The following is a 1,001,259-nucleotide window of genomic DNA, read 5'->3' on the forward strand; positions in this document are numbered from 1 at the left end:
ACATTTGTTTCATGGAACTGCGTAAAAATATTGTCCTTCCAAAACTGTATTGCTTTGCTATGACTGCTCAAAATATGAGTGGACCATGTACACCAAGAAAAAATTACTCACCAGCACAAGAGAGAAAAAAAAAAGCAATGCACGCCGTCATATCCAAATGATGTCCGAGTTAGGCCACTGCGAGACAAATATTTGATTACCATTTTTGTGTGTATCGCCACCTGCAGGCAACTGCAACAGGGAAACTGTGTAGCGTGCACCCGTCATTTCTGGTAGCATTCATCCTGAAGATTGCCTATGGTGTGTAATAAAATGTTTTTGTCAGTAGTCGCACCCCTCGTGTTTCAGGCCGAGAGCTTATGGGACGCCTCTTGTATAGACTTGCATTGAAACTCTAAAGACAGCTCACCCAAATCATACAAGAAAGACCAACAATGCCAGGAACTATGCAAAGAAAAGATATGAATCATTTACACCAACTGGGCTACAGTATTTTTTTATAGCTTCGCAATAACAGATAGTGTGATAGAACACCATAAAAAAGGCGTAAATTTGGCATAATAAAAAGCTAAAATAGGCATAAATACAGGCATCTTCCTAGAATAGAGCTCTAGAATTTTTCATCAGGTCTACTTTTGATGAGTAGCAGATGCACTGTTTACAGAATTTCATATTACGCCACTTGCATTTTCTCAGAATTTGTTACCAAGATAACCACGATTTCTGCCAGTTTTGATTCCTACAAGGCAGCAGCTACTTCCCGTAACAGCATGTAAAGGAGGACAGAACATCCTGTGCCCTTGAAGGAAGGAGAATAAAAAGTAAAGTTAGACAGGTTGTGCTTCATTCGAATCAGACTGTGAGGTAACAATTTTTTAGATTGCTTGAGCAATACTTTCTATGCGCTCCTCAATACTGTACTATCAATGGCAAGATGCTTTATCATAGCCACATTTGTGTCTGCGCAGTTCTTCCAGTCACTGGCATGAATACGCCACACGTTATATATACGTAGGGTGTAATTTTTTGGGTAAAACGTCCTTCTCGGATTTTTTTGGTTTGAAAGATTGGGTGCAATTTTGAAATCTGAAATTCAGGGTAAAATCGGGTGCTACCGATCGATAGAATCTGATGTTATCAGGTTACTTTTTTCTTTCTGTCCAGCAAGCGGCACATGGTTAGAAGTGCACACATCTGTCAAACACACATTCTTTGCAATTTATAGTCACAAACATCACATGATGTAACATTAAATATGCCTTGCATAGTATATATCGTTGCATTCAGATATTTTCATTAGACATGTGCCCAGGTTGCTACTAAATCGTGTATGTGATACGTTGGAATTGGTCCAAAACTGATTTGGGGGCACAATCAGGCAGAATCGCGTTTAACCCGAAAAAGTCAGACTCTAGTTATATGCCAACACCATACTTCTGGCACCACACAAACAGCAGCATGTCGACGATTTGGAGATTTTGTACATCTAAATACCGTAGAATATCACAATCTGTTATAGCATGAGCCAATACATTTACGAAGATACCTAGAGCCTTCTGGTGGAGCATTGCGTCGTTATCAATTTCATTATCTTAGTTTTTAAATATGTTCACTGTCCTAAGAACATCATTTTAGCAATCAAATTTTTATGTAAACAAGATGGCAATATCCTGGAAAAAGAAAACAGTTTATTCCTCAACATTTTCATGTGATGCCCTCTTGTACAAATCAACTAGCAATGGTGTCTCCATTCAGAAGGGAATCATGGGCCAAGGAGACAACAGCAAAGCACTGTGTCTACTGAACGCCAAAATGCAGTACATATATTGATATATTCATAAGTTACAAATTACATCCAAATAAATGCATTGCTCGTAAACTAATACCTTTCTCGAGACAGTAGCTTTAAATGAATTTCTTTATAAATCCAGGTAGGGAGCCAATACTCTGTTGGAAGGAACTCGTACTGAAAGACCATGTAAGACAGAGGGGTACAGCAAACCAGGAAGATCGGCTAAGCGTCGGTAAAGCTCCGGAAGCCTCAAAAGCTGTTATCTGCCCCTCTCAGTAGCAGCAAGATCCAAAAAGCAATATCATAAAAGATGTGCTAAAAAAAGAAAGACACCAGCATGAGAAAGCTGCAGGATGGCTATGGTGACGTGTTAGTGCAACAGAAAAATAACGTTTCACCACAACAGCCTAGTCATGGTAAACTAAATCAATGCACCCTGTTGACATTATAACAGAAGCACCATTCAATACAATTCTTTTTAAAAATTACCCGTTCACAGAATGGGACCTATTAGTTACTCAGGAACCTCATACCGGACCACACAGCACAAACAAGCATAGACATACAGTACTGAATTGGAACCTTTAAAGTTTGTTGCAAACTGGCTGACGCTAGTTTTTACTGCTAGTACTATGTATTGCAGAGTGCTGGTTATAATGCAAATACAATCTGGTACAGAATTTCAACAGGCAAAACATAAAGGGAAGGATGGCATGTCGAAGCAGCTGCTCCCTCTACATATCGAAGGAAATTTATGTGCGCATTTCCATATTCCATTACAGTATAAGCAACGAAACAAGGTCTCTTTCTCCCTCTCTCTCATTTTCTTTTTTACAAAAATACCACGCTACTTCTACCTTCATGTTCATAACAAAGGAATTCCCTTTACCATCTACTTCAGGAAAAGCACAGACAACCTTAACAATAGAATGTAACATTGTGCCATGTTCAACACGGGATACCAGAAGGGCAAACACCTTGCAGCCGAGTCCAAAAAAATAAAACAAAATTTTGGGACCACAACTGGTATATAGATGTCCCAAAATTTCAAACACGGTGGAACACTAATACGTCCTGCTTGTTATGCACCTCCACAGCACTGTGGTACTTCGGTTGCCACTGCGTAATAAAGTTGTCCTGCCCTCTGTAGGTCATACATGAAGCCATTCACCTCCTTCATGTCTTTTTGCACATTGACACAATCGTGCAGACAGGAGGGCAACGAGAGAGAAAAAAATCACGTAGGGATTGTTCCGAGCAGAATTCTCTCCCTCCTTTGCTGCGTCAATCACAAGCCAGTGTATGGGCACACTGGCATCATCACTGCTTCCAGGACGCTTGCAAACATGTGTATTCTTGGAATGTCTTCTGGACATATAATATCCCTTTCTATCATCGAGGAATGCATATCCGTCTTGCTCAAGCTGTAGTCATGCGGAGGAAGTTTGTTCTTCAGCTTCCTCTAGGTGGCCTGCCATTTGAACTTCCCCTGCATCACCCAGCGTTGCGAAGATCTACCGTCACACTCACGAAGCACCGGAAGAGTCATGTCGTGGGGTTCTGGCTTGTCCAGGCACCTGGCAGTGTTCACGTGCTTGAATGTCTGCTCCTTGGGTTCGAATGAAATAGAAGGAGTCGGTGAATAGTGCGTGTTCAGCCGATGGTTGGCTATAAAAGTTATAATTAATGTGCGCGAGTAGAAAAATATCTCTAGTTACAAGGTCAGTACCATGTTGAGGCCGCACAGCTGCTCATAATTATGTACCCTCGTGATTTCGGGTTTTATTTTCTAGGAGTTGAACGGCAGCGTAAAATCAGGCGGGAAATGAGATTTTTTTTTCAGTTCAATTCGCAGTGCTTAGCGTTCTCCAGTTCCCAACCTGGTGGCTGAATTTAAAATACAATTCCTAACCTATGTTAAAATCACATATCATCAAATCACTATGTTAAAATCTCTGGATGAAGCCTACCTTATAATTTGCATTACACATATATCTTGATAGTAGGGTGGCATTGTATCAAGCTGCCTTGATAAGGAATGAGGGCCTTGTCCCCCAACCCACCAATCAAAGAAAGTCTTAAGGGAGTACAGAGTGCCATCCAAAACATTTTCACATTAAGACATCTGATGAAAGTGTGTGTGTCATTTTACCGAATAGCGCGAAAGGTTTTGATGTGTGCAATTTGTTTCTCAGTAAAAAAACTCACATAAACATGGCTCCGCACGTTCTCTCTTAACTCACCACTCTGGGTGTAACGAGGAGGACAAGTATGATGCCACGTTACCGATGACATTACAGGGCCAACTCGTTCTGGTTCGCTGGTCAGTGGGGGTCAGCGCTCTGTCCCTTTGCCGCCGTAAACCAGTTTTGCCAGTTCCCCCAGAAAATTGGGGCCGAATCGTGACCGAGCCAGGAGCAATGCTTTTTCAGAACCCCGAACAGCCTAGTAGCAGACAACATTTCTCTGGACCAATCAGCGAGCATGGCCCATGTAGCATCAGCGCGAGGTCCCAGGCAGATCACAGGCTGGTACTGCTTTCCACCGCCGTTGTGCATGGTCGCTTTTTGCGATTAATTTTAAATTAAATATTTGCGATAATTATGGTTCTATGGGTTGAATTAACTCTTATTGTGCATCTTACAGGCCTGCTTAGCAGTTTTGTGCAAAGAAAACTGGGTGTTAAAAATGACTTCTGTGCAACTTTCTTTAATATTTGCTGCGAGATCGACCTATGGGGGGGCCGACACAGTCACCTTTCTAGTGTGGATAACACATGGGTCGATGTTCGGAATTGATACTCCTTTTCCGCAATTCTAGTATATATTCACCGGAAGATCCCTTCGGTTCCCCAATGCTCCACCTACTGCAGTAAGCGCTGAACAAACATGTAAGAGCAGACGACGCGTCCACACAATAGTAGTTCGTTTCTCCGCAGCATGCCGACACTGTTCGATCTCGGGGCGAATAGCATACTAGCATTGCTAACACAGCACCACATGAAATCCAGAATGTGCCACAATTAATTCCACAATTGCTACATCTGAAATGATGTTAATTGCCTCAAATCCTTACCTCCTTATCATAAATCCAAAGCTGATTGCCACCCATCCCGTGACACCTGATCAACTTGACTGGCCCCCGTGGACTAGCAGCGTCTAAGCAGTTGTCGTCTGACATGATCTGCTGCCGCTTGGTGTAGGCAAATACTTGATTTCCACCTTGGCCGTGGCAAGCACCCATAGCCACGTTTTCTCCACCCTTCCTTGAGAAGGTGTCAAGACAATGGGCAGTTTCTGCATTCTTTATCTAGTAATAATAACAAATGATTGTATAGTTTTGTGTTCCCACACAGAGTTCAAGAGTAGTACAGTCAAGAATTAGTCTCTTAGCGATTTAGAGAAAGCTAATAACTGCACGTCAACGATACAGACTGGCATTTTAAAAAATGTTGAAAATAATAAGTAACCTGTAATAATGTAATTTTTAAAAATGTGCTTCTGACCAATGATTATACAGTACAGTAACGTCACTTACATCCCCCAGGTAATAGTAGTCCAAGGGCATGTGTGACTCTGGGTAGACATTTTCAAGATACCACCTGAAGCTGTTGCACTTGAGATTAGTACGAAGCTGCTTTCTTTGCGTCAGGTCTCCTTTATCTGATGCTTGGGCAGCTGGAATGTGACATTTCACCAAACACATTTACTGCCAAATTCAAATATATGTGCCAGTCAGTATTAAAGTCACTCAAAAAGTAGTCAAGCAGAAGATCAATCGTATAAAAGCAACTGCAGGTTTCAGTTTGTGTTCATTCTGTTACCATATGAGCACGTGTCTATGCTTCCTTATCTGAACGATTAACTGCATTTTTAGAATGCTAGCTACACATGATATGTTATACTGGCTACAGCAACACATAGCTGCAAACATTTTTAGAGACATGAACAAAGCACAATGAAGAGCACAATGAGAGACATGGAAAAACTACAGCCATACCAGGTACTGCCAACTGCACGAACTACCTGCCTTAACACCAACAGTGCACAGTCTGGTTTGAGCTTGATTTGGAATTTTCTGGTGGAAAGATATCTGATGCACAGTCTGGTAGAGCTGACTAGTTCATGAAGACTCCTCATGTGCTACAGCACTTTGCATGAGCTAATGTCTTGCTTCTCACCAGGATTGATGGCAAAGTAGAACTGCTTCCATTCATCAAGCCAGACTTCAGCCAGGCGAGCATTGTTATGGTTGACGATTTTGCTTGTTCCGCCGGGGAACGTATAAGGAGTAGATTTTCTAAACACGTGACCCACGTGGGAGCATGTCACAATTTCCAGTTGGCCTCCACACATCCAAATCTGCAAGGTTAGATTAAATGGTTTGCATAATCTTATAGGTCCCGCATCAGGTATGTTGACAGTAAAATATAGTTGCAAACCGCCGGATGATAGGAGTCAGACAGGATACACATCCGCATACCCTGAATGATAATTCGAGGTTCTCTCCGCCCCAAATGTCCATCCCTTCGTCGTACTTCCCCAGTTCGTTGAAGTAGTCCTTGTCAATGCAAAACAGTCCACCAGCCATTGTAGGCGTCCTAAAGAGGGTCACACGAAGCAATTTGAAGTAAATACGATATCGAAAGGGAACAGAACACAGGACAGTATCGTGGAAGTGAACTGGCTCCAGATCTTAAAAATTCACAAACAAAAAAAATCACACCATAAAAATTATTATCACTACAGAAGGAGAAACCTTGATTTGGTTACAATAACCCCGCACCTTTTTTTGGTCAACACTGTAAAAGTGTACAAAAACCTGAAGCCCATCTGTATGCAAAATACAATGCGCACTGTAAATTACTGTACTTGCCCATGGAGTTGTGCACGGCTATAGTTAACAGACAAGTGTGATACAGTAGCAATGCTGGAAGCTTCTAATGGACATAGAAGTTACAATGCGGTTGCAAGTATAAAGGGTGCATGATAATGCATTAAAAACATATGAAGGGGTAACAAACCTGACAGGCTGTGTCCTGTCCCCTCCCCTCCTATCCAGTTCCCTTTGAGGAACTCTGTACCACCGGAAGTTCAGCTTCCAGTTGAAGCCTCCCCATGTCATATCCGAGGCAGGAATGTACTCAAACGTTTCATCGCTTATAACGTCAATCACAGGACACACAACACGTGTCCTGAAAGAGAGAGACAGAACGGTCAGCAGCGTAAAAGGCAAGACGACAATTAGCAGTGCTAGTAAAATTTGCGCTGGAAGATCAGAATGACATGATTTCTCCTCGCAGAATAAAACACGCCGTTACGAATGGAGCTGGATTAATTTGTTGCGCTGATTGCGATTTAAGAGCGAAGGAAACCGCAATTTAAGTTTTCCCTCTTTTCCACTTCTGAAGGGGTGTGGTGCAGATAGGAGAATATAGTTAGGATAATAAAAAGGACACTAGTCTACCATTACAGTTTGCAGCAACAAAACTGCCACAGACACTGAGTAAAGGCAGTTGTCAATACCATAGTATTTGCTTCCAGTTATTACCTGTCCTCTGCAATGCGTGCCAAGAGGGGCTCTAGCCACCCTTCTGTGCATTCACAGTGAGCGTCCAGAAATGTTATCACTTGTCCCTTGACGGCTTCAGCACCGATTAGACGAGCACGGATCAAGCCGGACCGCTTACCAGTGCGCATCACCTGCACAAAAAATAGTTTCAAAAATTCATACGCTGTAAACCACTCTGCTTAAAGGGTTAGAAAATCAACTAAAAGGGTAGCTGACAGACCACACTGGTTAAGCTTTCAAGCTTTAATGAGATACTGAGAAATGTTGTCAGGTTACATCTGTGCTCTTCCTCAAGAATGTTTTACAGGATGTTTTCTTATCAGCACAAACTAGGGATTCTAGGCATTTTCGTGCCTCTCCTCATGCCAGTACAGATGCAGATGATGTAAAAGAGTGTAAAGCAACCTTCACTTTAGACTTGGAAAAGTCAGTCCATGAATAAGGCGTGTTAGCAGGGAAATGTGAGCTCTTATCGTAACACAGGCAATTGTTGCTTGCGGACCAACTTCCAAGCGCTTTGCCTCCTCAACATGTAGACAGGCGATTTGTGTAATCCCTACAGAAAGGCTCAATATCCATCTTGAGACAAACCTAGAAAGCACCCTATTTCAGTCAGCAAAAACTCATTAAATGCAGATGTCAAAAGATGACAAAGAGCTTGTTAAGACAAAGTTGTTAAAGGCGGTGCTAAATGAAGCTGTTCAGGCGCTGCTATCTGCAGATTTGGCATTTTTTTCTGTTTGAGTGATCAAATAGTTCTATAGATCATCGTAAGCTGAACAGGATATATATATATATATATATTTTTGCCCCTCATTATATACATATATGTATATATATATATAGCCCCCCCCCACACACACACACACACAAACGTTCTTGATAAAAAAAGAAAACGACACAGCAACTTTCCTATGGCTATATCGAAGAACACAAGATCTACTTACATGAACAGGAACTTCTAGCTTAGATACATAGTCTTCTAGCTGTTTCCCAAGATGCTCTGGCAACAGAACAATATCAAATGGCAAACGTCAGACAACTTTACCAAGATGGCTGCCATCGGAACTGAAATTTCTGATCCCTTACCCCTGTCGCTAGCGTCATCCACAAGAATGATTTCCTCTAGCAAAGCCCTTGGTGCTGTTCTCATGACACTGTGCACTGTCCGTAATAACGTCGACCAGGCTTCATTGTGGAAAACTATCACAATCGACGTGGTTGGAAGCTTTTCTGGGTACACTTTATCTTTACACCTGTAGGGTGAATTAAAAGGGTCATGCTGAAAAACCAAAATATATACAAGAAACAAGTCCTCAACCAAAAGCAAAATTTCTTACTGAAGAAAATTAGCAGAATGCTCCTTTCGATTTGAGCAGAGCCAAATTGTGCTACATGTACGCTGCATTTGGGGCTCTTGGTCATGCAACATTTGCTTCTACAAGCTGAGCAGCATGACAGAAGCGATAATTTATCACTACTGTCAGTGCTAGGTAGGGACAACTCTTGCTCGCTAGTCTATGGTGCGCCGACTGCGACCACGAGAGCTCAGTCTGACATTTTTTTCTCTTTGGTTCAGTTGGATAATGTCTATGTTGAAAATAAACACATGCGACAAAACACTCGTCCTCCTTCTCACAGAATGTGTTTTTGTAAGGATATATGTGGAGTGATACCACTTTTCATAGAATATTCACATTTATCTAAATTTATCTACATGAAATTGAGCATTAAAAGCTGGACAGGTTGGTTTAAAAGAGTGTTTTAAATGCCGTGCTAGGAAACACGGTGAAGAGACGAGACGCACGCGACGGCACTGACATTATCTAAATTTCTAATCTAAATCTAATCTATGCTCTATTAGTTAAATATATAAAAATATAGGCATTTTATATATATTCGAGAGCAAGTTGTATATTATATATAATACTTTAGAACTTGAGAATATTCTTGTGTTTCTGAAATAATGTCAACAATAACCGGCAAGTGAATAATATGAAATGAAGCAAAAATTCCTGAAGCCAAGCATCGCTAGTGCACACTCACTTGGCTAGCCTGACGTCTGATAGAGATCTGTTGAGTGCAATCCTATCGCTGGCCAAGAGGTTAAACTGATTCAGCTTGAATTTTTCCTTCTTCAGGGCTTCCTCCTCCTTGCCTATGACTACAGCGCGACCACCTTCCCCGGGTAAGTGTGAAGGATTTGTGTTCAGCTCTGAAAGAAAATTTCAGCACATGTTTCAGAACAGCAGGCAACACAACATCTGATACACTTATGGAAGGCTGTAGATAACGATGGTGTATACATGGTAAGTGAATGCAAAACAACTTCGTGCCCGGATAAATTGTGATGTCACGAAAGAAATGCAGGGACATTTCAAGACGATGTTTTGTTGTTTAAAAAAAGACCCGAAGAAAAAAATCGTGAGAGTTGTCAAAAATCCTTGACACAATTTGAGCCTTGGCACAATCCTTGCACAGAACGAGAACAAAGAAGCCTTCATAGGAAAGTATGAAAGCCAATGAATACCGCATCTTCGTGTGCGTAACGTTTACCTAACGCACGTTTACGCGTAAACGCGGGTTTAAACGCGTGCGTTACGCACGCGTTTAAAGTGTGACGAAGTCCCGAACGAGGCATTCCCTCCGGGAGCCCCGGCATTAGCGGTGGCCAGCGTCTTCGAGGCTAGACATTCGAAAGCCATAAAAAGATTCGGCAGCGGTATTTCGCTCGACTCCATCAGATCTACGTGTGAAGAATGCATTCTACGGTGTAGCGTTCGCAAATCGATCACGAAAGTAAGTCTGCACGGAACTGTAATCCATTACCGCCTTCCCAAAGCGTGGACCTAAGCAAACGCGAGGGAGTGGCTTCACTATCGCACCCAATTACAACAGCGCCGAAACATTGCGTTAAAGGTTTCGAGGAGAGAATTATGGCTCGGTTACTTCTCCGGCGTACACTGCGGCGGTGCAGTGAAAGCACGCTTTACAGGAGATACCACGGACGGACGCTTTGTCCGCCATCACTGCATATCTGTAAAATGCGTTCTGCACGACAATGCAGAACACTTTATTATATTCGCGAAATGGTTCCCACTTAGTTTGGGGCAGGAACCAATGAGGTCGCTCCACGGGCAGTAGGGAAGAGAGGGAACTTGGGAGCTGCGCAGACAGCTGACCTACTTGTATAGCGTATTGGCTGTGATAGTGTGCCGCATCACTCAACGTCGCGACAAATAGTGCACCGACATGGAAATTATTTGCGCTATACGCCGCACCTGATGCTGCTGCAGTATATACTTTCCAAGGCGGATTAACTCTGTTAGGACAGACCACAGAGATATTATAGGAAGATAGACGGGATAGACTGACTACATTTCATGCCGTTCTTAGTCTGAACGCTTTCTGACTGAACACTTTCATTTCCCTGTATGAGAAATGTAAAACAAACAAACAAACAAACAAACAAACAAACAAACAAACAAACAAACAGAGACAGACAGACAGACACGGGTACAGGTAACTGCTATAGGGACTGTGCGACAAACTGGTGGCGCCGCGATGCGGCCTCCGGAGAAAGTACCTTGCGTGATAGCCGCCGCGTAGCCAGCTTTGTTTGCATGTGAAGTGCGGGCATCTTTTTTTGCCACAGCATCGCTAACTGTGCCAGTACCTAAAAGAACTCTTCATTAGCTTCATGCTTCATTTCTCGTGGTTTCTACGCTTCCAATACCACCGAGGTCACTAGACTCGCAGCGAATAGCGTTTGTGACGCGCGTTCGGCCATTGCATGAGGTGTGCACAACATGAGCGAATATATTCTATTTCTTTTGTTCTAGTTTCAATGAAACTGAATGAGGACCTGCAAAATGATCAATGATTTACAGTTGCCACTTTCGTGACGGTGAAACGCCGCTGGATACTGTATCACCGTCAAATACACCGACCAAACGGCAACCTATTTCGAGATAATGATTGAGGTGTTTCATCGCCAGTGCCCAGAGCCGATATTGCTCCCGGTATGACGAGTCTCACAGTGAGAACAGAAGTTCTACGTTGTCCAAAAGGTTTAGTATTTACGCACCGACCATTTCACAGCTGTCGTGGCGCAAGCCTACGGCGGTAGCCGAGGTAAAAACTAAACATGATATTGCAAATGGCTGGAGTCAGAGGAATACAAGTATATAGCCTTCGCTAGCAAGCCAGGATTTTGTGAGGGGTCAAATAACCATCCCCTCGACGTATCACTTACAGGTGTTTTGACCGGACAGGCGCGAGTGGCCGTTCTCCTTCCGTACTGTTAGATGCATTATAAATACGGTGGTTGCTTCTGTGCAGTTTGTCTCCATTCTCTTCGTTCGCGCCCCAGAAAGGTTCCACATTATTTGCACTTCGAAAATTAGCCCTTCTAATTACGGCGGTCGCCACGCAAGCTACGGTTCCACTTGAGAATGCATAGAACGGGCGGCGTGGTATCACGTCGGATACGTCCAAGACCGCCACTGCCGGCGCTGTCGCGACGGAGCAGCGCGCCCCCTTTAGGTGTCGCACGGTCCCTATAGCCTTCCCTGCAAGAACATGGCGAAGGAAGTCGCCCTGACGCGCGTCATGCAGCCGAATATTTATCGGGTCCCCCCCCCATTTTTAGAGTGTGGGCTATGCACGGGGGAAAACGTTATATAATGAATCTGTCGTTATACCCGAATAACTTAATCGTTATACCCGGACAGTACGAACGCTATTTTCAAACCGCCGTTCACATTCGTCTCGTGACTATATGTAACAACTTAATTCGGCGATAACGGTGCATATAGATCAGTCATTATCGCCACGTCAAACACACGGCAAAAACTACGTTATTCCTTACATTTCTTACACATAAATTCTCGTACAGCACGTAAAACGCAATGCACTTACCAGCGGGTACCCAGCTCCTGAACTTCCCGCGGGGCGACCTGAGCCCTTTGGCCGACGGGATACCTTCCACAGACTGCGTCTTGGTCGAACAGTTCGTTCCAATGCATTCCGTGTAATACATAAGCAACAGTCCAGCCACTACGAACCACACTAGGGAAGTCGTCAGCACAACTTTGCAAGTGTGCATGCGAAGCACTCGCATCCTCAACATGGTTCCGGTCAACTCGCACAGCACCTAATTCACACGCACTTTCTTGTTTTTATGTCCTACACAAAGACACCGCACTTGTGCTACCACTCTTTGTGTTTGTCAAATGCCTCGAAGGAAGCTCAGCCTTGTTATCATTTCAAAAATGTTTTAAAAAATATAAGAAATAGAACGGGACACATAAAAAAAAATACGACGTCCGCCTAACAGGTACTTAGTGAGTAACGAGAGAAACAATTATAACGAGAAATAAAAATAGTGTCTAAATTAATTGATTCGAACCGAGCGTGATTTAAGCAGACGGGTCATAAGAAACAAAGGTCCCCCGTCTTGCAGGAGTCATGGTAGTCGGCGACGACCGAATGGGAGTGGAGGCGCCGATGTCGACACATTTGGTCCTTCTGAGTGTGGTGTCAACATGCGAAAGATTGCACGGCGGGCTCACTTGGGTCCTGTGCAGGCAGTGCACTCAGGCATCCTGAAAGGACAAGAACACGTGTCATTTTCTGTTTCTTTGGATGGCCAATCATTTGTCAATGGACAATTTCCATGTTCGCATCGCCCCTAGCGGCGGAATGTCGTACGTCGTGTTTCCATGCCAGTAACCATCGCGACCCGGCGGCAAACTTAAAAAGAGAAGACAGGAAAAGAGAAGAAAAAAAAAAGTAAAAGAGCATTACGGGATTGAGTACAAAGCATCGTCAAGTACCGGATTCAAACGTCCACATATCCTCGAAGCAGATTATTTTACCCCATCTAACATGGCGGCAGCGTGCAGGAGGTTGCGCATGCGCGTACACATACTCGGACAAGGTCCGTTCCACTAGGGATCCCGCCGAGTTTATGTCAATCGCAAACTGCGTGTCTCACATTATATATTCTTCGAAGTATTGTTTGTCTGTGATACGCGGAGGTATCTTTTTTTTAGTGATGTCACAGGGCGCTCCATCTGACATGCGTCTGGCAACATTGTTCATTGAAGGTCAATTTCCGTCTCTTTCACCACAGCTTCTGGCAGTTTTCCAACGTGAGGCGGAGGGCAGAGACGCGCGCTATTGCTAAGAGATAGAGCTCTCGATGACGTCACCTAATATTGGAGAAACCGAAACTACTATGTTTGCGAGTTCTCGCTGAATGTATTCATATTTCGCGTATTGAGGGTATAGAAGACGAAGTAAAATATAATTTCTTGACCCCGTTGTGGCACCTGGCAATTTCAACTCTCGTTTCTCGAGTTCAGCTCTCGAGAAGTACACAAAAGGTTCGCGAATGGAGAGCTCGCACCTAATGGTGACAGCAACCGTTCGTTCACGAAGCACACTTGATGAAGAATGCTACCGACGCCATAAAAGGAGACTAAATTAGCCCCGACGGAGACATATCACCGTCCCCCCTCGTCGTCTTCCTTTTTCTTTCTTTCTTTCTTTTGTTTGCTCCGTTTCGCTCCCTGGCGCCTTCCATGTTCTTTGTTCCGGAGATCCTTTTGTCCCACCAAACACAATTAGAAACGCAAACGGCGAATCCTCCGTTGGAAAGCACTAAGAACAATACTGCCATGGCAAAGCAAACTCGGAATAAAGCTGCTTTTGTAAAAAGTATGTGCACGGATCGGTAGACACAACACGTTCGGTGCAACTCTGCCAACGCAGTGTTTGACGAGTGTCCCTTTAGGTCTTTTAGCTCTTCCTCGTCTTGAGTGCTTGTTGCCTCGGAGGCGGTCGATTAGATGGCCAAATGTTAACCATATCTCTGTACGAGCCGATATGGCTGTCGCCGAAAGAAACAAGAAAGCGACAGTGGCATCGAAACCGCACCTCCTGACTGCTGGTCAAGCGCGTTATAACCATTACTCTACACTGACACGGCTTACCGACGCCATGCCATTCAACGAACAGAAAACGCACTCACTCTCTTCGCAATCTCTCCTACATGTTTCCTCGCACACACAACACGACACGAGCCAGCGGCATCTCGTGAACACCTGTTCTGGACTAGCTGGTGATGATCTGAATTCATGCAACCACAGCGCTAAGACCACAGGGACAGAGAAGAACAAGACAGGCGTTGTCCTTTCTTGTACGTTGTCCTCGTTTTTTTCTTTTTCTGTTTTTAGCGAGGGGACTGGGCAGGACCATGGGCAGGACTGATTAGACATAACTGGGGTTCAATGGCCAAACCATCATTACAACGGGATGCGCGCCTGCGACGCGGACGCTTCGCCCGACGAAGCGGGGTCACGTGGCGCGCGCGTTGTCATGTTGACGACGGTGCCCAGCGAGGCGCCCCAGGCGACTCTTTACTAACTAACTGGCGCACCAACAAAGCGCAGGAGAGTTCTCATTGGTCTCCGATGGGCACGTGTCGCACTCACAGTTTTAGCGCAGTTAGCATGCAGTTAGATGTAGTCAAACAAGGCACAGGTAACGTCACCTTGATATGTCTACCCGCTTCAGCGTTACGTTTGGCGTCGGTGCAAAAACCGGAGAAGCAGTGAATCTGGGGCTTCCAGTTCTTCCTAGACAATTATTTGCCCTCATGACGTATAGAGGACTCAAGAGGAAGAAGGAAAATACCACTTTTCTTTTTTTTTTAAACCGTACATCCTCATTACAGTGAAGAGTACCAGGGGCTGCATCCAACATTTATATGGAGCGTTCCTCCCACTATACTGTTCAGTTTAGTGTGTCAGCTGGAGCACGTGACACACGAGAGGAACCGACGTCAATACGGCAGCTCACTTAACTGCCGTCTCCCCGTTCGAAAACAGCAGCGCTCGACGTTATCACCGCCAGAGGGCAATATTGGAGAGAAAAGCTATCATCTCGGAAGCACCATAAAAGTGCCACCCGCGCGGAAGCTGGCGTTTAGATTTTCGACGCTTCACTAGGTGTATTTATGTATACGCATATTTGCTTTCACCCGTATTTTTATACTTGGCCACTTAACGTTCCGGAGATTTATTGGCCATCGTAAACTGGGGTATGCGAAATTGTTCGTCGATGATACAATAGGGGCAGAGGAAGAGCCCTGACGTATGGCGTCATACTTATAAGAGTTCCCCCGAGTGCTATTCCAAGTAGTGTTGTCTTATGTTCCCATCAGGGAAGAGATAACGATGGTGATTTCAAAGGAGAGCGTTTTGCGTTCAAACAGCGGAATCTGCTTCGGAGAGGGTTAATATATCTTCGGATATATTAGCTAACAAGTTAGTAGTTATCAGTTGATATACTTTCGGATAACGCTGTAAGAGAGTTTTAGACTGTTCAGAATAGAATGATGTAGAATATATAGTGCGTGAGCATAGGGGATTCAAAGCACATGCGCTATAATTGGGGGGAGGGGGGTCGGTTTTAAACGGAAAACACCGCCGGTATTTTTAATCATTCGGTTTTAACCGAAAAACACCGAATGCAAATGAATGTATGAAGAAAGATTAGGGGATTCATCGCTGCAATAAGCCTAAATGAGCTCTGCTTTTACGATTTAGGTACCACCACTTCGCTGTGGAGCAATAAAGTGTGTTCCTGTTGTGATGTCTCACAGGGGCAAATTTTTTACTGGTTTCAAGGCTGCGCTGAGACGCACAGTTTTGAAATTACGCTGCGACTTATATTCGCCGATAACTGCAGGGTAAACAACGTACACGCCAGAAAAATAACAGAAAAACACAGTTTTCATGAAAATAAACACCGAAAAACATGCGCCGAATCCGCCCTAAAATAAAAACCGAAAGCGCAGCGCCGCTATGGCTTACGATAAAAACTTGCAAAGGATAATATAAAAGAACTAATACTATAGACTTAATTCTATAAGAGAACTACCGTATTTTCCTGTGTATAACGCGCACCCCTAAAAACGGGCCGAATTTGAAAAAATGCTCAATGTATAACGCGCACCGCAATGGTGCTACAAGCTTCTGTGCTGCCACCAGTATACACAATAAACCAAAGCGGTGCATCATATATGCATATGCTATATTTGAAACACATTTAGTCAAATCCGTTAAACTCCGATGCAACAGCCGTCGCTGTCATAATATTCTTCAGTCTCCTCTCTGCTTTCCGTTTCGCGTCCCTTCTCAATCACGACATTCTTCCGAAATGAATTCAAGATTATTGACTGCTGAATAGCATCCTTAAGCAGCACCATTAACCGTTTATGAACTCCAGTGTCCTTTCGCCGGTTTCGTCAATTGACCCTAAGAGATGTGGGAGCAAACCACAGTCCACCCTGGAAGTGGATAGAATTTGTACGTCACCGACCCGAAAAGGAACTAATAGGGAAAACATCTCCGTGTATAACGCGTGCCGTCAGACAACGCGCAGGACGTCTTCAGAGCACTTTTTTATTGTATAATGCGCGTTATACGCCGGAAAATACGGTATATCCCAGAAACGACCTCGCAGTTCCTATAGAACTGAGTTACGCTTAATGGACGTTAAAAATGGCCGGCACTAATGGACACAGACGTCGTACCGCATAAGCAGAACTCCGGCCATAGCGCGTGTGGTCAGCCGGGGAACGTCGCCCGCATACACAGTCATCCATCAAGTTCGCTTCTGTCAAGTACAACGCCTACGTATCCGCCAGTTTGGGAGCACTGGGAGAGACAAGTGCAAACACATACACACACATAAACAGATCGATTCCCCTTGATCTGCATAATCTAACGCCTGTCCGGCATAGCACCGTCCCTTCAGCTTGGAAGAACGGCCGGAAGCGAAATTCCACGCACGATCGGAGACGGGGGGAAAGGACGCCTGCGTTGCGCTACTTTTCCCTGCGTCCTTCTTGCACATCGTATACCTAAATGGCGCAAATTTCCTCCCGGAGCATGCAGGCTGTCCGCGTGAAAGGGTGGCTGATTTGCGAATGAAAGGGGGGGGGGGGGGGCGTGACAGCTGTCGGACGCTCCGCGGCTGCCCAAGAGGTGCCGCTGAGTGGGGGGTGGTTCGAGTGGGATGTACGGGTGCGTGTGATTGCGTTGCGGGGCATGAGAGAGTCGTATAGAAGGGCTCCGTAACAGATGTCACGGGAACAATATTTTGCGCGGAACAGAAGAACGAACTTCGTGGGCATTGTTTCGTATAATGTGCCAAGGGCCAAAAAGGACGATACGGAGAGAATCTTACCTAAAAATTATACAGTTTTAGCAGGTTGTTGGTAACGTCAATGTGGGGATGTCGTGTACGAGGAACCAATCGACAGCACAGCCGGCACAGAATTTTAGTCGTTGCTTGAATGTGGTACCGTACACCGTACCTCTTACCGTACTTCTTATACTTCTTACACGAGACGTGGACAACAGAAGTAGGAGTATTAAGTAAAACGAGGATTTATTATGAATTACACTAGTTAAAAAGCGCTAAGGGAAATTTATATTCAGTCTACGTTGCTGCGGAGGCTCCGCCTTCGTCAGGACAAGAGTATTAATTGTAAGTAAAAGTATTAACTTAATACTTTTGTCCTGACGAAGGCGGAGCCTCCGCCGCAACGTCGACTGGATGTAAATGTACCTTAGCGCTTTTTAATTAACTAGCTTATTTCATAATAAATCCTCGTTTTACTTAATACTCCAACTTCTGTTGTCCACGTCTCGTTTACTTTGTTTATATGTAGATATATATTATATTATATATTAGTCGCTTAGGAACCAGGTGCACTGCCGTGACCATTAGGACCATTAGGAACAAAATGTCTCAAGTCTAGGGGACTAGAAAATGTAGCGACTCCCAAGATCAGTCGTTTCCCCCACACCTCCTTGTAGATACAGCACTTCTTATAGGACTACCCTAGCTCAAGTTGAGTAGCTATCACATATGCGGAAGACTCTTGAAGGGGCTATGTATGAACTCAAACATTGTTGCAAGTTATTATAACTGTATAACTTGCAATTCAAGCTCGAGGACGACGTCGAAGATCAAATGAAAGCATAACTGTTCTTACTCAACCAGACCAATGACACACTCGAAGAGAACCGCGACTTCTCCTTTCATACCCTTTTACTTTATACCTTTTCACTCCTTTCCGAGCCCACAAGTCACAATTCATTGTGCACCTGTCAGCTGTCACTGCGGTGACACGAGGACGCGTTCGAATCAAATCTATATAGCGCGCACAACTCCTTTCTGAGCTCTCCATAATGCGAACGTTCGACACGGAATTACTTCGGAAGACCTCGCGACAACACAGTGCCCCCGCAGAGATAGAGGACAGCAGACGTTGAAGCAGTGACGTCGAAGCGAGCGTCGGAACCAGATGTCTTCCTGCACTTTAGTCGCGATTCCGTTCACAATGGGGAGCACTCCTTTCAACCTTTTCTGCCAATAGCGAACGGAACAGAGTGGGAAGAAATAAAAAGTCGATTTCTTTCGGTCGTGTCCCTGGAAGCGGTATCTTCTCCCCATTGTACAGTATCGTCCTTCGTTAACAAGACGCAAAGGGAGGAGCAGTCGTGGTGACACCAGCGTCATTGTGAAGGAATCGGCGTAAATCAATACTGAATGCCCGCTTCCTATACCTCTCGGACATTTCTGTTCCAAATTCCTTTGATCTCGAGTCTCGAGCCAGCGTCCTCAGAAAGCTGCACCTGTTACGTATAGGGCTGTTGCGGCAAAGCCTGCACAGCGCCATTTCGGGCCCAAGCGGCCAAGGATGCAAAAGAAGGTAGTTTCATTCGCTGGTCTTGCATGCATGGTGATTCAAGCGGCGTGGCGCCAAGGAAAGCTATAAAACCTGTATGCGTACCTCGGCAGTTTTGGCTCTCGCCCACTCAAGTTCACTCGTGGGTAGTCGAATTAGCTGTGAAGTTACGTGATCAGAGGCTGGCTACACTTTCAACAGGGCCTCCTCGAGGTGTCTACGTATTGTGTCTTTGAGTGACTTGGATGCTTCAATAGGTAGCGGGAGACATTCGCTATGAATAGATTGTCAGATAGTATCAGCTAGTACCAGCTAATATCATCTAATCAGGTAGTCGGCTAATATCAGCTGACATCAGCTAAAATCAGTTAATCTAATCAAATCAGGTAGTCAGCAAATCAGCAAGTCAGCAAATATTAGCTAATTCGGCTAACATCAGGTAGCTCAGCTAATGTCAGCAAATTCAGCTAATATAAGCGAATATACACTAATCAGGTAGCCAGCTAATACGTATGTACGTATATGTAGTCAGATTAGCTATCAAGTCGCATGGTCAGAGGGTGGCTGCACTTTCAACGGGACCTCCTCGAGGCGGTTACACACTGTGTCCTCGTGTGACGTTTCAATATTTATACTGTATGCTATGAATTTATAGTCATCCTGTATCAGCTAATCAGGTAGTGAGCTAGTCCACCTAATATCAACTACATCAGCTAATATAAGCTAACATCAGCTAATATCTAATCAGGTAGTCAGCTAATATTAGGTAATCAAACTAATAACAGCTAACTCAGCTAATATCTAATCAGGTAGTCAGCTAATACTAGGTAATCCAACTAATAACAGCCACATCAGCTAATATCTAATCGGGTAGTCAACTAATATTAGCTAATTCAGCTACACCAGCTAATGTCAGATATCAGCTAGACCAGCTAATATAAGCTAGTCAGGTAGCCATCTAATAGGTATGAAACCGGGTATGTACACTTCCAACGGGACCTAGTCGAGGAGGATACTCATTGTGTCTTCGGGTGACGTGGATGCTTCAATACGTATCGGGAGTCAGATGCTACGAATAGGTAGTGAGCTAGCATCAACTAGTCAGGTAGTCCGCTAATACAGCTAATATCAGCTAATTCAGCTAATGTGAGGTAATATCAGCTATTTCAACTGACATCAGCTAGCATCAGCTAATGCAAGCTAATATATAATCAGGTAATCAGCTAATATAAGCTAATGACAGCGAATATCAGTACATCAGCTAATATCAGCTAATCTAAGCTAACTCAGCTAACGTCAGCTAATTTCAGCGAATTCATCTAATGTGAGGTAATATCCGCTATTTCAACCGACATCACCTAATGTAAGCTAATATCTAATCAGGTAGTCAGCTAATACAAGCTAATCCGGCTAATGTCAGCTAATATAAGCTAATGTCAGCTAATATTGGCTAACATCAGCTAATGTCAGCTAATATAAGCTAATCAGGTAGCCTGCTAATAGGTATGAATAGGTAGCTGAATTAGCTGAATAGGTAGCTGAAGTCACGTGATCAGAGGCCGGCTACATTTTCAACGAGACCTCATAGGGGCGGTTACGCATTCTGTCTTCGGGTGACGTGTCTTCGGGTGATGTTTCAATATGTATCGGGAGTCAGCTCCTGTGAATTGATGGTCATCTTGTATCAGCTAATCAAGGAGTGAGCCAATTCACCTTATCTCAGCCACATCAGCTAATATCTGATCAGGTAGCCAGCTAATATTAGCTAATTCAGTTAATATCAGCTAACTCAGTTAATATCAGCTAGTTCAGCTGACGTCAACTATCATCAGCTTATATCGTCTAATCAGGTAGTCAGCTAATATCAGCTAATCTCAGTTACATCAGCTAATATCAGCTAATTTAGCTAATATTAACTATTTGAGCTGACATCAGCTAGCATCAGCTAATATCATGAATCAGCTATTATCAGCTAATTTCAGCTGATATCACTTAGCATCAGCTAACCAGGCAGTCAGCTAATAGGTATAAATAGGTAGTCAAATTAGCTATGAAGTCACGTGATTACAGGCCGCTACACTTTCAACGGGACCTCCTCGACGTGGTTACGCATTGTGTCCTCCTGCGACGTGGATGTTTCAGTCTGACCTCAGGAGTGTCGACTCTCGCTCACTCAAGTTCACTCACCGCCTGCCCAGTCCTCTGCCTCGCTCACTCACTATCCGCTCCACTATCTGCTCGCTCACTCACGCTCAGTTCATTGGCCGAATTGAGCGTGAGTGAGCATGAATGAGCGTGCTCACGAGTGAGTTTTGCCGGGGTCTGCCTGTAGGACTACCACAGATAAAGCGGCGCATCTTGCCAAGTGCGAACAACTAGGTACCATGTACTCGAAAGTGCTGCCATCGACCACTAACGACTGCGCGTTGCATATTTTTGGGGCGCTGATGTTGCTGCTCACTCGCGCCACCTAGCCAGGTGTATACCAGTAGCAGACCTACCTGGTAGTAGTCTACCAGGCACAGAAACAGGTCTATACCAGGTGTATACCAGTAGTAGACCTAGCTGGTAGTAGTCTACCAGGCATACCACACATAAACAGGTCTATACCACGGTGCATTTCGCGTCATTTTTCACGCGAAAATTCTAATGCGACACGAAACAAAACAAGACAGCAAACAACAAGTGCGACAAGATAAATGTACATGAACAAGGTCGACCTTGTACTTTTTTTCCTGTCGTACCTGGTCTGCTTGTTCGTTATGAATCTCCGCTACCACTTCGCTTGCTTTTTAACCGTTCTTTCGATGCGATCACATGCATCACGTATTCCCCCCCTCTGGAGACCCCCCCCCCCCCCCTGGAGAAATGTCACCGTCCCGTCGTTCGCCTAGATGGCGTTGTCAGCCCACTTGATTATATGCCCATTTCATCCTTTCCTGTTTCCGAGCACGGGTTACATTATTAGGTACTTTTCTCAAACTCGAGCTACGCAATATTGCGTGCGCATTATTTTATGCGTCGATTTAGGACACCATTGCTGCTCGCTATTCTGTGGAACCAGATTTCCGCACTCACTATGAGAAGAAATGGAAAGAGGGATGACGCCACCCTACACGCCAAGAAAAAAAGGGAGTAAACTGGGGACCACTGTGGTAGTCAGAAAATATTCCCAGGGGGGTTCTATGGGGATTTTAAATGGGGAAGGAGGATTCTGCCCTCGTTTCCCTCTCCCAAATGCACTACCGAAGGTACGATTTCGTTGGGGGGGGGGGGGGGGGGGTGAACCCCCAAACCACCTGGCTACGCCCCTGCTGAGGACCAAGTACAACTTCTGATCCCCTAGATTGCGGTCACTCCCCATTTTAGTTCCCTCTCACCAGAATTTACTTCTTTTTTTGCCGTTTTGCCGTTGTTGTTGTAGCAAGATCCGAATTCTATGCATCAGAAGCACAATGTCCCTGCTTTTATAACCCTTCTAGAATCCATACGCAGAAACAAAAACAAAAAAGGAGGAGGGAGAAAGAGGCAGAACTTCCCACATTCCGACGACCATTAGGGAAAACAAATCGGACGGGGGGTATGACATGCATGCGAGCGGTCTGGAAAAATGCGGTCATGCGATATGCAGAGAGACGAGAGGACTTGCTTGTGCAATCGATATTCATAACGGCATTCTTCTCCCTCTTATACTTCCCCTCTATACAAAACGTCTGGAGGATAAGCATAACAAATAGCGCGCATAAACAATGCCTCCCCTCTCCTCTCTCTCAGTCGCCCCTTCGCCATGGCCGCATCTCATCATCGGGAGTTCATATGAGATGTCGGTTCCTTTTCCCTTTCCCTCTTCTTTTACCCTCTCCCACGAAGGACTATCTATATATACATATGTCTCCTCCTCTCTCTCTCTCTTGCATCCTCCAAAGCTCAGGAGAAAGCTCTGGAAGCACGGAACGGGCCATCTCAGGTTGCTCAGGTGCGCAACACGTGCGTAACGAATCTCGACGAGTCTTGCGTTGCTACATACTTCTCGCTAATAACGAAACTACGACGCGCATCGCGCTGCGCTGTTGCACGTTTTGTGCACGAAGTTTGTTCCCTAATATATCCGCTACGTAACGTGACACTCTGGATATTCGAGACCCAAGAGGATGCATTCAGGATGATCATACAGTTACAGTCAACCCTCGTTAATATGACCAAGGCCGTTACCGCGGATTTTGGTCATAAAGCGAATTCTCCTTAACTAGCAACATGGCTGATGCTCCAGGTAAGCTCGTAAAGGAAGTCTGTTTGTCTCCCTCTCATTTATTGAAGACGCAGACATTGCAGGCACAGTATTTCAGTTCAATTTATTTTATTTTACGGAGATTATTTACAACCTTACAGTTTATTTAGATACAATTAGATACAAACAAAAAAATTCTAAAGTACCGGTAAAAGTAACAACTAGTTACAATTACGTACGTTAGACTTTTGTGTTTTTCTGTCCAATTACAGAAACTCGTCTTCGTCCTCAACCTGTAGCCGAACGGTGTTCGAGATGAAAGTTGCTCTCTGAGAAACAGTTCTTGATTGCAGTTACTGGTTAATTGCTCAGTAGGTTATTACTTGTAACCAAGCTACTTCCCAAGACAGCGTAAAGTAGCTAACACATTAAAAATGATACGCACAAATCCACCTGTGACAAAACCTGTTCCGCACTGTCAGCAGAAGACCCTTCTCTTCCCTCAACCCAGCTCAGCTTCAATACGAGCGCCCCCACCGCGTCTTCCATCTTTCCTTTCTCTTCTCGACGTTAATTAACCGATCATCGCAGCTGGGAGGCGCCACCTTGCACAGCGGCCGAACTCTCGAACCCGGGGTTATCTTCCCAGCAGCATGTTCCCCCCATCTCGCTCGCTCGCTGCTAGAGACTCCTCGGACAAAGATGGATCACTTTTGTAACTCATTAGCTACTTCTTCCAAGAAAACGAAATCCAAAATTTTCTCAAAGCTGTCGCATTTTTCGGTTTTTATGGGATTCTCTCCCCGTGTCATTCGCGAGCGCGCGCGCGCGAAGTTTTCGCTGGCATGAAACGGTGATAGCGCGCACGGAGGAGGATGATGAATTGATGGTCTGAGGATGAGGGTATGCGGGCTCCGTAAAATATTGTGCCGCGTTTTAAACCGGGCAGCAAGAAAGAGAGCGAGAGAGAAAGATATGTGTGTGTGTGGGGGGGGAGGGGGGTGTTAGTGTCATCAGAGCGCGTGCGTTATGCCAACACGTCATAAGTCCAGGTCGCGTGAGGGAAAGGTAAGGTGCGAGATAGATGACACTCATATATGAAAAATGATCTCCGCGACGTCCATGAGCTAATCGATATCTCGATGCACAGCCTCTATAGGTCCTGTCGCGGCTGGGTTTCCACTCATCTGCTGATTGAGAAGATTGTGGCAGAAAAGCCGAGAATAATTTGCCTCAACGCTGTAGATTACAGCCGTGCCCTTCGGAAGCGCTTGTCACCGCATTTGCAGTAAGATTTCTTAAGAACAAAAATATTTATGAAAAGATAAATAAAATATTTATTAAGAATAAAGATAAGAAAAAAGTATTTTTGCAAATAGACTAGTTATTCCACAGACTCAACTGAAAAGTGTAATAACAGTGTTGAAATAGACGTTTGCAAAACAGCCATCTCGAACAGTGCTCTAAATGGAGCACACCCCGCAGATATAACGCTTTCTCTAGGATGCGTCCCATATGAAAATGAAGGTTAGAATACACCACCATTCACAACATACGCCGCACAACGATACTGCCTTTTTGCATGGTGTGTCAATGGTGTAAATGTCATTTACACCAGAAATGCGTTGAAAAAACTGCCGTGCACGTATGGCGTACAATGGACAAAGGGATATTGCATAGGGACCGTGTGCAGCGGCTCATCATCAGCAAGCTCTGAAAGAGTCACTGTAATTTGTGAACTACATGTATCATGAAACGATGCACTTGAGGCTTTGTATGTATTTGTCCTTTCTATGGTGTTCCAGCCTCAGAACATCAGTTCTCTCATGTACATGTATCGTGGCACAATGACACATTGGCTACACCATGGAAAGATTAAGCCCCCCGCTAACCTGCTATGTGCTATATTATTATAGTTAAAAAATGTATAGTTCGCGCTGAAGGCGCCGGAAAATAAACGTAAACATAAGAAAAACTCAAGCCACGCGTCTAAAAAAGAATGCGCTTCACAGCCAGTTCAGCAGCTTGCGTCAGGATATGCGCCAATATATATATATTTTTTTCTATGTTGTCATTTCGTGCATTTAAGGTAACCGATTAACGCAATCGTTTCTACCAATTAGTGAGCTCTTTCAACAGAGAGCTTGTCCGCCTCTTGTCCTTGTGGAAGGTCATTCGACATACCGATGAATAGACACGAAGGTCTTTACTTCTGTGTCCTGCGATAGGACTACCACTCTTCATGACCAATCTGAACGTCCACGAGCAGAAAAAAAAAAAAAAAAGAAAAAAATATAGCAACACCGTTACCACAAAGTTAGCGCCATTTCTAAAGAAGGCTTTCTCCTGTGCATCAATTTCGCTTAGTACCTCTTAAATTACAGCGCGTGGCGCACGCCGATGTCATGCGATGCCGTGTTGACACTAAACCCTTTGGACTCGTGGCACAGTGACGAGATGCGCGCATGGAATCCAATCAAAGTAAGAGAGGGTCGCGGTTTCGGCCCCCAGTGGCTCCTATATACGAGCGGTGCTCGTACAGCCATTTATAAGAATTTACAAGGGGTGGGCGACTGTCGCGTGTAGTGGAGGGATGAAAGGCACTGGCATTAAGGACGCTTCGCAGCCTGGCGCTCGAAAGCCAGACGCACGTAAAATGATGATGCATAGTACGCAACCCGATTCCAGCTCGATATCAATTTTGGAGCTAGAGCGGAAAAAGATGGGCAACATATCGACGTAGCTCTGTTTTGTCCTACTTTGTGTATGTGCGTGTATGTATGTGTGTGCGCGCGCTGGAAACAGCATGCGCGCCGTTCTTATTGAAAAGCGGAACCCTTGTGGCCTTATTAGTGAGCAATTTATTTGTTAGAACAAAAAAATAGAACAATTTAGTAGTTAGAACGAAAAATTAGACCTATTTACTGAACAATTTATTAGAACAAAAAATTAGGCCTCATTAGTGAACAATGGGTAATTTCGAGGAACCACGACGTACATCCTTTCGAAATTGGTTCCTAGCAAAGCGCGGGATTAGTTCGCGAAAAATTAGATAATTTATGACGCGTAGGCTTCCCGTAAAAGTATAGGTTTCACTTTTGCCACCCAAAACAATATTTTAAATAATTATTTTGAATATTTTAAACAATATATTAAAGACGATGTTTCTATGCGCGCAGCAGAGTACATGCTGCTCATTGCAGGTAATTAACTTTCAGTTACACGATTACCTAAACGAAAATGAGATTCAGTTACAGTTATTCCATCAAATGTGGCTACTCTTGAGTTACTTGAGGCGGTGTCCGTTTGAAGTGTCGTGATGTTACAACGTCTCCGACAGTTAAAAGTACTGTTCGTCACGCAAGGAGCTCGTAAGTAATTAATTACAGTTACTTAATTGTAATTAACTACTTCACAGCTCCGATGTGCAGCCACCCACTGACTGTCATCGCGACACGGCTTTGCTACGACATTTTTTATTTTTTTATTTCAGGGTTATTGCCACGAAGCAACCGTGGCTATGAGCGGCGTACAGACATGGGCAGATGGAGAGAGGACAGCAGGAAGGAGCGGGGGACAAGGGGGTTAGTATGCGTCCTGGGCCGACTTCAGGGGGAACTGTGCCGGCATTCGTCCGGAAAGTCTTCGGAAAACCCAGGGAAAACCTCCGACAGCACAGCCAGTGACAGGATTCGAACCCGCGTCACCTCCCAGTCACGACGTGGAAAGCGATAATCTCAACCACCATGCCACGCGAGCTGGTTGCTACAACTTGCCGTAAAGCCTTCGTTGTTCCCGAGCATTTCGCATAGCTTTACGCAAGTGCCGCTGAACTGTCAGTGCTGTATGAGCATTGACGTACACAACGCCTTCGCTCCAGGTTACACAAGACACATGGCCTCTATACGACGCTCCTGATACCATACATCCAATAACCTTACATCCAACGCTGCACATACATCCAATGCAAAGCCACGTTCTTCTTCACCGCACGCTTCATCCTCGACTTTATTCCCGTCACCACAGCGTACTGCGCGGTTCTCAGAAGCTATCGATCACTTCCTTTATCGACGAATGCACCTGGAATTGGCCTGACATCCACAGAGACAGTGTCAAAAACAATAAATAAAACATAAACGTCCAACTTCAACCTAGTACACCGTCGACATCGAATCTCCCGAGCACCTACGATCACAACAAGCAAGCTGACTCGATCCGTGTATTAACGCCAGCGACATTCCTCAGAATATTCCATCGCCGACTATACAGCGAGCAATTCCATCACGACTCCCACCACGGAAGCATCGAGCAGACTTTCTTTATCTATAGGCGACGCGGCGTTGGCAATACGGCGTGCAAGATGCGAACGCCCAGCATAACACGGCAGAGCTTCTGGCCCGTGTGAGCTATTATTGCTTTTTCTTCCGCTGGAATATTCCGCAGGGATGTAGTTAGTGCTAGAGTCACTAAATAAGCTTATTTCGTGACTCTAGTTAGTGTGAATGCACGGACCATTTCCAACTTAGACGACCTTGCATGCCCTGATGACGACCTTGCCGCAGTCCGTTGCATGATCTTTACCCCTCCCTGTCCATTAACGGGGACATGAGCCCTTCCAGAACCACCACGACCACCACCACCACTGGAGTCAGAAGGCCGCGCGCGCGGAATTGAAGGCGCGCGGGACGACACAAAGCGGCGCCGGCGCGATCGATGTTAACGCTCTTAGCGTCTCCTTCCTTAGCCAACCCCGTATAGCTGCCTAGCCCGAAAGAACCGGCAGCTGCGGAACCACACAACGAGAAGATGAGGAAGAAGAAAAAAAAAAAAAGACATCAAAATTCGGAAGCCCCTCGTTTTTATTGGCCAAGACCAATGCCCATTCCTATCAAGACGCTTCTCCTCCATGTTACCTTCCCTTTTCTCTCTCCTTATATAGTTCTACCTTGTACCACTTACACCACGCCTCTATACATGCAACTGCAGCAGAGGGGAAGGACTGCAACTTTTACTCCACTGGGTCTTACTCAACTTTACTTTTTATTTTTATTTTTTTTTAGGTTATACTGTCGGTAACGTTGTTTTACCCCAGAGAGAATGTGCCGCATCTGTTCGCGCTTCAAATGCGCGGAAGAAAAGAATAAAGCGACGGAGAAATTGAAAACAGATCTACGAAAGAGGGGCGGAAAAGGAAAGAGAGAATCGGAATGTGCGTGTCACGAAGTCGAAATGGAAAAGGACCGATTCGATATAAATAAAGCCCAGCTGGGTTGGAGTGTTTTCTGATCATGGGGGCTCCACTTTGGTTTCGTGCAAGGGGCAGAAGAAAATGCTGCTGTGTTCGAGGTCCGCGCGTAGCCTGGGGGAATTCCACGGTGGGAATGGGGGGGGGTTAGTATTCTTTCACCAAGCGTGGAGAGTCGAGAAAACGAGCGATCATGACGTGTACGCAGTGCAAGCAAGGAGTAAAAGCAAAAGGAGGAGTAGGAGCAAAAGTAGTAAAATGGAGAGTAATTGCAGCTTCCAGTACCCTAGACTGCAGTTACACCCCATTTTAGTCCCCTAACCCCCAGGGTTTTATTTACTCCCCACAGGGGTGAAATTTACTCCCCAGGACTGCAAATAGCCTCTGAACTTCGCAAATGGCCTCCTGAATGCAACAGTCTACGTAGATATGTGCTCTTCGTGTATTTGATGGAATAAGGCTATATAACTTAGCTAACGTAGCAATTTTCCACCCCCCCCCCCCAAAGGAAGAAATAGTTAGGGTTCTTTCCTGCCAAATTGCGCCCTCTGCATGTCGCCAGATTTTATAGCACTCGACATATCACGGTTTAATTCGAAGTATTTTCATTCACGTACAGTAATTATGTACCTAGGACTATTAGAACAGAGCGTGAAATGCAGTCCCCACTCTGTGACATTCATTTAGTCCCGTGCATTTACTCCCTAAAGGTGTGACAATGCATTTAGTCCACAAAGGGACTAAGATTACTCCTATTTTTTCCTTAGAGAAAAAAAAGAGAACTCAAACGAAAAAAGGAGTAATTTTACTCCTTTTGGGGACTAAATGCATTGCCACAAAAAATAGTCTCTTTCGGGAGTAAACGCACGGGAGTAAATGAATGTCACAGAGAGGGACAGCACTTCACGCTCTGTTCTAACAGTTCCAGGTACATAATTCGTGTGCATGAATTATATTACTTTGAATTAAACTGTCAACTGTGATATATCGAGTGATATTATAAAATCTGGCGACATACATAAAGGGCACAATTTGCGAAGAAAGAAGCGCCGTTTCCTACCGTGTGTGGGTGGAAAATTGCTAAGTTGGCTGAGTTGTATAGCCTTATGCCATCAAATTGACCAAGAGCTCATATTTACGTAGACTGTTGCATTCAGGAGACCATTTGCGAAGTTCAGTGAATATTTGCAGTCCTGGGGAGTAAATGTCGGGGTTAGGGGACTAAAATTGGGAGTAATTGCAATCTTCGTACGTCCGATGGATATCGCTCAGACGTCCATCGGACGTGCGAATCCGTTAGGACATTATTCGTACGTCCAGAGGACATTCGGTGCTGTTAGGGCGTAGGCCTGTGCGAATAATAATTTTAGAACTGAAGCGCATAGCTATACAGAAGCGAATACGAAGCCAATAGTAATACATGTGCAGCGTACGCGTACGGATATATAGCATGTACACATGACACGTGCACGTCTCCGTTTTATACCCTCTCATCTGGCGTCCTGTGGCTTACGAGCGCAGCGTCGAACTTCGAATATATATAATTCCATATTCGACTCAGAATTAGAATATACGCACGGCCCAAAGTACAAGTCGTCTCCATGCTAAGCAAAACTCACTTTAACAAACTTTAACTCGCCACGTAAGTTTGCCCGCTAATACAATCAAACCGCGCGATGTTTCGTTAACGAGCTGTGCGAGAGCCATCGGTTGAATCGGTACACGGAACACGGAGGCGGCCAATTACCAACCACATTTGCATCGCTACTAATGTTCGACGTGCAATACGAATGAAGCCGGAGCGGCAATTCGGAACGGGCGCACGTATATACCAGCGTGTACCGCATATGCGTTCACGGAACAAATTACTGTTGTAATCGTCCATGGAATGGCCAGACAAATGGTCTGGCATCTAATTAAATCCCAATTAACCGCTTCATTGGACGTCGCCATATTCGGGTGTCCCTCAACACTTTCACGGAAAGTGCCGATAATTTAAGTAGCTCGGCGTCGATGGACGACGTCCCATTTATCAATTAGGACGAGAGCGAGGGAGTCCTAACATCAGCGCTGATGAGGAGACAGACAAGAAAAAGTAAATTTTGATAATGAGTATATCCGTAATCTCTTATAAGACCGCCTCGCTAATGCAGGTACCTGTTCCCGAAAATAGTGTCGGAACTTAGTGAAGGCGGCGGCTCTGCATGTCAAACTCCGCAGCTGGAATAGGCCTGTTTCTGTCGGCCAGGTGGCGCGGGTGAGCAGCAACGTCACACCCCCCAAAATATGCAACTCGCGGTAGTTTAGTAGAGACGCTTTTTCTATGGATTTCCTACAGGTTCTGTAGCTCTCCTTGACCCATACCGCTTGAAACAACCACGTAGAACAGGCTGATGAAACTCCCTACTGTTTGGGTCCGTGGCCGCTTGGGCCCGAAATGGCGCTGTGCAAACTTTGCTGCAACATCTCTATAGCGGGATGCTAGACAAAATTTTTTGCGTTTTCGGCATTTGCCGAAAAATGCAGATAGAAAGAGAACGGAATGTTCCAGAAAACTCCGAATTATACTCTTGCATATGGTGTTACATGCCGAACATGCTTCACCTCATTTCCCAGGTGGAAATCGGGAAATACCGCCCTGCTGAGCTGTCAGCTAGCCTCTAGTTCAGGGGAAAACCTTCCTCTGTAACAGTTTGATCAGTGGGTCAAGAGTGTTCAAGTACACGTGGAACCCTCCAACAAAGGAAAGGAAATAGACCTCTCCCTGTTTGTAAACAAATGACGTCATATTGCGTCGGCAGCGCCACCAATTTGGTAGAGTTGAACTACGCTCGAAGCTAGGGGGCGCACACGGTTGCACAGGAAAGCCACGGTCTGGAGGGGATTACAATGGTCCCTGAAAGGGATGCAACCTTCGGTCCCACTTTGCTTTCAATAGGAGGCAGTGAACAAGTGTCCATTCGTGAAACCCAGCCCTCTCCTTCCGATTTGTTTCGGTTTCAGTCTGTTTACCAACGTCACGATGACGTTTCTCGGGTAGAGAGCTATTCTTTGCGTTCTCAATGTTCTCCTTTCTCTCTCTCTCTTTGTTTTCTCTCTCTCTTTGCTTTCTCTCTCCAGAGCCCTAGTCCCTAGTGATTATAGTTGCCGATTTGTCGGCATCTATTTTCATGCAATCGTTTTAAAATGCCGAATCTGGCAAAACATATAAATGCCGAAAAACACCCCGCCAGATCTCCCCAGGAATACATGCCAAAAACGCGGAAACCCCATCGATAAGCAAGCAAATACGCTACGGACAGCCATTGTATTTTAGATGTACTTGCCTCTTTTCTTCAGTGGGTACTTTTGCGGAACAACTCGAGACCCGCTCCATGTAAGACCACACACTTTGACATTCTCACTCACTCACCTTCTGTTGCTGGCACAGTTCTTCTATTCAGACAGGTTCCCTGTAGGATAGCTCTAATCTAGAGTGAAGCTTCGGAACGTCTCTGAAACGAAATATGAGATTACGTTTAACATACAGCACACACACGCTAAGGGAAGGTGACACAAACGAATGTGGCAATAACGATTGCAGGCTCAGCCGCACACAAAAGACAGCGTTTCTCTTATCGTCTCTCTCTCACACACACACACACATCGTGGGCATCCTATCATTTCAAAGACCATTATCCAGTATCGATGGCGGCGGCTATCGATTCTTACAATGCTACTCTACAGAGGCATAATGGACGGCGAAACATTTCAGCCAAGAGATCAATACAACTTTACACACAAGCAACACGTCACCAAGCTATAGATACTTCTTACACTCTCCCGAGCTGTTACGGATTGAATTCGTCACCTTTCCAGCAAACAATTGATCACGAGGTCGGCGTCTGGGACGCAGCTGTTCATTTGAATTAACGAGAGATAAGAAAATCTGATTGTTACGGTGACGTAAACATTACGATTGTCTTTACTTTCATTCTAAAGAAGAATATGTTCCTTGCAGTGCGCCATCGTGTTCGGTCATTGGAAATTTAAAGTAGCACAGAAGTCATTTTTAACACACAGTTTTTTTTCCTATAAAACTGTTAAGTAGGCCAGTAAGACGCACCATGCGAAGTAATTTACACCACAGAGTCATAATTATCGCAGAAAGCGACTGTGCGCAACGGTGGTGAAGAGCGGTACCAGCCTGTGATCTGCCTGGAAGCTCGCGCTGACGCTATAAGGAGAACGCTCGCTGATTGGCCTAGAGAAATGTCTGCTGCTCCGCTGTCGTCTGCTACTCGGCTGTTCGGGGTTCTGATAAAGCCTTTCTCCTTGCTCGGTAATGCTTCGACCGCTCCTTCTATCCCCAATTCTCCGGGAAAACTGGCAAAACAGGTCTACGGCGGCAAAGGGACAAGGCGCTGAACCCCACTGACCGGCAAACCAGAACGAGTCTCCTTATGCCGTCATCGGTGACGTGCCATCATACCTCCTCATCCTCGTTATAGCTGGAGTGGCGAGTTAAGGGTGAAGGCGCGGAGCTATGTTTATGTGAGTTTTTTTCTGGGAAACGAATTGCACACATCAAAACCTTTCGTGCTATCCGGTATAATGACACACACACTTTCATCAGATGTCTTAATCTGAAATTTTTTTGGATAGCCCTCTGTACTCCTTCGGTATTTTGAGGTTAGGCCTTTGATGTTAAGTTGCGTGTGGATGCCATGTGCAAAGTTTAACAGAGTAGAGTGACGTACTTTCGTTTTCGGATTTACGTCGATGTCACCACGAGCTACCTGAGTTCTGCGGACACCATAACCCAAGCATCACAAGGTACCGAGAGTACAAGTGCATAGGGGCAGGCGGTTAGTTCAAGTTTTCTTTTTCTTTTTGTCGTATGCGAAACAAAGCACCGTACTGACACGACACGTGCCAACCAACCGGCATATGTACAGGCCCCGACAAAAGTTTATGCAACACGCGAGCGGTGTCCACCCGTGTGCGACACCCTACCGGCGAGCGGAAACGGGCTCGTTTACTCGTTCAGAGGGGTGAGCGAGTGCGCTGGTAGCGACACACCGCGGTAGTTTCGGTATCGCTTGAATGTGCTCGAAACGTGCACTACTCTACCCCTCTGAACGAGTGAACAAGCCCGCTTCCGCTTGCCGCTAGGGTGTCGCACCGACGGGAAAATACACCGCTCGCGTGTTCCGTAAACTTTTGTCGCGACCTGTACCTGGACTTTGGGTACATTGTGTTGCTTGGGAAGAGCACGTGTTCAACCGAGATAAAGGTGGTTGTGGACCCAGTTTGAGGTGCGACGTGGCGATAAAACTTAATGGGCAGATGCTGTCTCAAATCGGTGGTTTTGCATGCCTGGCAGAACGAAAACCGGAAGTTGCTCGCAGTGACGTCACTTCAATGGAACGCGTTGCTATAAACATCGAAAATTTAATATTGCAAAATCTTTAAAAAATACATTTTTTTAGTTCGAAATATTTTGCAGTCACATCGTGCTTCTTATTTTTAAAACACAATCGGACTATCGCTATCAAAATGCCATAAGGTATTTTTTTAATGGTATTTACGTTATTAAGTACTATAAGCCCTTCGCCACCGGCGATGAAACTCCCCATTCATCAACTTAAAAATAAAGTTGTTGTACCATAAGCCCACGTCATTCAGACCCAGTGCGCAGCGAAAGAACCCGCGAGACACCACAGTTCCTAATTCCCCAGGGGTAAGTGACGTCTCATAGCCACAGCGCTCGTCTCCGCCCTCCGCCCGACGCTGGCCCAAGACAGCTAGCATGAGTTGTCGCCCCTCCCCATGTAGCGCGACATCTCGGCCTAATATTGGTGCAATCTTGGACCAATATGGGGCCGGTATTGCCAATATTGGGCCAAAATGTTGTCCTGCTTGGGTCGTGACGTCATACTTGCTGAGCAAAAAGAAAAAAAGAAAACGATTTTAAGACACTTCGGCATCACAGAGAGAAACAGCACCTTGGAAGATCACAGCGACGTATAGACACACGGGGCCTAGTCCGTTTTAGCGGCACCACGGGACTAAATTTTAGAGACGAGCGCGTCGCAAGCTTTCGCAATCGGAAGAGGACGTTTGCCCATCGATCTCTCTCTCTCTTTGGCAAGGCTTCCTCTCGGTGCAGCCGAACGTCCCTTCCTTATTCATGGTTCGTCCCAGGGAAAAACGAAACCAAAGATAATACCCTTTTACAGAAAACTCCGCTCCTTCCCGATCTTCCGCTTCGGTGCACACAAAAGGCGGCAGCCCGATGAGAAAGTGCCCGCATTGCCGAACGCGGTGCACCACCCGGACGCACAGTGACGAAGAAGCAGCAGAAGAAGAAAGATAGACTAAAAAAAAAAATTCCTGTCACTCAAAAAAATCAGTCAAAAATGCCAGGATCGTTGTTCGTATACGGCACGACGGCGCTCGGCGGGACAGAGTAAATTGATTTCGAAGCTTTCCCAAGCTGCATCTCTCGTCTTTTATTTTGTTACGCAACGCGTAATAAAGCGTTCTCCCTGAAGTGTTACGCTTCCCGATGTGCATTTGCATGGCAGACATTTCTTTTCACCGTTTCGCAACTGCGACCTGAATATATGCGGCGACAGCTTGAAATCATTCTGCCCCGTTAGTAACAGTGGCGGACGTCGAGTGTCACTTCCCTTTCCATCTGTCGCTCCTCTTCGAGTTCCCTCTCCGTTCTGATATTTAAACGACTGCGGCCGTCAAAATATGGTTATAATCACACTTCGTGTTCCTCCGTTTTTGTTCTGGCATGGGTAGCCGACAACAACAACAACTTTATTGTGAGAAAATGAACGGGCACTTTCATCGCAAGGGGCGATTACTCTACCCCATTCCTGGTGGTGATACGGGGAATGAAGTAATGAGCCCATTCACAATAAGGATCGAAGTCCTATGGTGTCCAAAAAGGTGAAAAGAGCTGTGAGGGCACAGCGTTGGTGAGCTGGATCTGGCAACGCAATTTTTGAATAATTTTGCCGATAAGGACGACAACAGCTTATGGCGATTTTGGCGACGGAGTGAACTGTCGCCCCCCTGGATGAACTGTCGGTGGACTCTCTCGCCCCCTCTCTCTCACAAAATTGCTTGGTCCCTGGCCACATCCAGCCGGTAACATCTCATTACGGCCGAAGTCTCATTACGGCCGAAAATCCTTTAATCCCCAAGTGTCTCATTACGGCCAAAATCTCATTACGGCCGAAGGTAGTCTCATTTCCGCCGAAGATGTTTCATTACGGCCGAAAGGAAAAAGAAGCATCCGCCATATTAGCAATCGTTGTGTTTTATGCTTCCCCAAGTGTGTTGGAGGCGGTGTGCCCCCACGGCTTGTGCCACACACAATGGTTTATCCACGCAATACTGCGACAGAGACTGAGACTTTCGGCCGTATTGAGACATCGGCCGTGATGAGATACAATCCATCCAGCCCACCAACGCTCTGCCCTCAAAGCTCTCTTCCCCCTTTCGGGTTACCATATAGGACTTCGATCCCTATTGTGAAGGGGCTCACTATTTCATTCCCCGCCTCCCCACCAGCAATGGGGTCGAGAGTATCGCCCCCTGGCGATAAAACTCCCCATTCATCATCTCCTAATAAAGTTGTTGTACGTGTGGAGCGACTGTTCCGGGCCAATGGGAAAATGTCTAGTTTCCAAGAAAAGCAGATATCGAATTCTGTATAGGCATCAATGTTCCACCAGAGCCCACAAAAGGTTTTTAAAAGGTACTAGCGTTAATTGGGCTGTGAGTATGTTCTTCATTACAACGTGCACGCGTTGTACTGCACGGCATAGTATTGAGGTATTGAGTATTATTTTTCCACCGGTGTCTTGGCGAGATATAAGCCTTCGAGCGTCAAGCTCTGACGTCAGGGGAGCTAGCGCTAGGGCCATTCTCATTGGTAGTCGAAAGCACGTGACCTAGCTCTCTCGTGCTGCACCTGTGACGAGAGAGCTACTGCAGTGATGTCACAGTTTCGGTGTTCGCGATACCAATTTGCCAATGTCTTGCAGCGAAAGGAATATATTCCTTTCGCTGTAAGACAGGAAATTTATTTGACACATTTATTGCTCATAGGCACCGGAAGAATAAAACAGCTCAAATACCATGCACTCTAAGGAGAAAGCCGAGTAAATTGGGGAGTAATTGCAACTTTTACTCCCCTAGACAGCAACTGCCCCTTTTTTGTTCCCTCCCCCTGAAATTCACCCCCCCACGCACACACACAGCTCTGCATGAAATCCCTAAACTTCGCATAAACTTTAGTAGTCCCGAGATTAGTCCACACACACATTTAGTAGTCCCGAGAGCGGCCAATGGTTATGAAATGTATCTCATCCTCATGCTCCTTTATTCCTCCTTACTCCTTCACTCCTTTTATTCTCAGCGTGAGGGACGACGTGCCGCAAACTCTTTAATGCAACACAAATTCCACAATGCACAACACCTCCCGTGTCAACAGAAAGTTCCGTGTCTAGCGTACGCAAGGGAGTAGAGCGTTCACACTTCGCGCGCGCTGCACCCCAAGTTCCGCTCAGCGCATGCGGAGTGCGCATCTGCCATCTTCTTGCGTATACGCAAAGCGTACGGAGTAGTAAAACCCTTCACTGTCTTGCCTCGCTCACTTTTGCAATTATGCCCGGCTTCGCGTGCGGCTTTATTTCATTTGTTGTTTGCTGGCGAAACGAAAGGCAAGCGTTCCGCAGTGACGCTAAGCGGGTTGTCGTCGACGCGGCAATTCAGCCCCCTGGGCACCCTGTTGTTGTCAAATAAATAGTGGCAGTGCTCAGACGAGGGGGGGGGGGGTGCTTTCTGTATCGACTTCCGCTCGTTAGCGGTGTTTCCGGTGGCTTGCTCGCTTCGCCGCCTTCGCTTTAGCCGAATCACGCTTCAACGTACGGCGGCAACTGCCATCCGCGCTCGCGTTATATACGGGCTGCGCGCAGCCCGCGGGGGTGTCCCATACTCTCTATCTGCGCCGTATACAATATGTGGCGGGAAGAGTGACGAGATTGCGGGGAGAAAAACTCCATTCGCAGTTTCCATCGGTGGCAGCTTCAAATTACGTTAGAGAGATTACGTTACGTTAGGGACTAGACAGTAGTGAGTTTTAGTACAACGTACGCTGACGCCTTTGCGTGCGTAAGGGATAGCCTGGTGGCTCTGCGCAATGGTTATTTTAGGACTTCCATTAGTGCGTCTTAGTACAACGTACGTTGTCGCCTTTGCGTACGTAAGGGATAGCGTAGTGGCTCTGCGCAATAATGCGCAAAGCTCTGCTCGTGTATTGCGCATTACGACCAACGCTATACGTTACGTATGCAAAGGCGACAACGTACGTTGTACTAAAGCTCACTAATGGAAGTCCTAAAATAACCTTAGCACGCTCTGTACCATACACATGATATACTACATAATATACTACACATGACGCGTGACTGCGCACAGAATTATTTTTCTTTTTTTTTTTTACTCAAAGTACACCGCAAAGCAGTAGACGACATGCTATCTCAGGAGTGATGTATTCGATAGCATGAGCCCTCAGTACTCGCATGCCACAATTTTCGACACAATCGCACTCGTTGTTTTCTAGAAACTTGAGAATCGAACGTTACAAGCAACACGGTGTCGAAGATGCCACCAATTTCTCATTGCTCGTCAAATGCGGCGGCAAAATTACATTGCATGCGCATAACACTGGGTGTAAGACGAAAAAAAAGCCGGCTAGGTGTCGGCTACGTAGCCAACGGGACCGGCAAATCGTTCTCGGGAACACAGGTCACTGTTGTTGACGAATTGGGGACTATTTCCAACAAGATGTCGCTCCAAGCCCTTCTTACCGTAATTTTGGTAGTAAATTAAACCTGATGTGTTCACACAACAGATTCCATCCCTTTGGAGTCTCAACGCGAAGTCTGTGGGTCTCCTGTCGGTCGGCGAATTACCTCATGATGGCCATCATGGCCATAATCACAGCGTCACGCCATGGATGATGACGTGATGTTGACTGACGGACAATAATGTGACGTAATACTGAACGACGAGTTTTGAAGGGTTTGATGCGCTCTTGGTAAGAAGTTTGTTTAGGAAGTGAGCGAGTTTAATTCACACCCAAACCGCACAATTTTCGCCGTCTGTCACGACATCTTGCAGTCCGCAGCATCACTCCACACATATACTATATAACGCAGAAGGGAAACTTACGTAGAGGTACCTGAACCTTTCAGTCCATTAATTCTGGAAACCCACGACCGAGGTTCCCGCACAATAACGCGAACAATACGCCGGCAGACGCAATCTGGCCGCTATATGTCCATCGAGATACACGCGGACAAAACGAAGGGCTTGTTTCTCCTTTTTTTCTTTTTTGTTCGCCAGCGCGCTATAGCGGCCATAAAGCAAACGGGATAACATCTAGCAAATAGATGAGGGAGACCCTGCGGAGAAACCATGCGGCGCCAGAAATAGCCGTGCCGTCTACTGTGAGAAGGGCGATCATAGTCATTCCGCAGGGAGACACCATCGTCGCCTGCACCGGCCGGAACAATCGCTTCCAATGGAGAGCTTCCATTCGTTTTTTCTTTCTTCATCGTACGTTGCTTTCTTTTCTCTTCGTATACATTTCTAGAAAGTGTGTAGCCGATCGATCAATAATGGAGAACATATAGAGAACGACCAATAAGCTGCGGTGGCAGTGTTCAGCCGAGTAGACACGCTCTTTTTTCTTTCTTCCGTGTTAGCACCGCGAAGCAACTGTGGCTATGAGTACAGACGTGGACGGATGGAAAGAGGTCAACAGGAAGGAGTGGTGGGGCAGGGGGGTTAGTATGCGTCCTAGGCCGACTTCAGGGGGAACTGTGCCGACATTAGTCTGAAAAGTCATCGGAAAACCCAAGGAATACCTCAGATGGCACAGCCGGTGACAGGATTCGAACCCGTGTCATCTCCCAGTCTCGGCGTGGAAAGCGATCACCTTAACCACTATACCACGGGAGCTGGTTCGGACACTCTACTAAATAAAGAAAGGGAGTCAATTGGAGAGCAATTATACACCTTCTAGTCCCCTACAACGGAATCACTTCCCATCTTAGTCCCCTGAACCTGAAATATACTCCCTAGGGGTGGATCTCGATATTCCCAATTGCGAAATCCCCGATCTGGAAATTCCCGTTCTCGAAACAAGGAGAATGCTCGATTGATTGCGTCGTAAGACGATATGCCGTGTTTAAAAATACGGTATCACTATATTTAACCACCTATAAATTCACGAATTTTCGATGTCTGTCGAAGTCGTTATAGCGAACGAAAGCGAAGTTTTAGCGGCCGTTTAAGCTTAGCAGGGCAGACACGACGGAAGACCACGTTGGTTAGTTTCTGATTAGGTCAGTTCAATTTCGGTGTTTGCATTTGTATGTCCAGGTTAGTCTAAGTTCGCTGTTGGCAGCTTCCCGCGCGCGACTGTGCATTTTATAGTAGTCAAAAAACGTTTATTTCCAGTCGTTAATTTTGCAGCGGGGATTTAGATCACTTTATTTCGAGGTACACCCTTTCCCTAGCACCGCAAACAGTCCCTAAACTTTGCATAATCTCCAACGCGAATTTAGTCCCGAAAGCGACTAATGTTTGAAAAGGACTAAAATTACTCCTACAGTGCAGGAACGTTTGCACACGGCGACAGTTGGTCGTGCGTCCTGAATACTCGTTTTTTCCAACCATGCTCAATGTTTACGTTTACTACCCTGTTATACGTCGTGTGATATTCTCTCCAAATATTCTCTCCGTGGGCGGGCACTAGAAAATAAACAAATATGAAAATAAATACATACACCAGCTATGTGACTACGTTACACCTTGCACCTAGGACCGACGAGCTTGGAACCGAAATTTCAGAGAGTCTTGCCGTCTAACCATATAGCGGACAAAAAGATTGTGTAGAAGGCAACGTACACAAAACATTGTTGAGTGTATCAATTCTCATTTGAGGTGTCTTTATTCTGTGAGTGATGTGATTTTTCGTCGTCTTTGGTGCGCCGTAAAAAGAAAGTAACGAAGGCCCAAAGTAATAAAAAAAACCCACAGTCTTATTAACTCACCCAAACTGAACAATTCCGCACGTAGCCATAGGATATCAAAAATGTGTGGGGAAATCCCATAGATGCCGAAGGGTGTCGCGTTCTATGGAACGTTAATATCCCTGGAAAAATCGTTCGTAAGTCGAGGGATTCATAAGATGTCGCGCCACGTAGAGCTACGAATTATTAATTGTTATTAATTATCGAGAGATTCCTAGATCGATGTTCCGAATAAGTAAGGAAAGTGCCTTGTTCCCAGAGGGCAGCGTTCGTAAAGCGGGGAAATTCGTAAATCAAGGTTCATATATCGAAGGGTGATTGAATACTGTATGCTACGGCTTAACATGTCTTTCGTTCTTTGCATGGCAACCCGCACATTTGTCATGATACACGTTATATGGATTAGAAAAATAAATTGATATTACAGCACAACAGTTACAGTTGCTGCGGTAAACGGTTGGCGCGAAGTAACTGGTATTAGAAAGAAAAAAAATCATTTAGAATGCAGAAGCTTCGTTCATTGCACAGACAACCGCGAACGTAAAGCACGCTTCACCGCGCAGCAGCTAAGTGGTGCGGTGAAGCGTGCACAACAAAATATGGCGATAACTAAGAAACTGCACAGCCTGAACGTCGGAAACGCCCACAACGAAGTGGAGCGCTGGCAACTACATTCGACGGACTATCATTATCCACGGCAGAAAGGGGATGGGGGTGGGGGGTGGGGGAAGTGCCCTTCTTTTAAGGCATGCCGAAAATTACGGTAAAATCAATGCGACCATCTACGTCGAACTCGGAACGGGCAACACATCGATTGTTGCAAACTTACCGCGCAACAAACATTTCGTTGAATAAAACATTGAAAACGCAAGCACGCTGGTGTAACGATATAGCTGGTGTAAACATTTCGCAACCAGCAAATATTTTCCGCGAGTCGGTCGGATAAGCAGGTCGTAGCACAGCTGCGGCGACGGCTAAACCCTGGAAATCAATTCGGGCGAAAGTAATCCCAAACACGGTGATCCGATCCCGGGGACGTGTTGCCTAGCAGCCTGGAATCTGGTGTTGACAAAGCGGGCAGCTGAGACAAGGTGCTCGTTGTTTTTATGTATATACACGCGTATTACCGCAGAATAAATCAGGAGTCATCCGACTATATCGTTATTACGCCAACACGAACGATGTGACATCAGCTCATTCTAACGAGCTTAAGTTCAGCCACACAACCCGCCAATTCCATGTTGTAGCGAGGCTTATCAGATGACTAAAAGCGACGTTTCTCTTCGGGAACGGCTACTTTTCTTCGCCGGCTACAGAGCTGACAAGGATGAAAGAGAGACGAAAGATTGCCCGGCACAGAGCCCATATGGCAGCCAGGGAGCAACAGCGAGTGAGTATTGCAGGAACAGGTGTTTCGCAGGCGCAGAGCTGAGATTTATAACCCAGACTGGCAGAGCAACTTTTCATGAAGGGCGTATTTCGTTCCCGCGGTGACATATGGCAGTTATTCGACACGTATGATTTATGGTGTCCTAACCCCTCTGTCTCTTTCAAACCTATCGAACTACGTATACCGTTATCATATTCGCCGTTGTCGAAGGCTTTGCTATATAGACAAGTTGCACATAGAGGATGGTTCCGGAGAACCTCGAGCAAAATATTTCGTAAGCTTTGCAAAGCCACGGATGCAAATACACCTGAAGGGAAAAAAGAAAAAAAAAAAAAGGACATACACTATAAAGTGGGCGGTACCCGTGTTCAACAAACGTGTTCAAGCACGAAGTATAATCCGTCCACCCTAGCAGAGCTACTCCACAAAAGAAAATATACCGCTGCGTTACCAGGTGCTGCTTATGGGGCCATTCGATAAGTCAGATACGAGTTCGTTGGACATATCTCGTGGGTGTACCGCAGAGTATACCTCGGTATACGTCCCTTACGTGGGCGAATGGCGTTCAGACTCTTGTAACACTTTCGTGCACCCAACACTATATACAGAGGAACTGGCAGTATCTATTATCTATATGTGAAAGCGGGACTTACTGTTCACAGCCTTCCATATGACTGATGGCGTATATGACTGATACAACTGATGGCGTAGAACGAAGATTATGGATGCCTCAAAGTTACCTGCCTTTTCTCTAGCACCAAGAATGGGAATATGTGCTCTGGTGGTAATGTCTAGCCTGGCAATGTGCCCAGCTTGGTGTAATACTTGATATAGTACGTGTCAAGCGCTGCTATATTTGCCACCGACATGCCAGCGGTAGCAGGACCTTACATGATTTCCTCTGACAAGCTATTGGCAATATGCTTTGAATTTTCGATTCTGCACCTGCGACATGCTACGGTGGCTCAAACGGTGCCTGAGAGGCCGATGTCGAATACAGGCTTTCTCTGGCTACCAGTGACTGCCGATGCGGCTGATGACGGCTTGTTTCCATAGCTACGGCCGCGCCAAAAGCAGGGTCATGATTGCTCTTATCCAGCTGGCGTTGCTACAGCTGAGGGCACGCTAGAGGGGCGCCATATTGTTTTTATTTTGCATGTAGTTCACTTGCTTCAGGTTGAAAAGAACGTGAAGCACGCGATCAAACATACCAGTTTCATGAGGACGGGCGACAGAATAAAAGACAACGTGAATGTATTTACTCTGCGAACAGGTGTCCTTCGGTCGGTCCTCCAGTTAATCACACAGTTTTTTTTTTTTTTTTTTGCTTCTCTTCTGTGGAAACATGTCGAACAAATCAAAAACTCACTACGGGCCGCCTAGAATGCCGCTCATGTGTAGCGGTGAGCGCAGGATGCCAATGGTTACCTGGAGAGAGATGGCAGAGCAGTTTTGCGGGTAAAGTGGCGGGGTGTACCCGCAGTGCGTCTGCGGGTAGCGCAGTGGTTGTATTTTACGGTATACACACGGATCACACGGTGGCTATATATTTAACACCCTCTACTCGTGAGTCACGATTAGTTTTCATCGTAACGTCAAACGCCGGAATTATACAAGTACGTAAGACAAAATAATAATCCTAATTATTGTTATTACTATTACTATCGTTATTTCATTATATTACACGCGGAGCGGCCTTTGGCTTCCTGCAGTGAATTTTAGCTGCGTGAATATATGTGTATACGTTCCCGTGCATTTCTAAAAGGTAGCCACAGAAAGCTAGGACACCAGCGTAAGTGGTAGCCAATGTAGTGCTGAAGGCTGGGAGGTGCTGGGTTCGAGTCCTACCACCGGCTGTTCATTGTAAGGTTTTTCCCTGGGTTTTCAGAAGACTTTCCAGACGAATGTCGACACAGTTCCCCCTGAAGTCGGCCCAGGACACATACTAACCCCCCTGTCCCCCACTCCTTCCTGGTGTCCTCTCTCCATCTTTGCACATCTGTACGCCGCTCATAGACACAGTTGCTTCGCAGCGCTAACGCGGAATCAAAAATAAAATAAAGCGGGACAAGCGCAGGCATGCACTCTGTTTTATCGTGAGAAAGAACAGTTTTGACGTAGTAGTCGTTTGATGCAGTGGCAAATTGAAAGGTGTGCGACGGAAATGGCTTCGCAAGAGACTCGGGCGTATAATAGAATCGTGAAAGGGGACGTGATAGAACGTATCCACTCAGGAACGTGTGTCTGAATGACGCGACGAAGATAGAGCAACGATAAAAGGGACCTTCCCAAGCAGCACAATGTACCGAAAGTCGAGTGCAATAGGGGTGGACGGGTAGGTGGAAGGCCTTGAACAGACTCGTGAAACTGAAGAACATTGATAAGAGACATACCGTCCACCCCTATTGCACTCGAGTTTCAGTACATTGTGCTGCTTGGGTTTGTATAGGACTGAAATCAGCGAATAGCGCGGGGGAAAGATTGTACGGAGAAGAAGCCCGTGCACATCTCACCAACCACCTTTACGAAGACACTTCTATAGCGCTTATATGGAACCAAGTGCATGGAGTAGTCATCAACTCTCTCCAGCTGAAGCATGTGCTAGGTTTAAGTTTAACGGCCTTTTCTCCGATTGTTCAGGTTTGACAGGGCGTGTCAAAGCACGTGGGGCCGACCTTCGTGTTAGCTTTAGAGGGCCCGACGACGTCGTCAGTCGGGCCCTCTAAAGCTAACACGAAGGTCAGTCGTGTAGGTCCGTCCGTAACAGTTGTGGAGAGGGCAAAGCGGCGGGCGCAGAATCGGAAAAATGGCCTCGTAAACGTACTGTGCATTATTGTTATTTTTTGTGAATGCGTAGCATCAAACATCACGCTTTTTAATTTTCGTGTTAGCGCCGCGAAGCAACTGGGGCTATACCACTATGCCACGGGAGCTGGTACATCAAGCTGTAATTAAGTATTTTGTGTGATTATGTAATGGCAGTAATTGAAATCACACACGGATACGTGGTAGTTGCTACATTGTGTACGCGTGGTGCTGATCGTTCAGAATAGCGAGCAAAGAATAATTATTCCCTCACACGACATACACGACGGGACACGCAATCCATGAGCGCAGAATGGATCGATCACAGACGTCAGACGTAATGATAATTGGGGTAGACTGACACGTAAGGTGTGTCAGAGCAGCGAGTGCTCCGGCTATTCCTATTGGTTCGCAGGAGCACGTGATGATCCGCAAAAGCACGCAACGTGCAAGCACAGAGACTGTCTAAGGGTGCACTAAAGTACAAATATTCCTCCTCGCGGAGTAAAAGATGCGTTACGTTGACATCAACACGAAAGGAACTACATATTCATCGGTTGCGCCGTTCGTGATTTGTGAGCGAAAGAAACACGCTTACGTACGCTTTTCCCCTCCCTCTCCTTCTCAGGAAGGCCTACCACTCCGGAGCGGGCCCTCATTGGTATCCTCAGACGATATGTCCAATCATCGCGGGAGATCGTTTGAAGAGACCAATCGGAGGCCTCTCCGCGTTGTCGCGTTTCTTGAGAATGAGAGGGAAAAGCGTACACTGAGGTAAATTTCCTGCGACACAGCCACAAGATATTCCATAGCAGACGACAGGAAAAGACGCTGACGGTGTCGTCTGCCAAGTGCGGACAACATAACACGGGGCGGAACTTTCGGCTCCGTAAGCAGTGTTTTCGCCTTTTCTTGAACTAGAACCTTCCGTAAGGATGTCGTTCGCGTGAATACACGGTGTCGCTCATATGACGCGAACGACGCGAGGGATGAACCCCATTCCTTTTACGCTGATGTCAAGGTTACCGCACATTTCATTCCGCACGGATAAATTTCCGCACGTCACTGCTCCGGCACTTCACGCCGTTACTGCTAGCGATACGCTCCTCGCTAACTTTTGTTGAAAAACTACTCAAATAAATCCGGGTCACAAAAATACCAGTCGCACGCCGCCCTAAGTGCACGTAATATCTTTCGAACTAATCACAAACACCAAAGCGGGCTGACGAAGAAAGCCATTTGTTTGTTGTAGTCGAGATAGAAGGGGAGGCACTAAAAGAAGTCATTACAGAGAGAAAAGAAAACCACGACGAGGCGCTGCCAGAAAGGGTTCGAGTCTTTTCGAATGCGCCCTGGATGGAGCGAAACCAATTATCGAGACCGCTCTCTATACGCGTTCGCCTTCGTGCGCTGTTGTGGAGGAAACTGATTGCTCTTTTCCAGCGCCAAAAAGCACTCTAAGCAGCATACCGGACACACATAATGAAACTAAAAGAGCATGCTTCTTTTCGTTACCAAGTCCCGTTAAGTGCACTTTGTGGTGGTATTAGCGGATGGGGAGCAAGGAGGACGCGGAGACTGTTTCAAAATGGGGGGGACGACGCGGTATGCTGCGAGCGGCATGGGAGGTGCACATGTCGTCACGTGCAGCCCCTGCGCGCCTTGCAGTCACGTGACATGGGAGGACTTTGGGATGCGCGGGCCGAATGGGGCGGCAGCGTGCGTTTTTCCCAATTTTCTCTCGTAAGCGCACGCATACCACAACCACTCAATGCATGCCCTCCTATACTGCGACTTCGGTGCGGCAATGTATTTACAGTGTCACGTGACCAAACATGACATCACTGCACAAGGCTCGAGGAAGCGATGTCTGGCGTTAAGTCGGCACTTTCGTAGAAATTCGTTCATCGTCACATCTTTGTGGGCCTTACTGACAGCCGTCACATCACATAAACATCATAATCTAGACTTCAACTTTAAAACTCACCACTGGAATTCAACTTCAGCATCACATTACATCACAGGCTATCATTCAACCCAAACTTTAACACATGTTATGCGTCAAAGAGTCCATGCACTACTAAATTTTCCCGCGTGGTAGTTCTCCCCTTACACGGCTGACAAGGTCTCTCGCATTGGTGCTGCTGTGTACATATTGTGTAATCCATGCTTATAGCGCGGCCTGCCGAGTTCCATATGCACTTTGCATTTCAGCTCTGTATATACTATTGCAGACGTTGTTCCCTCTGGATGGCAAAGTGGTGATGTCTTGCTCACGTACATGGTCAAGCCACAGGGTATACCTTTTAACATAAACACGAAACACCGTAAAAGCGCGAATACAAGAATGAGACCCGGAGGGAGTCCTGCAACTCAATGGCACCTGCCGAATGGCATACAAAATCTGCTTCGTATTATCCAAACACCGAAGCGATTCCTTCTAAACTACGTCATCACTTTACGCTAGCAAAGAAAGAAGGAAGCAGAAGAAAGAAAAAAGGAAGAAAGAAACGTTTAGGGCGCCTTTCCGTTCCTCGCTGCTGGATATCATTATTTCACGCAGCTCAGCTAACCGTTTCAAATCGTCGTCTGCAAAACCTTTCCTCCTTACCGCAGACTCCCAATGGCTTACAAAAGCACCTTCCAGTCGCAATATAGTTTTTACAGCGCACCGTACACGAAGCATAAGCGCATCGTGGATAATGCCCGTCATTTTACGAAATGACTCCCCCCCCCCACACACACACACACACGAAAAGTAACGTGCAGTCCTCTACCCCCCCGATCGTTCCGACGTATACCACTGAAGCTTGATTGCCGTTTCGCAAGAGAGAACTGAAACGATTACAAGGCTGCTCCGAGCTCTTAGAAAAAAAGGAGTATAACCTGGGGAGCAATTACAGCTACTCCCCAATTCCAGCTTCTAGTCCCCTAGATTGTACCCTACACTTGTGATTGCACTTTGGTACCCTAGATTGTAGCTACTCCCCATTTTAGTCCCATACACGACCCTGAAATTTACTCTCCTGCACTGCAATCTGTAAATAGTTCCTGAAATTCGAAAAAACTTCCGTGCATGTATAGTCTGGAAGCGGACTAAACGTTTGACAATACATCTAGTCCTCAAACATTCTAAAATGACTACTTTTTTTCCTAAATGCACGGATGCACTATGCACTAATTGCACTGAGACTACCTGCAGTGCCTGAGAATAAATTTCAGGGGCAGGGGACCAAAATGGGGTAATTGCAATATAGGAGATTAGACCCTCTAATTGTTCCATAATCTAGACAGTTCCCCCCCTCCCCTTCGAGTGCAGTCTTCATGCTAAAAATGCGTAGAAAAAAAGATGACATCTCATTAGCCTTTCATGTCATTTCACGGATTTCTACGGTACAGCCTACTCGTTAAAATTAAACGACTACACCGTGGACAAAATTCGCCGCCTTCCTTCGTCAATGTATATTCGCGTTCGAGTCATCTTGGCATGCACGGCGTTAAAATTGGAGTTCCGATAATGGTATACCGTCATGCTATCACGTGGTGGTTCTGCACACGGCGCAAAGCTCTCTATGTTTCGCGCATGCGCAGAACCACCAATGCTATCCATTATCTACGCAAAAGCGAGAGCGTACGATGCACTAAAACTCTCTATTAGAGAGTTTTAGTATATCGTACGCCCTCGCCTCTGCATATAGGGATAGCGTTTGTAGTTCTGTTGTGGCCGTGCGCAGAACCATCAACGCTATCCCTTCCGTACGCAAAGGCGATAGCGTACGGTACACTAAAACTCTCTAATAGTTAGTTTTAGGAAACCGATGATAGCGTGGCTTGCATCGAACCGTATCTACCGGAACCAATCAGGGGACAACATTCTGAGTCACACACGACTGCGATTCGCTCCGACAGGCACGATAACCTTACGAACGGTGTGCTAAAACTGCCTAATAGAGAGTTTCAGCAGACCGTTGATAACGTGGCTAGCGTCTCACCGTATCAACCGGAACCAATCAGTGGATAAGATTATGAGTCACGCACGAGTGCGATTGGTTCCGATAGAGACGATAACTTTATCAACGGTATACTGATGTCTCAAACAGTAACGAATCGCAAAGACAAACTACAGAAAACGCCTTCTGTGTGTAACGCGTTCTCACGGTAACGTGCATCTGTCGAGGTATCGCGGATGACGGTGCAACTGCGCATCCACGGATGAGCTCCTTTTCTGATAAAGGTGCACCGCGCTAGACCTCTACCATCGCCCTCCAGTCCTCCCTGACGTACGGAAAAGAAAACAAAGAAGAAAAGAAAGTTGCAGTAAAAGAAGAAAACATCCTCCGAACACCTCTTCTACAAAGGACCCCGCTGAGCTTCGGTCGCTGATTCGATATACGAAATAAAGTATCTCCAAATGCTTCCCTTTCGGTATCACCCCGTCGCCCTTTCTAACGGATATAGTGTATGTCATACAGATTATGACGTGGACCCTCCATGCCGTCGGAACGGCATCCCGTTTTTCATTTATTGTGCTCGTGTAGCCTTTAGAAAATCGGACTGCAGGCGTGACCTACATGCCACGCGCAGTCTCAAAGCAGCAGCAGCAGCTGAAAACCCCGGCCTCTTGGAAGCGTTTTTCTTCTTTGTTTGCCCATCGTGGGACGGTAACTTGTCTTGATCACCGCGAAGCACATCCCACGTCACGTCGGTGATGCTGACGCAGCGACTGCACTGCGAAGCGCGCTCCGCCAGGACAGGGCTTGGTTAAGGATTGCGTTAAGGATTGGTTAAGAATATAGTAGGATTGCGCGTGAATTGTATGTCGTACGATTAGCCGTCATTTTTATAGCTTTGTCTCAGATATGTCAGAGATGGAGAGGGAACTGCAGGAAGGAGTGGGAGACAGGGAGGGGAGGGGGTAGTATGCGTCCTGGACAGACTTCACGGAGAACTGTGCCGACATTCGTCTTGAAAGTCAGCAGGAAAACCCAGGGAAAACCTCAGACAGAACAGCCGGTGCCGGGATTCAAACCCGCGTCACTTCCATGACTTGACGTGGAAGGCGATCATCCTAGCCACCACGCCACGCGACCTGGTAAGGCTTGGGAACTTCATTTCATTTCATGTTCATAATAATGCATGAAATTATTGAGCATTATTGAGCAATTATTGAGCAATTATTGAGCATGGATCAATGAGCCGAACACTATTTCTGCCACACCCCAGTTCCGTAGTAGACATCTCTTCCTTGCCTCGTCATTTTTCCGTACGTCCGTTAGGCGCGCACACACCGAAGGTCGACGAAAGCGGGGGAAAGCGACAGCGAGTATAATCCACAGAAACATTGCGAGGTCGCTCTCATCCTTAGCTCGAGGTAAACGGCTTAGCCTTAGCTCGCATTGATGTCTCTTCCGGTGTGACATTTCCGACGCCGTATATAGCGTTTGTGCAGGAACGTAGTTCTTTATAGGAGAAATATACGAAAAAGAAAACGGAACGGTTGTAGGGGTGCCATTCGTCCAACACTTTACATTGTCCTCTCTGCGCGATGGGTATAATCTCCACAGTAAGGATAATCTCAATAAGTCTTTGGAAAGCTTCTCCATGAACCTTTGCAGAAAACAAATAACGACTACATCTTGCACAATTACACGTGTCGGTTTATTCTATCCCCTGAAGGAGGACTCAATTCTTAAGAAAGTCCTATGGGGAATTTTTGTTCGCAGGGTTCTCGTAAACCTCGCTAAATTTCTACATGACACAGGTGCAGGCGTGTTACTCTCTAGTTTACCTAGGGAATGACACATTTTTGAAGCCCTGAAGGCGATCCACTGATTTTTGGCGACTTAAAGTTTGTCAAATTTTCAATACATGGGATCCTATAGGAGATGCAGGAAAATCGCTTCTCTCGGCACGCACGACCGCGATATCTGGGCCAAAATGATGTCATTCCCTACAGCAACAGTCTAGGAATTGATTGCAATCAACAAATTCGACGAAATTACTGCGGTTTTCCTGATCCGTGCGAATGAAAATAATGGTCTTGTCGGTTGCGATAGTATGTTCTGCACGCTGGCGCCGATTACATCACTTCCTTAGAGCGCGGGAGGAAAGCAACACAAATGAAACAATTTGCCGACGGTGCCGCCATCCCTCGGCGGAAGCGAACGTAACTAGATCGCATCAGTCGATCCGCCTCAACAGCGGGATAACAGCAGGAGATAACTCAATTCCGTACATACCCAAGTCACTGCACACGGTCGATTTTGTCTTCAGGCAGTTACCCGTATCCCGAATGTACCGCAAAAGAAAGACATCCATAAAACAGGCTGAGATTTGTATCGGCACTACAAAGCGTTGGGACTGCGAGTATTGTCCAACCGCTTCGCAGATAGATTCAATAAAGTGATATTGGTGAGACGCGGAAGACAATCATTAACGTAACGTATATTCCGAACCAGATATACTGATACCTGACACATGGGAGATATGCCAAAAATAAGGTACAACGGCTGCAGTCGATACCCCATTACACGAAGCCCAGGGATCATCAGAAGAAACGCGCGCTAAAAGACACCATAATATCGTAAGAGCTGTTACACTTATACGTCAGATCAGTCATTATAAGTAAAGACGAAGAATCCGTCTCAGTTTTCGGTAATGGCACATTTGTGGCCGCGCGCGGAACGCAGAGAAATGGGCCCTCCATTTTCATAACCGGAGCAGGCTCAGACTTCATGTACGCTCTGAGAAAAGGCGAGAGTAATTTCTGTTCTTTGTGGGATCAGATGCATTGCCACAACCATTTGTTGTTGTGGGGAGTAAGCTTTAGGGTCAGGCGACAAAAATGGGGAGTAATTGTAATTGCTCCCAAGTTTAATACCTTTGGGAACTCCTACAACTGGGACGACCGGCCAATTGCATTTGCCGGAAAACGTCCATGGAGAGAAGAAAACCCATCCAACCGCTGAGGCTGCGTTTCTCGCTGGCCACCGGACACGTGGTGTTAACACAGTGCATGATGAACACCTTAGCTGGTCATATGCACGAAATGCCTTTATCGAGGGCTATCACTGTCGTTGTTCGCGCTGCCCGCTGACGAATTCCAGGAACATGCAGCTTGAACACTGCTGTGCTATGCATTGTGACGTGAGAGAGTAACAAAACCGATGCTGTTGTTACACAGTCATAATTGCGGTTCTGATGACTGCCTGTTAAAGTGTTACTATATCGAGTGTTTCCATTTAGCTGCAACCAATTTTCATATAAAGGAGAGTTGCCTTAAGACGCTTTTACTTTCGCCATTGAATTACTCGACGGCGCTGCTACTAGGAAGCCGTATTTATTCTCAATTAGGAGACTAATTAACACAGGAATTTTAATGAAGTATTTAAGTCGGACTTTATCTCCGACCGCTCCCGGGAACAACGGGAATCCTACCTAACTTACAAATTCCGATCGGCCATTAACAAGGACCCTGGCATGCTGTCAACAATAAGAAGCTTAACGACCTAGATGAGACCCTGTTGCATTTTCTCGTTTCAGCCGGATCAAAATCCCTACTGACCCACAAGGACGATGACCCCACTCCTGGACCTGACACAAAAGCGCTCTGGAATTTCCCCAATTGACAACCGCCAGGTGGCGGGAATTTCCCCCAACCGAACACGTCATTCTCAAGCCCCTTACCAGCCTCGTGGCCACATTTAGCTCTTTCGTCCCGAAGAAGGCGGAGCTTCCGCCGTAACGTAACATCCTCCCTAACTTTTATAATTTTTAAGTTTTAATAAACCCCTTTTTTTTGTTACTTCCCCTACTTCCCCTAAGAAAAGGGGAACAATACTTTGCAGGACTTTGCAGAACAACAGTCCACAGCCCTTGGATTCCATCCCACCTCCCGGACTATGACCTCTTCACCGGACATGACTCAACCACTTCCTTGTACTTGACCTGCTGACGGCCGCCAGCTGGCGGGACCCCCCGATTGTGACGTCATTGTAGCACTGTATAAAACTCCAAGTGTCATTTGTCATTCTTCAGTCCTGACGAAGGCGGAGCTTCCGCCGCAACGTTGACTTCCCCCTTAACTTTCCACTAGTAAATAAATAACTCCCCCTTTTTCTACTTCCTACATCTTCGTTGTCTGCCTCATATTTTGTTAGTACCTATTTAATTTATATGTTTGGATAAATTACTGCAAACACCTTCGTAATCATCGAAGACCACATTATAGCATTAGAGTCTTAGTAATACATGTGCAATCGCCTCGCGTGCGCCAGGAAATAGCGGGTGCACACTTCCCATGTGACGAACATGGCTCTACGTATAGTCTAGACTCGCTATTTCCTATAGCGGACGCAATAACTATTCTATTCTCGCGCAAGTTCGGAGGCGGCGTTACGCACGGGGGGGAAATGGACGGAGGAGCTGCTTCGTCCACTCTGGGGACGCGCGCAGCTGGCCGACTAATTCGAAACGGCCCGCATTCTATGCATGCATGGGGCCGCTTATTGGGAAGGCTGTCGCCATAAATCCCACAGCAGCAAAGGTGCACGAAGCGATTCTGCAGCTTGTGCACGGACTAGACGTGCGTACTCTTAATAGCGGCGCTTTCCGTATAGTAAATCAGCATATAGCTGACGCGATTCCCTTTGGGCGAGAAATTATTCTGCCTATTCTTGTATTTAGTTAAGGGGACACGCAAGAGAGGGGCATGCAGCTGCCCGTAATGCGTGATATAATGATCATGGAAGATGGAAAGAATGCCGGCCCGTTACTTCAAAGGGATCCCTTGGAGAGAAAGCCTATATAGCATATAGTTTAACACACACGATATTTGTTGTATGCTGCCTATATACCTGAGGCTCCACCCACTTTTTAAGGTATCTAGCCAATCACAGCTCGAAATACAGTTGTCTATTATTACATCCATTCAGTACTTATACCTCACCCTTATTTACTGGGTGTCACCATTTTGGAGAAACTCGATTGATTCAGATTGAAACGGATACCACCGATGACAGACCAAAACAACGGATTTTGCGCCCACTTTTATCAACGCCATCTGCATGGAGAGAGGCATATTCGGAAGGCTCAATTGCAGAAATGGCTGCTGGCAGAAGTGATTGGCCAGGAGAGCGGTACAACCGCAAACAAAATACATACAGCGCATAATCGCAGCTACGGAACGCTCTATAGGCACGCTCTATAGGCACGCACCACTGGCAGGGCGACCGTACAATCATGAATATAAATGTACATCCCTAGAAGGTGAACAACCAGCTATATAGCCCCGGCATTCCACCTCTCGAACTTGAGCCACGCTATATTAATGACGCCCATGACCAGCGGTGCAATTCTGTAACCTCAATCTCCGTACCCACCCTGATAATGACTGTCAGAGAAAAGGGGCAGTTCTGTCGCGTCCATTTTCTTGCCACGAAGAACTCTCACTGCTAAGATCTCGTGTCCCGTTCCCCTGATTTCCCGTCGCTTTGCTACAGGGCATAAGAACCGACCGGCCTCTTCTCCCGGAGGGAATCTTCTCTGCAGTGCTCCGCTGTAGAGCTGCGAAGTACAACCTCCATTCCGGTGCGCTTGCTTCTTGGAAAGGGGGCCCATAATAAAGGGATTACCGCCCAACGAGGCCCGCTATCAGGCTTAGCGCAGACTGTGCGCTCTCTCTCTCTCTCTCTTTATCGGCCCAACCTTCTCCTGTTATCTCTGGCGCGTCGAGACTTTGGCTTCGCAATGAAGCACGTTTGGTACCGCAGACGACAACATGCTTTGTCTTCTGAGAGGATAGCGCAGATTGCAACAGCAAAGGGCACACGACGATACAGTAGCTTTCCACAACAGAGAGTACCACGTCAACGCCACTTAGACGTGACGTAGTCAAGAGTCCGCCAATCACGAGCATGCTTTCGGCAGCCGTCGCTATGGAGACGAGACACCATGAGCCTCATAGGCATCCACTTGTAGACACGGAAAGCCTGTGTCTGAAATCGTCTGCGACAATTGGCTGAAGCAGACGACATGTTCGCGTGGCGATGCTGTGAGAAGCGGCATTAAGCAGGCTTTGTGCATCTCAGGTGGCGTTGCCGGTGTAAACATATTTACCTCGTCGGTACAACGTACCGTAGGTGGGCCTTGCGACTTTTAACGGCTAAAGAAATGGCTGAACTATCGTTTGTAGACTGTCTCCAAGCCTACGGTACTTCGCCACACCAAGAGTCTTCAGGCAATGTTCGACAGCACACAAACCACAATACAGTAAGCACGAAAGGGCTTTATGGTGCTATAAGCGTGTCACATCGATCACAAGGATCAACAGCAGTCGTACGACACGACACAGCACGACTTGACTTAAGCATAAATGGTGAAAGAATAACGAAAACCACGCTGTGCTGGACAACAAAGCACAATCAATAATGGTCATCACAGAGCGAACCCCCAACACGAACATAAATCGCAAAGGCTGAACAAACAACTTAGGAGAAGCGCAATATTTAAGCCTCACCTACAGGCGATACAATCGCACGCAATGTTTCAAAGACGACGTCTGACAAACACACGCACACCTCTCTAATTGCCGCAGGGGTATAACTGTAGCACACCTGGCAAGGCCTGACCTGGCTTGTTGAAGCAGATTGAAGACAAACGCGCCTGTGTCTTGATTGTGTTCTCTGTGCAACTACTTTTTTTTAACGCTTTTAGTACGCGTATGCAATGCTAACGCGCACAAAGGACTGTTTTAGTAAGCATAAGCCAGTAAATATTACACACGCGAGTGCTCACAACACAGCACATATTCATAACGAGCTGCCCCCGCTTTCGGGACACAATCGATGCTTATCCCATAAATGTTCGTACACTTTTCAACAAAGCACACACACACACACAGCCAAATGGAGAACAAGATTTGCATCCGGGGTCATCAAACGGGCGAAACACAATCTCCCATGAAGACACCATCAACCTAAAAGGCGTGACACAATGCTTTTCTATATCCGGCCGGGCGCAAGATGCATTCAAAGAAGGCAGGCAGCCGCGTCGCTTAAAATACCATCAGCGGAGCGCTATCGGCCGAAAGAAGGTGCCTCTTAATTAATATTCTTAATCACTCCAGACTCTGATGCGCTTTTTAGGGACATCGCGGGTGCTTTCTCGGAGTTCGTACACACGTCAGGCGAAGAAAGGCGAGCGCTTATATCCGCGAGGTTGCAGGTTTCAAAAGACTCTTGCAACAAGTGAATGGCCCGAAGGCTTCATTGTAACGGGTCGCCCTCAATGGGTGCGCCATAAATGTTACACGAAGGGATCGAGGGTAAGCACAAGCGAAGTCAATAACGAGTTTCACGGATGTGGCAGTTTACTTGAGCTTGATCTGCAAGTTGTTCAAACACGGTGTCGAGACGTATGTGTGAGCGCGTTTTGGGCAAAATTTCTGAACGAAGATTTCGAATCGGCGTTTCCTCGTATATTTTATGAAGTTTGATTTTTATTTATTTATTTATTTAGAATACTTCTGAAATTTCAAAAATGTCGTAGAAAGAGTGGCATGCAAAGTGGCAGGTCATACACTGAAACAACTGAACAGTGAGACTGCATACTTGCAGTTGCAATTTGATGAGAAAAGTTGTACAAATTCGCGCACACCTAATTAAATTCAACATAAAAAACTTTGAACAAGGTCAGTAAATGATACTAGTGAGTTACAATCAGCAGCTTGCTGTGGCAAACAATTCCAAGTGGTGATCGCAAGAGGAAAAAAAAAGAGGTCTTTAAACAGTTAGAATGAAAATGATAAGGCTCAATGTATTTAGTGTGTTCGTTTCGATTTCGTTGTAACTACACTATATAAAAAAAACTGATTTTAGTCCTTTTTGGGGACTAAAATCAGGCCAGGGGCCTAAAATGGGAAATTTGGGGGACTAGAAGCTGTAACTGCTCTCCGACTCTTTCTTTTTTTTTTATAGTATATTCAGTGCCAGCAGAGTAAGCGGACGTTAACAGAACAATCTTTTTCGATTGTTTCACACAGCGTCGATTTCGAACACATCCTACAGAAAGTGGTCAACTGAACCGAAAATTGGCTTTCCCAACAAAATTCGCGAAGCAAAAATTTCGCAGAAGCAACAGTCAATTTGCTGACCAACGACGTCGCTGTTGCTAGTACCTCACCACAGCGTTTCTCTAGATTGGACTGTTAAAAACCCAGTTAACTTTTCAAAAAAAGTTGTGTATATTTACACAGGCACCGATTGCAACGCCATTACTACCCCAATAGCATTACTCTTAGCAAGTACCAACGGATAGACGGAGGGAGAGATGTTTCTAAAAGCACATAACCAGGAAACGGCGTATCGACCTGACAATGAGACGTAAATATGACCTCACGCGTTTCGCAGTAGACTGAGACTATCTTCACGGCGCACCACCTGAACGAAAGAGAGAGAGAGAGAGAGAGAGAGAAAGTATTAAAAAAACACGTACAGTCACAATCCCCTTTGATCCTTAAATCCCACTGGCCCAAAATAAGGTAGTGATACGCAAATATACTTTCATAAGAAAAAGACAAGGAAGGCACGCTACACAACCATTTATAGGATCCCCTTTTCTTGAAGAAGAGATAAACTGGAATTTTCATTTATTACAAAAAGGGAAAGGAAAGGAAAAGAAAGGCAGATAAAAAGGCATGCCAAACGTTCCAAAGTGCTCCGTCGCAAGGCGTTTAAGCAAACGGGCACGTCACAGTGTTCCTTGTTTTTACTGCGCCTAGACTATCGCGCGGAGACTGCGAGCCATGAAGTTCCTTGGAGAGTTCAAAAAGGGAGCTTTTTTTTTTTCTTTTCTGGTCTTTCTCGCGCCGTCAGGCACGACTCAGAAAGAATCAATTCCTTCATTCGATATTTTTTTGCATTGTTCGGTTGTTCGGCCTCGTTATTTGGGGGCAGATCGTTTTCCCGTTCTGTTCACTCGCGGCACACGGGGTCTTTTCTCTCGGCAGCAGAACTCGTAAATTCCGCCTGCCGTTGTGGATCTCCTACTCCCCCCCTCTCTCTCGCGCTTACATCCTCCCCTCACAATTCAGTCGTCAGTCTATGTCGACAGTATGGTTTCACCACAACGTTTCGCGTTTGTTTCTTCGGGTTTCGCAGATGGAAGTGAAAAGTCCCGACCCAAAAAACGGCAGCAAAGTCAGGCACGCCGACTGATTTTCTGGATTCCCCTGATTCGCATGGCGGAGCGCACGCGGAAAAGTGGGATGTTTGCGTATGCGTCGTGGGACCGCGCCCGAATTCTGCCAGAGAATCCAGGGAAGGTCTTGAACAGGCGGTGGCATGGATTCGAACCCACGACCTCGCTTCCTTTAGCACTCGACTTTAGGGCCGCGCCGCTGCTACAGCGCATCTGCAGAGCGACAAGGCACGGGCGGTTCATATATTTTATTACCCCTGTCATGCGAGCAGATTTCAATGATTAGTTAAAGCAGACGACAATGGGGAATTTTTGTTCGCAGGGTTCTCGTAAACCTCGCTATCTTTCGACACGATACAGGTACAGGCGTGATCCCCTCTCGTTTGTCTAGGGAATGACATATTTTTGAAGGCCTGACGCAATTCACTGAAGTTGCAAGTTTTTCAAATTTTCAATACATGGGAGTCTATGGGAGATGCCACAAAGTCGCTTCTCTCGGCCCGCCCGCCCGTGATATTTGGGTGAAAATGATGTCATTCCCTAGAGTAACAGCCAGGGAATTGATTGCAATCGACAAATTTGGCAAGCTTACTGCAGTTTTCCAGATCCCTGCGAATGAAAATAATGGCTTTGTCATTTGCTAGCCTGTTCTGCATGCTAGAGCCGATTACATTACATCCTTAAAGCGCGGCAGGAAAGCAAAGCGAAGAAAACATTTTTTTTTCGACGGTGCAACCAACTCTCTTCGGAAGCGAACGTTAACTAGACCGCATGAGTCCGCCTTAAACCAATGGCCATTGAAAATTCCCGCAGCGCCACCTTGCCAAAGAGGACTGGATCAAATCCTCCCTGACAGGTTTACACACGCTTGGCCGTACTGTATCTCACAGGCTCTGTCGTCCCAAGCACCACAATACATTAGCCCAATATTGGCTGTATATCGGCAATATTGGTCCTATATTGGGCCAGTCTTGCCAATGTCGAGCCAACATTGGGTCAAGATGTGGTTCGTGCGCCTTGTCGCGTTCTTGAAATACGCACGTCCACAACCTACACGCTCTTCTAGACTTAGAGCGTACTTTTCCGGCGCCATGTTCGTTCTACCTAAGGCATGGCATTCCGCTTCAGCGTCCTTCATTCAAACGTCCGCACTTATGATACGGGCCTCCCAGATAGAAACGCGCAGCAAAGTCCAAAACTGCGGCATTGCGTCCACCATTTAATCGGAGCAGATAACCGATGAGAGATTTTCCCGAATTAGCCGGCATAAAGGCGTTACTGCAGGTAGAAGCGCCCATGATTGAGCGCATGTTTTGCCGATGCCTGCACGATAATAAAAGAGATTGATGACCTTAACGAGCAACGGTAATAGTGCGGCCGTCGGGGAACGCGAGCAAATGTTAGTTTGTTTCCCGCGCACTCCGCAATGACCACAGGCCCGCGTCAATGATCAAACAGGGTTTGTTAGCAGAAGCCCCACGAGCCACACTCCAGAGAAGAAAGAAAATCGAGGACGATATATTTGAAGAGGCCTTCGAGTGCGTTAACACGTCGCATAACGATTGTATTCGATCAGATGAAATGCAGACAAATGTGTAGCGATTACCATGAAAGGTTTACAGTTAACCCTCGTTAATATGACCGCGGATTTGGTCATAAAGGGAATTGCTATATTGACGAACACCGCGTGTGTTACGAGTGGTACCATACCCTTTACGTACGCTTCGAAAAGTAGAAAATTAAGTAAGCTGGATCGTGGACATCGCAGATCGTACTAATATCCAAGGGTAAACCTCTCTTGGCAAAGTCGGCGAGATCCTGGTGAGTGCATGGTCGATCCTTGAATCTGACGCATATCCGGCTTCTTCATTCCGGTAGTCGCTTCTTCTCAGACACGGTCCATGAATGCGGTATGACAGCAGCAGGTTCAATGACCAACGGTCATAGTAGCGTAGGTAAAGTACACGTGTTCGCCCCTAGGTGTGCCGAAAATACCGGTCATTGTCATATAAACGAACAAGAGTTACGTACGAAGGCCACTGGGAGGGAACGGTTCCCGAGAAAAACGGTCACAGAGAGGGGATGTCGTATTAACGGGTGTCGTATTAACCAGGTTCGACTCTATTTACGTGACGTCACTCACAGGCAAACACACGTGCGGTGGGCTTCTCAGCTCCACAATCTTAAAACAGAACTTCACCGCATAGCACGCTCCTGGCCAACCGTCACCTCGAATGTGACATCGTTCTCTAACCTGATCTGTTGAAAACGGGAGGCGTACGCCTTTTTGTGGCACTTATGCAGTTATGATAATTGTCACAAAACGCCCTGTGCTTTCCGAGAATCAGGTACGATAACTGTATCATTGCGGTGGTTGGTCCTCAGCTTTCTATACGCCATGACGGTTTCGACGGCCATTTCGACGCGTCGAGCGTGACTCCCACGTTTAGGACGCACACTTTCCAGCTCAGAAATCACCCACACTTCCCAATCAAGTCGCACATATCACACGCAAGTACCGACAAATCGATTCACCCACTTTCTGTCAGCTCTGCGTAATCGGCACACGGTGCACTTGCGCGCCTAAGTACTCCGTGTAGTTCGCATCATCCGGAACAGCGGCTTAAAATATGCCACCTTCCTGGAGCCTTAATTATATGCGCTGGATAAAATGAGCCCGGAGCCCAGGCGGGCGGCCGCGCGAACCCAGACCTCGGCTCTCAACCCTGCTGCTCTGAGCCCTACTTAACGAACTGACGGTCCCCGGAGGAACAATGGCGTTCGTTGGGCACAAAAGGGGGGCGAAGTCGATAATCGTGAATATACGGACGGCTCTCTTTTGCATTGGTGCACCACAGAAGTGAACGTATCCCCAGTGGGATGCCTTTTGGGATTTAGGGATTATTTCTGAATACTCCACGAGCTTCCTTCTTTCGTATACGTTCGTGAAGCGTTATGGTAATCATATGAAGCCTGCTCTCTCTATATACTGAGAGTACGTATTTGCAAGCGTTTGACACGGCTTCTGCAGATAGTCGCGCAAACGGAGGTACCCAGTATTGTTCTTTTCTTTTTTCCTTTTTTGCTCCATTCGGATGTAAATGTCCTGTCCTATGGTACACGCGTCTGTGATGTAAGTTTACAGAAGCGTGTTTTTGTGTGCTGTAAATGGTGTGCTGTACAAAAAACACTATTGCAGAGCACATGTAGAGAAAGGACCCCTTCAGAGGATATATTCTGTAGAAAGCACCATTTCAGATGAAATATTCTGCGGCAAGCACAACCTCAGAGGAAATATTCTATAGAAAGCACCACTTCAGAGGAAATATTCTGTAGAAAGCACCACTTCATAGGGTATATTCTAGAGAAAGCACCACTTCAAACGAAATATTCTGCAGAAAGCACCACTTCAGAGGACAGATTCTGCAGAAAGCACCACTTCAGAGGACATATTCTGCACGAAGCACCATTTCAGAGGACATATTCTGTAGAAAGCACCATTTCAGAGGACATATTCTGTAGAAAGCACCACTTCAGAGTAAATATTCTGTAGAAAGCACCACTTCAGAGGAAATATTCTGTAGAAAGCACCACTTCATAGGGTATATTCTAGAGAAAGCACCACTTCAAACGAAATATTCTGCAGAAAGCACCACTTCAGAGGACAGATTCTGCAGAAAGCACCACTTCAGAGGACAGATTCTGCAGAAAGCACCACTTCAGAGGACATATTCTGCACGAAGCACCATTTCAGAGGACATATTCTGTAGAAAGCACCATTTCAGAGGACATATTCTGTAGAAAGCACCATTTCAGAGGACATATTCTGTAGAAAGCACCACTTCAGAGTAAATATTCTGTAGAAAGCACCACTTCAGAGTAAATATTCTGTAGAAAGCTCCACTTCAGAGGAAATATTCTGCAGAAAGCACCACTCCAGACGAAATATTCTACAGAAAGCACCATTTGAGGGGATGTATTCCATTTAAAACACCAGTTTCAGACTGCTGTTTTACAAGCACCTTTTTAAACACTGCCACTCCACCTTTCAGCTGACACTGCAGAATTTAAAACAAAATGTCTTTATTTCGAAAAACATGGGGCAAGCATTGTATATGAAGACCAATTAACCAGCAGTCGAGCATCAACCAGCTTTATTATTAGTGAGGTCGACAAGAGCCAAGAGCAAAGAACAGCTCGGCAGCAGAAGTAGTCTCCAGAGTGACAGCTGGTGCCAGCGTCCACCCAGAGATGTGCTATGAACGGCAAATAAGTGATGGGCAAAAGCCTCGGCAGAGACGACGGACTGAAGGCAGAAAGAGAAAAAGGTAGTCGGGTGACACCGGGAGCGATGTGCTCTCCCCCTCCCCTTCCCTATACTCGCGTCAGCAATTCTGACAATCTTCCATCTCCATCTCTACGAGACGAGAGTGCTGCCCAACCATGTCATTTTTTATGTATGTTCACCTTTTGAGACAGAACGAAGCCCTCCTTTACCTTCCACCACGGTGCCTTCCACCTTAGAAAGACAGCGGCAAGGTGGGAGCAGTGGGACCCTTTTACTTTGCGACAGTAATGGTACATGCAGAAGACGGATTGGTTGACCGATCAGTTTAGTTCGGGAGGAAGGAATGACTCTCTTCTGGAGGTGACTGCTTACTTTAGCTCGCCTAGCTAGCAAGGGAAAGTGGGCGACTGTATGAGCGTTAAAGTGACGGCGCCTGTAGGCACGTCAACTGCTTTGCAAAAGGCACGGCGGAAAAGTTGGTCGAGCCGAAAAGGGGTTGTGACACTTTGATAGGGTGGTTCATTACGCATTGACTGAGTTAAAAAGAATTATTCTTCTACGTGTCGTACTTCGCGAGATATACAGACGTCAGAGACCTCAGAGCAGCGCCCACTTCCATTGGTGGCCGTAAGCACGTGACCTCTCTCGCGCTGCCTCATTGGCGGCGACGCGCGACGCGTGCTGTGATGTCAGAGCCGGGTGAGTTTCGGTATTCGCGGTGCCCATTTTCTACGCTTCCGTTACCCTCTTCGCTCTGAAACTTTCGATGCAGGTTCATATCGTTTTACGTTTATCTGGGATAAACCCGGGATGGACGTGCCCCTTTAGGCCTTAAAGCGGCTGTTAGACACATGTGGTTGATTACATCATCCACGTATAAACCCTCCAGCACACGTACTCCTCAAGCTCTGACGTCAGAGGAGGAAGGGTTACGGTCATTCCCATTGGTAGACGTTAGCGCGTGACCGCCCTCGCGCTGCACCACTAGGGGGGGACGCCTGAAGTGACGTCACGCGTTTCGGTTTTCGCTGTGCGGATTTTCAACGCGTCTATTGCTCCCTTCTGATGTAAGGCTTGGAATGCGGGTTCACATCGATGCAAGCAGTCACGGGTATGTTACTACAAAAAAAGTACCTAAATAAATAGTAATAAATAAATAAATAATAATAAGTAAATAGTAACCGACTTAGTTATCTTTTTGAAATGGAACTAGTTACAGTTACCTTCTAAGGAAAAAAAAGTCGAATAAACGCAACCCTCAAAAACTTTGTTTTTGCATTTTGTATTGGACTGTAGCATACTTATACCGTGTTATAAACAGACTATTTCCCATGGACCAAAACACGGTTGTGAGATAGTCTAAGGCCATCCTGGATGCGTACGAGGTGACAAAGTTCGTGGAATTCCTCGTTGGGGAAAAACGGCAGCGTATAACATACCAGAGTAGCTTAGTTACAGGTACATTTTGCAGTTACCTTAAGCAGAAGTGGAAACTATAGTTACACCTGGAACTTACTTTTCGAGAAAAGTAACTATACTCGTGTTCGTCAAATGTAGTTCGTCAGCTCTCGAACGATTACTGCGCCGCAGACAGAATGACCGGGCACAAAGATGTCACTCTCCCTCCTCCGCCAGATAATGCAATCCATCACACTCACTCAGCTTCCGTATTGGCTGTTAAGACTGGCCGCATGACACTACCAACACCACCTAGATACAGAAAGCCTGCGCACTCGTCGACGTGACGTAACAATTAAGAGTCAGCCAATGAGGATCGTGTTTTCAACGGCCGTAGCCAATCACGAACGTGCTTTCAGCGGTCGTGGCCATGGAGAAGAGGTACTGTCGTCTGCGAGTTGTGACTGAACGTTCCGGCGTACTAAATGGGAAAACTTCGAAATAAAGCGCAAAACGGTCTCAATCTTTCTCAAAACTGATTGCATTTGCACTTTATGTCTGAATACTTAGGTCTGCAGGTTCCAGATGAGCTGCAATCATTTGCGGGTTCTTGAATTCGCAGAACCCTGAATCGCAGTAGCAGACGAATTCTGGCTTTATATGTCCACGTAGAGAAGGAGGGAGAGGAGGCAATGCTTTCTCTATCTAGGTGGCGTTGACACTACGCGAGCCCTCTCCCATGGCGGCGCTGCACTATCTCTCTTAGCGCGCTGTTTTGTCTCGTTACCTTCAACGGCGTATGTAGATGACGGACTAGATTACAGTTACAAGTTACGCTGATCGAACTGGCAACCTTGGGACACGCTATCGACTGATCCACCGAAGTCAGTGCGATAATAAAAGTATACTATTCCCTGATATATCCTCTCCGCTCGTTCGAATGCAGTGTTCTTACAATGCTATCCAAAATGATGATGTTGATATGTTTTTCTGATTCCAGGGTGTTTAGATCTGCTGTCTATTCTTGTTTGTGTCTCTAATGTTGGTCAGCGTTTTTTTCTGTTTTATCTGTATTATTTACTGCGTTGGTGTCTCGTATCACTTAAGAGTGCACATCCGTGTAGGCTTCACCTGTTGGTGGGCACTGACAATAAATACATAAACAAATAAATAAACTCAGGTTTCCATTTACGCAACATCTTGCTTCCACCATACAAATCTCTTATCTTGCGAAGATGAGCGCTATACGGTGTTGAGCCACGACTTTTTAATTATGAACAAAACTTTCATGGAGCAAATTGACGAAGTGTAAACTCCTACTCGAAAGACGAGTTCACAATACTTTTTTCTTTTTCCCTGATTGGCCACTCGATCGCTTGGCATTGTTTGTGTCGTCTTCTTGCATCTTACGCTTTTTCTGAGCCGAGAGTGTGCAGCAAACAAAGAAACAACCCTCATATAATAGCCTTCCACCACGGCAAGACGTCCTCTCGTGCGCTCGAATAAGGAAGGACGCGCAGTGGCAGGGCAGTTTCTTAATCAGGAAGAGCTGTAACGAGGTCCCGCAACCTTACGCGCGAAGCGAATTAGCCAAATAGGATTAGAATAACCCCATTCGTAGAAGGCACGTTTCTTTGGCCACGGCTTCTTGCGCAGGGCTGGTAAGGGTACACACACACAAAAAAAAAAAAAAAAAAAGTAAAGCGAGTGCTTACTTTGGTGTTTTATGCGTCGGAACATGTTTACCGTAAAGATAAGGTTCTCTATACAGATGCGACTCGCTTTAGCAGGAAAGCAAATCACAACGGTTGCAAACCACCAGACCTGTGAAAATTACTTCTAAGAAGCAATTGAGTCACAATTACAAGTACATACATGCTCGTAACAGTAATTACATTAAATACAATTACAAAATCACACTTACTCTGAAAAGTTATTGGATTCGACCGAGTTATATTCGTTTGAAATACATGATTTTGATGTATAACCTAACTTCTCTTCCCTGAGGAACGCAGTACAAATACAGACGCCTTTATCGAAAGGACGAATTTAATGACTAGTGCATGAAGTACGATGACCAGAAGCCTGAGAACTGACCCGAAAGAACATGCACGAACTGAGGCCGCAAAAGCGTCACAGAAATTTTGTGAATATTATGAAATGCGGAGATCATGAAGATGATTCAACATTTAAAATAAAGTTGAATCCCAAATCGCATGCAAAGCAATTACAAAATATCCAATTACAGTGCCCGAGTTACTCGTAATTAATTAGTTTACATGTTCGTTCAGAACGCAATGTGCTTGTACTGCTGCGATTAATTATTACACATCTTCCATGTGCTCTAGCACAAAAGTAAACCACTCCACACTTAATTCAGGACAGCACATTTACGGCTTCTCTGTGGACATCACAAACTTGAAACCTGCGTGTTGGTCGTATATGGCCGCTGCTGATGTGGCTGACGAAATATAGCACCAGTCATCATCCAATGATGCGATGAATGTAATGGTGGCGACGAAGTTCGCCTAGGCCTGTTTCCCAACGGGCCATTTCACTATCTCTATGTCCCCACTGGTGCCCCACATGTAGGCATTCCACTCAAACAGAAGCAGCGTTTCATTAGTGCCCATGTTCCGATAACCGTATGATAAATTAGAACAGGTACACGTCAATGTATCTTGAATCATTTGTCACGAGACAATTTATCTTGAGAGAGAAAAGAAAGCGGAGAAAAGGGTGAAGGAACCGGTCAGCGCGAACTAGTGTGCAACCGTAGTCTATGTTCCCGGCTGGTATGCTGCTCCTGAGTCCTGATGGCTACGTAGCCGACACGTAGCCAACTTATTTCGGTTTGGACCCAGTGTTGTCCGCATGCAATGTCGTTTTGCCGCCGTGTTTGACGAGCAACGCGCAGTTGTCTCGCGACATAAAGCGCCGAATGATTATTGTTTTAGAAACGTGATGGCAGTAAAACAGGACATCCGGGCTTTTTTTTTTTTTTTCAATAAAACGCACAACTGGTAAGCGAACTGGCACTTATTCTCGTCGCTGCCCGCTTCTTTTTGCGACGGACTCTGTATTCATTGCTCGCGGACCCTTTTCAAGACGATCAAAGACGCTTCGATTAATTCCAGCTTTATTTTTGAACATTTCATTTCCCTTTATAAACACCGTAGAGGCAGGCGACGAAGCTCGCGAAGTAAAGTAAACCAACCAACCAGAAGCGTGCAATAAAAGGATAAAAACTGAAAGGGAATAAAGCATCGAGTGCATGCGTGCGAAAACCTCCATTGAGAAAGCTTCGCACTTCAACGAGTTCCATAGCGATCACTTCTTTTTTTACTTCTTTTTTCCTTTTGTCTCGGCCCTTTACTTCGCTTCAAAATTTTCTAAGACTTCCACTTTTTGAGACGTGAGGAAGAGCGGAGAGAGAGAGAGAGAGAGAAATTTGTGCCTGCCACACGGAAGGAAGATAAAGGAGGTGCCCCTTCTCAATGCTCACCGAGTGTGGAAAGAATGGAGAACGCGGTGAAGGAGTTCGTGAACCCTGACTTTTCTTGGGATCCGCCACCACAAAAAAAAAAAAAAAAAAAAATCTCCGGGCTAAATAATTCGCGAACGGGTGCACCAAGCGAAGATCTTCCTTTTTTCAAAGTATCTGTCCGCTATCATCTACAGACTGCGCACCGTCTGAATGAGTGGGAGGCGCTCATTATTGAAACAAAAATTCAAATGAGTTTCGTGAAAAACGTAACTTTCTAAAGCAGGGCGCAGTCGGCATTAAAATGGGCACTACCCCTTTTGGGACCGTCAGTGGACGCACCTTTTAGGGAAAAATCTGCCACCGACGCGGGTCATTTGTTGCAGTAATCAACTGGTTTCGGTTTACATATTCTTGCCGCGGCTGCTCGCGGGGAAGCGCAAAAGAACGTAATTCATTGGTGTAGTTAATTGATGTACGGACGTAATTGATTGGTGGATAAGGGAGTGGAAGAGCGTGCCCTGCTTTAGAAGCTGTTTTTCATGAAACTCATTTGAATTTTAATTTAAATAATGAGCGCATATCCACTCATTCACACGGTGCGCAGCTTGTAGGTGGTATCGGACAAATAATCGTAAAAAGAGAGTTCTTCGATTGGTGCACACGTTCGCGATTTATTTAGCACGGGAATTTGAGTGAAACACCCTGAATACCAGACAGAAAATTTTGATTCCGAAATGAAGACTGAGGAATCTGTATCTCAACCACAAGAAGTGGGGTTGGACCACAGGACTCAAGCTCTGAGATAATATAAGAGCTACAGTCACAGAGGTATTCCTCCGCCAGCGAAGAACGTAGTCCGCCGCACGTTGAGAGAGGGGCATGCGACAAGATGGCGGACGCCAGGCAGACGGAGATGACGACTCATTTTTCGTGTTTGCTTTAAAAGCATGAAAATGTGTTCTAAGCACGAGTGTTTTCGCAACATCATCAGCACACGAGCAATACTTTTTGAAGCATGAGGGCGTACTACGTTGAGACTCGGAGGAATCATGCGTCGGCTCAAGTCAATCACAGACGTCTTCAGATTTGTGGATCGAAATCACTGCCGTGATTGTTGGATTACGTCACGTCATTTTAGGGGGACCAGACATTGTTTACCTAGGTGGCGTTGACTTTAATGACGTGACGTGGTCATTAGGAGCACGGTTGCGGAATGGCTAATGGGATCACCCATTCCATTCCATTCCGAGGAATTGAGATTTGTGATAACTCCATTCCTTTCAATTCGTCGGAATGAAAAGGTACGGCCAATTCCCACTCCTGGAATGGCTTGGCAACCCCATTCCATTCCTTCAATTCCATCAATAAAAGAAAAGGGACCGGTAAACGTGCTGGGTAGCCCAGCAGTGCTATAGAGGAGATTGACATTACCCATCACGGAAAAAGCAAAAAGACAAGGTTATTTCGCCCTTGACCGTGTGGCACACAGACCAGTCCATTCCAATTCCATTCAGTCTGCGAAAAAAAAAAAAGCCTAATTCCATTCCATTCCTAGGACAGTTTCCGCCATTCCATTCCAATTCCATTCCGGGCTATCTGGAATGATTCCGGAATCATTCCAACCCCGGAGTGGCAACTCTGCAAACCTGATTAGGAGTCAGCCAATCACGGCCACACACTATCGTGTTAAAGGAACCGCAATCAGCCGCATGGACAGCGAAGTAACAGACGTCCCGACTCTATATGCCCATGTGACGAAGGATACAGAGAGAGAGAGAGAGAGAGAGAGAGAGAGTAGTCACTAAGCAGGCTTTGTTTATGAACAGGCGGCGTTAATAAGGCTCGCGTATTCATGCGATAGCGATACCCATAACCAGCTCGTGCGCTGGACCATATGTGAGCCAAGATGGGGACTGGTTAATAACACGACACTCAGTAACTAACGCCGACACATGCGTCAGAGGCATACGGCACACGCGACAACAGGGGTGCTATTCACCGTCACGTGATTTCGTCGGCTATATGCGCCAGAGGGCACAAAGGATGCGTCATTGCATCCAGGGGTTGATCTAGAGAGGGGGGGGGGGCGAATGTCCTGACCCCCTTCTCAATTTCTGTCTTCACATAGTGTTTCATCGACCCTAGATCGCGTGCCTAACATGCTGTACATGGCTGGACCCCGGAAAAAATCCTGGATCCGCCCCTGATCGCATGTAACAAGATTTTCTCAAGTTAAAAGCCCAGCTGTGTCACTTTGTTTTTTCTCTGCTTCGACGAGTTCCCTCCGAAGTCATATCACGGAGCAAAACTATACGCGCGGTTACTCTGCACAGGCCCACCACTGCAGCGAGGTTTCGGGAAAACCTATTTCAATAAACGAGTCCAGAAAATCCCAGTGCTCTTTGCGCACGCAGTGCATCTTGGGCGCTTGCTGAACGGGGGAACGAAGAATAACCCTTCACATTTCGCTTTCGCTGACCTTGACACGTCGTGGACAATGCACCGGTTAGGGGAGAAATCGGAACAGTTTGAGGGCAACCCGTTTCTTTCGTATTAGTAAACTCCCACAGTTCAAAGCGACGCTAAGCACTCTGGGATTTTCTGAACTCGTCTATTCGGTGTACACAGGGGGTAAGCAATAATATTCTTTTTTTTTAGGGGTGATACAAATACATAAAACCAGTATTACAATACTAATAAGTAATACTTTGATCCTCAGGTATTATAATGCTTATAAGCGAGCAACACAAGAAAAGCATTGACACTCAACCTCGAAGGTACCAACAACGAAAAAGCTGAAATAAGCACAATTTGCGTATTACTTGATACTGTCATTCCCGGACACGGACTCCGTGTTCCCGGATCACGTTTTACTTTAGGCGAATTGTATAGTGTCTAGAAGCAAACGTTAATGAGACACGGGCTTGGGAAAATTAGCGATAAAGTGAATTGGCGACGCTTGGAAGTGAGGAGCTGAGAGCGGGTATTATATTACATAATACAAATACTCAGATTATTAGAAATATAGTGTTACAATAGAAAGTACATATGTTACTATGACGACCAACCCCTGTATCCACATACAATGAGCAAGTGATACATGTGCAAGCATTTCACCGCGGAACACCACATTCACAAGGGACTTCCTTGACACCTGAGCCACATCCCACTTTTTCAGCTTTCTGACCAATGACGTCTTGAAATAAGGGGCACTATCAATCAACCTATCCTCACTATTTGTCCCCCTATCCAACATGGGCAGCGCCATTTTGGATGGCAAGTGGATTGGATGGGATTGAAATGAATGCCTCTCGCGATCTGCAATACTAGTGGATTTTTGGTGCAAATTTGATGAACGCCACCTAGGATGCGCAAGGTACGTCGGGAACTGTCGTCTGCTTCCGTCGTTGTGCCGCTACCGGCAGAACCACCTGCCGGTCAACGTCCAACTTATCAACATGAATTGTTGGAATAAAAAAGGACAAGAATGTTTATATCCGTAAAATTCGGTAAATAAATTCAAAACTGTACAACACAGTGCCGTTTTTGTTATGATTTCGTTGTGATCGCCGTGTTCACTATGCCAAACACCGGCGACAAAACGTATTATTTTCAGTTCGATATCGATAATGGAGCATCAGTTGAAACTGATTTCCGGAGAACCGTATATGAGGATGTACATCTGCAGCGTAAAATCAGAGAATATAGTCAATTTTTGTTTGTCACGAAATCCACGCTTCACCATGTTAGTTTTCGTCGCCATTTTGGGTGGCAGTCATGCGTCACGGCGACCCCCGTGGTAACGAGCAAACCAATCAGAAGCCCGGGACTGTGACTGACAGGTCGAGCCTCTTTTGGGGACTCATCCCGATGACCAGACTCCCTTCTAATGTACGACTCTGCTTGACACCGGTAAAAAGCTCCCTCTATCGCCTTATACATTCAGCGTTACGGACGGTCCATATTATACGTGCACTTCAAACACGCACCGAAATCAGCGCGGCGCAAGGAAGCTATATACGCTCACACGAGCACCCACTTGTAATCAGCGTCCTGCGACGCGAAATTACTTTTTAACGATCCCTCGGAGAACAATCCGGGGCTCATATAGAGGCAGCCAACAAGAAGAGGAAGAAGATGAAGAAGAAACGGAAGAAGAGAGATGCGAAACGAAGCGAGACAATCGAAACAAAGTGTATAACGCGCAATGCGGGAGCGCACTAAGACGCCCTATCCGAACTCCATAGCAGAGCCGGCAGCGAAAAGTCCCGGTCTCGGCAATATTCTTCACCAGACGACGGCTGCCCGATTCATTGATTCACCGATATATACGTTCCTCTCTTTGGCAGGGTTATTTTTTATATATATATATCCTCCGCTTTTTCGCTGTGTTTCTCCTCTCTCTCTTTGTGCCCGTCTTGGAGGGATCGATCAATTTTCTGCCCATGCAATCATCCCGCTTATTTCCTCTTTCTTGGTGCAATACGGGAAGCACAAGTAACACATCAATGATGTCGCGTTCGATAAGTATCGAGCGAATACCGCAGGCGGAGGACTACGACGATGCAATTATAACTTGCACATTTCTCTGTAAACTATACCAACGTATATATATATATATATATATATATATATATATATATATATAAAGAAAGTGTGATCGCTTCAACGACGAGACGTAGCCATTAAGAGTAAATTGGCTGAATCAGGCGACATCGCCACTCTGTCCGCATATTTGTATTCACACGTTCGACATTCTCCAGAATACCCCAGCGGAAGAAGCAAAAACGTCATTGCTTTCTGCTGCCACGTAAGCGCGAGAGCTCAACGTCATGTGTTTTCGTGCACTGCCAACCGCGGGGAATATCCTGCGGTGCAGCAACAACTTCTTCCGTAGCAGACGGCAAGAAAACACGCGGCCGCCTGGTAAGTGCGCAGTACACCAATCCCCATATTCTTTTTTTTAAAATAATTATTATTATTTAAATTCTGTGTTAGCGCCGCGAAGCAACTGCGACTATGAGTGGCGTACAGACTGGGACAGATGGAGAGAGGACAGCAGGAAGGAGTTGGGGACCGAGGGGGCTAGTATGCGTCCTGGGCAGACTTCAGGGGGAACTGTGCCGACATTCGTCTGGAAAGTCTTCGGAAAACCCAGGGAAAACCTCAGACAGCACAGCCGGTGACAGGATTCGACCCCATGTCACCTCCCAGTCTCGGCGTGGAAAGCAATCATCCTAACCACTATGCCACGGGAGCTGGTATCTCCATATTCGAGCACGGTGCTAGTGCTGAGCGTAACACACGGCGGTGAGCAGGTTCTATTTTTTTTTTCTTTTTTGCGTTTTTGTTCCGCTAGAATATTCCGTGCGGTTGTCGCTCGCGCGAATACACAGAATATATCCACGTGACTGACCTTTCGCCTTCCTATACGTCCGTCGCCTCCCGATTCCACATACGTAATCATATGTTGCGGTACGGCGTGTCCTTTGCAAATAAGCACGAGCATGTGATCGTGCTTGTGCACGGTTAACGGTTGCTATCAGGGGCGGCGCAACGTCCTGAATTCAGGGCGACCCCAGGTCACATCCGGCGCCCCCTTCCAACCCCCGAGTTTTTCTTGGGTCTTTTGTCTTTTCTGTGGCGGCTTTCTTTCTTTTCCGAAGGCGGTCACCGCGCGGACAAGAACAAGAGAGTGCAGCTTTCGATTCTACAGCCCATGGCACACATGAGAGCGAGAGTTGCGTAAAACACCCTGGAACCAGTGAACACTTTCAGGTCATGTCGTCGACAGTTCTACCGCATCAATCGACAAAGCCTTGACTAGGCTGGCGATTTGATCATTCAGGAAAATGACTTATGGCATTTTATTCGCACGTGATAACACTTTGGCGCCTCACCTCATTGGAAATTTTGCGCCCCTTCACAAATTCAGGGGGTCTACAGGAACCCCTGTAACCCCCCTTCCGCCGCCCCTGGTTGTTACGACAACCTCTAAGCGCATACGTCGAGCACTTCTTTATTACCCACGTCGTACGATTCGTCTCGTAATGTATAGATACCCCAACGAAGGACCAATTACCGGAAGAAAGGCTTCTGCGCGCGCATTGGTACACTATACGATATGTTTTGCGCAGAAAACCCGCCGTATCGATCAGACGCATCAAAGTCTCATTTCTCGGCGATCCAGCAAAATAATCTCAGTTTAATTTGGCGGCACGGTTCAACCTCTGCTCGCACGAGACTTATTACTGGCAAAGGTACTTTTTCTTGGAACAGAAGCGTCTTGTAACGATAACACTACCTATAGAGCGACATCAAATGACGGAAGCACGAAATCAATCGACAAGGAGACTCGCTGTCATCTCGTCAACCGCATACAACAGGAGACGATTGTGCATTCAACATCTCTGTACAATTGTAATTTCGTCACATGAGACAGTCTTCTTCAACATCAACACCTCCAGTCACCTGGAAGAGTAATTCAATGTCACAATGCATGACGTATCATCATCTGATGCGTTGCGAACATGCGGGCTCTTTACTAACAGTGTTGGACAGGCTGTGACATGAACAATGGCTACCTCCCCGCTGGGAGGTTTGAAGACGCACAATACAAATTTGAAGTGAGCACAAGCTGATAGAAGCAGAAAGTAACTTTGCAAAACAAATGAAAGTGTCAGGGAATATTATATTGTCAGCGTATTCCCGTTACGATGTTGATACTTTGCAGTTGACATTTCGTCCGGTTATTTGGAAAGAGACTTCACAGGATGGGGTCTTTCCCGCTGACTGCCTGCTACATAGAAACACAATCCAGGCAACGATGTCTCTATTCCCTAATAAAACCTCTGGAGTCGCGTTTTTTTGGTTGAACAGCGCACAGTTGCTAATCCATGCTCCTCTATATAACGGCGATAAGATATACGTGGTTGTATAGCACGTTCCAACAAGACAGCTTCACCGCACCGTCGACGTTTTACGCAACACTCCTCGATCCACGTTTATCACATGGGCTATAGTTATGCACGCAGGTTAGGTGGTGGGTAGGATTCATGACAAGGAATGCCCGTTTTTGGACAACACACAAAGTACTACACTGACGCTCAGGCTTAATTTCCTAAATCGATATCCCCAATATTCAACGTGGTTTATGGAAACAACAACCGAACTAACATTGTTATATACAACAACAAGAGATAAATTGATGATGAATGGGGACAGATGCATTTATATCTTTTTGGACATAAACTGACTTTCCCAGAGAGCATACGCTTACAGGCATAAAATGCTTTACAGACAACGTGAGCATCTCTGCGTTGCCCAAGCTCAGGCTTTGCCCACGACTGAAATGCTCTACCTTCCTTAGTGTATAATGACAGCGATGCAAACTTCCAGAACAGCACGGCTTGTGCACAGACACTGAGCATCCGCATCAAATCGCATCACATACCATATATTGAGTGACGTCCTCCCAATACAAATTTTCCCGCGTCGAAGAGTCCAACGGGAGGTTTGCAACGCCGCACTATATACTCCAATTTTATACGTGCTTTAAATCCAGAACGAATGTACACACAGGGAAGTTGTACACACCTACGTAACTGCCGTCCACACCTACGTAACTGCCATCCACACCTACGTAACTGCCATCCACACCTACGTAACTGCCATCCACACCAGCTACGCTAGTAAAACCGGGTGCAGTGCACGGCATGTGGCACCGCCGTGCACGCGCAGGAACAAATGCAGCAGAAAATAGGTTGACGGCAAGTTGCAGACGGCATCTCGAAGGGAGTCGAGCTTGGGTTACGCCGACGCGGCGGCTTCGCCAAGATCAAATTCCGTCCAGCTCAACGGGTACATGTCGTCCATTCTGCTGTACTTGCTCATCCTGCGATACAGCTTGACCAGTGCGGAAAAGGACACTCTCCGTTTTCGGCCGAGAAATCACCGTAAAATGAAACTATGTGCGACCGGTGGTGCGAAACGGAGCTTATTGTTCAGTCGTTCGAATGACTCTCGTAAAAATAGGTTTAGGAGGTTACATGAAAAGGGGGATTCAGATTATATATACAGTCAACCCTTGATTTATGAACCTCGATATTCGAATAATGAACGGAATTTCTGGGAACCAACTAGGAGTTGATAGCGTCTTTGCCCTCAATTTATGAACGGATCGTTCCGAGGTCAGCAGAAACCTTCAAAGGGATAATTCCGTGGTCTTATGAATGACGCCTGAACGGACAAAACGTTTTCCAGGTATTGCACCCTCGGTTCTTAACCCCTTGAAATCCGAACAACAAACGGGTTTTCCGGGGTCGCACAAGGTGCGACCAAGTGTTCCTGACCTCAGTTGATGAATAAGGTGGTCGCCGTCACCCGGAGATTAATAAACGGAGGTTAAATATCCCGGAGGAAATCCGAGACCAGTCCAGTGCGAATGTAGTGACATCTCTTATTTCCAAGATTGACACAGCGGAAGGCATGGTCCAAAGCAAAATTAAACAATTTAGTATTGCATAATAAACAGAGTGTGAATGCGCAAACGTCTGTTCTTTGTGAGATTGATACAGCAGAAGGCATGGTCAAAAGCAAAATTACACAATATATGGCATTATAAACACAATCCCAACTCGGAAATACTGTTGCATTTGCTCGATAGTACTCAGTTAACTGAATTTTCGATTTATGAATCCCTCGATTTATAAACGATTTTTCGGGGAACCGAGGGTGTTCATAAATCGAGGGTTGACTGTATATATATAAGTTGCAAAAAAAGACGCGGAACCATATTTTACGGAAGTTACAAACACTAGTTTATTACGTAGGGAGACGTTAAAGAGTAAAATGGGCAAGAGGTCGACGTTTCGACAGTGGCACTGTCTTCGTTACGACATCCGCCAACCCATCTTTTGTCCTGACGAAGGCAGTGCCACTGTCGAAACGTCGACCGCTTGCCCATTTTACTCTTTAACGTCTCCCTACGTAATAAACTAGTGTTTGTAATCTTCCGAAAAAACCTGTGATTTCGGTTGGAATAGTGTGCTAAGGCCATTGCCTTCCGAATTCATCAAGAAAAATGTTACCTTTGCTTGGCTAATTTTCGAGTCCAATTAGCAAAATTAGCTTAATTAATGTGTGACGCGAATGAAAACGGCCTGAATCTTTGGCAAAAGTCTGTGTGTGTGTATTCCAAGTACTTTCATAATTTTCTGAAGTTAAATCTATTTTTAGAAATTTAATTACACTTTCTCACCGGACACCCTGTATACAGGGTGTTTCACCTAAGGTGATAAAAAATTCTAACTGGCTACGTACTCGCCGGAGTATTGTCAGAGCGCAAGACAGGCTCCTTGTTTTTGTCTATAAGTCACATAGTATAGGACCTTCTAACCTGTCTATTTCTCTCTCTGTTGGAAAGAGTAAAGGGGATTATTTTCGCTGCAACCAATTCTCCTTGCACCACGCGAAACTGAACCGGTTCGAACCGTTACATTTTTTTTTTTTTTTTTTACTCCGGAGCAGAACCGGAACTGAACCGTTTTCTTTGCATCGAAATGAAGAACCTTTCGGTTCGACACCCCTCCTACAAATATACTTGGGTAGGATGACCAAAAACGCACAATGATGCGTCACTAAACTATAAAGAAATCTATCGATACATAAACAACACATCATCGACTTGTCGTGCTATTCAATATAACACGGTCAACAGGTTCAAAAACATCTCTCCTATCACAAACGTCTGCCCCTGCGTAAGAGCACGGCCAAGCTGAAACCTATACATAGGGCCGGGATAGTGCTGGAAAATCCAACGGAAAGCCATCTGGCGCCACACGGCTTTCTTCCGGCTTTGACGGCTCTCTCTCTCTCTCTCTCTTTTTTTTTTATGAAACTTCACTTTCCTTTTTCCTACAGATTGGAAGACGAATTGGAAGAGAACGGACGAGGCTGAACTTTGCGAATCGAGCAACTGTGCGAATGGTGGCTTGAACATGGCCACACGACTAACGTCGACGGAAGAAGATATTTTACTCGTTTGCATCGTCTTCTGAAGCCCTCCACGGACGGGTTACACTTCTCGTAACGTGCAGCCCTCATATAGCACCGAGATGGGAAGGTACCGTATTTTCCGGTGTATAACGAGCGCGTTATACAGTAAAAAAGTGCTCTGAAGAGGTCCTGCGCGTTACCTAAGGCCGGAGTCACACTGGTTATACACGTGCTCCAAACATGTATGACAACATGTCTTCAAACATGTATGGAGCATGTATAATGCTCGGTCACACTGGTTATACAATTCTTGTTTGACAACATCGTTTGCTCCAAACGCGTGTATGATTATACATAGTCTCGAACACATGTTGTCCAAACATCGGTCACACTGGTTATACAACTTGACTGGAGGAACAGTGGGAGTGGCTTAAACCGTGATGTATGGCACACGTCAATGTCACAGTAACCAACGGAGGAGTTCATATAGCTTCCATTCGCAGACATCGCTATTCAAAATGTACGAAGACGGGGCTGCACTTGCTGATTTTCGATTGTTTCATGCTCCAGCCAAAGAGCTCGCCATTTTGAACGTACGTGCAACACAATGTCGCGAACACTGGCAGTCAATAATCCTGAATTCATTTCAGAAGGCTTGAGTGATTGAGAAGCGACGCGAAACTAAATATGTTTCAAATAAAGCATACGCATATAATATACACCGTCTCGGTTTATTGTGTATAGTAGTGGCAGTACGGAAGCTTGTAGCAACATTGCGGTGCGCGTTATACGAGGAACTTTTTTTTTTCAAATTCGGTCCGTTTTTAGGGGTGCGCGTTATACACAGGAAAATACGGTACATCGAGAGTTGCCCAACTCGCGCGTTTGCGAAAGCAAGCTAGCAGTGAGCTCTATTTCGTGAACATAATTTAGAGCATTGCGAGAGTACATACTATTCGCTTGTTCGTCGGCCGAAACCGCGTTGAAACTATACGCCGTCGCCGCGTGCAAATTTAACGATTCCACGCGTTTCATTCGGCGCACGGCAGTTGCTGTCACCTAAAGTAGCCAAATTAGTTGGAAACACACACACGGGGCGCTTAGTTTTATTCTGATCTCCACACGGAACACAAACGCACGAGGGCGGAGAATCGAGTGTGGCCAAGTCTGCCTGCAGTCAACGGACTATGCTTATAGGCCCAGTTTCACCAGCGCGATAAACATTTGAACCGAGAGCAACGGTCCTTTCACTCGAATTTAACGCTTAACTCTGCTTCACTAAAGGGAGTTATTGTCACTGAAACATTCATCACGTCACCAACTAACGTTTCTGAGCTATAGGGGGGGAAGGACAAAAGACAAAACTTGTGTTGTGCTGTTCGTGTTTGTGTTTTGTCCTTCCCTCAAGCTCGGGGACATGTTAACTAGAGTTCGTGAAACCGGGCCATAGAGAGTGACGGCGAGAAACCTAGAATCACGGCGTAAGACAGAAGGAAAAAAGGGCCCTGGATATCTTGTGCTTTTGTCACAATGTTATATAGTGTTTTTTTGTCACTGGTCCAAATCACAAGTTGCGCTTAAATAAGGCTTATCATTATTATCATCATCATCACTGCCATCTTCAATTAGGAACCACTGTAACTCTGCTGGTAACTGGTGCACACTTAGAAAACAATGGAGTAATTTTAGTCATTTTTGGGGTACAGAACCATTAGTCCCTTGAGGGACGAAATGAATGAGACTTTGAACTTGAAATCCATGAACTTTGGGGACTGACTGCATCCATTTGCGTTGCTGGGGGGTGCAAGTTCCAAGTCAGGGGACTAAAATGGGGATACTTATACAATGTAGGGGAGTAGATGTAACTACTCAATTTATTCCACTTCAACTCCCCCCACCCCTGCTTGTGCGGTGTACGGTTCGTGCTCTTTTAAAGCCCATGCACTCGCAGTTAATTGCTTGACCAAGCAACTTTCCTGCGAAACGCTTTCCCGAAATCTGCATACAAATACAATAACGAACCACATATGTTCCTCACTATAAGCCCACAAAAATTCGTAAGTTTCACTGACCCTCCGGATCGTTGCGGGAGACCCAGAAGAAGGACTAACGACCTTAGTATACTACACATTCTCCGCATACCACAACGATGACAAAAAAAAAAAAAAAAAAACGCGCAAAAAAGGCTTCTACAAATCAATTAGCGCGAAAGACACACAGGTTTCGCTGCCCAGCCCATTTTGCACGCAAAACGACGCCGCAAAGCACCCGCTCACGTTACGCTCAGAACCGTCACGTGACATCTTTGCATCCGTCCATTATGCAAGCAGAACGCTACATTCCGTAAATTCTTGCGACAGACATTACCGACATGGGACGCAATGTCCAGCAATAAAAGAACGCACAGATCAGTTGGATTGTAATGGACCACACAGCCCGTTTGTTTCCCTTTCCGGGACATACCACAACCGCAGCTGACCACGCGCGTACAGAAAGCGACGAAGCAACGCAGATTGTGGTAATGTTGTTCTACGACTAATGTTGTTCTAGCCCACGACTGGTACAATCGTCAGGGTCGAGAACAGCGTGCGAGGGGAGCCGAGGCTGATCACGATTTGTCGGCAGGGCACATCGTATAGTTCGTGTACACACGCGTGACTTCAGGAGACGACGGCAGATAGTGTTCTATACCGCATCCGCATTGCGGGTGCCCCTTTTTATCCACCACCAGAAGACAATATGGCGTTTGAAGCGTTGTATACATAATTTCTTCGGATCATACAAACAAAAGTTACCCTGGCTAAGAAATTCCCCAGTCACCATCTTGAAATAAAGTTGTTGTTGACAAAAGTTATTTTCATAATTAAATGTATTAAGAATATAGCATAAAGTTCTCCTTCAGCACCCAATATGCAGTTCTTAGGTTGGACACTACGATAGTTTGTCTTCTGTCTGTGTTTAGGTAGTGGGGTCGAATGCGCCTATATACCCTGCAAGGAACCCTGAAGGCGCAAGGAAGCCTGTTTTGTGAATCAAGCAGGTGTTCCTCCTGCAAGTGTATCCTCCAAGTGTATCCTCACCGTGCAATTAAATTTCCAAAAGCGCCTGAGGAAAGCAGCTATCGGCCCGGCACCGAAAATACATCAACTACTGCTACTGCTACCAGGCGCTGGCTACGTCACGAGTCATCCGATCGGTTGACGATGATTGGAGTAAGGTCACAGTGCGCCAAAACAGTGGCATCCGATCGTCCCTCCCACCGGAACTGCTGACGTCGGCTTCCCTCTTTCACTTACACGCTCTTTGAAGGAGCTGAGGGTTTCCACAGGATGTGCAGATGAGATGTCTTACGCGCGCGCGCTACAGGTCAGGTTTTGAAGAGCTTGTGCTGTTTGTTGCAAAACGCGTGCCGCAACCAAAAACGAAAGATTTATGAAGCGGTATTTCACGGCTTCTTCAAATGACGCATTCTTTTGTTGTTGCGTGTTAGCGCCGCGAAGCAACTGCGGCTATGAGCGGCGTACAGACGGAGAGAGGGCAGCAGGAAGCAGTGGGGGACAGGTGGGTTAGTATGCGTCCTGGGCCGACTTCATGGGGAACTGTGCCGACATTCGTCTGGAAAACCCAGGGAAAAAAGCTCAGACAGCGGTAGGATTCGAACCCACCACCTCCCAGTTTTCAGCACGACCTTGGCTGCCACCAAACGAGCGGGACGCCTTAACCCTCTCGGCCATGGCGCTGGTAAAGGACGCATCCTGATTCCGAGATACGCAATAAGTTCTCTATTGCCGGGAAAGAAGGTTTTGATGTGACTTACCAATTCCGTCCTCATTGCATTTCAAAGCGCTCGACTGTTTCTAAAAGCTATTGCTCTATAACCTACTTCACAAGCTTTGATATAACACATCCTAACGTTCACTGAGCTCAAAAACGATTCAATTTCACCCGCTATTCCATCCGTTGCAGATTTCCAGCCATCCCGTTTTACCTGCTTCCATTACAAATCCTTGCCAAGGGCACGGCATCCGCGCTAAAGGTGCTGAACACGTCTGACAGTCCCACCCACGTTGCTTCCTGGCATTCCAATTCGATTTGTATCCCACCCTTCCATTCTTCTTGCAAACAGGAAAATCGCATTTCACTGCAGGACGGATATTCGCGATAAGCTCGCACGTCCGGTAAATGACAGCTGTCTAGGCTGCTCAGCCTGCATTCAATCATACATGCAGTTTCTCTTTTCGGCGCATCTGTACATAAATCGGAAGGGATGCCATATGTGCTCTGCGCGTACAGGGGTTTCAATTTTTGCGCGATGCATTCTTATTCCTCTTGTTTCGCCCTTCAGATATGAAGACAGGTGGGCGCGCGGAAAAGGGAGTGAGCGGCGAAAAAGGATAGCAGGAAGCAGTCATGGACGACGACAGAGAGGGACCTCTTCCTCATTTTCTCTCTCTCTCTCTCTCTCTGACGTGTGCGCGCGCGTCAGTGTGCTTTGCAGCGCAAAATGATTTTTGTGTAGAAACAATATAATCGACTCAGCTCAGCGGCTTCGTGTGTAACGTCAGCGGCCAACGCACATCTGCGTACCGTTTATGACGTAGAATATCATCGACCGACGTCCATAACCCTCACCCATAGCTGGGTTAAGGCGACGAGTGTTCAGAGTCATTGTAAAATTTCTTGTGGACACAAAATAGTCATATTCCCCCCTCTTTCTCGCAGACACACGCGTTTACTTTAACACGTGCATGTGATCAAAGTTCTGCTGTATAGCAGCCAATGTCTCCACATGACACTTTCTCCGCTCACCTCACCCCATGTTCCACCTACTGCACGTGAACAGTGATGTACTGATCAGTAGAGGTGAGTGCGGGTAAGCAAGCTTGGACCCGCACCCGCACAGTACGCGCGCGCGTGTGACCCGCATTTTTTAATCGCAAGAAGACCCGCGCAAGAATTTAATCTGGGCGTCCCGCACCCGCAGTGCTCTCTGTATACCCGCATACCAGCATTGGGACCCGCAGGGGGAAGTGTTCCTCGTCCACTTTACCGCTGTTTCTATTGCAAAACAATGGAAATTCTGAGTGTTGGCTACGTGTCTCGGACGGCTTCAATCGTATGCCAATAAAGTCTGGCACATGGATTTATACGGCCAACGACATAAGGCACTGCTGAGCTCGCATGTGACAGAGAAGGATCACTTAGTTGGCCATGGAGTGCGGGTAATGCGGGTATACCCGCATTACTCGCGGTCGCATTGCGGGTACACCCGCATTTTACCCGCAACCCACAGCGATCGGGAATTCCTACCCGCAAATCGTGACGATGTGCGGGTACCCGCGGGTATACCCGTACCCGCGCTCGATCAGCTAGTGCCTTACCAAATGGATTCTTCGATTTGCCGCTTTAACGACCTTCTGCAGCTCTCATTGTGCTTTAGTCGCTGAATGCGGGACCCTAAGCACATTGCTTTCCAATACATATAAAAAAAATCGAAAGATTCGTGAAACATCCTTGCATGGTACACAATGAACAAAGAAATCCCCGCAATGAACAAAGGTGACCGGCGAAGCGCATGAGGCCGCGGCTTATTACGTATATTAGCACATCCTTTGGAACCATACAGCGTCAGGAAGGAAAGGACGTAACACTGGAACGGCTTCACGGCAATACGAGGGCTTCGCGCACGAGCAGGATACTGATAAACTTCCGGCGAGACGACAGGAAGTATACACGCCACTTCCGGCCGTCTCCACAACGTTGCAACGTGCTCATATTCGATAAGAAGCGACTGGACGCCATCAACCAATGGCGTGCCGCCCTTTCACGTATATTATATGCGGTGCACGACTGTATATGGCTGATCGACATGCAGCATAAGAGGGCGATGGCGGATGACGAGAAACGGTTCCGGAAATTGAATGCCCGAATGAACGACGATGGAAGCGCGGCTATATGCTATGGGGAAAGGCAATGAGACTTGAAACCACTATTGATGACCTTTTCTGCGTGTTTACGATGTTATTAACAGCGGTACGGATGGCGGGTGCAACGCACTGCGTTACTAGGTCCTGCCACGGTCCACAGATTTACCTATGGACCGTGGATTTACTGTTGGCCGTACCTGGCGAAACATCTTCACTGGAATATCCGGAATTTTGAAGGATCATATACATTTAACGTGGTTCGAAGCCTGTTTCGTTCATCATGCAGTGTATCAGGAGGCAGCACCTCCGGTGCAGTTCATCCTGTGTGTGCCCTTTGTCTGTGTTTTTGGCTGCGGCGTTGTGAGCTTGATACCCCCTCCCTTTCATTCCTGTGCACACCCCCCCACACACACACAAACAGTGGGACCTTTGTTGTTTCAGCTTTAGACGCGTGTCTGCGATGATACATAAGGCTGTTACAGCGGAATCGCAATAATGACCTCTCCGCAATTTTTTGCAACATCCCCTAGTGCTTGAGATCCTGGGTATACCATTGGTCAGCCGACTTGCAAGAAACCGTTAGCTCTCATTGGGCCACCGAAGTTTCGCCTGGTTTACTGCTACGGCATTCCGGCCGCGCTGGGTTACGTTACGAGTCACCTGATTGGCCCTCGCATCGGGACTGCGAACGCCAAGTAGTGACGTCAACTACCCTCCTTCACTTACATGCTCTTTGAAGGAGTAAAAGGTCTATCTCTCTCTCTCTCTCTCTCTTTCGAGCGCGCGCTAGAGGATAGCTGCTCTCGTTGTTCCTTCGAAAAAGGTCATGTGATTTGTTGCGCAACACGACGCCGCCAGGAACGAAAGATTTGCGGAGAAGTATTTCATGCGAGTCACGTACTTAAAAATGGTGCGTTATTCATAAATAATGCACCAGAGAAAGTTGAAGAGCTTAACGTGTAAATTATGGTTTAAAAATTACACAGTCAGACGGAAACAGATTTCATGGAAGGCGTTACCACTAGAGAACCGCATCACATTAGTAACAGTTTCCTTTTCGAGAGAGAACTGACATTGCTTTATTTGTCCGACAAAAACTTTTGACACTTACGTTGCACGGTGTTGCAGGTCTTTGATGATTGTGCGATGTTTTGCTGTACCTACAGTATATCTTCTTTCCTTTTATTTATTTTTTATTTTTTTGCCAAACGAGACATTACGTATTAAACATGTCGTTTTGCGTATTTGTATTCGGGGAGCTGTATTACAGGCACGTCCTCGTAGACCCACATTTAATACTGTTTTGACGTATACTATAAAATCTGAAATTAAAAATCTGACATACCTTGCTGCCTATATACTTTGAGGACAACAGTGCAGTGACCCAGACACGAGTTCTACCAGGTAAGCGGTTCGTGCGTTGGCCCTCAAGAAAATTGCCGCGTGGAATCACCGGTGGTCTTCCCGTTTCGCTTGCACGTATGCGGATATTCACACTAAAATGACAGAGGTCGTCTCTGTCAGGCTAGTAGCCTCCGCGCAACGTTTTCGCGCTGTTTCAATCGCTGGCGTACCAATCTTTTCCTTAGCAAGCAATTTTGAGAGAGAAAGAGAGAGAGAGAGAAAGAGAAAAAGAGAGAAAGAGAAAAAGAGAGAAAGAGAAAGAGAGAGAGAGAGAGAGAAAGAGAGAGAGGGGGCGAGAGTCCAGCTGGTTAAGACAGAGTCACTAAATAGGGAGTAGAGTAGCGACACTGAGCCACGCCGGCGAGCCAGACCGCCATCTTGAGTCAGGAGCGGCTGCGTCGCCTAGCAACGGGACGCCAATCTCCCCTTTCTCCAGTGGAGAACAACACGCCGTCGAGCCAGCTCACAACCCAGGAAACCGGTTTTGCATGGAGGTGACAACACGGACGGCGAGTTCTTGGAAGGAGAAACCACGTGACACGATCGGACCAATCGCGGACACCGAATGGCGGCTCCGGCGCGGAAAAGGAATGCGATACTCTGTACCCCCTCTATTTAGTGACTCTATATAGGTTGAGAGACCCGGAGAGTGCGGTTCGGAAAGGTTGGTAGTGTGGGCAAATCCAGCCCACTAACGCTCTGAGCTTTCAAAAGCTGTTTTGACCTTTTTGGACACCATAGGACTTCGAACCTTATTGTGAAGGGGCTCATTATTTCATTCCCCACATCCCCATCAGCAATGGGGTAGAGCATCGCCCCCATCTATCATCTTAAAAATAAAGTTGTTGTTGTTGTTCCTTTTCCTTATTGACTGAAATCGCGACGGTAAATATGACCATATGTTTGGTACCGGATGTACTGGGCAATTCCAGCGCAACGTTTAAGCGCTGTCGCCATGACCGCGAGAAGTAAAGAAAGCGACGGAAAGCGTGTCCACATATTGCGCGGATCAGGGAAGGTGCCATTTCAAGAAGACGTGGGCGGAATGGTCTTCAGCTGTCAGTGTGTGGCAGGCACAGCAGCCGTTCCAAAGGCGATTGGAAAATGGCCAGAGCGAAATTGATTTCGTTTTCTGTAGAAGGAGAAATAACAGCGTGCTCAAATGGCCAACGACATTTCAGGGCCGATGGACCTTATTGGAGAGACCCGGACTTCATTTACGAAGATGAGTGACATTCCCTCTCCAATATATCAGAAATAAAGTTGAAGGAACAGAAGGCAGTAAACATTTTTTTTTTTTTTTTTTCGAGACTACATAGTTTTTCTTCGATTGGTCGGCTTCCACGCACGACTTAGACGTTAAGCAGTGAAGCCGCCTTTCCGGTGTCTTCGAGAGGGGAAACATCCGCAACGAAAACATGTTGGACACGTGTGTAGTTCGCGTAAAAGCACGCCGCATTTGTCGAGAATCGGGGTTGAGCAATCACGATTTCACGTGAAATAATATATATAATTTATAATAATTTATAATAATTGGGGGTTTACGTCGCGAGACAACTGAGCGTGAAATAATAAAGGTGCTAAATTAATTCATTACGCCTAATCCACCAGGTTTGTGTATCGTGATGGCTTTACGATCACTGTCCAAACTTAACGAGAACCGAGCGACATTTTATCGATTTCTCAAACCCCAATGGTTCACGCGTTCCAGCGGAATACAAGCGCACACTCGTAAAAATGACTTTTTTTTTTCTTTGGACCAGTGAAATAATGGTAATGAACGTGAGCAGGAACGACAACAAAACGCCCTTCAGCATTTCAAATGCAGCCGCAGATTTACAATCCCCATACAATTTACTCTCTTCCTTAACGTACCACCATTCTGCGAACTGCGAGGCCTAATTTCGTTCCCTCCCTCAATAGACTCACACATGGCAAACAATGCGCTAATCAAGAGAAGGCCCAGAATAAAACCACGTGGTCCGGTCCCTGACCTGCAGCGACACGTAAACTTCTCCTACAAAAAAAAAGAAAAGAAAAAAAAAACAGAGCCCATTCCCTTGCGGCTCCCGTCAGCTGCCTAATATCAAGATGGGTCTCGCATGCAAAATAGTGGCCCTTCGCGACAGACTTAGAGACCGGACGGTAATGAAAGTTAAGCAGCCGCTACACAAGCAAGCGCCCTTTTAAGAGGAGGGCTGCCTGCAACACAAGAGCCTTTAGGATGGGTGTCCGCTTACACACTCTCTCTCTCTTTGCATGGCTAATTTTTCCTCTTTTCGCCCGGTTGATGTTGGTGGCGTAACGGATCACGGCACGAACGGCATCGCTGGTGAAGGAAGTCAGTGACAGCGAAACAGGGCGCAGAACACGCTGGTGTTGGGACAACGAACTTCAAAAGGGGAGCTACGTTATACTGTGAGGACGCAGTTGTTCAACTTTATCGGCTTCGCTGCGAAGGAAATAAAATGAAGTTTCCTTTTACAGCGTTTGTTGAGTTGCCCTGGAAGCTACTCTTGTGAAACATGCTTCATTACAGGCTACACTCTAAAAGGGGAGAGGGAGAAAAAAAACGAGCAAGTTTAGTCATTTTGGTTTAGTTTAGTCATTTAATCCTAAGTTTAGCCATAGTCTCTACTACAAAGCTGTACTGTTCATGAATATGAAAGAAGAAGAAGAAAAAGAGAGAGAGAGAACACTTCGATAGGAGCTGAGCTGTCACGTCATATTAACTGTGCGTAAAAATTACGGAACAAGAATAATAAAATACAGGACCCTTTTCTTTTTCTTTTTTTTTTTTAATAGAACACAACGACAGAGAAACAAGACCGCGTCGACAACGGTAAGGCAAACAACGCTGAATAGTTTCTATAGCGCCTCGTGACTATCTTCCAAATCCGATTCCAGTTCACCGTACATAAGAAAGGCCTCGCAAAAAAAAAAAAAAAAAAGGATTCACCTGCCTCCCGCGCGTCAAACGTAAAGCCACTTATTTGACTATTTGCGAGGCGGTTGCCGAACGAAAAGAATGCGTCGCAACATCGAGCACGCTCGCACACAAAGCAAACACAAAAGTTAAAGCGCCACTAAAGCGTGAAAATTTAGGTTCGCGGGAAGAGGCGTTACTTTGATATAAACACAAAAGGAACGGGATTATTCGCCCGTTGCTTCGCTCATAATTTATGATCGCGTTCCTTCTCCCTTTCCTTCTCAAGAAGGCCGACAATGCGGAGCGAGTTCTCATTGGTATCCGCAAATCACGCTTGTCCAATCATCGCGGGAGATCGTTTGAGGAGACCAATGGGAGACCGCCCCGCATCGTCGGGCTTCCTGAAACGGAGAGAGAGAGAGAGAGAGAGCGAAGGCGCGTAAATTGCGTTTTTTTCTATCGATCATGAATCACGAGCGAACGCAACGAAGAAATACCGCGTTCCTTTTGTGTTAATCTCAAGGTAACGCCATCTTTCACTCAGCGGAGAGAAATTTTCGCACTTCAGTGCCCCTTCAATAGACAGAGCGGCGTTTTAATTAGCCTCCATCCCACCTGTGTCACACGCGCGCGCGCGCGACCATCCCGAACAGCGTAGAAAGAATAAATGTGCATCCAGCTGGTAACATTTGTTTTCACTGTTATTCTATTACACACATTCGCTGTCTCTTTTCTCTTTCGCTTCCTAATTTGAATTTGCGATAAGAATTCGTTGCTACCTCTCGCGTAGCAGCGAATAGAAGCAGTCTCGACACCGTTGACTGCGTTCGTTCGGCGCACAAATAAAGATGTGCTTTTAAAATCGGCGTCTGCTGTCGGGCATGTGCGATAAGTAAAACGTAACGATTACAATACGTGCGAGCCGAATGGCGAGATAAACAGTATTCGAATATCAGTTAATGAGCGTAATACTAAAAATGTAGCTTGTACGTCCATGCCCGTAAAAAAAGAGAAAAGAAGAAGGAGCTGTGAAAAGCGAGTGAAGAAAGCGCGTACGAAAAATTGCTTGGAATGCCGCCTCTAAAAAAATGAGAAGACAGAGGAAATGTGCACCCATTAAATTCGAACCAGCGATGGCTGACGGCTTAACTCCGAAACACCTTTAGAACGTCACAAAGAGAACGCACACATGTACAAAATGATACGGCCTCGTAAGTCACGAATATCAGATTATATACAGGGTCTGTCCAAGCTAACGTGAAACTTGGGTCTTAAAAAAAAAAAAAAAAAGACACGGTGCGTCGTAAGTGAATGGAAACTGCAGAATATTGTGGCAAGTCACGTGTTCTAATCGACTATCTTTTCATGGTGGCTGATTAATTGATTTGGCCCAATTAGCTAGCTTTTTTATTCCGTTCGTCTTAGGGCCCAGGTATGAATTGGAAAGTTGTAGATCGTATTGTTCCATCGCAACTTGCAGGGCTTGCCCTTTCAGTCCTATTGTACCTATGCCTGTAAAAATGCACTAAATTCAATAAAAAGAAAGAAAACTTTCCTACAGCGCACGCCTTGCGTGGAGCTTTTTTCTTTTTTTTTTCGCGATAAGAAAGAAAGCGCGCGAAATGCGAAAGTGTGTACCACGTGGCACGAGGCGAACGCACCTACGCGTGCGCCTCGGCTTCAGGGCTCGGCGTACGAACAACTACTACAATCATGCTCAACTTAAGAAGGAAAAGAAATCTAGTCCGTCAACTACATACGCCGTTGGAGATAGGGAGACGCGAGAGCGCGCCAGGAGAAATACTGCAGCGCCACCACGCAGTCATGTGGCCAGACTAAACAGCCAATACGGAAGCAGAGTGAGCATGACGGATCACATTATCTGGCGGAGGAGCGACCGTGACCTCTCTGTGTCCAGCCATCCTATCTGCGGCGCAGTAATATTTTGAAAGCTGACGGACTAGATTTATTTCCGTTAGGTTGAACACGACTATACATCCGTTATCTACCGAGAAGCGACCTCCAGGTTATAACTCACCTAAATAGACATCTACCTGAGAAACCGAAACAAATCGGAAGGGGAGGGCAGGGTTCCATGAATGGGCACTTGTTCGCTGCCTCCTACTGCAAGAAAAGTAGGGCCGAAAGTCCTACTTTCAGGGACCTTCAGGGACCTTACGGTGGTCCCTCAAGACCGTGGCTTTCGGGAGCGACCTTGTTCGCCCCTAGCTTCGATCGTAGTTCAACTCTACCAAATTGGTGGCGCTGTCGGACACTATGACGTCATTTATTTACAAACAGGAAGAGGTCTATTATAATTATTACCAACTAAAAACAGAGTCTACTGCGGAGTAAACGTACAGCTTCTACATCTCCCTAGAATGCGATTACCTTGCATTTTCCTTTCTAGGCTTGAAGTTTACTCCTCAACGCTACAAACAGTCCCTAAACTTCGCATAAACATCCGTATATTTGATCCCGAAAGGGACTAATGGTTGTAGCCAAAAGGACTAAAATTACTTCTCTTTTTCTTGGAGTACACGACAACCAAGAAATGTTTCTGGTCGTTCACTTCCGGCAGCATATAGATTAACGCCTCTGCTCTGATGTCTGATGTCCATATTTTTCTTTCTTTTTTCAATCCAATCCACCGCAAGCATTACAAGCACAATACGAGCACTTCATTCACATTACGGGAACGCGCTATATACCCGTACATCTGCCAGTATAAATATCGTACCATTACACGTAGCACTGAAAGAGCCCCCCCCCCCCCCCCCCGCAATCACTACCCGATGAATATCTCCCCCAAGACCCCTTACACTCGGTCGGGCTCAGTTATACGACTGGAGAAAGAAAGCGAATGTGCCAAAAAGGCCTGCGGAAACCTCATTCCCACCTAAAGAGCCATTGGAGAAAAAGGAACGAGCAGCTCCGCGTGGCGCCTGCGATCCTCCAGCGCAAGGGCTGTTTCCGTACCGCGCGGAAATTGCGTTCGCGCTTCCTCTAGCACCCATCCGCACAAAATTCAAATTTTCCATCCTCGAAACTTCGCGCGAGAATATACACTGCGAAACGCGGCGATATTACTGAACGAGTAAAACGGCCTTGCTCAAACTTATATCGAAAGTAATTAACGTCCCGGTGAGACGCAATGAAATTGGAATGTCGTTGCGAGATTCGTGGAAAGCACAAGACGATGCGAACGGGAATTTGAAGGTTGTGGGAAGAAAGGGGAAAAAAATGTTCTTCGGAGTTCCCTGTGTCGTGCAAGACGACGGAGCGATTTCCGAAACGCTCTTCTCTGTCACTCCGCACTAAATGGTAACCGATTTTTCGACTGTGTGCCATAGGGTTTTTATCCACACACTATAAATTGCATCCAAGCACATTAATAAACAAACAAATAATAATAAATACTTTGGCTGTATGTAAATCTTCAGATTTTGGGGATACCGAAGCGAATATATAGCGATATATACACATGTAGCGATATACAAGTATATAGCGATATCGATTCGAATTCCGATCTGAATATCAATTTTTTTTTATTAAGTGTTAGCGCCGCGAAGCAACTGTAGCTATGAGCGGCGTACAAATGGAGAGGGGGCATCAGGAAGGAGTGGGGGACAGGGGGGATTAGTATGCGTCCTGGGCAGACTTCACGGGGAACTGTGCCGACATTCGTCTGGAAAGTCTGCCGGAAAACCCAGGGAAAACCTGAGACAGAACAGCCGGTGCGAGGATTCGAACTTGCGTCACCTTCCAGTCTCGGCGTGGAAAGCAATAATCCTATAAAACCACTATGCCACGGGAGCTGGACTCGGTTGTGAAATTCCATGTTCAAATTTCGAAATGGAAGGAATGTCGCGTTCAAACAGAATGTTCGAAAAGTTCCCGGCCAAGCCCGCCTCCGCTAACGCAACAAGAGAAAGTGCCTCATACAAAGACCCGTAGGCGTTTATCATATACGTTCCGTCGGTACTGTCGTCGCTGAATGTGTGCACGGTATACGGTTACATAACTATTCGCTTTGTATTCGCTCCTGTTATGTAACTATACTCGCTTCGGTTTTAAAATGACTATTCACACAGCCCAATAGTAACAACTAGTAATAAAACAGAGATTTTCCTTTTGCCGTTCTTTTACGCAACGGACGCTACAACGTGTGGAAGCGTTCGAGTGTGGGACGTGCATAGGTGTGTCGGCAAGGCTTCAGTAAGGTCTCGGTGGTTTGCGACCAAAGCGCGTACGCGGTTTGTCTATATATCGAATAATATGTATATCGAAATATATATATATTTCTCTGCGTGCAGCCATAGAAGCCATTTTAATCTGTAATTTTGAATTTCAAACACGTCTAGTGTCATTCACTTGTTTCTTTAATGTTTTTTTCCCTGCATTATATATATATATATATATATATATATACTCATTGAACGATGCGACAGCACCAGAGGACACATGTTTCGCCGTGTTTGCGGCTCGTCGGCCCTGGGTAGCTGCGCATCGTTCGGGATTGGCAAACCAGGGGTCACTCAGCGAGCGATATACACCTGGGAGGGTGACTGAGCACTCCTCAATGCCACAGTGCAAGCCAGTGAATTATAAATTATAAATTTAATTATAAATTTATATAATTAAAAATAAAATTAAAAATTAAAATAATAAAATTATATAATTTATAAATTATAAAATTTCCCCTCTTTATATATATATATATATATATCGAAATAATAATAATACCCAAATTCCTACTGGATGCGAGAAAACAAACAGCGCGTGCGTCAAGCCCCCAAATTGTATCAAAATATTATTTTATTTATCTAGTGTACAAAAACAACAAGCTTTCTTATACAGTTAAGATGCCGCCAGATATGACTGACTGCGCTGATAACAGAAAACAAGAATGTAAGATCTGGTAATCACCAGAAATACGATTTTCGTTCTACCTGTTAAACATGAGGGCCACGACAGGGATGCGACTCAACGAGAAACGCGGATGCGAGACGTCTGCAGCGAGACTTCGGATGCCATATACTGTTTATAACTTCATCTTCGTTCCCATCAAGATCCCCTACCGACAGTCGATGGACGTCAAAACTGATCTCGCTAATGGACCGTTAGATAAAGCACGTGAAAGCGCTTACTGCCGTCAGATCAATCACTCAATGATCACTCGTGTGATCAAATAAATAGTATTATTATTAGATACAGGAAAAGTTCGTAATGTCACTTACTTTTGGGCAGTCTACTGGCTTACGCTGTCATGTCCTGCCTGGAACGGAAGAGACGAGAATATGAACACTTCGTTTCATAGCTGCCTGCGATGCAGCGAAAATAATGGCTATATCGATAATAATCAGTGCCTTGCCGGACCGAGTAAGCAGTAGAATATTAGTTAGGTGCACGGTTACTGTAATGTTTTAGTGCAAGGAAGAAGGGCAAGAGTCACTTATAATAAATTTTATAACGTAATACGCAATAACGCGTAATATAATAACGTATTATATAACGTAACAAGTTTCGGAATCATTGGGGAGTTTTAGGAAAAAGGGAAAAGTTTCATGGTAACGTTTCCGAAAACATGATACGCCGATCACCTGATTCCGTTGAAGTGGCTGTGCATCATGTGGCCGATATCTGATTGGCTGACAGCGATATGGAGTCAGAATCACAGGGCGCTTACAATTTCCTAAAACTCCCTATTAGGGAGTTTTAGTGCATCGTATGCTATCGCCTTTGCGTACGTAAGGGATAGCGGGGTGGCTCTGCGCAATGCGCGAAGCTCTCTTTCTGTCTTGCGCGTGCGCAGAACTGCCAACGCTATCACTTACGTACGCAAAGGCGATAGCGTACGATGTTCTAAAACTCTCCATTAGCTAGCAGGCCAGAATACGATAAAACGGAAGAAAAGTAAGTGCCGTTAAAGTGCCAGTAAGAACAGAAAAAAATGCTATTTAGTTTATTTCGATTAGGAATGCAGTGAATACGCCCAGCTCGGCTGGCAACCAGGATAAAATTGGCGGGCTTGACTGCACTTGCATCTCTGGCTGCGTTCCAATACCTCGCGCCCGCGAAGCCGCCTGACTAGGCAGCTGAGTAGACCCCTTTGCTTGTCACTATTGGAACTGGCTTGCCTAGCCGAGGCGCCTGTGGCGCCAGCTCGTTGCTCACGCAAGAAATGCGTACGGCGGAAGCGCAGCAGGACTCTAATGCGCTAAGTTTGTAGGACATCGTGCATAATCTGTCACCTTCACAACTAAACATGTGTTGCAACTCTCTACGCAGTTTTAAAAAACATACCACTATGTGCAACTTTACATTTAAAGCCAGCAGAAACAGCGGGCACGCTGGTACCGTCAACGCGCGTCTCCATCCCAGCTGCCAGATGGTCAGGCGTATAACTAGACTGCATCGATGCGCACTAGGCGGTAGCCGACTGAATAGCGGACTTGGCGAGATTTGGAACGAGACTTAACATGGCGGCACGTCCGGTTAGACCGCTAGGCAGTCGACTAACCGGGGTATTGGAACGCAGCCTCTGTGCTCCATGGCTAAACCACGTAAAGTGACCCACCAGATAACACATTGCTCGCCAATCAACCTTCTGCACATGCGGAAGGTCGATTGGCGAGCAGAGAACCCGCAAAACCTCATAGTTAGCGATTCTCCAAGAGTACATCCACCACCGAAAGTTCTTGCGTTCGTCTCCTGGCAACAGCGCGTGCACCTTCGCGGTCTCCGCTCTCCACCCTACGTTGGCAGACTGTCAGCAGCTGTGGTAAGGAGGCGGTAGTGGCTTAGGTTATACCCCCATAACCCCTCCTAGATACGCCCCTGTTGCACAGGGTTACATTCAAAAGCCAAAGGCACAAAGTATCAAAATAATTCGTATACAAGCTTTTGCAGCCATCGCTCCACACGACATTCAAAGATTATATTTGTGGCGACATAATTCCCCCCCCCCCCCCCCCCCCCGTCTGCCAGGGCTATATCCTACCGCCGAAAGTCGCTTCCACTCAATGTCACCACGGTGCGGCTTCGAAAATGCGCCGCCTGACATTTTCTCCCGTATACGGGGAAGCATCTTCTCCTCCGAAGAAATTTTCTGGTAAACACCAGGTCGATAGCGGCGGAAGCACTCGGCAGCCTATGTGGCGAGTGCCACGCGAATGATTTTATGCTCGGGGCTGATACTCCTTTGCTGAAAGGATTACGCGCGTCTCATAAACGTCGCTGCCATCCGTGGCGGTCGGAGTAAGAAGGATTTTATGGCCGTCAGTCAAAGCGGACGGAAGGTGACGCAACTCGAAGAGACGCACCCCCACCGGCATGCAGCGACACCGGAGATCAGCAGACAAAAAACGGAAGAGCCCGCCGTGTGCCCCGCACGTTCCTCTTACCGTGCACTCACACGAGCTGCATCCCCACGGAATGTTCTGGTAGAAGAAAAAGCGGAAACCTGCTCACGGGGCAGAAACACCGCCATGTGTTAAGATTTCGCACGGTGCCGGATTATCGGGAGCGGGACTTAGCAGACGACAGCGGGACTTGGCAGACGACAGCGTCTGCATCTTTCCCTGTCGTCTGCTTGTGGCTGCGCCGCAGGCTATTCCCCACGGTCAGCAGTACACGGAAATACGTTACGTTGAGCGCTCACACTTGCGTGAGCTGTGACATTTTTCGCTTTTTCTGGAGTATTCAGGCAGCACCACCCAGATAGAGAAAAGCCTGGTCACTCGTCGACGTGACGTAACAACTGTCAGCCAATCAGGATCGTGTTTGCAATGGCCGTAGCCAACCACGAATGTGCTTTCAGCAGTCGTAGCCATGGAGACGAACCGCTGTCGTCTGCGAGTAGTGATTGAAGAAGGGTTGAAGGGTGAATATTGGGCCTATATTGGTACATATAGTATTGGAGAAAGGTAGCGCAGACTGCGCAGGATATGCCCGCTACCCGTGGCACCGTGATGTTGCTAGTGCAGCGTCCGTGTGTCTTCTACTTCTTTTGTCCTGTTTTTTTACCGCTGGTTACCTTTCTCCAATAGTGATTGCACGTCCCCGCGTAATAAATGGTCCCATATCTTTCTCAAAAGCGTTCTGCACTTTTCTTCTACAGATTTAAGTCTGCGACTTCAAAGTTCTGACTTTATACGTCCACGCAGTGAAGAAGAGAGAGGCAACAATAAATCAGGCCTTCTGTCTCTATAGGTGGCGTTGATTCAGACGAATGTCGCTCCCGTGAACGCACAGTTGGTGGAACGCACGAAAAGTTGGAAGAGTTCATCGTGCAACTATATGCGTGGCTCGATACGAGACACAACATGTGCCGTGTATAGGCATCCTATTCGGCGTCCCACGACGCATTTTCCTCCGAGTACCTGAAGCACGCGGGACAAAAAAACAAGCACACGTTTCGAAGAGTGTCGTTTTGCTACCCTTGACATATAAAATGTGCGTAGAAATAATTAATTGATGCGACCTACATGTTGCACGATATATGGCTCTCCACTTTTTTTCTTTTCTAGCCACCGTGCTTCTTTTCCGGCTTCAGAATTATTCCGCGAGAGAAGACCGATACCTTCAAAACGTGCACGAAGCACCTAATTGTTGCCTGACCGGCACCACCCATCTTAACGAGCAAACGCGTGTGTCGTCACCCACGCCTGGCAAAAGACTGATCTCCCCCCCTCCCCCCTTCTCTGAAATTAAAGTTTCCTCTTGTTTCGCCCTCGTGTCTAAGATAGAGCCCCGGACAGGGGGGCTCGCACGCCACGGGTCGCGTGATAATTAATTCACGAGCCGTCCCGGCGGCATTATGTAAATGAACGCGTGCATTGTTCCGTGACTGGACGCACAGACGCGCGCGCGCGTTGCTTCCAGCTTATCAGGCGGCGTGCTCGCGGCAATTAGTCAAACACGTCGTATACAACTATACTGTCCTTTTGAACCTTTTTTTACTTATGGCGTATAAAAAACAACAACTTTATCGTGAGATGATGAACGGGAGTTCTGTGGCGTATAGAATATGTCCCTGGTCTCATGCGCAAGACACATATCGCGTGCGACCATAGATCGCCAAATTCATTGTTATCGACCATCACTGATATCATTCACCATGACGTGAACACGGAGAATGATGTGATGTCGAGTGGTGGGCTGCTGTATGATGTGATGTCAGTCAAAGTCGGATATCGTTTCAAGTTGAGCTCGAATTATTGGTTTTCAAGTTGAATATCAATTCTGCGCTTCCAAGTTGAATGACGATTAGTATTTAAAGGGATTGAAACATTTATTTTACTGAAAAACAAGCTTTCGGACGGAGTCCGTCCTCCATCAGGTGCATCATTGATGCATCACGTCATGAAGGACGGACTCCGTCCGAAAGCTTGTTTTTCAGTAAAATAAATGTTTCAATCTCTTTAAATACTTAATTTATTCACTTGCGAGTGCTAGACTTCTCCTATTCTTTGCTAGAATTACGATTATTAGCTTTAAAGTTGAAGTTCAATAATGGGCTTTAAAGCTGAATAATCGGTTTTGAAGCTGAACAAAAGCTCTAATGCTACGGACTACTTGCACCAGTATTATCCGTGATATAAGCATAACAGCGCATCGCTCTGAACTGTTTCATCGTAGAAGAGAGACCAAATTGGTACGAACTAATTTCTACGAGGCAGTAATTGATAATTATTCTTTCTGCGGGCTCGCTTAATGAAGCGGCATATACCGTACGCGTGCGAAACAGAAACAGGAGAAAGGAACTCTACAATCACACTAAGGAACAAAGGAATAACTGAATAGAACAAAGGCACAGTCTGCACGCATATATAGGGCCTTGATTGCGGAATATTAATATTGCCTTTTCTTTCCTTCACTAACGAGTTCTCCACGGGGAGCATACGCCTTGCCCAGACTGTAGCGGAGAGATCAGTCCGAAACGAAGAGACCAGTGCGTGCATAGTATACGTATTCGTGCTTAAAGGAGCGGTGAAGGCTTCCTCCATATATTTTTGTTTTTTAGCTCCGGTGTATTTCGCAATAAATAACGTCTGCTGTTGCGCAAGAGCGACGATCTGAGCAAACATGCACACCTTCCAGAAACCCCTCAACTCCTTTAGAGAGCTCGCGCGGAAGTAGATGATGACGTGGAGCGTCCCCGCAAGTAGTGCCGCGGGTTTTCAGCGAGAAATGAGATTTCTGCGGCTGCTCCCAATGCTGATGCTAGGCTAAGGGGGCCTGATTACGTCACGGCAGGAGATCTCCGCGATCGCGCCGCACTGCTCGCGTGGCTGCCCTTTCAGGCCGTTTCATGAAATTAATTCATTAGTGTAGTGATGAGACTTCGCACAGCGAAAGTATCGCGCATAGTGGCTCGATGAATGAAGACAAGTTTCCAGCAGCTGTCACTTCTCTGATCTCGTAATGTACGACCGTCTGACAGAGACACCTGCGCCTGCGCTCCCGTGACAGGTTACGTTCATATGTCAGACTTAGAAGCCTGAGGGGCAACTGAGCCGGGTATGTCTTGTCTCGCGGGCCTTTCACAAAGCGCCTACTTGTGATCGCGTATTTATTGCGACGAATAAAATTGAATTGTCGAACTTCGATTCCAGACAGAATGAAACCGAGAAAAGGAAACCGAGTATAGAAGCAATCATTTTGGAATATGAAACTAGAAACCTCGATCGCTACAACAAACCGCCAACACGAGCTGTCAGAGAGCTCAAGTTTTTTGTGCTTTTCAAACTGCAGGGTAGACGTACTTCAATTAGACCTCTTCCAGCCATAAAAGACGACGCTCAGCTCCAAAATGCGATACAAAAAAAAAAGAGGGGGGGGGGATCGCATTCCACATTGCAATCCCAGAGACGAAGATATCAGAAATTAGGGAGAGCCGTAACGCTGCGAGGGACAAATACGATCCGTTGAAACGGAAATCCACTATTCGCCGCAGAAAGAAGAGCCCAGTTTGAACGCCCAGATGCAGGTGCAGATGAACAAACATAGAATGACACACCGTTCGAGCATGTCGAAAACATCGTGCACTATTCTTTTTATCAGCCAATATCGTAGAACGTGAAGAAAAAACAATGTACACGTTTCCGGCGACGCAGCATCAAAAATAACAAAGACGGTTAAGAGCATCAACTGTTTACTATATACATAAAAACAAGACTTTCGTGCAGTAGGCTGCACTTCTTGAAGAAGTGCAGCCTGAATAAGTGCAGCCTACTGCACGAAAGTCTTGTTTTTATGTACTATATAGTAGACTTTGTTATTTTTGTATCAGCCAATACAAAGGCGTACAGTGTTGTAAAGACACAAATGAAGAGAAGGCAGCGCATAAAGTCAGCGTGGAGCACCGTCTTCATAAGCTACGCTTAGCTTATTTATTGCGTCTAGATGAGAGTGCTCGCTGTTTTCTTTTTTTCTTTTTTAAGGACAACTGAGGTGAGACACGATCCACGTCGATGCAGGATGTAAACAGCCGTTGCAAGATAACTACGCAAGCGATCGTTTCTCTAGATAACAGACGACAAATGATGAAATCTTCACTATTGAACAAGGGCTAACTTTCTGCTGGACACAACCAACACCACGTGGACCAAAAAAAAAAGTCGGGACGTCGTCTGCTCCAGTCAATCGCTGCACACGATTTCAAGCATAGGCTTCCTGTGGCTACTAATGGCTGCCCATGCGGCTCATGGCGGCTCGTCTCCATAGCTACGGCCGCCGAAGGAGCCAGACGACAGAACCAGTGCTCGCCGTGACGTCACATACTCTTGGAGAACCCGAAACTATAAAGTTTTGAGGGTTCTCTCGAAAATTTGTTGAAGGGCGTAACGTTCACTGACGCCACTCATATTTTGCGTACTGAGCATTGATTTTCATTTATTCTATATATTTTTTTAGTTCGCAGTGACACTTTAATGACAACGTCACATCGTTTAACGATAAGGCCTTCTTTATTAACGTGGCGTTAACACAACACGTTGTAGGGTCAGTTGAACCTTCCCGACATTACCGTCCCATGCACTGAGCGAAATGAGATGGTTCTGCAAACTGTACCATACGACGTTAAACCTAGCACTGCGCGAGAGTGTCATTCTTTCCATTTGCTAGACGCAGCTACAGAGTGAGAGCCTCGACCAAAAAAGCTCGTCCTCGGCCAAGTATGGGAGGAGAAATGTACATCATGTTCCCGTTTAGTTGCTCCCCAGACACCTATCAAAGCGGGTAGTAGACAAGAGCTCCTCCTCCTCCTTTGTTTTCATTTGCGCCTCGCTAATGGGGCTCATTGCTCCACGTTCGATACTAGGTCACGTGGGAGACATCGAAAAATGTTTCACCGCAGACGGTCATGGTTGCAACAGAAGCTGTTCTATATGGGAGACTAAAATATAACTTCTTGTATAAAGGACTTTCGGAAAGAAGGGAATCCATGGAGCGTTATATTTATATACTTAAAGTGCCACTGCGGAAGAAAAAGTGACATTTCTTTTATTTCTCATGAAATATAAACCTCGCTCAATGGCACAGTTCCCAAATTAGTATAAACTGTACATTACGCCCTGCCACGGGTTTTCGAAAAAAAGAAAAAAAAAACGAAACTTCATAGTTTCGGACTCTCCAAGAGTAGATGACGTCATTAAGAGCTCTGGCGTTGCCTCCTGGCAACAGCGCGTGCACCTTCCCGACCTCCGCCCTCTTCCCAACGCTGGAAGACTGCCAGCTGCTGTAGGAACAATGTTGCCGGGCGTGGGTGGATCGTGCGGTGATGTTTGGGAGGGTGCGGTCAGCTTGCTCAGGGGTGGCGGCTCGGTGCACCAATGGGAGAGGGAAGAGGGAAGGGGAAAGGGAGGTGGTGCGCAGTCACTCTTGCTCTGGGTATTTGATAGTCCCGCAGGGCTACCCACCACAGAAAACTTGCGAGCATCATTCACTGGCCTTCACTGGGATGCTTCTTGTACAGCGGTAACCGCCAGGGCGACTGGCGAAGTTACCCCCACATGTCAGACGAGCGGCAGACTGGGCACACAATGATGTCATACTTCGGCCAGGTTCGAACCCGTAACCTTACGATCAGTCAGCTGAGATGTTATCCACGGCACATAAGTACACCGAGGGAGTTGTTTCCCATATACAAGGGCTCCACTTTGTAGACGCTAGCGCCGCGAAGCAACTGTGGCTATGAGCGGCGTTGATATGTGGACAGATGGAGAGAGGACAGCAGGAAGGAGTGGGGGTACAGGGCGGTTAGTATGCGTCCTGGGCCGACTTCTGGGAACTGTGCCGACATTCGTCTGGAAAGTCTTCGGAAAACCAGGGAAAACCTCAGACAGCACAGCCGGTGGTAGGATTCGAACCTACCACCTCCCAGTCTTCAGCACGACCTTGGTTCCCACCAACGAGCGGGACGCCTTAAAGGGAGACTTCGCAAGGATTCGAAAAACAAAATTGGGTGAGCATCATACCGAACACGAACCACCACCTGGATACCGAATACAACAAATCGCATTCATTTTGCGCGAGTAATTAATGACAACAAGCAACCGAAACAGAAATGAGAAGAGCAGAAAACAGCGCTCCATACTACGGTGGTTGGTCCGGAGGAGGATCCCGTGACGTCACCCAGCATTGTCGTCTGCTTCCAAACCTACGTTCTTTCTCCCTTGCCGGATGCCGGATGATGTCAGCAGTGTGCTGCTGCCAGCGCCCTCTCGCTTCACAGAGGCAAAGCGCTCGCTTCGTAATAATTCGTTTGAGTAAAATCTGCGCAGTTTTGGACAGAGGTATTTCGTACACATGTTCCTGACATCCCAAAGATTGCCGATATACCGCAATCTTTAGGGTGATTTTGTTGCGGAGTCCCACTTTAACCCAATGCCGCCATCCCAATGGCCATGCCGCTGGTAGATGGTGTTTTGAAACAAAACGAAAATCTGCTCACAATTTCATTTCAATAAGGTGTCTTAGAGGGGTGGGTGCATAAAATGGGTTGTTGACATCACGGTACGCTGCTGCTGAGGGGGGTCAAGGCCATACAATGGGCGGCGGTATCAGACAGCGCGTCTGCCCTTCTACTCCATTATTTAACGTTCTCTGCCCGAAAATGGGTACAGAAACCTCATTCTAGAGGCGGGGCGCAGTTTTATTCGAAAGCTCGCCGCACCGAGGTTACTCCCGAGGAGACAACACAACGTTCCACGCACAAGAGTGCATATTTCCGGACGCTTACTGCTTTTCGGCGGCGCTAAAATAAAAAGCTCCATAATCCTTTGAAAAGATGATAACAGCACGCAACTACTATATCCCACGCAGCTCTACCAGTTCATAAGCGTTAGCGGAGCCATTTCAAAAGCGCCGAGGAAAATGTCCCAGCACAAAAAGAGAAGATTGCCATCGAGAACGCATTAGATGAGACTCTGCTAAGGCCGCAAAAGGAGTTTTCTTTTTCTTTTTTTTAAGGGGGAGAGAGACGGATATATAGAAGCCACTGGTCGCTAAAACCAAAACTGAGAAAAAAAAACTGAAGACCAAAAACGAAAACTGAGAGCCACGTTGAGAACTAACATAACTATACAGCAGACCTCCAAGATAACTTTCATGATGAAAGCATTCCGCGGACCAGAGACGAGAAATGCGAAGCAGCATGAAAGCGGACAGTCAGAATGGAAAAAAAAGGGGGGGGAGAGAGAGAGAGAGAGAGAGAGAGCAAACGCGTAGTAGACTATTTTTCGCCGCCTAGTGACCGCGCTCAAAGGCGGGTATACGGCGAGGAATTTTACGCCATCCAAATTGCTTTGCGGTATTCAATGTTTTGTTAAAAAGCGGTACTGTAGCGTTTTACGCGGAGTCAGCAAGCTATTCATGCACCCGGATGCCGGAGAATATTTTCCACTTTATCGCGGCTACGTTGTTCGAGTGCTACGTCGTCTCTCATTCCTAATGTAAACACGCTATGGCTACAGTGAGGTATCAGGTGTGGTTCTTCAGCGCATATTAATTATCTGCGCAGGCGAGCCTGGAATAATATGACTCATGTGTGATTTCAAAAGGACGTTTTCGAATGTTGCCAAAATTTTGTCCACTTTGGGACGTCACTATGATCAGTCATGGAGACTGGTGCGCACCGGTAATCCGGTACTGTATCTGGTACGTTCTCAGTAAGCGGAGTAGCGTTACCGCTACACTTGAAACTTCTAGTAAAAAAAGTACCTTCGTTGATAAATTCCTCCGCTAACGCAACTTCCCGAGCGACGGAAAACTTTAGACATTTCAGGGTATTGTAGATAAAATAACACTTGATATTTCGCTTTCCGAATCCCAGACGTCAAAAGTCACGGATAATTGCCAACGGTCACCCACACATTATGGCAACAAAGTACGGACGACAATATGTCAATATACATGAGTTCCCATGTGTGTGTGTTTTTTTGTTGTTTTTTTTTTTGTTTTCAAAATCACTGCAATTGCATGAACTGGTGACTGATAAGGTTTTGCCTTCCCAGCGACCTCCTTGGCGCGCAAAGCAGCCACATTTTGTAATCTATGGAAACTAAATAATGTTTTGCAAATAAAAACTACACACCAGTTGGAGGACACTGTTGAGGCCACCAAGTAACAACTTCTGAACAAGTAAAATACATAAATAAATGAATAAAAATCCTTCCCCCACCTGGTTTTACCACGTCATAGAAGCTATTTCATATGTTGACAATGATGATGATGATTAGGGTTTTTCTGGCGCATCGACTTCATCTGTTGACAGGTGCACTTTTTAGATCGCGAAACTAGTCTCTTTTTTTCTTTTTTCTTTTTTTTTTTGCGTATACGTGCTCGAGCCCCATCTTTTTCATACGGAATAATATCATCAAAACGTCACCGTGTGTTTGGAATCGAAAAATTTTCCGCGCAACAACAACTACTTTATGCCTTTGTAACTTTGTCCGCGTATCACTCGACACTTCCGGGATTTTTTTTTTTTTTTTCGTTCTTCTTAGAGAGTGCACTCCGAAAGATTGCAGAGACGCAAACAATATGATACGGCGTCGATGAAATCCCCGAAGAGCCGAATTTCGAGTCGGAGACCGAGCTTTAGGAACGCTCAACATAACAGCGGACGGGAATTCGGCTCTGCGAGGAGTGTTTTCGCCTTTTCTTCCACTATGTGAGGATCTCGTTCGTGTGAATACACAGTTAAAGTAACTCCCCGGTAATTCATTACAAAATCCACCGATACGATGTTAGCCGCCCTCGGGCTGGCCATGCCCTATAAGCATTTCTCACAGCCGTTCTGTGCGTATAAGATAAAAACGAACTTATTGCCGCGGAGGTGATTCCAAACGGTATAACAACCTCGCGACTTGAATTCCGCCCCGCAGACGTGCGCGGCTTGCAAATTCTGGAATACATGCACGTGTCGCCACCACACAGCGCGCGATACCGAAAACAGCCGCGGGAGCGTCGAAGACGGTGCGCGAAATGCAGCGGGGCATGTCCGAAACGGCGTACGTGTTTCAGTACACAGGTGTTATAAACAGTGAGGGAAAATAAAGAGTGGCGGGAAATGCTCGAGGTTGCGCATTTGCATGCGTTCGCGGCTCGCCTTGTCAAGAAGAGACATCCCGGAAATCTCCTCATAAATAAATGGCTCTGCTTTACCGCAATTTAACTAGCAAACTGAACATATTAAGCGTTCTCTACCACATGTATTACATGCTATGCTGGGTTTACAAGTAATTAGCTGTTAATCCACGTCGTGAACTGCCTGTTTGCTGCTTCAGTTGGGACGCGCTCTACATACTTTTTCCCATACTCCATGCACTGACGCTACGAAAACGGGGGAGTAATTGTAACGTTGTATAGTGAATGAGGCAACTAAACACAGAATGACACACACAACACACTGCCAGTATTCGATTGAGTAATTGCATTTTCTAGTCACCTAGATTGCAATTACTCCACAGTTGAGCCACATGACACTAAAATTTACTTACCAGATTTACTTACAATGCATATAGTATCCCCAAAAGACAAGAATTACCACCGTTTTTCTTAAAACAGGGGCAGGGTTAGAGTTTATAGAGCTAGAGGTTAGAGTTCTCAAGAGTTATACCTCCACGTATAATGTGTTTAACTGCACGTGTAAAGTCTTCACCGTGTCTGCGATTATTGTACCAATACCATTGCCCTTTATAACGCTTTGTCTCCAGTGTATCAACATTTTTATAACAGGAAAATACGCACGGAAATTTCCACCTACCACTGGACCCCTCCTATTCTGCTGGCTGTATACAAGGTGCGTCACGTAAAAGTGACCAGAATTTTTATTAAAACCCTATGAGAGCAGCATAGATGTCTTTGCAGTTGAGTTCTACGGCCTGGCGGATATCCTCTCGAAGAAAGTGTGCAACTACAAGATGACTAATCACCTAAAATTCATTCATTAACTTTTTAATTAGGGGATTTCGGGCAAAAGCGAGATAGCAGATTGATAGACTACCCTCGTTGGACACCATTCCACGTGCAAAAAAAATCCTGAAAAGCGCACGTGCGCTAAAATATCCATCTCAGAATTTTGGTACGCAAATGTGCCGAAACCAAAACCGCAGCGACCGGGAACACGGTGAGTACAGCGCTCATTTCACGTCAGAGGGTCACGTGATTTGGAGGTGCCGCTCAGATGGTCAGATAAGCATCCGTCGGAGTGGGTGATGCGCTTCTCAGGCGCGAGTTTTCGGTTTCGGCACATTTGCATACCAAAATTCGGGGATGGATATTTTAGCGCACGTGCGTGTTTCAGAATTTTTTTAAACGTGGAATGGTGTACAACGAGGATAGTCTATCAATCTGCTATCTCGCTTTTGCCCGAAATCCCCTAATTAAAAAGTTAATGAATTTTAGGTAATTAGCCATCTCCTAGTTGGACACTTTATTGAAAACGATATGTCCGCCTGGCTGTATAGAACTCAACTGCAAAAACAACATCTACGCTGCTCCCATAGGGTTTTCATAAAAAATTCTGGTCAGTTTTACGTGACGCACCCTATATACTAATAAGTGTGCCATTCATCACCCTTATCACTCTATAGCCACCTGGTTGCCCACTTTCCACTTTAACGATCGCCCACACGCGCATCTTTTATCATTCTCCCACCCCTCTTCTACCTGTCTTTCTATCTCCGCAAATTCCCTCCCACTATACAGCCCAGCCGTCCGCGCGCTAGTGGCCGGTGGCTATGCCACCTTAATCAATTTACCCCTCCGTGCCCCACAAAAGCACACGCGGCCCTAAACAAATTTGCACACATCCATTTCGCTCCGGTGTTAAAACCCCCGTCTCCGTTCGCCGCCGAAGCTAAATTCGATTGACCGTGCGTTTGAGCGTCGCTGCGAAAAAAAGAAGAAAAAAAAAAGCCGTTGCCCTCGTATTCGTCTCGCTTCAACACGACCCAATTGACAGTGAAAACCAGTGTGGCCCTTTCGATGCGCGAGTCACTAATTTGGCTGCAGTAAGGATTTCCCAGAAGGCTTTGCCCGCTAACCTGTCAATGGCACGCCATGTGCGGTGCGGGTCATCCACACCCGACAGATTATGAACGTTATTGACGCCAGCCTCCGTGTATTCCTCGGTACGAATGCGATGTGCACAGATATCCGTTTCTGAAACAGCCCACCTCGACGAAGAAACGTGAATAAAAAAATAAAAAATAAAGCGTATGCGTTTATGACATGGTTAGAATCGGTTTATTAAATGCGTCCTCATTTAATAAAGTGTGCGTCGTTATACCCCTGTTGGGAAACTGAATATCACTTCCAGCAAATGGCACTGAATGGCGTTCGTTTGTAATGCGTAGACGTATACACAGTGAAAGAAAGCGTCGTTCGTAAGTTACAGGACAGCATTATACTAGAGTACATGCGTCCATTTCCTTGTTGCTGTTGCTTTTGTACAGTTGTGAAGGGAGTGAGAGCGAAGCAAAAGAGAGCGAAGGGACGAAGTTACAATGGCACCGAAGCGAGTACGGGAACCCAAAGATCAGGATCGGAAAATGGTAATATAAAGATACCGCATTTAGAAGCGTTTGGCAGAATATCCAAAGACGCAGTCTTTATTTACGATTATTATTTTTTTAGCTTAGAGACAGCGCGAAAGCAAAATTTTTAGCCATACGTGCTCGTGGACGATATCCAGGTTCGGTGGACGCCCAACAAATAAATATGGCCGACACGAAACTCCAGAGCTGACTGGGAAGAAAGCGGTAGTTCTTTGCAAATTGTACGATGTAGTCATTTTTTAAAAGAACCATAATCTCGTAAGACATGCATCAGGCCGCGAACTTTTATTATTACTACTTGACGTTGCCGTTTTTTACTGCACCTCGACCATGTAGAGAGCATAAGCAGTTCAGAGCCCAGGTTGAGCTGCAGAGCAAATTCGAATGAGCTCCCAAATATCATTCGGTGAACGAATGTCATTCGATTTCCCGTGCGACCAAGGATATAGTGCATCATCCCGCACGGGTTTACCTTCTTTTACGATTCGCATCCGTGCTTGTAATTTTGGCAACATGTATTTTACCACTAAAGGTGACTAGAAAGGGGGATGAGTGAGAGAGTGGTTGGTTTGTCCCCTCAGTTGAGGCGCCCTCGCAAGTCGTTGGGGAGGTGTGCTAGCTTAGATCAACAGACGAGTTCAGAAAATCCCAGAGTGCTTCCACAAGGATCCACAAGAGCGACAAATCCACAAGAGCGACTAAGGCCAAATAGTGCCAAGACACAGTCTATAGGGACTATTCGCAGTGCTATAGGAGTAGCTTTCAAGGTAAAGTGACTAAAATGGGGAGATAACTGCAATCTAGGAGAACTAGAAGCTGTGACTGCTCTCCATTTACTCCTTTTTTTTTCTCTCTCTCTCTCTCTCTCTCTTTCTTAGAGCGTATGCACAGGCATGTAGTTCCCTTTCCCAACTCCGAACTTTGACGCGTGTACGCGAGACATGCCCCTGAGTCGGAACACGGCCTTCACGAAATGAGTGAATCATACACAACCAATCGACCATATTAGAGGAAGAAGAAAAAATTCTATCTGCATCTTCAATCTGTAACCGTTCCGAAGTTACAGCTACGAGCACTGAGTTACGAGCGGGCAGTTCCCTAAAGACTCATAGCTCGGCATAACATACAGCATACCCCGCGAAGACTGCAACTGACGTCCGCCATCTGGCCGCGAAAATAACCTCGTGTCTTACGTCGGGCGAAATATGCATTCCGGGGGCCGATGTCGATGTGCCTCTACATCATATATAATATGAAAGGGGGGCGCTAGAACTTTTGCTCCCCTTGACCGTGCGCGCAGAAAGGAAATTTGATGACGCGAAACGACGGGTACTTTCTGAAGCGAGCAAGGCAAATATTTTGCCACCTAACCTTCGCCGCTGTACAGTCTTCGCGCCGGATCCATTAGAAAGAAGCGGCTCTTAAGACCTCATTTGCATGAAATTGCGGACCGAGGGCTTCAGAAACGAGGCAGAGGGGCTGGCCTTCTCTGTGCCATTATATGGCACGCAGACAGACAAAGTCCTGCGAAGAAACGGAATTTTTCTCGTGAGCTCTTTATTCCCCGTGTGCCGCCGAAGATCTTTTAGTTAAAACTTTCCACGACTGGGGTCTTGTCTTCGAAGATTGCGCATGCGCTACGAGTGATTGCGTGAACGAGACGAGGGAGTATTTGAGACACCTCGTGATGGGGGGAAAACGCTCGTTACTGCAAATATAATGGCCGAAACGCAACGGAGATCCGGTTTGTGCGCGTTCCATCCTGTTATTATAATTACTCGTTAGGTGCGTACTCGGTTTAGGTTGAGGAACATGCCTGGGTCGTAGACATTTGGTAGCAAGGACAAGGAGCTGGTCCATCTATCCATGACCATGCGTGTAAGGGAAAGCGATCTTGTCCACTTTCCGCACAAAAATTTGCGCAATATATATGCGAATCTATTGCGTGAACTATACCCTACACTCCAAGAAATACAAGGAGTAATTTTACTCATTTTGGGGGCTAAATGCATTGCCACAAAAAAGAAAGAAAAAGACCCTTTCAGGAGTAAATGCACGGGAGTAAATGAATGTTACAGAGTGGAGACTGCATTTCACGCTCTGTTTTAAGAGTACCAGGTACATAATTCGTGCGCATGCGCATGAAAATACTTTGAATTAAATCGGCAACCGTGATTTGTCGAGTGATATAAAATCTTGCGACACATATAGGGCACAATTTGCGAAGAAAGAAGCACTAACTGTTTCTTACTCTGTGTGGGTGGAAAATTGCTAAGTTGGCTGAATTATACAGCCTTATGCCATTAAATTGACCAAGAGCGCATATTTACGTAGACTGTTATATTAGGAAGACCATTTGTGAAATTCAGTGACGATTTGTAGTCCTGGGGAGTAAATGTCGGGTTTAGGGGACTAAAATAGGGAGTAATTGCAGTCTAAGGGACTAGAAGGTGCAATTACTCCCCATTATACTCCATTTTTTTCTGAGTGCATATGGAACACATTGCGCTCGCTGTTTGCTGTCCAGCAAACTTTCAGCGAAACAAATGGACCACGGTATTTCTAGAAATTTTAACAAAAAAAAGAAAAGAGAAACGAACAAGATCTCAGTCGCTAAAAAGTTCCACTTCCAGCAGTTTCAACTGTGCACTAGGAAACTACTAAACTGCAGAGAAAAATACGCTCTCGTACTGTTCCACTCACAAGGTTTGCGAAGTTATGTCTGCACAGAACAACCTATAAAGTGATGTATATGACAGTGAGTTTGGGCGTTTCGCCGAAAGAGTGTTATTGAGTCGACAGTATAAGCAATATGAGCGCTATCCACATTTGAAGATGCTACGCGTTGGAGTCCGGATTCCACCTATATACGGAGGCTTTTATTTCTCGCGTACTGTTTACGCCGAATGTTACACACTGTCCTTGCAGATTTGCTTCGAGCGAACATAAAAGAACAGCCGGGAAACATGGTTAGGAACAACAATGGCGAAATAAACGCGCGGGATTGTTCCGTTTTCTAGCGTAGGGCACATTTACGGCAAGATCGTTCTTTTCCTGAATTTCAGTATTCTAAAGGTGCGTGCTTTATTTCAACAACGGCAACGACGGCAAGCGTATTTGAGGAATGGAATTAACGCGTAATCGTTCATAAAAGTAAGAAGATGTGCACGATATGGAATCCGACACCACACGTTCCATCTTGTATTTCGATCCCTTGAGTGTCCTAAGGATGGTACGAAGTTTGGAGAGTGATGCACAGTGCATACCGTATTTTCCGGTGTATAACGCGCGCGTTATACAATAAAGAAGTGCTATGAAGAGGACCTGCGCGTTATCTAACGGTGCGCGTTATACACGGAAATATTTCCTGCAGAGTTCCTTTTCAGGTCGGTGACGTACAAACTCTAGCCTCTTCCAGGATGTGCTGTGGCTTTCTCCCGTATCTCTTATGATCGGTTGACAAGACCGGCGAAAGGACACTGGACTTCATAAACGGTTCATGATGCTGCTTAAGGACGCGGTTCAGCAGTCAATAATCTCGAATTCATTTCAGAAGAATGGCGTGATTGAGAATGGACGCGAAACGGAAAAGCAGAGAGGGACTGAACTCTACTATGGCAGCGACGCTGTTGCATCGGAGTTTAAGGGACCTGACTATATGTGCTTCAAATATAGCATATGCATATTATGATGGACCGCTTAGGTTTATTGTGCACACTGGTGGCAGTACAGAAGCTTGTAGCACCATTGCGGCGCGCGTTATACATCGAACATTTTTCAAATTCAGCCCGTTTTTAGGGGTGCGGGTTATACACGAGTACGCGTTATACACCGGAAAATACGTTACGTCCGAGTACCGCCTATACTGCTGCGAGCTCATTATGCAAGGCCACTGACTGCGTACATGACCTCAAGGACGGCGCACGAATCACAGCTCACTACCTGGATATAGAAACTGCGATGAACCATCCTGATTTGCGCAATTTCCTTCGCGTTTCTACCGCTCGAAGAAAACTTTCTCTGTTTCACCTTCCGAAACGGGAAACGGCGCAATTATCAACTGGCCTCGCGTTTCGTCGCTGCTGACACCTTTTCAATGCAACCGATTCAGCAGCGGCTGTGTTACTAGCGAAAGATTAGGATCGCGGACTTGGCAAGTTGAAATTAAAGCCAGTCTGCCAACGGGGCAAATTCTTCTAAGGTTTCCGCAGGGCACAAGACGTCGAGTGAATCTCCGTTTTCTACCTCGTATACGGGAGTCTTTAACATGTTTAGCACGCGGACGGAGCAAACTTATTTCCAACAGCACACTTCAACGATCGGATAAAATGTCCTCTAGTAACTTGTTGGTTGAAGCAGTGACGGGGAAAAGGTTATCAATACTCACTGATATTTGCTAGTAAACCTACTAATATATATATTTTTTACTCGTGTATATCTTGAAAGGCTATGTTACTCATATGTCACCTCGATGCCTGCAGCTACACATACTGAATCTTCAATGAGGAGGAAATTTTAGGCATCTCATTTACATTATCTCTAGTATCGACATCGAGATCTATAGTATAGGCTTCATACCTACGGAAACACTACACAAGCGAAGTAGGAAAGTCCCATTGACTGCGTTCCGCGGAAAAGCTCTGCGCCGCTGGCTATGGAGTGCATAACCCTTGGTATGCTGTCATGCTGGAGTATTTTTGAGTGCACTGATGCGTTGAATTTAATGCTCGTTTAATTATGTAACTACCATTTTCCTCGAACACAGCGTTTTGCACGGCATACAGATACGACGAGTACAACAAAAAAAAAAAAAGATAATTGCAGTCATAATTCGGTAAAAACGAGGAAATTGGGAGGCACCAATACAGGTTATACTTATTACAATACAGGAGTGATACAGGAACAATACAGGAATCATGGCGTGCAACATTCTACTCTTGCAGAACAGAACTAACACCGATCCCGCTTCTAAAAGATTTTGCACCGTATACCACGTAAAACGCAAACAGAAAGTATACGGTCAACATCATCCACGCTGGCAAAGGCAACGTGTCCCGGGAAAGTACAGATAACATTATCACGAACTTTGCTATGCACATCCTATCAGCCCTCACACTACCCATAAAAGAGCCCACATGTGAGTATGCACAGACAGAGAAGCGCCGTTTCATCACAAGACTGGCCAAGATAGCCGGCCGTCGTGCATGCCAAGGGAACCTGAATGTCCGGTCAGAAAGTTACAGCGCTGCCCCGAGGCAACCACAACCAGTGAGGGGAGCAATGGACAGTGAAATTATACACGCAACACGCTGCACTGTTTAGCCACAAAACGTCACGCGTATAGGCTTGCATGCATTTAGCACCGGCATGAAAAACCGGTGATAAGCACATCAAGACACGAGAAGTTATTTTTCTTAATATGAGCCGTACGGCACCAGCTAGGTCACAGACCCGGCGCATCATGCGTGGGTCAGCGCAAGCATTTCAATCTCATTTTAAAGCATAAACAATGCGAAGAATGGGAACATGTTGAAAGCATCCGCGTTTATGATGTTACCTCTCACATCCGCTCGAAGTACCGCTTTCAGTGGAAAGTAAATGTGACTGACCTTCGTAATTACGAGGGAGACCTGTGAAACGACGTGGCATGAGTGAAAGGAAACGGGGAACAATGCCTGTTACGCATGAAAAGGGGGAGGTTTGAATGCACACGGTCACGAACAGCACATGACTGCCCACCGCGCGGGAGGTATCAAGATCATTCACAAAAACGGAGGCCTCACCAACCTTTCACTCGGTATTCCGTCGTCGCATCGACACCTTGTGAGACCCGCACACAACACCTTTTTCACAACCCGCGGCTCGGCGATGTCCTGGAGCCACCTGTTTCACACGTCAAGGATGTCGAAGGCATTCTGTAACCGCCATGACATTTCGCAAGAGTGCATCGCCGCTCTTCCGTTCCGAACGTCATTTCCCGCAGACGAGGCGCTCTTCGATCGCAGCGCCATCTAGGTTCCGCTGATGAAAACGGAAGTTTAAAGGGCAACGCGCGCGGATTTTATGGCAAACATCGCAAAAAATCAGAACGCCACATGGTGCCCGTCATATTTCATCATCAGCGTGCACTGGACGTCCAAATTTCCCTTGACCGTGGTCTTTGTTTCCTATATCTATGAAACTTCCACGTTGTTCTGCGTACAACGTTGTACTTACTATCGGTCTGTCTCACTAATACCATACCTGTCAAGGTAGCGCGTGAAATGATACAGAAGAAGGGGAGGAGGAGAAAGAGATGGAGAGAAAAAGTGGAGCGATGTTGCGCATGGACAGCGACGTCGTTTTTAAATATTCTGTGCATCTACAAAGTAGAAAAGAAAGCGGTCATAGTAGCTGTCAAGGAAGTCCCAGTACCCCTCTCCGACCCGCCCCACCCCCCCTCTCTTTGCCTTTCCGTCTGCCCCGTGCAGAACACGTACGTATCGGTCTCTCACCGTGCCATTGCTCTCTCTTCCAGCATTGTCTATACCGCTCCTCAAAAAAAAAAAAAAAAAAAAAAAAAAATATCCCCGGGAGAGAGAAAGTCCGTCTACGTTCTCTAAGCACAAAGTACAAAGTTCAAAATAAAGCATACGCACAAAATAAAGCTACACACGAAGAGGTGGGTCCACGACTGCATACGATGGTGCGCCCCTCCACGCTCACTTTCCACCTTGAATCCTGTCTGACGACTTCTCTTCCCATGAGTTCGGATATGTATGGCTTCGCTGTGCGTGGGCTTCGTCTCTCAGCATCATGTGGAATTTCCGACGCGATTCGTAACTTGAATGGAGCATAACCTGGGATGCTGCAGTGACTACAGGACCCGTAGACGAGGAAAATCTCCAAAATGGATATCTGTCAGGTTGCCAGGTGGGTGGTAAGGATGTTTTCGGTGAAGTGGGGCGCGTGTGTGTGTGCCCGTGCGGGTGGTATTCTCTTTCGGGTGCGGCGTAGGAGTGTATGTACTGTCACGGTGTTGCTCAGACCTGTGGCTCATCAACGATGACTTCATGTGAGATTGTGCTGTGGGGTCTCGGGAGCGGTATATTTTGTGTAGCCAAGTGTATTGACAAGGGTACTGAAAAGCGGTCTGTTCCAAAATATAGGTACCTTTAAACGTACTCCTCTAGTGTCACTGGCCAGAAAGAAGCACGGCTACCTAGCCTTCGAAAACAGGTATCATTTTGTGGTGGTATAGTGACGTTGTAGCATGTCGTTAATTGATGTTCAAGCAGCAAGATAGAACTCCATTGTGCTTGTGTACACATGCTTCCTAATGTTTACCTGGTACAGTGGCAGCACTAGTGACACGATGGGCAGTTCGCGCTACCGATAGTTCTATAGGCATCCTACAGCTGGTCGTCCTTAGGGGCTGGCTGTTGTAAAGAACGACGAATAAATATCTCTTTGTTTGGGACTGCGAGATATCACGGTTCATTTCTGTTTTACGTTATTTGATACTATATACCACGTTATTGCTCAATTGAATAATTTGTTTCGTGAATAACGCAAAAAAAGAAGAAACAAAACACCGCATCAGTTTTGAAAATACAGTACGGAAATAAGATTACTTACAGGAATTAGCGTTAAATAACTCTTTTTGAAGCGTCGAACGAACAAACATTTTCAGTTATCCGCGAAGTCACATATCATAGTGCACACACTTTAGTTGAACGTCAATGACAGCAGGCTAGTGCAATGGAGTTGGGTGATAAGTTGATAAGTAAATTAAAGCGAAATGCCCACATCATATCAATACATTCGAACTGCTGCGCACTCATTACAATCACAGCGGGTCATAAATATTCAACTATGAAAATGTTGCTCCACGAGATGTGCGCGGGGAGAGCTTATGGCGCGGTCCACTGCACCGGTAATACAGAAGCATGCAGACAGTCGTGCACATAGAGGGAGGGGTCAGGATGGGTTACGTAAGAGCAGCCCTTTCATGCCTATAGAGTCGCATTCTATTAAAGCAGAAAGGGGTCGACTGATGGCAACACGCTGACAGGACGCGTGCCAACACAGTTGCAGGAGATGGTCGTGCAGTTCAGGTACAAAATGTCCGGGTGCAAGATTCTGCGTGCAACGCTGCAAATGATTTGTAGGTGAGCTGAACTACGGGACCGTTTCTCTTACGTTAGTATATGTGTTATTGCTTGTTATCGCAATTTGGTCGAAAGTGCAAAGAAACGCACACACGAAAGAGAACTTCAGGAACAAACATTATAGCACAATTATTTCGTTAACTCTTACGTCCTTTGTAGTGTCAGTTGTATAAACTCGAGTGTCGGTGCTTTATGTGCATACACGCCTTGCCCTTGACTTGCGCGGGATTGGCTTTCGAGAATTTGATTGTTAGCATGTTTTTATCATCTCACTTCACCCCCGTGGCTCGCAACGCAAGACCACGCTGTCAGAGCCAAGGGTAGCTCAAGTAGACAAAAACTGCATCCACCGAGGTCCGGAGCCGGCAATAATCGCAAAAGGCATTTAAAGGGACAAGTAGCATTACCGGCGATATTTCCTATTTCGGTTTTTCTCATGCCAGCATAGCATTGTTTGACTTTTTGTTTCAGAATTTCGGGTAGGTGGCACTGTAGTGTGTCAAGGGAACCACCAAAGTGGTGTCTGTAAGAGCTCGATTGGCCATTACCGCAGCCAATGGCTGTTTCTATAAAACCGGCTTCGTGTTATCCGCGAAAATTGACTTTCGCGGGTATTTTATTTATTTTATTTGTTTATTTGTAATACTTCTGGCATGAATGCCATAGAAGGAGGGACAGTACGCAAATACAGAAGACATGCAATGAACAGATAATCACACAATCACACATATCCTCCGGCCCACACCCTCGCGAAAGTGAAAGAGCAACTTAATATACGATGTTTTAGGAAAACTTTTGTGCCACGAAATGATCTCTGAGAAGGTCTTATACGCTCGCTTCGGACATAACTCCAGGAACGCACGGACAGAAGGCCGTGTTCGAAAAAAAGAAAAGCAGGTTCGAGCCCCCGGTACCGGTTGTCTTGACGTATTTCGACATAATATTTCCCAGAGAACACTGAACAATTTTTGAAATACTACGACAACGAGTAGCTTTATCTGCGTGTATTTTTGTGTGTCGTGCATATAAATATTGATACCGAACGTGCGATCCACTCAGCTGTGCTAGTAACTCATGCCATCGCTGATGAACCATCGCTCGCGCAAGTAGTGTACCCTTCGCATCTTTTCTGATGCCCTATTATATATTTTTTTCTTTTATTAGCTCTTGCACGGTTGCACAGACAAAAAAAACTCCTATGTTAGCTATCTCTCGTTGACCCTCTAATGCTCATTGTGATTTAATGCAAGGACGAACCAGACAATCCAATTAGCGAGACCATTAATTATCTAGGCTCCACCGGCCGATGCGTTTGCCATAAATTGAGTGATGCGCTTTAATAATAATTAGGATGCGCTTTGTTGCCAGCCAACGCCCGGCATTCAACACAGAAGAGAATGACGAACATTCGGTCGGCGTTGAATAGGCGTGTGTACTGGAACTGTGCCGACTTTCGTCTGGAAAGTCGTCCGAAAACCCAGGAAAAACCACAGACGGCACAGCCGGTGACAGGGTTCGAACTCGTGTCACCTCCCTGCAGACTCCGCGTGGAAAGCAATCATCTTAGCCATTATGCCGCGGGAGCTGGTACCCCACAATTCCTGCCCCATGCGAAAATTTACCACGCGGGACATTTCTTATACTTACAGAGATTGACATGTCCATGTGCCAGCACCACGGCGAGGTAACTTTAGCCCGGACACCTCCGATGCAGCAGCGTGATGGGACCCGAGAAACGGTAGGCCGCGTCGCTCCTGGATGTCCGATATCGTAGCCACCACGATGCCAAGAGTTCTTCCTCGTCTGGACCGACGCCTGAAGCGGTGCTCGGCGCTAGTCGCTCTGAGCGTGATGCTGTGCGCCTTCTTCCTTGTGGTCACCTTGCACCAGACGGGGCTTGAAGACGATGACGCCGACGTGCGCCGTTGGATCCGTCGCAGCGCTCATCACAAAGAGTACATCGATAGGCGTGGCATCCATGTCATCGTCGGGCATTACATGGGCAAGGATATGCCCTGGGAGACCACGCCGAATCTAACGGATGGTAATGTTCGATGATGGATGGATGGGATTCGTCCGATTGTATTGGATTGTAACATGAAACAAATATTTACGCGTACGATGTTTCTCCACAGAAATACTCAACGCTAATGAATTTTCCCCGGTGAAGAACGCGGGTGAAAATGGGCAAGCCGTGTTCGCCTTGCCTCACGAAAACGCCAAAATGAAGACTCTGTTTCACGTCAATCGATTCAACCTTCTAGTCAGCGATAAGATCGCACTCAACCGCAGCTTGCCCGATGTGCGCAAAAAGACGTATGTCAAGCGACTAACAGTATCCGTGTATTCACAACGAGCCACTTCCCTACGGAATATTGTAGTGGAAGAGAAAGCAAGAACTACTCACGGAGCGGAAGAACCGCAGCGCCGTATTGCGAACATAGCAGACGACACCATCGATCCTGTCGTCTGCTATGGAATACGGAGCAGGAGGCGAAAACACATGACGTAGAGCGCACGCGCTCACGTGGCAACAAAAAGCTATGATGTTTGGAGTATCTTCCGCTGGAGTATTCCGAGGAATGTCACTCGCGTGAATACATGGGATGTATCACTGAGTTATTCAGTTATTCATTTATTTTTTATTGGCACAGCTGCAAGAAGATGCCTTTCAACAGCAGTGACCTGCCTGATACGAGCGTTATTATCGTGTTCCACAATGAAGCGTGGTCTACACTTCTAAGGACGGTTCATTCGGTGATCAACAGATCGCCTCGCAGATTGCTAAGGGAGATCATTTTAGTGGACGATGCGAGTGAACGACGTAAGTTCGAAGTGTACTTTTCTTTGTGCTTCAATGGGAAAGAGCGCGCGGTTGTCATGGTTTTCGTTGCGGCAGATGAATCCCGAATCAAAAGGAACTCGCGCACAGAAACGCGATCGCATGTCGCAGGACAACATCTAGATACCGGTTCCATGTTCTAGCAGGAGGAACTGTTTTACAAAACAGACGACAGAAGTTTTTGGCAGCGATAATAAGTGAATTTGACCGATAATAAGTGACCGACGCCCTCGGTCTTCGCGGCCTTTTAAATGGCATGGCGTAGTCACTGAGAGCCCGCCAATCACTGCCGTAACTATGGCGACGAGCCATCATCAGTTGCATGGTAGCCACCGGAAGCCTGTATTTGAGATCGTCTGCAGCGATTGGCTGAGCAGAGGGCATCCCGAGGAAGGAGCGTGCCAGCAGTTTCAGTTTCGATATCGTGAGACAGACGTCTCATGTGTAAATATGACGTTTGAAACTTAAAATTTGTGAAGCACAGTATTATAAAGGTCCATCGAACATAATGAGTATCAGCTGCTTTCTCGCCCACATGAATATTTTTGCAGTATCTTTTCTTTTTCGTTTTCTCACGGCGAACTAGGGTTCTTGAAGCGGCCGCTCGACTCGTACGTCTCCAAGCTACCTGTGCCAAGCAGAGTAATCAGGGCTATCAACCGAACGGGACTTATCAGGGCTCGCCTTCTGGGAGCAAGGGTAGCTAAAGGCAGGGCACTAACGTTCCTCGATGCCCACTGCGAATGCACCAAGGGATGGTTGGAGCCCCTCTTGGCGAGGGTCGCAGAAGACAAGTAAGTCCTGCTGTACACTATGCAAATTTTGCTAATCTGTACAGAATTGCCCCTGCTCCAGAAACTCCGTACCGGCATGACTTAAGCATGACGCTTGTCTGCAAGGAAGCGGTCGCTAGCAAGCGCGCCGCCCTCCGCGTATGCGGGCGGCAGTGGGTTTGAAGCCGGAATGGTGTACATTACAATGACGTACTTTCGGTTTACTGCATTTCACGTGACATTTTAGTGGAAAATGCTGAGAAACTTCGCAGAGGAGTTTCAGCAGGAATGTTCTCGCAATAGTAGGTTTCCTGCAAATAGCTCCGGGCTTGTCGTACCACGCACAGCTGCCCTGCGAACCTCTATAAATACGTGGTTTCAGGGCGATAAGCATTGTAGCCTTACTTCATAATTGATAGGCATTGCTATTCAACCGTGCACCACCAAGCTCTTTCTGTAATACGCTACGAGTTTGTCTCTGCGCTGGGGGAAGGGTAAAGTTTGGAGAAACCTTGTGACAAAGTGTCTGTCCACTCACAAGGTAGCAATAAGTGGTATGTGGTAGCCGTAGACCGGCATGGTTCCACAGAAGAAACCTCGTGCGCTTCAACTTCGAAACGTTACCTCTTTATTTGGGTGAGGGACTAGTCAGGCCTACGGGGAATAGGGAAGAGATGGAAACTGGGGAACTGTGCTGAGATGGTCTACTTGTATTGCGAAATGGCTGCACGAGACAGCCCACGTTGCTTCGACAAAAAGTTTGAAAATGGTAGTATCGCTATTTAACGTTCCTGACAATCACTTTTCAAAATCGTTTTGCAGAACGAGAGTGGTGTGCCCCGTAATCGACATAATCCACGACGAGACATTTGCCTTCATCAGGAGCTTCGAGATGCACTGGGGCGCCTTCAACTGGGAGCTCCATTTTCGCTGGTTTCCAGTCAGTGAACGGGAACTAAAACGAAGGAAAGGAATTCCCACGGAGCCCATCAAGTAATGCTCACAAACTCAGTTTTCAGTTTCCATTAATGTTCTACAAAGAGCCATTTAGCAAACTGTGGACATTATGTCTCGTCTTCCAGGACACCAGTGATGGCTGGAGGTCTGTTCACCATTGACAGAGATTACTTCTATGATCTCGGTTCGTACGACGACCAAATGAATATCTGGGGAGGAGAGAACATGGAACTCTCGTTCAGGGTACATTCATAATATACTAGCGCTAACCTATTAGCTTTAAATGTTAATATTGCCTATGTGCACTAATGAGAATGACATACTTTGACAGGTGTGGCAGTGTGGGGGTTCTGTCGAGATCGTGCCCTGCTCCCACGTGGCCCATCTTTTCCGGCGGTCTTCCCCTTACTCTTTTCCACACCCATCTGGGGTCGGCGGCATCCTTTACAACAATCTTGCTCGCGTGGCTAATGTCTGGATGGACGACTGGGCCGCTTTCTACTTCAACATGAACCGAGGTGACTGTTCCTTTTGATGATTCAGAGCGACCAATAGACCTCTACCCGAGAAACGTCATCATGACGTTGGTAGACAGACCAAAACCGAAACGAATCGGAAGGGGAGGGCTGGGTTCAACGAATTCGAATTCCCCAAGCTTCGAGCGTAGTTCAACTCTACCAAATTGGTGGCGTTGTCGAACACTATGACGTCATTTGTTTACAGACAGGGAGAGGTCTATTAGGGGTGATAAAAATATTTTTCGGACGGGCTCTACGAGGATTTCATCCTCATTCTTCATCTCAGAACGGAAACCAAAGGTACACCCTGCTTCACTTTTCGCGCCATGGATTACTGTTTGCATTACAATCATGTATCGCTGGAATCCTGAGAGTTCGAAGTTCCCGCGTACAGTGAGGTATGCGCAACGTCACTGTGACGTCACGAGGGCGTTCCCTTTGAGCCAGGCTCACGTGGGTAGGATGTGCGTGCTCCCACACGTGGCGAAGTGTCACGGAAACGTCACGCGAGCCGATGAGGAGATTCTCCTGCTTGCTCTTCCTCGTAGCTGGCTTTCGCGGTAGAATACGCATAATTCTGGAAATGAATAGATCACGAGAAAAACTGCCTCGCAGGAGAGTTGACTGCGGTCAGATGCCCGTGCCATACATATTTATTTCAATCACGTTAGGGAGCAAACTTTCCCTTTAAGTTTACTCGAGAGCAACAAGGTCTAAAGTACACGTTGTGCCGCTCCACAGAAGCAAACAAGATCGGTCGCAAGCAAGACGTCTCTGCCAGGAGAGAACTGCGGCAGCGACTACGCTGCAAGAGCTTCGACTGGTACCTCAAGAACGTGTGGCCCGAGCACTTCTTTCCCGCAGACGATAGGTTCTTTGGCAAGGTCGGTCATCGAATAAATTGCCCGATGGGACTTAATGCAAAGCATATACTTCGCAGATCCGTAATAAGAAGAGCGGGCTCTGCTTCAAACGGCCGAGCTCTAAAACCTACCATCAGCCTGTCGGACGGGTGCTTCTTGAAGAATGTTCCTACACGCATTATCCAATGCAGGTAATGTGTCCGTTGTCATGGCTGGCAACAGCTTTAGTGACTAGTTTTGTGCAGAGACTCGTAATCCTTGGGTGACCAAGTTAAGAACAGCGCCTTCTTAATATTTCTCACTGAACAGTCAAACCTGTGCTTGAATTCTAGAATGGAACAGGAGTTCCACTGAAACCGTTCCTCGTGACATTGACAACTATTGGTCACACTTTAACGCAGATTTGTGGAGTATACTTCTGCTGTACGGCAAAAAATTTCTTCTGTTCGACATGTTAGCAACACACAGTTGCACTACAGGTTTTCCCAGTGATTTTAATCCAAGCGCCATCGAAATTAATCCACGTGCCATGCAAACTTTATGGGGCATGGATTAATTTAGCTGGAACTTGGATTAAAATCGCCGGGAAAACCTGTAGTTGCAAGAAGCTTGACTCAATCCGTCGTCAGTTTTTTCTGGTCTGCAAACTTTTGATTTGTAAGATGTTTATAGGAAACTGAAAGGCACGGAATACAGAACGACAGACAAAACGAATGCTCAGTTTTCCTCTATCCTTTCATGTTCTGTGCCTCTCGGTTTCCTCTAGTATGCATCGTTACCAGCTTGCTTGTACTCTTTCCCTTCTCTTGCTAGTAAGATGTTGCTTTGAATATTTTAAATTGCAAAATCCGACTTTCATCTTAGTCTAGTTGAACATGCTGATCAAGTACAATGACAGGATTCAATGTGTATCTGAGTGATTTACCATGAGCATTGGTTCATGATTATTTCCAGTACTTTGTATTTACCGAAGAAGGATTCATCAAAACAGATGAAGCGATATGCCTAGACTCCCCTGAATCACAGGCAGACACCAATGTTGTGATGATTGCGTGCAATGAACTGCCGAGGCAAAAATGGAGATATGACCCAAAGGTTTGTGGTGGAGATAGACATGATGTTGTGACTGTAAATACTGATTAGGAATGCCTTTCTCAACATGAACTGCAGCTGCACGTAATCATGCACAAGAAGACGAAGATGTGCCTGGACCTCCCCAGTCAACACAGTCCACAAGGCATTACGTTGCAGCGTTGTAATGGAGGTAGCAGTCAACAATGGACCATGGAAGCAGTTGATTGGAAGAAAGTCACATGAGTTGTAGCGTCGATAACGTGTTGTAGAATAAAGACCTGCGTTACATACTTTGATGCCGGCAACGAGTGCTGGTAATTATCTGGTAACATCTTGAGGTAAATGAGAACTGGGGCAAATCTGTGAATAACAAACATGATGATGCACCATTGTGATAGAAATCATATCAACCAACAGGAAGAACAAATAAAATGTTACGAGTTTTGCAGATAAATTCCAGATTTCCAGCATGATGGAATAGCTTTCGAAGGTATATAGTGGTAGAAAATACAGTAATATTATGGCAAAGTGAGAGCTCCAGACATTCAGCAAGAAAGTAGGTGATAACGATGATAAAATTTATGAGGGCTCTCTCTATTAGAGAGGTCCGTGAGGTTTAAAAGTTACTTTGGCAGATTATCTGTTAATCATTTTAAACTAAAATTTATAATTATAAATACATTAATTTCCCCCCACACCAAAACGCTGCACGAAATTACTTAAGTCTCAGCCCACATAAACAATCAAACGTAAATTCTACATGAAAAACACTTATCACATGCACGGTCAACAGCAACTTGAAGATAGTATTCCCCTGCTTTGTGTGTGTATATAAATCCAGCATCATGGCAAGTTTCTAATTAACCTGAGCAGGTAAATCCACAACAGATAAGGTCAGGGATGAGCAGCACTGGCGACGCAAATGCCACAAAACACATCACCGATACATTTTAAGCTCGTGACCGTGTGTCGGACAATGCTAGCACCTCCCTTCAACCGTGCTACAAAGTTGCTCCCATCCTTTTCCACAATGTTTGGATTAGTAAGTCAATGGCAACGCTGGAAGGACACCGAAGAGAACTGCATCTTCGAACTACTGGTTGCTTTACGGGAGTCAGTAGTTTCCCAACAGTCGCATTTATTTCCTTCCAGTCGCAATGCATTGTTCAGGTATAATGTACACGCAGAGAAGGCACTCTGGTCAGAATGAAACTCTTAAAAGTGGGCACACACTTTGACACCCCTGCAGAACACCCTGAAAAAAGTGCACAGAACTCGGAAAACCAGTAGACGCACTCAACCCCCTATGTACAGCACAAATTCCACACAGAATGGACAAGAGCATCGCTAGGAGTACATGCCCCGGCTTCTCTTGAAATCAGCTTGAGATCGCTGGTTGTGTGTGAAGGATCCCTTATGCCTTTCCTTGTATTGACGGTCCCTAACAACGTCCCTCGTTTGGCCCTGACCCCTCGGACCACCTTCAAGAAAAGAGACAGTATTTTACCTGTGGCTGAGGTAAACCTTTCGAGGCACTGTAAACCACGATCTACTAGGTTATAGGGACCATGTTATAATCAGCATCCCCCTGGGGAGCACGTCTGCACGTAGGGTTGCCACCAGGCCGGTATTATACCGGCACGGCCGGTTATTTGCTTCCTCTGCCGGTTGCCGGTAGGAAGGTGATACCGGCAGCCTTTTGCCGGTATCTGTGGCTCAAGACCTTTCATAAGGGCTTTTACGGGGTTTTTCCTTCAACATTCGACTGCAGCTTGAATAGATCTGGAGCACAGACCAAACTCCGCAGTCACCAGTCGTTTTCTTAGTTATTCATTATTATTATTATTCGTTGTTATTATTATTATTATCATTGTTATTCATTACGTCTTGTGTTCAGAGGGTACAAGAGCAGTGGTTGTGCAAAGCTCTTCGTGGTTGGGTCGAGCCAGCTAGAACATTCCTCACCCACTTTTCTTTTCCCACGAGCCTTTCCTCCTTTCATTCTATTCCACCTCATCTCCCTCAGCCCGTATTTTTCACTCTGAGAGGTGGCAACCCTATCTGCAAGATCCACTAGGGGAAGTACTCATCAGCCTGTGAGATCTACATCGTGGTTGGACAATGGAAATGTGAATTTTGAATGAATGTGCTGAAGCGGACGTATGACTACTGTTGCAGACGACAGCAACAGCTCCTATGAAAACGCATAGAATGATGATGACAATCAACTTTAGAAAGAGGCATTGCCGGCACCGCTTGTACAAAAATACTAAGGTCAGCTGAAGTACAAAGTATTGCAGAAATTGAGGAAGCAATAACCGGGCCGCTGAGCGTCAACGCTAGCTTCGAAACGCAGCGCTGGGGACCATGATGATGACATGGTCATTATAATCTAGAAGGTTGTGCCGTAAACATATTTTTATTCGCGATGTATTAATTCTTGCAAACTTCGCGATTGCGAAAAATTGTACTCGACAATAAAGAGGCATAGCATCTGCCGGATACGCTCTGTAAGTTAAGTCGTCACAAAACAACAGAAAGTACTAAGGATGAATATTCCTTCATTTTCACATTTGTCCTACATTATGGAGTGACATCCTGCTTGTATAAAGCCTGAATAGCGAAGCAATGACATGATGCCAGATGCCTAACGCAGCTTGACGTTAATCCCGCGAAAGGAATCTCCCTAGAACCGCGAAATTCAAAATACGCGAACAACTTCGCAAACGATTGAATGAGCGATTTGTAAAAATGAACACATCACGAATGCAAACTCCTTTACAGTACCTTGTATCAGGGTACTGAACATGCCAATAAGGTATCTGAAATGTACCTTGAACGTCTCTTCTCCGAGCCCCTCCACGTTGCTCCAGCCTTGCCTGATACCTCTGTTCCTGTCTGGCTCGTACCTCCGCTGGATTTGCCACAAACTGGTCACGTGGTGGGGCCTGCTCAGGCTGAAGAAAGAAAACCTTGATGACAACAACACACTGTTAGTTACAGCGTTTGCACGATTCTACCACACACTTTTTTTTTGTCAAAATATGCTCTCAAAACTGCCTGCGCATTAGAATCGTGGACCATGCCTGTCAAGCCGGCAAAAGCTGGCAGGCCGCATCGCTATGAGCATCGCGTTTCCGTGGCAATCACATGACCATGCGTACGTCTTGAACGACTGCCTCTGGTCGGGGGAAAGTGACAAAGAACTTTCGTCAGACTCGGACAGCGACATGTAGCAGCGTTACGTTTTCTCCTTTTTCTGCGACGTATAAAAGACATTTTGATTTTGTCATTGATTTCCATATACCCGAAGTATGATCTCTTCATTGAATGAGCTTTTATTCCAGTTTCTAGCCAAAACTCACCAGCGCGTTAAGAGCCGGGGGCATGTTAGACTCGTGCAAATACAGTATCATAGCATTTACTATGTTTACTCGCATAATTAACACGCTTGCATAACTACCACCCACCCCCCAACAAAAATATGGGTGCATAAATGTTGGTATTTTCCCTCTTTATTTGTTGTGTGTATCTGCAATAACAAACAATGTTGGGCTAGTTGGTAAGCATACGACATGGTAGAAAGCGCACAAAAACACGAACTAGTATTGTCGTCGGTATTGTCTTCTTCTTCTAGTCCGTGTCTTTGTGCGCTTTCTACCATGTCTTGTGTGTATCTGACATGCTGTGTTCCAGACTAGTGGCCCGCACAAGCCACGGCTAACCAAATGAGTGCCAGAGCCGCATGCATTTCGTAGATGAGAACGCTAACCAATGATGTGAAAAAATTGAACATCACGAGGAAGGAAACTGATGAATGAAGCGATGTTGATGGTTTCTATTTCCATATTAAATGCAGTAATGTCTCCCAGTAAAAAGAAACAGTTATCCTCAGAAATATGAACAAGGTTATGGGGACCATTCCTTACAGCATCAGTGTATTCTTCATATTCGGCCTGTCGGTTGTCTCCATTTCTTCTACCTGGTCTCGTGTCCAGAACTCTTGGCACAGTGAAGGGTCTGAAGTTGCGAAGGAGCAAGACATGAAAAAAAAAAAAAAACCTATCAGCTCCTAGGCTATGTGCCACATCTCCGGGACAAGATCTGCAGCACTGAGTACTACAATCTAATTAATCAATAATTCAAATGAAGCCCAGCTCTTTAAAGTTCCCACAGACATCTAGAGTAGGTGTCAGTAATAGCTAATAGCACACCCCATGAGGATAATCTACCTTAGATTACCTCTCAGTATGTTATCTCGCATACATCTCACTCACATCTATGTACAGTCAAACTCCTTTATAGCGAACACCTTTATAACGAAAATACCACTACAGCAAATTTTTTTGCGGTCCCGCTGGAGCCCTATACGTCCAATAATGGACATCCTTTTTGATGAAAATACTTTTACAGCAAATTTCTTTTGCTGTCCCCTGAGTTTCGTTGTAAAGAAGTTTGACCGTATATCGAAACAGTTTCTAAACATTTATTATCAACTACTATTATCAACGTTGCAACAGCTTCACACGAATGCCCACAATACGAAGTACCATAAATCAACTCATTCATTTGCGTAATCCATCTAACACCACCTATGCGATTTCAACAGATTTTGCTGCAACTTTAGTGGTCACTAGAAGATAAAACAGCATTCAACTTCACCTCCTCAACGTCAGCTCGTCTTCTAGTGATGGCTCCTCCAACCCAACGTCATTTGTGTCATAGGTATCGTCATACTCATCCTCATATGTATCTTCAGCAACAGCTTCATCCTGAACTATGTTGTACCTCTCGTACACTTCCTTGAGCACCTTCTCATGCGCCGGGTCGTCCAGAGACTTTGGCGTCTTATTTCTGCTCGAAAAAGTGGGAATTTTATGTATATGGGTACTGAAGACATATGGCGACTGCAAGTCCATTTCCACATGTATTAGAGTTGAGAGAGTGCGCAATGATAAAGAGACTGCACCTGCACATCTGAAACACTAAAACGGCGGAAGAAAGCAGTGCTCAGCACCTGCCCATTATCCAGTAATGTAATAGATAAGAAAAATTTTTCTTCATTTAAGTGTGAAAGAAAGACACAATGCTGGAATAGAGCAAAAGGCACATACTTTTTCCCCATATGAAACCTAGACAGGTCTACATCATCCCTGCGAAGGATGTCCATTTCATCGTTGTCATATATACTCCGCGGCTCAAACACCAGTGGCTTCCTAAGACAGAAAGTTTTGTGGGTGTATTAGAAGTAATACAGTGTTGGAAGAATCAGAATCAGGTATGTTTATCAAGCCACGAATGGTCAGACAGCGAAATCTGCTCTATGAATCGAACGCAAGTTGTACGAAAAATAGGGACAAAGGCATCGTCTGCACAGCGGTGCTCAGGGCACCGAGTATGAGACATAGGAGAGGAATGCCGGTCGGCAGGGCCGTCCATCATGTTTGCACAATGCAAGCGGTGGCAAAGATGAAACAACAATAAGCACACTCTGTGTGTTTGTAACAGTACCAGCAGGTGAACAAAGGCAAAGATGGAAACATTTCAATAATTGCGAATATAAAACCAAAAGGTCTAATTTTGAGAGTACTGCTACAAGTTTGGAAGAATTTTAAAAACATACTTTCTCATGCTGGAACTAAGCAGCTAACTACACCAAAACATCTTTCTAAATTTATTTGTTTTTGTTATTTATGTTATGTTGTATTATCATACACAAGATAACATCAAATACAGAATATCTTGGATCAAAAGAGCGGTTAAATAAAATTGAAGAAAATTGAAAGCAAAAATTAATCCTAATCATGTTACTCTAGCGAGGCCCTTTATATTTTTTACTTGTGTTATTACACGTAATATAACATGGCAAACAGATAATCCTTGCATCAATATATTTCCATTAAGAAAATTGAAGTTTAAAGAAAATTCGCAAACATGCTGCAACACCATGATCATAATATACTTACTCCACAGAGTTACTTGGTCGCTGCTTGCTCAAATCTGGTGGCAAGTTGTCGTCCAGTATGGCCATTACAACCTCCTCATGATTATTATTGTAGTACTGAAGACAACTCTACAAGAAAATAATGGCACTCAGCAACACAATCACAATGAGCAGTTTTACAGTGCCAGTCCTTACTTCGATAAACCCTGTGGAAAGGTCAGGAAAGAACTCTTTCAAGTTGGCTATCTCAGACTCTAATTTGGAATCAGATGGCCCTTTGCTTGCTTTCTCTTCTTTGTCTCGCGTAACTTCTTTGGTATCAAAGGACATCACAGAATTCATTTTGGGGACTGTGGCCATATCCTGAAATTGCATGGTACGCATATTGAGAACTGACCTAAAGCATGACAGAGAAGAGCATGTTCAGTCATATTGCACCTTCATGATTACCTGTGCTGCACAGAGGTTCGTAGGAGGCTTGCATCCAAGGCCTTCATAAATCATGCAGATGCTCTGGAGAACGTACAATGTACTTGTGTGGTCACTTTCGTAGGAAGAGTCAAGGAACCTAACATTCGTCACTGCAAGGTGCTACAAAGTATGTGCACATATGCGAACTGACCTGTGCACTTCAAAAAGATATATATCTTACAAAAACCTTATAAAGAACACTTATGCAGACTACAGAAAAATTTGGGTCTAGGTCTGGGTTGGGTTTGGGCAAAGCAGAGACACAAACACACACGCTTCTGTGATTAGTGGTTTGTCCTACCAAAGAGTACTCAAATGTTGTAAACATATTAACTTTCACAAAATTTGAGATGAGAAAATAATCACAAAAATTGTACTGATGAACACAGTAGTGGAACCTCCATGTAGTGAACACGCATATGGTGAAGATATGGATGTAGTGAAGTTTGGAGTGAAGGTCCAACAAACTTCACTATGAAGAGTTTCTACTGCATATAATGGAAACAAAAATATGTTTACTGTATATATTAAGTTGATTGTAGCATTTTTCAGTTTGCATTTTGTCTGGGAAACTGTAGCAGATGCACTGCGCCGCATTCCTGCATTATTTAATAATTTATAAGAAAGTTAAAATGAGGGAAGCAATGTCACCACCTGCAGAAAAGTGCAAATGTGTCAAGTGCTCAGGATACACTAATACGTAATGTACAAAAGTGAAGAAGAAATTCCTGTCCATGCAAAGCACCTGCATCTGACGCAGATGCTTTCATGGACTTGGTAATTTCCATGAGAACAAGGAGTAGTGTGGCAATATATCTCTTTTATAGCACATAAAGGATACACAGCAAACTTGTATTCATCAAACATGTGAATGTCCTCCTCCACTGGGTATCTTTGTTGATATGCAAAGATAAAGCTGTAAAAAAAAAAAAGAAAAAAAAGCAAATGATGAAAGACCAGTACAACCCAAACCCACACTGACAGACTACTGAGATATAAGCATGTGTGAGCATATGGACCAAACACTTTCAAGATGCATCACATGCAATCTGTGACTGGCTTAGGCGGCCTATTCTCCGCAAGGATATATGCAATCTATGCATGTAGCATACCGATGAACCGCATTTGTATGAAAGCACATACTGTTTTTCCGTAAGGCAGTTGCAGATGACTTCAAAAAAGGACTCCAGGTAGGGAATTTCTTTGCCTCTTTCACCACACTGTCTAAAAAGGTAAGATGTGTTAAACTGCTGAGTACTTAGATGAACATGATATCTCACTTGGAAAATTCCTATACGAAATTCATTTGCTACCTTACCCCAATTCAATAAGGGGCTGCAGACAAGACTGCTGAAGCATAGCCCGAAAGATTTTAAGTACACATGTCTTTGCATAAGACAACCTCTTCTTCAGCATGGTGAACACCCTAGCCAAAGAATCAAAGCTATATATAGCATTTGTATACAGTGTATAGACAAACATATTATTAACGATCTTTAATATCTCCAATAGTACAACGAAGCCATTACTTTCTGTCACAAGAAATGAAATCTAAGCAAAGACTTGCTACAACTACCATATATGAGCAGAGCTTACAGCAACCAAAGTTTTTGGCACAGGACAGTCAGATATGTTGAATGCAGGAACTACAAGTGCTTACTCAACAGAGAATGCCATGTCGCCTTACAATGTGTCATAGACTGTTGCGCATAAGAAAATGCCCGACATAGATATTTGGAAAACATCTAGTGCAATTGCAGTTATTTCAGAGAAGGTGAGATCACTCGATGGCTAACATTAAAGGTTAGGACACACTATGTTGTTAACTGGCAGTGTACAATTTGGATAAAAGATAAGTGCATTTTTTTGCAATAGTATTTATGAGTTTTTCACATTCATCCACACACATTTCACCTGAGGAGGTAAAAGCCTGTAGTAGACATATTAACTTGTAAAATGCACTACCGTATTTGTGCCTGGTTCAGTTCCTACATAGTGATGGTTCATGTGCAAGTCACAATGTGCTACTTACGGCTCAAAGCTTTGCTTTCTATTTCGCTTTACGAGTTCTTCTTTCAAGACAGGGAATGTAGAGTCGAAGAATTCTGCCAACCTAAAGCAGTGACACGCAAGAGAACAGAAAACTGCCATTATTGTACAGGACAATCACATCTTTTTGGCCTGTTCAAAGTTAACTACATACATACCAACAAAGAATTAATGTAACAAACTTTCCATTGAACCAAACAAGTATCCTTGTTGCAGTGCACTGGAACTAATTTTTGGAAGTGTTTTTGTACCGTTTTCACTATTACAGGTCACAGTGGTGATGGATCACCTGGACACAACTCAGAAATGACATTTGACATGCTGACAGATTGGTCAAAGTATAGACCCTTTTGAGGGCTTGATTATACGTAGAGCCTGAATTTTTTTTGGAAATATTGTTTTCTAAATTCTCTACCTATTAATGCGAATTCGGGTAGAAAAATTTCCAGTATGCTAAATTTGGGGAGAAGCTGAGCTCAGTTACTGAAAATAACTGTACCGGATTGGTACAAACGGCAATGTAACTGCATTTGCTGCCAAACAAGTTAGTGCGCATTCCTACAAACTTCTCAGTCAGGGAAGTTTGCCGGGTAAAAATTGGGTTGCACCCTAAAGAGGCAACCTTCAATTCCGGGTGCAAATTCGGAGAAGAATCGGGTTAAACTTTAAAACTTCAGGCCCTAATTATGCGGTCACTCCAACTGCCTAATATCCTCGCCTGCGACAGCACTGAATGAAAGCCAAGGAAAGTTGGTGGTACAAACTTACTGAGGTCCAACCTTTTCCAGAGACCAGATCTTGGCAGCAGTTGGATAAACCTCTATAAAGGCAAGCGAGCTGCAGGCTATGTCTACTGCATAACTGACACGATCGACGAGCGTGGAGAGGGGCATGCGACTCAGCTCCGAACCCTGAATGCCTTCGTCGAGTCTCCGCGGTGCCATGCCCAGCTCGGCGGCTTCTTCATCGGGAGAATGCAACGACTCCCTGGCCCGCTGCAGGGCCTACCCAAAATGAAAAAAAATAATTTTTGCTTGTCCTGTTACTTTTCGATTCTTGCCCTCGGGGTAAGGCTGTGCGAATACAGTCAACCCTCGATTTATGAACACCCTCGGTTCCCCGAAAAATCGTTCATAAATCGAGGGATTCATAAATCTAAAATTCCGTTAAGTGAGCACTATCGAGCAAATGGAACAGTATTTCAGAGTTGATATTGTGTTTATAATGCAATATATTGTGTGATTTTGCTTTGGACCATGCCTTCTTCTGTATCAGTTTCACAAAACACAGATGTTAGCGCATTCACACTCTGTTTATTATGCAATACCAACTAGTTTAATTTTGCTTTGGACCATGCCTTCTGCTGTGTCAATTGAGGTCAGGAACATTTCTGCAAAAACCCGTTTGTTGTTTGGATTTCGAGGGGTTAAAGGGGCACAAAACAGGTCGAGGAACATTCTCCAATTATTATGCCCAATGAAAGAACATAGCTCACGATATCCAATCATGAAATTCTTTTGCTTCTAGCGAGCGTCTTTAACACGAAACAATGCCATTCAAAGAGCATAATCCACGCGAGTCTCTCCTTATCCTTGGTACAGAGTCACGTCATTATATTCCAGCGTATAGCAACACCGAATTCTAGGTGCTGGAAGTGGGGGAGTTTTCGCTCTCCTAGCCAATGACGGACTCCACTGAGACAAGCTGCAGCTCGCGAGGGAACCGGTTGTGGGGACATCGCGGTGACCTCGCGGTGCAATACAGCACCGGAAACATAGTGCGCACGTGAAATATAATATTGAGGGTTTTTGGTACGGTTTGAACTGGCTACCTTGGATTTGACAAGTGGGAATGTGTTTAGAGTTGACCTCACCTCTCGATATTACAACAAAATTGATGTATAGGCGTCCCACATTCTAAATGGCTGATGATGCGCGACGTCAAAATGACGTGTCGCTATTGTCGCCAGGAGATCGCAGGGCGGAGCATAAGGGCGAAAGAGTGCAGTGCATATTCAGTCGGTTTGGCGTCATTATTTACTTTTTTGCGACAACAATATTTTTAAAACGTTCACCGTCGGCAACGTATCACGATACATTCAAAAAAAGTGCGCCTTGTATACCTGTTTATTGCCCCTTTAAGAACCGAGGGTGCAATACCTTGAAAACGTTTTGCCTGTTCAGGCGTCATTCATAAGACAACGAATAATCCCTTTGAAGGCTTTTGTTGGCCTCGGAACGATACTACTCGCTACTCTTTTTCTATTCACTTTTGCTGCACCTGTAATGTATTCAGTTCGATTACGTAACTACTCGATTCATCTATGCTTCAGTTATATTTGCTTCTTTCATTTGTTTCGGTCTTGAAATGACTATTCGCACACACCCCACCCCTGAGTCATAGTACAAACCAATATGAGGGTGTCTTCCAAACCAGCGATGTCTGCTGTGTAGTTGGGTTGAGAACTGATAATATTTTCCACCATGCGGCACACTAAGCTGGAGTTGCCTCGCTGATACAGTGTGCAGATGTCCATCACTTTGGGAATGTCGAAGACAAAGTTGTCGTAGATCATGTCACCAAATTTCCTTTTGTCAATGAAGTTAAGCTGCAAAGGGAGCAGTGCAGAAAATGAATTTGCGTAGGGCTGGTCCGGGCATTTTTAATGGACCAGTGATAAGTAACCAGAGTAGTAAGGTCTTTAATTTCATGTCAGAGGTTGTATAAGACTATAAAAAGGTTACAGAGTTCCATTCAATCCACTTGCTTTCCCACAAATCACTAAAATTGATCATTCACTCATCACACTTCATTTCACTGCCCCACACCCATGCTGAGCTTTGCAAGTGAATGGGCCTCCTTATTTTTAACACTGCACAATTCTAAAGTAAACATACATATGTATTGTTTCGGTAACCTTTAGTAAAGAAGCATTTCACGTGACAGTATTGTCCCACATGACCAAGAAAATGCCGACCCTTACAGAAACAAGCCTCACCTTCGATTCCTTGTGAGTGGCTAACCTCAGAAACGTGCGGAAAACTAGCCTGTTAACGTTGTTTTCTAGCCTTTCCATCTGTTCTGTGATTAAGTAACGGCTGAGCTCAGCATACCTGCAGGAGAGATATAATCAGTGGTGATGAATATGTCCTACAGTACTCTTACGCCCAGTTGCCCACAAACGAAATTCAAATGGTTTCTTTGGCATCCATGCAAGCAGTAACATTTTGCCCACTTATCTCCGATTTCATTAAAGAGAAAGAAATGCTGGAGAAAGCTTGAACGCTGTTCTACATGTGCTGCATAGCTATAATGCGAACTTCTTCCACGTGCCTTTTCTCATATTTGCACTGCATGTGTAGCAATACTAAAGGGATCATATATTCTACCAACACCGAGGCAGGACGTGAGGGTTGAGTGAGGTGTAGTCAGTCAACAAAGTAAGCTCTTTATTTTGCCTACACCCTGTGCAATTCTTTAATTTTCATTTTACATACTACCTAGCCTGCACAATGCCCCCAAGCTAGATAAGCAAAACATGCACAAGTGACTTTTTTTGATTTTTGAGTTCGATAAAGGTTTGGCTATGGGAACGGCTAGATAAACAACAGGTTAAGGAGTTCCATTGGCTAGATCGAGGAAAGATGCGAGCCGAGAGAAGGCCACATCCAAGTTGGAAGTGCGTCTGCTGTTTAGCCGAATCTTTCTTCCGTCCAGAGTTCATTTTAGCTTAAGTGAAACAGAACGCCATCCAAAAGCCATGCTCATGGAACAGCGTGACCTGTCCTGCCTATGTTGAGACGTCTGGCCACTTTAGCGTATTCTCACAAAATGCTGCGAATAAGTCATTATGTAAGAGGCGAAATTTTCCCCTACCTTGGGGCAAGGCGAAGGTATGACTCCAACACTTGATGAAACCCATCATCAAATATGGCATGAGACCAGAACCTGTTGGAAAACAGCATAATGTGTCATGCTCAAAAGCCTTGAACATCTGAGGCATCCATTCATACAACTCATTCAAACATGACATTGAATGCACATTAATAGGGGTGTGTACCGGTTATAGGGTATCCGCAGCGCCTTCGTTAAATCTTCTTCGATGTAGACCATCCGTGACATCCATTCAGAAATTGAGGCACTGTACTTGTCACATAGAGATTCCGTCTTGCCAGCGCATACTGCCATGGCATCTTCGAAGCTAAATATACTTCTTGCTGGCCGATACTTGAGCCAGGATACGACTTCAACAAAACCTCGGCTCTGAAACAACAAACATGGAGAAGTGTACACATGTACGACATTCCATTTGTGGAGGATTGACACTCTTGCATGTGCTTAACGTGTGGGGCATTAAAGGGACCATGAAAAGACGTTTGGCGAGCCTACGACCATTTTCAATTTGTTCCTCCGTGCTAAAGCATCCACCCTGCGAAATATGACGTTAAGAATCGTTCAAACTGCGAAAATATTCATTAACCACGACAGTGAACAGCGGCTGCTGAAATCATTTCATGGTCCCTTCACACAAACATATTTTCGCAGACAGCGACATGTACGTCACTGAATTAATGTATCCTTACCACTGCTGGAACCTTTATCATCTGCCCATGTTTGTCGGTAACGGTGATCTCCCTATCGTGAAGCGGAACAGCTGTGTTTGCATCCTGAAAGGTAACGGTAAGAAGATACAGTAACGATACTGACACAACATGGAGGAAAATTCCTTGCAATACAAGCTCGTGCAATGACAGATATTAAAGAGCGAAAGCAATGAGACAGTCAAAAAACAGTAAAAAATAATTAGGTGCAAAAATAGCGGAAAAAAATTAGCCGGCTGTCTTTAGAGGATTCGAAACTATGAACATCTGCATGTATGTTGACACGTCGTAGCATTTTCTGGCGTGACCCAATATTCCGAGCAATTTCTGAATTCGACGAAGAAGCATTGACAGCAGCAAATGAATTGTAATTATACCATGCGTTCCCAAGCACTCATGCCATGCCGACTACAGCTCAGCGTGACAACTGAGCGTGCCACGTTCCCACAGAAAAACCTGTAAATATGAAGCAATTCGTCCTTCGAACAAAACACCCCTAACAATGTAGGCTTTACTACTCTCGTCTGCAAAGTTTTGCTGTTACCAAATCCACTGGAGTACCTGAGAAAGTTGCTTTTTCTCGTCTCCGTCATCAGCTGGGATCAATACAGCCGCCATAACCCATCGGCCCCTAGTGTCAAGTAAGGGATGGGCTTTTTCTTTATTATTCCCCAACTAAAGATAAGATAATATTCGTATTTGGAACACTTCAGAGTTAACTTGACACAAACCCCGTTTAGCATACTCTCAAGTGTGATGTACTGAAGGCACTGCACGTGACGTGGCCACGTGACTACCACACTGACCAATAGCCAGCGGTGGCGGCGTTCTGTTTTTGAGCGTTGACCGTGCACTTGACCATTCACGTGTCTGTACATGGTCTGTACTCTGTACCCCGCGGCATTGATAGAAACATCGATAGAAACCCCACAACGTTATGCAGAATGCAGGAAACAAATACAATGCAAGACGTACTCATTCCAATTTCACCTGAAGTAAAATTGGGTGTAAGGGTCCAGGTGCAGGTTACGCATTTTCTGTCCCCTACAAAGTTCTGGGTTAAGATTGATGATGACTCCATTCAGTCGGAGCCGCTTCCAGATCTTCATATTTCGCCGGCACATTTCTATTCTGTCGACATTGGGACGTTTTGTGTCGCTCACCTCGGCAACTGTATCGGTGCTGTGCGCGCATGCGTTCTGGATGTGGTTAAAGACTGCGGCGACTTGGATACTATCGCCGAAGTGTTCTGTGTCGATTTTGGATTCACAACTCTTGTCGGCATGGACCGCTTACACCCCATTCCTGAAGACCAAGCACAGGTGCCGTGTCAGGCAATCCCGTGCTGCTTGAGACGTCTCACGGCTACTGCTAAAGGTCTTTGGGAGGGTTGGCGCCCTTCTCGAGGTGCGAAGTTCGAAGCGGTCTTCCACTGTGTGTCTGCCGTGGGGACATACCACGTTGACCTATTAACGGTCTACGAAACCAAGGACGGCGCCCTAAGGGTCAACGTTGCAGAAGACTTGGAACGCAAAGGGCAGGCCGATATGATTACATACCCCTTCAAAGCCAGGACTGATCCAATTCCTAGCAGCATGTGCGATACACAGCCTATTTCGGAGCAGCAAACGAGCTCTGAAAGCAATGAATCATCTGATGTTCCACCTGCTTGCATTCCAGCAGGTTCAATAGTAAACATCAAGGTGACCTACGTCCTGACACCGCAGCATTGGTACGGACAGTGGCTTCCATTGACAGATGAGCTAAACAAACTTGAATCTCTACTGTACGAATATGAAGACATCCCCGCACTGCCTCATGAAGTCAATCGCGGATCACACTGGGTCTTGAGAGAACCCAGAAAATCCCGTGGGTTCCGTGTGGCCGTTGAAAGGTGCCCTGGTGTTACAACAGAGATGGCAAACGTACAGGTCTTCTACATAGACTATGGTAACCGAAAGACTGTTCCGGTGAACTGTCTGCTGCGGATGAAGCCAGCTGTCGTGCAGTTCCCCGCAATGGCATCGCGTTACTGCCTCGATTCTGTACAGCCCGTTGGAAGGGTGTGGAGGAAAGAGGCCCTGAGGGATTTCGAGGACCTCGTGTACACTGAGCAGCCCTTAACTGCCCAGATCGTCCAAAAGACTTGCAGCGACACAGTTGTCCTTAACGTGAAACTGTGGAACAAGACAGTGGATGTGGAGGTGGGCCAGGCCCTCGTGAGCAGAGGCTACGCTGCACGACACAGCATGTTTCCTACGAGGTTTGTGCTGGCCGAAACCAGAAGGGAATCCTTGGAGAAGGATGAAGTCATGTGGGTAGACAATGAAGCGTGGATGGAATTCGACATTAATACAGCCTCCAATAAAGTGGCACGTGGAGGCCTAAAAAGGAAGGTCCACTTGCATCTTCCTCCTCAGCTTGAAATGCCCGGAGACGGACAGAAGGTACTTGTGCAGGTATCCGCGGCGTGTAGCCCCGGGGCTTTTTATGTCATCCTTCCCTATGGGGTGCAGAACGTAGATCAGCTGGTTGGTGGAGTATCCGAGAAAGGAACTTGCCCAAACTTGCGCATGCTGTGCAACAAACTGGATGAACATTATGGCAGAACCACACCTGACAAGCTCCAGAGCATCTTCCAAGACGAAATCGTGGCAGCCCTCGAGCGAAAGAGAAACTGCTGGCACAGAGCTAGAGTGACCAACATCAGAGGAACTACCCTGGAAGTGCTCTTTGTTGACTTTGGGTTCAAAAGGAACGTTGACCTGCAGGATGTTCGGGAACTGACACCAGAATTCTTGCAGCTGCCTTTCCAAGCTGTCAAGTGCCACATGCATGGCCTTCAACCGAGGTGCTCTCCAGGTGCCAAAATGTGGAGCAACCAGTCTCATCAAGCATTTGTGGGGTTGGTGTCCAGGCAGGTCCTTCTGTGCGAGGTCGTAAAGGCATTCTCGGAGCTGTTGCAAGTCAGGTTGTTTGTCTTGCATCAAGGCAGGCTCCAGTCTGTGGGGGACAGTCTGGTGATTGATGGGCATGCGCAATACTGCCTGAGGACCCACACTAATGCTCCATTACCAGCAGAATAATAAGTTTCCAACTAATGCACACTGTTCTTTGCACCGCAGCTACACCACTTTCAAGAAAGTGTTTCACCTGTTCACTGCCACTAGCATTGGATTAGGAGAAGTTAATATTTATAATATGTATGCAAAAATAAATGTTTATATATGTGTACAAATAGATAAAAATAATAATGTGGGCATTATTATTTCTGCAGTGAACTGTGATTATTGCAGTGGTGTGTTCTAATTCATTGCTTTGTAGTATTGTACTATAAAACAGTGAACAGAAATGTTTGACAGGACTTTCTGTTACTATTCGCACACGAAAAAGTGCACCACCACCTTTTGTATGCTATTATGCTGTGAATAGAAAAAGATTCACAGGCCTAGGCAAGTTTAGCTGCACTTTCAAAGGACCATGTTTCCACTGAGTCATTTTCACCACACTACTAATGACCTATGTTCCTAATTTTGGCACTGTACAACATAATGATGTGAGGTGTAACACCACGCATCTAGCCAACAAGAATCCACACTAAGAACACACACTAAGTGAGATCTTATGAGAAAAATTATATTTGAAATGGAGTGTAGCTGCAGGCTACGACATGTCTAACAACACCCAGCTGTCCAAACACACATATACTCTATACTGAAAGAACCCCCAACTGATACCCCAGGGCCGGCGATGGGGGGGGGTGAGTAAGGCTACCGCGCTTGCATAGGCACCGCGCACGAAGCCCTCAACCAGGGATTACTTTAATCTCTCACTGCGAAAATCTTATCACTTCTTATATTTTCATTACTGCTTTCATTACTGCGATGTGCCTTTGCCTCAGGCCCCGCACACCCCTAGCACCGGCACTGACCGATACACAATGGGTGTGAGCACAAAACGAAACAACGAAGGAAATACAGGAGGTTGATAACTTGTCCATCTCGTATTTCGTCCTCCCCCGATTCTCACGGTTTGCTGCGGAAGCTGGAATACCAGTGTCACCTAATGTAAACCGAAACCGAAAGTTAATAAAAAAAAAAAGGGCAAAGATAGTGTTCACGTGATTTTGTTCGCCCACCAATCGCAAAGCGGTATCCATTAGTCAAAGCCAAGTCACCACGTTCTTAAGTCATTGCCAGCCAATATCGAAACCTCGAGGAAAACCTCGAGCTTTCTTCATTCTTCGCTGCGTGGTTGTGTCTTCGTTCTTGCAGTGCTCAAGAGGAACAGGCGGTCCATCCGCAAAACAGAGCTAGCGCCACACGTTATGTGGCAAACGCTTTCCAAGGAAACTTCTCCGGAATGGTCCACTGTAATTCCGGAGCCAAGTGACGTTCCTCTAGGCGTTTCGGTACCCGTCGAAGTCACATACTACAGCAGCCCCATCCGCATCTTCCTCAAGTACAATTTCGCTAGCGAACACGCAGAAAATGTGGTATGTAATGCGTCTCATCTCTACTCTGCACACGTCGGGATGTTCTGCGTGGTCTACTGCGAAACACCCGAAGGTTTCCACCGAGCGCAGATCACTGATATTCATTCAGATCAAAATGGGATACAGATTGCAGCTGAAGTATTCTACGTCGATCGAGGTGACGTAGACATAGTCGGTCTCGACGCTGTACTTCCCATCGACGAACGCATCGCTGCTCAAGCAAATTTGACAGTGCCCTGCTGCATAAGGACAGTGCGCCCCACTCAACTGAGTTCTCGACAGGACCTCCACGAACTGACGTCGTACGGTACTGGCTTGTATGAAGCCATCTTTCATGGCGTTTCCGAAGCAGGTGTTTACGATATTGACCTCTTCATGATAGATACAAATGTTGGGAAACCAGTGGAACGAAGAAATGTTGCCGATATGCTGGTACAGCGTGGCTTCGCGACGTACCTCCTGTATCCCATTAAGACTATTCGACCTCGTGTCATACATGACCAGACTAGTGAGCTCTCGGATCCAGTTTCGCAGGAGGCAGAGCAGCCAGTTCATGATGTAGTCTGGCAGTTACCATCACCTGTAGTGCCTGGTACAGGTTTGATTGACGTAAATATCATGCACATCCTTACACCAGACCACTGGTATGCTCAACTTGCAGCGTCGGAAATGCAAATGAAGTCTATTCAGAGGTTACTGTCACCAGTACGAATGAACGGAGCATGTAAACTGAAAGAGTACCATAAGGGGACTTTCTGCATCTATAAAGAAACACCCTCAGCAGAGGGATTCAGGGCGCGGATAGAAGCAAATGAGGAACAGGGCATACATCTCTCGCTGATCGACTACGGTGAAGAAGTAAGCACAAACTCTGCATGTCTCTATGCCATGGACAGAGAACTGTCAGCGTATCCTCCTCTTGCACTTCGATTCCAGCTACATAACATCCGCCCTTGGGGTGTATGGACGGAGGCCGCAGCTTTTAAGTTCAAGCGCTTGCTGAAAATGAACGGAGCAGCTCCCGTTTCTGTGCCGGCTCAAGTCGTATCGGTCAGCGGAGGTCGCGAGGGCAAGATCGTGACCGTCAACCTCGTTGACGAGGCCGTGGGAAATCTTGGCGAAATCTTGATTCAAGAAGGGTACGCCAGGAAGCCGGCGAAAAACGAAATATGTCACGACAAGCTACGATTCAGAACGCACGATCCCATGAAACAGGACTACGAGAGCTGTCTCAACAGCTACAAGATAGACACCGACGACCCCGGCGTCGCCACAACGCAGTACGCCGTCCGCAACGAGGCTGGTGTCTGCAGGTACTTCAGTCGAAACGGGTCATGCAGGTACGGCGACCGCTGCTCGTACAGGCACATCTACGGTGACCGCAACACCGTGATGCTGCGGGACTCTGATCCCGTTCCCTGCGTCGATACGTGCCGGGTCCCCAAGATCGGAAGCTTCGTTCTGGGACAGGTGTCCGCTTTCGCTAGCCCCAGTCTGTTCTACCTCGTCTTTCCTTACGGCACCAGGGACATCAGCAGGCTTCCTACCAGACACGGTGGCGAGAAGGAAACTCTGCATTCCTTAACCGCAGAGATGCAGCGCGAGTACAGCCGGCGCACGTTCGACGACAACACGTTGAGCCGTAGGGCCTGCGGTGAAGTGGTCGCAGCTTACAGCAGGCGCCAGGAGCAGTGGCAGCGTGCCCACGTGATCTCGACGAACCACAACACGGTTCGTGTCACATACCCAGATTTCGGGGACACCGAGTGGGTGCCGACCAACCTCGTACGAGACCTGAAAGCCCAGTTTATGCATCTTCCCTTCCAAGCGGTTCAGGCGTGCATGGCCGATGTCCAGCCCAGAGGGCACAAACGGGGGGCCGTGTGGGACCGCGACTGTATTACCGTTGTGGAACGGTGGACAAGTGGAAAAGTGCTTCTGGTGGAAGTGGTCGACCACGTTTACGATGTGCTGCATGTCAAGTTGTTCACGTACGAGGATAACCGCGTGGAATCGTTGGGCGGCAGACTGGGAGACGCTGCGCTTGCGGAGTTCCACAGTAAAAAGCCCTGTGCAGCGCCGGGTGGGATGTGCAATATACCACTGTGACATAAACTAGAGCTCAGTTCCAAATAATCCGATGAACTTTCAAAATCAATCCGGTGTTTCGCATCATCACTTCCTATAGCATTGTGGTAAATCTCTCGGAATACTTTTATCTGCCATTTTATTTGTCTCCGCATGCGATGTACAATACATTAGGAGCAGCACCGCAAGTATCGCTAAAAATGATTGCCCGTGAATTGTCATGCTTTGTTATTTTACCTGTTCTGTAGCGTTGATTTATTTTTGTGCTTGTGCTGTTGGTGCTGTGACAAAATGTTTATAGACTCAAACTCACGATGTGCCTTAACAACCTTGAGTGTTCTGCAGAATACATTTTGTAGCTGATGGGCTGTAGGCATATTTTCACACTAAGGGCATTATCGTTCTGCTTGATTGTGTTTTATAATTGAAACTCGTGATGTTGATCATATTTATGCTTCGGTCATCCAGGATAATGTCATAAATAAATTTGGCTGCACCAATCGCATAGTACCGTATAAGTAGCAATTTTAGCGAGGACTTTCGTAAATTTTGCAAAAGCTGTTTTTCTGTGAAATTAAGGCCCTGCGAAATATTCTCCAAACGTGCCTCCATGCGAATTCGCGAATTATTGAGACCGCGAAATTAATCACTTATACAGTATATAAAATATACAAATAAAATAGTCTATAGGAGATATGGCAACAGTGTACTAGCACCTTTGTCTTACCAGTAAATGACATAACGGCAGGTACCTTTTGTCATGCCCTATATTATGGTGTTTTGCACTACAGGATTATTGAATTTTAGCAAGCTCGTCAGCTCAACCCGGATATCCAAGTCGTTACACAGCAGCCGTGCTACTGCTCGGAAAGCAAGAGGTGGGCACGGATAGGGTGATCACTTGATCGCATTCCTGTCATTTCTAGTCTTAACCAACATTAACGCTTCCCAAGCTCTTCGGCCCTGCGACCTATTAAAAGCTCAAAATGTAGTTTCACTTCCCCCAACCCCGATGCCACAAGGTTTTTTAGTTCAGTGCACGGAATGTAATACACAAAGATATATCTCACACTTGACGCTTAAATTTTCTTTGACGCTCCTGTCATAGTGGGCTAGACTAGAAACCATCGCAAAAATAACAATAAAAACATTATGCCAGCAAGAATGAGGAATGACTGTTCCTAATGACTAAAGTGAGCTTGTGAAAACGAGGGCACAGTAACTCTCAGTTCCGACTCTCTGTCAAGCTGCAACTTGTGCTTTGATTTCATCGACGTCACCCCAGTAAGGCAAGTTCGCACGAGTATGTCGTAACAAAGGGAAGAAGGGTCCTCACGCCGTTAGTATTTAAGAGGGTGTACTTCCCTACAAACCCTGTCCAAAATTCGCGAAGTGACTTCAGCGGAAACTGTAGCTGTCCCCTTTTCGAGTTCCCGAGCTGCTCCGCGACCCCCTGCTGAACCCATCGCGACCCACAGTTTCGGAAGCGCTGCTCTACATCATCTTGCACTCATCAGGAAAAGCTGCTAGTGACTGTGTAGAAGAAAAAAGTCGAAAGATGCAGACATGTACAAGAAATTACGAAGAGGAACCTATCTGTTCTTTTTTTTCTAACCGCTTATGAAAATGTGGCTGGCAAATATTTGCAGTTTTTGCATAGTCGTCGATGTGTACAACCTTGCCCATTGCAGAAACCTGGTGAGAATGGACAGTGATAAGGTGAAGGGAAAGGCAAGGAGGAAGGAGAACTGCTGTTGAAATTTTATCCTGATAATGATTGGTTAGGGTTTATTCAGGTTTTGTGGCTTCCATCTACTTTTATTACTTTTCCTGCCTTTCCAGTGTCTGAGTAATCATTCTTTGTGTGAGAGAGATGCTGCTTCATACATATAAAATTTTGTGTGTTGCAAGCGTTTCTTTTTTTTTTTCTTTTTTTTTGTCAAGCATTTTTATGTACCTTCAAGGAGGGGCAGATGCAGGATTTTACTCATTGGAGTGGGGGGTTCTGCTTTGGACAGCATGCTACTACACCACCTAAGGTTAATTGAAACTTTGAGGTGGGGGGCAGGACGTCACCCCCACCCCAGATCCGCTCCTACCTCCGAGCGCTGTCCCTGAATGCTTTTGAATGTTGCATATCACTGCTTCAATAGCTGGAATGTGACTATGATCCTGTCCTCTTTTCATGTCCTTTTTTCCCTGTTTCATTTCCTTGTTCGTCTCATCCTCGTTATCATTGTTACTAAGGTGGTTCAATAAATGACCTTAAAACTTTATTGGAAATTCCGAACTCTTTATCTCCTACATGCTGTGGGTGGTAGCGCGGGTATTCTCCCGTACACATGCTGCGTTTTGCGACGTTCGCGTGGCACGATGGCTAAATGGCTGCCCCGCTTCATATTTGTGGCTCTATGAACCAAGATAGAGTCACTAAACCAAGAGAGAGAGGGGGGGAGCTCAAGGAAATCGTCTTTATCCTGCGAGGGCCGATGAGCCAACTGAAATTGAAAATGTAATCGGCACGCTTCGAAGCTCAAGCTCTAAACGCGCGGGGAAGATGCTACTGTCGTCGTCATCGCTGGGACACCGCTACATGCGAAGTAGTATAGGCCGAGGCCTGAAGAAGAGTGCGACACCACGGCGTACCGCGACCGGTACGGGGCGTTGAAACCGAAGTAAGGCGGGTCGGAAGAAGCGAGCGTGGCTTCCCATCACGAGCCCCGGTGGGAAGACGTGCTCGGTAGACTCACAAGGTACGCCCCAGTGCCATCGACAGCTTCCTGAGCAGGTGTGCGAATCCTGATATCTGATGACGGTGGTCGTTGTGAAATTTGGGATGATGAATGGTAAACGAATGACGTCATAGTGTTCGTCAGCGCCACCAATTTGGTAGAGTTGAACTACGCTCGAAGCTAGCGCCCGAAAGCCACGGTCTTGAGACGATTATGAAGGTCCCTGAAAGGGACGCAACCTTCGGTGCTTGTTTTCTTTCAATCGGAGGCAGCGAACAAGTGTCCATTCGTGGAACCCAGCCCTCGCCTTCCGATTTGTTTCGGTTTCAGTCTGTCTACCAACGTCGTGATGGCGTTTCTCTGGTAGAGGTTTATTGTCCACCATGGTTCCCACTCAAGTTTGGAACAAGAATTCGAGAGTTTTTCAAGGACCTTTTAAGGCTAATACGTCATTTTGTGCGGGATGTAAAACACAGTTTATGACCAGGGCTTCAATATTTTGCAGAAATATTTATAAGATACAGGTATCACACGAGAGAATACATGGGGACTGCATAACATGAGTCGACTGACGACTACTGAATTTTTAAGATCATAGGTGAGGGAGAATAAATACAATAGAGGGTGCCGCTCATTTCTTCCAGCTGACTCCTACTGCAAGGAGTGCTAACTCCTGTGGTTTCGAAGCTACAGTTCTGGCTCCGGAAAAGCGTAATTTGCACGAGCAGCTCCGTGAGAACAAGAAAAAGATGCAAAATCGAGTGTTTTCGAGGACTGTAGAGAAGTTCCAGGTTTTCAACACCTTGCAAATGGCATTTTCAAATTCCAGGGTATTCGAGGGTTTCAAGAACCAGTGGGAACCGTGGCTCTACCCGACTGTGGTGCTCGATGTCCGGCCGGGTCACGAAATGTAGAAGATGTCGTTTCCCTCTACATTTCCCTGCATTGAAAAATGACAAATTGTTTCCCAGAATATTCATTTTGATTGTTTGTCAATAAATTATGTAAGGTTGCTTATACTGAACAGCCCTCGTATATTATTGTAGTTCTCATGTACTTATTACGTCGAGGGCCGCGTCCTTCCTGAGCTGTTGATGCGCTTCGTATCGGTTTCGGCTCATCTGCACAGCAAAATTTGGTGACGGTTCTTTCAAAGTACTTTCTGATTTCAGAACTTAAAAAAAAAAGGAAATAAATCAAGGGTGGCTTTACGGGCTCCAAATGTGCTACCTCATTTTTGCCCGGAAGCCCCCTAATTAATGAGTTAATTAACGAGTTTTAGGTAATTAGTCGTCTTGTAGTTACATATTCTCTTCGAGAGAATGTCCGCCCAGCCGTATAACTCAACCGCAAATACTTTAAAACTTTTAAAAATATAACGGAATTTTTTTAAAGAAAAATATATCGGATTAAAAAGAAAACGCCCTGTATTTTCGAAGGGGCGTTAGTAACTCAAATTCGAGACGGAACAACAAAAAGAAATCTGCTCGAAAGCCACCGCGACGTGTCTAAACATGAACGCGTTTATTTGCGAAACTTTCAGGCAAGGTGCCTTGCGGAGCCTAGACCAAATCGAAGGCACAACAAAAAATTCGAGTAGAACAGCGAGGCAAGTTTGCGTGCTTGTAGTTCCTGCATCCTCAGACGCGACCCAGCGCTAAATGCAAATGTTTCTGGCGTTCGGACGGGCGAACACACGTCAATGCGAAAACTTTATTTAAAGATGTGCCCACTCAAAAGACCGTTATTCTTCTCTTATTCAGTTAACGCAAATGCTCTTTCTTGCCTATCTACCCGTTCAGGTCTGGTTTTTATTTACATGCCTCGGTCCTCTGCAGTAGAGCTTCGTTATTGTAACTCCGCCCTTAGTCAAAAGCCGCGTACTGTAAAAGCGAGCGTTGGTTCGGATCGAATGGCTCTCTACGGCTTAATGTTCTGATATAGTAGATCGCGAAAACTCAGGATACCAGTTGGTGCGTAAAATTAAAATTATTAAAAATTTAAATTATTAAAATTAAGTTATTAAAAATATAAATTATTAAAATTAAGTTATTAAAAATTTAAATTATTAAAATTAAGTTATTAAAAATTTAAATTATTAAAATTAAGTTATTAAAAATTTAAATTATTAAAATTAAGTTATTAAAAATTTAAATTATTAAAATTAAGTTATTAAAAATTTATTTATTTTTTAAAAATCGACATGGTTACAACTATAACGCGTACGGTTGTTGAAATACGTTGAACGCTGAAGAGGTCGAAGCTACTCAAGAAACTGAAGAGGAAGCTGTAGGAGACGAACCGGAACGGAACCCAACCCGAGTGCTGCAGATCAGACCAGGTCAGAGGTATGACTAAAGTTCCGCGTTTTCGGTTTTAACCGAAAAACACCGAAAAACATACGCCGGGTAAAATTTTCCCTCATTCGGGTTTAATCGAAAAATGCCGAATACAGAGGGACGTTCCAGGACATGACAGAGATAAATTGCTGCACGTGCCCAGCAAGTTGTTGATACGATACGTTGTTGAATGATACGATACGATTGTTGAACGATACGAACGATACGTTGTTGATGCAGGTCAGAAAACCATAACAGAAGTACGGTGGTTGTGAAAAATGTCCGTTTACTTTTTCATTAGTCGTTGAATGAGCGTCGTGCGGAAATTACATTGTGATTTCTGTTCGCCGATAACTACCGGGTAAACCATGTACAAGCCAGGGAAAACACCGAAAAACGCCGATTTCGTGAAAAATCAATAAACATCGAAAAACACGCGCCGGATCCGCCCAGAAATAACCCTAACCCTAATTATGACCCAGGTAGCAAACATAGAGAAACTTCTTTCGTTCGTTTGGAAAATGCATACGCGTTACGAAACAAACTTCCCAGTTTCATAACAAGATTCGTTAATTCAATTCAGTGATTTTTTTTTGTTTCTACGCTCGCATTATTTGTCCTTATAGCCCAAATAAAAGATGCTCCCGATATAGTAAACCTATGGCCTGGTCCCGACCGGTTTACTATAAATGGGTTCTACTGCAATCTGCTTTGGCATTGACCAGCAGCAGTGCACGCTTCGCATTACCGATTTCTTCGTGTTCCTCTTTATTTTTGTGTTTTTTTTTCGGACTCCAAAGCTCCTGCGAATGTGTAAAACACTGGAATCGCTCTCTTTGTGTTTCAGTGCAGTTTTAAGACTAACGCGAGTTGAATCTGTTTGCGCGCCGGTCTTTTGTCAGCAGTGATTTGTAGGGGCGAATTTATGTTGAGCGGAAGGCTGCCATTACAGTTGAGGAAACAACAGAGTGCGTGTTGTATAGTTTGCGCATCAAGGGATTTGCAAAAGTGCACGGCCGTGTTATTTTATATGTTAACGCGATGAAATACACAGACGCACTGAAAGGAACTTCCTCCTTCCTCACGTTATAAGTCGGCTCGGTGCAGGCACGCTTCTCCTCGCCTTTTTTTTTTATGCTCGGCGTCCCTGAGTCCACGTTACGACGGTGGAAGTACTTCTCTTTATTGCTACACGTTAGTACGACGTACACTCTTAAAAATGAACTTCACCGCATACCACGCTCCTAGCCAACCATAACCCCGAATAATATCGTTATCTGCCCTGATTTGTTCAAAACGGGAGGCGTACGCCTTTTTTTTGTGACAATTATGAACAGCATAAGTGTAACAAAAAAGGCGTACGCCTCCCGTTTTCATCTGCTGTAGTGTCTACAAGTGTCTACATATACACTCTTAGAAATGAACTTCACCTCATAGCACGGCCCTAGCCAACCAAAATCTCGAATGATTTCGTTATCTGTCCTGACTTGTTGAAAACGGAGGCGTACGCCTTTTCTGTGACAATTATGAACAGCATAAGTGTCACAAAAAAGGCGTACGCCTCCCGTTTTCAACAAATCAGGGCAGATAACGATATCTTTTGAGATGATGGTTGGCTAGGAGCATGCTATGCGGTGAAGTTCATTTTTAAGAGTGTACAATGTGTAGAAATGCAAGAAAAAAAATGTCCCTGTAAAGCGAACTTTGCCCCAGAGGTAAATTGCATGCAGGGAAAGCGAGACTCTCCGAACTGTAGTGAGTGTGGCGTTGTAGAGGACGTACACTGTCAAAACAGAACTTCACCACATAGCACGCTCATAGCCAGCCATCATTCCGAATGATATCATTCTGTCTATTGATTTGTCGAAAATGGGAGGAGGCGCCTATTTGGAACAGATTTTCTTGTCCCAGATAGGCGGCTCCCCCCTGTTTTCAAGAAATCATGACACAGAATGATATCATTCGGAATTATGGTTGGCTGTGAGCGTGCTGTGTGGTGAAGTTCTGTTTTAACAGTGTAGAAGACACCCTTCTCAGGTGTCGGAAATATGTTGACGCTCCAAGGGCATTAAAGACGAGCCTCTCTCGTGTGGACTCCCGAGCCTTCGACATCGCGAGGTCCTCCGTCGTCCGACAAGGCGCTGAGGGCTCTTGAAAGACTTCCTGCATACAACCGGGCTTATGGACATTCTATGACACGGTTAATGTGTGTTGTATGCGCCCCCAGCAATTCCGACATTTTACACTTACTTCGCCGAAAATTTTGAACTACATGTTGGGCTCCATTATCATCTCCGTTCTTCTCCGGTCATCATCTCTTTGTTGTTGTTTTTTTTCATCATCTCGTCATCTGTTTGTATTTTCTGTGTGTAGGTGTACTTGGGTAGCCAGATCGACTTCGTCGAAACGCACTTTCACATTTTTTTCTTTATCATCACATCACATCAGATCACGCATGCAGGGAAGCTGACTCCGAAGCAATCACTCGACATGCGTTGTTTATCGTCGAGAGATCTGCTGCATGCGATCTTCTATAATGTCGCTTCAGCTCTTTATATCAGTATTCATACGCGCACACTCTAAGAAGAGAAGGAGTAAATGGGATAGTAATTACAGCTTCTACACCCTTAGATTGCGATTACTGTTTACTGTCGTGTCCTGACTCCGAAATTGACTTTACAGCACTGCGAACAGTCCCTAAACTTCCACTAAACCTACATGCATTTAGTCCCCAAAAGAAGTACAATTACCCTTATTTTCCTTACAGTGCCATATAGCAGAAGAATGCGAGGCTCTGACGCATCAATTTTCAGACACCCGACCCACCTATAAGGACACGCTCGCACCATCCTTGGATGAAAGAAATGTTTCGCAATAGAATCGGCGCTTGCAAGTCACTTCCGCTTTGATTCATCGTCGGGCAAACCACGTGACAGCCCCATCGTGGCACCCGTTGACGCATTGTATAAACTGTGCGATGGTTTACTTTTCACTTGTTCCGAAAAACACGCCGGACGCGCGAAGCTTCTCAGGAATCCATCGGCAAATTATTTTTAGGGTTCGTTTCCGAGATTTCGCGGCCAAACATTGGTGTCGTCATGTGACGTCACCACGTGGGGGGTTGGGCGTGTGTGTGGAATGCATTTCTTTTGAGAGGAAAGGTCAGCCAGAAGTGACGGCTCGCTATTCCTCGTTAAATAATTCCTCAATGGGTAGTCACGTCCCCGGGGTTTTTTAGAATAAGACACCTCGTGGGAGAGGTTGTTGCCTGCACGCAGAATATGCGATCAATTCCGACGGGTTTATTTTCTGTCTTCTCGGTACCTTGGTTGCATACGCGTTTCAGTGAATTCCTTGACGACTGCAATTCATAAAGGTTTATGCATAAACCTTTATGAACGCAACTACACGAAACTACACTCTAAAAACAGAGCTTCACCGCATAGCACGCTCTGTGCCAACCATTGCCACGAATGATAGGGTTATCGCTTCTAATCCGAGGAGAGAGGGGGGCGTACGCCTTTTTGTGGCAATTTGGATACATGGTGATTGCCACAAAAAGGCGTACGCCTCATGCGCGGCAATGATTGGCGCACTACGTGCTATGCGACGAAGTTCTGTTTTTAGAGTGTACACTCTAAAAAATGAACTTCACCGCATAGCACGCTCCTAGCCAGCCATCGTCTCGAATGATATCGTTAACTGCCCTGATTTGTTGAAAACGGGAGGCGTACGCCTTTTTTGCGACACTCATGCCGGTCATAATTGTCACAGAAAAGGCGTACGCCTCCCCGTTTTCAACAAATCATGTCAGATAACGATATCATTCGAGATGACGGTTGGCTAGGAGCGTGCTATGGTTGTGAAGTTGATTTTTAAGAGTGTACATGTAACACGCAACTACACCCTTAAAAATGAACTTCACCGCATAGCAAGCTCCTAGCCAACCATCATCTTGAATGATATCGTTATCTGCCCTGATTTGTTGGAAACGGAAGGCGTACGCCTTTTCTGTGACAATTATGAACCGCATAAGTGCCACAAAAAAGGCGTACGCCTCCCGTTTTCAACAAATCAGGGCAGGTAACGATATCATGCAAGATGATGGTTGGCTAGGAGCGTGCTATGCGGTGAAGTTCATTTTTAAGAGCCTATCCTGCCATCACCCCCCCCCCCCCCCCCCCATTTTTAAGAGTGTAGTTGTGTGAATCATTCTTTTTATTTTCTTTTTTTGATTCTGTGTTAGCGCCACGAAGCAACTGTGGCTATGAGCGGACAGTTGTGGAAAGAGGGAGAGAGGGGTTAGTATGCGTCCTGGGCCGACTTCAAGGGAAACTGCGCCGACATATAATTCTTATTCTTTATTTGCCTCCTAATAAGGGAGAGTGTTCGTAGATCCCTAATGATGTCACCGCGAAGCCACGTTATCAACCGTTTACTAACACTCAGTAATCAGAGTTGTGCCTAACACTGTGAAAATAGCTTCACCGCATAGCACGCTCTTATGGTCAACCGTCATCCCGAATCACAACGTTCTCTCCCTCGATTTGATGAAAACGGATTTGGGGACGACGCGGGGTCGAACAGAAACAGCATCGCGGACATGAAAGGAAGCTAGCTCGGCGTATATGAGGATTAGATGTGGATTTGTGCACGCGGATGCAGATCGGATGCAAAAGGCAAAGAGCTCATTCGCGCAGGGTTTTCTGGTTTTTGCTGTTTATGTTTCACTTTTATTTGCTTTTTTTACAGTTTTACCGTTCTGCACTATTATTTTACTGTTTCCTTTACTATTTTTTACTGTTTTGGTTTTCGGGTTTTACTACGGACTCGCCATCTATTAACTCTAAGATGAAGCTACGCTTTAGCGCCGCGAAGCAACTGTGGCTATTAGCGGCGTATACGTGACATTCTCGAGTAAAAGTAAACAAGCCACCGCCACAATTTCCGGTGCCACGAAGACTTCCGTTCCTTCCGCGACTAAGGACGCTTGGAACCAACCGTGATGCAGAATTATATCTTTCGCTTGCCGGATTTGTTGAAAACGGGAAGCGTACGCCTTTTTGTGGCAATCTGAATACTCACAAAAAGGCGTATACGACTCTCTCTCTCTCTCCTCAAATCAGAAGCGGTAACTGTATCACTCGGCACAGAGGTTGGGGCAGGGGGTGTTTGCTGCGAAACCGGGTGCCGCTTTGGCACCAAACCGGAAGCGGTGAAAACGGCATGTACACAGACGTGGACAGATGGAGAGAGGACATCAGGAAGGAGAGGGGGAGTTAGTATGCGTCCTCCGCCGACTTTGTGGCGAACTGTGCTGACCTTCGTCTCTGAAAATGTGCCGGCATACCCAGGGAAAAATCCCAGACAGGACAACCGGTGCGCGGATTTGAACTTGCGTCACCTCCTGCACTCTTAAAAATGAACTTCACCGCATAGCACGCTCCTAGCCAACCATCATCTCGAATGATATCGTTATCTGCCCGGATTTGTTGAAAACGGGAGGCGTACGCCTTTTTTGTGATAATTATGCTGTTCATAATTGTCACAGAAAAGGCGTACGCCCCCGTTTTCAACAAATCAGGGCAGACAACGATATCATTCGAGGTTATGGTTGGCTAGGAGCGTCCTATGCGGTGAATTTAATTTTTAAGAGTGTAGTATATCATGCCACAGGAGTTGGTCTCGATGAAGTGTAGTTTGCTATGTACTCTAAAAACAAAACTTCACCACGCTCCTATATAGCCAACTATCATCCCGAATCATAACGCTCTCTCCCTTGATTTGATTAAAACGTGTGGGGGGCGTACGCCATTTTTGTGGCAATTATGAACTACATAATGCCAGAAAAAACGGCGTACGCCCCCCCTCCCCCTCCCTGTTTTCAGCAAATCAGGGGAAAAACGATGTCATTCGGGATGATGTTTGGTTAGGAGCGTGCTATGTGGTGAAGTTCGGCTGTGCTGTCTGGGGGTTTTTCTCAGACGCTTTCAGACATATGTCGGCACAGTTCGCTTAGAAGCCGGCCCAGGACGCGCATTCCCCCAGGATGTCAGTCGTGACGTTGCCCACATATGTGAGACCGACAACGGTGAGCTCTTTCACCATCACCACCACCACCCTATTTTTAAGAGCGTGCGAATAAACCAAGTCAAGCTTCAGCCCCCTTTTTTTTAGATTATTTTTATATTATCATTTATTTCTCCATCCTAGTTTCTCGTGTTCAGAATGGAAATAAGCGGAAGAACAAGCCGGTATACTCCGACGATTATCTCTATACTCTGGGCCAGTTCTCGAGACGGAACTGAGTTCTAAACCATAAAGCAGTTGGGCGTGGCTCGTGCCGGCTGATCCCCGCCAGATCTTTTTCTTCTCTTTTCTTTTTTTACGGCTCGCGCTTACAGATTACGAACGGGGTAGTCAAAGGCGTCTGCACATATCGCGCGTGCTGACAAAATGATTAACATGGGCCTCTTACGTTCGCAAATTATGCGTCAATATTGAATCACCACCAGCATCGGGGTACACTCTTAAAAATGAACTTCACCGCATAGCGCGCACCTAGCCAACCATCCTCTCGAATGATATCGTTATCTGCCCTGACTTGTGGAAAACTAGAGGCTTACGCCTTTTTGTGACAATTATGAACAGCATAAGTGTCACAAAAAGGCGTACGCCTCAGGCTTTCGACAAATCAGGACAGATAACGATATCATTCGAGATGATGGTTGGCTAGGAGCGTGCTATGCAGTGAAGTTCATTTTTAAGAGTGTAGCGTATCGCCCCTGCACTCTAAAAAAAAGGGACGTGAAAAGGTGGTAACTTCTATAGTTACCACCTACACTCTTAAAAATGAACTTCACCGCATAGCACGCTCCTAGCCAACCATCATCTCGAATTATATCGTTATCTGCCCTGATTTGTTGAAAACGGGAGGCGTACGCCTTTTTTTGTGACACTTAATTATGCTGTTCGTAATTGTCACAAAAAAGCGTACGCCTCCCGTTTTCAACAAATCAGGGCAGATAACGATATCATTCGAGATGATGGTTGGCTAGGAGCGTGCTATGCGGTGAAGTCCATTTTTAAGAGTGTAGGTCAACATAGCGTCTGATAAAGGCTGTAAAAGGGTGGTAAAATCAATTGTCATGTATCCAAATTGCTACAAAAAGGCGTACGCCCCCTCACCGTATCATTCGTGGTAGAGATTGAGGTAGCAGGTAGAACTTTGCAACTTTTTAGGCACAACATATACGACAAATATTACCTCCTGGAAGGTATAACTGCTCCACCCTTTTTTTCTAAGAGAGTGGCGGTGAAAATCCTCAGTCAACATCTCAAAATAAAGGTGTTACGTGGGCACACTGTGAGAGAAACTGCGCTAATTACTATACGCATTATTTCTTTACTCATTGTTCTCACAGACAAAAATATTTGATTAAATCAATTATCGTAAGAACAATTTAACGGAACATCACTGACGTTGAGAATACAGCCCACCAAGCGTCATACCACATTCCCCCGCGAAAACATCTCGCTATATATTTCCGTTCCCTGGCGCGACTGGGGCAGTGAGTTCAACTTTTTTTACAACTTCTCGCCGCGCACTGTCCGAGCTGAGAACTCCGTGCGGCTGCCCTCCTTCCTTCTCGCCCTTCTCCGCCGTCAACAAGTGCTGCCCCCGGGCGGGCGTCCGGCGGGCGACTGGCAGTCGGCGTAGAGAGCATGGTCGGTGCAGCAGGGCAGCAGCGGCTGCTGCTACGCTGCAGCCTGGCGCTGGCTGCTGCAGCGTTCTGGCTCGTGGCCGGGGACTGTCCCGACTGCGGAACACCCCGCGGTGACCGACGCGCGCTCAAGCTGTCAGCTATCAGGCAACAGATCCTGAGCAAACTGAGCCTGAGTTCGAGACCCAACTTAACGGCCCCTCCTCCCCGGGACCTGGCCTTGGAGCTTCTCAAACGGGTGCATCTCTTGCCCGAACCGAGAGATGACCAGGGAAAGCCACCGGGACCCACGGAGGATGACTACTACGCCAGAACGTCGGAGATCATCGCGTTCGCTGAACCAGGTGGGTAGGATATAACGGCCCGTTTGGGAAACTGTCCGGCGCCGGCATCTCCGCAGGGTGCGTACGTGTGTGTGTGTGTGTGTTCGCATGCGGTATGTTTCCACCCAAGTTTTGGCCCGTATGGTGGTGTCAGTAAGACGGTTATGAACTAGTTTAGTATTTCGTTGTATCTTTTCGTATATACGCTCCGTTGTCGAGCAGGAGGCTGAGGGAAGAAATTTACGATGCCGGTTCACCTCCGTCGGCTGCTCCGCCCATATCATTTGGAAAGCTGTCGTCGCGCTGACAGCAGGTACACGTCCTGCGCTTATGTGTGCATGTATGTATGTGAGAACGAAACAGTGCAGTTTTATAGTGTTGGGATGCAGGGAGTTCGCTTTGATGCTGCTTTTTTTTTTTTGTCTCTCTATTGCCGGTACGCAATGTTGATTATATAGCTGTCTCGCGACGCAAAACGAGTTATAATTATCAGTTTGCGGCAATTTCGGTGAGCTGTTAAAGAACCGTTAATGAGCTTTGCCACCACAGATTTTTTTTTCTCTCTTTTTTTCCCCCTACTTATCGCAAAGCGTCGTTACAATGCGTGACAGGTGTTATATACGTGAGAGAGAAGTGACAGATGTCGAACGTCATGCGAGACACATTGTTATCCACTAACCAGTCTCAAACTGACGAACACAGTGGAAAGCAGTATGCGCAATCCCTTACTCCAAATATAGGTTTACACATATGTTCGCGTGTCAATGGATATTTATTCGTGTTCATTCGAAATACCGGAGCATGTGCGCCAGACATTCGTTGTCGTAGAACGGCGCAGCTTTCGTGGCTTCTTCCACTGTACAAAAAAGAAAAAAAAGAAAAAGTAATAAATTGTGGAGCAATTACAGCTTCTACTCACATAGATTACAATTATTCCCTATTTGGTCTCCTGACTCAAAAATGTACTCCGCAGCACTACAAACGGTGCGTAGACTTCCGCGCGTTTAGTACCGTAAGGGCATTAATGATCAGTGGCAATATATAGAGTCCCGAAAAGGAGTAAGATTACTCCTTTTTCTCATTTCCAACCTTTCAACTATCACCTGCACAGACAGGGCGGTCTCGTCATTTCCTGCACTCTTAAAATAAAGCTTCACCACATAGCACACTCCTACTCCAGAAGTCCAAGCATTGTACAGAGTGATGCCGCTGCCACCCTTGATTTGTGGATAGCGCAGGGCGTACGACTTTTTGTGACAAGTAACATTTCTGCATAAGTGAACCCCCCCCCCCCCCCCCCCCCCCGTTTTGGACAAATCAGGGAAGGGAACAATGTCGCTCGGAATGATGGTTGGCTAGGAGCGTGCTATGTGGTGAAGCCCATTTTTAAGCCCTTTCTGTCTGTTGCTTTTTGTTTTTCTTTCTTTCCTCCCCCCTTTCCCCCTTTTTTCTTTTTCCTTCCTTTTCTTTTTCGTTTGCCCCTTCCCCCCTTTTTTTCGGAATAGCAAGCCGGCTCTTTGCCTGGCTAACCTTTCCTTTCTTTTTTTCTTAATAAACATATCCCCCCCCCCCCCCCCCCCATTTTTAAGAGTGGGGCCCAGTGCAGGAGCAGGTGCACCTTTCGAGTTGACAGCATGCATTCTACAAACAGAATTTCACCGCATATCACGCTGTGCGCCAACCGCTGCCACGAATGAGAAAGTTATCGCTTCTGATACGAAGAGAGAGGGGGCATACGCCTTTTTGTGGCAATTTGGATATATGAAAATTTTCACACGAAGGCGTACGCCCCCCTCTCCCTTCGAATCAGAAGCGATAACCCTCTCATTCGTGGCAATGACTGGCGCACAGCGTGCTATGCTACGCTCCTAGTCAACCATTATCCCTGTGCCTCGTGCTTTCCCCTGATTTCCTGAAAACGGGGGGCGTACGCCATTTTTGTGGCATTATGCAATTCATAATTGCCACATAAATGGCGTACGCCTCCCGTTTTCATGAAATCAAGGGAGAAAACGAGAGAACGTTGTCATTCAGGATGACGGTTAGCTAGGAGCGTGCAATGCGGACAAGCTCTGTATACTTGCCTACGGAAACAGCATCGTTTTCATATGTTAAGGCATCCTATGCGTGTATTTTCCTTATACATTACAATTCGTTTTATTAACATCAATGCGCTCCAAATGTAAAGTATGTAGAAGAATGAAGGGTAGAGTGCAGAGAGGGCGAAAGGTACATGTCAGGTTCCTATACTACTGTGGGTATTATTGATTAAGTGCAATATAAGTCCACGTGCCGCATAATTATACACGCCGTTGTGTCAAGGCCGTGTCTGAGCTACCCAGCGTTGTACTGAATCATTTCCTGCCAATGCAGTTTTTTGCTTTCACCTAGACGCTAGTGATTGACTGTTAGGACATATAACTTCCGTATTGAAAGTGGTCGTCTGTAGGAATGAGCCACATTTTCGGGTCCCGCAGACAGGAATTTGCCAGTACTTTCACTTAACGCAGTACATATTTTGAAAATGTTTCGTCAACTGTACAGATGACTCGAGGCAGTTGCATGGAAACTATAGGTACACACAAATATTGATGTTTGCTGTGTTTACGAACCGAAAAACTGTAAGTAGTACAAATCAATCAATCAATCAACCGTATTTTTTGAAATTCGATTACTTGCAAACATCAGCACTTGCTCGCAACATTATTTAGAAAGTAATGTAAAGTAAATGTGAGCTATTAACCTACAAGTGATGAGGGCTCTATACGACGTATCTGAGGGCATACACACAAATGTGTAAAGAAAATGCGTTTTTTTCATGTTTCTGTGAGCTTTTCACGGCACTGTATGTTTTATGGCTGAAATAGTGTCACGCATTCCATGTTCTATATGCAGCGTACATGTCGTAATTTAGTTTCAGGATTTCAATGCCACGGATATGCTCTCCAATAGTGCGTTTAGACAGTCTCAGTATAGAATGAACATATCTTCCTAATTACAAACAAATAAGAAAACCTTATTTTGAGGGGTTTACTTAAAAAAAAAAGTTCTATTGTTACGCTCTGCTTGTGCACCCCCATGTGTAACAGTGTGTTATATGCGTACATAATCTTGGCTGTTATGCTCACAGGAATCAATTATTGGCGCTTGAAAAGTTCAAATAACACGACGTTGTTGCGTCGCATAAATATGGCGCAAAAGTAGGTAGTGATCCTTGGCGGTCCCCGACTTCAAAACAAACCCACGTGCTCGTTTCGCCGGCGACGCCGCGATCGACAGCGTATTTAGCCTGCAGCGTTACGACAGAAGCGATAACACCTGGCGCGAGGCCGGGCTTGGCTTCAATTTCGCTGGTAACACGCGCTTTAAGATAACGCGTAGGTTGACTCAATGAAACATATGGACAACATATGGCATTCCTTTCGCATTTTCATAACTATGACTACACCGGCCACGATGGCTGCTGCCCGTACATGTAGTATGTGTCACTTCCAGTGTTCCACTATGTGTTCCTTTCAACATCGTGAAATGGGCATCCCCCTAGTAGAATTTCTTATTGTCCTTAATCAACGTACGATTGAATGCTTCGTCGTTGCAAAAGACCATGCAGATCCAACGAAATAACGAGATTCGTGCAGAACGAAAGTCTATGAAGAATAAAAGTTTGTGAATTCATTTTGATTGCCACAGCGCTTTAATCCGAGCTGTGTGAGCATTATCAACATAATGCGGCAGTCTTCCGCAACAATCAATTTTAGTCTCGCTTCCTCGAGAATCAAACAGCAATGGTGAGTCGGTTTACAGCTTGCCGAATTGCGAAGGCACCGTGCTTGCACACCCTAAGATAAAATAAGAGTAATTTGGGGGGAGCAATCACGGCTTGTAGTCTATTAGATTGCAGTTACTCTCACTTTAGTCCCCCTGACCATGAACTTTACTCCCCAGCTCTGCAAATAGTCCATTACACTCGCAATAAACTTCCGTGCATGCATGCAATGGTTGTGGCAATGTATCTAGGTTCCAAAAGGACCAAAATAGTTCTCTCTCTCTCTCTCTCTTTTTTTTTTTTTTTTTGCTTCTCAGAATGTATAGGTACCTCTTGTTTCCATTACTCACCAATCAGCATATATGGCATCAATGATGCAGAATCAATGAGCTATAGAATCAATCAAACTGGAATAAATAATGCAGAAACCTTGAAAAGAAGCAAACTATTCGTGAGATTGAGATATGGTAGTCGTCGAAAAAGTCAGACAGCGACGGGCATCGAACCTCGCACCTGGTGCAGTGCGCTAACCACTACGCACGCTGGCAATGATTTGTCAACGGCTTACCAAGGTGCCCCATTCGAAGAGCGATTTGAACCTTTGAGGTACCCAGGTTCGAATCCCGGTGCCGGCCATGCAGTCTGAGGTTTTTCCTGGGTTCTCCTCAGACGCTTTCAGACGTATGTCGGCACAGTTCCCTTAGAAGTCGGCCCGGGACGCACATTCCCCAAGGGCGTCAGTAGTGACGTTGCCCACACCTGTGAGGCCGACAACGGCGAGCCGTTCACCATCACCATCACCACCACCACCACCTCAACGGACGGGACACGCCGCTCTCTCTCTCTTCGCATTCTCGCCTACATATTCTCACTCTCTCTGAAAAAAAGGAATAGTAATATGGAGGTTATTCGAAACTATTAGACTGAAATGCAATCGCCTATATACATGCGTTTTAACAAATGTTTAAATACTCGTTGTCAGCCTTTTTCTCTTTATGAATATCACGAAATGTTTTCTGTTCCATATTAATATTTGTCGCAATGGCCTCGTTGTGGAATGCTACCTGTGCCACCAAACGAAGAAATGGTGATACCTACTCCGCTGAATCGCTCTTGAAAACATCGATTGGGTCATCGATCTCCGGACAAATAAAAAAAATCCACTCTAAATAATCTGAAGATATGAGAGGCCAGGATATTTTGAGAGCAATCGCGGAGTGCCTCCGGCTTGCCCCCATTTCTTCAACTAAGCATCATACAATGTTCCTCCGTGGCTAAAAACACTTAGAAGGTACAACGATAACAAATACATCACTCTAACAAAAAACGGGAGTAATTTTAGTCATTTTGGGGACTATAGATACCCAACCACAACCATTAGTCCCTTTCGAGACGAAGTGTGCGGAAATTTATGTGAGGTTTAGGGACTATTTGAAGTGCTGGGGAATCAATATCTGGGTCATGGGAACTCAAATGGGGAGTAATTGCAATCTGAGGAACGGCATGCTGTAATTACTTTGAGAAATTTACCATTTAATTTGCGGTTCAGGGCACATTGCACGGCTACTGTATGAGATATGACATGATCAGGTGATGGGTAAATGATGATGCCACATCCCAGTTACTAGCATGACATGACGAGGTTACGTCAGTGCACAAAGGGCATAAAAGCGACAATATGAATCCAGTCCTGGATTAAAGCGCATTAAGGATAGCAGTGCCCCTAAAAGGCACAGAAAACACATATTACTTGCTGCGCGATATTTTGCGTTTGTACAGCTTCTGTTCTTCGTTTTACAACACATCGTATATGATGGTTGAGTACGATTTTGGATCCTGGCAGGGTTATGCCATGATTGTGGTATGTTAGCCGTACACTCTTAAAAGTGAACTTCACCGCATAGCACGCTCCCAGCCAACCATAATCTCGAATGATATCGTTATCTGCCCTGATTTGTTGAAAACGGGAGGCGTACGCCTTTTTTGTGACACTTATATGCTGTTCATAATTGTCACAGAAAAGGCGTACGCCGGGAGTTTTCAAGAAATAAGGGCAGATAACGATATCATTTGAGATGATGGTTGGTTAGGGGCGTGCTATGCGGCGAAGTTCATTTTTAAGAGTGTAGCTGCTTTATAAAAGGGGTCGCGTTATCTGTGTGCTCTGTTGCAGAAGATAGCGTTATCATACATTACTGCGATAGACATTCCGTAATATACTGTTAAAACAGAGCAGACAATGGTTACCTATCCGTGTTTTAGGCAAGTTGTTGAGCGTCACTTTATTCGTTTGTATTAGTTAACCATCACAGTAGTAGCTTGGTTTTCGTTAGCTTTTATTATTGTATAGCTATTATATTCTCATTAGCTTTTCAGTATAGCTTGGTAGCATGGTTTTCCGGTACATGGCAGAGGTGATAATGTTAAACACCCCATCTCATCGTCATCATTTATTGTTGTTGTTGTTGATGATGGCAGAGGGTTTAGACTGCAAGCATGGCATTATGCAGCGTAACGTAGTCAATCTTTTTGTATGGTTGACTTATGTATAAGAAGACCCCACGAAAAGATGGGCTCATCTTCCTTAACAGTAGAGTAAATTTGTTTACGCACTGAGTTATTTATGGGTTTACCGCATAGTTTCATTTTACGCGCCTACTTGTTCCTACAAACATTTAGGGAAAAATTCTACACGCCTCTATGTCCGTTCGTCCAACATGGTTAATGGTCCGTGAAGACTTCCAGGGAAGAACTGGTAAATTAGCAAGACGAAAAAAAAAAAAATGAAAAAATGAAAAACCACACATACTCACACTCGTTGAAAGGGTGACATCTGTTTACTCATGCTCCCTATTTGTTTATGTTGAGCCCTCTCGCTTTTACGCGCGCACGTCAATCATAATGATTGGTTTAAGCGTAACGCCTAAACTATCCGTGCAACATTGTACTACACTCTAACACACACACAAAAAAGAGCTAAATTGAGGAGAAATTACAGCTTCTAGTCTCCTAAATTGCAATTACTCTCCATTTTAGTCCCCTGAAACTGCAATTTACTCCCAGCACTGCAAATAGTCCCTAAGCTCCGCATAAACTTCCTTGTAGTTATAGTATAGTCCCGAAAGGAACTAATGGTTGTGGAAATGGACTAAAATATATCCTTTTTCTCTCTCTCTTTTTTTTTCTCTTAGAGTATATAGTACACCAAAAAGTACAGTAAATTTCCTTACAATCTCCATTAAGCTCTGACTTGAAGACTATAGAATGGTAACAAGAAACAAACACGGCTATAGGACAAAGAAACCACAAGAAGCATAAACTACACGAGGCACGAAAAATGGCACGCATGAACGTCGCCCCTTTCCCCTTCCCCCCCCCCCCCAAAAAAAAAGTAGCCTGCGTGTTAATTATATTTTCTCACAGTCGTTCTTATCGTGGCTTCTTTTGCCGCTGACACATGTCTCATATGCTATGCATCCCCGGACACGGTATAGTTAGCCGTGGATTATTGAACAGAGGCAGAATTGTGTCGGCGCGAGGGGTTACGCCCAAAACATTTCAAAGCCGATACACTGTGTCGACGGCGACACCATTTTTCAAGCGACGTTGTAGTGCCCTTTTCTTTACGCCGTTCGGCTGCCGCATAGATCATGCACGGAGATGATGCAGAGTTGCAGACGACAGGCAAAGCGAGCGCGAAAAAGAGCCCGACTGTTTTGGGAAGCAAGCGAGCAAAATTAACCAGGAAGTGAGATTCTCAAAAGTGGGACGGTCAAATTTCGCGCCTCAGCGATACTTTATGTCCTGCGCGAGGTCACTTCTTTTGTAACGACACAGCGGACGTCGCGGTGATACGCTACACGTCACGAACATGTTCCGTATGTGTCTCACGGCGAATTATGTATCATCTGGATTTAGCGAGACAGTCTGGTGCTGTCGGCCTACTTTGAGGTTACAGTCGTATACTCGACTGTTAGCTACCTGTAGATGCGAAATGCTACTGCTACTGATGATAATGATGACGGTGTAATGTGGTGCAATGGACTAAATGAGACGTCACTCAGTAAGGGCCGAAGTCCTGTGCGGTATTCAAAAAGGTCAGAAGTGCTCTGAGGGCAAAGCGTTGGTGGTGGGCTGGATTGGGCCATGAACCGAGCCTTTGACAAAGTGAGGGGACGCCACAACAGTGATGATGATGCGACTGCACTTATAAATAACACGATGTTTAGTTAAAATAGGGCATGAATGCATGCAACCGTCACTCTAAAACGTCCAAAATGTTTAAAAAATCCTGATGTATCTTTTAAGAAATTAAATACTGCTGTAAAAGAAATGATAGCCTCATCACCAATCAAAAAGGCGGGGTGAAGAGGTGCAAAAAGTATTTGTAAAACTCGATGAAGTGACGTTTGCGGTGTCTGTTATATGATGGACAAGGATATGTAAAACAGACATACAGGGGTTGACCACACTGCCCGTTTTATCAGCGGCATAGTTCTTGAGATGACCGAGAGCGAACATGTTCAAGTTCGGTCCCGGTTTTACGGAAGTCATGGGAAGTACGTGAAGTACCAAGTACTCAAGTACTACTTAAAGTACATTTCAATTTGTGTACTTTGCACCGTACTTCAAGTACGTTTTTTCGGTACATTCCTTTCACGTACTCAAGTACCAAATTGGCAATACAAACGCAAAACTTGGTCGCAAAATCATTTCTTTCGGGTCATATTTCATTTCATTTCAATTCATTTCATTTGCTTTACATTAAAGGCCCTGTGGGCACTATATAACGGGGGAAAGAAACAGTGTGAACAAACTAGCATATTAACGAGTCAGCTGTAAACTATCCACGTTTTCTAGCTAGCACTTTGCAAAAATGCCCAGCTGAAACATTTTTAAAGATCGAAACGTAATTACCTCACGTTTTATGACTGCCAAGTGTTGAAACGTCCCGCGATACGACCTAAATGTGTAATGCATACTTGGTGAGAGCTTTAAGGTACTTTGCAAAGAGCTTTGTGCTTTGTTTTAAGTACATTTGTAGTGTGGTACATTGTACTGTACTTAAAGTACGGCAAGTTCTTGGTACTCTGCTTCAAGTACAATTTTTAGGTACTTTGCCCATCACTATAATTCACTGAACTATAGGGTATAGGAGAGAAATAAGGGAGATTGAGGACTGTTTTTGAGGTGTCGTAAATCGTAATCGGTAGGATTTATCTCGAATCGGTGCCTCGTATACTGCTGAGGGCAGAGGGGAAACCGGAAGTTACTGAAAATGAAATCGCGCCAACGAAAGCGCTGGTTATATAAAATTCAATTATATAAAAAAAAATGACTGCGAAGTTAGTTAAAATATTTTGCACTGCGACCCTGAGCGCCATAAGAAAGCACGTAACACCATTTTGACTAGCTTCTGTCAATTTCTAATTTCCTCATTCTGTGTTGTGAGGTCTTCACCTCTTCGTGTGCTTCGTTCCCATAAGTCTGCCGTTCTACACCTGACATTATCGTGAGGATAGCTGTTCTAGCTGTTTTTCATTATTTTTATTTGCTTGTTTGTTTGTTCGTATATTTTCCCTGACTATACAAGTAGTGGAGTAGCTAGTCCTGACCACCCTTTGGGACAGTGAAAACTCCACGTTTTTTTCTTTTCGCCTCTAATCTAATCTCAAATAATATTAAGCAAACGTCTCAGTTGTCTCGCGACGTAAACACCCAATTATTATTATTATTATTATTTATTAAACAAACGCGTACTTAAGACTTTCTCGAGGCACAAAAAAATAAAAAAAAAACAAATAGAAATAAACAACGCAGCATTTCAATAATTTTGAAAGAGAAACTTCACACTCTCATCAAACTTGAGACGGAACAATAGAGGGACTCAGTTATCGAGAGCCGTTTTAGAGCCAGGGGCTGGAAAGCGACCGGAATTTATTATCACACCCCAATCGTCTGAAACGACGTGACAGAAAGAAGAGAAAGAGAGTGTGTGTGTGTGAGAGAGGGGGGTGGGAAACATCCCTTTACACGATGGTTTTTTATTGCCGCTATGTCGCGGCCGAGTCGCCCCGCGGACGGAGTTTATTCAATGAAGGCAAATTAGATGCAAACGAAAGTTCTATCTCTCTCTCTCTCTTATTGTCTGGATAAAAATACTCGACGATCGACTGTCACATCGGTTAAAGCTTCTTCTTTACGAGGCAAAATGTCTGAAAGGAACGATAATACGATCTTTATAGGCCAGTCTGGGATAGATAACCTCGCCTCGCCCAGTGCGTACCCTTGCAGGGCAAGCCGTTAGTCTTTTTCAGAGGCGGCCACTGACAGCCTGCTACATCGGACTGTTTGGAGGCTGGTAATTGCCACGACAGCCGTGGTCGTTACTTTGTTCTTCAGCATTTTACCCGACGCTTTCGCGGCACAATGCGATTGTATGGGGGTACGTTTGAATATAGGAAGAATCACCATCAACATAGATTCTTTTCTATATCCATCCATGCATCATACAGGGTGTTCAAAATTAAGCTTTCACTAGCACTTTATAAATAGGAGAACAAAAGAAAACTGGTGCTACTTTTTCTGTTCCTTGAGTAAGAAACAGGTGCTACATAATTAGCAGCACCTGTTTCTTGCACAAGTAGCGTAAAGTTGTCATCCGGTTTCCTGTCATCGCAGTGTTTGCGTAGCACTCGTTAAAACTTAATTTTGAACACCCCGTATACTGTGTAGGATTGTCCGATAACGTTTATTTCCGGTAGTTTATTTTGCAGCGGAGATTTCGATCACTTTATTTCGAGGTACACCCGCTAAGTACTTGTGTCCGAGCGGCTGTTTTGTCATCTAGCATGAAGTGGAGCACGTGCTTTATACAGGGCGTCTCACGTAACGTGTCAATAAATTTTATTGGAATTTTATTGGAAGAGAGCAATAAAAGAAAAATGACCGCTACTTTTCTGCTACTTGAGTTGCAAACAGGTGCTACATCAAAAGTATCACCTGTTTGTAACTCAAGTAGCAGAAAAGTAGCGGTCGTTTTTTCTTTTCTTGCTCTCTTTAAATAAAATTTATTGACACGTGACAAGAGACACCCTGTATAATAACCGGGCTAAGAATAAGAGCAAAGAGGGAGAGAGAGAGAGAGTGAATGTGAGAGAGAGTGAGAGGCGGGAGAGCCCTGCTCGACGCGGACATAAAACAGACGGATGATGAGGATGATGATGTACCTAATGATGACCTGTGTACCTTCCACCTGCTGGAGCTGATGTGCACCCCACTACCCGGTTATGACAGTTCATTTCGGTACCTTTCGGTACAGTTCGGTACCTTTCCAGAGCATCGGCTAATTGCCACACAAATGTGCCACATCTGTCCATGAAATGGTTTGTTCTCCCCTCTTGGGTTTTTATCGGTGTGGTTCATTGCGCCACAGTGACTTGTCTTATCTATTTCTTCCTTATCTCTCACGAAGTTAGTCTCACAAACGCTTTATGTTTTTAAAAGTTCCGTGATCGCGCCGCGACGCAACTGTGTCTATGAGCGGCGTACAGACGTGGGCAGGCGAAGAGGGGACAGCAGGAAGGAGTGGGGTCGACGGGGGGGGGGGGTTAGTATGCGTCCTGGGTCGACTTCAGGGCGAACTGCGACGATGTCCGACTGGAGAGTCTGCCCAGGAAAAAAAAAAAAAGAAAAACAGGGAAAACCTCAGACAGCACAGCCAGTACCGGGTTTCGAACCCGTGTGACCTTCCAGTCTCGGCGCGGTAGGCAATAATGCTAACCACTACGCCACGCGTGCGGGTACTGCCTTTTTTTCCGTTTTGAGTGGTAGTCACATACTATATAAACATAAGTTATATCTTATTTCATTTCGGTTTATTATATTTTTCAACATTGTTTCGTATCTCGGCCACGCAAAACTCGCTGAGTCGTGCTGAAGACTATCTGAAGTCTTCTCTGAGCTGACTTCTTCTCGTGCTGAAGACGTGGGTTGGAATCCTTCCACAGGCTGAAGTTTTCCCTGGGTTTTCCGGCAGACTTTCCAGACGAATCGGTCTGCATAGTTCGTCCCCCTGAAGTTGGCCCACGACGCATACTACCCCCCCTCTCTCTCCATCTGTCCAGGTCTATATACGCCGCTCATTGCCACAACTGCTTTGCGGCACTAACACGTAATTAAAAAAAAAAGAAAAAAAAAAACTCCTGAGGTCACTTAGCGCTACACACCACATCGTCGTACTGCGAGCTGCAGCGAGCGCGTGCTCCCTGCCCGGTCGGGGAACCCGTCGGACTCTTTTCATCTTGGGCATGCGAAGGTTATGAATATAACTGGCATAACACTATAGCCTACGTAGGGTCCATTTATCATCGAAGGCGTGGGAGAGAAACAGACCGCACAGATAGAGCACGGAGGAGAAAATTAACCGCGTTTCGCGGACACTTTGATGTGCGCTGGCCACCCTGGCCCGGGCGCGAAATTAAAATTGTAATCCTGCGTGTATTTCGGGGCCCGTTTGGGTGGGGGGTGGGGGTGCACCGCTTTGCGCAAACGCACGTTGTTCTCGTGAGTGTATCTCCGAATGGCTTTTTTTGTCGCACATTGTATACCTGGGGGGGGGGGGGGGAGAATATGTTTATTATATATAAAAAAAATAAGAGTGGGGTTATGATTGTATACCTGCAATGTGATGCGAGTATAGCGGTAACAACCTCCTCGTTTGCAGCACGTATTTCTCCCAGGATTATAGATTAGATAAAATAGTGAAAAGAAAAATACGGTGATGTGAGTCCTGACTCGTGTCAACAAAGGCTATAGCCCAAAAAGTATTTCTGGGGCTACATTCTAAGCAAGTAAGTATTATCTGGAAAAAAAAGAAGAAAGAAAACAGTCTTGGAGCAGGGTGATGGCTGCCACTACAGGCGCCTGCAGCTCCATGTCATTTGGTTTAGATTCTGTGTCAGAGACGCAACGAAGGTGTTAAAAGCGGCAGTGTATGCCGCTATATTTTAGGGAGGCGGAAGGAAAAATTGAGTAAGTTTGAGAGGAATTAAAGGTCCTCGTCCCCCTATAGATTGAAATAGCTCCCCATTTTTTAGTCCCATGACTCTGAGATTTAATCTAAGGTACCGCAGATACTCCATAAACTTCGCACAGACTTTCCTCCATGGTTGCGCAATGCTTCTAATCCCCATAGGAACTAAAAGCACTCTTTTTATTTTTCATTTTTTTTTATAGCGTGTGAGTAGAAAATACTAACAGGAGGCACTTCAGATAGGGAGCACCAGTGTTGATCGCTTTCCGCGTGACGCGGGTTCGAACCCCTGCACCTTTCAGATCTTCCAGACGAATGTCCGCACAGTTTCCCCTGAAGCTAGCCCAGGACGCATACTAAACCCCCCTGTCCTCCATTCCTTCCTGCTGGCCCTTCTCCATCTGTCCACGTATGTACGCCGGTCATAGCCACGGTTGCTTCGCGGCGCTATCACGAAATTAAAAAAAAAATATATATATAGGGTGTAGATACTCTGCAAAAAGTACTGAATGAGGTACCAAATACTCAATGAATGTTTTCAAAATATAGTATCTTAACTGCGCTGCTCTCCTGATACAAAACTGGACCAGGAGACATCCAATTGATCAAATACACCGACGTGACGTAACTTGAGGGAAGTTTAATTTTATTTGTTGGGTTGGATTGGATTGGATATGAAAGGAAAAATATGGAGAGGTTAGTCCCGACACAGTCAAGACTGGCTACTTTTATCTGTTACTTTTGCGAGGCTTTTATTTATTTATTTATTTACAATACCCTACTGCTCCACCTAGGTGGCATTGTGTAGGGGAGAGGAGATAACAACTGAATGACGACACAATCACAAGAATACGACCACTCTAACACACACGCGCCTAACTTTTCACAAAAAATGGCACTTGAAGAAGAAACAAGGTAACGTGGAAGTCTATTCCATTCTTCAACTGTTTTAGGAATTTTTTTAGGACTTTTAATGTAGGAATTTTTAGGACTTCTACCGTTCAGTGGCAGCGCTAATGTACTCCGTCTGCAAGTCACAAAGTCACATGCCATGCAAACCACACACACACACAAAAAAAAAAAACAAAAAAAAAAGCTGTTGATCCGTGCAATAGCTGTGTAGCAAAGTTTCCCATTAACCCATATGTCATGTCTATGTCAAACTTGGCAAAAAGTACATGTATTCCCGTCATGAACACGAAAGTATGCTGAAAATTCACAGCCGCATAAAGCCTTTCGCTGCGCAGTCTATAAGTTTACTAATTATGCCGGTGCACCAGACAGACATGGGCAGTTACGTTGTCTACTGCTTCCTGTATAAACAGATTCTAACACTACTTTGATCTCAGTACTGTGCCGTTTTCGTCATGCATAGGTTTCGACGTTACGGATATTTCTTGAGTGCACCTTTCACGCGTGCTTTGATTTTACCGCGACAACGTGAACAAAACAAAAGTGTGCTGGATTAGCGAGCGATACATTTAGGTAATAGGTTATCAGTGCGCTGGTGTACGGTGATAAATAAATAGGAATATGCAGGGCAGTTTTCGAAGAAACAATGAACCCTGAATTTTGAAAAAAAAGAAAAAGTGAAGAAAAGCCCACTCATCGAGAAACACCGCGTAAATATTTTTTATCCTTTACAGATTTTCTTAATATTTTCTTTTTATTCCGTGTGAGCGCCGCGAAGCAACTGTGGCTATGAGCGGCGTACAGGTGTGGACAGATGGAGAGAGGACAGGAGGAAGGAGTATGGGACAGGAGGGTTAGTATGCGTCCTGGGCCGACTTCAGGGGGCCGACATTCGTCTGGAAAGTCCTCGGAAGACCCAGGGAAAACCTCAGACAGCACAGCCGGCGGTAGGATTCGAACCCACCACCTCCCAGTCTCCAGCACTGGCGCCGCTACTGGGCGACTAATTACCTAAAATTAATTATTTAATTTTAATTAGATGTGTTTTTGGAAAATGCGAGGCAGCAGAATTGGATGCAATGGATATTTAAATCCACCCTCTCTTTTAAATATCGTGAAACGAGCAGGTACTTCGAGATATAAACCGCTTGTCAAAAAGTTTTGATATGCTAATGAGCCGAAACCAGAACTGCGCACTTCTCGAGCGCAGAAACGACATCACCTTTATATATATATATATATATATATATATATGTTTGTAACTCAAACGTCGCCATGCCAGTCCTGGACAGCTGTTTCGGCCTTGTTGGCCTCATCAACAGGACGCAGGCAGGCAACGTTTGAGTGGATGGCGTCAGAAGGTCACGTGACACGTGATTCCTCCCGTCAGGGTGAGATAACTCACTCACTGAAAGCCCAGTGCAAAGCCAGTGAAGTATAAAATGAAAAGGAGCACCGGCTATGTTTTTCATTTTATATATATATATATATATATATAAACGCCCTCTATATGCACACATAGCTTCACGGCTAGTATCACGCACATGAATAGTTCCTACACTCTTAAAAAAGAACCTCACCACATAGCACGCTCCTAGCCAACCATAATCCCGAATGACAACGTTCTTGCTCCAGATTTGTTGAAAACTGGAGGCGGAGCCTATTTTGTGCCATTATGCACGGCACAGAATAGGCTCCACCTCCCGTTTTCTGTAAATCAGGGGCGAGAACGTTGTCATTCGGGATTATGGTTGGCTAGGAGCGTGCTATGTGGTGAAGTTGATTTCTAAGAGTGTAGATAGATAGATGTAGAAAGAAAGAAGAAGAAAAAAAAATGGAGACGCAGGTCGCGCTGGTGCAACCAAAAACAACAACAGATAACTTAATGATGATGAATGGAGAAATGCGACCAGCTGCTCCACGACGCTTAGCTTCTATTACGCAGTTGAAACACTTATTGCTAACGTTACGAATAAATTTAGGGTTGCCGGCATGGACGAAGATTCCACCCCACGGGTCCATTGAAAGTCCTTATGCGAGTTAATTGCCGTCAATGTCACCTATACGTGATGTAGTGATTAGGATAACCGGCTTCAGCGGGGAGGCACCGTCTGTGTTGTCTGGATGTTTTTGCTGTCATTTCCTGAGTGTGAGAGACACTCGATGGCGTCTATAGCGCTTCCGGCCACAGCATACGCGGGAGTTACATATAAAGAAGTCGCTACGATAAATAGTGTTTCCTCTAGGGGATACTAATAAAAAGCTTTGTCGAGGAGGTTGTCATTCAGAAGAGAAAAAGATTTCAACTCGTCCAGTATATTTTCAACCACCTCCGAGAATTTCCCCTTGTTTCAACGACGGACGGACGGACGGACAACACTCCTTGGCCCCGTGCAGAGTGCAGTGTCACAAAGGCGGTGCTCCGCTTTCTGCGTGATACGGGCCCCTTGGGCTCCCTGTGAGCCGGGTTTGTTTTTCTTTTTCCTTTCTTTTTATATATATTTTTATTTATGTATATTTTAAGGGAATAGCAAGCCGGCGTGCTGCATGGCTGACCTTTCCCCTTTTATCTTTCCTTTTCCCTTTTGTGGAAGAAAGTGCTTTTTTTTTTACTTCAATTTACATTCCGCTCTCATACCCACTTACCCTGCCGCTCCCTCCAAGAGGATACTATATCTTCTTTTCTGCAACAATGTGTAACCCCATCAACTGCAAAGTGCTTTGAGTGCGTCCCAGCTCTTTGCCTTCCTCCTCCTTCTCCTTCACGTCATCCGCATAATGTAACACTGGCACAGTGTTTGCATTCGATACTGTTGCAAATTTAATGCATTTTCTTCAAAGGTCATCGAGCCTTTTCGCGCGACAGGCATCTTAATACGCTGCGTAAACCCGACACCGTCGTCCCTGCGCCAGACGGTGTTTGGATTTTCGTCTGTGAGGTGGTGGCACACAGTGAGTAGAAGCAGCGCTGCCAACGGGGTCTACTGTGTCTGGTGCGCCCTGCTAACAAACCCGGTCCGGCTGAAAGGCTTAATGCATTTGAATGTCGTGGACGCTGTGCCCTGTCGCAAGATTTCAAAAAAGAAAAAAGAAGAAGAAAGGAAAAGAATTCCATGTGATACAATGAAAAATTTTTTTTCCCGAGCCGTAATCTGTTACTAAGACGATGCTCAACAGAGGTCACAGCTCAAAGGTACATATTTCTAATGCCTTGTTCTTTAGATGTCCCGATATCCCTTCTTCAAGATATCGGACTCGACAATGTATCTTGACTCTTTGGCCACCGTCAATGCAAGCTCTCATTTTACCAGTTCTTGACGTCCACTGCCCTGCCTGAGCTGGTTTTGCCTCAGTGACGTTTGCATGAGTGCGGAATTGTGGTCTGCCATATGAGACTTCATCGTACTACATCACGTGTGGTAAGCTGGGTACTCTGACCCCGACAGTTACGGCGCATCTGCACGTGTAGTATTCCACCTGCTATGTGTTCCGTCATGTGTGTGCGTGTGTGTGTGTGTGTAGGGTACCCCACCGAGGTATATAGGGTATCGCAATTCCTGTGGTGATACACCTCATGCCATCGTCATGCATGACTCCTTGGCTTCTCTCTTTCTCTCTCTACACACTTCTTCGACACTTTGGGTTCTCGTACAGCTTGTGACACTTTCTCTTTTCTTCTTCTTCTTTTTTGCCACATTACCCTTCTTCAGCACGCAATACGCAGAGTGCTATGCAGCAGCCGGCATTCATATTGATGAAGACCGTCTCCATGCTTTTCTTTTCTTTTTTCCAATACCCGAATATGCTGGTGGCCATTTGATACAGGCTGCCCCAGTTTCAGTTCAGATTTGAATAGATAATTCTAGAATGACCAATCCATTGTATCGTGAGCAGGAAGTGGTCAGGAAGAGCACACGTTCATCTGGGAGCTTCCTACATTTACCTCGTAGCTCCTCGCATATTATTTGTATCACTTCCTATTACTCCGAAATTAGCGCAAGTTTCAAAGTTCTGCAGTTTGCAGCTTGCGAAAACCAATAACTTTGGTCACTATTAGTAACCCATTTTTGCTTCTTGCAAGGTCCACAACACAAACGAGTCAGACGGCTGTGTAGGTCTTTATTCTATACCTGTTGCCTGCCACTCATCCTGTTGTATACACAGTTCCTTGAAAGATACGGAACGAACAACAACCCTCTTATCAATCTCGTTGCTCTCGTCAACAGAGCTATGAGACGAAACGAACTACACTCCTGTTCGTGTCGAATTCCGCTGGTCAATCTGCAGCAGCACTTTTATGTGTGGGAGATATTTACTGAACGGTTGACTGATTGATTATTTAAAAGAAAATCAGGGAGAAATTGAACTTGTCTCCTGACTAGTTCTGCTACTCCCAAAACAAAACAACAAACAAATAAAGAACCCAAAACAAACAAAAGTACATTCCCCACTGAACGAATTTCGCGTGGGTACTATACAACAAGCACAACACACACACACAAGATCAACGATACGGGACGATACAAAATGCGGCTATTAACAAATGAGAGGCAATGAATGATAAATGATCATGGATGGGGAAAAATATGTACAAAATATGAGTACGCTTACGTATGACGGGTCACCAGCGATGGTGCATTTGCTCTCCGGCGGAGAAACTCAGTCAACCTGCTCTGCGCGCTCTTCTTTCTCGCACTAAAGCTCGGATCCACACTCTAAGAAAAAAAGGAGTATTTTTACTCCTTTTGGGGACTAAATGCATTGCCACAAAAAATAGTCCCTTTCGGGAGTAAATGCACGGGAGTAAATGAATGTCACAGCGTGGAGACCGCATTTCACGCGCTGTTGTAAGAGTCCCAGGTACATAGTTGGTGTGCATGCATGAAAATACTTTGAAGCAAACTGCCAACCGTGATATATCGAGTTATATAAAATCTTACGCCATACTATGGCACATTTTGCGAAGAAAGATGCGCTAACTGTTTCTTACTCTGTGTGACTGGAAAATTGCTACGCTGTCTGAGTTATACAGCCTTATGTCGTTCAAATTGACCAAGGGCACATATTTACCTAGACTGTTGCATTCAGGAGACCAGTCGCGAAGTTTAGTGACAATTTGCAGTCCTGTGGAGCAAATGTCGGGACTAAATGTCGGGTTAGGGGAGTAATTGCAGACTAGGGGAGTAGAAGCTGCAATTACTCCCCGTTTTACTCCTTTTTTCCTTAGAGTGCAGTCGGAACTCCGACGAATCTCTGTTGTCCCTTCCGGATCTAGCGAAGTCGAGCAGGAGAGAGCGTTGGACAGACTCGCTCCGGATCGGGTCGAGTTCCAGTCCAGTTTGCCATAATGCTAATGCCCTGAGGGTATCATAAATAAATAATGGTGAATTCGAAGGAAACTCGATCTCGAGCGACCAGTGAAACGTCCCCCTCCCCCGCACGAAGGAAAAAAAAAAAAAAAAAAATAAAACGCTCTAGATCGACTTGCCGAGTTTTTTAAAAGTTGAAATGCATTCTGAAAAATGTTCGCTTCGCTTTCCTTTCAAACGGAACATATGAGGAACAACAACAACTACATGAATGACGATGAGATGAGGTGATTCACCGCTATAATTGCGGTACCATGCCTCACTGCATGTGGGTTAACATAAGAGTGGGATGACGATGACAAAGATGAGGCATACACACTCGCACGCACACACATGACACACGCAAATGAGATACCACACACGCGGGTGCGTCGTAACTGATGGGGATAGTTGCTCATCAGGTCGGCGAACGGAGATGTAGTGCTGTGAAGATCACATCTCCGCATTCATTGCAAGAGCTCTGAGGTCAGAGGAGTTCAAGCAGGCTACTAGACGTCAAGAACAGATAGAATGAGTGCACAGGCATTGACGGTGTTGCACAGGGTTAGAACAAGGACCCAAGATTGCTGCAAACAACAACATTGATACGTAAAATGAAGGAAAGAGGAGATTCAAGTTTATCTATATTTAACGTATTGTACCTCTAATAAATACGACGGCCCTCACAAGGTGGTGGTGGTGGTGGTGGCGATAGGGCTTGCCGTTGTCGGCCTCACGTATGTGGGCAACGTCACGACTCACGCCCTGGGGAAAACTCACAAGGAAAAACCTCACAAGGAAAAACAGGCGCGGCATCCCGGGTTCAACGAATGAAGGCTCAACGTCCAAAAGCCTGCGCCGTGGCTTCTAAGCTCAAACGCGGCTGAATCTGCCGATGGTATCACTTCGGGGTTTTTCATTAAAATAACGAACTATTCAATATCGAGAAAAGAAAGACGAAACATCTGCCCCAGAGAAATGGGTCATCCCAATTTTCCGGTTCTATTTCTGGGCTAATTGAATAAAGGGGTCGAATTTAGTTCCAGTCCAGCGCTCCCTCTCTCAGAGTCCACTTTCGTGGGTTTATTTTGCCGGCAGCACATATATGTACATCTCCGCAGGCGGGAACGGATCTTGTTCTGCATCTCAGCTTCTTCACTTTGAGAAATTGAACGAAGGAATGAACTTGAATGAAACAGGTGGGAATAGGAAGATGTGCATGCACCCCATTTAGATTTCATTATCTATTCTTTGTGTAATCGTGAACGAATGCATGAACAAAGATTACATTATGCTTCAATCTCGAAGTTTTCCGTCCGAAGTCTACGTATTTTGAGTGGCGTTTATCTCTCGTGCTTTGTAACGTTATCGAAAGACATCGTGTCCCGGCTCTCGCATTGGAGATACCATGTGTTCTTTTTTTTTCTTTATTACCATCGTTTACTTATTTTCATTTATTGATAGTTATAACGCAAAAGAAAAGAAAAAAAGTTGCGTCTTTCGGCATTGAGCCAAATGCGATTAAATCCGTAACTTTGTCGGGCCATCGTCAGCGGTACATTTTTGACGAACCTCTTTCTGAAACGGCATGAATCTTTATTGAAAGCCTTTGAATGTTTTGTGAAATCGTTTTCAATCGGCCTCACGATTGTTGATGGGCACCGTTCAAAATAAATTATTATTATTATTATTATTATATTTATTTTCTTGCTTCGTTATTGTGGTGCTTGACACAATTTCACCGTACCGAAAACACAGTCTGGCCACCACGTGGTGTCACGTACGTGGCCCTTACGAAGCTACGGACTGACCTACGCGGTGATCGGGCCTATAAAGAATATGTTATTTAATAAATTATATAATATTATATTATTTAGAAAATTAGCTCTAATTAAATTTTCATTTATGGTTAATTTAGAAATTATATATTTTTCAATAAAGTCTTCACTTCAATAGCACGACTCACGGCTAAAACAAGATGTGTCATTGAGGCCGTTGACAGATAAGATCTTCAGCTAAATTGATTAAGACAAAAAAAAAATAATAATAATAACGGATCATTTGCACTGCAAAAGCTGTAGCTATGCTTCTCTCGTAATAATAATTAAATAATATAATAATAATTAAATAATAAATTAATATAAATAATTAAATAATAATTTCATTTATTTATTTATTTTACATATTTATTTATTTTAACTAAATAAAATAAATAAATAATAATAATAATAATAATAATAAAAACATCCTGTATACATATCTAGGACCGTCCGACCTTTTCGGGTTAAATGGCTTTCCCTGATTTGGGGGGGGGGGGGAATCGGGTGCTATTTTGAAATCTGAAATTCAGGATGAAATCGGGTGCTATTAACACAATCGGGTGTTATCGCGGGTTACTTTTTTTCTTTCTGTCCAGCAAGCGGCCCGTAGTTAGAGGTGCACATATTGGTCAAACACGTATTCCGCGCGACTTATAGTTACAAACAGCACACGATGTGACATTAAATGTGTTTCGCATAGTTTGTTGCTGCACTCACCTAATATTTTCATCAGACGTGTGCACAGACTGCTACGAAATCGTGTATGTGATACATCATACAACGTAAAGCATGATTACAAATCGGGGAGAAATTATTCAGTTTTTTTATTCTTCTTATTCGTCTTTCTTTCCTTCCTTCATTTGCCTTTCTTCTTCTTATTTTTTGAATAGCAAGCCGACCTCTGTCTAGCTGACCTATAATTTTATTTCTTCAATAAATCTTCATACCCCCGGGAGAAATCGAGTTTACCCCAAATTCGTCCGAAACTGACTCGAGAGGGAACAGTCGGGCGGAATCGGGTTTAACACCAAAAAGTCACCGGTCTGTGACAAAGAATTTCGCCGTACGGACGGGGAAACGCCCGAAAAGATATTGTTTTCTTTCTCTTTTTTTGAAGAGTAGCAAGCCAAGTATTGGCTGACCTCTCTTACACACATACCTCTCTTGGCACACATACCTCTCTTGGCACATAAAAACAAGAAGAAGATAGTGTTCCGTGTTCTTCGACGTTTTGGAGAAGACGAGCCCAACTCGGCGTGCCGTGTGCACTTGCGCGATTGGGAAGCGTCCAGCGATGCTCCGTATATATAAGGTAACAACAGCGCAGCGGTTACGGTGATACCGCAATATAAATGGGTGTATAAACGTCGTTTCATTCCAGGACATAAATTAAATCCGACGGGTGGCCAAGCGACCGTGACGGAACTGCTATCGTGTACGTGACTTACCCCCCCGACCCCGTGTGGCGCCAGTGTCGTAATTAGCACGCTATAATCATTAAAAGTGGGCAGCGTCCCATCAACTGAATTTTAATGGTGTCGTGTGACGCGGAACAATACTTACTGTGAGAATTCGGCACTTGTGTTCGCGAGCACGCTAGTTTTTTTCGCGACAGCGTGCATGTGTAAGAAGGGCTGTTTGTATCTACAATGCCCATTTTTGCGAGTCTCTTTGAAATAAAATTTTGAGGTTGGTAATTGGAGTTTACTCTTTAATATGATTTCCGGAGTACATTCATTTTGTGATTACTTTATGTGACTATCTACCCACGTAGTCTGCCTCTTTGATGCAATCAAGTCACAATATTCAGCGCAATCAAGGTATTGAGTACAATAATACCTGGAGAGCCCTTGCGAAACTTCTGGCACACACGCACACACTCTCTCTCCTAAAGTCTCCTCACCTTGTTCCATCCCTTTATGAATGAACGGCTTTCCGAGAAAATTTGAGAGCGTTTCGTCTCTCGCAATGCCACATCGCGACTCTCCGCCTGTAAAGCAGGTTTCACCGCCCCTATAGTCTTGTTGAGGGGAAGCCCACCGCAGGAAACACTTCCCGTCGCGTTTCCACGTGGCTTTCGTGCAATTCATCAAGCGCGACACCCTCTAATGGTTTTATCGGCCATTAAAGGTACATGGGTGACATTCACAAACTGATATCCCTAATCGAATGAGGTCACGTACTAATCCAGATTCGAGGAATTAAGCTCGTTGAAGCACCACGCGGAACGCAATTGAAACACGCTTCCGTGGCACGGACACGAGAGGGCGCTGACTTTTTAATGGCCCACGTCGCTTCATAAGAGGAGCGTAATGCTAAGGGAACGAGGACGTAAGTTTGCTAATTCTAGTAACCAAACAGAGGAACGCGCGTTGCATATTTTATAAATGTTAATGGTTTTGGTGACACGTAATTGCATTGTCTAGGGCTGTACAAATAGTATTTTTAAACCCGAAGCGACTACGAAGCGAATAGTTATATAACCGAACCGAAACCATATGTAGCACGTATACAGATATGCAGCATGTACACGTGACGTGTCCCGGATCTTCGCACGAAGCACAGCTGCCACTTGGGTTTATACCCTCTTGTGGCGTTTTTAGGCTCGTGATTGCAATTTACTAACCATTCGGATATATTCGGCTCGAAAGAGACATTCTGTCGGCTCGAAATAAGAACATAGAACTCCATTTTCGATTCGTAATTCGAATCGAGTATACAATCATTCTTTTCAGTATTCCAAAAAATTCGAATATTCGCACAGCACTAATATTTTCTATGCCAAACATGGAAGAGGGGACTCAAAAGCAGTCTATTCGCACGTACAGTATCGTCACTAAAACGTCCATCTGGGCCTGCTGGTGTGAGACTCGCATTCTACTAAAAGCGCTAAAAACTGCGACAGTCAGGACAACACTGGCCTGATTGTCCTGGTTTTTAGCGCTTTTAGTAGAATGCTAGTATAGTGTCGTATGGTAAAAAAAACAACAACAAAAAAACAGAAAACGTTGTCTCAACTCCACATTCCGTCGGCTACCCCTGCGCTTTGGACGAAGAAATGTCGCTACTTCATTGCTGGAGAGAAGAACGTCTCTCAAGAGAGCTGTGACGAATGTTATCATAGAGTGGAACACAGCTTGGATACAGTCCATGGACGGTTGGCCGAACTCCAAGCACTTTTTTTTTGTTTTTGTTTAATGGGGAAGGGAGTGTTGTTGGTTCTCTCTGAGACACGCGAGAGGACCTCGTGAGTCGCACTAGCGCGCTTGCACTCTCTGGTGAGGTTACCATCCCAACACCCGATCGAGAGACAAGGGGAACGTTGAGGGGAGCCGGTGAAGCAGTGGCAGCAGTGATTGTGGCATCCGACGAAGGTACTTCGGTGTGTGTGTGAGGTGGTGGCCACTCCTGGTGAGGTGGTGGAGCAGTGACGTGATGTCGCCCCTCTCACTTTCGAACAGTCAGTTTCGGTCGTGCAGTTCCGCGACGGAACAGAACATAGCACGTGAGTCGAACCGCCCGAAGTAGATTTTGACGTATAGGATTTATGTGTTTCGAGCGTTTTGTGGCCAACACTTCGGTGATTCCGTGTGACGTTTTGGCGTATACTGTTACTACTGTTAAACCGATGTAAGTAACCTAGTTTTTAATTAATAATGAGCTAACTGAACGAATAAAGGCAACAAATAAAGTAAAATTTTAAAAGTCACCAAAGTAAATTCTACGAATAAAATCTCTCCAATTGCAGGGAGCCTCCACTATGCTTTTTTTTTTTTTTTGCGTGCGTTCCTGGACGTCAGGCACAGGGTAATAAATAAATAAATATATAAATAGTAGGCCAGCTGCTTCGTTGCCGCGGGTTCCGACGACGATGTGTACACTCTTAAAAATGAACTTCACCCCATAGCACGCTCTTTGCCAACCATAATCTCGAATGATATCGTTATCTGCCCTGATTTGTTGAGAACGGGAGGCGTACGCCTTTTTTGTGACACTTATGCTGTTCATAATTGTCACAAAAAAGGCGTACGCCTCCCGTTTTCAACAAATCAGGGCAGATAACGATATCACTCGAGATTACGGTTGGCTAGGAGCGTGCTATGGTTGTGAAGTTCATTTCTAAGAGTGTACCTCTTGCCGCGGATCGACGAAGTGCAGTTGGATTAAACGCAACACTCGTAAAAATGAATAATGCACGTGCATAATGCTACAAAATAGTCCCCGCCTCCCGTTTATCAACAAATCATGGGCGAGAAAGCCGTCATTCGGGATGATGGTTGGCTAGGAGCGTGCTATGTGGTGAAACTAATTTTTAAGAGTGAAGGAGCTAAGTACTTCTCGTCCCAAGCGCGAGTTGCAGGTTCTTTCGCTCATAAGCTACGAACGACGCAACGGACTGACACCCGTTCCTTCTGTGTTGCTATCAAGGTAACGCCATCTTCCCGAGGATCGCCATCGCCGAGGATAAATTTTTGCACTTAAGCGCCCCTTTAAAGTCTGCGCTGCTTCCCTGTAGTTTTTCATGGCTCCCAAAGACATCCTCAAAGCGTGTTAGCGTGTCTTTTCACTTACGGCCTTGAACTGAGGAACGATGAACTCTCTCTCTCTCTCTCATGCAAATGGGGCGTTTCTTCTGGACATGAGACGCTCGCCAGCCGTCTTTACGTGTGTCTCTCTCAGACAGCCGCAGTGCGTACCGCAAGACGAATCCGCCCTTGACTTACTAAAGTTAAATATACAGTACAGCATTTCGCAACGCAGGGCGCAGCCCAAATGTACGGTCAGTGCTGTGAGGAGACGAGACGGAACGTTGCTTACGAAACGCATCAATATCTCCAACACCCTACTTAGACTAGCAAAAGATAAACAACTTGTACGTCCACCACCATATCGAAACAAAGGGAAAGAACACCTCGCCATCAAACGAAACTTAAATAGAGAGAGAGAGAGAGAAGAAAAAAAAAACTTTGCCGCCGTCATAAATCTTAGCCGGCACAAGATAAAGACGAGGTACCAAATAAAACGGGCTCGACGAAGCTCTAGTGAATCAATAAAAATTGGTCCGAGACGACTGACAAGCTGGAATGAAGGGAAGAATACATAACTCTCCGTCCAAGCGGCCGGTTTTTTGACCCGGCCTGCGATCGTCCCGGATGCGAACCCCCCTCCCGTCTCTTCTTCCTTTTTTTCCCTTCGCGCGCGCGCGCGCGCATCCCAAAAGAGGAATGAGCTGGAGAGGGAAAAGCACCCCTTCTCTCCCTCTCGCGTGAGGAGACTGTCTAGACGTAGACGCGTTTTCTGGAGCGCCACAGGGAGGGTCCCGTGGCGAAAAACAAGGGGAGGGTCTGCGGAGTTGGTGGATAAGAGTATAAGAAAGCTCGAGATGGTAGCTGTGCGTTATGAAACGCTGTGATGACATCGTCAAACAGATGTTGACGGGCCCTGATTGCCGGCATTGACCTTTTCTAGGGGCCCATTCAGATAATTTCCCCACAAAATGTTGTCGTTGTTTGCGAGTGGGCGTGCATGACCCGTATGACTCAAGCTAAACAACAGAAGAAGAAGAAGAAGAAATACGGAATGGCGCGAGGACGGAACGCTGTGCTTGCGTGATGGATCAGTCCTTTTGGAGATTTTCCCCCACATCCAATAACCCCCGGAGAGATTAGTCATCCGTCTTAGGAAACCAATGAAGTCATCCGTGCCCCTCCCTCGCTACGCTTCCCATAGTGGTCGAAAGTGTTTAATGGAAATATGTGACTCCAATGTCTGATGCCCTTAAGGTATACCAGGTCCGGATCTCAATCCACAGCGAAGAAAACGCTGCAAGGCTTACTCATAATGCTGAAAGTTACCGTGCGAGACATTTATTTATTTATTTATTTATTTATTTATATACCCTTAGGGCCAAGAAGGCATTATAGAGGGGAGAGGCACCATACAATAACAAGTGACTTATCAAAATGACGTAACACAGTTACATGTGCGGCAAGTACATGGTATTATATGAAACACGTATAAGTAATACACAAATAACACACAATATTACACAAATAAGTAATACAGTAACATGAAACCAATGTACTAATACAGAACAAGAAACATATGGCGTACGTAAAGTTGAAAGAGTTAGCAAAACAAATCGGTTAGCGCGTCCTTAGGTGGAGTTATCCCGGATGGTGTCGATGTTACACCCCATTTCAATTAAATTCGCGGCCAATTATTTATCGTTCACTTTTGTAGCCATCGCCTGCGCTGCCACGATGTCAGTGTTACTAACTTCCGGTTACAGTTTCCGGTTCCGGTACGAAACTTGCTGATTATTTTTCGTCATATCTCAAAATAGCCCTCAGTCACCTTGTTCGCACACCCTTGTGAGGTCTACCAGGGTGTGGTAGCTCCTTGAAACCAAAACAAAAACCGGATTTGAACATGTATTTCGTTTTTCTCATTTATTTCCAAGACTACGACGCCCTGCCAGGTGAAAATTAGCATTTGACATCTACACATAACTTACAGGCGAATACAACTCTAGACTCAAAGTGGGTCGATAGCTCCACAATGTCCATATAGAAATCGAACATATTATTGTTATAACTTCTCCCAACTGATTAAGTGGCAAATTTCCTTATTTCGTGTTCGTCACTCCATATAGTTCAATCGCGCGTTTTTACACTAGCCAGCAGTAGGTATCAGAGAAAACAGCATTTGCTTTTTGCGTGGAACGTTGGGTGGACGAGCGGTCTGCCTGCCTATGCTGGCGGCATATGTTGGGGACGGTCACTGCATAGCGCCGGAGCAAGAGAGAGTCCGGTATAATTTTTATTGTAGCTTCGTCACGGAATCAAAGTTTTGAATTATGGTGACATACAGGTACGAAATTAACATAGCGTGGACTTGTTTTTGCATTTTAGTGCCCCCTTTAAGATCAAATGCCAATTCAGTTTTATTAATCTTTGTTTACGCATGACTCAGCTGACCATCCACAGGAGACTACTCAGTGTCCTAGATACTTTTCTCATGGGCGGTCCTAATATGGCTGCAATTTCTCGTCTGGATAAAAAGCAGTCGCACTATTTGTCCATCCCGTATCTACAAGATACGCGCCACAGATTGAATGAGCCCAGGATGTGCCCAGGAAAACTGTTACGAGCTGTTTTGTGGGAATGCTCACCTTCCAGCGACTTATGGTTGTGGTAATGCATCCAGCCGCCTAAAGGTCTAAAATTAGTCCTTTATTTAAAGTGTTTAATACGTGTCACAGAGCGCTTGTCTACGCTATTGGCAACTCTGCCGTCGGGCCGTCGTAGTTTCTGTGAGATATATGCCCTTTGTTTGCTTTCTTTTTCTTTTTTTTTTTTTATGAGCGACTATATGTTTCGCACGTGGAATGAGATAACAGGTGAAATGATAGGTGATAATTCGTAAGAGTACAGAGGATCCATACTCGTGTCTGAACAGCGCACAAGGACTACAAAGACCAAGGACAGAAGGACCGTACTAACTAGGCTAATCCTCCATCTTGTTGAGGATCTACTCATAGACCTTCCATGAGATTTATTGCCCACGTCCCTTTCACGTTTTACACAGATAGATAGATACAGAAACGCAAAAAAAAACACACACAAAAAAAAACGTTCTGTTTATGTTGACCTATAGATGGTATCAAGCAGCACGTGCAGGACATAATAAATTACAAATTCAAAGATATGCAAACATAACCTAATTAACGCAACTCTTGCCTGACCCTCTCTCTCTCGTTTGCGTCAAAGAAGGACTCTGTCATTCACACGAATAGCCTTATGAGAGAGAGAGAGAGAAACAAAAATCGCGTACTAACGAAAAACCATCGCAGTCCATGAAACAGCAGTCTACTCCATCAGGCATCTATATACCGTTATGCCCAACTCCATCGTTTATATAAATATTTTCAGTGCCTTCTAAAAGCTTCTCAGCCAATAAACAAAAGCAGCGACGCAGATACGGAAACGCTCAGAAAGCACGCAAAAACTATACAACTGCGTTCCGAGCGACGTCTGTATAAGAAAATGGGAACCACCCAAGCAAGTCACTCAAGAAGAAAAAAAAAAAAAAAAGAGAGAGAGAGAGAAAAAAAAAGAAGGAAAACACTGGAAGGAAAGTTCACAAAAAGGCCTCGCACACAAGGGAGTGTATGCAGATACCAACAATAACATGAGAAGAGAAGTCTGTAAATGCTAAATAAAAATTGGTGGACGAAAGTTCCCCCTATCGATTAGCATTCACTATGAGTTGCGGGCTCTCTCTTCTGCGGCCATCCTATACAAGGCCTCCTATAGGTCCCGTTCGGGGTATATCCGGGTTTCAGGTTTTCTTTCTTTCTTTCTTCATTTATTTTAACGCCTTTCTGGTTTTCGCAGCTTTCGTAATGGCAATATATTTAATCCTACGAATTCGATTATTTCCCAACTGTAATGCTGTGTTACGCAGCGTCTTCGTCGACACTGGCGTAGCCAGAGGGGGGTTTCAGGGGTTCGACCCCCCTCCCCCCGAAATTTTATCTTTGGTAGTGCATTTGGGGGAGGAGAACAAGGGCTAAATCCTCCTCCCCCATGTAAAGTCCCCATAGAACCTTTCCCGAAATATTTTGCTGGCTATATGCCACTGTTCTTGAACGTCTCAACTTCGTTATTGTGTGTACCGCAGGGTGTACCGGGTGACATGCAATTTGGTTACTTTTTCTGTACTTTTTACGATACTTTTTGTTACTGAATATCCTAGCATGGTCATCAACAGCACACCGGCGATTATATCGGGTATGCAAACGTTAAAACCCGTCACAAGGAGCGCTGTTACAAAAACTGGACTGTCAGCTTCGGAGCGTTGTATTGGAATAACTTAATTATTGGAATACTTATTGGAATATTGGAATTATTGAATTATTGGAATTATTGGAATAATTATTGGAATATTGGAATAACTTAATTATAACTTAATTATTATTGGAATAAGAGAGGGGTCAAGGATAGTGACCATACTTTTATTTGGTGGGATAAGCTGAAAAATACTGTAAAAAAGTGCCTTAAGGCCTGGGGGAAGAAAAAAGCGCATGAGAAGCGTGCAATGACGCACAAGCTCCAGGAACACTTGCGGCGGTTGCAACAGTTCGGCGTGGGAGTACTCTCCGGTGTGAGCTACACCTCCGCCAAAGATCACCTCGCACTCCTGAGGGAGGAAAGGTGGGAGGCGTTGAGGTATATGGCGGCGAGGGACAGTCTAGAGAAGGAAGCCTGGTGCTCCCGGAGGCTCCTCTCTAAACATCTGGCTTTAGCGCAACCGCCCATGGAGGCCCTCATGACCAAGAGCGGACGAGTCACCAAGCAAAGTGAAATAGCCATTGTGGCAAGAGAGTTCTACGCTAACATGTTTGAGAATGGACTCACGGCAGGTGATTCCTTCTGCGGGGGAAAGGCTGGAAAAGGCATAGAACTTAGCTGCAAGGAGGTGCAGCAGGCTGTTAGAAGCCTGAAGAATGGGAAGTCGCCGGGACCCGACGGGTTCCCGGCGGAGTTCTACAAACGGTATTGGGACATCCTGGGCCCCTCTTTGGTGAAGGTGCTTAATGGTGCACTCCAGAAAGGTACACTTCCAGAAACCTTCCTGGAAGGAACGGTCACTCTGTTGTGCAAGGACCAGCAGCGTAAGGAGGAGTTGGGCGCCTGGAGACCCATAACGTTATTAAATTTAGATTATAAAATATTAGCAAGGGCAGTCGTGGGCCGAATACAAGGAAATATGGAAGAATGGGTGTCACTAGCACAGGGTGCTGCAGTTAAAGGTCGAAGAATTCAAAGGAAAATATGGGAGCTAAGAGATGTTATAGAATGGACAAGCAGAAGGAGAATAAAGAGTATTCTCATGACCTTAGACCAAGAAAAGGCATTTGACCGGCTTAAACACGCGTATTTAAGAGATACATTAGAAGGAATTGGGACGGAAAATCCAATAATAAACACAATAGGAGCCATGTATGAAAACGCCAGGAGTAGGTTACTTATCAATGGGCAATTGGGAAAGAGCTTTCAGGTCAAAAGGGGAGTAAGGCAAGGTTGCCCCCTTTCTCCCCTGCTGTATGTGTTAGCCTTTGATAGGTTATTACGAGGGCTGAACAAGTCTGAGGCAGTGAAAGGGGTTGGATTACCTGGGGCAGTACAGTGTAAAACCATTGTGGCCTACGCAGATGATCTCACTATGGTAGTTCAAGGCGAAAAGGAAGTTGAGAAAGCTCTAGAAGTAATGGAAGAATATGGGACAATGAGCGGGGCGAAAATAAATAGAGACAAATCAAAATTGATATATTTAGGTGGGGAGAAGCCGAGGAAAGATCTGGGCTTGAGTATTGTGGAGGAGACCAAAATCCTCGGAGTCAGGTTTAATAAGGACGGGGTTTCACACAACAATTGGATGCAGTTGGAAAAATACGTGGAAAAATTGAAGGAAGAGTATGTTGAACCGGGAACGCCACTTACAGCTCGAGCGCAGATTGTCAAAAGAATTATGATACCGAGATGTGCGTACCTATTTTCTGTCGCTTACCCTTCTCCTGAAATATGCCGTAGAATTGAGAAACTCTGCTTTCAGTTTATATGGGATGGGAAAACGCAATGGGTAGCGCAAGAGAAAATGAAACTGCCTATTGATGTTGGGGGCCTACAGATTGCTGATCTGAAACAACTGTCAGAAGCACATGCTTTACATGGAATATATAGGATGTTGGATGGCAAGGACATCGCACAGCAGGTGACAAAATTTTGGCTGGGAATAAACATAAGACATTTTCGCCAACACGGGATAGATCATAGGAGTCCAATGTCGGAATGGCAGCCAGCAATTTATGAAGCAGGGAAGCACACTTTGCTGCAATTGAAAAGATCAGACAAGAGCAAAGACTACAGCGGAAGCTCAGTCGCTGAATTATACAGAGATCTGAGGGGGAAAGAAATAGAGAAATATCCATCTACAATAACAGCGGAAGCTTGGAAAAGAATTCTTAGTTACTGGTTAGAAGGCAAAAGAAAATCATTCCTGTGGAAAATTGCGCATGAGGTCATACCAGTGAGGGACAAGTTTTATCTGTGGGGTAAAAGCCGCAGAAGAGACTGCGAGCTTTGCGGTCAAATAGAAACGGTGAGGCACGCCGTCTTCGAGTGCAAGGTACCGATGTACCTGTGGTCCTGTTTTAAGAAATATTTTGGATTAAGTAACTTGACATTTGAAGAAGCTATGGGAATACATGTTGGGAAAGTAACCAAAAGACAACAGAAATTTTACATGTTAGTAGCAGTCGAAATCGCATATCAAGCTTGGGTAAACAGGTGTAGAGTGGTGCATGGTGGTGACTGCTGGGGTAAAGAACGAATGAGAAATATAATCAGCTATTACGTACGAACTTGGCTTGGGAGGGAGCGGTTAAGGTTAGGAGCAAAAAACTTCTCGAAACAGTGGCAGTGTAAAGGGTTCAGGGTAGTGGAGGGTATTATTAAATTTAAATTGGCAGATTAGTTAAATGAATTTAGAATATACTACCGCCGCAAGACAAGGAGGAGATCTATCGGAATTTTGGGGTGAGTTAACTGTAAAGCACAGGAGTGTTGACGCTCTTCTGAAGCACACGATACAGCGTTACACTCAAGTGCAAAAGCAATGGGGCAGAGTTTTAGAACTGGCCTCAGTTGTTGACTTGGTTGGGGAAAATAAAGCAAATCAGTAAATTAAGGATATAGGGAGTGGTAGGCTAAAAGATAAGGAAGATGGGCTCACTAATTTTGTGACTCATCTAATCAGTCAACAATACAATTGGAATAACTTGCAGTACTGGCTATAGTCTTGTCTAACGTCGTTTTTCGAGTGATGATGACGATAAAACAAATTTTGTTGCCATCGATGACACGCCGTGGTAGAGGACCGTTCATAAACAATAATTGTAAGCTATTATTATTGTTGTTATTATTACTAACGGTAATTATATTACTTTAATATTACTGCTTTTAGCTGATCATCCTTGCATAGCTCTTTGGCTGACCTCCCCCCACCCCCCTCTTGTATAGCTTTATGTCACGCAGTGCACGCGCTGCAATGCGCTCCACCTCCTCAACGCCACCTGCGGCGCAAGAAGACAAACAGGTCCAGACTACTTTGTCATGCCGAGATTCCAGCGCGGGACGTCCGGTCATCGATTGATCCCCCTCAGACACTCTTTTCGCTGGTGCACTGAGGAGAAGACCCGTAAACAGAGAAACGTTGGTCTTCCATCGAGTAAGCCAATGGAGAGTAAGAGAAAAAAATACGCCTCAGCATTGATATGAAAAGTTGCCGCCACGGGCAAGCCCGCTATCCATCACGGTCGGCTCAAAAACTTTGCTTCCACGTCGACACGCTTGTACGCCATTGTTAGCGGTGGCTGCAGACCGGGAAGAGGAAACGAAAGGAAAAAAAAAAAAAAAAGATTCCGTCGCCGCCGGATAAAAGGGATCTCGGCCGTGGATGGGGGTGCAGCAGTTGGACTGCGCAGAGTTTCTGAAGCTGGTTAGGTTTGGTTGCGATAGATGGCGCGGCTGATAGTTTTGGCTCCGCACTCAATCAGGGGACGGCGTGATATTCGAAAGAGGGGCTGCTTTAGTAGTATTGTACTTGGACAAAGCAGGTACATGTGGAATGACTTATGACGTCTGCACCTTCGAGAAGAAGTTCAATTTCATTGGTTATTTTCGGAGTTCTTTTATTTTTTAAGTTTCGCGTGTACCTTGTTCTTGTGCATTGATGATTGATAATTATGGTTCGCGAGAAGGATATTGTACATAATAAAATAAGCTATTACTGTACCTGGCTAACATGGGTGATAATGCGTACTCTAGCGCCCAACTACAAGTAACACGCAGAGAACAATACTTTGCAGAGAGGACAACTTTTTCACGCAGTCTCTCCAACCACTGTGGTATACTTACAACTGCTGCATGCAGCCCTATACTTCAGCTGCGTCACTTCAATCTTGAAATACTGCATAGGTGCCTCTACTGCTTCCTCAATGTCTGTTTCTGAGGTCTCACTGTGACACCGATCATGATCACAATGTCTCCACAAAACTCGTAGTTATCGAAATCTCAATACTAACGTGTCAAACAAAACAAAAACAAAAAAGATTCGACACGTTCGTAATTATTTCACCGGTCGCATTGTTGTTTGACCCTTGCATACGTTAAAGAAATGTAAAGGGAACTGAGACTTGCACGGATTGCTGATCTTCACCGACTTAATGAGCATGCGCAACTATACGTTTTTTTTCTATAGCGCATTGTTATAGCTCTGGCACATGTGCTTAATTCATGCTGTACTGCGCAGACAAACTTTAATGAACTAATGTAAAGCCAATAAAGAAAACAGACGCCTCAGACAGAAACCTCACATGCATGCTTCCCACCCCTTGGTTCTAAGTATCTAAAGCTCTCTCCCAGCTTTCCTGTTTCTGGGTGGGGCGTTTTATGTAATAGCCGTTGGAGGGCGCCGCCATCATTTCACGTGCAGGAAAAAAAGTTCCATTAAAGATGCGAGAGACCCAGATTTCATTGGACTTTATCCCCGAACTCCTGGCGAACTGCCCTGCATGGCCCGGTCTCGTACACCTGAGCACCTCCTATTATCTTTCAGCTTGCGTTCAAAGGGAAGAAAGAAAGAAAAAAAGACCGCGCGGTACATCTTTTAATGGCAACCCTTGATGCCGTGACCGGAATTAATCTCGCGCCAATAGAGTTCAGCCACATATTTTGGGAGAAAAAATGCGATCGGGGTCAAAGGCTAATTTATGTGGGCAGGCATTTACATTAGGAACCGGCGGGTGGGACGGGAGGGCGCGCCGCCAGGAAAAGGTATGCCGCCAAAGAACTCTGTCTTGATGGTTCAATCACTAATTTCCAGAGACAGAAAAGGGATTATAGTCGCTACAACGCCGGTAGAAACGATCAAAGCGCGCCGTGATGGACGACTTGGTGGCATTCGTCAGCTTCCTCTCCGTGCCTGTGCAGTGGGCACATAGGCCACAAGCAGACGACAGACGATAGCAGAGAACAGTACCGATGGTGTCGTCTGCTATGTGCCCCGATATTTCAGCAGCGTGCAAATGCTCAATACTATAACACGTGGCGGAAATTCTGCCTCGTAAGCAGTGTTTTCTTTTGCCTTCCACCAGAATATTCCGGCGGGAATGTCGCTCGTGTGGATACACGGTAAAGCCAACGGGAGCGTACGTCAACGATATGCGCTTCCTGCGCGTCAGATTTTATGCCCGTTTTGATATCCAAAAAGTCCTTGTCTTGGCTGCCTCTTTCTATTTTTTTTATAGAAAGAGAGAGAGAGAGAGAGCTTTATAGCTGTGGCATGACGTCGACAGCCGTGTAGGTCCGTCCGTAAGACTTGTCGAGAAATACGGCGAGAGGGAGATGAGAAGTAGGAAGAAAAGAAGAAGAAAAAGTCCCAATAAAGAATGTAAAATCGCACCCCATGGGGTTTACTCCGCAATACACCTTCCCTGCGGCCACATCCTGGTTTCATATAAGACATTCACAACTGATTTCCAGTTGCCATTCCCTAGCCATTTCCACGAATATATCCAACGTATGACAGTTGACGAAAAGGCACCAGTAGTGAGATTCGAACCCGAGAGAAACACGGAGACACGCACTCACCCGGAACACGTTCTTCCTTACATTGTTCCCAATCACTCCCCCACACACACGTGCGTGGAGACACGTTGTGGCCGGCATCTTTCTCGACCGCTTCCTTCAATTGAATGAAGTACGCTACTGGCCGTTGTGAAGCCTGTGTTGTGTTTGTCCTTGTATGTTTAATTGCCTCATCATCCCCTACAACGTAACACGAATATCTATTTAAAACCAAACGTTTCTTAGACACTCATTTAAATACAACGCAGGATAGTAACCCATTCACCGCCACAACACAATGCAGAGGATTCCCAGTGAATGAAGAGTTAACAGGCAAGCGGAAAGCCCAGTCCGCCAGAAGTCGTATTTGCACATGAATCGAGGCAGCTCTTCCTAAACAGTTCTGCTTCGTGAGCACGGTTACACTGTATCAGTCATGTCTCGACAAGTGTCCATGCATACAAATGACTGTGCAATGCACTTTGAACGGATGTCAATTTAATGTCACGGTGCGGTGCCGAGCGTCAACTTTTGCAAAGCAGGACGAGGGAACAAAGGACCAGTTTATCCGTGTGGAGAATAGAAACAAAACCACTCTGTGATGCGCCGTATATTTGCATGATAATCTATTTCGACACCGACAGTATTAAAATGGAGAGTAGTTTGCGTTTTGTAGACTCTTGGCGTAACGCGTGGGACACTGTGTGAGACTACTTCCTGTTGACAAGAAGGGCACGCGAGTTTATTTGAACTCTGAACTTTGTGTGCCTATATAGGCAAACGTGACCTAACGTGAAAAAGTGAAAAGTGAAAGACCTATAAAGTGAAAAAAATGCTGTAACGGCAAATGATATCGTTCGCCCCGATTGGTAGGCGTTGGCCTTAATCGCTTCATCGTCGTTACGGTCGTTACAAGCTAACGAATGGCGGGAAATTCAAAAAGGTGGGCACGTGACACATTGCGCGTGACGTGTACCACGGCCTTCACGTATCACGCGAAGAGCGGCGTGCACGTGTTTCATCACGTGCCCACCTTTTTAAATTTCCCGCCCGCCTCTTTGAATTTCCCGCCACTCGTTAGCTTTTAACGACCGTAACGACGATGAAGCGATTAGATCTTGTTTGCCATACCAAAACTTCCAATGTGGTGACGGGAGGTGACGCGGGCTAGAACCTTGGCACAGGCTCTGCTGTCTGACTGTTTTCACCGAGAGTTACGGAGACAGTGCAAGGCATATGTCGCACAGTTCTCTGTGAATTCGGCCCAAGAGGAACGACCCCCAAACCAATATGACGTCACACCAACAGGCTCGGCGCTCGGAAATAACACGCCACCCAGCAACCAACCAACCAAGTAACAGACAAACACACCATGTCAACCCATCATTTGAAAAAACGTGTTTTGGGCACACGTTTCGTCAATTCTCATTAAAATATCAGAAATGAACGTTTAACCTCTCGTGCCATATTTGACAGCCACACTTGTAGCTCAGTTTATAAAAAAATATATGACTATGAAATACTGAAATATATTGATATTTATATATAAAAAAACAATTTCCTCATTCAGCCCGCGTTTATTTCCTAGGTACTGTACATCCCCCCCCCCCCTCCGCGATATACAGAACAACCTTTCTTCTTCAATTTTTGTGAAATTGATTCACTATTTTGAACCACCATGTAGACTACGGTCCCGTTCGGCTTATATGCATACGTGTTTCACAACCAAGGACGAGTACTAGAACTTCGCTCGCGGTAAATTCCTGACTCGTTCAAGGCACCCGCCGGGACAGTTTTCGATTCAACTCGATTCGAATGGAGGAAAATTTTGTGTTCGGATTCTAAGTTAGGCCCGAACCGGTTAGGTTCGGATGAGTTAGGCCCGTCCATCTGAATGTCTCAAAGCGCCATACGTGTGTCAGAAAGAAAACTTGAACATTGTTGTTTCATATTGCTAGCATTGCTCTAACATTGTGCTAACAAGCTGCTCTACAATTGCTAACGTTTCTAACATTACTGTCTTGCTAATCTAATATTTGTTCAGCGGTAGTTTCAAACAGCAGGAAAGACAATAAAATAGAGTGGGCTGCTTGACGCTCGATGATGTATGATCAGATGACGTATGATGATGTATGATGACGCCGTATACTGACCTCCTGTGTTGGATAACGATACTAATTTGAAATGGCGGAAACGCAGCGCTTTCTAACACGATACAAAAATCGTAATAAAACCAAAACATCACGCGGTGGTTCATAATTCTTCGTCGACACCAAACCTAACCATAGTTCTAAAAAAAAAACTGCTTATATATACCGTTTAACGAACGCCCTGTGTACATTAAATATAAAAAAAAAAAAAACAGCATCCCGGAAACCGCATTTGCGCCCCGACGGTCTTGTGCACACACACACGAGTTACAAAGAATGTGCGCTTCGCGTCTCGACGACACGCCCTACAAAAGCGAGACGCTACGAGACGCGAATTATAAATCATTGCACTCAAGTCGTCGGCCAAATGGATGATCGGTCTCGCCTCCAGTGGCCGCGCTTTTCTATGCGGCTGAAACAGTTAACGGTGCCTACCCGACGTCGTTCGAGTTGGACGATCAAGCCTCGGATATAGAAGCGCTGTGAAACATGCGGAATCCTATACGCGTGGAACGCATTCTCTGATGTAAATATTATTTGAGTGCTACAATAAACTATGTGAAGCACATTTTGTGTTGCGACACGGTATTTGTGCTTATAATCCGCGAGCAATACATGGTTGATCACTATACATGCACCTTTAAATAACTGCGGGCTGCTTGCCGGACAGGAAAAAAGAAAAAAAAAAAAAAAAACAGAAGAAGTGAAGAGGTCCACAAGGTTTCGGGCGTAGATTTTACTTGGATGACTTTTTGATTAAAAGTAATTATTCCGTTGTTAGATTTGCTATTATATTATTTTATTTTATTATTAATTATTAAATCAATTGACACTCAATTAATAATCATATAAACTTCATTAATTCATCCCTACGCCAAAACGTTACGTGAAAGTTTGTTTGTTTGTCAGGAGAAAGAAAAAAAAAAGAGGAGAAATTGAACTCGTCTCCCGACTTGTTCCGCTATTTCTAACATAAATTCTCACCGCTCCCCCAACCCCCCAAAAATACTTCGCATGTGCTCTACTCGCAAGTTCGCTATTCACTATTCACATGTTCGCTATTCAGAACACATGAGAAGTTCTTAAATGCAATCCGATTGGAAAGACGTAAAACTTCTCATTCTAATCTAATCTACCTAATAAACGAAGGAGAGGATGGTGGCCTCCGCGAGCCATGGTTGCGAGATCCATAACCTTCCCTCAAAGACAGGTACATAATAACTTTTCTGATGCATGAAAAAAAAAAGATGTAGCCCCTTTTTTTGCACCCAATGTGCGAAGAAGTGACAGCTGTATCATCTTCGCGCAATGTTTTCACGGCTGTGACACACACGTCCTTAGACAACTGTTTCCGCACAGCTTTATTCAAAAGAGCGACAACAGACCCGTATGATCAGTAAAGTATGCCGGGAAGGCGAGGCACTGCAACTCCGTGGCAATGTGCACGACGAGGGCTAGAGTACCTATAAAGAGTAGCAAGCCTTAGATTATGGCTGACAACTCTTAACACGTAACAAGAAGAAGAAGAAGAGGGCTAGGTGAATGCACGTACCGTTGCGGGTGGTGGTAGGATCCGCAGCAGCGGTGCGCTTTCTGCTCTCGCTCTTCAGGTGGCGTGCGCAGATTGCGTGGTCGCCCATTTGTGAAGAGCCTGGTACAATGGCGACAAGCGCACAGCTACCGCTTTACTTCCCTCTCACTGCGCGGACTACCGCGCCGGCCGATGGCGGTGCAAAAGGTGGTGTGATGCCATGTGTGTGTGGTGTCATTCGCGGCACCCACTGTACCACGTGATGTTGTGATGTCATGGCGCAATGACGTCATTTCGTTTCTGCAACGCTGGTCATAATCGCCGTCAAAGCCTCCCTGGTACAGCTATCGCAAAAAAAAGTAAATAAATAAAATGAAAAGAAAAAACCGACCTACACCTTCCGCTCTATGCGGTACTTTCATTAATTGTTTCAGACTCTCGACGTGGGACAGTTTTTAACAATCTTAAAAACACACAAAACAATGACATTGAAGCTTTCCGGGTTTAATATGTACTTAATTGTACAAGCTTTGGCGTGGTGGACCGCGCTTCATGAGGTACAGAATGAAGAATGTACGGGATTCTGTACCTGACGAAGCGCGGTCCAACACGCGAAAGCTTGTACATGTCAAACTTGGAAAGCTTCAATGTCATTGTTTTGAGTGTTCTACAGCCATTGTGGAGTTGACTCACTTTCTCTGCAATCTTAACAAACGTAAGGAGATACGTCATCTCGACTGGTCAAACGTATATGAGCACAGACGTGCCGGGGAGTCATACGGAACTCTGATGAACTGGATTAAAAAGACTAGCATTTTCTCCGAACACGTGACGTCGCCACCAGCTCAACATCGACTCCCGTTTAGATCAAGATAAGGCTAAAACACTGGTCACTATCACGACCTTATCGTCACTACACACACATCGGCACAACAAATCTTCCCCCCCCAAAAAAAAACAAGAAGAAGGATAGATGTCGGAAGTAGAGAAAAAAAAAGTTATCCTAAACAAGCAATATAAAAGACCTACAGAGAAAAAGACAGAACTGGCCCACAAGAAGAAGCTACGCATGAGCTAAGCCAAGTTCATCGTACCGACGACAGGAAAAGAAAAAAGAAAGACAGCCGTTCTGATGGACGGGACTTGATTACTCAAGTGGCAGTCAAAGTGTCTTCTGCATAGGAATTCTGTGTCCCTTTACCCTGTGCTCCGCAATAGAAGTTGGCTACTGCATCAAAGCAATGGCAAGGCGTTCGAATGCAGTCAAAATCGTCTCGACGAAACAAGGAAAATGGAAGTGTGAAGCAAACTGGGCAATTTATCGATGAGTTGTTACCAGATGAGCCGAGCAATCAAGTACGACTGCTTACAAGGCTGTACACGCCGATAGAGCAGCTTTCGAAGTATAACCGGGGTGACGCTCGTTCGTCTTCTCCGCATAAGCAGTATATGCGTGGCGAAGCAAGCTTTACAGGGACGTATAAGACGACTGCCCGGTCCCGAACCAAAGTTAAGAAAAGCGCTGTCGGCAGTGCTTTCTTCTGGTGTTAAGGGTTCGAACTTCAGCTGCGGATATTATATGTCAACTGCGCAAACGAGTTTGAACGATGTACAGTGGCACGCAAACATATTCGTTTCGATAAGTTCGTTTCGTTCTCCTGGTTACGAGAAGCTACAGTTTCAGCTGCCAGCCAGCTGCACGACACCTTGCTCTTGGCTCCATATTATTTTGAGACAATAGCTTTACAGTGTCAACTACCGTGTATGTCCGTCCGTGACTTTACACGGCCACGTGACAGCGATCGCCAGACTATGTGTGTAACCACCAGAGTAACAATGCAAAAAGTTAGACTATTACACAAATCAGTCAATTAATATTTATTATTATTAATAGTTAATTATGACAAAATTATATAGACAACATTAAATGCTTAAAATAAAAATTTAACAGCATTTTCAGAAAGAGTTTGCCCCAAAATTTACCACCAACGATTGCAAAGTCAACGAATTTAGACCGCGTTTCGCACAACTCCCAGGGGTGCAATGCAGCCCATTTTGAAATTTTTTCTTGTTACGTCGTCTTGCAATCACTACTTTTTAACTGTTATGTTGCAAATCAACATAAGGGACAGTATAAGTTTTGCAAGCTACCTCAATATTCAGTTAGAAGAACACACAGCATCCTCTAACGTGTAAATTTACTCAAAATTATTATTATTATAAATTCCGAAAAATCCCGATTAAAAAAATGTTGAGAACTTTGTTTTAATTCTCTGACACAAACTGGTTATTAGTTCCCTATTACAACTTTTTTTTTCATGCTACTTGTTTAGCTCACTACCGACGTCCGTCTATTGATGTATGATTATGTCTATCTTTGCATTATGTCACTCGTTTGCTCTTTATTATTCATGGTGTCAATGTCTGTCACCTGTCTGCCGTTATTTTGATTTTTTCTTTGATTATATTTTGTTATCTGGTTTGCTATTTTCTGCCGGGTCCGTCCCACAAGCCCTTGTGCACCCTTAAAAACGAACTTCGCCGCATAGCACGCTCCTAGTCTACTATAATCTCGAATGATATCGTTATCAGCCCTGATTTGTTGAAAACAGGGGGCGTACGCCTTTTTTGTGACACCTATGCCGTTCATAATTGCCACAAAAAAGGCGAACGCCTCCCGTTTTCAGCAAATCAGGGGGAGTGAACGATGTCATCCGAGATGATGGTTGGCTATGAGCGTGCTATGTGGTGAAGTTCATTTTTAAGAGTGTAGGTTTAGGCGACCCTGGATAATTTGATGTTAGATGTTGGAAATAAAAATTTAATTGAATTATTATTATTATTATTATCATCATCATCATCATCATCATCATCATTTTTTTATGGTGACTTATTAACCCACTTCCGTGAACAGAGCAGCTCAATCGAACCGCAGTTTTACCACCATTTCAATGCCGACGGCGTGCAATTGCCTTACTAACGAATCATTCGAATGCGCTGGTCACCCCACTCTCCCTTGGCACACTGTAAAAAAAAAACAGAACTTCACCGCATAGCACGTTGTGCGCGAACCATTGCCAAGAATGACAGGGTTATCGATTCTGATTCTAAGAGAGAGGTGGGCGTACGCCTTTTTGTGCCAATTTGGATATATGATAATTGTCACAAAAAGGCGTACGCCCACCTCTCTCTTCGAATCAGAAGCGGTAACTCTATCGTTCTTGGCAATGGCTGGCGCTGCACAGCGTGCTATGTGGTGAAGTTCTGTTTTTACAGTGCAGGGGCAATCAACACGCTCACGAAGCAACGTACACATATTTGGGGAGTACGATGCGAACTTTCCAAAAACTTTTATGAAAGCAGAACGCGACAGACCGGTGACAGATGGCCTTTCGGGTTCAGGCGGCAGAGACGAATAACGATCCGGGAGCGATTCGTCGAGTTCCAGAGCGGGGGAAAAAAAAAGGCATACCAAGCTCTCGTAAAATGCGATCAGTTAAAAAATCTTGGGAGTTAGTGATGGCATTAAAGAAAAGCGTGTCAAGTGAATTATGGTTTGGTGAATCGTTTAAGCATTGTAAACGTGCAATCTAACGATGTGTCACCTGTCATGCGGTCATCGAGTTGTTTGCTGTTCCAGAAAAATCAGCGTCGTTTCATTTATTTGGTGCAACTACGATTACAGGAATATATGAGTCTTTTCTTGATCTAAGGAGAAAAAGATAAAAGCACTGAAATTACTGTTTATTATCGTACGAGCTTCAGGGATCTGATAGTACCTGATGAAATGCAGTTCACTGCATGAAAGCTTGTATACGATAATGAACAGTACTTTCAGCGTTTTTATCTTTTTATCACTTCTGTTAACCGTATACTTGATATAGTTTCGAATTTCCCCGATTGATCTAAATGCACCAGAATGTGTCTGTTAACGTTCGTGCAGTCTATAAGCTCTCTTATTTGCTTTTGTTTTTATTACACATCGATATTTCTTTGTAATCAGTGTGCAACTAGACTTGATAATGTTTTTGTAATTAAATTTAATAGCCTTTATTGGTTACAAAACTCTCTCTTTTGTTCTCCACCTTGGACAAAACTGTCACTGTCCCTTGCTGAGATGTTTCTGGAAGTGATACTTGCTTAAATATCTCCATACGCACTTCGACGAGTCGGAGTCCCTGGACCTTCCAGATGCTGTTACTCAGGATTCTGACACGGACCTATACTTATTGCCATGCTGAACGGCTTCCTGCTGATGCTACCCAACCGAGCACGAAGTATCCGCATATGTTTACGAGTCTCTCAAGGCATGGGAGCATTCGGAGTATAATGCCTTCTCTAACTGAAAATACCTACGTAATCATTCGGTACCCTTTTCTCTCTGGAACAGGAACTCCGGGACGCCGAACAATCAGGATTACGCAGGACAATTTGCAAGTTTGCAAAACGGTTGCAAACCGATGTTGCTGTATTTGAGAAATTGTCTCGTGTCGTCCTTATTGTTCCATATCTCTGGGTTCCTGTCTCAGTGCGTGTATTTACGCAAGGGCCATTCCCCACAGCAACGAAAAATGTGCAAAACGCCATAGCTTTCGGTTGGCACGTGACGTCATGTCGAGCGCTCAACGTCATGTCTTTTCGTGCTCTCCTAAGCGTTGGGAATATCCTATGCGACTCAGCCATAAGCTATCCTGTAGCAGACGACAGGACCGACGGTGTCGTCTGCTAAGTCCGCGGTACGCTGCTCTCGCGGAAACTTCGCGGGCAACTTTTTCTTCTTCTCTTTCTTTTTTTTTTCTTCCACTAGAATATTCTGTGGTCGCCCGTGTGAATACACGGCGTGTGCACCAGTTGTCAGCGCCCTTTCCCTAATCTCCCCCTTTCCAAGCGTGCGCGTGCTTAATCGCTTACCTAACCTCTGTTCCTTTCTTTCGGTTTCCCTGAGGAAGTAATGTGGGAGTCCCGTTAGAGTTCCTACTTTTCTTTTCAAGACATATAGAGGGGCTCTCTCCCGGCGACAGTACAGATGCTGGCCGAAAGAAGACGCGACTCGGTGTACGGGAAATTACGTCGTCGGCGGCGGCGGCGAGCTTGGCACCCGGCCAAACAATCCGGGACCTAAAAACGAGGGCAATGGCGGCAAGATTTTGTTGCCGTTCGGAACATACATCGCCCCAGCCTGCCCCTCCGCGGGACCGCTGGTCAGGGACGCGTGGCGCGGTGGAGTCCTCACACCTATACTCAGGGCTTCGCTCGAATTAGGGTCCCTAGCCTTGTGTTTCGGACCAGCTCTCCCTATTTGTCACCCTCGCTATAGTCGGTGTTCGAGTCAAGTTCGACTTCCCTCTCTGTCTCTCTCTCTTGCTCTTTTTTGCTGTACCAGCATAAAAGTGATTGTTTCCGACTTTGATGAGGAGATTTCGACAGTGGATTAAGTCGGTTTTTGTTTTCCTGCGCGCGTGGAATTGATGCGGTGTCGCTGAGTTTGGATTCTCGGTCCCTCTCTTGCTCTTCATCTTCTGTTGGCGAGTGCACATGCGTTTAATGCACTGTTTGGAATATTGTAGTCCCCGCGTATATTCGATACACAAAGCCATACTTGTCCCGGAAGCACGCTGCTTTTGTAATAATAACAACAACAAAATGCGCTTTCCAAAGCCCGACAGACAGGGCGCGACGCCGAACAGAGAATTTTCCTGCGGAAGAGCAGCCAGTTGCCATGGGAACAGGTATATACCTTGCACCTTGCCGAGGGGCGCACGTAGTTTTATACAGTACAACGTATTACTTATACTTGCGGGAATCGAGAGCGAGAGCGATGGCACTTCCGTGGGCAATAACTTCCGAACGTGAGCTCGTATTGGCAATTGGCATACTACTTTGCTCCTTAGACAAATCCCTACATCGTTAACATGATTCTTCCAAAAGTGGTAGAATCGTTTCACAACTTCTTCAAATCTGTGAATCTATATACACTAGATTTACCTGCGCAGATATCGCAGTCGAAGCGACCAGACTAAAATGCAACACTTGCTTGGCTAACATTAAGTGACAAGTGTCAAGTTGCGAGTTTTTGTTTTTTTTTATCTGTTGACAAACGCATACACATGAAAGAAAAACCAACTTTTGATTCCGTTACGGTGAACGGTGACTAGTCGAGTACGACGACGACGACTACACACACACACACACACATACATACATGGATACGAGATACAAGATACAAGAACATGTATGAATTGACGCTGTAAAAGCATCACAAAAATCTTGCGAATACTTTTGAAAATGAAAGATCAAAGGGGTGAAAAAGAGCCTCGAAATGCAGAGCAATTTATCGAAGTACCTCCAGGTGTCGTTACAGATTTCTTGCAAAAGTAACCACGTTTCTGTCACAATTACATAATATCGGCAGTAATTCTGAAAGCCATGGATTACTGATAATGTAGTAAAGTACAGCAATTGGGTCCCTACTAATTAATGAGTTTACAGGTATGGTACTGACGTATGGATGTTGAGTTGTGATAATGTCCCAAAAGGGAGCTCGACAACGCACCGAAGGTCCTTTCATTTTCATGTCTGTCTTACGTTACAAGTGTTAGCTATCGCAGCTCACCCTAAATTGTTGGTGCCTGAGTGAGAAAAAACGTAACGCACTATTTATATACATATAGTATAATTACATATAATAATTGCAATTGTAATATATAATTGTATAACACAGTGCTCTTCGCGTACGTCACTTCTTTGTGTCCCCTGCATGCACTGGGGTATTTTATCGCTTTTAACGTGAACTATCAAACAGCCCGGTTTTTATCCATTTTTAACACTCTAACACTAATTTCTCTTACGGATAAGTAGACAACACACAGTGGAACAGCAAACAGCACAAACAGCATTCAACAGTCGCGGTTCCTTTTTTCCTTACAAACAAACAATCAAGTCGAAGTTCCTCATATACTATCCGTGCCACATTACGAACTTCACGTAGCGCGAACTTTGAAAAATTCATTAAAGGGCTTCTTGCGTGGGAATCCCGTTGATGAAGTCAGTCCGGCAGACATTAAACGCATAATAGAATCAATCGCGGACTACCATGAACCTGTTCCATTTTAAAAGTGACCTTTTTTAAAAATCTTCGACCCACACCTTAAGAAAGCGCAATTTTGGAAAGTACGGGGGGAAATAACATCATATGCTTGGGCGGTAGCTCTTTCTCTGTCTCTCTCTCCGTCTAGCGTAGAGTACGTTGGAAAGCAAACGAACAGACCTAGAAACCCCCCGTCAGGCGATTCAGTTGGGGCACTGAACCCGCATGAAAAAGAAAAAAAAAAAAGAACAAAACGAAGAAACGTACGAAGGTCAGGCACACCGCATAACGTCATACGGGGCACGAACTCCGGGCTCTATATTGGGAGAAGGGCACAGCCATCGCATACAAATGAACGTTCTCCACGGAGAGCTGCAAATCCCTCGGAGGAGTCATCGCTATACAGGAACTGCTGACCTGCTACGGGGCGACTGCTGTGTTACTGGGTAGATCATGTTTGAGACTGAAGCGGGAAGACAGCAAAACGGAGGAGGGACGCTCCGCTGTCAGTGACGCGACCCAAGACCTCTCTGGTGGCAATCCAGCAGGTATATTCTACACTCTTAAAAATGAACTTCACCGCATAGCACGGTCTTAGCCAACCATCATCTCGAATGATATCGTTATCTGCCCTGATTTGTTGGAAACGGGAGGCGTACGCCTTTTTTGTGACACTTATGCAGTTCATAATTGTCACAGAAAAGGCGTGCGCCTCCCATTTTCAGCAAATCACGGCAGATAACGATATCATTCGATATTATGGTTGGCTAGGAGCGTGCTATGCGGTGAAGGTCATTTCTAAGAGTGTAGGGCTGCGATGATGGCATACAGTTCCGCCCCACACTCTTAAAAATGAACTTCACCGCATAGCACGCTCCTAGCCAACCATCATCTCGAATGATATCGTTATCTGCCCTGATTTGTTGAAAACGGGAGGCGCACGCCTTTTTTGTGACACTTATGCTGTTCATAATTGTCACAAAAAAGGCGTACGCCTCCCGTTTTCAACAAATCAGGGCAGATAACGATATCATTCGAGATGATGGTTGGCTAGAGCGTGCCATGCGGTGAAACTCATTTTTAAGAGTGTAGGCTTGTTCGTGATCTGTATCTGTGATGTAAGAGGCTGTCCCCGACGCGTCAGGCAACACATCGGTGAAGATTTGACGACAGTGGGGGGGTTTTTGGTAGAATTTTGGTGTGCCAGGGCAAGCTGATGGGCTACAAGAAGGGAGATTGTTGGTTTTCGGGGAAGGTCCGGGATGGTAGCGTGGATGCAGTGCATGCAAGGGTGGATACAGTGCAACTTACTGCAATCTGGCGAAAGGGATGAGAAGGGTGGGTCAGACAGCGGACGAATACACGAAGGGTGGCTGAGTCCCGTAGAATATGGGAATATGGTGTACCGTAGCTTCTGCGAGGACGGAGTAGGCCTCCGTTGTTCCATGGACCCCTAGACAGACACGGTGACTGCGGGCTTGGAGCTTGAGAAGCTCTCGGTCATGGGTAGGGCTGATACCTTGGGAGGCAGGGGAGGCCCGTGTCGTAGCACGCCCAAAACAAGAGCCGCATGGACTCGGTGGAGGTCGCGTCAGGGCGGGCCCCAGGACGCACCTGCGGCACGCTTGAGGACGTTAACCAGGCCGGAAGCTCTGGTAAAAGCGTATTCACGTGGGGAGACCATGTTAGGCCTCGGTCAACGGTAAAGCCCAGGTAACGGCAGGTTGGGACAATAGTGGATACTTGTGGAATGACTCGTGACTTGAAAATGCCATATGGCTACAAGTCCTGACGAGTGAGGCAGTTAGGCCACGGTCGGCGGGATGGTGCGTGATCGTGTCCAAAGAGCCTCGTAGACGACGAAGCGAAGGGGCATCACGTGGAACCACCATGATGTCACTCACGATCTGTTTTGAAAGGAGTGGTGGAGAGAGGGAACGAAGGGAAGGGCATCACGAGGTGGGGAAGTTACTTTTAATTTGTAGTGCACTACCGTTACTCACTCCTTTTTCATAAAGTAACGCGTTACGTTATTCGTTACTGTTGCGGTAGTAGTTAACGCGTTACTAACGCCGTTACTTCTGATAAGTAATGCCGTTACTTATGCATTACTTCATGAGGTTTTGCTTATAACATGTACCATTTTCGGTTGAGTCACATAAGCGCATTCCGCAAATCAATACAAGCAATGTTGGGCACAAACAAGGGTCACGCATGAACACAACTTACACGTACGATTTATTGCAACGCAGAAGTATTTGATGTTCAAAATTTTCGTCTGTGAGCTTCGCCCGTATAGGGCTCAGAGGACGCCTAATGACCAGTGAGTGCTCCTTGTCAAGGTTGATAGAGACGGTGACCTTTATCTCACATAGTAAAAATCCAAACAGCCAATCCCGTGGTACTTCGTTACTTGTTCAGAGGGTAGAGGCTATTTTTCTGCCGCTTTTGCCCCATTCGTCCGAAAAGCACCAGGGGAAGTGAAAAACAGAGGTGGTAAACTTGGTGGTGACATCTCAACCATGGTATAGGTCAATAACCCTTCTTTCGCGTTCTTTGTGGGTGTCGATGTGACCTTAATTCTTGTCATTGTTGAAGATGAACAGAAAAAATCGGTATTTTCCCGGATCTGCAGGCACGCTCCTCGCTCAGGCTTTCAAGTTTAGACGATAAAGCAATGTTCCCGAACACGCAGTAACGCAAAACGCCGTTACGCGTTAGTTATTAAAAATGTAATGACTTTACGTTACTCATTACTTTTCTCTCAAATGTAACGCGTTACCGGTAACGCACTACTTCGTAACGCGTTACTCCCCACCTATGCGGCGGGTGGAACCACGTTGTCGTCACTCACAGCAAGTTCTGAAAGGAGATCGATTTGGGCAAAAGAATAAACGGAAAAAAAGCGTATAACAGTGAACGTTGGAGGAGGGGGTTCCTGCCTCGCCCGCTGCACTGTTTCTCCTTTCCTATTGACGCAACTCATTCATCATGCCGGTGTCATTCTGCTCGTTAACAAGAGAGATTCCTTTGTGTGAAAGCATTATGGTTGTGCGTTTGCAATGAACGATTACACTGCTTAAATCTATCGACGTTCAGCTACCTCAGGCGCCTGTCTTCCTTGTGCTATAGTGTTAAGAAGACAGCTCAGAACAAAATTGCACGCACTGCTGCTGATTATCCCATTATCCGCGCTTTTTTATAGTTTACGGAGGGCTTTACGCCCACTAGTGAATACCATATCTGATTGGGTCAGTATTATTCGCTAGAGGCATTCCATTGTCGGCGTTGTGTCGCCCGACCGGCAATCACTGAGGTGTGGATTCCATTCCCGCTGCGCTCGTTCTCGTCGGCTGCTGTTCTTGAATCATATAGGCCGTTTCTCCGCGAGCCCTCAATGTTGTACAGTCAAACTCCTTTATAGCGAACACCTTTTTAACGAAAATACAGTCAAACTCCTTTACAACGAAACTCAGGGGACAGCAAAGAAAATTCGCAGTAAAGGTATTTTCGTTAAAAAGGATGTCCATTATTGGACCTATAGGGCTCCAGCGGGACCGCAAAAAAAATTGCTGTAGTGGTATTTTCGTTAAAAAGGTGTTCGCTATAAAGGAGTTTGACTGTACCACTACAGCAAATTTTTTTGCGGTCCCGCTGGAGCCCTATAGGTCCAATAATGGACATCCTTTTTAACGAAAATACCTTTACTGCGAATTTTCGTTGCTGTCCCCTGAGTTTCGTTGTAAAGGAGTTTGACTGTATTTGTCCCAACTGCCGATTCACTCCCTGGTATTTACGTAAAAATTAAAACCACTAGTTGCGCAACGCATTCAGGCTCTTCCCACATGGCATTTATACGTGACACGAAAGTGACGCCTCTCATCCGGAACCTTCACCTTGTGTTGTCGTCATCTCTCCGTTTGTAAACAGAAAACGTAACCCGGACAGCATAAGGGTATAGTCGTTCCCCGCCCCACCTCTACCTAATAATTTTCTGATCGTAATACACGATGCCTTCTTCTTCTTTCTTTTTCTTTTTTGTTCCACATGCTTTCTAATTGGCACTCCTATTGAAGGATCCTCCGCGAAAGAACACTAATGACATGCCGTGTACGACCCAGGTTTGGCCAAGTGTGTGAACTGGGGAAGTGGGTCGCGCATAGCAAGGTTGAATCATCTTGCACTTATTATGGACCATAGGATGGTCCATATAACGCATCTGTGGTCCAAAATAAATGCAAGATGATCAAAACTTGCTATGTGCGACCTACTAGAGTGTGTAATAGCTATACGGGGGGGGGGGGGAGGGATATGTTTATTAAGAAAAAGAAAGGAAAGGTCAGCCAGACGAAGTCGGCTTGCTATTCCAAACAAAAAAAGGCAAAGAAGGGAAGAAGGAAAGAAAAGGGGACGAAAAGAAAAGAAGAAAGAAAAGGAAAAGAAAAAAGTAAGAACAAAGGAGATAAGGAAAAGAAAGAAAGACCACAAAAGTAAAACTGAAAAGTCACACACACAGTCACACAATCACAAGGCGTTGACAAGGTTCGAAGGAGGAGCGCTGTGGTGACTGCCCCACTGGGTCGAGAGAGAAACACAGGGCTCACACACTCTTAAAAATGAACTTCACCGCATAGCACGCTCCTAGCCAACCATAATCTCGAATGATATCGTTATTTGCCCTGATTTGTTGAAAACGGAAGGCGTGCGCCTTTTTTATGACACTTATGCTGTTCGTAATTGTCACAAAAAAGGCGTACGCCTCCCGTTTTCAACAAATCAGGGCAGATAACGGTATCATTCCAGATGATGGTTGGCTGGGAACGTGCTATGCGGTGAAGTTCATTTTTAAGTGTGCAGGGAGCCCAGGAGACCCGTGTTACGCAGAAAGCGGAGCACCTCATTTGTGACTCTCCGGTCTCCACTATACAGCTATACAGCTCTTGCAATGGAGCAGGTAATATCCATGGTGGGTTGCTGAAAGCTCCAAGGTTTACTTTATTTTACTAACTATAACTAGCTAACGCATCGGTCTCGTCTAGGATAAGGAAACTTTACTCGTCGAAATGTTTACTCGAAGATGCACACTTAAAAATGAGTTTCACCACATAGCATGCTCCTAGCCAACCATCATTCCGAATGACAACGTTCTCGTCCCTGATTTGTTGAAAACGTGGGGCGGAGCCTATTTGTGACACTTATGCCTGTTTATAATTGTCACAAAAAAGGCGTACGCCTCCCGTTTTCAGCAAATCAGGGGAAGAAAACGATATCATTCGAGATTACGGTTGGCTAGGAGCGTGCTATGCGGTGAAGTTCATTTCTAAGAGTGTAGGGCACAGCGTCGTATAGAAAGAATCAATTAATAGACGAATTCTAGCGTATAACGTCTGTGGAATTATCTGTTGCGAATTAACGTTACGTCACATCTGATAGAGCCCTGAATAGTTTAGAGCGGCGTTTCCCAAACTCCTCGTTGTGTCGAACCCCTAAAACCACGGGGACCCCCGTTGTGGTAAGTACCCGATTCATGAAAAACGAACAAACAAACAAGGCATCGGCACGCGGAAAATGAGAAAGTAGCATATTTCTGTCTTCTTTAGTATCAAATATCGTCATTATCAATATCGTCCCCTTCAGAGATGACACTCGCCAAGACGGACACTTGAGGCTCTGTGTGTTTGTCCTTTCTTCTGTCTTCCAGCCAGAGAACATCAATTTCCATCGTGTCCTCGATCGTCGCGACCCCACGAACACTCTCGGGGGCGCCGGGGGTCCGCGGACCACACTTTGGGGGCCACTGGTCTAGAGTATTATGGTGGGTTTAGACCTTAGAGTATTAACATGTGAACAACATCGGCCTGCCGACTTTTTGTGCAAATTATTCTCTACGAATTCCAAATGCAGTATCGAACACAACCCGGTATCGGAAAGCTTTGGAGAAGTATAAGGTTACTCTGATAAAGAGGAGTAAAAGAAAAGCATTTTCGCTAGAAAAGGGGGCAAGGAAATTATACTTGAGGAAAGAACAAAGCGGATGTATACAGTATACTGTAACAGGCAAGCAGACTAAGTAGCTATACCTACAACCACTATATCAGTAATATCACAATCACAGTATCACATTAGTCACGGTATATCAGTGCTGCGAGATAAGCTGTGAGCATATGTATTGTAGTCAGCTGGTATAGTTTGCAGTTATTTGCACATAAATGAAATTCAAGATATTTCTCGAGTTAGTTATAAGATGCACTATGACATTATGCGTTTTTTTTTTTTTTTTTGTCGGTTGCCCGGGAGAAACAAATTATTTCGACGAGAGCAAGAAAATGCTCAGAAAATGAATGAAGGTATGATGTGAATGAAGCCTTAGAACGGCATAGATGACGTAAACGTCGTTTATTCGTTGTCATATGTACCCTGCACGTGACTGACTAATATATATATCGATCTATTTTGTGTTTTTCCACACGTTCCTTCACTTGTTAGGATTCCACTGTTACGTGACATTTGTACGGCCCTGAGAACGCTGTTCCACGCCGTGATATTGACATTTTACGAGTATAGCTATGGCTGCACATGCTTTCACTTTCTGTTTATTGCGTTTTGCTCCACCAGCAAAAGTTTATCAATGGTGAGTCATATTGCAAGAAAGTACCAGGGTGCACCTACCTGTTTTCTAGTAATTGCATAAAAAGCTGTCTTTATTTGTCGACTCCATCTTCTCGGTAACTGTACGAAAAGAGAGAATTGTAAAATTGAGAATCAGAATTCTACCGTTATATGGTTATCATTATTGTACAATACCGATATGCAGACTTTATGTATGCACAGTCCGCGGCACACAAAAAAAGCGGTATTGATCAAGTGTATCATGGCAAGTTATGTTTCACAACACGACAGACACACAGGGGAGGGTCAATCATTATGCTGCTGCTCACTTAGCTCACGATGTTAGCTCCGTTTGGCAATCTACGACATTATTTTCCCAAATAACACTCGGATGTGTGTCGCTCCTTTCGTTTTTGAGTGCACTTTGGGTATGGTGAACTATAACTTGGGCCCACTGTGTTCATGTTCACAGTTTGCCGACAGTACTTGTCGTCTGCTGCTACGAAAGCAAGCGACAGCACATCCAACGAGATTAATATTCGGAAGCGACTTCAGATGGCGCCACTTCGCGTTGTCGTCTGCAACGGGAACCAAAGTGCAGACAAAACTTTCTCGAAGACGAAATCGAAAATGAAAAAAAGAAAATCACATTGTGCGCCTCTACTTGCAGTATAAATATAAATATATTCATACAAGAAACCTCGAACTATAAAAACAGAAAGAAAAGTATATAAAAATTATTCAAATACAACAACTACGAAGAAAAAAAAGCATTTATGCTTCTTTCCCTTATGCAGAATTTCTTGTGCAGAACGTACAGCGTGCGGGACCCTCGCACGGCGAAGCTTCTGTTTCACTGCTCCTAGGCAACGAAGATTAATGGTTGTGTGCCACACCATACGACACACTACACGGCAGCCGCTTCCATGTCACTGCATTGCCACGAATTAAACAGCAACGAGGAATATGTTGCAGCATACATGAGTGCAATGACACTGTGCATAAAGGAAGCACCAGTCTTCAAAAAAAAAAAAAAAACAAGCAATCCCGTGGTTTATGGAACGTAAACTATGGAACTGAACTATTCTTAACCGTTCACCCTTGTGTCGCCTTTCATTGTGAATAACCTCCTTGGCATTTTTCAAGCATCACAGTAGATTCAAATATACAGCGTGTGTGCAGATAAACCCAGGTCGTATTTGCAGACGTAACGTGTGCAGTGTGTGAGAGTTGTGTGCATGCACAGCTGGGGGCGTTAGCGAACAGAGACGAATACGGGACTTCATTTTGGTTTCTGCGCCGGTAGCGCTCCTAGCGGTACCTGCTCAAACCTCTCTGGAGGACTCCATGTTGACATCGGCATAGGTTTACCTAGGTTTACCTGTACGCACCCTGTACATTGTTTCAGTAGCCCTGCACACATCATTTCCTCAAGTGCACGGCAACCACACACGGTATTCTATGGGCGATCATCTACTACAAGGACCTATGCACTTTATCGTCCCAAAACTACCGTCTCATTCATTCCAGATGCTCCATGTTACTGGTTTCTTCTGAAACCTTGGCAACAAACACTACTCAAAATCACTCGTTGACTTCGTTTGCCGTACTTGCTTTATATTCTCGAGCAATAGGCGCCTGGCGCACTGGTCTATACAATTCAGCTACAATGTTTCGTCATGTAGACCGTGCTTCTTTTTCTTTTCTTTTTTCGTCAGTGCCATGGAACCCACTTTTATATTCAATCGATCGCCAATTGGCTCGCGAAAAAATAAATAATAACAAATAAAAAAGCCGACAAAAACGAGGAAGAAAGCGGAAAGGAGAATCTGCTTATTATTATGTGGTCAGCTAGATTACTGTCGGCTCGCTGTAAAAAAAAAAAAAAAAAGAACATCGCTGCAAAGAACACTGCGCTGCTGACATCATACTGAAATGGGATGAACGAAAATGAATGAAAATCAAAGCACAAAAGTCTCCAGACGGTATTGGTTATTGAAGACGGCTTTTCAACTTGCTCACAGTAGCATCACCGCATTCGGGTTTCTTTAGTCGCAGGCCCTGCCGGAAGTCGAATATAAAAAGATCGTGAAATCCAAGCTGAGTTACGAAAAAAAAAAGACAATTTCTGTGTAAGCAACTGTAGACAATTTACTACTACTTTATCCTAACTTAGCCTAACCTTACTGTGTACGAGCCAGTGCTCAATATGAAAGTTTCTCCGGCTGGCTTATCGGTGACATATTGTCTGCTTGTATTCTACCTATTTATGAGACGGCTTCAGATCTGCACTGTTTATGTCCCACATTCGTGGATTTCACCGCTGAACACAAAAAATTCAACCAAAAGCACGGAAGGAGAAAGACATGCATCGCTGGGATGTATGTCACAATATTTTATTTGGCCCTGCTCTACTTTCTTTCTTTTCTTCTTCTTTTTTTTTTTTTTCACGTTCGAAGCTTTCTACCGTAAACCTTTCAAACTGTTTCTTCGTGGACTCCCATACGAAGTGGTTTTGAACTTTGATTTTTGTTGCCTTTTTTATTATTATTTTCACGACAAAACGGATGAGCCTACGATGATTTCATGACGTATGCTGTTGATCTTCCTTTCACTGACTGAACTAATCTGGTGGTAAACACCGCAGTACGTACTGTTTGGCGCTTGCAAAAAAAATACTTTTCGTGATGTTTTGCGGGTATCCTCTCACATGCATGTGCCAGAAACATATCTCATACAGTCCCGCCGGTATTGGGGTATAGCGAACCACAACTCAGATGCGAATTTCCCCATTCATTATCGTAATTATATTTGGAGTTTGTTGTTAACACGTTATGTATTTGTCACAATATCTTTATTTATTTTTTATTTTTTACACGTCGGTTGGACCGCTCTGTCTTTACAGACGATTACATGATCACGTTAGCCTCACACGCAAGCGCTACGTCACAACAACAATTATATTTTGACGATGAAGAAGTGGGGTGTCATGTGACAAAAAGTTCGTGCCGCCACCTAAAACTTCATAACGGCCTTTCCAGTGCCTCCCAAGTTTTAGAACTATAGTATACCAGACGGACGAATAAACGTGCACACACAATTGGGCAGACATACTGGCGGTCCGTTGTCTGGCTGCAGTGCAAGGCAAACACGCACAGTCTTGGAGATGGCCCGCTGACTCAATGGCCGGAGTCCTTAAAGTTGGGCAATGCTGGACTTACAATGCTGGAGATGTTTGCGGGACAAGCGAGTGACTCAGAGGAAGGATGGAGCATATAGCGACTCGACGCGGTCTGGACGACAAAGCATGGACACATCGTCGGACTCTCATTTCTTTCGAAGTTCGAGATAATGATGTATGAAGTGCATCAAACTGGGAAGTAACAAGCTGGAAGGTTGTTATGATGTAAGAAGCTATGGATAACCAGCAAGAGTTCTCTGCATAAGGGTACTTGCTCGAAAGTTTCGAAACGCACTGCATGAGAACTGATAGGCACCGTTGTACTGCAGCCATCGCGCCAGAACTTCGAAATTGTAATAATAATAATAATAATAAATAGTAATAATGATAATAATAATAATAATAATAATAATAATAATACTACTACTACTACTAATAATAATAATAATAATGAAATACATCTCAAAAAGCGACATTACCTCCGTAATAAACTAGATTGAAAAATGGACAAAAGTAGTAAAAGGACAGCAAGGGAGCACGATGCAAGTGCCAGCCAACACACACCGTACCTCAAGAAATACAAGGAAAAGCAAAGACGGCGAAATAAAGGGGCAAGCCTTCGCGCCACCGTTATGAGACGCGTGGTTGTCTTGTAACTTTCTTTCTTTCCTTCTTTTTCTTTGTTCTTGATTCGTCACACGAGCTGTGATTGGTTCCGTTAGGTACGGTATACCCTCGGGTTGACGTTACCAGCTGTCTACTAAACCTCGCTAGTGCGGGTTCCCGTTACCATTAACTATCTTTGACGAGGTAATAGAAAGTTTTAGTTGCAGCGTATACACTCTAAGAAAAAACGGAGTAAAATGGGGAGTAATTGCAGCTTCTACTCCCTTAGACAGCAATTAATTCCCTATTTCAGTCCCCTAAATCCCAACATTTACTCCCCAGGACTGCAAATAGTCACTGAACTTGGCAAATGGTCTTCCGAATGCAACAGTCTACGTAAATATGTGTCTTGGTCAATTTGAGGGCGTAAGGCTGCATAACTCAGCCAACTTAGAAATTTTCCACCCACACAGAGTATGAAACAAATAGCGCTTCTTTCTTCGCAAATTGTGCCCTATGTATGTCGCAAGATTTTACATCACTCGATATATATCACGGTTGACGGTTTGATTCAAAGTATTTTCATGCTTGCACGCGAATTATGTACCTGGGACTCTTAGAACAGAGTGTGAAATGCAGTCTCTACTCTGTGACATTTATTTAATCCGTGTACTTACTCCCAAAAGGGACTATTTTTGTGGCACTGCATTTAGACCCCAAAAGGAGTAAAATTACTCCTTTTTTTTTCTTAGAGTGATACGCTATTGCTTTGCACACGCAGGGTACACTCTTAGAAATGAACTTCACCCGCATAGCACGCTCCGAGCCAACCATAATCTCGAATAATATCGTTATCTGCCCTGATTTGTTGAAAACGGGAGGCGTACGCCTTTTTTGAGACACTTATGATGTTCATAATTGTCACAAAAAAGGCGTACGCCTACCGTTTTCAACAAATGGGGCAGATAACGATATCATTCGAGATTATAGTTGGCTAGGAGCGTGCTATGTGAAGTTCATTTTTAAGAGTGTATAGTAACGTATTTACATCGCGCACGCGCTACGCAAAGTCGTGTTCTGCACTCTTAGAAAAAAAGGTGGAGCAGTTACACCCTTTAAGAGGTAATATAGTTGTCGCATATGCACTCTAAGAAAAAGGGTGTGAAAAGGTGGTAACTTCTATAGTTACCACCTAGGTCAACATAGCGTCTGATAAAGGGAGTAACAGGTGGTAAAAGCAATTATCATATACCCAAATTGCTACAAAAAGGCGTACGCCCCCCTCGCTCACCGAATCAGAAGCGGTAACCCTATCATTCGTGGCAGAGAGTGAGGTAGCGGGTAGAACTTTGCAACCTTTTGAGGCACAACATACGCGAGAACTATTACCTCCTAAAAGGTGTAACTGCTCCACCCTTTTTTCTGAGAGTGTGTTGTGCCTAAAAGATTGGAAAGTTCTACCTGCTACCTACGAATGATAAGGTTACCGCTTCTGACATTCGGTGAGCGAGGGGGGCGTACGCCTTTTTGTAGCAATTTGGATATATATGACAATTGCTTTTACCACCCTTTTACACCATATATCAGACTCTATGTTGACCTATGTGGTAACTATAGAAGTTACTACCTTTTCACACCCTTTTTTTCTAGAGTGTGCGCATGAGTGCGCGTCCGCTATTTCCTTGCGTACGATTGCGTACGTGGTACTAAGACCTTCTAATGTAACGTGCGTCTGAGGGAAAAAGTCTAGCGTTACGGCGGGAGACATATACCGTGAGAAGACGGAAAATGATACAAAGTCGGCGCGTCGCCTTCCTGGTTTGACACACTGTAGGCAAATCTCTATGCAAAGATATTCGGGGCTGCAATGCATACACCGTACAGTGTAGCGGTGTAATACCTCGGTAAGCAGAGCACGTCAGCAGTGCCGTATGAGCAGCACGTCTGCTTAGTGCTTCCTGCTTGTCTCGACGGCAGACACATCCGCCAGGGCTCCGGTTCAGAAAACGACGAAATAATGCAATGTATGCAAACTCGTCATCTAAATTCTGACACTAAGGTGGGAAAACAGGTCTGAAGTGCTAGTACCCTTCTAAAATTACGGTCAAAATTTATAGAATCCGCGCACGTGCGATTTTCAGCAGTCTCGGTGCGACGTAGTGCCACGCAATGTTCAGCCAAAGGTCGGACGTCGAAGTAAATAGGTCAATCGAGTGGTTTATGATGTTAGAATTTCTTCGGGAATCGTGTAGTTCAGATGGCCAGCAAAGGTGATGTTACGCAGCTTATTTGCTTCGATAAATGGTGAACAGACTTCGATAGTACACTCTTAAAAATGAACCCCCCGCATAGCACGCTCCTAGCCAACCATCTTCTTTAATGATATCGTTGTCTGCCCTGATCTGTTGAAAACGGGATGTGTACTCCCTTTTCCGTGACAATTATGAACAGCATAAGTGTCACAAGAAAGGAGTACGCGTCCCGTTTTCAACAAATCAGGGCAGATAACGATATCATTAAAGATGATGGTTGGCTAGGAGCGTGCTATGCGGTGAAGTTCATTTTCAAGAGTTATAACTATAGGCTGAAAGAAGGATTATGCTGCGATCGCGCAGACCACGTCGACCGAAGCAAACCGGTGATTAATTGATTGGCCAATGAAGTAGCCTATGGTGAGAGCCAGGAAACAGCACCAAAGCACAGGAAGCCAAAATTACCCCAGCGGGCAGCAATGGGACAGCGTACCACCACAACGGCGGTGAATACCTCACCCCTTCATCGTCTGTGTTTGTGTGTGTGTGACTCAGTGTTTATGACAGCCAACGTCTCCGAGGCATTTTGGGCTGAAAAAACGTGTACCGATATTTGCAAGAAAAATTAGGCACACTCTTAAAAATGAACTTCGCCGCATAGCACGCTCCTAGCCCACTATAATCTCGAAATATCGTCATCAGCCCTGATTCGTTGAAAACGGGAGGCGTACGCCTTTTTATGACGCTTATGCAGAAACGTTAATTGTCACAAAAAGGCGTACGCCTCGCGCTTTCCACAAATCAAGAGTGATAGACGTATCACTCTGTACAATGGGTGGCCTCCAGCGTGCTATGTGGTGAAGTTCATTTCTATGCGCATACATTCTTAAAAATGAACTTCACCGCATAGCACGCTCCTAGCCAACCATTATCTTGAATGATATCGTTATCTGCTCTGATTTGTTGAAAACGGGAGGCGTACGCCTTTTTTGTGACAATTCTGAACAGCATAAGTGTCACAAAAAAGGCGTACGCCCCCGTTTTCAACAAATCAGGGCAGATAACGATATCATTCGAGATGATGGTTGGCTAGGAGCGTGCTATGCGGAGTTAAGAGGAAAACCCAGGAAAAACCGGACATATGCCGGCACAGTTCCCTTAGAAGTCGGCCCAGGACGCACATTCCCCCAGGGCGTGAGTCGTGACGTTGCCCACATACGTGAGGCCGACAACGGCAAGCCCTATCACCACCACCACCACCATCATCATTTTTAAGAGTGTATGTGACAATGGTGATGCACGACGCTAACATCGTTCGTGAATTCTTCTTCTTATTTTTTTTTAATTCCGAGTTAGCTCCGCGAAGCAACTATGGCTATGAGCGGCGTACAGATGTGGACAGATGGAGAGATGTCAGCAGGAAGGTCTGGGGAACGGGTGCGTTAGTAATGCGTCCTGGGCTGACTTCACGGGGGAACTGTGCGGCCATTCGTCTGAAAAGTCTCGGAAAACAAAGGGAAAGCGTCAGACATCACAGCCGGTGCGGGAAAAGCTCATGAATTCAAATTTATGTGGTAATGTGACTCAAATCAAGGTTCCGTTCGGGGTATATGTATACAATATGTTCTACTTTGTGATGGAATACGAACTATACTGCTGCACAATTTCACTGTTCCCGTGCGACTGAAAAAGATGCGTCTCTTACGAACGTTTCCGATGGACTATAGCAGCGAGAGAATGCGCAAAAATAGTTGCACATCGGCCCGGACCATATCTGGTACACCAGCTGGGTTCAGAAGGTGAGGTATATTAATGGCGGCTCCCTGTTTAGACCTAACAATAACAATAAGGAGTATTACTGGAACTGTAAGCAACGCTTTGTTTGCAGTCGTTCACTTGCATTATCGAATGGATCACAGCTGAAGGGTGGAGCAGTTGCACCTTTTAGGAGGTAATAGTTGTCGCATATGTTGTGCCTAAAAGGTTGCAAAGTTCTACCTGCTACCTCACTCTCTGCCACGAATGATAGGGTTACCGCTTCTGATTCGGTGAGCGAGGGGGGGGGGGGGCGTACGCCTTTTTGTAGCAATTTGGGTATATCATAATTGCTTTTACCACCCTTTTACAGCCTTTATCAGACGCTATGTTGACCTACACTCTAAAAACAGAACTTCACGCATAGCACGCTGGTGCCAACCGTTGCCCAAGAATGATAGGGTTATCGCTTCGAATCGAGAGAAGAGGTGGGCGTACGCCTTTTTGTGGGTAATTTGGATATATGAAAATTGCCACAAAAGGCGTACGCCCCCTCTCTCTTCGAATCAGAAGCGATAACCCTATCATTCTTGGCAACGGTTGGCACACAGCGTGCTATGCGGTGAAGTGCTGTTTTTAGAGTGTATAGGTGGTAACTATACCACCTTTTCACACCCTTTTTTCTTAGAGTGTAATGTGTTTGACCACTGATCAGTTGAGGTCGCGCCGGTGCATGGGGTGTTCGAAGCGAAGACCGCATTTTTATACCAGGCCCTGTTCGATTTTCTCCAGTCGTATACCATGCAGTGGCGCCCGATCGCGATATATTTATATCCAGATCCACGAAATGTGTTTTCGCCAAAAGGAACAAGACACTGCGGAGAGGAAAAACGATAGTACCCTGTACACTTGATACATAAAGATAATAATACCCCATCGGGAAAAGAAAATGAGGAGGATGAGGAGGGTGAGAGGAAAGCGCAACGGAAATGAGGCTATACGCTCTGGTCAATTGCTTGAGGCATTTTGGATACGAGGGAGGGGAGGAGGGGCAAGAATTATTTGACGTTAGATGGGTCTCAGATTCGGAAAGCGCGAAAGACGCACCACTTATAACGAGCAAAAAAAAAAAAAAAAACAAAGAAAAGAGTGAACATAAAAGGCATGCAAGCTCCAGCTTGTTTGCATTCCACTTTTATGTCCATCACGACGTTCATGGTGTAGATGTGAACGGGGTAAAACAATATCGTAACCGTAACAAATATTTTGGGAGGGGATCTACGGGAACTTCACATGAGAGAGGGGATTTCACCACCGTTTTCCTCTCCCAAATGCGCTAAGAAAGGTACAGGGGGACGTGGGTTGAACCTCTGAACCCCCCCTTGGTCTGCGCAGCTGACGGAAACAGGAAGACTGGGATAAATATCGGCAAAACCACACTCTTAAAAATAAACTTTGTGTGTGTTTATCGTTGACAACTTTCACGGTCAGAGTGGGAACCCGGAGACTTGTCAAGCTGCTTCTTGCAGTTTTTTGCACTGGGCCTCCCACATTGTACTTGCTACAATGTGAAATAAAGTTTCAATTCAAATTCACTGCATTGAAAGTAGAAAAACCGACCTCAAGATGACCAAGAGGGCACTTGAAAAAAAAAGAAGAAGAAGAAGAAAAACACACAAATCCTAAAACAAACAGGGTCCACCTGATGAATGAGTCCAGTAAATGCCGTTTAGGAAGCAATGAAGTCTATAGTTACTTGTAATGTGTAGCTCACGGCCCTTATTATGACGCTGGTAATAGTATATACCAGTGAATATACAAATTGACGCGTCGTTTCGTTGAAACGACGCAGCCTCGAGAGTAAAACGCTGCTCTGTCCACCAAAAGCGAACCTGGCATCCCTCTCGTACATAACACTTCCGAAATTGGCAATAACCAAAATGGAATAAATGCCGGCACAAAATGAAAAACAAGGAAGTATCTCAGTGAATCTAGACGAATACGTACATTACAGAGAACAAACACAGAAATACGGCCGTGAATCTGAACATTGAGCAACATCGTTGATTGATTGATTTTTAAAAGAAAAAAATGGAAACAACGTTTAAGTGGCTGGCTGTAAATTGTTGGTCACGTAGTTCTATAAAAGGGGGCTGTCACGTGATTTCCCGTGGCCCTGTAAAGTGGCACTGTCACGTGATGTCACGTGGCCCTATAAAGCTACGCACGTACTTACACGCTAGCTGTCCCCATAAAGCTATTGGTTTACAACAGGCGTTTCTCGAGGAAGCAACAAACGAAGACTGAGCGCCGTTCCTTTATCCATTGGAGTACCGTTCTTTACGCTGTTCCGACAAAAAGAATCTTAATAAATACCATCAAAGACTTCCGCAGACAGAGTACAGGTTTGGCTGCTGTCTGGGACAGTTGTCTTGCGAAAGACAATTCCACAGATCTAGCGTCGCCGAATGCGATTTTGGTGATAGCACACCGCAATATACGCCATTAGTCATACAGCGCGTCTAGCTTCGTGTACATCGCCCGCAAAAGGTTACATTAAACAATGATTGACCGCCACTCAGGAAGGCAGTGTCTGTCACATCACCATATGGTACAATGTCTCGAGTCCTGTCTCGACGCTATCAAACCGCTGAGGCCATCCTGAGACACATACATTGTAAAACTGTCTACGATTAAAAATATGTACATACCGGCGTATCTATATATAGGGGGAAGCCACCCCGTTGACGCGTCTTACGGTTTACACAGCGTCCTTTTGCTGTTCGTCCATGCCTCCGCGATTCCCTTATGTGTATCGTTGATAATATTGTTTAATAACCTGTAAACGACGGAAACGTATATAGCATTATCCCAGTAGAAAAGTAAAGAAAAGCTAATAAATTTATGAGGGAGCCAGTAAAACTTCGGCCGGCGGAACCTTGGACACGTGTGTTGCCGCGAAATGGGGAGGAACAGATAAATCTTGTAATGTCTCTTCTATATGTTTTTCCGCCTTGTGTTTTCGCATTTAACTTAATTGCCCGTATGTCCCCATATGTTCTTGCCGACATTTTATTAGCAGCGTCCGCCAGTCTTACTCGGTCCATCATTGATTATTACGTTCTTTGGAAATGCATCCAGTACGAGTATATATATATATATATTGTAGCATTCCAAAAGCCATACTCTATTAAGCTTTCCTTTATGAATTTATGACTCACTAGTTTACCACATTTTTTGTTTAACCACATTTTTTGTTTAATGTTTCATCTTTACACCATCGTGGGGCTCCTGCGATATATTTCGCGACAAACTGTGGTATAAACTGCGCGACGTATTTTGCGACACACTGTGATATACTTTCCCATATGTACTTTAGCGTTTTTACTTAAACGGCGCGGTCAATTCAAACTTGTTCTATCCTCAAGACAACAAATTTAAGTGCATCAGAAACGTGCCGCGTCTTACATTCCAACGACCAATAAGGAGACACCGAAAGATACTTAAAAAAAAGAAAAAGAAAGCACCACATAAACCGAGAGAGAATTTGATTTTGATTTCGATTTTCTTTATTTTTTTTCTGAAGGCTTCCCAAAGAACAAGCCTCGAAGCGCGCGAAATAAGTTTAGTCGCGAACAGTTGACCGCACGCGGCGTCGTTTTCGCTGCTTCCGTTTCTGTCGCCTCGAGATCGAACTGTAGGTGGCGCTGCGGCGGATGCCCTAGTGGGGATAAGGCATGATCGTACGCAGCAGGCTCTGGCTTTTCTACGCAGATATCACCGATATCACAGTGTTTCTGGATGAAATGCCGCTGTCAGTGCCTCACATATTGCGGATGTGTTGAAATGCGATACTTACAACGCTGATAAGGTGTGAAAGTTGACAAATATTGCTGCACTGCGAAACGCTCAAGTCGCGAAGTTGTGAAAAGAAAATATCCTGTGTGCTTTTGAAGGGAAACACTGCCTCCTTTGTTCCAAGCGTGATTTTGTTTTAGTCTTTTGCTGCTATCGCTCGAATATTTATTCGTCGCTTGTGTACTGCTGTCTTTCCCTGTACTTTTTTATCTTACGTCGAGACTACAAGGATTAAGAAAACACCCACTCAAAATTCCTGTCTCCAGTGATCTAAATGTACAATGTACTAATCAACAATAACAACGAATCTAAATGTACAAGAATGTAACATACGGAAAGAATAGCCCAGTAAGTATTGAAGCCCTTCGCTACAGTGTTTGCAGTCTTGTGTCGTGCGAGTACGGGAGAGGTTCGAGGTTTGATTCGTCTCTTGGGCAGGCATTAACTTAATGGTGCAAATATGTTACGAGATGACCACACCTGTGTGGTGGACTTGGCTTTGTGTGGGGTGCTACCGGTCAGGTAATAACTACATATAAACCAAGTTTTTGGTTCCAGCGGCAGGTATATATTCTGAAACACGTTGTTGCACACGTGCTTCATACCCCCCCCCCCCCAAAAAAAAAACAAAAAAAAACACACGTATTACGTTCAGGGGTGGTGATAGTATTTTACCTTGAATGCGTGCGTTCCAATGATTACGTATGTGAAAGGTAAAAGTCTAGTCTGTCATATGGTCAGATGAAATGAGATGAAAGTTTGAAATTCACACATTTAAAAACACCCGTGCCATAAATATATATATTCATGCATTCATATATTCCATATATTAATACATTCGATACAACTTGTGTTTAGCACGTGCAGAATATCCTAACTGAGCATTATGAAGTAACTTAAAACTGCTGGCACAGAAACCATTCTATAAATAACTGTGATATAGTTTTATACTTATGATAAAAAAAAACACTGTTACAACTGTGACCTTAGCTCTTGGTACATTTTGTTTGACACACAGAACCGCAGTGACAAATATAATATAACAAAGGACGAGAGGAATCCGCATACTGGAACATATGCACGTTCTGTAGTTTACTTCCCTGCTAAGCACGCTGCTGCTGAGAACTAGACAAGTTCAAAAAAGTTTTCCACCATGTCATTTTCACTCATTTTGAAGCGATTTTAGAAACTCAAATGTCCAGAAATTGAGCCTTCCAAACACGTTTTCAAACACGATGACCACAGCGAAAGCACCGGCTCATGCCGCGCAGCCCCACTAAAGGCAGTTCACGGAGCAGCCGCATGGTGGCGACGCTGTTCGATCTCGAATCGTTCACTCCACTCCCACCCGCATCCTTCCAGTATATGCTATGTGTCTTCCCCTTAAGTGGTCACGTGATCTTTCTTTCTTGATATGCACGTTCGTTGAAAGTTGTGCCAGTGTAGTTGTCATCCCCAAGACACAAGAATGAAAACGGAAGAAAAAACAAAAAGGAGTACGGCTTCGATATGGAGCGACAATGTTTCTGCAAAGCAACGTGTTCATTATGGTTATAAAATTAGTACACGGCAATTATTATTCTAAACTCTCCTTCAAATTAACAAGATCTGCAATGCACCGCGTCAAGATTTTTTTTTTCGGCCACGGTTGCTAGTGTTGAACGGAGGAACGTCAAAAGTTCAGTCTAGTCCAGATTGGCACAAGCAATAATAATAAAAAAATAAATAAGCGTTCAAATAAGAACAGCTGCGGAGAGGAAGGTGTCATTCACACTGTTTTCTCTTACATACAGAATCTCGACATAACCCCCCCCCCCCCTTACATACAGAACATACAGTATCTCGAACGTGCAATCCGAAACCTATGAAACGCATTCGCGCTTTCTTAGCTGAGAGCGAGAGAGATTTGAGAGATACAGGCAAAAAGCTACAAACAAAAGGCCCACGAGCAATCTGTGCGAGCACTTTGTATCTTGTGTTGCCTATTTGCGTAGTGTGGATATTTGCGCGCTGAGAATAAACATGCCAGGCATCACGCACGGGGGTGAGGAACCGACTGGATAGACTGGGGGAGAAAGAGGGAAAAACGTATGAGGATGCGAAGGGGATTGAAAGGTGAAATAATCTCGCGTAAAACAAAGCTGTCGTTGGCCGAGGACGTTGCCCTTGAGTCGGTTTTCGGGTACTTCGTCATGCCACCATTGCTTTCCATACGTACTTTGTGCAACCTGGTTACCTTCCATGTGCGCGAATTGAATGGAACTCTTTTGGGGCATTGAAGAGGAGGCCTTTAATTTACTATACCGACGAGGAGTCGAATTAGAAATAAAAGGAGATGTTAGTCCCTATCGGATCGGGTCTGGCTAGCTCCAACATATACTTATATATAGGCTGGGAAAGCGTACTGACTATAAAAAGAAAGATGTTTGAAAAGCAAGCTTGGCGAATCAGCAGGCAAAGCAATGCCGACGAGAGGTCGTAAATGAGGACAAGGCCTAACACAGACAGACAGAAAAGAAAAGGGTGAGGAAGACACAATTATATAGAGGTTAGCCCGAGCGAATTTCACAACATAATCGGGGTATGGGGGACTAATGCACTGTTAAGCAGATTTTTCTATAAACGTCTCTATTACAACGAAAGCTCAGTTTCTTCTTTTTTTAATGTGAGCCTTTTTGATTTGAGGCTACAATAATTCTTCATTCGTCGAGTGATTAACGCTGGAGATGTGTACGGCGCGTGGTAGGCATGCGTTGCCCAAAATCTGATTTAGAAGTGACATGTTAGGTTTGTGTCATGAACGAAGTCAGGTTCCCGTGCTTATATGTACATGTAGTATTGGGATTTCTTTCCCGACGAATCCCGGGATTCCGGGACAGGATTGCTGGATTGAGATGGGTACAGAGACAGCATGAATACACAACCTATGAACACTAACTCTGACGTTTCCTGTGTGTGTGTGCTCGCCATACATTTCAATCAAGACATATTCGTCACCCCTTAATGCTTTCTACTCCCTTTTTAATATGTGGCGCTTTTCACAGAAAACTGACGAGGCATTTTTTTTTAATGTCGTCCTCAGTAAATCACTAAAGTGTCAAAAACTGGTTCGAAACTCCGATTCGCGTAACGTTGCAGGAGACGTTTGTGGATAACTTTCGCAGGGGGCCCCCGGAAGTTTTCAGTACTTTGACACATCCCCTGTACTTGGCGCCCAGTCCATCCATAGACAATACGCTACGCAAAGCATGTCGGCCGTCTGTGCACCTCCCCAGTTTCCCCCTCTCCCCGACTGCGCCCCAGGAGCTACCTCATTGGTCCCCCTCTCCCAAATAAGGGGGTAACGTTTCAAGGTGAGGCGCACGCGGTTTCTTCTGTGGTCCCAAGGCGGTCTGCGAATACGCCCTTATTGCTGCCTTCTGATTGGACAGACACCTCATCACGTGGTTTCTTCAAGCTTTATCCCCTCCCTTGCGTAGAGACAAACTGTCTTAGCGTGAAGCCGGTCGACACTAGAGGTCGACACATACACAGCTCAGAAGTGGATGGAGGAAATGATTATTAGCTGCTGATACTTCAAACCTTTCTTGCTATATCTTGGATTGGATATGAAAGAAAAATACGGAGAGGTTAGTCCCGACCCAGTCAGGCCTGGCTACTCTAAAACGCGTTTGTGGGTGGAACAATAGAGCCATAAAAAAGATATATAAAAAAAGTCTATACTCGGTACAGGGGCGTAGCCAGAATTTTTTTTTTTTGTGTGTGTGTGTGTTGGGGGGGGGACTTCCACACTCTCAAAAATGAACTTCCCCACATAGCACACTCTGAAAACAAACAACAACTTCATTTTAGATGATGCATTGCAGTGGCGGGCAAAGTACCTCAAAACTGTACTTAAAGTAAAGTACCAGGTACCTAGTATCTGCTGTACTTTAAGTACAGTTCAAAGTACCATGCCACAAATGTACTTCGTGTAAAGTACAAAGTCATTGGCAAAGTACTTTAAAGTACCCATCAAGTACATTACAAATTTAGATTGTATCGCTGGACGTTTTAACGCTTTGTAGCGATACAAGGTGAGGTAATTACGTTTCGACTGTTATCTTTAAAAAGCTTTTACGGTTGGTCACGAAGAAAACGGTTGGCCAAAAAGAAAACGGTTGGCCACAAAGAATAGGCGTCGTCACGACTATAGCAAAAAAAAAAAAAAAAAAAGAAAGGCGAATGGAGGATGAAGGGCGGAGATGGGTAGAGGGTGCGTGAGTTCGTCGAGGATAGCAAAGTGTTAGAGGAGTCGTTCAACTGTTTGACAGTACTTCCTCGCAGATTACGCATTGTGGTTTGCCACCGGTGCTTGTAAATTCCAAGTGTATGTAGGCCGTAGAGTACTCGAAGTTTCTCCGAAGTATCTCCGACTTTCCAAGCGCTTGTAATGGCTTCGAAACACAAGGGAAAAGCAAAAGGCGTGTTGCTGAGAAATTGTCTCAGTGCTCAGTGACTTGGTGCTGAACAGTACCCTGTTCGCAGAACCTCACGACAAGGTTTGCGGAACCCCGGTTGATAAACACTGCGCGACAGAAAAGAACGGACTCTAAGGAACGTAAAAAGCAAAAAAAAAAAAGTAAAAAAGAAATGTAAGCGTACTGCTGCAGAAAGTTAGAGACTTTACACTCGTAGATAGCAAAAAGAAAAAGGGAGTCGCTCGTAGGCAGCGACATTACATCACCACCGACGTTGGGCGTTACAACTACAAAACGAGTCAAAATGAGACTACCACGGATAACATTTATTTACTTTCAGTACTGCAAGGGGAACAAGTCACTATATAGTAACTTCTGTGGCCCCAAGCACAGCCGCCGCCGTGCTCCGATCTTTCTTTTTTTTTTCACTCCTTGATTGCGCTCTGGTTTTCGAACATCCCAAGTCTATAAAGGCAAAAAATAACAATTAAATTATGAATAATGATGTCGTGGATGAAGAGGCAAGGTCTCGACACTCTCAATGCATCTGTGTCTTTCCATTGCAATGGAGAAACATGCTAAAAAATTTCTTACAAACTCAAGCGAGAAAAAAAAAAAAGGATGAAAACGAAATAAAAGAGAATCCGAACAGAAATGAAACGTGTCAAAAGAAATAGTTTAGTCCTTGGTAAGATTCTCTCCTCGCAGACGAAAAATACATTAGAGATTCTTCCTAAACCGTGTCAAAAAAAAAAAAAAAAAAAAATCAAAGAAGTCAGCGGGGCGAGGGAACAGAATTAAGGCGAGTGGTGACGACTAGACTCATTTTTCCTCATTGGCGCACTTGCTACAAGTGTATCATTGCCCAGTTCACAGTGCACAGTACAAACTTTATGGGTCTATACCGCTACCCTGGACGTCTGAGACGACGCCTAGACGACGTGCGACATGCAAATAGACGGAAGACGAAAGGGAAGTTGCAGGACGTAACCGCATTCCCTCTTCCCCTCCTTTTCACTCTCTCTCTCTCTTTCTCAACCGACGAAGCATTGTGCCGCGTTATTTACTGCCAGCAACGAACGTTGGGAGACATTTTTGCTGCTGTTTTTTGTTCGTTTATTTTATTTATTTATTTTGTACGGAAATTGTTCATTCCTTAGTGTCTGACATATATTTTCTTTTTCAGACAAATGTACTGGAAGGGTGACCATAAATACTCAATCTCGGAAATCACATTACAAAAAATGCCGCAATCTTTTTTTTTCTTTCTCCAATTTACATTGCTGCGTTCGTGCAAAGGATACCCATGTAATACGTACGCATTTATAGGTAATCAGCTGTGTAATATTGGGAAGAGGCACGCCCTGTGCTGTAGCTTCGCCGCAAAGCACGTGTGTTAGCGTTCGCGATGCATCAGACTCGCTTTGTAGCGGCTTCTTTAAGAAGATAATCGATTTTGTCTCTTTTTTCAACGTGAAAGTTAACGAAAGGAGCCAATGAATGACATTAAAAGACAAACGTATTTGCGACTCCAAACCACTTACACATAGCCCTAGCCACTTTGTCACCTGCTGATGTTAGGAGAGAAAACACCGTTTAGTCCTGGGGTCACAGTGGGACCCTTCTACTGGTGAGTTTCCTGTAACACAGGCTAAAGGTGTCCCGTTTTATCTGTCCACTTCATCAACATAATTATCATCCAAAATCACGATAATATTATCAATGATGATGATGATGATGGTTGTTGTAGCGGTGTGAAGAAAACTGTGGAGACGTAGGCCCCACGTATGACTCCAGCGCGATTATGTACAAACACAACAACAACAACAACAGTTATATTCTGAGGATGAAGTGGGGAGGTACAAGCACGTGACCAGTTCAACTGTTCAATTAATGTCTCCTCATCTTTGACCTTAAGAACATATGGAAGTGAACGTTGTGCGAGTCGCAGTTCAAACTCAAATACTTCCCCGGTTCCCACCACAATATCCACTTGGATGTCACTTTTATAGCACCGTTCCGATACCGTACTGAGAAGCCCCATCCATTCGACTACACACGTGCATCTTACACGAGACGACACGAGTGCCCGAACCCCATATCCGACCTTGGAGTTTCCCAAATATATACGACCATCACGATGAGAAGTCAATCCAGGGTAAGGCGAGGAAAACGACCGAACGGCCAAAGTGGCCAGATCAATGAACCTTGCTCAAAGCCTTCATCTGTCTGTATATCCACGTGGTCTAGTAAAAAAAAGAGAAAGCGAAAGGGGAAAAAAAAAAAAGACGAAGAAGCAACGAAGCCATTTTTGCCTTCACTGACATCATGGGCCGTCTTATGCGCTGCTTGGGGGACAGTTTACGAGCTGCTGCGGCAATTCACTGGCTGCCAAGTCTTCCTTCCTTCCTTCCTTCGGCGCGTTTTCTTTAAAGGAAAAGGGTAGCGTAATCTGCAGCGGCGGCTAAAGGACGATTTGTCGCCGGTCAAACAGAGTTTAAGTCGGCTACGCTCTTAAAAATAATAGTAGCGGTGGTGGTGGTGGGGGTGAGAGGACGTGGGTGAGAGGGGGGCGTGCGTCCTGGGCTGGCTTCACGGGGAACTGTGCCGACATTTGTCTTAAAGCGTTAAATTCATGGAAAAGCACCCAGACAGCACAGCCGGCGCCTCGACTCGAACCCGGGTCACCTCCCAGTCTCCGGCGTGGAACATGTCATCACCGTAACCGTAAAATGAACTTCACCAAATGGCACTCTCCTAGCCAACAGTCACCCCGAGTGAAGCGTTCTTTCCCCTCATTTGCTGAAAAAAAAAAGCGTGCGTACTCCATTTTTGTTGCATCATGCGTCACTCTTAAAAATGAACTTAACCGCACAGCACGCTCCCAGCCAATGATCATCCCGACTGACATCGTTCTTCCCCCTGATTTGCTGAGAGAAAGGGAAGGGGCGCACGCCATTTTTGTGGTATTATGCAGCTCATAATTGCCACAAAAATGGCGTACGCCCTCCGTTTTCATCAAATCAAGGGAAAGAACGTTGAGAGTGTGCTATGTGGTGAAGTTCTGTTTATATATGTATGTTCTGGTTAGTTCTGTATATGTCGGCACAGTTCCCTTAGAAGTCGGCCCAGGACGCACATTCCCCAGGGTGAAGGTCGTGACGTTGCCCACATGTGTGAGGCCGACAACGGCGAGCCCTTTCACCGTCACCACCACCTGTTTTCCGATTGTATAGGAGCGTGCTATGTGGTCAAGTTCTGACACATGTTCTATATTTATCAACAGTGCCTCTCAAATATTAACATCTGTAGCCCTTGCTCGCTACACTCTTAGAAATGAACTTCACCGCATAGCACGCTCCTAGCCAACCGTAATCTCGAATGATATCGTTATCTTCCCTGATTTGCTGAAAACGGTAGGCGTACGCCTTTTTTGCGACAATTATGAACAGCATAAGTGTCACAAAATAGGCTCCGCCCCACGTTTTCAACAAATCAGGGACGAGAACGTTGGCATTCGGAATGATGGTTGGCTAGGAGCATGCTATGCGGTGAAACTCAGTTTTAAGAGTGTACACGCTTAAAAATGAACTTCACCACATAGCACGCTCCTAGCCAACCATAATCTCGAATGATATCGTTATCTGCCCTGATTTGTTGAAAACGGGAGGCGTACGCCTTTTTTGTGACACTTATGCTGTTCATAATTGTCACAAAAAAGGCGTACGCCTACCGTTTTCAACAAATGAGGGCAGATAACGATATCGTTCGAGATTATGGTTGGCTAAGAGCGTGCTATGCGGTGAAGTTCATTTTTAAGCGTGTAGCGAGCAAGGGCTACAGATGCTAATATTTGAGAGGCACCGTTGATAAATATAGAACATGTGTCAGAACTTCCTTCCGTCCTTCCTTTGTGTTTTGTTTTGCTATGCGTTTTCCTTTTCTTTTTTTGGCTATAGTCGTGACGACGCCCACTTCTGTGTGGCCAACAACGGCGAGCCTATCCTGCCATCACCCCCCCCCCCCTCATTTTTAAGAGTGTAAGATTGCTAAATTTTCAAAATGTTTGTAAGACACGAGCTTACTCCCAAAAGCGTTTAAGATAGAGCAACTTGAGTATTTAACTCGGGATGGTATGCAGTTGGGCCTGTTGGTACATGATATTAAAGATATAAACCAGCCATAAAAAACACGGACATGACGCATTGCGTGATCGTCCTTCATCCCTGTGTACGTGTTTCTTTCTCTTTTTTTTTTTTTTCTTAGATGGCTGGTTTATATCTTTAATCTTGATTGAGCCCTTAACTTTCATTGAGGTCTCGATAGAATCCACGTGCGACGTGAGGCACAGGGGTGGGTAAATCCATGGCGCAGGCAGAACTTTCCTTTTTCTTCGGTTCACTTTCATACTGAAGAGTGACGGAAAAGGACCCGTCTAACGTGACCGTGCATCGCGGTTGCGTTGCACGAAAACAAGGCAATCCGTGCTGTCACACTCAACTTGTTTCATCACAGTCTGCAACGAAAGGAAGAGAAACCGCACCACGAAGGTGCTTCCGCAGTAATCAGCGCCGTCATATTTCGCAACATATTTTGGGAGACGGCGGAATAAAGCTTGATAATGACGACAACGCGAGGCAAAAGGTGGACCAACGCAGCGCAACGAAATACATTTTCATTTTTTGTTGTAAATCCACTAGCAAATCACATTTTCATCAAGAAACAAAGCTTACAAGCATTATTGTCATTTCTTTTCTTGAAGTTTTGATTGTGCATGTGACATGTGAGTGATGTCACAAAATCCACCAACCACGTTTGTTCCTATCTTTTTGTTCATATTTTTTATCTAGTGTGGACAAATTAGCGCCTCCGGACTCCGCGGAAAGCCTCGTTGACCGACGGGTGTTTTCTTGTTTCTTTGTTTACATTGCTCTGGACTGAAAGAGTTCAGACAGTAACTGTTACATGACAAGTTTAAAAGTAATATGGGTTTGCTTTTGATTGTTCCCTTAACTGTATGGAAATAATTCAGGCTCGAGGATTTATGTATTTCTTGTAGTCGATGAACAATTGTGTTAAATAAATAATTCATATGGGTATATTTTCTCACGAAACTGAACTATCATTTTTGTTTTTGTTTTTGTTTCATTAATCAAATGTATCATATTCTGCTTCAAAACACTTTTCAGTAGAAGTTTTTTTTTCTTTGATTTTTAAACTGTTTAAAGAAAGGATTCGAAAGATCCCAGTAAGTTTCGTGGATTCGTAGGACCTTCCTTGGATTCGGATTCGAATTCGCAAAATTCTGGATTATTTATTTCCATTTATTTATTTATTTATTTATTTCCATTACCTCAAAGGCCCGAGGGGATTAGTCCCATCTCTAATATTAATTTTAAAAAAAATGCCGGTATCTTCTGCGCCAACCCCCGCAAAGAAAAAAAAAAGGAATTCTGGCTACTCCCTGAATGGGGCATTTAATTTATGCAAACAACTACACGCAGCCGGCAACCTCAAACGCCGATAACTAGAATATTTCCCTTATGAACGAATTAAACGTATGTAGCGTGACATTGAACGCGACGCGGCACGTGGCCATCCGACACTGCTATAATGTATGGCACAGCGGTCGAACACACGCGACTGCGGCCGTGCGCCCAGGACCGCGTTGTGCTGCGTTAGTTGATTAAGAGGATGGATGGGTGACCGCATCACCTCTTTTGTCACCCTCAGTGAGCGTGACTCGTAGGAAGACCTCATCCATTAATTGGGACATATTCTCGGAGTCTTGACAAAATGTTAAAGACAGAAACACTTTTTAACCACAAGTATTGTTTGTCTTCTTTGTGTGTGTTCTGGGTGGGATGTAGACAGAGTTGTTTAAAAGCAGTCAGAGGCGAGAAAGAAAAAAAAAAAAAACCCGCATTACGAAGCGTTTAAAGTTACCATGTTCTGTTGCAATAAGGAAACAAGTCAGGGTTCAGGTATTACAAGGATTCAGGTTAACAATTCAGGGATTTGCGCACTATTTTTATGTCAGAAGGTGACAAACTGTGTCTGCTGGCTTTTCTGTTTTTTTTTTTGTTGTTTTTTTTGTTTTTTGTTTTTCGGCATTTTTTCGGGGGATGGGGTGTGAGGGAGCGCTAGTAAAATCCCTGGTGCCGTTGCCTGAACGTCAAGGGAACACAGCAGTCACATGAGGAACAACATATTTCTTTTTCTCGCGATTTACATGATATTTTTACGATGCAGATACTTCGTTGCTGCGTGGTAGTGCTTGTGGTAAAAAGGTGATTATTGATTCGTTACGTACGCTTCCTTGCAACTACCTATACAAGCCTCAGAATAAGAATAGTATTAAAAAAAGTAACAAATAAATGTGAAGCGAATCCAAAGTCCACCCTCGTCTGTTACACACTTCGAAACTCACTATTGGAAGCCACGCATCTGTTGACGTCTCAGGCTCTCATGAAAGAGCCGCAAATGGTTTCATGCATTCCCCGGACGCGGGCCGACTGGTTCCCACCGTAAGCGCTGTAACACATTTGACATTGACCTTGTTATCATTGAGCACATACATAGTGCGTCCGTGCATATATACGACTGCTGTTTCTGGCACTACTGCTAGAGAGGATAATGAACGTCAACAGGATGTACCATAACCATAAATAACGTGATATAACGCGGGTTCGAGATCGTACCATGTCATATTTGATCAGACCTTACGAATGGGTTGCCTATCTGTTGCTGCCTACATATCGCGACTGTCCTGAGGCAGGAATATTCCCCGGGTTTTCGTCTTAAGGAGAGGGGGGGGGGGGAGTGCCCATTTATGCAGCACCCAGTATGCGCCTATATCCTCTATATACTGCTGCCTATACTTCGCCTATATACTGCTGGCCGCAGGACTGTCACTGTGTTTGTCTTCTTGTTTTCTGTTGTGACACTGCATCCACTCCCCAAAGGGACTAAAATTTACTCCCCCAGTGTGCAGGGTAGTAGTGCAGCTTTATAGAAGGGTTTCTTTGTTTCTGTGCAGGCGTAACCGTGAACGGCCACGTGCTGCTGGACTTTACGCAGCGCGCGGAAAGGCCGCAGCGGCTGCGCGTGGTATCTGCAGTCCTGTGGCTACACGTCAAGCAAGCGCGGCATCCAGACGCATGGAACCGATCAGCCACCCTGTACATCTTCCGTGTGCCCCCATCCCGTAACGCCACCGACCCGCTGGCCTCCATGGAACACCTGTACCACCTCTCCGTCAGCGGAGCCACGGGCTGGCGACGTGTGGACCTCAAGGACGCCGTGCAACGCTGGTTCTCCAGCAAGCCCAGCCACAAGCTCACGCTGTTGGTCGACTGCGGGGGCTGCGGTCCGGCTTCCATCCGCGTCAACCAGTTCCGAGGCAGCACACGTCACCGGCCTTTCCTGGCCATCGCCACGGAACCTTCCTTCACGCGGCGACGCAACCGACGCTACACCCTGACATGCGGCCAAGGGGTGACGCAGTGCTGCAAGCACCCTTTGTACGTCAGCTTCAAAGAGATGGGTTGGGATGACTGGATCATCGCCCCGAGAGGCTACTACGCCAATTACTGCGTGGGAGACTGCAGCTCACCGCGCACTCCCGACACGTTCCGCAACTTCCACTCGCAAGTGATCGAGGAATACAGGCAGAGGAATCCCTACGCCTCGATAGCGCCCTGCTGCGCGCCGACGAAGCTGTCGTCTATGTCGCTCATCTACTTCGATCCGGACCACAACATCATCAAGACGGATCTGCCCAAGATGATCGTCGATGAATGCGGATGCACGTAGCCTGCAGCTAAGTGGCGTCTTTTAATAGGACTCCAAGAAATTGGACCCCGGGTGTCTTTCAAAGCTGTGATACGACGGTGTTGCACGCCGTCGCTAGTGTGCTGATGCCCTGTCGCGCCCGCCTATATGGAAGGAAGGGGGTTCGCCCGTGGTGCACAAGGACTCCAGGGAAGTGCCCGTGACAACACTTGAACATGTTGAAGGTTGTTGAACGTTGAGGCGAAACCTCGCGCTATTTCCCGTTCACAGACACTGCTGAGAATTCGTCGTCCGGTAGGTATGCGCAGTCGAAGCATACCTCCGCCGTACCAAGTCCTCGTTGGACGTCATTTTCGAGTTGTGAAATTCGATCCTGGATCTCCCCAGAGGGGCGTAATTGCTTCAGAAAAATTGTTCCTCGCTGTTTTTCGGCTATTTCCCACGATAGCTCTTAATATTTTACCTTTGGCTCACGTCTAAACGCAGTAAACCCTCGCCGTAACGAAGCCAGCGATATCGAAAAAAAAAAAAAAAATTCGATATAGCGGCAATTCGAAAACAAAGGAAGTGCCACGAAAGCGGTGACAGTATAGCTACCGAAGTGAACAAAAAAAGAAAAAAAGAGAAAAAGTGGTCAGGCAAGTAAACAAACCTTGGTGTGGGCGAACGCTTTAGCAGGTTTTTAATTTATATGGGCAAACAGTGAGAGAGAGAGAGGGAGAAACGACGTAAGCTGGGTTTGCCGTACGAGCTTCCTCCGGCTCGCCCTTCGTACCAAGCACGGTCAGACCAAGCAGGACACTTTGACTAATCGGTTTCGAAACGCATGCATTTCGGTCGGGACAGCGTGAATATTCGAACAAGTCGATAATTCGAACAAAGCGATAATTAGAAAAAAAAAAAAAAAAAAAGAAGCAATTTCGTTACAACGAAGGTTTACTGATATCGTCTCGTTGACAAACAAGGAAGAGACACATGCAGCGTTCATATAGGAAGCACTCGTTCTTCAATTTAACAACGCTTCCGTGAATACTTATACAAGTGCCACACGGGCTACGAATAATGACATTATCATCTAATGCCATCCGGACCATGAATGCCGTTATATACGAAGCTTGTGCCGCCTTTTTAGGGACATTAAACTATATGACGATGATCCGGCTCACTTTGGCCGTCGAACACACAGGTTGAAAGTGCATTTAATATTTTGAAATGTAGTAATATATTAAGTTGACTTCCACGTGGACAAGCTTTGATATTTTCATACCAGGTGCTTTCAATACAGTTTGCAAATTTGTTTTGCTGTAAAACGTGTTTTCGTGCAAACTACAATTTCAAACAATTCTCAATGGAACCAATGAAAACGCGAGTAAGCATTTCAATGGGTGAATGAGGTGTGGCAAATCCTTTAAGAAGAAAATGGCAAACGTCATTAAAACTGTCCGTCTGGCACCACACGCATCATGTTAAAACTTGACACATGAAGCGGCGTAATGTCATATTTCGTACGCTTGTGGCACTGGTATTAGACGAGTATGTCAGCTGAATATTACTGGAAACCGACGCCACGATGCTCACATTGGTGAGAAGTGCCTCGCACCACTTCTAACATCTTTTTTTTTTTTTTTGTTCTAGTCATGTGCGTTTGTTGCACGTCAAACTCCCTTCCCCGTTTCTATTATACATGGTGGTTCACCTAAAGTAATACAAGAGGCGGGAACATTTCCTCCTCTCCCCGCATCTTCCGTGCGCTCTTCTTTGCGACAATCAAGCAGGCGGGCTAAAGCGTTTTTTTTTAATATTTTTTAGACTATTTCTGCTGTGCATAGTTTTTGTTGGGTCTATGGTTATCCGTAGAGGACTTCATATTTCTGTCTTTTTTTTTTTAAGAAAAGAGAACGTGAGGTTCGATTGTTAATTTTCAAAGCTCAATTGTGAAAATTCCCTGAGTTAAAAATTGTCCAAAGCCTTCCTAAATGGTAGCAAAACTTCCCAGAAGGTAACTGCCGAAAGTCCCACAATCCTCCTGCGGGTACGTCGCCAGTTAGAATTTTTTTATCACTTTAGGTGGAAACACCCTGTATATGCATATGTATATATTTTTCTTGAGTATTGTCGGACCACAGGCGTGGTGGCGGAAAAACAAGAACAAGAACAACAAAAAGGAAACAGAAACATTCTTATCTGCCACCTCGTCGGCAAGTGCCATACATTCCACAATACACGATCCGCTATCGTTAATTTTACATCGATCGTGTCGCTTCCATCTCACTTATGTCCTACACTCTTAAAAATGAACTTCACCGCATAGCACGCTGCTAGCCAACCATCATCTCGAATGATATCGTTATCTACTCTGATTTGTTGAAAATGGGAGGCGTACGCCTTTTTGTGCCAATTATGAACAGCATAAGTGTCACAAAAAACGCGTACGCCTCCCGTTTTCAACAAATCATGTCAGATAACGATATCGTTCGAGATTATGGTTGGCTAGGAGCGTGCTATGCGGTGAAGTTCATTTCTAAGAGTGTATAGCCACACACTCTTAGAAATGAGCTTCACCGCATAGCACGCTCCTAGCCAACCACCAATCTCGAATGATATCGTTATCTTCTCTGATTTGCTCAAAAACGGGTGGCGTACGCCTTTTTTGTGACAATTATGAACAGCATAAGTGTCACAAAATAGGCTTCGCTCCACGTTTTCAACAAATGAGGAACGAAAAACGTTGTCATTCGGAATAATGGTTGACTAGGAGCGTGCTATGTTGTGAAACTCATTTTTAAGAGTGCACCGCAAACTTAATGCATTAAACGGAATGGCAGTAACTTCACCTCCTAACCAACCATCATCTCGAATGTCGTCGTTCTCGCCCCTGATTTGTTGAAAACGGGAGGCGTACGCCTTTTTATTTATTATAATATTTTTTGTAACAATTATGCAGGACATAATTGTAACAAAAAAGGCGTACGCCTCCTGTTTTCATAAAATCAGGGGCGAGAACGGTGTCATTCAAGATTATGGTTGGTTAGGAGGCGAAGTTACTGGCATTCCATTTAATGCATTCAGTTTGCCGTTCGACTGGGCTATTAAACCCAACAATCGGTCAGTTATCTTATCTATCATACACGGTAAGGACTTAAGGGTAACCTAACGGTAACTTAAGGGTAACAGCGTGTTTCCTTCTGCGAGGGAAAATGCTTGTGCTTTAGCGCCCCTTTAATTAGCGTCTTGACGTGGACGGTTATGCAGAACGTCCTCATAAGTTCACCCTTGGGTGTCCTTCTCTCCATTCATCCCCCATTGTTGGATTCATAATCGGCATCTTCATTAGGGAGTTTTAGAGAACCGTAAGCGCGCTCCGATTCCGACTCCGTATCGCTGTCAGTCAATCAGATATCAGCAACGTGACCTCAATCGCTCCAAAGGAATCAGGCGGTTAGCTTTAGAGTCACTGAATAGGGGGGCAGAGTAGCGACAATGAACCACGCCGACGAGCGAGTCCGCCATCTTGAGTCCGGCGCGGCTGCGTCGCCCAACAATGGGACGCCGATCTCTCCGTTCTCCACCGGAGAACAGCTCGAACCGAGGAAACCGGTTTTGGGTGGAGGTGACTGAACATGTACGGCGCTGAAAAAATGGCTAGGAAGCAAGCGAGCTGGTGAGGATGATGCATCACGTAAAAAAACCCGAGACTTGGGAACACGAAGGGACAGACACAACACGAAGTCTCTCGCGTTCTTGGAAGGAGCAACCACGTGACACGATCGGCCCAATCGCGGAACTCGAGCGGCGGCTCCGGCGCGGAAAAGGAAATGCCATACTCTGTACCCAGATTTAGTGACTCTAGTTGGCTTATCCTGTTTTCGGAAACGTTATCGCGAAACTGCGAAACTGCTACGTTGCCCTAAAACTCGCTATTTTCTCCTATCGCAACAGCCAGCTTCCAACTGGTCTCTCTGAAGCGTTCCGATTGACAACCGGCCAGATGAAATACCCGACCTGGTTAACACTAACAGTGGTTTATCCAGACCCACCCCCCAAAACGTTTGACAACGCCCCCTAACTTTTTTCGTGTGTACTACTTTTACAAAGTAACAGCACCCCCAAGTTTTTTTTCAACTACCCCCCCCCCCCCTCCCTGAGCGTGCGGTTCTGGATAAACTACTGCACTCAGAGCTTCACCACATAGCACGCTCCTAGCCGAATGACAACGTTCTCTCCCTTGATTTGGTGAAAAAACGGGGGGCGTACGCCGTTCCTGTGGCAATTATGAACTGCATAATGCCACACACACAGACATAAAGTAACGATGATGAATATGGGGCTGATGCCGGCCAGCAGGATAGGCGCTGCCCCAGTGTCAATTGTGGAGAATGAAGGATGATGATGGCATAATGCCGAAAAAATGGCGTATGCCCCCCCCCCCCCCCCGTTTTCAGCAAATGAGGGTAAGAGCGACATCGCTCGGGATGATGGTTGAACATGAGAGAACTGATGTTCTGAGGCTGGAACAACATATAAGGGACAATCACATACAAGGCCTCAATATAGGAGCGTGCAATGTGGTCAAGTACATTTTTAACAGGAAAGGAAACTTCGCGCTATCTCTTAATTTTCTTCCGGTAATACGATCAACACGAAGGAAGTCACAAGATTTCAAAGTGAGCTGGAAGGAGATAAGTCTCTTGTCCACATTGACCGGCCAGTCTTATTAGCGTGCGAACGCTTGCACGATCCGTGTGTTCAATTTCTCCGTGCGTGCTGCATGCATGCTGGGCTGCTCCGAGGGCATTGCTTCGTTGTGTGTCGTGCTATATTTCCTGTGTGTTAGTGACACTTGTATGTGGTGCTGCAGACTGGTTGTGTGGGGGTGCGCGACAGACACTGTGTGACATCCCTTCCTGAAGCGGCGTCGACTTGAAGGCTGTGCGCGAGGATCTGTGTAGGACGACTTTTCAATTTGCCAACGTGCGACTGGTGCTGGTCGAGTCCATTATCTCTGTTTGGCTCCGTCTATTCTCCTCTTGTGCTCTTCCCAGGTGGCGACATATGTGAGTCAGCGGGCAAATGATGATAAAAAGGTGCACAAGTGTACAAGTCCGTGTCTTTTACTGATTGTCCTGTGAATTCTCCTCGTGCAGTTTCCAGGGGATTACATGTTTTGGGCATCGTAGCCCGATGCTACACACACACACACACAAGAAATATGTGTGTGTGTGTGGGGGGGGGGGCTCACTCCGTTGGAGAAGCCCGCGAGGTATGCGCCATGCAAGTAGGTCAGCTGCGCAGCTCCCAAGTTTCACTCTCTCCCCTATTGCCCGTGGAGCGACGTCACTGGTCCCTCGCCCAGATAGGGGGTAACAATTCAAGTTTGAAGCACACGTGGTTTCTTCTGTGGATCCATACCTTTTCTACGAAGCAGCTATTGCTGTCTTGTGATTGAACACACACTTTGTCACGTGGTTTCTCCAAACTTTATTCTCTCCCTTCCGTGGGGACAAACTGTCGTGGCGTATTGGACGCAGAAGTTTCTTTGGTAATTTTTTCATTTTAATTTATTTGCCGGCAAGCTGTTACATCCAACACACCATTTAATTTGTTTCATTTTATTAGTTAAACTTGAACTAGATATTCAATAATTACTATTAATTACACCGATTAATAATTGAATTAATTATCTTAATCCCACTCCAAATGGTAGGTGAAACTGAAGTACGTGCCAGGCACTTAAACTATCGGAAAGGTGTAAATGCTATGCAAGTGGGAGTAATTTTTAGCCCTTTGTGGGAACTATATATATAGACACAACCATTAGTCCCCGTCCGAGACGAGAAGTTTGTGCGAAGTTTAAGGATACTTGCAGTGCTGGGAAGTAAATTTAAAGTGTCAGGGGACTAAAATAGGGAGTATTTGCAATCAAAGAGAGGAGTGGTAGCAGTAGTTACTCCCCAGTTTGCTATGTTTTTGTTTTCTTCTTATAGTGTACAATATCCTGAAAGTCCTTGTGTATGAAGGGACCTATAGAATATATATACAAACACTGTGCAACAAAAGAAAAAAAAACGTGATTATTTAGAAGAACATTCCTTATACACACTGGAATTCGTTAAAAATGAGGCGTTATACATGGTGTTTTTTTGTTTTTTTCTAAATTCGTTGCAGTTTCCTGGTTGGTCTCAGGTTGGTTAGGTAAAAAAAAAAAATCCGCAACAACAACAACTTTATAGCGAGATGATGAATGGAGACTTTCATCACCAGGGGCGATACTCTACCCCATTGCATGGTGTTGATGTGGGGAATGAAATAATGAGCCCCTTCGCAATAAGGAAGGAATTAAATACGCCCGTATTTTAATATCGAGTCGCTCCTTTTCAACCCAAGCAAATTACGTACAAATTCGTGGGACAACAACGTATTCTGGCGTTGTTTTTGAAAGAATCAATGGAAAAAAAGGCCATGCGATGCCAGGAAGACTCCTTGCAGGCACGTACACCGCTCCTCAATGCAAATCAAAGGAGGCTCAGACTACGACGACACAAAAGACCGAATGTCGTTGGCCAGCGTCCCAAGTGGGCCAACCGGACATTTCCTGTTCCTGTTGGTGGGTTAAAGAATGGAACGCCACTCCTTTCAGAGAGGAGCCCTCATTGGAAGACAGGGCAGGCAGGCAGACAACACTTCCGCATCTCTGCCGACGCCATGTCCTGTGTACGAGAAAACAATCTTCGGTCAGGGATGACCCCCATAGGACACGACCAGGGGTCACTTAAAAAATCTCGACAAGGTAATGACCGAATAGAAGTTAATCGATTTCCAGATCGCCTTAAATGGAGCCAATATCAAATATAGGAAATATCTTCGGCGGCGTGTAGTGATTCATGCATTATTATGAGCTCTGAAGACTTCTTTGTGCCTCCACAACGAGAAAGTCTTTTTCTGTTTCTTTTTTTCTTTTTTGCACATCAGTAGTTTATTCATGTAGGGGTGTACCTCGAAATAAAGTGATCGAAATCCTCGTCACAAAATAACCTACTGTAAATAAATGTTCTCTGACTGTAAAATGCGCAGTGGCGCGCGGGAATCTGATAACAGCGAATTAACTTGGACGTGGGAATGCAAACACCGAACCTGGTCTAACCTAATAATAAACTTGCCGACATGCTGCACCGTCGCGTCCGCCGTGCTAAGCCAAACGGTAAACGACTTGGACAGGTATCGAAAACCAGTGAATTTGATTGGTTAAATAGTGATATCGCGTTTCTAAACACGGCATATCATCTTACGAAGCAATCGAACATTCTCCTTGATTTTCCTTGTTTCGAGAACGTGAATTTCGACATCGGGGATTTCACAACCGGGAATATCGATGTCCTCCCGACATACTAGCCACGATTAGCGGAACTGTCTTGTTGTTCCTGTGCCGTAAGAGGAACTACCTACGCAATCAACTTACAAGTACCTCGGACGAATGGCTGGAATGAAGGCACCAAAACGTCTTATTTTATGTCCTACGTGCAACGATACGCTGGCCGAGGATTAAAGTCAACGGTGAGCACGGGTCTCAGTGCACGTCCTACAACGGTGCCAAGTGAAAGGGAAAAAAAAAAGGAGGTCCTGCCTCTCGAAAGCGCGCTCGAGACACGCTTTCAGACAGCAGATCGCCTTTCAAGTGCAGTTCACGGTAAAACGGCGATTCGCATACTACTATATCTGGCCTCAAGTGTTTGCGCACTGAATGAGGCAAAGCTTACACATTAGCGGCGCCGGAAACGTCAAAAGTATTCGCCTTGCATTTTGGTCGCATGTTAACTAACACCATAAGCAGAACGGGATGGTATGTATAGTGCTTGGATATAACAGCCGTGAGAACAAAGAATATTCCCTCCATCATTCGAGATCAAGATCACAACACATCATTCCACTTCAACTTCAAAACTCATCATTGGAATTCCCCTTCAAAGCCCATCATAGCCATATCGTTCCATCAACTTCACCATCACATCATATCGCAGCCCATCACTCAACACCCTCACTCTTAAAAATGAACTTCACCGCATGATATCGTTATCTGCCCTGATTTGTTGAAAACGAGAGGCGTACTCCTCCCGTTTTTAACGATAACGATATAACGATAACGACATAATTCGAGATGATGGCTGGCTAGGAGCGTGCTATGCGGTGAAGTTCATTGAAGACCTCACACAGCACAGACGATGGTAGGTTTCGAACACACCACCTCCCAGTCTTCAGCACGACCAACGAGCGGTTGCACTTACACCACTCGGCCATGTCGCTGGCCCTATAGAGTAACTCGAGAGTAATTCAATTACATTGGATATCTAACTTAATTACATTTTGGTTTCTGTAACTTTTCCCGTAACAAAAGTATTTTCTGAGTCATGTAACTGCAACTTCTTCTGACTATAACTTATGCAGCTCTGTTCGTTATGCCGAGCTCTGCTTTCGCCTATAACGCTATAACGTTATCGCTATAACGCTATATGGCCTATAACTAGAGCCATACTTTTTCGGGTATTATCTTTGCCAAATTCGGGGGTAATAATCGGGTCATACTTTCCATTTGAAAATTCGGGTGTATTCGGGTTAAATCCCGTTACGGCATATTCCGTCGTCAGGAATTCGGGTGTATTCGTTTTTCTTTTTTTTTTATTTATTTTTTTTTTTAATAAAACTTTGTCTTAACATGAAACTAATGTTTAGCAATGTTATCAAACTTTATTTTAATGCACGCTTATGAGTGTGCCACGCGACCCGGTTGTTTTCGGGTAGATTCGGGTTAAACCCGAGTTTTACAGATTTCGTTCGGGGGGTAAATATCGGGCGGATACGGGTTTAACCCTAAAAAGTCAGGCCCTACCTATAACTTACGCCTATCTCTGCTTTCGGAACAGTGCACTTGTTGAAAGCAGAGCAATTTCTCCACTTGAAGAGCGCTTGACCTTTCGCTGTGGCCTTCCCAAGGGCATCTCCGTACATGATGGCTCGCCATCGAATTCCGGGTGTCTGGCCTTCGGAAAGCCGCGACGCGCACCTGCCCGTGGCGCCCGGTCGAGACATCATTTGTCTCGCTTATATCTCGGCCCGTGATCGGATTGCCCATGCCGCTCTTTGATATACAAGCGACCCGCTTTATTAATAGCGCACTTGGGGCCCGTCAAAAGGCGTGTCCCAGTGGTGTTTGCTCCCCAAAAGTGGTCGCCGTAATTAAGTGGCGGGGTCGTCTCAGTGCCAATTACGCGCGCTAACTACGTGATGACAGTTCCGACAGCGCTCCATGAAAGGAAAAGCGTTACTGTTCCTTCTTCGAGCTGCTTGAGGGTTCCTTCGATAACCACGGGCACACTGACCCGTAAAGAGATGCTGCTTCGGTTTCATTGTTCCAGGGCTACAGCCGTGAGAACGGAAGTGATGGGCCTACGAAGTATACGGGGGGAGGGGAGGAAGGGGGTGTCCCAGGGGAGGACCTCAAGATTCCCGGTTACACAATCCCCTTAGCTCAATTGGTAGAGCCCTGGACCGGTAATCCAGAAGATGTGGGTTCGATCCCTACAGCTGGCTAACCTTTTCAGTGACTTTCATCTTTCATCGATGATATGCCGTGTTTAGAAACACGACATCACTATTGAACCACTCCAATTCGCGGGTTTTCGATGTCTGTCCAAGTCGTTTTAGAGAACGAAAGCCACATTATAGCAACCCTGAGGCTGGGAGGTGACGCCTGTTCGAATCCCCGCACCTGCTAGCTGTGCTGTCTGGCGTTTTCCGGCAGACTTTCCGAACGAATGTCGGGACAGTTCCCCCTGAAGTCGGCCCAGGACGCATACTAACCCCTCTGTCCCCCACTCCTTCCTGCTGTCCTCTCTCCATCTGTCAACCCTTGTACAACGCTCATAGTCACAGTTGCTTCGCGGCGCTCACAAGGAATTAAAAAAAAAACTAGCAACCGTTAGGCTTAGCACGGCGGACACGACAGTGCGGTACGTTGGCTAGTTGGCTATGTCCAGGTTAATCTAAGTTCGTCGTTCGTTTCCCTCTCCCAAATGCACTACCAAGGGTACGATTTCGAGAAAATTTGACCCCCCCCTCCCCCCCTGGCTACGTCATTGACATGAGCCGACATAAACTTTGATTTTCGTGTTTTCATGCGCCTCTACGAATGCGATTTATTAAATACGATTCATCTTTGATTTTTATAATAGGGTGATACTTTTTTTTCGATGAACGCATTCACGTAAGAAAAAAAAAAAGAAAGAGAGAGAGAGAGATGAATAACATTTAATTAATCTGTATGTCCGACGTCGCAGTTCTCTCCCCAAATTCGACCTCTGCACCAGTACCCCTTTTGAAAATAAATAAAAAATAATAATTTTTGGGCATTGTGCCAAATGCATTTAAATGCGGGCCATGGTTGGTGGTAAAACTGTTGGCCGCGTGATGGACGGACAGAACTACACGGTGCAAGAAAGGTGCCGCAGTCACTGACGTCAGCCACTTTCGTTGTTGATTACAGGGCGCACCTACTGGTCGGTCTTTTAATTTGAGCCACGGTCTTCGGCCACACATTTCAGCTGCTCTCCACGGGCTAAATATATATCCAACCTTATCTGTCGTCATCTGCTGACCACCTATGTTATGTGGCACCCTCTCTACTGATATCGTTTTGTGCTACTGCGCAACGCAGATTATACACGGAAGTAAGCAGTAAAGTATTCTTGTGTGTCAAAAGCCGTGATGATAAGCACACACGGGTGCTGGGCTCCGACATGTCATAAATGTACGAAAGTGGAGGAAGCATTTATTGCGGGGGAAGCAACCGCGGGTGAAAAAAAAAGAGAGAGAGAGAGAAATTGATTGCATTATACACAGGCATCAGGAAAGTGTCGAAATTAAAAGTTTCAACGTAGACTTTTGTATGAAAATGCCCATTAGGAACTCTTCGAGAACTCATTTAGCGCACACACACCACTCTCTCTCTCTATCTCGCACGATGCCTGGAGAGGGAACAAAATCTGTCCATGCGAAAAAAATCTGCGAACCTCACAGCTGCCCCTCATGAACGCCCTCATGGGTGTTCTCACACTCTGTTTGACTTCACTCACCATTCCACGCAAGATCACTTGCATATGTGGTTTCTTGATATTTTCGCTTTTGCTGATCTCTTGTTTGGGGACACAGCATTAGGGTCGTCTGCAACCATTTTCAACGGAGGTGGTGCCATGGTGCCATCTCGTGCGTCTCCCGAGAACTGAAAAGCAAACGCACATGCATGTGAGCACGAGCTACGTGAATGGAATGGATATCGAGCCGTAGTCGTCAGTAGGCTGCGGCGACCAACGCCAAATTGTGGGATTGCAGGGCGCAGCAATAGAGGGGCACCATCTAACATGAAACAAGAAAACAGCGTTAAAAAACACAGGACGAAGATGTAGACAGGACAAGCGCTACTCGATCCGAGGGGCATGTTCACTTCACTGTAATGCGAGGGTCACAACGCCTCGTGCTATTTGCTGCACTCATCAGTATGTCACGGACACTGAACACACTACAGGGTTATTCTAGCAAACGTTACACATTTCGATCGCATTGTAAAAATATAAGACTAGGTTTGGCCCATCCCAAACTTTGAGGACTGATATCCATTTATCTGAAGTTTCATTCGAATTTTTTGTAAGCGCTGTGGTCATGCAGAAAGAAAATTAAAAATAAAGCAAAATCTCGCCCCATGCATTTTCAATGGCCTATCCCACACAAACACCGCCATTTTTTCTTGTGTCTCCTTCACATTCACATCACGTCACACAGGTCACGCCTACAATGATGTGAGATAACGATTCTGGTGTTACCCACCAATCCTCGTGTTCCAGTCTTGTTCTGTATGCTGGTGCCACCTGTGTGTGGTGAAATGAAAATGAAGTGCGCACAGCAGAAAATGGCGACTTTTGAGTGAGATAGACCATAGAAAATGCATAGAGTGGAATTTTTCTTGATTTTTAATTTTTCTTCTACAGGACCATAATGCTCACAAAAAATTCCAACAAAACTTCAGACAAATGGCTACCAGTTTGCAAAGTTTGGTGTTGGATAAATCCCGTCTTCTATTTTTACGATGTGATCAAAATGTGTAACGTTTGCTAGACTAACCCTGTAGATGAAAGAAGGTTAATTTGGCCACGTACCATCAGGTGTGTTTGCAAATTCGAGGTACTGTGCATGCGTGTTTTTAAACTTTTCATCTTCGGCAACCGGAGACGCTCTACACCGTGTATTCATACGAGCGACACACTCACGGAAGATTCTAGCGGAAGAAGAAGCGAAAACACTGCTTACAGAGCCGAAGTTCTGTCCCGTGTTGCGTTAAGCATTCACACGGTGCGGAATATCGGGCGTGACGTACTGCGCATTTAAGCAGACGACACTTAGCAGACGACACCGTCAGCGTGTTTTCCTGTCGTCTGCTACGGAATATCTTGTGACTGTGCATAGCAGGATATTCCCCACGGTTAGCAGTGTACGTGAAGGCACGACGTTGAGCGCTCGCGCTCACGTGACAGCAGAAAGCTATGACGCTTTTCGCATCTTCCGCTTCTGTCGCTCGTGTGAATTAATACAGGGACACTTCCATATTTCTTTCATCAGAGTTCGAGCCCCGTGTGGAAAAAAGAGAAAAAGCTCACCTCACACAACGCACTTCCAACAGTGCGACCACGAAAACTGCACGACCGCATCACATGAGGGTCTGAGTTATGCGTATGGTTCCCGCTTTTGATTTCGAAGGAGGAAAAAAAAAAGAAGAAGAAGGCCAGACGACGTACGTTGCTCACTTTGACGAGGCTCTGGCTTTGACTTGGCCTAGCTAGTCAAATAGCCTGGCTAGCGGCTATAGATCAAGGTTGCCGACATAACTAACGCGACTGTCGATATTAGAGCGGCAAATGCGGCAAACACGCGGCTCCATGTGGACGATACAAGCAAATCATCCCAGTGTCGAACGAAACTCGCAAGTCTCTTGGAAAGTAGCTCCCAACAGTAACAGCAATTATCCCAAATTGAATTGTTATTTAATTACTTCGACTCAACTCCACGACCTCCACTAGCTTACCCTAGAATAACTAAGAATAACTTACTAGGAACATGCATTTCATGTTATCTTAATTGCAGCTAGCTTGCCACGATTTAATCATAACCAAGGAGGAGCTAGGCTCATCCGAAACCATTTCCGGGGCCCGTTATTTATCTTGCCGGTCCTGATCATAGTGATTCCAAGCAAAAAGGCTAAGACCCAGGGATTTTCCTAGCAGCCCCCTAATGCCCCCCATAAAATCTTGCAAACCCCCCAACTGCCTGCCAGAAAGGCCAAAAAAGCCAGAGCGCGACCCAATTAAAAAAATAAAATAAAAAAAAGGCCAGAGAAGCAGCAAATCATCGCACCCTTCCCCCCTACGGAAGCCTCCCCACATACTGAAAAGAAACTTCTGGGAATATCCCCGCAGGACACCCAGTTTTTTAATTCAGTGTTAGCGCCGCGAAGCAACTGTGGCTATTAGCAGCGTACAGACGTGGACAGATGGAGAGAGGACAGCAGGAAGGAGGGCAGTTAGTATGCGTCCTGGGCCGACTTCAAGGGAAACTGTGCTGACATTAGTCTGGAATGTCTGCCAGGAAAACCTCAGACAAAACAGCCAGTGGTAGTATTCAAGCCTGCCACCTCCCTGTCTTCAGCACGACCTTGGCGACAAGCTGACGCTTTAAACCGCTCGGCATTGCTGTCGGCAACACCTAGAGTGGCGTAGGTACCTCTGGTGGAGCAGTCGTCCCAGACAACCATCAATGTCCCCAGGACATCCCAGTTTGGTCATAACGTCCAGGTCCATGATGGATGTCCACTGGATATCCCCTGGATGTCCCAAAATATCCATAAATATCCTGGATTTATCCAGTGCTGACGTTGCGAGCTGGACGTCCCTTGGACGTCCTGTGGGTGTATAATATCAGACGTGTTGTGATACAGCCAATTAGGCTAACAGCTTTCATAACAACGAAGGTGTGGTGCACTCTGGTCGCAACCAACAACTACATGCGTAAAATAACATAGCGCAAGATTTTGTTGCGGGATCTTAGCAGCTATATTTTGATTGGCAGCCTGCGAGTAATATTACACCAGTTTCATTTACTCAATAGCTCCATAAAATAACGTGCATAGAACTACGACAGTGCCAACCGTATGCGAGCTAGATTCCCTGGGATCAAAATCAAAGAAACGTCCCCCGCCGTTCACTGCTGAGCGTCGTCTGCTGCATTAACTTGCACCGCCGCGCAAAAGCAGAAAGCGCCATGAGCATCGACAATAACGCACGTCATCATCATCATCATCCGCTCGCCACTGCAAACGCTCGCATTCCGTTGTGCAGTTTTAAGTTTCAAGGTGAGCCTATAATATGTGCAGTGACGCCGAAAGTTAAGGGTAAAAATATGTGTGCATGAAGGACCGTCGGGCTGCAGAAAAAACTCTACGATTTCGGCTAACGCTCTGACTACGCAACGCGATCAACACGAGTGTCGTGCGTCTTGATCCCGGAATCAAGATGAGGTCTTTATAGTAAACATGCTGAGTGGAGGTGATGATAATTGTGAGTCCTCAGTAGTTCTCCAATCATCCGTTGCAGGGGAGGTTGTGGAAACTTATTGTTCAACGTCAGAGAGTGCTGAACAGTTTGAAATTAAAAGTACTCAACGTGATTTCCAACACAGAAGAGAACCGAGCACGGTTGTACATGGTTCGTTCATGAGCGATGTAATGAAGTAAGTAATGATGTAAGTGATGTAAAGCATACTCCTACCAATGCCAGCATCTCGAATGACATCGTTCACGCCCGTGCGATGTTGAACATGGGAGGCGTACGCCTTTTTTGTACCACTTATGAATTTCATAATGGGTACAAAAAAGGCAGCGCCTCCGGTTTTCAACAAATCAGGGGCGAGAACTTTGTCATCCGGGATGGTGGTTGTCTAGGAGCGGGCTATCAGGTAGAGACCGTTTTTAAGCAAACAAAAAAACTTTGTCAAAAGCTGCACAAGTGTGCCTAGGAGGAAATAAGACTACCAAAAGGTACCAAACACAAAATGAATAAGAGTGTCAGCCCTGTGCTCCTTTCTACTGTTTTTTATTTATTTGGTGTGTTGTTACGTATGTGACATCTTCTGAACTTGCGAACTTCTGTCACATTTACAGGGTGTAGCTCTTTTAGCTTAACTTATGCCTACTATTTGCTGTGTTCTGCAGTTCACGACAAAAGTTAACGGAACACGTGAGCTGCATACTTTTTCTCTCGTGCGGCACCCAAGCGGTCTTCGGGAGCGGTAGAGTTCTTTGCTGAGACAGGCGTGGATGAGTGCGCTGCGAGGAACTCGCTACAGTAATTTCGGTATTGCTTCTATTGAACGTGCCCACGACGCCCATTGGATTTCACTGCAGTGCTCTCCATCAACGTGTGACTGAAATACTGTGTATGTAAGCTGTCATCTGGTCACGTCAGATATTTAATATGATCACAGCTATGTTCCCTAAAGATTAATGTGTTTAGAACATATGTAATGCTTCTTCGCTTTTTAATTTGGGAAACACACTATCGTGTTTTCACTATGACTTATTTTTATGTCCCCAGTAATACCTGGGAGCTCCCAGTCTTCACAAACTTTCAGTGACGTGGTGTTGCAGAACACTGCAGTGGTTTCGAATTCACTTCGCAGGCACTATAGTGAGAAGCAATACCGAAACTACCGCAGTATGTAGCTTGCAGCCCGCTCATCTACGCCTCTCAAACAATGACCGCGCTCAAACTCACCTGCTTCTGTCTGCCTCTCGAGTGTCTTGGCGGAGAAAAAAAATGCGCAGCTCGCTTATTTCGTACACTTCTGTCAGGACCTGTACCATTTTCGGAAAAATGTAATGCTGTTGGTTAGCACGTACATACTTTGTTTCTAGCATTCGATATGCAACGGGCAAGACAGCTATGCAAGGTGTGCCTGGGATATTGTTTCACATGAAGTGTTGGCAGTGTGTAACTGTGATATACCTGTACCCTATTTCTTTGAGTCTAGGCATACAACTCCCTCCTCAGTCATAAGAAAGTAGCTGCAATTATTGTTTTGCTAAAAGCACCAAGAGTGGCTGTGATAAATTATGTGTCGATATGAATAGTTCAAGTACGGTATGTGTACAGAGGATGCTGCACGAGAGAGTGACCATCAATTGTTGCAAGAAAACAACGAGAGATAAAAATTGAAAATATTCTGCATTACACTTGTGAAGGTTTTTGCTCCCAAACAGGGGTTTTCTATGGGTGTCCCTCGTTAATTAATGTGATTAGCGCAATGGAACTAAAAAAATTTCCAAGAAAAGGTAACCTTTTTGCATTAGTTAGAAGACCCATAGTCACAACACACCATTTCAGTCACAAATACAGGATGTTTCGCAAACGTTTCTACAAAAATTTGGCACCCAAAAACACCCAACAACCGCCTGAAAAACCTTTCCGTGACAAAATATTGAGTTCAAGATAATTACTCTAATTATTGAGGTACACTGATGCAAACCTCCTGTTTGGGTGGCAAAAAGCTTCATAAGTGTTGTGCAATAGGTTTCCAATTTTTATCTCACGTAAATTTTTTAAAAAATAATGAAGGGTGACTCTCTCGTGCAACATCCTATACATATGACGACAAACGTTTCATAAATGTTGCTCCACTGTGATTTGCTGCGTACCTTGCAAACTCCTCAATAAATTGTTTTTCAATATATATTTAAACTCTCTTTCCATTTGTATTGTTACACATGCAAGCACCAGAAACTGTCAGGGAACAGATTAACGCGTGCCATTATTTCCTTGTACGTTGCAGTAGATTATAGCAGTTTGGGATGCTGCCTCTGCACGCATAGGTGCAGGAGCATTAATGAAATACACGAAATATAGGTCCCATATAGCGTAGGTAGCAACATCCTGGTTCAGTCCTACAAATGTCATATATGACGTCTTGTGGACAAACAGGGGACGTCCATGGATGCACCTTTGACCGTCCAGCAGACGTCTACAGGACGTCCTGAGGAGTTTTGTGGATGTCCTCAGGACATCCATATGTCCAGAGATGAATGTCCAGAGGATGTCCTAAAGACATATATGGTTGTCTGGGGTGCTAGCCAAGCACAGTACAACATGCCCAAAACATCAACCCAAGCCAATGTTCTTCCGAGCGTGTTCCACTCAATCTCTCGATCTTATTACTCAAATCGTTTGAGGGAACAGGAAGCAAAAAAATAAAAGAAAGTTGCCTTTTCTAACAAGCATCATTGAAGATCATGTTCGACGGCACGCGTACTTCCGAGGTTAAGTCGCCATCCCTCACGAGTGCTGTGTTGTGATACAGACCCTTTTCTTGCAGTTTTACTTGACAAAGGCCTGCTCCTTGCAGCTAGTTGGTTGTGGTCTAGCTGAATCATTGTGAACGAGGACAGTACAACAAGGACAGTACAGAATGAGGAACATACAGAAAACTGACAGGGGCAAGCACCTCAGCTGAAGCAAGGTGGTGCTCGCATTTATGTTTCATTGTGAGTCACCATGATTCTGCCTGCTACCTTTTCTATGACTGCCTCTTGGTACAATGCAAGAGATGTCTGAGTATGACACCACAATGAAAAACAATCGACAGGCTGCATGAGCCACTTCAGCAACTGCTGCAGTGAAATGTTTTAATATCGGCTACCACGCTGAACCAGTTAACAACATACAACCACAGAGAGAGAAGTACAGAACACTGCTATACACACACGTATGCTACAGCGAAAAGCTTTCAAAAATTTCTTCACAGGGCACAGTGCATGAGCAAGTACAGATGTGTGTACAGATCGTTGAACACTAGCGTGTGCACACTGTTTCCGTTTATGATTGTCATTAATTCACGTTTGCACGCCGAGCAAAATATTTGTGCGCACTTTGTGAATATGTTTGTTTGATTGCCTGCTGCTCAGTATGTAATTACTCTGCACATTGTATGAGCTACGAAAAATATTGAAGGTTTCGGCTCCGCATTTGCTCCAGTTCTGCAAGCGTTACTAGCCAAGCCACGCACATGATGCACAACGTGGAACACAGACAGACAGCATTACAAACTGACACATTCATAAGCTGTCGAGCTTTCCTATATACACGACGATACATTAAGACGACGCATTCGTGGACAATATTCCGAGGTTACGCTTAGTTCCAAGTTTTCCACAGATGAATAGACTTATTAGCAATTAGACAAGTGGCGATTATTTCTATGCGAAATGCACGGGGACTCAAAGCTTCGTAGCAGTCAGTAAACAATATGCTCCAAACCAGGGTGTCTACCAACCTGGAAAACCAGGAATTATCGGGGGAATTTTGATGCAACTGGAAAACTCAGGGAATTGCCAGAGAACTTGCCAAAAAAGCAGCAGAAGTCAGGAAAAATCGCAGTCAAATCCCGTGATGATGTGCAGCAAATTACGAGCATCAATCAGCGGTTGAGCAGCCACTCTGCACCAATGTTGCCGCGACTAGCAGTTCGCCAATATGACAAGTTCAGAGGCAGAAAAGTAGAGCAACCTTACTAATACTTAATAAATGATCTGTTTTATGAGGGATCTGTATCGAAACATAGCAGCAGGTACCAAGTTCCATTTTGTTTTGGTCAGGTAATTTGAAGGATGCAATTTGGTAGACACCCTGCAAACTGGACACTGAAGAATGCTACTTAAACACCTAACGGGGATATGAAAATAAGGTTGCTCGAAAGTAAACAGGGGAAGGAAAGCACATGCTGATGATGCACCAGTGGCATTTATAATCTAATGGCAAGTTTTATATCCTTTACGCAAGAGTGGTAGGAGCCAAGCAATGCACACAATATCATGGCATGCATGTGCATGCCTTGGCATAAAGTACAGTCTGAAGTGAAGAAGTGTAGAAAAATTCCACAGGGGCTGTGTGAACAAATTATAGGTGCTGGTTGGAAGAGAGCCTGAGCAAGGGCAACCCCATAGTGTACTAGAAGAAGTATATAGTGCCCCTACATTGGGCGTGGCTTGCAGTTACGGACTACCTTAACTACGCTATGCTAATTCGTTGCCGTTCCAGAGAAGAAAAGTTGGCAAGTTTAGGCAGATCAAATCCTTGACTAATGTTCAGAAGGAGGAGGAGGGACATTCCATTTTCAGGTAAAATATACAGGGTGTCTGCTGTAACGTGTCCTTGAATTATATAAAAAAATCTAAACATTGTACAAGGATCCCGTTTCCTGCATTGGTTTTTGTCGCACTTCTGTCACCAGGAAAGACAGATTTTGTCAATTTTCAACTGCCATAGATTGAATTTTTTAAAACTGATCTGACTGATTCATAAAGTCAACCCCACATTTTTCCAATGGAAATGGAAAGTGCATGCTCGATTTACCCCGAAACATCACTGAAGGCATCCAGCACCACAACGGAAACACAAAGAAAAAATATTTCAAAAAGCGCCGGAAGTTGCCGGGTGTGCACTGTGCATATTTCAGCGCCATACGGGCCGTCGTCCCTTCACCCCTTTCACATTCCTTCGCCGCGATTCTCCTTCAGAGATATGGAACGACAGAAGCGTCAGATGAAAATGAAGATGTGGCCTTATCAGTGGCATCAGATTTTGTGCGGCAAAGCAATTTTTCTATGTAATTCAGGGACACGTTGCAGCAAACACCCTGTATACAAACATGGCCTGTATTAGGATGAGGAGAAATTGCACTTGCATTGAGATTTTGTCCACTTGGCACGTGTTATAAATAAAGCCTGCCAAAGTCATTGCAAAAAATGCAGCCGTGATTGTCCACATTTTAAAAGCCATACTGGTTACTGGCATGAAAGGGAACAGAGCAAAAACACACAGATGCATAACATTATTGCACAGACACATGCTCACAATGATGTACTCTGTAAATATAATTTCCTCGCTATTGATTGCACACACTGTTAGATAACTACAACTGCGAACACTTGCTAAAGTACATAGGCATTTCATCTCCTTCAGCTTTGATTGTCTGTTTTCTGTCCTTCTGCCACAACTGATCTGGCTAAGATGGAGGGATTGCTGTTGAAACTGCAGCAGCTACGTTTTTCCCAGGGAAATATGCATTCGTCTAACCTAGTGAATGTGTTATAAATCCCTAATGGAATGCGTTGAGCACTGATTACTAAAATTTACACCTGAACAGGCGGTTGCAATAACGACATTGCTTGATATGGTTCTCTGATGTGCATGTGAAATCGCATTTCAGCTTAATTAGTTCAATGTCTTGGTTAACTTAAATATTCGACATGGTCATGTTAATGCATTTCACCATATGCTATATCAAAAAGCTAATTATTTAAAAAATGTAATTCAAACTTGCCCACAAATTAACCTTTCATTACATATGCTACTTGTCAGGTACAGATGTTTCACATGCCTCGGAGCATTACATGACGGTCACATAGATGCAGGCAAGCCACATTTCACTGCAGATTTGGCTCTGCTATCTTGCTGCATTATTACATCCAACTGTCCAGATGTATGTACTAAGTCTATGCCCAGAAACACATCAAAATAACATATAAAACAACTTACTTATCAAATAACATCTCATAGAATAAAGACTGCGTATCTGCAGACTTATATCACCTGTGATGGCAGCACGAGTGCACAAATCTTACGTCACCGCTACGTCAGAGATACTTTCGACAAAAGAACAAGAGTACATAGTAACCATAAGAACTGTTAGATAAGAAATTTGCGTTACACTCTTGTCTGAACAAGAGTTTGACCCCCTCTTCGCAATGAAGTTCAAAACTTGAACAGCCTTCAAGGCAGACAACAACTCTGAGATCAAACATTTGCATTATCAACGCTATCATAAAATCTCAATTGTGCTGTATAAAAACTGAGCTGTAGATTGCAAAGCAGCCATTCGTTGTCAGAAGCATAATTATGTTCCTTGTTCAAAAAGGCCCGCTCTTGTCAACCCCTGCTTCTGGAATGTATATTGCACTTTTGAGTGTCAGTCTTACCCAAGTGATTGGCACCAGAAGTCCAGCACAACATTTGAGATTAACACGGTGAGTAACAGTGAGATCGTAACAGCTAAGTACAGTTATGTTCTTTCTCAACAGGCACAGAGATACACATGAACGAGACGACGACAAATATTTGAAACAACGGAGGCAGCAGCGCATGATGTCGAATGAGCTTCCATCGATCCTTAAGCTGTCATTTGAAAACACATTCCACGCCTTGCATTTGAAAACACATTGCACATTTTACCTCGGGCACGCACGAGACTTATGTCTCATCCTGCCATTTGCACATCAAGTGCATGTTGCACATGAGTAAACAGCTAATGCTTCGCTTAGGTTTCGAGAAAAAGAAATCTGTTTAGTAACCGTAAACGTCAATGCGTTTCTATGAAGCATTAGAAACGTTTGTGAACACCACATATGTAACAATTGAATATGTGTCTGTTTGTATGTCAGCCTACTAGACCTACTAGATTATAGCGACCATGTCATGATTGGCAGATTCAATGAGGAGCCCGTCCGCACGATCCGCTAGGGGCGCTACTCATCGGCCCACGAGATCTGCATCATGATTGGACGATGGAAATTTGAATTTTGAACGCGCAGAAGCGTATGTACGACTACCATAGCAGACGACAGCAACAGCTCCTATGAGAACGCGTAGAATGATGATGATAATCAACTTTAGAAAGAGGCATTGCCTGTGGGACATTCACCGCTTGTACAGAAATGCTAAGGTAAGCTAAAGCGCAGAGCATTGTAGAAATTGCGGAAGCAATAACTGGTACCTGATGAGTAGCGCCACCGCTAGCCTCCAAATGCGGCGCTGGGAAGGGGTCCACATGATATGGTCGCTGTAATCTAGTAGGGCATGGTTTCAGCCTCGGAACAGTTACTTTCCAGCATATGTAAGTTGAGGGTAACAGCCATTAACATTACATATCCGTAGTCCTTGAAGTGATTTGTAGCTGCATAATTCTTTTTTTCTACGGGTATTTCGACTAGTCGCAGGAAATTTACCCGTGTTTTCGCTCGAGCGTTGGTAATTTCCTATCTACAGAAAGAAAGTTCCCGACAGAGGCCCACTGAGTGAAGTAGCAAGGAATGTTACTGATAGCTGCACAGTCCAAAATAACATGTTAGACGTCAAACACACCAAATCACACTGAACGGCTAACATCAGGTGCGAGACATGTTGACTGACTGATGGCCACCAAGCACTATTATAAGAGTGTAAAACTCAGGTTTTATCCTCGGGGGGACCCCATAGCAACCCATGCACGGATTCTTGTTTTCCAACAACCGGGTGCCTACAGCGGAACACACAAGATTGTTCGGCTGCATCATGTTTCTCACTGAACATGGATCTCTGTCTCTGTCATTTTGTAGCTTGTCGCTTTGTGGTCGAAAGTCAATCAACTTATACTATAAAGCCAGTTACCTAATTAAGATATTTAAAAGAAAATAACATTTTGTAATGCAGGGCTGCGACACTGTGGGAAGATGTTTCATATCATCGTGCGGGAACTGTGAAGTGCCTTAATATCACAAAAAATAATTTTCTCGCTTTTGAGGTTAACCTCAAAGCTTCCATGGCGCCCATACAAAGGCGTCACCAGTGGATATTCGTGTAGCAGTGCCAGCAGATCAGTGGAAGAGTGGGAAGAGATGTAGGGTAAGCCAGGGTATCATGAGGGCAGTGGCCAGGTTTGTAATCAGGTTGACTGAATGATTGTCGAGAATAGCGACGCCAGAAACGTGTTTGACGCCTGGCCTCGGTTCTTCCACTATGCGCCCTGTTGATGCATCTACACCTGTGAAAAGTGTGATGCATTCTGGTCACTCTTGAATAAGAAAATAAGTCGGATATCTCTCTATGAATAAACATAGATTCGTTCTGTTGTTCTGAGGAAAAAATGCCTCCGTTGACAAGGCTCTGCTATCTAAACCAAGCCCTGCAGCTTGTTCGTCACCTGCCAAATCGTTTTGTCACAGAGGCAGACATTTCCAGAACTGTTGATGTTTTGTTCTGTGTCACTGAAGGTTATATAGAGAAGGATAAAAATAATTGAGCACTCTGCAAACACTGAGACTCTAACGGACAGATTGTGCACTTTGTGAATCGACTACTGGTACCATGCAAGCACAGTACATGAAACAAGAAATTACCTGTATAAATTTTGTAAAATAAGTATACAGCTGCTTATGCATACAGCCCTATGTTTCAGGGCAAAACCTCTTTTTACTCCCCGATTCGTGTCATCGCCACTTGGGGCAAAAACCAAAGGACCACAAACCAAAGTTCTAAAGAGGAAATCCAGCCACCAATACAGGCACTGGAGAACGCTAAGCATAGCCACTCAGCATCTCGTGTTCGGCCGAAACGCGAGAGGTGCATTTTTTAAAAAATTTTCGCCAGAAAATCTGCTTTTCCACACAATGTCACCAGATTTTATACCTCCTGAAATAAATCTCTATTTTTGACCCCGATTTAAAAAAATACATAAATAAAACTCCAAAACGTAAGGACCTGCCTGTACAAATATACGGCTGCTTACAGAAGTACATATAAGTCTTCTTCAGTGTGGAATTGATCCACCAGCTTGCCCACATCTATGCCATTTTGTTATAAGGACCCTAACACATTTTTGAAGTGTGGAATGTAATACAAATGTCGTGCAACAACACGTTTTTCCGTGGAGCGCTTCTCTAATGCGAGCTTTTAACGCCAGGACTTTCTGTAGGCTGCTTGCTGCTAATAACAACACTGGGCAGGTGCGTTACCTGTATATTGGAGGGTGGCACCAAGGACGGAATCGATGAAGGAGCCCAGAAGACCAGCTGCGGCTCCTGCCACAACAAGGGGCCACTGCGGTGGGCTGTCCACGAGGGTATCCCTGCTGACGCACAGCAGAAGTGTCAAGTAGTAGACAGATCCCACCAGGGCTCCCCCCAAGGCACTGAATACCGTGCCAGTTAGGGACACTCCGCCATTGGTACCTACATTGCATTACCAGAGAACAATGAGAACAGCGCATGTAGCTATCACCATGATATAACTAGGGCCTGACTTTTTCGGGTTTTATTTTTGGCCAAATTCGGGGGTAAATATCGGGTGATATTTTTCATTTGAAAATACGGGTGATTTTTTTTTGTTGAATAAAAATTTGTCTTAACATGGAACTAATGTTTAGCAATGTTATCAATTGCTTTTGCTATCAATATCTTTTGGGGCCTGAGCCCCCCCGGAAATTTCCCAGGGGGGGGGCATGCCCTCTCCGGGAGGTCAACCCAGCTGACGCTCAAGATGAACGTCTCGAGGGATATCCGAAGAATTGCGTGTTTCGTGCGAGTGACCATGAAGATCCTGTGAAAATTTGCCTCACAATGTCACAACGCTGAATTCCCGACGCCCTTCTCGGACTATATGTATAAAAAAAAAAAAGCGGGGGTGGGGGGCGTTGAGTCCCGGCCCCCTTCCAGCAGATTGGAAGCTCTCAGCCTATGCTCTGTGGTATGCGTACAATCAGTGGAAACATTTTTCGGGAGGGGCAGAACCACAGGCTGTGGTGCTCGTTACGACATCCGCCGTAATACTGATACTGAACTTAACCCTCCCTGTCCCTGATGTAGTGGAGACGTAAAATCAAGCAGAATCAAATCAATCAAACCTTTAGGCACCCTGCGGAAGGTGGTGACCAGGTAGGGGTCGCCGTTTGCGCACACTGTGCCCAGCTCTGATGCCCATGTGTCACCGCAGCTTTCTGCCAATGCAGACATCACCCCGAGAGCAAGCATGGAGCCCAGCCAACTGTGCCTGGGATTGATCACCTTCTCTCCTACACCACACTCCAGTACGTACAGCAGAGCCAGCTCTGTTGCCACGCCCCCATTACAAAGAACTTGCACCCAGTTTCGTTGACCTCCTGAAGCACAAAAGGAAATAGGAATTAATGGGCAACAGTGGACAGAAGCTGCATGCAGCTACATTACAGTTTCTGCGTGTTCACACAAGCGACATTCCCCAGAATACTCTGACGGAAGATGCGCAAAACGTCATCAGCTATCGTGCTGCCACGTGAGGGTGAGTGCTCGATGTTGTGTCTTTTCGTGCTCTTCTAACCATGGGGAATGTCCTGCGGCTCAGCCACACGATATTCCATAGCAGACGACAGGGCTGAGGGTGTCTTCTGCTGTGTGGGCAGTACATCACTCCCGATATGTCGGTGCTGTACGAATGCTCAGCATAAGACGAGGCAGAACTTCTGCACGTTCTTTTGTTTTCTTTTCTTTTTCTTTTTTTTTTGCGGTGACAAAATGCGCTTCTGTACATCCCACAATGCAATCACCTGTTCATAAAATTACATGCACATGTGTCGCAAAGGTGCCGTCATAGTACCTTAATAAAAGTGTACCTGAGATCAGTGTAGCAGTTTCTGTGAGCTGCTTTTAAAGTGTTCAATGTGGGACGTTCCTGATTTTCTTCGCACCTCTACAAAGTGGACAGTGAACACTGAGGGCATAAAAGTTACTGCTTACCTTCTTTGAACTCGGGTTCAAACTTTCTCTTCCTGGCACTTCTGTATTTGGTTGCTTTAGAGGAGCTAACAAAGAAGGTGACAAGGGCGGCCAAGAAGGAATAATTGCTAAAAGTGAGCACAAAACCTAGGCCAAACCCTGAAAATAAATGCAACACGTGATTAGTGCCCATGTGAAAAGAGGCTCACACTTTTTCATGTATTTTTTGGGGAGTGCGGGTAGTATTTAGATAATGTGTACGGCCTTAACTCCACACTGTTTTGAGACACAGCCCTGCACGCAACGCCTAATGTTACGATTGTGAAGTGTGCAGGGACTGCACTTAAACTGGGACTTTGGGTAAAATATTTTTTTTTTTTTTTCCTTTCCTTTTCCTTTATTATCAATTTAAATGTAAATACAATGTAGGGATATGCCAAAAAGCGGCAAAGTAGCCGCTTGACTGGGGCATTATCCCGTATGGATGCTGTTGTGGCAGCTGCAACAGTGTAAAAATATAGAAGGAGAAAACAAACGAAATACAAGTATAAGAAAAGGTACAAAGAAGCACTGTACAATACATGTTATGCGCTGGTCAAAAATAAGCAAAAACATACATCAGTGGGTCATGTAATAACAGCCTCAGGTTGACTGGACAAATAATGCTCGCAATGAGGATCGTGAGAGTGTCTGAATATTAATATTTTGCCTATGGTAAAAATTAAATGTGCTTGGGAGAGTGTATGATAATGATTGATGACCGTAATTTGTTCGGTATAGTGGTATTTTTAACAGGTGGCTGTGACGCGAATACGGCGGAAACCACTCAAGAGGGATTAATGAGAGCATACATTCGTTGTTATGTTTAACTGCTGATAAGTAAGCCTATAATGCCTAATATGCTGCGGTAATTCAATTCTTCGCATGCGGTTTGGATCTACAGGCATAAATCCTCCATTCCAGTGTGGAGGGATTATTAGAGACGTATACCTGTTTCATTACACACCAGTACTTGGAGGAGTGCATGCACTATATACACACCTGTTAGGGCACCAGATAAATTCAAGCTTCGTTTTCGGTAACCCCAGACTGCGAAGGCAAGTGGGACGAACAACGATGTAAACCAACGTAATGGACTAGGCGGTACCACATCTGCAGTAAAAATGAAAACAGCACAAAAGAGTTTGAGCAAGCGGTTCATGAACCACTTCTTACGACGACTCACTATGATGTACGTCGATTCGTAAGATTCGGCAGATTAAGAATTACTCATAAGAGAACAATTCCTTTACATGCATAAACGAGCCATCTGCAATGATCTCGTACGACTATTACACACCTTCGGAGTACCAGGAAGAGATGACCGATGTCGTCCAAAATACCAAAGATATCGGTAACGTAATGGCAAGAAGTCCAACTAAAATCATTCTTCCCTTATCGAATGAACAACAAGCATGTCCTTAATCTATAGACCGGTCACTGATAACATAACTTAGGGATTACACATCAAAAACCAAACTACGCGCTTACAAACACAGTCCTAGAGACAGCATCCTTGTTTTGTTTTCACGGCACCGGAAACGGAAAACGTGAATCGCGGCGGCGCGATGCCGCGTGCGCTGCAGCTTGCCTCCATTCCCCATTCCTCCATCCTCCTCTTTGACCGGTGGCGTCATCTAGTCTCTTATGTTCCGTTTTGGTGCTGCATCGGTATGGTGAATTTCATGTGCTTTGGAACTTCCTCTGCGTCCAATTGCGCACTGAGTTTCCTCACTGATCCGACCCAAGTGTACTGAAAGATGTGACAAGCGAATTGTCTCACTGAAAATAAGCCATCCACGTCGGGAGTAATGAAGAAGGATAATCCTATTGCTGCAGTGAAGCTTCCTTTTCTACCCCAGTAAGTTGACAATCCCATTTCGATTACGCACGGTGCTTTGTCGTGTGAATCTATTCTGCTCCAGAGCGAATGAGAGGTCTCGATTAATTATATACTGATGTCGGTGCTCAGCTTACAGCGCTTGTGGGATGGAGGTTTATTTTTAAATCACCTGTGCATGCACGCGGCGTCCGCATTGTCGGCGCGCGTTTTATTTCTCTCGTCGTAATATCTGCGCACGATGGGGGTCGGATGTCCCCTTCGCTGACATCCGTTTCCTACACGGCGCATGTCCTTTTATAACGAGTTGTAAAAGTCACGGAGGAATTGGATTGCAGCATTGTCGTTTAACATATAATAAACATGAAATAAATAAATAAAATGGCATAATCCAGAGATGTAATTATTTTATGTAATGGGCTGTATCTGAAGTAAGACGGCTTCACCTCTATACACGAAGTGTGTCGCAAAGCTTTCAACAGCGATCACGGGAAAGAAAAAAAAAATGAAAGAGAAAGAGTGAGGGCAACGAACAGTCCAACAATTTTTTTGCGGCAGTGAGCAGGGTTACAAAAGAATGTCTTGGGCTAAACAACAAACACACGAATGGATCATAAAATGAGAGAGCGAACACAAAGTTGCTGTTCATAAACTGACTGCCGAAACCGATGTTTGGAAATTTATACGTGGCACGAATCGAGCTGTAGGTAATAATGACTAGCAGCGAGAAAGACATATATGTAGAAATATAATTCCCTACGAGGAAAATCTGTCCGATGTACTGACATTTGGACATCATCACTTTCATACACATAATACGTTTGCGTTATATGTTGCACTTTCTTTTTTTTTTTCCTGTTTCGCTGTCGTTGTTATTTTGACCTCGACACGTGAAAATGAAACATCATAGCATTCCTACAAAGTTTCCCTATCCTTGAGCTCGACAAGTCATTTATTTCTTGCCTTCCTTCCCCCATTCCTAAACAACTTCCTCGCAATGTACACGATAAAGACAGCTGATTACGCGTATAAAGCAAAGGCGACAAGGAAGACATGGTTTGCAGGGTCTCCGGCGCCTGTTCGACTTCGTTATGATCTTGGGGCCTTCTCATAGCCACACAAAATTATCCTTCATGTCCACAGCGCGGCGTCTCCAATCAAAACGGAATATTGCCTGTTTGCGAAACTCATCCTACGCGCACGACTTCTTTTTTTCTTTTTTCTTTTTCTTTCTGTTCTCTGTACTTTAACTGCTCTTATTTAGCCGCGTAAAAGCCTACAACTGTCTGAAAATTTTCCTGGGTTTTCGGAAGAGTTTCCAGATGAATGTCTGCGCAGTTCCGCCTGAAGTCGGCCCAGGAAGCATACTATCCCCCTGTCCCCCACTGCTTCCTGTTGTCCTCTCTACATCTGTGCACATCTGCACGCCGCTCATGGCCACGGTTGATTCGCGGCGCTAACACGGCGGTTAAAAAAAAACATAAATAAAAAGTGAATAAACGACGCGTAAATGAAAGAAAAAAAATATTCACAGCGAGTCCCAACTTGATCTGCAATAATAATAATAATAATAATAATAATAATTAACCCATTTGGAGCCAACAAAATATGGAATAATGTGGGACATGCGGTAGCGACTCAAGTTGCGACTCGCTATGAATATTTCTTTTTATTTATGCGTCGTTTACTCACTTTTTATTTATTTATTTTTTAAATTCCGTGTTAGCGACGAGAATCAACCGTGGCTATGAGCGGCGTACAGATGTGAACAGATGGAGAGAGGACAGCAGGAAGCAGTGGGGGACAGGGGGGGAGGTTAAGTATGCGTCCTGGGCCGACTTCAGGGGGAACTGCGCCGACATTCGCCCGGAAAGTCTGCAGGAAAACCCAGGAAAATGCTCAGACAGTACAGCCGGTGGTAGGATTCGAACCCACCACCTTCAGCACGACTTTGGCTACCACCAATGAGCGTCCGTTTATTCACTACTTCTGGGATATAGGCAAACGCATATTATGATAACGTAAAATGCAGTTTACTGCGAGAAATTCGTCTGTAACCGTACATGTTGACGCGTCCATATTTGTTCCACAAACAAATGAACAGTATGCACAGTATTCAACGGGGGTATGTATAGAAGTTGGTCACAAAGAAAAAAAAAAGAAGAAGAAGAAGAAGAAAGAAAGAAAAGAAACGGGATATCTGAAAAAAAAAAAATGTCTACGGTAAATTATCCTTAATGTTCTAATTTTCGCGAATTTCACGAATAAAAAATATTAAAGTTATATGTACATATATATAAAACGGCTATATCCCACACCGCAGTCCCGTCCCGACTGTACCCGGAGCAAACGAGTGGTCGTATTTGTCCGCGTATCAGACAAACAAGACGCGAGGGAGAGCAACATTTGGCCGTGTGCTCGAATCTCTTGCTTGGGGATCTAAAAACAGCGCCAGCGCCCTGCAAATGCGCCGTGGACGGGACACCCCTATTCTTGTCGCCAAACTTAACAGCGCGTGAGCGTGCATCAGCCGCGCAATGATACTATTACCGAAGCCAGTGACATCGATGTAAATTCCATCTGCCGTCCTGTACGAGAGAAAGAGAGAAATAAAGAGGCCGCACTTCCGTCTTGGGGGCAAACAACCGGAGTAAACAACTTGGGGCAAACAACAAACGAAAGAATGAATGAAATAAACACTTCGCAATGCACTGTTTATATGAGACTGCGATCTTTTATACAGCGATCTTTTACGCGGCTACATTCGTGAAAACAGAAATGTTCCGTTTTTTTGTTTTGTTTTTTCCTTCTTCTTCGTCCCTGTAGATGTGTTATACAGTAATCACTGTCTCGCTCATGCATATGGTTGTCCATGTACAAGCCAGTTATTATTCTTAGGTTATTTGGGAATATGCAGATATGCGACACTTCCGTGGGAACTTGTCACGCCAGAATGACTGTAACGTTGTGTGTCGATTCGTCCCTTGCAGAGGGTGGGAGTGGAACATGAAAGAAAAACAAACAAACTAAAAGATTATGCAGATACGTTGTCACAAGGACTTGCGACTCTGAATTCATTAGTTGTGGGCCGCTAGCTAAAATGAGCTAAACGGGTTGAGTTGTTGCTTGCGGGTCAACAGCCGAAAAGTGTCAATACCCTTTAATGCGTCCGTTCGTTGTATATCTTTTTCCTTAGCCCGAAGGTTATGCGATCACTCAATTACTGCGTGGCAGCCTCCACTACAGGATACGTATAATCGCACCGCTGGTAAAAGCAGCCTTGCCCAACAAATCAAAGGGTAATCTGTGGTGGCTTGCCCGCATGGGTAGGGATGTACGCGGCGAAGTATGCTTTACAGGCGGCGTCGATTCGTGGCCCGCTTTGTGTATTCGTTCCATGAGCGAAGTGGTGCTTGACACTCGTTGCCATAGTGATGGGATATGTTTTAGCGTCCACGAACAGAATATGGCACACGACGTCCGTGTCACACTTACGTGTAGTTATTTACCTCTTACCGTGTATTCACACGAGCGACATTCCCCGAGAAGCGGAAGATGCGAAAAGTGTAATAGCTTTCTGCTGTCACGTGAGCGCGAGCGCTCAACGTCGTGTCTTCACGTACACTGCTAACCGTAGGGAATATCTTGCTACACAGCCACAAGATATTCCGTAGCAGACGACAGGAAAACACGCTGACAGTGTCGTCTGCTAAGTGTCGTCTGCTACTGAATGCGCAGTACGCCACTCCCGATATTCAGCACCGTGTGAATGCTCACATAACACAGGACGGAACTTCGTCTCTGTAAGCAGTGTTTTTGCTTTTCTTCCACTAGAATATTCCGTGAGGTTGTCGCTCGTGTGAATACACGGTTAGTATAATATCTCTGGACAAAACACAGTGTTTGAGATACACATCACCTCGTTCCAGGTTATGCAAAATAAACGCGAAAGTCAGTTATAATTTGCGTCGATGTGAACTCTCATTCCAAGTTTTACAGCAAACAGGAGAACAGACGCGCACAAAAATTGGCACCGCGAATGCTGAAACTCATCCGTCTCTTACATCACTGCAAGCCTCGCGGCCAGTAATGTGGTGTGAGGAGATCACGTGCTTACGACTAACCAATGGGAACGCCCGTAGCTCTCTCTTCTTTGACGTCAGAGCCTGACGCGTACACGCGTTAATATCTCGCGAAGTACGACATACTATGGCCACAGAGAGCCTGTGTTTGAAACCGTCTGCGGTGACTGGTTGGCACCTTGACGTCTACGAGCATCAATGTATGTAATAAACCGCATCAATCAATCAAAGTGTCACGGCCCGTTTAAAGCGGCTTCAGCGCGCCAAGTTCTTACGCAACTTTACTGATCGTGGCCTTCAACTCTGCTTTACAGACATAGCCTCTGAAAAAGAGAGGGGGAGGCTATGGCGCACGTGTTGTTGCCCTGTGACGTGCCCTCGTGGCCTGATGTTCAGAAGCAACTGAGCCAACTGAAGTTTGCCCATTCACCTGAACAGCTGGTGGCCGACATGCAGCGAATCCACGACATCTGCTGGTAGGTGGAGGCAGGTTGGGGAATGATATTAATCGGTAATTGTAGTAGATTAACACGTAAGGTGTGTCAGCCTGTTAAATTTGAATCGTAGTTCAAGAGCATGACAGTTACATATACATGTAGCGCCGATGAGTGAAGAAATTTGCCACTTAATTTCTGGCTCACTGTACCCAGGGTACTCTGATTATGAGATGGTGAGCTGTTCAGACGATTGGTGAGTAATGATATCGCTGTCCTTGTCCTTGGTATGATACGAAGCCCTCACGGCCAGGTAATGTCAGTGCACAAAGACATAAAAGTTACAAAATCAAACCATTTATACGCGAAAGAGTGTGAGGGAGACGAATGTCCCTTTCCTCCATTCCTTTTTTCTTCTTCTTCAATAAACATGTCCCCCCTCCCCTTAGAAATTCCACGAAGAAGAGCAGTGCGTGCGTTGCTGCGTGGTGTATAGTTATCAAATTTGGGAATACCCTGAAATACGTTATTTATAAACTCTCAATAAAAGTAAGAGTAGCATTTATTATTTTTTTATTATATATATTCATTGCCACAACCTGCTAGTCCCTTTCGGGAGTAAATGAACGGAAGTTTATGCGAAGTTTAGGGACTATTTGCAGTGCTGGGGAGTAACTTTAAGAGTCAGGAACTGAAACTGGGACTAATTCCGGGTACACTAGAAGCTGTAATTGCTCCACAATTTACTCCTTCCCCTCCCCCCTCAGAGTGATGTCAATAGAAATGTTACGGCGGTGGGGAAAACGTTGTTTTGATTCTTCTCGTGTGATTGATTGAATGACTGATTGGTAAAAGAGAGTTATTCGTGAGAAACGTGGAGATAAGCATGACCGATTCTCCGCCGTTCTACGGCCAGTCTCTCCGGTCACTGCTGTTGTTCGTTTGAAGCGTAGGGCTGGATCCAGAAGACATATCCAGGGAAGAGGTTTCCCTGGACACGCTCAAGAAGTTCCTCAAGATCTCCCTCACCGCCGAACAGAGGCTCAGGTTCTTCGAGGTGACGCTACCATTCCTTATCTCATCGGCGCTCAATCTCAAGCAGCACAAGCCGGAAGGAGGATTTCTCTACTCCTTACAACAGCAGCGTGAGTTGCACAGTGTGACCGATCCACTGAGAAATTTTCCTGCTGCTTCCCAAGCAGCACAATGTACTGGAAGTCGAGTGCAATAGGGGTGGACGGTATATATCTTATGAATGTTTTTTTTTTTAGTTTCACGAGTCTGTTCAAGGCCTTCCACCTACCCGTCCACCCCTGTTGCACAAACATCAATATTTGAATGTGGAACAGATAATTGATGGCGCATACGAGACTGGGGTAAGCCACTTAACTGAACATATCTATCATATCTGAACATATCTGAACATATCGCTATCAATCTTGCGATAAACCATTTATCAACCGAAAAAAGAAAAAAGAAATAACTTTTCGTACCGCAAGTTGAGCACAGAGGAGAAACAGACGTGTTTCTGCCGCACGCATTGCATACGAACCGTATGTATACCATGTAGGGAGTTTACATTTGAAGCGGCGTATAGACGTACGGGCGTCCTAAATGATGTCACCATATTCAATTCGGCATATTCAAGACGAGATAAGACAGAGTTTGCCAGTTCCTTGGAAGGGCGGGTGTTCCTCGCACGTATTTCCCTAACCACGTATTATAACTTATTTTCAAGAAGTTCGAAACGCTGGTTGCAATCTGCTCGAAGTATACTGACGTACATGTGCTTTATTCTCTGGAACTCTGAAGCCGGCGTATTTGCTTTGGATCGGCAGTTCATCAACTCTCTACTGGCGAATGCCTTCTTCTCGACGTTTCCGAAACGGAACTTCAAGACTCATCCCACGTTGCAAGATTTCAACTTTGCAGACTTGTTCCAGCACCTCGAAAGGTCAGGGGCACCTCGATAATATCAGTGCACTGCAATCAATTTCCTCTTTCGCTCGTTTTGTTCTCACGAGAGTATACGGAGAGGGTATTCTGCTACTCGTTCTCCTGTCTGACGAGTAACACTTTTCCGCTGGGGTCATATGATTTACTGGAAAATTTCCCGTAGTGTTCCCACTAGTTCGGGATGTTCGCCTCCCGCCCCCCCCCCCCCCAACCTACTGGGTTTTCTCCTTTTTTTTCCCCTTTCTTTTTTTCCCCAGCTAACTGCGGCTAAGTGGTCTGTGGTAGCCAGTCTCACTTTGTCGCGACTTAAACCCTTCTTTTAACCATTAACCTCATGCTTTTCTTTTAAAGTCATCTTCTGTCATCCATCTCATCATTCTTTCACTGTTTGTTGGTTTCCTTTATTTCCTTTTTCTTATTTACTTTATTCTTCTTTCGTTTATTTTCTTTCTTTGCGGAATAGCAAGCCGACGTCCCGTTTGGCTGACCTTTCCCCCGTTTTTTTTTCCCTTTCGTCTAATAAATATATCCCCCTCCCCTTTTTCTTCTTCTTCTGTCACATCACATCGCATCACATCACCCAAGGGGATAAAGCTACACCTGGAAAAGGATGTGCGTGGATAATGTGTTACTGGCATTGTACTGGCATCCAAGCAGACGCCATCGTGCGACATTCTTGTTCGCCGAACCAACGCCGCTTAGATACAGAAGGCCTGCTCAGTGCCTCCTCTCCCTCCTTCGCTACGTGGTCGCATAAAGTCAGAATTCGTCTGCTACCGCCATTCGCCGTTCTGCGAATTCAAGAACTCGCAAATGATTGGAGCTAACTTCGTAAATTTGAACCTGTAGACTAAAAGTGCAACACGCTTGCAATCGCAATTGCGCTTTATTTTGTTTTTAGTACGCGGGGACGTTCACTACACGCAGGCGACAATGGCTGCCCATATGGCTGACGGTGGCTCGTCTCCATGGCTAAAACCATGGCTGAAAGCACGTTCGTGATTGGCTACGGCCGTCGAAAACGTAGTCCTGATTGGCTGACACTTACTTGTTACGTCACGTCGACGAGTAAGCAGGCTTTCTATATCTTGGTGGTGTTAGTCGAACTCTGTGATGTTACATGGTCTGTTAGTCAATGATCACAGACTGATCCCTTCAGAACACCTTCGGTACGCGTGTTCTCGTAAAATGTGCATATTAACCATTTTCCTTGACACATTCTTATCTTGTCTGTAAGAAAAAACTTGCATGTCATCCCTTACATTTTTCAACGTGCAGTCCCGCTCATGTTGAGAAGCTCAAGAAGCTTCTAAATTACTTCTACCATGCCTTACAAGCGGAGCCCGAAGGCACTGTCTACTTCTCCAGAAAGGTATATAGTTCACAGCAAAACGCTATGGTTCGTGCCACGAGTGTTAGATGGGTGTCGCTGTCGTATAGGTCACGCCCTCGGGAGGCTTGATGTCAATGCCAGAATGGATGTGCAGTGACTGCCCCTTATGTCCTCTAATGGTTCGAACAAGAGGAATCATGGAGGACGCCGAACCTAGCCTACTTAAGGTAAAGCCGTGTATGGTTGTATATGATTGATTACCACTATCACCAATACTCGCTTTTCTGGTTCCGTAGACCTACCCATGCAGTGCCAAAATAGGAGGCGATGTGCTCAGAGATGGCAACAATATGGTAGGCACGCAGCTCTTCTATTGAAGGTATATTCGTGTATATTGCAAGCCACAAAGCGGTCTGAGCTTCAACCAAGATAAGATAATAATAAGAAAAAAAAGTTGTGTCGTTATAGTCTAGACTCAACCGGACCGTCTACCTCAATGCTTGTAGTTTTCCGTGGGAGAACCAATTTATAACAACCTTGCTTAACTGCCACATTCTGCTGAGCTCAAAACACTAAAAAAGATTCTCTCAATGTGTCTCGAATTAGAAGCAATCGTTTTTCACATCTGGCTTTTCCAAATGAAGTGTTTTTCCATGGCTATAGCGCACCGGCACAAAAGTACGATATACGACGTGCACGTTCCAAACCGACTAACGTTACTCTATATTATGCTTGTCTTCAGGAATGTTCTGCGTTTACGAACGCTCCTGAGCTGCTGGCAGCGCTTGCTTTCGTAGAAAGTCTCGGAGACAATGAGGCTCTCACGGTGGACGGTATCCTGCCTATGGAACACAGGCCTCAGGCTGGGGACGAACCAGTGCGTACATCTCTCTCTCCCTCTCTCTCTCTCTCTTTAGGCAGAAGAAAACACTCACCGCGTGTATTCACACGAGCGACATTCCCCAGAATACTCCAGCGGAAGATGCTAAATACGTCATAGCTTTCTGCTACAACGTAATAGCGAGCGCTCAACGTTTTGTCTTCTCGTGCACTGCAAACTGCGAGGAATATCTTGCGGCACAGCCACACGATCCAAGCAGACGACAAGATTCCGTAGCAGATGACAGGGAAAGGCGCAGGCGCCGTGTCGTCTGCGAAGTCCACAGTACGCCACTCCCGATATTCCGGACTCAACATGCTGATCTACCCAAACTCATGCTCAACCGGAACCATACATGCTCAACATAATACCGCCCTGTGAGCAGTGTACAGTCTTGCTTTTTCTTCCGCTAGAATATTCCGTGGGGATATCGCTCGTGTGAATACATGGTCATTAGTAATGGTAGAGCTGCAGAACAAAAGAAATGGCATGGACGGAGGTCCCCGATGTTTCGAATAGAGGTTGTTCAGGTTCCATGAAGAGAACTGTCTCCGTTCAAATTGTCATCACTACCTGACCTGCAGAACCCTGTCTGCTTACTAAAATAGTGTCTTGCTCTGTTCACAGCGTGCTGTTCTCTCTTTCAGTCCTTGAGCCCATATGAGTCATCAGTTGCTCTCCTGGACTTCAAGGACCACACATTTAAACCAGTAGTTCAGTTTGAAGACTCGTCACTTCTGCGTGAACTCAACAAGTGTCTTCTTGCTTTTCGGCAAAACATCGACTCTCGCCGTCCTTCTCCTGTCGGACAAAGCTCGAGTTCCAGCGCAGGTCTTGACGGAGGTTTCCAGTCGCTTCCATCATCGATTAATTCGTCCTCGCAAAACAGCATCTACGTGACTGATTCAGCAGACCAACAGAGCGACGACGCTGGTCCTGAAAACAAGGAGCATAAACCTCCACAGCAAGCAACAACAACACTTTGCCACAGAGCGAAGAAAGTCGTCAAGGCTGACCCAGAAGCACGACCAGCTAGGCAGCCCACTGACGAAAACAAGACAGTGAAGACAGTTTTGGATGCGCTGAAGCAAGCGACGCAAGTTGTCACTTTGAAACAGTCTTCCACTGCAGAACCTGCACCAGCTGTTATGAACGCCACATCTTTGCCACCACCGAGTGAAAAGGTGCCAAACTGTTGCCAAAAGACTACTGTTCCGGAACTACCAGTATTGAGGAAAAGCTCGCGTAGGTCGTTTAACTCATCTTCATCCAAAGGCTCGTTTGAAGAGAGGCGTCGGAGCTACGAAAAGATTCTCAGCGCCCTCCCACCACCAGCGGCTGCGTCGCCTCCTCTTCTAACTCAAGCCGTGCTCTGTGCTCAACGTCATCCGTCGCCTCGACCTGAAAGGCGAGGTAGTGGTGCTACGGGGCAAAGTGGTATGGTGTTCAGGCCTGTAACGCCGTCTCCGACGGGTTCCCGTAGGTCTAGCTTTCGTCCTCTCCTGGAATCGATGCCTGTACTAGACCCAAGAAAAGAGTCCCACGAGCTGCCCTGCAGGGGGCCCATACCACTGCCTGACTGCACATTTTCGTCGCTTATTACCAAAAACATCTGTTCAACTCAGCCATCAACTGTGCCTCTATACGCTCTCCTTCAAGAGAAGCATACCTTGTCCTCTTCACCTGTGTCCTCGCCCAGGTTTCGATCTTCGTTCGGGTATTCGGAAGACGAGCCTGACAGACCCGTGTCTTTGGATCTACCCGTCTCGAAAGCGTCCCGACCAGATGTTCCAGAGAACGTAGACATTCCGCAGAGTTCGCCGTTGACGTCACCGGCAACGAATGGAGGACGAGGGTCCTTGTCAGGATCCTCTACGCCTTATGGGTCTCCAGAAGCTGAGCTATGGCCGAGAATGTACCATCAGAAGACAACAGAAGATGAACACGACTTCCGTACCGCAGAAGAGAGCTTTAGTGAAGGTAAACAGAAAGCAATTCGTTTCGGCAAAAAAAAAAAAAATGTTGATGCATGCGCTCTTGCATGCACTCTTCGTTGACCAGGCACCGACGATCGACAGCACAGTCCAGTGCGAGTAAAGCAGCGTTTTCTAAGGACTAGGCGGCAGCGTTCTTTCAGAGCGCAGACCAGTGGTTCGAGCTTCCAGTCCTCGGCAAGGCTTTCCCGGGACGACTCGGCCAGTTCGGCGGGCTTCGTGCTCGATTATAGAAGCGACGACGATGACTGCGGGCTCTCGTCCCTCAGTAAACATGAAAGGTAACGTGCAACTTTCTTTGCGTTACAAGCAAAATCGTTGCAGTAATAAACCGGTCGGTACGTGTCCCGTGAATGTATGCCAATTGTGAAGACGTGTGGTGCAATCAGTTGAAGAGGGTGCGTTTTGTAATTAAAAACTTGCGAGATGGGGCAGACTGGTGGTTGACGTACGGTATTTACAAATAGCCCTCTGGTCCCTGGCCAAGCCAAGCCAAGCCTGGCCAGGCCAGGCTCTTTTGACATTTTTCGACTCCATAGGGCTTCGAACCTCGTTATGAAGGGGCTCATTATTTCATTCCCTACATCACCATCAGCAATGAGGTAGAGTATCGCCCTCGGCGACAATACTCCCCATTCATCATCTTAAAAATAAAGTAGTTTAACCCTTTGTTTTTGTCCTCGATCTCTAGAAAAAAAGAAAAAAAAGAATAATTTTAGTCCTTTGAATGACTAGATGCTGTGCACACAGCTTTCGGAACAACGCTTTCGGAACTAAATGCTTAGGGTCTATTTGCAGTCGCTCGGGAGTAAATTTCATGGTCAGGGAACTGATATGGGGAGTAATTGTAATCCAGAGGACCAAAAGTTGTAATTACTCTCCAATTATTCGTTTTTTTTTTAATTTTATTTTACATTTCAAAGTGAAAGTTTCTTGACACAGTCGGAAACACATTCTTGGATTTCCAAGGCACATTAATCCTCGTTGCTTTTCAGGTACGAAGATTTTCGCCGTCGCATTAAACGTCGCACTCGACGACTTGCCCGACGAGCTAGCCGAGGTTCCCGAATGAGCTATTCTAGTGGCAGCAGCGAAATGGACGATATCTACGAGGACCCAGAACTCGGCTTCTCGCCTCGGATGCAGCGTCCCATTCGTGCAGCCAACTCTGAACCCACGCTGTTCAGCGAGACTCGAGACTCGACGCGTCACGAAGGGTTTCCCCCTTTGTCGTTAGCCTCCGAGGTAGTCATTACATCATCGCCGGGTCGCAGACAGATGCTCATGATGACGACCCGGCTAGGTCTTCCCAAGGCCTATTCCTTCGACGGCGTTAATCCGAATCTCCCCGTGCCATTCAAAGCTAAGTTTAGGTATGTAACGCGAGAAACATGCTTCAAATCGCCTAGGCGAGCTCGAGGAACTTGCTAATTTACATGTGGCACTTTAAGGTGTCGGAAACCCGCAGGTGTTGATAGCGACCCGGAGTGTTTAGGGCTAACCAGACACGACGCAGACTTCATCAGGAACTTCGCGCTTCCACCTCCATCTCCCGAAGCTGTTGGAAGTTCGAGTGGCAAGGAGGACACAGACGAGAGCAGAGGGCAAGCCACTGGCAAGCCGCTTAGCCAAGCCGAAGAACCAGCGGAAGCGGAACAGAAGGACACGACCGTGTGTTCGGTTAGAAGTCTTCGATATACCGTGTGAAACCCAATGGCTACAAATACTCCATCTAACTCCCGTACAGGAACCGTCGCCACTCCTCAAGCCCTCAGCTAGCGGAGTACGCCCTGTCGCGACGTGTCGATGGTCGCGCGATGGCTCTGGCTCAGCTGACGTCCAACTGGAAGCCATCATCCAGTGGCTAGCAGCGAGTATGGCCAGGGTTCCTTGCTTTGTTGTCTACACTGGTGGAGAGCCAAAACTTGAACAGGTAAACATCCTTTCGCCCACAACCACTATAGGGAGTCTTCTTCTTGTACTGAGGGCACCTCTATACTTTACAGCTTCCACAAGTTGGCTACAAGGCAGAGGAGCGGCACTGGACTGTTGGCGACCTTGCTTGTGAAACACTCAGATACTGTCGGAATAGGTTAGCTATACAGCAGGGCAGGTATAAGGGCAAAATGTCACGCGACACAACGTTGTTCTCATTGCTAATTGGCCATACAGGCAAGTTTCAGAGCCATGATTCTTTAGACTGAGAGGACACCGTGATTAATTTCAGTTAGACCTTTTCTGTCAGAGATTATTCTTTTCACATTCGAATGGTTAAAAGAGAAACTTTCTTATGGCCTACTGGATGCAACCGAGCTAGCTGACAATATGTTTCGTCGTCCCTTTTCCCAAACCGCATTGGGAAGCCATATAACTGTGATCCAGCAGCTCAGGGATCATCGCTGGTAAGGCGCCTGGTAGTATACTGTCGTTCACCTTGTAGTTCTGGTAGGACGTTGGGGTTCGATAAGCGTGTTGCAATCAACGGACCAGGAACAAAGCAACGGCCATTCTCACACCAATCGATTACACTCTTTTTAAAAACGGATGTACTTTATAAGTATATCGCTCCCTTATGTAGAGTATAATTACTTTCAAAAAGGAGTATCCTCACTCCCTGAAGGGAGTGATATATGTGTGTACTCCCCAAAAGGGCGTTACTGTACACCCCCTTTTTGAAAGGGTCTACTAGACCTGTTACTAGAAGTAAATAGCCAGCATACTTGTGCTAGCATATGTCATATCCGCAGAACATTCGTGATAAGAATTTACAGAGTGAAAGAGTTCCCGATTATTGTTTTGCGCAAGAGACGTTTCGAATACGCATTTAAAAGTACGACCTCGAGTCGTTAAATGTGCCAAAAGAAAATATCATGTATTTGTGACCCTTCTGCGTAAATATTTCCGTTCTAAACACAACGTATGAAGCCAGAACGACTGTGGTGCTCGACGCACTGCGCAGTTTCATTGCAATCGTTCCGTTTGTATCGCTGCCTATAGGTATATAACAAATTCTTCCGTTTAGCGAGGAGACACTTTTGCGTTTTAGTGCCGCTTTAAGATAGATGAAGCAAGGCTAGAATGGTATGAATTCGCTGAAGGGAATATTCCTCGAGTTCGAAGCACAGAAACGGAACGAACAGAACAGTGAGCTGGTATCTTGTGTTTCCGTTTTCGTGCCTCAAGGGATGTGACGATGAAAAAACGGCTAGGAAGCAAGCGAGCTGGTGAAGATGATGCATAATGTAAAACCCCGAGACTAGGGAACACGAAAGGACAGACACAAACACGAAGTCTTTGTGTCTGTCCTTTCGTGTTCCCTAGTCTCGGGGTTTTACATTATGCATCAAGGGATGTGCCCTGCTGTGAATATTGCTGTGAATATAGTTATACTGCCGCTTTTTGGACGAAGAAGAAATATTCCGTTAGAAACATGATCTCAGTCTGGCCGCTGCTCGTCTTGTCCTGTCTATTATTGCGTTAAAGATGCAAACAGCTCAGTAGCCTACTTGTGGAGCCAATCCAATCCAATCCCGCTCATTAGCCATTTGCAACATTTATGCATTATTACTCCCCCTAATGCCTTCTCAGTTACTAGTGCCGTATAGGGACGATGCAAAGTTGTGAAAGGCGTGATTTTCTTCTTTACGTTCACGGAGCAGTATTGCCCCTGGATATTGAATATACACCCACACATCCGCGGTTTTTGCCATTTGGGGGTTAAAAATCTCAATGACAAAAATGTTACGTTATAAACAAAACGTAAACTTATGTGCGGCTCTTCCCAGGAAGCGTCAGCAGAGACGTATTTGCGGATATCCGCGAACACCACAGAAGCGTCTGGTTGTATCCGCATTTCATCAGCACCGATTTCGAAACATTATATTTCTGCCCGCTAACAAAGATATCCGCGCGAAACTCTAGTTGTGATCGCTTTTACGGAACCCTTTCGGCTGGCGAAAACGATGCGAAAAAAAAAGAAAAGAAAAGGACAGTTTTCAATGTCTTTGCATTCGTACAGCCCCAACGCATGAATCCTCCTATTTATGAGGTCCTTCAGCTCGTGACACCGTCAGATGCCTCTATACAAATCTGCGAAAGTGCACTTGCTTCGAATATCTCGTCACATTTTGCAACGCGCTACTTTGCGATACAAGAGCAAGAAACTACTTTACAGATCTAAATGTCTTATTTTCTGAAAAGCATTGCGAAAATTTCACATGTACATAGAATGTATGAGTGCCTTATACTTAGTCGTGTGAAGGAGAGTTCATTTAAACGCGTACATTCGCGCTCAATTTCTTAAGAATTCGCAATTCGGCGTACAGGGAAATACAGCCTCGCGTGTTATACACATGCTAACTGCCATGCGAAATTGCGCACGGTGGCATAAGGTTGAAGGGTAGTGACGATCGATAACGGTAAAGCGCTATATGCGTTATCAGTATAGCTGTCCGTGACAACAGTGAAGTATTTAATAAAAAGAAAAGAAAAACAGAGTAGTGCTGGTGCGCTGGTTACTGGTGTTTTCAGCAGCGTGGCAGCCTTTGAGGGGTAGAAAATTAGGTACAAGTGCTGAATGTTCCATGCCAGCATCAATTATGTTTTACAGCAGTGACTGTAGGGGATGGTGAATATATAAGACTACCTGCTTGAGTTGTTAGGAGGGAAGTGCATTGCGGAAATATCAGGGTGGCCCACTAGACATTGAGACCATTCTCCTGTACACCAACAAAGTGAAGTGCTATATTCTTATTTATTCTGTGAATAAAGAGTCTCAGAGAATGTGCGCAGCGTATGTCACTTCGCTAGGGACACGTCCCGCGTGTAGCCTGTCCTGCCCGGAGCTGCTGGTTTTCTTGGCAGGTCTGTCACAACAGAAACGTTGAGGAGTCAAAATGGCGACCAGTGTCGTCCAGGTAACACGAAATGGCATCACATCATGTTTCCCGTGCCATACCTGCAAAAAGGCGTCTATATCGCTGGCACCGAATATGGCCTTCTTCTTGATGCTCAGAGAAAAGCACCTCATCAGGTCCGTACGCTTCTCGAGCTGTAATGGCGCAAAGAACAGAACGAGGTTCGACAAAAAGATCGCTGGCCTACATAGAGTTGTCGAGCTGTGAACTTCACATTTGTTCCTGCGCCTCGTGCAGTGTCTATAGTTCACTTGGGTCGATAAAGCCCCGCGGGATTTGACGTGATTCTTTCTTATTGCGTATAGTACGTGCTAAAAGCCCGGAGCTCTTTCAAGGTGCAGTACCAACACTGCCGGCCAGTGCAATGTCCATGATGTGTTTCGCCCAACTCGCATGAGGGCGCAGCCAAGTACTTTTTTACCACTCAACAACTTCCGAGGCAGCGATTCAGAAGCGCACAGGTAGCTGTAAAGTTAACTTCTCGGCAGCCGTTACACGCGTTGCGTTTCAAATAGAATATTTGCAGAAATAAGTATCGACGAGTTACCAGTTCCCGCGCAGCAATCCTGTCCCGGTTCCTGACGTGGTCTTCCAGGCAAAACAAGTCGAAGGCTTCCTTCCACGAACTTATTGAAACTCTTGGGAAACACTTGTACCCCTCTTGCTCAATCTGAAAGATAGTACGTTTGAAGGTATATGACGTCACTATACCGTTCTTGTTTTGGGCGTGACGTCGGTAACGTGACTTATACGGTAAACGTCTTCTGTGGAAAGTCATGTTTCCTGGCAACCGCAGATTACCGTATTTTCACGCGTATTAGCCGCGGCTTATGCGCGATTTATTTTTTTCGCGGACGCTCTGCGGCTTATCCGTGGGTGCGGCATATCTGGTGACTATTTTTCCTTGGTACTTTCCCCATACCGCGGGTTAAACGAAAGGGCCGACAGTGCCTCATGTTTTTCAGAACAGGACCGCCCTGCCAGTGCACGAACAATACCGAACAGGGGCAGGTCCACTCCACATTCGAGTGGACTAACCCGTCAATCCACGAAAACACACAACAAGGGCACAATCCGATCTTAGTAGAACACTAGAACTGACCCCCTTTGTTATACATCATGCCGACACCGGAATGTGGATAGGGTTTATGGCCTTCCCCATGGTCTCCTTTGTCGGCAGACCCACAGGAAGGGTTCAATACACCTGTCATTGGGATAAAACGTGGTCAGCTAAGCGTCAGTTCTCATTTGACGAGAGCAGCAGCATTCGTGGACACGGGCACGGCAGTTAGAGGTGAGGCATGGCTCCAACGCTGAGGCATAGCCACGACAGCGGCTTCAAACTAAAAGTCGTCGACTTCGCGGACAAGTACGGGAACAGGGCAGCTGGCAGGGAGTACGGCGCTGACGAGCGTTGAGCGTCTCTGTTGATTTTGTATGTGCATCACTGGTGTAGCGCACAAAGCAGTTGCGTCGTATTACCCGCGGCTTATCTGCGAGAGCGGCTTATCTGCAAAAACATTTTCAAAATGTATCTAAAAACGAGTCCTGCGGCTTATCTGCGGTGCGGCTAATACGCGTGAAAATACGGTAGTAGATTTTTTTCAACTTTTGACACAGTGGATTAGATGCGCTGTAGGTTATATTAACACTGCTTTGATAGCTGAACTTTATCTGCGAGAATATAAAGATCAGGAAATCAGAAGACCCAGGTTCGATTCCTGGCGTCAGCGCCTCTTTTCCCTGAGTTGTTGCATTCGATAAAGATCAAGGCACGGCTTATCGGTAGAATATCAACTCACCCCGTAACCAAGATATCTCTCGACGCAGGCCAAAAGCCAAATGCGCTCCCTCAGCTCCGTACGCGTCACTGTGCGGTAAAGAAGGCGTATGTAAGAGAACCTTCCGATACCGGTCGTTGCGAACGCTAACGCTCGGAACGCTGGTCCAATGTAAGAAACGAGATTGGTCCGCAACCGTCAATGTGAGAAAGTCATTTTTCTGGACACGAAACTCACCGCATATGACCGGAATCAAATGCTCCATAATATCATAAAGCTGAGAACTGGAGTTGCCTGCCCTCATGGTCCTGGTCAGCAAGGATATTAGCAACGCACGGTGAAAGGGACCCATGTTGTGACGCTAAATGCTTGCCGACGCGTGTAACCTTGAGATCGCATCCAAACAGCGGCCATTATTTGTTGCAGCTGGTGTACTGTTTTCGTACTACATAAGCGCGCTTTTACTGTTATTATTATTGGCACTGGAAGGCTACGAGGACGATACATCAAAAGCCCTCCGTCCTTTCATTCTATGTACCCTACAAGTTGACTCAGTTGTTAGATGCTATTCCAGCCAACTGTTTCCCGTTTGCGCTGATGCGAAATGGAAATTCCACACGCGAGCGCTTCTTTAAGCACGTCTATACCCATACGCTACCCGATACCACGATACTTGATACAAATGGACCATATTATGATATGGCATATAATGCACTATGCGTCGTGATGCCAGATACGCCATGGTGTCAAGATGACACGACATTAAAATATGGTTAACTCATATACGGAAGAATAGTTTTGGAGCTGCCAGTTTTCCACGAGGGCAGACGTAAAAAGGAGGGGGAAAGCGGTCATAATTTTCGTTTTATCAGAACTAAAAAGCAAAATAGGTGGTAAGGACCAACGAAGCGTGTGTTGCGTTGATTATAAGCACAAAGGAATGATCAATCTGAACGACACTATATTTAGTTAATGGTGTTTTCGTGATATTCGCTACAGCAGCATTACAGCTAGAAAGTGGCACTCACAAAAATTATGAGTACAGATTACAGGTGAAACCATATAGTGAACGAGGAAAACTGCCGAGACGAAACTAAACCGCGTCCCATGCAACAATCAGAACATACCGGACGAAACAAGGTCGCAAAGACCATATGCTGCAAATGCAAACATGAAACGTCCAACTGCGGCTGACAGAGCCACCGCGCGTGGAACGCCGGCAATCTCACATACTGACCGCGTCCTGTAAGCTGCTGGTATGTCACTCAGGTGCTGGCTTCTCTGGGGATCTCTGCTTTTCGTCGTCTACCTTCGAGTGTGTTCTACCTTCAAGGAAGAGCCAGACTTCATGGGACAAGTAATGCCCGTTATTTGTAGTGAGTATACAGTTCAATATATTTTATATATAACGTGGCACGGGCCACGCGCTAAGTCGTTACGGTTAAGTTTGACGGTTGTTGTACACATGACAAGAAGTGTTCCCGTAAGATTTAGAGAGACTGCGGAGTTGGAATCTGATGGCTTAGACATGGACATTTTGATGGTTGATGGCGCTACTTTTTTTTTCCTTCGCAGAGAGCACGAATAATATTACGCGGCGTATTTGGTACCTAGCCTGCGTGGAGTATCTCATGGAGTATGGGGTAAGTATACAACCCGATCAGAGTAAGCTGTGAGGCAATTCACGTTGTCAGAGAATAGTACAAAATGCACTGTTCGCCTTACAAAATACGCACGACGCCTCACGCGATAGAACAAGCAGTAGCTCAATAGAGTACCTACACGGTACCCTGTTCCGTAAGAACCTCTTGGCGCACTATATCTTGCATTGGGTACACCTCACAGAATTCGCACTGTGTCTTGCAGAATATCGGCTGGAATTCTTAACAGGGTATGGGTTATATATTGTGGAATTCCATTTATTGACTAGAGATATCTGTGATTTTTCCTCTATGGTAAGGTGCCTCAGTATTTCTACAGTTTTCTCCGCAGCATATGATAGGGTTAGTCTAGCAAACGTTACACATCTGGACTGGATCGTAAAAATAGAAGACGGGGCTTAGGCAACCCCAAACTTCGCAGGCTGGTAGCCATTTGTCTCAGGTTTTGTTGGAATTTTTTTGTGAGCGCTATGGTCCTGTAGAAGGAAAATTTCGTTACATCTGGGCCACCAAAGGCCAGCCGGCACCGGCGAATCCAAATTTGGAAGTTAATTTCCGCCACAGAAGCCAGAGTGTATTGGCATCAAACGGAAGGCCGGCCACAGGGTCCAGACACAGAAGTCATTAGCACAGAGGCATAACAGAAAGGTACACAGGTTCGCGACATCGGTACACCGCAGGTATAACTCTATTAGCGGAAGCCAACTTTACGGGTGTCCCAAAATGCCTGGAATGGCAGCTTCAGCTCGCCCCATCATATATGGTTGGCAATACTATGGGACGGATGTTCTTGCATCCTACGGTGGTGGTGCTAGTGAAAGAGCTCGCCGCTGTCGGCCTCACTGACCTTAGTAGTAGTAGCAACAGTAGTGAATAACCTTTAAAAACTAGAAAAATGGCTTGACTTGATTTGAAACATGACATTTCATTTAGGTGATTTTGAGGTTTATGCGATGTAGTTGCTAACAGCCGCTGTATGCATGCCGCTTTCCCTTGAGTGTGTTCGTGTCTTGTTCCTTTGTGGGCCATCTTCACATTACTTTTTCAATAAGAGAGTGGTCTTTGTTCAAGTGTTTGAAGAGTCTCGGTCGGTCTTTCACTTGCGTCTTCTTGTTTCGGGCACTGTATAGGTACAGGTAGCGTGTCCTAGAGCACCTTGCAGGAGTTGCACAGACTTGAGGCCTCGATGCGAATTGAGATTGGGTGATATGGTGACAGTCGCAGAGTCGTATCCTGTGAATAGCAGTGTGGAGGCTTCGGCCGACCTTGCTCCTTATATAATCTGATAATATGTTACAGCTGGAGAAAGATGGCCCGGAATGTTTCAAAGCAGTACATACTGGAGATTGGACGGAGGCATTTGCAGTCCTTTGCGGCGAAGCACAGGTATAAGATCCAACTTCCCTTCATCGTATCAATATAAAAACAGACGATGGGCACTGAAGTTAATGATCTAACGACAGTTTCCCAAATGCCCAGTATCTTTTCAACATATAATACGCGGGTAACTAGATTGAACCAGCGAGTCCGTACGGACAGCAACGTCCAGCCACCCGCTGAAAGTAGATTGAAGCAGAAGCAGGTCAGGAGCCGGTAGTCTGTATTCGAAATATAGGCGGCCTCCAACATATATATGTATGGCTTCTCCTTCAAGATACCAAATACCAACTTGCATGTTACACATTCCTGTTTATTACGGTGTCCGCACTCTGCTACCTGGATCGTTTCGTTCCGCGTTCCGAATGCATACTTGTTCCTGTGTATTCACACTAGCGACACTTGCAGGGCATATTCCAGTGGAAGAAAGAAAAAAAAAAAGAATAGAAAAGGAAGACGGATGGAGGAAGTTATGCGGTTCCAGAAGTTTCGTATTGCGGACCTTGCAGACGACAGCATCGGCCCTGTCGTCTGCTTCAAAATAGCTTGTGGTCGAGCTGCAGGGCGCTCCGCAACACAATACGTTGAGCATTTGCGCCCACGTGGCAGCAGAAAAAGATGTCATTTTAAGCATCTTCCGCTTTAGTATAGGAATTTTTCAAATACGTCACCTTGTGACGTAGCTATGCTCGTAAGCTCCTCCCACTGACGGCCACACTTCGTACCAGCGGCGTTCAAAGATGACAGACTGCGCATTTTTCAATGACGAAGTGTCTTCGGAATAAAAGTAGGATACGGACGCGACCGGATTTCAAAACACTATTCAAGGCTTCGTTTTCGAGTAAATGCTAGATAATCTCGGCAGCTGCGCCAAAAAAGTTACCACCATCATGGCGGCCAAATGGGTTCGTTTGACGTCATGTGAAAACACCTTTATAGAGTGTTTTCACATGACGTCAATGCAGTGACGTATGAATGCAGTGAATACACGGTTCCTCAGAGTTCCTTCTACACACAAGTCTTGATACCCTTTTGCAGGCCAACAAGCACCATTACCTGATGCAGTGCTTCTCAGACAAAATAAACGAACACGTCATGTATGACGCAAGGGACGTTGCGAAAATATTGCAGGTATTGCGATAATCTATACGCGAATTTACTGCAATATGGATGCGATATTCTGTTCATGTTTTAGACATGCAGACACAGAGTTCCATGAAGATGTTCCATGAATGAGATCATCGCTCTTCCTGTTTCCATGATGCATACTACACTCCGTTGGAGAGATTCACAAACTGCTGCAAAAAGATTTCACCTGGGTGTGTTTCAAGTGTAGGATGACAACTTCGACTCCAGGCTAGACTGACGGAGCTGAACAATTTCTGCGTTGCATCCGTGAAGTGACCCGTCTAATGGAAGATTTGTTCCGTCAAACAACGTACAAATTAGGGAAATGTGCACCTAAAATAAAGTATTAACACTGCGAGTTACTAAACTGCCGATCTTTCTCTGACAGATACTGTCAGATCGCTAATACGACCAAATGCCGTAACTGTGCAAGGCCTTTCACATTGATAGCGCAATTTCTCTCCATGCCGAATTAACCAGCGCACTCTTAATTTTTTTACACCCTTTAGGGTGTATAAAGGGTGTAATCCAAAAGTGCGATAACTCACTCCCTTTAGGGTGTAATATAACACCCTTTTCCACTGACTACACCCTTTTTGGAGGGTGTAGTCAGTGGAAAGGGGTGTTATATTACACCCTAAAGGGAGTGAGTTATCGCACTTTTGGATTACACCCTTTATACACCCTAAAGGGTGTAAAAAAATTAAGAGTGCGCGGTATCCCAGGACCGTGCTGATAAAAAGAGATAACATTTCCTTGAGTTTGAGGAACACACAACACAACATCAACAACAACAACAACCGATGAATTAATCACGATTAATGGGGAAATTCGCCACATGAGGTGCGGCCCACTACCCCATGGCACAATGGGCAAGATGAGAGGTGTTCTGATGATGAGACGATGAACGACGCTGAATAGGGGTCGACAGTCAGTGGAGTCAGTGAAGCAACACAATAGACCACCCGCTATTTGCTAACGGTCTACGTCACAACGCCAGATGTCGTCACAACCCATCGTTGGCAAAATAAAGCCACGTGGGTTGGCAGCAGCCGATCACAGGAGTTGTTTTGATGGCTGTTTCCGATGATGGATGCCACTGCGCGATGGAGATACGAAGGAAAACTTCATGTGTGAGGCAGATACTACCCTGCTGACCTTACCTCACCAAAACGCGAAAACCACGAAGTTACACGACGGCAACAACCGACGCAACCACGTGTCCTTGTTTTGCCAACGGTCCACTCTTTCAAAATCTTATGGTATCTTGATGTGACGTGCCGCGGCGGGTGGTCTATTGAGTCATGTGTTTTCCTCTTCGTATTGTGTGCCCATCAAACTCGAGTCGGGTGTGTCGCTCGCTACTTCTTTCTACAGTTCACTAAGGGTTACACGAATGGGCACTTGTTCGGTGCCTCCTATTGAAAGAAAGGTAGGACCGAAGGTCGCGCCCCTTTCGGGCACCATCGTAATCCCCTCAAGACCGTGGCTTTCGGGCGCGACTTGTTCGCCCCTAGTTTCGATCATAGTTCAACTCTACCAAATTGGTGGCGCTGTCGAACACTATGACGTCATTCGTTTACAAACAGGGACAGGTTAATTACCGCCGTTTGTATCAAAAGTTCAAATGACATATGGGACATCTCTAGATATGCAAGAGTGCAAGCCCGTAAGATCCCGCGGGTACATTCGTCTGGTCAGCGGTAGGATTCGAACCCACCACCTCCCAGCCTCCAGCACGACCTTGACTATATACCACCAACGAGCGCAACGCCTTAACCCGCTCGGCCACTAGGTAATGACGACATCTGAAACCCCTGATGTGCAGCGGATCTGGCAGGTAAGGCTCAGATTATTACGACGAACTCTGTGTAAAGAGGACAATTTCCACAAGTGACCTTGGAGCTCCGGTTGGGAGGGTGCAACGCCCCCCCCCCCCCCTGCCCAAACTCTCGATAGGCCTACGCAAGAAGCTGTCTAAACAGATACCGGCACAGTCGACGCCCATGTGGTGCTGTACTAGATTTCAGACAAGGTAACGGACCAGCCAAGATTGGCAAAGATGCCCCACAGTTTAGATTTTTTTTTTCAATCATTCAACAGCTTTTCAATTAGTATCACTTTTGGTGATGCGCCGCAAAACTAAGACACTATTAAATGGGACATTTTATTACAGTAGTGACGACGTGACCTTGATATTTCATGTGTGTGATGACAGACCCTTCCAGCTTAGTCGGAAGCAGACTCCTTTGTTGTTGTGGTTGTTTTACATCTATAAATTTTTTTTCCAAGTTAAAACGTTAATAGTAAAGTTAAAAGACATCATTCTTCCCGTCATTAAGCAATGTCATCTAATCTTCCACCTAAGATTAGACACACTGATTTTCACTGTCCTGTTACACGCGCGCACACATGTCTAAAAACATAAAAATTGAGCTGGAAAGCAGCTTAAAACGTTCAGCTATGATCGCCGGATCAGTGTGTCAAAACAGCGTGGAAGTCAAAGTCGTTGTCACAAGATATTAATCTATGTGCGGAACACAAAGCGACCAGCAGGCCTTAAAACCTTGCGGACGATGGCTTTTCATGTGCTTGCGGTACTCGCCGATGCCTTCGATCCAGACGTTACACTTGTAGCACAGGTAGTGTCCTCTCCTGGAATGGTTGAGACAGCGATGGAGCATCAGCAAAGCGACAGAAGCGAAGCACACGTCGCAACGGCTGCAGGCAAAGGGTCGTATGTTGTTGTGGTTCCGCATATGAATGACCAGTTCGTGCATGTTGGCCACGGTCTGGTTGCACAGTGCACACGTCACTTTGCCCGGAGATTCGATGACGTCCTCGGTAAGCACACCCTGGAGGCGATCACAGGATCTGCAAGACCCGGCCCTCCATAAGATGCCGCTGAAGTTATCTAGCTCGTCCATGCCAAGGAGAGGAGCAATGCAACCCGATAGGGCTGCATTGACAGTGCCTGCCTTCGCAGGACTCGTGGATTCGAGGACTCGCTGGATGAGCTCACATGTGTTGTTGTATATCAGTTTGCAGATAAGATGAAAGCCACAAATGTAGCCAGAAGCACCTGGGGTAAGCCCTGGAAACCACAGGTTGCTTCGTTGATAAGGCTGTTATCGCATTATCACGTTCTTTCCGAGTTCCCGAGAGCATGTGTATACTGTCGCAGTGTTGCGGATCGTACGGTTCAGTGATTTATTCAGACCCCGTCCTACTCCCCCCCCTCTTTTCCCAAATGTTTCACAACACCCCTGGACTTTTTACCTGATGATACGTTAAGCTAGCGACATAATTGTAACAATTGCCCCCTCCCCTTTTTTTTTTTTTTTTTGCAACAACCCACGTGCTCGGGAATCTGGATTACGGTGAGCTATCCCTGTATTCTGGATAAACTAGTTGCGGTCCTCAAAACGGCATCTCCGATACAGTAGTAGAAGCAATGAGTAATAAAAGTTGGAAGACTGCAGGAGTAAAATTTTACACAAGTATAAGGCATGGTGGTTGAGTGGTTGACCCCAGAGCGTGTTGTTCGGCCACGCTCACTGCGTTGCGGTTTCGTTTCTCTCTGGAGTCAACCAAGCCTGGAGTGCGATGTTAGCAACACTGTGCGAAAAATACAATAGGCTACTAATGCGCTAATGCTACAATCCATCCATCCCTCCTCCTTGATGCAGACGAAAGTGGATGTGGATGTAAACATCGTCGATAATAGGCGTTATGTTGCTACATAACCATACGTTCAGACAATTAGCGCCATTATCATTCATTCCGATCTAATCAGTGCAATTGCCCACTTGTCATCGCCGTAATGCACCATTCCGATGGGGGATGCTCGCACAAAACAAGTGTTCCGTCTGTTTGCCAGACGCTTGACGAATTGGACTTTCAGAAGGGTGTTTGGGGTGCAGGTGAGAGAAAAATAATAGAATTTCCGATGCGTTGGAACTGGTTTGGATGTTGATTTTAAGCGCTTTTGGGGCGCACAAGCTTTGTAGTTAACTGACACTGCTATATGATGCCGCAACTGATCGAACTCGAAGTAACACGATACAGGTGGGGTTTTTTCAGTTGCACCATGGCCCCCCCCACACAAAACAAAACAAAAAATATCGAAAGCCACACAGTCCTATTGCCCCGTGGTTCCATCACCCCTGTGTTAGTTCTTAAAAGCCGAGCCGCCTTTTATGCCAGCTTCAAATGCTTTTTTTTTTCAGCCGTTGACGGAGACTATGAGAAGTTGCACAAACTTCTTCAGAAAGGAAATGATCCCAATTCACAGGATTCATATGGCTACACAGCTCTCGTGAGTGACACTTTCTGCCCTTGCACAATAGGACAGGCACAATAAGTGCAACAACTTGAAGCATTTTACCTGCATGGACGCAAATCCCTTTGCAGCATTATGCGTGCAGACAGGGATACTCGCAACTTGTTGAACTGTTGCTGACAAAAGGAGCAGATGTCAATAAGCAGACCAAAGGGGGTGCAACGGCACTTCACAGGGCAGCATACAAAGGCCATCTAAAGTGTGTGCAGCTGCTGCTTGACAAGAATGCAGACTCTATGTTGACAGATAGTGATGGAAAAACTGCACTTCACAAGGTAAAATTTCATTGGAAGTCTTTTCCTCCAGGAGGTAATGTCGAACAGGAAATCTGTTTGCAGTGGGATGTCTCATAGTGACAGGTCGAGCAACAATTCCATAGAAACAAGGTGTGCTACACTTTTGTTTTGATGTAGCGGCCTCTCGGGGATTCCCGCAGCATTGTTCTACCGTATGAAATTGTTTTTCTACATGTCGGAACCTGGACGCTACCCCAACTTTGTAACATTTCCGTTTGTCTTGCATCATTATTTCCATGTGCTCAAAGATGAAGAATGAGCAAATAAACATATGGGAGAAAATGAAAAAGATGTAATCCTTTGAAGATCAACGAAACTGCATGCTCTTTATGCAATGCAATTGGCAGTACCAGCATTCCATAAAACTTGGCTTTTGTTTCAATCCATGAACAGGCTGCTGAGAATGGACATGAGAACGTGTGCAGTGTGTTACTGAAGAAGTGTCCAAGTCTCCGGAACATAAAAGACCAGCATGGCAGAACCCCCCTGGAATGTGCTGCATCGTATAATCAAGAATTAGTAAGAATTTTGACGTGATGTGTCAGTAGGGCAGTGTTTTGAGTTCTCCTTTACAAACTCTCACCATGGAATGACCTCACTATGACTCTCACCATCAAAAGGAAAGGTGCAGTAGCGTTCTCTGTGTCACAGGGACATAGTTCAAAGCTAAGGAATTTCCCGTAGTGATTCCTCTTTGGTGAACATATTTCTGTCTTTAAGTTTTCGTCTTATGAATGAATGCACTGATGAAATGCCCTTGATGAATAGTGTTGAATGCATACTCATCTGGAATAGTGTTCAATGTCACCTCACCACTCATCAGGTGAAATATATGTATATATATTCATACACTGTAATAGAACTCCTTCACAGTATGAGCAGGTGTTTCTTACAATCTGTAACAGAAAGCACATATAGGCAAAATACTTAACAGGCTTAGCTTGTGGTGCAAATGTATGTAGTCTAGATTTAATGATTGTAGTGAGTTATAAGGCTGTGTGTTAAATCGCAATGGGGAATCAACCTGATGCAAAAACAGGTTGAAGATGCTATTTTTAGAAGAAAAAAATGAACCGTCACCTTTTTACACAACTGGAGCTGTAACAAAACAAAACAGTGGTTTTTTGGTTAGTACAATATTTGATGAATGTTAAGAGAACATTACAAGAAAAATGAAGGCTTTGGGGGTATTTTTTTGGTTATTTGGTTATTTTTTGGGGCTTTTTTTCTTTTTCCTGTGCATGTAACACGTTGATCGGAACTCAGACTTTGTGCCGAAGCGCCTGCAAGCCATGAACCACATCTTGACATGGATGGCTGCTACATAATTAATGTGCAATGTCATTTTAACCGAGATGAGGTGCAAACAGTGCCCACGGAATAAGGAATGTTATTTATAGTAGTTACATTCAGAGGCAGTGCAAATCCATTAATCAGGAATAGTTTTGTCTTCTGTAGATATGACCAAATGGGTTATCCGATCTGTAAGCTCACTACGCAGGTACTGAATATGAACAGTATCCTACGTACTTAAGCAGAACCCAGAACTCGTTCAGTTCTATGCTCCGACGTGTAACCTCCATGACGGGTCAAGCATTATGTTACATTGTTTATTTTTCTCAGAAAACATGATTGTAGCCACACTGCAGTCATACCAAAGAGATTCCCTAAAGTACATCCATGCTTCACTTCTAAAAAAAAAACATGAAGCATAGTTAAAAGAGTTCTGCATACGGTCACAAAAATAGTCTCCAGCTGCAACAAATGGCAACAACGCATGTCAGTAGTTGAAGAGGTAACACTTCGATACAGTGCAAACCACAACGTCATACTTTGTACAAAAATATTCAGCCACAACCCATGCTGCCCATTTAATCCTCTTGGAGGACACAAGCAGCGAACAAGTTAGTTACAGTAGATCATTTTAATGATTGAAGATGATGCTTCGCATAAAATAATTTAGCAGGTCTGCTTCACTTGCAGCCAGAGTCCACTCCGATAAAAAGGCAAAACTTGGAGATGCTGTTTAAGATTCCATCAAAGTCGTCTTTGCTTAGCTCCACCTGCTTAACTTGACTGAGATTGATCCTTTCTATAATCACGGATGAGGTGATAACGTTCGCATATTATATGTTTCAATCGACAAGCACCCAGATAGGAGATTTGCGCATGGAGGGAAAGGCACAACACCGGTTTTGTACCCACAGAGTTTGCTAAAATAGTTCAGGACTCCAACGATCATTTAATAGTCTAAAACCCTTCAATTTTGTGGCCTTCCTTTCTTTTTTTACTAGACGTATACAGGGTACGTATTTGCGGCAACTAAATTTCATGAGTTCTGGATGCTAAAGTTTTTGCGTTCATTGGTGATAAGCCAGAAGCTCCTGTTCCGCCGTTGGGTGAAAGTAGCATTGCACATGCTTGCTACTAATAACCTGTACAACCAACTGTGAAAATAAAGTCTGCAATTAGAGCTTAGTTTTTATAGCATCAATTCCTTCTTGAAATTTCTGAATTATCTGAATTCCTGTGAAATCGAGTCAATTCGTGAGATTTGTGTGAATGAGCGTGCAGGGGCTTGCGAACATCAATGGTTTTGCAGCAGTAACCTTTTAAACACACACAGTAAGGTCACAGTCTTTATGGTGTTGAAATCCTCAAAACAATGCTGACACAGCGTAGGTGACGTCAAAAGAATATGAACAACCATTGGGCAACAGAGCATTTCCACTAGCCTTTGTCAGCGAGATGCCTTTCTGGTGCCTTCCTTGACACCACTTCACATCACTTTACACGTGCACATGAAAATAAATGCTCTGTAATGTTGTCCTTCCACTTTGCGGTATAACAAAAATAATTACTATAGAATATGTATACTTTTGCGTCTGGTATGAGTCAGGACTATAAGGCAACCATGACAAGTACTAGCTGCGTATTTCAAATGTTGCCATGTGCACATGTTGCACATATACAGCTTGCATCCGAGTGCAAAGGCAATGTGGGACACAACACTCTGTACTCTGTCCCGTACTTGGATAGGGTGTCACACGCAGGATAATTTTCACATGTATCTTGCATCGTAAGAAAGTGGAACGGTAAGATTTAGCTGTCATTGTGAGCTGCCTCCTTAGAACTGTGGGAAAGGCCCACTGCCTGTGTCGTCTGCATACACTTTTTCACTGCTTCACTCTGAGCGTTCGCTGCTTGTTCATGTTTATCAGCAGCAGGCTGATGTACGATGTCAATAAGTCGTCCATCTTGTAACCCTGTTGAAATACCACAATTCTTTGTGAATGGGATTGCACATACAAAACTGGCTGGGTAAGGCCAATGCATGTGCTATATTGGATCAAATAATTTATTTAAATCAATTTAGTTACTTTTTGAACTAGTAAAATATATTACTTACCAAGGGGGTTTCGCAAAGTAGCTTGTTGCCACGCACCAGGTTCCCAATAGTCATGTGGAAGTATGTGTTACCACTGCTCCAGTTGGAAATTCTTGTGAATGGGTGTGTGACTAGGATCTCCTGGAAGGTGCAAGTAAATCTCTGCTACAGGCACCCACATATTCCCTCAAATAGTCTTGACTTTTTCAATGCAGCTTTGCCTACCTTGGAGACTGGGTGTATTAAGCTGACGCCCTGCTTGTTGATAGCGATCAGCAACTGTTCTGGGTACGTTGGTTCTGTTGTTTGCTGCTCAGAAAAGTGAGCTCAACCCAGTTATAATCATGCCAACTGACAAGACAATGTACTGTAAATTCATTGCTACCGTAATTTCACGAGTATAAGCCGCAGGACCAGTGTTTAGGAACATTTTTAAAGTTTTCACGCAGATAAGCCGCACTCGCAGATAAGCAGTGAGCAACACGACGCAACAGATTTGTTCGACAAAGGAGACCATAGAGAAGGCCATAAACCCTGTGGTTCATACTCAGGGTGGGTCGGCATGGTGTACAACAGAGGAGGTCAGTTGTAGTGTTCTACCAAGATGGGATTGTGCCCTTGCTGCACATTTTTCATGGATCGACAGGTCAATGGCCTTCCAGAAGGCACGATTCACTGTCACCACTTTCCTTAAAGCTGCATGGGGGAAGGTCAGTCTAATCGAACGTGCACGCATCCCTGTTCCGCATTGTTCGTGCATTGGCATGGCGGTGTCGTTCCAGAGACACTGTCGGCGCTTTCGTTAAAACTAGGGTATGGGAAAAATACCAGGGAAAAATAGTCATCAGATACGCCACAGAGCGACAGTTAGAAAAAAAAATTGCGCATAAGCCACAGCTGATATGCGTGAAATTACGGTACATTAAATTACTGCCATACGTTACTGCGCTGAGATTAATACTAGTACGTGCTGGTACGAGATTTGCTCTGCACTTTCTCCAGGTTCTTACCTTGATCTCAAAGAATGCCGACCCAAATGTTGGCCACTTGTAAATAATTTTCAGGAAGGTGCATTTGGCCTCCTCTGGAGACATGCCAGCATCTTGGTTGTACGAAGCTACTATGGCCTGAAACACGGAGATATGCAAAGCACAAACTTACCTATGCTTTCAAGATAACGTTTGTCACGAAAAGTGTTTGTCAGACAGTTTACCCGCTTCCAGTCATTTGCGCTCTGCGCCTTCATCATGTCTGTTGGCACAAGTTCACGTAGCATGGACCTGTAACAGGGCCCTATCATAGCAGTCTCCGCAGCTAGACCTCCGCATTTGTCAAAGAGATGCGGCTAAGATGCAACGCTTACGGTATGGCTTGAAGTTCTACTTTGCTCTCCCCAAACCTGACTCTGTAGATGAGCGCAGCAAGACGTCCAGCTTCATCTTTCGTGCACTTGTGGTAACCTCGGAGAAGCTTTGGAAGTTCCTGAAATGTTGTACGCGGCAGTGTTAACGCCTTGTTGGGCACACATTAATATACGAGGCTCGCTACTGGAGGTAGCACACCTGATGAAAATGGAAGATTGTGTCAGCATTCCTGTCTTTGCCGGGAACAGTATTGGTCCATAGTTTTTTCATGAAGAAGACTTGGTATGTAAACTGGGGTATAGAACCTGCGTGGTGTAAGAACCGTTGTCACCATATCTTCAGAAGTCGTCACGTGATGGATTTGTAGGTTTCAAGATGTGTGCGCTTAAAAACCGAGCCACCTACCATCCCTTGTAGGCCTCGCTTTACGAATCCAGTCGGTCAGGTGCCGAACAAAGTCAAAGAAGAAGTCTCCCTCGGGCACACTTATTACTGCGTAAAAGAATTGTCCAAAATATGATAATATTGAGGGCTGTCTAATACTCCTGACACACGGGCACGTTTGAACTCCTTTTGCTTGCCACAGTCCAGTTTTCTTGTACTTTGGTGTTTTGTTTGAAAAATATACCCAAAGGTGTCGTGCTAGACCTCACAACCAGCCTACACGTACGTACACAGAACACTACGACCAATGAATTCAAAATAAGTACTGCAACTGCAATATATGCACGCAAAAAATGAAAACACGGTCTAGCCTTCATTCAAGAGTATTGTTGTCGTATCGCCCTTCGTTCGAGGCTACGTCATACGCCTGTGCAGATGAAAAGGAGATCGGCGATCTCAGCTTCCCAAAAGGACCGCTTCGTAAAAGGGGATCCTCCTTTGCCGTGTGTCACGTCATGCAACGCTTTTCCGTTAAGTGTCCTTTTGTGTAAAGGAGTTCAAATGTGCCCATGTGTCAGGGGTATAAGAAGATTGCAATGCGTGTTTGCATTAGTAGAAGCTCACCCTTGTCAGCAATTTTTACAAAGAGACTGAATCCCTCGGCAGACTTCAAGTTTAGCCGCTGGCTGATGTTAAGACAGAAGTCTTTTGCCCGAGTGCCAGAGTCAACTTCAAACGCCTGTGTGCGATATCAAAAGACTGCTTATAATTTGTTCCACTGAAGCGGAGCTTGTACAAGTGACTAGACATTATCTACCTCGTCCGTATCATCTGGGAAGTAAACCTTGTGGAATATCTGCGTTGTCTTATGCTGGATTGCTTCCACCTCGACTAGGTGAGGTGGGTACTTTCGCTGTCCTGTCCTGCAAACGAAAACCAACAGATTCTCAATCACAAATAGCTAAGAGACAAACAAGCTGACATTTCGATAGGATGGCATAGATGCAGGCTAGCTGGTGGATAAACTCCATGATAGGCAAGCCTGAGCGATGGGCAAGGCACGTAAACAACACAACACGAAGGCTCAATTTCTTGCCCCATAAATTAAAAGTTATTTTTTAAGATAGAGGGTCGTGCAGGAAACTCTGCCACATAGCACTGGATGCTGGACTTAATTTTGAGAAACGAAGACAGTAGAGCATGCAAGCCATTGCAGTGTTATAGAGACGATGATGTTCGTAATGCCATCTTCTTACCGTAGCGTCTTTTGAAGCCTTTGGAGTGAGTCTATAGAGATGGGATGAGCTCGAGAACGTAGGAAGTGCATCAGTTCCTTGAGGAGGGACTGGCTTGGTGCAAATAGTCCAGATGCCAGCCACATTAGCTCCCATCCCCTCTCTTCACTTAACCTACACAGCATGCACAAGGCAAGAAGTGGATGTCAAATACTGACACTGTAAAATGTTTGTAAGGTGACACAGCAACACTAGGTACATACAATATGATTTGACACCACAAATGAAGGCGTTTGGGCACAGATACCTGTTCTTGTTGTCTGTAAGTTGCCTCATAATTTGACAGTAGATCTCATCACGGAGAATCTCCTGAGAAATGGCAGCACAGAAAGATGAGCGGAGTTAAATTACTCATGCCACAGCCTTCAGTATTTGTAAAAAGGTGCTCTAAGTAGAGGTACAAAATAACTCACATGCTTGAGGGGTCCTTCAAACATTTGGTCTGTCAGCTCATTGCCTGCTCTTGTTCTCCTTGATGGCAGGTCACCCATGTACTTTAATATAGGTGAGATTTGTCAAGGGACAACAATGTAGCTGCCCGATGAAGTGAAAGTTCTGTTGTGGTATGCTATCAGGAGAGGGCATTGGGAATTCTTTTTTTTTGTCCCAATTTATGAAAGTTGCAACCTCCTGGAATTATCAGAACCCTCATGTGGCAAAGAGAGCATTTTTATAGTATATAATCTACGTCAAATAACTTAATGTTTACTACATCTCACAGACAGAAATGTATCAAGTACGAGAAGCCTTTGTCAGCACTCAGAACATGGTCTTTGTTCCATGAATAGCAGCAGTAATTACACATTGATCACTGCTCTGCTCCTCATTACCATTTGGATAATTGAACTGTGACAAAGAAAAATGGGAAGTGCTGCTGACAGATGTGCTTTGTGAAGGACTGTACACCCCTGGACCCACTTGCAGGGAGGAAATTCCTCAGTGCTGTCCTCAGTATCTTGCTCTACAAAAGAGCAGCATTGAGGACAATAGTATGTGCTCGAAGCACTACCAAAGTCACTAAGGAATTTCGTCAACATTCCTGTAAGCGGGCGCTGGCTGCTCAAAAATTTGAAATTCAGGTTTCACTGTTCTGCAGTAAAGGATATCACTGAAAGCAAAGCATGCTTCTTGACTGAGCTCTTCCTTGTTGAGTAGTTTCTTCAGAAGAGGCTGCTTCAAAGGCTCTCTGGAATGGCGCCACAGTTGGTCTCCGTCCCTCCGCCTTGCAGTTGAGAGGGTCAAGGTACGCTGCAGTGTCTTCTTTGGCAAAGGTCTGAAGGTAGAGTGGATCGCATGATTCTCTGTTGTGTCCTCATCTCATGCCTCATGAAAAATCTAGGGGCACTTGCCTGAAGTAATCCATGGCGTACTCCTCTAGCGTGTGGGGGTGGTCGTGGTTCTCAACCCCATTTGTTTGAGTGTGCTGGAACAGCTTCTTGCCATTTTCTGCACCGTCTTGACTGAACAAGGCCAGGATGTTGGGAGGAGGTTTGGCAAGGGACGGAAGAACATAGACGTATTCTGATGCAAAGTCCCCCTTTTCGCCTGTGCGCTCATTGCGTCCTTAAGTTTAAAAAAGAAGATGGGTTATGGTACGGAATACTGATCAACTAAAATTACTTTGTACAATTTTCTTACCAGTGCACCAGTTGTTATTAAGCACTACTTCACCGCACATGTTGTCTTCTAAAAGAATCAAATCGCCTTGTTCAAAGCTCAAGTAGTTGGAAGAGTCACCTGTCAAAGCAGTCAAAGAAGGCTAATTTGAGGAGTGTAAATGCAAAAACACAACTTGACACTTAGAACAGTTAGCAGTGATATCGCATGTAGTAACATACATTTGCAGCACCAGACAGCACAGGTGCTACCTTGGGTGGATTCTATGTTCACTCATACAGGTGCCTTTGACTTAGGTTTTCAACGTTTTTCCAACCAAATGAGTTTCCAAATTTTTGTACAAAATATTCTCGAATCTGATGTTATGCGTACAAAGATACAAAACAATTTAGTACATCTGCACATCTCGGATATCAACTACAATGATGTTGGCAACATATCCCTGAGCTTGGGACATTCCCCGCAAGCTCAGGGACATGTTGCCATCATCAAGTATACACCAGCTCGCTTGCATTGTGTACTTCTATGATCAACTACAAGTATTGAAGAATACAAGGTCTCCTGCCTGAACTGACACAGAATCATTCCTGGCATGCCATGTTTGCTAAGAAGCGATTTAAATGACAGGTCGATAACAGTCGTTACTACGTAATGTAATCTGTACCTTTGTACTCTTGCAATGCTATGACAAACTTGGATCGCGATTTTAGGCCTTCGAGGAAGAATTCAACCAGGTCTCTAACGTCTTCAGAATTTGGCGACTGGAAGCTGAACTCTTCGCCGCGTACAGTCGTGACAGTGAAGCTCTGCAAGAATGGCCGATTGCCCCTGCGAATGCATTGCAGAAGTTATTTCATGAAGCAGAAACAGTTAGAGTGTGAACATGAGAACATGGGAAAGATGTACTACGCAGCAAACACTTACTTCTGACTCGATACCGATGTTATTTCCGGGAAAGACAGTTCCAGGAGAACCTGCTCCTGTTCATCTACCAGGTAGACCCCTGTCCAGTTTATCGCTAGAATAACATCATTCTTGGGCAATGGAGGCCCAGACAGCCGTAGGGCTTCGTAAAAACGAGAAAACAACAAGGGCCACTTGAACTTGGCGTATTCAACTACGTCTTCTTTGACTCGTAGTGGGTCTGCTTGCTCTCGGTAGTAGTAGCTCTATCGAAGAAATAAAATAGCATCATACACAGGAAGAGAAATCCAACAATCAGAGTGATGTTCAGTCAATATGGGTTAACGCACAGGTAACGAGAGGGTTTAAAAATACCTTGTTGGCAGCCTGTACAATGAGACTGGCCCATCGGTCAAGTGCCTTATCGCTGGCTTGAAGGTAGCTATCGGGAATATATGTAGGCAGGAGGGCTAGCAGAGTGTCCATGTTTATTTCAGCACCCTGGTCGACGTAGTACTGTTGGGCAGCTATCATAGCCAGGTCCTCTTCCTAAAGAGCCAGGTTACGGCACCAAGGTTAGCATGGCGCACTGATAGAAACTTTGACTGCCGACAGCAGCAAACCATAATAAAAAAATCACCTTTCAACCTAGCAGGAAAAGACTATACCTAGAGGATACATTCCATAACTTAATACAGTGGAAAACATTTTCATGCACACATTTTTAAAATTCACAGGATTCCACAGAAGTACTGCTGATACATGCAATATGTGAAACGTACATAACGCTAATTACTATACTAGAAACACATGCAGTGCTAATGGAAGTAGCTGCTACAGCTTAGCGTTAAGACCTACAGTAAATCTGCAACCAACACAGTTCTCTAACAATACTATTACTTGAAGCATATTTGCACACACCACCAAAATCTGTAAAGACAAGAGCACATATTTTCCTTAGCGATCATAGTTCACAATACTTGAATTCTTTGTTTGTACAAATCTGCATGGCACACATTTTATGTGACACTTAACCATAAGAAAGAGAGACACTCACTTTGTCACACTTGTACTCTCCAAATTTCACTCCTCGCACAACTTGCTGATAAATTAGGTTGGTCGCTTCGGGGTCCTGAGTGGGATCGTGCCATGGGGCAAAGATCTCTTTACGGAAAAACAGGCGCCAGGGAGCATTGCGTTCTTGAGCGCCTTGCTCCTTAGTGTACTGTTCACACTGTGAGATGGCATCCATCACATGCTCTCCTCCGCTGCCTAGTGACGATACCTAAACATGGTGCCAAGTGTTACCCTTTGGTATACGTACTTAACAGGCAGCACACCATAACTATTTTTGTTACCAAGGCAGAACCTCAATCATTGATATATGGGAGCAGAAGGAAACTTTTATGAAACACTGTTCATGGGAACAATAGAAACTCAGTCACGTTCTTGAATGTACCACGAATGAGTTATCTTTAGGAATTGGTGTTTTCAAATACTCTTTATAGTATTTGTAAGGGGATGTTACATCTTACTTTCCTTTCTCGCATTGTCACCAGTCAGAGATACAGCCCTTTCATGAGCAACAATTGGGTTATCCCAAAAAGTATTAGCTGTAACTTAGGGCTCACACTTCACAAATTTTATGTAAACACTTAGTTTCTTTCTTCCTAGTAAGGAACCATTACACATGTAAGCACCCAGAGCCTACACATGGGTTCTAATGTACGTGCCTGTAAAAATAACTTATTCCATTACCTTGTCAAAGAGTGCAATATAGAGGGAGAATCCAAACTGATCTTGCACACCAATCTTGGAGGACAACTGAGCGCAGAGTTCGCGTGCTGTAGTGGCGGAATCTGCCAAGAGAGTCTTTGTGTTGCCATCCATGAACGTGATGGGAAGCATCAGAGGCTTCTTAGATTTTGTTGCCTGAAGCTCGAGCCAAGATGGCGGCTGCCCACGAGTTCCGTTCATGAAGGTTCTTCGCAGACGCTCTTCACAGTATGGGGCGTAGCCCGGCGGACCCTCCCTTATGAAGTTCAGTAGGTACTTCACAAACTGTAAAAACAGTGCAGAGAACAGTGCAATAAAATCTCACTCTAATGGACAGTATTTTAACCCCTATGCACCATCTTTCCTTGCATACTTCTATTTCTAGTGGTTTTGTTCACTTATTATAAGTTACAAGCATAGAAAGTAGCCAACATATCACAAAGACATAATGGAAATCTACCTTCTCTGATGGAGCAAAGCAGCCAACACAAAGTGAAAGGAGGATCCAACCACGTGCGTGGGAGTTCTTTTCAGGGTTGTTTGTGAGCTGCTTGCAGATCTGGCAGTAGATTTCATCCCTACCAAAAAGAATTGTGCGCATGTTATTTTTGCTACACAGTCTCGATAAAACATACAAGAGGACGTCCGATATCCATTGTTAGAACAGTGGCTCTCAACTTAGGCTGGGGAACTAACGATCGTGCCAGTGCGATTTCGAGGAATCCCCCGAACAGTGGTAGATGTAACTGTAGAGAAGTGGGTCATGTGAGATGTAGGTGCGATACGTGTGGACGTGGCAAATAATTGGTTTTGGTTTATTTATTATAAAAAGTTTGACGGTTTATTTTGGAGCAATCTAATCTCGGGCAATCCCACAGGAGCTACAGGCTTTACTCTGTACGATGAGCATTGGCGGCAATGTCTAGAGATACTGACGCCAGTACCGATGCCAATTATGTGATGTCAGGCGCAGGCACCAAGGCTGGCGTTGGTACAGACCCAAGTTTCACGTGCAGTAGCACGGCACAATCATGTTTGCGGAACTGCGGGGGAAGGTTGGCGGAACACCCAAGTTCCGTAGAACCCCGGTTGAGAACCACTGGATTAGAATGAAGAGAGAACTGCTTTCATCTGCACTGCTACAAACCTGAGCTCCTCACGCAAAATGCCATGACCAATTATGAAGTGGAGCTTCTCCAGGTTGGAAGTGGGACGGCTCTCCAACCAGTGACTGTAGTTGTCGGCAGCCAGCTCCTCCTCTTGGAGGTGACGTCTGACATCCTCGGTGATCTTGTTCTTACGCTTTAGTGTCAGCGACACAAGCTTGTTCCGTATGCTTCGTGATTTTTGCTTGGTGTAAGAATCCTGCACAGAGATCATTGCAAATCCCAGTGCAAAATGATCGAGTTGATTGTAACCCTTTGATTTCATAAATCACGGTAGAAAGGTTCAAACAAAAACCCTACCGTGTCTACGCCCATCATTTGTGCTTCACGGAAGTCTTTGCTTCTCACGAAATTTCTTCCGAGCGTAGCGGTCACTTTGCTCATGACTGAAGTGTTGTCCTGAAATCACCGTGTGCGAAAATGAGATGGGGAGGGGTACTGGGAAACTCCATAGCTGATCCGCCTCCTTACCCTGTCCATAGTGTGAAACTTTGGCTCAGGGAGGTCACCCATAAAACGAAGGATGGTTATCCAAAGTGCCAAGGCTGCCTGCAAAGACATCCGCTTGATTACAACAAAACATTTAGAACTGCAGAAGAATGAAAAGCAGTAAGACTGTGTGAATAAACTTTTTGAAACTGAAGCAAATATGAAGCAAATAGTTACCATACCCAAAGCAAATGTGAGGCAAATAGTTTTGTAACTGAAGCAAATACCAAGCAAATAGTTGCGTACCCAAAGCAAATACGAAGCAAATAGCTGAACCGAAGGCATGTGTGTAGAGCCTGAAGTTTTTGGAATTTTTTTTTTCTAAATTCGGGAGGTAAAAATCTGGTAAACAAACAAGTGCTCTAAATTCATGCGAATTCGAGTGAAAAAGTGCGCTGAACTCGGAGAAATCAGGCTCCGTTACTCAAACAAACTGTACTGGTTTGGTACAAACGGTGATGTAACTGCAATTGCTGCAAAACAAGCTAATGTGCATTCCTACGGACGTCTCATTGAGGGCAATTTCCTGGATAAAAATCGGGATTCACCCTAAAGAGGCAACCTTCAACTTGGGGGAGAATTGGGCTAAACCCTAAAGCTTCGTGCTCTACATATATGTGGCATACACGTGTGTTTTTGGGGGGGGTTTACAAGTGCGGCACCAGAACCGTTCGAGCACATTCCATTTCGAAGAGACATCGCTTCTACTCAAAATTAAAACGTAGAATTATTTGCTTCTGTATTTAAAAAATCTGAACATATTCATGCAGCCCTAAAAAGCAGCTCCAAAACAAGCGAGATGGTGCTCGGCTACGCTAGTTCTTGTTGTTCTTCCCAGCGTTGGAAATTTTTTGCTTCGTAAAAACCAGAAGCACACAAGGCAAATAAGGTAAAGGGGCAAAGTGAGTGCGTACCATGGAATCTCCTTGTGTCTGAAGGGTCAACAAGGAGGCTTTCAGAGGCTTCCGCTGATACTGATGACTGGCACTAGATTGAAAGTATGTCGCCGCAAACTTCTGGAACTTGTACACCGTCAAGTCTTCCTTGTCATCTGGGACTGCAGGAATTGATCCTTCCACCTCACCGCCGTTAATGGCATTTTCGCGGGATGCCTCCAAATCCTGCCAGGAAAATTGCTAGATCTGCACATCACGCATTGCTGTAACTCTCACCTCTCCACACTTTTGCCAGTCGTATACTTTGCAGTCCCACCAGATCTCAAGACCGCAGGCACATTTTTTAAACTGAATCTTTCCTACTCTGATAAGTGTCGTTGACCCCTCTATGCTGACTTGCACCACAGTAGGAGGTCTATCAACTGCACTCATTAACGTACGTTGAAATAAAAAACTAATCTATACGTGTAAATTGTTGCTGACAAATTCTTTACGCCTACCACTCAATTAATTTGCGCCTTCTGAAAGCTAGAGTATGGCAACAACTGTATGCATCACATATCTCCCTCACTGTGGGCGTTGGCAAATCTGTCATCCCCGTCAAACGCATTGGAAAACAATAGGGTAGCTCGCAGGATGAAATCTGTCAATGTTAAGGAGGGATGACAATTTGACATTTACCGTTACACTGTTCAGTGTTTATGTATATGGTTCAGTAGGAGGAGCTCGGGCGTGGAATGTTTTGAGGGATGAGCACCAGTGTTGTGTCGCAACAATGTCAAAGTCAAGCAATCGTTACTCGAAAGTACATTACTGATATGTTGGCACCAGGCACTTTTGTAATAGGGTGTATAGCGTTATGCCTTCTGCTGCACTGCGTTACCCTCCGCACACCTTGCTGCAGATAACATTAGCATTTTTAATCGCGAGAGGGTTGTTCGTGGACATACCTTAAAAGCAGACGGTGCCACCTGATCGTTGACCGACTCGGATCGAGGAAGGAAATCGAAGATGACATCCACCTGGAATGAAGAAGGTGTGGAAGTTATTTAAGAAAGCAGAGGGGGTTTCCTCAAGAGAAATGAAAGGTGGGTTCATTTCGAGATAGGGTTAGACTCTCTTTATATGTACTCGTGTGCTGCATTTGTCATGTTAGCATTTTCCTAGTTTCTTAACAGCGTTACTGAGTCTTTGCAGCGGTATCACGCCCCTATTCCTAATGTCCGAAAGGAGCTTTGGGGTGGATTGAATAAATAAATACATGTACCCTGTAGAATTTCTATGCATCTTCCACAAGTAAATTTTTTTTTTATAGTTTGGTGGAGGAGAACCAACACACAATTTTCATAGGACGCTTTGCTGTCCAACACGCGATTGCGTTCCCAAGCAGTAGTTATGCTTATCTTCGAAGCCCTGTACAAACTAACAAAGTCACGCACAACGCATTAAATAGTATGGAATCATGCTAGAGTTCAAGTATTCATCTAGAAGTATTACCAGCTTTGAATCATCAAGTGGCTCATCCTGGCGATTAGCTGCATCCTTGATGACGGCCATCTTCTGTTCCAGGTTCCTCTGGACCAACACATCCTCCTCTTGTTGACGAACTTGCATCTCTTGGAGACGTTCCTACAGAAACATATCACAGTCTTTCACCAGTTTAGCTAAACAGAGGAGGAGGTCTTCATCAACATTTCAGCAGGAAGATAAACACTTGAGGGTAGGCTGGGCCAAGAGAACTTTAATGTGGTCATACGGTGGTCATACGGGGCACTGCTCACCCTGAACTTCTGTTCTGCAATCTCTTTTGCCTTCTTGTGATTCATTTGCTTCTTGAGTATAGCCTCCTCCTGTTCCCTGAGTCTTAGGGCTTCCAAGACAATTTGGTGCTGAAAACAGAATGAGAAATTTGTTGGCGGCCAAGAGCACACACAAGAAATGTAGTACATTTAATCTCCTTTTTTAACTTTGGCATGTACCTTATAGCAGTAATTGTGGAGTTAGGGTCTGTAATGTCCCAAGTAAAAGTTGCCAATATTCTTTACTAGCCTGAGGAGAAGTTACATTCTTAAGAACAGTTTGTACCCTAGCATAGAGTGGTGCACAATACCCAGAAGTACCTGACTCAACATCTACAGCAGCCCTTCTGTAGATATTTATCTGTCTGCTTGCTAGGACTATGCAGGTATACTCAACATTTTGAATGAAGATAGTGCATGAAGTGAAATTTAATGTGATTCGCCTTCAAAATGTTTCGAACTATTTCACCATTAGCTCATGTGTAGCGAAGTACATTTCTAGGAGCCTACGTGTACATTCACTGTTGGTGCTTAGATGTTATCACTTCTGTTATGCTCCGAGTGGCCTCAACTCATCTTCAAGACGGAAGCATGTATCAGCACATACAAGCACATACGTACATGTATCATCCGAGCAGTTGTATTTCTTAGCATGCAAACAAACACACAGATGTCAAAGTCTTTACCTCAACCTTCATCCTCTGGTAGTGCTTCTGAGCAATAACACGACGAACAAATGCTTGGATCTTCACAATAGCTGCTGCCTTTTTGTGATACTCGCGACGCTGCAAAAAGCCTCTGCAGCGTGCCTGAAAGTATTTAAAGCCATTTCACAACCATTACTTCTGAATTCGTGCACTACAACGTCGGACATCCAACAAATAAAAGGTTAGCATACCTGAAGAGCAACAATGTGTCCTCGAAGATGCTTGAATCTGTGAGACAGGATGCGAGATCTGATGAGTGCCTGGAGCCTCTGGTAGCCAGTTCGCATCTGTATAGGAACAATCACAAGCATAAAATGTAATAAAAACCAATGATGATACAGTTTAAGCAGTATTAAAATGAAGAAGTGGGAGTCCCATGGGAGTACTTGTGAGCCATGCAGTCTGTCACAAATGAATCTTCTATTTTATGGGGTTCAGGTTAAGACGTAAGTATTTTTCGTTTAACTCTGGGGGAATCGGAACAACTTTAGTTTATTTATTTCTGTTACGTGAAGGTTAAATATGCATCTGAGGGTGATGGGAGCCTAGTTTATACAAACTGACACAGTTTCAACTTACAGCCAGGAATCGCTTTCGCTGAAGGTAGGTCCGAAAGCAGCGCTGTATGGTAGCAGCACTTGCACGCATTTTAAGGAACCTGCGGCGATAGTACCAGCCCCGAATTGCCTTCTGGAGAATAAGGATCTTGCGTGTGAGCACCCTGTCGCGCTCTTGCTCCAGAAACAGGTCGTGAGCGTCCTGAAATAGTTTCATACATCATTTTATGAACTTGCGATATCTCTCCATGCAAAGAAATTAACCTTCCATGCTGCACTGCACCATGCAGACTGAAACTACTTTATGTACATTACACTTCTTCCTGCTGTAGCCACATTCATCAAGCTAAAAGTAATTGTCATCCACTACATTATGTAATACGACACTACTATCTGCATGCAACCAAAGGAAGAAGAATAACATCTCCCATTTTGCTTTGCCTGCCACCAACCAGTGGATGCCTTCTTTGACCTAATTTAGTTCAAAACACTCTACCATCAACTTGCCTCAAAGTGCTGGCTGTCATTGTTACAGCTATTCTGGAATTTTTAGTTCAGTAATTATTTACCATTATGATGTGGATCGAACAGAATTGCGGTAAACGAAATATGGCATCAAAGGCAAAAAAACGTTTTCATTGATGAATTAAACTACCAACAATGTATCCTCAAAATTTTAACTGTCCCATTCAATTTAATTTATCATAAAACAAGCGTGACACATTGCATCAAAGTTGTAAAATGTCTCGTAAAAATTTAAGAAGCAAACAACACACACACTAAAATCAATGACAGCTGAGTAGGGCATTCGAATAAGAGACGCAGCATTGTTTCGACCCAGTAGTACCTTACCTTGAGGAACACTTTTGTCTTGCCCATCTGGTAGTCGTTCTTGCCAAGCACAGCAGCTGTGATCTTGGTCGTAGCAGCCCTACAGTCCACCTTGTGAGCCGGACCAACACCTGGGATGAGGAAGCGGTATCGCTCCACAAACTCTCTGAATGTGTGTCGGATGGGGTATCCAGCACGACGAATGCGGATTGTCTCCATCATGCCAGAGTACCGCAACTGTTTACAGCACAGCTCTCTGTCAAACATCTGCGGGGTAACACACGGGATACAGGTAAGATAATATAATAATAATAACACTTTTTATTACGTGCCCAAGAACAGCCTCGAGGGCCTTGGTGTTGGCACACGTTCACGAAGTTCTACATAGACAATACACACCCAGGAAATGGAGAATACATGAACGGCTTATGTAATACACACATAGTTCACAGAACATATATATACAATAATGTTGGTGGATAGATTGCTTATATCTATAGTTACAGGCACGTCTTAAATAATATATTGCACATTACAGATATGTGAAACTAGGAATAAACATAAGAGTAAATGATTGCAGAAATTATATGTAGGTAATATGAATCAGAAAAACAACTACATACTTCATACACTACGTCAGGTGCTTACATCTGTACAGACATACCATGAATAATGCAGGTAATGCTTAAGAAAATAGTTATAGTTTCTCACCATGGGCTTCTTGCTTTCATTGGGCTTGATGCACCGAATGAAGAAAGGGTGACATTGGCTCAGGGCTTTCATGAGAGAATCCAGTGATCGTTTAAACTGTGCGCTCAGGGTTGGCGTCTTCTTTCGCGTGTCTGTTCCCTATTTAAGAATTAAAGTAAGTCAATCTTTCTTTATATTAATTTATTCATGGTTTGCATTGAATGAGCAGTCAGTTATGTGGGGGTGCCATCATGCATGGCATTCCATTAACAAGGTAATAAACGAAAACAACACAAGACATACCATGCCAATATCGTTTACGAACAAATTCTGAAGGAATTTGTTATTGCTGACTTGAATGAGCTGGATAAGGTCAGCGCTGAATGTATCTCTGTTCTTCTCTAGGAAGCCTGAAAGTTGCAACAAAACAAGAACCAATGCTTTATGTGGCGCTTGTATGCCTGAACACAAATCAGAAAATCGCATGTGTCCATCACACATAAAAAGGAAAAGATTGCTGTCGATCCATACCCCTTGTGTCGTAGAAGACAACACCAGCAAAATGACTGAGCCCAAAGGCAGTATTGATGTCAGATTTTGGCTTGAGGTAGTTTTTATTTGTGCCGTGCTGCTTATGCAGCTTGTTGAGCAATGTCTGGTCGGTTCCCTGAAAAACAAAAGAAAAGAAAGATGTTGTGGTGGAGCCAATGAAATATACACCCTTTTCTTCAACTGTCAACATTTTTTTTTTTTTTTAAAGAGAGAGAAAACATAAAAGGCTCATTTTGCAGTGGAAGGTTCCACAACCAACTTCAGCAACTCGTTTGAATGCTTTTACCCTACCATGTGTACCAACAAAGAAAAAAGAGAGACGTAGAAAGTGCAGTGACTGATATCCTTGGTTTAATGTACACGAGATAAGCGAAACGAGTTTTGTCATCTGCATTCCTCCATGCAGCTCATCGCCTCCTTCGCTACCAATGCGAGGGCATTGACAACACGGGGGAGGGAACGTGCTGCCGTACGCGACTTTTCCGTCACCCGAAATGTTTTTTTTTTTTTTTCTTGATACCGAAACTGACAGCGGAGGCTAAAAACATACCAACTAATGTTGTCAGCGGAAGTAAATGCGTTAACTGGTATTTCGAAAATTGAACAATAGAAGAGAGTTTGTAATCTCCTAATCCAGAACGGAAACAGAAACCAGCGATTGTGTGTGCGCGCGCGCGCATTCCATCAGTGATACGCGCGTAACGCACGCGCAGCGAACGAGCAGGTACGACACTTCGTCTTCGGGAGACGACATTTCGTCTTTCCTCTTATTCCGAATACGCATGTTCTGCTTCGAGACGACTACATTACTAATCAAGAGTGGCCTACTGAAAGAGTCACAAAATACAGCCGGAAGATGGCAGGTCCGGCTTCAGAAGTACCGGAGAGAAAAGGGGGATCACGAAAACGAACGCTGCCGTTCAAGTCGACCAAACAACGGGTACGGCAGTGTAGTTCGGTACCCGAAACCCAGTGGCTGAAATAAAGCGAAATTAAAACAATTTCTCTGCTACCAGAAACGGAACCGAAAACCGTATCGTGCCTTTCGCTGTTTTACTTAGAAACGCACACGTACACATTTCGCACAAGCGTACCGCGGCTTGATATATTTCTTTACTACTATCACAGTCTGTTGTGTAAATCTTTCCGAACCCCTTCCAGCGCGGCGCCCACTGCTCTGGTTGCCCGTATGTCTATGGTCCGACCACAGTCCCGGCCCTCACATTGCGGCACCGTACACGTGGATACATGTAGACCCGGTGTCCATTTCACCGACTGCAATGCATACCAAAACATGGCCTCCCATTGAAAGACAGCATACTTCGTTTTCGTACATCGTGAAGATCGATCACAGTTCTACGCACGTGGCGGACAGAACTGGTTTGTTCTCCTTTAGCTCCTCCTGGAGTCTACACATTTTACTTTTCTTACCCTGACGAACTACCGCAAGACAACCTACAGTCCTAACGGTTAATGTACCCGATCTCTGGACAAAGAGGGTGCGACGAATAGTGAAAGGTGTCAAACAAAAACTTACCTTGGGAAACTTGCTTTCCTCGTCAATAAGCGCCATGATATTCAGGGGCTTCACCGCAATAAGGTCGAGGCAGTCCTGATTGTCTACAAACTCAATGTGCTGCCAGTTGATGCATTCCAAGTTGTATTCTTCCTGTTCGAGTTTGAAGATATGCCGCACGAAGAACTGTTGCAAGTTCTCGTTGGCGTAGTTGATGCAGAACTGCTCAAAGCTGCAGAATGGACAGAAAAACGTGTCCCAACGCGCGTTGTACGTTGTAAACGACGTGTGGCACTGGAAGAAACACCTGCCCTCACCTATTCACTTTGAAGTTCTCAAACCCGAATATGTCCAGCACACCAATGGAGGTCCTGTAGTGCCCGGAAGCAGACTTGGGCTTGTAGATGGCAGAGTTGATTTTATTGACAATCCAGATGAACATTCTACCGTAGATGCCTTTAACGAAAGCATCTCGAACATCTTTCGACTGATCTGAGCTCATGGTCGAGACCACGGTGTCACCGTGAGCGAAAATTGTTCTGGTTGTCAGTGCGTCAATCAAGTGCTGCTGGTTCACCTAAAAACATATTATGTGTGTTTTCACATAATGCATTCGAGAAAAACGCGGGAATATCCCACCTCGAGGAGCTTGGCTGCACTTTGTACGCAAGAAGAGTTTACAATCTCAACTGCATCCAGATTGTCAATCAACGTAGCTGCAAGCAAAGAAACGTATTTATTGTTTATTCGATGTACCGCTAAGACTGCGAAGGCATATTGACTGGTGGTTGCTCACGTTTGTACTTGATGTTTCCCAAATGCAGCACAATCGTCAAAATCCTGAGGATGTCCCAAATCTCGTGGTCCGAGAACATGAGTACTTTCATCGCTGACCGAATGTCCGCGAACTCTGCAGCGTCATCTCGACCTTCGCATGTTATGCTACCACCCTAGGAGAGAGAGTGGCTTTAGACAAGACCCCAACAACATCGGCTATCCTATGGATGTACGAATAATGTCCCAATGGATTCGTACGTCCGATGTATATCCCTCAGATATCCACTGGACGTACGAATCAGTTAGGACATTATTCATACATCCAGAGAACGTTCGGTGTCGTTGGGGGAGCCAACGCAGCACTTCTTTCGGGCCGCCACGGAGAGACAGGGTCACAGCTGATACCTGAGTCAAGTAGTGATACTTTGATGCATCTTGCAATTCCAGCTTCTTCTGGTCTTCCTTGCTCAGCCCCGAAAGCATGCAGTAAAATATGTGGTAGTTCCTTTCGTACTGCGCCTGCGGAAGTACTCGAAGCGTTCAGTAACGTACTCTAGCGATCCTAAGCATAATGGAAGGACTTACCTGGCTTACGATACGTGACTTTTCGAGCAGGTACTGCTCAATCTTTGCTCCTTCAATGACTCCTTGCTTATTGAAGTGGATATCGATGTACTTCCCAAACCGACTCGAATTGTCATTGCGTATTGTCTTCGCGTTTCCGAAGGCTATAAAAATAAATCGATCTTTTATTCCTCAGGGCGTCAACACAAGCCGAAGCTCACCTTCTAAAATAGGGTTGGCCTCCAAGATCTGTTGTTCGATCCACGAATGTTGTCCACTTATCGCTGCGAGGTACTGCAGGATAAGTTTGGTACTTTCTGTTTTACCAGCACCGCTTTCGCCACTGACAAAGACACAATATGTCTTATTGCAAACAACTATTATGTGTGTTTCAAAGCAAAGACGTTTTTTGCTGGAGATTCCACCCACGCACCTAATGATGATACACTGGTTGACGTGAAACCTGCGCATGTTTGTGTAACCATTGTCGCCGATGGCGAAGATGTGTGGAGGCAGCTCTCCAATCTTCTTGTCTTTATACAGCTTGATTTGCTCTGCCGTGTAAATTGGCAGTATCTGGTACGGGTTGACGGCCACCAGGATGGAGCCCGTATACGTCTGGCAGGGAAAAACGGCATCAGAGGAGGTTAGGTTTCGTCTGCTGTTCTGATCGGAACTAAGGACTAAGGAAGGACTGTCGTTGCCCTTACATAAATGAGATTTTCATTGTATCGAATTAAAAGATTCCTAAGGATGCCAGCTTCATGAAGGTCGCCCAGCGAGATCATGTCTTCCACGCCTTGTATAGATGTGGGATGCATCGCCTTGATGCGTCTTTCCGGCGTAAGCCATTGTTCCTTCAAGGCGGACAAGGGTATACGTTTCAGTATATTCATTACACTGCGGCCATTTTAGTACAAAAAACAGTATGCATTTCTTTCTTCTGCAACAGACCTTTCCGTCATCGTCGATGACCTGTATCCGCCTTCCTTCGGCGGACGCGACCCTTGCTCCGATGGCCACATCAAACTCTCTCTTCGCTTGAGGCTCTATCCAGATATAATCACCCTGCGTAATTCGAAGAAAAACGTCATACAGACATCCCGTCGGAAGGCATCATCGGGGGCATTGCATCCTGTACGAAAACTGCACCCCAGATATCGCCTCAGACAAAGAGCCGTCTCGGCGCACCCTTTTATCTTCGAACATAACTTCTATTTCTCGTGCTAATGTATTCAGGGTATGCAACTTGGCCCGAAGCGTACGGCCATTATTATGTGTAAAGGGTACGTTGGCACGATGCTTATCTGGGACGCAAGTCGTAGGAGTAAGCGGTTCACACACATGGTGCTCCATTCAAACCATACCCGTTAACTGGTTTGTGCTTTACGCTCTATTCAGAGCGCATACAGAATTAGCCTGTCCAGGTATACTTCCCATGCACCTTACAAAGATAGCGTAGAACAGGTTGTCTTGTACACAAAAGTTCGGGCAAACTGGAGTAATCGTTAGCTGAAGTGTGTGTCCGGGACGACATATTTGAAGATGGTAACAAGGCGCAAGCGCGTATACTACACAGGGAACAGCGTTCTTCAACTATACGCTCCCAGTGGGCACCATATATCCCAAAGACATCCCAGAAAAATTGTGAACGTCGCATATGTCTTGCATGTCCACTGGACGTAACATGGACGTCCGCAGTGGGACGTTACGGCAAATCCTACATAGACAGAAAAAAAAAGGAAGGAACATCTAGCCGATGTGTGAGAAATTTAGTAAGTAGGCGACCGTTCGGTAACGACTACGCTCAGCAGGCTGCGTTGGTCAGCCACCGCCTACAGGTCTATACAACCAGAAATTGACTAACGAAAGCGGAGAGAAGTCTAGGAAGTTCCCGAGGAGCCTCACTGCTCGAAGACATACCGCTCGATCATTTCAAGGTCACTTAATCGGGCTGTTAAACATATGATTATGACGGACTTAACTTGATACGCCATAGCCTGCAAAGCAGCTAAAAAAATAATAAAAAACTAGGACGACGAGAAACTGACAAACCAACAGCTGTTCATCAATTTCCATCGTCGTCGTCTCTTAGTTGGTTTTGTATGTCAGCTTGCGGCAATATCAACTACCCTAAGCCAATGCCTTAGTGCAATACATTTCGTCAAGTACATCGTAGGAAGTTGATGGCAACACCAAATAGACACAGCATTGTCCATTCACAAGAATGTTGAAAACGAATATCAGCACATGCATCGAAAAAGTTCAAATTGTATCCCACACAGAAAATGACCACAGGCTACCAGACTATTACCTATTCATTTTTTTTTCCATTGATTGATTTTTCTCGTCTGAATTTTTCGTCCCCTAGTATCTAATCTCATCTACACTTTCCCTCAAGCTGCAATCTACGAGGGCGAGCGATCAGGGCTAGGGTGACCAGGACAACCCCACTCAGCATCAACACTGGCAGGCAGGACGGTTATCCTCAGACGCATTGATACAAGGAGGAACAGTTCCCTGTGAAGTCGCCCCATAAGGCATTCTTTAGCTCACCGAGCAACATCACGGCCACGACCGCCGCACCGTTATATCTTTTCCTTTGACTTATTCGTCTTGCGTGATAATGTTGTTCCGTGCAGGTGATACTCGTGTGCTTCTCCACTGACACTGCACAGCTGTTGCAAGTGGTCATCCTCGCGTGTATACGAGCCATTCTCCGACCTTGCTTTGCTGCGTTCTTTTCGTTGCGGAGGCAACGCATTCGCCATATCACGCGCTTTTATATCATAGCGGTCGTCGTACACTGTTGCGTGAAGAACTTGATCGTGAGCGTTCAACACTGAAGCCACTTACTCTTGTCACGATGACCATCTTGGCAGGAAGCTGTCAGCATAAGGGATTCCCGCCTGAAAAGAAAGAAGAGGACGTGAACGGTCTCCTACGCAGATATTTTCTCCATAAACTTTGTCCTTCATGGAGGACGTCGCGGCCACACTCAAAGAGGAAAAATTGAGTAAATTTGGGATGAATGACAGTTTTTAGCCCCCTAGATTGCAATTACTCCGCATTTTAGACCTAAGGCCGTAAAACTTGCTCCCTGGCACTGGAAATTGTTCCTAAGCTTCGAATGAAGTTCCATGTATTTGGTCCCGAAAGGGACGAATGGTTGTGGCAATGCACCATAAGCCCCAAAAGCAGTAAAACTAACCTCAATCTCTCTTCTTTTTTTAGAGTGTATACCACAGTCGTTACTAACACTTGGATGTGTGTACCTAGATGTGTATTGACCTTCGGTCAGGCTGACCTTTCCGAAATAAACGTATATCCCCCCCCCCCCCATGTGTATTGAATATAAAAATAAGAGGGAATAAGTAAATGTATCGTGTCGAGTGCGCATGCGCAGGGTCACGGAAGCAAGCCAGTGAAAAACTGAGTGAGTTTGAATATAAAAAAGGGGTACTAATTGAATTCGTCACCCGACGAATTCTGCTACTCCCATAATGATCCCCTAAATGAACGAACCAGTGAAAAATGAGAGCCCGAAACTATATAGACGACCTTCTGCTTACAAACATATGACGTCACGAGAAGACTGGTTCGATGTTATATTATTATTATTATAGTCTATATTAATTATATATTATTGTATATATTATCTATATTCTTCTGTAGTGGGCAAGAAGCGGGGAAAACGCGTCGGCTGATAAAGCTGATAATGCCCACCAGCATGCTTTGCGCGATGGCGTTACGTAATCAGTGACGTAGACCAACGGATGACCAACGGACGTGACCAATGGATGTATCTTTCTCGAAGTACCATCCTCGCCAGGGAGTAAATCTTAGGGTCTTGGGACTAAAATACGGAGTAACTACAATCTAGGGGGCTAGAAACTGTAATTACTCCCAAATTTATTCCCTTTTCCCTCTTAGGGTGCGGCCGTGACGTCCTCTGATGGTGTGTTAACCTTTCATCCTTCATTAACGGTGTATATGTTACTGAGGAAGCCGGTACGTTCGATCAGGAATATTCTCGAAGAAATGCAACATCGAGCAGCTTGTCACGCCAAAAGATAACCAGGAATGAAACGAGTATCACGGCGTGAAGCTTCGCGAGCATTCTTACTCTGTATCGAGCAACATGTACTGCAGCCCTAATACCGTTACGTTTCCTACATCCGCCTTGCATACAACACGGCCCGAAACACCGCACATATATTTCTTTGTCGCCCGATTTCCTCGTATAGCAGTGTAGTGGCAGGAAAGCCGACTGAGCCAGCACACGTCGTCCCGTCTTGTTATGTTTAGTTCACGAGAGCAGTCGCGTACACTGGTTACACAATTCCGATTTCATTTCCTTTGATGATGGCCTCCTTAGCACGCACATATCTTGAACACCCCGCGTAAAATCCCATGGGGGATCCGCAGCTGGCTATATATGAACGAAGAGGTTTGGTTTTTGTAGCATACAAGTGCCGTGCGTATACACTGCGGTACACTATATGTCAGCTTAAGTTTCGAATGCCACCAGGACTGCCTCGGCCACTTGCATCCGTCATCTGTATTCTATAGGCGGCCGTCTCCTGTTTAAAATCAGAAAGGTACCCTCGTCCGAAATGTATAGCGAATGCGACGTCGTAGAGGGCGCTACACAAGTCATTCAAGACTGCACTAAATACAGAGACCGTCGCCGTATCTTAGAATCGTCGCTGGCCAACCCACCTGGACAACCGCCTTTTCAGCAGCGATAAAGTTCTTGGGCGCTGGCCTGTGGGTCACCAAGTGCCGGCCATACAAGCTATTGCGTAATTTTTGAAATCACGTGACCTTGTCGACACCCCCTCCGTGTTCCTCGGCTAAGGACAGGGTAAATTGTGCAGTGCGTTGAGGGTCATTGCTGTATTTCGGCGACGAACTTTTGTCGCGTTAACTGGACTTCATTGATTGGTTGGCCTCAATTGTTATGTCTCTTGGGCGTCTCGGGGTCGCATTTTTTTCTACCCTGTCTTCTATTTACGCGTTCAGGTTCTATCTCGACTTTGGCGAGACTCCCACCTCCATATCTTTTCCAGTAAATAAATAAATAAATCACAATATACTTCATAAGGAGACAAGGTGCCATTTACAGTTCCCGAACCCAGTTTATGGTCCAGAGAAGCGAGGCTCTGGCAACTCATCACATATTCTCTACGTGCAGCACAGCCCGTGGACGATAAGTATGCCCAGGTAGTCCATATACCATGGACGGTCTATCACGCAAACTCGGGGCATGCTTATCCAGAAAAGCTGGGTGTGGGGTGGGGATGGCGCGGTGGGCTTTCTCCGTTGAAGAGGTCCGCGAGGTCTTACGAAGGCGAAGAACTTACTTTGGTGGCTTTAGTTACGTCAACTGCAATTGTCAAGCTGCCTTCGTGGCAGCCTTTTGTCAGCGCCTCCTACCACAAATGTGGGAAATAAACTAATATTATTATTATGTTAATCAGCTGATGACTTTGACTGGTAAGTAAGTCGACGGTTCTGCAGCTGAAGAACATTTCGCAAACGATGTTGACGGCAGTTGCTTTGTGATCGAGCGTGTTTCGAGAGCGGGACGATATAAACCTCGAACAGAGAAACGTCATCATGACGTTGGTAGACAGATTGAAACCGAAACAAATCGGAAGGGGAGGGCTGGGTTCCACGAATGGACACTTGTTCGCTGCCTCCTATCGACTGAAAAGTAAGACTGGAGGTCGCGTCCCTCTCAGGGACCATCGTAATCCCCTCAAGACCGTGGCTTTCGGGCGCAACCTTTTTCGCCTTTAGCTTCGAGCGTAGTTCAAGTCTACCAAATTGGTGGTGCTGTCGAACACTATGACGTCACACAACAACAGGGCGTGGTCTATTGGTGGAGGAGCCGTAGAAGTTCGAAGGTAGCTTTGCCGATTTTCTGGCTCTCTATGCTCTCGGACAAGCTGTGCTCCGTAACGCCAAAACGAAATTTGTTAAGCCATCCACGTAAACGACAAATAATAATAAGATAAAGACCTTAAAAAAAACTGCCACCTTTATGCACCTGAACTTTCACTACTTTGTGCAACCTGTTTGACCTATATATGCCAAACCTACTGAGGTCTTCCATGGCCAACCTTCCATATGCTCACGGATCATCTATGGTGACTGCCATAGCATAAAGCGATGCCGAACCCATGTACTGTTTCATAATTATTTATCGCTTTCATCTTTCGCACCATCACGCAAGAACAAAGGTGTCCCAAATCTCACCGCAACCTGCGATCGCGAAACCCGCGCACGCTCGCCAATTTCCCTCCCAGAAAATCTCCGCTGCCGCCGAAACAAAATGGAACGAGCTGGACAAAGAGCGCACTTGAATGAAGAGCCGCGAAAGGAGGCCGAAGTGCCGGTCACCGCTTTGTAGAGTCAGGCGCGCGTGGATGTTTGGTTAAGAAAATATGCCGCTATTTTTGGTTGGCAAAAGGCAACATAAAAAAAAGGACGAACAACGAGAATGTACGACTTCATTCTGGCGTGACTTCGGCGTTACGGCGGGTGCATGTTGATTCAGTTGTGGTCACAAGGACCTTCCCTTGGTACTTTCTGCGTGACTAGCAACGCTCAATCGTTTGAACGTTCAGCCTGAATACAATGTACGAGTATTTCTTCGTTGCATACGTCGGAATGATCAGGGGCTGGACTAAAACGCTCGTTATCTGAACAAACAACATGACGTTGTACGAGAGTGCATAATAGATGAGAAATTATGCTACATTTCGTTCCGAGTTACTCGAAATAAATGTGAAATACGGTTGTTTGCATCGGTGTCAACCTCCCAAGCAGCACAACATATTAGCCAATATTGGACCAATATTGGCAATGTCGGCCCAATATCGGACACAGATTGGACGAATATCGGCAATGTCGGCCCAATATCGGTCGCAGATTGGACAAATATTGGGCTAGTATTGCCAATATTGGTTCAATATTGGACCAAGATGATGTGCTGCTGTGTTCCAAGTATTACGGAAAAAGGGGGTAATCGGCGCGTAGAAAATTGGCACTGTGAATACCGAAACTCGTTCAGTGGTGGTGGTGCTCGCCGTTGTCGGCCTCACAGAGGTGTGCAACATCACGGCTAACGCGCTGGGGGGAATGTGCGTCCTGGGCCGACTTCTAAGGGAACTGTGCCGACATATATCTCATTCAGTTCTAACGTCACTGAAGGAGTCTCCTCCAATGAGGCTCAGCGAGAGAGGTCACGAGCTTATGACTACCAATGGGCGTGGCCGTTGCTCTTGCTCCTCTGACGTCAGAGCTTGATGCATATGTGCGTTCGATGCTTTATATACGGCAATAGAAAAAAAAAAAGAAACACTTAGAGAAATAATGCAGCACAAGTGCAGCGTGCATGATGTAATAAACGACGTCTACGAAAATGCCTGTCACACGTCCCGATTGAGAATATATACGTAATGTCATTTGACTACAATCTGCTGGGAGGATCGCAGAAGTGGATAAGATAATTGATGTTTCGACTGGTTCTTCCTGATTGGTTGGGGCAACAATAGACAGGTTCTTATGCTACACTTATGGCTGTGCCAGCATCGGAGAATGTCCCCATGCGTACCACCAAGAATTGGACGTCGTTATCGTCAACAGTTCATTGTCACCATGTATCGTTTGTCATGTCATATATGTTGTTCGTTCCATTCCTGCATGGATGTGTAGATAAATTTGATAACGAAAGCATGCGAAACAACTACATCACTTCATTCTTTTTTGACAGGGGAGGGACGGGCATTATAAATGTCAAAGCAGGAAAAAAAAAACAGTGTTGTAAACGCTACTGCACAAGAAGCTGTTGTAGTTCTTTTTTTTTTTCTTGCTTGCTTTTGTACTTTTGCTGCTGTAGGCTTCTGAGACCTTTGTCGAGTCTCCCAGGCTTTTGTTTGCCTCAACTTCCCCTCACCAAATGTTAGAAATAAATTATTGTTATTATTAACCACGTCTAAAAAGCAACAAGATATTACTGTGATAAAACGTTTTGTTAACAACCGAAATACAAATCAATATTATTCCTGTCCCGTTCATTTGATGAGCCTTGGTCTAGCCTCCCTCATTCTCACATGCATACAAAGGGAAGCCCCCCCCCCCTGTCCCCCACTCCTTACTGTTGTACTCTCTCCATCTGCCCACGTCCGTACGCCGCTCATGGCCACAGTTGCTTCGCGGTGCTAACACGGAATTCAAAAAAATACAAAGGGAAGTGAAAAACATTGATTTTGAATTTTTTACCCCGAATTAACTCTCCGGTGCATTTCCAACGCAGCGGCATTTCTGTAATTCGCACACCGCGCGCGATTCAGATAGTGCTCAATAGACGAGTTCAGAAAATCCCAGAGTGCTTAACGCCGCATTGAACTGTGGGAGTTTACTAATACGAAAATAAAGGGTGGCCTCCAAACTGTTCCGATTTCTTCAATACCAGTCAATTGTGCACGACGTGTCAAGGTCAGCGAAAGCGAAATGTGAAGGATTATCCTTCGTTCCCCCGCTCAGCATGCACCCAGGATGCAATGCGTGCGCAAAGAGCACTGGGATTTTCTGAACTCGTCTATTGCAAGCTCAAGAGGAAGCGTCTATAATGTGTATACGTTCGTTCGGCCTGCTTTGTCTTAGTTAGTGGAGAACTTCGCAATCGCATTCCCTCTTTTGTTTCTGCATCCTATAGTGTCAAACAAAAGTGAAGTCAGATCACATACTAAATGGACGGAAAAATGGCCTTCACCTAAGCTATTGCTCAACGGTGCGCGGCGCCCATATTGACCAACGGTGTTCAGACAGGAAGTGCCGCTTTGTGACCAAGAAAAAGCAGGAAGAGTGTTTCCGTTTCCGGTGAAGCTTCACGCATGACGTGTATGACGAAAATCCGCTATACTACCTATGTCCAAGCTGGTCTAGGTATACTCATCTTTTTCATTGGAAACTTTTCGCAAGAACGGCCTTAACAGCATGGCCATTTTTGTTTACGATAATACCACAACGTTGTCGTCAGAGCTGCTGTCAAAAAAGTTAATATAAGCACTCCTGCGGACAGCTGATGGTCTGTGGTATTGTAGGTTAATTATATTTCCGGAGACAACCATTCCGCGTTGGATCTGCAAGCGCTTATGCAATTAAACGTGGCCAAATGTACGCCTTTACTCGTAAGAGAATCGGAAGTTCTACAACCTCTTCAGTACCTCGACTGTTGTTGTGAAATAATCTGAACCATCTGATGCAAACGTATTCATTTAAAACTACTTGCGTAGCTGGCTTTCCCGCCATATTGTAGCGTTCCGCAGGGGTGCGCACTCAACGCGATAATGGAGCACTCCAGTTGCTTTTGGTTTACCATGTAGGTCAGCGGATTTAGAACAGGCCTGCAGATCCATTCCGGCCCTGCTGCCAGCCACAGACTTTTCTATTCGCAACAACAACAAAAATAGAATTTGTACCGTGGCAACACTGACGATAAAAGGATAACTGGCAACACTGGTAATGTAGAGGATAATCCACGCCCAACTCACAACGTGTCAATATTCAAAGCTAATACCGAGAAGAAGAAAAAAAAAGAAAGACATCTGAAGTGCTCCGCTGAAGAAGTTTATTAGGACATGAGAATCGTGAAACGCCAACCTAAGAAAGACATAAAGGCAAGGCCTTTTTCATCATTATTCAAGATTGATTATTGATTATTATAAGATTGATTATGACTATTCAAGATTACAATTTGGATAGTATCGAAACTGTTGTGACATCAAGATCAGAACTAATTACGTAAAGGTCAAGAAATAAAGAGGGCATATTACACAACAGGTTTCTTGAAAGTAACTAGTTACTTTTCCAGTGTAACTTGGAAACTTCAAGTTCGTTCCTCACTTGTAACTTGGTTAATAGTAGTTACATTTTTTTACGTCGTATTCGAACAGAAATCTCGAAAGTAGTCCCGCAACTGCTCACTGGCGTACACCCAGTCGCTGTACACCGTCGACCTTCCATTTATCAGAAAGAGACCGGTTAGATTCTACTGCAAGAATGTAATCCCGTTGAGGCATCGCCTATCGAGGTGAGACAATAGACCGCAAAGAGAGTGAAAGCCGAACGAGATGGAGCCCTTCTTAATCACGTACTCACATTGCGCTCCCGTTTCACTGTCACGCCTGGGTTGTCCTAAAAATAAACGACCATGGTCAAGTGGTCCATGGAAAGGCACAGTGGCCCACATATTCACCGTCACAATGGACACACCGTTTAAGTGGAAAGCGGCGGTGCGACTGGCTACGGAGAAATGTTCCACCTTCCAAGGCTGTTAATTAGACGGCAGGTAAGCCACACGCGATATCGGCCACACGACTGTTTGTTCCATCACCGGTCACCGTGTATTCACACGGGCGACATCCTCACGGAATATTCTAGTGGAAGAAAAAGCGAACACAGTGCTCACAGAGCCGAAGTTCCGTATACCGTGTTATGTTAAGCATTCACACAGTGCGGAATATCGGGACTGGCGTACTGCGCGTTTAGCAGACGACACTTAGCATCGGCACCGTCTGCGTGTTTTCCTGTCGTCTGCGAAACGTAATTACGTTTTCTAAAACGTAATTCGCAATATCAGAAGTCATCAAGAGCATGAGAGAACTGATGTTCTGAGGCTGGAACAACATAGAAGGGACAAATACATACAAAGCCTTAATTTGCCTAAGAAATTAACGATGAAAGATGAAAGTCACTCCTACAGCTGGCTAACCTTTTCAGTGACTTTCATCTTTCATCATCAAGAGCATATGGGTACTTCATCTACAGTGGGTATAGTCATCTAGAACATATCGGAGAGAGAAAGGCGGAGTGGAAGGACGTCGGAAAAAGTACGATGAAGTCCATCAAACGTCTACCAACAAAACTGACGGTACTACCCTTGATTGCATCCAATCACTGCATACCTCGTCTCATACATGTAAGTCACTCACTACGCACTCAAAGACCATCCCACACTACCGTCATTCATCGTCTAATATGTAACAGCATTCTCGAGCGCGTTATAACTGGTTCACTGTGGGAAGAGGCAGCCGTGGGCCCAAGGCCATGCCGACGGCCGGAATGGCTGCCAGACTCTGCCTGACTGACCCGCGGACGGTGCGAACTTCAGGGGGGGGCCTCAGGAAGAACCGGAAGCGGCCACGTAGTACAACAACACGGGAGAAGGAAAAAAAAAAGCTGGTCAGGTCACGGTGATCACGATGGAAGCCGCTGGAATGCCTCGTCTCCCACATGAACTGCCGTAAAGCAACCGTGTTTCTTCCTCCTCATATAGGCAGTTAGTGTGGATGTTACGGGTCATAGTATGAGGAGAAGGAGGAGAAGGTGCGATATAAATACTACATGCGGTGCTACATTGAGGAAGACGCGGCAGGTAATTATTAATTGGTGGAATACCGAGTCTTCTTGCTCAAAAATAGATGTCGATCGTTTACTGCGGAGTTAATTGTTCCCCGAACGACTCGTGCTTGTCTCCGCTTCATTCTCATACAGTAAAACCTCGTTAATTCGGATCGCGAGGGACCGACGAAAACGTTCGAATTAGCCGAATGTCGAATTATCGAACGGACAACGGGCGAGGTGAACTTGCCGTTATCAACGTACCTTTATTGTGAAAATAACTGCGAGAGTGCGATTTGCGTTGTACAGGAGATCTGAGCCTTTAAAACAACTTTTCTGATATAGCCGCCAAGTGCTGCACTGCTTCGGCACCGCCGGGAGCACTGCAGCAAAAGCCCTCCAACACAGCACCTCGTTCGAATTATCCGAATTAACGGGGTCGAGTTATCGTGGTTTTACTGTCTCATTCATCTAATGCCTTAAATGCAGTATGGTATAGGGTACGGGGCCACCAGCGGCGAAACACGCCATGTCATGCACTTCGATCCTCAATGTGGCACCTCATCCTTACATCTTCACCAAATTACAACGAGCAATGGGACAACGTATCGCCTGTGGCGATGAAGCATCCCATCCTCATTATCGCCAAAATAAATTTGTTACACTTCGATCGTAACCCATGCGCGCAAGGATAAGAAGGGTGTTCCGATTCCCATGAACATCATTGGTCCAGAGTGAGTGGAGACAGGCGTATATATTGTCGATATCCGTGAATTTTTCTTGTCGTCTCTGTGTTTTTCTTCTCTTTCTTCTTATTCTTCTTTCTTTTCTTTTCTTCTTATATGCTGCGTTGGATCCTCAGTCCCAGCAACGAGAATGATAGAGAAGGAGATGGACGGATGGAGAAGCAAAATAAGGGGGCGATTAATAAGAGGGGGCTCTTGGTTCTGCACAACGTGCGGATGATCTCCACTCGCAGCTGCGTGTCGGATGTCGCATGCGGATGACGGGACAGTCATTCACACAAGTTACTACTAACCTATATGTAAAGTGGAAACAACGAGGTATCCGAAAATAAGTTGTAACGTCCAATCCAACTATATACTCGTCAATGTGTAGACGCTAAACGCTTATTCGCCTCCAGTGAGCAATAACGAAGCACTAGAAGTTTCCATACTGTCATTATGATGTGCTAACATGATCCACCTTGCAACAATATTTACGCTCCCTATACACACGAGGACACCTGTCCTCATGAATGTATCGCCGAAGAATACTATGCGCGTGTCTATCCTCTCAAGCTGATTTCAACGTACCGCAGCAACTGCTGTCAATATGTTCGCGTTGCCCTTTGAAGCCAATGACACATCAATACAAGCTGCGTGCAATTGCAATGTCTGTGCTAACTCCAGGTCTGAACGCACAGCCGACAGCATTTCATTCCTCTATGCCACTGACAAGATGGCGCATATGCAGGCCAGCTGGTGGGCGATCTCCATGATGTAAAAGCCTGAGTCTGGGCCCCAGACTCAGGCTTTTACATCATGGATTCCTCTACGCCTTCGTGAGAAAAAAATCATGTTTTCCTCCAGACATTTCTGAGTGAGTGCAACGCATGCACTGCTGTTCTTAAAGTGGGACTCCGCAACAAAATCACCACAAAGGTTGTGGTATATCCGTAATCTTTGCGACGTCAGGAACATGTGTACGAAGTATCTCGGTCGGAAACTGCGCAGATTTTACCCAAACGAATTATTACGAAGCGAGTGCTTCGCCTCTGTGAAGCTAGAGGGTACTGAAAGCAACACACTGCTGACATCATCCGGCAAGGGAGAAAGAATGCGGGCTCAGAAGCAGACGACAATGCTGGGTGACGTCACGGAATCCTCCTCCTGACGAACCGCAGTATAGTATGGAGCTCTGTTTTCTGCTCTCTGCATTTCGGTTTCGTTTTGCTATTGTCATCATTTAAGAATTAATTACTCTCGCAAAATGAATGCTAATGTTGTATTAGGTATCGAGGTGGTGGTTCGCGTTCGATATGATGCTCACCTAATTTTTTTCGAATCCTTGCGAAGTCTCCCTTTAAGGAAGAAAGAAAGAAAGAAACCACTACACAGCTTTCTGTGTTAAGAGTCATGGGCTAGTGGGGTTGGATTGAACAGTACAAATTGTCCGCGGGTACCTACAATTTCCCAATTACGCGCTTAGGCGGCGGTATACAACATACAACTCTTGCGGGCCCCCCGCAACCGCTGACCCGAGACGAACCATTTTCTCGAACATCAAAACCGTTTCAAAAGAGAAGACCTGAACGAAGGGAATGTATATACACGGCTGACTAGTTCCCACTTTACGAACGAAACGAGGAAGCTTCGAGAAAGATAAATTATACGCTGTCGTTATCTGTTCCCAGGTATCCGTAGAAATAGCCTTCGCGAAACATCGAAGCGTCTGAACGTGCGCAGAGACACATACAAAGAGAACGTATAGAATTCTCGCAGGTAGTAAGTTATAGTAACTGAGTATATTGTCGCCGAGCACACTGTGAAACAACAACAACAAAAAAGCGCCATGTTTCGTACTTCTGAAGACTGCATGCATGACGTAACCATTAGTCCCTTTCTGGACTAAATGCGCGAAATTTATGGCTATTTGCGTGCTGGGAAGTAATTTTTCGGGGTCATGGAAATAAAATGGAGAGTAATTGCAACATATAGTGGAGCAGATCCCCAATTTATTTTCCTTAGAGTGCAGAAGGCTTATTGAGAAAATTGAATTATGATATCTGTAGGGTTCCGTGTTTTCGGTTGTTATTTTTCGGCGGATTCGGCGTATGTTTTTTCGGTGTTTATTGATTTTCACGATATCGGCGTTTTTCGATGTTTTTCCTGGCGTGTACATGGTTTACCCGACAGTTATCGGAGAATAGAAATCCTAGAGCACGACGTTCATTCAACATGGCGTTGTTCGCTGCGGTGGCGTTTTACGGCTAACGAAAAAGTAAACGGACATTTTTCACGACCATCGTATTTCGCTATGCTTTCCTGACCTGCACAACAACGTGCAGCAATTTATCCCTGTCGTCGTTCCAGGAATGTCCCTCTGTATTCGGTGTTTTCCGCTTAAAACCGCATGAGAGAAAATTATCAGGGCGTATGCTTTTCGGCGTTTTTCGGTTAAAACCGAAAATGCGGAATCCTCTGTCAGAAACAAAGGAGAAGTTGGCCACACATGACTAGGACACGGGCTAGATCATACGGGTTAGTTAGACTTGTCACGCATAAAGAATATGTAGAAATCCGTAGATATCGAGTGACCCTGAAGCAAAAAGAGACTCATTGTTGAATGCAAGCAGCGTGACGTCACGCGATCCCGCGACATTTCTGCGCAACACAGCTGATGCTGGCCCACGTGTGCCACGCGATATCCCTTGGCACAAACGGTTCTGTTCCATTTCATGCAACCTTCTGCTCGAAAATGCGTTAATTGGCTACTTTTGAAATCGTGGTCACGAAACTCAAAGGCAATATTTTCGGATTCAAGGAATGCGGAATGCATTGCGATCACGCGACACTCTAAACCCCCTTGTTTATAGATGTTTTTAATTTAGGTAGTTTCGAAACTAAATAAACAAACAAAAAAGAAGAACTGAAAGCAGAGAAGGAGAAAGTTAGTCCGTTAGATAGCTTTTAGCGTTCAGTACGCATTAAAGGCGCCTCCTGCTCCGTTACAAGAAAATTGCACAACACACACTGGGAATTGTAAGAAATAAAAGGGAAATACATCGTAAGAAAGAAAGAAGGAAGATTAATGAACTGCAATCGGCAATCTTCCGAGATCCTCTGCACATTAAAACAGCACAGCGTACTTAAATGTCGGGGAAACTGTAATGGACTGCTCTGATGCAGATATACCTCGATATCCGCCCATGATATCTCCCTTTGACATCTACTTTGATAGTCGGTCTTGCACGACCTCCAACACGGGCCGCACGAAACTTCAAGACTATGCAGAAAGGCTGGCCGACTCAAAAGATGTTATCTCCAACGCTATACTCATCCCCTTGTTTACGTATATACTTGTGAACGCAGACGTCTATATTTCGAGCTTCGGACAACCTACAAAATGTCTTATTCAAACTATTCCCCGTCGAAAAAAAAAAAAAAAACGAGCATCATCGTATATATTTTTATCCCCTCCCATTTAGCTTCATTGTTTGTTCACATTGCAGGTCCGAGAGACGCACTCGGCAGGAATATAAAGAGCCATTCGGGGTGGGGTCGAGCACGAATTCGGCACGGTAGCTGTATACGCTTAGGCGGAAGACGACGGAGCGGATTTCTCGGGAGAAGGGACGATTCCCGGGGAGTACACGCCCCCACGAAACAACTGATACTCAGTCACGCGCTGCACACTTTTGCTTATTAGGCAAATAACGTTTACGGCTTCCCATGTGACAATAACAGGGCTTAGCACAGCGTTCATATCCGGCTCTTTGTTTGAACGCGTGTACGGAAAACGAAAGGCCGCAGGAATCGTGGCAGTATACCTCTCAAGACGTCCCATCACAGCACTGTCACTGAATTTTGAAGAAAATAATAAATAACGAAGAAAACAAAAGAAAAAGAACAAAAAGCAAAGTAAACAAACACAAGAACACACGCAAAAAAAGGGGACAAAAATAAACTTTTGCGGAGTACCGGTGATTTAATTCACTTAATTCATTTAATTCGCACGGAATTAATCGCCATCAATTCCTATTATCTTTTCGGTACATTATTTGTACAAATGACATCACGCCGGAGACATCGTATTACGTGCATCGGATTGGACGAACTTCGTCCAATCCGATGCACGTAATACGATGTCTCTTCATGTCTCTTCATTCGATGTCTACTTCAATTTTTTTCCCGGCTCTGAGAGCCGGGAAAAAATTGAAGTAGTGGTTCCACACACATTAATGACGGCTGCTCAATACCTGTAACGCCTCCGAGTAATTTGCTTAGTCTGTTTGAACGAAGAAAATATGAAACTGCACCTTGTTTTTTGTTTTGTTTCTTTTTTTTCATGTTAGCGCCGCGAAGCAACTGTGGCTATGAGCGCCGTACAGATGTGGACAGATGGAGAGAGGACAGCAGGAAGGAGTGGGTGACAGAGGGGTTAGTATGTATCCTGGGCCGACTTCAGGGGGAACAGTGCCGAGATTCGTCTGGAAAAATCATCGGAAAGCCAAGGGAATGTCCAGGGTGCCATACGGCTCGTAAACAGCACGTTGAATATAACGATGTTGAGATACGGATGCTTCTGTAAAGCGAAAATATGCTATTCGTTTCTCATATGCTGTTTTCCAACCTAAGCAAAACACCACCGTTCCAGATGTGGTGCTCATGCTAGCCCTGCATATTAGTCTCTGTGAAGTATACTATAGTACTTCGGCGAAGAGGCTCCGATACCACGAGAAGACATTGTATGGAGATCGGCCGTGGAGCAGGAAGTAACGCATAACTATGTAATACTGTACCTATAGTGTCTTCGTATGACAAGGCGGCTTACGATTGCGCGTGTGTGGACGACCTGGTAGGACAGGGCTACACGCTCGGCTGGCCACCCACCATTGCGCCCTCTCACGACAATCAGTTATCCTTCATCCTTCCCACTATCTAACGCCGTTGCAAAATGAATATCTCTCCCATGATCTACATTATATAGCAAGCTAAGATAGAGGCAACTAGAGCGGGCAACCTCTGTCAATCGAACAGGGTCACAGGCAGTCCAGTACAGAATGTGGGCCCCATGGTATAGTGCATATGTTCAGAATCGAGACAAGACTCGACTCATTTACGAAAGTGTATATGTACAGGGTGGTTCACGAACCATGTCATTTGGGGTTTATAAGAAAACGGTACAACGGAAAAATATGCGGTCAACGGCTCCAATTGCAATAAATTGAAATTTCTGAATTGAACTCTGAGATTTGCCTAGTCAACGTAACGTTTTTTTTACAGAATCAGGAAGCCCGTGGCGAACTTAGTCGAATACACCGGAAGCCGAAATCTCTAATGCTACAGCGAGTGCAAAAAACAAAACAAAGAATGTGAAAATCGTCTTTTTCTGACGCGCGTATTTCAACGGCGAACGAAATCAGAAGCAAAGATGCGATGAGAGGAGGACATGCCCCTGCCCAGATGATAGACAGAACACAGCAAAAAACAAGAGCGAAAGGGAAAGGAAGAGACATCGCGATAATAATCTGAGGCTACATGGATTCCCATTGGTACAGCAGGGCAGGGCCCTCCTCTCATCGCATCTTTGCGGCCGATTTCGTGCGCCGCTGAAATACGCGCGTCGGAAAAAGCCGATTTTAACTGTTTTTTTTTTTTGCATTCGCTTTAGCATTAGAGATTTCGGCTTCCGGTGTACTCGACTCAGTTCACCACGGGCTTCCTGGAAAAAAAGTTATGTTGACTCGGCAAATTTCAGAGTTGAATTCAGCAATTTCAATTTATTGCAACTGAAATTATACAAAATCATTTTTTGAAGATGGCAAGCTTAATTGCCGCACGGGAGCTTTGACCGCATATTTTTCCGTTTCTTGTAAAACCCAAATGGCATGGCTCATGAATCACCCTGTATACATTCCGATGCTTTGCAGGGACGTTTGGAGGTGTAAATGGAAACGAAAGAAGAAACACACAGATATGTGGGCTCAGGCTAAGGTTTGGAGATACCTCGGGAGCTTCCGATGTCTTATTCTACACTATTCTGGTTTTGGCACGAAGAAAATGAGACAAGGAATGAACAGCTTTGTGCAGGAGAACTGCGGTGAAGCAGTATGGTCCGCAGGCGAGGCTGTATATGGTTATGTGAGCAATGCAATTTGTTGTTCAGACGGAAGACACAGCGCTCTGGTATCCTGGTATCCAAGCTGGTACCTGTACCCACAGCGGTTATTGTGAACGCCGTCTCGCCCGCAGAACCACGGCCAGAGGATAAGTAATTTACTGTCACACTATACGGCGTACCAAAATTTCATATACGTCCATATTTAGGAGATCCCAAAGTACAATTAGTAAAAATATCGTGTAAGATGGTACGTGTACCACATCATGAGGTACTAAGCACATAGCCGACATAGCACCATTTTGGGTTATGTTTCATACGTCATCTACGAGATTTCTGTACCAACGAGATAATTGACGTTCTATAGAGCCGAGCACTCTTTTCACTGACTAACGTTTCGACCTCCTCAACTAACTACTGTACGAACCTGATGATCATAACCGTATCCAAACGAAGACACCCGACATTCTCGTATAGCCCCCATCCGTCCTTCACTGGTTTCTTTCTCTCTTTCCAGGGAGCAGCCGTGACAATAAACTCTCCCACGACGGGTCGCGAATTTCGCAACAGCAACGTCCTCACGACGGCTGCACGACGTGAAGTGAAGCTCTGGAGCATCTTTTGTTGTCGTGAGACATGGGCACGGAAGGTACGCTAGGCTGCGCCCATTCTCTGGCAGTCATTTGAAAGTGACGACACAAAATGCTTCGCCATTCATCGCCAAAGAACGCATTCATCAACCCTATACGCAACGTCCATGTCCCCAGTACGTCATGAACTGTGTTCTGCGATCTCAGTTTGAATTTATTTTTATTTATTTTTTCTCGACTACCCGGTATTAATCGAAAAACGCCGACTGCACGTGCGAGTAAATAATAATAAATAAATAAATAAAAATGCGCTGTTGTCTAATTCACAACCGAGATTCGATCAGCGGTCAAACGAACTGGCCGAAAGAAGCTACCATCGAGAAACGTACGCCGAAGAGACCTCTACCCGAGAAACGTCATCATGACGTTGGTAGATCGACTGAAACCGAAACAAATCTGAAGGGAGGACTGGGTTCCACGAAGGACCATCAGGACCATCTAATCCCCTCAAGACCGTGGCTTTCGGGCACGACCTTGTTCGCCCCCTAGCTTCGAGCGTAGTTCAACTCTACCAAATTGGTGGCGCTGTCGAACACTATGACGTCATTTGTTTACAAACAGGGAGAGGTCTATTCGTCTCATATTAAAAATAAAAAACGCTGAAACGTAGTCATGAAGGCGCAAATGAAAGGGCATGCGAACAAGTGAACACGTCAGTATTTGACGTTAGCCACACGACCCTGAGCTTGGGTAAAAAGGCAGAACACAAAACAAATAACACGAGACGTTTTGAGCTTTTGATCCTTGTCTTGTACTGTTCGTTTTGTGTTCTTGTCTTTCCCCCAAGCTCAGGGACATGTTGTTGTTGTTGTTGTTGTTGAATATGGGGTAGGGAAGGTTATGTTTAACGTCATGTATACACCAGCTCGCTTGCATATTGCTTTTATGTTCAAGGTTATATTCCGTATAGCGGAGAAGCTATATATGCTACCTGCGCGCACACATTGTATACAGGAAAGATAAGGATGCCGTACAGTTGGCGTGTTGGAGTGGGTGAAAGCATTTTCAGTCAGGCAATCTCGAGTGGTTCTGTTGCGTAACCGATAAGAGGTGCCCATTGAAGAATTACGTATTTGTCTTCGTTATGCTGAAGAATGAGAACGCTCCAATTTTCGAGGTTCCTGTCGAACAAACGTTGTGCTCGCTACCGAATAGGGTATTTAAATATGCCAACGTACACCTGGATGGTGATGATGGCTAGTTTCTTAGTTAGCTAGATGGTTAGTTTCTTCTGTCCCCCACTCCTTCCTGCTGTCCTCTCTCCATCTGTCCACGTCTGTACGCCGCTCATAGCCACAGTTGCTTCGCGGCGCTAACACGAAATTTAAAAAAAAAACGTTTCTTCTGTTGGCAGAATTTGAAGACCCCTGTGTGCCTTGTGCGTTGTATGGAAAATCTCTCTAATCGCCTTGGAATCTTTGCATGCCTCAAACAGTTACGCTGTTTGAGTGGAAACTCGTGGAACAAAATAAAATGAAGACTGAATGCATTTTCCACGCAGAACCGAGGTCACGTGAGATGCCATTCTCCCTGTCGGGGGGAGTCCTCGTCCACTTCCGTCGTCCTCCTCACGTTCGTCATGCACCATGCCAAACAATGTGGTGGGGGTTCGTCGTACTCTGTGCGGTCACCTGAGCAAAGTGTTGTCGGTAAACGGTCTTCCGCCGCGCTCGGTCGCCTCCGCCGCCTGCGCCGGCGAGGTGGTCGGTCGGGCAAGTCGAGCGGGGCGCGGGTCTCGCTCGGCCATGTGGGCGGTAATGATTGTTATGTAACACTACTCCTCGTACGCTTTGTAAAGTAACCGCCAGGTTTGGGACGGGTTGAGAAGGATATTTCGCGCTCAAATTGCAACCTTGGTAGAGATCAAGTCATATACTCTCCCGGCAGAGACTACGCCCGTGGTAGCAACAGCAACGAGGACCATGGAATGCCGCAAGTTCCACGCAGATCATGAACATGTCAGTAGCTGGGGAAAATGAATGAAAATGGCTGCACCTTTAGGCATGCTGCCAAACGCGCTTGCTGTAGCGTTACAAGGCCCATTTTGCGATCCCGGTCTATGAGCTTTCCGCTTCTTTTTTTTTCCCTTTATTTTTATTCTAATAAATATATCGCCGCCGCCCCCCCCCCCCCCTTTCAAGATACCGGACTTCGGGCTCCTGTGCTCGTTCCGGTGACGAATGTCGGCACAGTTCCCTCTGATGTCGGCCCAGGACGCAAACTGCCCCCCCCCCCCCCGTTCCTGCTATCCTCTAGTCACAGTTGCTTCGCATCGCTAACACGGAATCAAATTCAAAACAAAACGAAACTCGTTTCGGCACCATTGTAACTTGTCTCACAAGTGTTACGGACAGACCTACACGTCTGGAAACGTTGGTGGGCCACAAACACATTCTACATTCGTACGCGTATACGTAAAACCTCGTTAGTTCGGATCGCACGGGACCGACGAAAATATCCAATTATCCGAATGTCCAATTATCGAACGCGCAACAGTACACGAGGTGAACTCTGCCGTTATCAACGTACCTTTAGCGCAAAAAGAACTGCGAGAGCGTGGTTTGCCTTGTACCGGAGATCTGAGCCTTTAAAACAACTTTTCTGATAGCCGCCAAGTGGTGCACTGCTTCGGCACCGCCGGGAGCACCGCAGCAAAAGTCCTCCCACAGAGCACCTCGTCCGAATTATCCGAATTTCCAAATTAACGGGGGTCGAATTATCGAGGTTTTACTATATAGCTGACGCATGGAGCATGCCGATACGTGGTGTTGGCTTCATTTCATTTCCTCCGATGTTTCCGTCATCGTCACCGAGTGCCTTTCCTTTCTTTTTATAAGTACACGTACTCAAAGTATTCATGCATCATCAGCTGGTAACGGGAAAACAACTCTATCGACCATTTCCTCAATGCGCGCATAATTTCATTGTACGAAAGTAGAAAGCATAGAGCGCGAAGACCGTTAGCACACGTCTGCTAGTCACGCCGAGACGAATCCTACGGAAGACCACCAAGGACAAGATACATGCGAGGATATCGGCATCTACCAACGCCTCTTATACGGGCGGTGCATCTACCCACATAAGGGACGATGCTGCGAATGTAAGAGGAAAATTAAAGCGAACGCCCAATGATTCCGTGAAGCAGTTTTTATACAGTAGCTCGGCTATAAAGGTTGTATGAAAGAGAAGGGAAAAACGAGCATCTCCACCAGCTGGACAATTTCACTGTCGTCTGCGAAAATAACACCGGTACGAATCCTTCGCCTCAGCTGAGCTTTTATGGAATGACGTCACGTTTGTAGATGACGGCGTCAGATTGGTCATTTCAAGTATTTTTTCCTCTGCTTGGGTTTTCACGAGACTTGCTCTCATCTTCTTTTTTCTTTTTTTTTTCGTGTATATTTTCCCGGACTACAGTGTCTAGGTGTTTTCCCTGGGTTTTAGTCAGACGCTTTAAGGCAAGTGTCGACACAGTTCCCCGTGAAGTCGGCCCAGGACACACGATCCCCACGACAGCCAGTCCTGACTCCGTCGAGACTAACCACTCTATATTTTTCTTTTCGTCGAACAAACTAGAAACTCATCTTTGTTTGTGGTAGCGGAGGGTTGTTCCCAATGAGGACGCGACACGCCCAAGAAACGAAAATTAAATCTCGTATAAAGCAAACGTCCTCCTGGTTACGACAATCAACTTTGTCCGACCAACAGCCGTTTGAGAGACATGCAAGGAAGTTCTTTAGCGGTAGCGAAACGTACACCACCGATTGAGCCATCCTCCAGTTTTCCTCCTGTGCCAAATCCATCCTCCAATAAAATAATATTACCACGGAGTCTCGCCTTCATTTTAACTGTTTTTACGGCGTATTTGGGACAGCAGTTAGCGGTCCTCACCATACTACACCAGGGATTTTCTCAGCACCCCCGCCGCACACACATACACCCCTAATACCTCCCAAAAATCTTGCAACCCCCTCCCAAAACACCTGCCAGAAATGCCAAAACAGCCTCAAAAACTGCAGATATCGTATCACCCTCTACCCCCCCACCCCATCCCCCTACTTCCCAAGATGAAAATCCGGGGAACATCATCGCCGCACTATACTCCATATTCTTACTCCTCACTAATGTTTACCAGCAGCATGGCCCAGCATCCTCGACCCCCGTTAATTCGGAAATTCTGATAATTCGGACGGGGTGCTGTGTTGGAGGACTTCTGCTGCAGTGCTCCCGGCGGTGCCGAAGCAGTGCAGCGCTTGGCGGCTGTCAGAAAAGTTGTTTTAAAGGCTCAGATCTCCGGTGCAATGCAAACCACACTCTCGCAGTTCTTTTCACAATAAAGGTACGTTGATAACGGCAAGCTCACCTCGCATTTTGTTGCCCGTTCGATAATTCGACATTCAGATAATATGGACATTTTCGTCGGTCCCGTGCGATCCGAATTAACGAGGTTTTACGTATACGCGTACGAATGTAGAATGTGTTTGGGGCCCACCAACGTTGCAGCCTTGTAGGTTTTTGTAGGTAACAAGGTTTCACTGATGAAAGATGGAAGTCACTGAAAGGTTTTGTTGTATATTCAGGCAACATGGCCGTGGCATCTTTCCCAGTGATCCAAAGACCCCCTGGACGTGGCCGCCTCATTAAGAGGGCGAATTCCCGTGTAATGGCCACTGCCCCGTAATGAGATCGTCTGATGCAGCCGCCGGAGGAACAATGGGATGATGATGGACTGCAGAAGAACAGTGCTCCAGAGCGTTTCTTTTCTTATACGTTGCAGACATTGATGTGCGAACTCTCGTGATTTCATTAGACGTCGCCCTATTCACTATTATTTCGGCTAATTTGAAGCACAGGCACGCAGCCTCGAATGATCTTATGTTGCGATTGCGGTGCTTGGACATCAAAAGGTTGGTATTATTGCCCATCAGCGTTTGAGACATCACTCGAAAAATGACTCAGTCCCACATCATCGTGCGTGCGTGTATACCCGGAAAAATGTAGCACCTTAAAAGGCAAGTTCCTGGAAGGAAAGGCATAACGAAGATATGAGACACGCGCATAAAATGTAGAGGCCATGGACGAAGCTTTGACAGTTATTAAGTGTTGAAGCAACGATTTACATTTGACGTGTTTCATGACCAAATTTATACTATTTGATGCCTCTACGATATGGAACACCGAAGAAGTCGAGTGGAGTACAAATTATACGTCCAGTTAATAGCAATACATACTTCACGTCAACATCCATTTTACTTCGTCGCACTTGCCATAAACATTTTCGAAGGAGAAACGGAAGCACCTGTGTGAAAAACTGGAGTTCTATCGACACGATAAATACGATGTTTTATTAGGAAAAACAAGGATAAGAAACACCTATACCGTTTTCCTCGAGTAAACCCGTTATCACAATGAGATGTTTACTATTTCGTAGAATGGTATACCATGACTGACACAGAATGGCTTGCACTTACTTCAGGAGGACCGGTCAACGATTACAACAGAACTTTAAGCAGAGTAACGGATGTTTACTCAACACCAATTCACGACATACCCCCTGGTGCGATCATTATCAAATCCGATTGCTCTCTGAGCCTCATTTCCGAAGCAGCTCCACAGATTTTCCTGATGATCACGTTTGCATTCGGCCCATGTACAACAGTGCTACTTCGGAACCCTTTGCACGTACATTTAAAAAGCGCTAGCGAAAAAGAAAAAAAAAGAAAAATTACATGAGACAGAATCCCATGCATGAAAAACGAGAGGCTGCCATAGAAACTTGCGATTTCATCTAAGTATTCACTAATCAGGAACAGCTTTCCGTACCTCGAAAGCGACCTCGACCGCTGAGCTCCTCGAATGAAACGCAGGAACTTGAACGACAGGTACTTGTAATGACAGCGGGCGTTAAGGAAATACCCGTGACTTAGGGTGTCCGTCACTTGTCAGTACATGCCAAGTAATAGAACAGGTATTAAATGCGTAGCCAACAACCGCTGCAGAAAAGGGTGGTAATTACTAAGTAATTAGGAACTAACCTAAGGAAAGCACCGAGAGTATACCGCGGTTTCCCGAGCCTCACAGTCACGCTCACCCCTTTACACCCCTGCAAGGCTCAGTATGTGCAAATTACGTTAATTGCAATTACATCATCACCGTTTTTGTCGGTGCGGAATATCTGTAGCCCCGCTTTCGTGGATAGATGTTACGTAGCTGACTTTAGCAGGACGAAATTATGGCGAACGACTTGAAGCCTAACATCTCCATATTTTCTCCTTTATACCAACCGGCCAACCTAACAGCAAAAACAGCAGAGTTTTCTCCGGGTCATTTGCAGAACTTACTCAACTTTTTGTGCCGAGCGCCTAAAAATACTGGGCGAACATCGAGCTCCATATCGCTGCAAGCAACAAACTGCGCCGTCACACAATCTTTTTTCTGTTGTTTTTTTATACCGTGTAAGCGCCGCGAAGCAACTGTGGCTATGAGCTGCGTACAGATGTGAACAGATGGAGAGAGGACAGAAGGACGTAGTAGGGGACGGGGGAGTTCGTATGCGTCCTGGGCCGGCTTCAGGTAGAACTGTGCCGACATTCGCCTGGAAAGTCTTCGGGAAAACCCAGGGAAAACCTCAGACAGCACAGCCGGTGGTAGGATTCGAACCCACCACCTCCCAGTCTCCAGCACGATCTTGGCTACCAGCCTACCGCCAACGTCGGTCACACAATCTGTTATGTGACACTCGCACATCCTACAACCGTTGTCCTTTATCTTTTGATTTCCCCCACTTTTTGTGGGAGCTCTGCCAATGTCAAGTCCTGCGAAGGCAACGGACATGAACGTGGAAAAACGTACCAGGAAGAAGGAAGCACGATCTCCGCATCTCCGGCTAGGCGGCCAGCCAGCCATCCATCCCGCTGGCCCGCTGGCCAAAGAAGGAAGATGCCTGAACAAATAAGAAGTGTACTCCTGACCTTGAGACGCTACGCTTCAAATTCTCCGGAATATAACTATACGGCGAGATTCGTACTATAACGATCCTCAACCGGTTATTTGAGACCCATCTCGCCGCGAGCCGGTCAAATGATAGCTCCACACTTTTTTTTTTACCAGCCTGCAACCCTCTCGGAATAGTTTTCCTCCTTCGGATTATTTGTATCAGGCATAGCTTGTCGGGAAGCGTCAGCGGAAACATTGTTGCGGCTGAGTAATATTCGGTGCGCTGACAAAGCATCTCGAATAGGAGCTTCGCGCGTACGTCAGCTGTGATCGCGAGGTTTTGAACTGAGCTCGCAGGCATTTATGCACTATAAGAAAGAAAAAAAAAAAAAAAACTAGTAAAATGGGGAGCAATTGCAACTTCTAGTCCCCTAGTCTGCCCAATTACTCCCTATTTTAGTCCCCTAACCCCGACATTTACTCCCCAGGACTGCAAATTGCCACTGCACTTCACAAATGGTCTTCCGAATGCAACAGTCTACGTAAAATATGTGCTCTTCGTCAATCTGATGGCATGAGGCTGCATGACTCGGCTAACTTAGAAATTTTCCACCCACACAGAGTAAGGAACAGTTAGCGCCTCTTTCTTCGCAAATTGTGCCCTATGTCTATCGCGAGATTTTATATACCACTCGATATATCAAGGTTGACGGTTTGATTCCAATTATTTTCATGCATGCTCACGAATTACGTACGTGGGACTCTTAGAATAGAGCACGAAATGTGGTCTCCACTCTGTGACATTCATTTACTCCCGAAAGGGACTATTTTTTGTGGCAATACATTTAGTCCCGAAAAGGAGTAAAATTACTCGTTTTGTGTGTGTGTTTCTTAGAGTGGGCGGGGTCCTGCTTACAAGAGATGGAACAACTCGGTTTAAAAGAAGAACTAGGCCCTGGACGGAACTGTATCGCGACATCTTGCCGCAGGGGACATTGCACTGCAAGCAAATCCCAGCACGTATACGTTGTAGGCTATCGTCAGTCAACCTTGGACTTAGTTCATCCAATTTCTATTGTTTGAGCAAGCGGAACGACAGGTGACGGGTTTAGCTCTGACAATCGGCCCTTTCATCCACTCAAGATGGAAGTGACACTTGCGCTTGTTTTCCCAAGATGTTCGTCGAGTCCAGCTGTATGCGTTGCACCCTGTTTACAATGTGCGCACTCAAAGAAGAAAACAAGGAGTAAAATGGGGAGTAAGTGTAGTTTCTAGTTCCCTACACTACAATTACTCCCTATTTTGTTCCCCTGGTCCCGAAATTTACTCGCTAGGACTGCAAATAGTCATTGAGCTTCGCAAATGGTCTCCTGATTGCAACAGTCTCTACGCGCTATTCGTGAATTTGATGGAACAAGGCTATATAACTTAGCTAACTTAGCAATTTTCCGACTCACACAGACTAAGAAATAGTTAGCGTTTCTTTCTTGGCAAATTGCGCCCTATGCATGCCGCAAGATTTTATATCACTCCACATATCACGGTTGGCGTTTTAATTCAGAGTCATTGTCATTCATGCACTTAAATTATGTACCTGTGACTGTTGGAACACAGCGTGAAATGCAGTCCCTGCAGCTGTTCCTTCTTCTTTATTTTTTTTTTTTTTTTTCAGTACGTTAGAGTACAGTGCAGTTGTGTTTACAGCCACAACAATGCAACAAACCACAACGTCGAATACGACCAATATCCCAATCACCATCATCATCATCACCGCAATAAAGTTGTTACGACAAAGTAATGTCTCGATACTGAGCACAAGCAGATTCATAGCGAGTATACCACAAGGAAACGGAAGCACTTGTGTCAAAAAACAAGGAAAGAAGAGAGAGAGAGAAAAGAAAGAAATAAGTCATTCTGTACAGAGAGTAAGGGGCCCTATATATATACCAGTATAGTTGATATAATTATGCGAAGTCACGATCCAAAACGGGGGCACAACACCCTCGTTCGTATGCCATAACAGCTGCCATATACTTGCAAAGGTCATCATATCCTCGGCGCAGAAACGATTAGCCCCTCTCAAGATACCGTTAATTTTACGGTGCTATATTTATGATCGCTACCGTAACAAGGAAAGGGTTCCTGCACATGATTAGGATCGAGAGGTCACTTTACAGGGTGCGCTACAATTGTACATTCCAAATGGAGAAGGTGGCTAAATAAGTCGGTGTTTCCTCCAGTAACCCCCATCCCAGCATCCTCAGGATGGTCTTCCCTGTCTCGCTGAGGCCGAGTCCATATGTGCACCCACCTGGGAGATTTTGTAGTTTTGCTACACCTACGTTTTCAAACGTGATGTTCCACCAAGAGCAGGGAAGAATATAAAAGGAGTTTTTTGTGCCCAAACTTTTACATAAACATTCTGGTGCCTTTGGATTAAAACGAAATTGGTATTTTGATTAAATGTAATTATTTTTTATTAAATATGATTCTGCAAAGTACAATTTGCAAGTTTTCATAAAACGATGTAACGTGTCTTTGAAATGTTCGGCTGCCATAAAGACTACAATGTCAAAGCTGTTGGTGGAGTAAAATGTACGTTTCTTTCTCTGCTTTGTAGATTTTTTTTTCTTTTTTTTGGAGGTGGGTTCTTTGTGGGGAGTTGCAGAAACTCGTCGGGTGACAAGTACACTTTCTCATTTACTGTGCTTTCTTTTTTTTTAATAATCCAATGTAGCGGACGTATCGGCGAGTAAATGTACCTGTACAGAGGCAGTGTTTCACTCCATCGATATTTTTTGGGGAAAAAAGGCCACGGAAGCAAACCGTAAATTATGTGTGTCAAAAAAGAAAACAGGCAGGGAGCATGGCTGAATGAAATTCGCAGGAAGAAAAAGGTAAATATAAGGGGCGAGTAAATCAGAGTAAATATATGTCTTTCAGACAAGACACGCGGGGCAGGTACCTCCTCGAAAGCTCGCTTTTGAGCACTGAGTTGAACAACACGATTCCGGAGTATCGTTGCCGCCTTGCAATGAGTAGTACCAGAGTGTGTGAGCCAAAGTGACATGCTCAGTTTCACACGCTCGTGTTCGAGAGAGCTACTCTTTGTGACTAGGATATCACGCGATACATTTCCATAATGCGATGAACTTAAATACGTGTTTCGTGTTAGTTAATATAATTCTGTCAATGCATATTGATCTACTTTTCTGCATTCGAGGCGCGCACACAGCACAACAAGGAGAACTGACTGTAGTCGCACTATGTGACAGTAATATGAAGCGGTCCGTCGAATAGTTACCTTGCTGCTTATAGTCCACGACACATGCACCCCTCCTTCCACACACTATGTTTACGTCCTGCATAAATCAGTCTATTGTCGTCCTACCATCCTATTTGTCCTGCAGTTCACACACACAATATGGATTTAGCAATATTATCACAAAATGTGTACCTGTCTCCGTGCATGTCAAAATGTCCAAAAGTCCAACAGTTGCTGCTTTGGATATTACATACGGAGAACCGCTCGATCAACAGTTCTACCCCGGAACGGAGCAGGCCAGTACACCAATAAAAAGATTACCTCATACATGAACTTCACCTGGCTGGCGCAAGCGCTGATGGTCCGACAATTAACACAGCTACATCCGACAAGCAAGATAGCCTGGATTATGTTCCTTCGTTAATTGCCATTGGCAACCCGCAGACAAAAGATATGCTGAAAGCTTACATTGCAACGTTACACTGCTCCGAGGAATAATATATGGAGAACACGAATCACCCGGCATCGGAGCAGAAGCAGCACCCTTGCTATCTTCTTTTTCCAAAAGGGGCCGGGATGCAGCACACTGAACGCAGTACCCGCACACATGTACTGTATAACGTTGATAATGCACATGCATCGAGGCCATTAAATCGTGAAAAAACACAACGACCTCACAGACATTCCGACCGGCAACCCATCGCCTGGGGCCATTGTCTTTTCAACTTACCGAAAGTTGAGGTATCCCAAGTATCCGATCACAAGGTAATCCCATGAAATGCCTTTCGTCCTGTGTGCATCACACTGTATGTGCACCACAAAACACATTCATACTCGTAAACTTCACTTTACCGACACACCCATTAAGTCACAACTTTGCACACCTGCCGCGGACATCCAACTTCCAACAGGTAAGTGAGAGAGTACTCTCCGCGTGCATGCTCTCAGGTGTGTAACGTCAGCAAGTCTTGTCAGAAGTTTTCTCGACAAAAATGTATTGAAAATGACACAGCAATTGTTCACAATCACTGTTTTTGTAAACTGTGCGTTTTCAGGGGTATTAATATCGAAATAATTTCAGAAATGCGAACTTTTCCAAATATTTCATCAAGACGCTTTCGCGACTGTGTCGCCATCTGTCGGAAGGGAACGCAAGCTAGCATAAAAGCGCGAATTCGTCTTGTTGCGTGAAGTACAAGTATGAGCAAAAGTCGGAATAGTGTGTATCGATGCTAGAATACTTTTGTGTGCCAGAATTAGCGCATCCTGACAACACAGTGAGTGATCTGCCATGAGTAAAAGTAAGGACGCCTCCGCCGAAAAGTCCGTCTTGGACTACCTCAAGGCACAGAATAGGCCGTACAGTGCAACAGACATATTCAACAATCTTCACAAGGAGCACGGGAAGACTGCGGTCGTACGTGCTCTTGAACAACTTGCGCAGGATAATAAGATAAAGGAGAAAACCTATGGAAAGCAGAAGATTTATTTCGCTGACCAGAGCGAGTTTCCAGAGGCCTCAGAATCCGAACTAGCAGCTATGGACCAAGAGATTGTCACTTTGGGAGAGAAGTTACAAGCGCTCAATCGAAAGCTTCAGAGTCAGCAGAGCGCGTTAAGTAACGTCACCAACAGCCTTACCACAGAGGAAGCAGTCGAAAAAATCCGGACGACCAGAGATGAATGTGAAAAGCTGCAAGTGAAATTGGACGCCTTAACGTCAAACACAAAGTTTGTTGAACCTGAGGTCAGGGAAAAGATTTACAGTGAAAATGCGAAGTATGTAAAGGAATGGCGCAAACGTAAACGTATTGCGAATGACATGATTGATGCTATCTTGGAAGGTTATCCAAAGGGCAAGGCAGCTCTCCTTGAAGAAACTGGTGTTGAGACTGATGAGGATGTTAATGTGACACTTCCAAAATAGTGTACTTTTCATGTTCCTGAAATTGTATTATAACACTAATATATCACAATGTTGCAAAGATGTCTGCAACTCAGACTTTATTTTTGAAGAGATATGCATCTGCACACTACAAGTGACTAGCATTGGGAAAAAAATAAGAAAAAAAAAAGAAAAACAAGCCACATAGCACACATTTTCATCTCAAGTACGTTATAGTACATTGCAATACTGTATAACAACAGTCGTTCATGGAATCCCAAACAGTTAATCAATCAGGAATGATTTGAAAAAAAAAAAAAAAAAACTGCTATTAAGGGGAACATATGGTCCACCATTTTACAACATAAATACAGCAATTATGATACAGAAAGATATCTTGCACAGCTTATGAACGGCCAGCTATTTGGGAAGCTCTTGAGCTTGTTTCCTTTTCCAGCTGCTTGCCAAGGTATTCCCTTGAAACAACACAAGTAAGAAGGTTACATTTGTACACCTTGGTTCATTTTGATGTGGATAATGGATTGTAATGTGCTCATTTTAATAGCATTGCTTACGAGTTCAGAGGCACTGAAAATATGTAGATCTGTTCGGTTCAGTGGCAGAATGGAAGAAGTACAATGGCAGAAGTATAATGCAAGTGCACTGTACCATACATTAAGGCCCCTGGTTTTCTGCTGCGGCAAATTCAAAATTCCGTGGCACCGACTTGTAAATTCCGCGATTTTCCGCGGCAAGGAATCAACGGCTGCTTGAATTTATTTATTTATTTATTTATTTTCCTGGATAATGTGAGAACAAAAAATATTTTATAAACTTACAGATTGGAAGCACTGTTGTGGCTCAGCATTACATCTTGTTCTCCTCTGACAGCGAATGCCGTCTCTCGCCTACAATCATTTTATACCTGCTGAAAGATCTTTCAGCATCTACAGAGTTTATAGGAATTGACAAATACTTGATCGCAACAGACGCTAAATTCGGAGCAAGCACCCTCATTCCCTTCCAAAACCCACAATTACCATCTTTACTCGCATAATTTGCGCACTTGTTCTCCCAAAAAAAGTCTGAAATGTTGGGAGTGCACAAATCGCGCGGGAACGTTGATTACGGTATTCAAACAGCGCAAAATTTCAAAATTTTAGTATGCCGGTCGCATAGGCTCTTGGTAGAGCCGATATTGACGTTTTCATTGCATTGCGCAAGCGCGATTTGTGCACAAATTGCGCGGGAACGTTCGTTACGGTATTCAAAGGACGCAAAATTTCAAAGTTTTAGTATGCTGGTCGCATAGGCTCTCGGTAGAGCCGATATTGACGTTATCACTGCATTGCGCAAGCGCGAAATAAGTACCCAAATACTGCACGACCGCTGATGGTCGTGACGCAAAATGCCGGCCCGCTACCGCTCACATAACGGTGAAATACGTCGAGACGCTGCTGGAAGACTCCGCTAGTAGCACTTGACAACCGAAAGCACGCTATGTTTGCCAACTTTGTCACGTTGTGCTGTAAGGTTTGTCATAGCACGTTTGTCCAGCGTTTCTTTCTACGTTTTGTAGTTCGAGTTACAATATCGTCCATCGCGTCAGTGGACCATTACCCGAAAGTGTGCGCAAGTCAAACAAAAGCACTGCAATAACTTCGGTAGCACTGATGGTGTTGTGAAAAGCAATCACCACGGTCGCTGAGACGCGCGTGAAAACGCGTGTGCGCAAATTACGCGATTTGTTGTTTTCTTCTCATTTTTAGTACTAAACTAGGGGTGCGCAAATTACGTGATGACGCAAGATAAGCAAATAAATACGGTATGTCGAAGGGTCACATGCACCTTGGAGCAGTTGGGAGCGTGTGCAGCACGTGCTTTTATCCGACGCTCTTTTGCGTGAGTGTGCAATACTTCTCCTGAGACGCTGCACCTCGTAGTAACCGTCCACATCGCGCCAATCGCGTCCTTCGACCCAACTGGATTTCCATGAAATCCAGTGGAAAACGAAGGATTCCGCGGAATCGCGGAAAACCCGGGGCCTTAACCATACTATGACATAGTTGCACTGCAAACATGTTTTTTAGTGGGGAAGCATCATTGCAAAATGCTTGCTTACCAGTTATGCACCATGAGTTTCTGCACACAGAGCAATGCTTCGTATCGGACATTCGGGTCTTCGTGGCTGAGCAGCTGCATCACCATTTGTTTGCCGCCAAGCTTCTCTATCACCCTTGAATATCACACAGCAAAGTTTCAGCTCATCTGTATACTTGGTAACTAGTAGATAAAATGATCCCTGTTCCTTACTGCAAGTCGCAGGAGGGCAACAAGTTACGAAATAATGTTGTTTAAGTCCACCACTCACTGTTTCCCACGTGGATAGTGCCGCACATAGTCACCAACATCGTGCGCTGCAACGCTCAAAACTAGTGGGTCTTTGCTCGACTCGAGGAGGTGAACGAGGATCCTGAAAGGCAAATGAATAAGTTGCACATCCTTCAATGTAGTGCGGTAAGAATCATGTTGAACTAAGGACAACTTCTGGGCACCCTGTCTAATAAGTCATGAAGAACAAGACAATGTAAGAGTCGAAAGTTCATACTTGAGCAGTTCATAATTCCTTTCATTGAGCTTGTCTGCATTCTCTCTCCAGAACTTGTCGGAACTGTGCACTGGGCCCCACTCGAGACGGCCTGATTTGATCTCTGTGGCGTACTCGTCAAAGGAACTGGAGAAGATCAAATGCTGCGCTATCACCACCAAGCGCTAGACAGTGTACGCCGTTACTGCTAGCATATTACAGTATCTCGCTTCGCACGTGTTGCATTGTTACCTCATATCCTGGACACTAGCGTTCAGCTTCTCGTCCAGAAATTCAATGTCCTCGACAATGTCAGTGTCATCAAACTTCTTGCCCTGCAGAATTTCCAGCTGCTTGAACACCTTGCATTGCACCATTGCTATGGCATTGTCTCGCTGGATCTCTGTGTCTTCTGGTTTCTCGATCAAGTTCTGCACAGTAAAAATGTAAGCCAGCTCGGTCAAAAGGTGCAAAGCTGATATACAAGGTGTCTCGCCAAGTCTCTGTCTTTCGTGTTCCTGTCAAGGTAATGCGACCTTTCATTCCGCAACAAGACAGTTTTGCACTTTGCAAAAATTTGCTATGCTCGTCAAAATAGCCCACAGATGGCGTCACAGTTTCCCGGAGAAACCTCGAGCAGTCAAACATCCTTCTCAAAGCAGCGCCGTAGCACCACAAAGAGAGAGACGCACTGGTGCGCTCTGCACCCTCCAAAGGGTTAAAACAGAGCCCTGGAGAGGTATGTTATAAGGCTTTAGGCAGCAACGAGCAGTGAATATGGCACTTTCTGCTCACCCCTTAGCTACAGCTAAGGTTTTGTTGGCATTGTTGGCTTGGCTTAGCTTGGCTTGGCTTAGGGTGGATGGCAGTATCTACAGTTCAGGATCACAAACAGAGTAATCAGTAGCAGTAAACCGCAACCCACCCTGAAGGTTGCGAGGATAATTCGGGTTACTTTCTCCTTCCCGGATTCACTCAGTATGTCGGCCAGGATGGGAATCACGCTGAACCTGTGTAGAAAAAAGATATTTCTCGATACGCTTATCTTTTTTGCATGTAGCCATAGAAGGACAAACTGAACCGGCGTAGCATACTTATTCATCTTCTCAGCTAAGGTTGGATTGAAGGTCATCACCCAAAGGCAAAAAGTGAGCTGGTACTGGATCTGGAAGTTCACACGTCCGGCAAGAACAGTCACTAATCTGAAGGAAATAGAAAGTTTTATATATTGAGTACTGGCAATGTTCCCGACTAAATGAAATTTTATACGTATTGTTTTTTGTGGTAATCCTACTAGTCAGTGTTGTAATTGTTCTTTCTAAAAACAAACAGGCAAGGCAGCAAAAGAGCCACTCTGCAAGAATCTTTTTCCCCACTTTGACTGTCGCAAAGTATGCAGCACTGAAGGAGGTGCTGGTATACATTTACCGTTGTTTACATGCCTATCTGCATACCACATGCTCAGTGTAGCTAGGTATTTGCAGGAACATTCAGAGAATCATTTGTTTTTACTGCGCCGTAACATTTCATGGATGTTCTTGCATATATTCATCGCAAACTGTAGCTTACCAAAATGAACAATCTTATTAAGGACATCCGACTTTACCAGCTACGTAAAGTCGTAAGTTACAACATTTCCCCCGCTCTCCTTTTGCGATTGTTCGCCGAGTCAGTGGGTTGATCTCATCAACAGCTGCGTCCAAACTGTACTTACGTCGATATTCCATCAACAGCAACAAACGCTAGTCTGTATTCATCGATCCGAAGCATCATCTGCAAGCACCTTGCCACTGACTGAATGTACTCATTATTCTGCAAAGAGACATTCCATTCTGCTCACAAATCTGCTCAAAATAGTACAGAAGTGAGTTCGCCGACTGAGATTTATACCCACAGGCATCCTCAGCTGGTCTCGAAGCCAAGTGAGGTAGTACTGCAGGTCCGCGCCATCCATCAGCTCTTGGCTCCAGCAGGCAATCTTTGCAAGAATTCTGCTGGTCTGAGAGAGAGAAAGAAAGCAACACAAATTGAGTAAGTGCTACACGGTTGTAAGGAACACCAGATATGTACGCAGCAGATATACACGAACCATGTTCACAATAAACCCGTCTGGACGTTCGAGCAGGCTGAGGAAAGGTGTCCACGCAGCCTCCTTTTTCTTACGGCAGAAATCCTTGAAGATCTCCACACGTGTCTTGTCCTCCTGTCAGGAGAGAACAATACATATGCACAATGCATAACACCTGGGGTGGCTCCACGTCTACGGGTTTTCCCGGCGACTTTAATCCAAGTGCCAGCTAAATAAATCCATGCCCCATAAAATTTGCATGGCACATGGATTAATTTCGATGGCACTTGGATTAAAATCGGCGGAAAAACCTGTAGTCTCCTCAGATCCTCGGTATCTGGTGTTTCAAATGTGCAGCTTGATGTTGTTGTTGTTTTTTTAACCATTACCCAGACTTATGCCATTCACGGGTCAAACAAAGACCGACCACAGTTTCTCGAAGAGGTATTGTTGAGAAATCTCACTGAGAAGTTGTTGTCTGTCTTTGTTTGACCATGTCTCTCTGTGCCCTTCACCGTAATGTGTGTAGTTCGTTTTTCTTGTTTACTTCCAAAACTGTCAGGCATTGCCGAATGAATAATTATACGCAGCATCTACACATAGCAAATAGTTGGACGAAACCTTGGGCTCACAACTGGTGGGCGGTTCCAGACTCGCTTTGATGCAAACTCACCTGAAGCATTTCATCCAGCATAATGAGCAGGTACTGAATGGTTTGGTCTTTAGATATTTGCACCAGAAGATTGAAAAAGGTGCGTGCACACTGTAGACGCTGCTGTTGCAAGAGGATGGCACGGGTCTCGAGACTGCCCTGGTCAAATTCGACGATAAATTTGTAGTCCTCTTCGGAAATCATCTGGCTCCTGCATGGGAGTAAAAACGTTCACTCCCATGTAACACTGAAGAATTGCGAAGTTACACAGAGGCATAAGGTACAAAGAAACGTACTGTAAATATGACTGCCAGTTAACCCGCTGCTGTCGTATCTCATTTGCACGCTGGTGCAGCACACTCGTAGCGGCCAGTACACCTAAAAAAGAAAATAATTGATGAAGTGACCCTGTGTGCGAGTATAATGTTGTGAAGCTGCTGGTTACATAATGACGAAAAACCACCAATCAGTGTTCAGAACCACTACGTCGGCACTCTTGCCAGTGCAGAGAGCATTCCTTGTTCAGTGTGTTCTACGCGAACCTTGGCAATGTTCACTTGATCTTGAAGTGTGTAAGTGAAGCACAGGGGAAACGTAGTGCGCAATGGGATGGGAGTACCCGCACCGCTACGACTGTTACTGTCGTTGCCTAATACTGCTATACAGTAACGATGTGATGGTATAAGGCAAAACACCAACCTCCTTTTTCAATGTCATCAGGCAAAGCAGTGAGAACACCACCGATTGTGCTTGAAAACGGCATATTCTTTCGAAGTTGATAGACGTAGCAGACGTCACGTGAGTACGAAGTTTTGTGCTTGGCCGGATATGAAGCTTTTAACACTTAATACCAACAGCACCCTCACCACCAAACGTGCCGTTTAAATTACTATGCTGGGCAAGTTTCATGCGCAGCGTTTTCTGTAATACTGGTGTTTGCTTATTTTCCGAGTATCTTCCTGCACGGCAACCACAGAGTTGACCGAAATCCAATGCGAAGCCGACGAAGCCTGCAAAGGTTGCTCTTCAGACTCACTATGATAAGATTGGCGCTGCATTCGGGCAAATTTACGCGCGTCTTTTTGCAGTTCTGGTTTCAACATGCCTGTTTGTGGTTGTCGTTATTTGCCTATTTGTGCTGATCCTGTACAGCGTTACAGCAATGCCCAGCGAGGCTCGTTCGCGAGCAAACGGAATATACAACAGCGATGTACGAGGAGTGGCGGATAAATTTAATACGAAATATTTTATTCAATAATAAAATAAGTGCTTCTCTATCACACCTGTGGTCAGGCAGTCTGGCAGGCACACTAATTAATCAATTAATAGTTCATGCCTTTTCATCTCGAGACAACTCTGATCGACAGACACAAGGCACCATAGGAAGTTGCATAACTCTAGCTATACTGGGTACTTGTTCAGTAACAGCATTTAAAAAAAAAAAAAACTCGATTGTATTGAGCAGATACCTCCTTTTAGAAACTTATTTATTCTTCAACAGTTTTCTGGAAATCACTAACGAAGACTGAATTATCTGAGCTTCTACGTGTGTGTCTAACATAACTTAGGGGGGTAACATCAAACAGGGGCGGATATAGAATTTTTCTGAGAGAGGGGCAAAGCTTTGGCCAGCGTAGTCGATACGCGATCTAGGTAAACTAAACACTATGTGAAGACAGAAATTGAGGAGGGGGTCAGGACATCCTGAACCCCCCACACCCTTTGGACCCGCCCCTGACCTCACAGCTGCCTCCTGCATACAGATCCTGCAGTTTCGCAAGGGACTGCCACAACACACGGAATCAGGGGGTCACTGACACATGCTGACAATGACTAACCGTAGAGTACCTCAATTTGTCTGCGACAACCCAACCCGCATGGAGCTTAGCACCGAGCCAAACGCGCGCACCTGCGGATGCTAACAGGCCACTGGAGGCTACTTTGAGCTGAAGATTCCGCCTAATTCCTTCGGGCTATGGTTCACATTATTATTTACTTCTGGGTGCTGTTGGTATTCGCTGGCACAGTGCTGAATGTGGTAAGAACGAACGTTCACTTTCAAATATAAGCTCTTTAAGAAGAATGAGTACAATCTTGCAAACTCCCCCTTGGAAGAATAAAGCCCTCTTGAGGGTTCCAGTTGGAAGTAACCATTAGGCTTCCTTCCGAGTCTTCGGAGTTTTTTTTTTTTTTTTGCATATTCGGAAGGTTGTTTACGGAGTTTATTATTTTCCTATATTTCAGAGTTTGATTTCGTTTGTTTACAGCTGATTCACTACCCGTCGTTTGAAGAAAAAACAACGAGGACTGTGAAAAGACGTATATGCTCACAAAAACTATAAGAAGCTGCCTTGAAAAACGTGTACTGTTCTACGGCAGAATTTCCATACAGTTCCAGTGCTGGGAAATGGCTGAAATGACCTCAAAATGCTCTCAAATTGCGCTTAGTTCGCTTTTTGACTTTTTATCCTTTTTGGTGTTTTCTTTTTAGTGTAAATGATTATAATTGAAATAATGATTGCTCAGCGATATGAAAGCTGACTATCATGAGTGTACTTCTTTTCTGCGAGCATGAACCTCCTAGATGTGCGTACAATGGTATAAGAGAATATGCGGTGTCGCACTCAAGGAACCCTGGGGACCTTGAATTTCTAGACTCCCCTGGGAGGAACGCGAAAGCCTCTGCATGTTGCGTATCCACAGATGTCGTGTCTGATGTCTTCGTGTCGTGCACAATAATTCTTTGAAGCCGTTCTATGTGGACGCAGAAAATGTATTTCTCTTGGCCTGTGCATCCTGTTAATACAATATACATTGCTTTTCAACAGGACCCCGAAGAAGATGAACCTGACGTATCGGTAGGTCTCAAAGCCACATTTACTACATTACACACGATGTTTCTTTTCATTCGTTACAGATCTTAACAATAGACCTCTCCCTGTTTGCAAACAAATGACGTCATAGTGTTCGACAGCGCCACCAATTTGGTAGAGTTGAACTACGTTCGAGGCTAGGGGGCGAACAAGGTCGTGCCCGAAAGCTACAGTCTTGAGGGGATTACGGTGGTCCTCTTCCGATTTGTTTCGGTTTCAGTTTGTCTACCAACGTCCGTTTCTCGGGTAGAGGTCTATTGTAAAAACACGCCTTGTCGACACGTACGAGTATGGGTGCGTTACCATAATTTTAATTACACACGCAGTGGGATGTCCTGACTAACGACCCCGTGGATCTCTCTGATCGGGGGCTCACTTTGGTGGAAGGCGATTTAGCCGTATCTCAAGAAACGTTGGGAAGCCCCTTACATCGGAAAGGCACGGCCATGTTCTGGAGGAAGTGGCCCGGTGGCGTTGTCTACTACAGCTACCATTCCTGTACGTACTGCGCCCCGCCCTTCTTAGAGATATCATAAAAAGAAATAACGGTTTCTCGACGACGAAACAAATGCGGAGCTCTATACCTTATTGCTTCAAGGGAAGCTATAGCGTATATTACAGTCTAACGCAGGCAGGAATTCGACAGTATTCAGGACGGATGTCAGTCATGCGCATCGAATGGTGGTGTAGGTGCATATCTCTATGTAGCCCGGGACGTATAATCGCATATGATAAGGGTGTCAAGGCGAATCGACAGTGCTAGTGAACCTCAATGTAACATGGGCCTGATGTAGTGTACAGAACATGTTATAGATACAGCTGTCTCAGGTTGTCCAAGAAAAGAGCTGCGAGAGAGCCGTCTGAATTTTAATTTACTCAGGTACAAGTGAAGCTTGCATTGCATTGCACAGCATTGCAGCACAACGAATATACGATTTCAACGCAGGTGGTGGTTGTTATGTCACGTGCTAATTACACATCCGTTCGCTTGTTCACGGACTTTCCAGCGGTGTCAAGTCGACAGCGGATGTGTAGCTTGCATGTGTGCATGTGCGTTATGAACGGATTCTTGATCGCACATAAATTCGAGATCGCTAAAAGTAGGAAACCTGCACCATTATTTACAACCATTAGAGAAAAAAAAACACATCATTTAGACATTTTAAACCATTATTTGCAGTACAATTCGGAATTGCTCTTGGAGCTATGCATAGACATTTGAGAACGTTCGAAAGAACACAGAAGCCTCAATAAGGACATACAAATTTGAGGCGCGTTATTCTTGATGAAAGATGAAAGTCACTGAAAAGGTTAGCCAGCTGTAGCTGGTTCTGCTTCCATGTCCCTTTTTCTTGTAACATTGTCGCATACAGTTACATGTTGTAACATTGCACAGCAATGCTTTGCAGTTCTACATGTACTTGGAACATCTCACATAATCTGCAACTTTACTTTCATAATTTGCAAAGTAAAAGCTGAAAATAAAGTTGCACTGAATTATGAAACTTGTGAAATAGAAAACGTATATTATACCGAAATTGGAGATGGTAACGACACAGAAACAAAAATGCATTCCACTCTCCTTCATTACCAGAAACGGAAACGAAATTTATCGTCCGGTATTGAATTCGGGTAATGGCTATAACTGTCGTGTGATGACATTTCGTAGACTCCACACACTCTACTCCACCATAGCACGAGGATGACAGCCTACGATTTTTGTTTATTTTTTTCTTCGTTTCACCATGGCTATGGTTTGCTACTGTACATCTTTCATCGTTAATTTCTTAGGCAAATTGAGGCTTTGTATGTATTTGTCCCTTCTATGTTGTTCCAGCCTCAGAACATCAGTGCTTTCATGTTCAGCGTTATTCTTGCCTGCCAGAAATGAACAATGTTACATACCCTGCTGCTCTCTCTGGTGATCCTTCTGCTCCAGAAGCTGTATATGAAGCTGTGCCATAAGCGACGCTCGCCTAGACTGTCGCGTGCGGTCGAAATACGATTCCGGCGTTCCCATTGCTTCGTCTAGCTCGGCGTCGCTTCGGCGTCTTTCGTACGAACCAGCCATATCACAACTCGGGTCCTCCTTGCTGGAGTTCGTCTCCATTTTCCCGCGTGGCATTTTTTTTTAGCAGACAAGCTGTCCCCTTGAAGCGCTCACACTGATCAACAGCCAGCACCTCACTGTTGCATCCTCTAATTACACTCACGGGAACTGGCGCTCTGCCTGTACTTCGCAGAACAATAAACGCTCCTCTGTTTGGGGTAGCCGCGTATTTTGCGCACACCTTTGGAAGTCGTAGCAGTGGTTAATGGCCTTCTTATCGGGGCTGTAAGTGCGTCGGGGCAGTGATACGGCTGAAGGGGTATACTGTGACAAGCGATGGCTGCAGAGATCTCCTTGTGCGCCGTGTGATCTGTATCACAGGAAAGGAGGAAAGGATGGTCGGGAGAAGGCGATGTACTGGGGTTCCCAGGTCCGCCTAAGTGACGCAGCATTTCACTCTCTCTTATTCTATGGTCTTCGAGTTTTGCAGTGATGATGACAAAGGAACGGGTATTGTCGCCCTGTTGAGTCAGAAACATTATAAGACACGAAGCCGGCTGAAGTGCAAGACATTCGCAACAGATATATTTATATTTACGTTTTCTCTGTTCTGTTCTTCTTCTCCCTTCTACTAGAACATATTCTGTTCTGATAGAGTATAGTGAAATAGAAGCGTCAACATGTATTTTTACAGACGCTTTCTAATTAGCAGACCAAGGGGCACGCTCTTTGAAACAAGCGTTCGCTTTCAAACACAGTGCAGCGGGTAACACAACACAAGGGTAATACAGAATGACAATGCAGGCAATATACAAAGACTTTTTCAGGAAAGAGTTGATTTCCCAGATGTCACATTTCAGTGACGCCAGCAAAGTAAGGTAATGACTTGGGGCTCTTATTTTCTTCAATCATCCACTCATTTTTGAAATTCCAAGTACTATATTGGGCTGCCTCAATGCGGATCAACTTCCTTGCACACAAGGTCGCCTTTGCCCATGAACCAGCAGCCCTTAAACTACTAAATAAGTCTAACTAAGACTAAATAAGTCTCGGCCAGCTCCCGTAGCATATAGTGGTTAGGATGATCGCTTTTTTTCCACGCCGAGACTGGGAGGTGACACGGGTTCGAATCCTTGCACCGGCTGTACTGTCTGAGGTTTTCCCTGGCTTTTCCGAAGGCATTCCAGACGAATAGCGGCACAGTTCCCCCTGAAGTCGACCCAGGACGCATACTAACTGCCCTCCTTCCTGCTGTTCGCTCTCCATCTGTCTACGACAGTACGCCGCTCATAGCCACAGTTGCTTCGTGGCGCTAACACGGAATTTAAAAAAATCTCGTGTCTTGCCTTTTCATTAAATGTACAGGAAAGTTATACGGCAAAAATATGTACCGAAATATGTGTTAATATGTATTGAAATGAATGCAATTTCCCTTTCGTAGTTAACTGCAGCTGAAATTGAGTAACAATTATTGTTTTGTAATCGTAACTGTAATTTAATTACTTTTATGAACATCTAGTTGTAATCGTAATTCAATTACTTTTTTAGAAACGTAATTTTTACAGGTCTGCAGCACCGAATTCCTGCCATTGCAACCCACGTGGCTTATGCTGTATTTTCCCAAACCATCGTTTCTTTATGCGGCGCAGAAGTATCCCAAAATTAATTTCTAGTTTTGAGAAGTATGACGTCACAAGGGGTGCTATGTGCCACGCATCTGGCAACATTGCTCATCCAAGGTATAGATCTCCCTCTCCTCATATCACAGCTGCTAGCAGTCTTCCAGCGTGGGCCGGAGAGCGGGGACCGGGAAGAAGCACGCGCTGTTGCTAGGAGACAAGCGACAGAGCTCGTGGTGACGTCACCTGCTCTTCGAGAGTCCGAAACTATGGAACTTTGCGGGTTCCTTCGAAAAATTCGTGGAAGCGCGCCATGTTCACAAGCGTAGTCTTTGTGCGACGTTGCTTTATGATACGAAACGAAATAAATATCATCTTTGAGTTCGTAACGGCACTTTGAAGACCATTCTGTGAATGGGATTCGCTCACGTAGTAAGTTTTAATATATAGTAATTAACAAGTAAGTAAGTAAGTAAGTAATAGTACTCGGAAAATTAAAAAAAAATGATGTACGACTACTTTTCATTTGTAATATGTCAGCCGTAAACGAAGAGGTGAGAGGCGTCATCCAGGAGTCCATGAGACATTGGGAAGAAAACACGTGCCTCAAGTTCAGGCCTAGGTCCGTCTTCAACCTGTGGTACATCAACTTCCGCACAGATAACGCTGGGTAGGTTGACCGTTGATGTGTATATCCCGATCGTGTTGCACAGGAATATAGTGGGAAAGGCTAAGCATGCTAATTTTGAATGAAGGTGCTGGTCTCAGGTGGGCATGGAAGAACAGTTGGGCCCCCAAGATCTGAACATTGGCAAGGGTTGTGAGCACGTAAGTAGATCTCCTGAAGATTCGTCATCAAAACGATCGATATACAGTCATGGCTGGAAATAACACCTTGTCTGTGAAATAAGGAAAGCGTTACATTCGTTCCACGTGCTTTGGTATGCTTTTTACTGTGAAGTAACGCCAGTGTGTTTAAGCATAGACCAGGGCCCGCGTACACGAACATTGAGAAAATTTCTCAGTGGTGTCCTCAGTAGATATAGTAGTGGTCTACGCAGGAGCAGTGTTGAGGACTGTAGCTCGTGCCCGAAGCACTACTGAGGCTACTGAGGACACTACCAGAGGAATGTCCTCAACGTAAGTCCATCGCAGGCCCTGAGCTATACCACTTATCTCTATGGCATATATGCGCCGCCTATGCCATAGAGATAATAGATAAGCTCAAGCTAAGATAAGCTCAAGTCCATGTCACTCTGTATTTCAAGTAAGGCTTTAAGGTTTGGCATTTATTAATGCGTTCAAGTGCATGCCGGCTCTGTATATTTCAAGCAGGGCTTATATAAGACGGCCAGAGGTACAAGATAAGTCACTGTTTACGGATCGTACGTTAGGGTATAGCTATAGCGCGCGCTATAACGCGCGTGCGTACAAAAGGCCACAAGGTCACGCACCTTTCCTTGCTACATGTATCTAAAGTCACTGGGTTGGTAAAAGCAGCGGCATCCTCTGACCTTTGTAGCCGCGACCTTGGAGGAAAAATGGCGGCCGTAGCATACCAACCCATGCTGCGGCCAAGGTCGCTGCGGGAAAAGATGGCGCTACTTTCCCAGATCCAGCGATTTTTTATGTATCCTGATGCCTTCTCTGTCTCTCCTTGTGATGCGCAGGTCTCAGTCGTGGTGCACGAACTGGGGCACGCTGTTGGCTTCTTCCATGAACAGTCCCGCTCCGATCGAGACGGCAGCATCCGCATCTTGTGGGAGAACATCCCCGTTGATAAGTATAGCCAGTTCATGCAAACGTACGATCGAAATCGCAACGTGCCATATGACATCACTTCAGTCATGCACTACTCTCAAGGGGTGCGCACCTTATCTGTCTCCTCTGTCACCTTCGTACTTCTTAGTTTAGTTTCTTGCTGAAAGCCAGAGGGCATTCTACGGGCATGCTGAGAGACGCGCCTCAGGGAGCCGAGGACATCTTATAGAATGGATAAACGATAGATTTATACGGCCGACCATCGTGTAGGTCCGTCCGTAGCTTCCTACGACCACGTGATCACTGTTTTCCTATAAAGGTACTCAACAGCTAATTTTTCTGGCTAATCTATCAACGACTAATCTTCAACAGCTAATCTGTCTGGCCGGGTGCTGGGGGTTTATATCACACTAGAAAAGTATGATATTCTGAGCTACTGTTGTCTATAGGGTTCGCATTACATAACCTGCCCAGTGAAGTATTCTTCGCAGGGTGTGAAAAAAAATCGCTCAGGAAAGTAAGAACAGTACTCACTTCATTGAATATTTACATGCTACACGTTTCGGTGGCGAAAGAGAAGAAATACTAATGTCACGTGATAATTTAAATGCGGCTTGAGCAGACTAAGCGTAGTATTCTTGATGTATGCTAAATAGTTGGTGGATGCAGTCGTACAGAAAGGAAGAACAAAAGATGATATCGCGCCAATTATGATGTCGCGAGACCTGAAGTGACGTGAGACACATTGTGAAGACTAGAGTCACTAAATAATGACTCTAGTGACTCTAGTGAAGACGAGGAGAAACACTTAGCTACTAACGATGTTCTTACACCCAAAAGCACACGGTGGGTGCCTTCCCACAGCAAGTTGAGCGCTCCACAGAACCACAAACTATACGTGCATTTCATGCACGTTTTGCCTGTGCCCGTTCATGCATTCTGTTCCAATCCTTTCTTTACCATTAGGCGTTCAGTGCTTCGCCTTTTACGAAGAACACCATTGTCACTACGAATCCCCACATGCAACTCCGAATGGGAAACAAAGGACTCAGCTTCAGGGACAGAAGACTTGCAAACCTCATGTACTCCTGCAGTGGTTCGTCCTTGCCTTTATTTTTGCCTTCCCTTCTCCTTCCTTCCCTCCTCCCTTCACACAAGTTAAAAGGGTTGCGACACTTTGATACATGTGGTTCGAGGTATAAACCCTCGAACACACGTACGCGTCAAGCTCTGACGTCAGAGGAACGAGAGCTACTCCCATTCCCATTGGCAGTCGGAGCTACTCCCATTCGCGTGGCCTTTCTGGCACTGCCTCACTGGCGGACGTGCCTGCAGTGATGTCAGAGTCAAAAGCGTTTCGGTATTTGCAGTGCAAATTTTCTACGCATCGTTTACCCTTTCGAAGTAAAATGTATAATGAAGATTCAAATAATTGTCTTTCACATTTATTTGGAGTAACATATATGGAACGAAGTGTTGCAACCCTTTTTCGTCACTCACACGTTTGTGGTTTCTCATGATTGAACTGTCCTGCTACACGCCGTTTCTGCAACGAGTCTGGCGCATCAATAGGTCACTGTTCTTAACAGACGGATGTCCGAACAAGGACTTGAATTGCCAAAACGAGGGATTCCTCTTCAGACCATCGACAGCGGAGAGAAACGAGCCATGTCAGTGCGTCTGCCCCGACAACACAGCAGGAGACAAATGCCAAGACATCAATGGCGACTATTACCGTAAGTCGGCTCTCTCCGTGTGCCCACACTTCACACGAGCGACATTCGCCACAATACTCCAGGGCAGGAATTTGCGCAAACTGTCGGCTGTTTTCTGCTGTCACGTGAGCGTTCAACGCCATGTTCCTTCGTGCTCTTCTAACCACGGGAAATATCCCAAGGCGCAGCAACGAGCAGAGCAGACGACACGCCGTAGCAGACTACAGGGCCGATGGTGTCGTCTGCTCTGTGCGCGGTACCAACACTACCACCTAGGCGGTGTTGCATTGTTACGCCGCTGCCGATATCCCGGCGCTGTGTGAATCAGCTTCTACCCCGTGAGAAGTTTTCCCCTTTCTTCCACCAGAATATTCCGCGGCGGTGTCGCGCTCGTGTGGATACACGGTCTCACACCGCCACAGTTTTACGAGTTAAGGAATAATGTGTGATACGTTCCGGTTTCCCTAGGTGAGCCATCTTGCGGTGGGAATGTGACAACAGAAGGAAGCTTCGAAACTCCTGGGTTTCCGGAAAGAAATGTGCCCTACGACGAAGGTTGCACCTGGTGGATACAAGTGAGCTGACGATGAAAAAGAGCCAGAAAGAGAGAAACACAGCGTATCTTTTCGACCGTTTCAGGCACCAGCTGACCAAAGGGTAGAGATGACCATTGACGAGTTCAGCATTCAGCCGAGGCTAAACAGACCTTCCAGTCGGTATCACGGCACGTGTGCCGTAGAGCGGGCTGAGATCAGAACGAAAGACCGTTACAGAGGAGACATGTACGGCTATAACCGTCACCACAGAGGTGCAAGTGACGCTGAACGCTCTCGTGTAACAAATTGAGATCGCTTTACGTTTTCAAGTAAAGTGTTCCGTGCTTTCGAGGGTGTCCAAAGTGCCACTACACGGAGTACGGGCTAAATCTCGTTTCTGCAGAATGCAGCCGAATTTCTGTCATTGTAATCTACTTGACGCGATGGTATTATAAAATTAATTTATAGCTTTGAAAACTATGACGTCATAAAGTGTGGAGTCTGTCACGCGTCTGGCAACATTGCTCCTAGAACGCCGATTTTCGCCTCACCACAGCAGCTTGCGGTCTTCCAACGTGGGGCGGAGAGCGGAGACGGCACTGACGGCGTTTATATTTTGCGTTCTGAGTACTCGAGCGGGGTTGATTTATAATAGGAACTAAAATAAATACATATATATATTTAGCTGTAATGCCGCAAATTCCCGACGCTCCTAAAAGTGTGCCCTTCAGTCTTATGTCAAGGATATCGCCGGAGAGATTTGTTTTAAATATTCGAGGTTTGTTTCGAGCCACGGTTGGATCTGTGTAAGAGGTGACATTCTTGCTTGTCCTCTACAGGGTTGGAGAATTTCCGAAGTTGTCACCTTGTATGTATAAGATGCTATAGGACTAGACAACGCCACACTTTCCCACTATATAAGCCAGCGTTATATTATCCTTCGTGGACCTGCAAGCATGCTTGTATAAGAGGGGGCCTCGTGAATACAAAGTGTATGGTTCCCTTAGGTACTGTGGCAAAGAACTCAATCCCGGTCAAACATTAAGGTCCAGGACAAACGAAATGGTGGTCATACTAAGTCCCATGAAGAGCTCCCAAGGAAAAGGAATGAAGGCAACTGTAAGGTTCGTCGGCAACGCAGGTACGTTCACTATATTGCCACTTTTGAGTGTCTATGCTTCTCACTCTCTGCAATGTCAGCGATGGAGCAGACGTATTCCATACCATGTCCCGGCGCTCTCAGTGTCTTGGGAAATAGCACAGTGCATGAGACTTGACAGTGTTCCACACGTCAAGAAGAGGGCACTGCGGATAGGTGATCTCATCGAAACTGATAACATGACCCTCCTTCTGAAGACCAGACTTCAGATCACTCAGACAAGACCAAACTTATCAGAGATTTTTCTACACCCTCACAGAGGGGGATGTATACCCCCAGAGGTCGATTTCTGTGCAAACTACTGCTTCAGAACGTTCCCATACAGAACCCATACCCGCGCAACTGGCAAATTACACAGTATTATAAATGAAGCACCTTTAAGGACGTTGGCCAGGGCGGGAAATCACGACATTTTCCACCACTTCTGCTTATAGTGTAATAGGGTTTTGCATGCAAAACATTTCCCAGTTTTTTTATGCACGCGCAACTTTCTTTAATAGGTGCTTCTGGTGGAGCGGACATGGCTATGGACGTTGTTGGGACTGCTGGCGACTTTGTGAATTCCCAGACGAGCCTTGGAAGGCCCGGCTAGTGGACTCCAGGCATGTAAACTCCGCGTCCGTGAGGCTAATAAAGACATTTACCATGCTCACTCTGTCGCTATCATCGCACTGGAATCGCTGTACCAGCTGGATTTCCTTTGTGCGTGCCACATTGATGTTGCTGACGATAATGTTGCAGACAGGGTGGGATACAAAAGGGGGGGAGGTCAGGAAGTCCTGACCCTCACCTCAATTTCTGTCGACGCATGGTGTTTACTTGACATAGACCATGCTGGCCATGGCCATGCTAGACCATGATCTACCATGCTGGCCAACACAGCCAAGCCTTCGAATGAAGGCGTACGTCTATTATTCAGACTACCGTCAGCAGGTACGCTACACCCCACCCCCAGGGGCGCCGCTAGGCAATTTTTCAGGGAGGGGCAAGATCTCAGACCCGGGAGCCACTGCACAGTCCCACATTTAGGACAGGTCGTCTGCTGTTTGCGGGCGGCGAAGTATAAGAAATACGGCGGGATCTTTCAGAGATGCAGTCAACCTCGTCTGAGTCAAGGGGGGCACTTCCCCCCCCCCCGCTTCGCTCAACGTCGCGCATGTACGTAACTGTACATACGAGACTCCTCGTGCGCTTGCGATTCTAGATAAACCACAGAGCATCATTTAAATAGCAAAATGCTACAAGACAACGTATCCCAGTTACGAAAGCCTTTACTGCATCGTCCACCGTTAGGCGGTTCCGAAATTACTGCAGGGGCTGTTCTTTCCCATTAATTGTCTTTCTGACCAGGCGTCCATTCTCATATTCCTCCACGGTCTCGGTGCCATCTGCAATAAGTACACGGCGCTCGAAGCGGGTGCTGGAGCTCGTTCGTTGAGGCTGGGGCGGCGCAACGTTTCCCGTGATGCAGCCGCTGCCGCCGCCAGACAGGACTTGCATGTTGGCTCCCTCATTCGAAATCGTAGCACGGACGTTCATGTTGGGACCGCCCACGGCCATCACTGTGGAACCTCCCATAGGGTCACCCGTTGTTATCTGCAAGATTTGAAATGCTACAAATTCTGAACACATTTTACGTCCAGCAATGGAACACGAAATGACCCTACGTTAAAACCTCAATCCTACCAAATTTGTCATCGCAATAGACGTGTCTTACTGTATCCCCTCCCCCCCCCCCAAAAAAAATATCGTTTTCCTATGGGACGTGGAGCTATGACGTATCAAGTATGACGTCATCGGGTACACAATCCACCTGCGCATCTGACAACATTGCTCCTCTAAAAGAGGATTTCAGTCTCCTCATCACGGCACCTGACAGTCTTCCAAGGTGGGGCAGCCAGCGGAGACGGGCGTTCTTGCTAGGACTCCACAGCTCCCGGTGAGTACGCGTATATATATACAGGGTGGGTGCAGATGAAGTAGCCCCATATTTATGCGCGTATGGCGTTCCTGCTTACCGCATGAACTTTCGGTGGCGCGGGATGACGTAGTAACCAAACCCCACGTTAAAAAAGTTATCCATGCAAACGTTGCCCTCCGTGCATCCCGATTTTCCCACGCACAAGGGCGCATTGCGTCTAGCTTCCGCTAGACTTACCACCATCTCGTTTTGTTTCTGCGCGGGTGGCAGCCCCGGCGCTAGGGCCATGGGTAGGGCGATGCAGCTGTGCTACACTGCCATGTCCCATTGGAAATACACGGAGCGAAGTTCGCGTTGCTAACGATTTTATTGCGCGTAGTTTGGTTACCACGATTTTTTCTCTCTCTCTCTCTATTTCCGTCGCATAAATGCACTGTCTTGCGCCGTCGGAAGTTCGTACGGTATGCAGGAACTCCACTATGCGCGAAAATGTGGGGCTACTTTATCTGCACCCACCCTCTTTAGAACGTATGAGGGCAGGCATGAACCAAAAGGCACGTGCGCTATTCGATCACGTGGGCCTGGGTTTCGAAGCCAGGGGTAACGTAATAATGCCACTCACTTCGATCCTGGAGCTCACGCCCCTTGGCTCAGGTGGGGGAGGCGGAGGGGGGTCAGGCCGGACCACTGTGGTTTCGCGGATGACTACATCCTCGACGATCTCAATGGATGTTGTCCTCCCGGGAGCTGCCATGGTGGGAGGGGCCGAACTGGTCACTGGGACTGCAAATGCAGGTTACCTCTTGTGGTCGCTACACCACAGCGTAGAACAGTGGGTGCAATCGAACCGCAAGAGCCACTGCAGTGGTCCGAATCTGGGAAGGAACTGGCCAGCAGAACGTCGTAGCATAGATTTTTTTGGGGGCGGTAGAGAGCGAGCCTAGGGCTCGTGCATTTTTGTCTTCGAAACTTTTTAAATCATGTCATGACAGTTCCGTACGTAGATTTGCATGAGAAACAAAAGCAAAAATTTACAAGCCTATTATCATAATTAATTGAATGCCTGCGCTGGGAGCCTACAGGAGTATTTGCCATGCAGTACTGAACGCAAGTCGGTTTGGAAGAGGACGATAGGAAATTGGTAATCTTCCTGGGTGGTGGCAACCATAGACTGAGGAAGAAGAGGAATGAAGATATCATTCAACTTAAGTTTAATTGTATGGAAGGAGAAAGAGTGCGAGAAAACGAGATCATTGTGCTGCCCAATGACTTATCCGGATTCACCTACACCCCCCCCCCCTACACCCCCTCTAATGACAAAGAGAAGTGCACCCCTAATGGTTGGCGACACCACCATTCCCTTATTCTTGCCTGTGTACCCCATACAAGGGCGGGGGGCTTTTTTATTTCAGTCTCAGACACCTGTCGGCAATGATGCGTAAAGTTCCCCCCTCCAATTTTTTTGCATCACCCACCCGTGCTCGCCATGGTGGACAAGCCGCTGGCGCTATACCCGCTGGAACAGTTATCTGGTTTCAGGAAAGACTGTGACACACGCAACGACATTATTTCCGATTGTTCGAATAAATTGTGCCGAACAACACGCAGTAATACGGGGACGATCATGCGACCTGTGTGTAGTGGCCTCCTGTTGCAGGGCTCAAATGCGTACCATATACAGCAAGATCGTGTTGGAGCTGATTAAAAACAAAATTTTTTCAGAGATAACATAATGAAAAAGAAGAGAAACCCAAATAAAGAAACGGGAGGAAAGTGGCGCGAAATGCTGTCTTTAAATGTTCGCGCCATTTCTTTTTGCCTCTCTTGATGTCAATGGCGATGCCAATACCTCACACAACACTTGAACTATCGTACCTGAATCAATGAACGCATGACAAATACGTGACGCGAAATCTAATATGAAACATCTTGAAATGAAAAACTGAAGTGTAACATTTCGCATGGAGTTTGCAGTTTTCTGCCTAGATTGGACTTCACTTATTACGCGCTCTGTCAGCTCAAGGTGTCGCGTCATGGAATGGGAATGATGGGAATGACGAAGTTTTCTTGTTCTGTGGTTCTGTTCGGTTCGATCTGAGTGTTTTGTGTTTATGTTTGAAAGAAAAAAGAAGCATAATCGGTACGACTACTCATTATCGGCAAAATAACGGTCCTCTAGAGTTCGCAATATGTAAACTAGGCTGTCTATTTCCAAGTTATTATCACTGAAGGTTGAAAAGTGGTCGCCATCTTCCCACAATCGAGGTGTACTTGAGTGGAAGTTTGTTGTGCTCTTTCCGAGGAGAATGACATAATATACAGGTAATTTCAGACAATACTTTTCGTGTTTGAACGACACCAAAGCACCCGCTGTCATTCTGCTGTTGTCACATTGCATCATTTTGTGCTTCATGCGTCAGTTGCTTTCGCGAACTCGGCATGCGGATGTACGTTTACACAGCGCACTGGCGGAAATGTTCATTTGTGTGGTTTTCAAGGGGCTCGAAGGAGTTGCCTATTGCTTACTCGGTGAGTGTCAGAGCTAGCGCTTACGATTGGTGCACATGATATTGATCAGATAGCACACAACGATAACCGGAGTGAGCATTTCGAGGGCACAGCTGAAAAGAATAGTCGCAATGATGTGAGCCAATTTGTTTCGGCAAATGTGGATATCCGGCTGCTTTCTTAGCGGAAGGCGGACACTCGTATTAGTTATATCAGGTACAGACAAAGTTGTGAGAGTGACCTTCTTGTCAACTTCCGAATACAGTCATTCGAGCAGTTGCCACATTTTTGTTTCTACACCTGGCTACGAGAACAACGAGAAGAAATCGATTACTTCAACTTTCTGCTGTTCATGAACTTTCCTGTTTTGCTTTGTAGTTTTAACTAATCAATGAATCAATCAATGAGCCAGCCACTGTTTTCAAACAAGAATATGCACACATGTTGTGTACTGCTGAGTGACTGCAGGTGAGCGGAACCACTTCAGCATTGCCTGCAATGCTTATCTGCCTTGCAATGGAGGAAAGAACATGTTTTCTGCTTCTCCCATGCATGTTCAAGTTTCTTGTAATGTGAAAAGAACAAGCATAATTTCTGAGAAAAACCTTTTCTTTGAGGGATATCACTTAAAATCGAAAGTGTTTCCTCAAATTTGAGCAAAGGATGCCACTAATCAGGTAGATGGCAGAATTCTTGTTGACTTCGCACACTATATATGATCGCACTATATTTGGCTGTAATCCTTATCTGCAAACACCATATACATTACTCATGCCCATTAGAGTCCAAACATAGTCACACAGTCATTCAGATGTGTCAACCGTACTTGTCACGAAACATTGTTTGTGTAGCTCAAAAAGAAAAAAAGGCTGAAATATGGTCTCAACTGTTATAGGCGAGCTGCACTTTGCTAGGGACATCACTGAGTGTTGTAGTCGAGCTCCCCTCGCGGCAGACGCGCACATACTTTTCCTGTGTGTTAGAGGTGGGTGGTGTGGACCCAGGGCATTTGCTCACCGTCCGAAAGCTCAAGGACAAATGGTGAAGTTTTTACGTGCCTGTTGTTTGCGCAAGTTATATGTCTTGTTTGGTGGCACAGTTTAGTAGCAAAATGTTTGTCGTAGGAGAACATACTTCGTCGTGGTTGGAGGGATGACTGGTGGGAAACATTAAAATTCTGCATCATGTTTTCAACCACACACATGATTGAAGCTCCTTAATAGTAAAATAACACATGTGCACAATCATAGAAGCATGGTAGGACTCACGTGGCAGTTAGTTATGTGTGTGTAGGCGAAGCTTGACTGTAATAATCGAGGTCATTTATTGGTCACTCCTTTATTTTAAAAAAATATCTTTCAGACAAGTGCAAAAGCGTATAAAAATAATGCGTATCAATATGAGTCCCGTGGTCGCTCCGTGAAAATATGGGGCAGAGAAATTCGTTTTTTCTTAATATGCTTCAACACTTAGTGTATTGTGAGATGCTGGGAAGGTTGTCCGTATCTTCTGTCGGGTGACTCCATAGCATAATCCCGCAAGGAATGTAAATTCCCTGGGTAGGTGAACCTCAGAAGGGTCTTTTTGTACTTCATATCTCAGGGAGCGGAGCTGCTTTGTGTATGTGATGTGGTGTTCCCCCTTCTAGTACTTCCTGTACAGATAACGAGAACTGGAAAGTTTCCCCACTTAGTTCCTCTTTTCACGAAATATCGGTACCACGCAAATGCTGACTAAAAATTTTAGGTTGAATACTTCCAAACAACAAGGAAAAGCGAGTTGTGGCCACGGCTATAAATGGAAGTTAAGTTAGAATGGAAGTTAAGAACGGTTATGGAAGTCACTAACTCCACCAAGAGAAGACTGAAGCTGTTTTTTTTAGCAGCTGTCGGACGATGCATTCGTTTTCGTTTCTGCACAGTTAGAAAACTAAAATTGTGATTTGAAAAATACAACGCTTATTATCATTCACTATTTCACGCAGTGGAAACATTTAAAATAAATTATGAAACTGTCAGGGCGGGCTCTTGGTAAAAGAGAACGGGGTAAGCAAATGTCCGTTGAGCAATTGTCCGTTCCCCGTTGTGGATATGCCCAAGCATGGCAGAAACCTGTCCTAACAGCAAAGCAGGGAGGGAATAGCAGTCCTTGCAAACTGTATTGACGAGAAAATAATTCTTGTTCGTTGAGTGGTCCCAGTACTACTGTAGTCACTTTGCTGTTCATGTTGACCTCACAGAATCTTTGCCAGTATATTATAATCCACGTTATTGTTTTATTTGTGGGAGCACCACTACTGCAACATTTCTTCGTTGTAAATTCCACTAAAATGCCACAAATCAGGTGAAGCGTGGAACTAGTTTAACGATTTGCAGACGGACACTTTGTGCTGCTCTTGGGCACATAAAATAGAGATTATTATTGTTGTTGTTGTTAAAGGGGCACTAAAATGCAAAAACAAGTTCACTTCAAATTACGTTACAAGCTATATTAATTTTGAACTTGTTATCGTAATTCAAAACTTTGCTTCCGTTACGAAGCTACAATCAAGACTATACCGGACTCTTTCTTGCTCCGGCGCTAAGCAGTGAATGATGCTTCAGCTCGTGCATCTGTGTTTTTAGTCCAAGCTGCACGTGCCACGCCATGAAGCACTCCGGGCCAAAAATATAGTGCGCGTTGTGAGGCAGACTGGCGTTGCTGTCAGAAGGACGTGAAAATAAACCTTGTCAGCGGAATATTCGCAAGAACTGTTGTGGGCTACAATTCAGTGAATCGCTTTTGAAGACCGCAGCAGTGCGCGTCATGCCGCTCATATAAGGAACAGCCAAATCCTCACGGGCATGATAGGCATGCATGCGCTTCTCCTGCTGTCTCATTGGATGCTGCCAATCTTTGCCTCCTGTGGATCCCATTCGTTGCTCTCCAAAGACGGCTCCAGAGCCAAAGACTGCTCTGTTTTCGTTCCGTTTTTCTTCTAAACGGTAGCGTTGTGCGAACTAATTTTGATTGAATTGCACTAATTGAAACACTGACTTTCATTTTGAGAGCAAGTTGTTTTTGCATTCTAGTACTTGTTTAATACTAACCACACAGCCATTTATGCAGTGGTACTAAGTTTGCAATTTTTCTGTCTTTTCTTCCTTCAGCACAACATTCTTTTGTGGTCTGACTGAGTGAGGACACCAGTCTCCTGAGTGTCCTTGTGCAAGATGCCGCCGCCACCACCTCCTCCGCCCCCAATGGGCGGCCCACCGCTTTCAAAGCCCGTGGCACCCGTGCCCTCTGCGGACAGATCGGCACTTCTTTCCGAGATCCGAGGAGGAGCAACTCTGAAAAAGACAGCAACAAATGATCGGAGTGCTCCAGTGATAGGCAGTGAGTCGTGTAGCATAGCGTACAAAGATGCGTGGGAATCCAAGGGACTTGTAGCATGCATACGCTTAGTATTTCAGTGCCCTTTGCCTGTTCTTCATTGGCCTTATTTGTATGAGAAATCATTCCCTGTCTCTTTTGATGCTCTTCGTTTTTGGGTTTTATGATTTTTCCGAATTCGGGAGGGAAAAGTCTGGTGCTATTTACACACGAGAATTTGGGGAGACATCGGGCGCTATGATCTCTGTTTGATATGTCACCGGGGAATCTTTGGGTGAAACGAAAGGCATGTCATGAAAAATCGGATTTAACCCGAAAACGAAGACCCCTACTCAGCCGTTATGTATTGGATGGTAGCTTGAGGGCTTACCCTACATTTCAGTGATTTTTGTAAAATATGTCACCTTCTAGTTGAGGCATTTCATGCCGAAGTCCAATGCAAGCTTACATACCATCAAAGTTACAGGAAAACAAAGAGAGAGAGAGAGAGAGAAGGTAAATCAAAGGGGTGAGAACGCAAGAAAAGTCATGAGCTAATTGCTGAACAGCATAACAAACACTTGTTGAAAATCATAGGGGCCATCATGACAGTTCTCCACCTCACAGTCTAAATCAATAAAATCGTAAGCTTGTGGCGTGTCGTAGTCATGTTCTGTTGAACTTCAGTTTATTGTTTATCCCAATATGGTACTGAACCGGGCTTGTTGGTAACGGCGAATTCGGGCGCCATTTCATGGCAACACGTCCGAAATTGCTAGCTTGGCGCCCGAGCTGGATCACGTGACAGTCTCCTCGTGAACATGAGTGCCAGGAATCTAGCGGTTTTAGTCGCTTGGATCACGCTGGGGGCATCGCGGTTGCTCGTCTTCATGCTCCGTCGTCTGCTAAACCACGCGTTTTTATTGTTTATATATAGTTGGAAAAAAAAAGCATACTAGTTTAGTTAGTAAATCACTCAAACGCGCAGGTAACATAAGTGTCCTAAGAAGCTAAAATCCTACGCCAGCATTCAGGGGAAGGACCACGAACCACTTGTGTAGCAGTGGAGTGCTATGGCATACACAGAAGTTTTTTTCCTTTGGTACTTCTCGCTAATAGAAATTGAGTCAGCCACAGACAGTCCTGTTTCCCTGTCTGGTTGCACCACTATACCGTAGAATGCTTGTGCAGGCAAGAAGGGAAAAACAGTCACAGACGCTGCCCCTACCCGAATGAATGGCCCCCCTGGGTTGGGAGGACTCTTTGCAGGTGGAGTACCAAAACTGCGTCCTGTAGGATCTTCAGGTACGTACTGCATATTAGTGGTACAGGGTGAATTTAACAAAGGTTACACATTTTGATTGCTTCTTAAAAATAGAAAAATAATGTTTCTGGTGCTTCAAACTTTGCAGACTGACAGTCAATGGCTTGAAGTTTTATACATATTTTTTTTTCAAATGCTATCACTTTGTGGGAAAAAAGTTAGAAGCAAAGCAAATTCACACCCCATGCATATCCTATGGCCTGTACTGCTCACAAGCCGCCATTTTTTCCTCTGTCTACTTCATGTTCACATCACCACGTATGGGTGGCTGCTTGGAGACGAAGCAAAACCAAAACCTATGGAACAACCAGATGAACCATATGCGGAGTTTCATGGCAGCGCCACCTATACGTGGTGATGTGAACGTGAAGCAGACGCAGGAAGAAATGGCAGTTTGCGGGCAGTCTAGGCCATAGGAAATGCATGGGGTGCAAATTTGCTTTGCTTCTAACTCTTTTTCCTAAAAAGTGATAGCATTTGAAAAAAATATCGATAAAACCTCAGGCGAATGACTGTCAGTCTGCAAAGTTTGAAGCGCCAGAGACGTCGCCTTCTATTTTTTATGGCGCGATCAAAATGTGCAACCTTTGTTAAATTCACCCTGTACTTCTGGCCCTGCCCTTATGACAGTGTGCGATGCAGGTTCTGAAAAACGCTTGACTTGCAGGTGGAGGTCCAGCACAACATTCCGCTCCCCGCCCCGTGTTGCCGACAGGTAACGATCCTAGTCCTTCTGCTGCTCCACCACGACATCGGAGCGAAACGCCCCCGGCACGACGTGCCCTGCCCCCATTCCCCGCTGACGTGGCTCCACGTGGTCCACCCCCAGCACCGCCCCCTTCGAACCAGAAACCGAACTTCTCTGCCAGTACGTCTCCTGTGCAGAACCGTGTCCGAGCAGGACCCCCATTGCCCAACAAGCCGCCTGGGGTGACAAGGTCAGCCTCGCAGACGAGCCTGAATGCCAAGCGACCTCCCCTCCGTGCTCCGACAGTGAAGCCGCCACCCCCACCCAAGAGTCCGGTGGTGGCTACCACAGTTGGCGGAGGGAATATGAAGTTTGGTACCCTTGGGCCCCAACCGAGGCTGTGTGTGCCGACGACTGGCGTTGGGAGAAGGCAAAGCTTCGGTGCAGTTGACACGCGGGAGCGGGAGCATGAGAATAGTGCGACGGTGCCTGCGAAGATGAGTGGACCACCTCCGCCGCCGAGGAATATAAGTGTACCGGGAAACCTTAACCAGGTACGTTTGCGAGCACTGTAGTTTTACCTGTTGCACCAGATCTTTATTTGTTTGATTGAAGTTTCATCAGCATTTGGGGAGGCTGTGTGCTCCCCATCGTTAGCGTCCCTAGCTTTCTGCCACTTTTCTATTTTTCTGAAATTTTTACCTTTCCGCGAAGCGGGATTTATAAATCCGCAGGCAAGAGACAAAAAATGTTGCAGTATTCTCCAAAGATTGCTTACCAACTCATCCCTCGTGCTTTTCCAGCCTTTCCTAACTTTTCAGTGCACAAAGAAAATTAGACTCAACTCTGACAATTTCTCTCCGGGCATTCCGGTTGTTACAGTTTCTTTCAGCGTGGCACGTTCAGCAGTGTAAGTGTTAGTGATATCAGTTGCATCATGCATTGCAGTCACGACTGGTCGGGTTCAACCCACAAAAATGTCGCAGATCGATTGAATTCCTCACCTAATCCTGTTGTACTATATCAAATATTCCGCGAAAAACACACGATTCTGAGGGAAACTGCAGGTTCTGCGAGGCATGGTCAGTTCCGCAAAATTTTGCAGAATCGTGGATTCGCAGAAAGCTATTCCATAGGGTGTAAGGGTCGGGTGGATGTATCCCGGTGCCACTTGTATCTGCTGACTTTTTCAGACTTGTTTGGCCTATTTGGCAGATACTTCTTTGGGGTGTTACATTAGGGGTGTAAGCTCTAGCCTAGACTAGGAGAGTACTGAGCATGGTGCTAAAAACCCCCTGAACGTGATAATTTAGGTACACAAGGCACGTACTGCCCCTCCACCACCCCCTGCACCTCCTGCCAGACCTCCTGCAGCAAGACCGCCGCCACCCCCACGTGGACAGCCTCCCCCACTGCCCTCAACAGGACCCCCGCAACTGCCCCAGCGCAATTCTCAGGCTCCTCCTCCCCCGCCGCCAAACCAAGCTTCAAAGCCCGTGGGGCTAGTTCCCCCTGGTCGACCTTCTCCGACGCCTCCACAGAGAAGTTCTTCAATGAGGAATTCAGATGTACCGCAAAGTAAGTAGACTCAAATCCAGCTCGTTGCTGCTTTCTGGTGTGATACACTTACAGCAGTGGTGCTTGTTTTGTGCTACTTTTAGGCTTTGAGGGCCGTTTCACGTTCAACCCTGTTAGCTGCTTCCCTGCGCCCTGTTATGTAGCCACAGATCCCAAGAAGTACCCGAGCAAGGGTAAGTATCCACGCACAGTGTAGTTACGAATCGTGAAGTGGTACTGGCGAATCTTGATATTGAACATTATAAAGCAATACGTACTTCGAACCAGCGAGTTCACCTAAGCGATGACTTGTACTGTTTACTGATTGTGCAGTGAACAGAGCCATGACATCTGATATTGAAACATTAGCAAGCAACACGGAGGCACCAACAGCGGTACGCTAGCAACTGAGTTTATTAGAACAAAACCGCAATGACTAACCGGGCAAGTCCCATGCCACGAAAGACAGTCTCCACAGGGGATAGAATATATACTTTTTATTGTTCAATATACGAGGAAATGCTGTATACAGTAGAACCCCTTTGTAGTAAACTCTCTGGGACCAGGATGAAATTTTACTAGATCAGGAGTTTTATTACATCAGGTGTGTCATTGAATATATAGGGATTCTGTTGGGACCGGAGTTCTCATTTACTATAAGCAGAGTTTTACTACAAGCGGAGTGATTATAACGAGGTTCTACTCTATTCTTTGCCGCACTTCAAAGGAAAGGAATAGACGACGTTCCTTGTACAGTCAACAGACTTGTTGGGACATTTTATCGTGCAGTTGGTAACCTTTGCTGGGTTGTTTATAACCGGGATCATTCTTGAAAGTTTTGTACGGGCACCGAAAGAGAACTTCCAAACTGGAGGCAGCAGCTACATTCTTTACCCTGTGGGCAGAACCATGTGAATGGGGGTATGCTCACGACACATTACCCCTTCCCTGGGTTATCAGAGGTTGGCTGTCTGGAGGGGAGGAGGCGTTTAGCCATAGTTTGCGGATCTTTGTGCTAGGGTACAGTAGATGCACGTACAACATGATATGTTTGCTATCACACAACGAAGAACAGAGAGAGAGAAAAGCTGAAAATAGCAACAGGCTCTGCTTGTTGGAAGTTACTATGCATGATAAATGAGTGCAACGGAGACAGGACAACACGACACAGATCACTGTGTCGTGTTGTCCTGTCTCTGTTTGCACTCGTTTATCATGAGTAAAGAAACGCTGTGCAGTACAAGTTAGATTGTCGATATCTAGAGTTCTAAGCAGTGAAAGATTTTTTTTTTTTCCTATGTTCACCGTCACCACAATTATACATCATGTCTTACAACATTCGTCTTACAACATCATACATTTTATGGGTTTGCCTTCACTGTCTCCAGAATCGTACGCTTGAATCCAATTTGTGTGCACTCTGCCTGTTACAGGGCCAAAGCGGAACCATCAACGTCAGGCTCCTCCGCCCCCAGTCCCAGGGCTGGCAGCACAGGCCGTATGATGCCTCTATGATCCCTACGGGAGTGGAGTGAGTTCGAGGTTATGTTGGTCCTGCGGAACCCCTCCAGCAATTTTGCTCACAGACTGCTGACCCCACCTCGGAAGTATTAAGAGGCAGGTCTCAGTGTTACGTCGCGTTGTTCCATACGTGTGGATCCGCACACGTCGTATGGTGACTCCCGTTTTAAAGGTTGAACAGTTGGAAGGAAAACAAACCACGTATATTGAAATACAGGGTGTTACCCTATAAAAGTCTACCCGCGCCGGAATGCCGTGCTCGCCAATTACTCAATGCAGGCGGTACAATGTGTTGCCTACGTATAAAACTCATAAGGACATTCCATCGTGGTAAATATCAAAGTGATTGAGCACCGTAACGCAAAGTTATAGCGCAAAACGTGAGGTTCCCGTAGTCAAAACAGCCAAGATGGCGCCTCTCAGTTAGCAGACGACATCCCTTTTGGGTGTCGTCTGCTTTGTATGCGTCGGCATTTTTCGTTCCTCATGTTGCTTACTTCTGAGCAAAATACGACAGTTACACGAAAACGAAATGAAAACTGCAGTTCCATCCGACTGGCAGGACATGCGACACGTTGTCGTGTGGGGAGCAGCATGTTAAGTGCTCTTCTCAACGCCGCCACCTTGTTTGTTTTGACTATGGGAATTGCACGTTTTGAGTTAACCTTTGTGCTGCGGCACTCAATCACTTCGAAATTTACCAAGATTAAATGTCCTTATGAGCTTTGTATAAAGATCGCACAATGTGCCACCTGCATTGAGTAATTGGCGAATACGGCATGGCAGCACGGGTAGACTTTTATAGGGTAACACCCTGTATTTCTCAATGCTAAAGGGTTCCATCTCGCTCCTCGCAATATCTTTCTGCCACGTGACGGCTTTCGCTACTTTTCAGAGAATGACCTGTTGTGCGATGAGTGTTCGCTTTATCATTTTTTAGTAAAGTATAAATTTTTATTCTGGAAGCTTCGATGGAAGGACATCGTTAGGGACATTGTGCCAGGATGGACGCGAAAAGCTATCGCGAAATGCACTTTTGTATTTTATCTCTCTCCCTTCTATCTGCACTCCAGTGCCGATTTATGCTTGCAATCCGACGACAGAAGGCCAGTTCTCACTGATTTGTACTGTTTTTGTACCTGTGATTTGTCAGCATACTGTATATTACTAGGAAAAGCCTATGGTGTATGTCTGTAATATAATTGACTACTAATGCAGAAACAATCTGTGAATACGTTTCCAAGAATCTTGTTATTTTACTCACTCTACAATGACACCTCCACAGAACGGCTGCAGTATCACAAAAATTAGAAGTGTGCAAATATGCAAATATATATATATATATATATATATATACAAACTCAATTTACGTGGCGGCCGCCGTAACTTATTGCGAGTCTCTCTTGCTGTTCGCGCTAGTTGTAGTGAGGTATGGTTAGTTTGCCCTCAAAACATTCCTAGGGTCGCTTAGGTGGTCTGCTATTTCAAAATGTAAAATCATACTATCAAAGTGTACTGTTGTACTAGAACAGTACCCCCCCCCCTGATAGCGGAGCAGTTAGTGTCCATTGGCAGCTCTGTGACGATGAGACGATGTTTGTCGTCACAGTGGGTTAATTTTGTTGGGCTGCTAATGCCTGGATTCTGAAAAAAAAAAAAAAACTAAAGAGGCAGTTGCAGTTTTAAGTGTGTCGGAAGTATAAAAGTGGGAAACCGAATTGTTCCTCGTGACGCACATGTTAGCAAAAAACTTGATAATGCTTAGGGCCCTGTGTTTTCTGGTTTTATATTCTTCCAAAATCTGGTTTTATCCTGGGAGCTATACAACGGGTGAAATCGGGCCAAATCGGGTGAAAAAAAAACAGGATTTCGGGTGAAAAAAAAAAGAACACACACATTTCGTAGCAACACGAGATGCCCAGCGACTGTGCTGAGCGGGAAGTGTTGTACGTGTGGCCTAATTGAATCGTCGGAGATTCCCATTTTGGGGGTTTTCGTGTCTTACCATAATCGACAATGGTGCCAATCGTGGGGTAAAATTAGGTTTTACCGAGCTTAACCCTAAAACACAGGGCCCTAATAATGCTGCCAAGTGTTCCGCCTACTTTTCACTGTACTTGAATATTGAAAGCAATGCAGGAAAAACATTTACAGGTAAGTTGATTTACAATGTCAAAAAAGTAGATGAGCATGCGCCTAGTGCCATGGTGGAGAGTACTTCAGAGCCTCCCACACCCCTGGTCCGCTTCAATTACGACCACATGCACAGTGCGATCCGAAACCAGCTTGCAGCAAATATCATAGATGGTGCCTGCACTGATGCCTGACTGAACAGTTGTTTATTTACCCTGGAATTGATCCGGAGGTGATCCATTTTCCTCGAACCAGTACAAAATCCGATACGAAAAATGCTTCAGTTCGACACACTGCTTTAATGTACGTCGCCTGTTACTGGTACTTAGTACTCTTAACTACGAGTCCGAGGTACTTTGCCCATCTCTGGCCTAGGTGCACTGCTCTCTGTTCTCGAGAAGAGCACTGTTAAAACAGTTTTCACTAGTGCGATGCAACCACAATGGACCCCTTTCCTAATAGTGTTTTAGTCCAGCAGCTCTTCAGCAAGCCCAAGTGTGCAGCATTAGCACCCAACCACAAAACCGGTTTTGGACCGTCAGCCGGTCTGTCTCGATTGTCTTTCTTTTGAGCATACGTCATACTTGAAATAAGGTGTTCCGCATAAATCAGTTGAGTAAAATCTGTTGGGTGTGCACAAAATGTTCTGTGGCACTTTCGAAGCTGTATAGGCACCACAGTGTATCATGTGCATAGGCAATTAGGGAGGAGGCCCATTAGCAATCTGAGGGGAAGGGGGTGACGATAGTGTAAAATGTGTCTTGTGTTACCGACACACTCTTTGGAATGCACATTAAGTTAAACACTTTCGTGAGTTTGAGCTAACAGCTGCATTTCATCAAACAATGATATATGCCCACACATTGCCTCAAAGAAGAGGATGTACATAAGACATATGTGCCTTGATACCCTCACCTTAGCTACGACAGAGTAATGATTGAAACCAACCCTTGCATCTGGGTGTATTGCTAGCATTAAAAAAGGAGACATCATTAGCCTTGAGGATTGCACATAAACTGCCAACATCTGTAACCTGTCTTTTATTAGTCTTCCGCTAGTACATCTGTAAACCAGTGCCAGAACCTAATTGCATTTGCACAGCGTCTTTGGAGAATGGACTGAACTGTACTACTTAGGTGGTGTTTACGCTGAGTTCTCTGGAACGAATGCGGAGAGCAGTGGAGCACTACGAGTCTTGCGTCCTTAATGCACCTTGTTCAACATGTGCAATACAATCGTCTGTAAGCTTCGTGAAGCTTTCTATGCCATTATACGAGACAAAATATGGCTGTAATTAAAGATATTTTGATATATATGTTTGTGTCGTTTCATTTTATAAAGCCTGCAGCGTACGCCTATGATGTGCTTAGGACATCAGAATGAGTGTATGTGCTGTTGTGGGGTTATTAGGTCCTCATTAGTGGCATTGCAAGGGGGATATGCAGTACAACTTGCATTGAACATGAGAGAATTGATGTCCTACAGCTGGCTAACCTTTTCAGTGACGTCCGACGTCCATCTTTCAACAACTTGCATTTTATTATTATTGTATTCCGTTTGCAATTTGCAAGGCCAGCTGAAAATGGTGCCATGTGTGGATTGAATTAGTGCACGTAAAAGGACCTGTGGAAGTCAACATATTTGCGGTATTTTGTCAGGTATCTATCAGCAGAATCTAACAGGTTCCGGTCAGGTGAAAAGTTGACACTTGCACTGGGGAGCTCTTATCATGTCGGCATCACCTCCCTTGTTTTGTTTAGCGTGAATCACGCCCACGTTATTCTGCTTCGGCAAAAAGATAAAGAATGTTTGGTAACTACTTGGCAATTCACTGTTCTGAGCGTGACTGCCATGTTCGGCTTGTGCAATACTCTCCCTACTGAGATTTGAAGCGAGAGCTGAACTTCCCTGCTCACACCCGGTGGATTGACACAGCAAGATGGTGATACATACCATAAGCGTATTACCTTGTTTTCCGCCATTGTAAGCATTCTGTTGTTGAACTATGTACTATAGAAGTACTTATCTTTTAGCTTGCCCCCAAAAATTAATTTATTTCCTCACAAATATCTCAATTCATGTGACATTTAACACGCTAGACGTTACATACTTAAAACATGCCGAGCACCATTTTGTGCCTACAGTATGCTAGTAGCTTTGATACATTGCCAGAAATCCTTTCCAGAGAACAGATGTAACGTACAAATGCTGAATTAAGAGGTTTGGTGTCTCGAGTGACAAGAGCTTCCAACTGAAACTGTGCTCCTTCAAACTTTGCACAAGTCATTATTTGAGACAATTCTGCCCTAAAAATGTGAAAATAGTTTCCACACTAAAAAGCACTTTTTGGACTTCCCATGTTCACATCCTTGCAAAGCTCTCCAGTGCTCAATGTAGTGAATGGGCTGAGCGCGAGAGCAAATTAAAAGCAGGAGCAGGAGTTCAGCGGGAACTAGAAGTGCCGACCTCAGCCCAGTTGGGGTTGTACTTGTACGTAAGGTAAAATGTTGGACCAAAGTTTACGGAATATGCTACGGTACATTCCTTCTTAAGAGTGACACACTAGCAGCAAATGGGATCGTACAGACTTAGTCACTTGTTTGCAAGTCCGTACGATTCCATTCTCTGCTAGCATGTCACTGAGGAAAGAATGCACCAGAGCATGTTCCGTAAACTTTTGTCCAGCACTGTACATGCCATAACACTGGACAGACACAGTGAGATGCAGTGTCATGTATTGGTATCCCCTAGAGGCACCTGTGTACTTTTGCTTGAAGCCTCAAAGTAAAATTGTACAAGCTTCGTGTGCCTACTTAAAACGTACAGGGAAGCAGTCATTGCAATTGTTTCACCATTTATTCTAGCCTTTGTGCAGAGGATAACAATTCCACCGAAAGTTCAGAGCAACGAATGCACTTAAAAGGACGCTATGTTTTGTCCGTAGTGTCGTGGTGCCAAGATCACGCTACAGCTGCTAGGCTTTTGAGGTCGGTGATGCATTTCTGCAGGGCATCCTTCTCTTGCTGCGGTGAGATGCTCTTGACGACATTATCAACAATCCAGTTGACCATATGCTTCTGCTGCAGTCGCCTCTTCACATTTTGAACTTCGAACTGGAAATCCAGCCTCTTCTTGACCTCGTTGTATACCGTCATCTGCCTCTTCCTGAATTCTGCTTCCAACTGAAGGTGAACGTTCTCTCGCTTTGCTTCAAACAGCATTTTTTCGCCCTCTGCTTGCCACTGGGAATGCTCCTCGTTCTTGATTGCTTCTTTCAAAGCGTCCATGTTCCCTGAACGGCAATGCTCAAGGTCCTCTTCCATCGTGTCCACCTCCTTGTCTACGTAAGCATTAACGCCAGGACCCATCTTTTTAACGCCATAAGAAATCATGATAGCAAGGGTTACACCGGTCCAGAATTCGTGGTCCATGAGCAATATTTCCTTCGAATACATGTAGGTGAGCAAGCCCGCACCGAAGAAGTAGGGGCCAGTGACTCCAGTTTTGTGGTAGAAAAACTGAAACCAGGAATCAGGAAGGAAACCCATACGGACCTTCGCAGGGTACACGGGTCTTTTGAGACGAGGAAAATTCACCAGATCACGTTCGGGAGGCTCGTTGGGAATTTCGAGGATTTCACGGCCATCTTTAGTTACTGCCGGCTGGGTAGCCGAGAGACGTATCGCAGTTGACAGAAGAGGAGTGTTGGTGAGCCTGGGTGTGCAGGCTCGGGAAAGTTGTTTCACCACGAGCAAATGCATCACCTTTTTCGCAATGATACACAGTCCAAGATTTAGCAAAAGGCTGACCCCAGACGTCCTCTGTCTCGGCTGATGTCGCTGCCAATGGGGTGGCGGGCGACGAAATGCAAGCACGATGATGGCGCCACCGCGCAGCGAGGTCTACGGCGGAGACTACGGTAACGTTTTCGAAGAAGAAACACAAATGTTTTTACTTTATATCTGCTTTGTGTTCGAATGCACTGGTTTTCGCGACGATCTGGCTGTCTGCAGGTAGCCTTACTACTGCTGCGTGAAGTCTGCCCAAGACGCACGACAAGTACTTTTTCTTTCATTCATACACTAAGGGCCACCGCCAGACCATTCATGTTGCAGAAATGATTTGCACAATGGCCACTTGCATGGTAAATGGAGGCAGGTACTGACCTGCACAGGATAAAGGCTATGGCATGAGTTCAACCTTTTTGTAAAGATGTCTGCAGCTGTTTCTCGATGAAGAACATTGGAGTTCCTTATAAGTATTATGAGACTGCATGTATAGCAAGTGCCGACAGATCTAAGTGACGTAGACTCATATAAGTAACAGAGCAGATACCCGTGAAAGCAAGTGATGATAACAGATAAGGACTTCCATATGAAAAAAAAACAAACCCTGAGGCTGAGAAAAAGAGAAATGTGAACAACAAGAATTTCAAACACAGTTGAACTTTATTACATAATACACAAAAAGTATATCCTCATGGAAATGGGGAAGGGTATAGAAAAGCTTTCAATTGCACATTGAAAGCAAGGTAGGACTTGCTTATGGTATTCCCGGTCTATCATAGATAGTGTGCCCAATGCTCCTGAGACAAAAAAAGAAAAAGAAAGAAAACGGGTTGTCTACCTTCGATTTGTCATGTAAATGATTGCAAGTATAACAGGTACTGATGCCGGTGTGTGTCTGTCACTAAAAGTGGTAATTCGGTACTTTGGACATCGAAGCAATTTTGGAACCACAATTTGTGTGCAATGTGAGGGATGTTTATGCACAAAATAAATTGTAAATTGCCAGAGTAGCCCCTCCGTTTGGGCATCATGAGGGAGGGGAAAGTCATTTCTTCTATGGTGAGCTTGTGTTTAGCATATTATTCATATTATTAGCATATCATATTTTTCCAGAGGAGTAACAACAGCTAAAGGATCTTGCACTCTATGTCGACATTCTGTCTTCTCTATGCACTTCAAGGTCTAATGATAGTGTTGTAGTACTGCTCAGGTGAAAAATGTTTAAAGTCATGAGGGTTTCAGAACCAAGATAATGAAGCTGCAGGCACAGGGTAATGCAACACCAATGCGAACATTCTGCACCCCCAGTAAAAGTAAAAAGTACATACACAAAAGTACAAAGAACAGCGTTGACATGCAGATATATGCATAATGTAAAACCCAGAGACTAGGGAACACGAAGGGACAGATACAACACGACACCAGCTCGCTTGCTTCCTAGCCATTTTTTCGTTATGCAGATATAGTGTTGTTTCAGTAATTTGCGTCTACAATCCTCTGTACTGTAATGGACAGGGCACCACTTATAAGTGCCATAAGTGGTGCCCTGTTCATTACAATTTAGAGGCTTGTAGACGCAAACTACTGAAACAACACTATCTGCATATAAACGCTGTTTTCGAGCCATAGTTGTAGGTGCTGAAGAATCCTAGACACAACTGAACAATCCTGGATACATGCAATACACGATCAATATACGTCACACGTGTAACCGTTCACTTTGTGCAGCAAATTGTGTGTAGGAAGCAAATTTTCTCTCACAAACTTTTTCTCTTTCTTATCAAGATGTGGGGGAGGTTGGAATTGCTGCTCTGCTACCATAAAAGTACATATAAAAAGGTACCATAAAACTACATAAACGCAGGGATCGCTAAACAACGCTTGCTGTTGGCACTGCACACAAGGGGGGTTGCAAAAAAAACCGGTGTATGCACAAAACACCACTGAAGATGATTTCCAGACGTTCGTCTGAGTTGTTGAGATAACAACGATGCATACAACACACTACACCACTGGAAACTTTAGCGATACTCTGCGAAGCCGTCCACCAAATCGCAGCACAATTTCAGCAAAACTATGAAGACCTCTCATTATCCCATCAACGTGCACTGTCTCGCTCGCTGGTCTCGCTCGCAGTTCCTGGGTTCTTGTTTCTCTCTCAACTCTCAACCCGACAAGCGACCAGCAACTCATCTACGCTGAAAGCGATGACGTCATCGAATCCCGCGCTTCTCGGCTTCTCCACCTCCGGTTCGCGGTTCCTGAGTGTGTATGTGGTCGTGTACTTAGACATCCCGCCATTCAGGCACCTGAAAACGTAAGTTTTCATTTCTTCGCATCATGACTTCAAGCTCTAAGTGCTAGCCGGTCAGTATGAGCACGAGATGATAAAGCTGCCCATCAGCCAACATCTCTATGTGTACAAACACTGTGGACGCGACGGGCGGTGTGTCGCAGGCGTTTATCAACACAGGCTGGTGCTCGGCTCACACCCTTTGTGTTACTACGCGATCTGCACGTCCTTCCAGTTTTGCGGTTAGTTTTGCGTTACACGACGTCATGACAAAATACACTACGAAGTCGCTTCGCCCGATACCAAACTCACACGTAGCATAACATATCGCACGTTCGGAGGGTGTGCGTCGTGCAATGCAAAACGTGAACCACATCGCAGAAGGTATTTGCCTAGTTTGCGTGTCATGTGATTCGCCGGCATTCAATGCTTTCTGATTGATTTGTTCGTTGAGACGCTTTGCGTACGGGAACGATAACAGCAGCGCCCTCCCCTGCTGTGTGAGACACCTGTGAGCGGAAATAAAACCCACATGTGCAGCTGACCGCACCTTCCCATTCCATATTTATAACTCGACTCGAAATGCCCAGTTATATATATATATATATATTTTTTAAGTTATTAGATCTAACCTTTAGCGATGGTGGCACGCAAGAACACACAATACAGTTGATCAGTTTGTTTGTCAAACACCTGATTTGACTGTAAATGAGCATTTATTTAGTATTTTTTTCATTCAGGATTTATTAATGTTCCAAAATTATTACCCCGTGCAGCATATACATTTGAAGGTGATGGGACAAAAATTTGGTGATGCACTACATATATGTATTGACACAAAGAAGTGACAATTACATGCAGAACAATTTCTTACATACCATAACTTGCATGTATGCACCGCATGACATGGACGTTCAAGTATTCGTAGGCTTTGGGAGAAGCTGCATCCTTGTTCAACTAGCATATCTACGTTTTATTAAAACCTGCAAGTCTCTTGCATCGAAGCAGCGGCAGCCCGTCAGTTTGGTACTGAGCCAATCATTACGTTCCCTTCATATGTTGCACATATTTCTGTTTGAGGGAAACACTCTAAAGCTTGACATCAGTGCACTTTAATGTAGTAGCCATTTTACAGCACAGTGCACTACTGTACATATTGCCCTATACAAAACTGACATACCTACCAACCGGTTTGCCATGATCTCGATTACTTTTAAAAGGAATTCCTTAACATCAATCCTCATGGCGCATAAATCTACGTTTAGTTCTTGTTATGGATGATGATAAATAAAAATTTGAACAAATGGAACACCTTGGAAGTGTTTTATGCATATAGGAGCCTTATTCATGTCCAAACCATAGCATGATATTTCTTCGCATCCAACCTGAAGGAACAGCTTGATAATTCAATTCCGACGTGCAGAATTCACCTGCAAAATGTTACCATGGAATTTTAGAATGTGGGGCCCAAGCGCTTCCAGTTCAATTCGATTGTTTTTATTTCCTGTTCAGCGACAGGTGAGGCTGGGGAAAAAAAGCTGCAAGGTGCATCTTGACAGGCTCACCGAAAGACAATGCGCTCATTCGCTCAACCATAGCCTCCTATGCTATACTACGGCAGCACGGTAAGTATATAGGAGGCTATGGCTCAACAACTCAGCGCTACACTACGTGTTCATCCGCTCGGCCCCGCCCCCGCGTGCGAACCGAGCTGATGAACACGTAGTGTAGTGTAGAACTGTTGAGCCATAGCCTCCTATATACTTACCGTGCTGCCGTAGTATACAGTATAGGAGGCTATGGTTCAGCGAAAGGGCGCATTGTTACGCTACTCCGCGCAAGAAAGATGTAAACCTAATCCAATTAATAACTAAAAAAAATCACTAGGAATCTAAGTGGTGGTGTTTTTTTTTTCTTCTTTATTTTTTTTTTATATGTTTCGCTGAAGTTCCCGATACGTAAAATAGAGGTCGGAAATCGTCCGAAATAAAGTATAAATTTATGATTGTGACTGTATCACAAAGCCCTCCACTTCTTTCTTCTTCTTCTTTGTCTTATTCTGTCTTCTTCTTCTGTCTGTTGACTGTCGGTTTCGGTGATGCGAGACAAGTTGAAATAATCTAAAGCTAATAAAAACAGCCATGATAGGCAAGCCTGAGCGATGGGCAAGACACGTAAACAAACACAAACACGAAGGCTCATTGTTTACGTGTCTTGCCCATCGCTCACGCTTGCCTATCATGGAATTTATCCACCAGCTAGCCTGCATTTACGCCATTCTGTAATAAAGACAGTTTCGACGTACTCAGAGATGGGTACGTTGTCCCGGAAAGTGTACCGATTTTTCGGCGTTTCCTGTCCCGCTTTTAGTAATATTTTTGTCCCGCTAATCGCTTTACACATCACCACTCACTTCACAGAACACAAGGCAGTACTCGTCACTCTAAAGTAGTTGCGCATATATCGGCAATAAAAGCGTCAACATCCACACACAACAACTACCGCTGAAATTCGCGTTACACGATTGTAACCGTCCTGTATGTCTTTTTATTTAATTCATGAGCGTATGCAAATGAGCCGCTCACTGCTCGGTTCTTGACCGATGAATCAAGGACCTTCACGAAAAAGAAAGTTATCCGGTAGCACCACCCGGTTAAGAATTATTCTGCCGGGGGGACCTCCGTGAAACACCCGATGTAGTAAACGGGAGGGCCTCGATATTCCCGGTTGCAAAATTCCCGAATTCCCGATTGCACGGTCTCGAAACAGAAAATGCTCGATTGCTTCATAAGATGACATTGCCGTGTTTAAAAATCCGACATCACTATTTAGCCACTCAGATTCACGGCTTTCGGTGTCTGTCCACGTCGTTTTAGCGAACGAAGAGCACTTTTCGTTTAAAAATAAACGTGTTCATATTGAGAGGATAGAGAGGTAGCAAGCGAGCTGGTGGTATAGATCCATAACTTAAAAACCCGAGACTAGGGGACAAAAAAAAAAAAAAGTCTTGTCTGTGTTTGTCGTTTTTTTTTTTTTTTTTGTCCCCTAGTCTCGGGTTTTTAAGTTATGGGTGTTCATATTAGCTGTTCGAAGAAACCACGTACGTATATTTTTAAATAAATGTTATCTCCCGCTTGCACGTATCCCTAAAGTCCTCAAAACAGATTTCATAATATATACGTGAGGTATTAAGTTTTGTCACGGTCTCAAAGCTTCCAAAAAAGAAGGAAAACGACAAGCGGGGGATGGGGCGGTACCAAAACGGAAATGTAACAGAAACAGAAACAAATATTTGGGCCAACAGGCGGGGGTGGTAACGGAAACTAAAAAGATTCCGTTACCTTCCCCTGTCCACCACTGCCGACGGAGTGTATAGGATAGAAGATGAATGAGGGATCAAGCAGAATAAAAACACCACTTAGTAGCTCTTCCGGAGAATGAACCACGACAGAAACGAAAACCACGAGACACAACAGTTGTGTCGTTCCGGTGTGATCTTCTGTCTCGGGGCTTCAGTTTCTATCATACTTCCTCTGCTTTGCATTGTCGCGTAGGGAACGTATATACGGGTGTACCGATTGCGATGCGGTTGTCTGAGATGAGCACCCTGTGGTTTATCTCATCTCAAATATCCGGGTGTTGCGAGACCATTTCTTTTGTGTAAGAAACACGTGCAGCGTATGGTCTTTCTTTAAACACAATATTGGAACGACATTTCCGAGGGTAACCAAGGAAATATGGGCTGCAGAACTAGTGACAGGCGATTCCAGACAACCGTGTCGCAAGCAGTGCGTCGAAATAAAGTGATCGAAATCCCCGTTGCAAAATAAACTACTGTAAATAAATATTATCTGGCTATAACATGCACAGTTGCGCGCGGGAAACTGCCAACAGCGAACCTAGACTAACCTGGACATCAAAATGCAAACACCGAACTTTGACTAACCTGATAATAAACTAACCAGCGTCCTGTTTCGTCGTGTCCGCCCTGCTAAGCCTAACGGCCACTAAAACGTGGCTTTCGTTCGCTAAGACGACTTGGACAGACATCGAAAATTCGTGAATTTGAGTGGTTAAATAGTAATGTCGTATTTTTTAAACACGGCATATCATCTTACGAAGCAATCGAGCATACTCGTTGATTTTCCTCGTATCGAGAACGTGAATTTCGAGATCGGAGATTTCGCAAGCGGGAATATCGAGGTCTTCCCTACATTGCCCGCGATATTGGCTAGATTATGTGTCAGTATGGAAGCAGAATAAAAATACCGCTTCGGCTTCGTAGCTCGTCTGCTTTGCAATGTGCATCCGTAGCGCGAAATACGAACACTGCTGTCCAGAGTTCGAGATAACTCGTTACTGTAACTAAGTTCCTTTTTTTGGTAACTTGTAACTTAACTCGGTACTTTTGCGCCGTGGTAACTTTCAGAGGAACTCATCCCTTTTTCAGGTAACTTTGCCAAAGTAACTTAAGTTAAGGTGGTAAGGTGCAAAGCGTTCGAATAGACCTCTACCAAAGAAACGTCATCATGACATTGATAGACAGACTGAAACCGAAACAAATCGGAAGGAGGGCTGGGTTCCACGAACGGGCACTTGTTCGCTGTCTCCCACTGAAAGCAAATGAAAGAAAAGTAGGACCGAGGGTCGCGTCCCTTTAAGGGACCATGTCGTAACCCCCTCAAGACCGCGGCTTTCGGGCGCAACCTTGTTCACTTTTAGCTTCGAGCGTAGTTCAATTCTACCAAATTTTGACGCTGTCGAACACTATGACGTCATTTGTTTACAAACAGGGAGAGGTCTATTGTTGGACACAAACGAAAACGATCTCGTGTTGCACTCCTCCGCGGGCAACTCAAGGTCTGACTCAACTGCTCACGCGCGCTGCACCTGCGTAATGCTATTTTGTGTCCGGAGTAGCTTGGAAGTAACTCGTTCTTTTTTTTTAAGTAACTCAGCAACTGCGAGTTACATTTCATGCTGAAGAACTCCGTTATTATGGTTGAGGATGGAAGCGGTATTGCTCGTCTGCTTTGCGATGCCCAGGCGATGAAACTCCACATTTATCGTCTTAAAAATAGTTAGAGTTTTTGTTGTTGTTGCTTTACACTGTCCAACCAATATACAGAAGGTCTGCTTATTGCCTCCTCTCCCTCCTTCGCTACGTAGTTCGTCTGCTACAGCGATTCGCCGTTCTGCTCGCAGATGACTCCGCAGCTAACTTGGAACTGGTTGACCTGAGTATATAGACAAAGAGCGCAACACGCTTTCCAGAAAATCATTCTTGAGAAAGTTATGGGACCATTTTGCGCTTTAGTTTTCCCCATTTAGTACGCCGTTCAATCACTATTCATCCGAGATCGAAGCGCGCTGCGGAGAACGGGAGAACTACCGTAGTGTGGACGCGTCGTCTGCTTTTACACGTTTATTCCGCATTCAGTGCAGTAGGTGGAGCATTAGGGAAGCGAACGGTATCGTAGCATCGAAGCACAAGTGATCTTCCGCTGAATATACACAAGAATTACGGAAAAGAACCATGAACTCCGAACATCGGCCCACGTGTTACCCACACTAGAAAGGTGAGAGTGTCGCCCGCGGCGAATACTCGCGGACGACGGTGGTTCATGTTCATGGCTACGACCGCTGAAAGCACGTTCGCGATTGGCTACCGTCGTTGAGAACACGACCCTGATTGGCTGACCCTTAGCTGTTACGTCAAGTCGCCGCTTTCAGACATGAGAGAACTGATGCTCTGAGACTGGAACAACATAGAAGGGACAATCACATACAAGGCCTCAAGTTGCCTAAGAAATTAACGATGAAAGATGAAAGTCACTGAAAAGGTTAGCCAGCTGTAGGACTCGAACCCACATCTTCTGGGTTACCGGTCCAGGGCTCTACCAATTGAGCTAAGCTTTGTAATGTACGCCGGTCGTACAAGGAATGGACGCTGCTCAAGAAGAAATCGAAACATATTGTGTGTGCGCAGTCTTTTCTTTCTCTCTCTGTACTTTCGAGCCTCCGTATTTTATCACTCAAAAACTCGCGAGTGTATCCGGGGCACAAACTATGTTGTGGTAAACCTTTGCAAGCCGGTTGGCACGCAAGGTTGTGGCAAGGTCTGTGGCGATACTAAACGCTCAAAACCGACTGCCTTTGTAATGCTGGTGGTTTTACATTGTACAACGGAAGACCGGGTTTCAGTTTCTTTCAGTTGAAGCGCAAGTGAGTGCTCCTTCACGTTTACCGCTACCCCCCGCCTGGCATAGAAGTTTTCTCCCAAAGATTGGCACCCTGCGGTCAAAGCAGCGCTTTTTTCTCTCTTTTTAACTGCGGTAAACAGAATCACACTTGTTCCCCTTGTCCTCCCTGAAGTTCTTCTTCCGCAGTTTTACAACTTAATTGCCTCACCCCAGGATGGGTGCCTTTCTGCTAGCGCCCCTAGCAAACTATGGCGACGAGGCATGCCAATGTCGCTTTGGATGTTCAGCGTCTTCAAGGTGGATGAGATACCGAGTCCTTATCGAGATAATATTGCTAGATATTATTCCCTTATCACACTTCCACTTTCCTGCCAGCAACATATTGCAAATAAAACAAATTAGGCTGTATGTTTAGCATTTGTAAATGTTTATTGCCCTCTATACTTTTAATCTGACAACTGAAAAAAGGAGGATGCAAAGTATGTGAAAGATGCACGAAACGTGCCAGCATCTGAATAAGGTAGGATTTCCTTAAGTTTGGGGGCGTGAACCCTCGTTATTATGACCATGGTCATAATTAAAATTTTGGTCATAATGCGGAATTGTCATAGTAACGGCGGGATTTGCAGAGGTTTCACAGCATTGTTCCCCAAGAGTATGGTCGTATAGCGCGTATGTCATATTATCGGGGGTCATATTAACGGGGGTTCATTCATTCTTGGGGCTGAAGACTGTTTATGCTCGCATTCAGCTTTTATGCACGATGACAACATCTGCCACGTGCTGTGCATATAGCGAGCGCGGATCCATATAGGTCTGCCGCGTATCATCGTCCGATTAACTTGAGCCCGTAGCTTTGCGCCACGCCGCTGTCAGGAAGGATCAATACGTGGATGTCCTTGGCGAATCTCTCCGTGCTGGCTCGTCACGCATGCAAAGCTGCTGCTCACATTCGAGTGGTAAACACAGCGCATACAAGTTCCTCGCTGCCGCGTAAGATTTTGGTCTTCGTGACGATTGCATCAAAGCGATATGTAAGCGTCCATATTATCGACGGGGCTCACACGCATATATGGTCCTCCTATCCAGTAGGTTCCTTTTTGGTACAGTTTTCACCTTCTACTTCAAAAAAATATTCATTATCTGGCCTTTCGGAATACACGGGAGAGTTTCCTCCGTGCACTGCGGGGATGACACAATATTATTTACAATGCTTCGAGGTAGAAGCTGCTGGCCGGTGTAGAAGTAGAGTGCGGACAACCTAATGAAAAAAAATTGATCTGTGAAATTATTTCTGTCTGGCTCGAGCCAATGATTTCCTTCTCATTGATAACCTCGTCGACTGGATACATCCGCAGGTGAGTTGTGCAGTTCGGTCTCCGACTTCCGGTGACAAGCGGTGATACATTGTGGCATTGTTATATTGCCTCCCAAGGTCTCCCTTTCTTTTCTTTTGTCGTCATTACGCGGCGCTCATGGCACTTTCTGGAGGATTGGTCGGGAAGAAAGGAAGCAGAAAGTAAATTGCTTTACAACAGTAGTGTGCTTGCCTGGCCAACTTCCCTCTCCTGTTGTAAACATGCGGCTTCTGCTTGGTCCTATGTGTGGTGTCCGACCTGAGGGCCTTTCAGTGTGGTCTTGGACACCGTACCGAAATATATATTGACAGTAGCTAAGTTGGCAGAGGAAATCGTAAGACGGAGGTGCGCTGTCAAGTTTTAAGCAGAAGGAGCTTGGTGAACGTATTGTGCAACTGCGTTCATCATGGTTTCCTCGATGTACACGTACAGAATTTTCGGTAAGTTCGTCGTTTGAATACACCGTCGGTAGATGTGCGGATGGTATGAGCTCTTTCGTTTGCGGATACACTTTTTCTGCGTAGTTGGATGTGTTCGCATTGTTGCTTGTGAAAGCAGGGCATGTGCAATTCTGTGGGCGGTGTCAGTGTTTTTCGTCTTTTTCCATTTCGGCGTATTTCTCGGCGTTTGTTTATCTGTGCGCGTGCTTGTGAGAGCTTTGTTTTGTTGGCATGGCCCAGCACTCTATAGTTCACCGTATAAGCACTCTGCAATTTCGTAGTCTGTACATTTTGTCCGTCATTGGGTGAGCGCCCCTTGTTTGCTTCCAACATTACCTAGTAGCGTAAAGAAATGAAACGTGCAAGAGCTGCACGCAGGCTTCCCAGCCGCGGACACAATACTAAAAAAGGTATCCCACTGCCCCTGTGCGCGGAGAGGGCAACATCTCGACCCGCTATCCCGCGGGAAAGGCTGTGGGGGACACGGGAGCTGTGGGAGGGAAAAAGGGGAGAGATGTGCTCGTCGAGGGTCTGAAGTCTGTTTTGCGCACGCGGGATATGTGGGTCGATTGTGCCACCTTTTTGCTGTCACCGTTCAGCGCCATTCCCTCCTCCTCTCGTTCGTGGGACGGTGAAGTAACCCCCCCCCCCCTCCAAGGATAGAAGAACCGAAAGGCTCCGACACACAAACTCGCAAATCTACAGATGGGAGGGAGGAGGGGAAAAGGATGAATTGCTAATGCTATTCCCCCTTTCCCTCGAAATTTGCCATGCTGCACCAACCGGCACTATAGGATCACAGTCGTCTCAACGTGTAAATCATGTCTAGTGACAAACACATAAGAAATGGCTTATGCATTGCTTCTAGAGATATGTCAACGTAAAAAAAAAAAGAACTGGGTATGTTGGTGTTGATCTTGCATGATGAACTAGCACTGGGAACAGGACAGAGACAAGAGAGGACAGGACGAGTGCTAGTGTCCTGTTGTCCTAGCTCTTGTCCTGTCGTCTCTTCTTTCTGCCCCGTCCCCAGTGCTAGTTCATCGTGCCAGAGATATGCATTGGGAAGTTTAATTGAAAGTTGATATAGCTTCTTATTTATTTATTGCAAGAAAGCACTCAGACCTGCTGAACTCCACAGCTCTCTTTTCGTTACCGTTAATGAATATTTTGACTCATAGATTACACAAATGTAAATGATTGAAGTGTCAGTGTTGGTAGGACATGTCTCAGTTACATGGGGTATAATGCGCCATTGTAGAAATTTGTAAGTACACACACACACACATATGCACATATGTTTCTTGGATTGAGTTACACAACATGAGCGTGGACGCACACACCTGTGCACACCTGTTCTGGTTCACACAAGTGCTTGCGTGGGCAGGCCACAAAATGTCACAATGCTCACCTCACGCTCTGTGTAGTGCGAAATGTTTGAGCTGTCGCAAGCATCGATGTTATGCAGAACATGTACACACAAGCGTTGCCGCTCTTTTTTATTTCAAACATCACAAACTTCCTATGACATTCCCTGCTGCAGTGTGAAGAAAGAAGGTATGTTTGTTACTTCAAGATATAATGGAATTAACTGAATTGAATGCGTTTGATCGCTGTATCAGTCTGGTCGTATCTATTGTTTCGTTAGCAGAATATACTGCTGAAGATAAGCAAATTGACAATCGTTTCTTTTTTTTCTTTTTTTAAATTCCTACTTAGATTTGCCGTCCAATGCATGAGGCAGCCCTGCCACGTTGTTAAGTCACTGCCTGTGACAGACAATCCATTTTGAAAAACAACAGCGGAGATCCGTGTTTCCCCTGCTCATTTAGTGTGTCTTCGTGCTCTTTCCAGAGGTGGGGCCCAATATGGCAACGTGCAAGAGACGGTTGTCCTGCCCTCAAACCGTGCAGCACCTGTGGGATGCCGTAGACAATGTCCGCCAGCAGAAGCAGATTGCCAATCTGGATAGGATAGCGAACTACATGCGGCGGAAGCACGGGCTAAGTGCTGGAGACACGGAGCGTCAGCTGGGTCATGGGGTACGGGATGGCCTGCTGGTGGCGCGCAGGCGGGTTGGCTTCAAGGGGTCTAAGGTCGGAGTGGAACAAGAGGCGTACATGCTTCCTGAGGGAGCATTGGTAAGTTTATGTTAGAGTCACTAAATGGGCTACGCTTCAGAGTATCGACACCGAGGCAAAAGGGCGAGGTGGAGCAAACCATGTTGTTTCCGTTTGACGTCCGACCCCACCTCTACATCGGCAGTAGAAATTGATGAAGTTTAAACTGCCACTCTGGACTCGGGAAAACGGCGTTTATTTTATTTAGTCTATGAAAAGAATGTGCCTCAACGAATCTATACGCAAAATTTCAATACTGTTTACGAACGCTGTGCATTTCTGTAAATTTTTGAAGATCTGCTGAGCCTCCACAAGTTTCGATGACGTGAGGAACGGGTGAGGTAATAATAAGCCCACAAATTGCAATGATGTCACGTTCTTGGCAAGGCACTCGACTCCTAGCAACGATGCCGACATCCGGGGAGGGTCACGTGACGCTGATCCAAAGAGCGTAAAATGGGAGAGATGTCTTCTCGATGAAAGATGAAAGTCACTGAAAAGGTTAGCCAGCTGTAGGACTCGAACCCACATCTTCTGGATTACCGGTCCAGGGCTCTACCAATTAAGCTAAGCTAACACGCCTCCACAGTGACTTCCAAGGGTGCGTCATCTGAAGGGACAAACCAGCCACTCTCTCTCACTCATCCTCCTTTCACTCTTACATTTTTGCTCAATCATACACACATTCATACAACGGGATCGACGCAAGCGGCTCGATCAAGTCTGCCTTTTGCCTCAGTGTCGATACTCTGATATGGGATTGAGGTGAACTCTGGAACATGTTTGCGTGCAAAAAACTAATTTTGGTTTTCAATTTTTTTAATTTTTTTATTTTAGGAGAGGGACGGACACGACTGGTATTGCTTTGAGTGTCACAGAGGAGGAGATGTTCTCTTGTGTACGTCTTGCCACAGGGTTTATCATGTAGTGTGCGTCAAAGAGGACCTCTCCAACGAAGACAAATTTGTCTGTTCCATGTGTCAGGTGAGGTACATTCATGCTGACATTAGTGCTGTGTTCATTGTTGATACTGTAGGCAGTGATTTGCTGAATTGTAAATGGAGAATTCAAACTAATTCTTGGACTGATTAGCCTGGATGAAATTTTATAATTGATTTCATTCCATTTTGGAACTAGAGCATAGGAGTGCTTAAGAAGTAGTGTGAAGGTATCTTTACTGATCCCTAAAAAAAAAAGTGCAGGGCTGAGGAAGCTTTGACATTTTTCTTTTTCACTGGCCCCCGAAGGTGCGCCTTGGTGTGTTTAATTTCAAGTGCACTGCAAATTACTCGCAAAATAATTAAGTTACAGTTGCATAATGTGAAGAGTAATTGTTGAAGTAATTAGTTACAGAGTAATTGGGTTACTTGACTTAATTACTTGACAGTTCCGATTGTCACATATGAGAGTAACTGTTTTGGAACAGCACCAATGGGGGAATTAATAAACCTTTCCCTTTTTCTTTTTTGCTTTTGCAGTTAATAAAATCCAAGAGCCAATTTAAAATGAAAGCTGAAGATTTGAACCTTCTTCTCGGTTACACCTGTATGCGTCTCAAAAATAAAGTTTGCTCGGTAAGTTTGTCAGAACGTACGTCCCTGTGTTGTAACCTGTGTAAATTGCCATTTTTTATTAATTCAATGGCACCCTGTCATGCCTTTTGGTACCATGGGAGTCCTCACATTTGAGTCAGACTGGGTCTCTGAAATTTGAGATTTGCTTACTCGCCCCTGTTGCCACTTGAGCTAAAAGCACATAAGATGGATCTTGCAATAGGAAACCCATTTCTCATTACAAATTCTGTCTGTTAAATTCGAACGTACCAGACATTTTGCAACTTACTGTACAACATGCTCTCTTCTGAGACTTCGCCTCTAATAGTCATGCGTAGGGTTGCCACCTTTCGTAGTGAAAAATACCAGTCGAGGGAGAGGAGGTGGAATAGGGGGAAAGGAGGAAAGACTCGCAGGAGAGTGGGTGAGGGGTGGGCGAGCACAGGGAGAGAGAAAGAGTGCGTGCGTGCTCGCTCAAGATAATACGAGGAAACATGTTCCTGTGTGTGGCTGGATCATTGATGTTAGAAATTGCTATAAACAGGCATGAACGCTCATAATAACAATTAATAATAATAATAATAATAATAATAATAACGAATAACTAAGACAACGAGTGGTGGCTGCGGAGTTGGGTCCGTGCTCCAGGTTTCTTGAAGTTGTAGTGGAATGTTGAAGGGAAAACCCTGTCAAAGCCCCCATGAAAGATCTTGAGCCACAAATACCGGCAAAAGGCTGCCGGTATCACCTTCCTACCGGCAGAGCGAGCAAATAACCGGCCGTGCCGGTATAATACCGACCTGGTGGCAACCCTAGTCATGCGCCATGTCACGGCTCGTAGCCTTGGACCTCCCTGAGCCGAAGGGCTCAATTGTTTTCATGCAATGTAGAAACATCTCAGCCATTCATTCAGCTGAAATAATTTTTGTGTGATACATTTAGATTGGCCACCAATCCACTCACCAGCTACATCAAGCTCAGGTAATTTGTGGCATGGTAGTACTGTATAACTACGGAGCTGCATTAAATAATCCTTATCCATATCACGTGCGTTATATTTTGGCATGTTTGCTTTGGTCTGCGTGCTTGTATGTATTCGTATACTCTTGATGCTGTTTTGGACTGCTGACCTTTCCAAGTATGTACCTGCTGTCTGGGCAATTGACCCTAGGGAAAATGCACATTGCCTGGGGCATTTGCTGGTGCTAGCTCAGCTAGTATTGCAAGCTAGATGGACTTGACTGTTTGGGACAGTTATTAAGTTTTGTCACATGTCATTTACTTTAGGTTTATCCTTTTTTTTTAGTCAATGTTCTGTGGCATGAGCGTTTTTACACTATTGCCATGGCTGCATCTCCTATTTGATGAAATGGCAACTGTCTTCATATTGTAAGACTTTATTTCCTGCGTATCTGTATTCTGTTTCTGTTCCTGCAGACGAGAGACCTGAGTCGGCTCGCGCATGTTGAGGGGGACGGTTGGAAACAGAACCAACTCATCTACGAAAAGATGGATCTCACGGCCATTGAAGAAAAAACAAAAAATAATGCATACACCTGCCTGGAAGAATTCCAAGTGGATGCACAGACCATAGTTCACAACGTTGTCATTTATTATGGAAGTAAGTTGCACAAGCACTCTCGAAGGGAACTTTGAATGGGGCAGTCACTAGGTGGACCTAAGTTGCCATTTCCTCACATATTCCTTTCTATTCGGTGTGTCGAACGGTGTGGTGCTCTTCTGGTGACCCATTGTTATTAGCATAAAAATGCCCCACACTCTGGTTCGGAATAGAGCTGAACACACTGTGCTCTGAAGTTGGCTCATGGCGGATTGCAGTGTGTCACGAATCAATCCTCTCAAGTTCATTCTGAGCCAATGCCGCTTTAGCCAGAACTAACAGGTGTAAATTTGACGTAGGCAACATATCTCTGAGTTTGGAGTGAAGACGAGAGGATGACCAAACAAATGTACAGCACAGGACAAGACTACTCCTGCCTGTCCTCTGTTGTCCGTTTGTTTGTTTTAATTTCGTATAAACACTGCAAAAAACAACAACGAACAAGAAACGATCAGATCATTTTCATTTCACTCCCCCAAAACTAGCATGTTTCACTGATCTTGCTGGCCGACCCTGGGTCAGAATATGAGTGCTTCTGTCAATAATCTTAGGGCGCCTGGCAGTCATTATATAGAGCACTTTGTTATAGTTCACAGCAGCATGGCAGACATGGCCAGACAAATGCTACGAGACTGCTGCTACGACCTTGGGGAAATTCGTCAGTGTCACGAGTGCTACCGCATGTCGAATGAGAAACAGGACAAATTTTGGTTCTGCCAGCCATGCAGCCGGCCCCACGACTTGGTGTTTGCGAAGCAGAAGGGATTCCCCTACTGGCCTGCAAAAGTAATAAGGGTGGACGATGACTGCTACGACGTCAGATTCTTCGGTGGACATCATCAAAGGTGACAGCAACCTCTATATAATGAAATATGTAATGAAATGAAAATGACTGCACATATAATTCGTTAAACTGAATGTCTAGAAAAAATGGCCTCTACGCTATGCTGTCCTAAGACTGGTGTACAAACACTGCACGCACATATATTATGTATTTGTGGCAGCTTTTTGACTGCCACGTGTGTGCCTCAAGGACTTTTTTTTTTTTAATCAGTCAGGGGTGAAAATATATCTTCCGTTGTCTTTTCTGTTACAGGGCATTTGTAGATAAATCAAATATCAAGCCCATTACCACGAGCCTAAAAGCAGTGGCGGCCAAGCGGACCACAGCTCTGAACAAGGCTCTGGATGAACTGCGGCGACATCAGCAGTTGTTAGAACAGCTGCACAGTCGACGAAGAAAATCTCGCTCTCTGTCTCCCCAATCGCGGACCTGCTCTTCTGGTGAAGAATCTGAGTCTGAGAGCAGAGAGCATGAGGAGGACGATGTTGATGAAGAGCAGAATGACTCTGAATGCGAAGAGGCCCCCTCCTCATCTCACCCAGCCAAGATTGCACGACTTGTGGTATGGCAGAAAAATGTTGTATGCTACTAGCTTATACCTAAGGTGCTGCTGCATGCTTGTGATTTTGGTTAGTGAAGTCTTTAGTCACACATGGATAGTCGAATTCGATCAGACAACATCTGTGCTGTGGGTGTTCAGTAGCTGCGGTGTTGAGGTACTCGTGTGCGGTCCTTCTCCACTTATTCGAACTTTGTGCAAAACCAAAACTGTTGGGATATCAAAAAGGTTCGGGCAACTGAGTAAGGATTGAAAACGTGCCAGATGCCAGTGTAAACATACCACCATTATTTAATCTCCAATAGACTTCAATTCACAGTCATTCGCTAATGAACAAACAGGCAGGGGAAACTGCTTTGGTGTACAACCAGCTCTTGATCAGTGCACGAAACAGCTAACTGCTGTAATGATACTCAGGTGACTGGCGAAGAATTTTGTTAATATAACATAACTCTGTTAATATATATGCTGTGGTCTTCCACCGTTCTTTTTCCGCACTCTGCTAAGCCAAGTGAAATTTCTCTATCATTTTGCAATGTGAGGTTCCCATTGTGTTCATTGGTCAACAGGCAGTAAGGAATGTCAGTGGCATGCCAGTGTGCCTGTGCCACATTCACCCATTTGCCTTCTCGCTACTAGCATGCGCTGCTACTTCTACAACAGACTAATTTTTAGCCAATGCAACTCTCACTGTAACTATGCAGGAGGAGGCACCATCAGAGGACCACAATGTTGTGTCTTCGTCTAGCCAGGAGTCTCCAACTAGCAGAGTTTCCACAGCAACACAGACACACAAAAAGGTAAGCGCATATTCTGCAGTAACGGATACTGTGCTTGACTATATTGTGCACTTTTTAACTTTACAATTTCTTCAACGGATCAATCCTGTCCCGTTTGTGTTGGTCCCAACAAGGTGTCCGTGAAGTAGGAACAGTTCATTGCATTCCGTGTGGTACAGTGTATATTTTGCAATCGGGGCAGTGCCTCAGTGGAACATTCCATTATGGAACCACTTATGGAACATTCTGCATCCACCTCAGGCACCCCTCTTGTCATCTAGCTATACACGTAAAGGGTTTGTTCTTGTTGCCCCCAGTTTGGATGCACCTGTTTTATCTAAACATAAACAACAATTTGTGAGATACCTGTTGTTGAGATACCTGTTGAGATACCTGAGAGATGCCTGTTGTCTCTGTGTTCCTAACCCTCTGTGTTCCATGACGGTACTTCTTTTGCACTTTAGTATCCCTTTAATCTATTTAACACGTCGCTTATTATAAATAACTGACTACGGATCTCGATTGATGTTATTGATGTTGAAGTTGTTTGGCAACATAACTGATTTGTATGGGGATCTTCCTCCCACAGCTACTAGCAGGGCTTATCAAATCATGTACAGAAGATGCCGAAGGAAAGTGCAGACAAGTCTGTGCTGAGCTTCGGAAGAAACTTGAAGAAGAAAAGGAGAGTTTCGCAAAAGAGATCAGAGAAGAGGTAAGTGGCCCAAAAACCGGAAAACATTAGCGTGTCGGCGTGACTGACAGAACGAATTTTTGCATTCATCTTGAAATAGCTGCGCAAACAGTTTGAAGCAGAGAAGCTGAAAGAAGTGAGCTCTGTGTTGGATCGCATGAGGGAAGAGCTGGAGCAACATCAGAATAAAGACAGGGAGGCACACGAGCAAGAATTGAACAAGTTGAGGGAGCAACACAGGCAGGAGATATCTGAGACCAAGAAAAAGCAATGGGTAAGAGCCGGGATTGAAAAAAATCCAGATTTTTTTCAAGAATATCCTCTCCAGTGGGCTTTTTTTTTGGATAAAACCCCGATATTTTTGGAGAATATAGACCAGCCTAGAAATATGACAGAGTAATGTAATTTGTTTTGCTGTTCTTCTTGATTTCGGGTGACCTCTCATAGTTTCGGTTCGTGGGAACTGCCTGTCCCAGTATCACTGAATGAGTTCCCATTGTTTTTACTGATATGTAGAGTACCATATACATGCGTGGGTGAATGGTGTAGACGCTACATGCCTGGATTAGGTATCGTACTTCACTTAACATGCCTCCAGGAAGCAGGAGAAAGCCTCTCCCTGGATGGGCAGAAGTAGAAGAAAACGGCAAAAAGTTAAATCTGGAAAGTTCGAAAAGTCGAGTTACAAAGTTAAAAAGCTTAGAAGGTAGCGTAATTAACCTGGGCTTTTGTAAACAGCCAACACTACAATAGAATAAGATGGGAGTTTTTCGTGTGATGTTGAATTAAAATAGTCTTTCACGTCTCATCTAGACAAAATCTCTAAAAAATCTCGATTAAATTGTGTGGAATTGTGTAAAATCCAAAAAAATCCACCGGATAAAATCCATCTCGATTAAATCCAAACAACCCTGGGAGCCCAGCTTAGTAGTATAGCAGCTGCAGTATTGGCTCATGCGTAAGAACCAAAGTGTAATACCCGGATGATCTGATCTGTTTCTATGAAATAATTCCCTTTGCTACAGCTACTTTATTAAAATAACCAGACCTCCATCGAATGCAGTGTGTATGCCGTGGCACTGTACTCTGTGTAGATAAAGTATTACCGCGGGTCATTTTTATTTCATTACACCGCAAGGGTGCATGAAGGTGAGGTGTTAACTGGCGGGAGGGGCAAGTGGACATGTGAAAAATGCTGTAATACAATGAAACAATCAAGAACAGGTACTTAAATAAGTGGTACATGGGAAAGAAACAAAAAATAATAAGGTGCCCACTAGGATAAATGACACCATTTATTGCGATTAGGCCATTGTTTCCCAGACCAGGAGATATATAGACGCAGCAAAAGCTATTGATCATCTCAGTTGCTTGGAGTAAGTGCTAGTTAAATATACCTAAATGTCTACCTTTTCATCCCATTTACGCTCTCCGAGCTTTGTGCATACGAAGAAGTGCCAGTGTGAGCACCAGACTAGCAAATATGTCATGCTATCACACCAGTAGTAGATCCATCAAAACACATAAAAAAACAACAACATCAGTTTAGATGTTGGACTTCTCTCTCTCCCCTCACCACTATGCGCTCCAACAAAGGAACCCCCACCCCCCCCCTACCCAAACAGAGGGTCTGGATCCGCCCCCTGCGTCACACATTATTCGTAGACACAAGCACATTCTCAAGAGCTTCATAGAACACAAGTAAGATATAGTCATGAGATCTATAGTAACAAACGCAATACAGTACCACTTCCGCTGCATGTTGTAACTCACATAACTCTTCGCTATCTAACTCTACAGACTGTTGTACAGTTTACACAGAAGTAAATGTGCTGTTATTTTCAAGAATTCAACAATCTTGAGAAGTGACTCCACCCATCTGTATTGTGTGGTGCGCAGTGTTACAATTGTGAAGCGGAGGCCATCTACCACTGCTGCTGGAACACGTTGTACTGCAGCGTGGAATGCCAGCAGGTCCACTGGCACAAAGAACACAAGCGGTCCTGCCGTCGCAAGCAGTGATAGTGCTCGAAACTGTGCACGGTGGACGATGGTGCACTTCATCAAAGCAAACTTCACCAACGACGCTCAACAGCGTCGACCTTCCCCTGTGTGAGAACTGCAGGAGTAATCATTCTTGTTGAGAGTGGGAAGGTTCTGAGACACACCGCTGATGTCTTCGCAGAGGAGTATAGACAAAGAATCATATTGTAGCACGTTGAGCATGGCGTCTTGTGTACATATTATTCAGACCATCATCATTCAGAAACAAATTCTTTTTGTTTGTTACCAGCACTGTCGTCTCCATTATGAATGGTGCTCGTGCCTGGCATTAAGGACTTTTTTTTGTGTGCATGTACTGCTTGTGGCACACTTGTCTGAAATTCTCAATCAGTGGTTCAACAGACCGTGTCAGGTTCTGTCGCCTGTACCAGTATCGTGTATGAAGGTGGACCGTATGCCACAGTGTTCTATTAGTCAGGAGAAATAGCCTTGCAGCAGCTGGAGATTTCAGATAGGATAGACCATGAGCTCTCGATTTCAGAGAAGTATGTCACAAGCTGTACCTCTTCCAAATCGTACAGTATTTCGATCTTAGAAGATGATGATGTATGACACTTTATAACAAAGTGGGAGCCTTCAATGACGAAGTAGAGATAATGCTAGTACTGTTTCTACTTAGTCATTGAAGTTCATACAGATATCAAGATAATAGACTGTAGGTAGCACACAGGAAAGGACGCTATTCTCTCTCTCCGTCTGCAAGTTTGGACTTCAATCACACACACACACATATATACAGTTGTTTAGCTGAAGCACTTGAATGGGATACTTGTCTGTCGTGCATACCTCCTTTGGATTTGCTTGTTTAAACTGCAATTGTGAAATCAGCTGCAGTGTATATTACAAAATTTCTGCACTATTATTGTACTGCATGGCGGTACTATGCAATTATGCCCTTTTACGTGGACAGTGTTGGGCATGAGGTTTCAGCATTTGTTGTTCTGTTGCTCACTCCACCATTGGGTGCCTAGTCATATTTCAGTAAGTTGCATGCTGCTTTGGCCTTGCTACTGGTAGTTTCCGGGTGTCAGTGTGTTCTATTCATTCGGAGTGGGGCGTCGCACTTCGCCGGGTCTGCACTCTAGCTTTTGTGCTTCATCTTTCCATATGCATTCCATTCCATTCCTGCACCACGGCAGTGCATATACCTCTGCGTAAGGTGACTGCTGTAGAGCATCGATAAGTTGCGCAGCAATCACATTTGTAAAGCCTAAGACCTCTAGACGGAAGCATGTTACCATGATTTAGAGTAAGCCACGATGTAGCTTCATTTACAGTTGTAGTTCCCTTTCCTACGATGCAGCTGCTGTCTGGCAGTTTAAACTATAGTAGCCACAGTGGCATGAATGCGACAGAAGCTCACTGTGTCCACTTATCGCAGTGAATCCTCTCCCACCATGCCTTGCTCTGGAGAGAGTTGGTGCGAGGAGGGGCGATAAGTGGGTGTGATAACGCTTCTGTAGCTTTCATGTAACCTTGGCTAGTGGCACTTAGAACTTGTGCTAAGGTAACTCATTATTTATAGCTCTGTGGATGTAAAGTAGTGCTATTTGTTGCTTTGCTATAAATATATTTCAATTCACTTTTTGCTATGCCTGTTCTGGGCTCTTTTAAATGCGTGGTAAGCCTTCATTTAGCCACCTGTGTGTCTATGATACAAAAAAGTGCAAGTGAGGGCTGTTTAAAAAAACCTACACAGTACACAGGATGTTACATTTGACCAGGTTGGTCAAATAAATGTGTGTGCTAACCAGTACTGTTCTTCTCTGTTTTTTTTTTTATCATGCAGCCTTTCAGATTGTGTATTGACTCTGCTGTTGAAACGATTAGGCCAGTTGTTTTATGTTTCGATGATTTTAGGCTTAACTGGGAGTGGGCTAGGTTGACGACAAATCTACTTCTACTACTTGACAATTCAATCACACAAAAAGTATCTAGGCATGGCAAGTGATTTTGCTATGTTCTGTGCCAGAAGTGTCCTCTTTCTTTCTACATCAATCAGGCCATTAATCAATGCACATCAACCAATGCAATTAATCAAATACACAAGTAGTGTCATCCTATTTCCAGCAGAGCAAATGGGCCTAATACACCAGTTGTGTAAAGAGACACTTTTGGTTGACCTTGCATTTGGCTGTAAACAACTGCTTCCTGAAGGGAAGTATGTTATCTATCTCCAAGAGAAGAGCCTGCAAATGATAACATGTCTCAGTTGGTATCTTCTGGGGCCAGTGTAGCAGAAGTGTTTAGGGGAACATTGAATTTGAGCATGCCAAATGTACCACACAGTTGCTTGATAGCTTTTGCTGTTCCGGAGATGTTCCCTACAATACTATGTCAAAGCATACTGTGCACATCAAATCTTGAGGAATAGTGGCAATTTTTTTGTTCTGCGTGTTAAGTGAAAATGTATGCAATTTCGTGGCATTTGTGTTTGAAGTGCTTCAGGTTTGTTTTTAATTTATTGGAGTAAACCCTTTCACCATTTGCTTCTATTTGTTTTTTTTACTGTATGTGGTTGCACCATCAATCTATAAAATGTATCTGAAAGGAGTTAATAAAAAATCAGTGAAATCGAAATAATGTTTTCAGTCCCCTGCGGCTTCCTTTTCTAATAATGTCACTTTTTTGTCGACAAAGAACTGTTGTACTTGTGCAATACTGAACTGGAATTCTGCCTGGATTCCTTCCTGATCGACCGACGTATAAGGATGCTCTCTTTTTTTTTAATTATTATTATTATTATTCTTTTACGGCAAATTAATTGCACATGCGTGTTCATGTTCATCTCTCTTCTCTTCCGGTATGAATATTCCGATGTCCAGGATGTTCAGATATTTCAAGAAGGGGGCACAGGAAGCAGGGATAGTGCAGGAGGAAGCAGATAGCATTGTTGTGAAGCAATTTTCTTTTTCTCTCTGGGTAGGTCATTATCATACTACTTACCCCTGCACCATTTATTGCCCTGTCCCCCACTCCTTCCTGCTGTCCTCTCGCCATCTGTCCACATCTGTACGCCGCTCACAGCCACAGTTGCTTCGCGGCGCTAACACGCAATAAAAAAAAACATTTATTGGAACACCTTCCTGTGCTGTCTGTCGAGGTTTGTTTGATCATTATATGTGAAAGATTATTTGAATAAGGTGCTTTATTGCTACGCTCTGCAACTCATTTTCTTTTTCCTGCGACCGTTGCCGTTTTTACAGCTGGTTGTTTGCTACGAAATGACGGGGTGTAAATTTTACATTATTTTTGTAATACAGTTGCTGTAACTTAGCAACGACATCTTAGACATCCTGTTGAGTATATCTCGACGTCTTTTATGGCAGCAGTGCCAGGTTTAGTGGCAATCAGCGCAGGCGTCAAATTGTGTTCTGAAGATAATGAGATGCTCCCGTGATGTCTGGTCTGCAGCTTGCCCAGCACAGAGATAAGGAACGGGGAGCTTTTGCATTCCTGATCACAAAATCGCTAACTGTGGTATCTTTTTCACTGCGGAATTTATGCATTATTTATAGTGCATAATATATTCATGGAGACGGCGGATCGACCTTTCTTCAGATCTGTATGACAAGGGTGTTTCACCGAAAGTGATAAAAAAATAATAAATATGAAGTCCTCCACGGATAACTGCAGACCCAACAAAAACTATGCACAGTGTAGCAACAGAAATAGTCGAAAATGTTTTGTAAAAGTGCTGCTTTAGCCCCGCCTGCTTGAGTGTCGCCAAAAAGCGCGCGCGAAAAGTGCGGCGATAGCACGAAGTGTCCCCGCATTCTTTTGTTTTGCTGATTTTAGCGCTTTGACCTTGGCAACGCGGACAGCACTTTTATCGGAAGTAGCTTCCCAGATAAATCCCTTTTTTGTGTGTTTGTGACTGGCAAATGTGAATGAAACAGGGACCTATCTCGTTCGTTCTTTGTGACACGGTCGTCACCAGCATCAAGCCGCACACTTTTCACGCGCGCTTTTGACGAAATATTGCGCAATCTTACAACATTTTAGGGGGTCTCCTGCAGATTTTGGGGGATGTTAGGGGGGTCTGGATAAATCACTGGTGTGACCGACAATTGTGCTGAAGATTGGGAGGTGGTGGGTTCGAATCCTACCACCGGCTGTGCTGTCGGAGGCTTCCCCTGGGTTTTCCGAATACTTTTCAGGCGGATGTTGGCACACCGAAGTCAGCCTAGGACGCATACTAACCCCCTGTCCCCCACTCCTTCCTGCTGTCCTCTATCCATCTGTCCACATCTGTACGCCGCTCATAGCCACTGTTGCTTCGCGGCGCTAACACGGAATAAAAAATAAAAACATGTGCATTTATCGCTCGCCTAATCGATTACCGACTCGTTCAAACATTCCCGCGCCTCTGTGAAATGTGAAATATGCCTGATACGCACGCCAGAGGGCCAAAGATAACTTTGCGTGATGCCTCTCGGCGGCCTAGGTCGGCCGCTGATGCGGAGGATCTCCGCGACCGGCAGTTCATCTGATTCAGTTGACTGAGTCGGTACACTTTGGTTGTCTGTGCACTATGAACGTGTTTTCACGACGTTTCTGACGGAAAGTTCCCATTGGTATAGTGTGAAGTCGTCCGGTAGACACTGTCCAGGATGCGTGTAAAAATTGTGGAATGTGTGCCAAACTTCTCGGAGGGCCAGAGCCAAGAGGTGAGATACGCGACAAATTAATGGGTTGCCGGCGTTGTGTCAGACTGTTCTTTGGAGTACGAGCTTCGTAAATCTGTTCCTATTTGCATGCTGCTGAACAGTAAAATGTTTGTTCAGGTAATCGACGCAATTTCCAATGCTATCAAGGCCACTCCCGGCGTCTCACTGCTGGGTGTTGACCCAGGCCCTTCAACGAACCGAACTGTGTACACGTTCGTCGGTTCCCCTGATGCAGTTATTCAAGGTGCACTGAGTGCGGCCAGAGTAGCATACAAGCTCATTGACATGAGCAAGCACAAAGGTATCCATAGCACCTGTCACTTTTGGGCTCTTTACAAAAAAAATTTTTTTAAACTTGAAAAATTTTCTCTCAGGAAACAGTGTTTGCATGGGGACATCCTCTATAATTTGTGGTGCACTAGCTTCCCTGTCTGTGCATGCAGGAACCGATTAGATATTGTTATCTACCCACATATTAGTCAGTATTAACTCCGGTGCTATCAGCTTAGAGTAGGAAAATAAATGATGTGCAACTCACAAACATAGTTATGGTTTGTTTCTTCATTTTACCTGCACACAGGAGAACATCCGAGACTAGGCGCCATGGATGTCTGCCCGTTCATCCCAATTCAAGGTGTTGAGATGGAAGAATGTGTATACTGCGCACGAAAGTTTGGAGAAAAATTAGCCTTGGAACTTAATGTACCTGGTACGTCACTACGAGACTAAGATTTTACTGCTGCTTCCCATATGCACAGAGGTGCGCTAAAATACGCGCCCGGTAATGCACGTTCATTTCAGTGTACGTGTACGGATTTGCTGCTCAGCAGGACAACAGAAGGACGGTACCCCAGATTCGCGCCGGAGAATATGAAGGCCTTTCGGAAAAGGTATGCCTTGACTTCTTGCGCACACGCAACCACAAAGTCACGATTCACGGTGCGTCATGTTCTATATTCCGCGACAGATTTTGAAACCAGAATGGAAACCAGACTATGGACCAGCAGAATTTGTACCAAACTGGGGTGCCACAATGTCTGGTGCACGCAAATTCCTAATTGCGTACAATATCAACGTCCTCTCAACCAAAGAGCAGGCCCACCGCATAGCACTCGATATTCGTGAGGAAGGCAGGGCAAAGGACCAGGTAATTAATAAACTTGTTTTGTCATTTCAGTGTATGTAGTCGCAGCAGTCGTTGATGCGCATTAGATGTCAGTTTGTGGCAGACTAATAAAAGCATCCTTTTCGAGGAGGTGATGTATGAAGGTGAACGGTGACAGTGCAATCTCTTTTAGCCAGGATCTCTCAAAAGCGTGCAGGCCATGGGGTGGTGGCTTGATGAGGAGAATATTGCGCAAGTGTCTGTGAATGTGCTGGACCAAGATGTGACTCCTGTACATGTGGTGTACGAGGAGGTACGTACAATATACTGTAAAACAAAATAGGCATGCATTTGACTAGCATATCATGTTTTAAAGTGCAGAGATTTCTCCTAGCAGACTTACAGGTGCCACTACGCGGACGACAATACAAAGGGAGCGGGGTTCACTTGTGGCGTCGTTATGCACGAAGGAAAACCAAAGTTTACAATTAATGACAAATTTTGCACTTTAGTGCCCATTTTATGCTCCAAAAACAGTGTTCTGCTTATGTGACCAGGTGCACCTTGCATGACAATGTGATGCTTTGCAGATATGCAAGCTTTCGAGAGAATTAAAGCTTGCCGTGACAGGATCTCAGATAGTCGGCCTGGTACCCTTGAAAGCTCTTCTGCTGGCTGCGGAATTCTACATGCAGAAAGAGAATTTGTTTGTCCTCGAAGAAGACCAGAAAGTACATCTTGTAGGTATACCTGGCAGCAGTAGGGCACGGAATCTCATAAATCTCGCGAGTCTCGCAGGCTATAAACCGGCTAGGCCTCAACTCGATCGAACCGTTTGACCCAAAGGAGCGCATCATCGAGTACATGCTGCCAGGCGACAGACTGGGTCCTCTAGTGCAGAAGACTCTCTGCGAGTTCATCCATACGGTTGGAGCTCGCACACCAACGCCAGGTGGAGGCTCTGTTGCGGCCGCAGTTGCATCTTTGGTAGTTGCCGTTCTTTTTCCCTGCCCTTGGTGGCAACCACAAGAGGACTGTTGGAGTCATTCGCACGTTTATTTGCCTAGGGAGCTGCCCTGGGCGCCATGGTAGGAAAAATGACCTACGGGAAGCGTCAGTGGGAAAAGTACGATGAGCAGATGCGTAGGCTAATTCCCGTCATGCATCATACTATGAACGACCTCATCCCGATGGTCGACGCGGATACTGGAGCCTTTAACGATTACATGGTTGGTATTTGCTAAATAACAAGGATTGCAGTCCTATGTGTAGTACTACGTGTAGTACTGCGTGTAGTACTATGGCTGCCGTTGACGGCCTTCTGGCTTTATGAAGTGTCTGTGCTTCTCACTTTGCAGGCAGCACACAAGCTCCCAAAAGCAACTCCTGAAGAAGAGGAAGTGTAAGTGCTTCTCTTAGGAGCGTAGCTACACTCTTGAAAATGAACTTCGCCACATAGCATGCTCCTAACAAGAATCATCCCGACATATTCAGTATATTCAGTTCTGTTGTATAACTACTATTCGCTTAGTATTCACTTTGGTTTCAACATTGCTATTCGCACTGCTGTACATGTAGATCACATCGCTTGTTCACATAAATGTGTTCCTTGTAGACGTGAAGCCGCCATGCAGGCAGGGCTCAAGAAGGCAATCAGTGTTCCTCTAGAAGTAGCTCGTTCAGTGAGCAAGCTTTGGGACACAGCCAGAGAACTGGCTTCTATTATCAATATCGGTGCCAGAGCTGACCTCCAGGTACGAAAAAACTTTAAAGGGCACTAAAATGCAAAGCCAACCTACTCTCACGTTAAAGTCCGTGTTTCAGTTAGTACAAGTCAAACAAAATTAGTTCGCACAATGCTACCGTTTCAAAGAAAAACGCCATGAAAACAGAGCCGCCTTTGGCGGCAACGAATGCGATCCCCAGGAGACAACGATTGGCGGCATCCAATGAGACAGCAGGAGAAGTGCGCACATACCTATCGCGCAGCATGGACTAAAAACACAGATTCACGACCCGAAGCAAGAAAGAGTCCGGTACAATTTTGATTATAGCTTCGCAATGGAATGAAAATTTTGAATTATGATAACAAGTAAGAAATTAACAAATCGTGTAACGCAATTTAAAGCGAGCTTTTTTTTTGCATTTTAGTGCCCCTTTAAAGTGGTGACTTTTGCTATTGCGCCATTCTAATTCTTCCCCACCCTCACCGGTCAAGGTTGGTGCGCGCTGTCTCGAGACCGGTGTGTTTGGTGCACATTGGAATGTCACCCTGAACTGCCATGGACTGAAGGATGAAGCGTACAGGAACAAGGTCAGGGATCACTTTGACACAATTTTTGTGCAAATATGCGCACATTACATCAAGTAAATTTACACGCAGTATATTATCTTCCTTACCTCCAGGTCCTAGAAGAAATTGAGCAGTATCGCCAGGATGCAATAAAAGGTTGTGCAGACGTTATAGCAACCTTGGAAAGCAGGGTTTCGTGAATTGCTCAACTATCTTTTCGCCCCCGAATGTAGAGACTTATTATGCTTAGCACATCAGTAGTTCTATTCTCGATGGCAGGGTGGTAGCACTGTAGCACTTTCTAGTAGTTGAAGCGTTACACAGTCAAGTCATTTGTAGCACCTAAGTTTTGTGGCTGGTCGAACTTTATAGGAGGAGAAGGGTAGGAGGTAGTTAAACCTAAAACTGGACTAGAAATATTTTACTACCTTTGGTAGGGAACGTCGTACGTTAAAATGAATTGTAATACTATGCCTGGCTTCACACCGGCTTCAACATGAATACGCTTAGTGTGTCTCGGGAAGCGAGTTCCTACCAAAGCCTCGTATTTATCATACTTTGTGATTAATGCTTGTGCTGTCTGTGTTTGTGTTGCATAGTTGGCACACACAGCTCTCATAGCTTTCAAACAGTGACAGGTGTGAGATGGCAGAACAAAGTTAATTTCAACATGAGGTCAGTAGCCATATGAACTGTGCTTCTGTTTTGCTCAAGTAGTTTCATTACTGTGACTAGCCAACTACTAAGAGTCCACTACAATCCTGTGTGATAACCTGTAAGGTACCTTCCAGAAAAGTATGTGAAATTTGTGATAGCTTATGCACATTCCTCTTAAGTAGCATGGACTCTATTTGCAAGTTTCCAGTTCTCTGACTAACATGTTGACATACTTAAAGCGTAGCTAACTGTATTTGATATACTCTACTCCAAGTTTAGAGCGATGTGACGTTAATAGTGCAAGATCATTGTTGCTGAATGTGGCCAAAACGTTTCTGTGAGCTAATACCGAAGCTAATGTGGTTCTGAAAATGTGTTACCGCATACCATATTTCTTTTCCCTCATTTTGAAGCATTGAGCTTGTGAACAATACCGAATATAATGTGCAATGGAGGGCACATGACTAATTACAGGGTAAGAAGAAAAGGGATTTCATGATGACGTTCCTTCCTCACTTCGCGGTCAAAAAATATTTTGTATGGATATTTTCGTTCACGTAACGTGTGGTGTTGAGAGACCTTTATTTTCGTGTGTGTAAAGAATTTTACAAATGTTGGAACTTGTCTTCCAAATCTTGCATTTACAAACACATATCAAGTTACAGTTTAGTGAAACTTTTTACTGTTGTGTTCTGGAGCGGCTATCATGGAGGCAGCAGAATCTGCTTTCCAATGTTCTTTCTGTTCAGCATGTGTTCTGTGGCAGAGCGTATCTGGAACATACGGGCACACGTGCTACACATCACTCAAAATGCAGCATTAAAGGTGCATGTTTTTCAATAAAATTGTTTCAACCCCGACTCTTCATTCTACATTGCTGTGCCACATGACCCCTTGAAATCTGGTGACACGTGTCTATCTTCAAGTAGCTATGATACCCTGAATGACACTGTGTAGAACTACAAGTAATAATACGTAATAATTTCTGCAAATTTACTTCTAAATGCTCACATATTGTCAAAACTGTTTCATATTACAAAAATTGTGCCTGCCTCTTTCTAAACTAGTTCCACTTTGGTGCAACTTGACTACCGTGTTTTCACGCGTATTAGCCGCAGCTTATGCGAGATTTTTTGTTTTCGCGAACGCTCTGCGGCTTATCTGATGACTATCTTTCCCTGGTATTTTCCCAATACCCTGGATGAAACGAAAGGGCAGACAGTGCGTCATGTTTTTGGGAACAGGACCGCCCTGCCAGTGCACGAACAATACCGAACAGGGACGAGTCCATATTCGCGTGGTCTGACCTTCCGGATACATTCCCCCACGCAGCTTTAACAAAAGGGGTGACAGTGAATCATGTCTTCTGGAACATGTCTTAGTGAGCCGCTCTGTAATATTTCTGATGTTAGCCTTTTTTCTGTCGAATAAATGATACCCGTTTTCATAGCGATAAAGTCTCTATTGATTTCGTATGTGCATCACTGGTTTAGCGCACAAAGCAGTCGCGTCGTATTACCCGCGGCTTATCTGCAAAAAAAAATTCAAAATGTATCTAAAAACGAGTCCTGCGGCTTATCTGCGGTGCGGCCAATACGCGTGAAAATACGGTACATATTGCACACAAAATGTCACTTCTCAAAGTCTTGCGGCCTTTACGAAACTGAAGACAATCGAAGGAAAAAAAATTCTTGCTTTTACAGCCGTTACTTGGCTCCTTACACTTGCATCCTTCATGCATTGTTCTCCTAAGTGTACATCGCATGAATGGGATCTCGCCCCCAAGGCATGTGACTTAATATTGAATGGTGCAGCTTGAATGAGCCAAGTGTGCCACTTAATTACATTATAATATTTTTGAAAAAAAAAAAAAGCTGTGAATACAAAGAGCAATACCAAACCAAAGACCAAAAATAGCAGCAGTACTCATGCAACTGTTTTTTTTTTTTTTAAAGCTGGTGTTCCAGATTGGATTGTTCAATACATCCAGGACATTTGATACAAAATACTGTAAAACTCTTACTGTTCGCAGGCCCTAAATTTTTGTGAATTCTAAGGGCATGCGAAAATGTCTAGCAAGACTTGACACTTCGAAAACTATGCTAGAATTGCTAAGTTTATCTTCACAGTTGTCATGCAGGACGCTAATAAGCATTTGAACTGCTCTAAGGACTAGCATGCGCGATGTCGCTTAATTAATTTTGCTATGGGCAATGTCGGGGCTATCACGAAGTAAGCTAATTAAGTCGCGAATTTCGGCATCCGGAACTCGCGAAAAATTTAGGGTTTTACAGTAACCACAAACTTTCTCATGTAACCACACAAAAGAGACTTTACCTCCTCAAACTTCCACTCTGAGTCTATCCGTGGTTTGATCTTTCCAGCACTGTACATTTGAATTATGCTATTTACTGTAGAATTCGTTTCTTCCGGATTTGCTTCCGCAAAAGTGGCCAGATTGAAGCCACACACGCACTGGTTTGAGTTCACCAGCTCTAGAACGCTGACATTCTTGGTTTGCCACCACGTTCTCAGGATGTGAAACGCGCTGCGTTTTTCTCCCGAAATCATGTTACTGATACCTGCAAAAAAAGCGAGAACGTGTTTACGTGCACGTCCGTGCCATGAAGAGAGCTGAGCGCTAGCGCCACCTACCAACGTGCACTATGTGACCTAGAGGGCGCAAGAGTTGTCGAGAGCGTGCAAAGTCATTGCCTGAGAGACAGTCCAATATGATGTCAACACCTGTAAGATATAGTCTTAGATCCTCATCTGAAGGATCAGTTGAGGAAAAAATGCATTCATCTTCTACCTTTGGGTTCTATATTCAGTACTTCCTGCACAAAGTCCTTAGTACGGTAATCAATGGGATGATTCACTCCGTTCTCTTGCGTCAATCCAAATTTTGACGGGGACGATGTTCCGAAGACAGTTACATCCTCCATTATGTGACAAAGTTGCGTAGCAGCCCATCCAACTCCACCTTACGGAAAAGCAAGCATGCAAAACAGGAGAGAACTGATGTTCTGAGGCTGGAACAACATTGAAGGGACAATCACATACAAGGCCGTGTGTATGAGTGTGCAAAAATGTAGAAGTCAAGGAGAATTCCTTTAAAGTAGCACAGAAGTCATTTTTAACACCCTGTTTTCTCGCTATAAAACTGTTAAGTAAACCAGAAAGATGCACCATGAGAAGTAATTCACACCACAGAGTCATAATTATCGCAGAAATTGAATTTAAAGTACGCCGCAAAAAAGCGACCGTGCGCAACGGCAGTGGAGAGCAGTACCAGCCTGTGATCTGCCTGGGACCTCGTGCTAATGCTACAGGGCATTAGCGCGTGTTGATAGGTCCAGAGAAATGTTGCCTGCTACTCGGCTGTTCGGGGTTCTGAGAAAGCATTGCTTCTGGCTCGGTCATTATTTGGCTGTTCGGTCTATCCCCAATTCTCCGGGGGAACTGGCAAAACTGGTTTACGGCGGCAAAGGGACAGGGCACTGACCCCCACTGACCAGCGAATCAGAACGTGTTGTTCCTGCAACGTCATCGGTGACGTAGCAACATACCTTCTCCTCCTCATTACACCCGGAGTGGCGAGTTAAAGGTGAACGCCATGCTTATGCAAGTTTTTTTTCTGGGAAACAAATTCAGGGTGTCTACTAAGCTGTAGCCTTCAAATTCCCTGACTTTTCCAGGTTTTCACTGACTATTTCAAGCGAACTCCCTGATCAAAATAAAAGGGAACTTGGTGCCTGCTGCTACGTTTTGTTACAAATCCTTCATAAAACAGATCATTTATTGAGAAATTAGTAAAACTGCCCTACTTTTCTGCCTCTGAGCTTGTCGTATTGGAGAACTGCTACTCACTGCAACGTTGCTGGAGGTGGGGCCACTCAACCATTCATCAGCACTCTCGATTCACTGTGCATCGTGACGGCACTTGTCTGGTTTTCCCTGACTTCAGCTGCCTTTTTGGCAAATTCCCTGACAATCCCGACTTTTGCAGTCACATCAAAATTAGCCGATAATTCCCTGTTTTCCAGGTTTTCCCAGGTTGGTAGACACCCTGAAATTGCGCACATCAAAACCTTTTGCGCTATTCGGTAAAATGACGCACATTTTCATCGGACGCTTTAATCTGAAATTTTTTTGGCTGGCCCTCTGTACTCCTTTAATGCTGCGAAAGTCGTCACAAGGAAGATCCCGTTCACATACCTGCAGCTGACTGAACGAGAACTTTCTGCCCTCGCTTAAGTCCTCCAATTCCGTAAAGCGTCAGGTAAGCAGTTGCATAGTTAACTGGAATGGCTGCTCCCTCCTGGTAGCTCATATCATCTGGCATGATGCAGCAATTTACTTCAGGAACCTTGGCAAAAGTTGACCACATCCCGTACGTGAAGGACCAACACACGACGCGGTCCCCGACCTGCAGGAGCAATTTGGTTCTGACCATATGCCGACCTCACAGGCGTGCGTAAATCATGTCGTACGTTGCATGTACCTTGATGCTGCGGACATCGCTTCCAACGTTGATGACATCGCCCGACCCTTCGATGCCCATCACAAAGGGTGGAGCGACACCTTTGAAGGTGTAAATTCCCTGTCGCGTGTAGATATCCGAGAAGTTCATTCCACAAGCTCGCATCTGGACGAGGACGTCTCCCTCCCCCAGTTCGGGCACATCACAGTCTTTTACGCACATCTTTTCGTAACCACCGAAGCCAGACAAAATTATGCCCTGTCCTGTTGTAGCCGTGCAGGGTTCCATGTTTGATCTCTCTCACGCTCTATCTAGAAAGAAAGAAAAAAAAAAGCCATTTGCACTGTGAAACGACCAGACCTGTAAAAGTTATTTTCAGAAGTAATTGAATTATAAGTGCTGTGAAATGTTATTAAGCTACAATGAAGTTACATTAATTTCAACGTGTAATTTTGACGTGTAACTTTATTCTTCCTTGAGGAACTTTTTGTGATGTGCTTCCAAACTTTTTAGATTATATTTAAAGAGGTACTAAAGTGCGAAATCATCTCTTCACGAAATGAACGATGCTGCCACCTTGACAGTAATGCGAAAGGAACGGGATTCATGCGTTGTACCGTTCGTAATTAGAACATGAAGAAAAGTGCCAATTCGGGGTTTCTGCTTTCCAAAACAGCGAAAAATGTCAACGGCACATCTCCTTCAGCGCACCCGATTGTCAAAGGAGATGTATTGCGGGAACCTCCCTCTCCCGCATGTCTTTGTCCAATCAATGCCGTACATACGGGTGGGTGGTGGGGGCTTGCAAAGTGATTCCAAAGGTAATAAATACATTAAGTTACAGTTACAATTAGATCATATTGAAAGTAATCTTGGAAGTAATTTATCTCTGCAAGTGTAATTATAATAATGGTAGTTGGGTATACTTGTATTAATTACTGTATAGGTCTGAACACACCCTTATTCACAAAGTCATTTAATAAGCTGGAATACATTGCACTGCTTTAATACCTTTATTCGAATATCTGATATACAAAATTGTGACTGAGTACCTACTGCTGCTTACTACCTACAGTGACATTAATCTATATCTTCCCTCTCTTTGAACTGTTTGCGAAGCTCCCGTAAACGTTCATTTTTCTTACGAATTTTTAGAGCACGCTTTCTGTTTAACTCTTCCTTCTGTGCTTTAATACTTTGGTCTCCATTGGCCAGTTCATCTAACTTTTCAATCAGCATCTGCCTTGCCATCTTCCTATTCTCCTGCAGCAATCGGCTCTCGTGACAACGAACCACAATTCCTGATGTGGGAAACAAAGTATCAAACCTTACAGTTACTGGGTGTCGAAAAACAAAAGAAATCTGTTCGAGCACTAACCTGTTGGCACGTGCTTCAGCATGACACAGTTGTAGAGCTTGTTAACTGCTTGGCCTCCCGGACCGTTCCCATGGACAAACTGTTCGACGATGTCGGATTCCTTTAACTCTGGCACTTTGGAGCTGTCAATCACTTGTCGATGTTGCAACAGTGTTGAGTGGATGTATCTTATTCTTGTTGCGCCGTGCAAAGTTTGCTGTACATGATTCTGGAGGCTGTATGTGTTTACAGCAGCTCTAAAAATTCTGAGCAGCATCAACTATATCAGACGACCTTTCTCAAGGAATGCGTTGCCTTTCTGAAATTGCACAATGCACGTGATGTAAATTCATCTGTAAGGCACTCGAATTTGAGTGAGACAGGAGATATGCACACACACCCTGACGAATATTATTTAGTAATAATATTTAAAAAATCTGTATCACGTGATATCGTTGAGGACTATTCAATCAATCGATAAGCCGTTCAACTATATATGCACTATTGCATAACGAGAATTCTTAAAATGTTATTGACCTGAAAATAAAAGTGAATATCCTTCTTAGACGTAAGTGCCTTGTTCTTTTCAAACTCCTGCCTTATTCTTCTGCGGAAGAAAGACTTGTCCGTGAATTCCAAAGTCTGGCCGTAGCGCAGGAGACGACGATACAGGCAGAGGACTGCACTCCTGCTTGGCACAGTTGACATCACCTGTGAAATTTAAAAGCGAATTTATTGTTCCGTTAAATGAGCATGACCATTTGAAACTAGGTGCACCTATGAGTCTTTTCTCGTGGATGCTTTGCTCGCATCATTATTGTTGTCAAAAAATAAAAATAAAAATAAAAATCGCGCGTCCGAACGCAACCACACGTTGATTTAGTGCCAATCGTACGGTAGGAGAGGCACATTCGTTGGCCAGCATCCTGCACTATGCTTTTGCTCCTCTGAAGATGGTCCAAGGAACAATGCCCAGATCGCGATTGAGCATTGAGGGCACATAAGAGTTTCCTGCTAACCTTTGAGTGACAGGACAAAAAGAAAAGAAAGGTAACATAAACACGAAATAATTAGTGTTTACCAGCGATGCCTTCACACAAAATGCTCAAGGATTGGATTGGCGTATTCAGGGGCTGGCTTCATGTTTTATTTCATGGCCAACAAGATCCAACGTCTAGGGAAGCTAGGGAACGTCACTTTTGACGTGCGATGATGTGATGTAGATAAGACTAGGCACCAAGATGAAAAGGAACTCCAAGTCGGAGGAAACACACGGACAACCAGAACAAATTTTCGAAAATGCCCGAGGCCACGGAAAGTGACCGGAAGCGTATTCTCGCACAGTTGAAAATGGAAATGACGTCACCTGTGACGAGTTGCGCGGTTGTTAATCAAGCATGTGTCGTCGTGCATGCGTTAGCGCACAAGCTTTTAGCACTATTCTACGTTATTTTCGGTGCCCACATAAGTATACATCGCGTATTTTCACTTATCCCTCTCGTGGGCTGATTATTGATGATTATTGCCTTTACGCCTGGACGTACTGCAGTCAAGGCCAAGGGAACTTGCACGAGGAACTTTTGCAACGGAAATTGGAACTTCAGTATGAAAAGGATGTGCAACAGCTTATAATTTCATCAGGCAAGCTTTATGCGAGATCTTGCAGCGAAATAGTGTGATAAAATGAGAATGAATTAAAGTGTAAACAACAGTCTTTTATGCTATAATCCATACTCTCACTGGGAATGCAACTAATCATCAGGGAAACAAGGGACAGAGTGCGGGCTACCTGCTGTAGATCCATGAAGATCGAGAGACACGGACACAAAAGACGACACACCTAAGTTGCGTGACAGTCGCGTGTGTAGTCTTCAGTGTCTGTCGGTCTTCATCAATCATCAGAGACCAACTGAGGCAAGAGGGGGCAAAAGCAGAGTGTGCTGGTGTCTTTGCATTCGCGGCATTAGCAACCAGTGTATTCAGCAAGGACTGCTATTAGGCAAGAACGTCGCTGGAAACAAGGGCAACCTTTGACAATATTGTGCTCTTACTGCTAGTGCCGCACCTACTTTCGATTTTGAGAGTGATTGATTGGATTCAAATTCAGGGCAGTGCATTTATCGCGACACTCCAACTACTTACAGGTATTTGGGCTTGCTACTAACTTGTGGCCTGAGCACATCATTAAAAATATAATCTCATGCTTCGTTACCTCAACTTTTTTTGTTTGTTTGTTTGTTTGTTTAACTTAGGTCATAAGCAGAAAACGCGAAGGAACAGTGTTTGATTATACCACATTTATGCATGACATAATAAAGATTTGATTTTACAAACGGCTCGGCGGATCCTACAGAGTCATTTGTAAACTCAGTGACACACTCAGTCCATCTAGCAGGTCACACTCCACCCGGAAATGTTAGTGTAGTAAAGAGGAACAACATTTGCGTACGTACGCACATGCACAAACTACAGTCACACAGAATCATTCACATCTGTGCGTGGACATCAAAACCAAAAAAAGATACCAAATTGTGATCAGCGCAGTTATTGCAATGTGCAGGTAATTTTGATACTTGGCTCCGATGAACACGCACAAAGACAAACATTACTCTGCATGCAAGAGGGCCGAGGGCAACCTGCATGATGGGCCGAGTACCAGTCGATGGATTGGTTATGTAAAATGAGAAGAAAATTAATTTTTTAGACGTTTCTCACTTCTTGGGCAACGTCCCAACAGCATCAACGAGGAGTAATGTCGCCAAACAACAATCCCATGCACGCCAATAAGGTAGCCACCCGCAGTCCAAACCCTCCACAGTCCATCTTCGAGGGAACCATGCTCTTGAACGTGCTTTGGATCTGTGCCAAAAGTCTTTTTTTTAAAGGAAGGTATTTTAATATTCTGACCTACGCACTCTGTTTCATTCTATAAGTTTTACTCAATTTGTTCCAACACATTTTCACTGAATATGTTGTAGCGTGAGTCATTTTGATTCGTGCCAGTCTAGTACCAGCACGTCTCACCATAGTCTCATTGTCATCACAGCCAGTATTATTCCCAGTCGTGATCAGTTAATGGTACGTCACAGCACACCTCCACTTGCTCCGAACAAATTCCTTTGGGAATTACTTTCTTGCAGGTGAGGATAAGGCTAGCAGGTTACTGCAGAATTAGGAAATAATGACAGCCATATCACCACTACTCACCACTACTATAACAGCTCAGAACAGCAGTTGTCTGGCTTTACATGTCCAGATCCTATATCCCATTCAACGATATCCTCCTGAAAAATAAAAGCCCCAAGACAGACAGAAGACAGACAGTGCAGGAGGTGGCTTCGTAGCATGCGGTTAACTCAAAGTTTGAATTAGCCTTTGCATTATTATATCCGATCCAGCCCCTGCCATACAATTACAGTTTAGTTTAGCTGCAGAAATTCAGCATTTGTGGAGTTTATTATTTAATTCCTATTTTGCTGGCAGTAAAGTGGGTAGTTAATATCTCTCTGCTAACTTATTGGTCTAGTAATCTGTCACCAGATGTGTTCTAATCTGCTTGCAAAAACTGGAGCAGTCTGGAATAGCTGAAGACCTAAGTATCAGCTATATTCCCAGTCCCTGCACTGTAAGATCCATTTGAAAGAGAAAAGCAAAAGCAAGGGCAGACAACAATCAAAAGCAAACATATGCACTAGCACACTACATTGCATCCACATGACTTAGTGCTAAAATGAAAAACAGCTGTCAGCACACATTCATCTATAATTCAGTATAGGAGAAGACAGCAGCTGTATCCCTGAAAAATATACAAGCAGAACGATTAATATACCACATCAACAAACACTAAAAAGTGCTGAAAAGGAAACAAGATTAACGCTGAAAGGAAAGTGTCATTATTAATGCTGAAAAGGAAGCTTCGAGGTTAGTGTAATGCAAAACTGAATTATTTACGTGTATTGACCTCTCCGGGTTCAATACAGGTAAAGACGAATATACTGTCGTTAATGCTGAAAAGGAAGCTTCGTGGTTAGTGTAATGCCCAACTGCACTATTTACGTGTGTTAACCTCTCCGGGTTCAATACAGGTAAAGACGAATATACTGTCGTTAATGCTGAAAAGGAAGCTTCGAGGTTAGTATAATGCCCAACTGAACTATTTACGTGTATTGACCTCTCCGGGTTCAATACAGGTAAAGACGAATAAAGCGACACGGACACAATGGAGGAGACAGACTCACATTTTTGTTTATTCCGTACCATAGAAACACAATTTTTTTATTTCCACAACCAACACTCCAAATATAGACCTGCGCCCTGGAAGAGAACGTGCACGAGCTAAGCCTAACACGTGCGCAGTCTAGGTTGTTATCCCTCTCCGCTAACACACAATGGAGAGGTATAACATGGGAGTGGATCGTATATAGACGCATTTGGCAACAAAGGCCCGCAATGACGGACGGCTAGCATCGTTGCTAACCGACCGCCAGCCGGCCGCGAGTGCCTGCGATGGCTCCGCAACCAGTGTCCCTCACCGAACTACTTATAGGGGTGCTTTGCGTCGAAAACTTGCGCCGGCCTGGTCATACCGGTCACAATCCCGTGATCGCTCCTTCACTCTTTGCAATCCTTTGCTGTTCGTTCAGCCTACATGCATCGATAAATGTGATAAAGGAAGAGTGCGGAATAACGCGCTGGTTGCGGAGACCACGCGGACACACGTCCCGACCAGTCCGAGCTATAGACCCCATGCGGCGCGATCCATCGGCGGAAGGGTAGCTACGACTTCCATCCATCGGCGGTGTCCATCCAGCGACGTTTTTGGCGAGACTTACTTTTGTGTTCCTCGTCAGTTGACCAAGACGTGCAGTGGTTTATCCAGAATCGCAAGGACAGGGAGGGGGGTATCACAATTAGATTTTAATTTTTAATTAATTAATGACTATGTATCATTGCAGGCGTGTGTCTAAAGCAGTAGGGGGTACTGAAAGGACAAACATTTTGGGGAGGGCTGTACATAGGCAGTCTGGATAAATCACTGCCACAGGACGGTCTGGCATTTTCCCTACCACACTATTGTCCTGGTGTTCAGAAAATTATAAAAATCTAGCAATTAGCCCTAGTGTATGTGGAGCGCGTTTCTCTCGCAGAGAAAGGGACGAAGCTTTACTCCCTTCACCGCGCTCCTTTACTCCCTAGGTACTCCTAAACAGAGCGCCCCGGACCAGCCACCGCCGCGGCTACTGTTACACAATCACGAAAGCTAACCGGCGCACCACCCGTCCGCTACGCTGCTACCTAACGGCCAGAGACGTCTACCCTAAACGGCTAACCCTAACGCCCGCTCCCAGCGGTCCCGCGCCTCGCTACCCTTCCCAGCGGACGGGCCCGGTATATGGGCGGTGGCAGATCCTCCATACCCGAACGGTAGCATCCTACGCGTCCCAGGCTACCATACTTACCAGTGGACGAACGCGAAGGCGTTCTGCTTGGGAGTACCACGCGTTTGACGCTATCTTAAAAGCTGGACTAGGGTCCGCAACATCATTATACAAACACTATATGAGAACACTGGCATCATTCCCAATTCAAAACATGGAATCCCCGCTATCCGCGAGCCGTGACCATTTGTGTCTTCTGTCTTCGTCACTTCTGGACAAGTTAATGCTAGAGAGATAGCCCTAAGCTGACCCCTAACCTTACTTCTCCCAGCGTTGGCAGCTAATATACCTCCCTGTTTTCCCAGTGCGCAGGTGTAGCAAATTCGCGAACGTATAGCTGAGCCAGACACGCTGAACAGAGAGACGAGAACATGAGGCTTGCAGCACGCTTTGAGGAAACGTGTAAACTAAAATTTCAATATAGGAGGATTTCACAAGAAAGAATATAGGAATAGAAATAGGTCAAGGATTTAATAGAATTGTGACAAAGTGAAATTTGAACGGTTGGTAAGGGAACTTCAAACATTTTGGATTTTTTTAAAATCAGCCTATAAAATTTAATGGAAAAGGCACAGGACATCCGTGGGTACGTTAATTTGGTCTTATACATAATCATTCTTTACGCATTTCATTAGTCAACTCGTATTTTCCAGCCATCTAAGCAAGCTCCACGTGACAGCATGTGCAAGACTCATGGTTACAACACTGTGCCCAAAGGTGTTCCTATTATAGTCACATAACATACACAGCAAAATACCAAACTCTTTTCTACTAAACCTCACTAGCCTGCCTGATAATTCTCTCAGTGGCGATTTTCAGCGTTCAGCAACAGTACAGGGACGCGCAAATACGGACCATTCGATGAAAATGCATACTATCATATGCGGACATGTCCGAAAGACCAGGTCGACTTTGCAACACCAACGAAAACGAACAAGCAGGAACTGACAACGAGCCACTTGCGGAAAGCGGCCGCAAAGCAGACGACAATGCAGACGAAACGGGACAAGAGGTAGCCAGCCGAAGACGCTAATGGAGGTCAAGAATAGAAGCTAAACAACTCTCACGAAAGGACATCAGATTAGACAGGAGGATCCTCAAAGAGAGGAGCTACACTATCCAAAACGTTCGCTAATATAAGCTCACCATTACAATGGATCACTACGACAACACAAGGAACAGCCAAGAAATCCAAGTCATTCACGAAAAGGACAATGAGCGCTAAGACAACACCTCAACGAAGCCACAGTTCCCGGTACTGATTCCGAACGCTATATTTCCGCCACCAAGGGATTATCCTAACCGACAGTATGCACACAAACACTTTTCAAATACTGCTATACCTGCCAATATTGACTACCAAGTAAGCGCGATTTTCTAGCTGCTGTGGCACTAGCAATTATGGTCTAACAGATATGTCTTCTTCAGCTCTGCTGACTGCCACTCCATCACTTGTTCCTGGGCTGGATTGCTGGAAGTATGGGCTGGAGGCTTCGTAGATCGCGCTGCTGACAGCTAAGTACTGCGCGCAGCAGTGCACTATATAAAATTAACACCTATATAGAAGCGCGACGTTCTAACTGCTGCGGCACTAGCAATTATGCCCTATCAAGACCTATGTCTTCTTCAGCTGGTCCTTGCTGGGCTGCTGGAAGCTTCGTAGACCGCGTTCCTGAGTGCTAACTACTGCGCACAGCAGTGCACTAAGTTAAAAATAGCTACCGCGCGCGGCTAGTGACAGATCCTTCGGCTTGTTTCTCCAGCTCTGCAACCTCCAGCTCCACCGGCTAAGTCTGCGACACGAGTTGCTATAGCTCATCTCGACAGGCCTAGTTTAACTACTACAGTGATTTATCCAGACATCCCTCCCCCCCCCCCCCAAAAAAAAAGTTCAGTGACACCCCCCAACTTTTTCACCTGCGTACTCCTTCAGGGGTGCCCTTGCAATTTCAGCTTTAGACACATGTCGGTAATGATCTGTTAAGTTGTAATGACGTAACAATAATAATGACACCCCCCAATTTTTTCCACCCCGCCCCCCCTATAATATACAAACTGCTGTGCATTTCAGGAAAAATTGGGACAACAGGTTGTCGACGTTCTTAGACAGGATAGCATTGATTGTAGACTAAGGGTGACAGGCTGAACAATTACCAATAGGGAAATTTTTAAAAAAATACAATTTGGGCACTCTTGTAAACCTAGTTAATGATGTCAAAAGTCAACATAATGTACAACGTGTAACTACATGTACTGATGTGGCTCACAATTTGAATTTAATTTACATCACGCAACAGGCGTCTGCCTTACATACCCTGAATTGCACAACACAAACTTTTCTTTTCTTTTTGAGAGCACTGAAGCTAAGAGCTAAAAGACACCTCGGGCACAGTGAGCGAAGGTATCGTGCTCCGAGCACTCGCTCGAGGCAAAATTCTTCACTACAAAAATTCTTAACACAGTACGGAACCAATCCTGACCAGCAGATACCACAGAACCCACTATTTATTAATGACCTCAATAAGAGCACTAGTGCATTACGTCTAGACAGGACATTCCAAGCTGCCTCCCACAATCCGAAGCTAGCGTCCAGCCCTCCGTGTGCATTCACAAGCCTAATGGTCACGGCGTCCCCTTTCCCCGCTAGCACTTTCTATCTTTATTATAGCAGAATATACATAACTGAAAGCTGACATGCACTTCTACCAGGTGCGAGGCAGTCAGAATGGCCTGTCGGGTTCTGCGTCACCACTGAATGCTACTTCTAATAAAATGTACAAGACACTTACCAATCTTCTATGCGTCGCTCGAGGCGCCACAAAACATACACACATCTTCTCCCTATCCTATGACTTGACGTGCATTAAGCTATCGATGTCTTCTGCTTCGAACGACGAGTTCGCGCCTGGAAAGACAGGGAGAATGGGGTTAGTTAAACTATCAATATATTTTAGTAATCAAACGAGTCAACATGAGCAAAAATAAAACGAACAAAATGGATGCCTAACCAAAAACCAGAGCGCAGAAATCCTACTCTGTTGCACGCGCAGAACCCTCTCTTGGTCTCAGGACGCTTTGCCCTCTCCACCCCCGCCCCGGGTCCCAGCCAATAAAAAAAGCCAGGGTCCCGCCAAAAAAGCGCATAGCAACAGAGGACATTTTCTTGGAATCCCTTGGAAGCAGCGAAAAAAAAGCAATATGTATCGAAGTGAAAATTACAACGCAGCAAACAGACCACTACCAGGGCAACAGCCTTCTGCAGAAGAGCTCAGAGGAAGCTCGTCTGCCGACAACAGTAGAGCCATCTTCCCAAAATCCAGCACTCAAACGCAACAATTTTAAAATGCGTATACGAAATACTTTTCTGGAGCACTCTACAAACCATCTCAAAATGATATTTTAATCAAAAAACTAGCAGTCTCTCTCTTTCGGTTCACGAGGTACAGCTATGGCGGCGATGTCCTCGTCGGGCCTGGTTCGGACTCTTCAAAAAGTTCGAAAATCAACGAACAAACCTTAAAAACCTACGCTAAAGTTGCGTACGCAATCGTCGCAACCACGATATCAGAATATCACCAAAAGATATGCGTACCTGGAGCGCAACACCGCAGTTCCCTCATGCTCCTGACGGCATCCCTCCAGCACCGGCTCAAAGCAGAAGTGCGATTCGCGCCAAGGGGTCTCCTTATATACCATCGACCCGTGCGCCCCTATCGGACATGACATCAAATTCACATAAACCGTTATAAGTTAATAATATTATTGCTATCGCACTTTTTCTCTGTCGAAGGGATGTGTGGTAACACGGCAACGAGGATCTTTCAGAGTTTATTGAGTTGAAAAGTAGAAAAACGGGGTGGTGCAAAATTCTTGGAAGAGCGTCATTGGACATCCCAGCTTTCATTTCTTTGGAGACACATTGAAAAACCAAAAATTCATGATCTGAAGACATAAATGAGGTATCAAGAGCTACTTCGCTCAGTGCCTGGAAGACCAATGAAGTTCCAGTCACAAATATTTTTGCAAATAAGACGAGATATGAATCACACGGACGATAATTTATCGGGCGCTTTGACACGCCTAAGCAAGCAGACGACAGCACCCGACGAAGCTAAATTATTCCTATCCGATTAATTTGACGATACTCATACCAGGAGAGGCGTCCAGGAGGACCCTGAATGATGCAGACAGTTAGTCAGTGGAATATTTCATCATTATCCTCGCTTTTTAAGTTTTTCTTCTTCCTTTTTTTTTAAAGTAATTGTTCTCATGCTCCCGTACCTCATCATGGAGGGGAGTCATCCTACACCAACACCCTCTGAATATATGAAAGCTGACAGATAACTGAAAGTACGTATCATATGTTCCTTGGAATTGTAATGTTTCCTACTGTGCTTTAGATTTTTCAGAATAGCCCGATGCACGTAGGAATTTATTTCAAAGAGCGCGTGGGTATAATGAATACCTCGTTTAAGACTGAGTTAATTATGGGCCGTGGCTAATTGAAACTATTTCACCGTGTCCGTAGCCTTTCGTTAGCTAAGTGGTAGAAACAACGAGCCATTTCGATCCTCAAGTTGGCAATCTCTTTAGGGGAGTTTAAGGGAATGTTTTATTTAACTGAATTATTCAACTGTACATTTCATTGTGAGCTGCGGGCCTATGGCGGAGAATGCCTATTAGCCGATAAAATCCAAGAGCAAGCCTCAGTTCAAGCCACCCCAATGCTTTGCCCAGTACTTGCAACGAGAGTTGAAAACTGAAGCACTACGTCACTTATGCTTCGCGGCATTCAAGAATGCATTTAATATGTAGGCTCTAGTGTCGGATCTACGGGGGGAGGTCCAGCATGCCTTGACACCCCTTAACTTCCGTCGTCACCAAGTGCTGCAATTAATCTTAGGTGGAGTTATCCAACAGGTTGTCCAAGATCGAACCCCCCACTCCCATGATGCCCCACACGGGTATCGGCTTTCCCCTGGTCTAAATTAACTGCAGTTTTCCTTCCGTCCAATCCAACACCTAACCTATCAGCGAGAAGACATACCTGTCACCTACCTTTACGTAAGATCACCCATATCCATAAGCACACATATAATCGTAGGCAAATGACACTACACGCATGGCAGCCCAACCAACCCCATGCGTGAACATCGTAGATATTCGAAGGAACTGCCAGGACTTTCTTCAGGCACGTGGTCACACACATATAAGCTACACCTTCAACATTGAATGACGATCAACACAGGTTAATCCAAGATCAACACGAACGAATCCCCATCTCTAACGTGCGGAATCCATGAGGCTGCTCGCAACGGACACTGGAGACGAGCCTTTCAAAAGAACGGGTAACGACAAATCGTTCAAAATCGCACCTTTTCTTTGTTTTTGCTCGTAACTGTCACTCTGTGCCTTTTCCCTTTCCGAGTTACGAACACGTGATGACTCCACGAGGCGCGCCTAGGGAAAATTGTCTTCAGGTGGTAGGGACATGGACATCTCGAAGGTGGGTCACGCGAAAGACGGGAACGCGAGTGAATCTGAACGATGGAATCGAAAGGGATATCTCTAGTAGCGAAGCAGAATGTCATAATGGATTGTCGTCGTGTTTAGGCGATGGTTTGGACGTTACACAGGTTGTCTGTCTCCTGAACGGAGCGCTAGCTGCGTTTGAAAGGTACGTACGTCCGTGCAGCGTTTCGTGCACTGTGAAGCAGACGACACTTGCCCTGCAGGCGACGTAGGTGGGGTAACTGTCACGGATTGCTTGTTGGCGATGTTTTAAAATCGATCTGGTGCGTATACTGTCATTAGCTTTTGTAAAGATATCCATGTCACTGCTCTTTGAGATTAGTAATGAGGCAAAGACTGCTCGGAACGCCTGCGACAACCGATCTATTGGTTACACCTTTCTACTCGAGTGAGGCATAGCGCACTTTGCAGGAGTGTAGCACTCGTCTTGCACTTCGTTTGCACTACGCGAGCTCGTGCACGCGATAACGAATCGATGACACCTTTCTTTTTTTTTCTTTTTTTTTTGTAGTGGACAGCGGTCTGAGGGAGGGAGGGTTCAGATGTCCTGACCTCCCCCCACCCCTCAATTTCTCTCGTCAACAAATGCTTCAATTGACCGGAGGCACTGTATGTAGCACGTGTCCAAGGGCAGAATTCTCCCCCCCCCCTCCAAAAAAGAAGGAGGAGGAGGTGGCGGTGGTGCTAATGAAAGAGCTCGCCGTTGTCGGCCTCACAGGGGTGGCCAGCGTCACGATCTCTGGGGGAATGTGCGTCCTGGGCCGACTTCTAAGGAAACTGTGCCGACATATGTCTGAGAGACAGACCCTGAAGACCCTTTCGTATCGCACCAGAGCTCCGATTATCCAAGACCCCCGGACCATAGAGCTGGTCGTCGAATGGTTGCCGAATCATTATTATTGGTATACGAATCGCAGACGGTCCTGATGTGTGCCTCTTGTTATGTCCATGCTGTACCTCACTGGAAGATTTATTCGCTACTGACTCAGCAGTGCACATCTTTCTACAAAATATTGAGTGGTTTGGTAATGACTGCTGGATTTCAGTGAGAGAAAGAGAGAGCATTTCGGTACCAGCGAGTGCAGGAGCGGATACAGACCCTCGTTTTTTTGTTTTTTTTTTTTTGGTGGGGGGTTTGTCGAAGTCCGGAGTGGGGGAGGGGAGAGAGGGAAATCAAATGTTTGAACTGATGTCCCCCCACTGGATCTGCCACTGCGCGACGAGATGGTATCCAGTGGACACAATGTGCTGACACAATGTGGTGCACACAGCATATGTGTCCTTGATGCAACGAAGCCCACACCAGCCCAACAATCTCTGGTGGTTGGTGGGGAGGGTGTCCTTCTGTTGATCCCCCTGCTTCCCTCGAAATGTATCCCCAAAATGTCCCTGGGTAGTGAGTCCTCTGCGGGTCTGGTGGGATGCTCCAGGAAGGGTGTGCGTTTTCCAGTGCTCGTGCCCTGACCCTTCTAAAGACCTTATAACACCACCACCTGACATATCTACTACAATACCTGTCAAAACGCAAAAATATCGGCCAAACGACCATTATCCCCAAAGGAATTGATATATTACTGCTATTTCACAATATATTAAAGCAGTGATCTTTGGTGATCTTATACTGCATTTGACCCTCCTCCCTACAAAATTCCCCTATTCCCCTGAATAAGGGAAGCAACCTGCTACATCCCCACCATGTCGCACCGCCTGAAGAAAGCTGCGCACTGACGAGAATTCCAGTGGTTTTCAGCGAAGATGAACACCGAGGAAAAAAACGCAGCAGCACCGTTTCAGCATCTGTTGAATGCGTGCTGTCGTTGCTGTGTACGAAATTCCAACCTCCTGCTCGTCGATGGACATGGTCGATGGACATTGGTCAGACGGGACTAAAGGTACTGTTCGCGTCCGCTTTTTGTTACACTCCAGTTCGAAACCCGTGTACTTGGGAAGCCAGCATGAGCGCTGCCAGGAGTTTTGCCGGGGGGGGGGGGGGATCGTTCAAACAATAGACACAAGGCAATATAATGAAACCCCCATATGCAGCGGATCATTATTTTTTTATTCCGTGTTGGCGCCGCGAAGAAACTGTGGCTATAGGAGCGGGGTACAGACTCGGACATGTGGAGAGATAACAGCAGGAACGATTGGGGGACAGGGGGTTAGTGCGTCCTGGGTCGACTTCAAGGGGAACTGTGCCGACATTCGTCTGGAAAGCCTGCCAGAAAACCCAGGGAAATCTCAGACAGCACAGCCGGTGGTAGGATTCGAACCTTCCACCACCCTTCAGCGCGACCTTGGCTACCATCAACGAGCGGCGGCCATGCCAGTGGTGCAGCACCAGCTCAGTGGTTTGCGTGCTGGCCATGTCACGTCGAAACTGGGAGGTACCCGGGTTCAAATCCTTGTGCTGTCTGGGGTTTTTCCTGGGTTTCAGACATATGTTGGCACAGTTCCCTTGGAAGTCGGCCCAGGACGCACATTCCTCCATGGCGTAAGTCGTGGCGTTGCCCACCGCCGTTGGCCGACAACGGCGAGCTCTTTCACCATCACCACCGCTGGTGCAGCGGATCTGCGGGTAGGGATCAGATTATTATGACGACATCCGAATATAAATCATGACATATATATATATATATATATATAAAACTAATTCGCAGAGGGGCCTCCCCTCCCATCGGTAAGGCCCGGGGAAGAAAAGCGCCCCCTCCCCTTTCCTGTCTTCTTCCCACTCTTATTTCTTTGGGTTGCACCCTAGCGACATAGCAACTGTTATCAACCGAAGCTTGGAAAAGGAAAAGTGAAAGGGCAGCGACATGACCTCCTCGCACCGCTTCTTTCCGAAATCTACGCGCGGCCGGCAATTTGGCTATGGCGTCTCGGAACGATGGCAAGAACCATTGCAGAAGCGAATATATTTTATAATACAGTAGGGTAAATCCGGCATTCTTTTTCTGCTTCTGTCGAAACACGAATTAAAAAATCTCAGAAAAAAAAAGAAGGTTTTACTTGGCAAATGTTGGAGTTCATCTGGGAAAATTCAATTTCTCGTAATTCAATTTGATAAAAGTGCTCAGCAGCTATGGCAAAATCGTTCCCAAGGTAAATAGCCTTGACCCTATCGTGTTCAGACAAGTAGATTTTTTAATGCGATTTTTTATAAAATACCCACAAATATGCTTACGCTATCCCGCTATCCACGATGCACCTTTGGCTATGGCAAGCTTTGACATTGGCTCGTGCTTTAACTTTGACTTTGACTTGGACTGCCTTCGTTGGCTACTTCCTCGCTGCAGGGGCTGCAGCACGTTGCTTGCAGCGTGTGTTTCACTCATAAACAAGCGTATTTCTAGACTGAAGTTTTCGAACACAAGCATGACTGAAGGTGTTGAAACTGATTCGTCAGAAAGTGAAGAGGAGGTAGGTGAAGTTATCGCTGCATGGGGAGTTTCTAGGCTACTGCTTCAGTGAACGATTCAGTCAATGATTCAGTCAACTTGCGCATGTTTCCCTGACTGTCGGCAAGACTAGTCATGGACATGAATAAACTAGACATGGACCCTTTAGTTTTTACCACTGTTCCTTGCTGGAACCACCGTCCCTTGCTGGGACCGTGCTGAAACTAACAATTGACGATGAGACCATGGTTTCCTCATATTGCTGATATGTATTGCAGATTGACTTTGCATCAAATTTCCACTTTGTGGACACGGCTGCAGAATATGTCAAGGACACATGGAGCAACCTGGCGAAGCTGGTGAAAAAGAACAAACGTGCCAACGTCAATGACAAGATTGCCAAATCGATTAGCAAGCGTAAGGTAATTATAGTCAGATATGGTTTGTATTCATTCATTTTTTACCTTTTAAAGAATCAACGTAGAGACCACATAGCATACGAACCACGAAACATAATTAGAGTATGTGGCACTCTGGGGAACAGCAATATACAGAGGTCTACAGTTAATCAATTGGAGATTGAACGTAATCATAAATCTAGAATTCTAGCCAAGGGCAGCAGGCGCTGCATCTTCTAGCCCAGTGGTTCTCAACTTTGGTACTTCTCAACAGTCGGTAATCATGACAGAGGATGTAGATGTTTTCACTAACGCACTAGTTGACATAGCTATGTAGTGTTATTATTGTGACTTGTATGTCCAATCTAATTAGACGCGTTGAAGTGTTGTTATTATCACCTGTATATTGCCTTCTTCCCCCTACCCCTCGTAACAGTCTATTAGGACTAATGGCATAAAAAACAAACAGAAAAACTTTTGTTATACGAGGGAACCCATGGTCATTGCAGCACGACTTCAAGGATGCTACTTCACTGGGTGGGTCGACTGTATAGAAGTTGACGAGGCGAACAAGTCGTACAAGTAGCAAAATTTTGTTCTGTATAACTGATTATTTAGCTGCTTAATTATCATTCGTTTGTTTGTTTGTTTCATCACAGGATATCACTTGAGGTTTCCCTGAGTTGTTCAACTGTTTCATAATACTTCCCCGCAGATAATGCATTATGGGTTGCCACTGATGCTTGCAGGGCCAGATCCATACCCTCGTTATAGGGGGGCTATTTGTGAAAGCGCGTAGTGGGAGAGGGAAATCCAATGTATAAACTGACGTTTGGGGGGAAATGATCTCCCCCCAATGGGCATTGGTTCCGATGATCATTGAAGGCTGTCCATGTGAGAGGGGTATAATGAGGGTATAAGATATACTAGGTGTGGGCGAATTGTTAGCTCTAGTGTACCCCTATTGTTAAGTTCGTTTTATAGTAATCTTACTGGTAGGTAAGTTAACATACCATTAATTTTGCAAACAGTTAGTACCTAACTTTGCAGGTCTGTTGTTGATATTTTGATGTGCAATATATTGGTCATTGTACTTCAGAATTTAAAACTGCTGTTCCAGGCCGAAGTAGCCGAAGAGGACGCACCCGAAGACACCGGTGATGATTTGGAAATTGACGAGGATAGTACAGAAAATATCAAAGGTATCTAGAACAACTCTTAACATACTACCTCCAAAATTTGTACCGCTATAGGATGCAACACGTTCCGCTTTTCAGACACATTAAAAGCAAAGAAGAAAAAATTGAAGAAAACTAAGGATGTCAAAAATGAAGCAGATGATGATGAAGTGAGTGACTTTTTGTTCGCCTTGAATACAGTGGAATTTTTTAAATGTTTCTCAACTGTAGCCTGATAAGGTGGCTTAAAGGGGTTGTGACATTTTGAGAGATGTGGTTCATTACATCATGCACGCATAGTATTACACATTAGAGCATTGAGGAAAAAAGAATAATTTTTCTTCGTGTTGTGCTTGGGGAGATATAAACCCTGGAACACACATACTCTTCAAGCATGTTTATTTGGACTCCACACTGGCAACACAACAGGTTAAAAACAAGATAAAATACCAGTAAAATGTTTAACGTTTCGAACCTCATTCGAGCTTCATCCTCAGAATGAAATCTGTCAGGTCGTCATCAATTCCTTTTAAGCAGGGGGGCGTACCTATCCGGAAGTGGTCCTGGATGTTTATTCATACAATCAGATGTTGTTTTGATGTACCATGACTCAGTAGTTTTTCTAATGCTCCAACGGCTCTCACGACACTCATCGAGCTCTGAGATCAGAGCTCCGGCCACCATATTGAAAGTTGTAAGCACACGAGACATTTCACTGCTTCTGAAAAAATGTCTGATTGATTTGTAAATGTCTATTATGTATTCGCTACAAAATTTGTATGCAACGTGGTTACAGAACCTAACATAATACTATCTCTACTTCAGTGCTATCTCTTCAATCACTCTCTTTCATGCTATCGTAATGCTATCTCTCCAACTCTTGAGGTCTCTATAGGTAAAGGATCACTATAATGTAGTGTTCTGTTGTGAAACTGCATCTATTATGATACTTTGTAACTGCTTCTCAGGTGGATGTTACAAGTGCATTTTTCGGAGACGAGGAAACGTCATTCCAACTGATGAACCTGTCACGACCATTACAAAAGGTAAAGTAAGCTTTGTTGTTCTGCTACGTGTCGAGACTTATCTTTGTGTCCATACCTTCTCAGGCATTGACAGCCATGAACTTTGTTCATCCAACACCAATTCAATCAGCAGCCATTCCTGTAGGCCTACTCGGGAGGGATATTTATGGGTGTGCAGCCACTGGCACTGGTGTGTATATTGATTCATGATATGACTGTTCAATATCATAGGCTAGCTTATACATTACCTAAGCAGGCATTTTCCGGGGCTTGTCTGATGGGCACTACCCCTAGAATTTTGTACTATGTTGTAGAGGGCAGACCCCTTTGCTGCTTTTGGATGGTGGGGCCACTGTTATGAGGCCACTCGACAATGAAGATATTACAAGAGCTAGCATGGTTAATTTCTGACAGGCTACCACTGTGCAATTTTCGCAGCGGAAATAAAATATGTTACTCACTTCCTAAGAAAGTCCACGGGGAATTTTTGTTCCCAGGATTCCCGTACACCTCGCTAAATTTCTACACGAAACAAGTGCAGGCATGTTCTCCTCGAGTTTATCTAGGGAATGACACATTATTGACGGTCTGACGCGATCCACTGATTTCTGGCGAATTAAAGTTTCTCAAATTTTCGATACGTGGGAGTCTACGGGACATGCAACAAAATCGCTTCTCTCGGCCCACCCGCTCCTGATATTTGTGCCAAAATGATGTCATTCCCAGAGAGTGGCAGTCTGGGAATTCATTGCAATCAACAAATTCAACACGCTTACTGCAGTTTTCCACATACCTGCGAATGAAAATAATGGTCCATGACTTGAAAACCCGAGACGAGGTAGGGACGAAAACAGACACACACAAACACGGTCTCAAACCTACCTCGTCTCGGGTTTTCAAGTCATGGATCGTCACCACCAGCTCGCTTGCTACCTAACTTTCCTTTCGAAAATAATGACTTTGTCGTTCGCTACCATGTTCTGCACGCTGGTGCCGATTATATTACTGTCTTAGAGTGCGCAAGAAAAGCAAAGCGAAGAAAACAATTTTGGAACGGTGCAGTCTACCCTCTCCAGAAGCGAACATTAACTATGTCACATGAGTCTCCGAGCTCGAGCAGCATGGCTCAACACGCCTTGTGCTCCTTTTCGCAGTGTATTGTGTGTTGGCCGTGTCCTACGCTTCAGATACTGCTGAATAGTCTGTGACTACCTCACACTTGCTTCTTCCCGTTTTTAAAGGCAAGACTGCGGCGTTCATGTTGCCTGTCCTCGAACGGCTTCTCTACAAACCGAAACAGGACCTTGTGACGAGAGTACTGGTTGTGGTTCCTACACGTGAGCTTGCCGTGCAGGTGTACCAAGTCAGCCTCCAGCTTGCCCAGTTCACAAACGTTGAGATTGCCCTTTCCGCTGGTGAGTATTTCTGGACGTGCATGTCCGTCGCTTTTTTACTGCTTTGTACGCGTTTTTGTAACATTTTCTCTCTCTTCTTTTTTTTTTGTCAACTAAAGGTGGCCTCGATCTGAAAGCTCAGGAGGCAGCACTGCGCAAAATTCCAGACGTCATTATAGCTACCCCAGGACGTTTAATCGACCACCTGCAGAACACGCCGGGGTTTGATGTCCGCAACATCGAAGTCCTGATTCTGGATGAAGCTGACAAGTAAGTTTACATCTATCTGTACGCTTTAAACAAAAACTTTCAACAAACCTCATCTCGAATTAGCGCTGCGATAGTCAAGCAGTCTTGTGCTGCTTTTTGACCACCTCCACGCATTTGTCTTGGATATTAAATATGAATAAATGAGAAATGAAATGAGAAATGATAATCAATTGTAAATACAGTGTGCAATTGATTATGCAGGCCGCTATATGATATCCTATTCCTTCACATTTAGGATGTTGGAGGACACATTTGCGGAGCAAATGAAGGAAATCATACGGCAGTGTTCTCCCACAAGGCAGACAATGTTGTTTTCTGCTACCATGACAGATCAGGTAGAGCTGCCTTTGCCGAGATAATGAGATAGTGCTCGCACCTTGTGTTATGCAAATCTCATGTATGTTGTGTTCTTTCAGGTAAAAGATCTTGCAGCAGTTTCTCTTCGGAAGCCAGTCAAGCTGTTCTTGAATAACAACACTGACGTTGCTCTCAACCTGCGGCAAGAGTTCATCCGTATTCGTCAACATAAAGAAGGGGATCGGGAGGCCATCTTGGCAGGTGTGTATTGCTGAATTGCATGAGCACATACTCACATATTGGGGATAGTCACATTGTTGCCAGAGTATTGACATATGTTGCAGAATAACATAAACAAAATGCTTGTCACACCCTACTCTTTCTTACACTTCTGTTAACTTCATAGAGGGTACCCCCCACCCCAATTTGTGAAAAGAGTAAAAGGCACCGATGCATCTTAATGGTACATATTAGTGAATGTTGTTGCCGTTTTCTAATTCTGGAGTATTTGTTTGAATTCTTTTGCTGTTGTACTACAGCATTTTCACCGTTAGATGCACATTCACTAATTATTTCTTTGACGGCTTCTTCACGCAGCACTCGTTAGCCGCAACTTCAAGGAGAATACCATCGTGTTTGTACAAACAAAAAAGCTGGCTCATCGGTTACGAATACTGCTGGGGCTCATTGGAGTACGCGTGGACGAACTACACGGTAACCTGAACCAAGCGCAACGCCTCGACGCACTTCATAAATTTAAGGAGAGGGAGGTGGATGTTCTCATAACCACTGACCTTGTGGCTCGTGGGCTTGACATCAAAGACGTCAAGACGGTATGTATGCTTGAAAATATATTGAGAGACGTCTGAGGCGTTCCACGTGATAATATATATGGAACATGCATAATGTAAATCCCCGAGACTAGGTACCAGTAGTAAAGTAGTAGGTAGTATGGTACATCGCCATCTTTTTACTGGGATAAGCTCTGTGGCAGACCAGACTGGTCAACGTTCAGAACGCGGAGTATACTATTCATGTGCGGAATACAGTAATTCTGCAAATGCGAGACCGTTTCCAGGTTTTAGCCAATTTTGGGAAGAAGAAGCTTTGGATATTGTGAAGGCTTCGAGTCATGCTTAAAATATGAGGGTTTTGGCTGATCTGGGCTAGACGCTTAAAGGTTTAACTTTCTGGTGTGTTGGTGTACAGGATATAACGAGAAATTGTATCATGTTTAAGTCTTTAAGAATGCACCGTTTTGAAACCTGCTGCTTCACTTTGCTCAATTTGTCTTCTGTAGCAGCACATGACTAGTTTGTGAAGTGCACCAAGGACTAGAGATTGATGTTCGCACGGCATTTTTCTAGGTAATAAATTTTACACTGCCGCACACTCTTCAGCACTATGTTCATCGTGTTGGCAGAACAGCCCGGGCTGGCAGAAGTGGAAGGTGCGTAACTTCTTGTCCTCCTGCACATAGCGACCCTTTATAATAAGGCATCCGCATATGGAGATAAGGAATATTTCTGAAACTTGCCATGATTTGTAACATTTTTAGTTGGATAAACTAAAGCCGAAGTTGGTCACCTTCACTTCCTTACTGCTTATGCGTAGGGCCTGACCTTTTAATGGTTATACAGCATTACGCCTGATGGATTGAAATAAGCAAGCACAGGGTTTAACCCTATATTTCCCCGAAAACTTCTGTACCAGGGGTGTCCGAAGTCATCACAACTGACACAGAACTGTGGAAACTGTGTGCCCTACTTATGCATCGTTGTATGTGCTGTTGCTCTGACTACAGTTGTTGTTGTAGTTGTAGTTGTAGTTGTTGTTTTACTTTGACCAAAAGGTCTACCCTCCACACTTTCCGCATATAGTGCTAATAGGGGAGGTGCTTGTAGAAGTGCCATTGCAGTGAATGGAGTGTACGAATCTTCCGTATCTGCCCAGGTCTGTGTCTTTGGTTGGTGAACAGGAGCGGAAGTTGTTGAAGGAGATCGTAAAGCAAGCAAGGACACCCGTAAAGCAAAGAATAATTCCTCAAGGTGTGTAGCAACTCAGTTTTCTATTATAAGTCTCGGCAGCCAGTCGAAGGGCATTGCGGGTGCTTGACCCATTGTTATGCGTGAAAGAGAGTGATCTGCTCCCCAGATTTTGCATCCTAGACGTTTGGGTAGGATGGTTACGTTCCTCGATGTGCAACTTTTCTCTGTGGGCGTTGATTTTAGGTTTGCTTTTATACAGAGGTTATTTCGAAACTCAGAGAAAAAATGTCTCAGCTTGAGGAAGAAGTTGAGAACATTCTCAAAGAAGAGAAGGTGGAGAAAGAACTCGGAAACATGGAAAAAGAAGTGCAAAGGGCTGATGAAGTGCTCAGCAAAAGCAATCAAGCACCTGGGAAAGATGGTAAAAGGAACTGGTTCCAAACACCCAAAGAGAAGTTTCAAGAAAAAGGTAAGATACCATACTGTATTGAACACGAGTTACGAATGCCATTGTATTTACAAATGTCCTTGCCATGGGCCTTTCAAAGTCACTATCGAATAACTTATCGTGACATCATTATCCTACGTTAATTATGTGCAGTATGATGGGGCTTTAGAATTTTTACATAGAATTTACGTCGTTCCACTCGTTGATGTGGCCCACGCTTAAGAATTTTCATGTGATGTTTTGCTGTTGTAGCCTTGTTTAGGGATAAAGTAATAAAGTTAATGTAATTTAATTTGTTTTTAATTTGGGTTAATTACCTATCTATAAATTAACTCCAATGGATTAGTTATATTTGTATATTTTATTTTGTCAATAAATAAAATCAAATTAAATAAAAATTACCAAAGTAAATTCAATGCCCAAAACCTCGTGATCCTCTTCAATGGAGAGAACACCCCCCCCCCCCCCCCCCCCCTCCTTAAAGTATTTTAGTAAAATATTGTGAATGTTAAAAATAAAAATACGACCATTTGTTTCATTAATTGCACGTTGGTGTTTATCTCAATTCACGTTCTTGACTTTAACTGCATTCTTCGTGTTCCAGCACGACTAAGGTTAGGCGAACACAGTAGCGTTACACGAAGGAAGGCAGGAAAGGTACCGGAACGAGCAAAAAATGTAAGTAGGCGTTGTTGCCAACTTGCTGTGTGACAGAGTACTTAGTTTATTAGCAAACAAATCTTCACAACACATTGTCTTCTCTAAGGCTGAAGATAGAGTATCACGTGAGCTTGAGAAAACTGCACAATACCAGGCACGTCTTGCAAAGAGGGCAAAGAAGCCGAAGAGAATTCGTGCCATAACTGAAGACGATGACGGCAAGAAACAATTACGTAAGTGGATGCCTGCATATAAAACTGCAATTGATCCTTGATGTTGTAAATCTCAATGATTCCTTTTTGGCTTCTTATAGTCAAGAATTATACTTAGGGCCCTGTGTTTTTTGGGTCTTCAGTTTTTGGAAAATTGGGGGGGGGGGACTGGATTTTATTGCAGGAGCTGTATAACAGGGTGAAATCGGGTGATGTTGGGTAGTAAAGTAGATCTTCGGTTGGAAAATAAAAAAAAGAACTCTTCTCGCATTTTAGACTGACATAAGATGCAGAACAGCTGTGCTGAATGTCCAATGCTTAGTGTTGTCCAGTGCCTATATTGGCACTTTGCAAAGTTTGTTTTCGGAGTTTTTCAGGTTGTGCGCTAAGTGATGATGATGCAAGTCGGGGGGTAAAAGCGTTTACCTTAAAACACAGGGCCCTAACTCATTGTTACACATTATGTAATTACAAACATTGGGCTCATTATGTTAAGACTTGTAACTCTGCAGAGCCCTCCACCACATATGGAAGGGTCCAGGTGATGAGGCAATTTCTATGGCCTTGTGACTTTAGGTTCCACGTGATCATTTTCATGATATGAGTTTTTGATGTGTCCCTCAATTATTGTTCGAGATTTGACTGCTTACTGATTGTCTATACTTAAACTTTTTACCTCTGCAGCTAAAGGAAAGAAATCCCGAAAGAAGAACTTCGCATCAGAGCTGGTTGATACTAGTAAAAAGGCTGTCAAGAAATTTAGACACGGGTAAGTGTGACCTCCTGCTTATTTAACAACACGAATATGTTAGTGTGGTCCAGAACTACCTCGAATGCTCTGCTGTACTTTTCAAGATACGTTTTTGTTTCCTTAAGGCCTTCTTATCAGGAGCGACTGGATGCTGGACTGATCAAAAAGAACAAAGGCCCTGCAAAGAAGTTCAAGTCCAAGAGCAGATATAGGAGGAAATAGACTCCATAAGCACTGTTTTATTAAATTTTTCGAGACAATGGTTTCCTTTGGTTTTCATTACGTTGGTTTTCCTTATCATATATGAATGGGTGTGCATAATTACACAATTGACATGTATTTCTGAAGTTTTGAACGTCCTTTCATTTTCGAGATCAAATAGGACACCGATGCCTTTTTCACCATCCAGAATAACAACATGCGTGACCAGCCAAATGCCTCCTAAAACCCAAGTGTCATAAATGTCGGAGTCCATTTACATTTTTTGGCAGGCATTGATGTGCATAATGGAGCACTGATGCACTATGGAGAGTGCAGGTATTTATATAACAATCCCGCGGAAAAAAATGCATGAGGTTGATATAAAAAATACGGAACTCGAAATTGCGTAGTGTGAAATGGCGCTGTAGCGACACAGCCGAAGTCAGCCTTGAACCGGGTGTCCCAGCTGGCAACTATCGACGACGCATGCGCCATGCATCATGCGCGTGTGCATGCGCCGGCCAGCGTCTGTTCTGCGCGCTGTTTTGGTTTTGTAGTCAGCCATTAGCCATAGGGCCGTAGTCAGCTGACGGCAAATGACAGCAACTTGGTTGCATGGTTTAGTCGCTCTACAAGCTCTAGAACTGGTTGGAAACAATATAGACTGTTCCTGCTACTTCTGAAGTGAACACAGTAAGTGCACACTATACCGCAACTGCCACGAGTTAACTTCTACGTGGAGAACGGAGTTCCAGACAACGTTGGTTCGAGATGACGTAAACATGTCGCGTCTATCGAACGCACAGGATGTGATAAAAGTTAAGAGTGTAGTATACTGAAAGAACCACGTGGCCAAGGGCTGCTGATATTAATAGTGTTTCGACTAGAGAGTAGTAAATATAGCGCTGAACGCGCGTGTACTTTTACCGCAATTTCTGCGTCCTAATACGTGCCGGTCGAAACACCTTTCAGTGTAAACGTCATTAACTGTCTCCTCATGAAGAGGGTAGCATCTGAATGACTGTTTCAGTTCATTCGAATTTCGTGGTGTGCAGCGAAATATGAATAGAGAGGCAATCTCGCTACATGTAGGGTGCTACATATCCCACGTCATTGCATTGTAAAACGCAGCTACATGCGCGCTTCGAGATAACTGCGTGTCCTGTTGTGTGTAGAGGTCCTAAAGCTATATACTGCGCGTTAAGTGCGTTGCGTGCATAGACAGTCTAGCAAAGAAGCAGTTAGGGCAGGTTTAGGTTCTAAACGTCCCAACTCCTCCCTCAATTTCTGTTGTAGCATGATGTACCCGACCCAGCTCCTCCTACCCCCCTCAGAAAAGTCCCGAGTTTTCCCCCCAGAGGTAACAGCTAGTTAACCCTTATTTGCTTTCTACCCACCACCTTGTTCACCACCTGCAGCATAAAGCAGGTGACGGTCAGTGACAGTAATAAATTGGCAGTTGATGGTAACCGATATCAAGCTGATGAGGAGAGTTAGTAATATACATGTGACTTTTGCAGGATATTCGGCAAATTGGAGGGCAACAAACTAAAAGCCATGAGCTCTCTCCCTGTCTGGGAGATCAGTTCAACTGCGGATGTTGAGAAGTGGTTGATCTTCAGCAGCCTCAGCAAAGAATTTGTCTCGAGGTTACGCTTGGCCTGCGTATTTGGTAGCGCGGGCAATGAAGCAATTGTTGTCACAAAAGATGATGATGTGTATGCCTTGGGGTCTAACATGAGTGCCTGCCATGGTCTTGGAGATACCCACGGCTCCCTTGAGCCACGGAAAGGCAAGTACATTAACTTTCTCTTTATGTAACTCTTCTACCCATAGCAGAGATGGGCAAAATACTTGAAGATTGTACGTTGTACTTGGCAGTTCCCATAAATTCATGTAGGTAAAAGTTCTCATACACATAGGGGTACCAAGAGGGGGCAAGCGCCCCAACTGGAGCTTCAAGGTTACTTGTGAAGATTGTGCACTACTTATTCATAGTTCGTCATCGTCTTTCTCAGCTGTCATAATATTAATATCTGAATACCCGCACAGCATTTGCGTACCGAGAGTGGGGGCCGTGGCACCCCCTGGAACTCCAAGGTCACTTGAGAAAATAGTGCGCTCTTTAGTCATAGGTTGTAATGATTATGGGGTTACCTAGGCACATGTCTAAGTCCATACGGTCCCATTTGCTGCTAGGGTGTCACCCCGAGAAAGGAATGTGCCGGAGCGTGTTCCTTAAACTTGTCCAGCACTGTACAGAGAAATACCACTTCTGATTTGGTTTTGTTGCTTTTCCTCCCACTCTAGTGGATGCAATGTGCAAGAAGGGAATCCGCAGTTTGGCACATGGAAGTGGACCCCATGTGTTGGCTGTAACTGAGAGTGGTGAACTCCTGAGTTGGGGTCATAATGGCTATTGTCAACTGGGCAATGGCACCAACACTCATGGGGTGGTTCCCTGTTCCCTCACTAACTCTTTCATGCACCAGATTATGGATGTTGCTTGTGGATCGCACCACTCGCTGGCTCTAACAGTTTCCGGAGAGGTAAGGACATTTTTCTAACCTGTCCCTACATTGAAATCAAACTGTAGTCCAGTTTACAATCCAGAAGCAATCTAAGAAGACTGGCTACAGAAATGGATTAATGTTCAGTTTCACACTGGGCGGTGTTGTCCACTCGCGTGTTCTCGTCTCTGTCTGACTTTAACACTTTAAATTGCATGATGACATGCATAAAATCACTGTATGAAGCTTGACGCTTACAGCCTTGTGTTTTAGGGTTAAACCCACTTCCACATCATGATTTGCATCATAAGCAACTTTTACAACTTGTTTTACAACTTGCCAAAGTACAATGCCAGCCACAGATATGGGCACTGCAGAACGTTCAGGCCGTGTTCAGAGGGGCCAACCTTCTTCACCAACTTGAACCAACATCTTACGACTAGGGCCTGACTTTTTAGGGTTAAACCCGTATCCGCCTGATATTTACCCCCCGAACGAAATCTGTAAAATTCGGGTTTAACCCGAATCTACCCGAAAACAAAAATAAAACCCGAAAAAGTCAGGCCCTACTTATGACCAACTTCGAGACCGTGCAATATCCACATTCATACGAACCAGCAAACAACCTCGAAGCAATTGCTGGCTGTGGGTTCAAATCCAACTGGTGGTGACTTTTCTTTACCTCTCATTATTCAAATCTGTCAGTCTATTTTACCAAAAGATCATCAATATCTTCAAAAATGCCTATTGATATATTTGTGTGCAGTTCATTAAAAAGGGAAAGAAAAATATTTCCCAGCTTTTTACCTGCAGGATTTCAACCCGTGCCAGTTAGCACAGCTCGAACGAGAACACATCATATCATTGGGAGTCGCATGGCAATGCTCCTCTTATGATTGACTAGAACGGCACCGATTCTCCCAAGTTTTCGGTCAGTCACCGATTCAGCGCAACTCACGTTGGTCATGGCTAGTGGTGCCGGCTGACTCGGACCAACTCCAAAGTTGGTTATAGTTGGTGGAGAAAGTTGGTGTGCATGAATGAAGACTAAGCATTGCACATTCAGCACAGTCGTTCAGCATCTTGTCTTCATCCGAAATGCAAGTTGTGCTCTATTTATTTTCTATCCGATATGTGTCCATATAGCCCAATTTTACCCTTTTTTACAGCTCCAGAAATAAAACATGGTTTTTACCCACAATTTTCGAAAAGTATGAAACCTGAAAACACAAGGCTCTATGGATGGCGTTATTTCTTTTGGACGTTGCCACCATGCAGGGATGATGCAAGATTGCAGAATCACTTTATTGTACCTATGTTTTAACTTATTGAACAGAATCTTTGAAAGAAATCGGCTTATTTGAAAGGATGAAGTAAGATAACCACTCACGGAAACACATGGGTGGAAGGGGAATTGAGTCATGTTCTAGGTTCCCTACTCTGATTGCAAATAGGAAGTGGTACTGGGGAAAACAATGAAGAATCTTAATATTCTGTACTGTTCTCAACCATTTTCTTACTGACAAACCCATATTGAAGAACGAGATTTTGTTTCACAGGTATTTGCATGGGGTCAGAACAACTGCGGCCAGGTCGGTCTGGGGTCGACCACAAACCAGCCTACTCCTCGTAAGGTGACCTCCGGGATTGGTGAGTATATATGGATGGTGTCCGTGGAGCATCATAACCACATTGCCTTACTCCGTCGTTAGGAGGGAGACGTTGCATAGCTATTGCCTGTGGCCAGACTTCCTCCATGGCTGTACTGGAAAATGGAGAGGTATGGGTGTAGTTACGTCGTATGCTGTTCCGTTACGTGCAGCTGCAGCGGTTACTAGGGTCCTGCATTTAATACGAATTCAGGTGTACGGCTGGGGTTACAACGGAAACGGGCAACTCGGGCTTGGCAACAACGTTAACCAAACCACGCCTTGCAAGGTCACCAGCCTACAGGGAGTTGTCATAGACAAGGTGAGGATTTTCTTAGAACGTGTTCGATCATGCTGCAGGTTGTGGATTGCACTTTTTTTTTTTTTTTTTGTGCAGGTCGTTTGTGGTTACGCCCATACCATGGCGCTGTCGGACGAAGGTGCCTTGTACAGCTGGGGGGCCAACTCATACGGGCAGCTAGGCACTGGAAATAAGGCGAATCAGGTGAACCCTGTGAGGATCGCTTCAGACATTGGGAGGTAAGTAACCTCCGACAGATTTTTCCCTGCCTCGGAATGATCCGAACGGCATTTACCGCCCTTTGGCATTTACAGCGTGTTGAGGTGAAATTTCCGTTTCACAGGATCGTGGAGATAGCTGCCTCTCATTACGTCCACATCTCCGCAGCTATGACTCAGACATTCAAGGTGTACATGTGGGGCCAGTGCAGGGGCCAGTCGGTGACGACACTCACGGAAACCCCCTTTCATTCTATTCATGACGTGTTCGCGTGTTTTGCGTCACCTACAGTCACCTGGAAGCCCATGTCACTTGGTAAACTTTTTGTGTGCTTTCGTATTTTCTGTCGCAGCATTGTAGGTGTGGTGTCGCATGTGCACATTTTTGTTGTGTGTTTGCGTAAATTGAAATTATAGTGATTGTACTAATGATAGCTCTCTGATGCAAGGTCTACTGCACGATGACCAATGGGTTTATTTCGTGTGGATTTGGTGGTTATTTTGGGTGGTATACCTAGTCATACTGACCTGTTACAGTCATACAGGAGCAACAGAAAGACATGCAGAGTGGGTTTCCTGTTGACTATGCAGTAATGTAATTGGAAAATCCACAACTTGAAAAAACTAAGTAGACACTTATATGGGATGTCTTTCGCAAATTAGCTGTAAGATGTTCAACAGTGCGTTCTGTTTCTCAGCTAATAATAATGCAGGATAGTGTTATGCATAGGCTTTTCTTTTTGCCATATTGTATGCTCTTCCGTTAGTCACCATGTTTGACTCTGTGTACATGTTAGACAATGCTAATTGATAATTGTCGGAGTTGTTCATTAACTGTTGTCCTATTGACGTTTTCTTTTTCCTTTTTTTTTTTTCGTCCTTCTTACAGATATATGTCAACCTAACAAGGTTTCTGACAGCATAAAACTAGCTTTCAATGACCCTGTAAGTTCATCATTTTTTATTCAGAGGAGAAAGCAAATTCTGTGGACCCTTCTTAGAACTTGCAAAGTGATCTCCTGATGTGGAATGGAACGACAGTTGTTTGCGTACAATAACTGTGAATATCAAGTCAGGAAGGCTAAGTTGTAGGAGTTTGTTCTTCATATTTACCCAGGCAACAAGTGACGTGAAGTTTTGCATTGAAGGGAAGACAATCCATGTGCACAAGGCTATACTAAAAATTAGGTATGTTCAACTTGTGCACAGCAGAAGCAGTTTTTCTGATGACAGTTTAATTAAGAATATGTATATGCACATTTTGCACAGGTGTGAACATTTTCGGTTGATGTTCCAATCTCCTTGGGATGAAGATGAAAAGGAGTAAGCACTTTTTTTGTACTTAGACTGCACCGATGCCTAGAGTTCTACGCATGTTGCTATTCCATATGGAGACCATGAAGCGCTCAAACTAGACACGGACGGGCAGAAACTGCGTGCGACATAGCGCTTGTCTCTCGTCTTTCCTGTTGATCCGTATCTATTTTGGGCGTACATACTTCAGTCTCCATATAGACTGTGCAGCTCTAAATGCTCAGATACTGTTCGTTTAAATAGCGAATTCAGTATGAATAAGGCTTAGTTCTAGTTGTTAGTAGTGATAACAGTGTATGGGGTGGGTATTGGGATCACACCTGGGTCAGTTCACAGATCTCTACACAGAAAATGGAAAGTGTGTAGAGAAGTTGTTTCTTGACGCTAAGAAGCAGTTATAAGAAGCGATGAGAACCACAGGATTTGAAGCCGGCACATTCTTAGTTGTAAGGGACCAGTGACCTTTACTATGGCCTTGTCTCCAGTTCCAACCCAAGTGGGGGAGATGCGGGCTGCCATTTAAGACTCACGCGATGGGTCAACGTTGAACATGTGGAGGCTTCGATGTCTGACTCTGGCACGTGGCAAATTCTTACGCGCTTTTGCAACATTTTTCATCACATTTTCGAAGTGCAGTCCCGCTACGTCACATAAGGTGTTAGATGCAGAGGCATTACACTAGAGTGACCGCTTGTATCAGTCATCATGGTTTGTAGGTATTTTTGCAAAGCTACGCAGGTTTGACTCTTTCCATGTTTCAAGAATCTGCAAGGAATTGAAGACATCTTCTGATGTTCCAAACGAAAGTCCAAATTGGAATTGAACATAAATTTTGAGGTACTATTGGTGAGGCAAAATATTTGCATGGGCCTACATTTGTCTTAAGGGAGCTGTTCTGTAGAACACCGACATTCGTGCTTGAGTCGCGGCACGGTTCTGGAGTTGTACAGCAGCAGTACAACATGTCCATAATACAGCAACACGTTTTGCTCCTTAGCAATATACAGTGAACCCTCATTAATATGACCACCACCGTTCCCGCAGATTTTGGTCATAAAGCGAATTGTCATACTAATGAGAAACGCACAATCCGCTGACCTCAGAGACCGCTTCGTTACGGCCATTCTTAGGTGCACAACAGCACAGCGTGACCTGGTCTCGTGGTCACTGCTGTTTCCAGCACCACAGTGCTTTGGCAGTTCCAAAAGCGCTATGAGTAATTCCAAGGTCAACAACATCAGGAGTCATCCCAAACCTTGGTGACCTAGTTGAACACTTGTCACCCTCTACCTGAGGTATGTGTGTGGCCTTCCCCTGGGGCTACTCTGCGGGTCATGTGACGTGGTCATAATAACGAGAAGATAATACCTGCGTTTGACCCTACTTGTGACAAAAGTCTCAGTCATAGTCGGATAAGCGGATTGTCGTACTGACGAGATGGATTTACATGGCGGCGGAACGGTTCCTAAGGAAAACGGTCATAAAGTGAGTATGTCATATTATCGGGGGTTCACTGTATTCGACGGTGACTTTGACTCTCCCTGCTTGGGAACTTTCCCCACTCCTTACAAGTACGATTCTATTCTAGCACTGTGGATGTGGTCACCCATTCATACAACGTGTACAAGGCTTTTCTTGAGTACCTGTACACGGACAAGGCTGATCTTTCGCCCGAGGACGCTGTTGGCCTGCTTGACTTGTCTAATTATTACTGCGAGACACAGCTAAAGCGTCATTGTGAACGTATCATTCGGCACGGCATCCTCGTGGAGAATGTTGCCATGCTGTATGCAGCGGCAATTAAATACGAAGCTAAGGTATGATTGATTAGATGAGGCACATTGATATGATGAGGCACATTGATGGTGCTTTCTGTTTGTAGGACCTTGAGGAATACTGCTTTCGCTTTGCCATGAATCATCTCACGGCTGTAGTGCAGACGGAAGCGTTCAACAAACTCGATGAGGCCACCGTAAAGACATTTATTGCCAAGGCTGCGACCTACGGTGCATTCAAGTACTGATATTTGGAGGCACGCGATAATTCATTGTTTGCAGCAATAGAAGCAGCGGGGCTCAGGGAAAACCAGAAGTGGTACTTCTGAACGGCAGCTGAGAAACCGGCACGCTGCTGTTACAGGGGCATAAAATTCTCATTGAAGGAGGCATGTGTGATTTAGCGGTTCGGCACAGGCACACGGTATCATTTAGTATTTATTGAACAACTTCTGTATTTTAATGCTGAATATCATTCCTCTGAGAGCATATTTTTAATGTCTGTCGCATGATATAGGATCTTATTTTATTCCGGAGCCTCCGCGTTTTAGTGCTCAATATCATTCCCGAAAATGCATACTTTTAATTTTTGAATATATACACGTTTCGTGCATTGCATTCCTGGTGTAAGATGCACACAGCTGGATGATGAAAAGGAAAATGCAATTGTTCAGTATTGTGTGAGCAACGATGAATTTTTGGCAGAGGCGACTTTTATATTTTTATATAAACTCCCTAAAGGATGTGTACTATAAATATTGCTGCATAAACTTCTCGGAACACATTTTGCAACCGTGACTGTTTTTTCTGGGAGGACACTTGTGTAGAAAGCTTCAGCATAATGGAACTATGGTGTATTGAACTACATTAAGATTGGCTGACCAAACATATTACCGTGTCCAAAGCTGCTGTGCTGTTGACATTTCACTCAGATGGAACAGCAAATATTTCACAGCATACACTGCCAAGGAAAATCCCTAATTTTTTCTCTACTTCAGCAGAGAATGACAAAATTAAACCAGACAGTCAAAGTGGTAAACTGAAATTTTGCAAATAAACTGGAAAGAAGGGAAAAAATGGATGTTATCTGCTCAGAGAAGGTACAGGTTGCTTCTGTTGGTGCTGCATGTCCACTGGCTCACATCCACCTATTGTGGATGGAAAGTTTCATGGGCAAGCCTAGCGTGTAGCTTCCAACACCAAAGCCACCATGAGAAGGTCGCAATGAATGAATGAATGAATGCCTCCAGTCTTGGAATGCCATGTCAGCATGGTGTGAAGAGTTTCTGGTTGTATATGCTACCAGAATGAGACTGCATGCTGTCTCTTGTGGAATGCGTTCCAGATAACCTTTCATTGCGATTGTTTTTTTTTGTTTTTTTTTTGCATGAATCAATTGTCTTTAAAGGATGAGCAAATTGTTTTCTTTAGTGGCACTTTAAGTAATCCCAATTCCGCTGGATAGATCTGTGGCCGTTAAATCCAGTGTAGCACTAAATGCGATAGCATTTATGAGTTTATTGTGTGCATGTTCTGTGGTCGTCTTCACAATGATCAACTAAATGATATCGCATTTCAACAACAGCTTCTAGACAGCAATTTCTTCCATAATTTTGTTTTTTGAGCACATTAAACACTGTTTTAGGCTACGGTTGGCTATTCTTCGTGGTTGCGGCATCTGTTTTATTATAGAGCGATGGAGCGCGTTCTCTTGAAGCAGCGGCCAGTGGTTGCACACCACACACAGCCAAAGCAGCTTGTGAGAGTACTCATGTTCAATGGGTTATGTGCAATTGAATTTTTGACAATTAGAAATTATATATATAATTACAAAACAGTTAGAAAATTAGGTGATTACTCAGGCAATTACTAATTTGTCAGTGAGCCAATTGTTCATCACTTAGCTAACCAACTGATCAACCACTTTATAGACTGACACCTGGGACACACCCATGGATTCGTGTACATACTACCACATTGGTTTATATACCCTGCCTCACATAAGCCCCGTAGATCTGCTCATTTAGGTAATTTGTTTAGTTAATTAACTATTGATTAATTAACCAAATCAACCAATTGATAGATGGATAGTCTAAGATGCAGTGATAACTGTTTGTTGGTTGGGGTGCTTCAACAGTTCATTCTGAACAGAATACCAGACCATGTTTACCATTTCTGTATCAGGTAGTGATATTGTCAGCCTACCTGGTGTTATCTGTCGCTATCACCTTTGTACAGATTCCACTAGTGCACAGCAGTCTTTGATTAAGCCCTGATAAGAGAATGCGTGCCATTGTCTTACACCAATGATTGTGTCAGTCATTATCTTTCAATAAGGTTGGTAAGGCAGTCTTTTTTTCATTTTATCTTTAATTAATCCTTATCAGTGAATAGGTCATTACCAGAAATCAAAATCTGATAAGGTCTGGTCAGTCACTGGTCAGTTCCTGTCACTCAACCACTGTTCGCAGTTGTCACCTGACTAGACTAGCTCTGGTCATGTCTTGGAACAGAATATTTATCACCAACTCGTGTGATGTAGCTAGCTTTGACTAGGAGTTCATTATTTTTGCGAGTCTGTTCATATCCTTGTCAATACCTTGTCCAGATTCAAACTCTGATCTATATCAGATGTCGTATTCTTATCAGTTGGTATTGCCCTATTCAGAGCAATAACCTTTGCACCGATTACCACAGGGTAACTCTACCCAAGCAGCACAATGTACTGAAAGTCGAGTGCAATAGGGGTGGACGGTATGTGTCTTATCAATGTTCTTTAGTTTCGCGTGTCTGTTCAAGGACTTCCACCTACCAGTCCACCCCTATTGCACTCGACTTTCAGTACATTGTGCTGCTTGGGTATATTCACAATGATAAGGATAGTGACTGATAGCTGGTGACATGCTCAAGTCCAGGTGGATAGCAGTTAACAGATATGGACTGATAGTCGATTCTGGTTGCTGATAAGTTAACTGATAAGGGTAGATAATTCATGATAAAGGCAAGCAAAAAAGGTCATTTGGACTCTGTTCAGATAACTCACACAATCATTGATAATAGATGAGGTGATGGGGACACATCCTCTGATAAGTTCTTGATAACCTTATCAGGAGATATCACCAATATTTAATATTTATAGCCAATGCCTACAAAGAATCCAGGCTCAACTAGATCCAGTAAGGAGGTATAAATTGCATTTAAAGACCACAGATTAATTTGGATGGCACCTGGATTAAAATGGACATGAAAGCCTTTAGACAGAGTGGGAATCAAATTTGGCATACCTAAAAGCAGAAGTGTATGCGAGTGTCCGTGATTCCGTGGGAGGGGATTGTTGCTTTGCAACTCAGCCCCGTTCAGCAAGGAAAAACCATGTTACTCTACCCACGCTCTCTCTCCTCTTGATAGCCACAGCTTTCAATCCCTGATGAGAACTCATTCAACTGCAATCAAACTGGCCTGGAGATCTGGTTCAGGTCCTCCAACTCCATAGGGACAGATTGGTCTTGCAGGCAAATTTGACACCAACAGCCTCTAACAACCACTAAAACCAACTTATCTTTGTTACTCCGTTGGTCTGCACGATTCTTCTCTGGAATTGATCCACGACAGTATCAAATGTAAACTTCTACGCATTGCAGGTATTTTATAAACATCACCAGAAACAAAATTGGCTGTGTTGTAGGTAACAGCATTGGAAGATCTCCAGATGATTGCAAAGTTTTTGCGATGAACACAGTCTCCTTCTGCACAAACAGATATGATAGCCAGCAGAATGAACACAAACGTATGAATACACTCCAACAATAACATGGTAGCCACCTCCAATATGTCATTTCTCCCTCCCTCCCTCACTCCACTTCACGACTGCTCCATGTCCTCTGGCTCTTCCTTCACCGTAATGTCCGGGTTTGCTATGCCATCCAGCATGGCAGGCTGTGCTATTGAAGTAGACGGTGAAAAAACGCTCTTCATGGCAACTGAAGAAGGCTGTGCCATTGTCACCACTACCACTTTTGTAAGCGGAGCACTTGTTGCCATGCCCTTGGACGGAAGGGTAGACTGTGTCGGCGCAGCTGTCACTATTTTGACGAGGGTGGGCGTAGCACCCACACTGCTGTTGGGTGGCACCACCAGGGGGCTCGGCGGAGCAGGTGGGCGGGACGGGTTGGAGGTCACTATCACGTACTTCTGAGGTCCACCACCGAGACTAGCAGCTGGCAACCGCGGTGCCTGGACCAAAGTAGGCGTACGAGGTGTTGCTTGTAGAAGTCGAGTAGGCTGAAAGTAAAGGACCTCTTACAGACAGGAAGACGGCAGACTAAATTTGGCATATGTGGATGGCACCCAGTGGCGTAGCCAGACCTCCAAGGTAGGGGGGGGCTCGATACGAAAACTACAGAGAACTACGAAGTCTACAGAGAACAGATCTGGCATTTCTTGAGCAAAATAAGCCTGTAAGAGGATTTGCGTTTTACACAAATGACGACGGACAGTTCCCTATGTCCTCCGATATAAATGCAGGCTTTGTTGCCAACGGGTGGCTTGTCCACCCTCCAGTTTCATTAATCCACTACCCAGACAGGTTTCGTGTTTTGTACAAGACAAAGGTTTCATTGCTCACCTGGGATACAGTGAGCGTGTTGCGCGCAACCGAGGTAGTGGTGGCGGGTTGCATCCGCGCCCGTACGACCTGCGAATGGAGCAGGGGGCCCAAGTAGCCGTACTCGACCTTGTAGTCGTCCAGGATGTCCGGTGGGGACTTGGTCGCCTTCAGCACCGGAGCCACCACTCTCTGCAACAATTTTTGTGTCCGGTATATCATATCGGCGCCGTCGACGCTACCAAAAATCGCACACTCACCACTGCCAGCTGCTTGATGTGCTCGGCTGCCTTTTTGTCGACTGGAGACACCCCGGGTTCTTCCAGGCATTGGCGCACCTTTTCTCCCAATTGCCTCACGCGTGGCAATACAAAGGCACGGACCACTTCTGGCCCCAGCTCGTTGAGACCAGACACTGCTCCGTAATGCGACGCCAGAGGCATCTTATCATTCTGCAGGGCACGACTAAACATCCGTGTCACCCGTGTCTGTACGTTGTTGGTGCTTGTGTTAAAGTTCCTGCGCAAGATAGGTACAGCCTGAAGTTTTCCTGAAGTTTTGGGGAAATCTTTTTTTTCTAAATTCGGGGCATTAAAATTGGGTAAATAAACATGTGCTCTAAATTCATGTGAATTTGGGTATAAAAACTTCCAGTATACTAAATTCGGGGGCAAATCAGGCTCAGTTACTCAAGCTAACTGTACTTGTTTGGTTCAAGCAGTGATGTAACTGCATTTGTTGCTAAACAAGTTAGTGTGCATTCCTACGGATGTCTCAGTGAGGGCAATCTGCCGGGTAAAAATTGGGTCCCACCTTAAAGAGGCAACCCTCAATTTGGGGTGCAAATTCAGGAAAGAATCAGGTTAAACCCTAAAACTTCAGGCTCTAAAGATAGGATACACTTCGTGTTGTCGGTTGTCGAGAGCTCAACCAGGAGGCAAACCGATGTACGATGGGAGTAACATACTTGCAGATTTGTGCCATAAGACGGGAAGCAAAGTCCCTGAGTGCCCAGTGGTTATCCACGTCAGGTCTGGTGCACAGCTGCCTGCTCACAATGCATGTGGCTACTGAAGGAATCAGTTCATGCAGCTGAAAATTTAAGAGGAATTACAGCGTGCTCGGCCATGTCTGACTTGAGCGGTGTGGCTTACGTATTTCTCGAGGTACAGCGTCTGGTTGTCGAGGAGAGCCTTCACCATCCGAATGAGGTAAATTAGGAAGGCAAGGTTATTTTGTACGACATTCACTTTCACCTGAAAAAGGGCACGAGCACATTATTCTTCTGTTGCATGCAAAACAGAAAAAGCAACCCTCACCCCTTCCGAAATGAAAGTGCACAGTCGTGGTAACATCTGATGCAGTCCTGGGTCGGAGGCCAAACTCTGGAGCGCTTCCTGCAAACCACCACAGAGTGTCACAAACAGTAATCAAGTGTGCATGTTGCAATACTTACTGCGCGCCTAGAATCGTCGGATCCAACACATGCTTCCGTGATTTCTTTGTAATACAGTTGTTGCTCCTGTAAATTTCAGTTTTCATCAATTACAGGTGTTTTAATAACCAACCAGTATAACAGTAACCAGTATTATAATTACAGCCCGAAGTTTTCGAATTGAAGGTTGCCTCTTTAGGGCGAAACCAGATTTTTACCCAGCAAACTGCCCTCACTGAAACGTCTGTAGCAATGTACAGTAGTTTGTTTGGCAGCAAATGCAAATTACATCACTGTTTTGTACCAAACCAGTACAGTTCGTTAGAGTAATACAGCCCGATTTATCCCCAAATTTAGCATACTGGAAGTTTTTCCACCAAAATTCACATGAATTTAGAGCAGATATTTATTTCCCCGATTTTAACCCCCCACCCCCAAATTTGAAAAAAGAAAAAAAAACAACAAAAAACTTCAGGCTCTAATTATAATACAAATGCGTAATGCTTGCAGGAAATGAGTATTATACTACTACTACTAAATAATACTTTGATTCTGAGTTATTGTAACACAGTGATACTCGACCAGCGGGTTATCAAGAAAGAGAATACAGAAATGTACACAGTTTGTGTTCTGCTTGTGAAGTCATCTGCCAATCACGTTTTAGTTTAGGCAAATAGTAGGTGTCTTGTTTGTGACCGAATGTTTGAGGGACACTGGAGAATCTCTCAGTAAGTATTACATCTTCTATAGCATTATGTTGATGTAATACTTCAATTTCCTGTATTGCAACACAGATACAAATACATTCAGAGAATGAGTATTATAATACAGATACTCAAAAGTATTACAGAAATAGTATTACTAGTACTGCCCACCCCTATAACGCACGCACAGCATTGACGCTACACACGCACAATACCACACAAACAGATCCAGCACGTACCACAGACAGCTCGTGGGTGGCAAGCTGCTTTACTTTGACTGTTTCAACATGCTTTGTGCGTTCCTGCTTCACTGGAAGACCTGGCACCTTGTTTCCAGGTAGGATAGCTTTATTAAGCTTTGTCACCGGGTCTATGCTTTCTATCCTCTGGAGATCTTTGGAGACTGTAAAAAGAAAAGAATAATTTTAAGCACCATTCCATGCGCTGCCACAAGAATACCTGGTGGTGGATTTTCAGGTACGGTTGGTTGAATGCCTTCTATGCTAAGCCAGTGAGCTGAAAATAGATAACAAGCAGAATAAGTCGCGCCTCGTGTGCCGAGTACGAGTGTCGGTTGAAATATGAGCACCCTACCTCTTAACGAGATATCGAGAGGAAGCTTGGGAAGTTGTGAACTAATGACATCATTAAGCTCTAGCTCTTTCTCCTCGATAAAGCAGAGTTCCCGGCCACCTCCACTTGCATAACGGAACGGGATGTAGTCGGGGCAGTGAAAGCCATAAAGAGGCTGTAAGGTGAAACATATTTTTGTCAGTGTCGTATGCATTGTGACTACTTCAGAAGAAGGCAGGCATTAATTTGTAGGTCATCATTAACAATGTAAACTATCTCAACTGTACATCAGACATTGCACGTACAATCAGTAATGCACCAAATAAGTGTAGTACCACTAAAGAAAAACACAAAATAAAAATATAAACAAGCACTCAGTGCAGCTGAAAGCGGTGCACTGCTACTTCAGGTATCTCCTACGAAACACTCACCTCAATATTTTTCATTCTTAATGCGTTATCAAAATCCATAGTTGATAGTTTTCGTCTCTTTGCATGGCCCATAAATTTACTTGCATCCTGGAAAAAAAAAGGCCAATATTGTAGCATTGTTACATTCTACAGTGCGAAATCGCCTCGACATTGTTATCCTTCATATCCCTCAGCATTAATGTCTGTTAGTCATTTGCTGTAACTCAATAAAAAATCACTCTGAGCACTTTAATGCCAACAGATCTATATACATCGGGGCAAACCTGTGCTATCAATTTGAGTCTGTAAGTGATCTCGTCCGCAAGTTCTTTCGCCGCTTCATCCGGCAGATTCGAAATGCCGACAGACTCGGCAATAACTTTCGTAGACTCAGGGGAAAGACTGCTGATGGCCTTTGGTTCCCTCGTAGCCATTCTTGAGAATGTTTACAGATGTGCCATACGTCGGATACACACTACAAACAGGCGTGCACACGGCATGACGCTCTTCTAACAACACGAACCATAGTGCCGTTCAACACAATCTGCCATATTGGAAAATCCACGCCAAAGTGGGTCACTCAAGCCTGCAAACCTTTGTGCTGTTACAGGAACAGTGGCGCTAGTTGTCAACTTTATTTGTGTTGTCTGTGCTGTCATAAGAGTAGGAAACAAGAGGAAACTATGAAAATCACGAAGAAGGAGTCCACAAGTAAACCCGAGAAGGAGGAAAACGATGAACATAGAGGATATTGAAATTTCTAAGAAGGTGGCACTCTTTAGTGGTGCCCGTGGTGCCCTCTCTCCACGTCAAAGTTCGGAGGCCGCCATTATAAATACGGGACGTCAATAACTTCGCCGCTAAACTTAGTGGAGTTCGGCCAAATAATAAGCAGCATTTGGCAGTTGGCATTCTCGGTTTCTTTTCTTTTTCCAATACACGCCTTTTTTTTTTTTTTTTTTCCTGAACATTCCGTGTGTGAGCTGTGCGTTTGTGCTTTGTGTTTGTATTTTTTCTCTTCTAAGCCTTCTACCCTTCTACGAGGAAAAGAGAAAACGGCATATGGCATGCACTACTTCAATGTGGTAGCCAGAAAATATTTCGAGGAGGGGGGGGGGGGGGTACTACACTCTAAAAACTGAACTTCACCGTACAGCACGCTCTGCGCCAACCATTGCCACGAATGATAGGGTTATCACTTCTGATTCGAAGAGAGAGGAGGGCGTACGCCTTTTTGTGTTCAATTTGGATACATGATAATTGACACAAAAAGGCTTCGCCCCCTCTGTACTTGGGGGGGGGGGAGGATTTCCTCCTTGTTTTCCTCTCCCAAATGCACTACCAAAAGTATGATTTCGGGTATGATTCTCTCCCCCCCCTACGCTACGCCGCCCCTGAACTACTTACAGAAGCAATTTCCCATAGAATGTCCGCAAAAACGGCATGGCTGCAGCTCGTTTAAAGAAACCCGATTTTTCACGATAGCTCCTTGCGAACAAATTTTCAAGAATTCGGGCTTATATTGTTATTGTTATTTTATTTTTTATTTTTTGGCCAAATGAAGTGCATTGACGCGTGTAGCGTAGCCTACATTTTGGTCTGTGTTTTGGAGGTGGTATTGAGTAAACCTGAAGACGCTGCCCGCACTTGTACTTTGTACTTTTAAAAAGTGCAAGAGTCACCCACGTTGACAAAAGAGTGCAATTCTGAAACTATCATTTCTCGCAAGTAAATATTTGATGAAATTGCACTTAGTACGTGTCAATCGTTTTCTCTCTCCGTTTTCATTCTAATTTTTTAATTTTCATTTTAAGCACACTCTTAAAAACGAACTTCACCGCATAGCACGCTCCTAGCCAACCATCATCTTGAATGATATCGTTATCTGCCCTGATTTGTTGAAAACGGGAGGCGTACGCCTTTTTTGTGACACTTATGCTGTTCATAATTGTCACAGAAAAGGCGTATGCCTCCCATTGTCAACAAATCAGGGCAGATAACGGTATCATTCGCGATGATGGTTGGCTAGGAGCTTGCTATGCGGTGAAGTTCATTTTTAAGAGTGCATCGTTGAGCCCCTGCTTTTCGGCAATGTTTTTTGTATTTATTTTTTGTTACACAAAATTTTGCTGTGTATTGAAAAGTGACGGTCCGGATAACAAGAAGAAATCGACACTTTTGAACCATGTAGGCTCTTGTGGAAAGAACTTGCAGAAATAATTCCTTCTCTCCATTCGTCATCGAAAACGGTTGAAGCCACTGGTTCTCAACAACCTTTTTTTACTCCATGCACCCCTTTCGGTATTTTATTGCATCTTCAGTTTCTTGGAAGTATTGTCTGTGGCCAGCGACCTTACAGGTAGATAGACCTGCCAGAAGCGTGCACACCCAGGCGAGGCGTTCCTTGCGAGGGAGGTGTCCTGTGAATGATATACTACCCAGAGTGCGCGCAAGGGGTTGATTGGAGGTGAATATTACATGGTGTCGTTCCCCCCATGACATTCCCCTAGGGGGGAATTGCCTACCGGTTGAGAACCCCTGTTTTTTTCGATGAGAATTGTCTGCTCTACTGTTAGTGGTATCGTATATACCTGTATTTGCAAATTGTAAAGGGAGCTTTGATTTGGACTAGCACATAACCTGTTGACACATGAACGCGCGTTCATTTTGTCATTCGCGGATAGTGGTGTCAGTAACCGTGTATTCACACGAGCCACATTCCCCAGAATACTCCAGCGGAAGATGCGAAAAACGTCATAGCTTTCCGCTGTGACGTTGAGCGCTCGCGCTCAACGTCGTGTCTTCACGTATACACTGCTAACCGTGGGGAATATCCTGCGACACAGCCACAAGATATTCCGTAGCAGACGACAGGAAAAGACGCTGACGGCGTCGTGTGCTAAGTGTCGTCTGCTAAGTGCGCAGTATGCCACTCCCGATATTCATGTGAATGCTCAACGTAACACGCGGGATGGAACTTCGTCTCTGTGAGCAGTGTTTTCGCTTTTTCTTCCACTAGAATCTTCCGTGAGGACGTCGCCCGTGTGAATACGCGGTAACTGTTACAATGGGTAGGGAATGGAAAGAGTCAACCCTACACGTTCCCGGCTATTTGGGAGCTCAGGACAAAGTGATATCTGCTCTACTTACACGTATATCGTATATCTGATAGCCATTCGCAGAGAGCACGTAGATAGCAACGACATAAATTGGGTAGGCTCCGAAGGCACGAGATACATAGCGCAAACTTAAACCCGAATAGTCGAGAGAAAAAAAAATCGGCGTATATTAACCGGCTCTTTTCGCTTTAAACCGAAAACACGGCAGCCCATATTTACAATGAGTGAAAGGAGAGCACGACGGTGCAAGCACTGTTGTTACCATGGACATCAATAACACACCTCCGCACATAGAAGTATATAAAGCCTGGAGTAAAATAAAAGGTGGTGTCTCCTGGAGATGACAACGTGACGCCCTTTTCACCCCCCGTCTCTCTTTGGAGGTTGATTGGGGAAGGACGGTTATCCGCTGACGCAGGCACCTCAATTGCTTCCCCCGAAGCAGCGATCAATTTCCCCGTGCAAAGAAGAGCCTCTTTGTTCCGCGCAGGTATATAGAGGATAACAGTGAACGCACGCAAATTTCTCTTCCTTCCCGGGAGGGACCGTTGTCGCCGATCAGACATCGACCTTTCACACAGTGCTGGGCGGGCGCCCAATTTGGACAGTTTTTTTTCTTCTTCGTCTTCTTCTTTTATAAGTTCAGAGCCACAAATCACGCCGCTAGTCTCGGGCACTATAACGGCACACCATTAAAGGAGCATTGAGGTGACCCCCCCCCCCTCCCCAATTCTTTTTTTTTTTCGTTTTTCGGTGCAAAGTGTTCTCCAACGAATAAAACGAGTTCCTGCGAATGAACGATGTGCGTATGGGTGACCTACAGAGCGAGCGTGAGGGCTCTGTTCTGCACATCTTCGAAAAATCCTTCTCCTCGTGAAGAGAGTGCATCGCAGAAAAAGTGGACATCGTGACGTATGCTACTCCCCCCACGTGACCAGTGACGTACAGCGGCACAGCTCAAGCGTGTATATAAGCGGCACGTGAGCTGCGAAGAAAAAAAACAAATAAAGAAACAAGGCACGGAGCTTCAACCACGTCACGAGAGCATCGTGTCGGCCGTCCGCGGCTGCTTTCTCGGACTGTTTTTTTTTTTTGTTGTAAATTCGATTTCACAGAGCGAAAATATTTTGCACGGTGACTCTTGGAGGACAGCTTGACAGATGAGGCAGGATTTCGAACGACGTTAAATGTCACCTCATTACTCCTTTAACCGCTTGCGTTTACTTGCTTGTCTTTACTTACGTTTTTCCTATAACGTCACGTGTCACCGATTCCTGAGCCATTGTATGTGCATTGCTAGTTATGTCCACGGCTGCCACAAACTAATTATGCTTCTCACGTAACGTTGTAGCGGATGAGGCAACTAAACATACAAAGACGAACACAACACAAGGGCCTCACATCCCGCTGTTGCATACTTCAGTTGAATGATATGACAGTTGAAGAAAAGGCAAAAGCAGTGGGATTCGAACCCACACCCTCATTCGATTAATTATCCTTCTCTTCAGTCATTGCCGTCTGACACTTCACGCCACCCATAATGTTTTATCGATCCGTCATGATAGTACGCAACTAGTAACTTTCACTGACGGTCTGTACAAATCTGATGAGTTAGAGAGCTATAGTGTTTGGCCTTTTATGACTCTCCGTTTTCTCGGTTCGGTCAGCTTTTCGAGCTTTCATGCGTTCTCCCTTTGGCTGCTCGTCCTCCATCTATCCTGTTGAACGACGTCCTGTTGTCTGTCCAGTTGTGACTCCTTGCCTACTTAAAGGGGCGCTAAAGTTCAAAAATTTCTCCTCGCTCAATTAAAGATGCCGTTACCTTTGACGACGACACAAAGGGATCGTTGGTCATCGAAAGCATGGCAACAGATGGCAACCTATAGAGTTGTCGAAGAACCTGCGACCTTCCGCGACCAAGGACGCTCGGAACCAGCCGTCATGCAGAATTATATCTTTCCCTTTCCTGATTTGTTGAATATGGGAGGCGTACGCCTCTTCGTTGCAATTTGAATTGTCACAAAAAGACGTCTACGACCCTCTCTATCCTCGAATGAGAAGCGATAACTGTATCAATCGGCACAGTGCTTGGCGCAGAGCGTGTTTGTTGTGAAAAACCTGATGTCGTTTTGGCAACAAACCGGAAGCGGTGCAAAAAGGCAGGTCACGCTCCTAGCCAGCCATCATCTCGAATGGTATCATTATCTTCCCTGATTTGCTGAAAACAGGAGGCGTACGCCGTTTTTGTGACAATTATGAACAGCATATGTGTCACAAAACAGACTCCGCCCCACGTTTTCAACAAATCAGGGACGAGAACGTTGTCATTCGGAATGATGGTTGGCTAGGAGCGTGCTATGTGGTGAAGTTCATTTTTAAGAGTGTACACTCTTAAAAATGAACTTCATCGCATAGCACGCTCCTAGCCAACCATCGTCTCGAATGATATCATTGCCTCTCCTGATTTATTGAAAACGGGAGGCGTACGCCTTTTTGTGACACTTATGCGGTTCATAATTGTCACAAAAACTGCGTACGCCTCCCGTTTTCAACAAATCAGGGCAGATAACGTTATCATTCGAGATGATGGTTGGCTAGGAGCGTGCTATGCGGTGAAGTTCATTTTTAAGAGTGTAGCCAGCCATCATCTCGAATGGTATCGTCATCTGTCCTGATTTGTTGAAAATGGGAGGCGTACGCCTTTTTTTGTGTGACAGTTATGAACTGCATAAGTGTAAAAAAAAGGCGTTCGCCTTGCGTTTTGAACAAGTCAGGGCAGATAACGATATCATTCGAGATGATGGTTGGCTAGGAGCGTGCTATGCGGTGAAGTTCTGTTTTTAGAGCGCGTATAAGCTACATTTTAAGGCACCGTCTCGTACTGTCTTCGCTATAATATTGCATTCGCGCGCGTCTTTATCCCCCTCCCTCCCTATGTTCCGTTCCATATAATTACGGCGCACCTTTGACCAGGGCAGGGGGAGAGGATGATTGGAGCGCGCGCCTTATAGTACGGGACAGGTACAGGCATGACGTCAGGCCACAACGAGACGCGTCCCAAATTGAGTTAGCAAGGATTGGTCGGAGAAGAACAGTATTTGTTTGTGCGGACGATTTACCCGGAGGCTGCACGCGCTCCTCTATTTATTCAGAGCTTTTGTGCAGCAGCGCCGACGACGCGACGGTCGGTCGGTTGCCAGGGGATGGATGGATGGATGGATGGATGGATGGATGGATGGATGGATGGATGGATGGATGGATGGATGGATGGTGGGAGACTCGCAGCTTCCAGTTTGTGGCATTGCAGCAGGAGGGCGAATTATATGTTATGCATTATGATGAGGAAGGCGGCTGTGTTTATTTGAACGCAATGTCGGGAATGGTCAGAAAGGTGGCTGTTTGGCATATACTATAGCTTTGGGGGACAAACTGTGTTAAATGTGCTGACGTCCATCTTATACGCTCTTAAAAATGAACTTCACCTCATAGCACGTTCCTAGCCAACCATCATCTCGAATATCGTTATCTGACTTGATTTGTTGAAAACGGGAGGCGTACGCGCTTTTTGTGACAATTATGAACTGCATAAGTGTCACAACAAAGGCGTACGCCTCCCGTTTTCAACAAATCGGGGCAGATAACGATATCATTCGCGATGATGGTTGGCTAGGAGCGTGCTATGCAGGGAAGTTCATTTCTAAGAGTGTACGCATTACTTATTCAATACACTTATTCAATGCCGTACTGTTCCACTTAGGCGACATTGTATAAAGGAGAGAGGGTTATACAGGGAAATACACACACTTAGCAACTTGAAAAGATAGACATAAATAACAAAGCCAAGTGTCAATAATGATGATGCAGAAAGAAAGGCACATAAATAGTTTGGAAAGGTACTGCACGAGCCAGAAAAGACGAGGCCATGAGATCGTTTCACTGAGGTATTGTTTTGACAATAAAAGAAAAAAATCACAAACGTAAGTGGGTGATAGAAATGGTAACGTTTAATTTTAAACGTGTGGTCTGGGCAGTCAGAAGTAAAATTAGGTGGCAACGGACATCGATATAGTATCCTATCGATAATATAGGTATATACAGTGAACCCTCGTTAATATGACCACCACCGTTCCCGCAGATTTTGGTCATAAAGCGAATTGTCATACTAACGAGAAACGCACAATCCGCTGACCTCATAGACCGCTTCATTCCAGACATTCTTATGTGCACAACAGCAGCAGCACAGTATGACCTGGTCTCGTGGTCACTGCTGTTTTAAGCACTACCGTGCTTTGGCAGTCCGAAAAGCGCTATGAGTAATTCCTGCTCGGACTCCAACGGAGTCTGCAGTATTTCATAAATAATTCCGTGGTCAACAACATCAGGAGTCATCCCAAACCTTGGCGCCCTACTTCAACACGTGTCACCCTCTGCCTGAGGTATGTGTGTAGCCTCTCCCTGGGGCTAATCTGCGGGTCATGTGACGTGGTCATAATAACGAGAAAATAATACCTGTATCTGACCCTACTTGTGACAAAAATCTCAGTCATAGTCGGATAAGCGGATTGTCATACTAACGAGATGAATTTACATGGCGGCGGAACGGTTAGTGTAGTGTAGTGTAGTGTAGTGTAGTGTAGTTTTTCTTTTTTTTTCTTTTTTTTTTCTTTTCTGCGTCTTAGTCGTGACGCTGCCCGCTTCCAGCGTGGCCAACCACGGCGAGCAGTTTTCATCTTCACCACCACCACCACCACGGTTCCCAAGAAAAACGGTCATAAAGTGAGTATGTCATATTATCGGGGGTCATATTAACGAGGGTTTACTATATATTGAGTATAGTAGTATGGACAACAGATAGATGCATCCAATTCTACACGAAATTTCTATTTTTATTATTGTGTACGTATATCTATGCTTTTTGGGTTGTGTGATCCTACGAAAGGTGTCACGCAAAATAACGTGTTTTTTTTCTAATCTGGCGATTTCCCTAAATGACGCACAAAACGAAGGAAGAGTAATCATTGCCGTTATGTAAAAAAAAAAAGTTATTGCTGCTCTATTATCAGCAACAAATATACGTAGTCACTCAATGTGCTTCCCTAAATTCCTAGCTTTTGATACCTATCATGAACCGTCGTCCAGGAGCCTTTAAGCGTTTTTAACATTCGGGGGCACATGTTTTAAACTTAACACCACAAATATCGCCAAGTATGTATATGACGCGTGATCTGATATATGACGTCACACGTGCGTACCTTCGGTGCAGCTGTGATATGACTGCTCGTAAAGCGTGCTTTCCTGCACACATACTCTTAGAGCGGCAGAGCCAGCTTTACAGGAACTACGGCTTGTACTGTAATGGAATGGTACACTCTTTTCTACGTCTGCCACTTTCATATTGCCTTCTACTCAATTATACTGGATGAACTGAATAGTAACCGGCTTCATATTGTACGTTGTAGTGAAAGCAGTTATCGCTGTCGAAGGATTAACACCGCCGGTTATGTCGCGAAAGTTGCGAAGAGAGACGAGGAGCGAAGGTGATTTCCAGCAGTGCAACGCAGGCATTTCTCTCGAGAAAAGGCAAAACCTGTCTGGAAGCTTCGCCTCACGTGGGAACAGAGGGCTTTCAAGCAGATGAGCTTCGGCGAGGGTTTCCTCGCCGACTTCTTCCCAGGAATCTTTTGGTTTCGGCGACCGCTAAATAATTAACCGGGGCTGCCGCCGTCACTCCAAACACATCCACCAGAGGGCGAGTACGCCGCCCGGGCCACGTCGCTGTGGCAACCGCGTGTCACGTGAAACCCCGGGATCTGCCCCTACGTCTCCAACTCAAAGAGCACCGACAACTTTCCTCGCGTCTCCCGCTAAGGACGGCGGAGGAAATATCGACCGCCATTTTCTGCCTGTCGCTCCCGTTCCGTGCGGACTGCTTCAGCGTTTCTAGACCAAGACAACAGTGTTGCCAGGATGAGGGCGGAAATCGTGCTCTGGTTGGTTGGCGTGCTGTGGGGAGGCCCAGGCGGAAATGGGCTATGCCAGTCGGTTTCCGGCGACTCCCGGTGCAAGGTGTAGTGGTTCGGAGAGACATATAGAAGCAAAAGCAAGCAAGCGCACAAAGCAAGGGATGCGAGGCCGGGGCCATTGGAACTACTGTGCTGTCGTTGCCTCGTTCATGATTTGGGGCTGAGGTGAGCGGGATTTTTTTTTTTTTTTAATGGTGGAAACTAGAATGCGCCCTACCAGCATGCGGGTTCGATGCGGCGACGAGTGCCATGGAGCCGGTCGCAAAAGATGCATCCCCACGGGCCTCTTTCGTGTACGATACGTGTCAATATCTAACAGCACTTTTGTCTTCTTCTGGTTTACACTTTTTTTTTTCTGAGCTGCCGCGTTTATCGCTTCGTAACATGCGACTTATTTATAATTGTGTCAAGCGGCGCGAGATGTATTTGTTCTCTGATGTACAGTATTAAAATACGGAGTACTAAAGCTGGAAAAAAGAGCAGCGAATCGTTTGAACAGATTTGATAAATTATTTGCGCGTGCTTCAATAATCGTAGATGAACGCTTTTAAAAGCCGTAGCTGGATGAAAAGATCACATGCTACACTGTAGCGTGCGAGATACGTCAGACTCAAAAATCTGTGCACATGCGATTTCCAGCATTGCGTGTTGGAGGAGAATTACCGCACATTCCATCGCTCGCGTGAGGTAGAATGCCCACGAATAAAGATTTTCTTCGGCAACAATGCGAGAATATCCCGCACGTGTCATGCGTCCCGGTTGTATCTTTTTGCACGAAGCGTAATGTAGAGCATTGATGATAAAGTATACACTTGAAGAAGGAAGGGTGTGAAATGGTGGTACTTCTATAGTTACAACCTACACTCTCAAAAATGAACTTCACCGCATAGCACGCTCCTAGTCAACCATCATCTCGAATGATACCGTTACCTGCCCTGATTTGTTTAAAACAGGACGCCTTTTTTGTGACACTTATGTCACAAAAATGACGTACGCCTCGCGTTTTCAACAAATCAGGGCAGATAACGATATCATTCGAGATGATGGTTGACTACACTCTTAAAAATGAACTTCACCGCATAGCACGCTCCTAACCAACCATCATCTCAAATGATATCGTTATCTGCCCTGATTTGTTGAAAACGGGAGGCGTACGGCTTTTCTGTGACAATTATGAACAGCATAAGTGTCACAAAAAAGGCGTACGCCTCCCGTTTTCAACAAACCAAGGCAGATAACGATATCATTCGAGATTATGGTTGGCTAGGAGCGTGCTATGCGGTGGAGTTCATTTTTAAGAGTGTAGGAGCGTGCTATGCGGCGAAGTTCATTTTTAAGAGTGTAGGTCAACATAACGTCCGATAAAGGGTGTAAAAGGGTGGTAAAAGCAGTTATCGTATATATAAATTGCAACAAAAAGGCGTACGCCCCCCTGGCTCACCGAATCAGAAGCGATTACCCTGTCATTCGTGGCAATGGTTGGTGGACAACGTGCGATGCGGTGAAGTTCTCTTTTGAAAGTGAGGTAGCAGGTAGAACTTTGCAACCTTTCAGGTATAACATATGCGACAACTATTACCTCCTAAAAGTTGTAATTGCTCCACCCTTTTTTCTACGAGTGTAGATGATAATTGCAGTGCTGTGCACATCGCACTTTGATGTATGATGTATCCGATTATACAACAAAAATGCCGATGTCTTAAGCTGTAATTTATCCCAAGAGAAATCATAAACAGGCAGAAGACGTGAAGTTTGAGCTCCTTTTTCTTTTTTTCACCTCGCGTCGCAAATTTCTTGCGGAGTCCGTCGAAGCCGCATCTATTACAGATACCGAAATTTGCAATGCACGTCGTAAAGATCATATGGTATGTTCAAGGTATCTTATGCGCTCTAGTTATTTATCTGACCCCCGTTCTATTTGGGAGGTTTCATTAAACTGACCAGTCAGTCAATTTGGCTGTACTTACGCCAAATAGCAAGAACAGCGCTGTATACTTTTAACGAATTCCTACAACGTGTCCTATGCGTTATGTATAGAGTCCGAGATTGTTAAGGGAGCTCGGGTTGCGATATGAATTATTAAGAAACATCATCCGTCTCCCTCGCGGTCTCCAAGAGAGTGACAAGGTCGCTTCTGGTCAACATGCACAAAAATCCAATCACATCGCGAGAGATGACCCTGTTTAGAAAATGCCTATCGAATAGATCTAGTCCTGCATATAAAGTAGATATACGTCAGTGGACTTTTTTTTTCTTGTTTAAGGGAACATGATAGTGGGACATCGATCAGAGCACGCAGGGCTCGATGGCCGCATATTGTGGCAAAGAAGCTGGCGGACCCTCGATTCGATTAGCTACGTAGATATGCTCTATGCTCTATATGCTCTAGTAGCACTTGGCTTTTTCATGTGGACAAGGGCAGCCGGGATTAGTTCACGACATGGCACACCGTAAGTGCGCGCTAAAGACGGAACTTCACCACATAGCACGCTCAAGGCCAACCGTTGTGCAGAACGATACCTTTATTGCACTTGATTTGTGGAAGGCACCGGGCGTAGTCCTTTTTGTGACAATCAGCGTAACTGCATAAGTGTAACAAAAAGGCGTACGCCTCCCGTTTTTAACCAATCAGGGTGCAGAACGACGTTATTCGGGATGGTGGTTGGCTATAAGAGCGTGCTACGCGGTGAAGTTATGTTTTAAGGGTGCGTTAAGTTCCCTTAGAAGTCGGCCCAGGACGCACACTCTCCGCAGGGCGTCAGTCGTGACGTTGCCCGTATCTGTGAGGCCGACAACGGCGAGCCCTTTCACCATCATTACTCCAAGGCCTTATCAATACGTGTCCTTCTCCCTTATCTTCTTTCTAATCCCAAGCAGCACAATATACTGAAAGTCGAGTGCAATAGGAGGGGTGGACTGTATGTGTCTTATCAATGTTCTTTACTTTCACGAGTCTGTTGAGGGCCTTCCACGTACCCGTCCACCCCCATTGCACTCGACTTTCAGTACATTGTGCTGCTTGGGATTAGAAAGAAGATAAGGGAGAAGGACACGTATTGATAAGGCCTTGGAGTGAACGGCGTTATCTACATTATGACTTAGCGTTATACACGTTATAGCGCAAGATGCCACACGCGCTCCGGAATGATGATGATGATGTTAGGGAAAAAAATCGAGATGTGAGTCCGCTCACTACGGGACAAGCTACTCCATGTCTACACTCTAAAAACTGAACTTCACCGCATAGCACGCTCTGCGCCAACCATTGCCACGAATGATAGGGTTATCGCTTCTGATTCGAGGAGAGAGGGAGGCGTACGCCTTTTTGTGTCAATTACCATGCATCCAAATTTTGAAAAATTGACACAAAAAGGCGTACGCCCCCTCTCTCTTCGAATCAGAAGCGATAACCCCATGATTCGTGGCAGTGGTTGGCGCATAGCGTGCTATGCGGTGAAGTTCGGTTTTTAAAGTGTAGTAAAGTAAAAAAAAAAAAAAAAAAAGAAACGTCTGAAAAGACGAGAGGCTCTGCTATGCTCTTATGCTCCGGGATGCTTTCCTGTATGACGCATTCAGGGTCCACACTCTTAAAAATGAACTTCACCGCACAGCACGCTCCCAGCCAACCATAATCTCGAATGATATCGTTATCTGCCCTGATTTGTTGAAAACGGGAGGCGTACGCCTTTTTCGTGACACTTATGCTGTTCATAATTGTCACAGAAAAGGCGTACGCCGGGAGTTTTCAACAAATAAGGGCAGATAACGATATCATTTGAGATGATGGTTGGTTAGGATCGTGCTATGCGGTGAAGTTCATTTTTAAGAGTGCACTACACTCTAAAAACGGATGGTGGTGGTGGTGCTTGTGAAAGACCTCGCCGGTTGTCAGCCTCACAGAGGTGGGCAACGTCACCACTAACGCTCTGAGGGAATGTGCGTCCTGGGCCAACTTCTAAGGGAACTGTGCCGACATATGTCTGACAGCGTCTGAAGAAAACACAGGAAAAACACCAGGCAGCACGGCCGGCCCCGGGATTCGAACCCGGGTACACCTCCCAGTCTCGACGTGACGTGGTGCTCTAAAAAAAAAAAAAGAGAGCTTCACCGCATAGCACGCTCCTAGCCAACCGCCATCCAGAAGGATAACGTTCTTTCCCTTGATTTGGTAAAAAAACGCCATTTTTGTGGCATTATGCCGTTCGTAATTGCCACAAAAATGGCGTACGCCCCTCCCCCCCTTGTTTTCAACGAATCAGAGGAAAGAACGATGTCGCTCGGGATGCCGGTTGGCTAGGACGCCATGCGGTGCGCTAGGATGCCATGCGGTGGAGTTCATTTTTTAGAGTGATACTGCGCACGATAATCCCGCTATCATTCCTGACTTGACGACAGAAAAGGGCGCATACCTTTCTGTGACGATGTACATAAATGGAAAGCGTCACAAAAAAAAAAAAAAGAAATAGAAAAGAAAAGGAACGAGAGAGAGAGAGAGAGAACTAACCACTTGATTCGGAATGAAGGTTCGCGTGCTATGCGATGATCATTTTTGTTTTATTTATTATTCTGTGTTAGCGCCGCGAAGCAACTGTGGCTATGAGCGCCGTATACAGATGTGGACAGATGGAGAGAGGACAGCAGGTAGGAGTGGGGGACAGCGGGTTATGCGATGAGAGACTGCTTTTAAATTGCAGGCTGTAGCAGTGGGTCCCACTGTTATCAGACATGACCATATACGTATTACAGAACAGCAACACAAAGGGCACCTGTGCGTAAGAGACGCGCAATATTTATTTCCCGTACTTCTTGATCTTTATGCACTTTCGATCGCATCTAGCTGTCACTCGAGGGAACATAACAATACGTAATCTCTCAGATTACAAATGACGCGTGATGCCCGAGGCACAATATGCATTTACACAGACATTTACGGGAGATCTTTTTCCTTCTTCTTTTTTTTTTTTTAAAGGAGATTTCACATCTCCAAATCTGTGCGTGCCAGTAAACCGCGTGTGCTGCTGTATCAGAATTTCGCGACGCACTTGCGAAAAAAGTACCGTCTTCGCGTCCACGACTCTGTACACGATCAAGAAAAGAAGTTTTGAGTGAATGCCTGCGTCAGAGCTGGGTAGGTGTCTCTCTATAAGTGCGTAGACGTCGTGCCCGGCCTTGTCTCAGGTATTGTCTCCCCTGTTCTATTTGGCGTCGTACTGTATAATGCTCCTGCGGAGATAATTTCCATAGATAAAACGACAAGGACACAGTCAAGCCGGTGGTTACGTACATCCACGATTCAACCCTGAGATTGGCGAAGAACAACCAAACACGACAAAATCTCAAACTCACAGGGCCCCCATCGTGAAGAGACCGCCCGACATATATAAAATATACGCTGCTATGGAAAGTATTCCCATGATTAGGCCCTGAGATTGGGGAAGAACAACCAAACACGACAGAATCTAAAAATCATCCCAATCTCAGGGATTAATCATGGATATACTTTCCATAGCAGCGTATATTTTATATATCTCGGGCGGTCTCTTCGCGATGAACAGAATAAAAAAGAACCAATTAAATCAAACAGCTCAGGAAAAAGGCGCTGACGCCAGCTTTCGAACCTGGGCCTTCTTATTTCCGGTCAGATGCGCCACCGCTACACCCCGACAGTTATCACATTTTCATTTACATCTTTACGCCATTTACACATTTTCATTACCACGACAGTGTCCTTGTTTGTCCTTAAATGTAGCCAGCCTCGGCTAATTCCCGTTGTTTACGTTGTATAAAAAAAAAAAAAAAAGAACCAGTGTGTAACTGATTCTCAGCACCGTTAGCAGTTCATAGTATGAACTTTTAAAAAGAGCTTCGCCGCACATAAGCTCTGTTCTAAGAGTGTGAGGGACTGTACGGGGGGATAAAACGTTGAAGCAACGTAACTACACTCTTAAAAATGAACTTCACCGCATAGCACGCTCCTAGCCAACCATTATCTCGAATGATATCGTTATCTGCCCTGATTTGTTGAAAACGGGAGGCGTACGCCTTTTTTGTGACAATTATGAACAGCATAAGTGTCACAGAAAAGGCGTACGCCTCCCGTTTTCAACACATCAGGGCAGATAACGATATCATTTGAAATTATGGTTGGCTACGAACGTGCTATGCGGTGAAGTTCATTTTTAAGAGTGTATACGTACATTTAGCGCATAATATCCATTAACGCCTAGTGAGTATTGCACGTTGTAATACATGAACGCGTTGGAACACACACATCAGGAGCGTTAACAAGTTTCGTGAAATCTCCAAAAGAACCAGGCGGACAGGATGGGAAGACGCAAGGAACCGAGTACAGAAAGTATACGTGGACCAACGTATCGATCATGCATGGGGCACGGACGAGAAGGGAGGAGGAGGGAAGGTATCGTGCGAAGAACGTTGTTGGTTATGTGATTATGCGGTTTCATGCGTGTACATTAATGGAGAGTAGGCGTCACGGACGACATAATGCCTTATTGAAACTGTCTCTATACGTTTACACCGTGGAGACAGCTTCAATGAAGCATTACGTTTTTTTTTTAAATCCCCCGTTAGCGCCGCGAAGCAACTGTGGCTTTGAGCGGCGTACAGACGAGGACAGATGGAGAGAGGACAGCAGGAAGGAGTGGGGGACAGGGGGGATTAGTATGCGTCCTGGGCCGACTTCAGGGAGAACTGTGCCGACATTCGTCTAGAAAGTCTACGGAAAACCGAGAGAAAACCTCAGAGAGCACAGCCGGTGATACACTCTTAAAAATGAACTTCACCGCATAGCACACTCCTAGCCAACCATAATCTCGAATGATATCGTTATCTGCCCTGATTTGTTGAAAACGGGAGACGTCGCCTTTTTTGTGACACTTATGCTGTTCATAACTGTCACAAAAAAGGCCTACGCCTACCGTTTTCAACAAATCAGGGCAGATAACGATATCATTCGAGATTATGATTGGCTAGGAGCGTGCTATGCGGTGAAGCTCATTTTTAAAAGTGTAGGATTCGAACCTGTGTCACCTCCCAGTCTCAGCGTGGAAAGCGATCATCCTAACCACTATGCCACGGAAGCTGGTATATTATGTCGTTGGCTCAAATGCTATAGTGCTATCTGTTGTAACGGTTGCGTGTGTTATATAGACTATCAAAATCCAACTGGCTATAAAACGCTGTGGAGAGTGATTTTATGCAGCGCAATTAGTGCATGTGACAAGCTTGATTGCATGCTAGCTTAAGTTATAGCTTATGTTGCCAGCTTGTTGCAACGTTGCTTGTTATGTCGCTGACGATAGAAAAATGAGGATGTCTTCTATTTTTTTTTCTTTTCGCTCGAACGTGCTCCACGCTCTTAAAACTGAACTTCACCACATAGCACGCTCCTATAGCGGATCATCATCCCGAGTAACATCGTTCTCTCCCCTGATTTGTTGAAAACGAGAGGCGTACGCCCTTTTGTTACACTTATGCTGTTCATAATTGCCTCAAAAAAGGTGCACGCTTCCCGTCTTCAGCAAATCAGGGAAGATAGCGATATCATTCGAGAGTATGGTTGGCTAGGAGCGTGCTATGTGGTGATGTTCATTTCTAAGAGTACATTTTAATTGAGTTATATACGAGGGGTGTTCAAGTCAAACTGGGACCTTCTGTCTCCTGTGTGTACAAATGGCTCGCGCTACTTCTTTTTCGTCATTTTTCACACGCGACAGGCCTCCGCGTTCACCACGTGATGGTATAAAGTTTGTGCAAAACAGAAGACACGTGCTGGACAAGATGGTCGACAACGAGGTGAGCGTGCACATCGAACAGCGAATTGTCATTAAGTTTCTCGTGAATGAAGGCGTAAACTCATCCGAAATTCACCGATGACTTCAGGGTCAGTATGGCCACGATACACTTAGCCGCAGCAAAGCGTTTGACTGGTGCAAACGGTTCCGAGACGACGGCACATCAGCGCAGGACGATCCCGGCCGGGGCGGCTCAGAGCCCAGTGTCAGAGTTCCTGAGAACATCCAACTTGTGGAGCTCCTGATCCTCAAGGACCGACGGATAACATGTCTCGAACTGGCTCGAAAGACGGACCTTTCTGTGTGAACGTTGAACACTATCATTCATGAACACCTCCAGTTTCGGAAAGTTAGTGCCCGTTGGGTCCCGAGGCAGCTCTCCGTGTTTGACCGGCAGAGAAGACTGGAAATCTCTCAAGAGCTAAGGTACCGTTTCGACACTGAAGGGCAGCCGTTCCTTGATCGGATCATCACGGGCGATGAAAAGTGGGTGCACCATTTCACTCCTAGTCTAAACGCGTATCAAAACAGTGGAAGCATCCGGGCTCGCCAGCTCCCAAGAAGTTCCGAAGCACCCCGTCTGCGGGTAAGGTCATGGCCACGGTTTTCTGGGACAAGGCTGACGTTGTTCATGTTGATTTTCTGCCCAGTGGTACCACAATCCATAGTGTATATTACTGCCAGGATCTCAGGGATGTGCATAAGGCGCTGAAGCAAAAGCGGCCGGGCCTCATCACCAAAGGAGTCCTCCTCTTACAGGACAATGCACGCCCGCATACCGCGCATCTCACGACACGCACCTTACAGGAACATGGCTGGGGGTTGCTGCCACATCCTCCTTACAGTCCAGACCCCGCCCCCAGCGATTTCCATCTCCTCAGGCCAATGAAGGTGTTCCTTGGGGGCCGCCACTTCAGCTGCGACGACGAGGTCAAGAATGCGGTCCAACCATGGCTGCTATGCGCCGCGGTAAGGATTTCTACGCTGGTGGCATCCAAGCCCTCGTGAAACGCTGGGACAAGTGCATTAGTGCAGCTGGAGATTACGTTGAAAAATAAAACTAATTTCTCGCCTCTAAGTTCATTTTACTTTTGCGAAAAATGAAAAGTCCCGGTTTGACTTGAACACCCCTCCTATAATTGGCAATTGCGTAATAAAAATGAGACAAAAAGAAATCAAAGTCAGATGCCGTTCTCCCGCAAGACCGTTATATTTTCCCGCCCCATATATAGCCACCGAAGGAGGCTAGCGATAAACACGTTCCCTCGTCTTCTCATCACCTTCATAGGGGGTGACTAAAAGAGACCGTCGAAATCAGCAAGGCTCCCTAATGGACGGATGTTCCCGCAACCTGTGGAATGCGCTGCCGACAAAAATCACGTCCCTTGTTCCATCGCGGCCGTTTACATTTCGACGTTGCCGCTGCGCTCATATACATGCGCGCGCGAACGCATCGGAAGCGCAAGAGCAGAAGGGGCTAATAAAGACCCGCGAGAGGGTTTACAAATGGGCGCATCAAAAAAAGGCTAGAAAGCGGGATGGCCCCATATTTGCATAACTAATTGGCCCAACAGCACGGGGATGCCGAAATCCGGTCAAAACGATTACCCTCGCGGCCGAAAGAAAGCGCTGTCTTTCTCTCTCTCTCTGTTTTAAATGAAACTATGCTGCCCGTTATGAAACAAAAGTGGAGGTTATTTCCAAGGCGTGTTTTTGCGGAGAAATTTGAAAGGTTGCTCGTGTCGGATATGGGGGACATGAAAGACAACGGGGAACAGATTTGCGCAAATGTCGTTCGGGCGACATTCTTCCCCGGTTGCAGTCACCATTTTGCAGTTCGGCTTCACGTCACGCTTGTAAGCGTCGGGTGGATCACGTTTTGTAGGACTAACATGAGAGGGAAATACAAGGATGCGGTCGACGTCCAAAAAGCTGACGGTGTTGATGAAAAACAAGTTGATGAAAAACAAACAAACACCGCAGGAACTGACATGCAAAGAGCAAGTCCCCTCCACGTCACGCTAGTAAGCGTTAGGTGAAGCACGCTTTACAGGACCGACATGGAGAGAGCAAGTCGGTTTCACCTTACGATTGCAAGCGTTAGGTGAAGCACGCTTTAGAGGACCGACACGTGAAACCAGTAATTCAGCTTCATCTTACGTTTGGAAGCGTCAGGTGAAGAACGCTTTACAGGACCGGCATGAAATGAGTGATTCGGCTTCACCTTACGATTGCAGGCGTCAGGTGAAGTACGCTTTACAGGACCGACATGGAGAGAACAAGTCGGTTTCACCTTACGATTGCAAGCGTTAGGTGAAGAACGCTTTAGAGGGCCGACACGTGAAACCAGTAATTCAGCTTCATCTTACGATTGGAAGCGTCAGGTGAAGCACGCTTTACAGGACCGACATGGTTAGAGTAAGCCGGTTTCACCTGCGCTAGATGAAGCACGCTTTACAGGACCGACATGAAATGAGCGATTCGGCTTCACCTTACGATTGCAAGCGTTAGGTGAACCACGCTTTACAGGACCGACATGGAAAGAGCAAGTCGGCTTCACCTTGTGGTTACAAGCGGTAGGTGAAGAAGGCTTTACAGGACCGACAAGAAACGAGCAATTCGGCTTCACCTTACGATGGCAAGCGTTAGGTGCAGCACTCTATACACCACTGACATGGAAACAGCAAGGCTGCTTCACCTTCGAATAGCAAGCGTTAGGTGAAGGGTGCTTTAACCTGTAATAGCGTCGGGGTAGCCCATGCACAAGTTCACTTCGTCCGGGTACCCTGCCTCAGCATTCTACGTTAGCTGTTTCCTGTGATCAATAGTGTTCTAGGCAGCTCCCCACGATCCATTACAAACTTTACCGCCTGTGGATTTGAGGAAAAGAAAAATCAATAATAAGAAGCAATAAACATAAACGGAACTTAAACCCATCGTTCCGCTTTTCGGAAACAATGGAAGTCACGCACAAAACGCATTGTGATTACCATCTACACGGTGCAGTCAATATAATTTTTCTTGTTTTTTCTTTTTTTTCTTCCTTAAAAGACGCGAGGGTTGTACCGTGTTTCCGATTGGCGAGACCGATAATGCCGGATAAGCTGTTCTCCCTAGAAATGTATCTTTGCCGCATTTAGAGTCAGTGTGTAAGAAAGAACGCTTTACAGGATACAATCAACCGGCTGTTTCGTCGAGGAGGAAGTATTAGACAACGCAGCGAATTCTGCAACGTGTTAACACTTTACTCGTAAGAGTTACAAGGTTCCTGCAGCTATTTATCACACCTCGAAATATGCCGTAATACTTCATCTTCTATACGGCAGCAACAATTTCAAATTTTTGAAAAAATTTTTCATTTGCATTTCGATGCTCCTTTAAACCACAAATATTTTGTACCCCAATTTCCAGACTTGAAAGTTAACTCTCGATATCGTGGTGGACATGATGGATTGCCATAGTTCAAATGTTTTCGATATCGTATCTCGACCTGTGCAACCTCGCCGTTAAGACGCTAGAATCAGCATAGCGTCGTTAAGACCTAATTGGATTGGGAAACAAAATAGGGAGAGATTGATAAGATAGATAGATAGATGCTTTATTTAAAGCGCACATAACAGCACAAGAGCCACATATATGTTGCACTAACATTTAACAATGATCAACTTATAGAAGGCACCGCGTCAAGTAGTACGTAGAAACAGCACTTTTACAGCATTACAGCATAATTAAAAAGGTCAACACCCTGGGGAAATGCATTGTACGCAATCTGCAACCTACACTCTTAAAAATGAACTTTACCGCATAGCACGCTCCTAGCCAACCACCATTTCGAATAATGTCTTTACCTGCCCTGATTTGTTGAAAACGGGAGGCGTTCGCCTTTTTTGTGACACATATGCTGTTCATAATTGTCACAAAAAAGGCGTACGCCTCCCGTTTTCAACAAATCAGGGCAGGTAAAGACATCATTCGAAATGGTGGTTGGCTAGGAGCGTGCTATGAGGTGAAGCTCATTTTTAAGAGTGTAGACGAAGGTGATAAGGTGGAATATGCCGGATAAAAAAAGCAAAACGCTCCTGTTACGTCTACAAGGAACAAGATTGTGATAGACGCAAGGAGAACACAGACGGACAGAGGACAGTGTTCCTGTCCTGCGTCCGTCCGTGCTACACTCTTAAAAATGAACTTCACCACATAGCACGCTGAAGGCCAACCATTGTACAGAGTGACACCTCTATCACTCTTGACTTGTGGAAAAGGCGGGGCGTACGCCTTTTTTTGTGACAATTAACATTTCTGCATAAGTGTCACCAAAAGGCGTACGCCTCCCGTTTTCAACAAATCAGGGGGAGAGAACGATGTCACTCGCGATGATGGTTGGCTAGGAGAGTGTTGTGCGGTGAAGTTTCATTTTTAAGAGTGTATCTCTGCGTTTATCATCATGTTACGAACGAGTTCAACGTGAAAGCATATACTCTTAAAACAGAAGTTCACCCAGTGGTGATACTGAGAGATACCCTTCCCACTCCTGATGCGTGGAAAGCGCGGGACACACGCCTTTTTGTGACAATTACCTTACGACCTTTACCGCTGATGCAGAGACCATGTGCAGCTGCACACTCTCGAGACGCCGGTACACGCGCGCGCCGCCTCAAACTAATCGACCGCAACGGAAATGTGCGTACGAGAAATTCTTGGCACAAAAATAGCCGTCTGCCTTTGTCGCCTCCGTATTGGCCAACTCGGTTAAAAATAACAAGATCGATGGAAATTTCTTCGGTAGCGGACGAGGGGATCGACCAGCCACCTTGTTATGCTCTCGAACCCTGCAGGGTATAGACCCGGCCTCGCCACGCGCGGCGTTGTTGACGACGCAACCGGATGTGACGTCGAAAGCTGACGCCTCGATTTGGATGACTGTCCGAAGATAGAATCGATTCTTTTTTTCGCATTGATTGGAGGACCGATATTTACGAAACAAAGATTATCAAACGTGATTGGTTGTGCTCACGCGGGCGAGAACAACGCCAGCTACAAATATGAGTAAGGACGTCTTCTTTCTGCCTGTATTTATAAGTCGTTGCTCGTCTATGCGCATGCGTATAGACTTCGTTGCAGCTTTTAAACCCCTGGTCCGGATGGAGCCGATCTTATTCGATTACGCGAAAATGGAGTTGGATATTCTGGATCCTACACGAGCTGCGCATCAACACTACACTCTTAAAAATGAACTTCACCGCATAGCAGGCTCCTAGCCAACCATCATCTCGAATGATAACGTTATCTGCCCTGATTTGTTGAAAACGGGAGGCGTATACGCCGTTTTTGTGACAATTATGAACCGCATAAGTGTCACAAAAAGGCGTACGCCTCCCGTTTTCAACAAATCAGGAGAGGCAATGGTATGATTCGAGACGATGGTTGGCTAGGAGCGTGCTATGCGGTGAAGTTCATTTTTAAGAGTGTAGAGTGAGTCTTTATCTAACAGGAGCGGAGTTTTACCGACCATATTTCACACACACACACACAAAGGAAGATTAGGACACCCGTCTTGTTTCTTCTTTCCTTCTCTGCCATACCGAGCTCATTCATGAACCCGATGTAAAATATAGCTGAACACCAGCTAACACTCGGTTCGCGCTTGAACGGATATGTGAACCGCACAGCACTTCGCACGACCGGTTAAAGAATAGAGAACAGACCGATACCGGTATGTCAGGTTCCAGTGTGCCACACAGTTCCGCACAGGGTACCACAATCAGGGTACCACCAGGGTATACCACAACGCCTCACTAAGCCGTTGTGTTGAACCGGAGGAACCGCCGTGCCATTCAGTGCTGCTGAGTCCAAGTGACTATATAGCTGCAGAAACAAAGAAGGAAGAACCTCGTTGAACACAGAGCTTACACATGTCTGGCTCATTCGTCGTAACTGTCAGCAATGCCTTTCACTACAAGGTCAAGACGGCATGCGTCCTTAATATATCGCAAGAGCGGTTGGAACTACATGTGAAGAAGGAGACTTGTACAGACATTGACAGATAATACTACAGTATGAAACGCAGTATCGGACAATACAGTGTGGAACTCATCGAAACAGGAAAGGCCGATGCTTTTGAGATGCGTCATCTCCAGTTTAAAGCTCGATTTTACCATCCACTGTATTCAACCAGAGAAGCGCTACACGAAATACTTTGGTAATACGGCCTGTTCCCTCAACTGCCCTTTCAGCATCATGGAGATTAGTGACTCCAAGTTGGACTTGGTTATTGGCTCAGCGACGACACCTGGTTCACGGTACCCTGCTGGTACCCAGACGCTCGCTATGTACCACATTGTCTCTGTATATCCTGTCGCATTCTCCTCGTAAATTCGATGGGCAATAGACCCCCGGATGGTGCGGCCACACGGTGTCGTAGCAGAGCGTCAGGCTCAACGCTTACCACAGTGCCAGACTTGCAGTCAGGAAGAACTACACTGAATGACTGTTTATGTAGCTGACACTTCAGAATTTTTTTGTAACGTTTTCGCGTTACGGTTTGGTGTAGGGTTAAAATCATTTAACTAATGCAATCAATCGAGGAATGTAGAAACTTTGTCAAGCGCGGTCAACACAAGCGATAAAAAGATCACTAATATCACTAATGCAATCCATATAAAATCTTAAATACTAGTTAGTTAATTAACAGAACAAACTAAATTAACTCGATTGACGATCACCAGGGGAATAGGACGTAACACGACTTACCTTAAAAAAAAAAAAAAGCTGAACATGCTGCTTCTATTGTGGTCATCCTCAATACTTGCTTTTCACTCTGCGGTATTGCATAATATTGTGAAGCACCCAACCATAAGTAGCATTCTTTTTTAAATTTCCGATCTCTTTTTGCGTGCTTTTCAGTTCCATTGCCAACGCTTGGACAGACGTACAGCTCAGTTAAGAAAATCAGCGGCATTTTATGTATCCGGCAGAGCTCTAACGCCATTAAGGCACCGCGTGACCAAAGCCCGACAATGTCCAATATTATCTCTTTCACGACGCTTCTATAATTGCTTGGCAGCGCCATCTGGCGAGCATTGTGGCACTCCATTCGGAGGCTGTATGAAGTTGTTCATTGTGTGCGGGAAGATCATAGGAGGCTTGCCAAGAGCAGTGCGGGGAAGACATCAGCTGGAGAATAATGGGAGTCGTTTGTTTTGGGAAGGTTGTTAGTTGGGCAGCGTATGGGAGCGCTGCTTGCTGCCCATCGCTCACAGCTATATGACCTCGCGGCAAGACCGCGGAAGTTTATAAAGTGTTCCGGCTCTTCAAAAACGATCTTTTGTATATCTTTTGTGGATTGTCCTAGAAGGAAGAAACGAGAAAAGAAAAAAGAAGGCAGAAATGGCTTACTTTTGACGAAAGCATTTCTGTCGTTCTTTTCTAAGTTACCAGTTACCAGATATGATGTACAAGTACCGTACGATCTTAAAAATGAACTTCACCGCGTAGCACGCTCCTAGCCAACCATCATCGCGAAGGATATCGCTATCTTCCCTTATTTGTTGAAAACGGGAGGCGTACGCCTTTTTTGTGACACTTATGGTGTTCATAATTGTCACAAAAAAGACGTACGCCTTCCGTTTTCAACAAATCAGGGCAGATAACGATATTATTCGAGATGATCGTTGGCTAGGAGCGTGCTACGCGGTGAAGTTCATTTCTAAGAGTGTACCATATGTACCACACTCCAAGAAAAAAGGTTGTGAAAAGGCGGTAACTTCTATAGTTACCACCTATATATGTATATACATACATAGAACTTCACCGCATAGCACGCTCTGTGCCCACCATTGCTACGAATGATAGGGTTATCGCTCCTGATTCGAAGAGACAGGGAGGCGTACGCCATTTTGTGTCAATTATCATATATCAGAATTGACATAAACAGGCGTACTCCCCACTCTCTCTTTCGAATCAGAAGCGATAACCCTACCATTCGTGGCAATGGTTGGTGCATTGCGTGCTGTGCGGTGTAGTTCTGTTTTGAGAGTGAGGTAGCAGTTTGAACTTTGCAACCTTTCAGGCACAACATATGCGACAACTATTACCTCCCAAAAACTGCTCCACTTTTTTTTTTTTTTTTCTAAGAGTGCATATGTAGTAGATTTACTCTCTACTGCGCCACTGCAAGTTTATTTGTGCACAAATTAAGATGATCAGTCTTGAGTCTCGGAGTTCCTATGCAGAAATAATTCACTCCCAAGTACGTATATTGAATTCAACTTAATAGCCAGTGATAGCCTCATCAGGAGCAGGCTCCAGTATCTGCTCTGTGAAACTTTGAAGCCGCAAATTTTATGTGTAAAGATTAGGTCTGAGCAAATACCGAACCCGTTTGGGTTATGCACTTCTGTGCGCGCCAGTAAGCGTTCCCTTTAGTACACCGTTAAAACAGAACTTCGCCACATAGCACGCTCCTAGCCAACCATCATTCCGAATGATATTATACTGTGTCCTTATTTGCCGAATATGGGAGGTGGCGCCTATCTGGGACACATTATGCATGTCCCAGATAGGCTCCTCCCCCTGTTTTGAACGAATCATGACACAGAATGATATCATTCGGAATGGTGGCCGGCTAGGAGCGTGCTATGTGGTGAAGTTCTATTTTAACAGTGTAGTGAGGTGTATACAGCTTGCCGTTACCACAATACCGACGCGTCCCTTTCCCGTACAGACCTCCTCCAGGAGAACAGAATTGATGAACAATACGAATACAATACAATGCGAGTCGGAAAAGAGCGTGCAGAGAGAGAGAGAGAGAGAAATACATGATGACGATGATATGGGGATGCCTGGGGATGGTATGGGGGGCGTGCAGAATGCCTTATGGGAGTATGGTCTTATCAATGGTCAATGGATGATTTGAATACAAACAGTTGTCCTGACGATGTTAGCAGCGATTTGCTTTGCTTGCTCAGTAACTATTCGTGTTCTACATGGCACGTAGACAATCTACACGCGCAGCCCAATTCCTCGTATAGAGCACGCATATTCAAAGTGTGAACGCAAAGCAGGCGCAACGAAGCAACATCGAGGTGGAGTGGAGGCCTGTATACCTGTCGAGCAGCCGTCGGAGCAGAGCTAGCACAGCATCGGGGCACCGGATATGGGCCCTCCCCTGCGTCCTTGCCGGGAAATCGATCGTCAGGCCCCGGGACTCCTCCGCAACGACGACGCCGAGATTAGTTAGGGCCGCCCCACGGGGACTGTGGTTGCACGATAACTCGAATCGCCTAAGCGCCCCGAGGGAATAGGCATGAAACACGCGTTACATATACTGTACATGGACACACTTGAGAACTATATAGGGATCTGACATGATTGTACAATGTTCGAATTATACTGATCTTGATACTGAAGTAATGTTTGCAAGGTCAGGTTCTGTATTGAAGCAAACGTTTGAAACAATAATAGACGTATGTTTTCGCGGGCAAATTTAAGCCACTGAAGCAATTTCGCTGCGGTGCAAGGCTACCCGTCAGATGGTCTACTTGGCTGTCATTGTTCTCCGGATATTACGGCGTTATTCTGTTATCAGTGCGAAAGGTCCAGGTCACACAAAAAAAATAAAACTGTTGCCACGTCCCAGTTATATAGCAACCTGTAGAGCAGTCACTGTTACCATGCATGTCCTCAACTTTGCGGCATGTCTCGTCAGTGGTGATTGTGACTCTCTACCTTGTTTAAACAACGCTGCTCATTGTGTGACAGCCGTATGTGAAGGTGCGTGACGTTTGACACTCCACATGCTTGGCGCTGTTATCTGCATCGGCTACTGTGTCATTTCAATTACCGTCGGAGATCCTTTCGAATTTATTTTCTTCTCCTTGTCCTCTTTTCGTTCCGTATAGACGACATGCGCCCCTACACTCTTAAAAATGAACTTCACCGCATAGCACGCTCCTAGCCAACCATTATCTCGAATGATATCGTTATCTGCCCTGATTTGTTGAAAACGGGGGGCGTACGCCATTTCTGTGACACTTATGCTGTTCATAATTGTCACAGAAAAGGCGTACGCCCCCTGTTTTCAACAAATCAGGGCAGATAACGATATCATTCGAGATAATGGTTGGCTAGGAGCGTGCTATGCGGTGAAGTTCATTTTTAAGAGTGTAGGTCACTGATTATGAAACGCCGTCGCGCAAAGCCAACACCTCCTAGATAACGGAAGGCTTGCGCCCCACGTGACATGGCGTCACACGGGAAGGCCTGCTGTGGATGCTGCTATGACGTCAATGAAAGAGCGAACAAGAGAAAAGAAGCTCGAAGCAGCTCGCAAAGCTCACGCAGGCCTTCGTGAGCTGGGCTGTGCGCAGGCCTTCTACTATCTACGAGGTGTTGGCAAAGGATGAAGGGGGCACTATCAGCTTTATCAGTCTATCAGCCGACGCGTTTTCCCCGCTTCTTGCCCAACATAGCAAAATATAACCTCGAACCAGTCTTCTCGTGACGTCACACGTCTGTGAACAGGGGGTCGTCTATTGTACAGACGCCCGAGGACACGTCAATTGGTCTGCGAACTACTCAACTCATTTCTCTTCACTGTCATATCACGCATGTATAATGTATCGCATGTAATGAGCTAGCGAACTGCATCCCAGCTGTACAAAACTACCGATTTAGATTGCATTGGACTGGATTTTAATTAAAAATATGGCTCCGTGTGAAGGCGTGTGCTATTAAACACCGCAAAAGGGCGTTTAACAGCACAGGCCACCAGGGGCAAAGTTTAGCACAGCCTCAAAGTTCAGCACTGTGTGACACAAAATCGAATGCGAGCAAACTGCTATGTTAATCGGTGAAATGGAAAATGAAAGAAAGAAAGAACAACACGAAAGATGATCATACTCGTATTTCTGACATAGACGGATGATGCAATACGTGCATGCAGCATCGCAGCATACGGTCACTATACCGCTTATTGAACTTATCGAACTCCCCTCGTATGTAGCAGTACAGGCATGCAACTGCTCTATTACTGTCATGCACCCGCCTACTCATTCAACTAAAATGTCTCTTATACTCCCTTTCACCTCCCCTGTCTGTGTGTTCTATACACTAATCAAAATTTGCTCCCACGGCTGGGGAGGGTGGGAGGGGTATTATTGTGATGTGTTAATTTGTCGTCTTGCAAATGTATAATTGCAAATTGCAACTCGTATAATTGGCTCGCAAACGACCCGAAACGTAAACATCGCGGGGCCGCTCCGCGAGAGTGTCCTTCGACGAACGACGGCCGACCTATCCACAAGGCAAAAGTATGCACCAGATGGACCCAAGTTTTGGATCACGAGCAAAGACGGGACCTTGAACGCCGTTTAAAAGCGGTGGCCGCAGATGGACAGTGAAGAGTGCCAGTCAATCTAGCGGTGTGGAATCTACGAGCGGGTGCCCGGGACTCCGAGACTTGAACTGCAACCATCGGCCAAGATGGAACGGAACCCCGCCGGCCAAGAAGCTACCCAGCCGGAGTGACTAACGCAAGCGCACCGATCTACAAAGGGGATCCTCCCGAGGTCAGGTAGTCGCCTAGAACCGGGTCGTCGGATCACCGCAATTGTGCAATTTTGTAAGCTCAGACCTTTTGTCGTTTCTGTTGCGTTATCTAAATTAAACGAATGTTTCCTAACTGCACCCAAGTCTCTCGCGTGTTTCCACCCAGCGTGGACCCTTTGCCAGTCAATGCGGTCGTCACATTATCATCTTTCTGCAAACAAACCAAGTTTATAGCGTCTGCCAATAAAGGTCAGATTGATCGGATTGACCAGCCTGACCTATATACCCCCGGGCTCAGCTATGAAGGATGGATAAATTCCGTCGCATATGTCATGCACTTTTTTTTTTTTTTGTGAACTGTATGGATGTGTAGACGGCACGCTAGCGACCTCATATGTGTATGGGTTGTTTGCTTTAAGCGAAAGAGATACGGCCATTCGATGCACCCAACGTCAATATAGGGTGATCCCATGCAGGTACAGGTACTACATGGGAGAGGAGAGAATGGGAAGGGAATGGGATATAATGGCCGCTTCTTTCAGGTTGGTCTCCTGGACGTTGTTGCTTTCTCCTTCGGTAGAGCGTAATACGTAGTAATACGCGGTGGTGGTGGTGATGGTGGTGATGATGAAAGGGCTTGCCGTTGTCGGCCTCACGTATGTGGGCAACGTCACGACTGACGCCCTGGGGATATGTGCGTCCTGGGCCCACTTCTAGGGGAACTGTGCCGACATATGTCTGAAAGCGTCTGAGGAAAACCCAGGAAAAACCCCAGACAGCACAGCCGGCACCGGGATTCGAACCCGGGTACCTCCCAGTCTCGACGTGACATGGCTAATACGCAATAATCGACGTGGCACAACAGCCGCTAATAACATGACGCGCGCGAGCGCTGGTTTTACAATTACCATTGGGACGCTGTATGGCATAAACGTTTTCGCGGGCAAAGGGTACCAAGCGTATGGGGGTACGAACATATAATGTTTGCTACTTGCATTCTCTGTTTGTTATTGGCAGTTTTCGTTCTCGCAACCCCAATTGAAAAGGGTTGCTGCTCGCATGTGGCGGGTGACGCATAGCAGGGCGAAAAAGGGGAGAGAGAGAGAGAGAAAGACAGTAGTTCCTTTATCTTTCCAGTCTTATAACAGATGGGGGTGGTGGTAGTGCTGAAGAAGCTCTTATAACAGAGCTTCACCACATAACACGTTGAAGGCCAATCATTGCCCAGGGTGGTACCGTTGCCACTCTTGATTTGTCGAAAGCTCCGGGCCCATTTTGTGAGAGCTACCTTAAGTGTCACAAACCGTGTATCACACAAGCGATATCCTCACGGAAGATTCACGTGGAAGAAAAAGCGAAAACACTGCTCACGGAGCCGAAGTTCCGTCCCGTGTGATGTTGAGCATTCACACGGTGCCGGAATATCGGGAGCGGCGTATACTGCGCACTTAGCAGACGACACGTAGCAGACGACACCGTCAACGCCTTTTCCTGCCGTCTGCTACGGAATATATTGCGGCTGCGTCGCAGGATATTCCCCACGGTTAGCAGTGTACGTGAGGACACGACGCTATGCAGACACGACGCAGGAAGCTATGACGATTTTTGCATCTTCCGCTGTAGTATTCTAGAGAGTGCTTATAGGATGTGAGAATTAAAGAAACGCTATTGCTAACACCTCCCGCGCGAATGCTATCTGTGTACACATATCTGCAAGCTGCCGCTCAGTGTTATTGTAATGAAGAGCACCATTGCGGGCGTTTGTATCGCTACGCTCGGCACTTCCGATTGCGAAACCCCGGCGAACCTGTGCCTCATTTAATCTGCAACAACAGGAGAGCGTATACATTCAAGTGTATAGAGAGCCGCACACAGAAGGGTTATGGCTCACCTTTTAAGCAAGCAACGAGCTGTGCCATCAAAGCAAACACTCGAAACAACGAGTATGGGAGTTCGCTATATAACGATGCGTTCGAGACGGAACGCGCAATCGCAGCCTCTCTTCGGGCCTTTTCACGAGCCATTGAAATCGATGCTCCACTGATCTAGAATTCAGATATTACGGGGAATTTTTGTTACGATTTCAGCCAGTGAACGATCGATTTGAACGCACGCCACTTTCTTCTTGTATACACACACACAGACACACACTTAGTTTCCAAAAGGGAGAAACGGCGTTGTACGGAAATACTCTGTTCGTAACGGATGTTATAGCAGCGCGGTGGTGGCTGGCAGCGGCATGAACGTGCCGGAGAAATGTGTTCTGAAGGAAACTATGGGACTGGCATGATCGATGTGCTTCTGCCGGGCGGCTGACACAATGCGCGCTTGGCCCGCGAAAACTGCATATGTGCGCGCGCGTCTTTGTCAGACGCGCGGTTAAATTTATCATTCATTTCGGTTTTTGTTGGTGTTCAACACAACCCATGTACGGAGGAACATTATTTCCCGCGTGACTACTGTTCCGCGCTGGAGCCTCGTTTTAATACAAAGTATTGCGCGACAACTATAGTAGCGGGTAATGTTGAAAGGACCTTGTGAGGCCGGGCTCACACGAACCGTTGACCATTTTTGCGTTCGTGAAAAACGAATGTGGAAACCGTCACATTTGTGTGAACGAGCATCCGTTTACACTCCGTTTGCGTCGGCCCATCAGCATGTCTTTTGTCTCAGAAACGGGACATGCATCTTTTTTTTTTTTCTACGTTTCTTTCTGCGAACCGTATGTTCGTCCCGAGAAACCGCCCATTTCACGCAACCGCATTTGTCGTCCGTCTGCTTCCAAAATTGAAGTTTAAAGGACAATCGAGCCCCGTAGACTTCCAATGGGCCCGTTTTGGATCCGTTAAGAACACGGATGAGAAAAACGTTAGTGTGAAACCAGCCTGCAGCGGATAAATTTCACGTTCGAGCCTCATTCGCCTCTCCAGGTGTACACTCTAAGAGAAAAGGGAGTAATTTTACTCCTTTTGGGGCACTAAATGCATTGCCACAAAACGTAGTCCCTTTCGGGAGTAAATGCACGGGAATAAATGAATGTCACAGAGTGGAGACTGCATTTCACGCTCTGTTCTAAGAGTCCCATGTACATATAGTTCGTGTGCGTACATGAAAATACTTTGAATTAAACCGTCAATCGTGATATATCGAGTGATATAAAATATGGTGACATATATATAGGACACACCTTGTGAAGAAAGAAGCGCTAACTGTTTCTTACTCCGTGTGGGTGGAAAATTTCTATGTTGGCTCAGTTATGCAGCCTTACGCCATCAAATTGAGCAAGAGCACATATTTACGTAGAGTGTTGCATTCAGAAAGACCATTTGCGAAATTCAGTTGACAACTTGCAGTGGAGTAAATGTCGGGGTGTGGGGACTAAAATGTGGAGTAATTGCAATCTAGGGGACTAGAAGCTGCAATTACTCCCTATTTTTTCTTAGAGTGTACAGGGATTGTGTTCTTGCACAGAGGCATTTAGAAGGCAGGTACATTTTCATTAATATAGATGATAACGTTAACTCGTTATCGTCCACTGGTGAAATCGTCATTTGAGCTGCTGTATTGGATGAGTGGGTCTTGAAACCATGTATACTTGATTTGGGCTTGCTGTACAACTCTGAGCCTTGTTCTGTGTACTTCGTGTTCTGTATTGCATCTCTATTTTCCCTCAAAATCAACGTTACCATATTCACATCTACAGCACCTTACGTGCATTCGATTTTAATGTATTAGGTTTTTTTTTTCTTCTGAATTGGTTGCCGAATTCGGGCAAACGTTTCCTTTTTGCGTCCTGCAGCAATTTCTCTTTAAGAGAACGTAATTGAAAAGTAACACGTACATATGACGAAGAGGCAAATCGTACCAGAAACATATAATCGCATCTTTCAAGTCCTTCCTCGATTCTTGCCTTCGCCACGAGAAGGCGATAGGGGCAGCGGCAAATTGTTTCTAGCGCATTCGTCACGAAAGCAGAAAAAGAAAAAAAGAAAAAGAAAAGAATAAAACAAAAGAGCACCCTCGGAAGTTTAGACAAGTGAGTAAAACCATAAAGCGGTCGGCTCGAGAAGCACATTTTTACGACTTGCTACGCGCTAGCCAATCAAGTGCCTCGAAAGACGTTCATGAGGGGGAAAGAACTCGTAAAAATGGCGGCCGCGACGCCGTAGATGCCTCCTTTTGTCCCTTTTTTCTTTTTTGAAAAACAGGACGCGTATTTTGTCGTTCTTTGTCTCCCGTACTGCTGACGCGGGACTTTGCCTTCTTGCTGGGCTCAGCTCCCAGACGACGAAGGTAATTGCATTAAAAGGTGGAAATTAGCGGGACGCTTTAAGTTACCAACGCCTGAACAAGAAGAGGAAGCGAATAGATAGTGGAATAGGATGGGAGGGATTCTTCCGGTACCGCGGGTTCCACGCTTCCTCTTTGGGAGGACGAGCAGGAAACTGGATAAATTGTGATTTTATTGCAACGTTTAAGGGCGAAAGGGGATTGGCTCAGAGCTCCTGCCACGCTCTTAAAACAGAACTTCACCGCATAGCATGATCCTATTCGTGCATTCACACAAGTGACATCCTCACGAAAGATTCTATCGGAAGAAAAAGAGAAAACACTGCTCACGGAACGGAAGTTCCATCCCATGTTATGTTGAACATTCACACGGTGCCAGAATATGGGGAGTGGTGTACTGCGCATAATAGCAGACGACACTTAGCAGACGACACCGTCAGCGCTTTTCCTGTTGTCTGCTACCGAAAATCTTGCGGCTTGTGCCACAGGATATTCCCCACGTTTAGCAGTGCACGTGAAGACACGACGTTGAGCGCCCGCGCTCACGTGACAGCAGAAAGTTATGACGTTTTTCGCATCTTCCGCCGCTGGGGTTGTCGCCCCTGTGGAAACACGGTACCTGGAGCCTGGAAGTTTGGATGTGTTACGCACAGCAGGGAAACTTAAGGGCATGTTTTGCATACGATCAAATGCCATCGGCCAGAGGCCTGCTCTCACTCATGCGCAGTTCCTCGTTTGCTAACTCCCTGAAGCGTGGAAGTTTAGATGTGTTACGGACTGGGGATTGTGTCACGTTGACACGAGAACTGCGTGCGTGGGAAGTGAAGTTCCAATGTCACGTTTTTAAAACACTACAATGATTTTTCCACCACCTTCGGTCCTTCTAAAAGTTAGCAAGTACGTTCTTCAATAATTACCTCCAATTTATACATGTGGATAGGTATATTTAGCTTGTGGTGTCATTCACATCTGCATTTATTAACTGATCTCAAGTTATTCGAATAAGGGTAGCACGAATGAATATGTTTTCTTAAAAAAGGACGGATATCGTTTTCCACAGTCCTTTTCCAACTTCTTAAAATCAACTCATATAGAAAGATGGAAGACGCAGGAAACCTGAAGAGGGTCGCCGATATTTCGAACGAAGACTTATTCTCCCTCATTCTGTACTAAAAATCTACTCATGGATTGAGAAGAGCACCCCAACGCTGTTATAGGCAAAGGAGTCTGGCATTATCACTGCAGAAAGCGCTCGCTGTATGTCTGCACATCTTAAACAAAAAAGGTACGCTCACGAGACAGTTATTTAGCGTTGACTATAGTTAAAGGAATCGAGGAGAAGTTCAAGAAGTTCGCACGAACATTCATGATCAGTGGATGTATCAAAAGAGAGACAGGACCCCAACAGTAAGGCACACGAAATCATTAAGCCTAAAAATCGGACCTTAACGTGATCTTAGCCTAAACGTGATACTGAGTTCTTAAAAATGTTAGAACGACTGCCAGAAGGAAAATTCTGGCAGTTCTGCTAACATTTTTATAAGCTCAAGATCATGTTAGGCAAAACGTCCCGTATACAAAGCACAGACCAAGTGAAGTTACATGGTTTCGGATCCATCTTGAGCACCGTGACATCGTAAAACTCCCCTCTCCCACACACACACACACCTCCGTATTTAGACGGACCGAATCATTCCCGAAAGAATTTCTTTTTCACCATACGAGGGTATCGCATATTAGCTATCGTAACTGATATCTTTCCGCGTGAGCCATTCTTGTGTCTGAGAGCAAGGGAAAGATGGCGAAGTCATTTGATTACGGTGATTCAATTTAATTCCACTGGCTCGTCACAGGAGCAACGACGTGCTTCATTTATTATTGAACCCACATCGCATGGCTATCTTCAGAGCGACAACGGGAAAAGTAGCAGACGACACGGTGTCGCTTTGTCATCAAGTAGTCCGACACCGTATATCCCGGTTGTGTGTTTTCTTTTAAGCGTAAAGCTTATAACAACGTTGCTTCCAAGACCTTAAAAGGGTCGACAAAATGACCCAAAATTTGCAAGAAACAAAGAAAGAAAAGAAAAAGAAAACGAGAAATGGCCGAGGCAGACCACAATTAGGGACGACACAGACATGGAAGCCCTGAAATGGCCAGAAATTAACGAATTCCAACAACTCAACGAAAACAGGTGGTGCTGACGCCAGGAATCGAACCTGGGTCCACTGGTCAGATCATCAGACTGATCATCATCTGATCGGTTCACCTATCAGATGACCCGGCGCCTCTTCCTCTCTTTCCCTTCTCTCTTCCCTCCTTCCCTTCCCTCTTTTCCAGCACCTCTTTTCCCTGAGTTATCTGAACTAGGGAAGAAAAAGACTGATTCTTTGCGTTTAACATTCTCGAATTTCTTCATAAACACATGCTTTTAGGCAGCGAGCATATACTGCTTCCTGCATGTGTGTGGTTGCAAACACTGAACGAGGGGGGGGGGGCATTTTATTAAGAAAAAAAAACATAAAGAGGTAATGTTACCCAGGCAAAGAGTCGGCTTGCTTGCTATTCCACACACAAATAAAAAGGAAAAAGAAAGAAAAAATGGAAAAGAGGAAAAAGAAGGAAAGAGAAGAAAAGGAACGAGCCTATATATCGTGGTTATTGTGACCGCTTCCCACACCGAGACTGGGAGGTGATGCGGGTTCGAATCCTGTCAGTGGCTGTGCTGTCTGAGGTTTTCCCTGGGTTTTCCGGAAGACTTTCCATACGAATGTCGGCACAGTTCCCCATTGAAGTCGGCCCAAGACACATACTGACCCCACCCCCCCTGTCTCCCACACCTTCCTGCTGCCCCCCTCTCCAGCTGTCCATGTCTGAACGCCGCTCATCGTCACAGTTGCTTGGCGGCGCTCACACGGAATTTAAAAGAAAAGATACACCCAGTGGAAGTATTCTTGACCCATGGACATAACCTAGAGGTCCCTGGATCGAAACCATGCTCTGCTGATCCACTTCTCTGAAACGATAAAAGTGGTGAGGCCGCTCTTCGCACTCGCTTACGGTTACGCGAGTGTCACGTGTTCACCTGAGGGGAAGAGTGTGCTCGCGGAATAAATGTGTTAGGGAGAAAACTTCAGGGTAAGGAACTAAGCTTGCGTAAAAGCTGTTGTTTTCTCGCCCAGCGCGAAATTCTGCACGTCGCAGCTGCTTGTAGCGGTGGTGGTAGGGCTCGCCGTTGTCGGCCTTACATATGCGGGCAACGTCACACGACTGACGCCCTGGGGAGAATGTGCGTCCTGGGCCGGCTTCTAAGGGAACTGTGCCCACGTATGTCTGAAAGCGTCTGAGGAAAACCTAGGAAAAACCCAAGACGGCACAGCCGGCGTCGGGATTCGAACCCGGATACCTTCCGGTCTCGACGTGACATGTCCAGCAGGCTAACCACGGAGCCACGGCAGCTGCTCGTAGCGCATGATTCACTGCATCACATCAGAGCAGGTTTCTACATTTCACGCAGCGGTCAGTTCACGGGCGCCCATAGCAACCAATCGCGGCGCAGCAGATCACTTCTGTTTCTGGTCAGGCATCCTTATTAATTTTTAGCAATGGCCGCTCCTACGGAAAAGCTGCAGAAGGACATCTCCAAGTACAACAACTTTCGCTCGTGAGGGTCCATTTTACCAAATGCAAATCAATTACAAAGAGTGTATTGGCATCAAATGGAAGGCCGGCCACAGGGGCCGGCTTCACAAAGGAACGCACACGAAAACAACCAGAGAGGCCGTAAAGCACATTCACCAAACCCGCCGTGCACGCTGCAGCGGGATTTGCACCCCATGCGGTTTGACAGGCGTGTTTTTTCACGGTGCGTGGCCATGCTGAGTTTTACGCAGCGCGATATTCACAGAAACACGCACCATGCGGGCCGGCCTTTCCGTGAATACAAACTGCAATTGTTGCCAATTTAAATTCTATTCTGTTAACTGTATTTATTTAAGCGTATTCAAACTGTTTACGTTTATTGAACTGAGTTAATAATCAGTTAATAACGTTACAGACACTACACCGCTATCGTTAACTACTGTAGTATGTACAACATTTGTGGCTGCGGGAAGCGTATCGGAGAAAGTATGACGACCGCTCGCGTAGCCGATAAAATCCATGACCAAAACGACGGAAACATTGTTGCCAGACAGAGTTGTGTTCCAGACCGAAACGAAGGCCAGCTGATCCTGGCCGACGTACCTGCACTAAATTTCGTGCTGCAACGTCGAGCGGGGCGATTAATCTTTGGCGAAAGGTTCTCTTGTTATTGATGGCTCCTTCATTTTATTTTATTTCCAGCGAACGAGGCGGTCGTCTGCTCTTTTTCCCACGCCATCTTGGACGGCGCTCCGTTCTTTTGTGCCGAAGGGAAATCCCTGAACGATTATATGCGGCGGCTATAATTTTTTTATTACGCGTTCGCTGCACCGTAATTTTAAAGCGCTCTAGCTATTGTTTTGAGAGGAACATGCGCCACAAGTGTTACACCGTCCGCCATATCGCTTTTCTAACCCTGTGTGCACGTGCAGGCCTTGGATTGGATTGGATTTTAGTTGGAGCGTGGTGGCTCCACGCGCAGTCGTGCTGTCGTCTGCTTCAGTCTATAGTCGCAGACGATTTCGAACACAGGCTTTCTGTGGCTGCCAGTTTAGCTAGTCTCCATAGCTAAGGCCATTTCCTCCTTGTATAGGCAACCCGTATCATGCAGCAAGCATAGCTCTTTCGTGACGCGGTTGCAAATCTACTTTCTCCACCGGTATTTAGTAAGAACACTGTTTTTTAAATAATAATAATAATAATAATAGAGAACGTTGAAGCTTCGCAGTGCTTATTCAGGTGCAGACCTTCGTGTAACAGACCACATTTAATCACATCTGCCACACGAAATCTTGTAACACGAATGAGCTAAGTGCAGCTTCATCGCTTCCTTTTATTATCATCGTTCGTTCGTGCCCATCTGGACTATAGACTAAACTTTTGACATTTCTCCGAAGGGTACAGTCTTCATAAGTATAGAAATATCCTACTATTCCTTATTCAGCAGCCGTGCTATCAATCTGTTATTCAAAATGCGCAGAAGCTTCGTTTATGTATTGCGCGTGCGCAGAGCGCCACCAACGCTATACCTTACGTAACGTACGATGCACTGGAACTCGCTCATGTATCTGAAAGTATCTGTTAACACGTTGCTCGAGTGTCGGGCAGCATCGATTCCGTCTTCGTAGCATGAGTGCGCATCACGGCGCACAAATACGTGTGCTTTCAGCCTTTCACCATGACAATGCTCCGTCTGCGAGAAGGGCAAAGTGGTCGGTCTGAATTGCTGCAGAGCCTTTGCTGCCGTCTTCACGGAAATGGTCCGTCCTTTCAAGGCGTCGCTCTTCTGCAAGATTAAAAAGATGCGGAGGCCAAGGACGACGCGGCCTCCTCTTCCCCCTGGGGAGTACACAACGCGGTCAGGCGCGGCGTTCATTTCGAAGGCTTGCTACACCGCGAAGTGGGCGCGCCAGTATGTTTGTGCAAGATAGAGGTTTCATGTAGTGCACTTCGGGCTCATGAACGCGTGTATACGCTTTTGATGTGGAACTGTGCGAATGGACGTTGCACCGTGTCGAATATTGGGTTGTGCTGTAGGATGTAGTTATCGGTGCTCAGCGTCGCGGGGCAACGCAGTCAAAGTAAGGCAGGTTTCTTGTATCGAGTTTTGTGTGTTATAAGCGCACTCTTGAGGTGCGGGCTAATGGAGAGTTTTGGTACATCGTAGTCTATCCCTTACGTACGATGCACTAAGACTCTCTAATATTCCCAAATTGATTCTCGAAATGATAGTGCCCAAGCAGCACAACATATTGGCCCAATATCGGCAATATTGGACCAATATTGGGTCGGTATTGCCAATATTGGCCCAATATGGAGCCAAGATGTTGTGCTGCTTGGGTGAAACGACAGTGATTAGAAGCTAGTATCGGCAATATCGGCTAATATTGGCAATATTGGCCCAATATGGAGCCAATGATTAGAAGCTAGTATACTCTAAGAAAAAAAAGGAGTAAAACAAGGAGTAATTGCAGCTTCCAGTCCCCTAGACTGCAATTACTCCCAATTTTAGTCCGCTTACCCCAACGTTCACTCCCTAGGATTGCAAATTGTCACTGAACTTGGCAAATGGTCTCCCGAATGCAACAGTCTAAGTAAATATGTGCTTTTGGTCAATTCGATGGCATAAGGCTGCATAACTCAGCCAACTTAGCAATTTTTCGCCCACACAGAGTAAGAAACAGTTGGCGCTTCTTTCTTCGCAAATTGTGCCCTATGTATGCAGCAAGATTTTATATCACTCGACATATCACGGTTGACGGTTTGGTTCAAAGTATTTTCATGCATGTACCCGAATTATGTACCCGGGACTCTTAGAACAGAGCGTGAAATGCAGTCTCCACTCTGTGACATTCATTTACTCTCGTGCATTTACTCTCGTGCATTTACTCCCGAAAGGCACTATTTTTTGTGGCAATGTATTTAGTCCCCAAAAGGAGTGAAAATACTTCTTTTTTTTTTCCTTAGCGTGTACGGGGCCAGGATTGTTGTGGTACGCGAACTTTACGCCGAGCAGTAGAGCGTATCGTATCCAACTTATGTCACATGGGAAAAATGTGACATTTTTTTACAATGGACAACCATATTAAGTTACTATCACGCACAAGAATGAGATACGGCTCGCGTCAAACTTAACTTGAACACAGTACTACCAGGGTCCGCAGACCGGAATAGCGTTCAATTTAACCCTATTGCGAGCTGTACTACATGGTAGATGTCCGGACAAACCCTGCGGAGCAGATAAGATTAAGACACAGCACCCGTTCTTTAATCAATTGCGTTTCCCGGGGGTTACAACACGGTCGCATGTTCGTATCTTGCGTCTGAGGAGGAAAGAAAACATAATAGCTGGTGTTCTTACCCGAGACATGCCAGTTAAGATATCATGATGCAAGATTGTTGGGGAATCTGAGCGCAGCTTGCTATCTGCAACGATAGTCCTCAACTGACGCAACATCAAGTGAAAGCCTCGGTGCGGAGAACAGTTTGCGATGAATGAAAACTCTCAATATTTTATGAGGTTCGTTTTTGTATGTTTAATGTTGTAAAAAAAAAAAAATCCGAAATGTGTTGCACGGAAAAGCTGCAGCCTGACGTGGCACCGAAATCGGAAATCCATTTTGTAATTTTCCTTTCCTTTTTCGCGTTGTGGAGGAACGCTGGTGTATTCAACTAAAAGGAGAGTGTTCGAGGAATATGCGACAGCCAGCACCGACAGTATATCACTTAAAATGTTGGCAACGTTGGCGGAAGTAAGAGAGGAATATGCCGATAAGTAAAGTCGTGTACCCAATCGCTGAGGCAGGGGGGGGGGGGGCAGGAAATACACGTTTATTCGAAGAAAAAGAGGAAAAGTCTGTCAAACGCAATGTCTACTTGCTATGCCATTGAAAGAGGAAGGAAAAAAAAAAGAAGAAAGAAAGAAAATGAAAACAAGAGAGACGAAGAAAGAAACAATCAACATGGATGCCGAACCGTTCCTTTTTTCTTTTTTTTGTTTGTTTGTTTGATCTTTCAGTATACGACTATGAAGAAAGCAAGATACTGTGCTCTTCAGTGTGACCTCGACGCGACGCCGCTCCAATAAACAGCAGACTACTTTAAGATGATGGGATTTCGTTGAATCCCGAGTCGAGTCGTCTGTTTGCCTATAAGTTATGCAAGTTGCTCCTGGAAGATACCTGGGGAATTGTGTCTATGGCTGCTTAAAAGCCTCTGAGGAAATCGCTGGAAACGTTGCACACATCACGGCCGGTATTCCGAGAAAACACCTCCAAAGGGAAAGGTTTCGCGTTGCACAATAATCACATCATCCATCTAAATAATAACAATGTATGTATACTGATGGTGCAGCAAGTGCGTGGAGGCCACTTGCATGTGTAGTGACTTATCAGTACGCCACACGCAGGCTGCTTCTTATTACAGGAACGTCACGTATCGTCTTTGCCCGTAATCGCGTAAAAGTTCGTGGAGATAAAAAAATACCTCCTCGGCCTAGTTCTTCGCACGGCACCAAGCAGCACAATGTACTGAAAGTCGAGTGCAATAGGGGTGGTCGTGTAGGTGGAAGGCCTTGAACAGACTTGTGAAACTAAAGAACATTGATAAGGCACATGCCGGCCACCCCTATTGCACTTGAGTTTCAGTACATTGTGCTGCTTGGGGCACTACAACCCCCAAGATGTCGGAACGCTGGATCACGCGTGAGTTCCTGTGTACTGTGTTCAGAAATGTGCGTGGTGTGAAATGCCGTTCCGTTTGTACTGTATGTACTGAATAGTCGCTGCGCAATATGATTAGGGAGTGACTTTTTCGGGTGAAATGCCTTTCTCAGATTCGGTGGTAAAAATCGGGCGCTATTTTTAAATCTGTAATTCAGGGAGAAATCGGGCGATAATTGTGCCTTCGGGTGTTATCGGGTGTTTTTGTTTCTCCTCCTGTTTATTAAGTCCTTTCCTAATCTCTTTCTTCTTTTTTTTTTTTTTTTTTTTGCGGAATCGTGACATTCCGGCGGTAATCCCCGAAGGCATAGACAGTGTTGACACACATGGGTGTTGCTGGGAACGTAAGTGACACATTCTTATATGTGTCACACGTGGCAACCTTTGTTCGTCTTCAGTGAAAACGTGTGCTTGAGGATTTCATAGTGACTGGAATTCGGGGAGAAATCGGGTTTAGCCCGAATTGGTCGGAGGTCAGTTCGGGGGGCACTAACCGGGCGGAATCGGGTTTAACCCGAAAAAGTCACTCCCTAAATATGATTGACTGAAAAGCAAATAAGACGCTAGTCCGCACCTTTAGACAGTAGAACTTTGGAACGTCATCATGAGTAGGAACAGCGGTCAGTTCACTGGTATCGCTGTGGAGCTGTGGATGATATTCTTTTCTCTCATCTCAATGCTGCAAAACGCTGCCTCTCTTGTATTGTTCAAGATAAAAGCAACGCTGTGTGGGCTAGGACAATGGCTGCATATGTTTGAGGGCTTCCCCGTTTAAAATGTTGATAGGTCACGACTTTGGCTTTTGATGCCTAGACTTGACTTGGCCTTGTCACGCCTTGGCTTGGCGATAGCCCACGACTTTGGCTGGGGCTTGTTCCTCAACTACAAGCTAATGTAACTAAAGCTGTCCATTCTGTGGCGACAAATAACAACTACCCCTACCACAGTGCAGCCAAAATGAGCTTCACCTTACATATATTCACCGCGTCTTGTGCCAATAGAACAGAATAGAAGTAGAAAGGAAAAATAAAAACGTAGGTCGCACAAGTGCCATCTTGTAGTCTCCACGTAACAGAATGCGCTTCGTGTGTCGTCTGCGAACGTCACAGGTTGCTGATAGGAAGGTTGCACTAATTGCATTGCTGTCTTCCAATTTAGCCCTGGGCGAGGGGGAGACGTTAATCAGCCGGGAAATCCTGACGGAAGTTTGAAGCGTCCTCTTGTGGTGTTTCACCCGGGGGAATAATTTGAGAGTGTCTCTTCTCATTGCTCGTTGGATCAAGTTTGAAACAATACGACAAGGAAAATTGAGAAGCGCATCGTACCTGAGTATTATTTTCTTTTCTTTTTTGTTAGAACACTCAGTTTTCCGAGGCATATCCGTCTTCTCCACTTATTCAATATTATATTTTGATTGTATACCCTTTTCGTTTGCACGCAAAAGCCACTGTGTTGCACACGTTTACGTACTCATACTTACGAAAAAAAGAAGGAAAAAAAAAAACACAGTAGAAAAAACAAACTTTTACTGTGGATGCCCTTTCCTCCAGAAAGCCTGGAATCATCATCGTCATCATCATTATCGTCATACACCAGTGTTTGTGTTTGGAAGAAATAGGCATCCGTCAAAACGCCGCTATATATTAGAACGGGCTCATGCAGCTACCCTGTTCCTTGTCAACGTCTTGTCAAATCTCTTCCAGCGAACGAGCAGAGGGTGCTGTGAAAATTTAAATACGGCAACGTAGTATATAAGAAATATCCGATACGGAGGGGGACGATGAAGGAAGATCGGTACCTATATTTTGCTTCTAAAAGCTTAAAATCGATCCGGAGGCTTTGTATGCTGTGCCTGCACTTTGAGCTTCACAATGAAAAGAACAACGCCCGTCCTGTTCTCTTTCGAAAGTACACTCGCACACCGCCTTGTCGATAATAAAAGAGAGAGAGAGAGAGAGAAACCGCGGAAATAAATACAATGGAAGCGGTTCAAACTCTTCTGGAAGAAGTTTAGAAAACACCTTGTCGAGTGCGTTTTTGGGCCGAATTTATGCGCAGGCCACACCGGCCTGAGCACATGCTTTGAGCATGCATGTGCTTTGAGCACAGCTCCACAGTTGGTGTGCTTTGTTAGTCGTCAATGTCATCACATTTTTCTTTCCAGTTTTAGCGTGACGTATTTTGGACAGGAGAAAAAAAAATCGCCTAACTACCAACTAACTACTCCTAACTAACATTCATGCTTCAGCGCGTTACTGTTCAAGACACGCTAGAATGAACTTACCATCCCAAAAGAATCTACATATCGCACCGAATGTATTTTTTCTGAAATTGTCAAATTGAAATATGACTTCATTGAACGTATTCACCTATTTCCCGTAAAGATGACTCTTCCTAGTTCCTTCCTTCGACAACAGCGGAAGTGGCATTCTAATGGTGTGGCATGATAGAATTCGATGCCTGATAAGAATAAGATCACGTGTTGCAGCGTAGATTACTTGGTGGATTACAGACGCATGCCTTCTTCATAGCAATTGTGGCATAGTTGTAGTAGCATAATAATTGGGGGTCTACGTCGTGAGACAACTGAGAGTTGTAGTAGCAAGTGTGATAAAAGTGAACAAAGAGGAATCACTTGGGCAATGCGCCCTACTGCTGCAAATGCCCGTACGTCAGTTTGCGATGAGGTCTCACTTGTCAAGTATGATTGTCAAGACGCAATTAGCCCACGTTGATCACATGAACAGGCCTATAATAACTTGATGCACCCAATGAGCCTTAGTATTTCACTGTCCCGTAGTGTCCGGGGCGATTTATCAATGTCCCGAATATTATTTCCTTGCAGGAGCAGCAAGCGGAGGCATGGTCGCGACGTCGCAGCTGGGCCCGGGGTTGATGCTATTGTTGATGTCGGCTTTGGCCACCGCACGCCGCGACCACGCACACCCAGAACGGCATCGACACCGGGCCCCGGACCCGCTGGTCGTGCATACCAGCAAGGGCGCAGTGCGTGGGTTTGCCACCACGTCCGCCACTGGAAAGCCAGTACACGTCTTCTACGGCATCCCCTACGCACAGCCTCCCGTCGGTGCATACCGCTTCCGGCATCCGCATCCTGTGGAACCATGGAAAGACATCCTCAATTGCACGGTCCGGCCATCGTCATGTTACCAGATAGTGGACACTACCTTTGGAGACTTCTCCGGAAGTACCATGTGGAACGCGAATACAAACATGAGCGAGGACTGCCTTAACATCAACGTGTGGGTGCCGCAACCGAGGCCTCCTAATGCTGCAGTCCTAGTGTGGATCTATGGGGGTGGTTTCTACAGTGGGACGAGTACGCTCGATGTGTACGACGGCCGCACGCTGGCCACGGAAGAGAAGATCATTGTGGTGTCGATGAATTACCGCGTAGCCTCACTTGGCTTTCTTAGCTTGGGCAACACCGACGTGCCGGGAAACGCCGGCCTGTACGATCAACTAATGGCGCTCCAGTGGGTGCAGGAGAACATCGCGGCCTTCGGCGGTAACCCGCGTAATGTGACACTGTTCGGCGAGTCCGCGGGCGCCGTCAGCGTGAGCATGCACCTTCTGTCGCCGCTGAGCCGTGAGCTGTTCTCACAGGCAATCATGCAGAGTGGCACGGCCACAGCTCCCTGGAGCCTTCACGATCGGCCCGCAGCGACAGCGGCAGCTCTGAGGCTCGCCGAGGCCCTGAAATGCCCGCATTCACTGGACGAGCTCGACAAGATGATGGAGTGTCTGCGGTCCCAGGACCCGGGGGACATCGTCAATAACGAGACAGGAAGCTTCGGTGTCGTGGAGTTTGCGTTCCTGCCCGTGGTGGACGGCGGTTTCCTTGTCGAGCCGCCTCGCACGTCTCTAGCGTCGCGGAACTTCAAGAAAACGCGGGTGCTCCTGGGCTCAAATCGGGATGAGGGTACCTATTTCCTCGTCTACTTCCTAACGGAACTCTTTCGCCGCGACGATAACGTCTATCTGACGCGTGATGACTTTGTACGCACGGTGCGAGACCTGAACCCATATGTGAGTGACCTGGTCCTACAAGCGATCGTGTTCCAGTATACCGAGTGGCTCAACCCGGACGACACCATCAAGAACCGGGACGCTGTCGACAAGATAGTGGGAGACTACCACTTCACCTGCTCTGTCACAGAATGGGCCTTCCACTATGCTCTGACGGGGGCCGAAGTGTACATGTACTACTTCACACACCGGTCGTCGCAGAGTGCATGGCCACAGTGGATGGGTGTCATCCACGGGGAAGAGATTGCCTACCTGTTCGGGGAACCGCTCAACGAGAGTCGCGGCTACAGACCCGACGAAGTGTTGCTCTCGAAGAGGATGATGCGCTACTGGGCCAACTTTGCCAAAACGGGGTAAGCTTTATTCACTCACTTCCATTCGTTAGGACAGCACAAAGTCTGAACGGGACATTTACGTACATCTTTTATTTTCTTATGTGTGCGTTCCACCGAAGAGAAAAAATTTTCGAGCCAAACACGTAAGGGAATTCCACTATGCTTCCAAGTGCGACCAACCACGGTGACTGTTCGTGAGGTTCGTCGCACTCGGAGGCATGGATGATCAGTACCAACGCGTCGAAAGCATTCCGTTACATAAGGTATGGTCTAGAAGGCAGCGACATTTTCGATGAAACGTGGTTTCTTGCACACTAGACCCCCACTTTTCCCGCATGTTTCGATGAGAAAACCTCTGGGATGTACAGGACATGGGCCAGAGTGCCATTTCTGAAATGTCGTTCGTTCGTTCGTTCGTTCGTCGTTCGTTCGTTCAGTATGGGGTAGGGAAGGTTAGCCTTCCTCACGTCACTGTTTGCATGACTGGTTTTGGTTGGCTGAGAGCTTCTCAAGCTGGCTTCACCCGCCGTGACCCAGTCCTATGCAGCTAGAAGTGATATGTTTGGAGCAGCGTCTAATTTTCTTCGGAATGCCCTCTCGTGGCAAGATTAAAGTTCCGACGTTTGTGTGTTCCGTGTTGAGGGTCACCTCTAGCGCCCGATTTTTGCTGGGCAGGCCATGCAGCGTGCTCAAGTGCTATCACACACGGTGTCCACCATCGTCCGGATTGCATTGTTCGAGTCCATGAGGATTGCTGCTTTTGTCGTTCCTTCAACTGCACTCTATGGAAACTCAAGGGACTACATTAGAGGAATAATCCCAACTTCTAGTCCCCTAAATTGCGATTACTCCCCTTTTTGGTCCCTTGACTCTCATGATTACCCACCCAGCAGAGCAAATAACCCCAAAAGTTCGCATAACCTTCCGTGCGTTTTCTCGCGAAAGGGAATAATGGTTATGTCATTGCATCTGATCCCCCAAAGGGGCTACAATTCCTTTTTTGTCCTTTAAAGGGCGCATCGCAGCACACACATGCACGTGTACATGGAATGATGATGTGGTGGTCCAAACGCGCTATGGCTGTATGGCAGTGCACGTAAAGTGCTCCGAATGAACTTCAACAACTACAGCACTTTTATTGTGAGATGATGAATGGGGAGTTTCACCGCCAGGGGCGATACTCTATACCCCGCTGCTGGTGGTGATGCGGGGAATGGAATAATGAGCCCCTTCACAATAAGGATCGAAGTCCCGTGGTGTCCAGAAAGGTGAAGAGAGCTTTGAGGGCAGAGCGTTGGTGGGCTGGATGTGGCCAGGGACCATGCAATTTTGTGAGAGAGAGGGTGGGGGCGAGAGTTCAGCTCGTTAAGGGTTCCGGAGAGTACGATTCGGGAAGGTTGGTAGTGTGGGCGATGGAGAAGAAAGAGCTCTAGATCTTCTACAGCACCGCAGTGACAGCATTGAGGAGAGAAAAACTCAGCAGCTGCGAAGCACTCTGGAAATCGCCCCATCCTCCACCACCTCCGCCGTCACCCGTTCACCACCCCGCTTACACACCTACGACCATACACTGTCGATTACTTCTCAATTTCTTTCTCGAACACAGCCACGCGCACCATACATCTACCGCGTACTGGGAATCCTTTCAACAACAACCCTTGCAGAAGAGATTACTTCCGCCCTGCTTTCTGAAGGCACACCCTTCCGAGTTCATTTCGCAACGAACTCCTTCAACTAGGTGCCACTCATTAAGTTGGCTCAGGCGAAGGGGCAGGTGGATTGAAGCCGCTCCTTCTTGGAAGAGGGTCTAAATCAAAACATACTATCGATTTCTACTCGCTTCGCTCCGCTTCTATATAGCTTATGTTTCTTTGGTCTTTGCCCCCCCCCACAGACGAAGCGATATAGCACGACTGGTCGGCGGTGCTCGACGGGCTGATTCACGCGCGGTATCTAGACATTCCCCGACGATGATGGTCGTGAAAATGTATCGAGAATCAGAGGCCCGATTCCGGGGAAGCATTAAATTCGTATATAGGGCGTTCAAGTGTGTATACTGTTTCTGCACCTCGTGCAGTGATAGAAACGCGGCGAAGTAACGGGCATGTTTTGTTGTGTTTTGTTTTTCTTTAGATGCAGGAAAATTTGTTGAAAAATTGCCAGTCATTGCATCCATGACTTGAAAACCCGAGACGAGGTATAGCGTACGATAACAGACAAACACAACACGGTCTCCAACTGAGCTCATAGAAGGCTCCTTCGGGTGACCCTATGCATCCTCAACCATGGGAGCTGTGTCAGTATAACTTCTAGACTTTGTCTCCCGAACCTTGTTGGCTCTTCCCTGCTCTCCCACCTAGTGTCGTCTATTTAAACGTTGTTGTGCTACAAACCTGACAACTGGATTTGAGACCGTGTTGTGTTTGTCCGTTATCGTCCTCTACCTTGTCTCGGGTTTTTTTTAAAGTCATGGGTCGTCACCACGAGCTCGCTTGCTACCTAACTTTCCTTTAGTCATTGCGTATCACCCTGATGCCGTTCAAGTTTGGTCCGTCTCAACGGTTGACGGGAATGGTGACACAACTGCACATTATGCTCTCTGTCTCCGTCGTTGATAGCTGCAGAAATGTCTTCCGCACCAAGGTGCAGTGCATAAACATCCGTGGAATTTTATCGATAAGCATCGGCCATTTCAATCAATTATCTTTTTTAAAAAATGCATGCTGTGTCTTAAAACATGAATGCCTCACTTCCTGCCATAGCACGAACCCTTTCCCAGTCTGGTCTCGACGACATATTTTCCCTTCAATGTCTAGTATAGTAGTACTGTAGGAGTAGTGTGTAAAAACCTCCTGCTAGTATTTGGTTACGTTTACTAATAACATTCGAATACATCGAGCGTGACATGCGACCTTGTCGACGTGCGAAGCATCTGCACGAAATCTCGAATCACATGTGGCGTCACTTCAATATGGGGTATACACGTACATGTCTTGCCAGATCTAATTATATGCATAGCTGCTGTTCACCAGGTCAAACACACAAATCCTTCATGCTCCAAATGTCACGCCGAGCGCGACAAAAAAAAAAGACAAAGAAAATACAACCATCCTGACAACCACGAAGTAAAAGAACAAATAACTCGAAACAAGATATGTCGCGTTCACTTTGCCTTGTCGATATGCAAAACGCTACAAACTAATAGCTAGAACACGACAGTCACGCGCCCAGAAAGCAAACATGATGGTGAACAGAAGGGTGAAACTTTCATCGTTTCGCCATCGTCACTTGGCCACGACAACACGTCGTGGCATTCGAGAGAGGTCGCAACTGTTCAAAACACTTTTTCTTGAGCCCTTTGCAGAATTGCGCTTTTTAAACATGCACGTTTCGGAAACAATGACAGTTATAAGGGCACGGTTTCGTCGTCGCCAACATCACCATGAAGTGTGCTTCTCAACTGAAACTGCATGTGACACGAGCGTGCGTCATTCGTGTAGCCTGTTCAGCGCCCGTTGTAATGTCAGTCGCATCTGTACGGTTCGTGAACACATGAAACGATTTCGCTGAGTGCAACATGCACGTTATAATGGAACTCGAAGGTTTTAACAGGAAGCGTTGGCAGTGAAGGGGGTTACCAAGCTGAAGGCAAAGGGTCGGCTCAGCTCTATTTGCGTGCCAGACGCAAGAAAATTGCGTCTGAAAACTCCGCATACGCCGAATGCAGCTTTGCGTGTAGCGCGTGCACAATGTGAACACGCTATTTCTCAGCGTATCGTGCAACAACAACAACAAAAAAAAAAAAAAAAGAAACGTTTATTTATCTATTATCACACACTGCTGGGCCTGGGGAGAGACATTGTGCTGGGTTGCTTCTCCTGCGTACATTACCCCACTGCAGTGAAAGCACGCTTTACAGGAGACCGCCACGGATGGACGGACAGATGGTAGCGTCACTCGCAATCGCCGGGCAGCAGGAAGCACACAGACGAGGGTTTAAGGAAGAGATAACATAACGTAACATGTTACACTGGGAAAGGAACACGTGACAATCTTGTCGTGTATGTGTTCCTTAGCCCGCTACGAGTTGTATACTCTTTCGTACCACATCCCCACACTCTAAAAACAGAGGTTCACCGCATAGCACGCTCCTAGCCAACGATAATCCCGAATGAAAACGTTCTAACTTGATTCCCTTCCCTTCTCTTGATTTGAGGAAAACGGGGGCGTACGCCATTTTTGTGGCAATTATGAACTGCATAACGCCACAAAAAATGGCGTACACCCACGTTTTCGGCAAATCAAAGAAAGTAACGATGTCACTCGGGATGATGGATGGCTAGGAGCGTGCTACACTCTAAGGAAAAAAAAAAGGTAGAATAGGGAGTAATTGCAGCTTCTAGTCACCTAGACTGCAATTACACCCTATGTTAGTCCCCTATCCCCCACATTTACTCTCCACGACTGCAAATAGTCACTGAACCTCGCGAATGGTCTTCCGAATGTAACAGTCTACGTAAATATGTGCTCTTGGTCAATTTGATGGCATAAGGCTGCATAACTCAGCCAATTTAGAAATTTTTCCACCCACACAGAGTAAGAAACAGTTAGCGCTTCTTTCTTCGCAAATTGTGCCCTATGCATGTGGCAGGATTTATATATCACTCAATAAATCACGGTTGACGGTTTGATTTAAAGTATTGTCATGCATGCACACGTATTGTGTATCTGGAGCTGTTGGAACAGGCTGTTGGAACAGGTCTTCACTCTGTGACATTCATTTACTCCCTTGCGTTTACTCACGAAAGGGACTATTTTTTTGTGGCAACGCATTTAGTCCCCAAAAGGAGTAAAATCGCTCTCTTTTTTTTTTCTTAGAGTGCATGCGGTGAAGTTTATTTTTAAGAGCGCAGGATACACGGTTTTAAGCTGTGCCATCACTCATAGCGTGACAAACCTATGGACGGTGCACCATAGGTGTATTCGTACGAGCGATATTCCCCAGAATACTCCGGCGGAAGATGCGCAAAATGTCATAACTTTCTGCTGCCACGAAAGTGCGAGCCATGCTAACCGCGGCGAATACAGTATCCCGCAGCGTAGCCACAAGACATTTCGTTGCAGACGACAGAAACAGATTACGTCCTCTGCTAAGTGCGCAGCAGACAACTTCCTATATTCCGGCACCGTACGAACGCTCAACATAACACGCGGGGAGACTTGTGCCCCGTGAGCCGTCTTTCTACTTTTTCTTCCACTAGAATATTCTATGGGGATGTCGTTCGCATGAATACATAGTACGAAGAGCTTTGAATCACTTCCGGCATAGTTATATGCCCTCGCCGAACGTCTCAGCTCAGCGAAGTGCTCGCGTGTCCTGTTATTCTGATTATATCTCGACCCTGGAACACCGTGCGTTATCGAACGCTATGAAGCGTTTTCTGCGTGTGCAGAAATAGCGTGTCTAGCGTAGCGTACACTAACGTACGACAAACGCTAGTAAATAGACAGTCTTCTCCTATACATATGTCGACAACGTTTCGCAGCATCCGGGCACATTTTATGCTGCTACTATGCGTGGTACACATTGGAATCAATATAGCGAGACTTGACCCAACAAGGCAACGAGTGTCTGAAACTTCACGTATCGCAATGCGCGGTTGCGAGCGGTGAAATTAATCCATAGCTTTTGATAATGAACAAGAGCTGAGACACGTATTTTTCTTTTTTTTCTTTTTTTTTTTTCACGTAGTACTTACTGATACACACTCACTTACTTACTGAGAGACATATGAGTCATCAAGATCCCGTAATATTTTAAACAGCGGGTAGTACGAGGATATTAATGTTGAAGCAGGCGGACCACCGCCGGCCCACCGGTGGTGGTGGTCATGTCAAGTCCAACACAACGTCAACTTTCTACTCTATTGAAAAAGAGAAGAGAAAGAAAAGTGTCGCTCAGGGTCTAGTTTAGGGACTAGTAAGTTCTGTATCTTTCTTAAAGTGGAGTACTGCTTTAGTCACACTCCACTGTGGGCGAGGTAATGTAATGGCTGTGTAATGACCGGGTCATGTTGCCAAGTACATAACTTGGGGCGAAGAGTCGCCACCCGTGTAAGAATTTGAGAAATCATTTCTAGCACTTGAGTTATTCATTTTTTTTCTCGAAGCTATAAAGCTTAATTAAAAGCAGGAGGTTTCCATGGGACTCCTCTCATCATAAATACACAAATCTTATTAAACCGCAGGGGTGGCACTTTATCAATTGAGACAATGTTCCACACTGTTGATCGTGACACGCAAGCGACATCACACATCACCTGTGCGACACCACAACATATGCGACAAATATTACCTCCTGAAAGGTCTAACTGCTCCACCCCTTTATTCTGAGAGTGTAAGATCAAGAAGAACAAGAAAAAAAAAAAGAAATAATCAGCTTGAAACCCCTCATAGCACGGAAGTTCATCACCAGAGTGCTCACGGGGGAATTGCTCCACGAACTTCCAAACTTTTTAGCGAAACATGATGTATGGCATAATTTGAAACACGCTTTGCGTATGTGTCGTCCCCGGAGGAGTCTAGTTTGGAACGCATTTCTAACGCCAAAGTCAATATGCTTGCGAAGAATATGGAACAGACTGGTATACCTATACGAGCATTGCCCGAAAACAAGCAAACCAGTCCTCCTTATGACGTGTTTCACGCTATAATGAAGATATAGGCATGTCGACTCAATGGAGGTAATCAGGAGTTTTAGTGTATCGTACGCAAATGTGATAGCGTACGATTTTTTTTACAAATAAAATCAATCAAGCAATCAAACACGAGGTAGAGGTTTCGTATTCGGGTGGAGAAGTGTTTCCGCAAAATAGGCGTTGTAGTGAAAGAATGGCAAAACGCAGTCGTGACCCTTTCTCCTTATTTCGCCATCCACGATCGGTAGGGGGATTATTTTCATACCCTGTCACGTTACTACCTTGTTAGGCCAACCCGTTGGATGTACTGGTTTTAGCTAAATTTTGCTAGCGTTTAATTAGATTAGAATCCTCGCGTGAGGCATCTTTATTTTGTGAATAAACAAGTGAGGGATGTGCATGCACTCGCATGAACTTCACTGCATAGCACGCTCCTAGCCAACGATCATCACGAATGATATCGTTATCTTCCCTGATTTGTTGAAAACGGGAGGCGTACGCCTTTTTTGTAACAATTATGAGCAGCATAAGTGTCACAAAAAAAGGCGTACACCTGCCGTTTTCAACAAATAATGGATGATGACGATATCATTCGAGAGGATGGCTGGAAGCGTGCTATGCGGTGAAGTTCATTTTTAAGAGTGTGGGCGATCAGTGATCAACTGGGCGTTGTACGGTACACTGTTAGAACAGAACTTCACCACATAGCACGCTCCTAGCCAACCGTCATTCCGAATGATATCATTCTGTGTCATGATTCGTTCAAAACAGGGGGAGGAGCCTATCTGGGACATGCATAATGTGTCCCAGATAGGCGACTCCTCCCGTTTTCAGCAAATAAGGACACAGAATGATATCATTCGGAATGATGGTTGGCTAGGAGCGTGCTATGTGGTGAAGTTCTGTTTTAACAGTTTAGGTTAATATGGCGCACACCGGTAATCTAGGCTCACTCAGCTCTAGAAATCACTGAAATCGGCCCGCAAAGACATATTTCATGCCTCGCTAAACGATTCCCCGCTGAGCTTAAGAGAACTTGAGAACTTAGAGAACGCTGAGAACTTAAAAAAAAAATAATAATAATACATGGTGAATTCCTTAGAGGCTGAAGAGTGACGCGCGGGTCATCACGTCACATTATACAGGAAAAAAAAAAGAGCCTGCGCAATTCGTACGCTGACTGCATCTATGCAAGCTCACGACCTGCGCCGAAGTCACGATCAGTGCCATATTCACGCAGATAGGGCTTCCCAATCGAGGGGGAATCCTTAGAGAAAATGATGCTGCGTTCAATCAAACGGCAGCAGCGGGGGACCGAGCACGTTTCTCTGCCGATTGGTCTGTCCATCCATCCCTGCTTTCCTTTGGAAGTTGCTGATGGGAAAAAGCAGGCGCCAATGTCTCCGCCGATAGCCAACACTCTCTCGGTGCCGCTCCAATTACGGTCCGTCCACCGGAATGACTGCCACGATGACTGGTGAAAGTGGCCTTCTATTATAGTACGTACGTTTGTCCCTCCGCTATAGAAGGACGACGTTTTCGCGGTATTTTATTTGAGGCGGGTGGTGGGTATGGTACGCTCCTCTGGGTCACCGTGGCAGCTTTGACAATGGAAAAACTAAAGTGCTTGCGATGAGTTTGAAACAGACATCTTGTATTTTTTTTTCTTTTTTTTTTTTTTTTTGCATTAGTTACAGGAGCGTATACGAAGAGGGGAGTCAAGTCCCGTAGATCACATAAACAAAAGTGCAGAAACCGACACTGAAGATTTTTGTTTAGGTTTACTTGATACGAGCTTTCGCGTGGAGGACCACGCTTCTTCAGGTACAAAGTACCTGAGGTACAGGTACCCTTTGTACAGATGCGTATACGAAGAGGGGAGTCAAGTCCTGTAGATCACATAAACAAAATACAGAAGCCGACACTGAAGATTTTTGTTTAAATTTAATTTGTACAAGCTTTCGCGTGGAGGTCCACGCTTCCTCAGGTACCTGAGGAAGCGTGGACCTCCACGCGAAAGCTTGTACAAATTAAATTTAAACAAAAATCTTCAGTGTCGGCTTCTGTATTTTGTTTATGTACCCTTTGTACCTGAAAAAGCGTGGTCCTCCACGCGAAAGCTTGTATCAATTAAACCAAGACAAAAATCTTCAGTGTCGGTTTCTGCACTTTTGTTTATTACATCAGTTACATTAAATAACGCGGTGTTTACATTATTTATCGGCCGAATCCAGCCCAACAACGCTCTGCGCTCAAAGCTCTTTTGACCTTCCTGGACACAATCGGACTTCGATCCTTATTATGAATGGGCTCATTATCTCATTCCCCACATCACCACAAGCAATGGGGTAGAGTATCGCCTCTAGCGATGAAACTCCCCATTCATCATCATAAAATAAATTTGTTGTTTGTGACGATATTGTGACGTCATTTGTGACTGCGCCGCAAACAAACATTACGTGTAACATCACAGTACCATTACAGTACCATTGCCGTAAATCTATGCCGTCGGCTTTTCCACAATGCGCAGCAGTCGTGCGGCGGAGAGACAGTCAGGAACTAATCATAATCAGGAATGATAAGCGTGTTATCTGGTGAAGTTCTGTTTTTTTAGAGTGTGTGAATACACTGTTTGAAGCATTCCGTCGTCTCCTCATCTTGCATAATATGCCGAAGAGCGTCATTATCTAATATAATGAAAACGCCGCGCTCTACAAAGCGCTTATACCAACGAGGGGATGCACAATGGGCGCCTGTCTTCAGAACGGCCACACAAAATATACCCAGCCAAGGCCACCCACTCAGAAGCAATGACACGTTCCAGCTGCCATGACGGATGCATTATGGGCTTGCACAATATCCAGCGAAGGCCTCCAGCTGCTCATAAATACAGACGCTTTAACTGAGTCGCGTGGCGTGGCCTCACTGACACACACATAGATCCAGTCATTCGAAGAAGAAGAAGAAGATAAAAAAAGTACAGCTGCATACGAAATGCATGCATTTCGAGGATACTTATACTTAAGCGCTCTCTTCATTTTGAGCTACAAGATTAGTTTGCGAGACTTCTGCAAACGACGTCTCATGCTGTTCGGCAAGATGATTTTCCACCGTGATTTTCCTCGTTTTTCTTCTGTTTTCTACTGCAACGGATCTTAAACTGTGGACTGTGAACACATTTTCGTAAGCTGGAGCAGGTTATGTTGTACGCTGCTTCGAAATCAATGTGTAATTGAAACAGAACGTGGCAAGCTTCACCATTTCGAAGCAGTCTCCACTGCGTACGCCAGGGACACTCAACAATTAGAAAGCTGCAGGGAAGAAAACAAGGACGATTGGATGATAATGTGTTGCATTGCGAAGGGCGATACCCTGCGCCCTATCGCTCTCGGTAATTTGGTGAAAATACGATGATGAGATTCACAGTGAGGACCGAAGTCTTGCAGTGTTCGAAAAGATGCGCAGTGCTTTTGGGCCGTGGCGTTGGTAAGGTTCGTGAGAGGGCTAGTGTCTAGCTGGTTTAAAAACATTGTAAGTGTAGTACCGAGGAATCAACGCAGCATCATGACGAAGTATATTTTTTTGGCATCTGGGGAGGCAAGCGTTAAATCAACTCTTGCAAGGCCCGTGTATTGAAGCTCTCGACTACACGAGCCGATTCTCACTATTATTAGTTTATTCATTATTTTGTTTACGTCAAGGGCCCTTCGGGCATTACATGACGGAGGGGTAAAAATTAACTTTCTCAAGGTGGGGGCCACGCCCCCCCCCCCCCCGCCCTTGCCCCCCTCTCGGTACGCTCATGGGTACTGCTCTGCTCCTTTCTGGCCGCAACAGCTGTAGTATATTCCGACCAGGACTCAAAGATCGTGTCTTCTACGGCGCCTTTAGGCTTTGGCGTCACTATTGCACGTGAATTTGGAAGACGCTGTACTAGAGATCTAATCTAATTAAAAACTTTAATTTACGTCCTTGAAGCATTCTGGCTCCTCATCTTGTATAATATGCGGAAGAGCGTCATTATCTAATATAACGAAAACGCTGCGCGCTCCAACGGGTCCTTATTTGTACGTCTTCTAGGGGAGACCGTCCCCCTTCACATAGTCTAATTCTACTGTACCTCTGCACTATGTCGTCCTCTATACAGTGTGGCGTATATCTTTTTTTGTTTCAGGAACCCGAACCTATGTGAGGATGACACGTGGGAGCGTATCTACTGGCCCGTGCACACGGCCTACGGGAAGGAGTATCTCACGCTGGCCGTCAACTCCAGCCTCGTGGGTTATGGCCACAGGGCAAAGTACTGTGCCTTCTGGCAAGAGTTTCTACCTCAACTCGTCAACTTATCATGTGAGTTCCCTGCGCTAACACATACACGAGATATAGCCATGACCGCAGCGCCTATACGCAATACCCTTACTACGGTCAACTAGAATATAGGGCAGTGGAACGACCGAGCTCTCTGCGTGACCATCGCGGCGTCGGCAGCCAACGCCGGCGCTGCAATCAACGGCTATGGAGACTGGAAACGCCGTAGACATAGAGTTAGTAAGGCGGAGACGCAGAATAAAAATGAAATTATTATTGCAATTACAATTAATTACAATTATAATTAATTGTTCTCAACGGAACAGAGGAGAACAAAAATCTGAATTCCTTAAAATTGTCGAGACGCAGACGACACACTTTGCAAGTCATGCCCGCACACTGTAGCACTGTAGTTGGCGATAGCAACGCCGCCGCTAGATTTTCGCCACTTGCTCTAACAGCCATCCCAAGGCGCAGGTCCCTCCGTTCCTTCCACCGCCCTCTTCTAGTTCACTGTACCCTTACCCCGCGTCTCCTTGCACGCCTACGAGTCTGAGCAGCGGTTAGGTGGATTGGGGAGAAAAATAGTAGGCGTGCAGTGTGACGTCACCCACAGGGGAGCGCCACAGTCGCTAGCGGATTTGCCGCCAAGACTTAGGTCCAGGCCGCCTTTAACCTAACCATCATCGTATTCACCATTCGTTATAGTTCTTGGATCATGTGAATAATTCATTCTTTCTACGTTAATAGTCTTCTAAATGGCTAACGAAACCAAGCGAAAACCAAACTTCGTCGGACCTGCATCTTGACAGCGGACTCTCCTTTTCGAGGCCAGCGCCCTCTAGACGGGTGACGTCAGTAAATGAACTCTGTGTCGCCTTCTGCAAGTCGACATCGCCTAAAACTTGCATGGGTCTCAGGAGAACTAAAGAGGTCGCGACGTCCTGCAGCAAAGTCCAGATATCTGTTTTATCTTTATTTTATTTTATTACATATTTACATATTTTGTCATTAACTGTGAAAAGGCCGATGAAAATGTCCAAGTTCTGCTTCTAGCACACGATACCGCACACCCTGACACTGTTCTTCATATTGTCCATTACCTGGGGGCGACAGCGCTCTCCCCCTTTGCTCCTGCTCAAACCATGAACCCCACCCTGCTACTCTAACCGCTGACAACGCCGGATGCCACTGTGGTGATTTTCTATTGCGGGTGCTAAATAGGAGCCATTCCTTAGCGGCTGAATGCTTAGATGCTTATGGTCAAGCGTACTAACATTACACATGGCACACAGCACACAAAACCCTCTACCGCACTAAGCACACCGCGGTCACACGTGTAATGTACCAACCCCAAATGAGGTGACGTGACGTCATAGTTTCATGCCACGATATCATTCTCATAACTGGTTGTCCGACAGGCAAAGCCACGTCGACACCCTCGACGACTCCGGTAGTACAAGAGACAACCAGGCAACCTGAAGGTAATGTCTCAAGGGGACGATGACGTCACTCTTAAGCTTGTGACATCGTGTCTGTAGCCTTGGCTGCCTTTGCCCGCGCTGTGCTTTACCTCAACCACACCCCCATGCTTTGCGAATCTGACAAATCGTTACTCGGCAGGAAATGTGACAACGGATTGCCCCGAAGAGATGGACGCCAATGAGACATTGGAAGGGAGCCGTACCACGGACGGGAGTACTGTACTAGATGAGACGACCGAAGCGACGAGAGACAATGAAATTTTGTAAACTCTGCCTTATAGATTAATCTCTTTCCTCCCACTGAGTCTTCCTTCTTCTCTGTCCTCTTCGACGCTATCGTAAATAAAAAGTAATTATTATCGGATAGAGTCTCTCTGAAAAAAGGCCGTTTTCTAAATGAGGGGCAAACTCAGCTTCCACCGACGTCTGCTGCTATGTCGGGAAGACATGGGGAAGTGGGATTTGCATGGTAGGGAGAAACAGGGAAACACTGGTGGATACAAAGGACGTCTCCTCCCCACCCACCCACCCACTCACTCACTCATGTTCCTGTGCTCACATTCAGTCTGCTTTCTTTCTATTCGCGTGCTCTGCGCTTTTGCTTCGTCTCTCTTTTTCTCTCTCTCTCTCTCTCTCTTTTTTGCATTGTCATCTGTGGCGCTGTGAACACTCACGTGTTATTCCTGTAAGTACATAGCATTACGAGAAAAAGTGTCTTGATGTAGCTAAGGTTTTCGCAGATGTGATGTTTGTGTTGGATATGGAAGGCGCTGCAGACTGCACGAACACAGCTAGGAAACAATGAAGTCCAGAAAGCTGACTTTTTTTTAAAGTGCATTTAGTTCATTTCGTCGTCAAGATAACTAAAATTATGTTACTTTTTTTTTACTGTAGCCTCATAGTTTTCAATTGCTCCACGTTTTAGTCTTGTGATCCACAGTCATGTGATAATGGAATTTGCTCCACAGCACTGCAAATAGTTCGTAAAGTTCGCATTAGTCCCGAAACGGACGAATGGTCGTTGCAATGCATATAGTCCCCAAAATTACTAAAATTGCTCTTTTTCCCCTTGTGGTGTATTCCCATAGTTTCTGATTACTTCCCATTTTAATCTTGTGATCATGAAATTTGCTCCCCAGCCCTGCAAATGATCCGTAGAGCTCGCATATAAATTCACGTACATTTACCACGGACTAAGTCGAAGTGCATCTAGTCCTACAAAAAGACTGAAACTGCTCCATTTTTCCTTAGAGTGTATTATAGTCCCAGTCCCACCAAGGGCAGGGCTAAACAGGACAGGGCCAAACTGCTTGTGGTATCTCTCGTGTTGATGCAGAATGTGACTCCAATAGAAATGCGTGAAAAGCCACTAGCCAGACTTGTGTAACCCTTTCCTTTTCCGATTTCTCTCTCTCTCTCTCTCTCGCAGCCAACAATAGCAACATGTCGGCCATCTGTACGAGCGGCTCGCGTCGCCCTGGTCCCGGCGGCCTCACACTGCCCACTGCGTTGCTGCTGCTGCTACTGCTGCTGGCAGCTCATCTGCGTCGGACACGGTGCTAACATCGCAACCCAAGGAACTTCCCCTCTCTCTATAGTGTCCAACAACAAATGCGCCGGGAGCCACACTTCCCTTTCGGCAGACTTTCTCAGTACAAAAAAAGAAAAAAAAATGCTCGGCAGGATTCCTCGGAAGACGAAGGACACCGCCGCGACAATCATACTCTTACTCGGCGTACATTCTAGGCCCAAAAAAGCCGAATCTTGGCGTTTCCTTTTCAAACGTTCGAAAGATGCTCGAACATTTGTAGCATTTGCCGGTAAGTCACAGAAGACGGTAGGTATACGCTGTGGAAACCGTTTTCCAAGCTATGACCTAAGAAGCAAAAGCAGCCCTGGAGGCGACAGCGTGCTACGAATGTGTTCGTGTTGTCCTTCCCTTCCGGTAATAACTCCTTCCGTTTGAGTCCCTTTAAGAAAGAAAGAAAGAAGAAAAAAAAAGCCCCTGGGGGGACATATCCGACTCTTGGAATACATATACGTATTTACTACATTCTCCAAATGCTCCGAGACAATCTGTGCAGCTCAACCTCGACCTTTTCTCGTCAAGTAAAGTGCAGGGGTTGATGGTTCGTGACACATGCAGCCCGATAAAGACAAGCGACCTTATTTCAACATGTGCCCAAATACGTAACAGCACTCTCAAAAGCGGACTTCTCCGGATCCTCCGCTTAAAGCTTTCACGGTTGCATAAACCGTGTATTCACAAGAGCGACACCTCCACGGAATATTCTAGTGGAAGAAAAAGGAAAATGAAAGTTTTGCCGCATGTTATGTTGAGCACTTGCACGGTGCCGCAATATCGGGAGTTACGTACTGCGCAATTATAGCAGACGACAGCGTCTGTGTATTTTCCTGTCGTCTGCTACGGAATATCGTGTGGCTGCATCGCAAAATATTCCTCACTGCTAGCAGCGCCAATACCACATAGTTAGAGAAAGCCCCATCGCCTAAATGACATGACGTGGGCATTGAGAGTCCGCCATTCATGACCTGCTTTCCGCGGTCCTATAGCGTCCTAGCTAAGGTGACGACGAGCAGCCATGAGCCACATGGGCAGCCATTAGTAGCCACAGAAAGCCTGTGTTTGACATCGTCTGCGGTGATTGGCTGAAGAGGACGATGCTCCAGGCTAGTAGTGCGCGAAAAGACGTGACGTAGCTGGAGCCCTCGCGCTTACGTTGTAGCAGAAAGGTATGAAGTTTCTCGCATCTTTCACTGCATGGAGCACTCAGGAAAATGTCGCTGGCGTGAATACACGGAAAATTTATCACATTTCAAAATCCGTAACTGAACAATATCTCAAAGGTTACACGATCAATAACTGTGTATATACTATGTATTAAATTAGCGGTATGTGGAACAGCTCTACTAGGGGCGGTCACTTAGCACTGGTTTTGACCCTTGATCAAAAACCATAAGAATTTTGCGCTGAAAAAAAGAAAAAGAAAGAAAGCAGACGGGTCATGTGACATCCGCTGCTGAGGGTGGCTGCTACGGAAACCGCTCGATTACGGAGTATAAGGGTCATATGCGGGAGAGACCGTCTCGCTTATTTCTTTCCTTGTTCCAATGCGAAGACAATCGTTGATGCTACGCGTATCTATGTCCCTAAACCACCATTCCTCAAAACCACTGGAGGGCCACGAGTTGAAGTCCCTCTTGTTTTATATTGTTTTTCTTTTTGAACCTTATACGATATACTTGTCAAGCTTATTCCATTTTCATTCCATTTTATTTGCGTTCCAGCAGAGTGTGTCCAAATCATGTTGCTTGTATGGCCGAGTGCATGTGTATGTATGAATAACGATCACCACTGCGTGTTGTTTATGATTAGTTGCTAGAGTCTGTTTTCAATAATGGCGGTCCTTCACATTCGCGTCGCCATGGAGTTACGCAACGTGACTTGATAAATGAATTTATGTCAAGGCGACGACACACTCTTTTTGTCCCTTCCCTGCTCGGTGTTTGCTTACACGAAAACTGATGCTTCTCTTCCTGCTTCGAAAGCCTTTAACAACAACACACACACACAAAAAAAAAAAAAAAGACTGGCCCTGCCAGAGAATGGTATTTTGTATTCTGCTGTGTTACTCGACATATCTCTGTCAACACGTTTCCCCCAAACCGCGTTCGGCCCCCTATAATCATATCAACAGATTCACTGGCATCGTAGGTGGCATTGAGAAATGGGTGCTACGGGAAAAAAAAAAGAACTCTTCCTTCTCTCCACATGAAAGAAAAAGAAAAAATACACTCTATACACAAGTGACTTTATTCCTCGAAGGCGGAGCTCAGAAAGCGCCTTCAATATCTTCTACATAGAAATATGCAGTTTACATATTTATTATGCTACGCAGGCGTAGACGCGCTCGGTCAGTGTAGAAGGCTCTGTAGACTTAGAGAGAGAGAGAGAAATAAAAAAGTCAATGAAGACCACTTTCCCTACTCTATATTGGATTATGCGGCGTTGTACAAAAGGAGGTCACTTGTGCCCGGATGCTATCCATAGAATCCCACGCTAGCCAATTATAACTATACCGTTGTAGCGTGAAAGCTTTCTCTGTACATAGAGCTCTTCCCCGCATTCGTCGACACTCCTGCAAGGACCTCCTCCCTGTCCACTTCGTGTATTCACACGAGAAACATCCCCACGGAATATTCCTGAGAAAGAAGCACTGTCACAGGACGCCGGAATATATCAGGATTGGCGCGGCGCGCATATAGCAGACGACACAATCGCCTTGTCGTCTGCTACAAAATACCGTGTGGCTGATCTGCAAAATATTGTCCGTGGTTAGAAGAGCACGAGAAGCTATGACGTTGAGCGCTACCGCTCACGTGGCAACAGAAAGCTGTGACGTTTTGCGCATCTTCCGCTGGAGTATTATGGGGCAATGCTGGTCGGTGTGAATATACGGATTGTGTAGCAGCTGGACGCCAGCCACTGCATGTGACGGTACTAAAGAAGAGCGCGTTTTATTCAAAGTAATTAAACGTGTTTAGGGTCATGCTTGCCCCTCACCCTTCCCCCTTTCCCTACGCAGTGCAGGAAAAATAAAAACAGGAATTCTCGTCGGCTACATGTGAGAGGGAAAGCTTTCCCACGCCATCCTTGTCCAGCACGGTCGGGTTCTATATGTATTGTAGGGTGCCTTAGGGAAAGCAGACTATGAGGTCAAAAGGTTATTACGTTACTGCAGCGTCATTAAAAACCTAAAACCAACTGTTACTGCATTGCGAGTGCATTTCCCGGCTTTTTGCCTCACCCACGCTTGCGTTGGAAAATAAATTACATGACATATTACATTGCAAATTACCATACACTCCAAGTACACGCTTTGCTTGTTGTTTTTAGCTCACAGTGTAATTATTTTTCGCTCAAATCCAATCCAATCCGTGCATAACTACTCATATTGGCTGTCCAAAGCACGTGACATCCAACGCTGCCTTCGACTAGAAGGTTGTGTCGTTACGGAGGCTTGCTACTTTCCTTAACCTATCACTATATTTAACAAATTATCTATAACAAGCGTGTTTACGTTAATTGTGACTAGGGCGTGTGGTGATTACTTCGCGGGACCTCGCAATGCAAGTAGCCTTCCTCCATCTCGGTGAGGTAAATCTTATCTTTTACAGCGTGGTCTGCTTTGCGTTCGACACCGCGTATGTGTTTGTCAAAAAAGGCGAAATATTGGATGAGTAACACGCGTTGAAAATAAATTAGCCACGTTTGAGAAGTAAACGAAATACCATAGTACTATATAAAGGAGCGCTTGTACAAGAGAGTTAAATTTCGCAAGTGCTCGTGTAAGCACTGACTCTTGAATATACGGCTTGTCCTATGGCGACGGTATCGAGGATGTTACGAAGTTAACCCTCTCCCCCCTTCACACAAAAAATGGGAGAAAGTTCCCTCGAGAACGTCTGGAAAATTGAGATATCTATACGAAAAAAGGGAGTCATTTCAGTAAAGGGAGCTCGGGAGTAATTACCCTAGAGATTTCCCTAGATTGCAGTGACTCCCCATTTTAGTCCCTGACCCTGAAATTTACTCCCTAGCACCGCAAATACTCTCTAAAGCTTCGTATAATAAGCTTCCATGCATTTAGTCCAACGGACTAATGGTTGGGGCAATGCATCTAGGTCCCCAAAATTACTAAAATTATCCCTTTGTTTCTTCTTTTGTCCCTATAGTGTACGTATAGACAGACTTCCCCAGGCTAGATGCTCTGCTCGATGTGCCCATGGTTTTGTTTATAATTGTAAATCCTGTAAAACATTGCTTTTATTTCGGCCCTTCGTCATTGGCCAAACAGCAATGGCTGGTAGCTTCGTGCTTCGACAGTCTGCACTCCACAGCCCACATTTTATCCCAGTGAAACCCAAAACAAGCGGCTAGACCCCGTGCGGCTGTTTAAGCCGTCCTTGCTGTGTACGCATGACAAACACTGGGCCACTTGCTCGGAACTGCCAAGAGGTTATTGTTGAACATCCTAGTTAACCATTTCACTTGTTGGGCTTTCGGCCACATAAAAATATATATATAACTTTTCGATGCGACAGTTGGCGTGGTGAAAGCAACAGATGTGTATCGTGGTGTCTTTTGTCGGAGCGAGTCGCATGTATTAACGCTCCCTCTCCAGGTTAAACGTGTGCAAGAAGATGTTGTATAAAAAACCGCGGTGTGTGATCAGTTACATCCTACCGGAAAGTACACGTTACCATCATCTATGCACACCCTCCAAAAGAAACCACCTTCCGGCTGTATTACGTGTATAGAACACCTTGGAAGAGAATCTCTCTGTGTGGCGATTATTCCATGAGCGACGAACTGCTGTTACATTAGGACCCTTGTGTGTCAGTTATTGATTGGATGAATGTGAACTCCCATCCTCATAGAGGGAAAATACTGGAACAATAAACAAAGTGGCCGCCTATTTATCCTTGCGTCGTTGTCTGTGCAACTGGTCTGTGCTAGGGTGCCTGAATATAGACCTCTACCCGAGAAACGTCATCATGACGTTGGTAGACAGACTGAAACCGAAACAAATCTGAAGGGGAGGGCTGGGTTCCACGTATGGGCACTTGTTCGCTGCCTCTTATTGAAAGACAAGTAGGACCGAATGTCGCGTACTTCTCAGGGACCATCGTAATCCCCACAAGACCGTGGCTTACGGGCGCCACCTTGTTCGCCTCTGGCTTCGAGCGTAGTTCAGCTCTACCAAATTGGTGGCGCTGTCAATGACTTCAGTTGTTTACAAACAGGGAGAGGTCTATATACTAGCTCCCTCTGTGCATGTAAGCAGAGGGAGCCAGTATTCAGGCATCCTAGCCTGCGCTTTTGAGTAGCGCAACCTTGCGGAGACCGCACTCCCAGGTTGGAGTGCGCATTGGAGTGCACCCTTGACAAGACAGCGCGGCTACGCTTTTGTAATCGTACAAGGTCAGTCAGATGGGACTTATATGTTGAGTTATATATTACTTTATATGTTACGGAATCAAAAAAAAAAGTTTCAGTACAGACATACAGACAGTACATTGCATGTTTGGACGACACGAAGACATAAAACAATACAACGAAGTCTTCAGTTATACAGACATATATATACTCGTATTGCCAGGTGTGTCTGCCTACAGAAGGAGGTTTCTCCCTGTCTGACGCCACTAACCCCTGCACGGCCACAGTTACTCCACAATGCAAGTTAAGTTACTGAGTACAAAGCAAAAATAGTAACTAATGAGTCAACCTTGAAAAAGTATTTGAAAAGAATACTAAATACGTACAAAAGTAACTCGTTAATTTCAAGATACTAGTGAATTTTAGTGCATCGTACGTTATCGCCCTTGCGTACGTAAAGGATACCGTTGCTGGTTCTGCGCACGCGCAAACAATAGAGAGATTCGTGCATTGCGCGGAACCACTACACTGTACCTTACGCACGCAAAAGCGATAGCGTACGATGCATTAAAGCCAGTGATTTATCCAGACCCCCTCCCCCTAAACCCCCCTAACACGCCCCAAAATCTGGAGGAAACCCCCTAAAACCTCGTGAGATTGCGTAATATTGAGTAAAAAGCAGGTAAATACACCCCCTTGTAACCCCCCCCCCCCCCTCCCGCAAGGACGAAATCCTGGGTAAACCACTGACTAAAACTATCTACTCTCCCGCCGTTGTGAGATTTCACCGCCAAGCAAATAGAAAAAAGTAAAGATAAAAACGGATATACTCTTGTTTCACCACAAAAAAAAAAAAAAAAAAGCTAACGGGGGACTGCAGGGATAGGCATATATACATTTTTTGAGTATTTAAATATAAATACAAAATACTTTGCTGAAAGGGGTATTTAAATACCCTTCATAAATACTTTTAAACATGAGTACTTAAATACCGTAACTACTACCATAAATACTGTGAGGAAAATGTCATCTGGAATTACAGAAATAACGATGATCATTACAATAAATCAGCAAGGAACAATAGCATGTATTTGTTAGATTATCATGGCGATTTTAATATTAGAAGTCTCTGGAAGACTGCATCTTTTAGGTATCTTCTGTTCGGCCGTAAAATCAGATTCGCAAAGGAGAACAGCATCTCCGCAGGTGCCGATGAACGAATACTTGTATTAAATTTGAAGAAACTGCTTCGTACAACAAGGTAATTGGGTAGTCGCGACCGCTGTCCGCAACAACAGTGAAAAACTTGCCATCTAAAATGGTTTTTCGCATGCGCATATGCCAGCGCAAACACGGCATAACTGCGCCCCAAGCTTGCCCTTCTTCCTGAAAGGTCAATTGCAAGGCGACTTTAAGATACGAGTCAGTATATACTGTAATTAGGAGTATTTATAAAGTATTTACAAGAATAAATACCGGAAAATTTGTATTTAAATATAATTACAAATACATTTTGCAAGTCTGTATTTAAACACAAAATATAAATACATATATTTATATTTTAAATAGTATTTTAATTACAATTTATTTAAATACTGCCCATCCCGGCTTAGGAGTAACTTATGAAATAAGTACAAGTTACTTCCAAAAAGTATTATAAACAGATTTTAAAAATAGTTTTTAACGTACAAAGTTGTTCCCGAACGCATTGAAGAGAGTAACTCAGATCTAACCCCCTATGACCCCACCCCCAGTGTTATGTGACACCCCCTAATTAAAAAGCAAAAACCTTGGCGCCCCCTATAGGGAGCCTTTGTTATTTCAGCTTTAGACACCTGTTGGTTAGAGTCACTAAGTAAGCTACGCTTATTTAGTGACTCTACTGTTGGTAATGATGAAACGGTTATGGCGTAACCGCCATATTGTCCTCTCCCCTTACTCTTGCTTGGGATTCTGGATAAACAACAGCGTTCTCTGAAAATGTGATGTAGAACATAATGCAACGTTTCGTAAACGATTTTATATCTCCAAGGGCATCACGTACTGGAGAGAAAAGGAAGTCCGGGTGTGCACACACTCACGTGTTTTCGTGCGACGTACAATACTTTCTAGGCTACAACGCACCCAGTAACATCAACAAACAGTGAGGTACGTTACATGCATTACTGCTATGCCTATACAGCCGTTTCGGCACGACCTACATGCTGTCCAATTGACCCCGTTATAAATTTCTTGTTCGTCATTGGATTGGATTGGATTGGAGCGGAGCGGAGCTAAATAATATCAGCCCAGAAGCTGTGGTATGATATACCAACACCACCTATAGATAGAGAAAGCCTGCTTACCCGTGGGCGTGACGTAACAACCAAGAATCAGCCAATCAAGATCGTGTTTTCAACGGTGGCGGCTAATCATGAACGTGCTTTCAGCGGTTGTACCCATGGAGACGAGTCACCGTCGTCTGCGAGTAGTAATTGAACCTCCTCGCGTACTAAATGGGAAAACTTTAAATTAAAACGCAAAACGGTCCTATATCTTTCTCAAGACAGATCTTCTGGAAAGCGTGTTGCACTTTTTGTCTACAGGTTCCACGTCAATTGCAATCATTTGGAAGTTCTTCAATTGGCAGGACAGCGAATCGCAATAGCAGACGAATTCTGACTTTTTTGTCCACGTAGCGAATGAGGAGGAGGAGGCAATAAGCAGGCCTTCTGTATCGAGGTGGCGTTGGTTATACCCGGATATAACGAGAGATATCGTTACGCTATATCCGGATGTCCGTTGTAGCCTGGTTCGTTCAAATCAGCGCGGATTGCATACGCAGAAGTAGGCCACCAAAACCATCCCTCCCAACGACGGAATTTCAATGTAACCCTGGAAATATCGCCGTAGGGAGCAACACCTTTCTCTACAAATTAATCAATGAATAGTGGAACCCTCTATCGTCATTTACATTCACCCTTTACTTCAGTTGCTGCTTGACTACCAACATGACCTTAATCTGACACAGACTCTCTCCCAAGGCAGAAGTTTTCCCTGCAAAGAAGTCAGCGCGCAGCCGCAGTTGAACTCCCACACACATGATCATCACAGCTGGAGCTGTACCACCTGTCTATTCGTCCGCTCTGGAGCAATTCCCGCATACGCTCGCGTTAGGAGAACGTTATCTCGTCCAATGTGTCAGTGACGGCATCCGCTGCCATAGTCCGTTGAGCCGGGAGGGCAGTAACGCTATAAAGGAGTCCGACGACAGCATGATGCTATCTTATCGGAGCATTAGATAGCGTCCATTGTCACTCCTGGAGAAGAAGGCTCCAGTGGAGGGACAGGAGTGACATCGGGTGAGATGCGAGAAGTTATTGTCGTTCAGTCCATGCAGTAATATTTATATTATTGCACTGTAAAGTTTTGACTAATTTTGCGAATGGCTGTAAATTTGTGTTTTACACGGGAAGAATATGCCTCCTTACGGTTTAATATGGCCGCCCAGTCCATGTACTATATAGTCTGTCATATTTTGATCTCTTATGTCTTCTCTTTGATTTGATATTTTGATTACTTTTATGAAGGCCTTCGCAGGCGGGTATCACGTGCACTACTTACGAGTTTACGACTGGTTCGCATATACTTTGGTACTATCTGATTCAGATGTTTCGCTTTCTATTAAAACGACGTTTCTAATCCATTGTCTGTTTAAAAATTATTTTTTTCCTTCGCTCTTATAGCAATTAAGTTTACATTTTTAACACGTAGCAGAAAAGTGCACCTTACATTGGTTTAAAATCTTGCCTTAGCATATCAAAAGAAAATAAATGTACCCTAGTATTAGGTTATTAAAAAGTGCTTGTAACTTGTAATAACGAGTTTCAGTTAGTTATTTTCTCAGAAGTAATTGATGTTATAACGTAGCTGAAGGTATAGCAAACTTTCTGACTGTTTTTTTTTTTTTTTTTACATTCTGGGTGTCACACCCAGCACGCTTCACGAAATTTCTCCTTTACCCTTGTGGGCAACAAAACTGTGAGCGGGAATATGCACTCCAAATTGCGGGGAGGAAAAATTAACGAACTGTGTCACTATCTTTATTCTTCAGCCACTCGTTAACTTCAGCACGGACGAACAAAAAAAAAGGTCAACCGCAAAATGGTCCAAGAAAAGATGAGTGTCGCGTCGAAAACCTTGCTGTCTGCAGCATCGCTACTCTTCGGCATCAGCTCCTGGGTGAGCATCAACGGGCTATGGGTAGAGCTACCGCTCCTGGTCCCGTTGCTGCCAGAAGGATGGAATCTAGGTGCCATTGTTGTCATTGTCATACAAGTGGCCAATTTCGGACCTCTCATCTACACTTTAGCACACGCAAGAATCAAGGTACGCTACACACACACAAAAAAAAAAAAGTGTCACCGCGAACTATATCTTGTGCCTTTAAAATCCAAATTTGTGCCGTTGTATAGACATGTTCCATCTACGTACCTCACATTGTTTTAAAAAATACTGTATCTCTGTCTGATGAGGAAGTATCACAAAATTTATTTCTAGTTTTGAGATGCATGACGTCATAGCGCACCCAAAATACCAGAACGTCTGGCAACACTGCTCCTCGAAGGTCGATCTCCTCCTCATCGTCCTCCTCCTCACTACAGTCTTCCAACGAGTAGTAACGGGGAAGGCGCGTGGGCTGTTGCTAGGGGAGAAGACGCTCGTGGTGAGCGTGACTTACTCTTGGAGAATCCGAAACTATATAGTTTTGTGGGTTTTCTTTCGAAAATTTTCTGGAAGCGCGCACTTGTTTACTGGGGGTATTCGTGTGTTGCGTACTGAGTGTTTGAGCGAGGTCCATTTATGAACTGAAATAAAACAAATATTTTTAGTCTGCTGTGACACTTTAAACGGGTTGTAACAGTTTTGTACGTTTGCGATGCATGCGAGACTCGTCGTGATTAATATGCCCCGCAGATTACACCGGCGATCCACGGCACGCTCTTCGTAGGATTCACTGCTAGCGTGCTCCTGGCATGTTTCTGGCGAGAAACCGTTGGAGGCCATAGCGTAGCCTTCATAACGCTCGTCGCTTTCATGGGTTTCGTCGACTGTACCAGCTCTGTCCTGTATACGCCATTTATGGCACGCTACCCTCCAGCGTATCTCTTCTGGTACGTACAACTGGTGCACTAGGGATATATACCCGCGGCTTTCGCTGTACGCTGATTTCCCAATCGCAGGTACTTGGTGGGAGAAGGTATGAGTGGACTGGTACCTGCAGGACTGGCCCTTATACAAGGCGCAGGAGAAACCAGCACGTGTGCCAACGTTACCAGCAACTCTTCATACAGCAGCCCTTCAGCGAAGCAGCCCAGGTTTAGTGTGGACGTCTTCCTGGCACTTCTCTCAGTCGTCATGGCTATCAGCTGGGGTTCTTTCGCTGTTCTCGCTCATCTTCCTGCTGCTCTGAAGCACCAGGTGATGTCCACTGCACGACAGTACACGCAGCCGACGCAGAATATGGATGTGTACAATGTGGAACGTTGTCGCTGTTGTGCCTCACTCGTTATTATATATGTTCACAAACACACACTTTCTGGAAAGCTTTCTCGGCGGGTACAGAAGCCCTTGTTGAATTTCTGGATGGTTGCGCGATACCGCAGTTGCGGTTAAAATATGATAAAGACACAGACTACGAAAAGAATAGCAATCACCGCACATTACTGCGCGCATTGCATGCTGCGCTACATATCGAACACTGTACTCTGCGCACGATGCGTGCACAGAGTAGAGGGCAACACCTTGTCTGGGCCCTTCCTTCCTTGGGCTTTTCCTTTTTTTACACTGTGTACAGGTCAATGTCAATGTCAAGCATTCTAAGCCCTGCTTCAATTGGAGTGTCCGCGACATTTCGCGAACGGGACTGTGTAGAAACCTTATTTGAAAATCTGTCGCTCGCCAGTCGTAAACTTGATTTCGAAATACAGGTCGAAGGCAAAAAGGAGAGGCCGAACGATGCAACCACTTATGGCGCAACCGATAACCTTGGTTACGTGAACGACACTGGTGACTCACACCCAACAGAGCCAGGTAGGCAAGAGTCCGGTGCTGCAGCAACATCGCATTCGGCAATGAATCAGGTAGACAAGAATCATCGAAAGATGGCCACTGCCGAGTGGGTGACAATGTTGTCCCTGCAATTCATCATATGTGCGTTCTCCAATGGCGTGTTGCCGGGCGTTCAGGTTAGCAGATTTCTCATTCGCGCAACATAGACCATGCACAGTTGTCACAGTGACAAAAGTACCAAGGTATTTCTTTATCGCCCGCAGACATACACGAGTTTACCATATGGTCAAGTACCGTACCACATCGCCACCAACCTGGCCACAATAGCCAACCCTCTCGCGTGTGCTGTGGCGGGTTTGCTGCAGCTGCGGAAACTTTCGGGGCTTGTTGCACTAGCAGTTGGAGGCTTTTTCTGTGCTGCGTACCTGTTGGCGTTGGCCTTGCTCAGCCCAGACCCTCCCCTTGTTGGCAGCCTCGAAGGCTCCGCTCTCATGGTCAGTTCTCTTCGTCAATCGTTAAATCAGTTGTTGGTGCATAATTATATTCTTGCACAGGTGGCGGCGTGGGTTCTGTTTGTGGCCCTGCAGACATACGTGAAAGCCAGCATAGCGTCTTGTCTCATGGCTCACGGTGGAGCCAGTTTTCTTCTCTGGTATGGAGCAGCTACGCAAAGTGGGTCCTTCAGTGGAGCAATCATAACGTTCCTTGTTGTCACCTACACAAGCGTTTTCACACCAGGAACACCAAGCTGTTGATGTCCTTACAAAGTTCTACGGTGTTTGTTAGCGATAAGAAATCAAATGTCCCAACACGGTGCTACGCAAAGGTGAGGCCATGAGGACGTTATCTATCTGCACGGCCTCAAGAAAAGCGAGGAGAATGAGATGGCCTCAGCCCCTTGTGTATACGGCTGACTCTGATGGCCTGCTCCCCTGCCGTCTCTTCTGCGTTTGAAGAACTGCAGCCAACGCAACGAACTGTTACATACCGGTGTTTTCTATCGATTGGTAGCGGCCTTTTCTATGTGGTTCAACGCATGAATCTCAATACTTCTATCGTTTTTTTTCTTTCTGTCGAATGATGACACAAGGAAACGCTTTCCTGAACTTTCTATTTGCGAAACGTCGTCGTACACAAAATTTACTTTTGCGACCTGGCTGTTACGAAGCTGAGTTGGGACTGCAAGAGGCGCAGACCGGTACGCCGTAGTGATATTAGAATGGCATCTGACGCTGGGAACAGCCGCCTATTGAACCGTATTTTAAGAATTCCCATAATATACGCTATGCAAGTGGGTGAGCTGTCTGCGCAGCTCCCTAGTTTCAATCTCTCCCCTACTGCCCGTGGAACGACCTCATTGGTCCGTCTCTGTGGGCTCATGCCAATCTACAAATATACCCTTATTGCTGCCGTGAATCGACAAGCACTTCGTCAAGTGGCTTCTTCAAACACTGCCCTCTTCCCTGCGCAGAGTATACAGGCGGTCCCAGAAAACGTGTCATTGAATTATAATAAAAACTACGGCAGGCACCTAGAATCATGCGGTCAACGGCATTTGTTCTTATTATGTTTTTGCCACCTCCTGATGTGAATGTCACGTATCGTAAGTATAATTATGTAAATATTTGCGAACTGAACTGGGAAACTTGCCAAGTAAAGGTCACTTTTTTACCCCACCAATATGAAGAGCGTGCCGAATTCACTCATATTCACGATAATTGACAGTGATATTCGCCAGCTATCCCATCGGAAAAAATAGCCGAACATCATGCTTTTCGTACTTCAGACTTCAGTTCGCAAAAATATACATAATTAAACTTGCGTTACACGACGTTCACATCAGGAGGTGGCAAAAACCTAGTAAGAACAAATGCCGTTGACCGCATGATTCTAGGAGCCGTAGTTTTTTTATTATAATTCAATGACACGTTTTCTGGGACACCCTGTATAGGGAAGCTTGCCTGCGGACAACACGCGGCTTGCATGCGGATGTTTCCATGCGAGAGGCTGCGTGGTCTGACGTAGGGAAAGGGGCTGGTGGTCTCTGAAGTCATGGCCGTGAGGCGCCACTCACCCAAGACGTATCCTCGTCCGTGCCTCATTCAGCAATAAAAATATTTTTACTGTTTTCGCTGTTGCTTACCTGAAGAGATGGCACTTTTGTTTCTGTGACTGCATCTTACTTGCGAGATCGCTTTGGACGTGTGCATCAAAATGCTGAAGAACGTAGAAACTCGACTATGAATACTGGCACCGGCTCTGGTACTGGAGAGTTTCCCTACGTTTTCCCCGGACTCTTTAGGGAGGTGATGCATCAATTCGAAAATATTTGCTGCCACGGGTAGTGACTTTCCTAATTTATACCGAACCACAGCTCGTCTACGGTATAATTTATTATCGCTATTACGAATGAGTAGAGTATACGCGGCTTGAAATTCCCGCGCAACGGGACGTATGCGCGCCGTCAGTGTGACGACATCGCGAGACACGAGGGCGTTCCTACGTCGTGCCTACGACGACGCTCCACCTGCATAGAATAGGCTGAGGAGGAGGTTTTGAGAGGGCGCTCACGGCTCGCACGTGACCGTCCCAACGCAACTTCAGAGAAACGTCACGCGAGCCGACGAGGAGATTCTCGCGCTTGTTCCTTCCCGTGTGCCCCAGAGCAAACTTTCACGACAAAATGCGAAGAACTCTGGATATATGTCGATTTGGCGCGAGAGTGCGCGCATTTGCTGTCAAACGCATATTTTAGTTACGGTAGGGAGCGGACTTTCTTTTTAACACAAGTATAGAAGCAGTATTTTTTAACAAAAAAATTGGTCGCTGTCCTTTTTTTTTTTTCATAGTATACCAAGTGAATAAATCAGGAAAAAATATATATACTTTCCACTAGCACTGGTGGTTGCCTGAGAAGTTGTCCACGGAAATTACGCCACCTGTTGCAGTTCTATTCACGGGTAAGCACTAACTAGCTGAGCTTCAGAACTTCCAAAAGATGCTTACGTCGGCATATAGCCATCCGAACCATGGCCAGTTTATCAAATTTTGTCGCCACAAAACGGTGACACGTGGTGCTATGCAAACTCACGTTGCAAATTAGAGTACGGAAAACGCAGTAAAAAAAAGGAAAAGATTGGACGAAGGAGGAGACGCAACACACACCCTCAGTGGTTTATCCAACCCCCTCCCCCCCAAATGTTTTGGCAACATTTGCCATGGCAACAACACACCCAAACATTTTTCCAGTGTACTATTGTTACAATGTAACTGTGCACCCGAGTTTTTTGTAATACCCCCCCCCCCCCCCCCCAGAGCTTTCGGTTCTGGATAAACTACTGCACACCCATCCTTACTCCCATTTTTTGCGGTTTTCTCGTAAGTTAGTGGTTCCACTAGATGTAGTTGAACTACTAACACACCACTGCAGTTTGGCATACAGCGTCTAGATGACTCTGTAAGGCAGCAGTGTTGTTTTCACTTTACTAAAGGCTACATACAGTGAAGTTTCCTTAATGAAAAACTTTATTTCTAAGCCCTGAATGTATCACACACAACAGAGTATCCATATAGTTTCATGTTCCATTACAGCATGGTTCAACTTCTAACAATTAGGGTGAGAGGCATTTGGGAGATACTTTTTTTTTTTTTTCATCTTAAGGGTGCAAAGATGAGGTGTTACACATGCATGTCAACATTCATGTAAATTTGGTTTAATCAAACGTTATGATGGTGATGATAATTTTTAAAATTACCCAGATTGCAAGAAAGCTAGCCATAACCATCGGAAAATAGTTTTTCAGTTTTCAAGTTATAATTCTCAAGTAATTGCTCATTTTTTGTCAATTTGCTCACCTCTAACTGTACACTAAATTGTAATTAGAACAGTGGTGAGCAAGTTTATTGCAGTATTTGTTTAATTAAGTGTCCCATTTATGTTAACATACTTCACATACAAATCATGCAAAGACAGATGTAGTATGATACGTACGAAATGTGTTTACACCTCGAAGTCACCACAAAAGTTGCCCATGACAGAAGGCAAAGCAGAAAGCAATTGGTAGTGCAATCCAGGTATCCATAGGAGAGCTTTGCTTTCGAGCAACTGAAAAGTAACTCAAAAGCTTTTTGGAATTTGTCACTTGCACATGCAGGCACCTAACAATGTCAAATTCGTACGTGCAGTACATGCAGTACATATTTGGAGGAAAATTAATGTGTCTTCATAACTGCTTCCTAACTTGGTCAGTTTTGTGGATTGCAGAAAGAGAAAAGCTGGTCAGCAGCAGCGTGACTGCACGCTCATTGCCCTCTGCCACAAATACGCTTCTAATAATATTTTTCATTATCATTAAATGTTCATTTAATATGTCTACAGATCATTGTGATAAGCCTGAGAAGACAAAATACTGGTGACACCAACATGTTACTTAAAAAAAAATATCTCATACTCGAAAACAGTCCTCACATGCTGAAGTTTTGTGTGTAGTCATACTCAATGGTTGGGATGACAGCTTGTACAAACTTGAGGAACACAATGAGATACATGTGAACACCTAGTTCACCACCACCGTCGGTCACTGTTTGAATGATTTTCTTCATTACCTCTGCGTGCCTGGAAGTAAAATTGAGGTCAATTTAAATACCATTCTCGATAGCTTAGTGACTGCCCATGCAGCAGGTGACAATGCAGCACCTATTTTGAGCAAGATTTGAGCACTATCGACAGGGACATATGCCAACAGACGTTACCAGGAACATTTCGTTTTAATAAGATGCATAACAAGACACACCTGCAAGGATGTACAGAGGCCAGGGGAGGACCTGGAAGATGTGGATGCATTTCCATGGTGACAGTTTTCTTTGCGTGATCCTGACTTATATCCTCGTACATGGCTTCCATGTCTAAGGGTTCCCGGTTCTGCATGATGAGAGACAGTTCAATTATCCTTTTCCCAAGTTACCAACCACATAAGGTAGGCCGTATTCACCTCGTCATATCCGTATAGCCATAGTCGTGGTGTTCTGTAGTAATTGTCGTATGTGATATTCAGATCGTATGTACGTGTGCTGACAATGCCACCACTTAGAGGTGCTGCAGCAGCCGATATCGTCTGGGGAACCACAGTAGCCTGAAAGAGGAACACTACACTTTAGGGCTGTACCTTCCGTGACAATATCAGCAGGATCAAATGCTTGAGCATCCTGTGTATGAATAAATAATGTTCAGTTTGTGAACTAGGTAACACAATGTTGCTCATGAACGTACAGTGTCCTCCGCATCAAGAAGTCCACTTTCTACAAAAGCATCCATGTCTGCTGCTTCTTCATCATCATCTTCATCGTCATCATCATCATCATCTTCATCAGCATTATCTCCAGCACCTCGTGGTTTTGCTTTGCGAACGGGTGAAGCAGTTTCTTTCTGCTTAAGTGTGCATTTCAAGAAAAGAACAAGTGGAAGCAAAGAGTCAGCAGACACATGTGCAAAGAGCAGATGCACAAATACAAGGAGTCGTGTCGTGACTTTAGCCACATTTTATCGTTCACAAAGACAATGCAATTCCAACCTGTTGAAAGAGTGCTTACATGAGGCTCTAAAGTCATCTCCTGAACATGCTCTGCTAGACCCGAACTAGAAGGATCTGTAGATTTTTCAAAATATTAAAGAAGTAAATTAAATGACTGTCCTACAAAACCATCTACGTATATTGAGAATCGCACTGACTAACCCACATAGTGATGTGTGTCCACCCAACCGCCATCTTCATCCCCCTCTTCCTCAAGAACCTTTTCTTGTTCCATGGAATACTCCATTTGTTTGCATCGCCTGTAGCAAGGAACTGGAGAGAGGGACCGTCAGCTGTGTGGACCATTTTATCAAGTAGCAAGAAGTACTATAAGATACCATTGCGTGTGACAAGGAACTGTTTGTCCCGTGGTAGGTACGACTTCACGCCGGAGTCTTCGCCCGCTGCCCATTGCCAAGTGGGACAATGATGTACAAGGTGGTCTCCCGCGACAACAAACTACAGGGAGGAAGAGAAATTAGAATTGTTTGTGACAAACCAGCGGAACTCAGTCGGGTAAATACATACCTCTTCTGGTGTTATCACCCCTGTTTCTTTGAACTTTGACTCCTATGCAGAGAATTCGGGAGTAAGAAACGGAGGTTAACATGAGAAATCAACACATCGCAGTCCAATCATAGTCGCATGACATCAGAATGATGGCACACCTTTAAAACTGGAGTCACGTACTCTGCCCAACCGAGAGCCGTGCCCTTTACAGTGTTTATAAAATTCTGCATGTCCGAAAGGAAATGCTAATCTCGAATACGCCTAAAGTACAGGGATTCGACAGTGTCTGTTACCTAACACCAAAAACGAAACGAAATACACCCACGAGTGCGAGCGACCGCGCTTGGCTAGTGGCGTTGTGACGCGTTACTAGACGAGTACACTTTCGAATACTTCACTAATATTAGCTGAAACTCTCGTGTATTACATATTGTTATTCGAAGTTTCTGAAATAAGTTCTTTTTCGTGTATGTTTGTCTTCTTCGCGTTTCCTTTTTGGTTCCTTCTTACTAATGCCACCTGGGCCGAGGCTATTCACGTGATTCGCGGGAATCCTTTATCGTCCTTCATGGTGGAGATTTTGAATCGGAGTTGTCAGTCGTTGGGGAGCTGATAACCGGTTGCTACTATTGGAGGGATTTTGCAAGGTTCTTCTCGGGTCGTTGGCTTTGCATAGTTGTGTCCAAAACATAAGGGCACGACATCTTATATCAAAAGCTGAAGTAAGTGGAAATTCACATCTCGAATATGTTGCAGTATGTTGCTAGTCGAGTAGCGGAGAAGCCATGATAGTTGTAATGAGCTCGCACTGCGCACTCGTGGCGGCTTGCAAATAAATTGTAATGTCATTTCCCCACAGTAGGTCATTCATTTTATATTTCTGTTATATTCTGCTCAACTTACTGGTCATTTTCATAACATATGCTAGTAACTGCACCGCAAGTTCAGCTGCGGTGCTGAACGCGGCATGGTAGAATCTAGGTATCGGTCCTCGATCAAGTGCTACGGTGAATTCAAGAATACTTGTTAGTTGCTGCGCCGCATCATTTGGTCTTCTCCTTTGCGAAGTTTCCACTTTTTTTCCCCGTTTGCCGCGCTTAAAACATGTCTCCTTCTTTGTCAGCATGAATGCACCCATGACAACGAGAGCGTCGTCCAGTCGCAGAGTGGCAACCACAGTGGCAAACCCACAACCCAGCTACAAGGTAGTCGACGTTATCGATAAGTTTGACTCAAAAGCTAGGGCCTGCGTCTACGGGGAACAAGGGCGGGGGAGGTCTTCCGGAGTCAGCCAGAAAGGGCGCTAAAAAGTCACCTTCCGAACTTTAACGAAACTGCAAAGGGAAAAAACAAAAAGCAGACAAATTTCAGATGCATGCTCAATTACCCTTCCTTTTTTAAATAGGGTTCCTTGAAAATGCAGACGCCGCGTCACAAACGTCAGGTGTGCCACATTTTAGAGTTCAGTTGCAGATTCCAAAGCTATTGCCTCCGTTTTCGTGGACAAATTTATAACACTCGCAACATAATGGCGTGGCTTGGTATAGGTTGGGGCATTGAGCACGGTTGCACAGTCTCCACACATCCCGTTGTATGACATCTGTACCTTATAAATATTGAAGGTCTGGTCACAAACAGTGTTTTACATCCCAGGCATAATGACGCCGCCTTAAAAGGTCCTCGAAAGACCCACGAGTTATTCTTCAAAAATTGAGCGGGGACCATACTTATAAAGGCTATTGGACATCTAATCTTTACCAGACACGTTTCATTGTTTCAAATTTTCTACCATCGTCTTACTCGATGACCCTGAGTCAAAATGTAATCACAAGCAGGCAGTACCGAGCCTGAAGCGACCGGCGGGCAAGTCTCCCGAGAAGGTGCCCCGAAAACGAGCTGTGCTCGGTGACATCACTAACCCGTGTCGGACTGCACTACCCTCCAAAAAGCAGAACCGGCGCTCCCTCGGCAAGGCTCCCGACTGCGACACCATTAAGTCTTCCCAGGAGTCCTGCAAGACTGACGACTCCCTGTACACAACTGCCTCGGAGAACAGGTATTTTCTTTGTGTCTGCGGGAGCAGTTTCTGCTGTGCGCAATGTGGAAACTGGTTTCCTTTTTCCTCACAGCGTACTAGATGTTACGGGTGCGGACCAGTCCAATGTGACAGTTGCAGCGGTGCCAGCAGGAGTCTCAGACTACGATTCAGACTGCAGAAATGATCCTTTTGCCGAGTCCAATTATGCTGCGGACATCTTCAACTATTACAGGGAGAGAGAGGTCAGTACAGTATTCTAGTGCCTGCAAGTGATGTGTGCTAATGTCTGCACACCGGCAGGAGAGAGGAGCAGCTTTGTACGCTAACAGAGGTGCAGACAACAACAACGGATAGACATGGGATGCACTGTCCCTCGTCTGTCTATTGTTTTGTGTTTTTTTTTTTTTTTGTGTCGTGCATCTTTCAAATAATGTAAAAGAAAGTTTCTCGTCTCTGTCTCTGTTGCCACATGACTACCCGTGCAGCACAGCGACCTCGCCGTGTACGGGTTGGAAATTGGCAAAGACTGTTCAGTATTTAACCTTTTTGTGTGTTTTTTTTTTTTTTTTTTCTGTTGTGTGACCAACATTGGGAGGGTAATACTTTTTTTCTGTATTTACAGTGCATGCTTCAAACTAGGACAAAGACTAGCTTAGTAGACAACAACTCAGCTTAGTAATAGAATTCAGCATCGTCAATGGCTTAGCTCTAAGTGCATGTTGTCATCACAGTGACCAGGGCAGGCGTTGGGGGCACATCTGCTGTCACCCCCCCCTACACACACACACACACACGAAGCTTGCCTAAAGGGGCGCAAAAGACAACGTTTGGGGAGCAAGAATACAAGGGGGGGGGGGGGAATTTCCCATTTGTCACTCCTGGAAGTGAAAAGTAGGTGCTGGTGCTGTCAGTGACCTACCATGTTGCCCTGGGACGCATGTGTCATTGCCTTTGCATAGTGGAGTATATCGGGAATCCCGAAATACACCGAAGAGTATCCATCTGACACGCCTGCTTGATCATCTGCAGGTAGCATTCCTCGTTCCTCTCTACCTGGACATGCAGCCCGAGCTGTCGGCCACCATGCGTGCGATCCTCGTGGATTGGATGGTGGAGGTGCAGGAGAGCTTTGAGCTGAACCACGAAACCCTGTACTTGGCAGTCAAGCTTGTGGACACTTATCTGTCGAAAGTAGTCGTTGGCAAAGCCACACTGCAGCTCCTCGGAGCAACGGCACTCTTTGTTGCCTCAAAGTTTGATGAACGTTGTCCCCCTTCAGTGGAGGACTTCCTCTATATCTGTGACGATGCCTACAGCCGCAAAGAGATTATAAGTCTGGAGGTGAGAGCCAAGTGCTTTTCAACACGTCTGCAAAAGCTGGATAAGAAAGGGAAGCGCATAATCTAACTACGCAAGAAGTTGGGACGAGAGAATGGCGTAGCGATAGGGTTGCCACCTTTCGGAGTGAAAAATACCGGCTGAGGGAGAGGAGGTAGAATAGAGGGGAAGGAGGAAAGGGAAAGTGGGTGAGGAACATTCTAGCTGGCTCGACGCAACCACCAACAGCCTTGCACAACCACTGGTCTTGTCCTCACCGAACACAAGACTTGATGAATAACAGTGGTAATAATAACAATGAATAATAGTAATAATGAATAACTAAGAAAACTACTGGTGACTGTGGAGTTGAGTCTGTGCTCCAGATTTATTCAAGCTGTAGTGAAATGTTGAAGGGAAAACCCCGTAAAAGCCCACATGAAAGGTCTTGAGCCACAAATACCGGCAAAAAGCTGCCGGTATCACCTTCCTAGCGGCAACCGGCAGAGCGTGCAAAATACCGGCCTCTTGGTAACCCTACGTAGCAACTGCATGCAGGATACAGTGGGGGTTAAAAATTCCCCTTTGTGCTTCCAATAAAGTGAACAACGTCTGTGACCCACTTGCATGAACGTTGAGGAGACCCCTCGGGGGCATGCACTACAGTCCTCAACGCTGCCAAAGCAGCCGATGACGGCACTGATGAAGTTCCTCAATGTTTTTGCAAGCAGGGCCTAGTAACACCTCTAGTAGATGCACCTGTTCCGGTTGCTGAAAGGTGAACCTTATGTGCAGGTGAAATTGTTGAAAACGATGGATTTCCAGCTTGGGATGCCACTGTCGTACAGATTCCTGCGACGCTACGCCCGTTGCAACGGTCTTCCGTTGGAACTGCTCACTTTGGCACGCTATGTCCTTGAACTTTCTCTCCTCGACTACACACTGATTGATCGAAGGGAGTCTCTCCTGGCAGCAGCTGCCCTCCTGCAGGCACTGCGTATGAAGAACCTACAGTGGGTAAGACATCCAGGTGTCTGCAGCTAGAAAGTATGCTGTTTTGTGTGGTACCTTATACCTACCAAGCAGAATTGTAGCAGACTGGTCATACGGAAATACAAGAGATGGCATTTGGAACTGTACTGGAGGCAACTGTAATTAGAGCCTGAAGTTTTAGGGTTTAACCCGATTCTTCCCCGAACTTGCACCCGGAATTGAAGTTTGCCGCTTTAGGGTGAAACCCGATTCTTACCCGTTAAATTGCCCTCACTGAGAAGTCCGTAGGAATGCACACTAACTTGTTTGGCAGCAAATGCAGTTGCATCACCGTTTGTACCAAACCAATACGGTTAGTTTGAGTAACTGAGCACGTTTTCTCACCGAATTTAGCATACTGGAAGTTTTTCCACCCGAATTCGCATGAATTTAGAGCACATGTTTATATACCCGATTTTTACCCTCCGAGTTTAGAAAAAAATATTTCCCGAAAACTTCAGGCTCTAACTGTAATGTGTATGTGCATGCAAGATTATTCGGCGTCAACTTAACTCATAAGAACACAGAAATAGTCCATCCTAGCTTCCAGAACCAGGTGCCCAGGGCTGCTGCCCCCCATCGGAATGCCTCTGATATGGATGTTGTGAACGATATAAACCTGCTGCCCCATGTTTTGAAATCTCAACCATGAACTACTGACATAGTGAAGTTTTTTAATGGTTCTACCAATTTCACTATAGAGGTGTTCTACTATTCTTGTGTGCTTCATGTGTGTCATAACCACTTATCAACCTTCCTGTTTTGTTTCTCCGTCTCTTTATGGCAGAATTGTACATTAGAATACTACAGTGGGTATAAGGAGTCTGAACTCTTAGATCTACAGCATCATCTTAATAAGCTCATTGCTGAGAAGCAATCCCCAAGCCTTGAAACCATTAGGTCAAAATATTCCCACAAGTGAGTATTATTTCTGGAAGTCGCGCTGTAGTGCCTTGGCAATCTGTACTATTTCTTGTGCTTGTTACAGGGTGTTCTATGAAGTGGCCTTGGTTCCCCATTTGCCACTGTAGGATGTGGACTCAGGGCACTCACATACAATCATGATACACATCGTGCGAGGCTACTTCATGTGTACATAGCTCGGAACATCACTGTTGCAATTTTACCGTTTTTAACCTGTGGCATTTTATAGTACAGTGTGCTATGTCTCAACATTGTATATAGAAATGAAATGAAAACATTTTAGCACTATAAAGTGATCCATGTGCATGTCGTGTGTGTTTGATGTCTTCACCAATAAATTTTCTGAATGCCTCTAAAAAAATTAGCTCTGCATCTTAATCGTCTGAACAGTTTACAATCAAGGCGGTAGGGGAATTGCAACTGCAACATATTTAGTTTTGTCTGGGTCAGATTTCTAGAAGTCTGAGGCTTTGCTAGGATATTGGGAATTGTTGCTGCTTCTGTGACATCCAACCACTTCCTTGGAATCAAGCATAGTGTTAAGTGTGGTGAAATAATGTCCAGTGTCGAACACGTTGAAAAAAGAAGAAACTTTCTAACTATGGACAGAAGTTTCACTTCGTGGGTTGGTTTGACGTCGTGAATTCCTGTAACTTAAAAAAAAAAAGAAAATTCATACGCTCCCGTTAATGTTTGGTGGGACCTTATAAATGCATGGAAAAATTGGACGCTCTGCAAAATGTTCTCCAGCCATAGCTCCACCAAACCCAAAAACGCCCAATTCTTTTTCTGAAGAAGAAACGGAAGTTTCAATCCTTTTTATGCCTGGACTATGGTGCAATGCGCAATGCTATGGCAACTTTCAACGAGAATCTACCAATCGGCGCTTCCGCGCATGACGTCACTCCTATGCGAAATGCGAGGTCCGCGGTTCGAATCCGCGGGCCGGCTGTGCCGTCTGGGGTTTTTCCTGGGTTTCCCTCAGATGTGTAATAGGCGTATGCCGGCACAGTACCCCTGAAGTGATCCCTCCCCCCGAGCGGATTCCGCTCGGTCTTCCACTTCACCCTTTCCTCTCCTCCTCTCCACCACCTTTGCCTTCCCGAGAAACATGCCGCCTAATCAGGCAGGCAGGCCTCTCGGGTTCCTCCCAACGACACTCCTCCTCCAGCACGACGCGTGCGCTTGGAGACTGGGAGGTCCGCGGTTCGAATCCGCGGGCCGGCTGTGCCGTCTGGGGTTTTTCCTGGGTTTTCCCTCAGATGTGTAATAGGCGTATGCCGGCACAGTTCCCCTGAAGTCGGCCCATGGACGTAGCTATCCTCCCCCCGAGCGGATTCCGCTCGGTCTTCCACTTCACCCTTTCCTCTCCTCCTCTCCATCACCTTTCCCTTCCCGAGAAACATGCCGCCTAATCAGGCAGGCAGACCTCTCGGGTTCCTCTCAACGACACTCCTCCTCCTCCTCCTCAGCACGACGAGACCTCACTGAGGAGTCACTGTATACTTCAGAGTATGGAACACGGAACATTAAGCAGGCTATTATTTCAACTTGCGTGTTCAGCACGTGCATTTTGGCTGCATACACTGTGTTAAAATTTCATGCTTCCCTATTCCAGACCACAAAACGACGAAATAACTTTGATATTGTAAAATAAACGTGTAAAATTGCATGGTCAGTACTCTACAATGGAGTGACTCCACACCATCATGGAGGTAAGAAGTAAGAAACTAACCACAATGCCATGCGCGGGTCACAACTCCCCATAGTATAGCTAAATTCACACAACACTGGGCACACGACCAATGAGAGTGCAGCGGTTGCTTCCTCAATCCTCCAATCAGAAGTCTTTCCGTCCGGCTCGCAGCCCGACCGGTTCTGGCTGTGGCTGACTTCTGCTTTCCATACTGGCCTGTACGCCTGTACCGGCTACCCCTCACCTCTAAGTCTACTAGCTTTCATGCACGTCGTAAAGTTATTCCGTGATTCCCAAACATCTGCGAAAAGTGTCGTAATGAACAAATTTATTTATACTGACACAATCGGCAGGTTGACACATATACATGCACTGAGCGTACTGAGTCCATTGCGTAGCGCTTCCTAGCACACTGGAACAAAGTTCCAACTTGCAAAATACGCATATCGACACAGCTTATTCCCAGCAACGAACAACTGTCACATACTTGCGCACAATCGCTTGATCATCATGTCCTTGCCTGCTACACGTCAAACACAAAATGCTGCTTCATGAATCGTATTTTCTTGTCACCGCTATGCAGATCTGACGGCGCTCGAACATGTTCATCGAGCCACACGATCAAAGGCGTCCGACCAATAGAGAGGCACGGATTGCTCCGTGCGCAGTAACCAGTAACACGCATTTTGATACAGAGTAGAGAGTAGAGTAGAAATAGAAGTAGCTGCGTTTTGGAGCTTGGTGACGCCCGAGTTTGGGGTCTGCTGCTCCATTTCTTTTAGTTGGGGAGTACGTTCCTCTTCTTCGCTTGTATGTCGGCTGGGGAAAGGGGGTTAGCTGGATTAGGTAGCTTGTTGATTATTACATTTATAGATCGCAGGAGGATCATCCTTTGCACTTTGGATCTATCTGCTGATTGTCAACATGCGGAGTTTCTTCTTCAGTGGACCTGTCCTAATATTTCTGCACGATTTGCGTTTCTTTGAGGAAGTCACACAGCACACTGAGTGCAATTTTTCGATCTGAGCTTGTATTCCAATTGCCCATTATCTTGGCAAAGGTGAGAGGCGTGTGACTAAGCTTTCTTAGTTCCTTGCCTAATTGTTCACGTTCTTTGGAGAACTTCTTGCACTGAGTGACGACACGGTGGGTGGTATCGGGAAGCATACACGTTGAGCAGTCAGGAGAGTCTGCTTTGCCCTGCTTGAAGAGGACTGAGTTGGTTGGCATTTTGATACAGATTTTGCGAGAGCTGTGGGGGGCTGCTTAGGGCGTGCCCTTAGTTTTTTTACTTCCATGCTGCTGATACGCATGACTCTCGTCGTCCTCACTATATGGCTATGTCTTTGCCTATATGAAGCAGGAGCTTATAAAAAGGGCTTTGCAAAAGAAGCCTGCAAGACATTGTGTCCAATTGTTAACTGCACCGATAACGGTCTTGCCGCGAGAGAAGTGGAACTCAAGAGGTCCGATCGGGGTTTCCCGCTATCAGAAAGTTTTGAGTTTGATAAAAAAATTCGTCGAACCAAGCCTTTCCGAGGTGAGTTGCACAGTACTTATCCAGCGCGCTGCACGACCTGCAGACCACCATATTTTGTGAGTGTCCTGAAAATTTTAGAATTTTGTGCGTGAGGTATACGCCCAACAGTAGCAGCGTACACATTAAGGCTTCCAAGCCTTTTAGGTCGCTGGTGACTATAGGAGGAAATGAAAGGACGATTATGCAAATGGTCCATGTCACTTCCCCCCTGGTGGTGGTTACCTGTATTTAGTGACTCTAGTGGTGGTGGTGGTCACTTCTCCATTTTACAGTCATTGTAATCAATCCTAACAGGTTTATGCGAAAGCTTCTTCCTTCTTGCGAAGTGTCATCTGTCTGCAGGGTATATTTTTGTTCCAAAGACATTGTTATGATGACACGTGTGTATTATGCGTATTCCAATGCCAAAGATGCACAAAAAATAGTGTTTGCCATTTCTTACAATACATAACAGAGCACTGCATATACATGTTACAGTAATGGTGGTGGCAATGGTGATGGGACTGCTTGCCGTAGTGGGGAACGCTCAGGCGGGCAATGACAACTGCATGCAAACACTACCAAATAATAAGCAAGCAGAAAACACATCCAAGGTGCCTGCCCATACGAGACCGATACGAAATTTGCATATTTTTGGTACGGAGAGCTAGGGCCCTTGGTGATTACATCTGTATCTTACGGCAAGGGAATGAAATTGTCATCACTGTACCCGCCTGCATTTCTACACAGTGGTTACGTTTTGCCACAGATACCCATTGATGATTGATATACGGCCGTTATATTGGTACCACTTTGGTGCACATGATGGTAGTCTTTCGGAGTGTGACCGTGACACAATAATATGGATTTACCCGTTTATGCAGTGACGGTGAATATTAAAAATGGAGTGGATGTCAATGCTCTGATGCTGGTGTTTCGGGAAGGTATAGAAGGCAAACCGCTCGGATACTTTAAGAACTTCTCCGATAACCTGGTGCCAGTTCAGTGCGACGGTGGCCCGCCGAATGCTGTCACTAACAAGGACTTTTCTCCCAAATCGTCTTTCTGGTTCGAGTGGATGCCCACGGACATCTCCGATATAAATATAGCTCTAAGGTTGTACACAGTGGACTTCCTTCTTGGAAGATGAACATACTAAAAGCTCCATCTTTTACAGGGGCACATTTGTGGTGAACGATGAGTACTGGTATAACATTGAAGTCAAAAGCAATTTTCTGGTGGACACATTTCGTGAGTTATTTTGACATTTAGAATGATTGTGATGGTTTTCTTCTGTGATCTGCTGGATAGTTACTTGGAGCACACCAACACAGCACATCACATCGAAGAATATTTTCCCTGTTTCTCGCTGACACACCAGGAGATACTGTCATAAACGATGAAAGATGAAAGTCACTGAAAAGGTTAGCCAGCTGTAGGGATCGAACCCACATCTCCTGGATTACCGGTACAGGGCTCTACCAATTGAGCTAAGCTAACAAATCTAACCTCTAAGCTAACCTCTTATACCGTCATATTCTGGCACTGCCCTTAGGGTTCTCTCAAGCATAGTATGCTTCAGGGAGCCTTCCCAACAGCACGGAACAGATGCTTGCTACGTGTGCCTGAAGCGCTGAGAATGCTCTAAAAATCCTTCAAGGTGGAGCGGGAATACGACGGTTCGCTGCAAGTGGCAACTAAAGTTAGAGTAGCTGTAGTTACTTGGAAAGTTACTGGTTACACTTGTAACTAGCTGCTTCCAGCAACTTTCAACTGCAACTGGATCCCTGTTTTAGTAACCACAGGCAATGCGTGTGTGTGTGCAATGATTTGATCGTTTACATTCCAGCTCCTTCCATGTCAGAATGCGGTCGTACAAAGAGCTGTGTGACATTGTCACGTACTGCAGCCAAGTGTGACAAGGCAAGCCGTTGTGATATCACACTAAAGTACGGCCTCTCCCCTGATAACCGAACGCTTGAGGTTGTACTAGGGGGCGTGGCACCTCAGACTGGACAGTATGTTGCTGTTGGATTCACAGATGACCGCGACACAGTGAGCCCATATTTACAACCTCAACATTGAACATTTGCCTTGGAAAAGTGTCCCTCAGGAAGTGTATGAAGTGCATAGTTTTTGCAGTGTGACCTTTTGTTTTCTCTTTACCATAGGCTCTCTCGTTACTATATGGAACATCCATAGAAGCTTTCTTTACCACTTTTCAGATGAAAGATATAAGGATCTTTTCCTGTAGGCGTACCGAGGACCGGGCCGCAGTGGAAATCGAAGATGATTCACTCCAGGAATCTGAAGGGGTATGTGTTATATAAGCCATGAAAGTGGCTCACATGATTGTCACTATTACACACACAGCGCTCCTTAGCTGAAAACCCAAAGCCCAGAGTCACAAAAGCCATCCAAATCAGGGTTGCAGAATGAGGTCTCCCACTCCGTTTCGAGGAATGGAGATTTGCAATAATTCCTTTCAGTTCCTCAGAATGGTATGGTCAGTTCCCACTCCTGGAACGGCTTGGCAACCCAATTCCATTCCGTTAATTCCCTCAATAAAAGAAAAGGACCGGTAACCATACTGGCAAGGTGACACAGGCTCAAATTCCGGCAACGGCTGTGCTGTCTGAGGTTTTCTCCGGGTTTTCTAGCAGACTTTCCAGATTGATGTTGGCACAGTTCCCCGTGAAGTCAGCCCAAAACGCATAGTAACCCCCCCCACCCCGTCGCCCATTCTCTCCTGCTGTCCTCTCTCCATCTGTCCACATCTGTACTCTGCTCGTAGCCACAGTTGCTTCGCGGCACTAACATAAACAAAAAATTGTTTCCTTCGTGACTTGTTGACGCCTCCCAAGCAGAGTTTTCACCACTCGCCCTATAAGTAATTGCATGAATAAAAAATAAAAATAATCGGATCTCGGGATGCCCTTTGAGGCAGTTTTCTATGAAGGTCCTTTGTGGGTCTTCACAGTATCCAGCACATAGAACTATGGTTAATGTTTGTAGTGTAAAGAGTCATTAAAGGTGCTTTCCAACAAATACAGGTTATAGAAGAAGTAGATACTGAGCAAGATGGTGAACGCGTGTGGTGCAGCTTCAAGACGCCTGTAAAAGTGGGAGACTACAACTTAATAGCACCTCGTTACCAAGTATATCTGCATGGCACTGCTGATACTACAAGTAAGTACTGTAATTATGTAAGAACTGCACTGTAAACAGGGAAGGATAATGGACAGATATTTTCGTTACCGTTTTCATTTTCGTTACTGCTATATTTTAGTTTCCGTTATCCGTTTCTGATACCGGCCTTGCGATTTCATTTCCGTTATGTTTCCGTTACTGTTTTCGGTAATGGAACGGCCGTTACAGAGCTGCGGGAGGACAGCCCGTCCGGCTCTATTAGCACCCTGGTTTGCCCAAGTGCTGCTTGAGTGTCGCACGTACACACTACACAAGTAATTTTGCGTCGTTGGGATGCGCACATCTTGCGAGCCTAAATAATGTAGGAGCATGTCTTTCGTCACTCGGAGTCCAGCAACCCAAGACGGGCGTAACCTTCATACAATGTCGCATTCATAAGCGGACGTTCTTAGTAGTAAATAATACTGCCATGGCCACGGTGTTCTAAATAAGTCAAAGTTCTAAATAAGTAACTAAAAATAGTTCTCATCTTCTTGCTATGGTGGAGTATAGCCATGTGTTGAAGTCATGGAGTTACGAGGACTCGGACGAGGTAAGTGACGGATGCACCCTCGAGATCCATTAATGTGCATTCTTTCCATGCTTTCATGTACTATGTAGAGCATTACCCTGCAGGGTACAGCTTACAGGGTAGAGCATTACCCTGTAATGCTCTACTATGTAGAGCATTACACAGAATGGAGTCATCAAAATACGAAAACAAAAATGGAAAGTCACGCAAATTCCATCGCACAGCAGGAATAGCCGTCACCTGAATTCAATACCGGACGATAATTTTCATTTCCGTTTCTGTTTCCGGTAATGGAGGACCGTGGTACGCGTTTCTGTTTCCGTTACTGTAAACATCTCCAATTTCGATAATACATAATCGTTTCTGTTTTCGTTACCATTACCGTTACCCTTTCCTGACTGTAAGTATGTGGTAATTGGTTAGATGCCAAGCTGCTGACAGTGAGTATACTGACTTCCTTGCTTCCACGGTAGTCTGCATCGCAAAACAGAGTGGTTTCTTTGTTGTCATTGCTTTCTGTCATTTGCAGACGACGCATTCACGCACATTCTCACTGGATGCAAAAACAACACAATTCGCTATCCTATATTACGTTACTCCAAATTGAAAGTATTTTGCTAGCTGTGTCCATCGTTTTCACTCAATATGTGTGTAATTACTACATATATAGTCTTTTGTTGCAAGTTGATCATGACCTTTTACTTTCAGCCGGGCGAATCAAGATTGGACCCAAGTTCACAACCTCAAAGAAGAAAATAGAAATTGGTGTTCCATTTGAAAGCAATCTGACTAGTGGTGCTCTATCATTTGCCCATTGGCCGTTCTGCAATATTGCTTCCATGCTTACGTTACAGCTCTGTTACTGGCTCCTGCACACAGAGTAAGGGTCGACTCACACGATGCAACTTTAGTTGCGCGCAACCAGGTTGCGCCACCAAGTTGCACCGTGTGAACGCAAAGCTCTGGTTGCGCAACTCGAGTTGCAGGAGTTGCAGAGCCGATCGCTTCACGAGCGATTTCTCCTGCAACTCTAGCTGCAACCTGTCAATCACACGGCTCCGCCTTGCAAGCGCGACCAATCAGGAAGACTTCCATGTGTCAGGGTCGATTCACACGATGCAACTTTTTGCTGCAACTCGGTTTCCGCTATAGTTGCACGCAACCGAAGTTGCACCAAAACGGTCCCTTTCAAACGGTCCCTTTCGAGCAACTCGGAATGCCGTAGTTGTCACCGAGCTCGCCAGATGGCGCGAAAAACATCATTGTCATCATTTTCGTCCAATCGCATTGCGACTTCTGCTCGTTACGAGTTCAATCCGTTGCGAGTTTGATAATTTTGCATAATTTCCACTGGTTAGTGATAATTTCATCGTCTCGCGTACTGCCGCTGCAATAACTGACACATGGAACTCTTCCTGATTGGTCGCGCTTGCAAGGCGGAGCCGTGTGATTGACAGGTTGCAGCTAGAGTTGCAGGAGAAATCGCTCGTGAAGCGATCGGCTCTGCAACTCCTGCAACTCGAGTTGCGCAACCAGAGCTTCGCGTTCACACGGTGCAACTTGGTGGCGCGACTAAAGTTGCATCGTGTGAATCGACCCTAAGAAGTAAGGGTCGATTCACACGATGCAACTTTTTGCTGCAACTCGGTTTCCGCTATAGTTGCACGCAACCGAAGTTGCACCAAAAAGGTTCCTTTCATACGGCGAGCAACTCGGAATACCGTAGTTGTCACCGAGCTCGCCAGATGGCGCGAAAAACATCGTTGTCATCATTTTCGTCCAATCGCACTGCGACTTCTGCTCGTTACGAGTTCAATCCGTTGCGAGTTTGATAATTTTGCATAATTTCCACTGGTTAGTGATAATTTCATCGTCTCGCGTACTGCCGCTGCAATAACTGACACATGGAAGTCTTCCTGATTGGTTGCGCTTGCAAGGCGGAGCCGTGTGATTGACAGGTTGCAGCTAGAGTTGCAGGAGAAATCGCTCGTGAAGCGATCGGCTCTGCAACTCCTGCAACTCGAGTTGCACAACCAAAGCTTCGCGTTCACACGGTGCAACTTGGTGGCGCAACCTGGTTGCGCGCAACTAAAGTTGCATCGTGTGAATCGACCCTAACAGTCGTCAATGTCATTAGGTTCATGTTAGCTTTTGCTTGCTTGCTTTAGGTTACACATATTACACAAAGTAGGTGATACAATTCCAGTGTCCCTTGTGGATCTGGATGCTCTGTCCTGAGAACAGCAGAACGACAACTTGCAGAGAGGGTGTTTCTCTTTAACTTCGTGAGAGAAGCTGTGAAATAAGTGCAACTGCTATTTTTCCAGATACATCAAAATGCGTAATATGCAAGGTCAATATTGTGTTGTGTTTGTCCCTTGGTATGTTCCAGCCTCCGAAGAATTACTTTCCGTCAATATTTGAATGTCTCGAATTAACTGAATAAGGCTTTGCTAAAGTTTTCAGTAGTTATGTACATGTATGTCTGTCCCGATTTTTATAATCTGCCTCCCATTTTGTGCATATTTGCTGTGTTCTATAAAACGTCTATGCTTTCACCACGGCCCTACTGGACTCACCTCTGCACCCGTTATACTACACAGAGGGACAGCAAAGTCTGTTGTCAGAGAACTCAGAAATTTCAAAGTGCATGGTAGAAGGAGAAGATGCACAAAAGGAAAAGTGGTTTGCCTTTTCTCCAGTGCTGCAGTCAGCCACTGTCACATATTAGACTGAGTGTGCGTGGACAAATTGGATTAATATTAGGGTGAAGTTCAATACCCTGCCACCATTGTGGGAAATACGTACGATGATGTATACAGTCACGTATATACCTAGTGATAAACAGAGCTCGGATATGAACACCCTTTGTGTATAAGGTCTGAAATGCATATGAACTGTCAAAAACACGCGGCATCCAAGTTGAGTCTTAAGTCCGTTGTAGCGTTAAAAACGCGTTAAACGCTTTATAACTTGTAGCAAATTCAGCTGGTCGTTTTCATGCAGCGCAGTGTAGTATAGCAGTGTGTGATCAGCCTGGAAACAAACGAAGAGAAGGAACAATGAAATGCGATACACATTGGATTGAAGCTGACGTCTGACGTGCACGTCTGAGCCCAATGAAACTTTTTCAGCATGAAAACGACCAGCCGAATTAGCTATTATATACTAGGCAAATGGATTCCTAGGATATGTCAAATGGCTGCAAGCTGTGCAACTAGTGTGTGTATCTAGTCACTTTTTTACTACACTTTGCGCAAGTATTGTGGCTAGAAATGCGTAACATTTGATGAAGCATCACGCTTTTGTGGTACTCTTGCAACAAAAGCTGCTTGATGTATTGCTTGGATGCAGTAGTTGTAATTAGTCTTGATGAGCAATATATGGGCTGATCTCTTTTACGCACTAAATATTTTTTTACTCGTACACAAACAAGACATCGCAAATGCATATGTGTAAAATTTGCAACGTCTAGCCCATGAACACAAACTTCGCCAAATGCTGAATGCATTCCATATCAGTGCTGTCAAAAGCCTGCAGCTTTTTATTCAGCCAGCCATGCTGGCTGGACATACTCGTCTATATGTGGAAATAAAGAAACAAAAAACATTTTGCTTGTTTTCTGTTTCAAAGTTTTGCGGCTGTCAAGGGTTACACGCTATGTTGGTGAAGGGGATACCTGTGGAGAAGCCATGCATGGAATATAAAAGCTTCCGCCTGGGGCAGAATAAACGTAAAGTAGCCCCTGCGCCCACCTCTTGTGAATGTGCTCTGAGCGGCTGCCTCTGCCACTCGCGTGAGGCTCGCAATCTGGAGCAGAGCACTGCAGAACCTCTTCTTGACAGCTCCTCAAATGTTGTACCCAGGGCAAGGACTGCTGATGCACTCCGAATAGGTGCAAATCTGCTATTGAGTTCCATCCATGTGCATGTGCAAGCCAAAAAACTTCATATCACTTGTTCTACTTTTGTAACATATTTTATTTGAACAAATGTTGGGTAGCAATGGGTCAGAGAAGGTCAATTTGAAGAAATGATAGTAGAGCGAGTGGCAAACCAAACCACTAAATAGGATACACAACACATTCGTAGAAGCAGTGATTTAAATCCCCCGCCTCAATCGTGTGGCGACACTCTGAAACTTCTTTACCTGTGCACCCCCTATGTGTGTGTGGGGGTTCTTGTTGGGGACATTTTCTACCGGGACGATTTTTCCGCATCCCGGGGACTTTACATGGGCAAGGACGATTTCCCCTCGTTTTCCTTCCCCAAATGCACTACCAAAATTACCATTTCGCGGGGGGTGGGGGGTTGAATACCCCGCTCCCTCCTATTAATCGCTGAAATGAGTGATTTTCGCTTCGGTTTTCCCCAAACAAGATTTCTGCGGTGTAGCTGTTCAAATGACGGCGAAAGCTACACAGGCATCCGCTGCTTGCCCGAAACTGGTAGCCCTGGCAGCCCTGGTAGCTGATACCACTGATACGGCGCGCGAAAGTCGTATGTCGTATTAGGGTTGTGCTATGTGAAGAACGTACAAAAATAATACAGAATTATAAAATTTTATAACGAAAAGTCAAATATGTTAATAAATTATTATACATTAAATCGCTAAATGTGTGCTAAGTAATACGACACTGTCGCTCAGTAAGTTGGCGGAAGTCTTCACGGCTGGCTTCTTCCTTTTTGAGTCCACTTCCAGAGAAGGAAGGGCTTATTAGAGGTAGGTCGTCGTAATTCTTTGTAATCTGTTCGTTTTATTAGTTATAAAAGTACACTGATGGTGTTATAAGCACGTTTAAGTGTCCATCGGGTGTCAGATATGTATATTTCTTTTGTACACACGCGTGCGTCGTTGATAAGTCGAATCGTGCCGGTGTCACAGGTCTGATAAAACGTACGGTAAACTATCGTTATTCAAAAAGACATCATCCATAATCTTTGCTCGACTTCCTTTCCCACCAACTGCTTACTTTTTTCATTCTAATTTTATGGAGTTGATCGTTCACTATTCACGTTGAACGCAATGTGTGCTGGGCTGTGGGCAACATGTCCACGTTAACTGACTACTGTTCTCCATTTTAGATGGGAAGGGTCATCCGTGCTCAAAGAAAAGGTGCGGGAAGCGTCTTCCGCGCCCACACTAAGCACAGGAAGGGTGCCCCCAAACTTCGTTCCATTGATTTTGCTGAACGTCATGGTTACATGAAGGGTATCATCAAGGTATGGTGCTCGCACGTTGTCGTCTTGTTGACCAGCAGGGGTTTTATCATCGTCTTAACACCGACACTTTTTATCCGTACATAGGAGATTATTCACGATCCTGGCAGAGGAGCCCCCCTTGCGCGAGTAGTATTTCGTGATCCGTACAGATACAAGCTACGCAAGGAACTGTTCCTGGCTGCAGAAGGCATGTACACTGGCCAGTTTGTCTACTGTGGCAAGAAGGCGCAGCTCCAGGTATGTTAGACAAAGTACAGATATAAGATATTACACAAGTTATCGGCTCCATGTACTACCTATTCGGAGGAAAGGAGATATTACTTGCGGTACACTTAATATGTACGTGTAGTACATTCGAGAACATTAATTACCTCCAAGATGGATGTGTTGGTGCAAAGAGTACAGAATAAACCTACATTGCATGCTTTGCACAACTAGGTTGGCAATGTGTTGCCCTTGAGTGCAATGCCCGAAGGTACAGTCATTTGCAACGTTGAAGAGAAGCCCGGAGACAGGGGCAGCCTCGCGCGTACTTCCGGCAACTACGCAACAGTGATCGCACACAACCCAGACTCTCGCAAGACACGTGTTAAGCTGCCATCGGGTGCCAAGAAAGTGCTGTCCTCGGCCAACAGGGCCATGGTGGGCATTGTGGCCGGAGGGGGCCGTGTTGAGAAGCCCATCCTCAAGGCCGGTCGTGCCTACCACAAGTACAAGGCAAAGCGAAACTGCTGGCCAAAGGTCCGAGGTGTGGCCATGAACGTGAGTATACCTTCGTGCAGACTCCTTTGGGCGAGGTTTGATTATCTAGTGACCGTTGGGGCACTGGGAAGAGCTTCAGAGTGTTGACAAGCTTTTCAATTCTTTGTTTGGCTTTGTATTACTTATGGAGTGCTAGTTTGCACTGCCAATCTTGCCATGCAGAAAAGTAATTAATAATGAATAGCCTTGGCTTCAAGTGTGTTTACCAACAGAATAATGGTAGTATTCTCTGAGACTTCTTTCTGGTGCTCTAGTGGAGGTGTCTCATCACTGACCTAAGCAATCTGAACTACATAGTGCCAACATGAAATGTATGAGGAGTGAATGCAAGCGAGGCATTAATTAGAACGCAGGTTCCACCCATTTTTGCATTTCCTAAAATGAATGTTGAGGGGAAGTATTTTGATGGGTGCATTTACTATCAAGCATCCGCAGAATTTTATTCCTTGCATCATACTATCATAATGTACAACACAGACTGCTAAGTCCAGTGCACTGCTGCAGTTGAGTTTGTGGAGGCCAGTGAGTTTTACATGATGACTTCTACGTCTTAGCAAATAATGCTGATGTTCTGGAGGCTGTTTCTGAGGACATAACCCCCATATTAGATATTTCTCACAATTTCGAATGTTGTAGTAACGTATGGTTGCTTCTCGCGTCGTTTCAGCCCGTCGAGCATCCTCACGGTGGTGGCAACCACCAGCACATTGGCAAGGCCTCTACTGTCAGGAGAGATGCCTCAGCTGGTCGCAAGGTGAGAATAAGATTTTGAATTTCAGCCTCCCACAGTGTTACTGACGTTGTCAATCTGTAGGTTGGTCTGATTGCTGCCAGGAGAACGGGTCGTATCCGTGGTGGAAAAGACCTCGCCAAGAACAAGGACGACTGAGCTGTAAAGTTTTCATTAAAATATGCCCCGCATGTGTAACTGGCAGCCTCACAATTTTGTGATCACTCAGAGTGATGCTCAGTGTAGGATGCTTTGCTTTTATCTAAAAAGATGCAGGCCCCCAGAAACATGTCCGCCTAGTCCACGGGTTTTCACGCAGTGTTCCACGATGCCTCCCAAGGGGTGCTGCCGCCAGTCATCCAGCATTGCGGTTTATGCGTAACAGTAACAATGTGCCTTGTCTTCATGCATTTGCCGCTGCTATGAGGAAGGTCCATACTGCAACTGCGAAATCGGTAGCAAGTTTGGGATTGATTATGAATAGAGCCTGAAGTTTTCTGGAAATATTTTTTTTCTAAATTCGGGGGGTAAAAATCAGGTAAATAAACGTGTGCACTAAAATCATGCGAATTCGGGTGAAAAAAAACTGCCGGTACGTTAAATTCGTGGAGAAATCGGGCTCAGTTACTCAAACTAACTGTAGTGGTTTGGTACAAACGGTGATGCAACTGCATTTGCTGCCAAAAAAGCAAGTTAATGCATTCCTACAGACATCCCAGTGAGGGGAATATTCCGGGTAAAATTCGCCCTATTCTTTCACCCTAAAGGGTGAACCTTCAATTCGGGGAAGAATCGGGTAAAACCCTAAAACTTCAGGCTCTAATTCTGAACTGTTGGGAGAAGACTGCTTTCCATTTCTTGCGCCTTGCGATTGGAAGAGAGATCTGTATAGAATAGCCAGCATTTTACAATAGGTGTAGCAGGCGTACACACAATGTTCTCGAGGTGTGTTTGCATTTAGACTGACCTCCTAAGTTTGACATTTCGCTCGGGAAGGCGGAGCTGTGTCGAATACCACACAGAGGAGGCTGTGACGCGACCTTCTATGAAGTCGTTCAAAGCATTCGTTGCCCAAAAAGAAGCAGAACGTGGATGCGTTAGATGCTTTGACGTTTTTAATTTCGCGGTCTCCATAACCAATAGTCATCTATTGTCATGTGTTGTTACACGCAGGTTTATACTTGATACAGCAAAGAACGTGTATGGTTTAATTTGGGTATGGATTCATCGAGGTTTTAGCAAATTGACCAGAATTAGGGAGAACACAGACACTTAAGCTTCAAACATTTTTTCACCTTAGTTGTTTGAATCTGTTTGTTGCATATTTATCGAATTTTGCTAATCTGGGTGGTGTATGTCTGGAAATAAGGTGCACACTGTTTTTGTATATGCTTTAGGGGGGTTCCATTAAAGGGGTTGGGACTCTTGGATGTGGTTTATTGAATCATGGACGCATTGTACTGCATGCCAGAATACGGTGGGGAAAAAAATTATCCTTCGGCGCGATGCACGTGGCAAGATATAAGCCCTCAAACACACTCCTGAGCAAAGCGAAGACATCGCGGAGCTCTGATAACTGAGGTTTTCCCTGGGTTTTCCAAAGACTTTCCTGAGGAATGTTGGCACAGTTCCCCCTGAAATTGGGCCCAGGACGCATACTAAACCCCCCTGTCCCCCACTCCTTCCAGCTGTCCTCTCTCCATCTATCCATATCTCTAGGCTGCCCATAGCCACAGTTGCTTCGTGGTGCTAACACACACACACAAAAAAAAAAAAAGATTTGTGTCCATTCCCATCTGTGATATGGGATTAGCCGTTGCACCTGTGAGCTCGAGAAGAAGGGCTGTGCTCCGATGACTGGGTTTCCTTTGCTGTCGAGATTGCTTTGTATTGAGGGTTACCAGCCCCAGTAACAAGGAAGGGTTGCGCTCTCTGCCCAAATCCATGTTTTTCATTTAATCCTCGAAGCATGTGTGTAACATCGATAAACCCAGTCTTTACCTACACTGTTAAAACAAAGTTACATAGCACGCTCCTAGCCAATTATAATTCAGAATGATATCATTCTGTTTCCTTATTTGCTGAAAATGGGAGGAGGTGCCTATCTGGGACACATTATGCATGTCCCAGATAGGCTCCTCCCCCCCCATTTTGAACAAATGATTACACAAAGATATCGTTCTGAATGGCGGTTGACTAGGAGCGTGCTATGTGGTGAAGTTCTATCTTAACAGTGTAGAAGCACCTAGACATTGCAGACGTGTGACATTCGGGTATTTTGGGGTCATTTTCAGCAATTTCCGAGGTTTAGTTAGGCTTCCTCTTCTGGACAAGGCAACACAGATGACGTACAAATTTTTGTTGAAAGGGTAACTAATTGTTACAGTGCAAACAGAAGCTGCACTGTGGCTATGCCACGGATAAGTATCTGAACTCCAACCATATTTCCAAGACAGCTTGTCATTCTTCCCCCCCCCCCGAGTTTTTTTTTTTTTTTGTTTGCAGCAGTTTCTCTTGCACCAAATTTATATTCAGCTGTGAAAAACACATCAAAGGCTCAGAATTCCTAGAAACTCTGGAACCCTAGTTTTGTGTCACATTATTCACTAATGACGTCACCACGTGGCTCACAGTTTAAAACCATTTAAAACAAGTTTACCAAAATTCCAATATTTCATTGCTAACTTGGCCTTGATCCAGCTAAGCCTTCCTGCTAAACTTGCACCATTGGTCTGGATGGATGAGCAGTACAATTGTGATGGGTAGCACCACAAGTGTAAAGCTGGCTGCTCCATAGGATAGGTTGACAGGTGTGTTTTATGTTACATGAGGCCAATGGACAAAAAAGATGCGCATAAAATGGACAAGTTTATTTACAATGCCTTAGATACCCCTGCATATGTACGAGGCTACCTAGGGGGACAAAAGATCACACATTGTACTGTTGTCACAACAAAGATTCAGGTTAAGCTTTCTTGCATAGACTTTGGGCAGAACCAAGGGAAGGATCACCCCCACCCCCTATTTCAATAGCGAAGCATTTGGTCTCCCCTCCCCCACTACGAGCTACGACAGAGTGAGGCATTTTAACTTGCCACATTTGAAGTAGTAACAGCCGAACCAAAGCTGAAATAGTGTACGGCTGAATGTCTCTTGGAAGGGAAGCCCCAAGGGGCCATGCTGGCTCTCGTTCACTACAACTGCAGTATGTGCAGCAAAGCATTCATTATAAGCAGTGTAAAAGTACACACTCCCGTCACTCACCATAAAAAATAAAATTAAATAAAGAGACTTGCTCCCTGTCCTTTTGCACTTTGGTATTCCGACACCAAGCACTGTGACATAAGCTATTGGACAAGCTGATTGTTCACCGTTAAAATGTTCACAAAAATGTAAATATATCTAAACAAGCTTTACAAACTAGTGGCATTATCACACTATGTAACAAAAAAAGGTGTGGGAGCAACATATCTAAAAACCAGTGAGATGGATGGGAAGATCTAACTAAGACCAAACTTTTTCTGTACAAGCGCCGAGTTTGAGTCCCTGAACAACATTGTCCAACAGGGCGAGCTGTTTGTCGAAAGGAAGCCTAGATATGACTTCGGGTGTCAAATGAATGAGTATATCACATAAAGTGTCCACATCAGCCACAGTGTTGCCCCCTAGTTGAGAATCACGTTTACGTGGCCCTGCTTCGTCTTCTGACGTGGCAACTGTAAGTGAAGAGAGACTTATGTAATTTACTTTTAGGAACAGAGTTTATGAATGGGTTTAGCAACAGAGTGAGCTGCATTTACCTTCTGTTTCCAGCATACCATCACCTGCAGTAGACATGGAACATACTTCCTCAGATCCAGTACTTTCAACATCCCTTTGCTGCAAGGAAAAGGATGATTGATTGATTGATCGAGATTTTATTTTAGCACTGGGGCCTGCCAGTGGCTAAAATACAGTCTCAACATTGTGCTTACAGCCTATACAATGTGCTTAGGAATATGTTTAGTCAAACATGAATTAAGCTAAATCTAGCTAAATTCAGCTAAAATTCAGCTAAAATAAAAGCAGCACACTGTTGCATTACCAATACTTTTCTAGATGAGACAGACAACATCCTTAAACACAATGAGATACAAACAGCAGAATCCAGGAGTACTGGCTAGGGGAAATACAAACACTAGTATACTATAACAAGCAAGAAGCATTTTTTTTTCTCTCTAATTTTTTGCGACACCTACCCAATTTAAAGAGAAAAAATCATGACACCCAAAAACACAAGCATTTAAAGGGGCATCATACGTGATGTCTCTTTGGATGAGCGCAAACTTTGCCAATACCTCACTGTCCTGCTCCTGTTTCCCGTCATTGCCTTGTGGTTTATCTGTATCTGACGGGGATGCAAGCACAGCAAGGTACGTCTGCAATCCTTCTTGCAGTGTGGCCACCTTTGGGGGCCTGACAGGTATAGATAGTGCTTGAGCTGGTGTCAGAGAACTCAGGTCTCCTACTGTTCTCAAGTTCTGTTCCTCAAAGTAGTGACAGAGACCACTTGCCCTATGTGCAAAATGAAAGGTATCAGACAATGAGCAAACTATCTGCCAAATATAAACCCACCCAAAGTCCCAGGTTTTATTAAAATCCCTCGGGTGCTCACCATGTACTGGTAGTGATGAATGGGACTATTTTTTCAATGGGCTCCGAGCAGTGAGTCAACTGTTCACACAGTGGTGCTTGGCTATTTTCTATAACTTCCTCCGCAAGATCTTCCTCCTAGTCAACAGCAAAGCACGAAAAATTACAAACTGTATTTCCCAAATGAGTTTGCATCATTTATTTGTTCAGCATTGCCTAATGGTAGTACTACAGGCAAACCTCAATGTTTAAACAATTATCGTATACACTAGTAAATTTATTTTTGCAAGTTTCTTCAACTGAAGCAAGAGCAAGAGAAGTCCCTTGCCATATTTACATTCTGTTTATTATACTCTGAGGTTTAGTTGTCTACTGTAGTACGGTCGGTAATCTTACCTTAGGAGCATAAAATGAATCCAGCGATTTCCATCTCCTTTTTTGTAACTTGGGTATCGGGCATACGCCTCCAATTATAGGATCGGCAAAGGAGACACACTGTTAAAGAAAAATGATGTGGTTAACAGCAAAGAGTCATGGGTAGCTTTCGTGCACTGAAATATAATCATCAAAGAAAAGAAGAAGAAAAAAAAAAGACAAACATATACCTTACGTCGTGGTGAACGTGTTTCTCCGTTTGACAACCCCTCTTTCTTAAGTATTCCAACGAGGCTCCGAGAGTCTTCATCCCTTACTGTCTCGTGGGTGTGTCTCGCCTTGCTACTGGGGGACAGTTCTGCTACTAGCCTTTTCGCTGCATCCACCATTTTTTGACTGCGTGACAAGGGAGAAGGACACGAAGTCCCTCCTGGCCGTGGGGTTTTCTTCGACGGGGAAGCAGCTCGCTCTGGAGATCCCATAATGCCGGGCATGTTACTTGTGCCATTTGCGGGTGACCCAGCATCACCCATTATCGACACGTGAGACTGTAATTGGAGATTCAGTGTATATCGCATGAAGTTCCACGCTATGTATAAGTGTAGCTGCTGCATAAGATACATCTGTTACTGTGTATTCACATGTGCGACATTCCCCAGAATACTTAGGGCGAGGTGCAAAAGAACGTGCGAAATTCTTCGTGTAAACTTAGTTTGTGTCTCCATCCCTAGATTTGTGACATTCCTCAGACTCAAGGAAATGTTGACTGTTCCCTCCTACTGCTATGTTCATTAAAAAAAAGAAAAAAAGAAAAACTTGTTTTTGTGCACTGCTACCAAGCATTAACCTGCAGCGCATTCACAAGATATTTCACAGCAGACGATATTTTCACACTGTGCGAATGCTCCTACGCGGCGAACCTTCTGCCCAATGAGCTTTTCCCCACCACTCGAATATTCTGTGAGGACGTCACATGTGTGAACACAGTTTTAGCACCATTTTCAAACAGAATAGTTAGATGTAAAAAAACTTACATTCTTGGAGCGAAGTCTGCTGGCAACTGGAGACACATAGTGGAAGGGAAGTTTCCTCTTCTTGGCTCCGCACACCTTTCTAGAGGGCGAACCAAAAACTTGTTCCGCACGAACTAGTTCGTAGGGCCCCGATTCTGTCACGGCGATTGCCTCTGCCGTTTCGGGACAAGTGACAACATGGCTAGCCACATCTTTGTCCTCCATCATTGTCTTGTCCTCCGTAGAAGATGAGTGATCTGTGGTAACCGTGTCACCTTTTTCGAATTGTTCTTGATCACCACATGTGCCCTGCTCTACTGGCCTGTGAATCTCAACTGCATCATCCACAATTGTGCAAATGTCTGCTTGTTCTTGATCCTTGGTTGTCGTTGTTGTTACTTCGATACACACGTCATCTGGCAAGGTGACGCAGGAACTCGATACCGTTTCTTCCATCTTAAATATGTCGTAATCAGCTGCTCCGGGACTAGATGGAGGACTACATTTCGTTAGGCGTGGTTCTGTAGATTGCTCCTTTGTTGGGGTACATTCTGGTGCGCACGACACTGCGATACAACGAGCCACAGTGTCAGCTGCCAATTCAAACTGCTCGCTGCACTCAAAGTTTTGCAGCCCCTTATCATCATTCGCAACATGAAGTGCAACTACATCACGGATGAGAGATACGTCTTCTACTTCTTGTTCCCGAGAGTGCGCCGATCTTGGGTTAAAGCACACTTCTTCCTCAGTCATGCTGCCACAGCACGGCTGAGTTTCCTCAGTTTCACTGATAACTGGGTGGTTTGGCAATTCTTTATCAGCACTGCCGAGTGGAAGCTCATCGTGAATGATAACTTCATACGGTTGTGTCTGCTGGCTCTCGCTTACAAGTATACAATCTTCGGAGGTGCAATCTTTTGTACGCGAGAGTAGCGCGTTGAACTGACGGTCCATGTTGCTGTCGCAAACGCTTTGCTTGCCGTAGACCTGACTGCTGCCTTTGAGGAAGCACACGCTCGACTCTGAAGGGTCGTTGTCTCGCGGCAGTGGGCTTACACCGTCCTCGGGCTGAAGTTCCTTCTCGACGTTACGCAGGCTGTCCCAAGAGGAATCTTGCTCCTGCTTCGGCTCCTCCGCGACGGAAAGAAAATAAGATTTTATGTCCTTGGTACCCGTGTCTGCTACGTTAGCCATCTTTGCGCGTTTTAGCAACACGTCGGACTCCTCTGCTTCCACTACGCGGGCAGATCTCTTCCGGGTACGTGTACTGTGGCGAACTCTTGTGGGGGCAGAGGGGCTATGCAGCGAAGTAGAGCTCTCCTGCGACGACTTACTTTCCCCGTCACTTTTCCACGCGTCGTCGATTAATGAGGAGGTCACGTCCTCGGAGTTATTTTCAGTGGCAGGTTCCATTACATCTGGAGCTTTTGCATTGCCCTGCTCCCCGTCTGCGGCTTTCGGATCTGAAGCGTGCCCTTCTGGACTCATCTCCGTGGGACTTACATCGCCCGTATCTGTTCCCGTTCTCTTCCTCAACCTGTTCGCTGCAGCTTTTCCCTTTTTCATTCTTCTCCTTTTAAGGCTTCTCACATGAAAACGTCCTCTGTGCCCTTGATTCTTCCGCGTTCTGCTTTCGGCGTTTGAATCTGCTGGTGCGTTCTCAAGGTCTTGATGCACACTCTGGCTGTCACTCATGCCTAACTGAGGTTCTTCTGATCCATGCATTAAACTGTCGGGGTTTGTGCGAGAGACGCTTGATTCTGAATTTCCTACTCCTTCCTCGGTACTTTGTTCTGTTGTTGTATCCATTACGTCATGCTTCGGTAATATTACATCGTCCAGGTGTGCTTCCGTGTGTCCCAGATCTACATGCACTGGAGATGCAGTGCTTTCGCTTGATTTTTCTGGTACACCATTACATGCAGCCACATCCAGTTGATCAATACTTCCTTTGGCAAGCTGCTTACTGCTTTCCGTTTCACATTCTTTCTTCCTTATACGTGTCATCTTTCTCTTACCCCGAGGCTTCTGAACCTTCTTTTTCGCTCCTGAGCTTTTTTCTTCAGGCCCCTCTTCTTGGGTTCCCTCTATCACGTCTTCAGGGTCCAAACTTTCAGGCGTGCCGATATCGCCACTCGAAGTAGGTTCTGAAGAAGAGCCCGTGCTAGCCTCCATTGACTGGGAACTCGGAACAATATCATCTTCGTTGAGATGTGCAGCCTCTGCTTCTTCCTCTACTATCACGCTGGGTTTCTGGGCAAATGATAATTTCCTCTTGGGCTTGTGTACCTTAGGACTGCTGCTCCCTGGCTGGCTACGCGGACTCTGCTGACTGATTTTTAAATTTGGATACTGGCTCACATCTATCTTTTTTCCTAACATGACACGAACTTCTGCAGTGACCTGCAAGGTACAAGAAATTTTTTTTCCTGTAGTACACGTCTGCTATAACAGTTGGGGACAGACTTATAGCATAAGAGGTCCCCTTTGTACACACCAAAATTAGAGCCTTAAGTTTTCGGGAAATATTTTTTTCTAAATTCAGGGGGTAAAAGTCGGGTAAATGAACATGTGCTCTAAATTCATGTGAATTCGGGTTAAAAGGCTTTCCGTATGCTAAATTTGGGGAGAAATCGGGCTCAGTTACTCGAACTAACTGTACTGGTTGGGTACAAACGGTGATGTAACTGCATTTGCTCCTAAACAAGTTAGTATGCATTCCTACAGACGTCTCAGTGAGGGCAATTTGCCGGGTAAAAATTGGGTTTCACCCTAAAGAGGCATCCTTCACTTGGGGGTGCAAATTCAGGGAGAAATCAGGTTAAACCCTAAAACTTCAGGCTCTAACCATATTATGTGTAACTCCAATATGTCGGTGAACCCTCCAGCTTAGGATTAAAGAATTAACTGTCATATTTCTAGCTGCTTTTGTCTTGTTTATGGCTTTTCGTGAAGCATTAAATCCCATCTCAGACAAGACGGGGTTGCAGATTATGCTAATACAGCTTGCCATAAGGAAAATCTCACCAAACTAATATTTTCAGGGTCCTGCGTTTCTGGCACAACACAATCGGTGTGCTCGAGGTCAGCTGATAAGGCAACACCAGCTTCTTCAGATGAGTTCGGACTTTCTGCATCCTTGTCTGGTCCAATAGTCACTTTGTCCTCCTCTCCACGTTCCGTCAATTCGTCATCAGAGTCGAGCACGACTACTTCCTCCCGTGCCTCCTCTGCTATTTGATGCGGTTGCTCGGAGATACCCTAAAGAAGAGATTGTAGACTTGAAAATGTACTAAGACACACATTCGTATTTCTTAAACTTAAAATTAGCATCACCGTTACTTCTGGTCAATAACACAGCGATTCAGAGCACAAATTCATTTCTCAGAACTTTGTCACACGTTTACTGTAGCAGACTTTGTACTGTAAACATAGAGGACTGTGTTTTAGGGTAAAACCAGTTCTTGTATGGGAGTTTTTTGTATGAGGGAAACATACATTGCATTAATTGCAGATTTGAACCCCTTAATATATGTCAACGCCACGTAAAAGTCTCATTACCACTGCTTCTGTATCCTGAGTTTCAGAAAATGATGTCATGTTTGTGGCATCCTGGGATAGATTACTGTACAGTGCTGGAAGAGGCCTAGAAAAGAAAATTCAGATGGTATGCACTGTCAATACAATGTCAATACAAAGAAAAGATGTGGGGTACCTCCTCTCTCTGAAAACTTCTTTTTGGTGTTCCGTAAGCACAGCCCGCTTTGATGAAGGAGATTCAATAGCCACAAACTCCTGCAAAAATTAAAGTACCATTACGAATGTCATATTACAACATCCACATATATGTCAGGGGTTAACAGCCACATATTTAAGTTAGAACAAGCTAGAACAAGCGCCTAGAGCATTATCTGTCTCTTTTGAGCTTCGACACTGTCACCGTTAGCAGGGATCCTCGATTTTTCGGTGCAAAGTTTTAGCCTGAGCATCCAAAGTGGTACTTACGTCATCTTTCATCTCTTCCAATCTCAATTTCTTCTGCTTTGGAGTAGTGGGAAGAATAGTCTTAACTGGGAAACAGGGTACCACTGCATCCATTTTAGCTGGCATGGGCAGCCTTGCATCAGGAATGAAAAGGTCATCCTGCATTTTACAATATGCATTCATTCTAGATGTCGCACATCGACTCTTCAAATGGAGAGCTACCTGGGTGGAGCACGTAGCTTGACTCGAAATGCAATCGTCGACAGACACAAAACTGGGAAGAGAACGAGTTCTTGCTTTCTCTAGCACCTCCCTACACCAGTGAACCAGTACAATTTGTAGTCAGGATAAAAGTTTGAGGAAACATAAAATTGTCGGGAAGGCTCACCTAAGTGATGAAGGAACGTTAAGGTGCGTAGAAGCCTGACCGAAGAGTGCTTGCCACAGTTGAGTAGCGCGCTCGTGAATTATTGTGCGCGGATGAAGAATGGCAGACTCGAGCAGCGGCCCCAGCACAGGCAGCAACGATCCATCACGTGGACCAAGGTAGTGCGTTGTCGTGCAGGTCACCAGAGCGGACAATGTCGCCTCTAGCTAACGGATGGAGTAAGCACTTTAACTACGAGGACTAGCATTTGCAAGGTTCGTGTCATGCCGATGTGCTTACCTTAGGATTGACACTGCTTGCGTAGCTCTTGTTGGCGAGCTTGTTCTTTGTGACGGCAAATAGTGGAGCTAATGGTGGTCCTAACAGTTTCAGTGCCTCTTCGATGTGTGTTGAGGCACGCAAAAACTGGAAGAATTCCTGTACCAGGCGTAGCGAATTCTGTGCAGCTCCAAGTAACGCATTTTTCACCTGCGCAATAATATTGCTATCTTGTCACATAGTACATTACTTTGTGGTAGTTTGCAACACTGCTGCGCATAGCCTATGCTCATGACTGATTCTTCTCTACATTTTGAAGCCTGTATACAACAGCATTATGGAAAGCGAGATATGCGATTGTTGTACAAGACAGTAATTTTTTAGTAAATTTCCGCAAGTTGTCACGTGCAACCAAAAGTAACAAAACAGAGGGCGCTGGCAGAATCAGCATAGCCTTAGCTTGCTCTGGCTTCTGAATCACTTACTGTCGGCTGTTTTGCCCAACTCCCCCTTGTCAACATGGGGTTTTTCGTGATTTTGCGAGAGTAAAACATCAGGCGTCTGCCATTCCAATACATTCCTGCAAATTTCTCGAAAAATGCTTATGTATTCTGCAGGACACTTTCATGGTTGCATACCTACAGTATATGTGAATATAATTTTGAGTCACATACCAAAGTCTTCCGACCCGTATGAGGCTGATACGATACAACAGCGCATAGGGAAGGTCCAGATTTCAGACGTCTCATTATATCACGAATCATCCATAACAGGTGCAGGTGCATTCAAACTTTATGAAGGAACATTGACTGACCTCAGAAGATTGTGTGTTGTAGGATTCACGAAGTTTCTGCTCAGCCACAGCTGTTGCTTCGAGGCACCATGCCAATGCACACACATACCAATGCAAGTTTCCCAGTGGGGTAGAGTTCCTCTGCCGAGAGTGTGTGTCCCATTTTGGTGGTGTGACGCCATTCTCTGCAATGTGAGACAGATATGAAAGCATGCATAGATAGACCATTGTGTGTCAAGGTTTTCTGGTTTCCAGAAATCTGGGAGGACGTAGCGCCCATATTGTGACTGAATGATGCAAATCGGGAGCAAAAACAGGTTTTTCTTTCATTTATTAGCGCCGCGAAGCAACTGAGGTTACGAGTGGAGTACAGATGTGGACAGATGGAGAGAGGACAAAAGGAAGGAGTAGGGGACAAGGGTGGGTTAGCATGCATCCTGGGCAGACTTCGGAAGGAACTGTGCCAACATTCATCTGGAAAGTCTACGGAAAACCCAGGGAAAACCTCAGAACCCACCATCTCCCAGCCTTCAGCGTGACCTTGGCTACCGCCACCAAGTGGGACACCTGAACCTGCTCAGACAGACTGGTATGCTTTGCTAGATTTAGCTCTTACACACAAAGCCCTATGCATAAAGCATTGTCATAAGTAGCAGCACACTTTTAATAGAGTAGATTCCCATTAATTCAAACTCCACGGAACCACAAATTTTTGTTCGCCTTATCAGAAATTTACCAATATTACCAGAAGCTGCAATGTTGCATCGGTGTGGGAGAACCCTAATACATAAAGCTCTTAGCTACTCACCAGCCATCTCACTCAACACATTTTTCATTAATATTCTCACTTGCACCCGTTAATATCCCTTATGATAATTGGATTGAATGGCATACCCTTCTTCGTTCCCCTGGCACTTTTGCTGATGTGTTCATTGACGACCACAAGTGCCTCGCAGACAAACTGCACGTAGGTGATGTCCTGAGAAGATTACCAAAGAGGTTTTGGAGAAATGTGATGACTGTTCATGTTCTACACACCGTTATCATATTGAAGCGTAACATACACAACTGATGTTATGTTACCTCTTTCAACGTCGAAGTTAGGCTCGCATAGAGCGCATGGCAGAACACATGGCAAGACGTGTTTGGCTGTGTTGTGGGCACCAGGGCAGCACAGCAGGCAAAGGATATGTACATCCCAGTCCAAATTTTCATTACTCCCTTCTTGCTCTGTGAGAAACCAGGGGGTATCCCACACAAAATGAAATCAAAATGGCAACAAAGATACATGGCCAGAGCAAATACAAAGCCAACAGTTATGCAACCAAACAGAATACAAAGCAAATATACCATAATTACTCACATAATTTGCGCACTTTTGCTCCCAAAAAGAGTCAGAAAAGGTGGGGATGCGCAAATTGTGCAGGAACGGTTGTTACGATATTCAAACAATGCAATAAAATTTCAAAATTCTAGTATGCCGGTCACATAGGCTCTCGGTAGAGCAGCTACTGACGCTATCGCAGCACTGTGCAAGTGCAAATGCAGCATGTACACACGGATCGGAATATCAGGAGGCGCTAACTGTGAATAAGTTCTATGCCCTTTGATCCGTTTCCGGCACTACGTGTGCAACATCAGATGAAACATCAACTCAATTTGAGATTCGGATGTAGAGTTCCATATCCGATTTGGAACACAAAATCGATTACACAGTTATGCACTTCAGTATTTGAATATATTTGCACTGCACTAACTATAATTTTTGCAAAAAATTTGCTCACTGCAAAATAGCACTTGCTTCACAATAATCACGAAAGTTGCCATGTGCCCATAGCTGGAATATAGAGGAAGAAGAAATTCTTACGCTGAAATGAGGGTTTGAAAAGAGATGCTGAAAAGGAAAACGCAAGGCTGCAACCAAGGCTGAGAAGTCATGCTCCAGCTGGTTCCCTTGGTTGACTTCTTGGTTCCGAATGACGCATGCATGTAGGGACTGGGCAAAGCTGGTCCACATAGGACCCAAGGGCACATTGAGGGAGTTGCGATCTAGAAGTGTGATGACACCTTGGGCAAAGTGAAGCCACGAAGAGCTTTCCATCCCCACATCAACGAGACGCCGAAATAGCACCAAATATCTGCCAAAATTTTTGAGAAAGCAAACAACGTTAAAATTTTCACACAATCTGGTTTCACAAAGAACGATCTGAAGGAAGATAATCTTGTTGGGCGGCAACCACTCACAGTGTTGTCTATATACTAGTGAACAGTATTCAGTGTCTTGTCATGAGAATGATGACGATTCTGGCACATCGTTTGTTTCTATTTCTCAAATATGTTTCCGGCACATGAACTCTATGCAACCTCTAAGCTGCACTGACTGAGCTAGCATTTTTATGATTTCCGCAAGCAGAACAGCATGCTGTGGTTCAGGGAGATACAGCTGCTTCATCATTATTGTTGTTAATGCCTCTTGGACCACATTTGCTTAGGGTAATTCACTTGCAAGCTGACATCAAAGAACTTATCATGCTTGTATAATGTGCACGTAAATGCTTCTATAACCCTATTGTTTGCTGCAGTTTCTTTTATTGGTACTTGACCTGTGTACATGACTGAAACCAAAACAGCATAATTTATGTAAAATAAATGCTTCTCTGGTTTGCAATTTTGGCATGCAAACTGGACATTCTCTAAAGCGAGATGTGGAAATTTTGCAGTTATGCAATTTTTTAACCTCCTACAATATTTAGATCGCAGGAATTTTATAGGCAGCTGTGGAACACTTAAGGTTTTTTTTTAGGTTGTTAGATTTCTCTCAGGACCCATCCTCTTTGCCTCCTTTACATCGTCATAGTCCTCGTTATGACAATATTTATTTACTCATACTACTACAGTTCATGAAATGATCAAGCGATTCTGTATAGAAAGTGTCACGCGGAAGTGAGTGCCGTTTCTTTATTGTCCTCGGAGAAAATGAGTATTTTTAGCTGATATGAAACAATTAGCTGAACCTTCAGAGCAAACATAGCAGCTATACTTCTAAAATTATGAGAGTTTATTTCAAAAAACAAGTTTCCTTACTGTGCATCACAGCAAAAGTCATTGACAATAACTGGGTCAAACACAAGCTCCATCAGTGAAAGTGCAGGTGTGCCCTGGAGACAAATTATGAGACAACACATTTGTTAGGCAAACACACGGATGCCTTCTTACATTCACGGCCCAAAACTATAGCTTACATGTAAGACGCCAGATTTCCCGGAGTAATAGGAGTGGGACAAAAGAAGCTTCTCGGGCATCTGGCTTGCCTCCTGCAGCACTTTCTGCATACCAAGGCAGCAAGTCGTTACACCTTGCCTCGATTTGATTCAGTTTATATTCAAAGACTGAATGCCATGCTTGCGAACTACGTTAAGACGCTTACCATGCTTGTAGACGGTGACAGGTGCTTTCCCACTGACTGAATAATTAGCTTGAGTATAGAAGACACAACCCGAATATTCGTGACGCCGTGTGCTTCCATGGCTCGCTGGATGAGAAAGTGTCCGAGAAGGTTGGTGATCTCTGCGAGAATCCAGCACCTCAAACAGTTACCCAATCACTATCACGTCACGACGCACAATTATTTGTGAGACACAAGAAGATGGCGGGCTTTACCAATGCCACCTAGACAGAAGGCGAGCGCAGCTCCGCGTAACGTCATCCTACTCGGATGGACATCGGCCAATCGGAATGACACGAAAGTGGTGTCCCGGCAAAGCAGACGACATGCGCTTTCTTGAAGAGAAACCATCCGTGTAGGCTGACATATCGCGAGGGCGACGGGACATTGGAGAGGCCTTCTCTTCTAGGTGGTGTTCGCTTCACTGTCCACCGAGGAGTAGGCTCAAAGCAAAAAGGAGATGGGATTGTATATACATAGGGAGTGACTCTTTCAGGTTCAATGCCTTTCTCAGATTCGGGGGGTAAAAATCGGGCGCTATTTTTAACTCTGTAATTCGGGGAGAAATCGGGTGATAATTGTGTCTTCGGGTGTTATGGGGTGTTTTTCTTTCTCCTCTTGTCTATTATGTCCTTTCCTAATCTCTCTTTTTTCTTTTTTTGCGGGATCGTGACCTTCCAGCGGTAATCCCCGAAGGCATGGGCAGTGTTGACACACATGTATTGCTGGGAACGTAAGTCACCCATTCTTACACGTGTTACACGTGGCGACCTTTGTTCATCTTCAGTGGAAACGTCACTTGAGGATTTCATAGTGACTGGAATTCGGGGAGAAATCGGGTTTAAGTCGGAGATCAATTTGGGGGGGAATAACCTGAAAAAGTCACTGCCTATATATACATAGGGCCACAGCCTATGGAACAGTTGTGCTGAATGTCCAATGCTTAATGCTCTTCAGTGCCTGCATTGGTGGCTCCATTGGCACTTTGCCATGTTAATTTTTTTTTTTTTTCGGGTTTAACCCGAAGTGATGGTCATGCAAATCAGGAGTAAAAACAGGTTTTACGCTAAAATATGGGGCCCTATACGAAAAAGGGAAAGGCCAATTCAGCCTTTCACGTTGGCATCAATGTAATGACATCTTTCATTCCGCAAGAAGAAATTTTATGCACTTTAGTGCCCCTATACCCTCCACATCCTGTAGATCTTTTCCTGCAAATGCAACAATAACGGATGTGCAGATGCAGATTGTTTCGTGGAAAAACAACCACTTTTACAGTAGGCTGCATTACCCCATCATGTTTTCAAGAAAGCACTTACCATCCTGAGTACTATCCCCTTTGTGCAGAAAGGTGAAGGCACCATGGCAGGCTTTCTCAAACGTTGCAATGTGACGACTAAGTAATGTGATGGGCAACGAGCAATGCAGTGGATCTGTAAAAGTATCCAGAGCCATGAGTGTACCATTACCGTACTTGTACTGCGCAAGTGAAAAGTTTCTTTTTTTTTCTTCCAGAACAACATATTTTTGTAGGTATTCCATCTTGCAATTTCAGTCAGTTTCGTACACAAAAAGTGCATGCAAAGGTAAGCTTTAAATTAGCTATGCTACGAAATAGTGTCACAAAATGTGAGTTAAGAAAGTCTGCTCTCAAAAAGATTTCAAGCACAATCGTGGTCTTACCAATTGGGATGTGAAATATATCTGTCTCGTCTGGTGGTTGTAGAAGACGTAGAAGCAGATGAACACACTCAGTTTTGAGCTCGTGCTTATCTGCATGGAAAATGACATGTGTCACTGTTGATATTTTATGGAAAGTTATTTCGCATTTACCGTGTCAGCATAATACATGTAATAATAATCAATATTGAATTGCATGTGAAAGGGGGCCAAGTGATCATTATATCTCTGTTCAATGGCTGTTCCTGATGAACTGAAGATGCCATGGTAGTAAATGTGGGCTCCTGTACACGATAATGTCTGAGATTTGGTGTGTGATTATCTGCACCAGAAGTTTGCAGAGTTAACTATATACTTATTTAGTTGTATTAATAAATGAGCAATGAGCAGTTGGGGTATCAAGAACAAAGCAGGGGGCCCTGTACCCAAGCATACGTACGTATCTAGTTGCCTTGTGCCTTTAACATTTTCCAGGGAAGGTGAACACTAAAAATTACCATCGCAATTTGCATAGACCCGCTAATGCTCAATGTAACCGTTCATGCCTGTGAAGGTTTATCGCCAGTTCTGTCAAAATTATGCGAATTTGCCAAAGAATTTTTACACCCTGAATTTGGGAAGCAGACCTTTCTGCAAAACTACTGGAGCTGGTTCATCACTGTTTCATAATTTTACTATAATCAGTGCGTAAATATGCTAAACAAAGAAACTTCAGCACCTTCAGAAGATGCATCATCCTTTTCATTTGTGAGAAATGAGATCACATTTTCAAGAAGTGGCAGGCCAACCTAGAAAAAGGAGAACGAGAAAGCAGTCAGAATGTTCAATGTGCCTAGCACATGCCAAAGCAGTGGACGAACCTGCTCAAATGCATCGGGCAGTGATTCTCCCAACCGTCTAGCAAGGTACCAGATTGTGCGCAAGCCTTTCATCCGCACTTGTACCTTTGAAGACAGGGGACTCTTCAGCGGAGTCATGAGCAGCTTCAGAGACCTTGCCAACTTGAGTTTTTCTAGAAAGTCAAAGATTATCTTGTAGTCAGGCTTCGTACAAAATGGAGTCCCCATATGGCTAATCTAGTATGTGCTTGACCTTAGCTCAAATAAAGTGATACTATTTTAACCCTTTACTCTTCACGAGATAGACGTTACTTTCAATCGTGCATTAGATCTGTGCAGCTGACTGGCACACCTGGGTTTTGCGCCATGCTGTCAATGAGTACTTTCCAGGAGTCCAGTGACAGGCAGTGAATGTCCGGGGAAGTTGACCGAAACCCCTTCTCCGCGATCGTCAGGACAGAGTTGATCAATCCGGGAGGGCTCCTGCAAAGTGTCTGCAACAGTAGTGAGAAGGGTGCTGCACCTGCCTTACTGGCACTGACATATATTCTTCACTGTATCAATAACGAGTGTGATTAGATTGATAGCAACAACCGTGCACATCTTAAGGCGCTTACATCGCCCAGAAACTCCACAACGGATGACCAAACATTTAGGGCAGCACCTCCTCTGTCGCAGTTGAACCATTTCAGCAGTGGCGGTACCAGGCGCTGTTAAATGAATATTGAGCAAACATGTTAGTAATAACGCCAACTGTGCTATTCCAGGACGGGTAAAACAGGGCAAAATCGGGTGATTTCTGGTGAAAAAGCAAATTTTTGGCCGGATGACTTTTAAAAATAGCACTCATCGCATTTCAGGCAAACACAAGTTGCCGAGCTCAATTTAGTGCTTGGTGCCAATATTGGTGGATGAATTTGCACTTTGGCAAGTTCATTTTAAAGCTTTTTCAGGGTTTTACCCTAGTGAGGATGATGACGATGATGCAAATCGGGGTAAAAACAGGTTTTACGGGAGTTATCCCTAAAACACAATGCTGCACACATATTTGATGCGAAAATGCGACCTACTTCATAGCATGCAGGAAAATGACATTTTAAATTAGCTTGTCTTGCTGAAAATTTCCTCCATGCAGCGTATGTAACTTTAATTTAAAAAAAACTTATAAAACCATTCTCATTGCCTAAGTTATCTATAGGAGTTGACTTCACTCATAGCTAGAATAGAAGGATTAAAGACTTGCATTTTGTATCGCAGTGAGCATGTGGGCAGCTAGCTTTCTCCGTCCGAGTATGCTTTCCCTTTGAGTCTGCAAAACTGTTACTGCTGCTGCTCGCACATGCTCATCCTCACTCAGCAGGCCTTGGCACATCAGTTGACACCAGGAAGGCATGTTAGATACAAGTTCTGATTCTTCGTAAGACAGAAACCTGTTCAAAAAGTAAGTGGTATAGTTGATCCCAATGTCACCTTTTTTCTCACAAGGCATACTTACAGCGGCATCACGTCGACAAGCTTAACAGCTAAAGCACCTTGCGAGCAAGCTTTAGAAATCAAATTCAAAGCTGCTGAAAGCCAAACCTTTAGATTCTGAAAGCAAACATGGTGAAAAATGTGACAAACATGCAGCAAGGTTTTGGGCAAATAATTAACTCTGGTAACTTCATTTGATTATTAAATTTATTAATGAAATAATGATTACTTAACAATTAAAAATTTAAGTAACTGTGCTAACTGAACCCTGCCCAAAACTGCAACGCCACATCTTGATATGAAATTTTGCTAAGTGTAGGCCATGTAAAGAATCAGATGTCGATTCTACATCAAAAAAGTGTATGTGAGAGCAATGCGGAATGTAGAACTAAATGACTGCATATTCACCTGCTTGCTCATGTGTCTGCATTTTGCTAATGCAAGAAGGGTGTCTACCACTTGTGCGAAGACAACTTCACCTTTTTCCTTAGCAGAGAGCTCAGACAAAGCTAGAAAAGGAAAACTTATTGTTACAAAATTTTGAAAACAGCTCTTCCAATGGTATTCTTAAAGTTTTCAAGAAAAATTCGAACAGCATGCAGATCACGTGAAATACAGTACAGCATGCTGTGCATTTGGGAGCTGGAATAAGTATACCAGTTTCGATGTACGAGCATGTGGGATTTATGCTAATGGAACATACCCCACAGTGTCATAAAGCTTGTAATCTAGTTTGTAACAAGATGGTTATGTGGCACAAGAAATTTGACAAGAGCCCAAGGGTATACACGGCACTGCTTGTCAGTGTGGGTGTGCTACTGGGCAGCACCTGTCTTCGATATGCTCTGACCAAAATGCACTATGCGTAGATACAGGCCAGCTGGTGGGCGAACTCCATAACGAAGGTCTGAGCAATGAGCAAAAGACGTCGTATGGAGGTCTCAATGGGATCCCCAAAACATTGTTATCGTATATGTGATCTCCTCCCATACATGAGAGAACTGATGTTCTGAGTCCTACAGCTGGCCTTTTCAGTGACTTTTATCTTTCACCGTTTTCTTCCTCTCATACACCCGGGCCCCATTCCCAGTTGCCAAGGAGCTTTCTAAGCTAAAAAGGCTCGAAATCATTGTGCCATTTGCATAGAGAACTACCTGTGAGAAAACCGAGAACGTCTGCATCCTTGCTGGTGCTGCAGACGTCACTGTTGATGGTCAACTGCAACTTGCTCAAACCCTGAATTGCATCTTCCTTTAACAGACTGGTTAGCTCTGCTGGTGTCATTGTACTACTGTGCCCGTTCATAGCGTTGGATCTGTCACGCTGCAGTGAAATAACGCGATCGGTAAGTGAGGACACTATGTCAGTCATTGGTAAGCTCACAATGTGTCGTAACTGCTCCATGAAAGCAAAACCCACAACTGGAGAAAATGGTACTGAGGAGAAAATATCCGGGTGTAACATATCCACATGAACTTAGGTGTCTAGCTCGACAATAACATTTCACTTAATACACTGACAAGTGAATGCTAGTATGGAATCTTGTTCCGCTAATGGGGAATCGTGCTAGCTTACTCAAATCTACTTTCATTGCGTCACAGAAGAACAGACTGCACCTTTTTTTATCTAGTTTTCATAGCAACAGTGAAGGAACTCACACCCGCACCTTACTTTCAGGTTTTGGCGCGAACTACTAATCACGTGACTCTGACGGAGACGCCGCCAGCGCCGCCACTCCAGCAGCAGACGTCCCTATTTCTGCGTGCGTGTTTCCCTAGACATCAAGTGTGCGACAGGAACCTGCGGGCCGCTTGCAGCGCAGCGCAAAGATGGAAATTGCGTAATCACAGATTTTTTGATTGGTTTATTCTGTTTTATTGCTTTCATATCACGGTTCTGAAGCTTTCTGCTCTCTCCGTACACAGCTTGTGCCACTCGTTTGCAAGGTAGAAAAAAGGTTCTTCAACACCTTCAGCTTCTTTCTGAAACGTTACGATCGCTTTTAAACAATTATTACACCAAGATATTTGGTGGACGCATGCAATTTGGTACTCACGGCTGAAGATTCGAAGTACTGGAAATTGAAGCTCTTTGTTGTCTCCTGTCCTTTCTTCGACGAGACAACTCGCCGTTCTTTGAGGTCCGTCTTGCTTCCCACAATGACACCTAATTAGTAATATATGAATGTATTTATCGACTGTTTCCACAGTCCCCAGACAATAGGCAGGCGCCATCAGTATAACTATAAGAATTAAATTACCAGTTAGGGAACTCAGGGGCGCACTTTTCTCTAACTTTGATAGCCAGCCGGATATGTGCTCAAGAGATCGATCACTTGTAACGTCAAAGACCGCAATCACTAGAGCAGCATCCTTCCACTGAAAGAGCACAGCAAACTTCTCGCAAAAAAAAAAAAAAAAAACAGAACCGAAAGAGCAACTTACAAGTTCTTGCATCATGTCCAGATAAAGGTCTTTTCCGGAAGAGTCGTAGATGTACAGTTCCTGTAAAAACACATGTTTAAGTGAAAATACTCGCGATTGTTCTAGGAGTACGTGGTCAACTCATACCACGACGTCTTTCGTGTCCGGTATGACCACCTTTTTGGTGCTCATTGCAATGCCTGTGGTCTGCCGATCATGAGCGAGATTCACGATAGTTGTCATACATTGTCGTTATTATATATTCCAGCTAAGCGCACGAAATAGAGCAGCAAATTACCATGGTGTAATTCTTGGAGAAATATGAACGATCATGAGCAAAAACTTGCACCAGCGATGTCTTCCCCACTGTCGAATCGCCTATACAAATCGAGACACACATATCTTATATTTTTTCGGAACGTTGTAGGACAATAAAATTTTTCAAAAATGTGCATATTCAACACGATACTATATACCTATCACCACACATTTCGCGCGAAAAATGCTCGACATGCTGCGTTGTTTTTTCGTCTGCTACGTAAACAAGCTAGTCGTTATGGAAACCACCTCAGTGATCTCGCATTTCAACGCCAGAGGGCGAGAGCGAGGCTAGGGACTTCGCGCGCTTTTTTGCTCTTGGCGCTGTGTTGTTGCGAAGTTACCGCATTGTAGCGATTGTAGTTCAAGTACGAATAGTGCCACCGTGTCGCCGTCTGCAGAACTGAAATCTAGAATAGTTGTGGGTGCCGTGCTGCACAGTGTAACGTCATGGCGGAAGATGAAGTTACTGTCACGGAGGAAATGATTCAAGAAGAACTGAAGTTGCAGGAGGCCGCGACAGAAAAGGAGGTGAGAGCGTACTTTGGGCTTTTCCTTTGTGGCGCACGTCTTCTATTTGAACATTTTAATGTGCAGTAAGTTTTAGGTTAGGTTCAAATTCACAAAAGAGCCCAACCGTAACGAACATTTGATTTCCAGGCACTGGTAAAACGCAGTGAGAAAGAACTCTCCCGTGAAGAGAGCCTTGCACGCCTGCAGCGTCTGCTGGAAGCTAGCAACTGCTATTCCCAATTTCTCCTCCAGCGCATTCAACAGCAGAAACAAGAGAAACATGCACGAACTCAAAAGAAGACGCTTCAAGAGGTTAATGAAAACTGTCAGGTAATTACTTCATGTCACAGTATAGCTGTAAGATAGAAGTGACATACTTCATGTGAGCTACATTGCAGACGACAACAAATGACCGGTCTAACACGAAAACGCCATCAAAGCGAGCAAAACCCGGAACGGCATCGCCGAGTTCAGGTAGACCATATTCCGTTTTTGCACTTGGAGAGGTGTAAAACCAGTGGAGGGTACGATAGGTGTAGTACTACAGTGATGCCTAGAATGCTGGTCAGTATTCTAGGCACTATTCAGCCATAGTATTACTTTTGTCAGTAACCTTTGTGCATTTTTGATGACCGGCATTTCTGCTTGTTGCCTCTGGACTGCCATCTGTCATGTACCTTGTGTTCTGTACCTTTACATGTTTGTCACATTAAAACACGTTCTATTCTTCATGACAGCAAAGAGAGCACGAACCAACTCGGAAGAAAACAAATCAGGCTCTGCGCAGGTGAGTTTGTAGGCCATTTATGTGATTCAGTTATGCCCTGTGTCTCAAAAAAAAATTTTTTTTTATGAGCATGAGGTATGTGAAGAGCATAATAAAAAGTATATTATCACAAACGCCCTAAGTGTGAAAAGTAATGGTATTGTACGTGCTGCAGGACGTTCGAAAGGATGACACTGGAGGTACAAACAACGCAGGCGAGAACCAGCCGGCACTTTTCACTGGCGGCACTCTGCGCCCTTATCAGCTTGAAGGATTCAACTGGCTCAAGGCAAGTACATTCGTACCGAAATAATTTGTGTGCACAATTTATACCCTAGTAAGGCGGCACAACTTATGGCCTACACTACACTGTGAGCTACAACACTACAGCTGTGAGGAAAGGCCATATTCCGTTTATGCTGCCAGATAATTGAAAACAATGTCCGCCTGGCCGTAGAACCAAACTGAAAAAACGACATCAATGCTTTTTAATAAAAATTCAGTGAAAGCTAGGAATAAACACCCTGTACTTTGAAGTAAAGCTTTCAATCTAGTCCTGCACGCTGCTTCCTGTTTTGAACTTGGGCATTTGCAAAACATGAATGTGTCTCTTGTCGAGAGTATCCCGTCTTATTCTGCTTTCTAGAGTAAGTAATTTGGTATTTCTGGAGTTTGGCGAACACTGTTCCGTCGCAAATACTGTGAAATCTCGTTAATTTGAAATCCCGGATAATTTGAAGAATTTATGCAGTCTCACCTTCGCACATTGCGATCTGACTGCTTCATTCAAAATATCTCCACACCACACACGCTTAATTCGAAAGCCTACTTAATTCGAAACTTTTCAAACTTTTTTTGCAGACTGAGTGACTTTGATTTAATGAGATTTTACTGAAAGTCCAATAAAATGTCAGACAAATCACAAAGTTTGGGACGGAATGAAGTCTGTCTTCTGTTTTTACGATGTGGTTGAAATGTCTAATGATGTCTAATTACGCAGCTTCTCTGTGAGAATGGGGTGAACGGCATCCTCGGTGATGAGATGGGCCTGGGCAAGACAGCGCAGATTCTGGCTCTTCTTGCACACCTGAAGGAGCGACGAGTACACGGACCATTCCTCATCATTGCTCCTCTCTCTGCTGCGCCACAGTGGGTAGCTGAGGCCAAACGTTTTGTGCCATCTCTATCGACGCTGCTGTACCATGGGCCCCAACGCCGTGCCATGGTGAGTTTCGGTGAATACATCGATGAGGCCCTACACCAAACAAACATGTGAGCGCGGTCATATGTTTCTGAATTCGTTTATTTCTTCTTTTTTTTTTCTTCCTTTCTTTTTTGCGCTGTGAAACCAATAATTGGGTCCCAAACTTGACGAGAGTCCCAATTTTTAGAGCAATTACGGAGTGGGATTGCCTACTGTACGGTGTGGTATTGGCAGGGACACTTGTCCAGTTCACGTCTAGACTTCGGAGACACTTGTTATGTTTTATGAGTTTTAAGTATTCACATGAATCTTTTCTTTCCTTGTACCACTCCTACTTGGGCATCTAGAATGGAGGCAAGTAGTACTGTACCGGAGAATAAAATAAAAAAATAAGATAAGAAACGTAGTGCACTTGGGGAAAGTAAGAAGAAGCTGCTGGGAAGTGTCGAGAAAGATGTGTGGAGCTTATTTCTGTCTTGAGCTAAGTGTCTTGACTTGGAGTATTTTGGAACAGTATCGCAAACGTGTTACTGTCTGTTCTTCTGCCATGCTTCTGCAGACTACACTGCAGGCTACTGGCAGGGCCCCTGGTGTCACCTGTTAACCGCCAATCTCAACTGTGGCGAAAAAAAAAAGGACAGCTTATTTTAGAAATCTGCTCTTTATGTGAGGCAATTATTTTTTGCTAAGACTATTCTCATTTGGTGAACATTTCAGCATCCTCCTAAACAGTTAGAAAAAATCAACCTTGTCGTCACCTCTTACGAAGTAGCCATGCGGGACACCTCCCGTTTTGCAAACGTGCCTTGGCGCCTTCTGGTTGTTGACGAGGGGCATCGGCTGAAGAACCCACGCTGCCGTCTGGCAAAATCCCTCCGCCTTCTGCGTACCGACGGTCGTCTTCTGCTAACTGGTACACCTCTGCAGAACAGTCTTGCTGAGCTCTGGGCCCTGCTTCATTTCCTCTTGCCAGAGATCTTCTCTGATCTTGATTCGTACGTATTTCTGTATTCTATACGGGTGTCAGATTCGTTTGTTTGTATTGCTTGTTTCTCGTGGGTGATCTTACGAAGCTCCACTAACAAGGATTTGGTAGCTTCCAGTCCTGGTTTGATGTGGGAGCACTAGGCAGCGGAGGTGATGGAGAAGCTCTCATAGTAGCACAAGAGCAGAAAGACCATGTTATTGCAACGATGCAGGAGATCTTGAGGCCATTTCTGTTGAGACGTACCAAGGTCAGTGTTCGTGCATTGATCCATGAGACACGTTCTAACAGACACACTACTGGCTGTAAATGTAATACATAACTGGGACACTAAACACAATATGTGAGACATGACCTTGAGGTCAACAAACAGACACAAGAACATGACAGAACGAGGCTCAGACTTTTCTGAGAGTCAGAAGAGATATTTTGGCACTTTGGTGGACCTTGAACTTGAAAAGAATAGGGTTTGTGGACACATTTGCCAGTAGAAATGGTCTTGCAAGCATTAGCGGAAGTATATGCAACTATTCTTTTGCAGGAAGAAGTGTGCTTGCAGATTCCCCAAAAGAAGGAAGTGACAGTGTGGGCACCCATGAGTCCCCTGCAAGAAAAATATTACACTGCATGCATGAACCATTCCATTGAACTGTTGCTGACAGGAAAGGACAAGGTACGCATGCCGGCTTGTGCACCAGAAAGTAGCCTAGGAGATGAAGTACAAATCATACAGCACAAATACAGTACAAATCATAGATTATGCAATCATATGCAACGCATGCATAGATAAGGGCACTAAAATGCGAAAACAAGTTCACTTCAAATTATGTTACATGCTGTGTTAATTTTGTATTTGTCGTGGTTCAAAACTTTGATTCCGTTACAAAGCCACAATCAAAGTTATACCAACCTCTTTCTTGCTTCGGCGCTAAGCAGTGAACAATGCCTCAGCTTGTGCATCAGTATTTTTAGTCCATGCTGTGCATGCACACGTGTGCCATGCCATTTAGCAGTCCTAGAACATCAGCTAGAACATCAGCTAGAACATCAGCTAGAACATCAGCTAGAACATCAGCTAGAACATCAGCTAGAACATCAGCTAGAACATCAGCTAGAACATCAGCTAGAACATCAGCTAGAACATCAGCTAGAACATCAGCTAGAACATCAGCTAAAACATCAGCTAAAACATCAGCTAAAACATCAGCTAAAACATCAGCTAAAACATCAGCTAAAACATCAGCTAAAACATCAGCTAAAACATCAGCTAAAACATCAGCTAAAACATCAGCTAAAACATCAGCTAAAACATCAGCTAAAACATCAGCTAAAACACCAGTCGATTATGCAATCATATGCAACGCATGCATAGATAAGGGCACTAAAATGCGAAAACAAGTTCACTTCAAATTATGTTACATGCTGTGTTAATTTTGTATTTGTCGTGGTTCAAAACTTTGACTCCGTTACAAAGCCACAATCAAAGTTATACCAACCTCTTTCTTGCTTCGGCGCTAAGCAGTGAACAATGCCTCAGCTTGTGCATCAGTATTTTTAGTCCATGCTGTGCATGCACACGTGTGCCATGCCATTTAGCAGTCCTAGAACACCAGCTAGAACATCAGCTAGAACATCAGCTAGAACATCAGCTAAAACATCAGCTAGAACATCAGCTAGAACATCAGCTAGAACATCAGCTAGAACATCAGCTAGAACATCAGCTAGAACATCAGCTAGAACATCAGCTAGAACATCAGCTAGAACATCAGCTAAAACATCAGCTAAAACATCAGCTAAAACATCAGCTAAAACATCAGCTAAAACATCAGCTAAAACATCAGCTAAAACATCAGCTAAAACATCAGCTAAAACATCAGCTAAAACATCAGCTAAAACATCAGCTAAAACATCAGCTAAAACACCAGTCGATTATGCAATCATATGCAACGCATGCATAGATAAGGGCACTAAAATGCGAAAACAAGTTCACTTCAAATTATGTTACATGCTGTGTTAATTTTGTATTTGTCGTGGTTCAAAACTTTGACTCCGTTACAAAGCCACAATCAAAGTTATACCAACCTCTTTCTTGCTTCGGCGCTAAGCAGTGAACAATGCCTCAGCTTGTGCATCAGTATTTTTAGTCCATGCTGTGCATGCACACGTGTGCCATGCCATTTAGCAGTCCTAGAACACCAGCTAGAACATCAGCTAGAACATCAGCTAGAACATCAGCTAGAACATCAGCTAAAACATCAGCTAAAACATCAGCTAAAACATCAGCTAAAACATCAGCTAAAACATCAGCTAAAACATCAGCTAAAACATCAGCTAAAACATCAGCTAAAACATCAGCTAAAACATCAGCTAAAACATCAGCTAAAACATCAGCTAAAACACCAGTCGATTATGCAATCATATGCAACGCATGCATAGATAAGGGCACTAAAATGCGAAAACAAGTTCACTTCAAATTATGTTACATGCTGTGTTAATTTTGTATTTGTCGTGGTTCAAAACTTTGACTCCGTTGCAAAGCCACAATCAAAGTTATACCAACCTCTTTCTTGCTTCGGCGCTAAGCAGTGAACAATGCCTCAGCTTGTGCATCAGTATTTTTAGTCCATGCTGTGCATGCACACGTGTGCCATGCCATTTAGCAGTCCTAGAACACCAGCTAGAACATCAGCTAGAACATCAGCTAGAACATCAGCTAGAACATCAGCTAAAACATCAGCTAAAACATCAGCTAAAACATCAGCTAGAACATCAGCTAAAACATCAGCTAGAACATCAGCTAGAACATCAGCTAGAACATCAGCTAGAACATCAGCTAGAACATCAGCTAGAACATCAGCTAGAACATCAGCTAAAACATCAGCTAAAACATCAGCTAGAACATCAGCTAAAACATCAGCTAAAACATCAGCGAAAACATCAGCGAAAACATCAGCGAAAACATCAGCGAAAACATCAGCGAAAACATCAGCGAAAACATCAGCGAAAACATCAGCGAAAACATCAGCGAAAACATCAGCGAAAACATCAGCGAAAACATCAGCGAAAACATCAGCGAAAACACCAGCTAAAACACCAGCTAAAACACCAGCTAAAACACCAGCTAAAACACCAGCTAAAACACCAGCTAAAACACCAGCTAAAACACCAGCTAAAACATCAGCTAAAACACCAGTCGGGGACGCCATTTTCTTATTGCACGTGTCCGGCAATGAACCTTATCACTTGTCTCGCTTCCATACGCATGTTCACGCCCTCCCCCTACTCACAAATAGTGGATCATCCGACTGGCTTCAGATCTTGTTCCCAAACGTTCGAATTGCTTCGAAGGCCACAGTGTGCCCGTTGCACATGAGTGTGATTTGTGCTGTACAAAACTTTGAAAACGGTCTCGTGTGGTTGCCCACACTGCAGTAAGTAATCGTGTGCCTGCAGAATCACCAACCAAGCTGTACAGAGCTAAACACAGCAGGCCGTCCAAAGAGAACCGCTGCAAAGACTATATCCTACAAAGAACTAGCAGAACTAGACTTGGACCGATGTGAAGATGAACTATGGCCAACAGCAGATCCCCAGGCCAACTCTAAGCGGTAAGTGGAGCAACGTAGTATGTAGTAACGTCCTGCTGTCACTGCTGAGAACAGCATTTCAACTCCTCGTGTTGGCAAACCAAGTACACAACAGGTGTTCCTTGGAGTGCTAAGGAGTTGCCAGCATCAACAATCAGCAGTTCTTTGGAACAGGCATCTAGTCTGGAAATGCTTTCTAACAGAAAGCCATCAGCCGCATATCGACTTTGTGTTCCCAGTAAATATGCTCATCTGCACAAGTTTATCCACACAATTTATCCGCACAAGTTTTCTGTTGAATGACCCGGCAAGCAGGAGTCAAAAAGCAAACGGAAGATTCTCACGAACGGTAGCTTACGTGTTTCTGGAAAAAACGGTTAGAATGACACTGGTTCTGGCAAACTGTTGCCGGTATATTTCACGTCTAGATACGCATAGAGAATTCTGGCTAACCATGTAAAGATCGTAGCAAGTCCGTTCCCATTACCACTGAGCAGATAACGAGTTTTCTGGTTAACTGCTGATAAGCGAGATGTGACTACGCGTGCGCAAGATGTCTGCTCTGTATACGTAGACATGACATGTGGTGTACCAATTTAGGAAGGAAGAACGAAAGAAGGAAGAAGTGACTGAGATACTGCGGTTCAGCGGAGACAGGAACCTCCTCATGGACCTGCGTAAAATATGTAGCCACCCTTATTTGCTGCGTTGCCCGTTGGAGGATGGGCTGATCCCCCGAGATGAGGCCCTCGTCCAGGCTTCGGGAAAACTGCGTCTGCTCGATGCCATGCTGCTACAGCTCAGGAAAAGAGGGCATAAGGTGCGTGTGAAGCTGTGCCTTAAATATGGATCATATATATGCTTAACGGAAATTTCTCTAGTATAGTTAGTATTTAGACCCTTGTGTTCTTGGGTTTCATATTTACTTCTCTGTTTGGGGCTGTACAATGTGATATAAAAAAAAACAGACTTTCGTGTGGAAAAGAATGAGAACACTTATACGGGTTTGCAGAGGTTTCACTGCGTTGTTCCCCAGAAGTGTGGTCGTAAAGCGCGTATGTCAGATTATCGGGGGTTCATATTGACGAGGGTTCACTGTATAGTGTAATCTGTTTAATCTGATATTATTAATTTTCACTGTCCTTTGTAGTGTCTTGTACTGATCTCTAGGTAGAGATAAAAGTAAGCGAAGAAGCATTGATGCTTGTGCTTTCAGGTTGCATGTTTTTCTGCTTTCTTTTTTTTTCTTCATAGTTTGGTGGGGGTAAAGAACTGGAGAGAGTTGTTTTAGGAACTGTGAGAATGGGCAAAGTTTGGCAATTCATGTGAAAGGGCAAAGTTTCGAATGGAAAATAAATAAAAAAATGTGAAGTATGGGCGTTCTTCAGAGCAAGCTGGCAAAAAACCTTGAGAACCGAGCGTGCAGAAAACTGCACATTGCAGAGTTCGGTTCTCAACGTTTTGCGGGTTTTGCCCGTGCCCGACATTAATAAAATGTTTATTTTTTCTTACACCTCTGCCCGTTGTTGCTTCTAGAACCGTACTGGAATCGTAAAATAAATATGGTACATGAATGCAGGTCCTTCTCTTCAGTCAAATGACGCGAATGCTGGATTTGCTCGAAGAGTACTGTGCCCTGCGGAACTTCCAATACTGCCGCCTCGACGGTGACACCAGATCTGAGGATCGCATAGATCAGATCCGCTCGTTCAACGGAGACTCCAGGTTAGAGCATTTTCTTTCTCTCATTGTTGCATTTATTGTATCAATAAATTACAAGTAAATACATTGTTTCTGTAGGATGTTTATTTTCTTGCTGAGCACCCGTGCAGGAGGGCTTGGGTTGAATCTCACAGCAGCAGACACAGTAGTGCTCTTCGATTCAGACTGGAACCCCCAAAGTGATGCGCAAGCTTCTGCACGCTGCCACAGAATCGGACAGACCCGCCCTGTCGTCATCTACCGCCTTGTTGTTCGTGGCACCGTGGACCAGCGGATGGTGGAGTTGGCCACCGCCAAGCGGAAACTGGAACGTCTCATTATGCAACAGGGTACAAATATGCTCGGTGTTTTCGTAATTTCCCCCAAAACTTTTTTGTTGTTTTTCTAACAACATTCATTGTTTATGATAAATGTTATCATAATAAAAATTATAAACCTTGATATTATAAACTTATTATTATAAAGTTATCAAGCAATTTTATTATACGGCACTTTTTTTTTTTTTTTCAGTTTGTTACGCTTTTCATAGAAACGCTATAAGAGCTGCGCAGATGCCATTTTTGTAGGCCGATCATACGGCAGGACCATTAGTTATCTAAAATCTGTAACTTCTTAGTCAAAAGACCTTGGTGAAATGTGGGATAGCAGAATTGGAGCTTGTCATTATTTAAAGCTTCTTTTTCTTTTAAATCTCGAAAGGGTCACCTACTTTGATGCATCCCTCACCAAATTTTGCTATGCAAATGAGTCGAAACTAGGGGTGTGCAGCTATTCGAGTTCTCAAATTCGAATCGAGTATCTAGTATTCTGTTTTCCGAATATTGGACTATATTCAACGAATATAAATGACACCACCCCTAAAATGTGCTTCACCTGATGCTTCCTTGCATGAGGTGAAGCCTGCTTTACGAAATCGCTAGTGTTGCAGGGCCAACACAACACCTGCTGACAGTTGTTGTTTAGCGTGAGATAACGTTAGCCCAAGTTAATTGTGTATGCTTCGCCTGACGAAAGGGTGGCTTCTCTCCTACATGCATTTTAGCAGTGCCGGCAGGGAATTTTGATTTGATGTCTGGGAGGTTGCCTTGAAAAAGTCCAGGCTAGGAACAAAAGGGTGCTTCAAAGACATCCCTTACATTTACATAAAATTTCAGCAATACAACATTCCCAGGTGAGACATACACACTAAAGCAGGATGTTCATGGCAAAGCTGAGGCAGTACACCAATTTGTTTGTTTCACAAGTAACCTGTAGGTGTTCAAAAACTATTACAGCCTGATTTGTGTAACATTCCACTGCATGGCATCAAATTTTGAAATCAATATAATTGCACAAGTAAGTGTAGACTCAGCTGAAAAGCCGGAAACACTACCATGTAAAATTATAGAGTAGGGGCTTCCCACAAAAAGATTTAGATGTCTAGCTTGTAACGGTTAATGGCAGAAAAATTGCACTAAAGCCACGAGCTACAAATTGCGAACGTTTAGTGCAAACGGCACATATTGTAAAATTTGCACAAATATTCAATATTCGATTCGCTATTCAGCATTTTCCCCACCATTCAATTCGGATTCGCACATCCCTAGCCGAAACCATAATCGGCCTGCAAAAAACAGTCTCTGTGTTCCTGTCCTAACTTTTTTTTCTATCAAAAACCTGCAATGAGCAAGAGAAAACCCAGGTATATAAATAATAAACATGTTATATGTTTATTACACATTATGACAACATTCTTTTTTCTTTCCCAGGGAAGTTTTCCTTTCACAAAAGTGTGAGCAAAAGCGCTCTGTCACCAGAGGAGCTCCAGGAGCTCCTCAAGTCTGCAGACACCCCCAATATTGTCCATGCGGATGCCCCTGTGCTATCGCAGGACGATCTGAATGCTCTGCTCGATCGCTCCGATAAGGCAGATGTGCATAGCAACGTCTTCCAGGTTGGTCCACCTTGATCTCTTTGTACCATTAGCGGTGCATTTTTGTATCATTTCGGATACATCGAGGCTCAGATCGCCTTTCTTTTTACAGCTCGTCAAGAATGAAGAGGCCATCGACGACATCAACCAATGTCCTGAAAACCTCTAGTCAAAAACCTACCACAATGCGCTCATGAAGCCCATTTGAGTATACATTGTTTCGACGTTTATACCTCATGTCTTTCAAGGCTCACGAAGAGCGTTTTACGTTTTGTGTACCCTGGTGACAAGTGCGCACACTCCATGCAGTGTTTTTAAAGCTTTTAGAAAGGAATTAAATATTAACAAATTTAGTATTCTTTAATAGCATATGACTCTTGTCCTAAGTTTAAAAAAAATGATATTGTAGAAATGTGGCATAACATATGAACACCGTATGGATCGAGCAACAACGGTGCTACCGCCGTTTAGAAAGCAGAAGCCACACTTCGTCCTCGGGCTTGGTAACCACCGTATAGGTTGGGGTCACAACTTGGTTTTCGACCAGTTGTAATTTTAGTCTGCGACACAATGTCACGATGAAGACGGACATCTGCAGCATCGCCAAATCTCGTCCTGGACACTGGCGCTTTCCGGCGAATCCAAATGGGCAGAAGGTCTCTGCGGGAGCACCCTTCCCATCCTCGAAGCGGCTCGCATCAAAGCTGCGAATGAAGTGCAAACATTTATCGATCTTGGAGCTCTTTTGTAATTGCAGCTATGTTTACCGTTGTGGCAGTTTCCAGTACTGCTCAGAGTGCATTATCACACCAAGTGCTTGTATCACGGGTGTCTGCAATGAAAACGTCCGTTAAAATATTGCATATTTCCAATAATGTAAGTACTTAGTACGTGCACAAATGTTTACGGAACACGCTTTGGTGTATTTTTTCCTCAGAGTGACATGCTAGCACCGAATGGGACTGTACAGACCTACAGACAATATACGTACTTAGGTAACCCAGTCACCTGTTTCGGTACAGTAACATTCACTGTTAGTGTGTGTAACTCTGAGGAAGGAGCAGGGTTGGTTACCGAAAATATTATTGTTTCCGGTTCCATTTTTGGTAACTGAAAAACTCTGCTTTTGTTTCAGTTTCTGGACGATTTTCGGTAGCGGTTTCTGTTTCCTTTTAAGAATTTCGTTTCCGTTTCCGAGATAATTTCAGTACTGGTTTCAGTTTCTCATCCGGTACTCGTACTCTCTGGTTTTGGCTTTTTCATGTCAGATACTCTAGCTACATAATGGATGCAAAAGGACAGCCACACCAAACACAAACACTAAAGACTTTAACGCAAAGTTCATCACAAATCTTATACACCTCAAGTAGATGTCTCTCTAGCTGCGGAAATAAGTGTCCTTTAAGTGTCAAAAGTTAGTTTTAAAAATAACACGTCATCCAAAACTTTCGTGTCTATCTTGCTGCGCAGTGGGTTCAACACGAAAGAAAGTCTCGAAAATAAATGAATGAATGAATTATGACTGGGAGAATAGTGCAGTATATATATAATTTTCATATTAACACGAAAACACTGAGGGAAACGTCCTACGAATTTGGTTTCCGTTAATGTTACCACTCTTGAATTTTGTTTGTTTCCATTTTCGTTTCCTGCTGAATTTCGGTAATAACCGTTTCTCGTTTCCGGTAGCCAACCCTGGGAAGCAGTGTGCCGGAGCGTGTTCCGTAAACTTTTGTCCAGCACTGTACCTTCTTTGGAATAATGTGTCCTCCGATCTCCACGTCGATGTCCTGAAATCTAGCTGTCCATGGTTCGACGATGGACGTACGTAAAGTCTCTTTGATGGCCGTTTGAACAGATCTGAAACAGTTCAGAGCCAGTCACGATGCCATCGTAATTTGGGACACACATACGGAAGCGAGCTGGAGTAGGAAGACTCTAACCGGGTCATTAACACAAGGCACGTGCAATGACAGTCTTACCTCACTTTTAAAAAGTGCTCCGGTGTCAGCTCCGTCTCCGTATTCATCAGCTCATCTGCCTCCTTCGCTATGCGGTCCTGCAGGTCGGGGTGTGTCGCAAGAAAATAGATGGACCAGGTCATAGCTGCAGCGTAAGTGTCAGTAAGAATATCGTTTTTGTCTGCACCTCCTGACAGCGGGCACGTTTTAATATTCTTACCTTGGATGAGGGTATAGTACTTTATTACAAATGTCACGCAGTCATCGATTGCCTGGTCGTCTGACATTCCAGAACCGCTCAAGACGTCAACCAGAAGGGGAGTGCTGCCAGTGGACGCCTTACGTGACTTGTGTTCCCGCAGGGATTTTGCTAGGATTGTCCGCATCTTCTTAGCAGCTGCAAATATGTTGTCTTCAATTACAGCACTGCGAAGGGACTAATTCGCACATAAGGCTTACCTTCATCGAAAGTTTTTCTTCTCGGGCTTTCTGCATCTGCCAGCGTGCCATTTGACATCTCTTCGAGTTCTGTCATGCACTGTGGACAGGCTTTATTCAGTTAGGACTTAAAGAGTAGTAAATGAGAACGCAAACAATGAAGCTGTTGGGTGGTTTGTCACGAGCTTGGATTACGAGAGTTGTGCGTTTGTCCTGTCCCTCTAGTCGTTGCCCAGACTCGGGCTCTTCACGTCATTGGGGATGCGGGAAATCATAAGTGCAATCATCACTCAGTTTTTTTTAGTTGTCAGGCTAACTTCGAGCAGCTGATTGCAATGCACTCAATATAATGCAGTGGTGAAAGTTTTGTAGGTACTGATTTCAGTGGAGATGGCATTACAATCTAATATGTTCATTTTAAACTCTCAGTAATGCAACTGGCAAAAGATGCCCATGTATTATGTAAAACACTGGAGCTGCGACAAATATCAGGATGAACAAAGTAGTAAAAGAGCTAGGGCAAATGCGAGCTGGTACTTATTCCAAATGGTAAAAACTGGAGGCAAGGAAGAGGAAGACAAGGAGGGCACGTTCTCTAACCCAAAAACTAGCTTGGCAAAGTGCAAATTCGGCCACCAGCACTAGAGGACGCTATGTTCTGCAGCTCGTGTTCACGTAAAACGTGAGAAGCGCTCCTTTTAATATTTTCCACCCGATACACCCGAATTTATCCTGTTTTACGGTCCCAGAAATAACACCCGATTTTTACAAAGAGAAAACCTAAGATAAACACTATGAAATGGACAGCCTGATGATGCCAAGTACTAGGAATGTGCAAAAACATCCAATCTCCGAATACAAAGTCACTCACAGGCTCAAATGCCCTACTGAACTCCAGGACATTTTTATCGTCGAAGAAGTAATGTCCAAACAGCATCCGTGTACAGGTCTTCATGCACAAGGCGTACATGTACTGGTATGTTGGGACATGCTGGTCGGACGGGAGTTGCTCCCAACGATCGACTACTTCTTTGCAAAGCTGCGAGTACAAATGACGCTGTACCATGATTTCAATGTGCGACGCCAAATTTTCGAAGCACACGCACCTGTAGTATCTGTGGAAAGAGCGTATTCAAGTTTTCAGTAAGAACCTTGTCAATATTTTGACGCCGTTTTCGTGCTTCCACACCATTAGCAAAAAGAATGCTGCTTGTGCCAGCAAGACCACGGTACAGCTCCAACAAATCGGCTGTAATAGAATTCATGGTTATGGAACGGGAGTCACTTTATTGTTGGAAGCTCGACGCATGCTTCTACACTAATTTTTCACTGGTTCATACCTGGCTTGTCGAATATTTGTGCTTGCGCCTTGAATAGATCGACGCTCCCTAAGCTGACTACGAGCTTTGTACCCATCCAGAAAGATGCGATTGGACCATGAGTTTTGTGCAAGGACATCAGGAACTCTTGCAGACCACCAGCTAAAACGATATCTCCAGCATTTCCTTCCCTAAAAACGAAATGACGCATTAGACAGTCGCAGAGAAATCTAGACGACTCGTACTTTGGATCGCTTGGGTCGAGCCCTGGTATTGTCGTCTGCTTACTCGAACCCTGCGAGCATAAAGAGTACATGCATGTAGTAAACTGTTTACGTGTGAGCATTTGTGACAGCTCGTGTCACAAATATGCTGCATGACATGGGAGGCGCAATCAGCACAATGGGGCAAACATACTGGGTACAAGTAGAACACAAGAACCAAAAGAAATATCACGAAGCACACGGCAAATATCGCGAAATCAAGCATTTTTAAATGCGTTTGTATTCCATTTGCCAAAGAAAAACTGAACTCCGCGTGGCTCGGCGCTCGGCTAAAGCGTTGGCTCGGCTCGGCTTGTCAATGGCTGTGAGTGGCTGCGAGTGCTAGCTAGACTTCTCCCATTTTTGCCTGTTAGTTCCTGCTATTTTCGAATACGTGTTTCGGGCCAAGGCCAAGCCGGCCAAGAAAGTGACCACACGTGACCGAGGCAGGGGCAGGACTTGGCTGGATAAAGTGTAGACCTTTCGTCAATCTTTCTGGAGACTTGTGTTTCTTCGTCTTGCAAGAGTAATAATGCCAGGTTCTCGCGTTGCCGTGGTAAGCACATTTATTATTCCTCTGCCAGCTGGTGAAGATACCCCCACTGCGTCTTTGTAGACGTTTGAATCAACGACAGATATTCCTTGATAACGGCTCTTTACAGGTCACTGGAGGAAACAAGGGCATAGGATTCTGTATTGTCAAGTTCCTGTGCCAAAAATTTGATGGCATTGTTTATCTTACAGGTATTATGCAACAACCATTTACATGCTCATGCTGCATGTGTGTTGATGCGTCTAACCCTCTTCATTTTTGCCGCAGCTCGAGATGAAGGCCGTGGAAAGGCTGCTGTTGCAGATCTCGAAAAGATGTCTCTGAGCCCCAAATTTCATCAGCTGGACATTGATGATATCGGCAGTGTCCAGAAGTTTAGAGACTACCTTAAAAAAACCTATGGTGGCCTTGACGTTTTAGTGAACAATGCAGGAATTGCCTACAAGGTACAGAAATGCTTTCGTAACTTGCAGCACATTTGTTAAAGGGGCTATGAAATTCCACGAACACCCTGTAAAATCTTCACTGAAGGTGGTTCTCCCTGTCGAGCAAACCACAAATTTTCCATGATTTTACAGGGCCATTTCTTCTAACTACATGCGGTCGAAATTGCCTCTGTATCTCTCTTCCGCATTCCTCCTCTCATTTCTTCACTACTACTTGCACGAAGGGGCGTAGGCCAGTCATGGGCAGGGGTGCAGTGCAGGTTGACATAATTCGGCACAGCTGGGATGGGGTCAAGCTCTGCTGCACAACACTCCTGCCACCGCTCGCTGTTGCGCATGGCCAGGTGTATCAGTCAGCCGATTTATTAAAAGTCCCTGGAGGAGGGCATTACAAATATCAACTTGATAACATGCAGGTTTATCAACTTCACATTACTTCGAGACTTTGTTTAAATTATCTTGTGAGAAAACTGTTTGCTTAGGGCAGGTAAAACTTCGGTTGTGTCAGAGACAAAAACTAGAAGGAAAAAAAAAAATCATTTCGTGGTCTCTTTAATCTAAGGCACAGGAAGCTGAACAGATGCACACATTTTTCCTGCAGTGCATCAAAGAAAACTACAGTAATTCTCACTTGTAGATGCGAATATGTTGAGCGCTGTTCGACATGGTCAACCAGTTGGGTGGAGGGAGAGGGACATATCCTGTGCTTCCGAACACCTGTTCATGTAAACAACGAAGCACTATTTCTTTCAGACGAGCTCCACTGCACCATTCTCAGAACAGGCTGAAGTTACTGTCAGAACCAACTTCTTTGGTACATTGCGAGTGTGCACTGAGCTGTTTCCATTGCTGCGTCCTCATGCACGGCAAGTACATTTCTTCTCGCAGCAATTTCAGCAATTCAACAGAAAGACTCCGTAGTGTATTATACACTGTGTTCTTTATTATTCGCTACAGGTTTCTTATAAAAAGGCTATGAAAATGACATAGATGCTGTTTTTGCAGGTGAGCTATGCGGGCAAACGCGAAACAGCAGAATGGGAGAGAAGCGTTGTTGAAAGCGATTCTATATATACCGTAAAAGTGTTTTTTGTTCGCGTGTAACAATTTTTTTGCGAGTGGCAAAAATTCGCAAGTTTTAAGTATCCATGAAGTAGATATACTAACGTCACCGAGATATATGAGCTTGCATTTTTCGCGAATATAAGTTCATTGGGGGTGAAGGAAAGATGGGTCTCCGAAGATGCACAATGAACAAAATAAAGAGAAAAAATGGCGTTCCTTCACGAATTTTTTGCGGACGATCTACCGAACAGATTTTTGTTCTGAAAACGGCTACGACATCAGGTCACCGAAAGGAAGAGATGTTCTCATCGGGGCAACTTCGTAGCTTTTATAATTCAAAAGTTAATTAACGATTTTTAGGTAATTAGTCATTTGACAGTTGAGCAACATACAACCAAGAACATCAGCCGGCCCAGAGATGATAGAAGTGAAAACAGAATGTCTATAGCCCTATATATAGTTTCTTAATGAAAAATCTGTATTGAACAACAAAAAAAAAATACACCCTGTATATATAAACTGAAGCGAGCATGTGAAACCGCATGCGTTAGGAGCACAGAGAGGACATGGACATGGACCTACTCCAGTCGTCTCCAAAGTATGTGACCCTCTGATATAGAATGAGTGCCGTCCTCGCTGTGTTCATGACGCATGCGGTTGGGGCTCATTTGTGTAGCAAAAACTTGTGTAGATACTTGGCGATAGAGGTTTCAGTGCACTTGCTTGTTTCAGGTATTGTAAAGAATAGGATGGCTTTCAACTAGGATTGCCTCCAATTCTGCTGTCTAACTTTTGCCCGATAGCCCTTAGTTAAAGGGACAATTAACGAAACTATTCATGCTAGCAGCGCATATTATTTAATGACACACACAAGAAAGACAAGACGACACCACTGCAACCGCGGCAGTAGATGTGTCATCTCATCTTTCTTGTATGCTAGAATGGATAGTTTCAGCTCGTGCCAACTACGAACATTTTTTGGTCACTTCGGTCAGTTAATGAATTAGGTAATTTCTAATTAGTTATCTAGTAGAAGTAGTAATCGGTCTTGAGAAAATGCCTTCCTGTCTGCATGACTCTCCTGCCAAAATGGTACCCATGCTGCTCTCACAGCTTTTTTTATGAAAATATTTGTAACAAAAACCAGCCTGCAAGTTTGCACTTTACCATGTTTGAGCAAGAGTGTGTACCTCAAGTGCAGCCCCGTAAAACCAGAATCATTCGCATATAATTTTCGGTGTGGTGTATAATGACACTGCTTTATTGTCTTACTAGCGTGGTGAATGTAAGCAGCTTGTGTGGCATGTTGAACAAGATTCAAGGAGAGGACTTGAAGAAGAAGTTGAACTCTCCACATATTACCCAGGATGAATTGGTTGCCCTCATGAATCAGTTTGTGCAGTAAGCTTTAATCCCACTCCACTGCGCTTCATCCTGCGGCTGAATGCATGTAACTAGTATGAGCTCCTCTACAGGGATGCAAAGGACAACGTGCATGTGCAGAAAGGCTGGGGAAACTCTGCGTATTGTGTCTCCAAGGTCGGAGTTACTGTCCTGTCCTTCATTCAGCACCGTGCCTTCCAGCTTCGACCCCAGGATGACATTGTTGTGAACAGCGTAAGCACAAAACATTTGTGAAATTCAACATTCTCTCTATTCACCCGTGGGCCTTGGCTATATGCAGGTCTTACATTTTCCTTATGCTTTCCTTCCTTATGACATTTTCCTTATGCCTGGCAAGCCAAATAGTAGCCGTGTATTCTGGGCAGTGCGGTGCAGTCATGATACACAAGATGTTGGGAGCTTTGGTTCTTTGCTAGAGTCGGAAAGGTGGGCTCAAGCCCCCTAATGCTCGTCCAGTCGTTAGCCTCACAATGAAAAAAAACAAACAAAGACAGAACAAATGAACAAAAAGAACAAAGACTTCGTGTTCGTGTCTGTCCCTTCGTGTTCCCTAGTCTCGGGGGGGGTTTTTACAGTACGCGTTACCCTCACGCCCACTTGGGATGTCAGCTAATCGATGGTCATCTAAAGCTTATAGTTCTTGCGCAGCCACTCGAACAATAAGTAAATTGGGGAAAGGGCGGCATATGAATGCTTCAGAGGGTGGGAGGGCAGATGCTCCATGCAGGCTCTAATGACAAGCAGCTCATCACTGCAGACGGAATTCTGCACACCTACCCAATGAGTGCACTGCTCAGAAGGCTACAGCTTAGCCATTGTCAGGCACCCGACAGAGATAAAACCAATCGCTTAATAATAAGGAATTGCGGCAGCTCCTTGAAACTTTTTTTTTAGTTGCGTATCCTCCCCATCTATCCACTACAGGTACATCCTGGCTACGTAGACACGGACATGACAAGTCACAAGGGACCATTGACCCCGGACCAGGGTAAGTACACTTTGATATTTAGGTCAGTTTTGAGCACATTTTGAGGTGCCTTCAATCTCTCAACAGGAGCTGACGCACCGACCTATCTGGCGCTTCTTCCCCCCAACGTGGAGTCTCCCAGAGGGGAGTTTGTTTGGTATGACAGGAAGGTCACAGCATGGGACCAGTAACTGCACCATTTCTGGCACAAGTAAATTCACTGTTCTCATGGATATAACCTGCAACAAAAGAAAGAAAACGTATGTACCAAGAACTGTAGTCATCACAAGCTTGTGATGTGCGTAAGACTCGTAGAAGATGTAGGGCATGTTGGGGTCGAAGCATTGCACACAGATGAGGATGGACGTACGCTTTCACTGAAGCAACACGGCAATGACTAACCTGGTGAAACCCCTAGCAGCACAGGACACTTGAGCAGGGGAGCATCTCCCACCCACACCATGAAAGATTTACGGCTGACAATTAGAACAGGAGTTTAAGTGCGCCTTTAGGGAAGGTGATGCGTTGACAGAGGGAGATTTTACTTTTGTGCTGGTGGAGATGGTTATTGAGACACTATGAAGTTTGGTCTACATATTGAGAATAAATCACATTGTTTGTGTCCGTTGTGGTCTGTTCCACGATGTTTGGAGGCTTGCGTTATTCTTGTGTGCATGTCTTTCGCGTAGTCATATGCGGCAAAGAAATTCTGGACACACTCGAGTGTGAAACCTAAATTTTATATAGGAAACTTCAAAATCTTAAATTACAGAGGTAGGCTTACTGGACGTTGAATTGCTTCTACAGGAGTGTAAAAAAATGCCCTTTCTGTGCAATGAACATCATAAAATAATGTGTAGGCAAAGCGCAAGTGTGTCTATATACAGTATATCTTCTCGGGAGGCTTATACAGAGTGTCAACAGCGGCACCAGCCTGCGTGCTTTGTTTCCCCGTCCCCTTGGCCAATCCTGATGTTGTCCTGTCTTCGGTTTTCCCAGAGTCCTGGAGTTTGGATGATCTGCAACCACATTTATGTTCTCTTTAATAGTGTCCCATCACAGTTGACGGTACAAGAACTGCTTTGATGCGACAGTCTAAGATTGGGCGATTTGGTGCAAATTAGGACGAGACATGAACTCCGTTCCGCCGATCACTGCTGCAGAGCGATAGTCATGACCCAAATCAAACGCTGTCATCTAATGTAATCACTGTCCAAAATATTTCAATTCCGCCTTACCATCATCATTCATCCTTACCAGCTTGCATGCACCCTTTTTCCTCCTTTCATTATTTTAAATAAATTTCCTGCCAATTGTTTATTATTAAATTTTGTGCCCATTCCGTTCCACTGCTCTGCTGTCACTTGAGACACAACTTGCTTAGTGGTGGGCAAGTGAGCTTTTTTTGCATTCCTTCCTCCATGCACTGTGCTTACAAGGTACTAATTGGGTACGTCGTCCTTCAACTTTTTGTACACCATTCCCTATTGGAAGGCTTCCACCACAGAATCCACACACTCTGTATCTGTAGCTATAACACTGCAAGAAGCTTACTTTTTCTACGAGCTCTTCAAAGGCACACTGCACTCCATCTTTAGTCTTTGCACTAGCTTCGATGAAGAGCATGGAATGCTTGCGGGCATAGCTCATGCCATCTTCTTTGGTCACCACACGGTTTTCCTGCTGCACATTGGGAAAAATATAAAGTTGACATCTTTCATGCACTACATCCACACTGCTTGTATGCATAGTTCCAGGTTCATACTAGTTATAGTACTATTCAGACGAGTGCAAACATGACTCATGCATACAACAACAAAAGAAAGAAAAAAAAACAGTGAGGATACATTGCGTTTCGTTAAAAGACTTTGTTATAATATTCACCAAACATCATCCGATTGCTTTGCTACGTAGCAGTCATGGACGCTCAATTGCATGCAATCATATGAGATGAACATGAGTGGTCGCGAACTGTCTGAGAGATCGTGTGCAGTGAGATTATTGGGGAAATGTGCCTATGGCCTATATATGGCCTATGGGCTATACTGCTATCCTGCTCCAGTTGCTCAAAAGTTTCCCTTTTATAAGCGTAGTAACGGGCTATCTTGTCTTAGGAGGACTACTGCCCACACACTGCTCTATCAATGATCCTCGGTCTTCAATCGAGTTCATGTACTACATTGTTCCGGGTTTCTAATGCACCCCACAAAAAAAAAAAAAAAAGGCAAGCAAAAAATGTACTCAACCCTAACGTATAAAACCCTGACAAAGTAGAAACATACTTTTCGGGCACAGCATTAGCAACGCTAACTGTTCTCTGGGATCAACAATGGGAAAATTTGTATACCATTAAGTGGCATTACTGACAGATTTGGAAATTCCTTGTTGCAAAGACAACTCTGCATGATGAAATACCTTGTCTATTTTGTTGCCGACCAGCATCTTCACGACATTTGGACGTGTGCAGTACGTTTCAAGCTCTGTAAGCCAGTGGTTGAGCTTTTGGAACGATGACTGATTGGTAACATCATATACTGCGACAGATACAGAAGCATGTGATCAAATTAAAGTTTAAAAAATAATTTTTAGCCTGCTCACATTTTGTAGCAACTCAAATATGATATCGGTTACCTTGCTTCTGTCTTTGCTTTACGTCATTCTATTTACCTCATTTCTTTTGAAGCTCAATAGTACTACAATTGTACAGCTGTAACACATTCTAACAACCTCAAGCTTGGCATGTAGTACCGTTTCTATGCGCGTTTGTAGTTTGTATGGAATTTGAAAATACTAATACCAAGTATTGCGCCTTGTGCACCACGATAATAACTTGGTGTCAGTGTGCGAAACCGTTCTGATCCAGCGGTGTCCTGAAAAATAAGAAGGCTCAGTTGCACACAGGTACATGGGATGGGAGTAAGAGAGTGATGTTCCTGTCTGGCCCTCTGTACTATGCTACACACACACACAAAAAAGAGTGCCATCAAACAAAGGTATGTTGTGCTGTTGCCTTGCAGCACTCTTTGTGGTGGCTGCAGTCCTGATTACATCATAGTAAAGACTTGTCTCTTGATATGTCATGAAAGGACCTGCTTCCACTGCGGGTTTCCACTCACCCATATGGCTAACTTTGCCCTGTTGCCATCAATGCTAACAGTCTTAACCTTGAAATCCACTCCTGAAAGAAATTAAAAAGAAGATATGTGTGGCAATCTTATCAAAGCGACATGGATGTAAGACTCACCTATAGTAGCTGCCAGTCCTGGATCAAAAACGTCATCAGTGAACCGTAGCAACAAACTAAAATGATGGAAGATCGTACATGTAACCACAGTATGCACCTTAGATATCTAAGCGCACAGCACCTCCAGGTACGTCTAAAATTGACAGAGCATTTCCTTTTTTTTTTTAATGCCTTTGCAAGTGTCAGTGACGATCCATCTGACATTTATCACTGAACACCCAACTCTGTACAACATGTATAGTTTCGCATCAGATTTTGTTCTGTATCTGACAGTCAAGGCTCAGATACTTAGACATTTCTGCGTCACTCGTTCGTTATGTACATACCTTGACTTTCCGACGTTACTCTCACCAATAATAAGAATCTTTAAAGTCGTTAACACGCCTTCGTCGTCCATTTACTATCGCAGAATTTTCCCCGCACCACGAACTTCAGATCATCTGACCATATCTATAATCCATCATCATCATTGTCTGCAGCAGTTTCAGTCGTTTCAGTATAGGGGCATTGACGCATAAGCCGTGCAATGAAGAAAATTCAGAACATAAGGTTACTGAAGTCCAAATTATTAAAACTAAAAATGGGACCAAAATATTGAAATACGAAGAACTAATTTGAGCGCAAAAACAGAAATTACGGTTATTGCGGTTAAATCTCTATGGATCTTACCAAACAATCGTTGAATCGTTATCCAAATCCAATCCATATCCAATCCCAGTCACGTTTGTGAACTGTTGTGGCGCCCTAACGTTCAATGCTTGTCTCTGCGGTAGCTGCCGAAGTAGTTTTTTGTGCTCTCGAATGAGATTTCATGCGGCAATCTCTGTCAAAGAGATATAACATGATAAGAAGTTTATATGCTAAGTGGTGTTTGTAACACGTTAACACTGACAATGTTTCGTTGCAAGACAGATGTTGACAAGCATGTGGCCGGCATTTTGGACAAGATAAAAAATGAGAACGAGGTGAGCTTTCCTGAAAGCTCAGGATGCGACGTTATGACTCTCTAATTTGCTACAATTAAAAACAGACACTTGGGCGATTATATTGCAGTATCTGTTGCTTTCTTGCGCTGTTTATTGTGTTAGGCCTAGCGTGCTTTCTGTTGCGCAGATCTGACCGTTCGACTTGATTACTCACAGAATCTTCTTCTTCTGTTTTGCGCTCACTTGTTTACTCTCATGAGGTGCGAAAAGTAGAGAAGAAACGTGCAATCAGTGATGCGGATATTCTCTGCCTTTGGCTCTGTGCCCAACATTTACCGGACTGAAACCAAATGTACCAGTGTATACTACTACTTCAAATCTAGAGCAGAATTCAGTTTTTTTATTTTTTTTTCTTGTGATAAATACGATAAATTTTGAGAACCATAGGTGTGAGTGACAAGACATCACATGTAACGCTGGCACTCTTGAACCAAAAGCTTCATTATGGCTCAACTGTGTACTGTTTCAAAACCTAAGTATGCTTGACTAATTCAAATGCACAAGTGTAGATTAATACTGGTCGTTTGACACCGTGCATATAGTGCATGTGACATCCTTCCTGAAATGTACAAATGTAACAGATTTACCCAAATCACGCTGTAGATGTGAGCAACTTCTAGGTGGTAATGAAGCGAAATCAGCCTTGATCAGCCTTGTATGTGACACCACTGCCAATTCTAACACCAAACTTTTATTACAGCGCAGCATCCGGGGCTTCAATATTGCTCGATTATATTACGGTGTAAAGGACTATGAATCCGCTAAAAGGTTAGTTTATTTTTTCATTCCTGAAAAGTAGGGAATAGGACAGCTAATTTTCCTGAGTCTTAGTAAAAGATTGATGACCTTAGGCTATCGCAGCAGTGTGCAAGCCATTGTTTTGAATACTATTGCAGCATTTTGAAATTTGCATCGACGAAGTTTATCGGTGTTTAGCCATATTTTTAGCGCATTTCATGTCGTATGTTACATTCATCCAATGTGTTTGTATTTATACATGCCTGCAATGCTGTTGTAGGTACTTGCTGGCGTACCTCGTCCTGCAAGATAAGCATGCTGGTGCCCACAAGCTCATGGGGCAAATACATGAGGCAACTGGAAATCTCGAACAGGCCTTGCTCTCTTACAAAAAGTGAGTTTCAACGTTTTAACGCTTTCGGCATGTATCTGCTGAGACGTTGACTTGTGCCTTTGAAACGCAAGTGCAATACGGAATTTTTGATGAGGTTAATATGCATTAACTAATATTCTTCCAGGTCACTAGAGTTGGACAACTATCAAAAGGATGTCGTTCTGAAGAGTAAGTATGATAAGTTGAGATGCTAAATGTGTATTACATATGGTTGTGTGCCGAAATCACAAATTTTATACTTTCTAGAAGCCACAAAAAATATTCGTTACGGTGGTGTGGCGCATTTTATGGAACCAGTCTCCTTCTTTTCTTTGCAGTTTGTGAACTGTACTGTCAGGTTCCTGTTGATCCTGAAACAGCAAAGGTGAGCTGATCAAGTAAATCGGCTGCAAAGCATCTGACGACAATTTGTTGCATCTTTATTTTGTAGTACTGGCTAGAACGAGCTCAAAAGCTGTTTCCTGGTCACCAGACTGTATTCAAGTTGAAGGTGAGTCCTTCAAGGTTGTGCTCTCTGTAGAATGATTTGCAGTTTTCTTTTGCCTCAAAAAAGGAAACATTCTTTGGCTTTGCTCTGAGAGCTAAATGAAGGATTCCATACCAGATTGACACTGTGTGCAGCCTAATATGCTTTGCCTGTTGCCCCATACTTTACTTTACTTGACGTTTGATGCACAACTTTAAGTTAGTATTTTGCTGAAGACTGCACCTGCACTATCAGATGCAGCATAGCTACAACTTTGGTTTCCTAATGTAATGAGACATAGAAGGACAAATGCAACGCAAGCGTCACAATGCCCAATTTCTTCAACTGCATTCATTCAGTTGGTTTCCTAATGTTAGAAGAGCGTAAGGGCATCACAATCTCACTTTGGCAAAAGGGTTGTCCCATTGCTGTCTCATAGCACTCTATCGTTTTTTCCGCCGTAAGACTAAATGTTGACCCTGCGCTTCATGTTCAGGAGAATATGGTGAAGGCAAGGGGAGAATCGAATCTGAAGGATGTGGAAGCGCTCATCACTGCGGAGCTGGTACGTCTTGCACAGTAGGTCTTGCGTCCCAGGAACAGTGTTGCAGAATGCCTGTTGTACAACGTAGGTCACAAGGCCAAGCGATATTGGTCTGCGGATTCGTCTGCTGAGAATTTTTCTGGACATGAAAAGGGTGGAAGATGCCTACAAGCATGCTTGTCAGGTAGAAGATCAAGGACTCTTCGAAGGCTCCACCAGTTGGTACCTATGCCTAGTGGACATTTGTGAGGTCAGAATAATCTGTTTTCCCTCTGTCTGCTTACATAAATATGGGGGCTCGAGGGGCCGCTACGAATTGAAAGAAAAATGCTCTTCCTCCTATTTTGTATTCTAAATATAAGCTTCTTTCAGTGTGCAAAATACACATGCCATCAGGGCAGAGAAATTACGGGCCCTGGGGATGTGTCACGCCTAGGGTTGCCACCTTTCGTAGTGAAAAATACCGGCTGAGGGAGAGGAGACGGAATAGAGGGAAAGGAGGAAAGGCTTGTGGAAAAGGGAAAGTGGGTGAGGGGTGGACGAGCACACACACATAGAGAGAGATAATACGAGGAAACACATGTTCCTGTGTGTGGCTGTATCGCTGATGCTAGAAATAACCATGATAATAGTAATAACAATGAATAATAATAAGAATGACTAAGTAAGAAAACAACTGGTGACTGCGGAGCTGGGTCTGTGTTCCAGATTTATTCAAGCTGTAGTGGAATGTTGAAGGGAAAATCTCGTAAAAGCCCTTATGAAAGGTCTTGAGCCACAAATACCGGCAAAAGGCTGCCAGTATCACCTTCCTACCGGCAACCGGCAGAGCGCCCAAATAACCGGCCTTGCCGGTATAACACTGGCCTGGTGGCAACCCTAGTCACGCCCTGGCCCTTTCCTCCTGTCTCGATATCATAGTCTGCTTGATAGCATGGTGTTTCAGCCTTATGTGATTACGATGAGTCTGGGGTCCCGCAGGCCCCCGAAGAGACTCTGTGCGCCATGCCCGGCAGCCCCCTCCCCCCTCCTCGCCCACCCTGCATGCCATCAGTGAACATTGCGCACTTCCACGAATTCTCCGTCTGGATTCATTTGGCATCTGTCTCCTGACAATAGTGTCGCACCTCTGCCCGTTCTTGTGGGAGGATGGAATTCGTCCTCGCTGGAGCAGGGTTGCCAGATGGATAGCAAATTCGGCGTATTGATGCCACGCGTCTCAAAGCTAAAACTTGATTTTATGATACATATTTCTGCATCACATGGAGAAAAAAAAGTATTGTGAGGCTATAATTTTAGACATCAATTAGGTGGGATCCCGAAGACACAAGATTTAGTCCATGGTGGAACGATGGACAATGTTGGCCTGCCTAATTTCTTTCAACAGGCCTACATTGACCAGAAAACTGGACCTTTAGACCAGGGCTTCGTGGTGCAGTACCTCGGTTACCTGGACCGACTTGCAGAGCTGTCGCTCTCTGAGGCCCATGCATTGCCTTTTGCTCCAGTGAGTGGAGCAGTGAACGCCTCCGGAGTCAGCCATGGAGATGTTGCAGCCCAAGCAATACAGTCGTAAGCCATATTTTTATGTCTGTCTTGCTACGTGTGCGTTTCAAATGTTGTGATGTGCCCTAGCTGTAGTGCTGATGTGACAACACGGCTTAATTGTATTCATGTCACTGTTCGGAATGTGTAGCTGTCAGTCATGACACACTTAACAACTTTTAAAGGGGAGGATTGGAAAGAAATGATACGATGAAACTGACACTCACGTACGCTGCGTTTATTGGAAAGTGTGTGTGTGTGTTCATCATGCTTAGATTTCTTTGTTCTCAGTTTTCTGCTACAAAACGTGAATTATGTTTGTTGCGTAGCATTTCGTTTGTGGTTGCCTCGGAAACAAACTGTTGCTGCTCTCATCACTGTGCTATGTTTCTTCAGATTTTTCACGAAAGCATAATTAGTGCGTTTTGCACGATTCTCAGTGAAGTTCTTGGGTTTTGGTTTTGTCATTCCTGTAGGCTGGACAAGGCGCTTCACTTCACCCCTTCTCTAAACTTGGGGAGCACGGCATCGTGGGCATTTGTGCTGCAACACATGAAGGGGCAGCTTTTCTTTCATCTGGCCACCCTGATATTGAAACGTGCACGAAGGGTGAGCATCTGCAAACCGAGAGTGAAATAACCTTTATTATTATTATTATTTTTACAGTGTATGTACATTTATAAGCACTTGCTCAGGCCAAATATGGCTTACCGCATTTACCGGCGTGTAAGACGCGCATGTTTTGTACAGAATAAAAAATCGAGCCATTGAGAGAGTGCGTGCAATATGCACAGGAAAATTGGAACCCAGCATTTAAGGTACAATTAACTCGTGTTTTATTCCGAAATATCCGCGGCAATCTCCCCGGAATGGAACCTCGTGATTCTCAGACACCGAATCGTGACCGAAATATTCCTCTACGTTTGTCATCCTTCACTCTCGCTCGGCGCTCGTGTTGGGAATGCGTACAATACTCGCGTGCATACAATATGTGAGTAAATACAGTATTTGCAGGTTAGACACCAGCTACATTATCAGACCTGCCAGACCGTTTGGCACAAATAAATTTAAAAAATTTCAAAAGTGGAACGTTGGGCGAGATATTACAACGTAATACAGATGTGCACACGTAACTGCTAAATGCATGAGGAAGTAGTGAAAAATAAGAAAAAAATAATGTTACAAAGAACATAGTCGCTTTTCTCTCTCTCGTTACAGATTTCAAGCTTTTCTAATTGACTCAATAATTGGTTGAACTTGTGGAGTGTGCTATTTCACATACCCTGTCTTCTAAGAGAAATGTTGGAACATTCTTTATCTTGCTGAGTGCTTGCTATCATGGGCAGAATGGGCTTTGTCTGGAATGGGATTGCATGTTCTGCAAAATACTTTCAGGAGCAGCTGAACTGGAATGAGGCATACCAATTTGGGGGAGCCTTGCTGTTGACTGCTTATTCCTTGAAACCACCTGCTAACCTGCAGCATGAAGGATGGTTCGTTGCCCTAGACTCTACAGAGCAGAACATCTATCGACGTATGCTTATTCGTGCCAACTGGAGACTTGCTGTCTGTGGTGAGTCTGTGCTACCATTTGTTTTGGGGTGTGGGCGCTGGGAGCAAAGTTCTGCGAAAGTATTAGTAAGTTAAAAGTTAACCAAATTAATTTATTTAGTTACTTACTGAGATAATTAAATAGTTAACTACTGAATTCGTTTGCATGGTTTTCAGTTAATTGTTGAATTTAGATGAAGAATTAAAGAATTGAGTCTATTAACTAACGTTATTAAGTTAAAGCAGTAACTTCCATTAGCATTGAACCAATGTTTGTTGTCACCATGGAGCTGTCACAGATGCCAATGAGCATTTGTTGTAGTAAACACATCTAAAGAACGACGTGTTGCCAGTAGGTGTGTACTCACCCTAATTTAGAGTTCTCTAGATAAGAAAAGAAAGGAAAATGCGTAGGCATTAATGCTCACACGTTAAAAGGAGGATGGTGTCCTTCTTGGCAACGATAAAACGGACTGGGAACCTGGAAGCATTGATGAGCTTCTCAACTCGTGTTCCCAATCCAGAGCACACATAAGAGAGTATGACCTTAGAGAATGTATTAAATCAGTGACAAGTATTGCAACATGCCGGCAGTGTATTTATACAACACCGCCTTCTGTTCCACAGGCTACATAGTGACATGCCTTTGTGAGCGAGACCGGAACCAGTGGTTATCCAAGATCAAGCAGGAAGTCTGCATACCTCAGGTACACAGTCAGTTTTGAAATTATTGGGGAGACTCACTGGCAGGGATGGCATTAGACATATTGTGTGGCAGCCTGTGAACTGTAACTAAAGTTTACTGCTGAGGGTAGTAGTGGTTCGATCTTGAATTTACATTTAGGCACGAGAGTGCATTTACAGTAAAGTCTCATTAATTTGGATTTCGAGGGAGCGCAAAATGAATACGAATTATCAGCGTTTCGGAAATAACGAATTTACGCCAAAAACGATTACCTTTATTTTTTTACATGTGCTGCACTCACGCAGGTTTTCTTCCGAAAAAACTGATTAATAGTTAGAGCCTGAAGTTTTCGGGAAATATTTTTTCTAAATTATGGGGGTAAAAACCAGGTAAAAAAACTTCTAGTATGCTAAATTCGAGGAGAAATCGGGCTCAGTTACTTAAACTAAGTGCAGTGGTTTGGTACAAACGGTGATGGAACTGCATTAGCTGCCAAATAAGTAAGTTTGTGCATTCCTACAGAGATCCCAGTGAGGGCAATTTGCCGAGTAAAAGTCTGGTATCACCATAAAGCGGCAACCTTCAATTCGGGGAAGAATCGGGTAAAACCCTAAAACTTCAGGCTCTATTAATAGTTGCCTGTTTACCAGATGTTTGCACGCGAATAACGAGTTTCCTGAGCACAGGCACTATCGGGGCCGCCGTAGAAGCCATTGAGGGCGGCTAGGGCCCCAGCGGAGTCCTTCACGGACGGGCGCGGCGACCCTCGTATCGCCTCACAGTCCATTCCGCGGTCAGATTCATCGCGTTTTGCGCCCAACACATGATTGATACGGTCTTCGTCTGTCAACTGGACGGCGACAGCAACGCCGTCGTCGAGGGAAACATAGTCCGCGGGGGCGTGGTCAAAAACGCCGTCGTCTTCTATGCTGTCCTCGAAAGTTTCTTGTGGGGCATCCAGTTGGTCCTCAGATTGCACAAATCCGCTATATTTGAAGCGATTAAACACCACTTTTTCCACTTTTTGCGTGAGCAATCAAGCACGTGCAATAAGAGAGGGAGAGAGGAGGAGATCGGGTGATGCCCTCTCTCGAAGGGAGCTTGCGCCGCTCATTTTTGAGTTTGCGACAGCCAATTTTCCGGCTGGGATCTCAGCGGGAGTCTAATGTGCCGCTCTTTTTCGCGTTTGTGACAGCCGATTGTCCGGCCCCAAGTCCCAATTATGCGGAGCCCGCTCAATTTTTTGACGAATTAATGAGAGCTTCCTGCCATAGCAATACATGGTTGTTTTGACGGGACCGACTGGAGGAGCGGAATTATCCGAAATTCCTATTACATTATTATTTATTATTGCAGTAAAACCCGCAGATAACGATATCCACCGTAAAACGATGGTTTGTGATTTTATCGTCAAAATATACATTGTTTCTATGGGGAAGCGACTCGCGTACAGCGATGGAGACCGCAGTTCCGAGTACTCGTACAACGATGTTGGACGCTGTCCCGTGCGCGTAATGTCGCAGCAAAAATCATACCGATAAGATACAGTAGAATCTCAATTATATGAATCTCACGGTGTTACAGAAAAATTTGTATCAAAAGAACTACACCACAATAAAAATTGAGGCAAGAAAATAGACATTCATTCATTCATTCATTTATTTCATTTTTCAAGACTGTCAGTGAAAGAGGTGCTATCTTCCCTGGTTCCCTCCACAAGTTCCGGTCGCTGTTTTCCCAATCCGGTGCGATGTCACACAGCTTCGCGTTTTTTTTTTTTTTTAGCCTCTGTTTCTTTTTCTTTTGCTACACGCGGGGTGGGGCGCGGCTTTTCGGGGACGTGGTATTTAGGTCAATCCTCGTTTAATGATGTACCCCATATAATTTATTTATACTATTATATTTAATTATATATTTAATTTATACTATTTATTTATATACATTGTTTACATTTAGGCACGAGAGCGCATCTATCAAACCCTGTTCGGGAGGGATGCGAATACGTCGTCATCGTGGTTCCTGAAAGACGAGACATTTCTCAAGGCCAGTCTAGAGTTTCCATGCAGCACTGCTTTGGAAGAATACGCCAAATGTAGGCATTGTCACTCTGTATTTTCTCTGCCCACGCCGCAACTATGTGATAAATTTTTGTGTCTAGTCGCTCAGAACAAGAGTCCCGAGTCGCTGAACAACATGGTCTGGCTGGGGCTTCATAGCGGCATATCCGGAGGCAAGGTTAGCAAGAAAACAGGCCCACGATTTGAGGTAAGCTCAGCGGAGGATCTTGTATCATTATAAGAAGGCTGTTCTGTCTTTATAGTCTTTTGTTGCACTTTTTTATGGGTAATAAATGCATAAATAATATACACAGTGCATTATGTGTGCGCATTCCATTAATTTGGTGCAGAGTTCATTGAGCAATTAAGCATTCATTTTATTGGACAACTTCATTGAGCACACGCTGTTATTGCTTCTTAATGCCCTCTTCTCTGCATGCACCTGCAGTCCTTGAAGTGATCGAAAGCTGAAAAAAAAAAGATTTTGTTCTGCATGAAAAGCTCCGGATTGCACCTTGAAATTCGACAGAGTTGGGGAACTGACGTGGTGTTTGGGAATCTGGGATGTGTTCATCAAAAGTGTTAAATTAATTTTAATTATGTGCACAGAGGAATGCTTTTTAAGAGAGTGCTTCAGGAGGGATATTTTTAATACACTATCCAGGAAACCTTGTGGCTGTTGTGTATTCATTTAGTAATAAAAGTAAACGTGCTACACAACAACTCTCATGTATATCAAAAGGACTGTTAAATTTCCCGAACACTCCATAACATTTTTGCTGAAAGTAATTTTCTCAGTCGCGAAACTCGTACACCAGAAAGTAAAGTGCGTCATTTTCCAACCACTCTCAGCTGAAATAAGCTCTGGTCCTCTCCTCCGCATTTCTCCTTCCTCTCGTGTTCCTCCTCTCGCTTCTTGACTACTACATGCACGTTCCCGGTGCCTCCTTATGCTGGGAATGCATATGACTTGCACAAAAAGAGACACTGCCAGTCGTGCGTGTAGCATCAGCTTTGTGTAACTTCTGTACTTTGTTCAAGTTCTTTCCTGTGAAAAGTGTTCGCTTGCAGAGTGTAAAACTTTGACTGTGTGCTCCGTCAAACAAAATCTTGAAAAAAAAAAGATCACTTACCAGTCGCTCTAAAAGATGTACAGCTTGCTGCAACTTTAACTCTAACACAGTGTCGGCTGGCTGAGCAGTTGGAGAGCCACCCTATAAGCTCGTTGTAGGCTCTATCAACGTGTTAACTATAGACAGAGAGCACTATGGTCTATCCCACTCATGCTTGGGGGTGTTTGTCGAGAAGCAGAAGCTCTGCTCCGGATGCATGCAGGACGGTTATCGTTATGAGGAGGAGGCTTTTCGGCGAACACCCTCAAGCTCGAGTGGGATAACCCACAACGCTTTCTCCCTATAGTTCTACATAGCTCCGGTAGGGTGGCTCCTCAACTACTCTGCCAGCCGTCGCTGCGTTAACGTTAAGTTAACGTTGCAGCAACATCTACTATCCTATGAGCAATGAAAGAAGGAATTCACTGAAGAGTTTAGCCAGCTGTAGCAGTTTTATACATATTCTTGCCAGTCCATACTTAGCAAAGAGGGGAAGAGCTGAGACAGAGGTGTCTTCTGCAGGCTGTGGTATTCCAAGACTTGCAGCAGGACTCCCTGAACCTTGCCACGGGGAACCCAGCGTCTTTCAACCAGATGGACGTACTGGCATTTTTGGAAGCGACTTGCATGTGTGCAGCAAACGCAGTGGAGCAACGTTCCATTCTTCGGGGACCCATGTGTCTCCCTCCTCACGCCGGAACCTCTCTCTGCTCACAGTCGCAGGCCAATTGGTGGAAAGCTGCGTACGTGCTGCAGTCAAAGTCTGTCAAGTATGTGGCATTTGCTGTCATTTAAGGCAGCTTATTACAACGCAACGTCGTGAAATTTTTTTGTCCGCAGGGAAAATCTTGGCGACTTGCGGCGCGTGTTGCAGAGGGGCCTGGAAGTTGTTCGCGGTCTCGGTAACCACGGTCTGGATGTCAGGCTCGTCGTGCAACTGGCAAGAACATTCGCAGCGAAGGTAAATGTTTTGTGTTCTGCATGGCCAGCATATGTATATGGTGTGATCTTCACGCGTATAACGTGTACCTCGGAAAATGCGGGGAGTATGAAAGATGTCCAAGGTTCAACACGCCTGAATGCATAACATGCACCATGGGGTGAAACTGTCGGATATATACCCCCCCCCCCCCCCCCAAAAAAAAAAAAAAAATATAAAAAAATATTTCCCGAAGACTTCAGGCTCTACTTATTGTTTGTGCATCTTTGTTTTTTCCAGTCTCTGGAGCACAAAGGGTCTGGTAACGAAGCAAAGATGCAAGCGCTGGAAGGAAGGGCAGCACTGTACTGGCAGCTGGTGATCTCCCTTCTTGAGCATAACAGCGGTTCCCCTGCTGCCCCAAGGGAGCGTCTGTTTCCATTCACTCAAGGGAAAGCCCCATCCCACGAGGAAGCACAATCCCTTTGCGAAGAGGGTCGGCTCTTCCTGGGCATTCGAGCCATGAATGCCGATTGTCTGGAGGAAGCTGCAGCAATCTTTTCTGATCTGTCTTCGGCACATGCATCATTCTACCTTGCATTGGTAAGCATTTCACATGATAGTCGTTTCTTTATTTATTTATTGATGCCCTTATGGCAGGGCTGTTTGCCCGTTTCCTCAGTCTACAGCGGACTCGTGTTAATTTAAACTTCAGGGAAATTCATCTAAGTACGTGTAATCACGTGTCAATCACGTGTCAATCGTGTAAGTTGATTACTTCAAAGTCCATGAATGGAGCAGTATTTAGGAATAAACTTGCGTATGATTGGCTGCTTAGCGAGTTCGTGAGTCCTCAAAACAAATTTCTGTGTCAGCCAAAGGAAACAATTCCTTGCAAGACCGACACATCGACCGACACCGAGACATCCGCAGCTGCAGTTTTCTGCTAGTAGGGACATACTACGAGCAAACGAAAATAGGACGAGAAAAAGAAAAGTGTGAACTAGGCAAAATTGCACTTTTAGCAAAGAAGCTTTTCCAGACTTTGAAAACATAGGGGGCTAAAGAAACATTTGAATCTCTTGTCACAATGTCACAAATTATGCAGTGGTTTTTTTCAAACACACACTTTTTTGTTTAAGGTACTCAAAAAGCTCGCCCTTCAAGAGGATACCAACAAGCGCAGGCTGCTTCTTCAGAGGGCGAAAGACTCCTTGTTCCTGACCCTCGACAGGACGCGTGCCGACTCTAAGCATCCCCTCACTCAGCAACTGCGCGATGAAATTGAAGACGTTGAAGAGCAGCTCAACATTTCCATTCTCAACTGTCAGTATAATCTGCGTTTTCCCTGGGCCAGAAGGCTTACAGGGCCTTCACTGTCTTGCAGATAACAATCTAGAGGACGGAGAGCATTACGTTACGGTGACTGAATACCCTGGCCAGCTTACCTCGGCCAACATAGACACCTCCGTACTGTGCAGCACGCCCCGCGTGGACAGCAGCTTCTTCAGCAGGCAACACAATCACAAAGCCCCTGCGAAAGAGGTGAGGAACTTGCTATAGTGATTGCTAGGCCATTTTGTGATGTGCAGCACAGAAGATAGGAGAAAGTTTGCCCTCGAATTTTCACGGAAATGTTGGGCACGCTCTCGTTTGTCTTGTACTGCATTGTAATTGCCTTAGGTTCGTTGTCGTATGGACCATCTGCAACATTCGAAAGTAATAGCTGCCTTAGAAGATAACCGTGATCTATTATATATAGGGCCTGACTTTTTCGGGTTTTATTTTTGGCCAAATTCGGGGGGTAAATATCAGGCGATATTTCTCATTTCAAAATTCGGGTGTATTCGGGTTAAATCCCGTTACAGCATATTCTGTCGTCAGGAATTCGGGTGTATTCAGGTGATTTTTTTTGTTTGATAAAAATTTGTCTTAACATGGAACTAATGTTTAGCAATGTTATCAAACTTTATTTTAATGCACACTTATGAGTGTGCCACGCGACCGGGATGTTTTCGGGTAGATTCGGGTTAAACCCGAATTTTACAGATTTCGTTCGGGGGGTAAATATCGGGCGGATACGGGTTTAACCCTAAAAAGTCAGGCCCTAATTTTATAGGAGAACCAGTGGTCACTATAGTTTGTGGTTTGAGAGCTTGTAATTTTTAATGATAGCCGTGTTGTGCGATTTTGTTGTACAGTGGAAAACTTGCAGACAACAGACGGTAAGCGTATTTATTTCCGCTTATGAGTGAGATTTGTTTATAGCTGGAGGACTGTTAGCTGTTCGTGATCAACGTGAATCTAGCTGTGAAAATGAGGTCTGTGTAATGGTGTTACATTTCTGAGCTATCAGGGAAATGTATGCATCCCACAATGGGTGTGCGATGTTTTGTAATTGCCTGTGCTGTACAGTACTGTCATCACCACAGCCACCGTGTGTTATCACATTTTCACGCTAATTACATCGTAATGCACCGATGAAATGTGATACGAAGCATAAAACGCTCACACAAAGTGGTATCACTTCAAAGATGCAGTGAACGCCGTCACACTTGACAGACCTCCCCTTTTGCTGCTGTGCTATATTACAATAATAGTGCTGTTTGAAACTCCGAGCGTTTGTAAAGCCACATTAATTACCTACTACCTTGTTTGTACATTATTGCAGCAGCAGCAGCAGCACCTGGTGCCCAGCCCGGAACGACTGGACTCTCAGCTACGGTCACTGAGCCAGACACAAGAGACAGTAATTCATGCCTTGTCACAACTGAAGGATGCTAACCGCCTCATTGTGGATGAGCTTAAGCAACACCAGCAATTTATGGAGCAGATTCTGGTGAGTCCTCCTTTTTTTGGTGACAGCGTGTGGTACAGCATAGATACAGACACATGTTTTATGGGAGGTGTCACGCACAAACCACAATTTGTGAGTGGTCTGCTCATATGTGCAAGTTAACCGGGTTTAGGCCTAGCACACGAGGCTTCATTTGCAAACTTGTAGAGACAGCTCAATTAGACAAAATGACTCTAGTTAACTTGAGGCCATACTGCAAACACTGTTGGAAACATTGGAAGCAGCGAGTCATTATGAGTTGTAGACATGCCCTCATTTACTTATTGAGAAGTGTTCTTTTACAAAATTAAAAGCTGCTACGTGAGAGGGAAAATTGTGTTTGCTTGATTGTAATACAGCCCAGCGTCACAATACAGCCTTGAAGTAACGTGTAGGCGTGCATAACTTCCCCCCCCCCCCCCCCCCCAGAAAAAAAAAAGCTAACTAGAACATGGATCACGCACATTCATCTCTGGGATGCCCAAAGCACGTGACAACGCACAATTCTCTTCTTGTGTCCACACAGTCCCCTACCATTTAAAACATGATTCGTACTGAAACCGCTTCTGTCACAGGCACAGAGCAGAGTAGCTTGGCAAACGGTTTGCTACGGCACTCTGCATCGCCTTGCTTGTGATCTATTATGTGTTATACCGTTCGTGTGTACTACGTCGTGAACCAGCGCACCGTCAAGAGTAGAGCGTACTCAACTCTGGCGTGAAGCGTGCCCACCTCTCCCAGAGCACGATTGTAACGTGCATGTGATTTTGAGCGCATGTTTTGAGCGAAAAAGTGTTCGTTAACGTCGTGCAAATACAGTAGTTACTGGAGTCTCCGACATCAGACGATGCTTTTTCTTGCAGAAAAAAGTCGAAGAGCTTAGCTTGCGTCCTCAGCCGTCCTCCCGGACGAGGCAGCACCGTGAGGATTCAGAATACGTCGATGACTACGGCGGCAACTATGAGGGAGACTATGACCACTACGCAGACTGCTCTCAGTTGGAGTCCTCCATGGGTGGCACAAATGTGCCTCCCTCACCTCATCCAGCCATGGGCTATGGAGCTTACAGGTAATCTAAACAGGACAGAATGACGTGTAAGTTACGCTTAGATGCCGTGTGCAAACCATCAACCAGCACGGACAAGAAAAATGGATGGCATCTTCCGGTTTCGGTTCCTTGGGGGATGTCACAGTGTCACAGTGGATGTCCGGTTTGGTTCCTTGGCAGAAACGAGATAAAGATGTTCAGGGGCTATTTTGAGATGTGGTAAAACGTAATCTGCAAGTTTTATTTAGTGACTAGGTTGCTTTGCTGGAGAGAAACCGTAATTTAACGACAGTGACATCGCGGCAGCGAGTGTGCTTGCTATCAAATTCAATTGCTTCCTGCTTCAATTCAAACTCAATTGCTTCAATAGTTTCCTGCAAATTTGATTTGAATATTTTGCGCAGTGACTCGGATCGTCGTCAGGAAGCATCTGACACTGAATCTTTGGGGTTCTTCGTTTTCGGGTTAAACCCGATTGCTCACGATAGTTTCCCCCCCCCCCCCCCCCCCCCCCCGAACAAGTTTTCCAGAATTCGGGTAAAACCCGATATCTACCCGAAATCCCTGCGGTCCTTCAACTTGTCGTTCTAGGTAAATTGTTGGAAAAGTGGATCATAATATCAGCAAAGAGAGCTATTTGTGACAACCTATTTGTCCTCCTTCGATAATCCTCTCATGCAGGGGGTCAAAGACGAGCTTTTATGCAGCTCAGGCAAGTGAAGTTGAATACCGCTGTCATTAATTGCCCCAGTTCTGAGCGGAAATATAAAGAATCTTGTTTCTGGTCCCAATGTCACTGCAGTGGCTTGTTTCATATGCCTTTCATTTCACCCGAAAGTTCCCCGATGACATATCAACCCTAGATCCTAGGGCCCGATTTCTCTCTGAATTCTCGTGTGTAAATAGCGCCCAATTTTTCCCCCCGAATTCGAAAAATAATAAAACCCGAAAATGAAGATCCCCTACGAATCGTTTAGCTTTGGCTTGGGTCGAAACTGTCGCTTTAAAAGGCAACGGTAGCAAAATTGTTGACCCAACAATGACATGTGTTGCATTGTAGACCTCCAGCTGCACAGCCATATGGAGCATACCCTGCCCCAACCCTGGGCTACCCGCTTCCTCCCCATCATTATGCGGCACCTGTTCCTCCGGCGCCACTTATGGGACCTCGGGCCATGGCTCCGCCTCCTCCTCTATCTCACCAGGCCTTCTATCCACCACATAATGTGCCCACAGGGTTGCCACTTGCTGAAGGACAGGTAATTTTAATTCATTTTATGCACTGGTCTTGGCATGAACTGGTCAGGTGCTTTACACGTAGACCCTTCAGTTTTTGAGTTTTGTCTTTTGAAAATTTGGGAATGGGGAATTTGGTCTCAATTCGGGAGCTGTGAAAAGGTGCAATGTGGGTTTGGGGGGAAAGAATTTCTCTTGCTGAGAGGCTGTGCTCCTCCCCAGAGCCTGCGTTGGTGTCTGAATTTATATTCCGACAATTTTCTTGGCAGTTTTTTTAGCGTTTTGCCTTAAGTGATACCAATGCACCAATCAACCAGTAAAATGGGTTTTTGCAGGGTTTAACCTAAAACGCGAGGCACCATTCACGCAAAGGCACTGTAATACTGCAGGGTCTAATGCGGGCTGCTGCTTTGTACAGGGTCTCCCACAGTTCAGGTTCGACATTACTCAGCCTCCTCCTGCAGCATCCGATGGCCGTACGTCTGCTTTCAGTCGTCTGGGTTACTCTCCGAGCAGTGCAACGTTGCCACAGCCGATTGCAGTGTCGTCTGCTTCCCTGAGTATGCCGCAGGCATCTACACCTGCAGCTCTGAAGACTGCCAAGTCTGGTGCACCTCATGCCTTCCAAATTCCTCTGCCATCATCTTCTGCAGCTCAGACTCCTCCATTTTTCTCCGCGGCAACATCGTCATCATCATCCTCGGAGAAAACAAGGGTTGCGTCATCTACGCCGCAACTGGAAGGTTTGCTCAAGGGTACAGCCAACACCAGTGCTTCTGGAGGAAACGCAGAGGCAAGTTATTGCTTTTCACAATACGGTGTTTACTGAGAGGAATTATTGAGTTTTCACTGCTACGATATATGGGCTCGGGATTTGTAACTTGCATGTTTTCCCATCAAAATTGGCTTAAGTGCGATCTCTCTTCATCTGTTTCCTTTTAGCTTGATTATCCTAGTTTCTACTGGTTTGTGCCTTGCTATTGCTTGGCACATTATAACCATTGTTGCTTTCACACACACACAAAAAAAACAATAATCGTGCAGCAGTGAATCAACCAGAAGTACTATAGCGTTTCCATCAGGCAATTCAGATGTTTGATGGTTCTTTTATTTTCCAATATCTATGTGTTTGAATTCTGACGTCTAAGTTTACAGTATAGTATTACAGTTAAATAAGTTTGTATTATTATAGTTAGTATACAGTTAAAAATACATTTTTACTTACAGTTTCCAACGCCCTCACCTCTGAGCCGGCGTAGTCGGAACATCAGCTCTGGATCTGACGACTTGTGTGATGAGACTGAGGTAGAGGGGAACTTCAAGCCCCTGATACCATTACCTGAAGAGGTGACTACATGCACAGGAGAAGAAGATGAGAAAGTAGGTGGTGTTCTGTTGCAATGAAATTCCATTCGGGCATTTGTTCACGCATGCAATCTCTTCAGTAAATGTGTTTCTGCGTGTATCTTTTTTGGCGGGGCATTGCTTGTGCAGTGTTGTATTTGTTAAGACTTTCGATTAAATTTTGCAGGTGTGCTTTGAAGAAAGAGCACGGCTGTTTCGCTTTGTGGACAAGGAGTGGAAAGAACGGGGTATAGGTGTGCTAAAGTTGCTTGAAAACAAGGAAGGCAAAGTGCGGCTGCTCATGAGGAGGGACCAGGTACGTAAAGGCACTTTGTTGAATAGTAGTGTAGCTTACAAGGCCCACCTGCTTGATGGCGATACAATTAATCACTCGGTTACCAGACTACAAATAATATGATTAGCTTACCCTGCACGTGTAATGTGATACGGTGAGTGCATGGTTTTTTTATTGCAATAATTTGTTTCCCACGTAGCACTTGGCAGGCTTCGTGCTAAGTCGCATTCATGGCATGCGCGTGTGCGATTGTCCTTAGCCTTGTGCAGGCAGTTACAAAAAGGGCTTGGGTGAATGCTAGATATTTCAAGTTTGCTCTTTCTTCTCTTCGTGTTTTCTCCTTTTAATTTTTCTCTCTTCCACCGATTGGACGTTTTTCTTGTTTGTGTCGTATCCTAGTGGCCTCCAGCGAACCGCTCCCTGAGTGCACCAAAAACGAACCCACGAGGGTAGCATGAAAGACCCAAACTGGTCTTGAACCTTGGAGAGGGGGCCCTCACTAGTTCGCACAGGGTCCCCACTTCTCCCTGCTCTTGTCATCCCCATCCATTGCCATCTATTGAACACAGAGATGAACTTGTCTGGCATGCCCTGTGTCATCTGCACAAAAGCAGTTCTGGAAAAAAGGTCAATTTTACCCTGTGTTAGGGCTTCAAATACGAAACCGAAAACTTAAAAAAAAAAAGAATAGGGGACTCTCTCTTTTAAGGACATCCACGAAGCTTTGGGCATAGAATTTTGTAACTTTTATTTGAATTATTTGAGTTGAATGAGTTGATGCGGCTAGCCTACTTTCATCGAGCTCTTAATCTTGTTCTCTGAATTTGTTTTTGCGCATGATTTTAATGTGCATGAAGTTTTGAATGAAAAAAAGTATGCGTTAAAATCGTGCAAAGACGTAAAGCGCTAGCGTGCAGCAAAGTGTGAGCAATGGGAAAGACATAAATTTTACGTCGGAACATAAATCCCGAAAGCACTAGGGTGAAGTATATGTGACGTAGTATATTACAAGTATATGACGCAGCCAGTTTTACATAAACGTTGTTTGGATGTCTCCACAGGTGCTCAAGGTGTGTGCTAACCACTACATCCTGGGTAAAATGAGCCTGACCCCTTTGCTAGGCAAGGACACAGCTTGGATATGGGACGCTCAGGACTTTGCTGACGGCGAGCCTCACCCTGAGAAGTTCTGCGTGCGTTTCAAGACGCCCGAAATAGCCTCACGTTTCAAGGACGTCTTTAACAAGGCAGTGCAGCAGTCTCTTGCCCGTGTGGCGGCAGCCACAACGCTGGCTGCCACCACCTTTGGGATGTCCGCGTCAGCACCTACTTCCACTCACAGGGTTGTGTCAGTTGCGACTCCCACCCCTATAAAGACTGTGCCCGCTGCAAGTGTTGTTGCGGCTCCTACATCTACTGCTGCTGCATCTGCATTTCCAACAACTCCTAAGGCAGCTCCACCAGTTTCGAATAGCCACAGTGTCGCTCCTGGACTAGGGTTTGTGTTATCGGGGGACAAGTCTTCCGGGACCACCGCATTTACCGTAGGCGGAGGAGTCCAACCCGATAAAGCATTTCCGAAGCCTGGCTTTTCCGCACCCGCCACGCAAACATTCGCGTTTGGTGCAAAATCCACCGTGGAAGGCCAGGCTGGTGGCAGTGGCAAGAACATTTTTGGAGGCTTCACGTTCTCGACCCCTCCGAAGGTAAAAGAACCTGCTCCAGAAGCTGTGAAACCAACTGCTGTTGTAGTGCAGTCGTCAGAAAGCACAAAGCCTAGCCCTTTTGCATCGTTTTCATTCACTTCTCCCACTACGCAGAAAGAAGCTGAGAGTGTTGATGTCACGCCGTCGGCATTTACGTTGGGAGCGCGCTCCGAGATAAGTAAATTGTCACTGAGTGCTGCGAAGTCACCGACGGTAGAGAAGCCAGCTGCGTCGAAGTTGGCAACAAAACCGCGGACGTCTGCTTCGACTCCGCCTTCTACAAAACTGATGACGAGCCCGGGCGAAGTACCGGAAGAATTTGTGCCAAACGTGGACTTTGCGCCCGTGGTGCCACTGCCGGATTTGGTGGAGACCAAAACGGGAGAGGAAGAAGAAGAGACCCTGTTCGACGAGCGAGCAAAGCTGTTCCGTTTTGACCCGGACAGCAAAGAATGGAAAGAACGTGGGATCGGGCAGTTAAAGATCTTGAAGCATCCACAGACCGGTGTCTGCAGGATCCTGATGAGACGCGATCAGGTTCTGAAACTGTGCGCAAACCACCGCATACTTCCCGAGATGAAGCTGGGTCCCATGTCCTCCGGCAGTCGTGCTTGGGCCTGGTCCGCCCAGGACTACAGCGACGGCAGCCTACGCGACGAACAGCTTGCCGCTCGCTTTAAGACCAAAGAGCAGGCGGATTCGTTTAAGGCTGCGTTTGAGAAGTGCCAGCAGTTGACTCAGGCTGAAGAGAAAGCGGGGCAGGGTAAGCCGAAAGAAGAGAGCTCGTCTCGGGGAGAAGCTGCGCAGGATAGTAGCACTGGGGAGAAACAGTCTCAAGTACACGTGCCTCTGTCGCAGCTCGTTCAGTTTAAGCCTAAGCCTGGCGCGTGGAACTGTGACGCCTGCTACGTAACATGTCCTGCTGACGCGACCGCGTGTATTGCTTGCCAGACGCTGAGACCAGGCACAAAGCCACCCGAGGCTGCGCCTCCGGCAGCGTCACCGCTTTCTTCGCTGGAGAAACTTGCTGGATTGGGGAAGAGCTTCGGCACCGGTTTCCCGGTGCCTGCACAGACGTCTGCGCCGACCAAGTTTACGTTCGGCGTTCCGAGTAAGCCCTCTTCGGAGTCGACCACTCCCGTAACGAAGCCGGGGACTTTCGTCTTCGGTCAGGCCGTGACATCGCCCAACACCCCGACGTTCACCTTTGGCACCACCACCAGTTTTGGTGCGAGTAAGGCGCAGGACGAAAAGCAGACGACGGGGTCGGGCGTGGAGTTCAAGTTCGGCAGCCCTCAGAAGTACGAGTTCAGCTTCAGCGGGGTGCGACCCCGCAGCCCAAGCAAAACTCCGAAGTCCCCGTGCACGCCCACAGACGCGTTGGATGCCTCGAGGGAAGAGGAAGAAGTGGAGTCGCCCGAGGCAGACATCTACTTCCAGCCAGTGATTCCACTGCCCCCCAAGGTACAGACCTGTACGGGAGAAGAGGGTGAAGAGCTGCTCTACTCTCACAGGGCTAAGCTGTTCCGGTGGCAAGGGGGAGAGTGGAAAGAGAGAGGACTTGGTGACATTAAAGTGTTGTTGAAGTCTGACGTCCCAAAGAAGATACGGTTGGTGATGAGGAGAGAGACGGTAAGTCTGTCTCGCAGTGTCGTTTCTTTTAACATGTATCTCGGAACGTGTGTGTTTGTTTACTGGGTCTGTCTCCTGGGGTAGTTGTGCCGGTGAATATCAGACGAGGGAACTGAAACTAAGCTTCCTCTGGTCAGGCAATACTGATTTGGGCATGCATGAAAATAATCCAGCAGCAGGCAATAGCAAAAATTGACTTGTGGATGGAATATGATTAGAATCGTGTGTTTTACGGGTTGAACCCATGTTAACCGCAATTTGGATAGTCGTTACCCAAGGTGAAACCTGAAAAACTCTGAAAATGAACTTGCCAAAGTGCAAAGTCCAGCCACAAACATGCATGCAGGAGAACGCTAAGCCTCGCACGTTCGACATCTCGTGTTCATCTGAAATGGGAATGGGAGAGGTGCTTTTATTGTTTTTCACTCGACCCGGAATTCGAAAATGCTGTTTTCAAGGTTGGGAATTTCAAGGCTCGAATTTTCCACAGTCCTTGAAAATCCTTAATTTTGTATCTTATTCTCACACTAGCAGTTGGCAGTGGAAACCGGAACTGCGAGAAGGAAATGGAGACATTCCTCTCCTGTAATCAGGAGTCTTGAGTCGCATTTGTGGATGTATAGCAATAACACAGCCACTATGTATTCTGTGATTCCTTATGATGTTAATGTGATGATGATGATTCCTCTGTGATAGCTTATAAATATGTTTGTGAGATATTTAGGTGAAAGGACACCTTCGTAGTCTTGACGTTTATTGTATTATTTATTTATATTTATAGCATATTATTGTATGTATTGTGACTTCATTGTATTTTCTGCTTCAGGTACTCAAAGTCTGTCTCAACCATAACCTAACCCCCGAGATGGTGTTCTCCAAAAAGGACGAGCGGATAGTATCGTGGTCCACGGTGGATTTCTCCGACGGCGAGCCCTGTCCTCAACAGTTTGCACTACGTTTGAAGACTGCGGAGACAGCTAACGAATTTCTAAATGCCATAGAAAGTGCAAAGAAGCACCTCGGAAGTAGTGCGGAAGAGAAGAAAAATGATGATGCGGTCAAAAGTGCAGTCAAAGATGCAGCCAGTTCCTTTTCCTTCAAGCTGGATTCCAAAGAAGTGACACCACCATCTGGTGGTTTCTTCTCCCTCTCAAATCGTTTTGGTAGTCCGCGACAACCTGTTGTTCGTTCGCTCTTTGGAAACACAGCAGCACCAGCAGAGTCCACTGATGAAGGCGGTGAGTTTTTGACACATTAGGCTTACTGTAATGCACATAAGACCATAATGGAAAATTAGGTGTACGGTGCATTCATACGAGTGACATGTCCACGGAATATTCTAGTGGAAGAAAAGGCAAGTTCTGCCACGTCTTGTATTGAGCATTCGCACAGTGCCATAATATCTGGAGTGGCGTACTGTACACACAGCAGATGACACCATCGGCCCTGTCGTCTGCTACAGAATAGGTATCTCATGGCTGAGCCGCAGGATATTCCCTATGGTTAGGTGGGCACAAATAGGTATGACGTTACATGATGACGGAAAGCTACGATGGTTTGTTTATCGTCTGCTGGGGTATACTCGGAAATGTTGATCCTGTCAATATGCTTTGGTACTGTAGACCTTGATGCAGACAGGACAAAAATGTCACGAATGCTGATATGTTGATGTTTAACAGGTGTCAAAATAGAATATGAAGCGAAGGCAACTGAAGCCCAAATAGCCCTGGCGAGAAAGTTTCAGCTGCCTGATAACTTCTATCTATATGAGACAAAGCCCCCTTGCCCTGGGTGCAGGGGTTGTGATGATGGTACTCCGATGAAAAAAGGTATGTGCATTTCGTGAACTCCTGATGTATTTCTCTTTCTTCGAACGGCCTTTCAGTTTTTACTGTGCCTGGATGCTGGGCACTAATGCAGGACTCTTGTGGTTTTGAAGTGGTATCTTGCACTTTGCTCCTCGAGTGACTTTCATCTCGCTCAGAGGTGTTGATGTTATTTGTGCACGGTGATGTGATGTGAGCGTGCACACCACATGTGTGCGGTGATACGATGTGTGCGCAGCCAACACCACCTAGATAGAGGAAGCCTGTGCATTGCCTCCTCTCCCTATTTTCACTTAAGAGTCAGAATTCGTCTGCTACTGCGATTCACTGTTGTGCGAATTCAAGAACCCGCAAATGATTGCAGCTCGCCTGGAACCTGTAGACCTAAATATTTAGACAAAAAGTGCGAGACACTTTCCAGAAAATCGGTTTTGAAAGAAACACTGAGACCGTTTTGTGTTTTTTTTTTTGTGTGTTTTTTCGCATTTAGTACGTGGGGACGTTCAATCAAAACTCGCAGACGACGTTGGTTTTTCTTCAAAGCACGTTCGTGATTGGCTGCGGCCGTTGAAAACACGATCCTGATTGGCTGTCTCTTAATTCTCACATCATGTCGACAAGTGCACAGACTTTCTGTATCTATATGGTGTTGGCACAGCCCGACTGTAAACCACCAGCTAGCACCAGTTTCACGTTTATTGATTCCCTTTTACAGGGCAAGCCCTTGCTACTTCTACAAAGACAGCGTCGAGCGGTGGCACAGACAAAAAGCCCAACGGGCTTTTCACGACTCTTGCAGCGGAAACGTGGAATGCTCCTGCTGCGCACGATGGTGGAGACTCCCTCTTTGGGAAGAGTGACGTCACACAGTTGTCATTTGCCAGCCTAGCCTCCCAGGGGGCCTCTGCTTCGAGCAGCTTCCTCCAGACATCTTCTTCGCCCAAAAATAACCAGCCGCTCCTGGCTGGAGCGGGAACTCCCGTCTTTCATGGGACAGCCAGGCGAAGATCTGAAAGCGGTGGGGATGACGGTAAGTGAGTCACCCCCATTTATCGGAACTCTTAAACCCGGTAAGACCCACTTCTACGCCCCAACTTGCATCATCGTAGCTTGCGGTAAAAACGGAGAAACTCGGAGAATGAGCTTGCCAATGCGCAGAATCAGCCAATGCTGTAGGCACTGCAGAATGCTAAGCACTGTGCATCCAACATCTGCGTCTCATGTTCAACTGAAATGCGGGAAATACTCTCGCATGTCCTGAAATACAACCCAGTTTTTGCCCCCACCCCCTCAGTTTTCAAAAAAACATTAACCACAAACCAAACCGCCAAACGGCACACCAAACAGCACAAGGGTTTAAGCGTTAGGGAACTCCACGCGCGTAGGGCATTCGAAAGGAACCCCTCGAAATGAAGATTTGTTTGTTTGTTTGTTTGGCTGGCATGGGGTAAGAGTGGTTGGCCCACGAAAACTTGGCTTGCCACTCCAAATTATCAGTTACGTGCATAAATATGGTAGTTATCCTTTCTATCTCTTATTGCCACTTACTAGATACACCCAGGTATGGCGTAACACTACAGAGAAAGACACACGAGCGTTACATTCTTTCAAGACTCCTTGTCTTCATTCATATCGCTAACAGTATGTGCTCCTAATGCAGGGGAAGTGGCCCAGGGCGTCGATATCCACTTCGAGCCCGTGGTGCCTCTTCCCGACCTCGTGGAGCTGACAACTGGCGAGGAGGATGAAGAATCCCTATTCTGCCATCGAGGGAAGCTGTACGCTTTTCACGGCGACTCTAAGCAGTGGAAGGAGAGGGCAGTCGGTGACATCAAAATCCTGAAACACCTCCACAAGCCAGGTAAGGCGGGACTGTCCTGCCTTTCTGGGGAAGAAAGTAACGTTCGCTTCATGTGAACCCATTGTGCAACCTTTCAGGGCAGTTCAGAGTGCTGATGCGACGCGATCAAGTGCACAAGATTGCGTGTAACCACAATATAACGACCTTCATGAAGCTGATGCCCCTGAGCACCTCGGCAAATTCTGTCACCTGGAATGCCATAGATTACTCCGATGGAAATGCTTCGCCGGAGAACTTCGCCATACGCTTCAAGGTGAGACCAGAAGTGCTCGGTGAACCATTATGATTGGTATGCAGTTCCATGTGGTACCATGTGTTGTACAGTATGAGTAGAGCCTGAAATTTTCGGGAAAAATTTTTTTCTAAATTCGTGGGGTAAAAATCGGGTAAATAAACCTGTGCACTAAATCCATGCGAATTCGGGTGAAAAAACTTCCGTTACGCTAAAATCGGGAGAAATCGGGCTCAGTTATTCAAACTAACTGTAGCGGTTTGGTACAGACGGTGATGTAACTGCATTTTTCTGCCAAACAAGTAAGTTGGTGCATTCCTACAGACATCCCAGAGAGGGCAATTTGCCTGGTAAAATAAACGGGTGTTCACTCTAAAGAGGCAATCTTCAATTCTGGCTGCAAGTTCGGGGAAGAATTGTGTAAAACCCTAAAACTTCAGGCTCTAAGTACGACATGTCTGAAAATTGGCTGTGTGCAAGAAAACCTGTTCAACATGAAGGCTTGCTCAAGCAAGATATTTTGTTTGACTTTTACTGCTGTACTAAAATGGTTTTCACATTGCGCTCTAAAGCGTTACAAATTTGCCATGTTCAAGTTTAGGATTTTCGACACACTCCTGTCGTTTCATATTGGTGTTCAGTAGGTACCACAAGGTGTTGCACTCTCGTACGCTGCATGCTTCATGACGTAAAATTGCACTTCACTGCTGGATGAGTAAGCTACAAAAGGGGCCATTTGGTGCATAACAGAAGAGGTGATGACGGAGGAGCAACATTAATTTTGTGTAGCTTGGGTTTAAACGAGTGTCACAACCCCTTTGAACCATATTGTTCATGTACTAATTCCAAGGTTTTCTCGGCAGAACGTGGACGTCCTGAAAAGTTTTCAAGACACCTTTGAAGGTTGTCAGAAAGTTATTGCAGAGATGCCACAATCCGAAGCAGGTTTGTGTCTTCATCTTTGTTGTTTCATCTTTCATCAGGTTTGTGTGTTCAGCCCTCTTTTGAGTGCAGTGTGCATTCTCACGGAACTGCGACAGGATTTGAGCATGGTGTAGTGTAATGTAGCGTGGTCGGAGCAACCCTCCCCTGCCTTGCCCATCCCCCTGTTGTGTAATAGGCCTCTTCTTGCATGCTGTGCATCAGATGCGTTTGGTGGCAGTAGTGCTTCATCGCTTGAGCACATCCAGACGCAGCAGGGCAATTTTGCTCAAATAAGCTCATGTGCACATTCATGTGTTCAAATTACTGGACGTTTTCCCCCATTCAAATGTGCGTCACTTCGATGGGACCTGAGCATCAGTTTCGAGCATCGAATTTGGGGAGAGTGAATTAACGGAATTGCACTGGGCATCAGGAAATGCGTGTAGCATACGCTGTGTTTAGTCTCAGTGCCAAAGGAGTTTCTCAACTGAGGAATATTTTGGGCTGGGCTGGTTGCTTCTACATGCCTAGCTCCTTAAATTTTCTCTTATTGTTTGTTGCTCTTTTTCCAGAGGCAACGACAGCTGAGAAGCTGAGCAATTCTAATCATTGTAGAGAGACCAAAGACGATGAAGACCATGAGGAGGAGGAGGAAGAAGGGGCTGATGAGGATGAAGAGGAGGACGAGGAAGAAATAATGTTTGAGAAGAGGGTCACTTTTTCAGTTTTCAATCCCTCCACCGGGAATTATGAGGTAAGTTCTGAACTCCCAAAGGGTGTTTGGGATGGTTCATTGCAGCCACTAAAAACTAAAATTAACCTGCTCTGCACCAAATGACGCAGTCCAAAATATTGTTCAGTACTTCTTTCGGGAGACAGTAGATCCTAAAAACTAAGCAAGCTTAGGTCAAAATGTCTACATAAAATCAAGCTGCTCTTTTACAAAATGGTCTGAAATTTGGGACTAGGGATACATTGTTTCTATGGGGCGTACAATGAAGCCACTAGTTTTGTCCCCCCAAAAAATTGGGAAGTCTGAATATTTGGAGTCTGAAATATTGGGCGGCGACTGTTATTAGGTTCCCTGAAGTCGCGCCGTCATGACCGTGGGGTTCCCTCGAGTAACATAAGATGAGAGGCACTGCCTTACGCCATTCGTGTCTTTCTGGCCATTATTTCAGAGCGCTGGCATGGGCAACCTTACCGTGCTCTACGACGACACGTGTTATGGAATGCGCATCCGTGTGACTGCGGACGAAACGGATGAGGTGCTGTGCGAGACCCTCATAGCAGTGCAGACGTGCCTGCGCACAGACAAGGTGGATGCCTACTGGACCGCCATTGACGTGTCCCAAAACCCAGTGGTACGGCGCCAGTTCAGGGCCACCTTCAGCTCCGTGCAGGCCGTGCAGGAGTTCTCCAGGGCATTTGACGAGGTATACTTATATTTAGAGCCTGAAGTTTTCGGGAAATGTTTTTTTCTAAATTCCGGGGGGTAAAAATTGGGTAAATAAACGTGTGCTCTAAATTCGTGCGAATTCGGGTGGAAAAACTTCCATTACGCTAAAATCGGCGAGAAATCGGGCTCAGTCATTCAAACTAGTTGTAGCGGTTTGGTACAAACGGTGACGTAACTGAATTTTTCTGCCAAACAGGTAAGTTGGTGCATTCCTACAGACATCCCGGTGAGGGGAATTTGCCGGGTAAAAATCGGGTTTCACCCTAACAAGTGAACCTTCAATTCGGGAAAGAATCGGGTAAAACCCTAAAACTTCAGGCTCTACTTATATTACAGTACAGACATCTAAACCCTTTACTATACAGGCTCTCGCAACTCTTAGCTTACCCCACTCTTTCTGTGCCTCTTGTACCCGGAAGGATCAAGTTTTGAAAAAATTTGCCCCTCAGCCTTTTCGCTTGTTCTATTGGTTTGATGTGGATGTAGCGCGGGATGTGAATTTATAATTAGGGAGTGACTTTTTCGGGTTAAACCTGATTTCGCCTGGTTATTTCCCCCCGAACTGACCTCCAACCAATTCGGGTTGAACCCGATTTCTCCCCGAATTCCAGTCACTACGAAATCCTCAAGTGACGTTTCCACTGAAGAGGAACAAAAGTCGCCACGTGTAACACGTGAGAATGGGTCACTTACGCTCCCAGCAATACACTCATGTGTGTCAACACTGTCTGTGCCTTCGGGGATTACCGCTGGAAGGTCACGATCTCGCAAAAAATCAACAACAAAAGAACATAAAGAAAGACTAGGAAAGGACTTAATAGACAAGAGGAGAACAAAAAAAAAAAACACCCGATAACACCCGAAGGCCCAATTATCGCCCGATTTCTCCCCGAATTACAGACTTAAAAATAGCGCCTGATTTTTACCCCCCTGAGTCTGAGAAAGGCATTTAACCCGAAAAAGGCACTCCCTATTTATAATTAGGGCCTGACTTTTTAGGGTTAAACCCGTATCCGCCCGATATTTACCCCCCGAACAAAATCTGTAAAATTGGGGTTTAACCCAAATCTACCCGAAAACATCCAGGTCGCGTGGCACACTCATAAGCGTGCATTAAAATAAAGTTTGATAACATTACTAAACGTTAGTTCCATGTTAAGACAAATTTTTATTAAACAAAAAAAAAAAAAAAACATCCGAATGCACCCGAATTCCTGACGACAGAATATGCCGTAAAGGGATTTAACCCGAATACACCCGAATTTTCAAATGAAAAATATCACCCGATATTTACCCCCCCGAATTTGGCCAAAAATAAAACCCGAAAAAGTCAGGCCCTAGTTATAATGTCCAGAAGTGTGGCACACAGGTGGAGTTTGAAACGTCAGGAACCTATTTATTGGTACATGGTATGCTCAGGAAGTGGTCGCTTGGCTACTTTGCAGCGCGTCGAATCATTTGCTGCCGTTGTTGTCAGTGTCATGGGCTCCTTACTTTATTTTTATTTCAGGGGAAAGAATGTGCAGTATCTGCTGCTATTGTTGAGACCAACGACGAGCCTCCGTGTTGAAGAAAATGTGTTGTTTTGAAGGTACTGTTACGGTGCGATTCAGTTGATCGGCAAGTGCTTACAACACCAGGAAGTTTACAGAATTTTTTAAAGGTCTGCGCAAGAGATGTTTGTGTCAGGAACTTTCTAGAAGTTATGTAAATATGTAGGCTTTGTGATTCTTTAAATAAAATACGCATGTCACGGAGCTTTTCTTACTTTCTCTGTGGTCAATACTCAAACGTATGGCGCAGAAAGTTGATATGCACCTGGGGGCATTATATATATGATTCTCAACTCTTCTGAGTGCTACTAGTTCACCGGTCTGTTGCTTCACTATTTATTTCCACTATTTATCGAATCATGCTATTCTTGCAGGAAATGTCAACGTACGATGAACACATTGAGAACCAAACTATCTGTGTCAAAATGTGCACATGCTTGTTCATTATTGTGTGCACCTGTACGCCTTCTGAAGGTATCCTCTCACAGGTAGTCTTTCTTCTAGATGGACAGGTGGAGAGATGATCGGCAAATATTTAAACTCTAGAGGAGGAAGTAGTCTTGAGAGGAAATTCACTATGGCAATTGTTTACTATTAAAGACTACAGGAATTGTTGAATTAATGCTGTGCATTCTTCCTGATGAATATGTTCTGTTGCTTGGAAAACAATTTTCATCTCAAATTGAAACAAAGGCTTAAAAGTAAAATTTTGTAATGGGTTACTGGCTGAGGAGTCACCGTTCTGTGACCAGTGGTGGATCCAGGATTTTTCTGAGGTGGGAGTCCAGCCATGGAGAGCATGCTAGATATGCGATCTAGGGTCAATTGAACACTATGTGAAGACAGAAATTGAGGTGGGGGTCAGGACATCCGGACCCCCCTTCTGGACCTGCCTGTCTGCGACATTGAGATGTCTGGTCCAAACACTAACCAAGAAACAAAAATTAAATTTCAGCACCCACTTTCCACCAATTGGGGCATGTTATTTTATTAATACTGTCAGCCCTCAAGGGCAAGTGCTATGAGGTTGTTTCTTAGGTGTGAGGATCCATCATTGCCTTGGTAGTGTTTTCTATATTTATGAATTCACTGTTTTCTTTTTAAAATTCCATTAGTTTTACTTTCGAGGGACAAAGGATATCCTGTCACTCGCGTTTTTTGTCTTGGAATTCCAGTGACATGTGTAAATTTTTCCACTGAACCAACCAGTTTATATAACCATGTCGATTTGGCCCACATGCTGTTTCGACTAACGCAGAAGAAAACCGCCTCATTTGCTGCCAAATTAAATTTCAAACGCTCTTTGTGTTGCACTTTTGGAAGTGTTATATGGAGCAAATGCGCGCACGTTCGTTGCGTTTGTGACAGACGACACGTGACGTCATCAGGTGTACACAAACGCTGCACAGAGTTGGTAAACCTTGAGATAGGCTTATTGATGAATGCAAGATATCGCAATAAGAAAAAGCTTTTCTCGACTATTAATGCATCGGTCGCGGACTTTACGCTTGGCGGGCATTATGAGAAACGTTGGAAAATGCTTTCAAGCATTGGTTAGTTCAGCCAAGGATTTTTTTCTCGGCTGATGTGAGTGGATCTGTCTATCGCCATCTTGCGCTCTTCAAGTTTACCGTCAAGCAAATTTGCTTTGTTTTGTCGTCATTCTAGAACATCATTTATGTCCTGCTAGGCAGGTAAGACACAGTTCCTCCGTTAGCATGTGTTTATCAATATTTGGACGGTACAGTGCACCTACAATTGAACTGATTCCGAGCAGTCATGCCATACTAATGCTAAGCACATCTCAATATCCTAGCCTACAGTTTTGCTTTGGACATCGCCATTAGGCTTAGTCTGTCGTAAAAATTGCCTATTTAATGCACTTAAATTGCTGATAATCCACTCTAAAGGTGCTCAAAGATCGCATGCTGTCGTGAGGCAAAGAAATACGATTATCTGATGCTGCTCCGTTCTTGGTGTCACGAATAGGGGGCTGTGTAGGAATGATACAGCGTTGGAATCTTGCTCATATTTTGCAACTCTTCGCGGTAGATCGCACAGTAACTGAACCCCTAACGCAAGCCACTACATTTTAGCTCATACCGAGGGAGCTACATGCCAGAAATGATCGCCGATTGAGTGGAAAGACAAGGTACGGGAAGTGTCGTTTCATATTGAGACCGTGCAAATGCAACTGTATTCCCCGTAGTATACCAGCGCGTTTGCATGCTAACGATTGCATGTTTCCTTCCTGAGTGCTTTACACAAGCGCGGAGGGTGTCGTCGTGAAACGCTTGTGAACGCCGAGGCGTAACAGTTGATCCTTTTATTGCGCACAGGCCGAGACTGACCCAGCCCTTTTAGGTTTCGGCTACTCGATCAGATACCTCTGTATACTCCAGTCTGTGACCAGATGTATTGCGACTGTTGTCCGAAATGTGTGCGTCACAAGGGTTCCATCGTAAACACGCAAATAATTGAGTGATATGGCTACGAAGTGTGCAAATCATGCATGATCTGTTTTACATTCCTACCGGAGATCATGTATAGCCCTCGCTGCGTTTGCTGGGTCGTCTAAACCGTGCACTGAGGTTTATTTTGTGGTGTTCTTCGTGCGTCCAGATACGATACGGACATCTTCAAACCTTCTATGTCAGCGTGATGGAGGAGATGAGGTAAAAAGCTCACATTAGTGAGATCTGGGTTCGCGGCGAGGGATAGGTTGGGGTTCCGTGTTAGCAGCTCACAAACGTGGACATATAAGCCATAAGTGCGATTAGCATGGCTCGTGTAGTGAATGCTGCGTTAATAAAACTGCCGTGCTGTCACAGGCGAAGTTTCATTAACCTAAACTAAGTGCGAACTCGAGGTTCATTGGCTTGAAGTCATGCAGAACATTGAGAGTTGTGCTATTGTGTGTGTTTGTTGCTACATCAGCAGAGGAAGGGAAAACACAGCATGTAATCAAATAGTCTTTTGCTGTCACATGGATCTTTAGTAGGTGGTAACTATTCAATTTTGGAAGATAGTACTTTAATCCCCATTTGTAGGCCCATGGTGGTGAGGGAATGACTTGCTTGTTTACATCTTCGGTAGACAATTGTTTTAACCTGATGGCTTGTACCCTCGAACTTATCCTGCTTATAAATTCTCCTACATTCTATATTCTGCCACAAATGTATCAGACCACTGGTTATGGCAGAGTAATGCCAGTAGCTATGCGTCCTTGGTTCTCTTTGTGATTCAAAACCAGCACGAAGAGGAAGAGTACAAAGCTGGGAAAGTGTAGCAGAAAACGGCAACCCCGCCACAGCTCTCAGACAGCAGTATCGTGTAACAAAAGCTGTGAAACGTAAATTTTCTCATGTCTGCAGATAGTAACACTAAATGATATGCTTAGCCACATACCTCAGCCTACATTTCTTTGTGACCTTGAGGGTCCTTGTAGATCCAGTGTATCTTTTTTAAGAAGTGTCTTTCTTCATAACATGCTATCTTATCTACGCCTTCACTTAGAATAATCTCAATCGCATGAGCAGTCCAATTTATGGTGGTGGTGGTTGGAGACAATGACCGAGGAGAAGTTTCTAAAAACGATTAAAAAAAACAGTGCAACAAAAGGGATGAAAAGGACACGACACAGTGCTTGTGTCATGTCGTTTTCATCCTTGTTGTTGTTCCCTTGCACTGGGGTTTTTATCATTTTTAGTCTGGACCACCAGCCCGCCTGATTTTAATTTTATTTCTTCTTTATCTCTTATCTTATGTAGGTGCCACAGTAAAACGTTCACACGCATAGATTGCAATCACCAGTTCACTGACAGCTGAAATATAGATGAACTCTAGAAATGCATTAGCGATATCTTTGTTGTGTCGTCAGCCCCATTGAATTTCAATGGCAGGTGATGGTGATATGTTTAGGGAATTTGAGGTAGATATGGTTGTCATAGGAAGTACGGCTCGTATAGCGCTCATAATGAACACCTGTGAAAACAACAGCCATTGATGATTGTCACGTAGAAGCCAGCTATTCTACAGATGTTTAGTAGCAGTCGCTTTCCAAAACTTCCGCTGCTGCATGAATAGGCAGACAAGCACTCCGCCTTATTCATGTCTCGTCTCATTGCACTGAATGAATATGAATTGATTATGATTACACAATTCTGACCGTGGAAGGCCTCACCTATAGATGCTATAGAATGTGGTTTTAGTTGCACAAGAAACCCATCTATATCAGTCCATATGACTGCAGCATTTTTTCCAGAATCATCCGTAGTGACGCTGGAGAAGTTTTTTCTCTGAACGAAAAGCAGGTGTGACCGACAGAACTGCCCTGAAAAACCCTGATGTTAGTTGCCTTAATACTTACGGCGTTCAAGACCTCATCACCACTCACTTAATTCTCGACACCCTTAATGTGAAAGATAGGCCGCCAGCTGCCTTGCTGATGCTGCAGAATGATTACTTGAATCATACTAAACAAGCAGCTACTTTAGTACCAACACTGGTAGTGACAAATAGTGGTGCTGCTTTGCTGTGCCGTGGCATCCTGTTCTTGAGACAGCTCTTGGTTGATTGAAAACCAGCCAGCTGAAGCGTTTCTTTGGAGACGTGTTCTCCAGACTGCGGACAATAATGACTAACGAAAATAATGAAAGAGGACTGTTCATGCGGAGCACGCTAATATATTTTTGCTCTGCTCATCAAACCGTTTTTCTGTTACAGATGCAACGAGAAGCATGGCTATCCTTCACGTAACGCTACACACCAAGCTCCCAGCACTATAGTGAGAGGGTGCTTAAAGACATCTTTGAGGTATGTGCCTGAAAAAACATCTCACCATTACATGGCATGACTAGAATGAGTTGTGCCAACTTCATACCTAGACGTAGGGAATGCACGAAAACAAATTTGTTATATCACCACCCATGACACAGGCTGTAAAGTGTGGATCTACATTCAGACAGAAACAGCGGATTGGCGTCCCATTAACAAGCTTTATTAAATGAGTCGTGACACTTTGACATATTGGCCATGTTCAAATACTTACGCGACCACAGTTGCCAGCTTTCACCAATTAGTATTCGAATGCGCGCACTTAGAGCAATTACGCTAGTGCCACCTGTGCAGCACCAGCGAAAGCTTTATGACAAATGTGTGGTACAACATTTTGGAAACTTACTTATGTAGCAGCCCGACATAGAATCCTTTGACAGATCACCCATTTTTAGTGTCCAAACGATATGCAGAAGGGAGTGTCGTCTGCTTTGAACTTCTCTGTTGGTTGACGCGACACCGAGACCCAATAGCGGAAAGTGCGTAACGCACATTGCAAAGTCTGCATGGTTATGTGCGCCTTCGTTGACATGTTCTGGGCTGTTCGGACGAGACTTAAGATGGCACCATTTCCGGTGTGCGGTGTACAAAGGTACACCTTATACGATTAGAACGTACACATGACACACAACTCTCATTACAAGATCTACTTTGTGTACCATACCACGTGTTGTACTTGGCGAGATGCAAATCCATCTGTGACATCAGAGGACTGAGGGCTACGGCCATCCCCATTGGTACTCGTAAACATGTGACCACTCCCACGCTGCCTCACTGACGGAGACGCCTGCAGTGATGTCACAGCAGACTGAGTTTCAGTATTTGCTGGGCCAATTTTCTATGCCTCTGTTACCGTCTCTCATTAATTTTGTTAGTATCTCGCAAGTATCTGGCATACCTTAGTCGGATATACCAGGTACAAACTTGGATCCCATTGCCGTCAAAAGCTTGATCAAGCTGTGATTGTGATCACCCTTACGTGAGTACAGAGTGTACCTCCGCGACCGAGATAAACACAGCGGTCATTATGTCTCCAATCTGTGAACGTGATTACGCACTTCGAGGAGGATTTCTCCCTCACCCTGCCAATGGTGTCGAATCGAAGCTCGGATCCTCAACGTCAAGTGCAGACAGCGCAGCATGGGTCGAGCTTCGATGCAAGTTGTGTGGGGCAGCGCGAAAGGGGAAATCGCTTTTCATAACCCGAGCTGTCAAAATTCCAGATGACAATTCAGGCTTTCTGCTTGAGTATGAGAGGCATATAACCCTCGTGAGCAACCAAAAAAGAACTACCAGCCATCTCTGTTGACAATACCACTTGGAAGATGTCAGCACTGCCTGCATGCATTTCTTCATGCAGAGAACAAACAAGCTGGATGCAGATGTGTCCTTTATAATGCCTAGGGGAGGGGGGGGGTGAATTTGCCTATGGGCGAATAGGGGAAAGGGGGAAACTGGGGAGCTTCGTAGATAGTTAACCTACCTGCATAGCAACAGATTGGTGACTCCCTTGGTGGCAGGACACTTAACGGACCATTTCTATGTACGCGTCACCCCAAGTGACGGCATGCCGAACGTCGTAGTTTGACCGCAAATGAACATGGTCGCAAGAAGAATGCGGAAAAGTGCATTGTACTAATTACAAGTACAAAGCGTCAGTTTCAAATGTCTGTGTAACTTTGCAACAGATTATCTCTCCCAAAATGACATAGCAGGTGGCAGGGCATGTGCTTACTCAGAAAAGATCCATTGTTATCTGCTTCTCTGAGCATAAGGGAACTACTACAAAACGAAAGGAATAAATTGCTTACTACATACCTCAGTAGGAGCGCTTCTCACTTGGAACGAGTGGTGGAAAGCGATCGATCACTTAGATGTCAGATCCGTAAAGGTTCCTGGTTCATGGAAAGTGTGGGATTGAACTTGAGCTTTATTACAAGACATGTCATAGGTACAATGTAAGTTCATTAATGTATGGTCTTCAAAGTGGCTTTCACTCTGTCTCGGTGAATGGCGAATAGAGTTGCCTTCGTATTAATATGCAGTACAGTGCTTGCCTTGCACACAAATCGAGGGGGGGGGGGGGGGGTGCATTGTCGTAATTGGTGAGGGGAGAGGAGGAAAACTAATGTGTAACCTAACGTTTTTGGCGATTGGGAAAGATGTGACGCCTTTATTATAATGGGTGTGCTGTTTTGAGACTCGTTTAAGAATGCGGTGAAAACGAGGACAGGCTACACAGAAGACAGAAGACTATGCTTAAACGTGTCTCAGTATAACCTAGATTTTCTTCTACTCCTATCTTTATGTGTTGCGTTGGACAGTGCGGAACATATTCTACTGCATTGTTCGTGCAAGAAGTTGCTGCGTCCTTGAGTCAAATTGAAGCATGTTTTATGTTGCTGGACGAACAACATGTTTGAGCATTGTTCGCTCTTGTGCAATTCGTACACATCTGTCTTATAGACCGTTGCGCTGCTTAGTAAGGTGTACAGATAGTACCCCAATGCGCAGTCCATGTACAGATGTTACTCGGACTGCACAAATCAGATTGCGTAATAGCCAGAAAAAAAACTTTGGCCGTTGAATTAACGTACGTGCTTCCCATCTTAGCTATGCACGTATGACTGGCAATTTATTCTGTTGCATAAACGTTCCGCATTTCAAATAGCTTTGCAGAGAAAGTCTAATGGAAAAAAAAAGAAAAGAAAAAACGTGGATTAGGAGAATTATATTTATAATTCTACAGCAAGAATTTTCTCAGCCGCCACTTTATAACCCATCCTTACGATCTTCTGGGACCCCCTGCCGTCCGGCGCCCCCTGTTGAGAAGGCGCCCAGGGTGTCTGCCCCCCCTCACAAACCCCCTTGGAACAGCTCTGTATAGGAGTCAGGGTGTCTACCAACCTGGAAATCCTGCACTCTTAAAAATGAGCTTCACCGCATAGCACGCTCTTAGCCAACCGTCATCTCGAATGATATCGTTATCTGCCCTGATTTGTTCAAAACGGGAGGCGTACGCCTTTTTTGTGACACTTATGCTGTTCATAATTGTCACAAAAAAGGCGTACGCCTCCGGTTTTCAACAAATCACGGCAGATAACGATATCATTCGAGATTATGATTGGCTAGGAGCGTGCTATGCTGTGAAGTTCATTTTTAAGAGTGTGGAAAACAGGGAATTGTCAGGGGATTTGCCGAAATGCAGCTGAAGTCAGGGAAAATCGCAGACAAGCGCTGTGACGATGCCCAGCTAATTGCGCGTGTGGATCAGTGGTTGAGTGGCCACGGGTAGCAGTTCGCCAATATGACAAGCTCAGAGGCAGAAAAGTAGGGCAGCCTTACTAATACTCAATAGATAATCTGTTTTATGAGGGTTCTGTATCAAAATGTAGCAGCAGGTAACCAAGATTCCTTTTGTTTTGGGCAGGGAATTCGCTTGAAATAGTCTGTGAAAATCTGGAAAAATCGGGGAATTTGAAGGCGGCAGTTTGGTAGACATCCCGAGCGAGTAGCAGATGAGTTGTTAGGAATCAGCAGCTTATTTCTGTGTATGAATCTATTCCATCTGCACATCCACAATAAGGTCCTAGCATGTAACAGTAACAGTAATGGGGAAATTGTGTCACTTGCTTCCGAACTGCGTGACTCCGGGAATCTGTGTGACTCCACAGCTTTTGTACAGTACGCCCCCAGCTGCATAGTGAGACCGTGAAGCCATCTCATATGTTTGCCATTCGAATTGAAGTAGAAAACATATTTCAGCCGGGCGTGACCGTATCGAGGTGCGTAAACAACTATAAACTTCGTTTCTGCGCATCCCATATGCCTCCAGTGGGCTGAAAGCTGTGTTGCCCGGTCATGTTACACATGCCTCCCACATGTTGTGTAGACATACCTCCTGAAAGGATAGTCTGTGGAGAGCAAAAGTGATGGCCTCCTCTAAGCTCAGTTCCTCTAAGGATCTAAAAATTCCTTTAAAGATCCTCTAAGGATCTAAAAATTCCTTTGAAGATCCTCTAAGGATCTTTTCTGGATCCAGCAAAAATTTTGGTTTCTCTGTGTCCTTCCTTTTTACACCGTTTATTCTATTACCTGATTTGTTGTCGTTATCATTATTATTATATTTCCATTACTAAAAATCTGCGTTGATGGTATGTCGAAATGTTGCGCTTGTTTTGAACTTGATACAGTGAGTTTGCGTACTTTCTATTCAGTGGGTACGAGCTTTCCAGTAGCACGTGAGAGTTGTGTATGTAACTTTAGCGCGTATTTTAACTTCTTTTTAATTTTTTTTAGTTATTGGAGAAAATTAAGGATGTGCTGGTGAGCTCGTTCAAGCACTTGCAGAAGTGTGTTCCCCGAAAAATTTCCCCCAAACTGGCAGAATATGCGTGTAGGCAGGCTTATTGGATAAGCCGTGCCATTCGCCAGACGACCTTGCGCTCCACCGCTACTACCCTTCCACGCGTATTTTATCTGTGTCGCATTCCCCCAATGTGCACTAATGCTGCAGTGACTGCACCATCTACGAGGGAAGAAAAGTATTTTGAGGCCCGTGTCTGTGCGCTTCCTCATGCCGTATCGATTGGTGCTGCCTGGACGGCAAGCTTTGACGCCCAAATACACTTTTCATCTGTTTTTATGCGGCTCCGCTAGCGCGACCAATCCCGCACGGTGCTGATGATGGCGTACGCCTTGGAAGGAAAGACCATGATCCGATCTATATTCGTGATTCCCGTAGTTTTGTTGCAGTGCCTTTAGTGGCATTGTGTTGGGGGGAAAGCTCCCTCCCCCGTTTTCGTAGCAGATTCCCTGCTTCTGCTACATCTACCCCCTGCCGACCGAATCCTTTTCTCTGATTCGTTGGCCCGGTTGTCGTCATCTGTTTTCCGGTTGACTTACCGCACACGTCTGTTTCGTAAAGCAGCGTTGTGCGAAAAAGAGACTCCGCAGAGCGTTTCTCGCGAGAGACATACGGAAGGCTTTACCGCGGAATTTTCCGTCGCCGCCACTAATTTGTTGAGCGGTGTTTCACAATCGCCGACACCCAGCAGACGACACGGCGAACCCCTCCTCCTCCTCTTTTTCAGTGCATTGCGCTTTTCCGTGTTCCATTTTTAATCTTATCCCATCGTCCTCGACGTGTACATCTTTCGATGCAGACTCGTCTCTTTGTAGTATTGCAATTTGGGTGGGGAGGGGCTTTACGCGTGCTGAAGTGTGTGGGCCGTTTTTATTTCCCACCCCCCTCGGCAACATCGACCTTCTGTAACCGGATGTAGCCAGCGGCAGGGTGCACGTCCTTTACAAGAAAAGAGCTCGTTGATTACGTCATAATCAGGACGTTCCAATTTGAGTGGCGTGCTCAAACGATGAACCGCAGCGGTACGGCTTGCGACAGTTGTGCTCTAAAAAAAAAAAGAAAAAAAAGACAAGCTGCAGTTTTGTATTTTACACCTGCGGCTTTGCATTTCTATTTTCCTTCTTTCTTTTTTCTCTCATTCTCAATTAGCTGAATTCTGCCACACAAAGGTGGGCTCGGTCGTGTCGTCCCCCAAAAATTAATGCAACGTATTCCCGAGCTTCTCTTTGTTTCGTCGTCTCGTGGTGTCCGCGCCTGAAATGGTCTTCTTGGCGAAGCAATCCGCCATGAAACATCTGGAAAATGCGGTTGGCGTGCGATGCTAGTGCTGCCAGCTAGTGAGAAAACAAGGCTTCTCCCATGGCGACGTCTGCCTCGATCGGTTGTAGGTGATCTGCGTACCCGGCCCGTTTGCTCGCTCCAGTGCATATCTGCGCCATGTTGGCGAAATCACGTGACTGGGACGGCCATGTAATATGTATGCATGTAGAAAAAGCGAGACGCGATACTTGGGGAGTGTGTGTGTGGGGGGGGGGGGGTGCAATGAACTATAGCACTGGTAGTTGATTTCATACCGAGGACTATTAGCTGGAAATCTTTTGGGGAGATAACGCAGGTAGAGTCGAAGCTTTGGCGGAAGTCGACTCGGTGTCATCGGGTCAAAACGGTTCGCAAGCCTCTTTCAGTTGTGAGTTAACTTAAAAGTTGTGACGTCATGAAGTAGAGGTGGCTATAATCTACTGTCATCATATATGGGTGTGACGTCAGCCTGTTTTGGCCTCTAAGTGTTGCATCTGGAGGGTACCTCCAAGTGAAATCTTCCACTAGACTATTACATGAAACATTCCAAATCATCCAAAGAACTCTAAATAGCTTACTGATGCGTGACTTATTTGTTTATTCACATATCGCGGCGTCACCGTAACAGAAATAATGTGACGTGACCACGTAGGTTGACATGACCAGCCGTGATCTGTATGTTAGTACAGTAGAGAGTATGCTAGTACAAAGTTCTGTGTATACTTTTTAAAGATATACATTTCCAGGATTCTCCGTGGCGTTCTTTAGGGCATTGTCTTGGCACAGTATAACCTCCGTTATTGTTGCGCCACTAAGTATCCGACCAATCAATCAATCAACCAACTGTAGGGTCAGAAAAGCGTAATGCATGCCGGCATCACATAGACGTCAGGCTACCACAGCTTTGTCTTGTTGTGCCGCAGGAGAAATAAAAAAAAGCTAAAAATGAAGCGTTAATTTTAAAACAGCCCTTCCCTTTGTTGCACGGGCAGCCGGCATAATGTTGAATTTATTATGTTCGCTGATAATCTTTATCTTCCATCAAGTTCTCCATCAACGCGGCATGTCGCACACGGCCGCCTCTCTTTGCCACACCCCCTTTCCGCCACGTGGAGAGCGCACTTTTCAGTTTGGCGCGCTTCGCTCTACTCTCTCGTGATTGGCTATCGCGCGGAGGGCACGAGCATTCGTCGGGTGCGCTAGTGCGCTCTCTCATCCTCTTTTCGTCGGGCCACTTTGTTGGTTGGTCGGAGGCTGGCCCCTCTGTCTTCTGCTCAGCTGATGGGATTCACTTTCTCGCGGGGTGCCGGCGGCGTGTCACCGGCATCGGGAGAGGAAAAAAAAAAAAAAAAAAAAGAGGTCGGCGGCGGCGGGCGAGGAGGCGTTTGTTGTTCCTCCTGCGCTTTGCGGTGCACGTTGCGCGCAGTTGGCTGGCGGAAGGAGGGGATCTCCTCGGCGTTTATTTGTTTGGCCTCGGCGCGCGCGCTGGCTCATTTCGCGCTTGGGTGTTGCTACTACGGCCGCTATTTTCTATATGGTGACTGTTTGGGGGGATACGTTTCTAGCGCGGTATGTTTATGTGCGTGACAACACGTGGTCGCGACAACATATTATGCTCGTAAAGCTACGTGTTTTTGACGGGCAGTATTGAATCACGGGTCAGGTGCGCCAACCGTTCAACGCACATTTTCTCATGTCTTTATTTATTTTTTATTTTTTGCGGATATTAAAGGTAGAAGAAATTTGATGGGATAGCTCGGAAAGGGAGACTCGCAAAGTTGGTTGTTGGTCCGCGAGAGCTCATAAATGGTTGATGTGATGGGAGAAACATTTAGAAAGAGGCAACGTTTCTTTGAGTTTGAGGAAGATACAAGAAGCATTTGGCGAACTAGCCCTTTGAATGTTGGGCACGTTCCCGTTGAACACTTCGCCCTTGTCTATTATTTGTTCATTCGGATCGAGCGTCGTTTCGAGTTGGGGATATTAGGGGGCAAGTCTCCTTTCACTTCCGACCTCCGTTGAGAGAGAGCGTCGGGGATCAAGGTGAAGGAGTTGCCGCTATTGATGGGCTCCTCTCCCCCTTCGCCAGGAAACGACCCGGCCTCGCAAAACCAGCAACTCATGCGGAGCGTCCCTCCACTAACGATGGCTTAGTTTCTCCTGGGGTCTCTCGGAAACCTAACGGTGACGTAACATCTCGGTCGACGTGGCCACTTCCTCTGATTCGTTTTGACATCATCCAGGAGATACGAGTAGCAGCTATTTTTTCGCAGCTGACAATCATGAAAAAAAAAAAAAAAAAAAAGAGTGCTAGTATTCAAACTGTACTCGATACTTCGAATTTCCTGAATTCCTTTCGTTAGTGGTGCTTGATAGGAATGACTGAAGAAGCAAAACGAGCTGAGCGCAACGCCAGAAACATAGGCCAGAGCGCAACATTATTGTCGTCTGCTATTGTATTTCCCTCTCCCTCGCAAGTGTCTCCCTCCCTTTCATTTGTATGCTTCTCTCTCATTTGCGTCGTTCGCGCTATGTCGGAGAATTTTCTTAACACTATCGATGGATCCAGATGGATCCGTTTGGCATCACGTGCGTTTACGAGGGGCCTTCTCCGCGACAGAATACGGTACGCCATTGGCTGAGATTTTAATGCCCGCTGAAGCAGGTGGGCAAAATTAATCCGCCAGCGTGGCTCATGATCGCAGTTGGCTCATAAAATGGCATACACGCGAGCAAGCCGGTGGACGAAATCCTTTGAAGATGAACCCTGAGCTTGGGTGAACGCAAGGGACACAAGACAACCAAGCACAGTAGTCGCGTGACGTAAAGTATCACGAATTATAAACGCGGAATATTTGTTAATGTTTGACGTAATTCAAGCAGTGACGCAGCAAACCGGTGTGGTTTCGCCTCGTTCGCACTGAAGTCCACCACGAGATGGCGTGAAAGCCACCTCGATCGATATGGTACTCTTGGCGGGGTTAGGCGACGTTTCTATTCCGGAGGAGATGTCTTTTTTTTTTTTTTTACTTTCGTTTTTTTCTTTCTTTCTTCTTTTCGTTTCTTGGATGAAATTTATGGTTGGTCACTGTTCAGGAAGTGGACATGGATGCTGATGATACGTAATGCATCGAGCGCTTTCATGGTACAAATTCTTTTTATTTTTATTTGCCTTTTTTAAGGGTCATATTCGTAAAATTTTGAACGAATTGTTGGCTCGGGTGGCATTTGAAAGCGTTTTTGCGTAACTGTAACATTCTGACGTTTATTCCTTTTTCAAAAGCGCTAGAAGGCGGGATGTGTACTTTATCGTATACATGTAAGCTTGTATTGCATGCAGGTATTTTATCCTGTCCCGTTACGGTCCGACACGACTCACTGTATTACTAAACAAATATATAAGATGGTTATTGCGGTAAAAGAGCGCTTTCTTTTTTTTTTTTTTTTTTTTTTGTGGTGCTTCGCAGAAGGCGCAAAGCCCATGTGTGTGGAGAATGGCTTTGACCTTGGCAGGAAATTTCCATTGTGTTGTTGTATAATGTAGTGTTAGATTTGACAGCCGCCAACCGAGCTCCCGTTGCTGCTGGACGCCGTGAGGCGCGACAGCGGTCGAGAGCCATCTAGTGTAAGGAATGGCAACTTTAGGATTCCTTTTCATTGAACAACTCCTTTACGGAAGAGGCCGCCGAGTGGGATTGGCCTCTCTCTCTCTCTCTCTCTCTCTCTCTCACAGATATGCGGCGGCTTTGGAAGAGGATGTGTTTCGGCAGGAGCAATTCCACGATTGGAAGCGGGGCGAAGCATTTTTAAATTTGATGTCTTTTGATCCATTTCATTTCGTTCCCTCAATGATTTTTTCTCACTTGTCCACACATATACACTCCAACTAACCATTAGCCCCTTTCGGAAGCAAATGCATGGAAGTTTATGATCGGTTTTGAGGACATTTTGCAGCACTGGAGACTGAATTTCACGATCGGGGGACTAAAATTGGGAGTAATTGATGTCTAGGGGACTAGAAGCCCTAATTGCCCTCCAATTTACGCGTTTTTCTTATATGGTGTAAATCTATGGTATAGAATAATTACTTAAAATGCGTAATAATTTATCTGCCACACAATCCGTCCCTGTTTCAGTGCTTTATAGGAATGTCTTTGGACCGCCTTTATGATTGGCGAACCCTTGTGCACTCGAAATACGTAGGCAACCTCACCCATTTAACTGATTCAAAATACCAACGTTTCATTTTCCTCCGAACTCCCTCCGAACTTTCGAGTACGTCTTATTTGTATATGTGTTAATTATATGTATGTGTTTATGTATGTAATCTGTCGCTAGCCGCATATGATAGAAGAATGTAGTGATCTCTGATTATCCAAAGACCTCACGCGGTGGAAGAATGCAACCAGTACTTTAATTAGCGCCGCTGCTAAAGGTGATCACACCGGTATTTGGGGGCTATCGACCCCCCGGGAGAGTTTCTTCCGCCATTGGATTGGTTGGCCGTTGCCTTGACTGAGCGTCGAGACACAGGTCCCCCCCACCCTCACTCTTGCCAATCGATGATCACTGGAAACGGCACTCATCCGAGCGAAGCCTCTCACCCTCTAGATGCCACTCTCAGGCGCGACCTAAAATTATGACTCGAATAATTGAAAACGCCATCCAAGAACGGATAAGGCGAGGAAACGCGATTCATCGTCGTCATCATCGTCATCGCAAGAAGCTCGCGTGTTGATAAGATCTCCTGGGTTCGATGTCGTTGCCCGTTTTAACTCTGCGTATTCACACGAGCGACTCCCCAGTGAATATTCTAGTGGAAGACAGAACACACACACGAAAAAAGGATCGTGTGGCAGGAGTTTCGGCACCAGGATATCGAGAATGGCGTACTTCACACATAGCAGACGATACACACACAGGAGACGACACCATCGGCCCTGCGTCGTCTGCTACGGAATATCTTGTGGCTGGACTGTAGGGCGCGTTTTCTTATTCAACCCGAGTAGCCAGGGGGTTGGGTAGGGACGTCAGAGCCTTTATCATCACGTGAGTGCAGAGTAGCCACCTTTGACCGGAATTTTCGAACGGCTGCAGTTACTCTGCGCTCAAAATGGCGGACTGGCCTGACTGGCGAGACGATGTGGAAGTTATGGCTTTCGCAAGCTTCGTCATAATATCTGTTAAACAACTAACTGTTTAATGGAGATGCTTGCACTCCATGGACATTTTTGAAAATGTTCTACAGTTTTTAACCAGTCCTCCATTTCCAAATCGCAGTGAGAACACCACCCAAATTATCTGTGAACAGGACGGTTGGTAGCAGACTATGCATGTAGCGTCGTCTGCTAGCTTGTGTGTGACGTCATAACGCCGAACAACCCTTGGAATTGGAAGTGAAAGAAAAATATGGAGATGTTAGTCCCGACCCAGAGCACCCGACCCTACTTCAGAGAAGAGTTGTTACTCCCTGGCTACTCTGGCTAATTTTCGACGCAGAGTTATGACATCATTTCCGCTACTCTGACTAGTTCTCGCCGGTTCGAAGGAACTCGAAGTTGCCATAATTGAATACGAAAACGCACCCGTAGGGTATTCCACATGGTTAAAAAGAGAAGGAAGAGAAAAGTGCGTGTAGCGTATCTTCCGCTGGAGTATTTTGGGGGATGTCACTCCTGTAAATACACGATAACCGGAATACACACTAGCGCGCTACGCCAAGCCTCGCGGAACCAAGTCGCTCTATCCCCTTTCATGTATCGTACAACGCTCGTACGGGAAATGACGCAAGCCTTGTGACCAGCTTCCGGGACGCGAAATCGTTTCCCTCAATTAGCCACATTGGTTTTGAGTTTCGGTTTTGGTTTTATCGGACTTGCGTTTTGGGTGGTCTTTCTGTGTTCCCCGAAACTGAGGGCAAGCGAGCCGAAAAAACAACCGCATTGTCTTCATTCCGCGTACTTTTTTTTTAATGACCATGTAATTGCGTAGAATGATAAGCGTACCGAACAGTGTGGATAAAGAAAATGCGTCATATCGAACGACTTGTTGAACTCCAACCGATAAGATATCGACGAAGTGCCTATCTGTACTGACGACGTTCATTATCATGTGAGTTGCTAGGCTTGGTGACGTCTGCATTGTTTACAAAGGGAGCCGTTTTACTGGACAACGCCAGTCTCACTGCTGCAGACGTCTGATAGAGAGGCTGTCGAATGCGTGCTGTTTCCCGATTTATTTATTTTTTTACCACAAATACATTTTCCTGCGACATATTGTCAAGGCCACCTCTCGATATCCCGCTCTATAGCAGCCCTGCTGTCGTTCTCGTTTCAAGCAGAGCCGTTTTGAGGGCTCCGTGGGGTTAAGCGCCATTTCAGGAGAGGCCATCGCACTTCATGGCGTAATTTGTACCGGTTTCTTGTCGGAAACGTCGGCGATACGTCCCCTCTGTATTGGTTAGCACATCGCCTTTCCCCCGAAGAGTAAAGTGGAATTGACCCTTCCGAAGCAGGCCGAGCGTTAATTTCTCGGCTCCGAGGAATTTGCGCATGTCTCATTCCAGTTATTTGTTGGCAGCGGTCATTTTACTGCACATACTGTGCGTGGATATGAACGAAAGTACCAAATGTGGAAGGACGAGCAAGTTGGTTGGAGTTCATAGTTGAATAAAAAGAGTACACAAACCAAAAACGGACACGTTCGTGTTTGCTTGCGTATGCTTTTTTATTCATCATGTATGAAAGTCCAGTACATGATATTTTATTCGATTAACTGTTGAAATACACTGCGAGTTCTCCAATCTTTTACGTTTTATTTGTGCTCTTGCAGTACGCTGCCTCAACTGAGTACAATTTTGTAATTATACTTTGGAACGGGGTCAGAATACTCTCAGCCGTGTTATTTGCGACGCTGTTTCATTGCGAGTTGTATTAATCCATTACTTCGTCTCTGCGTGCGGGTGATCGTGTATTTACACTTTTTTTTTTCTTCATCTTTTTTCATTATTAATCGTAGTATAGACAAGTCAATTTACCTGCCTCGCGTACATATCTTTGCGCCTACGTTTTTCGTATATGCTCGAAGTGCTCCTATAGACAGGGTCACTCCAAATTCTTTCGATACAAGGCTGGCAGAAAGGGCGAAAAACTACGTGCAGGAATTGGGTTGACGTGTCCGCTCAAGATGGCGTACCTGCTGGTCGGTCTCCCATTTGTTGGCGAGGGCAAAAGCGTATACAATTTAGACGGGGGGCACCACCGAGCACCTGTTTTTTTTCTTTCTTTTTTTCATTGTCTTCCTGCCCTGCGACACCTGAACTCTATGTAAGAAGAACCTGCATGCATATGGGCGCACTGTATTTTTTTTTTTTTTCCTGCGACCAGAAAGAAATGTGTTCAAGGTGGGTTTGCGCTGGAGATGTTTCATTGGCCGAAGCATTCCGCCATCCCAGCAGGCGTGTGTGTGTGTTATAGTGTTCGGCCATCGTCCGGTTGTCATGGGAACGCCTCCTACCACTGAGAGTTGCTCGGCGGCCAGCGCGGCTCCCTGCATTCGATGTATAGGCGCTAAAGCGGTGGCGCTTCGTTTGATATGGTTTGGCAGGCAAGCATGGCCGAAGGAAATGTATCACTCTCTGAAAATACGGGTCGCATTTTGCAAGACCGCTCAACAGGGAAAGGCGCAGAGGTGCAAGAAGGCTACCCTGCAGCCTGCAGGGAAGGTAGTTAGCGAACCCAATCGTATACGTTTTTCTTTCTTTCTGTCTGTCTGTCTTTTTTTTATATATATGATTCTTATTCACCCGGCAACGCCAGTCAGCCTCCTCCCCTATCTGCGAAGCAGCGAGGGGAGTGGCCGCAACAAACCTGTGCGCGTCGTACATGCATACGTACCTCTTCCGACCCTTCCGACCGCCATAGACTACTACTCGGCTGAGTGGCGTCACTTTATGTTGGAAGGCCGCTCAACTGCGGCTCTCCTTTGTGATGACCTACTCGCGCTGTGTCCACGCCAGTACCCATTTGTAGCTTGCTGTTTTGTCGCCGTAATTCCAGTAAACTTGCCGCCCTGTACATTTTTGCCACATTGTTGGCATTGTTTTTTTTAACGAACGCGGTCCAGATGTTTTCAAAAAAAAAAAAAAAAAGATAACATGTAACATTCGGTTGTCGAACAAAGTAAACAAATAATGTAAGGAAAACGCTGATATCAAGGTCTATAAATACAATACAATACAAAAAGATGATGTATTTCCGTGTCTTATATGGCCGTTTTGACCTTTGTTCCTATGTATTGGTTCCGAGCAAGTGAGTTTTTATTTTTGTCTCGGTTGTAAATTTTGCAGCCGTCCTGATATTTTTGCGCAAGCGGAACCATTTGTTCTCCGACGTATTTTTTGGAGGAACTGTTTCTTTATCAGATACGCCGCAGATTGATCGAATCACGTGACCCAGAAATGTCTCGTTCGCCACTGCCTCGCTATTTCCGCTGGGTTCTCTGCTTGTCACGAGCATAAGGTGGAACGGGTGCATCGTCGTGTACATAAATGGCTGCTGACAATGACGAAATAAAGTGGCGAGGGGAAAGTTCATTCTCAAGGTCGGCCGGTGTGTATGCTGTGTGTGTGTATGATGGCGTTGGCTGTCCGGGTCTGTGTTGCCGTGTATCTGGGGAGCGCAATCGCAAAATAAACGGGAAAAGTGCGTGCAGGGCTTTTTTTTTTCTTCGTTCCCTTCCATGTCGGCGGGTCCGTGTCGTCGCTAGAAAGACGTGGCGACGCCATATTGCCTCTTCCGTCCTTCCTTGCTCCTTCATTTGTTTCGTGCCTCGCAGGAGGACCAAGTGAGGAAGCCCCTTGGCGACAAAAACGGGTCGGTGTAACAAAGCCCAGTCGGGGCTGGCATTGGTACCTGTGGGACAGTCGAACAAAATTCGCGAAACATGACCTCCGCTGCTACCTTCCGGTGATTAAACTTCGGTGCCGGCATGCGCGGGGGTAAAAAAAAAAATGGGGTCTGAGGAATTATGCGATTGTGTAATCGCTGAGTAGAAGCTCACTGTGTTTCGTGGCGGTTGCAACTGCTATTAAAAGATCGACAGCAGTGTAGACGTACAGACACTATAATGAAATGCAGATAGAAAAGGAGGAAGTTTGCGCGGATGCTTATCATTTTTGAGGTTCGTAGTGTATGAATGAGGAGGCCGTGTTTGTGGTGACGTGGACCAAGGGAATGCCTTGTCTCGTTGTATAGCCGAGCGAAAAAAAGGCGTTGTACAGGTGGCCGGAGGTTCAGCGGAACATGGCGCCAATCTTGTGCTACTGAATGACAGAAACGAGGAGGTGTCGGCTCCATCTGCTTGTAGTGGTGGCTGCCTCTCTAATCGTGTTGACGCCGTTTTTCGACCGATCCCTGACGTCACTCGGAAGTGTAGGTGGCGGCGGCAGCAGCGAGGAGGTCGGGGGGCCGTATGAAGCCTGCGAAAGCGGCCAGATTATTTGGATCGGCCCTTTGTTTTCGTTCGCACTGTGGCGGAGAGCAGTTGTCACGTGATGATGATGGACCCTGTCTGCTTCCGTGCAGCGAGCTTGAGATAGAGTGAATCGGTGCCTTTTTCGGCGGGGATATCGCTTTGCTGTCTGCGTGTGGTTGTCTTCTGCTTGCAGAAAAGCCATTCCCTCCTCCTTCCGCACCTTTTTCTTGATTTCCTTTCTGGTCTGTTCGCTCTATCCGCTGACGTTCTCTTTCTCTCATCACTTGTATATGTGATTTTTTGTCTGTTCTTTCTTTTGGGCTCCGTTGACCCCCCTTCTCTCTTTCTCCTTCCCTTCGGTTTTTCGCCGATGCTCTGTTCTTTCCGAGCAGAGTAGTTCGCTCGCTCGCTCGTTCGTTCGTGCGTCCGTCGCGTACTTTGGGGAGAAGAGCGGCATACACTGCATTTGGATAGACGACGACGGAAGGGAGGTGCGCCTCCCCCGTGGCAAGCAGCCATCTTGGGCCGAGGTATGCATCGCGGCCGTTCGGATGCGGGACGTCGTGGCAGTGGCCTCGTTCATGTATGAACCAACACGCCCCGAGGTTTGGACTCTCGGGGGACCACGAACCGATGTTTCTCTCGCCCATGTGCACGTTGCAAAGGTGTGGCTCCTTCGTATGTGATTATTGCGTGTGTTGCATCGAGAGTGTGCTTTGTGTTGAACACCATTCGGATGGATGCGTGATATGTGTCGTCTGCTAGCAAAGGTCGGCCATGTTGTGTGATGGAGGTCGGCGGCTTCGTAGACGAGATTGCTGCTGTGCCATTTCTTTTTCTTCTTCTTTTGTTTTTGTTCTTTTATTCAGAGTTGGATTATGTGATTTAGGTCGGATTGTAAAATAGGGCCAAGACGGCGTCGCGTAACCATACATCAAGCGAAGGTCTTGTAATCTTCGTTTGCTGTCGTCTGCTTCTCTTCGCCTTTTGCGTTTGACGTCATCGCGCCGATAGCGCGTTGCAAAGCAGAAAGATAGAAATAAGTGCAGGGCTCTCCCTGATTTTTTTCTTTTTTGATTTGCTTTGTGCTGGCATGCTCCGCTGAGTTCTAGTTAAATAACTTTGTTGATCACATTTCGATTCTGTTACACACAGTGGCATGTCACATGGCGGAAAACAGAACGGTCATGACGTAATGTTGAATGGGGCAGGCCTGGCAGTAGCCAGGTGCACAGGAGGGGGGGGACTGTGTGACTGCATGCCCCCTCACTTTCTCTCCATTACGCTTCCGCTGCAGTATGCAGCAAGATAATAGAAGATAACTACCTTGAGTTTTCTTATCGTATCTATCTCATGAAAGCCGAGAAGGGTGATGGGTCGGGATCCGCGGCAAGAAGAAATCGGACGAGGAGATCTGGTGAATTTTATGCTGGAATTTTCGCGTAATATCGCAGGGAAAGTTTTTCACTGCACGGGCTTATCACATGCACTATTTCGGAAATTATTTGCGCAGATTAACTGGTATCATATTTAAAGATTAAACGTTGGTTGGCTACGGGGTAAATGACACTTGTTCCTGTTACGCTCTGATTTATTTTAGTTTTATATATTTATTTTGGGTTGTGAACAAATAACAGAAGATGCACCAACACCAGGCTTTTACAGGAACATACCTTGATGATTACTTCCATCTGCGGGACAAAAATTTTCTCACGTGGAGCATTTAGTGGGACTGTAGTTGCCTTCATTGCAGTTCCTGCTGCTGCTTCTACCAATGAAGACATTGCATCGTAAAAGTACGGGGTCGGACTATTTTTGATCGATGCACATGCTTTCCTTGGACGTCCCCAATATCAGAGAGTACTGCGACAGAATTAAGATGGCGTCTTGTTTCTCCGGTGTTGTGGTTCTTGAAGACAGGCATTCGTTGTCTCGCATGTCGGTCTGCTGCTTTGACCGGATGCTGACTGATACCGTATCATAATCGTTGCCGTCGGCAGGATTGTTTCTAGAAACGGAGATACTATATACGACAGGGAATGTGTGGTGGCGGGGGGGATACATAGTGGTAATGGAATTTTCTTTGTTTCTTGGAACTCAGCGGGGGGGCGGCAGTGCTATCACTGCAACGATGACGCTGCACGGAAAGATGGCTAGGGGAAGGTGAGGTGGCCCCTTTGTCGGGTAATGGGGGAGTGGAGTGACGCTTGAGATGTTGGGGGGATCAAATCAGAAAAATTAGATCATTTCAAAAATGAAGGCTTGGTAAACTTCACATCTTTTTTTTTTTTAACTCCGCGCGGAATAGTGAAGTAGAGAAGAACCACCACCACCAATTTTTGTCACCATTCCAACTCTTCCTGTAATGCTGCTGTGACCCCTTGTTTCGGGATCGCTTCCCAACCCAGGAATTCCATATAAAAATGCCATTAGCTAAATTTTTTTCTTCTTGTTTCATTATGAATGGCCGTATTGCTCACACCTTGACACTCCTTTGCCAGGCGACATTTTGAAAACGTCTCGGTGGCTCACTCTTCAAAGCTCAAGTGCGCCCGAGGGAAAATTAAAGCCCTTTACATGCTACAAGCTTGTTCAAAGTCAGTGTTATCCCATTCACATTACGCAAGAAAAACGGGTGGTGATGTTAACTTGCGGGAGAGGGAAATATTTGATGGGAAGGGAATGCAAGCTTTTTTTTAAATAGAAAGATAAAAATGGAAAGGCGAAATAAAAACGAATAAGCATATCAAGTAATGAAATTCACAGGCTGCTTTAAAATGGCTATCAGCCATCATCAGCCCTCATCAGCCCTGTGTTGTTTTCAAGGTAACCCAATGTTCCAACGATGTGGACACAAGAACTCCCTATGACCATTTCTTACTGTTGTTCACGTGCAGCAAACGTAGCCAATCTCTAGGGATATACGTATTCTGATTATAACTTATGATACTGTTAAATGTATGTAAGAACTAAGCCTTTGCCTGCTCCACTACAGGAGCTCACGCTGGTGGATGCTTCGGTGACAATACTCTGAAGCAAAACATATGTACTATCTGTACTGTTTTTTCTTCTTTTTTTTACCTGTATTATGTATGATACAGCAGTCTTGCCAGGCAAAAACAACCACACGGCAGTTTTGCTTTGTGCCATTAAAAAAAAAAGGAGAAAAATAAGACCTTAATTCCATTGCATACGCACCAAATAGATAATTGTTGACAAGAGACTGATTGCGAAGGTGACTCCATCAATGTTGCACTGCGTGCAGTCGTTGACTTTGACACGCTACATTGCTAAACATTACGTACATACAAAAAAAAGAAAATAAAGAAAGCAGAGCAGAATTCATACTTTGTGGGAAAGGTTTAACTATACGGATCTAGAAGACAGGCTGCATGTATTCGAGAGAATTAGGTTTAGAGTTTTGTCTTTGATAGGACATGTCTACTCTGGGGGGTCGCAGAGTATGGTTTGCGATGAAATCAGCTCGCATGGGCTAACCCTGCACGTTGGCATGCTATTGTCAATAGTGGAGCGTTTTATTTGCAGGGAATTTGTAGCCTGTGTTGTCGTGCCATTTCTCTAGTGCCTGTGTGAACATAGTTTGTGACTCACATTTTCAGGGTAACTGGGAATTTATATCTTCTGGGACGAAATTGCCAAGCAATACAAGTCAGAGCGGCGGAATGCATAAAAATGGAAAAGTAACGGGCAGCTTAGATTTGTGGGAGAAACAACATCAAATCTGCAATAGTTCCCTAAACTTTCACAGTATCGCTTGTTCCCACAGTTTGTGTTGAGCAGATCTTGCTAATCTTTGACTGTGCTGGTGTTTGAGGACGCAGCAAAATGATTGTGACATTTGGTTTTTAATTCAGTCGCACCTCATTCTTTCTAGGTGGGAGGTGGAGACAATGGACAACATCCATAGTCTTGACCCACGGAAACAAGAACTCCTAGAAGCGAGGTTTCTCGGAAACCGGGTAAGTAACCGGGTTTTTAATAGCCTGGTTTAGGTTACGCCAAAAGAATACGCAGTATGAAAACATGACTTTCCAGACTATAGACACGAGGGAAACAGGTCGTTGAACCAATTTCGTTACCCCAGGAGAATGTGAGAGGGGGTACAGTTAAAAATGAGCTGCGCTGTCTCCAGCTGAGCATCTCGCAACTTCCATGTTTTTGACCTAACACGACAGATGTACATGATGGAGCATGATGAAGAGTAGCTGTTCTAGGAACACACAAAGCCGACAAACAAAACACGGGCCTCAAGGTCTCTGAGAACATGGAAGGTTGAGATATGGCAGTTGCCGAGAAAGCCACACAGCTGCAGAAATTGAATCTGCATCTTTTGAATGCAGGACAAGTGCATAAACAGTTATGCTGCACTGTATAACAAGTGCATTCCTCTTGGCTCTGATGTGCAGAGTAAAACTGGTTTCAGAATATTGTCTATTGGCGAGGGGACAGGCCTCTTTTGTTCAGATGTGTTTGCGTGTGTGTGTGTTTGTTGTTGTGTTTTGTTTGTTGTTTGTTTGTGTCAAAAAGTATGTAGCAGAGCTCTCCTGTAGTTAGGGTTGCCACCAGGCCAGTGTTACACCAGCACGGCCGGTTATTTGCTCGCTCTGCCAGTAGGAAGGTGATACCGGAAGCCTTTTGCCGGTATTTGTGGCTCAAGACCTTTCATAGGGGCTTTTGCGAGCTTTTCCCTTCAACATTCCACTACAGCTTGAATAAATCTGGAGCACAGATCCAACTCCGCGCAGTCACCAGTTGTTTCCTTAGTTACTCATTATTATTATTATTACACACAGGAACACGTCTCCTCGTATTGTCTTGAGTTCTCTCGCTCTCTCTCTTGTCTTCTGTGTGTACTCTTCCACCCCTCACCCACTTCCCTTTCCCGAGAGCCTTTCCTCCTCTCCCTCAGCCGGTATTTTTCACTACGAAAGGTGGCAACCCTGCCTGTAGTGCCCGATACCCCCATAGAGCTGACATGTTTGGGGTGCTTCTAACCTTGTGCCTTCTCAGCCCTTTTCAATGCCTGCTCTCAATGCCCACTGGTGCCTTATCCCCATATCTCTCTTTTCTGCAGCAATTGTGCAACAACCTAGGTGGCCAAGTGCCGTACCTGGGCCAGGCGATGGCGGTGTCCCAGCCGGCATCTGGGAGCCTGGGGGGTGGAGTAGTTTGTGGGGGAAGCAGCGCTTCGCTGCCCCCCTCATCTCAAGTTCTGGCTCATGTGTCTTCCTCTGGCAGTTCTAGCAACACCAACCACAATCAGGACTCTAATATGAGTACCGCCAGCCTGGGCTCCCAACATAGTGATAAAGAAATTGAGGTATGTGTTATGAGCCGGTTTTCTGCTTCTTTGAATGGAGGACGTCGTGCTATGAGTGAGTTTCTCTTCAGGCATCAGATAAGCACCACAGAACACCTCCCCAAACAGAAAGGAAAAGAAAACGGAAAGATGACGGTGTAGCGGCAGGTGAGGGTGGGCCTCGGATTGTCGTAGTTTGGAAGGATGTATACATTGCAGTGTAGCGTTGCCTTCTTTACGTATATTCCTCACACAATAAAGATAATGGTGGTTTTTTTTTTTTTACATTTTCAGGCAAAGGGGGTAGGGCAGGTGAAAATCCGAAGAAAGTGAATGAATATTTCAAGGTCAGTACAAGTCCTTTTGAACATGTGTTGTGTCTCCACCTCCTGCACACCCCTTTTTAAAGGGCCAAGTTTTCAACCTCATAGTCTCCTGTGTGGCTTATGTGTAGTTAGTGCACAAACATTTTCTGCTATAGAACTTTAATGCGGTCTCTGCACGCTAGATCCTGGAAATTTGCATACATTAAGAAATATGTAGTATGTTTTTAGGGGTGCAGAAGTTTTTTTTTTGTTTTCTCAAGGTCACTGCATGTATATTATACCTGGATAGGCAGGAAGAACTACGCAGGAACTTTGTTCCTACTGTATTAGAGCTTTACTTGTTGCACCTGTGTAGCAAAATCTACGTAGCGTATGCACTGAAGCGCATGTCTACTTTTCAACGTCCCAAAGCCCGTACTTTTATGCCAAAAACCGTAACACTCGCCCGACTTGTTTCTCTCTCTCAGAACCAGGTCCATAGCCCTAGCTGCTATGGGGGGGCCAAGTCGCCCGTTCCTCAGGGCTACTGCCTGGTATGTGCACCCTCTCACCTCTTGCTCCTCGTGGCATTTTGCTGATGAGGGTGATTCGCACGCGATGACGGGAAAACTTGCAGGCTGTTCCAAATTGAGGCCTCCACCTGGTTTCATTAGCCTGTATGAGTATACAAATTCTTGCCAATATCTAAAAAATTTTCATACTAGCTGGCAAGATACAAGGTTGAGGTAGCAAAACGCCTTCATGCACCCCAAAACCTGTTTCATTTAATACAATATGCATAGCCATTCGCATTAATATGAGCTATATTCGGATATAATAAATTTTCTCATGTGTGGGCTTATTAGCTTCTTAGCACATGTGCAACTGCGCAGTGCATCCTTAAAGTTTCATGGGATCATCTGGAATCAAAGGCCTGACTATAAGTCAGGAGTTCTATATGGACTGATGCTATAAGAATAAATCACGGAGCCCTTTGCCATGGTAGCTTTGTTCCTCCGTAACAGCTGTAGCCTTTTTTTTTTTCTGTCCTCTTAGAACATTTTGTTTCCAGGGCAGTCCAAACGTCTCTTTCGAAAGGCTTCTTGTAGAAAGTAAATGTTCTCGTACCAGTGTTGTGCGATGCTATAATAAACTACATAGTAGCTCACTGTCCCAGGTCGCTGCTGGTGTATTTCAGGGTGGCAGCCCGTTAGTGTCCCAGTTGACACCAACATTGAGCAGCATGGACTACCCTGGTCTCATGGCGCCGCCACAACAGAGGATGCTCCAGACAACGAGTCGGCAAATACAAACAGACCTCACCATCAATAAAATCAAGGAACTAGAAAGCAAATCAGCCCTGGACCTGGAAATAAGGGACAACAGGATAGATGAACTACAGAGGGTATGTCTGTTATGTACTCGCTTCATAGTTCATGCTTTACTTGTTTGAGTGGTTGCTTCTGGACGTGCAAGAATGACACTATTGCATGCGTGTGAAGAGTGTAGACTTCGAGGGCTGTATTTTGATATTTTTAATACCGAAGTGAAGAATTGGATATGCTATTCAAATTTCGAATTGAATATTCTACATTTGAAGCTATACCTCTTCCGAATCAAATATATTTGAATAACTCTGTAGCTGCTCTCATAATCACTTAAAACACCAGGGGAGAGGGTATAAAACTAAGTGAACACTGCTTCATGCTAAGGTTCGCATACATAGGTCATGTACACATGCAGCATATGTATTCGATTCCACATGTATACTATTTACTTTGTATTTGCTTCAAGTGTATAACTGTCCACTTCGGTTTTATAATTACCATTCCCAGAGCATGGCAGATTTTACAAGCCCTTGATAGGAAGGATGCAAGTTTGAATGTGCTTTGCGTTTCAGGGAAGCGAGGAGCTGAGGCGGCAAATGCAGGCACAACAGAAGGTCATTCAGAAGCAGGAGGAGCAACTGTTAAAATGTATAGATGTAACAAAGCAACTGTTAATAGAAAAGGTACGCACAATGTATGCCTCTCAAGGTGGTAGGTTAGTCTGCTGTGTGTAACAGTGGCGTCGAGCTGCATTCATGACTATGTGGATGTTCTCTTGCAGTCTGCCATGGAGAAGAAACAGTCCCGGCAGAAATGTATGCAAAATCGGTTAAGGCTAGGGCAGTTCGTCACACAGCGGCAGGGAGCATCCTTTGTGGAGAACTGGGTGGATGGGTACGCCTTCAACGAGCTCTTGAGGTTGGTTTTTTGCTTCCTTTGACTGTTCATTTTCCTTGTAAGAATGAGATGGGACAGAAAATGACTTCATAGGTGTTCACTGTGTTGTGGTTGCAATTTACGGTTCAGTTGCACTTCTGTGTATTTGTGGTACCGCAGTGTATCTAGAGCCTAGTGTTAGGGTTTAACATGATTCCTCCCCGAATTTGTACCCCGAATTGATGGTTCACCCTTTAGGGTGAAACCAGATTTTTACCTGGCAAATTCCCCTCACTGGGATGTCTGTAGAAATGCATTAACTTACTTGTTTGGCAGCAAATGCAGTTCCATCACCGTTTGTACCAAACCATTACAGCTAGTTTGAATAACTGAGCCCGATTTCTCCCCGAATTTAGCATACCGGGAGTTTTCTCACCCTGAATTCGCATGGACTTAGTGCACATGTTTATTTACCCGATTTTTACCCCCCGAATTTAGAAAAAAATATTTCCCGAAAACTTCAGGCTCTAAGTATATCTAGAGCCTAGTGTTAGGGCTTAACCTGATTCTTCCCCGAATTTGTACCCCGAGTTGAAGGTTGCCTCATTAGGGTGAAACCCGTCTGTAGGAATGCACACTGGCTGGTTTGGCAGTAAATGCAGTTACATCACTGTTTGTACCAAACCAGTACAGTTAGTTTGGGTAACTGAGCCCAATTTCTACCCGAATTTAACACGCTGGAAGTTCTTTTTCACCCGAATTTGCATGAATTTAGAGCGCCTGTTTATTTACCCGATTTTCACAACCCGAATTTAGAACAAAAATATTTCCCGAAAACTTAAGGCTCTAAGTATATCGCATTGCATCCTTCTTACATTAGGAGTGACACGTAGCCCCGGCTTCGCCTAACCCGATTAACATTTGAACCAAGATCAATGGTCCCTTAACTTGAATTTAAAGCTTAACTCTGCTTCGTTAAAGGGAGTTAGGGGGGAACATTCAACACGTCACCAACTAGCGTTTGTAAAAAAAAAAAAGAATTGAGTGTTACTTCAAGTTTTGGCAATGCTTGATCTCGGTTCAAAGTTGTCCAGTGTTGGTGAGATGGGGCCATAATCTTTTGAAGTACTAGAAAATAATTGATTTATACAGTCAAACTCCTTTATAGCGAACACCTTTTTAACGAAAATACCACTACAGCAAATTTTTTGGCGGTCCTGCTGGAGCCCTATAGGCCCAATAATGGACATCCTTTTTAACGAAAATACCTTTACTGCAAATTTTTTTTGCTGTCCCCGGAGTTTCGTTGTAAGGGAGTTTGACTGTAGCTCCTTTTAAGCAAAGCCTTATTTGTTACAGTATTTAATGAGTCACTCCGCTTATTACAGGAAACAGGAGCAAATCACTTCAGAGCGGGAAGAAATTGAGAGGCAAAGGAAATTGCTGTGCAAGAAAAAGCCTACGACGGGGCAACCCAAGGGCAAGGGCGCAACCAACGGTGCTGCAGCCCTCGCCAACGGGGAATTTGTGAAACCGGAATCACCTAAGGAGTGAGTTCCATAGTTGCCATGCGGCTACACATGCACTCCCTTTCTGTGCATTTGAGCTACGTGTTTCCAAGCCTCACCTCGACCCCCTTGTATCTGTGCCCGCAGCATGGCAGTCCTGCAGCGGTTGTCCTGGTATGAGTACTACGAGCAGGAGGAAATTTTGAAGCTGCGACAGGTCTCTCTCAAGAAAGAGGACACGGACTTGCAGCTTGAGCTCGAAAAGCTGGAGCGTGAGCGGAACCTACACATACGTGAGCTGAAACGCATCCACAACGAAGACCAGTCTCGTTTCAACAACCACCCGGTGCTCAATGACCGCTACCTCTTGCTCATCCTTTTGGGTAAAGGAGGGTTTAGTGAAGTACATAAGGTGAGGAGGGTGTTCTGAATTAGCACTACGTTTAGGTCGCTGCCACTGGCACTGTGATTTTGGCACAAGGCGAATCACAAAGGATAAGAAAACGCAAATAATACGCATGTTTTTCGATCGTGCTTTTGCTCATCAAATCATTCTTCAATGCAACACTTCTCTTCAAGTTGCAACACATGAAACGGAGCACTGTAGCAGAATAGCTGATGTCTGGATATAAAAATATAATTTTTTTTATAATTGCAAGAAATAAAAATAAAAATGCAGGAGGGAAAAGAAGTGACTTTGATGCCCAATCAGTACTTTTGTTTCGTCTGCTTGGTGTAATGCGAGACAAGATGCCACAGGATTGCTTTTGAAGCATGCTGTGAACTACAATCCCTTGTCTTCCCTCTAGGTACAGCATGTACAGATTTTTTTTCTTTTGCCTTAATTTACTCTGTACAGGTATCCCTAATGTCCCGAAAGCAGTGCTTTAATGAGCAGTAAGAAATTCTCAAAATAAAAAGCATTTACACTTTTTCGTAGGCGTTTGACTTGAAAGAACAGAGGTACGTAGCCTGTAAAATACATCAGCTGAACAAAGACTGGAAGGACGACAAGAAGGCCAATTATATAAAGTAAGTTTTGTAGTTCGTTTTTTTTTTTTTCCTTCGAGTGTTTGTGCCGGGGAGGGACGCTAACATTCTCCACTCTTATCTTGCACAGACATGCCCTGCGAGAGTACAACATACACAAGTCGTTGGACCACCCCAGAGTGGTGAAGCTGTACGACGTCTTTGAGATCGACCCCAACTCGTGAGGGCCACTGTTTTGCACTGCTGTTTTGTTGTTGTTTTGTCTGGAAGTACGTACCCTGTTCCAGGGTTACTAACTGGATGCTACCACTGGTCCCTGGCAGGTTCTGCACGGTGCTGGAGTACTGTGATGGGCACGACCTGGACTTCTACCTCAAGCAGCACAAGTCCATCCCCGAAAGGGAAGCTCGCTGCATTGTCATGCAGGTGGTGCATGCCCTCAAGTACCTCAATGAGATAAAGCCTCCGATCATTCACTATGACCTAAAACCCGGTGAGTCCACCATTTGGAATTTATCCTGCAGGGCAGTGTTGGATCGCTGGAGCCTGAAGTTTTAGGATTCTACCCGATTCTTCCCCGAATTGAAGGTTACCTGTTTAGAGTGAAGCCCGATTTTTTACCCGGCAAATTGCCCTCACTGAGACATCTGTAGGAAAGCACACTAACTTGTTTGGTAGCAAATGCAGTTCCATCACCGTTTGTACCATACCAGTACAGTTAGTTTGAGTAACTGAGCCCGATTTCTCCCTGAATTTAGCATGCTGGAAGTTTTTCCACACGAGATCACATAAATTTAGAGTGCACGTTTGTTTACCCGATTTTTACCCCCGAATTTCTAAAAAAATATTTCCCGAAAGCTTCAGGCTCTATGGATCACTTGTGTGCAATTTTGTTTTTGTAATTTTGTTTTGCAATATTTCGTACGCATACATAGGGTTCTTCGTTTTCGGGTTTTATGATTTTTCAAATTCGGGAGGGAAAAATCGGGTGCTATTTACACACGAGAGTTCGGGGAGAAATTGGGCGCTACGATCTCTGTTTGATATGCCACCTGGGAGTTTTCGGGTGAAAAGAAAGGCATAATGAAACAAGCCACCGCTGTGACACTGGGACGAGGAACGGGAACCTTTATACTTCCGCTCGGAACTGGGCCAGTGAATGACCGCGGTATTCAAACACTTGCCCAAGCTCCACAAAAGCTCGTCTTTGCCTCCTGCAGGAGGGGATCATAAAAGGAGGACAAATAGGCTGTCACAAATAGCTCTCTTTGCTGATACTGTAAATTTTTTTTCGGACGGTTTATTGAGAATGACAAGTTGAAGGACCGCAGATTTCGGGTTTTACCCGAATTCTTGATAACTTTTTCGTGGGGGAACTATCGCGAAAATTCGGGTTTAACCCCAAAACTAAGAACCCTATGTGTACACTTTCAAAGTTAAGCTCTTGCTGTGCCTTCCTTTGTAGCGTAGTTGATTACATCGTTGATTGTACAGGCAATATCCTGCTGGGTAGCGGGAGCCTTAGCGGCGAGATCAAGATCACGGACTTTGGGCTGAGCAAGATAATGGATGACGAGAACTACAGCCCTGAGTACGGTATGGACCTGACCTCGCAGGGCGCCGGCACGTACTGGTACCTGCCGCCAGAGTGCTTTGTGGTGGGCAAGAATCCGCCCAAGATATCCTCAAAAGTGGATGTTTGGAGCGTGGGTGTCATATTCTACCAATGTCTCTATGGGAAAAAGGTTGGTGGTCCCCCGTCGGGCTCCCTCGGGACTTTTTATCGCTGACCTCGCCGACGGTAATTTTTCAGCCGTTTGGACACAACCAGTCACAAGCAACAATCCTAGAGGAGAACACAATCCTGAAGGCAACGGATGTTGAGTTTCCTCCCAAGCCTGTAGTCAGCAATGAAGCCAAGGTAAGAAACACTGATCTGAATACACACGTTTCCAAACTACGCTAGGCTCTCGTTAGTTCAAGCTCCCAGGAACCACAGAATTTTTGTTTGAATTTTTGAAGGTTGTCAGTTACCAGAAATTAATTTAAATATATGCGGCAAGTGTAGAAGGGTGCTGAACAAAAACGCACACGCACAAAATTCCTCAAAAACCTTCCAAAGTGGGGAAAGTGAAATAAGGGAAGGTTTGCTTACACAAAACAAAATTATGGTTTGTCACATGGGTGGCAGCACATACAAAAACACATTTTTAACCTTTCCTGCGCAGAAGCCCGATTGTAAGTAGGAGGCACAAATAAAACGCAGTCGGAAGGCCTGTTTGTTAATCCAGCAGTCTACAAATGGGATGGTGTCCAAAAGACTCTTTATCTATGGTTGACTGCTTAGTCAGTACATAGGTCTACGAAACAATATTTTCAATGCTAGCCAAAGCAAGCATTTTGTCACTGTGGTTTTCTTTAGCAGACAGTGCAATGTGTTCAAAGGGGGGGTGCCTCAAGGGATGGCATTACAAGCACCCAGAAACTGTTTTCTGCCTGTAGGAACATTTTAAGAGGGAACGAAAAGTATGAATTAGGCAAAAGTGTCATTTCAGTTGAGCAGCTTTTCAAGACATTTAAAAAATTTAATTCTGTTTGAATTGCACGAAAGTATGAAACATCTGGGTTCGAACTAACCAGAGTCTGCTGTAGTGTACATGTGGTTTGCAGTTCATAAAATGGATGGGGGGAAAAAATCTCTCGACAGCAATTCATCAGGCGCTGCCTACAGTACCGGAAAGAAGACCGTATCGATGTGTTCACACTATCCAATGAGGAGTACCTGAAACCCAACTATTCAAAGCACAGCCGCCAGTCCAGTGCCTCGGACAAGGACAAATCGTAGCTGCTGCGAAGGAGGCTCTAGGACCCAGGACACAGGGACTCCCCCACGGTCTCCTTTCTGAGTGCGTGGCCAAGGGCAGTATAGAGACGAGAAAGGCGCTCTTTGCGTGCCTGCGCAGCCTCACCCCCAAAACCCTCACCACCGAGATCGAATGATCGGTTGTCGGTGCGCAAGACACCACACTGCCTGCTATGTTGTGTGCGTGCGTGTGTGCACCGGCTGCTCTCGATGTTGCTGTAAAATATTAACTAGATGGACGTAACAACAAGAGGTAGGGGCTTCAAGCTCCTTCACAGCCACTGGTGGTAAGGATTATGACAAAAAGTGGGCCCACCTCTCCTCCCTTTTGTCTTCTGCATCTTTCTTTGAGGAAACCTGCAGTGAGAGTTTAATGCAAGCCCACTCTGAAAGCGGTGCACACCATATTTTCATTTCTTCAGGTCCACTGGATGTAAGCATAGTTTCATTTTGGGGGTTACACCCCCCCAAGTCTCATTTTTGCCATTGTGCAGTGTGTTTAAGAGTGGTTACTTGATTTAGACTCCTCAGTGATGTAGATTCTTCTTCTGTTGGTACTACGCTGCCAGTTTTAAGATCAGAGGCAGAGAGATACGGATAAATGATCTTTCAGAACTTTAAAAAGAGAAAACACCAGGTGTTTTTTCTTTAAAGAACTTGTCCCCACCCTCCTTCAGCACTTGATTGCCTTTATTAGTTATACAATTATGAACAAAATGTGAATTTTGTTTTTCTTAGTTGACCAAGGTAATGCCAACTGGACATTCTGTTCCACGAGCTGATACATATACTATCTCTTGAGAGAGCACTTTTTTTTTTTCTGTTCTTCATTCGTCTCGGGAGTCCCGCCATTTGCATTCTTTCTTTTCCATGTGCATATCTGGTGTGTATCCATTAGCATGAACTGCATTGACTATTCCTTTGTACATAGTCACTCAGATACTCATTTTCCTAGGGAAGATTTCTTTCATATTTAGCTCTGTTAAACTTGTTACGCACTCGAAGCAGTCCATGCGTGTTCAGCATATCCTCACTGACTACGCAAAAAAAAAAAAAAGAGAGAGAGAGAGAAAGGAAAAAGGGGGCAGGATTTTGACAGAACAAACTTCTGGACCCATTGTTGAGCATTTCATAGGGAACCTGTTGTCTAGTCAAGCCCCGACTTAAACACACTCTTCTTCTTGTTAACGTAAGAAGATTCTACCTGCACTGTGTTTGTGGTATGATGCCTTCTTCCCGGCCTGTGATGTACCAATTTAAAGGAGAAGAAGAAGAAGAAAAAAAAAAAAACATGGGAGAAGGACACAGTGGAGTAGGAGTGACGCTCGTGGAACAGGATCGTGCAGCGATGGCCGAGCTTTTCTTCTCAGCAGTTCCTTCCTGCGGAACCTGTTGCCGGAACGGCACATTGTTAGTGAATTCATTGCTTTTGTCTGTAGGCCTATGGGGAATCATTATCAAAGAAAAAGAAAAAAAATGCTTCCTTGTGAAGTTTGCACCAACGTGTGTGTGTGACATTTCTTCCTGTAGGACACTCAACACAGCGAATAATGTTGCAACGCATTGGGGAGAATAGGGATGTCCGGGGAAAAAAAAGTAGGGGAAGTAACATGAAAAGGTTTATTACAACTTTTAAAAGTTACGGCGGAAGCTCCGCCTTCATGGCTTACGGTGACGTATGTCATTATAAAGCCCCTTATCAGCCTCGTGGCCACATTTAGCTTTTTCGTCCTGATGGAGGCGGAGCTTCCGTCGTAACGTAGACGTCGCCCCCAACCTTTTATAACTTAAGTTTTAATAAACCTTTTTTGTTGCTTCCCCTACTTTTGTCTTCTGTCTCCCATCTATCTCGACGTTCACTATAATTACGTAGCCGTCTGACCCAACTTTTCAAGAGAGAGAGAAATATATATATAGGAGGGATCCACAAAGTTTGGGGCATAGAATTTACCTTTGTGACTGCTTTAATTAGGTTAATTATTAAAATAAAGTCACATTAATTTAACTTAACTGTGTAATGCCAAAAAGTTGCATAAATGTCTGGAAAGTTGTCATGTCAAAATAAGTCATGTAGAAACTCCTTTCAAATATACGAGAAATTGTCGTGGCAGACCACAAGTTGGGGCGACACGGGCATGTAAGCCTTGATTACTGTTCATGTACTGTACAATGCAGAGTGTATGCATACAGTGTTTAATTTCTAAAAATATAATTGCTCCCTAAAATGGTTTGAGGCAAGAGGATTTATTTAGGAATTCACTCCTTTGCCATGGGTGAGATTCTGTTTCGATAAACTCTAAGGATCACTCCTCCAAGTATGCCATAGACTACGGCCCAAACCAAAAGTGGAGTCCACGTAAACCAGATAGATGGCTCCTCAGCATCTGCATTTGCATCAGCACTAGCATCAGCACCGGCACTACACCAGAATTCTGTTTACTAATTACAACGAATACGTACGTTGTATCCCGCGGATGCAGCAAAGACACTGCTGTGCGACTTCTCTGGTAGATACTTACTGCAGAAATCTGCCTCATCGCTGTAGTCTCCGCAATGGTCCACTTCATCACAGAGAAGACTCCTCGATATACAAACTTCACTGTGTGTGCATTCTATCATCTCCCTGGTACTACATCGGCTTTCTGTTAGCAGAGGAGAAAACTGTGTGTTACTTTAATACCAGGGAAGCTGCTGCTATGGGTGGTGCTAGGAGGGAAGTGCTACGCTTTCTACCATGAGAAAACAGTTTTGAAGTAGAGCTTCTCTTACTGGTGACATATCCAGTAACTGTGAGACTGAGTCCCGTGAATAATTCTGATGGATCGTCCTGAAAACTGTGCACGTCCACTGTGAGGCGATTTTCCCGCAGTGCTACGAAGCGAGATCCAATGGCTTGGACTGTACATAGAGGTGGCAGCAAGACTTCACCTTCATCTAGAAGCTGCATTTATAATTAACTCTTATTTTAATGGTCACGACGACACGTATGAGTGATTCATGGTGAGGATGAGGTACGGTTAGCTCAGAATATTTGATCTCGTGGAATAGCCTTGAGGCTCACATACTTGGACGTAATCCAGGCACTTAGCGGATTCCCAACGCATGTTGATCATGTGGACAACGAAAAGGAAACCATCGGCCCAAGGGGCAGATATGCTTAATGAACAGGACTTGTTCCCTGGATATGGCAACCTCCGGCTCAGGAGCAAAGCAACTGAAGAATTTGACTGGCTGTCTTGAAGCTCCAGAAATGCACTACCGTCACAGTCCTCAAGAAGGTAGTCTTGAAGTAATGGGTAAAAATTGTGGGAAAAAACTCAATAGAATATTTGCGTAATATCGCTCTCGAATTTTGCATGCTTACACGTTTCGTAGCTACGGCTTGACAAAGGTAAGGTGAATATTAGTGTCCATACAGCTGTCCTGTCCAGCATATTCCCTCCAGATTTCAGAAGAAAAATGCAAGCGCGTGGATTAAAATTGTATGCCACCACAACGTCGGCCGTGTTGCGCGTACCAGCAAGAGCTAGCAGACGACGCGGCAGTCACGCTCGTTTGTGGGTGCGGAAACGATTTATTCAAGACATCACAAAAGCCTGAATATAGTACATAATTAGTTATAGGTGCAGAAGGGACCCCTAAAATTGTTGGGATTATAACAAAATTGCCTTTTCTCTGGATGAAACTAGCGCACAATTTCTTGATCGAAAGCTGTATGGAATAGCTTCGCCTGAGAATTGCATTTCTTATGAATAAATTTGTAACATGTCAATATTTTTTTATGTGCCTATACATAGTTTATTTTGTATGTGCGTTCCAAAATGAGCTGTGATGTTTCGTTTCATAACAACCAATGAAGATGTGTATGGATCCAACTACCAAGATCCCGCCCGTGCAAGCACGAAAACTGACGCTGACTAAACATGGGTATAAAATATGTACTGGCCCTCCTTATTCGAGGGATTAATCTGCTTGACGAAAAAGTAAAACAATGAATATCACAGCTTTCACATGACGGATACTGCAAATGTAAATTTCGCGCATGCGTCGTACCAAAGTCAGTCTGTTCCCGTTCTAAGACTTGTGTGGAAAAACAGTATCACTTGCATCTGGAAGCTCGTACATTATCGTTCAACCGTGTTTACTGAGGTACTTTTTTTTTCAAGTAATTGAATGCCTATGGGATTAGTCAGTTACTGAACCGAAGGTGTAAGTGTGGAAATAAGGATGTAATCATAACATTGAACGAATACGCAGGAACATTTGTGGGCTTAGGCCTAGAGTACTGTGCTTTATATTTTGGTATGATTTGTTTATACTGTTCAGCATAATACACAGCGACCAAGGCCACAAGAACTCGCCAGGGAACGCTGATACTAACTTTTAATTAATGTATCCTGTGTTACACGATGCTCTGAAGGTCTTGTATGCGGCGAAGTTCCTTGCAATCGACGTCACAGTTGAGTACGGTCACGAAATTTTCAGCTCGGTTTGATTGTGGCTAACATCATAAAAGTCTTTGACGTGGTAATTACGGTAACCTTACGTTCGTGTTTTATCTGGAAATTAGCCTCTTTGAGGCAACGAGCCATCGAGGCATTACCTCAAACTTGTTCAATGGACGCGACAGTCGCACCTGCGGAAATCGTAAGTTTTGGTTGTGTGCAGAACATGTCCATAAGGAATAAATGTCAGATTTATTCCTTGAAATGGGAGTGTGACACTGGGTCTAGATGCGTACCAAGCACGTCTTTTGATTGTTGAAATGCCAGTCACTATGGGGATCGCCAAAGCTTCCAAACATTTGGGTCTGTTTGCATATTGCCATTTCTAAGAATGCTGTGCTGGTACAGCAGTAAAAGACGACAATGTCAGTCACCAAATAGCTCCGGGCCATCACACATGTAGATAGATAGCGCGACAGCAGAAGCAATACTGAAGTGTCTGGCGTTCTGTACACTTTACATTGGTGATTTCATCAGGATATGCGCCTTCAGGTCCAACACACCGAAACAGTGACTGGCAAGCAATGTGTCAAAAAAAGAAAATGCAAACAACAACTTTATTCGATGATGATGATTGGGGAGTTTAATAGCCAGGTGCAATACCACTGCCTAGTACTTAATGTTTTGGAAGGCCCTGCACAGAAACATGCCACGAAAATGGACTCCACATGCTAGTGTCGGCCTCTGGCGTGTACAAACTTGCAGAAATCATGCTTGAGCCCTGCCCACAACATGAGCAAAAGCTGCCAGAATACTTTAATCGTGTTAAAACTTACAAATTAAGAAACTTCTCAAAACACATAGGTTCTCTTAAATCGGAACATTTGATCCCTCTCCCCAACACACATACACCCTTAACCCCCCTCCCATCCTCCTCCCCCAAATGCATGTGAAAGAACCAAAGAATGTTGAAAAGGCAGCAGTAGCCGCTGTCTCGTTCTTCCTACACAATTCCGACACCTCCCTGAGATGCATGAGTCACTGGATCACCCTAACCTTTAGAATGCTCCAGCTGCCAAAGCTGTATAGACTCGACCATAAAGCAATGAAACTACATTCTACATTGCGTCTGATCACTGGTGGATGATCTGATTCACTGGTCAGCGGCAGGATATGCAGTGCTGGTTGATGGGTGGACAGCCGAATGAGCTTGTTTTGTGCAAGCTGAATATGAATATCTTGAAACATAGTTGAGAGATATAACACATCTTTGAAGGGAAGGTTCTGGATGTTTGTCTGGTGGAGTTGCCTATTTGTCTCAAAATTGTTGTAAATACTGTAAGCCGTAAAGATAGTCGGAGGTGCCCGAACTTCACAGGGACCAAAGAAGCACAACCACTTTGTAGCTTGGTAGAGACTACTGTTTTACTTGCAAAGGAAAGGGAGAAAGACAAGACAGGTGCCGGTAGTCAAGATGATCAAAGGCGCCTCTCAAGGAACATTGCTTTGGGTTAGGTTACACTGGCCAACGAAGAATGCAGGTGCAACCAGGTGCTGACATAGTCAGCAACATTGACTGCCATGTTGTAACCATGACCTACTAGGTTATAACGACCATGTCATGGGCACCCCTTCCCAGCGCCGCATTTAGAAGATGGGATTGCTTCTTTCTAAAGTTGATTGTTGTCATAATTCTACGCATTTTCATAGGAGTTGTTGCTGTCGTCCGCTACAGTAGTCGTACGTCCGCTTCTGCACGTTCCAAATTCAAATTTTCATTGTCCAATCATGATGTAGATGTCGCAAGGCCGATGAGTAGCGCCCCTAGGGGATTGTGCAGACGGGCTCCTTATAGGTCTATGACAATGACACGGTCATAATAATCTATTAGGTTGGGGTTATAATGGCTCTGATCTTCGCCAGAATACAGTATACAGCAACCTTCGCGTAGCTGTATCCTAGAATGTGCAGAATCTAAGCTTTCATACATCGAACAACCACGATTGGGAGTTCCATGTGGAAATGATACACCTTGACATGATTTCCTTTATTGGCTCTGATTTAACTTTTATTATCTGTTGGTTGAGCCTAGGTGTATTTCACGTAATAGTAGTAGTGTAATTGTATTCGTTGCTGGATGTCACATTTTGAACGTACCTTAAAGCGGATGTGCACAGGTGTTGTAAGCCAAGATAGCAGCTTGTGCGACATCGAACGAACATGTATATTTCGCTAGAAGAGCACTGGACTGAGCTGACACCTGCAGCTGTGCGGTCATGCTGTCAGCAGTGCAGTGCTCTGTGACAATCTCACATGCTACATGTCTAGCAGCAGCTCTACACTTCTGCTTTCTGTGTGCGCGTAGCATCACTCCGTTGAATGTGAGCCCGTCGAGCATCGTCGAGCCCAATATGTGTTAACAGTAATGTGAGAATAAAGTGAGAATCAGAAATGAAATTAAGCAAACTGCTCTGAAAGCAGTGGAGCTAACTTGTTAATTTTTCTGCAATAGTACCGTTTAATAGCAAAGAAAAAATCATCACTGAAGAAGTCTGACATGCTACGTCAGGGCTACATACTCCCCTTTTACATTGGCAGCTATGTGTGGCTGTAGTGCTGCCAGTGTGTGTGCCCCTGTCTCTCTAACTGACGATGCACGATGAGGAGCAACCCGTTTCTGGTCTGTTGCTCTGTGCTCACATTGTTGGCCGATTCCCATTGTTTCACTTCGCTGCTTCTGATGACTTGTTTGAGTTCACTTAATTTGTACTCCAATGTCCTTGCTCGTGTCACGGTACCGTGCCCCATGCACACTGTTGTGGGATGTGGCGCCATGCGTAAAGTGGAATATACGCCACGGTTACCTGACCTTCTCCAGCCACATCCAGAAGCACAAAACTACCTTCAACTGTTTTCTTGCCGCTGGCACACAACTCCAGTTGCCACCAACTTAGCCATCTTTTGTCACAGGAGGGCTGTGCCAAGCTAAAAGCTGTCCCCCATTTTCCTCAGTCCAAGACGGTTAAAGACATACAAAACCGGTTGTCCAGTTGTGACCATAGCTTTACGATATGCTTTTGAATATGGTCGCAGACAACCAAGCCTTGTTTTGTCTTCTTTTGTTTAAAGATTGACATGGTAGCTGGGATTCCCAGCCCCAAGGACTGGTCCTTTTTTCTATTTATGTATGCTGCTGTGCATTGTGCCTGTGATCTCGTGGGCACGGAGGAACACGTGGCACTTGATGCAGCTGATTCACACCAAAAGAACAACTCAGGATGACGAGCGCTTGGCTGCCATAGTCCAGTTAGCTTTGATGTATAATGAAAGTAGATTGCTGAAGAGCTTGGATGCGGCATGATTAGGAAAGAGACCTGTGTGGATACAGTTATTAAGTTTAAATCCAGGTATAAGCGTATGTGTGCTACCTGCTTGTTGATGGCAGAAAGCCCAGCTTGTGCTACAAGAGTGTTACCGTGTACTCAGTCTGTTGCCTAACAATGTTCGATGCTCCATTTCTTCACCACAAGCAGCTCAAAGTTCAACGCATCTCTTCCTTGAGATCTCGTCTTGATAGTAGTTGTCTGATCTTTGACAAGAAGTACGAGAGATAATAAGATTTTTGTCTCGCTAGATTGTATTCACCTTTCTCTGCGTTCACGCTGTACTGCATTGTGTGTGCTTTATAATACTAATACAGTAGAACCTCTTTTTCTCAACCTGCATATAGTGAAGTAAACCTGTGGTCCCAACATGTTGGGAACCCAATCACAGAGTACCGATATAGTGAAGTTATTGGTATAGTGATGTTTCTTAACGGTCCGGCCAACTTCACTATAAATAGGTGCTACTTTATTAGTTTATTTCACGAACAGGTTGGTGGGAGAATCTGGCAAAAATTTGCTTCGCATATACATGTAGTGACAGCTGCTTTTGTCATCAGGTTTGCTGGCCCGCGTGCACCAGCTGGGATCTTTCCAGCAGCAAGAAGCTTGCCATGTAAAAGTGGCTCGTGTAAGTCCCACGTGATTCTTTTCCCCCCCTCCTCTTGATCCCGAATTGTTTTCCCCATAACATAATCCACACTAGTCAGGAGCGTAAGTTTACAAATGTAAGCATTGGTGATGTGGTATTTGCTTGCTACATGAATTGTCCTGTTACTGGTGCCGTTTGTTTGTGGTGCACCTAGTTGGGGTGGGTTCCATTTTTCCCCAAATAGTGTGCTTCTGTGGCATTGTTTCGTTGCTGAGTTGCTTGTCTTTTTCCTTCAGAGAGTTGTTTTAACGCTTGGTATGGTTTGCTGTGGGCGGGTTGCCTATGGCCGACCAACCTAACACTCAGCCAGGGGGGTTGAAGAAGCATCAGCCTCTCGTGGGAACACGTTCTCCCATTCAAACCAGGTGCGCATTTTGCTCTCGCTTTTTTGCCTCCTTGCCTCAGCTGACTCGCATTTTGTGCTTACCTCTTATCGTGTTCCCTCCTGTGCTTCTCTAAACAAATCCAGCTGCCTATGTGACTAACACACTAGTGAAGTGCTGGAACAAACAAGGTCCTGGGCCAGTTGTTAAAGGGGCTGTGACACTTGTGGAAATGATGCCAGTTAAATGCGTCGGACAACTATTTGCATTATTTCAAGTTTTACAAGACGGGGTAACAGGTAGAGCTTTTTGCGCAGGTGCATTTATATAGACGAGCCCGTGAAGATATTTGTACTCTGTCATGGTTTCTGGGTGGAAATGTGATGTTTCGAAATCTGCGCGGATGAAGTGAGGCTATAGCTGCACATGTCCGCAGTGTGTGCGGCTTTTCGCATTTTATCTGCGGAAAAGCATTAGTGTGTCTACTGGCGTCCCCTAGGTGGAGCCGTAAGTTAAAGCCCACAGTAGACCCAAAGTGGTATCTAAGTGTGTAATCCTTTGCATTACTGTGCCTTTAACTGCTTTTTGTTGGACAATAGCGGGTGACATTCCACAGTGTGTACAGACAAAAGAAGGAAAGAAAACAAGTGTGGTGTAGTTACTGTGGCGGTATGATACTTACTTACCGGCACAAGTTTTCTATGGGAGCATCGTGAAGCTTTTTCGGGCCTCATGTAATACTTGGACGCTCAGGCACAACCATCAAAGTGTCACAACCCCCTTAAAAACGGAGCTACCCCATTGCACGTAGACTCCATTTCTGAACCTCCCAGACCCGCTTTAGCCAGCTACTACATTGAATTCTGATAGTCTCGTCTGATCTCTGTCTTTTGCGTTCCGTCACCGTTTCATGTTTTCCTAGCCTCGATGCATGCAAGCGTTTTTCGGATTATCTGTGCGGTCTTTATTAACGGGCGCCTCCAGTCTGTGTGTGTGTGTGCGTGTGTTTGTGCAGGTCCCGAACCCGGAACCTGGCCCAGCATCAGGACAACCGGCCTTTATCGGGAAGCCGAAGCTTGCCAAGCTGCGCAGACGGCCAGCAGTTGGGAGAGGCTAGCAAGCAAAGCGTGGACTTGGGAGAGCCACCACGAAAGAAGAGTAGAATTCCAGTTCGCACACACAGTGAGTGCACTAGCTTTGCTAGAAATGCTCGGAGGAGTATGTTGATATGGAGCTTCTGGAGGACACCAGTGTGTTTCAATTCCCTCTTGGCATTGTCCTCGTATGAGGAGCAAAGCTCGGCACCAGCTCGACAATAAATGGTTTACAAAGTGCACAGTGTACTATGAGACTTCATGGGACTGATGTGGTGCTGCCAAGTAGGGGAGAGAGACACGAGGAGGTTTCCTCCTCACCCTGGTTTGTCCAGTAGATGTTCACTTAGCTGTTTCAGTGCTTTTGAGACTGAATTGCAGCTTAGATGTTTCCTTCCGTTGCTGTGCGTGTTCCAATACCTATCAGTGCAGACTGACCTTGTGTCGAGCTATTTCGTGGGGACTGCTTCTGCGTTCAATTTAGCACTCTATGAATGCCGAGTGGGACCTTTGAATGTGGCCCAATTAATGGAAGCCTCCTGCATCATGAAGTGTTACCCACTCTTTCTTGTATTTCAGAGTACCAGCAGCACCAGCAGCATCACCAACAGCAGCAGGCTTTGTGTAGTACCTCGTCAGCATCGCCAGCAGTGGGTGGGGCTGGGGGGGCAGTGGAGAAAGGGGGTGGCAGCAGCTGGGGGGGCAGGAGCGGCACCACCACGGGTTCCTGCGCCAGCAGTCGGAGGCGGTCCTCGCGCGTGAGCAAGCTGGGCGGCGGGCCCACCCGCGCTGGGGCCATGTCTGCGCCCCCCCCAGACCCCCCCAACGATGGAGGACCCTCCTCTTCCTCAGCTTCCACACAGGACCATCCCCAGGCGTCTTCTGATGCTGCCCCTGCAAACAGCAGCGCAGCACAACCAGGTCAGGGTATTAGCGTGGAGCGCCTTCACATTTATTCGGCTGTTTTCGTCAAATCTCCCATTGTTGGGACGTTCAGCGATTATAATTGAATTATAATTGAATTATCTGACAGCTTCAAGCCGTGTGGGAGGCAGTTCAGGGGCTGCAGACAGCGAATCGGACGACAACGAAATGGGACGTCTACAAGGTACAGTATTGAGCTAACTCAGATAAATTGCAATGCTAGTAACGTGCATACATCAGTCTCGTACACAAACATTGTTATTTAAGGCGTGCATAACAGCCGTTTTATGTGAATTAAATCGAGCTATTAATGCAGCACTGTTGGAAGCTCGAGGCTTGCCGCCGCACCTGTTTGGCGCACTGGGCCCTCGGATGCAACATTTCCTGCACCGATCGATAGGAAGCAGCGCCAGTAAGTGTTGCTAGGCTGTACTACGTGGCACAGCTTCGAAAACGTGTATCCGTTTCCCAGGTAGCCGAGCTCAGCAGCTCCTGGGGGGTCTTCAGTGTGGGGACGAGGGTCAGCAACTCCAGGCCACAATGGAAATGTGCCAATTACTAGTGATGGGCAACGAGGACACCTTAGCTGGCTTTCCTGTAAAGCAAGTGGTTCCTGCCCTGACTACACTGCTTTCCCTGGACCACAACTTTGACCTCATGAACCATGCGTGTCGGGCGCTCACGTACATGATGGAGGCACTTCCGCGTTCGTCCGCCGTTATTGTGGATGCTGTGCCAGCCTTTCTTGAGAAGGTGACGTACTTGCCACACCGTGCAGCCTCATCACTAACTTGCCATTCTTTTTCACAGCTGCAATCAATTCAGTGCATGGATGTTGCTGAACAATCGTTGACGGCTCTCGAAATGCTTTCACGGCGACATAGCAAGGCCATCCTGCACGCTGTAAGTTTGTTCCCTGACCATGTTGAACCTGAATGTTGAAAACATAACGAATGGTGCATAGATAAAGAGAGCATGATTGCCTAAACGACGTGATGTAGTGATGAAGGGTCTCCCATTTGCGACTGTGATTTTCGACAGCCATAGCTGTGGAGACGAGCTGTCATCATCCGCGCGCGTAGTCACTGGTAGTCACAGAAGGCCTGCGTTTAAAATCATCTGCCGCGATTGACTGAAGCAGACGACATCGCAATGTCCATGTGTCACAGGGTGTGTGTGTGGGGGGGGGGGGGGTATTATGCAGGCTTTCTGTATCTGTCAGCATAACACTGCTGTGAACTGTGGGAACCTACTGTGAAACCTAATCGTTTCAATTTCTCCTCTCTCTCGGCCCCTGCAAGGGACTGTTCTCCTTCCCACGACAATAAGTGCCCAGGATGCATTGTGTGCTCGGGGAGTACTGGTATTTCTTGTAATTGTTTAATGTACTGTAGGGGACACTGTTGTCTAAAATCGGCACTCCGTGGTTTATCTCATCTGAAATCTCCAGGTGTTGCGAGACTATTTCTTTCGAGTAATAAACATGTGCAGCATATGGTCCACCTTCAAATACAATGTCGGCACAACACTTTCAAGCGCAGCAGACGTAATATGGGACGGCGAAGTACTGTCGGGCGATTTTAGCTAACCATGTCCCCAACAGTACGTGACATCTCCCGACATGATATGGGTTGTGACATGCTTGTGCTGTCACATCATGGTGCATACTTAGAGCCCGAAGTTTTATGGTTTTACCCGATTCTTCCTCGAATTTGCACCCCGAATAGAAACTCGCCTCTTTAGGGTGAAACCAGATTTTTACCAGGCAAATTGCCCTCTCTGGGACGTCTGTAGGAATGCATCAACTTACTTGTTTGGCAGAAAAATGCAGTTACATCACCGTTTGTACCAAACTGCTACAGTTAGTTTGAATAACTGAGTTCAATTTCCCCCAGATTTTAGCGTAATGGAAGTTTTTTCACCCGAATTCGCATGAATTTAGTGCACATGTTCATTTACCCGATTTTTACCACCCGAATTTAGAAAAAAAATATTTCCCGAAAACTTCAGGCTCTATGCATACTGTGCAGAGTGTGTGAGATGCTCCAATTTCCTGTCAAAATGCTTGTATACAATCAGTAAGAACACTGTCTTCCGTTTACAGCGCGGAGTGTCGGCGTGCCTGACCTACCTGGATTTCTTCTCGATCAGTGCTCAGCGGTCGGCTTTGACGATTGCAGCAAACTGCTGTCAAAACCTGGGACCTGAAGAGTATCCCTTAGTCACAGATTCCGTCGCTCTGCTCAGCGGAAGACTGTCACACAGTGATCGGAAGTCTGTGGAGAGTGCCTGTCTCGCCCTGGCACGGCTAGTGGATTGCCTTGCGGGTGCGCCGGCGCTGTTGCAGGAAGTGGCGTCTCACGGGTTGCTGCAGGCCTCGCAAGGACTACTGGCGCTGACACCGCCCCCCGTCTCTTCTGCCACTTTTGTAATGGTTGTGCGCATGCTGGCCGTGCTTTGTGCTGCCTGTCCTCATTTGGCAGTGCAACTCTTGGACCGCAGTAAGTATGGGGCTTCACATCTTTCAGCGTCATTTGTTGGTGCACTGAAACTTTGCTTTGGTGACGTTAGTAGTGTTCGGCAGATTCATTAAGTGAAAACGTCACTACGAGAGGTTGGCTGTGGGTCATCCAGGGTGTCTACCATCCTGGAAAAAGGAATTATCGGGGAATTTTGAAGAGACTGGAAAAGTCAACAGGTTGTCCGGGAATTTGCCAAAAAGACAGCTGAAGTCAGGGAAAATCAGAGTAGTGCCATCACGCTGGGCAGTGAATCGCGAGTGCTGATGAGTGGTTGAGTGGCTCTGCCCCAGCAACGTTGCCAAGAGTAGCCGTTCTCCAATATGACAGTCTCAAAGGCAGAAAAGTAGGGCAGTTTTTCTCAATAAATGATCGGTTTTATATGAAGGATCTGGGGGGGGGTTCAAAATGTAGTAGCAGGATCCAGGTTCCAGGTTGTTTTGGTCAGGGAATTCGCTCGAAATAGTCGGTGAAAACCTGGAAAAGTCTGGGAGTTTGAAGGCTACAGCTTAGTAGACACCCTGGTCTCTGTTTTTCTGCATCCTTCGGTTCCTCATTCTTTAACTACATAGTCTGTAGCAGTGAAGCTCCTTTCACTGTTCTTGCTCCTCGCATTGCGTTCTGTAACCTCTGCAGACCTGCTTGTCGAAGTGAACAGACGATTATTCGCCCTGCTGATTCGTTGTCTGCTGCATCCTGTGATGTCGTATGTAATGATTTCACTATTTCGTTGCAGATGTTGCTGAAACACTTCGTTTCCTTCTAATGGGTGCGTGTGATCCGTCAGAAGATGATATCGAGGTAGGTTCTTTCAGATTTCGCATATTTACAATACATGCATATTTTTGCGAGGGACTGCGTAAAAGCTCTCTGAAAGGGGGGACATGCAAGAAAAAACGAAATATACAGCACGAGGAGATGCAGAAATTATTTCAGAGAGATACGAGTCTCTAACCTTTTTATATTCTTTTGTAGCTTGTTCCAAGAAGTCCCCAAGAGCTGTATGAGATCACTTCCCTTATCTCGTAAGTGCACCCATTTCCGTGTTCTTGTTTAGTGTTTCTAATCCTGCTTCTTTTCCATTGAATTGCGTAGTGAGCTGATGCCTGTGTTGCCTCAAGATGGCATTTTTGCTGTGGACTCTCTGCTAGCAAAGCCGAATGCCCACCAAACAGATGCGGTGGTGTGGAAATGGCGTGACGACAGGGGGCTTTGGCATGCCTATTCTTCCATTGACTGCAAGATCATTGAGGTATTTGATCGCTTTGTCAGTGTATGTTTAGGGCCTGACTTTTTAGGGTTAAACCCGTATCCGCCCGATATTTACCCCCCGAACAAAAATCTGTAAAATTCGGGTTTAACCCGAATCTACCCGAAAACATCCGGTCACGTGGCACACTCATAAGCGTGCATTAAAATAAAGTTTGATAACATTGCTAAACATTAGTTCCATGTTAAGACAAATTTTTATTAAACAAAAATAAAAAATCACCCGAATACACCCGAATTCCTGACGACAGAATATGCCGTAATGGGATTTAAACCGAATACACCCGAATTTTCAAATGAAAAATATCACCCGATATTTACCCCCCGAATTTGGCCAAGAATAAAACCCGAAAAAGTCAGGCCCTATGTATGTTATATTATTGGTGGTTAATTCATACATATCACAAAAAATACCTCTACATTTGCGCAGAGGTTCTATATCGTCATGTACGTGATGATCACTTCAATTCACCCTTCATCTACCACATTCTGTTAAAGGTTTTCAGATGGGCGTGTAGGTTGTGTTGTGTACACTACTGCACATGTTGCAATATTGTCCTCCGTTACAGGCAGCCCATCAGTCGGGGGAAGACGAAATTAGCTTGCTCACAATGGGGAAGACCTACACAATAGATTTCAATTCAATGCAGCAAATCAATGAAGACACCGGCACAGCGCGGCCTGTTCAAAGGTTCACAAATCAGGGCATCGTACAAAGTGAGTTCATAATACAGCGCGGGAGTGAACGTCTAAAAGTCCAAGCATGATGTGACGCATCTCTCTATGCAGCACCAACGGGTTCAAACAATACTACATCATCGTGTAGCAGCAACAGCAGCACCAGTAATGGTGATCCTCGTGCTGCCTGGCTACAGGACCAAAGTGGGGGGTCAGCCGAAGGCAGCACGGCAGGGGGCAAGGCCTTCTTGGGCGCCCTCTTTGGAGCCCTACATGAAGTGTACAGCAGCTCTGCGGGCCCTGCTGTGCGCCACAAGTGTGTGCGCGCACTGCTCCGCATGATCTACTATGCCCCAGCCGAGCTGCTGGCCTCGGTGCTGCGCTTCCAGACTGTGGCCTCCCACTTGGCAGCCATGCTGTCATCTCAGGACTTGCATGTTGTTGTTGGAGCTCTGCAGATGGCCGACATCCTCATGCAAAAGCTGCCAGAAGTAAGCAGTTCTGCGCGGGCAAGCGACGTCTCAGTCCCGCTCACTCCGGTCCCTTTCTGCAGGTCTTTGGGGTGCACTTTCGACGGGAGGGAGTGATGCATCGAGTGAAGCAGCTCGCTCAAGAAGCTGTGGCGGCACAGGCGGCCAGCACAGGGGGCAGCACGAGCAGTGGGTCCGCAAGCTGCACTCCAAGGCAGGCGGAAGAAGCGGCAACGCCTTTAGCTAGTTTATCTTCCTCCGAAGCTTCTCCGTCTGCTGTTCTCTGGGGTGCCCTTGCCCCTCCGCCTGCCCATCTGTCACCCTTGGGAAATTCTGGGGAGAGCGACCACTTTGCTGTGGGCACTGCTGCACAGATGTAAGTCTTTTGCTCTGCTTCTCTTCTTCGCATACCTCTAGATTCCTCCTTTCCCCTATTTGTGAAAGCTGTGCCCTCATTGGTTGGGTTTCGAATAAGGGGAAACGAGTTTGAGACTGACCGCATATGTTTCAGCGTGGTGTCAGCATCAGTGACAAAGAGCAAGCAAAGCCATATATACAGACAACGACCGCATGTTTGTTGAGTTTCCGCCTGATTTGGCAGGTCGCCTATGATGTGACTTCTGCTCACCCCCTCTCATGCGTAGAGACGCAATTTCGTAGCATGTTCTCGTGACAACCAAAATGCCAAATTGAGATGATGCTAGATGAATTCCAAGCGTGATGCTGCAGTATACACAGGCCATTTCATCTCGAGTATAGGGGAAAGTGAAATATCACGTGAGGAAAAATCCTTTATTATGTTTTGTTTTGTTTTCTTTTTGCATACTCTGGTTCATGTAAAAATATTCTGCCACTAATCAGACACCTACCAATCTACCACAGAATTAAAGGCGCGGAAACCTGATGAAGCCACACACAAATAGCACGCTAACAACCTTATTACTTACATGGGGCATGCTTAAAAGCTTAGAGGAATTCTTTGTCAGACAGGCCAATAGATCGAGGGTTGTGTAAGGAATGCATCTATTGATCTGTCAGACGAAGAGAGGGAATTCCTCAAAGCTGTTAAGCATGTCCCATGTAAGTAATAAAGCTGTTGTTAGTGCGCTATTTGTGTGTGGCTTCCTCTCTTCGTTGGGTCTTAGCGCTTTTAATTTCATGATGCCCTACCAATAGATCCAATTCGACGTTCTACCTACCTTACCGTGGCAGAGCTACTCAAGGTCCACATGCTGAGAACGTTACCCTTGCTTCCTATCAGGCGGTTAAGTGACGTACTGAAGAGGAAACGGGTAACCAAACGTGGAAACGGGTCAAGCCGCAAGGCCCGCACAGAGGAGAGCCCTCGAGATGCCCCCGGTGGGCCCGGTGGTCGTCGTAGCTCACGTGGACCCGGTGAGAGGGACGGGCCCTTCTCCTTGCCACCACCGCCGCCAACCGTAGAGCCTCCCCTTTCCCCTGGTGGCGCACCTGGGAGTCGCAGTACTGGGAGGCTGAGCTCGGCAGCGGCGAGGACTACGTCTTTCCTGGCTGGGTTGAACCCAACACGGTGGGCCAGGTGGGGCAGCACTCCACTGGGAAGCCACCTAAGCAGTCAGGTGTGTGAGCAGAAAGGTTGTGTTCTCAGGAGTACCGCTGCACCGTTCACCGTTGAGCTCCTCTTACAAAGTATCTGACATAACAGGAGTACTCCGTGGAAGTCAAATCAAGCACTGGCTCGTCGGGAAATAAGGAAAAGGTCAAGTCGTGGATTCATAATCAGGGTGAGAAAACTACGCTGCCCTTATGTGCTTTGGAAAGCTATTATCGGATGCTCTAACTGCTCAGGAAGCTGTACGTGAAGATCTTTAATAAATAAATGGAAACAAAAAGTAATTGTTTTGATGTGCAGCCAAGAAGTTCGACGACAACCACTTTGGCTCAGATCAAGGCAGCTCTCATCCAGCACTCAGCACACTGAACCGTCTTCTGGTTTCACTTGAGCATCTTGACAGCATGGTAGGTATGAGGATGAATCCCGTACAAGCGAAGTGGTCGCAAAAAAGTGGCAGGTTCAAGGCATCGTGTTACACTTCACCGTTGTGGCTATCTTGGGTTGTAGGCCACAACATCTAAATTTGCTGTCTGGCAATGCAAAAAAAAATTAGTGTTCCCTAGTTCGGTAGATGACTACACCTGAACAGTAGTTATGCATATGTACTTGTAAATTGCTATTTGAGAGGAAGCATTTTCTTCTGTACATGGCTTTAAACCATCGTGTGAACATTTGCACAGTCGACTAACCATTTCTTGCAGACTGACAGTGGCTTGAAAGCACTGCACGAGATTCGGTCTGTGATCGTCGACAGCGACGTCTCCTCCTTTGAGGTCATACACAGTGGCCTAGTAATCAAGCTGCTCAGTTTCCTCACCTCTGCAAACTGTCACCGAGACGACAGGCTACGTACCTTCTTGAAGGTGTTCCTGCAGACGCCGCAGGTGCTGGTCCTTTCTCGTTGCACGTTTGGTGTGTTGAACGTGGCGTGTCTAAAGTGCAAAACGTTGCAGTACGATCAAGACACTGTGTACGAGCACATGCTGACATCTCCAGGCCCCCTGAGTGCGCTTGTACAGAAGCTGAATGCTTGCATCAGTCAGTTGGAGCAGTTTCCGGTCAAAGTGCACGACCTGCCCGGTGCAGTCGGAGGCGGCCGGGGAACCTCCGCATTAAAGTTCTTCAACACTCATCAGCTCAAGGTATTCCCTGTTTTTATGGCAAAGTGCTCAAACTCTCACTGATCTACTCTATCGCAGATGATGTACTTAGAGCACATTTGCTCGCTTTTAAAGCAAACACGTAAAATGCTTTAACGCAACATGTTAATCAGCTTCACAGTCTACCTTCTTGTATATCCCACTCTTAATGTGTGGACCACGTTCTCCGCTGGCAGAGACGCACCTCTTTGACTTCAGCTCTTGTGTTGTCTCGGAGTATAGAGCCTGAAGTTTTAGGGTTTTACCCGACTCTTCCCCGAATTGAAGGTTCACTCTTAAGGGCGAAATCCCGATTTTTACCCGGCAACTTCCCTTTACTGGGATGTCTGTAGGAATGCACTAACTTACTTGTTTGGCAGCAAATGCAGTTATATCACCGTTTGTACCAAACCACTACATTTAGTTTGAGTAACTGAGCCCGATTCCTCCCCGAATATAGCATACTGAATTCGCATGAATTTAGTGCACACGTTTATTTACCCGATTTTTACCCCCGAATTTAGAAAAAAATATTTCCCGAAAACTTCAGGCTCTAAGTATAATCTGCATTACTAACAGCCCTCTTAACTTGTAATAAACATTCGATAAATTACTAATTTTCTAGTTCGTTGTAAAATTTTAATGTGTCTCTCATTTTAATTTCCATAGTACCTTGTGGCTGTCTGAACTCCCATTTTTCGATGGAATGTTTATTATGTATACAAGTGTTATTCATGTGGAATAACTAGAGATGGGACGAATCCAGAATTTCTCGAATCCGAATCCAAGGAAGGTTCTGCGAGTCCACGAATCTTACGAATCTCGAATCTTTCGAATCCTCTCTTCGAAAAGAGTTTAAAAAGCCAGGAAAAAAAAAAAACTCTTCTACCGAAAAGTGTTTTGAAGCAGAATTTGATATCTTTGTTTAATAAAAAAAAACAAATTTTGGGAGAAGACATGCCCATCATATACTTCTTCCTAAGTGTAACCTACGTTGTTTATCGACTACAGGAAATGCATTAACTCGGGAGTCTGAAGTCCCTTCATAAAACTAAGAAACAATTAAAGCAAAACAAACTTTTTGAAATATCGGAGCTTTGTGTTGTGGTTTTGGCACGCCCCGGAGGCTGCTGGCCAAGCAGGTGAGGCGCCGATTTTAAAAAGAAACAAACACACGTGGTTGGTGGAAAGATTCGATTCGCTGTTTTGGCCAATGTGATTCGCGGACTTGGTTGGCACAGCCATAGTTATAACAATATTAATGATTTGCCATCTGTGCAATCATTCTAGTGCAATCTCCAGAGGCATCCATCGTGTAGCAATCTGAGGCAGTGGCGGGGTGGCCCTGTGAAGATAGACCCTTTAGCGCTGGTACAAGCTATAGAGCGCTACCTGGTCATTCGAGGCTATGGCCGAATCAGGGTAAGCGTGTTCTTGCGTACTATCCCTCCTATAATTTCCTTCCAATCACGAGGAAGTTTGCACGCAGCTAATGGTCACATGGCACACACACACGTAACACAATGCAGCTGCCAATATTGTGTCATCACGATATGGAAGTCGTGGTGGTACCTTCTCTTTCGTGTCATGTACAAAATGTCATATGCAATACGCAAAACATGATTGAAATATCAGACCCATTTCAATGTCGCATGCCACAGCTCTCGGCTAACGTAATGTCGCATTCTGAAGGATGAAGACGATGGTGGCAGTGATGAAGAGAATTCCGACGAAGATATTGATGACACTATGGTAAGCCCCTAATGTCACGCTTATGTTGATGGACTGTACATAGGGTTGCCACCAGGTCGGTATTATACCGGCACGGCCGGTTATTTGCTCGCTCTGCCGGTTGCCGGTAGGAAGGTGATACCGGCAGCCTTTTGCCAGTATTTGTGGCTCAAGACCTTTCATACGGGCTTTTGCGGGGTTTTTCCCTTCAACATTCCACTACAGCTTGAATAAATCTGGAGCATAGACCCAACTCCGCAGTTACCAGTTCTTTCCTTAGTTATTCATTATTATTATTATTATTATTATTATTATGCACAGGAATGTATGTTTCCTCGTATTATCTTGAGCTCTCTATCTCTCTGTTTTCTGTGTGTGCTCTTCCACCCCTCACCCATTTTCTTTTCCCGCGAGCCCTTCCTCCTTTCCCTCTATTCCACCTCCTCTCCCTCAGCCGGTATTTTTTACTACGAAAGGTGGCAACCCTAACTGTACGAACCAAAACATGTTATTTTCCTTTGTGTGCAAGAGCTCCCAGGAAAAAAGTGATTAAAAGTGTTCCACGCGATTCATTTTTGCTCACAGGCAGCAATGATGATCAATCAGGGCCAGGCTCGACATAAGCTACAATTTTTGATCGGAGATCATCCCCTTCCATATGGCATGACAGTTTACCAAGCAATTAGGCAGTACAGCGGAGGTGCATCTCAGCAAGACGGGCACGAGACGGACACAGACTCGGAGAACCCCATGGGTTGTGCCAACATCTGGGTGCAGACACATACCATTTGGTTTGTAACTTTTGCCTACACACATTATATGCAAAACAGGAAATCACGAAGGAAAAAAAAAATACAATGACTCTACAGGTACAGGCCAGTCAGTGAAGACGATAGGAGCAGTGCAGCTGCGGGCGTATCAGGACGTAGTAATCAATCATCCACCTCTGGTTCTGGCTCTTCTAGTCGCAGGAATAAGAGCTCTTCAGGTTCCAAATCCACATCAAAAAGGAAGGACGACCTCTGGACTGGTAAGGGAGACGTGTACAGTGGAAGTAGGATTATCTGTACAGCATGAAGTTTTAGGGTTTAATGCGATTCTTTCCCGAATTTACACCCCGGATTGAAGGTTGCCTCTTTAGGGTGAAACCCAATTTTTACCCAGCAAATTGCCCTCACTCAGACGTCTGCGGGAATGCACACTAACTTGTTCGACATAAGCAAACGAAGTTACATCACTGTTTGTGCCAAACCAGTACAGGCAGTTTGAGTAACTGAGCCCGATTTCTCCCCAAATTTAGCGTACTGGAAGTTTTTCCACCCGAATTGGCGTGGATTTAGAGCACATGTTTATTTACCCGATTTTTAGCGCCGTGAATTTAGGAAAAAAATATTCCCCGTAAACTTCAGGCTCCGTAGAATGGAAGAAGATTTTAGTTGTACGCTCCTTGTACCTTGCCGTAGGTGGTGACAATTAAGACCGAAACGCATTGAATGCATGATTGCAATGGATAATTGCACTTATACAAATACACACACTTGACACAGTTATACAAACTATACTCCAAAATAACATAGGGGCTACAGCCACAAGAGGTCCATGTTAGCCTCGGGATAAATTGCAGTCACAACAATCCCTGTCTGGTTGAGCATGTAGTGATAAGGTGGATACTAGGCAGTCACATGGCACTTTTTTAATTTTTTTTTTTTTTTCAGGAAAAAATTTACCTGTAAAGGGTACTGTTATGAGGACACCTTATTTGAAAATTCTCAACTTACTCAACGATGTGTTCATTGACACTTTGGCTCCGAAGTTGTTAATTAAAAAGTTGGCAAATTAATTTTAATCACATCACATAAAAAAAACAAAAAAAAAACTGGCCATCAGCTTCAGCACCTCTTAACATCATGCACTTGGTTCTGTTGTGGAATGTAGCTTTGGTTTTTTTTTTTTTTCTTTTTTAAGCTTGGTGATTATTACGTGGGACACCCTGTAGATCTCATGCATGTGCAAAAGAAAAAAGATAATATGGAGTTGTTCTATCTTGGATGAGAAGCTTACCCCAGCTGTACCACCATGCAGATGGTGTTGTTCCAGAGCCTACTTCCATTCTCCATCAGTATCTCAGTCCAACGCTACCAGAGTCGGTAACCATTCAGGACCCTTCTCTACAAGTCATTGCTTTGCTCAGGGTGATATATGGCCTTTCCCGGCATTGGGGTCACCTTTACAAGGTAACAATTGATTTGTTTTTATCAAAGTATAGTTGCCCATTGTGTTAAACAAATATTGCATTGCAGCTCCACTCATTTGGTGCTGCTATCCCACGGTCAGAGTTTGTGAACAGCAAGCTGACAGCCAAAGCTAATCGCCAGCTGCAGGATCCTCTCGCTATCATGACTGGAAATATTCCGTCTTGGCTCACGCAAGTGGCTTATGCTTGGTACGCCCTTTTCTTATCCTGGTGGTAGCTGATCGAAATCTTTATGTGGGGAAACATGAATTGCTATAAATATCAAGCGATAGGCAGGGACTGAAACCGGAACGAAACCGAAAACCTCTCGGAACCCAAGTTTTTTTTCAAGAACCGTGGGAAGTGGAATTTTTTTCAAGGAACGGAACTGCAATTCATCATCTGCAATTAACCAAAACTGTAACCTGAACCGGTTACCGGTTTTGGTTGCCGGTTCGTACAAATCGGTTCAAGCGTGAACGCGAACAGTGTCGGATGCGATATTTGTATCTCTTTACAACGCTGATTACCGTATTTACTCACATAATTTGCGCACTTTTTCTCCCGAAGAAAGTTGGGAAAAGTTGGGTACGACAACAAACATTCAAACAACATTCATTCAACATTCAAACGACGCAAAATTTTAGTTTGGCAGTCATGCAGGCTCTGTGTAGAAGAGATATTGACGTCATCACTGCATTCCACGAGTGCGAAAGAAGTGCCCAAATATCATGCAAACGCCGACGGTCGGGAGGCAAAATGGCAGCCGACTACCGTTTATATACTGGTGAACTATGTCTAGACAATGCTGGAAAACGCCGCTAGTCACTCTTGACAACCGAAAGCACGCTATGCTCACCAACTTTGTCATGTCGTGCTGTAAGGATTGTTAGAGCGTGTTTGTCCAGCGTTGCTTTTAAAGTGACAGTATTGTCCATTGTGTCAGTGGACCATCACCCGAAGGTGTGCGCAATCAAACAAAAGCACCGCAATAACTTCTCTACCGCAGGCGGCATTGCGAAAAGCAACCACCACGGTCACTGAGATGCGCGTGCCAGAAATCCACGCAGGTGCGCAAATTATGCGATTTTTTTGTTTGCGCGTCATTTTTGTTTGCTTAACCGCTGAACACACGCAGTTTTTCTTGCCTTGTAGCGTGTTACAGGATGAGCGAAAGGGGTGTGTAACGAGATGATAGAGATCGCAACAAATTATTTTACGGGGAATGCCGCAAACGGCAAAAGTGCGTCGTAGGAAGAATTCACTCTTTTTTCATCCTGGCAGATGCACTGCATCACGCGATGTTCACCAGATACGCGTGTTCGTTTTTACCTCTTACCCATTTGCACTGTGTAGCTCATTTCGCAACGCCCACGCAGCCTGCACATACAACCTAGAGAAAAACCTAGAGAAAAGCCTAAAAAATACTCGTTCAACTGTTTGGTTACCCGTATCCACAAATATTAAAGTGGGGAAATCCCGTAAACGAAACCGCTTTCCGACGCTGAACTGTAACCGAACCGATATTCGTTTCGCTTTCAGTCCCTGGTGGTAGGCGTGTTATTGTGTGCGGACAGATCCATAATTGAGAACTTAAAATTTTGCAGCCCATTCCTTTTCCCATTTGAGACGAGACATCTTCTGTTCTACACGACGTCTTTTGATCGCGATCGGGCACTTCAGCGACTGCTTGACATGACTCCCGATCTTTCTGGTTCTGATAACAGCGAAAGAGTCACACCACGACTTGACCGCCGTAAGGTGAGGTGGCGAGGCAACTTGAGCTTCGCGTGGATGCATGCTAGCACATTTCACTGGCAGAGCGTTCCAAACTGGGCATTTGCACGTGCCTTCAACGCTGCAGTTGATAACTCGCTTGTTCTGTACAGAGGACAGTAACTCGAGATGACCTGCTTAAGCAAGCAGAGGCTGTGATGCAGGACCTCGGTAGTTCACGTGCACTCCTTGAGATTCAGTATGAGAATGAGGTGAATATGAGCGCTCAACTGTGACGAACTTGTGAATGACGCCGATTCGAATGCGATTGCAGGTTGGCAGTGGCTTGGGCCCAACACTTGAGTTCTATGCCTTAGTATCTAGGGAGCTTCAACGTGCAGACCTTGACATGTGGAGAGGAGAAACTGTTTCAGTACTCAGAGGTTGGTGCAAGGCAATTCTGCATAAATGGATGATGAGAGCTAAAGTGAACAATGCCGATCGCAGGTGGTGAGGAGATGGTGAAGTATGTTCACTGTCAGTGTGGGCTATTCCCTTCACCGCTGGGTCACAACGCCAAGGCGGCACAAGTTAGCAGAGTGAAGTCTCGGTTCAAGTTGCTCGGCAAGTTTGTGGCCAAGGCCCTGATGGACTCCCGCATGTTGGATTTGCCGCTCTCTATGGCAATGTACAAATGGATGTTGGCACAGGAAAACACACTGTCCCTCACCGACATGGAACACATCGATCCTGATCTCGCACGCTCACTGCAACAACTACAACAGGTATCTTTTTGTACCCTATGCCATATTTCTATAGATATATAGGGTGTTTGCTTTAACGTGTCCAGAAATTTTATTTAAAGCAAGCGATAAAAGGGAAACTCTCACTACTTTTCAGCTACTTGACTAAGAAACAGGTGCTAATAGTGGTGCAGTACCTTACTGAAGTAGCAGAAAAGTACCACTTGCGTTTCTTTTATCGCTCGCTTTAAATATAATTTCTGGACACGTTAGAGCAAACACCCTGTATATATTACCATATTTATGAAGGTATGAGGCAACCTTTTGGGAAAGATTTAGGGGGATCTCTCCATTGAAGATCTCTCCAATGGAGAAGTCAATGAGGTTTAAGTTAAGTGAGTAAGTAGGTAAAATGATCCCTACACCAAACCGTAATCCCAAAACATTACATGAAATTAAGCGTTGGCCACGTAAACGATCAGAATGACATAAATTCGGTGTCAGAACTTGGAGGCCTTGTCTTCTGGGTGGCATATCTGATTTTTGGAGTAGTGAGGGTGGAAACACTCACTTGCGTGCAGTTCACAATTCACGATGGCATGTAGGCAGTACGTGTAGCCTTGAACATTGACCTGTGTAAGTGGGTCAGCTGTCTGCGCAGCTCCACAGTTTTCCTCTTTTCCCTGTTGCCTGTGGAGTGCCCTCATAGGTCCCTCTCCCAAATTATGCAGTAGCAGCTCTTGGTTAGGCAGACATGGTTCCTTTCGTGGATTCGCGTTATTGCTCCCTTTCGAGCGGGCAGACACTTTGCCCGTGGTTTCTCCAAACTTCGCCCTCTCTCTAATGTGCAGAGGCAAACTGTCGTAGTGTATTCCGGGGTATGGGGCAGATAACAGACATGGTACGACATATACATGCAGGTTGTACAGGAAAAGCAACGAATAGAGCGCAACACGAATCTCGGCCCCGCTGAAATCCGTAGGAGAGTTGAAGGTCTGCAGCTGGGTGGCTGCCTCATTGAGCTGCTTGGTCTGGACTTCACATTGCCTGGCTTTGGCCAGATAGAGCTGCGCAAGGGAGGTGCCAACATGGGCGTGTCTGTGCAAAACCTGGAGGACTACCTGCGCTTAGCCGTTCACTGGACTGCAGTGGAGGGTGTGCGCCGCCAGTTAGAAGCCTTCCGCGAGGGCTTTGAAGCTGTCTTCCCACTCTCGCAGCTTACACTTTTCTACGCTGACGAGGCAAGTATCTTCTCCCCTCGTATGGTAGCAAGCAAATTCTAGTTCAGCATGCAGCAGTTATTTGAGTATCATGCAACTCTCTAACATTGGGGAACCACAGTACATCACTTCATGCAGTGAGGAGTATGGCTGACCGCAGAAATGTAATTCAAAGTTTGTAGTACCGTTAACGAAGGGTACGTAAGGGGAATTCGTATTGGTGAAACTAGCAAACATTAACGTAACCCAACCAGACAGTCCAATGTTACGCGAACATGTCACCGCACGTGATACAAATTTAAAGCGCACATTTCAGAGTGCTCCAGTAGGTCTGCCAGACCATCAGAACTATGATGTCTAATGAAGTACATCAACATTGCTTGGATGCTATTTGCAGCCCAGATTTTCTGGGGCAGTTCATTGCTGCATTTTAAATGCGAGGGTTGATCAAAAAGTTCCCGGATTAGCCCTGTATGAATAGCCCCAATATGAATGAATGCGTTTTACATATTGCAGTTGGAGCAACTTTTCTGTGGCAGTGGACCCAGTCTCTGGGACGTGAAAAGCCTGATGGAGTGCTGCCGACCCGATCACGGCTACAGCCACGATAGCAGGGCCATCAAGTTTCTCTTTGAGATACTCAGCAATTATCTGCCAGACGAGCAAAGAGCGTTCTTGCAATTTGTCACAGGGTCTCCCCGGCTACCAGTTGGTGGTAAGTTAACGTTAGTACTAGCGCGTAGGAAAGCGAGTTTGTATGTCGCAGGTGATTTCACGCTGTGTTGAATGTGAAAACATGGAACACACTCTCAGCATTCAAGGATTGCCGCATGCTAACATATACCGTTCCAGTGTCCTTTGTAGTCATAGAATACAGTAGCCGACCGATTTTCTCGACTTGACGGTGATCGGAAGAAGGTCAAAATAATACAGCAGTCCGAAAAACCCGACAATCACTAAATTCAACATTATTTCACCACAGCTGCACCAAAGAAGTTTATAATTGTGCCCTGTCGCATCTGGCGCCTGCATATCATAATGTACGCTTGAATTTGCGCGAGCGTAGTAGGTTTGCCGCGCATATTTGACAATTTACCGAACAGATGTGCCCATAGCAGCGAAAGCTGACGGCAGCGACAGTGTGCACGCACAAACTCTGGAGAGCATCCCAAAAATTGCCGACGTTGAAAGCCAGAGACTCCTCCATGGCGTCACCTAGAGGTGCGGTTCGGAAGTTTTAGAGCAGTCTCACCTAGGGTTCCAATTACCAATCCAATCCAAGTGCACAGTGCAAAATGGCGGTTTCGAAGTTGCCACTGCAGTACCGCAGTCCCGAAAATAGTGGTGTTCGTGCATCTCCGCAAGCGTTTTGATCCGGAAAATCGAGCGTTCGGACTTCGAGCTGTCCGGAAAAACAGTCGCAAAATGTATTAATCCTAAATTAAAGCGAAAGTCACCGTTCTGCATGGGAGTCTGAAGTATTGAACAAGTCCAAGTCATCTGCGTCCTAAATATTGATAGGCGCGGATGGATAGGATCGAGAAGAGCGGTATATTGACAGCTAATAACTGACCAGCCGTGAAAGGAGCATTTAACGTGTCGAAATATTTTGCCGCGGATGGCTGACAAGATTCTCACGTGACATTGGGAAGTTCCTTTCTTCTCAGCTCACGCACCGCTTACACCTGCATGAGCTGTGCGACTCTACGGAACCACATCCCGTCACGACGTTGCCTCATTCTCTGATACGCTCTTTTCACGAGTGAGGGATCTGCGGAACAGAGACCCCATGTGTACCCTGTAGATCACCTGCGCTCTTTCACAGGAGCTAGATTTGTTGCAGAACACGCCGCTGTGAAAAGAAAAGTCACCTCAGTGCTCCTTTAAGTTCATTATCGTGTTCTCCGAGAAACAGCCACCATTGAGTGCAGCATAATCTGAATGTTAAGAAGACTAAAATGTTAATATGTAACGCTAAAGAAATTAGAAAGCACATCAATATGGTACTGCTGCCATATGCACCCAAGCAGCACAACATCTTGGCCCAATATTGGCAATACTGGCCCAATATTGGGTCAATCTCGGACCAGCACTGGGCACCACTGCCAATGTTGGTCCGGTATTGGCTGAAGATGTTGCGCTGCTTGGGCATGGCAAATGTTCTGGGAAATTTTACTTTTTAGATATGGTTTTGGAGATGCCCCCATGTCAGTGTTCCGTTGTTTTGTTTGCAGGCTTCAAGAGCTTAAGCCCACCGTTGACAATTGTGCGCAAGACATTCGAACCCAACGAGAATCCGGATGACTACCTTCCGTCTGTGATGACATGTGTCAACTACCTGAAGCTTCCAGACTACTCCGATGCCAAAGTGATGCGCGAGAGGCTGCAAGTGGCAGCCAGTGAGGGACAGCGCTCCTTCCATCTCTCCTGAGTGCTCCTCCTATGTTTAATTAAGACAAAGAAACTGTGCCCTGAACTTGACTACGCTCACTGTTCCTTGTGCCCCTCTGGACAACAATGCCTGCGGGGATAAAGACTTCTTTTTTTTCTTTCTCCGGGCCTTGTTTCGTTTACGTTGTGCCATCCACCGTCTTTCCAAAGGTTTGTATCGTGACCAAAGGAAGCCAGCCTCCAAGGAGCTTCCGTGAGCTGCGGAATCTGTGATGCAATGTGCACGATAGTGAGCCGGTGAACGTTTGGATGGGCTGGAGTTTAGCTCCCTTGTGCATTTTTAATTATTATTATAAAAAAAAAGAAGTCTACATCCATATGTTGCAGTGTACTTTGTGTGCTGCACTGCATTGTGGACCTCTGGTAGCAAAACGAGCTGAAGGGTACGGGAATGTGGTAGTACGTGCTCTTTGCAATTGGCGCACTTCAGAGTAGTATCAGTGATCAATTAATGGGCCACTAAAGTGGAAAAATTTATCGCAGAAGGAAAGATGTTGTTACGTTGACAGCGACACAAGAGAGACGGGATTCATCCGTTCTGTCGTTCCTGGTGTACGAGCGGAGAAGACCTACAGCGTACGCTTCCCTCTCTCTCCCCCCTTCTCAAGAAGCTGGACAATGCAGAGAGGCCTCCGATTGGCCTCCTGAAATGATCTCGCACGGTTGGACAAGTCGTGACCAATGAGAGCCCCTTCCACATTGTCGGCCTTCTTGGGAGGAAGAGGGGAGCACAAAATTGCAGGTTTATTTCGTTCATAAATCACGAACGACAAAATGGATAACTACCGTTCCTTTCGTGTTGATGTCAAGGTAACTGCTCATTTCATTCCCCAAGGATAATTTTTTTCATTTCAGTGCCCCTTTAACATTTCATCCAGCTTTGTGGGGAGTTTTTCTTTTTTTTTATTCTGTAAACTTTGAGCAAGGATTTGGTGTTGCACTTCCAGTTGACTTTCTGTTTTTGACGCAGTCCATTGCAAAGAAAAACTGGTTTTACAAAAAAATATAATGAAATAGTAGTTCTAAATGTGGGAAGCACCGTAAGTGACATCCGTTTGGTGCACACGACTTGTGTTTTTGTAGTATGTGTGCAAGTGAGGAGGGTGGTTGCTGCTTCATGTTGAATGTGTGTGGTGCTTTTCTCCCTCCCGCTGTGGAAAGACTCAAATAATAGTGTCCTTAACTTAAGTGAAGCTCAAGGTACTGGAGCATACAGAACTTGTATATCAATTGAGGTGGTAATAAAAATGAAATCTTTGCTGCATCCTTTCGTACATCAAATGTATTGGCATAGCAACTAGGGTTACAGAAATCTTACACTGGCAATCACTGGCTGTCACTAGAACTGCTGCTTGAAGAATCTGTGGACATGACTTCCACGTCCTCACTCTCTTTTGTCTTTGCATCCATCGACACAGAGTTGTGATTGCTGGTTATCGGAGGCTTAATGTCACCTCCTATCTGCCACGAGAAGGCTTGTCCCAGAGGATTTTGGTCAGCTGAGAAAAGAAAGTGTGGTCTTTAACTACAGGGGGACATGCAGAGGAGCCAGGGAACTTACTGTGGTGTCCTCGAGGAGCAGCTAGATCACCTAGATTACCCTGTTGTTGCAACGGAGCTCCAGTGAGGGGCAAGTCGCTGAGGCGACCGAGAAAGCCTTGCCGCATTTCTATATCTGTTGGATATGGTCTTCTTTGGTCACCTGGAATGAAAGGACAGACGAGCCAACTTATAGTCCAAGGAAGTGGCCAATTTTGTAATGGCAATTCTTTGCCAGATACGTTAAGATGCAAAAATGGAAGACCTTGCTGCCAGTTGTGAGGTGCTGCGACTGCATTGCTTGCACTAATACGGTGTGCGTACTTGATGAGCTCTTCGGAAGATACGCAACGCGCATTGGCCTTTTCTATGCTTTGCAGTTTTTGCTTTGCTTGATAAATAGCTGTCGACTGCGACGAAAACCAATCAATTACTGTTCTTTGTCGTACCGCATGCTCTGTTACAAGCTTACCAAAAGGTGCTCTGCCTCTTTGAGATGACGCTGAAGTAAGTGAATATCATGATCTTGCTTTTCAACTTCCTCTTGCAGAGCGTTAATTGTTTTCTGGACCTCCGCTTGCCGCGTTGCTGATGTAACAGAAGACAGTTTTATTACTTGTATGTCAACACTACACCATGAAACAACGCACCTGTTACTAAAGTCCTTTTAATCTCTTCATCTTTGGCAACGAGCAGTTCGGCTAGCTGAGATCGTTCTGTGGAAGTGAGCCGCTGTGTCTTGGGCGCGATGATGTTTTCTAGCAGCTCCCTAAGTTACAAATGCATTCAAATGACAAAGTGTAGCACACGCCGCGTACCTGACAACATAGGCCGATCGGCCAACTGTGACACATTTCTATCGTTACCGTTATTACAAAATATGCAAACAGCAAGGCATGAGATGTTTTCATACTTTGCAATCAGTTCCACATCGTCGATGAGCTCCAACAACTTTTCTCGCGTACTTTTGCGATCGGCCATGATCTGTTTGTTTACAGCAAGAGCATGCGCTCCGACATATTTGATTTTGAAAACAGTCAAGTCAGTCAAGTCCAAGCTTCGTAGGATACCTTACTTTGAGTAGGACATTCATTTGTTGCAGTGCAATATTTTTAATACTTTATTATATCAAATAGTAATAATAAATAACTAGTAATAGACTAGCTGATTTTAATACGAGAACGTGTCTCCCAGTAAACAACAATGTCGTTATCGTTGGTTTTGGATCTTCGGATCCACGGTCGAACAGTGGAACGAAATCAATCGTTTCCTTGCGTGGTAACGTGCACGGATTTCTTATTTTAGAACCAGTTAGCCACGAAAATGAGCAGCGGTACTAGTTATGAACTCGGGAGGGCTTCAGACTTCGACAGCTTCAAGCGGAAGCAATCCAGGTATGGTGAACCACCAATCTGAAGAATACGTCTCTTGAAATCTCTTGTTTTTTTGGCAACTTTGTTTCATTTTTAGGTTCTCGGATACCAGTCATTCGCACCACAACAGGGAAAGTTCATCTCACCATTCCAGGCGTCCACTACCTGACTTGTCTGACGACTTTATGGCACGGTAAGTTGTGCTAGTTATACACGAATACTGGCGGGACGGTCGTCTTATGTAACTTCGACGTGCTTACTACAGGAGGAGGAAAGAGCGAGAGAAGATTGGTGCAGTGGGAGTGCGAACTCTTTGGGCAGAGTCACCCGAGAGGCCAGTAAAGTAAGATAATTATCTGGTAATCGGGCATTCCATTTCAATAACAGCACATTCTTTCTGTGTGACAGCTCTGATGACAACCTCGAAAAGAAGCAAGGTGCAGAAAGCAAGACTGAGAGGAGTAGGTACTCTCGATGGGCGATTCCGGAATTTAATATTTTCTATATAAACGTTTAGTTGACTTCTTGTCACGTGCCACCATTTGTCTTTGCTCATATGTTTGTTCAGAGGAAAAGAAACACAAGAAAAGGAAGCACAAGCATGAATCCCATCATCATAAAAAGAAAAAGAAGCATAATAAGGAGGAGAAGAAAAAGAAGAAGAAAGAGCCCAAGAAAACGGTCAAGAAACATAGGAAAAGGAGCAGCACTTCCTCTTCTGACGGTTCTAGTACCGATGAGTCTGATAACGACAAGGACTCTGAAGATTTTGAGAAGTGGACAGTCAAAAAGGGTAAGCATTTGCAGGGAAAAACTACACTCAGAGACAACATGAAACGCTCTAAGTACGTCATTTCTGACAATAGTCTTCGCAACATGATCAGTGTTCGAGCAACTCTTTGAAGCATGCAGGAGCACTATTTTGTAACTCAGAGGAGTCAAGCTCCTGCCTCAGCCAATCACGGACGTCTTTAGATTTGTGGGCGGAGTTTACCTGTGGGGGGTTACCTTGTCCCAAAGTATAGCCGAGGTGCTTTTCTTGCCCGTGAAATTCCTCGCATCGACAATACAGTTTCTTTTGCCTTTTTTTCTACTTTTTATTTCAGCACATGGCAGTGATAGCGATGAGGAAGAGGAGGTAATAGGCCCTCTCCCCAAGCAGCAGATTCATCTTACAGAAAAAGAGTAAGTGCACACATGTCCCTGATCGACGATGTTGATGTAGCTTGTGGTTCATCGTTTTCAGGTACGGCAAAGCGCTTTTGCCCGGTGAAGGTGCAGCCATGGCAGCCTACGTAGCAGAGGGGAAACGGATCCCTCGAAGAGGTGAAATCGGCCTTACAAGCGGAGAAATTGAATCTTTTGAATCGGTCGGTTACGTCATGTCTGGAAGCAGGTACGGCTTTTCTGTCCTGCACAGCAAAACAGTATTGCGTTTGTTTCAGTATTGTGCAACACTTTGTCTTATAAACTCAACTCTGCACTCTGTTGTAATTCAAAGAATTTTTTCTTTAAAGTGATTTTCCAAATTAGGCATCGCTTAGGACATTCTCTGTCTTGTCTTTAGTGGACTATTTATTCTGCAATAATTATAGGCTGTATTTCAATTTGAATAATAGTGGGATTATATTTTAACCTTTGCTCACAAATAATCTTGTGCACAAAACAAATGTGATTCACATGTTAATCATTCTGAAACTGTGAATGAACGACAGGCAAAACATAGTCTTTAAATACACGTTGTTGACTACAGGTACAAAGAGCAGTATTGAGTTCCCAGTACGACTCTGTGCTGCATATCCGTAATTCGAAGTCTTCTAAGAGTGAAAATTCCAGTATTTGCTCTACTAAGATGCAGGAAGTTGGCTTGCATTTACTTCAGAGATGTGGTTTCAGTGCTGTGCCATCACACTTCATTCAAGACTGTGTGCCAACTGGGCTATATTCCCTCATTTCCAAACCTTTTTCAGGCATCGCCGTATGGAAGCTGTACGGTTGCGTAAAGAAAACCAGATATACAGTGCGGACGAAAAGAGGGCGTTGGCCATGTTCAACAAGGAAGAAAGACAGAAACGGGAGTCAAAGATACTGTCCCAGTTCAAGGAAGTCATTAAGGCCAAGCTGCAAGGGGGTCATTAGATGAACTGAACATTACTATGTGCACTGTCTGCAGCAACTGTGTTTTGCTGCTCACGGCACCAGCAACCTGTATATGCCTATAGATCTCCATGTGGAGACTGTGTACAGAAGTGGACTTTTAATTGTTGTACAGGATTATCCGAGGAAGTGAACCTGTTTTCTCATACTTTATAAGTGTTGGATGAGTCTTGTGTGCTGAGCAGCCTGACAGAGTAGTCACAGCCATACGTGATAGAATGGATCCGCGCAGGATACGTTTTCGGGCCGGTATGGAACTGTGAAACATTGACAAAGCATATGCATCGTTTATTTGTTCGATGCGGGAACGCTGTCCTAACGGTAATAGAGGAATATATTCCCGAATTATTCCCGTGGTGGTGTCCCTTGGGATGTCAGAGACTTTTATTGGATGTGTGTACATACAGTGGCATACCCCCCTACCTTGGAGGTCTGGCTACGCCCCTGTGTACATATGTAAATTATAATAGGCAAAGTCTGGATATTATCGAAGTGATATAGCCTTAATAATAACTGAAGGGTATCAATGGTGAACAAATATGTGAAAGGCAGAATAATTTTCATTAAATGTACGAAGCTGGCGAGAAATATCAGTTCATTGGAGGGCCATGTTTGTGGCACTGTTGCGATAAACCCGCTTCTACAAACACAGTGCTACAAACAGAGAATGGGACGATAATTGAAATATGACAGCCATCGAGAAATACTTAGAGCGGTGGTAATTGAACCACACATCTCTTGATTGTCAGTCAAGTACGCTAATGTTGGTAATGTTTGTGATGCTGTCTACTGGGCTGTTTGGTTGCCAATTTGGTGGCATGCTTCAAGGCAGGGGGGGGGGGAGGTGTGCCAACATTTCCCCCTTCAGTGTTTGAGAAGCACTGAGACAACTGAGCCTGTGCCAAGGTTCAGTCCTGTATACCCATCGCCCGCAGCAGCACATCAGGTAATCATGGTATTGAAAATCAACCCATTAATTGTGGGGATGGATCACTGAAGAGCTAGTCAGAGATATTCCCATCATTTTCGTCTTTTTGTGTGTGAGGGGGGTAGAGCCATTTTTGCTGCTTTTCTGGGGGTTTTCGGTCGTTCTGGCAGGCATTCAGGGGTGTTTGAGGGTGCTAGGAAAATTCCTAGCTTCTCTGACGTCATATTACTGTATCTGTATATTACTGTAATTGTGCTTAAAAAATAATAATAAATCGGAAGAAACTAAATTTTATCTGAAAAAAAAAAAAAAAACACGACAAAATAAAAAGAAATCAAAGTGGGGAAACGGCTACGTAGCATCGCCATCGTTACTGATCGTTACCATCACGCCAATCCAATCCAGATATCAATTCAAGCCACAAGAACCCGCTTGTCCCGGTTCATTCGTCATTTTATCAGTTTGTTTCGCTCGTGAGTGGCTGCGTTTTTTTTTTCCCATTTTGTCCTGCTAATAATCACATTTCGTGTAACAGTGTGTTGTTGAAACGTCAAAGTCCAAGTCGCCGCAACGAGCATGAACTGTCAGCTGTCTCTGCTCCGAATACTAGACAGTAATCCGAACATATGCCTTCGAAATTTCAACTGCGTCCTACTATCGGAAGAATGACTGTTTTCTATATTTCTGCATGCTGTCTGACTCTGTTCGCAGGTACGTATAGGTACCATAATGAATGATGCGTCGTGCTCGACCTAGGAACGGCGCGCTTGTACCATAGGAACACAATTCCTCCACTGAGGAAAGTGGCATGAGCAGCCGCTGTGTACTCTATTTCTTTCGGTATTTGGCCATGCGAGTAAAACTGCTATCTCGCCATGATTTGTCCAGTTATATTTGAAATACATAAACGTGCCGTCCACAGGCTGAACAGGCCCCTAGTTGTGTTCATCTGTATGAGTTGTACGCACATTCTTCTTCCATTTGTAACAAGGCTGCTGTAGATGAAATTCTGAGCAACATCTGATGAAACAAATACTGGTTACAGTGTTTCACAGCCCACTCTTTCACAAAAAGATCAATCTAGAAGGTGTCAGTCTACGATTCTGCGTGATCCGTGATTATTAAAGGGTCACCTGTGGAAACATGTATCCGTGGACAACACAAGTATGCAATAGGAGTGCAGTTATATTAATTCAGTTACCTTGCGAATTGTTCGCCAGAAAATACACATCAAGCTATGAAGCACTATTTATCTCAACAACCAATGTAGGCAATCTAAAAAAACACATCAAATGATTCATATAGGACTAGTGTCTCTATTTTCTGGGCCTGTATAAGCAGCAAATATAACAATAACAAAAATAAATTTCAATTCATTTATTGCACTCTGCAGAGCAGTTTAAAGGCAACAGTTACGCTCGTGTCTAAGCCCGAAGTCTTATGAATAATTATAACAGAAAAGTAACCTTATCTGTAGGCCAAACTTAAATCACTATGCAATAAAAATATTAAACTAAGACAGTATGCCAGTTGAGCACCATATTCCTCAATGCACAGTACACGTACATCTTGCAGCCCTTGCTTTGTGTACAGAAGTGCATTATTTGAGAATCACTACATGATTCTGATGCTTTGAGCTATTTTGTTACGGGCCACTTGACACTCAGCAAATTAACGTTCTTGTTCACTTTTGCAAGTGGTGTTCAGCTACATGCACTTGGCACATACCCTGAAAAGCACAGGAGAACAATTTGCAGTTCCTGCTGATACCCATAATGAACAGGTTGCAGTTGACACAGGGTGAGCATGTTCTTTGTGTCTTGGTATTTTGATCTGCATTTCTGTTTTTATGTGCCCCTACAAAATAGAAATCAGTTCCTTGCATGGCAGAGGCACATTACACACACAATACCACACAGCATCAGGACATGATGAACAACAAGAAACCATAAACAAAAAAAATTGAAAACACCCAGGTCACCATTCTAAACAATTGAACTGGATTCTGCAATTTTCATTTTATTGCATCTGAGAATTTGGTTTAGCTTTCTGGCTTGTGTACCCATGTTTTGTGCCAATGTGAATAGACTATGTGCAGGTCTCATACAGCCGTTCTTCGTTGCATTGATAAAATCTGTTGTTGGTGTTATGTCCAACCTGTGTTTACCATTAGAGCAACAGGAAGGGTCAAAAAGATGATAAATTATCTAATTCTAACCATCTAATGATAAATTTTGTTATACTATATGTTATTATCATCGATTTGTATTTGCCATTAGAGAACCAGACAGGGTCAGAAAGAGGAGTTTCAAAACAAACTTATTGTTTACATATGACAAATTAATACAAACTCGCTATCGCTGACAGATAAAAGTGGGCTGTACCCAGTTACATCAGAAGTAAACAATGATAAACACCCAACATCATCAGCAGATAGCAGTCATACCTATTCAGCTTGCTTTAAGTACGACTTAAGCAAATTTTAATTGCAGTGCTGCTGAACGCATGCATCCATTATGGCCCACACAGTAATGAGTGTCCATGTTCAAGTACGTTGTTGTTTGTTGGAGTCCTCTACATATGAGCCACGTTTCCACAAACACAGGGGTGCAAAAGACACAATTTTAGCCCAAATGGAGAGGAAACTGAAGGGCTTAGAGACGCGCATCCAGAAGCTCGAAAAAAATGCTCCAAAGTCCTACCCTGCAGTTAGGCAGCTAGATCATCACGAAAAAAAGCGTTTCCTGGTAAGCAAAAATAAATTTTGTGACAATCACCTACGACTTAATTACCTCTACGCTGTTGCTGTTTACTGATGCGCAGGTCACTGGAGGTGCTGGCTTTGTCGGCAGCCATTTAGTAGATGTACTCATGAGGCAGGGCCATCAAGTCACAGTAGCAGACAACTTCTTCACGGGAAGCAAGCGTAACATTGAACACTGGGTTGGTCACGAAAACTTTGAGTTGATTCACCACGACATTGTCAACCCACTGTACATTGAAGGTAATGCGCGTTATTCGCTGTACGTCAGCAAGACCAACTAGTGTTTTCGCTAAAAGGAAACGTGGTCTGCTTCGAGGATATTATTAATATTTGGTTCACTTCAAATTTAGTTGACTACATCTACAGTTTAGCATCACCAGCATCACCCCCGCATTATATGCTCAATCCTGTGAAGACGATCAAAACAAACACTTTAGGCACCATCAACATGTTGGGTAAGAGCAGCATCTGCTCTTTTTGTATTTATTTGTTTTTGGGATGTCAAAATGGGGAGAGTGAGTATATTGCTTTGGGAGTTGAAGGAGTAAAAACCGGGACTGGTGTACTTAAAACGGGGAAAAAAGAAGGGGGGAAACTATACTTTATATTTCAAGCGGACGCTCTTCCTCAGAAAAAAGAGGGAACAGGAAGCTAGTGCCAGAGGATGCCCAGCCCTCTAGGGGTCTGCACGTGAACGTGTTAACTAGGGCAGCACAATGTCGTTGGGAGTTGGACTACCTATTGCATATTCCCTTATCTGAATTTGCAAACCCTTCCTTATGTATTTTGGTGCGCTGGTACATTACTGCCTGGATGTTTCCTCTAAGTTAAAACAATAAAATAATAAAAAAATTAATAAATAAAATGTACATGGTATTACTGAAGAGGCCTCAGGATAGTAGATGTCCGTGCCCTTCCTCCCGTGCCCATTTCGTACTGCCCATGTAGCTTAACGTGTATCTTCCACTGTCACTGAGTTATCCCGGGAACTGCTGAGGAGCCCGGTGATTTATTAGGCATTAATATAACCTAGTCAGCGTGACAACGTACATTATTTGGAGATAGTATATGATTATTTAAATGGGAAATTGTTAACGGGGCACTTAAACGCAAGAACAACTTGCTCTCAAATGAAAGTCCATGTTCCATTTAGTGTAATGTGGACTAAAAACAGTGATACATGAAGTTGAAATGACGTTCACTGCTTAGCGCCGAAGCAAGAAAGAGTCCCGTATAATTTTAATTGTAGCTTCGTAAGGGAATCAAAGTTTTGAGATATGATGACAAGTGCGAAATTAACATAGCGCATAACGTAATTTGAAGTAAACTTGTTTTTGCATTTTAGCGCGCCTTTAAAAGAAACTGACTGCATTGTAGGATTGGCTCGGCGAGTAGGTGCTAGAATTTTGGTGACATCAACTTCCGAAGTCTACGGTGATCCCGAGGTTCACCCTCAATCGGAAGATTACTGGGGGCATGTGAATCCCATAGGTCCTCGATCCTGCTACGACGAAGGGAAACGCGTAGCTGAAGCCCTTTGCTATGCATATGCTAAGCAGGTAGGTCTTGTATGCTGCAGCTGCAGATTTTCCAAAAGATGAATCCTGTGTGACCACCAGGGTTTATAATTCGAGACAAGTCCAAAATATGCAAGCATTTCAGTGTTTGAATGGATAGAAACTAAAACTCGAGCCAAAAATGCTGAGTTTGAGCTTCACACCAAAAATAGGCACAGAAAAATATGCATTATCCTATTTCAAAAGGAAACTTAAGCTTTGTAGCTGCCCTTAAGTGCGAGGGAGAACCCCAGTTTCTGCCCTTTCCTCCCTCACATTTAAGGGCGAGAGGGGGAAAGTGGTTCTCTGGTGGAGGGACAAAAAAGACCACAAAACCTTCATTTTTTCCGGTGCCATTTCCTCGCAATATAGTGGATAATTTCCATGAAAATGGCAATGACAGCAGCACAACAAAGGGAGCAGATGTTTTCAGTACGCAGAACATCTTTCTTTCATAATTAAAACGTAAAAATGCTTTGAAAATACAAAAGAGTGCATTAGTCAAAACTAATTTGGAGAATGCCCTATGAGGCTGCTAGTGTGGCCATAAGGTGGACAAGAATTCTAATTGCCATTTATTCTAATTAAATGAAATGCATTTCCCTATATGTTATAAAATTCAGTCCATAGTTAGTGGGGACACCCTGTATTTCCTTAAAGGGGCACAAAACAGGTTGACGAACATTCAACAATAATTATGCCCAATGAAAGAACGTAACTCAAAATATCCAAATATGAAATTATTTTGCTTCTAGCGGGCATCTTTAACACTAAACAATGTCATTCACAGAGCATAATCCGCGCAAGTCTGTCCTTATCCTTAGAACAGGGGCACGTCACTGTGTTCCAGCGTATTGCAATACCAAATCCTAGGTGCTGGAGATGGGAAGATTTCGCTCTCCTTGCCAATGACGGACTCCACCGAGACAAGCTGCAGCTCGGGGGGGACCCGGTTGAGGGAACATTGTGGTGACCTCGCGGAGCAGTACAGCACTGAAAACATAGTGTGCACGTGAAATAGAATATTGAGGTTGTTTGGTACGGTTTGAACTGGCGATCTTGGATTGGGCAAGTGGGAATATGTTTAGAATTGACCTCCCCTCTCGATATTACAACAAAACTCATGTATAAGCATCCCGCCTTCTAAATGGCTGATGATGCACGACGTCAAAGTGACGTGTCACTGTTGTCGTCAGCACATTGCAGGGCGGGGCATGAGGACGACAGAGTACGGTGAATATTCAGTCGGTTTGGAGCCATTATTGACTTTTTTGTGACAACGATTTTTGAAAACATTCACCATCGGCAACGTATTGCAATGCATAAAAAAAAAGCACGCCTAGTATACCTGTTTATTGCCCTTTTAAGATGTCAACCTTCCCACCACTTTTTCTTCCACCCGATTGCAGGAACATTTGGACGTCCGTGTTGCTCGGGTCTTCAACACGTACGGTCCACGAATGCACATGGATGACGGTAGAGTGGTCAGCAACTTTATCATGCAAGCGCTACAGAACAAGCCTATAACTGTGAGCATCTAACGGATTGAAATGACTAATTAGTTGAAATTAATTAATTGATACTAACCAATTAATCAAATTATTTAATTGAAATTACTTTGTCACTCAGTGTTTCGCATGTTCCAGATCTACGGCACCGGAAAGCAGACACGTTCCTTTCAGTACGTCAGTGACCTCGTCAACGGCTTGCTCAGCCTCATGAACTCAAACTACTCGCGACCGGTAAACTTGGGCAACCCCGATGAGTACAGCATTGAGGAATTTGCCAGCATTATTAAGAAGCTAGTTGGTGAGTGTAGTGGTGGCGTTCGTATTTTTCTGGTCATTTAATTTCCCATCCTTTCACAAAGGTGGCACCAGTGAAATTGTGTACGTCAACGAAGTAGTGGACGACCCGCAGAAGAGAAAACCCGACATAAGCCGAGCAAAGAAGTACCTAAATTGGGAACCAAAGGCAAGTTCCACACAGCGCCATTTAGGGTGAGAGTTTGGCCACCCCTTTAGCTTTGGCCAGCTTGTGGGTGGAGCTTCTCTCGACGTCAGAGCTATTGTTGCGTCACCCAAAAAGCCTGTATCCGAGCAGAATCCGTTCGTAATCCGACTCTTGGCCAGCTGGTGGCTGGCATCGTGACACAGTCTTGCTTTCATTGCTAAGATTGGGAGGTGACGAGGGTAGTTTCGAATCCCCACACCAGCTGTGCTTTTGGAGGTTTTCCCCGGGTTTTCCAACAGACTTTTCGGGCGAATGTCGACCCCGGTCGGCCCAGGACACATACTATCCCCCCCCCCTGTCCCCCACTCGTTCATGGTGTCCTCTCTCCATCTGTCCATGTCTGTACGCAGCTGATAGCCACGGTTGCTTCGCGACGCTAACATGGAATTAAAAGAAGAAGAAAAAAAAGCTGCGGACGGAACAACAATAGTGCACGATGAGCAAGGTCATTCAGCCATGTTATGCTCGTTGTAATGGCCAAGCTCTCACTATAAACCGCTCCAGTTCCACATCTTCTTGCGTCTCACCTCATTTTTGCTTTCCCTCGGCAGGTGGCACTACTGGACGGTTTGAAGAAGACAGTTGAATATTTTAGGAAAGAGTTGGAGAGGGACAAAAAAGGTGCGGTGTTGTCACATGTTTGAGTGCCTACAAATGATCGTGCAAGGTGGTCTACAAGACTATATTCAGTATACTCAGTGAACAAAAGCGACTCTCGTGAGAGTGAACTGAGGGTGTGTACCTGTGACACACCCTTCTAGTCAAGTTGGGTTAAAAGGTACTCTTGCAGATGATTTATGCCTCAACATTACTCCGGGAACTGTGGTTGGGGCACTGTGACAAACTGCCATCTGTACTCATTAAGTTTTCGTCAGTCATCGCTGGCTACTTTGTGTTAGGCTTATTTTTGTCCTGGTTACTCCCAGGCTTGTGTGGATGTACGGCGTGGACATATGTAAGACTAAAGTGTGGATCAACGTATTCTATTCGAATGTTGCATATCTTGCATCTCTCTCAATCCATTTCTCCACCTGCTGAGCAATTTTTTTCCTCGCTTCTCTAAGTGCCGGAGGGTCTTGCGGTGTGTCCGGGTACATGTCAGCACAGTGTGCTGTTCCTGTTGAGAGAAAAGTACAAATTTGATGATCCCATGGGAACATCTGACACCTCTGCCACAATATTTCAAGCCACACCAAATCGAGGATGTGTTATTTGCACTCGTTAATGTTCACACTGGAGATGAACACGTTCACAGAGTCTCACGTACATGTTACAGAGGCAGGAAAAAATTAAACAGCGTCACACTTAGCAGTTGCCCTAAATGAGTGAGTGCGCTACAGCCAATGGCCAGTAAGAAAATTTGCATACTGGAGATTATTACTTTGCTCTTTGTACGTCACACTAGTCAGCTTACCTTCTGGGATAGCGCTGACATCAAAAAGCAACAAATAAGAAACATGCTGATGTGTCCAGGCATTGCATTTGTGGTGGAACACATGGCATCATTTGGCTTTTACTGGACTGTGCTTACCATTAATGTAAATGGCTGTGACATCATCAGAGAGAGACTCAACGACTCCAAGGGCGTGCCACGGGTCAATAGAGCCGTTTGGGAACGTGACATTTCGCAGCTGTGGCTTAATGCTTCCATACATCGTATTGGTTCGTTCAATGGCATAAGCTAGTAGTTTCTCATCAAATGTGTCACCAAAGATGTCTTGGCACTGCTTGATAAAGAACCTGCAATTGACACGCGCATTAGTACTACACGGCTACGAACTGTATTCTTGCAGAGCAGCATGGGAAAGGCAGTTTTTGCAGTTCCTGGGGAGCAACCCCCAGAGGAAAAAGCGCTTTGTGCTATTGACGCACAACTAGCCAAAAATGTCTAACTGTCATGCCCACGCTATACCCAATGGAAAACCACGCAAAGTGCCTGCCCCTGTGTCGTCTACATCACCTGGACCACCGGAGCTGATGCCTGTGTCAACATGAAACTAATCCAGAGCCTTCTCAGCACATATGCCATTTTATCTCAAGGTGTTCTCTTGTGTGTGTGCAGTAGTGTAGAGTAAATTGCACCTAATCCCTTTTGATATAGGGCAGACAGATGTCTAAGCGGAGTCACAGGTGCCACAAAATACATATTATAAAATACAGGGTGTCTTTTTTTTTAGGCGATGCAGATTTTTCATAGAAAACTAAGGGCTATAGACATGTGGTTTTCACTTCTATCATCTCTGGGCCGGCGGACGTTCTTGACCATATGTTGCTCGACCGTCAAGTGATTAATTACCTAAAAATCGTTAATTAACTTTTTAATTATAAAATCTACGAAGTTGTCCCAGTGAGAACATCTGTTCCTTTCGGTGACCTGATATCGTAGCCGTTTTCAGAACAAAAATCCGTTCGTTAGATCATCCGCAAAAAATTCTTGAATGAAACATTTTTTCTTTATTTTGTTCATTGCGCATCTCCAGAGACCCGTCTTTCCTTTGCCCCAAATGTGAGATGGCGAAGGAGCCTCATGCGTCCAAGATGAGCTTTAACTTGCAGAAACAAAACAAAAACACATGTATGGGGTGACGTTATCGGAACTGACCTTATCTCCTGTTGCATTTACTGTTAATCTTTTTCCGGGACGCAAGAGGCGACGGTGTGCTTTTTCACCCTCTCACATTGGGGGCAAAGGAAAGGTGGGTCTCCGTAGATGCGCAATGAACAAAATAAAGAAAAAAAAATTGTGTTCCTTCACGAATTTTTTTGCGGATGATCTACCGAACGGGTTTTTGTTCTGAAAACTGCTACGATATCAGGTCACCGAAAGGAACAGATGTTCTCATTGGGACAACTTCGTAGCTTTTATAATTAAAAAGTTAATTAACGATTTTTAGGTAATTAATCACTTGACGGTCGAGCACAACATATGGTCAAGAACGTCCGCCGGCCCAGAGATGATAGAAGTGATAACATCATGTCTATAGCCCTTCTAGTTTTTTTTAATGAAAAATCTGTATCGCCTAAAAAAAAGACACCCTGTATATACAAATAAAATACAAATTAAAATTCTAAGAACATCTTCAAAAATCTTCAGTGTTTTGTTGGGTGCTTGGGTTGTTTTAGATCACGCGGTGCTCTCGTGAGCACGCGCGGATCTAGGGGGGGGGGGGGGGGCTGAACATAGGGTTCAATGGACCAATCCCAGCATGCACCTGGCACTTGTCCATAGCGGACCCCCTCCCCCCTCGGAAAAATCCTATACGATTTAATAATGCGTAATGGGGCGTGATAACACGTAATTTTACACGCGTAGAACAGCAATGAGGCAGTAAGGTCGAGGCTTATTCTTGATTAATTGTGAGTTGCGGTTCCGTTTCATATACAGTCTCCATCCGATTTTTTGGGACTCTGCGTCGATCGCGCAAAAGTCCGAATGATCGAGCAGCCCGAAAAAAAAAAACGAAACTAATTTCGCTTCGAAATAAACTTTACTAAGCACTAGTAGGCTGGCAAAATTTGTCGATGCTTCCCTAACGCGCTTCCAGCTCTGCCTGATAACATCAGCTTCTATTTCCCGAAGCGACATTTCATCACCACACACCGACAGAAGTACCGCAGTCATCAAGTCCGCAAGTCGGCTTCACCTAACAGAAGCATTCTTTAGGTGAAGCTCTCTTTACAGCAATGTCGCGCGACTCGCGGGCGGACAGCAGTGCTGGGCCTTTTGAATCAAGCCGCTGGCCGAAAACGAAGACGCAGAAGCGTTACGACATACCTCTTCTACTCAGAGGAATGGAAAATCAACAATCATTGCCTTTTTTTTTTTTTTGCCTCAATATTTTAGTTGGTTAATTTCTTTTGATACGAATTTCGGACGATACCAATATTTTCCGTTACCCCAGAGAGAAATTCGCTGGTCGGGCAAACAGAGCCCGAAATATCGAGCACGTGGTCCTAAATTTTGGACGTTCTCATACATCAACGCTCTGGAACCTGCGGCCGTTCCGTGAACGAGTCCGATTAATCGAACATGTGCGAAAAATCGGTCCGCGACTGTATCGAGATACAAATGTGCACAAGTCACGCGTACCACAAGCACGCACATGTAACTTGAACGAAACTCGTTAATTAATAAGGTAATTATCGGAGTTTAGTTAATCAGTCATCGAACGCAGATGCGACCAGCTAGGACGGATGTCCACCAGGGCCCAAACAGCGTATCTGGGGCCACCTAAAAGAGGCACATACCCTGTATATGTTGGTGCAAGCCTCTTTCTTCTGGGTACAATACCATATTGCATGTACATACACGCGTCATATTCCACGTGAATTCGCGGATGAGTTCTCAAGCAGCAATAGCATAATCAACTTACTTTACTGGAAATAGAGAACCAAAGGGCTGACGAGGGTAGTCAGAGGACTGGAAGTAGCCAAACTCAACACATGTCTGATATGTCCATTGGCGACCTGCAAGTGGTCAGCACACTCTGCATTGATGTAAAGACACATTTCGAACAGCATACCTGTTAAAATGCTGCTACAGACTAAAAAAAAAAAGCTTAGATTATTTCTATAACAAAAGTAATAAAAATTTCTAATATGGGGACAGAAATCAGTATTGCAGGAGCAAGGTTGCTAGACGGATGACAGATTGCACACCCCATAAGATGTCGTACTCCTCCGAAGTCGGACTTATTTTTAATTTGTTAATCAGAAGTTAATGTGTTAATGAGAAGAAGTTTGTTAATCAGAAGTTCATTTGTTAATGAGAAGTAGTAGTTTGTTAATCAGAAGTTAATGCGTTAATGAGAAGAAGTTTGTCAATCAGAAGTTAATTTGTTAGTGAGAAGTAGTAGTTTGTTAATCAGAAGTTAATTTGTTAATGAGAAGTAGTTTTTTAATCAGAAGTTAATTTGTTAATGAGAAGAAGTTTTTAATCAGAAGTTAATGTGTTAATGCGAAGAAGTTTGTTAATCAGAAGTTAATTTGAAACATGAGAAGAAGTAGTTTGTTAATAAGAAGTGTAAGATACACAAATTCCAATGACAGAAATTAGGTAAGACTTTGAAGGCACAGGATTTAGTCCGCGGCGGACTACCACATAGTTAGTCGTGTAGTGGACTCACCTCCCGGTGCGTCTGGGTTATTGAAGTCAGTTCTCCTTAAGGTGTCGATAAACGTGTCGTAATTGAAGTCCAAGCAGGATTGCGACGTTGACTTGAGCATGAGTGAGTTTACTTGAACAAATCTATCTAAGGCAGTTGTATCGTCTATAAGGGTCGTCATGATGTCACAGAGGGTGTCAATCGTTATATTAGGCGTCCCCTGGAAGGATTCCATGGAGGTTAGTGCTTTACTTGCACCTTTGTCCGAACACAGTATGAATGTGGGCTGCATAATGATGTCACGGCAGCTTTTACAGGCATGTTCACAAGACCACATGCACCGAGAAACAAGACATGATGGGACACGTGTCTTTTGTGTGTTCCATCTACAGGAACAGGGACCACAAAAAGGAACTTAAACGAGGAACGACCTTTAGAAGGACACCTGATTGGCTAGTGCACAGTCTACAATGGTGATTGAGAGGAACCGGGTTCCACAAACTAAGCAAGGAGGAGTAACTTTTGTCCTTTTTGGTGCTAGATGCATTCTAATGAATGATAAAACAGCTTTATTTCCCAGAATACATCTGGAAGGATCTCGTGACTAAAGGCCATGCCATTGTCCTTGTTTTGGTCTTAGCCTTAGCTGTTGCAGCAACATTTAGGATAGATAAATAATGCCTGTCAAAATAAAGGCACCTGGTCATGGAAACATGAACCAACACAGAGTGTCGTGGGGATCGTGCTGTGTTCATCCTTTTATGCTTTCATGCTTCATCTATTACTGCGTAAACGTTTTTAGTCCCTTTCGGGACTAAATGCGCAGATGTTACTGCAAGACGTTAGAGGCTTTTAACACTTCCTCAAGTGCAATATCACAGTTGGTGACAGATTATTTTGCCACGTTTACTATCATCTAATGTGTGTCTGCATTAGTCACTTGGGAACTCAAAATCGACACAGTTCTCTGGTCTGTTGTTGGTTGACTTTCAGGAAGTGAACAAAAAAATGAAACCTCACCCCAGATAATCTGGCGTCCTTGTTATACTGCACAACACCTTCAAAATTTCCAGCTAGGGTCTGGAAGAGGTTTGCTTGATCGTGCTGGTTGTATCCGTTGAAGTACGAGCAGAGCCTAAAAGTGCACAGTACGTGGTTTAGGTTCACTACAGACTGGAAGGAAACAACTGTAGCCATGTTGCTGCTTTATTGACAATTGGTTGACATAAGTTATCAGTGCATAATACTGATCGAATTACAACACTGTTTAATAAGTGCCACCCCGCACAGTAGATGAAAGTGCCGGTACACACACACAAAAAAAGAAAAAGAAGGAAGAAAAGAACATTCGGCGCGAATTAAAAAAAATCAAAGCTTTAAGGTTTCGGATTCTCTAAGAATAGTTGACGTCAACCGTGAGGACAATCGCAGCGTCGCCTGCCCGTCCGAGCTGGATAAAAAAAAATAATTATCAGCTCATCAGCTGCATATGGTCTGCTTCTTTTCCTCGTTATGTCTGTGTAAAAGTCTGTTGCAAACCTTAGTGCTTCCGTGATAGATTTTGTCTTCACCTCGTGGGGGTGGCAGCCGCAGCCGGCGTAGGAACAGTTTTGTGACGTTATTGACGCGTCGGCATTGTGAAGTCAATTTTCGATGACGTAAATTAGGAAGGATTCTTGAAGGCTCGAGATTTAGTCCGCAGTGCAGGGCAATTTAAATAAAGACTTACCGGAACAGAGACGTTATATCAGGCCAGAAGGCCGGTGTACTCGCCAGGTACATAAGGTGGTCGACAGCTAGCCCCACTTGAGTGTCACATTCTGGGTTCGTCGTAGCCAGGGAGTCTCGTACAACGCGGAGATAATCTGCGAGGAAAGCACCTAAACGATCACGGTATACTCGATGATTGCAGCTATAGGGTTCGGATTCCGAGATTTTGGCATAATTTAATGTCCTGAAATCCTGGGATATCGAGGGGCCAAATCCCCGGATTTCGAGATAATTAATTTCGGCTTTCTGGACAACGAACCCAACCCGCCGGCTCTGGTTGCAGCAGCCGAAAAAGCGGGCTCTTATTAATTCCCTCTGGGGTTTTAGGTCTTTGGACACTTTTTGAGCGGACCGTGGGTTCAGACCAAAAAACTCTGCCCCGCGATGACTGGGACTGCCGAACATCTGGGCCCCTATGCCATTGCATTGTCATTGCTTATATAGACCTTTTCTTGCATCCGATAATACCGAGCTCACGTTATGCGTTGCTGAAGAATCCAGTGTAAATGTCTAGGGATCCATGACTTGAAAACCCGAGACGAGGTAGGGACGAAAACAGACACACACAAACATGGTCTCAAACTCAGCTCAGTTTGTGTGTGTCTGTTTTCGTCCCTACCTCGTCTCGGGTTTTCAAGGCATGGATCGTCACCACCAGCTCGCTTGCTACCTAACTTTCCTTTCAATTGTCTAGGGATCCCGTTTTGTCGTGCGCTGTTCGGTGTTCTCATGCTCTCTCACGCTCGGGGTCTGTTTACCTGGCTTTCAGTTTCTGGAAAACTTGGTGTTTCGAGGGGTTGAAGAAAAATGGACACTTGAAAGATGTCAAATTTTTCCGGAAATTGAGCACCCCGATTAACATCCCCCGGCTTCGTCAAATGAAAACACCGAAACATCTGGTCCCTATAGGCATCCCATGCAACTGCTCCCTTTGAAGTAATCGGTATGTACGGGTATCTAGCGAGCAACTTGTCGTTGGCAACACGTCTCTTAGTTTTGACGGAACAGAAACAAAACAGAGACAAACGGCACAAGACAAGACACTCAAGCCCGTCTGAAGCATGTGCGTGTGATTTCTGAATAACTGAGTAACAGCAAGCGATGGCTCTCTATATAGTTACCTCTGCAACTTGGCGGAATACCTCCTCATATTCAGATTCTCCGCACACAACCCATATTTGTCACCACTAATGTGAAAGCTAACCGAGGGACACGATTAAAAGGAAAATACCTTTGAAATCTATGATTGCGTGAAGAGGAGCACTTGAAGCGACGGCTCCAACTGCCAAATGGGGGTACTTGAGCTTGAACCAGGCTGCCAGTGAACCCGAATAAGAGCCGCCGAAGACAACCCACTTGCTATTGTCTCCCAGGTTGTATTTTTCGACCATGGCTTGTCTGAAGGTAGCGGCATCCGCGAGCGCCTGTTGACTGTTCAAGTAGGCCAAATTGTCCGTCGACATGTCACTGCAATCAACCAGAACAGTGTAGGAAGTTAGCATCAGAGTAGCGACACTGAGCCACGCCGGCGAGCGAGCTCGCCATCTTGTGTCCGGCGCGGCTGCGTCGCCTAGCAACGGGACACCAATCTCCCCCTTCTCCGCCCGAGAACAGCACGCTGTCGAGCCAGCTCGCAACCCAGGAAACCGGTTTTGGATGGAGGTGACTCAACATGGACGGCGCGTTCTTGGAAGGAGAAACCACGTGACTCGATCAGCCCAATCGCGGACACCGATCGGCGGCTCCAGCGCAAAAAAACGAAGACGATACTCTGTACTGACTCTAGCCAGCATAATGTAAGGATATTTTGTCGTATCTTTCATTTAACACTGAGAACTTTTTGGGCCTTAGTGCACCTTTGAAGTCTCACTACGAGCGGAACTCTTCAGAAGCCTAATGAATTTATGTCGTCGTGTTCTGCGCTTGTCTCACGACAGAAAGCCCCGAATTGTATTCATCATCTTTCTACGTGTCACAAAAATTAATTTTAAAGAGCACGACAGTAGTGCACGTTGTCTGTAAACCGTCTGGCAACATTGCTCCTGCACCAGACCTTACTCTATTTCCGTTCCCACGACGGCTGCTGGCAGCCTTCCAACGGGTGGCTGAGAGCGGAGAAAGGCGCGCTGTTGGTTGTTGCTGGGAGACGGCAAGAGCTATCGATGACGTCACCTTGTACTGGAGAATCCGAAACCGTTTGCGGTGCTCTTTTGGAAAAGATGCATGGAAGCGCGCGATGTCCGCTAGCGGGCATCGTTTCTATTTCGCGTGCTCGAGGTTGCAACGCAGAAGTAAAATTCAGCTATTACTTTTTGCACCCCGCCCCCACACAAGAATCGCTCCGCGCGTGCGAATGTAGTGCGGCGCGGCCAAGTGGGGACTGCATGGGGGGAGAGAGAGAGCCGGAACTACATCACGAAGCGGAGGCGTCGTGCAAAGGCTGGTAGCCAATCGCAGGAGCCTTCCACGGATGAGTGGGCGGTCCCAATTGTAGGAGCTAAGCTGTCACTGACTATAGTCTGTCAGCTCTCAAAATGTTACTGCGCCGCAGATAGCATGGCTGGACGCGGAGAGGTCACGCTCTCTCCCTGATAATGTAATTCATCGTAGTCACACTGCTTCTGTATTGGCTGTTAAGAATGGCCGCATGGCACCACGCCGCAGCAGAAAGTTCGCTATCTTAATGCTGCATGGGGGCGCTTTATCTCCAACTATAACAACCCGAGTGGTACTCACGGTGTAGGCCAACTTAGTCCGTAGTATCGGTGCTCCAGTTCGAATGCAAGCGCATTGTGCTTCTCGGCTAGTACCATCATGAAAGTGTCTTTCGAGAGCCACTCGGCACTCGCTGCTCCTTCGCCGCCAAACATGAGGAACACAGGTGCCCCCTCTTGATGGAATCCTTTATTTACAAAGTACCGCTGCAAGGAATTATGTTACAGCCTGCATTACTCACAGGGGCCTATGAGTTACACGCGCAATGTTATATAAAAATGTCAATCATTAAACCCATGCTACGTATGCTGTGCACAGTCCAGCATATTATAAGAGAACCTGACCTCAGGCTTTCTTATGGCGAATTCGGATGATCATTTCGTGGCAGCTTTTTTTGCCAGATCCCGAACAGTCATGCTCGCTTGGTCCAAGTGTTACAACCTCGCATGGCGCTTTCCGAGCGCCAGGTATATCTGTCAGCTAGGACTCGATACAAACGGGCAGCGGCTTGCCCAACCCACGACCTACTAGATTATAGCGACCATGTCATAATCGGCAAACCCAATGAGGAGCCCGTCCGCACGATCCGCTAGGGGCGCTACTCATCGGCCCGCCAGATCTGCATCATGATTGGACGATGGAAATTTTATTTTTGAACGCGCAGAAGCGGGCGCACGATTACCGTTCCCGTGGCTCAGTGGTTAGCGTGCTGGCCATGTCACGTCGAGACTGGGAGGTACCCGGGTTCGAATCCCGGTGAAGAAGGCTGTGCTGTCTGGGGTTTTTCCTGGGTTTTCCTCAGACGCTTTCAGACATATGTCGGCACAGTTCCCTTAGAAGTCGGCCCAGGACGCACATTCCCCCAGGGCGTGAGTCGTGACGTTGCCCACATACGTGAGGCCGACAACGGCAAGCCCTATCACCACCACCACCACCACGATTCCCGTAGCAGACGACAGCAACAGTTCCTATGAAAACGCCTAGAATGATTATGATAATCAACTTTAGAAGGAAGCATATCTCGTGAGACATCCACCGCCTGGACAAGAATCCTAAGGAAAGCTAAAGTACGGAGTACTGTGCAAATTGAGCAAGCAATAACCGGGCCGATGGGTAGCGCTACATCCGCACTGCGAACGTGGCGCGGGCCATACCACCCAGATAGAGAAAGCCTGGTGGTGGCGCTGGTGAAAGGGCTCGCCTGTTTACTCGTCGTCGTGTGAGTCAGCCAATAAGGATCGTGTTTCCGATGGCCGTAGCCAATCACGAAGGTGCTTTTGGCTCTCGTGGCCATGAAGACGAACCACCGTCGTCTGCGAGTTGTGGTTGAACGGCCCCGCGTACTAAATGAGAAAAACTTCGAAATAAAGTACAAAAAGGTCTGAATTTTTCTCAAAAGTGATTTTCTGGGAAGCGTCTTGCACTTTTTGTCTAAATATTTAGGTCTGCAGGTTCCAGGTGAGCGGCAGTCATTTGCGGGTTCTCGAATTCCCAGAACAGTCAATCGCAGTAGCAGACGAATTCTGACTCTCGTAGCGCAGGTGGGAGAGGAGGCAATGAGCAGGCTTTCTGTATATATATGGCGTTGGTTTAGCAGATGACGAAACCCGAAGACTAGCGACCGCGACGCCCCTAGCGTGATCCGAGCCATGTTCGAGTGGCAACTGTCACGTGACCCAGCGCGGGCCAAAGGCCGAGCGCTCGGCCGTTTCGCCATATTTTCACCAGTCGAATTTGCCATTGGTATGGGTAAACGTAACATCGAAGAACGTATGGACTTGAACAACAACTTTATTTTGAGATTATGAATGGACAGGCATGCCTGTATGCTGTTTTAATCATTTTAGTGTAATTTGATTTCTTTTTGCTTAGTCTGATGATGTCAACACAACCTGATTTTAGTTTGAACTGCCACGAAGATGACGATATTATGGAATTGCCCGAGCAACACATGCCAAGCTGCCGGTGGCATTAGGCAGTCACCTGATTGCTGGTCTCTCTGCGGGGAGAAGCAATCGATGTCATAAGAAAATAACACCCTATTCTAATAGCGCGCGTCCCTGAAATGTACAAGTGTTACTCTTGCATACTCATAGAAGTCTATATCACTATATATCTATGTCATTTTGATGACTGTGCAACAAAGTGCTTTCTCGCATCACGTATGAGTAACTGAAATCGGTGCTTGGACAGCACATGCGTGATGACCCTGCCCCAAGTGATAACAACAACAACAACAACTTTATTTTCAGAAGGAGAGTGAGGAGGTTCATCGCCAGAGGCGATACTCTACCCCATTGCTGGTGGGGATGTGGGGTATAAAATACGGAGCCCCCTCACAATAACGATCGGAGTCCGATGATGTCCAGAAATGGTGGCTGGACTCTCGCCCCTTCACCCTCTCGAAATTGCTTGGTCCCTGGCCCAATCCAGCCCAGCAACCAGTGATGTGACCAGCCAAGTGAGGACAATTTACTGTTGGACTACTGGAAATCCGCATCAATCAGGTGCTTCGATAGCGTCGTCATTAATCTGCCTTCATAATGGAACTTGCGACGTAGAACGAAGTTTCAGCTTATTCAGTTATATATGCAGACATCAATGGACAATAGACATTTAAGGGCACAGCTGACATGGCTGATAAATGGCTTTTAAATTATAGCCATAAGGCACTTGTCGTCTTCAATATTTTTTTACTCATTCAGAGAGACGTGAACTTTTTCTTGACCCAAAAAGCACAAATGAAAATTTGCGAACATTGAAAAAAAAAGAAGAAAAAGTTTTAGACACGTTGAGGCTTCACTTCGTTAAACACTTTGTATGTTGCAGTCTCGGAACAGTGTTTTTTTTCTTTTCTTTTTTTGCAAATACACCAGTTACAAACGATTCCGTCACATCTCCTTGTTCAGAGGGTAACAATCTGTGGAATTCATCGCTGAAGAAGACAATGAGCCTGAGCAATCACCTACCTCCCCCTCAGGTGACGAGCTTATCGTTCATTCTGATCTCATTCGCGGCAATAAACACATCGTCAACCTGCCTGGCTGCCTCGTCTTCCACAAAACCCATACCTCGCAGGATCCGGTTTCTGCACCCCGAATTTTGACAAGTATAAATCTCGGAGACACCCGCCTCCAGTCAACGCTCTGCAAGTAGGTCACGCTTCCGCACAGCTCCTCAGTTACCCCTTTCCCTCAGCCTCTGACGTAACCTAACGCGGCACATGATTGGCCGCCCCCTCCCCTGGGCGACTTCACCCTATACCTGGCATCAATAATGTTCACCATCAAAATCCGTCTCACGAAAATTGTTTTCTTTTTTTTTTTTTTTCTGCGGGGAAAATCCTGTGCGTGCGGTGTTACATTGAAAAAGGGGGTATGTCATGCTCCTGGATTTCGTTCAGTTTCTGCTTAGTCACGCGCCCAAAAACGATGCTAACAGGACATGCAGGTAGAGTAAACATATAGCCTTGTTACACCTTTTGCATTTGCGTTATTCGAGGAAACCCAACTGCAATTACTTTACCAAATATTCACTTGCAGCTTTCCCGTTTTGGGGTTTTTCGACTTATCCCCTTATTGCGTGCAGAGGTTCAACTATCGGGTATTTACGCTCTTTGACCAAGGACACCCCACGTTATATTGGAATTATTCGACTCACCTGGTTCCACGTTTGTGTGCTGACGGGATTGAAGTGGTCGACCTGTTGTTTGAACCATACCTCTTTCACATCGCGAACATCCGAGACCTGCTTCGTCGATTTAGGCAAACCGAGAATCCCATGAATGCTGTTCGGTCGACCCCTGTGGATCAGAGGTCCACTGCCATGGGCCACTGGGTGGCACAGGACTACGACGAAAATGAACACTACCACTCCGGCCGTACCCATGATCGCAACTGATCAGAGTGCTGAGGGTTGCTTCAGATATGTTCTGCTTCGATATCGTCGTCTGGCTATTGTGTGAGGGAAGATAGCGCACTGTTGTTCGGACACTTCAACGACCACGATGTTTTGAAAGCTGAGCACCCTTTGGACTCTTGCACGCACAAGTCTACTCCCCTTGCCAGTGTTTCATCTGACGCTTCGTATTATATTTTTATAGGACTTGTATTCGCGTGAGCGGACCACACGTGTTTTTATTGTTGCATTCTGAATAGGCTAGCAGGTTTTATGATGCTTCACAAAAGCAACACCCGCGTTAGGTCTGCCATCGCAGGATCCTGTATTGAAACTCGTAAACGATACAACTTGGCTGTATCTAAGGGCCTGGAGTGTGTGTGGACCTTTACGGATAATGTACAATACAGATTAGTGAAAGATGTACTTTTTTAAAGCGGTAGCTAGTGCCATCCACCATGTACCTGTGTATCGTCCGTGGATTGATAGCGCCAACCACCACGTGACACTCGTCATGACCACGTGACAGCCTTACAGAGCTACCGCATTTAGAGGCGTTCGGCTCAAATGTCCAACGGTATACGGCCAACAGACGAGTTCAGAAAATCCCAGTGTTCTTTGCGCACGCATTGCATCCTGGGCGTTTGCTGAGCGGAACGAAGAATAATCCTTCACATTTCGCTTTCGCTAACCTTGACACGTCGTGGACAATATTGACCGGTAGGTGAGAAATCGGAACAGTTTGGAGGTCACCCGTTTCTTTCGTATGAGTAAGCTCTCACAGCTCAAAGCGACGCTAGGCATTCTGGGATTTTCTGAACTCGTCTATTGTTATTGCGACTGAAACTACACACAAATGCCTTACTTTGTGACGTGCAACGTCGAAGTCGTAGGAGTCACGTTCCTAAGTATTATCCGACCATAGCCCGCGACACGGTTGCCGAGAACTCAGCCTGGCCAGCAGAACTCTTCCGTATCCCAGCACGGCCCGACAGATTTATGGCGAATTCGGGTGGTAATTTCGTGGTGACTTTTTCTTTTTTTTTTTTTGCCAGATCCCGAGCTGTCATGTTCGCTTTGTCAAAGCGCAGCAATCTCGCATGTTCGCGCTCGGAATTTGCCAGCTAGCACTTTTTTCGCCCGTCTCGAAACGACCGGGCAGCGGGGTCCGGTGACGTCACATCCGCACTGCAAGGGTGGCGGCGGTCCCCATTGGCTAACATGTCGAAGTTAGCAGACGACGAAACCCGAAGACGAGCGACCGCGATGCCCCTAACGTGATCCAAGTACCTAAAACCGCTAGATTCCTGGCACTCACGTTCGGGTGGCAACAGTCACGTGATCCAGCGCGGGCAATTTCCGAGCGTTAGGCCGTGTGGCCATGGAATGACCACCCAAACTCGTCATTAGAATGTGGCTCATCTAACCGGTATACGACAGGGACGCAAGCAAACCATAATAGAAAGGCACTATACCATCCATAAGGCAACAATCCAGTGCACCTGGAACGATGTTTATCAAAACATTCGGGTAGATAATGCATGGCAAGTTTGAAGCTCTTAAACTGGCCTGCGGTGCAAATGTAACGTCTGAACCTACAACCCATAAGTGGTACCGAACTAACGGAGTAGCCATACGCCTTCCTATCCACGCAGACAAGTCACCCGGAGGGTACCGCCGAGGTCGGTTTGGGCCCTCTCTCAGGAACGGTCATATACAATGGTTGGTTGGTTGGATGGAGTGTTCCTAGCGAGCAGTCCGGGTAACCTTTAGATGGGTAACAATCCATCTGCAATGAATATCTGTTTGCTAGATTTCTCGCGTATGGCCAGCTTTTATTTAATTTCTCTCAAATTTGATTCGCACGGGCTATTTCTGGAAAGGGGGATTGCAGCACGTGTCGCAGCTGCATCCGGCAAGAATGTGTATCCGGCAAGTTTCTTAGTCTGCTGTCTTATGTCAGTACACGGATTTCCGCTAAGTATACTTGATCTCGTGGGCTGTGTAAGATTCATCACGAAACTACCTTTGCTCCGATCCGAAGGTCTGTAGCCACCGACTCTAATCGAGGAAAACAAAAATGGAGTTCGGCCTCATGCCCGAGAAAGACAATATGCCACCAGTAGTCTCCCCAGAAATTGACCTCTGGGTGGGGGGTAATGTTTTTGGACACACGTGGGCATTGGCCGTCGTGCTGTGTTGGGGGGTGTACGCTCCCCTGAAGGAGGGGGGAGGAAAATCCCTGGATGCGCAAGTTCCTTCCAACGTCGTTCATGATCATAAGCGCCTCGCGACGTAATGCCACGAATTGTCGTACCAACCTTCTTCAGCTGTTTCCATACCGACACATGTAAATAGCAGAATTCAGATGCGGCCTATGCATGCGTTGTGTAATACGGGCAAACATTCGATCACATATACACAGAAGCGGAGGCAAATAACGAAGGAAGCTCTATATATAGCGGTTACGCAACAACAAAAACACACACACACACAGAGAAAAGGTAGGCGAACAATATTAAAAGCAGTACAAGACACACCCATTTTCTTGGGTGCCCCTACAGCAGCAGGGCAAGTGTCCCAAAGGAACGAAACGGTGTCACACGAGAGAACCCCTTTTGTGAATGTTTTCTCGGAACACTGGGAAGGATGCTCCATCACCTAAGGTCGTGTAGACGGGGATGAGCCATAGTCTCTTCTCCCTTCCAAAGACCTCGGCCATGTTATTGCAGATCCCGAGGTTGTACCGGTTCGCCTCCGAAGACATGAGCTCCAGGGTGGTTCGGTTCCGACATATCAGGTACGCGTGGAAAAACAACAGCATCCAAAAGGCTAAGCCGAAGAAGATAGACAACAAGAACAGAAAGGTAATGTTGATGTCTGGCCAGAAGCCGATCTCTCGCCGAACGTCGACGCCGAAGTTGTGGAACGTCGTCGCTGTCATGTAAGCGCAGTGGACGCCGGAGTAGAACAGAAACAAGACGAAGAACTTGTAGTTGGTGAAGGACACGCAGGTATTAAACCAGGGGCAGTGGTGGTCCATCTTCAGCACGCATATGCCGCAGATGGAACAGTGGTGACACCTTTCGGGCTTTATTAAGTGGCAGTGGTGGCAGTAACTCCGCGAGCCTTGCGCTCCGCCGGGACGTTGCATCACGTAGAATGACACCGGGACGGGCTTTAAAGGGGTGACCAGCATTTGTTTGAAAGGCCACAGGCAGATCATCAGGGTCCCGTGGTAACCGATGATGCTGCCCCACTTGCTGAGAAACCGATCGGCTAAGAGGTGGTAACACATGATGTAGATGTACGTGTAGTACGCCCAGCAGAGCGTGGCGACCTCGATGCACAAGGGTATTTTTTTGCAGGTCCTCACGATCCAACGACAACGTCTGGGTAGTCCACAGCCAGGACAGAATGCGACGCAAAGGCGAAGCACGGAGACCATGACGTCCTGGAAGTCTCGAATGCGTCGGCCGTCATCCTTGGGGTACTTACTGAGGCCTGCGTGGTCCACATTTATGATCGTGTCACCGATAGCAAAGTCGCGCCTGGGTGAATCCTCCATCGAGATATTTTCTTCTTCTTCGAATGGGATTAGCTCGTTACGTTATACTATGACGTAGCCCAAAGACAGACAAGGAAAAATATAGGAAATATAGATAATATATAATATAAAAATCTGTAGGGGTAGGCCGTGACCCAGGTACCTCTTGCAGTGTGTTGTTTTGAGACTTGTAGGCGGCTAGGGTTCGAATCCTTGCGCCGGTTCTGCTGTCTGGATGTTTCCCCTGGGCTTTCCTCAGGCGCTCTGAGACAAATGTCGGCACAGTTCCCTGTGAAGTAGGCCAAGGACGCATGTCATACACGCACGCAATAGTCATGGTGTTGCACGCCTACGTGAAGCAGTTCCACCCCTACCACCGCCGCCACCGTGCTGTGTTGATCCGGCAGGCAGATAAGCTCCGCCTGCCGGATCCTAAGCCTAAGCCCTGCGTAAGCCTAACTGTAAGCTCTTGGGTTTTTTTTTTTAAGGTAAGAAATCGAAGGTCCTCTTTAGAAATGTTGCGCTCAAATTAAAGCGCAGTTCCTGCCCAGTATCCATGCGCAATTTTAGCTCGATTTGAGCACTTTTATTTTTTGGCCAAAAAATGAAAAAAAAAGGTAAGCCTAACCTCTTGGGTTTTTTTTAAGGTAAAAAATCGAAGGTCCTCTTTCTGGGCAAATTTTGGGCTAAAATTCGGTTTTCTGCGAGAAATTTTGCGCTCAAATTGCAGCGCAGTTCCTGCTGAATATCCATGCGCAATTTTAGCTCGATTTCAGCACTTTTATTTTTTCGCAAAAAATGGAAAAAAAGTTAAGCCTTAGGTAAGCCGTAGGTATGCGTAATTTTAGCTCGATTTGAGCATTTTTATTTTTTGGCCAAAAATGGAAAAAAAAGGTAAGCCTTGGGGTTTTTTAAGGTAAAAAATCGAAGGTCCTCTACTGCGAGAAATTTTGCGCTCAAGTTACAGCGCAGTTCCTGCTGAATATCTGTCATGCCCAGTCAGGGCATGCAGTTTAACTGCCGACCCTTTGTTGAGGGATGTTGCGTGCGTGGCCTTGTGGTGGGATGAGCTACCCCGGAACAAAACAAAGTTGGAAATGCGCGACGGGGCAGCGAAGGTCGCCGTCACATTATGGGAAGTCTTGGAAGACATAACAACGACCGAAAAGAGAGGACCCAAGTGGCTGCCAGACAGCAGAGCTTGAGAAGTCTGGACCTGGCATTATGGGCCTGAGACAAGGTCGGCCAAACAGCAGAAGGAGAAGACAAAAGAGAACCTCCCTTTAGAGGTATGCGTAATTTTAGCTCGATTTGAGCACTTTTATTTTTTCGCCAAAAATGAAAAAAAAGGTAAGCCTAAGGGTCTTGGACCCTGGTCGGCTGCTGCTGCACGGCGGCTTTTTTTTTGCCCTGGGGATTATACGATGTCCCTGCAAACGGCGCGGCGTTTTTTCGGCTAAGTCCGAATTATACGATGTCCCTCGTCCGAGCGGGGCGCCACCCCCTCTTGGGGTTTTTTTTAGGTCAAAAATCGAAGTTTCTCTTTCTGGGCAAATTTTGGGCTAAAATTAAAGCGCAGTTCCTGCTGAGTATCCATGCACAATCTTAGCTCGATTCGAGCACTTTTATTTTTTTGCCAAAAATGGAAAAAAGGTAAGCCCCTTGGGGTTTTTTCGGGCCAAATATCGAAGGTCCTCTTTCTGGGCAAATTTTGGGCTCAAATTAAAGCGCAGTTCCTCCTGAGTATCCATGCGCAATCTTAGCTCGATTTGAGCACTTTTATTTTTTCGCCAAAAATGGAAAAAGAGGTAAGCCTAAGGGTCTTGGACCCTGGTCGGCTGCTGCTGCATGGCGGCTTTTTTTTGGCCCTGGGGATTATACGATGTCCCTGCAAACGGCGCGGTGTTTTTTCGCCTAAGTCCGAATTATACGATGTCCCTCGTCCGAGCGGGGCGCCGCCCCCTCTTGGGGTTTTTTTAGGTCAAAAATCGAAGTTCCTCTTTCTGGGCAAATTTTGGGCTAAAATTAAAGCGCAGTTCCTGCTGAGTATCCATGCGCAATCTTAGCTCGATTTGAGCACTTTTATTTTTTCGCCAAAAATGGAAAAAGAGGTAAGCCTAAGGGTCTTGGACCCTGGTCGGCTGCTCCTGCATGGCGGCTTTTTTTTGGCCCTGGGGATTATACGATGTCCCTGCAAACGGCGCGGCGTTTTTTCGCCTAAGTCCGAATTATACGATGTCCCTCGTCCGAGCGGGGCGCCGCCCCCTCTTGGGGATTTTTTAGGTCAAAAATCGAAGTTCCTCTTTCTGGGCAAATTTTGGGCTAAAATTAAAGCGCAGTTCCTGCTGAGTATCCATGCGCAATCTTAGCTCGATTTGAGCACTTTTATTTTTTCGCCAAAAATGGAAAAAAAGGTAAGCCTAAGGGTCTTGGACCCTGGTCGGCTGCTGATGCATGGCGGCTTTTTTTGGCCCTGGGGATTATACGATGTCCCTCGTCCGAGCGGGGCGCCGCCCCCTCTTGGGGTTTTTTTAGGTCAAAAATCGAAGTTCCTCTTTCTGGGCAAATTTTGGGCTAAAATTAAAGCGCAGTTCCTGCTGAGTATCCATGCGCAATCTTAGCTCGATTTGAGCACTTTTATTTTTTCGCCAAAAATGGAAAAAAGGTAAGCCTAACCCCTTGGGGTTTTTTCGTGCCAAAAATCGAAGGTCCTCTTTCTGGGCAAATTTTGGGCTCAAATTAAAGCGCAGTTCCTGCTGAGTATCCATGCGAAATTTTAGCTCGATTCGAGCGCTTTTATTTTTTGGCCAAAAATGGAAAAAAAAGGTAAGCCTAAGGGTCTTGGACCCTGGTCGGCTGCTGATGCATGGCGGCTTTTTTTGGCCCTGGGGATTATACGATGTCCCTGCAAACGGCGCGGCGTTTTTTCGGCTAAGTCCGAATTATACGATGTCCCTCGTCCGAGCGGGGCGCCGCCCCCTCTTGGGGTTTTTTCGGGCCAAAAATCGAAGTTCCTCTTTCTGGGCAAATTTTGGGCTAAAATTAAAGCGCAGTTCCTGCTGAGTATCCATGCGCAATCTTAGCTCGATTCGAGCACTTTTATTTTTTAGCCAAAAATGGAAAAAGAGGTAAGCCTAACCCCTTGGGGTTTTTTCGGGTCAAAAATCGACGTTCCTCTTTCTGGGCAAATTTTGGGCTAAAATTAAAGCGCAGTTCCTGCTGAGTATCCATGCGCAATCTTAGCTCGATTTGAGCACTTTTATTTTTTCGCCGAAAATGGAAAAAAAGGTAAGCCTAAGGGTCTTGGACCCTGGTCGGCTGCTGATGCATGGCGGCTTTTTTTGGCCCTGGGGATTATACGATGTCCCTGCAAACGGCGCGGCGTTTTTTCGGCTAAGTCCGAATTATACGATGTCCCTCGTCCGAGCGGGGCGCCGCCCCCTCTTGGGATTTTTTTAGGTCAAAAATCGAAGTTTCTCTTTCTGGGCAAATTTTGGGCTAAAATTAAAGCGCAGTTCTTGCTGAGTAGCCATGCGAAATTTTAGCTCGATTCGAGCACTTTTATTTTTTGGCCAAAAATGGAAAAAAGGTAAGCCTAACCCCTTGGGGTTTTTTCGGGCCAAAAATCGAAGTTCCTCTTTCTGGGCAAATTTTGGGCTAAAATTAAAGCGCAGTTCCTGCTGAGTATCCATGCGCAATCTTAGCTCGATTTGAGCACTTTTATTTTTTGGCCAAAAATGGAAAAAAGGTAAGCCTAACCCCTTGGGGTTTTTTCGGGCCAAAAATCGAAGGTCCTCTTTCTGGGCAAATTTTGGGCACAAATTAAAGCGCAGTTCCTGCTGAGTATCCATGCGCAATCTTAGCTCGATTTGAGCACTTTTATTTTTTCGCCAAAAATGGAAAAAAGGTAAGCCTAAGGGTCTTGGACCCTGGTCGGCTGCTGATGCATGGCGGCTTTTTTTGGCCCTGGGGATTATACGATGTCCCTGCAAACGGCGCGGCGTTTTTTCAGCTAAGTCCGAATTATACGATGTCCCTCGTCCGAGCGGGGCGCCGCCCCCTCTTGGGATTTTTTAAGGTCAAAAATCGAAGTTCCTCTTTCTGGGCAAATTTTGGGCTCAAATTAAAGCGCAGTTCCTGCTGAGTAGCCGTGCGAAATTTTAGCTCGATTCGAGCACTTTTATTTTTTTGCCAAAAATGGAAAAAAGGTAAGCCTAAGGGTCTTGACCCTGGTCGGCTGCTGCTGTATGGCGGCTTTTTTTTTGGCCCTGGGGATTATATGATGTCCCTACAAACGGCGCGGCGTTTTTTCGCCTAAGTCCGAATTATACGATGTCCCTCGTCCGAGCGGGGCGCCGCCCCCTCTTGGGGTTTTTTTAGGTCAAAAATCGAAGTTCCTCTTTCTGGGCAAATTTTGGGCTAAAATTAAAGCGCAGTTCCTGCTGAGTATCCATGCGCAATCTTAGCTCGATTTGAGCACTTTTATTTTTTGGCCAAAAATGGAAAAAAGGTAAGCCTAACCCCTTGGGGTTTTTTCGGGCCAAAAATCGAAGGTCCTCTTTCTGGGCAAATTTTGGGCTCAAATTAAAGCGCAGTTCCTGCTGAGTATCCATGCAAAATTTTAGCTCGATTCGAGCACTTTTATTTTTTGGCCAAAAATGGAAAAAAGGTAAGCCTAACCCCTTGGGGTTTTTTCGTGCCAAAAATCAAAGGTCCTCTTTCTGGGCAAATTTTGGGCTCAAATTAAAGCGCAGTTCCTGCTGAGTATCCATGCGAAATTTTAGCTCGATTCAAGCGCTTTTATTTTTTGGCCAAAAATGGAAAAAAAAGGTAAGCCTAAGGGTCTTGGACCCTGGTCGGCTGCTGATGCATGGCGGCTTTTTTTTGGCCCTGGGGATTATACGATGTCCCTGCAAACGGCGCGGCGTTTTTTCGCCTAAGTCCGAATTATACGATGTCCCTCGTCCGAGCGGGGCGCCGCCCCCTCTTGGGGTTTTTTTAGGTCAAAAATCGAAGTTCCTCTTTCTGGGCAAATTTTGGGCTAAAATTAAAGCGCAGTTCCTGCTGAGTATCCATGCGCAATCTTAGCTCGATTTGAGCACTTTTATTTTTTCGCCAAAAATGGAAAAAAGGTAAGCCTAACCCCTTGGGGTTTTTTCGTGCCAAAAATCGAAGGTCCTCTTTCTGGGCAAATTTTGGGCTCAAATTAAAGCGCAGTTCCTGCTGAGTATCCATGCGAAATTTTAGCTCGATTCGAGCGCTTTTATTTTTTGGCCAAAAATGGAAAAAAAAGGTAAGCCTAAGGGTCTTGGACCCTGGTCGGCTGCTGATGCATGGCGGCTTTTTTTTGGCCCTGGGGATTATACGATGTCCCTGCAAACGGCGCGGCGTTTTTTCGCCTAAGTCCGAATTATACGATGTCCCTCGTCCGAGCGGGGCGCCGCCCCCTCTTGGGGTTTTTTTAGGTCAAAAATCGAAGTTCCTCTTTCTGGGCAAATTTTGGGCTAAAATTAAAGCGCAGTTCCTGCTGAGTATCCATGCGCAATCTTAGCTCGATTTGAGCACTTTTATTTTTTCGCCAAAAATGGAAAAAGAGGTAAGCCTAAGGGTCTTGGACCCTGGTCGGCTGCTGCTGCATGGCGGCTTTTTTTTTGGCCCTGGGGATTATACGATGTCCCTGCAAACGGCGCGGCGTTTTTTTCGGCTAAGTCCGAATTATACGATGTCCCTCGTACGAGCGGGGCGCCACCCCCTCTTGGGGTTTTTTTAGGTCAAAAATCGAAGTTTCTCTTTCTGGGCAAATTTTGGGCTAAAATTAAAGCGCAGTTCCTGCTGAGTATCCATGCACAATCTTAGCTCGATTCGAGCACTTTTATTTTTTGCCAAAAATGGAAAAAAGGTAAGCCTAACCCCTTGGGGCTTTTTCGGGTCAAAAATCGACGTTCATCTTTCTGGGCAAATTTTGGGCTCAAATTAAAGCGCAGTTCCTGCTGAGTATCCATGCGCAATCTTAGCTCGATTTGAGCACTTTTATTTTTTCGCCAAAAATGGAAAAAAAGGTAAGCCTAAGGGTCTTGGACCCTGGTCGGCTGCTGCTGCATGGCGGCTTTTTTTTTGGCCCTGGGGATTATACGATGTCCCTGCAAACGGCGCGGCGTTTTTTTCGGCTAAGTCCGAATTATACGATGTCCCTCGTACGAGCGGGGCGCCACCCCCTCTTGGGGTTTTTTTAGGTCAAAAATCGAAGTTTCTCTTTCTGGGCAAATTTTGGGCTAAAATTAAAGCGCAGTTCCTGCTGAGTATCCATGCACAATCTTAGCTCGATTCGAGCACTTTTATTTTTTGCCAAAAATGGAAAAAAGGTAAGCCTAACCCCTTGGGGTTTTTTCGGGCCAAAAATCGAAGGTCATCTTTCTGGGCAAATTTTGGGCTCAAATTAAAGCGCAGTTCCTGCTGAGTATCCATGCAAAATTTTAGCTCGATTCGAGCACTTTTATTTTTTGGCCAAAAATGGAAAAAAGGTAAGCCTAACCCCTTGGGGCTTTTTCGGGTCAAAAATCGACGTTCCTCTTTCTGGGCAAATTTTGGGCTAAAATTAAAGCGCAGTTCCTGCTGAGTATCCATGCGCAATCTTAGCTCGATTTGAGCACTTTTATTTTTTCGCCAAAAATGGAAAAAAAGGTAAGCCTAAGGGTCTTGGACCCTGGTCGGCTGCTGATGCATGGCGGCTTTTTTTGGCCCTGGGGATTATACGATGTCCCTGCAAACGGCGCGGCGTTTTTTCGGCTAAGTCCGAATTATACGATGTCCCTCGTCCGAGCGGGGCGCCGCCCCCTCTTGGGGTTTTTTAAGGTCAAAAATCGAAGTTCCTCTTTCTGGGCAAATTTTGGGCTCAAATTAAAGCGCAGTTCCTGCTGAGTATCCATGCGAAATTTTAGCTCGATTCGAGCACTTTTATTTTTTCGCCAAAAATGGAAAAAAGGTAAGCCTAACCCCTTGGGGTTTTTTCGGGCCAAAAATCGAAGGTCCTCTTTCTGGGCAAATTTTGGGCTCAAATTAAAGCGCAGTTCCTCCTGAGTATCCATGCGCAATCTTAGCTCGATTTGAGCACTTTTATTTTTTCGCCAAAAATGGAAAAAGAGGTAAGCCTAAGGGTCTTGGACCCTGGTCGGCTGCTGCTGCATGGCGGCTTTTTTTTGGCCCTGGGGATTATACGATGTCCCTGCAAACGGCGCGGTGTTTTTTCGCCTAAGTCCGAATTATACGATGTCCCTCGTCCGAGCGGGGCGCCGCCCCCTCTTGAGGTTTTTTTAGGTCAAAAATCGAAGTTTCTCTTTCTGGGCAAATTTTGGGCTAAAATTAAAGCGCAGTTCCTGCTGAGTAGCCATGCGAAATTTTAGCTCGATTCGAGCACTTTTATTTTTTGGCCAAAAAAGGAAAAAAGGTAAGCCTAACCCCTTGGGGTTTTTTCGGGCCAAAATCGAAGGTCCTCTTTCTGGGCAAATTTTGGGCTCAAATTAAAGCGCAGTTCCTGCTGAGTATCCATGCAAAATTTTAGCTCGATTCGAGCACTTTTATTTTTTGGCCAAAAATGGAAAAAAGGTAAGCCTAACCCCTTGGGGTTTTTTCGGGCCAAAAATCGAAGGTCCTCTTTCTGGGCAAATTTTGGGCACAAATTAAAGCGCAGTTCCTGCTGAGTATCCATGCGCAATCTTAGCTCGATTTGAGCACTTTTATTTTTTCGCCAAAAATGGAAAAAAGGTAAGCCTAAGGGTCTTGGACCCTGGTCGGCTGCTGATGCATGGCGGCTTTTTTTGGCCCTGGGGATTATACGATGTCCCTGCAAACGGCGCGGCGTTTTTTCAGCTAAGTCCGAATTATACGATGTCCCTCGTCCGAGCGGGGCGCCGCCCCCTCTTGGGATTTTTTAAGGTCAAAAATCGAAGTTCCTCTTTCTGGGCAAATTTTGGGCTCAAATTAAAGCGCAGTTCCTGCTGAGTAGCCATGCGAAATTTTAGCTCGATTCGAGCACTTTTATTTTTTGGCCAAAAATGGAAAAAAGGTAAGCCTAACCACTTGGGGTTTTTTCGGGCCAAAAATCGAAGGTCATCTTTCTGGGCAAATTTTGGGCTCAAATTAAAGCGCAGTTCCTGCTGAGTATCCATGCAAAATTTTAGCTCGATTCGAGCACTTTTATTTTTTGGCCAAAAATGGAAAAAATGTAAGCCTAACCCCTTGGGGCTTTTTCGGGTCAAAAATCGACGTTCCTCTTTCTGGGCAAATTTTGGGCTAAAATTAAAGCGCAGTTCCTGCTGAGTATCCATGCGCAATCTTAGCTCGATTTGAGCACTTTTATTTTTTGGCCAAAAAAGGAAAAAAGGTAAGCCTAACCCCTTGGGGTTTTTTCGGGCCAAAATCGAAGGTCCTCTTTCTGGGCAAATTTTGGGCTCAAATTAAAGCGCAGTTCCTGCTGAGTATCCATGCAAAATTTTAGCTCGATTCGAGCACTTTTATTTTTTGGCCAAAAATGGAAAAAAGGTAAGCCTAACCCCTTGGGGTTTTTTCGGGCCAAAAATCGAAGGTCCTCTTTCTGGGCAAATTTTGGGCACAAATTAAAGCGCAGTTCCTGCTGAGTATCCATGCGCAATCTTAGCTCGATTTGAGCACTTTTATTTTTTCGCCAAAAATGGAAAAAAGGTAAGCCTAAGGGTCTTGGACCCTGGTCGGCTGCTGATGCATGGCGGCTTTTTTTGGCCCTGGGGATTATACGATGTCCCTGCAAACGGCGCGGCGTTTTTTCAGCTAAGTCCGAATTATACGATGTCCCTCGTCCGAGCGGGGCGCCGCCCCCTCTTGGGATTTTTTAAGGTCAAAAATCGAAGTTCCTCTTTCTGGGCAAATTTTGGGCTCAAATTAAAGCGCAGTTCCTGCTGAGTAGCCATGCGAAATTTTAGCTCGATTCGAGCACTTTTATTTTTTGGCCAAAAATGGAAAAAAGGTAAGCCTAACCCCTTGGGGTTTTTTCGGGCCAAAAATCGAAGGTCATCTTTCTGGGCAAATTTTGGGCTCAAATTAAAGCGCAGTTCCTGCTGAGTATCCATGCAAAATTTTAGCTCGATTCGAGCACTTTTATTTTTTGGCCAAAAATGGAAAAAAGGTAAGCCTAACCCCTTGGGGCTTTTTCGGGTCAAAAATCGACGTTCCTCTTTCTGGGCAAATTTTGGGCTAAAATTAAAGCGCAGTTCCTGCTGAGTATCCATGCGCAATCTTAGCTCGATTTGAGCACTTTTATTTTTTGGCCAAAAAAGGAAAAAAGGTAAGCCTAACCCCTTGGGGTTTTTTCGGGCCAAAATCGAAGGTCCTCTTTCTGGGCAAATTTTGGGCTCAAATTAAAGCGCAGTTCCTGCTGAGTATCCATGCAAAATTTTAGCTCGATTCGAGCACTTTTATTTTTTGGCCAAAAATGGAAAAAAGGTAAGCCTAACCCCTTGGGGTTTTTTCGGGCCAAAAATCGAAGGTCCTCTTTCTGGGCAAATTTTGGGCACAAATTAAAGCGCAGTTCCTGCTGAGTATCCATGCGCAATCTTAGCTCGATTTGAGCACTTTTATTTTTTCGCCAAAAATGGAAAAAAGGTAAGCCTAAGGGTCTTGGACCCTGGTCGGCTGCTGATGCATGGCGGCTTTTTTTGGCCCTGGGGATTATACGATGTCCCTGCAAACGGCGCGGCGTTTTTTCAGCTAAGTCCGAATTATACGATGTCCCTCGTCCGAGCGGGGCGCCGCCCCCTCTTGGGATTTTTTAAGGTCAAAAATCGAAGTTCCTCTTTCTGGGCAAATTTTGGGCTCAAATTAAAGCGCAGTTCCTGCTGAGTAGCCATGCGAAATTTTAGCTCGATTCGAGCACTTTTATTTTTTGGCCAAAAATGGAAAAAAGGTAAGCCTAACCCCTTGGGGTTTTTTCGGGCCAAAAATCGAAGGTCATCTTTCTGGGCAAATTTTGGGCTCAAATTAAAGCGCAGTTCCTGCTGAGTATCCATGCAAAATTTTAGCTCGATTCGAGCACTTTTATTTTTTGGCCAAAAATGGAAAAAAGGTAAGCCTAACCCCTTGGGGCTTTTTCGGGTCAAAAATCGACGTTCCTCTTTCTGGGCAAATTTTGGGCTAAAATTAAAGCGCAGTTCCTGCTGAGTATCCATGCGCAATCTTAGCTCGATTTGAGCACTTTTATTTTTTCGCCAAAAATGGAAAAAAAGGTAAGCCTAAGGGTCTTGGACCCTGGTCGGCTGCTGATGCATGGCGGCTTTTTTTGGCCCTGGGGATTATACGATGTCCCTGCAAACGGCGCGGCGTTTTTTCGGCTAAGTCCGAATTATACGATGTCCCTCGTCCGAGCGGGGCGCCGCCCCCTCTTGGGGTTTTTTAAGGTCAAAAATCGAAGTTCCTCTTTCTGGGCAAATTTTGGGCTCAAATTAAAGCGCAGTTCCTGCTGAGTATCCATGCGAAATTTTAGCTCGATTCGAGCACTTTTATTTTTTCGCCAAAAATGGAAAAAAGGTAAGCCTAACCCCTTGGGGTTTTTTCGGGCCAAAAATCGAAGGTCCTCTTTCTGGGCAAATTTTGGGCTCAAATTAAAGCGCAGTTCCTCCTGAGTATCCATGCGCAATCTTAGCTCGATTTGAGCACTTTTATTTTTTCGCCAAAAATGGAAAAAGAGGTAAGCCTAAGGGTCTTGGACCCTGGTCGGCTGCTGCTGCATGGCGGCTTTTTTTTGGCCCTGGGGATTATACGATGTCCCTGCAAACGGCGCGGTGTTTTTTCGCCTAAGTCCGAATTATACGATGTCCCTCGTCCGAGCGGGGCGCCGCCCCCTCTTGAGGTTTTTTTAGGTCAAAAATCGAAGTTTCTCTTTCTGGGCAAATTTTGGGCTAAAATTAAAGCGCAGTTCCTGCTGAGTAGCCATGCGAAATTTTAGCTCGATTCGAGCACTTTTATTTTTTGGCCAAAAAAGGAAAAAAGGTAAGCCTAACCCCTTGGGGTTTTTTCGGGCCAAAATCGAAGGTCCTCTTTCTGGGCAAATTTTGGGCTCAAATTAAAGCGCAGTTCCTGCTGAGTATCCATGCAAAATTTTAGCTCGATTCGAGCACTTTTATTTTTTGGCCAAAAATGGAAAAAAGGTAAGCCTAACCCCTTGGGGTTTTTTCGGGCCAAAAATCGAAGGTCCTCTTTCTGGGCAAATTTTGGGCTCAAATTAAAGCGCAGTTCCTGCTGAGTATCCATGCGCAATCTTAGCTCGATTTGAGCACTTTTATTTTTTCGCCAAAAATGGAAAAAGAGGTAAGCCTAAGGGTCTTGACCCTGGTCGGCTGCTGCTGCATGGCGGCTTTTTTTTTGGCCCTGGGGATTATATGATGTCCCTACAAACGGCGCGGCGTTTTTTCGCCTAAGTCGGAATTATACGATGTCCCTCGTCCGAGCGGGGCGCCGCCCCCTCTTGGGGTTTTTTTAGGTCAAAAATCGAAGTTCCTCTTTCTGGGCAAATTTTGGGCTCAAATTAAAGCGCAGTTCCTGCTGAGTATCCATGCGAAATTTTAGCTCGATTCGAGCGCTTTTATTTTTTGGCCAAAAATGGAAAAAAAAGGTAAGCCTAACCCCTTGGGGTTTTTTTCGGGTCAAAAATCGACGTTCCTCTTTCTGGGCAAATTTTGGGCTAAAATTAAAGCGCAGTTCCTGCTGAGTATCCATGCGAAATTTTAGCTCGATTCGAGCACTTTTATTTTTTCGCCGAAAATGGAAAAAAGGTAAGCCTAACCCCTTGGGGTTTTTTCGGGCCAAAAATCGAAGGTCCTCTTTCTGGGCAAATTTTGGGCTCAAATTAAAGCGCAGTTCCTCCTGAGTATCCATGCGCAATCTTAGCTCGATTTGAGCACTTTTATTTTTTCGCCAAAAATGGAAAAAGAGGTAAGCCTAAGGGTCTTGGACCCTGGTCGGCTGCTGCTGCATGGCGGCTTTTTTTTGGCCCTGGGGATTATACGATGTCCCTGCAAACGGCGCGGTGTTTTTTCGCCTAAGTCCGAATTATACGATGTCCCTCGTCCGAGCGGGGCGCCGCCCCCTCTTGAGGTTTTTTTAGGTCAAAAATCGAAGTTTCTCTTTCTGGGCAAATTTTGGGCTAAAATTAAAGCGCAGTTCCTGCTGAGTAGCCATGCGAAATTTTAGCTCGATTCGAGCACTTTTATTTTTTGGCCAAAAATGGAAAAAAAGGTAAGCCTAAGGGTCTTGGACCCTGGTCGGCTGCTGATGCATGGCGGCTTTTTTTGGCCCTGGGGATTATACGATGTCCCTGCAAACGGCGCGGCGTTTTTTCGGCTAAGTCCGAATTATACGATGTCCCTCGTCCGAGCGGGGCGCCGCCCCCTCTTGGGGTTTTTTAAGGTCAAAAATCGAAGTTCCTCTTTCTGGGCAAATTTTGGGCTCAAATTAAAGCGCAGTTCCTGCTGAGTATCCATGCGAAATTTTAGCTCGATTCGAGCACTTTTATTTTTTCGCCAAAAATGGAAAAAAGGTAAGCCTAACCCCTTGGGGTTTTTTCGGGCCAAAAATCGAAGGTCCTCTTTCTGGGCAAATTTTGGGCTCAAATTAAAGCGCAGTTCCTCCTGAGTATCCATGCGCAATCTTAGCTCGATTTGAGCACTTTTATTTTTTCGCCAAAAATGGAAAAAGAGGTAAGCCTAAGGGTCTTGGACCCTGGTCGGCTGCTGCTGCATGGCGGCTTTTTTTTGGCCCTGGGGATTATACGATGTCCCTGCAAACGGCGCGGTGTTTTTTCGCCTAAGTCCGAATTATACGATGTCCCTCGTCCGAGCGGGGCGCCGCCCCCTCTTGAGGTTTTTTTAGGTCAAAAATCGAAGTTTCTCTTTCTGGGCAAATTTTGGGCTAAAATTAAAGCGCAGTTCCTGCTGAGTAGCCATGCGAAATTTTAGCTCGATTCGAGCACTTTTATTTTTTGGCCAAAAAAGGAAAAAAGGTAAGCCTAACCCCTTGGGGTTTTTTCGGGCCAAAATCGAAGGTCCTCTTTCTGGGCAAATTTTGGGCTCAAATTAAAGCGCAGTTCCTGCTGAGTATCCATGCAAAATTTTAGCTCGATTCGAGCACTTTTATTTTTTGGCCAAAAATGGAAAAAAGGTAAGCCTAACCCCTTGGGGTTTTTTCGGGCCAAAAATCGAAGGTCCTCTTTCTGGGCAAATTTTGGGCTCAAATTAAAGCGCAGTTCCTGCTGAGTAGCCATGCAAAATTTTAGCTTGATTCGAGCACTTTTATTTTTTGGCCAAAAATGGAAAAAAGGTAAGCCTAACCCCTTGGGGTTTTTTCGGGCCAAAAATCGAAGGTCCTCTTTCTGGGCAAATTTTGGGCACAAATTAAAGCGCAGTTCCTGCTGAGTATCCATGCGCAATCTTAGCTCGATTTGAGCACTTTTATTTTTTCGCCAAAAATGGAAAAAAGGTAAGCCTAAGGGTCTTGGACCCTGGTCGGCTGCTGATGCATGGCGGCTTTTTTTGGCCCTGGGGATTATACGATGTCCCTGCAAACGGCGCGGCGTTTTTTCAGCTAAGTCCGAATTATACGATGTCCCTCGTCCGAGCGGGGCGCCGCCCCCTCTTGGGATTTTTTAAGGTCAAAAATCGAAGTTCCTCTTTCTGGGCAAATTTTTGGCTCAAATTAAAGCGCAGTTCCTGCTGAGTAGCCATGCGAAATTTTAGCTCGATTCGAGCACTTTTATTTTTTGGCCAAAAATGGAAAAAAGGTAAGCCTAACCCCTTGGGGTTTTTTCGGGCCAAAAATCGAAGGTCCTCTTTCTGGGCAAATTTTGGGCTCAAATTAAAGCGCAGTTCCTGCTGAGTATCCATGCGCAATCTTAGCTCGATTTGAGCACTTTTATTTTTTCGCCAAAAATGGAAAAAGAGGTAAGCCTAAGGGTCTTGACCCTGGTCGGCTGCTGCTGCATGGCGGCTTTTTTTTTGGCCCTGGGGATTATATGATGTCCCTACAAACGGCGCGGCGTTTTTTCGCCTAAGTCGGAATTATACGATGTCCCTCGTCCGAGCGGGGCGCCGCCCCCTCTTGGGGTTTTTTTAGGTCAAAAATCGAAGTTCCTCTTTCTGGGCAAATTTTGGGCTCAAATTAAAGCGCAGTTCCTGCTGAGTATCCATGCGAAATTTTAGCTCGATTCGAGCGCTTTTATTTTTTGGCCAAAAATGGAAAAAAAAGGTAAGCCTAACCCCTTGGGGTTTTTTCGGGTCAAAAATCGACGTTCCTCTTTCTGGGCAAATTTTGGGCTAAAATTAAAGCGCAGTTCCTGCTGAGTATCCATGCGAAATTTTAGCTCGATTCGAGCACTTTTATTTTTTCGCCGAAAATGGAAAAAAGGTAAGCCTAACCCCTTGGGGTTTTTTCGGGCCAAAAATCGAAGGTCCTCTTTCTGGGCAAATTTTGGGCTCAAATTAAAGCGCAGTTCCTCCTGAGTATCCATGCGCAATCTTAGCTCGATTTGAGCACTTTTATTTTTTCGCCAAAAATGGAAAAAGAGGTAAGCCTAAGGGTCTTGGACCCTGGTCGGCTGCTGCTGCATGGCGGCTTTTTTTTGGCCCTGGGGATTATACGATGTCCCTGCAAACGGCGCGGTGTTTTTTCGCCTAAGTCCGAATTATACGATGTCCCTCGTCCGAGCGGGGCGCCGCCCCCTCTTGAGGTTTTTTTAGGTCAAAAATCGAAGTTTCTCTTTCTGGGCAAATTTTGGGCTAAAATTAAAGCGCAGTTCCTGCTGAGTAGCCATGCGAAATTTTAGCTCGATTCGAGCACTTTTATTTTTTGGCCAAAAAAGGAAAAAAGGTAAGCCTAACCCCTTGGGGTTTTTTCGGGCCAAAATCGAAGGTCCTCTTTCTGGGCAAATTTTGGGCTCAAATTAAAGCGCAGTTCCTGCTGAGTATCCATGCAAAATTTTAGCTCGATTCGAGCACTTTTATTTTTTGGCCAAAAATGGAAAAAAGGTAAGCCTAACCCCTTGGGGTTTTTTCGGGCCAAAAATCGAAGGTCCTCTTTCTGGGCAAATTTTGGGCTCAAATTAAAGCGCAGTTCCTGCTGAGTATCCATGCAAAATTTTAGCTTGATTCGAGCACTTTTATTTTTTGGCCAAAAATGGAAAAAAGGTAAGCCTAACCCCTTGGGGTTTTTTCGGGCCAAAAATCGAAGGTCCTCTTTCTGGGCAAATTTTGGGCACAAATTAAAGCGCAGTTCCTGCTGAGTATCCATGCGCAATCTTAGCTCGATTTGAGCACTTTTATTTTTTCGCCAAAAATGGAAAAAAGGTAAGCCTAAGAGTCTTGGACCCTGGTCGGCTGCTGATGCATGGCGGCTTTTTTTGGCCCTGGGGATTATACGATGTCCCTGCAAACGGCGCGGCGTTTTTTCAGCTAAGTCCGAATTATACGATGTCCCTCGTCCGAGCGGTGCGCCGCCCCCTCTTGGGATTTTTTAAGGTCAAAAATCGAAGTTCCTCTTTCTGGGCAAATTTTGGGCTCAAATTAAAGCGCAGTTCCTGCTGAGTAGCCATGCGAAATTTTAGCTCGATTCGAGCACCTTTATTTTTTGGCCAAAAAAGGAAAAAAGGTAAGCCTAACCCCTTGGGGTTTTTTCGGGCCAAAAATCGAAGGTCCTCTTTCTGGGCAAATTTTGGGCTCAAATTAAAGCGCAGTTCCTGCTGAGTATCCATGCGCAATCTTAGCTCGATTTGAGCACTTTTATTTTTTCGCCAAAAATGGAAAAACAGGTAAGCCTAAGGGTCTTGACCCTGGTCGGCTGCTGCTGCATGGCGGCTTTTTTTTTTGGCCCTGGGGATTATATGATGTCCCTACAAACGGCGCGGCGTTTTTTCGCCTAAGTCGGAATTATACGATGTCCCTCGTCCGAGCGGGGCGCCGCCCCCTCTTGGGGTTTTTTCGTGCCAAAAATCGAAGGTCCTCTTTCTGGGCAAATTTTGGGCTCAAATTAAAGCGCAGTTCCTGCTGAGTATCCATGCGAAATTTTAGCTCGATTCGAGCGCTTTTATTTTTTGGCCAAAAATGGAAAAAAAAGGTAAGCCTAACCCCTTGGGGTTTTTTCGGGTCAAAAATCGACGTTCCTCTTTCTGGGCAAATTTTGGGCTAAAATTAAAGCGCAGTTCCTGCTGAGTATCCATGCGCAATCTTAGCTGGATTTGAGCACTTTTATTTTTTCGCCGAAAATGGAAAAAAAAGGTAAGCCTAAGGGTCTTGGACCCTGGTCGGCTGCTGATGCATGGCGGCTTTTTTTGGCCCTGGGGATTATACGATGTCCCTGCAAACGGCGCGGCGTTTTTTCGGCTAAGTCCGAATTATACGATGTCCCTCGTCCGAGCGGGGCGCCGCCCCCTCTTGGGATTTTTTTAGGTCAAAAATCGAAGTTTCTCTTTCTGGGCAAATTTTGGGCTAAAATTAAAGCGCAGTTCTTGCTGAGTAGCCATGCGAAATTTTAGCTCGATTCGAGCACTTTTATTTTTTGGCCAAAAATGGAAAAAAGGTAAGCCTAAGGGTCTTGGACCCTGGTCGGCTGCTGCTGCATGGCGGCTTTTTTTTTGGCCCTGGGGATTATATGATGTCCCTGCAAACGGCGCGGCGTTTTTTTCGGCTAAGTCCGAATTATACGATGTCCCTCGTCCGAGCGGGGCGCCGCCCCCTCTTGGGGTTTTTTTAGGTCAAAAATCGAAGTTCCTCTTTCTGGGCAAATTTTGGGCTAAAATTAAAGCGCAGTTCCTGCTGAGTATCCATGCGCAATCTTAGCTCGATTTGAGCACTTTTATTTTTTGGCCAAAAATGGAAAAAAGGTAAGCCTAACCCCTTGGGGTTTTTTCGGGCCAAAAATCGAAGTTCCTCTTTCTGGGCAAATTTTGGGCTCAAATTAAAGCGCAGTTCCTGCTGAGTATCCATGCGAAATTTTAGCTCGATTCGAGCACTTTTATTTTTTTGCCAAAAATGGAAAAAAGGTAAGCCTAACCCCTTGGTTTTTTTTCGGGCCAAAAATCGAAGGTCCTATTTCTGGGCAAACTTTGGGCTCAAATTAAAGCGCAGTTCCTGCTGAGTATCCATGCAAAATTTTAGCTCGATTCGAGCACTTTTATTTTTTCGCCAAAAATGGAAAAAGAGGTAAGCCTAAGGGTCTTGGACCCTGGTCGGCTGCTGCTGCATGGCGGCTTTTTTTTGGCCCTGGGGATTATACGATGTCCCTGCAAACGGCGCGGCGTTTTTTTTCGGCTAAGTCTGAATTATACGATGTCCCTCGTCCGAGCGGGGCGCCGCCCCCTCTTGAGGTTTTTTTAGGTCAAAAATCGAAGTTTCTCTTTCTGGGCAAATTTTGGGCTAAAATTAAAGCGCAGTTCCTGCTGAGTAGCCATGCGAAATTTTAGCTCGATTCGAGCACTTTTATTTTTTGGCCAAAAATGGAAAAAAGGTAAGCCTAACCCCTTGGGGTTTTTTCGGGCCAAAAATCGAAGGTCCTCTTTCTGGGCAAATTTTGGGCTCAAATTAAAGCGCAGTTCCTCCTGAGTATCCATGCGCAATCTTAGCTCGATTTGAGCACTTTTATTTTTTCGCCAAAAATGGAAAAAGAGGTAAGCCTAAGGGTCTTGGACCCTGGTCGGCTGCTGCTGCATGGCGGCTTTTTTTTGGCCCTGGGGATTATACGATGTCCCTGCAAACGGCGCGGTGTTTTTTCGCCTAAGTCCGAATTATACGATGTCCCTCGTCCGAGCGGGGCGCCGCCCCCTCTTGAGGTTTTTTTAGGTCAAAAATCGAAGTTTCTCTTTCTGGGCAAATTTTGGGCTAAAATTAAAGCGCAGTTCCTGCTGAGTAGCCATGCGAAATTTTAGCTCGATTCGAGCACTTTTATTTTTTGGCCAAAAAAGGAAAAAAGGTAAGCCTAACCCCTTGGGGTTTTTTCGGGCCAAAATCGAAGGTCCTCTTTCTGGGCAAATTTTGGGCTCAAATTAAAGCGCAGTTCCTGCTGAGTATCCATGCAAAATTTTAGCTCGATTCGAGCACTTTTATTTTTTGGCCAAAAATGGAAAAAAGGTAAGCCTAACCCCTTGGGGTTTTTTCGGGCCAAAAATCGAAGGTCCTCTTTCTGGGCAAATTTTGGGCACAAATTAAAGCGCAGTTCCTGCTGAGTATCCATGCGCAATCTTAGCTCGATTTGAGCACTTTTATTTTTTCGCCAAAAATGGAAAAAGAGGTAAGCCTAAGGGTCTTGGACCCTGGTCGGCTGCTGCTGCATGGCGGCTTTTTTTTGGCCCTGGGGATTATACGATGTCCCTGCAAACGGCGCGGCGTTTTTTCGCCTAAGTCCGAATTATACGATGTCCCTCGTCCGAGCGGGGCGCCGCCCCCTCTTGGGGTTTTTTTAGGTCAAAAATCGAAGTTCCTCTTTCTGGGCAAATTTTGGGCTAAAATTAAAGCGCAGTTCCTGCTGAGTATCCATGCGCAATCTTAGCTCGATTTGAGCACTTTTATTTTTTCGCCAAAAATGGAAAAAGAGGTAAGCCTAAGGGTCTTGGACCCTGGTCGGCTGCTGCTGTATGGCGGCTTTTTTTTTTGGCCCTGGGGATTATACGATGTCCCTGCAAACGGCGCGGCGTTTTTTTCGGCTAAGTCCGAATTATACGATGTCCCTCGTACGAGCGGGGCGCCACCCCCTCTTGGGGTTTTTTTAGGTCAAAAATCGAAGTTTCTCTTTCTGGGCAAATTTTGGGCTAAAATTAAAGCGCAGTTCCTGCTGAGTATCCATGCACAATCTTAGCTCGATTCGAGCACTTTTATTTTTTGCCAAAAATGGAAAAAAGGTAAGCCTAACCCCTTGGGGTTTTTTCGGGCCAAAAATCGAAGGTCCTCTTTCTGGGCAAATTTTGGGCACAAATTAAAGCGCAGTTCCTGCTGAGTATCCATGCGCAATCTTAGCTCGATTTGAGCACTTTTATTTTTTCGCCAAAAATGGAAAAAGAGGTAAGCCTAAGGGTCTTGGACCCTGGTCGGCTGCTGCTGCATGGCGGCTTTTTTTTGGCCCTGGGGATTATACGATGTCCCTGCAAACGGCGCGGTGTTTTTTCGCCTAAGTCCGAATTATACGATGTCCCTCGTCCGAGCGGGGCGCCGCCCCCTCTTGAGGTTTTTTTAGGTCAAAAATCGAAGTTTCTCTTTCTGGGCAAATTTTGGGCTAAAATTAAAGCGCAGTTCCTGCTGAGTAGCCATGCGAAATTTTAGCTCGATTCGAGCACTTTTATTTTTTGGCCAAAAAAGGAAAAAAGGTAAGCCTAACCCCTTGGGGTTTTTTCGGGCCAAAAATCGAAGGTCCTCTTTCTGGGCAAATTTTGGGCTCAAATTAAAGCGCAGTTCCTGCTGAGTATCCATGCAAAATTTTAGCTCGATTCGAGCACTTTTATTTTTTGGCCAAAAATGGAAAAAAGGTAAGCCTAACCCCTTGGGGTTTTTTCGGGCCAAAAATCGAAGGTCCTCTTTCTGGGCAAATTTTGGGCACAAATTAAAGCGCAGTTCCTGCTGAGTATCCATGCGCAATCTTAGCTCGATTTGAGCACTTTTATTTTTTCGCCAAAAATGGAAAAAAAGGTAAGCCTAAGGGTCTTGGACCCTGGTCGGCTGCTGATGCATGGCGGCTTTTTTTGGCCCTGGGGATTATACGATGCCCCTGCAAACGGCGCGGCGTTTTTTCGGCTAAGTCCGAATTATACGATGTCCCTCGTCCGAGCGGGGCGCCGCCCCCTCTTGGGATTTTTTAAGGTCAAAAATCGAAGGTCCTCTTTCTGGGCAAATTTTGGGCTCAAATTAAAGCGCAGTTCCTGCTGAGTAGCCATGCGAAATTTTAGCTCGATTCGAGCACTTTTATTTTTTCGCCAAAAATGAAAAAAAAAGGTAAGCCTAAGGGTCTTGGACCCTGGTCGGCTGCTGCTGCACGGCGGCTTTTTTTTGGCCCTGGGGATTATACGATGTCCCTGCAAACGGCGCGGCGTTTTTTCGGCTAAGTCCGAATTATACGATGTCCCTCGTCCGAGCGGGGCGCCGCCCCCTCTTGGGATTTTTTAATGTCAAAAATCGAAGTTCCTCTTTCTGGGCAAATTTTTGGCTAAAATTAAAGCGCAGTTCCTGCTCAGTACCTGTGCGTAATTTTAGCCTTCCTGTAAGCTTGTTGGGGTCTCCCGAAACCAGGCCTGCTTGCAGCTGTTCTTAGATATATTTGACGTGGTTGATGCTACACAATGTCTGTCTGGAAAAACTGAAACTTCTGCTTCACTCAACAGTAACGTGTCTCACCTGTCAATAGCACAAGGAAAAGGTAAGCGTGAAACTGCAATGTTTCATAGCTCGACAACGAAACTGTATGTTCGGCCAATTTTCTATACGGAACAGTCTCCGGCCAAGGTCAGCTAACAACTACAAATACACTGATGATGATGAATGGGGAAATTCGCCATCTGGGTTGTGGCCCACTACCCCAGTGCCGACGGGACTACGTGAGATGTAAAATGACAATGAGGAAATGGGGGGGGGGGGGGGGGGGAGAGACGCAGCAAGGCCGCACATCAGGATTAAATAACATAAAGAAGACCGGTGTCTCGCAGAAAATCCAGAAAATTCTGCAGGGCATGGCGGTGTTGCAGAATGTCGGTCCAGGGCCCAATGACTGTCGCCAAGGTGAACGGAGCTGCAGCGATCGGCTTCAGTCGCTTTCGCAACCTTTCTCGTTGAACCCTGAAGAGGTTACACAGTCCACTATCGCGTTCTGGATATCTACTAGCACGGCACACCTGGACTATAACATGGTGACTCTCGAGCCCCCACTCCAGCCTGTGCAACACCATCGGCTCCAGAACCTTACCTAGGCAGCCTGAAGAAAGATGCGACGGATGCTTGCCAGGTTTTAACAACGGGACCACTTGAGCTTCGTTCCAGCTGTCAGGTACCTGGCCTGTCTCCCACGACTTCTATGTATGCACCAAGGTATGAAGACGTTCGTCACGAAGGTTTCGAAGGGCTGCATACGTGATACCATCCGCGACTTCGCAGGCGAGAAATGAAGCGAATGTTTTAAGCTCCGCCAAAGAAAAATCCGCATCGAGTTCTCTGTTCAACACCGGAACCATCTGTCCACCGTCTTCTCGAAGTTTGGAGATGGACGCCTGGAAAGCTGGGGATCCCGCAGCTGCAGATGCAGCGGCCACAGTTCCACAGAAATCTATGCCTACTCTCAGCTCTCCTTCGGCATGCGTGAAGCTGTTCCACTTTAGGGCTTGACCCAGCATGCCCCGGCGCGACGACACGACACAAATATTGGAAGGTGATCGCTCCCTCTTCCATCAACATCCGTAGCCCATGACAGCTAACTAAAGATGTCTTTGGAACAAACAGACATGTCACGAACATCCGCGCCAAAATCTGTGCGTAAAAACATGGGGGACCCATCATTGAGGAGACGTATACATCGAGTTCGTCCAAGGCGTCGCACCATATTCTGCCTTTGGCGTCAGTGCTCCTGCTTCCCCACAGGGAGTGGTAAGCATTGATGCCTCCCACAAAGATGAATGGAGGGGGCAAGTGGCGTACGTGCTTTGATAGCGCGGCGGGACATAAAAGCTTACTACGGAGGGCAGCGTATTAGGAAACTGCACCTCACACATAACACAGTCAACACCAATGCCAGCCGGTCCGCGCTGCACTGCGTACGTCAGGTCGCTACGCGAACACAGTAGTGTTCGGGAGGAATTAACACCGCCAGATCTGATGATGTGATATCCACTGAGCCGAAAATCATCTTTGACATATGCTTCACAGATGGCCAATATATGGGGAAGCGAAGAACGTCTTGGAAAGTGCTTTGAACCAAATATTCGCATCGAATCGGATCGTGCACCAAAAGCCGACGGGCTGGCTTTGCGCCTCCGGGTACACCCACGTAATCCGCGGAGGCAGTGCGGGTCTAAGTTGTCTCACCATGCCACGGCAGTGCCATTCTAGTTATTGATATATGACTCAACGTACGTAGATGCATGCAGGGCGCAGTTACGCTTCTCTGGCTTGGCGTAGTATTTATCTTTCGTTATGTTATATGCACTATTTTCACTTTCATGTTCTCCTCATGTAACCTTCATTGCATTCTACGCTATATTTTGCTTTCTTTTTTAACAAAAAAAGAAAAGAAAAAGTCCTCGTCCTCACCACAAGGTCGTTCTGAATCAACACATCACGAGCTACGAGTAACATCAACTTATCAGGATAAAGCACTTTGCCTTTCTTGTCTGGTCTCGCTGTGTTTCGTCTCTTTGATTTAACCATCTCCCCAACATCAGTGAACTCCTGAACAGAGATTAGATCTCCCTAAACTTGATGTTAATCGTCAACCCTGCACTCTATATCCCTGTTGGACGGGAGATTCCCGGGTTGGCGAAACAGGGATGACGACTGGGACAGCGAAACAGAAGAAACGAAAATGAAAATATCCGACAGAGGCTGTGGAAACTCATACCTCTTCGTTCTAAACCTATAACCCCTCTGAACCGTTGTCAGATTCGCAGCTGCCATACATTAGCGAGTCGGGTGGTCGTGGTGGCGAAAGGGCTCGACGCGTTGGCGGCCTCACAGAGGTGGGCAACGTCACGACTGACGCCCTGGAGGAATGCGCGTCCTGGACCGACTTGTAAGGGAATGGTGCCGTCATATGTCTGAAAGTGTCTAAGGAAAACCCAGGAACAACTCTAGACAGCAGAGCCGGCACCGGGATTCGAACCCGGGTACCTTCCAGTCTCGACGTGACACGGCCAACACGGCAACCACGGAGCCACGCGAACTGGTTCACATTAGCGAGTTCATTTACCCGTTCCATACATTACAGTGCGTCCTCTATGAGCGCCATTCGTGTTGAAGAAGACGAGGAAGAACAAGCGAGATGGAAGAAGTTTTTCGTACTGGTCCCTATGTAGAAAAATAGCGGCTGACTCGCCGCTAGCCCCTTTAAGCTCTACCACACGCACTGCAACACCATCACCTGCCCTGGCCAATCGCCCTTTGTGGCTAGCGGCCACGGCCCTGAAGAAGAAGAAGCAAAATCAGTACCAGAGACCAGTAGTTTCTCGTTGCCATCCTCGACCAAGGGCTGTATGGCAGGCCCCCGACGGGGTAGCTGTCTATGTTTACCGGACCTTCTCAACGGGCTGCTTGTGCTTCTATGTGCTGCGCTTTTTGGGTGGTCCTATTATGCGTACGTCATCGTATTCTGTCTCTCAATCGTCCAGGAAACTAATATACGCGTCCTCTGCCTGGTTGTCTTCCACATCATCTTTATCATGACGCTCTGGTGCTACCTACAGACGGCGATAGCTCCTTTACCAGTCATACCTTACTACTTTTACTTGTCTCAAGATGACAAACGTCTTCTGGAGCAGGCACAAACCGAGGAGGCGCGCCGTTCTTACTTGGAGATCCTGGGCCAGAACAGAGGCATTCTGACCCGCGAATTCAGCGGCGCGGTTCGCTACTGCGAAACGTGCAGCCTGATCAAACCCGACCGGTGCCATCACTGCTCCATGTGCAGGCGCTGCGTGCTTCATATGGACCACCACTGCCCCTGGTTCAACAACTGCGTCTGCTACAGCAACTACAAGTACTTCCTGCTGACTTTGTTCTACACTCTGTTGACGTCCGCGTTCTGTGTTACGACCACGTCTCTGTACGTCCCCAATTTGTGGAGTAACGTCGGATCGCAGTTCGTCAGGACATTTCACGTCACTTTCCTCGACATCGTAGGCGTCGTGCTCCTGTTTGGCCTGGGTTCTTTCCTTTATTATCACATTACGCTAGTGCTGGCAAACAGCACTACCTTAGAGAATATGCGAGATCCCGTTTTTAAAGTCCGGGAAGATTCGTTTAATATCGGATGGCGGGAGAATTTTCTGGAAGTCTTTGGAAGCAATCCACTCTTGTGGCTCATACCCGTCTTTTCTACTCGAGGCGACGGGGCAAGATTTCCAACTGTCCTCCACAGGAACAGGAATGCATTAGGAGCTGTCTGACCGTATAGGTGAAGCTGCATCACACGCATTCACCAGGGATTCAATATTTACTCGAGGGGAAACAGACACGCTGAACAAAATTGTCAAACTTCTGGGACCAAAGAACCATGCACCTTTTAGTGGCCCTTGCTGAACGTGTCAATATCGCCCCCTATATCTTATCGTGCATTTGCCTGTGTAAATATAGCGTCTTGTATTAGAATAAATATCGCCCTAAGAGCTGTTATCGTAAGTTTCAGCATATACATTTTTCAACTGCAGTGTTTCCAGCACTTCGCAAGGAATATGTCTGTCTTACTTTTGAAAGACTTTTCTTTAGTACCAGTTCAGGATGAACTTTACTATATCAAATTTAATACGTGGCCTAACCTACTGCAAGACCTGTGGTTCATGTGTTCTAGTTTAGAACGTCTTCTGGTCAAATATGCCTGACAAGATATAAAATTACGTTCCAATTTACTGCAGATCATGTTCACGTGGCTGGTTACATGTGCTCTAGAATATGCATCCCTATAATAGCAAGTTGAGTCGTTAACAACCATCGGTGCAGGATACATGTGCACATTGTCGCTTTGATGTCAGGGAGTTCTCCGTCAGTGCGTGCAATGCAGCCAGGTGAATGTGTATTGACCGGGACGCGAACGTATGTATTTGCATGAGTGTGGAAGACTAGCCACAGGGGCTGATTCCCAAAAAATCTCTCAAACCGTGGGTCGGCGAGCGCTCCCGCTGTTTTGTTCCCTGCCTTGCCGCTAGGACCAGACTCACCGAAATCACATGGCGTACTCTTCAGTGAACGCGGACTTACAGAGAATGTTCACATAGCATATCTTCCATTACGGACGTTCAGACTACACAGATAGCAGCGGATGTCAATGCTTGTACACCACGCATGCAACTCAAGGCTTTCATTATCTTTTGACTAACATTCTTATCGTGTTATACATAATATGTGCAAGGGTACGATAATTCAGGAGAATGAAGAGAGAATCTCGTGCACTCTTCCTAATGCCAGTAGGCAACTAGCACCATAAAAGGAACTCATCATCACGCTTTCAGTCTTTTCCAACTTCAACATTTCTATAAAGCATGTCTTATAATGCCAATCTCTTGGCAATGTGGTCTGGTGTACCCTGGCGCGGTGGACAGCATCGTACCGCAAAACTCGCGATGAAGTTGGAGCGCCACACAGCTCGCGCCAATACAGCACGCGCTCTGTACGACAACCACCACACAGTTCAAACGGCCTCCGGCTTCAAGAGGCTGTTGCTGTCGGCGTGGTGCTGACCGTATTAGTTGGCGATGGAGCTGTCGCCGCGCAAGGCGGCTGCCTTCCAGCGTCACCGGCGGTCGGGACAACTGTGTGACGTCCAGCTGCGGACCATGGACGGTGGCCTGTTTCCAGTGCATCGTCTAATATTGGCCGCCACTTGTCCACCGTTTCGAAGCCTCTTCAAGGGCTCTGGCGGGGGTGATTACAGCGTGGCCAGGGTGTCGAAGGATGTCATGGAGCTCCTCATCGACTTCGCTTACGGCCTGCCTATCACGGATCGCCTAAAGGCCACGAATGTTGAAAAGATCCTCGCTGTTTCTGAGAAATTTCAGGTTCGTAGACACTGCATTCAGTATAGCCCTACCAGGAAACGCTAGTAACGGAACTCTAGACCGTGTGTGACGTGCGTATGAAAACAGACAGTAATTTGTGACGATACCTCATCAAATGTTTATCAAGGACAGAATAGTTGTATTAACCGACGGTTCCGGCTTTAAAGCACCACAGAGAATGCTGTGTAACTGTTGCGCCACAGATTCCAAAACTTCGGAAGACGTGCCTGGCGTACATGCAGTCCAACCTAACGTACAGCAACTGCGTGGCCATGCTGCATATGGCGCGCAGTAAAAACTACGAGTCACTTGCAACTGCAGCCTTGCGCTTCATCATCGTCAACTTCGAAATGGTAAGTTGTACTGCATTTTAAATCTTCGGTGAACCCACGATTCCTGCAACTTGATTCGTAGGTTAGTCAAAGAAACTCAGACCTGATGGACCTATCGTACGAGGAGCTTCATGAAGTGGTACGGTTAGACGACCTACAGGTCTCTGACGAGATGGTAGTGTTTCGGGCCATAATTAGATGGGTCGAATACAACATCGGCGCACGAGTACCACACCTACCAGAGCTCATGGCGCAGGTTCGCTTCGGTCTCTCCCGGGAAAGGCGAGCAAGTGGCTTTCCTTATGGAGTGACAATGCATTGAAACACCGCTATGTACTACGAGGAGCACAGTCGAGCGACTAAGATAGCTTATTGTTTCCCTCTGGGTACGGGAGTTTTGAAGGCTTCCATCTTACAGTAGGTGCTACGACGAAGTTTCCCAGCAGCTTCTGGTAGGAGGCAATTCGGCATGTGCTGACTTGCTGGCTTCCTTACTGCACCTGGTAGACCAGTTGGGCTCCGTTGGCGGGCCAGGACCACGGCTCCTGAACCCTGAGCTCCTGTGGCTTCGTCCACGAGTCCCAAGAGACGTGCTGTTCGTCATTGGTGGCTGGAGCAATGGTAACGCCATAAATCTCATGGAGACCTACGACTGTCGTGCAGACCGATGGCTTATTTTTACCGGAGACCGAGACGTCAAGCCCAGGTATCTAGACAAGTACCATAGGATGACATAAAGAAGCTGAAAGATTAGGCTTCGGGTTCTCGCCAGGGCATACCACGGTGTGGCGGTGCTGGATGGTGCCATCTACGTGGTCGGAGGCTTCGACGGGACAGAGTGCTACAGCTCCGTCTTATGTCTGGAACCGGCCGAGGGGCGTTGGCATTCACGCTCCTGCATGCACTACCAACGTTGCTACGTCAGCGTAGCTGCACTAGCTGGACGGCTATACGCAATGGGAGGCTACGACGGCGACAGGCGCACATCCTCTTCCGAGGCTTATGACCCGCACAGCAACCAGTGGACGTTGGTTGCTGACATGCACGAACCGCGATCGGATGCCTGTGCTGCCACTGCGCAGGGGCGCGTATACATGTGAGCCACTTTCACATACTAGGGGAAAACAATAAAAGAAGCCGAAGCTCTTTGGCTGCACGTGGAGTATGAGCGTATAAGCACTCAAACGTCGCCGTACCAGCACTGGACAGCTATTCCCGCCTAATTGGTCATCGTCAGCAGTGCGCAGCGTTTGAGTGAGTGGCATCAGAAGGCCACGTGGAACGTGATGCCCTCCCGTCAAGGTGAGATCATCACCACTGAAAGCTCGGTGCAAAGCCAGTGTGCTTTCAGTGGTGATGATCTCACCTTGACGGGAGGGCATCACGTTCCACGTGGCCTTCTGATGCCACTCGCTCAAACGCTGAGCACTGCTGACGATGGCCCAATAAGGCGGAAACAGCTGTCCAGTGCTGGTAAGGCGACGTTTGAGTACTTATAAACTTTCACGTATACTGTTACATATCTGTCGAAGCAGGACTACATTTGATCTTTCAGTGCGGGCGGCTTTACGGGTCAGGAAGTTCTAACCTCGGTGGAGTTCTACGAGCCGAACACTGACAGCTGGACTCTGGTTCGGCCTATGCTCAGCCCGCGAAGTGGAGTGCGAGTGGTCGCGTACCATGACACGCTCATGGCTATTGGGGGTTTCAATGGCAGCAACAGACTGGCAACAGGCGAGGATACTTCGAAGCCCCGAATGGTACCATTACACACAAACTCCTAAGCGACATATCCCTTTCTAGTGGAACAATACGACCTGCATAGGGATAAATGGCAGCCAGCTCCGAGCATGTCCTGTCCACGGAGCAATTTCGCTGTAGCTGTCCTGGACGGAAGCATTTACGTCATCGGTGGATTTAACGGTGCGTATTGAATTCCACACGTAGAGGAAACTCCAAGAAGCGCGTCGGAGAGTGATGACATAAAATGCCGCTACATGCAGAACGTTTGACCATTGCACAGGAACTGCAGGAAGGGTTGTTGACAGTGGATAGTGTATGCGTCCTTTACGAACGTTTTACTCTGTAGAACCCATGAGAGGATGAAGCCAACGAAGAAACTCTTGCGTACGGACACGTGGATTTTGAATGGTTACTGGTTGATGCTTCGCGCATTTTATCAGTTTTCCCTCGTATCTCAGATTGTAACTGAAATGTTTGACTGGTCTCTGGGTGACGTCCAGATGCCGCCAGCTAATAAGACTGGTGTGCCATCATCTGTGCAGGGACGACAACGGTACAGCTAGTTGAGAAATATCATACAGAGGAAAAAGTGTGGCGAAGAATCACTAACATGAATATTAACAGAAGCGCTCTGGGGGCCTGCGTTGTACGTGACTTGCCAAATTCCAGAAAGTACTCTGTCCTTGGTAAGCTGGCCAGCACGAAAAGGATGGTCGCTAACTTGTCCTTTTCTTTTCCAGGTACTTTAGAATGAGAACTGCAGCTGTAGATAACGCATATATAGTGCAGCATGAAAGTTCTAAAGCTTCTAGAGAAAGTATTACTTGACGACGAACGAATAAAAACTCTGACCATAACGTACACCGTGGTCACTTTCATGCTTCGATGTCCCACATGTCTCTGGATACGGGATAAATTTCATGGATCACGAAGTACCGCAATCGAGTAAGTGATACCGTGGACCAGGATACAGTCAATTACGTCTTCACGTTATAGAAGAGCTGTCCATTTCTTTCTTTTCGTCTGCCATACATTATCCGAAGGTGCAGGATCGTGCTGAAACGCTGTACACGATGGACGGTACAAAGTCACACTGCCAAGTTGGTTAAAGGTTACAGAACACACAGGTGGACCAAATGAATCGACGGCCTTGCAACAGTGGGTGCTGCTCATAATTGTCTCACGACTTAAAGCTCTTCATCATATCCAAGAATGGGCTTGCCAAAGGAGGATAACCCTCTGGATGTCGGTCCCCACCACGAACCAAAGGGTTAGCCGGTGTGATAATCGAACGCTACACCAGCCGCACATCCGGGTTACAAGGGGGGTCTTGAGGTATACTTTGGAAGGGTTCTCCAATAATTGCCCTTTGCAGCATGTACACTGCACATCTGGACCCAACACTTCCAAGGTGTCTACCAAACTGTAGCCTTCAAATTCTCTGACTTTTCCAGGTTTTCCCTGATTGTTTCAAGCGAATGCCCTGACAAAAACAAACGGGAACTTGGTGCCTGTTTCTACGTTTTGATACAGATCCCTCATAAAACATACCATTTATCAAGTATTAGTGAGGCTATCCTACTTTTATGCCTCACAGCTTGTCGCACGGGCGAACCGCTACTCGCGGTAAGGTTGCTGCGGCATTGCCGCTCAACCACCGGTCAGCACTCGCATCATCACAGCACCTTGACTTCAGCTGCTTTTTGGCCAAATTCCCTGACAATCCCCCGAGTTTTCCAGTCACATCAAAATTCCCTGACAATTCCCTGTTTTCCAGGTTTGTAGACACCCTGCACTTCATCGGTGGTCAGCATGCAACGGAAGGGCGAACTTAGATTCCAGCCTTTATTTCCCACATGGAAAAGAAAGGTTCAATACAATCTTCCTTAATTACATTGTACTTGTACCAACACTGGTTTATATTTTACATTCTGCTAGCAGGGTGCGTTTAGGAGGACACCCTTACTGACTGGTGGGCGCAACAGTACATAAAATGTATGGAACACAAAATAAACTTGTTTACATACAAGACATTCCTGCTCAAAGCAGCACTTTGCCGCCAGTCAGAGCACCATTCCAATCAAAGTACGGGCAGATCTGCCAACGAAAAGCACTGCAGTTGCGAAGCAGCCGAAAATGGTTCTAACAATCACTGTGCGTACATCTAAGTGGCACAGTGCTTTACGGACACACCAGAGCTCCAGACATGACACACGAAAATGCAAGTCTTATCAGCGAGATGTGTGCTCACACAGTTGTGCTATCTCACAATCCATCATCTTCACCCAATCAAAAGGCTGTCAAATACATTTGTGTTGTCATATACATTATGCTCTCACTTGTGTATATAATAATTATCGACATAAACAACTTTGTGGATGGCACTAAATCAGAATAACGAAAGCAATGCATCAATCAACAAACATTCCATCGTATCTAATGCAAAGCTAGTGCTATTGCATCCTTTTGGCAATGTCAGAATCTTCTCTCAAGTTCTATGCAATATTTAAACGTTGGGTTCCAAGTGTAAAACAAAAATACACATTAAGCCAGGTACACGGTGAAGACTATTTTGTATTGTCTCCTGACCACGCCTATTTCTAGGGGAGAAAAAGAGAGAAAGAAAAGGAAGATTAAGGTATTCACATCAAATAAAAATAAATGATGATAAAGAAGCATAATCAGAGTTGTGCTGTGTGAACTCAGTGGCAGCTCAGCCTATGAACAAAGAAGGAATTGGCAAATCAACATGCAAGGCATGGAAAATGTGAAGCATGGATGTATTAATGCCAGCTGTCAATTGTCTTCATAAAAGCCCTTAAAATACAACAGACACAACCGCAGCCAATCAGAATCCAACAGAAGTGTCGTAATCAAACTCTCGATGAGCCTGTTTGGTGAACTGTGACCTCGTGACTGTGGTTGAGTGATTCCTTAGCATACAGAAAGTCAATTGGGAGTTGCAGAACACGTCCAGACATCCCATAATCACTGTCAGAATTGGCAAATAAGTGTAGGTGTAATTATAAAATGTCCCATGGTTGATTGTGTTCCACACAAGAACCACAGTGCATGTATACTCTGTGCAGTACTACAGACTGAGGTCAGCAATGACTAGACATTTAGGCAAACAGGTTTCGTACAGTGACACTGCATGTACAGACCCAGTGTCAAATTTTGATATGCACTGAAAGCATGAAAACTGGCTTCAGACTCCAATTCATCATTGTAGCACAGAATAGTTGTGACCAGTTGATCCAGGTAATACCTCAATAAATGAGCAAGCGAACTGAGAACAAAAGGAGAGACAGGGAAAAAAAAAAAAAAAAAGAAGAAAGACATCACCACTTCTCCAAACATACACCATGATAGAAGCAGAATCACACAAAGGTAACTGGAATTGTTCAGCCTCAAATTCACGACCCCACTCGGGTACACGAAAAAAAAAAAAAAAGAACCTGCCGCTCGATACTGCAGGAGGGCAGAAGCAACAAACAAACAGCTTTTAAAACAGCTTCACCCACAGTTCACAGCAAACTCAAGCGTGAGCTGCAGCACCCACAGCATCATCAATGTTCATGATGTCGATCTCTGTAATCTTGGCTCCGGCAAATTCCACAAAAACTGCAGGATCTTTGCTGTCCAGACTACGCTTGAAAACTGCATCGGATAAGCCAAGCAAGAGGCGAGCGTTAAGTCGGGGCACTGAGCTAGGCCAGCTGAGGCGGCACTTACCGGGGGACGTCATTCGCTCCAGACGATAGGTGGGCAAGGATGCACACTCCCGGGCGATGTAGTAGCCCACTCCCCGGAAGTCCAAGATGGGCGGCGTCACGACCCGCATACGCTCGCGCACGATCTCCGTGTCCACGTCGTAGTAGCCAGCCTAAACCAGGGGGTACTAGTATAGAAACTGCCTACCTGATATGGATTGATACCTGATAGTGCGGTTTTGATACAGGCGTGGCGCAGACTGTGCACCAGTACAACCTTGCAATAAATTCACGCGGAATATCTGCTACAATGGATGTTTTGTCATGTGCCATTGAAATGTCTGAAGTTCGTTGACTTGCCAATATGAGATGCTATGGCAAAAGTATGTACAGTCAAAGTCCTGTATAGCGAACACCTTTTTAACGAAAATACCACTACAGGAAATTTTTTTGCGGTCCCGCTGGAGCCCTATAGGTCCAATAATGGGCATCCTTTTTAATGAAAATAGCTTTACTGCGAATTTTTTTTGCTGTCCCTTGAGTTTCGTTGTAAAGGAGTTCGACTGTAATACCTTGGATTAAAAAACAATTAAAAACCCCCAGCGCTGGGTAGGACGAGGACAGAGGATCAAAAAGGACAAGGACCGGCACTGAACCGGCTTTTTTTTTTTTTTTTTATCCTCTGTCCTCATCCTACCCAGCACTGGGGCTTTTTAATTGTTTTTTAATCCAATATGAACCAATCAGCCCCAAACGCTTGCTCTGCTACATGTAATACTCGCAATGCCTGAAACCACTGTTATTCAATGGCGATGCAATTTGGAGGGCTTACGTTTCTTGAAAGAACTCGTTAAGTCAATGCCAGTTCTGCTTGAACCAGCTTTTGATGTACCAAACATGACTGGTTACAGACTGGGAAGACTTTTGCTGAATGTTACATCCCTGCCACAAGGGCGTTTCGGTGGTCATCGTACGATCATCAAATCGAATGATACGCGCTGCTACACGGTCACTTTGGATTACCGTTGACCTATGATGGTCATCAACTCGATGGAGACTTCAGATAGATCATTGAAGCTGTCAATGATAATAGAAAACTGCCGGTGGCGGTCTCATGCTCAGGGTGCAAGTAAGTGGTAAACAAGAACTCACAATAAAGTGGCAAAGGTGGGTGAAAGGTGGGTGAAAGTGGCAAAGGTGGGTGAAAGAAAATATACGAGTTAACAAAGTACCAAGGTATGCATAATCTGAGCGGCCCTGTGTAATTGAACCTCTGTATGCAATAACGGGATAAGTCGGAAAATCCCAAACCGAGAAAAGGGGCCTGATTTGATTGTCTGTCCCATTGACGCACATGCATTTCCCGTTTTTTACCCTCCTGTAGCGTGCCAATAAATTGCAATACGGTCCTAAATTTTCTTTGGCAGTTACATACTGGTACATGCAGATGTCATTGCAGCAAAAATAGTAAAAACGGGATAAGTCGACTTATCCCCTTATTGCGTACAGAGGTTCAATTAGTATTGCGTGTTTACTTTTTTGCACTTCACCGCAGCACCCCTGCAACGTTGCGCATGATCAAAGCACCATTTCAGCAGTCTCGAAGTTTGTTGGCTTCCTCGAGACCAACGAAAAGTGAAATGCAAACAAATAAACAGACTCTGTGAAATTAAAAATTCCGAAATCATTTTTTGCACAGAGAAGTTTCACTTCTCTGTGCATACGTGTTGATCCTACAAAAGTGCCACGCGCAGAGGCTGCTTACCGTGCGCCACATTATCTGACGTGGCAATTTCACGACGAGCATCAAATCGCCCGTGTAGCAGCGGTCAAGCGTCAACGAAGATAGAAATGTACGGATGGTCGTCGGAAACGTCAGTGTGGCAGGTATAGTACTAGCGTAACACATTTGGGGCCTCGTATTTTAAAGCCAGTAAAATCAGCTTTTAACCGATTGATCGAATTGATCCAATAACCATGATGTGCACAGCCTAGTCATTTCTCATTTATGGTGGACGATGTTCTCTGTGTGACGTTCATCTCGCTCCTTTATGTGCAACTACTTGTTTGCTTTGCTTGCGACTGTTCAAACTGTCTTATCTAGTTGTAATACTACCTGTTGGCTAGCATAACTTCTTGCAGGCTGCAAATGCTGTATGCACTGTTGGTACATGCACACCTAGTCCTATCACTAGGGTGCCTGAATAGGAGCTCCCTATGTGTAAGGTGAATTTACCCTTTCACAGATTTTTTCAAACCACCTCTACTATATATTTATACTTCGAGCCTGCAGTCTTAGGGTTTAACCTGAACCTTCCCCAAATTTGCACCCCGAATTGAAGGTTGCCCCTTTAAGGTGAAGCCCGATTTTTACCCAGCAAATTGCACTCACTGAGACATCTGCAGGAATGCACACTAACTTGTTTGGCAGCAAATGCAGTTACATCACTGTTTCTACCAAACCAGTACAGTTAGTTTGAGTAACTGAGTTCAATTTCTCTCAGAATTTAGCACACTGGAAGTTTCTTCACCAGAATACACATGAATTTAGAGCACGTGCTTATTTACCCAATTTTTATCACCCAAATTTAGAAAAAAAATATTTCCCAAAAATAAAGGCTCTAGTATTTATACTCAGTTAAAAAAAGTGTAGTGCAGAGCTAAGTGTATAACTACAGCTTTGTCAGTGCAGCGTGAGCTGCATGTGGGTTTCAAGATGGCAAGTATTTTAGCAGACGACACAGTTGTGTTCACCCTGTACAGAGGGAGCTGGTACTCAGTCATGCGACAGTCTCCGAAAGATTTTTTTAAAAATCCAATCCAAGTTCTGCCACTGTCATGCCAACCCTACTGTGTCAGAATATCTTTTGAATAGCTGATGCACAGAGGGTGCATGTGTACTGCTCAGCATTTTTTTAGCACAGCAAATGTGAAAGCCACTGGTCACTTAGACTGAATTCAACAGAACTTCCTCTAGGGGAATTCGTGCATGATGTTAGTATATCATGTGGGGCAAAGTGAAACTACAACTAGACAACACCTATCGTGTGGTAAGTGGAGCACCAACGGGCACTTACCCTCATCTTGACAATCAGGTCGAACAAGGAGTGTGGGGGTAACACTAGACTACGGTTGAGCGGCATTACAAAGCAGCGTTGGCCATCCATGTCCACAATGCCTGTTTTGTTCACGGCAAAGTCGTGAATGAAACGGCCCCGCCGCCCATGTGTAAAGTCCGGCACTTCTATCTGCTCATATTGCTCAAATTCAAGGTCAAGGTCAAAGCGCTCCTGTAAAAAAAAAAAAAAAAAGAAGAAAATGAAAAAAAAAAAGAACAGCACTTGTAGTTCTCCGCATATAAGGAGGACAGGTCATCATTTTGCAGTCAGGGAAGGGTAACAGACATATTTTCATTACTGTTTCTGATACCGTTACTCAAACATCTCCGTTTCTGTTTTCCATTTTTGACACCAGACAGCAATTTCTTTGTTACATTTCCAATAATGGAACGGTTGTTATGGAGCTGCAAAGCCCCTTTCAGCCCTGTCAGCACCCCTCTTTGCCTCTGTGGTGCTTGAGAACAGAAGAGGAGCGACAGAAGTGAAGAAGTAACAGAAGTGACTGACAGATACATCAGACATGGCGCTTTCCACGCTGACATGTGGCATTCAGGACATATATTGCTGGGAATAGAGCCCTCAAAGGAAAAAAAAAGAAAAGAAACCTCTATGTTATGACATAACGGCAAGAGCAGCTACCTGAATACAACACCAGCCCACAATTTTTGTTCCTAATTCCGGTAATGGAGGAATATTGTATACGTTTCCGTTACTGTTACCAGCTCAAATTTCAGTAACGCTCCATTTTTTTTTCTGCTACCATTACCGTTCCCTGGTCACAGTTACATTACAGTGACAAAGCAGGCTGACCATACCTGAAAGAAGTTATCCCTAACTGAGTCGACCAGCATGTTGCTGCTTTCAGGACGACTTCCAGCACTGTTAGATCGCAGGAAGTCTGGAGTGTGGGTGCGACTGGGACGTTCATAATCAGACACATATGGAACACCACACCAGCCCTTGAAATGCCTCAGCTGCATGAAGGAAAGCATTACATTTTGTGAAAACGGCGCCAAGACATCAAGACGATTTCCTTGTTCTAAGCTGCCTCACCTTATAATGGGTAAATTGGCGATACAGGTAGACGCCACCAACAATGCCGGTGGACAGAACCAAGAGGGCGGTGATGAAAACACATAGGGTAGTCGTGGTGCTCACACGTCGAGCACGCATGGTCACTATCACTGGACTCCCTTCCACATCCCTCTCTGCCCCCTAGAAGATAGTAGATTAGCAATTTTAATGGAAATAGAATATTGCTCTAGAAAACTGTGCATGTGGTATCGAGAGTCTTTGTCACATCAAATGCAATGCTAATTGTGTCCCACTTTAAGATTACCTATCAATGCATGCTACGTGGTTGCAGCACTGCAAGTGCTGGCTGCACCACTGGCTTAAGAGCTTACGTAAGTTCTTTGCTACAATTTTATCAATTTATCAATTACAGGGTCGGTTAGATGCAATTACAACTGATTTGAATGAACCACTTGCTGTCATAGCAAACAGCAATGTTTTCTGTCTCTAAGCAGAACAAAGCAGTATTCCAGCCTGTTGTGTCAAGAAAAAAAGAAAAAGCAAGAGAGAGACATCAGTGGTCACTTGATCATAGCACAGTGCTAGGTTAGACTTAAATACTACAATACCAGAACAAAACAGAACCAACCATTTGACTACCATTTGCTCTTCATGGAATTAACTGATGGAATGAGGGTAAGGAAGGAATCTTCAATTCACATTCTCTTTCAACATTGTACCGGTGATGTCCCCAAAAATTTACCTCTAGATTGACCTCGGAGGGGGCGGGCGGTACATGTTTAGATCAAGCAGGAACATTCAACATGACTACAAAGACACAAGGAACCACACACCACGCCCTGCAGTGGGGTGCGTATATGGAAAATGTCGTTAATGTGACTGCCGCCAGTGCCTGTGGACTTTGGTCATAAAGCGACGAGAAACACACCCTTCAGACAGACCTCTACGCAGAACAAAAGCCCACACGTAGCTGCGACGATTTATTTTCTGGAAACGTCCGTATCCAATGTCTACTTGGAACAGTTATCAGTAATCAAGTTTTCTAAATGGACAATAGTACCATCAATTGCGAACTTGTTATAAATGTCCTGCTGTTGCGCAAAGAATAATGGTGCAACCTTTTAGTGCTTCGCTTGCCTGTCGCAGTGACATGTGGGGGACCACTCAGCTCACCATCAGGTCACCATCAGGTCACCATCAGGCACCACATGTGCAGCGTTATCAGGCGAGCTCTGGGCAGACCCAAAATGTCGCTCTCTGAAAGCACCATGTGTGTGAGAGCAGCACTGTGTGACCTTGTGGTCACTGCGTTTTTAAGCACTTCCACACTCTGGCGGTTGGAAAAGCACTATGCGTAACCCTGAGGTCAACACCACCAGGAATCATCCCAAACCATGTCAGCCTACTTTAACATGTGTCGCCCACTGCCTGAGGTACATGGTAGCCTCTCCTTGGGGCTAGTCTGAGGGTCAAGTGCCGCGGTCATAATAACGAGAGGATAATACGTGTGTTTAACCCTACTCGTGACACAAATCTCGGTCATTGTCAGATAAGTAAATCGTCATACTAACGAAGTGGATTTAGAGGGTGGCAAAACGTTTCCCAAAGAAAAACTGTCATAAAGCTAACGTGTCAGATTAACGGGGATTATACTAATGAGGGGCTTCACTGTACATGCATTGGTAGCCAAACTGTATCGAGCAACATCAGACATTTTTTCTTTCTTTTTTCTTTTTTTTTTTGGGGGGGGGGGAGGGGGGGTTTGCAAAAAAACAGGGGAGGTGTAAGGAAATCCCTGCATTGTACAAAAATGACTACGAGACACTATCACATTCTGCAGTGTAAAATTCTAGACCCTGCTTTCCAGTGATGCCTGAAGTCACAAGAAACTATGTGGCAACATGTATAACCCTTCTGGAATAAACACTGTGTACACATCACCCTTGATGTGGCTTCCGCACAGGGAAGACGAATCACACGGTGAGCCAAGCTGTCTTCGTAGCCTCAACTTGACACAAAACAGCTGCACAAGCTGCAGCCGCATGCATGCAGCAGTATGCATGGTCAAATCGTGAACTGTTGTAGTAGGAACAGTTCATGTAGTTCACCGTTACTACAGTAGCAGGAATGAGTATCAGTAAAGCGATTGAAATCCAAACACACATTGGAGGGTTGGTTGAGACAAGACAAGCTTGCAACAAGTTTTATTGTTTAAAGTTAAGTTTTTAATTAAAGGTTCTATTAACTCTGGTAGAATCACATAAATAATGTTGATGCATCCGCTAATGCTTTGCATAAAACGGCTGGCATGTGCACCAGTGATAACTGTCTTGTTTCTCTCTCTAATGAAGCAGCGACGTATGCTAGAGTGTTGCGCTGTATAACCTTGAAAGACATTCCAAAATTGGGATGTGCTTGCCCTATCAAATGACCACTGACCCATCACCTTCCTGAAAGCTTAAAGGCACCCTATTTTGAGGTCACTTCAGCTGCAGCCTCAAATTAACTGCGTTAAAGCAGTCGTAGCCTTTACTGTCATTTCCGTGCAAGGTGGGCAAGTGAATCGCAAGAGGTGACAAATGACACGTCGATGTAGCTCATTCTGGTCCAGAATTTTTGTGTCGACGCTATCACATTGAGATGTCAGAGAATTAAAAATACGTTAACAAAACGGCGCAGTCTAATCTTGACGGAATCTCGATTACTACGGTTTGCGGACATGGCACGCAATATGCTGATAAGCGCAGTGCCAAACATGTACTGATGTATTGCGCAGCAGATACGATAAATAAGCGTGACACCACCAACACCACTCCCTTCCTGCTCCAACACACACGCCAGGCGGAAACGCGGAACGAACGTCATGTTGGTCATGTCATGGCAGATGGTATCCCAAGCTGCACACCGAGAAGTGAGCTTTTTGCGCTCCCTTCCCAGACACCGTGCGTGTGCAAGCTCGTTAATTCCTCTGACATTCACAACATCGACTACGACCACCTCTGACACTGCGCTCAATAACTACTCCGTGAATCGGAGACATCTCAGCCCGCACGACCTCGCAGAGCTTGTAAGCCTAATCATCGATGTCCTAACTCACAGCTTCATGCTGCACCAAGGGCTTGGCCTGTGGGGACTTTGCCAGCTTCTTTTCGGTCAAAGGCTGTGTGATGATGGTCATCTTGTGGCTTTTGGTGACGTTCTGTCAACAAGAGCTCGTTTTCCTGGGAAAGACAGTGCTGTTCCGAAAGCTCCCGAGAAGTAGACGTATACAAATCAGGTGCGAGAGCAGCTTAGCTTACTCACTCGAAGCGATCAATTTATTTGTATACAGTGCTGCTCCGCGGCTGCGACGGCTGATGCGATCATACTGCCGCCTAGACTTCGGCCCAAAGAAAAAAATAAAGTCTACAACATTACGGGTATACAAAGCAGCATGCGGTGATTTATATCCCGCAAAAAGAAGTGAAAAAGTTAAGGTTTCATTTGCACGTTGCGCAGTCTTCACCGGTAGGAGCGCTGTCAATCAAACACGCACGATGTAGCGTGCGAAATGGTGGCAATTTTGTTTGCGCCCTGTTTCAGCTGTGTTCCCGACGCTGAGCGCGTCAAAAAGACAAGCCAGGTAACCACAAACGATAGTGGTCAAATTATCGGTGCGACGCTTGCATGTTTGCAAACCCTAGCACTGCTATCACCATCCTATATCCCTCTGCATCTTCCTAGCCATTTTTTCATTGTCAGATATAAGAAACTGGGGGTAAATGTAATCACTTCATATTTGTCTTGGGCAGTGGTAGCATATTGTGCCGGTACAGGGGTACATTTTTTTAACTATGGAAGCAAGTGGCTAGCAATGGATGGTCGAGTCACGCAGCCGTGAGGAATCATGTAATATTGATTGCAATACGGGGTAGCTTGCACACACGAGTAAGACATCAGTAAGACAGAGATGGCAGGGAGATACAAGAAGCCTTTCGGATTGAGACAGCGAAACAGGGCCTGCAAAAGCAGCTCGGGAGGTGCTAGCATTTCAACGTAGTGCACAAGCAGTAGCATGCAAGAATGAAAAACAAAGCCATTTAATTGCCGTCTTCTAAATAAAATCGCTCTGTCGTAAGCTCGGCATTGGCCCCGTCTTTTGCTTGTTGCCGTTTTTTGGTGCTGATCACGTACTTGCCACTTGTGACACTGGGAATATGCCATAGCCGTTTATTCATTTATTTGTGCAATATTTTAAATGATCAGTATACATTGTAGCTTTAAGGCCGTAATTAAAAAGCTAGCAAAACATGTGCAGCATTCAAGCATACAGCAAGTAATCTAACAGAAGTTTCCCTTTCAGTTGGCACCCGACACTTCCCATGTATGCAACCACTTCGGGAGAAAGAAAAACCTGCGATTTGTGAGGAGACAACAGCGACAAGCTTTTTGTGAAGCCAGCAAAGGACAAGTCGGACAATTCTTTAAGAATTTGGTGGGTGCCGCAGGAAGAGTCATCCGACGTGATATTGGTTTCGTCTCATCACAGAGATCACAATAAACTGTACAGTGCACGCTTGGTTTGCATAGCTGAGGACGTAAACCAGTTTGCAAATAAATAAGGATTGTGTGCATGATCCTTTTCTTGAAGTTTATTTGCCATTTACAAGGTCAAAGGTCAATGTCAAAGTGCTCCTGCAAAAAAGAAAACAGCACTTGTAGTTCTCCGCATATAAGAAACAATGAGGACAGGTCATCATTTTGCAGTCAAGGAAGGGTAACAGACATAGTTTCGTTACTCGAACATTTCCGTTTCTGTTTTCCATTCTTGACACCAGACGTGCAATTTCTTTCTTACATTTCCAGTAATGGAATGGTTGTTATGGAGCTGCAAAGCCCCTTTCAGCTCTGTCTGCACCCCCCTTTTGCCTTCGTGGTGCTTGAGAACAGAAGTGATTGACAGATACGTCCTGAAGGTCTGACGTGACGCTTTCCACACTGCCGCGTTGCATTCAGGACATATACTGCTAGGAATAGACCACTCGAAGGAAAGAAAAAAAAAGAAAAGAAACATCTATGTCGTGACATAATGGCAAGAGTTGCTACCTGAATACAATACCAGCCCACAATTTTGGTTCTCAATTTCGGTAATGGAGGCATATCGTACATGTCTCTGCTATCATTACCAGACCCAATTTCATTAATGTTCCATTTTTGTTTCCGTTACCATTACCGTTCACTGGTCACAGTTACATTACAGTGACAGAGCAGGCCGACCATACCTTGAAGAAGCTATCCCTAACTGAGTCGTCCATCATGCTGCTGCTTTCAGGACGGCTTCCAGCACTGTTAGATCGCTGGAAGTCTGGAGTGTGGGTGCGACTGGGATGTTCATAATCAGATACATATGGAACACTAGGCCAGCCCTTGAAGGGCCTCAGCTGCATGAAGGAAAGCATTACACTTTGTGAAAACTGTGCCAAGACACCAAGACTGCTTCCTTGTTCTAAGCAGCCGCACCTTATAATGAGTAAATTGGGGATCCAGGTTGACGCCGCCAACAATGCCGGTGGACAGAACCAGGAGGGCGGTGATGAAAACACATAGGGTAGTCGTGGTGCTCACACGTCGAGCATGCATGGTCACTATCACTGGACTCCCTTCCACATCCCTCTCTGCCCCCTAGAAGATAGTAGATTAGCAATTTTAATGGAAATAGAATATTGCTCTAGAAAACTGTGCATGTGGTATCAAGTGTTTAAGGTCTCTTCAGCTGCAGCCTCAAATTAACTGCGTTAAAGCAGTCTAGTCTTTATCGTCATTTCCGTGCAAGGCAGGCAAGTTAATCGCAAGAAGTGGGAAATGACACATTGATGGATGTAGCTGATTCTGGTCCAGAATTTTTGTGTTGACATTACCAGATTGAGATGCCAGAGAGTTAAAAATACGTTCACAAAACGGCACAGTCTAACCTTGATTACAATGCTTTGCAGACATGGCACGCAATATGCTGATAAGCGCAGTGCCAAACATGTACTGATCTATTGCGCAGCAGATACGATAAATAAGCGTGACACCACCAACACCACTCCCTTCCTACTCCAGCACACACGCCAGGCGGAAATGGGAAACGAACGTCATGTTGGTCATATCATGGCAGATGCTATCCCAAGCTTCACACTGAGAAGTGAGCTTTTTGCGCTCCCTTCCCAGACACCGTGCATGTACAAGCGCGTTAATTCCTCTGACACTAACACGGCTACGACCACCTCTCACACTTCGCTCAATAACTACGCCGTGAATCGGAGACATCTCAGCCCACACAACCTCGCAGAGCAGCCTAATCATCGGTGTCCTAACTCACAGCTTCATGCTGCACCAAGGTCTTGGCCTGTGGGGACTTTGCCAGCTTCTTTTCGGTCAACGGCTGCGTGATGATGATGGTCATCTCGTGACTTTTGGTTATGTTCTGTCAACAAGAGCTCGTTTTCTTGGGAAAGACAGTGCTGTTCCGAAAGCTCCCGAGAAGTAGACGTATACATATCAGGTGGTGGTGGTGGTGGTGGAAGGGCTCCCAGTTGTCGGCCTCACATAGGTGGGCAACGTCACGACTGACGCCCTGGGGGAATGTGCGTCCTGGGCCGACTTCTAAGGGAACTGTGCCCACATATGTCTGAAAGCATCTGAGGAAAGCCCAGGAAAAACCCCAGACAGCACAGACGGCACCGGGATTCGAACCAATGCGAAATCAGGTGAGAGAGCAGCTTAGCTTACCGCTTTCCCACTCGTAGCGATCAATTTATTTGTATACAGTGCTGCTCCACGGCTGCGACGGCTGATGCCATGGAGGGCTGATGCGATCATACTGCCGCCTAGACTTCGATGCAGAGAAAAACATAAAGCCTACAACATTATAGGTATACAAAGCAGCATGCGGTGATTTATATCCGGCAAAAAGAAGTAAAAAAGTTAAGGCTTCGTTTGCACGTTGCGCAGTCTTCACCGGTAGGAGCGCTGTCAATCAAACACGCACGATGTAGCGTGCGAAATGGTGGCAATTTTGTTTGCGCCCTGTTTAAATAAAGTTTGCAAGAGCTGTGTTCCTGACGCTGACCGCGTCAAAACGACAGGCCAGGTAACTACAAACGACAGTGGTCGCGACGCTTGCATGTTTGCAAACCCTAACACTGCTATCACCATCCTGTATCCCTCTGCATCTTACTATCATGGAAAACACCGACTCTGAAATTGTCAGTGTGACAGTGATAGAAGAAGTAACGCTGGATACCTCTAACAACGACGAGGTCCAACTAGAGACTAAAGTGAGCGAAGAAATAACCCTGGATACCCCTAGCCACGACGATGTCCAACTACAGACAGAAGTGAGCGAAGAAATACCGTTGGATACCCCTAGCAACGTCGATGTCCTACTACAGACTGAAGTGAGCGAAGAGATAACGCTGGATACTCCTAACAGCGATGATGTCAAACAACAGACTGAAGTGAGCGAGGTGGACCTCTGTACAGACGATGTTGGCGACGCAAATCAACCAAATGGCAGTGAAGTTCTTCCGTCATATAACTTGTGCACGAGACCACTACAGCTGTGCGGGGCATGGAATGCGTTTGGGGAAAACTTTACAAAAGGGTGCAAGTGGTTAGTACTTACATTGGAAGTTCTTTGTGGCATGTGACACAAAAATTCGAAGGAAGATGTAAGAAACTGGGGGTAAATGTAGTCACTTCATATTTGTCTTGGGCAGTGGTAGCGTATTGTGCTGGTACATGGGTACATTTTTGAGGTATGGAAGCAAGGGGCTTGCAATGGATGGTCGAGTCGCACGGCCGTGAGGAATCGTGTAATACTGATTGCGATGCGAGGTAGCTTGTACACACAACACACGAGTAAGACGTCAGTAAGACAGTGGGATAGCGGGGAGATGCAAGAAGGCTTTCGGATTGAGACAGCAAAACAGGGCCTGCAAAAGCAGCTCGGGAGGCGCTAGCATTTCAACATAGTGCACAAGTAGTAGCATGCAAGAATGAAAAACAAAGCCATTTAATTGGCATCTTCTAAATAAAATCGCTCTGTCGTAAGCTCGGCATTAGCCCTGTCGTTTGCTTGTCACCGTTCTCTGCTTCATTTTTATGCTCTTTGCACGTTGGTATCACGTTCTTTGCACATTTATTATTCCTTTAGGTCACCAGATGGGTCTTGCATTTTAACAAACAGCGACGACAACGTGTTGCGATTATTCAACCTCCCGCCACACTTCTATCAGATGCCCACGGATTGGGACGAAGTGGAGGAATTGGTAAATTATTACTTACCAATCACGGAATTCTTTTCAATTTCTAACGTCGTGCTATGAGCAGAGAAGTGCTTCTATATCGCATTGGTGGGGTACTGCACACTGATGAAATTCTGCAGACCCCTGTCTTGTGTTGTAGTGAAGGTGGATTGCTTTATGACTATGCCTGGTATCCTGGAATGTCATCCCAGGTTCCTGCTTCCTGTTGGTAAGGAAAGTTGTGAAACGGGCACGCTTTGGTTTTGAGGAAAAAAAATGTTCTAAACCTTGTAGTTTTGCAAGTACAAGCTGCGGAAGCCCCGTACACCTGTGGGATGCCTACTCCGGCGAACTGAGGTGCTCTTATAGGTCATACAACCACCTGGTGAGCTCTGCTTGCAGTCTTCATGGAGACAAGGTCAAGCCTTACGTTATCTCCCTAGGACGAACCGGTATCGGCATATAGCATTGCGTTTGATACGCACGGGGACAAGCTGTACTGCGGATTCAACAAAATGGTCAGGGTATTCGACGTATGTCGGCCTGGAAGGACGTTCGAAGAACGGCCCACCAATCGTGAGTGTACCGTAAACTTGAACCCGTTAGCATTAGGGTAATTTTCTATGAACAATTTTTTAGTGAAAAAGATGGGGCAGCCAGGCTACATCAGCTGCATAGCATTTGGAGCTCCCGGGATGTACGCTGCCGGATCTTACTGCAAATCAGGTTTGAAATTGTTGGTTGCGTGGAGCACGTGTTGAAGTGGGTCTCGGTTTGCAGTTGCTATGTACTCCATATCGGATGGGCAGCTGCAGTTCATCATGTATGGACACCAGGGGGGTGTAACACATCTCAAGTTCTCTCCTGATGGTACCAAGTTGTACAGTGGTGGAAGGAAGGCAAGTGTTTCTCTAATGTTATAGTGATGTAGTAGTTGATGTCTCTTCTTTAAAACGTCCTCAACTATAACTGAGTTTGTTACGGCACAGGGGTTTTTGTAGGCGAACCTTGTTCTGTTTCGCAGGATTATTCCATTCTTTGTTGGGATATACGCAACCTCGGCAACGTGCTATATAGGATGCAGAGAACGGCTACGACAAACCAACGGATGTATTTTGACATTTCAAGGTTTGTGAATAGGTTATCAGTAGGGTTTGTGGTTTTCGGCATCTATTTTCAACCCAATTCGGGGGCTGTTTATCGGCATTTATATGGGAGACTATAAATCGGATTTTTTCGGCATCTATATTCCGCCCAAAAAATAAATGCCCGAATACGGGCATCTATTTATTTCGCATGAAGGAAAGCCTATTTTGCGCGCGACGGAACAACGAACCGAAAAGAAGTGAATCGATTCATGGTTTCATTAACAATGTCTTTTATTGCCTGTGCCAAACCAGCAAACAATGAGACTACCTCTTGTTGTAATAGATGCAAGCGTACATCATCATGCTCGCATCTGTCATAGCAGCTCGCTCCTTGCGATTAATAACACGCAGTTCAGAGAACAACGCTCAACATTAGCGCTAGAAACAGGAATAGCCAGTATGCTTAAGGCGCACTGCGATAACAAAGGCCATGTGCTGGAAGGGGTCGTCCAAAACTGAATAGGAGATATATCCACCTGAGGGGCAGGGCATGCAGCATATTCGAAAAACTCGCGCTTGATATCATCCATACGAGATTCATCTCGTAGAACAAATAAGAATAAGTCCTCATACAGTGAAGTGCCTCGAAGTGCCTTGAAGTGCCTCAGGAATGGAAACAAGGGTCACTCCAATTGGTAACTGGAGCGGAGTAGATAGAGGAATACAAAGAACACAAAAATGAACTAGAAGGCTAGGGCAGGGGATCAGCGATCGGCTTTTGAAACCGTTTGGGAGCTCCGTACACTCGTGATCTCTTTTTAACCCGACAACAACAGACCACAAAGGTTCTGAATAGTAAATTCACTGAAGATAGGTGTGTCACTAAGTACGTGTGCTGCCAAAGCTGAGGTCATCCTCCTATAAGCACTTAAGCACAACGAAACAAAGGCACAGCCCGAAGATAATGCCACGCTCGAGAAATAGTCGACAACGGGAGATTCCAAGGGGATTTCCCTTTGCGGTTCCAGGAATGGCAGCTGTCAAGATACGAGAAATTCGGATTTTTTCGGAATATTCCGAATCTGAAAAAAATCATTCGGGGGGTGTTTTCCGGCATGTTTCGGAAAATGCCGAAAACCACGAAGCCTAGTTATCAGCTGTGTACAGTGCTGTTGACTTGTATGTTGGGTCCAACTTAAATTTATTTACGAACGCCTATATTATACTATAGTCTTTATTAGGGATGGGCCAACCGAAGCCGCAATTCCTCGAATCATAGGCAGGGATTCGTGATTCGGGAATCCGAATCCCAGTGCCCAAAAACAGTGAATCGAATCTTTCGAATCCACCAACCACGTTTGTTTTTGTTTCTTTTTAAAATTAGCGCCTCCTGCCTGATTTGCCGGTGAAAGCCTAATTGGCTGGTGAAAGCCTGATTGGCAGGTGGGTGTTTGCTTTTTTTTTTTTTTTTATTGTTCTGGACTGAAAGAGTTCAGGCAGGAACTCTTACATTACAATTTTTAAAAGTAACATTGTTTTGCTTTTGATTGTTTCTTAGTTTTATGGAAAGTATTCAGACTCGACAGGTTATGTATTTCCTGTAGTCTATGTACAATGTGTTAAATAAATTACATTTAAGAAGAAGTATATATGTTTATGTTTTCTCCCTGAACGTGAACTATTATTCAATTTGTTTTTCATTAAACGAAGATATCAAATTGTGCTTCAAAACACTTTTCAGCATAAGTGTTTCTTTTTTGTTTTTTGTTTTCCTGGCTTTTTAAACTATTTTGTTAAGAAAGGATTCGAAAGATTCGTAATATTTGTGGATTTGCGGAACCTTCCTCGGATTCATCCCATCTCTGGTATTTATTGGTGTCCACTATTGTACTCTACTTGCACTTGCAGGTGCGGAAATTACATGATATCAGGAAATACAAACGGAATAGTAACTGTGTGGGACCTGCGCACTCCACCGTTTTATTTAGATGACCTGGGTGCGGTCATGAAACCCAGCCTATTTTTCAAGGACCACAAGGACTGTGTCAATGGTGTAGGGTAAGTATCCTTGAAGTAAGTATAAGAGAAGGACCGCAGGATACAGCAGGGCTACTCAACGGAGAAGGGCAGCAAAACCGCGGAGATCATTCTGTATTTTCGGCACCTTGTGTAATACAGAAAATCCTTGCGTGAGAATTATCACTCTGGTGGAAGTTGCGTGTTTATTCATTTATTTGTGCAATATTTTAAATGATCAGTATACATTGTAGCTTTAAGGCCGTAATTGAAAGCTGGCAAAACATGTGCAGCGTTCAAGAATACAGCATGTAATCTAACAGAAGTTTCCCTTTTAGTTGGCACCCGACACTTCCCATGTATGCAACCACTTCGGGAGAAAGAAAAACCTGCGATTTGGCAGGAGACAATAGCGACAAGTTTTTTGTGAAGCCAGCAAAGGACAAGTCGGACAATTCTTTAAGAATTTGGTGGGTGCCGCAGGAAGAGTCAGCCGACATGTGATATTGGTTTCGTCTCATCATAGGGATCACAATAAAAAACTGTACAGTGCATGCTGGTTTTGCACAGCTAAGAACGTAAACCAGTTTGCAAATAAATAAAGATTATGTACATTATCTTTTTCTTGAAGTTTATTTGCCATTTACAAGAAGACAGAAAATCAAACCTTGGACATTACCAATAACATGATTTATTAAATTACTTTGTATAAAACAAAAATAAATTCAGAGGGGAGAAAAGCCTGGTGTCGGATACATAAGGCCCACGTAACAATAAGACGAAGACAAGAAAATTTTTATTGGTGAAGACAAATACATGTTTCTGGGGAAACTAGAGTAGAGTAGCGGTGAGTACAGCAACATTTGCTCCACAAAAAACAGTAGCGAAGTCTGTTTACTGTACGTGGAGGAAACGTTGGCTTCCGGTCATCTACTCGCCTTTTTATATATTAATTGATTTGAGGTCTCTCGTGAGATGGAAAAAGCGGTTATGGCATCGGCCGTGCTTCCAAGTAGTCATGTTTCACTGCATAACACCTTTGCAACGCAGGCGAAGCACGCTTTACAGTAACTTTTGGATCGCTACGGTACTTGTAGAGTAAAAGCAGCACAGGGTACTGCAAAGCTACTACATGAACGAAAGTGTCTAATGCACGTTAGATTTGAAAGGCTTGTGGATGCTCTCAACAATTTTTACATTTTCATCACAAAAGTTTGCAGTAAAGTAAAACTACATACGGCCCTTGCCTATAAATTTCGTGGAGTTATCTGACTTTTCTGGAGCTTTAATCGGTTAATAGTATCAGTTTTAATACCCAAAAGCATTATTGAGAGATGTAATCATAAGATCAATTTTATTCCTCGTCTGGCCCCATTCTAGTTGGGGACAACTGCTGTGTGAAGGCGGCTTACCCCACATAATACATCATTGTGCGGTGAAGTGTGCTTTACAGGCTCAACTATATGTTGTTCTTGTAAGTAAGAAGAAAAAGACGCGCGAGCGCACCAATGAAGACGCTATCCGGTAATAGGAGATGTGTATGCTGTGTAGTGTAAGATACAACGAACGTCGGGCACATATAATTGATGATACTTGTTGATTAAACCTAACATATACGTAGCTTTATCTATTAGAACGCGTCATCTGATATGTAACAGTCGCTCAAAGCGCGCAGATAGGTTCCCGACCGGTACAGCGCCTTTTATTTTCGTGCCGTTCCTGCCGTTTAGTACGGCATTTATTTTCCCGATCTTTTTTCTAGTCCGGACTGAGAATAACTCCACGTGATATCTCCAGCACGAAACTGGGAAACTTTTCCGAAGGGTCTGTTAAGAGTGGTTGAATTGGAAGGCCTCTAACGTGGGATGTCCTCCCGCGCGTCACATCCGCCTCATCTTGCGCCACCTCGAGCGCCTGAGAGAGAGCGGACGTGACGTAGCCACGAACGTCACATCCCGGCCTCTTACTAGGGGTCGTTCCGTGAGGCGGCGCGCAGAGGAGGAGGTAGGGAGGCTTGCCAAGATGGCGGCCTGCGGAGCCCTGCGAGGTCGTCGCTGAGCCGCGGTCATGCGGGAGCCCTGCGTCCCGCGGCTGGGGCGCCCATCGGTTGACCCAACAGAGTCCACAACAGTTCCTAATCCCATGAACTATGCCATTGGCGCCTAGGCATGGGACGCCATCATGGGAAGAGCTCCTCGGGCGGCTCCTGTGTACAGCCGCCGCCGCCCTCTCCGTCGCCTGCCAGACGACGCAGCCCGACATGCCTCCGCACTTCCTCAACTACAGGGTCTCGGCCCGCTGCAACGCCTCGTGCGCCCACGTCCTGGCTTCGACGCAGTGCAGTGACTTGCAGGGCCACTTGCCCTTTTGCAGCCACTTGCCCCTCCAGAGGGTGCTCGCTATTGGTGGTGGTGAGGACTGCGGCACAAGGCTCCATAGCGTACTCCAAAGGGACGCCATCGCTTGCCAGCTCAGCTGCGAGTTCCATGCTCTCCTGAGCAGATACGACTGTCTTGGAGGATACGCCGCCAAGTGGAACTGCCATTCTTGCGCTGTGAGTAGGATGCCAGCAGTCGCCATCTTGAGCCGACCCCCTCCCCCTTTTTCGTTGACCCTCTCGCGCCCACAGTGTGTGACCTCTGACCCGCTTCCTAGGGTCGGACCACCGAATACTGCTGCTGTACAACGCCTATTGTTTTCCTACACGTATCAGGCAGGTTGTGAAAGCGTATTCCCCCTCTCACATTTGCAAACCGATTCCCTCCTTCACAGAACCTCACATGGAACCTCTCGGAGGGGTCGTCGCAAACACGTGATACATGTATAATATACGTACGTGTGAACGCGGGATACAAATGGTATTCGTGGGTCCGTCATTATTTAACATTCGCATATACGTGGCCGTCCGACACTTTCATTCGTATTAGCGGTGGTTGCCCGAAACGCCGTCTCCCTTTACGAGTGCTCCGTTCATAGAACGCTTTCTCGTCACATCTTTCGTAGTTCGCACAAAAGAAGATTGGTCGACGAACATATTTTTTTTTACGGTAAAGCTAAACCGCACGCCCCGGTGTACGCTTCACCAACCTCGTGTAGCGGAATGTGACTCCATTGCGAAATTAACTGCGACGCATGAAATTCGGCCTAACAATTTCGATGCGACGTTCCGTCTATGATTGCACTTATTCATATTATTGTCATCTCTCCACTGGTATGACGTTCGGAAATCGAACGTGGGGCGCTGTTTCTAGGGGTCGAAATGATCGACTCCGTGATACTTCGGCCCCAAGAACGTTGCGCGAAAAAAAAAATATTTATGTAAGGTTGTTATTGCGATGCTTTCGTTAATCTTGGCTGTAGGCAAAAATACGTCTGCCTTGTGTACCGGACTTACGGTAACCACAAGTGTATAACATATGACTCGCCCTTGAAGAGTTGTAGGAATACGAGTATATCCCTACGGTATACGGGATGATCAGTATGCTAGCGAAATAACACTAGCACGTTCCGTGTTCCATGTATGGTCTCATGTACAGTGGACTGGATACAGCATGTTCAAATAACGAAAAAGTGTCCAGTATATGTTCTATAGTGTTTCTCGAACATAACGAGATAAACGAAGCAGTAATTGGTGACCGCACATTACTTTGAGAACAAGCAGACGGACATAAAGTGTGTTCTTCGCTTTCTTTTGCAATTTCCGTCAGAGCATGATCAATTGATTTTTTCTTTTTTCACCCAATAGATAAATTTGACACTCTCTGACATCACTCAGTCGAAACTCGGACAAACATCCGTGAGAGGAAATACCAAATTAACACAGATGACAACAACAACAAATGACGAAAAAGTGGTGATGACATGAGATAACACAGATGAGAAAGACCCGTTTCGTTTGGTTCTAATCTTGTGCAAAACATCATCTACGCCCTCCGCCGTACATTTCGAGAACAGCAGCGTAAAAGAAAGAAGGAAGTCACTGGAAAGGTTAGCCGGCTGTAGGACTCGAACCCACATCTTCTGGATAGCCGGTCCAGAGCTCTACCAATTGATCTAAGCTAACACTTTCTTTAGAGCTTTTCATTGAGCTATGTAGCCACACACACAAAACACAATTCAATAGATAATACGCGTATAAGAATGATTGTTGATGGTGTCCATTGTACACCTACACTAAGCTAAGCTAACACGCCTCCCCGGTGACTTCCAAGGGTGCGTCATTTCAAGGGTGTCAATTTCCATGGCTGTGTTGTCCTTTCTTCTGTGTTCTAGTCTCGTAACATCAATTTACCATCGTGTTCAGCAGCGTAAAAGTGTCACCAGAGGACTGGTACATATATATTCATGCTTAGCGGTTATAACGACGACAACAAATACATGAAATGATGATGAATGTGGAAATTTGTTACTTGATTTGTGGCTCCAGCGCACATTGGTTAGTATAAGATGTGGAATAATGAGGTGATGGGTGAACACTGATGCTGTCATCATCCATATCTTTGGTATGACGTGAAGTTTTCATGGCCTGATCATGTCAGTGCACAAAGTTGTATATAAGTCACAATACGAGGACAATATAAGGACGTATAAAGGTGACCAGTGCCCATTAGAAATTCCAGGAAGAAAAGCAGTGTTTGAAGGTGATACATAACCGATGTACAAGTGAACGATATCCGAACGATATAGCGCTTTCTCTTTCATTACAATCCAGATCACAGTTCACGATCAAGTGCTCGACATCTGGCGATTATGTAGAAAGTTTCTGCTCAGGCTGTTCCTTCGCGCCCTCCTTTTTCGGGGCCAAAATTGTAACCCGTATTCTTTTACCGACGTTTGTGGCTGCCACAGTTTTGAGCCACGTGGTTAGTGGCTCCATCGTCTAGCAGTTCAAGCTCAAGAACACACATGGCCGCTTTTATGGGTCGCTGTTTATTTGTGTTTCCGTTTTGTAAATTACCCCGTAAACTCGTAGCTCATGCCAAGATCGCTGCCGTGTCTTCTCCGTACAGTCATCTGGAGCGCTTCTAGGCAGCGAGCTCTTTTTCGTGCAGAAATAAACCGGCTCTATCTTTTTATGCCAAGAAAGAAAGAAATATCTAGATATACGGTATATATGTATATAAACGGCTACGACGCTGTGAATACATATTGCTCAACTCGTAAACTCACCTTAAAATACGAGTAAAGCCAGGAGGCAAATGGGAAAGGACTGTGCGGCGCTTTCTTGTTCTTATTCTTCTTCTTCTTTTTTTGTCACTATGCTACTACTGGTTCTTATTAACTTTCTACACATTCTACAGACGAGTGAGTAGCTGATATAACGAAACCACTACACGTCCCGTCACCAATTGTGTCACCAACCGTACACCAATTGTCCCGTCTCGCAGGATGTTGTAACCGAATATCGTTGTAACAGAGCCGCTATTCGTTATATGCGCGCGTCTCTCGTCGATTAAACGAACGAAAAGTGAGGCCCTCGAATAGATTTTGGCGGCTGCGTTGAAGGGAGTTTTCTCTCATGGATTTCTCCTTAGCTGATGTCGTCAAATTCCTCGTATATGTTTTAGGTATCTGGCCTCCAAGTGTGAAGGAAGCTTTCACGTTTCACGTCAAGCTTTGAAATTAGCTTAACTTCATATTTGGCTTATTTGGATACCGCGACAATAGAGCTTTCTATAGCGAGAGTGTATGGTATATTTAGTCGATTAATCTTAACACCTTACTTAGCATGTGTGCTTTAGCATACGATAAAGGACGTCTCGAGTGTACGCGGACTGATATGGAGAGTGAGCGCGGTTGAACGCTGTGCGTGTCACTCCTTGCCTTTAGGGCATTTTATACCATGATCAACTAGTGATATTAAACGGTAGGAGCAACTTATTTATTTACACATGGTAACGAGACTTTCGTGCACGAAATTGCACTTCTTCAGGTTACCTGAAGAAGTGCAGTCTAGTGCACGAAAGTCTTGTTACCATGTGTAAATAAATAAGTTGCTCCTACCGTTTAATATCACTCTTTGATCTACTCATCACCGGCAACTTGATATCGTCTACTACGTAGACAGTTCTCGACAGAAGCAGACAGTAAATATCGATATGAGCGGGCTGGTTACGTCGTGTTTAATTTACAACCGCGGATATGCCTGAGTCTATAGCGCGGAAACTGTATCCAACATGTGTGGTCTCCGTGGAAGGAGCGAGCGCTCAAAAGCTTCTGTAAACACATCCCGTTCATGGAAAGGCAGCCATTCAAAAGACGGTGGAGGATATTTTCGACCTCAAGCGTGGTTCGTTTACAACCAGTCATAATTTTTATCGTGATGTATGCGCCGTGCGTAGAATTAGTAGTAACGTAAAGTGTCGTATTCTAACTTCTGCACGAATAGCCGTTGACATAGATATATCATTTGGTAGATTATTCGTAGAGCTCTATGTAGCTTTTAAGAACAGACTATTGTGATTGAACAAAACGTTGCATTAAAAATTGAAAAGGAAATAGCGTAGTTAAAACTCGAAGAGCACAATCTACCATGTCGGGAGATATTGTAACAATGCGTGCAATGTTTAAAAGGGCTGCATGACATAAAAATGGGTAACCATCAAGGTTTTTGTACACACACTACACACGGTAATTTGCATTCATGTCACGTCTTAATTGTGCTAAGCAACAACAACTTGATTTTATGTTGATGATTGGGGATGTGGTGATGATTTTTACTTCACGAATTCGGAAGCATATAGCCACAACGCACTATTTCCAATCAAAATCACGGGGCTTCTCGTACGATCTTCACAGAAATTTGGAACCCGAAAATTCACCGCTCGGCCAGGACGCCGGCTGAAATCTGCGATTTTGAAATTGTTATTTAGAACTGTTGGAAACGTTAGCACTGTTGTTTGGAGTTGCCCCAGTTTACCCCTTAGTACTTGGGTATTGGACCACAGGGTTAAACACCGTCACTCATAAGTGGGATCTTTAGAGGGTTCCTGCAACGCTGCACGTTGGTTTCCCTTAGTGAAAACAGGGCACCCGTACTCGTGTACACTCAGGGTCGCGCGAATATCCATTGATTAGTGACGTGATAGAATGTTTTTTTTTTGTTTGCTTGTTTGTTTTTTCACACGAAAGTCTCGTAACATGTTGATGTCGTAACAGCTGATGTTCATCATCGGTTGCTCCGCAGGGCAAGCAAGGGAGCGCTGTGAGTAACGTTAGTAGTAATGTATAACAAATAAAATCAATATAAATGAATTAGAAATAATAAGTATAACGTTATTGGTCAATTGCGTTATTTTTTTTTTTTTTTTTACTTCGGTACGTTTTTTGATGTGTCTCAGTATGACATGCTGTTTCGCGGTCCTGCTGAACACTCTTTATTTGTTCGCGTGCAGCGGAGATTGCCGGCATTAAATTTGATTAGCAGGACATTTTCCTTGTTTGTAATCTCATTGGATTTCAGGGTACATTAGATACAGTCACGTTAGATAAGCAAAAATATTAGTCCTTCTGCTACCATGCTGCTGCGGAAAGACAAAATAAAAAGCAACCATAGTGGAACTCTGCTAGAACTAGAGCTGGCGGTTGGTGTTCTAAATGCGATTCCATTATGTTTTTTTTTTAAAGTGACCCCCAATACACATACATGACGAAGGATGGGACAAGGCCAGTGGATAATGCGTTGTATCAGATAATGCGTCTATATCTTTTCTGTTTCGTTTTCCGGGTATGCACAGCTACACTCCAAGAGAACAAAAAGGGGAGATATTTTACTCCTTTTGAGGACTACACGCATTGACACAACCATTAGTCCCTTTTAGGACTAAATACACTGAAGTTCCTGCTAAGCTTAGGGACTATTTGCAGTGCTGGGGAGTAAATTTCAGAGTCAGAAGAGTAAATGGGAAATAATTGCAGTCTCGTGGGAGGGGGGGGGGGGGCGTTGAAGCTGTAAGTAATCCCCAATTTGCCGTTCGTTTTCTTAAAATGCATGCTTCTAAAAGCATGGAATGCTTGTCTCTTCAGCAACAGGTTCGTAACTCAAGCTAACAAACAAATGCGTCGTAACCGCTATAGTGTTCACGGTGCAGTAAATTGCAGTAACAGCAGAAACGTAAATACGTTAAATGGCCAACATTATTAGAACGATACTTAATATCCTATCAGCGCCTTTGTCCTGCCACACGACAAACAAAACGAGGCAGCATGAAAGGACGAATTGCAGACAATGCTTCTGTCTCCCGGAATGTGCGGCAGATGAAGAAGTAGACCCAGCATCGCGGCAACTCGTCATTGTTGAACGATGAGCTCGGTTTGTCTGCAGGTTATTTGTGGCCAAAACGAAGCAGGAGGTCAGTGATGGCTAAAGGACTGCCCGGGACGCTGGAACAGAAAAGATGGAGTGCGTCTGGTAGACTCTTCCGCAAAGCGAGTGGGCATTGCAGGCAAAGCACGCTTTACAGGAATGCGTTTTCTTACTTTTTTTTAACGTTTGTACGGATTTTTGTAGTCGAAATCTAAGAGCACCGAAGATTTCTTCATTTATTTGGTACAAGCTTTTTCGTGTCGGGGCCGTGCTACGCCACGTACAAGTGCCCCTCTTGTACCCGACGAAGCACGAGAAGGCTTGTACCAAATAAATGTAGAAAGCTTCAATGTTTTTATATTTCGAGTGTTTTTGCCGTCGTGGACCTGTCTCTCCTTTTGTGCCATTCTCCAAGAACTTTAGTGCTAGTGCCAGACAAAAATGCTAGATTCTAAGAAGAAAGAAAAAAAAATAAACTGAAGCTACAGGTTTATACACAGCAAGAAACAAAGAAGTTAATTGGGAAGTAATTTCAGCTTGCAATTACTCCGTATGTTAGTCCTCTGGCCGAAAAGTTACTCCCCAGCAATGGAAACAGTCTCTAAATTAACTAAAATTACTCTCTCTCGCTTTTTTCTCCTCTCTCTTCTTCTTTGTTTTTCCCTTGAGCGTACGCAGTCCACAACAAACATCTATTGAAAGGGCAAAGCGCGCTGAGCAACTATATGTTGCGATACCAAGAGCTTATTAACAAAAAAACAAACAAAAAACAAAACTCCCGTTTAATTTCTCTAAAGGATGCCGTTCACTATGGTACCTGTCATTGTTTCTTTGCCGTTGCGAAATACACACCGCCACATGACCTTTCTTTGGTCGCCATGCGATTACTCGAGATTGCTATATGACACCCACCCGATCACATATCAACTGTCTCCTAATGAGATCCGTGACCTTTTCTTCCGAATTTGGATGATGGAATCTCTATCGAAACATTTCAAGAGCAATGCCTCACACGATACCGGTGCAAAGACTGAGCAGTTTTTATAATAACTATTAATAATTTCGAAATTCGTTTCACGTAGAAATTTTTCGACCGACCAGCGTGTCGCATATACTTTAGTTCGGGGGGGGGGGTATATTTATTAGACGAAAAGGAAAAAAAACGGGGAAAGGTCAGCCAAACGGGACGTCGGCTTGATATTCCAGAAATAAGAAATAATAAGAAATAAATAAAAAGAAAAGATAAGAATTAAAGAAAGAAAGAAATAGGAAGGAATAAGAAAGAATTAAAGGAAGAAAATTAAGAAATAAGAAATAAAGAAAAAGAATTTGGAAATTACGAAAAACTAACAGGTGATCAAAGAAGGATGAGGTAGATTAATGACAAAGACGACAAAAAAAAAGATGACTAACAAACGGTGAAGGAATGATGAGATGAATCACAGAAGAAGAATGAGATTTCACGACTGAGTTCACAGGCTGTTCATCAGACCTGAATCTCTCAAGAAAGTCAGAGCTGCTTTGGTCACAGACCGCTGTGTGTGATCTCGTACTGGGCCGAGCAGAGTGGCCAGAGAAAAGTCCGTGCTCCGCAGTTCGAGTAGGCATCCTCTCAACGTGGCTCGAGGGGTGTTAGTTCGGCTTCAAACAGTTTATCGGCAATGATGGTTCATTGGGAGTTGATGTTCGATTGCATTCTGCAAGTGAATGCAATGTAGAAATAGTATAAATGCAGTCTATAGGGTGGAGATGATTGAATCTGATCAAAAAGAATGGATTGGTTGATTGATTGCTTGATCTCAGGGGAATGGGAAGTGACCGAAGGGTGCTACAAAGACACGGTGTTCATTGTGAGTGTTTCCTTATCATTTAGTTTTTAATATATATCTGCCGCATGTGATAACTCATATATGTGATAACTCATTCAAATACTTTTTGCCCATATACTTTTCATAAAGAGAAACAATTTTCATTGATGTGCTGTCCCAACCTGCAGTTTCAGGAGAAACAGGAATCTACTTCATCTTCTTGCCTCTTCCTCTTATGTCCATGTTCTCGTTCGCTTATACTATGTCTAGGCAAGAATAATATATGCTTCACCAAAGCCCATCTCTTTTGACCATTTCCTGACCTGCAAGCGCTGAACTAGTTTTCCTGGGTCACACTGCTTCTGTTGTCTCCGAGTGGTTGGTAGCTTTTCGTTGCACATCACGTATCTGAACAATGATAATGATAATTTGTAGCTTTACCACGCGACGCAAGTATATGATCCTGAAGGATCAATGATCGGTCCGTATTTTTGTGAAGCACACACTCTAAGAAGGAAAAAAGGAACACTTTTAATAATAATAATAATAATAATAATAATAAAAATACTTTGGGAGATTAGATACACTGTCGCAACCATTACACCCTTTCGGGACTAAATGCGCGGAAGTTTATACGAATTTTAGGGAATTTTTTTTTTACCCGAGCGCTAAGGACGAAATTTCACGGTCAGGGGACTTAAAACATAGTAAGTTATAACTGTACCTTGGTTATGTTGGTAACCGACTGGATTCATCATTAAAAGCGCCAAGAAACGGACAAAAGTCAGGACTAAAAGCTAGAAGGCGGACTTTTTACTCTTTTAGACTTTAGAGTCTAGACTTTTAAAGATGAATCCAGGGGACCAAAACTGGGAGTAAATACGAGCTAGGAGACTAGAAGCTGTAATTGCTCGTCAATTTACTCTCTCTCTCTCTCTTTCTCTCCCCCGTTTCAGTGCACGGCAAAGAGAACTTAAAATCACTCGCGAAGAAACATGTGTCCATATAGACACCTTCTGTGCTATGCCGTTGCTGGCGTCCCCATCCGGAGTCGAACCTGGGACCTTGGGGTTACCACGTAACATTACCAACTAATCTACCGAACCCTATGCACGAAGAATTATATCCGGTTTGCGGGATTGCGTCTCGTGTATCACAGCTTTTGAGCAGGATTACCAGCCACAGGGAAAGCGCGACGGCTTCCCCTTCTTCTTATACATATACATACGCGTCCACAGAGGACATTTTCAAATCGTTTATTTCGATAAGGGTCAAGAAGGAAAAGTATGTCGAAGCGAGAGTCAAAGCCAAAGAGTAGATGCGGTTACTAAGAAACGAACTCCCATGCAGTGTGAGAGCTCCCAACGGAGATTTCGCTTCGATGGAACGACGCGTGGCACTCGTAGTATGTCGTGTTGATCAGTTATTCAAGATGCCACAACAATATAGTTCGGCTGACTAAAAGTCATGTTTCTTTATATATATATATATAGAGAGAGAGGGTGCGTCACGAAAGACTGACCACAATTTTTATTAAAAAGCTATGGGAGCAGCATAGATGTTGTTTTTGCAGTTGAGTTCTACGGCAAGGGCGGATATCCTCTGGAAGAGAGTATGTAACTACCAGATGTCTAGTTACCTGAAATTCATTAATTAAATTTTTAATTAAAAAATTTCGGGCAAAAGCGGGATAGCAGACTCAGAGACTATCCTCGTTGAACACCATTCCACGTTTAAAAAAATCCTGAAACACGCACGTGCGCTAAAATATCCATCCCCGAATTCTTGTATGCAAATGAGCCGAAACCGAAAAATCGCGCCTGAGAAGCGAACCACCCACGCCGACGGAGGTTTATCTGGCCAGCTGAGCGGCACCTACTCCAATTATCTTCACCGCTCCAAATCACGTGGCCCTCTCACGTGACATAAGCGCTGTACTTCCCGCGTTCCCGGTCTCCGGTTTCGGTTTCGGCTCATTTGCATATCAAAATTCGGAGCTGGATATTTTAACGCACGTGCGCTTTTCAAGATTCTTTACACGTGGGATGGTGTTCAACGAGGATAGTCTCTGAATCTGCTATCTCGCTTTTGCCCGAAATCCCCTAATTAAAAAGCTAATGAATGAATTTTAGGTAATTAGTCATCTCGTAGTTGCACACTTTCTTCGAGAGGATGTCCGCATGGCCGTAGAACTCAACTGCAAAAACAGCATCTATATGCTCCTCTCATAGGGTTTTTATAAAAATTCTGGTCAGTCTTACGTGAAGCACCCTGTATTATAATGTTTTCATCAGGAAATTCGAGTGCGTTAGCGCAAATTGGTCCAAGCTCTTAAGAGATACACTCTAAAGGGAGGGGGGAGGGGAAAGAATAAATTGGAGAGCAATTACAGCTCCTAGATTCCCTCATCGATTTATTTACTTATTTAGCAATACTGCTCGCACCGGCAGGTGCTATAGTGGGAGTGATCAAGCGCAACAATAAACGTAGCTGAATGAACTGACACTAGATTAGAGCCTGTTGCAATTGCCAGACCTGTAAAAATTACTTTCCCAAAGTAATTGAATTACGATTACAATTACAGGTTCACAAACGTAATTAAACTACAGTTACAATTACTGATTTTCTATTGTAATTCAATTACGATTACAATTACTTTAAAAAGTAATTGCGTTACCCTGAATTACATTCACAAAGTTCTCCGCAACGTGCAACTTTGATGTTTGAGCCTGCTGGCCGCGCGGCATCAGCTCCATCTCATCACCATTTCTTTAGGTGTGTGTTTGTGTTGATGTATAAATTTCTTGTATATGGGCTGGAAGATGACTACAGGTGACTAGGATGCTTGCTAGTTGTGCTTGTGGTAGATAAGTAAGCGAAGCCTTATATTTGGGCAATTCCCTTGCCATTTGAAAGGAACACTGAACATCACAGTCAAAAGGCTTTCTTTCTTCGGGTATGTTGAACAAAGTTGCTGATCAGAGTGCACCTTGTAATGCCTATTTGCTTTCAGGAGTAACGTATTTTAAAAGTTATTGTCCATAAGGTTGCCACGTCTCCTTGTGAGAACAAGACCATCAACCGAAAACAGACATTCCACGACGTTGTACTTCATGGTGACGAGCACACAAGGAAGATCGCTGTGGAAATGATTCAAACCTTAAACATTTGGCCTTCCCAGACAGGGTCCAAAGCAGTTCCGAAAGTAATTCAAAATGCGTTACTTGCAAACATTATTCAGTTACAGTTACAATTACGTCTAGTCGAATATAATTCTGGAACTAATTATTCACTTAACTACTGTAATTGAATTACTTGTAATTAATTACTTCTCATTAATTACTGTGCCCTAAACTTTGGCACCTGCTACCACAGTTTAGGTAGTTACCACCTAAACTGTGGCCACAGTTTAGGGCACACTGTTCAGGTCTGGCAATCGCTCACGCAACTTATTGAGAAAGTCTGACAGTGTGACACATTCAACTATAGCTTGTGGAAGGGAGTTCCAGCTCGAAATTGTGCGTGGGGGAGGAGGAGCTTAAAAAAAAAACATTATTAGTGCAAAATGGTTTACGTAAATGGTTACTATGCCTGAGTCGAGTACCTGCATGGATGTGTTGAGCTTTCCGTTGAGTATGCCAAGGCATTTTTAAGCTCAGCGTTTGAGCTCGCATAGATAGTGGAGTAATGTTTGCATCCTGTAGTAATTGCGTACGTGAATCATATCTTCCGAAAAAACAAATCTAATAGCTCTTCTCTCTACCTTTTCAAGTTCCGAGTTCTTTCCTTTGTTGCCTCTAGATTGCAGTTACTCCTCATTTTCGTCCCCTCAGCCTGAAATTTACTCCCTAATCCATGCACATTACTCCCTAATGCAAATAATTCCTAAACTCCGCATAAACTTGCATTCATTTATGTAGTCCCAAAAGAGGCTAATGGTTGTGACACTGCATCTGGTCTTTGAAAGACCAAAATTACTCACGTTTTTCTTACATGTGCATTGAATGCCCACAACGACGGAATGCAGCACGTATAGCGCTATTTGGTCGCCACTAAAGAGCCAGTCTTTTTATAAGTCGGATCTTTCGGTCGCAAAATCGATTTAAAAGCCCGGAAATGCATAGTATTGCGCACCAGCGCATATGGCGTTTTTCCATTCAGTCTTGAACACAAAGGTCTACCTCAATCGCAGTTTTGCTTCTTACGGTGAAGTCTATATACTGCGAACCTGCGGAGCAGTTCTAATCTTTTGCGTTGGAGCGGCGATGATTTTCGAGGACGAAAACATTTTTAAGAACGAATAATTTGGACAACACAGCGGCATATACATATAGCAGTTATAAGCTCCAGGCTTGTATTTCTTGTCTGAAAGCATTGGGACTGCACGCGGTTTGAATAGTAACTTCAAAACCGATAAAGGAAGTATACGAAGCGTATAGTAGTAGACACAAGACCGAACCGAACACACATGCAGCATATTATACAGGGTTACACAGCATACAAGCATCATGCGTTGAGAAGGATCACTGCATGAAGCAGTGCTCACTTTGTGTTATGCCCCCTGTTCCTGCGTCTTTTATTTTATTTTTTTATTTTTAGCTATTCGAATACATTCGAGACATCGCTTCGATTCGGAATGCGAATCGCATATGCAGTTAATCGGCTCGGTATCCGAAAAATCCCAACTTTTCGCACCGTCATTAGGCTGCCGGCGTATTCAAATCACCCGCCGGCTGGTTCCGCATTCAAAATTCCAGCAGCTGTACTATGCCGGCCCGCGTTCGCCCACGAAGACCTTCCGTTGCGTTGGCTCAAGCGGAGAGACCAGTCAGCAGCCGGCGCCCGCGCGGGCGTTAACGGTTCTCATCGTGGACTGAGCGCTTCATCGTGCGAGCTGCGTCTCCCCGAATCGTTCGGTTCCGAGGAGGGCGCTACCGGATATCGACCGGGTAGTTCCTACTCTTCGGGGCGGGGATGTTCTGGTGGCCGGGGTCCCGGTCGTCACTGTGTTCCACTTGCGTACTGCTACGCATAGGAGTCCAAAGTGAGAGTTATTGTCTGCTCGGTTGTTGTCGGTTGAGTGCGACTTTGCTCGTGACTCAGGCTCAAGTCTTCCTTCGCTGGACTATATAGTATACGCACCAAAATTGCGTTGTCCGTGTTTTCTATATAGGACCAGGTCCGGATTTAGGATTGTGCGCTATCTTAAGTTGTTTGATCCACTCACGCACGTGGTGCAGTATCGTCGATGATATAGTAGGGCATAAATGCGGGGGAGCTAATGGAGGAACTCCACAGTCCACACCGAAGAAGACCCGCGTATGGGCGCATCAGGGAAAAAGCGGGACAAGACACAAACGACTGCTACGAGCGAAACGCTTAATTTCCCACGCACCGCCGTGTGTGTTTTTCTCGACTGTTGGCTAAATTAAATGCTTTGCTGATTTTGGTCGTTTGTGTCTTGTCGCCGTTTTCCCCTGTACTCAGACCCGGGGCTGTTTTTTAGTTATTATTTTTAAATAGCGAGCATCATCACACACCGCAAATATATAAGTAAAATCTCTCGAAATGGGGGGTCGCATGTGAGGAACGAGGGATAACGCCTACATTTACCCTGAGACATCTATAGAGAAAGTGCACGCTAAGAAAAATAAAAAAATCAATGGCGATTTAGCGGAAAATGCGAGAGAAATGCGTTAGCATTAAGCGCCTTTTCCGGTTCATACCTGACTTCCGGGTATCCACTTCCTGTCTAAACCCAACTTCCGGCTGTCCACTTCCGGTCTAAACCCAACTTCCGGTTGTCCACTTCCGGTCTATTCTTGACTTCCGGTATCCACTTCCGGTCTAACCCGACTTCCTGTTGTCTGCCTCCGGTCTGTACTTGACTTCCGGGTCTACAATTTCGATTACTATATGTAAGTCCATTTAGAACCTTTAATTAGCCTCAATTACTCTTAACTAACCTGTAATTACTCTTTAATTACCGGAGGTAACCGCGGGTTACCTGAGATAATCTTGAATTGCATTTAATTCATTTAACCATTCTCAATTCCCCTTTAATTGACGTTGATTACCTTTAATTACTCTTACTTCTTACTCTTAATTAATTAGGCTATTTCAATTTCAAATGATTTACCTCAATTTACACTTGCCCACTTTACATATCCACTTATACCTCAGCTTCGGTGAGGCTTCACCATCTCATACACGGACAGACACGCACACTTACATACAGCTTTTTCCAGTTTGACACTCCTAATGCTAACGCGTTAAAAAAAAAGAGAGAAATTTGAGTCCTTTTGTGGGACCAGATGCATTGGAAGTTTATGCGTTTACGTTAATTGAATGTGAGCATGTGAAGAAACGGCACCACCAATGGGATTCGAACTCACACCTTCTGATTACTGGTCAGAGATGCCACCATTGACACCATATGCTAGCTACCCTAACTTCAACGTACCAAGTCACCCACCATCAACGTATCCTATCTTACGTTGTTGCCAGTCACCCCCCCCCCACACACACACACACACATTCACACAGACGAACACACCGAGGCGGGCGGCATCTTTCTCATGTAACGTTGTAGTGGATGATGAGGCAATTAAACATAGAAGGACAAACACAACACGAGTCTCCCAACTCCCAGTTGCATACTTCAATCGAATGTTGAGTTTGAGTTTGATTATAGAAAAAAAAACCGGAAGATATTGAATCGAATGTATTGCTATCACGACCTACTAGATTATAACGACCATGTCATAGGCACCCCTTCCCAGCGCCGCATTTGGAAGCTAGCGGTGGCGCTACTCATCGGCCCGGCTATTGCTTCCTCAATTTCTGCAATACTTTGTACTTCAGCTTACCTTAGTATTTTTGTGCAAGCGCTGGATGTCCCTCGAGAGATGCTGCTTTCTAAAGTTGATTATCATCATCATTCTACACGTTTTCATAGGAGCTGTTGCTGTCGTCTGCTACGGTAGTCGTACGTCCGCTTCTGCGCGTTCAAAATTCAAATTTTCATTGTCCAATCATGATGTAGATCTCGCGGGCCGGTGAGTAGCGCCCCTAGCGGATCGTGCGGACGGGCTCCTCATAGGGGTTGCCGATTATGACATGGTCGTTATAATCTAGCAGGTCGTGATTTCTATACATACTTCTATGCTACTGCTATATGGGTTCGAATCCCGCTGCCGGCGCCTTGTCTTCAGCTGCGCTCATTCAATTGAAGTATGTAACTGGGTGTTGTGAGGCTTGTGTTGTTTCTCTGTCCTTCTCCGTTTAATTGCCTCGTCCACTACAGCGTTGAGTTTATGCGGAAATTTAAGGACTATCTGCAAGGCTAGGGAGTAAAAATCAACGTCAGAGGACTAAAATGAGGAGTAGCTCCAATGTATAGGGGTCTAAAAAACTCTAATTTCTCCCCAATTTACTCGTTTTTTTTTCTTAGACTATACGAAGCGAGGAGGAAGTCAGTTCTATATAAATACGGACTGCTTCAAAGCAGTCTTCTTAAGATAATGTGACATTTACTCTATAGCCAACCTGGTCATTGCGAGAGTCTCACGAGGCAAAAACCTTAAATGCGATACTCTCCGGAATTTTTCATTTACTTGACTGCGAACGATGTGAAATATCTCGAAGACCTGCGTGCAACTCTTACGACATGATTGCATTTCTGATCTAGACTGTTACGTGTTGTGCACAATGGTGATCAAGCAATGGTGAAATTTTGAGCATTGGATCGCCTCGAATATAGAATGTACACCATGCCTTAAATTCTGCGCAGAGCACTCACCGAAGAAGAGGGAGAGAGAGAAGAATACAGAGTACATGGCTGGAGGGGGGGGGATATGTTTATTGAAAAACGAAAGGGAGGAAAGGTTAGTCAGGCGTAGGCCGACTTGCTATTCCTTCGAAAAAAGAAAAGACCACACACACACATAAAAAAAGGGGGGGGGGGGCCTTAGAGGCTGGCCGAGAAGAAAGCTCAAGAGGGTAGTCGTAACCGCCCCCTGGTACATGGCTGGCTATTATATTTGCGTTACGTCGACTAATATGCAGGATTACGAGGATAATGCGATGCCAGTCTATCGATCTGCGTTGAAAAGGAAAAAGAAAGAAAAGAACGCTGCCAAGGATTTTGATCTTTGCTTTAGTCCATAACACTGCCTATATGAAGGGATCGGAGTGATACGACCAAAATATGCGTTTAGCCCAGCCTGATGCTCTTTTGCAAAAACTAGAATAATGCGTGATTTTCCTCATTCCGAAGAACTATGACTGCCGAAAATATAAGCTGCTAATTCAATCTCGCCCAATAATTGTTACTTAGAAAATTACGAGATCAAAATCCGGCGCGATATCAGTCGTAGCCCCCACCCCCCAGAAAAGAAAAAAGGAGGTGAAAATCAACTTCCTAAAAACGTAAAATGATGTTCAAAGCACCATCTATGAGGTTGTTTGTGAACAACAATGTTTTCTGTACGACAATCACGAGGATAGTTCGTGAATACATCTTGTTGAAATTGACGTCTACAAGTAAAATTGTTCGTAACGACCTTACTTTTGCGTTGACAACATAGGCTCTTTTTCGAAACGGTTGATTTAAGTACATATATTGACATCTTCGAGTGACGTAAAAGCTAGTACCAACTTTGTTCTGGTGTCTATATTTGAACATCATCAAGGAACTGATTTGACACGTGCAACAATTCTGTGCGTGTACTTTCAAGGCATTATGGCGTGATGTGATGTGATGTGATGTGAGTAAAGAAAAAAAATGGGGATGTAAGTTTCGACGAAGTCAAACTGGCTACCCCAGTACACTTAATACAGAAAGTTCAATCTGATGATGAGATGATGAAAACGCAAAAGGATGATGTCCAGAGACGAACAGATGGCGTAATTTACACGGTTGCACACGTAGTGCAGTATGTTATGCTAACATAAAGGATATGCGGTAATAGGATAGGAAAGTTAATATGTTAATAGGATAGCAAAGGATAATGAAATCCTATTTCGCAGAAATACAAATCATTCGGAACCATAAATTATGTAACCTCGAGACGTTCTAATGCCGGGCGTGCCACTGGAAATTTGGTAATAAGTGACTACATTGATTTCAATGCAGTGTCGATACAATACGCCAATTGCGATCAGATTTTACCTAATAGACATCACTTTTTGCACCCTCGAAGCCTCTCTTTGTATTTAACGAACACGCTTGGCAGTTTATATCTATTTTGAACAAAGGCAAGAAGCTTTATTTTGTTACCAAAACCAAAGATACCGATTATTTGTTGATTAATCTGGATTTATGTTCGGGACAAAAATTGCCGACGCGTTTTTCGCTGACATCGAAAGAGGCTGTTTGCACAGTTCTTGTTGCGTCACGAATAATTATGAACCATGCTATGTATCAATCATCACTTCGCTTCACAATCACGCTTTGTATACATGATGTGCGCAATCACGTGAACACTTTTACAAAAAAAAAAAAAAACAGAGTATAGTACGTGCAAGGAAAAAGGACTTAACGAGTCTACCTCTAAGCCGGGCTCCTTTCGGCAAAGAAAAACGTCTCCCATCACCGGCAGAAAGACCTCGGAGGCGTTATCTTCTATAACCGAAAGCACAATGAGCACTTTGTATGAAGGCAGCGCGCGAACGCAGACGAGAGACAAAACCTTTACGAGCGCTATATTTTACTAATTATAAAACCAGCGTGGCAGTTAAGCATCAGTGTCTCATATATATAGGGCCTTCATTCTCATGTAGGAACACACGCATACAAAGTGCGAATATTGAAAAGAAAACACAAAGCCAGACGCAGATCGATGAGGCGGCTTTCAGAACAAGAAGGTGGCACATAGGCTGGAATCAATAGTTCGGACAGGCTATAGAGTATGGACTCGATCACCGGAAACGACGGCGCTCATGTTCACACTGTTGTCGGACGCGTCATTATTCTTATCATCAAAAGTCATATTTGCATGTTTAGGGCACGGGGCGTATCCTAATAGTAATAATATGTCTGTACTTTCGAGTAGTACTCGTATAATTTACTTTAGAGAATTTTCCGAATTCGAATCTGAATCCAAGCAACACTCTTAAAAATGAACTTCGCCGCATAGCACGTTCCTAGCCAGCTATAATCTCGGATGATACTGTTATCAGCCCTGAGTTGTTGAAAACGGGGGGCGTACGCCTTTTTTTGTGACACTTACGCCGTTCATAATTGTCACAAAAAAAAGGGCGTACGCCTCCCGTTTTCAACAAATCAGGGAGGAGAACGTTGTCATTCGGAATGATGGTTGGCTAGGAGCATGCTATGCGGTGAAGTTCATTTTTAAGAGTGTACAATTGGAGGACGGTGCAACATAAGAAATGAGTGTATCATGCAAGAAATCAGACCAGGAATACAACATATGCGCAACGATGACCCTGTCATGCCAACTTGTCAGCAAGTGCCTCACTCTTAAAAATGAGTTTCACCACATAGCATGCTCCTAGCCAACCATCATTCCGAATGACAACGTTCTCCTCCCTGATTTGTTGAAAACGTGGGGCGGAGCCTATTTTGTGACACTTATGCTGTTCATAATTGGCGTCATAAAAAGGCGTACGCCTCTCGTTTTCAGCAAACCAGGGAAGATAACGATATCATTCGAGATTATGGTTGGCTAGGAGCGTGTTATGCGGTGAAGTTCACAGTTTATCACACACATACCCTGGTGTTCACGGATGGCTCCATTGACCACCGCTCCAAAAGTGCTACCAGTGCGTACTACATCCCGTCAATAAACAAGGCCTGGCAAGGGAAATCAGTTCGCTACCCAATCTCATCTACGACGGCCGAACTCCTGGCCTTGCTACACGCAGCTGCTGCGGTTCAAGTCACCGGAATACCTAAGGCCGTCTTGCTTACGGACTCCAGAAGTGCTCTCAACAACGTGATAAACCCCATGTGTGGTAGCATTCTGGCCCGATGTATAAGGAGATCGTGTGCCCAGCATAGGCTAACCGGAGGTGAGCTTACGCTCCAATGGATCCCATCTCATGTCGGCATCAGAGGCAACGAACGAGCGGACCAGCTAGCTTCCTCAGCACACAACAGCTGCAGCCCATCCTTAGCAGTCCCGGCCGACACTGACAGGCTCATGGTCGTCAAACAGCTAGTTGAGGTGCGTCACCCTGGCATACAGGACATCATGCAGAATCACCGACCCTCTCTTCCCACGAAAGATCTTCCCCGTGGTATGCAGACAATGCTCCATCGATTACGCACAGGATCTGCGTTCACGAACTCGCAACTGTGCAAGATCGGCTCCAGGGAGGACTCCAGTTGCGGACACTGTAATCATCCGGAGACAATTGCGCATATCCTGACAGAATGTCGTGCATACCATGCCATGCGGGAAACCCATCTTCCCCACGCCAGGCCTGGTATACTGACGGACGTCCTCTTCCCCGAAGGTTCTTGTGCGGAACGACTTTCAAAAACTCGCGGCCTCGTGCGCTTTCTTCAAGCAACGGGCCTAGCGGAGAGACCACTCTAGTGCACCTCGCACCTACAGTGTGCTTCCGTCCCATCAGTACCGGTCATCCTGCCTCTACATCACTTTGAAGTCCTCAACTCCCCTTTCTCCCACTTTCTTTTCCTTTTTTTTTGGCTATAGTCGTGACGATGCCCACTTGAGTGCGGCCAACAACGGCAAGCTACCTCGACACCCCCCCCCCCCCTCATTTCTAAGAGTGCTTTCTGAAGATGTCAAAAAATAAAAATCAACACTACTGCAACATAAGTTACATAACACATTTGACTGCATCTGGTGTATTCCCTTACTTTGTGTGTGTGTGTGGGAGGGGGGGAATGAAAAACTATTACGTATGTGCATTATAATATTAATTATTCATTATACATACGTATAATGAAAATGTAAATATGTATATGTATTAATTATGCATTATTATGCAAAAATTTAAGTATTATAATATTGATTAGCAACATAGTAATTTATATTATAAGAATATATTGATGAAAGATGAATTCTATGTTTTCTATGAATTCTAATGATTTATATGTGTTCCAGCCTCAGAACATCAATTTCTCATGTTCAACAATATATTATTGTATATTTATTATTACACATTATATAATATAACATTATTATAATAGTATTATGAGATGTAAAACTTAATGAGAAGTCCTATGTCCTATCTACCGGGTGTCACTTGATAGCTAATTTTTCCAAGCCCGTGTCCCACAGACGTTATAGGTCAAATGATAGGCATCTGCTGCTCGCCTAAAATAAAACGTGACTGAAGAATGGCTGTCTCGAATAGTGAAAAACGATGCACATTTCTGATTTTTCTCGATTTTTTTTCGCCAACATCAACATCTTTTTTGATAACTCGCGGTTTGAGTATCGATGTATCGCTAGTATTATTACCTTGAGCTACGTGTAAACCTACTTTAAATTTTTTATTACTGGTACTACTCGGGTAAGAGTAGTAGCATTATGTATTATAATACCTCAGAATCGAAGTGCTAACACATCAGTATTTCAACGAGCATTGCTTATTCTCTAACTAATCTCTCTTTCAAGAGTGTAGAGCCAAACTTTTGTGCAACAGAACGAATGTTCCAAGCAGTACCCACTTTGGGACACCGCTTCCGAAACTACTTCCCATCGCTATTTTCTGTTTCTGTTATACTTCCTGTTCATCCTTGTTGCGCACCAACTAGAAGCGCTGGATTTTGTGTTTTTGTATAACGCTGTAAAGTTACTTCACAAACAGTCGTATTACATGTAAAAACAACAACAACAGCAGCAGGATTGATAGCATATATAGTGCAGCGTATACATATTGTGTGTCTGGTTGGGCAGTAGGTTTCTAAGTTGGAGATCATGCTCGCCTGTTTACAAAAGCGCGCGACAGCGCCGCAAGAGGGCGTCCGTGCTTCCGGGGCCTCCCGTATCCTCTGTATCTCTTCTATGCATTTTCCTTTCAAAATTAGCGCAAGTATGTAACAGGAAGAAATGTATAAAAAACATATAAATTTTAAGAGATATTTCCTGTCTCCCTTTTTATACTCGTAAATCACGAGTGAACGGAATGGCCTGGTTCTTTACAGCTTTTTTTTTCTTTTTTTGCGGAACGGGAGCCATATAGATAAGCGAAGCGGAGTTCATTCGTGCTGATAATGATGATAAACGTCCTATACTGATAACTTGCGTTGCTTTGCATGAGCTGGTCGTCCTCTGGAAAGCGACACTTTTTATTTTAATGGGGGAAAAAATGATGGAATGGGCAGGCAGTAAGTAGTATCGAACCTGACACGAATTCGAATCAAGTAGCCATACTGAATTCACAAGTAGTTTCCTGCCAAGTTCGCTGTTGTAGATAAGATAATAATAATAATAAGGATAATTCTTGACTTTACGTCGTGAGACAAGCCCCATAGTCTTCATGTCTCCCATTTTCGCACGGAGTTTCTTTTTCTTTTCTTTTTTACCCACGATTCGTTGTTATTAATTTGATGCAGCGAGCAAGAACAACGTGTCTTCTTACAGATCACAAGGTTGCGGGTTCGAACCCCGTGCACCCACAAGTTTATGGTGTCGTATGTACAGGTTACTCAGCTACTCTCCTCCGCAAGCAACGATACAGGGTGTTCTTGTATTCTCAACATTCGCTGAGAAACTCTAATGTAAGGGGAATATAGTTCACAGACCGGTCCGTCGTCGTTGTTGGTTGATACAGAGAAACGTTATAACGAAGACAACGGAACCGGGGAAAAATTCGATATAAGCGGCAGTTCGATAAAAGCGATAAAGTGCATGCCACAAAAACAGTGACAGTGGCATCGGAAGCGTACCGAAACACGGTGGGAGCTTCAAAATGAGCATGCAAAGTAGCAAAGAAGGTTATGAGCACCTTCGCAGCTTGACCCAAAAGTAAAAAGAAAAAAAACGGAAAGAAAAAGTACCGCAGTACCTACGAACTGTCACCGGTTCGCAGTACGCACTAAACAGAACCCAAGCAGCACAATGTACTGAAAGTCGAGTGCAATGGGGGTGGACGGTATGTGTCTTATCAATGTTCTTTAGTTTCACGGGCATGTTCAAGGCCTTCCACCTACCCGTCCACCCCCATTGCACTCGACTTTCAGTACATTGTGCTGCTTGGAAATCGGCAGGCAGGATACTTCGAATCGACCGGTTCGAAACGCGTACATTTCGACCTGGAACAGCGTGAAACTTCGAAATACGCGATTCCTCCATAGCGAGGATATACTTCACCTGCCAAAGATAAATTGTGTGTGTCTGTCGGCGATTAGCTAAAAACAAGAGTCTCAACTATTAGCATCACCAAAGAAATCAATGTGTATCTACAGTATGGAGAGAAAAAGATGGACGGCTGGAATATAACAGGTGGTCGGGCGAGGCTCAACTTATCAGCGCCGGGCAAGCCCTCGAGGCTGGCAATAGCTCGCGCCGATGGGGAGACCGATAACCGGATGCCCGAAGGGGTTCCGGATCTCCTCTCGAAGCCTCCTTTCTCACGGCCATTAGGGCTATCGTATGGTGGTAACGCAATTTGTTCGAGGCACGCCTTAAAGCCACTCCCAATTGGTAACGCGTTATGGCTGCACGCCAGTTACGGGGCTCCACACCGCGGTGATGTGCTTCTTCTTGGCGTGTATACCACAAGAGACGCTTGTTAGAGTGTGACTGCTTATATACTGTATCAGTAATTTAGCACATTAAATTGATCTAGGGTATCTCCCTTCTTTTGTCCACATTATAACGTGGCGCCCGCCGGCAGGTGGCTGCGCGTGCCCGGAAATGATTCATTCAGGTACACTGTTAAAACAGAACTTCACCACATAGCACGCTCCTAACTAACCATCATACCGAATGATATCATTCTGTGTCATGATTTGTTCAAAACAGGCGGGACGCGCCTATCTGGGACAGATTATCTTGTCCCAGATAGGCGCCTCCCCCCTGTTTTGAACAAATCATGACACAGAATGATATCATTCAGTATGATGGTTAGTTAGGAGCGTGCTATGTGGTGAAGTTCTGTTTTAACAGTGTAGGATACAGGCATTGTGCATCTGTCAGCCTTCCACACTCTTAAAAATGAACTTCGCCGCTTAGCACGCTCCTAGCCAACCATCATCTCTTATGATATCGTTATCTGCCCTGATTTGTTGAAAACGGGAGGCGTACGCCTATTTTGTGACACTTATGCTTTTCATAACTGTCACAAAAAAGGCGTACGCCTCTCGTTTTCAACAAATCAAGGTAAGGTGTGACTTTCGTGACTAGGTGTGAATTTTCGTGCAGACGAAGGTATGAAAAACGCTCTTTGTAAATAGAACGTTTCTGTTCTATATTGCAGACGGCGTATCAGGGTTAGAATACGCTCGTCCATCGATTCGTTAATAAGAGTAAGGTTTTAAATAGAGACCGCAGAAAGAAAACGACCAGCTGGATTCTTAAGGTTAAGAAAACGAAGTTCATCTAACGTGGCTCAGCAGTTCGAAACTCATTAGAATATTACCTCCGTAAAGTGAGATGAATTTTGATTTACAGAGTGGTTTTTATTTGTCACGTGCACACATAAAAACTGGCTATGAATGGATGGATAAATGTTTTTAAAGAAGAAGAGAAAGAAAGAAACGAGAGATTCTGCGGACTGGAACCGACTGCTCTTGAATAAAATCACACAGTTTCCTTTATTAGATTTCTAATGGAGCGATATTTTTACATTTGCATAATTAACGTGCTAGTTTTTGCCGTCGGCGCGATTAACATATTAATTATGCAACTCGTCAATATATGGCGATTGCTTAAAATTCCGAGAGACAAATTCAAAGGAGGAGATCACGCACAAGGAGACACCGAAGTGTAGACAGCACCGCGCCTGTTCAGACAAGTCGCGTGAAACTCATATAAGTGTAAATGTTTCTCCTCTATTTTATTATTCGTAGTACGCCACTTGACCAGTACTAGATGTCGTTTTAATGCCAAGACTGTGAGCATGTCATGTTGCGTAAGGACATGAAAGTGTCCCCCTATGCCCTGATATACGGGGTGTTTGCTCTAACGTGTCCAGAAATTATATTTAATCTTTTGACATGCTGTGTGAGTTATTGTTCAGCTAGTTGTAGTCCAGTTTGTCGAGAAATGATAAGGGGAGACAGTCTGCCTGACTGGACTTCCACTTTGATGCTAATACAAATATTGTCCTTGTTCTGGCGACATGTTCATGGTGTGCTGACTTTTGTGATCTCAAGGTACCCGGCGCGTTAGTGTTGGATACTGACGCAAAAGATAGATACAGACAGAAAAAAATTGAGCGACTGACACTTAATCTGAAACGGCAGCGACCAATACAGATACTGTCTGAGGTAGAAAAGGTGCCCAGCACATAGCAGCACCGGCCAAATGACACAAATCTGGCACGGAGGAACGGAGTAGATGTATAGTCAATACTTGGCATACTGTAAGTTCCTGTTCAGGACTGGCTATATTCTGCTATTTTTAGTGTAGTCAGTTTGAGATGTCAGAATAGGCGGGGGGGGGGGGGGTAGCCCGTGTTACGTCTACTTTGACGCCAACACACACACACATGATCTCCGGTGTAATTTGCGCTTTTTTATTTTTTGCTTCACCACGATAAGGACGTGGCTTCTCAGTAGCAAAGAAACGTGTTGGAATTCGATATCGGAATGCGATTGCTCCCCCTCTTCTCCTTCCCGCATCGCACGAGGAGAGAGAGAGAGAAAGAGGGATGGTATTCAACCATTAGCCTTCGATCCTCGAGACCCGAAGGTTTTCTCCGCAAGGTACAGAAAGTGATTGTTTGCCGCTCAAAGCCGATGCACTGAGCCGGCACAGTCCTTTGGAATGAGAAGCATCGAGCTCGTCCAACCCCCAGCACATCAAAGAGAGCGATGGCATCGAGCTCTCGAGCATTCGAAGAAAAAGAAAGAAGAAAAAAAAGCAGTAATTTCAGTCCCTTTGTGGACTAGGTGTGTTGCGAGGGCCGTTATGCTCCCTTTCGAGACTAAATGCACGGAAGCTTATGCGAGGTTTAGGAACTGCTTGCAGTGCTGAGGAGTAATTTCAGGGTCAGCGGATTCAAACAGAGAGCAAATGCAATCTAGGGGACTAGAAGCTGTATAATTACTCTCTAATTGACTCCTTTTCCCCCTTTCGAGTTTGAATGTACGGTACAGAATGCAACGAAGACTTTGATGGTCGTAGCTGTAAATGGTATATCGAAGAGGTAAAAACGAGGTTTCGTACGGAAAAATTGTAGAGCTCACCTTTATGTGTATGTGTGCGCGCGTGCGTGACACACTATGTGTGAATGTATGCGTGAATACCTGTTTTAAAAGGGGTTTAGACAGTGGGGGGTGCAGCTAGTCCACAAAAGTGCTAGTGTTTCTTAGTGTGTATGTTCTCGTGTCGCTCGACTAAGATACTTTACAATGTGCTTAAACTGACTGGTCTTGTTCCTGATGGATACCAATTCTCGATAACTAGCGTAAAATGAGATCCAAGGGCGCCCGCTTCGCACCTTGTAATCTAGTTTCACGTCTCTGATATGATAAAGAATATGGCATGTGACGCCTGGAATATCAGAAGGTGGAAACGCCGCCATCTAGCATATTCAATGACGGGCATGATTTTGTGAACCGGCATGCATCAGTTTTTTTTAAGTACAGGATGCACTCCAGAAATACGTAGTGTCCGTCCTTCCGTCCGTGGGAATCTCCTGTAAAGCGTGCTTTCACTGCACTGGCGCAGTGTTCGCAGGAGAAGCACCCATTCAAAATGTCTTTAGGCTCTTTACACTCTAAGAGAAAAGGGTGTGAAAAGGTGGTAACTTCTATAGTTACCACCTAAGTCAACATAGCGTCCGATATAGGATGTAAAATTGTAGTAAAAGCAATTATCATATATCCAAATTGCTACAAAAGGGCGTACGCCCCCTTCGCTCACCGAATCAGAAGCGGTTACCCTATCATTCCTGGCAATAGTTGGCGGACAATGTACTATGCGGTGAAGTTCTGTTTTGAGAGTGAGGTAGCAGGTTGAACTTTGCAACATTTTAGGCACAACATATGTGACAACTATTATCTCCTAAAGGGTGTAACTACTGAAACCCTTTTTTCTAAGACTGTATAGCACGCAGAAGTAAGTTTGCTGCGCTTTTGTAATGAAATGTGACGATGACGAAGAGCACCACTAGCGCTTGCTTTGTTACACACATCAGGACAAAACTGAACCGACCTGCGATATACAAGTTCTATTTATCACTCTCTCGTGTTGTCCACAGGAAGAGACGAAGTCGACCTATCTTTCCTGGTGCCATCTCGCGTTTTGCTAAGAATTCTGTTGAACCTACTTGTTTATTTCGCCTGTTCTTGGCTATTGCGCTTTTGATTCTCGAATTTTCATCTGTTGCTTGGAACTATGTCTGCAATACACTTTCTGCATATATCGAACGCGCAACGATGACTCCTTCATCGATGTTCTCTACGACCGACACACTAACGTCAGCGCCTACTATAACTATGGACACGTTGCCGATAAGCTCGGTTTGTCAACCGTAGCACGTCGTACAACCTCGAGAGATTATATTTTTTTTCCGAATAAACTAACCCGCGTCATTTTTTCTTAAATATAGACCGTCTGTACAAGTTATGTTCTATTAATGGCCTTTTAAGATGTTTGAATAGTCTTCGTGAGAACCATGATGTAAACGCATTTGCTCCATATGATGAATTTTTCAGCATTTTTGCTCTAACTATCCAGTTTGTTACGCGTTTCTTTTTTCACATCTTGTCCCTAATGTGTTCTCCTATATACATATCATCGTCATCATCATCATCATCAGTGCACGTGCTACAAGCAGCTTCCGACGTTCTTGTTCGTATAAGGGCAAAGGTTCGTTTCGTAATGGCCATATGGAACTGTCGCGTCCCAAAAGCACGTCAAAAGGTCATGCTTAGTGGTGTGTGCTCTTCCAGCAGTCACCCGCGATGCCCACGTTCAACCCTGACAAAGAGTGCGTGGGTAGCGTAAAAAGATTGTCTTTCCTATCGCGTATTCTCGATGCTGCTTTCTTTGTATTATGTCCGAGTATGTGTTCTTCTTTTTTTTTCTCTTTCTTTTCTTTTTTTTTTTTGCCGATTTGCCCCTGCAATACCGGCGAGGGTTTTTCCCGTCTTTTCGACAAAAGTGTGATACATGCGTGCAGAGTAGGAGAAGCTTCATCAAGTTATTGCGTCCAGATATCGGATATTGAAGCGCGCCAGGCAGAATTTTATTTTTCCCTGCTGCTCTTTTTTTTTTTTTTTTTTTCTTTCGTTTGCGTGTCCCCGAGTAGGGATTCCGGCAGAGCGGCACGCAAGCAAAATAGATATTAAAGGCTGAAAGCACTTGGTCTCATTTTGAATGCGATTCGTATCGAAAGGTATATGAGCGCAACTGGAAGAAAACGTGCGTTTTTTTTTGTTTGTTTTTTTTTTAATGGAGCGGGAGGTGGAAGTGTAACGTAACAGAAACGCGACAATGAATCAATTAATGATAAAAGCCCTAAAATACGAAGAAAGAGGCGGACAGGAAGCAAACAGACGTAGCGCACTTTCAACAAAAGCATTGTCTACGTCTGTCATTGTCCGTACCTTTCTTCGTATTTTAGCGCTTTTATCGTGAGTTCGAACCAACAGGCCCAAGAAATTGCTCTACTGAGTCAATTAAATTCTATAATAATATGATATAATAGGTTCCATAAAGAATGCGGAACGATGTACTTCGAGTTATTATCATCCTCGCTGGTCAACGCCTCACATACCAATATATTAACCGATAAGCGATATAACTATTGCCTAATTGTATACGCAACTCTATCTGCATAGACAAAATGGAAAAACGCCGTCCAGTTCACGAAGGAAGTGGTCAGAGTAAAATTAAAATGGGGTAGAGTAGCGCCCCCTGGCGATGAAACTCCCCATTCATCATCTCGCAATAAAGTTGTTATTGTAATGACAAGCTCTCGTGCAGAATGTGCTGATGAAGTGCAGATTCTGCACGAAAGCTTGTCACTATGTGCTCCTAAGTCCTGACCGTTTGAATTTTTGTTTGATGGAGCGTTAAAACATGGGATAGACTCAAGCATGTACAGAAGAGACGCGCGAATATCACCAATTGTAACATATAATTACATACACATATACGGGGCGTTTTCTTAAAAATTCATTTACAGAATTTTTATAATAAAGCTACGAGCGCAACCTAGATGGGGTTTTCACAGGTGGTAAGTTATGCGGTCGGGAGATAATCCTGTGTGGAAAGAGCATGTCACTACTGGACGACTAATTACCTAAAATTCATTAATTAACTGTTTCATTTGATGTTTTCGATACCCTGAAACTTCCACAGCTGCTTTCATATATAAATACTAAAACCGAAAATAAAAACCGAAACTGAAACAACGCACTTTTCGAGCGCAAAAAGAGGGAAAGGGAGTTCGTGTCGAAGGACCACGTGTTTTGTAGCGATCGAGCTGACTGGAATGAACGCTGATCTGCTGCCCAGATAGACCCCTTTCCGGCCCAGATAGGGCGAGGCGATGTCGTTTCTGCGCTCGAGAAGTGCGTAGTTTTGGTTTCGCCTCATTTGCATACCAAAGTTTCGTGATTTATATCTCAAAGTTGATTTATTTATTTATTTATTTTCGTATCAGCGCCGCGAAGCAACTGTGGCTATGAGCGGCGTACAGACGTCGACAGATGGAGAGAGGATAGCAGGAAGGAGAGGGCAACAAGGGGGAGGGGGTAAGTATGCGTCCTGGGCAGACTTCACGGGAAACTGTGCCGACATTCGACTGGAAAGTATTCGGAAAACCCAGGGAAAACCTCAGACAGCACAGCCTGTGCCAGGATTCGAAACCGTGTCGCGGCGGCGTGGAAAGTGATCATCCTATAACGACCATGCCACGAGAGCTGGTATATCTCCAAAGTACGCGCTCGTTTCAAGAGTTTAAAGAAAGAGCGTGGATTAAAATAATGATTTTCCTCTAATTCTGTGTGTGTGTCGCATTTTCGCGAAAACATCTAATTAAGTTAAATAATAAATTTTAGGTAATTAGTCACCCAGTAGTTATACATGTGCTTTCCCACAGGATTATCCGCTTGGCCGCGTAATCCGCCCGCAAAAATGGCATCAGTGCTGCTCTCACAGCTTTTTTTTTTTTTTCTGTAAATGATAAAAGAATGTCCTGTTTGTCTCGCTTTTGACAGAATTTAACTGCACGAGCAGCTAAGTAATGTTTCGTATTTTTCTCATTGCGCTTTTGACACTGAAAAAAAAAAAAAAAACAGGTCCACAAGCAGCGTAACGTCGTAAGTTGTCGTAAAGGTGAGCTCGTCAGTTTAACAGAGCCCATATAACCCAAATGAAAGAGGGGGGAAAAGACACGTAGAAAACAGAAAGGAGCTTTTAATTAAACTGCTATCACTTTACGACTTCGCACTTACTGCCAGAAAGAAAGGAATCTGTGAGGTTGAACAGGATGGGTACAGGATAAGCAGAAGAAAAAAGTAAATTAGGGAGCTATAATAGCTTCTAGTCCCCTAGAGTGCAGTTACTCTCCGTTTATTAGTACCCATTTAGTACCCATAGTAGTCCTGAAGGGGAGCGATGATTGTGGCAATGCATCTAGTCCCCAAATGGACTAAAATCACACTCTCTTTTTTTTTGTTTTTCTTTTTTCCTTAGAGTGTACATTGAGATGTCGAAACAACGTTCTGGAACGCATACTTCCACACTAGTGACCGAAAAATATCGAAAATTTCGATATCGATAAATATCAACATCGTAAAAAATCGATAAAATCGCTATTTTATCGATATTTCAAAGATATATATCGATGTTTGAAAAGCCGACACGCCACTACTTGAACAATTGAAAAAAAAGTTGCCATTGTTTTGTTATCTACCATGCGTATTACCGCTGAGGCACGTGATGAAGACGGCGACGGACAACGTACATTACAGAGGACGAATGAGGATACGTCCTCAATTATCGTGACAGAAAGATTGGGGAATAATTAGTGCAAGAATTTAGGTGAGTGCAGAGGATGTCGCCCTCCACTGATCCGCACCAGCTTCTCCCTGCCTCCTCCTTCTTTGTTCCTCGAGAAATTGATGTTTGCGAATACTAGAGTCACTAAATAAGCTACGCTATAATGACTCTAGCGAGTACGGAGTCACGCCAGAAAACACAAAATCCTCGGTTTCCACCGGCGTGTACGCTATGCGCTCGGTGAACTCGCTCTGCACATTTACAATGCGTCCTTCGGCATGAAATGCAGTTTTTTTGCACGAAGTTTTAGAAACTAACAAAGTTTCCCCTAATGTGTTTCACATATTTACAGGAAATATCGGCATCGTGTTTCAAAACCAAATCAAGAGGGAGAGAGTGAAAAAAAAGCCGTCAAGATTGGTTAATAAACTCGTTGACCCGCTCCTTTCATATTCTGTCCGCGCGTGGAAGCCGCCGAAGTATTGATATTTCTATCAGCATGCGTATCGATATCTATATCGATGTAACATCGATATTAATATCGATGTGAATATCGATATTTATATCGATAAATATCGATATTTTAAAATTATCGACAATATTGCAGCCATAAAATATCAATAATATCGATAAGAATATCGATGTCGTTCCATCCCTAACGCGTACACGTGGTACACGAGTAATACAGGGTGGTACGCCGGCTGCATTGCCGATACCAGTCCATAAAACTGAAGAGAATCAATAAGCGCATTCTTTTCACTTGCACTGGACTGCACTATCTTGGACTCCACGCAAGACAGGTTTTCGGGAGCTGCACTTTCCAGCTGAAAGGAACTTTATTAGTAACGTCTTTCTTTTCAACAGGAAACTGCAGCACGCAAATAACCCAGATCTGGTGCCGTGCAGGAGGTGCAAGCGAAAAGAATGCACCTACTATAAAAGAGCAACGAGAGAGAGAGAGGAAACGGATCCTCTACGTAGGTCGAGAGGGACCTGTAGCACCATTTCAGATTATACCCAACTAACGTGTGACGTCAAAACCTATGCAGAATAGGCGAAGCTTAACTTCTCTTGTATACCTATCACATAACCACCCCTCCCTCAACCCCCACAGAGAGCGGAACAAAAACTATACGACGGCCAATTATATAAGCGAGAAAATGGCTTCGCGTCAGAATAACTGCATGAATGAGCTTCTAACCCCTCCCAGTCCCGAAAAAGGCAAACATTACTGACGTCACGAGTGTCATTCTTTCTTTCTTTCTTTTTTTTTTTATATGGTCCCGTACAATGGTTTACCTTTGCTCGTGCGTCTTGGCCTGTGGCTGGCGTCCCTCGCATCAAGCGAGCGCGAGGAATCGATCGGGCAGACTAGCTGATGACGTCAGAAGCTCCATTCATGAAAACGAGAGTAGCACCACGTGGTTGCTTTGCTTCTTTTTATGCCGCTTCTTTACGTCGCCCACTGCGGATGCTGAGGACGGGCTTGAAGCTTCCCACGGCAACGACGAGGTCTGTCGCGCTTGAAAAATGCAGGGCGGACGAATGAATAAGGGGCGTCGGTGAAGACGCCTTTAAACGAAACAGAATTAGCAAAGCTGTGCCATACGAATCCTCTTCGCCTTTTATGAGGATCTGTTCATCTAGCTTCTCGTCACACTTGGTGTGCAGTGAGAGCATCCGTCCGCTGTTGGAAGACATTCCGCTCCCTTACCTCGCTGCTTTACGAGGCATGCGTTTCGTTGAAGGGTTCGGCGATTGACAAGATGGTTACGGGCTATAGTGTTTGCTACGTCTTTCTAATCTGATGACTATGTTTGTTTAAAAACTGAGCACCGTTGTCCGCTTTTCATCTATAGGTGCCATAGGCATGCGTCAGCGTTAGAAAGGCTTCTTGCGCTGTTGGGTAATGTCCATAACGAAAAAAACAAAAACAAAAGGAAGTCTAGGGACGACAAGAAAAAAACTTGTACGAAGAAAGTCCCAAAAGACACCTGTGGCCCTCGTGCGCCTAATAGACCTCTCCCTGTTTGTAAACAAATGACGTCACAGTGTTCGAAAGGGACGCGACCTTCGGTCCTACTTTTCTTTCAATAGGAGGCAGTGAACAAGTGCCCATTCGTGGAACCCAGCCCTCCCCTTTCGATTTGTTTCGGTTTCAGTCTGCCTACCAACGTCATGATGACGTTTCTCGGGTAGAGGTTTATTCGTTGAGGAAAATCCTCAGTGGTGTCATCACTAGATTCGGTAGCCCTCCGGTAGCGTACTCAATGCTGGCACTGGCAAAGACCTGGCAGCGCCCTTTGACGCTGGCAAAGCTTCTGAGGATGTACATTGGCTGCATTGGTTTCCGCGCGATTTTTTGGCGCGCTGAGTTTGGAAATTCAAACAATAATTCCTTCCCAAGGTCGTGGGTTCTATTCCGGCAGAGGACGCCAGCAACTTGGTCGCAGCAGAGCCGTATATTAAAAGGGAGTCTGGCCATTGGGAGGAGTCACAAAAAGAGGCTCGACCTGTCAATCACAGTTTCGCTCCTCTGATTGGTTTGCTTTTTACCAGGGGGGTCGCCATGACACCTCACTGCCACCCAAAATGGCGACGAAAACAAACACAGTGAAGCGGGGATTTCGTGACAAAAAATTTTCACAGACTACTCTGATTTTACGCTGCAAATGTACATCCTCATATACGTTTCTTGGAAATTAGTTTCAACTGATGCTCATCCATCGATATCTAACCGAAAATAATGCGTTTTGTCGCCGGTGTTAGGCCTAGTGATCGCGGCAATCACAACGAAATCATAACAAAAAACGGCACTGTGCTGTACAATCTTATATTTAATTGCTGGATTTCATGGATATAAACATTCTTGCCTCTTATATTCCAACTATTCATGTAGATTTGTTTAAAAATCATACCGACAACAGAATGTGTCCCAGCAGGTGGTTCTGCCGGCAGCGGTACAACGACGGAAGCAGACGACAATTCCCGACGTGCCTTACGCTCCCTAGGTGGCGCTTATCAAATTTGCACCAACAATCCACTACTTTTGCAGATTGCGAGAGGTATCCATTTCAATCCCATCCAATCCACTTGCCACCCAAAATGGCGCTGCCCATGTTGGATAGGGGGGCAAATAGTGAGGATAGGCTGATTGATAGCGCCCCATATTTGAAGACTTCATTGGTCGGAAAGCTGAAAAAGTGGGTGGAGCTTCAGGTATAGGCATGACCCATTAATGGCCAGACTCCCTTTTAATATACGGCTCTGGGTGGCAGGGTACAAGTTGCTTACACACGCAGTTTTTCGCAAGGCACTTTAAGTACGGCGTGCCGTGTGCTGAGCTTTCACCGCACGTTAAAGAACCCTGAGGTGGGCAAACTTAATCCAGAGGCAGACCACCATGGCGTCGCCCACGACCATGGTTGTCTCGCGTAAATCCAGGGGTTATCGTTTCAAACAATAATTCGTGAGGAAATCAGGACCACCTTGGAGCCTTCGGGTGATATTGGGCCTTTATTAAGAAATGTCTGACCCTAATGGGCAAGCTGCCTCTGCAGCTTTTTTGCTGTACCTCCCTTTTCCTTTGGAAATAAATAAGAAAGTAAAAAATAAAAAAAAATGTACGTGAAATGTCTAATGTGATGTTTGTGCCCTTTGAAGTGTAATGCCTAATGATGTTTAATGTCAATGTCAAATAATGTCTTCGTGTATAATAATGTCTAATAATATCTTAATGTCTAGTAATATCTAATGTCTAGTAATGTCTAATGAAGTTTGTGTGTCTTTTGATGCCTAATGTGATGGTTGTGTGTCTTTTCAGAGAGTATACCAGGAGTGGACGTGCGCAATGCTGGTGCCTGTGTACCCGGCGCCCGTGGATCCGGGCGGGGGGCCTGAAGACCCGGGTGGTGGAGGTCAATCGACGACGACGGAAGGGGTGGCGGCGGTATTACCCGTCAGGCCCTGCCGAGAGTTCTGCCACCGGGTGGAGGAGCAGTGCCCTTACATACATCCGGCAGCCAAGGAGCAGTACGCAGGAGAACCCGTCTTCATATGCATCGGTCAGTAATGTGGCCTTCGCTCTTCCCCTCAGAATAGCCTCTATTTGAAGTGCAGTAACGGAAGCAGTAAGAAACCCCGAAAACTTTGATCTAATCTGATAAGCGCATATGTACGCATGTGAGTAACGAAGGCCAAGTCACATTCTTCGTCCGAAGGCGTACACGACCTTCAGTTCCACGGCTCAATGTCTCACTGAGTCTTAATGTGTCTTACAGAGTCTCGGTACACGCTATGCAGGTAGGTATGCTGTCTGCGCAGTTACCCAGTTTCCCACTCGCCCCTATTGCCTATGGAGCGACCTCACTGATCACTTTCCCAAATAATGTGGTAACATTTCAAAGTAGTGGTGCACGCGATTTCTTCTGCGGATCCACGCTTCTCTACGGACACCCCATTATTGCTGCCTTGTGAGTGGACGGACACTTTGTCACGTGATTTCACCACACTTTACCCCCTGCGCAGAGACAAACTGTCGAAGCGTATTGGCCACAGCGAACGTACTTCACACAGTATATAACGCGTAATATTGGACCAAAAATATAAGAGGAAAATACTACCCCGTGCTATTAGCGCGCCATGCGCTATAGCGTGCTATAAAAGCCGGGGAACGTGCTGGAAGACGTTATATGAGGAAGTTAAAGATGGCGCCTCGTTTATGACTATGATACCATATTCGTCATCCAGGACCGTTGCCTCTTGGCTGATCATATCGCAGAAGAGTACATCGCCTCTCTCCTAGAGAAGGATAAACCTGAGGTGGGACCCATTAATTAATGCCACATGCGAAGCAGGACACCTTTCTACTGCGCGTTTCGCATCCGGCTGGCCACGTACATCTTCACTTCCATGAAGCTCGATATAGACACAAATAGTAGCAGTTCGATATAGCCACAACGCAGTTCGAAATAGAGGGAGTTTCACCGCCAGGCTGAATGAATGACGCAATGAAGCGACGTAGACACACTTCCTGTGTGTCTACACATGATGATGTGTTGCTTGGGTGTGTCTACGTCGCTTGCCCGCTGTCTGCTACAATGGCTACAATCTCAAGCACCGAAGAGGCGTTACAACACATTTAATGTGTGCATCTGTGACATAGATGAGAGGATCCTCTCTCAATGTATGTTTACCGAGCGATCCGCGTTACTCGCGGCTGCTCAGAGGGATCGTGCATCTGAGGCTGACTTCATGGAGAACTATGACAAATGGGAAGCAGTTGGCTCAGTCATCAGTCTCAAGCGTTTGTGGGCGCCAGGAATCGGACCCGAGTCACCATCCAGTCACCATCCATGCATGAGTCAAGGCAATAATACGCAGACAGACAAAAACTTCGACTATCGCTGCTTCTTTGAGCGACTGCTTTAATTCTTTCGTGCTTCCTTTCTTCTTTCGCATATTTCGGATGCAAAGAAGTCCCTTAACCCGGGGTGACTCGATCGCCAAGTAGGACGATGACAGCAGAAAATACTGAGACGGTCGCAATTCGACATAGACTTTTCCATGCTTGGGAACGCCGGTTTACTTAGAGAAGGAAATCCGTCGGAACGAAAGTGTACGCATCCTCTTGTACGATATTCGATATTCGACGAGCGCGACACATAAGGTTGCTTCCATTGGAGAGGAATTGCTTCCATTCCCCTACCAGTCGACATTGCATAAAGACGAAGGGAACGCATAAATGAAGCTTCTTTTAATTGGCACTTCCTTCTCGTGCACGTATTAAACGCTTAATTGACTGTGATGCAACTTGTTGACTACGTTGGACTTGAATGGAACCGTGGTGTTACGTAACACGCAATAGGCACTTTAAAGAGATACTTCACTGCACTAACGAACATGTGTATAGGCTTGAACGCGATTTGACGTTATGAAAGCTAATGCTGAACGACTTCAGTTTACAACTTATCTATATATAACAGAGAGTATCTGCGTGTGATCATGTTCGCTGCGAAGTGATGGAAAGGAAGAATACAATAGCAACGAGATATACGTGAAGTTAATAATAAATAGCATGCTTTATAAACGAAAAAGAAAAAAGTGTTCGTGTGTCAACAAGGTTGGTTTTACAGAATTGATGGATTACTTCGGGACCACACAAACACAGTTACAAAATGTCTGTAGAGAATAAATTAGTCGATTTCGAGAGCTATTCTATCGTTGTCTCACCGGCTTGCCATTGCGCTGAAATGAACGTGCTCTCTTCACCGTGGGGAATATCCTGCGTCCCAGCCGCAAGCTATACCGTCGCAGACGACAGGGCCGATGGTGTCGTCTGCTATGTCCACAGTACTGCCAACACCACCTAGATAGCGAAAGCCTCTCGTCGACGTGACGTAACAATTAAGAGTCAGCCAATTAGGATCGTGTTTTCAACGGCGGTAGCCAATCACGAACGTGCTTTCAGTGGTCGTAGCCATGGAGACGAACCACCGTCGTCTGCGAATAGTGACTGAACGTCCCCGCGTACTAAATACGAAATTTTTAAAATAATGCGCAAAACGGTCTCATATATCTTTCTCAAGACTGATTTTCTGGAAAGCGTGTTGCCCTTTTTGTCTACAGGTTCAGGTCTACATGTTCCAAGTTAGCTGTAATCATTTGTGAGTTCTTGAATTCGCAGAACGGCGAATCGCAGTAGCAGACGAATTCTGACTTTATATGTCCAAGTAGCGAAGGAGGGAGAGAAGGCGATAAGCAGGCCTTCTGTATCTAGGTGGCGTTGGTACTGCAGACATGGCGTAGGTACGCCACTGCCGATGTTCCAACGCTGAGCGAATGCTCAATGTAAGTTTCTTCCACTAGGATATTCCTCGAGGATGTCGATCGTGTGGATACGAGGGTTGTGAGGTGCTTTCATCCAAACATTATATGAAAAAAAAAAACAGAAAAAAAAACAGTCCTGCAGTACCCCTGGACTCCAAACGCATTACCGAAGCAGGTGGCGTTGGTTTTACTTTCAATTTTTGAATGTCATGGACGAGCTTCTGTGAGGAATTCTACGTGAGATGTCGCAATTAGTCAGAACCGTATTTACCGCAAACGATAAGAATAAGTTGGTAATTGCTACTTTTCCAGCGGCATTTCCAATTTACACAACGCTGGAAAGACAGACACGTAGCACTCGCGATGAACGCTAGTTCGATATTGTATTGAAGGAATGACTTTGCTACAGCATGTGTCCCGTGTTCGTAGTGTTCATGCTTGAAAATGCATATTCAGTAACGCCCTCCGCTCTGCCGTACGCAAGTGTGTTGTCCAGTTTATCTTTTCCGGTGCACTTTAACTGACGTAACAAAGCAGTATCCGTTTCAGTTTTTCGAAGAAGCGCATTCTTTTGTGCGAACCTCCAAATGTCACTGGAGAGATTTTTCCGCTGACTAGACGCTTTGGAGTGACCGCTAAGGAAAGAAGACAAAAAGAATAAATGGGAAAGCATCACAATAATCGATACTACAAAACAACTGTAAAGCCTTATAGTTACAGTGCGGGGACAAAGCAAATAAAAGATCCGTAACATTTACAAACAACTGAAAGCAATGCAACCCTTTCTGCTTCGGTAATGCATTTGGAGTCATGGAGGACAGCAGGTATATTCGTTCCTCCCAGGCGTAGCCACTGTACAGTCTTTGAAAGTGTGTGTTTGTCGTGCGAACAGAGGTGCAAGAAACGTTTTCATTTTCCAAGCCCAACTGACAATCAGCGAAATAAAGACGCAGACGATCGTGGTCATGTCACAATATTGAAGCTTCAAAACGTTTCCAACTGATCACATTTTCATTCGTCTTGGCTCTTCTGCCACGTGCAATTCTCGCGTAGTGTTATGTGCTTAGCCCGCAGTCAGACTTGTACGTAACGCGTTACAAGTAATTGCGTTACTTGTAATGAATTACTTTTTTGAGTAATTTTTCGAGTAATCGATTACATTTTTGAACAAGTAATTTTTCCAGTAATCCGATTACAGTTTTGAATAATGAATTGCCGAGCAATCAATTACTTTTGAAGTAGAGTCTGATCGACTCAAAATAACAATGCTCTATGACAAATTTCCTGTGTCTTTGTTGGGCTATTCTACTGTAGTAAGCCGGAAAATATTATTGCTACTCCTCGAGCACGGGAGTTGTTTTTTCTTTATATTTTCTTTCTTTTTCGAAGCACACAGGGGCGGATTTTTTTAGATGAATTGAAAGTAACGGCCCGAGTAACGCGTTACTTTTATACTCTTTACTCAATTACATTTTGAGTAATTTCTAACGCTAATCAATTACTTTTGTTAGAAGAGTAACGGTAATCAATTACTTTTTTGGAGTAACGGGCACAAGTCTACCCGCAGTACACTGTGGTTAGCTTAGACTATTGTGTGGTTAGCTTGGACTAATGCGCATTTTTTTCTCCTAACTGCAGCATTTCGTTGCCCGCGACGTTTCTACGTGGCCCCATTGTGTTCCTATAAAAAAAAGAAAAAACTCTCTGTAGGAAATAAAGAGAGCTCTCGCACACTTGAGCCTTTTGTACCGGCACGTACTCCCTCCTTTTTGTTCGAAGCTTGTAATTCGACGCAACATTTCCCCGTCCGCCGAACCTTCCTCGAAGGGAGGGCATTCTTTCCGGAGTGGCCATAAAATTTGAAATGAAGAGCGGACCGAAAGGTTGTTGAAGAGGCAGAAACGAGCGGTGAAATAGACTCTCTCCAAACAAACGCTCAAGCGGCAGGGAGAGATCTGGACAGAATGCCTTCGCGCTGCCGAGGGAGAAGAAAAAGATGCTCATCGATGAGGGACGCTTTCCGGCATCGTTTCTTTTTTTGTTTCGTCGTTACCCGATGTGTGGCTTTCGCGATTGGAGAATCTCGTAGGTCGTAGGATAACGTTCGTCTCTGCCGAGAGCATCAGTCGATAGCACTGACCTCCATACTACGTGAACTGCGCATGCAGCGCTCTCCTCGGAGGATAAAAGGAGGAGGGGAGTGAAGCAGCTTTCTGCTTACGGAAGTTTTATCCCATTGGTCGTCAACGGAGCGACGTCATTTCCGGGTGTGCGTATCGTCTGCTTCGCTTTCGCGGCGGCTGCGCCTGGCTAGGACGGAACCTTGTAATTGTAAATTTCTAGAATAACACTCCCGATGATGAATGGGGGTTGCATTCCTCAATTGGGTGTTTCGTCCTCGGGTGTAAATGTCTTGTCCCTAGGCACACACGTTTGTGGTGTTACTTTCACACCACAAAGAAAGGTGTTTTGTAAAACACCCTTCTAGATGACGTATCCTACAAAAACCACCATTTCGAAGGGCGTATTCTACAGAAAACACAATCACAGACGAGTGTATTCCATTTAAAGTACTGTTTCAGATAAGTGTTTCGCAAACACTTTTCTCATCACTGTTGTTGCATCTTCCAGTGGAGCCAACGGCATAAAAAAAAAGGCTTTCGTTTAAAGAAACAGCCGTTTACTCGATGAAAATGTGTGGGGAAAAAAGCTTACTCTGTACCCACACAGCATACTCCGCGCACGAAGTTCTCGCCATGCGTTTTTCCTAAAACTGGTGAACGCCACCAATTACTTGTTACCCTTTAAGTTTTACTAGGTTAGAGATGTCAGAATTGGCCGTCTCTGTTTTCCGTGACGGCTGCAGAAAAAGAAACGCTCTCTTCCTAAGGTGCACAAAGAGCTGATTGTATGTGCTGTATATTTAGCTCCGACGTCAACTCCCAAAGAATGCAGCGCGTGGCGATGCCATTTTTACAACAAGGTATACAGAGGTGCTAAAATTGCAACTCGAAGTATATCTTTCGTTCTGTGGCAATGACCCAATGCAGTGCTATCGCGATTACGAAGAATAGTTATGCTGACAGTGAAGGGAATGCTCATACGTTCAATATTAAGGTCATGTTTGTTATAAGGAACCTCACGGTGTTCATTGAAGAAAGAGACATTTGTGTTAGAAACGATAGCGGTAAGGCAATACATACTTAAACCCGCTGCTTCAGCAACACATTTAATGAAGGATAGGGGAATACGTATTAGTGATGCCCAACCTTAATAAGATTCAGGTAAGATGCCTCCCTCGTATTTTCAGGGTGAGTATGCTACGTATGCTTCTTTGTGTCGTGCTTATACGTCATTGGAAACGAAGAACATAAGTCTAACCGCACATACAACATCAATCTCCCGTATCTCAACTCCAGAAAAAGCAACACTTCGTCCGCGCAGTTACCCTGAGCCTTGAATGTTACAATGCGTGCGGTGAAAGAAAACTGCGCATTCTACTCAAATCCGTGCACGCCAGCAGAGACCAAGCAAGAACCTCGAGCTCAAACGACATCAATCAACGATGATATCGATAAGATACTATTTTCTTTATTGCTAAAGCATCAATCCACTCGACCTTGCTCTACAGAAGATATGGACGGCAACTGTACGTTTGGCTTCGCTGCCATGCACCGGGCTTTCACAGCCAAAGCACGCTTTACAGGAGTCCCGCTAACGGTGTTTCCACAGATTAAATAACTGTAATAATCGCGATTCTGAACACGTCTGTTGACTTACGGTTACCTGACACATGGTTGCCCGTTTTCCAGATCCCAATATCCCAGACCTACCGTCAATCAGCAACTCGTCGTATGGTCCACCTGGTGACTGCTACCGGCCGTGCCATGTGAACGCTTCTCTCTCGTCCACAAACGACGAGTGTACTAGTGCAACTATAGTAGGGGAATTTACGACAACAACAAGCGCCGCAGCGAGCAGTGGCTCCAGCAGCATGTACGTTAGTGTTGTTGTCGGCGAGCGGACGCTGCCAGTGCTGGTGACCGTGTTGTGCTGGGTAGTGGTGCTTGCCAGAACCTGTGCCCGACAGAGACTATCATAGCGCTGCCCTAGGGCTCTGCTGCCTTCAGAGACACATTGTGCGTCTTGTGCAGCAGCCCTACGCTAGACGGGGCCTTCCACAACAGGGGGCTCCCTCGCGGACAACGCGCTGCCCAGGGTAAGCACAATTCTTCCTACGTTGATCCTTACTTCGAACGTCCTTACCCCTACTTACCCCCTATCGCCTCTGGGATACTGATATGATTTGCCGCCTAGATGATGATGATGATGATGATGATGAATCCTACCACCGGCTGTGCTGTCTGAGGTTTTCCCTGGGTTTTCCGAAAACTTTCCACACGAATGTCGGCACAATTCCCCCTGAAGTCGGCCCTGACGCATACTAACCCCCCCCCCACTCCTTCCTGCTGTCCTCTCTCCATCTGTCCACATCTCTACGCCGCTCATAGCCACAGTTGCTTCGCGGCGCTAACGCAGAATCTTAAAAAAAAGTGTCGTCACAGAAAGGCGTATCCATCTCGTTTTTAAAAAATCGTGGAAGAGAACTACGTCGTTCGAGATTATATGGTTGGATAGGAGCGCGTTCTGCGGTGAAGACCTACTTTTAAAGAGTGCATAGTTACTGGTAAATCGAACGATTGTGGGATACTTGCAGCTCTGCGCAATATTCCACCCTTTCCGCCGAGCACAACGTATCACCGTGTAAATTGTGGACGCTAAGCGCGCTTTTTTTTTATCTTTTATCTCGCACGTCGCAGTATCTTTCAAGAGGAATGTTTAGGCTCTAGGGGCGGCCCATAAACTACTAACTTGATGAGATCGATCTCGTACGGGAAGTGCGCGCCCAACACAATATCCCTGCGCGCGGAGGCGCACTTAGCCAACGCGTTCAAAAGACGGCGTTACATCAACTATGTAACCAGGGTAGCCCCAATACTAGCTCCCTCTGCATAGGGTGAAGACAACCGCGTCGTCTGCTACGAATTTCCGCCATCTTGACGCCCACGCGCTGCTCGCGATTCGCTCACAAAAGTGTAGCTATACGCTTGGCGACACACCACATTTTGGAGTTGAGTAAATACATAGCAGAGGAGGTTTAAAAAAGTGGGTGAAATCGGTACACAGCGTTCGTGCATGGTAAGCGTGGGCAACATGGCGGCTTTGCGGCATTCGCTTCTACAAAGGATGACTCCACCCTACCCTATATGTAACCTACGTTAATTGCAGGGTACGTGCGCAGTGCAATCATTGTTTTGCTTACATTCCCTAGTAGGTAGATGTAGTGGGCCGGATTTTGTACTAGTTTTTTCTTTCTTGTTTGTCCCAGTTTCCTTTTTTTTTCTTCAAAACTTGTTGAGCTTCCAATAGTGATTTGCAGCTCAGATATAGACATAAATCTTTTTTTTTCTTTTTTATGTCCGTCGTCTTCACTTCGTATTCGTGGGTCACCATCCAACGGCTCCTTGCCATGCATGAACAATGTTTCCTATCCTTCGGCGTGCAGGTCCTCCATACACATTTTTCGTTTGTTTGTAACGAATTCAAGTTATTTTAACTTAATTTTACGCTTAAAACCATCTCCCCCCCCCCCCCAACAAAAAAGAACACTCACATACGCACGACATAGCAGGTGGCGTCTGACAAACCGGCAACATACGGCAACAGCACACCCTCTAAAAACACCCTCCCCTTCTTCAGAGAGCACGTAAGTGAGCGAGTGATGTTGACGTCACTCCGCCGGAAGTGGCACCGCGCCGTGTCTGTAGCAGAGGAGTTTTTAGTCGGAAAACTTTCTTGCGTCCCCTAAAAACCCCGTTCCCTACGATAGAGCATGTTGCCCATCAGTTTCTTAAATGTCTATGGCAGATTTTTTTTTAGTTCGGTGGAAATTTCAATTGTACAAAGATGCCTACAACCTAGTTATTTTTATTTTTTGTCCATCTTCATAACGAATCACTACTTTTCACACTTACCAAACTCTGTTGAGGTGAGTCTTCCACTGAACGCGAATGATATAGAAGACATGGCTAAAATATTGGCAGTTTCGGGCCAAGCTTTTTGTGTCATTACTTGTTACACACGACAGGTAGTGTAGCTCTGCCTATAACGAATACCACAACATGTGGCAGTGTCTGCCCTAGGGCACTAATACAAAATTCACGTGTTGTAGGTAGAATACATAAGCAAGGGCGAGTCAAATGTTATTACAGAAAGGTGACACGCCCCCGCATATTTATTTTAAATGCCTCGAATAAATTTCATAGAACATATCTGTATTAAAAAAATTAAATATTTAATATTTTAGCAATGTCTTTCTAGATTATTCGCGTTCATTGGAAGACTCAACTTAACAGAATTTGGGAAGTGTGAACAGTAGTGTGCGTTATGAAGATGAAAAAAAAAAATATCTGCATAATCTTTGGTGCCAAAACTATTTCATTTATGTTATGCACGATGTCTGCGTAACATACATCGGATATGAAACTGTAAAAAAGCTTCCATGCTGTCTAGAAGAATTAGTGTACCAACGATGTCAGATAATGACCTTTCATCAGTGTTCCAGGAGCAGGTGAGACAGCACCAACCTGAGCAGAGCACCCACACCTGATTCCGGAAAGGCAGGAACCAGCCCGTGCCACCATCGGGGGAGGCCCTGTGTCGCGGGTGTAGGTGTTGCTTTCCGGCGAGGACTCGCGACAAAAACAAACAAAAGTGACAGCTTCTACTACAACGACGGAGGAAACCACCCTTCGTGCTTCTGAGGTGGGCCAATCCCAGTGCTTCCTTCATGCCACAACAAGCTTGCTCGGAAAGCTGCACCCCCACTGCATACGATGCGCCACCCTCCCTTCCTCCAGCCACCACTACCCCTAATCGGGGACGAGGATAACAACACGCACCTGGTTACAACTTCGCTACCTGTGTTCATCTTAACCAACGGAGGGTGCCGTGTCATTGCTCGTATACTGCTCTCTCCACAGGGCTTTTTTTTTTTTTTTTCTGATAACAAAACAAAAACTAACGCGCATGCAATAAGAGCCGACATATTTTGGTAATTTAACCTTTATCAGACACGTAAAATTGGAACACACATTTCACATTAGGAAGCATATGCGAATGTTCTAATTTTTCAAGTACGGAAAGCGAATATTTCTATATTCACTTTCTACATTCAATACGGAATTCTGTATTCGAATTTCAATTTGCTGTTTGTTCCGCACCGCTATTCGTTCAAATAAATACGAAGCTGCACGAGAGAGGGCATCAAACAGAGTGAGCGATATTTCATGTTCAGACGTTCACATGTATACATGCTGTACACATGCTGCATGCGTGTCCAGTCGTTTTGTATGCTCTTCAGTTTCAGTGTAATTATTCGCACGTGCCTACACATTAGCCTTCGTTCTTCGAAGCAACGTGTGTGGTTTCAATAACACTGCGCTTTGCAGTGAAATAACTTCCTGACTAGTCATTCCAGACCGAGCACGAGGGACGTCAAAAGTAGCAAGCCAACCCTAGCTTGGCTAACATCTCTACAAACCCATAATGAACAAGAACAAAAGTGATACGAGTCAACCACGATATCCTTGAGGATCATATTTATGTTACTACAGGGGGGGAATTACGTGGAGTGCTTAATGCGAGCAGTGACACCAGCACCACTTTACTACCTGACAGCGGTAATGTTGCACAATGTCTGATTTCACGGTGGTACTGTTCCGTTTCGTGCCATTCGGTATTCTCACCTATTCCGAGGGACTGACGAAGAAGGGACTTGAGGAAAGAATGTTCTTATGATGATGTTGCTCTTCTGCAACTAGCGGTTATAGCCAATCTTTTGTATTGTAGGAGAATACATAAATATATATATATATATATATTATACATATAACTATATATATATTGTAAAGAAAATGAAGTGAGAAAGTGAAGCCGTTTCGGTGTTTTTTCGAAACTGGCACATATAACTATGACGCCAAGCTATGGGTAGATGCTTTCAAAATGCCTATTCGACTCGCAATTGAATCTGGATTACACAATGCATTTCATGCAGGTTCATTTACGTCCGCTAGTCGCTGTCACTGACAGGTTTAATAAATATCCATGGTTTCCAGCACGTGACATGTTTTTTGTGCTGTGTAATGCATTCCTTTTAACAGAATGTTTCCTGATTACGCTGCTCTTTCCTTGTTGGTTTGTTGTTGCTGTTGACAGTGTTATTCCATGCTTTCGTTGATATGTACATACCAGCATCACCGATTAGAATGGAGAGATGGGTGACGGCGTAAGAAAGATACGTTTATCAACTTTGAACTCCACCGTTTAACGTGTAAATTAAGCCGTACAAGTACAGGCATGCAGTGCACAATCCCCTGAAGCAGCATCACCACAAAATCTGCATAGAAGCTGACAATTTGACATTGGTATATGTGCCTCACTCTTACCGACACAAAAAGTGTTGTGTGTCGTGAAGCGTTATTGCTTTGTGAAACACCTGCAGGGCCTCATAATGTGTTACTCCAAAAGTGTTTGCGCATTTCAAGAACCGAAAATATGAAAAAAAGACAAAGCTCGTGAAATTGCTCGTTTTATGAAATTCTTTTTACAACAGTACTGTGTTGTTCTAGTTGAACTGTCCACTGGATGTCTTTTTTCTTTTTGTCTAAAGATATCTTCAAAGAAAGCAAACTTTGCTCTTATGTTGGCGCTTTCCACGACCAGGAAAGAACTTATCATCTGCTTCGTCTCAAAGCTACCGTAGATCATGTCACGCTATCGGGTGGCATGCTTCAACTTGTACAACACACTGCTGCACGAGGTAAGGACGGTGGCCATCGTGTCTTGGAAGCTTACCTAGTGCTGGTATTTTTGTTCCTCGATCCCCTGCCTTGTTTTGCTCAGAGACGCTCTTCCTATAGTGTTCCAAGCAAGTTTGTGCATCATGTGGGTGAGCCAAGCCTAGCACGTGTAACAATAATGTGAGCGGCCGGAACAGACACCCGGCAGCAGCAATTGTGCCTGTTGTGTTTGTGCCACTCCTGGCAGAAAAACAAAAGGGAGCTAAATTCTGTAAAAAAAAAAAAAAAAATGAAGAAAGAGAGAATTTGTTAGCCATACGTCCATTTACGAGTACCTGATTTCCTTGTGGTGGTGTGTGTGGCAACAAATTTGTGTGCATGTGCGCGTGCGTGCAGAACACGTTGCAGACGGCACTTGAAGCCAAAGCACGAGGAGAAGACTTTCCACGAGAAATACATATGTGTGGGTACCCATAATTTACAAACCCCACCTGGCTTTTTTTGTTTTCTGTTTTTCTGTGGACAGCGCAAGGTGTTAGGTCGATGCTGATCTTTTGTATGAGTGTTCCGCTCTGCAGTAGAGATTTTCGCCGACAGGGCTTTAGAACCAATGTCGGTGAGTAGATCTTTCAAATGAGTTGGGTGAAATTGGTGGGTGCGCACACGCAAACGGGGGCAAGCTAAAACGTGGTCAAACAAAACTTTGGTTTCTGGGGAGAACAAAAATAAAAATAAAAATTACGCCGTACATCGTGCATCGCTTTCGAGAGTCTTCTGATCCGTATACTGTTGTTTCCTGTTCAAATGTTTGTTAGTTTCACTGCGAATCCAAAAAATATATCGGGCCGACATCGGACCAAGGAGCCGTATGCATGTGCGTGCCCACCCGTGTATTGATAACATACTAGGCACGCAGCAATTTATGCAAATATGACAGAAAATTGCCTGTTATGTGTACTATTCCCGGAAGTAATAAAGCTGCGACAATGACAACCGGCCCATACGGCAAGCCGATTTTCCAGGTTTGCAAAGCGCTCGGGGATGGCCGCATGCAACAGACGACAACCATTGCGGCAGTTTTCTGGCCAGCGGAACAAAACTCTTTGCTTTGTAGACACTTGCCAGGGAGTCCATAATGATCTTCTTGTCGACAACACGGATCTTTTTATACTGCTACGTCTTATTTCGTTCACTCTTTTTGTTTTTAGCGTGTAGGAATTTGATAGTCCGACAAGAAACGGGGGCTGTACGGAGAATTATATAGGACAACAAATTAACGCGTGGAACGGCATTATGCTGCTTACGGCGTGAGGACAAACGAAGAAGCAAAACAAGTGTTATATCGTTGTTACAAAAAATGTGCACATGTTACAGTTTGCACTGGAGCGAGCATACACAAACAGGTACACGGTTACACAATTTGTTAAGTTTCACATTCCACACCGGCAGAATTGACACGGGAGTTACGCAAGCTATTTTCAAAACGACCAGTGTGCCTCTCAGTTGCAGTTACTGTCCCGAGCTTTGTTTTCATAAGCACAGGAGGCAAATTTAACGCAAATTTAACGCAAATTTAACGCCAATCCTGACGCTAGTAGCGTAAAAGACCATTCAATGACGCGGGTTCCTCACAAAATACAGTCCCTAACATGATAAAATCATTAGAAGCTGCTTTAGAGGCCTTTAGAGCATCCGAATGTTTTCCTAACTTCATACGATTGCGCACGAAGTGCGACATATTGTCAGATAACGATATTGCGTTGGCATTCAAAATATAATACACTGGAAATTACTCTGTCCTTTAGTAAGCTCGTTAACACCTATGTATGTTACTACATTAATGACAAACTTGCCTGTTCGATCGGAAAGACATTGCGTTGTGGACCCCTTACAAAAATTAAAAATACGGCTTCCTTAAAAATGAAAGGAGCTCGCAGAAACGAAAAGACTAGCAACTAAAAAATTCCTAGCACTATCATACCTACGTTATTAAAAATGCCTGCTTTGCAACACCCAACCGGGGTTAAAGACGACTAGAAGAAACCCAAGCAGGTTTCATCATTCCATGCAACCTCAGTGCAATATGTTCGTCAACAAGGACACGTTGTAGTGTAACAAAAACTGCGGAGGAGCAGTTTTATTCAACTTCGAGTAACCCTGCATGATTCACATTTAAAGGAACAGATGAACAACATTCAACAGCTTTCAGACGAGAAGCGGTGAGGCGCTTGTGGGCCACCAGACAGACAAATGTTTCCTGCCATCCATAACCTAAACATATATACAATATGTCACGGAGAAAGTGAGAAGCACATTGAACATGAAAAGAAGAGTTTTGCAACAAACAATAGCAACAGCAACAAAAGACACACGCAGTATAGAATGACACACACGCGGACCCGCCTAGCTGTTGTAGCCCAGGTCGACAAGATATCATCATAAAAAAAGACCCGTTTCCTGTTGACACAGGATCTGCACAATACCTAGAATGAGATGAAGCAAAGGTTTATAATAAAGGTTTTATATAGTTTGGCTCCCCAAGTGTAGAATTGTACATAGAAAACAAAAAAAAAAACCATTGTTGACCTGTAAAACAGTTGGTACATTAAAGGGTTGCCGAGATGTTGGCAAGTGACGGTTTTCTGTCCCTTTTTGACGGGCTCTGACTACATTTTACTGCATGGTGGGTCTCTCTCTCTTTCTATCTCATGCAACAGTGTGATCGCTGTAGAAAATTTTTGACACAAGATGACCGCAGTGCACAGAACCAGACAACCATTTTTGTGAACAAAAAAATACAGATCAACACAAACATAGCATAAAATGAGTACATATTTTGTACACATAGTGAGACCACGTGTGAGTAGTGCAATGCAGAACCTCTTCAATCTGTTGTCACACACAGAGTGATTATATTCATGCTACATCATTATGATGAGAACACAGTTTAGAAATCAAGTAGAGTTTTGCAGCGTCAAGTTAAGCAGGAATTCCTGTGGCAAAATGTGAGAGAACAAAGCTGGCAACGTGCGCTACAGCCTTCCCTTGCCACTTCCCTTCACGTCGGTCGTCAGGAGACTATACCGAAAGCAACAAGGTAAGACACGCACTGAAGATGGAGAAGTTCCACATGAAGCTGCGTGTTCTACATTGTGCACAGAACGGGCATGCTTGTTCATTGCAAGCCACGTTCTGGAAGCAGCATGCGCGTACACCATGGGCAAATATTAACTGAAAAGGGATAAAAATTGTCGTTTATTTTAGCTCCCCGGCGCTGGGCTTTAGCATTTTTAAATATTAACTGGGCACCTCAAATGGCACTTGTGAGTGGAACTAGATGGTACAGGAACATTGTAGTTTGGCACTGTTGATACGTGTATTTCGGGAGACCTCAAGAGTAGATGTTACCTCAGACCATGAACCATACCAGAACAACATACTTTCTGCTTCACACCAACTCCACAAAAAAAAGAGAGAGAGAACCAGTTATCAATTGCAACTTCGGGTTCCAACGTGGTGAGTTAGTTCGGTACTTAACGTGTCAAAGGGACTTCTTAATCTTGCTGTCTAATAGTAATTTGCTGCATAGGATTCATTAGTATTTAACTTTGAAATGCATTACCTGCTTGCAGCATCAGCATGAAAACCGTTCTACACCATTATTGAGACATACAGCTGAACTAAATTCTATGCTTATCATGAAATAACAGGAGTAATATGGGACCGGTCTCCTAGGCTTGCCCAATGTAATGCACGTGTAAGCAAGAACGCCTCAGTGATCAGATGTTACAGTATCGGCACATCTGGCATAACGTATGTATAATTATAATGTGCCAGTTCACTAGAAGGGCAAGAAAATTTTTGGTGCATGTGGTATATTTTTTGCATGGTGAATGTCGTGTCTCTCATAACACGTTAGAAAGCTGGTAATGATCAAACGGTGGCAAGGCAAAGACTGAGATGAAAACGAATGACAACACTCATTGTTAATTGCAACTTGTAGACACATGAAACACATGTACAAACACATGAAACAAGACATAAGATATAAATGGTTGAAAAATATGGAACATTCCAGAACATTTCAATTGCTGCAACTTCTCGTACGATAGACAGGTCAAAACCAAAATTTTGGTTTACTTGTAATGCCCACAACCTTTAATGGTTAGCGAAGGTGAGTAGAGCTGAGGTCTGAGCTGAGCATGATGAGTTTCTTTTACAGAGTGAGTGAGCAAAGTTTTTTTACCCGTAGCTTTGCTGTGCCTTGTCACTGAAGACACGTACGTGTGATCTCTGGTAGCTTTATTGTAAGCTAATGAGAAACCCCCAGGGCATTAGTCAGACTTATGCATTATTAAAGAATGTACCTTGCATTCACAGAAGATATGCATTATGAAACAAGTCAGACTTCATGTCTCTACTCAGCATTGCAACTCTGGACTCAGTCAAACAATGTGAAACGGATGGCAAGGTGCATATTTGAATGGAACCTTGAACATGTGCATGAAAACATTCTTATACTCCTCCTCTGCTTGCCAACAGTATAAGTTAATCTTGTTAACATGGATGCATTGGTTTATGTGGCTACCACTCTCACTTAAAGTTAAGGCTAGATTAAAGTTAAGGCGATTAAGATTAAAGTTAGGGCTTGTGTTAGCCTTGTTCAGTGAAAGGGCACATCTGACTACTTTTGTATACGAGGAAACTTTTCAGCAATTTCTGTTTTCCCTGTACAGTACAATAGCAACAGAGTAGTAGCAATTAGTCACCGAGTAGAATAAAATATGTCATCACATGCCCGGTGGAATGCGATATGTGATGGTGAAACTAGTTTCTTTACATGGTTCACGAATAGCAAAGTGTCAACCAAAGCAATACTTTATGATGATGTGCATCTGCACATGAGAGGAGGTTAATGGGGGAGAGGATCATGCACCTGGCCAAATAGGCGTGCAACATGTCAAACATGTAGCTTCCGTTTGGGCCCTGGCTTTTACGGTTTTTATCTACATTGAGTACACGCTGAAGAGCATATGATTCGTGCCTTGATATTTTCTCTTTTCTGAGTTACAATGGAGGTCACGGTCTTTAAAAATGGGTAAAGGAGGAATTTGAGGGATGACCTATATCTGTTGGGTATGTGTTAAGCAACTTGAAAAAGTCTTGTGACCTACAGCATAGTTACGTGAAAACCTATCTCTATAAGGTGCAAGGTGCTCCCTCTCTGACTTCCAGCTAGGCAGTTGGGCTCTGCAGCTAGCTTATTAGGTGTCCCCTTGCCGCGGAGGCAAAAAGATACATTAATCCCACATCTAGTTAGTCAATAAATCTAACGTACCATTTGCAATGTCTTACACTTCGTATAAACCTACGTACGCTATCACATCCCAAGGCAAATCACACATTATAACATATATCAGCTGAACTTCTGGTGCGTGCCCAAAGGGAACAGCAGAGTAACACGTTGAGTAACGTCGTGGAGAAGCAACAGAGGTGAGCAATGCCAGTGAATACCATCTAGACAGAAGGTGCATGTCCTTGATCCTTTTTTTTTCTTTTTTTCAGGATAATTAGAATAAAATTTTTCAGTCTGACCGTATCGACACATCACGTACTTATATCACACTGGAAAACTGCATCCGGTCCTTGAGCACACTTGTCGCAATGCCACAACATGCGACAGCCAAATAAATAAGAAAATGTGTTTAGCAAAATGGTAATCATGTTTGCAAAGTGTTTAAAAAGAAAGACCTCGTTTAAACAATGTAGACACCCAACTTTAGGTTTCCCCGAATAATCGTCTGTAGTATTCAAAATGCACGGCAACGATTATTTTATTATCAGCTGCTTCGATTAGGCTCAGTCTTTTCGAGTGACCACAAACACCACCACTTTTGCAGGGCTGAGACTTGTGAACGATCACACGAATTGGACACCCCTGTCCGTCACTGCGTTGCACACGTTAAAACATGCAACATTCGTCCAGCCAACTTCCAGAGTAACCATCCAAGCACAATAGCTGCCACAGGGGTCAGGAGACCACAGAGCACGGGAGCGGAAGGAGCGCACGCCCTGTTAATATCACGCTCCTCGTGGGCGTTGCACGACAGCGGCACCAGGCGGGTTTTTCTTTGCTAGAGCTTTCACGAACATTTATATTGTCAATAAGTTACGGACGACAACCGTGCCGAGATTCAGACTGCTTCGAATCCACCAAACTTCCACCGCCTCTCTAGGGTCGCACCGACACCGGACACCTCGCGTTTGAAAAGGGCGGGAAACTTGGAGAGGACCACTTCAACGTCACAGGGCTGCAGGGCGGGCTCCCTTGTGTGCACGTAGGACCATATGTAGTCCAGACTTGCTCCGTCGGGATGAAGGTGCAAGAACATTGAGATGAGCCCTGTTTTAACATGAAACAGTCGGGTTGCTTTAGTGGACTTGAATGTTCTCCTTTTGTGGTTGGCAGCTTTGAGCGAGAATGAGGGGGGGAGGGTGTTATCGGGTGTTTTTTTGTTTCTCCTCGTGTCTACTAAGTCCTTTCCTAATTTCTGCTTTTTTTGTTCTTTTTGCGGGATCGTGACCTTCCAGCGGTAATCCCCGAAGGCATAGACAGTGTTGACACACATGGGTGTATTGCTGGGAAAGTAAGTGACCCAGTCTTACACGTGTTATATGTGACAACCTTTGTTCGTCTTCAGTGGAAACGTCACTTGAGGATTTCATAGTGACTGGAATTCGGGGAGAAATCGGGTTTAACCCGAATAGGTCGGAGCTCAGTTCGGGGGGGAATAACCGGGCGAAATCGGGTTTAACCCGAAAAAGTCACTCCCTAAATATAAACTGCTCTATGCACCTGGGTTCCCAGGTTTGTTTTGTGCATACAATTCATTAGTCCTGATGCAAGTCTGAGTCATTAGGTGGCACAAGCGAGCGGTGGCAGATATAAGATCCTACTGTTGTTCAGGTGCAAATCATCCACTGCTCTAAGTGCCTTACCTATGCATTTGTCATCACATATGACGGAATGGCATATATGTCACTCGGGTGAAAGAAATCAGAGGCAAAGAGGGAAAATTTACCTATTAACTTTGCATCTTTTTCTGTTATCCTTATCCCAGCAACCTGCACCGAGGATGAGACTTCATTGCGAGAGGAGGAGGAGGTAGAAGGTTCCCTGTCAGGTGGCGAATCAGACTTTGATCCCAACTGAAATTACAATTGTGTAGTTCTGGGTATCCTTCCACTAGATGCATTGTAGTGACAAATTTTATTTTAGGGCACAAACAGGGGTGCACACAACAACTGTTTACTGCCTGCTGAAGAGCTGAGAGGCATACGTATAATAATCGTAACATTATTCCCCCTTTCATTGATTAAGTCAAGGAATTCGGGAGTTGATATTGCAACTTGGGAATTGTCCTTGCAGTCAGTGTCTCTTATCAGGATACCGGTGGTATCACTATAATAACTCTATTTATTTGAATGCTACTGACCATTGGTAGGGAACTCTTGGGTGTACATAAAATGCACTTTTACTAAAATCGATGCTAAACAATGTGTGAAATGGTTAGTGTGAAACGTACCTTCCCCAACTTGTCGAGGTCTTTGGCTCTCTGCTGCTGTACCCCTTGAAGTGCTTGCTGAAGAAGCCTCAACTGTTGGTCCTTGTGTTCATGCTCAGACCTCAATAGCTCTGCCTCATTCCGATAGGCTTCTAGCTGACAGCGCAGAGAATCTGCTTCCTCTTGGAGTCTTCTCAGCGCTTCTTCTGGATCCTCTTCTTCATCGTCGTCTCCACCTTTTCCATCTTTTGCGTGGCTCCCTTTGAATGCAAATAAACTTATGTTACTGTTTCGTGAATAGCGGTTTTATAGACGTGCCCTGCAAGATTAAAAAAAAAAAAAACTGCTACAGTGAGTGGACTTTGTTATGGACAACTTAATGACACGGTGCTCTGTAGTACCGTAATTTCACGTGTATTAGCCGCACCGCAGATAAGCCGCAAGACCCGTTTTTACGAACGTTTTGAAAATTTTCAGGCAGATAAGCCACCTGTTAAGGCTGAATCACATGACGTGAAAAACTATCTGAAAACTGACCGAACCGAAATTGGGACCGAATTTTTTCCTGTGCATCACCGCATGGTGTCGAACTGCAAGCCGAAGTTCGGCTGAATGACTTCTGACCTTGGGGCACATCGCCTTTCAACCATCCAGCTCAATGAGATAGTCCACACACGGCAACAGTCAACCCGATTGCTACATGTCATTGTTGTTATGGTTCACCTTCCGACTGAATAGCCATTGGATGCCTGCTACTTTTTCAGCTGCCGTCACTTCCCATTTTGGAGGAGAAATCTGGCTTGGCTGGATCGGGCCAAATTCGGCCCGGAATTCTGTTCTCAGAAAACGAAAACAGTTCGGTCCCAAATTCGGTTCGGATAGAATTCTGATGCTTTTCGGGCCATGCTTTACAAAAAGCTTTGCTGACAGCACTACTTTCTTTCTGGTTTGAGGAAGAATTATCAGGATAACCAACTCCTGATCATCACCTGATAAGCATTACTAAAATAAGATGTGTACAGGTAAACAATGTACGGTGATTTCTTCACCTGCAAAATTATGAGTATCCTTTGATATCTTCATGGGCGGCGCATCGTCGTTGTCGTCACTTAGGTCCATCTCATCCTCTTGGCGTTTGTCGAGCACATCAGCCAGGTGAGCAGACTTTATTTCCTGCGGTACCCACAAAACTCTATTTAGTTTACGAGCACTTAGGTACATCAGCATCCCACAGTAAGATGTGACATCAGCAGCAGAGATTTACCCAATACCTTGTAAGGTGTTGAATGCCTTACCCATGAGCAACAACCATACAAGCAGTCCTACTCATCAACCAGCAGGAAGGATTAGACTGGGGAATAACGCTTATAATAAAAACAAGTTGCATTCATATCACCATCATCATAAGAGCCAGAAATTCTACCCACATTATGTAAAAGCCTGAGTCTGGGCTTTTACATTATGGAGTTCTTCCACCAGCTTGCATGCATATATGCCATCTTGCCAGAAATTCTAACATGGTTTGTTTTGTGAAAAAAAAAATAATAAAAGGGAAGAACCCCTTACCTTCAAAGCACTCTGAATGAAACATTTCTCGCTTGAACATGTGTATCCAAGATGGTTATCAATGCTTCACGACTAGTTACACTTGTACTCACCATAAGCAGCAACATATGAGTATGACACTACCAAAGTGTTGTATCCAAAGGGAGAAGTACCTATTGTAAGGATGCCTCCTGATATGACATGGATGTCACGATAGAACCCCTAAATGTTTCACATTGAAGTTTTGCCAGATGTTTACAACCTGATATTCATTTCTTGGTTTCTTATTGTCTTGGCAAGACAAAGCAAATAGCACTTTCAATATGATAGTCAACCTGGCTGAGATCCAACATAGCCTTAGGTTTTATAATATGAAAGAACTATAACCAGCAGTACCCCAGCAGTCTCCATATGGATTAATTTTGGCCATCTGAGGGATCTTTACTGCAAAATGAAATATTGGCACGTGACATGCACTGTTGCACAACAGAAATTGCCATCACCCACAACCTGCAGATCAGGGAACAGAGAGCCACTGTTGGGCATTCAATAGAACTTGCAATATTTCTAGGGACACGAAGACATGCACTGAGGTTACTGCTGTAATAGCCAATTTCCATTTTTATGGCTTTGCTTCTTTTCTTTTTTTTTTTATGGTGATGCGCTATTTGATAAACGAAAACAAATATTTAGTCCTGAATTATTGAACTTTGGTGAGATGGAGGGATGACCAGCAAGGGGACACTGCACAATAATTGTGCCCATGTGGCACAACAGACCAGTTACCTTTCATACCAGTTACCTTTCAAAGCAAACGCAGTTCTCCACGTGAACACTCCACCCTTCCAGTGAAACTCGAGTTGCATGTCTATGTTACAATAAGGACTAGTTCTGTGAGATATCCATTATGTAGAGCTTAAAACTGTTTTGCAATCAAGGTACAAGTTTGTAGTTGTTATGGATCCTTTCAAAAATTAAGATAGAGGGCTAGAAAAGATAAACACTGCTACAATTACGTTTTCACACGACTGCAGCACAGCACTTACTAGATTTACATCAATTAATCAATCAATGTCATGTCACTCCACTACATTTCAAATGCTCACAAAGTCGGTAGGCTCATCATGAGAAAGGTTATACCTTAGTGCCCGGCAAACAGTTCTCCATGCATGGCTACAGGCAATGGGTACGCTGTTGACAGTGTTAGACCAGTGCACCTACCTGTGACTGCTTTCGCCAGGTGTCGATGTTTTTCCTCTGGGCCTTGGTGAAATGATCCCAGACCTTCTGGTGGCTGGCCACCCCAAATACCTTCTCAATCTGCCCGACTTTTGGGATTGGGGAAGGGCAGAAAGTCAGAGTGAGAGATGACAGAACAGAGACAGACTTACCAAAAGAAACCCACATCACCACACCACAAGGACCAATGCCTGCCTTACTGTTTCTGGAGAGCTATCTCGTGGGAACCGGTATATACCACAAAAGGCTTGTTTTTAAAACGGTATACTAAATGAAATGGGTGAATGGTGACTTACAATTCAGAGAGGTCAGCTTAGGAGGAAAGAGTGGTCCACTCAATACAAGCCATTTGGCATCTCATCATACTTGCCACGACATACCATACTGACAGGTCCTTGTTGTGCTGGACAGGGGTAACAGGGGTGACAGGGGGAGGGGACAACTTCCATGTATGTCTCAGATAGCTTGGGATTTTTTTTTTTTTTAGATTTAGAAAGCGACAGAGACACAAGGAAAGTGACACAAGGGGGTGAAGAGAACGTCGTCATACCTAGTACAAAAATGTTTAAATCTAAGGCAAAAGTCTGCTCTCTTTCTAAAATAATTTTGGGCGTGAATCAAATGTCCTTGAGGCTCGAGGTAGGGCGTGACACAGACACTTTTTCGTTTCTACATCATATATGCACATGTTTTTCTACCATCTTAAAAACATATTGATGAATTTTTCTCCTTTTGTCGCAAATGTTGAGAGAAGCCTGTGAAGCAAAGTCCAGCTCTGGCTTCTTTTCTTCCTTTCTTTAATTTTTTTTATACAAAAAAAGGAAAAAGATTGTGGCCTTCACAAATAGGGAGAGAAGGAGCCACAATGCATGATTAAGGCCCCTGGTTTTCTGCTGCGGCAAATTCAAAATTCTGCGGCACCGACTTGTAAATTCGGTCTCTAACATACACGGTACTCTAACATATTCACACTTCAACGGCACTTCTGCGTGAAATCATTGCAAGCTCTTAGGCCCTTTCAACCAAGTCGTTTCGCGTCAAACCTCTATGTTTAATTGCCTCATCTATTATTATGTCACAAGCCATCTAATTGTATACTCCCATTTGTGCCCTGCAATGTTGTAGACCTTCCTTGTTGCTTAGTCAAGCACTCAAAACGATGGGAAAGCATTCTCAGATTCTCAGCCATGTGCAGGTCAAAGGCAGATTCACTACATCGCTTTTCTTGTGCTGGAACATGTGAAGGTTGTTAAAGATTTTGCTACAACCAAGACCTAAAAATATATGGGGAAGGGGAATGCTAGTGCTCCTTTATTGTCTTGTAGAGAAGGCACAAGAAAACAGAACGATGCAGGTAGCATCCAAGACTGCGGACTCAAGAAGATGGAAAGTAAAGCATAAATACAAGAACTAAGAACCTGTTACCAACCCATGAATGCAGCAAGTGCAAGTGACCTCCAGGGATCGTGGATCTGAAAAGCTCAACATGTCCAACATGCAGGGAAAAAAAAGTACTCACGTTGGATAAGGATTCCCTGCAGGCGTTGGTTGAAGAGCGCCTTTGCTCGATTCAGTTCCTCCTCGTGTTGAGTCTTCTCTTGAAGCAGCCGACGCACGTGACTGTTTGTCGTCTGCAGCATGGAGTAAAAGTGGCCAGCGTTGCGCTTGGAGCACTCGCCTCTGTCAAGCCACACTGTGAGAACTTGCACAGCCTTTTGGAATGCTTCTTCACCTGCACACAGTATTCAAGGAGTTACATATTAGAGAGTAGGCAAAAACTTGCAAAACTTGTGGCGCCACCTGTCGTGAACATTACAAGAGCCTGTGGGCTCGGAAATACGTTCTTTTGCATATGATGTTCAAGGCGAGTCCATGCCGTCCGCGAATTACTCGCGGACTTACTTACGTTAATTAAGTTACGTTAAGTTACGTTACTTAACTTACGTTATTTACCAAGAGCGACATTGTTTCGTACAGCCAACGTGAAGCTAAATCATTGTAGTGTATGCTTGCCTTGTTTGGGTATCTTTTTCACGTCAACGTTTTCGGGTCAAACTTGAACCCAGAGACCCCCCTAGATCTGTGGCCTGGAGCTTCACCATATACTGGTTTACAAACTGATACTTTGCAGTGTAGTAGGCGGTACCTCCACACCGGTTCCTAGCTTAGGCTGTGCCGTATTCTCACACACAAAATTCGAGGTGCTGTGTGGCTTACACACAATTAAAACTGCAAGTATACAAGAGTCTTGTACTGACTTTTAAGCTTATCGGTCAACTGTTGAGCTTCATGATCTGAGTAGTGCACCACAGGCGGTGGAGATGGAGGCCGTAAGCGTTCCCGGTCCATACGTTCACGATGACGTAGTTCTCTCTGTATAGCTCGTTGTCTGCACTCCCAGGCGTGTTGGTCATCTCTTGCCTGGGCATAATCCACGTGTAGACGTCCCGTATTGCTCGCATCATCTTGGCCTTGAATTTTCATACGGTATCCTGCACGGTATTGCGCCAGGAAAGGTCACGAGCAATTTCCGAGCACACAGATTGCCGCGTGCGTACCTGAGAAGGCTATTGCGTTGTCAACAACTTCCTCGCTCTCAAAGCGGATGTGACAGAAGTTTTTCTTGCTCATACGAATGGTGGTGATCTCACCACAGTGCTGGAACACTTCACGAATCACATCTTCGGTTGCATTTTCAGGAAGGCCGCCAACAAACACGGTGCGACAACCAGGAGGTCTGTCCCGTGTCGCTGGAGGAGGCATGCCTAGATGATGTGAAGAAGTAATCTATCAATCTACTCTCAGGACTACATCATATCAGTACAGCCATTCCATACTAAAATTTTTCTTTAAATTCTTATAGGCATGCTTACTTGGCTTGGGAGGGTAGAGGACAGAGTTAGGAAAACGTAACACTTCCTTAGCAGGAGGCTCGTTCCCCATTACAGAAGCAGGCAATATGCCAGGGTTCATATCGGGAGGGGGTCCCAGAAACCCAAATTGCGGGCACTATAATGCAAGATAGTTAAAGATCCTTACACACGTGTCCATGTGGTTGAGATATAGCACATTTTCGATTAGCAGCGACGTAAGCAGCTCACCTGGCTGTAACCCGATGCCACCACTCCCATGAGAGTTGGGTCACCAGGTATACTCACAAAGGGTGGTACACCCCAGGGAGCAGGGCTAGCTATCATTCCTGTAGCTAGTGAGGGCATCCCATTGCTATCTGGTAGTCCAGCGGCAAAACTTGTAAAAGGTGGATTCACAGGACGTCCTGTTGTGGAAACTATGTTGTGGAAACTATATTCTTGTGGAAACGATGTTTTATGAGTGTATGATACTTTTTGAGGTTCAGTACACAACGCATATTGCAACTCAAGCAGAGCCTGCATGTATGCAGGAAAAAATAAATAAAAGGTCGTTGTTCTAGCTGTAATCCTTGCAAGCCCACGATGGCAACTGGTTTTATTTTTAAAAAAATCATTTGTACCTTCTTCTCTTTCGGCGTCTGCTTTGCTTACCTAATCCGTCGGATGAAACTGAGGCTTTCATTCTTGATGTGAACTCTAACGGAGCGTCGTTTGTAGATGGATCAACTGTATTCGGGGGCATTACTGGGGAGCCTCCACAGACGGCTGCCTGTAACATCTGTAAGAATACTCATAATCTCTGACAAGCTGCCTAAAATGAACGTAACCTAATATAGGCTTAACAGCGATAGTACAGGGACCGTGGTACGGGCTTACTTTTATGCTTCAAGAGCGTTCAATCGCTTCAAGAGCGTACAGCTCCGCTGTAGTACTTCTATAGATTATTTATTTACAAACTGCGCCTAGCTATTTAACAATGCACTCAGTAACGCGCAACATATTTTATGATAAATCTCACCAAACACAGCAGACGACAACGCGCAGCACTAGCACACTACGTTTCCACATACGACCGCAAAACGTCGGGTCGGTCGACACTTCAAATGACGTAACTGATAATGACTGACACAATTAATGAATAACCATAATTGCAATAAAAGCAGGGTACACTATAGTAGCCGCTTTATATTGCAACTGCGAGTTATTTTTATATAGGTCCTCATAAAATGAATACAAGTAAATCACATATAGCTAAACTGCATACTACACGACCAATCAGCTAAGCCCACGATATTTTTGTTAAAGCAGTCGACATCGGCGATACCGTGAGCTGTACTTGTGCTTTTGCGGTAGTGTAAATAAGATGGTGTAGTATTTAATGAAGTTGCCTCTTGCCAATACATTCAGCATGACGACCCCTCCGAATGTGTATCAGCTTCTTTCTTCTCTATATATTCTTGTGTGGACATCCCGAAGATTGAGTGGTAAGATTTTGTTTCATTTTTAACGTAGCAGTCGACCGCTTCTGGTGCTCAGTCTGCTGACTGTGCAGGTTAATTAAATATGAGTCTTTCTCATGGTGTAGAAAAGCAAAGACAACATAACTGTTGTATGTAACTCTACTACATGTAGCAGATAGCGTTCTTCTCCAATGTAGCTATGATATTGCACCATTATTTGAATGAGTGAAACGTCATTTGCTTTGATCTGCCCAGTGCCGTAGATAGCTTAAAACTACGCCTTGTTGCCGCTATCTTTTCACGTTTTTGTCTGCAGACGACTAAACATGTTTAAACGTTTTGAGGTGCTAAACTAATTAAGTAATCATTCATTTCCAGGTGTGCTTGGAATAAGTCAGGTAGAGATCGAAGGCCATCTAGAGCTTGGGCGACAACTTCTATCGAAAGGACAATATGCCGACGCTTTGTCGCATTACCACGCCGCAGTTGGTGAGGAAACGCTTGGAGAGCCTTGGCATCATTAATTTCCAATGTAACGACCGTGGGCTTGACATAGTTCTGTTTTTCATCTACAGAGGGTGATCCCGAAAATTATTTAACTTATTTCAAAAGAGCAACTGTGTATCTGGCGCTTGGAAAGTCCAAACCAGCTCTCGAAGACCTAAACGAGGTGATAGCTCTCAAGCCAGACTTTTTGGCTGTAAGTACAACCCCAAGATTCTGTCTCCTTGGTACTTTTATCAATGCGGCTATGACCTACGGCGGGCTGCCGTCATATCGTAATGCTTCCTCTTTTCTATCACCCTATTTAGGCAAGGCACCAACGGGGTTCTGTACTCTTAAAGCAAGGTTATTTGGACGAAGCTCACATTGATTTTGAGTGGGTGGTAAGCTGTCTTTCCACATCATACCAACATTCAAAACCAGCTTCTACTGTCACATTCGTGAGCACTACGAGAGTGTTATTGTTCTTTTTCCTTTGTTACAGTTGAGGCTTGATCCGCACAATGCCGAAGCGCACCGAGCATACACAGTCATTGAGCCCTTAAAGCAGGACATATCGTTAGCACAGAGACTGATGGGGGAACAAAATCACATGGGTGCAATTGAAGTCCTCAACAGGGTGGTACAGGTAATTATACACAAGAGCACAAGTGGCTTGTGCAATGAGGTGTGCAGTGTTCACAACAGGACGTTAAACACCCAGGAATGTCCTTGGGATGTGGTGTTGAGGGAGATGCGTGCAACATGCTACGAAAACCTGGGAGACATCAACAATGCAATTAACGATTTGCGACCGACTACCAAAATGGTTTCGGACAACACGGTTGGCCACATGAAGCTCAGCAAGCTCTACTACAAGCTTGGTGACGCTGAAGAGTCTCTCAAGTAAGGCTCAAAAATGCACTTTTGAAATTGGAAAGTTTATGGAAGAAAATGTGTATGCGTGAAAATGGCTGGGTTCACCTGTGATGCTTGAACGGGTTGCAAAGTAGCTTGGCCCTGTTTATAGTGTTGAGAGAGAACTTACTACCGGTTATGTCATTGTGTAAGGAATTTGATAAGTTTATAAATTATGAAAATGAACCTTACGGTTAGGAACCAAGTTACTTGCTATGTAATGTAACCTATTTAGGTCTTTGCCTTTGCATAATTATTCAATGGAGTACAAAGCTGGCATCAGAATTTTAACTTAGATGTGTTGCCATCCTCTGTGCATATTTCATAGAATGGGATAAAGTGTGGCATTTTACCCGGCTACACAGTGCACTCTGCTGCACTTGGAACTTACTCCAAGTTGCTTTTAAAAAGTTGAGAGTTCCTCAAGAAATTGCTGGCACTCAAACGTAGAGAGTCGAGTTCAGTAAACAAGTTACTACATATTGTGCAACACTTACTATTTAATGTTAATAATTTAGTACATTTATTGTAACGGTAGGTAATGTGTCATGTAATATTCACAAGTGAGTCGCTTGAATTCCCGCAGCACAATCAGAGAGTGCCTTAAACTGGATCCAGACCACAAGGACTGCTTTGCTCACTACAAGAAGGTCAAGAAGCTTGTGGCCCAACTGAAGAGCATTCAGGATCTGGTCACGGAGAGCAGGTTCGAGGACTGCATCGAAAAGGCCAAAGCAGCGCTGCGCACAGAACCCGACGTGGCACCCATCGTGCAGACAGTGAAGGGCCGCATGTGCCACTGCCACAGAAAAGCTGGGAACACGGCCGAAGCCATTACCATTTGTACTGACGCCATACGGCTGTTTCCCGAAGACGTCCGAGCACACTGCGATCGGGCAGAGGCCTATCTAGCCGAGGAGCAATACGATGACGGTGAGTTATCTCTCTCTCTCAACTCTGTTCTCTTATCTCTGACACGTTCCGCCGTCTGCTTCAGCTATGCAAGACTTCCAGAAGGCAGCGAACTTAGATGAGCATTCGTGTGGGCCGGAGGGTGTAAGAAAAGCACAGCGGCTACAGAAGCAAGCTGGAAGGCGGGACTACTATAAAATATTGGGTGTCAAGCGAACGGCCACCAAGAAGGAAGTGCTCAAAGCGTACCGCAAACTTGCCCAAAAGTGGCACCCAGACAACTTTCAAGACGAGAAGAAGAAGGAGGCGGAGAAGAAGTTCATCGACATTGCCTCGGCCAAAGAAGTCCTCACAGATCCTGGTAGGTCCTCAGGGATAGATATGGCCTTGTCTCTGTTTGTGGCACGGAGAGGCAGATAAAAATCCTGGTGGCATCTTTTTGAATACGATTGTGTGAAAGATTGTAATGGATGGACCCAAAATTGTCTGTGCCATGCTGGCAGCGGATGGATGCTTTGATGTACTACGTTCTGCATCACCTGTACAGCTTTCACACGCGTTGCCCAATACCTTATGGTCCACTTATCCGTTTCGTGTTGTGTCTGCTCAGTGATACTATGGGAAGGCCAATGAAAACTAACAAAATATCTGCAAAAATACTCCAAAAGCCGGGAGATGACATAACTAGACAAAATATCTGCAGAATCAGTGGCATAGCCAGAATGGGGATGGGGTTCAACCCCTCCCAAATTGTACCCTTGATGGTGCATTTGGGGGAGGGAAGCAAGGATGAAATCCCATCCTCCTCTCCCGAAATATCTATATGGCTATGCTGCTGTGCAGAGTCCTGACATAACTTTGAAGTGAGTCAAAAATTACTCCGGGGATCATTAACGAATATTCCAAATTTCAGAGAAACGCAAGCGCTTCGACAACGGTGAAGATCCACTGGATCCAGAGTCCCAGCAGGGCCAGGGCTTCAATCCATTTCAACACGGCTTTCATCCCTTCGGTGGTGGTGGTGGATCTGGGGGATCGTTTACGTACAAATTTGTGTTCAACTGAACTCGATTGCGGCACCCACAACCGTGAGGCAGCACTGGGTGCAGAAGCTGTGCCATTGCAGTCAAGAGGCAAGCGAACCAGACCAGCATGCTGTCTGCTGCCATCTACACCATCAGCCATTTCATTAAAACTGTTCATAACAAACTTCTCATGCCCACCTTCATCCTGTCTGGACAGCAAGCCAGTGATACACCTTGAGACTCCAGTGAGAGTACCAGTGACTAGTGTACAGAACACCTGAATTTGCTTTGAAATAAAGCTCTTCGTTTTTTAGGTTTTACTTTGCTGTCGACGTTCCGTACAAGCAGTAAGTACACTGGAAGGAAACTAGCCACAATTTTAAAAGGCACGGAGGAATTGTTGCTTCAATAACAAAGCTCTGTGAAGTTTTGTAAAATGCTTCTCCCGCATGGTTGTATAATTCAGCAAGAGTCAATGTCGAACACCATCACCAGTTGTACAGATGCGCATAAACATGCACACAGTATACTTCTGTTCATTATAAGGTATTTTCTAAAACTGTTCATTAAGCAATACGGAAACTGAACAGCATCGAAACATTCTGATGTACTATTAAGCCTGAATATGTGAAAGAACAGGGCCACCTTCGTGAGATCTGGCTTAGTGCAAAAGTACTTTATTACTCATTCACATGTGTATGCACACACACTTGTGCAGCTACTGCAAAGGATGAGTACCAAGAGACAGCCACAAAGGGGGATATCTGGACCCATTTCAACAGAGTAGTTGCAGTTGGCTTTTTTTTTTTTTTTTGTGAGCTCAGTCTGCTCTTACAATGTACAATATCCAAGTGACAGACCAGAAAGACTCTGGCAAACAACAATCATTCTTGTACTGGTATTCCATCCGTACAGCAGAAATGCACACCAAGGCAACATTACACACAAAACAGTAACTTACAAACCGAGGCTGCGCCTGAATAAATCTAGGATATGCTGAGCTTTCTAGTACTAATACCCATTGTTACGCTAATGTTACTGGCACCCTAATTTCTGGTTAATACCTTTCCCAAAATAGACACAGATGAAACTAACCTGGCCATATTTGGCTGCAAGACATACCATGACCAAAAATCACCTGTTTGTTAAAAATATCTGTTGCTATGTTTAATATGTACAGTCCGTCGCATAAGTTTTTGTTGCCTCCCATAGTTGCAGGCAGAAGGAACGCTGGAGTAAAGGGGGCTGCTGCTCTCCACTCCCATAAAGCGTGCAAAACGGGGTAAAGCAGGAAAGCACTCGCCACCCTGGGGGCACGTAAAGTCACGGGTACTATGAACGTGGGGTACTCCATAATGGAGTATAACTGAGCTGTGTGTGACAAGAGGAGGGACAATGCAGAAGCAGCTGTCTCTGCGTTGTCCGCTCCTTTGTTGGTCCACTCTCCAGTTGGGACATGATTTTTTGCTCAAGCCCAACTGAAGCCCCGAGGAAGAGGACATGCTTTGTTGCAGACAATGCATGTGCATGAAGACAGCAGAGAAGGGTGACCCTAACCTTTGGAACGACACAAGAAAATGGCAATAGAAAAGAGAAAATAATCACAAATTAAAAAACATCGCACTACCAAGTTGCATTTGAAAGAAGTTTGCAACTCCTACTAGACCTCACTCCGAATTTACTGGCAACCAATGCGCAATCCATTTCGAAGAGCGGTGGCAAGTGCACAATTTGGCATCTACAACATAGATCTGGGTGTGCAGTGAGGAAGGGAGTGATGAGTAATTACGTTTTTGATTCAAAAATATGCTTTTTTTCTGGGTAGGTTATACTCCATGGTATTAGATATTTGTGCGCATATTCATTGCACGTCTCTCGGATGGGCACACAGATATGGCTGGGTGGGTTCAGTGGGTCCAAATCTGGATACACTTTCTCATTCTATAACTTACAAGTATTACCATTTATTGTTATCCATAGTTCTTTTTGTGTTGTTATAATGACTGTGGTGGAAGATAAAATTTCTACAGCCCTGGTACCTTCTTTACAGACGACACCACCGCCGCCTTGCAATGACTTGCATTCCTCGCAAGTCCCAAGTACACTGTACCTTGTGAGACCGGCTATACAACTGACACTGACGCATCACTTCCATCAAATCATTCACATTCATTCTTGACTGTGACCATGATGTGATTTGTTTGGTAGATGAGGTACACTGCACTGATGAACACCGCTTGAACTCTGTAATGGAGTAGAGGACATTGGAATGCACGTGCCGGCAGGTTTAATAATTGTAGAGCTGCATACTCACTGGCCCTCTTTGAAGAACTCCTTCAGGGTATTACTGAACCGCTTGGAGTACTTCACAAACTCTCTTTTGCGAAGCTCTAGAGCCTATCAAACACAGGAAGCAATATGATTGATTAGCCATATCGACCTGTCTGCATATCTTCACCAAAGCTTTAAAAGCGTTAAACATTAAAAGACTTATTTACAATGCTTTCAGAGTTAATGTATTTCCCTTTATTGCCAGCAGCACTTTCACTATTCTACTGAGTCAGTTCAATGTTCAAGCTAGAATACACAGCCGCCAATTTGGGATCCTCACCAAGAGACGCTCATCCATATACGAGAAGGCAGGGGCGTCGGAAATCCCTCTCGGCAAGGGGCGGGGGGGGGGGGGGGGGGGGCAAGCCCTACCCTAGCCCAGAGGAGCCATTTATGAGCTTATTACAAACGACTCATCCATGCAAATCAGTGACTGTGTTGGTCGTAACGCGTATGGGAAGACCACCTTGCGTTCTTGATTACTTTGAGGCGAACAAGAAATTCTGAAATATTGGTTGATTCTTTCATTAAGTGCGATAAGACAAACTGAAGTAAGCGACCGCCAGCACGTTCCTTTATTTTTGCTCTCGTTTAAAGTGCAAAGGGTGTCAGTATTGTTGCACTAAGAATGCTCTGCCAAGTGTTCTGGCCATGGCTCAGGCAAAGACAGTAGATATGCTACACGTGTCATCAAGCGCACCAGCGAACTGCTTAAAGACTCCTCGCCGCAGGACAATAGTTTTCCTTTCTGGCCTCCAATGTTTCACTGCGTTGATTGAAGAAAGTTGACGCAGATGAAAAATGGGGTGGCGGGACCCTCAGAGCGAAAAGTTCAGGGCGGCAGAGCCCCGTTCGAAATCTCAGGGGGGCGACTGCTCCCTCTGCCCCCACCTTCCGACGCCCCTGCTAGAAAGTGTCCAAAATAGATCAGCATGCTTCACCTTCGGTAATTATAATCATACCACCAGCGTAACCTTAATGAAAACTAACCTTCATCTGCCACTACTAATAGTGCGCCGTAAAATAAATCATCGTCAATTTCGCAAGTTTTGTTATTATAATCCTGCATTGAAAACATCACTCATGCTTAGCCCAAGTTACATACCACCAAGATTAGACAAAAAGCGGAAAGCCGGCATCCATCCTTACTTAACAGATACACGTTTGCTGAATCATTTGTGCCACATACATCCAGTGAATGGAACCAGCTTTCCACTTCCATCACTTCAATCACCGACATCAAACACTATAAAGAAGCACTGTTCGAACATTTCTGTGTTGCTGAGTAACTGCTACTCATATATGTAATTTGTGTCAATGGTTCTCTGTTCTATTTGTGCTCTTTTCAAATGTCCTGCTCCCCTCTGTAATGCTCCTGCCCTGGGAGTAATACAAATAAACAAATAAATAAATAAATGTGCAGGGGAAAGAGTAACCAGCCCAAAGTGAGAAGAAATAAAAGCTTGCATTAACGTCCTTACCTGCTTCCTGTACGGCGAAAGAATATATGCTGCCACTTCATTAACAGCATCTAGAAGCTTTTTAATGGCACTTGCAATTTCTCTGCATGGAGGGACATCCCATATGTGGTAAAAGGTGTCTTTGAGGTTTAGTTTACGAATTGAAAACGGTCACTCACTTGATCGTGTCAAGGAATGTTTTGCGATCATTTATCTCGTCTGGGATGCGACTCAGTACTTTCTTCAAGTATGATGCTCGCCTGTTGAACTCTTGAAATGAATCTTCCATTCGAATGCACTTTAGATCTTGCAAATGAAAGAAACATAGGAGATTCGCATTATTTATGAACGTACTGAACATAAAAACAAAAAAGCTGCATTTTGAGAGGTGCACTCATTTTTTAAATAGAAATGTCTTCATTTCGTTGTACCTTCATTGTCAGGGATAGAGCCTTGCAATCTCAGCAGACTCTCTGTGACATTTATAGACAGGTTGGATTCTTTCACCACAGCCATAACCAGGTCATACAAGAATCCAGGATGAGCAAGCTCAACCTAAAATGCAAAAATTCAGCTATGAGGACGGAGAAGCTTTCAAGCACAGGGTGAAAACAATGAAGAGTGCAGGAACACCGGGCAAGGAACAAGTACCCATGCTGGAAGTGCCCCTTAGATTATGTCCAGCCCTATGCTTCAGTGCTTTTAGTTTTGAGCCAAATGTCCACAGTCATGACCGACCTTTTCAGCAAACCCTAGACCACGTTTTGACAATCTGTCTAACCTACCAGTGTAAGGTCATGCTATTTCAACATGGTTCATGTCTCTCTAGCAGTATTAGTTTTTATTTTATTTTATTTTTTTTGTACGAGAGCCACATAGCAACCGTTGCTTCGTGCAGCATACAGACGTGGACAGATGGAGAGAGGACAGCAGGAAGAAGAGGGCGACAGGAGGTTAGTATGTGTCCTGGGCCGACTTCAGGGGGAACTGTGCCGACATTAGTCTAAAAAGTCTGCTGGAAAACCTGGGAAAAACCTCTGTGGTAGGAATGGTACCCCACTACCTCCCAGACTTCAGTGCGATATTAAATGAATGATGTTTGGTTATGAGGAGCAATCAACTTCTTAGGCGCAGCGTGCCTTGCACACAAGTTCTGTACCTTTGACACAGCTGTCTTCAGCGTCTGTGCTGCAGTTACATCTTTTCTTTCCAACTGAAATTTAAGAACATTCATCAAACAACAGAGCATTCACACACGCAGCATATGCATGTACAGGACCACAGAAAACAAAGATATGCACACAGTTATGAAAAGTCTCATCATAATACTGCCGTAACTATGGAGACCGTGCTTGGGGAAACGACGTGTGAACGAACAACAGAAGGTAAAATTATGTGTCAAGGCCAAAAGTTATAAATTATGCGGTGTGCCACATCGCAAAATGTTCAAACGTCCATGACGGCGCTCGAATGTAACGCTCTCGGGGCTTGGTAAACCACCGAATACGAAGGTATTCACAAGTACCATGCTCACAATAGGCATTTTGTGAAGTATGGTGCAGGTTGACCTACATATGTCACTAATGTCGTTACTATACTTCATAGCCCACCTTTCAGCAGGCTAAAATAAACCAATAAATCGATGTAATTACACTAATAACGGCGTTGTAAGCTGTGCTCTAGGAGCAAATGGGGTATACCAATACCAATAACGACGACGTGTGAACGCTTCAAAACAATGTTACTACATCATTAACACCTCTCTACATACTGCAACACCGTAAGCGCAAGGAAAAGAAAAACCGTGTGTTTGTTAACAAGGAGCAGAACTCTGAACTAATCTAGAACAAGCGTACTACGATGCGTACAAAGAAATTTCGCGAACTACCTTTCTAGCAGCAAAGCACAAAATAAGTGATCCTTACTTTATCCAGTATTGGGCGAATTAGTACTGGGAGTACAAGTGAAGTAACTGGAGATTCTTCTCCCATTGTCATGCTTCATTCACCGTAATATTCCTCAAATATTCAGTAAAACTTAGAGAACACAGCCTGCAAAAGTAGCCCAGCCAAACCATAACCACCACACAGCACACAAGCAACAGTAGTTTCGTATTTCCCCTGACTGACGCTTTGTGGCGCCGTGGTCGGCCCCCAGATTGGTGTCAGCAGGTGTGTCTGTGTCCGCTTGCTGCTACAGCGAATTTGGATCTTTTAGAGCGTCTGTGTCGAAAACTGAAAATTTGTCTCGATCGCCACTGATGGGCAAAATTTCACTACTGTCTAGGCACAGATCTCCCCCCGCCCCCACTCCCTCTATCGGTGCGTGTTTACGTTTACCGAGCGATCTCCCTGAAATACAACCAACCAACCCTGCCACGCGATGGGTAACGGCAGGTGTATGCCAAGGGAGTAATGAGGTGCAGGGACATACATACGGTATTCCAAAAGATGTCAAGCATTGCTCATCTGCAGAACACACATATGCACTTTCCGTTTTTGGAGTCCCTGTATGCCAGATATCAACACAGTAATGGTCTGCTTGAACTTCCCATGTCTCTGCATCATCACCTGCACGCAGCAATCTCTCGGACAAATGTGAAGCTGCATCGAAAGTGTAAAAGAGCGGCCTCAGCCGGGGCACGAAGGCGAAGTTTGCTACGATTTTTTGCATATGAAATCAGTTTCTTGCTCAGTACATAAATTCGGAATGTATACTGGTGACCTGTCAGGAGTGAGCAGTGAACAGGTAGGTTTCCTGTGCCAAGTTAAACACAGCAGGTACAGATTCATTTCGATGGAAAAACAAAAGGCATTTATTTCAGAAAATATCTCCGTCCTTTCTCAGTTCAATAATTTGTACAATGGTTACTGTGGTATATGAACAGGTATGTATATGTACGTCTGCAATGTCACATTCAGCACATCAGTGTCAGGCAATGTCAAGGGAAGTTCCGAGCATCTTTCACGGGAGTCAGCCGAACCTAATACTCTGGATGATCTGGAATATTGCTGCAACAAATAAGAAAATGTAAGAATAAATTGGCATACACCAAGAAGCATCACTCAACATGCGATTTGAAACGAAATAATGTACACTTAAGATGGGGGTTTTGTCCCCTCTTGCATGTCAATAATAAATAAATAAACAAACAATAATAATAATAAGATATGTTTGAGAGGCATCTCACATGTCACATGCAAGCTGCATACAAGAACTGTTAGTGCCTTGATGAAGCATGGAATGTAAACCCGATATCTTTACGTACCTGAGCCACATACCACAAAAATAAAGAATGCGAGCAACCAGGGACCGACTGGGTACTTCTCGTCCTGAGGTTTCTGTCGGGAAAAGTAAAAGGAAACATCAGGCCCACTTCAAAAACCAGAACACGACTGATTCGCAATAATTTAAGGCTCTGCACTGTACTATTATACGTGGAATTTAGAGTAACAAGAGCGTCATGAATTGAAACGACATTTCACAAAGCCAGTAATTAATGGTGCGGAGGCTTGCAGGTTAGTGGGAGAAGCAAACCGACAAGTAATCAAAATAAACTTCGGGAAGCCTTGCCCATATGTAAGCTGTCAGTGGGAATACAGGTACGTCCGCAGGCAGATTTATAACATACTTCGCAGCAGGCACGGAAATCCTAGTTATATTCCGATAAACTGCGTGATAAAAGAGTGTGCCCCAAGAAATGTCGATCAAAACATGACGACGTGGACACCTGAGATATTGATTTCCAAAGAAGGCAAAACATTGAATTACCGTTGTTTTCGGAACGTTCCCTCTCATCAAGACATTCTTGCTGGCCTTTTCGTTCGCCATTCGCATTCTCTGACTCTGGACCATCGTGTAGAATTTGTGGTAGACGAAAATTCCACTACACAACTTACAACACTTCAACCATGGACGAGTGACGCATGAGGAAAGACTGCTTTTATATCGCGCAAGAAGTGCCGCAATATTCATCCGCCGCCACAAAAAATAGTTCTACGTAGTTCTTTCTCGACTTACCCGAAAACAGTTGTATTTTAAGTATTCATTAAATACATCATCCTTATTTCGCATAAATCGTTCAGTTACAAACGTATTTAGTGATAAGTAACTGTTCAGAATAAGAGGTATTACAGAAGTATTTCGTCAACGTATCCAGCGCATGATCCAACGTGGCAACTGGTGGCAAGACGTGGCGGAACCAGCGGTATCGAGGGAGATCTGCCGCGATTAGGCTGCTCCCTTTTGTTTGATTAGAGCATTGACTTTCGCTCACTGAAGCTCTCTCTCTCACTCAAGCAGGAAGCCCTTTATTTCCAATGTTCGCGGCACGGTGCTTAAAAAGCCAGAATCTAGGCATCTGGGTAAAATAACGAAAAGTCCAGTAGACTCAAAGAAACTCGTTTAATTTACACAACTCAAATATGTATAGAACGATGCAAGGGAAAAAGTGAGAGTAAAGGCACTAAAAGTAAAAGTAATGCAATAAAAAGTAAAAGTAATGTAGTAAAGGGTAAAGGTAAAAATGAAAAATATTTTCGCAAATGACTGGAAAGATTTCTATTTACAATTGGGTAACACAGCCCACACTTGGGCAATACGTACAATGAGAACAAACTTTTCACGGCTCACAACATTTAATGCAAAATGTCGAAAGCTACTTCACAGTTCCATTAACTATTCAGAACATGTTAGTGATATTTCAAAGTCACAAGGCACATTTTAACAATGGGTTTAATTAAACTTTCACAAATAGCACTAATTTTCCTAAATTCTGGTTTTGTACAATTTGCGCCATGTGTGCTGCCGATTTCTATTCACAGGCATGCAGCACTTGAAGAACCTTAATCACCAGCAAAATAAAGTTGTTTGGTGCAACCTCAGGGTGTGTGTCACACACCTTGCTTATGTACATACAAAGAATAATGCTGTCATGTAAGCGATAAACCAAGCGGGTGATATTAACACTGATGGAACACACTCTGCATATACAGGGTGTTTCAGTAACCATGTCAAAATTTGCAAAATATGCAATCAATAACACTTATCTGTAGGCAACTATTGGGAACGAGTAACATTATCAAATTTTAATAGAAAGAAATTTAATTTCTTGAACCGACCTCAGAAATTTACCAAGTGAACGTAATATTCTATGCCAGAAACGGAAACCACATGTTGGACTTATCCCCCTTCATTACAAAATTACATTCCCTGCTGCAATGATAGCTGGAAAAAAAAATTGGTGCGCTATTGGCATTATAGTAGGGAAGTGCCACTGCAGTAAATACCACATGCATTTTCTGTTTCTGGCAAAAAGAACGTTAGATTGACTTGGGAAATTCTGGAGTTCAACTGAAGAAATTGAATTTCTTTCAATCAAAATTTCATAAAACTACTTGCAGTAAGCAGCAAAAGTTGCCCATAGAAAAACGTTGATCAAACGTTTTTGACAGAGCTACTGAAACACCTTTAATGCTATGACACGTGATAAATCAAGCAAGTTAAGTACAATATACAACTTCAAAAATCATTGGAAGAATTAGACTGTCTAAATTTGTAGGTCACATTCTGAGGAGGAGTGTACCACATTCTGGAATGCAGTTCTATGCAATGCTGTAGTAACAAATATGTAGTGTGAAACGGTCCTAACCCTTACCAGGACATACTAACAATTATCATGCTGTTAAAACTGGCAAAACGTACCACTGTTATTTTACTGCTAAAGTTGCTAACATAATAAAACCTAGACTGCTTTAACACACAAGCCACAACTCAAAGGAACAGAGAACCCCTCTGCAATACCAACATGCTGTTCTCTCAACAGCAACATCACACATATCAGCATGTTTTGACATTAAAGTGTTAAATACATACAGTGCTAGGTAAACACAAAGACAACGGCAAACAAAAAGACAATCACATGCACTGAACCACGTTGGTCGTGATGATGGAGTCAGAAAAAACAAAAGACAGATCCGAGGTAGAAATTAGGTGATGTAACGTTGAAATCTGGGCTGGTTGGCAGCATTCCATAAAAGTGTGGTTCAGCGCATGCGTCTGTCCTTTTTGCCCGGCATTGTCTCTGTCTTCCCAGCATTTTTCTTCTGCACAGAATGCTTCCAATAACCCAAACGTCAACATTATAATTGTATCACCAAACTTGTAGGTACTTAGACTTCTCTTGATGTGACTCCATCATAACAAGCAGCGTGGCGTAGTGAATGTGACAATTCAGCATTACGGTGGATGGCTATGGCAGTTGCCCTTTGCTGTACGCAACAGACATTGTTCAGGGTTAATTTTCCACTGTGCAATTCACCGAACTGTTCACCGAATCCAACACTTCATAAGCAAAAAACACACAGAAGCATATAAATATGTGATAAATGGCTATTTTTCAACCGCCTCATCCATGCTTTGATCCTCTGCTGGTGTAGGTAATGGCTGCTTGGGGTCCGGGGTAGCATTAGACGCTGGCACTCCAGCATCCGTGGCATCTCCAGCTGACTGCATGCTGAGGCAGTCTGCCTTGTCCAACGGTTCAGGACTGATCATAACCTTAGGGTTGATGGTGACCGAGTCTGTACAGTTGTAAGTCTTGAAGATGCCAACCAGGCGGTCAGCAAGTTCGAACATGTTATTCCGCAGCGAAATGATTATGAACTGGGCATTCCGTGTCCTCTCCTAAAGAAAGTCAACAGCGCCAGGGTCGTGTTAACTAAGCCATAGCAGTTCTAGCACAAATCTGCTTACCTTGATATAATGTCCGACTATGGAGACATTTTTGAAATCTAATGCTGCATCGATCTCGTCCATGACGTAGAAAGGTGTTGGCTTATAGTAATGCAGTGCAAAGACCAGAGCCAGTGAACTTAGGGTCTTCTCCCCACCGGAGAGGTTGGAGATATTCTTCCAAGACTTTTTGGGAGGTCGCACGCTGTGGAGTACAAAACAGAACGCAATTTTTAATTCATTTGTGGCATTGTTATTAGAGCTGCGCAAATATTCGAAATGTTGATTATGAAACCAATATCTGATGCTATTCGCAACCTATTTTCTGTATTCGAAATTTTCGAATATTTTTCGAATAGTACTGAAGCGGGGTATCGCTACCTACTTTACATTCGGCAGGTCGGCTTCGCCTCATTACATCCAAGAGTTAGGTCAAGCCCACTTCACGTTACCACCATTGTCATTTTGGTGTGTGGCTTCATTCTGCAAGTCGGCTTGACCCCATTACGCTCGAGCGCTGGGTGAAGCCCGCTTTACACTGTTTACAATTTTCTGTCACTATAGTCTGCAAATTTTGAGCTCATGGTCAACACTGTACTCTGGACATTGCAGGTTCCAGTAAATGTACTGATATGTAAGTAAGTAAGTAATGTAAGTATATGTACTGATGTTAATGGGTGAAAAGGCTCACATGTTTGGAGCAGAACATCATTTAATGAGCACAATACCACAAAATATTTTACCATGAGGTAGTATTCAAAATTATTCAATTTGGGCCTTTCCGATTATGTGAATTTGATTCGCCATCTCAAGAAATGACTGATTCAATTCGCAGTGTAAGTGAATTATTCGTAAACTACTCGCAATGAAAATTTTGCTATTCGCCCGGCTCTAACTTGTTATTGCATCTCTTGCACAACAACGAAGTACTATTGTGTGGTTGACAGAGCTGAACGGAAATGGTGAATTCATGTTCTCATGTTCTGTGCTGAGTGATCTGAACATCGCATGTATCGCATGATGAGACTGACCTTTTAGAGCACCCACCCTGTACATCCATTTGCTGACCTTGCATTCTACTATTCACACACACGCTAAACGAACTTATGGTTATGCACACTAAAACAACAGCGATGTAACACACGTTAGTGTGAGAGTTTCACATTAGTGTATGATCTAACGCACAAACCTGAATACGATGCCTTCTGAAAAGGGGTCAAGCGAGTCAACTAATTCCAGTTCGGCATCCCCTCCGAGGGTGATCATTTGATACATTTCCTTCAACTTCGTAGTAATGATGCCAAATCCTGTCATGAATTCGTTGAGTCGTTGCTTGCGGAGATCTTCGTGGTGTTTCCGCTGTTCATCTCTCTTCTGCGTGACGCTCTCGAGCTCTGCTACACGCTCTTTGTATGTGGCTTCCTGAAGAGCAGACATGTGACAAATGAGTAAGGCAAACAATGCATCTTATGTGTAATAATTTGGGGTTGAACTTTCTTGCACATAACACACTCTTTACAAATTACAATTTTCATAGAACAGTACATTTGCACATTATATATAGAAAGGAGTCCCATAACTAGAACTGTGGCGCAGGGACGTGGACAGATGAAGAGATGACAGCAGAAAGGAGTGGGGTTTAGTGTGCGTCCTGGGCCAACTTCAGATGCAACTGTGCCGACACTCAACGTGCGCAACTGTTTATTCAAATGAGATTGCCCGGAAGTGCCCGGCCAGCATGGTGCTGGCATGTCAGCAACATGTTTAATGATTAAGTGTTAAGCTAACTTATTACTAGGGTTCCGGGTTTTCGGATTTATCCGAAAAAATGTACTTCAGTAAAATTTTAAGCAATTCGGATTAATCTGAAAAACTCTGCTTGGCAGATGTTTTCCCTGATAACCGGGTTAATGCTATTGGCCTCCTTTTGTGTCCTGGGTTTCTTCTGACCTCAGATACCGGCCCTATCGCAACATAATAATGGTATGTCTCAGATGAATAATGAATAAACTGGAAGGAACAACAGTTTACACAATTCCTTACCTTTCTGCGGAACTCCGAGATGGCTGCCATATTGGGCTTAATGTTATCCCGCTTTCCCTCTAGGGTAGCCTTCTCAACAGTTAAGTCCTTTTCATTGAATTCTTCGAGTTCCTCAGCAGTGTACTGGGGTAGCTCTACGGGTGCCTCTTCGTCGATCTTGTGACACTTTAGCTTTTCAATCTGCAAACAAGTTCAATATCACAATGAATGAAAAAAAAATAATAATAATAATGGTAGCATCACCAACTCAGTGTACTGTAAGCTGAATCAACACGCATGCAGTCCTTCCGTAACAGAGTAGAATCACGCAAAGTCAGACCCCACGTATATATAGAGCATCGTGTTTTAGGGTGCATTCTGGTAAAACCCAAAAGGAAACTTGACAAAATGCAAATTCAGCCACCAATATGGACACTAAGGACGCTATGCAATAGGGTCCTGTGATGTCGGGTTTTATTTCAGGAGCCGTAAAACAAGGTAAAATTGGGAGATATTGGGCGGAAAAGCATATTTTCAGGTAGAAAAAAAAGAAAAGTGCTTCTCGCATTTTAGGTCAACATGAGATGTGGAACAGCTGTACTGAGTGTCCAATGCTTAGCATTCTCCATTGCCCGTATTGGTGGTGGAGTTGGCACTTTGCAAGTTCATGTTTTGGGTTTTACCCAAAGTGATCATGATGCAAGTCGAGGGTAAAAACAGGTTCTAACGGGTTTAGCCCTATGAGACAGGGCCAATGTATACATGGAGCTTTGTGTTTTAGGGTGTATCCCAGTAATACCAGCTTGTTTAACCCCCTCCCCCAATTTGAATCATAAACATTTTGGGCTTTTTTTTAATTTTCCACTCGAAAGTCTGCTTCTCCACAGAGTACATATATCGCCAAATTTTACAGCTCTCGAAACAAAACTTGTCTTTTACCCCCTCAATATATGTAAAAAAAAAAAAGACTATGAAACCCAAGCATAGAAGTATCTAAGTCTACATTACTTACTTGGTGTTGGCAGCTGTGAACCTTTGCCTGACGCTCCTTCAGGTGGAGTTCTTTTTGTTCCAGGTTGTTTTTCAGCTCAATGTGCCTCGAGTTAAGAGCATTCTCGGCTGTCTTTCCTTTATCCACCTCTGTGTGTACCTGACTTAGCTTCTGCTTTAATGCCTTCAACTCTTGCTGCATAGAAGAAATGACTATGCACTTTGTCTTTCTTTGTCTCATACAATCGCAAAAAGTAACAAAGGCTGCACTCACATTCAGTGCATCTAATTCTGCCTGATAGCCTTTACCGATGTCAGCCATTTGTTCGTATTCTCGTTTTGCTGCCTCCAGTTTTTCCTTCAGTTCAACAGTTTCTGTTTCTAGGGACGTCACCTTCTCTGCACTCTTTTTTAGGTTTCTGGAACACAATGCACATAGAAGCACAGAGTATGTGTAGGGCCTGACTTTTTAGGGTTAAACCCGTATCCGCCCGATATTTACCCCCCGAACGAAATCTGTAAAATTCGGGTTTAACCCAAATCTACCCGAAAACATCCGGGTCGCGTGGCACACTCATAAGCGTGCATTAAAATAAAGTTTGATAACATTGCTAAACATTAGTTCCATGTTAAGACAAATTTTTATTTAAAAAAAAAAATCACCCGAATACACCCGAATTCCTGACAACAGAATATGCCGTAACGGGATTTAACCCGAATACACCCGAATTTTCAAATGAAAAATATCACCCGATATTTACCCCCCGAATTTGGCCAAAAATAAAACCCGAAAAAGTCAGGCCCTAAGTATGTGTTGTTGAAGCTCAAGTTATATTGTTGTTTAGCACATGGTAAGGTAAAGCAGAAGCAGCTCTGCTAAAGTCATGTTGTTGCTGATTTGGCCAACGTCTATGGAATCCGATGATAATAAGATGTATTTTGCATGTTCTCAGGTGCGGCAATTGCTCTGGTGCATTACAGTTTTGTTGATGAGCTTTATGGTTATGAAAATAACTTTCATAACAGTGTGTTTAACGTAATGTGAAAAAAAAAGCACTTGTCTGAACACTATGGGGTCCACGCTATTTAGAGCAAGGGTGCTTTTTGCCATGACCTATGGGCACTTTTATCAAATTTAATTTGCGAGAAATCATATTCTTCCAATTGATCACCAAAATTTGCAAAGTCAACCTCGTGTTTTTTGTATGTTTCTTTTTTCTTTTCAGAAACAGAAAGCGCATGTTGGACTTAGCCCACTGCATCATAAATACATTCCCTAGTGCTTTGGTAACAGCTGAAAAATTAAATTGCAAAAAACGTGGTTTTGAGGCACGTAAATTGTTGGCTGACGTAAAAAAAAAAAAGCAAAAAAGCGGGCCTGCCATTCGGCCGATCTTCTAGCCCCCCCCCCTGTCTGAACAGCTCTGGAATGGGACAGGTCAAAGTGGTGTCTTTCAGTTGCATATGCCTCACTGTTGTCGGTTATTGTCGTGGCTTGAATGGGTTTGCACCGTTATTACCAAAGGTCGATTACTCAAAGGTCAATCAAGTGATCTAATCATCTGTACCCACCTTTCAGCAGTTTTGATACCCGTTGTTGCCCGTGTTATTTGCATGGACGTTGCATCTAGTTGGTTGGTAATACTGTCTAAATTTTGCTGCACGTTTCCCATACGACTTTCAGTAATCTCCATAATTTTGGAATGCAAGCTGCAGAAAGAAACGTCAATCAAGTCCCTTTCAGACAACTCAAGCGCAGGTGCCAGTTAATCTTGAAGAGACACTTACTCTTGCACTTTCTTCTCGACTTTCTTCCATCCAGAAAGTGTTTTGTCATAAACTGCAAAAGGAAGCGTTTACTAGCATGTAGTTAAAGAAAGAGATAGGGTCTGCTCAGAGATTGAAAAAAAAAAGAGAAAGTTCGAAAACTATATGCCGAATGTTATGCTTGAAATTCTGGCATTACCTTTTTTGTATTCAGTGACACTCTCCTTTAAAGTGGTCAGCCGGTTAGAGTCTGGAGCAGCTCGATGCACGCGTTCCTCTTGTTCGGCTAGTTGTTTTGATAAGGAACACTGTTGGCTTTGCAGCCCCTGCGAGCCAAAAATGAATTTTGAGAAGAGACTTCAAACTGAACGGTAAGTTTTTAAAAATGTAATCAAATCAGTGAACAATAAAATTCTACTTTTAAATAGGATTGTGAGTAGAATTGCGAGAACTATGACAGACTAGAGGATAGAGAGGTAGCAAGGAAGCTGGTGGCATAGATCCGTAGCTTAATAGACAAGAGGAGAAACAAAAACACCCTATAACATGTGAAGGCACAATTATCGCCCGATTTCTCCTCAAATTACAAATTTTAAAATAGCGCCCGATTCTTACCACCCGTATCTGAGAAAGGCATTTAACCCGGAAAGGTCACTCCCTGCTCATATCGCATCAAGCCCACATGGCACAAAGCGCGACAGTGCCCCCATTGAAAATTATTTTAAAAATGCAGAAAAACATAGCACCTTGACTTCCAGTTGGAACTTCTGCAGCGAGTGCTTGGAAGCGGTAACTTCCTTCCGTTGGCTGGAAATCTTGCCCTCGAGTACACTCCTGCTGCCACGCAGGTCAGTAATTCGTCCCTCCAGGTTCTTCACGGCTTGAGCGAGGGCTTCAACCTCTTCTGGAGATGCAGTGTCTTCTACAACAGCACGACCCATCCTGCCCTTGGAGACACGCCCACCACCACCACTCATTGTGCCTGTAAGGACAAATATAATAAGCTTTCTTTTACGAGTGATTCAGCTACAAAGTGAAAAGGGTGAATGCCAACAATGTCAGGGGTCGGGAAAGGGATCATTGCAGGCCATTCACTTGTCCATGTTGAAGAAGCAGATGCCATATCGGGGTGTCTACCAAAATGCAGCCTTCAAATATCCTGACTTTTCCAGGTTTTCACTGACAATTTCATGTGAATTCCCTGACCAAAACAAAACAGAACTTGGAGCCTCCTTCTAAGTTTTGATACAGATCACTCATAACATTTATTGAGTAGTACCAGTGAGGCCACCCTACTTTTCTGCCTCTGAGCTGGTCATAATGGCAAACTCACGGCAACAGCTGCTGTGGTGCGGCTGCTCACCCATTGGTCAGCACTTGCGAATTGCTGCACATCGTCACGGAACAATTTTCAATTGAAATTCAATTCTTCAATTTTCCCACCTGACTTCAGCTACATTTTGGCCAAATTCCCTGACATTCCCAATTGCTTCAAAATTCCCCCATCAATTCCTGGTTTTCCATGGTTGGCAGACACCCTGCATATTCGTAACAGCTTCTGGCTTAATTTCATTTATGACAAAACCCAACGACATTTTCCATGATCAATTTTCAGCTAGCAACGACATCCGTATAAGCGTAAATAACAAGTATAGCTCGCGTGCAACTTGGTTATTCTATACGTTAGGAACACGGTTTATTCTTTTCGATGTCAAGTTTGTCAGTACATGAAGGCCCCAAAATACAGCAATCGCGAATTGCGCCCCATATAAGATGCGACCCATATAAGCCTAATTAATGGTGTGCCACGTCACCTGAGACGTCAACGAGCTCTCCGTTGAGTGTTACGACACGGTATCGTGTGCGGCCCTGAAGACCGATCCGAGTTGCCTGGTCCAAGTCATCGGCCACTAGAGTGTCCCGCAGTGCAAAATAGAAAGCAGGCAGGATGCTCTCATCACGGACGGCAACGAGGTCGAAGAGGCGAGGCACATTCTCGGGTCTGCGAGAATTAGATTTATGGTTGACTAAGAGCTGGTGTTTTTCTTTGTTCATGCAAGTAGTACGTGGATGTGCAGTGCTTACGTCTTGATCTTTCTCGTCGTATGTGGAATCCAGCAACTCATCTGTAATACTCAATACAATAAGTTCAAAAGCTCTAGAATATCTCACCTACTGTACCAACCTCAATACAAGTGCTGTAAACGTATCTTTATTCGCGTTGTATATTAATTTTTGCGAATCTCACGCATTCAAGGCATTTGCAAAGTTATTCGCGAGTGTTTAATTTTGTGATTCCAGTGCAGTTTTCTTTCGTGGGATAAACGTCAAGCTGCGTTTGCGAGTACAATTTTTAGAGATTTTAAATTTGTGATATTTATTACATTGAAAATTAAAGTATGTTTACAGTATGTCAAGCTGTAATATAAAATACAAGTCAACGTCCCAACTTACAAATTGGAAAAAAAAAAAGGAAAAAAAAAAGGATTTGCGCACACGGAAACAGGTAACCTTACATCAACAATAAATTTAGGAATGCACCAAAAAGGAAGGTATACGACAGGAGTGACAATTACACGGAACAACTGTGAAAAAAAGAACAAGAAAGAAAGAATGGAAGCATTCACCACCCGCTCTAGCAACACTATTTTTTCCCCCCTGCTATTGGACAGTATATAAGTTGGGGATAAACTTTTCCAGTCCCTGTTTGAAAAGATATTGAGCAATATGCATCTCGTTTTGAACATCTGGGGGTAAGAAGAGCTCAGACACAATACTGAACCAGAAAAAGCAAGAATGGTGCCAAGAAACATCAGAGATGGCACGAGGGAAATTATTTGTCATAATCCTTTGAGGTGCTGGGAGTTCTATGCAACATATAGTGTTTCACCTTTTCAAGGGCTATGAAGTTGGCAGTGCCAATGTCGTGCCTCTTGAGGTGTTCTACACAACGCTGCGCCGTGAGCACCGTGTCAGTCACAATGTAATCCAGCTGGCCACATGCTGTCGAAATTGCCACATCATACTTCTCATCGATTGCACCCAAATCACCCTAGAACAAGAAGAAAGTTGAGCCAAGTCAGACAAGTTGGTGGCACATAGCGCACGTGAACCTGAGCCAACCGTGTGATGATGAAACGTGTTTGCAAGAACCACTTTATCTCTCTGTGCATCAAGCTTAGAGCCTGAAGTTGTAGAGTTTAACCCGATTCTTGAACTCCAACTTGAAGGTTGCCTCTGAGGTGAAACCAGGTTTTTACCTGGCAAATTGCCCTCACTGAGAAGTCTGTAGGAACGCAGACTAACCTGCTTGCCAGCAAATGCAGCTACATCATACATACATTTGAACAAAACCAGTACAGTTAGTTTGAGTAACAGCGCCAAATTTCTCCCCGGATTTAGCATACTGGAAGTCCTTTCACCCGAATTAAGGGCACATTTTAATTTGCCCGATTTTTACTCCCTGAATTTAATAAAAATTTAATAAAATAATAATAAAATAATTTAATAAAAATAAAAATACTTCCCCAAAACTTCATGCTCTAATCAGGTTTCAACATTTTTATGCTCTTACCAAGCGGTTAATGATGCCAGGAATTCGACCGGATTGCTTCTCCTGCAGCAGCGAGTCGAGCACACGGTTACGAGACCTGCTTGCTTGTTGAGCAGAGCGTAAACCTTCGACCTTGAGCCTATCATTTCGCAGCTGTTCTTCCAACTGGTTTTGTTCCCCAATTTTTTGTTCCAGTTCCTGCCCTAGTTGTTTCAACTGCTTCTCTTGCTGAGGGACGAGTTTTTCCAGTCGAGACAGCGCACTTAAGAAAAAAAAAAAAGTAAGTACAATGGTGTACAAACACTGCAGCAGTACAACAGGAGCGTTTACCTTGATTTCTCATTCAAGCTTGATGTTGCTGAATCGAGATTGTCTTTGATTTCCTGCAACCGCGTCGTTTCTCTTCGCTCTGTGCTGACGTACAGGTCTAGTTCCGCTTGAGCAATGTCATACTGTTAAAAAAGTAAATTATCAGATATGTCTAGCAAGAAATTACACAAAGGTACATTGCTGGATGTAAGGGGGTTTAAAGTATGGCTTTTATAAATGATACGTTCTTGAAAGCCTCATAGAAATCACTTATATAGGGCAATAATTGTCATACAGTACAACGTTTGCAACTACTGCAAAATAAAAACGCATAACAAATAGCACGTAACATACGGTTGTCATACCACGATAAGTATCTCAACGTTATGGCAGAAGACAACTGCATGGCAGAAATCGCTGTTTGAAATTGGGGTGGCACTAATGAAGCCGGTAATTTTAAATAAGTAGGGGAGTGCGAATATTCGAGTTCCCAAATTCGAATAAAATATCAATCACTCGGAAGTATTCGACCCACGAATCGAATATTTAATGTTAGGTTTTCAGAATATTCGCCGAATATGATGACAGCTCCCGAAGGTGGGCTTCCCTGCATGAGATGAAGCCTGCTTTACAAAATTAAAGCCTGCTTTACAAAATTGCCAAAGTTGCAAGACCAACACAGATGGATTGCAGTTTAGCTTAAGCTAACGTTAGCCCAAGTTTATTGTGCATACTTCGCCTGAGAAAGGGGCTTTGTGTAAGCCTCATCTGTGTAACACGCCACTGCATGACATCAAATTTTGAAATCAAGATAATTACCGCAGTATATTCTCACCTGAGAGCAGGAAATACTATGATGTGGCATTAAAGAGTAGGGGCTTCCCACAGAAGGATTACATGTCTTGTGTGACAGTGAATGCCAGAAAAGTTACACTAAAATCATGGGCTAGAAATTGCAAACTTTTAGTGAAAAAAGCGTGTATTGTAAGCTTTGCACGACTATTCAATATTCACTTCAGTAGTCGACATTTTTTCCTCCATTAGATTCAATATTCGATTAGACTTCAAATAGTATTCGGATTTGTACACCCCTATAAACAACTGAATCAGTGTTTTGACAACAGCTAGTTAATAAATCAGCCAAGTACTGTATATACTGCAAAGTAATGTGAACATCAGCATACAACATACAGGGTGTTTGCTCTAATGTGTCCAGAAATTTTATTTAAAGCGAGCGATAAAAGAGAAACGAGCGCTACTTTTCAGCTACTTGACTAAGAAACAGGTGCTACTAGTGGAGCAGTACATGTTTCCAACTCAAGTAGCAAAAAAGTACCACTTGCTTTTCTTTTATCGCTCGTTTTAAATATAATTTCTGGACACGTTAGAGCAAACATCCTGCATATTATACAGTAACACGGCTAGGTCAGACAAGTTAAAATTCCATAAGAACCTGACCTTCCGCTATCCATATCAACCATCGTACACAATACTGGCCACAAGAGGTGGGCTTCCAACACGTTTAAATCAGACACTGCAAAGTTACGAAGGCAGGCGTACCTTTGACTTGTGTTCATCAACCCCCTTCTGCATTTTTAATAGCTCTTCTTCATGAACAGCCTTTTCTTCTTGAAGGCCCACGGTTTCAGTTTTCAGGGACTCCATCACCTGCAAAACGTTCCGCAAAGTAGTGACGCATTGAGATCACGTGGATCCAGCTTTTGTAACTCTTAAGGTTGTCACATGCCTCTGCAAGCCGTTTTTCTCCTTCTGCCTTATCAGCGTTTAATTTCTCCCGCTTGGCAGAAAAGTTTTCTATGTCCTTCTCAAGCTTTGTGCATTGCTTTTTCAGTTCCTCCATCTGAAAAAATAAAATAAAAATATGAGAACTAGTGTGAAATACCTTTGAATGCTTAAAAAAATAAGGGTTGAAATAGCTACGAACATGAAAATATTCAAAAGACAGAAGTGCATAAATAACTATTTGAACCAAATTGCGAACTGCATATGAAATTCTGTACTTGGGTCGAAGCACGATCTTTTCCAGACAGACTATATGTCAATAGCTTCGAGCCTACACTGCTAAGCCAAAGAACGCCATAAGTGATACAAAGTGAGTGCTGCTTCATACGAAGATCCATATGCACTCCATGGCACCTCAAGGTCATACGCATGCATATAGAGGCCATTGTGAAAAAGGTCCATTGGTTTTACCAAGTTTAACACTAAAACACAAGGCTCTAATTATGCTCAGTGGGCAAGTTATCCTCATTCGTTGACAATTAAAATTTTTGTATACCTTCCCACCATTGTCAACAATATTTCACGGGACCTTTCAAAGTCCACAAAAAATAACGGTCGCAAAGTTTACTTTGACAGCATCTCTGATGAAGATAGTACCTTGGTTTTTTCTGCCTGGAGTGAGGCTTCCAGCTGTTTGCCCCTGGACTTTGAATGTTTTATTGTCTCCCTGCACTGCAGGTCTTTGCGTTCAAGTTCAGCATACTGCTCTTTCTTCTCCTCTACTTGCTTCTCTTTATTCTCACACTCCCTAAGAGCACAAAACATGAAGGTAAGTCATACAGGACTGAAACATGACACATTCTAATCAACACCAAGTGAAGCGGAATGTCTCGCGATGTCATGAAAGATGTTAGATTTCCCAAGTGTTGAGACTGCATGGAACTAAAATTATGAATAGAACCTGAAGTTACAGGGTTATGCCCAATTCTTCTCTGAATTTTCCCACCAAATTGAAGGTTGACTCTATAGGCTGAAACCAGATTTTTACACATCAAATTCCCCTCACTGAGATGTCTGCAGGAATACACTAACTTATTTGTTTGGCAGCAAATGCAGTTACATCACCGTTTGTACCAAACCACTACAGTTAGTTTGAGTAACTGAGCACGATTTTCCCCCAAATTTAGCATACTGGAACTTGTACCACCCAAATTCACATAAATTTAGAGCCTATGTTTATTTACCAGATTTTTTACCTCCGAATTTCAAAAAATATTTCCCCAAAACTCCAGAATCGAATTACGAACACTATTTTATTTTCACTGTCACCCATGGAACTTGTTCAGGATTCCCCAATGTGCTTACTTGCAGACTTTGTTGAACTCAGCTTCTTGTTCTTTCTTCGAGCTCTTCTGAGCTTCCAGTTCTTCTTGTATGCCCTGAACAGCTTGACGAGCTGCTTCAACGTCCTCTGCAGCCTTAGCCTCAGCTTTTCTTTCCTTCTCTCTGCGCAAATATGAGACCTCATGGTGGTGAACCCGCCTTAGCATTGTGAACAGAGTTTTCACAAGGATTACCTGTACAACTGATAGTGCTTATTATCAATGACTGTAATAGCGTTCTCCAACTTCAGGAACTCCACAGCCTCATCCCTGGCCCCTTTGAGTTCTTCCATGTCCTTTTCTACCAGCTTGACTCGGTTCAGCTTGAAGAGAAAACCATTTAATGGAAGCCCAGTGCAGGAAGTCTAGGTAAAAAAGCATCAAGGTACCTTATCAGTTCTTTCTTCCGTAAGCTCTTCCACACGCTTGTTCAGCAAATCGATGGGCTCCTTGTAACGGGAACTCCCAATTATGTCCTCCAGGAACTCCAACATGCCCTGATCGTGCTCAGTCTGCCCTTTGGGCTTCATGAGGGCAATCTGCTCCACTTCACCCTGAATGAGATTAGATGGTTATTGCAGCTCTCTGGTGAATAACACGAAATTAATGTAGGAAAGCTTTGCAAGCAATGTATGTTTGGGAAATTGGAAAAACAACACTTTAAAACGGCCCAAAAGGCCATCCAAAAGATTTAGTTTCTGGAGGACTTGACTTGGGAACCAAGCTGTGGTGTTGTTCGTTAAATGACAGCCTGAAGAAATACTAGTCCCAAAACTCAATGGCTTACAAGGCATTGAAATACGGACTTTTAGGTTCAATGGTTTTCAAGGCTCTGTACAAACCCTGGGTACAGACACAGGCAGAGAGGCAAATTAGCTTCTGTTAACTACAGCTCACAAACACTTCAATGTACAACGTACAAGAGATTGGCATCTGTATCCGCTTATGTCACCACACGGTAAATTAGTTGTTGTCCTTATGTTTCTGTGACCTAGGAATGTGCGCAGCCACACAAGGAAGATTGAATATGGCAATTTTGTACCTGGAGGATGAGAAAACGATTATGGTCCAGGTCAATGCCAAATGACCGCAGCAGCCTTGCAGCCTCCTTGTATGTACATCTTTTCCCGTTGACAGTGTAGTAGGAAGTGTTGTCTTTATGTGCTGTACGTCCAACCACAAACTCTGATCCTGGGACAACTTCATAGCGGTCTCCATCCTGCGGTTTCACAGAACGCACTTTGCAACACTATGTACCAGGGTTGCGGAATGGGATCACCCATTCCATTCCGAGGAATAGAGATTTGTCATAATTCCACTCCTTTCAATTCCTCGGAATGGAAAGGTATGGCCAATTCCCACTCCTGGAATGGCTTGGCAACCCTATTCCATTCCTTTAATTCCACCAATAAAAGAAATGGGACCGGTAACCGTACTAGCTAGCCCAGCAGTGCTATACAGGAGATTCACATTGCCCAGCACGGAAAAAGAACAAAGACAAGGTTATTTCGCCCTTGACCGTGTGGCACCCAGATCATTCCATTCCCATTCCATTCCTAGGACAGTTTCCGCCATTCCATTTCAATTCCATTTCGGGCTCTGACAAATCTGGAATAATTCCAGAATCAATCCAACCCCGGAGTGGCAACTCCGCAACCCTGCTATGTAGATTATAACATCACAAAAATGCAAAAACAAGTTCACTTTAAATGAAAATGTTAAATTAAAAATGTAAATTTCGACCTTGTTACCGTAATTCAAAACTTTGATTCCGTTGAGGAGTTACAATCGAAATTATACAGACTCTTTCCTGCTTCGGCACTAAGCAGTGACAGTAATTTCAGCTTGTGCATCGGTGTGTTTAAGTTGATTGATTTGAGTAGCGCCACCGCTAGCCTCCAAATGCGGCACTGGGAAGGGGTCTGTATGACATGGTCGTTATAATGTAGTAGATCGTGGTCACAACAAGCAGCATGCAGACACTAGGGTTGATTCATTACATTTTGTTGCTCTTAGGTTAACACGTGTATAGCTGCCAACAAGATTATGTCAGGGAACGATTTCTTATAAATTCGTTAAATTAAAATTCAACAAACCTGATCAATTATCTTCTGGAAGTATACACGAACGGTGCAGCTATCGATGTTTGTGTGGTTGGTACTGTTATGAATGAGCACCCCAACTTTCTTTGAACGGATCTTTTGAGCTCTGTACCCAAACACAAACAGCATTGAGTCAATCACGTTGGACTTCCCACTGCCATTTGGTCCCACGATGGCTGTGAAATTCTGTTCAAGGAACGAACCTTTGTTAGTGTGCCATCCACCTTCAGGTATTACTGCGCAGGAAATTAGATAGCTTTACGATTACCTTGTGGAAGGGACCCAAGACCCTCTTTCCCGCATAGGACTTGAAGTTGTAATTCTCGATACTTTTGATCATCAACCTGGGTCCGGTGGGGTCGAATGTACAGGATGCTGGCGGTGGTGGGGGAACATAAATGTCGCCGATACCTTCATGACAGGATGAGCAAAAAGAGAAAAAACAATTAGTTTGTGAAAAATAACTTACGTTCATAACCACATGCGCCAGTTACAAGGCAGCACCTAACAACACAGCCAACTCAAAGAGCTGGCCCCCTGCTACATCACACATCTTCTTCCTCACAGAATGGGTGGGTACTCACGAGTTCCTCCTTCCTCTTCATCCATTTCTTCATCAGAAACGGCCTCCGTCGTCTTATGTGCCATTTTCTCCTCTGCTGCGTACTATATGTGCATACTCAATTACAGCGACCGTGAGTAAATGACCAGAACCTCATTTGTGAGAGCCACTTTTTTTCTGTTCTGAGTTAACAACATGTGCAATCCCAACTATTAACTATGTTTAATTTAGTTTCATTTGAAATGAGGCGGCACTTGGATAACCTCGGCATGATATGCATAACCAAATTAAGTTAGCAATAGCACAGAACAAGTAGTTATTACTGATGTGTACAAATGCAATGATACAAACACTAAATGTTTCGGTATGCATATTGCTACACAATAACAAGAGTCGCAAGCCGCAATATGTAGAGAGCAACGGTTGTTTCTTTCAAAAATATATCCATTCATTACATTTAAAAAACTTCTAATACAAATGATATGATTTTTTTACGTACCTACTTTCACAAAACACAACTTCCCGCCAGGAAGATGACGAACAGTGTTGCCTGTTACAGCAGTCGGTTCCCCGTCGTTGCAGCCGACAAAGAGACAAGGGCAAGGGTGTTGTGCCTGCCTATCCCTATCAGAGGAATGGTGAAATATAAAAAATGGCAAATTATATGCATCATGTGAATGTGTAATCATTTAAATTTTTTTTAATTCATTACCAATACGTCACCAGTGCCCGTTTCAAAGGGAAAGCCGGGAAAGCCAATATGCAGTTGCAGGTGTGCACAACAATGGACTCACGAAATTTCCCGCTCAATTTGTGACTGTAGTAGGAATGGAAGTAGGATTGCAAATGTTGTAGTATACGTCCTCGACTACTTCTAGCATGATGCGGTTAGTAGCTCCATTCGTTCATTAATCTACCTGCAGGAATTCAGATAACGCTCATTAAGTTACGTACTATTTCTCCTTCAGCTCTGCCATTGCTACAGTTTCTACGAGCAAGCTTGTCGTCTGCTACAGGAGGTCACTCATAGATTCTCGTTTCCACTTGTCATTTGCAGGTCGCAAGACGTGGAAACATTTCTGACGCAAGCGAAACTCGATCGTAAAGACCTTAAACACATAGTACAGCCGCTCTCGTTTTCAAACGCGCAAGATTCTGAACTGCTATTAATGGAAGTAGATGAAGACATACTCAAAGATCTGAAAAACGGCGATGTGTAAGTACGACATTGTGCTTTGTATATACACGCGTGCGCATACTGTGTATGTATATAACGCCTTCATTCTCCCAGACTAACATTCAGAGGACGAGATGATGATACTGCTGTCTTGTGCACCAACAAATGCACTTTTGAAGTGCGGGAAGCCGAAACTTCGAATTCCCTCTTGCTTGTACCAGACTTGATACTTCCTGCCGAAATGGGAAGTGTTGATGATAACAGTCTGACAGAGTCTCCAAAACAGGTAAAGCTGATTAGGAACAATGATCACACAGAAACTTCGTCCACACACACAAAAAAAAGCTAGTCAGCTATAGATCGCATAGTAGCCTGTGTCGATCACACCCAAGGCACTAACAATGCTGTTCATCAACGTGTAGGTTCCAAATATCTTCCACACCTACCTTGAGCTCCGGCAATGCAGTTCACGTTTAAGGCTACTGCGGGACCTCTTGCAACGCAAGCCTTTCAAAGGTACCGAGCTTGAGGATGACGACACGACCGACCAGGTTTGGAACGTTAGCATTTGTGGTATTATTTTCCATTAATTCTACCTATCTCCCGTCTTAGCTAATACGCGTTTTCTTTCAACTTTGCAGTACACATTAAATGACCTCTTCAATGTTGTGCAGGCCAGAGAGTCCGAGATACTATCTACATTGGATGAACTACCTGTTGTTCAGCTCAATGGTAACAAAATAGTACATTTGATTACGAAAAACTGCCGCATTGTTCTTAATTGGAGAAAGGATGTTCTGCTACTTGTCTCTCTGTTTGAAGGATTTTGCAGGCTCCTGGATGTAGACTATCACTTCAGAGTTATCAACTTCATAACTAATTACATAGAGGCAGAATCAATACCAATGGACAAGGTTCCCATGGGGGAAGCTGTCACAAATGTAGCCGAACTAGAGCCCAGGTTCGTTCCTATCTCAATTAGTCAAATTCTGTAGCGAGAGATGAAGCCTAAAAAGTGGATAGCAATGTTTCAGTGAAATCGTCCGAGAGGTGTTCAAGCACTGCACAACACCCTGTCCAGGTAAATGTTTGTTTATTTTTTTATTATTATTACTTTGTACGAAAAGCTATAGACAGCGGTAACTCGGTTCAATCAGCAGATGAAGGTTTCTACTCGTTGAATCGCGACTACATCTGTCGACTCACTGCCCAGGCCATTTTGAAGAATGTTGATAGGGTGAGTCGTTGAATCTTTCTGTTGTACTGCAAGGTGGTCTACGCGTCTTTCCAACGGACTTCTATTAAAATTGTGATTTTGAAATATTCCAGTTCAATTTAAGTGAATTTGTGGAGCTGTGGCAAAAAAGCGTTCCAGAAGGGATCCACGTAAATGTGGAACAGCTTGAGGTAAGACTGTGTATATACAGTGCGGACCTCTCACAACGTATGTAATAATCTTCTTCATCTTCTCTCACATTAGGGCCTGGCCATTGTGGACCATATGAGCATACCAGAATCAATTTATCTGCTTGACAAGTGGGATCTACCACAGGAGGCATCTGAAAGGTATTTCGTTTCATCCTGCACTGTGGTTGCATTCCTAAATCAGATTATTTTCTTCACAGGTTTGCTGCACTGTTTCGACAGAAAGAAAAGTGGACCATGAGCGAGATACGTCCGTACATTGAGTAAGGCTGCAGTTTTTCTGTGTGTGTGAGCATGTGTAGAATGGAGGTGTAGATGTTGCTGAATTTAAACCCTTCCAGAGACCTTTGCACGGGGGTCAAAGGCGATGTCAACACGCTGCTGATGAAACACGCTCGTGCATTCATGGAAAATGGCGTCAGGAAGTACGCTGCCAAACACTCTGCAAAATAAAAGCTTGTTTGTTTTTTTTTCTGTCATGCTCTGTTACACATACTCGTTTCGCACTAATAAATTATTCTTGTGGAGACATTTCTGTACGAAGGAAGAAAACTTGGCAATTTTATTTGAAGATGACAGAAGGTCCAACTTAAATAAATCTAGCAGAATGTATATATATACACAATATATGCAGATGAGTGAATATCTTCACTTCCCTATGCGCTGGACCAGCCAGTCCTGCTGGCACAGGGGGCATCTGTTGTTCTGCTTCACCCACAGCGACATGCAGCAGTTGTGAAAGGAATGGTTGCATTCACCCCAAACCACTGCAAAACAAATGCCCAACAATAAAAGATCGAGGCTCACAATCTATAAATAGATGCAAACTCAAGGAGATAGCATTTCAGGGTGGTGTATAGAGATCAGTTTGCAGGGTATACGTACCTACGCAGTCATCCTGTTTGTTTTCTGCTTGACACCTTAAGCATGCGTCTGCAAGACGAAATAATATGTAATGCACACTTGTATAGAAACCACCGCGGCTTGTTGCAAGTATACACGCGTAATTACTGTTTACTGGTATGAACGAAAGATGACAGTCACGCTTGGCAATGTTTCTCAACCGTACTTACCCATCACCTGAACGCGGCAGATCGCGCAGGTGTCGCACTCAACATCCCAACTCCACATCGCGACGGCGTTCCATTTTTTGAGAACAAACATTTTGTCGGGCTTTTGTCCGTTGATATCTCCATCTTTCTCAAAATCATCCTCATCTGCCATAGCTGCTGATACAGCTGACATCTTGAAATGGACGAATAGAAAAATGAATGAAAATGAATGACCGTATGACTCGCTCACTTTCGTACATCAATTAATTTTGTCCTCCAAAACGCACGAAATGCATCATACAAAGCAGAAATGTGGCGCACGGCATAGAAAATGTGATCATTTCAAAGTGTAACCAACTTGACAAAGAAGAATACTCAAGAAAGAGGAAGGAGTTCCTCCTTTTTTTACTTATGTCAGTTTGTGGGAAGCAACTGTTGCCAGTAAAGGCATTTTTCATTTTGTACTTTTCACAATGCATCCAATAAAATGGGCCACAGGGAAGAAATTCGGCAGCCTCATCATCATTACTATCCATGGCCTCATACAAGGCTTGGCTTGGATACAAAAAGAACGGTCCTAAGATCATCATCATCATTATTATTATCTAGTCAGCCTATTTAGCCTCTTCAAAATCCAATCCAGACTGCGGCTTGTTTTTGTTTATTTTAGTAGGTTTCTGACGTGCTCCGTGTTTCGGTCTTGTCAAAACTCAAATGGCAACCTGCTTTGGGTGTATTCGGCGCTGCTTTAGTTCCAGTGGGTTTAACCCAACTGCTTCCGATGTTAGCAGGCTACCAAGGGTTACTTTGGACATGTTGCATATGGGTAACTTTTGCTCGTCACTAGAGGCTAATACGCTTTACATTACTGTTGCGTGGACATATGCAACACTTTGAGAATACTTGGTATGCAACATATGCATTGCAGGACAGGAGGTAGTCATCGTAAAGAACAGTCAAAGGATCTGCGGTAGCGGAGCAGCGCTGGCCACAGCGCCGCTTGTCCAAAACAAGTCTTACTTCGAAGTTAAACTCCAACAAACAGGTTTGCTTTGAAGGCTCTAGGATATCTGCTCAGTTCTAAAGTTCATTTTGACGCAGGTGTATGGGGCATCGGGGTTGCTACTCGTAAAGCTGACCTGAACCGTGTGCCATTGGGTCAAGACGCGGAAAGCACAGTGCTCACTAGCGAAAGAACGGTACAGCGCAGCAAAGACACCTTACATAAAGTTCAACAGACTATTCAAGAAGGGGATATCATTGTAAGTGGTGTGCTTTAACTCATTTGGACTAGACAGTAAAAAACTCTACACACACACTTGCAAATGCAGGGTGTCACATACGACCACTTAGAGCTGAACTTCTACCTAAACGGCACAGATTTGCACATTCCAGTCACAGGAATAAAAGGTGAAGTCTATCCGGTATTATATGGTGAGTACGAACTTATATTTCAGTCAGAGGGAATCGGCATGTTCCGCGAGATACGGCCAACTCCGCTAAATTTTGCGGAATCACAGAAAGCTAGGGGCTCTAGCCATGGCTGTTTCTTTTCTGTTACTGTCTCATGGCTATCCTTGCTCTGAATACCCTGTGTTGCCTTATCCCATCCTATCACCATTAATCACTCCATTCACACCTTTTCCTTTTTTTTCCCAGTTGACCAGGGAGCCGTCCTAGACGCAGTATTTACTGGGTTCTATCACACGCCACCCTTGGGATTCGAGCAGGTCATGGTGGAGCAGTCTCTCCTGTGAGCTACAGCTCTTGACAGGGTTACCATACTACCCTCTTTGAATGTGCTCTGTTCAGTCCTTGCTTCACAATGCCAATTTTGTGAAGGCTTCATAGGAGCCAGCACAGAAGGGCAAACACTTCCAGCACAAGGTGCTAGGAACTTGTTTGCGAGTGCCCCTGTGTCGAAAAAACAAAGTTCCAGAGCACAACTTCGTCCTGAAACAGAGCACATGAATGTGATAACGATCATTTAGTGCACTGCTTACACATCCACTTAACATCTGTGCTCTTTTATGCTAGTCCAATCTGGGAAGGGTGTATAGTAACACAAATAATAATATAAGTATAGTGACATTTCATAGTTCTTCCCTAGCAAGGTGTAATGTACTGACTTTTTTTCAGATTATTAATAAGTTGTAACGAGGATATTTTGTTTTTACAACCTGAAGAAGTGGAAGAGTTTTTCGATTGAAATGAGCTGTGCTCGTGCATGTTCTGGTTTCGCACTGTAGAATACTACCACATCTCACAAAGTGTCCAGTGCCATGGGGAAGCACCCATATTCCCACTTGTCTTATGTCGTTATTCAGTTCTTTGCCAAGTATGATACAAGTAAGATAAGCATCCAAAATGGGTAGAGATGATTGTGTATGTTATAAGTAAGGCCTGACTTTTTAGGGTTAAACCCGTATACGCCCGATATTTACCCCCCGAACGCAATCTGTAAAATTTGGGTTTAACCCAAATCTACCTGAAAACATCCAGGTCGTGTGGCACACTCATAAGCGTGCTTTAAAATAAAGTTTGATAACATTGCTAAACATTAGTTCCATGTTAAGACAAATTTTTATTAAACAAAAAAAAATCGCCCGAATGCACCCGAATTCCTGACGACAGAATATGCCGTGACGGGATTTAACCCGAATACACCCGAATTTTCAAATGAAAAATATCACCCGATATTTACCACCCGAATCTGGCCAAAAATAAAACCTGAAAAAGTCAGGCCCTAGTTATAAGGAAAACATTACAACAGAGTAAAGTCCTAGTAAAGATGACCTAAGGCACACAATATCAACATTTTTGCCCCCCACTGTGTTCATCAACGCAACAAAAAAAACTGGTGCTTCACAGAGAGTTTCGTCATTAATAGGCGATTTCAGATATTGCCCTTGTGCTCCGCACGGGGGCCCTCCGTCGCCCAAGTCACGCGCATCGCGCAATGCGTCGTGGGAAATGGTTTACATTCGCGCTCCTCTGCCTGTTGCTCGAAGGTGCGGGAGGTGAAGGAGAGAGAAAACCGAAACCGTCTGCGCTCTTCTTCTTCTCTCTGACTCATGAAAACTAAATCCCAAGGTGCAGCGGGGCTTTCGCAACGCGGCGCTCTCTGGTGGGCCATCCATGCAATTTCTGAAATCGTCTATTGGTGGGTCGAAGGTTTCTTATAGAAGGTCTGTTGAACGTTGTGTAAATGAAAGTGTACCCTTTACCTCATTCCATCATGTTCTCAAGGGCACAGCCTAAGAAATGCGGCAGTTCTTCTGTCACGGCTTGTCGTGCAAAACTTGTGCAAATAAAAATGGTTTAGAGAAGTGTAGAGTCAATTGTGCTGACATGTCTGTGCAACCTGAGATTTGATGGCTCTGATTTTTAAAAATTAAGATTAGAAAAGAAGATTAGATTAGAAAATTAAATGAGTCTTTATCTGAGTCTTGAGTGGGTTCAAATAGAGCCTAAAGTTTTCGGGAAATATTTTTTTTTACCAAATTTTTTTTTTTCGGGGGCCAAAAATCGGGGAAATAAACATGTGCTCTAAAATAATCTGAATTTGGGTGGAGAAACTTTCAGTATGTTCAATTTGGGGAGAAATCTGGCTCTATTACTCCAACAAACTATACCGGTTTGGTACAAATGGTGATGTAATTGTGTTTGCTGCCAAACAAGCTAGTATGCACTGCTACAGACGTTTCAGTGAGGGCAATTTGCTTGTTAAAAATGTGGTTTCTCCCCAAAAAGGCAACCTTCAAGTCTCAGTGCAAATTCAGGGAAGAAGCGGGATAAACCCTAAAACTTCAGGCTCTAGTGTTAAACACGTATTGGAGAGCAGTTTTGTAGGTGAGTCGCATGGCCAGCTGAACATTCTTCACCAGAAAGTATGTAACGAAAGCGAGCAGGATATCCATAGCCAAATTTTGGCATGGAACCCAGCCTGGTCCCGACACACCTTGACCCCTCCTCCATGGGAAACTGGGTGTACCCTCACCTGTGTCACCATGCTGACTCGCTGAATCAAATGAGAGTGAGGCGGGCCAGCTTGTGTGGTTAGTGCACGTGATTTCTTGAGTTACATTCCTCTCTGGCAAAATATCGTGCAATACGACATCCTTCCTACGATATTATTTAGAACAGCACATAGAGTAAATAACTGGCTTCATGTATCACATCCCTTACATTTTATAGAATCAAAAAAACAAAGTGTATGACAGCAATTCAAGATGAGCGTAAAATTACACGATGACTCCAGACACGTGCAACTACGCAGCTTCATCGTCTCTGTAACCAGGCTGTTCAGCATTCTCTAAGACACCTCCATGGTCACACGTGACTGGAAAAGTTGCAAGCTACGCTTGTAGAGCTCCGGGTCCACGGCTGTGGCTGCCGTCGTGGTACTGGGTTCGTACACCTAAGTGCGGGAGAAAGAGGATACATCCCTGATACACTCCATCGTTCCCACAGAATTTTTGAACAAATATTGAAGGGTCTTTCAAGGACCTTTTAAGGCTCATCTGCCTTTTTGCCTGGGATGTAAAACACAGCTTATGACTACGGGCATCAACATTTCACTAAAATATTTATAAGCAGGCGTTATCACACAAGCAAACACACGGATTAATTCACAAATGTGCCTGACGACTTCTGAACATTAAAGCTCATAGGATGGAAAGGAAGTTTGATGAATACATACAATGCAGAGTGCTGTGCATATTATGCACTTCTAGTTTCTGCTGCGGATTCGTATTGCAATGAGTGCTAACGCCTGTGATTATGAGCCACGTTACTCCGGAAACGTGGAATTTGCTCCTGGACCTCCACGAGAATAAGAAAAAGATTCAAAATCGAGAGTTCTTCGGGACTGCGGGAAAATTCCAGAGTTTTCCAGACCTTGAAAATGGCATTTTCAAATTCCAGGGTAATCAAAGGTTTCAAGGACCAGTGGGAACCATGTACTCATCATCCGTAGATCAGCGGTACAGTCTAATTAACACTGCGGACACCTTCCATTGACATTGACATTGCCCTTCAAGGAGGTGTATCGGGAGTCGACTGTGAGCAGAGTAGAAGGCATTTGCGGTACACAAACTTTGAAAGCGAGGAAAGATGATAGGGCTGCCATCATAGATGGACATTTCGCTAATCATTGTTCGGCATGGTAGTTTAGGGTTACTGATGGAAGTATAGTCGTGAAACTGCAACACAAGCTACATGACAATGCTCACCTTGCACAGCGCTCGCCGTAACATTAGGTCACGACGTGCAGATAATGCGCGGGAGTAATGACCACAGCACTGCAGTGCTTGGGTTTGCTGCTTCCGTGCTGCAACAGCCGCTACGTGGAAGCCCGCGGTAAGATCCTCCAGCTGGAACTCTGGCTCTGCGTTATCTACGCAAATACAAGGTGCACGTCCATATTTAGCATTGTCCACTTAACGCTGCATCAGTATCATCACTTCACCACTGAAATTTTGCAGAATATTCGCTTTATGTCGTCTGCTTTGAAGTTGGAGACTTGCAGTTGGATGAGCTAGAACAGGGCACTCTTACAAGTGGCACTCTTAAGTTGCGCATCATCTGCTAGAATTTAACGCTCCAAAGCATAGGCCAAGCATCATCTGTGCCCTCTTGCACCTCCTTGCACCTAGTAGTGAACTGTACAGAACTGCACACAGCTTCTCACCAGGGGACCGTGCTTTTATTGAGACCCTTGGTGCCTCTTTTGCTTCTGTTTTTTTACTATGCTCCGAGAGAATATAAGAGCTACAGTCCTAGAGGTACACCTCGGAAATGTGGTCCACACATTGAGAGTGGGCAGAATACGCACATTGAGAGAATACGGGAGACTCCACACGGACAGGGAAGTCGACTGACATGTTTTGTTAACGTAGCAAATATATCACATGTTTGCTTCAAAAGCGTGCAAATGTGCTTTAGGTAGGTCGTGTGACGGGTGTTTTCGCAACATGATCAGTGGGCGCTACGTTGGGACTTGAAGGCATCATGCTCCCGCCAAAGCCAATCACAGAAACCTTTAGGTTTGTGGGTGGAGTTTCACCTGTGGGGGCTGACTTGTCTCGAAGTATAGCTACCTTAAATTTTAAAACGCAGGGGGCGCATAAACTAAAAAATCACTGTCGAGTTTCGAATGCTGATGATGCCAGTAACATCCTAAATAACGCACGTACACGAAAGGATTCATAACAAAGCTCTCTGTAACACACGTGCAGTAGCTCACCTGATGATGAATCACCCCCCAATTCCTTGCGACAGAACTCGACCACTTGCTGTGTCAACTCTTCTCCTGCCAGGTCCTTCGATATGCCGATGCGGGCAAACACACGGGCCGCCGAGTACCGTTCCCGAGCCGAGCTCCGTTTGGTCGCGGACTCGTCTTTGGGACGCGCATCCTTCACGAGGCTGGACCAGTCAATGTCCAGCACATCTGAAATGGCTGCAGACATTACACTTCGTAGTATATGCTCCCTAATTCTCGGGGATCTTACTTGTTTTTTCCTCGTCTAGTGCTTTGTCCTTGGACTCATCTATCAGTGCCTCCAGTTCGTCATCACTGATGGGATCAAACTCTTCGGCAGTACCCAGGCCTTTTGTAACATTATAAAATTAACTTAATTAATTTAATCTTAATTTAATTAACTTGATTAATTAACATTAGTATAGACATGAACTAAATCCCTCGTTTCTTAGCTTGTGAAGTGTAAATCACTATTCGTACCTCCTTCCCCAGAGTGGTGAGAGTCTGCAGGGCTAATGGGAACCGCATCCACCTCGATTCTAGAGGATTAAGAAACGTCCATACTTGAACTATGTTAGTAAATAACTTGTTAATTCTGTAAGTGAACCCAGTACAAAGCCTGTCTCCAAAGGCACAAATAATGCACAAGGTGTTGTCAACCTGTGTGTGTATGGGCCAAAGCACCAAGCTCTTATCGATTGGAGATCTATGCCTTCCTTTCACTTTAAGATAATGCTCTGGATGCTGCACAGAAAAAAGCTTGGCTCCTGACACTTTTTTCATTTCATGACTGGTCCGATTTCCTTTTTCAGCCAATGACAAACCCTTGCACAACATCAGAAGTCCTGCTTTTAGTATGAAAAGAAGTGCATGTGTTGTACACACAAACACAAATGACACTGCATGCCTTGTATGAATCCATATCTCAATGAAAGCAAGGACTGAGTACAAGAGCAATAACAAAACAATAGGATGAAACAATAAAAGTAGTTAGTTCTATGCAATGTCTCTTGGTGTCCTGTCCCATTGTTCTTTTGATCACGTGTATCGCGTTTATGTATGTGTGCCAATTTAAGAAACGTAGAAAGGTGAGAATACGTACAGGTTTGCCTCAGCTGCCTCTTCTAATTTGTCTTGGCTGACCTGGTCATTGTGACTGTCAGATGATGGTTCCTTTGTTACAAACTCCTAGAAAGAGCATGAGACAGAACCACATGAACGCATAAATGCTCACAACAGCCGATTCCATGAAGAGGATATAGATATATATATAGATAAGATAAATAGCCCTATTTGTTCTAAATGCTAACACCACGCTAAAGGGATTTTCTTGCCATAACCAGTTTCATCAACTGGAGTATGCCAATAAATTGTTTGAGTTCTTTTCAGTTGAATGTACAGTCTGAATAAACATTTGTTTATGATTTCAAAATCTTATTTGACATTGTGATGTCAAGCAAATTTTGGTGCAATCAAGGTATGTATACATTTAATGTAGTTACCTTGCAAATAAAACAAGTCTGTTCACTAAACAATTGCTAATGAGTAAAGTTCCAGAGTGGTTCATAGCACAGGCTGTCAAGAATCTCACCAAAGTAGGGTCATCTCTGGTCAGTATATCATCTTCGTCGTCACTCCAGTCACTGAATGTTTCTGATGCTGCTGCCTTCTGCTCCTGGACATCTGCATATGTACAGACAGGACCTTAGTGTCCACTAATGTCATTCATAAACAGTAGTGTTACAATTCGAATGGGGTAAGAACTGAACAAGGCAAGGCAAGCAAAGACACACGGTTAATGTATTGCAACGCTATGCTCATGTGTGACATTTTTATTTCTTCAATCATTAAAGCATGCTATAGTGTACATTTTTCATGTGTTGGTGCATCTTGCAGCACAGGCTGCTGTAAACTTTGTCCCATGGGAATGCAAAAATTCTGCTTTGCAATATGTGCAGACAAATACAGCATGAAAGTAAGGACTCACTGTCATTTTCGTCATCTGACTTGCATTCCTCTACCAACACCATGTGCTTGCTACTGTCAGAAACTTCTCCCTTGGCAGGGGATTCTTCCTCGCTGTCTTCTGTAAGTGGAGATGCTGCGTCTACTTTAGGGGCTACCACTGTGGTGGTGGTAAGAAAAGCTGTCTCAGCTGTCATATTGAAAAGGCACACCAGAAAGAGCACATGACACTGTTCTTTCCAAATCTTCCAGCATATATTTTGAAAACGCTCTAAACGTCCCTAAATTTGGTTTGACTAGCATAGTCAATGTAGTAGTGATAGTCATACCATAGGTATTTGTACAAGAATGCTGCTGCGACACAGGCTTGTGAAACTGGCACTCTCGGATATCAGGGATAAACAAACCACTTCAAATCCTATTTTGCTATAATCACATTATGTAGGTTTTTGCTGAAAAAAAAAATGCTGGACCTAATTATTTTCAGTCAGAAATGTAGAAAATGATTTTCAAGGAAATCCTTTAAATCTTTTTTTTTTGTTACTTTGGGGTCAGATTTCTACAAAGCTCCATATCTTGGTACCTTCTCTGCTTCATAAAATTTGGCAAAAGTTGTATAAAGCTTCAGTTGGTAGAAGCCATTTTTCATAAGTATCTTTTGAGCTCTCTTACTGCATTAATAGTGTTATGTTCACTTGTATATACATATAGCTATACGACTATCACCTTCAGGAATGCTTGTGTCAGGGGATTGCTCCCTTCTCTCAGAAACTGCCTCCCTGCTTGAACGAGCGGCTGTCTTCTCCTGGGGCCTCCCTGGTGATGAGCCACGACTTCCATTGGATGATCTATCATCCTTCACGTCCACTTCACGGGCACTCACGTCATCCTCCCTTTTGGTGTTCTCCTACGAATTTTTGAAGTTTAAATATTTTGACGCAGAACTTGCATCTTTCCGATCGTTTAAAATGTGGACCCCTAACAAATTTTGAGCGAAATTTTTTTCATAAAATTAATCGATTTAATTAACTCACCATAGTAAACTGCGTGTGCAAAACCTCGCGGACCTCTCCACCGGAGAGAGCCTCGCTAAATTGTTTGTTCTATCTCACCGTTTTGCGGCAAACGTAATTCGTGGCCTCATCAGATGCAACTTCTTTTGTCACACAATAATTCACACCTGCCATGCAATACGAGGTGTTGTGCATTTTTATGATCCTCAGTCTCACCCTGACAATCCTGTCCTTATGTGCAGTTCTTTTTCGTTCGTAGCTTCGTGCAGGAGATGAGGAGCGGGAGCAGACTCCTCCACGGCTATCTCTGTTTACCACCCTGTAATACAAGCGGCGCTACCTTTGACACACGCACTCGGGTGCGTCTTATGTTGTCAAGTCAGCTACTACTGCCAGCATGTGACACTTAGAAAACCTAGTTGAGAAAACATTGGCAGTGACCAAGCAGTCAAAATGTTTTGTATAAGCCTCTGCGTAGCGCTCGAATCCAAACTTTAGAAAGGTAACCACAGGTCCATGCACATACCTGGATTCCCTCTCCCTGCCATCTTCATCACGACGACCGTAACGGCTCGAACTGGACTCTTCAGACGCTGGATCTGCACGGCACAAGCATGCAACATCGTGACACAACATCTACAAAAATTCCTGAGGCATTTAAAATCACACGTGCTGCTTTTCCTGAATTATCCTTTGGGGAAGAAAAAAAAGTGTAGTGCGTCCACGAAGACACCATAATGCCCAGATTCATACAAACTTGTGTGTCGGGTCGCGAGTACCAGCTTACTGTACTTTACGAGTTCTTTACGAGTTTGCTCGAGTTTGCTTGTACGAGTGCTACGAGTTTGTCGAGCAGAAAGTCATCGTGCCTAGATAAGCTTATAATCATTAGAGCCTGAAGTTCTCAGGAAATTTTTTTCTTCTAAATTCGGGGAGTAAAAATCAGGTAAATACATAAACATGTGCTCAAAATTCATTTGAATTCGGGTGGAAAAACTTCCAGTATGCTATATTCGGGGAGAAATCGGGCTCAGTTACTCAAACTGACAGTACTGGTTTGGTACAAACGGTGATGTAACTACATTTCCTGCTAAACAAGCTAGTGTGCGCTCCCACAGACGTCTCAGTGAGGGCAATTCACCGGGTTTCAAATCAGGTTTCACCCTAAAGAGGCAACCTTCGATTCGGGGTGTAAATTCGGGGAAGAATCGGGTTAAACCCTAAAACTTCAGGCTCTAATGATCCTTATGAGACAATGCACCAATAAAGCATGCAGCTCAGTGAACAGTTCACTCACCCAACCGTGAGGGTCGCTTATGATCCCGTCTTCCAGAATCGCCCCGCAGGTCGGAAACACGATGCGGCTCTGGCCTGTCCCCTCTGTAGCCGTCCCCACGTTCGTACGGGTCCCTTACATCTTCCCCTCTTGAATCTCCCCTGCCCCTGGAGTCCATGTGATCAGACTTTGAGCCATACGCCGATGGCCTACTGTCTGGTCTGCCGTCTGCTCTGCTGTCAGACTCCCCACGTGACCTCTCTCCTCCGCGCGTGTCCCCTCCTCTCCTATCCCTCTCCATCCGCATGCCCCCTTTGGGATGTGGCTCAGAGCGACTCAAGTGCTCCGGTCGCCTACCGTCCCTGGACCCACGATCCCTGGGCTCGGAACGATGGCCGCCGTAGCCGTCCCCGTAGTAGTCACGACCTCGGTCCATTTTGGGATCTGGTGGACGACCGTAGTAGTCATCACCACGGCCGTATCCTTCCTGCCGCGGCTCGTAGGGCAGGTCACGTTCCATCCTGGGTGGCTCTTTACACCGCATGTCCATCCGGTGATCACCCCTGTCGTGGCGATAATCGGACGACCTGTAGGAGTCGCCTCTCATGTCGCCCCTGCTGTAGGGGTCGCCTCGAGGCTCCCTCTCCGGGCGGCCGTCTCCGCCCTTTCCGTATGGGTCGCCCCTGTGGTAGTCCGACTTCGGATCCATGCGTCCATGATAGTCCGAACGCGAACCGCCGCGTTCGTGGTAATCGGGACGTCCGTCGGGACGGGGGTCTCCCTTGTGAGGGTCCGAACGGCTGTCCACGCGTCTGTAGGAATCGCCGCGCCCGTCGGGTGGAGGGTGGGGGTAAGGGTCACGGCGCATGTCGGAGCTCCTCTGGTCGCCCTTGCCCTTGGAGAGGTCCGGTCCCCGCGAGCGCCCTCCCTGTGGGGAGTGGGGATACTCAGACATGCGGTGCATGTCCACGTCGATTCTGCTACGAGAGATGCTGCCCATAGAAGGTGATGTCGACCTGTCGAAGAAGTATTGTAACTTTTAGAGCAGAAAATACTGCAATTACATCCGACGCAACCAGATAGATATTGAGCAAACTAGATGACCTAAAGAAGATAGCGAGCCGTACCTAGAATGATGGTAATCCGATCGCCTGCTGTCGCGGCTCCGGCCGCCCTCGTGGCATCCCCGGTCTCCGCCGTACCGGTCGCCTTGTTCCGGCATAACTTCACCAGGCTGAAAAACACAATTGAGACTGATAAAAAAAAAATCTGCGATGATCATGACGTTGAGAAAGCAGGGGACTGTCAATGTGCATGACGCGCATTAACACGTTGCTCATTATGTGGTCTCTAGACAGTGGTGGTCTTGAGCACTATTGAGCACTTCAGGAAATCTCCCAGGTTCAACTTTGATGAAACGGCGCTATGCATACATGGTCAACTACACCCGAGGAAAGGCTGAGGCCCCATGAGCATTCCCCTAAGCTATGCCCCTGCTCAGAATGTAAAACATGTGGGAAAAAAAAAAAAAAAAGTACCAACATTTTGGCGCACAAGTTTCAGGTGCGGTAATTACGCGACCATCTTAACCATGAGAGTAGATACGGTACATTGTTCCTCCGCATATTTTGCACTTTATTGAAGCATACTAGTATACCGCGCTCTAGAGAGTGCTAAACTTTCTGAACAGCTGAAGCTCCGATTCTCGTTAATTCTGCGACGTAATAATAAAAATGCAGCTGCGTGCCCCAACCAGACCTCCAAAGCGAGACATGCGTACCTCAAGAGTATCATCCTCCACCGTTTCATGACGGTGCCGATGGGGTGGAGGTGGGGGCTCGGCATAGCCATCGTCCCTCTTGCGGCTACCTTGGTGTCCCCGACCTTCCGACTCTCCGGAGTATCGAGGCTCGTAGCTTCCTTTGGGATGTGAACCATGCTCTTCTCTTCCATGCCGTCTAAGCATTAAGTTTAAAGATTACAGCATTAAGTAAAAAGATTAACGCGTCATTAAGAACTAGGGGTCTGTGAACGTTCAAGTTCTCGAGTTCAAATCAAATATCCATCACTCAAATATATTTTGCCGAATATTCGGTTTTCTGAATATTCGAGTCTTCCTCGAATATGAATGACGCCACCCATAAAGTGGGCTTCACCTGATGCTTCTCCGCACGAGGTGAAGCCAGCTTTACGAAATTGCCAGAGCTGCAGGACCATTGTTGCTTAGCTTAAGATAACGTCAGCATAAGTTAATAGTGTATACTTCGCCTGAGGAAGGAGTGGCGTCCCTCCCCCGTGCACTTTAGCAGTGCCGGCGGGGGATTTGGATTTGATGTCTCAGAGGTTGGCCTACAGACCAGGAACGAAAAGGGTGTCTTAAAGACGTCCCTTACGTTCAAAATTTCAGCAACGCAACTTTCCCAGGTGAGATACGTTCATGGCAAGCAGAGGCAGGATGCAACTTCATTTGTTTCACAAGTGACCTGTGGATGTTCAGGAGCAAGTACAGCCTCATCTGTGTAACACGCATTGCCCCGACATCGAGTTTTTGAAATCAAGATAATTACACCAGTAAGCGTAGACTCACCTGAAAAGCAGGAAACGCTATCATGTAAAATTAAAGAGTAGGGGCTTCCCACAGAAGAACTGCGTGTCTCACTTGCGACAGTTAATGTCAGAAAAATTACACTAAAGCCATGGGGTGTAAAAATTGCATTGGTGCAAAAGGCTTATATTGTAAAATTTGCATAAATATTCGATTCAGTTTTTTCCCCCCCATTCAATTCAACTTCAACTACAGTTGCCGACCGATTTTTCAGACATGCTCGATTATTCGGACTCTTTCGCGGAACGGTTGCGGGTCCCATAGAGGTGATGTATCAGAACGTCCAAAATTTCGGACGCCGTGCAGCTCCGTCGCTCGATATTTCAGACTCTGTCCGCCCAACCCGCAAATTTCTCTCATGGGGTGACTGAAAACATTGGTATCATCTGAAATTCGGACAAAAAGAAATCAACCAACTAAAGTATTGAGGCAAAAAAATAGGCAGTGATGATTGTTGATTTTCCATTCCTCTGAGTAGAAGAGGTCTGCCGTAGCGCTTTTGCGTCTTCGTTTTTGGCCAACGGCCCAGCACGTGCTGTCCACCCGCGAGTCGCGCGGCAGCGCTGTAAAGCGAGCTTCACCTAAAGCACGCATGCTTTAGGTGAAGCCGACTTGCAGACTTGATGACGGCGGTGCCTCTGTCAACGTACTTACAGTGACGAAATGTCGCTTCGGGAAATAGAAGCTGATGTTATCAGGCAGAGCTGGAAGCGCGTTAGGAAAGCATCGACAAATTTTTCCAGCCTACTAGGGCTTAGTAAAGTATATTTTGAAGCGAAATTCGTTTTTTCGGACTGCTCGATTATTCGGACTCTTGCGCGATCCCCGCCAAGTCCGAAAAATCGGATGGCGACTGTATTCGGATTCGCACACCCTTATTAAGAAGAAAGATCCGTTAAGGAACCTAGCCCAGATGAACTTACTCAGACTCTTTCTTTCTGGGCTCGCGCGGAGGTGGATCAACCAGAGACGGGGAATCCCTTCGAGGTCTCTTTGAGGGAGGTGCGCCATACTTGTCGCTCGTGCTCCTGTGTAGATGCGGAGGAGTCATAGACTCGTGTGCTGGTAGCAGAGCGGGGGAGCGACCTCTTGGAGGACCGTGCCTCGGCGCATCTCCGGCCCCCTGGCTACGGCCCACAGCTTCACGTTCTCGGCTGCGCCTCGGAGCATCCCTGGCCCCGTGTCTACTGCCCCGCGAGGAGGAGACTGGGGGTAACAGGTCTGGAGACACACTGTCACGACCCGAAGGCTCAGACTGTCCAGTAGTTCGCGTGCTGCTGCGATGCTGCAATCAATCGAACCTGTCCTCAATTTCTTGACTGCACCTATTACTCACGCTTCGAACTACACGAATCCAAAATTATGGGGGAAAACTATGTCCCTCCATTATATTTAGATCCTGAAATTTTCTAGAGATATTTTTTTTCTAAATTCGGGGAGTAAAAATCGGGTAAAACAACATGCGCTCTAAATTCATACAAATTCGGGTGGAAAATCTTCCAGTACGCTAAAGTCGGGGAGAAATCAGGCTCAGTTACTCAAACTAACTGAACTGGTTCGGTACAAATGGTGATATAACTGTGCTTTTCTGCCAAACAAGTTAGTGTGCATTCCTAGAGACGTCTCAGTGAGAGCAAGTTGTTGGGTAAAGGTCAGGTTTCACCCTAAAGAGGCAACCTTCAATTCAGAGGTTGCAAATTCGGGGAAGAATCGGGTTAAACACTAAAACTTGAGGACTGGCGTACTCGAAGGGGGGAAAACGAAGCACGTGTGGAAAAATAACAGCGTACGTTTCGAGCGAACAGAGGATGTTCAACGTACCGCCCAGCCCACTAGTGGGCTGCAAATTGAAGCAGCATGTGTAACATGTATCTTGCGTACCTGGCAGTCCATTTTATTTCCATTTATTTCCATTTTAATTTATATTCCTAAGTACGACAGATGCACTCACTTGTGCCTTCAGCTGGCGCTCCCTTTCACGGCGCCTCTTAGAAGACTTCTTCTTCTTCCTCACTTTTGGCTGGACAACTTGGACAGGTTGCTTTGAGCTGAAGAGAGATTGTATTTCAGGTCAGGAAGTGTCCATACAGCAATGCCTCACCAAGCGGAGAACACACTTACTCTATGTTAACGCAAATATATCTAAACAAGGCCCTTTAGAGTGCTTTCATGCTGTGTAAAACGACCACACGAACGCCGCCTACCCAATCAATAAATAAATCAATGAATGTTGCCTACCCAATCAATAAATGTTGAATGGGGGGGGGGGGAGAAAACCCTGTTATCGTTGCTGTAACTCAAAAGCTTTCCTGTACTAACTATAAACTTCCTTCCAAATAGGTATTTTGTTTTCCAATCTTACCAGGAGCATTGACGTTACCCAGCAGTAAATGTAAATGCTGAATGAATATGGAAACGTTTAACATCCATATTATCATCATCACCAATCAATCAATCAATCATACTGCCCCTAGTTTTGACCCTGCGTGTCCCATTGTCACCTCTCACTAGTAAGAAATAAGGCGACAGAGTTCGTCTTCTCCATGTCATGTGTATCGTATAAATTTTCTTATCTGTCCACAGAATAGGATCGTCACCAGAGAATTTCCTTTCCTTATTTCGTTCCTTATTTTTTCTCGTTTGTTTTCCTTAAAGGTAGTGACAAAGAGGTTGTGGCACACATAACAATACTGGACAGACTTGAGCACATGTTTCCGAGAGTCTGAAAACTCTAGATCTCGCTTACACAGACAGCTTTCTCTTGGCATCTGACACTGCTCCAGGACTGGGAGTCCTAGGACCACGGGACCTGGCATAGCTGTCGTACTCTGGGTCCTGCCTGCGTCTTGGCAGTGGCGACCGTCCTTCACCACCCTCCCTTCCGGCAGCCTGCCTTTCTCTCCCGTGACTGAAAAAAAATAATTAAAATGCGACCGAAACAATTTTGCCATTACAGGTATCCCAAATGCAGAGCAAAAATTAACATGTACTTATTCTTATGTCTTATCAATGTCTTATAAAGCCACAGATGGACCTATGTGATGGTTAGTCCTATAAAGCCGTCGCTCTAAAGGGACTGTCGGATCGCTGGATTTATTAAACTTTTCTCAAAGGTGTGCCATCATTGGACGCTTACAGAATGATGTTTTCTTGTTTTTGCCAGAGAGGGAATTGCGCCATACCCTCAACATCCGTCGTCTGCTCTTGTCACATATTCCATCGAATAACAGTGAAACTACACCAGTATTTCGCGTGGGATTTTCGATACCGTGATGAGTGGTCCGCAAGGGATTAACGACACTATAGTTTTGAAATCTATTGAAACAGTTGCGACCGTCCCTTTAGCAGACGGTTGCGTTACAGACTGTATAACGACTATCTACAACTGCAAACACGGTGCTGTTACCGTGGGACGTCTCTGTGTTCTGCTCGCGAATGCGATGTGCCCGAGCGAGGCGCATCTCTCCCCCTGGAGAAGGACGCGGCGGGGGGAGGAGGTTCGGGCACTCCTCGACGGCCGGCGGGGCGCTCATCCCCGCCGCCCCTGTGCCGATATCTCCCATGGTCGGAAGGCGACGGGGGTGCAGCAGCATTAGATCCCGACCGCACAGCCACTGGGGACGCCTCTCCAGAAGAGCTAGAGCTTGACGAGTCGTCACTGTCATCGTCAGAGCTAGAGCTCGAAGAATCCGACGAAGAGGAGTCGGAATCACTCGAGGATTCACTGCTCCCGCTGAAGGATGCTGGGGCCTGCAGGATTGCCGTAAAATTTACATTGGTGGCCTTTCATTTAATTTATTAATCATTATCATTATTCATATTTCACTATATTAATCAGGCTAGCTAATTAATCGAGTTAATAAAGAAATTAATGATGAAATAATCAATCCAATAAAACATTAATTAAGTATATTAATTTAATTGAGTTAATAAACAAATTAATAATGAAATAATCAATCCAATTAAACATTAATCAAGTACATTAATTTAATTAATTTAATATTACACCAAACCGTAACTAAGAAGCGTTACATGAAATTTCCTAACTGTCAGCCACATTAACGATCGTAGGGACGTGAATTCTACGTCAAAAGTTGTACACATAGAAGCATATACACTGAGCGTGCAGGGGTAACACGCGCGGAAGAGTAAAACGTACCTGATGCGTGTGTGTGGCACGTACAGTCTTTGTTATTGTTACGTGACCACTAGCTGGTATACTACTACTGCTAGCACCAGCCCCAACACTTGGGCGATTCTCCTTCTGCAGCATTTCCAATTCTCGCTGCAGTTGTTGTCGCTTCATTTCCAGTGACAATTCTTCCTTGTAATCCAATGAAGCTTCGTCTAGTGGCCAATCTGGACGTTACGGAGAACATTACATTCGGATCAATACATCAAATCAATCAATTAATCAGTCAATCAACCATCAATAGAACCAAAGCCTCCGTTGTACTCTGCAAGCAGGCTGGAACACAAAAACTGACAAACACAATATAGAAAAAGCCAGTAAGTTGAAATGCTATTCGGCAAATCGTACCCCGCGATCAATCGCGTGCTAGCACTCACCGTCTGAAGCTCCCTCCCAGTTCTTAGGAGGCTTTGTTTCCTTTGCAGGTCGCACTTCCTCTTCCTCAGATGAAGGGGTGCGAGGGCGTGTCACGACAACTGTTGACTTAATTTTACTTTCATTGTCTAACCGACGTGTTCGGCTATTGCTCCCACCACCTGATGACAGCTTCCTTTTCTGAAACCACGAGGCACATACTGTACCTAAAATGCTCAAACCACTATCTTTCAACATTACCTTTGGTGATGGCGACCTGCTTCGTGATTCACGGACATCTTGTTGCTTGTGTCGCACCTTGTGTCGCAGATCTTTCTGTGATGGCTCCCTGTAGCAAGGAATCGGGATGACCTCATTTCAATTAGAATTTATTTTAACAGATATGTGTGAGGCACGGACAAAAGATATAGGAAGACAGACAACTTATGAACTGCATGACAGCGTAATTGTGAGCAGACTAAACGGAGTTGCTGTGCCTCACACTGAATTCTATGAAATAAATATACAAAGTTCCGATATGGCCCTCAACGTAAATCTGTACTGCAATCGCTGCACGCGAGTTTTACAGTAATCGAGGTAATAGCTATACTGAAAATTGCGTGTGTGCATTCTGGAGCTCTTTGCTTGTGTAACACTTTAATAAGTTATGTTGCGTTAATAGCATTACACAACAGTTTTGTGTTCTTTGGAGTGTAAAACAAGAAACACTTGCAAAAATTCAACCCCTTCATCAGAGGTCGGAACTTGCAACCCCTTTATACATCATCGCCTCAGCTCACTGTTTGCTCATGACACACGAAGCAGACAGGACGAGGATGTCTGTCTCGTCCACTTCATGTGTCGTCTGCATCTTTACCCCCAACTCTGGGTCATGTCTTTTACAACAAACTCATCCTCAACGAGCATGAGTGGATATGGGTGAGCATGAATCATGAGTGATTTATGGCACGGCCTTTGTGTCTTTTAGAATATGTGACAAAAATGAATAGATGGCGCTTTTGGTGGGCTGTTTCGATAAAAGTTTTGGGCGCAGTACGTTCGCCATATAAACAACGAACCTTTCTGCCTTCTGCGTCTTTGACGATGTGGATGAGGAAGGTGGGTATGCCTCGTGTTGGTAGCGGCATTTAGAGCCGTAGGAGCAGATACCGCTACGCATCCAGTTCCTGCACTTTTCTCCTGGATCGCTACTGCGACTGTGTCTCTGTACGCGAAGACAAATACACGTTTCACAGATTCGGTCATATGCTATACTCAACTGTACTTGTTCTGCTGACAAGTATGGGAGCCGCAGGCTGCATACCTCTTGTGTGCTTACTGCGCCGGGACCAAGTCTTTCAAACACACTGGGACGACGAGGGGCATCAGTGCTGTCTTTTACATTCTCAACCGTTACTTTTCTTTGAATCTTACTTGACATCTGTGCGAAATAGAATGGTGTGAACGTGCTTTCTACATCACATGCAAGTCAGCCCAGCCTGGTGATCCGGATCCTGCAGTGGCATACCTTGGTCTGATACAGCGTCTGAAGTCATAACGCCTACTTCACTTCTCACAAGAGTGAACTGTAGCTATGATATATCTGTTCTGATGTGTTGATTATGTTTCGGCCCAAGACAAGCGGGAGTACACATTAAAAGCACAATAGCGACCGACAGTCACATTCACAAATCAACCATTCATATAAACACAACAGTGCGCATGCGCGTCAATACTCTGCACTGTTGCTCGACGCCACCTTGCCTCCGCCAGTCCCAGCGGAACAAAACGGCTTCAAGATAGCAGCAATAAAGAACATGATCCGTGCTGTCGGCTTTCGAACTCCTCTAGGACGCGCTATTTACGCTGCGTTGTCAGAGGCTCTGTGCGTTGTCTACCCCATGGTCCACCCGATACAAAGGGGTATCATCATCGTCATCTAACCGTTGAAACTAAAGGGCTCGGACAAGTTTCTTTTTATGTCTTAGCAAGTGTCGATGTTTTTCTTTTAAATTTCATGTTAGCGCTGCGAAGCAACTGTATGACCGGCGTACAGACGTAGACAAACAGACAGGGGAGTTAGCATGTGTCCTGGGCCGGCTTCAGGGGGAACTGTGCCGACATTAGGTTTCAATCGTTATTTGTTCTTTACATTACAAGTTGGGAATTTCAGTTACTTCCTTTCTATTGTTGGAGGGTCCCAGGTGTACTTGAACCCGAAGTGTTCCATCGGTTGACCGGAGTGTTCCGCATTCCACCTGGAAACGAGGTGGAAGAAAAACGAAAATGTGGTGCGGAGGGAGGAAAATGCGATCGGGTACCGTCATTTTCGGCATATGTCGATATATTTCGTAAAATATTTCGGTGGTTCTATAGAGGGACTTGCCATGGAGAAGGAGGATTTCACCATCGTTTCCCTCTCCCAAATGCACTACCAAGGGTACGATTCCGCGGGGGGGAACCACCCTATACTAAATCCCTCACCCCATGGCTACGCCGCTGCAAGAGCAATATCTACCTTTTTTCACAATGGCCTATGCTCATGCGTACGACCTTGGGGCGCCGGAGAGGGTTATCTCCGTCGTCACTAGATGGCGTAGCATGGGGGACAACGGCAACGGAAGTGGGGACCAGTGGGGAGACCGCACAAACGCCGCGAGCTCGTCTGTCCCACTCGGGACCGGTTTTGGTCCTTTTGTGCTACCCACGTGGGTTTGTTTTGACGCGCTCCGAGCATGGTTCGCTGGAGGGCCCCTAGGATACTAGAGTCACTACTTAGTGACGCGCGTCGCGACACGCGTTGTATCCCAGAGTCACTATTTAGTGACTCTGGGATACGACGCGTATGTGAAAAATGTCCTTTCCGAGTTTTTCGGAACATGCCGAATTTCCAAAAAATAACAAATAAGGAACCCTATACAATGCCAATGTCCCCGACAAAAGCCCCGCAGCACAAACTATAGGTCGAACTGTACAAAAACCAAGCAGCGCCCTTTGCTCCCACGTGTACCTCAATGAGAAACTAATACTCCGGGCGAGATTTCTTTATTAATCGCATACGCTATGCATCTCCTATATATGCTGCAGGAAACAAATCAATACCGAGGATATAAGGTGGTAGCAATGTGGGAGAGGTAAACATTGCTTCCAGCGCCGCGTGTCGGATTTCTGGCGCATGTCATAAGAACCTCAGGTGGTCCAAATTATCCGCAGTCCTACCCCGCGGTGCGTGCAACACATGTCGCCACACGGCGCAAACAAACCTTAGGTGTAACATCACGGTACCATCACCATTATACATACAAAAGTGGTAAGGAAGAAGCCCAGCACGTGCTGGTCTTCGAGCTGCTTTTCCACCGTCGTTCTAACCATATACTTTACGAACTCTTCGTCAATGAGCGGTCGCAACACCACAATGCTGTCCATTCGGAAAGCCACGCTGAAGGACTGCGATAGCATCGCGAAGTTCATGGTAAGACACTTTGCCACGCGGAAATCGGAAACATTATGAAAACCTTTATTTTCAGAAAACCATACCCGAATACGCTGTAATTGACAAGCAAACGCTAATTTCACGTAAGCACGTTTCTGTTGTAGTTTTTGAATAATCTGTTAGTAAGCGTAGCAGTGTCCATGCGGCGTTTCATATCACTTGCATATATAGGAGCCTGTGTACAGGATTGAATTCATACAAGAAAGAAAAAAGTAAATTGTAAACGAGTTCCGAAAATCCCAGTGCTCTTTGCGCACGCATTGCATCCTGGGCGCTTGCTGAGCGGTGGAACGAAGAATAATCCTTCACGTTTCGCTTTGGCTGACCTTGACACGTCGTAGACAATGGACCGGTAGGGGAGAAATCGGAACAGTTTGGAGGCCACCCGTTTATTTCGTATTAGTAAACTCCCACAGTTCAAAGCGGCGCTAAGCACTCTGGGATTTTCTGGACTCGCCTAGACAGAATGGCGTAAATGCAGGCTAGCTGGTGGATAAATTTCATGATAGGCAAGCCTGAGCGATGGGCAAGATACGTAAACAAACACAAACACGAAGGCTCAAAAAGCGTCAAAAATTTGAGCCTTCGTGTTTGTTTACGTATCTTGCCCATCGCTCAGACTTGCCTATCATGCAATTGCAACTTGTAGTCCTTTGAATTGAAATTATTCCCATTTTAGTCCCCTTACGCTAAAATTTACTGTCCTGTATTTAAATAGTCCCTAAACTAAACGGCTGTACTAGTAGAGCAGTGGGAAACACGGCCACGCAGAATTGTGCCCAGTGTTGTACCCGCTACCCGAAAAAGGTAGCGCAATACCGATACGCGCTACCTGAGCAAAAAGTAACGAAATCCCGATAGCGTTACACGTACATAAAAGTAGCGGAATACCGCTACCGTTACCCGTAAATAGTAACGCGATACTTCATGCGCTACTTTTTAGGAAAGAAAGAAACAGTATCGTTGATGACGTACCTCAAACGTCTTAAAATAATAAATAATAAAATGAAACAATATCTCAAAATAATAAATCGACGTCCAATGGAGGTTACACGTAGGTTGCCTGAAGGCTAAAATTTTGAAAACCGTTTTTTTACAGATTTACTAAAGCCTACTCGGTATCCTGCATATCTTGTTCTCTTCTTCTAAAGCAAATAAAGCAGAAAGCATGTCTACCGATAAAAGGCTCAACAGCTTTGTCACAAAAAGAACTCGGATTGCCCGGAACGAGAAGTTGGTAAACATACCATGGTGTGCTTTTTCAAATTGAACGTTGACTTCCTTGACGCACAGATAAAGCTTTCCCACCGAGGCGCATAGTAGACATCTGAACACCACGCTACTGTTTTGTACTGTAGCAGGCCATGGTCCCAACATTGCAGCGGACAAGAAATGGCAACTGTCAAGCACCTAAGGTTACGTGGTGCAATGTCATGTGGAATGTCATGACTCATAGCTAGCGAGGACGGCTCCAGAATGGAGTGACGTCAGTTTGCAGACAACTCCGACAATGCACCAATCAAGAAGGTTCATCCCAAATAGGGAACACGTGGATGACACATCCTCTTTGTAAGATAACGGCCTCTGTGCCCTCCTTTCGGCTATTTGCCCGCTCTCCCCAGAACGAGTTGTGATATCGGGCAGCTTGATCGAAGGCAGGCAGAGTGGAGGTTTGATGATAGGTCGAAGTCGTGTTGTCGCGAACCCCAGCTCGGAAAGTAGCGGTAGCGCTCAAAGATTGCGCCACCGTAAATTTGTAGCGGAAGTACTTCTTTCGTTACCAGTTTAAAAAAGTAGCGCGATCTCTACTCCGCTACCGAAAAAAGTAACGGATACGGTAGCGCCCCTACTAGTAACGGCGCTGCGTACAACACTGGTTGTGCCCGTTACCCCAAAAAATGAACTAAATACCGTTACCCGTTACTTCAGAAAAAAGTCACTAAATACGTTACTCGTTACCAACATACAAAAGTAACGAGTTATCGTTACTCACAGGTAACGAGTTACTTTTACGCAAACATGCCGTCACTTGCCTTCAACTCTTTATTAATGAGGAATTGCACTTCAGAAGAAGCTGATACTCGAAATTTACATCAGTGATCTTCGTTCTCTTTCGTGTGAGACATCTGCTGCCGAAGTTGGGGTGATCGGATATTATGAGAACACAAGAAAAGTCACCGGTTCTCGTGTCACCGATCACCAACGATTCCCAAAAGCAGACGCGGTGATGCGTCATAATATAGGGCGCTCAGAAGCTTAGCAAAGACAAGAAAAGGCTAGAAGTCGAAACGCGTTTTTTGTAGCCATAGCACAATTGATGCCCATTCTTGGGAAGGAGTGATGGTCAGAGATTACGGAAACAAGAGAAAAGAGGACAATAAGGCAGCACGTCAACAACACCTCCAGCGAGGGACTGCAATAATACTTTGAGTCACATGTGATAGTGAGTCACGCGGGTTAAATCTGCACGCTTTGCGCCACACAGAGTGCCGAAATGTGCTCCCCCGCGCTGAAGAAAAGGAATGAGTAACGTCAGTAACGAGTTACCATTTTTTGTAACTTATTCCGCTACTATTACCATTTAAAAAAAAGTAACTGGATCGTTACTTCGTTACCAAAAAAAGTAACCGTTACCAAGTAACGACATACTTGAAACAACCCCCCCTCCCTGTAGCTATCGCGATTGATGCCCCCTGGGACGGCCCCGCTCGCCCTCAGCGCTAATGCCGCCTACTGCTCGCAAGTAGAATAGACCTCTCATTGCCACGGTCTCGAAGGGATTACAATGGGACGTGACCTTAGGTCCTGCTTTTATTTCAATAGGAGGCAGCGAACAATAAGTGTCAACTCGTGGAACCAAGCCCTCCCCTTCCGATCTGTTTCGGTTTCAGTCTGTCTACCAACGTCATGATGACGTTTCTCGGCTAGAAGTCTATACAACGAAGGTGAAGCTCAAGACCAACAAAGTTGACTGAAACTCTCTTTCACGCAGGGCTAAAAGAGAACATTTCCGAAGGACACATATTTTCCTGCCTCGTTGCTGAGGAGGAAGGTACATGTTTCTCCTGTATATGCAAGTCATGCCACAGGGCCAAGTTAGGATTTATTTTTTTCTTTTCTTTTTTTTTTCTGCTGTGTACGTAGGCTACCTCCCGTGGATGTGTCCCCTGGTATGGTGCCACATGAAGAGTGCGCCAGGCAGGATGGCGGGCTACGCCATGTATTGCCATGTTTTCTCCACCAAAGAAGGAAACCAGTTACAGTTGGATAGCATTTATGTGGCTCCCGAATATCGGAAGCAAGGTGTCGACTCTGCGCTCATGCAACAGGTCTTCCATGTGAGTGCCCGTACACCAGGCGAAAACTGGCACCTTCACTTGATGGTCTTGCGCATAGCTTGAGAAGTTATCCGTCAAAAAGAACTCTTTACAAATTAAGTTACCGTGTGCAAAATATAACTATGTTAATAACGAAGTTCTTCAGCCTGAAATGTAACTCGCAGTTACTGAGTTACTTTAAAAAAAGAAACGAGCTACTTCCAAGTTACTTCGGACACAAAATAGCATTACGCAGGTGCAGCGCGCGTGAACAGTTGGGTTAGACCTTGAGTTGCCTGCGGAGGAGTGCAACACGCTTAGATCGTTTTCGTTTATGTCCAACAATAGACCTCTCCCTGTTTGTCAACAAATGACGTCATAGTGTATCGACAGCGCCAAAATTGGTAGAATTGAACTACGCTCGAAGCTAGAGGTGAACAAGGTCGCGCCCGAAAGCCACGGTCTTGAGGGGATTACGATATGGTCCCTTAAAGGGACGCGACCCTCAGTCCTACTTTTCTTTCAATAGGAGGCAGCGAACAAGTGCCCGTTAGTGGAACCCAGCCCTATCCTTCCGATTTGTTTCGGTTTCAGTCTGTCTACCAATGTCATGATGACGTTTCTCTGGTAGAGGTCTATTGGAACGCTTTGCATTTTACTTCCTGTGGGCGCACAATGGTTCAGCTTCATTTCAATGGCAGCAGGCAGAGGTTCTTACTTCGTGAATAAAATACTGTCATTGATTGAATATCACGTTTTGTTGCAAAAAAATGCCATGAAGGAACCGGAGAGAAAGCAAGAAAATGTGTGGGCGTGAGTGAAAAGCGAGTTAAAAGTAACTTGGAACTTAACGAACGAGTTCCTCTGAAAGTTACCACGGCGCAAAAGTACCGAGTTAAGTTACAAGTTACCAAAAAAAAAGGAACTTAGTTACAGTAACGAGTTACCTCGAACTCTGGTGCTACCGCTTTACCAAAGAAACCCTTGTGTCGACATAAATTTCCCCCCCAAGAATCAAGTTAAATATGGGCGAACGAAATCAACTGTAAAACGAGGCATCGTTCAGTTAAACTGGCGACCTGCAAAACCCATTTACACAAACAATGCGCGAGCCCCTATTTTGCAGGTATACCTTATGTGTGTTTTTGTGTGTTATTTTATGCATTGACTTTGTATGTGGGTTGTTACACTCGGAGCTCGTTTTGATTCCATCATCGTACTACGAGCCCCCCCCCCCCCCAATTTACTAGAACTCGTAAATGGGGGGGGGGGGGGGGGAGAAACACTCATGTGGTCGCACAACAACAAAAAATCGTCTTTTTTTTTTACATCAGGTAACATTATCCTGAATAAAACATGATGGAGGCCGCAAGGAGGTAGACTGCGTGTTTGTTTATTATCATGATGAGAGAACGCCCGAGTATACGGTAAGGAGATGGAGAACGGCTTGTCTTGTAACGTGGTCCCATTGCTGCATGGTGCCTTTTCTTCAGTCGCTGTTGTTCTTTCGTCCCTTGTCCGTCCGCGTCTACTTGTCCGTTCTCTTATCATGATGATGGAAGCTGCCACAATTGCCGAGGAAACAAAGGCAAGGAAAATAATAGTGTATCAATCAGATCCTGAAACCCCCCTCGCCTCGCTCCAGATAGCGCTACACGTGCCAGAATCGCCACGTGCCGTCCGAGCACCAAACGCTACCCTCGGCGATATTCTCTGTACTGTGAACCCCGTGAACCGTTCTAAACACGTGTATGCCCTTTCGGCTCTGACTCCGCCTTCCATATAAATACGGGTCCCACCTAGCGAAGCGTATCATTTGCTCTCTGGTCTGCTGAAGGGTAGCATTGCTCCCTGAGGCACTGCAGTTACGCGGTCTTTACGGAACCTGTGCAGGAAGGCAAGACATTGGGCTGCAGGCGCATACGATGCAACGTTTTGCAGCAGAACCAAGACCTGATAAGTTTGCTCCAGAAGCACCAGTTCCTCGAACAGGACACCCAACAAGGATTTGATATTTACCACTGCAACCAGGAGACTATGCGCCGTATCGTGTATGGCTCCTGGTGACCATGCTGCCTCACGAACTATTCGCGCAGGAACTATGCCGAAAAGAGGTGATGCCACGCATTCGCTGCTTGCCGCAGTTCACTCTGTAAGTGATATAGACCATGATTGTTCTCGCTGCATTATACGCTAATTAAATAAGTAATTGCGGGGAACGACCATTAATTCGAATGTTTCTCTCTTTGGCGAAATAATTTGCTCTGTCCCCTTATATATAACTGTTGTAATTATACTGCTGTTAATTACTTCCGCGGAACGGAGACAAAGTTGCGAACGGCTGGTCATTGGCTCTGGCGCTCCTCTTCGTCGATGCTTCAAGGTCAAAATTTATTTTGGTGGCCAGGAGGAAAAGTCGGGGCGCACCGGAATAGGCAAAATCTACACGTGGCCAACCGAAATAGATCGTGGGTATAAAGCTATCCCTCTACAGTTTCCCGCGTAGACACCTTATCTAAAACTGGAAGGTTCGCTGCGAACCCTAAGATAGCATGCGACAGAAAGCGGGCGATACAATACAAAATGTTTTTCGAGATAAAGACGTCAGGGGCGCTGCCACGTGCCGTTGCCCATTGGTTGAATCAGCTAACTTCCTTTGTGCCCCGTCCCACATTAAACCCGAGCTGGGCGAAGAGTCATTCTGTAGTGACGCAACGCTTTTACAAGACGGCAGCCATGCTTTCCCGCCGAGTGTGTTCGCGTCTCTTGTTATCCACTGGGAAGGCTAAGCGCATGACACAAGATCGTTTCGTCGTGACTTCGAGAACCGTACCTTCCGTTCCCATGAACGCACCTACTCTGTATGCAACCGGGAATTCGTTCCAGAGGAAAGACAACATGATGGCTCTAGAGATGCTGAACATGGCCTTCAAAGATTCCGACGAAACGCAACAGTTCTTGGATATCGGCTGTGCAGGAGGTGACTTCACGCACGACGTGCTACTCCAGAAGTGTGGTCCGTGCAGACGTCTTGTAGGAACCGACATCTCGGAAGCTATGGTTGAATACGCCAGGAGCAATCACGCGAACCCGAAACTTTTCTACGAAGTCCTGGACATAGCGGGAGATATGTCGCCGTTCATTGATGAGTACGGCCATTTTGATCGGGTGTATTCTTTTTACTGCCTGCACTGGGTGAAGGACCAGAAGAGAGCGTTGGCGAATATAGCGAGCTTGATGACGCCAAACGGAGAGTGCCTGTTGGTGTTTTGTGGCAAAACAGTCTTCTACGAGGTTTGGAGGCAGTTTGTTCAACACGATCGGTGGAGACGTTACAAGAACGTGAGTAATTTGTTCGTCAAGGTAGGTTGACCTATAACGTGGCATAGCGCCTCCGTCACGGCCTCCTCGGCAAGTTGTGAAAGTATAGCGTCAGTTTTTTCGGTTTCCATTGCAGTTTCCAAAAGGGAATCTTTTCCTAGCACAGCCGACATCTCAAAAAGCTGTAACTGTCTTGCAAATCTAATTTCGTAAATATTGCACTGGCCTGCTGTATTTGCAAATAAAAATTCGCCTGAATTAATTTCTATACCGTAGTGCTTCATGCGGTACACGAGGCAGGCATGGCAGTCATAGCTTTTGTTCATTGCACAGCAGCATTCAGAGGAGAGGTTAGTTTTCTACTCGCCTCCTCCGGGAAGGGCGAACCTAGTCCCTAAATAGGGATCCTACTTAGTGCCCTATTACCTTAATGCCCTATCGCCTTAGTGCCTACTTAGTGACCTTAATCGCAGCTGGTTTCTCTATCAAGAGCTGACCGCCAAAGACCCCGGCTTTACTTTACTGTCTCTTGCCCCTCAGCTATAGGGGATTTTCACCTAACGTAAAAACAATTTTATTGAAAAATCTACTTTTCTGAACACTATGGGGTCAACTCCATATCTGGGGAGATTCTGCTGTATCTTCTGAGCACTTTTTATCAAATTTAATTCGTAAGACATCCAATTTCCCCAATATACCTCCCAAACTTTGCCAAGTCCACCTCACGGTTTTATTTCCTTTATTTTTTTTTAATTACGGCAAAAGAAGCGACGCGGGGAGGCCATTTACATGTCATTTCACTTCCCCTTTTCAGGGCTTCTGCTGATAACTGCAGCACTGTTGCAACGCGCTTATCTGAAACAGCGAGAAGGGAAGGGGCCTGGACAATGGACCGGTAGGGGAGAAATCGAACCCGTTTCTTTCGTATCAGTTAGCTCCCACAGTTCAAAGCGGCACTAAGCACTCTAGTATTTTATGAAGTATAGTCTTATTTCATGGAGAACTGCATGAGCTCTGCCGAGAATAGGCAGATCCGATAGAATTCGCAGATCAATAGGGAAAATTCGATTCCTCGCGAATTAAATTTGATAAAAGTGCTGAGAAGTAATGGCAAAATCTCCCCCGAGATATAGTGGCCCCATAATGTTCAGACAAGCAGATTTTTAAATACGATATTGTATCACGTTGATGAACCACCCTGTATACCAGCGCGCAACGATTTTTTTTTTTTTTTCAGGCATTTGAGAAGTTCATTCCACCAAGCCAGTACGAAAATGATCTACGATCCTACATAGAAAAGCTTCTGGCGATGGCGCGACTGCAACCACACACGTGTGAGGTACTCCACAACTCCTGGGTTTTCCCCACAGAGCAAAGACTTCGGGGTAAACTATCTTTGTCAACATTGTTCTTGAAACCATCTTGCATTTCAACCCTTTGTTCCCTCAGATACCCTGCTGCCAGTGTTGCCCACCCTTGGAGACATGGAGCAAGGGGAGAAGAATGCTATCTTTGAGGACCTCTACACTAGAGTGCTCGCTATGTGTTCGTCTCACCCCGACGGAATAAGCATGGATTCCTTTTTATATGTAGTACACGCATCGAAACTTGTGCGGTGAAACACCACCTGACGTATTTTAGACCATGCTTTTTTTTAAATCTCAATCATACAATCGCGAATTTTACATGTTACGCCCGACTCATGCGAATTGTTTTTACAATAACATGCAGGTTCTCTTCATGTATTCTTCCTTTCAGACATTGTATTGTAAAAATAACTCATTTGGATCGGACTCCATCTTTCTGAAAGTCATTTTATCATTCTTTCCGGACTCATTTCCAATGATCCAATAAATGCTGTAGTATTATCACAACAACGTCAAGTGAGTGTATGCGTTTGTCCCTTCGAATGGCTCATCTCTGGAAGTCGCTAGAGAGGCATGTTAGCTTAGCTCATTGGTAAGAGCCCCGTACCGGTAATCCAGAAGATGTGGGTTCGTGTCCAACAGCTGGCTAACCTTTTCAGTGACTTCCTTCTTTCAACAACATTATTTCGATTATTGCATCATGTATAGTAGAAACTCGCTCCTGGTTTGGCTCATAGTATTAGATCAACGAATAGGTAGGCGTGGAACTATAGTGCACACATACTGCTGCAAATATAACACTTTTCATAACCGCATGCCATGTGTACAGCCGCAGTCACACTTAACTGCAACTCCTTAGCGCGTCGGTCGCTCGGAGCCCGCACGCCGTGCACGCCTTCGCATGTGCTAGTGTGGACATGCCGACGGATGAACTTGCGTCTGCTGCGCCGTGGAACGCACGGGTATGTCGCACGCATCGGTGCGCGACTCAACAGTGAGGACCAACCTCGACTGCATCGCCGATAGCCATTAAACCCAGCGTGCCGAGGTGGTGTATATCTCAATCCAGTCTCAAAGCAGGGGAGCGTTCCTCGCCACTTCGTGTTTGCTTCGCCCTCGCAAACAGTATGCCACAGGGTGGTAGTGGTGGTACTGCTCCGTACCATGGTGTATGGTCGTCAAGTCTTGCTGCACGAGAACGCCTGGACTCGCCCCGGCGAGTTGCACGAGAGCGGGTGGAGAACAAAGTATTCTGTTCTACCTTATCGTCCATTAGCTGTTCGCTTTTTAATTCGCAAATCTCCAAAAGCTTCGCGAAAACATTGCACAGAATGAGCGTGGCCGACAATGGCAAGCAGTTCCATATCACTAACTCCATCACCACCATTGCATGAAAAATATAATGCAGGTTCAGATTAATATATGGCCACGACACATAGCTTAGTTGCGTTGTGTACAAGTTTAGTATTTATTGCACTATTAATGCGTAATATATGCGTCACCAAGCGCTCCCCCCCCCCCCCCCCCCCATGGTAGCGGAGGCATCCTTATGAGTGCGGTATTTGCGCATTGTGTCATCAGCGAATCTTGAGCACGAAAATTTATTTCAAACGCGGCCATTCGCTAATCGAACTCATTTTTGTCGTTCAATCTCCTCTCACAACGCTGACTATCCCAGGTGCACGGGCTGGCACTAGCAGGGAACGTCATTCACTGTCATTCCCCCTCATTCTCTGAGAGGGAAGACAGTGCTAGCGCTGTTGCTAGGAGACGGACACCAGAAGTCTCAATGATGTCACATACTCTTGGAGTATCCAAAACCACATACATGACCCATGTATTCACGAGCGATATCGTCATGGAATATTCTAGTGGACCAAATCTCAAAAAACTGCTCACGGGGAGGAGGTTCCGCCATGTCTGATGTCGAGCATTTGCACAGCGCATGATTATCAGCAGGTGCATACGCGTACCAGTTGCTGCATATCTACACAGCAGATGACACCGCCATCCCTGTTGTCTGCTACAGAATATCTTATGATGTGAGGAAGGATATTTGTTGGAAGAGCACGAAAAGACATGACGTTTTTTTTTTTTTTTTTTTTTCAAAAATTTGTGGACGTGCGTAACGTTCAGGCCACCAGCAATTTGGTGATATAGTGAAGGTATCCCAGACTGATCACTGTGGAGTCCTTCAAAATTTTATGTTGAGAAAAAAAACTGCGATTGTGAGTTAGTTCGATATGTGCTCATCAGCATAGATTTTGTAACATCTCTGAGTCATGTGTAGTTACTCCCTTTGTAGGAAAAAAGGTCAGCGTGAAAAGGGAGGAACCAGTTGATGGCACGTGTGAAAACATGAACAGGTGTTCTACCATATGCCACAGGCTACTATGTTGTGGAGGTTTTATTCTTGTATAGACTTCACAGTACTCAAACGACAAGTATGTCTCTTGTTTAAATATTCAGATAGAGAATGATGATGACAGTGAATGTGATACATAAAGTTGTGCACTGCATTAACCATGCTGTAACCATCAACACTGAAACCATTCGTCCCTGAAATTTTTTTCTGACAATTTCTGACAAAATTCTCCCACTCTGGAAACCCCAAAGAAGGTGAACATTTTGATCTCGAAAGGCTGGCAGATTACAGCAATAATTGATGGTTACTTTGATATTGTAAGTAAGGATTGAACGTTTTGTTTTGCAGTACAGAGATACCACTGTTCCGTGGCCACTGCCATGATTCTGATCAACAGATCTTCACCCTTTTTTTCTTGTGATGGGAACTAAATATGCTATTCCCACCTTCATAGGCCCCCATCAGTTAACACACTCATCCGTTCCTGATTGATGGGGGAAGATCGCTGAAGTATGGATGCTGCATTGCGTCGTCTGCTGACATTCTAATGGCAGGATTGCAGACTAGGAGTTTCTAGAGAAAGAGAAAAAAAAACTTCACATTCACACATCTCAAACTTATATAACAAAAAAAAAGAGAGAAGAAAAAAAAAACCACTGCAGACCTAATCTTGTTTTCTCAGAATCGCAAAAATTTATGCCACCAGCTGTGGTCCGAGCAAGACACGACACAATCCATGTGTTGCACAGTGTATTCTCCCAATTTCTAGTTCCGAGAAGCATGGCATTATAGTGTGTGCAATCCGCCACCCATTTGGCAACATTGCTCCTTCAAGGTAGATTTCTGCCAACTCGCCACAGCTTCTGGCAGTCTTCCAATATGGGGTTCGAGAGCAGAGAAGCTGCGCACACTGTTGCTAGGATACAGGCACCAGAGCTCCTACTCTTGATGTCACTTGTTTTTAGAGAATCCAAAACTATAAAGTTTTGCAGGTTCTTTGCAAAATTTGTGGAAACGCACACGTTCACCAACAGGTTTGGGAACAAAGTCTTTAAAGGTGCGCGGAAAGACTCGAGAACGAATATGTCGGGAGAACTAGAAATTAGGATTACAAGCCGTGGGGCACACATTGGCACAAAAACTACGAATGTAGCACATGATCCCGGAGCGCAAAAGAGCTTTCAATCTTGCGGGTCGGAAAACCTGCTCCCAACACTGAGGCGAGCGCTTTTTCTTTTTGCGGTGCCACCCATCCTGCATCTCGATTGGTCGCTCTCGCTGGCAGATGAGTCTCTGTGACCAATGAAAAGTGCTGTGCCACTTGACGTCATGAGCAGCTCCTGGGCGAGGTCGTCGCCACTGCGCGCTCTCTTGCAAAGCAATTTTCTCAGTAAATTCGCACTTCCCAAATGAAATAATATATATATATATATATAATGACTGTTCCTGAAGTTAGTGTGCTTATATGATGCAGTAAAAAAACAATATATGTTCAGAGTGCCTTCCATGCTCCTTTAAGCAAGATGTCGTTTGGCCTGTAGTGGCACTTTAGGTCTCACCTGTAATAAATCTCTTCCTTTACAACTCAGTTTTGGCACCACTTGAGCAAAACTGGTTGTTGGGTGATACATAGGAAAAGGCTGAAAAAAAAAGAAAAAGAGAAAGCATGTAGCGAACTGTGCAGAATAGGAATTGAAAGACCAGACCAAAATAATCATGTACCTTGTAATCTGGCAACTGTGTCATACCCGGCCACGCGTCTTCAGTAGGTGTCCCCAGGAGCTTACTTTACCAAGTTAAAGAACCTGCTTTGTCATATTGTTCAGGGTGCACAGTTTCCCTTTTGGATGTGGAACATGGATTCTGGCATATCATCTTAATTAACAACTTGCGAAAGATCTCGATGTTTAGATGATGCTCTTCTGCGGTGACGTTGCATTATGACGAAGTCGAGTTGGAGGCATAGCTTGAGATTAATGAACAAGAAGAAAACTCACCAACAAGATAATAGTTCACCTCTGAACAAAAGGGGTTCCACTCTGAACAGGTGTGTAAACATAGGCTTAACCAAACTGCACCAAACTTAGACACCCCTGACAATGACGCAGAACTTTCAGGAAAATGACTTTATAGCGAAATGCAACACTGAAAAGGATATTTAAATATCCTCTTCAGTTGGTCATCTACGTCACTTCCAGGGAACAAAGGCCTTCCTGCATTGGCCAGTTCTGAAAAGCAAGACACCTTTGCACTAGCACAAAGAGTAGTGTGACAGAGTTGCAGTAGACACTGGAGAGAAATATCAACATTAGGAAACAGAACTTACGCCGGAAAATTAAGAAAATACTAAAAATAATTTTAGGTGTCCTTCGTGCCCTATGCAACTGCTGAGCTCGTGTATGCTCAGACTTGGTTGCCCTCGTATATTTATTTTCCCACCATTTCACGCTTCTCAAGTGTGACAGGCACTTGTCATATTTTAATTTAGTACGCATGCGGGTCAGTTAATTTCGATGCACATTATAATGGCAGAATATGACACCGGCCATCTATACGAGTGCATATTTTATAATTTTTTTTTCACATTACATTACCAAGCTGGACCTCATTTTCAGGCCCAAAACAAACCTTTGCATGGCACTGGTCTGTTTTGAACATGTTCGAAATGTGGCACATTACCTAGGAAAACATTCTGCTTTATAAAACGGACCTCTCCCTGTTTGTAAACAAATGACGTCGTAGTGTTCAACAGCGCCACCAATTTGGTAGAGTTGAACTATACTCGAAGCTAAAGGCGAACAAGCTCGCGCTTGAAAGCCACGGTCTTGAGGGGATTACGATGGTCCCTGAAAGAGAGGCGACCTTCAGTCCTACTTTTCATTCAATAGGAGGCAACAGCAACAGGTGCCCATTCGAAGAACCCAGCCCTCCCCTTTCGATTTTGTTTCGGTTTCAGTCTGTCTACCAACGTCATGATGACGTTTCTTGGGTAGAGGTCTATTGGACAGAGTACTCTTAGTAGATCAGAATGGGTCGTATACCTGCGAAGATGCAGCCCGCAGACCACATGTCGATGGAGGTGGTATAAAGTTTGGCGCCGAACAAGACGTCGGGTGGGCGATACCAGAGGGTGACTACCTGCGCAGCAGCATGGGCATCACTATCACGAGTACCATAAATGCGGATCTTATAGCGTGTAAGTCCTTCCACTTACTTCTGCCGAATAGCAACGAACTGGAATACCAAATGCTCTTGCAAGTCCAAAGTCGGCCAGCTTCAGCTCCCCATTCTTAAAAGAATTAAGAAATGTGAGTACTACTTTGCATTAGAATTGTGGGCAGGATGATGATGATGATGATGATAGACAGAAGGAAAAAAAAAATGGGCAGGCTTACTTTGTTGATTAAAAGGTTCTGTGGTTTCAGATCCCGATGTAAAATGTTGTTACTGTGACAAAATGCGAGTCCTCGAAGGAGTTGAAACATGAAAGACTGCAAATGAGTTATATATAGATTTATAATGCACTTAAAATCAACAATACAGGGTCAACAGTATTCTAAAATAAATACATAGATAAATAAAATAAGCAAGCACCAAATAAAACAGGCAGGCATAAGGAACTAAAAAGAATGGCAATAAGCAGTGTTTGTACCAGGCCCACCACTAGGAAATACAGGTAGACTGTTGTTGTCCCACATTACGAAGAAAAACGTAACAGACTAAAACATTTTTCTCCTTAGGTTCGAAGGCATTAGCGCGTTGTACACACCCCTGTCAGGCTAAGAATCATCGGGACAGTGTTACGATGAAAGCTTTTCTCAAAGTTTGATGACCGGGACTTTTAATATTTCTTGTACGATTGCACTGCTTTAGGTTTCAAAGACGTTCTCCTAACATTGAGCGACATCAATGACGCCGTTGTGGATCTCCTAGATGTTGCATGTCAGCTTCCACTTTAGCTGCAATTCTTCCTCTCGCTGCGGCATATGATGCACCATTCACACCATTCATGTTCATTCCCCACTGATGCTAGAGTGGTGATGTAACACAGAGAGTTGGGTTTGTTAGTTGGGTTAGTTAGTTAGATTAGGTTTGTTAGTTAGATTAGGTTTGTTAGTTGGGTTAGTTAGTTGGGTTAGCTAGTTAGATTAGGTTTGTTAGTTGGGTTAGTTAGTTAGATTAGGTTTGTTAGTTGGGTTAGATAGTTACTGTGTAGAGTGCTGGGTGGCAGGACCACATTATGACGCGTGTACGAGGACAAGTATACCTTGACAACCTCCAGGTCTATTTCTCCATTCAAGCTATCAAAATACTTTTTCAGGTCTTGATCACAATGTTCAAACACGAGGGTGAGTTTTTTCTCGCTATGAAGAACGTCGTGAAGTCTGGAACAGAGAATGTTCACAATTTTGACACCAGATCCATCTTAAAAGAAAAAAAAAAGAAAATATTCTTTTACCTGACAATGTTCTTGTGCTTCAACTCTTTAAGCAAGCATATTTCTCTGAGCGCTGAGCTGGGAACACCCTGAGAAGAAGACCTCAATGCTGTGAAATGCCGCTTGCGCTATGCAGCAGTACTTGTGAAAGACAAGTAAGTATCTGAACTGACTTACCTCATCGTCATCGTCAAGACGCACCCTTTTCAAGGCAACAATTTCCTGGGTTTCTCTGTTCTTTGCTTTAAACACTGTGCCATATGTACCTGCATGTAACATGCAGTTGTCAGGAAAAAGACAACAATAGCCTTACAGCCTCACGAGAGCCCGATTGCCGATCTTCCATGTGGTCATTGTCAAACTGAAGGCAGATGGACTAGACCAGTTGTCAGTTTTGTTACAGTGATAAGCAATATTATGGTTGGTTTTGTGGCAAAGGGTTAAAGTAGCACAAAAAATCATTTTTAACACCCTGTTTTCTTCCTATAAAACTGTTAAGTAGGCCAGTAAGATGCGCCATGAGAATTAATTCAGACCACTGAGTCATAATTATCGCAGAAATTGAATTTAAATTAAAATTAAATTAAATTAAATTAAATTTAAAAAGCGACTGTGCGCGGGGAAAAGCGGTGGTGGAGAGCAGTACCAGCCTGTGATCTGCCAGCGACCTCGTGCTGACGCTACAGAGTTAGCGCTCTGTGATTGGTTCAGAGGAATGTCGTCTGCTACTTGGTTGTTCGGGGCTCTGAAAAAGCATTGCTCCCGGCTCGGTCATGATTCGGCCACTCTTCATTCCCCAATTCTCCGGGGGAACTGACAAAACTGGTTTATGGTGGCAAAGGGACAGGGTGCTGATCCCCAGTGACCGGTGAACCAGAATGCATGGACTCTGCATCGTCATCGGTGACATCATGCTTCTCCTTGTTGTACCCAGAGTGGCAAGTTAAGGGTAAATGTGCGGAACTATGTTTATGCGAGTTTTTTTCTGGGAAACAAACTGCACACATCAAAACCTTTCGTGCTATCCAGTAAATTGACACACACACTTTCGTCAGACGTCTTAATGCGAAAATTCTTTTGAATGGCCCTCTGTGCTCCTTTAAGGCAGTGGTGATGACTGCTCAGTTTTTTTGCGAAACGTAGAGCACAAGACACAGCGGTGTTGCCAGAAAAAAATCTTTCAGGAGGTGTTCTGTGGCAACTTTGCATGGGGTAGGAGGAATTCACACGTTCTCCTCTCCCAGATGCACTACCAGGGGTACGATTTCAGCGAGGAAGGGGCGGTTGAACCCTCGAAACCCCCCTACACCCACTCTTGCACAGAAATATAGTAACGTCCAGAAACGTCACGTAAGTTGAAGGAAGACCCAATGGTGCACTGATGTGAAGTAAGAACGGATATCATATGGACTCATGCAAGTGACTCGAGCGTTACTAGTATTACTCTGGTGAACAATCCTGCAACTGTTTCAGTGTGAGCGATGCTACGTGCGCTATGTGAATCAACTGCTGACTTTGCCGCGTCCAAAGATGTGTGTCGGCAGACGGACCCTCTCGGGCGTTTGAGCGACTCGCGTACGTACGACACGTTTTATCTTACCTTCGCCAATTTTTTCAAGTTTTTCATACTTTTGCATGGCACATGCAACTCAAAGTGAGCCGGAAAGCAGGAACTGCACGCTGTACTCCACCAGCTGACGGACGTCAGACAGCTTCCCCCAACATGGGAAATTTGGGAACGTTTCATAAATTGAGCGTGGCGTATATGAGCGTTATTATCGGTTATTATGTTGTGAAATATTGTTTGGGGCAATTAAATTTATGTTTCCGAAAACGTACCCTACTACATTTTTTTTTATTTAGTTTTGTCGACAGAGCACGCCACCAGGGTCGCGCATGAAGGCAAAAAAATGGTGGCGATATGGAGGAGGACATGGACGGAGGAGGAGGATAATCGGTGAGCATTGCATCTGGGTATGACGAGAAGAAAACTGTAGACGAAAAGTCTTTGACAGCAGTTTAACCCAGTGTAGTTACACGCCTGCAGGCGGATTAAAAAAGAAAAGATGTTTTCAAATATAATCAGGTGAGTTCAAACGTGTCTGCACGTGTATATTGCGTAATTAATTCTCAGTGTATGATCATCGTAGCTATATGAGGTGTGTTTGAATGAACCGTATGTGACCGGTGGGGTATGCGGCGGGCTGCCGCAATTTTACTGCTGTAAATTTCGTCTATAACAAACCGCAAAGCGTTGCGTGTCATCAGCGGCTATTTCCCGTATTGCGCCCCGGGGGTTTGAGATGTGTGCCTTTCCTCGTATTAAAACACGGCTCAAGGAAAAGTCTGCTCAAGAAAATCATTTGTTCCTTGACGTGCACGCTTGACGTCACCGGTGATATATGTGTGAAGGACAAGAAATCATAAGATGTGCTTAACTTATTATGCTGAGGAAGCATCCTACAAGCACTACTAGCATGGACGTTGTAGGAAGCAGTGCAGGGTAAGGTTCGGTGACGATTTCTATTATAAGGTCACTTATTATGTTGACATTGTAGCAGGGCGTATGTTAAGTTGTGCTGTTGTTACTGCACTTGGACATCAGCAATGTAAGGCTACTCTTTACATGTTATGTTCTGTTGTCTTCAGGAACATCTTCCCTCCTCTGAAAGGCCCTCTGAAAGGCCCTCTGAGGAAAGCATTTGCTTCTTCACCCAGCGAGGTTTCACTTAAAGTTCCCAAAAAGCCACCGAGTCTAGAATGCTACGATCCTGTTCAAGTCACCCTATTAGAGGAGCAGTGCATTGTGGTCAATGAAGAGGACAGAGTTTTGGGTGCAGCTAGCAAAAAGAACTGTCACCTCCTCGAAAACATCAACAAAGGTATGGCGCTGTACTTATTTTTATTCATTGTGCTGCTAGTATTATTATCGAATGGCTAGTTGGGTACTTGACTTGCATGCCGGATGAGGCGGGTGGCATTGATTACTTTCATTATAAGAACTCATTGATTACCCTTTCATGGACCCTTGCTTGCTGACCTATGCACCACAAAAACTCCACAGATAATCATCATCGAAAGTAATTGTTCTGAGTAATTATTTCAATGACTGCCGTATTTGAACTGTTCAAAAATCGTCATCATCTCACATGATCCCTTTGTTCGAGACTGCGACTGTGTGTCTGTCTTCTTCTAGACTTTAAGTATTCTAAGAAAACAACCAATTGCAGTTATGCTTTTAGCTTTGCAGAAAGTAGGGCTGGTTGCAGTGGGCAGCCCTACTGCATTGCAGGAGTGCATTGGTTACAGCACAGTGCTTATACTCTCGCTCTCCTTCCACCAGGTCTCCTCCACAGGGCCTTCAGTGTGTTCCTTTTCAATACCAACGGAGAGTTGCTCCTTCAGCAGCGGTCAGATGCCAAGATTACCTTTCCAGGTGCAAATTCTAGTTGCCATATACATATATACATTTTCTAACCACTTGCATACATGATGGTTTCTATCAATATTTCTTGCTAGTGGATGCTGTATACATTGAACAATGCTGTGTGTTCATATCCAGGCCTCTTCACAAATACCTGCTGCAGCCATCCCCTGTATGTTCCCGAAGAACTCGAGGAATCCCATGCCTTAGGTGTCAAGGTTGCCGCACAAAGGAGGATGTACACCGAATTGGGCATCGAGCCAGCACAGGTACCACATCATCTGTTGGGAGAGGAGAAACAAATGTGTGTGCCACGTACTGTGTGACTCAGCTTTACACTTTTATTTGTAGATTTCCACGAAAGACATCCACTATCTTACCCGTATCCTGTACAAAGCGCCGTCGGACTCTGACTGGGGGGAGAACGAGGTGGACTACATTTTGTTGATTCAGAAGGACGTTGAAGTCCATCCAAATGCCAATGAAGTCAAGGCCATCAAATATGTCTCCAAGGACAACATTTTGCCGTTTATAGGTAGCTACCAAAAGTTTTGATTGTTTTTCATGCACATTCACAATTTACAATACACATAATAGGGTGTCTGAAAAGGTGTTATTTAATTCTTCAAAATAGTCTGCATGACATAAAGAGTTTGCATCACCCGGAACGACGCCCATAAAAGTTTTTGCCACACAATAAGGTAGTTTGCATTTGTGTCATGCATTAATTGAACTAATTTTGTTCAGGCCCTTGATTGGCGTAAAGTTCTGTGTCGCTTTTTCTACTTTGCCTCAATTGAGGTGGAGCCAACAGTGCTTCAAATGCAAATTTCAGCGACTGACAGGTCTTTGGGTGTCAAACTTTCGGTGGAAATCTCACGAAAATACCTCGTGATTTTTATTGGAATATAGTGCGTCATCTCGTGCAGCCTATTTTTTAAGGATCAAATAACGATTTCTCGCCGGACACTCTGTATGTTTATCTCTTTCATAATCATGCAAGGTAGCGTTTTCTACCTCATTAATTTTGGGCATTTCACTTAAGAAATCTTTTGTTTACATTATGTAGCATCCCTCGAGTCTCAAGGTGAAGTAATAACACCATGGTTCAAGCTAGTTATCGAGAACTTCCTCTTCAATTGGTGGGACAATCTTCACGACTTGAAGAAGTTCGAGGACCATCACCAGGTTCATTTCCTGACACCGAATAAGTGACGCCCTGCTTCCACGTAAAATGAAAGCAGTACTTTTTGTTGTCTGTTGTGCAAACGGGTGTATAGTAATATGTAACGATTAGCTGAACCTATATTTGCCAGTATAACAATTGCGTGAAGTGATTGTGAAATGTAATGACAAATGACATGCTGCACACATTGTCCTGTGTGTAAGTGTGATCTACAAAGGAGATGACTCCACTAGATTATTCTAGGAACTGACAGTTCATTGATTGCTCATTGACTTGTGTCACAGGTTACACCAGAACCAACAGACTTCAGTCTGTTCCTTTGGTTCTCGTACTTGTGTGACCTCTTACATGCAATTACTTGCAGTGTTTCGCGCCTATTACAAATAGTAGTCTGGTCAAAGGGTAAACTTGCTGTATGCTAATAATGATCACACCATCTGAAACATGACAACTTATAATGTCAACAGCTACAAGAAAACTATATTTCATGGATGATAAAGGGTGTAAATGTAGTAGCGGGAAAATGTAATGTCAAAAGTATGTTTTTATAATGTTTATAATAAATACCATTCTCATCATTGTTGATGATAGTACATATGTACTGTTCTTGGTGGACCTTAGCTATTCATCTATGATTGTCATAGGCACACACACACAACATAATATTCGGGGGCTGTTTTATTCTTCAAGTTAAATTAACCGCTACCATCTTTATTCGCACTCGTCAACACAGAGGGTAGTTTCTGCAGAGCTATGGAAAATGCATATTTGTTTGCGCAGCCACCCGACCGCCCACAGCTAGTTCGAATTGAGACCGAACGTTCCCTGCGAAGCGTGCTTTCCCGCGATAACATACTTAGTGCGGTGAAGCACGCTTTAGGGTTACCAAGATAAAATCGCCACAAAGAATGCGCGGCAGGAGTTCTCTCATTTTCAGGTTCGTCGGTTGCAACTCCATTCAGAGACTTCATTGACCCATCCAATATAACGCAATCTATCAACAGATGAGGCATAGAAATCCTGAGCTGACTCATGCGATGTATGACCCAGCTTTCCCGAAGAATCAATTAAAAGAACAACGGCAGCCACCATATTAAAGTGCATGTTGCGGATGTCACCATGAGTCTGCCAGGCGAACTTGATGTCGATGGCGTCACTTCCGTTGATGTAAGCGCTGTAGACCTCTACCCGAGAAACGTCATCATGACGTTGGTAGACAGGACACTTGTACAGGATGCTATACGGCAATCTGTGATAGCACAGATAGCATTCCTTCTTGTGGGTTATCTGTTAACAGTTCCTTTATCTCTATGAGAGTCAGAAATACACGCCGAACTTATAAGCACAGTTAAAATATTCAGCGGCCTCCGTCAGGAAAGCATATTACCAAAGCAGCCTTAAACTCTACGCATGTGTTTCCATTATTCTTCCTCTACATTTTTTTTTCTTTGCTTTTCTCCTTCCAAACTGCTTTTACATCCTCGCAATATTTCTCACGATATCTCTTTCATCTTAAAATAATAGGTAAGCTCTTGCACATGCCTCGTGACTTTCGTGCATCTTATGAGAAGTGAAGTTGAGTTATCGTGCCATTATGAGCACAACTTTGAATGCGAGTTCGCAACAGGGCTTCACATTCAATTATGCAAGTTTCCCCGCATAGCGCCTTATCTTGGCAACTTAACTTCTTAGAAGAAAGGGAGGAGCGGGGGTTCGTTTAATGTGAGATGCCGAATAATGCGACGTTATAGGTATGTACGAGGTACAGGTAATACTGAGAATAGAAAATATACCCGTATATCTTATTTACATATATATATATTATAGAACTGCTTCCGTTTATAATAACGTTCACCTACGTTCACTCTAACTGGTTGGAAAGTTGGGCATGCGCAACCAATCACGACTTACGAAAGATGCCTATTCAGAACTCCATCACATTATGCGCATCCCATGACGGACAAAGGAAAAAAAGAAATAATCCAACGAAGAAGAAGCTATAGTGCGGAGTATACAAATTCCAGATACGTCGCTTAGTACAGGGGATACGGGTCCGTGCTGCTTATAGCGAACGCGGTCTGCTAGCAGGGCGGGCTTGTGAAAGTTGTACGCAGTAAAAGGTGTAATCGTATCGACATATAAAGTTTGCCAGCACGGGGTCTCGAGGTGGCTGGAAAGAGCGAGCACCTGATCCCGGTTTCCATGGCACACAACCGGCAGCTCCGATAAGGGCACTTCGGGTTCTGGAGGGCTCCGACCACAGCGCACTGCGGCATCGCTATAGATGGGCAGAAGGTAAGTGTGTTCACTTCTCTTTATAGTATAGTGTAAAACGTTCGGGAAGATCATCCCTGGCTTTACACCACCAAGCTTGACAGACACCAGTATGTGGTCTTATCGGAAAGGAACCCTGCTGAGTAACAAGGTGTCTGCGTGATTACGCAACAGGAGATGGTCTAGAACTGCCAATGGGAAACGGTGGAGGAAGATATGCTTGAATGCGAGAAGTCCATCACTGTCTTCTTTCATTTCTACTTTTTGTACCGGTTATTTTTTATCAGTTATTCAGGTAAATAGCAGATGCCCGTTTATCCGGGCTTCACTGATCCAGATTCCGCGATATCCGGACAAGGAAAACTGACGACGCGTTTCAGTTCATGCAATTTGGCTTCGTTTATCCGGGCTTCAGTTTCCCGATCCGGACAGAAATTTGCTGGAACCGTCGAGGAAAATATCCAACGACCGCTTTCGTTTATCCGATGTTGAGTCAGAGACAGTGTGCGACGTAAAGTTATGGGGTTGACAACCTTGAAAAAATTTCCCATTGTACCGATGTACCGCGCATTGACAAGTCCGGTCCACTGCGGGTGATCCACTGAGTGATGGAAACCGTTCACCTCCGGAGATGCGTTCTGTGATGCGGGAACTGAGTTCGACAGCTGTGGGCGACACCACAGTTCTGGAGTATCTCCTCGTTTACCGACGTGATGACACCTGCGCAGAGATATTGGGAATGGAGATGTCATTAACACCATTAACACTGCCGCTTCCACTGGTGACCATTAATTTCAGCGCAAAATTTGTATCGAAAGAGGACCTTCGATTTTTTACCTTAAAAAACACCATGAATGCGATGACAGTGAAGGACTCAGTGTTGAGAACACGCGAAGTGCAAAGAGAACAACTTGGGCGAAACACAGTGTGCGTTTGAACGAAACGCAGGACGTAGGAATGAACAAACGCAGCTTTCCTCTGGCAGCACCGAGCAGCTCTGGCATTTCTCGAGCAAGTTTCTCAAGGTAACGTCATCATATGCAGGAAATCCAACGTTGAAGACTTCACTGTTGAATCTCCTGCATGTAATTACTATTCTGGTTGCTTTCTTCACCTTCTGGTAACGTCATCAGTAAGAGTTGACAGTGGGTGAACTTTACGCATATGACGATATAGACAGTTTCCTATGTCCTTCGAAATAAACACGGTCTTTGCTGACAATTCATGGCTCGTCTGTTCTCCAGTTTACTCGGGCCCCTGCCTCCCGTATATTTTACTTGATTTTTACTTCCTTTTACTTTTTGTTTACTCGAAACGGCCAGTGCAAGATAAACGAGGATCGTGTTACCATGTGGAATGACGCATTACGAATACACAGTCGACCATTCCTCTAATGCAGTACCATTTATTTACTCGCAGCATGCTGTGCCAGCCGTGTTCGACTCAGCAAGAGGGATATGTAACGGCACCTACGGAGGATGCTCTGGATGCCCCGCTGAATCCATCGCGATCACGGATCGCGAAGTTCCGTCAGCGCCGTCACAAGGCTAACGCCCGTGAACGGCACCGAATGCACGGCTTAAACACGGCGTTGGACCTGTTGCGTCGCAGCGTTCCCATTCGCGGCAGGTCGCCGCACAAGTTGTCCAAGATAGAGACGCTGCGTCTGGCCAAGAATTACATCTCCGCGTTGGGGGAAACGCTGAGAACGGGAGAGCCCATGAGCGCACTCGTCTTTGCTCGGTACTTGGCCCGTGGTTTGTCGCAGGCAACGGCGAACCTGATTGCGGGGCAGCTACAGCTCAGTCCCAGGTAAGATGAAACAACGCCACCTATACAAAGCCCGGTACCTATACAAAGACAAAGAAAGCCCGGTGTTCGGTGTAGACTAGCCACCGTCAGCCGTATGTGCATCCACTAGTATAGCCACAGAACGCAGACGACATCGCGGAACAGCGCGACAGCGTGCTGTTCCTACGCTACCAGTAATACTGCTGTCACACGGGCAGTCCTCAATGAGCTTTGAAACCAATGGCCAATGAACGTGCGTACAGCGCCATGAAGCGCGTCACGTGTTTACTCCTGAAAGAGCATTGAATACAATGTCCCAGGATAGGTTGGCACTTTGCGCGCGTGGTGGCGCTACATGCATGTTCAATAGGCATTGGTTTCAATGGTCATTGAGGACGGCCCGTGTGGCAGGAGTATAAAACCTCCATGTCGAGGTCACTTCTGGAGCAGCTTTCTAATAAAATGTCTGTAGAGATTGAGACGCGCACTTATGTATACACTCTTTAAAAAATGGTGTTCTTTAACTCCTTTCCTTGCCACATATATAACACCCTTTTGGAGAGTACAATTACGCTCAAAAGGGTGTCTCGTCACTCCCTCAAGGGAGTAGCATAACACCTTCTCCCTGCCGGGGAGTAATATTACTTTCCAGTAGGGAGAAAGGTGTTATGCTACTCCCTTTTTGGGAGTAATTGTACTCTCCAAAAGGGTGTTATATATGTGGCAAAAAAGGAGTTAAAGTACACCCCTTTTTTTAGAGTGTACGCGCCACATGTTATTTCACATATTTATAATTACGCAAGGGCCCTCGAACGTGTGAGTGAAACAAAGGACACATTTTGTCGTAGTCATCTTCTGACCCTTACTGATAAAATGTTGTTCTAGAAAAGTGGTTATGTATGGCAATGTGTCTCTGCTGTGAGCTAGCTGGTATATGGCTTCGTCAAGAAACCCAGTGCTGGGTGAAACGACTATACAAGCGGACGACGCAACAGTCTCTTTCGTTGTGTTATGTACCCTGCTGTAGTCCCATTTATTCAGCACCGAAGTATTTTCTCGACTGTTTAAAACTTCGTCGTTCCCAACAGATAGTTTTCACAGTACACGAATCCCCACCAGGACGGGCGGTGGCACCTGAAGAATGGTCATCGCATTGGCGTGTCCTAATATGTTCCTATTTCGCTTTCTATTTTCAAAGTCTGTATTTTTGTGATAAAATTGAATTTTAACGAACAAAGTATGCGTGGAAGTGTATCCTGCATAAGCCACTTGCGGTATCTCTGCGTAGGAGCCTTCAGCAGCAGATCCACAGTGAGTCTCCTACGTCCTCGGGCCTGCATACACCGGATTCCCAAACCGAAGCGGAACCTGGCGGCTACAACTGTCATTCAGCATTGCTGGATAATTTTCAATCAGCTGCGAACTTCGGTCACTACGAAGGCTGCTCCTCTGAAGCTTTCTCGTACCGCGTCCTTGTCTCGGAGTTTCCACCGCACAGCCCATCGCAGAACATTGCGGAATTTAACGCCGAATAAACTATGTTTACCACGTTGCGTACGTCGGATTGCCATGTGCAGCGCGTGCAGCCTCGTACAGTTGAAGCTTAAGGACGGAAGTCTCCGATATTTCGAACTGAAGAACAGTTTTTATTCGAAATACCGGAGGCACTCGACTTGGGGCGTTTGCTTCAAACTACTATATTGACCCAAGGAGCACAACATCTTGACCCAATATTGGACCAAGCTTGGACCAATATTGGCCCAATGTTTGCAATACCGGTCCAATATTGGACCAAGCTTGGACCAATATTGGTCCAATGTCGGCAATACCGATCCAATATTGGACCAAGCTTAGACCAATATTGGTCCAATGTTGGCAATACTGGCACAATAGCGGACCAAGCTTGGACCAATGGTGGCTCTATCGCCAATATTGGACCAATGAAGATGTTGTGCTGCGTGGGGAGGGTGCCATTATGGGGAAAGCAACTCTTCTGAGACTGGAACACACAAACACAGCACAAGCCTCAATACCTTATAGAACATGAACAGTTGAAATATTGCAGTCGTCGAAAGAGGCAGACAGCGGCAGGATTTGAACCACACACCTCTTGATTGCAGGTCAGGTGTTCGGTAAGAGTCGGTAAGTCGTCGGAAAAGCAGGTGCCAGCACGACCTATAGTTGTTTGGGCACTTGGCCGGCAGTCAAGAGCTGTGTGGTTCAAATCCCGCGTCGCTGTTTGGTTTTTTCGACGACTACCATATTTCGACCTTTATGTAGGTGAGCCATTAAAACAACGTGATTACTTGGCTGTTATTCCGGTTGTGATACATCATGCGATGTGAGGTCGTGCCAGAAAAATGTGTCGGTAATGCACAACGGTACTTATTTTGCATAATTAACTAGGGTGCTGTTACTGGGTGTCGGAAGAGATCGATGTCCGATCCCGTCATTTGCGTTCAAGAACTGACTCTGTGGGCCATTACAAAGATAATGAGCGCCTCACCAACATCTAATAAGGCGGGCTTTCAAACCAGTCTGGGCTTATTTCATTTAGTTTTTTTTTCGCATACTTTCTTTATCATTAGTTTAACAATTGACCGCAAAGCAATATTTGATTGCTCATTGGAGGTGGTTAGTTAGAGTGTATTCCTCACCAAGGTCACGTAACCTAACTAAACATTTGTATATTGTTTGTCAAATAGGGCAAACACTTTTCCAAATTCAGACTTTTGTGGCAAGCCTTCATGGGCAAAGTTTATCCCATAAAAAGTATATTCTTTCCTGTACCCTCCACACCCAGCACGCATTGCACCTTACCCTAAGCAGCATAATCGTGCTTAGTTTACCGCATATGCGTCAATATTTCTGCCTCCTGTATGGTGCCTCAGGGATCGATACCTGTAGCACTCCAGTAGCGGTGGAAGGAAAAAAAAAAAAAAGCAAAGTCCTCTACAAGCCCTTATCTCAAAACCTCACTTTTATCTCCTCTTTTTTTTTTTTTTTTTTCAGATATAGTGGATCCATTATATTTTTCCGCGGGGAATATATTACCCCGAAAACAATAAAGGGCGATATTTATCTTGTTTCTTCTTGCCTGAGCGGTCACGAAGGTAGATAAACCCCAAATGCACTTTCTTCATCACACTCCGTTTCTTATCTTTGTGATGAATCGCACGTGCCCGTATACGACAGCGTACACTTGAAAAGAAAAGAAAAAAAAATACATACGGTATATAACGCGAGGATGTGTTCTTTGTTTGGGCCCTGCCATATTTCATTATGTGTAGCTTGGAAGTACGCCTGTTGATTGCCTGGTTGGAGAGATAACAGACCATCGAAACAGAACAAAATAAACTAGCTTTTACGTACGAGAACCGAACCCGAAACAATGGAAAGAAGGACTCACACGAGGTACTATCCTAGCTCGACGGCCCCGTGGAAGCGGAAAGAAGGAGCGGATGATGTTCATCGCGACAGCCAAGCAACGGACGTTAAGGAAGGTACCGGAATATCGACGGAAGTTCGGCTTCCGACTAGATGACTTGAAATGCGAGACCCCAAAGTCGTGACACGCGGCTATACTGCTCATTTGGAAACGAACATACCGCGAAGTATGCTTCACCACATACTGGCTCAATATGTGGCGAAGACGTCTTACAGGAATTGATCGCTCTCTCGGATGCGGTCAAGCCGTTGCATGTTACCGAGGAAATACAAGCATCAACATTTGCGGATAACCTTAGCTATGAGCAGAGCTACACTGCTTAACACGATTTGGTCGTGAAGACACCTTAACCACGTATACCAGTTGTTGAGTTGAGCAAGGTAAGTGAGAGTTTCACCAGCAACCACGTGAGTGCTCGGAGAGATCAGAAAAAAGAAGAAGAAAAAAAAGCGAAATCTAAATATACGGCGTAATATGCATTCCTGTGATGCTTACAGTCACTTTGAAACAATTTCAATTATGTTCACAGCCAATAATTTATATTTGATTCTTTTTTACTGTTGACTGATTAGAATCTTTTAATTCGCTTGTTTTAAGACATAAGGATGGGACACTGCTCCATGCTTGACCACACATTTGTTTTTTAAACATTACTGCTGTCGCCTTAAAGCAAATGACTTTCTTTTTATTGTAAACTGAAGGACTGAACAATGCGCAATGTTTGACCATCTTTATGCATTTTAATTTTCTTGAATGAACTCATGAATTTTTTTCTTCTGATGAAGTTTGGAAGGTGAATTTTTCTATTGAAGACTGAAAGATTTCTATGGAAGAAAGGAGGGTGAATTTGTTATTGAACATTGGGCGATGGGACAAAGCGCAATGCTTGATTTCGTAAATTTAGGGAAAGAAGTTTTTTCTAGGATAGAAAATTCTTTGTATTTCTCCCTGGAGGATGGAATAAATCCCAATGCTTGAAATCCATCAGTCATCAGTTCGAGAACCTATGCCTATGGAGGTATATGCCCCTTTATACATACTCCAACTGGAATCACACACTGGAGATTTGTATAGCCAACTGTAGGATGGGACAAGGGCAATCCTGGCCCACATCACATCTAAAAAATAGGACCAATACTGCAAGCAACAGCGAACAATATGTATTGCCATCAAGAAGCAGGTAGCGAGTGTATTGGCATCAAAATAGAAGGCCGATCGCAGGGCGGTCCAACAGAACTACCGATGTCAAACATCACTCGGTGTACTTGACTGTGTATTCGTATTGCCAACCGTAGGATGTCTGTATTGTCATCAAGTAAGACAAAAACAACGTATGTATTGTCACTAAGCAAGCAAATTACCTATGGAGGTGTGTAATGTCATCAAGCAGGAGAGCTACCTATGGAGGTAGTCCCCTTTTTACAGACACTAACTTCACGTTACAATCTTACAAGCTAGATAACAACACTCTCTAGGAGATTTCAACAACGTAACGTCAACAATGAACGTCACGGTTAGTGAATTCTGGTTTCCGTTCCCGCCAAACAGTCGAGCCACCGATCCGACGAAAACTTGCTGGCTTCTTCTTACTAGAGTCACTAAATACTTCTTACGATGTCGCATAACAGCCGTCTGTCAGGGGGCGGTAGCTCATGCTTAGGTCACCGTGAAACCGAAACCGGATTGTGTCTTTCCTTTTCCTCGTTTGTCTCAAAAACGACGATGCTTTGCCGTCTACACGTAACTCACCATACAACTGTAGTCTCGAACATCAGGTTCGAACATTGTGCTCCAGACTGTGACTGCAATAGCTGTATAGCGCAAACCGCCGTGTAGGCGTGGCCTTATAGGGTCACGTGGCACCACCACGTGATCGCCAGACCGTGTTTCCTCGGTGACCACTGAGCACAGTATCGAAAACCGCACGCGAAATAGTAGCTTATACTTTGACTGATATTCGACGGAATACATGACAAGAGCAGTTGCCGGATGTTGGGAGTATGCAGGAATTCCCTGTCTGGAAAAACGAGAAAACGTCACTCCCTAAGAACCAACGGGGGCACGACCTCGAGAAAAGGAATGCTGTGTGCGGGCGTCTGGACGGCTCCTTTCTCCTCTGAGCGCCGCCCTCTCACTCCTTCTCTTAGGGAGTGACGTCACGCCGCCGGAGCCTCTGCGGCCGCGCCAAGCAGCGTTTATCTTTAAAATTCGTTTATTTGGCATCTAAGCACTTTTCGGACGAAAAAATTAGCCAAGTAGATTGTCAGCCGATGCCGAACATAGTGGTATCGGTTTCATATAGACCACTTGCACTCCTACGTCATCGATTACGTTTCGCCGCCGCGCAAAGCATGCTGGTGGGCACCTATCAACCTTATAAGCCTTTTCGGCCTATCAGCAGACGCGTTCTTCCCGCTTCTTGCCAACCAGAGCAAAATATAACCTCGAACCGGTCTTCTCGGGACGCCACATGTTTGTAAACAGAAAGTGGTCTATACGGGTTTCCGGGAGCGACTGTCCCTTTAATGCCGAAAGATTAAGCTTTTTTTTTCTTCTTTGTCATACTTAGTCATGTATAATGCAGATGCAAACCTCTGTACAGCTTACAAATAGACCTTGTTACAAAAGCAGGTGCCACCTGTGGCGCGCAAGGGATCATGGGAACTTTGAGCGCCTAGAGCAATACGAGACGGCAGAGGCGGAAGTAGAAGAAGAACAACAACATTCGCGGTGTGCGCGACAACATTGTAAGCCGGGGTAAACCATAACCGAAGCAGACGACGGGGCAGTGTCCCTCAAAGTTCACATGCTGCTTTGCGCCACTCGCTTGGTGGCGCGCGCATCTCTTTAAAATCGTCTAATAACTGAATGGTGTAACTTTCACCTGAAGACTCCCGCAAAGACTGCGGTCTTTGACCTTTCATTGCTTACTAGATTTTCTTGGCTTTTCGAAGTTGCAAGTAAAAAAAGGACGTTGACAAATTCACGCTGTACTTTTGTGAGCTTAGGTCCGAGTACCATGCGAGCGGTAAAACCGTAATAATAAGCTGTAACAGATCAATGCCAAAACATGCGTATGTGTTAGGTATCGATTACTCAGTTCGCGAGATGAAAGCGGTGCAATAACACTATCTTTATTGTTGTGGCCTTCGTTTTCCATCGTTTGGCGAGTCAGTAGCCTGGGTCGATATGTCATTGTGAGGTGTCACAAACAGGAAATGGCTTCTGGTGGCCAAAACAAAAAGTAGCTCTTTGGGCAGTACGTGTACTTGTATGTAGTATATGGCGTCGTTCGGGATTTGGCAGTAAGCCCTTCGTGTACAATAACGTTTAGAAACGAAAAACGATAAAGGTTATCCCTGGCGAACACGTCAGTCGATGCTATCACTGCGCTACGCGGTAGCCCAGCACTTTCTATCTGAAAGTGACTAGGAATTTTGTGTAGTATGCAGAATTTACGTTCGCGAATTGTTTGTATGCACTATAGCATAAGCTGAAACGACGCAAAATCTTCATCTACGTCGTCATCCTCAGCTACAGTCGTGACGATGCCCGCAGCTCTCAGGACAACAACGCCGTTACCATCACCGACATCACCACCACGTCCTACGTTGTGGCGTCGTAGGGGGCGCTCGCTTCGGGGTTGAGGCTGACTTCATAGAGAAGCACATAAAAGAATACCCGGTGCTGAGATTCGAACCCGTATTTCCCTTGAACGTGTCACAGGAGAAAGCGAAAAGCAAACGGAAAAAGTAGCCCAAGAAGTCGCAACGCCGAATTGAAATGAACACGTTCAAGAGAAAGTACGCAACTTTCTAACATCTAAAAACGATTCACGCTTGTGAAGCCTTATTCGTAGCTCACAGAACGACCTGCAAATGCAAGTTACAGAAATATTCCCAGATGCAGAGAGATGGATGCATAACCCGGCACCGCGAAGCGCACGTTATTGGACGCCCCCTGCCGCGTAGCTCGAGCGTGCGCTCGAGCCCCACTAGGTGGCGATGGCGGCGGAGCCGGCACAACTCGGCGCTGGCAGCAGGCAGCAGCTCGGTAGACTTGCGCATTGTTCAAGCGACAGCCAGTCATAAAGCGGGTGCGTAGTGTGTGTGATAGCTGTTCCCTGAAAGATCGTTGCTTGTTGAACCAGCTGCCAGGCGACCTCGCCGCCATGGCCGTGAATGATGCCGACAAGACTCAGGCCTCGGAAATCGTGAACGATTTCATGCGGTATCAGCTGAACCGGCGTGGCCACACATGGAATAACTGCCCGGCGTTACCTCGACCGTCCAAAGTGTGCCTCGTGTTGCGGACGCTTGGTGATGAGTTCCTCACCAAGTACCGGGATGAGTTCACTCAGATGTGCGCCCGGCTGGAGCTAACGCCGTCGCTAGCGCAGGCTGCTTTTCTCGGCGTCCTCAACGAGCTTTTCAGCGAAGGAATAACGTGGTCTCGCATCGTAGGCGCCTTCGCCTTTTCCACGGAGTTATCGTCGCACTGTGTCGAGAAGAACTGGGCCGACCTTGTGGACAGCATAGCATCTTGGCTGTCTTCGTACGTGTGTACACGCCTGCTGCCCTGGATACAGGATCATCAAGGCTGGGTAAGCGTCACCAACTGTCCACCGGATATGCGGTTTCATTGAGAAAGGCGCCGCACCGAACTCCAGTAACCGTTCCCTCGTTGAATGGGGGGGTGTCGTAGCGTCTGTCTACTTCCTGCTTATCTTACCCATATCGAGATCGCGAGGCCTGCATTCCCCGGCCACAAATCACACATTTCGAGCCCCCATATAAGTCCTCTATCTTACCAAGAAACGCCTACTGATGTTCTTTGCCGAGCCGGCGTCACAAACAAAGCCGGGTTTTCGGGGTTAGGGTTCGGCACTTTCGCATTATGGAATCTAGCAGTACGATTTTCTCTTTCTTAGCGGATAATTTCAGTAACGTGTAACATTTTCGCGGTGTTTAGGAAAACATGCGGAGCGTTGTGAATTGATTACGTTTACGTTGCTTATTTACGACATTCACCATCTGTTGGGCTTGCACGGCGATAATAGTGACGATTGCGTGAGGTTTGTTAACGTTTAAAAGTGGGAAGTGATTTCGTGTACTTTATGAGTAATGTGCGTACGGATTGCATGAGGCTACCACTCCCGAAATGATTTGTAATGAAACACGTCATCAGCTCAGGCGGCGTCCCACACCTCCGCAAGTGACCACGTAGAACCATTTAATTTGGCAGCAGTATATATATCTCGTTCATCACAATCATTCATCTCAAGCGACTCACTCAACAGCAAAGTAGCGGACGAATACTGTGGAAGTCGTGGCACAGCCTTGGTTTCGGAATTGACATATGACACTATATGCTTACCCCGACCGAAATCTCATTATTGTGTCTTTGTCCAACTTGCCTTGCAACTGGCTTTGGTTTCTGTACTTAGTGGCTGTTGAAAATTCCCTACGCTGTTCGTGATACTGTAAGCTTATTTGGTAACATTAGTTATTAAATAAGGCTTAGTTGAGCACAGGACATAGGGGGCGTACGTACTGTGATATTTTACGGGGGGTACGGGTGGAGGGTTTGGAGAAGGGCTGAAATCACACGGTCCAACCCATCTACGCCCCTCGTCTCTGCGTCAGGATCCGCTCTTGTACTTCGTACATAGCTTCGAGGTCCTATCGACATGCTTGCAGTTCTCGGAAGCCATGCACTGCACATAGCGTGATGCTTACAAAATTTTCCCATGCACTGGCACCGTACTTGGTACCCGTACTCCCAACCTCTCAGCTCAGCAAAATGTGCAATCTGTTACCTATACAAAAATTAGGAAGCCTCCACAAATGTATAACACGAAATTTTACCAAACAATATGACATGGTAGTAGTGCACAGTTTTCAATCGTCCGAAGAAAGCTCAAGCGTAGCCCCTTTTGGGTTTCGTAAGTTGGCACGTGTATTTTTGTTGTTGCCAGCCAAGGAAGATTCCGTTCCCACGAACAATATCGACTTCTAGATAGATGGACATTTATCTGATAGCATCCAAATAATGTGACTGAGTCAAGAGAAGCGTTAGCAATGGCGTAGCTTTTCGTCAGTAAAACGTCCACGATCTCACATTCGCAGTTGCATGAAGGTTCGCTTTTCTTGCGACGCAGTAGGTTTGTTTGCCGGAGCACGCTTGAACGCGCAGTGGAGAAGACGCATGTAGTTGTAAATTGGGATACGAATAAATTTCAGGTGAAGTTTCACTGCCGTACAGAGGTCCTTCAGTGCGGTCGCCCATTGGCAAGGAACGAAACAAGGCTCGCTTTAATTGGCATGTAGATGTGGTGTTGCAGATGGCGTTGGAGGCGTTGCAAACTACCCAGAGTGATCTAGCCTATATGCCAAGCAAAAGCGTCACCCAAGTCCTGTGCTGCTGCAGCACGGGTGTGTTTGAGCCGGCGACGCTGTACGCTGTCGTCTGCTGACGCGGGCACGCGCACCGGATGTTTGTGGCACTTTGAGCGATGGTCTCTCCCCCGACTGTGGTAGTTTTGACTCGAGATGAGAACGGTCGTGCGGTGCCTTTGTGCGGATTGGTGTGCCTGAATGAACCTTCTAGTGACGGGCCGCAGCAAAAATACGGCGCATGTCGTATTATCATGTGAACTGCAAGTATAGTAGCCGTGGGTCCTCGTTTCGGTCACGGAATATCCTATAGGAATGATTTGGTGTCTACGTTTCATGGATAATTATTCGATATCATGTATACGCCAAACGGAACGCATTTGCAAGCGTACGGTTCAACAACACGCCTTATGTGACTGGTGTGGCCAGTATATACTCGCTTTTCTCAAAATTTCCATTTCCCACATAACGTGACACTTCTACCAGAGTTGACCAGCATTATGAGGCAAGATATATCTGAGGCCGCCGCCATCATTTCGACACGTGTCTGCGTTTGTTTGTAAAGATGTTGAGGAGTTGGCTTTGAGCGGGCTCGCTTGCTTCTCCAACCATCACCGTAAGGAAGTTTCCGCGTGGCTTGGGTATAAACTTTGGAATCCGTGCATCGAGCGACAACCTTCAACGCTTTTACTCCTACAGTTCGCTGGCGGTTGATTTGCAGCGCTTGTGTGCGCAACACCAGAATTACTACTAGGAAAGCAGACTGCGCTTCCCAATACTGACTCACGGCAGAAGCCGCTTCGGTTAATACGATCAAATGCTCCGCAACGGAGATATCTTTGCGCCAGAAAATCCCAAATCAAACTGAAACCACATTCCGCAACGGCTTAGCACATCAACAATTCATAACCGTTCAGAGCTCGCAATGTGTTCCGCAATTTAGCCCAATTAAAGGAACACTTTTTTGCGGCTTCCCGCATATCCCTCAATTGAATGGCCACATTTGAAGGACGCTGCATGTTCTTGGATTCGTTTCGGAATGACGTTTTGCCAATTCTATATCGGAGCCCTCATCCCGACTGCGAACCAGTTTTCCGGGTCGAGGCATGCCGCTTTAAATGGAATATCGATTGTCGAGTGATTGCTTGCGCCGAGCTCCGTAGGTTTTCCCCCAATATGACTCTGCGCCGCCTCCTATAAACGTGCATGCCGCTGTGCTTGACGTTGATATAAAGTATATCTTCGCACCATCGCAAAACCTACTCCAATATTCTCGGGGGAGGTGACGTTGATTGGAGTTGAATGTTCTCGCTGCAATATACTTTTTTAGGGCCTTCCAATTTCCCGGAACGTTTATCTCGTTGGTGATGGGGTTTGGTGATGGGTGGAAATGAGAACGTTTGTCCTATTGCCGGCCTTAAGTCGATAAGGTGAGTGCTATCGCGTTGTTTTCAGCGCTGTTGCGCCCATCCGAAGCGTTGACGGGAGCGCTGCAAGATTGATAACACGAGCCAGACGGCGCCATGGTGCAATAAGTCGTGTTATCGCTCATTTTGCTGTTTTTCTCCGCCTATGACGAGCACCACGGCAGAGGATGTTTGCGACCAAGAGAGCAAAGTCTTCCGGCAATAATCTCATTCATAACGTTGACGATGGGGTACCACCTTGTGCCTGGTAAGCGTGTGGAGGCGTGCGAGAAGTGAGAACAGCATTGTGGTCAGTTGGGAGACCTTGGACAATGGACATGCGTGGCAACAACAGCGTCTATCTGGTCATATGATTACACAGTGATTAATGGAATGCAGTAAAGTAATTGTCTCTGTGATGGTACGACCAGCAGGCGGGTACCGTACCGAACTGTGTCATTCCAGCGTTGCCTTCCAGTGCTGCAAAAGTTGGGGGAAACTTGTTGCATTTCTAGCACTGTCTGTTTTGTAGGTCCATCTTGCGCTCCTGATCTTCGGACTCCTCACTCGTCTCTGTGTCACTGCATGTAACCTGCCTCTTTTTCTCTCTCTCCACGACCGTTACGGACAGACCTACATTGGTGGGCCCTCTCTTCAAATCGCTTAAAAGCAAAAATAAGGTATGCAAGCCTTGTTACAAACCGGCACGTTCTTGCGCAGGACAGGTACCTGAAGTTTGACAGATTTTTGACTCTTTCGCGGTCATCTTGACATCAAACTGAAAGACTCTGAGCAGGCCACCCTGCTCGAACTGCCGGAAATCGCTAGCTACCAAGAAACATAGCTGGAAACTGTGGTCACCATACAATACCGTGACTTTTACTGGAATAACGTTGTCCCCCCCACTCTCGCACATATATATTGATGTATATGCTGTCGTCAGCACGGGTTGCGCTGATGAAGCGGTATCCTTTTCGCCGCCGCTCTGAGAGTGGGTTGATAGCTGGGTTCCCATGGACGAGGCTTTCCCATGGCCAGCGTCCGTCGCGTGACCATCCGCGCGCACTATATACGGTTCAAGCTAAAGTAAAAGCGATCACGCTTTTTCACCGTCCGAGGGTGTGTTCCTGGGCGTTTTCTCGCTTTGGCTCATCACGCCTGTATGTGTAGGCGGACGCTCGAAGCTGTGGGCTATCTCTGGATAGGAGGGGAAGAAATATCGTTTTTGGGGAAATTGGTCTTTGTGTTTGTGTACGCTAACGCACCTCGATCTAGTGGAGCGAGTGCGAGATGTTCGAGAGAGGTGTTTGCGGAACGTACATGGATGCGGTACTCACGCTGCGAGTGTTGCCGTACATAGTATACGGAGGTCTTCCACATTCATCAGAAGTGTTCAGTGTGTTCTCCAGTTGTAATGATCAGGTGTTTCTACAGAACGGGAGGAATTCCATTGTTCCCGTGGCAGATACTGCGTATACTCATGCGTGCGACATCCCCTGCACGGAATATTCTAGTCCAAGGGGAAAATTTTTTTTCTGTCACTTCTTACGTTGAGCATTCGCACGGCGACTGGATATCGAGAGTGGCATACTGCGTACATAGCAGACGACACCGTCGTCGTCTGCTACCACAACACGACGACACCGTGTCGTCTGCTACGGTATAGAGCACCTTGAGGCTGAGCCGCCGGATACTACCATGACTAAAACACCACGAAGAGACAAGACGTGTCATAGAGCGCTCACGTGGCAACAGAAAGCTGTGACGTTTTGCTGCGGTATTCTGGGAATGCCGTCTGCGTGAATACACCGATATGCGTATAAAAACCGTACTTTCGTCTGCAAAGCCCAGATGAGGAACGAGTTCCACGCATGTCCCAGATATGTTCATCAGCGGTGCCATCGCCAGTCGTAGCGCTAACCCACTTTGAGGTCATGGCCCACATCGCACGAAACGTGGTGCAATAGGAAGCCTATACAGACCGCAGCTGCTGGCTTCAAATAAGGGCAATACCGCCAGGAGACATCTTGATGCCGTGCTTCTGCTACGTTCTTATTGATGGTTTCGTTTTTAAAAACTCGCTTTGATAAACTCCTCAGATAACGAATATTGAAGCTCAGAATGGCTCGGAACGTAATAATTGCTTTGAATTTCCAGTATTACAGTATATGGCTAAGCTGCATCGTCGAGGGTCGGCGGTCTTTTTTTTTTTTAAGTCGTCTTTATGGGAGGACAAAATGATGTCGCCTTATTACACGCCGCTTTTCTTTTTTCCCTAATTATGGTGCCTAGTCTGGTTCTCAATTAAGGGCGCATTAATCCCGGCGTTCCATCCCATCCCCCCACCCTTCTATAATTCGTGTCGCCCTGTGATTAACGTGTGGGATAAAAAACAGTCTGTTCAGTCTATACACTTGGCCCGACACACGGTATGCGTGTAAAGTCTACTGACGTTCGGTCTCCAACATTTTGGGCTGGTTCTCATGTTTTATGGAGTTCGTGAAGAACAGTCAAAGTCAACGTTGCAGACCTCAAAAGAAGAATTGAGGTAACGTATCACGAAAACAGGGGTACGGTTTAGTGAATCGTTTTCACTAAACTGTTCACGAACGATTTTGACAGGACTCAATCAGATGATTACGTTCTGAGTCACTTCCCCTTCTCATTGGTGATCCGCTAAACCGGCCACGAACCGTTTCAGGAAAAAAATGGTTCTCTAAAACTCTCTAAGACTGCGAAAAATATCCCGTCAGTCTCATATTCCGACAATATGCGTACGTTACTTGCTGAGGTTGCGTGGCAGAAATTGATAGTGCAAGCATTTGCCAGGGGAGGTAGTGAAGCAGATTTTGTAAATTCTAGCCATATCAGAACGGTGTCTCTCAAATGGCGAAACGTTTGCTGCAATGGCTGCGGTCGAAACGTCATCTTTTCGGACATCACGTGATCAGAGGCATCGTTGCGTGTAAAAGGGGAGAGGAACGACGCTCGTGATGACGCCTGAGGATGATGACCGTTTTATGAGAGTGTCGGAAAATAAGCGCTAATAAACCCCTAATCATAAATAATGCTAGGAGGAAACGGAAGACGGGAGGGAGGGAGGGAAGATGATGGTCGTGGCTGGGATGTGTCCGGGGGTGGGAGGAAGAAGGGGAAAGAAGATGCAGGAAACCGGAAGTACGGAGGCGCGGAGCGAGCGTCTATGACGAGCAGCTTCCGACGGGCGTGATGGCAGGAGGTTTGGGAGCTCGTTTTTTCTCTCCGCGGTTCTGTCGCGAGTGGAGAAGGATTTTGGAAGAAATGATTGGGTTTTTGTATAGTATAACCTTCTTATGCTACTTCGCGTGCGTGCGATCAATACCACGGCTGAGATGTTGCGCCAAAAAACATCAAACATCAATACAAGGGCTGAGATCAATCATTTCAATTCTGCTGCCTTAAATTGAAATTCATTCTTCAGTTCACGCGATACAATAATCTCAACGCTCTGGAACAAAACGTGCACAGTTGATGTCTATATCTTGTAATTTGGTACGTAGGTACCGCTCCATGTGGAATACGCTGTAGCCATTTTGATATTTGATATTTTTCCAGTCATGGAACGCCTGGTTTCTATGCTCTAGCGGCACTCCTACATCTATACCGTTGCTATCGTAGTCAACGCCACCTATACCCAGAAGGCCTTCCAAATGGCTTAATTCTCTCACGCCTTCGCACTAGACGTATGAAGTCATGATGTCAACAAATCCCTGCACACCATTTCAAACACAGGCTCTGTGCGGCTACCGGTGACTCCCCATGCGGCTGACGGCGGCTTGTCTCCATGGCTATACGGCCGTCTAAAGCCAACTTCACCTAGATGCAGAAGGCCTGCTCATTGTATAGAATTCGTCTGCTACTGCGATTCACCGTTCTGCGAATTCAAGAACCCGCAAATGATTGCAGCTCACCTGGAACCTGCAGACCTAAATGTTTAGACAAAAAGTGCAAGACGCTTTCCAGAAAATCACTTTTGAGAAAGATTTCAGACCTTTTTGCGCTATATTTCCAAGTTTTGCCATTTAGCACGCGGGGACGTTCAATCATAACTCGCAGACGACGGTGGTTCTTCTCCATGGCCACGACCGCTGAAAGCACGTTCGTGATTGGCTACGGCCGTTGAAAACACGATCCTGATTGGCTGATTCTTAATCGTTACGTCATGGCGACGACTAAGCAGGCTTTCTCTATCTAGGTGGTGTTGCTAAAGCACGGTCGTCATAGGCGGGCTTTTAATTGTGACGTCACGTCATTCATACTTCGTTTCTTGGTAGTGTTGTGGAGGCGGACCTCGTGCACATCACTGCATGATTGTGGAAGGGATGTATGACAATATCTGCTGTGGTTCACAAGCTATGTATCTACACTCGTTTTCCCACGTTCTCATTGTCTGTTTGTCAACCGCGCCTTTGTCAGTTCCTTGCCACTATGCAGTCAGCTGTACAAGACATTGGAGTCACTGGGGGAAGCAAACACGTCTCTCTGACTTCAGCTTGAGTTCACAGCATGGTCGCGTGTGTGTGCGCCTACCCGGTACGTCGACTGGCCATAGTGCTTACGCGCGAGAGCGTGACGCTGTCGGAAGCGGACTGCATCAGGCCGAACCCCACCGAGAGCCACTGGGAAGTTGTCGGAAGTTGACTCCGTGCATCAAAGAGCAGCGAGGGTCATACACGCTGAGCATATCTCCGTGTACGATGGTCCGTGAGGCGGTTGTGATGAAGTCAATCAGTCAGTTATCCAAACAGTATGCGAGTCCTTCGTCTCACCACGGTGGTCTCACTTACGAGGTCAGATGCATAGTCGTGTTCAACCTAAGAACTGCACTTTAAGCCCCGCCCTACGCTTGTCCGTATAGACCTCTACCCGAGAAACGTCATCGTGACGTTGTTAGACAGACTGAAACCGAAACAAATAGGAAAGGGAGGGCTGAGTTGCACGAATGGGCACTTGTTCGCTGCCTCCTATTGAAAGAAAAGTAGGACCGAAGGTCGCGTCCCTCTCAGGGACCATCGTAATCCTCTCAACCTCTCGTAACCATGGCTTTCGGGCGCGACCTTGTTCGCACCCCTAGCTTCGAGCGTAGTTCAACTCTACCGAATTGGTGGCGCTGTCAAACACTGTGACGTCATTTGTTTCCAAACAGGGAGAGGTCTATTGGTTGCAATAGCTAGGCGCATCATTCTACGTCGCGACAAGTAGTGCGCCGACACCGATACTATATAGGAGCCGTATATGCGGCACTCGAAGGCGCTGCAGTGTAAAATTTATCCGGCGGAGTAACTTTGTTAAGGTTGAGGGACTACATTTCGTGCCCTTCTTAGTATTGAACACTGATGTAGACGAGTTGTGCATAAATGCACGGAGCTCTTGCACCATGCACATAGTGTGTACATAGTGATAGCGGTCCTTAACTTCCTTCATCCTCTTCGCGTCGCCTCTGAGTCAGAGACGTCACTCCGACTTCCATCCGGGTTAATGTGACTTCATTTAGCCACTTTAATCCCGTACAAACAGCCTCCCGAGGGAAAGGAACCCGGGGCTCTGTCGAAATCGCCCTCCTCCTGCCTAGCAACCCGGCCCTCGGCAGGACTTTGAAAACAAGCCCGCTTCAAAATCCCCAGAGCGCCGCTGAGGCAGTTTTGAACCCGACGCGCGCCGTTATACACATACATAAACTGCTCTGGCCGTAGAGAGAGAGAGGGGGAGCTTAGTTAAAAGCGAAGCCTTATTCCGTGCTGGAGAGCATTTAGGAGAGGACTAACGTTATGAATGGCGCGTCCTGACAAAATTAAGGAGGAAACCCCGCTTGAAGCGTCCATTGTTTTGAAGTGGTTTTGATGAGTATATCGCAGTGACCCCGCGAAAGGGGGGGGGGGAGGGGGTATAGCGCTTCCCGTGAGACGATGGCAGATGGAGAGTTTGTTGTCGTCCTCTTCGCCGCTGGTTTGAGAGTAATATACGTTGTGGGGTGAGAGGGATTTTCTTCTTGCGGGAAGAGTGTCGGAGGTCCTCGCAATGTCCCATTGTTCTTTGGTCATGGGAGTAGGACGCACAAGTGCGTGTGAAGGAACGTTTTGCTGCCGTTCTACTTCGTTGCCGTGAATGAAAGCTGGGCAGAAGGCGGGATAAATGATGTGAACCTGTCGTGTATACATCCAGAATATATATGTAGTACTTGTCGCGAAAGGCAGAAGGGGCGAAATAAAAGTCCCAACGATCACGTGAGGGCTTATACGTTACCTCAAAAAGGCATCTACCATGCTTCGGGGCAAGTCAACTCCGCCCACAAGTCTAAAGACGTCTGTGGTTGGCTTGGGAGGGCACATGACGCATCCGATTCAAAACGTAGTGCGCCAAGCATGTTTGAAACTGTTGACGGTTGCTTGTACACTGATCGTATTGCGAAAACACTATAGTCGTGTTCACCTTTCGAAGGAAAATAAATCAAGTCAGTCAGCTCAAAATATTACTGCGCCGCAGTCAGGACGGCTGGGCGCAAAGAGGTCACGCTCCCTACCTGCGCTAGATAATGTAGTCCATCATACTCGCTCTGCTTCCGTATTGGCTGTTAAGACTGGCCGCACGACACTACGCTGCAGCAGTAAGTGCGCTCCTCTACTGATAACACATTGTGGCCCTGCAGTATTTCTCTGGCGCGCTATTGAGTCTCCTTATCTCCAACGGCGTATGTAGTTGACGGACTAGATTCATTTTCCTTCAGTTGAACACGATTATAGTCGGATACTACGGTATTTTATATTAATGTTGAGATCTACATGCTTGTGAAGCTGACAAGGACATTTGTGTTGACAAAGCATGCAAATTGGCTTCCCCGTCTGCGTGGCGTTCGCCATGTTCTCTTTTGCCTTACTCTCAATGTACGAACTACATTATTCGGTGGAGGAGGTATACCTTTCTGACTGTAGCTCTTAGTGTTGTCTCGCAGTCTATTTTCCCGTCCATCTATTTGGCCTTGATCGCTCTTGTACCATAAAGCACCGAAACACAATTTTCCCGTCCATGTCTTTTCGACAGGTGCTGTGCATGTGGACAAACGACGTCCGGATTCTGACGTCATTTGCCTGCGGTTTCGGCGACTGCTTGCGCTCACCGTTCAGAGTTCCCAGAAAAGCTCAAGGAAGACCGTAAAGATGCGACGACTACCCGCTTCCGCGAAGTCGTAGCGCGCCTCTCACGAGTTCTTCTCCACTGGAGCTGTGGGCGAGCGTATTGGCAAAATCCTTATTCTGGCGCCAGGGGGAGGCCCGGGCTAAAAGAAGGGCTCGCGGAAACTGACCTTTTAAGGCGAATGGCGCTTCGTGTGTTCCACCCGCTGTCCCTGCCAAATATATCGCGCGTCTCGCCAGGTGCAACCGCGCCTGGCGCCTTCTGCAGACGACGGAATTGGAAGCCAGATTGGGGGCGTACGGCAGCGCCAGAGACTTCATGTGGCGGGCAGATCCAGTTAAGACTGTTTTGTAGTTTCTGCCACCTGTCACGGTTTGAATGAGTGGACGACCCGTGTTCATTTTCCAGCCTCAGAAGGGTTACTTTCCATGAAAAGTAACGAATATATCAAAGGGTGCACACGAAAAACACGATAAACACTGCACGAGTATACCAAATAAACGTGAAATACAGTTATTTACGTAGATGTAAACCTGCGTTCCAAGTTTTACAGCAAATAGACGCGTGAAAATTGGCACCGCGGATACCGAAATGAATCCTGCTTAGACGTCATGCCGTGCACATCCTCGCCAGCGAGGCGTCCGTGTCACGTGTTTTGAGCGGTCACGTGTTTTCGAGCATCAATGGGAATGGCCGAGGCTGTCCTCTGACGTCAGATCTTGACGCGTACGTGTGTTCGAGGGTTTATATCTCGCCTGATACGACATCAAGAGAGACCTTTTTTCCCCTCGTCACTCTGCCGTGTATCTGTCTGCGCAGCCGGTCAGTTTCCCACTCTCCCCTATTGCCCGTGGATCGACCTCATTGGTCCCTCTTCCAGATTTGGATCTCCACGTGGTTTTCCAAACTCCTCCCCTCTCCCTTACGCAGAGAACAAGCTGTCGCAGCGTATACGTGCATGACTATGAACCACATGCACCAAAGTGCTTTAAACGTGCGACTACGCGGAGACGAGGGTATATGGTTACCGACACGTTGGCGTTATCTGTACTCGACTGTGAAGCACTGGGGCTATGGAGACGGAAGATAGGAAAGACATTGCTAAATATTTTCCCTCTATAGACAGTGACGCATCGAAAATACGCATCGTTGGGTTCACTGCCAAATGGTGTTGATCACTGCCCAGGCTACGGATATACAGCGTATGCATCTGAGTGTTTGTGCGAAAGAACGTAATCCTGATTGATCGCCTTCGTCGATAAGCTGAGTCGACATTTCGTCAGGTGCGTCGATATTGAATACGACATCTGTTTGGTGCAACCGATCTGTGGCGTGACGAAAAGTGGACACGTGATGCCTTTGAACGCCGGTTATTTCCCATAGCTGCTGTGGTACTCATTTCAGCTTGGATTTTCTCCCATCCTTTGAGTGAAAAATTTGCATCCTCCGCGTAAGACTGTCCTGCACGTTTGCAAGAAGTAAGGGCTTTGTACAATGTGGACGTTCCTGACAGCTGCATCGATTGGTGAAAATGTACACGCTATAGGGGGGAAAAGTAGATTTGGGGAGTAAGAGTAACTAGAGCTTTTAGTCCCCTCCTCGATCGCGGTTTCTCCGCCTTTCAGTACTCTGACCGTGAAATTTACTCCCCAGAACTGCAAATAGTCCCCAAAACGGACGAAATATGGCCTGCCCCTTGAAATCTCGCCCGAGCTCAAGCTGAGACTCGCCTGCCATTAGAAAAACGCACGCATCAGCTCATGCAAGTCGACACGGCAACATAAAGCGTGGAGTACAACGTGCACGAGAAACTGCTGCGTGCACGAACGTATGAATGCCTCCGTGCAACGCTCTCGCTCATATTTATTCAACCGTCTTCCTCAACGGGCAACGTCGCATCTTGGAGATGATGCTCACGCACACATATTTCTCTCTCTCTCCTTCCGGTCACTAACGAACGTTCTCGAAGTGCGTAATATTGTTGGCAAGACAATAGAGCTGCCCCGCTGTGGAAACATCCATTGTTGCCAGAAGAAGGCAGGTGGTACGCTGCGCCGTGGAGTGTTTGCCAGCGTCTGATTCATGCCCGCTCTTGCGCCACGCGGGCGCGCAATTTTCGTGCGTGTTTATTCGAGGGTCGATGACAGTTTGTCCCCCTTTTGTAAGCGAGAGTATCGCACTCTGCGTCAGGATGGGGCGCAAGGGCGTTAATAGCGAGTTCTGGCATATCGTACGCTGTCGCCTTTGCGCACGCTCAAGACACACGCAGAGCTTTACGCATTGCGCGGAACCACCACGCTATCTCTTACGTACGCAAAGGCAACAGCGTACGTTATACTAAAACTCACTAACGTCCTTTTGCGGGACCGTGCCGAGTTATGCAGGTTTTGCAAAGGAATGGCGTCGGATCACGAGGTGCGGAACTGAGTGAAACGTTGCTCCGACGTGCATCGATGGCACGGAGTCAAATAGGATGCTGGTACTTCCTAAGGAAGCGAGTGCGTGAGCGCTCGGGTCTGGGCATGGCGAAGTACGCAAACGGTTGTGTGGATAGCACACGTTTACATCGCTTCACCATCGTTTACATCATTACCGCAACACATCCCCTTAGATTACCTGATACGAATATATATATATATATCGATAGTTAATACACACGACGGTAAGATAGCTGTAACGTCCTCGAACGAAATATGCTCTGCAAGTATGCCCAGCTGTCTGCGCAGCTTTCCAGTTCCCTCTCTCCCCTGTTGTCCGTGGAGCGACATCATTGGTCTGTCTTCCAAATAAGGGGGGTAACATGTCACGGTTGCGGCGTACGTGGTTTCCTCTGTGGTCTCATGGCGGTCCGCGAATACCCCCCTTGTTGCTGCTTTGTGAGTGGACAGACACACTGTCACGTGGTTTCTCCAATCTTTGCCCTCTCTCCTGTGCAGAGAGAGAGAGAGACAAACTGTTGCAGCGTATTGTTGTGGCTGGTGGTTCGTTTTAGCGCCACATAGCGACTGTTGCCGCACGAGGACGAAAAATTTCCTGTGTTGTGTACTCTCTCTCACTCTCCATGAAGTCAACGCAGCACCATCCGTGACATGGAATATATACAGGTCGGGACTATTAGGTGTCGTACGTGACCGCGGGTGATTGGAAACATTTGGAATGTTGTTGTCGAGAGTATAAGTGATGGAAGTTCCTTTGTTTCCAACTCCAATTCCGCGTCTCGACCTGCAAGAATACGGCGCCTTGGGTGACGCTTCCCATAGAATTGGAATAAAAGGCTGTGACGGATTAGCGCCCGGTTGCGTAACGCATTCTTGAGCCGCCTATATACAGGAACCGGCCGATCTATCAGAGAAGCAATTTGAAAAGCACTCCCATTTACGGTTGCCTGTTTGGAGAACGGAACCCACCAAATTGCTCCGTGCCCAATATCTAGCAGAGGGGGAGGGGGGTGTATTGCCTGTATTGTTTATCTCATCATGAATAGACATGTCCGAGGTTGAACCCTGCGAGGTTCACCATAGTCTGATACTGAATGCTATCGTGTACTAAGCGTGCAGACTGAACGATTGGTTGGCAGCGTAACAAATTGTGACCACGCTCACGAGTTCAGGAGAACTTACAACCACACGATCCTGTTTGTCGAGTGCAATTGGGTTGATTTCGTGCAAGAATTAACGGTTATTGACAAGATTGTTTACAATTACCAAGAGATGTTTACGCTCTTACGGAACAAATGTAACAATTGATACATGAAAGGCCATCACGTATAATTTTACGAAGTTATGTCGCTCCATGCAGCTTGCATGGTCCCGAGCAGAGCGTCGAACCGAACCGGAATTAACCGGAATTTTTAGCTGGAACTGAACCGTAATTACTAGCACCATCTCGGAGCGGAACCGAATCGATCTAAAAACTTCGATTACCGGTTCGGTTTGGGTTGGTGCGTGTGGTGGGGGTGATGTGGGGATTCGAGCGGTCTGATTGCCTGCTAAGATCTTGTATCATGTTTAGTGGCTACCTATGATTTTGTAGCATATTACAACCTCGAACCGGTTCCGAACCGGTATACAGCCTCTGAACCGGTTAGTCGAACCGATATATGTGAACTCCGGACGGAACCGAACATTTACAGCCGTACCCGAAACAAACCGAAAAAAAAAAAAGTTTCGGTTCGATGCTCTGGTCCTGAGAATGCATGGCGAGAGCCCCCTTTGAATACATCCAGCGTCTCAAGCAATCTCCCGTTCGTCCCAGCAACGATTAAAGCGGACATCTTGCGGCTAAGCACATTATGTCAGCTGTCTCTTCTCCCTTTTTTTACGAAATGTGAGCAGGCTGTCATTAAACTGTCCATTTTTTTTAAGTAGTCTCTCTCCGCTTTTATTTTCACTGATACAAGCTCCCTGTACGCCCCCACTGCGTCTTCTGAAGCGTACTGTAATTGCATCAACACACGAGCATAATTGCGTAGAAAGGCGCATGTAATTGTGTTCGCGGGAGAAGCATTTTTCCAGAGCTGTCCGAGAGAGAGAGAGAGGGAACCCCGGGAATATATAAATCCGGGGCTTCGCATCCATCATGTTTTGAGCGAGCGAAAATCTGTTTTAATGACGTTCCGACTACTGGGTTTGCTGGTGCGTGTGCGCTGTGATTGGGACCGTATTGTGCACCCGCTCAAACACAGTCGGAGGAAGAAGATGTACGTTTTGGAAATTCAATTTTCGGATGATGTATCGTCTGCGAGCGAGCGAGCAGACGACTGTTGTATGCAGACGAGATTGCGAGGACCATTGTTGCCGGGATATATTCCGATTGTGTTCTGCCGATGGTCCGTTGATTTTAAATCGCTTACGCGGGTGGGGTCCGCGTTGTTAGTGAGTTTTGGTGCATCGTACAGTATATCGCCTTTGCGTACGTAAGAGATAGCGTTCGTGATTCCGCGCACTCGCAAAACATAAAGAAAGCTTCGCGCATTGCGCAGAACCAACACGCTATCCCTTACGTACGCAAAGGCGACAGCATACGATGCGCTAAAACTCTCTATTTTTTTGCTGTGCAGCAAGACAATGACACACGCTGCACTATTGCTTTTCCCTCTTTAGTTCCGTAACGGATGGACAAGTGCAGTCGTATACCACTCGCTTTTGTACGCATCAGCTGATCGAAACGGCCTTCCCACAAAGTCTGCACAAGTTCTTCTATGAATAAACTTAAGCACCTCGTATAGACGTACGCGTCGCATTCGTTCCTCCACCTGCACACGTATATACCGGCTCTCCATTTCAGGTATCGCCAGAGCGACTTAACTAACCGTTTTATCACACCGTCCGTTGATTGTGCACCCAACGCCACCATCCTCCTAGGCATAATGCTAATTGGCGGAAACGGCTGAGGAGAAGGAATGGGGTGAGATCAAAATTCGTTATCGAATTAACGCACGGCTGCAGCAGCGACCTCTAAAGGCGTCGCAGTTGACACTAACGAGCGCCTTCGTGCGTCACATCACGTGAGATTTGACGCGCGCGCTCTGAGTGGAGCGGGAGCTTCACGTGACCTCGATTCGGGCGAGATCGGCTGACCCACAGTGCTGCAGCGATTGCATTGGCTGGCGTTTGTCACGTGAGTACCCGTGACGTGGGCTTTTTTCAGTAACGAAAGGGAAGAAGTATCGATCCGCGGACGGGCTTGTTGTCGTTGTTGTGGCTGCGTGGATCGATAAACGCGGGGGCTCGAAATGAGCCGCCAAAGTACGACCCCGTTGGTTGGCCTTCGGGGTTTTTGCAGCATTGGGGGATGAGTGTGCCTAGCGGTGATGAGTGCGAACGCACGACGATAAGAGTTGCGTTTTTGCGGGTTTGTTGCGTGCATCACGCAGGATTTCATGAATGCTCGGCGAAGTTCGACGAATTGGGTTAAGAAAAACTTCTCGAAAGCACCGACTGTGAAAATAAACTCGCTCGGGTGCAGTGGAAATGAACTGTGATGCGCGGTGTACGCGGCTGATCTCAAACAAAGGGGTGAATAGGGACCTGTGGGCTTACGGAGCTTTAACCTGGTGCAGGAGAAGTCTCTCTTCGAGTGAAGTCACTTAGCCGTCAAGCTTGTTTTGTAACAGAAAAAAATGTGACACTCATAACTGGAAGACGCTTCTTACGTCTTCGGGAATGAACTGCACGAAAAAACAACAACTACAAAAAACATGTGACACTATGTGTGTCGATTTTGTCGTTTGCCATTAAGGTTGCATCTTGAAAAGTAATGCAGGGAAGTTTAACTTGCATTTCATAGCATACATAGCGAGAGGATCCTGGCTTTTGGAATATGTTCGGGAAAAACAAAAGCGTGGTACGAAAATGATCTGCGCAAGCTCATTGCACACAGTTTCGTTCGGGAAAAGGAGAACAGTGTAACGCGTATTAAACGTATACGTGTAATACGCGTATCTGCACGTTCTTTGTGATAGAACACCGCATCGGTTTTCCTGGCACTGTCCAAATGTAGCTGCCGTGCAAACCCATCTTTGAACGCGGTGACCAGCGGTCAGCTGTAGAAGAGATGTTCTGTGTCGAGCAACGTGGAACCCCGCCGTGCGCCGAAACGAGCCGCCTTTGTTGAAGGGCGCCCGCTGCAGTTACCTGGGGATGGGCGGTGGGGGACGCAGGAATGCAGTCTGGGATCGGCGGCCTTCTTTGCTCATCTTGGGCCGTCTCACGCTTCAGGTGGATGGAGGGGCGCTAACATCCGCGTTCTCCGACTGGTATAGCCGCGAGGATGGGGTAATAGAGGGTGCGCCAATCGACCGGAACAGAAAATCGCCGACGGTCAGCACCGGCGATCGCGAATTCCTACGTATGGGTAGGCACGGTGCGGGCTTTCGGAGGCTCTGGCGTTACAGCTGGGTGCACTATTATGTAAGGCCCGCGAATCCCGCATAGGACTTTTTTTTCCCCTCCTCTCCGTCCCTCCTTTGTTTGTATTGTGATAGAGACAAAGTTGATTGTCTCTCATGCGCTTGCGAGCTCTACGAGGAGCCACTACAACGAGGGACCGAGTCAGACAAATATAATATAGACCCAGGGGAGGGGGGGGGGTAATTTTAGTCATTTTTGGGATTAGATGCTTGCCACAACTTACTCCATTCCAGGACTAAATGCACGGAAGGTTATGCGAAGTTTTGGGACTATATTCGTAGTCCCGGGGAGTAAACTGCAAGGTTCAAGGGACTAAAGTGAGGAGCCACCGCAATCTAGTGGACTATTAGCTGTAACTACTCGTCCGAATGTAGCCTGTGGGCTTTCAAGAGAAGACTTTGATTACCGGCTTCTTTTTCGCACTCTCCCGCACTATACTTTTCCTTGATTAGTTTTTTAAAGACACACGGGGTAGCTTCCGTGTTTATTTCCAGACACCCGGAGAAGAAGACACGGCGCACGTCGGAGGTAAAGACTCTTCTTTTCTCATGATTTTTGGCAATTTCCTCGCGATCTAACGTTACTTTCGTTTGCGTGCATGTAACCTTTGAGAATGACCGCCACCAAACAACACTATTCGCCAGGCGTTCTCTCCACTCTCTATTCTCCTATTGTCGGGTCCTATCTCTCCTCCTTTTCGCCCTCCAATCGATGGAATGCGTCCTCTCTCTCTCTCTCTAGGCATCATGAACGGCACCCCGAGTTCTGGGGGAGGAACTCATCATGAAGGGGGAGTCATGGTGGTCTCATGCGGCCTTCGCCAGACTAGGCGGGCAAAATCTTTGTGAAATCGGCAGCCCTGTCCAGAGCCAATGGCGTACGAAGTGAAAGAGATTGTCTTTGACAATTCAGCTATGCGGGGGTTCACGAACGAGCAGGTCGTGACGCTCTCGTCTTTGTATTTTTGGACGTGGACGTTTGCGAAATGGTCGTGAGAAGACGTCACCCTGTGGTGAAACAGTGACAGTGGTATGATGGGTATATAGCACGCTGGTGGGAATGGGGGGGGGGGGGACGGTTGTCTTGGAATGGATAACAGTATCACAGAACAAGTAGGCGGATGATTCTATGTGGGAAAATGTTGTGCCTCCACACTGAAGTTCAGACTGTTCGAAAAAAAAGTGTTCTTCCTTTATCTATGTATTATATTTTTTTCTTATTAATGTTAGACGAACTTCTCAGTATATCCCGAGAAAGTGTAAAAGCCAACGATCTGATAATAACGGTAGAGTGAAGGAAAAGCGCCTCTGCCTCGAAGCGGATATTTCGAACAGAGGCTGTTCTCCTGGGGAGAACAGGCCAGTAGAAAAACTGCCTCTATTCGAAATATCAGGATTTCGGTTCGAAATATCAGTACCTCCCGATTTGAGGCTTTTGCTTCAGTCGTCTGGGTATATTTGTGTACTCTGAAGCTTCCAGAACGAGAAAATGCGCCTATCCAATTTTCATACCGTTACGTTCTTTTTTTCAACTTCTTCGAGAGCGCTCCTTACCCTTGCCGTTGACGGAACGAATGCATATGGATGCCTTGTCCTTGTCATAAACACCGAAATTTTGCTAACTGAAAATAATTCAAGCAAAACTAATTCGAGCTACGCGAACGCACTTTCTCAACGATTGTTGTTCCAGCCTCAGAACATCAGTTTATCTCTTGCACTTTCTCATTTTGACGCGAAGCCGCTAAATTATTCCCGCACATTCTTTCGGGGAAAGGAGAGTCGGGAATGTGTCAGAATCATGCAGAAACACGTCTGCTCACGTCTGTAGACCATTGCTCAGAACCTCGAGACATGCATGCATGCGTAATTCGCACGGCGTACCCTATCACACGAGGAGAGAGGGCCTGGCAGGTCGCAGCAGCAGCAACAACGGCGGGCTATGAAATAGCTCTTGGTTTTTACACGGCCGCGGGGATTACCCCTGTGAATGGGGCAAGCGGGGTGTCTGTGGAATGTGGCTTTTTCTCGGAATGCATTCCAAGGGAATGGCAGGAAAAGGAAGAAAATGGCCTTCATCCGTCGCTCCCTCTATCGGTGTTTGTCGGCACTTGCCCTTATGGGTCCCTCAGTCCCTCTTGCGCGCGCCGTACTTGCATTTTGCTTCGCAGTTCAGTTTCAGTTGCTGAATATATTGGATGGGCGGTAATCGACATCTATTTCTTTTTAAACGAACCTTGCACTGGAGCCGCTAGGAGGACTCGAGATTGGGGGCTACCAGAGGGGGCTACTGAATGAAATCGTGGCGTGAATCGGGACGGCGACTAAAATTTATTCGAATGCGTGCAGAGCTTCCGGGGCAGGTCTGACAGTAATCAACCAAAAACAAAACTTTTAATTACTGGAGGGTCTAACTTCGCAATAAAATCGCGTCTATACGGTATCAGCGCCTAACACCCCTGCCGCGAATTCTCGTACCAAGAACGGGCCTGCAAGAGTTATCGTGATTGCACGCACTCTCTCTTTTGGAACGTCAGCAAACCGTGAAATCGCCTACGTGTACCTGCTTGGAGATGAGCGTCTGTGTCGGCGCAAGAGTGCGAAAGGTGAACCACTGCCATTTGCTACGGAATAACAGCGGCCTGGTCCTCTCGTCGATACATGAGAACGACAAGCGTGGGAAAACTTGCGTGGGTACAATGTACGGCTCGACCAGTACAGCAGCTACATGTCTTTCCTTCTGTCTGAAGGACGGTGACATTCCATGCGTGCGTGCTCACAGGCTTTTCGATCGCCTTTTGTTTGCGCATGGCGAGACTTGGAGGATGATGTGAGTTGATGTCTCCGAGGGGCCTGAGTGTGTAGGAGACCGCCTTTGCGTCTAGTCCGGTACTGTGGGTAACAATGCGAGGTTGGTACGGCTTGGATTGGCACGGCTATGTGCACAATGGAAGGCGTGTCTCAGTTGTGGCATGTGTGGAACAAGAGGGAGAAGTCACGCAGCAGTGCTCGTTTTGGTCGCTGGAGTAGAACGCGTTTGAGTATTGCGACGCCTTCCGACTCAATGACATAGTGACTGATGCACTACGCCCGGAACAGACGTGAGAAGCCCGTTTCAAAATAAGGCCAGTTCGAAGACAGGATGGCGTAGATTTCGAAGCCTTTTCGGTATAAGTGGAGAGGAAACGTTCTTTCGAGCTGAACTCCTACGTTCAAAGGGCTCTGCACTGCTAGGTAACGAATTGGTTTCCACAGGACTACGCGCACAGACAAGGAACGCTCTTAAGAATACGATATCCTTGTTTTTGTGCGTTGTTCGAGCTCGTTGAAGTGCTACAAGATACCCGTTTCAAGATGCGAGCCAATGCCCAACCAGACTTTTCTTCCGTTCGCGGTGGTGGATGGAGGTCTTCAAGAGCAGAGTTCGTCGCTCGCATTCTTTTGCCTTGTTGTCGGCCCGTCCAAAAAGGCGAAGGACGGCGAGAAGGTTCGCCCAAGATAAACGCAATGCCGAGGAGGAGGAAGAGAGGAGGCCCCCGCATTCCAGCGTGCTGAGAAACAGGAACTCAATGAGCAGTGTGTGGTCCTGGAGTCCCGCGACCCCGCTGCAGAGTCGCTACATTCTCCATGGGCCGCCGGTATCCTTTTTTCGAATGGGCGCTTGCACTGCTGTTTCAATAGCTTTGTGACTTTCGTGAGCCTCTCGTTTTTTGCTCGAAGCTGGGACGTATGTGTGTGTGTGTGTGCACAGGCGTCTGTCGAACTGTCATTTGAGAGTGCAGTTTGTTAATGGGCACGCAGCTGTTTCCGGGCTGCTGGTCTCTTTCTTTGCGAAAGAACGTCGTGCGGGTGAACAACCTTCCTGATGGATAGGTGTCCAATGCCAAACATCACAGATCAAAGAAACCTCTGCAAGTTGGATGACCTGGAAGGAGACCGCTGTTTCGCAAAACCTTCGTTGTCATTGTCTAGCCTTTGTCTTTAGATGTTTTTGTGCTGCTGCCACCTTCTTTTGGCAGCATTCCTCTTCTGATTTTTTTAGCTTTTCTGAGCTTGTTGGGGCCGGGCTGTTTTCGACGGAGCTCAGCGGCTGAATTGAGCTTCCGCTGTGGCACGTACTGCCGCTCCGCGCTCGATGGGCTCCTCTCGGCTCGTTGCGCGGGGCCGACTGCCTTTGCAGCGTTCGGCAGAGAAAGATTTAGGGGGTGCTCTCCCCCTTTCCCGTTCCCTGGCGTTGTTCTCTTGGTTTTTAGCTGCGTACTTCGTATTTTTAGTTCTGCAGGCATCGGGAGGAGTATACAGAGTTGTAGAGCCGCGTTCCTGGAATTTTCTCGCGGCGCGGCCGCCTCAATGAACTCGTTTCGCCCTCTCCCTCCTCGTAACCTTACTCCTTTCCACTAGTATCACGTGGTCTTGAGAACGAAGGGGAGAGGAGGGGCTGCGAAAGGGAGGGGAGGCACATTGGAACGTGGCTTCCTTGGCGTTGGTCTTGCTGTCTTTGGTCTTATTTTTTCCTGGCATGAATCGCACAACTTCTTTCCTCCTCTCACGTCTGCTGCTTCGTGGGAACTCGGCGGTAGACTTCAGAGCCTTCCTTGGTATTTTTTTTATTTTTTATTCCTACCTCGCCGGTTTAGTGAACAGATAAACAGACGAATAATACGTGCACGTGCTCGATTAGTAGAGGTTAGGGCTGTGTGTACCGGAGAGGAGAGGTTCCGCGAGCTCGAAGAAGCGATGACGGAAACGGTGACACATCGCGTCCTTGTGACGTAATCAACTTGAGGGCGATAAGCGGCGAGGCCTTGGAAGCATGATGTGACGCTATTATACTGTGGGCTGCTGCAAGCAGCACCCACTTGCTTTGGTAGGGCAGGGGAAGTCTTGTTTTTCTCGAATAGGACAGTGCCGGTGAGAGTAGACAGTCGTGCTACTCAGCGGTGAAAGTCCTGAGGGTGAGGCACGATTGAAAGCTATAGCGTATGCGTTGATGCAGCTACATTTGAGCATCAACTATTCATTGTCCTTATGTTTTTGGACAGGAACGGAGTTCCTTGGACTGTGCAAAAGGCTTTCGTAGCTGTCACGGTTGAAACAGGACAATTGGAATAGTGAGGGAAAGAGGGAATTGAATTAGGGAGCGCGCATGCAGGCTCCCTAAATTGAATAGAAAAGGAACTGGCAAGGACCGTTCTTATTGTGCGCGAACATTTTTCGCAGTTTACAATTAGGACTGCTAGGTAATCCTACAATACAGTGCCGCAGTGGTTTATTCAAAATCCCAAGCACGGAGGGATGTTGGAACAAATGGGGGGTCATTATTATAGTATCGTCATTACAGCTTAATATGTCATTACCGACATGTTCTAAAGCTGAAATCGCAAGGGCGCACCCCGTGTAGGAGGTACACAGGTGAAAAAGTTAGGGGGTGGCACTGAACATTTGGGGGCGTGTACGGGGTCTGGATAAACAGCTGCAGTCCCGGCATGACACACAATACAAATTACGCTTGTGCTTTGAGGGATTCAAGAGCAAGTCAAAATCATGTTTACGACTTGTCAACGAAATAACATAGAAACAAACTATTTGTCACCAAGCACGTGAAATGCCTTGCACAAGATACGCTGCTTTGCTCAGTCACGTAATAAGGAAGTGATTGTGTCTTGCGGTCTCTCCTTTAATCGTTGTAATCCACGCGGTTCCCAAACCTTCCCAACTCTGTTGGAGCGATTACAGTCGGAGGACGGCTCACCGTGCTAAATAATGCATGAACCCCCTTCCGGTCGATTCCTTCAGTTTATAATGCGATCGCTAAAGGACACCGGGTGCATCTGAGATGCACCGGGAAAGCAGTCCCAGGTGACGCCGACAACATCTCAAGAGTTTCTTCTGGCTCTTGACTGAGTGCAGTGTAGAGGAGAGAGAGAGCGCCTCTGAGCGACTTTTGAGTACCGAGACGGGGATGCACCTTTGTCAATGTAGCCTGCATGGGGCATGTACCTCGAAATAATGGGATCGAAATCCCCGCTGCAAAATAAACTACTGTAAAAAATGTTACTTGACTATAAAATGCACAGTCGCGCGGGAAACTGCCAACAGCGAACTACGACTAACCTGGACATAGAAATGCAAACACCGAACTTGGGCTAACCTAATAATAAAAACTAACCAACGTGGTGTGTCGTCGTGTCTGCCCTGCTAAGCCTAATGGCTGCTAAAATTTGGTTTCCGTTCGCTAACATGACTTGGTGGGACATCGAAAGCCCGTGAATTTGGGTGGTTAAATATTGATACCGTGTTTTTAAACACGGTATATCAATATTTGGAAGCGACCCCACCCCTCTCCTCGTTCATACGTTCCGTGGTGAATGTGCCCGCTTTCGTATCCCGGTTTTAGTGATTCCGAACACATCACTGGAGGCCAGCAGTTCGATATGGCCAGGCTCTGCTTAGATATGCGACTCTCCGCAAGGGACGATAAAAGGCGCGAACTACGTGCTGATTGTGGCTGACGTCAGGGAACCCTCATCTGAGCAAGGCTGTTCCGCAGACCGCGATAGCTGTGGCATTTCCCACGATTGCGCTATCTCGTGAGGTAAAACCCGGACTTATCAACTGGTAGGCACTTGTGACTGCGATCGGCAAACGTCGTTTCATATTGTTCTGGGAATTTTCTCACTTCCGTAAACAAAACTTTTTTTTTTTTTTTGCACAGTATTTCGCACATTCAAAAATTCTTACATCGCTCACGGTCGTCCGAAAAGAGGAGCTTTTGTGTTTACCCGAGGAAATAGTAATGCAACAAAACAGAACGCAAAAAAAGGACTGTCGATGTCGTTTTCGCGTGGGCCTATACTATTCCGCAGACGACTCCTTTTGTCTCTGGAAGGCTGTGGGCCGAAACAAAAGGCTGGGTGGGCCCCGTCGACCGACAGCATCCGGGATCCTCCCAGCTCTGCCGCACGTGACCGATGCACCATCACGTTCGGCGGTACCACAATCGTGGACGACTATCTCCGCCCGGTATCATGACGCTCTATTCTATAACCTGCTCCCCTGTACGCGGATCTAGCGGCATTCTAACCCATGCGTCTTGCGTAACAGCGCTGCGTGGCCAAAATGCCTGGAGGAGCAGGCTGGATGCACAGTCCACACAAGCATTACCTTCGTTTATTATTCGAACAGTTCATCGATCTTTCCGACAGTGCAAACAAATCGAACTCGGGAATGTTGTAAGCGTAGTATTAAAGCATTAAACGAGTTTGAAGGGTAAGGCATTTGCGTCGGCATTGGAGCACATCGGAACCATTACAGTCGTTCGCTGATGGTCTTGTGTGCGTGAACAGGCACTCTGAACTGCACAGTGGTCATTGGCTTCGTTTGAATGCTCTTTTATTGTCCTGTCCAAAGTGGGCGCTGCTCTAGTTAGTCGACTCATCGAGGAAGCACGCGCATTTATAAACGTGGGTCCGTGGCGCTAACACTTTGGTAGCACCGTGATACAAACCAGGCCCGTGTTTTGGACAGTAGCTCGCTCTGTCTGCAAGACGCTATATACACAGAGGCTTTGCATCGTACATGGCCAAGACACGTTGGAGGAACCCTTTCCACTTGATCTGTCTTCAAACCCCTCCTGGGTGGAGCACGGATCTATCAGCGCTTTCAAGCTTTCAGAGCAAAACAAACACGCCTTGTTTGCTGAAGCGTTCGGTCCTGGTATCGATTTTGAATGCAGAGGGCGAGGTGGAGTCATTTAGGACGTGATTAAGTCGTAGTGCCAACGTATCGTTTGTGCGTTTCCTTTGTGACGTGGTCACGGTCCACAGAGTCGATTTCCACCCACCGGGAGCACGTTCGGTTCTGTTGATGTTTGCGGAGTTTCAGCTAGGGCAGGAAGGAATGTCACATTCTTGTCGCATCGAAGTTGTTCCGTGTGACGGAAGATGGAGAACAATAGTGTCAGAAGAAAACAATGGGTATACGTTTCGCACTGGAACGGAGCCGACAGGCGTCGTCGTTGTTGTTGTTCTCAGCTGACGTATTTCTTTTGTTGCATTAGACGAGAAGAGGGTAGGCGTGAGAATGGAAAATGTGTCCACCGTTCCCATGGTGACACGTATGGGGGCGGACTGCATATGACGTGTGTTGGTGGATGATGCGGTTTGGTGTTAGCGGGGGTTTGACATGTCAGCGCGAACGTGTGCTTTTGGAGAAGTGTCTTCTTCAGGTGGAGTGTTAGATAAGCATACTTCATAGTGAGCACTTCATCGATGATATATGCGGTGTGCCGTAGAACCGCTTGTCAGCCTGTTCTCGAGGAAGGAAATGGACTTTCACGTCACGCGAGCCGCGGAACTCTTATGCGGTCCTCAGAACAAGCAAGGCATCTGTGTCCACGCAGTGGGGCAAAGAAATCTGAACGCATTGGTGGGAAAGACTGTTTGTCTATATCTCACCTTGCACCACCTTTGAATGTGTATTGATGCCACCTACTTCCTTGTCGACAGCTCGTTCTTATCGGTACAAGACACCCCAAGCAGCACAATGTACTGAAGGTCGAGTGCAATAGGGGTGGACGGGTAGGTGGAAGGCCTTGAACACACTCGTAAAACTAACGAACATTGATAGGACACATACCGTCCACCCCTATTGCACTCGACTTTCAGTACATTGTGCTGCTTGGGACCGCACAAATGACCTCCCTCGGAACGCGAGAAAGACTCAGGACGTACACGTCAGCCATATTTTCGTGAGATACGATCTGATGATCATTGGAATCCTCTGGACGTTGGAAAAGCTTGGCTCTTGATGATGATATACGGCGTAAACGGGGAATATCTTCCACATCCTTCGAGTGTCCCTGGAACTGAGGGAGTGGAAAAGACAAGCAAATGAACAGAAGAAGAAGAATTGTTTTTTCTCCCTTTTTCCTTGTGTTTCCTTCTTTTTTTTTAACGTCTGCGTCTTTCTTCTCCTGTCTTCGGCGGTCTTCGGCCCTGAAGAAAAACATGTGGAAGCTGTAGTTGGGCTATCGACAGAGCGATCATTGCTTACTGGCGCAGTTTCGAGTGTATCTACAGTCTTCTTTTGCTAATGGCGGGTTGCGGCTGCTTCCAAAGCGGCAAAGCCATTGTGGAAACTGCTACATTGCTCATGTGTATCTTTTCCTGGGTAAGAGAAAGAATCGTCCTTCCATTCTTGTGCTGTGACCCGCGTTCCCTTGCTCGTTATCCCAAAATGGAAAGAGGATGCCTCGTTCCCACTGTTACGCGATTCCGAGAGCGCAGAGCTGCCGCGGCGACAGTACGGTGCCCGATTACAGTCGGAATGCGGACTACGGCCTTCGACATGGCAACGGGGGCGTCGTCTCCCGTGCATATGACGTGTCAACGCGTCACCCCTTTGAAAGACGAGAACAAACCCGGTGAACGCGCACACTCCGAGGAAGAAAAGAAAAAATGTGTCCCCATCGTCTGCAGACTCTGGGAACCGCATGCAACGTCGGCAGCGGCAACAACTGGTGAATGAGGAGGAGGAGGAGGGGAAGAAAATGTCTCTTCTTCACCGGAACATTTTCTTCTTTCTTGTTTATGTCTAGCTGGTTTATTTTACGGGGGCGACGTCGGAGGTTTCCCATGGCAGTTGTTGTGGAGAGTTGCTAGGCGTTCCGTAGCATGCCTGCTTGCTCGACACTGCTGCCTCCGCCGCCAGTGGAAAGAGAAAACGGCTGATCGACCGTGAGAGTCTTCTTTTTTTCCCCGTGCGGTAATCTAAGCCGGGGACATACATGGGGACCTCTGTCGCCTGCTCGGAAAGTGTGCGACATCATTACTGTTGGGAACAGTGCGGCGCGGTGGCTTGTGTGAACGCGTGGGAAGGCAGCTGTAAACGTGGGAGGTCACGACGACGGAATACGAAGGAGACCCGATTTTGTCGGGGAAGTTGTTGCAGTAAAAAAATAAAAATAAATAAAAATAAAAGCGAAGAAACGGCTCATATTGGACATGACACATCTTGACTGAATTAGAACATGCCCGATTCGCAAAATCCACCAGTGGGTAGACAGACGACGCATTTCGCTGTCTAATAAAAAATAGTAACCGTTTGCACTGGGTTAAAAATGCATCTACAGCGCCTGGTGGTGGTCGTGTTTTGCAGGACTATATTTAGTTCACTTCTGGCCTACGATGTGGCGCTTCGGGGTGGACCGTGATACGACGTGAAAGTAGCGTGTCGCCTACCTTCGTATTTTGTGGTGTAACGCGACAAGGAAGAAGTTGATCCATACGATCCTGGTATCAATACGTTCTAGTAATATTTTTGCTTTGCAAGTACGTAAGAAAAATTCGCCAGCATCTTTTAGTAGCTCAGTGGCGTGCTTCGCAACTAGTCGCGCTGTGTGTCGTGTTTTTTCGCTGTCCAAGCTCGGGCTCTGCTCATCATGGTATAATCCATCGGCTTGCCTGCGTCGACGCCATCATATCTTCGCAACTTGATTTGTGAAATGTTGATTATTCTTCGTGACTTATTTCCTGACGCTGCCCGCCTGGCGTAGCAGACTACGGCATCACCGTCACTTGATTATTTTTCTGTGCTCTCGTAGTGCCCCTAGAATAGTGGATTCACCTACGTCGCATTCTGACGCAGCAGTGACGTGGCATGCTCGTAAGTTCCTCCTGCTGGTGGTCACTTTTCGTGCGAGCGGCATTGAACGATGACAAACTGCGCGATTTTTCAATGCATGAGCTTCGTAAAAGCAAACTTAACATCAATGGCGAAATGTCTTCGGGATAAAAGGATTTCAAAACACCATTCTAGGCTTCGTTTTCGAGCAAAAGCTGCGCCGAAAAAGTGACCACCACCTTGGCGACCCAATACGCCTTCGTTTGACGTCGTGTGATTACACCTTATATGAATCAGGAAAATTAGCTTTCTCTTACATACACTCAATGTTAATTTCGAAGAGCTTCCGAACAAGGACCAGTACAGTAGAAAATTTACCGAAGTTAGTCCCATAGAAAATACATGGGGCGTCGCAGGTGGTAATCCATCCTATAGCTCTCTTTCCGGGACGCAATCGTTGCGATGGCTGCCCTTCACATAGTCCTTTGGATCAGAGCTTTGTTTTGCATCAGTGAGGGGATCCAGACGTACATTTGTGTCGGCAGTATGTGTGGTCATCTCTTGTAACCGCGTCCCGCGACCACCGACGCACACAGCAGCCAGAGGTGGAATGCAGTTTGTTGATCTTGGACGAGCTTCTTTTCTTGGCGTGAGGGCTCGTAAAGTTCTGCGGTGCGTCGCTGTGGATTGGTATCGGAATGCCGTCGAGCCGCTGCTGCCTATTTGGCAGCCTTCCGAGTGAGAGAGGGAGGTGCTTTTTTGTTTTACGCCTCGTTCAAGTGGAAACGGTCCGTCTTCCAGCACTTCGGAGAGATCAGACGGGAGAAATAACGAAGCGAGAAAAGGAAACTTAGCAGTTCACCGACCTCAGTGCCTGTTACCATGCGCTGCTGGGCGTGAGAAATGTGTTAGAAAAATGCCTGCCAGCGAACGTTAATGACAGAAATGCATTACCTAGGCAGGTGTAATCTGCACACGAGGCACTACCAGTCATGTGGTGAAGAAAAAAGTTCCTTATTGGCAGTGTGTTGGCGCTCCTCACATGCAGCGTGAGACATAGGCGCGTGACAGTTTGTGTTCAGCACTTGCTGGCGTTTTTGTCGACTTAGAGCAATTCGTGGGCGCACTTCTGTACTGCGAACGTGTCTTTCAAGCACATGTTTACTGTGTGCGAGGCAGCATGATTCAACGACGTTCTCCGAAGGTTTCACGCCAACTTAACGGTTCAGACGTTGTGATTTCGCTGCAGGCAGGGCGGTTCTTTGTAGCCAGATGACGTATACTTGACGGACCCTGCCATGTCAGAAAGCCACTTTCGCGTTCTGTACTTTGACGCAAAGCGAGTGGGGCGTGCTTTACGGGAATTTTTTTTTTTTTTTCTCCAAGCCCCCTCTCGCGCATCTGTTGCGCTCTCCTCGGCCTTGAACGGAACTTTCTGCTCGTTGCGCAACGCCGGAGTCTTGACTCAGCACTCACGCCCTTGGAAACGTTTGAGTGTGCGTTTAGAATAGTAGTACGTTTGTAACTATTTGGGTCCGATGACAAAGTCGTTTTCTGCGCTATCGTCTCTACTTAGGTGATTCACGATCAACTCCTACGTTCTTCCCATGTTACTCGTGTTTGGTTCCGTTAAAGGGGTGTGCCTCGAAATAAAGGGCTGCAAAATAAGCTTTTGGAAATAAACGTTATTTCACTCTAAAATGCACAGTCGCGAGCGGGAAATTGGCAACAGTGAACTTGGGCTAACCTGGACAGCAAAAATTCAAACACCGAACTTGGACTACTAACTAATAATAAACTAACCAACGTGGTGTGCCGTCGTGCCTGTCCCGCTAAGCTGAGAACTCTTGTGCTTGTCTTCGTGTCCCGTGTCTCTCGGTTATTCGTTCCTTCATCCACTAAGCATAACGGCCGCCAAAAATTTGGCTTTCGTTCGCTGAAATGACTTGGACAGACATCGAATATCCGTGAATTGGGGTGGTTAAGTAGTGATACCGTGTTTTTCAAACACTGCATACACCATCTTACGAAGCAATCCAGCATTCTCCTTAATTTTCATTCTTTCGAAAACGGGAATTTCCAGATCGGGGATTTTGCAACCGGGAATATATAGAGGTCCACCCACGACGATCAACTCCTACGTTCTTCCTACATTACTCATGTTTGGTTCCGTTGAAGCTGGCTCAATGAACAGGCCGCACAAAATTCTACTCCAGATTGTTATCGGTTACGTAACATTGTTTGTCAAAAGGGGAACGGACCGTCATTTGTGCGCGTGTGTGGTGTCCTTCAGAGCGTGAAATTTGGAGGCCTTGGACTGCGTCACGTCCGTTTATTTTTTTCTTTCAGCGACAAAAGAGCCCTTTAGCTCTCGCTGGCCTTGAGTTGCCATCGCCAGGTGATCAAAGGGATTATTTTATTTTGGTTTTCTACGCATGACCTGCCTTGTTTTTAAAGCTCGACTGTAGCTGGATCATTATAGAGGTAGATACTTTGTGCTCACGCAACGTTCCTTCAAGGAAACATTAAAGTGCACGCGCAGGTGCCGTATGGTTTGATAAAAGGAACGGAAGGAAATGTCCTGTTCAGCAAGGACGTAAGAGGTTCAGTCGGAAATTAACCCACGGCACAAATCATAACTTTCGTGCTTGTAATAGAGCGCAGATTCACAGTGGTTCAGGTATTAGCGTTCACAACACGTACAACACGCCGTCTGACCATTTCCATGAGTAAGGCAGTTGTGAACTAGATTGTCCACGTCTTAATGTTGAGACATCCTTGTCCTGTTGTTTTTACTCTGCGTGGATCCCACCATGTGTGATTGCCAGGGTTTTCCGTTCAAGTCTCTATATAAGACCACGCACTTCCACCGTACTTCGTGAAAAATACATGGAGTTCATCACTGACTGCATCCGTCTTCTACTGGGCACCGTCCTCATCATTGACAGTGTGTTTAAGTGGTCTGTACCCAGTAGAATAACAATACCTGTTCGAAATATCGGCACCTCCCTACCCGAGGTTTTTGTTTAGTGTACCAGATCGCTGGATTAACCGCTTACACCATAGTTTTTTTAAGTTTAGCGCTGATTTGATGTTCTTGCGGTGTTAAAACAAGGCGTGGAGTGCATTACATGCATTGTTTCTCACGGAGTAAAACCACGACGGCAACACAGTCGCCGTGGTCGCCATTTTTTAAATTGGGAACTGGCTTACCCAGTTCCTGCTCCCACACGCTGTAAATAAATCTTCGGCGTTCGCACGCGGCGCTGGTGCATCTGCACTCGCCAAAGAAAATATTACAGCTTAATAACGGTACAAGCACATGAAGAAAAAGGGAGACGGAATAAAGAAGAAAAAACGAAAGCGGAAGACCTTTTGTATGGCTGGCTGGTGGGTAGCTTCTCTCAGCTGCCTCCTATCCCACGCCTTTTTTTATATATATTTATTATTTTAATATAATGTCTTTCTGGTGTTCACCATCCTCCAAGGTCGTCCTCACGGCTACGACGTGGCGCTTCACGGTGTTGCAGTTTTTTGGTTGCGCTCCTCCTTTTTTGTTCTTCGCCGACGCGAGGCCACCCTGAGGTGAGGTCGGCGCGGGAATAAACGATTTTCTTCGGTTTACTTGCCCTCTGTAATTGGTCAGGCGTACGCGGCGGACAGACGATGCAGCTATTTATGTTTCGACAAGGTTTTCCACACGGCACCTTCATCTCGCCTCCCCGTGTATTCACACGAGCGACATCCCCACGGAATATTCTAGTAGAAGAAAAAGCGAAAAAGGAAAAACTACTCACGGGGAAGAGGTTCCGCCATGTTTTAAGACCGTTCGCTTGGTGCCGAAATATCGGGAGGGACGTACTCAGTTACAGCAGATCACGGTCGACACATTTAGCAGACGACACAGTTTGCGTCTTTCACACTAGCGACGTCCCTATGGAATATTCTAGTGGACGAAAAATAAAAAAATAATAAAAGAACCGCTCGCTCACTGGGTGTAAGTTCGGAGCGTCTAATGTTGAGACTCGCACGGTGCCAGAAAATCGGCTGTGGTTTATGCGCACACATAGCAGACGACACTATCAGTCCTGTCGTCTGCTGCGGAATATCTTGTGGCTCCGCTGCAGGAATTCCCCATAGTTAGATAGAAGAGCACTGAAAAGCATTCTCACGTCGCACCAGAAAGTTATGACGTTTTTCGCATCTTCCGCTGGAATATGTTCTGGGGTATGTTGCCCATGTGAGTAAAAAGGTCCCTGCGAACCTTCGAGCAACGAGGGCACTTCGTTTTTCAACTTCATTTTTGTGATGATTATTGAGATATTTCATCGGGTGAGGAACTCTTTCGTTTCTTTTCGTGCCTGCGATTAAGGGTGCAAACTCCTTCGGCAGTTAGACCCCGATATGCATGCCTGGCGTATGTTCGTATAGAGGGAAGCTTCGCTCGTGCCCCATTTGAGTGTTATGCAAATGAGACGTGCCCTATCAGGCCACATTATCATGACGTCGTTCCCCATCAAAGACTGACAGTAGTGCCCTGGCGGCTGGGCCGGTTCATGAAAGACTCGCGTAAGACTCCTTTGGAAATGAGGCGAGGGCGTTAATGGACGGGAAATAAGGAAATGGTTTCCCCCCTTGTCTGTTTCCTTTTGCATCCATGTATTGCGTTTTCCCGATGGCCTTTCTGTTGGTAACGACAGTCTGTGTAATGTAAGACACGCGCAAGTGGGTTAGTAATACTTTAACTCAGTTTTGATACATGTCATTACTATAATGCCGTTACTTTTTTTTTTATATCTATTACGAGTTTTAGTTTTGATTGAGCTGATTGAGTGGATAGTAGATAGTGATTGAGCTTTTCCTTGCGAGCACAGCATGTAGGTTGTGGCTTATATAGTGGCCTTTATAATCACCTTAATATCATCTTATATCGTGCTTAATATCACCTTATCACGCTGACAGGCGTCGTCAGCTCGGATATAGCAGACGTCTGCAGGCTTATTCCAGCTGTCGTCTGCTACCCATTTGTGCGTGATTCATGTTTACGGGTAACTCAACTTATAGCGAACGCGTTTCGCTGTCATAACCACGCGGTTTCTCACAGTCACGGTCATATCACAGCGCCTATCGTGTGAGTCGGAAAGCGGAACCATGTTATCGTTTCTCCGGAGTGACCGGCGGAGATGTGATGTCTGTCGCTAAGCGCTGTTGGCGTTACTGCAGGAATGTGTTTACATGTGGTGAGGCGACACTCAAGATTCCGTCCGCAAATGATCACGCCGCGGGATTTTGACAGCGGGACGTTGCTGTTGAATAGCTGTCCTAAGATCATGTCCTAAGGATAATGCAGGAGTAGGCATGCAGATAGTGCAGGACTTTGTTTTTGCCGAGTTTTATTTCACTGCGTGCTTTACGTTTTGCTATGCTTTTGGAGAAGTCAACTTTTATAGGTGAAACCGCGCAGGAATTAGACGTTTGTGATTGGCTTAGATGGACGCATGACGCCTCCGAGTAACAACGTAGTGCACCCGCATGTTTCAAACTATTCCTCGTACATTGTTCATGTTGCGAAAGCGCTCGTGGCAGACGATGTACTCGAAGAACATTTCTATGTTTTTGAAGTAGACACTAAAAATATTAGCATGAACAAAAACATGCGACTCTTCACTGCCTGCCTGGCGTTCGCCACCTTCTCGCATGTCCCACTCTCAATGTGCGCACTACATTCTTCCGTGGCGGAGGAATACCTCTGTGACTGTAGCTCTTACGTTGCTTCTGAGTGTACAGTAACGACTGCGTGTGTTCACAGCTTGCTACCACCTCACGTGTTACGCACATAATGTACTGCACGCAGTTTTACAGGATGTCAACTTACAGGCTTCTTCCATTTCCTTTTCAGGATGGCCTCATTGCTTACAGCGAGGATCGCGAAGGTCGGTCCACGGAGTCCCCCTGGCCCATCCTAAAGAACGTTGTCTGTGGTGTCGCCGTCACGGCTCTGGGCGCCCTCACGCTCGGTGCCATCCTGACGTCCAAGTCGTAGTGCCTGTGGACAAGCAAACAAGACTGTGATGTGTGAAACGGGCAGCAACCAACTTTTTACCGTGCTTCGGACGTTACTAACTTTGCCCGTCGGGTGGACGAGTGAATGACGTTGGCATACTGTGGACACAGGACACTCGAACGTGCGTGTTTTACCGTCACCCATTGTACCTGCTATGGCCGCGACCTTTTCTGTTGTGTCTGTACGTTGTTCCCCCCCAAAAAAGAGACGCCGATGTGTGGGATCCGAGCGGCGTGACCTATTGTAGGTACAAATTTTTTAATTTTTTTTTCCTCTTTCGACTAGTCCTCACATAGTTTCCTTTTCTTTCGTAAGCGGAGCACTGGTAAGTGGTACTTCTGTTGGGTAATACAGGTAATGTTCGCCGCAGTGTTCCGTTTCTTTTTTTTTTTTTTCGCACACCTTTAGTTATAGGTCGCCATTTTAGGGTTTGTAGAAAGTTTGCGGATTCTATAACTGCTCGCTATGGGGAATCTCATACTGTATGTGTAAGGTAGATGTTCCAGATGTGAGTGTTAGTTTCTGGAAGCGCGGAGTAAGGCATCTCGCTGGGCAGTGTCACTGCTGGACGCGAAGAGGCAGTCGTGAACAGCTGGTATACAGATGTTCTTTTGAACAGCACTAGCTATTAGCTACTGTACTGTACTAGGGCTCATTGTCTAGCTGCGTACCTCAGCGAGGACACTCTTGGTTGTGATGCCTACTCAGTGATTCTAGTTAGTGTCATGCTGGCATAAGAACGACATGATGACAGAAATTCCTTTTAGCCACGTTTTAGGATGTTTAAATTTTCTTTTCTTTAAAAAATTCTGGTGAAGAGGCTTTCACTGCTGTGACATTTATGTGACTGTCCCATACGCGTGTGTCTGTGTATACGTCTAGAGTTTGTATAAAGAGAGGGCTGTCTAGGCCTGTATTTAGGATAGGTCTTTATTTATAACTTATCTGGACTTGTTTTGGACGGTTCCCCCGACACTTAAAGATAAGTATATATGTAAATCCACCCTGTCTTTGAAGTAGCTGAGCATATAAATTGCTGCACTGCCACGTCGTTTCTTCGGCGTTCTCTCTCTCTTTCTCCCACTGTCTAATGCTGACTCCCAATGTACCATAGCATGTTTCGTTCAACGTTGCTCTTTTCCCTTTCCTATTTTGAGTTCGTTTTTCTTTAATTTACTGTTCCAGGAAGTTGGAATGACGAGTTTATGGGTATATGTATATAATTGTATTTTTCGAAATAAATACTGCAGAAAGACATTTGCTGCTGTTGTGCCAGAAAACATCAAATGAAACCAAATACTGCAGAAATGTGGTTTAGTTTCGCCTTCGCACGTGATCTCATCAGGGCCGGCGAGAGAAATTACGGGCCCCCGGGATGACTTCGGATGAGTCGTGCCACCTCCTCACTTCTCCTAGTGGGTGCAAGCAACCGTCGAGTCGGGCGGGCCCCTGGAAAGTCACGGCTGCCCCCCTCTCGCCGGTCTTTCATAGAACGTGTTTCTTACAATTGAAATGAGTGTATATCATGAATAGCGTGTAAAATGCCTCGATTCTCACGCATGCTAGATGTAACACAACTTTTACTTTGCAACAAGGTTATGCGGTGTTGACAGATCCGAGATCGAACGGTGTGAATTAACTACCGTATAATGTGGACGTCGTCCTCGCGTCGTCTGCTTTTACACGTGTATTCTGCGTTCAGTGCAGTAGGTGGAGCATTGAGGAACCGAACAGTATCGTACCATCGCGGCACAAGTGATCTTCTGGTGAATATAAACAAGAATTACAGAAAAGAACCACCGGCCTGTTGCCTACACTAGAAAGGTGACGGTGTCGCCCCCTATACGTCGATCTCGGCGATATTCGCTGAAACGAAATGACGTTACCGCGCCATGATGTCACAACTTCTCGTGTAATAGTGGATTCCACCAATGTCAATACACACACGACATCACACCACCTTCAGCACCGCCATTGGACGGCGCGGTAGTCAATCGCGGTGCATGGAGAGGGAAATAAACCGTTAGCTGTGCGCTTGGCTCAGAGTCGAACCGGGAATTTTGGTTTGGAGAAGTTTGGTTCAGCTTAGGTCGCCGTCACTTCTTTGCACATTGGGGGCAAAAAGACGTGTCCTTTTATGATTGGGGTGCTGCATTGCCACAGGCGATACCACCTGAGCCAGCTGAGCGGCACCTACTCCAATTATCTCCACCGCTCCAAATCACGTGGCCCTCTGACGCGAAATGAGCGAGCTGTACTCCACGGGTTCCTATCGCTGCGGTTTCGGTTTAGGCTAATTTGCATATCAAAAATTCGGGGATGAATATTTTAACCCACGTGCGGGTTTCAGGAGTTGTTAAACGTGAAATGGCTCGTAACTAAGATAGTCTCTCAATCTGCCATCTCGCTTTTGCCCGAAATCCCCTAATTAAAAAGTTCATGAATGAATTTTAGGTAATTAGTCATCTCGTAGTTGCACACTTTCTTCGCGAGGATGTCCGCCTGGCCGTAGAACTCAACTGCAAAAACAACATCTATGCTGCTCTCATAGCTTTCTTTTTTTTTTTTTTAATCCTGGTCGGTCTTACGTGACGAACCCTGCATATCAAAAACGTTACCTCAAACTTTCGTCAAGATCTCCTCTAGTTTAGGGGGAGTTCGATTTCTTACAATTTAATATGGCCTTACTGCCACGAACAACACCCGAGGATGTTGTCATTTGTCCGAGCTTTACTAATCACGACACAATGTTGCAGGCATACTATATCCTTGTACATAGATGTTATTATCCCTTTGGCTCCACAATGATATGTAAAAAAAAAAAAAATCGACACTTCCTCTCTCTCAACACATCCAAAACCTGCACTACATGTAGCACCATTGACCAAAAGACCAATGATTCTTCTTACGCAACGAGAGTCCGCCGAAATGCGCATCAGTCTACAAAAAAAGGCAACCGGAGTTTAAAATTTAGACTGAATGATAAATTGCGGCCACGGAACGCTAACAAAAGCAGTGAGAAAGGTAAAAATCCTGATGGAGTCCATACAGCTATTATGCGTTTGCCGAGTGAGCATTGGCCCCTTTGAAACTAAGTGCCGCATTCGAAGAGGAAGACACAATGGGAAAAGAACCTGCGAAATCCCGGCTCTGTTTCCAGTTGAACGCCGATGAAGGACCACAAAGCCTGCTCCGCAGAACGAATTAAATGAGACTCGCAAATAGAGATACGCAAAAAAAGGGGGTCCTTAGTATTCATGAGTTTCTTTCGAGCAGGAGTCTTTGCTCCACGCTTGAAACAGAAGGAACTTTCTTTCATACGACAGGCCCCCCCTGTGAGATGGGATCGTGCAATGGGAAAGTTCTTCTGGCTGGCTCCAAGAGGGAAAGTGCTTCTCTGGTAAAACGGGTGTTAGAGGAAAAATGTACACGTTGCATATCTCGCTTCCTCCTTTCTGGAAGCTGCTGCTTTCTCTTTCGTGCAAATCTGATGCCGGAAGCTACGTAGCGTTTTTGGTGACGTAATCACCGTGTGCAAGAGGTGTCATGAAAGGCGTTGCGGTACACTGTACACTATAAGAACAGGATGATTTTAGTCTTTTATTGGGACTAGGTGCGTTGCCTCACACGTTAGTTCCATTCGGGACTAAATGCATTGGAGTGTATGCAACGTTTTTAGGGACTGTTTGCCGTGCTGGGGAGTAAATTTAAGGGTCGGGGGATTAAAATGGGAAGTAATGGTAGCGTAGAGAAGTAGAAGTTGTCATTGCTCCCCAATTTGCTCCCCATTTGTTGTTTTTCTTTGAACGTACAACTGAACTACATGATCCTGGATCAGTCGGATTCCTGGACATTCATGACCGCCTTCGTCCCATGCAGTCCTCATGGATGTCCCTAGGCGACATGTAACAAATGAGTCAGCAACCGGAAATATCACAGAAAATAGAAATACTTTTGTACCAAAGTGGGAGGAAGGGATAAGGGATGACATTTCGAGTGAATACTCTATGTGTTAGGAAGAAGAATACTCTCTGAAGAAGAGCATTCGCTCGAAACGTCATCCCTTTATCCCTTCCTCCCGACTTTGGTACACCAGTCTTTCTATTTTTTTTCGTTCGTGTTAGTGTACCTGGCAGCCCTTTGGATTTTTGTTCACCGAAAATATCGTACTGATATGCAAAGCCCAGCAGCTATCAGCGCACTGTACTGAAAAAGCACAAAAAGGCACAGGGTAGGTGACAGACTCCTTATTAATGAAGTGCCTCAGTTCGCGGGTCTGGGCCGCGCACGGGAACACCACCCATCTGCACTTGTACGATCAGGATCGAAGGAAGGGGATTACGACTGTTCCAGAGAAATTGAGTTCTAGAGTCTCACAAGCAACTTGTCTAACGAGGCAGTTGTCACAGCGATATATCTTAAGTGACAGCCACGAGAATAATGACAAACCCCTTTATCGTTACATTAGGAGTGGATCTACGCAGCGGAGACGACCATTGTGTGGACATCTGGCCACCGGTCACGCGGAAATGGTTGCTTTCACCAGCTCGGAACGGCAACCTGTCCCCGAGCGCCGCTTGTACCCTTTTACTGGAGCAGGAAGTTGGACCGCTGCAGACCATTGTGCTGACAGCTGGTTGAAAAATCATTTTGCTCTCTGAGTCAGTGGCTTCCGATGTTGGGACGAAGTCATGAGACCGAGGTCCCTTGCGGTCGACACCGTGGGACGGAGCTTTGTTTGCTCTTTCGTTGTCTGATCGGGTGATTTGTGGCCGCTAATCGACAACGGGTGTATAAAGGATATACATATATAGAAGGGCGCTCGCTCTCTGACTCAAAGTTCTGAATGGTAAGCCGTAGGTTATGTGGGCCGGACGAGAAGTCAAGAAGGTCTTGAACGTGTGTGACCGCTAGGCAGCGTCTGGCTGGACTTCATCGTGGTTATAGTTTGTTTGAAATTCGGGATTTTTATTTGCAGGTTACCCATATAGTTCTCCTTTTAGTTCTCGTTCCTTGTAATAACCTGCGCGCAGGAAACGTAGGAACTCTGTCCTTTTATGCGTCTCAGCGCCAAGGCCTCTTATATCAACTGAGTACGCAAATTGATTGAAGCTTATAGCATCTTTTCACTTAGATAGATGCCAACTTATGCATATAACGTTTATCCATGCAGCCCTGAAAAGAGCGAGAGAATGTATATGGAAGTAAAGTTAAAATACGGCGGGGGCATCGCTTTTAGAAGATATAAGGAGCTTCACTATAAGATTGTCAGCCTGACACTTCAAGATCAGTGGAAAACACCAAGACATGCTCGAATGCTGATATGAGTTGCCTCAGCTTTTCAGAGCTCGGAGTGGGCAATTTTTCGCAATCGCGGCTGGCGAGTGCAGCTCAGGGTGACGATGACAAAGTTGCGTGCATTTACGGAAGGCACGAGGTGCTCGTGCTCTCTTCGCCATTCTACAGCTTCGCCACGCGAGCTTTATACTTTAACGAAACAATAATTTATCCAGCATGTTTGCGAGCTTGTTTCCTCGAAGGCCGTGCCGTCGCCAACAGATACGTTGGATGCTCAAGACACTCATTGCTTTAATCATCGCCCTCACCCTGTTTACCCTCTGGCAAACGGCATCTTCAAGACCAAGACGCCGCGTCCGCCGTACGAACCAGCAAAGGAAGCCAGTAGAACTTCCCACATCCGAGCCCCCCAGGGAAGTCCTTTTGGGTGACGACACCCTACGTACCATTCAGCCATACAACAGGAGCAGGACTTTCGCCTTCGTCGACGCCGCAGACCCGGAGGAAGAGGAGTTCTTCGCACAAATGAATCCCAAGTGGGGCGATTACGGAGATCCTACCAATCTGGAAGGTGCCGAAAAAGAAGAATCGGACAAGCAATTTGGCAAGGCGGGGTTCAATGTGTACCTCTGCGATAGGATACCTCTGAACCGGACGCTTGGTGACCGCCGTCATAAACAGTGTCAGACGTTGAAGTACCCAATGGTGAGAGTCAATTAGAATCAAGAGAATTAGGTAGAAATCTACGCATGTGTTTTAAAAGGAACTGGAAAGGATATGTCTAGAAAGACAGAAGCGGGTATACGCAGGTACTGCTATGGCCTTTTCTTTGTAATGTTTTTAGACCTGGCGAGTTTTTCTGCGCGATTTTTGCTACAGGGGATACGGTAACTAGCTGTGTAGTTAGAAGGGAAAGAGAGCAAGAGAAGGTATTTTACGGTGTTGTAGGGTGACCATTACGGGGGCTAGAACACACAGCTAAATACAGCACAGCCCTCAGATTGCTTAAGAATCGGTCTTTCGACATCATACCTCTTATCCATACCGCCAGGAGTTCCCAGAGAAGCGTGTGATACTCAACTACAAAGTAGCTGTTCTATGGCTGGAAAACACAAACGGACAACCGCAATTAAAGCGGATAATGTTGTTGTTAAAGCCCCATGGTGCGAGTTCACACTTCAGTGAGAATACATTCCGCATAGAAAATCAATGGGTGTACCAGGAGTGGGGGCTAGCATTCTGTCAACCTATAATCGCACGTTTCTTCAACGTCCTCTCATTCTGCACCTGTGTATCTCACCCAATGTCTTTACCACCGCACTAGGACATGCCCTCAGTAAGTGTAATCATCTGCTTCTACAACGAGATTTTCTCGGCATTGCTGAGGACGCTGTACAGTGTAACGGCCAGAAGCCCGCCGTGGCTGCTGCAGGAGATAATCCTGATCGACGACTTCAGCGATACGGACGACTTGAAGACACGGCTGTATCGGTACCTTCGTAGGCACTACAGACCGGGCTTCGTCAAATTATACCGATTGTCTCGACGAGAAGGCCTCATCAGAGCACGAATAGAAGGGGTTAAAAGAGCGTCTGGGGACATCATCCTCTTCATGGATTCTCATTGCGAAGCTACATATGGATGGCTGGAGCCACTAGTGAAGGTACCCTTCTATAAAATAGGTGTTTATATACTGTGTATATTACGGGGTACCCGCACGTGCGAGCTTGTGCGTAAGTGTCGGTGGAGGAAGGCATGCTCCAAGAAGACATCGTGGAAGAAATGTCGAGAGTATTCGTGTATTAACACGAGCGGTATTCGCAAGGAATATTCTAGTGGGAGGAAAACCAAAATAACTTCTCATGGGAAGTCCTGCCGCGTGTTATGTTGGGCGTGATGCCGGAATATCGGGTATGGCTACTGTGCACCTAGTAGACGACTTTTTTCCCCCTGTCGTCTCCTGGCGGATATTCCCCACGCGGTTAGCCGTGCAAAAAAACACGTGATTTTGAGCGCTTGCGTGACAGCAGAATGCGATGACGTTTCTCGCATCTTCCACCGGAATATTCAGTAGAATGTCGCTCGTGTGAATTCACTGTACCTGAATGACGCTCGAAAAAACGATAGAAGACTTGTTATAAAATGCGAACATCTCGCCCGACAAGGTCACTCGTGTGGATACTCGGAACCCCTCGTTCATTCGTAAGGTGTCGGTGCCTTGGTTGATGCTGAGTACCTATTCGGCCAGTTGTCATGCTTGAAAGCAAACCAAATTAGGCCATAGCGTCGCAGTACCAGATGTGAAATGGCCATGAACGTTGAAGAGGGCTTCACCCACTGTTGCGAAACGACTAGCTGGAAGTGGGATTAGTCAGGTTGTAACACATGTTTCAGATTCGCAAAATTGGCTGCATCAGCTCGCGTAGCTCAGTGGTTAGCGTGCTGGCCATGTCACGTCGAGACTGTGAGGTGCCCGGGTTCGAATCCGTGTGCCGGCTGTGCGGTTTGGGGTTTTTCCTGGGTTTTCCTTAGATGCTTTCGGACATATGTCGGCACAGTTCTTTTAGAAGTCGGCCCAGGACGCACATTCCCCCAGGGTCTCAGTCGTGACGTAGCCCACCTCTGTGAGGCCGACCACGGCGAGCCCTTTCAACAGCACCGTAATGCTCTGGAAACTGACTACTCCCTCGACGAAGTTTCCACACCTGTGCAGTGAATCAGTAAACCTGCGCTGTGGTTGCTCGGTGCACGGGCTAGAGCTCTCGAAGGAGCGCATGATATTGTGATTGCCCTTCACAGGTGATCCACGACGACCCGACGACAGTGGCCAGCCCCGTGATCGCCATAATCGACGAGAATACCTTCACCTACCAGGGTGACGGGCTACACTTCCTGCAGATAGGTACTTTCGAATGGAACGGAGACTTCACTTGGCAGCATCCCCCCTTTGGTTGGAGGCCCAGAGACCTCACAGCGCCGGTCAAGAGTCCCACTATGGCTGGAGGTCTGTTTGCGATGGACCGACGATATTTCTGGGATCTCGGTGGATACGACGCTGGCATGAACGGATGGGGAGGGGAAAACATCGAACTCTCCTTCCGGACGTGGATGTGCGGTGGGAGAGTTGTCGTCGTCCCTTGCTCCCAGGTAGGCATACGAACAGGTCCTAAAAACATACGCCGCTAAAATATAAAGCAATTCGGATTTATCCGAAAGACTCCAGGTACAAAAGTCATGCCCTGGTGTCAGCTTGATCGGGTTCGCTTCCTTTCGTGTCGAGACCTCAACTCCTGGAAACCCTTAGTAATGTATGGAAGCGTATAGTGTGTGTGACTACGCAGGTCGGTCACATATTTCGTATCAACCGGCCGTATACCATTCCCGGCGAATCCGACAGTCACGGGAGGAACACCCGGCGCTTGGCCGAGGTCTGGATGGACGAGTACAAGGAGCTGCTCTTCAAGGAACGTCCTCACCTTAGGGACATGGAATTCGGGGATGTCAGCGAGAGGAAGGCCCTGCGAGAAAAACTGCAGTGCCATTCGTTCCACTGGTACTTGGAGAATATCCACCCTGGAGCCATACCTGACCTCCCGAAGACGAATGGGCACGCGTCGACGGAAGCGAAGCCGTAGGCTCTTTGCGATATAAAACTCTTGAACTTATAGAATATTTGGGAATGGCATTACGTATACTAAGGATGGATTCAAGGGATTTTTTAATCAAGTAATATCTATACAGAGGAAATAAACACACACCTTACTTTTTTTCTCTCTCTACTATTAGGGTTCTGCGAATAGTCATTTTTAAACCGTATCGAATACGAAGCCAGTCGTTGTGCAACTAAAGGGACTACATAGCGGTTACGCGAATAGACATTCGTACGTTATATGCATATGTGCATACGTATATCTTTGTGCTTCATGCCCTAGTGTCTTTGAGTGCCGCTTCGGAAGAGCAATCGCTTCGATTCGAGACTCTACATTCGATTCAGAGTTATTCGCACAACCCTATATTGTGCGTATTTGCCTTGCTTTTCAAGGACTTGTTTCGTTTTTCAGGGTCAAAGAGGGAGGTCTATAGCCAGTCTCAAGCCACTTCCCAACAGCATCTCGGATTCCTGTCAACGTGCTCGATCGGGGACCGTTCCGGATATCCCAACGGAGGCTACGCCCCTCTGGGACTATATATACTATGAACTTTTACTTTTGATGCATTTATTTTGTTCTTTCGATTTCGGAATACAAATTGTGCTAGGACACGATGAAAGGACTTCATTAGGTTTCGCTGAATTTGATCGCTTTCGTGACTTGACCTGCGGGGGGATCTGCTGCGCTGTCCTTCACAAGCTGTATAGCACTTGGTTGACATCTCATTTTATATAGTATGTATTTGGGCAGGAAGCCTGCACTGTGTCACATTGAATCAAATTCGATGTGTCAGCGAGTAAATCTTCGAGCTGTGAGGTGGGCTACGTCGCTATAAGACGCAGGAACAGAATCGTAGTCCAGCACATGCCTGCCCAGTGATGCAAATGCGGCCGTTCACGACACGGGGGGCGCCAGTTTCCGCCTGTGTGTTCCGTTATCATTGGGCAGGCATGTAGTATATATAGGAGGCTATGGCTGTAGCTATATCTTGCATGGATTTCTTAGAGATGTTGGCTTTCCATATCTGACTAGGTGACAACAGCAGTGCATATCATGGATGTGAGCTGATACACATAGCAGCGCTACGTGGGCATTACGAACGTTAGCGTGTGAGAACCTTCTTGCCCCTGTTCCTGTAAGCGGGCGTCTGTGTGGCACGCGACGTTCCAGCCATTACGTTCTGCCCCATTACACTAAGCGACTGCAGGCACATTTGCGATCTCCCATGGAAAACAAGCTCCACGTTAGACGTGAGGGCACCCCGCACGTTTCCAAAACGAGATGCACGCTTCTTCACTGCATCGTCTCGTGTAATGTCTGAATCGTGGCGCTGCTATTTGCTGCAGGCGTGGCGCTTCCCACTCGCCGAAAGAGCATTGTCTCTCTCTTTTACGCCGTATATCATGTTAACGTGATATACGGTGCACTAGCAGCACAACATGCTGGCCCAATATTGGCAATGTCGGCCCAATATTAGACCAGGATTTGACCAATATCGGGCCAATATTGGGCCAACATGTTGTGCTGCTATTGTACACAAGGACAAGCTTCCGTGACGCTTCAAGGGACACCAATGCGCGAAAAGGCGGTGCGGAGGGGGTGTGACCAATCATCGTTGGCCGAATCATCGTTGGCCGCATCATGGGAGGCCGCCTCGCATTGTCGCTCCTCTTGAGAAGGAGAAAACAGGGAAAGCGCAAATTGCAGTTCCCTTCACGCTTAAATCACGAGCCACGCAATCAATCAATCGATCAATCAATCAATCAGTGCCGTTCCTTTCATATTGGTGGTGGTACTGCTGAAAGAACTCGTCGTTGTCGGCCTCACAAAGGTGGGCAACGTCACGACCAGCGCCCTGGGGGAATGCATGGGCGTCCTGGGATTCGAAGCCGGGCACCTCCCAGTCTCAACGTGACATGGCCAGCACACTAACCACTCGGCCAAGCGAGCTGGCCCTTTCGTATTGATGTCACAGTAACGGTATTTTTCATTAACGAGGCTGACCAACTAGGATGGGGCGCATTATAGCTAACCTGTTCCAACAGGCAACCTTTCGTTGTGGTATACATTGAGTGCACATGTACACGTGACGCATGAACAGGCTTTCCACGTCATGTGTTTCTATATGTGATACGACCAGTGTGCGATCTTACGTGCAACATACTTTTGCATGACGGGAATACTATATGACCCTCCGCTTCTGGACCAACTGTGTCCCACCGAACAACGGTAAATCAGGCGCGTCTGCACGATCATAAATTTCGATGTCGCATGTGGTACAGAACCGAGCACAGCTGGCGAAACGCTGTCCTTCTATAGCCCTGTATGTCTGGAAAGGCACCGCTGTTTTCGTGCTCTGTTGCTAAAGTGCTGTTATGAGAAGAGTACGCGCGGGTACCCAAGCGGTTTGGGGTGTCCGGAGACAGGGGCGTAGCCAGGGGATGGTTTAGGGGGTTCACCCCCCACCCTGAGATCGTACCTTTGGTAGTGCATTTGAGAGAGGGAAACAGGGGGAACCCTCCTTCCCCATTTAAAGTCCCCATAGACACCCGAAATATTTTCTGGCTACCATGCCGTCCGGAGAGGTAAGAGGCCATCACTGCGCATGCCAAGGACTGTGTATTTCGCTGTCTCGTCCATGGAAGGAGTTGTACCGGCTGGCGATTATTCGTTATACATGTATATTATTATATGTTCGTTATATATATAACGAATATACAATGTATATATAGTGAAGTCGTAATCGTTCTTATCTCTCTCGTTCAGGGCGTGCCAGAGTGCACTCTAAAAAAGGAGTAATTTTAGGCGTGTTGGGGACCAGATACATCGTCACAACCATTAGTCCGTTTTTGAGGTTAACTATACTCGAAGGTTTGTGAGAAGTTTAAGGAGTATATTTGCGGTGTTGCTGGGGAGTAAATTTCGAGTTGATGGACTAAAATGGGAAGTAATTGCAATCTAGGCGACTATAGAAACTACAGGTGTTCTCGAATTCAGTCTCTCTATTGTGTGTTTTTTTTCTCTCTCTCTCCTCCTCTTCTTCTTTTTTGCGCATAGAAGTAAACTGGACGCGGGATTGAAACTAAAATCTATTTCTCTGAGCAAAACACCACATCTTATAAATGTGAAAAATTATTAACAACAATCATCTAACGTGAATGAAAATGCAACTTGGTCTGACCGAACTCAGCTCCTCGCTGTTCTACGTGATCGCAAGACTGCACATTTATATGGCTCATTTGTCCTCTTTTCCTTGTCGCAGAAGGTCCTCCATCATTTTACCGGCCTTGTGAGAAAGAAGGTCCCATTCCCATTCGACAAGTGAACCACTTAATTCCCACGTAACACCGGTATAACTAACTGTCCCAACCTAATTCTCCCCTCGTTTCGTAACCACGTAACACTCCCTCTCCCAATTCCATACCCAGCGTCAACGAGCGCTGGTCACTTTATCGCAGTGACAGCCAATCCTTCATCGTGTCCTATCGATGCACAACGTAAAACGCGCATAATACATCCAGCAGCCGTTGGGCCGGCCGTGGAACAAGTTTCCTATCGTCTGCTCGCGGGACGCGCAACTCGAAACGTGACGTTGATGGATGTAGGCCTAGGGTGCGTGACGGACCGCGCGTCCCGGCCAACCAAATGACGCCAGTCGCATCGCCATTGACTTACAGGCATGTCACTTGGCTTCTTCTTCCTCCCACGCAGCTAAAGCCCCTGGCACAAACCTCACGGGCTATGTCTGCATGCGGGCCCACAGCCGGGAGGGTTTCGCGTCGCTCATCACGATGATGAATGAGGCCGCTGTTCTTTTATTGGTAGCCGCGAGAGCTATACAGTCTGTTTCCAAGCCGCTTGGAGTAATGAACGTGCGGTATAGTATGTAATATGACTTGTTGCCACCATAGCCGAAACACTGACGTGCAAAATATTCCGCTTTATTGAGACGGAGAGAAGTGACCAGAGATGGGCCATATACGCAGTCGTTCCGGCACTTGCAATACTTAAATGCACCGCGATTATATTACTGATTTTTATTTTTGTTTCGTTTTTATACCTTACACGTGTTGAACACCGTTAAATGAACTTACAACGTTCCGAACCTTCAACGTTGCCAAAGCAGACGACAGGATCGTCGTCTTGCGTCTGCCGGAAGATCCACTCCTTGCTATGAAGGAAAAAAAAAAAAAATTATGTGCGGTATTTTTAGCATATAGCCTTCATGTAAGCTTTACGGCATAAGAATCTGCTATCCCTCTACTATCCCTCTGCGTGACCGAGTGTACGTAAAAGCGTCCACTCGGTTGTGGGGTAGCCAAGGTGGTGCTGAAGACTAGCAGGTGATGAGTTTGAATCCTATACCACCGGTTTGCGCTGTCTGTGGTTAATTTCCCTGGATTTCCTTGCAGACTATCCAGATAAAAGTCGGCACAGTGCCCTCTGAAGTCGGCCCAGGACGCACACTAACCCCGCTGTCCCCCACTCCTTCCTGCCGTCCTCTCTCCATCTGTCCACGTCTATACGCCGCTCACAGTCACAGTTGCTTCGCGGCGCTAATCAAAATCAAATAAAAAATTCAATAAAAATATATCTAAGAGTGAGTTCCAGTGTGCGACACAGAGAGAGAAAGGGCAGACGGGTTTTCGTGGTTTGGTCGTAATTCAAACTGTCAAATGCAGAAATTCCATGCATATTATTGGATATTGGTGTAATAATGCAACAACAACGACAAGTTTATTGTGAGATGATGAATGGGAGTTTCATGGCCCGTAATAATGCGCATTTAAAATCGCGCTACGCCCTCTTCACATTCTTCTCCGCAACACTTAATTAATTAGCGATTCATAACATCCACCACACTCATGCCATACGGTTTTCTTCCAACACGAAAGTTCAAGAACAGTGTAAACAAGAGCGCAAGTAAAACAACTGCCCTTTTCACATTCATATTAATAACGCGCGTATATCACAAAAAGGGGTTAATCCGCGCTCTGAAAAAAAAAACAAAAAACAGTACAACTAATTTAATTAACGCTTAAAGCTGATGCTTTATTAGCATCCCCGCGTTCGCATCAAACTTTTTCCAATCACACATCCTTAAGTACATGCGGGATCCCCAAACGCAAAAGATGCTTAATACGCTAAATTATTTGCTCTTCTAATGTCTGCTTCGCCCCAGGTGCCATTCTCCGAATGACTCTAAATAAATAAAGCGCATCCTTCGCGCTTTATTGTTAAACTGGCAACAAACAGGAGTTCCCGCCTTCTCAATATAACCGAGAAAAGAAACTTTTCTTTTTTCTTCTTCTTTTTTTTTTACAATAGGGAAATACATACGAAGTGGAGGCTGCGACAATAAGCGAAGAGAATCCATTTTTGGGGAAGCTTGTGTACATATTCCCTAGAGGTCATAGGGAGGAAGAGCGATCCAAATGCAACGTCAGCACGCAAGAGCGATTTTTACTCGGGGTTATTTCCATATTTCCCCTCCCCTTTTTTTTATAGGAAAGACCTCTTTGCGAGTCACTATATACGGATGCAACGGATGTGGGTAACGACGAGACCGGAAGCTGCTGACTATGGTGCTACGAAAATCCGGGTATAGCTTTCGGTGAGATATGTGCGATGCTGCAGAGAGGCTGATGGCGCTTGTACGCGCGGGAAGACAGAGCTGCGTGTGAAATCGATAAATCGAAGGTGGATAAACTGTTGTCGCTGCGTGCTGTCGGAAATTTGATTACTGCTAATGCCGAAGTTCATTTATGACACGTTGTCGCGATCGTGTGTTCTTTCTCGTCTGCATATTTCTGTTTGTGATTGTTTTCAAGGCTCGGTCGTGTGCAGAGTGGATGACGACACTTGCACGGATAGTTACACCATCTCTCTGTCAGAGCGTATTGTTGGGTGAGAAAGCTGTAAAATATAGGGACAGACATGCGGTAAGTTTATTTTGAAGAAGCTGTTCCGGCTGCTTAGGTGACTATGCTAAGAAGTAAGCAAGCACGGGATATATTTATCGGGAGAAAAGAGTTGCTTCTCACCTGTACGTGGTAACATTCATGCGCAACACAACGTTCATGTTTAAAACGATGCGATTCTAAATGTGCACGCTACCGGATCAGCGCGAATTACCCATTAGCTTGCGTTAATTTGAAATTACGTTCGCGAATGGAAAGCGGATTGCACGCGAATTGTGAAAGCGCAATTGTTATTAGTATTCGGCATGTTATGTAAACTGATAGCCTTCGAATTACACATTTTAGTTGAAATGAAAACGGGGGAAAACAATCGAGATATCAGAAAATTTGCAAGGGCCTTTCGAAGGAAAAGCAAAGGGCACCAGAGAAAAAAATATGTCGCCTTGCTTTAGCTTATATCACTCTTGTTTGTTTAGACATGCATCTAAATGTACAAACCTCCACTTTTCTTGGCACTCCGTATATATAGAACATAATCACTGTACGAACATCAGAGGTATTGTATATAGCGAACTATTCCCGCGACCCGTCCCCGTATAACGAACACTATATTGAGGCAGCCCTTTTTACCTCTACTTTACTTATTTGTTTTTCTTACTTTTTTACTTTACTTACTTGTTTTTCTTAGAGCGACACCGTTAACGAACTACTCTTGTAATGACTGTATATGTGCGGCATTTGGGAGATGCGCAGTTGGGATTTCTTAAAGAAAAAAGGAAAAAGTTCCCCCATATAAGAAATTATTTCTTTTGACTGCAATATCTCCCATTTGTCAGACTGAGGAGACAGTTCTTTTCATTGCCGCTCCGGCACGACACCGCACCTGACCATCCAGCAGTAGAATTAGTCCCATGTTTCCAAACGCACCCTGGGTGATGTATTAGCGTATACACGTATAGCAACGCCGGTGACAGGGCCATCCCCGACGCCGATCCTCCATTCATTAAGCCGTAAAGCGCGTTGCATGTCTCGTGACGTTTTTGGGTTTGTTTACTCACTGCAGGGTCGGTGGCATCCGCTAGTGTATTGCTCCCGCAAAAGCTGATTGCGGTGTAGGGAGGGGGGTTGTGTCATAGCACTCGTGCTGTTGGGGATGGTCGAGTTGCGTGGTGCACGCTCTCTAGCAGTATGTCGTAGTGGTTGGAAAATGAAAATAACGAACGGAAATGTGCTGCGTGGTGGGATTCCTGGGGGTTCACACTATAAGTGTCACGCTATTGAAGAAACGGGTGAGGAAATTCGGAATTGTAGCGCTGCCTCGTACTTCGTGTGTGATGTACAGGGCTTGATTTGTTTATATGACATGATCGCGAGACGTCACAACAAAACTATGCATTCTATTGGGTCTATACAATATGCAAGAGGAGCAATACAAGTGAACCACTCGGCAGGATTTTAGAATTTGGAATCTTAGAAGAATGTAGTAATAATTAAGGCTCTACGTGGCGAGACCATTGAGATCACGAACGACACCAGAGCGATCGTGTCTAAGCAACTTTTTCTCTGCAACTAAGTTGCTGGCGTCCTCAGTCGGGTTCGAACTCCCGATCTCAAGATCAAAAAGGCGAACACGCTACTGACTGAGCCACCGAGGTCAGTTCCTTATGTAGTGCCGCTGACATTTGAAGTACGTAAATAAAGATTTATTTGTTGTTGTTGTTCCTGAATGAAAGAAAAACAAATAGCGTATTTTATTATCATGTTCCATTGCTGTACCTGTGAAACATGTGAATAAAATTATAAATGCGGTGGATAAGTGAATTTTGGTACGTCTGCAGTCTTCCTTTTTAATGTGTACAAGGCGGTTATGGCACAACACAGCGAACTTTTGTTTGTTTTGGGTTTGTTTGTTGTTTTGTTTTGTTTTGTTTTGGGAGTAGCAGAACTAGTCAGGAGACAAGTTCAATTTCTCACTGGTTTTCTTTTAAATAATCAATCAATCAATCAACAAGCGAACTTTGCACTCTGAGGCAAAAGCGCAGCTTTTTTAGGATATCATGCAGTCATTATTATTCAAACAATGTCCGACAAGATGCATTCAACCCTGCGCAACGCATCCCATAACCTAACCGGACAGATCCCTCGACGCGGACGACGCGGTCGTTCGCGTCCGTTGACTGCGTCTCAATCGATGAGCGCTTCTGGGAACTGCGATTCTCTGTTCGCGGAAGTCCCTTCTGGGAAAAAGAAAGATCGCGCGCCATCAGCCGCTACTCTAAAAAAATAAATAAAAAGAATAAAAATAAACCCCGAAAGAAAAAAACAGGGCGACGAAACAATTTCATTGTTATTGTTACCGCCACGCTGCTTTTCGAACATATGGGACAGCACACGTATGTCCTTCAATGTGGTGCCCCGCTGTGTTTGTTCCACTGCAGACACCCGCAGCTTATGTAACGGCGCCGCCTGTTTCACACCACGTAACCCTCACGCATGCTTTTGAAGTTTCATAGCCGTATTATGACGGGAAACTGTTTCTAAAAAAAAATGAGTTTGAGGCGTGATCGGTGGTCTTACAACACATTATTGCTTGTTCTCATAGTGGGGAAACTGCTTTGGAGGGGGAAGGTGCCGAACGGAGTTAGGTTTCCTTGCTGTTTTCGTGCTTCGATTAGTTTTGCTCAGAGACAATACGTATTTCCCTTCTTCAACAAGAAGAGGTAGTATATGCAAAAAGAATTCGCTAAAATCACGACGTTTTCATCTCGACACACGTTGGGAAGTTTTGTCGACACGAAGGCAAAAACACTTCATACTCTGTACGAAATGGCTCCAATGGATATTGCAGCTCATTGAAAATAGATTTCTTGACTCTTCGGGTGGACCTCCGCGTTTTCCCCCTTCCTGAATCTCTTTTTAATGATGGATTCTTTTGTACATGAGTGTTTCTATGTCGAGGTTCATTGAACGAGACCCATGGTACAACGCTTGATGGTGAGTGACATATCGAACGTGTCCACTGTATCGTACTGATCTCTCGCTTTTTCTCTCTCTCTCTCTCTATTTGAACGCAAGTATTTTTCGATGTATTAATGCGAGTCAAGTTAGCGTTATTCAGCGCATATCGAATGCACGATAAATAAAACGACCCTGCGGCATTTTCTTTTCTTTTTCTTTTTTTACAATCGATAGAGCCCATTCGGTAGCCAGTTCATCCGCTGTGGGTACGGTGTTAACTGAACAGCTAAGTTATACCTCGTTTAAAATGAGAGTGTGGAGGACACCGCCATCTCAAAACACGACTTTTGCGAAGGGAACAGGGCTGGCGCAATTTGAACGCACCGTCCAGATGTCCATACGTGGTCCCTTACACATTCTGTCTAATAGGTTGCCCACAGGGGAAGTACAGCATCACGCATGCGCGGATCGTTTGCGGCAGGAGCCGAGTCATCAACTGCGGTCCCTTTACGATGTCCTCGTAACTCCTCTTTGCCATTTACCAGATGACGATCAGTGCCCCCATGGCACGGCTCGCGTACCTTGTGTCTGTACGTATAGATGTCCTATCCGCGCCGTGCTTCCATCGACCGCGTTTCACGTTTACGATTTGCGACCTAGGACGGAGATGGCGTCGAGTCCGATCTGTGTTGCAGTTTTACTTGTGGCTTTCCTCCATCCTGTTCATTGTTTTGCACCTTCCACGAATGAGGCTACACTCTTTAAGAAAAAAAAAAAAGGTTACAGCAACTCCTTTTTGGGGAGTACACCCTTGCGTACAATTACTCTCAAAAAGGAGTTTCCTCACTCCCTTCAGGGAGTGGAGGAAAAGGAGTTAAAGTACACCCTTTTGTTTAAGAGTGTACGATGAATACTCTAAGAAATAAAGGAGCAAATTGCGAAGTGATTACAGCCTTTAGTCTCCTTGATTGCAAATATACTCTCCATTTTAGTCACCTGCCAATTTACTCCCCAGCATTGCAAGTCACTCCCTGAACCTCTCATAAACTTCCGTGCATTTGGTCCCGAAGGGAACTAATGGTTGACGGCAATAGATCTAATCACCAAAATGACTAAACTTACTTTTTTCGTTACAGTGTGCCGATGAGGCTTCGTACGCGCTGCACCAGTAAAGCTCGAGTCAGGCGAGACTTTTCATTTAAATAAACTCCTCGAGAAAAAAAAAAGGGGGGGGGGCGACAAAGACCGGGAATAATTGCAATATATAGAGGACTAGAAATTGTCATTGCACCCCTATTTACTCTCTTTTTTTCTCACAATGGACATGAGAAAACACCAATACATTCTATAAGTTGTTATAGTGATCGATATGTGACGAAAAACGCCGCTATTGACATCTCTTCAAGTAGTCAAGGAAGTGGTGCATAATACCCCCCTTGTGGAGATCACCAAAACGTCAGTTTATACATTGGGTTTCCCTCTCTCACCTCCGCCACAACGCGCTCCGACAAAGGAACGGCTCCCCGAAACCGAGGGTCTGGATCCGCCCCCGGTGGATATGAGATCATCTCGCGGAATCCGCGTTCTACACTGTTTGCACATAAACAGTCACTCTAAAGACTGACTGGCAATTTCACGACTCCTCCCTTTCTAAACGGATCACTTTGAAAGGCCCACGATGCAACGTCGACAGGCGTGTAGGTCAGTCCGTAACAGTTGTGGAGAGAGAAGGGGGAGGAGGAAGACGCTGCAATGACACCGAAGCGAGTATATATGCGGGCTCCCGAAGATCAGAATGGGCAGGGCACTAAAAAGATACGCCAGAGGTGCAACCCAATTTTATTTCCACGGATATATGACGAGTTAATGATTGGTGTGCTCCAGCCTCCAGAGAGACGTGCTTTTGAACCACGAGTTCCAAGGCCAAGTGGAAAGTCACATAGTTGACTGTGGGAGGCCCCCCGAGTATATTTTCCTCCTTCGTTCGTTTTTTCTTCCTTCTTGTTTCCTGGAAGAAGTCAACAGCAGGCACACTTCCTTGCACACGACTACCACCTGCCCCGTCACGCGCCAACCACCATTTTGAGCGTCGCTTTCCTCCTCAGCTCACTTTTTTTTCCTTCTTACTTTCCTCTCGTTGAATCGTCTTCACGCACGTACCTTGCGGGCCGGTTCCTCTGTTCACGCAACACTGTGTCGCCCGTCTTTCGTGAAACTATGGTGACATCAACGTGGTGCAAGAGATGGTGCACCTATGGTGTTCGATTCTTACCACCATAATGCACCATATATTGTGCACATGAGTCGTCTTCCTTCTTGACCCTGTGACATGCAGAAGATACCATAGTGTTGGCTTCTATAAAACCCTCGTCCGTATATGTTTGGCACGGCGACACTGGCGCCTGCTTTCTGCCCTGGTGGCGAGCGAATGAAAAGTTTTCCAGTATATTCTACAAGCGTATAGATGACGATGTTGGCGATTTCACACGTCATCGCGCGAATTCTGCCTTGTGTTCGACCTACTTCACTGAATGTGTACAGTCCCTGATGAATTAACTGCAGGAAACTGCGAAATAACTGAAATAAATGCTGGAAATAACTTATCCGCGACACCACAGGTGGCGCTAGTGGCAGTGAGCGAGGGCGCCACCTGGGCAGCGAAGCGAGCCACCCGCGTGACTTCTCCTTTGAGAACTGAGAAAACTTCGCAACCAATACCTCGTGGACATGACGCCACAGCAGCAGTACAACCAACCAACCAATGAATGGCAAGCTCACGAACAAAATCGTCGAGGAAGAACGGACAAAGAGCGCGGACAAAATCCACGGGACGAAAGCTTAATTAAAATCCGAAATGACGGCGAACAATCCGATGAGCTCGCTAGATAAATGTACTGATTACGTGCAAGCATATCACTGAATTGTCTATTGAGTTGTAAGAATACCACACCGGCTGCATTCGCCACTCTGTCACCGTATACCGTAGCCTGTACTGTATACCAAGTACTGCGCAACAACTCCTGTGATCACGTGCATAGCTTGATGCCACAGAGCGCTAGGCGATACAAAAACGATAACTTGTGCTTCTCTAACTGGGCGCTTCTAAAAGCTGTAATGGCCTTTGTACATACGTACTTGGACAATTGTCTTATGTCTGCGAAACTAGTCGCGTTCAACTTAAGAAGGAAAATGAATCTAGTCCGCCGGCTCTCAATATATTACTGCGCCGCGGATAGGATGGCTGGACACAGTGGGGTCACGGTACCCCCTTGCGCCAGATAATGTAATCCATCATACTCACTCTGCTTCCGTATTGGCTGTTAAGACTGGCCGCATGCCACTACGCTGCGGCAGAAAGTGCGCTCCCCCACTGATGGCGCTGCACTATTTCTCCTGGCGCACTATTGCGTCTCCTTATCTCTAACGGCGTATGTAGTTGACGGACTAGATTTCTTGTCCTTCTTAAGTTTAACACGACTATAGTTGCTCTATATTCAGCTGCATCACTGGGAAATTGACCCTGCACCTTTCCCTCCGATAGAATTTCTTCCAAGGTACGCCCACAGTTTATCAAGTGTATTCAGACAGGATAAAGCCTGGGTAAGAAGGAAAACAACGCAGAGCGAACAGCCTTCTGGTATCGGGACATACTCGTTTCCGTGTGAAACTTCAGTATCTACACGGACACGAAAGCTTTCGTCGACGCAAACGTTCCTCGATCCCGTTAAGAAGCAGAAATATTACGCAAACGTGGAAACCACAACGCTTTCGCCTGTTGACAACTGCAGCTCACTTCCCCATTACCTTCCCGACAGGTTTAAGACGTTGGACAAGACCACAAGATAGCCAACGGTCGTCGTCAATCATGCACTTAGCTCTAACTTATTAGCTCCCTTCTTTTACCAATACGCGGGCTGCCAAGAATACGCGTCAGTCACGATAAATAAAAAAGAACCTCTTTTCACGACCACCGCTTTAATCGGCTTAACGATAAAAAGCGGATTAAGACTTTACGAAAAGAAACAACGAGGTGCACTGAGAGAGCGCGCCAGGAACACTCAACTCTCTGGCCTTTGTGTTTGCAGCGTCCTGAGTTGGGGACAGAACGGGTCATTCTGGGAGGGTTCTGAGACTTCTGTTTCTCAATAGATTGCGTATGATCCAGAAGGGCGTATGGGAGACAGGCGCCTGGAAAACAAACCTCTACACCTCGGGAGTGTTCCTCGAGGAGGTCTTTCTCTCATGCGTTTGCTACTCGAAGTGGAGTGCTTTCGTGTCCCGAGGTGGGAACCGCCACACCTCGTCGTAGAAGAAAAATCGATATGAGGGGACCAACGAAAAAAACGCTTTGCTTCGTCATCGTTGAGAACGTCCTGGCTCGTCTGAGAACGTTTCGAGCACGTTTTCCTGGCGTGTCGTGTTTGGAGTAAGTAGTCTTGAAGTTGTGGAGTCTTGCGGAATTTCCCGAAGACGCGTGGTTTTTCCCGTGGAACTCGGAAACAACGATGTTCGTTGCCGGTCAGGAAATACGGGGTTTTCCCGGAATGCCTTTCCATCTAATTCACTCGCTAATGAAGGAAGTGATCACCAGAATGAAAACTCCTAATTGGCGTAAAAAAATCTGGCAGTGACATTGGAAAGTTTTGTCCTAAAAAAAAGAAAAAAAGAAGAAAGCTGGAGCGTTGACAGTGTACAGCCAGAAATGCGAAATGGACACACGGTTTAGCGTTATAACGTGCTAAGAGCAAATGGAAAAATATGTTAGCAAAACAAGTATTTCACATGCACGCATGAATATTTGTGGAAGCAAAAGAAAGCAAAGCCAAAGCAGGAAAAGTCCCCGAGCACATACACACAATGAACGGACGCAGGAAGCACGCAGGGGCCACGCGGGGTCACGTGATCGGTTCCTGTCGTCTGCTATTGTTAGCGGGCAGAGAACTAACTTATGATTATAAAAGGCCGTCAAGCAGAACCTTAAATGGCACAAGGGGCAGATTAAAATTGCAAAACAGGGCGCGGACGTTGTCGTAAATTTGTCCGACTTTTCCGCTCCCATCTAGAGTGGTTCCTTCCCGATCTTTTGTCGGCGTGCTTCAGAATTTTAAAACGGAAAATTGCGCAGGAAGCTGGATGACGTAATGGGGAGAAGCAGCCGGATGAAACTGACCAATCACTCGAGCCTCCCGACGCGGTCATAATGAATGCCGGTTTCATCACGTGGGAGAGTGGCCGGTCAATCGCGCCAGCTAGCCGCTAGGAGTATTCATCTTACAAAGCCGATGTGTAGGGCCGCGTTTAATAAAGCGCGAGTTGGCTTTGGAAGGTGTACTCAGTGAAGCAATACTTGGAGGAGTATTTCTTGATTTCGGCTATATTAAGATATTAAGAAGGCCACTCCTTACATCGTCAACCTAACCATTTTGTAGCCGGGGAAATCAGAAAATTCTTCCCGAAAGCCACAGCTCAGCTTACTGCGTCCGCGCGGACAAGAACGCGTGTGATCTTCGGGGTTGCGTGGGGATGCTGGGAAAAATCCCAGGTTCGAACCTCCCTTTGTACTGCACGGCTGTTTTTGCACGAATCAGTTGCATTACCACGCTATTTTCATTTTTTTTTAATATTTCGTTCAAATAACGCGCCAGCTTGCCAACTTACTTTCACAAAAATCCTTCAAACATATAGTCCTTCGTGCGAACGAAGAAGTTTGACGAGGAGCATACGAAAATGGCGGTCGCCCAAACTCCCCAGGACACTTTCTCAACAGCTGGTGGTCGTGCACTCGTGCTCGTAACATCCTACCTACAACTGTGTTATACTATGCACAAGCGCTAGAGGCAAGACAGCTAGAGGAGGACCTCAGCGCTGCTGCATACTGAAGCCCCTCCCCCCCAAACAGTATCACCGAGCAGGGACAGAATGAGGGCTTAATGAAGGAAGAGCGTCCATTCCTTCTCTATGATTGCTATTCATTAAAACGCACCATTCGATTTTAATTACTTCACATGAACATCGAACTGGCGGCGCGCGTCGTTAACCCTGGCACCTTCTGCCAGGAGTTCGCAGATCAACCACAGACTCCCATTCTGCCCATCGGACAGTGCTACCTAAATAAATGGCGCTGCAACCCGCTCTACAAAAGAGGGCCCGTGCAGCTGGCACGCGCCTAACTGCCCGGTCCTCCCTTCCAGCTGCGAGGGTTCGAACAGAGCGCGATTGGAATATAAACACTTCTTTCCCCATTTCAACTGCGATAGACAGTCAGGTCGACGCCGCGTGCCGTAAGGTGCTTTTTGGTCGGACTGCTGAATTCATCCCGAGAGATCTCTGAATTCGGTTATTGGGTTCGCAATCAATGTGCGTTCTCTCCATAATACACGAAGAGCAATCATCAAGACTTTTTCGTAGCCTACTGCGGATTCGAGTACATTTGGAGCATTCTACAGAACGCAAGAGACAAGGCATACGAACGAAGATGCGACTCACCGACATTCGACTTCTCGTCTTCTGCGGATGTTGCATCGTCTGCTACATCTAGCTTTCTGTCGTCTGCGTCGTGTCCGGACCTGTCGGCGAAATCGCCTCAATTTTTCTTGAAAATTTACGTGCCTTACCCCTTTTTTGTTTGTGTTATCGTTTATCCAATTCATACGAATTTTTTGTTTTATGCTGTTTCATAACTGGTTGATTTTTTCATACTTGCAAAAGACGCATATTAGACGACCGCCATTTTCGTCATGGCACCACAGTTCAACGAATGGACCCCATTAGGAGAAGCGACGAACGTGTGAAATATCAAATGCAATTAAACGATCAGCAGGTGGTTAGATTAAAAAAGTAGTTTCATTAGTAGTCCGATGTACAACACACTTTCCGTTAATCAGGTGCACAGGTCGAAGGATCGAATGAGGACAAATATAAAGTACCTAATATGTTGGGAATTGATGTTCTGAGGCTGGAAAACATAGGAAGGACAAATATATACATACATCTTGCAGAAGTGAAAGTGGAGTGAATGAGCAAGTGCGTGCGTGAGTGCTTTCCCTTCAAATGACGCACACTTGGAAGTCACTGGAGAGGCGTGTTAGCTTAGCTCAATTTGGTAAGAGCCATGGACCAGTATTCCAGATGATGTGGGTTCGAGTCCTACAGCTGGCTAACGTTTACAGTGACTTCCTTCTTTCAACAAAGTACCTAATAGATAAACTCTTTCGAGCAGCATATCAACTGAGTGCAGGTCATGTGCATCGGCCGAAATCCAAGGTCGTAATGCTAAGATTTCCTAATAAGGATGAAACCTTATGAGACGAAAACGGTGAGATGAGAAACGTTATCTATTTGCATGAGCTTCATTTCCCTCATAACGATGATCAAGCAGCCAAAGACAGGACGACAGTCAGCACAATAAATCTCCGGATCACGCACTCCGGCATGTCATTCTCGATCCACTCCATAGAGAATTCACTCTGAACTGCGACGCCACCTAGAGGACGCCGGCAGAGACGATCGCGGATAAAATCCGGACCGCGCGGTCCGCGGAGGAGTGCGGTTCTAACTGTATTTTAGCCGCACGGATCTCGGACCATAAAATTTTCATCTGCAACTCAGGATGTACCGCGGACACGAGAAGGTCCTCACTGACATAGTTTTCAAAGTCTATGGATATGAATTCATGGAATGCAAAACCTTCACCACTGCAGGATTAAGGATGTATCTGGAACGATATTAATAGCATAAGCAGCAGCAGAAATTTATTCCAACCAGTTACGTTGATTAGCAACAGGTAGGCTCTGGTTCCATGCTCTTTCGGATATCCCTCCTGTCTCCAACACTGTTGGTGGTGTTCATATAATTTCCATTTCCACCAAAGGAACATGACACACGTTTCCAAAGCAGGCAGCATAACATGAAACCAAAGTAGCACAGCCGACAGCCCAATACATAACCCATTGCATAACATACCTCAACAGAATAAAGAATTTGATTCTGAAACATGCGACATTCATTGACATGGTTGCAATACCACACCCACCACAATACCACCACACGTTTCAACACCAATGTGTACACCCTATGAAGTAATGGGATTCTCAAAATGTATGAAAAACTGTTTATTTGGCAGACAAAGTATGTACAATCACAGCCCCATCGCAGCATGTTCTGCAATATAATGTGTAAATGCTTACTCCATTTACAGCTTTAAATAATTACCATGGGACATGGCTGCATTCAAAATGAAATAATCACAATGCTATTCTCATGCGTTTCGGTGTTGTACAGGATTATATATGAAAAGAACAAACATAATTAAAACTCTTATCAAACACAACAAGATCGGCCTGCAGTGGTACCGGTGCCAGTGTTAAAGGTTTTAACTGCTGTGAAAGCAGACCGTACATAGTTAGCAAGGGGGTCAATGCCTAGTTCCTCGTAAATGTACGTCCCCTGAAAAGCAGGAAGAAAGTAATTGCAATTAACTTCCAGGACGACCTACTTGATTATAGCGACAACGTCATTATCGGCAATTGCCATGCAGGAGCAGTCTGCACTATCCACTGGAGGCGCTACGCATCGGACCGCGAGATCTCAATCGTGATTGGATAATGAAGACATGAATTTTGAACGTGCAGAAGCGGACATACGACCGCAGCAGATCAGTGGTAGCAGACGGCAGCAACAGTTCCCATGCCGTGTTCCCACGAAAACTCACAGAACGATGATGATAATAAATTTACAACTTTAGCAAGAATGCGTCTCCAGTGGGACGTACAACGCTTGTGAAAAAATCCTAAGGCCAGCTGAAGTACAGACCAGCTCCCATGACATAGCAATACAAATACGATAGGATCAAGTCACCGGGCTCTGTGTAGTGTGCCACTGCACTGAATTGACAATAAACAGCTTGGAAGAGGGTGTGAAGAGTTTGGATGTAAGTAATGTACATCACAAATTTAGATACTGAATCACAGGAAGCTGTGGCTTGTGTTTGTCCCTCTATACATATTTAATTGCTTCATCTAGTACAATGTTAGATTCTGCCACTTAAAAGGGAGCACTTTTTGACACTTCCAAAGTAGTAGAGTCGCTGTAGCCGTGGTTGGTAACTGGTGAAACCTGTGTTTCAATACTGATTCGAATTAGAAGGCTGCGTTTATTCTGTAGGGCGTAGGAAACTGTCCATACTTCTACTGATGAAGTTAACTTGAAATGCATTACCCCTTTGCCCAAAAAAATGCCAAAGCCACTATCTGTCGACTGTACTTGTGCAAGATTCTCAACACGACAAGCAGAATTACAGGCACACTTACGTGATTGTCTTCTTCTCCACAGAAACAGGGTCTGGCCTTGCACGGTTTAGCACCTTCAGGAAATCTGATGTTTTGGCTCGCATTCTTGAGTGAATGTAGGCCTAGGAAACAGTCTCTACATGACATGCCTGTGACATCACAGTCAATGCAGTGTGTCGCGGACGCTGGCGCACTTTTACACTATAACAGCCGAGCTGGTTATTCATAGCTAGAGCATCTAATACTCCTGTAACACAGGCAGCCTTCAATGACCGTTGAGACCAACTGCCTTGAGCAACACGCATAGTAGCAGCAGCAAGCATGTATTGTGTCTACCTGTCAAGCAGCATTGGATTCAATGCTGCTTGACAGGTTGACACGATACGCGCTTGCTGGCGCTATGCGCATTTTTCAAGTCAGTTGGTTTCAATGGTAATTGAAGGCTGCTGGAGTAACAGACAGTGCATATTTTTTCAAACTTGTATTTGGGTACCCAAAGTGTATGCAACAATGCATTTCTACACTTGGACAACTATGCTCAGGACTAGCGTCACTTACTTTGGAGCACTTGATGTGGTAGTGCAGGTAGTCTCTGAAGGTGTGGATCAAATTTATCGTGTTATCACGTGCCTGGCGACTGGTATGCCTTGGGAAGAGGACTGTGTGGAAGCAAAATTCTTATGACACAATGGGAAGCACCCAAGATCACATTGACAGTTATTAGGCATATCAATCTTTTACCAGTTTACCTGCACTTTTTTCAGTTGAGTCAATCTGTTTGCAGCAAATCTTACACAGCATAACAAACACACGATTCCAGAGGTACCAAAAGCACAAATTAAGAGCGAGACACAGTGTATCAGTTGGGAAATGCTTCAGAGGTCAGCAATAAGGAATTGTGAAAGTCACTGCTTGTGAGTGGAATATATTTTCACCTTTATGTGTTCTTGTGGAACTGACCTAAGTAATTCACAGGCACTGTAAAACCCATTTATTTCACGAGCACTTAAATTTTGCGAGTAAATTCAAGAACTTTTGGAACATCCACTGCCAGCTACGCTGGAAGTCTTAGCTGGAAGCTACGCAGAAAACTACAACCCACAGAAAGTTCTGTGGAACCCACCCCCGAAATAAAGTTGTTGTTTGTTGGTCTTCCATACCTAAGTATTGATAAGAAGAGTATACTTCTGTACTGAGGGGTTTGAAAGGGGGAATTCTTCCGGAAAGGAGGTTAATAGACCTGTTTTTTTTTTACTTTCCGTGACTGGAGTTCAATGACTGGAATTACAGGTAGAATTTTTACAGTGAAGATTTTGCAAAATTTAGTGGTCACAAATATGTGCCTCCTGCGAGATTCGCGGAAAGTTAAAGGCTCGCGAAATAAAAGCTGTCTACAGTATGTATTTGAATTCATGAGGTACATGGTAGGAACTATTCAAATTTAATCTCCTGTTGATTCAAACTTCTCAGTGCTCCGTTTGTGTAGATCCGCACCCATGTTGTTATATTTGTTATAACCGTTCATCTGCCCCTACCTAACTTGTCTCTGACAATGTATGTATCACTTGAGCAGTGTCCAGACACCATACAGTCTGGGTTTCACGAGCTTCATGTTTTGCTCCAAATGTCCTGTACAACGTTTGTTGACAATGTATTCAACTCAGAGTGTGAATCAGCGCATTACTGATGGAAGTTCTGAGAGACACTGATTACGAGGCGCATCCGGAAAGTAAGTGCTGTCTGCAAATATATGCACTGCCGGACTGCTGTCATCGTTGTGGGGACATGTGCGAGGCCGTTTGTCCAGCAGTGTTGACGCATCTTTCTTCATATGCACTATGCACGTAATAAAACGGTCTTCCGCCCCTCATGTTGCGTTGTGCAAATTGAGCGACAGTCATTGGACAGTTTATGAGAGCAGACAATGAAAATGTATTTGACATGATTGCGTTTTTTCAAAGACGAAAAAGAAGATGATGTGAAAGATGCTACAGTCTGTTCATGATCAAGATTGATTTCCCTTCTTACAGACACTTGCAGACAGCGCAGGAAGGTACTTACCAAAAGTAATGTAACCCACATTGTTGCCAACACGGGCATCAGTGTTTTCCAGCTCTAAGGGGGGTTCCCTGTGACTGAACAAGACCTGTGGTGCCGTGTGGCTCGCTTTACGCCCTTCCTTGAATTCCTGTTGCATAGGTGAAATTTTGGTCAACGTTAAAGGCTACCCAACTGACCAGTTGTAGGCTAAAAGAAGTCTCGATAAAGGTTTACACTTTTCCTTGGCAGTAGGGAACAGTAATGGAAACAGAAATGCAAAAACAAAAATGCTGGTATTGAATTCGGATAACGGTATTACTGTTACACAATGATATGGGAGGTTTTTGGGATGTGAGTTAGTGGCATGCCTCTGAAGAACACTGCTGGATGTGATGAGAGGCCAGCGGTAATCCCTTATGTCCACTCATTATTGCATAATTTGAAGAAAGTAGCAAGCAGGTACGGAGTGCCTGTTGTCTTCTGTGAGCCCATGTGAACAACTAGGGGTCAGGCGGACCTGTTTCCCCAACGCAAGGTGCAAACATGCGACCTGGTATCTGGAGAGCAATGATAATGTTGTGTGTAGTACTGAGTACCCTCCGGGTGGTACACTTAAACAGTGTAGTATGTGCAACATTGCAACTAAAACTATTGCAATACCTAAATATAATGCAATACAAAATATAAGAACAGATTATAATAAATGTTTTGCTGGCTTGTCATAATATTTCATCCATATTTTTGGTATAATTCCAAGGTTTGCCTACACAATATCAAACGTGCGTGACGTTTTTCCAACATCTGCAGTGCTTCTCTTAACTGCAGCAAAGAATGTAAATCATGCCATGTTGAACAAATAGTATGAAATACATGTAAGTTATGAAATACATGGGTTTGTACCTGCATGAAGACCTTTCCTATGACCACGTCATTGTCATCCCTGAAGATGGTGCTGAACACGACTGTCACTCTATCAGGCTTTGCAGCAACATACCTAATAAAAACAAAAACAGAAAAATATTTGCATATGATTCAGCGATTTGTGCATACCACGTCAATCACGCATGCAATCAAGCATTTCAAAAAATTGCGTCATATTTTAAATAATAAAACTGGGTAATACAATCAATAAACATCCATTTGAGCTTGTTGGTACATTTCCTTGACGATAAAAGCGCTAAAAGGTGGGTGCGATGGGTTGTATAGCAAAACAACAGTGAAGGGGCAAAAGCAAAGAGAGAGAGAGAGAGAGATTTGGGAAGCCCTGATGATTGGCAAAGGTGATGACACGTGTGTTAGCACAGAGAGTATCGCACTATCGGAGAGGAAAAGGGAATTCCTGCTGCATAAATGAAGATGGTTTGACAGCCCATTAAATTGTCGAAAGTAGTGCTCTATGTTGTGTCGTCCGTGTTTGTCTCTGCTAGCACTTTTATCGTCAACGGGCAATACAAGTTGGTTACGATCCTCGTTTTTTTTTGCTCAAGAACGCCTGCTACTTCTCGTGCAGCCTGTCGCGACTCAAAAATGAAAAAAAATTGATCGTCTGGTCTTTCAATGCTCCTTTAACTATAAGCATCGACAGAAGCAAGCATAAAAGTAAGCTATAAACAGAAACAGTTGAAACAACATAAGCATCGACTCACATGGTCTCATCGTCCCTGTAGTGTATCACGGCCCTCTTGTCTGCGCCTTCACCACGTTCTTGAAAGTCAAAGTACTTCTCAAAGACAGATGCAAAGCAGTTCCGTTTCAACTGTCCCGCTTTGCTGATCAAGCTTTCAAAATCCGTGGGAACATTTTCGAGGTCATAAAGCAGGCTGACATTGTATCCTAGTGAGGAAAAGATGAAACTGGTCAACAGGAATATCGGCATTCAAGAAACGAACGTATACGGGGAATGCCAGGCAAAACGGAGGAGAGGTTTCCCACACTACCTGTCTCAGATTCCGTCAGTAACGACCCATATTCTCGCTTCAGAAGCTGAATTGGAAGGAGGAAGACAAGTTAGAGTTAAATGTTGACGTCATAATATAAAAGCTGTCACAAAGACAATGAGCATTATGTCTCACAGGTGACATAGCATACACTCACCTCATCTGCGCCGTGTTCTTGAAGCTCCTTATAAAACTTTAGGGATATGCTAATCTGCAATATAGAATAGGGACAGAATATAAAATTCAGTTAGGTCCATGCAACAGAAGCAGAAGCAGCTGCCCGAAATACGACGAAGAAGCTGCTCGAGCAAGAGGAAACTTGACAAAAGTACGTTGGCGTTCGCCTTTTTCGCAACTCCAAATGCGATCTACTACAGTACTCAGTCAAACCTACTAAGGTCCAAACACTTCTGCCTTATGGTTCAACATTATGGTCATTATACAGGGCTAGTCTAGCAAACGTTACAACTTTCGATCACATCGGAAAAATAGAAGATGGGGATTAGGCAACCACAAACTTTGCAGACTGGACCCATTTGTCTGAAGTTTTGTTGGAATTTTTTGTCAGCATTATCGACTTGCAGAAGAGGAATTAAAAATCATGCAAAATCTCACTCCATGCATTTTCTGTGGCCCGTCTCACTCAAAAGCCACAATTTTCTCCTGTGTACGCTTGATTTTAATTTCACCACACACAGGTGGTGCCAACATAGAGAACAAGACTGGAACAATGGGATTGGTGCATAACGTCAAAATGGGTATGTCATATCGTTGTACACAGCGCTGTCTGTGTGAAGCAGACAAAATGTGAAAATGGGAGTGTTTGTGTGGCATAGGCCATTGAAAATGCATGATGCGGGATGTTGCTTGATTTTTAATTTTCTTTCTACATGGCAATAGCGCTTAAAAAAATTCCAATAAAACTTGTGACAAATGGCTATCAGTCTGCAAAGCTTGGGGTGGGCCAAACCCTGTCATCTATTTTTACAGTGTGATCGAGATGTGTAATGATTGCTAGACTAACCCTGTACACATGGAAGAACCATAAGTCACGCCGTACGAATCACAACTTTCAGTGATCTACCTTCGACCTCATGAAGACACTGTCCAGACACAAACTGTGGTCTCATTTTAAATTTTTGTCAACATGTTGTGTACTAACCCTTATCTTCGTCTTGTCTCCATTTGGGTTTGATATATGATACAGAACGCCATCGAAGTCTGCAATCGTGACGTCGATAGCCTCGGGCTTGTTCCTGAAACGGAGATAAGAGCCGCTCTAGTGCATAACTGGAAGTACACCGATCGCTCATTATCAAAAGGGCGTGCCAAAGATCCTGCATCACACTTCACTGGGCAGTTTCTTGCTTTGTCATCAAACCATGACTACCGTTCTAATGGATGCACAATTCCAGTTTTAAACACGTACTACGGCGTCCGTCCAAACACATATTTGAAATGTAATTGTTCTGAATACGTGGGAAAACGGCGAAAATTTGATGAGCCCAAGGCGAGTCACATCTCAGCAGGAAATGCACACGGTGAGATCATGTACAGACCGCTCCGCCCAGCAACATTCCATCTGTGCGTACGCACATAAAACAAAACAAGGAATAATAAAACAAGGAACTCATGTGCGTACAGCAAGGGACCACAGTCGGTGTAAGTTTATGAGTGTAGGACAAAAAACAAGTGGTCGGCAAACAAGACAAATCAAGAAATGTTTCGCAGCCGGGAACGAAGTGCCCGGCATCTTAGCATGTCAAACGCCGTATGAATCAGGATCGGAAGTGTACTTACGCAGACTGAGCATTTTTAAACTTGAGCCTCAGTGTCTCCTCTATAATTCTGTTGTTGGTTTCTAGTAAAATCATTCTTAATGGGAGAAAAAAAGCGAAATCTCACACAACACACTCGGCACTCAGGGCGGATGTGATAACAGTTACATCAGCCGCGCAATAGTTTCGTAACTTATGTTTCGTGAATTCATGAAGATTATTACATTTTAGTGCTCCCAGCGTAGCTTCGAATATTCTCAGAATGTCCTGTGTATAAACGGGAAATATATTTTATTTAATGTTTCCTAAAATTTCTAATCTAGCCGGATTGATGATGACGTAACGATGCAAAACGATGCGCATGCGCATGACGGCAACTCTCATCGACAGTGCCGCGAGTTACCGCCGTTTGTTTTGTGGTTTTGTGAAAACAACTTATTGTTTGTGCAAACTTTTTGGTGCTGTTTCATTAATATGAGGTAAGAGTGAACTTTGTCCTGACCGACTCACAGATATCTGCCATGGCTACCACGTCCAAACGAATAGTGTACGTCGGCGGTCTTGCCGAGGAAGTGGACGAGAAGGTACTCCACGCTGCTTTCATCCCATTCGGTGATTTGGTTGACGTTCAAATCCCGCTAGACTATGAAACCGAAAAGCACCGAGGGTTCGCATTCGTCGAGTTTGAACAGGCCGAAGATGCAGCAGCTGCGATTGATAACATGAATGACTCCGAGCTCTTCGGCAGGACAATCCGCGTGAACGTAGCAAAACCGATGAAGATCAAGGAAGGCTCTACTCGACCCGTTTGGGCTGACGATAGCTGGCTCAAAGAACACGCTGGCGAAACGCTGCAGAAAGATGAAGACAATGACGAAACCGAAGCTGACACCACTGAGCAGTCCAGTGACACTACAGACGAGTCAGCGCCCAAGAAGAGCAAATCAAATAACCCCATAGTCTTTTTAGAGATCAAGATAGATGGGCAAGACGTTGGTCGAATTCGTATTCTGCTGCACAAGGACGTTGTGCCCAAAACAGCGGAAAACTTCCGCTGCCTCTGCACCCACGAGAAGGGGTACGGCTACCAGGGCAGTATTTTTCACAGGATCATACCGGGCTTTATGTGCCAGGGAGGAGACATCACGAATCACAACGGCACGGGAGGAAGGTCCATCTATGGGAAGAAGTTCGAAGACGAGAACTTTGAGCTGAAGCACGTGGGTCCTGGTGTTCTCTCTATGGCTAACTCCGGCCCGAATACAAACAGTTCACAGTTCTTCCTCACAACGGGAAGGACTGAATGGCTAGATGGGAAGCACGTTGTGTTTGGGCAGGTTGTCAGTGGCATGGAGATTGTGAAGAAGATGGAGGCGTGCGGGTGTTCGTCAGGAAAGGTGTCAAAGCGTGTGCAAATTGCGAACTGCGGCGAGCTGTAGAAAATAAAATTTTGAAACGGCGTAAGATCCCTGCTACACAGGAGTGAGATAAGTTCTGCTTGCTTTGTGAGAGTGTGTGTGCAAATGAGAAAACCAGGAAGGTAACAGGCATGTTTTTGTTGTTTAGCTGTTTTTTTTAATTGGACGCCTGCGCATGTTGCACCCCCCAGAAGGATGTTAAAAAGGGGAGTGCCTATAGATAAATTTTTGGGTGCTGACTGCAGAAGATGGGGCTGGGTTCTCTAGATTTTATCCACTTCGCATACCCCGTAACAAGATAAGAATAAGAAAGAAACATATACCTCTGTGACCCTACGGTCACAGAGGTACATGTCCGCCAGCGGAGAATGTAGTCCGCACATTGAGAGTACAGCAGACCAGGAGATGACAGACACCAGTGAGATGGGGACAGCAGTTAGTGGCAAAAAAGAACGACAAGGAAAGAAATTCTGGCTGACTGTTTATCTACATACACAACCGCTGTTGCGTTTGTGATTGCCAGGTAATCCCTCACCAGTGACGAGGTCCAGGGGATGACAGTAGTGCAGTGAGTACAGGCCCAGGGGATGACTCCGGATGAGTCCTGCCTGGGCCCCCTCCTCGCGTCTCCTTGTGCTAGCAATTGTTGGGCGGGCTTCATCCCTGGCTGACCCCCCCCCCCCCCCCCCCCCCTCGCCGGCCCCTGTGACGACTTTGTCTGCTGTTGGCCGTTTTAATCGATGCAGGTTTTTCAATTTTAAAACCTATTACAGCACAGATGCCTTTTTTGCAGATGGGTTCCTGGCAAATCAGTCAGTCGAATGCAGAAGAGCACATAATGACAAAATGACCAATTACTACTTAAAATTCATTTATCAGCCTTTTAAACTGAGGTTGAGCACAGGAGTGGGAGGTAAGCAATGAACTTGTCTTCAGGTATTCCTTCCCCCTTGCTCTTTGCCAGCACCCCCACGCCCCCATGAAATTTCTGAGATTGCCCAATGTAGCTCGGCTACCAATGCATATACCCCCTCCCTTGGAAGCTCGGTACATACCCCCAGAGGGGGAAACAACAGCTTCTGGGCAACATATTTATTGGGTATGAAGAGCGCAACATAAAGCATACGAAGGAACGAAATCCGGAACGAGCACGTCGTACAAGGTGTGTGCAGTCATGCACACGTATGCACATGCAAAGCGTTGTGAATACTTTATGTGCACACACTCTGTACTTCGACGTACCCATGGGCACATTTTGCCCTGCAAATCAACCGCCAAAACACGCGCGTCAGGGGGCCATAGCCAGCTCGTGGCCATAAGTGGCCATAGCCATAACCACAGCGTGCCCTAGCCCTAGCCGCTGGTAGCCCTTATTCACTGTTTAGAGTTTAGAGCATGGTTTAGAGGCAATTTTTCTGTGTGCTTGTAGAGTCGATTTTGTGTGTGCTTACCCCCTGTTCGACTGCATTTTCATAGCCTTCGCGAACAGCGCTGCGAGAGGAGAATGGACAGACGGAAACGTTTTTCGTTTGCGGTGTAGACCGGTATCGTTTTGCTGCCAATGCCTGTTGTCACGCTGCCGTGCTTTTGAATTTGAGACTTCCACAAGCCTTCAGTATGGAAAACAAAAGTGATGTTCGGGGAGCTCTGGATTGTCATTCCGAAAAGAACATCCCGGAAGATGCAGAAAACTTCCGCAGCGACACGAAGCCAGACTCTCCAGATAGTGAAATCAACCTTAAGATGCTGGACGAACCCGCTGTTGCGACCTCCGAAGCGTATTCATCTTCACTCAACAACGAAGTTGCGGCGGGCTCCGACAGTCAGCCAGTGCAGAACAAAACACGGGAGCAGATAGATGAAGAAGAAAGGGAAAAGATGCAAGTTCTGGTGTCAAGCTTTTCGGAGGAACAACTGAATCGGTAATCTTTCTTGTTCCGAAAACCTGTCCTGCGTCCCCTCTTTGCGCTGGCTTCAGTATATTTTACGAACTGCAATACTAGGAGCCTTTTGGCTAGAGATGGGACGAATCCGAACCCGAATCCAAACCCGAATCCAAGGAAGGTGACTGACTGTGAAGTAAGACCCGATACAAGAAGTTTTCGGGTCCTACTTACGGGTCCTACTTACGGGTCCTACTCGGGTCCTACACAGTCATGCACCACCAGCTTGTCAACGCCATTTCGCTTCTGCCGATCCAAGGAAGGTTTTGCGAATCCACGAATCTTACGAAAAAGCCTGTCAAAAAACACTTCCACTGAGAACTGTTTTGAAGCAGAATTTGATATCTTCCTTTAACGAAAAACAAATTGAATAATAGTCCTCTTTCAGGAGAAAACATACCCATATACTTCTTCTTAAATGTAATTTATTTTACATGTATTTTTTTTTAGTTTGGAATATTACTGGCCCCTTCTTGGAGGTCCAAGTAGTAAAACAAAACAAGAGCATCAGTCATACAACAGTACACTACAAATGATCCTGAATACGCGACATAAAATCAGCAACAGATTCCGACAACGTCACACTGTCCAGGAGGCTGTTCCAATCAGTTATTGTCCTCAGGAAAAAAGAAAACTTAAAAGAATCACTTCTACAACTAAACGGTGTGATATAAAACTTACGTGCATTGCATGTAACACGCTGAGCAGGAAACGAAATGTACTGGTCTTTGTTAACATTTTATTGTTGTTTTGTTGTTGTTTTGTTAATCGACTACACGAAATACATGAACTCTTGGGTATGAATTCTTTCCATAAAACTAAGAAACAATCGAAAGCAAAACCATATTACTTTTAAACTTGTAATGTCGGAGCTCTATGCCGAGGTTTTGGCGCACCCAGGGGCCCACGGGCCAATCAGGCTTTCGGGAGTCTCACGAGGCGCTAATTTTAAAAGGAAACAAACGAGCGTGGTTGGTCGATTTGAAAGATTCGATTTGCCGTTTCGGGCGCTAGGGATTCAGATTCTTGAATATCGAATCTCTGTTTAGGATTTGCGGATTCGGATTGGCCCGTCTCTACGTTTGGCAGTGTTCCCTCTTGCAAATGATGCGGAATAATGAATGTTTCATCTAGAGTCATTAAATAAGCTTCGCTTCAGAGTATCGACACTGAGGTCCAAGGGAGAGCAGGAGCGCCATCTTGTTTCCGCACCACACTAGTATCATCCCCATTTGAGGATCAAAGACTGCTAGCATAATGCTGCGGAAACAAGATGGCGCATGCTCGCTCTTCGAACTCGGTGTCGATACTCTGAAGCGTAGCTTATTTAGTGACTCAAGTTTCATCGAGTGATTTTCAAACATGCAGTCACGTCATTAGCGCAAACGTTGCTTCGTATTCCGATCTTTCACTCACTACAACAAAGCGCCCCCTTGCAGGTACGAGATGTATCGCAGGGCGGCATTCCCGAAAGCAGCCATCAAGCGACTGGTGCAGTCCATAACGGGGTGCTCCGTATCGCAGAATGTGGTGATCGCTTTGTCAGGCATCGCAAAGGTATTTGTGGGTGAAGTGGTCGAGGAAGCCCTAGACGTTCTGGAACTGCAAGGTGAGACGGGACCCCTTCAGCCCAAGCATCTTCGGGAGGCTGTGCGCCGCCTTCGTACTCGTGGATTCATCCCAAATGGAAAGAAACGGCCGATATATTACCGATGAGGTAACCAAGCAACCTTGTGTGATGGCACGTGCCACAAAAAGCTTGTCACCGTGTGTAGCGAGAGGTGAGCAAACTGAGCACCAGTAACCAGATTGAGGGAACACGCGTGAAACACCTAATCTAGAAAAATACAGGACATTGCAATGCTAGAAGTCGGTCACGTGAAGCACCTAAGAGCTGTAGTTCTGATTGAAAATGCTGAAAGAAAACAAAAAGAAGGAAGGAAAATAAAGAGAAAAATTAAAAACACAAAACTAAAGCTGCAGAATCACACACTCTGGCTTGATCCCATGATGTATGCAGAACCGGTATAGAAATAAGAGGAAGGAAGAACAGAAAAAAAGAAGAAGAAACAGAGAGGATAAAATTGCATCTCCTACGTACAATTGCTCCGTAAGGTCAGCAGCCATGCCCTCGAAGATTTTACTTGTCAAGATGGGCATCTTATTTTCTTTGTCACCTTTGATACTGATTCCCAGCCCGTTGTTATCCTGTTTTACAACATGTTGTGCGACCGCACCACCAGGGTTGATAAAAGGGTTAGGTTGAGGGTTGAGGGTTAATAAAAGAGAAGATACTTCTACAAAGTTGAGCACTGCACCGTCCTCCACTACGGCTACGTACAACCAACCAACGAGGTTACGAAAAACGCTGTTAAAAAAGAAAAGAAAATAAATGGTCAAATGCCGGGAACAGTCATACAGTGTTTTAAATGTCGTGTGTGCCGGTGTGTATCTTACGTGACGGATAATGCTGTGTCGCGCAGATGCTTTTATTGTGTTGCCGCGCATTTGGGGTGGGGGGGGGATTAGAACCCGATTAGGATTTGGGGTTGCCACCTGGCTAGTATTTGACTGGCACAGGTGGTCATTTTTTGCTTGTGCCGACTGAAGGGCAGTATTGGTTTTGCCTGTAACTTAACACTGAATGCAGTTGATGAAAGAGTTCCAACAAATTCCCTGAACCCCTTAAAATAATTTGGTCACGGAATGTGAAAGGTGGGACGCGGTTACGCAGTGGCCCACCAATGTAGTAGAGAGGGAGAATAATGAAAAGGTGTGGTGCGACAACTTCAATCATCTTATCCGTGCAGTCCAAACAGAACAAAGCGGATGATTTTTGTTGATGCTGCTGAATGAGCGCTTCCTCTGCTGATATGCTTAGCTTTTGCCCTCTCCTATTTCCCTCGCACAACTCTCTGCTCCTCCTCCTCCTCTACCATTTGGTCTCGCTCGTTCAGCCAGTATATTTCAACGCAAAACGTTATGTAAACAACAATATGTTGCTATAAAAGCGATAAAAATCACACGACGAATTAAAATTTAACAACAGACATTGACGTTTCGGAGCCTATGCAGACCCCCTCGTCGGAATGAAGCAGGAGGCGGTTACTCGGTACTATTTACGTAGGCATTTTTATCGCTTTTATAAACCTGCGTTTTCCTGGCGTTTGGTCAATCTTCAATATGTTGCTAACTGTACGATAACAATGAGTGTCCCAGTTCCAGAGTGTATCCCACATTGCCACGCCTCCCTGCCTAAAAATCTGGAATGTTGCATGAATCTGCTTCCATGGAGCACCAAATTGGCCCTGGAATATCGCCACAAGAACACCCTTGGTATGTCTCTTCTGCTGCGTGACATTACAGTAAAATCTACGGAAATTTTTTGTCCGTGCTAATGCCAACCTAAAACTATTGCCCAAACACTGTGAAGCTCGTCACTTTCATGGCCCCAATTTTTTTCGCGAATAGAATACGGGCCACATATTCGGGGTCACTGAATTTTGCGAATTCTGGTTGCCACAAGTTCCGACTCGATTAGGTTACGTCGTGATAAGTCTGAGGTGCCTGCACCGAATCTCATAAGGTGCGGCATTGCATTTGGTTGTTCCACAACGTAGCTCAAATGCTTGCTAGAAAGCTGTGCAACCAACTGTGAGAATAGAGTCTGAAGTGCCGTGATGTCCGTTCGTGCTGACGGGAGGACATCACATTTGATGGGGGTGGTGTTAGAAGGTCACGTAGGACGGGATGTCCTCTCACCCTCACGAGAGGGCGCCACATTCTACGTGACCTTCTGACGGAACCGCCTCAAACGCTGCCTTCCTGTGTGTTGCTGATGAAGGCCAAGTAAGGCTAAAACAGCTGTCCAGTTCTGGTATGGCAATGTTTGAGTTACAGAGTTTCAGCTGCTTTTCCGTTGCACATGTGTACATGCACGTATATGGAATGCGTGAACAACTAACAGCTTTATTCTCCTTACCTTCATGCCACATGTATGATGTGATATGAGCCTGAAGCTTTTGAGAAATATTTTTTTCTAAATCCAGGGGGTAAAAATAGGGTAAGTAAACATGCGCTCTAAATTTGTACGAATTCGGGTGGAACAATGTCTAGTACGCTAGATTCGGGGAGAAACCAGGCTCAGTTACTCAAACTAACTGTACTGGTTTGGTACCAACGGTGATGGAACTGCATTTGCGGTGATGTAACTGGACGCATCAAGCTACCCAGTGTAGCTTTTTTTCCCGGTACTCTGGGTCCAATGTTGAGCCAAATAAAGTTGTTATTATTATTATTATTATTTGCTGCCAAACAAGTTAGTGTGCACACCTACACACGTCTCAGTGAGGGCAAATTGCCAGGTAAAAATCAGGTTTCACCATAAAGAGGCAACCCTCAATTTGGGGTGCAAATTCGTGAAAGAATTGGGTTAAACTCTAAAACATCAGGCTCTAATGATATATGGTCCCACAGAAAAGGTGCTATGCGGATGTCACAGGCCTGGTTTCAAGTATTTCTGTTCCAAATGTTGCATCATTTCATTGCGCAGCAACAGTGATGTGGCCTTCCTGTTGACGTTGCAGAAGGTTCACTGCTATTTCACAGAACTCTCATTCACGCATCAACCCCATACAACTCTCTTGTCCTTCGGGTTCATGCGGCTGCCCGGTGAGCACTTGTATACATCGGAGAATTCTTGCAAGTTCATCAGCGGGCCATTGACCCTAGAAGGAACAGGTCCATTTCAGTACATCTCTCTTATGTGGACTCACTCACTTTGCAACACGTGAAAATGTGAAACCTACCCACCTTGAAGAATGAGGGCCATGAATGGATGTGTTGTCATACTTGTTATTGTTGCACCAGATCTTGAAGCAGAAGAAGCGGCAGGTACATTCAAAGGGGCCAAATAGTATGCAAATGCAGAGTTGTGGCAAATAGAAATACTGACCGACGCAAATGAAAGGAAGTATAGTTGGTCACTGGTGTAGTCCTCAAATCCTGGGAGCACTGGTTCCGCTTCGCTGTTGGGATCCTCCTTGTATGCCTGAAGGCAGATAATCAATCAATACGTATATTTTTCTCCCACCTTCCTTTCTTCCACAGGAATAGCCACGGTCGAAGTAAACACAACTCACACTGAACGAAAACCTGATGGCTGACATATCTGCTAAGTTTTCATTTCTTGTATAATTACCGTCGATCTGAAAAGACAAAAAAGGCAGTTGGCAACTCACATGAAATACGCTTCCGCCACAACTATACGTTAAAAAAAAAAGCTGTTGGTTTCAAGATCTTGACGGTGAAATAAACGGAGAACAAGGCACCAAATGCTTAAAATGCTTATTTTATAAGATTTTTTGCATGAACCTGCACTTCATCAGCACTTCATCAGCACTTCATCAGCACTCTTCCGCACTTATGGAGCACGCTCGCTTGTAATTAAATGTTTCATCGTCAGTTTGTTCTCCCGCATTTATATCGAGTTTAGCTTTTTGGTCTTGACTGGAATGTAGTTTCACATTCTTAGCAAGATGTATTAGCCGAGTAACTTCCTCTGGAACCAGACCCACGTACCTGAAATTCATCTTCGTAGAATCTAATAATGGAACGCATCCTTTTTAAAAATTCCTCTCTTGTAGCCCGGGGCCACGGGTCACTTCTGAAGTCTACTCCGTGCTCATCAATTGTGGTACCTGTGGGATTTACGCGTGCAAAGTCCATCAAAGTCTATCAAAGTTGCATCAAAGAGCTGCATGCGTACCTCGATCATCGAAGGCGTGAATAATTTCATGGCCTGCCACGAAGCCTACTGTCCCATAGTTGACGTACCTGAAACAACAACGCTGTAATACATTTCCGAGGCAGCAAAACGTTGAGTCTTACCTGGGCGCACGCAGAAAGATGAACGGTTTCAGCAACATTCCCGCATATACTTCTGGTTGGTGGAAAGCAAAGTGTGTTTTGGCACTACGTCACACAGAGGGCATACAGTAGATAACAGAACGCTCTAAGTTGGAAACCATTCCTTACTGACATTGATGTCCCTAATCTGGTATGCAGCATTGATAATTTCGCCGGTGATGTCATCCCAGATTCTGCAAAGTGTGCACAAGGAATATCTCCTAATATGTAGCGATTGATAATGTGGACACCGTCACAGAGGAAGAACACTAACTCTGGGCTCCTACTTGCATTCAGTTCTCTTATTTGTTTCTGGTACAGTCGTACTCGGTGGTATGTTAGCCGCGTCAGGAAAGGTCTACTCCTGTTGGGTGCACCATCCTGTAATGCAGTTTTGGAATTTCACCTTCACACAAATGAAGCTAGTTTATTCTGCTATACTTCTAGTTTCCCATATGCGGAAAGATCTCTGGTTTGCCTGCAATGGGCCCTTGGAACATGTGGAACTCGACTTGTTGTTCCTGCACTGTTGTTAAGCTGCACACGTCTGCAAGGGCACAGACCTTTTTGCTCTGACATTTTCGGTTTTCCTCTGAATGGTTGCATTTCGAGCAGATGCCATTACTTAGAGCATGGTAATACATTATAAGAGGTATCGTTAGGACTTGTGGTGAAAATGATGGCGCCAATGATGGGCCGGCCTAACGCCATGTAAACACTTCCACCCTAGCATGAGTGATAAATGTTCTCGGGGGCTTAGCACCACTGTTTAACATAATATGTGTGTTCGTTTAAAATCGACCAGTATCACCACCAACACCACCATATGGTGCCTGGACGTATTGCTTTGCATCCTACAGTATTCATGGTTCCACTTGCCATATCATAAAACCTGTACACATTGTCTCCATTCAGCAACCAGTCTGGGTATCCAACAAAATGCTGAATCCTTTTCAGCTGCAATGAAAGAATTACCCTGCCATTAAACTTCACTGAAGGTTCCCATTTGACACGTAATTAGGGTATGGCTTTTTCGAGTTAAACCCAATTCCTCTTGAGTATTGTTGATTGATTAATTGCTCTTGATTCATTGTTGGACAGAGAGAAAGATAATAACTTGGTAACACTCAAATGTATTGACTAGCACCCGGTTTCACCCCAAACTCTGGAAAGGTGCTTAACCCGAAAAGGTCGACCCTGTACAGGTAACGCGGAGCTTAGCATACCTTTCTGAGGAGCAGCTCTCTTGTTTGTTTGTCTATCCACTTTGCCGTTTTCATGGTTGATTCAAATTGCTTTGTTACATCCCACAGCATGTGTAATATCTGGTGAATTATGTTACAAAAGGAAAATGACCAACACATAACAGCATGTACTGTACTCTGGCTTACTAGAGCACGTGGTTCCGCAAATTTCTTGAGATTAATCTTGAAGTAATGATGGTAGTACACTAACTTCAGTGTTTCAGCTAGCTCTTTACACTTCATGTTGCGGTCGAACTTAACAGCGTAAGCTTCACTGAAGCTGTAGAATGCGTGCTGGACATCCGTGTACGGTGAGAAGAGGATGGAATTGACGATGAACTTGTAGCCAATGTAATTTGCAACTTCCCTGAAACCAAATTCTGCATGTGGCATCATCTGGAATCACCTTTATGTCATGAAATAGCGCTAGCAAGTTTTAATCCATACAGACGGTCATGGAAGTTTCTCTTGGCTCTCACAGCCGAGACCCTCTGCTAAAATACCTCTGGTGCTCCTTCCTTGCTATAAATGCTGTGAGCTTTGACAACGTCTCTGTATTCTCAACAATAATGGGGTCACCACTCCGGATTTCGGTAACTTCGTCGAGGATGGGGTTTATCAGTATATTAAGGTACGTCAGCCAGTCCACCTGAAAGATAATTTTAATGCTATATGGCCATTGCTCCGCAGTATCTGGAAGGGTAACGAGGCAAACAGAAAAATCTTCTGAACTCTACCTCGGGTACTTTATTGCTAAGGTCTCGTATGGTCATTCTCTCTGGCGCAGCTTTCTGAGAAGCTTGGAGTATCTGCACAGAAGAGCTCATGAGGTAACGGCCACACTGCCGCACGGTTACTTAGTGAATTGCTTTTTATTAATACCAAAGGTTTTGTAATAGACTTGTAGTGAACCACCTTGTTAAGGTGCCCCGCGAAGCCAAGTAGAGATGCTATCTGGTCTCTTATGTCGGTCTCTGTGTTGTTTGTGGTAATATTGAGGATGCGACGATAGGCATCGGACACGTCGTGCAAGAAGTGCTCCAGGCCCATCACGGCAGTGCGCGTTCTCAGAAAAGTGTCGGGAAACATGCTTGGTTGATAGCCTATCTGGAAAGCACAGCTTGCATCAAAGCCCAAGTTACAGTATATCTGTGCACTGTGGGTTGGGCTGACGTACTTCAGTATGATTTTCGCACACAGAAATGTACATAAGTAAAGTGCAAAAAAAAAAAAAAAACAGCTCGAAACACCACACTGTTTAGCTTCTGGACGGGATCCTGGATCCGTCCTGGACCTCACTTGAGCAGATCCAGAACCGCGACCTTGAACTCTGACATATAGCACGCGTTATCGTTACGTTTAAAGTTCGCGCACTCCGTAGACTTGTTTCTGTGGGCCAGGTGGCGTGAGTGAGCAGCAAAATATGCCCCAAAATTTTAAAACTGCCAAACTTGCCCAGTAGCCGGGGTCAAGTAGAGTCACTATAGGGTCAAGGGTACATAGAACAGAGGGGGAAAGTGTGTCCTCCTTTTGGGCCATTCATGCGTCCAGCTACCCTGAAGGAGTCTACCACTTCTGACATTTTCTTTTTGTTTTTAGTTGTGGATCAGTTTGAAGTCGAAAACTAGGTGTGGAAGAAGGGGGACGAAGGAAGGAAGAAACGGGAAAATCCTTAAGGCCGCCCAGTGGGCGTTGGAAAAATCGGATAAATCCGACGTTTTGCAAAAAACAACGGAGGGAGTCTATCGGATAATTCCGAAAAGTCGGAAGCCTAGGCCCGTATCCGTTATAGAAGTTTGGTTACAAGGCGGATGATCTCAGGCACTTACACGAATAATCCTTCTGTCCTTCCGTTTCGGGTCGATGTCAAAACGAACGAGGAAGACGGCTTGGTTATGGTTGACATGAGCCAGGCGGGCTTCTGCTTCTAGCCAGTTGTACGGAACCTTTTGGGTGCCAAATAATGGGTATCCACCTAAGTTATCCAGTTCTGCGAGCACAGGGTCCCACTCTGGAACATCTGAGAGTACATTTCGTGTAAAAACTGGGTTCAGATGCTTCCCGTCGCAAGGAGGGCAGGCTGCAGCCTGAAGGGCAGGTGCAGGGTGAAGAACTATTTGCATGAAAAAAAGAAAAACGCAATACTAAACGCTGTCGACAGGGTGTGGGATGCCTCATAAGCAGCCGGCACACAGTTAAGAGATCTCTCCTTGGTTGTAAACAAATGACGTCAGTGTGTTCGACAGCGCTACCAATTTCGTAGAGTTGAACTATGCTCCGAGCTAGCGACGAACAAGGTCGTGCCCGAAAGCCCCGGTCATGAGGGGATTACGGTGCCTTCGGTCCTACTTTTCTTTCAATAGAAGACAGCGAACAAGTGCCTATTCGTGGAACCCAGCCCTCCCCTTACGATTTATTTCCGTTTCAGTCTGTCTACCAACGTCATATGATGACGTTTCTCGGGTAGAGGTCTATTCAGAAATGAGAGTATTTCTGTATTTAGGTTTGGAGTGTGTTTTGTGCAAGAGGAATATGACAGTATACCAGATCCCAAACAGCACATCTTGGCCCGATATTGGTTGCATATTGGTAATACTGGTACAGTATAGGGAAGGGTCTCAATAGACCTCTACCCGAGGAACGACGTTGGTAGACATGCCGACTGAAACCGAAACAAATCGGAAGGGGAGGGCTGGGTTCCAGGAATGTCGCGTCCCTTTCAGGGACCATCGTAATCCCCTCAAGACCGTGGCTTCCCGCGCGACCCTGTTCGCCCCTATAGGTTCGAGCGTAGTTCAACTCTACCAAATTGGTGGCGCTGTCAAACACTATGACGTCATTTGTTTATAAATAGGGAGATGTCTATTCCTGCGGTGAAACACCAATATCTACACTCATCCCGTCGTCACGCATGTAGCTGTTTTTAGTGGTCCAGTATTAGTCCCGCGTATTTGACCAGTATTGCAGATATTCTGCCAATATTAGGCCAGTATATTGCGCTGCTTGGGATATGTTTCGGCGAAGTCGCAGACCTCCCCTGCAACTTAAAAAGAAAAATACACGGTACATCAAGAAAACAACATCCATACAGATAAAGATACAAATTCTATAGAAATCTGTCTGTGCAGACACTGCCCGATATTCATGCAAGAACATTATTCTCACACACCTTTCCGACAGTGCTGGATGAAATCGACAAAGTAGCTTTCCGCTGCATCGGTAGGTCGACTTTGACCATTCATGAGAGCTTCTTTGGTATCTCTGATGTCGTGCTGAATGTTATTGGACGCTGTTTGCCAAATAGAGATGTTGCTGACGTAGTCCCACCGCTCGCAGGCGAAGAGGTAGAAGTCGTCACACGGGTCGACAGACTTGTTCATGGAGTCTTGGAGACGCTGGGCTAGCGTTACAGGAACGACGGAATCTTAGCAAAGATGTCACAACCTGTCTGTATACAGTCGAGATCGTTTATTATGATCTTGCATGTAACACTAACTTACGGTATTATGATCGTGCTGGCTCCTGTCAGCTCGCAACAGGAAAATACATCTAAACAAGACCTCCGGATATAACGATCGTTGTGAAACCGCTTGCTCGCATATAACGATCGGAGATCTTCCGGGCGACCGTCAAAACGCGAAAAGTCTTCGGACGTGCTCGGATATAACGATACTCGTACTTTTATCTACTGTGGAACCACTAGCGGAATTACAATACAACGATCGGATTGTCGGAGGATCCACGCGGTTTCGGCTCATTTCCATATCAAAATTAGGCGACGAATTAGGCGAAATTTTTAAAGAATAAAATGACTTTCAACGAGGATTATCTCCCTTTTCCTTCTTTTCACTTTAGCTCGGAAACCCCTAATTACAGCGTTTGTTAATGAGTTTTCGGTAATCAGATTTTCGGTAATTTTCGGTAATTTCGGTGTAACTCAAGTACAAAAACGGCATCCATGCTGCTCTCATGGCTTAAAACAAAAATTAGAATGCCCTGTATATAACGACTGAATCGGTCGTATTTCGCGTTCCCGTCAATATCGTTATAAACGGGCTCGACTCGCAATGCTCACCCATCTGGAGGCAGTCTGTCGTGCCGCATATGGTTCGAACTTTCACAGGCTCTGCAACAATCATATTCAAGAGTTAAATCCATATTCAATCCTCACGCGCACTTTTTTCGTGCAACGCTAAATGCATCCACATTGCTTGCAACCTTTCTTGTGGTCGGCATATATGTCCTACCTTGGCCGTGCGAGTTATTGTATCGAATTGCTTTTGTTTAGCTATACTTCTATCCGACCCACAGACTCGAGAGGAAAACTACTGCCGTCTAACCGGCACTTTTCCACAAGAGCTCGACTGTACTTGCAGTGATGGCCACTAAGTACTTCTACAGTAGTTTAGCTATAACGACTAACTACTTCGCGATGGAGAAGTTTAACTAGTAGTTCAACTACTTTTCACTACTTTTAACTAGTGACTTTTAACTACGTTTAACTACTGCAATGTAGTTTAACTACATCTATAACTACCTAACGCCCGCCAACACCGACCCCTTGTAGTGTTCTTGGACACCTAAATATGAATCACAACCAATGATAAATTTGGCTCAAGCCATTGCTACGATCTTCAAATACAAAGCGTGCGGCGGGATTCTTTCTGTGCCTATACGCAATGAATTAAGTTGCAGAATTATTTCACAACAAATGAGGCTTCACTAGACAAGCATTAAAAGTGAAGATTTAGTACACATGCACGACATAATTGCTCTGCACCTCCGTTTTCATCATACAAGTAGCTCAAGGTAAAAGTCGGAAGCACAATCATGCCGTAAAAAAAGCTCGAGGCAAAATCGGAAGTAGTTGGCGCCTTCAGTAACCTAACTACTGTAGTGAACTACTTAAAATAGTAGTTTAACTATATAGTTACCACTACATTTCTGAAAGTAGTTGCTAACTACTTTTTAACTACAATCAGGTAGTCTAACTAGTAGTTTAACTACATGTAGTTAACTACTGGCCATCACTGTTGCGTACTTGTATGTGTTCAGTGTTTGTCCCAGCTGAACTGGTTTCGAATTCCACCCTGTATGCTCACCTGTCGGCTGCCTGGCCGGCAAGGTAGCCGACGCGACGATAATGACAATGATGAGGACTGCGGCGATGGACACCACCAGACCGATGACTGCAGACCGCCGGTAATCCCACCAGAAGCGTAGGTGCGCCAGTGCACCGTGCCTGTATGCCACAAAGTTCAATAACAAAGCAATTTGTCGTGATAGATATACACAGTACCATCCTGAAAAACGGTTCGCCGGAAACGAACTGTATTGAGTGTGCAGATTATCTTTCGTGATTTCTTATCAAAGAGGGATGGAAAAATGTCAACATGGGGACTGGAATCCATCCAAGGCCTCTGTCTACGGATTCCCGCTCCCCTGGATCTCCCGATCCTTCTAGGCTACCAGGAGAGGCAAATCCAAGGGGTATACAGGAATCAGCGAGCGTCCAAGATGCATAAGCACAATGAAAGCGCACGCTGTGGAGCTTTCAACTGTTTATTTACACAAGCTTTCATGCAGTGGACTGCATCATTTCATTAGGTGTAATCACAGTGTGATGTGTCGATGAAATGCAGACCACTGCATGAAAGCTCGTGTCAATAAACAGCTCTATTGCGTGTACTTCATTTGGCTTATAGACTACCAGCGCCACATTTTGGCAGTGGTTTCATTCTGTGATTTATGACTGCGGCTGTTCGAAGAAAATATCGAGTATTTCCTGCAAGCGACAAAGGCAACATGTCCGTCGTCCAGTGGCGGATCCAGGGGTGGGGGGATCGCCCCCCCCCAAAAAAAAACATGTCAGTTTATACATTGGATTTCCATCTCACTCCTCCCCCACTACGCGTTCCGACAAAGAACCCCCCCCCCCACCCAAACCGAGGGTCTGGATCCGCCCCTGCCATCGTCCTGTAGAGGAAGATTTTGGGAGGTACAAAACTGTCGTTATATCACTTCCAAAAATAAAAGCACACACACATGGGTGGCAGTTTTTGCTCGGCATCGCCCGTAGAAACGAGCGGTAGACGACAAACGTGTCATCAAGGAAGCCTGAACGTGCAAACTCCACAAAGAACTTTCACAGATCGAAGCCAAAGTCTCCGACCGGAAGGCGAGATATCGGCGGCTCTGGACCTGAGTCTTTTGTTAGAGGGCCTCGATCGACTCCAGAGGTGGGCGCACACCAGCCAGGTATACAGTATAGCTATGCTATGCTTTGCACTCGCTCACCTACTGGTTTCACGCACGTGACAAACACTTCCGATAGCGATACATTGAGCATTGACAGAGCCCGCGTGCGGCAGAACCGCGAAATGCTCAGCACAGACTGCTCAAGATCATTCAAGAGCTTCCGAAACAGGAGACGCGTTCTGAAGGGTCCCAAGGGCTCTGAGCCGCAACCTGAATAGGCTGCGCGCAGTGCTTCCATCACATCAAAGCTGCCTCTTTCCAGGAACAGCACTGGAAGCAGTGCTGCCCCGCCGCGACCTTTCGGCCGGTTGGGACAAGCCCTATGCTTGCCCACATCACGTTTCAAAAATAGTACTACCCTCGCCCTAAAAACGAAGAGCAGGCATGCACTGGAGGCTATCCCTCCACGGCGATCATTACAACACCGACCTTTCGGCCGTATTTCAAGACACTTCGAGAGCGAAAACGTCGCTGTAGAAGGCTAGAAATACTCGTGAGTCTCAGTAACTACGCCGCCGTACGGCAATGACTATTCAAGACTGCTCTGTGTACATGTGTGAAGTGACAACTGGAGTGAGACGTATCAGAAAGAAAAGGACTTTTATCAGTTAGCGTAACCGTACTTGAAAACGCGACGGAAACTAGAAGTTGCGGAGAATGATATGCGACAGGGTGCCATATGTTGCTTCATCCATAGTCCTACAAAATAATCCACTATAATCCACGTATAATACACTGTGTCTTCCGACTCTCCTGGCGTCTCGGCAATCACGAGAATAATTAATTTGTTCTACACGTTTCTTCTAATCAACGTGTGAACTTGTCATACGCTCTCGGCTTCGTGAATCTCCACTGCCGTCGGTGAACCTTCACATAATCATTCGGGGAAAGTACACAATAAAAACATGTAGACTTTTCCTACTTACATTTTCTCCGCTTTGTCTCACGTTTAGAATCCAGACACTCCCGCGACACCACAACGCACACTTCGCAACTGCCCGGTGTATGATGGTATGTTTCTGCACCTAGCGCATGCGGTGAGTGCATAGTGCGAACAGGTTTTTCTGCAAAGCAAACTGGAGCATATTGCCTGACTGACCCACAACTTGCATGTCCGCGGTACTTTTTTTTTTCTTCTTCACCTGCCGACTCCGTTGCTGCTGGTACTTTTATCATCCCGAGAACTATATCTCAGCCAAGCACTCCAGTAATATCTCTGGAGAGATAAGCGGAGCTGCTATATCCCATTGTAAACCAGTAAACTGTTTCTTGTTCTCGTTGTGTACATATATAGGCGCCGCTGCATGGCTTAACGCCACGTGAAATTGTATAATCTGTGGCTACAAGACGGTACAAGATGTCCACGCGTCACTAATACTACGGTTGCGCAAGGCCTCTGGCAGAATTCACGGAGTGACCGGCTCCACACTAGCTCGTACCAGGCAACTCTATACCTGGTACAAACTCCCGCCGGACAATTCATATGACACTCAACTTATACCAAGATAGCTCATACAAAGACAACTAGAACCAGTGCGAACTAATTCCAACCAGGAAAGATCATGCCAAGACAGCTATTACGAAATACGACTTACACTGCAAAGACTGAAAAAACATTTTTCAGTGGTCTCCATGTCCGCTATAAGCAGTTAGATTTAGTTATTACAGTTGATTGTTTGGCCTGTTCGCGGAGCATCGAGCATTCTTCCTTGTGTATGATTGCAAACAGACCATGCGCTTTTATTATGATCGGTCGATTTGTCATCCGCTCAATTCATCGATGAATTGTTGCATCAGGTGCCCGGTAAAAAGCCCGTTTTATTTCGTCTCGCACCTGGTGGTTTTACCCACTCCTCTGCACATCCACATAAAATAATTCTACTAATTCATTATTCATTGTTATCAAAGTAATGGTTTAGATGGTTGGAAGTAATGGGATATCAAAGTAAAGGTAACGAAAACCGCTGTCTTTGAAATAATTGCTTGGGTGTTAGTGAGGCGTTTGTCTTAATTGCTCGATCAGTATCTGCAATTTACGAAGTTCCTGTGTCCTTGTACAGCATTGGTGCGAGAAAGATTTTATTTTATTAGAAGTATTTTATCCATATTGAATGACGGAATCGACAGCTTTCCACGCGCAACACTCTTCTATCTATGATGTGCTGCCGAATACGTGAATTATAAATATAATTAATTGTATTAATTAGTTACTGAAGGGTCGTGCTAAAACAGAGTACCGAGTGCATACATTCGACAACGAACGACCGAACGGGGCAGTAACTGAATCAAATACCGAGCTCTATTGGGCCCGCCAACGTCGATAGCCGTGATGTAGGTCTTTCCGTAACAGTTGTGGCGGAGAGAGAAGAAAAAGGAGATAGAGACGTGGAGGAAGAAGTGGCAATGGGGGCACCGAAACTATCCGAAACAAGTGCCGGAGCCCGAAGTATTCGAAGATCAGGAACGAAAAATGGCCCTACGCAGCTGCAGCTGCGTAGGGCCATTACTAATACACTAATCGTGTATTCACACGAGCGACATTCCCCAGAATACTCCAACGAAAGGTGCGAAAAACGTCATAGCTTTCTGCTGCCACGTGCGCGCGAGTGCTCAACGTCATGTCTTTTCGTGCTCTTCTACACACGGTAGCAGACGACAGGGCCGATGGTGTCGTCTGCTATGCGCTGTGCTTAGAGCACTAGCTGTGCTGTGTCTGCTACGTGTGCCACTCCCGATATTCCGGTGCCGTGCGAATGCTCAACATAAGACACGGCGGAACTTCCGCCCCGCGAGTAGTTTTTGCTTTCTCTTCCACTAGAATATTCCATGTGGATGTCGCTCGTGTGAATACACGGTAAAGTGTGAAAATTTCTCCTCGCCTAATAAAAGATGCCGTTACTTTGACCCCAACGTAAAATGAACGGGATTCATCCGTTGCGTAATTCATGATTTACGATCAATAGAAAACATACAAACATACAATTTATGCTTTTCCTCTCCCTCTCCTTCTCAAGAAGCTCGCGACAATACGCAGCGCCCCCTCATTCATTGCTCCCTCACAAACGATTTGTCCAATCATCGCAGGAGACCGTTTTGAGGAGACCAATCCGAGGCCTCCGCTCATTGTCGCGCTTCTTGAGGGAGGGGAGGGAGAGGAACAGCCTATATATGCTCCTTGCACGCCGGACGTTTTCATGCTGGTTTGCTTCTCCACCCGGTACACGTACGCGTTGCACTTGCGGTTCGACTGCTGCTCGAAGTCACATAGCCAGCATATATACGTCTACATCCATCAATGTTTGGACTTCACAAAGGCCAGCAATACGTCACTCGCGCCGTTGTATGCCGAACCAAAAGAGCCCCGACACATAGCAACCGAGAAACGTCACATGCGGTTGCCGCAACTTATCATCACCTGGCGCCTGTCGGTCCGTTGTGTAGTACAGGGTCAAGTGTTGTTTTCGTCCTCTGCTATCTCTCTATGGAAGTTTTCTTTCTCTCTTCGTCTTCTTCGGAATCCCTTACGCAATCGAGCTGACCTTCGCAGGTCTGCTCTTTTTGTCTGACAAGATGCTTCCGGGAACATATCGCGCGGTGGAATGGAATGGATTATGTTTGTGTGTTCTTTCGTTTTCAGGCGCTGTCGCCGTTGATATTTTATTTTTCTTGTATTACCTTAACTCATGTTTACAACTGAACATATGCTCAGTTTCTTTTCGTCACAAGAGCCTTCCACAGCCGAGACTGGACCCGTGATAAAACACCTGGCACAAGCTGCGCTGTTCGGGTGCTTTCTCTTCGTTTTCCTCATAAAATGGGGGGGGGGGGGGGGGGGAGGGCTGTAAGGCAAATGCCAGCACAGTTCCCTGTGAAGTCGACCCATAATGCACGATTTCCCTGAGCGCCATACCGCCGCACCGTCAGGTAGATCGCTCGACAACCAATAGGAGAATCAATTGATACCTGCTGTACACTTCGGACTGCACGAAAAAAATGCGTTACGAAACACGTTCCCTTCTTAACGATACCATCGACTAAATGTATTGCTCATGCTGTTGTAGAGATTGATTTTAGGAAAGAAGGAAAAAAAAAAACTTACGATGAGCAATACTGTTCCGCGACTTGATTTAATTAATAATGTCTCATTATTTTGCTTTGGGCGTTACCCCATATTATACCTGCGATACGTCTTGGTCACCGGAAACAGCTACTGTTTTGTAATACAAGACAACCTGGATGGCGGCTGCAAGCAGCTGCCGCTATTTTTACAACGAGGCGGGAGAAACATCTGTCCTTACGTGCTGCTGAAGAACACGCGACACGAAGCGCCATCTTTTGCCCAGACACGTACGCTTACCAAAATTTTCCAGCACAAATTTAACGTCTTATGGGGCGTGAAATCGCTACTCCGCTAAACTAGCCGTCCCATGGGGATGTAACTCTGCTTCACCTCAGTGCACGCGTGCTCTAAACGCAGCCAACTTTACGTGGGAAGTAGCCCGCCGAATCCCTCGTTAGGAATGTTCGAGCTTCGAGGAAGACGTCGTTTTCTCTCTTTGTAATGATAATGACCATACTCGTTCATCCGTAAAGAATAATAACCTTCGAAGACTGGAGCAACCAATAAGGCTGCTTGGAAAACCTGGTGCGACTAATCGAAAGTGACGCCACCGGTCAGCACGTTGTGTCGAGTCGTTCAATTTCTGCAACGTTTTGCATTTCTGCTAAGTTTTACGATACGTCAGTGCGCGACATTTTTTTTCGCGTCGTACGCGATATGTCACAATTTTGATAAGAAAAAGCCGGCAGGACCACTGGCGTGATTTCTGCTTATTTTTATTCATTCTCTTTCTTTTCGCCGACGCGCGCGCGCTGCATCACGGCATTGCGCCAAGTCAGGGTTCAAGATGGCGGAAGGCGATACGACGGCGGGGAACCCAAACCAGGGTTATGGAGAGATTGACCTCACGTGGGCGGACAAATTACGCAAAATGGTGTCCAGTGACGCCGAATGGGAGGCCATCATCCTGAAGAAAATGGAAGAAAAACGGAATAGAGGTACAGTCTGCATCCATTTTAGCATCTGGGCTGCTCCACTGGACGCAGTTCCCTATCTGACAAATCGACTGGGGATTTGCGAAGCCAGCGAAGCTTGCTTCTGCGATTCGCTCGCTTTTAGCGTATTCGCGGACACCTTTTTAACAATGTGCTGCGCGTGCACACTGACACAATTCGGCGACAGTTACGTTAAATAATAGTTATTACATCGAATAATGCAAACAGAAAAAACGTTCCCTGTGCCCCATGGTGCACGATTTAATTATTTTTGAACCCTTTTCATAATTTTGGTAATCTATTATTATTATTATTATTACGATAAACCCTCAGTGGGGAATACGCAATGCTGTTCTCAAGCTTGCGTCATTTTTTTCCAAGAACGTTGCGTAGTTTCAGGATGTTCACCTCGTCGAAAATTCGGTTTTTATTACTTTTAATAAGAAGAAAGAAAGGTGTAGCTGTGGGAAATCGGGTGTAGTTAACCTCTACGTTAGACTAGTCTAAACTAGTGTAGGATTAACCTTTGTTATTGGCGAAAATGTGGAGGAGGGATGTAATCGCGTCACAGCAACTCGAGCCACTTTCAGTTAAATTTACGAAGAAGGTAGGCCTTCCTAGCGACAGGAACGGAGAGGAGCACGAAGGATGTTTTGACAGAAGCCTTACGGCTACGAAAGTAGAGCAACCAACGTGGTTTTACTTTTTCGTTCAGTCTTTACCTATATATGTTCGAAATAGTAGCTTATTTGCTGGTGTCGCCCTTTATTATGGAGTTTTAGTATATCGTAATCACTCAACGTAAACGGCACGAAAACGAAGAAGCCAAATCACAGATCAGCAACGTGATATCATCCGCTTCAAAGGAGTACGGCCATTGGCTTATCGCGTTTATCCGAACCTTTATCTGTTATCGTGAACACCTTCCGATCATAGCGATTCCGATAATAGCGAGTTTTGGGCCGGTTTCACACTAACGTGACGTTTTTTTTAAGACAGCTTTTTATTTATTTATTCGGTGATCATCCGCGTGTTCACTGTGTTCGAGATGTGTGCCTGTGTTTTTTTTTCTTTCTCACAGGCTTCACTCCGGTTCATGTACACTCTAAGAAAAAAAAGGAGTAATATTAGTCCCTTTGGGGACTAAATGCATTGCCACAAGAATTAGTCCCTTTACGGAGTAAATGCATGGAAGTAAATGAATGTCACAGAGTGTGGACCGCATTTCACGTTCTGTTCTAATACTCCTAGGTACATAATTCGTCTGCTTGAATGAAAATACGTTGAATTAAACCGTGATATGTCGAGTGCTACAAAATCTTGCGACACTATTTCTTCCTTTATGAGGGTGGAAAATTGCCGGGTTATAGCTAACATATATAGCCTTTATTCCATCAAATACACCGAGAGCACATATCTACGTGGAATGTTACATTCAGGAGGCCGCTTGCGAAGTTCAGTGGCTACTTTGCAGTCCTGGGGAGTAAATTTCGGGGCTATAGGGGAAGAAAATGGGGAGTAATTGCAGTCTAGGGGACTATAGAAGCTGCAATTACTCCCCATTTTAGGCCATACACACTATACCGTATTTCCTCGCGAGTGGCGTGTTCGCGGCGATGGATTTCCCCCACGCCCCATTCTAAGCGATTTTCACGGAAGTCTATACAGAGTTTTTGTTTTTTGTTTTTTTTTGTTTGTTTTTTCCTTTGTGTCATATCGAAATCTGTGGCGGATAGAAAACGGACCAGCATTGCTCGAGACTGCTATTCACACCAGGGTTGCGGAATGGGTTCTCCCATTCCGTTCCAATTCCATTCTGAAGAATGGAGATTTGCGGTAATTCCATTCCTTTCAATTCCTCGGAATGAAAAGGTATGGTCAGTTCCCACTCCTAGAATATGGCTTGGCAACCCAATTCCCATTCCGTTAATTCCCTGAATAAAAGAAAAGGACCGGTAACCACACAGTGGCAAGTCGAGCAGTGCTAGAGGAGATTGACATTACCAAGCACGGAAGAAGCACAAAGACAAGGTTATTTCACTCTTGACCGCGTGCAGGTGCGGTGCAAAGGGTGCGAGGGCAGGAACCCCCAGCACGTTGAAACCAAAACTGCCGCCGGGGCACCCAGACCATTCCATTCCCATTCCTATAGGACAGTTTCCGCCATATTCCATTCCAATTCCATTCCGGGCTCTGCTCAATCTGGAATGATTCCGGAATCATTCCAACTCCGGAGTGGCAACTCCGCAACCCTGAATCACACTGCCCGAGCCCTCCGTGAAAATTACTGCATGGCCATTTCTTGCCCGTGTTTTTCGGGTATATACAACACCCCCTTTGGATGCATCTTTTGTCGCTCCCGCCCCTCAACGACATCAGGACATTGGAATTTCGTTGCTTCTCTGTTTCAAGTACACATTGCTGTTGCTCCATTGGCTGTCACGTCATGAATATTACGATACTTTTTTATATCCTTATATCTTTATACGTACAAGTCATATTTTTGTCTCTGTGTTGACGAAAGACTACAATCAAGAACGTTCCCGGCTTGCGACAGTTCTTGTCGTAAATCATTCGTCACAGCCAGGGCAGACAAAAAAGAAAAAAAGAAAAGACGCGGTATGAAAGTCTGAACGGCAGGCCAGAAAGACGAACCTCACAATGCTACAGAAACAGCAGAAACTGGTGTCGCGCCTACATCGTATAGGACAGCTGTCCTATTACATCGTATAGGACAGCTGTTGAGGCCGGCCTACGTCACAGAACACTTTCTTCACCTTCTTCATTTATCTCTTATTTTTATCAGTAGTGTCTCGGCACGGATACACGGTACGCGAACAAACGTGCATGTGTGAATAGCACCATAGACCTTAATAGGTCCCTTCCTCGCCCATGAAAAACACGGATGAGAAAAACGTCAGTGTGAAACAGGCCTTAGTAAGATCGTTACGTCTTCCGATAACGCGCGGTTCCGAAACGTGATAAGCCAATCGCTCTGTTTCTTTGAAGTGGGCGGTGACATCACATTGCTAAGATTGGATTTGATAGCTCCCTTTATCGTACCGTTTTCGTAGAATGCTTCCGAACTGGCAGACTGCTACGATATCGTGTCTTCTAGCGGTTTCTATAATTGCGTCTCAATTTGAGCAATAGGGTATACCGTTAATAAATAAATAATAATACACCTGCCGTTGCATTACTCTACGGGGTATTATTGCCTCACTGTCCATGTATTATTCTATATAGTATGTGCACACCATGCATATTTTCCGAACCTCATAAGGGATATTTCTACAATTATAGGTCTAACTCTTGTTAGTTCGTTTCTTTTTGCTGTGCTCGATTGAGTTTGTCGAGTCAACTGTGCCTTTCTGCGACAAAGGGGTAAATCTTATCATTTTACCCAGTGCCCTTTTATTTTGAAGAACCTTTTTTTTTTTCGTTCGGCGAGCACGAATATCCGTCGGCAGCCGCCGCGGGAAGTGTCAGCGTCTCAGCGATAATCACCTGATGGAGAATGTCCAGCGGGTGGGCAAGACGCCGAAAATGGGCCCATACGAACCGAGAACTTTGTTGGGGGAACTGTTCGGTTATACGCTATGCAAGTAGGTCAGCTGTCTGCGCAGCTCAACAGTTTCCCTCTCTCCCCTCGAACGTCATTCCTCAGAACGCTCCAGCGGAAGATGCGCGAAACGTCATAACCTTCCGCTGCCGTGATCGTTCAACAACGTCATATCTTTTCTTGCACTTCGAACCATGGGGAATGTCCTGCTGCTCAGCCATAAGATATATTCTTGTACCGTGCGAGTGCTCGACGCACGACGCGGTGGAACTTCCGTACCGTGAGCATTTTTCTGCTTTTGTCTCCACTAGAATATTCCTGTTGCTCGTGTGAACGCACGGTAGGTCGCGAAGGAACTCAGGTTCTGATGCCAATTAGGAAACATTGCTTCCAGCGTCGTGTGTCGGAGATTTCCGGCGCACGTCAAAAGAACCCCAGGTGGTCGAAATTATCCGCAGTCCTATACCCTGGGGCACGTGCAGCATGTCGCCAGAGAAATATAGGCTGACACACCTTACGTGTAAATCTGTACCTATTATTAGCTACCTGATGCAAAGGAAGATGAGTAAGCACCCCATTCGACGCAGAAGTGAAGACGGGCTAGTTTTCCAGTTTCGGTTTCGCTTTCGTAGCTGTTTGGGGGTTACGTGAGACGTTCATTGCAACTATTGGTCTATCTTGTAGCATACGTGTTGAGAAGAGATAGACTGGGAGGTACCCGGGTTCGAATCCCGGTGCCGGCTGTGCTGTCTGGGGTTTTTCCTGGGTTTTCCTCAGACGCTCTCAGACATATGTCGGCACAGTTCCCTTAGAAGTCGGCCCAGGACGCACATTCCCCCAGGGCGTCAGTCGTGACGTTGCCCACATATGTGAGGCCGACAACGACAAGCCCTTTCACCATCACCACCACCACCATAGCTTGAAATTTGAGTTCCAGAACATATGCGACCGCGAAATGCTTTGCCAAAAGTTTTGTGTCTATAGACGCTCGGTCTGGGCCACAAAATCCGAGCAGATGGGAGTCGTTGTTACCGACCGCCCCGAATATTCGACACTTTTCTAGTTAGCGGTAATCGCTTAGTTAGTAAAACGCATAATATTACGTAGCTGAAAGCCTAGCGTCGTCTTTTTTCTTTCTTTTGCTTCTTTAATACATAAATAGTGGTCTTAATACAAAGAGTACTGTTACTTCTCGTGGCCCTTCTCATGCTTCGCTTGGCGAGGGAAGTAAATACGAAGTTCACGTTCGCTCCCAGCCAGATACTGGTGCAAATACAACGGTACGGGAGCGAGCATGTTCGCGCAAAAGCACCATAAAATCTTTTGATATATATATGTTCAGACAGCACACCCTGTGGCACGGTCTTGTCGTGACAACACATTCGATACGTGCATTGATTCCATTGACAGATTTGATCGACAGAAACGTGAACGTTCCGTCGAAAGCGAAAAAAGAAATTTAGAAGCGCTGGTTATACGAACCGTGGCAATAGTGCGCTGCCTGCTCGTCAGTATTGCCGAATGACACAGATAGAACAATTGGCATACAGGTAAAACATGTAAGACCGGTTACGCATCGTCAGCCTGTGGTCCAAGTTTTGCAGCAGATGGGGTAATAGACGCTGTGAAATTCGGCACCGCGAATACCGAAGCGCATCCGGCTTGGCGGCCGCCGCGGGAGAGGTCACGTGATTAGGAGGACCAATACGAATGGCCCATGCTCTCGCTTCTCTACTCTTCTTCTCCTGCCGACAGCAGGGGATAGGTTGACTCTGCTCGACTCGCTTCGCGCTAGGCGCCGCTGCGATCGCCTCCGGTTGGAGCGAGTTCACGTAAAGAGCGTCAGGTCGGGTTCGACTCGACCCGCTGCTCCTGTAAGGTTCATGTAAACGAGGCTCCTGACATCTGGGCTGGACGCCGAAGTGTGTTCAAGGGTTTGTTTGTCGCCAAGTGCAGAACGCAGGAAAATATTTTTCTTTCTCAATATACTCCTGTGTACACAATATAATGACACACACATAGCAAAGTGTCACAACCCCATTTACAGGAGCATGGAAGGGAAAAATAAAACACTAAAAAATAAAACGAAATAAAATAAATAAATACAAGAAAAGAAAAAGTCATGAATAGTAGAAATTAGGGTTGCATGCCCTGGGATGTATGTATGTATGCAAAAAATATGGGGGTAGCTCTGTATCGGGACCGCTGAGCTTTAAAAATTAACCAACGCGTTATAAAGGTAAATACTGCAAAAAAGTGAATGAGGGTCACACACCGAATTGAAAAATAATAAATAAAAAATAATTATGAAATTGTGTGGTCTTGAACCTCTTTTTACATGCATAAAAAAAAAATGAAAAACCGATGCAAAATACTTTTGCTGCTGCAAACGCCGCTCCCATCGGCTGCTAGTCTGTGACGTCATCTGTTCCGCCCAATAGAGAGGCGTGCGCCTTCTTTCCTTTTGGAGTTGTATTTAGCATCGCCCGTCCCGTGCATCACGCAGAGCAATCGTCCTGTCGCATTGCTCCATCGCCGTAGCAGACGACTCTCGGCAGCCAATAAAAGTGCTAGATGATCTGACGTCACAACACGTCAGTGGGAGAAATTGCCGCTGCTGGGTGCAATGTTGTAAATTAGTTTTCTCAGGAAATGCATGCTTCCCAAAGGAAATACTTTGCTTGACAGGTACCTAAAGGTTGCAAGTTCATATCACATGGCTAAAAAAAAAACATGTAAAAAAGCACGGTTACGCCGCTACATTTCTACCTGCAACCTGAACCGTCAAGTACGGTTGGTGTTTCCATCGCAGAAGGTACGCACACTGACAGGGTACATATATTCCCGCAGAGATGGGTATAGAACCTGAAGAGCAGCCCTCCAACTTCTCCGTCGGAGGGATCTTCAACAAGATCAAGGGCTACATCCCAACTCGGAAACCGGACATGTGGCCCGGTGCTTCCAATCAGGCCACTGAAGCTAAGCCACCAGAGATGGACAGAATGGGGGACGAGCTCATGGAGTCCCAGTAACGGACGTCGCCCACCTGTACCTTTGGCATCTCTACTTGGGTGTACCACTGATACGATTCCTACAGTCATTCATACTACTCTTTTATGCTGAGAGGAAGCTTACCTTGTAGTGTCTGCTACGGTGTTCGATTTTTAGTTTTTCTCCGTGTACGTACTTCTTAGGACTGATCTGCTATCGTCATCAGGTTGATCCGGTCAACCTCATGAATCGGACCTAGCATACGACTATCCCTTCGAGTAAAGTAGGCGCACCTAGAGAGTCGCTGACAATTGTATGACTAAAAGTTTCTCAGTGGTACTTATATATCTGCTCCCAACACCCCTCTAAGGCAAACCATGAAACGAATGCAGATGTCGAAGGAAGTGGACTTTTTTTTTCTCTTTCCATTCCCACCTTTGTATGATCTTTGTATTATAATAACCAATTTATATTTTGTATCTGGGTTGTCAGACATAACGTTGTGTTCTAGTCATGTCGTGGGCAAAAAAAAGAGAGTTCTCTTGAGATATGTCTGACGGCTTTGTGGGGAACGGCTATTCATATGCGCTAAAACGGGTGCGGGATAAATAATTTTCGTTATCTCGCTGTTTATTTCCCATTTTGTACATTTATTTTTTGTTCCTCTGCAGGATCGCAGAAGTAACTGTGGTATATGTAGTATGCCAGAAAACACAGCAGGAAGGCAAAACGCGTCGTTTTCAATGTCGACATTCAAGGTTGTGTCCTAATTTTCAGCACACAAGGAAGTCTGTTGCAGTGTATGAATTTCGCTGTTGGGAATTCTGGTATTCAACGAACATTCAAGTGCCTGTATGCTGCTTGTTCCTTTTTCTTTGTACGAATGCCGTAATTACGACAGTTTTGTGGGACAAAAAAAATAAAATGTTTTTCTTAATGCTCCTCGAGCGCACAACTAATACAGTAAGTTACCTCTACGCCTGCACTTAAAAGGAAACGCAAGTGCTTATTTGGTTTAGGTGTGCTTTTCGATTTCTCGTTACGTATTTCTTATCAATGCAATGAATGCTGTATGCAAGCTGACACTGTATGTTAAAAACAAAGCCTTTCACTGAAACCTTCTACGACACACAAGATCTGATGCCACAAGATGCCGTTGCGGCAAAGCAAATACGTTCCACAGCCCGTATTTAACTAATATTCAATACCAGTACTACTTTAAAGTCTCCGTGTAACACTAGGAGAGCTGTAATGCTCAAATACAAACATAATCATTGTCTAGAAAGTGCATGAATGTGTTTAGGAAAATGGTGCTCTGAAGTGTCATAGACGATTGTAGTCTCTTTGGAATGAGGAAGGAAGATGTCGGAAGGAATTCCCCTAAGGAACTTTGTTCGTGCACATGTATGCATCTGCAAAGCAAAATGGACTCCTGGAATTTTTCTGCCTGCACAGCAACACGGTAATAGGCCTAGGGTGCAGCACGTGCAACTAAAGCACCTGCAATGTGTTCAAGCTTCAGCACAACCAAAGTTTTGGTCACGAAAGGTTACAGCATTAAAGTAATGGCTCGGATACATATAATTTGTCACGTCCCATGCAATTGGATTGCAAGCCTCCAAAGCGAATCTCCTTAAATGTGTGGTACTGCTCTTTCTTCCACATTCACAGGAGAGCTAGACGATGTACTTGTACGATACTGTACGATAAGGTCATTTACTTGTACGATACTGTTGGGTTTTCAGAGTTTACGAGGTGGAATAAATGAGGGAAGCTACAACGTGGCCCGTCGTGATTAACACACAAACACACGCAATCAAGCATCTCTGTTGTAACAGCTTATACATTAGAACAGCATCTTAAACAATACTCTTATTCGCTTTCAAGTGGTTCCCCATCACCCATAGGATCATCTTCAATGGCCAAGTCGTCCATCATTTCTTGGAGCGTGATCCTGGGAGCATCTCCGTCGTCGTCGTCCGTGTCGACAGCTACCTTGTCGTGATCTTTGTAGATGTTCACGTTTTGCCGGAATGCGGGGTCCTCTTCGAGCTCCTCCAGGAAAGCTGTGTAGTCCCTGGCAATGCTGCTCGTTTCAGTCTCCATATCTACTTGCAGACGCTTGAGTTTCCATCTCCTCCTCTGACAGCGCGACATGTGGTCACCGTAGACCTTCTTCACGAGCACAACTTCGGGAATCTTGCCCGGCTTCAGCTTTTCAAAATGGGGGTCATTCACGTTAGCATTAGCCAGGTCAAAGCCCATGGCCGAATCTCCGGGTTTCAGGATGTGCCCGAGGTGAGTCCTCGTGTGTATGTAGTTCTCGTGCATACCCAGCTCGCAGGCACGGATTACCCAGGCGTCTGCGAGGACGTGCCTCTGCGACATTTTGCCCTGTCCAGAAAAGAAGACCCTCTCAGAGTCTTTAACAAACGCAATGTCCATTACGACGTACTCCGTGAGCTGCTTAGGGGTACACAGGCCTCGGAACGGTTGCCGCCAGAAATGGAGAGACGTCAGTTCCGCAACCTGAAGGGTAGTGGGGTCTATCAGGTGAATTATGCTCGTCACTCTGAGGCAGATGCAAATCTGGCTCATGCTTCCGAGCGATCGCGCGAGCGTCGGCGGGAGGCAGACGATATCGTCTTTACACACGGGCGCGATCTCAACAGAAAACGTGTGCTTGTAGTTAAAGACGTTACTGTGGATATCGTGGGATATGAGCTGTTGCGACGTGATGTACTTGCACGGCACGACACTCTGAAAAAAATCTACCATCTTCCGTGCCTCGTCCTTCTTGCTAAAGTAAAAGTCGAGTCCTTCGTGGGTGGCCTTTATGTTGAGGCAGTCCCTGTGGGCGTCATGTTTCAGGATAAGCTGTTCTAGGTAGAAAAACGTCTTCTTGTGTTGAACCTTCTGTCGGACCTGAACGAGGGCACGCCAGAAGTCTTTAGCCTCAAAGCGATGGCATTTGTCGCACATTTGGTGGTTCACCATGAACTCGATAACGAACACTTGCTGCAGAATAGTACCGCCCGCTACTTCCTTCTGGACTGTGAGCTTCACCTTAATTCTTCTCGAATGCGGTTCAGTCCACACAAACGCGGCATCCACAAGCCTGACCCGGTTGAGGCCTTTAATCTTCTTCAAGCACAGCCCGAGAAGCTCCCTCGATTCTAGGGTGGCATGTACCCACTGTGCTGGTGGTTGCAAGTACCGCTCACAGCCTCGACAAAAATAAATCGTGCCTTGCTTCGGAATGCCCTCGGTGATGTCGACAGTAGTGCGTAGACAGGCAACGCACATGTTAGACGGGTTCGGGTCAATACTGACACCGCATTCACAGCAAAGCACTTTACACTGCTGAGCAGTGCTTCCTTGTTCGGAGACGTACTCCATACTTTGTAAGCACCGTAAACAAATAATAATTTTTGCTACCACAACAAGATCTTCCACGTGCGTAAAAAGATCTCACGTCTGCGGTAAGTACCTCGCCATGTTTGCGAAATGAGCGCTACACGTGTGCAAAGAGTTGATCGGTTGAGCATGAATTTAGGGAAGCTATATAATAATATAAACAAGGCACGTCATAATTTCATACATATGAAGACAAAAATGCGCTTTTTATTTGCAAATATTACAATATTACCATACATGTGAGTTCCGTGACATACGTAGCCAGTACATAATCCATAATCCAACATGATTCAATCCAATCCACAGTACATGATTTAAATTTCGCAGTGGGAAAGAATGCTGTGAACGCATTTTGGTTTGCTGCGGCGCCGTTGACGTGAACGTTGCCGGCATCTTATTTTAGCCTTGTTTTTGGAATGTATATGCTGCAGGTAAGTCGAAGGTTTCATGCTAGCTTAGGGCCTACGTTGATAATACGCTTGCACACACAGAACCGCTTTCGTAACGGACGAAAAAGCCGTTGACGGTAAGACGGTAACACCAGGAACACGAAGCTACTTTGCTGCCTGTTTCAGAGGTCTCTGTTCATGCATATACGGGTAAGATACCTGCATTCTGCATTTTAAGCTTGATTATTTCTGGACACGCAATATGTAGCATGCATGCGTTGTAGACATTTTCATTATTAACCACACCTGTGCATTGTTTTGGTAGGCGTCACCATCCCGCGAGTCATCGTTACCTCGTTTTCTTATTTTTTTTTCGCATCTGCGAACCTATTTTTGGGATCGGCCCTGCGTCAAAAGAGATTACGTGCACGGTACTTTACTCAGCTTGCCTCATTGCATCGTACGCTATCTCCATTGCGTACGTAAGAGATAACGTGGTGGGTTTGCGCCAAGCTCTTCATGGTTGGCGCATGCGCAACTACTTAAAAAAAAAAAGTGTACCAGAAAACTCCAAACTTAGATTGCTATCACAGCACAACAGTACGTGGACAGATGAAGAGAAGGGGTCACTCCTTTCTCCTCTTCATCTGTTAACTTCTGTACGACACTCATAGCTACAGTCGCTTCACTGCATTAACACAGAATTAAAAAAAAAAAAAGCATAACGGATGACTTAAATTGGCACTAAAGTGCAAACATTTTGCCTAGTATAATAAACGGGATTCATCGGTTGCAACCTTCATGATTTTTGAGCGAAGGAAACGGCAATGTATGCTTTACCTCTCCTCTTCAAAAGGCTTGACGGT

General features: G+C 45.3%; 72 protein-coding genes and 2 long non-coding RNA genes across 140 annotated transcripts in view; 44 read left to right on the forward strand and 30 right to left on the reverse strand.

Annotated features, from left to right (window-relative positions):
- Window positions 1-1,668: 1,668 nt before the first annotated feature.
- On the reverse strand, window positions 1,669-112,568 carry LOC135366924 (polypeptide N-acetylgalactosaminyltransferase 5-like). Of its 4 annotated transcripts, none has more exons than XM_064599916.1 (15): window positions 112,389-112,568; window positions 92,775-92,812; window positions 57,305-57,345; window positions 32,019-32,100; window positions 12,284-12,969; window positions 9,410-9,578; window positions 8,453-8,619; window positions 8,311-8,366; window positions 7,343-7,494; window positions 6,816-6,986; window positions 6,275-6,392; window positions 5,973-6,153; window positions 5,330-5,469; window positions 4,868-5,101; window positions 1,669-3,401 (listed from the first exon to the last, which is right to left on the reverse strand). In XM_064599916.1, the coding sequence occupies exons 5-15, from the start codon at window positions 12,492-12,494 to the stop codon at window positions 3,255-3,257; spliced, it is 1,746 nt and encodes a 581-aa protein (XP_064455986.1). In that variant the 5' UTR covers window positions 12,495-12,969; window positions 32,019-32,100; window positions 57,305-57,345; window positions 92,775-92,812; window positions 112,389-112,568; the 3' UTR covers window positions 1,669-3,254. The 4 variants fall into 4 exon arrangements, with proteins under 4 accessions (XP_064455986.1, XP_064455988.1, XP_064455987.1 ...); XM_064599918.1 differs by lacking the exon at window positions 112,389-112,568 and adding an exon at window positions 112,211-112,319; XM_064599917.1 differs by lacking the exon at window positions 57,305-57,345.
- Window positions 112,569-113,296: 728 nt separating this feature from the next.
- On the forward strand, window positions 113,297-122,074 carry LOC135366930 (polypeptide N-acetylgalactosaminyltransferase 1-like). 2 transcript variants are annotated; one of them, XM_064599928.1, is made up of 12 exons: window positions 113,297-113,513; window positions 116,401-116,795; window positions 116,887-117,067; window positions 117,406-117,575; window positions 118,180-118,387; window positions 119,189-119,359; window positions 119,449-119,566; window positions 119,655-119,841; window positions 120,583-120,725; window positions 120,782-120,895; window positions 121,659-121,799; window positions 121,875-122,074. In XM_064599928.1, the coding sequence occupies exons 2-12, from the start codon at window positions 116,510-116,512 to the stop codon at window positions 122,019-122,021; spliced, it is 1,866 nt and encodes a 621-aa protein (XP_064455998.1). In that variant the 5' UTR covers window positions 113,297-113,513; window positions 116,401-116,509; the 3' UTR covers window positions 122,022-122,074. The 2 variants fall into 2 exon arrangements, with proteins under 2 accessions (XP_064455998.1, XP_064455999.1); XM_064599929.1 differs by lacking the exon at window positions 113,297-113,513 and adding an exon at window positions 114,524-114,751.
- An 825-nt stretch (window positions 122,075-122,899) lies between these two features.
- LOC135366928 (activating signal cointegrator 1 complex subunit 2-like) lies at window positions 122,900-242,562 on the reverse strand. Of its 4 annotated transcripts, none has more exons than XM_064599925.1 (20): window positions 242,524-242,562; window positions 207,555-207,614; window positions 134,826-134,909; window positions 134,303-134,505; window positions 134,119-134,190; window positions 133,241-133,355; window positions 132,653-132,850; window positions 131,011-131,246; window positions 130,226-130,306; window positions 129,512-129,619; window positions 129,337-129,417; window positions 129,035-129,109; window positions 128,173-128,266; window positions 127,918-128,085; window positions 127,745-127,851; window positions 126,893-126,994; window positions 126,441-126,632; window positions 125,708-125,798; window positions 124,612-124,750; window positions 122,900-123,259 (listed from the first exon to the last, which is right to left on the reverse strand). In XM_064599925.1, exons 1-20 carry the CDS (start codon window positions 242,545-242,547, stop codon window positions 123,126-123,128), a joined length of 2,364 nt encoding a protein of 787 aa, XP_064455995.1. In that variant the 5' UTR covers window positions 242,548-242,562; the 3' UTR covers window positions 122,900-123,125. The 4 variants fall into 4 exon arrangements, with proteins under 4 accessions (XP_064455995.1, XP_064455992.1, XP_064455994.1 ...); XM_064599922.1 differs by lacking the exons at window positions 207,555-207,614; window positions 242,524-242,562 and adding exons at window positions 135,221-135,299; window positions 135,405-135,600; XM_064599924.1 differs by lacking the exons at window positions 207,555-207,614; window positions 242,524-242,562 and adding exons at window positions 135,221-135,299; window positions 135,405-135,599 and having other exon boundaries at window positions 124,612-124,735.
- Window positions 135,545-138,197, forward strand: LOC135366929 (tudor domain-containing protein 1-like). Its single transcript, XM_064599927.1, has one exon. It carries the CDS (start codon window positions 135,788-135,790, stop codon window positions 137,927-137,929), a length of 2,142 nt encoding a protein of 713 aa, XP_064455997.1. The 5' UTR covers window positions 135,545-135,787; the 3' UTR covers window positions 137,930-138,197.
- On the forward strand, window positions 139,032-143,702 carry LOC135366926 (tudor domain-containing protein 1-like). The gene has a single exon (XM_064599920.1). It carries the CDS (start codon window positions 139,171-139,173, stop codon window positions 141,445-141,447), a length of 2,277 nt encoding a protein of 758 aa, XP_064455990.1. The 5' UTR covers window positions 139,032-139,170; the 3' UTR covers window positions 141,448-143,702.
- On the forward strand, window positions 229,220-233,722 carry LOC135366329 (inhibin beta chain-like). The gene is made up of 2 exons (XM_064599000.1): window positions 229,220-229,283; window positions 230,646-233,722. Exons 1-2 carry the CDS (start codon window positions 229,220-229,222, stop codon window positions 231,419-231,421), a joined length of 840 nt encoding a protein of 279 aa, XP_064455070.1. The 3' UTR covers window positions 231,422-233,722.
- Window positions 242,530-258,658, reverse strand: LOC135366931 (transmembrane protein 19-like). Of its 2 annotated transcripts, none has more exons than XM_064599931.1 (6): window positions 258,385-258,658; window positions 258,087-258,197; window positions 257,067-257,204; window positions 256,199-256,453; window positions 255,312-255,527; window positions 242,530-242,669 (listed from the first exon to the last, which is right to left on the reverse strand). In XM_064599931.1, exons 1-6 carry the CDS (start codon window positions 258,470-258,472, stop codon window positions 242,602-242,604), a joined length of 876 nt encoding a protein of 291 aa, XP_064456001.1. In that variant the 5' UTR covers window positions 258,473-258,658; the 3' UTR covers window positions 242,530-242,601. The 2 variants fall into 2 exon arrangements, with proteins under 2 accessions (XP_064456001.1, XP_064456000.1); XM_064599930.1 differs by lacking the exon at window positions 242,530-242,669 and adding an exon at window positions 251,298-254,341 and having other exon boundaries at window positions 258,385-258,653.
- A 30-nt stretch (window positions 258,659-258,688) lies between these two features.
- Window positions 258,689-274,387, forward strand: LOC135366927 (uncharacterized). The gene is made up of 14 exons (XM_064599921.1): window positions 258,689-258,945; window positions 263,321-263,482; window positions 264,389-264,585; window positions 265,253-265,394; window positions 266,675-266,768; window positions 266,837-266,956; window positions 267,026-267,082; window positions 267,472-267,606; window positions 268,257-269,589; window positions 269,671-269,884; window positions 270,599-270,976; window positions 271,055-271,283; window positions 271,351-271,536; window positions 271,610-274,387. The coding sequence occupies exons 2-14, from the start codon at window positions 263,352-263,354 to the stop codon at window positions 271,805-271,807; spliced, it is 3,414 nt and encodes a 1,137-aa protein (XP_064455991.1). The 5' UTR covers window positions 258,689-258,945; window positions 263,321-263,351; the 3' UTR covers window positions 271,808-274,387.
- Window positions 274,388-277,436: 3,049 nt separating this feature from the next.
- LOC135366140 (uncharacterized) lies at window positions 277,437-280,528 on the forward strand. Its single transcript, XM_064598791.1, has 4 exons — window positions 277,437-277,676; window positions 277,876-277,943; window positions 279,261-279,347; window positions 280,377-280,528. Exons 1-4 carry the CDS (start codon window positions 277,559-277,561, stop codon window positions 280,479-280,481), a joined length of 378 nt encoding a protein of 125 aa, XP_064454861.1. The 5' UTR covers window positions 277,437-277,558; the 3' UTR covers window positions 280,482-280,528.
- Window positions 280,529-282,988: 2,460 nt separating this feature from the next.
- Window positions 282,989-283,393, reverse strand: LOC135367574 (zinc finger protein 322-like). The gene has a single exon (XM_064600865.1). It carries the CDS (start codon window positions 283,391-283,393, stop codon window positions 282,989-282,991), a length of 405 nt encoding a protein of 134 aa, XP_064456935.1.
- A 709-nt stretch (window positions 283,394-284,102) lies between these two features.
- LOC135366934 (ankyrin repeat domain-containing protein 39-like) lies at window positions 284,103-287,582 on the forward strand. The gene is made up of 4 exons (XM_064599934.1): window positions 284,103-284,389; window positions 284,696-284,784; window positions 284,880-285,083; window positions 285,498-287,582. The coding sequence occupies exons 1-4, from the start codon at window positions 284,290-284,292 to the stop codon at window positions 285,639-285,641; spliced, it is 537 nt and encodes a 178-aa protein (XP_064456004.1). The 5' UTR covers window positions 284,103-284,289; the 3' UTR covers window positions 285,642-287,582.
- LOC135366933 (myosin-VIIa-like) lies at window positions 286,701-336,424 on the reverse strand. Of its 2 annotated transcripts, XM_064599933.1 has the most exons (48): window positions 336,215-336,424; window positions 309,232-309,284; window positions 307,330-307,443; window positions 307,086-307,232; window positions 306,809-306,993; window positions 306,597-306,718; window positions 306,397-306,539; window positions 306,217-306,330; window positions 305,831-305,984; window positions 305,674-305,750; window positions 305,352-305,611; window positions 305,056-305,266; window positions 303,498-303,633; window positions 303,270-303,376; window positions 302,988-303,125; window positions 302,298-302,543; window positions 301,468-301,647; window positions 301,080-301,175; window positions 300,868-300,990; window positions 300,164-300,271; window positions 299,880-300,011; window positions 299,333-299,404; window positions 298,401-298,607; window positions 297,469-297,546; window positions 297,298-297,396; window positions 296,979-297,196; window positions 296,292-296,409; window positions 295,814-296,116; window positions 295,113-295,340; window positions 294,431-294,604; window positions 294,077-294,321; window positions 293,817-293,980; window positions 293,174-293,272; window positions 292,891-293,098; window positions 292,642-292,814; window positions 291,949-292,040; window positions 291,783-291,844; window positions 291,497-291,649; window positions 291,058-291,163; window positions 290,865-290,979; window positions 290,262-290,348; window positions 290,055-290,161; window positions 289,856-289,974; window positions 289,706-289,772; window positions 289,503-289,619; window positions 288,718-288,801; window positions 288,514-288,633; window positions 286,701-288,370 (listed from the first exon to the last, which is right to left on the reverse strand). In XM_064599933.1, the coding sequence occupies exons 2-48, from the start codon at window positions 309,247-309,249 to the stop codon at window positions 288,281-288,283; spliced, it is 6,516 nt and encodes a 2,171-aa protein (XP_064456003.1). In that variant the 5' UTR covers window positions 309,250-309,284; window positions 336,215-336,424; the 3' UTR covers window positions 286,701-288,280. The 2 variants fall into 2 exon arrangements, with proteins under 2 accessions (XP_064456003.1, XP_064456002.1); XM_064599932.1 differs by lacking the exons at window positions 286,701-288,370; window positions 288,514-288,633; window positions 288,718-288,801; ... (9 more) ...; window positions 291,949-292,040; window positions 336,215-336,424 and adding an exon at window positions 335,677-335,766 and having other exon boundaries at window positions 292,538-292,814.
- A 194-nt stretch (window positions 336,425-336,618) lies between these two features.
- LOC135366937 (homologous-pairing protein 2 homolog) lies at window positions 336,619-337,471 on the forward strand. Its single transcript, XM_064599939.1, has one exon. The coding sequence runs from the start codon at window positions 336,776-336,778 to the stop codon at window positions 337,409-337,411; it is 636 nt and encodes a 211-aa protein (XP_064456009.1). The 5' UTR covers window positions 336,619-336,775; the 3' UTR covers window positions 337,412-337,471.
- Window positions 337,472-337,473: 2 nt separating this feature from the next.
- Window positions 337,474-347,930, reverse strand: LOC135366935 (V-type proton ATPase subunit H-like). 2 transcript variants are annotated; one of them, XM_064599935.1, is made up of 13 exons: window positions 347,455-347,930; window positions 342,973-343,054; window positions 342,698-342,887; window positions 342,046-342,159; window positions 341,851-341,955; window positions 341,671-341,768; window positions 341,051-341,158; window positions 340,882-340,966; window positions 340,209-340,387; window positions 339,978-340,103; window positions 339,741-339,842; window positions 339,492-339,605; window positions 337,474-337,845 (listed from the first exon to the last, which is right to left on the reverse strand). In XM_064599935.1, exons 1-13 carry the CDS (start codon window positions 347,672-347,674, stop codon window positions 337,776-337,778), a joined length of 1,593 nt encoding a protein of 530 aa, XP_064456005.1. In that variant the 5' UTR covers window positions 347,675-347,930; the 3' UTR covers window positions 337,474-337,775. The 2 variants fall into 2 exon arrangements, with proteins under 2 accessions (XP_064456005.1, XP_064456007.1); XM_064599937.1 differs by lacking the exon at window positions 347,455-347,930 and adding an exon at window positions 343,376-343,693.
- On the forward strand, window positions 345,993-355,035 carry LOC135366936 (blastula protease 10-like). Its single transcript, XM_064599938.1, has 10 exons — window positions 345,993-346,047; window positions 349,759-349,888; window positions 349,974-350,046; window positions 350,889-351,083; window positions 351,946-352,075; window positions 352,569-352,715; window positions 353,163-353,269; window positions 353,334-353,476; window positions 354,238-354,371; window positions 354,890-355,035. The coding sequence occupies exons 1-10, from the start codon at window positions 345,996-345,998 to the stop codon at window positions 354,979-354,981; spliced, it is 1,203 nt and encodes a 400-aa protein (XP_064456008.1). The 5' UTR covers window positions 345,993-345,995; the 3' UTR covers window positions 354,982-355,035.
- A 607-nt stretch (window positions 355,036-355,642) lies between these two features.
- On the reverse strand, window positions 355,643-357,259 carry LOC135366141 (T-cell leukemia homeobox protein 3-like). The gene is made up of 2 exons (XM_064598792.1): window positions 356,933-357,259; window positions 355,643-355,985 (listed from the first exon to the last, which is right to left on the reverse strand). Exons 1-2 carry the CDS (start codon window positions 357,062-357,064, stop codon window positions 355,695-355,697), a joined length of 423 nt encoding a protein of 140 aa, XP_064454862.1. The 5' UTR covers window positions 357,065-357,259; the 3' UTR covers window positions 355,643-355,694.
- A 1,089-nt stretch (window positions 357,260-358,348) lies between these two features.
- On the forward strand, window positions 358,349-370,710 carry LOC135366938 (WAS/WASL-interacting protein family member 3-like). 5 transcript variants are annotated; one of them, XM_064599941.1, is made up of 8 exons: window positions 358,353-358,450; window positions 358,527-358,632; window positions 361,968-362,196; window positions 363,364-363,477; window positions 364,164-364,738; window positions 365,498-365,762; window positions 365,846-365,935; window positions 367,175-370,710. In XM_064599941.1, exons 3-8 carry the CDS (start codon window positions 362,031-362,033, stop codon window positions 367,243-367,245), a joined length of 1,281 nt encoding a protein of 426 aa, XP_064456011.1. In that variant the 5' UTR covers window positions 358,353-358,450; window positions 358,527-358,632; window positions 361,968-362,030; the 3' UTR covers window positions 367,246-370,710. The 5 variants fall into 5 exon arrangements, with proteins under 5 accessions (XP_064456010.1, XP_064456011.1, XP_064456012.1 ...); XM_064599940.1 differs by having other exon boundaries at window positions 358,349-358,632; XM_064599942.1 differs by lacking the exon at window positions 358,527-358,632 and having other exon boundaries at window positions 358,360-358,450.
- A 1,527-nt stretch (window positions 370,711-372,237) lies between these two features.
- LOC135366941 (ATP synthase subunit b, mitochondrial-like) lies at window positions 372,238-373,258 on the reverse strand. The gene has a single exon (XM_064599950.1). It carries the CDS (start codon window positions 373,154-373,156, stop codon window positions 372,356-372,358), a length of 801 nt encoding a protein of 266 aa, XP_064456020.1. The 5' UTR covers window positions 373,157-373,258; the 3' UTR covers window positions 372,238-372,355.
- Window positions 373,259-375,391: 2,133 nt separating this feature from the next.
- LOC135366940 (zinc finger MYND domain-containing protein 11-like) lies at window positions 375,392-396,201 on the forward strand. Of its 5 annotated transcripts, none has more exons than XM_064599948.1 (11): window positions 375,392-375,500; window positions 385,332-385,618; window positions 386,435-386,581; window positions 387,076-387,171; window positions 388,588-388,771; window positions 389,361-389,616; window positions 389,868-390,177; window positions 390,879-390,974; window positions 391,543-391,668; window positions 391,748-391,921; window positions 393,547-396,201. In XM_064599948.1, exons 2-11 carry the CDS (start codon window positions 385,346-385,348, stop codon window positions 393,667-393,669), a joined length of 1,785 nt encoding a protein of 594 aa, XP_064456018.1. In that variant the 5' UTR covers window positions 375,392-375,500; window positions 385,332-385,345; the 3' UTR covers window positions 393,670-396,201. The 5 variants fall into 5 exon arrangements, with proteins under 5 accessions (XP_064456018.1, XP_064456017.1, XP_064456016.1 ...); XM_064599947.1 differs by lacking the exon at window positions 375,392-375,500 and adding an exon at window positions 382,671-382,767; XM_064599946.1 differs by lacking the exon at window positions 375,392-375,500 and adding an exon at window positions 383,082-383,477.
- Window positions 396,202-398,141: 1,940 nt separating this feature from the next.
- On the forward strand, window positions 398,142-403,296 carry LOC135366942 (formimidoyltransferase-cyclodeaminase-like). The gene is made up of 13 exons (XM_064599951.1): window positions 398,142-398,381; window positions 398,499-398,682; window positions 398,962-399,090; window positions 399,183-399,271; window positions 399,349-399,528; window positions 399,680-399,799; window positions 400,077-400,226; window positions 400,285-400,473; window positions 400,554-400,715; window positions 400,845-400,888; window positions 401,102-401,240; window positions 401,705-401,800; window positions 401,893-403,296. The coding sequence occupies exons 1-13, from the start codon at window positions 398,325-398,327 to the stop codon at window positions 401,977-401,979; spliced, it is 1,626 nt and encodes a 541-aa protein (XP_064456021.1). The 5' UTR covers window positions 398,142-398,324; the 3' UTR covers window positions 401,980-403,296.
- LOC135366943 (synaptic vesicle membrane protein VAT-1 homolog) lies at window positions 403,000-408,411 on the reverse strand. Its single transcript, XM_064599952.1, has 7 exons — window positions 408,298-408,411; window positions 406,941-407,230; window positions 406,655-406,865; window positions 405,249-405,419; window positions 405,092-405,181; window positions 404,774-405,018; window positions 403,000-403,209 (listed from the first exon to the last, which is right to left on the reverse strand). Exons 2-7 carry the CDS (start codon window positions 407,205-407,207, stop codon window positions 403,141-403,143), a joined length of 1,053 nt encoding a protein of 350 aa, XP_064456022.1. The 5' UTR covers window positions 407,208-407,230; window positions 408,298-408,411; the 3' UTR covers window positions 403,000-403,140.
- Window positions 408,412-422,509: 14,098 nt separating this feature from the next.
- On the forward strand, window positions 422,510-431,526 carry LOC135366945 (probable ATP-dependent RNA helicase DDX27). The gene is made up of 18 exons (XM_064599953.1): window positions 422,510-422,663; window positions 422,920-423,063; window positions 424,160-424,241; window positions 424,317-424,387; window positions 425,186-425,263; window positions 425,327-425,432; window positions 426,484-426,657; window positions 426,756-426,906; window positions 427,142-427,241; window positions 427,323-427,464; window positions 427,801-428,036; window positions 428,571-428,653; window positions 429,157-429,251; window positions 429,451-429,660; window positions 430,244-430,317; window positions 430,406-430,532; window positions 431,196-431,280; window positions 431,388-431,526. Exons 1-18 carry the CDS (start codon window positions 422,619-422,621, stop codon window positions 431,482-431,484), a joined length of 2,100 nt encoding a protein of 699 aa, XP_064456023.1. The 5' UTR covers window positions 422,510-422,618; the 3' UTR covers window positions 431,485-431,526.
- A 436-nt stretch (window positions 431,527-431,962) lies between these two features.
- On the forward strand, window positions 431,963-440,014 carry LOC135366946 (RCC1 and BTB domain-containing protein 1-like). The gene is made up of 13 exons (XM_064599954.1): window positions 431,963-432,156; window positions 432,984-433,255; window positions 433,774-434,012; window positions 435,533-435,623; window positions 435,686-435,753; window positions 435,837-435,944; window positions 436,020-436,162; window positions 436,267-436,457; window positions 437,031-437,086; window positions 437,259-437,329; window positions 437,411-437,464; window positions 439,044-439,272; window positions 439,338-440,014. The coding sequence occupies exons 2-13, from the start codon at window positions 433,021-433,023 to the stop codon at window positions 439,476-439,478; spliced, it is 1,626 nt and encodes a 541-aa protein (XP_064456024.1). The 5' UTR covers window positions 431,963-432,156; window positions 432,984-433,020; the 3' UTR covers window positions 439,479-440,014.
- A 2,830-nt stretch (window positions 440,015-442,844) lies between these two features.
- LOC135366948 (transcription initiation factor TFIID subunit 6-like) lies at window positions 442,845-488,841 on the reverse strand. Of its 2 annotated transcripts, none has more exons than XM_064599963.1 (12): window positions 488,686-488,841; window positions 446,977-447,063; window positions 446,567-446,720; window positions 446,432-446,488; window positions 446,212-446,375; window positions 445,290-445,355; window positions 445,153-445,230; window positions 444,988-445,089; window positions 444,801-444,925; window positions 444,094-444,352; window positions 443,855-444,025; window positions 442,845-443,511 (listed from the first exon to the last, which is right to left on the reverse strand). In XM_064599963.1, the coding sequence occupies exons 2-12, from the start codon at window positions 447,046-447,048 to the stop codon at window positions 443,092-443,094; spliced, it is 1,668 nt and encodes a 555-aa protein (XP_064456033.1). In that variant the 5' UTR covers window positions 447,049-447,063; window positions 488,686-488,841; the 3' UTR covers window positions 442,845-443,091. The 2 variants fall into 2 exon arrangements, with proteins under 2 accessions (XP_064456033.1, XP_064456032.1); XM_064599962.1 differs by lacking the exon at window positions 488,686-488,841 and adding an exon at window positions 447,240-447,519.
- Window positions 456,129-511,490, forward strand: LOC135366947 (acetylcholinesterase-like). 7 transcript variants are annotated; one of them, XM_064599960.1, is made up of 6 exons: window positions 456,129-456,262; window positions 490,957-492,514; window positions 503,369-503,544; window positions 504,924-504,986; window positions 505,126-505,249; window positions 506,416-506,493. In XM_064599960.1, exons 2-6 carry the CDS (start codon window positions 490,974-490,976, stop codon window positions 506,423-506,425), a joined length of 1,914 nt encoding a protein of 637 aa, XP_064456030.1. In that variant the 5' UTR covers window positions 456,129-456,262; window positions 490,957-490,973; the 3' UTR covers window positions 506,426-506,493. The 7 variants fall into 7 exon arrangements, with proteins under 7 accessions (XP_064456030.1, XP_064456027.1, XP_064456029.1 ...); XM_064599957.1 differs by lacking the exon at window positions 456,129-456,262 and adding an exon at window positions 461,090-461,225; XM_064599959.1 differs by lacking the exon at window positions 456,129-456,262 and adding an exon at window positions 485,184-485,471.
- A 2,300-nt stretch (window positions 511,491-513,790) lies between these two features.
- LOC135366949 (riboflavin transporter 2-like) lies at window positions 513,791-519,844 on the forward strand. 3 transcript variants are annotated; one of them, XM_064599966.1, is made up of 8 exons: window positions 513,791-514,095; window positions 514,975-515,288; window positions 516,041-516,315; window positions 516,904-517,100; window positions 517,170-517,407; window positions 517,917-518,174; window positions 518,262-518,492; window positions 518,553-519,844. In XM_064599966.1, the coding sequence occupies exons 3-8, from the start codon at window positions 516,091-516,093 to the stop codon at window positions 518,751-518,753; spliced, it is 1,350 nt and encodes a 449-aa protein (XP_064456036.1). In that variant the 5' UTR covers window positions 513,791-514,095; window positions 514,975-515,288; window positions 516,041-516,090; the 3' UTR covers window positions 518,754-519,844. The 3 variants fall into 3 exon arrangements, with proteins under 3 accessions (XP_064456036.1, XP_064456035.1, XP_064456034.1); XM_064599965.1 differs by lacking the exon at window positions 514,975-515,288; XM_064599964.1 differs by lacking the exon at window positions 513,791-514,095 and having other exon boundaries at window positions 514,119-515,288.
- A 1,656-nt stretch (window positions 519,845-521,500) lies between these two features.
- On the reverse strand, window positions 521,501-527,423 carry LOC135366952 (ubiquitin-like-conjugating enzyme ATG3). Of its 4 annotated transcripts, none has more exons than XM_064599970.1 (9): window positions 527,036-527,423; window positions 524,097-524,138; window positions 523,907-524,027; window positions 523,731-523,841; window positions 523,588-523,643; window positions 523,268-523,426; window positions 522,990-523,130; window positions 522,792-522,919; window positions 521,501-522,613 (listed from the first exon to the last, which is right to left on the reverse strand). In XM_064599970.1, exons 1-9 carry the CDS (start codon window positions 527,150-527,152, stop codon window positions 522,463-522,465), a joined length of 1,026 nt encoding a protein of 341 aa, XP_064456040.1. In that variant the 5' UTR covers window positions 527,153-527,423; the 3' UTR covers window positions 521,501-522,462. The 4 variants fall into 4 exon arrangements, with proteins under 4 accessions (XP_064456040.1, XP_064456041.1, XP_064456042.1 ...); XM_064599971.1 differs by having other exon boundaries at window positions 523,268-523,423; window positions 527,036-527,421; XM_064599972.1 differs by lacking the exon at window positions 527,036-527,423 and adding an exon at window positions 524,237-524,459.
- Window positions 524,625-529,753, forward strand: LOC135366951 (G2/mitotic-specific cyclin-B3-like). Of its 3 annotated transcripts, none has more exons than XM_064599967.1 (8): window positions 524,625-524,800; window positions 525,202-525,283; window positions 525,911-526,134; window positions 526,208-526,358; window positions 527,146-527,457; window positions 528,229-528,450; window positions 529,253-529,383; window positions 529,454-529,753. In XM_064599967.1, exons 2-8 carry the CDS (start codon window positions 525,203-525,205, stop codon window positions 529,494-529,496), a joined length of 1,164 nt encoding a protein of 387 aa, XP_064456037.1. In that variant the 5' UTR covers window positions 524,625-524,800; window position 525,202; the 3' UTR covers window positions 529,497-529,753. The 3 variants fall into 3 exon arrangements, with proteins under 3 accessions (XP_064456037.1, XP_064456039.1, XP_064456038.1); XM_064599969.1 differs by having other exon boundaries at window positions 525,914-526,134; XM_064599968.1 differs by lacking the exon at window positions 524,625-524,800 and adding an exon at window positions 525,024-525,103.
- Window positions 529,754-531,729: 1,976 nt separating this feature from the next.
- On the forward strand, window positions 531,730-537,286 carry LOC135366957 (uncharacterized). The gene is made up of 7 exons (XM_064599978.1): window positions 531,730-532,625; window positions 533,489-533,720; window positions 533,782-533,855; window positions 534,454-534,659; window positions 534,830-534,919; window positions 535,658-535,793; window positions 537,034-537,286. The coding sequence occupies exons 1-7, from the start codon at window positions 532,382-532,384 to the stop codon at window positions 537,207-537,209; spliced, it is 1,158 nt and encodes a 385-aa protein (XP_064456048.1). The 5' UTR covers window positions 531,730-532,381; the 3' UTR covers window positions 537,210-537,286.
- A 3,654-nt stretch (window positions 537,287-540,940) lies between these two features.
- Window positions 540,941-543,237, forward strand: LOC135366959 (large ribosomal subunit protein uL2). Its single transcript, XM_064599980.1, has 6 exons — window positions 540,941-541,047; window positions 541,410-541,547; window positions 541,632-541,784; window positions 541,986-542,309; window positions 542,977-543,063; window positions 543,124-543,237. The coding sequence occupies exons 2-6, from the start codon at window positions 541,410-541,412 to the stop codon at window positions 543,196-543,198; spliced, it is 777 nt and encodes a 258-aa protein (XP_064456050.1). The 5' UTR covers window positions 540,941-541,047; the 3' UTR covers window positions 543,199-543,237.
- A 2,657-nt stretch (window positions 543,238-545,894) lies between these two features.
- Window positions 545,895-563,610, reverse strand: LOC135366953 (telomere-associated protein RIF1-like). 2 transcript variants are annotated; one of them, XM_064599975.1, is made up of 32 exons: window positions 563,536-563,610; window positions 563,074-563,242; window positions 562,328-562,428; window positions 561,942-562,036; window positions 561,690-561,876; window positions 561,064-561,156; window positions 560,799-560,940; window positions 560,468-560,619; window positions 560,326-560,395; window positions 559,611-559,700; window positions 559,247-559,360; window positions 557,910-558,049; window positions 557,725-557,808; window positions 557,567-557,640; window positions 556,350-556,620; window positions 555,566-555,712; window positions 555,377-555,461; window positions 554,504-554,667; window positions 553,711-553,899; window positions 553,432-553,637; window positions 553,266-553,356; window positions 553,065-553,202; window positions 552,775-552,854; window positions 552,621-552,705; window positions 552,087-552,320; window positions 549,081-551,462; window positions 548,277-548,594; window positions 548,068-548,166; window positions 547,694-547,809; window positions 547,377-547,593; window positions 546,840-546,918; window positions 545,895-546,755 (listed from the first exon to the last, which is right to left on the reverse strand). In XM_064599975.1, exons 2-32 carry the CDS (start codon window positions 563,222-563,224, stop codon window positions 546,544-546,546), a joined length of 6,606 nt encoding a protein of 2,201 aa, XP_064456045.1. In that variant the 5' UTR covers window positions 563,225-563,242; window positions 563,536-563,610; the 3' UTR covers window positions 545,895-546,543. The 2 variants fall into 2 exon arrangements, with proteins under 2 accessions (XP_064456045.1, XP_064456044.1); XM_064599974.1 differs by lacking the exon at window positions 563,536-563,610 and having other exon boundaries at window positions 563,074-563,258.
- Window positions 563,611-563,802: 192 nt separating this feature from the next.
- Window positions 563,803-564,715, reverse strand: LOC135367575 (intraflagellar transport protein 27 homolog). The gene is made up of 5 exons (XM_064600866.1): window positions 564,641-564,715; window positions 564,364-564,423; window positions 564,180-564,297; window positions 563,976-564,085; window positions 563,803-563,901 (listed from the first exon to the last, which is right to left on the reverse strand). Exons 1-5 carry the CDS (start codon window positions 564,641-564,643, stop codon window positions 563,803-563,805), a joined length of 390 nt encoding a protein of 129 aa, XP_064456936.1. The 5' UTR covers window positions 564,644-564,715.
- A 159-nt stretch (window positions 564,716-564,874) lies between these two features.
- Window positions 564,875-575,715, forward strand: LOC135366955 (lymphoid-specific helicase-like). Its single transcript, XM_064599976.1, has 15 exons — window positions 564,875-565,191; window positions 565,321-565,503; window positions 565,572-565,647; window positions 565,911-565,960; window positions 566,115-566,228; window positions 566,940-567,164; window positions 567,861-568,138; window positions 568,240-568,378; window positions 568,670-568,801; window positions 571,582-571,736; window positions 572,316-572,535; window positions 573,295-573,440; window positions 573,516-573,766; window positions 575,186-575,370; window positions 575,462-575,715. Exons 1-15 carry the CDS (start codon window positions 565,111-565,113, stop codon window positions 575,516-575,518), a joined length of 2,292 nt encoding a protein of 763 aa, XP_064456046.1. The 5' UTR covers window positions 564,875-565,110; the 3' UTR covers window positions 575,519-575,715.
- LOC135366956 (cytochrome P450 20A1-like) lies at window positions 575,691-579,637 on the reverse strand. Its single transcript, XM_064599977.1, has 11 exons — window positions 579,485-579,637; window positions 579,313-579,362; window positions 579,089-579,258; window positions 578,855-578,997; window positions 578,620-578,787; window positions 577,770-577,848; window positions 577,531-577,707; window positions 577,332-577,455; window positions 577,098-577,209; window positions 576,117-576,181; window positions 575,691-576,053 (listed from the first exon to the last, which is right to left on the reverse strand). The coding sequence occupies exons 1-11, from the start codon at window positions 579,554-579,556 to the stop codon at window positions 575,807-575,809; spliced, it is 1,407 nt and encodes a 468-aa protein (XP_064456047.1). The 5' UTR covers window positions 579,557-579,637; the 3' UTR covers window positions 575,691-575,806.
- A 19-nt stretch (window positions 579,638-579,656) lies between these two features.
- Window positions 579,657-584,389, forward strand: LOC135366958 (carbonyl reductase [NADPH] 1-like). Its single transcript, XM_064599979.1, has 8 exons — window positions 579,657-579,886; window positions 579,993-580,074; window positions 580,151-580,329; window positions 581,083-581,195; window positions 582,670-582,795; window positions 582,870-583,011; window positions 583,723-583,786; window positions 583,853-584,389. The coding sequence occupies exons 1-8, from the start codon at window positions 579,863-579,865 to the stop codon at window positions 583,954-583,956; spliced, it is 834 nt and encodes a 277-aa protein (XP_064456049.1). The 5' UTR covers window positions 579,657-579,862; the 3' UTR covers window positions 583,957-584,389.
- A 95-nt stretch (window positions 584,390-584,484) lies between these two features.
- On the reverse strand, window positions 584,485-587,480 carry LOC135366960 (ras-related protein Rab-18-like). Its single transcript, XM_064599981.1, has 7 exons — window positions 587,336-587,480; window positions 587,010-587,065; window positions 586,882-586,943; window positions 586,563-586,635; window positions 586,181-586,299; window positions 585,320-585,448; window positions 584,485-584,784 (listed from the first exon to the last, which is right to left on the reverse strand). Exons 1-7 carry the CDS (start codon window positions 587,404-587,406, stop codon window positions 584,683-584,685), a joined length of 612 nt encoding a protein of 203 aa, XP_064456051.1. The 5' UTR covers window positions 587,407-587,480; the 3' UTR covers window positions 584,485-584,682.
- Window positions 587,481-587,709: 229 nt separating this feature from the next.
- Window positions 587,710-616,162, forward strand: LOC135366962 (E3 SUMO-protein ligase RanBP2-like). Its single transcript, XM_064599982.1, has 35 exons — window positions 587,710-587,974; window positions 588,696-588,763; window positions 589,014-589,127; window positions 589,252-589,295; window positions 589,445-589,491; window positions 589,558-589,617; window positions 590,090-590,158; window positions 590,226-590,387; window positions 591,525-591,709; window positions 592,159-592,291; window positions 593,078-593,255; window positions 593,861-593,940; window positions 595,875-596,010; window positions 596,077-596,183; window positions 597,610-597,857; window positions 597,928-598,048; window positions 598,307-598,609; window positions 599,149-599,332; window positions 599,394-599,551; window positions 600,678-600,845; window positions 601,706-601,911; window positions 602,951-603,149; window positions 603,545-603,919; window positions 604,354-604,506; window positions 604,658-604,786; window positions 605,827-608,103; window positions 608,930-609,341; window positions 609,783-609,932; window positions 610,645-610,959; window positions 611,590-611,790; window positions 611,868-612,043; window positions 612,886-612,967; window positions 613,519-613,700; window positions 614,128-614,382; window positions 615,916-616,162. The coding sequence occupies exons 1-35, from the start codon at window positions 587,867-587,869 to the stop codon at window positions 615,973-615,975; spliced, it is 7,845 nt and encodes a 2,614-aa protein (XP_064456052.1). The 5' UTR covers window positions 587,710-587,866; the 3' UTR covers window positions 615,976-616,162.
- Window positions 616,163-617,353: 1,191 nt separating this feature from the next.
- Window positions 617,354-650,621, forward strand: LOC135366963 (serine/threonine-protein kinase tousled-like 2). Of its 11 annotated transcripts, none has more exons than XM_064599991.1 (18): window positions 617,354-617,652; window positions 620,684-620,773; window positions 639,829-639,913; window positions 641,029-641,274; window positions 641,346-641,421; window positions 641,548-641,600; window positions 642,047-642,112; window positions 642,736-642,963; window positions 643,459-643,569; window positions 643,668-643,804; window positions 645,151-645,312; window positions 645,418-645,682; window positions 646,211-646,302; window positions 646,391-646,480; window positions 646,548-646,753; window positions 647,755-648,005; window positions 648,074-648,181; window positions 648,968-650,621. In XM_064599991.1, the coding sequence occupies exons 3-18, from the start codon at window positions 639,845-639,847 to the stop codon at window positions 649,103-649,105; spliced, it is 2,298 nt and encodes a 765-aa protein (XP_064456061.1). In that variant the 5' UTR covers window positions 617,354-617,652; window positions 620,684-620,773; window positions 639,829-639,844; the 3' UTR covers window positions 649,106-650,621. The 11 variants fall into 11 exon arrangements, with proteins under 11 accessions (XP_064456061.1, XP_064456062.1, XP_064456053.1 ...); XM_064599992.1 differs by lacking the exon at window positions 617,354-617,652 and adding an exon at window positions 617,953-618,110; XM_064599983.1 differs by lacking the exon at window positions 617,354-617,652 and adding an exon at window positions 618,316-618,633.
- Window positions 650,622-651,354: 733 nt separating this feature from the next.
- Window positions 651,355-652,619, reverse strand: LOC135366964 (uncharacterized). Of its 2 annotated transcripts, none has more exons than XM_064599995.1 (5): window positions 652,488-652,619; window positions 652,189-652,406; window positions 651,893-652,064; window positions 651,643-651,765; window positions 651,355-651,507 (listed from the first exon to the last, which is right to left on the reverse strand). In XM_064599995.1, the coding sequence occupies exons 1-5, from the start codon at window positions 652,555-652,557 to the stop codon at window positions 651,380-651,382; spliced, it is 711 nt and encodes a 236-aa protein (XP_064456065.1). In that variant the 5' UTR covers window positions 652,558-652,619; the 3' UTR covers window positions 651,355-651,379. The 2 variants fall into 2 exon arrangements, with proteins under 2 accessions (XP_064456065.1, XP_064456066.1); XM_064599996.1 differs by having other exon boundaries at window positions 651,378-651,507; window positions 651,584-651,765.
- Window positions 652,620-653,165: 546 nt separating this feature from the next.
- On the forward strand, window positions 653,166-678,971 carry LOC135366966 (E3 ubiquitin-protein ligase TRIP12-like). The gene is made up of 34 exons (XM_064599997.1): window positions 653,166-653,272; window positions 657,512-657,582; window positions 657,840-657,968; window positions 658,942-659,108; window positions 659,600-659,941; window positions 660,054-660,128; window positions 660,261-660,356; window positions 660,417-660,697; window positions 660,755-660,847; window positions 662,049-662,445; window positions 663,200-663,264; window positions 663,439-663,488; window positions 663,559-663,715; window positions 664,302-664,449; window positions 664,522-664,901; window positions 664,964-665,256; window positions 666,142-666,478; window positions 666,565-666,643; window positions 666,772-666,878; window positions 667,176-667,358; window positions 667,428-667,616; window positions 668,904-669,035; window positions 669,306-669,365; window positions 669,930-670,135; window positions 670,214-670,374; window positions 671,427-671,578; window positions 671,645-671,787; window positions 673,185-673,338; window positions 673,467-673,565; window positions 673,628-673,736; window positions 673,801-674,078; window positions 674,957-675,277; window positions 675,773-675,971; window positions 677,491-678,971. The coding sequence occupies exons 3-34, from the start codon at window positions 657,886-657,888 to the stop codon at window positions 677,685-677,687; spliced, it is 5,733 nt and encodes a 1,910-aa protein (XP_064456067.1). The 5' UTR covers window positions 653,166-653,272; window positions 657,512-657,582; window positions 657,840-657,885; the 3' UTR covers window positions 677,688-678,971.
- Window positions 678,972-680,271, reverse strand: LOC135366967 (mediator of RNA polymerase II transcription subunit 4-like). Its single transcript, XM_064599998.1, has 6 exons — window positions 680,160-680,271; window positions 679,897-680,015; window positions 679,719-679,834; window positions 679,512-679,656; window positions 679,269-679,409; window positions 678,972-679,206 (listed from the first exon to the last, which is right to left on the reverse strand). The coding sequence occupies exons 1-6, from the start codon at window positions 680,225-680,227 to the stop codon at window positions 679,034-679,036; spliced, it is 762 nt and encodes a 253-aa protein (XP_064456068.1). The 5' UTR covers window positions 680,228-680,271; the 3' UTR covers window positions 678,972-679,033.
- Window positions 680,272-680,457: 186 nt separating this feature from the next.
- Window positions 680,458-682,924, forward strand: LOC135366142 (NKAP family protein CG6066-like). Its single transcript, XM_064598794.1, has 8 exons — window positions 680,458-680,640; window positions 680,717-680,812; window positions 680,885-680,962; window positions 681,028-681,080; window positions 681,188-681,412; window positions 681,726-681,804; window positions 681,866-682,015; window positions 682,590-682,924. The coding sequence occupies exons 1-8, from the start codon at window positions 680,570-680,572 to the stop codon at window positions 682,756-682,758; spliced, it is 921 nt and encodes a 306-aa protein (XP_064454864.1). The 5' UTR covers window positions 680,458-680,569; the 3' UTR covers window positions 682,759-682,924.
- A 1,184-nt stretch (window positions 682,925-684,108) lies between these two features.
- LOC135366969 (UDP-glucuronic acid decarboxylase 1-like) lies at window positions 684,109-691,036 on the forward strand. Its single transcript, XM_064600000.1, has 11 exons — window positions 684,109-684,177; window positions 684,240-684,415; window positions 685,402-685,504; window positions 686,310-686,451; window positions 686,528-686,708; window positions 686,819-686,923; window positions 687,846-688,027; window positions 689,434-689,553; window positions 689,671-689,833; window positions 689,895-689,998; window positions 690,589-691,036. The coding sequence occupies exons 2-11, from the start codon at window positions 684,331-684,333 to the stop codon at window positions 690,679-690,681; spliced, it is 1,278 nt and encodes a 425-aa protein (XP_064456070.1). The 5' UTR covers window positions 684,109-684,177; window positions 684,240-684,330; the 3' UTR covers window positions 690,682-691,036.
- On the reverse strand, window positions 691,005-703,562 carry LOC135366968 (putative serine protease F56F10.1). Its single transcript, XM_064599999.1, has 9 exons — window positions 703,288-703,562; window positions 699,649-699,833; window positions 698,144-698,379; window positions 696,872-697,007; window positions 696,163-696,277; window positions 695,164-695,362; window positions 694,411-694,504; window positions 691,569-691,777; window positions 691,005-691,154 (listed from the first exon to the last, which is right to left on the reverse strand). Exons 1-9 carry the CDS (start codon window positions 703,513-703,515, stop codon window positions 691,021-691,023), a joined length of 1,536 nt encoding a protein of 511 aa, XP_064456069.1. The 5' UTR covers window positions 703,516-703,562; the 3' UTR covers window positions 691,005-691,020.
- Window positions 703,563-705,962: 2,400 nt separating this feature from the next.
- On the reverse strand, window positions 705,963-707,154 carry LOC135366143 (palmitoyltransferase ZDHHC15-like). The gene has a single exon (XM_064598795.1). It carries the CDS (start codon window positions 707,090-707,092, stop codon window positions 706,124-706,126), a length of 969 nt encoding a protein of 322 aa, XP_064454865.1. The 5' UTR covers window positions 707,093-707,154; the 3' UTR covers window positions 705,963-706,123.
- Window positions 707,155-730,484: 23,330 nt separating this feature from the next.
- Window positions 730,485-731,210, forward strand: LOC135367576 (palmitoyltransferase ZDHHC2-like). Its single transcript, XM_064600867.1, has one exon. The coding sequence runs from the start codon at window positions 730,485-730,487 to the stop codon at window positions 731,208-731,210; it is 726 nt and encodes a 241-aa protein (XP_064456937.1).
- A 1,191-nt stretch (window positions 731,211-732,401) lies between these two features.
- Window positions 732,402-735,751, forward strand: LOC135366144 (kelch-like protein 10). 2 transcript variants are annotated; one of them, XM_064598796.1, is made up of 9 exons: window positions 732,402-732,815; window positions 733,019-733,168; window positions 733,230-733,429; window positions 733,566-733,853; window positions 733,920-734,243; window positions 734,703-734,881; window positions 734,951-735,070; window positions 735,433-735,576; window positions 735,631-735,751. In XM_064598796.1, the coding sequence occupies exons 1-9, from the start codon at window positions 732,513-732,515 to the stop codon at window positions 735,642-735,644; spliced, it is 1,722 nt and encodes a 573-aa protein (XP_064454866.1). In that variant the 5' UTR covers window positions 732,402-732,512; the 3' UTR covers window positions 735,645-735,751. The 2 variants fall into 2 exon arrangements, with proteins under 2 accessions (XP_064454866.1, XP_064454867.1); XM_064598797.1 differs by having other exon boundaries at window positions 733,569-733,853.
- A 970-nt stretch (window positions 735,752-736,721) lies between these two features.
- LOC135366971 (integral membrane protein 2B-like) lies at window positions 736,722-746,107 on the reverse strand. The gene is made up of 6 exons (XM_064600002.1): window positions 745,855-746,107; window positions 742,776-742,937; window positions 742,538-742,696; window positions 741,681-741,893; window positions 738,626-738,776; window positions 736,722-738,550 (listed from the first exon to the last, which is right to left on the reverse strand). The coding sequence occupies exons 1-6, from the start codon at window positions 745,933-745,935 to the stop codon at window positions 738,429-738,431; spliced, it is 888 nt and encodes a 295-aa protein (XP_064456072.1). The 5' UTR covers window positions 745,936-746,107; the 3' UTR covers window positions 736,722-738,428.
- On the forward strand, window positions 745,835-747,373 carry LOC135366974 (uncharacterized). Its single transcript, XR_010414328.1, has 2 exons — window positions 745,835-746,379; window positions 747,100-747,373. It is a non-coding gene; the product is annotated as an uncharacterized LOC135366974 (long non-coding RNA).
- Window positions 747,374-749,706, reverse strand: LOC135366973 (uncharacterized). 2 transcript variants are annotated; one of them, XM_064600003.1, is made up of 4 exons: window positions 749,511-749,706; window positions 748,257-748,418; window positions 748,019-748,177; window positions 747,374-747,431 (listed from the first exon to the last, which is right to left on the reverse strand). In XM_064600003.1, exons 1-4 carry the CDS (start codon window positions 749,598-749,600, stop codon window positions 747,408-747,410), a joined length of 435 nt encoding a protein of 144 aa, XP_064456073.1. In that variant the 5' UTR covers window positions 749,601-749,706; the 3' UTR covers window positions 747,374-747,407. The 2 variants fall into 2 exon arrangements, with proteins under 2 accessions (XP_064456073.1, XP_064456074.1); XM_064600004.1 differs by lacking the exon at window positions 749,511-749,706 and adding an exon at window positions 749,101-749,502.
- Window positions 749,595-754,750, forward strand: LOC135366970 (telomerase Cajal body protein 1-like). The gene is made up of 10 exons (XM_064600001.1): window positions 749,595-750,393; window positions 750,937-751,051; window positions 751,168-751,256; window positions 751,322-751,412; window positions 751,471-751,603; window positions 751,667-751,753; window positions 751,808-751,926; window positions 752,052-752,155; window positions 754,024-754,173; window positions 754,470-754,750. Exons 1-10 carry the CDS (start codon window positions 749,963-749,965, stop codon window positions 754,633-754,635), a joined length of 1,485 nt encoding a protein of 494 aa, XP_064456071.1. The 5' UTR covers window positions 749,595-749,962; the 3' UTR covers window positions 754,636-754,750.
- A 1,375-nt stretch (window positions 754,751-756,125) lies between these two features.
- Window positions 756,126-804,685, forward strand: LOC135366980 (uncharacterized). 3 transcript variants are annotated; one of them, XM_064600020.1, is made up of 5 exons: window positions 756,126-756,685; window positions 790,189-790,429; window positions 797,006-797,412; window positions 799,811-802,074; window positions 802,158-804,685. In XM_064600020.1, exons 1-3 carry the CDS (start codon window positions 756,281-756,283, stop codon window positions 797,293-797,295), a joined length of 936 nt encoding a protein of 311 aa, XP_064456090.1. In that variant the 5' UTR covers window positions 756,126-756,280; the 3' UTR covers window positions 797,296-797,412; window positions 799,811-802,074; window positions 802,158-804,685. The 3 variants fall into 3 exon arrangements, with proteins under 3 accessions (XP_064456090.1, XP_064456088.1, XP_064456089.1); XM_064600018.1 differs by having other exon boundaries at window positions 799,811-804,685; XM_064600019.1 differs by having other exon boundaries at window positions 799,819-804,685.
- On the reverse strand, window positions 761,889-816,361 carry LOC135366977 (ecto-NOX disulfide-thiol exchanger 2-like). 3 transcript variants are annotated; one of them, XM_064600012.1, is made up of 12 exons: window positions 816,153-816,336; window positions 815,928-816,054; window positions 815,505-815,680; window positions 815,277-815,412; window positions 814,962-815,168; window positions 814,662-814,895; window positions 813,923-814,135; window positions 812,386-812,492; window positions 810,669-810,792; window positions 809,641-809,879; window positions 809,137-809,263; window positions 761,889-762,513 (listed from the first exon to the last, which is right to left on the reverse strand). In XM_064600012.1, exons 2-12 carry the CDS (start codon window positions 816,052-816,054, stop codon window positions 762,494-762,496), a joined length of 1,710 nt encoding a protein of 569 aa, XP_064456082.1. In that variant the 5' UTR covers window positions 816,153-816,336; the 3' UTR covers window positions 761,889-762,493. The 3 variants fall into 3 exon arrangements, with proteins under 3 accessions (XP_064456082.1, XP_064456081.1, XP_064456080.1); XM_064600011.1 differs by lacking the exon at window positions 761,889-762,513 and adding an exon at window positions 807,871-808,457 and having other exon boundaries at window positions 816,295-816,361; XM_064600010.1 differs by lacking the exon at window positions 761,889-762,513 and adding an exon at window positions 807,871-808,457.
- Window positions 816,362-816,567: 206 nt separating this feature from the next.
- On the forward strand, window positions 816,568-820,394 carry LOC135366975 (dnaJ homolog subfamily C member 3-like). The gene is made up of 9 exons (XM_064600005.1): window positions 816,568-816,760; window positions 817,115-817,225; window positions 817,312-817,436; window positions 817,549-817,623; window positions 817,725-817,868; window positions 817,944-818,125; window positions 818,724-819,070; window positions 819,135-819,410; window positions 819,963-820,394. Exons 1-9 carry the CDS (start codon window positions 816,655-816,657, stop codon window positions 820,112-820,114), a joined length of 1,518 nt encoding a protein of 505 aa, XP_064456075.1. The 5' UTR covers window positions 816,568-816,654; the 3' UTR covers window positions 820,115-820,394.
- A 335-nt stretch (window positions 820,395-820,729) lies between these two features.
- LOC135366981 (programmed cell death protein 10-like) lies at window positions 820,730-825,991 on the reverse strand. Its single transcript, XM_064600021.1, has 7 exons — window positions 825,791-825,991; window positions 825,025-825,078; window positions 824,297-824,420; window positions 824,045-824,171; window positions 823,887-823,968; window positions 822,389-822,471; window positions 820,730-822,318 (listed from the first exon to the last, which is right to left on the reverse strand). Exons 1-7 carry the CDS (start codon window positions 825,860-825,862, stop codon window positions 822,234-822,236), a joined length of 627 nt encoding a protein of 208 aa, XP_064456091.1. The 5' UTR covers window positions 825,863-825,991; the 3' UTR covers window positions 820,730-822,233.
- Window positions 825,992-828,041: 2,050 nt separating this feature from the next.
- On the forward strand, window positions 828,042-840,484 carry LOC135366984 (uncharacterized). Its single transcript, XR_010414330.1, has 3 exons — window positions 828,042-835,747; window positions 836,110-836,360; window positions 839,125-840,484. It is a non-coding gene; the product is annotated as an uncharacterized LOC135366984 (long non-coding RNA).
- Window positions 828,160-845,644, reverse strand: LOC135366976 (structural maintenance of chromosomes protein 4-like). 3 transcript variants are annotated; one of them, XM_064600008.1, is made up of 26 exons: window positions 845,531-845,644; window positions 845,050-845,131; window positions 844,734-844,876; window positions 844,460-844,651; window positions 843,406-843,582; window positions 842,753-842,917; window positions 842,559-842,686; window positions 842,347-842,487; window positions 841,639-841,789; window positions 840,986-841,099; window positions 840,799-840,906; window positions 839,260-839,381; window positions 838,951-839,191; window positions 838,267-838,428; window positions 837,462-837,502; window positions 837,191-837,378; window positions 836,123-836,358; window positions 835,576-835,702; window positions 835,398-835,449; window positions 835,182-835,319; window positions 833,884-834,028; window positions 833,632-833,805; window positions 832,641-832,820; window positions 831,787-832,019; window positions 830,619-830,802; window positions 828,160-830,549 (listed from the first exon to the last, which is right to left on the reverse strand). In XM_064600008.1, exons 2-26 carry the CDS (start codon window positions 845,111-845,113, stop codon window positions 830,256-830,258), a joined length of 3,900 nt encoding a protein of 1,299 aa, XP_064456078.1. In that variant the 5' UTR covers window positions 845,114-845,131; window positions 845,531-845,644; the 3' UTR covers window positions 828,160-830,255. The 3 variants fall into 3 exon arrangements, with proteins under 3 accessions (XP_064456078.1, XP_064456077.1, XP_064456079.1); XM_064600007.1 differs by having other exon boundaries at window positions 845,527-845,614; XM_064600009.1 differs by lacking the exons at window positions 845,050-845,131; window positions 845,531-845,644 and adding an exon at window positions 844,935-845,017 and having other exon boundaries at window positions 844,734-844,840.
- LOC135366978 (sister chromatid cohesion protein DCC1-like) lies at window positions 842,163-848,160 on the forward strand. Of its 5 annotated transcripts, none has more exons than XM_064600013.1 (14): window positions 842,163-842,748; window positions 843,359-843,474; window positions 845,033-845,160; window positions 846,085-846,243; window positions 846,319-846,490; window positions 846,627-846,755; window positions 846,846-846,936; window positions 847,027-847,165; window positions 847,239-847,285; window positions 847,362-847,441; window positions 847,534-847,611; window positions 847,685-847,770; window positions 847,830-847,892; window positions 847,971-848,160. In XM_064600013.1, exons 3-14 carry the CDS (start codon window positions 845,105-845,107, stop codon window positions 848,080-848,082), a joined length of 1,212 nt encoding a protein of 403 aa, XP_064456083.1. In that variant the 5' UTR covers window positions 842,163-842,748; window positions 843,359-843,474; window positions 845,033-845,104; the 3' UTR covers window positions 848,083-848,160. The 5 variants fall into 5 exon arrangements, with proteins under 5 accessions (XP_064456083.1, XP_064456086.1, XP_064456085.1 ...); XM_064600016.1 differs by having other exon boundaries at window positions 847,365-847,441; XM_064600015.1 differs by lacking the exon at window positions 843,359-843,474.
- On the reverse strand, window positions 848,161-849,059 carry LOC135366982 (RING-box protein 2-like). Of its 2 annotated transcripts, XM_064600023.1 has the most exons (4): window positions 848,940-849,059; window positions 848,703-848,874; window positions 848,515-848,562; window positions 848,161-848,396 (listed from the first exon to the last, which is right to left on the reverse strand). In XM_064600023.1, exons 2-4 carry the CDS (start codon window positions 848,872-848,874, stop codon window positions 848,278-848,280), a joined length of 339 nt encoding a protein of 112 aa, XP_064456093.1. In that variant the 5' UTR covers window positions 848,940-849,059; the 3' UTR covers window positions 848,161-848,277. The 2 variants fall into 2 exon arrangements, with proteins under 2 accessions (XP_064456093.1, XP_064456092.1); XM_064600022.1 differs by lacking the exon at window positions 848,940-849,059 and having other exon boundaries at window positions 848,703-848,931.
- Window positions 849,060-849,314: 255 nt separating this feature from the next.
- Window positions 849,315-852,015, forward strand: LOC135366145 (SPRY domain-containing protein 7-like). The gene is made up of 5 exons (XM_064598798.1): window positions 849,315-849,507; window positions 849,610-849,726; window positions 849,783-849,943; window positions 850,013-850,115; window positions 850,341-852,015. The coding sequence occupies exons 1-5, from the start codon at window positions 849,396-849,398 to the stop codon at window positions 850,436-850,438; spliced, it is 591 nt and encodes a 196-aa protein (XP_064454868.1). The 5' UTR covers window positions 849,315-849,395; the 3' UTR covers window positions 850,439-852,015.
- Window positions 852,016-852,848: 833 nt separating this feature from the next.
- LOC135366985 (zinc finger CCCH domain-containing protein 13-like) lies at window positions 852,849-868,084 on the reverse strand. 3 transcript variants are annotated; one of them, XM_064600026.1, is made up of 24 exons: window positions 867,880-868,084; window positions 867,676-867,792; window positions 867,431-867,576; window positions 866,613-866,700; window positions 866,375-866,552; window positions 865,965-866,164; window positions 865,212-865,555; window positions 864,552-864,713; window positions 863,757-863,853; window positions 862,729-863,090; window positions 860,981-861,158; window positions 860,328-860,434; window positions 859,222-860,216; window positions 858,451-858,523; window positions 858,141-858,243; window positions 857,638-857,818; window positions 856,934-857,032; window positions 856,538-856,629; window positions 856,049-856,134; window positions 855,427-855,485; window positions 855,197-855,295; window positions 854,929-855,144; window positions 853,916-854,079; window positions 852,849-853,101 (listed from the first exon to the last, which is right to left on the reverse strand). In XM_064600026.1, exons 2-24 carry the CDS (start codon window positions 867,790-867,792, stop codon window positions 852,997-852,999), a joined length of 4,251 nt encoding a protein of 1,416 aa, XP_064456096.1. In that variant the 5' UTR covers window positions 867,880-868,084; the 3' UTR covers window positions 852,849-852,996. The 3 variants fall into 3 exon arrangements, with proteins under 3 accessions (XP_064456096.1, XP_064456095.1, XP_064456094.1); XM_064600025.1 differs by having other exon boundaries at window positions 854,929-855,135; window positions 856,934-857,071; XM_064600024.1 differs by having other exon boundaries at window positions 856,934-857,071.
- A 1,508-nt stretch (window positions 868,085-869,592) lies between these two features.
- LOC135366987 (juvenile hormone acid O-methyltransferase-like) lies at window positions 869,593-878,365 on the forward strand. 2 transcript variants are annotated; one of them, XM_064600028.1, is made up of 6 exons: window positions 869,593-869,823; window positions 869,879-869,927; window positions 872,837-872,896; window positions 872,989-873,182; window positions 875,055-875,313; window positions 877,720-877,810. In XM_064600028.1, the coding sequence occupies exons 1-5, from the start codon at window positions 869,746-869,748 to the stop codon at window positions 875,226-875,228; spliced, it is 555 nt and encodes a 184-aa protein (XP_064456098.1). In that variant the 5' UTR covers window positions 869,593-869,745; the 3' UTR covers window positions 875,229-875,313; window positions 877,720-877,810. The 2 variants fall into 2 exon arrangements, with proteins under 2 accessions (XP_064456098.1, XP_064456097.1); XM_064600027.1 differs by lacking the exons at window positions 869,593-869,823; window positions 869,879-869,927; window positions 872,837-872,896; window positions 872,989-873,182; window positions 875,055-875,313 and adding exons at window positions 875,320-876,503; window positions 877,932-878,365 and having other exon boundaries at window positions 877,720-877,867.
- A 1,873-nt stretch (window positions 878,366-880,238) lies between these two features.
- LOC135366989 (cyclin-dependent kinase 5) lies at window positions 880,239-886,403 on the reverse strand. Its single transcript, XM_064600030.1, has 11 exons — window positions 886,253-886,403; window positions 884,830-884,918; window positions 884,674-884,741; window positions 884,482-884,599; window positions 883,610-883,705; window positions 883,429-883,503; window positions 883,256-883,352; window positions 882,373-882,442; window positions 881,937-881,997; window positions 881,774-881,854; window positions 880,239-880,787 (listed from the first exon to the last, which is right to left on the reverse strand). The coding sequence occupies exons 1-11, from the start codon at window positions 886,287-886,289 to the stop codon at window positions 880,689-880,691; spliced, it is 891 nt and encodes a 296-aa protein (XP_064456100.1). The 5' UTR covers window positions 886,290-886,403; the 3' UTR covers window positions 880,239-880,688.
- LOC135366988 (isopentenyl-diphosphate Delta-isomerase 1-like) lies at window positions 886,119-889,845 on the forward strand. Its single transcript, XM_064600029.1, has 7 exons — window positions 886,119-886,227; window positions 886,516-886,609; window positions 887,302-887,534; window positions 887,996-888,088; window positions 888,215-888,345; window positions 888,428-888,611; window positions 889,146-889,845. The coding sequence occupies exons 1-7, from the start codon at window positions 886,134-886,136 to the stop codon at window positions 889,289-889,291; spliced, it is 975 nt and encodes a 324-aa protein (XP_064456099.1). The 5' UTR covers window positions 886,119-886,133; the 3' UTR covers window positions 889,292-889,845.
- A 1,427-nt stretch (window positions 889,846-891,272) lies between these two features.
- LOC135366991 (neurogenic differentiation factor 1-like) lies at window positions 891,273-894,867 on the forward strand. Its single transcript, XM_064600031.1, has 3 exons — window positions 891,273-891,557; window positions 892,956-893,348; window positions 894,616-894,867. The coding sequence occupies exons 1-3, from the start codon at window positions 891,547-891,549 to the stop codon at window positions 894,860-894,862; spliced, it is 651 nt and encodes a 216-aa protein (XP_064456101.1). The 5' UTR covers window positions 891,273-891,546; the 3' UTR covers window positions 894,863-894,867.
- Window positions 894,868-900,760: 5,893 nt separating this feature from the next.
- LOC135366992 (bcl-2-like protein 1) lies at window positions 900,761-936,597 on the forward strand. Its single transcript, XM_064600032.1, has 2 exons — window positions 900,761-901,378; window positions 935,176-936,597. The coding sequence occupies exons 1-2, from the start codon at window positions 900,947-900,949 to the stop codon at window positions 935,317-935,319; spliced, it is 576 nt and encodes a 191-aa protein (XP_064456102.1). The 5' UTR covers window positions 900,761-900,946; the 3' UTR covers window positions 935,320-936,597.
- A 4,173-nt stretch (window positions 936,598-940,770) lies between these two features.
- On the forward strand, window positions 940,771-944,915 carry LOC135366146 (polypeptide N-acetylgalactosaminyltransferase 11-like). Its single transcript, XM_064598799.1, has 5 exons — window positions 940,771-941,343; window positions 941,963-942,301; window positions 943,438-943,785; window positions 943,980-944,269; window positions 944,700-944,915. Exons 1-5 carry the CDS (start codon window positions 940,855-940,857, stop codon window positions 944,719-944,721), a joined length of 1,488 nt encoding a protein of 495 aa, XP_064454869.1. The 5' UTR covers window positions 940,771-940,854; the 3' UTR covers window positions 944,722-944,915.
- Window positions 944,916-961,263: 16,348 nt separating this feature from the next.
- Window positions 961,264-968,373, reverse strand: LOC135366993 (actin-related protein 2/3 complex subunit 2-like). Its single transcript, XM_064600033.1, has 10 exons — window positions 968,232-968,373; window positions 967,594-967,687; window positions 966,589-966,642; window positions 966,432-966,477; window positions 966,141-966,327; window positions 965,395-965,488; window positions 964,516-964,642; window positions 963,013-963,113; window positions 962,476-962,576; window positions 961,264-961,612 (listed from the first exon to the last, which is right to left on the reverse strand). Exons 1-10 carry the CDS (start codon window positions 968,303-968,305, stop codon window positions 961,588-961,590), a joined length of 903 nt encoding a protein of 300 aa, XP_064456103.1. The 5' UTR covers window positions 968,306-968,373; the 3' UTR covers window positions 961,264-961,587.
- Window positions 968,374-968,560: 187 nt separating this feature from the next.
- LOC135366994 (peptidyl-prolyl cis-trans isomerase E-like) lies at window positions 968,561-969,668 on the forward strand. The gene has a single exon (XM_064600034.1). It carries the CDS (start codon window positions 968,731-968,733, stop codon window positions 969,646-969,648), a length of 918 nt encoding a protein of 305 aa, XP_064456104.1. The 5' UTR covers window positions 968,561-968,730; the 3' UTR covers window positions 969,649-969,668.
- Window positions 969,669-970,974: 1,306 nt separating this feature from the next.
- LOC135366997 (transcription initiation factor TFIID subunit 11-like) lies at window positions 970,975-973,986 on the forward strand. The gene is made up of 2 exons (XM_064600040.1): window positions 970,975-971,549; window positions 973,010-973,986. Exons 1-2 carry the CDS (start codon window positions 971,245-971,247, stop codon window positions 973,284-973,286), a joined length of 582 nt encoding a protein of 193 aa, XP_064456110.1. The 5' UTR covers window positions 970,975-971,244; the 3' UTR covers window positions 973,287-973,986.
- Window positions 973,987-975,514: 1,528 nt separating this feature from the next.
- Window positions 975,515-986,161, reverse strand: LOC135366995 (endothelin-converting enzyme 1-like). Of its 5 annotated transcripts, none has more exons than XM_064600037.1 (20): window positions 985,906-986,161; window positions 983,824-983,963; window positions 982,797-982,847; window positions 981,891-982,121; window positions 980,551-980,741; window positions 979,637-979,828; window positions 979,459-979,530; window positions 979,225-979,370; window positions 978,869-979,088; window positions 978,704-978,802; window positions 978,357-978,434; window positions 977,765-977,858; window positions 977,611-977,671; window positions 977,460-977,543; window positions 977,338-977,405; window positions 977,151-977,269; window positions 976,712-976,777; window positions 976,525-976,620; window positions 976,379-976,441; window positions 975,515-976,297 (listed from the first exon to the last, which is right to left on the reverse strand). In XM_064600037.1, coding segments are annotated over exons 1-20 (2,187 nt in total). In that variant the 5' UTR covers window positions 985,908-986,161; the 3' UTR covers window positions 975,515-976,183. The 5 variants fall into 5 exon arrangements, with proteins under 5 accessions (XP_064456107.1, XP_064456105.1, XP_064456106.1 ...); XM_064600035.1 differs by having other exon boundaries at window positions 977,611-977,695; XM_064600036.1 differs by having other exon boundaries at window positions 976,383-976,441; window positions 977,611-977,695; window positions 985,906-986,160.
- Window positions 986,162-989,628: 3,467 nt separating this feature from the next.
- Window positions 989,629-998,367, forward strand: LOC135367003 (uncharacterized). Its single transcript, XM_064600048.1, has 2 exons — window positions 989,629-990,037; window positions 996,447-998,367. The coding sequence occupies exons 1-2, from the start codon at window positions 989,887-989,889 to the stop codon at window positions 996,626-996,628; spliced, it is 333 nt and encodes a 110-aa protein (XP_064456118.1). The 5' UTR covers window positions 989,629-989,886; the 3' UTR covers window positions 996,629-998,367.
- Window positions 998,368-998,398: 31 nt separating this feature from the next.
- Window positions 998,399-1,000,106, reverse strand: LOC135366999 (60S ribosomal export protein NMD3-like). Its single transcript, XM_064600044.1, has one exon. It carries the CDS (start codon window positions 999,984-999,986, stop codon window positions 998,460-998,462), a length of 1,527 nt encoding a protein of 508 aa, XP_064456114.1. The 5' UTR covers window positions 999,987-1,000,106; the 3' UTR covers window positions 998,399-998,459.
- A 180-nt stretch (window positions 1,000,107-1,000,286) lies between these two features.
- The window catches only part of LOC135366998 (kinesin-like protein KIF20B), an 11,225-nt gene continuing 10,252 nt past the window's right edge, over window positions 1,000,287-1,001,259 (forward strand). For 2 of the 3 annotated variants that reach the window (XM_064600041.1, XM_064600043.1), the window contains exons 1-2: window positions 1,000,287-1,000,435; window positions 1,000,496-1,000,603. The gene's annotated coding sequence lies outside the window, so the exon portion shown is untranslated. Of the gene's footprint in view, window positions 1,000,436-1,000,495; window positions 1,000,606-1,001,259 lie in introns of all 3 variants that reach the window. The other variant, XM_064600042.1, reaches the window with a different exon arrangement.

The sequence above is a fragment of the Ornithodoros turicata genome, chromosome 8 (assembly GCF_037126465.1).
Source record: "Ornithodoros turicata isolate Travis chromosome 8, ASM3712646v1, whole genome shotgun sequence".
NCBI lineage: Eukaryota > Metazoa > Arthropoda > Arachnida > Ixodida > Argasidae > Ornithodoros > Ornithodoros turicata.

Excerpts from the sequence above, each read along its gene's own strand:
- LOC135366142 (XM_064598794.1), top strand. The coding sequence starts at position 680,570 with ATGAGCAGCGGTACTAGTTATGAACTCGGGAGGGCTTCAGACTTCGAC. Across the intron at positions 680,641-680,716 it reads TTCAAGCGGAAGCAATCCAG|GTTCTCGGATACCAGTCATT; the intron begins GTATGGTGAACC and ends TTTCATTTTTAG. Across the intron at positions 680,963-681,027 it reads TCACCCGAGAGGCCAGTAAA|CTCTGATGACAACCTCGAAA; the intron begins GTAAGATAATTA and ends TCTGTGTGACAG.
- LOC135366945 (XM_064599953.1), top strand. The coding sequence starts at position 422,619 with ATGACTGAAGGTGTTGAAACTGATTCGTCAGAAAGTGAAGAGGAG. Across the intron at positions 422,664-422,919 it reads CGTCAGAAAGTGAAGAGGAG|ATTGACTTTGCATCAAATTT; the intron begins GTAGGTGAAGTT and ends TATGTATTGCAG. Across the intron at positions 429,661-430,243 it reads AGAGAAGTTTCAAGAAAAAG|CACGACTAAGGTTAGGCGAA; the intron begins GTAAGATACCAT and ends TTCGTGTTCCAG.
- LOC135366141 (XM_064598792.1), bottom strand. The coding sequence starts at position 357,064 with ATGGCAGCTCCCGGGAGGACAACATCCATTGAGATCGTCGAGGATGTA. Across the intron at positions 355,986-356,932 it reads GCGTGAGCTCCAGGATCGAA|ATAACAACGGGTGACCCTAT; the intron begins GTGAGTGGCATT and ends CAAATCTTGCAG.
- LOC135366934 (XM_064599934.1), top strand. The coding sequence starts at position 284,290 with ATGCACCATTCCGATGGGGGATGCTCGCACAAAACAAGTGTTCCGTCT. Across the intron at positions 284,390-284,695 it reads GAAGGGTGTTTGGGGTGCAG|CCGTTGACGGAGACTATGAG; the intron begins GTGAGAGAAAAA and ends TTTTTTTTTCAG. Across the intron at positions 284,785-284,879 it reads CATATGGCTACACAGCTCTC|CATTATGCGTGCAGACAGGG; the intron begins GTGAGTGACACT and ends ATCCCTTTGCAG.
- LOC135366936 (XM_064599938.1), top strand. The coding sequence starts at position 345,996 with ATGTTCTGGAGGAAGTGGCCCGGTGGCGTTGTCTACTACAGCTACCAT. Across the intron at positions 352,716-353,162 it reads CATCAATGGCGACTATTACC|GTGAGCCATCTTGCGGTGGG; the intron begins GTAAGTCGGCTC and ends CGGTTTCCCTAG. Across the intron at positions 354,372-354,889 it reads AAGGTTCGTCGGCAACGCAG|GTGCTTCTGGTGGAGCGGAC; the intron begins GTACGTTCACTA and ends TTTCTTTAATAG.
- LOC135366942 (XM_064599951.1), top strand. The coding sequence starts at position 398,325 with ATGCGTGTAAAAATTGTGGAATGTGTGCCAAACTTCTCGGAGGGCCAG. Across the intron at positions 398,683-398,961 it reads TGACATGAGCAAGCACAAAG|GAGAACATCCGAGACTAGGC; the intron begins GTATCCATAGCA and ends ACCTGCACACAG. Across the intron at positions 400,474-400,553 it reads CGGCCGCAGTTGCATCTTTG|GGAGCTGCCCTGGGCGCCAT; the intron begins GTAGTTGCCGTT and ends TTATTTGCCTAG.
- LOC135366926 (XM_064599920.1), top strand. The coding sequence starts at position 139,171 with ATGTGGCAAACGCTTTCCAAGGAAACTTCTCCGGAATGGTCCACTGTA.
- LOC135366978 (XM_064600013.1), top strand. The coding sequence starts at position 845,105 with ATGTGCCATTTTCTCCTCTGCTGCGTACTATATGTGCATACTCAATTA. Across the intron at positions 846,244-846,318 it reads GATCTGAAAAACGGCGATGT|ACTAACATTCAGAGGACGAG; the intron begins GTAAGTACGACA and ends TCATTCTCCCAG. Across the intron at positions 847,442-847,533 it reads TTTTGAAGAATGTTGATAGG|TTCAATTTAAGTGAATTTGT; the intron begins GTGAGTCGTTGA and ends GAAATATTCCAG.
- LOC135366940 (XM_064599945.1), top strand. The coding sequence starts at position 384,911 with ATGTTTGAGCTGTCGCAAGCATCGATGTTATGCAGAACATGTACACAC. Across the intron at positions 386,582-387,075 it reads TTGTCTGTTCCATGTGTCAG|TTAATAAAATCCAAGAGCCA; the intron begins GTGAGGTACATT and ends TTGCTTTTGCAG. Across the intron at positions 391,669-391,747 it reads CAAAAGAGATCAGAGAAGAG|CTGCGCAAACAGTTTGAAGC; the intron begins GTAAGTGGCCCA and ends ATCTTGAAATAG.
- LOC135366144 (XM_064598796.1), top strand. The coding sequence starts at position 732,513 with ATGGAGCTGTCGCCGCGCAAGGCGGCTGCCTTCCAGCGTCACCGGCGG. Across the intron at positions 733,169-733,229 it reads TCATCGTCAACTTCGAAATG|GTTAGTCAAAGAAACTCAGA; the intron begins GTAAGTTGTACT and ends CTTGATTCGTAG. Across the intron at positions 735,071-735,432 it reads CGTCATCGGTGGATTTAACG|GGACGACAACGGTACAGCTA; the intron begins GTGCGTATTGAA and ends TCATCTGTGCAG.
- LOC135366993 (XM_064600033.1), bottom strand. The coding sequence starts at position 968,305 with ATGATTTTACTAGAAACCAACAACAGAATTATAGAGGAGACACTGAGG. Across the intron at positions 967,688-968,231 it reads TTTAAAAATGCTCAGTCTGC|GAACAAGCCCGAGGCTATCG; the intron begins GTAAGTACACTT and ends TCTCCGTTTCAG. Across the intron at positions 966,328-966,431 it reads ACTGACGGAATCTGAGACAG|GATACAATGTCAGCCTGCTT; the intron begins GTAGTGTGGGAA and ends TTTCCTCACTAG.
- LOC135366992 (XM_064600032.1), top strand. The coding sequence starts at position 900,947 with ATGGCCGTGAATGATGCCGACAAGACTCAGGCCTCGGAAATCGTGAAC. Across the intron at positions 901,379-935,175 it reads TACAGGATCATCAAGGCTGG|GATGGCCTCATTGCTTACAG; the intron begins GTAAGCGTCACC and ends TTTCCTTTTCAG.
- LOC135366963 (XM_064599983.1), top strand. Across the intron at positions 642,964-643,458 it reads GGATAGATGAACTACAGAGG|GGAAGCGAGGAGCTGAGGCG; the intron begins GTATGTCTGTTA and ends TTTGCGTTTCAG. Across the intron at positions 643,805-645,150 it reads GCCTTCAACGAGCTCTTGAG|GAAACAGGAGCAAATCACTT; the intron begins GTTGGTTTTTTG and ends CGCTTATTACAG.
- LOC135366964 (XM_064599995.1), bottom strand. The coding sequence starts at position 652,557 with ATGCTGGACAGGACAGCTGTATGGACACTAATATTCACCTTACCTTTG. Across the intron at positions 652,407-652,487 it reads AAGCCGTAGCTACGAAACGT|ACTACCTTCTTGAGGACTGT; the intron begins GTAAGCATGCAA and ends CATTACTTCAAG. Across the intron at positions 652,065-652,188 it reads AGTGCCTGGATTACGTCCAA|CTTCTAGATGAAGGTGAAGT; the intron begins GTATGTGAGCCT and ends TTATAAATGCAG.
- LOC135366989 (XM_064600030.1), bottom strand. The coding sequence starts at position 886,289 with ATGCAAAAGTATGAAAAACTTGAAAAAATTGGCGAAG. Across the intron at positions 883,706-884,481 it reads TAGACCTGGAGGTTGTCAAG|TCTTTCATGTTTCAACTCCT; the intron begins GTATACTTGTCC and ends ACTCATTTGCAG. Across the intron at positions 882,443-883,255 it reads TGCGGGCTGCATCTTCGCAG|AACTGGCCAATGCAGGAAGG; the intron begins GTATACGACCCA and ends CTTGCTTTTCAG.
- LOC135366957 (XM_064599978.1), top strand. The coding sequence starts at position 532,382 with ATGCTGCTGATACGCATGACTCTCGTCGTCCTCACTATATGGCTATGT. Across the intron at positions 533,856-534,453 it reads TTTTCTGGTGGACACATTTC|CTCCTTCCATGTCAGAATGC; the intron begins GTGAGTTATTTT and ends TTTACATTCCAG. Across the intron at positions 534,920-535,657 it reads CACTCCAGGAATCTGAAGGG|GTTATAGAAGAAGTAGATAC; the intron begins GTATGTGTTATA and ends CAACAAATACAG.
- LOC135366935 (XM_064599935.1), bottom strand. The coding sequence starts at position 347,674 with ATGCCACGCGGGAAAATGGAGACGAACTCCAGCAAGGAGGACCCGAGT. Across the intron at positions 342,888-342,972 it reads AACTGGCAGTCATATTTACA|GAGCCAGATGATTTCCGAAG; the intron begins GTACGTTTCTTT and ends ACTCCCATGCAG. Across the intron at positions 341,956-342,045 it reads ACGGGTTTATTGTGAACATG|ACCAGCAGAATTCTTGCAAA; the intron begins GTTCGTGTATAT and ends TCTCTCTCTCAG.
- LOC135366966 (XM_064599997.1), top strand. The coding sequence starts at position 657,886 with ATGGCCGACCAACCTAACACTCAGCCAGGGGGGTTGAAGAAGCATCAG. Across the intron at positions 671,579-671,644 it reads ATTGGGGTCACCTTTACAAG|CTCCACTCATTTGGTGCTGC; the intron begins GTAACAATTGAT and ends ATTGCATTGCAG. Across the intron at positions 674,079-674,956 it reads CACTGCAACAACTACAACAG|GTTGTACAGGAAAAGCAACG; the intron begins GTATCTTTTTGT and ends ATATACATGCAG.
- LOC135366968 (XM_064599999.1), bottom strand. The coding sequence starts at position 703,515 with ATGGGTACGGCCGGAGTGGTAGTGTTCATTTTCGTCGTAGTCCTGTGC. Across the intron at positions 697,008-698,143 it reads CGCAATCATAGATTTCAAAG|ATTATCTCCGCGTTGTACGA; the intron begins GTATTTTCCTTT and ends CTTTCCTCGCAG. Across the intron at positions 695,363-696,162 it reads AGGACGCCAGATTATCTGGG|GGGACGCCTAATATAACGAT; the intron begins GTGAGGTTTCAT and ends GAATCCTTCCAG.
- LOC135366962 (XM_064599982.1), top strand. The coding sequence starts at position 587,867 with ATGCTAAGTGGTGTTTGTAACACGTTAACACTGACAATGTTTCGTTGC. Across the intron at positions 599,552-600,677 it reads ACAAAGCCCCTGCGAAAGAG|CAGCAGCAGCAGCACCTGGT; the intron begins GTGAGGAACTTG and ends ACATTATTGCAG. Across the intron at positions 612,044-612,885 it reads ACTTCGCCATACGCTTCAAG|AACGTGGACGTCCTGAAAAG; the intron begins GTGAGACCAGAA and ends TTTTCTCGGCAG.
- LOC135366969 (XM_064600000.1), top strand. The coding sequence starts at position 684,331 with ATGCCTTCGAAATTTCAACTGCGTCCTACTATCGGAAGAATGACTGTT. Across the intron at positions 684,416-685,401 it reads CTGTCTGACTCTGTTCGCAG|TGGTGTTCAGCTACATGCAC; the intron begins GTACGTATAGGT and ends CACTTTTGCAAG. Across the intron at positions 686,452-686,527 it reads ACGAAAAAAAGCGTTTCCTG|GTCACTGGAGGTGCTGGCTT; the intron begins GTAAGCAAAAAT and ends ACTGATGCGCAG.
- LOC135366928 (XM_064599922.1), bottom strand. The coding sequence starts at position 135,436 with ATGACGGAGACGAGAAAAAGCAACTTTCTCAG. Across the intron at positions 129,620-130,225 it reads AGAAAGCAAAGCTTTGAGCC|GGTGTTCACCATGCTGAAGA; the intron begins GTAAGTAGCACA and ends TTCTTTGGCTAG. Across the intron at positions 125,799-126,440 it reads GACGAGCTGACGTTGAGGAG|ACCCTTCACTGTGCCAAGAG; the intron begins GTGAAGTTGAAT and ends TCGCAACTTCAG.
- LOC135366985 (XM_064600024.1), bottom strand. The coding sequence starts at position 867,792 with ATGTCAAGTAAGATTCAAAGAAAAGTAACGGTTGAGAATGTAAAAGAC. Across the intron at positions 855,145-855,196 it reads ACTAGACGAGGAAAAAACAA|CCATTTCAGATGTGCTGGAC; the intron begins GTAAGATCCCCG and ends TAATGTCTGCAG. Across the intron at positions 854,080-854,928 it reads GGGGGGTGATTCATCATCAG|ATAACGCAGAGCCAGAGTTC; the intron begins GTGAGCTACTGC and ends GTATTTGCGTAG.
- LOC135366947 (XM_064599956.1), top strand. The coding sequence starts at position 488,072 with ATGTCGGAACGCTGGATCACGC. Across the intron at positions 492,515-503,368 it reads GCCAACTTTGCCAAAACGGG|GAACCCGAACCTATGTGAGG; the intron begins GTAAGCTTTATT and ends TTTTTGTTTCAG. Across the intron at positions 503,545-504,923 it reads TCAACTCGTCAACTTATCAT|GCAAAGCCACGTCGACACCC; the intron begins GTGAGTTCCCTG and ends GTTGTCCGACAG.
- LOC135366943 (XM_064599952.1), bottom strand. The coding sequence starts at position 407,207 with ATGGAACCCTGCACGGCTACAACAGGACAGGGCATAATTTTGTCTGGC. Across the intron at positions 405,420-406,654 it reads TCTCGTTCAGTCAGCTGCAG|GTGGAGTTGGATGGGCTGCT; the intron begins GTATGTGAACGG and ends CTTTTCCGTAAG. Across the intron at positions 405,182-405,248 it reads ACTGAATATAGAACCCAAAG|GTGTTGACATCATATTGGAC; the intron begins GTAGAAGATGAA and ends TATATCTTACAG.
- LOC135366999 (XM_064600044.1), bottom strand. The coding sequence starts at position 999,986 with ATGGAGTACGTCTCCGAACAAGGAAGCACTGCTCAGCAGTGTAAAGTG.
- LOC135366976 (XM_064600008.1), bottom strand. The coding sequence starts at position 845,113 with ATGGCACATAAGACGACGGAGGCCGTTTCTGATGAAGAAATGGATGAA. Across the intron at positions 844,877-845,049 it reads TGAAGAGGAAGGAGGAACTC|GTATCGGCGACATTTATGTT; the intron begins GTGAGTACCCAC and ends CCTGTCATGAAG. Across the intron at positions 838,429-838,950 it reads CTGGCATCATTAACCGCTTG|GGTGATTTGGGTGCAATCGA; the intron begins GTAAGAGCATAA and ends TTCTTGTTCTAG.
- LOC135366329 (XM_064599000.1), top strand. The coding sequence starts at position 229,220 with ATGTATGGCACAGCGGTCGAACACACGCGACTGCGGCCGTGCGCCCAG. Across the intron at positions 229,284-230,645 it reads CCAGGACCGCGTTGTGCTGC|GCGTAACCGTGAACGGCCAC; the intron begins GTTAGTTGATTA and ends GTTTCTGTGCAG.
- LOC135367574 (XM_064600865.1), bottom strand. The coding sequence starts at position 283,393 with ATGGACGAGCTAGATAACTTCAGCGGCATCTTATGGAGGGCCGGGTCT.
- LOC135366977 (XM_064600011.1), bottom strand. The coding sequence starts at position 816,054 with ATGTTACAGGCAGCCGTCTGTGGAGGCTCCCCAGTAATGCCCCCGAAT. Across the intron at positions 814,896-814,961 it reads CAACGCAATAGCCTTCTCAG|GATACCGTATGAAAATTCAA; the intron begins GTACGCACGCGG and ends AATACCGTGCAG. Across the intron at positions 814,136-814,661 it reads GTTGACCGATAAGCTTAAAA|GTGAAGAAGCATTCCAAAAG; the intron begins GTCAGTACAAGA and ends TACTGTGTGCAG.
- LOC135366995 (XM_064600035.1), bottom strand. Across the intron at positions 979,531-979,636 it reads TCGCGGGGCACCTTAACAAG|ATACTCCAAGCTTCTCAGAA; the intron begins GTGGTTCACTAC and ends TCTTCTGTGCAG. Across the intron at positions 976,621-976,711 it reads CCATCAGGTTTTCGTTCAGT|GCATACAAGGAGGATCCCAA; the intron begins GTGAGTTGTGTT and ends ATCTGCCTTCAG.
- LOC135366952 (XM_064599970.1), bottom strand. The coding sequence starts at position 527,152 with ATGCTACCTGCAGATGATCAAGCAGGCGTGTCAGATGGATACTCTTCG. Across the intron at positions 523,842-523,906 it reads GTTCCTTGTCACACGCAATG|TTCCTTGCTACAGGCGATGC; the intron begins GTATCTTATAGT and ends CCCTCTCTCCAG. Across the intron at positions 522,920-522,989 it reads GGCTATACGGATATGACGAG|AACCGGGAACCCTTAGACAT; the intron begins GTGAATACGGCC and ends CTCATCATGCAG.
- LOC135366145 (XM_064598798.1), top strand. The coding sequence starts at position 849,396 with ATGGCAACCTGCTTTGGGTGTATTCGGCGCTGCTTTAGTTCCAGTGGG. Across the intron at positions 849,508-849,609 it reads TTTGGACATGTTGCATATGG|GACAGGAGGTAGTCATCGTA; the intron begins GTAACTTTTGCT and ends TATGCATTGCAG. Across the intron at positions 849,727-849,782 it reads AGTTAAACTCCAACAAACAG|GTGTATGGGGCATCGGGGTT; the intron begins GTTTGCTTTGAA and ends ATTTTGACGCAG.
- LOC135366930 (XM_064599928.1), top strand. The coding sequence starts at position 116,510 with ATGTCCGATATCGTAGCCACCACGATGCCAAGAGTTCTTCCTCGTCTG. Across the intron at positions 119,567-119,654 it reads ACATGGAACTCTCGTTCAGG|GTGTGGCAGTGTGGGGGTTC; the intron begins GTACATTCATAA and ends ATACTTTGACAG. Across the intron at positions 120,896-121,658 it reads ACACGCATTATCCAATGCAG|TACTTTGTATTTACCGAAGA; the intron begins GTAATGTGTCCG and ends GATTATTTCCAG.
- LOC135366997 (XM_064600040.1), top strand. The coding sequence starts at position 971,245 with ATGGAAAACAAAAGTGATGTTCGGGGAGCTCTGGATTGTCATTCCGAA. Across the intron at positions 971,550-973,009 it reads TCGGAGGAACAACTGAATCG|GTACGAGATGTATCGCAGGG; the intron begins GTAATCTTTCTT and ends GCCCCCTTGCAG.
- LOC135366948 (XM_064599962.1), bottom strand. The coding sequence starts at position 447,389 with ATGGCTACGAGGGAACCAAAGGCCATCAGCAGTCTTTCCCCTGAGTCT. Across the intron at positions 445,231-445,289 it reads CCGACGATTCTAGGCGCGCA|GAAGCGCTCCAGAGTTTGGC; the intron begins GTAAGTATTGCA and ends GGTGGTTTGCAG. Across the intron at positions 444,926-444,987 it reads CGCTGTACCTCGAGAAATAC|CTGCATGAACTGATTCCTTC; the intron begins GTAAGCCACACC and ends TTAAATTTTCAG.
- LOC135366955 (XM_064599976.1), top strand. The coding sequence starts at position 565,111 with ATGGCGGAAGATGAAGTTACTGTCACGGAGGAAATGATTCAAGAAGAA. Across the intron at positions 566,229-566,939 it reads AAGGATTCAACTGGCTCAAG|CTTCTCTGTGAGAATGGGGT; the intron begins GCAAGTACATTC and ends CTAATTACGCAG. Across the intron at positions 573,441-573,515 it reads TCGTTCAACGGAGACTCCAG|GATGTTTATTTTCTTGCTGA; the intron begins GTTAGAGCATTT and ends TTGTTTCTGTAG.
- LOC135366980 (XM_064600018.1), top strand. The coding sequence starts at position 756,281 with ATGCCATTGGCGCCTAGGCATGGGACGCCATCATGGGAAGAGCTCCTC. Across the intron at positions 756,686-790,188 it reads GGAACTGCCATTCTTGCGCT|AGAGTATACCAGGAGTGGAC; the intron begins GTGAGTAGGATG and ends GTGTCTTTTCAG. Across the intron at positions 790,430-797,005 it reads ACCCGTCTTCATATGCATCG|ATCCCAATATCCCAGACCTA; the intron begins GTCAGTAATGTG and ends CCCGTTTTCCAG.
- LOC135366981 (XM_064600021.1), bottom strand. The coding sequence starts at position 825,862 with ATGACAATGGGAGAAGAATCTCCAGTTACTTCACTTGTACTCCCAGTA. Across the intron at positions 822,472-823,886 it reads TTTCGCCGTACAGGAAGCAG|GCTCTAGAGCTTCGCAAAAG; the intron begins GTAAGGACGTTA and ends TGTGTTTGATAG. Across the intron at positions 822,319-822,388 it reads GAGTTCTTCAAAGAGGGCCA|AGTTCAAGCGGTGTTCATCA; the intron begins GTGAGTATGCAG and ends ACTCCATTACAG.
- LOC135366931 (XM_064599930.1), bottom strand. The coding sequence starts at position 258,472 with ATGATTTTAGTTGGACTTCTTGCCATTACGTTACCGATATCTTTGGTA. Across the intron at positions 255,528-256,198 it reads CTTCCGCAGGGTGCCTAAAG|GTACCAATGGCGGAGTGTCC; the intron begins GTTTGATTGATT and ends AATGCAATGTAG. Across the intron at positions 254,342-255,311 it reads TGCCACCCTCCAATATACAG|GTGTAGATGCATCAACAGGG; the intron begins GTAACGCACCTG and ends CACTTTTCACAG.
- LOC135366970 (XM_064600001.1), top strand. The coding sequence starts at position 749,963 with ATGGAAAACACCGACTCTGAAATTGTCAGTGTGACAGTGATAGAAGAA. Across the intron at positions 751,413-751,470 it reads ATAGGTCATACAACCACCTG|GACGAACCGGTATCGGCATA; the intron begins GTGAGCTCTGCT and ends TTATCTCCCTAG. Across the intron at positions 751,604-751,666 it reads CGAAGAACGGCCCACCAATC|TGAAAAAGATGGGGCAGCCA; the intron begins GTGAGTGTACCG and ends ACAATTTTTTAG.
- LOC135366929 (XM_064599927.1), top strand. The coding sequence starts at position 135,788 with ATGCAGGAAACAAATACAATGCAAGACGTACTCATTCCAATTTCACCT.
- LOC135367575 (XM_064600866.1), bottom strand. Across the intron at positions 564,298-564,363 it reads TGGACATGATGCAAGAACTT|TGGAAGGATGCTGCTCTAGT; the intron begins GTAAGTTGCTCT and ends GTGCTCTTTCAG. Across the intron at positions 564,086-564,179 it reads GCCCCTGAGTTCCCTAACTG|GTGTCATTGTGGGAAGCAAG; the intron begins GTAATTTAATTC and ends ATTACTAATTAG.
- LOC135366949 (XM_064599966.1), top strand. The coding sequence starts at position 516,091 with ATGGTCCAAGAAAAGATGAGTGTCGCGTCGAAAACCTTGCTGTCTGCA. Across the intron at positions 517,101-517,169 it reads CCTCCAGCGTATCTCTTCTG|GTACTTGGTGGGAGAAGGTA; the intron begins GTACGTACAACT and ends TCCCAATCGCAG. Across the intron at positions 517,408-517,916 it reads CTGCTGCTCTGAAGCACCAG|GTCGAAGGCAAAAAGGAGAG; the intron begins GTGATGTCCACT and ends TTCGAAATACAG.
- LOC135366937 (XM_064599939.1), top strand. The coding sequence starts at position 336,776 with ATGAGTAAAAGTAAGGACGCCTCCGCCGAAAAGTCCGTCTTGGACTAC.
- LOC135366959 (XM_064599980.1), top strand. The coding sequence starts at position 541,410 with ATGGGAAGGGTCATCCGTGCTCAAAGAAAAGGTGCGGGAAGCGTCTTC. Across the intron at positions 541,548-541,631 it reads ACATGAAGGGTATCATCAAG|GAGATTATTCACGATCCTGG; the intron begins GTATGGTGCTCG and ends ATCCGTACATAG. Across the intron at positions 541,785-541,985 it reads GCAAGAAGGCGCAGCTCCAG|GTTGGCAATGTGTTGCCCTT; the intron begins GTATGTTAGACA and ends TTGCACAACTAG.
- LOC135366973 (XM_064600003.1), bottom strand. The coding sequence starts at position 749,600 with ATGATCGCATCAGCCCTCCATGGCATCAGCCGTCGCAGCCGTGGAGCA. Across the intron at positions 748,419-749,510 it reads TCGCTACGAGTGGGAAAGCG|GGGGCAGAGAGGGATGTGGA; the intron begins GTAAGCTAAGCT and ends ACTATCTTCTAG. Across the intron at positions 748,178-748,256 it reads CCCAATTTACTCATTATAAG|CTGAGGCCCTTCAAGGGCTG; the intron begins GTGCGGCTGCTT and ends TCCTTCATGCAG.
- LOC135366956 (XM_064599977.1), bottom strand. The coding sequence starts at position 579,556 with ATGCTTGATTTCGCGATATTTGCCGTGTGCTTCGTGATATTTCTTTTG. Across the intron at positions 579,363-579,484 it reads TTGTGTTCTACTTGTACCCA|GGTTCGAGTAAGCAGACGAC; the intron begins GTATGTTTGCCC and ends TTATGCTCGCAG. Across the intron at positions 578,788-578,854 it reads TCTTTCCACAGATACTACAG|CTTTGCAAAGAAGTAGTCGA; the intron begins GTGCGTGTGCTT and ends TTGTACTCGCAG.
- LOC135366967 (XM_064599998.1), bottom strand. The coding sequence starts at position 680,227 with ATGGCCGATCGCAAAAGTACGCGAGAAAAGTTGTTGGAGCTCATCGAC. Across the intron at positions 680,016-680,159 it reads GATGTGGAACTGATTGCAAA|GGAGCTGCTAGAAAACATCA; the intron begins GTATGAAAACAT and ends TTTGTAACTTAG. Across the intron at positions 679,835-679,896 it reads TAAAAGGACTTTAGTAACAG|CAACGCGGCAAGCGGAGGTC; the intron begins GTGCGTTGTTTC and ends CTGTTACATCAG.
- LOC135366146 (XM_064598799.1), top strand. The coding sequence starts at position 940,855 with ATGTTTGCGAGCTTGTTTCCTCGAAGGCCGTGCCGTCGCCAACAGATA. Across the intron at positions 941,344-941,962 it reads AGACGTTGAAGTACCCAATG|GACATGCCCTCAGTAAGTGT; the intron begins GTGAGAGTCAAT and ends CCACCGCACTAG. Across the intron at positions 943,786-943,979 it reads TCGTCGTCCCTTGCTCCCAG|GTCGGTCACATATTTCGTAT; the intron begins GTAGGCATACGA and ends GTGACTACGCAG.
- LOC135366941 (XM_064599950.1), bottom strand. The coding sequence starts at position 373,156 with ATGCATTTGCTCGTGGTGAAACAACTTTCCCGAGCCTGCACACCCAGG.
- LOC135366960 (XM_064599981.1), bottom strand. The coding sequence starts at position 587,406 with ATGGACGACGAAGGCGTGTTAACGACTTTAAAGATTCTTATTATTGGT. Across the intron at positions 587,066-587,335 it reads AGTAACGTCGGAAAGTCAAG|TTTGTTGCTACGGTTCACTG; the intron begins GTATGTACATAA and ends CCATCATTTTAG. Across the intron at positions 584,785-585,319 it reads TTGAAGAGCTCGTAGAAAAA|ATCATCCAAACTCCAGGACT; the intron begins GTAAGCTTCTTG and ends ATGTGGTTGCAG.
- LOC135367576 (XM_064600867.1), top strand. The coding sequence starts at position 730,485 with ATGACGCTCTGGTGCTACCTACAGACGGCGATAGCTCCTTTACCAGTC.
- LOC135366994 (XM_064600034.1), top strand. The coding sequence starts at position 968,731 with ATGGCTACCACGTCCAAACGAATAGTGTACGTCGGCGGTCTTGCCGAG.
- LOC135366953 (XM_064599975.1), bottom strand. The coding sequence starts at position 563,224 with ATGAACGGGCACAGTAGTACAATGACACCAGCAGAGCTAACCAGTCTG. Across the intron at positions 548,595-549,080 it reads GCAGACTTCGCTCCAAGAAT|TCTCACGTGTCGATAATGGG; the intron begins GTAAGTTTTTTT and ends CTCCAATTACAG. Across the intron at positions 547,810-548,067 it reads ATTCATTTTATGCTCCTAAG|GAGGAAGATCTTGCGGAGGA; the intron begins GTAAGATTACCG and ends GCTGTTGACTAG.
- LOC135366982 (XM_064600023.1), bottom strand. The coding sequence starts at position 848,874 with ATGTCAGCTGTATCAGCAGCTATGGCAGATGAGGATGATTTTGAGAAA. Across the intron at positions 848,563-848,702 it reads CTGCCGCGTTCAGGTGATGG|ACGCATGCTTAAGGTGTCAA; the intron begins GTAAGTACGGTT and ends TTCGTCTTGCAG. Across the intron at positions 848,397-848,514 it reads CAAACAGGATGACTGCGTAG|TGGTTTGGGGTGAATGCAAC; the intron begins GTACGTATACCC and ends TTTGTTTTGCAG.
- LOC135366988 (XM_064600029.1), top strand. The coding sequence starts at position 886,134 with ATGCTACGTGCGCTATGTGAATCAACTGCTGACTTTGCCGCGTCCAAA. Across the intron at positions 886,228-886,515 it reads CGGGCGTTTGAGCGACTCGC|TTTTGTCGACAGAGCACGCC; the intron begins GTACGTACGACA and ends TTTTTTATTTAG. Across the intron at positions 888,612-889,145 it reads CAACATTTTGCCGTTTATAG|CATCCCTCGAGTCTCAAGGT; the intron begins GTAGCTACCAAA and ends TACATTATGTAG.
- LOC135366143 (XM_064598795.1), bottom strand. The coding sequence starts at position 707,092 with ATGGAGGATTCACCCAGGCGCGACTTTGCTATCGGTGACACGATCATA.
- LOC135366946 (XM_064599954.1), top strand. The coding sequence starts at position 433,021 with ATGAGCTCTCTCCCTGTCTGGGAGATCAGTTCAACTGCGGATGTTGAG. Across the intron at positions 435,754-435,836 it reads CTGTACTGGAAAATGGAGAG|GTGTACGGCTGGGGTTACAA; the intron begins GTATGGGTGTAG and ends ATACGAATTCAG. Across the intron at positions 439,273-439,337 it reads CAATTAAATACGAAGCTAAG|GACCTTGAGGAATACTGCTT; the intron begins GTATGATTGATT and ends TTCTGTTTGTAG.
- LOC135366938 (XM_064599940.1), top strand. The coding sequence starts at position 362,031 with ATGCCGCCGCCACCACCTCCTCCGCCCCCAATGGGCGGCCCACCGCTT. Across the intron at positions 365,763-365,845 it reads GAATTCAGATGTACCGCAAA|GCTTTGAGGGCCGTTTCACG; the intron begins GTAAGTAGACTC and ends TGCTACTTTTAG. Across the intron at positions 365,936-367,174 it reads CAAGAAGTACCCGAGCAAGG|GGCCAAAGCGGAACCATCAA; the intron begins GTAAGTATCCAC and ends TGCCTGTTACAG.
- LOC135366140 (XM_064598791.1), top strand. The coding sequence starts at position 277,559 with ATGTCACTCAGGTGCTGGCTTCTCTGGGGATCTCTGCTTTTCGTCGTC. Across the intron at positions 277,944-279,260 it reads AGTATCTCATGGAGTATGGG|CTGGAGAAAGATGGCCCGGA; the intron begins GTAAGTATACAA and ends AATATGTTACAG. Across the intron at positions 279,348-280,376 it reads TCCTTTGCGGCGAAGCACAG|GCCAACAAGCACCATTACCT; the intron begins GTATAAGATCCA and ends ACCCTTTTGCAG.
- LOC135366971 (XM_064600002.1), bottom strand. The coding sequence starts at position 745,935 with ATGACCATCATCACACAGCCTTTGACCGAAAAGAAGCTGGCAAAGTCC. Across the intron at positions 738,777-741,680 it reads ACCTGATTGTCAAGATGAGG|GCTGGCTACTACGACGTGGA; the intron begins GTAAGTGCCCGT and ends CCCCTGGTTTAG. Across the intron at positions 738,551-738,625 it reads GGAGCGAATGACGTCCCCCG|TTTTCAAGCGTAGTCTGGAC; the intron begins GTAAGTGCCGCC and ends TATCCGATGCAG.
- LOC135366987 (XM_064600027.1), top strand. The coding sequence starts at position 875,745 with ATGTTTTTCGAGATAAAGACGTCAGGGGCGCTGCCACGTGCCGTTGCC. Across the intron at positions 876,504-877,719 it reads GGTGGAGACGTTACAAGAAC|GCATTTGAGAAGTTCATTCC; the intron begins GTGAGTAATTTG and ends TTTTTTTTTCAG. Across the intron at positions 877,868-877,931 it reads CACAGAGCAAAGACTTCGGG|ATACCCTGCTGCCAGTGTTG; the intron begins GTAAACTATCTT and ends TTGTTCCCTCAG.
- LOC135366951 (XM_064599967.1), top strand. The coding sequence starts at position 525,203 with ATGAATGCACCCATGACAACGAGAGCGTCGTCCAGTCGCAGAGTGGCA. Across the intron at positions 526,359-527,145 it reads ACTATTACAGGGAGAGAGAG|GTAGCATTCCTCGTTCCTCT; the intron begins GTCAGTACAGTA and ends GATCATCTGCAG. Across the intron at positions 528,451-529,252 it reads GTATGAAGAACCTACAGTGG|AATTGTACATTAGAATACTA; the intron begins GTAAGACATCCA and ends TCTTTATGGCAG.
- LOC135366991 (XM_064600031.1), top strand. Across the intron at positions 893,349-894,615 it reads CAGCTACAGCTCAGTCCCAG|GAGCCTTCAGCAGCAGATCC; the intron begins GTAAGATGAAAC and ends ATCTCTGCGTAG.
- LOC135366975 (XM_064600005.1), top strand. The coding sequence starts at position 816,655 with ATGAAGTTGCCTCTTGCCAATACATTCAGCATGACGACCCCTCCGAAT. Across the intron at positions 817,226-817,311 it reads GCATTACCACGCCGCAGTTG|AGGGTGATCCCGAAAATTAT; the intron begins GTGAGGAAACGC and ends TTTCATCTACAG. Across the intron at positions 817,624-817,724 it reads ACATTGATTTTGAGTGGGTG|TTGAGGCTTGATCCGCACAA; the intron begins GTAAGCTGTCTT and ends CCTTTGTTACAG.
- LOC135366933 (XM_064599933.1), bottom strand. Across the intron at positions 292,041-292,641 it reads AGCATGCTTTGCTTTCAGTG|CTATATTAAAGTACATGGGT; the intron begins ATATCCTTTACT and ends GACAAATCTCAC. Across the intron at positions 288,371-288,513 it reads TACTTTGCGAAACCCCCTTG|GGTTACAAGATGGACGACTT; the intron begins GTAAGTAATATA and ends GTATTTCAACAG.
- LOC135366927 (XM_064599921.1), top strand. The coding sequence starts at position 263,352 with ATGGCGCACGTGTTGTTGCCCTGTGACGTGCCCTCGTGGCCTGATGTT. Across the intron at positions 269,590-269,670 it reads AGAAGAGAGCTTTAGTGAAG|GCACCGACGATCGACAGCAC; the intron begins GTAAACAGAAAG and ends TTCGTTGACCAG. Across the intron at positions 269,885-270,598 it reads TCCCTCAGTAAACATGAAAG|GTACGAAGATTTTCGCCGTC; the intron begins GTAACGTGCAAC and ends GTTGCTTTTCAG.
- LOC135366958 (XM_064599979.1), top strand. The coding sequence starts at position 579,863 with ATGCCAGGTTCTCGCGTTGCCGTG. Across the intron at positions 579,887-579,992 it reads CAGGTTCTCGCGTTGCCGTG|GTCACTGGAGGAAACAAGGG; the intron begins GTAAGCACATTT and ends GGCTCTTTACAG. Across the intron at positions 580,075-580,150 it reads TGGCATTGTTTATCTTACAG|CTCGAGATGAAGGCCGTGGA; the intron begins GTATTATGCAAC and ends TTTTTGCCGCAG.
- LOC135367003 (XM_064600048.1), top strand. The coding sequence starts at position 989,887 with ATGGCGGAAGGCGATACGACGGCGGGGAACCCAAACCAGGGTTATGGA. Across the intron at positions 990,038-996,446 it reads GGAAGAAAAACGGAATAGAG|AGATGGGTATAGAACCTGAA; the intron begins GTACAGTCTGCA and ends ATATTCCCGCAG.
- LOC135366924 (XM_064599917.1), bottom strand. The coding sequence starts at position 12,494 with ATGTTGAGGATGCGAGTGCTTCGCATGCACACTTGCAAAGTTGTGCTG. Across the intron at positions 8,620-9,409 it reads TCAGACGTCAGGCTAGCCAA|GTGTAAAGATAAAGTGTACC; the intron begins GTGAGTGTGCAC and ends TTCACCCTACAG. Across the intron at positions 5,470-5,972 it reads CTACTTTGCCATCAATCCTG|CTGCCCAAGCATCAGATAAA; the intron begins GTGAGAAGCAAG and ends GTCACATTCCAG.